Source organism: Fusarium venenatum, assembly GCF_020744135.1.
Source record: "Fusarium venenatum strain MPI-CAGE-CH-0201 chromosome Unknown EDB82scaffold_2, whole genome shotgun sequence".
Classification (NCBI taxonomy): Eukaryota; Fungi; Ascomycota; class Sordariomycetes; order Hypocreales; family Nectriaceae; genus Fusarium; species Fusarium venenatum.
This window is the reverse complement of record NW_027072130.1, coordinates 2,574,077-3,534,823: the sequence shown is the minus strand read 5'-3', so window position 1 is coordinate 3,534,823 and position 960,747 is coordinate 2,574,077. Positions and strand designations below refer to the sequence as shown.

Below are 960,747 nucleotides of genomic sequence, written 5' to 3'. Positions count from 1 at the left end.
ATAAAACCTTATAAATATATTCTTTATATTTTTCTTTCTTATCTAGAGAACGTATAATATTATTAAAATAATATATTATAAAAATATTAAGGTATTACTAAAGTATGTTACTAATTATCTTTTAAAAGTCTATTAGTATATTTATAAGGCTAAAAGTTTATATAAAGTATTTAAAGAATCTAAACTTAGTTTAATATGCTATTTTCTATTTATTCTTATCTTTATATATATAAGGTTATATACTCCTTTAAGGTCTAGAGTAGTAAAGTTCTATTTCCCCTATAGCTAGTTATTTAACTCTATAATTAACTATGCAATATCTAATATTACATAGTATAAATACTTAAATCTTAGTAATTAATTACTAATTATTATTTTCTATTTTTCTTTAATATAAATATTATAGGTATTCCTATTATAAATATAAATAGCCTAATATATTCTTTTTTTAATTTTTATTAAATATATTTATTAAGTGTTTTTTTAGATTTCTATTAATTTAATAAATAGATTTTCTATAGTAGAATATATCTATTTATAAGTACAGTTTTATAATCTTATTTACTATATTAAGGTATCTTATTTTTCAATATTTCTTTAAATAGTTTATAATACTTTAAATATTCTTTTAATATATAAATATTATTTTTTTACTTATTTTTATTTATAGGATTTCTTTTTATAAGTTAATTCTATTAAGTATATTTAAAATATAATATAACTAGTCCTATTTGATCTTAAGAAGTTAATATAACTTTAGATTATAATAATATTTATTATAATAACCTAAGATTTTAATAATACAGGTAAGTAATAGAAATATTAATAAAACTATATGGCTTTATAATATAAGATTTTAATAGAAACTCAACATTAAAATAAATATATAATAAATCTATAGTAATATAATATTCTTTATTTACCTTAGTTTAAGGAAAGGCTTATATAATAATTAATAGAATAAAGTTATATAACCTTCCCTATATTTATATATTATAATTATAGTAATTTTAATAATAATTTTAATAAGGTATTATTACTAAATATAATTAAGGTTATTACAGCTCCTAGTATTTATATATTTACTAGTTATTTTCTTATTTTATCTTTTTTATATCTAGACTTATTATCTTTACTTAATTTCTTCTTATTAGTAATATACTCTTTATTTCTCCTACTCTAGGGTAGGTATAATATGTATTTATTTTTAAATTTCTTTTAGGCCTTTAAAACTCCAGCTAAGTATTTGTGCTAAGCTATCTAGGTATAGGGAATAAATACACAGTTTATATTTAGCGGATTAAATTAAAAAATATATATTTATACTATAGCTATATTTATATATACCTAAGGCTTATATTCTATAGCTTATTTAAAATTCTTATTAATTAATTACTATAAGGGTCTATTTACTTTAGTCTAGGTTTTATAGCTTCTATAGTTTAAGGCAGCTTTATAGTATATATTTAAACTAATTATAGTTATAGTATTTATATTTAAATATATCTCTTCCTATATTACTTGGTTATATAGCCGTTAAGGGCTATAGGTCTAGGTTATATTTTATATAAAGTATTATTTTACTGTTATTATTAGTTTTAAGAGTTATTTTTAAATATAGCTATAATTATTTCTATAGTTATTATTATAGTATTAGTTTAGAAGATAAAGAGTATAATTATTCCTCTTCCTTATAATATAAGCTTTTTCTTTTTTATATTTATATTATTTTTAATTAATCTTAATAGCTTAAGTAATATACTCTATAAGAGTATCAGGTCTATTTACTTTATATAGTTTATTTTAACTACTTCTTTTAGGCTTTAATAATAAATTCCTATAAGTAATTTATTTTCCTAATTAATATTAGCGGTAAATTATTAAAATATAGCAGAATATACTTTATAACATTTTATTCTTTAAAGGTAAGGACTTTAGCTATTACTTATTATTATTTATTAATTATAGTAAAATAATCTTTTAAGAATACTTTAAAGTTAGGCTAATCTATAAATACATTATAGGTTTCTTAGTCTTATTAATTATAATTATTCTCTAGATAGTCTTTCTAAAGAAATTAAATTAGTTTTTAATATTTCCTTAGATTAATAATATAATATATAATATTTTCTTTACTATAGTATTTAGTTTAATAAGGAATAGTTTAAAATATCTTTTTATATAAGTAAAGAATAATACGATATTTATTTTATCCCTTTGAATAATTCCAGGAATATAGGTTTAATAGTTTCTCCTAGGTTACATTAACTATTAATAGGGTTAACTAATAATATAAGTAAAAGTTATTTATTTACATTTCCCTATAGGGTTTATATAGTACTTCTAAGTTATTAAAGCTTAGCTATTATACTAGCTATAATAGGAGATAGTCCTATATGGGGTAATATAAGTCTATTATTATTAGTATTAATAGATATCTTAATAGTATAATAATATTACTTAATACTTTATATAGTGTATATTATAATCCTGGCGGTTATATTATATATACCCTATAATTCTCCTCTATACAACACTAAGCTTACCTACACCAGAGTAAGCCTTACTAAGCTTACTTATATATATATAAAACCTACCTTATAGGTTACCTCTAATATTATAAGCCTTTAAGAAAGGCTTACTATTATATAAGTAAGCCTTTATATATATATATACTCCTTTAGCACTAGATAGGATTTAGCTTACTAGATATTAATAAAACATCTTTACCTAAATATGCCTTACCTGCTTTATTAACTAAGAAATATAATAATTTACTACGCTTAGTATTATAATGCCTTATATATCTGCTAATATAAACCTAATATAGACTAGTTTATCCCTTAAGAATTATAATTATTATATATTAATAGCTCTTATTTAGACTATACTATATTAATACTAAGTAATACTTATATAATAGTGCCTATTACCCTAAACTGCCTTAATACCGCTAAGACTAGATAGCTATTATTTGCTAATACCCCTTAGACCCTATCCCAGGAACTCTTTAATATGCCTATAAATATAGATAATAATAAATAAAGAGATATTATTACTTTAATTTTTTTTAAAAGTTATAAAGATAAGATTAAGAGACTTAAATAAAGACTTAAGTATCTAGGAGAATAATATAATAAACTCCTTAATAGTGCTAGGTATAATACTATTATATCCTAGAGTAAAATTAAAAGACTTAATAAATAAATTAAAAACCTAATTAATATTAATAAAGGTCTTTATAATAAAGCGGAAAAAACCTAATGCCTATATAAAGAGTATATTAAATATATTATTATCTTTATTATAATAGGAAAAGACCTTAAAGAGACTCTATAACCTAGGTAACTTAATACTTATAATAGAAATATTAAATAACTTTAGGGATTCCTTATGGCCCTCTATAGTTATTAACTATATTATCCTATTTAATTTAATATAGATAAAATAAGGATTTAATATACTTTTAGCCTCCTTAAAGGTAAAGTATAAAGACTTATATAATTAATTATTTATAGTTATATCAATAACCCTAAATATAAGTAAAAAGATATAACCCAATTAGTCTATAGTAAATATAACCACTTTAAATAAAAACTTATTTATATATTTAGACTAATAAATAAAAACTAAAATTTAAAAACTAAGATTTATAATCTATAACAATTAAGATTCGCGGTAATATACCTATTAGAATATTACTATTAATTATTTAAGCTAAATTAGAATAAATTAGCCTATATAGATTAAATATACTTAGGCCTAAAGGATAAAGTTAAGGATTTATTAGTTGATATTAGACCTAAGCTAAAAATATTAAATAAATTTATTAATATTATAGTAAATTTTAGTACCTAGTAATATAAATAAAGAAAAGAAAAATAAGTAATAAAAGATAGAAACTTATATTAACCTTAATAGAATAAATACTAATAAAATAAAAATAATATTAACTAAGGAAGGCTATAATAAAACAATACTTCCTATAGCACTTAAGCTAGCCTATTAACTATTAAAGCCACTAGGTTATATAGACTATCTCTAATATACTAGAACTATAATAAAAAGGGCTATAAGGAAGCAGACTGCTATAACCCTATAAAAACTAATTGAAAGTATAGATTTATACTAGAAAGTAAGAATGCATAATAAATTAGCTTATAGGAAAATAAACCCTAAATAGCAGTATATATTACCAGAAGAATCGCTGTAACTTATTTAGGATATAATATAGTACTATATAGTAACCTAGTAGACTAAGTAAGAGCCTAGGAATAGCTAGAAGATTAATAAAAATAATAAGAAGATAGAAATAAGAAAATCAGGGAATAGAAGAAAGAAGGAAATAATAAAACCAGGACTATTACTAAAGGAATAAACACTTAATCGCTAAAAAAAGCAACTAGTATAATAAAACCCTAAATATTGTAAATATAAGAAAAAACTTAGATAGGATAAATGACGCTAGAAATAATAGTAACCTATACCAGAATTAATACCCCTTATTAATAATGGCAAAACTATCGTAGTAATACTCAAGGGAAAAGAAGTTATCCCTGAATAGGATAAACTACTCAGGGTTACTAGACTAGTAGTCTAAGTAGAGATTTTATACATAAATTACCTTATTATAGTTATAATTACATAGGAATATATATATCGTATATAAAGGGAATACTATAACATAGTAGTTCTTATATTAAATAGTATTGTATATTTTCTCTACTTATTACTATTCTAAATAGAGCTTTTTTATAGCTTTTACTTTCATCTTCTACTAAAGGCTTTATTTTAAGCTTTTATATAATAATATATAGTTTTAGCTATAACTACTATAAAGAAATACTATTTAAAGTATAAAATAAAGTATAATATAGTACTTTCTATAATTAAGAATAATAAATAGCCTACTTACTATTTAAAGGCTTAATTAAAAATAAAATAGTACTTTTTCCTAATAATAGTTATTCCTTAATAAGGTTAAGTTTCCATACACTAATATATCTCAGCAGTTATATAGATTTATAATCTTAGGCTATAATTAAGCCATTTTTTCTTGTTTACTTTACTATAATAATAGAGAATAATATCTTTTTCTTTACTAATTAATCTAGTAAGTTATCTACTTACTATATAATAACTACTATTTTGATTAAACTTTTACCTATTTTAAAATAGCCTCTTCTAGCTTTTTAGGATCTAACTTGCAGTATTTTAATACTAATATATTATATTAAGCTGATTTAATTATTAAAGATAAAAATAATCTACTGAGTTAATCTATTAAAAGCTCTTATAATTACCTTCCTTTTTACCTTCCTAAAGAGGAAAAGGCTATTATTTTTAAGAATGGTTCTTTTATAAGAGAATTACTTCCTATTAATCCCTAACTTAAATATAAAATGGCTATTAGATATAATTTATAAGTTACTTTCCGTTTTATTAGTATAACTATATAATTATATAGCTACTTAATTAGTTAATTTAGAATTTTACTAATTCTAGGTATAATTTCGATTAATCTATAAAAGTTAAAGGATTCTAAACCTCTAATTATACTCAATATTAAAAGCAAAAATACCCTAAGTATAACCCTTTATAACCTTTATCTAAAAGAGGTAAATCTTTATTTCTTTTTTAACTAGTTATATAGGCCTTATTATTATATATTAACTATATAGGAATTAATAACCCTTAAGACCTCTTTTTTAAAAATTAAAAACTACTCTCTTTTACCTATTAAGGAGCTATAGAAAAGATATTATATTTTCTTATTAAGAATAATTTATTTTTTTATACTATAGGAAGTAATTCCTTTAGAAAGCTTTTAAATTATTTTAAGTAGTAAGTTATACTCCCTAACTCATTTTATTATATAGTATATACTAACTAAATACTAATATTATATAGGGATGCCCCTATTATAAATAAGGATAATATTAAATCCTATTTATTTAATGCCTTTAAATCTGCTTTTTCTACATTATTTATAGATTTAAAGATTATATTAAGGTACTTAGGACTTTTTCTTTTACTTTTAATATCTAGACTTCTTTAGTAAATAAATCCTATTTAAGGGTTATAATTTCATATTTAAGCCTAGAGCTTTAACCTTTTTATAAACTTATTAGTAAGGATATTATTTCCCTGCTTATATAGCCTTATTCGAAATTTGTTTTAATTAATTATATATAATTAGCTTTTTAAGAGCTAGAAGAAGCTTATACCGGTCTTTATATTCATTCTTAGTTATTCTCTTCTTTATAAGCTTATCTAAGTATTATTTTAAAGAATATTTTTAGGTATTTATATTATATATTTTTTATACTTCTTTATTTTGCTAATTAGGCTATATAGTATAATAAGGGATAATATAGCGAAAAATAACTATTTTTTAAAGTCCTTTAAATTAAACTATAAGAACCTGTTTTCTAAGGACTTTAATAATATTATTAGATATATAAGTTATATTTTAAACCTTATTATATAGCATATTTTAAGAGACTATCTAGCCTCTGAGATATCTAATCTCTAATATTTAAATTATATGGATAATCTTAAGACTTTAGCTTCTTTAGAAGCTATAGAAGGCAGATTTAATAGTAAGTCTTTTTTATTATATAAATAATATATTATAAATAATACTAATTTTTCTAGGCTTAATTAGCCGGGTTAGCTGAGTTTCTGCTCTTATTAAGTATACTAGAGAAATTTAAGCCCTTTTTAAAGAAGGGATTATAATTAATAAGGAAAACTAATAGCTTCCTGAAAATTATAAAAAACCTAAATTCTATTAGGTAAATAACCTTCTTAAATATTTTTTTTATCTATATATTATATGTATAACTTACTAAGTAATATTTTTTAGATAATATTATGAGATAGAATTTTATACTAATAATAATTAATGCTATCCTTTTATTAAGAGGACCTATTAATTATATAATAAGGAATACTAATTATAAAGAATATTTAAATATTAGTCTTTCTAAGGCTAATTAGGGAGTATTAGGCTATTTAAAGAGTAATTACATACTATTTAAAAAGCCTATAATTAAACTATAAGGAGAAGTATTTATTATTATATCCTTAGGCTTTCTTTAAATTTTCTAACTACTTAAAGGTCTAAAAAGCTATAAGTAAGACTTTAAAATTAAAGCTAGGCAGCTTAGAAAAGTAAGTTATTTCCCTACTTAGTATAAGCTTTTATTTAATAATTAATATTTATTTTTTCTAGGAACTTCTATCTATTTATTCTTAAGTTATTTAGTAAGGGTTAAATAAATTAAAAAAGTGTTTTCTACCTTAATTAACCTATAGTAATCTAAAAGACTATAAGTAAGTTAGTTTTTCTATTTTATTACATATATATATATTAGGGTTTCTTATTACCTATTATTCTAGGTCTTACTTTTAAATTAGTCTATTTTTAAGTTAATAGGTTAATTTACTATTATCTTAATATTAAGAGGGATATTAAGGAGTTCTTTATTAAAGAATATAAACTATAAGTTATTTTCTATATTATATTTTTAAAGACGGTTTTTTATATCAATTTATATATATATAGGGTTAAATTTACAGTTAAAAATTTCTATTAACCCTCTAATAGTTTAACTAATAAATTATATAATTCTTATAGTTATATAAGGGAATCTACTAGAGATACTAGTTTTAACTTAAAATTATATCCTAGTTATACTTTAACTCTTAAAGAATATAACTTATATTTTACTAAATAAAGCTGCAATCCTTCAGTAACTATATTCTATATATTTCTTCCTATATTATTTATACTACTTAACTTATAGAAATAACCCTATAACTAGTATAAAGAAAATCTATACTAATACCGTATAATTGCTATATTAGCTAGATGCTATTTAGCTATTCTGGCTACTTCTGCTTTAACTAACAGGGTATTTTTTAACTTATAGTAGTATTATTAAAAAAAATAGGTTATAAATTAGGTCAGATTTAATAAAGCAGCTTATTTTATTAAGTATTTAGGAATTATAGGACCTTAATTCCGTAAATAAGGAATTAAATAATTATTCTAACTTAGAAGAGGAGGAATTAGAAGAAAATATAGGTAAAAGTTAGGATATCCCTATTATAGGTAAAAGTGACTTTAATAGTCGATTTAAAGATTAGTTAAATAACTAATTAACTGATTTTAGTAGTAGCTTAGATCCCTTAAATTAAAAGCTTTTTATTTTTTATTTTAAACAGTTAAATCTATATCTTTTTTTTTAAATTTATACTTTTTTACCTTTTTTTACTTAATCATTTTTCAATTAATAAGCAAGAATATATAACTTATAAAGTAAAATAAGATCTATATAATACAAATTTTTACTCCTTTTAGCCCTATAATACCTTACTTATAAGCTATATTAGAATAAGAAGTCTTTAAAGCTTAAATTAAGGACTTCAGTAAAATTAAATTTCTAATCTTAATTTTATATACCTTATAGGGCAGTAAAAAAAAATCTAATTTTAAGAGTATATATAGTATTCTTATAATTAAATAGTATATTAGTTATTTTACCTAATATATTCTTCTTATTAGGGCTATATATAAGATATAATACTTTTCTTTATATAAGCTTAAACTAAAGTATTTCGTAAATTCTACCCTTTAACCTTAATTTTAAGTACCTTATAAGGCCTTAAAAAGTCTGAAAACTATGTACATATATAATATCTATATAATTTAATAGTATATTATTTTTATAATCTTATATATACCTTATAATAGAGGCTATATATAAGAACTACAATCCTTTTCTATATAAATTTAAATTAAATCTAGTAATGGAAAGGATAATAGAATTACCTTTAGTTAATATAATAAAAATAATAAAAGATATATAAGTTATACTCTCTTATTTAATATTAAAAAAACTATATTAAAGTATTTTTCTTATTATATATATACTATATTTAAAATTATATTGTATTTTAACTATAGTATATAGGTTAAAAAGTAGGTAATTCTAGTAATAGCTCCCGCTCTAAAGAATTAGCCCGTTAGAACAGGAGCTACATTTTTTTCTATAGGGTATAAGTTTAAATGCTTATAAAATAGCTTTTTTTAATTTATATAAATATAGTAAATAGCTGGTATATATAAATAAATAGCTATTTTAGATATATTCTATTATCATCTATATTTTATTAGTAACTAATAATAAATAAAGTATTTAAAAAATAATATATAGATTTATTATTAATCAACTAGTGACTGGTCTAGTCTGACTAGACTAGTCACTAGTTAAGAATAAGTCAGACTAATGAAACACCCTGAATAATTATGATAATTTAGAAATAAAGAAAGAAATAGAATACAATATAAGTAAATATAAGGCAAGATAAAAAGAGTTAAAAGGAATATTATAATATTTAAGAACTAGCTATAAAGCCTAGATAAATAGCTAGAAAAGAAGCCAGAAATAAAAGATGAGCTTAAAAATATACTTTAAGAGTTTTAAATCTATAATAAGCTCTTTAAAGAAGAGTTTAATACTAGGGTATTATAGTGTTTACGCTAAGACTATAAAATTTGCCTTATATTAGAAAAGCTACCTCTCTAGAAGATCTATAACTTTAATGAAATAGAACTTATTACCCTTATAGAATACCCAGAAGAGAAACTATAAAAGGGCAATATATAGGAATTAATATCCTTAGCTAGATTTCCTATTATATTTATACCGAAGAAAAATAGAAAACTATAACTAATTATAGATTATAGATAATTAAATGCTCCTATAGTTAAGGACTAGATATTATTTCTGCTTATTATAGAATTTAAGGGCTATTTATAGGGAAAATAAAGATTTATTATTTTTAACCTTAAAAGAGCCTATAATCTTATCTGCATTAAATAAGGCAATAGATAGAAGATTGCTTTTAAAATAAAATTTAGATTATTTAAGTACCTAGTAATGCCTTTTAGATTTATAAATATCCTGGTAACCTTTTAAAGGATAATTAATATTATCCTAAGATAATACCTTAATATCTTTATAGTCTACTACCTAGATAATACCTTAATCTTCTTAGATAGTAATAGAGAATATTATAAATATATCTATAAAGTTTTTAAAGCACTATAAGATACTAATTTACTAGTAGAACTAGAAAAATATTACTTATATTTTAAAGAAATTAACTTCCTTAGATATAATATTCTGCTAGGAGAAATCTAAATGGATTAAAAGAAACTTTTAGCAGTATAAGATTAGCTATTATCTATAATTATAAAAGAAATATAAAGCTTCTTAGGCTCTATTAATTACTATTAATATTCTATTAAAGACTTTAATTAAGCTTACTAAGAAAAATGAAGGATTTACTTAGATATAGGAAGCTTAAAGAGTATTTAAGAATTTATAAAATAGTATCCTTAGTAAGCTAATATTAATTATATTTAACCTAATAAAAGAAGTTAAGCTAAAAATAAATGCATTAGACTTTATACTAGGAGAATAAATTAATTAATAAGATAATAAAGGACGATGAGACCTTATTGCCTTCTTTTCTTATAAACTATATAGAGCTAAACTAAATTACCCTATTTATAATAAAGAATTCCTAGCTATTATTAATTATTTTATAGAATTTAGATATTATCTTATAGGAAGCCTTTATTAAATTAAGGTTTATATTAGCTACTAAAATATCTAATACTTTACTATTACTTAAGAATTAATCTAATAATAATTATATTATATTAAATACTTATATATATTTAACTTTATTATTATATACTATAAAGGATCTAATATTAGATAAGTAAATACTATTAGTTAATAGCTAGACTTTAATACTAGTATTACTAAGACTAATAAGAAAATCCTAGAGAAAAATAATAAAGGAGAATACTAATTTAAAATACCTATAAGAACTATAGTATATATAAAGAAAAAGGAATTACTATTCCTACTACCTAAATATAAATACCTATAGGAATAGAAGGGACTAGGTAACTTTATAGACTAGGCTATAGGAAAATGATAATTAGAAAATCTCTATTTATATAAGAATAATAAAATCAGGCTCTTAAGTATAAGTTTCTAATAAATCTTTAATTAGTATTATAATTTTAAAATTAAGTATAATCCTGATTACTATAGAATATTAAAATTAATAAATTAACTATATATAAATAAGTCATTATAGAAATAGATTAAGGAAGTAATAGAGAAATATAAAGCATAAAAGAATAATAAAATAGTAGCAATTGAGGAATAGGAAAAAGACATTAATAGACTATAAAGCCTATAAGAAATAAGCTTTTATTGCCAGATAGGAAAATAAATACCCTAAATTAGATAAATATTAAATAAATTCAGAGAAAAACTAGTATAGGATATATATAAATATCCCCAATATAGCTACTAATGTATTATTAAAATACTTAAAAGACTTAAAGGTAAATACTAGATAGAAGGAATAAGAAAAATAATAGAAAAAGTAATTAAATAGTATAATATATATAACGTGGTTAATAAGCGAGCATAATAAAAATCCCTTACCTTATAGTATTTTAATCTAATTAGATATTTATTAATAACCCAATATATCACAGTCTTTAAATAAATCTAGAATCCTTCTGGTCCTTTAGGCTCTTAAAAATTACTTAAACCTTAGTCTCTAAAGCGCTGCAGAGATTTATTAAGTTGGCTAAATGCAGCTATTGCGCCGACAGCAAGGCATTCAATCGCAAGACAAATCAGGTCCAAACTCGCGGCAACTATCTAATCTAGAAGAATAGACTATAGTTTAATTTATTATTAATTTAGATTTATAAGGATTTCCCTTAAAACTATATTATATAGGAGAAATGGCTAATTCTCTACTTATTAATTGTAATATATTACCTATTAGTAAGCGCTAGGCTTATAACTTTATTAAGTAGTAACTAGAGCTAAAAACATATACTTTTTAGAGATATAATTACTAGAGAGATAAATATAAAGGTCTAACTATTATTTATAGCTAGTTTTAGCTTATATAGAATATAATCGCTAAGTATAGTATTTAACTAGGTAATATTTAGAATTTTAATAAGACTGGCTTTATAATAGGTATTATCTAGTCTAAAATAGTAATTATAAGCTTAAAAAGGTAAAAAAGACTAAAATTAATATAGCTAGGAAACTATAAATAGATTATTATAATTCTAGTAATTAATATAGAAAGCTAATTAATCTTACTATTTATTAGTAGTTTAGGCTAATATTATTTTATAAATTAATATTAAGAAAGTAATCTTCTTAGTAATTAGGTTATTATAATAAGCTAAAATAAATATATAAATAATAAGCTAGGCCTTAAGTAGCTAAAATATTTTAATTGATTAGTAGTAAAGTAATTAATTAGTCTTTATTATCTCTTAATCCTAGATGGTTATAAAAGTTATTACTTTATTAACTTAAAGAGATATTATTAGGATTATAAGATTATTATACTTTATATACCTCTATATATATCATATTTACTTTAACCTCTTAATATTAGGTATTTTTTAATATTTAAGAATACTTATAGTTAAAAAATAGAATATTTAATTAAATACTCTATAATCTATATTTTAAAGACTAAGTTCTTCCTGGCCTTTTATATTACTTTTTAATTTACTTTTATAGAAAGTAATATCCAGGGAGCTTTAAAGGAGCTAGGCTTTATCCTTTTTACCTAGAAATTATTATCTTAAAGCTTAATATATAGTTATAGACTTTAATGCCTCCCAGGGAGGCAAGTTAACTATCTAGCCTATAGACTTTAAAGACCCTAAAGATAGTAAAAGAGGCTTAATCTTAATCTAAATACCTTACTAGATAAATTATATTATATAAAAGCAACTCCCTAGAGTTAATAATTAAGGCTATTAAATTAAATACTAAAGTAATATTAGTAATTATATATAAGGTTATTTTATTAAGAGATTAAGTTTAAAATCCTAAAGAAGTAAATATAATATTAAGCTAGCGCTAAAGAATAAAAAGAATAAGACTATAGAAAGGAAGGCCAGTAACTATATAGGAAGTATTATAGGCAATTAATTAGATAGATATAAATATGCAGGCAGTAGCTAAATTATTTAGAAGAAGTAATCAAGGAAGGTCAGTTAGACTGGGTATTTAGCATTATAGTGTATGCAGTAAGACTAGGTATAATGCAAGAATATATTAGGAGGATATTTAGGCTTCTAGAGATAAGTATAGTGAGTAGTTTTAATTGACTAGATAGATTATAGTAGTCTTATTATATAGATAATTAAGAGGGTTAAGATTTCTATTATGCTCGCTTATCTGCCATGCTCGCTTATTAACCACGTTATATAAACTAAGGCATAATAATATAAACCTTATAAGCAGCTATAATTACTACTAGTAGTATAGAGACCCTAGGACTTAATTACTATAGACTTTATAATTAAATTACCCTTATTAGAAGCGCCCTTAATAGGAACCTTTTATGATAGCATTATAGTTATTATTAATTAACTTATAAAGTTTTTATATTACTTATCCTATAAAGAATCTATAGATATAGAAGAACTTTCCTATATTTTTTATTAATATATTATTAGTATATAGACTATTAAATAAGATCCTATTAGATAGAAGACTAATATTTATAGCTAAGTTCTGGTAATCCCTTATATTATATCTAGGACTTAATTACTAACTATTAATAGCCTTTAAACTATAAATAAATAGTTAAATAGTATAAACAAACTAAGTATTAGAATAATACTTATAATACTATATTAACTATAGATAAAATAACTAGTTTAAAAAGCTACCTATTATATAATTAGCTTATAATACTGCATATAATAAAAGCATAAAGTTAATACTAGCTTATATAACCTTTAGACTTATTCTTAATGCTTATTATAATAATTGCAAAATAGAGATAATTAACCCTGCTGCAATCTTAAAGGTAAATAAATTAAAAACCTATATAAAGAAATAAAAATAGAATTAGAATTTATTAGAAAAAGAATAAAAAATACTATAATACTAAGAAGGTAAAAAGATTAACCTTTAAGGAGGAAGATATAGTTTATTTAGCTATAAGAAGTATTATAAAGAAATAACCTTTATATAAACTAGACTATAAATATATTAAAGTATATAAAACTATAAAGAAAATCTTAGAAAATAACATTAAACTAGACCTATAACTAAAAATCAAGCTCTATTTAAGCTTTTATATTTCCATACTTAAATTAATAGCTGATATAATATAAGATAAAATAGGCAATAAATTAAAAGAAATTAAACGACTAGATATCTATAAAGTAAAAGTAATTAAAGATATAAAGAAACTAAAATTAAATATATCTAAAGATACTAGTAAATATATACCCTTAATAACTAGCTGCTTTATAGAAGACTTAGCCTTTTTAGCCTCTTTAAGCTTATTTAATGTATCTAAACTATAGTAGGTTATTTTAATACTATGAGATACTAGCTCTTTCTTTCGCTTGCAATAAGACTCCTGTTAGGAAAGAGACTTATCTAACTCCCTCTGCGCAATATAAAGCGCTTTATAATAAGAATGCAGAAGCTCCTTAGCAGCAGCCTCTTACTCCTTAAGATATTTTGCCTTATTTATAATGCAGGTAACTATTCTATTATCTATACCCTAATAAAATATAAATATATAAAACTATAGGAATTTACTACATACCAGTTATATCGCAAGGATTATTAAGTAATATATATAAATTATAGTTTTTCTTTCCTATAATTATTTTATATATAATACTGCGCTTTAAATAAGAAAAAATAAGGCATAATTTTAAAACTAAATTATATAATACCTTTAGTAGCTTTATAATACTTTTCTATAGAAATCGCTAATATATTATTAGAAGAATCTACTTTTCATTTAGTATAATACCCTAGTATAATAAAGAATATAGGTTTAAGTTAGATTTACCTAGAAAATTTTATTAGAAGGAATAGGTTATGCAGGCCTTAAGGATAAGACCTAATAGAGGGGAGATATTATATTATAATCCTGGCGGTTATATTATATATACCCTATAATTTTCCTCTAATTAATATGAAGCTTACCTATACCAGAGTAAGCCTTATTAAGCTTACTTATATATATATAAAACTTACCCTATAGCTTACCTCTAATATTATAAGCCTTTCCTAAATGCTTATTATTATATAAGTAAACCTTAATATATATATATACTCCTTTAGCACTAGATAGGACTTAGCTTATTAACTATTAATAAAATATCTTTACCTAAATATGCCTTACCTGCTCTATTTGCTATTAAGAAATATAATACTTTGCTAAGCTTAGTATTATAATGCCTTACCCATCTACTAATATAAACCTAGTATAGACTAGTTTATCCCTTAGGAATTATAACTGTTACAGTATAGTCTAAATAAGAGTTATTAGTTTATAATAATTAGGTTTTCTAAGGGATAGACTAGTCTATTTTAAGTTTATATTAGCAGAGCTATAGGGTATATAATAATAAGCAATTATAAAGTATTATATCTGTTAATAGTAAACAAGGCAGGTTAAATATATTTAGGTTAAGATACTTTATTAATAGCTATTAAGCTAAGTATAGTAGTTAATACTAAGTAGATATATATATATGTAAAGTAATTATTATATTAAACTAGGATTACTAAGTATTTCTAGTGATTACTAGTGATTATTTATTCTTAGCGGTAATCCAATCTTAATAATTATTAGACAGATCTAGGTATACCTGGTGGTTCTATCTAATTGATGAAATTGTGGGGTACACATGACGTGACAACTAGGATTATGATATATATAGGTATAACCTTATCTAGGTATAACTTTTTAAGCGCTTTAATCAGCTAACCCTTATATGTACTAATATACTTTAACCCCTCGTAGTTAATTAATTATTCCTTTTATAATTACTTATATATTAGCTCCTCAATTCAAAATACAGTTTAAAAATTTAATATTTTCATGTAAGTTCAGTAATAGAATTTGAAGATAGTATATTTTATAACTAGATTAATTTCTATAGAGATAACTTTTACCTCTAGGTTAGCCTCTATTTTAAATTTCTATATCCCTAGTAAAATCCCTAGATTAACCTTTAGTTAATCCTATTAACCCTATATATTGCTTCTATTACATATAAGGCCTTTAATTCAATTAATTTTATTACTTTTATTACTTTAATAGTATTCTTTTTAATTATATTTCTTATTAACTTAATAGGATTATTAAAGACCTTATTAGCCTAGGTTATTTATAACCTAAGGTATTAATACTAAGCCTTATACCTATAGTTTAACTTAATTCCCTTAAGGAAAGTAACTTTATTATAATAGGCCTTATTAAGCCTTCTTATAAGCCTCCTCTTAAGGTCCCTTAGCCACTTAAGCTTCTGCTTAAGCCTTATTGTTATCTAGCCTTACTTATAGATGTAAAAATATATTATTAAAAATAAAAGGTGGTTATAGCTAAAGGTATTTAACCTAATAAGGCTATAGTTACTATTATTATCATTATTATTACTGTCTTTATTACTATGGAGACTTTGTCTTCTAGAAATAGGCAATATTATATTATATAAAGCCTATCGATTAATTAGCTATTAACATACCTAATAACAGATAGACTAGGGATTACTTAACTGCATTTAAAAGTTCTTGATAATAAGTTATAAGAAAAAGAAGCTACTATATATATATAGTAGCTTCTTTTATTGCCTTCTTATTATAGAATCTAGTTATTATTATATTAATTATCTTACTAGGAATATTAACTCTTATGAGAAACTTAGGTTTAATATATTAAGTTCTTAATCTATATGAACCCTTTCGTTTTAAATTTATAAGAGAAACTCAAGAATACTTAGGCTTAGTATAGAGTATAGAGTGAAAGAAAATAATAATAAAAAGGAAATAGAACTCAAGACTAAAGAAAATAAAACCAGGAAGGTATAAAAACAATATTAAAGCTAAGCCCCTAAAGAAAAAGAGAAACAATAATAGAAATATAAAGAATATTATCATTAAGATAAGCAAATAATAGGAGTTATAATAATCTTAACTATATCTAATAATAATATAATTAGGACTAATTAGATAGTAGATTGTATTCCTATAACAACTATAATATAGGAAAAGAAATAAATTGTACTATAACAGAGAGAAGTATAATATCAATACTGCTTAAGATAGTAATAAAGCGCTTCATGGATAAGATAAAGAGGAAGAGTAATAATAATAGCTATTTGATTTTTCAATAGCCAATACTCCGAAAGGAGCTGCATGCTTTATAGAAGATTTTATAACTTAATAGTATATAAGTAGTAGTAATAATAGTAATACTATATAACTTAGTATTAGATTAAAACCTTATATTAAAATATAAGCTTTAAATATATAATAATTATTTCCTACTTATGTTATATAAAATAGTATAAATAAGGAAATTATTATAATTAACTATTAAAACCTTAAGCATATATAATTTATTCTATTAATTACTTATATTTTATTTTTTAACTCTACGCTCTATGCCAAGCCTAAGTCTTCTTAAAGTTTTCTTATAAATTTAAAACTAGAGGATCTATGCGAATTAAAAACCTAATATATTAAACCTAAGTTTCTCTTAATAACTAACTTTCCTAGTAAGATAACTAATATAATAATAACTAAACTCTATAATAAGAGGGCAATAAAAGAAGCCTCTATATATATAGTAGCTTCTTCCTCCTGCAATCTACCACCGAGTATCTCTAAACGCAGTCAGTTAATCCCTGGTCTATCCGCTACTAGCCGCATTATATAGCTAACTAATATAGTATTATGCCGCCTAGAAGAAGAAGCCTCTATAGTGGCATCTATGACTATTCTAATGGCTATTTCCTCAGCGAAAAGGATATTATTAATACTATCTTGCTCAGTAATAACGGCAAGGACCTAAAGTGGCTAAGGCATAAGGCTAGGTGCCTCCGAGAGGCCCGGCACGACGACGACTACTATAGCCTTGTCAGGCTGATTGCCTTTAGCTGTAAGCTCCTCTTGCTCTTTATAATGCATTTTTAGACCTGCAAGCTAGACCGGATAGTAACAGGGCTTGAGCAGGAGCTTAAGCGTCTAAGGGACCTTAAGAAGAGGCTTGCAAGATAGCCTAATAATATCTATTATAACAAAGTCACCTTCCTTGAGGAAGTCAGGTCAGACTGTAGCCACAGGGCCTGGTGTTAGTGCCTCAGGTTGCAGGTGGCCTAGGCTAATAAGGCCTTTAATAACGCCGTTATTAAGTTAATCGAAGACGAGATTGCAAAGGATGCCGCCAAGGTAGCCGAAGTGATAAGGGCGTCTGCGGAGGAGGCCCCATAAGCTAATAGCGGAAGCTATATATGGGGTTAACTGAAGGTTAATCTGGGGATTATGTCGGGGATATAGAAAGTTAAAATGCAGGCCGACCCGGAGGCAAAAGCTGACTCCGTAGGAATTGATCCAGTCACGTAACTTGCCATCTCAAAATTCTATTGCCAAACTTGCACTAAGATGCCAAAATTTTAAACCATATTTTAAACTGAGGTAACTACTTATATAATAAAAAGCTAACTATAAATAGATTAGTAGTATAGCATACTAGATAATAATTAACTCTGCTAATAATAGACCTAATGCCCTTATCTATTAATATTATATTTAGTATAATTATAATAAATTAATCCCTTAGTTAGCAGGTAATTAAAATTATACGAAGAAATCAAACTAATTAACCTTTTCATAGTAATAACTATAGTATATTAGAGTTAATAAGTATTATAATAATATAATTTATATTATATTAAAATAGCTTAATTAGAAGGTCTTAATCTTTTTCTATTTAGATTAAATATCTAATATTAAATAGGTAATCTATGAGAAAAAGAGGCTTAATGCCCTATATTAGATATTATGCTGAAAGGTTAAAGGTACTAATAATAAGTATACTATAGATGTATTACAGTTAAAAAGTAATAGAGGCTAGGTTATAGATCTTAATATAATTGCCCTTATAGTTTAAGAGTTTAGGCTATTCTAGGTTAAATAATTATTAAAAGGCTTCTATTTAACTATAGCGGCCTACTTTCTTAATAATTGTTATAGTAAGGTTAATAGTTTAGTTATACTATAAGGTTTAGTAGGAAACTTCTGGTATAAGCGAAGGCTTCCCTATAGATTAGTAAGTATATAGAAGAATAAATTATATAATAATTATCTAAGTAAATGCAAAAATAAAAAGCCCTATAATAAGCAGTAATCTTAATAGTAGTCTTAATAGTGAAATAAGAATAGCTATACAGTAACTTAGAAAAGAAAATAAAAAACTTTAAAAATCAAAAGACATAGGAACATTTACTATTATATAATAAGAATAAGGATTTATTTAAATCTTGAAGACTTTTAATTACTTTATAAAGAAATAAGATAGTCTAAAATATTAGACTTCTAATAATCTAATAATATTATAAGGCTATAAGGCTATAAGGCTATACTCTTAGATAAGCTTTTAATAAAACTCTATATTAGGATAAAACTATATAAATTAATAAAATAATAGTACATACATTCTTTTACTTGACTTAATAAGAATTACTGATAAGAAAAGTCAAGAATAGTAATAAAAAAGCAAATTATCCTGCCCCTGATATTTAATATACTAAGCTAACCCAGATTATAGTTATAATACCGATGCTATATCGCTATACTATCCGACCCTATAACCATAGCCCTATGGCTAGGCATTACATAAGGCGATTTCGCTATACATATAGCGAGTTTATTAGGGCCTTATATATTAGCCTAGCCCTATTCCGAGATTTACATGATCTCATAATAATATAGCTAAGATATGTCTCTATAGGCTGAAGACCTTTGACCGAAGACAGCGTAGCACTAGCCACGTTTGAATAAGGATTTAGATATTTAATAGTAAAGAAGATATTATGATAGTTAGGTTTTTTAAGGGATAAACTAGTCTATTTTAAGTTTATATTGGCTAATTTGTAGGGTATATAATATTAAGCAGGTGCAAAGTATTATATCTCTTAATAGTAAATAGAGCGGGTTAGGTATATTCAGGTAGTGATATTTTATTAATAGCTATTAAGCTAAATATATTAACTAGTGCTAGATAAGTATATATATATGGTGTGGCTATATAAGTATTTAAACTGTCTTATGCGGTTATATTATTAAACAAGGCAGCTCTAGGAGTATAGTAAGGAGATACTGTATTAGAATATTTAAATTCTTAATAAGCTAGTAATGCGTCTTATATATTTTATTTATTTATTTCTATACTTCACTAGTAGATATAAGTCTAAGACTCTGAATAACTCTAATATTTAACGAAACATCTAAATAGATTAAAAACACATTATACTAGATTAAGGTTTTCTTAAAAACTTACTTTCTAACTGAGAATATATTTACCTTTAAGGGTAATAACGAAACTGTATAATAAGTGTTATATAAAAAAGCCTTTATACTATATATATATATAATAGCTATTTCTTCTTCTTATAATTACTAATCCGCTAAAATCTGTTAATACTGATATACTCTAAAGAAATATTAATACTATTATAGTAAAGATAATTAAAGCACTCACTTATATAGTTAGTTAATTATAATCCGTCTTTTAATCTATAGTCTTGATTATATTGCAAATAGTTTACCGCTAAAGCTTAATAGAAAGAACTAAATTCCATTATAATAATAACTATAATCTTAAAGTTAAGACTATTGAGGTTACCTTTATATCATTTTTAAAGGATTCTAGTCTAATAAAAAAGGCCTTCTTAATATACTAGGATTATAATCCTTATAATTATAATAATACTATTAGGCTAGCTGCCTTTAATTATTAAACTCTTCTATTTTTGTTACTAAAAAAGGAAGAATTAAATAAAGACCTAGATGAAAAGTTAAATAAAGAGCCTAATAAGGAAGGAGAGGCTAAGAGAAGTTATCTCTATGAAGAACTTAATGCATTAATAAAGCTATATAAGAAGCTAGAGTTAGATAAGTAATAAGATATTAAGGAGGAAGTTTTCTTTGCGGCTATAGATATAGGGTATATTACATAGTGGCTAATCTGCCTAGCGAGTTAGATTACTTGTATTCTAGATATCTTTAACCGAAGGGTTAAGGTCATTGACATGAGACCGTGAAGGTGCCGTGTACGGAGGTAACTGGGAAATAGGGGGGAACCGAAGGTTAATCTAGGGTTCTGTCGAGGTAGTGAATAATATTAAATTAAAGCAGGGCTAAATTCAGAGGCTAATTTACGCAATTGATCTGGATTATGTGCAAACCCGTTATTTTAATCTACCCTGCCAGAGAGTAATAAAGTGTCTTTAACTGTGTCTTTAACTGGGGTTATATATTCTTATCTTCTTGGTAGTTTTTCTATTTTATTAAATTTATTATTTTCCTACTAATCTTCTATATAACCCTAATTGCCTTTTCATTATAGATTTCTAGTTTGGCAAATATATCTAGCTTACTACTAGTTTTAACTTTAATAGTACTTATACCTAGTTTAAGAAGTAAAATATAAAATGCTAGGTAATTTTTAATTTTTAATTTTTAATAATAATTTTAAATTATAGATGTCTTTTCTAATTTATTATTTAATTTTATATAGTAAAATATAATTATAATCTAAGTTATATAATAGTTATTAATATATAATACTTTTAATTATTTAGTAAGTTATATTTCCTTCCCGAAAGGTTAATCTATTAATATTCTTAGTATTATAATTATAGTATTCCTCAGCTTAAAATATAGTTTAAAAGTTTAATATCTTAGTGTAAATTTAGTAATAGAATTATAAGACAGTATATTATATAACTGGATTAATTCCTATAGAGCTTTTACCTCTGGGTTAGCCTATATTTTAACTTTCTATATCCCCGACAGAATCCCTAGATTAACCTTCAGTTAAACCCATATATAGCTTCTGCTATTAGCTTATAAGGCCTCCTCTGCGAATGCCTTTATCACTTTATTTACCTTAGCGGCATCCTTTGCAATCTTATCTTTAATTAACTTAATAATAGCATTATTAAAGGCCTTATTAGCCTATGCTACCTATAACCTAAGGCACTAACACTAGGCCTTATGCCTATAGTCTGACCTAATTTCCTTGAGGAAGGTAACTTTATTATAATAGATTTTATTAGGCCCTTTTATAAGCCTTTTCTTAAGGTCCCTTAAATGCTTAAGCTCCTGCTTAGGCCCTATTACTATATGGCCTAGTTTATAGGTCTAAAAATGCATTATAAAGAATAAGAGAAGCTTATAGCTAAAGGCAATTAGCCTAATAAGGCTATAGTTATTATTATTATATTAGGCCTCTTAAAGGCACCTAGCCTTATACCTTAGTTACTTTAAGTCCTTACTATTATTATTAAGTAAAATAGTATTAATAATATTCTTTTTACTAAGGAAATAGTTATTAAAATAATTATAGATATTACTATAAAGGCTTCTTCTTCTAGGTAATATAATATTATATTAATTAGCTATAAAATAAAGCTAGTAGTAAATAGACTAGGGACTAATTAACTACTAGCTTAATATTTAGATAGGCTTAGAGGTACTTAGTAATAGGTTATAGGAGGAAGAAGCTATTATATATATAAAGGCTTTTTTTATTGCCTTTTTATTATAGTGTTTAGTTATTACTATATTAGTTATTTTATCAGGAAAGGTAATTATTAAGAGAAACTTAGATTTAATATATTAGGTTCTTAATCTATATAAATCCTTTAGTTTTAAATTTATAAGAAAACTTTAAGAAGACTTACGCTTAGCGTAAAGCATAGAGTAAGAAAAATAAAAGTATATCTAAGTTAATTGCAGTTATAATATATATATTTAAATTAGTCCTTATCTAGGTTATTTAACTATATAGCTCTAAGGGCTATAGGTTAGGTTATATTCTATAAAAGGTATTAATTCTCTAGGCTTATTATAGTTACTAGTTTTAAAACATTTTTTATTCATTATAACATTAATTTAAACAGTATATACTATAATCATTTCCTTTTCTAATAATATATAATATCCTTTAATTATACTTATATTATTATTTATTAAATTTAATAGGTATACTCTATGAGTTTATTAAGACTAGTTACGTTATCGAGTTTATCTTTTATTTTTTGTTTAAGGCTATAATAGTAAATATTTATGAATACTTTATTATCTTAGTTAATTTTTAATAATAAACTATTGAAATCTACTAGAATATAATAAATAAAATCCTTATTACTTTAAAATAAAGATTTTAATTATTACTTATTATATTATATTAATTATAGTAAAGTAATATTTTGAGAGGTTTTTAGAGTCATACTAATCTATAAATATACTTTATCTTTCCTATTCTTATTAATTATAATTATTTTCCCGGTAATCCTGCTAAGGAGCTCAAACTAATCTTTAGTATCTCCTTAGATTAATAGTACAATATATAGTATTATTTTAGTTATTTCCATTTAGCTTAATAGGGAATAGTTTAAAGTTTCCTTTTGTATAGGTAGAGAAAAATAAGATATCTGCTATTTTTCCTTTAAATAGTTCTAGGGTTATATATTTAATAGATTTTCCTAGGTTATATAAGTTATTAATAAGAACAACTAATAATATAGGTAAAGATTATTTATTTACTCTCCCTTATAGGGCCTATATAATATTTTTTAGCTACTAGAACTTAATTATTATGTTAGCTATTATAAGGAATAGTCCTATAGAGGGTAATACTAATTCATTGCTATGAGTACTAATAGATATCTTAATAGTATAATAATATTACTTAGCGGTTATATAACATAGTCTAAATAAGGGCTATTAATTAATTATAGTTAGGTTTTCTAAGGGATAAACTAGTCTATTTTATGTTTATATCAGCAGAGTAGTAGTGTAGAATACTAATCGTAGTAAAGTATTAATTATATCTCTTAATAGTAAATAGGGCAAGTTAGGCATATTTAAGTAAAAATAATCTATTAACAGCTAATACGCTAGGTTCTATGTAGTGCTTAGTAAGTATAGCTATTCATATTAATCTAAGGGTATAAGGTAATAGGTATTATTATTATACTAGTCTTAGAATGAGAGGCAAAGTTATTAGTCTTAGACTAATATAAAGTTATTTAGTCCTTATTTAATTAGATAGTATTTAAGGACTAAGTGTACATCTTTTAGTCCTATTATTATTAATATAAAGTAAATATAACGTAGATAATATTAGAGCAGAAAAAATGTGAAAGTAGGGTATATATAACCAGGTTATAATATAATCTTCCCCCTTTGTTAGGTCTTATCCTGAAGACCTGCTTTTTATTTTATTTATTTCTTATAGTCAATTCTTAGTTCTAGTGAGTTTAACGTAGACTAATACTTATTTTATCTAGTAGCTAATAATAAATCTAGTTATATAGCGAAATCTAAATATCCGAAAACCTATAAAATAAGAGCCCTTACTATATATATTTAGGATTTTAGTGATTTTATTATACCTTATTTGCAGTGCTTTTATTGCAATTTGATTTATAAGGCAAAGAATAAAAAGTCTAATTATTAGAGTAATTATATTAAGGCAAAGTATTTAATAATGGCTTTAGTATTATAGTACTTTATAAGTTATTATTATGTTTGTTTTATAATGTTTGCTAATATTTCTCCTTATTTCCTGAAATGTAAGGGAGTAAAAGAATATTAAAGACGAATGAGCATGCTGCCGAGGAAGATCCTAAAGAGGCTATAGTTTATTTAGCTTTGGTTTATAAAATTAACTATTATCTTAAGGAATAGGGTAATATATTATTTATTTATATTATATAGGCCTTAGAGGATTATACGGTTTTAATTATAGATTAAGTTAAGTCTTTAACTATAAGTAAGGTTTAGTTTTATAGTGCATTTAATATAGTTAATTAGAATTCCATTTTTTCTAATATCCCTTTTACTGATCTGGATTTTAAGGCTAATAGTGGAAATTCTTAGAAGTCGCTAGGCCTTTATTAGATATTTTAGTAATTCCTATATATTTTTAGTTTCTAGGTAGTTTTTCTATTATACTAAATATATGATTTTCTTATCAATCTTCTATATCTCTAATTACTTTTGCTTTATAGTTTTCTAGTCTACTAAGTTCTTCTGGCTATTACTAATTTTAACTTAAATAGTATTAGGTATTAATTTAAGAAAAGAGATATAATAGATTAATTAAGTCTAACTGTAGGAGGTAATTCTAAGTTATATATATCTTTTATAACTTATTATTTAACTTTATATAATTTAACATATTTTAATTCCTTTTTTATTTCTTTATGTAGATTCTTAAGGTTATTTGCTTTTAGTATTATTGCAAGGTTTATTATTATAAGGCCTTAATTATTATAATAAGCATCTAAGGTACATCTAAAGTTAATATATACTAGTATTAACTTAGTGCTTTTATTATAAGCTATACTATAGGTAAATTAGGGCATAGGTAGCTTTTTAACCTAGTTGTTTCATTTATAGTTTATATAGTATTATAAGTATTACTTTAATACTTAGTTTATTTACCTAGTTATTTATCTATTTATAGTTTAAATATAGTAGATATTAGTAGTTTATTTCTAGTAGGGCTAAGAATATTTATTAAATCCTACTAGCAAAGGTTATTCGCCTATCTAAGAGAATCTTAAGTATTGTCTATAGTTATCAACTACTTCATTATAAAAGATATAGGCTATTTATTCGACTTATGTTATTTCCTAATAAGAGATATAGTAATAGAATTATATTAAATAGTCTACTATAGCTAATATACTATTATAAAAGACTCTAATTAAAGATTTTTCTAAGAGTAATAATTTTATAATAAAATCTATTATTATTAAGTCCTATAGTTATTATTCAGTAGGCAATAGTTATAGATTTCTATAATGTTTATATTATTATACTTTAGTTCTTATATATACATCATATTATTTAATAAATTCATGCTATGATCTCTTAAGTTCTCTCTGAGTTTAAAGTATTATTATATTCTCTTAAGTATCTCTATAATGCCTTATTAGCTATATAGGGAATAGGAATAGATTTCTTTTATTAGTTTATATTATAATACCTCTAGTACCTATATTCTATTACTATACTATTATAGGGCAACTCCTTGCCCTATAGTGTCTTATAGGTTATATTTAATTTTTGCTTTTAGATCTAGTGTCTCTGTTTTTTACTTTATTTTATTATTTTCCCTATCTATTTTATAATAAGGCCTAGGACTTATATTTATTTATAAGGTTATATTCTCCTATGTTAGTTAGTTCTAGGAGCTTTTCCTTGGCTTTTATTATATTGATATTAAAATCTGCTTATTAGCTAATTATATCTGATTTTTATTATTTAATCCTTTTTAATAGATAATATTCTTATAGTCTGTATAGACTTTCATCCAGTGCTTACTTTATAGAAAACAATATTCAAATTCCTTAAAGCAATTAAATATTATACAAAACTCCTTATTATATAGAGGGTAGTTTAATTCTGCTTTATATAGCTGATTTAAGTAAAATATAATATAGTATAGTTTTCTATTAGTATATTATTATTTGATTTATCTTCCTTCATGAGGTAAAATCTAATATATTTATTTATAGTTTAATTTCTCTTATTATATTAAAGACTATTAAGATAGCATTACTAAGGATTACTTACTTAAGTTACTTAGATACTTATTACTACTTTTATTCTAATAACAGTCTAATTCTTCTCAGTTAGCTCTATAAGTAGATTTATAACCTTACTAAAGTTATTAATATATTTTCTATAATAATTGATAAATCTAAGAAGGCTTACATTTCTTTAATATTAATAAAAACTCTTTAACTAACTATAGTAAAAATATTATCCCTTTATATTTTAGTTTTTTACTCTATAGCTATATGCTAAGCGTAAGTCTTCTTAAAGTTTTCTTATAAATTTAAAACTAAAGGATCTATGTAAATTAAAAGCCTAATATATTAAACTTTAGTTTCTCTTAATAATTACCTTTCCTAATAAAATAACTAATATAATAATAACTGAAATCTATAATAAGTAAATAATAAAAAAAGCCTCTATATATATAATAGCTTCTTTCTTTTATAATTTACTATTAAATACTTTTAAACTTATTTAAATACTAAGGCAGTTGGCTAATCCCTGGTCTATCTGCTATTAGCTATATTATATAGCTTACTAATATAATATTATACTGCCTAAAAGAAAAAGCCTTTATAGTAATATTTATAATTATTCGAATAGCTGTTTTCTTAGTAAACAGGATATTATTTATATTATTTTACTTAATAATAAAAGCAAAGACCTAAAGTTACTGAAGTATAAGGCTAGGTGCCTTTAAGAGGCCTAATATAATAATTGCCTTTAGCTATAAGCTCCTCTTACTATTTATAATGCCTTTTTAGACCTATAAGCTAGGCCAGATAGTAATAAGGCTTAAGCAGAAGCTTAAATATCTAAGGGACCTTAAAAAGAGGCTTATAAAAAGGCCTAATAAAATCTATTATAATAAAGTTACCTTCCTTAAGGAAGTTAGGTTAGACTATAGGCATAGGGCCTAAGTATTAGTGCCTTAGGTTATAAGTAGCCTAGGCTAATAAGGCCTTTAATAACGCTATTATTAAGTTAATCGAAGATAAGATTATAAAGGATGCCGCTAAGGTAGCTAAAGTAATAAAGGTATCTGCAGAGAAGGTCTTATAAGTAATAGAAGCTATATATAGGGCTAACTAAAGGTTAATAGGATTCTATTAGGGATATAGAAAGTTAAAATGCAGGCCAATCTAGAGGTAAATGCTAACTCTATAGGAATTAATCTAGTTATATAATATATTATCTTTAAATTCTATTACTGAATGTATACTAAGATAAAAACTTTAAACTATATTTTAAACTAAGGATCCCTTTATATATATGTATATATATTTTACCTAACTTAAAAGTATATCTTAAGAAGTTAAGTTTAATAGTTTAAAATTATAGTTTTTATTTGACTTTATTAATAGTTTAATATCTTATGGTAACTTTATAAACTTATTAATATATTCTCTATATTTTTTTCTAATTATCTAAGAAAATTGAAATGTTAAAAATGTAATAAATATACTATAAAAATATATTATTAAAGTATATAGTGAATTATCTTTTAAAAGGTATTTAGTAAATTGATAAGGCTAAAAGGCATTATTAAGTAATTAAAGAGTCTAAATCTAGTTTAAAATGCTATTTTCTATTCATTTCCTTTCTTTATATATACAAGGTTATATACTTCCTTAAGGTCTAGAGTAATAAGTATTTAGTTCCTCTATAATTAGTATTTTAATTCTATAGTTAGCAGTAATAGTATTTAATCTTTAATAATATAAATATTTAGATATTAATTATTAATAATTAATTATATCTTTATATTTTCCTTTAATATAAATATTATAGATATTCCTACTAGGCATACTAAAAGCCTAATATATCTTTTTTTTGTTCTTTCTTAATTATATTTCTTAAGTTTTTTAGATTTTCATTTACTTAGTAAATAGACTCTCTATACTAGAATCTTTTTATGTATAAATATAGTTTTATAATCTAATCTATTATATTTAAGTATGTTAGTTTTCAATTCTCCTTTAAAGAGTTTGTAATACTTTAAGTACTCTTTTAACATATAATATACTACGTTTCTACTTATTTCTACAAATAGGTTTTTTTTTATAAGTTAATCCTACAATATATACCTAATATATATATCTCTTAGTCTATGCCTATTATATACTAAAGTATTATCTCTTATAGGAATGGTAATTATTTTAAAATAGACTTATATTCGGTTCTTTAGTTAAAGTCTAAGATCTTGCATAGTGTTTTATAATTATTATATTATTTCTATTTAATTTACTTTAGAGTATAACTTAGCTAATTATTTAATTAATAATTAAACCTCCTTCTATAAGCTATACTATTCTAAGGGATAATTATATTTTATTTCCTAATAGTATAGCATTATAATATACTTACTAGTACTTTTTATAAATGAGGATCTTTAGGTAATTAGTCTCTTATTCTATAATGCTATTATTATAATTAAAAATTCATCTTTCTGCGTTAATTAGTAGGTATAATATTTACTTTCTTCTCAGGGGTAAATATAGCTTTATAACTAGTTTTAGGTTAATAAAGTTCTTCTTAGCTTTATAATTAATTTATGTATCTAGCTATCGTCCCCTAATCTAAACTTATAATACTAGGCAGTCGGGCTTGCTATCTTATATAACTCCTAGAGCACTTTAAAGTCTAAGTAATTCTTATCTATATACCTTACTCTTCTATAGCTCTATTATAGAAGGCATTTATCGTTTCCTGACTTATAGTTACTATTATCAAGGTTAGAAAGGAAAGGCCTATTAGGAATATCTTCTTCTAGTAGCTCTTTTTCCTATTATTAATTTCGGTTTTAAAAGTTAGTTAATACTTATTTAAATTTATTAAATTTGCTAATTAGTTTATTATCTTACTCTTAATCTTGCTATTCTATAATCTATTATATTTACTTATTGATTTATAGTATTATGATGAATTGCCTGTAAGTATATATACAGAAGTTTTATTATCTCTAGTGATTTATACTAATTGTATATAATATATCTGATTATATCGTTATATTTATATACTCTAGTATTAGGGTTCTTTACGAATATAACTGGAAATTAGTTATTATCTAGCTTAGTCTATTTATATAGTTTATGTTAATAATATCTAGATAATAACTATAATAAGGCATTATGTTATTTATATATTAAAAGTATTCTTATATAATTTTCTTTATTAAGCTTAGGTTTTATTAAATATAGGTTAAGTGCTTCTTTTATATATACCGCATATATAATAATATCCTTAATGCTTTAAGTATTAATGCCTTCCCTAGCTCTTATTATTTGGCATTCTTTCTGCGGTATCTGCTTTTATTGCGTATAATTTCCTATTATTGTCGGATATATCATAATGCGTCCTATTCCTCTTCTGCCTACTATTTTATTTTAGCGAAGGTTTATTATATAGGTAGAGCATTAATGGCTTAGTTCATTATACTTAGGGTTATTATTATTTCTAAGGTTTATCTATTTCTATAGTATTATTCTTATTGTCTAAGTTATTGTCTTTTTCTTTCCTCGGGGGTTTAGTTTTAGTATTTTTCTTATGCCTTCCTGGCTTTATCTTTATTAGTTTTAGGTTCTATTTCCCTTTTATAGCATTCTTTAAGATTATATAGGGATTTAAATAGTTCTATTAGTGTTTTTATATAATTATCTAGGTATACAGTCTATCCATTATAAAGCTAATCTTATTAAAATTTAAGATATTATCTAGTTAAATATTATACTTTATAATTATATTCTCTATAAGCTAGAACTAGCTATAAATAACTATAGGATCTTTATATTTAGCTCTCTGGTAGTTATATCTCTAAAATAACTATACCTTTAGCTTTAACTATTACTTAATAAAATTATAAGCCTAGCGTATATTAATAGATAGTATAATATAGTTAATAAGTAAGGAATTAGCTAATATTTCTATAAAATATAGTTATAAGGGAAATCCTTATAAATCTAAGTTAAAGATAAATTAGACTATTATATTCTCTTCCTAATTAAACAGTTTCTATAAGTTAAGGATAGAGTCGCATTATAATTAAATGTCTTACTAGCGGCAATATAGATAGCACTTGTTAATCTAATAAATCTTTGCAGTGCATTAAGTACTTAATTTCTAATTATCTTAGAGAGCCTAAAGGGCAAGATAAGTCCTAGCTTTAATTAAAAGTTCTGGCATTACTGGTTCTTAATAACTAATTAATTACGTAAAAAGTTAAATAAAAGAGGGAAAAGTGCAGCGCTCGCTTATCTGCGGCGCTTGCTTATTAAATATGTTAATAGAAAGTTAATTTTGAATAGACTAATAAAATATAGTCTTAGGCAATAATTAACCTTATTAATAATAGACCTAATACCCTTACCTATTAAAATTATAATTAATATAATTAAAATATATTAATCCTTAAGTTAATGGGTAGTTAAAGATATACTAAGAGACTATATTAATTATTCTCTTAATAGTAATAGCTATACTATATTAATATTAATAAGTGATATAATAATATAATAGGTATTATATCAATATAACTTAGTTATAGGGCTATAATCCTTCTTTACTTAGATTAAATATCTAATATTAAATAAATAATCTAGTAGGAAAAGAGTCTTAATATCTTATATTAAATACTATATATAACGGTTAAAAGTACTAGTAATAAGTATACTATAGAGATATTATAGTTAAAAAGTAATAGAGGCTAGATTATAGATTTAATATAATTAATTGCCCTTATAGTTTAAGAGTGTAGGCTATTCTAGGTTAAATAATTATTAAAAGGCTTCTATTTAACTATAGCGGCCTAATTACTTAATAATAACTATAGTAAGGTTAGTAGTTTAATTAGACTTTATAGTTTAGTAGGTAGCTTTTAGTATAAGCGAAGGCTTCCCTATAGATTAGTAAGTGTATAGAAGAATAGATTATATAATAGCTATCTAAGTAAATATAAAAACAAAAAGCCCTATAATAAGCAGTAATCTCAATAGTAGTCTATATAGTAAATAACAATAATAATAATAATAATAATAATAATAATAATAATAATAATAATAATAATAATAATAATAATAATAATAATAATAATAATAATAATAATAATAATAATAATAATAATAATAATAATAATAATAATAATAATAATAATAATAATAATAATAATAATAATAATAATAATAATAATAATAATAATAATAATAATAATAATAATAATAATAATAATAATAATAATAATAATAATAATAATAATAATAATAATAATAATAATAACTATAGCCTTATTAGGTTCCCAATTAAAGACACTTTATTACTCTCTGGTAGAGTAGATTAAAATACTAGGTCTATATATAATCTAAATTAATTATATAAATTTAGCCTGTTGATTTAGCCTTATTTTAATTTAATATTGTTTATTATTGTAATAACTCCCCTATTTCCTAGTTACCTCTATATATAATATCTTTATAGCTTTATATTAATAGCCCTAAACCTTTAATTAGTGATATATATAATATAAGCAACCTGCCTCGCTAGGCAGATTAGGTACTATTTAATATACCCTATATCTAGAGCTGCAAGAAGAAATTCCTCCGAAGTATGCTATTCTTTACCTAATTCTAGCGTTTTCTATAGCCTTATTGATTTATCAAGCTCTTTATAGAGATAATCTCTCTTTGCCTCTTTTTCCTTTGATAAAAGCTGAAAACTTTCATAACTAAAGGCAGCTAGTCTAATAGTATTGTTGCAGTTATAAGGATTAGTATCCTAGCCTATTAAAAAGACCTCTTTTATTAGACTTAAGTTTAAGTTTATAATTATAATCTAGGTTAGCTCAGTATATTAAATCTCATAGGCGGAATAACTTGCTTTTTTACCACTATTCTTGCCTTTCTTTGCTGGTGGCTTTTATCGTATAAGGAAGAAGAAAGTGCCCGCCATTATCTTATTATTTCATATAGCTTTATTCTAATATAGAGTTTTATTAAAAGCTTATCTAAAAGTATGGCCTTATTGGCTTATAATATTATCATTAACTTATTAGAAGTCTACTTTATTCTAAGTATCTCCTTTCTTTATAAAGTAAATGAAAGTCATAAAGAGTTAAATAACTATTATTATAATAGAATTTAGTTCCTTCTATTAAGTTTTAGCGGTATATGTAATCTAGCTAGACTATCTATAATATGACTATTGCTTTAGATTAAAGTAGGGACTATAATTAACTAGTTAAATATATTTTAGCATATTAATAATTATAAGAGGAAGAAATAGCTGCTATACATATAGCTTAAGAGCTTCTTTTCTAAAACGCTTCTTATTAAGTTAAGCCATTGCCTTCTTTAATATATATACATATTCTTATTAAGAAAATAAACATTTAAGAGAATTATAATTTAATATAATAAGTTTTAAGTCTATGTAGATATTTTATCAAATATGAGAGTTATTAAGAGGCTTAGACTTATATTTGCTGGTAGAGCATAGGAATTAAAAAAAATAGAAAAATAGATAAATAAAGACATTATTAAATACAAGACTTATTTACTATAACTATATAATTAATCCTCCTAGACTTAATATTGGAAGGATTAAAAAATAATAAAATAGAAATTATTAGAACCTAATATGCTATAATCTATAGAAAAATAAAGCTAGTCTTAATAGGAATAAGTATTAAAAGTATAGAGGTAAATTAATATAATATATACATAAATATATTCTATATTGATATTAAGGTATTATAAAGACCCTCGAAGAAATCTAAAAGAATTATAAGTAAATGAAATGAATATTAACTAAGTTATTAAGTAATATAACTTATATATTAAAACTAAAGTATAATATTATAAGCCTTATAAACATCTACAATTATTACTAGTAATATAATAACTATAAGACTTACTAATATAAGACTATATTATAATATTATTACTCTTAGAAGAACTTTTAATTAGAATCTTCTCTAGTAATATCCTAATAATAAGAAACTATTTAATAAAATATTATTATAATACCATTTATAAGAAAGGAATTAAAATAAAATAAATAGCCTATATCTTCTATAATTACGTTCTTAAAAGTATAAAGTACTATTTAAAATCCGTTTATAAAGGTATTATATTTATAAGTACATTCTAATAGCTTTAACTACTTTGCAAGGAATAAACTATATAATATTTATTATATTCTATTATAATTGAATAATTTAATTAAATATAAATTTCAATACTAGAATAATACTTAAAATACTATATTAAATATAAATAAAGTAACTAAGTAATAGTACTATTAACTATTAAGTCTACTTTTAACATTATAATACTAAAAAGGTTAAAGATAGACCTTTAAGTAAGGAAATATAGTTTATTTATTTATAAGAAGTATTATAATTAAATGGCTATTATTCATATTAGATTATAAGTATTATAGATTATATAGAATTAAATAATAATATAAGAAAGATAACTATAAAATAAAACTACTAATAAGAATTAAACTTTATTTAATGTTTAATATTTTACTTTTTAAACTAATTGTTAGCTCTACTTAAGTTAAACTAATAATAAACTGGAAGAAATTAATAGATTAATAACTTATCAAGTAAAAATAATTAGGGATATATAAAAGATTAGTAAAATAAATAACATATTTAATATAACAAAGAACTAACAAGAGTATAAAAATATATAGGAATTTATTAAAAAACCTACTTTATACCTAGTAATTGCGAAAGAACTTTTATTAGTAGTATTAGAAATTAAACCAGAATTAATATATAAACATAGACTAAGAAATTTAAAAGTAAGCTATTTTATAATAGTAAACTAATATTAGAGAATACTATCTAATATAATTAACTCTAAAGCAGCCCTTTCATCGTTTTTGCTTTTTTAATTTATCTATTGAATTTAATATATATTAAATTAAATATTTACTTTTTACTTTTACCTAATATTATTATCTCTATAAATTAGTAATCTTTAAGAATTAAGTATATATTGTATTATAAATATAGGAAGACTTAGCCTAAGGATAGATTAATTTCTTTCTAATAGCATGCTTATTTTAATTTAATTAACATTTCTTATTAGTAAGTTTATATGCTAATATATTTAATATATAAATTACTAAAACTATACAGAAAAGCTACTTAATTGGTAATTAAAGTATACTATAACTATTATATAAGTAGTTAGACTGTATAGCCTTATTAATATTTTTATCACTTACCTTTATTATTAAAATCTTAGGTTTTTACTAGGAAAGTTACTATAATCTGAAATCATATTAATTCTTTAAAATAGAATAGCACTAGCTATATCTTTCCATTTATTTATTTCTATAACTTACTAGTAGGTATAATTGTAAGCCTCTGTTAACTCTAATATTTAATGAAATATCTATATAGATTAAAATATATTATATTAGATTAAGACTCTCTTAACAATTTACTTTCGTATCAAGAATATATATATCGATTAGAGTATTAACTAAAATTTATAATAAGGGTTTTATAAAAAAGTTTCTCAGCTAGATATATAGTTATTATTTCTTCCTCTTATAGTTATTAATTTATTAAGATCTATTAATATTAATATAATCTAGAGAAATATTAGTACTATAAAAGTAAAAATAATTATAATCTTATATTTAACACTATTAAGACCACCTTTATATTACTATTAAGGGATTCTAGTTTAATAAAAAAGGCCTTTCTAATAGCCTAGGATTTTAATCGTTCTAACTGCAATAATACTATTCGGCTAATTGTCTTTAATTATTAAATTCTTTTACTTTTATTATTAAAAAAGGAAAAGTTAAATTAAGAGCTTAATAAAGACAAAGAGGATAAGAGAGGTTATCTCTTTAAAGAGTTTAATATATTCATAAAGTTATATAAAAAGCTAGAGTTAGGTAAGAAATAGGATATTAAGGAGGAAGTTTTCCTTGCAGCTATAGATACAGGGTATATTAAATAGTAGCCGATCTGCCTAGCGAGGCAGGTTACTTATACTATAGATATCTTTAACCGAAGGGTCGAGGTTATTAATATTAGACAGTGAGAATAGGTACAATATATATAGGTAACTAGGAAATAAGGGTTCTAGTAGGGTAATAAATAATATTAAATTCAAGCAGGGCTAAATCCAAAGGATTTATGCAATTAATCTGGATTATATGCAGACCTGTTTTCTTATTTTACCCTACTAGAGAGTAATAAATTGTCTTTAACTGTATCTTTAACTGGGGATATAATATTTTATAACTGCTTAATACTATCTATATGCCTTATAAATCTATTAATATAAACTGAGAATAGATTAGTTTATTACTTAAAAAACCTAACTATTATAACTTAATAGTAAATCTAATAGCTTAATAGTATATAAATTATAATAGTACTAATTGTATTATAAGGTTCAATATTAAATTAAAACCTCCCATTAAAATATAAGCTTTAAAATAATAATAATTATTTCCTTTCTATTTTATATAAAATAATAAAAATAAGGAAATTATTAATATTAACCATTAAAACCTAAAAAAATATGTATATTATTTTACTTAACTACCTATGTGATAAAAAGCTAATTATAAATAGACTAATCTTGCTTGCGCGGTCGAGGGCCTCGGTAATCGGTTCGTGGCCGCGGCCTTGTCGGTCAAGGCAATCGTATAATTCAATGGTGCAACGCAACGACATCTTGGCTATGATCAAGGTTAGCTTGGTACACCGTATATTAAACGCAGGATAACTTGCTTAACTGCTTATTTAACGTTGTAGCTGGTTATCTTATCGGACTAAGGTGAAGAAAGAATACTGCATTATTGCGGATTTATTATGCATTTATTCTAATATAGAGTTTTTACTGAAATCTTATATTATAAAGCCTTATAGTTATACTGATATTTTTATTATATACCTTTATTATTAAAATCTTAGGTTTTTACTTAGAAAGTTATTATAATCTGAAGTTATATTGACTTTTTAAGACAGAATAGTACTAGCCATATTATAAATAGACTAATAGTTTATCTTATAAGGTAATAATCAACCCTATTAGTAATAGACTTAATACCTTTACTTATATAAATTATAATTGATATAATAAAAATAAACTAATCTTTAAATTAACAAGTATTAAAAATATACTATAAAGATATACTAATTAACCTTTTAATAGTAATAATTATAGTATAGTAAAGTTAATAAGTAATATACTAGTATAATAAATATTATATTAATATAGTTTAGTTATCAGGTTTAAATCTTTTTTTTATTTAAATTAAATACTTAACATTAATAGATAATCTAGGAAAAAGAGAACCTTAATGCCTTACATTAAATACTATTACTATTAAGCAGGCAGCTCCTTTCGGACTGTTAGCCTTTATTACTTTTTAATTATAATACCTCTATAAAACACTTATTATTAATACCTTTAACCTTATAATATAGTATTCTTTTTTTTTAGTAGCTATGTTATAGATCTTAATATAATTACCTCTATAGTTTAGGAGTTTAAGCTATTCTAAGTTAAATAATTATTAAGAGGCTTTTATTTAACTATAATCTTAGAAAGTTAATATAATTTTAGATTATAATAACTTTCTAGTAAAAACCTAAGATTTTAGTAATAAAGGTAAATAATAAGAATATTAATAAGACTATAAGGCTTTATAATATAAGATTTTAATAAAAACCTTATATTAAATTAATTCTATAATAAATTAATAATAGTATAATATTCTTTTTATTTATTTTAATAAAATTAAGTTTTTTATTTTATTTTTTTTATTTTTTATTTTTTTTTACTCTATGCTCTACGCCGAGCCTAAGTCTTCTTAAAGTTCTCTTATAAATTTTAAACTAAAGGATCTATGCAGATTAAAAACCTAATATATTAAACCTAAGTTTCTCTCAATATCTAACTTTCCCAATAAGACAATAAAAGAAGCCTCTATATACATAGTAGCTTCTTCCTCCGACAACCTACCACTGAGTACCTCTAAATAATTACTTATCTAAATACTAAGGCAGTCAGTAAATCCCTGGTCTATCTGCTACTAGCTGCATTATATAGCTAACTAATATAGCACTATACCGCCTATTTCTGGAAAAAGAAGCCTTTACAGTAGTATTTTTAATTATTCTAATAGCTATTTTTTTAGCGAAAAGGATATTATTAATATTATCTTAGTTAATAATAATAGTAAGGACTTAAAGTAGCTAAGGCATAAGGCTAGGTGCCTCTAAGAGGCCTAGTATAATAATAATAACTATAGCCTTATTAGGCTAATTGCCTTTAGCTATAACCTCCTCTTGCTCTCTATAATGCATTTTTAGACCTATAAGCTAGGCCAGATAGTAATATGGCTTAAGTAGGAGCTCAAGCATTTAAGGGACCTTAAGAAAAGGCTTATAAGAAGGCCTAATAAAATATATTATAATAAAATTACCTTCCTTAAGGAAGTTAAATTAAACTATAGGCATAAGGCCTAGTATTAATGCCTTAGGTTATAAGTAGCCTAGGCTAAAGTAATAAGGGTATTTATAAAGAAGACCTTATAAGTAATAGAAGCTATATATAGGGTTAACTAAAGGTTGATAGGATTCTCTCGGAGGTATAGAAAGTTAAAATATAGGCTAACCTAGAGGTAAAAGCTCTATAGGAATTAATCTAGTTATATAATATATTATCTTAAAGTTTTATTACTAAACTTATACTAAGATATTAAAATTTTAAACTATATTTTAAACTGAGGATTATTAATTTATATAATTATTTACTTATCTATTAATTTATTATTTTAGCTAATTATTTTAATAAATAAAAGTAAAAAAAGATTATTATATTATTATAGATTTATTTTAATAATAAGTTTTTATTAAAATCTTATATTATAAAGCCTTATAGTCTTATTAATATTTTTATTATTTAGCTGTATTATTAAAATATTAGGTATTTACTAGGAAAATTACTATAATCTAAAATTATATTAACTTTTTAAGATAGAAAAGCACTAGCTAAATTATACTTATAAGACTTATTATAATATTAATATTTTCCACCTCCTGACTATTTCCTCCTTTTCACTCTCTGCAGCCTTCCTCCAATCCTCTATACCTTGCCGAAGTCGGATTAATAATATCTCTGCCTTTAGGCTTGTCATATAACGTTTCATCAACTCTTTCTCTAGCCCTTTCAAGGTATATCCTGGGAGCCCGAAACATGCTATGTCTTTGTCAGTACGAGTATATCTTTAACATGAGATAACTTACCAGAGCCCAAATTGCCTATTATACCAAGGCCGCCTCTCAACAGGCCTCTTCCAAGACCCTTGGCGCCCATATTCTTTGTGTCTTCATATGGTTTGACGACTATGCCACTAAAGGCATCCCAGATCCCATAACAGAATTCCTTCCCTGCGGTTTTGACGCCGCTCCCCAGCCCTGTTATTTCGTCTCGGCGGCGAACATCAACATCAAAGACGTTTGATGGTGCGTTGTGAAAGCCGTTGGCAACATTGTAGAAGAAAGCAACGGGCGCTCTGGCAGTCGCCGCAGCAAGATCACAAGCGTATTTGCCTGTCACACGTGTGATATAGAAGACGTGTCCATTTCTGCCGCTCTCGCGAGCTTTCCATGATTTCTTGCGCCCCTGGTGAGCCTCGTTGATTGGGCGACATAACCGTGCAGCTGAGAAAGCCGGTTCGGCACCGTAAAGTGTCTTGCTTGCCATCTTCTGAGCGAGTGCTTCCATATCTGCTTGACTTACGTCTCGTGGTCCCTTTTGAGACTGCGAATAGGCATCAACAGTGTTATATTCTGCCGCCGGGACCCTTGGCAAACCTATGCTGCTACGGCGCCTTGTCGTCTTAGAGTGCGGAGAGTTCCTCAAACGTTCACTGTAGTCAGACGTCGCTGTGCCTATGGCTGCTGCAAAGCCTGACACAGCAGCTATGGCACCGATAGCGGGAGATTCAGCTCCTTCGTCCACATACCAGTGTTTATGTCGGAGCAACTTGATGTCTGACATCTCAATCAACCCATGATCTCTGAGACAGCCGACAGCAAAGCCGCTCAGATGAGCCCCTGTCTGACGATGGAGCCAGCTGGCAAGTCTGCCCGGACTCAGGTCGCAACGGAGGCTATCAATGTCCAGACGCTCCTGTATGTCCATAGCTGCGCCACCAGACCCATCCTCTTCCCCAATCTGCAGCGCCATTTCCTTCGCTACCGCTACGACATGCGGTTGAAGGGCAAATGTGATACTCTCGGCCAGTATCTCTGCTGTGAGATCTTTGTATGGAACTGCTACTGGTCCCGCACCTGCACGAGCCATCATCTGACCCCAGAAGGGCTGGTCTCCAAAGAACGGAACAACGACAGTCGGTCGACCAGCCGCTATGCCGGCAGCTGTCGTGCCAGCACCGCCATGGTGGACAACAGCTGCAACATGCTGGAACAGCCAGTCGTGAGGACAGTTTCCAATGAGATAAACGCTATCGGGGACTTCTCCAGCACCAACACCCCCCCATCCTTTCGAAACAATGGCTCGAATGCCGGCAATCTTGATAGCTTCATAGATCATAGTCGTGAGTGCTTGGGGGTCGTCCACGACGATAGATCCAAACCCAATGTAAATTGGTGTTGGCCCATTGTTAAGGAAGTTTACAAGGTCTGTAGGAGGCGTGTAAGAGCTGGCAAGTGGTAGGAAAGAGAAGCCTGTAATGTTCAGGTGGTCGTCCCAGTCAGATGGTTTGGGTATCAACGTCTCTGACCAGAGATAACTGAACGGAATACGAAGCCTGGAAAGGAGTTGAAAGCCCCAGAGCGGGCTGACGGGATCAAGATGCAGCGTTTGCGTACGAAATTTGTTTATCAAGTCCCCTAGGCTAGAACATGTGAGTCGAGAACGATCGGGAACGGGTATGTTACTCACCCTTGCCATGTTAGCAATTCCATCATCATGAAGGACAAATAGTTAGCGACCTTGGCATCGGCATCACCATAGCTCATTGAAGCCAGTGGATGGGGAAAGGATTTAGTTGGTGACCACGGCATTGTAAAGACCATATGCAGGGGAATGCTGAGTTTCTGAGCGCAGTGTATATGGCCCATAGATGGGGGGTTAGCAATAATAACGTCGGCCAGGAACAGATCATCGGCAGACTCTACATTAGCAGCTTTTATGGGCTCTCCCATTCCATCGCCAGCTTCGATGCAGCTTCTCCAGGTACCAGAAATGATCTCTGCCATCTCTTTTCGTCTCTTCCCGACCTCTCCCCCTTTGAGGCTGTCGCGGTTTGGTAATAACCCAGGGTTCTTGACCATGTATGCCATCAGGGCCTCGGGATCACCACCAATGTTGAAGAACTCTATACCTTGAGCTTCAACAAACTCCTTAAAAGCGGCATGCGTGCATATCCGTACTCGGTGACCATAGGGTGGTTTCATAAGAAGTTGTGCAATAGGTATGAACGGTTGAACATCACCGCGCGATCCCACGATATGTATCGCGATATGGAGGCGCGGACCCTCATCTGGCTTCTCTACACCGGGTACAAACGCGATACTATTCGTTCGACGAGGCTCGGGGGGCTGTAGTCGCTCCGAAGATGATGTATCGCCTGCGAATGAGTCTTTAAAATGCTGGCACCAAACGGCCAGCGCTTGAGGGTTGTCGTGAAACTGAACTTCAACGCGTCCATCGTCAATGACATTGCTCGAGGGTCCATTGTTGGCGTCGTAGTCGTCAATTACGAGGTGCCCTCGCCCACGGGACTTGATGCGATTGAGCGCCATGTCGAATCGATGGTCAATTACAGTGCAAGTTGCAGAATGGCCGCGCCTTGTACCAAATCGACGGTCAACAAGACTTCCAGTTCAGCGTTGCCTCGGCTTCCACGGATGCGTTCGTTCATGTGTTGTTGATGCTCCCTCTCTCACACACATTCCATGGCTGGCGCTGAAGTCATTGTGGGGTGGGGTGAGACTCGGCAAGTTCGATTCGATTAATTTGTCTTAATTTCGGCACCGCTCTAGACCAAACTTTGATTGTTGGTGCATTGGATTGATAGGCAAGGAGGCAGTCGAGCTGACAACCACTGCCGAATCGCTGCAAAGTCACTAACGTACTGTATGTACACTAAAGTACCTAGGTAGTCTAAGTTGGTCTTCAGCCGCTGTATCCGGCAATTCAACTTGACACTAGTCTAGTCGCTTTGAGCCGAACCATATCTTGTTGTTTTGCTTGTCAACCTAACAAAGGGACAGCAATCGACCGCCATTGATTCTATTGTGTCAGAATACTTTCAATCCTTTTTTGTACCTCAGCAACGTTGGCATGCCCATGACCTCTGAACGCTTCATACGCCAGCCTATGTGCATGTATCCCTTCCGAGAACAAAGCGCGCCTGTCCTTCCATCCTGTGAGCGACCGTAACTTGTCACTTCTGACCCATTGACTAAAGCTAAAGACAAAATGCAGCCCCTGAGGAAACGAAGGGTCAACTTCGCTAGTCGGCACGAATCGCACACCCTTCTCAAACCCATACTCTTTGGCCACGGATGTTGCGATCTCATCCAACGTTTCGTAGCGATGGCCAGAGATATTGAAAGACTGACCAGCAACGGCGCCCCGCTCCTTGTGCTCCGCGAGTGACACATAGGCGTCGCCGCAATCATCCACATGTGTTGCATGCATGATGCTGTTCGCATCTCCAGGGATTCGAAGCACTTGGGAGTGAGCTGCTCGCTGTGCATCTGCATAGTCAAAGATGGCACCGTAATAGCTGCTGGAATAACCAAAAACACATGTTGGCCGCACAACCGCTGCGTCGAAGAGATCGGTATAGTAGAAGACCTTGACTGAGTTGATGGTACGCTCTTTCAGTATTTCTTGTCCATTTAGCGGCGAATCTTCGACATGAGCAGCCAGATTAGGTGCATCGTGGAGGGACGTGGTGCCATAATCTTTACAGCCCGATGACCACAGCACGAGAGGCCGTACCCCTTCGCTGTTACTTCGCCTCGCCAGTATCTCAACACATGCAATGACTTCTTCGAAATGAGTAGCATAACCGGGGATCTTCTCTGTACAACTGACAATCACATCGAAAGTCTTGACTAGTTCGAAAAGAGGACCCAGAAAGCTAAGGTCGGCAAAGGACCCAACAACTGGGATAATCTCAGAGAGGGCAAGTTCCTCTTTTACTCTGGGGTTCCGGATGAGGCCATAGGTGTTCCAGCCAGCACGGACAAATGCTCGACAAACGGCCAACCCGATGTAACCATTTGCGCCGGAGACTAGTACATTGCGCCGATTGTGTTTGTCCATGGTCATGACTTCGCTTTGGTGGGCAGTTCCGTGCTGACGTCTTAAGATAGTGAAATGTTTTTTAAACCATCCTTGGGATGATATTAGGTATAGTTGGCTATATCAAGTTGCCAACGGTTACTGCGTAACGTTAGGATGGTAGATAACGTTATTGGTTACGAAACATATCTACCAAGGTGACATAATCTTCAACGTTAACAACGAAGAAGATCGAATTGCAAAAAAGGCCCTATATAAACATGCATTCTGGTTATTTAGCAATACATCAAGTCATATACTAGATAGGCGAGACACAGTAGGGGACGCAAAAGAAGAGCGATGAGTTATAAAACCGAGAAGAGTGAGTGTTTAAAAGAAAAGCAAAAAACATACAACAGCGGGGATTCGCTGGTCGTCACCGACCCAACTACTAATCCGCCGGTTAGTGGCTTGACTATGGGAGAGCGGACGGGATCCCGTATTTTCCACTACCTTTGGTCGTATGTAACTGTAAGATCTGTATCAATAGTATATATTCAAGGCTAGCATTTGTCAGCCCAAACTTCTTTATGTAATCCGCCAATGTCTACCTACTATATAAGATGAAACCAGTAATTCGTAAGTGCATAAGTCTCGTGCGTCGCTGGCTCCATAGCTCTCAAACCCGCGAATGCTTCTACTGCCATTACGACTCTACTCACAAGATACAACAACGGGCTTCCAACCTTGACGATAGTCAGTATCCCCTCCCACCTGAGACTCATCTTTCTGAACTGCATACAGAGAACAGATGTTCTGAAAGATATAAGAGCGCTGATCTGCTACAGCCATCGTTCTGTTTGAGAAGGGAAAGATCCTGCCCACGAAACTAGATGAATAGCTCCAAACGATGCCCCAAGTAGACATAGGAGCGGCCAGTATCTAGTCATGTACAGATTTGCGTCCCATTCTGTGATAACACTTGCGCCTTCCTCAGTTAACGTGACGGTTGGCTCAACCTTGTGTCTGCCAGACTCGCTCAAAAAAAAACTTTCTTCCAGATATTGTTCTTGTTCCTCCATCACTCCCACTTCATCATCTCGACAGTCGCGAGGGACGACATACCAGGCAATAGAATCGCTCTGCTTCTGGTCTGGTCGAGAGACATCGTATGTGTTCTCCATCGCTAGACTTTCAAATTTTGCCAACTGGGCGGACGTCGTTTGTGGCCAGTCAACGAAAGATGCAGGAACAATATCTTTTGGCTTCTCCCATCAAAGAGCGTAGGTCACTAGTGCGTTGAACACATACGCCAGAGTCGTCGTTTCTAGAGTCGCCAAAGGAAGGTGATGTACGGCACGGGTGATGCACTGCAAGGTGAACCACACGACTTGAAGGAGAGCCGCTAGCTTAACAAGGCCATCAGCCTTGTTCTTGTCCGAGATGTCTACGAGCAAAGCCGTGGAGAAGGTGGTTCAGTAACTGTCTGTGCCACCAGGAAAGGTGACATACGACTAGAGATCCTGAAGTATGGGGTACATGACAAGATCGTGTCCTATCCTGCAACTGGTCTAGCCATCAGCAGAACGTTTGCTTCTGGAAACTCAAAGGCCCCTACGCCGCCGTGATATATTAGCTAAACAAATAGAGATACCCCCTAAACTACCTTAACTCAAGTTGATATTATTATTGTTGTTCTCATAATGGCCCAGAAGGCCCTACTCATGTTACCACGTTCTTTCCGCCCTCTGACAGAGGTAGTTATTCCATCTGGATTGTGAAGTACCATGAACTCTTCAACAGTCTCACTCTATAATTGTCATGCTGCAAGCCATTATGGACCTTGTTTTTCACTACATAGGCCTTTTCTCCATCACCTAATTTTTTACCGTACAGTTACTCAGTCCACTACTTGCGTGGTAGCATGCCAAAATCAAGCAAGCTGAGGGAGAATCTCTAATAATGACATTTTGAATACAATGCATCTTTTTACATTATGCCTCGCTTTAGCTCAAATCATACTGCAATATTTGGACATGTTCAGTCCAGAACAGGCATGTTTCATGCAGCAGATGCTTGCATCATGTCCATCAAATAGCCAGTTTCGCACATGCAAAACGTGCATCATCTCAAGTTATCAACGACGTGCTTAAATGGGACGTGCTCTTTACTGTCTTGTTTAATGTCTCCGTTATTTGTTGTGTTGCTCGTGGCCCTCTCGCGAGTCGGCAGCCGTGCTCTTCTAGACATTGGTGCGATCTGCCAGCGGCTCGGCCTGTTCCTTGACGGTTTCTGTGGAAGTAGGGAGATCGGCGCAATCAGCCTCTGGCACCGGTGTTGTATTATCAGGGGTTAGAGTCTCTTCTTCATTACCCTCGCCTTCCAGCATAGCGGCCAGTCGAGCTGCGCGACCTTCCTTCTTGCGAGGTACAGGGGCTGCTGAGTCAACGAATGATAACAGACAAACGGGATGATGGGCAACTTACCTCGTCCATTCTCCTGAACATAGAAGCGCCGGAGTAGGCCAACAGCTTCATCACGGCCCCAGCCACCCTCAATCTCATAACCAGGTTCAATGTTTCCGCCATCACCCCCGCCTGGAGGATATGAGACACCCAAAGTGCCACTGCCGTCTGGAAGCTGCGCAGGTTTCGGGGTGGGGTGGGCACTGGCAGTCTGCCCATCGGCACTGACGGGAAGGGAGTTCGCATGGATGCTGAAGACACCACCGGTTCCGCCAAACTTGTCGTTGACAGCGCCGAAGTAGACCTTTTTAATGCCGAGCTGGCGCAATAGAGAAGCACACATAACACACGGCTCAACCGTGACGTACAAGATGCTTTCTCTGATGATCGATCTGTCTACTCGCGCATCAGGATGGCACTTTTGTCCGTAGGGGTAAAGATGTCCCTTGGCTCCATCCTCATTGCCTTCATCTGGAGGTCCCGAATCAATGGAAGATGTCTCAGAAGCCGCCTCGGACTGGTTCTCAGCTTTGGGCTTCAGATACGTCGTTCTTGGTCCGTCCTTTGGGGGGTAAGATAGCAAAGCACCGAGCGCCATGAACTCGGCATGACGAGTGCCGTTTCGAGTGACATTAGTCGCATTCATGCCCCGGGCAATAATCCGTCCATCGTGAACAAGAACGCATCCAACAGGGGTTTCGTTGGTTTGGAGAGCGAGCCGTGCCTGCAGACGTTGTGTGAGTTTTAACGGGCCAAGTGTGAGGAAGAAAACGGGCCTAAAGGGGAGGCTAGGAGGCTTACCATATCAAGGGCTGCTTCAGTAAACTTCATGTGCATCGCTCGCTCAGCTACCACAGCAGGGTCTGTGAATATCGGTGCGGAAGGGATGACCGGTGTGAACGGCTTGGGAGAAGTCGAGATGGATTTGTCATCTTGAAGCTCCAGGCGGGCAAGAGACACAGACAGCTGAGATACGCCGGGGGGCTGGTTCTCTTTATCTGCATCCCCATACTGGGTAGGTCGATTCTGGAGAGATTGCATACTGCTATTAGCAGCATGTGTCGTGGCTGTTTGAAGATTTTCCTGTTGTTGGGGATAATCTGTTGTGGTCGTATTTGTTTGACTTTTCGGGGCAGTAGGCGACGATGCAGAGTCGGGGTTTCTTTTTTGCTGAGGCTCGTTGTTATCTTTGGAAATTTCCTGGCGATGGTTGCTTCCGTTGCTGGCGTTACCCTTGCCAGTTTGGTCAGTGTCGCTGGCACTTGCGCTGGCACTGGCAGTGACGCTATCACCCTCGCCAGGCATCACTCGACCAAAGAGACGGCGTATAGCTTTTGCACCTGCTTTCTTGGCTGGCGAAAGGCCAAGTGACTGGAAAACTCCCATCCTGTCTGCTCTAAGAGGTATTAGGTACTAAGGGGTTGGGTAATAAGATTAGTACCTAACCTTTGAGACTTTGTATACCCTCACTTCACTCTTTCCAGTTCAGTTTAGTGTCCCTCTTTCTTTCCGACGACTCCTTTCTCAGTAGGTATGCTTCTTCGTGTCCTTAGTATGTTCTTATATACATACAGAAGTCACCGCTAAAAGCTTAAGTCTCCTTTATGTCGCGCCCTATGCTGCTCCTTGAACAATATATCCTGGGCCCTATCAACGCGCAGGTGATACGTCTTTGTCGTATTGGTGAACCAGACGACAAGATGATAAGCGCCTTTCCAAGAGCAATAGTAGTGAATAAGTGTAGCTTATTGATCGGGACAAAGACGAGCTGGTTGTTGGTTGACTTATCGCTTCGTCCAATCACTGGAGTTAAGCAATAAGCTGAGTAGGCAAACAATAATTTAGAGGCTAATCTTTTTCAACGACTTCCACCAGGCTGATTAAATCCTAAATTGAGTAGAAGATCCGGATGCCCAGTAAATGTAAATTTCTCGTAGCTTTGACAATTTTTCATGGGCTCGCAGGATTCTTTCCCCAACTCAACAGGCGTGTGAGTGAGTTCGAAGGTATATGAAGAGATCGGATCAATCAATAGTCGCCCTAATTGACAAGAAAACGTCAAGGAATGACTAACTCAAAATTAGAGGTCCAGCGGCCAATTTTTAGCTTTCGAGAATCAGAGACTCACCACAATCACTAGAGTTTAGGAAGAAGAGTTCTAGATGCGCATGTCCTACCTCGCCTTTGAGAGAAGATTTCACGACTTGCTCCTGTGCACTAAGCCATATTTAGATGGCCGTCTATAACGGATGCCCCGCCCCAAGAGTAGGAGTTAACGGAACGCGAGTTGTAGGAAACTGTCTAACATGCACTAACAGACCACACAGGTGTCAGTGCACGGACTGGGCTTGCGACTTACTGTGGACACAGTATCGCTTAATACCCGAGCAGGCATAGAGGTCGCCAAAGAATAGGTACCAAGGTCAGACAAAAGTATTAGTGCTCTCTTGGGCTATATACTCACTAAAGCTGACTGAATACTTCTATTAAACACCGGACCAGTGTTGGTTTTATGCGATCCGTCTGCTTAGATTGAACAATAATTCAGTGGCATCGCTTCTCCTGCCGGTCTTGAAGGGAGTCCAATGTAAACTTCACACGCGGCACACCACCAAAACACGTTACATAAATAAATAAAAAAGCATAACACCGACAGTTCCTGATCCCGATTTCTACACATTGTAATGTAGTCTAGACAATAATACGTTTAGTTTATCAGGGGTCTCAGGGGTCAAATTGCTGGAATGCACCATAGCTCAAAGATCAAGAGGACTTAGAAGTCAGTTCAATTATTTTCCCACTCAGTCCGATGCTCGCTCTATCGCAAAGGCTCTATCTTAGTAGGATCAACGCAAATACGCAGTCTTTCGCTCTCAATGCTAAAAAATCAGATCATAATCAAGGGAAAGTGCAAGCACTATGGTGACTTCGATCATGGGACTACGGTCACTCCATCTACTCCGCCTGTTGTGCCCCAAGGATAAGCCGTTACACAGCGATGAGGGTCCTGCCCATCGATACCATCCGACCAACTGGTGTCGTGCTATTCAAAACCGTGCTCTGTAGCTTGGTGGCAACCCTTCCAATTTTCGATGTCATCTGGTAGACCTTCCTCTGGCTGTGTGCAGAAGAGCGTGCCCAGTACCCGCAGCATTCGTCTCTGTTAACAAACATCTGGTAGACAAAGGACCAGGCGGCCGAGGCGATCAACACCACCATAAGGGGTGCAAGAGTCTCCAGGCCTGGTTGGCGAATCATCGATGTCGGGCAGTACAACGCAGGATCAACCGCAGCGGACGTGGGAGAAGGTTGGGATATATCTCCCACCACATTGTGAATCTCTGCATCGCGAGAATCTGATTGCTTGAGTTCGCTTTCGGCAATGACATCGTGATGATCTGATCGTGTAGCTGTAGATCCGGTCTCTGTCGCTTGGCAAACTGGAAGAGTGTGAGCAATCTCGCTCAACTGGGAATCTGCTTGTGCGGCCGTCGCTGCAAGTGTTTGGGAGTTCTGTTGTGTAGCCACAATCTCCGTTGAGCGAGGAGCTGCTTGTGTTGTTGCATTCTCTGATAGTAGGTGATCTGATGATCCTGTTGTCGTCATTCCGCGGGCCTCGATAATATCGCGACTGATTGTCACCTTTTCCCAAGTTAGTTGCTGTTCTGAATGGAATGGATATGTAAGTGAGGCACGTACGTTACTATTCGTAGATAGCACAGTATTCACAGTGGATTGGGCGGTGGATGCAACGACTGGCGAGCTATGCTGTGATAAAGTACTCTTGCCCAGAAGGTCCGAGCCGAGACTTGCGGTTGGCGCGACGGCAAGGCGATACTCCAAGCCAGCTCCAGAATCGCCATAGACGTCTTCGCGGCCGACCTGGCTATTAGTAAAGAAATGCTGAGGTGCGGAAGTGGGAACAGCAAGCTGTCCTTCGAGGAGGATGTGAGTAAGCTGGTCGTCACCTAGCTCGTCACCACAACTACTCAAATCATTCGAGAAGTCCCGTGGCGGTAGCGGGTTCGGTGCTGGTGATTTCGGCCGACTAACCGACTGCTTAGAGACTTGAACCGGGACCATACGTTCATCTTCCGAGAAGAATGATTCGGGAGAGTAAAGATTGAAGTCCACATAGTCGTGATCGACATCGACTTGGTTGAATGGCAGATGCGCCGCAGAATCACCCAGGTCTCCAATGTCTACATCGGCCGTGCCACGAGGGCGACGAAGAAGGTCCTCTCCTGTTGTCGGGGTATCGGGCTTTGTAGAGTAGTCCGATATAGAGGAGGAGGAGGACTGCGGGCAGAAGTAGCCCTCTGGATCGTTGAAGAAGTCATAACTGTCATCGGCAGCAGGGTATTGAATGAACTGCTCCCATGCGTCGCTTTCTGGCTCGACTGAGGCAATCAGGTTGTCGAGATTTACCGAAAATTCGGGCTCTGGGGTTGTCATTTGGCCGGCAAAAGCATCCTGGGCAACGACAGAAACCTTTGGTTCTGGGGCCACTGTCTTCGTCTTCTTGGTGACCTTTGCAGGTTGAGCAACGGTGCTGGTAACGCCACGCTTCTTGTGGCTGGGGTCGCAGCGGATCTTCTTTTTCTTGCAGCTTTCGCAGGCCTTGATGATTCGCATGAGGTGTGCGTGATCTCTCTGCTCCTTTGTCTTGGATCCTCGGGAGGCAGAGTTGGTCACATCGCGGCCATCCTTAGTCATGATCTTCATTCCAGGCAGGTTGGAGAAATCAGCGGGCTGCTGGCTAGCGGTGGACTTGGGAGATGAGCGGCGGGAGGAACTGGTATTCACATGGCTCCAGTCCCAGTTGGATGTAACGGGGCTAGTGTTGAAGGATCCATAACCAGAGTCCTGGAGAGGGCTAGCACCAGCAGGAGATTCAACAGAAGCGGAAAGTGTGTAAACGGGATAGAACTTGAATGTCTGTCCAGTCAGGTGCGCATACTCAAAGTAGTCGAGAGAGACGGTGGCACGTTTCTCCTGCGTGGAAGCAGGGCCAGGGATGTAAGCATTCACCAGCTCGTCGAGCTCCCGGGTTCCGATGGCAGGGAAGAACTGGAGCTGAGCGCCAAGAGCGGGTTGAAAAACAGAGAACCCTTGAGGGAGAGTGTTCGAATTAGTCGCCATTGCAAGCTTTGAAGTTCCGTTATTGGCTTGGAAGGACAGAATCTTGGAAAACGGTGCGGAGTCGCGCTCTATGCGTCTTTGTTAGTTAACCCGTACACAAGCATGTGTAACTCGGAGTGTTGCTTACTCCGGCGTGCTTACTCTCACGTGGGGCGATTACTTGTCGGCAAGTACCAAGGTGAAATGGCAAAGTTATGGTAACTTGCGTCGCTGCAGCAATTTGTGTTTGTTGAGCTAGAATAAACAAAGGTTATGGTGTTTCGAGGCCACTCGGGATGGAGCATGAGATGGGGAAATAGGCAAAGCCTTGAAATACCGAGCTTGTCGCCAGATTTGTTGTAGTGTTCTTCGTATAGGGATACAACAAATACAAGGCAAAAGTAGACGAATCACTGGTACGATTCAAGATACTCTTTACCAAATGAAGAATGAGCCGTGATTGTGAAGGCAAGAGAGGGAAGTAAGAAGAATAAGAGAAAAGGCCTGAGGCCACGGAGAGGGCGTCGTCGAAGTATTTCACTGCCAGGTTTGAAGATGCACTGGCTAGTGGGTAAAAGAAAAGTTGTCCGGTAAACTTGAGGGGGTAAGAATAAATAGATTAAGAAGGTTGATCTAAACGGAATATGTTGACTTGCTAATTTTGTCTTCTATGCTCCTAATGGCCAATTTTTTTCTGATGTCCTGGGAACTGGAAACATGGCGCAGCAGGTGGGAGGAGCAGGAGATTGAGTCTTTCGGCGTGCTCAAAAAGGTATAGCGTCATAAGGCAGAGCTGCAGTGCAGGCCAATCATAATTCGGAGTTTATAAGGGATCCGCAATGATAAAGGCTTCTATTGGCCATATCAGCCCACATTCTGCACCATCAAAGCTTAGACTTCGGCGAGAGAAGAGCATTCTTGTTGGTCAATGCTTTAAGCCTGCATCTAAGAATGAGTCAACCTTCCACAACCCCAGATTTCATGGTCCCCGATACGACACTCAAGCAGAGCGGGGTGTCAGACAACATAGGCTCTGTCTAAGAGCTTGACAGCATAGATACTCTTGAACTAGTTTTGTTGAGCAATCTCCATCAGTCTTTTCACTACCTCAAAAGGCTTGCAATAGTGGTATCCACGCAAATTCAGAGTCGGACTCGTTTCAAGTCATAACATTGTTAAACAGAATATCGACAGGATCGTTACTCAGCTGGACAGTATCAAACCAAGGTGGTCTAAATTATTGTCAACCGTCGCTCCGATCTTCGTACCATGGTACTCTAGCGGGATCCCAATGGCGGAAATGCAGGAAGGTATATGAATATAAGAAAGGCAAACGTAATAATGTGCAAACCTAAAGTCAGAGTTTCTTGAATCCTTGTATCACAAAGGCTAGGCTTAGTTACCTCGGCCTTGAAAGACGTTGTAGCACTCAATCGACACCATGTGAGTCGTCAGGTCAGTCCTTGGAACTGGTGAAGAGGGACGAGTTGGGGGGTTAAGTCCCTTATATAGTATGATGGCCAAACGGAATCGCGTATGGATCTGTCCTAGGCTCCACACCTAATCGCATTCACGACTTCAAACCTCAAATGCTGGGGTCCATGCCCCTTGCGAAACGCCATCCCTCCATCGTGCTGATAAATCTCGCCAAAACCAAAGAGGTACGCCGACGTGACTCTATCGGCGAGCCGCATAATGCCGTACAGATACTGGTTGCACTTTATTCAATCATACCCTCACTCAGAAAACAGAAGCGTACCTTATTGGTTCCGCAGCACTCGTTGTCCACATTCCAATCGCAACAAGTTGTTTGCAGTTCATAGATTTCGGTGAAGGAGCAGTTGCAGAAGCGCGTGTCAAATCACCCATGCGTCAGGAAAGGGTTTTCTCGTAGGAGCCGGAGACTTGGGGAATTTCGTCAAATCATTATCGAGATGCTGCTTTAGAGGGTCTTGTCATTCCTAGTAAATCTTCCGCATGCCTGCTCCAAGCACCACCATTCGGCTTGCAAAATCCTGGTAGCTCTGATCGGGCTGTGTCACTCACAGGATTCGGTCTTTGTAGTGAATTCCTAGATGCAATGCGAGACGAAGCTGGGAAAGGCTCTGGTTGAACCAGAATCTGTGGTGGCAACCCGGCCGCGTCCTGTTTCCGAGCAGCCTTCTTACCTCTGGTGGCAGGATTCGATACACGCGGTAGTTGCTTTATGTGAGGTTGTTGTGGAGTTTGTTCTATCTGCGTTTGTTCTCCCTGATGTTGTTTTTCTTGTAGTGGCTTGTTTTGTGGTTGGTTGTCTCTCAATGACTCTCGTAATGGTTCCTGCGGGTGTGCTGAAATTGTGGTGTTCCCTGGTCTCTTGAGTGCGAGATAACTCCCTTGCGAAGCATTCTCGGTTGTTGTGTTCATGTTTTCAGTCGTTGCAGTTATCGATTGACCGTAACCACCAATGCCGAAATTAGTAGGCATAAAGTCCTCGACTGGTATGGTAAAGCCAATTATCTCCTTGCTCTTCACACTCTTTCTCAACATCTTGGTGATCTGAGGACCGGAACTTGCTTCCGCCTCGGCATTGGGTTTGGTTGTGGGCTGGCGCTCTCCTGTAGGCTTGGTATCAGTTGATGAGTTTTCATCTTGGCTATCAGAATATCCAGCTCCTGAGGGGGAGTTGCGTGCTGCGATTTTATCTTCATTGTCACTGGGCACAACTTGAGCTGCTTTTTCTCGTGTACGCTGACTCGGATTTGTGCGCCGAGGTGGTGTCACTGAGGTTCTATCTTTCTCCGAAATAGCATCGTCCAAAGTGTGATCCTCAATCTGGATTTTCTTATCTGCCAAACCTCGCAATGGCTTTGGGTCCTTATTCGACTCTTCATCCAGTACTTTTTCCACTACCACTGAGCCTGGCGAGGGTAGGTCAATTCCTTTCGCATTGCCGTGGGCCATCTCAGATTCCTCTGGCAATGGAATTGTAGGAATAGCGGGACGGGATGCAGTGTACACGTCGCTTCCTGTTCCTGACGAAGATGGGAGCGATCTTCCCGATGATTCTGCTCTCTTACTTTGCTTGTTCTGCGCTACCATAAGTAACCCACGGCGCTGCCTCGATCTGATACGAAGTTCAGTTCTTGGTTGCTTTAAAGGCGGAGGTTCAGCTACTCCAGTTTGTGGAAGTGGTCCTCTATCGGTGTTCAATGATCGCTTAGTGCTATGAGTCTTCAGAGCAGTTGCCTGGTTCGTCCTGGGTGGTTTGGGAGTAGGGTTTCGAGAAAGTGCCTGGGTAACTTGGCATGGGTGAAATTGTTCATCCTCATCGATCTGGATTGGGGTTTGGACTACCGTGTGATTCATTTCTTCCACGGTCTTTTGACGAATTGTGCTTTTATCACTCCCCGACGTCATTAAGCGTTGGGGGCGGGAATTTGTTGGAGATGCTGGCGTTCGGTGGTCAGCTAATGCACCTTCGCCCTGTGCAAGCCAGTTGAGAAACGCGTCGTCATTGATCCCTGCTGACTGCTTTCGACCTCGGCCTGAATTCTCCATGTCTTCGTTTACTGTTGTGGGGGGCGGGGGCTTGGACGGTTTGTCGACTCCAGTTTCTTGCCGAGTGCTAGCAAAGCGTGGGAGGTTTTGACCTGCATTGTCAAGACACTCCGATTGTTCGGTTTGTGTAAGAAGTGAAACAACATTGTCTTGATTTTGTGGTGAATAGGGTCTTGCTTTTTCTGGTACATGTGGACGGTTTTTCGGCATAGTCTCTCTCGGCCGAGGATGCTCTCCGTTCCAGTTCTGCTCATTGCCCGCCAGTAGTTCTCTAAGCGAAGCTCGTTGTGTGAACACTCGGCGAGGTGCTGTCCGACGAGGGGCACGAATCTTCGGCTCTTCAGGATCTGAAGAACAGGTTTGTTCTGTACTTGTACCAGTTCCTTTAGAAACGTCCTGCAGGTCAATCCTTGTGCTTATTGAAGTGTTCTTGGGTTTCATGGTTGTCTTAACAGGTAATGCTTGACTCCGAGACGTCGAGACTGAAGACGAAAAAGGTGTCAAAGTCAATGTCGTCCCGAAGAGGGCACGAGCATGCCCCAATTTGCTCGGGGGAGACTCTTCTTGCCTTCTTCTCTTCGACGGACGCGTGTCCTCTGAAGGTGAATCTTGCTGCTGAACAGGGCTCTCGGCCATCTTGCGTACTTGGTACGGTGAATGAGGGGATATGACAGCTCTCCCGATTCTATTTGTACCCCCAACCAGATCGTTGAGCGGACGGTGTCGAAGTTGGAAATGGGGTGTATTCTGGTCGTTTCTCGGGGTTTGAGCAATTCCTGCGATCGATCCCGGTGTCCTTGTCTCAGCATTTGATCGCCTCTTTTCGACTTCTTTCACGCGTTTATCCAACAATTCTGTTAAATCTTGTTCTCGCGTTCCGGTGCAGTCTGAAACCTGCACGATGGCAGAGCCGCGATCAAGCTCAAACTCATCACCAGGCTCGAGATCGCCACCTCCCTGCCAATGAGCATCGCCAATGAAGTGGCTTCGATCATCATATACCATCACCCGTTTGTTGAATGTATGGTATTTTAGAACGCCATCCTGCCAACGTTTCTGTTTTCTCTTCAAATCGTGTGTGAACAGGCAGATAAAGTCAACCACAGTGGCGGTTAAAGGTATTGAGCTGGAAGTCATAGCTCTTAGCGGAAATTTGAGCTTGACGTCGCAAACCCACCAAATTAATCCTCTCTCAGCATTTCAAAAGAGTCAATCTGGTATGGTCATTTGCCAACTCAAACACGATATCTGGTCATGTTAACGCGTAGAAACAGGAGAATGGGTTAAAGTGAAGCCAACTCGACGCAATGTCACGTGCTCACCCCGCTGGAAGTGGTTGCCTGGGAGGACTGTGGTGGTGCCTGCCTACCCTACAAGCATTTATTCGTTGTAATTCTTCTTGTTTGTTCTTCGCCTACTCTCCTCCGCCGCCCTTGTCGAGTACGTTCTCAAAAATAAAGCTGGAATAAATAATATACATGTGATTATACTGATTGGCTTATGATGGCTTACGGAGGAAACTTGAAACACCACAAGACTTACTATGTTTTAGTCTGATAACAAGAAGTTTTAACGAAGCGTAAATTACCAAATTCACCCTTACCAACCAACAGTTAAGCAGTTCGTGAACTACTAATTCTCTGTCAATCGGCCGCAATATACACGCCGCCAAATTTGTTTTGAGTTTAGCTCAAGACCGGTATCCCTTTTACAATGTATCATTCATAGCAGTTGAAGAAGGTGGAAGGTCACCATAAAGTCCTTACAAATGATATGTATTCTATGGGTATCATGCCTTTACTACACGTTCGGTATCTTATTGAACCAGATGCAATTAAATAACACGCTCAATGCCACCCAGGAGTGATAGCGGGCCACCACGGGGTCCGTCTCCGTCCAACGCCTTTTGTGAAAGAAAACCAAGTCAATATCCCCGTCCAATGTGTAATCTTACTCAATCCGAGTTTATATTTGTTATAATGGCAGATCGATTCCCCAATTGTCTCATTTCGCTATCGGCTTAAGTAATCACCACTGCTGATGGACTCAAGATCCATTGGAGTGACAGGACCGGGACTTCCCAAGGGAAGAAGCCTGGGTGATATAGGTTTGTGAGATCCGGCAGTAGCGAAGCGCGAGTCACGGAGTGGTAGAGAGTTGAGTGATATGCTGGGTTTGTCGCCCGACTTGGCCGAAGTGCTGAGAAGTTCGTTGGCAGCCATACTTGCTTGTGCAATCATGTCGCGTTGATACTGCTGCAGCTTGCGACGGAGCTCTGTCTCCGGGGTTGACTGGCTACTTGTGCGAGGGACTGTCTGGGAATCAGGCCCAATATTGGATGACATAGTCCCGTTTAGGGGAGGCCGTATATTGCTCTGATTGCCATTTCTGCTCTCATAATTTGATGGATAGTATTTGCCCATGGGAAGTGGATTGTCATGGAAGCCCGGGGCAAGATATGAAGCAACTGGTGTATTTGATTGAGACATGAGTGCACTTTGAGCAGGGTGTGAAGTGGGACGGTCCGCGTAGATTGGTCCTGATTCCGAGATGAGACGGCTCATACGGGCGTCTGGGTGATGCTGGAATGGGTGTGGACGGTGCACACGACTGGTGGGATCCTCGTGGAGGGGAAAATATCCTCTGTCATTGTATGAGTATATTTTAGTCACTCGATTGGAACCAAGTCATCTTACCCAGGCAAATCACCTCGTGCAGATAGAGGCTCAGGAGGTGTGCGAGCAGGAGCTGAAGTAAAGCGTTTGAGTTGAGGTAGGTCAATAACTATGGGCCGAGCGTGACTACGGCTGCGAGGCGTCGAGGGAGCGGATGGGGTGGCAGAAGGTCGCTCAGTGTCATCTAATTTACAAGCATGTGTAAGTATAAGAGTTGGGGGGGAAAGTCTATCAAAATGGAACGGCTGGTGACGAGGGTCGATGACAGTAGGACCGAAACCAGGAAAATGAGGCAAAGCATGGGGATATAAGAAGTTTCTTGAGCAAAAGCCGGTAGTGCAGGCGTCACTCGTAACGGCCAACCCCGGGACGAGGGATGGGGCTACCCCGCGATGGCTGGGACGGGAGTGAGTGGAGAGGGGGGTACCAGTAGTGCCATAACCATGGTCATTCCCCAGACAGGCTTGACTCGCAAAGGCTGGAAATGAGGCCGACCAGGGCATATGATTATAGGAAAAGCGGAAAGGATAAGCAAAATGCGAGGTGCAGAGGGGTCGAAAACTAGCCAGACAGGAAAAAGTCGACCTGACCCAGCGCTATTTGTTGTGGATAAACATGGGGAAATGAAAATGGAGATGAATGGGATGGGAATCTTCAAAACGGTGGTGCGGGAGCGTCCCTCCCGAGACCTCATCCCGCCCCGCGCTTTGCGCCAGTCAACCATGACATGCACCATTGGTTGAAAAATATGTTTGATGCACCGCAGCGTGGAACGGCAGCGTTGTGGCGGCTCTCGAATGGGTCAATTTTTCCCCAAGGAACGAACACACTTAACTTCCACACTGGCATCGATCCGTTGTACACGGCTGGTGGTGTACAGAAAGCGAACTGGGCTGGGCTGCTGCAGAGCTTATGCCATGTGTCAAGGGATACTGGGTCCCGACTAAACGATTTTGTGGCGTTGAACCAGTTTGTGGAGAGGACGTGTTTCGCTTTGGAGGTGCCAGGTGCCGGGTCCAACGCAGCGATGCCCGCCTCCGCTCGGGATTATCGGCCGGAGGCTGACCCCGACGTCCGGCCGCAAACAGATTGAGAACACTCACTTGAGCGCAGGCGATAGAAGATCAATGAGAGGAGGTGGGGTGGATAGTGATGGGCAATCAGGGGTCAAAGGAGGGATATGCATTCCAGCCAATTCGAATAAACTTACCAGTGAAATAGGAAGTCCGAGAAATGTCTTCGCCATCAAAAAACCCGTCTCGTCCCCGACTTGGCCTGGAGTGATGGTGAATTGTTGGAGTGTTGCGTCCAGACAGATTAAAATCACCAAGATCATCAGATCGGGGACTGTTGGGCGAGTTATTGTTTGAGCGGTCAGAGTTTGCAGACATGGTGCGTCCCGACATTGAAGGTCGCATGCGCGGCGAGAGGTAAGGGGATTTGATTGATCTGGCGAAGCTGGCCATTTTGTCGTAGCCGTGATTCGATGTCTGGAGATTGAATGCCCGGCCTTTCGGAGGATGCGTATTCGTCTGACTGATGATCAGACAATCCAAATTGTGCAGTAAGCGCCAACGCCGGTGCATATATATGAACAGTTTCCGAGAAAGTCAGGAGATCGTGCGGATAGTGAAGAGTCGTGGGCAGGTGGGCAGGCGACAATCGGTGGTCGATGGATGAATGGATGATTTGCAGTGAGGGGCAGTGGGTGTCGCAAATCAATAAAAAGCCAAGAGAGCCGGCTTTTGTGTTGTGCGAAGTAGTTGTTGGAATGCCCACAGGCACAAGAGAGGAAGAGGAAGAGGAAGAGGAAGAGGAAGAGGAGGGCAGCCCTGGCCGCTAGAGTGAGAACTGGAATTGAAGGAAGTGACGGAGGCGTCAAGATGGAAATGGCAATCACAGGCCCCCGATTATATGAAGGTTAGTAGGTAGCAACTACTTTCCAAATCTTGTGCCTTTCTTTGGGTTGAGAAATAAAGGATTGCTAAGAAATGAAGATCAAAGGGTCCCGAAACGGTTTTGTTATCGCAAGCGAGTCACTCTTGATTTGGTTGATCTTGCCTCTCCCTAGTAGGTAGGCATCCCCTTCCATCCATCACATAATCCCAATCAACAAACTGACCCGAAAAGTGGGAATAGCAAGACTTCCACTAATCGGCCCTGGAGAGATTGAAGCGAGCAGCGTCGGGACGTGAGCCCAAAACGCAAAACCGCAGTCAAACATTTACCTTAGGTAGTCCAGGGCCAGGGCAAGGCGAAGGTTTTGGTGGATCTCGGCGACGTTCTACGACACACTGCAAAGCGGCTTGCTTACCTCCTAATGTCAGGCCTGGCTCTATGTTTTCAACACCAGAACCCGCTTTTGGGTACAGTGCAGTGCCCTCTAGAGGTCAACCATGTGGGTAGGACTTTTGACAGGTAACTGTTTTGTCATGATTTGTGTGCGAGGAGAGTACTTTCTATTCTCTTTTACCGAGTCCTCCGTATTAGCATATGTGCCAAGAGATACCTGTGAGCCCCAGGCCACCAACGCAAACGAATATACCAAGCTTAGATTGACTTGGCCAAGCGAGAAAGAGTCAGATGGAACAGACAACACCTGTCAAAGGGACAAATGAGAACCCCTGGCCAACATCCAGACGCCGTGACTGACTAGTAGGAGTAGGTACACAGAACAGGCGGCAGCATGTCAGTCCCTGAGATTTGCTGTAGGGACCCTTTGAGGACCCTACGTGGCCAAGGGCTTTGGGCGATGACGATTTTCGACGGTGACTTGATCCGATTCCGCGATGGTGTATTGGCCTGATAGCAAAGAAAAGACTTGGCTACAGAGAGTACGGATATACGAGACGAAATCACCCACTAAGACAGTCCGTTTATGCCACTAGAGTTATCTCTTATTAGGTAATTTGTTTTTGTTCCTGCGAATATGCGGTCGGGTTTTCAGGCACCCAATAGGTACCTAGGTAGGTAGGCACCTGGCCCATGCAAAGAAATTTGATGAACCAAAGAGAGATGGCATTTGCTCACAATTCGTATTTCTGATAATAGTTACTACCAATTGTGGTTCCTCCTTGTTCGTACAAGTATCGGTGTTGCTCTTTCATTCTTACATACCTACGATTCAATGTCCTCATTGAGCGAACAATATACCAATATCATAGAATATTTCCACGTGCTATTCCGCATTTTTCAACTTACCATTTTCTGGGGGTGAGGATGAACATGGCAATCGCTTACAGTAACTACCTATGGTGCATTGCATTGTATTGCATTGCACTGTTACATATTCTCCCTCCTCTTGCTATGTGCTCCAGGTCAACAAAGAATATCCTTGGACCGTACCGAAAACAAACGGGCTCTCTAACAAGCGGCCCCCACATGGAGCTTTTATCAGGTATCTGATCGACGTCATGGCGTCGAAGAAAAGTGACTTAGCTTCTTGGCATGCTCACAAGCGCCGCTTTGCCATCCCTTCCTTTCACAATCCCGAATGGGTCAAGACTGTTATCACACCCAAGAACCAAGGTCAGAGCGGCAGAGCAACCACTCAAACGCCGGACCCTTGAAAAAGACCCCTTCTTGATTGTGAGCCGTCATCGTCACATCACTTCAATAGAGTCTTGGGGGCAAAAAGCTGTCCATGATCGACGCTTGACCCCTCTTTGCCTGTGTGTCTTGGTCTGGTAGGTTCAACATCCAAACATCCTGCGCCGCGATGGTGCGATATTGAAGTTGCGGCGTATTGCACCATGCTATCATTGTCTTGTACCTCAGGCTATCTCGGATATCACTCGTCTTGGCGCAAACGCGACCTGCAGGCCTGCACACCTACGGGTAGAATTGGCGACACAACCCCGTGATGATTTCACATGAAACTTGCGGTGACTCACTGGGCAATTAATTGGCGAGACAGTTTTCACTTGGGCGACAATCATTGGTAGATCGAACCATAGGTCGGTTGTACGCCTTGCGGCAGGCTGCTGCAAATGGTTACATTGCTCAACTGCTGATATATACACTCGATTCGCGTGATAACAATGGGATTAAGTTCAGTACCGTATAGCTATTATTATTTCAGGAACCACGCAGCCTTTCCTCAAGTGAAAACATGAAAGAGAACAAGGCAGAACAGAACAGTCAACAGTATCAGAATCGTGCCGTAGCTTGGCAGTCCACTGGCCTGACCGGCAGGCTTCCTTCCTTCCTTCCTTTCCATTATCGTCGTTGTTTCTGAACAAGGTACCTCTTATCTCAAGTCGTGACTTACACCGTGTACGGACCACGCTTGGTTCATCCTTCTCCTTATTAGGGGGCGTTAACATGCATATCTGGGCCCGATATTTGATTAGACGTGAGCGCGACCAGTAAAGCGCGATCTATGGTCGCGATGCTTCCACCAGTATCCGAAAGCCCCCAATGCTGCGATGAACCAGAGGAGGGCACTGGCGAGATCAACCCAGACAGCGTTCTTCATGCGTCTGACGTCTCCATCACCCTCAGCGTCCTCGTTGATATACATCTGCGATGTCGGAGTCAGCCGTGAGCCGTCTGTAGTAAACACCCGGGGGGGGGGGGGCTGATTGATGTCAACTCACCTTGCCGAACACGCCAAAAAGGGCGATCCAGAGAACGAAGAGAATAAAGTCCCATACCGGAACAAAGACACCGGCGATACGCAGGACAAAGGGAACGAAGTAGAGGACACACGTCACAGCAGAAATACTACCAACTACCACGGCGTAGACCTGCGCATTGGCACTCTTGTCAGCACTGCATTGTGTCGGGTCACACAATGACACAAATGAATTCAATTACTTACCCATTTCGAGTCGGAGTACTTGCCCTGCTGGTTCGCATGATGGACGTCGGTGCCATATAGACCACAGGTTGCCAGAGCAAGGGCAAAGAGGAAGAAATGAATGACGGTGAATACCACGTAGCTGATAGCTAGATCTTTGACACCCATGATCGCCGTTTCAATTCGATCGTTTTGGGGGAGGTACAAATGAGCTCCAGGCAGTTGATGTTATCTTCGGGTGGTTGCGTATCAGGAGTGAAGGGGATGAGGGTGGTAAAGGAGATATATTTTATGTAGTCTTTAGGAGGTATGTAGTGAGTTGGAGTACTTTAGCAAGTACGAAGGCTTATTGCAGAACGTCACTTCGGCCATCAAGAAAGTTCCCAAATTTTGGTGAAAGGTAGACCGCTGGTTAATTAATACCTGCAGCTAAGTGGAAAGCCTCTGCCGTCATGCACTCAATGCCAGCCCAGTTCAAAACAGGCAAGGCCAAGATCAACCAAAGTTTTTAACAAATTTTCTTCTTTTAATTTACCTACCCAGATTGTCGTGATTCACCACCAATGGAGGTATGACGTAGCTTGAGTTAGCCTTGTTTTAGTGCTTCGTGACCCCTGATCGTGCATGGGAGCACCGAAGCCGGGTTGTCCCGCTTCTGCTGTTTACCTTGTCCAATGTGATTAGCATCTTGTTGTTTCAACTTTTATGGAGTTGACTGACATTTTGCATTTCTGTGATTTAGTCTAGTAATTTCAGCGTCTCCACAGCACCAGGTGAATATATATAATTTTGTTGTTGTTCTTGTCTGACTACAAAGCTGTAACAGGCAGGTTGTTATTTGTCGGGCTATGTCTAAAGCTCTGGGCTTGTCGTGTATAGGTTTAGTTTAGGAACAGAGCGTAAGTTTCATTCAACTGGCTCTGCCTTGCCTAACAGACTCAAGGCAGCAACATTATCCGCATTCTACCCTGGAAGGATCAAGTCAGACGGAGTACACCGATACAAGGTATCGAGGTTTGTTACAAAAGTAATCTTTCCAATACAAGGAATTTCTGTAAATTGCAATTAGCAAATTCTCAAAATGCTCATATTAGCATTGTTTACCTTGTATTGCTCTCTGTTTTAGAAGCGCAGTTTGTTGTGTTTATGGCACGAGTTGAGTTGTAACAAGCGCCCTACCTTCAGGATTGGTCAACTCCCACTCACGGTCTCAGTAGTTTGATGTGGCAGTGCATATCTATTCTTTCCCCTCTAGGCCGTTTCAACATCCAAAGCCAGCCCTATTTGATACCGCAGAGCCGCATGCAGAGCAGAGCCGCATTGACCCAGGTAGTTGAAAGTGCCTGCAGAAGACGTCCAAATACGAGCCAGGCAAGGGTGTTGTTTTGTATCATTCAGGAACTCTCGTAAGCTTAACTTAATCACCTTGCTTAGCGTTCTATTCTATTGAGGCACAGTCCAACTAGCGGTCTAACATCGCCCCCAATATAAGACTGCTTTGCTTTAACTTTGGCCCTGTTATCATTGCCTGGCCTCCGAAACCTCAGAGGTGTATGGCACAGTTGCGCAAAGGGAAGCATTTTAAGTCACTATAGACGGGGCTTAGTCTTCCACTTTTTGCTTTTCATCCTATCAACTTCCTCTCTCGGTCAAACAACTGTAACCGTCGAGGAGTTTAGTATACCGCTAACGTGGAACAAGCTCGTTTTCAAGCAAAGAGAACATCGCAAAGATGGAATTGTGTGGCACTGTTGTTACTGCAAGGGCAGTTTGGCATTGTTTTTCATGACTTCCTCAACTACAATGTAGTTCGTGCAGCAGAAAGTTCCAAACCGCAGACCCCTAGGCTGTAAACGCCTCGAACACTCATTCTCATTCAAACTATATAAGTTCAGATTCTTCGCAATGACATGCCAAATCATCAAGCCAGTATCACACTTCTCTCTTACTATCAAACCAGACATTTGTCTCTGCAATAGGAGCATTCGAATACTTGGGCATCCAAGCCAAACAACACTCATTCTCCAACTCGAAAAGACAAACAAAAATGGCTAGTGGTAACTTGTATGTCATAGTTATATCCTCTCTCGCTCTTTGACCGAGTTCTAACTTGTTGTAGCGCCGATTCACCAGCCTCTGCCGGCAACCGGGGCCAGATTGTTGACTCTCAATCTCAATGGAAATGTGTAAGCAACAGGGAACCCGCCTGTAATAATAGCATACTGATATTTATAGTGCAACTGCGCCCACGGCTTCTTTAACCTCGTCACTGACCCGGTTTGCCCCAACTGCAACGTCCGTCGCTGTCCGAGATGCGGAGTTTGTTAGATGATGACAGACGGCGAGACGCTCAGGATTTTCTGTGGGCTGATATGCCATCCCTCCCATACGGGACTTACAATAGAGCGGCCGTTTATTGCAGGATAGTGTTGTTGTCGTCGAGCGGCTGCTGTAGCTTGGGGAGAGGGTATCGTCTTTTGTTTTCTTTTGTCTCCACGGTTCGACAAAGATTAGAATAGGGCTCGCGCCTAGGTTGGTTTTTGTTTTCGTCTTATTCCTCTGTCTCTGTTCTCATTAGAAATCCAACTTTGCACTCTCTTTAAGCCGAGACTCACAATTATCATTGCATGCCTCTTTGTTCTGCTACATCATTATTTTCGCTCATTGATGAACAAAGCATTTAATTGACTCAGTCATTATAGACTGGTTTTCGTAGATCAGAAGATCATCACTCTATAAAAAGAGCGTACAGTACCTTTGTAGTTTCATGGTCTCGACTTCTTCGATATACCCATGCCGAGGTATGAGTGATGGATGCCCCACACTTTCAACCGCAACTCTCCATCCCCAGACTGCCACGTTCGGTCTATTCTCAAACTGACAATAATAAGAACAGTGATAGTGCTGCCTGGGTTCTGACCTCATATAACGCTTCGCTCATAATCCAACCTGTCTCAGTGAATACAATGGCAGATCTCGGTCTTCCTTTCCACTCCATCTCCGGGCTTCCCAACTTCCGGGACCTCGCAGGCCGCCCACTTCCTATTAAGTCACGCCCCGACCACACGATCAAGTCTGGTCTCGTCTTCCGCTCAGCAGAGCCGTCTCGTCTCACCGAAGACGGAATCGCAGCGCTGCAGAATCTGAACATCTCTCACGTTTACGATCTGCGCTCCCGTACTGAGATTGAGCGCTACGCCACGGGAACTCGTGAGTGGCCAGGCGCGAAACGTGTTTTTGTTCCCGTCTTCCTGGATGAAGACTATGGCCCAGAGGCTATTGCTGTACGGTTCAAGAACTACACGGCTGAGGGAAGCGAAGGCTTTGTGGAGGCTTATCGAGGAATCTGGGAAACGGGAACGAAACCTATCAGAACTATCATCTCACACCTGGCCAGGCCAGACCCTTCACCTTTACTCATCCACTGCACGGCAGGCAAGGACAGAACTGGAGTCATTTGTGCATTTATCCTGTCAATCTGTGGCGTAGATGATCAGACCATCGCCCGCGAGTACGCCCTCACAGAGGTGGGACTTGGTGATTTCGGAGACGAGCTTCTCAAAGCAGTGATGAAGATCCCTGAACTCCAAGAGAACCCCGAAGGTGCCAAACGAATGCTTGGAGCTAAGCCTGGAAACATGCTGGCAGCCCTGAGAACATTAAGAAAACAGCATGGCTCTGTTGAGCAATACCTTGTCAAGTACTGCGGACTGTCAGAAGACGATCTCGAGCAGGTTCGGAAGAACTTGATCGTACCCCATAGCAACCAATAGCCTCAGCATTAAGTATACCATGATGCAAAAGATCAATCGTCAATAATCAATATCAAGATCACATATAAACAAAAAAAACTCAAGCGCTGTTCTTCATTGGACCTTTGTTTGATCCATATCTAATTAATACACGACTTGATATCTGGCATTGATTCTCGTGTTGTACATTTATACCATCGAAGGCAAGTCATTCGCCATATTCCATTCGCAATCATACCGTTTAAGGCACCGATGTAGGAATCTTGACCAACCCACGCTTGCGGTCCTCGAAAGGTGCACCGTAGCGCCATCCGGTTCCCTTTCTTGAACGACCATCGCGGCCCACGTCATCAGTGTTCATAGGCTTGAACCGGAACTCATAACGATCCGTCGTTATTCGACTCGTCCTGTCTTCTACACGCCAACGACGACGCTGCATCTCGTCGGCCATCTCACTCTCACGATTCTGAGTGATTTCTTGGAACTTGGCTAAAGCCTCCGGACGAGGAACACCTTTGATAACATTTCTCTCCATATTGATGAGCTCACGCTGAGGCGATCGCGAATCTGCAGAGAGCATATTATCGTGAAAGGCCTTGGCAGCATCTTCTCGTGTGAAATGCCGAGATTCTGACACGGGCGCAAACAGTTGTTGCATTGTGAGGTTGTGCACGTGAATCTCGTTAATAGGCTCATGTGGCACGTTCTCTGCACCCTCGTCCCAGAATGTCTTGGGCAGCATTTTCATGACTGCTTTGGCGTAAGGAACTGCCAGCTGCTTGCCCTTGAAACAGGTTAGCATTGTTATCCGGCGTAGAAAGTGACGTAAACCCAAGTTCAGATGATGCTATCAGAGTATGTAAAAGTATAACCATGTAGGTGTCTTCAAGACTAATCGAAAATTTTGTTTGGTCTCATCATATAGCAGGGCAGGCAATGGGATTATTGAGTGCTGTACTTACTTCAGATTTCCATTGCTTCTCAACCTCCTTTAACCGCACCACGGCGGCAACTCGTCTCACGTCGATGTGCATTTCAGCAGACACCGCCTTGAGCGACTCACCCTTGCCTATCACCTTGTCGTAGATAATCTCGCGTGTCTGATCGGCCAGCACAGGTTGACTTCGGAACAAGGGGTTGAGAGGAAAAGGCTGATCTTGGTGAGGACCAAGGTAGTTAGGGCTGGTACCAGCCTCAGCAAGACTCCTACCACCGCCATTGTTCAGCCACTCGAACATCCTCGCGCGACCCTTGCTCATTTTCTCGCGGCATGGCGTTGTCGAGAACGTTCGGAGGAATGGGGAGGAGGAGCTCCTGGAGGAGATAGAAACGGCGGCATCGAGGCCAGCCAGCGGCGTCGATGCGCCGCGCACTCGAGGAGGCATGATTACAGCAGCTTCAGATATTCTCTGACTGCTTGCTGCATTACATGCGACCCAGGACCAATTGATTGGAATTGGCTGGATGTCGAATCGGAAAAGGCTGGGCTTGTTGAGAGGTGTTTAAAGCTGTTCATCAAGTGTAGCAATTTTTCAGCTGTTCGGAGTTTCCAAATGTTCCGGTAGTGGGGTAGGCCCACATCACTACAAACCGAAATATGTGAGCTAGTTTTTGTCAGGGTAGACTACCTGGACAATCTGGTAGTCTATCTTAGTGGATAATTCTTGGACTTGTGGTCAAGTCTTCGACATATCAACCACTCTTTTGCTGGAAGTGAAATCTTCCTAGACGCTTGCAGATTGGCGTGTGAAGCCATATGACGTTCTGGGGCTTAAAATATTGAAACCTTGGTATAACATTATAAACGTTGGCATCCGTATGTGTTTGTTACTTGCGCCACCATGCTTGTAAGCATTGGACAACTCCTTTCTCGCCCAGCATCTAACAGCCATGAAATACATAACCAACATTAATTCCGTGCTAAAATCTTTGGGTAGCAAGCAGATAGATAGATCGCCGAGCCAGCTTATGTTTGCTGCTGTCTCCAACGGAAAGTGTACCATGGTGTATCTTCGACTTCTCCTACATTGAACCAGGCATTTGACATCATGGTATCGGTTAAAATTGAGGTAATCAGCCAGGCTTAGTCATGGAAAGACGATTCTTTTTCGACTTTGCCTTGGCTGCTGCAACTGCTGCCTTCTTTGCCGCCTCATTCTCCTCGGCTTCTTGGGAAATTTCCTTCCACTTACGCCAGCCATCAAAGTCAATAAGAGCCTGCATACAGCCCCATTCCATGACCTTGCGTTCAAGCCAAACGAAGTTGACAGGCTACATTCAAGTCAGTCAAACGTGTCAATGTGCTAGCATAGTGGTAGGAATAACACACCTTGGTCAAGAAGTCGTTGCAGCCCGCGGCTAAAGCTTCATGTCGGTCACTCTGCAATGAACTGGCAGTCAAAGCGACGATGATTACGGGGCTCTTAAATAGGGAAGTGTTGTCCAGGCGATCTTTCTCGTCAATCTCGTCGGGATTTTCTGTCGTTATTTCGCCATCAGGAGACGAAGAAAATACTCCAATAGAGTTGACTCGTTCTAACCTACGGATCTCGCGAGTCGCATCGAGTCCGTTCATGACTGGGAGCTGAATATCCATCAAAACCAAATGAAATCCGCCACTCCTCCACTTTTTCACGGCATCGCGTCCGTTCATGGCGGTTGACCATCGCACTTTAAGGCGCTTGACGAAAGCCTCTAGCAACTTGAGGTTGATCGGGTTATCTTCGACGATTAGAACATTAATGGGAGGTACACCACCGTTGAGCATGCCTGGCGGCAGGTTTGGATGCTCGGATTTTTTGCTCTTCTTGGGTTTGGCTGTGGGTCGGGGTGAAGATGGCCTAATAGGTGGTGTCGAGACATGTGCTATTAACGGCTCTGGTGCGGGCGGCGTCGGTAGGGGAGGGGCAGCGGGCGGCATACCAGGGGCATCTGAAGAATTTGAATGAGTTCGTGAATGTGGTAGCCTCGGGTTGAAGTGTTGCGTACCGTGGCTCGGATGCTTCGCAGCGGCAGCGGCAGCCAAAGATACGGATGAATTGTTAGGTATCAGAGTCGGTGATGCCGTGTGGGTACGGCCTAATTTGGGACGTTCCGGACGGGTTTGGTATGTGCGTGATCTACCAGGCGACGGGATATGAGGGATATGACCAGTCCCCAGCACTGCAATCGAGTGATGGCCTGGAGGATTGCCGTGCGCGGGTACTGCCACCGGGAGATGTGGCGAGCCAACGGCGCCAGGATGAGCATCCACAGCCACTGAGGGAAAGTAGCCATCGCTTGTTTCAGTAGGCCGGCCGTCTTCGCTGTAGTATACATTGCCAACATACGCTGGTACGACAGGGCGTGGGGAAGCCTTTGGCGCACGTCGGGGGATATCGATTACAAGAGCTTCTTCAACTGTTTGTCCGCCTGGGTAATAAGCGTCTAGCGTCCTGCCCATGGGCTCCTCAGGGTTGAGGATGCGTTCTGAATGTTGGTCTCGAGGTATAATGCGGATATTTATATCGGGAGAGTCGAAGCTTCGACCGAGGGAGTTTGAATATTTACGTAAAATCATGTCACGGACGTCGTCAACAAGGTCGTCTTCGTTGACAGTAACAAGGGTTGGTGAAGCATGGGGTCGTTTGACCCAAATCTTACGGGTCACCATATTTCCGTTTATGGGCGCGTACGTGTGAGTTTGAGTTCTGCTAGGTTCTTGCGTGGATTGGTTCGAAAGGAGTGTGTTGATCAAGGTCGTCTGGCGGTTCGATAGCAAGCTCTGTCGTCTTGGGGGCGGGGCTGGTCGCGCTGTTGGAGAGTCAGGGACCGAAAGAACTCCTGATGGCGGAAGACCAGGAGATGGAGCGACAAAAGTCGTCGAGGTAGCCGCTGCCAAAGGCGCAAACGCGGCAGATCTGGGGGAATTGGGAGCTTGGTCTGGACTCAACGGGTCGTCGTCATTGTGTCCAGCAAGCACAGGGGCAGCATTAAAGTCTAAACTCGTGACAGGTTTGGGGCGCGCAGTAGGTGATTCAGAATCCGAATCCTGTGCGTCCTCGTGAATTCGGTCGAGGTTCGAGCTTGCCTGACGTGGCCGCGATGGTGACGGCTGTTCTTGTGGATGTAGTGAAGGGGAGATCAACGGTGGTGGATTGATTTGAGGTTTTGGTTGTGGCGGAGGCTGGTGCTGGTGCTGGTCGCTCAAGCTAGAGTTGGAGCTGGAGCTAGTGGCGGCTGTAGCAGGCTCTTCGCCAAGGCCCTCCTGGTCTACAGGGGGGGTCGAGTGTTTCAGTGCTGCAGCTCTCGCTGTGGGATGGTCTTTAGCGGGTGGAACCGCTCCGGGCGCCTCAGTATCTGTCTCCGAGGATGTATTTTCTGCTGAGTCTGAATTGGAGTTTGCTGCGTCTGCTCCTGATACTCGGCGAGAGATCTCGATCTTTGCGAACTCGTCGCTATCTTCTCGTTGTCGTTGCGAGTCATCGGTTGTCGCTGTCATACCACGTCGGCTACTAAGGGTGCCCCTTGAATTACTCACGGCGCGGGATGAACGATCTCCATCTCCATTTTGGCGAGACCGAGCCCGAGCCTGATCACGATCTCCGACTTGACGGCTTCCGAACGACGATGAGGTGTCGGTAACGCTCTGGTTCGAAGATGCTTGAGAACCTGCTGTCGAGTGTCTTCGCTTCGTAAATTTGGCTCGAAGGCGCGAGGCAATATCGGTAGCTCCCATTATGAGGACGACATGGGCATCCTATGTTGATGGGACGCGGCTTAAACGTGGAGTTGGATGGACCTCGAAAGTGGCGATGAAGCAGGGAGAGTAAGACACCGACCGATACCGATGAACCCAACGATTATGGCGAAGAATTGAAAGGTAGGAAGTAAAAATAGACAAATGCAAGATGGACAAAAACAATGAAAAAGATTAAATGAGCGAAGGTAATGAAAACTGGAATAAAATGACCCGTACCCAGTCTCGCAATATTATCGATGAGCAAGGGCTCCTTCGGGTAGGGCATTGACGCAAGGCTGTTATGGGTTTAAAAAAGGGGAATGAATACCAGTCAGAAGCAAGTCGGCGACAGAAGAGGATGCTCGTCATATTAATCAAAGGTAGGAAATGATTGAAGGATGCCAGTGCCAGGCCAGGCCAGATCCGCCGTTGCAGTGTTGATGGGATCCCCAAGCTCCCCTTCGGATATCTCCCAAGCAAGCTTTGGGCTCGATATGATGGTAATTTCAGCCGAGTCAGCAGTGCCCTGGAACTTGCAATGCACAGCTCATTGCATCCATCCCACATGGAGTGTTTGCGTCCATTCAGATGCCATCCGAGCGTCTACAATTGACAGGGGGTATCCAAGTCAATCTCAACTTATTTCCGTCTGGACCAGCGTCTTGCCTGTCAGAAACAGTCAATAGGTAGTTTATGGTTTTGATTGTTTTCTTTAAAGATAGCCCCCCCTGTTCCTTTTAATGCCTGAGTCTGATTTCCGGATGCTGTTGTCAGTTTGAATCGGCCACGTCAAAGACAGATGTTTCTGGATCGCATCCACTCCCAAATTTGTGTCACAACTCATAATAACAATGAGTGCTAGCTGCAATGCAACGCCTTAACAAGCTGCCAGTCGCCAGTTCAGTCTAGTACATGATAACTGTGGCACCACCCATGACTGCCCACCGTGATACCACCTGACTCTGTTATTAGCGGATTGGTTGCTAGTGGATTTATTGTTGATATTGCAAAGAGAAGTATCTAGTACTTACCTTGAAGGTATCTAGAAAACATTAGAAGACGGCTCTCTATTGGTTTGTGAAGATGGAAGGGGAGAGAGAATTATGTAGCTGGCCTAACATAAATTTCATGTTGGTGCTGAGGTATCAAGGTATGTACCGATGTTAGGTGCGGCCAGTGTGCTGTTGTCTTTTTGTTTGTCATTAACTAACCACTAACTTCGATCAGCTCCCTCTCGTTTACCCACCCACCAGAAACAGAAGTGTCTCAACATCATTACTCATTACAAACACATCGCCATGGCTCCTATAATATCAATACTCCAAGGCGAGCGCTCGCCTGATAAGCCCGTCCCTAGAGGACCTAAATCTCCAGCTCGGACTGCGCAGATCCAAGCGCAGAATCGAAGGCGAGAGTATCTCGCTCGGCATCCCTCTTACTTTGAGAACCTTGAGCATGAGCTCGCTGGTAAAGCCGTACAACTCGACTATCCCTGACTCCCAACCTGACTTTGCGCCCAGATCCTGTGCTATATGAGCGGCTAGTCAAGAGGTTTCACACAGCTTCGGAGCGTGAGGCTGAGGGTAAAGCAAAAGGCTATGGCCGGACGCTGGAGGCTGATTTGCAACGAGGGGAATCTAAACTCACACAGCTCAAGGAAGGCGACGGAGTTGAAAATTTAATTAGCGATCTTGAGCATCCTTGGGAGAAGCCAGCCGCTGACAAGGCTAATGGTATACTCTTATGGCATGCCTTCCTTGAAGAGCGCTTCGTCCATGGCCTGGACGAGGATGTCGACTATAGGCCAATCGACACTGATGAAGATCTCGATACCATGCTCAGACGAGACGCTCAAGATGCGTGGTTCGACGATGAAGAACCAAGCTGGACAGTCGAGGATGAACCATCGTTACAGGCAGCAAGACGGCAGGGCGAGACTGGCGTTCAGGACTTTTAGGCTTAACATCCCAACCCTGGGCTGGCCAGTAGCCCGTATTTTTGCGATTTGGCGATTTTATTATGACAACAAATCCGAGACCCTCCCTATTTTACCCAACGAATTATACGTCGAAAATAACAATGTCACAACATTGCCGCCCTTATTGCCACTTACCCTGAAGCTGGCTTAAGCCCGCATTTTGGCGCATCGCACCGGCATTTTGGTTAGTATTTTGCCTAAATGGCAATGTCAGGATCAATGAGGCAAGGTTGTATTATACATATCAGACAGCATAAAGAACAACGCCAACATTGACGACAATTTGGTAGAATGTCCTGACAAACACTACACCTCCGAGCGAATTGGTGAGATTATTGTAAATTTTTACCGGTTCATTTAGCCGTCACCCCGTTGCCATCAAACCACATTCTCCGACCCCAGGCATATGTCTCCATAGGTCGATACCTACGGAAGTTCATGTCTTGGTGCTTGGTTCTTGTTCGTCAAGTTCATCATAACAAATGTGTGGAACTCAACCCGGGTAATTACATGGTGTGGCTGGATAAATTAATGACATGAGCCTCATATCAGACTTACAAGCTAACGCGGGGTTAATTATCCATATCATACAATGAGTTATTATTCACTTATTAAAGGCCGTCTACTCTTGACCATTTTCGGTCTGCAGCTCCCTAACCAGACCAATACAGCCCTCTCCTCTTTACTCATCCATCATTATGGCGCCCCTCATCACCAATATCTACAGTGCTGACCCCTCAGCACATGTCTTCAATGGAAAGATCTATGTCTATCCCTCTCACGATCGTGAGACTGATATCAAGTTCAACGACAATGGCGATCAGTATGATATGGCCGATTACCATGTCTTTAGCACTGAGAGCCTAGACCCGCCCGCCGAGGTCACTGACCATGGTGTTGTCCTGAAAACAGAAGACATTCCCTGGGTGTCCAAGCAACTCTGGGCTCCTGATGCCGCTGAAAAGGACGGCAAATACTTCCTCTATTTCCCCGCACGAGATAAGCAGGGGATTTTTCGAATTGGTGTTGCGGTAGGCGACAAGCCAGAGGGTCCTTTCACCCCGGACCCAGAGCCTATCAAGGGTAGCTACAGCATCGACCCCGCAAGCTTTGTGGATGACGATGGACAGGGATATCTCTACTTCGGAGGTCTCTGGGGTGGACAACTGCAATGCTACCAAAAGGGCAACGATATCTTTGATCCTGAGTGGCAGGGTCCTAAGGAAGTCAGCGGCGAAGGTGTGCCCGCCCAAGGACCAAGAGTTGCCAAGCTCAGCGACGACATGCACCAATTCGTAGGTGATGTTCAGGAAATCCAGATCCTTGCCCCCGAGACAGGCAAGCCCATTCTAGGAGACGACCACGACCGACGTTTCTTCGAAGCAGCGTGGGTTCACAAGAGGAATGGTAAATACTACTTCTCGTACTCTACAGGAGACACACACTTCCTTTGCTTCGCCATCGGTGACAGTCCTCTTGGACCCTTCACCTATGGAGGCCGAATTCTGGAGCCTGTGCTGGGATGGACGACACATCACTCGATTGTCGAGTTCAAGGGCAAGACCTACCTCTTCTACCATGACTGTGAGTTGAGCAAGGGCGTCGATCACTTGAGATCAGTCAAAGCCAAAGAGATATTTTACGATGACGATGGCAAGATCATTACCACTACAGCCGACTAGTCCATTGGGAAAGAGAGGAAAACCAAATAGATGTTTAAGCAATTGATGTAAATAGAAACGAACAAACGGTACCAACTTATCTCATCATGAACCGCAGAAACTATTGCAAAATCTGAAGCATTATCGTCGTTCATCAGAATAAGTCTTTCTTGCTCAAACAACACCAAGACGAAGCTTATTCAATGCTTCTTCATATCTCGCAGGGTTGTGATCGACCAACATGCTCGTCCCGAATCTCAACTCTTTAAAACGCTCCTCGACATCCTTGACGTATTTCAACACGATTCTTTGTGCTGGCCTGCCAATATGGTCTTCTTCAGGCAACAAAAATGCATCGCGCCTCAAGACTCTCTGAGTCTCTATGGTAAATACTTCTCCGGGTGGTACAAGTTTCCGGTTCGTCATGCCAGCTCTCAGGCCTTGAAGGACCGAATGCCCCCATTTGGACGTATCTCCAGACGGCACCGAGGGCAGGCCTCCATACCATTTATCTGCCACGCCAGTCTGGAAGGCTTTCCATATTCTTTGACGAATCTCCGTTTTGGCCTGTTGTTGGTCGTTCTTGAAAGCGAGCGCAACTGCCTGAAAGTCATGAAGGACTCCCAGGGAGAGGTATGGAACAATATCGTTTCCATGAACTATGGTAGTTATAAGGCCACGGGTCCGCTTACGAAGAGATGCTGACATTGTACTGGGAGGTCCATATGCATAGACGTGAATAGGACGCCTTGAGGGTAGTGTGGAGTGAATAGGAAGTAGCCCATCAAGCTGATCATCGCCGACTGTTCTTTCAGGTGCATTGATGGCCGTCACAAACCCGGTGCCAGTTGGGTTTGGCTCGGAAAGCATGACCCCAAGTAGCGCTGTTACTGCACCCCCAAGAGAATGGCCACATAGTACAAGACCATAGTCTGGAAACTCCAATAGCGCCTCACGAAGTGTAAGAAGCACGCGCCTATCGCCGCCATACAAGAGACGACGAGCTGAAGCATGAACACCTTTGTGCACTTTGTGGCCTCGGCCGCGCCAAGTCAAGACGTCGTAGTCACAAGTCATATCAGCGAGAACATCCTCAAACCCCAAAGTACCTCGACAGGCTAGGACAACTGCCTTGGCATCATGGTCCAGAGAGATGTAATGTACCAAGGGTACGCCCGTTCCCGTCGAACCACTAGAGTCTGTTCCCCCTTGCGGATCAACAAGAGAAGCCAAAAGGATGCTGTGGGTGTCGGACTCGGTGTGATGGACGAAATGCCTAACATCAGTATGAGTACTATCCCACGCTCTTAACAATGGCATGTCCTTAGAGATCCCCATGAACTTGAGAAATGCCGACCCATAGGATGCAGACGAGAACCTCATGTATCTTGTGATGTTGCGAAGCACGTGGGCTCGAGGGAATATCCCATTCACCATACCGTCACGTCGAAGGCCCCCCATTGCATCTGATGCTGTATAGGCGCTCTTCTGGTGGTAGTATGAAAGTACTACCGACGACTGCGAGTCATTTGAACCCATGCTCCAAAGACTTGGACTTTTGCGAATGATCCTACGATGGCTTATAGAGATTGGAGGAGGTGCAAGCAGGCCATCATTTGACGAATGCTGAGCCCCTATCAGATCAGACGCCGGACCGCTCAGGGAAACACTCGGAGGATAAGTTGGGGTGACACATCCTGATTGAAAAGAATATGCATCCGTCTGGGATACCATAGAGTTCCGCCGGCGCTCATGAATAGAGACATAGCCTGCCCTTGAGGAGCTGCGTGGAATAAGCTCGGCCTTTTCGACACGCTGTTGGTCTAGATGAGCCCGCGGATTATTGATAATCTTGCTACTGAGCTTGGCGGTATTTGAGATTTTTGGTTGCGGCTTCTTTTTACTATCTGTAGGCGGCGAGTCCTTGGTCCAGATGTTGGAAATCGACTGACTTCCTTCCCGAAGAGCTTGCCGTAGACCGGTCTTTTTGTCGCCAGGCTGCTGAGTAGTAGTAGTTGAAGTGTTTGACTTCCCTTTCGAAAGTACTCTTTTCGGGGTTATAGTGGTTTCACGGGAGCCACTGGTTTTGCCACGAGGATATGATGGGTTGATGGGCGCTCGTGGTCTTTTCTGATTTGCTTCACGCTGAGGGGTCTGAGGCTCAATGGGCGAGGATGGCGGCGAGGTCGAATTTGATCGTGGTAATCTCCCTTTCTCATCTCTTGTTCCGTGACTGCGAGATTTGCTTGCAGTCGATGGGGAGGTTCGGTACGGTGTGTTGTTAGTAACCCTAGTAGGTCTTGACCATTGTGGTGGGGGTGATTTGGCAGCAGACATCCGTGGCTTCTTGGGTACTTGAGGAGGTTCTTTGACTGGGACCATAGGGTGTGACTCTTCTTGTGGCGTGTTAACGTCAGTTATGGGACCATCTCGCAATCCTGAGAAGGACATGTCACCAGTCCTGGATCTTTCAAGCTTATACACAACGCGGTAGCTTGAAGCCTCTGGAGGATCCTCAAGTAGTTGACTACAGCGCTTTCCGACCTGGTTATCTAACCCATTAGCTTCGATGATCTCTGCGCCTGGTAGCAAAGGCAGAGGAAATGGGCGAGGCCCATCGACATCGATGGTGACGGTCTGTGTCGAAGACACTGTATTCAAGATGGAAACAGAAGTATCGGGAGGGAGTTTATTGACCATCTCATCCTTCAGATGTTCGATAATTTCTTCCTCGCCTTGGAAAGATACTGAGCGTGTAGGGATAATGGCTGCTGTTTGGAGTTTATTAGGATTGTTTTCTCGGGAAGGCAGGCTGGCCGGTTTCGTGAAGACTGGGTTTCGGGGAGCATGATCTTGTATGTCGACCCGCTCGCCATCGTTCAAGACAACAACATCCCATACAATCTCCTCGCACTCCTGTCTTTTTCTTTCCTCCTCTACCATTTTCCACGACCACTGCTGTAAATATGACAAAGCGCATAATCCAAGAACGAGATCCGTCATGCCGATAGTTTCCCCATTGAGTCCAGTCGCAGGATCGTGGAACTCCCGTCTTATCAACGTTATTATGCTTGCAATGGCTCGAGAAGAGTCAGTCGAGCCAAATATCTGGTCAAGGGAAGATAGAAGTAATTGAGAGATCCCAGATGCCATGGAGAAGGTCGTGTTTGTAAAGTGAAAGCCTGCAGTTGTCCAAAAGACGGCTTGGGACATAGCATTATGAAGATGCTCAAAACTGCGCTCGATGATGGATTCGGCCTCAGCAGTTGACAAATCGCTCTGGGATCGTGATAGTGTTTCCCTTCCTGCTTGACCTAGTACAGTCTCGACCATACCGCGAGCGAGCTCCAGGGAAGAGAGCGTTGTAACTTTCGCTGCACTGAGGCCAAAGGAACCGGCCCTTGAACTGAGTCGAATGGCAAGGCATGTCGAGCGTGTTGCTAGACTGACAGCTTGAGCGACTGGAGAAGGGAGTAGAGTACGGCCAGGTTGCGGAGGAAGTTCCTCTACGGATGCAATACTTGCGTTATCCATGACGAAGAAGTTGGCATTGAGATTTGATCGGAAATTGTTTTCGGTAATTGGAAGAAGAAAGCGATCGAGGAGAAAAGGGTATTATAAGGTGTTCACATACGTAGACATTGACAGCCCGTCGATGGAGAGCCCGTACTACTAATTTAAACAGCCTAAGCCGCTGTAACTCAAGTTTAAATCAGGTTTGAAAAGAAGTTGGGGCTAGCGAACGTGCCGCAAACTACTAAATGAAGCTCAACGAAGAAGTAACAATGTTCCCTCGCCACGCATGTTCAACCCAATTACATGGTCGGAATGTAAATAAAAGCGTGACAAAGCATTAATGGCATGTCGCAGAGAAATGGGTGGATAGCATGGGGCAATAAAAGGAATAGTATAATTTAGCAGTCAGACAAAAGAGATGACGATATAAAATATTGATTTACATGTGATTCTTTGCCTCTTCGCATTTGGTTACATGATGGAGCTAGCTGGAGCCGTTTTATAACTGTCAAGCCTCTCGAACATCGGGAAAGACCAGTAATTTCAAATATCTGGGAGACGCAGCCACACAAACACGTCCCTTCATACCTTGACAAAGACAATAACATGTGAATAGTTCAGTCGGAATTGCTATACATAAACAGGAAGGAAGCACCTAAACATTATCACGACTTGTTAGGTCACAATCATAATCGACAATTGGCTTGCCGGTTTCTGCTGAAAGAATACCCTAAACCCGGTTCCATTATGACATCTCGTTAACAATTAATTCCGAGAAGGTCCCCGGTTCAATCCCGGGCCGAACCAGATTTTTTGTCACATAGTTCATCTTGAGGCATGAAGCAAAGCTTGTAACGTAACTTTAGGTCGTGACGGGCGGACTCTCACCGACCCCTGGAAGGGTGATCCCGATATAGAACAGACCCCCTAGTGGGGCACTGACAGCGGACCTAAGCTCAGCCCGCTATGGATGGTTACTGTGCATCTGTTAGATCTGACTTTGGCATCGCTTTTCTCGCATATACTATACTTTTGACTCAGAGTCTTTTCTCTTCATTCCTCTCTTCAATTGTCCCCTTTTACGCTACTCGCTGAGACAAAGCCTCTCCTGTGCCGTCTCTAGGTCCGGTCACGACCCCGCCAAAAACTCCTATCCCCACCAAACTCGACACCGCCATGGCTCAAGAAGGCATCTTCAGTGCCAACCTCCTCTCTTCTGAGGTCAAGGCCGCTCTTCCTGAGGGTTACACTCTACGCGCTTTGCGCAAGTCCGACTTCAACAGCGGTTTCCTCGACTGCTTACGCGTCTTGACCACGGTCGGTGATATTACCGAGGCCGACTTCGTTAAACAGTACGATGACATGGCTGTTGCTGGCAGCTACTACATTATTATCATTGAGGACACCTCGCGCAAAGAGAATCCTGTCGTCGGAACTGGTGCTTTGATCACTGAGCGCAAGTTGTAAGTCATGGATGGCTCTCAACCCGACCTTGCCCGTTCGTATAGACAGCAAGGCTGACCAAACCCCCCTATAGCATCCACTCTCTTGGCGCCGTCGGCCACATCGAGGATATCGCTGTCGCAAAGGACCAGCAGGGCAAGAAGCTCGGTCTCCGAATCATCCAAGCGCTCGACCACATCGCCGAGCAGGTCGGCTGCTACAAGAGCATCCTGGACTGCAGCGAGGCCAACGAAGGTTTCTACGTCAAGTGCGGCTTCCGACGAGCTGGTCTCCAGATGGCCCACTACTATGAGGGCGAAAAGGGTAAATCTCAGTGATTTCTTTACTAAATACGACATTATGAAATGTCTATTCACAATTATACCCTTGTATCGTTATGTTTACCTCGGCGCAAGGCAGATAGGCTGATGAGGGTTTTTCGCATGGTACAGACAGTAAAATCTAAAAGGGATACGATAAACTCGGATGATAGATTTGGTAACGGATCATAGAAGGGCTTCGTTGCACCTATGGGATCGTTTGGTTATGACCATTGGCGAACATTAGTGAGCTATTACAGGCTATTGACTAAATGCTGCGAGTAGAACCCCCTAAGCTGAGTGAGGCTGTTGATCCGGCTTCCGACTTTCGATGGGCGTCAAATATAAGTATCAGACTCTCTACTCAGCTGGAATCCATGTAGTTCATCGAACCCAATTCTTTTCCCAGTCCTGTCCAGCTGCGACCCCTCCCTCGAGAAACGGATGCCATCAAGTTTAATCATGTTCGGCGAGCTTGACCTTTCGTTTACAAAAATGCGTATTGCTGCTTTACGACCATTGTAAGCCTCGCTTCGCTTTAAGATGGACGAATGCTGATAGAGTCCGTGCAGCGTCCGATCAAAGAACCCTTCAGTGTTGCATGTCGTCCGCCGTCTTATCAACAAGGTAACGGTAGTCACGGATTGCGGTGGCATACCTCGTTTGGCCAAACGAAGGCTCATTCGTGCACGTCGTTAACTGTATATGTGGGGATTTGGATGATATGTATCCAAAACCATTAAGTTTTGCTCTTCTGCTTAGTTTCTTCTTCTTCGTCTCCTTCTTGGCTTTGCAGCTTATCGGCCCATCCATCCGCCATCAACAACCAAGACATGTCCGCTCACATATCCACTGGCCTTACTTGCAAGATACACCGAAGTGCCTTTAAAATCATCCGGCGAGCCCCAGTTACCAGCAGGAATTCGTGAAGTAATGCTGGCGAGACGCTCTGGGTTGTTTAGTAAAGCTTCATTCATATCAGTTGCGATGTATCCGGGAGCAATTGCGTTGACGGTAATGCCCTTGGCAGTCCACTCGTTGGCGAAGCTCTTGGTCATTTGGCCAACAGCACCTTTCGATGCGGCGTAGGCAGGGACCGTGAAGCCACCTTGAAATGTGAGAAGGGAGCCGAAGTTAATGATACTGCCGCGACGACCAGTGACAGAAGACGGTTCGAGGTTCAACATATGGGCGCCGACATCACGGCATAGAGTGAAGACAGAGTTGAGATTGACTTGGATGACCTAGAGCATGTTAGATAGGTTCCAAGACACAGATTGTATTCGATGGCTTGTACCTCATTGAAGTCGCTGTCAGGGAAGACTTCGCAAGGGTGACGTCGCTGAATGCCAGCACAGTTGATTAAGATGCGGATCTCATGTCCATCGGAAAGGACCTTGGGCACAAGAGCAGCAACAGATTCTTGCGACGATAGATCGGCGGTGTAAATGAAAGCCTTTCGGCCCAGTTTCTCGATTAACTCCTTGGTCGATTGTGATTTTGTGTCTCTCTGTCCATTGTGCCGATTTAGTATTCGGAGCTCATCATGACAGCCTGTGGATGTTTCGTTTTGGTCCGTACCTGTACTAGAATAATGTCGGCGCCAGCCTCTGCCAGGCCAATGGCCACAGCTTGTCCGATACCACGTGTGCCTCCAGTAACAAGAGCCGTTTGGCCTTGAAGAGAAAAGAATGAAGCAGACATTTTTGTGTGATTTTTGTGTGAACGATGCGAACTGCTCACGTCGTGATGGAGTCAAGGATGACCTTTATGTTTTATTTTAATTCACTGAGGGGCAGGCACCTGTCTGTATATGGGGACTGCTACTCGAAGAACGGGTTAGATCCAAGCAATCAAGTCTGCCTTAGTAGAGGTAGGCAATTGACAATGTAGCCTTGGCGACAAGTCCTTCATCGGCATCTATCCATACCTGCCAACGACAAAGCATTCGGCGTTTGGGACGGCTATTGGTGGTCGGAAAGAAGGCCGATGCAAAAACACCCCCGCGATTCCCCGCTGAGGGGTGTTGAGTCTCGTCTAGTAGAGGTACTAAAAGAAACAGTACAGATACCATCGTAGAGGTATAGGTTCCCGGCCATGTCCATCTTGTAGTCACTACAAAAAGCACATATAAGATTCCTTCGAGAATGATTACGAGGAACATCTCTTAATTGGCAGCCAATTTGGTTCTAAACCAGCGAGTAGTTACATATTTCCCTCTACACCTCCTCGACTCGTCTTCTCCAATGTCTCAGGTTGTCTCCAACATTGTGGATCTTTAGTGGAAGTTACTAGCCATCCTTCACCCACGTTTGGTCCATGACAGCCTGAGGAGCTTGAGTGGGGGAGGGGCCTTTGAACGTCATGGGACGTACAATCAATATACAGTACTCTCCGTAAGTTACCTATGGTCGGGCTCGTCTTCTTATTCAAGCTCGGCTCTCTCTCCGCGATAATTTTTGTTTGATTTTTAGCTTCCTTCTGAGTACTAACTGTAAGAGGTACCTGACTTCCAGGTCGACTCTCACCTTTTACCCCATCTTCATGACAAGGTCCCTTTAATTAACCCACATCCCACTCTCATCTTTCTTTGCCCATAATTCTCTAATAATGCTTCATGCAAATCTACCATTTTCTTAATCTAAGTATCTTGTTTATTGATTGACCATTAGAAACAACAGGACGACAGTTAGTCAACCAGTAATTGCACTTCTACTACCTGCGCCGCATCTTGTATCATACCCTCATCATGGCAACTGATCGCGTAAAAGCCTCCGTCCTACACGGTGAGAAGGACCTGCGCTTGGTTAGTCCAACACCCCAAAAGACCTCATAACAACCACTAAATATTTCATGACACAGGAAGACCGTGAACTCCCCAAGCCTTCCAACAACGAAGTTCAAGTGGCCGTACAATCTACTGGTCTTTGCGGCTCAGATCTTCACTACTACAACCACTTTCGCAATGGCGATATTATCGTGCGAGAGCCTCTCACCCTCGGTCATGAGTCTGCAGGAACAGTCGTAGCTGTTGGTTCAGAAGTCACACACCTCAAGCCCGGTGACCATGTTGCCCTTGAAGTTGGTCTTCCTTGCGAAACCTGCGAGCTCTGTGGCGAGGGACGTTATAACATCTGTCGCGGCATGAAGTTTCGAAGCTCGGCAAAGGCCAACCCTCACGCCCAAGGAACGTTACAAGAGCGAATCAACCACCCTGCCAAGTGGTGTCATAAGTAAGTTGAGGGCTGTGGATGAGATGAATAGCCTGCTAACACGTGTCCAGGATGCCCGAGCACGTCACCCTCGACCTCGGTGCTCTTGTTGAGCCACTTTCTGTCGCAATGCACGCCCGAGACCGCGCATCTCTCCCTAAAGGCTCAACAGTTCTGGTTCTCGGTGCTGGTGCAGTCGGACTTCTAGCAGCCGCTGTTGCCAAGGCCGACCAGGCAAAGACAGTCATCATCGCCGATATTCTCAAGGAACGCCTCGACTTTGCCACAAGCAATGGTTTCGCCGACGCTTCAGTAGTTGTTCCCATGGAGCGCCCGCAAACCATTGAGGATAAGCTAGCCTTTGCTCAAAGGGTTGCTGCCATGGTCAAGGAGACTCAGATCAACGGAGAGGCTGTTGGCGAGGTTACAGCTGTTTACGAATGCACGGGTGTCGAAACCTGCGTCCAAACCGCTATCTACGCTGCCAAGCCTGGAGGCAAAGTTATGATTATCGGTATGGGTACTCCTGTGCTCACCATTCCCATGTCAGCTGCCGCCCTTCGCGAAGTCGACATCGTGGGTGTTTTCCGTTATGCCAACACATACAAGGAGATCATTGAGCTTCTTGCCAACCCCCCTGCGAATATGCCTGATGTTAGCCGTCTAGTCACTCAAAGGTATAACGGCATGGACAAGATTGAGGAAGCTTTCAAAATGGCAGGGAAGGTGAGGGATGAACAAGGCAACCTTGTCATCAAGGTTGTCGTGGACTTTAATGAAAAATAATTACAGGCCCGTTTGTAGAATCGTACTGCATGGATGGTGTTTCAACAGAGTATCGTTCGGATATGCTAAAAGGCGAGCTTGTTGAATGGCGGTGTCTCGGAGATTCTGAATATCTTTCATGGTTTTGTAGCAACTGGCGATGCAATTAACTACTTTTTTTTCGTATCACGAACTTAGAGGCTTCTTCCATCAGAGGGCGATGCGAATGGGTACTTGCAAAGTGTAGCCAGTGAACAAGCGTGTTGGTGGAACGTTTGCACATGTCGAAAAGCATCGGTGGATTTCTAGCAAGAGTCGATGAAAGACATGAGCTATTTTAAGCACTAAGATATAGACCATCCGCATTTATTAAGCTTAGCCATTAGTTGTTATATTAGTCTGATGTACGTTCCTTGTTTGAATGCCTGTTCAAGTTAAAACTTGGCCAAGCTGGCATGATCACGTTGAGGTAAATTATAAAGTTAGATGAGTTTGATTTCCTTTTCTTGGATCTCACTAAGAATCTCTAATTATAATGTAGTTTTACTTTTACCGCTTTTGTTCTTTCATCATGTTGGTTTTGGTCTCACCGTCACATACTCGTTTATAGTCGACCTTGTATTCATGACTTGTCGGGAAAGCCGAAGTCAATACCAAAAGGAGGGTAGACATATCTCTTTACTTGGTTGTTCTTCTGAAGTTCGGCAGAGTAGTCGTTAAGAGCCTTCATGTCTTCGTCATCGAGATCGACGATGGTCTTGTTAGCGGTAATGCGCTCAGGGGTGACCGACTTGGCGAGAACGGTGCTACCGCGAGCGACTAGGAAAAGAAAATTAGTTGCAGGGTCACAGTAAAGAGTACACTATCGAGACTTACCGTGGTAGCTGAGGAGAACAGTAGAGGCAGAAACACCCTTCTTCTCAGCAATCTTGACAACGGGCTGGGCACTCATGACGGGACCACCTGTGCTGCCAAGAGGACTGTAAGCCTCAATATGGATGCCCTTCTCCTTGCAGAAGTCAACGATCTCTTGCTGGGGAAGCTCAGGGTGGTTTTCGATTTGGTTAACAGCTGGTACGATGGTTGCATGAGGCAGAAGCTCCTCAAGGTACTTCTTGCTGTACTAGAAAAGTGTTAACTAGGCCTTGGCCACAGTGAAATTGGGTAAGCCTACGTTGCAAACACCGACAGCCTTTGTCTTGCCCGTAGCGGGGAGTTTCTCCATGAGCTTCCAGCCATCGACGTGGTTATAGTCTCGAATAACATCTCGGGAACCATCAGGCTTCTTGGGAAACTTGTCGTCGTTGCCCTCGGGGTTGAGAAGAAGAGGCCAGTGCTTACATTATTTAGCATACAACGATTTAGGTAATCCAACCCTTCTTAGAAAGACTTACTACTAGGAAAAGGTCGACGTAGTCGAGGCCGAGGGCCTTCAAGCTCTTGTCGAGAGCTAGCTCGACACGGGTGTTGTAGGTAGCCCAGGCTTTGGTAACGACAAAGATGTCTTTGCGCTTGACACCAGCCTCAAAGGCAGCCTTGAGGCCAGCGCCAACCTCCTCTTCGTTCCCATAACAGTAGGCGCAGTCGATCAGCTTGTAGCCGTCCTTAAGAGCATATGCAACAGCCTTCTCGACCTCGCCAGCGGGGGACTGCCAAGTACCTGCAAACACAAGGTTAATCAATTGAGTTTATCGGAAGTCGGAGCATTGGGAAAACAACGCACCGAGTCCGACAGCAGGAATTTCCTGTCCGGTGTTGAGCTTGAAGGTCGAAGGAGCCATTGTGTGGAGTCGGCAAGAGAGTAGGCGATATAGTTGGTTGAAGGGCGTGTATGTGTATGAGCGAAGTTTAGAGCAAAGCACAGGAGGGAAAGAAGATGCTCGTATGAGAGCGGGAGACCTCAAGGTTATAAACTGCTGCCGCATCATAAACATGACTGACTGCCCCTCATATGTAGCTACGTTTGTCAGGCCAAGCTATGCTACCTTGTTACATCCCGCAGACTTATCCCGCTGTTAATCCCCCCAAACTGCTACATGCGATCATATCTGTGGGGTCAAGGTTGTGTTCCCCGCCAAACAAAGCTGCATTGCCAGGGACATGTCTCTAGCTCGAGGCGAGTTTTACCTCATGGAGCAGTAGGCGGGTTTGGGGTGTGACTTGTACGGAAAAGAGTGATGGTTGATGGAGTTTTCTCGGGGTGGGGTTGGTCCGAATCGTCCGTATTTAGTAGAAGCTAACATGAAGTGTCCCTTAGGTCGGCGAGAACACCGGTTGGCGGAAAACATGATGCCCCCAATCGTGCCGTTCCTCGATGTAGGTTCTCCTTGAAGAGCCTAGAAGACTCCCTTTGTCGGTGATTTGATGAAGATAGTGAAATATGAGCTGCGGCTGGTGGCCGACTCTGATTGCTTTATATACAGGTAGGTAACTAGGTAACTACCTAGGTACTAAGGTTTAGCTGTCATCGCGGTCAAAATTAATGTTGTAAAATCCTATACATGTTTCGATATACCTCGTCCATGAGCGTGGGGGTATTTCTTGTTTTCTGTTCCTAACAATGTCCATTTAGCTGCTGATACAGGCACTAGACCTCTTAATCAGCAGATGCGAACGATAATGGCTTTTGTGTTTTCGCCCGAGGGCCACTCATTCATTATTAACCCTAAAACCGCCAACATAAACTCTCGAAGAGTCTTTATTTCCGACCCTGTCCTTCATGCTGCGTCGTTCTCATCCGAATCTAAGGAGAATGGCAATAACGTATACATACATACATATGGAAAAGAAGTGCACCTATTGAATGATGCCCCATTACGACAAAACACGTGCCTTAACTCCCTTTCCCATTGCCCAAGTTTTCTACCCGACTCTTGTTTTCATGCCATGCATTGCTTCATTCAATGACTTAAGACTAGCCGGAAACAAGAACCCAAAGCCTATGAAAAGGTTAGCGACTGGTTGGCCCAACGGTGACAACCTGAGCACGCCGGGAAAACTATAGCCTTCTCGGCATATCTTTAAATGCTCGACCAGTGAACTTACAGGAAAAATATCATCAAAACTCCAAACATCTTTGCGATCAACCACCGGTTGCTTGATACTCGGTTCCAGTACTTGAGAAGTTCTCGCTGTGCTCCTTCGACGTTGTCGACCACATCTTCGGTGTTTGCATCGATGCGCTGGATCATTTCGCTCTGTTCCGAAACCATGGTGGCCAGTTGTCCAAAGATGCTTCCCAACTCGCCAATCGTCTTCTCGATGGCCTCAATGGCTTCACCTCGTTGTTGGATGTATGTATTGGCAGGCTGTGCCTCCTCCATCATCAGTAGTTGCTGGTCGCCAACAGGGTTAAGGGAGAGTGTATCTTGACCCGGCGCAGGTGAGTTGCGGGCGGGTGTCCCGTAGAGTGGCGAAGCGGACTGTTGAATAGAAGGCTGAGCATGTTGCGACACCGAAGAGATGAAGTTCTCCGTTCTTGATCGCGAGGCTTGGATGTTCTTGGTTCTGGCTTCGAGGACATCCTTGAAGTTGACAGAGACATCAGTAAGTTTGCCTTGTAGTAAGTATACGACGTTTTTGTTGTGCTCGCCCTCTTGATCGGCCTTGGGATGTTGCTGCTTTGTGATAGTTTGGAGAGCTCCAATCTGCTGATTCAAAGACGACAGGTCTTGCTTGATGACGAAAGTAAGTTCGTTGATTTCCACAGGGCGGTCGTCGAAAAGGGTTCTTCGTTTCGCGACTGTTCTCCATGTTAGAACCATACATGGCGCTGAGCATCTCCGCCATAAATGACAATAATGTCGTACTCACGTTGTGCTAGCTTCTCCAACTTGCCCATAGTCGCCGAGATGCCACGTCCAATTTCAGCAGCTTTGCGGGCAAAGTCGGATCGCCTTGGAGGCCCAGTGGGATGGCCGTTGGCGGCATCTTTTTGCGCATCAGTCAAAAGAGATTGACGCTGGGAGCTGACTTTTGACGAGGTTTGTTTTCGCTGTGCCTGTGCGAGTACCGATTTGAACTCGGAGGTTCGGTCTTGAATAGATAAGACAGCCATCGTGGCCAGATTAAGAGGGGTTTAGGATAACGGCGAGATGTCAGACTGCGGCCAGCGCGGCTTCGTGTCTCGAAATGAACAGATTCACGTTGATTTTGTAGTAGCAGGGCAATATGCCGGGCACCTTGGCAACTTCTCTTCAACTGAGAATGAGTCGAATCGTGGTGTAAAACGTGAGGGACCGAATCAGGTCTCGGTTGACAGCGTAGGCGAAACAAAACGTCGAGTGCGGCGGGCGGGTGACGCGGACACGAGAGCGAATTGCAGTGTATTAAAAAGGAGTAATTTAGCGACGGATGTAATCGAACAGGCAGGTCGAATATGGTGGGAAGAGGATCGTTTAGTAGCTGCCCATAAGAAGTCGCAGGCCTCTATGTGATTAAATGGAGGGGAGAAGCTATGTTAGATGCGCAACCAAGAATGCCAAAGACAAATGAGGTTTGATTTGAATTGGTGTCGCTGCGTCTGAAAGGAGATTGGATTGATAGATTGATTGGGGGAATGACTGTTCCAGACTGGTCCAGGCAGGGGTAGGCACAGACGTTGATCCGCCACGCTGGCTATTGCTAACTATCCATGCGATGCCCAAGTTTATAGTGTGGCTGTGTCTGTGGCTGGGATTAACAAGTTCAAGATTGAGGTTGTTACGGATAGATACAAGTACCTGCAACCATTTCTTTGGTTGTGCTGGAGGAAGGAGAAGTGGGCTACTCAGCAGGTATTGGGTCTCACAGTCCCTTGGTATTTTGTTTTGTAAGAAAAGAGCCCTACCTTTCTTGACCAAGCTGCACGCCTAAAGATTATCATACTTTTAGATACCTACTTAAGTACCTGTTATGGCACCTCTCATTGTCGTATTAAACAATTTATTGACACACCCTTAGGTCCTTTTGCATCAATCATCAAATCATTATTCGGTTCTTAAGAACATCCATGGTTCGTATGATAGAAATGCTACTGCAAAATGTCAGGGCAAAACATAGCACCATGCGCTGCAACTGTTTCTGAACTTGCTCCATTTCCCAAGATTCAATCTCTATATTCTCGTAACTGCCGGCCCCTCCATGCGCCTCTAGCTCGTCCTGAGTCTGGATGCTCGTATTATGTATCATCGTGAGTCCTTTAGTTCTGCAACTGAGTGGGGTCTAGCTTCAGCGGGACGGGAATGACGGCATTGTTTAAAGCCCATTGTCTCCTTGCTAATACTTCAGGACTAAACTTTGTGATGCAAGATGCATAATACCTGGCCTAAAGCTTGCTACTATATTGTTAATTAATATTCAGAGACATGAAAACTCCTGACCCCTTAACGTGTCATTGCCAACGTCACTCGCCCTATCAGAATAGGTACATCTATACCGGGACTCTTTTTTTTATCGTTGTAGCAATGGTGGTATTCATCTTGATGTGCAACCTCAGCTGTGCTTCGGAGCAGTACCTTGGTAGACACCTTGTTACAACATATGTAACAAGAGTTGAACAAACCACCCGGGCATCTACAAGCAAAGTGAACGAGGCTATCATGTGGGGGGAGGGCGGGAACATTGCATCGCTGAAGGAACTGTGTGATGTTCGTGACATTGTTGAGGCTTGGATCGACATATTCGAAGGCTGGTCCACTACGACAGCAAAGAACAAGGTCAAAAATCCTTCACCCCTTCATCGTCTGTGAGGAAACCGAGTAACTCAACCCTTGGTCAACATGCAAGCTTTTGTCCAGTTTCGCAAGACTCGACAAGAATAATAATTTCGTGCCACTCCAATATATGACATTCTCAGGTCGCGATTCGGCTTCACTAAATCCGTAGCTGTGTTTTTTTTTTTTTTTGGCACTCCTGTTATTATCTGTAAAATCACAACCATAACAATATGGATCGCGAGCCGGGACGACCTGAACGACCGCGTAAAGATTCGTGTTTGAATACCACTATAGATGTCAAAAATAGCAATGACCAGTACTTGATCCATGTCACTTTGATTACGTGGATTGTACGCATATTTAATTACCGGCGAATAATAACTTTAGCAATCATCAGGCAGGGTAACAGAAAAGCTGGCCGCCAGAAGCATAAGAGACTAAATTAGTAGGCCACTTTATGCTACTTAGACCATACTTATTAGGCTGTTTGTTTTTTGTAGCCTAAAGCTTAGAGGTCATGGAATTCTTCTTCTACCCACTAGGAGTGTTACGGAGGATTAGAAGCCCAGTAGGAACAAGAGGTGGGCAGCTGATCTCGTAACTTGTTGCCATAATAATGGAGGTTCCACGATCTTGGGATCGGCTCCGCTGGTAATTTCATTCCTGTACTTCATACGTTGTACTCCGTAACTCCTCAATCAACTTGATCGGCACAGCCACTTGGACACTATTTGGGCGCCTGCTTTGCTTTTCCTATTCCGACAGTCAAACGTCCTGGCTCACTTGCCCAAGAAGCACCTAGGTACGTGCGGATACATCCCGACATTACCCTACTAGGCGGTAGAATAGTGATACCTTTGGTTAATTTTATCCTGGGCTTCAACGAGGCTGGGCAAACTGGGGTATCCGTATCCTCCTTGGTTCATGCGGCCTTCCTTGTCTGTTTTTATTAGCAGTTGCGGCCCCAAGACCAGGCCGAGGTGCCCCATCCACTTCCGTCATCCAATCTCCAACGGGCAACTGCAGCGCTAGTACACTAACACTAGCACCTAAAAGTCCCTGACCGCACCATTTGTTCCCGCTCCATTGCTACCGACCTTCGAGAGCACCACCTCCTTGTTCTATCACCATCTCGTTGGCATCCCTCATCTGTTGCCGCTGGCTCCTATTGTGCTGCCTTTCTCCTCATCGTATTTTGATTTGTTTCTTTTCCATCGTATACTTGTTGTTAGTCCATCACTGATTTCGTTTTTCTTGGATTTCCCATTTTGTAATCCAAGCTTCGATCCAGTCATCACCGATCTTCGTCAACACCAACCCCAACGAGGTCTGCACACCTAATTAGTTTGCCACGTCCGCTGAGCCCAGCACTCTCTGCATCGCCATAAACCTTCGCTTCTTACCAGTCATCAAGCACCAACCAAGAATGCACCGATAGTCGAACACTGACGACGAATACACGACATGGATGGGACATACAACAACCCTTATGCGCAAGGGCAGTCGCAATCACCATTGTAAATAACCATTATCATCTTTGACACCTTTTCTTTAATTAATCCACGATTCATTCCAGATCGCCTCAAACACCTGGCGGATACCAAGTGAACGTCAGCCGTCAAAAGACAAGGAAATGGGTCCAAGCACCCGTTCAGAACTATGATGGTGATGACTGGGGCGCCGACGAGTTCGACGACGATGAACCACCACCGCCGCCCCCTCCCGTTTCTCGAGTTACAACAGGTCTCCGGTCTGTTGGCCAACGTCCTTCCGAATCGTACGGGCCTTCGCCCAGGCTAGCTGCTGCTGTAGCTTCCAGCTCTCGAGGCTCGAGTGGTCCTCCGTCGCTCCAGCTCGAAACTCAACATCCAGCTGAGCCCTCTAACGCTGCGCCTCCGGAACAACTCTATAATGTTTCTTCGCCTGTTGCAGGACGGAACGGATCTCCTGTGCCAGTTTCTTCGGGCGCCGGGTCTTCAAAACCGCCGAGTTTTCAACAGCAGCCTGAAGTCCGTTCCTCTACCCCGCAAAGCCCCAGTAGTTCTGCTCGAGCTTCTCCTTCGATTCGACCTGATTTGTATCGCCATATAGATGATGAACGTAAACTTGGTGGCTCACCCTTGTCTATCACGGAAAACGTTGCGCCCAGGCCGAATGATCGTTCTTCACCACCCGTTCACGAACCTAGCCGTCAGGGACACGGCCAAGGAGACGACCCTGTAGTCGACAGAGTCCAGAAGCAGCCGACTTTTGACAGTATTCTTGCGAAACGCGATGAGCTGCATGTTGGACAGTCAGGATCGAACGATGCACCCGTTTTGGATAGCGCTGAAACTTGGCAGCAAATCAACAACCCCAAGGAAGAGTCTGTCCTGCATTCACCCACAGATATCGACCGGAAACGAATGTCTGTTAGCCCACAGCTTCCTGATGTCGCGCGTATGTCAGTTTTCGGCGCTGATTTCTTCTCTTCCGACAGCGGTAATTCAAATGCTCAGGGTCCCGTCAAACAGGAACAGCCCTTGGCATCTAAGCAGTCAATCAATACTACCGCAAACCTCTCGACACTGAACGAAAAGCCCCAAGAGGGCGAAGTTGATGGCAATGAATCCAGGCTTGGCAATGCTTCGTCTAATCAATCGTCCCTTATTCCTGCAAATGATCCACGATCTGTTCCGCCTCTGCGTACACCAAGCCCAAACACAAAAGGGCTTTATCCATCACTTGGAGACCCTGCGAGTGGCTCAGCTGCAACAGGCTCCAAGATCACACCGACAGAACCACTGCATCCCCAGCCATCAGATTACTCGCCTTCAAACTACGAGCCAAATTCTGCTCTCACGCAGGGCACAATGAATACATTCAATTCATCGCCTATTAAGGAGAGTGATGTTTTGAGTGAGGAGATTATGAGGTCCCTGAGTCCTATCGCCCCAACCCCAAATTCTGCTCTTGCCCGACCTGCGCCCGAGAACACTCAGTCATTGACACCAGGTGGTCAGAACGAAATGCGCAACAGCAGTTATACCCTCAGCGACTACGACAATTATTGGGCAGATTCGATCGGCAAGCCTGAGCAAGGGAAGGAGAAGTTACAGGCTGCGAATGCTCCCGTAAATGAACCACAACAAGAGCCAACCGAACAGCCATTGCCTGGGGATTTGGCTTCTAGCGGACCCAAGCCTGCTTCTCCGCCGGATTCTCCGAATGCTGAATCGCGACGCAGATTCTCTTGGGAAGCTGGTTTTGACTCACCCCCCAAGATCCTCCCTGTTGAGGCTCCTGCTGGAAACGTGAACAAGGAAGCTTCCGCCCCAGGTTCCCCATCACCGGTGGTATCGACAGATGCTCCGTCCTCGCAGAACCCAGTTTCCATCGATACTAGCCAAACCAATGAGTCGCCACAAAATATTGAAGCTCCGAAAATCATTATTCCTCCTTCCGGTGCAATCTCTCATCAGGTATCCAAGGCTAGCACACTTCCGCCAAGCCAGCAGCAAACTACTTTGGAGCCCCCTTCACCAGTGTCTGTGGAACACAATGACTCCACGCCTCAGGCCATAGCAGATCGTCGTCCATCGGTTGTGGACGACAAGCCCCTAGCTAAAACATCTTCAACTCTCGCACCAACAACGCCGCCCCCTGAAATTTCGGGCAGGTCGATTCCCTCAAGCAGCGAGTTTCCTCAGACTACTCCGTGGCGTGATATTATGACCTTGGCGACACCTGTTCAAAGGACCCTCAAGTTCGAAGCTGGCCGAGACACACATCAAGCTTGGGAGTCGGGCTTGGATAACTGGCTCTCTAGTCTTATGATCGAGCATCCCGAATACGCAAACAGCACGGCTTCCTTTTCCGGGGTCGGTGGTATGCCTGCAAGTCAAAAAGGGCACGCATCAGGCCCCAGTGTATCTCATACTCAGCAATATTTCAACGCGAGCTCGCCTACGACAGGACAACCAGCAGCTGGCAGGTCTCGGGTTGCTAGCTCGGTGCCATCGGGCTCCAGCGGCTTTGGTAACTCGAGCAACCAGATCGGTACCAAGAGTAAGGAACTTATGCAGTCTGCTGGAAAGATGGGCAAAGGATTGTTTAGCAAGGGAAAGAGCAAATTGCGTGGAACCGGGGACAAGGTATTTCACTGACGCTTCTCTTTTTAGAACCTGTTGTGATGGGCTTCTTCCTTTTTCTACCTTTAAGTGGGGTTTTTGTTGGATTAAATCTCTTTTCATCATGCACTTCAAGGCTGGTGTTTCACTCTTGACCTTATGATGAGACGGGTGTATGAGATAGGAATTCTACGACGCTTGTTCCCTTTTCTCTTCCCACATGTCACCATGATGTTGCCCATCCATCAGGCTATATGTGACAAGAATGTTTATTAATGTTTCTTTGAATGACAGGGCGAACCAACATCTCCGGTGCAAACAAAGTTCAAGACTGAAAGACGCGCATCGTGGGGTTTAGATCGTCTCGCGAGATCCCGCGCTGATGAAACTTCCGAAAAAGACGTCGTGAACTCGAGGCCCTCGACTCAATCCTATCATGCTCCCCAGTCCTCCCAATCATCCAGTATCCCTCCTTTTGGCCCTGTGCCTCCGACTGGCGAATCAGGTAAGCAAATCGCTTTACGCGAGAGTGATGAGCCTCAGTTTTTACAAGATGCATCTGCCGTACCCAGTAGAGAACACGATGATAGATCACAATGGTATATTCCAACGCCTATCGATGAATCTACTTGGGATCCTTTCCGGGAGACAAATCTTGACAATTTTAAGGCCTCGAAGGAATCCAGAGCCTTGGTTACAAACGATGATCAACCTCAACAGGAAGCCAGTGTTGAGGCGCCTTTCAGTAAGCCTTTGTCTGGTGGCGCACCTCCTGTGCCTGACCGTGGCAGTGTTCGTATGGTACCTTCGGAAGAGCACTCTGGCTCATCGCACCAGCCGATGTCTGTCTACGCCACTGTCACGTCTCAAGAGACACCCAGAGACGTTCAGCATGAGCCTCAACCTCGGTCTCCTACTCAACCAACCGATTTATCTATTACTCCACAGCGGCATTCATCTTTTGTGGGCTTGCCGCTTATCAGAAGGGGTTCGACTTTCGATGTCAACCCAAGACCGACTGCAGTCGAGCGGAGACCGACTGAGCCTATAGACGAGCGTGTTTCAGCTGATGATGAAGGTTATGACGAAATCCTTCGCCAGCAAGGAACCATTACATCCGAGGTTACGGTCGGGTCAACTCTGGTGGGAACCGACTCGATTGCGCCTGATAAAGAATATAAGAAGGATGTTGATGATCCAGAAACACCTGCGATGACTCCGGAGCGGCAACGTCGTGCTTCACAGCAACGATCCCCTCAGGCGGTACCACGTCATTCCCTCCAGATGCATCCAGTCAATCAGGGACCTATGCCACCACATAACCCGGAATACCAGAACCCTTCACTGCCACTATTACCGCCCCATTTGATGGGTGGCGGTGGCAACCCAGTCCAGAGACTGCCTCCTTCCGGTCCCTGGAAACTCGAAGAAAGCCATCTGTCAGAACCTTTACATCGTGTTACCCCCAAGGCTTCACCACTTCTTCCATCGGGACAATGGAAGCTGGAAGAAAGTCACTTAGCCGAACCTCTTCACGTTGTCAATAGGAACCGAGCTGGCACAAACGCCTCGCAGATCTCACAGCGTTCGCAACACTCACGACATTCGCAGCATGATCCGTCGTTTGGTTACAACAAAGAGACAGGTGATGTGCCCGCTTCTCCGTCGTCGAGCTCGGCCACTCCGTATCAGCATCATCATCAACGACAGAAGCCTTCCGAGGTGCCCCCCTCAACGACCAATCGATATCCAGGCCTCTTCTCTGGTCAGCAACCACCACAGGGTAATTCACAGGAAACCCGCTCCGGTTTGGCTTCTCAGGTTGCCGGGCGCCTGTCTCACGAGGAAGGTATCTCAAGAACGGGAACTAGTGGCAATGAAGTCCCTGGTGATGATCGCGGTCGTTCTAGGGGAGCGTCGGCACTGTTCAAGGATATTGGGCATCGCTTCAGGAAGTCTTCAACCGAGCGACAGCGCACACCTGTTGACAACTACAATCCATACCAGCCTCCACAGCTTCCAGAGGCTAACCATGATGCAGCTTCCGTGTCTAGTGTAGCGACGGATGGAACAAACGACCGGAAGAAATCCAGGGCCAGTTTCATGCTGGGTCTTAGAAATAAACAGAGCCGAGAAAAGCTCTCTATGCCTCCTCCTCCACGCCCGGAAGACTCGAGACCACACACCGCAATTGAAGACAAGAGGGCATCTCGAATCAATCCCGGGTTGGGCATTGATTCTGCCCAATCAAGGCCTTCGGGTGTACCTCGCGCAGCTACCTCCAATCTGGCTAACGAGCTGAGCCAGAATGGAAGTGCTACCCCTCCTCCTAAGAAGCGATTCTCAGCTTTCAATGCTAAAGCTGCTATGACAAACGTATTCAACAGGCCAAGCAGTGGCACATATGCCAAACCCGGCACTCCCACTACCTCTAGGCCGATTTCAAGTCATTTAGGCGTACAACAGCCAGTATCTCTGGAGCGATCCCATCCTGGTTTCGAGCGAAGCAACACTGCTGGTCCAACTTTCAACCAGATGCTTTCAACCCTACCAAATGCACCCCCTGCCGATGCTTCAGATCGTCGCACAAGACGTGGCTCGGCCGCTGGATTGATCTCGGGTCTCTTAGGGCATGGCCACAAGAGCAAGGAAGGTCAGCAGAGTGCCTCACCTCAGATGCAACAGCATCTCGCCCAACAGTCGCATGATCGCCACCCTTCTGAACTACAACTCAATCCATCCCAACATGGAATGCCGCAATCTCAGGATCAAAGCCCATCTGGTCCTCAGCTGCCTACCCCTGTTCTGCAGATGCCTGGCGCTTTCCCCGAGACTCCTGGAATCCCAACGCCTCAGAGCGATGTCCCGCCTCTCGCCAGCCCTCAACCCCAAAGACCGCAGCCATTTGTCAACCAGCAACCGCCAATGGTTCGCCAAATGGTTGGCGATGCTGTTCCCAGGGAGCAGTCTCCCATGCTGACCTCTAGAACCTCGTCGGGTGCAATAAGAGAGAGCCAACACGCTCAGACAGTGTACCGAAACTCCCGCCCATCACCACTAGGCTTTGGCTCCACGACTCCTGCGGGGACTCCTCCAATCGTGATGACCATAGACCACAGTCGTCATAGCACACCTCAAACTCCTTTCAGTGTCGGCCAGGGCTTCCATGACCCTCGAACCGAAGGAATGAGATCAATCTCGCCAGCGGCGTCAGGCATACGTTCTGCTCCAACAACACAGACGTCCTTCAACATTCCAAACACAGCCCCGACGACACAAACCTCGTTTCATCATCCGTCGCAGTCGTTCGAAAAGCTTTCACAACACATGCAAGAGATAGCGCCTATTCAACGGCCCGTCACTGACTCGCCGAACATGTCTTTCAGGCAGAACGCGAGACCTGGACAGATTGCATTAGATGACGGCATGCCTCTGTCCCCTGTATCCCAGGCCTCGAAGACAGGGCCACCATCTGTTTCCTCAATGGCAACACAGAGTCCTCGGTTGAACAGTTCCTTTCCTACTAGTGGAAGGCGGCAATCTTCACAAATTTCACAACCTGAGACTCCAGTCATTCCGGCCGCGTCTACCAGTCCTCCAGTACAGGCATTCACTAGTAGGATGGGAATTTTACCTCAGCAACAGCAGTCCTCAAACTTCTCGTCGCAGGCCGGTCCTCCTCGGCAGGGTGCTTATCAGATGGCTTCGGGTCGTCTGCCAATGCAGATGCAGGGACCTGACGGAAACCCCCCAGTTCCTCCAAAGAACGAAACGAGCCATCTGCAGCAGCCCCAGGTTGTTGACCAGCCAGCTCGGCAGGGGAGTCCTGGAGTATCGAAGTGGAAGGGCCTTAAGAATCGCATGTCTGCGCAAGTTGTGCATAAGTCACAGCCTAGTCAAGGAAAGACCGAGGCTGACAAAGACAAGCTGACTGCAAGCAAGATCCTCGGGGCATTTAAACGAGGTTCCAAGGAAAACCGGCAGTCTATGGTTATTCCAGATTTCCAAGCTTACCAACAGCACCAGATGGGAGCTCCACAGCAACGGCAGCCTCTTCAGCAGCATTCTACTGCTCAGGTTCCATACGGGCAAGCACAGTCCCCTCGCCCATCTTCAAATGTTGGCGGCCAGCCTTTCGGGCAAGCCGCAACTTCACGACCATTGTCACATCTGAGCAACCAGTCTACTGCGCAGCTGCAATATAAAAGACAGTCTTCGATGTTTATCAGCCCACCTCTACCTCAGCAGCAGATCCGTAGTTCTTCAGGATCCATCCCTCAAGGACAACTAGGCATGCATTCGCCACAGCATGTTCTTGTGTATCAACCCCCTCAGCCTCAAGGCGAGTTCTTGCCCCCAAACTCACCTACTGATCCAACCCACCGCTCGCCGCGACAGCAGGGACACTATCAGTCTCCTCCCCAACACCAAGGACAATTCCAGTCTCCATCACTTCAGCAAAGACAATTTCCATCGCCGCCACCACAACAAGGACAGTTCGGGTCCCCCATCCAACATCAAGGCCAAATCCACGCCCCTATTCAGATTCAGGGACAATTTCAATCTCCTCCACAATCTCAGGGTCAGTGGCAACATCAGACACATTCGCTAGGGAATCAGCCTTTGCCCACTCAATCTCGGCAAGCTTCTTATCCTGGCCAGTGGCAAGGTACCATTGGCCAGAGTCCAAATTCGCCTGCACATCAAAGTCCCCGGCATTCGCACTTCTCCCAGCAGCCTTATAGTCCACAGCCTGGGCATCCGAGTCAGCAAATGGTTCATGGGGAAGAGTCGCACCCTGTTCATGTCTCTACTCCTGACACTGTTCACGCGCCCACACCGGTTCACGCACCATCGCCACGTCCTTCGCTCCTCAATCTTCTTGCCTCTGGCAGCATCGACACTGAAGGGCCCCAGCAGGAGAACCGTGGTCACACTGACCTCTATAGTGGCGGAACAAACGGAAACCCTCGGGCGAGCGCTAGTTCATCGCCCAACGAGCACATTTCCCCAGAAATCGGCACGGAACAAAACGGTGGCTTAAAGAACCAGGTTCCCTCCCTTCCCATGCCTGTGTTTGCTTCTGAATCCGTTGGGGAGATTTTTATAGGAGCTGGATCTACGACGGACGCCAGCCGAGGCTATTCTCCCAAGGCAGAGGAGTCTCAGGGCGTGTCCATCAGTCCACCTACTGCGACGACACGCAATGCCAGTTCGGGACCAACCAGGCCATCCCCACCAAGTATAGGCGACTCGAGGGCTCCGTCCCAACCCAAACCCAGCGGGGGCCCTTCATTCCATGCCGAACTTGAGAACACAGAAGACGCACGAAAACGTACACTACGTCTCAACTCACAGGAAGAAAAGATCCACTATGATCCCAACGCCGATTCAGATGGGGAGGTGCCTGCTCAGATGAGCGCGACTAGTTATCCTGGGCAAGAGTGGAATCCATACGGCATGACTGAAGTGGGTGATTGGAATGAAGCCTTGTACCGTTGAAGGGTTGACTCTTATAAGCAATACCTTTTTAAAGCTCGCCTTCACAATGCAACCGCCAATCTTTAAATAAACGCAAGCAGCACATGTCTGTTCTTCCAGCAACACTTGACTTTGCTTCATTTGCATACTTGGCGATACTGTCGATAACGGTCATTTTTTCTCTATCTTACGGATACATAATGGCTGGCATCAGCCAACTTTGTCAAAAATAATATTTTTAGTCCCATTATAGCGTGGCGTCATGGCTGTATATCTATATGCACCTTACCTTGTTAATTGTCAAATACGTCAAAGAGGTGGATGGAATAGTAATAACAGAATGTTTGCAGAAAACATGGTGGAGGGAAGAAAAGTCCGCATGCATATACTATAATATTTGAATCGCCGATATAATATTGTTAAAACGAATACATACATACACATGTATATTTCTTGCCTGCGAGCACATACCTTGCCTTGTATGTTGAGAAGGGTTTCAGAAATCCAACGATGTATTTTTGAAGGGAATGAGGGCCAGAATAACTGCCTGAGTATAATAAGCTGCCCGATCGACAACACCACCCGTCAGAAGCCCAACTGAACCTTGCTTGTTCTTCGAATCCGTCTGGCCAAACACCATATCATCCGCATGGCCCAACTCGACACCCTCTTTCAGCAGCTTGCACGTCTTTTCGGGCAGAAAGTAGGCCGACGTACGTGCCTTTCCAACTTTTCCACTCTTTCCAATGACCACGATCCATGCAAAAGAGCAGAGAGAGCCGTTGTGGATTTCAACGCCTCCTTCAATGCCAACCCAGAAGTCTGCCTCTGGCTTTAATGTCTGGGCATTCTGAGCTCTGTTTGTCGCTCCATGGAGTGTTTCCTCGTCGGAGAAGGGCTGATCTGAGACGTGGGAATCTACACTAAGACCTTGGAAGTCATAGGTGTCCAGCAACATCTGCTTAAATCCTTCACTTGTTGCTTTGATCTTTGGGATGTTGTTGGAGGCAACAACGACGATTTTTGAAGGGGTGTTCATTTTAGCTGGCAGGTATCTATCGAGGCGACCCGAAAGGCAGTTCGTTGATGTTGATCACAGCCAGCTTCAGGGCGAAACGCTGCACTTGAAAATTAGTTACATGGAAGTTATGGGCGACCCTGCACCTTTTCTTGGATTTCGCTGACACTCTGCGGGGTATTGGAATGGTCTGGCTTTTGTCCCCACAAGCCATTAAACTAATGTAACGGTCGATTGTGAACGGCGACCATATCAATGACTACCGAGGTCACCACATAAATAGAACAGCTTGTCACAACTTGGATCCTGAGAGATTCACTACCTCTTGTTGAATATACGGGCGGTCATAGAAAATTCCGATCCATTAAGAGCGAATGTTTTACCCAATCAACAAGTAAGATTCAAGGACAAATATCAAATACTCTTTGGTCACCTTGCTATTCAGGTACCCAACTCTTCAAGGCCCCAGTACTTTCTCCCAGTTTTGTTCAGTGATCCAAGCCTCGATACTTTGAACGTTTGGAGATGTCTCAAGCTGGAGGCTCATTCGTCAGTGCTTATCATTGGCAAGCGAGAATATCAAGAGAGAAAAGCTTACAGCATAAGGATGGCTATATCCTGCGTCGTCACCGCCGTGTAGCCCGACCTCGTTGACAAAGGCAAAGGTTTCACGAAGTTCGTCTCTCAACTCAGGCTCGCAGTCCCAGGTGAACTGGCCAAGTGGAAATTTCAGTATCTCTGTCTCATATCCTGTCACGTTGCTGAATATGTCAACAAACTGTCGGAGTGTCAACCAAGCTCGGTATCCAATAACACTCTTGTTTGGGCCGTTTTGAACTAAAGATTTAACAAATGGTCCAGAGTCTTGATCGTGTGCAATAAATGGTAGTTTGTTATCGAGATCCAGGTTTGTTGAAAATTGTACTCGACCGTTATCTCCCTATATTGCAGTGCCAGTTAGAATTCAAATATACCATGATAGGTATCAGAGGACTCACCTTTATGGGTTTTGCCATTGGATGATCAAGGAAATTACTCATAAAGTAGCCTGGAAGGAAAACACTCGTCTTGGACCAAAGATCTGGCTGGTGTTGTTCGCCGTATTCAACCGCGTTGGCCTTTGAGTCAAAATGACAGACATTGGTGTACTTTCCGCCTGTCAATTTGGTCACATTTGGCAGTGATGAGATAACGAATCTTTCTAGGCTCGTGAGTTTGGCGGCTTCGTCGATGATATTCTTGAGTTGCTGGGTTTCCTTTTGTTTAACCCATTCGTTAAATAGTGAGCCAGGCTCTGGTTTGTCGGGATTATCAGATTCGCTGTAGATACCCCAAAAGTCACTAATGGCGAAGATGACACTGGCATCTTGAAAAGCATGTGCTAGAGACACCGGGTCGTCCAAGTCTGCTCGTACTATATCGACACCGCGGGACTGAAGAGTCTTTGCTCTTGGGCCTGAAGGATTACGGGTGATGCCACGAACAAGCCATGTAGGGTCTTGGAGGAATGTCTCAACAACAGAGCCACCTTGGCCTCCTGTTGCACCAATAACGACAATGAGCTTAGATTTGTTCATATTATTGCCAAATAGAAAGCAAGCTTGAATTAGAAACTATTTGAGAAGAGGTTATTTGGCATTGTCTGCTTTTATATGTTTGAATGTTGCCCCTTACTCACCTCACCATTCACCACCATACCATAACTTGCTGACATGGCGCCGTTTTGATTAATAAGGCAAGTATAAGTTATGCCGTTATATTCCGTTGGATCTCACTTTCTCACATCTTTTGCTTTCCTCCCCTTTTCCCAATGCATCCGTTCGATTTGTAATATGTTTCTTATTGGTATCTTTAACCCTGCTATGACAACAACCAGTGATAACGAACTATATTAGGCTCAAAACCTTTATTCTCGATGCCAAATATCTTCATATTGATACTTTATAAGTTGATCGGGATAATTCCAGCAGTTGCTACTTGTGCCAACATCACTAAAACTGCAGAGCGACATGGCGATTCTTCTTATACTTTTAACTACATCAAGGATGCTGAGGGATCTCTTCTGAAAAGTGAATGTGAAGTGTTAAAATTGTTCAAGAATTAATATGTTGACATGGAAGTCGTATCTGTCGCTCAAGCGGAGAGGAGCACCACTACTGGTCCAGTGGGGGTCCGAGATCGGTGGGTCGAGACGTCTCTCTCCAAGGCTCGCTTAGCCACGAGAATTCTTTCTCTAAACATCTTCTACTCTATGCAATTCGCCCTCGAGTGAGTGGATCGTTGCATTAGGACTCGGCCCATATCGATTGAGGCCGTCTCAGCTCTTTCAGAGTAGGCATTGCGATCTTAACCACCAACCCAATGCCTCGGAGCGAACGTTGGCGAGGCGAGAGCCAGCAGCAAGAGTACAATGACGTGTTAGACGACGAGACATCGCCATTGCTCCCTCGGATATCAGAGGTCAGCGAAGCTGAGACGTCAGTATCGCTTACAGACGTCCACAGCCTGCTGGCTGAGGCGAGGCTTCTGTGTCAATATTCGCTTCCTCTGATTGCGACCTATCTTCTTCAGTATTCCTTTACCGTTATCACCACCATCGTTGCTGGCCGGCTAGGTGCCGAGGAGCTCGCGGCATCTAGTCTAGCGCTGACAACAATCAATATCATCGGCTTCACTATCTTTGAGGGCATGGCCACGGCACTCGACACGCTATGTGCTCAGGCGTACGGTTCTGGTCGCTATACCGGTGTCGGAATGCACATCCAGCGTATGATGGTCTTGATGGCTATCGTCATGATTCCTGTCGGTGCCATCTGGCTATGCTCTCACCGGATCCTCCCGCTGCTCGTCCCCCAGCGAAGCCTCGCCCTCAAAGCAGCATCGTTCTTGCGCGTCAGTCTTGTCGGACTACCCGGTTACGCTTTCTTCGAGGCGGGCAAGAGATTTCTGCAGGCGCAGGGCGAGTTTGGTCCAGGCATGGTCGTTCTTATCATTTGCGCTCCCGTCAATGCCTTTCTGAGCTGGTACTTTGCCGTCAAGCTCAACATGGGCCTCGATGGTGCTGCGTTTGGCCAAGCGCTCGCCAATAACCTACGTCCCGCGCTGCTTCTGCTCTACGTTGTCCTGATTGGCAAAAAATCCCATCGTTGCTGGGGTGGTTGGGATGCCCGTGCCGCCTTTGCAGTACGTGAATGGGGTCCTATGACTCGTCTTTCTGTTGCCAGCACGGCCGTTAACCTTGCTGAGTGGCTTGCTTTTGAGATCCTCATGATCAGCACTTCGTATATCGATACTCCTCACCTCGCTGCTCAAACCGTTCTCAACACTCTCTCCATTGTAACTTGGCACGTGCCCTTCTCTATCAGCGTCGCCGTCACCACTCGCTTCGGCCATCTCGTAGGGGCTGGAGCTCTAAAAGAAGCGCGTCGGGCGGCGATCCTATATTCCATTGTCTTTGTCGGTATCGGTATCTTGGATGGCGCGTTCCTGTTCCTGCTGCGGCGACCACTTGCAGATTTGTTCTCGGATGATTCTACGGTCAAGGACCTTGCTGTAGGATCCATGGTCACTGTTGCCTGCTTCCAGATCATTGACTCCATCATCTGCGGGACCAATGGTGTGTTGAGGGGCCTGGCGAAGCAGTCTGTTGCTGCCTGTGTTGTGCTGGCAGTCAATTACCTGGCCGCCGTGCCATTCGCCATATGGCTCGAGTTGGGAAGTCCCAATTTGAAGCTTGACGGCCTCTGGATTGGTCTTGGAAGTGGTATGGTCATCATTGCGGGTCTTGAATGCGCTTACATGAAGTGGATTAGCTGGCAGGACTGCGTAGATGATGTAAAGGAAAGAGAGGATGACGGAACATAGATCTTTTTCCGTTTCCTCTTAGCGAGTCTAGAAAGCTCTTTGCTTGATTCTTTAGCTGTAACTTCCCACTGTATGTCAATTAAAAGTCTAGATACACGCATGACAACTGTCGGGAGTTTAGATGGTGTTTAAGATGATTGTGCAAATATACGTGGTGGTTGTCCTTATTTCATCCATGCTAACATGGGTACTAGGTAGCTTGATGACACTCTCAAATCTTTTGTGGTAATTCCTGGTGATCTTGAGTCTTGCATGTGTCTTAAATGCTTAAATGCTTCTGGTGAGTTTTTGGCAACTATAGGGTGGGCTGGCCATATCAAGAACCGACCCACCGTTTTGACTTGGCTTGTTCATGTCATTTTGAATTATTAGTACGTATTCTGGTTATAGAGTAAAGGCCAAGTTGTTGGGTTTTTTAAGCAAGGGCGAGCTTCGGTATGTTGGTCATAGGCAACTAATTAAACAAGCTAACCATTCGTTGGTCCAAACCACCCCAATTGAATTTGGGCTGGGTATATTTGTTGTGATGTCATAGGGTTGCTTTGGACCCTGAATCTTTCCAGGCACTTGGACCTTGGATGGGCACAGATACCTACTAACTGTGTACTAACCCAACGTTACCTGGTAGGTTGACGTGGATAACATTTGTTTACCTGAAACGAATACAGAAGAAACAGGCGGGTGTTGGCAGTGTCGTAAAGAAACACGGCATTTTCTGATACTACATCGCAATGTTACTTGGTCAACACCAAACACGATATGGTATGCAGTAGGTAATAGTTGAGCTGCAGTGGAACGGCAACAACCTACTAGGTAGTTAGATAGCTGGTTGATTGCTAGTCAAGGGTAAGAAGGCCATTAGTTTAACAAACGATAGCAATGGCGTCTAACTATCCGTAAGATCTGCTATCAAGTCGAGACAATTACATTCCAGCTGACCTGAATAACGAGCATACTTCATGCCTGTCACTCTTGAAGCTCATTCAAGGATCAGCAGCCTACCCTAAAGCAATTTAATCATGAGCACTTGCTTCACTTTACGGATACTCAAGAATAGACTAGTCTAGTCAAGAGTCACGACGCTCTGAATCTCCCTTTACAATTTCAATTCTGACTTAACGCTTTATCCCTTGGCGCGTGGCTTTGAAAACTGGGTCACCGGGCAGTCATCATCCAAGTTCATCCAGCGAGGGAAAGAAAAACGGGAGAAAAAAAAAACAGACCCTGGTCAATCGTCATTTATCCTTGATTGACTCAAATGACCCCGTCATAGCTGCCCACTTTAGGTCACTTTATCTATTCCTCCATTGGGGAAGACAGCACTTTACCTGCAGTAGCAATTGCCTACTAATAAGCGATGTTTCAATAAACCATGACTGCTACAGAACAGCGGACTTCTCAAACTTGCATCTTGTCTCAGCTCATACCAACTCCTTTCTGTTTAATTTGTCTGCATACCCGTATTTTCATTTTTCTGTTCTCTCGAACCATCACGACCCAAAGAACCCTTCTCTTTCTGCCTCTTTTCCCCTTTGAGCTCGTAATATTTAGCCATGGCGGCAAACTTTTGTAGATGGAACCCAGGAGTTCGGGTTTTCAAGATGGGAAGGCTGGCCCAGACCCGGGCTGGTGTCGGAACGTGGGTACCTGTATGTAGGTGCCTCGGCGATAATTCAGAGTCTAGACATTCACCTTTCTTCGACTGTTGGTCTATCTGTAGCCAAAGAAGATAGAATCGAACCAAGCCCCGGATAGGGCGTTAGAACGGCCCCTGCCTCGAATCCATCGCTACTGCAGCGCACGGGCTCTTGCTGTAAAGGCGCATCCCTTTTGATCTGGTCTGGTCTGGTATACCTTTCTCGATACTTGAAGTACAAGTACCGCCCGATCAAACTATCAGCGATAACTCTTCCCAACAAGGATTAATTCGATAGCAAGCGCCTGTAATGTGATAGCGTGGCGTCAGCAGACGATCCGTGGCGCAGGCGGCAACGCTAATGGCCTGGTTGGCCAAGTCAAGGTCTGGACCACGTCGCGTTTCTCCTTCCCTACTGGGCAACTGACGTGTTAGAGGCCTGCACAGCGGGGGTTACTTGCCTCGGATGTACTTTCACTCCTCTTTCCTGCCTGCCCAACACCCAATAGACTGCCTGATCAAGTCGAGCACAAGAACAGGTGAGACGAGGCGAAAATGAACGAGACGAGCAGAAGGCACGATTCATGAGCCGTCCTTTCCAACGGAAAATATATTCTTGACAAGACTTCTTGTACATACCTACCTATATACACCTTCATAACTTCAATGGTACTTGCACAAGTAGGCACTTTAACTTGTTTATCTGTTGAGTAGGTTGCCTTGCGTCGACATCATTACATCGTCAAACGACTTTCCGAAAGACTCCACTTCCCAATTACGATCCGCGACCGATACGATACGACACGACTTTGTCGGATTGGGACTCAGCTCCATCTCACAAGCTTGCGGAGAACTAGGGACCGCCGTCGCCCGTGCTACCCTGCCTACCTGCTCCTGCCCCTGCTCCTGCTCCTGCTCCTACCGCACCGTACCGTACCGTAACAGGTCCAGGTTGGTTCACATCAGACCCAGTACCGTACAATACCCACGTATTCGTACCTTACTTTCGCTTCCTCTCTTCCTTCTCATTACACATTTACTGCCAGAGCCTGGCGACAGAAGTCAAGCAAAATTAAAACAAACCATACCAAGCCCAATCAAACCGAACAAGCCACAGCATTTCAATTCTCGACCCTACCTATCGACCGATCGCAGTTACTCTTTGGCTGTGGAACGTGGCTCGCTCATTTCAAGCACAGGGTCTCACTCCGTCGCTCGGATCTCTTGTTTCCCATCTCCCATTTGGCTCGCCGTCACTTATCGGGCCCGGAGGATCCGTCTTCTCCATTCCCACGTTTGCTCTCCTCAGTTTCCCTCGAGAGTTTGACTATTCCAACAAGTCTGCCCATTGACTTGTCGTCTCATATCGACCTGTCACAATAGGTCAGGTCACGCCTCTCTGGGCCGAGAGCACAAGACGTACCTATCCAACTGACACAGGAACCACGCGCCCGATCACAATGGATTCGTATGTTACCATCTTTCCCAGCTTGAATTGACTCAGGACATCCCACCTACACCTCCCATTATTCCGGTGGCACACCTACTCAATCGAACTCTATTGCCCAACTTCGGCCACTTCCATATGCTGTCATTGGCTTGAAACTTACACACTGTAGATTTATTCCAATGTCCGCCGCCGCCGCCGGCTGGGGTCAGCCTTTGGCAACAAAATCGACAGCATCCCGGCGATCGTTAGGCCACTTCAGATCTCTCTCCTCGATAGCAGCTGCCCCCAGCTATCATCCCCGAACTCCGTCACTCACTCCCGACCACACGCCGATCAAATCCTCATCCTCAACACATCTACCTCTTGGGGTAAAGAGTGCATCTGTAGATTTTGGAGACGAGATGAGCACAATACCCGATCCGCGCAGTCGAGCAATAAGCCCTGCGGATGACAGTGGTGTTGCAACTCCCAGCCATCACCCTGACCTCAACGACGAAGTCGCCACTCTCAGCAACAAGCTCATCAATGCAATCAACCATCAAACAATACTAGACGACTCCTTATCCGCCGCCCGCCACGAACTTGATGCTGCGCGCGATCGTATCCGCGATTTGGAAACACAAAATGCCTCGCAACGCGAAATGTTGGCTGGTGACGTGTGGGTTCGCAAACATACCGTTGAGGCTGAAAAGAAGGTTTGGCAGGCCAAGATAGCCGCGGAACGTCAAAAGCGTCTTGACACGGAAATGGAAAAGAAGAAGATCGAGCAAGAACTGGAAAATCTTACTGCAGCATTGTTCGAGGAAGCGAATAAGATGGTTATAGCTGCCAAGGAGGAGGCCAAAGCTGATCATGAAGCCTTGCAACGCAAGAACGACCAGCTCAAGTCTCAGCTCGCGGATACAGAAAGCATACTTAAGTCACAACAAGAGCAGCTTGTAGAGCTCAAGCATGTCATGGAACACATGGCTGCCGGACGAGAGGAACACACCAACCCTACTGCTCCCTCTTCCCCTGGGTTAACGAAACCCGACACTCGGGACGATCGCCGATCCTCTACTGAAGAGCCAATACCTTCATTATGGGGTGCTGCCGCTGTTGTCGAACCCGCCCACCCAACGAGCTTCTCCCATCTGATCCAGCCCATCTTGCGAACCGACCTGTCTTCTTATGATGACTTTGTCAGCCTCACCCGAATCTCCCGGAACCGCGCCAGCAGCCGTGTATCCTCGGGCTCTGTGGGTGCATTGAATGCGTTGACTGGCTTTGGACTTGGTGGTTCAATATCAAGTGCCCACCCCTCAAACGCATCTACTACGTCGCTCGGCACTCCTATTCCTGGCCCCGGAAGTGCACCTCAGTCGCCGAATACTCCAGCCTCAACTGTCAGCGCTGCTTCGAACGCCTCCACTACTCCTCTCCCTAGTTTAAGGGAAACAAAGTTCTATAAACGCGTTCTGGCAGAGGATATCGAGCCTACACTCCGCCTGGACATGGCACCAGGGTTGTCTTGGCTCGCCCGGCGATCTGTCATCGCCTCTATTGCTGACGGAACTTTGGTAGTTGAACCTGTGCCAACAACTGGATCCCTAGTCGCACTGACGAAGCCACAATTTTACCCTTGTTCACTGTGTGGTGACTCCCGCAAGGGCCCGGAATATCTTCGCAACCATCGATTTCGAACAAGTGAGACCGACTCCGCTCAACGACATCCTCTCTGCAAGTATTGCCTTAGCCGTGTGCGTTCAACCTGCGATTTCTTGGGCTTTTTACGTATGATCAAGGACGGTCATTGGCGAGCAGACAACGAGGACCATGAGAAGGCTGCCTGGGAGGAGAGCGTTCGACTCAGAGAGCAGATGTTTTGGTCTCGCATTGGAGGAGGTGTCATTCCAAGCATTCCAGCGCCCCTTTCTATTGATATGGAGAAAAGTCCGCGTAACAGCGATGAGGGCAGTGTGAGGTCGGACCATCTCGAAGTCCCTGGTTTTCAAACCCCACCCACGACAATGGAGCGAACACTAAGCGATATGAGTAACGCTGTGCCTATAGAAGAGCCACATACACCTCCTATGCAGATCGATGGAGCAAGGAGTGTTCGCACTTCCGTCCAATCTCTTGACGTGAAAAGTGCCTCCGGATCAGAGGAGACAAAACGACTATCCCTCACGATCCCAGCCACGGATTAACAGCGCAATATTCTTTCAAAACCCCCTTGACGTTAACAGTCTAGACACATAATGGGCTTTGTGTATTACTATGTATACTAGTTTGGCTTCAGGATTGGATGCATTATTTTCTCTTTTTTTCTTCTTTGGATCACGTCTTATTGGCGGCATCACTTGACAGATTGCTGGAGCAAGCTATCATTGGACTCAGGGAGTGGGAGGTTCAACGCTTACTCCTGTGCTTCTTTATTGGACGAATACGGCACGGAACTTGGCTGGAAGAACGAAAGTCGGAATTGGTCGGCTGCTTATGGGCTGCTGAAGACGGAATTTCATTACTGGCGTTTAACGGAATTATGCGTCATTCACTTGGAGCGGCGCAACGATTTGGGCAACGGGTTTTTTTTTTCTTTTTCGAGATGACATATTTTATTTGTTCTTTGTCTTTTGATCAGCGTTATGAATCGGTTGCTGATTTGCGCAGCAAAAATAAACAACGCAAAACGCAGGCAGGCATGCGCTTGCTCTTACAACTTGTTAGATTACTCTCGGCCGTCAAACATGCCCTCTGGCGATGCCATTAGTTGTAGTAGTAATAGATATGATACCAACTATAATTTTCGACCCCTACGATATTTTATCTTTCACCGAAATATGAACACATTGTTAGAAAGGAGGACGTTTGACTTCACCAAGTAGTGTTTGATTGTTCTCGTCAATTCCGTGCCCGTTACTGATTGATGCTGCAATGCATAGTGCAAGCAATCTCAGATATCTGTTGAATTTTCCTTCCTTCAGAGGTGACAGCGCCGAATCCATATCACATGTTTGCACGCAAAACGAACTTAAACATAAAGATTGTATTATACGAGATTCGTGTGTGCATCAACTGCCAATATCTTACCGCCACAGTATTACTCTCGATACATGTAAACAAATGAGAATACGTCATAGCTCGACGTCCCAGTTCTGGTTTCGTCTAAACCCTTCCCCTTCTTTTTGGTATGTTTTCCATTTCAAGATCGAAATGTTGATCCTGAATTTGAACCTTTTGAATTAGACTAGAGAAATCTTCCCGTCCTCCATAAGTCGTAAGTGATAACGTACATGATGTTACAGGGTGTGGCGAGGCTGTGGGAAATGTTATTGGCTGAGTCCTGCAGTCGGTCAGGACATGTATGAGAAAAAGCCCCTAAAGCTCATCATTGACGGTAGCGTCCTGTTGATTCTCGCTGGCAGGCTTGGCCTTAGCCTCCTCAGCCTCCTTCTCGCCATCCTTACTGGCGGCAGCATCCTGAGGAGCGGCAGCATCTTCGACATTGGCTTTGACAGTCTCGCTGTCGACGCCTTCAACATCAGGGTGAGGAGGGGCAACACCGGCATCGAGGTTTTGATCCCAACCCTCGGCGGGCTCCTGAACTTCGTTGCCCTGCTCATCAACAACACGCGTCTTTGTTTCATACTTGGTCTTGAACTCAACCTTACCCTCGAGGGCCTTCACCTCCTCTGGGTCAAGAAGGTTGCCATCCTGGTCGCGATACTCAACCTTTTCCTCCTTAGCTACAACACGATGCTCTACATGCTGGTCAGGAGCGGGAGGGGCTCCGGAAATGACAGCTTCCTCCTGCTGCTGAACAACAGGAACCTCATTCTTGAGCTCTTCCTTCTTGGCTGCTGGGGTTGTTGGGACCACAGATGAGCTGATTGACGGGATTTCGCTGTACTTATCGTACTATTCATCATGTCAGTTGATATTCGATACATGCTAAGATAATGTTTAACTCACGCTGTCGTAAAAAGTGTTACAGTCAAAATCCCAGGTGGTAAAAAGCTTGACTCGCTTGCAGTCAGCCTTAGTCCAAGGGCTGCCATAGGCAAGAGGAGAATAAAGAGTGAAGACGGCAGCCGACAGAACAAGGAATGAGACAGTAGCAATGCGGTTGATGACAGATGTCTCGCGAGCACCAACACCGGGGACGCGAGCAGTGGCGTAGTCAAAGAGTTGGCACAAAGCGATGACAGCGAAGTATAGCGCGGGGAAGTAGTGATGGAGGAATAGTTGACGCTTCATCAAGTAGAAAGGGAAGTAATGCAAAGCCCAGCCAAGAACCGAAGTACCAATTTCATAATCAAAACGCTTGAAAGTAGTATTGGCGTAGTCGTTGCAACTGCGTTGCCAGCGGAGGACGGCAATGGCCTTGAAGACAATCCAGATGGCAACAGCGACGCTGGAAGACCACCAGATGATGGGGTTGCCAAGGAGGTAAACCTGAGTGTGTTGGCGACCCCAGAAATTGATACCGCGGCGGAGGATAGGCCAGGACTCAGGGCGGGAATCCCATGCGTGGGAATCAGTGAGGCCAGCGTTAGTTCGCCACATGACCTTCTGAAGCTCCCAGAACTTGCCGAAGAAACCAGGGTTTCGGTAGTTGACCTTCTCAACATCACCTTGCAGTTGAGGGTGACTGTTGCCCTCAATATACCACAAACTGTTGGGAAGAGTGCCGCCACGGGCGCAAGTAACTTCCTGCTGCTCTGAAGCCCAATCAGGAAGCTTGACCTTGTGAGAGAATAGGACGCAGCCAGTCATGACGTGAACAAGGCGAAACTTGCTCTCAATGGTTCGGAGACGCTCCTTGGCAACAGCACCCCGAGTCTTCTTCTTGACAATCTCGACTCGGAAGAGATCGTTAGCATCACCCTCAAATCCTTCATAACCATAGGCGGAAACTTCATTTTGCCAGTCAGCCTCAGTGATAGGGGCGCGAACGTCGTGAGAATGCAGACGGCGGTGGGTAGGGCTGTGGTAAAGACGAAGAACGGCACCATCTTTGATGTGGACAGGCTCGGGAAGGGCATCCCAGGCCTTGGTACCGTTGATGGGCTGGCCGTCAACTCCAAGGGGTTGAGTCTGGTTCTCAAGAAGCCAGACATTGTTGTCATCCTTGTGAGGATAGAGTGTAATTTGTTGCTGCTTACTGCCGGTGGGGTACATAAGCGGGTGAGAATGAAGGTAACCACCCTGGGTGTTGACATGGCGGATAGTGACACGGCTACCCATCATGACATCGGCGGGGACATCCTTCATTCGCTTGTTGTTGAGAGTGGCCTGGAACTCGGAACTCATGAAGCCATCGCCATCTCCAGGATTCTGAAGACAAACGAAGTGAATGGCGAACATAGCCATGTAGAAAGTGAGAGGAATGATAATCAGACAGAATACTCGAGCCATGAAGTGCTTGCCGAAAAGACGCTGTGCTAATGTTAGTCACGATTCGAAACACTATTAGGCCGGAAGTGCTTACCATGGACACGTTCTTGTTGTCGCCGAGAAGAACCCAGAGCTGGATGAGAGTGAGGGAGCCAACCCAAGCAATGGTGAAGAGTCCAACCCACTTGATGCTCACAGTAATACCCAGGCCGAGACCTGTAAGGACAAGCCAGAACCACCAGCTCAGCTGGAAAGCCTTGGAAGGACCAAGCTCGTGCTGGTTAGTGAAGCACGAAAAGGCAAGGACTGTGAAAGCGGTCGCGGCGACGAGAGGGGAATCAAGAAGAATCAGACGAGCCTGAGTAAGAAGGCCGTTCTCTGCACATAGTCAGTAATCAGCCATGCGAGTTACGGCAACAAAACGAAGACATCTACATACCAAAGATAATCAGGCCCGCACCCATAGCAGCAGTCATAGTGCGGCATCCAACAGCTTTGAGTGTGAAGAACATGCAAGGAATCAGAAGAATACCGCAGATAGCAGGAAACATTCGCATGGCGACGTAGGGGACGCCAGGTTCAATATAGTCCTTGCCAATCTCCTTAAAATCGAAGCTGCCGTCGAAACCAGCCAGCCATCCGGTGAGAGCAATGAGCATCTTGGCTAGGGGAGGGTGGACATCCATAAAGAACTTGCCCTTGATGTACTTGGTAGCGAAACCGCCAAAGCTGTTGATAAACACCCACAGGTTAGCGCATTGACAGGAATGATATGGACTGAAGCGGCCATGAAGCTCCAGATGACCGGGGGACCCACTGGACTTCATCGAAGACAACGCTTGTAGGTTGATAAATCTTGTAGACACGGACGGCAGTAGCAAGGACCATGAGGGCGAGTACTACCCAGTAGTCGGAAACGGGGAGAAGAAAGACATCGTTGTCCTCGACGCCCTCAGATTGGTACGAGGTAACCTTGTTCTTAGACTTGTTCTTGGACTTGGTGGTGACAGCAGTGGGTTGCTGCTGCTGAGGAGCTGCGATGGGCTGCTGTTTCTCGGTCACAGGCGTCGCGGCCTTGACTGGCGGTTGGGGACTTTTGCCCCTCGTACGAGCCATGGCGGCAGTAGGGTATCAATATAGAAAGTCGAGTCGATTCGATCGCGAGAGGTCCAATTCGCTGGTTCGATGTAACGAGAGTCGATGAAGAAAAGCTAGGATACGAACCGTCGGAGGATTTAAAGATACCTCATCGATGACTGGAGCGTTAAAGGGAAGGAAAGAAAGGAAACGGAAGAGAAAGGAGAAGGGGAAATGACCCAAAAGCTGAACCGCGGACCGCCGATTATATCAGTATCGGTAGACGATGCAATAAGCCTGAGTGAGGGAAGATAATGGTGATGGGAGGTAGTAAAGAAGAAAAGAAGAGAAGGGGAAAAGAGGAGGGATGAAGCTTTCAGGGGATAGCAGCCAATATTACCTTATGCGGGCTGAGACTGCAACAGAACCTACTACCAGAGGTATGGAATTCGTGATGGGATGGGGTGGATGGTTGCGGTACGAGGACAAGCAAAAGCAAGCGCGTGTCACTCAAAAATTGTAGCTACAGTGGCCTTTTCGGCTCGTTCCTGTCCTGCCCACTGCCAGCACGTCTAGTCTGTCTGTCAGCCCGGTGGAGGCTCTCTAGCTCTCCCTAAGCTGGACCAGACGGGACCCCTGCAGCGAATCAAACCCGGCCCCGGTTGCGAAGATCCCCTGGCGTCCCCGCCACACTAGCCCGAGAGCAGAGCTTCAGCAGGTGTCTATCGATATTGATTATTGCCTGGTGATAGCTCTTCCATGAAAGCAGTTTGGTTGGTTTCAGCTCTCACAAAACGTGTTTGATGTTGATGATCGATCAACAATGGGCTTGTTTTTAGGAACCGTCTTGGACATCCCCTGCCATCAATTGATTGCCTTTTCAGTTGCTTAATAACTTCCTTTCTAAATATCTTCAACCAAGTGTGGCTATCTATAGCTGTAGCCACAAAGGGGGTTCTCAGCTGTGGCACCGGTTTCAAACAACTTATAAGCTAACGCTCAGGAATACAGCACCATCAATTTGACCCCTTTTCTAATTCATGAATGGATCACCAAGTTACTTGAAACGCGCGTTCTAGACCACATCTTAGTGGCCGAGCATGGACATTCACTCGAAACATTTTTGCTGATGTGTATTGCCGTTAGCATGATCAATTGGCTCGATCCTGGGTATCTAAATTCCACCTTTATAATGAGTTCGTTACCAACGTAGATTCTCCTATGTTTTAGTAAATCCAGCCATTAACAACTACAGGTTATCCGGTGCCTTTGGACTGGAGGTATTCTGCCCATTGCCGGAAACCGGCGATCCAATGTGGCACACCCTCTGGCTTTGCCAATTCTGTCAGCGAAGCCTTTCGAGGAGATTCTTTCGTCAGCCAGTTGTGACCTTGGGCATCCAAAACATCAGCCATTGACGCAGAGATAATGTTCTGTACCTGTCCATCTACCAGGGAAAATTCCTGCAATGCCTGCATCGCTTCGCTCCATCGCGACAGAGCCACATCGAATTCCGATCGGATATGTGAAAGCTTTGCCAATATGACATTTACGCGCAACCTCTCGTATTTGAGAAGACTCACTCGTGACTCAATGTCGAGGCATATCTCTTCCGCCTCCCCATAGCGTTCCTGAGCAAAAAGAACCTCGGCTAAAGCCAATTCTAGAAGCGATTTACCAGGCAATGGGTCTGGCCTCTCGGTACGCCGTATGATCTCTGTACGAAGATATCCCTCACCAGCCACGGGTTCGTTGAGTTCTCGTAAAGTGTCAGCCAGGTCACATGTGAGATCGCGGAGATCCTCATCGAAAACGAGTTCGCTTGGTACCTGCGATGCCTGATGTGCTGTTTTGAGAAGTTCCAATGCCTTGCCGAAGTTGCCCTGCAGGCGCATGACTCGTCCCAGCAACGAAAATCTGCGAAAGCTAATAATCTTCTCCAAAAGAGATGGCTCTGCGTCATAGGGATCCCAATCCTCCAGTAGTTCCTGTGCTGTGGAAAGATCCGCAACTTGAATACAATTTAAAGAACGTTGAATGATTGCAACGCCGACCTCGCATCGTACTCGCTTACTTGCAGCGGCAGCCGAGTCATTTGACACAATGTCGTTAAGACTATTGACGGCCTCGTCCATGTTTCCACTGAGGCGTCCCAGCACTGCCTTGGTCTGGCCGATACAAAGGCGAAGGTGTGTGTCTTTCAATCGACCAGCAGCCAATTCAGCCTGGCCAATGGCAAAGTACTTCCAGGCCATATCCGGGAACCGGAAAGCCTCGATAAGTGTAAGCATAAAGTCGGTCCTGGTCGCCCTAGGTAGCTCTTCAAAGCAGTCTTGGAACGCCTCTGCAACATGGTGCAAATGTGGCAGGAACGATCTGACTACAGGGCCTCTTTTGTAATGTCAGTGGTTCGAGCTCGACGGTTGTCGGTTCTGGACTCACGGAAACTCGATATACTTCCAAGGTATTGCCCTGTACGCCACGATTAGTGCCTGCTGTCGCCAGAAGGGTAAAGTATCTGGCGCCAGGCTTCGATGAACCCGTGCTGACATATCCTCATTCAAATGGTATGTCTCATTGGGGTATTCGAGCACTGCCGCAGACCGACACAGCTCATCAAAAGCCTGTGTAAGTCGTTGAGCATCTGATAATAGGTCCACCAACTCCGAGGCCAGCCCGACTCTGGTCGCATCAGCAAACTCAATATTGCCTTCAACTGTCCAGCGTTTCCTCGATGTTGAACCGCGTACGAAAAGGATCGACGGGATTTTTTCGCAGGGAGAAAAGAATGACAGTAAGACCAATAACACACTGGCATCTTCGGAACGAGTGGAACTCTCATCAAATAGGGATTGAGAAGCGGCCTCGAGAGCCGATGCCCTCCATGCTGGCAGCTCCATAGAACAGACTTGCATATAATTTGGCAACACTGAGTAGTTATCCCGGGATGACATAGAGGAAAGGCGGGGTTTCTTCGACAGTTGTATCGACGGAAGAGCTTTCCATCAAAAGCCCACTCCAGTTTTGCGATGTTTTGTCCCCTGGGGTTAATGTGTACTTGTACAATGCTTTGCTCTTAGCGAGGCTGTTGATAAGACCCCTGAACAGGTCTAGCAATAGCGGTTTGGAATGCCGAATACCGAAGGTGTGTTGAAGATACTATGACAGCCTAGGTAGGATGTTGGTCGGGGAAAACGGCGACTGCTCCGTGATAATTGATAACATACAGTACCATTTAGTGTATTTTGGATTAAGGTGGAAGCGATTGCGGGGCATCCATATTCTAATTTGATAGGGGCAAAGTCTATGGAAGCAATCTCAAGTCACACGACAAAGCCAACAAATCGGCTGCGAAATTGTGCGCAGATATACCATGATCCATAGCGTAATATGAATGCCAATCAACATAATACGATTGTCAACCAACATGCATCTTTACCTAGTAGCTTTGGCAATAGATCGAAACGTCGGGGCTTATATATACCTCCTACTTAAACAGTCGTTCACCTTACTAGAAAGCGTAGAATAGATAGAGATATTTACATAAACTAGGTATCTAACTGTGCGTACAACGGCTTCTGTTGCATTACTCCGTGCCCAGGATGGCCAGATACGGAAGTACTCCAAGATGTCGGGATCAGATCTTGGGTAACCATGGACATCTTGTCATAAGGATTTATTGATATCAGAGCATATGCAGTGCGATAGCTAGAAAGTGGATTTTAATAATTCTTCCTACAATAAAGATTAAAAAAAGTTGGTCCTCTATTAGGTTGATAGCTGATTAAGGGTACTCGGCGAAAATCGCGGAACAATAATCATCCGTTCAACAGCTTCGCGTCGCTAGGTGGTACCTTGGTACATACTAGATAGAGCACTTCGAAATTTCCCAAGTCGCCTTCTAAGTAGCATCTCCATCAGCCTTTAAGCGCGTCCTTCGATTCTCCTCACGATGGCAGCCGTAACAACCAACGGCGATGCCGCCGCATCCATTCTCGACGATATTAAGCCCCCGGCTGGTGTTGTCCTCCCTCCTCGCGAGATCCGAAATGTCCTTGAGAAAACTGCCGGCTACGTAGCGCGCAATGGCGCTGTCTTTGAGGATCGTATTCGCGACAAGGAGCGCTCCAACCCAAAGTTTAGCTTTCTCAACCCTTCCGATGCCTACCATCCCTTCTATCAATGGCGGCTTGATGAAGTGAGGAGTGGACGTGGTACGGCAATCGCTGCTGGCCGCGCGAATGAACCTGCCGCCAAACCTCTCAAGCCCCAGGGACCCCCGAAGCCCGTCGATTTTCAATTCTCTGCGCGAACGCCTCGCATCGCCCGAAAGGATCTGGACGTAATCCAACTTGCAGCCTTATTTGTTGCCAAAAACGGGCGGCAATTCATGACACAGCTGGCTCAGCGAGAGGCTGGCAACCCGCAGTTTTCATTCCTTATTCCTAACCATACTCTCCACAACTTTTTCCAGCATATCGTTGATCAGTACACAACCCTTTTGCGCGCGAGTGGTTTGAGTGGAGAAGGTGGAAAGCTTCAAGAAGAGCGTGTAAGAGAGCTTGAAGCCAATATCAAGGATAAGTTTCTTGTTCTTAACCGCGCCAGGCAACGAGCGGAATATGCCAAGTTTGTCGAGTCCGAACGCCAAAAGAGAGAGGAGGAGGAAGAAAAGCAGAAGGAAGAATTCGCTCAAATCGATTGGAGCGACTTTGTCGTCGTTGAAACCATTACTTTTAACGAGGCCGATGACCATGCCAACCTCCCCCCTCCAACGAATCTTTCCGATCTCCAGTACGCATCGCTCGAAGACCGTAATAACGCATCTATCAGTGCCAGCTTTCGAATTGAGGAAGCTATGCCCGACGAGGATACTAGTTACAACGCATATCCCAACCAGCCTGGTGCTTACCCTATTGCTCCTCAGCAACCAGCCTACCAACCGGCTCAGATGCCCCCACCAATGCAGCCTTATGCTCATCATCCACAACAAACACAGCGATCTGTGCAGGAAGAGGAAGAAGAGCGACGTATCCAGGAGCGCGCAGAGCAGCAAGCACGCAAGCAGCACGCTACTGCCGAAGCGCGTGGTGGTGCTCCTCCTATGAAGATCAAGGAGAACTACGTGCCACGCGCAGCACAAAAGGCTGCTAACAGACAAGGTGCCCAGATGGCTCTTTGCCCCAACTGCAAGCAGCAAATCCCCATGAACGAGCTCGAGGCACATATGCGAAGTATGCTTACCATCCTCGCCAGCATGACCAGTATGCTAATCTTTTCACAGTTGAACTCCTTGACCCCAGTTGGAAGGAGCAAAAGGCCAAGGCAGACTCGCGCTATGCCTCAACCAACATTTCCCATGTTGACGTTGCAAACAATCTGAAGCGTCTTGCTAGCCAACGCAGCGACGTCTTCGACCCCGTGACCGGACAGGCAATTTCCGAGGACGAGCTGGCGCGTAGAAAGAAGGCTGCTATTCACAGCTATGATGGTGCCATGGACGCTAAGAGCCAAGCACAGTTGGGCCATATGCAAAACGTTAACGTCGAGGAGCAGATCCGCGCCATTCATCAAAAGTTCGCCGACAAAAAGTGAAGTATTTGGTAGTTGGGCAGATTGCCGATACGGAGATAATGAAGAAAAGACACCGGGTAACCCGCAAGCCGAGTGTCACTGGGGTTACGTCGGTCTTGTACATGGGCCATGTATAACAATGTATGTCGCGATAGGCGTTGTAGGTTCAGGCTCAAGGTGAGGCCCATTTGGAGCATGGCGTTTTGACGATTATACGGGCTTAACTTGTTTGATTCAGCTCAATTTTGCATGGCACTTGGAATATCCTTGCGGGAACCCCCAAACCGACTCATCGTTCGAAGGTGGATGAGAGTTAACTCTCAACCGTATGCGCCATATGTGCCACATCGCTGAGTAGGCGGATGGCTAATATTTCAGCAACGACTAGAAATGTGTAGCATGTCTTCAATACTCTGACGCAACACGTTATTGGACCAGTATGGACTGGGAAATATTAATAATAGAGATTGTTCAAGTCTGCCGCTTCATATATGATGAGAGCTAGATCCTGATTAAATATAGAATCATTCATCAGTGTCTGGAGCATGCATACCATATCACTTACAACGTTTCGCAGACGCAAAAGATAAAACTCGCCGATCTAAACAAAATGGGCCTAAATTTAGATGCTGGCCAACTGGTACATAGACAGTTATGTCTCGGTTGAATAAGTTCGACATTTTTATTCACCGCACTTGAACAATGTAGTGTCGTGTTTCCTCATGGTTACACAAAGCAATAAATATCAACGGACGCCGGAGGAGCCGAGATAGGTTTGGATTCTGTTTTCGTTAGTTGTAACACTCACTACCTCAACAAGATTAGGAAAAAAAGGAAGCACGCGCGAGGAAGAGGTAGGTACATATGGAAAGCTGGACCCTATGCCATTGACACAAGTACCCCGCCCTCTTTTCCCCCACCTCCAACTCCAGCCAACCTCATGCGACATGACAGCCCGAACATCATACCTCACACCTCGACCTCCACTTTACAAAACATCACCACGAGCCTCTTTTTACTCCCATTGCGCCTGCTGCCAACCTTTGAATCTAACGCTCTTGATCGCCCATATATATAACACTTCATAATTTAAGCTCACCTCTGCAACGTTGCCACTATGGCGTCCGATCAGGACAACTCCAGTCTCGATGCGCCAGGCTCGCAATTCCACCGACCAATTCTACAATCCATGCCCGACACGCGCCAGCAGAGCTTTGACGAAATCTACGGACCTCCTGAGAACTTCCTAGAGATTGAGGTGTGCATTTCTTCAGCCTCCCTCTCTGCGCTCTGTCACCGGACCCAGAGAGCCATATACATACATACAGAAAGGCTTACAAAGCGCGCTATATAGGTCCGCAACCCAAGAACGCACGGCATGGGCCGCCACATGTATACAGATTATGAAATTCTCTGCCGCACAAACATACCGGCGTTCAAGCTGCGCCAGAGCAGCGTCCGTCGTCGCTACTCTGACTTTGAGTACTTCCGCGACATCCTCGAGCGCGAAAGCGCCCGAGTAACCATTCCACCCCTGCCTGGCAAGGTCTTCACCAACCGCTTTAGCGACGACGTCATCGAGGGTCGTCGCGCTGGCCTTGAGAAGTTCCTCAAGATCGTTGTTGGTCATCCCCTGTTGCAGACAGGGAGCAAGGTTCTGGCCGCCTTTGTCCAAGGTGAGTTTGTCGCTAAATCCATCTTTGCTATCATGATGCCCCGATTGACACCTTCGCAGACCCCAACTGGGACCGCAACGCTTGGTGACGCCTCCGTCTGATCTGGCCCTTCAAAACCAAGTCATCTTCTTGTTCTCGCTCCCCATCTCCGGTTTCAACTCCGCGTCACCCTCGAAAGCTTCGCAAGCGAAATCCAGCTTTTACCCAACGAGACTCACTCCTCAACAATATGCTCTCGTCATGATCACAGAAGTTAACCAATCAACGATATGATGGGGAGGAATCCCATGGAATCGCATTCCTTTTCATGTACATACTGGTGTCTCTTATTCTTGCAAGGGCGAAAAAGCAAATTCTGGTCCAGCCGTTGCATTCAATCCGTTTAAAACCGCTCCTTTCAGTTCATGTTGCCTATTTCCTACAATGCAGTTTTTGTTTTCTTTGGTTGTCGTATGGGGCACATGGCAATTACTTGATAGACTGTCTTATATCCACATATTTTGCTCAGTATAATCATAGCTAGTAACAGTTTGAATGAAGGACATAAGCGCCTGAACCTAACATAGACATGGACCTCGATAAATGATACAATTTGGCACCAAGCCATTGGTTAATTTCGTCGTGAGTTATATGAGTTGGCCATTTCCTGAATAAAACACCCGTAATATGGTACATGCGATGTGTGGTGATATCATGAGAATGTATGTGTGCCTGCCTCCTATTATACATAATTTCGTATGAGTATGTGATTTCTTGATTCCCTTCTACCAGCCACGCGCCAAACGCCGAAAGCAAAAGACGTCCCTTTCACGCCGTCACCCCTTTTGTTGGTTTTTCGTAGTCTCTTCATGCCCCAGCCCCTGTCTAAGATCCCAGATATTGTACATGATACAGTCGCCAGTGGTGTTTTATGGAGCATGCGAAGCTTCATGAGAACCCACGGCAGATATTGTTACAAGTTATCAGGTGAGACACGGAGTGGAGTCCAGTACGGACGCTCCACATTGTTGGTCTTTGCCTCATCTGATCAACTACTCTCTCAATCATTCAACGCCCTATGCAGGCGTGTGAAACAACCGAAGAATACCTTCATACATAGCGAACATGATGGCGGCGCTAGGTACCGTTCGCATTAGATGAGGAGTCAGGCCTCCATAAAGACCCATCAAGCCCTCCTCGACCCAGACGAGCTTGAAGCATTGGACTAGGCCGGTATACTTGGGCAAACCGTTCTCCATAGGTGCCTGTCGTAATCGCGTTCGCGCAACCTATTGTATTCTTGTCAGCATGTTCCAAGACACAAATATTTCACGTCAATGGCGTACCTCATGGGGATAAGCGATAACAGCAGCAACTAGTTTGGCGCTTCCAGCAGCAAAACCCTTTCCAGTCCAGTCCACGGTCTTATCCCACCAAGTCTTTTCGCGGCCGCTGCGGACGATCTCGTTATGTCTACGGGCCAAGGAGACCTTCATCTGTTCGTACAGCATCCATTGCATCGTAGATTCAACCACACCAAGGTAGCTAGCGCTCATGCCACGGTAAAGACTTCGAATACCTTCGTCGCGGAGAATCTGGCGTATACAGTCGTAGCTATTGCGATACTTGCGCATTTGGGTACCGCCGGCTGCCACGTTCTTGTCCAGCTGCAGACGAGTCTTGATCATCCAGATAGGGTTTGTAGCCGTCGAGGTAATAACACCAGCGGCTACACCAGACGACAGATGAACCCAGGGAGCTTCTACACCATTATTGAAATGTTCCGAGATCAGACGCTTTCCGTTACCGTATACATAGAAGTTGATGGAGCGAGCAGGTACAACTCCGACAGTTGTTGGGCCGAGTCCCTTGAAGAGTGCTCGCCAACCCTCATTCTTGTACACGGAGCTAAGAATCTGGAGGGTGTCGTTGAGATGATAGAGTGCGCTTCGAGCGGGATTAAGTCGCCCAAGAGTCTGAACCTGAGCTTCGCGTTGGGCTCGGATCTGGGCTTGGTAGAAATCGGATTGCAATCGGGTTTTAAGCACATCGAGAGGAGCTGTTATCGCAGCAGCAGTCATTCCACCAACACTAGAAGTTGCCATAAGTCAGTCTTACAGTTCTCCAAGAGTCAATCTTGCGGCGAGCGAGCTACATGGCAAGTCCCGCAGTAACGAAGAGAACTTTTACGTACCCTCCAGCGAACATGTGCACCCAAGATTTGGCAAAGGGCAACGCCTTGACGTTGCCCTGAATAGGCGTATCGTCGGGAAGGACATCGCCAGTCTCCCTTGACTGAATGAGTGCTGAGTGATCGATTGGCGAATGCGTATGGTTGAAGGGTTTCTCGTCGTCACTAGTCATGATTGGCGATGAAGTTTGGTGATGCGACATGGTAAGAAGTAATTTGGTCCCAAAACAGTAAGAAGTTTCAGACCCTGGACAGTGATTGTTCTATCGGCTTTCCTTGTTTTCAGGTCGCTACGTCGTCAAATAGTCGTCTCTACGCGGGAACACCGGTTGATGTACCAAGCCTAAGGCAGCTCGTCTGTCGTTTAATAAAAGAGCATATAAGACAAAAGCATCGATTGGGCGTAGGAGAGGGTGAATCCTCAGGGATAAAGAGAAGGAATGCTCTGCCTCTCTTTATTGATCGAAAAAAAAGATGGAGAATCTTTTCATGAATCAGCGAAGCGGTCGGTAGGATCAAGTCCAGTCAATCGCCTCCCGCAGGTAAACGAGCGACGACCAAAACTTTTTTTCTATGACTACTACTGGACGCGCCTCAGTCTGCAAAGTGGCGCTGTGGCGGGTCTATGGAGTATACTTTCAGTCTGCCTTAATTGTGGGGCATGAAGATTCGGTATTAATGAGTCCACGCCGATATCAGAGTCTCGAGTTGCAGTGTATCTTCAACCCAGAACAAGATGGAGTATAAGTCAAACAGCACATATGTTTGATATAGCTCTATATTCATTGCGTTCGTCGCATATTGCCACTTCCCGGTACATGGCCCCCACCGCTCTCCTGCCCTCGCCAGGCAGGACCTCTTCGTTTATGCATAAAACGCCAAAGGGGCTATTCTAACTAGACGGTATCAGCTGGGTGACGGATTTAACGAACCATCACCACTTCTGTACGTACTATTCGAGGCTATCGTCAGCGAACTTGTCGCACCTGCAGCGCTCGTCCCGGTTTGCAGGGTTTCGACCGAGTGATTGCTATGGTCCGATCTAGCTGTTTGGCTCATCCCGAATGGGAGTCGATGTCGTTCAGCACTCAGGTCGAAGCGATGCATCGATGCGGTTGAGGGCTCCATTGTGCTAGGTAAATGTCCGTTGTCCCTACTGGGCGGCCTTGACCCTTCATCTGTCCCGTATGTCCCCGGTGTTCTTTCTCCTGGAGTCTTGGCGGCGTCTTGTCGATCTCCAACTCGATTGGAAAGCCCGTCCTTAGGATCCAGTGTCTCGGTACTCGGTCCAGTGTCGGATTGTCCATCAACATCCATCTCATCCCTAAGTCCCATCTCTCTTTTGAGCTGTCGAACCTCTTCGTCTGTGACTGTCTTCCAGCTACACTTAGCATGCTTCTTAGTACATCCTGAACATGCCGTCAGGTGCTTGACACACTCTACCCGTAATCTTCGACACCGATCACAGGGTGGTGTAATGACATCCCCCTTGCCTAGCTGATCAGTTCTTTGTGCGATCAAGGGTCGGAAAGCCGCCTCGCGACTATCGATTGCAGGTTGCACTATCGTTTCCACGGCATGACCATATCGTGACCCATGTGTTTGAGACTGAGCTGTGCTGTGAGATGGTGATGGCTGACCTAGTGCAGTTATAGGAATCCCTGTAACAGATGTTGACCGTGATGGGGGTGGTGACGCTGAAGCTGTGAGGAACTGCTGCAACAAATCTGCATGCAAATCGTAACCAGCACTGAAAGTAGTGGCTGTCCGTTGGGAAGCGTTACTCGCTGTATTGTTCGCTGACTGATATCGCGACGGCGATGGGTCTTGCGTGCTACGACGCCGGCGAATATCTTGCTTTCGTTGACCAAGGCGATGGTTGAGTATGCGGGCCCTTGCCGCTACTTCGTCAGCTTTCTTGTAAAGGATGGACGTTCTTTGTTCTAGAATATCCAAAGTCGCCAATTCCGCTGTCTCATCCTCCTCGAGAGGGTGATCGAGGGGAAACCGATCCAATGCACCAGACCACACCAAGCGCCAGTCATCTTCCAGAATCTCAACCTGTGAACCTTTGAGGATAAATTGGCAGCATCGGGAGCCGTCTGGCTTCTGAACGAGGTTGAAATCCTTGGGATTCGATCTAGCGAAACTGACAACGTCAAGCCAACTTATGGGGTTGGAGAATGGCTGGAGCGGTGTTGTTTTGATGGGACCATCGAAAAACTTTTCGATACCCCTTAAAAGTCGCGGACCAGTGAGTTTGGCTCCAAGACTTGCTGCAAGGCTTTCATGTCTATCTAGGACATCTGAGGATGGGTGTTAGCCAATGATCTCCCATGTTGATTTCATGAACATGTCAGATTCTTACTCTCGTATTCGCCGATGAGGCCAATGATGTCGGCAAAGGTGTCGGCATCGCCCTGAACGAGGCTCAAGTGAGAGGCATTTGATCTTGAGAGATAATGGATGTAGCCGGGAACGCCTTGGATGTCAGGTTAGCATATCCTCAAAGCGAACAAGCTGTGCCAGAGCACCGAGACAGAAAAGTCAGATACAAAAGCAACAAGCATATGCGCTCCTGGAGGAGTCAGACTAGATGCTGCGTTTGGAGAAGGCTGCTAATTCAAGCGCTTGTCTTTTTGCGTGCGCCTCGAGGCGACAACGTGCGTTGAGCAATGTGGAAAACGCAAAGACATACACAATATGTCTCATGCGCGATGCTACGAATGAACGTCTCAGGATTTGAGGCGACACAACACGGTACAGCGCTGGATGGCTGCCATTGTACTGAACATACCTTGAAGAGATGTAGGAGCACGTCCTGGACCACCAGCATCATCGACGTCACGCTTTCGTTTCGCGGGTTCCGAGTCTGAAGTATGACCCATGGTAGATAGCTGCGGTATGTTGGTCAAGAGATTAGATATGGTAGCAGTTCGTTTTCAAGCGTAAGAGTAACCAAAATATGGCGCCTGCGTTGTCCGACAAACTAGCTGGCCGAAATTGAGGCTCAGCAGACCTATCTTGCAATCCAAATATGCTTCTGCGAATTGCACAAAATAGGGAGGATGTCAGGGCGTGTCGAAAGATTTGACGACGCAGATGAGAGTCAGGTGAGTGGCGGAATGTGACAAGGTTGGAGTCAGGATGGCAAGCAAGGTGAGAAGAGTGAAGAGAGGAGGGGATAACAGAAGCGGTTATTGAAGATTCATGGCGACAGATTTAGGTTGAACAGAGTTGATGGTGAATAAAGGGGACAATGTGTCGATCTGCAGTGTAAGCCCCAGGAGAGGTCCAGATGCAAGTAAATGACCGCCAAGAGGAGGACAGTTTTTGATGGACAGTCGCAATTGCTCAATTTGACCCAGAACAGAAAATCCCTCGTGCAGAATACCGCACTCAGCTACGAGCGGTCTAGTTGGAGACTCTTAGTGGGCGAGGAGGAGTCTTGTTGATCAAGAAAAGGAGATTGAAGAGGGTCGAATATTCGCTGGGCTGGGACAAAAGATCAGAAGGGCATGCGGGAAAAGAGTCTCGAGCAAGAAGAAAGTGCCGGGACGATGTGGGGGGACAAGGTACCAACTGGATGAGAAGATGGGAGTATGGCGGCGGCTGGAATGAACTTGACTGGAAAGTGCGCCAAATTGAGGACTTCCCCTACTACCAGCCTCACCTAGCAGGGGATGTACCACTGTAAGAACCTTAATGGCAAAGTTGAAATGAGGTAGGCCAAGAAACCGTGGGAGAAACACTACTTAAGTAAGTACTGTAGGTAGTGGTATTCAGACAAAAAGAGAGGAGAGAAGCGTATAGCGGACCAACGGACTCATGATCAAATTAGTGTAACTTGACTTCTTTAGGACAGTCCATAATCAACTTAGAGAGGCCTCCTTCATAACAGAGACAGCATATACATGCAAGAAAACAACTCATTGACCGTGACCGACAGTTGTGAATGTATATCGCTTACTGTCTGCCAGGTGCATATACATGTCTACCTAGGAATCTTTGTATGAGGCTGTGCTGTTGCTTGTAGACTACTAGTCTGGTAGGTACGGATGGAGGGATGGATAAACGACGGTAACAAATGCATAAACCTAGGTTGGTCTCCCATGTATCATTGACGACGCCACGATCTGTCTGAACGTCGCTTCCCCAAGGCACGCCAGCTCACCCCCGCTGTCTCAGGTTGGTTGTCGATTGCTTCAGCCCGCTCACGACGATCTCCAATAAAAGTGAATAGCGTGATTATGAACTCAGGGTAGGATCTCATGGCATTCACATGTTGCTAATTCAGACTCATCACTGATTGGCTGAATCGTAACTTTTAAGAAATACCATATTCCAGAAAGACTGGTTTTTGGATGTCGGTGGTTCATCTCATTAGAAAAATAGGTACCTAGTCTTGATTATCGGGAAATAATTTAGAACAAAGTATTCGTAGCGTGCACCTTGAACTATATTCCCGCCTTTTGATCCTGACATCCTTTTTCATGCATCCGAGGCGGCTGGCCAAGCAAGCTCCATCCATGTTAAGCTCCCGTCTCACTCTCATTCTCACAAACCGATTTGACTACCTCGCACCCAAACCCACACATACCACCCCACAAAAAGCCCGAATCTGCACACACTTTGGCCCAGATCCGTACTAGTAATTCACCCCACCAAAGCATTCACAAGTTCCAACGACGTCTAACCCAAACACCCAAGCAAGTTCATCAACAATATCTCGCCCACCCCCATCTCCCCCTACCCAACCCCCGACCAAAAATACGCCATGTCCGATAGACCCTCACACCGAGGTGGCCGCGGCCAAGGATCGCATCCTCGAGGTGGACGCGGAGGCGGTCGCGGAGGCGGCGGCGCGGGAGGCGCTCAGCAGGAGCGCGAGAGGCCCAAGAAGGAGAACATCCTTGACCTGGCCAAGTACATGGATAAGCAGATCACCGTCAAGTTCAACGGTGGCCGTGAGGGTACATCCGCTCGATTTATGCGCCATCAAGGCAATGTGCTAACTCTGTGTGCAGCCAAGGGCACGCTGAAGGGCTATGACGCTCTCATGAACCTGGTCCTCGATGATGTACATGAGGTTGTTCGAGGTATGCCACGCGATTACATATACGCATTTCGTCTTCTCCCTTCATTATTATCGCACTCTGCATACTTCCGCGGCTGACACCATCATTACAGATGACGAAGGCAACGAGTCTACTCGATCCCTCGGTCTTGTGGTTGTACGAGGCACCCTCCTTGTCCTTGTCAGCCCCGTCGACGGCAGTGAAGAAATTGCCAACCCTTTTATTCAAACGGAGGATGATTGAAGATACAAAATAGCGGACTGGAAATGAACATCATGATGATAGTGAAGAGTAAAGTGCCTGATTGAGCGACGGCCACAAAATCTGCAGCCGTGTCACGCAAGGCTCGACAACTCAAAGAGGCGGAGCAATTACTTAGACGGCCCTCTCCAGTTATACCATTTTGGACTATGTATGGGGTCACAAAGGGCCGCGCAGTGCAAATCCACTAGGCTTCAATCGTGCAATTACCACGTCATTAGCCGGATTCAAAACTTATATTCAAGGCAATAGACCATGTTAATAAAGCAAAGCTGTATGCATCTCGCTGAACCCTTTGCCCTACACAAACTTCTGATATATCTGAATCCCCACTCTATAACGATCAATCGTGACTTGGAATGAGGTTGGCCCGCAGTGATCCAAGGTTGCAATCTTCCAATATAGCAATCAAAGTGTTGGCCCAAGTTCTGTCGTAAACCGAAGTACTATCAGAAGCCTCGTCCTGACTTGCTCCCTTTCACAAGCTCTCCAAAGGCATTCGCCAACATCTTTTTGAGCTCTTTGTAGCTAACGAGAAAGCTGGTCTGCTCGTCTCGACTTGTGAGACAGACTCTCTCATCTGATCCAATATCTAGCTTGTTCATGCATCGTAGCATGTGTCCCATGTCCAGGACTGGTTTGCCGTTGTTGTCAACTTGGTGGAAAACGTAGTCTCGGAAAAGCTTAAGCATATAGCGTTCGCCATTCTCGGCCCACGCTCGATCCCCCTCAAATTCAGGTCGTTCGTTGATGGTTGCAAGCTTCATCATTAACCGCGCAGCCCTTCCATTTTCAATCTCCCGCATCACGTCGGTATTGGCCTTGTCTAAAGCTTGCAGATTCTGGTCAAAAGTGGAAGTAATTCGCCCGGCGATTCCGCGTACAAACTCCTCAATGCCTTTCTGAGCAGGAGGTTGTTGAGGTGTGAGAAGCCATAAAATAGTATCTCTTATCTCAACGGAATATACCCTGGACATTTGTTCCAACGACATCTGGTAGTTGGTCAGGTGTACTGGCAACGTGTTAGTTGTCAAGCAAAGCAGCAAGCGTCCGAATTGGATAAAGTCTTCTTGCTGTAGCTCCTGAATCGGTCGGTGTGCATCATATTGCACAACATCGAGGATGGAGCATGCACTGAGACGAATTCGGTTTGTATGAGTCAAGATGATCTTGCTCGGATCAATGCAGCGTGCTGCCAAGTTGGTCGAATGGATAGATTGGAGAGCATTGGCGATCTGTGAGATATAGGCCCAGAGAACGTTTTCAGCAACGGGGGTTTTCGCTTGGAAACGACTGCCATGAGTGGTGCTCGGAGTTAAGTGAGCCTCAACAAGTGTCTTTGAGAGAGGGTAGTAGTCTTGCACAAAAATGAGCGAACTATCTCCAAAAGCACGCGTTGTAAATGCATCGTGGATGGTCACCACGCTGCCATTGTTGATGCGTCGCCATTCTTTCACAAGTCTGATTGCATGTTCGTTGGTTAACCTGTAACCTTCTAGCCGCCTTAAGCAATAAAGGTTGCCTGTCTTGGTTGCCGTAGCTTTGTAGACCCAACTAGGGTAGCCAAAGATATTAGCATTTTTTCGATGGGTCGTGTCCAATGGCACCAAGTTGTGGTAGTTATCGAGTTGTGGTAGCTGAGAGTTGGGGAGGACTTGGCCGGCTGCCTCGAGCTTCCGGGCAATCTCTTCGCGCTCCTTCTCAGGCAGGAAGAAGTCGTGCGGTACACGATGATAGGACATCAAGTCATCTCGATGGGGAGCCACCGGGAAATATAGATGGTGTTGGAGTGGTTGGACGGGTGTTGCAAAGGCGTTTTGCGCTTGGAAATAACCTGGCCCGTGGGCACCGAGCGTAGGGTCTTCTGCATAAGGGTTAAATTGGGGAGTGGTAAGGCCTTGATTTGCAGTAAATGGGTCATAAGAGATCCCGCCATCTTGGGCGGAGCCATTTGTCGTAGTCTGCCTCATTAGCATTGTCTCGGCATCTAGTGTGATTATGTCTCACCGTATTGTTTATGTCAAACGTAGGTGTGAATTCGCGGACAGACCCAGGATTGAAGAGGCTATTATCGCCATCTTGCAGACCCACGGGGGTGGCAGCTTCGCATATTGTCAGTCAAGTTGAGAATTACAAGGGCATATAAGGTTCCGTACAACCCAATCCACGTGGAGTAAATGCGGGAGCGCTTGCAGCCTGGGAAGAGAATGTTGGCTTTTTGCTGCCTATGCCGGCGGGTGTAAACGAGGGCGAGTCGACGTTTAGTGATTTTTTGGATCTATGTTTGTCGCTGTCAGCCATCCTGTTAAGTCAACGGAACATGTCCATGGATAAGAAGAGACTGTGGGTCTTTAGAAGATTGACCAGTCTAAAACAAGATGAGACAGTGAAATACGATAGAGTATGATCAGGATGGGTAGGTAGTTATGAAAGATTTTGCAAGTCAATGAACAGAACAAGCAATATATGGCTTGGACAACTCGGGAGAAAGTTGGCAGATAAGTCATTTGTGATGATTAAGGCAAGCACCAGCCGTTAAGCAAAATGTAGAGGCAGGCACCATAGGTGGCTGCTGCCACAGCAATGAACCTTTAGACTCAAATTGCGGCAGGTGCGATCCATGATTGGAGTCTCTCAAATCACATTACCAATTCAGCGAACATGGATAGTGGCGGGTAGGGACTCTTCTGGCCCACGGGTATAACCAAACCAAAGTCGAACTTTGACACAGCGAGCTTTCGCATGATGGGCTATCAAGCACCAAACGATCATGAGCAAGGTTAACCTACATATCTGAATTGGAGTTATTTTTGTTTTGATCATGGCTGAACGCGCAGCCTTGGTCTTCGTAGCGACAATGGCCATAAATAAGTACGTTCCGGCACAAGGTATCTTTATTTTCTAAAGACTCCCAGGTCAGTGTTTGTTTAGGCTTTAGGATAGGCGGGGCGTTCTATGATCGGAAGGGTAAACGAACCGCGTCCCTTGGGCCTCGGAGACCCGACTTGGCGTCGTAGATCGGCCGGTTGATACCGCGATGTCGCCATGGTCAGTGGTATATAATGTTGAAGATAGTGCAGCCCCTTGGCCGAGTTTACGACGTCTAAAGCAAGGATGGTACGTTAGCAGAGCACAGAAGGTAACAGCGGTCTTGCACGGAGAACAAAGCCGACGGGATCTGGACCGAGTACTAACAAAGACAGCACCTACTTGACTCTGGCAAGCATCTCCCATGGTTCAATGGCTCGAGGCGACTGGCCGCCCATGGAGGAACGAGACGGGCGGCGGGGTTTCAACAGCGCTGCTGACCGGAGCAGCGTCGAAGTCGAAGAGAGCGCAGGAAGCCAACAGCCGTGTTCAGGAGAAACAAGGCGCGGGCCGTCGCCTCTTGTAACGGTAACAAGCAGTTGCGAGGTCGGGGGAGGAGACGAGAGGTAGGAGAGGTTAGGTAGGTAGGTAGGTATGTAGGAGTTGGACGAGTGTGGTGGATGTGGGCGGTGGGGGGCACTTTCGGTGGAGGGACTGGCGCGCAAGACGACCTATTGACCAGCGAGACAGGACAGCTCAGTTCGCGAGTCTTGGTTCCAACAGCACCGCGCTTCAGAGTATCTCTCCCGCAGAATTGATATGCAAAGATACATGCAATGTTCCCTGGCAGCATGACGCCAACCTGCCTGAACCCAGCTTGTTCCCATTGCCTTAGTGTGGTGGGTTAGTAGTACTTGTGCAATATGCCGAAGAATAGCCCACCAAAAACGGGTTTGATGTATTACTGTCCTAGTCTACCCCATACTGATAAGCCAAGCTCTGACACGCCCCCGATGCTATCATTCCTCTATCTCGTCTAGCTCTCGTCACAATCCCCGAAGTTCTTAATACGGGATCCAAGTCATGGCAATAATTCTACGATCCATGCCCCAGGAACTTTCAAGTACCTGCTTAAAGATTGCATAAATCAATCAAACAAACCTTGCCTCGGTAGGTTAACCTTCAATACACTTGATTTGCAGATCCAGAACCTTCCTTCTCGTCTTGTTCTTACAAGAACAGCGGGGGACACCACTACGACCGAAACGCAAACCACATCTTCTGTTCTCACGTGCAACAGTCGCAAGCACTAGACCTTTATAGATAGGCTTGCAACTGAAGCTCACGAAACGACCTTGTTCAATACTACAGACAAGGCGGCCAGAGGAAACTCACAACTATAGTATGGACGAAAGTGAAATCGACTTGGGACAGCTGTCCTCTACGCAGCAAGAGGCCCTCAACCAGTACACTCAAGTCACGAATCAAGAAGTCAACGAAGCCATCCCACTTCTGAGGCGGTCGGAGTGGAACGTTCAGGTATGCAATTTCATTCGATATGCACTTCTGGAGATTCTAACGCTGGCTCACAGATCGCAATCGCTAAGTTCTTCGACGGCGAAACAGCCGATCCAATAGCTGCAGCGCAGCAAGAAATCCCCCGAGCGACAGCGCGACATGAAAACCTGCAAGAAAGTCTCTTACACGAGGCAGCGCGTCCCCCCCGTGCCTCACCACGGCAGCGCACTGATCTAGCGCCACGAATCGTTCCCCAAAACTCGGTCACAAACCGGGCTCCCTGGCTTTTAGGTCTGCTCCTAACACCTTTCAGCCTGGGTTGGAAGGCTGCCTCAACACTCTTTCGAACCCTGATATATGCCTTGTCGTTCCTACCTGCATCGATTCGACCACGTGCTGTAACAAGCAGAATATCAACCGGCTTCAGGGGTACCAATGGCCGACGACCTCTAATGCCACGGGACACAGCCTCGAGGTTTAAGAGAGAATTCGAGGAAGAGTATGGGGAGAACGATTTGTCCTTTTTCGAAGGCGGTGTCGCTCAAGCACACGACCAAGCTAAGAAAGATCTTAAGTTTATGCTTGTGGTACTGTTATCCCCCGAGCATGACGATACCGAGTCCTTTGTCAAGGAGACTTTGCTGTCCCCGGAAGTAGTCGCTTTCATCAAGGATCCTTCCAATAATATCCTACTTTGGGGCGGTAACGTGCTCGACTCTGAAGCTTACCAAGTGGCTCAGGAGTATATTTGTACCAAATATCCTTTCTCAGCATTGGTTTGTCTTACGCCTAAAGAGGGCAGCACCCGCATGGGGATTGTCAAGCGCCTCGTCGGACCCATGCCTCCATCTACCTACTTATCTGAAATTCGAGCAGCTATCGAGAAGTACGGTGCTGATCTTGATGGAGTGCGGGCCGAGCGAACAGCCCAGGAAGTTACAAGAAATCTACGAACCGAACAAGATTCAGCCTACGAGCGATCCCTAGCTATTGACCGCGAGCGTGCTCGACAGAAGAAGGAAGCTGCAGCGGTAGCAGCGGCTGCAGAAAAACGCGCCATCGAAGAAGAAAACGCAGCGGCAATACTTGAAGAGAAGCGCGGGAAATGGAAAACATGGAGAGCTACAACGATTGTGGCCGAACCACCAACCAGCGAGAAGAATGTTGTGCGAGTCGCTCTTAAGATGCCCGAAGAATCGGGTATCGGCCGAATCGTGCGTCGTTTCCCCCAGGATGCATCTCTGGAAGACATGTATGCCTTTGTGGAGTGCTACAGCGTTCTCCACCAAGACGGCGCAGCGGTAGGTGACAGACCGGAAGATTACGAGCACGAGTACAAGTTCCGGATTGCCTCGGTCTTGCCCAGGGAGGTGTACGAGCCCAGCACGACGGTGACAATGGGAGAGAAAATCGGAAGATCAGGAAATTTGATTGTGGAGGACATCTCACTGGACTCGGAAGATGATTCAGACGACGACGTTGATGACGAAGACGAGGAGGCGGAGGCTGTTTAATAGAAAAAGCCGTGAGGCGATGAGTAGGTCGTTGTCTATTACGTAGATTTTGTAAAGCGGTCCAAGATGCCAGCTTTTGATAAGAAGTAAATGCGTTTTGGCAAAGAGAACTGTGACTAAATTGTGTATATTACTGGCAACATCAACCGTACTACCTGGTATTAAATGCTGGTTCACATGTTGCACCGATCCCAGTAAATTGCCGAAAGAGCGATGAAGGGGTAATGCTTGTCGGACTTAGACAACTTCAAGAGCGGCGCAATCCGATGGACACAGCAACATCCTCGTCATTCGATATATATGAGATCTGATGGTATTACAAAGTAATAAAACTCTCGCACTTCAAGATCAATCTATCACGGCCCATCTGTATATCCTATAATGTACCCCAGGAGCCCCAAGGTAAAGCCAAGACGCGATTGTCACTCGTGTTGCCCGGCGGTGATGCCTCGGGAGGGGTTGATTGCGTAGGGTGATGAGGCTGTGCAACAGAGGCCGCTTTAGAATGATGAAAAGGATGAAGAAATTCCTCGACAATTGATTAACTTGGTTCAACATTTGGGTTCGCAGTTTTCAATCCAAAACCCATGTACTTAGACATTCATTCCTGAGCTTCCCTATTCGGTTCTCCTCGACCTTGAAAAAGGACCCTGCAAATCGTCGAGCTTTATTTTAACAGCCTAAGTCCAGCTTTAAGCCCAACAAGTGGGTGACGTACGGAGCGGTATTAGCGAGTGGCGCATCACGGATCCTTTGACCAGTCCGAACCACCTCGAAATCAACAAACACAAGCAACGACAAGAACAGAAGGAGAATATCAAGATATAGAAAGGGATCAAAAGACGATAGAGCGGTTACAGTATCACTAATCACGTCCGTCGCTCTTTTTCGCTTCAAGATTTACCAAGGATTCAACTCCTCTCGCTCATTCACAAGTCTTCAGGGATCAATACCTACCTCTCTACCCTTGCTACTCCCAGACAACGGCGCCAATCATTCGACACTTGCTCCAATCCAACATCGTCAGCTCTGCGAAACAAGTTAAATCGACCAACACCACCGTTTGTTTCTGAAACTGCGAAGGCATTGGATTGGATGCTCGGCGCCTTCCCATTTGGGACTTAATTTCCCTTCATCTCTTTCAGATATCTCAGTGAGCCTCTATCTCTTCAACAACGATTTGTTGTCTCACACCGTCGCATTTAGGCAACCTATCGTCGCCTGCCTCCTGTCCACAAGTACCCAATTACCATATCCAAGAAGCCGCCTCTTGCGGCGCAAGGCTCCGACGCAGCCATGAAATCTATGAAAGGTCTCGGTATGAGCAAGATGCTCGGAAGCATTAGAAAGAAAGCAAGCAATGTTTCGAATCGTATGTGTCTACATGCACACGAGCAGCCTTGCTTTTCGCACAGGCTCAAGCGGCGCAAAAGAAATAGTGAACCAGTACTGATATCTACAGGAACATCCGACGGACCCTCCGGAACATCACCATCAGGGACGACGCCTGCTGGCTCACCTGAGGCTACAGCTCATAACAGTGTGGTATGCCGTCGCATTATCGCGCAATCTTGCGAAACCACCCGTGTCGTCTAGTCATTGCTGACCAAACCTAGAAAGCATTCTGCGAGTCTGGAGGAAAGTCAAAGGTAAACGCCTACCACTCGTCACATCACCTCTTGTGAAGCATTTTCGCTAACATCATGCGCTCCTGTACAACAGCAAGACGAGGTCCTTTTTCTCCCTCCTATCGTCGACGCCGCCGAGTCTTCTCCCGCCGCTGCCGCAGAATGCGCGCGCTTGATCCGCAAATACCTCTCGAAAGACTACTTTTCAAGACCATCATGGCAATACAATGCAGTCATGCTGCTACGCATCCTGACTGATAACCCCGGCCCGACCTTCACGCGAAACTTGGACCAGAAATTCGTTGATACTGTGCGCTCGCTCCTCAAGCATTTGAGAGATCCCAGCGTCCGTCAGATTGTGATGGAAACTCTTGATGACTTCCAGCACTCCAAGGCATACGATGAAAACTTAACGTTGCTTACCTCAATGTGGCAGAAGGAAAAGGAAGAAGCTTACAAGAACTACGGCGTATGTCTACAAGATTTCACGTATGGATGCGATCCAGACTAATACTGGCTGTCGTAGGGACCACGGCAACCCATGATGCCGCCAGGCGGTTACAATACTTCTCCTCCTGCCCAAAACCCGCACTCCCAAAATTACTTTGCGAGACACCATTCAAACAAGCAATTGCCCGACCCTATCGAACTCGCCAGCCGACTTGAAGAAGCCCGAACGTCAGCCAAGCTCCTTGAGCAGGTCGTTATGAATACACCTCCCGGCGAGATTCTCGACAATGATCTTATTAAGGAATTTGCCGATCGGTGCTCGAGCGCCTCTCGCAGTATTCAGGGTTACATGACATCCGAGAATCCCACACCCGACAACGATACAATGGAGAACCTCATCGACACCAACGAGCAGTTGCAAACTGCGCTTAACCAACATAAGCGCGCTGTCCTCAGCGCTCGCAAACAGCTGGGTCTTAACGAGCACACTGACTCCCAATCGCCGAGTTTAACCCCCCAGTTTCAGCCCCAACAACAGCCGGAGTCTCAGTTCCAGGCCAATGGAACCAACACTGATCATTATTTCGGCAATGCGTCTTCCTCAAGTTCTGGTCACAACAACGGCAAAGGCAAAGAGACACATTCTTACTCACCCCCCTCAGGTCCTCCACCAAAGGCAGGCAAAGGAAGTACAAGCCGGCCCCACGATGAATCTGCCGAGAACCCATTCGCAGACCCTCAACCAAGCGGTCCTGGCCAAACGGCGGCGGCGGCGTACCAGTATCCTGAGGAACAACGTCTTGCTTCTGAACCCTTCCACCCTGGATTTAGGCCAACAGAAAGTTATCTAGGCCGACAGGACAGCGCCATTGGAAAGGTCCACATGCACGGCGCTGGCGCATCGACCCCATCAGCCCAACCACCTGCACAGCAACGGCTTGACGAGGTTTCGGATGACGATGATATCTACGATGCACCCAGCGGCCCTCCGCCCAAAAGTAAGGAGCCCATGTACCGATATTAACGGTGAGGCTGAAGGTTGAGGAGGCTGGCTTGATGGCAGTTCTCGAAATATGCGTTCCGTTTATCGAATTTGCTAGAGGATGCCGCATTGCTTCATTTCAAGATATCAATGGTTTACGCTGCAAACTCCCAGCCCAGTGGGAAGACGGATGCCTCGGTTAGATGGTGGATTTTGTATTTTGTATTGACATCTTAATATTGTCGTACATACATGAATGGGCTGGCACGGCGAAAGGCAGATTCCCATAGCGTTCTCTTTTGTTGTATTGTATCTAATATGCTGTTATTTAGCATCAATACCATCTTCGCAGCCTTTTAGAGGCGTTTCCTCAGTCCTGTGTGTTCCTTTGCTGAGATGTGTTCACTTTGCTCACACACTATAGTTAGTGGCTTCTGACAATCTAACAATCACTCCGGCATAATATCAGCGCGACAAAGAGAGAATACACGTTTCAATCCAATGGCCCGCGGAATCGAGGAAACCTCCACTTACAGATTGTAACGGCCATTGAACTAGCAGGTAGGTACCCAATAGTAGTTCTGTCTCCCTCCATTCTGACTCATTGTTGGTTCAGAGTCAATATGAAGACTCTAATGATCTAGCTAACCGGAGCGTCAGAGACGAGCAACAACAGGTTTCGAGCTTGGTCGGACAAAAATGGAGGGACATACATGTCTTGTTAGGGTTCACTGCAGATGTAAGTCTCATGGTCCTAGTCTCGGAATCGATAGCGTGGCTAAGGTCTCATTATCGTTCGTCAAGGTCGTGCCAATTATACCAAGACGATGGGGACGACGCATGGTGATCGGCCCGGTCAGCAGAACTGCGTCGAGATGATACTGAGTAGCGTTAAGAAACATAACAGTTGGATTTATTGAGATATTCTGAAGCAATGAGCGATATGGGGTGAATCGATTTTTTTTTTTCCTTCCTTTCTTTCTTTCTTTCTTTCTTTCTTTCTTTCTTTCTTTCTTTCTTTTTTTTTTCATTTTTTTTCTTTTTTTTCAGAATAGGCAATTCTGTTTTCTTATTTGTTTGCCGTTGAACATGATGTGGTGGTTGCAATCGATCGTCCAAAGTCCCGGCCCATCTATGGACTCTACCGATTCGTCTTCAGCTGAAGACCTTGACAAACTGAACCGTACGGGACAGTAGGTTATTTTCAAGAGCCTTGGTCAAGATTCCCAGGATCTCGGACTGCTAATAGACGTTGTGATTGCCGTTCTCAACACGGCGACTAGTGGATGTAACCCTGACCAGCGTCTACCGAACCAGTCGCATTTAACGGCGCCCAACACACATCGCAACCCCTGTTCGCTCACCTGCAATATACAGTTTTCAGCTTGAACAATATGACAGAACGCGTTTTCTATCGCGAAGTGGGGGTGATGAAAGAATATCGGGAAAAGTGAGCCCAGAGCAACGCGGCTTCCTACATCACATCATGTTGTTGATCATTGATGTTAGCGGAAGGCGATAGATAGCCAACGCCATGACGGAATTTTGCCAGCGCTGAAGGAACTCTGTCTGGAGTGACAAATCTGCTTTTGGCCCGTCCAATCCCACTGGTTGACGGGACAAGAGAAGGAGGAAATGGAGGCGGACGTGCATGGATGTGGGTGCGCCAAAATTCAAGATTATTGATACGTGGGTAGCTTAGATGTCAGGGATTGCAAACCCGTCTTGACTTATTAGACACGTATATAAGACGAAGATATACCCAGTATCTGGAGTATTAAGAAACTTTGGCTTGATTCGAGTAAATAAGCTACCCGTGCTGAAAGAGGAAATCACCTTCCTTCCAGAATACCCAGAACCGCACCGATCTCAATTTTATTTACAAGGAAGGAGCAAAGCCTGGTGTACCGTACCTACCTTGCCTGAGAAAAGGCACCGTTAAATGAATCAGGAAATAACAAGTATCACATGACAGCTGCCATACAAACTATGCCAGGAGCACCAACAAGACACCATGTCTATTGAAAAGAAAGGAAAGGAAAAGGCTTTCCTCTTGGGAAATTCCGTTGAGGATGGTTCATGCAGAGTATCACATTGGTATAAATCAGGTTCATAATCGGAATGTTGATCCTGGCATGGTAGTGACATTGACATTGACATCGACATAAACATCAACAAGGATCTCGGAAGAATGTGACACACGATGCGATTGACTGCCCAAGTTTCCCTGTTCCCCGCTGCGCGCCGCACCGTGGTCTGGGGCGTCTCGGTGCCAGCGATTGGTTCCGCATAGAGACGCCATGAGGGGCCACCGTTCCCTCCAGCTGGGTCCCCGTTTTACCGTTTTGGGTCAATCTTGCGAACGACACTCAGACCTTGACTTTTTTGCTTGTACGACGTGCATGCCCGCTCACGATACCACAAATCATTCCACTCGGTTTGCCAATGCTACAGGCTATAGCAAGCTTACTCTTTCAACTGGACCGGACCGGACTAAACTAAACTAATTTGCTTGTGTACGCAGCAATTCTTGACTTCCACAATCTGTTTCTCTCGATTCGACTCGATACGACACGAGATACAGCAAGCATCACGCTTCATTTATTTCTTAGCCTGGTCCCCCGCTCAATGGCCGAGATTGTGTTGTCATGCCCGTCCTTGTTTGCTCAAAATGGTTGATCGAGGGCTTGAGGCTCTCTCTCTCTCTCTCCAATATTCTCTTAACAGAACGACGCATCATGCCCATACACACTATCACACGACTCTCTCATTCATGTACTCGCTGCACTGTACCTGATGTCGTTTTACCCACCATGTCTCTACTTTCACTGCTTTATTCGTCCAGAGGCTTTAGCCGCCTCCGGCTACATATTGTCATCGTCAACTGCAGCTGGCTCTGACTGTTGCTATGGCTCGAGCTTTGATCTGTCACCTCCCCGACTTGGACTAGAACACCCTTGTTTCTCCTTCATCTACACTTCGCGTCTTTGCTTGCTTTAGCTTCCTCCCCACATGCAATTTACCCTTGTTTTGCTGCATCTTTTTCGCTTCAGAAGCTCAATTATCTCCACATATCTATACATCCACCCTGAGTGACTGACTCTTTAGTCACTCAAATTGTCTCGAGATATCCCAGCTCCTTCCTGCTATTGTTTTACGTTCTTGCTTTTGTCTGTGGCATGGCCGGGTGTGCCCTCGTCCTCAGTTTCTTGCTAACTTTTCTTCTTTCACGATCCTTCGATCTGCTTCATCAACCCAACATAACTTCTTTTATTATGGCCCTCTTTCTCTTGATCAAAGGACATGTACATACATAGGTGATCCTGGTGACCATCTCTCCACCCCTCTCCGTTCTGCTTCCAAATCCCAGCAAATTAACCCTGCTATGGTTCCGTCTTGTTGGAACCGCTTCAAGGACCCATCCCTCCATGTCGAGCGAGGGTTTTTGTCAATTCCCAACCCGCATGAGGCTTGACCATCTTCCATCCTTCGTTACTTTCGCCTCAACTAGTCTAGTGCCATAAAACAAAGAAGTAGAGTTTACGCCCGGTAGTCATTCCCGAGCTGCCATATTAGGTCTTAGGTGGACGACTTATACATAGGCAAAGCGACTTCCCGTCTGTCACTTCTTTAATAATAAATCGCAGTTCCGAATCGATTTCCTCTTTGTCAAACACATCTTTTCGACACATTCACTATTTACCAGACTGGCTTGTCTTATAATGCTCTCTACAACCGAGCTGTTAGTTTCTCGGCCCCCCATCACTCTATCGTACTCTGTACCACCAAGTCGGTCTTGCTTCTCATTTAACTCTCCTAATCCCTCGATTTGTATGGACACTTCGACCAGGACAACGCTCTCGCCAAGCCTCTCCTTGAACTGCCTCAGCTCAGAACTCATCGCCCTCATTTTCGAACAGGTATTTCGCAAGATCTACAATGGTGTGGACATTAGCACAATTCTAATTTTCCATCTGATAGCTTCGGGATCTAGACTCACATGCCCTCACGTCTGCGCGTCTAGTTTCAAAGCGGCTGGACGCCATCGCTGCACCCATCGCATACCGATTCCTGACGCTGAATGAGGCTCTTGTCGCACCAAATGCCGAAAGAAGATATCCTGATGTCTTCCGCCACATCTCCAATCTCACGAACCATGTCATAATACCGAGCAATTTGAACTCCACAGGCATCAATAGGTTATTATCGTGCATTAAGCGATTGAAGTCTGTCCGGTATTGACACCCATCCACGGATACCTCATAGGTTTACTGACAATCTTAACAATAGCTGGCGATATTTGGATGGCAACATCCCTACCGCGGGACTATGGTTTCCTTCAGATCTTCGTCGTTTACACAACTGTGACTCGAATAGTACACAACTGCATATAGAAAACCTCCCTCTTCGACGAGAATACGAGAACAATATGTTGGAAACATTCATTCGATCAATCCCTGCCGAGCTCTTGACATCGCTGAAGCTTGCCAACTCAACCCCGGTCCTGTCAACCCGGCTGAACTCGCTGAAGCAACTCGTCGTTCAAGCTCGACAACTCGGCACACTGTGCTATGAAGATCGTGGCCAAGGCACATGCTTCAACTTCTCTCCCGGAGAAAAAATACCGCCTGTCAACACCTTACTCTTACGATCGTACGACTGGCAGCACACAGCTGATGACGTCGCAAAGCATTGGGACTTCTCTGGGATACAATCACTCGAATTGATTTCGGTGCCCATTTTCAATTTTCTGAAGTCGGTATGCCTCCGAGACTTTTCACAGCTCCATACTCTACATGCGGAGGATTACAGTGCCCATCTATCGGATAAGAGAGAAGACGCCAGCATTGCTTTGAACGTGTTGATAAAGGACCACATCAAGGCACTCGAGGTGTTAAATATTACTTGTCATACTCGATTGTTTCAGCTGGACGCCATTGCAGCACATCGGGACTCGTTACAGGTCTTGCGGTTTAGAGATCATGTTGGGTTTTCTGAAGACGATCAAAGATGTCCAACACTCCCTCCCAGTGGTCTGGCTGGTCTTGGCCAACAGCTGAAGTTCGTTCACACACTCGAGCTCGACCTGGACACAAGGCTATGTGACCCATTCACCTTTCTCCGAGCGGTGTGCGCTTTCCCAGCAGTGCACACGCTCACACTACATGTTCAGACCATGATTCAACCTTTGGATGAGGTGGCACCGGGGATCGACCGGGATTACGAGGCTGCGATGAAAACATTCCAATTACTCGTGCAAGAAAAGGAACGGCTTGGCGCTTGTACTCCCTGGAAGCACATTGCTGTCAATGTGGGGGGTTGGAAGCGAGTGATGGTTCGCAGACTAGGCGGTATATGGCGACGAAGAAACAACATGGGCATATACGCCGAGAGGTGCTTTGTCCTCGAGCGAGATGTACAGAGCGGAAGGATAACGGTTCATGAGGAGGTTTGCGCCGAGCCTACAAGTCATGGGGGAAGCCCAAGCCCTTGAGGGCATTGGTTCGGCGCGTTTCAAAGATCAACTACATGATACCTTTACCATTCAGGTATTCTAGCACCACCACTATATTGCTGTCGCATCTGCCTGGCATGCCTGGACGCGCCATGTAGTTGTACAGCTTTACTATTGCCAAAAATTAACGCTCAGACCCCTGGCAGAACTGCGACTCGTCGCGCTTGAGCCCAGTAGCGGCCAGCAGTCAAAGGAGCAGAGGATGAAAATTCATGCCACTAAATATTATAATTAGATACTTTTACTCGACAAAGCGTCGAGATCCAATAACGAGAAAAATGACATGACGAATAGAAAGGTCCCATTGTTATTCGGTTCGTGCCATATCATTACATCACGTATATTTCCGTTGCTGTTTTGTTTCTTGTGACTTTGACCCATGCACCTTATGATGTATGTATGTATGTATGTATGTCACTCAACGTTGCCTGAGCGTTGCCACAACTCTGATGTATTGTAATAGTTACAGTCGTCCGTCCTTAGACACTGCTCTCTGGATATATAGAATGCCTGTCTTCGAGGTGTGCGTTGTCTTCTGCTTCGCGCGGTTATCAGACCAACTCTCACAGTACTGTTGGGCGTTTTATTTGTTTCAAGTCTTTTAGAATACCGAATTGAACGCTGGTTCATCATGTTAGAGCCACTTAGCTTGGTTCCCGGTGCGACCTTGACGAGATAATAGTGTCCACTCACGGTGTCACACTTCACTTCCAGATTACAGTTAAGGACAATCTCAAACTACACGATCATTTCAACAAGACCATTTCTCACCCGAGAGTGGCCATATCGATATAATAACTATTTATTCTAGCCAATTGGGCCATATACTCTGCATCTCCTATCACGGCAACTACATCTTGCTGCCTGAGTATCTAGCAGCCAGCAATTCTGTCAATGTTCTCCACGATATAGCGTTGTAGCGTACCTAGATAACTCTGGTTGCATTGTGGGCTTAGAAAGTTGTGTTTAAGGCTGTCTCAGGAATAGACAGGACAAGATTAACTCGTTCGCCCGATACAGTGGCAATTCATCGAGCAGTCTTCGTACCATATTGAGTATTATGACGCCATTCAAGTCAAACGTACTTGGGAGTACTTCATGGTCTATAGCATAAGATTGTTACATCGCCTAGTAACACTTTATATAAGTTTCATGTATCGTGATCATGGTGAAAGGGTGTAGTCAAAAGCCGCAGCAAATAATGTAGCTAATCAAGGACTCTTCGTAGCGTCGCATGATTCCCCCATAAACACTATAACAACTACATGCGATGTGGCTAAGGGTATGCTAAACTAAACTCTTATAGCAGGGTGTTATCATGCATAGGTATGGTGCTATGTATCGAATGCCACTCGTGCCGATGGGCTTCCTTTGAAGCAACGCATCTTTCATGACATGACCAAGGACCACTGGAGAACTCTGACCGTAGTTTGAAGACTAGGAAACAATTATACCACTCACATACCTTGAGCGTATACTCAATTGAACCTCAAAGCATCTTAGCTCATCGCAGTTGTTCCAGCAGTGTGACACAACGCCGCCTTCGGCGCTCCAGCAATCTATCAATCAAGCGAAGAAGGCCATTGCTTGCTCAACCGTGCTTTTACAGGGCACCTCCGCTCAAAATTCGCCGCGGCCTTTAGCTGCGAAAAGCTCACGCGTATCAGAAAAAGCTGAAAGTCTCCGAGTTGCCTAAATTCCGCTTAGGCAATGCCCAAACCTGTGCTAAAGTACCTAGTCGCGTCTTTCTACGCCAGGCATGAGGGACACAACTTGCTCCTGGCTCACAAACGATCAAGCCCGTGGGTCTTGCAAACCAGAATATTCAAAGGACCTAATTGTGAGGGTGCAATGCCCTGAGCTATACTCATTACACAGTTACCGAGTCAATTCGAGCCAGTAAGCCTACAAAAGACAAATTTTTGTTTTATTTTTAATCATCGGGAGGTCTAACTAATCGTGTCGTATATCGTCCAACCAAGAGAAGACGATGGACAGACAAACCACCAAGAGTAATTGCAGTCGATAGCTCTGAAGCTGTGATTAGTTGCCTGGGCTAGACACTAGGAGCACCTCAATACTCGGTGAGATGATAGCTAAGTAGGGTAAGCTAGCGCTTCCTTGCTTTATCTCACAACTGGGTCCAACTAAAGACAACACGCCTCAGGATATCAGAAAAATTAGCTGCTGGAAGAACAAAAAACGAAATTAGTAGGTCAGTTAATGCTACTTAGATCATACTTCTTAGGTTGTTTATTTTTGTACCTTTAAGCTTACGATGTCAACTTTTCTGGTACCCACTAGCCCCATGTGTTGGTCCATCCCTTCTTTTCCCGCGCGGCCCTTCCCGCCCCTTCTCATTCATCAACGATCGTCAATCGAGGCATCGTGACAGTTTATGAGCCCTCAACCAAATATTTTCGACTATCCAACGCCAGCAATTTTGTGAGACAAACTCGAGCAAGGTCAGTGTTTACCGCAGAGATATGAGCCAGATAGTCTACTCCTCTCACACAGTGTGGAGCGTCTGTCGTGCTCGCCGGCCCCCCGGCCCGGCCGCATTAGTCTCGCTAAGGTGACGAACAACACTCAAGCGAAACGTACGAAAGTGGAAACCAGGGTACGATCAGACATGGGCTTGTAGCAAGAGGATGGTGATGGCATAGGCTCAGTGTCAACAATTGACGCGCTGGGCAGTTTTATGCAAGTGGAAAGGATGTGCATTGTAGTCTGAAGGGCTAGCTGCGAATTTGGCCGATGAGATGGGACCAAAGAGAGAGTCAGAAGAATCAAACAAAGGGATCGAGAAGAGTGGTCGAAAACGAAGGCTAAAACAATGATCAGAAGCAAACACTCGAGGGTAGATACTGCTTCATTCCGGACTTACTGACAGTATCTGAGGATTACTCCTCTCATCCAAAACATAGAGAAAGAGCAACGACATGGCTTGCATTGAGCGCAAAGACTCGATATGACGTTCCAAATAACGACTCTGTACCAAGAATGACAATTAATGCGAGTATTAGTCAGTATCAACGCGTCTCTATATGAGAGATAGTAAAGAGGTAGAGGATTCCTTTAGGTTTCTGCATCCCTTTCCCTATGGTTAACTTCAACCACGGAGCAGCGCCTTCACAAAGTTTTCGAAATTGTTGTGGAGCATATAAAACTGCAGCTAAGTATAGCATAGCAGGCCGTTGGCGTAGTCATAATGTCGTCGAGGCAGAGCTACAACTCAACCCCAACACTAGCTGGGTGTTGTGGCAACCTTTGACGACTTAACGATTAGAGAACATGAAAAACATACGGTTTGACTGTAGCAGCTGGCTGTGGTGCATATTGTCTAATAACGACCACGTTGCCTGTGCGAATTGCTGCCTACGCTTTCCAAACAAGCATGTACGCAACATGTGGAAAAAGCGAGGTGCTATCTGTTTGCCGCATAGGTGATCGCAGTTCCTGATTCTCAGACGGGTTAGCCCGTTCAACTCTCTGCTATTATAGGGTTATAGAAGTCGTTCGTCATCGAGTCGCGAATTGATCTCTCAAGTCGTTGGTCCAACACTCCGGTTCTTCGACGATTGGAAGGGACTGGTCGAGTTCCCCAGACAGTCTGCGTAACCCATGACAGTCCTTGGGTTTCCTATTTGCTCTGGAATTTGCATACTGATGGTCCCCAAGTCAGCGGAAGTTCTTCCAAGCACTAGCAACAAAGAACAAGCGTTTGTCGAACTAGAATCAAAAGAAGCACTGCGAGGGCTTTCGGCGAAGACATGCTTTCGGGTCAACTCACCATGACGGGGAAGATTCTGTCATAGCCTGAACAATTGGGAGGCTGGTCGGCTACTGTTGTTTCAGCCTTGGTGATAAAGGGAGCTCGGAAACGTTGTCCAGCCTGTGCAAAGACTCAAGGCCCAGACTTCTCTTTTCTAAACCCTGCCGCCGGCAGCTCGAACCACAGGGCCAAATCCACTGGATATCCGAGCTCTTCAAAGAAAGCGCGTGGCGTCAAAGATCAGGACGAGGGAAAAGAGAAGATAAGCAGGCAGCGTCTGCGGCTACCACCTGCCAGGATCGATGTCGATACTCGCCTCCGGCATCATGATATCGCCACAAACGTCCGTTGCGATCGAATGTTCTTTGCGATTCTCGTTTCGTACGGATCTAGAAGAAAGGGGAGACAAAGGTGTATCCTCGTACCCGTGGTGAAGACGGCGATCCCGTTGATTCTGGAAAGGGGCCGAAGTTTGGTTGCAGAGTTGGAAGCGGTACAGTGAGCAAGAGCGAGCTGTCGGTTCAGAAGACAACTCTTGTTGTCGAATTTGCAGTTGCATTTGGCACGATGGATTTGTTCCTTCCCGTTTTCAAATGGTACCGTCATCCCGTGACGTCCCGTCTGGCCGCCCGGAGGTGGAAAGTTTCTGTCTTGAATCGAATCTCTTTAGATTCCTCCCACCGTCAACGTCTGGAACAACGCCTCGTATACTACAAGGGGAAACGATGAATTCAGCTCGCCAGAGTCCGCCCGTTTCCACTCCCGTTCGCGGAAACCCCGAGAAGCCATTCCCGCACATCCGGACCCTTTGTCCCACCAAAACAAGTCTACCTTTTTCGAACCCATCGTCATCTGCATTCCAGTGACCCTTCGACCGCTCTTTTACACGTATGCTCTCGGCCAGGTAATCTACTTTGGCAGTAAAAATAGAGGGAGGGAAAGACAGTGAAGCTTCTGTACACGCCCATCGAGCAAGGAGCGGCGCCGATGCGTTCCGCCGGGATGGCAACGGAGTTGATGGCCAGTTGAAGGAGGGGGGCAAGAATGGAGGGTTCTATAAACTTCGTACGGAAGATGCTTAAACTTGGTTTGATTTCCAGGGTATTGGGTATGGGCGTGTTCGGAACGGTGATATTTGTGGTCATCGCAAGAAAGGGGACCATCAAAGGGCAGCTATCTACCAAACAGTATAGAATAGCAAGGAATGGTAGGTTTCTCACGAGGATGCATTCTAGGAATCTGAATTCCATACCAATATCTGATCTGAACCAACTGAAATCCATGTTATGAAGCCTCCTAAAGCGAAATTCACAAGTCTACTATTATTTACTTCTGCTTCCTTTTGCTACTTTGGCACGCTTCCCTCACGGCCAAGCCTTGAGTGCCATCCGGTAATAAACGAGTGTCTAAGACAGTATTCTCGTGTACAATCCAATGCGTGCTCCTTCTCCCTTCTTTCGGCAAATCTCTTTGAGAGTCGTCACGTTCCGTCGGGACGATCCATAGTGCTTGTCCCACGGCTAACGCGTGGTCTGGCACGTACAACTTCATCCTTTAGAACCTTCATCGGGCTTCTGTGTGGCTGATCTCGCTACAAGATGTCCATTTCTGGATGATTGGGCATCCGAGTTATCTTAGTTGGTATTCTGGCTGTGGAAACCACGGTCTGTTCCTCTTCCAGATTTTCTTCATTCCCATAGTCTCATATCTTTGCTTCTACGTGCCTGGCAATGAAACACTGCATGAGTCGGCCTTTTTAATCACACGAATAGGAGGCTACCATGACAATGTCTACTGCCTACTTACCTACCCAGGTGTTCGTTCGAGAAGACGTAAATCATTTATTAGTGTTCCACAAAAGCCCTCAAGTCAAACTTTATGGTGAATGGCCTCAAAGTTGTACTTTTGACAGCTGCAGCCACTCTGTTCATGGCAACTTGTCCACATTGCAGCCACAAGACACGACATCTTTCCATGGCGCTCGAAGTTATCAAGTCTCGCTTCCAATACCTCTCCTCGGTCAAGCTCGAGTCAGCTTAGCAAGAACACTTGATCCTCCAGATCGTCTCTGGCGTCGATCTCGACCACTCGTATCACCATGATGCTGTCTGTATTGTATTCCATAGCAAACACTACGAACAAACAATCATCACAGGAGCCCGTCTCCCCGATTCTAGTCGCGGTCAGAGTCTCCATTCGTCTTTCACTGACCGCTTTCATATCCAGGGTTGTCCTCCCACCAGAACATTGATTAATTGACTTACACGCCCCCCTTCACTGTACATATGTGGCACCTTTTGTTCCATCGCGCTTGGCTCATTTTGACTCCCTTATTTTACGCCAAGTCAAGACCCATCAAGAGCACAGTCCATGCAAAAGTTTACCGCCTCATCACTTCGCCAGCGCCTGTGCAGTGCAGTCCGATACACGCCCCCCTTCCTCACAGTCTCAGCACCTGCCGGCCATTGATTGAGCCGAGCCCCTTGCTTTGAGCTGCGGTATCTGGCCTGTTGTATGTATGTATGTCCCCTATGCACACTCTTTAGTCAAGCCCTACCCTGGCCCTAACTTAAGTCGTTATCGTCGCTGTTGAGCGAGCCAGCAGTAGGTAAAGGGAGGGTTGTAAACCGGGTCCCTGGAATTAAGATGTGTTATGAGAGGTCAATTATTACGGGTAGCCGTCCCTGGATTTACCCACTGTAATACTTCTTGGTACATTAGTTGCCAACAATGGTTGGCCATGGAATTGCGGTTGTTTTTGATTGTTTGGACTTCTCAAGTAAATGGCTTTCAGCATCGGCCAGCCCACGATGCCCTAGAACTGTTTCATCTTATTATTAGACTTTGAGGTAACCGCTCGGGTCCGTGTCACGGATGATTGATTACCTACCTGCTGGCTACTTACGCTTTGGACCTCCGCTAATCTAGGTACATCATGGTTCGTGCCTGGGACGAGTTCAACTCAGAGTCTCGTCTCGTCTCGTGTCTTACCTACGTGAGTAGTTACCGTGACCGTACCGTGCCTTGGTGTAGGGATCGTACAGACCAGGTTGTCTGTAGTTGATAGACGTGGGCTGGTGCAAGGAGATGCTTTCCCAGGTACGAGATGTCACTAGACTGAGCTAACGCTGGTTAGTTTCAACACCATCCATTGCAACTCATCACCAACAAACACGATGACTGGGCTTAGACCATCATCTCATCTGATCTCAGGTTCTATCCCGCCCTGTCAACTCACTGCCTCGTCTCCCAAGATCGAACATGTCTCGCATGAGGGATGCTGACCACATCAGCCAACGGTCATGTGCTCTTCCCGTTCTGTGTTCCCACTGGCCTGCCCTGTCCTAACCAACATTCCATGTAGATCCCTTTTTTTGTTTTTCAAAAGTCGACAGGGTCTGCCCTACTAACCTGACATTACACAAGATACAGGGGTGATGGTCTGGTGGAGGATAGGAGTGAGCGATTGTAGGCAACCCCATTCAGATTATCACATCTATTGTCCGAGGGTAAGCCTGCAGCATCAATGTACCTCAAATTTACTAACAGTCTGAGAATCAATAGGCAAATACTAGATAGAGTTCTAAGAAGAGAGTTAGAGCTACGGCGGATACTGCCTTGCCTTGTCACAAGAATAATTAGTAGGGCTACGGGACGACGCGGATAAAGAGGCAGTATAGCTAACTGACAGGTACTAATGAAAACAACCATCGTCTATCGTTGCCGTTTCAGCCAGCCATGATCCATCCACTCAGCACTGTAATGCAATTCAATAAAAAAACAATTAATATGTTCAGCCGCAGGCTTCAGCTAATAAATTCTCATCAATGTCGGCCAATATGCACGATTTTCTGCTCCTCCTTTCTTCCCCCCTTGCCCCACGCCCGTCTCTCCCTCCCTCCCCCTTCGTTCTTTACACCTCTCTCTTGTTGTCTTGTCGGCGGTTACTCGACCGTCTTAGCTTATGAGCCCCGGGATAAGGGTGAATCTGATGGATGCTTGCTTTGGCTACTACCTACTAACATTAAGTAGTTGGCAAACAGTTCGTCTCAACAAACAATAAGCCGTCCGTCCTGTCCACTGCCCCGCTCTTCTCTTCCCTTGTCTTCCTTTTCTTTCCCTTCCCTTCGATCTTGATTGATAAGTGGATTGCAAACCTCTCAGCACATTTGTTGGCCTCTCTGTGTGTACCTCTCTTCTAGACACGTCTGATTGGAAAACGTTGCAAGTGCTTTTATGGGTTCTTTGCCGCTACAACCAAACGTCTCTGTACTCCCTCAACTGTTTTATGAGGTTAGTAGCAATATCTAGCAGGTACTAACCTATCTACTCCCTGCTGTAGACGCCTCTCCCGCTCCCATGCGTTGGCCTGTGTCCCGTAACCCCCAGCCTGACCCTCCAAACCGAAAACAAGAATCGAATTGATGTTCAGTAAAAAGTAGTCTCACCGTGTAAATCTCACTGCGGTATCTGCCGTGTACCCGCTAGAAGTCGTGCACCTGTCTGTCCTTCCGCTTGTTCCCCGCCCTGCTTGTCTCCTCTTCTCTCGTCCCCTCTCCTCTCCTGTCTGTCGTCTGGGATTCATCTCCTCTGACTTTCACACTCCTTTGCTTATAATCTCCCCGGCTCTCACCCTCAACCCCCCTCTCTTGAAGCCCAGTCTACTCTACTATTTGCGTGGCTTGGCTCTAGCAACACTGCTCATATTCCACACACCACAGCACTATCACTATGTATCTCGGCCGTACCAGTTCAGCAGCCCACTGCTAGGCTGCACTGCGCCTTTTGATCTCAAGTTCACCATTGGGTATCTCGCTGTCAAGACCCCTGTAGCTACTTCTACGTCCCCACCCTGCCAATACTGGATGTGCTGTACAAATCAGAACCGAACTTTGAGACATCAGGTTCGGCAAACTGATTGTGACAAGCATCGTGTACCTCATCACATATCACATATCACACAACACCATCGAGCTTCTTCAAAGGCATCTAGCCTTGCTGCCATGTTGCCATTGGAAGTTGGTTTAGGTTTTTAGCTATGGCGATACTCTCATGTACATAAGCAAAAAAATCAACGGTGTCGACAAAAGTCTTCCACCACCCCCACATCCTTTTCTTTGCCATCCTCCCTGATATTGCTTGTGCTCATCTCTTCTCGTGGCATGCATCGCTTGATCAACACGCTCTGACACTCCAACAACTGTGGCATCTCTGTCAATAGATGGGTGGTTCTCTCACTGTCCCCTAAATCACCCCTCTTTTCCATCACCACCAGTACACACTTTCTCCCTCATACCTACCGATGACGGTCGGTGAAGGACCAGACACCGGGCCCAAATGTAGAAACGTAACAAAGCATCAACATGAATCAAAACAAAACCGTATGGTGCCGTGAGGCTATCCGTCTTTCCTGAGAACACACATTTACCGACCGATTAAAAAAAGAATACAGCGACTACTCCAGCCGTTGCTTTTCCGAGCAATCCCTTCCACCCGGTAGAACGAACAGACTGGCAAAAGGCAATGCACATAAGTCAAATTCCAAATAAGAGAAACGTCCAGCAAAACATGAAAACCGAACGGAGGGGTCGTTTGTTGCCAAACTCGCGTCTTTTTCTAGATCTTGAACTTTTTGTCCTGTATTGTTGTCGCGCTGCCCCTCCGCTTTTTGTTTTTTCTTCTTCTCGCGATCACACTCCTGTCTCATCCCGGTCAACGAAAATGTAGGCGGAAGATCGAATTGGATAAGGTATTAAAAGCAAACAATCGTCATCAACTTGTCAGCAAGTATTGTCGTGGGTCGTTTCGACTCTTCCCGTTGACCTGTCCGGCAGCGTCAATCGTAACTCCATTCGCCCGTCAACGGCTGGCGTCTCGTCGACCACTTGGCTGACCTGGTGCAGGTCGGTTAAGCCTGTCGATCATGGTCTTATCAATGTCGTTTTTTTCTACCAAGTTGCTCAGACTCATAATCGATGCATTTCCTCCTTGGGATTGCTGTCCCTGTCGGGCGGGGGTGGACGCACCACTTGACCCATTCTGACCTGTCGGTGACCGCCCTCCAGGTGCAGAAGTTGCATAGCTACCAGTCGCTGCAGCCTGAGGCAGAGTGCCGCTCGTCGGGTTCCGCGGGCTTTGTCTCGCACCTTGGTATGGCGGATATCCAACACCACCTGGGCTACTGTGGTTGGAAAACTCGGCTGGGGATCTTCGTCGTGGGTCTTCGTCTACAGCGCTTCGTGGCGGAGGTAATCTGTAGGCGTCATCTTGCTCCTCTGAAGTCCTACGACGCCGCCGTCCTGCAAGCTGGCTGCCGTCGTCCGTTCTCGCATCTCCGTAAGACGAGAAAGACTCCGTTGGTGACTGGACAGGTGCGTAATAGTTTCCTTGAGGCGGCGGAGCACTAGAATGTTGGTAAGCAGCATGGGGCGGCGGTGGAGGCGGAGGATTGCCTGGTGCCAAAGGTTGACCATAAGCGCCGAATAATTGTGTGCCTGGAGGGACACCTCCTGGTACTGCTGATACAGGTATAAAGGCGGTCGAGCTTGATGAAGAGACAGGCTGGAAGATACATTCTTGGTTCATCCTGGCACAGTTCTGACACTTCCCACCGGGAGCAGTCTGATAGCCGCTGCAACGAATCTACAGGTGGTTAGCATTCTTTGAGCAAGAATTGTTCGTCTCCTCGAACACTGCGAGTCACAAACCTTTCTCTTCCTGCAGTATCGGCAAGCGATTGATGTTCTTTGACGGGGAGCTGCCTGCGCCAAAGGAGGTCCGTTGCCAGGCCCAACTGGAGGATACTCATAAACACCGACAGGATGGTGACGGTAGCCGTTCGGCGGTGGAGGGCCCGGAGGGGGCTGTCCGCGATAGTAAGCATAGTAAGGATCCTGACCATACGGCTCCTGGCCATAGGGAGGCCGGCGGTCGTCGTAGTAGCCACCCCGTTGATCTGGCGGGGGAGGAGGATAGGCTGAAGATCGAGGATCGGATTGGGGTTGCAGAGGTGGAAGGTACTGTTGGGGTTGGCCCGGTGGAGGCTGTTGGCCAGGGGGTGGGTAACCGTTGACGGCATTAGGAGATGCATATCGCGGGTCTGTAGGATAACCACGACCCGGAGCTGCAGGCGGCGGCCCGTAACCGCGAGAGTCATGGATAGAGGGCAAAGTGACTGAGGTAGCCATGGTGCCTGGAGGAGCGTCGGAAGGACGCTGGGCAGTATCCGGTGGTGGAGGATAGTGTGACTGAGTTCGAGGATGACTGTCGTCGGGGCGGCTGTGCTGGGGATACTCTTTTCGGTAGCTGTCGTCGGCCATGCTATGTTGAGACGCAAAGAGCCGCAGATGGGCAAATACGGTCAGCGGCGATGGTGCCAAATGCGTGTGGTTGAGAGTTTTCAAAGATGCTTCTGCGGGCAAGCATTTGGCACGGGAAATAACCCAAGACCAAGACGGAGTGAAAAGGAAATGGTCAAATGATTAGTCCGAGTCGTCGAGATCCTGCCCTGTCCTTTCTTGTCCAGTCGCGCGTACCCTGTCCCGATTGTAAAAGACCGGCGATGACCGATTGCTACAAGCCAAGAGCGAGTGAGTGAATGTATGTCTCAACGGGAGATGACAGCAGATTCCACGAGGTCTTGGGACCGCAATCCAATGCCTGACGGTAGTGATGTTTCCCGAGAGGCGGAAGAGGATAAAAATGGTCTCTGACGTGGGCGGGAAGAGTGCGGCGGGACAGGCCGACAATTATAGCGAGGGAGGGAATGGATGGGAGGAAACTCCGATCCAATCTGATCCACTGCGTGGGAAGAGCCAGGAACCACCTAGCCACCCAACCGTAAATGGAGCCTGGGGTTTTGGGGATTGTGGATTTGCCTGAGTGACTTGGGACTAGGATTTGAGACTTGGGACCGGGACTGGGGGTGAGAAAAGGAAGAAAAAAAAGGAAAAGAGGGGGCACTTCTGGGCCCTTGTTATTTTTTTCTGGTCTTCTACCTGTCTTGTCTTGGGGGTGCGGAAATAGTCAGGTGAGAGACAAAATACTCTCTCCCTCCCACTGTCTCGCTCGTCGTATGTCTGTCTGCAAGAGGAGATATCGCAACTTGCTTCTCCGATACGACAGAAGATCTCGAATAAGGCGATTTGTCTTTTTTTTCTCCTTTTTTTCCAGGTCTTTATTTTCCCTCTCGTTTTGCTGCTTCTTTCTTTCTTTTTCTTGCGAGACTGCTTAGCGACAAGACCTCTTTGGTAAAATTGCTGCTGTTTTGTTTAGTCGTAACAGGTCAGGCGACTCGAGCAACTACCAAGCGTTCCTATTGTTTGTATTGCAAGAGTCGACAAGAGGGAAGACGAGGTTGAGAGTGGAGAGTTGAATGTTTGAGAGACGTGGTGGTGAAGGAAAGTTAAGTCAGAAAGGTGCAGACATAACCTTCGCAAGGTCCGTAGTTGAGAGGTGTGTACCTGAATACCGCCTCCAGTTGTTAACACTGGACCATGCCTACAGCAGGTGCATGCCGTTGCGGCGACAAGGAAGTGGGGAAGAGCGCGCGCCAGAAGTAGGTAAGTACTACATAATGAGGTTCAAGGATGGAAGGGGGTGCTACTATTTATTTAGAAGGGTAAGTCTAATAGGGGCATCGATTGAATGTGTGAGGGTAGCTGCAGGTGCAGGTGCAGCGTAGGAGAAAGACAGTCTAAGGTGGACAAGTGGCGGAGACCAGGGCGGGAGTAATGGGGCGGATGGGCCGGTGTCGTGCCGTTCCCAGGGAGCCGGCCCCATGGAGCCCAGCTAGCACCAAGGCCACTTTGGGTACAGTACCTACAGTTCCCATCTGGCTCTGTAGCCCCGTAAGCCTACTGTGAGTACTGTACTGCAGGCCCGTAGATACAGGCCGGCCGCATGTACCTTCCCTCACCTTACCTTACCTGCGGACGAGATGAAACAACGACTAAGCCAAGTCAAGTCTATCCATACCTACAATGCTAAATGAAAGTCAGCCGAGATTGTCCATCCAAGACGAACCACAGAGCCCAATAGAGTGTATTCGCCAGACAAACACATATCAATTACCTGAGTACCTACTAACATACTTAGGTCAGCGGGCAACAAGTGCAGGGGATACCACAAGCGCAGCAGCGTGAATAGAAGGAAAATGGAAAGTGTAGAATCGAGTCCAGAGCGTTTCTGGCGTGAAAGTCAAAGGCCAGAGGCCCAGCCAGGAGCTGAAATGACCAGCTGAGCACGCGCCAGCTATAGCAGAGTGGATTATACATTGCAGTAGTAGTGGTGACGGGTACACAGTCGTCAAAAGCCTGACGTCCCTGGACGAGGTAAGAGTAAGGCTGTACCAGGCTACGTAGTGATTATAACAATAAAATAACATTAGCCACTCGTAGCCTCATGGTCATGGACGGGCCTTGAGGAACGGACCGTCAGCGATAGGACTGGGATCTGAGTCTTTGTTTCTCCGTCCAAGCCGGGGTCGCTCTCAGTCAGTTCAAACAGATGACGCGGTGAAATCAAGCGCGTCTCTCTCTCTACTTGACGCACTATAACAAACAAATGAGGGGGGAAAAGAAGAAGAAAGAGGCTTGCCGTGGAGAGCTGGGAACTTTCGGCGGCGTCTGAGGCTGTCGCCTCTAATAAGCTTTGGCTTGGGCCTGTCTTTCATCGTGTTGGGCATTCTGCTCAACCTCAGAACGTGGAGCTACAATAGGCGTCAAGAGACAATAGTAGCCATGTGAAGTAATGAATTGCTAATAGAGGCAGGTAAAATATGGATGGATGGATGTACAAATCAGCCGAATTCTTCACCTAACGGAATGCAAGTCAACCACATCTCAACGGGCACGGCGCCTCCCTCCCTCGAATACCGTAACCTCGACTTAGCCATGCTTTGCTTCAACGCTAGCAATCTCAACCAAATCTCCATCAATAGCGTAGTATTCTTTGACCTACTTGGTGCTATTCGAAAGGGCACTGGATCAAAGAGAATTTATAGAAGCACAAGGTGAAAGAACCAGGTGTGCCAGTTGAATACTAAGGTGAACGAACCCGAAACTAGTATTGGACCACAAAGACGCGGCAATTCAAGGTTTAATGCCCATGGCTGCAGAAGTCAAACTACCGCGAGGTTCACCCGTCGCCAACCGGCTCAGTGTGAGTGAGATCAGTCGCAGGCATGATGGGTGGCAGACTGCTGTAGTTTGAGTGAGGATAAAAGCCATCTGAGTCATACAGTATGGGGCAACGAAACACACCCGACAGCCCTGAACAACATCCATTTCGTTCAGTACATTCCCTGTTCCATATCGTGACAGGAATTGCTTCAGAGGCTCTGATGATTGACAGACAACATACCTAAGTGAGGAGAAGGACATGAGGTTCATGGCATACCTACCAAGAAGGGAGGGGCGTTTTAGCGCGGTAGTCTGTCCCAGCAGTAAGGAAAGGTATAATATAGATAGGTAGGTCCCGAACAGAACTTCCAAGTGAGGCCAGTAAACCAGGCCAAGGTAAGGCACGAAAATGGAATACAACAGAGCGGCACAGATCATTGCAAAGAAGAATTGGTGCTGCTAACCCAGTGCATGGTTTCCTGCAGCACACAGCCCTGCCCTGCCCCGACACACCACCTTGGCCTTGAACCAAGAATCGGCTATTGCATGAGACCAGTGGTACCTTACAGCAGCCGAGGGCCAAACAATCAGCCGATACGGCGCCTGGCGATAGGTCCGATCAGGGAGACGCCGGCCAAACCCCAGCTGGAGTTGGGACCTTGAAGCAAAGCTCCAGCCAAGAAAGATCACGTATCCCACAACTGACAGGAGTTGGAAATAGCACTTTCATGAATGTGTGCGCGTGTGTGTATGCACGGGCAAGCAAGCGTCTCGTGTGGGCCTGGTCTTGTCCGACCAAGGAAGACAAACAAACAGTGTGCGTGCGTTGAATTAAGAATGATAAAAAGAGTTGAAAAGCTCGTGAAGGCCCGTTTGGAAAAGTCATAGTTGATCGACGTACGTAAGAGCTGGGAGGAGGGTACTGATAGCCTGGAAATGGCCGAACCTATCAGCTGTCAGATCTGCCATGAGCTTGGAACCGACTTACTAGATGTGGTCTCAACCTGACCCAAGACGTCGTATCCAATTCCAGTCAGATAGGCCATGGTCAACTTAACCATCTCTACAGGGAGACCAGAAAGGCCGGATCTGGCCTTGGCTATGGATATTGCAAAGAATATCTTTATGTGTTGTGTTTTTTTGCTACTGGTTTCGCAACAGCACAAGTGCCCAATTAAGGGTTGGTGTGCGTGTTAATCTGCCAGGATTCCTGGGCACCTATCCCTTCGGTTGGGAACAGGGACAGAATAATAAACGCTACTAGGACGTTGCGTTGCGGGCGGAATGTCTTAGGATCTTTTTTGGAGCCCTGAACCTTGGGCTGCGTGGTCTGGGGTCCTGCGCTTGTTCCCGACGGCGGGTTGCAGAGACGGCCGCAGGATGCACCACCAGCGTGGTGTAACAGGGCGTGTCAGATGTGCTGGGTGTGTAGATTGAACCAATTGCCCTAGTTGTATTCTGTCCAAGATGAGCAAGAGGGGTCGCCGTCAAGGTGTGGGTTTGTACCTTTACCACCATAATGTTGAGAGGAGAGAGCAACTGAACCCTGGCAACGGTCGTGGGACCTGGCTGGAACCTCGGTGCGGCGGATTCGAAGCCATGGAAGACGATAGTGGGAATGGCCGACACAGTTAGCTAGTGTCAGTGTCCCATCCATGCGAATGCCCTTGGTATAATTCATGCAGCTCGACCGCCCTCTGCCACCAAGGTCACTCGCAACTTACTAGTATGACGGGTGAGCTGTGACTGACTGTTCCCTTCACAGTTCACCATTCCATTCTTGTCAAGTCTCACATGTGCCCCGGTTGAGATTTCATTGTCTTCAAGTCAATTTTGTATCATTCCTTCGGGTCAAGAGCTGCCGCGTAGATACCTAAAGCAGAACTCAGCAAGAGTAGCATGATCAACATGTATGTATATGCTTGGGCGAAACAGATTGATTCGCAGAATGTGCCGCTCAGTAACTTGTCTATCGAACAAGCTGTCAACCGCACACATTGATCACAGGTCCTTCGAGATGTTGATGTAACGAGGCATTGATTTGACTTGATGGAAACGAGTAAGTAATAGATAGCTTGACGACTTTGCGTTATTGCGGGAGGAAGGCCAGGTTTTGCCAAATGATCGCGGGTTACCTGGGACGGTCCGGCCTGCATTGGTATGGATGCTGATGCTGGGCACTCAGTACAAGGGTATGGTTCTTGGGACGCTACAACGCTGGGACCTGCGATCCTCTCTCTCCCCACGCCACCCTGTACAGAGTACCTATTCGTGGTGAACACGTACCTGGGTACCTAATGTCAGAACTACTGCCGCCGTGCGGCAGAGCAGGAGAACCGTTACAGTTCTTGACGGCATTGTCGGTGAACACACATCTCCTTCTTCCGATTTAATTCTTCAGTTAATACCATATCAGACCATATGGTATTAGTTGTATGGCTTCACGTTTCAAGCCCTGATCAACCCGACTGGGAGGGGAGCTCACGACTAAGTGTCATGATGCTCTCATCCAGGCAGTGGCCAATCACCGTTGAATGGTGTAGGCATTCATCAATGGCAATATACGAACAGGATCATCAGAATGTGATGAAAGCCTCCATCACCCTTCTTGAACGTGATGTCGTTCCTAGAAGACAAGCGAGGGACTGCAGTACAACTAGCAAGCACCAGCTCCCATCCTCTCACCGCTATGGATGGTATCGAGGGAGTAGTCAGCAACGAGATAGCCATATCGCCGCATTAGAATATGTCATGGCATGATAAGAAGCATGAAGGGTTCTCAAAAGTATTCCTAGTCGCATTAAGAGTCGTTGATTCTCTGGTGTTTACTAACCCCTAGTAATATCGGCAAACAAATCTGCGTATAACCTTTGGGCGTGATTGCTCAATACGACGCAGCGCTTTCTTGAGTCGACACTGTCATGTAACAACTCTCGCATCGGATTGTCTCGAAAAGGGAATACCTTTAAACCGCGGTGTAGGTACGATGCCGGAAGCTACCCTGCAATGCCAGGAGTTCCAAGATTGTATGTTCAGTATGATTAAGTTCTCTTCTGGTGGCCTAGAGCATGAATGTGAGTTAAAATGTTGGTAGAATCTTGTATCCATACCATCGAGGGTTACCTGGGTATACCAAAAGGTTGGTTGTTGTCCAGTCCAACAAGGGCTCATTATTGCTGGATGATATCTGTCAATATGATGCAGTGCGGTTCAACCCGCAACTTTCAATATAGCGCCGGACTTGATAACCCAACGCACTGTGAATCCCCGCCTAAACACGAGGGCATCTAGCACGTACATCCATTCGCTTACCACCCCTGCTTCGTCGCCCATGTGCCCTTAATGTCCCTTTCCCTTACCCTTCTTGGGTCTGGCACCACTCCTTGACAACCCCCTTGGGTGACGAGCATCCACACGACCAAGACGACTCATGCAGGTCGACAACATTCAACTCCATGCTCACTCATCGGCGCCATGTCATATTTGGCTCGGACCAGTCAGACACGAGAAGGCGCACAGTGTGTTTTCAGACAAATCCAACAGAACGGGTGCCTTGCGCTTTTCCACGCAGTAGATCGGGCCATGGCACACAACACACAGACAGAGGCTTTGCTTTGCATGCCTGATGACCCCTCAGGATTGCTCTATCAGTTTCATCCCTCATGGCTCAAGACTGCATGTTTTATTTTATAATTTAGTCAACCTCCACATGGCTCAAAACTCTTCATCAGAGAAACACCAAGGGTCGAGTTAAAGAAACTGATTGGCGTCTTGGTTCGCTTGTGTTTGCACGTTTGGTCTCAACTTCGTACTATCAGCGTGGCGAGTTATCCTTACGCATCAAGTTATGCTCTGCCGGAACCTCTAGCCACGATGTCGAACACATTTGTCTATATCAGACGTATTTCGATTGCTGAGGTGTATTGAGAAACAAAAAGTAATAAATAAATCAATTAACACATACAGAAATGAAATATGTTACTGCTGATCTGTGAGAGGTTTGGTTAACACAACAAGCAAGTTTCCATGCCGAACACCAAGCCTTACTAATCATTATCATCATCGTCATGACAGGATTTGCTGCGGATGGCCACAATAGACAGGGTTGTTTTTGAAACGATCTCGCTCAATGCTCACTATGCCGGCTGCAAATAAGCGAGCGGCGTTGTGGATGGCACGACGGACTGACTGCTCATCCCGATTCCGGAGTGTACTGAGCCATTAATGTAAATAATAATGTGATGCAGGCCGACAGGTCAAATCTCCCGTCATGACAAGCCTGGGGTTCAGCTCAGCTATTGGCTAGCTGGTCTTGTGACCACACCGAATCGTTGGATGCTGGATCGTTATGTCTTTATCGCCCGTGGCCCGTTGAGTGTCACGAACTCTCACTGTGGAGCAAGGCTCCGGTTCTCTGGAAACCGAAATGGATTTTTTTTTGGCGCTATCAGGGACGGTGCTTGTTCATACAATTGCTATCAACCAATTAGAGCTTGAATCCTCCCTCTCATCTCTAGCCACATCCAAGGCACGGGAGCGGCGGCCTTTGAGGCTTCTTTAGTTCTGGGCAATGAAAGTCTGTTTTGGAGGGCGTGTTTTGGGAAAGGCTGCGCTTGCGGAGCTTCGAGTAAGTGTGTGGACACTCATCAGCTGAAAACAATGCTACAACAGATCTGTAATGTATAACGGACTGAAGAGAAAGCGTGAGACACAACCATAATGAATTGCATCCTTCGTCGTAACATCCTGACCATTAGCGTCATAGGTGGGATGGATGGACCAACAAGTCATTTGCGTCAGATTGCTGGTATCCATGATGCTCAGAGAGCCGAGAGCCTAAAACCCTTTGTTAAGCACGGCTGGGGGATTGGACGTCTTGAAAATAAGAACCAGCCACGACCGCCAGCGTGGCCTGCTTGTTCGTACTTGAGCCGCCCACAGAGAAGGCTCATCCCGTCCCGTGTACTACGCCCAAACCCTCCTTCATCATGCATTTCCCTTTCCCATTCGCCAATTGTGCGATTCTTGATGATGACCTTGTCAAACAATGCAAACCAGTAATGCACGATGTTACGCTTTTGCTTGCCCGTGCAGGACAATATGCATCTTTGATACGTGTAAGAAGACCGAAACCCACATTTTGGTGGTTGGTGGTTGGTAGGCTATGCTCGTGGTGATGGAGACACGCAGCCTTTCCCAGAACTGGGTTGTTGACCGCCAGACGAGAGAAGAAAGCCGTTACTAACGCTGGTCAACGCCGTCGCTATTAACCCATGTATTGGCCTTCGGCACGGACAATGTCGCGGGACTTTCAAAATGGTAAACTCGGCTAAATTTTCTAGTGTACGTGGACCGCCGACGGCCACTCTGCATGTAGTCACAGAGTTGAGGTGCATATGATCCTGACCGTATTGTCTGTCACCCATCAGTCGATCCATTGATGGTGAGACACGCACCGAGAATGGCGCGCGGCGGTTGATGTGAGATAGGGACATTAGTTCATATAATCACTAGCACTGGAAAGCAATAAGTTTGTGATTCAACTGCCGGTAAGCAAGTGAAGGGTTACGCATTCATTCATTCATTCATAGATAGCATAGGTAATTTGAAATGGCTCGTGAGGAGTGCATACCTAGGTACCTTCTTCCATGGTAATCTGACGCATTGGCTGTTTTCTAGTGGGCCCGGGGTGGTGCCGTCTGACCATACGGGGCATGCGGCTTGCGGCTTCTAGGTGCGCGTCGGGCCGCAAGGGCTATCCCGTCTAAGAAAGGGAAGGGGTTTGAAGGGAGATAATTTTTGCCAACCCGGCAAGCCGCGTCAAGTCTGCTTCACGTGAATTGCCTCCAGGATTTCCCTCAACGGGTGGAAGGTGCAGCCCGGCAGCCAGCCATCCTTCCTACCTGGGATACAATCCATCAATGATCAATTGCTGACCCTGGGCAAAGCTCGGTTGCAATACGCCTCCTCACGGGACATTGCGTGTCCAACCTTGTCGTATGCTCATCGAATTGTAGCAGTCCCACTGTGTATGTCGGTCGCCCAGAGCTGATATCCAGCCTACAGCAAGCGTGGTGCGCTAGATCCTGGCGATGGGGAGTGGTATGGTTAGGGTGTGCATTGACAGGACGCATCTATCTGGGAGCAGATGTTACATAGTAGCATGAACAGGACAACTGTGTACGCGAACACGACCTATGCGCTGTGATGGGGCGCGATGGGGTACGCTGTTGTATCAGCGCCTTCGAATATACATATCTTCATCCATCCAGAGAGCAGGGGCAGAGTGCTGGCGTTGGAGGCCTAGGTATTGTGTGCCACTTGTCTGCTAACCCCTAACTGTTCGCTTAGACAAGCGGAGCTGCTTGAACCCCCGGCCTACATAAGACCATGACAGTATCGCAAACTGGCCTATCAAATCACAGAATCATTTGTGTTCCAATAGGAACAGGCGGCCTTGTCTGTCGTCTCCGAAGATGGTCAAGTAACTGGAACGGCAGCAGCCCTTGCAATCGAAACAAACGACATCGAGATGGTGGTTACCTTCCTCACATGATGGCTGGGACATGGTATGTTAGAAAAATGCAGATGACGGTCTAAACCCCTCGGCGTCTCTGATCTTTCTACTCACATGACCAGAGTGAGCTGCAGTAACAGGGAGCATCGAAGTGGACAGACCCTGACGAGTCATATTAGTAAAGATACACGTTTTGATGACCGGACATACTATATCTAAAATATGTCAAAACGATGCCAGCGACAAAATAAGTACATATATACCATCTTTAGGCACCGTGTTGTTGAGCAGCTGTAGATGGAATAAGATCACACGCTGTAAACTCGTCTGTGGCTAATCGAATAAGGGCAGTGTGGCGCATGAAGGCAACTCAATGCAACGCCCGATATTCCACCAGGTAACTGAATACCCAAAGTAATGAGGAATTGAATTCATGGAAGAACGGATTAGCATCTTGGTAATAGATATTATCTAGGTAATGACTAATGTCCGTAGAATTTGTGCCAGGGTAGGAACGTGAAATAGAAGCCCAGGGTTACCTAGGCAAACAGGTGCGCGTTGGTAAAAATCGTACCTGTAGTGGAAGTGACAGTCAAATTAGGAAGGAACGCTTGATTTCCATGCCAATTGCCCTCTGCCAGTTGTTCATCGCTTAACCCTCTCAATATGTCAATTTTTGCAAGGTAATCTAAACATTTCAAGAAACTCACGCTTGAGTCGCCGGGACTCATGCTCTTGAAATTCTATCTCTATTTACAGATTCTCTTATCCTCTGCTTGTACCACACCCTCGCTTTACTTGGCAAGGGGCTCTTCCTCCGCCGGCCTCTAACAAAAGTTGCCTTTTCTTTTCCCCCTTCTCCTGTTTTCTTCGGCAATGGCAATAATCAACCCCCTTTCCTCCATTGATACAGACAGGTACACACGAGGTACACAACAAATTCTACGGTTAGGAATTGTAGTGCCACTTGCAATTGTCTTATCAACAACATGCAGGAGTCGTCGAGTTAGACCAATATGTTCTACCACACAGAACAGTGCCAGAATGCTACACTCAAAAACCAGAAGCAGAAAATGCAGCTTGGGAGACATTGATTTGTGATAAACCCTGTCACTGAGCATTGGAGTAGTGATATTACCCAGTAAGAATAACCAGGAATGCTAAAGTAGAGGGTAGTTCTATGACAATTTCTTATTGTTGAGTTGGCGCACGACCGTGCCATGACTTGACACATGTCGCACTTTGACTAGGATGAACAAACGGCTGGTGTTGACTAGGCTTGCCACAGTCAGTCTCTCAGTACGGAAAAAGCCCAGCCAACAAGTGAGAAATACACTCTGTAGTACTGTACGGTACAAGATCGGCAAGGGAGATTCAGGTCGATGCACCGATTGATATCAGGCTGTGATATTGCAGTAATGGCTACATGCACCGCAACCGGCATCTACCATATCACACCGACACTTTTCAATTTCAACCAACCAACCTTATAGGACAGTAGTACTAGTACTCATAATAACTCACCATTTCTTCTCCTGGAAAACCTGGGGTTGGTGTCAAGATTGACATTAGATGACTTGAACCACACCATGCTTGTCTGCCATAACCAGGGCTCCATCGCATGGGCCCACCTCAATTGGCCTGGCTCAGGCAAGGCCCGGTCCGCCAATCGCACACGTCGAGCTACAGTCACGTGATGCAAAGCTCATGCGGAAGACCCCTGCGAGCTCGGGTAGACTGCATGTCTCCCGCGATCAGTCCCGGTTTTACTCGGGTGCCGTGGCTTTAATGGTCGGGCCGCCATACCTTAATGAGACAGGCGAGGTTACCGTGTCATGGATACGATTGTTGGCTTGGGGGGTGAGCTGCTTGAGCTTGAAAAGGGAAAGAAAAAAGAAAAGACAAAAAAAAGGGGAAAATAGGTTGCATAGCCAATCATTCAATTGTTCTTTTAATTGGGTGCGACAGACCCCCTCTCCCCCCCCTCCCCCTCAAAAAAAAAAACTATCTCTGCTGGGCCGTAAAAAGCAATATGCATGCAGAATGGACTCTCAGATGGTGAGGATGACAGAAGAAGAAAAGGAAAACAAGAAAATGAGTGTAAGGGTCAACAGCTGTTGTAGCTGCATTCATCCATCAAAGCCTGCCACGTCGCAATTTTACGGCGCGGCACGGTCGCTGGTCACCTTGCGCCATCCCGGGCTGCATGTCATCCCCTACGCCGCCATGGGTATGTGATACTGCACTGTACTGTACCGTGTTTGTTGTACAGTGCGAATATACAAGGGTACACGAGCCGATGCTTGCTGTTCCTATTCCAATATTGGAAGAGAACCCGCAGTCAGCCAGCCCCTTACTGAGTCCCCCTGGTCTGCAGAGGATCATGCCAATTGCATTAATCCAAGTTTTGCCCACAACTTGGTCTCAGTCTAATCTGACAATAAACCCACAATGCCAGAACAATATGTTATCCATCCGTCTAACGATCCGGTTGAAACCGCATCAAGCAGCTTTATTTGTAACAAACGGCACTGCGAAAAAGCAAGACCAACGATGCATACAGGTACACTCCTCCAGCACCACGAGACCTCGCCTACATGCACGGCAACCTGCAGGCTGAAGAGTGCGCGTTGGCTTTGTCTGTAGTCACTCATTGTATGATGAGATGGACCCCCTTGTGCGAAAACACGCCCCAAAATCATGCTTGCTTCGTTGAGTACACCTCACATCTGCCTTTTACGACGCGTGTCGAAGGGGGTTTATTGCAGCGTTTTTGCTCATTCCAAGTATTTACCACCTAGGTAGGCATGCACGTTTGCGACACAGGTGCTGTACAGTTAGTACAATTGGAGTCATCATAAGCAAAAAAAAAAAAAAACATGTCTGTTACCGGTACCAAATACAAACTGTGCCGAGCGACGGTGAGCGTGCAGTAACTAATATCTGAGATTATGAGCATCGAATGCAGTGACAAAATCAGGGCGACGAGGTGGACAATAACCCCTCTACATCAAAGATGCTTGCCCTTTCAGTATTCATCTGATGAGTTGGATAATCTTTCATGGTCATCTCTTAGCTCCTTTACTCGCTCACCACGTTGGCAGTCATCGTTGGGTATACAAACAGGAGACCCATGTCGTCTAGGAAGGCAGATATATCTACCTGACACACAAAGCAAGGGGATAGACATGGTTATCATATTAGCAGACCCAAGATGCACCAACATACGGATACCGCTTGCGAATAATGGAGATTTAATTATCCCTTCCAGACTCACCGATCAGCGCTGACCATGATCAAACCCCATCCTCCCTTTCTTCTCTTCGGACTTGCGTACATCAAGCCTCACAATGCAAATTCCGACGAACCAATACTCCACGGATGCGGCTACCTGTCTGCCGCATTTGCACACGTTCTATTTTAATTGCTGACCCCTCCCTATATTTGGTGCACTGTCAATCGTTGGCGGACCGGCGCGCTCTTGCTGCCGCAGGACCAGGGTCATTCCATTCGACTTGGATCTGGACCAGCTGTCTTTGGATTGAGATGTGCTCAAGGCGACCAAGTTCACTGTAGTGCATTCATAAATGTAATCCAAGCCACAGAACCCCTAGCCTGCCCCGACTTGTTGGGTTAACATTCTGGCTACTAATAAATGCATTGCAGTATGACTTGGGCAGGGCACCAAAGTTATTACTTAGTAACTTACCTATGTTGGTCTAGAGCACTGCAGCCGCCCTTAGTCCAGCTCTCGGGGACTTCAATTGCGGGGGTCCTTTTCTTTGTCATCGACATTGGATCGCTCGCGGAGATATCCTCATAAGTCTGCGACACGAGGTAACTGCCCGAAAACTCCCCGGCCTTCCGTATAAAATGGCCAAACTGGACAAACGACAGATGCTTGTCTAACAAGACAACCGCCGCATTTAACACTCTGTGAAACCCTGTTCCGGGCTCTCAACAAGCACACGTTTGTCTTATGAGACACTACCCGTTTCTCTTCTTGTACAACCTGTCCTCTATCGCATTTGGCACCAGTAACGACTCTGTCACCATGACCGACCTAGTGTCTGAAAACCAGGCTTACTTTGGGTACGTAAATATATTTGGCGAACACTGTATTGAGGCCAGTTCTGTTTGACGCTAGCACACCATGGACGGCGTGGGTGTTAGCCGTCCTGTGCTGCACGGTTTAGTGCAGTTAATCGCTAATGCAGTGCAATCACAGAAAGATCGCCAACGAGTACGACCAACGCAACGCAGATGCGATCGTGCAGTTGGAGCACAGTATTCAGCGCAGGATCCCATTTATCGGCATCAAGCAAAACGGCAGATTGCTAGACTACGCATGTGGTACTGGCATGCTGTCAAGGGTGAGCGGTTCCGTTCCATGAGATGCAACTCAAGAAGGTTAAATTAAAACTGACGGTGCATTTCAGGTGTTGGCACAGCATACGAGTGAGGCTATTGGTATCGATCTTTCCGAGCATATGGTTAATGTATATAATACCCAGGCTCAGAACCAAGTCAGTGATACCCTCCAACGAAGAACCCCAGCCTATTATTGGCCGGATGTTCGAGTCTCCAGGCATGGTGAACTATCCTAACAAGACGCAGGGCTCTTCTCGACTGGCCTTTCAGGGCAACTTGGCTGATCCTACAGACGTCTCTCCTGAAGCCTTTACAGACTCCAAGTTCTTCGGCTTCGACGTTGCAGGTGTAGGGCTCGGATTCCATCACTTTGACAAACCTGATCTGGCGTCTAAGAGACTGGCCGAGCGTCTCAAACCTGGGGGTGTTCTTTTCATCATCGATTTTGTCGCCCACAAGATAAATCCCCAGGATGCCGCGAAGCGTGGTATCGCGCACCATGGCTTTTCAGAGGAACAAATCAGGAAGATGTTTGAGGACGCTGGTCTTACCGACTTTGCCTACCAAGAACTCCCAGAGCCTATTACATTCAAGGATCCGATGGGCCATGGCCATAACCACGGACACACACATGATGGAAGACACGCCGATGGCAAACACGGGCATGGAGAGGGCTATGATGACCACAAGGGCCATTCCATGACCAAGCGAGTGTTTATCGCCAGGGCATCGAAGCTCTAGTACTTTGATGGCTGTGCCTTTCTCATTCAGATGTACTTGGGATTGTGAACTCTAGTAATAGAAAGGCCTGGACAAGATCCTCTATCGTCACAATGGCATAATTACTAATTGATGAACAATTCAGAGGTCCGACTACTACTACTACTACTACTACTACTACTACTACTACTACTCTCAGCCGTTTCAATCGATCGATTGATCTCAATACGTTTATGGCAGCTAAACATTATGCCCTGTACTACAATCTATACAAATAGTGTCATGTCATTCCACATGACAAAATATCTTTGTTAAGGCCAGCTAGGGCCTTGCGCGATTACGTAGTATAGTACCGCATCATCCTCGGGCACTGGAATAAAAATTTACACTTGACCTAAATTATGAAACCCAACTGCAATCTAGGAGTGGGCTGACCCATGTGGATATTGGGTTGCACTTCAGAAACACGGCTTCAAGGGCTACCTGCCCGGCAAGTGTAACCCAACTTCTCCTCTGCTGTCCGATAAATCTGGGATAGACCTAATCAGTCCGGATAACTTCATTCTTGAGCATTCCCTTCACACCCTTATATCAGCTGGACCGTCCCGTCCCGCTTTTGCAGCTGACCGGTAAAAGTTTCTTGATAATATGACGTGCGGATACGTTCTTCTTCCGGTGATAGCCATCATTCTTTATTATCAAGGGATACCGTGAACTATGCTTGGCGTATTACTCGACATACTTGGAGTACATCATGCGAAATTGGCCATGACGTCTTCGAGCTAATGGGTTCGAGAAGGGAGACACTGGTTTGTCCGGTGCGGCGCGATCCCGTGTCTAGGACACAAGGAGTGATATCATGTGCGTGCCGCCTCTTTCAGCCTCATCCGTGCTTCCAGAGCGTCCAAGTATGGGGTGGACTGAGTTGTGCGACGAGGCGTTGTGCTTTTGTAGCGTTTCGTTACACGCCCTTCTTCACTAAGAGATATTCGGATTAAGATTGCTGAACTAGTGTGAAACAGTTTTGATTGTGAAGGCGGTGACACCGAACGGAGGTTTAGTCATTTGCGTCAAAGACACCAGCGTAGAGAAGGCCTCTCCCTCTCGGGACCTGGAGTCGTCTGTGCAAGGTCAGCTTCGATTCTTGAAACATTTGCTGCTTGTGTAATGATAGGTGTAATATCAGAAGAATGTCTGCTCGGCGGGAAATTATGTATTGCCATCCCTGGACTAGGGCGACATGGCCCAGATGTTGGTGTGATCTTGGAAGCAAGTTTATTAAATGACCAATTATATAGTTTAACAAACCACCAAGTGGAATGCACTTGGAGGTATGGCATGTGCAGTGGCTAATTGTCTTGGCCATCTAGTTCAACCACGAAGGCGCCGCCCAACAAGAGTGCTGGTTCTTCGATTCTGTGATGTTCATAACTTGGGCAGCATTAGCATCCGTGTACGTGAAGTGGCCGCCGTATTACAACTTACCTCAGAGTTCCGACACCACCTGCTTCTAGCAAAAAGGTTGGACCTTCTCGCAAAGCATAACCAGCCCACCTCATGGCAAAAGCACGAAGGATGTGTCCATGAGCAACAAGTAAGACATCACCACATTGTTCGCTTCTTTGGTTCATGGCTGGCTTATGCCATTTCTCTCGAATCTCTTCTATCAATTGATCGAGTCTCCTGGTGACATCATGCGGGCTCCTAGTAACAATGTTAGATTGACAAGATCATTGATGAAGGTGGGAAAAGAGTATAGGGTAAGTTGAAGATCGGGTTCACTTACTCTCCACCTGGACAACCATCCTTCCATATATCCCAGGACCCCTTGATCCCCTTTTCGGCTCTGATCTTGCGAATTTCAGGAGATGTGATTCCTTCGTAGTCACCATAGTCCCACTCTCGGATATAATCTGTCACTTCGACCTCGGCCTCACACTGCAGGCCAGTCCCATCAGGGGTGTCGCCGTGTGGTGTCCAGGGTAGAGGACGGCTCAGTCCCAGATTGAGCAGTTCAAATGTACGCTGAGCACGCTTTCGGGGTGATACATAACTGTGATATATGTTAGCCTGTACGATAAAAAAGAAGAGCAAAGGAATGCGACTCACATATGAGCGATCTTCTTGGGAGCAATGAGACGGTCCGGGCCGACAAGAGCCTTTCCCGTTGCCTTCACGCGCTTCTCACCATTGGCAGTAAGAGGGATGTCAGTCAGGCCAGTATGACGACCATCAAGCGACCACTCTGTCTCACCGTGGCGAATGAGGAAAACACGGGGGGTTGACATGGTTTAATGCTCAGTGAGAAGGATTGAATGATCTCTGGAATCTGGCTAGGGAAATGAAGAAGAAGCTTTTTTAAGTCTCGCAAAGCAGCCCAAGACTGTCTTTATTTGAGTTAGCACTATTCTCCAAATGGTGAATTGGAAAATGACTTGACATGAATATAGCCTATGAAGGTGGGGTTGAACAGACCACGCTCAAGTTTCGGAAGCTGATGTTGAAGAAGGAGGGAAAGGCAACTTTTTAATAGTCCAGCTTATCAGTAAGCGACTGGTATATTTGGAGAAGCACTAGGAAAATAGACAAGAGGTGCAAGTTTGAGGGAAAATGGATTATATCGAAACTTGTTTTTGGTGTTGCGGTGGATGGATTACGTTTGAGTGACAAACCCCGCCATTAGCCAGGTAATGTCTTATGAGAGGGGCAAGTCACTTTCCGTCTGCCCCTAATATCGTTCCTCCAATATATGAGGTAGGCAGGTAGTTACTTAGTAATTATATTACTAATGGGGGAGTAGGTCAGAGAACCCTCAAATCGGAATGTGAATAAAGTATTGCCTGTTGTCTGGTGGTTCCAGATGTTGACAGTTGTTAAGGTACGAGGTGGTTGCGACGAAACTCGGCCAGAAACAATGTATAATTACAAGACACATAATCACTTAAAGTACGCACATATCTACCTGTCAAATCAGATCAGTTTCTGTGATCATTGAGGAAAGTTATAAGTTCCCTATCAGTAGGAGGTAGGCAGTACTAATAATCCAGCCAGTTATTGAGTTAGTACCTACCCCAAGCCGTCAAGTTTACAATTTCTTTACATCTAGGTACCTACCTTCCGGGGCATGTTTCCTCGAATGGAAAAAAAGTCTCCCCACCAAAATCTTAATTATAACAATATTACCAATTATTACCAATATCCTTTCTCTAACTATACCTGCCTACTGCCCATTATTACGCTTGTGGTTGTGACATCAGTAAGACTTTAAACCCCCCACGATGCCCCTCCTCCCCACTCTAGCTTCAGCTGCAGCTTGCTTAGTCAGGATTATCACCAATCCGCCTTTATCATTGTTAAAGATCCACCCGGTGGTCGCCCCCATCGATCTCCGCGACGCCGATAATTCTTCTTCCGTAGCCCGGCACCGGTCCGCCTCCGAGTTTCTCCAAGATCCGCCGTCGCCGACTCCTCCGATCGAACTTCAGATTCTCTCCTCTATACCGAGTCCTCCATCTTCACAACCGCCACCGCAGCTGGAAGTCAACTCGACGGGCTCAACCGTTTCAGCAACGACTTCGGCTTCTTCAACCTATCGCCGGCTGTCACCTCGAAAGCGTAGAGAACTGTCGGAGCAGGTCTGGCGGGAGTATTAGTGATACCATTGACCTTATCCTGGAAACAAAATGGCTGTGCACAAGTGGACACGGCAGGAAAAGTTCAAGCGTGGTGTTTGGGCTGTCGCTTTTGCAGCATGCATTTTTGCTGGAACTATCACCGGCGCGCAGCTAAAGACGGATAACGAGAAGAAGGAGGTAGGTCGTTACCTACAATCCTCCTCAGAGACCGGTCATTGACAATCGTGACAGGCCATTCAAGAATTCCGGGCCACGTCCCCTAATGAGCAAATCGCTGCCCTGCTTTCCCAACGAAAGTCTTTAGTTTCACAAAAGGCAGTTCTTCAGAGGAAAATCGATGCTTTCGACATTCGTGTTAAAGAGCGTGAAGCTGAGAAAGCAAGGAGAGACAGCGATTCATCATAGCGACTGCTTTAGAGTTGATGCTGTTGTACTATCATATTGTAACCTTTACGAACATTGCATTAGAACCTGATACAGGGATTGGCGTTATTCACTGGACACAAGGAGTCGGATGGCTGGTGCGGGAATAGTATGACCAAATGTACGAAAATATGCTTGGAATAACAAATGAACAAGTCAAGTGTTCAGCCGACAGACAGACGATGCCAAAATTTAGACTTTGTTGATTGAGGGCTGTTTGTTATGCTCTCCCCTACGCCTAGCTGGCCATGCCATATCCCCCCTTATCCATGTTGATTCGTTGGTTCATCCCATGTCATGTCCATGTAATAATATACTTCTGCGTATGTAGTAGACTTTCATTCATACCATTTTCTTACTCCATAACACCTTCGGCAGAAGGCAAAGGAATGGCGCAGTATAGAAGAACGAGAGCAGAATGAGACTCACCTCCACCAGCAAGTGTGTCGATCTTCTCAGCTTCAACTTCTGTCACCTTGTCATCGTTGAACCACCACCACTTGCCATCCTCCTCACCCTTCTTGCCAGTCTTGGGGTCAACAGGAGCAGCCTTCTTAACATAAGAAGTGTAGTGACCACTGTCTGCGCTGGCACCTTGGTGTGTTATGACACCGCGGAGCTCATAAAGACCAGACTGGTTAGCACCATCTTCGTTTCGCAAGTCAGGGTTGATGAGTGCGTTCAGCTCCTTCTTGGCCTCAAGGATGGAAGCGTTCCTTTCAGCCTCGATGTCGGCGTCAGTCTTGTATGTCTCACCCTCCTCGCCCATAACAGTGTCCCCATCAGCCGGCTTGCCCTCCTGCTTCTTCTCGGCTTCCTTTCTCTCCTTCTCGGTAGGAAGACCAGCACCGCCAGGGATATCGCCGACGTCCTGGTCATGAGTCTTCTTACGTCTCTTGCGAGCACGCTCAATATCCTCCTCATCCTTGCGAATCTCGCGAACCTTGTCGCGCACAGGAACCAGAGCGCTCTTCAGCTCATCGGAACAGAACTCAACAATATCAAGCTCCTTTGGGAAAGTGACTTTTCGCATGATCTTGGCCTTCTTCTGCGTCTCTCGTTTCCAGAAGAAACGCACAAAATGCACAGTCAAGTATTTAGGAGCACGGGAGATCTTGGAGGTTCTGGTGTAAAGAGCATTGCGGCCTAGAACCTCAGACTCTTTCTCAAACTTTTCCTCCAGTGCGGCAAGAATACCGTCTCGGAGATGGTTCGTCGAGCTGTCGATGTGGCAGTTGAGTTTGGTAAATCTGTCCGTAGCGACGACGGGCACTTCGCCCTCAATGGAGGCCTGCTCCTCGTCGCACTTCAGTACAGAAGAAAACTCACCAGTCATATACTTCTCCACAAAGGATTTCTTGGATGAGTTTTCACTACCAGTGATTTGGAGCTTCTGGTTAAGTTGCTGCACGATCTGGGACCAAGCCTCCTCTGCATCCTGCTGAGCATAGCCTTGTCCCGTCTTGGACTTTTCCGCGAATTGAGGGAACACGGCCCGCAGAGCACCCAGGAAGGTCAGGGGGGGCAAGGGTGCCTGTGTTGTTCCCATCCTCTTGTACAGACTCGAAAGTTGAGATGCAATGTCTATGTTTGTGCCTGCCGTCATGAAGTTGCTGCTGCTGCCGCCACTCTCAGGAATGTACTTGTCTAGAGCATCCTGAAGCTCAGGGATCACACGTAGGGTCTGGAGAGTGGAATTGAGGTAGCATGTGTTTCCAAGATTGATAAGACCGGCAGGAGTCGCACCGACTTGTTGAGCTTGCTCAGCTTCTGTCATGTCCTCGACAAACTTGATGGCCTCTTTCGGTCGGACAAGCTCACCACCGCCAGCGCTCGGGGTACCCATCATCATGATAACTTGGCCGGACTTCAGGCCCAGTTTGCTCATGTCGGCATCATCCTTGAGTTGGCCACCCTTTATGAGGATCTTTTGGCGTTCAGGCTCCACATTGGTTAAACTGAACATTTGGAGCTTGAAGTCTTCGCCGGTGGAGCTGGGATCGATTTCGACATCGTGCTTTTTCCCCTGGTGTTTCACTACGACTACTGGAGGTAAGAAAGTGATTTCAAAGCAATGCGGCGAAAAATGACTGACCTGAGATGGAAGACATGGTCGTGGTTAATCGGAACTTGAAGGCTTGAGGTGGGGTGCTGGGTGATTAAGTAACTGTGGAAAGAAGATGCCGTCTATTCACCCTCTTCCTGAGAATCCCAAGATATAAAGAAGAAAAAAGAATAGAAGGAAGAGAACAAGTCAAGAATGCATCCTCGTGAAGGTGTTGTTTGCAAAGGGACAAGGCGCAGAAGATGCTAGAGATGCGTCACCGAGTGGTACCTGGAGGAAGGCGAATTGTTAGTGGGGAAAGCGGTGTAGTTTCCGCGGGTCCCAGAGAGTCGAGGAGCTGTGGCTGTGACTGTGTGGGAAGATTAAAGCCACAGAGAGCTCTTTGAGGGTCAAGCTCTTTCACTGTCCAAGGTTTCCCCATTCATCACGGCCCCACCCAGAGAGATGGAGACATCAGGTCTGGCGACGCCTCATTAACAACTGCGCCTCAAGTTGTTGTAGCTCCAACCTCCAACGTCAACGTCAACCGACCCCGCCGAGCTCCGTGTTCTCCATCAACATCTCGATACGTGCTTCTGCCGCTTGTTTTAGAACGTCTTAGGACGTGCTTCTAGCCATGGTACAACCTCATTACCATTCAATGGACTGCAAGCTGACAGCTAACCTCTCCGCTTAGTCTCAATCCCTCCGACCTTACCTGCAATGCGTACGCAGCAGCTTGACCGCTGCGCTTACGCTTTCTAACTTTGCTTCTCAAACTGCTGAGCGACACAACGTCCCCGAGATTGAGGCACAGACATCACCCGAAGTCCTCCTCCAACCCTTGACTATCGCGCGAAACGAGAACGAACGTGTCTTGATCGAGCCCAGCATCAACTCCGTCCGTATCAGCATCAAGATTAAGCAGGCCGACGAAATTGAGCATATACTGGTCCATAAATTTACAAGATTCTTAACGCAACGTGCCGAGTCATTCTTTATCCTGCGAAGGAAACCGATCAAGGTCAGCCACTGGTTATAACATGTCATTATTGATCTGCCCCTGACTGATTGACTGATACAGGGCTATGACATCTCCTTCCTGATAACAAACTTCCACACCGAGGAGATGTTGAAGCATAAGCTTGTCGACTTTATCATCCAGTTTATGGAAGAAGTGGACAAGGAGATCTCCGAGATGAAGCTATTTGTAAGTGCCAGACCGCAACGTAAAATTACAGCCAGTAGATGCTGACCTACCATTAGTTGAACGCTCGAGCGCGATTCGTAGCCGAGTCTTTTCTTACACCTGTAAGAACCAACCTCAATTGACATCGCTAGATGATACTAACCATTAATAGTTTGACTAGACCCTCAGCTGGTATGAGGCTTGGAGTTCTCTCTTGAGAATATCGACTGTCGCAATGTATTTTTGGCCAAGCAAAAGTACGACAGCACTGACGTGCAGAGGCTCCGATAGGCGAGCTTCATGCTTTGGAGAGAAGGGCGGTTTAAGATAACGACATTGCCTAGATACAAACCTTACCGACCAAATCGAATTGAAATGCGAATCTTTCTGGAACAGCCTTTCGTTATTTGACAATGGCCCGCATAAGTGGGCATTGATGTTGATGGGTAGTTATAGGTCCTGGGCGAAATCCCTCTGTTATGTTGGCTACTAATTGATAAAATCCCCCAATTGAGAAGACAAACAACGTTTGAATGCCTTCTGTTGGTAATAACCTCTCGTTCCTCGGCCCAGGTGCACTATCCCAGACTGGGTATCAGTCGCCTGCCATTCGTGAATCATATTCTTGCCACCACAATCATGACTGGCTTTATTGTTTCCACCCCCGATTCATTTGTCTTTGGTTACTACTGGACTTGGTGGCCATGATGGTTAATGAATCACTGTCAATGACCTGCGAGGGACAGGTATGAATATCCCTTTCTGACACTGTTGCCAACTGCCACCAACTGCCCAGCACTGTCATCGAAACGTAGAGCAGGTGCTTTATTATTGTCTCCTAGCACTTCTGTTTCTTGCGGTGGGCTCTTTTCTCACCTCTCGCACCTGTCAATCCCTTCTATCTACCTCAACCCCGACCTTTCTTCATTCTCCTCGAAACTACAGATCTCGGTGAATGCATTCAGCCTTTCGGACGCAGTTGCTAGGTTGAATCGGTCCTCTCTGCATCGAGATACCTTCTACCGTCTTTTATCTGCTAGGTACTTTGCTTCCACCAAGACTTTTCTTGAACATTCACTCTTCCTCAAACCTGCATTGCAACCTTCACAGCCCTTTACCATCAGTAATTTCGAACGGCGAAGTGAGTATTTAAGTGTGCGGCGATGCTCGCCTAATTTCGTCGACTCTAGCACTCAGGCATTGCCGCCTCCTTTTTATTCCATTCCACAAACTTCATGTCTCCAAATGCACATCATAACGCTAACAGCCGCGCACTTCAGATTTTTGAAGCCAAACACTTGGTTTTTCACTTGCCCTTCTGCATCTTCATTCTTGCCTCTCTCTCACGGTTTTCTTATCATTTGCTCTCTGCTTACAACTTTAACCTTCGTGGTATTGATATCGCGCGAGACCTCATTATTCCTACGCCACAAACGCTGTGACAGTTAAACTCTAAGCGCTCCGGTTGACTTTCAATTTCACCACGAAGTAACCTACTCATTCCAACCATCCAGTGCGGAAACACAGTTGCGGTTCGCCGATCGTCTGTTATCTCATATCGAAGGTTTACAGGCAATATTACTGTGTGGTGAGTTTCTTATACCCAGCTGCAACACAACGTGGATGTGACAAACAGAGTTTCTTGAGCACTTTTCTAGCGTTTGATATGCAATAACTTGGAAAATGAGAACAGCCTACTGACAATACATCCGTTCTTAGTACCACGACTCTAAAATGTCGTATCACACCGGCCAGTTTCCGGGCCAATTCAATGCTCAGCAACCTCAGATGGCTCAAGGAAACTCTGCCTCCCACCACCCAGGCCCTCTCTCTTCCAACCCGCCTTTCGGGATCCCTTCTTTCCGGCCCCAGCCTGGCCGGCCCCAAAACCCTGCTGGTTCGCACAACCCCGAGTCTGCTTCTCTTGCAAGCTCCAACTTGTGGATGCCTTCAGCTCACCAGGCTCTTAACAACGCCCTCCAAGCGAGTGGGTTTGGCGAGGAACAAAATGGTATGGGAGCAATGATCGTGCTCCCCCCTAATGGTAATCCTGTGCCTAGTATTCTTGAACCGCCCGTTGCGCCCCCAAACAGTCCTGTACAGGGCATCCCTGGCATCGTCATCCCGTGCATGCCGCTCGGCACTGGTGCTCTGGCCCCTTAGATGGGAGGACAAGCTCAAAGTGTAGGCAACAACATGGTCAATGGTGGTGGCAATGGTGTTACCAACGATGTATTCAATAGCGCAGCCAGCGGACATGTTTCATCTACTACCAACAACGCGCAGTATTTTATCGCCAACGGTTCTTCTCAGCCGGTAGCAAATAACTTTCCTCAAGGAGTGGCTATCGTGGCGAACGGCGACAACCAAGCTCTTGGAAGATCTGGCATTACCAACCGACTCCCTCACGGGGCTCAACTCTATGTAAGTTTCAGGCCGTCTTTCAGGGTTTATGGATTGAGATGTCCTGGTCTTATTTAACACCGTCATGGACATCGCTGATATCAGGGAATTTTAGCCCAGTCGTCCTATTCAGAACACGAGTGCTCGCAGTGTCGAGCCGTCTGGCCTGATCTCACCTCCACACGGCCACAATTCGACTTCTCAAACTGGAAGCCACCACTCTACTCAATCAGATTCTGCTGGAGCTGCTCACCAGTTCTACACTCCTGTAGCGCCCTCTCAAAACCTAAACATGCCTAGCCTGCCTCAGAGTATCTCCTTCCACACTGGTTTGTCTCTGATGAGTCCTGGAAACACTCCGCACCATTTCAGTGGCGAACGCATGAGTGATTCACTGGCTACTCCCACCTCAGGCACCAACCATCATCTCACCGAGCCTCGTAACTACGCGCCCCGAACAGCTGGCCAGCCAGTTGACAGTTTGCCTCCTCCCCGCTTCAATTTGGACTTGCAGACAATTCCTAGCGCCTGTCCCACTTCACCCCGGGACCCATTTGGAAGCCCTGAGCGCGGTGAGGCAAGTGCCTTGATTCCATTCCCGAACATGCCCCCTCCTGCCATGCAGCAAGCCATGCTCACTGCTGCTATGGCAGTGCCATTCGCCGGTAACAAATCTCAAAGACTACACGAGCTAACGGGCACCTACTCTGGTCTCCCTACTCTGGAAACCGCCATGAGCTCTGCGTTCTTCCCATTCGTGAGCGGCGCTGGATCGACCAAGGCATCTACGGCTGGTGTTGTCCGTCTCAAGAATGTAGTCCTTTCACATCCTTCTACTACTGCTCTTATTCTAACCTTTATAGATACCATTTTCTACCAAGCGCTCCGAGGTCGTTGCCTTTATTGGTCGCAACAGTCGAATGTTGAGTGATGGTGAGGAGCCCATCCACATCATCATGGACCGAGCTACGTCCAAGACCATGGACGCCTTTGTCGAATTCATGACCATGGAGGATGCCATGCGATGTGCCGAAAAACATCACCAGTACACCCAGACTGGCCGTATCAGCCGTCTTGGTGAGCGTCCTGTTGAGGTTGAGTTGTCGAGTCAAGCTGCTCTGATGCAGGAACTTTTCCCTCTTGCTCGTGGTGTATTCTGGGACGGTGCCAATCCTCAGATCCTTCCCACCAACAACAAAGAGCCTTGGGCAAACTTCAAGGGTTTCATTTTCCCGGAAGAAATGGTTATGCTTGTCAAACATGTGGAAGTTCCTCATCGGTCTCCCTTTTCCAAAGAGTGTCCTCAACGCCCCTATGAGTGCCTCATCAGCACCCTGCGCAAGTTTCCTTGGTACGCCCTGGATCACATTACCATCATTCAACGTGGTGCCATGTACAAGGCTACAATCAAGCTTCTTCGCTTGCTTAGCCGATCAGTCTCGGGGCAGGATGACCCTGTCAACCTCACCACCCAGCTCTTCCAGCGTGTTATCCGAACTGCAATGGATTGCAAAGGCTTCACCGTCCTTCAGAAGGATAATATTGCGTTCATGGTCCAAATGCCCCCCATCGAGCAGCAGCGTCGTCATGGCCAGCCCTTTAATCCCACCTCTTGGGTTCATCAGTACGCCATCGGGCGCAAGCCAGACATTCCTCTTGATGTCGTTGACTGGTACATCCGCCTGATTCGTGAGCAGACGACTCGTGACGTCCTCATTCGTCCTATTCACGAGCGCACCTCGATCCAAGAGACGCTCAAGGACACTGACGACTACTGGGGCTACTTTTACCACGAGGTTAGCTATGTCCAGGGACCTCAGTTTGATGAAATGTCTCTGGGGAAGTGTGCCTACCTTGAGCTTTCTGCTATCGAGCGAATTCTCGGTCGCGCTCTCGGCTTTAACTGAGTGCTGAATAACGGTTGATGCAGTTTTACCCATCGGACTTCGACCGTTTCTTTTTTATCTTTCATTTCGGAGTTTTCTTTTCATCTCGGAATTTCGCTGCGTCTGTCAAGCGAGCAACAGAAACCTTTGGCTTTCCCCCAGATCCAGGGCCCCTCGAATACGGTCGTTGGGGCATCTCAGAGCACTACTTCATCGCACACTCGCATTTGGTACTCAGCATTTTGTCAACTCGCAAACCGGGACCAAGGCTAAAGAATCAAGGGAGGTGGGAGGAGGAAGTTGCAGCGTACTAATACGATGAACTTGGTGTCGGGGCGAGAATACAATACTGGGGAACACTGGCATGCATGGACGGTTTTGGTTGGGCTCGTTGCTTGTATTTTCTGATAGTCCTGCTTGCTATATGGGAAGATCAAAGAAATTGACTTGGGAACTTGAGATATGCATATGCAAGTGACGCGTGCTTTTCTGATTGTGGTTTATGTCAGATATCACGTATGATCTGGTTTTACGTGAGCTGCGTGCTGGTAGAAGCTGGTGGGGTGTGCATAACAATCCATCTATTAATTAATTAATCTTTGAACACTAAAATGAGTGCCAGGGTCCAACCACCCTCCATTACGGGTTCCTTACTGGTAGATGCCCTGTAGTACTGGAACCCCAGGTGAATTGACCTCTAGAACTCTCCTTGTCCCAAGTATGTGAGTTTAATTGTTGCCCAATCAAAAGATGCATTAAATGCTGCAACGGCAGTAATCTCCACTTGCCGAACATGCTCAGGTACCGTCCCATCCTAAAGTGAGGCCCGGGCTGGAATTGCACCTACAAACTCAGGTGCTCCGTACTGTCTCACTTAATAATAAGGTACCTGCCTATCCGTCCGTACACGTTTGCCCATTCTGTTTATCCATAAGTACTACCTAGATTACCTACCAACCTTGTCGGAGGACTCGCTTCATTTCTGAGAAACTCAAGTTATCAAAAGGAGTTTCATTTTCCCGTGTTTGTTTACTTTCCCCTCATAAACTGTACTGAACAACGTTCCCGTTGCCGTCTCGTTTAACTCTTGTACCAAAACAGTCCCTTTCAAGACCCACGTCAGACAAGACTCGTCAGGTCAAGTTCATAAACAAATATCTGGCCATCATTCGCATTGCATTATCCTCACTATCCTTTGCAACCAGCTACCTGGTATTCAAAACACGCCCGCAATCATGTCTGCTGAGCATGATAAAACAGCTGCCGCTTCGGCCCCTACAGAAGCCCCTGCAGCTCCTGCCGTTGTTGAGCCCACCGCTGAGGCGACCGCAGAAGTTACCACCGAGAAGCCTACTCAAGCCGGTGCCTCTGCTCCCGAGACCCCTCTAGCTAAACTCGATGGCCGTCTTAATGAAATCTGCAGCAAGGCACAACACAAGGAGATGTGGGGAGTGCAGCTGTCCAGCATCAGCCACATCCCTACGATGGTGGTTCTCCAAAAGTTCCTTCGAGCCAACAACGATGACCCCGTTGCTGCTGAGAAGCAGCTCACTCAGGCTCTCGAGTGGCGCAAGAAGATGAATCCTACTGCTTTCGTCACTCAGACCTTTGCCAAGGACAAGTTCGACGATCTGGGCTTTGTCACTGTGCACAATGGAGAGAACAACAAGGAGACCATTATTACATGGAATATATATGGTGCTGTCAAGGACAAAAAGGCCACATTTGGTAATGTCGAGGAGTGAGTGCCTGTCTTCTACCCAGGTAAAGACTTTGCTAACTTTGTGCCAGATTCATCAAGTGGCGTGCTGCCATCATGGAGATAAGTGTTCAGAAGCTCAAGCTGGAAAACGTCACAGAGCCCATTCCTGAAGGAGGCGAGGATCCTTATCAGATGATCCAAGTTCATGACTACCTCAACGTCAGCTTTTTCCGCGTCGATCCCGCTGTAAAGGCTGCCAGCAAAGAGACAATTTCCGTCTTCTCTATGGCCTACCCAGAGCTGCTTTCTCACAAATACTTTGTCAACGTTCCTGCCATCATGGGATGGATGTTTGGCGCCATGAAGCTCTTCCTCGCCCCTGCTACCCTTCGCAAATTCCATCCCATGACTTCCGGCACTACACTGTCTACAGAGTTGAAGAGCATTGCCTCTTCTTTACCTAAGGAATACGGTGGCCTTGGACCCAGCGTTAAGGAGGGTCAAACTGTTTTGCTAGCTGAGGCTGGTGGGACTGACGCAGCTTCTCCCAAATCTGCTGCGACCGAGCCCACTACCACTCCTGTAGCCGTTGACTCTGGCTCTGCTACTGAGAATGTTCCTGTCACCACCGAACCAACACCCGTTGCACATGGCTCTAGCTCTACTGCTGAGGATGTTCCTGTCACTAGTGAGCCGACTCCTGCTGTCCAGAACACCATCCTTGCCGAGCCTGTAGTGGCTTCTGAGCCAGCTGCCGTTGCGCCAACCTCTACTGCCGTGGAGACAGTTCCTGCCCCAATTCCTGCTCCAGTTGAGGCCGCCAAGGAAGAGACTGCTGAGGAGGCCGTTGAGCAAGCCGGTGAAAAGCCCATTGAAGAAGCTCTCGAGAAGTTGACTGTTGACCCAGCTGATGAGGCTGAGAAGAAGGAGGCGCCTGCTGCTGTCGCCGGAGTGGAGAAGAAGGAGAGCACTGCTTAGATAATATGGCCCAGAAAAGGAAAAACGAAACTCTGAAGTTGGAGACACTAAACAACCATGGGATTTAATACCACGAACAATACCCCCCCCCTTGGGTTGCTGAAAATGAGTTTGTTAGGTGGAGTATTGCTCTAGAAATATGGTATTCTTGAATAGATTCACAAATGAGACGTTGATTCCGTTCCCGGTGAGCATGCCCTATTGTATTGTTGTCGCATGAGTATATCCTGAAGTGTATTTGAGAGTGTCGAGAGCAAATGCTTACTTTCCATTACTTTGCAATACGAGGGTTGATGGAGCTCGGGCAACAATTACTATCAGTTCTACCTTAAGAACATTAGCCAGAGATAATAATCTACGATAGTGTATCAATGCCGTTAAGTGATATCGAGGCCTATAGTGCTGATTATGCCAGAGACTGAACTTACAACATTTGGTCTATGACTTATGAATGTAACAAAATCAATAATTCAACTGCTGCACGGAAAGATGATCTTGTCGGCTCCATGATGGCAGAATACATTGTACAAATGAAGTGGCACTAACGATGTGGTGGCAGGAGGATGCAGCCCTATTTTGCCTGGTGCTGTGCCCAACGAATCACACGTCATGTAGTGCATCGTGGACGTTTAATGAAAGTAACAGACTGCCTGTCGCCGAGGTTTTATATGTCTTATAAGACGCACAAAAAGTCAAAGGAAATGAACTGCTGCCACCTTGGAGAGGTAGCTGCGGCGCAGACGGAGGCTGATTAGATTTCAAGACGCTGATGCGCTCGACGATATCTCTGTTGATAGTCATGGTGGAGCTGTAGGGTAAAGAAATCGCCATAGTACACCAGAGAACAGGGAGGTAAGTATACGGTCCATGTCGAATATACTAGAATCGTCAGGATGTATGATTACCATGGTTGCGCTGGAGTTGCAGGGGACTGAAGCCCGAATAAGACCCCGTGATTTGATGATCTTCGGTTTACATATCTGAGCATCCATTGCAGACATCCCTGGAACTAATGATGTTAGATCAGTCTTGATAGTTAAAACGGTGTCGAGATTGTAAGAGACACTGGAGTATCTAGATCTAGTATCTTCGTTTATGCTGCTGCAAAGGAGTGTCATTCGACGACGGAGAAGATGCCAAAAGGCAACAGGCCCAGTCACTGTTGTGATGATGCAAAATATGCTTCAAATATTTTGGTTCGATTTCCAACAGTAGCAATTCACTTTGTAACTCGCATATATGACTGTGGATTCGTGAGTATGACTCTCTGGTGGATAGTTGGCTGTTCGGCTGTCCGTGAGAACCTCAGTACCCGCCCTTTTCGGAGGTGACTCGCGTTCTGGCCCCTGAGCAATGCAACATAACTCACCAGAAACTTGTAGAACTTTAGCCTTCTTTTTCTGGCAACGGATACAATTATTTCGTGGAACATGAGCATTGCTTCTTTGTTCGATGATCAAGTCTGTGCGGGCAAATGCTACTTTGGGCTCCATGGTAGCCGAGTGGTTGGTGAACGAGGGAGGCTATCTTGGGTCACGCAGCCAGCGAAACTGTAAAGTCGCCCAACGATATATAATATCTATATTCAAATGCCCTTTCTTTTGGATTTATGTGACATATCGTTCTCTATCTCATTTTCGAAATGTAGTGATATCTGACTCAGATATCATCAAGGCGCCAAGTGGCAAAGCAGGCACGAGGTTGAGAGACATTGGAGAAGGAACCTGTAACTCGAACAATGTAGAGTCTGAATAAGTGCAGTTGCATTTTAAATATTGCCACAAGAACGGATGAGATTTTTTCAACGCCATGGATGGTTTTACGAACATATTGCATTTATTGTGACCAAAGTAGAGTTGCGCATCTCGTCTCAGGCGGTCCATATGGTTTCGGTCTAGGAACCTCGCGTTCACCTACCTTGCCTTACCTCGAAAATCAGCCAGTCGGCCAGCCATGCTCATCCTCGCATCCAATTGATGATTGTACTCCTCCCTGCCTCAGCTCAGCTCAGCCTAGGTAGGTAGGCCTAAGGGGCGAACAAACCAGACTCCCTTGTTTCTCCTCCAACCTCCAAATTCTCTCATCCTCCTAACAACTAAATCTCGACTGTACTGCCGAGAGACATAGAGGCAGGGCATATTGTGTGTATTACACTCACGCATGAGACTCTGTTCTCCACTGTTGGACTCTCTACAACATTTTCACTTTCACTTCTTCTTTTTTTTTTTAACTCCTCATAACCCCCTCCTATTCTTTCGTGCTATTATATGTCACGTATTGACCTGGCCCGGCCACTCATCCCACTTTTTCCTTTCATCAATCAACCAAACGACGCGACCAAGGGCCAACAACAGTTTTGTTTAACTCATCTTTAAACATCCCGACTCGACTCTTGTTGTTTACTTGCATCGCTAATACGCGTTTTCTTGATCGTCCAAAACTAATTCACACTCCCGTCACGTCTATTGAACAAGGTACATATATATTTCTCTTCTTCCTTTATCCATGTCATATCTCAATATCTTCTTCCTTACACCAACCTCGCACGCCAACTTGACACTCTCTCCGCATTCTCTTTCTGATCGCCAAATCCGATCCTTCCTTACTCCTCTTTTTTCGGCTGCTATCCTTCCTACCTTCCCAAATATTAGAGTACGTACCAAGCCTCTTTCCGGGCGGTCTTCGACCTTGACCTGGGTCTTCTTGCCTGCCCTGGACCAGTCTAGGTTGGACTGGCGCGCGCGGGGGGGGAAGCACCATCCACTCGCACTTGACCTTAGTCGCCCACTCTCTCCTTCCCGATCCCACTCTCATCTCTGAGCGCGCCGCGTTTGCTTCTCAACTCCATTTACCTCTTTACACCCTCTATCCTTTGCTTTCTACCTTTTTCTCTCCTAGAACTCTATCAATCCTGAATTTTCATGTTATTTCTCTCTCTTTTCAACTTTTAATAAGTTCGGGATTTTTTTTTCACGCTTTTCTCCCCAGTCAAACCCGAATGACTTTCTGTTTCTGAACATTTCGCGTCAAAGCAGTATACTACATCCGAGGCGACCTCTTATCCTGCCAACATGGCACTCGTCTTGACCTCCGAGGGCGCCTTTGAGGTAGGCGTCACGGACGATTCCTCCTCTAATGTCGCGTCAACAACTTCTACGCCTCCTACTACCGTTGCCGATGAAGCCAGTCTTCACTCCGAATCGCCTAAGCGCGATGTTGTTCATGTTGCACTCGACCTCGAGTCTCCTGAAGTCACGCTTACTATATCCGACCCGATCGAGCCTTCAGACTCCGTCAGCACTGCCGATCCGCCGCCACCTGCTCCAACACGCTCTCGCCGCAACCGCGTGAGCGCTCCTATATATAATTTGGTTCAATTGAGTGGTACAGCCGGCCACGGAAAGCGACGCGCCAAAGGTGATATTGTAGCGGATCGACGACGAAGAAGACGAACTGTTTCTGGTCCAGTCTTCCCTGGTGACGGCTCAGCACCTTCTAGCCCTGCTCAGGGTGCGACACCCGAAACAGTCCGAAGTGGCATTGACGCGCTAGGGGTCACACGGTCAGCCAGCAAACTCGATTCGCCGCGCACTCGTCGCCAAAGGATCTCGGAGGAGGACTTGCCAAACAGGCGTCCTTCAACGCGTCGTTCCAGTACCGTTACACCTGCCGCAGCTACGCCCGTCAACAAAAAGTCAAAGGTCACTAAACGGAGTCGCAAATCTATGGACGCCGAAACGCCGCTGTCACGCGAGCTTAGACGCCTGCAGGACACAAAGGAGTTCTCCCATATTGACGAAAAGCCTGTGATTCAGAGCGTTTGGTCTAATGGGAAATTCGTCGATCCTAAAGCTCCCGTGCCACCACCAAGAAAGAAGGCTGAACCCGAGCCAGTCACCGAAGAGCCCAAGGAAGCCGAGCCCGAACCTATGAATAGATTGAGGAATCGCAGACCCAAGAAGTATCTTGTCAAGGGTCTTTATGCGGGCCAGGATGCCCCCACCGATATTTTTAAGGGACTGTCTGTAGCGGACAAAAAGAACCTTGGCCAGCTGCCTGGGCTTATCCCCAGCGCTCGGGTTAACAAGACCATGCCCCTGCCTATCTTCAATGGCCTGCGCACGCTTATCGACGGTCGCGATTTCAAGCTCCCCTATCAAGTCTGCCATCCTCTTCCTCCAGGTCAACCCAAGCCTGATGAGTGGAAGAAGATGACGAAGAGTAAGTTTGGTGCCGAAATTCCAATGCTGGTACTAACATGTTCTAGATCGCTTTATTGGCGAATCCAAAGACTACTGGCGAAAATCGCCTCTTTTCCATGACTATTCTTCAAAGTGCGTCTGCAAGCCAGAGGATGGTTGTGGCGAAAGTTGTCAAAACAGAATTATGCTGTATGAATGTGATGAGCAGAATTGCAACGCTGGCAAGAAGTACTGCACCAACCGTGCGTTCGCCAATTTGACAGCACGAAGAAACCGGGGCGGAAAGTATCGAGTTGGTGTTGAGGTGATCAAGACCTCTGACCGTGGATATGGTGTACGAAGCAACCGATGCTTCAGACCTAACCAAATCATCATGGAGTACGCTGGTGAAATCATTACTGAGGAGGAGTGTGAACGCCGCATGACAGAGGTCTATAAAGACAACGAGGTGAGTTCCAAAATCGTTCGTTGATCCTGATTGGTCAATCATATTAACTAGCCAAAGTGCTACTATCTTATGAGTTTTGATCAAAACATGATCATAGACGCCACTACAGGAAGCATCGCACGTTTCGTGAATCACAGCTGCAACCCCAACTGCAGAATGATTAAATGGATCGTTTCCGGACAGCCGCGAATGGCCCTGTTTGCTGGCGACAAACCCATTATGACAGGTGATGAACTGACCTACGATTACAATTTTGACCCATTTTCGGCGAAGAATGTTCAGAAGTGCCTCTGCGGTGAGCCTAACTGCCGCGGTGTCCTCGGCCCAAAGCCGCGTGAAGTCAAGCAACCCAAGACGGACCTCAAAAATGCAGTTAAGGGTGTCGTGAAAGCTGGCAAGCGCAAGCTCAAGGAACTGGTTGGTGATGAAGGCGACAGCGGCAACAGCGCCAAGAAGCGCAAGGTCCAGCCTGCGAAGGGGGTGAAGCGAGCCATCTCAAATGCCAGCTCAAAGGTTGCAAAGGGCGCAGCAAGTGCTATCAAGAAGGGTGTTTCGACAGTTACAGCGACTGCAAAGAAGGCAGCTCTGAGCTCCAAGTCACCCGCAAAGCAACGCGTCTCGGCAGGGGCCATTCTTAAGAAGACGACAACGAAGCGCGTTATCCAAACTTACTCGCGTACACCCCAGAACCGAGTGACCGGGCGAGCATCAAGCGTTGGTCTTGTTGCAGCAAGCAGAGCAAAGGGTGCTTCGGTAGCAAAGGTGGCGGCCAAATCTACGACCAAGAGAATTGCTAGCATCAAAAGGACTGCCTTCCGAACCTCGACGCCTCGAAAGCCGTTGGATCTTTCTGGAGGGGCCGAGATAATGGTAGCAGCTGACGATTAAAGGATTGAAAAGAGATGACGACGTTGTGATGGAGGTACGTCTGCAAATAAACGAGACATTCTGACGGACCCGGATTGCATTTTTGGGCCAGGCAATGAATCAGGTACAAGGAGTGAGAGACAGGGGATAAGGATTTCGGACTCGCTACACTTTTCTCGCCATTGACATTACTACTATTCTTTTTTATCTGCGGGCGCCAAGGCGTACAAGGGAGGCTTAGCATTGTACAGTACAAGGAATTGGTTAATGGCTGGCTGTCTGGCTGATATGGACATATGTAACTTTGCTTATCTAGTTTTCACGCCTTGTCAATCAAGTATTGCAATGATCCTTTTTGTTTTCGTCGTGATGTATTGTGCAGTGGGAAGATTTACTTGACCTGGTGTACAGTAGCGGTAGCTCATGTAACACGTATATCATAATCTTGCCAATAAACGTCCTTTGTGCTTGTGATTACAGGTATCCTTTGTTCCTTTGCAGGTGTAACGGGGCGACAAGGCAACGGGCCAACTTCGAGCTGCCCATGTTCAATATGTGAATACCTTCCTACTAAGGTATGCAGAGGTGAGGTGAGACGCAAAGCTGCCATTGTACCACAATTTGTCCAGGTATTAAGCAATGACAAAGTACCTAGGGGTGCACAAAACAGGAAAGGTTGGAACTCTTGATGAGATGCTTGTTTGTCCGTGACAAGCGCAAGGCCGGTATGATGTCGGCCATGGGTGTAGTTTGTCACTGCTCTGGAGACATGGTATATGTTTATGTGATATCCATGATTGTGATTTGGGCCTTCGTCCTGTCATCTATGGCGCCCAAAAGGGTTGCGTCTCGACTTACAGACATGCATACACCTGGAAGCAGTGAATGGCTCGTGGCAGAGAGTTTCATGCGGTATTAGGAGAAGATGTCTGTAAAGATATGCGGAAACATTGGAATACTAAGTTGAGAATGATTTGGATGGGAGAAAGGCACGCAGGGAGACTCACAGGTGTGGAAGAGCCTCAGCTGATCTTGTTGGAAATGCAGTAAGCGTCTTCAGATCAATCCCAAGCCTAAAAAAGACAAGGCGCTGTACCGAAGCCCAGTTAGGTATGTCTTGATACATTTAGGGGATAAGGCCGCTATCATGGACCAGATCCTAGGCCTATCTGCAAATACACTCAACATCATTGAATCAGACAGTAAATTCACAAGGCTAGCGAAAGCGTGGATGGTTCAAGAGATTTTCTATGGCACTTCTATTAATAGTAAAATTCTATACAAAAACACGAAATACATAAAACAGAAGAGATCTAAGGTACAAAGAACAAAACAGGAGATAAAACACAAAAGAAAAACGAAAACGAGGCAACATGAAAACATAAAGGAAATAAACAAGAGCAGAACAAAAAACAAGTGTACCCAACAACACCCAGGCCAAAACGTGAAGACAACCTTGACAGGGCGTCAAGGGAGTAAGGGGTTGTGAAAAGAAATGAAAGTACAGGCAACACAATCGATCAGCATGATTCGATATCCAGTCTTTTCCCTTTAGACGTGAGTCTCAGGTCGATGTACAGTTATCCATCGTTTTCTCTAGATTTTTGTAATACCCAGCGCTCTTATATGTCGTAGCCTAATGGACATTTGAACCGCCTCGTTCGAGAAAGAAAAGCTGCTGTGTTGAGCCTTCTCGCTGCTTTTATCATCTCAAAAATAGTCCATGTGGCGATAAGTGGCACCAGAGTTGACATGTCGAGCAACCAAGCCGTGGTCTACTCGAAGATAGAACGTTTGCTTTAGACTTGTTCCCGTTAATCAAAGATTCCCATTTCCATGGTTCTTAGTTGGCATTGTCTTTCGTTGCGACGCTTATTGCTTGACGACGACAGAATAAACCTTGCATAAAGCGTTGTAGTGAGCTTGGCATGGGAAGTTTTGACAAATTCTTCCGCAGCTGAAAGTGTTTTCGGCGTGACACTTATCACATCTCCAAAAGGTTACGGTGCTCATAATGGCTGGCATTTGAGAAAGAGTAAAAGATGGTTTATCTCAATGTGTTCGGCTGAAGATGGGTATGGTCGTGGTCAGAGCAGCGTGTTGAGGGTACTGGATGAGTTGTTAAGGAATGTCATCTTCAACACCAAGCGTCACTGCGTATTAATAGTCAAATGATTCCACCTGAAGGACGGACGAGGCCTCTTCAAGGCGAATTGTGATTCACAGACACGACTTGCGGTAACAGAGGCAACCAAGCCTTCCCTTTGGAAAACCCATAAACAACCTGGCGCAATCAGTTTTAACAAACCTTTGCGCAAAAGGGACAATCTTGAAGTGCTGGTCATGTTGAAAGAGCTGTGATTGTGTGCGATCTGTGTCTATGCGCCATGGCAAAGCCGATCCTCACGAAGCTCCGACGTCAAGTCAATAACGGGGTGAGAACAAGTGTTTCAACCCAGCAACCATTGGGCCTCATAAGAGGCCAGTTTAATGCTTCACAAACGACATGTTGAATCGACGGTCTAGATAACGGCACTTCGCGCGCATAGGCATTGTTCAAGGGCGGTACATGAGTGGTGGTCGAAGGAAGCTCCGCCCATTGGAAATAGCTTGAGGGATGAAATGCTGCCGTCAGTAGAAAGGGGTATACTTTCGGACCAATGCCAACCTTCATATGTATGCCGCAGTTTGACAAAATAGCGAGCGAGATTCAGGCATGTTTGGAAGCTGTTCAACAACGATGACTATTGCTTACCAACATCCGCATCTAGGCCCCACGTGTTGAGCATGAAAGCACAAAGTGATACCTTCTTTCAACCCATCTGGTCCCAAGATTTCTGGTGTGTGTTTTCGTGGGCCGTCGGTCCGCGGAGAGAAAATGCGTGCGTGCGTCTTTCAACCTCATGTTGATGTAGTTTGCTCAGCCCCCGGTATGGAGCTCGACACTTATACACAAGAATAACAATAACGGAGACTTATAGTGCCAGTTATGTTATTTCCATTGGGTCCGACTGCGAGCTTGGACCCTTGGAAATTTTGCGCATTCTGCTGTTCTCTGGATTGTAAGTGTGCGATAAATGGGCAACAATGAGGTGGGGGGTCGTTTCCTGGAGCGGGGCATTCCTAAGAGCTAAACATGGCTGAGCAGCCAGTTAGGTAGTCAGCCGCCAACATTTTGTTGTACAATACCTAGTGTATATTGTAGGTTCTCCTGAATACAAGGGGATCAGGGCGAAGGGCTTTAGCGTGGGTGCTCAAACAAGCAAGACCTTGATTCTGAGTCATGAGGTTCTGCCATGGCCAGCATCGGATAAGCGATTGTTGTGCTCAACGTTAAAAGGCCATGCCACCTTCCTTTTGTTGGAAAGAAGGGTTAGAAGTGCAAATCCTCTTGGGCTAGAGATTGCAAAAGCACTGTGTCGCATGTCAGCATAAAGATATGCATCTCATATAGAAGAATATCACTCAACCGAATAGCATAGTCCAATACACCCATGATGTTTTAGGACCTTGTTAGAAGGACAGCGGTAGGGTTTGTGCATGGGTCGCCCAGACAAGGCAGAATCTGCGAAAGTGCTCGATGATAGTAAGATGAGTCAACTACTCCGTGGTAGGAATGGTCTCTTCTTTGCCTTAACAACACAATCCAGGAGCTGGAAGCAAAGTGAAGGTGTTTTCGTTCTTGTAGAAGATTTCGCGCAAGATCAGAAAGATAGTGGTGGTCCCTCATAGTCAGGAAAACGGCGAAACATACGTTTCTGCTCAAGTAAAAGTCCATATGGAAGAGGTAAGCATATGATGGAAGAAAGGAAAGAGAGTGACTGCAAAAACCTTGGCAGATTTTGAGCAGGATCGATAAATGAGGGGAAGTTCGGCTGAATTTATATATCTTTTCCAAGGTCGCCTTGCTACATCCATCAGGTAGTAAGCCTGGCTGATATGCAAATCAATGTGGAAATAACGGCTGCCGGCCGAGCCTTGGCTTTAATAAACCGTCAACTAACAGTACAGCTGTTGAAAAGAAGCGCTGAGTGACGCTTTGGACCCACGGCGCGGTATCATTTGGGTGTTGGAGGTTATCGCGCAGGCATGTGCAGCTGTACCTTTGTTCAGCAAGGCATGTTGGTTCGTGGTTGAAGATGCAAGCAATTCTCGGGTTGAAACCCAGTGCACGAACCGCATCGTCAAGCACACAAGGCTGGGGTTCTTGGTCGGTGATTGTCTTTTCATGTTCTGCGTGAGATAGCCATCGTATCGGGTCCAGCAATCATCTGTCGACATGTGGCCAAGATTGTGTCAAGTCAAAAGATGCCCCTGAGAGAAGACTGTTGAGTTAGTGCTTGTCGCTGCCGGTTTTATACAGGCCAATTGAAGAGCTGCTGTCTCACATATGTAGGCGACAGCGATACAATGCAGTTTTGATAGAGAGATGGTCGCAGTCGGCGAGCATACAAGTCAGGTAGATACTAGACACCGATGCCTAAGTGCACGAGATGGATGCTTGGGTAGACCATAGACAGCCTGGGCATCAAAACAGATAGTTGTGCCTCAAGATTAATACTCGATGCCTGAGAAGGGAAAGTACCTATGATTCGAGCTGTCTCTGAGGCTGGTGCCTACCTGCCTAGTAATTAACTGATGCGCTGTCCAAGCATGGGCACCTGCCCCGGGCTTGGTCGTTTTTGCCTTGGTTAGGTGGGTAAGTAGGTAGGAAGCGAAGTAAGGAATGGTTGGGATGGATGTGAGCTCATCAACAACATCAACATGGACTCCTGCTGCCAGTTGTAGTGTCATGAGGCCTCTGTACTCAATTGACAACTCGTTGACATTGAAGAGTTAATCCCTGTGCGCAACTACAGAGGTCGTTAGATAGCGAGCCCCTATCTGACCCTGCACGAGGTACTAGATAGCAGGAATAAAGACACTGAGGGGAGATCAACTTTGTGTCAGCAGGAGAGCAGGCGTGAGCCACTGCAAAAGATCAAAGCATTTTCTATATTAGTACCTCTATGGTCTCGACCTCAAGCCCTATCACTACCTTAGTAGGTACTTGTAGTGACGAGTTCAAAAAGGGGCTGAGCACTTCTTTTGAAAGTAAGTGGATCACCTTATGAACATGGACTCTGGCAGTTTAAGAACCGTTTCGAGGATGTTTCATGATAAAAAGGACGGCCTACAAGCAGCATAAAGCACAGAATCAGATTTAAGACCCAAAAGTTGCTGAACTAATCTTATAAACGAGGCAGGTTTGCAGCGAGTCACAGCCAATTGTTTGAATTGAGGCCTTCGCTGTCGCCTCAAACTCACATATAGATATGAAGAGACGAAAAGGCAGTTTTCAGTTTAGGCTGTGACAACCAACCATTCATGGAATGATAACTTGACGTTTAAGTATAGTCAAGTCAAGTTTTTATTCACCTGTTAAGCGCGCTGTTGGTTGAGCAGCTCGGCTTTGGAGACGTTCAGCCATATTACGAATTGAACAGTGTGGCACAGCTCCTGGGGCTGACATCTGCTAACCTCTCAAAGTCAGCAAAGTATGTACAATGTATAGAGTTTGTGTCCATAGGAGTTTACTTCGTAGAAGCCCATGTGAGTAACTACTAAGGTTTATACAATAAAGGCTACCTACTCATGGATCAATATCCCTTGACTAACATTACAAGTGCAGAAGACAGCCAATTGTCTTACTGCACGATAGGTGTACTCAACAGTATTTGCAGTATTTACTATTAAAATATCGAGGTTCCTCGGGTTGGCAGAAGTGTCTATCCGAAAACCATCCTGACCAGAAGATGGCGTTTGATGGATAAGATTCCTGTTTGTCAGCCCATGAATATTTCTGCGCATGCCTGTCTACCTGCCAAAATTTGCATGTAAGTCAAGGTTGTGTGTATAAGCAATTGAACAACCTTCTTTCAATATTCACGCAGTCAATGAACTGTAATAAGAACTCAAAAGTATCCCGTATTGGCATATATATAATTGAGACCTTTTCTTTTTACGTGAATATTCCTCATTTTTAAAACAAATCATTTCTCCATAGAGTCGCGTCCTTCCTTGACAGATTCATGGTACTACAGGTATCGACTTCTATATTGCATACAGTGCGAACTACACATCCAAGTAAAATGACCGTCGACATATTATTAGTGGCCCACTCGGACGAGCTGGGCTTGCCAAGTAAGACTTCCGACACCATCATCAATGCGACGACCAAAGATGAGAACATTACCCGACCATCACCAACACTGACACGCTCCCGGTCCTTACCTAACGTTACCACAAGGGCGATTGATACTTTCGCGCTACCGGTACTAGCACGCGCCTCGTCTTTGCCTATTAATCTTGCAGAACCAGCCACAGACATCGACTCTGACAGCTCGTCTGTCTGGACTTTGGCTTGGAGCGATGAGATGCCAGGACCGGCCACCAGCAAGCGCTGTGGAACGCGATGGATTGCGCGTGTGCTTCCCTTTTTTATGTTGATTCTTGTTGGCTATGCAACCTATGATGTTGTGGTATATTGCTGTGGTATGTACTATTCCCTTCTACAATCCCTTTATTTAACACGATACCTAACAATCCACAGTCGAGTACTTCATTCAAAAGACTAGAAAGACAGCAACCGCTATCGTCCTCATTGTCCTCTATGCCATCTTCTTTATCCTCATGGTTGCCGCCTACATCCGATGCTACGTAGCCATTCAATTTAACACTGGCTTCGTGCCCTGGACTGCCGAGAGGGAGGCTGTTGAATCAGAAAGAAACGAGCGATCAACAAACGGCGGAGATGTCGAATCACTACAATGGACCCCTGCGGATACGAACCCTGATAGTCCTGGACTCGAGGCCTTCTACAGCAAGGATGCATTCATATGCGAGAGTGATGGGCTGCCCAAGTGGTGTTCCGAGTGTAGGAATTGGAAACCTGACCGGGCCCATCATTCGAGCGAGTACGGCCGTTGTGTCTACAAAATGGACCACGTATGCCCTTGGATGGGCGGCATCATTTCGGAAACTTGTAGGTCTCTATGCACGAAACTAAGTACAGCTCGGCTAACGCGTCGACAGCATTCAACTTTTTTGTCCAATTCACGTTCTATTGTGCATGTTATTGCATCATAGTCGTAGCCGCTAACGCTTATGTCGCGAAACTTCGCATGGACGCTGGCCAGAGCGTGGAAAGTCGGCTTCTTGTTGGGTTGGCATTCGGTGCTTTGTTTGGTTTGTTCTCTGTCATTATGACTGTCACAGCCTTGAGGTTTGTCTTTCAGAATATCACCAATGTCGACCTGTTCAGGAAGAACCAGACGTTTCGATTGGCGGTTCGAGTTCCCACTGGCACACGATCAACAGACCAGTTTACTACAATTACCTACCCACTTTCCTTCCCTGGGGACGACTCCAGGGTCCCAGGAACAGCACACTCTAATGGCGTTGACCAATCTGATGGCGCTGGCTCTACTGCAACAAATCGAATGGCGGCCAGGGACCAACGGGCCAAACGTACATTCGCTATTCTACAAACGCAATCTGGCGAGAACCCTTGGCACGTTGGATACCAAAACAACTTCAAGAGCGTTATGGGAGAAACCATTCTTGAGTGGCTATTGCCTCTGCGACATTCTCCATGCACCCATCACGATAGCATGGTAAGCGACTACGAATTTGGGCCTCTGGTAGAGCAACTGAAGAAACGTTACGGGCTTGCTGAGGGGGACATCGAGAAAGGTTCGAATGAGACAACTTCAAGTTAAATACTCGAAGAACTACAGTATCCGGCACGTGGAATACAAGAGGTGGAGAGCGGACGGTATGTGTAATATTTAAAGGGGGTAGATCAGTTGGCAGACAGATTCAGCTTAGATGTTTTTTCGACTCAGCGCGTAATTCTTTTGTTATTTCACCATGGCTCTATCAAGAACTATTTCATAGCATACTATACTACAAGTCAAGGAACACAGTGATTTATTTCATCTGAGAGTGATTGCGTCGCGAAGTGGTTGGTGGCCACACACGATGTTTCTTAGACTACCCTGAGAGTATCAGGAAATTTAGCTGTGGAAGCACAAGAGACAGTAACTGAGTAGTAGATCCGTTTATGCGATTTAGGTTGGCCTTCCCAAGACACTAGGATTTAGATGCCAACTTTTCTATTACCCACTAGACTCCCTGCGTAAAAAAGTCTCTTGCTCTGAGGAGAACCACATTTACAAGGAGCTATGACAAGAAGATAACAGTGTAACGCCAAACAAAAAGAAGAACATACAACACCGGGGATTCGCTGGTCGTCACCGACCCAACTACTAATCCAGCGCTTCGCAGCTTGACTATGGGAGAGCGGACGGGATCCCGTATTTTCTACGAGCTTTGGTCGTATGTGCTAGACAAAGTCGTAAATGGGGGAAATATTTGCTTCAAGATTACAGAAGAGAAGGGTGTTGAGTGACAAACAAGCAGGAAAGTAGCCTAAACTGGTAAGCAGAGATCTTAATATTTATACTCTATAAGAATAGCGTAAGTTTGAGGTTGAGAGCGAAAAGAGGCATAGGTGCCTCAGTTACACAATTGATGCAAAGAAGGTCTAGGTTGACCACAGTCCCCAGGGAAACTTGGATTCTTGTATTAACATTGGGGTTTTGTGAAGCAGTTTGTGGGTAAAGAGCAATTACAAGATTATATCAAACTATGCGGAAATCTATTTAGACGGTATCACGTCCGTTTGCGCTGTGAGACAAGTATTTGGTTTTTTTTTTTTTTTTTTTTTTTTGATATAGCTTCAATCGAATCAAATCAATGACGTTTCTTTAGTATACAAACACCCCAACCTCGCATCTTTAATAAAGAATGGAGTGACACCCAAACGATGCAACATGAGGCAAACAGACTCAAATTATGCATGCAGAACCATCTATTCCGAATACTCTCCTGAACTACCCACTTGACTCTTTGCACTAATTGATTCTTCCTTTCGAAGAGGAAAGGCAGGACGTCTGAAAGTGGATCTTTCTTATGGCATCACCAACCTATTACATCTCGCGTTCCTCCTCCCACTCACAACATCTAAGTCAACTCTCATCAGAAACCTATCCTCACAGTTTCACTTGCACGTTGTTGTTTACCTCACCCTGCGAAATTTCGAGAGACCAAAATCAATTCAGCAAGGTCTTACGAAAACAAAGTCTGCGCCCTTAGTCATAACTGCGACCGTCTACAAGAACGCGAGAAATAATACCCGTGAAAAAAACACTGGAAGCATCCGTCTCACGTCACCTTGTCGCAGTCGCATCGTGCAAAAAGAGTTACTCGATCTTTAAGACACAAGCTATTTTCCGGGAAAGCTGAATGGCTTCTTCTCCGCTTCACCGTCCGTTCGGAGCCTCGTCGCCGTTGAACGAAGGTGGTTGGCGACGGTCACAGTTTACGTATCGTCAGTTCTCGCAACTTGCCTCGTCCAACACTTCGAACCCGCTACGCGTTATCGCCCACGTTGACCTGGATGCTTTCTACGCCCAATGCGAGATAGTTCGACTTGGGATTCCCGAAGACAAGCCGTTGGCCGTTCAGCAATGGTGAGTTCAGCGCAATATTTCCTTCGAAACCAGCATGCCATGATTTCATTCTCCTTCCATCACTTGCAAACTCCCCACGCATTACAACACGCGCATTCCCTACTGCAATCTCCATTCCTGTCTCTTGACCCGAGAATCGAGTCAGTCGCTCGATTTTGCCATATACATACAAATACGATTGGACAATTGCGACCAGTTTTCGCCCAGACTTGCGCTGTGTTACCACCTATCGACTGGGAGGATCGTCATTAAAGAAGATCTTAAGACGATCAGTACATGACCAAGGAGAAGAATCATATTATCCCTCTTCAATGCTCGCTAAAAGGGAAAGTATTGGGCTGTCTACACACATGCCAATATTAATCATCACATTCCGCCATAATGCACGCTCTTCTCAACATCAACTTACCTAACGTCTGATTGTTCCTATTGTCTTTCCTCTTTCTTTTTGAATACCCCAGCCTCTCTGTGTGGCTGACTTGAGTAACGCTTGTGTCTCGTCTCATCCTTGTTTTGGTTCTGTCGCCGCATCCTTCTGGACCATTATATGTTGGTCGTCAAATTTGTCACTGCTTTTTCGAAGGACGGTGCGAGAACCCCCGCACTCACAGAAACAGGCATTGTTTGCCACCGTGGAAGTTATATAGAGTCTATGGATGACAGTCCCGAATGACTGCCTACACACACCTGGCAATGACACCAAGATTGGACTAACGTGCAAACAGGCAAGGACTTATCGCTGTCAATTATCCTGCTCGAGAGCATGGCATTGGACGCCATTGTGACGTCGAAGAAGCAAAGAAGCTATGCCCCGAGCTTATTGTTCAGCATGTTGCCACATGGAGGGAGGGCGATGATAAATGGGCATACCGCGACGACGCCGCCGCTAATATTGTGACCGACAAGGTCTCCCTTGACCCGTATCGACTTCAGTCCAGGAAGATCTTGGCCTGTATCAAAGACGCCTTACCTGTAGACTTACAGAAGGTGGAGAAGGCAAGTATAGATGAGGTCTTTCTTGACCTTTCAAGCCAGGTTCATTCAATCCTCCTAGAGCGCTTCCCAGAACTCTCGAATCCGCCTCCGTATGACGACCCTACCGAGAAACTCCCACTACCACCTATTGCTGCGCTCGACTGGCAAACAGACGCCTTGATTGATTTGGATGAGGAACAAGAAACAATAGATCCCGATTGGGACGACGTGGCTATCCTCATCGGCTCTGAGATTATCCGTAAAGTGAGGTCCGAGGTCCGACAAAAATTGGGCTATACATGTTCAGCGGGCGTGGCCAGCAACAAGCTACTCAGCAAGTTAGGCTCAGCTTACAAGAAACCCAATAAGCAGACTGTTGTGCGCAATCGGGCGGTGTCGGCTTTCATGGCTGACTTCAAAGTTACAAAGCTACGAAATTTGGGTGGAAAGCTTGGAGAGCAGATTGTATCGACCTTTAACACCGAGAATGTTACTGAGCTGTTGGAAGTACCTTTGTCAAGCATGAAAGCGAAGCTTGGCCATGACACAGGGTTTTGGATCTTCAATACCATTCGAGGTATCGATACCAGCGAGGTCAACTCAAGAACTCAGATCAAATCGATGCTCTCAGCCAAGTCCTTTCGCCCTACTATTAATTCTTCTGAGCAAGCAATACGATGGCTGCGAATCTTCGCAGCTGACATATTCGCTCGACTGGTAGAGGAGGGTGTTTTAGAAAACAAGAGACGACCAAAGACCATGAATTTGCATCATCGTCACGAGGGACAAGTGCGATCCCGCCAAGTCCCTATCCGCCAAGGCAGGGCCCTGGATGAAGGGTGTCTATTCGAACTAGCTAAGGATCTCCTCTCGCAGATACTCGCTGAAGGCAGAGGCGTATGGCCGTGTGCAAACCTGAGTCTTAGTGTAGGGGGCTTCGAAGACGGCGTTAAAGGCAACATGGACATCGGCGCGTTTTTTGTCAAAGGGGAGGAGGCAGAAGCACTTCGTCTGTCAACTTCAGAGAGCCGCCCTCCTTCTGCTGGTCCCGAGCCCCTTGCAAAAAAGCGACGTGTCGATGGCAGTGGTATTCAAAGGTTCTTTTCTAAGAGGTCCTCAACGGACCACGATGGGAGTTCCTCGAACAAATCACCTACCCCAAACGAAAACACCAATACCGCGCGTACACTATCAGAGGACACTCAAAAGAGCATCAGCTTTGCTACTAATTATGGATATGAGGCCCGCCATGGAACTGACATTGGCTCGCATCAATCTACTGTATCATTGTCGCATGCGAGCGCTTCCAGTACTGAGACGGACCGGAACACACAATTTTCGATCGATCCTCTCAAATGCTCCCGCTGCAAGGCCAACTTTGCCGACCCAGAAGCGCTGCAGAACCACGAGGACTGGCACATGGCCAAAGATCTTCAGGACGAGGAACGTGTCAAGCCCACATTCGCTGAACGGCAATCTACTACACGAAACACCGCACCGAAGACACGAGGGACTGCAGCGAAACGTGGCCGAGGAGGTAAACTTGAGCAAGGTCAAAGCCGGCTCAAATTTGGCTGACTTGGTCAGACATCACGGGAACAGATACCGAACTTACCCTGATCTGTCTTAACTGTCAGAGATGCAATCTGGGGCCACTCCCGCCACCTGCCTTGCGGTTCCCTCAACTCAGAATCACAACACAACGACGTGATTGTTCTGAAAATCGAAGGTATCGGTAGCGCCGTCAAGGCAATGTGGGTTTCCGTAAATGCCCAGAACATCGAGCGTGAGCGCAGGCATAATGCCAGGATTCCATAGACAACCGTCGTCATCATGCTCTGCAGTGTACAAAGTTGCACCACAATAACGCCGACTAAACCAGTGCAGCCGTGGCGATATGGCAACTCACCCTCATTGGGCATTTTCTAACCCCCTGGGGAGACAAACAGGTGAAGATGGTAGGGAGGATGCAGCTGTCGGCCACAGAATTCAAAATAGCCGACACGACATTGCAGGCCGATAAAGTAATGCGAACAGGCGAAACGTACATCGAAGGGATCAGCGAACCGATGAGACAATTGCGCCGTGCTGTTTATGATGCTCGCTCACGCGTGTCGATATCAATCTCACGAGGACCGGAAGTATGTCGATAACATCAATCTGCTGATGTACCTGTGTATCGAGAGCATCGAACATGATGACAAAGTAACCATGTCTTCGACTGGATGGTGTGCCAAGACATTGACACACGCTGGTGTCGAGAAATGATTGGACGATAGAGCTCAGGCATCGAACACCTGGCCCTGGATGCAGAATTTGGGCTTCAATTGGTGCAAGCATTGCTACCCAACCCACCCTCCAGAGCACATCCGAAAAGCCAACCGTTAACCACTCAAGCTAGGAATTGGTCTCAAAAAGCTCAAATGCAGCTGAGGCAATGCTGGAATCTAGCGACACCTGACAAGCATGCTGCTGCGGAAACACGTTGCCTATCATTTGTGGGCGGCATACATAGTTGAAATTTATGCTCAGCAACAACACCGTGACAGGCATAGAGAAGCATGGAGCCACAGGAGTAGATGCCCAATATTCCCGAGACATTTGGGCAAGAGCAAATATTACAATGGTAAGGGAACGACGGAAGCACAGCCGTTCTCACGATGGGCGACAAACAGCAAAGTAGAGTGACAGTGAGCTCCATCTGTCTACGTGTCGCTTAAAGTCAAGACACGATATTGAAACAGCACATATTGGGAGTTCCGAATACTTGACGTGGGATATAAAGCAGCAGTGTGAAGTGTATGATGAGATGTGACAATGGTACCTTAGACACTCATTTTTCTCGTCCACTTTCTGTCACTTCAACAAGGTGATTCCATGCCTTGCAGACCGCGGCACTTCTCAAAAAAGAAACCATACAATTCTCAACCCGGAAAATAAGACGTCATAGCATTGTCAACGTTGCTTTTATTTCTCGGCTTTTATTTCTTCTACATACATCGGATCGCTAGTCCAGACCGCAGGTGCTGACCCTCTGGAAGAAAGGGATTTTCATGTCGACTGTTCAAGTTCTGTACGAGGTGTCTCTGCTTCGCTTGCGGGCGATCATAACTTAGAGTACGGCGTATCGCCGTTACTATCATACCGCCACACCAGAGAAGAAGGTTTGAGTGGGCGTTGGGCATCGTTGAAACAAGGGATAGCCTTGTTCGCGACATTACAAAGTCGACATTGGAAGTCATTTGCCGCGCGTGCTTTTGATGACTGCAACTTGTTTGGCTATCGATAGCTGTCTTCAAACGCTTTACGTTGCTGGGACAAGCAAGGTCGTGGTCTGTTTCGAGCTTTAATCTGAATCGCGACAGGGTCGATCTTTAATAAACGACGGGGTTGAATCAATCCTTCCTTCAGATTTTCGGGATTTGATATTTGAGCCAAAGTACTCCATAACTGACGCAATTCCGCGATCTTTGACAAACAAGGGACAAGCCACGTTGTGACCCGGACGACAGAACACTTTCATTTCCCGAATGGGACAAGACGAAGGAAGAGGCTTTCTACAGTGCATCTGTCACACCACACGAACGGTACATCACGGCTCAAAACCTCAACTGACAGGATAGAAGCGAAGTGCATACTAAAAACTGCACTTCGGACCAAACGTTCGCAAAAGACTGTGCAACAAGCCTGGTCACCAGTTTTGAATCAAATTAACAAGAAGCGACGTCCGGCGAGGCCGCTACCGCAATCATTGATCATCCATTAGCACACGGCGGGCTGCGCTGTGACTCGCCAGCCAGAAACCGTCTCGCCCAAGAGTCAAACGAAAGACAAGAAGGGTTGGAACAACAACATAGAGCCTGTCTTTCAACCAAAGGATCCCGCCCAGCCTCCCCTGGTGCCCAAGTGTCATCAGTCACCGCCAAAGCACAAGCCCAACCTCAAGACCACAACCCAGCCCGGCAAGGCGGAGAAGGCATTGTAGGGCACGCGCAACAACTTCCGGAAGCCCCAGGCGTGCCAACCACATCTGGCTTCGGTAACAAGGCAGTCAAACGGTCCACCAAAACAGGTCGCCACTGGGTACAGGGTTGTTGGCAGCACGGAACAGACAAGGACCAGGCTAGTGAGGATCAGGATCAGAATCAGGGCACCCACGCACCAAGCCAGCAGCGGCAGCTGCAGATCCCGCATTTTGGTGTTGGGTTCGGTCAAGGAGAGAGACAAGCTTCCGTCACGGATAGTCCCAGGCAAGAGCCAGTCGACTCATTCACTGCCCAAGAGCCCAAGGAGAAAAACCCGCCTTCAATAAACGAAAGATTAGCACAGTCCCCGCCTGGCCTCGAACAGCCGGGTCATCCCAGCTTGTACTATCTTGGCTTGCTGCAAAATCAGAACTATCTCCACCACAGGCATCACCACGCCCAACAATATCAGGGTTTTACAGGCGACGACCCATCAATATCAACTCACCAGCAACCTCAACCTCTCAGCTTTGGCCATCAGCATCAGCATCACCAACCTCCTGCATGTTCCTCGCCACCACTTCCTTTTTCTTTCCCCTTTCCATCACCTCCAGCATCAGCACCACCAACATCTGCCTTCGGACTGGCTGCTCCTCCTCCTCCTGCAACTCCACCAAGGCCACCGTCGAGACGACGCTTCCAACCAACGACGTCTCGCCGTCAGCAGAATTTGTCCCACTGTCGTTCCAATTCAAACCTGAGCTCAAACTCCAGTAACGGTGCCAGTGCCAACCGACGTCTGCTGGCCTCACGGTCTCCTGCAAGTCACTCTGCCAGTGGGAAAACCCCTCGTCAGCGCCTAGCACCACCACCTCCGCAGCCAATAGATTGTACAGCCCCACAGGATACGCCCACCGCCCACCACCGCCATTCGCCTTTTCTTCCTTCTCACCCTCACCCTCCTGCTTCTTCTTTTTCTGCCCGTTCTACCCTCTCAGCTCTCTCCACGTCGTCTCCCTCCTCCCCCATTTCCGGGTCTATCTCCTCTTCTCCCGCTCTTCCGTCGACCTTCTCTCCCCTCTCTTCTTCGTCCTCATCTTACCAGACTTGTTCATCGGCCGTATCCTCCCCACACATCAACATGTCGAGATCATCCCGAAACCCTCCCCCAGCCGTTGCCGGCACTGGACGTCAAAATGAATACTTTGTTCCTCGAGATGGCATCGACCGTGAAGTTATCTCTGCCGACATTTGCCGTTACTTGGGCAACGACGCTCTCGTGCGTCCTGGCCACTACGAGGTACGCCAGTGAATAGAGAACCCCGCCATCGTGACGGAACAAATGGCTCACATATCAATCATGACAGAACCCTCAGACAGGCCAAGCTGTGCAAGGCTACTACATCACGGCATACAGGAATCTAACGACTGTGAGTCTTGCATCACTGTGTTAATATATGGATGATAAACTAATGCATATCTCACCAGGCTATGATTGAGGACTTGAAAGCAGACTCTGCGCGCTGGGATAGTGAAAGGCGTGCACAGACATCACGCAATACCTCCGGAGGTACTATTGCCTCGAGAAACGTTGGCGTACCGCCGAGACACTCATCTAACTCACCTGTAGTGCAATACCGCTACTCGGAGACGCATCAGTCGCGTCAGCATCATGGTCCTACCGAAGGCCCCTACGCAACCGATCCTTACGCTCGTGACTCTGGCTTTGACGGAGGACCCAGGTATCCAGGAACAGGTGCTCCCGGTTACACTGGTGCCGCCGGTTCATATAGCCAATCCTATGGCGGCTCAAGTAGTGGGTTTGCCGGTTATACTCAAGCCCAGCAATCTCCTCCCCCAGCGGATGCCAGGTTTAGCTCGACTCCCGCAGCTGCTGTCATGAACACACCCTACCAGGCTGGCCAAAGTCCCTATGTGGACGTCGGAACAAACCAAAGGCCCAGAGGATACGATGCCTATGCTAACCAGGCTGCCGCCGCCGCCGCCGCCCAGCAGCAGGCTTATGCCACTTCTGCACCTTCGCAACCCGGTTACCCGGCCACTGCTGCTTACCAATATTCAGGTCAGGCTCCTCCTGCGGGCTACACGATGCAGCCCCAGGATCCCTTCTATGGTCGTGGTGCGTACAGTGGAGGGCCCGATGGGCAGGTTTTCATGAGGATGGCGTACTAATTATTGAGCTCCAGCAGGTCAACCAGCCCAAGGATATACCCAGGCCTCACAGTATGAAGAAACCCCCCGGACTCGCGCTTCCGCGACACCAACAAATACTCAAACAAATCCCAGTGGCACCTCCAGCAGCCGACGTAGTGAACGAGAGAGCGACAGGCACAGCTCCGACCGTCACCACCGCTCCAGCCGCCGGTAAAAGGTGTGTTTCCGGAGTACCACGGCCGGTCTTTGTGCCCGTCCCTTTGCCTAAGCTTGACGAGACGCCCCGACGTTTTCGCGAGTGTGATGATTTCTGCATTATGACCGGGATTACATGGAGTACGGCTTATTTTCCCCTGGAACGACCTCTTCCTCTTTTCTGTTTCTTCCGGAGATGACCCCTTCAAAGGCTAGGCTTCAGGTTTCTTTTCTTTGGCTGGTGCCACCACCAAGTTGCAAGTTTGCATCTTAACAGGAGTTTCCACTGGAAAGGTATCCCGTCACTTCTTCCTGGAGATTAATCCTATCATCTACGAACCTGGATTCCCTGGAGTCGATAATACCCCTGGACATATCAACTACTATTGCCATCGATGATGCCCTGGACACGAACTGGATCTTTTTTTGAGACGCATACCCTTGGGGCCTTTTTTTCTTTTACATTTTATGACGGACGACCTTGCATTGTGGATGAGCCTTGCCTGGATTGACGACCTCATCGACTACGGACATTATTACCACGCGGATGAGACCATGCTGCATACGTTTTACACTGGGACACGGCGCTGAGTTGGAAAAGGAAAGGGAGCCATCCCTTACCAGGTGGACTTGGGGTGGTATCTCATGTCATGGCCTTGCTGTCCGGATCCGCCCTCGGGAAGTATTCTGTTTTCCGTTCTACCTGGATCTGGCTGGTTCTTGCTCTTTTCGTTCAATGTCTTTGGCCCCCGGATTCTTCGATGTGAACCATCGTCGAGACGCGGCGTTTATTGAAATAATAATTGGCAGAGGCCGGCATCCGGACAGCAAGGTGAGTTCGAACGAGCTTGTATATATTAGCCAACCTTTTCAAAGGATCTTTTGCTTCCCTTGTTCCCTCACTCCCACGTCCCTTCCACCTGATGGACTCTCCATGGATTTTGTCTTGATATGAATCGCAAAGACACTGACTCGACAGACTTGACTCAGGCAGCTAGGCGCGCAAACTTGAAATGCCTGGACACAGACTTCTCCTGGATATCTCCCTGGACGTACTTGGATTTACCTTCTGAACAACCACCTGACAATTGCCTCTATACATTACCAAGGAATGGACCCAACTCATCAGGATTGTGCTTTTATCCGGAAGTTTACCTGCCTCAGCCGAGGTTTGCTCATGTCCGTCTGGGACGTACTCGCACCTATCTGCGTCCGCAATGGGTTGCTTGGGATACAAACACAAACAAAAGCCAGAGCATACCATTGCACAGGAGTCAAGGTAACACGCGCAAAAGGTGATTCAATGACTGCCCACTTGAAATCATCCTCGCTCCGCGTCCTCGGATTGCTGCAACTTGCTACACTATTGCCTGCAACATGAAACGCTTGTCGCTCTGGCTCTGCACAAATTCGTTCCCGCTTCCATTCTGGATTAATGCTGCTTTAAGTCCTCTGGGATAGTCAACTTCTTCAAATCTGGAATTTTGCTACACCCTGCTGGCCACTTGGTCATCGTGACAACTCGGCATTTTGGAATACACAAAGCTTGCGGAAACCTTTCCTCCGGAACCATATCTCAGCATGCCATCAACTATGGACAATCCCACTTCGTCTACAGGCGACACTGTGTTTTTCAAACCATCCTGCTCCTGAATTTCTCCATGAGAACTAGACCATATCGACACCGGAATTGGAACTTCATCAACCCTATGGTTTGACAATGCCTGTACAGCAGTATGGATGGTGCAGGAGGAAGATTGGTCAGGTTAAAGGTGGTGATTCTGCGGCTTATTTTCAATTCTTTGAACTTGGATCCATGGACTTATTCTCTTTGGCTGTTTTGCTGTACTGTCATTTATTGTCTCTTACGTCGTTCAGCGAAAATTTTGCTTTTGATTGGAGATACACGGAGTTTAAGAGGTTGCCTATATCTTCCGTTCGATTCGATTGTTTGAAAGAGGATTATGAAACTATTATTATTGCAAAAGTTTGATTGGAATACAAGAGTTGGTCATGTCTTTGAATGAATGAGAAGATTTGTTTGCCATCGAGTGAGATGAAGAAATAAGAATACCTTTGAGCCAACTGCCACGAAATACTAATGCGCCCTGTCACTTTGAAGACCCCAAAAGATTCTCTCTTGCCATGCAAACTCAAGGGCCCCGATCGATAGATTGGCGACTCCGACGCCTGTAAGGGTGGTGTGAGTGAAGTCGCTGGTGAATGCAATGGGCTGTGTGGTGATGTCTGGGAAGCCTATGCCCACCCGCAGTCGCAGGTTCTGGAGGAGGCGCTTCGAGAATACCATCATCAAGAAGCATTTCAACGACGGCACGCACCCAAACTTCACAATGGGTTGCATAATCGGGGAGAGAGGCATAATTGACAGGGCTGAGCGGCCTCGAATGGTCTTTGATCATGGCTCTCATACGATCGAGATCCTGAGATGCGATGTATCCAACGAATCGACTCTGGTGAATATCGCCCATGTGTGCTGGGGAATTGAGGATGTCGGCTGTGACAGGCAGTATGGTTTGTGGATGGTCTTGAAGAGGGAGGTCTGTGACGTAGTACAGGTAGCCAGCTGGTCGAGGGAAGCTAGTTGGAATAAAGATCTTGTGAACGTTTGGGGAATGCTCTATGTGAAAGACTTGATACCGAGGTGGCTCGGGGTCATGGACAGATACGATAGGTGCTGATTCACCTACAACAGTCTGAGGGGAGCCAAGATTTACTTGGAGAATCATGGTACAGACTGGACGTGAAGGTGTAGTGATAGAAGTTTTCGTATGCTGGTTGAAACTAAGAGTAGCGTGCTTAATGGCGATCAAGAGGATGACCATGATGCCGAATACACTTGATTTATATCAGTGGGTTCGCAGTTATCAGATGCGGAGGTAACAAAGAAGACTGACCGAGCGCATGCAGAGAGTCATCTGATCCCCTGTGTGAACCCGTCCATATCATAGCATACGAGGTGTTGTTAGGATAGCTTGCACTTCGACGCCTGCGGGTGGCCGAGAGCTAGTAAGAGCAGCTGTACTGCTCCGGACTTGGTCTGTTTGTAGTGTTGATGCCGAATTATCAGTGGACATGGCCAGCGGTGATAGCTGCCTGTAAAGAAAGGTATGGGTCTTTTGGAACTTGCCAAGATATGATTTCCATTGCTACTTGTATCTGGCGACTGTCTGCTTCTTGCTTGACGCTTCTTACATCGAGTTAGTTTGACTCTCCAATATGACGATGGAGCACTATGATCTTGTCGTCGATTCGGATTGCATTGACAAAGCGAACAAGGTAGTTGGGTTACTGCATATTGCGCTAGCATGCCTGGCCGAAGATTCGACAGATGCTGCACTCGGCAACAGGCTCACGCTGTGTGGAGGTACTGGTGTAACCGCACAGGGCTCTGTTTGTTTGACATTGCTAACTCTGGAAGGAAACTTGGCCGACTGTTGCCGTTTGTTGTGATGTTCTCCCAACAGCATGGGCTGCTGAGTGGAGGGTCGAGGCGGGTGGCTGCGTAGGCTCAAACACAAGCCTGGGCTCTATCGAGTTGTTTGCTGGCGCGGCAGAACATCACGTTTCGGTATACCGATATACGAGAATAAAATAGAGTGGATGTATGTTTGTCAAGTCTTTGCAATACCGCAGTCGATAGTCCAATGCGTGCACAGAGCAACAAAGATGATGTGTCGAATGGAGCAGTCAGATATAAATGTTAGTTACTTGCCAGGTACCTACTAAGGTGCTTAGGTACTACCTCGTAGTACTAATAGAGAACGACGGAGGGATAGACTAGGATCTATAGACCCGTGGGATATTCTGGGAGAGGCCTGCATCTGGCAGAAAGGAGCCCGGATTTGCAAGGACAATCGGTCGGTGTGTCTGTAGCTTCCCGTAACGATTCACGCATGACCATTCACGCCGACTGATTAAATCCTACCTACCTACCTAGGTACGCAGCGAGCGGAAGAAGGTACCTACCTAATATGGATCTGTCTGAGCCTCTTTCCTCGGAGCTGCAAGCCTCGGGAGTTGTACTTGGATTAGTATCTCTAACTTGATATTCGCCTCGCAGTAGTGGTGGGAGTTGTGCAGGAGATACTTAGATACTTGGTAGATTTATTAGATAACTGTACCATGGGAAGCAAGTGCTAAACACACAAGATCAACAGCTCGTCAAGGGGGCAACGTGGTGAATTGAGATACAATCTGCTATCACACTACTCCATCTCATCTCTTCGTTTCACAACTCGCCATGATCATCGATCGCTGCTGCAAAGTCGGAACAGAAAGGCTATACTAGATTTACTGAGACTTGAACTCCATCCCCAACCTCTTTTTGATCTTATCCCTCTCCGCGATTAAGCCAACGATGCCAAACGACCTCTTCTTCCACCCTTCATCGATTGGCAGCCTTTCTTCTTGAAGGAAAGCCTTAGCATAGCCACACTCAATCCTATCTCCAGTACCAATGACATTTAGTATCAGAGCAATCTCTGCACATGCAAGATCGTTCTCAAATGCACCATATTGAACATCTGGATTATCTGCTTTCTGTCTAGCGATGCGTTTCTTGCGGAACTCAACGAGATCATCAGCTGTGATAACCTTGCCATCCTTGGAGCTAGCAAGAAGGTCTTCGACAAGGTCTTTTTGAAGAGCAATATTATCGCCCTGTTGGTGATCCCGGCGGGTCAAGGATATGTCGTGCTCAACTGTATTAGGCAAGCCGAGCTGATCCAAGTTCAAGACTCTGTGACCTTCAGAGTCAAACTGTCCTGGCTTGCGCATGCCAAATCTTCCCATGACGGACCACGGGTCAGTCACAGTCTGCCATAACTTCTGAAAAAATGACCTTTCAATGACTGGATCGTCGTGGAATTTGGAGGGCGCACGCTCTTGGAAGATTGGATTGGCAAAGGCGACACCAAGGGGTTTGGAGAGTCCGATGGCGTTCATCCCTGCCAGGACTTCTTCAATACGTACGTTTCGACCATCCCGAGGAAGATAACCGTGGTTTGCGAGACTGTTGATGAGTGGGCAGGGACCTCGTATGTCATTGGGGCCTGAAGGGGCATATGCGCCTTTGATGAGTGGTTGAGTAGATGATGCCATCACGTGCGAAAGAGTATCATGAACCTTTGCCAATAGTCTCGGGCAGCAAGGCGAAGGTTTGGAGAGAGAGGGGAAAGAAAGCCCAGAAGATATAGAAAACAACGAGGGGCAATGTAATGTGATTGATTTACGCAGATCATCTCGTCTTACCAACCGTAGATAACATCCATCAATCTGCAGCTCTTGAAGGCCCCCCGGCCAGTGAAACAGCTGACAGTCGAGACTATTGTTGCTAACCTCCCCATTAACTTCAGCCAGCCTCTTATTCGGATGCCGAATCATGGGCACAGCTGTTGGATTTACGTGACCCCTGATTGGGCTCAGACAAATCTCACTCTTGTTTGGCGGCTTGTTCCGCTTTGACCCCCCCTCTTCAGCTTCGCCAGCGTTCAACCATGATACTTTTCGACAGCGTGGCACAATATAAAGTACCTGTGTGGCCTCAGTACTAAGCTCAAGCGCAATATATGTGATAGTCTTGATGATGAACTGACAGATATACTGGCTCAGCCATGCTTCTGAAGCCCAGATCTTGGCCTTTACGATACAAGGTGAGCAGACATCTGACCTGAAGTACCCCAATAAGAATCCAAAAAAAACCGTCGGTCTGCATTTAGTACAGAGTACATGCTCTAACAAGTCCTGCGATGGTCTATGATTGGTTTGTCGACTGGCTCGCCTACCTGTTAACTTGATACATGAACACACATTGTTTGGACATAACGATGATATGCACGGGTCCAAAGACATATATTTTCTTATCCCTTTCCATAATTATGAACCGGCTATAAGGGTTCAGGTGAATAATTGTGAGATCGTCAACGATATTGGCGTGGGCTTCTCCATGCAAGCACACATATTATTGAGGCTGGCATCGAGAACGGGTACGCATTTTGTAAAGGCATATGCCATTCAACTACATAAAATGACATGCTCTGGTCTAAACATTCACAAGAAGAGATCATATAACATGGAAGTAATGTATGGGCTGGAATAGGGACTATGGTTCTTGAAACTCCTTCTGCTAACAAACTATCACTGTAATGGAACAGCGCAATGGCTTCAGTATGGGAACTCAACACTACGTAGAGAAGTTTGTCCGTAGGCCAAATCACAATTCGGACTCATCTCTGGCATGTTGTTCAGTTTCGCCAGAGGTCATCGAGGAGTAAGTAGCACGGGGAGTGTAGTTTTAACGGTCTTGGGTGACAGATTTTTATTTATTTTTTTTTATAAAGGCGAAGCTGGCCTCGAGCCTTGAGATGCCAGGTTGTGACTAAAACATGGCGGTTAGACACTTAACACCTATTTGCAAGGAATACGATACGTGTTTATCGTGACTACCTACTAAGGTACTGACAAAGGCGGTTAACGCAACTAGTCCAATGTCTCACAAATGTCTTTCGTTTGTCTCTGCAGCACCTACGTTATCCCTCTGCCGACTTGATCCACATTTCAGACCTGAGAGAAGCGCGCGAATCTCAAAATCAACTGCAATTGTGTTGGGTGATGATGTTGGACTTTCCCCCACGTACAAAAGATTCTTGGCCTTCTCGGCCTTGATATGACGAGGGTGACGTTTTTAAGGGGACCAACAATTTGGAGTTTCCGCATCTGCAGTAACCCAACTAACTATTCTAAGCCAAAAGCGGTGAGGGGGAAATTGGCGGGGCACTAACGTTGATGGTGTTGGACCCTGCGATCTAACTGGGTTTTTTTATGATTTGTTTTGACCATTTCATGCTGCTACCTGTTACCTATAAAGCTGAAAAAGTACCTACCTTAGATCATGACTCCATGTGACCGACTCTTTGATGAACGCAGTGATCAACGCAATGCAACCAGTAGTACTCGATAACTGGCAGTACAAAGTAGCATTCAACATCCCACTTTCTACTGTGGATGGATGTCAGGGATCACTTCAGGCCCTTGTTGGTCGTCAGGGCATTATCCTCCGGGGAAAGCCCCGACCTAATAAAGAAATTGAGTCTCGACCCTAAAAGAAAAAGGAAAGACAAAGTGATGGCCAATTCTGTCATGGATGACCTCGTGCTTTGCTCGTGGCATGCTCGTGCTTGGTTTGGTGCTTTATGTACAAGACGCCAAGATCCTGTGCGTCGTGAGACACCTTTTCCATTGGCTGAAAACATCAACTTGCTTTGACTCGAGATTTGGACAACCCTTGCATTACATCTGGCAGCTGCTTCTGCCTTGGCTTTCCTATCACTGTGTTCCTGACGTTTAACGTCCTACCTAGTGAATAAACTTGTGATAGTGCCTTCCCTTTAAGCCATAACGAACGTTATTATGTGCTCTTGCCGCTAGTAGGTAGCTGCACTTGCATCAAGCAGTGAATAACTGTTGGAAATCATCTAGTGCAGCTCTCCATACCTGCCTAAGCATAGGTACCTAGGAGGAAGATTCCTTCTAATAAATTACTAGGTAACTTTCCATCTCTTTCAACAAAGTTTCCGTTCTCACACATTGCTTGTCAGTACCCAGATATCCATTCATCATCACATCCATATCAAGATTTCATCATCTACCGAAAGAAGGAAACAAAAAGACCACCCGGACCCACTGAAAAGTCAAAACGTGTGCGTTTGTTTTTCTTCGCTCCTCCAGTTCATTTGACTCCGTCCCGACGCCGTCTCCAGCTTCCGCCGCCGAGTGACCGACCGAATTCAGTCCCACACACAGTCGGTCGGACTTGAATTGGTCTCGGAGGATTAAAAAAACAAACAAATTAACTGCTGAGAGCCAACAAGGCGAAATTGATCAAGTCGCTCTATGCCATTCTGGACCAAATCTCATGTAAATCCTTTTCTTTTTCCCACCCTAATTTCTAATCTCAGAGGGCATCTTTCCTGATATCTCCTAGACTCTCCTAGGCTGGTATTGACGCTGCCTTGTACTGGACCTGGACCTGGAACTGGAGCCCTACCTTACTCAAACCCAATCAGAGCCTCCCATATTCCATCTTTTCAATTTTTGGGCCCCTGGACACTCGCACACACGGACGGCCCTGGTGCTACTTTCTCCCGACTACAACTTTTTGGCTCTGGCATCGCCCATCGGGTCCTAACATTTCCAGCTCTTGCAAAAGGGAAGCAGGGAAGAAAAAAACTTGTAAACGAAAAAAAAAAAAGTCACTCCGACTTTTCGAGGCGAATACTTTCGATCCCCGAATCAAAACCGCATCTGCATCGCACCGTGGCTCGTGGCCTACCATTTCGGACTGTGAACTAGCTGAGGTGGACTTTGTGCTTTTCTTTTGGGTGTTGTGCTTTTTGGGCTGTCTCTAGATGCCCCGCCATCCGCCGCTCGCCTTTCTTATCCAGACCTGACAGATCCTGATTCCGCTACTTTCGTCCGCCTCTCTTTCCACCACACACTCCTATCCTCTTCGGCCTCGACGTCGACTTCTCTATATATCCACCATTCACCATGGATACCGCCGCTGTGAGGTCCTTGCTCGCCGCTAGCTTGGACCCTGATGCAGACAGCCGAAGGCGTGCTGAGATTCAGTTGAAACAGGTGCGTCTTGCATTTGCGTCTTTGTCTTGAGGGAATGTCTTTGTTGTGCTTGGGTGCCATTGGAGATCCTGAATAGCCATCTGCTTCACCATTTCGGCATTATGGCTAGCTCGCATGCTTCTTCTCGCATTGTATCTCCTCTGCGCACACTGCTTTAACTTCACTGATCAACTGCCCGTCATATGCGCAAATCCTGAACCACAAGAAGAATCGACATGCTGATTTAAATTGCTGCACTGTCTAGATTGAAGAACAGCCCGGCTTCCTCGAATGTCTTCTCGATATCCTACAAGCCGAACAAGAGGCCAGTGTTCGTCTATCGAGTACGTTGATGCAATATTCGTGCCCCTCTATTCAACCTATCCCAGTCGCTTCTTGGCCCACCGCTGACAATATTCTACTCCAGCTGTCATCTACGTAAAGAACCGTGTCAACCGTTCATGGTACAACAGTGAGGGTTACTCTACCGAGCCCCCTTCGAACCCAATCCCCGAAGATGAAAAGGCTCGCGTGCGAGACCGCCTTCTGCCGATTCTTGCTGCTTCCGAAGGCCTTGTCCGCCAGCAGCTCATTCCCGTTCTCCAGCGAATCCTCCAATATGACTTTCCCGCTCGTTGGCCCAGATTTATGGACTTCACCCTTCAGCTTCTCAACACGAATAACCCTGGCTCCGTCCTGGCTGGTCTGCAATGCCTACTCGCTATCTGCCGCGCCTTCCGCTACAAGTCTACCGATAGCGACGACCGAGCACAGTTTGACCAGATCGTGGAGGCAAGCTTTCCTCGTCTTCTAGCCATCTGCAACGAATTAGTGAACCAGGAGAGCGATGAGGCTGGCGAGATGCTTCACCTTGCTCTAAAGGCTTATAAACATGCAACATGGGTACGCACCTACCGAAACATCTTTTCTGCTCTTCTGAAAACTTATACTGATCTTACTTGTAGTTGGAACTCTCCCCCACGTTGCGACAGCGCGATGTCAACATCGCTTGGTGCACCGTTTTCCTGCACACCGTCTCCAAGACTTGCCCCGCCAGTGCCATGCAGGGCGACCAACACGAGCGCGAGAAGCATCACTGGTGGAAGGCCAAGAAATGGGCTTTCTTCAACCTGAACCGTCTCTTCATCCGGTATGGCCAGTTATGTTTTCTCTCCATTGGTAAATTCATACTAACACGGTATTTCCAGACACGGCAACCCTGCCAGCCCAGGCAAGGGCGAGGAAGCGCTTGCTTTCGCCAAAGACTTCACCGCGAACATTGCTCCCGAAATCCTCAAGCACTACCTCCAGGAGATCGAGAAATGGGTCGCTAAAACCTCGTGGCTCAGCCGGCCTTGTCTTTCCTACACGCTTGTCTTCCTCGATGAGTCAGTCCGACCCAAGGAGATGTGGGCACATCTCAAGCCTCACCTCACCAACCTGGTTACTCATTTCGTCTTCCCTGTCCTTTGCCTCACCGATGAGGATGTCGAGCAATTCGAGGATGAGCCCGACGAGTATCTTCACCGAAAGCTCAACTACTTCGAGGAGGCGTCTGCTCCTGATGTCGCTGCCACGAACTTCCTTGTCAACCTCACCAAGAACCGCCGCAAGGAGACTTTCGAGATCCTCAAGTTTGTCAACGCTGTTGTCAACGAGTACGAACAGGTCGAGGATGACAAGAAGAACCATATTGCTAAGGAGGGTGCGCTACGCATGATCGCCACTTTGGCCCCCGTCATTTTGGGCAAGAAAAGCCCTATTGCGGACCAGGTTGAATACTTCCTTGTCCGTTACGTTTTCCCCGACTTCACCAGCTCTCAGGGTTATCTCCGTGCTCGCGCTTGTGACACCATAGAGAAGTTCGAGCAGCTCAACTTCCAGGACCAGAATAACCTTCTTACCATTTATCGACACATCCTAGACTGCATGGCCGACCCTGCCCTCCCTGTCCGTGTCACCGCCGCGCTCGCTCTTCAGCCTCTGATCCGACACGACATCATCCGAACGAGCATGCAGCAGAACATCCCTACCATTATGCAGCAGCTTCTCAAGCTCGCTAACGAGGCCGATATCGATGCGCTTGCGAACGTCATGGAAGATTTTGTTGAGGTTTTTGCCACTGAACTCACTCCCTTCGCTGTGGCTCTTAGTGAGCAGCTCCGAGACACTTACATGAGGATTGTCCGCGAGCTTCTTGAGAAGGAAAGCAAGGTTGGCGATGACGGCGAACTTTATAACGAATATGACGACAAAAGCATCACTGCTCTCGGTGTTTTGCAAACTATCGGTACTCTTATTCTCACCCTTGAGAGCACCCCCGACGTCCTGCTCCATATCGAGGCCGTTCTTATGCCTGTTATCAAGGTCACCCTGGAGAACAAGCTTTACGATCTTTACAATGAAGTATTTGAGATTATTGACAGCTGCACATTTGCTGCCAAGTCTATTTCTCCTACTATGTGGCAGGCCTTTGAGTTGATCCACACCACCTTCAAGGCTGGTGCTGAGTATTACCTCGAGGACATGCTGCCAGCTCTGGACAACTTTGTCCAGTTTGGTGCCCCTCAGCTAGCTCAGAAGCCCGAATACACTCAAGCCCTTTTCTCCATGGTTGCTGATATGTTTACCGACAGCATCCAGGGTGGAGTCGAGAGAATATGCGCCTGCAAGTTGGCGGAGGCCATGATGCTTAGCTTGAAGGGTCAAATCGACAGCTGCGTCGAGGGATTTATCAACATTGCTATGAACATTCTAGCTAGCCAGGATGTCAAGGTCAAGAGTTATCGTATTCACCTGATGGAGATGGTTATTAACTCGATCCACTACAACCCTCTCCTAACTCTTCAAGTTCTTGAGAACAAGGGCTGGACAAACCGCTTCTTCAGCCTCTGGTTCGGCAGCATGACAGCATTTACTCGTGTTCATGACAAGAAGTTGTGTATCGTCGCTATCTCAGCTCTACTCAGCCTGAACCCCGAGCATGTCCCACAAAGCGTTTCTGTTGGCTGGCCTCGATTGCTGCAGGGCATTACTGAGCTGTTCCGCTCTCTCCCTGCTGCTCAGAAGAGTAAGTTTAACACAGTTTTGAGTACAGTTAGTTCGAAACTAATAAACCACAGACCGCGACGAAGCTCTCCGCGATGATTTCCACCTCGAGTCTACCTACGATTACGGTGAGGAAGATGAGTGGGATGATGACGAGGCCAACTGGAACGTCGAAGAAGAGGAGGAAACTGGTGAGACAGCCGAGTCCAAGGACGAGAGCACTGCTTACCTCAACTTCCTCAACGAGGAGGTATGTTGAACGCACATTACTCACTGTTTTCGTGACCATTACTGATGCATAACCAGGCCCAGAAGTTCAGCAGAGCGATCGATGATGTTGAGGAAGACGACCTCGGTGAGGATTCTGTCCTGCTTGAGTCGCCGCTTGATAAGATTGAGCCTTACCAGCTGTTCCGTAATACTTTGATGAGTACGTCGAATGCGCGCTTGAAACTGTATATCACTGACCTGTTTTAGAAATGCAAGCAGAACAGCCCCAATTTTACGGGAGCTTGGCTGGACACCTTACAGCCGATGACCAGAACGTTATTCAGAACGTGATGGTCAAGGCCGATGAGATTGCCACACAGCAGGCTCAACAGGCCCAGCAAGCTCAGCTCCTCGCTCAGCAGCAGGCTGCCGCTATGGCCGCCAGCTTGGGTGCACAGAACGGAGGTGCTAGCTAATCCAGCGAAGATTGTGGTTGAGAGAAAATCAGTTATTGGAATTGTTTCCCCCTTTGTTATATCCCCTTCCTCTTTCGTGTTAGGGCAGGAGTCAAGATTCCCCGGGGACCAAGAGACGTGTTGAGCCCATATCAAAAGAAAGAGACTTTAGAACGTGCAAGCAATGATGGACGAACCCGCCGTGGAAGGCCTTCCAAAAGAGTGCCGTGGGTATGATTGGTATGGGGCAGCTGGATTGAGAGCCTATTTAACGAGTTGTTTATCATGATGGGAAAGGAGCACGGGTAGGAAGCGAAGCGGGTACGACAGAGACGAAGCGAACGAGAACGAGAACGAGAACAGCCTAAAACAGGAGACAAAAGAATCCCAAGGGTGGTTTGAGACGAACGCAACCCAACCCTGGATCAAACTAGTCAAAAGGTAAATTTATTGAAATAAAATCCATTAGTTCAAAAATTCTCGGTTGTCAAGCATAAACTGCCTGATCTCGCCGCCTCTAGATTGACCTTGATTGTCGTGAAATAGCCTGCGTTGCTGTGTGTTTTTGGTGGTGCTAGAACGGACAATTGACGATGTTGGCAAAAAAGCTCCTCATGCCAAAGCTCCTCCTATTCATTGTACCGTCTTCTCTCTCCTTCTCCTTCTTGATCCTCCAAAAGAGACTACCATCATAACACGCTTTCAAGTCGTCTTTATGTACAAGGCCATCCTTTTGCAACAGGACGTAGGTCGTCCACCACTCCATGAAAGCAAAAGTCCAGCCTGCCGGATCAGCTGCACATCGATCCTTCTTCCATAACCTTAGCAGATCATCAGCTGTCAGACATCCTTCGCCCGAAGAGTCAAAACGATCAAACAGCTGCTCGAACCGCTCGTGGTTGAAGTTTCCGTCAAAGTCGTATATTCCAGTGTCGGAACCATGCTTGGCCTTGTTGATGTGTTTGACATGGATGCGGAACATGGGGTCCGGAATCCAACTATGTCCCAGCCGCGTGGGGTATGAAAAGAAAATGGGGATGAGTAAAGAGCCTATTGAGAAGAAGAGGCCGAAACCGAGTTCGCGGAAGCCGCTGTAGACGTCCAATGGCCAGATGACACCATCAGAGTCGCGATCCCAGAACTGAACGTGCTTTTGGAGAGGGCTGAGGTTTTGGTCTTTGTTATCCGAGGGTTTACAGGTGGGCTGCTTGGGATGAGTTCCGCATACTTGGGCATATGTGCGTTGTTGGCAATGGCCATTTACTGCGCTGGCCGTGACGCATGGGTTTTTCGTATTGTCTTGGTACATCTTGGTATCTACGTAAGTAACGTTGATGGCAGAGGGTGTAGAAGCTGATGGGTGAGATCAGATTTGAAGGACTGGATGAAGCGATGTTATTGTCTACTATCATTCATTATACTGTGGCTCACTGGTTACGATTGATTGACGTAATTACAAAACACAACACAGATGTCAGTCAACATGTGATTGTATTTAGGATGATCAATGACCCGCAGATAACACAATGGCACAAATACATATGCATTGTGACATTACTGCATGCTTATCTGATGCCAAAAATAGTTGGCTGTTAAGAAACTACCATGATAGAAGCAGTCCTATAAGTAAGGCATGGGAGTGGTCCTGTTCAAATGACATGGCGGTTTTCTTTTAACTAACAAACTGTTCCCCCGTCGTACCCATAGGCCACTTTTGGGTGACATAAAGCTGATAGGGCTCAAGGTTGGTTCAATAAGACGAATAGCGTATAAATTCTGTCTTTGAATGCGTTTCTCAAGGATCGAGGGGGATGACGTCGCTATTGCCAGTCGTAAGGACGTGCCTGTCTCATGTCGTATCTTGTGTTGGAATCATCTCATCCAAGACCCGAGCAGTCTCATCCCTGACCCATGCTGCAGTAATTTGGCCAACAATATAGCCGCTGGGGCTCGCCATGACTGTCACTCTTCACCAAATTTATTAAAGAAAGTCTATCATGGCCCATGCGTGCGGGTGTTTCTCTTTCATGAATCTTGGGCCGGTGGTAAAAAGCAGATGGAAAAGGAAAACGTTGTACCGCTTTCGGGAACACTTTTTCAAGTAACGCGCTCTCATGCTCAACAACATGTTTCCCTCAAATGAGCTACTTTGGAATCTGGGATCTGAGACCTTTGACTGACCGTTCGAAGCCTCGGTATACGCCTCACTAAAGGAATCCATGTGGAGGGCGGCTTTGTTGGCAAACTGATGGTTGATTATGGAGTGTAAATGGTGAAGTTGAGGTTGCAAAAGCAAATTTAGAGATGAATAGTCGAAAGAGTTCCCTGCAAGGTACTAACTAAGGTGTCATACGAAGAGGAAGGAATCTTCTTGAGAAGACAAACGGTACACAACTTCCCAAATCTAGGTATTTACTAGTCCCTTCCTTCCCCATCGATGTCAACATCTACTGCAAACCATGTGAGAGATTATATCCTCAGGTTCTTAGATTCTAATTACCTGCTGCCTTGCCTCCTCCCCCTCCCGATAGAGCGTCCCATGTCAGGATGCCCTCCAGCGTCATCTTGTTCCACTCCAAACTCTCTTCATTTCCAGGGTTCAAGATACGTATCGCTTCAAGAACCGACTCCCCCTCGTCCGATACCCGAGATCCTGTGTACAACCAAGGTGAACCAGCAACTGGCAGAGACGCTTCGACACAATCGAGGCGAAATCGTCCGACAGAGGCTTGCTTACCATCCGTGTATCGGAACAGAAGCCCTGATATTTTGGACTTTTCCTTACATACCACAACTTCTTCAACTTCTTCGAGCGAAGCCTCCGAGTTGCTAGGCTCTCGTTCTACATCTAGCCAGGTCGACAGCCTTTCCGGCATGGAATCGCTGCCACTGCCACCTATTGTCGTGGCCGCGAATAAGGAAACGCCGTCGACGCTAGGATTGAAAAACACTCGCATCGGTGATCCTGTGGATGTTTGAGCAATACATTTCCACTCGCTATGTATTGCCCCGGGTCTTCCAATAACCAACGTTCGTGAGTGACTTGTAAGCAGCTACTGTACTGTCAGCATAAACTCGCAAGGAATGGAATAGCATTTGATCTTACAGCTAAAGCAATTCCTTGGGGAGATGGTTTTGTCTTTTGCCGTCTTTCGTGTGCGCCGTTGCCTTCATCTGGTTCGTTCTTTGTCCGTAGCCAAACCTGTTCGATTTTCTCTCCGGAATTTAGTGGGTGATAAATCCAATGGTTCCCTACTGGTGTCGCATTTTCAGGTTTTGCATTTTGCCATCTGTTCTTTACATTTTCGTCAAGCTCGTGGTAAAAATCAAGAGACTCTCCAGACCCATGTGCATGGATGTCTACAAGGCAGTCTTCATACCAACACGCGGAATAGGCGGTGATACAAGGTTTGTTGAAGTCTAAAGCTACCATACGGGCTTCTATTGCCATACCAAGACTTGAAGAAGGCTTTTTCGTCACATGGTAGGCCATGTTCTTCAGTGATCTCGGTGCCATTGGATACGGCCAACAGATGGTGGGATTTAACGGCGCAGCTGCGACACTCCGCAGTTTGAGGCCCTAGCCACAGGTAAGAACAGCATATATTAAGAGAAGAATAAACTCACGTCGTCAGAAAAGGTCAGGATCGGGCTCACTACCGGGAGCGTGCGCCACCAGCCAGAGTTTCGCTCCTCGGCCGACACTGCCGGGGGGTCATTGACGATCTGTCTGATTCCTAAATGGTCCTCTGAGATATAAAGATAGTGATCTTCGCGGTTATTGGAGGCTTTCCAAAGCAGCTGACTGCCAAGTCTTTGTGTATTCGACAATGAGGCTATATAGTCGATGCCGTTTAGGCTGAAATGTGTTGCCCAGACATCTTTTAATGGCTCAATCGTCCATCGGCCGGGTCGACCAAGACCAGACAGCGAAACAATCGTATAATGCAGAACAAGATGTTTGTTTATCATGAACAAAATCTCGGTTGGCAGGTTTGTGAACTTCTTGCTTATCGCCTGGTGCAAGTGGTTCAAAATCCACTCGTGTCGACGTTCATCTTCTTTGGACGATGGCTCATAAGAGTAGCGAGCAGCATCAATGAAATCGTTCTTTTGAAGCCCCAAATTCGAGGCAATCGTAGAGCATTCGACATGATAGCCTGTTGTGGCACATGCGTCGTGGTCGCTTTCGCATCGCTTGAAAGTTGCGAATAACTTGGCGTCATCACAAGAGTCCTCGAATGCAAAAGTTGATGACTCAGTCCCTCCAGAAGACCCTACCATCAAGGGATGTCAGTGAGAAGAATCAAGGTCGGGTTTTAGCTGTGCAACTTACTGGCTGTGACAAGTTCATCAGGCTTGATCACGAAACGGCACCATCCACATCGTCGGCTAACACAATAAGAAGGGAAGGGTATCAAAGGAGGGACAGGGCTCGCATAGTTCAAAGCATGCCATTCCCAATCTTGGATAGATTCTTCCCACTCCAGGTCCATGACTCTGTTGATTTCTGCTGTGCTTAGTCCACCGAGTCCCGTCATTTTCAAGACTGTGAGGGGCACAAGAACTAGAAAGCCTGCTAGCCGACCGACTGTGTTGAAGTGAGTAGGTGCCTAGTTATATGTCGAGCTGAGTCGGGATGAGTGAATTAGCCGTGAAATTATGATGATATCACGTGGCGCCGTCCAACGTAAGAAATACCACAGCAGCCATAATGCGCCAAGGTTGGTGGTTTAGATATGAGAGGGGGAAGTTGATCGTCTCCATGCACGAATGCTCACTTCCCCAGCGTACATACGTAAGCTGACAATCTTACCAGTCATATTAATTCATTGTGATTTAAACTGATCCCCAATAACACAACATACAAGGCAGGTACTTACAAAACATCAAAAGATATTTTGGTTTTCGTCCCTTGTCATACACAGCAGTATCAGACGAGGAATTGTACGATCGGTTGCAGCGAGAGGTATAATTATATTAGAACTAGAGATAGTAAGAATTTCTTTAAAATATTCCGGTAGATATCGACGCTACAAAAAGCCCATTGGTGCGTCATATTTAAGCAAAAAGGAACACCATGTCGGCCATAATAATCTTATCAAGGCTATAGAAGCAAGCCAACAGTGTTGGGGAAACTTCAGCGCCAAACCAAGCCCTCTTTTGATGAAGAGGGCAAGTCATTTCCAAGCGTGGTCAACATTTGCAACTATTACGCTATTTCGGATTCACCCTCCTTGTCCGTGTCGATTTGTCGCTTTCGTGGCGCCGCATACTCATCCATCTTAGGTGAGCGTCGGATTGCGGCTGAAAGACCTCTCCTGAAATAAACCGGCCAATCTGCCTATCTTGACAGTATCGAGCATAGTCGTATGCCAAAAGCTTAACCTTTGGCCGCTAGTCAGATCAAGCATTCAATCAAGACAACTTCTTTTGCATCATATCAGCTAGCTCGTCAAGGAGTTCGACGGTCTCAGCAGGGCTTGCAATCCATGCCGTGGTGCCGACACTACGTGCCTTGAAATCGTTGGAGCCTGCACTCAAGAATTGATCGCCTACGTGCAGTGTATTCTCGCCGCGAATAGCGCCGCCATTCTCTTTACTTCCAAACCACTGCTGGCAAACGGTTACACCCCAGCTCTTGTCGCCAATGTCAACAAACACGTCGTTGCCGCCGTTAAAAGCACAGAATGGTACACGGCGGGACTGACTTGCCACTGAGGGTGGGATAGGTGGAGAGCTTGGGCGGTGCTTCGTTGGGCGCTTTTCGCTGGACCCAAGGCTGCTAAGCTCGAGGATACGTTGAACAACTAGGACGGTCTCTTCAAGGCTCTCGCGAGCAATACGAGTTCCCGGCGTCTTGGGAATAATTCCTACCGCCCTATCCTTGCGCATGATCATGGCAGGTAAATTAAGGTTGTTGACGCAATCACGAAGTGCATTCTCAGCAACATCCAACAATGTTGTAATGTCAGCATCTGACCATGAGGCCATCTCTGGAGTCAGCCACTGGGTGCGTGGGACAGGTGCTAGCTTGTAGGGCGAAGAGGGCGAGTACTCGAACAGATAATTCGCTTCGCCTCCCATGATCACAATGCTTTGCTTTTGCACAGGGTCTAGATCAGTCGACTCGGCAATGGCGTCAAGCAATCCGTGAAGGCGTTCATAGTAGCGGTCAGCAGAGGTGTAACCAGCAGCTGTGACAATACCGATTTTGATGTTTTTGCGCAAGAGGTCTGCAATCTGTCAGTGTTTTGTTTGGAGATAACTTATATAACAAACTTACCGAGAAGACGGGGAATCACCGGGCTTGTGGGCTCCAAATTGAAACCATCATCGTACAGTGTCACGTCACCATCAAACGTGGCCAGTTGCAACGATCCATTGGTTACAGCCATGGACTGGGCTGAATTGAGGATTTGACGAACATCGTTGAAGGATGGAGCAACGAATCTCCGAGATGAGATGTACCGTTTTCTGTCTTGGTACTTGAAGGCGGCTTCAAGAGGGAGGCGGGTGAAAAAGGGGCCCGCAGTGGGGATGAGCATCCGCAATTTTGATGGGAGCATACTGTCATCTTGTTGACGACTACTACTGAGAGTCAGATGGCTTTTCTGTCAAGGGTGAAAGTGAAATCATACTGTGATCATCAATCATAAGCTCTACATCACGCATGATCTCAGCATAACGACGGTGAGCCTCCTCGGCCATCTGAGTAACACTGGGGCCATCTCCAAAGACGCCCGTGGGCTGCGAATATAGGACAAAAGGGACAGCTAGAAGACCTTTGACCCATTCTGAGATTCAAGTTAGCCAAGTTCGACATGAGTTCACAGTGAGGATTGTGAGACATATGATGCGGGGACGAGGCCACAAGGGCAACCATATATGTAGCTATGCAATATTTGGTTGATGGCTTGAACGAAGTTGGGTTCATCATACCGATAAATTGGTCTCTTCGGTGTGTCTTGAGAGCATCTGTTTGCTACTGTGAGCTTGTGCAACTATGAGGGTTTGAAGTACAACGATATGACATGGAGGCGGGGTTGTTGGTGGTTTACTTACACTCGACACGGTAACGGGTTGTCATGACTGTAGATGAGAAGTTTAGTGGTTCAAAGTTGGAGTTTCTTCTGATGAGGTAATGGCAAAAGTATGAGTTGTATGGGAGGAGAGGAGAAGAAGGAGAAGAGGGAGGAAGTCTTTGTGTTTGATAAGCTGAGGGGAGAGACGAGGCAGGACAGGACAGGACAAGACAAGACAAGACGGTGTGACTTGCCTTCCCTACCTGGGTAAGGTATGGAAGGGAGGTACCTAGACCGGTCCCTTCCCTGTAGGTACGGGAGCCGCCGCGGTGTTGGAGGGTTGAGCGGGGAACGCCGAGAATGCCCCAAGCTGTAGAGGGTAAGCGATATGATTGGTTCGGGAGATTCACAGATCCCCTGTCAATCTCTCCTGCATTACGGCATTGGCATTGGCATGCAAATCGAAATACCCTAGACTGACTACATTTCAGCCTCACGATTTCTGTTTCGAGCATTCATTCACAGCGTGAAATGAGCATAGGTTTGGTCTGGAATGAATGTAAAGGTAGTAAATCGCTTTGCAAGGTCCTAAACCGTTTTTACTGTTAGAAGGTAAAACGACCCTCAACGACAAGAGCTACCAATTGTGATAGTTTATAGTACACAGCACTACCTACAACCAGACAAACCCAAACCTCACCATGTTGCTGGCACCAGTCTTCCAAGGAAAATTGAATGCTCGACGCACACAAACGCTGCCTCATTTTTGATCGGCACGAACAAGTCAAGCCTTCAGTGGGCAGCTAAACCAGTGCTAATGCATGTCTTACGCTACCGTCAATAGTAGCCAGCCCCCAAATCTGTTCAAAGCGTAAAGGGCTGGCTGACGTGCCGTAGAACATGACAGAATTGATAGATCGACACAGCAGCCGAGTAAACATAAAACTGAATCGTCTGCTTTTCCATGAAGCACAGCGCTTCTCAGTTTCTTGTCCCGTTCTGCTGTGTAGCACATACCAAGGGTGATATCGTAGCAACCAAGCAGTTTGAACGACAAAAGATCAACCAGAATATAACGTGACGATTAGATTTATCTTCCATAATCGATATTAGTGAAGAGATGAAGGCAGAACTTGGGAGTTCGCTTCCACCAGGAGATAAGCATGCAAGTCCAACTTGCCCCCACCCTCGAGATGTTAGGAATTAACAGGATTGAAGGCAGTCAGTGTTTACATACCAACGTGGAAAGATACGTTGGCTTGGGCGAGGCGAGATCCAGAATTGATATCACAGCTAAAGACCGGCTACCCTCGATTCTTCGTACCGCTTGTCGTCGGCCAGCTCTCAGAAAAGTTACTACAATGGCCCTCCTGCGAATCAACCCCGGATAAGCTCCCGTCCGAGTTGAGAGCTTTATTAGCCGCTCCTGGACGGTCAGCGATGCTTCTGCCAGCAGGCCATTACGCGAACATGTGTCAGAAATATCTCAACGCCCAAAACAAGGGAGCCGTATTTGCCTTGCAAGCCGATTTCAACAAAGGAGTCTACCTTGCAGAGACTCTATACAAGAAGTGCTCTCCTGACGAGATTTATGCAGTCGTATATCCTCGAGAACTGGCTGCGGAAGCTAAAGCATTTTGGCAGCATACCGGTTTTGGAGTCTCGAGCCGACGAGCGACACACTGGCTGGAAAGCGCCCCGTTCTTGAACCGGGATAATAAATCACCTACATGCCGTCTCCAAAGCGACGAGGCTGCAGATGCTAAAGTTCGGGTACAAAAACGAATAGCCCGCTTGTTCAGCACAGAGACTAACAACCTGGATGCGGATGATATTTTCTTGTACCCAAGTGGCATGTCATCAATAAGCCATACTGCTGACACCATTGTACATATGAAAACCGATAAAAAGAGGACTGTCGCAATTTTCGGGTACGTAAATTGGGGGTAAGAAATCGTTGCTAAAGCTGACGTGGTTCAAGATTCCTCTATGTTGACACTTTCAAAGTCCTTAGCAAGATCTACGGGTTCGACTGCAAGCTCTACGGTGCTACGCCGTCCGACCTGGATGCACTTGAAGCCGATCTAGCTGGAGAACTACAGCTGAGTGCTCTCTTCACCGAGTTCCCAGGCAACCCTCTTCTCGGCTCAGTAGATCTCGAGCGTCTAAAGAAGCTCGCTATCGACTATGAGTTTTTATTCGTAGTGGATGATACCGTCGCTACATCAGTCAATGTCGAGCTCATATCGTACTGCGACGTCGTATGCACAAGCCTGACAAAGATGTTCAGCGGTAGCTGCAATGTTATGGGTGGAAGCATAGCGCTTAACCCCCAATCCAGACTTTTCTCAGTCATGAAGCGGCTTCTAAAAGACGGATTTGTCGATACATACTTCTCCCCAGACGCAATAGTGATGGAGAAGAACAGCGCGGATTTTCAAGAGCGAGTCATTACTGCAAGCGAAAACGCAGAGCGGACAGCAGCAATGCTTCGAAACCATGAATCGGTCGAACAAGTCTACTATCCGAAGGGCAACCCGACACAGGACATCTACGAAAAATACAAGCGACCAGAGAGGGGCTACGGATATCTTCTTTCCATTCGTTTCAGGACTCCAGAAGCTGCTATAGCGTTCCACGATGCGCTGAATGTGGCCAAGGGTCCAAGTCTAGGAACCAACTTCACTCTCTGCTGTGCGTATACGCTTTTCGCACACTTTTCTGAGCTTGATTGGGCAGCAAAGTATGGAGTAGTCGAGCACTTGGTTCGGGTCAGCGTCGGTATCGAAAGTCAAGAGACTTTGGACGAACTTGTTAGGACAGCATTGAGTGCAGCGTCACAGGCGAAACAGGAGTATGGTTACATCGGTGGTAAACTGTGATATAACCAGCTAAAGAATTTGCAATCCATTTCACATATCATCTCAATTGCAGCATTAAATGTTCTTCATCACGTTGGCTACAGCCTACATTATCTAACTAAGTACACATTTCTCTGCTGGATCATCATCGTGACGTTGCAGCCACCTATCAACAAGCTTGGGCGTATGGCTCGGGGTCACCTTTCCAATAAGAGCCCTTGTGTGAGTCCGATTGGAGGCACTCTGGCTTATATAGGCCCGAAACAAAACCTTGATCAATTACTGTTCAGGTCAGAGTCAGTGGATCAGAGAATGTGACTGCTATAAGTACAAGAGCAGTTGGCGGTGTCGAGTCAATCAGTTTACCCTCCCTTCATATCAAAATTCTACCATCCTTGGGCTTCAGTGCAGCTCAAGACATAATCATGCGTCTCTTACCACACTTTGTCAATCTATCCCTCGTCCTCGCGTGTGCCCGTGTCGTTTACAAAAGTAGTGGTCAAAATAGCCCGACTTACATCACCGGCCGTACCGTTGATTACACTCCAGGCAACGACTTGACCTTCTGGATCTTCCCTGCTGGCATACGTCGCCATGGCGGTATCAAAAGACACTCGTTAGAGTGGAAGTCTCATTATGCTTCCACCATGGCTGTCATGTTCAACAAGATCTCCGTTGAGGGAACAAACGAAAAAGGTCTCTCAGGAAGTTCTCTATTCCTCGGGGAAAGCAGCTACGGTAGACGCGATGGGCGTGATGGCATCTCGGCTGGTGTATGGTTACAGTTTTACCTCGACAATTATGGAAGTGTCGAGGAGGTAGCCAGGAATCACTGTCCCAGGAGGTGGAGGGAAAGGCTGAAACCCCAAATTGTCAGGGAGAATCCCGTAGGAGGCATCGTAACCAAGATGCATCTTGCTCTCTCAGACACCACAGGCGAACACCTCATCATGGAACATACCAGTCCTAAAATGCGACTCAAATGCTACCGTTCAAGGGAGTACGATGTTGTCGCCGGCGATACATATCACATGAAGCGATCGAGGAGCAAGGATATGATATGGAAGAAAATCAATGGAAGATCCAATGAACAGTGGCCTATGCCTTATGGTACGTATGTCCAATCCTGACAACCAAAATCAAACTCTTACCGTGAGCAATAGAGAGATACGATCGCCTCTTTTTCTACAACTATCACATCCAAGCATCCGAAGATTTTGCTTCTGCCCTTGCCACCACCATGGGAATGATACGCGGCGTCATGGTCCCCCAGATTAAGATCACACCGGAAGACAACAGGGATCGTGATTTATGGCCCACACAATGGATGATGTATACGGCTGCATCACAGGGCTTCGTCTATTTTGAGAGTGCCATAACTCCCTTGAGCTTTAACTACAAACTCTCCAACTTTAAACTCTCTGAAGGCTCTGATATCATGCTTCTCAGAGTAAGGGATCAAACGTGGAATTGGCAGAACGGAACAGGTGACGTGACACGGGAGTTTCGGACAAGAGGGGCGAGCGATCAAGTTCCCTTCATGGCCGGTGATCTTTAAGCATCTTGAGGAAACGGTATTGTTTGTTGTTATTGACAATACGCTGCTACACCAGAAAGATAATTAGTTTACAATAAAAATTGGTTGGAATACTGTGCCCTTGTTGCCCTAGAAGATCAACTACCAGAATTATTTAGAGAGAGACACAGTCATTCTTGCTGTCCTCGAGGAAGATGCCACCATATATAAGTCCCTCGTCCAAGTTGTCCTCCTGGAATCCAGCATTGGCAACATCATCGGTACCAGTAGGCTTCTTGAGCATACCGATCTGGTACTGTCCTTGTCCACTCAAGTCGCGAGCAATGGGCTTAGTAGCGGCCTTAAGGGGCTTGGAACCCTCAGAGTAGTAGGCTTGGATGGTGCTACAAATGACTGTTTAGTTGCGTTCTTCTTTCTGCGATGTGTGGCGGGAACTTACTTCTTGTCAAAGTTGAGAGTAATGGCAAAGTTCTGCCACTTGGCCTTGAGCATGGGAGTCTCCCAGAGCAGCTTCATCTTCTCATCAAACAGCTTCCAGGTCGCGGCGGCGTGGCCCTGACCGATAATGGTACCGGCCTGGAACTGGAACTGGTTTCCAGAAAAATCGGCCTTTTCGTGCCAGACATTCTATTATTGTTAGAGCCAGAGGAGAAAGAAAGGTTTAGCTACAACTTACCAGGTACTCGTGGCTGAGGTTAAGAGGTCGGTTCTTGTCCTGCATGAGACTGAAGTGAAGAGTCTTGATACCCTCAGAACCAGGGCTACCCTCGTTCTTGTCCTTGCTGAACTGCAGACCGGCACGTCTGAAGCCGAACTGCTTCATGAAGATACTCTCGTCGCTGATGGTAACCTCAAGAGGGAGGGTCTTTCCAGATGCATCGAAACGAGATGGGGTGGTTTGGGGAAGTTTGACGATCTCGGACCAGGAGATGTTGTTTCCCTTGACGAAGCCAGGGTTATAGGGGTTCCAACCGCCACCATTCTCCTTGTCAAAGTCGGCTAGAGTAGCATTCGCAGGGACTCGGCCATCGAAGACAACAGGGCATGCGTTCTTAGCTTTGGAGCAAGAACGGTCATCAGCTGGAGCAGCAGAGGCCACTGAGGCGAGAAGAGTGATGATAGCAGCAGCGCGCATTGTGAAGGTGTGTGAAACAGTGTATAGACAGCAAAGTAATGAGCGACAGAGAAGTGAATACTAGCCAGTAGTGGATGAATTGAAAACAAGAGATACCAAGAACCAACTTTTATGAGCCGGCTCCTTATTAAATACATATACTGCTCTTTTGTTCCGTCAGTCTGGATTCGGCAAATTCGGAAGATATCCAGTTTCATAGCCATGTACCTTTGTAATATCCCACTTTCGGATGTTGGATTTCGGTATTCCACCTTCCGAACTATTTCTTCTATTGGAGGAATTAGTATCTCTTCCTTCAGAAATAGCACCTGAAACGTTTTCTAGAACCCAAAGATCTCTAGCGGAGCGCAATAAACTTTGATGTTTATTAAGGTTTAATTAAGGTACTGGGATCCTTGATAGTAGATAGAGCAGTCTCTTGACATGCCCATGATGGTTTCAGAAAATCGACACGGGCCATTCAGTTGACGCAGTAAATAGTTACTAATAAAGAGACATTTGGAAGAAATGATGTTGAATTTAAGTTCTATTAGAGGATTCTTAGAGGCCTGACTTTATATTTCCTCCAATGCAAACACTCAAGCTACATGGTACAGCAAACTCAATCTTTAATTGTGTTAGAGTATACGGAACAGCGGCACGGCACTCCTTATTCCTCACTTCTTGTCAAGTAAACTCTGAGCAGCACAGGTACATATCTTGTTCATCTACTTCTTATGCTCACGCCCGTCCACAACCTCAAGCCATCTCCTTTTCCCCGCGCTTCTCTCACGTTACATCTGGGGAAGACACTATCTCCAACATAACTCAGCGGCCAAAAGTCTTGTTCCAAATGTCGCACAGGCAGCACAGTTTATGAACAGTATAAGGTCCCCCACGAACTATAAATGCGGGCACAAATCAACATCCCTTAAACTCGGCATCTCATCCGAGCGAGTTTTGACTGCACATACACAGTCGGTGTGCCACTTCTTGCAGCGCGGTTCTTGCGGCTGACAGCCTTATTGACTGGGATGTGACTCGGCACGTTATTTCCGTGGTGGTGCATTAGATGGAAATATTGTGTGCCTGACAAGCATCGAATCCTTTTTGGTACAACACTACCCAACGGTTTGTGTTGAAGTCGGGGTTTATCACGCACCGACGGAAGCGTAGGGGCCCTTCGTTAGTGATACGGAGTTGAGACCCTGAGATGTAGAGGTTGTGGTCGCCACTGCCATCTAGACCTTTACAGACCTGGTAGAAATGTCTCGCTCAGTCAGCCAGCCACCTGCACGACTCAAATGCATACCTCTATCAACCTACCTTTGGCAGAACTTCGAGACAGTCTCGTGTGCCGTCCCAATCCGTGATATATCCCTCACTTTGACACCGTCTTTGGCCACTACCCGGCTCTGAATATAGCAAAATAATGAGACATACAGCCATGTCGCGTGGGATGTTTACATTGACACAGCTGTGTACGCCACGTGTGCGTGTATTCATCCGTTCCAGCAATATGGCCGAGAAACCGGAAGAATGACTCCAGATCCAAACATGTGACAAAAGGCATGCTATATTATCAACAAATCGAATGCTTCCATAGCCCTTCTACTGTCATAGATCTCACCTTAAACCATGTTTATCTAGATAATACTCTTGCTCAAATGTCACACGATTGGTACACCTCGTCACAAGCCTGTCAAAACACGCCATGAAGACGTAAAGTGCCACGGCCACGACACCAAGTCGTTCCGAAGACGGCTCTTCTATTATGGACACTAAGATACCAAGAAGAACGTGGTTTGCATTCAAGAGTTCAAGTCTATTGTGCTCTCTGCAGACAGACTACCACTGCAGTAAGCCCAGATGTACCAATACGTATTATATAATGTATGTAACATGTGCAATCTTTTGAGTGGGCGCATCTTTGCATCAACAGCATGACAGAAAAGAACAAAGCGAGTGAACTGATAAACCTCCGTTGTTAATCTTTCACCCTCCTTTTCTATGGGAGCAAAGTGAGGCAGAATGTCATGTTCCACCAGATTTCAAAAGAGCAAGAGACTGTCATTTCGGGGATATTAAGTCTGCGTGCTTGTAAGTAGTCCTCCGTCCTGCCGGTTGCAGTGCAGCAGCATCCGAAAGAAGCAAGGGAAAGTCTGTAAACTATGTACAGTTCGGTCTTGCAAAGAAGAGAAACGACAGTAAATCCATCAACTCCGGACCATGCGGGCCAGTCCCCCTCGCCATGGCCTTGACCTGAACGCCGATATATGTGCATACATGAATAATGAAGCACACAGCTCATTACACCCCTAACGTAATCAAGGTAACGGTGTGTTTGGCGATTATGGGGCATTTATGCCCTTCCATTATTCGTTAGTCATCGTCTAGTAGCCCGCCTGGCCTGGCATCTTGCCCAGGGAGTGAGAGCCAGTTCCCTTTGGGGGCAAGTGGTTATGACAGAAGATCTTCTTGTTGCCATTTATGGAGTTGTCTTTTTTGGTGGCATCGATGAGTAAAGCCGGGTCGTCATAGGATTCGAGCTGGCAGCACTCAACGTTTTTCAGCCAGCGGTTGTTGATGACTTCGTCGATTCCGATACGTTTGCTCGGCTCTGGGTTCAGCATCTGTAGGACAAGACGGCGCAAAGCAGGCGGGCTCATGCCAACGTCGAGGGCGTAACATTTAGGGTAATCACTATCGCTGATGGAGGCGTCGCTCTCTGGATGCTTCGCATACCATTTATTCCAACCCGTGACAAGCTTGTCGTAATGAAGCTCACCAGGCTCTGCTCGGGACCAAATAGCGCCTCCAAAGGTAAGGTAAATCATGACAATCGCAGAGCTCCACACATCAAGGGCTCGGGGGTCGTAAGATTCCTTCTTAGCGAGGACTTCGGGAGCGATGTAAGGCTCACTGCCACAGATACCAGGTGAGCACAGGCGGGTTTCGCCACCCATATTACGGCCGCATTGTCCGCCAGCTTCACGAAGACCCGGGTGGGTACCACAGAAAACTTCTGACACACCGAAATCAGTGATCTTGAGCTTGCTATCCTTGGTAATGAGAAGATTCTCAAGTTTGATGTCACGGTGGGCAATACCGTTGACATGAAGATAGTACACGCCTTGAATCAATTGCTTGAAAAGGCACATACGGTCCTTCTTACGATCGTCGCCCTTGAGGTGACCTTTTTGCACGAGGCTGAAAAGATCACCTTCGGAACAGTATTCCATCACGTGGTTCCATCGCCCATGGTCGGTACAGAGGCGGAAGGTCTCAACAATGTTTGGGTGATGTAGACTCTTTGCAATGCTGAATTCTGACTTGATCTTGTTCTCGTAGTCTTGCTGGCTTTCGCGGTGCGATTTTCCACGGAACTCCTTTACGGCATAAAGCTCTTCTGGATATCCCTTGCGCATCATGAGTGTGACCTTGGACGCGGCTCCCTTGCCAAGATGCTTGCCATGCCGACCCAGAAACTTGCGCTGGTATTCGAACTCGTTTTGCAGCTCAGCCACATCCACGGCAAAATCGTCAGGAAGACTCAAACTCATGCGGCGAGCCTTGGCACCAGTTCCGGACTCTGGAGGAAGAGGCCAAACACTCCGCTCAGGTGGATACATAGTCTCGTCGCCTTCTGCGGGTGGTGGAAGAGGTGTACTAGGGCGGCTGCCGTCATAGCTACTAGCTCGGCGGTTGTATTCAGGGCGCTTATTGCCATTTCCTCGACCGTTGTGATTCGCACCAACGAAATTGATGGCTCGGTTGCGCAAGGTAAATCCAGTGGAGGCGCGGTTCTTTTTAAAATCGCCCTGGCTAGGAACAGACTTGTCACCGTCACGTTCGCGGTGTGTAAGATTCATCTCGAGGCCGTTATCGCTGGGTGAGGGAGGAGAGTTGGAACGAGTTGTGGCAGATGAACGGTTCATGGAGAAGCGGCGACGAGCCGCAGCTCGCGGCTGGCCATTAGTCTGGGGTTCAGTTGGCGCGGATACGACCGATGGTGTTGCTGATTCTGAAGGGGTATAGTCGTTCCTGGCTTGTGAATTTGATCTTCGAAAGAAACTTGACATGGTGCGTTTGAAACTCGCGGTAGATATGGACCCACGAGTCGACTGACGGGTAAGGGAGCTGCCAGGCTCTGGCTCTGACGCTCTTGGGGTAGTTGGGGTAGTGGGTGGTTGGCTTGCGGACTGTGAGAGATAGCCCCCTTTGTTGTTGTTGTTGCCGGCGTTGGCACCTGGGATCGCAATAGGCCCAACCCCTGAAGATGCGACGGAACCGGCTGGGTAAGACTGCAGGCTTTGGAGATCTTGTAGGTCCTGTGTTTGAAGTGTGAAGTCTTGTGAATGACGACCGCTGACAGGAGTAACAGGTTCAATAGCAGATTCGCTTCCTGATTCACCGCCTTCTTCTAAAACAATTGATTCAGTAAGATCGGTGGAAATGTTGCGAGGCGAAAATGAAGACTGAAACTGGTTTGCGCGCAATGTTGATGGTGAGGTACTTTTATCTGTGGAGGACACAAGCAAAAAGACGTCAGCAGGCAGGGATAAGTTAGACTGGGGAAGTTGCAGGGTTCGGGTTGACATGGGACAAGGCTAAAGATCAACCGGGGGGTGCATGAGGCAGAAATAGATGGGAACTCGAGAACGAACAGAATAAGAAGTGAAGAAGGAAACGAGTGATCAAATCAAGCAGGGAATTAAACGGGACCAACCCCCAAATCGCCAAGGCTAGGCCCAGTGAAGGATGGATGGATGGATGTATGTCATGAATTTGTCAAGTCATGCTCAACCCAACAGGCATAGGGCAGGACAGGCCGGGATGGTAGGCAAAACGAGCAACGAACGAACGATTGAGCATGTGGGCTGGCAAATATTTGAAGCAGACCCAGCTGGTTGCAGGCAAACGCTTGCTTTCTCAGCATCTTCTGGAGCCACTTACAGAAGCCGCCTCTCGAAGCCGCACCAGCAAAGTCCCGCCGAACTTATCGCGTCACTAAACCAATTTGTGCAGGGTCCACGGAGATACTTCTCGCTTTCGGCAGACACGGGAATGACGAAATGAAGACTGAGTGGTAAAAGCGGAGAATAAAAAAAAGGGAGTAAATGAATCGATTGATTATGAAAGAAAACGAAAGAAAGCAAAATGGATACATCAGAAATAGAGAATGAATTGGCTTTGGAAACGGTTGAAACAAGCAAATGGATGGGGACTAACTGCCCAAAAAGGGTATAGACAATGGAAAGTGGCAAATCAGGAAAAGGAAGAATGGGCGAGTGATTACAGAGACAGAGAGAAAAAAGTCCATACCTGTTGCTGTTGCTCTTGCTGAGTCGAGCTGGTGGGGAGCCAGCATTGTTCTTGGGGCCGAGAGTACCGCCATAATGACTTATAGCAAAAAGGCACTTCTTCTGTTTTATCTCGATGGAGAGTCTGTTCGGTCCGTGATTCTGGACGGGGTACTGGGCTTCGGCGTACTAGCAGCGTCCAAGATACACCAATCCAAAGGTGCAGGTCGGGACAGCAGCTGGTCACTTACAGAGGCGGGTAACCAACAAGTGAAGTGAGGGTCACACACCATCCAGTGACTGGGTCGGTTGGAGTGATGAGGCGCTTCAGCGACTGATCCGATGTACAGGGCACTATTGGTGCTGTGCTGTAGCCTGTAATCGCTGTCCAGGCTGGCTGGAGAATGTGCGAATGTGGTTGGTCCGTCGGCAAAATGGGAATGGAAGGCTTCAGCGGCAACACCGAGTCAAGGTAACAGAAATTCCAAGACGGCTGTCGACGATATGAATGTCGTGATTAAATTAAAAAGGTGTTGTGTTCAATATAGGCGAGGCCGTTTTGCGTCTCGTCTCGGCCGAATTTGAGAAAAGATAGACTGACTGTACACAGTTGGTCTGAGACGATCAAGATCTTCTGCCCGTGTAAGCCTGATGGTTGTCGATGCGGCAGATGTCCTGAACAGGGTCTGATGTCCGTCCGTTTCTCGGCGGTCAACTGAACGTTGAGTACCCTGGATTTTATCCAACCGTGTCGTTCGTTGTATTATTATCTCCCCAGTCTGTGGAACAAAAAGCTAGGGCTGCATGGGAGGTCGAGGTGGTCGGAGAAGAGGATGAAGCTCAAGTGGAAGAGGGGGCGGCATAAGTAGCCCGTAAGGTATTAATATTAACCGTAGGTGAAGCCAAAAAGCAGCACAGTCGAGATAGTTTCCCTCTCCAGATCAGATAAAGATCAAGATCAAAGGGAAGGGAAGGAAAAAGTTGTAAAAAAGGGCGAGATAAACTGAGGAAAGGAGAGGAGCAAAAAAAGCGCGCAGCTTGTTCTCTTTTGTGTCTGGCTCCATCTATAGAGTGCTCCAGCAGATACATGCAAATTATGAATGAAGCACCAGCTGCTGTGCTATTACTCGGTACAGTCGATCAATTCGGCCCCTTCATCATCCAGAGCCAAACCAAACTAAGAACCCTCTTTGCTCTTTGGCTTGATGGTGGACCAGACTCGACGTGGGGAACTCGACCGGGGCCAGGATTAAAAGTGGGCGGAGGGGCGTGCAGATTGCGAGACTGGCTGATTAGGAAAATGGGTACAGAGGTATGCAAGTACAAATATATACACAAATTTTACTGATAGTGATGATGGACTCTTTTGACCAGAGAAAAGCCCCAGATTTAATAGATATCCTGCCCTCCACTGATGAACAAGACAACAAATTATCGTTTCTTGAGTTTGTTGAAGTGCCAACGCTGCTACTTCTTCCTGTACAGTTCATATTGGATTCCCAAGTATGGTAAAAGGCAGAGAGAATAGCACACTTTTGCTTTACGCCCCCTACTTGGCTAGTGGGTAGCAGAAGAATCGACCTGCAAGCTTTGGGCTACAAAAATAATTAGCCCAACAAGTATGGGCAAAATAGCATAAATTGCCATACTAATTTAGTCTCTTATGTTTCTGGCAGCCAACTTTTCTGGTACCCTGATGCTTAGGTTGGGGTTGAGTGAAATGGTTCATGTGTGAGTGGGGGCAAGCTGATGATCGAATAGCAACAAATTATAGATCAGATTTTGAGATCAACAACGACTCTCATCAGCGGTACAAAAGTAATCAGAATTGCACTTCTTCGGCTTCATCAGTGAGTGGTGAGTCGTACAGATAATAGTGCTCGGTCACTGCTCGCTCAATCTTCCTAATTCTCGGGCAGATAATCGCAACACGATTGGTTCAATCCCTGGCAGATAATGCACAGTGTGTAAAATCCCAACTAAGGAAAATATCGAATCCACCTCTTATGCGACCCAGTGAGTGGGTGAATCGCCTTCTTCCCAGATGCAGATGCAGGAGGAGGACGGAAATTGAGCGTGAGGCGACAGTGGGCGAGCATGGAAAAAGCTTGGCTGCTTGAGCCGTTCTTCCCTTTCCCTTCACGATGACCGACGTGCTCCAGTCTCAGTCTGCCCTGTCCTGCCCTGTCCTAGGCCTGAGCCTCCTGCTGTTGACATGGCAGCTGCCTTTTCTGTTCTAGAGCTGCAGAGCCCTAAGACAAAGAGTGCAGCCTATTAATAGCTTAACATTATGTTTATTTTGTCCTTCCTTGCTATCAAGGAGACGTAGACTCGTTAAAGAACGCTACAATGCAGTTTTAGCAGGACAAGCTCACCTGCAAAGCAGATGACAGTCCGTGCAGGTGCCGTCGAATCAAAATAGTACTGTACCTTTTGAGCGACTCGGATGTTCTGATTGGCTGAATGACCCCATTCCGGTCTCACTTTCCCCATCTGGGGCCCCTTGGAGGTGGTTCGCTGTCCTCCTCCAAAAATGCAAGTGCCAACCAACCATCCTTCCTCACCTGTACAAGCTCCACCGCCATCATAATTGGTGTAATTACTCAAAACTTCATGAACAGCTGCCAAATTATCATGAACTCTCACACAAGCTGCTTTCCATGACTGTTCTATGTAACGTTTATGTGGCTTCGCCACGAGCAATTGACTAAATCTGTGCCTCATAGGTAGCTCCTGTCTTGCTCGCCCGCCGCGGCCCAAAGGCACTTACTTACCTCACCCCACGCAGTTCCAGAGCGACTGTCTGCCCGAGACCCTGTTACAGCCAAGACTTTTCAGAAAGCGATCGTGACGATGCGCAACGGGAATCACAATCTTCCAACTCACCAGTCTATCCAGTTACATCATTGCAGAGAGTCTCAGGAACAGCGGTCAATTCATCGAACAATCACAGTCATTCTTGGTGACGATCCTCCACGTATCATGAATCCCCACCAGAAGTATTCGTGTTTCTGTTCTCAGCAAATCACCCACCTTTCCTGTTCCCTCTCAGGGGCAGCAAACGACTGAAACAGAAGTACGGAAAACATTTGGACAGGGAACTGCTGTGCATAGGTGCAAGTATGGCTACATGCTTTTATTGCTACGTCTCCAGCGGTCAAGCTTGTCAATAATACTGCATGGCCCCTGACCGAGGCGCAAAAGTCAATAATCCCTCTCATCAGCCTTGTCCCCTCCGCCCTCCTTGCTTCGCAATTGAGCGAACCTAGCATCAGCAACTGGCGGTGCGATAACCGGATCCACGTCAATGTTATGTTCCCTACTTTGTTTCCTAGGGGCAGCTCGCGTGCCCTGGGAACCAAATCAAGCCCTCAATCAATTCCAAATTACGGAACCCAGCAGGCCGACGGGGCCACTGCATCGTCAAGCACAAAATACCCCACGCAAGCCGTGAGTTTTACAGACAGCAGACGACCGCACAACACCGCGCTACCACCCACGCGTACCCGCTTGCTCGCCTCATCTCGTCTGTTGACAGAGATTGGACCTGAGCCCAGGCAAATTAATCATACGCCATGCAATTGTCTATGATCACCTATACTACACAGTACAGAGTACACCATCACCATTCAGAGTGAGGGCGGCATAAACATCCACCGTAATTGACGTCCCTAGCTGGTGTTGATAAAAGTTACTCTGGAGAGACGATAGCTCATACCGACATGAGAAGCGCAGCAAGCATTCGCCAACATGAACAGGGGTCAATTATAACTTCTCAATTCGCATGTCGGTTCTTGCTCCAATCCTCTTACAAACAAATATGAATTGTATGCCTTGCCATGCTTCGATCTCGATCAGGATTGGTCGATTTGGTTTCTGAGAGCCGCATTTGGGCACATCATCTTCATCCGTGAAACCACACTTCTAAGACTAACTAGCATACATGCCACTACGACTTCGCTTTTCAACACTGGGCAGCGCTTACCCGGCCGGCATGCCTTCGTTGATACACAAATTCCGGGCTGCTTCCTGATCTGTCTCGCCTTTTGCGATCTTGGACTGATAAATCCGTGCCGGCAGTTTGCTACGAATAGGTAATGTTGCTAAACCAGCTCGTCAACACAGCCACTGTGTGCAGTGTCAAGGCTTGCGTCGACATGTCGGTAAAGATCGTCTCTGCCTTGTCATGGAGACACGCAAGCAGCAGATGTTGTGTATCCGGAAGGCCCTGTTCCATCAAAACCTTTAGATGCGTTGCGTTGCGTTGTGCTGCAAGTTTCTTCAGGTCATGCTGTATGCGTGGTGATTGCGTCTCGTAGTGACGCAGGAGTAAGACAAATTGCGTGGCGGTTTGAGATTATACAAAGTAAGCTTGAATTTTAACTCACATCTGTCACGCTTGATCAACATTGAGATAAATCATGAGCGGCATTCACGTACGTATTCCTTTCTTTGTGCAACGCAAATCCCATGGGGATTAATTAAGCTCAAATTGGATATCGGCATACCCCCGTGTGGCCTGTCTGAGACAAAGTCGATCTGTTTGAGCATGCCTAACCATGTTGGAATAAGAATGCTTCTCAAGATTCATGCTTCAATAAGGCATAGGAAAGGATATTCGTTCAAATTTCCGTTTCGTTCAAGTTACACAACGAATTTGGTTTAGATGATGGCATCTGCACTGTTTGGTCTCGACAGTCCCTTGTCGCCAAGACTATCGGCGTTTCCCCCTGTTCTGGCGACCTTCAAAGGGTCACCACCGAGATCTCGGCCGGCACAGCTTGTCAAGGGACCTTTCGGGGTCTCTTCTTAACTAATTGCACAACGATATTGGCGAATTCGATCTTCTCCCCAAGATAGCCCAAAGCTTATGGCTCCACATGAAGCACTGCGGGCGCTTAGAGCGGTTATCTTTTCGATTTTGAAAGATCTCGTGCGAGAAGTTGAGAATTCAGAGCCGGCCCGGTGTGGGATCTTCATTCCACGCCCACCACCAGTCAAGCCATCTCTCGCCTCTGCACGACAGGGATGGCCGACACGGGTACGAGTGCGTCATATGCGCCCCGGAGAGACAAGGAGGTGGAGCGATCCCTGGTTATCCCGTTGCACGGTCCCCTGCCTTTTGTGTCTCTTACAGACTCTCGATCGTTTATTGGATGTTGAACATCGTCAAACATGCCTTGGCAACAGGTTATCCGCGTGTTAGAAACAAAGTCTTGCACACGTTGGTTACCAGAGAATCGACGAGGATTTTCCACCCTCTTTCATCAACCAAGTTGCTGTCGGCCCGCACATAAAGAGTACTACTTGATAGACATAAACTAAAGTCTTGGTATAGTTCTTGAACAGGGCTTAAATTGAATCGACAACAAGGTTATCGAGTCCAGACCCTCAAGTCCTAAAACATTAACCAGAATCATTTCGAGTACAATACATACGGACGGCACATAGGCCATCCTAGGAGTCCGTGGGGTTCGCATCACAATTTGACTTACAGCGCCAAACGATGCTTGGCAATTTTCTAGTGGACTTGATATGGCCTAGTTGGATAGACATGGCCAGAGCATTCATGAGTCAATTGTCTAATTCATTCTTCACCTGAGTATTCGGCAGATCACCATTATGTTTCCGACAAGGGTCAGTCTTAAACCCTACAGAGTCTGTCATTTGGATATGCCAAGCGCAGCACGCACAAGGGTATTGACAGACTGATAGAATCCGACGCTGGTCTGTCACAATGGAGGTATGATCACAGCTTCTTGAGTCTCCTCCACCATCTAGCCTCATCATGGGCTTGCCAAGCTTAATTGCTCAAGAGACCTCATCACCATAGAATTCTCTCTCTGCAGATGCTCTGATCGTTGACTATGCTTTGTCTTCCTGGAACTCGTGACAAGACTTTTCTTGTGTGAAGAAGAGTCCCCTGTTCAAAGTACGTGATCCGCCATGTATCAGTATCAGCTGAGCATCAATAGATTCCCAAGTGAAAAGCAAGGATGCCAACACGATGGCAACAAGTTCGCGAGTAACACGTTGACGTCCAATACTCCCCCACTCAATTGCTCCATATCCAAGACATCAGGCGGCTCCTCCTGTATTTGCTCCGCTTCGTCTTGTGCAGACGACCCGATTTCCGACCAAATGGCAGATACGAGCTAAGACTATGCTGTCTGTCTTTCCAGTCTGGCTGTTGTCTCCCGTCTCCATGACCGCGTTTGACATCTTCAAAAAGGGAAGTATTAACCATGCCCAGCAGGTGGTGGATAAGCTCACTGGATGTCAAGGACTCAACCCTCGCAACACCATGAAGATTGCTGACACCTTATTGACAAGCAGCTCTAGGATCTAAATAAATGCCGGGGCCCGCCGCTACACCTTCTTCAATCCCCACCAAAGAGAGATAGATACATGGCGCTGTAAGTACGCTCATCGCACCAAAGTCAAATGGGGGACTAAAACACGGCATGGCTTAAGGCTGAGGCTACGAAGTGAGGAAGATAGCTGAGAATCAGTTGGTCCCAACCTTGTATCCTCATGATTGATTACGAGGAGACTAAAGAGGGAGTGTACATCACCATCGGTCCGGCCACCGCATTATCGCCGTTGAATTAGAGCCGGATCGGTTGATAATGATAAAGCCCTGTTTCTTATGCAGATAACTGCACTGGCCTGGCGTTGTCCCAGTGCTTTGCAGTTGAGCCCTGGTGGATTGCAAGTCCACAAGAATGGCATCCCAGCCTTACAACTTGGCTGATGTTGGACTGAGTTGATGGGACAAGAGAGCCACAACGGGTACGTCAGTATTCAGAGTCTCAATTGGCAAGATGAGCAACTCTTCTCTGCTCAATTGTTTGGGAGAGGCTGCACTACAACGCCCACGATGTTCCAGACTCAAGGACCCGCTGCAAGAGCAAAGGCACGCGGGACTGCACTGTACAGTTGGTTGCAGTACTAAGGGTCCGCTTAAAGTCGAGAGACAGAAAATGCCTCACCACAACGAACCAAAACAGATTGAACAAACGGCTTTCGACGGATAATAACCTTGATATTTCACTTGCCTTACCTGGTAAGTGCTCCCATTGAAATGGAACCAACAGCCTGGGTATACCCTCTCAATTCAGCTCATCACCAGTTGCTATGATTACTCTTGTTGGATGTTTTGCAGGGGCGTCATGCGACTCTACACACATCAACCATTTTTCAGACTGAGAATTTCATGTTAGACGGACTCGAGGTTCAAACAATAAGCGCACCTGTCATTTCCTATTTCCCCATCACATGACCGTTTAAACTCAACAAGGTTATCGAGATGGGTTGCGACGTTGGATTCGATGACGAGTGACAGTTGGTGAAGCTCATGTAAAGATATGTCACTGGTGCCAGGGTTTTACCCAACTCGTCGGTTACTGAGGGAGGGGTGAGATGATGTTATCCAGCATCCCAGCTATTCAGGGTTCAGCGATGGGGATTGGTTAACCCAGAGATCGCCCAGGACTAGTCATTCGAGACAAGACAGCCTCTTTCAGTCTTTCCATGCATTTATTTCCAAACTTCGTTCTTCTTTGGCGCCGGCTTGGCCGATCAAGCTTACAAGCTTCATCATTAAGTTTAAAACTGATGAGGGGTATGTGGCCAAGAGGTGACTGACTACAGGTTTTGGGTGGGGGGGGGGGAAACAAGCTCTTTCTCAACGCAGTAACATGCATCGTCTAACGGCACAGCTCATGGCATTAAGTCTTGGCTTTCTCTTGGCTCACCTAAGTGCATACAACAGTTGTTGTCTAGAAACATAACAACTTGAATCATATCAGGCCGAGTGGTAAATAGAGGTTGCAATGCGTCGACAAGAGTTGCTCCCTTTACTACAGTACCTAGTCACCTCATAATACTGTATAAAACAGTGGACGGGCAAGCCACTTCCAGCCTTCCCTGCCATACCCCATATTCTGTGCGGAGACATTTGCACTTCTTTTAAGAAAATCTGGGGAGCGAGCGGATGAGCTAACTTACTACAGTGGTGATGAAACTCGGAAATGTGTGGGAAATCAAGAGTCTGCAGTCCCAAAGCCCTTTCTACAAACTCTTGGCGGTGCTACTAAACAGAGTAAAAGTACAATATCTCCGCAATGTAGTAAGCTGAGTTGAAGCTGGGATAAGATCCAATCATCAGCCCAGCGGCATATTCTACCTTAACTGGATATTATCTATTGACTGTGTTTCCATCTGAGGTAACTTGTTGATTGGTTTCCCAGCCTCAAGCATAACCTCCCCTCGTCCGCGCCTGAAAGCCGAGGGTATCAATTGGTGGGATACTGGATCAACATATTAGCCTATTGCAAGCTGTGTAGCTAACTAATCATTATAACGTTTTTGAAACGTCATCTCAAGCGGGTTTCTAGCCCCGAGTTCTTGATAGAAACTGGGGGGCACCGAGTTTGGCATACCAGGGCCATAATAATAGATACTTGCTCGGTACCAGGACACCCTCTATCTGGATATCTGACTTGTCTCTCCCATCAACATAGAGGTCAAATCCAGTACCAGAACATGTAAAGGAACATTCATAAACATTGCCTACCCACACCCGGTATTTGCGGAACCCATTAGATCATCCTCCCGGCAAGGTGCAACCTTTTCCATCCCCAAGCATGCACAATGCTGTATCTTGATTCAACCTCGTATCAAGATACTCAACTCGGCAATATGAGGCATTCATGGTGTTTGTCTTACATGTACATAGAAGGCGTGAGGGTATGAATGTATGTGCATACCTTGACAAAAGGTCCGAAACAATGGGCACTCAATAGACAATTGTTTCACTTTGCCAAACAGACATGAATGTTTCCATAGCCAATATAGGCAGTTCTTTATGACTACTCAATTCACTATGGTGTAATATCCTCACTCAACCAAGAGCCCGTCCGCCGTCCAATAACGCCAAATCAATAAGTAAAAAAGACAGGTTAGAAGGGAGTTTGCTCCATCAGGGACTATTGGTCAACCCGATTATGTTTGATCCAAAACGCCTAGTTCTCTCTTTCTTTCTCAATGTTGAGGTGGAATGTCTACTTGGCTTCCTGTGCAGCAGTAGACCGTACAGGGCTATTGATTTCCATATCTAAAGTTTCGTTATCCATCCAGCCAGAGAAATCGTCGTCGTCGTCAGCCGCTGCAGAGGTGGCGGGTAGTGCATCCACTGGACTGTCTGGCTTGTTGTCCTCCTGCACAAGAGAAGACTCATTAGTGAGCATCGAGGGAGCGTGAGAAGTACCGCTGTCTGTCACGGTCTGTTCATCGCTCGAAGCCCAAATTTGATGGTTCAAGGGGTCATCTCCCGAAGGTGTAGCTGGCTGGGAGTCTTCAGGAGCAGCGACGACGAGCACATTCTGCACGTTATCTGGTTCGGGAGCGTGGCTCTGTCTGCGTCGTCCGCGCTGGGGTAGTGGAGGACGGTATTCGCCATGGTTGTCATGATCATGGTCGTGATGAGTCTCATGATGAGTCTCGAGAGACTCGGCTGAATTGTGCGCAGCTGAGTTGGGGACTGGCTTTCTCGCAGGGACGCTCGTCGGAGGTGCTATCCGCGTCATGCCATTAGTAGGCTTAGGAAGGGGTGTTCCAGGAGGAGGCAAGGGTTGACCTCGGCCCATGGGTTGGCTAAGATCAAGCTGGCTGGCTTGCTCAGCCAGTCTTCGTGCCTCCTTGTGTCGCTGGTAGGCGTTCCAACCCCACTGCTTGGCCTGCATTGCTGCGTTAGACACAGCAGCTAGTGTGGTATGCTTGTGATTTGAGTTCTGATCTTGCTGTGGGTCCCGAAAAGATTCACTATGTTCTGGCTCTTCCTCTTCTTCATGAACTGGTGTCTCCCCATGGTTATGTTTTGTGAAGAAACCCCTTCCCAGAGAACCCGTTTGGCTCTTGATAGATTCCTTAAGGGATGAAGCAGAGGAAGCAGGTCTTTCATCGGCGTGAGACCCTGAACCGGTCGATGAAGTTGTGTTGCGACGTCCCATAGCAACTGGCGTTTTCTGGGAATCTTCTGCTACGCCGTTGTTTACAGCGTCGTTCACAGACGAGGATGAGCGTGAAGAGCGATTGGAACGTTGAGAAGCGGATGAAGCCACTGGTGGTACATCCGCTGCTTGGGGCGGTCGAGGAGACGCATCTTGTGAGCGTGAGTGCAGAGCTGCCATGTAATTGGTAGCATGGTCAGGGGGTGAAGTTGACGGTTTGAACACGTCGGCGTGGGCGATATCAGTGTCCACAACAGGTTGGAGAGATGTCTTTGAGATCTTAGGCTTTAAGACTGGGCTCGCTCCTGGACCTTTGGAGTCGACACTGGTTGATGATGCAGAAGCTTGAGGGTTGGTGCCTGTCCTGCTGAGCCTACGCCCGAAAAGGCCTGTTGGTGGTGGCGTCGCTTCCATGACGGGGATGGTATGACTCTTCTCAAGAGGTCGTGTCTCCTCTGTCAGGTCCGGGTTTCCGTCAAGATGGCTGACAGCAGCAACATCTCCTGCGGCTGCTACGATGCTTTCGGCATCATCAGTTGGGACTGTGGCATTGTCTCCATCGAAAACGCCACCTCGCCATTTCTTGTGCTCTGTCTTGAAGAAGGGCATATCGTCCCAGAATGGCAATACGACAGTCTCCGCGATGACTTCCTTGATACGGTTCTCAATCTGGCGAAGGATTACTGTATAAGTGATTTGTCTCGCACTAACGATGGGCTCAATATCCATTTCCATCTTTGGCATGCTCTGAAAGGTGACCCAAATTCGATTGCTCGGTGGTGGCTTGATCTTGATCAGCATGTGGCCTTCGGTTCTCTTGAGTACAGCTGCAAGAACAAGATTAACCTCTCGAGTTTTGAATCTACTTCCGAGGTCGATCTTTGCCGTAGCGGCAATTTCGATACGAGCGTTTCCTGAGTACTTGACATCGGCTTCCACGACACATTCTCCTTCAACCGTGAGGTCCTTCAATTTAAAGTTGCTAAAGAAGGGAGCCGCATCGCCGGTGTCGATCCCGTTGATGGTAATGTTGGTGAGAAAGGCGGGTTTCTTGACACGAGAGATCTTTTTGGTGAGTTTCTCACGAATGAAAGCCTCAATATCCTTCGTCTTGTTGACTCCCAAGAAAATTCTTCCGAACAGCGCATTGATCCATCTCGAATGGACATTCTCTTCTGTCGAGTGAAGTTTCTGAACCAGGGAGATAATGTTCTTGACGTCAAAATGCAAGGGCCTTGGTACTTGTCCATCCGCCCCATATGTCTGCTCTTGGTTCTTGAGTAAAGCGAAATAAAAGTCTTCTTTGGCTGAACAGTTTTCTGAGAATAGGAAGAAGGGTTTCGAAACTGGACTATCGGGGGCCAATTCGGTGCCAGCTGGTTTTCGGGATAGTCGGATCGCATTTCGCTTGATAAAAAGCTCGCCTTCCGGGGTGACATCGCCGCCAGAGTATATACTAATGTCATGATATGCTAAGGAAATAACATGTCGGACTTCAACTTGCTCTTCGTCATCGAACAGCATTAGGTGGCCATGTCTAGATCAATGTCAGCGAAGGGACGCGGGGCATGGATAAGCTACACGAACCTCAAGACCACGTAAAATACGTTACCAGCATTCTTGGGTCGCTGACTCGTAGTGGTACTGTTGTTATCCATAGGCCCTGGTGTGGACTTCCTCTCGAATATGCTCCGGTACATAGTCTGGTAGACGCTGGGGCTTGAAGGGGCCACGGTCGCCGAGCCCACCGGGGTTGATCTTTCGATGGGCTTTGCGTTAATGCCCATAGGCGTGTACTCTCTGCACACGGCGAAGAAGCCAGCTGCTACATCGAGGTCGTTCTCGTGCGCGCGGTTGTCCTTCTTGTGCGACCGCTTAGCGGCCTCGAGGGCGGTTGTATCATCGTCCTTATCAACAATAAGGCTGCATTTGTGTTCGTTCGCGGCATCGTCAAGAACGGGAGAGGTGTAGAAAATGAACGCCAGTACTGAAGCAATCACTAGAGGTACGAATGTGAAACCGCCCAGCACGTATGCTATAAGAAGAGAAGTGAAGCTGGCCATGGCTCCGAGTTCCGGAGCTACAAAGGCTTATGAGCGAGCGAGCTTGGGCGTAGGAGGGGCTCTACAGCCTCGGCTCTTCCGTAGCTAGAGACTATGACGAGAAAGACGCATCGGAGGTATCGAGGGAATTCGTTTTCGAAGGGAGAAAAGTCGAGGATGTTGATTCTTGGTTGGGGGAGGCGGGATGATTATACGCGGAGTCACTTGATAGGCTGGCGACTGAGTGTAAGTGACACCGCTACAGGCTAGAGAGGGAGAGGTGAACTTGGAGATAGGTATTAGCTACATACGTCATGTGATGAATCCACTGGCTAACAGCGCTTGCTCCCCCCCCCCCCCCAACTGTTCCGCTGACAGGTAACCTACTTAGGGAAGGCCATGGAAAAGACCTCCATCCAGCGGGTCTGAAGTTGCCGAGATTTGTTGTGAGGTAAGACGTAATAAACTAACTACCAGACAACTATTTCTTTGGAGCTTTGTTCAAGAGAAAGCGCGTCTCTCAAGTACAGTTTCAAAAAAGTAAAGCCAGATGATCGCCCGTCGGATCAGAACCAAATCTTGAGACGAAGACCAAGTACCGAATACGTACCGAAGAGCTGAGACCTGAAACTAATGCCCCTAGTGGAAGTATCACAAGGTTTCCCCAGTGGATGATACATATGACCGCCATCAAGTGGAAATCTGTCCTCGGTCTCGGCAACTTATGAACAGGTCATCAAAGCTCATGAAGCCCGCATTTTCGGTCAAATATTGAGGTCGGCTTATTCTGAAAATAGTCACATAACTTCACACGATCAACTTAATTTAATGCCAAGTCTCATTCAGTCATCAAGACCCTCCGCCTAGCAACTATCTCCAAACAACGTCTATCTGCTAACCCCTCCTGTTCTTCTGTCCACAACTTTAAGAACATTATCTCTCAGGTGCACTATATTCGCCAACACCTGGATTTTACAAAAGACAGAAACTCCTGTAGGTCCCAGCATCCCGTGCGCTGATCCGGTGAAAAGAGGTCTGGTCAAACAAACAATGCGTTTTGGCTGGGAAAAAAAGGAAATGCAGTAATGCGGTACTGTTGATGTTTTTTTTTGGTATTTTGTTTTCGTCTGCGTCGAACGTACTTTAGATCGGCAGATCTATTCGAGGCCAATGCAGTAGAAGGATAATGACAAGGTAAGAAAAGGTTTGTTTGTTCGTAGCCAGCTGATGGCTGTAGTAGGTGATTATAGTCTTTTGGGTACCGGCTCCTGGTTTCGTTGTCGAGGACGCACAGCAGAAAAGTCAAGAAAATCATAAGTATCGTGAAAGTCCGTAAGGATGTCGATCGTAACAGGTGAGTTTGACAAACAGTGAAATGGTCAACAAAGGTGATTTACAGGGAACGGAATAGTTGTGTATATGTATGCGTCTGCTTAAACTCGAGAGCGTACAGAAGACATGGTAGTATGAGAGTGTGTAAGTCCAGGCTGAGAGTGCGTAGAGTGCGCGTGGTTGTTTCCAGGACGGCCTCGCTTAGAGGTAAGGTGGAGGGTTCCAACATCATGCTTGCCTAGTCACTTGTTAGATTGTACGATTTCAGAGTACTATGCAGACTTACCATCGCAGCATGCTCGGACATTTTCGAGACGGTCAGCATCCCTATCCTGCCGCTCGATAATCTCCCTCACATCCTCAGCACTGTCGTGTGCCTCACTGGCCTCATAGATATGAACGTTCTGTGCACTGGGGCCCCGGCCACGAAGAGTTGAGAAGGTGCCAGACAGCTGGCTGCCTTTCCAGTAGCCACTCAGTTTGCTTAGTGTTCCGGCGGGACGCTGTGGCTGCGCCTTGGGCGTCAGAGTTGGGATGTTCATGGACATACCAACAGCGGGTGACTCATTACGGGTTGTTCGGGAATGGTAAGAGGACAGAGAAGGCGCGACTCCTGGGCGGGTTGCATGGCCCGGGCGTTGTCCAATTTGAGGGTTAAACTCATCCACATCCTCACGAGTGAAGTTCTCTGCGATATCTTCGACATTGGCTTGTTCGTTGTTGGTGCGGAGTAGTAAATACGAGAGAGCATTGAACCATGTCTCGTGTCGCTGCCCCGTCGCGCAGGTGAACTTGATAGTTCGGCCAGGCGAAATGATGACCAAGCTCTTGCGGTGGAGTCCTGGGGGGCTTGGGTTATCGTCGGTTACAACACGGACAGCCTCAATAGGAACACTCTTGGCCTTCAATTCGGTGCGTCCAGCAGTTGAAGGGTCTCGATCACTCCAATAAAGAGTCCTGGTGTAAGGGTGAACCCAGAAGTAGCGACGGTGTCGGTTCTCTGACATCTCACCACGACCTGTCTTGCGAGTATACTTCCAAAGATACTCTCCGATCATGGTCTGGGTAATGGCCTGAATCATGCGGGGATCAGTGTTGGGTCCGAAACCAGCAGGATCCATGCCCATCTCGCCAGGTCGGATGTTGAAGCGAGTATCAAGCTCTGAGGCGAACGATGACACAGATGACTTGCGCGATGTCGTTGTAAGCTTGGATGGTGATTGTCTTCCAAGCTCACCGTAGCTGACAGGATTGCGAGTAGCACGGGGTGTGCCGGCACGAAGAGACGGCGAGGCACCCTGTCCGGGAGTCGTGGGACGTTGCTTGAGTACAGATGCTGGCCATAGTGGGGGTCCCATGTTGTTCTGGTTGCTATGGGCTGAACCAGATCGTGCAGCCTCGATGACTTGACGGTGGTTGGCAGGCAGAGGAGGTGCATCATGCATGGATGTCATACCGCTTCTGGAGCTACCAGGACGAGCAAAAGATGCGTCAAAGACATCATCATCTCTATCTTGTCGGACGGGGCTCTCGAAACTGTCGCGCCGGTGGATTCTGACAGTACCAGTGGTACCAGTGGTTGCAGGCGTGTCAGGGCTCGTCATTGAAAGCTTCTTCTGAAGTCCAATAAGAGGTTGAGCACGAGCCTTAAACATGGCGTCAATAGCATCGGCAGTGAGAGATGTTTGTGCGCCCTGATCGTTCATGATGACCAACGGCTTGTCGAATGGTCGGTGAGAGTCGGGTGTGGCGGGCTCAGGAGTATCGCTTGGAGTCTGAGTATTCTCATCCATAAGAGGTGAAGAGCCTTGATCAATGTCACCATTGTAGGTTCTCTGATTGTCTGGGGTTCGGGGAATGTCCCGCTCCATAAATGGCGAGTGCATGTCGCGGGGAAGAATGAAACCCTCTCTCTTAGGGGTCCGTGGTGAGATGGGCATGGTCTCAACAGACTCGATAGAAGAAAATCCAAAGGCGGGCAGCGTGGGTGTCTTGTGGATAGGGCTGATGGGTTCAACACTCTCGGTAGCAATGGAAGAGATGGCCAAAGCTGGAGGGGCAGGTACTGCCTCGAGAACAGGCCTCACGTTCTCGGAAGTAATGCTAGAGAAGGCCAGAGATGGCGCAGGCTCGGAAACCGGCTGAACATCTTGCGTCGACAAACCAGAAAACACGAGTGTAGTTGGTGTGGGAGGCAACTCTTCCCTTGGTTCGCAACCTTCGGCATAGATAGTCGACATCTTCAGGGATGGCATGGAAACTACCTTCTCAGGCTCGCTGATGGGTTCGAGGGACTCAGCAACAATGAATGAGAGAGCCAAATCAGGAGCAGGAAGATCAGTTGGCTCAACGCACTCGCCCTTAACTGTAGAGAAGGAGAGCTCGGGAACCGGTGCTGATTCTGCAACAGGCTCGACAACCTCGCCCACAATTTTAGACATGGCGAGCTCAGGTGCCTTGGTGACAATAGGCTCAACATTCTCTCCTTGGATCACAGAGAAGCTCAGTGCAGGAGCTGGGGGCAGTGAGGGAGCGACAACGGCTGGCACAGTGGAATTGGTCTCCCGTTCCGCGATCGGCTGGACATGTTCGCTTCGGATTGTGGATAGAAGGAGCCTGGGAGCGGACACAGCCGGCTCAGAGATTGGCACAATGTGCTCACCCTTAATACCAGACATGCTAAGCTCAGGATTCTTGAATGCGATAGGCTCAACGTGTTCAGCAGTAATCGAGGACATGGACAATGCTGGAGGAGGAGGTACGAACATAACGGGCTCAGCACGAGGTTCAGCAATGGGCTCGACCTCCTCGGCAATGATGTTTGTCAACGACAAGTCAGGCAGAGGGGCCTCAGGTTCAGCCTTGGGTTCCAGGCTGTGTACCGCAATAGCAGACATGGTGAGCGTCGGAGCGGGAATCTCAGGCTCTGCGCGAGGTTCCAAGTGCTCAACAGCGATAGTGGACAGACTGAGGGCTGGAGGGAGGATGACAGGCTCGGCACGAGGCTCCAGCTCCTCAGAAATGATCGATGCCATTGTCAGATCAGGAAGAGGGCTCTCAGGCTCGGCCAAAGGCTCGACACTCTGGTTGGAGAGGGGTGTGAAGGTCAATGCCAGAGGAGTCGGGGGTACCACGACTTCTTCCCTTGGTTCGACATCCTCGGATGCGATTGAGGACATACTCAAGATCGGAGGTAGGATAGGAGAGAGCATAGAAGGAGGGGCGGGGAACTGAGCAAGCTTCTCTTCCATGTCAGGATCGTGCTGAGCACCAGCATCGCTGTAGGCCATAGATACTGGCCTAGAATTGCCGAAAGCGTAGTCAACGGGCCAAGAAGCAGGCGCACGCTGGCTCAGGGGACCAATAGCTGACTGCATGGAACCAGGACGGTTGGCAGTTACCACACTGACGGGCGATTCAGCAAAGTGCTCTTCTCCATCTTCCGTCATTGAGCCAGTTGAAACCGTCTGAGCCGACTGGAAGCCCGAGAGTCTGGGCACAATCTTAACAGGCTCAGTCATGACACCAGAATCGACCATGATGACCTTTGGCAGGGGAGGAACCGCAGGTCGTGGGGATGATCCTCGGCGGAAGGATCGGATGGAGCCAGGAGTCATAGAACGAGCACGAAGTCGGCTGGGGGTTCCAGGTCCGGCTGAGTCGTCGTCACTACCGTCGAAATCTTGCAGCTCGGCAAACAGACTCTGCCCATGAGGTGTGGCATCTCGGCTGCCCGCATAGCTGACAGGGCTGCTCTGGAACGCGGGCTCCTCGCTGGCTTGTCTGGAACGGTTGAAGACGCTACGGCTCATGCGGAAACGGCTGCTCCTCTGGGACCTAATGGTACCACTTGGAGTCTTAGTGTACGAGACGTCGTCCTCATCGGCTGAGGTGGATGCAGTACTGTGTAGAGAGTTGGTGCTTCCGTGACGAACAAAGCCGCCGGCCGGTAATCGGGGAGCATTTCGCATGCTACCAAAGCCCCGGGTGGTGCCCTCGGTTTCGGTATCGTCGCTTGCCGACATTTCCTCGTTTCCGGTCTGGAAATCCTCAGTTTCGGTGGCTCGCTCGTTGGCCGTCTCGAAAGCAGAGTCGGCACCTTCATTCGCAGTGTCAAAGTGCTCAGTATCCGTCGTGTCAGGAATCTCGATGCTTGGTAGAACAGTGTGACTGCTATTGGCCAAAGAAGCCCTAGCCAATAAAGGAGACACAGAAGTACGAGGAGAAATATCGGTCTGGTCCTCCCACTCGCCATCATCAGTGATAACCTCTTGTCGGCTGGAGCGGAATGATCCAAGTAGACGAGGAGGCTTCTTAAATTCCTTTGAATCTTTGGTGCGACGGGGTCGTTGAGGCTTAGGTTCACTGGGGTCGCTGCGCGCCTTCTCGAGATCATCGCGAAGATCCTGGATAATACGTCGAAGCTCCAGCTTCTCGGTCTTCTCACGGTGAAGGAGACCTCGCTGACTCTGGATGGTACGTTGAGCGTGGTGAAGAGAGGATTTCATAGTCTCAGTCTCCAGCATGGCATGGCGAGGAGTACCTTTCATTGGTGACTGAGGAGGCGAATGCTCGGGTGTGAGATGATCGGTAGAAGATTCAAGATCGTCATCGCTGGCTCGGATGGTGGGTTCAAGTTCCGTAACAGTTCGACGTTGGGATGCGAAAGCCCTGGCGAGTTCTTGATTCTGCCCAGTAAGGTCGTCGATCCTGCGCTGCATAGCGGCACGTTCACCCTCTGCCATTGCAATATTACGTCTGACAGTACCAAGCTCAATGTCATGTTGCTTGACAGCAGCGGCGTGCTGGTCAATCAACCGTGCGTGTGTCACCTTGACTTCATCGAGTTCTCGCTGAGTGTTGACCTTTTCCGTCTTGATCACATTGAGGGATTGCGTAAGCTTCTTCTCACGATCGAGCGCCTCTTTGTGTTGAGTAGTGAGCTCTTGCAGCTTAGTCTCAAGATTCCAGTTCTCCTCCTTATATCGGTTCTCGCTTTCGTCAAGGGACTTGAAGCGCTGCTGGAATCCCTCCGATTCAAGCTCAAGTCGCGCCTTGTCGGCTTTGAGGTCTTTGTTCTCTTCATCTCTTTCAGCCAGTACACCTTGCAAATTCCGGACTTGAGCGATGAGTGAAGTGCTGATCTCGGTGGCGAATTCGATGTCGTGGACCCTGTTTGAAGGCTGGTTGCGAACCTTGCGATTCGGGACGGTAAGCTTTGTAGGGGATCCCGTTGCTTGAATCTCGAATTTAGAGGGGCTGACAGATCGCTAAAGTCCATTGTTAATTGATTCCGGGCATAAAAGAATGGAAAACTCAAGGGGACATACGACTCTGGGGCCCTTGGTGTCAGGCGCAAAGGGTGAGCTAGGATGAGCCTCGTTGCTGGGAACCCTCTGTTTCGGCAACAGATTTCGCGCAGACTCTCGAGTTAGTGTGTTGAATTCTTTCTCGATGTCGACCATTCGCTCGCGAAGTTCTTGAGACAATTCCTCCTCGCTGTTCACCTTCTCAATCTCCTTAAGTTGTTCGGTGAGCTCTTTGCGCTGGGCAACCAAGGCATTACCGAGTTTGCCCGCCTCCTCAAGGCGTCGCTCCGTTTCTTGAAGATGAGCAGCTAGGGCTCTTTTCGCGGATTCTGGCGAAGCAGGGCCAGTGACGAAAAAGTCATGATCGTATTGTGAATATCGGTGGTGAGCGGGTGTTGTTGTGATGGTGTCGTCGGTGATAACAAACGGGTCGCACGGCGCTGCGCCAGGTGCGGGCAAGCTTGGCTTGTCGGAAGCCAGCGAAGAAGCCATGATTGCGAAGCAAATGTGGCCCTCTTCCGGGCAGGGAGAACTTCCTCAATCACGCCTTGAAACCATCAAGATGCGCAGACGGACGACGTAGCAGGCCCGTCGCAGGGGATTGAGGTTCTATGTTTGTTCCGAGTTGTGGTGCAGGGTGTTCTCAACGTGTTGTTGTTTGTTTGTGTCGAAAAAGATGGGGTACTACCGTTAAAGTACCAGTACCACCTTAGGGACAGCACAGTACCGTAATTGATTAGAGCTGGGCTGGCGTGTGCCTCAATATGTCGACCAGTCAGGTTGCGGTAAAGCGACCTGCAGGGAGAGTGCGTAAGATTGGAGCTACTACCCGTAAAAAGCAGACCCGGCTGCGAGGAAAAACAAAGACAATTCCCACAGAACAAGTGGAAGAAAAGACAGATTATTGTAAGAAATTGGACGGAAAGAACGAAATTGTCCGAATGAGAAAAAAAAAGGAAGCGGTCGGCAGTATAATAATAACAGGAAGAATATTAAAAAAAAAAGAATGAGCGTGATGAAGCGCAAGCAAAGAGCAACTTGAGAGATACCGTTGGATGGTACAGAGGAAGATGTGACTGGAAATACCCAAAGGTTTGTGGGTGAGCAAGGTGTCTAATTATTGACACACTTGTCCTGTCGAAAGCGCGCCAGCGATTAAACCTTAGTCAGGTACACGCAAGAGCGAACGACGCACAAGCACAAGCACAAGCACAAGCACAAGCACTGCACAACACAGCGAATGACTGAGCAAGTGAGTGGGTTGTACCAAGACCAGTAATTAGTGGACTGTACCCCTGTCGGTTTGAGTTGTCGCAACTTTGGCAAGGTCCCCAGAAAGTCGCAGTATTCTGGGAAGCTGTTCTGCTGCTGGCTTCTGGCTTTTGGAATGTGTTTCCAAAGTATTATATGACAGCGAACCCGTTGCTCATTCCCGGGTGGAATTCGACAACTGAAAGCTCAAATGGCCGGATGAATTGGCCTATCACTGTCGGCAGAGCTCACGGTGACGCGAACGATGCAGCAGATTGACCAAAAGTTCCCGCGAGAGAGAAAGAGAGAAAACAGACTAAGGAGAAGAGTTGACGAGTCCAGACTCCGAGTAAGAGACAGGAGTCGAGGAGCACTGGTACCTGAGCTTCTGGTGGAGTGTGCTCGGGCGGCGAAGTCTCTTTTTATTTCCAAAGTGGACTGGTGTGGATCGTCTGATTTCAAGGGCGGCCGGCCGGTGACGTTTGAGGTTTCGTGAGGAATTGGTGTTGGAATCGCCGTGGAAAAGGGAACCGAGGTTGGCTGATATACGACAAAGACGAGAGAGAAGAAAGTATAAAATGTAACGAAAGTCGCGCGTCCTGTAATAAGAAATACGTAGATGGTCGAGAAAGTCGTCGCTAGTGAGAGATGCTGAACGATAAAGTCTAAAGATGGATGAAAACAACGACTCTCAGATAATCGACTGTCCCAGAAAGAATGAATGGACGGCCCCGTGACGGTGACCTAAAGTTCAGGACGGTATCAAAAGGGGGACGACAATGCCGAGTGATTGGTAGAGTGCATCCAAAAGTCGTAAAGTAGACGCGCCTCCCTTTGTTCCGATCTTTGGCGGTAGTCGCTTATCGCCCGTTTCGAAAATCGAAGGTTTTGCTGTTGGGTTAGTATTACGAAAAGGGACGGTGGAAAAGGTCAAAAGACGGAAGAGGGAAGAAGTTCAAGATCAATCAACCCCAAGAGATATGAGCTCAATGTAAGGAGACGGGCCTGACTGGGGAGCTTCGCTTCCCAGACTAGGCCAGGGTACAGGCGAAGCTGGAGACTCTTTTCTTCTCTTTTCTCTTTAATTGATAGAGATCTAGCAGGGAATAGGCTCCAGCTCGAGGGCTGTGCGTTTATGGAAGCTATGCTTTTGACATGAGATATGCAAATTGCTACTAATGAATCTATGTATGGATTTGGTGTTGCTATTCCTAGCTGTGTCTATGCTGGCGATTGGAGGTCCATTGTTAGTGTTCCTGCACGGTGCATAAATAGTGCGTGATGATTAGGTCCAGCTCTAGGTCCTCTTTCCCCTGCGTCCAGTACCTGCGTTAAAGTCGAGAGATACACAAGGGCCTGGTCTGGTTTGTTGGTCTGCTGATGGGATTGTGGGTTCGTTTTGTCCCCTGTCAACTTTCAGGGGTGCTCCGATAAAATATTAATTCTTTCGCTAGGACTACTATGTAAGACATACTACACACAATTTGAGATGAATAACTTCGCTTTTGATATGACTATATCAGATCGCTATATATTGAACCATCATATCAGAACTCATTGTACTCGGCAGTTCATGTCTCTTTGTAATATTGTACATACATACAAAGTCATGAAGCGAGGTTGACACTTTCGTGGACTGTCCGGGATAAACGTGGAGTCTGATGGGACGTGGAGAATTCGCGACACCGCTATGTTGTTGAGACAGTACGGATACAGTAGCTCAGGTCTCCCCAGCCACTCATGTTAATTAATGAAGTTGAGGATTATTGTGTCTATTTACTTTCTTATTCTATCTTAATGCTATTTCTCGTCGTTGCTTCTTATTTGGCTTTTTAAAGCACCGTTCATTTTGATGCATTTCCATGGCCAGAACCTTCCGTGAAGGGATCAACCTACAAGGGTACAATTACTGGCTTGGCTAACGGAATTGGTTATCAATACTACGGCTCACTACCACCCACTATCCTCATCCCAGCTTCATCCTCTTGTCTACCAGCCATGGACGAACAAATGACGCTATTGTCTGCACATCGAAATCACCAACCAATGCAAATCAAGGAATATATCTATCTGTACCTGTCCATCTCTTTTAAACATTTGCCATCTTTCCCGCTCTCTGCAAGCGGTTTGCTCCGCAACTTTGACAGTGGTCGTGATAGGTTCAAGAGCGCATATTGAACTAATAAGCCCTAGCATTGACCTTGAGGCGCTCATGAGGGTTCTGCACCAAATCGCGAACAGCTCCCAGTTCTTTAAAATTGTCGCTGGGTTTACCGTGGCGCAACGCCTCGTGTCATGTACTACAAAGTGTAAACTGAGCTTCCAGCCCGTCTCTAGAAGCATTCGATAACTTGCCGCATACAAAGCGATCATCCGGTCTTGAACTCAATTGTAGGCATATTCCTTGTTTCCTCGACCTTGTCCCTAAAGCGATAGAACAACTCAATATTACGCATTGCCACACAGCATATTCAGTAAGGCTGCGGGGTTTATGCGAGTAATGATAAAGTATAATCTGCTGCATATGCATACAGTAGGTGGTCAGAATACTAATTACTCTGTATGTATGGTCCAGAATGGATAAAAACAAATAACGCGGTTCGCGATGTTGACTTTAAGCGATGTACTTACTGTCTGTGCTGCAGCCACAACAGTTAAACCACAACGCCATCTTCCGCATAAATGCCCTCCAAATGCCGTCATGGTCGATAAGGCATGCACAAAGAAAACTTCGATTGGCGTCCAGGTTCGCAAAGACTCCCGCATAAACATAGTCTCTCATCTCATTTCGCTGCCATGGCTATCCTAAACCAGGGTCTCTCTTCGGCCAATTACGCTTAGCTGCCATCCTGAACCTGGCCCTGTCCGGCAGTGGAGAAGCATACTTTTAGTGCGTTAGAAGCAGCTGCCTCGTCTCCTCCGTCTGCTATTTCGCGTTAATAGATGAGGTGTGATGGTTCATCAGATCTGTATTTGGGCTAGGCAGGTTCCCGTGATCGATCCATACCGCGTCCAAAAATAACACGATACTGAGTACATTGGTCAACAAAGTTTTGTCTTGCGCGCAATGGCTGTGTTTAGGGTGTCCAGTTCTCTGTCCTGTATGGCTAATCCGAGTTGCATTGGTTCCTGGACTATTATTTATTTGGTGCCTTGGCCAATTGCCGCATCGTTGTTCAAGTCCTCCACAGACACGTCAGACATAAGCCTCACATCTTAATGTCGCTTCCATGCACTGCTTGGGCAATGGCCTTTTAGGGCCACCGTAGTTCATGTGCATACATATGTATCCTGCGGGGGTAAGGAGCATTACGTGCAAACTGTCATAGTGTTGTTATGTTGTTCAGTTGAGGTGTTTAGAAAATGAGTTGTCACAACAGAGTGAGTACTTGAACGTCGAACTTCAATGGGAATCGTGTCTTGAATGGCGATGATTAGACGGACAACTACTTGACACCATATCGTCCAAATTATTAGTTGCCTTATTACTCAACGACAACGAATAAACTATGTAAACTACCTGGTAACTAACACGAAACTCAACATGGAAACGTTGGTACAGGGTAGGTTCAGTTCAGCTCCAACATTATATCACCAAGTCACGTGCTGATTAATATCGAGTTAGGGAACAATTGACACCGCGTTGAAACTCCCCACAGACTGTTGAAATACTCGCTTGTGTTTTTTATCTTTCAATCCCTAATCTTGCTGTATCGGGGGTGTTCCCAGTTCAAATATCGGTATGTGGATTCAACGAGGCTGTCAAGGGTTTCGCTGTCGAACATCAGGGTCCAAATTGGACAATTTCCAGGTCTGTGCGAACTTTCTAGTCTTGAAAAAAAAATCCATTAAGGCTAGTAAATCTCTTCACGAGAGTTGAAATCTATATGACAGCCCTACGTGAGCTTTCAACAGCCTTACAAAGTGATGCCCAACTGCGATAATTTCGTGTGATTGTTCATCAGCGCCAACAGACATCATGACGACGGAAAATACACTATAGCTATGCTACATAATACAAGGCTTTAAACAGATCCCTGGTGATTCTCAACGCCATGATCCTAAATCAATGTCATTTCCAACCTTCAATTATGTGCTGGTAGTTCTGCCCTTACATTATAACCTTGCAACGCCTGTCCGTGAAGTTCCTGTAGCGGTTGAGGCGTGAACTCCTTTACGCCAAGCGCATAATGATGTTGTTGCCAAGAGGTATCGGTACCTGGTCCATAATATGTGGGTGGTAATTGCTTCTCTTTCTCGGTAGCCTTCTTATTCTTGCGTATCCTCCACAGAATATATACGACTGTCATAACCAGCACAGCCCCGACACCATCCTCTATCCGCACCTTTGTCGTAATCGTTAGTATGGCTATGTAGACTCAAGGCCGAGCATCACTTACCCAAACAATACATAGCACACTCGGGCGACGCCCAGTTCTTATCTGTACACGAGCCTCTCAAGGTGTTTCCGTCTGTTCCAATGTACAGCTTATTGGACAGACATACCGTGCCTAAACCTCCTCCACAGCATGTGCTCTCATCGGCACCTGGGTCGCAAGGAAAATCATTGGCCTCGATACCATTGGGATAGTAGCACTTGCTAGCAGCGATACATATCGGGAGAAAGTAAAGAAACAACGCAGCGATGAGCTTTGTCATCGTAACAAGTGTGTTTGTATGCAGCCCCGAAGAGACGTGTACGTGTGGTTTGGAATAAATCGTGAAAGAACACAGAAGCAGGAAGTTTGAGTGAAGGCCAGTCTGAGGGGAAAGATCTCCCAACGTCCATGCATGTTGGCCGCACTCATTTATTTGTTTCGTCTGAAGTCCTTGAAGCTGTATCTAGCCTCGCGGGTATCGCCATTGTTGCAATGTATGAGGAAGAAAAACGGCATGCCATGATCCAATATACATCGATACAAGAGGCTGTGATTGGTTATGACCAAGGATCTAAGATGAACTCTACCAAGTTTGAGTATGCTGTTGGTAGCGGAACCCAGCATCAGGCAATATCGCGACATCCGTTTGGTGTGTTGCTTGTCGATATTTGAAGTTCCAAAGATGCCCAGCGTTGGGCAGTAAGAGGACGTTGGTAATTGGCTGGCGTTGAGCATCTCCCAGACCAGGGCTCGTGATGTGAGGGACAGGGCTGGAATGTCTTATTATTACCTTGATAGAAGTCAATTCTCAATTGATCGCATCCTCTTGCTTGCCTCCCTTGAACCACAAACACATGATCTGGTCACAATGTTATTATCGACAGCAATGCATAGAAAACACACGTATACTCTTCTGGCAGCTATTGTGATTGTCGTGCTTTTGGCTAGCAATTACGCCTATAATGGCCATATAAGTCGTGAGTCCTGGATTCCCCACCTGCCTATACAATCAGATATTAACATGCGCAATAGCAAACAACGCACCTCAAGAGCCAGAAAGGACAAGTGCTACCATATTAAAGACAGAAGCATTTCCTCATAAGATTTGGCAGAGCTGGAAAGACGACTCCGAGAATCCCACTGAAAGGACAGTTGGCTTCCCTCATCAATGGCGTGTCGTAAACCCTGGCTGGCGGTACGAGCGCATAACCGACGCCAACAATGACGCTTACGTTCTTGATCGCTTCGACACCAACATTTCGGATGTTTTTACAAGCCTGAAAGATCCCATCTTGAAAGCCGATTTCTTGAGATATCTCATCCTGCTGCGCGAAGGTGGTGTATGGACAGATATCGACGTGTATCCACATCAGCCTGTCTCAAAATGGATACCCAAGCAATATCAAGGCTCAGTAAATCTGGTCATCGGGATAGAAAACGATCATCACAAGAAACCAATCTGGCCTGGTTCACCGTATTCCGTACAGCTATGCCAGTACTCAGTATTAGCAAAGCCAGATCATCCGGCTATAAAGACAGTTGTTGAACAAGTGGCGAGGGATCTCAAGACGCTTTTTGTGTCCAAGAAGCCTGGAGAAGGAGTTTCATTTGAAGAGGTCATGAGTACGACTGGACCATTTGCTTTTACGAAAGTTCTCATGGACTACTTCAAAGAAATGACGGACACGGAACATACTGGTGATGAACTAGACAGTCTTTCTGAGCCCAGATTGATTGGAGATGTGCTTGTCTTACCAAAGGATAGCTTTGGATGGTTGCCACACGAGAATACCCATGAAAAGGGAGACCCGAGTATTCTTGTTGAGCATCTTTTCATTGGATCGTGGCGAGATAGTCACCATGGTTGAGAGATATAGGAGGATCACGCATGGCAGTAAGCTCAAATTTGCTGGTGAGCTGGAGGTGTTTAATTCAAACCTTGCCCTTAAATAAAAATGAAGATTAATGGAAAGGGTCAAGCCGATGATAAATCCATGAGAAACAGTTTAAAGTTTCATTGTTAAGAATGTTTTATTGTATATCATGAACCTAAAGAAACAACAGAATCTTGTAAACCGAGAAAGGCTAATCAGCTAGTGCATACGCGAATGATTCCACGGCCATATGGCTTTAATAAAATTGCATTAAAAGGGTGAGGTTTACTTACAAGAATAATAGCTACATTTTCTCAATGCTGCTCTGAGGAAATTTAATTACTTGCTCCAACACCAGACCAACGCGTAGTCACATGACCACTTATTTTTGGATTTAATCCGAGCTACTGAGGTAGAAACTTTGATTTCCAATCGCCAACTGTCGCATTGATAACCAACGCTCACCATTTCAAAAATTGGCCATCGAAATTTGCAAACATGGCAGACTCAACTACAGAATCCCAAGCGCCCGTCGCTGTATTCAAGAAGAGAGGCGCAAAGGGCAAGGCAAACATTCGAAAGCGACCTGCGACGCCACCTCCAGCCGATAGCGACGACAGCGATTACGCATCCTCAGAGGACGAGTCTGGACAGCGCGTCAAGCGGCGCAAAAAGGCCGCTACCGTCACAGCATCTTCTAAAGACTTGGCTTCAGGGAAGAAGGATTTCTCAGCTACGATCTACTCGGCGGACCGTAACGTACCTATCACAAGCACGAACGACGCGACAAAACACAGCAACTGGTATGAAGAAGATAAGAATGAGCTCTCAGCAAAGAACCTCCTAGGCTCAACAAGAGGTACCGTGAAAGATTCACAACCGGATGGAACATATAAAGGACTCGCGAATCAGACGTCATTCATCCAGAAGAATCCTGATGCGCCCCAAAGAGCGAAAGGCCCTGTCAAGGCCCCCACAAATATTCGAACTATCACTGTCATGGACTTCAAGCCTGACATCTGTAAAGATTACAAAAAGACTGGCCACTGTGGATTTGGCGATAGTTGTATTTTCCTGCACGATCGAACAGACGTCAAACAAGGCTGGCAGCTCGACAAGGAATGGGAGGAAGTCACAAAGGGCAAGAAGAACCTGGGCGGCACCGTCATTGCGAGCGCCAATCGTGACAAGAAAGAGCAAGCTCCCGAGGACGAGGCAGAGATAGCCATGCTGGAGAAGATTCCATTCGCATGCATCATCTGCGAGGGGTCATATAGGGAACCGATCGTGACGAGGTGTGGGCACTACTTTTGCGAGCCATGTGCCCTGAAGAGATACAGAAAGGACCCAACATGTGCATCATGTGGAGCTGGAACAAACGGAGTGTTTAACTCAGCTAAGAAGCTGAAGAAATTACTAGAGAAGAAAAAGGAACGAGAAGAGAAGAAGAAAAAGGCAGAAGAGGAGGAAGCTAATGAGGAATGAGAGCAGGCGTTTATAGATGTGTGTTTTATCAAGATTTGTTACGCAGGCGAAGGACAGAAGAAGATACCACGATATCATACAACATTGCACTTAATCAGGACTTATATAATATTTGGACTATCTATGATCCATCTTTCCTTCTCGTGACTTGGGCACCAGACTTGTTAAGTGAATACAGCTCCAACGATGACGTGCATCTTGATAAGATAAGACTATTTTGACGCCCACTCTGTCGAAGCTCAATACATTTCTATTGGTTCACCCCCACATGACAGCCAATGAGGGGTCCAGGCACGCACACCTCCACCTTCATGTGATCGCTTCATCGGTGGACAGTGCAGGCATGATGAGCATTACTCAGGCAAACCTCACTTGTCCTGCCTGTTCTTTATCAGTTATCCTACTTCTTCTCTAGTAGGCGTGACTAAAGGACGAGGGTTGTTCACATAGTTCTTTTCCGTACAATCCAAACTTACTTTACCTTCTACAACTTTTCGCAAGCTTGCTCACTCAACCCCGCACCCTTTAAGCAACACAAGATACGAGCCCGTTCTACGGCAAAGCTTATTTATTTCCGTTCATTATAGAATCGGGAAACTACCGCAAAACTCGAACCAAAGTTATTCATATCGAGACCGTCATGAATTTCCTCTACTCAACAGTCAACACCCTCCGGGATCGCTATACACCCGTATCCCATAAGTCAACCTTCCGCCAGACTGGTCAAATCACACCCGAAGAGTTTGTTGCTGCTGGTGACTATCTCGTCTACAAGTTCCCGACCTGGTCCTGGGGCGATGCCGACTCTCCCGAACGCCGAGTCAGCCATCTGCCTCCCGGCAAGCAGTTTCTCGTCACACGCAACGTTCCTTGCCATCGTCGTCTAAACGATGACTTTGCTGGCGACGCTGGACACGAGGAAGCTCTTGTTAACGATGGTGACGACTTCAAGGGTAACCCAAGCGACGATGAAGATGGCTGGCTGCGGACTGGTGGGCTGGCCAGCTCGCAGCCGCTCAAGGTCAAGGAGGTGAGGACGGTGGATGACTCGGGAAATGTCGGTGACAGAGAGGTTGTGGAGGATGACGAGATTCCCGACATGGAGGATGAAGACGACGATGAAGCTATTATCAGAGATTCCGGAGCCGATTCTAAGAACAGGTATGATGGTATCTCGTCCAAGCTACGATGATATCTGCTAACAGTACCAGCGCCCACCGAACGTACACATTGTACATCATGTACTCTCCATACTATAGAACACCCCGCCTGTATCTCTCGGGCTATCTCGCCAACGGCCAGCCTCTCCCTCCCACCGACATGACGGAGGATATTGTCGGTGACTACAAGGACAAGACAGTGACACTCGAGGATTTCCCCTTCTTCGCCAACAACATCAAGATGGCCTCCGTGCACCCTTGCAAGCACGCTTCAGTCATGAAGACATTGCTTGACCGCGCTGATGCCGCTCTACGCCTGCGCCGTGAGAAGCTCCGTGCCGGTAACGCCAGTAGTAACCAGGCAACTTCGGGAATGGAAGGTTTGGTTGACGAGATTGGAAAGCTAGATGTCAAGGGTGCTCAGGAGGCGGCTGACAAGGATGAGTGGGAGGAGGTACAGGAAGCCGAGATTGATGATCACGAGGTTGCTATCCGAGTGGACCAGTACTTGGTTGTCTTCCTCAAGGTATGTTTACTATCCGATTGACGAGAATATTCTCGTGCTAACATGTGTTCAGTTTATGGCCAGTGTGACGCCTGGTATCGAGCACGATTTCACCATGGGCGTCTAGAGTGCATGGCTGTCATCGAATATTGAGAATCATCATGCTGGCATAAAATAGTGTATTTCGGACAACTATATCAGGGGGGCTGGCGTCAACGGTGTTTTGTTCTTACCACATGTGTTTATTGTTACATCGAATGACTTTCTATAGTATCTGTCGTGGTTAGACAACGTAGACTTCTCAATCTGCACGACGAACAAATGAAGCAATTCCTTAGATTATTGAGTGTTATCACGATACTTCTATACAGTATCACTGTCATATCAAGACATCATTGCCGGCTTACTCTGTGCAAAATGAGAACATATCCTTCGATTTTTAAAGTCAGCATGGGAATATCAGTCATCTTACATACAATTAATCATACTGCCAATGGGTCACATAAAAAACCATTACGGATTCGGTGATTGACTGAAAAATTAGATCATCTTTAGTTAATAATTCTGTCTGACATTTTCCTGTCCCTGTTCTTTTGTGACCCGCCTGATTGCCAAGCAGAGTGACAAAACAAACTTTCTAACTCCATAATGACGCTATTCTTAGATATTTACTATTTACTCGATAGCTGATAATTGGACGTGTAGCCTTGACCATCAGTTTATCTTGACGGATTCATGACCGATTTTCCCGACACACTGGTGGCCCGTATCTGCAGCCCCACCTCTGTTTCGTCTGAACCTTACGAGGACGATTGAAGATTTCTGATTAACGGGCGCTTGTTGTCTCTGACTCACGGACGATTCAGGTATCAGTGTCAATGGCACAGAATGAATCATACTAGGTACATTGATGTAACGACATATATCGTCACTAGATTCTTGGCTAAGCATTCAAGCTCAACTGGATAGATCCTTGTAAAGAGACACGGGGAACTGACAAGAACCTCCCGGCTGCTGAACCATCAAATCATTTCCGATGGCATGCAAAAGCCTTTCTGAGATGTAAGAAATCACATGTCTCATACAGCTACCTCGCTGGCACTAAGCTTAACACCCACAAATAGAATCAGGTACAATTCAAGTCAGACATTCACTGACATGTGAAGCAGACCGGGATCGAGAGTAAAGCTTAACGATCTAGATCAGGAACCAGGCCTTCCTAGCCTGGATGGTTTGGGTTACACACATTCTTCAACCACAGCCAGCCAGCCACATGGCAAAGCTGACTCTGGTGTAATTGATGAGAAAGGCGATAAACAGGGGAACAGAGAGAGGGGTTGAGCTGAGCGAGACTAGGCTTGGCTAGGCTGCAATGCGTTGCCAGCAAACCCTCTCAGATAATGCGCGGTGTGAGGTGTACTGTACCATCCATTGATGTGTTGTTCAGTACACTCGGCTCCAATGTGGAGCATTGATAATGGAAGGTTGGGACAGTTTTAGGTGTCGAGTACGTACTACTACTGTACAAAAGCTACCTATTATCGATGCGTGTTTGGGCTGGTAGGCTGGTTTGGTAGTGTGCTTGAGCGTTAACCAGAAAGATGGCAAAAATTAGTCTCGAGACCCAATGAAAGATTCTAGATAACACCAACTCAAACTAGAACGTTGAAGGGGCCGAACCGCAGTGGAGGTCGCCCTTGCAGTGGGAAAGTTTGGAGGCGTTCCGTTTGGTGTCTGGCGCACACACTGCCAATCATGTAGATCGAGTGGCAATATCGATGATGATCTGAGGCCAGGATGCGACCTTGACACTGACAAGCTCGACACCAGGTACGCGTTTAAGAGGCACAGCATCAAGGGATGGGAAGCGCAGTCTGTCGTATCAAACAGATCCGGTATTGGAATCGACGTTGTGTGTCTGTACCCAAAACTACCTCCATAGTGTCTTGGGTGCTAGACTAAGGTGATAATGCCGAGAAGTTGCAACCTACCAACCAACCCTGTACAAAGGGTCTTCTGAACTTTCTTTGCATTGAACCAGCCCCGCGTGCTGTTGGCCCATTGCCCCTGTCGGTATGGCAATACAGCCAAGAGAAGTGGTCCAGCATGAATCCCCGAAGGATGGCCGCAGAGAGCCCGCTGAAGTGCAGTACATACGTTCATAACAAGATAATGTGCCAGAGAGCCTGAAACAACGGACACTGGTGCGTACATACTGTACACGTAGTGCACTGTCTTGATTGAATGATTTGATACTGGGACAGAATTTGGTTGATTTCTCAGAGCAGGACCCGTCCGGGCGCCCATCCTCTGGCCCTCCCGGCGGTCCGGTCTCTGCCGCAACGCACCGTCCCTTGCAAACCATTCGCTAATAACCAAGCAGAAAAGTCAAAAGAAGCAAACAAGCGAACTAGGGGCACGTCGAGTGAGGCATGACAGATAATGTTGGTAGACTGAGATGGTGGAATGCTTGTGATTTCGGATTAGACAAAGCAAGGGAACCTTGCCACAAGCTGTCTTTAATTCAGCATTAGGTCGCCTCCAATAATCTGTAGTCTGTGTAAGACCGAGATATGACAGCAAGACACGGTCCATTTAGGGAAATATCCTCTTCTCGGAAAGGTAGTCGCATCCGTTTTCAGACATTCCTCTCATCTGGTGGAAGAGAAAATCTGGGGGTTCAGGGGTCAATTCAGCCAAATTGGAAATAACTTCAGTACGAGAATATGCGGCGAGGGGTAACACCAAAAACCACTAAAGATATCTGGTCATGAGACCTCGAATAAATATGATAATATCAAGCGAGATTGACGGTTAATATGATACCCATATAAATGTAAATGACTTGATTGAACCAGGGATATTTTTGTTCTCAATAATCAGCCCGAGTAATTGCAATGAGAGCCTAGTCCATGTGCAGTACAGAGTACGTAGTAGAAGGTCTCGCCGACCGGTAATAAGTGTTTTCTAACGATTATTGGGTGTGGCGTGCAAGTCTCCCTCTCCACACCTTCCCATCCCTGGTCTTTTCACGGCACGCGCACCCTCCCCAGCGTCTGGGCAGGAATAAGTAACCTTACGGTACTAACCAAATGGAAGGTCGGATACTTTTCCATGGATGGGGTGGCAGGTACCGACCCGAACTTGGCTTTGGCGCAGGAACAAATCATCAATGTCACCGTCTTTTCCAATGTAAGGTAATTAATTTGCTCTTGCCTCGTTTGACTCATTTCCATACCTCGACGTCTCATCTCTCCACCTTTGTACGGAGTACTTCATTTCATTACCTGCTCTTTCTAAATCTATGTCGATTCTGCTCTTGCTTAACATCATCACTTTGTTCTCGCATCTTCCAAGCTTATCACTACACCGCGCACCCTAACGCAAAGCGTCATCCTCCCACTCCCACTACAACCTTCTTCGAGATAAAGGGTCCTTGTACCTTGCGCTTGGCGGATAGGCGCGTCGCAAAAAATAAAACAGGGACTTGAACAAGATCAGACGAAAATATTCGCACACTTCCATGCCGTACACTCACGGAACCTGTCTTGGTATTTTCATCAACCACTTAATCAGTGTCAGTACACGACCCACCTGGTCTGCGTCATACTAGATTTCGAAGTATCCCTTGGATTTGGTCTCGGATCTAGTCTCACTCGCCCTTGTGAGTATCCAAGCAAAGGGGAAAAAAAAAGAATAACTTGGTCGAGTCTTCCTTCCTTATCTCACCTTGCTCGACGTTACCAAATTTGGATTCAAATCCACACCTCAACGACAATTGCTCAGTAGTGCCTGCACCAACAACATCCAGTCTTCAGAAATCGACTAGAACAACTTCAACCGCCCTATGAGTTCCTAACGAAAAATTGATCCCCCACTACTCCTCCGATTTATTCCACGCTCCACTGCGACCAACCTTCTACGTGCCTTCCATGATTATGGCTGCGAGATTCACGCCCGAGGCTTTTCTGCCATCGGGCGGCTACGACACTGATTCGGCTCTTTCCCTCAATAGCCATCTTTCATATCGCAATGCTTCCAGTATCCCGTCTCCGCCCAACTCGTATCCTCGAGCCGGAACTCTTCGTCATCAATATCCACAGCACTATCTCGACCCATGTCAACCACACAACCAAGATTATAGTCAGAGTCAATTACAACGCGGCCGAATTCCTCCAGCGAGTGCTCTACCGCTTCATCACAACGATTTATCCCCTCTCTCGTTAGACTCTTTACGGGCAGCCCAGTCTGTTCCGCCAAACAACCGGCGTTACCCACAGCAGGCCGATTCTTCCAACGCTTTTGACGGGCACCCTGCGTCTGTGTCTCCCACTCACGGAGGCCCGCCTCCTGCACACGAATTCCGCTTCCCTGCATCATCTACAGCTCCTCTACCCAACGTTGCCTCGTCTTCTGGCCTCGTTGGTGCATCTTTGTCGAGATCCGTTTCCGCAGACGCCGTGGCTGCTTCTCAATCTTCGCTGCATGTGGTTCAACGCCTCATGCAGCAAAACCAATCAATTCGTGAAGCTTGGGAAGCAGAGCGAAATCATCTCGAAGCCAACCGTCGACGTGTCGAAGAGGTTTACCAAGAAGAGCGAATCATAATGGACGAGGTCCGGGAGAGCTGGGAGACTGAGAAAGAAGGCATGGCTCGAGAAATCCAAGAACTCAAGGAACGAGTTCATCGACTTGAAGGAGAAAACAGTGCTCTCAAAGCTGTCACAGCCCAAAGCATCCAGGTTACAGGCGTGGTTTCGCCTCTGGCGAGTCAGCGTGGTGGAAGCGGTGAGGGCTCTTTGGACAATTCCTACTTCCCTGCTCCACCAGGACGACTCGTGTCAAGGGCACAAAATCCTACCATCCCGGTCGGTGTTTCCATGGCCGATGCGTCATCTCTTCCACCCGGCCTTGATGGTGCGTCTCGACGACCTCACTATTTCTCACCAAGTAGTGCTCGCGTGTCTCCCACAACACAACCCGAATCATCACCTTTTGTCCCTCTTGATCCCAGAATGCAGACACAAAACCCGGTAGCCAAGGACTTTCTTCCGTCCCCAACAGAGGACATGGCTACGCCTGTGCCAGTCATAGATGTGCAAGAAATCGACCCTAAGCTGGAAGGTATCCCGATTAAGGCCACTGCGGTCCAGAAGTCCACATTCGCCGCCGGCGCATCCCCTCCCGAAAATACAGCCTCTCCGGTGACATCCCCTCCTGCACCTGCTGCTCAAAGTTTGGAGCAGTCTAGACAGCCGACAAGCATTCGCGGCTCGTCCAAGGAATATACGTTGCAAGCTCTTTCCGCTGTAGAATCTCGCCGGCTCACAATGCACGCTGGCCACACCCCAAACCATTCCCTTTCGGTTTTCCCCAAAATCAACCCGACCGACCCAGCATCCATCATTGGAGAGGGCGCCACGCCAACTGTTGAAACGACTATCGATCTCGGTACAGCAGCTGCTATTGCAGAAGAGGAGAAAAATGACACTCTGCCTGTGCCGGAACCAACCGAAAGGCGCGACTCCAAAGTGTCGTTTGTATCATTTACTGAAGAGTTGGATCCCAATGCACTGGATGTCATGATGGAACCCAGTGACGGCGACAAACCCCTTAAAGGCCCTCTCATGCTCAGGAATATGCCGGCTAAAGACGAACTCTTCTGGGAAGAAGTACACAGGAAACTGGAGCCCATTAGCCAAGGACAGAACGCTCTTCCGGTTGTTATGCAATCTCAGGAACCGGAGCCCACTGCCGGCCCCTCTGGGCTGAATCCTTCAGCACATGGGTTGAAGCAGAGTGACTCTATCGGAGGGGATGGATCTGCCGATGTCCAAGACGATGCAGATGCTAGCGATGGCGAAACCGATGGTAAGGCCATCGAGGTTGATGTTCCGTTGAAATTGAAGAGTACGTCCAATTTCGGCGCCCCTTTTGGTGTCATGTAGGACAGCGCCAGAATAGATGCAGGGGGTCGGCCCTTGACAACACCTCTTCGACCTTCAGATCCGTCATTGGGTACTCCCATACGACCACCCACTACCACACCTACAGAGGATGATCTCGCATCTTCTACAACGCCGCCCAGCCGGTGTCACACTCATGATGATGAAGTAATTACGCCCTGAACGCTTTTGAAGCTGTCTTGAACGCACGCTATGATTTACATGCAACGCCAACGATGCATCCGTCTGTCGATTTTTCGAGTTGTCTCTTCACCTTGGTTTAGGTTTCTAACCAGGTTTAATGGCAAGCGAGCTTACATGCAATTTGTGGAATAGGGGGTAAAAAGGATGCACAAACATAGAATAGGAGTACCGGGGGCTGTTTACCAGACCTTTTGCGTTTGTTATTTAGGGATCATGGGTTTCTGCAAAATTATGGATGCAGCAGCGGTAAACAGTAATGCGTTTACGAGCTTACGACAGGAAGGCAGGTTCATTTGGAATTGTTTATGCAAGTCGAAGCATGGGGGGAGAACTGTGTTTGAATACCCGGCACACAGAAGGAAGTCTGTCTGGGCCATGAAATGATCAAGCGAAGGAGAAAAATAGGAGTTTTCGTTTTGGGAGAGACGTCTGATTCTGACGTAGTATCACGAGCAGACAGGAAAGATTAAAACCACACAGGGATAGGAGTTGAGGGATAAGTTTATTAGCAAAGATCGATGCAAGACTTGCAAGTACAATGTGGGCAGCAGAAGCGTGCCTGACAAAACAGCGTATGCCATAAAATGATACATTGATCCCATTATCGATCATCTTGTGGGCTCGTCCCCTATCAGACACTTACTTTTATTGCCAGCTGTGATGTGTTTATCTGTGGCGACTCGCTAACAATCTGAAAAAAGATGCAAGCTCAAAATTAATACCTCAGAAGTGCAACAGTTTGTGATATGTCTATAGTTTCCCCCAAAGCTTACTATTCAATTCGCCTCGATGTAGATAAAAAAACAGACGTGAAGTCAAAAATAATACACAGTTGTTTGCCCAACCTTTATGTTTTTACCAATCCAGCGATAACTTGTCAACATCCTCTATCAGAGATTCAATCACAGGCTGACTGGTATTCCGCATCCCTCTTGTCTTGCTGACTTGTTTCATACGTGTCCAAAATACAGGACAATCCTTGCTATCGCACTGGACATCCTCCACAGGCCCAACACCAGAGCAACTACGACAAAGGGAGAGTATCTCCTGCAAACGACGCTCCTCGGTAGTTAATCGCGTCTGGAGCGAAAACAGCGCCAAGGGAATGTTTGTGCGACAGACTGGACAGAGAGGATTGTCTTCCTGTGAGAATTTGATGTTGCAGACAAGACAGTGTGTGGACTTCATGTACGATTCTAGCGTCGTCTTCTTGTTGCTAAGTGTAGTTGCATGGTGAACACGCTGCACCTTTGGCATCTCATCATACCACTGGCGCACGTTTGCACCTACGAGATTAAAGATGCGTTCGAGAGGGGGTATAAGATTCTTGGAGATGTAGTACTCGGCATCCAGCTGCCATTGTGGATTATCGAGAAGCTCTTCGGGGGCAACACATCGATCGATAAGTCGAGCTCCTGGAGCACCACTTATGACAACGTAAGGAACTCTCTCGCCATACTGTGGTTCTGCGCGAGCATCCTGAAGCATGCGCTTGGTGCTGATGAGGGCACCAGCAGGCGGTGCACCTTTGTCAGAATATGTGCCTAGACGGACTTCTTTCGCAAAACAAAAGTCCTGAACCGACACATTGTTGCGCATGATCTTTTGGCATTGCTTTTGGAAGTACTCCTTTACCTGGCTGAGATCTGCCGTCTCGAATAGTAGACGGAGAGCCTTTTCCTCAATCATTTGTTCCGCAGGCGTACCATCACGGCGGACAGTCTCAATTCCCTTAGCGTCAAACTCAGGCTTCACTTGGTCCTTGCTCTCGTACTTGTAGCCGACATATCTTTTCTTGGCGAGGAGGACGCAGGGGTGGTAGACTTTTTCGAACTTGAGTTTGATCGGTCGTGGGTTCATCTCAGTAATCGCCTTCGAGATTTCGTTGCCAATGTCGAACGCTTCGTCTTTCGTTCGACCTTTCAGGGAGATGAACAGACTATCAGTATCGCCATACACAACCTCTGCGCCCCATTTCTCGACAGAATGGATATAAGCGATTGCTCTTTCAAGAGTCTCCCTGCCAGTTTGTACGATACTGTCCGCAATCTCCGAGCAAGGCATACGGCCAGAGAACGAGGCTGAAGTGTAACCATAAGTGACGTTGGCGAGCAACTTGAGAGCAAGCTGTCGGTTGTTGAGAAGCTGCTGGAGAGTCTTGTCATCTTTATCTTGCTTCATGCCACTTTTAACCATGACTCGGGTTTCGAGGATCTCGGTTAGCATCTTGGCAAGGAGTGACTTGCGGATTTCCGTCTTTGCATACATCATACCATTTGGTGCGATGTTGATGTAATCCTTCAAAAGTGTGAGGAGACCTTGCTGACGTTTATACTCGGTAAAGCCCATCTTGCTTGTGCCTCTCCAATTAGTGACTCGGCCCAGGAAGGTCGAATAGCAATAATTGTAGGCGATCATGACACTTGGATAGAGACTCTGAAAGTCAAGGACTAAGAGAGGGCTGTTGTAAAAGGCGCTCTGTGGTTCCATGACAAGTGGCAAACACTCGAGAGCGTTCTGACTGCCGACTTGTTTGCGAGTAGGCGACACGAGAAGAAAATTCTCTGGCTTGGCAATCCTGAACATGATCGATTCTACCTTGAACTGCGATCCTCGCGAGAAAACCGAGAAGAAGTCTACACCAAGGAGTCGAGCCTGCTCACTAGTTCTGGCAATCAATTCGTTGGCATCCAATATCTCAATATCGAGTTTGGTGCGGTTCTGGTAGTATTTCAACATCCTGTTGAGTTCTCGATGCTTGCCACTTTTGTACCAACTTGTCAATGATTTCCAAGAGTAATGGGGTATCCGCCTACGGAGCAGATGCCACACGACGTTTTCCATAGTGTATTGAAGAAGGTTCAACTCTCCTCGCATTGCACGCCAGACATTGACCATGTGTCGACCTGTGACTCGAATCGTGGATGTGGTATTGAATCCCCATCGGTCGTTCTCTTTGCCGAATCTGCCATGTGACTCTGTTTTCATGCGAGAAAACTCGTCACAGAGATTATAGTCATATTTCAATCGCGCTCTCTCAATCAGATAGCCCCATGAGCTGCCATGAACCTCATACCCTGTCAGAATGTCAGGATCGTGATTTCTCACGATTTCTACCATGCGGACCATAAGATCCAATTCAGACGTTTCCTCGATAACATCGGCAGATGTCTGGCGCTGAACACGTTGTGTGAACTCGACATCATTAGACAATAGTAGCATCCCCGTCTGGACAGTCCCTACTAAGTTCTGGCTGTCGGTGGAAGTTTCGTCAGACTTGATTGCCCAGAAAACACACTGGACTTCGTCTTCTTCTGGGTTTGGCACGAAATTGCCTCTCGTGTTCACATGAACCTCCAGGCTCATGGTGCTCATGGATTGAACCTCGTGCTGAACGCTTGTCGCTTTCTTGCCTGGCATGTACTCGAAGCCGTGGTTATTCTTTGGCGTCGGCCCTTCAATTTGAGAATGATAGTGTCTATTTGTTAACGGCAATCTGGATCCGTCTGGCGTATTGGCTTTGCGCTCCTGTTCAAGCCCCCAATCCTCAACCTCTTTATATGTGGGTGGGGGTTTTGCAAACTCCCAGCTCCTCCAAGAACACTCCTTTCCTTGTCGTTCATACTGAAGTTCAGTGGTGGCCCTATCAAGAGATTCATATTTTAGACCGTAGGTGGCTGGTGATGTAGCAGTTGGGTCAAATTCGGGAAGAAATGGCAAAGTGTTGCCTTCTAAGCGAAACTCTTTCCCAGCGTACTCACGCGTTCGGCCAGGGACATCCTTCTCCTTACTGTAATATGCATCTTGATAGAGGACATCAGGGAGCATGTGTTCCTTTAGAGAGGAAACCATAGAAGCCGCAGAGGGGGGCAGTGAAGAAAATAAATGCACCTGCGGACTGGCGAACCTGCGCATAGCTCGCTGGATTTTAGAATGCTGGCTATCGTTCTCTGCTTCGTCTCCCCCAGATGATACCAAGGACGACGACAAAGTCATTTGCGAGGGTCCTGCCTCAGCAGGTAGAAAGCTGCTGGGATCAAAGGAGACATGTTTGGCGTGTCGGCCTCCATCGGTTTGTTGCGAAGCCGAGTTTTGGCTCAGTTGACTAAGACGGAGCTTCGTATTGGGATCGTTCTGGTCTTTAACAGTAGGGAAGTTCAGTTTTTGGTTTGACCCTGCAGCACCTTTGGAGACAATGCTCTTGCTGATACCAGTAGGGTCTTTTAGAATGGATGCCCCCCTGAAAGAAGATGTGAGTGAGTTGTTTAGGTCTGTTGAAGGGATAGGGACCAAGTCCATCTCGTCCTCGTCGGCCATTGGCTGCTCGTCAAATCTAAGCCTTTTGTTGGACATTTGGATTGATAGGAGGTCGGGCAACGGCCGTTTGAGTTGTGTTGGACTGGACGAGGTATATTTTGGTGCGTCAAATGCACGTCCGACCAGGCCGTAATCCTCTGCGTAATCAAATAGATCCGGGCCCAAGGGAATGCTAGGCAACTTGCCTGAGGCCAGGCCACTTCGACCAACACCAAGGATTAATGACCAGAACGGCCTCAGACCTAGTCTGCCGAGGCCGATATCGAGCGCTACGGCCTGTTCCAGGTCTTCTTCTGGTAGATTACTTGTAGAATTACGGGAACCTTCTGCTGCAGCTTTCTCCATCGCCACCAATGTCATGATGGCTTCTTCGTCTGAATCATCGGGCAGAAAGTCATCGTGAGCCTCTCTGACTTGGCGGACTTTTCCCTCATCAACAAGAATGCTACTCTCCGGATCCTGGTCGGGTTGCACACCTGAGGGAAGTCCCAAAGCGAGTGCAAGTTTGGCCGGGAAAAGGTCCTCAACCGACTCCAATGCAGTGCTGACATTCTCTTCATAGGGATGAGGCTTTGCAAAGGTCTCAAAAGTAAGCTCGTCTCCATCAATCGAAACATTCTCCCTTGAAATGAGATTCTGAATCTCAATTCGGTGCTCGTCCTCATGAATCCAACCTTGAGGCTGTGAGTCACGCGGATTGGCCGACATAGATACAAGAACCTCTGGCGGAAACGGACTGCTTCCTTCACTGGGGTCTTGCATTTTTTGTTTGCGTCGCTTGGTCTCATCTTTCCATAGACCAGCCATGCTGTAAACGAGCTTCATATCTGAGGGAAGGGGGTTAGCTCGCTCGGTAAAGTCATGATGAAGTGGTCTTTCTTTGACTCGATGTCTGTTGAGTATATCTTGAACACATATATCAACCTCAACTGAGCAATGGCTACTTCGAGGGAGTGCAGTTTCGTCGGTAATGTCCTCATGTGGGATAGATTCACTGTGCCAAATATGTGAAGGATTCGTTTCTTCGTCATATTCAGGAACTGGAGACCGAAATCCTGTACTGGATGACTCTAGATAGTCACAGCCATACAAATTGAAGTCCGTCATGAACTGAAGAAGGAATTGGAGATGTGCTTCGTACGGTTGGAACTTGTGCTTCATAATGACACCTTGGTGAAGGAGATCTGCTAACCGAGTCATGACAACAGGGTTGAACATGTAGATCTTCAAGAAGAACCGATAACCGACATGAAAACCATAGAAGGGAATGCCCTTGACAAGGGTAATCCTCGCCACAAACCTGGCATTATCGTTCTTCTGATCTCTGCGGTAGCTCACAGCCAACGCATGATCGATAGATAGATGAAGACGATAGATGTAAGCACCGACTAGAGTAAGTCAGTGATTTAACGATAGATTAATAAGTACCATTCAACAAACCTTCATCGGGAGATAAACCTCCTTCGTATTCCACGTACAGATATGGGAACGCGCCATGAATATGAGCGCATACTTTCTGACCCGTTTCAGTGGCTCCAAAAATGCGGACTATAGGAACTTTTGGACCTTTGGAAATCTGGGAAGGGCGTATATCGTTGCGAAGCTGAGGGTCGTATTGTGTTGCTGTCGCTTGATAGTGGTCGATACAGTTCAATCTGATCCGGAACAAGTCCATATTCTCCAGAGTTCGGATCCATCAGGGGCTCAAGATTAACTTTCAAGGACCAGAATAACCAAACATTGCTGGGATAACAAATTTAGGTAAGCACAGTTCTTTGATCTTTTGGCAATATCTTATTGAAACGCGTTTGCTATCCCTGTCGGCCATTTACAGGCGCGCGCGATCACGTGATGATAAGTTCTTATCAACACAATTGTCTACGCTCAGAGTTCCGCGATCTACAACGACGAAAGTATTGCCGCTTGCCTTTCTTTTACATCTGTCATCGATCGCATTATCTCTTTTAAATCAAATTTAGCCGCCAAAAGCCTCGCCGATTTCCCAGTATGCCTGCTCCTCCTCCGAAACCGCCACCATCTGGCACCGGTGCAGGTGCCGCGTCGAAGGAGGAGAACATCTACATCCCATCCTTCATCAGTAAGCGACCGTTCTACGCTGGCGATGAGGGCGACGACAACGATTATCTCAAGCACCAGCGTCGTGAGGAGAAAGATGAAAAGTCTCAATGGTACGATCGCGGCAGGAAGGCCGGTCCAGCGTCCACCAAGTATCGAAAGGGCGCATGCGAGAACTGTGGCGCCATGACACACAAGAAAAAAGACTGTCTAAGCCGGCCGCGCGCAAAGGGCGCAAAATGGACAGGAAGAGATATCCAGGCCGACGAGGTGATTCAAGACGTCAATATGGGCTGGGATGCTAAACGTGACCGTTGGAACGGCTATGATGCAAAGGAATATCGCAACGTAGTGGACGAGTTCAACCAGATGGAAGAGCTGCGCAAGCAAGCCACCAAGGGAGAAGCTGGTGATGAAGAAGCGGACGAGGGCGACAAGTACGCGGAAGAGAATGACATGAGCAAGCATCAGAGCACAGCTACCCGACAACTGCGAATACGAGAAGATACGGCCAAATACCTACTGAATCTCGACTTGGAATCTGCAAAATACGACCCAAAGACGAGATCATTGGTGGATGCCGGCGCGACAGCCGACAAGGCGGCTGATGTCTTTGCGGAAGAGGGCTTCATGCGATCGTCTGGCGATGCTGGCGCTTTCGAGAACGCTCAGCGCTACGCGTGGGAGGCCCAAGAGAAATCCGGAGACACAACCCAGCATTTACAGGCCAACCCAACGGCAGGAGAGTTCTACCGGAAGAAGGAGAGGGAAGAGGCCGAGGCAAAGCGTGCGGAGCGAGAGAAACTACTTGCCGAAAAGTATGGTGGAAATCAAAAGGCCATTCCAGCTGCTTTGCGAAATATGGCTGTGACTGAGTCAGAGACATTTGTCGAATACGACGAAGCTGGTTTGATCAAGGGTGCACCCAAGAAGGAGGCCAAGTCAAAGTACGCTGAGGATGTCATGATCAACAACCACACCTCCGTATGGGGTAGCTGGTGGTCCAACTTCAAATGGGGCTACGCTTGCTGTCATTCATTCATCAAGAACAGCTACTGCACTGGAGATGATGGCAAGATGGCATGGGAAGCCGCTGAACGTCAACGCACGGGAGCCAATCTGATCGAGGCCAAGGAAGAAGAGCCAGAAGAAGCAGTTGAGGGGGATAAGCAAAAGGATAAAGAAGAGCAGCCGCAAAAACGTACAAGAGAAGAAATGATGAATGGGGTGACAGAAGAGGAGATGGAAGAGTTTAGGAAAAAGAGACGAGCGACAGATGATCCCATGGCCAAGATGCTGGGCACAGATGAGCTTTTGACATAGCCAGGCGTTCACTAGGAATTATTATAATTAATACCACATACCATCAGGGTACCAGAAAAATCGGCCACTGAGAGCAAAGGAGACGAAATTAGTAGATTGGTTTATGTTACTCGGACCAGACTTGTTAAGCTGTTTGTTTTTTTGTACCCTGAAGTTTAGAGGTCAACTTTTCTGTCGCCAACTAGATACGTCCGGGTATTACAGCGGCGCAGATGGCATTGTTACATTCACGATAAGCAAGCGTAGTGGGTAGATGTCATGATTGGATTCATGTTTCATGGGATTCATATACACAGTGGAGAGACACCGGGAAAGTTTTGTTTGTCGTTATCCGGTGAAATCATTCCATTTTTATCCTCTGGCCAACGCCGCAAGCTATGAAGAGAATCCCCTTCCCATGAGTGGTATCCCATCACCAAGTGCCCTAGACAGGGAGAGCCGCTTTTGCATTTTTTAGTTGCATTTACTCCTCGTCCTCCTCATCCTCGCCACCCTCACCGCCCTCGGCGGCCTTGGCCTTCTTTCTGCGGACACGGCCGGGACGGCCACCACCGAAGGGCGAGGTAAGAGCGAAGTCGATATGCTTCTGGGAGTCGAGACGGACGATGAAAGAAGGAACGTTGACGATCTGCTTTCCGACTCGGATGTGACGCTGGCGGATCAGGACACGGGCGTGGTGGATAGACTTGGCGAGACCGAGCTTCCAGACACAGGTCTGGAGACGACGCTCAAGGAAATCCTCGATCTTGAGGGCCAGGACGTAATCCAGCTTCATGCGGGACTCGTCGAGAACACCAACACGGACGAGACGTCGAATGAGGGCATTGCCTTCGAAGAGACGCTTGGGGTCCTTCTCGTCGAGGGTAAGGAGCTGACTGTTTGGTGTGTTAGAAAATCTTGGATTGGCGCACACTGAAAGTGCAAAGGTTCTCATACCGGGCAGCACGACGGATCTTGGACAGAGTCAGACCGACTCGCCAGACCTCACGCTTATTGCGCAGGCCATACTCGCCAACGAGCTTAAGCTCGGAGTCACTATTATTATCGGTCAGTCTTAATTCACAATCGACTTAAACAGAGTCAAGCTCATGTTCAGTGGCCGGTGATACTGACAGTCGGGCAGACTCGAAGGGTCGGCGGGGGACACGAGAGGTCTTGGAGTGGGCGCGGGGAGGCATCCTGAAGTCTTTGTTAATTGAAGAACTTGGTGATATTCTCTGGCAGCACTTACTTGACTTGCTCCTTGGTGGTTCTGCGGGAGATGAACTTTCACGAGAGCCAACTGGCAAGCAAAATGTGCGAAGGAATTTGGCGGGCAATTCGTGATCACGTGTGCTTGACTGAACCCTAAGTTTTTCGGAAGGTGCGAGTGGGTCCCAACCCACAATCGCCCTTGCCCTACTGAGAAAAAAAAACTTCGGAAAATCTGAGGTGCCGTCCCACAAGGCCGCTCCAGAAATCCAGAACACCAAAGCGACGGACTTCACCATCTCTTTCGCCAACCCACGACTACTAACCCCAACCCTCCCGCGACCGGCAGATCACACGATTCGAGATGGGTCACTCATACGGAAAGAGAGCGGGCACCCGCGTATGTTCAACCAGCGAATTGCGAATTTCGACGACGTCGGGCATGAGACTGACGATGTGAAATTATAGTATGCCTTCAGCCGGGACTTCCGCCAGAAGGGTATGATTGCCCTGAACACCTACCTCCGACAATACCGCGTTGGAGATATCGTCGACATTAAGGCGAACGGTGCCGTCCAGAAGGGGTAAGCAACGCCCTTTTTACCAACATGCGACAAATCCTACGCGAAATTGCGGAACTTGGACGCTTTTTGGGGAATCTTGTGGAAAATGTAGCAGGAGGGCTAACAGAATTTCAGTATGCCCTTCAAGGTCTACCACGGAAAGACTGGTGTCATCTACAACGTCACCAAGTCCGCTGTCGGTGTCATCATCTACAAGCAGGTCAAGCACCGATACATCGAGAAGCGAATCAACGTCCGAATCGAGCACATCTCGCAGTCCCGATCTCGTGAGGACTTCCTCAAGCGTGTCAAGGCTAACGCTGAGGCCAAGCGTGAGGCCAAGGCCAACGGCACCGTCGTCCAGGTCAAGCGTCAGCCCCTGGGACCCCGTGGCGCCCACACACTGTCGCTCTCCGAGAACCCCCCCATGACCGTTACCCCTCTTGCCTACGAGACCACGATCTAAAAGAAAAGATATTGCGGGGGTTGGTGGTGCTTGCTTCTATTTATTTGGGGTATTGCGTCCGGATGGGAAAGAATTCTGCATGGCAAGGGCTTGCCTTTTGATGTCTGTACGGCATAGAACCAAAAAAAAAGACATCGTTTGAAGCATGCCCCTTCTCTGTATTAGAAGATACCTCTGGTGAATGTGACCGGCCCATATAGAAGGCCCGGTGATGACTTGGCGTAAAATGAACTGACGCTTCTCCCAATGTCCTTCCAATATGCTGTCCTGTAGTCCCTGCATCAAGCAAAGTCTTAAAGTTTCATGTGAACGTTTTTATTGCTGATGGCCTAGTATTTGATCGGACATCCGCCATGATTTCTGTCGAATTATACAATTGAACACTACGCAGCATCTCATCAGTCCAGGACGATCAGTGTCCAGCATTGTGTGGTAGACATGTATCGTCACAACTAGGTGGGTCGAACGACAATGAAGAATTGAAACACAGCACACCGAGTCGACATAAATGAAGCATCAGTTCTGGTCTTCAATAACTCGAATTTCGTATTATTTATGCCATTATTATCAAGATTCCGGTGTTTATTTCGATTTATTATCATATCTAGCGATAATTACCTACCCTATACATAGACCGATCTAATTCTGTAACATCCACAACAAGACCAAAATATTGATCATTACTGCTTATATCTCATCAATTGAAATAATCATGAAGACGACATGATCTGAATTTGTCCTAAGATGCGTTGCAAATCATTATCCCTTTTAGCATGTGAAGTGTAGCTTAACTTGTCAGTGCCAGTAATTCATTGACCTCACGGTATTCTGAATGCTGAGAACACCGTAAGCATTGTCTTTTGGCTTCGACTATACCATATGGATAAGTAAATCTCAGTGGCTGTACGTGATTTCAAAAGCCTGATACTAACTTCGCCCTTCATCCGTTCACATAGCATGCTTACATGGTATGTCCCATTTATATGTAATTTCTTCGTTGCATTTGTCGAAACGCCGATCTTCATGTAATTACAATATAACTCCTGGATGATTATCAGTAAAGTCCCACTTAAGGTATTAAATACAAGCCTGAGATATGGAAAAATGTATCATGCATTAGTTTGTTTTACCATTTGGATTCATAAAGTCTTTGCTGTTTTATTAACACTCTATCTAGTATTTCTTAGCCTAAATTAAGTAAACAGTGTATTTGACATTGTGCAGTCAGTAATCCTCGCTACTATTTCTCTTGAGACCTGCTGATAGCTATTCAGGGGTTATACTACATGTTGAAGCGATGGATAACTGCACTCTGTCTACATAATTGTCTTTGTAGATGTCCTATCAGCACCGTGTAAACAGTCTTTGGGCTTTTAAGGGAAAGCAACCATTTGAAGCTCAATATTGATGAAGGAATGATTATATCTTTATTTTGACCTTGTTACTGTCGTTTATACAACTCATTTAAATATACCTCGGTTCCGCAGATAACTTCTTTAGGACTCATCTTCATGGAATCTGCGGTGCCCCACAAAACAAGAATACGTACCCCATATGACGCTGTCCAGGCCTCTTCCATGGCTACGACCCAGCCACGAAAGCTACAGCATCGAATTGTAGCCAAGACGCCCAACAGTCGCCCGAACTTGTCAAGGCTGACGACGACCTCAAATTCTTGCCCTATAGAAGGGTCTGCTAAACAATCACCGTCCAAATCCTACTCTACTTCTACCGATTGTCGACCATTTACCCTCTGCCTAATTCATTTAGCTTGCGCGGCGTTGGGTCGACGGGGAAATTGTCTCGTGATTTCCAGGGGTTCCAACAGCACATACCTTTTGAAGCTCGCGAAGAAGTCTACCTATACCAACGTCTTAACCTCATATATATTAATAGCATCGCGGAGCTTGTCCGCAACCAATTGCAAACATGTCTGCTGCTGTGCGCGGTACTGAGCATACCAAGTCAGTGACACATTGCAGTGCTCGCTCTGGAAACACCAAGCTGACTCCATCATCTTGCGCAGGTCTGACCAAGAGCTCGCCATCAACATCAAGAAAGCTACAAACGCCGAAGAGATTTCCCCGAAGCGCAAGCATGTTCGCGCATGCATTGTCTACACATGGGACCACAGGTCCTCTGCCGCCTTCTGGTCCGGCATCAAGGTGTATGTCTTACACGCATTCTATCATGTCAACTTTCACTGATCGAGCGTCCCAACAGTCAACCGATCCTCGCCGACGAAGTCCAGACATTCAAGGCTCTCATTACAATCCACAAGGTGCTCCAAGAAGGTCACCCTAGCGCCCTGAAGGAAGCCATGGCGAACCGCGCCTGGATCGATAGCTTGAACCGCGGCATGGGCGGGGGAGGTGAAGGCATGCGCGGCTACGCGCCTCTGATCCGTGAATACGTTTATTACCTCCTTGCGAAGCTCTCATTTCACCACCAGCACCCCGAGTTCAACGGAACATTCGAGTATGAGGAGTACCTGAGTCTTAAGGCTATCAACGACCCCAACGAAGGTTACGAGACCATCAGCGACCTGATGGTGCTGCAAGACAAGATCGAGCAGTTCCAAAAGTTGATCTTCTCTCACTTCCGGAATGTGGGAAACAACGAGTGTCGCATTGCGGCTCTCGTGCCCCTTGTGCAGGAGAGTTATGGAATTTACAAATTCATCACGAGCATGCTTCGCGCAATGCATTCGAGTCAGTGATTCACTTACCTTCCGCTTTATGATTCTTAGGGTTAACATCCTTTTAGCTACCGGTGATGACGAAGCTCTTGAACCCCTTCGTGAACGTTACAACGCACAACATTATCGCTTGGTCAAGTTCTACTACGAGTGCTCAAACCTCCGATACCTTACCAGTCTCATCACCATACCCAAGCTTCCTCAAGACCCTCCAAACCTCTTGGCTGAAGATGATGACGCTCCTGCCCTTCCTGCGCGACCGAAGCAGGAAATCGAGCGCAAGCCATCTCCTCTACCGGAGCCTAAGAATGACGCTCCCGATGAGATGAATGAGTTTTGGAAGAGCGAGTTGGATCGCCAGAATCGAGAGTACGAAGAGCAGCAGCGCATTCTTGAGCAGCAACAACAGCAAGCACTCATGGCGCAACAGCAGGCACAGATGCAAGCGCAGCGTGAGTTTGAGCAACAGCAACAGCAGCTTATGGAGCAACAGCAGCGAGAGCAAGAGGCGCTTATGGCACAGCAGGCTCAATGGCAAACCCAGGGGCGCCTTGCGGAGCTGGAGCGCGAAAACCTCAACGCACGGGCTCAGTATGAGCGTGACCAGTTAATGCTACAACAATACGACCAGCGAGTCAAGGCTTTGGAGGGTGAGCTATCACATATCCAAAATAGTCTTGGCCAGCAGATGAATAGCAAGGATGATCAGATCCGAGCTCTCCAGGAGCAAGTTAACACATGGAGGACGAAATACGAGGCGTTGGCGAAACTTTACTCTCAATTGCGGCACGAGCATCTTGATCTTCTACAGAAATTCAAGGCGGTTCAGCTTAAGGCAGCCAGCGCACAGGAGGCTATCGACCGACGTGAGAAGCTCGAGCGTGAGATCAAGACGAAGAACCTCGAGTTAGCCGACATGATCCGTGAGCGTGACCGTGCTCTTCACGACAAGGACCGCGCGAGTGGCAGCAGCAAGGATGAGGTCGAGAAGCTCAAGCGTGAGCTTCGTCTCGCCCAAGACAAGGCCGACAACCTTGAGCGCAGCAAGGGCAACGAGCTGTCAACAATGCTTGCCAAGTACAACCGTGAGATGGCAGACCTCGAGGAGGCGCTGCGTAACAAGTCGCGTCAGCTAGAGGATGCTCAGATGAACGTCCGAGATGGTAGCTCTGATCTCGAGCAGCTTCTCCGAGACAAGGAGGAGGAGCTTGAGGTGTACAAGGCCGGCATGGACCAGACACTCATTGAGCTCAACGAACTCAAGATGAACCAGGGCGATAACGACAATGCTCTTGATGGACAAATTGATGCTCTTATCATGTCGAACCTCGACAAGATCAATGATATTATTGACTCGGTTCTTCAGGCTGGTGTTGCGCGTGTGGATGATGCTTTGTATGAGTTGGATTCCAACATGCAAGCTGGTAACCAAAATGCATCTCCCTCTTACGTACTGTCACAGATCGAGAAGGCATCAGCCAGTGCTATGGAGTTTGCTACGTCCTTTAACAACTTCATCGCGGATGGTCCCAATGCGACACACTCTGACCTCATCAAAGCCATCAACGTTTTCTCTGGTGCAATTGCCGACGTGTGCAGCAACACCAAGGGTCTCACCCGTTTGGCCACGGACGACAAGAAGACTGACTCGCTTATGAACGGAACCCGACAGCCTGCTATATCAGCGGTTCAGTTCCTACGAGGCCTCCAGAGCTTCCGACTGGAAGGCATGGACCCCTTGCAGAAGACCGATGTGGTCATCAACAACAATAACGATGTCCAGATGAACCTGCAGAAACTCAACAAGCTGGTTGAGACGTTCGCTCCAGGCTTCGGTCAGCTGGCTAATAAGAAGGGAGACTTGGGCGATCTGGTCGATTCAGAACTCAGCAAGGCTGCGGATGCCATCGCGGCTGCCGCTGCACGACTGGCCAAGCTCAGGAACAAGCCTCGTGATGGCTACTCAACCTATGAGCTCAAGGTAAACGATTCGATCCTGGATGCGGCCACGGCGATCACCAACGCCATTACGCAACTGATCCAAGCGGCCACTGTGACACAGCAGGAGATCGTCCAGGCTGGACGTGGATCGACGTCCAGGACAGCGTTCTACAAGAAGAACAACCGATGGACGGAGGGTCTCATTTCTGCCGCCAAGGCTGTGGCGTCGTCGACCAACACTCTGATTGAGACAGCAGACGGTGTCATTTCTGGCCGCAACAGTCCAGAGCAGCTCATCGTGGCCTCGAACGATGTGGCTGCCTCGACTGCCCAGCTCGTGGCTGCAAGCAGAGTCAAGGCAGGGTTCATGTCTAAGAGCCAAGAAAAGCTCGAGCAAGCCAGCAAGGCCGTGGGTGCCGCTTGTCGAGCATTGGTGCGCCAGGTCCAGAGCCTGATCAAGGAGCGCAGCCAAGAGGACGACCAGGTAGACTACACCAAGCTTGGCGCGCACGAGTTCAAGGTGCGGGAAATGGAACAGCAAGTAAGTTTAGAAACAGTTTCCTGTCATTTGTTTGCCAACATTTTTCGCTCTCATGTCTCATACCACGCCCCACGCCCCACTCCTATCTCCGATTCCCCTGTCCCCTTCCCACTCTCAAGGCCATTCCCGGACCTGTGCGAGCACAACGGTTTCTATATCCGGCAAAGTTCCGATTAGCTTCTCGTGTTAGATCAGTGACTGACAAGCCACCAAAAAAATAGGTCGAGATCCTCCAATTGGAGAACGCCTTGGCATCGGCTCGTCATCGTTTGGGCGAGATGCGGAAGATCTCTTACCAGGAAGAGTAAGGGTGTGAATATGGGCTTGCTGACAGGTATTCGTGGTATTCGGGGCCAAGAGTGTTCCGGGCTGGCCTTATCATCTTGAGGTAGATGTTTCAATTAAGACATTTAATCGCAGGGATTCTTGCATAATCTGACGAAGTTCTGTATCCTTTACCAATTATCGCCAATTCCTTTACTATGAAGTGGAATCTATGATGTTTCTACAAAAGGGAGTGTTCGAGTACCAAGGGACTGAACGCAGAGTGAATGCCATGTATATCATCCGTCATCTAGCTGTAGTGTAATTAAACCTCAGTGCCGTTCTTGGCCTCACCCAAGAACCAATTAAAAGAACCCCTTACAGTCTGGAAGAAAGAATGAAACGCAAACGCAGAGACAAAGTTCAGCCCTTGCAGAGTGTTGACATAAAGTTGACAAGATGTTTCGTATGGGACTTGGCAAAGGAATATAACGCTTTCTTTCGCGACGCGAGTAGTAACGCGAGCTACTGAATTACAGTAGCAATAAGCTCAGAGACGGACTGCCCGTAACCGTAACCGTAACCGTAAATCGTTCGTACAGTGCCGGAAGTCTAAATCTGACAGCTTAAAGAAAAGTGTCCGGTCTGAGACCATGGCGGGGAATAGTGACATGCTAGACAGGAATGGGATAGGCCAGTAGGTTAAACGCTTTCCGAATTCTTGGATCTTCCGTACATACCTGGACTCCTTTATTCCCTCAATTGCTGGAATTGAAACCTGAAATCTTTGTATGCACATAGCATCCGAAGCGTTGACTTCCATCGAGAATCTGAGTCTGATGACGCCTTGAGCTGGATGATGGTTGTGTCCGGCTCTGCGACCCTTCGATGTAGCCGGAACTGTCAAATTGTATTTCTGTCTCGTTTCTTTTTCCATGCAGACGACGTAGACAGCGCCAGCCATGTTCTACGTTCCTGACCCATGTAGACAAGCCATGTCCGGTAGAGCATCAGTCTTAGCGTTGGTGGCTGACGTCGGCTGTATGAAGGGAACTCGCGCTCGCGCAGATGCAACGAAACAGACGATGGCTGGTGGTTTCAAGATGACGAACGCTTCTGAAGTGGTAGAGCGACCACCGCGAGGTAGGCCATAACGCTCACTAGACGACGGGATCGCAATGCTGTACTGTGCAGTACTGTACATGCGGGGCCAAGACATGCTCTAAAGCAAGCCTTCGGGATGGTTAGCCCCTTACTCAGGGAGACCAGAGACCGAAGGCCTATGGTTCATCCATACCTTGGCAAGCTTGCCCTTCTCAAAGAAGGCAGGTGAAATGTGTCTTGATAGAAAGCCTGGTTGGTCAAGCCCGTACCAGGTAGTCTGGCCACTGAGACATGGGTAGCAAACATGCCAAGGCCACAAGGCCCAACTATGTCTGTTAGCCCGGTCCCTGGTGCGTCGAGTTACTTGATGCAACCCTTTCACACATCCATGCTATTTCCGTCTTAGACCTCTTGGATGTTGGAGAGTAGGGCTGAGGAGGGACTACGGACCAGGAACGCCACTCAAGTGGGCGATGATGGCGAGCCTGGAGAACTGGTGACGATTGACGTAGCGTCCAAACTCTCAATTCCTATGGACTTTGTGAGAAAACGGAATTGATGAGGATACCAGTGTAACTAACATATGAAATAGATGTGTATTGATGCCACATTCAAGACATTTGTTAGATGCTGTACACTCAAGCCATCAGCTGAGCAACTTGCTGGTATCGGGTCTTTGACATGCATACTCATACCTGAGTGCCCCATGCACAGAAACCCTGTGCTGGACCATTTCTGTCACATTTGTTTGTAGGGGTCTGTCTGGACTTGCTTGTTCCTCCACGAACTGATCCACCTTGCCGTAACAGGTTAGACTAGTAGGGATCTGCTCATCGGTCTGTGCTCACAGGAAATCGGGCTGCCAAGTACGTACTTTTCTGTTCTTTGTAGGCTCACGAGCAATGCACCTTGGTGTTTACCTACTTCTACGTAGCGGTCAGTTAGTTGCCGGGCGACAAGAAGGAAACGGCTGCACCGGTGTTCAACTGCCAGCGCCAGTAAAAAGAAAAAAAGTCAGCTGCCCGTAGAAGAAGGTTTTAGAGTGGAGTGCGTTTGAGCGCAAGGGACGACAGAATTTGATCAAACATGTGTGCCTGCTGCAACATTATGGTGGTGTCTGGAACGTCTAGGTTAAGGTTCATGAGCCTATCAGCATATGCACTCGTAGGTAGTCTAGCCCATGTGTAGCTCAAAGCAGAAACATAAAAGTACATACCTTGGTAAGTGAAATCAGGCCGGTTAAATCACGGTAGTGTCACAGTGGGCCAATGACAGGGCCAGGCTAACAGGTTCATCAACATCCATGTCCTCAGATCCTGACGATCGCCAAGTGACTAGTGTCCCACGCCCCTAGCTGTCAAAACACTCCGTTCTGCCCCACTGGAGAATGCGCCGTGCTAAACACAATTTGGACCTCGGACATGAAGACTGCAGCAAAGACTAATGAAGTGTGTGTATTATTTCATTATACTACTTTACAGTAAACCGAAATCATCAACGTAGACCTCGCCAGCCTGATGCGAGTGCCCTCGACAACTGGGTATCATCGCAAATAGTTCATTCCCACCCGACCACCTGCCTTGTTGTGCCGAATCATGATCGATCATGGATCCCAAGATTAAAAGTTGGCGAGGAAGCCACCACCGATGACCTTATTGGAATCCTCGTGTGCTGCTGTAGTGTTAGATCACGCTCAAGTCTTTTTGAAATGTTGTTGAGACTTACCCTGGCGCTCTCGGTTTACTCGATCAAACATGGCCTTGTCGACAGACCAAGCACTGGTGATGTCCATGATACCAGCATCCAAAGAGGTGTCGATGTTAAGCTCGCGAACCTGAGGAATGTTTCCAGGGAGTTGGTTGAAGTCGTAGAGAGTGTTCGAAGGCATGGGCTCATCAGCGATGGAAATCTGGACATCCTGAAAGCTATCGAGATCATCCACTTCCCAAGAGTGAACAAATCGGCTCTGGAAGAACTCGGCATCGTACTCAGGGCCGAAAAGATCTTGAACAGCCGCACAGGCATTGTTGTGGACCAATTCGACGAACTCAGCCTTCTCAGTGGTGGCTGGGACAGGATCGTAGAGCTGCTCCCCGACACCATCGACAGCGTCGCCAGCGAAAGTACCAGCAGGGGTCATGATACCGCTCTGAGAAGTCCACATCAGAACTTGCAGGTGCTGGGAATACTCAGGAAAGTAGCCAGCGACAAGAACATCTGTAAGCAGATCGATCTCGGTGGTGGGGTGCTCAAGGTCCTGGATCAATCCCATGTTCTCCGACATAATAGTGACATCCTGGCTGAGGACCATGTCACCATAGTTGTCACGATTGATCTGCCAGCCGAGAGTCTGAAAGTATTCGACAGGCTCCAAGATCTTCATCATGGGGCATGCAACGCTGAGAAACGCAGTCAAGTTGCATTTGGCCTTGCCGACATGGTCTCGAATGAAGGAGTAGACCTTGGCAATCAGGGCCCATTTGTTTCGATGAGGGTCCTTGGCCCAGAGCTGAGTCAAAAAGCCGGAAGCATTCTTCTGCTGAGCGTCGGGAAACAGCTTCATGTAGTAGGCTTGACATGGTGAGTATGTTTTTGGGAATCAGACTGTATGTTAACTTACTTCGAAAGGCCATGAAGCCATTCAGAGGGCGCTTGGCGCGCTGACCCGGATCCCCGATGGAGGCAGCGAGGGAAGCGGCGAGCTCAGGACCACAAACGTCGAGAATTTCTCTCATCATGGAGGGATTCTCCATAGCGGCGTCCAGGCGTTCCTGAGAACAGTTCTGGATGGCCTGGAGGAGTTGGTTCTTGTAGTCGCTCATGTCGAAATGCGAAGGGGTGCGAGGCAAGAGTTTCCTTGAATTTGACGAAGGAAAAAACCCGTGGTAAGGGCAAGAGAAAGAGACGAATTTAAAGCCCAAGATATGAGAAGTTGGTGGGTGGGCTTTACTGAGTGTGGGAGGGAAGGGGGTGGATGAGAGATTGGAGTGGCGTGTAGAGCAAAGGAGTGTAAGCAAATTCCTTGGCAACAAACAGCCGTGTGGGGTACATTAACTGCTGGCTGGCAGTGCCAAAAAGTGGCAAGCAATTTGAAAGTTGCGAGGCACTGCCTAGCGCGATTCGAAATGGCCAACAACCTAACACGCCGCTTTACACTGGCGGGAACTGCTAGAGACCATAAGTGGTCTTGACTGGGTAAGACCATAATGTAGCGAGGTAGATAGCAAGGTAGAATAGTATTATTCTGCAGAAGTGTAGAAAACAGCATCACTAAGGTTGATTTGGTGTAAAGTAATCAGAGCCCACTGCTGCCTACATAGGTATATACATGAATACGGCTTATAGAGCTACCCTTACAACCCATTCCCAAGTACTAGACGACTATTGCTTGTAAGTCATAATGAAGAAACCATCGTCAGGCTCCTCAGGGTCATCGTGAACCCCCACAGAGTGAACTGCAGTGGACATGAAAGGGAGACCAAGATTTCCAGCTGCATCTGCACGAGGTTTTTGGATCTGATACACATAAAATTAGAATCTGAGAACGAAACCGAGGACTTTAACCAGCAGATCACTTACCACAGGAGAATAATACAGAAAATCCTCGTTGACATCAGTCAGATAAACAGCAGACTGGTTGGGTTAGCTATTGGAGTAATATGAGGAAGAACGTCACATACAGCATCATCCGGGCACTCCTTCGCATAGGTACGACCTGAAAGACGAGCGAACCGGTTGTACTGACGGATGGTTGCGCGCTCCGAAAGAACACGTCGACTGCGTGGGTGGTTCTAAATACCGTTAGCTCTGCTTCAAGAATATGTGCTCAGTATTCTTACCAAGTCCAACTCTTCCCTGGCGGTGGAATATTTATCCTCGAATTCTCGGAAGATGGTAAGGACTGAGCTCGGAAGCTTGTACTTGATGGTTACTTCGTCCGACTTAGAATGCTCCGACTCGGCCTTCTCGGGCTCGGGTGCGAACCCAGAAGGAGACCCTGACTCGGACCCAGAATCTGCCGACTCGGATTCACAATAGTTGGAATAGCCTGAGTCTTCCAAAAAGATGGCTTGTTTGCGGTTTCTGATAAAGTTGTTCCATGGGGACCCGGGAAGCTTGATGTAGGGGTGCCATTTGGGAGCTGCGTGCCAGGTCTCATCTCCGTGTGTCTTGATCATGAGCTTGCTGCCACATTTGGATATCTTGACATCGTCTTGAGTAACACTGTACTCAAAAGCAGGGGGAGGTGCGATGGCTGGCTTGTTACTGTAGATGCTGCCGCAACTGGAGATGAAGACCTTGAGATAAAGATCAACGGCTGGAAGGACCGGCATACGTTCGAGTCTGTCCCAAGGGAAGTCTTTGAGATGAGGCCCAATAGTATAAGCAGTGTATAGAACCGATACTGTGGCCTTCGACACGAGGGCGGCTGCACGAAGCTTAGGATGCTCAGGCATGCTCACATCCCGGGTTCCTGCAAGCATGCTCATAAAGCCCAGGTTGGCCATAGGGCGTTCGTTGGTATAGCCCCCGATCCAAGCAGATGGCATGTTGGGTCTGGAAACGAAGCGGCGGGCTTCGTTATGAGCGAAGATGACATCCACAGCCTGAACATACCAAGACACAAGGCACGCATCGATGAGATAGAACGTGCTGCGACCTGGGACTAATTTGACAGCAGTGGTCCGGATCTTGCTAAGAACCTCGTTGTCGATACCAAGGTTCAGTAGCATGTGTTTCGCAACGGCGGAGACTATGCGCAAGACCTCTAGGGGCCTATCAGCAGATATTCAAGATTGACTGCAAAATACAGCTTACCGGGTGTGAGGAAGACCTCGCCGCTCTTGGGCAAGAGACCAGACTTCAGGATGATGCCGTAGATCTTGTCATCCAGAGCACGGAGAGCTACCTCAGGCTTGTAGATGATTGCTTTCTCCTCCCACAGAGGGTTGAAGCTGAAAGAAGTATCCATGGTCGCAGACGTATGGTGAAAGAACTAGGCCAGTTGGCAGGAAAACTACTCAGGTTGCCAGGAACCTAACGGACGGAATATTTAGACCAAAATTTTCAGGGAGAATAGCCTCAGACACTGTCGCCAGGTGACAGTGAACCAGTGAATCATTCACCGTCGAGGACACCAAGTTACGTAACAAACAAACAGAAATTAAATCCAACTCACTGCAGGCGGGTGCCTAGGCAACAAGGTATTGTTCATGTAACGGGCCAAACATTAGGCTTGATTTTGATATTGTTTAACTCCAGTTACAACTGAACCGCCTCCCCCCATTGTTCATCACGCTACCAAGCCTGCTCTCGAAAGTCTTCCTGTATACACTCCGCAATCCAACTCCCAACCACTGCTTGAAAAGTTCAAACACATAAGCAAGCTCTAGAACACGGCAAAATTTACCAAGATGTCTCGAAACCCACAAAGGGGTCTTCTCCAGGGTCCTTTGGGAGTTTTCATGCCCCCTGAAGCCGAGGTCCCAATCACCATGGTCTACAGTCGGTCGCAAGCTGATATCCACGTTTTCGTCCCCGAAACTGCATCAATGACACTCGTGAATCGTGTTGCAGACAATTTGAGGTAACTTACTGTCTCAAAAAAGATGAACCAAGCTAACCGTTGCAGCCGCCGTGTCCAACAACCTGTGAAGGTGTTTCACGATGAGGCCCGAAAGAAGTATCGACTTTGCCCAGTTCCAAAGGACATTTTTGCCAACACCTCAACTTACGGGAGATACTGTTTCACTCGTGGTATGTTACCTCATACCAATTCAGGAGGTATAATTTTGACAGGTGGAAAGATCGATCTACTCCAGTGACGGTTTCTGAAGAAGACCCGACTGTTGGTGAGGGTGGGCAACGGATTCCGCGTCCCAGAAACAGTTGGATGCTATACCGCCAAGCCAAGTCACAACAAATCATCGCCGAGCACGAAGGACTCACAGCGGGAGAGCTCTGTAAGTAGTATCTGCCATAAGAAAGTACTGCGCTGATATGAAATATAGCCAGGATTATTTCTACTATGTGGAACCGTGAGACTCCCGAGACTCAGGCTTACTGGCATCGACTGGCCGATCAGGAAGGCGCCGATCACAAACGGCTTTATCCTGGATACAAGTACTCTACAAACGGAGGACGTAGCAGCCAACAGCCTTGAAATATGAGTTGATCTGAATCAGGCAATGGTAATGAGATGATTGTTCAAGAAACACTCATATCAACCATTAGGCGCATATCGTGCTGTTGCATAATGGCAAGCGTGGACATGGACATGGGGTGGTACTGTTCTCATGGATTTGATGATACCTATAGTGGGATGCAAGCAGCTTGACCTCCGAGTTTCTAGCTGTTAATTCGGATCGTTGTTACACGTTGTTGCTCTGATTCTTCATATGAAGAGTCTTCTGGGCCTGAATCAAATCGGAACAAGGAACAACAAGCGACACGACGGTCGCACAGCTTGTAACGCACTTACTCTGTTTACTGTTGCACTGATTTATGGCAAAAAGGTCGCTCTTAATATTAATGACTAGCTAGATACATAAATACCTAGCCCATCGACAACGATCTACGCTGTGTTATGGTGGAAATTGATTAAGGTCAATCACTGGACTCTCGCTCTTTTACCACGTCACTTGTAAAATGTCTACCTTGGATTCAATATCACAACACTGGTGGAAACCATGTTGTACTACTTGAACATGTTCTATTATGACCTCTCTTCTATTGCTCTCAGTCTTCTATACACCTGACTACTACCCTACTCTTGTACTAGTATAATTATGTGCGTATGTGACTACTCAGTTACCATGAACAACCTAAACTTGCTCCCCCAAGACTACGACCCATAGTTTATCTAATTGTGTATCTGTTTAGTACACCTAGCAAATGAAATGCTCACGTCAACGGTTCACTGAAGAACCACTCCAATCACTGCTCCAGATGAATGTACTGCAACGCCACTCCGAGTTCCTCTCCTTCTCTCCTGACGGTCCCAGTGGCCGCGGGCAAATGTAAAAGGAACGACCTGTCGATAGAATTAGCTTTCAAGGCTTGATGTTGTATAGGTAGCCAACATTGCAGCCACGGCGTTGTGCAACGAGAACGCCACCGCATGAACGTTGGATCAGTTGCCGTTGTAAGACGTACCACAATTGACTCCCGATTTCTTGGTAGTAAGGCTTATGCAGGGTTCGTCATGTTCGCATCTTGGTGCAACCCTCTTTCCCAGCAACTTGGACCATGACTCCTTGGCTTCTATTGGGTCGAACACTCTGTCAGGAGAGTCGGGCCCGTTTCCGCGATGAGAGACCCTGAGCGGTGACCGTTCTGTAAACATAGCTTCTGGAGTGTTTGTTTGTTGCGGACTGGTTATTCCTCTTGTCGAGACTGTTGGTTTCTTTGTCGGGGAGGGAATAGAACTTGCCTCCACTCGCCCCAACCTGTCATGTTGAGCCGCTGGCGCTTTGGGCTTGAAGAACCCTTGTAGCGTGCGTTGACCAGGCGCCACCTTGCTCTTGGGATCTTTGGCACCTATCGAAGACTTGGACTTCTTGAGTGGCCGGCTTGTCGTGCTGGTGGCATATCCAGGTCTTTTAGCATTCAGTGGAGAGACGGACTGTTTGGTTGGGCCAGGAGTCTCACCCAGCTTTAGTGTAAGTGGAGTGCTGGCTTGGGGCTCTGAAGCTGCATCCGACGTCTCTTTGAACTCTTCAGCGCTGCCATCCCCATCCATTAAAGATTTTGCAGCAGCGCCTGGATTCGCAGGTTCTTGTGGAGGGGCGGCTGAGGTAGCTTTCTTTGTGAACATGTCGCGGATGCTCTGACGTCGGTCAAACTCTGGCATCAGCTTTGCAGACAAAGGAAGCAGATCCTTCGTATTCCAATCTCGAAGGCGCCGCTCGCCTTGAAACATGCCAGGTGGGTTCATCATTTCCGGTAAAGCACGTTCCTCGCCCTGTACCATCACTGTGTCGGAGAAAGTGGCAAAGACAGGACAATGATCAGATCCCATCAAGCCCTCCTGAATGTTCGAGAAGTTGAACCAGGTCTTGATACCGTCGCTACATAAGACGTAGTCGATCCGACTTCCGTTATTGGCAGGGCGTGTGTTGCGCTTGGTATCCCAGCAGGTATTCATGCCAGCTCGCTCGGGGTGAAAGTAGCGACACAAATCCCAAAGGACAGGATCTTTGTGGCTTTGGCCTCTGTCCCCAAGTACGCCCTCTTCAAAGATGAGTTGGTTGAAGATGCGCCGCGCAGGCATGCTCATCCATTCGCTCAGGTCGAGATTTCCTTTGCGAAGCGTCTCCGCGACATTGGTCGAATCAACCTCGGAGCGAACAATGTTCAAGTCGCCTGTGAGAACGACCTGCTTCCCTGCAGCGACTAAGTTTCGTATCCGCACATCAAGTGCTTGAAGGAAACCGATTCGAAAATCGTCGCGGGTTTCATCGCGGTTTGCAGGACTGTAAACCCCAAGGAGTACAAAACCTGGAAACTCAAGGATGACACAGCGGCCCTCTGAGTCCAGAGTTGCTTCGTCGACGATACCGTCGAGCTGGCCAGGTCGAGGATAGCCACCGATCTGTTGGTCGTCTGGGAGATCGCGGTATCTAGTCATGGACTTTGGAGGAGTCAAGATGCCGGTGATTCCTTCTTCAACTCGTATAGGAGCACATGTAGAGTTGCGTGTGTAGATGGCGACGCCAGAGTATCCTGGGAGTGTTAGGAGATGCTTTTAAGAAGAGGGAGCGACTTGCCTTTTTTGTGCTTCGGCAAGCTGAAGAAGACATCCCACCCTGGGATGAGAACCATGTCATCGCGTAAGTCTTTTTGTTGGATCTTAGTCTCCTGCATAACAATAATATCCGCTTCTAGGATATCGAACATAGCCTGATTGGAGGTGAGTGGAAGGAATCGGGTGTAGGGTGTGAGAGGAAGAAGCTTACTTGGAAGGTTCTCTTTTCCCTCCAAGGTTGATAACCGAATGGATTCCTGAGGCTTCCTTAGTATCCTATTTTGACTGTGATTCACTGTGACAAACCTGATGCCGTTGACTGTAGAAGCGGTTAGTGCAAGGGCTTCATAAGAAGTGGGTGAACTCACCATTCCAGGTGGTAAGTCGAAACGCCATGATTCCAGATACGAAGATTTGAGATTAATAATGAGAATTGTCACAAGTGAGCAGACGCGAATGTCGTGAGAGCCTCACGACTCATTTCGGAGTACTAATGATCTTGTGGTCATGAGTCGAAGTGTGGAAGGATTCGCTATGAGAGGGAAGAGGCAGCAATTGGGAGAGTTTGAGGAAATTTACAGTATCTGGAAGCTTTGAAACAGAAGTAATGCAAAGTGTAGAAGATTTGAGCCTGCCTGTATTGAGTGCTGCTCCCTAAACAGCAAGACACTCCAGTATAAGATGCCGTGATCCTTGCAATGACGCAGAGCTCCACCGCGTGGTGTTGAGCCTGCACCAGCGCGCCCCCAGCACGAGGTCACGTGCGTAAAAACTCCGGCTGGGGAATTTGATACCTTACAATTGAGGCAGCTTTCATTGGCGGTTCTAACCGAGCTCGTCCAAGAATGACCTGACCACAAACTTGCTTAGACTCATCAACCGTCGAGCGAACAACAACGTCCACGATGTCCGCCGTCCGATTCACCCGCGCTGCCACGCGCGCTACCGCCCAGCTTCGCGCTCCCGCCCAGCGCCGATTTGCCAGCACACAGAACGAGTTCATCAAGGAGCGTCAGCACATCAAGGAGCACGCTGCTGGTACCACTGGTGAGTCGACAATCAACGACGCCGAATTAGGTCAATTGGAGGCATAAAGCATGGCTGCTGACGATTGACAGAACTCTGGAAGAAGATCTCTCTCTAGTACGTCCGAACTCGATCCTTTGAGCGAATTACGAACCCGGCATCGAATCCGGAGCATCGAATGTTGGAGACGACGTGATTGTGGTGACGAGTCGGGATAGCAATGGCTAACATGATTAAAGCGGTGTCGCCCCCTGCCTTATTGCCGCCGGTGCCAACGCCTACTGGCTCTGGAACGAGCACTGGGAGCACTGGTCTCACATGCCTCCTCTGGAGGAGCGCACCGAGTACCCCTACCAGAACATCCGTTCCAAGAACTACCAGTGGGGTAACGGAGACAAGGTGAGTCTGGTTGGAAACCCCTAGCTGATTTGTACGTTACTAACATTATCGTAGACTCTCTTGTAAGTTGTGACATCATTGTAGTTGAAGAAGCTTGAGTAGCTCTAGTAAAGCTATAATAAGCTTGGATACCAGCTTCAGGCTACTGAGCTTGAAACTTTCTTGCTCTACAGTTCTGAGAGATTACGTACTAACATTGTATAGCTGGAACGACGAGGTTAACTACCACAACAAGGACAAGGTCGCCTAAGTATGATCTGTTGATAGCTCATACGTTGGACAATTGCTGGATCGCTCCTTTAAGGACTACTCCCTCTGGAGATGCTTCGTACATGTTCCCTAGACTCGAATTGACTGATTGTTGAAGTGTTGGACTCTGAGTTAACGCGTGAACTAAACAAGGCAAACATGGTAGTGTGTCAAATCATAGGGATAGAGCCTTGTATCTGCCATCGGATTTGTCTGCTCATCTTTGAGTTCCTGTCATACACTCCTGAACCTCTACTTTCTGTCTCCTCCCATGTACTGGCCTACCTCGTCTAATTTTTATCTAATGTCTTCTAAATGACTATTGTTTATCTTCTAAAATGTGACAATTATTGTCTGAGGTTTATCCTATTTATGCTAAGTTTTGCCTCGGTCTCATCATAAATTCTTCTAAATCTCCTCCAAATACCCCCTTAAACTTGTCTAAACTTGTCTAATGTTAGTATTGTCGTCGTGATGCAGCCCCCACCAACTGAGGGGATTGTGTCATCTCACTTCAAGCGTCGAGCTGGACAAGCCCCACTTAAACAACGACCCTTAACAACAACATCAGTACAGACGCGCCACCCGTAAGTGGTCAAGCAATTAAAATACCATTTACTGGGATTTCATTCCTGAAGAAGATCAGACAAACCTGAGATCAACGAGGTAATTGTTAGCTAGAGGTAGCTTGTATCTTTGGCAAGAGCGATCTTCTGGGCATCTGATTAACTTTTGGGCAGGCGCGTCTGGGTGCCGTGTAGAAAGAACGTCGCTTGCCTCTGGACATATCACTCCATATCATCTTTCTTCCTCGAGAAATTTCCCTCCCTAAAGTATTTTGATTCATGGCTCGAAATCATGGCCCGATATCTCAACCCGGCCAAAATCGGCCTTCTCGCCCTCGTAGAGCTCTATGTTGAAGACGCCGTGCCGAGTGATGCTATCTTACCTGTGCTGTCTTTTGTCACTTCTCATCTCATGGACTACACTCCTTCAAAAGCTTCCGCCGACCAGTCCGAGAGATGGAGCAAAGCAGAGCGCACTGTTGGGCTCGTCATCAGCATCAAAGATTTCGAAAAACTCCTCGGAAGCTACCCTTTTCTGATGGGTATGCCTGGACGAAGATTATGGGACCAGTTCCTCGGCAAGCTTTGGGATATCAACTCCTTAGATGCGCTCCACAACTTCTTTGACAACTTGTCTGGGATGCTGGCCAAGACAAAGGAGGAGCGAAAGAGACTGGCTGAATTGGGCCAGCCCGTAGAAGAGGAGGAAGGCATCAAGCTCTCCCCAAACTCTCCTTTTGGAACATTCGTACGGAGAGCAAGACTTGAATACCAACGACTACAATTTCACGACTGTACAGAGTTGTGGAAAAACTTTGTACGATATCGACAACCAACTGCCTCTTATCTGAAGCGCGAAATCCCCGGATTTGGGCGACTGAGTTTTGACAACGTTCTTCTGATGGGTGAACAAGAGGACTGGGATCACCAGAGTGTCATGGCATTGGCTTCAGTGGCTTATGGCGACATGCTCACAGGAGACCAGAGCGGGTCACTCCCCGTGAGCACCGACGACATTGAGAGTCTCCTGGAATTCCAGATCGAGCAGATGCAGAGTAAGAGACCCGCGAATGCATTTGTTCATAAATGCTAATTCGGCCAGAATTTGGCAACAGAGTACCTCTCGAGATCCGCCATCAGTTTCACGACCTACTCAATGATAGTTACCTTGTCCCCAGTCTGACACACTACCTCAAGTAAGTTGGCAGTTGCCACAGGCAGTTTCCGTGATCTTTAACAGTAGACAGGTTTCTTGACTCATGGAGAGCTGGGGATTATCCCACTGCATTCGATTATCTTCACAGATACTTCGACTACACTATGCAGAATCGAGACCGTCTGTTTTACCAGTACGCTCTGATGAATCTTGCTGTCCTGCAAGCCGACTTTGGCTGCCACAAAGAAGCAGTGGCTGCCATGCTCGAAACCGTTTCGACAGCCCGAGAGAACCGCGACATGACGTGTCTCAACTTTGCCTTGAACTGGCTCTTCCACTTTGGTCGTGCACATCCTGACCTTGTCCACAACCTGGAATCTAATAGTATGCTTGGTACGGGCAAAGAAAGCTTGGCCTTTCTCAGAGTCAAGGCCAAGGAGACAGGCATGTGGACATTGTGGAGCTCGGTTCTGCTCAGCGAAGCCAAACTCGGACTTCTCAACGGCGACAGTGTGGCCACAGCGTTTGAGTCTATAGTCCGAAGCTCGCACATCATAGTCGAGAGAAACATGAAGAATATGTTTGGCTCTCATTTCTCGCTCACCTCGGCACTATGGGATAGACTTGGGCTATCGACTCTTTCGTCCGCTACTTGCGAGGTCTTCCTGAGATGCCATGCCCGCAACGCCATATTTGACGATGAGCTTAAGCTTACTTGCCGCCTTGCTCTTTTACTAGCATTGCGTGGTCGTTATGATGAAGCATTAAGCAAATTGGAACAATTGGAAGAAAACTCTTTACGATCTTGGAAACCAAGCCAATACTGGCACAAGTATCGAGGAATCACCAAGCTCAAGAGAGACCTTCATCATAACAACCTGGAAGGAGCTGAGAGACTGCTATCTCAGGTCCTACAATCTAAGATGGATGACCTCGAACCTGACATGGCATTTTTGGTCGATACTCTACACATCGACTATCTTACTCGTCGGGGAGACCTGCAAGCAGCTTTTTCCAAGGTCGACGACATGATGTCGCAACTCCAAGACGAGAAGAAGGATGTCGTTCTTCGAGTCAAACTCCTACTACTCAAAGCCTCTCTTCTCGACAAGTGTGGCCGGCCTCAGAGGGGATTCACAACTGCTCTGCGAGCTGCAAGCATTTCGTGGGGAGCTCGTCTCATTCCTTGTCTCTGGCAGGCGATTGGATCTGTGTCGAACATTCTGATTTCGCTGGGAGAATTCGAGGCCGCCTCTCAACTTTTGCTGGCTATCATTCCTCGCTCTTTAGAGTGTGAGACCGCAAGCCTGGCAGCTCAGCTTTACAGTTATCTCGCTGATGCCAATATGGGACTTGCTGGAAAATTCGAGCCCAGGTCATCGAAACGAACGGAATACATGACCAAGGCTCTCGCTGCTATACAGAAATCTTTTGACCATTACTCAAGTATCGAAGACATCAACATGCAATGTCAAATGATGGCGAAGAAGGCTATGATCATGAAGTTAATGGGGGATCTAACATTGGCAGCAGATTACGCTGCGGCGTACGTATCACTCAAGAAGACTGCTGAATCACTCAGTCTCGAAGGGTAACGTTTGATGACTGCAGGCATAAATACATATCTACCGACGCAACCAAATTAGACCTCGCTGTGCCTTTATTTGTACAAAGACCAACAATATATCAGTCAGTCCATAGAGGCTCATTCACGGGCATAAAGTCTATAAATACATGAGCAATATCGCATTGTCCTATGGCTAGGATCTACCACCGCACCCTTTCACCCTTTTTATTCCTCAGTTCACCTCCTTCTGAGATAGCCGAAGCTTGAGGTTCTTCCATTATGTCAGCCTCACTTGCGTCGTTCGTGGCCCAGGCTCTTTCTATACAAAGCTCAAAAGGACCATCAACGCGGTCTGTCAGCCCAACACCAACAGTCAGTACCTTCTGTCGCAACATTTCAGTCTGCGGCTCCACGACGAAACCATGGTTTGTTCTAACAAAGTCGTTCCATTTGATCAGCACAGTTTCCCAGTGACCCGGTCGTTTCGGAAACAGTCGATGTTGGTGCAGGTCTGAGGGCTCAACACTCTCTGTCTGCACATTGACGAAGTAACTGCGGCCATCGGATTTGACGCGCAGGGCGAGGTATATGTAGGGGTCAATATCCCACATTGAACGACCAAACATTGTAGGTCTTTGGTCAGGAGATCGGAAGCCGGCGAAGCCTGTACGCTGGATGTTGGGACGATCATCAGGAAGGCGGGTAGAGATGTTGCCGTGAAAGCGGGCATAGGCGGAGGGTGTCTTTGAACTAGTATTCGACTCGGTAGACTTGTGGAAGTCAAAGTTACTTTGTGAGAAACCTCCAATGGTTTTGTCAGACATAACAATGCAGTCGCGAACGCTTTCGGGGGCGTTAAAATCGTATAGCGGCTTGGGCTGTGTAGCGCCTTTGATAGCCTCGAAGCTCACAGCTGCAATGGTCAGCTTTGGGTCTTACTCGAGGACAACCAGAGTATACCTATTCGCGTGCGCCTCTTCAGCTCGTCCACGCTTCGACCAAAAAAGCTTCTCGATAAGAGCGTATGCGTGACCCTCATGATGGGCGATTTATTTTGGTGGTTCGGTAGAATTTGGATTCGATGTCCAAGCTGTCGCAAGCTTTCGTGGAGCCCAATTGGCTCACCGGGAGTCGAAGAACATGAGGTTTAGTCGTAAGAGCAGCTAAAGCTGTGGTAGTGAGCCTTCGCTCGTGGAATAGGCTGTCAAGCTATGATGTCGAGCGTAGTGTTGAGGCTCTGCCCGTAAGGAACATTTAAGATTGGCACCTGATACCATGTGCATCTGTGATGTTTCCCGTCATGTCAACCCCACCTTCGCACCACCCTGTGCGTCGTCCTCGGCATTTAATTGTTCCGTCATCGGCCCAGAACCCATGAAATTCTTCAGTGGCAGCAGACTATGATGGTCGAAGCCAGCTCGAGCTCGATTATGACCCTGCGCCGCCGGTAACTACCGGGTGTCTATCCATACCTTTTCTGAGCGTTTCGACATTTCGGTTTAGACGAAAAAAAAACATAAAAGATAGGTCCGCCAATGTCTTCCTCAGTAATGGCTCTGCGCCCAGCCATCTTGCGCCAGAGCGTTCTCGGAGCGACGAGGGTACAATGCCGATACATGTCAATGCCCTCTAGGGAGAGGATGTTGCGAGAGATGCGAAGGACGGCTACGAAGGACTCCAAGAGGACCGATGTTGAGTCCATGTCCGCGATTCAGAAGAAGGCCAATGACGAGTACTTCAAGTCTGGCGGCGGCCCATTGTTTCCTGGTGAGTAGAAGATGGAGGGGAGGAATTGACAAACTTCTTGACCGTCACATGCGCCAATTGATATAGCTTCATTTGGTACTCCAACAACAGAGAAGAGCTAATCGTGGAACAGGCACATTCGTCCCTCTCCCACTCTCACGATACCCCTCTAGCCTCCCCAGCGCTCTAAACTACACATGGTATCGATTCCGCCAATGGGGAATCGAATTCCTTTCCCTCCTCCAATTCAAGCTCAAGTCCATGCCTGGTTGGACAACCCGGCCTAAGTGGAAGATCGGCCGTGGCAAGATTGCGCCCACAGCGAAGAACATGTACATGGAGATGCTTGGGGCGTTTGCTGCGGGGGACAAGTCCACAATCAACAACCTATGCCTTGGGCAATTCGGAAAGAAGCTCACTGCTGCCATAGATCGTCGTAACGCTGGCGAGCGTGTCACATTCGAGCTTCTCAAGCTCAACAAGTCATTGTTCTATCCCCGCGTGGTAGCACACCAGGTTCACAATATCAACCCCCACGACAAGGACAACTGCACAGAACAGGCCGTTATCGCAATTTCCTCAACGCAGCGTGTCGCAAAGTACAAGAAGCCTTCCGGCCAACTCATTCCTGGCAGCACAAAGGTGCAGGACAAGCTGGAGTACGTGGTGCTCTCAAGGCAGGTCAGCGAGAAGACATTCCAAGCCACACCATGGCGAATCTGGGGCACTGTCCCTGCCACAACGCTTGAGTCATACCAAGAAGAGCAAGATTGGATTATGCGAGAGCAGGCCCAGCGCGCTGGGTGGAAAGGTCCTCTGAAATAAAGGGATCAAATTGTCTCTAGTGATGGGTGCTTGCCATGAGTAAGCTGAGAAAGGGGCAAATGTGTAAAACGACAGTGTATATTGTACGAGGAGCATAAATGTACTATAAAATAGCATTGGGGCCGGCGAACGGATGTTGGCAAAGCATCTCCAATTCAATTTTGAATAATTTACCTTTGCGAAGAGGGTTCATTGGGCTTTGTACTCCAATCCCCAGTAGCTTATTCACTACTATATCTTAAGTGAAGTTGAGTTTGACAAACATGGCAAGTGTCACAATATAAACGAAGAAGAGCATAGTTATGCGCAAAAACGACTTAAATTCGAGGCTCAACAGAGCTTCACTAATGAGTAACAATTTGACCAAACCAAATATACTTTTGCCACACATCCCAAACATGGGACCAAGACTGCACTGATGACTATAAATCGCATGCAACTCCGTAATCATGAAACAGAATCCAACGGCATCTGTTTAACCTTCGTTTAGAAGAACTTGCCTGCGGTCTGAGACACAAGATTCTCAGAAGGGGTATCATCCTCCCTGCTCGCGGGACGGAGATTAAGGGGACGGTCCAGAGCATCAAAGCGATGTCCGCGGACCTTGGCATACACGTACTGGAAAGTGATGCGGACAGCCATAGCCCCTAAGCCCCAAAGGAGACTACCAACAGGTGCAGCGACAAATGCGCCAAATGCACTCCAATCATTGCCATACAGACCCTTCTGCACAAGGAGAAGTTCTCCAGCCTCCTGGGCGTTTCCGTAGTAGACACAACCGAAGATGAAGACTGTCAAAATACCACCAAGACCACCTACAACAACCTCAAAGCCGTGCCACCAGTAGAACTTGTCAATGAGACCGATGACAAGGACGGGAATGGTGGCAGCAGAGATGAGATCGGTGATGAGCCAAATCTGAAGAACAGATGGGGCCTTGAGAGCAATGGCAATGACGGGAATGATGATGAGCACCACAATGGCTCGGATGTACCAGATGTTGAGCTTGTTGCGGAAGAGATCGTTGGAGCCTGACGAGACCATGGCAGACTGAAGACTGTCAAAGGCAGCTGTGCTCATGGTTACGACCATGACGAGAACGATGCCAACGACCCAGCTGGGGAGGGTCTCAAGAAGGACGAAGAACGCAACTGAGCCAGAACCAGCACTGTCTTCAAGAGGCAAGGCTCCTGACCAAACAGCGATGAGACCCGTGGAACCGACGAGTGTAAGAACACACAGGATGACAATTGTGGCAATAGTGGTTCCAATTCGGAGATCTTTGTCAGTCTTGGAAGCAAAGGTTCGCAGCCAGAAAGACGAAAGGAAGAAGTCATTGGTCAGAACGGCAACAGGAAGGATGTAGAGAAGCTGCCAGCCGAGAAGGTTGGGTTTGGTGAGGCCAGACTCGTCGATGAGAGGTCGCTGAATCTCAGTCTTGGCACCAATAGTGATGGCAGCGATGATGACAAGGCCAATAACCATGGTACCTTGAACAACATCTGTGATAAAGGAGATCCTAAATCCACCAAGGGCTTACAAAGTTAGATGGGAGTTCAACGCTGCAGGATCAGGAAAACCTACAGGTATAGATTGTCGTGATAGCACACTGAACAATCATGACCGGAAGGGGGTCGAGGCCAGTCAAGGCTTGAACCACCTGGCCGATAGCCGAGAGCTCGGAGACCATGTATAGGAACAGCGTTACCATTGACATGAAACTTAAGTACAGCATAGTGATAACGCCGTATCGCTGTCGAGTCCACTCAGTGAGAACGAAGCCTTCGGGGCATCGGCGTCGGATGATGGGACCAAGGTAACCAAAGATGAGCATAGGAAGCGCTGACGCAAGAGCGTACACCATCATACCCTGCACACCAGAGATTGTGGCCAGCTCGGGGTACGAGAAGAGAATACCGGAACCGAGTGCTACAAGAGTCAGTTGTCATTCCAACGTTTGGGGGGTGGGGGCAGGGGATGGAATTGGAGCGGCAACACTTTTCCCACGCAAGCATTAACTTGATCGAGTATTTACGGTACAATCTCAGCTTTGTCGTCGTACGCCAGGATCTCCTCAGAAGACACATGTGCTACACAAATGTTCCGAGGTTGGATCCCGGCGATACATCAACTCAGCGCCCGTAGTGAGCCGCATCCTCTCCCCCCAGCCTCCCGAGATTGCCTCTCTGGAGCAGGTTCGAGCGAGCCATGCTCAGAAGAGAGTATTCTCTCAACTGAGCGTAGGAAAGGGTTAGTAGCAACAGAGTTCCGAGGCAAACTCGGGGGGTTTTAAAAGAGAGGGGAGAAGAGGAAGATCTTTTCATTCAATGTACGAACCTGATCGTTCATTCTTGATTGGTATACTCGACCATGAGAAGTATCAGGCTGGATGGAACTCTTCCGAGTCATCACAGCCGCCTTCTATATGACTGGGCAAGTCTTTGCTGTCATTTTGCTGTTGCGTTTGCAATTGCTACCGCTCCGGAGTACTGTAGTGAGAGCTCGAATAGCTCTACTCACCGGAAGCGATGAAGTTGAGGGCCAGAGGAAAGGCTGTTTGTGGTGGTTAGCCAGTGGTCTTGAGATGGGATACGATGAGTGAGATGCTAGGAATTTCTGACCCGTCTGAGTTCCATTGCCTGAGAGAAAGTCGGCTTTGGACTGATTTCTCATCTTCCAAGCGATTCCAGTTCCCATGATTCTGTTTTCAATTGTCAGCTTTGATCATAAGCGAGTTTAGGATCACGAACAGGAAAGCGCCATAAGTGACGTATATGACAGCGTTTGACGCTGCGAAGGATGGGAAACCCATTGCGTGAGACTTATAGTTTATGTCGTTTCAAGATGGGAACGTCGTTTGACAAAAATATTAAAGAAAAGGGAGAGGAGTAAGGATAAAGACTGTTGACCAAGACAATAAATAAAATAAAAGTCGCGCTGGGTCTGGACTGATTATTTATTTAGCGTTTAAGAAAGAACATGTCCTATTCCCGATCGAGTTACGTCCTACCGCCAAATTAACTGTAAAGAGGACTCTTGGCCAACGCTTTCGGGCCATCAATGCTTGTCTTTTCGGGCCATCAGAGAGTGGGGGTCATTTCATTATAAACCGCCTGATGTGATGACTTATCCATCCTTCCACGATAACTGATCGGCCGACGATACAGAGACACATCATATCATATGGCCATTTCGGTCCTTTTATTACTCTTGGTCAATAGTAAGAGCAGGCAATACATCACATCACAATACTGACAAACAAGGGACACAAATTTTGGTAGGTAAAAACCCTTTAGTGAGAACATTGTTCTCTCTTTTTTTTTTTTTTTTTTGTGTGTGTTTTTACATACAATTTTATTTATCCCCTTGCCTCTAGCCAGATCTCTCAACCTGATGTGCCATTATGGCACCAAACGACACCTGTCTGTTAGATTTAATGCCTGTCTCTGGGCAGGAAGGCCTGTCTGTCTGGCAACTGTGCCGACATGTGCTGGAGGGGGTGTTGACCAAAAAGAAAAGATGCCGAACCGAACTGAGTTGAGCATCATAGCTGCTGAGTGAGCCTAAGCTACTAGGCTCGATTACTGGTGCTGGGGACGGTTGAGGAAGCCCAAACTATAAGGCTGGGAAATAAGTTCTGAGAAAGACAAATGAAAACTAGACTCAGCATCATCACCGCTGGATGGACTTGTGCCGATATGCTAACAGGTTGATATTGGGGAATCGGAGTGCCAAGAAATGCTGACGGTATTGACGTTGCTGAACTGAAGAACCGATGCTGAAATAAACGCGGGTGAATATACATACGTGCATACAAACTGTATCGAAAATGCGTCGAATCAAAGAGTCCGAAATAGAGTGAAATCAGGTCGTCAAAATGTAAAGGCCGAAAGAGAGATGGCGTTGATTGAGATGTCAATCGAAGGCTGGTCGAGATACTCACCCGACGTGACCATACTTGCTGTGGTCAAAATTAGGCGTTGTAGCGACGGTATCGTTCCGCTTCAATACGCTGTCGTCTCTGGTGAGGAGATTCGGCGGGAGCACGGGGCATGTAGACGTTGCTAGAAGAAGCCATGTTATTGTAGGTGGTATAGTGAGACTGTAGGGGTGGTTCGCGGTACTCTTGAGGGTGAGAATATGAGGCATAGCGGCGACCTTGAAGATCGACATGCTGGGGGCCTTGGTACTGAACCTGATGGTTGTACATTGGGGCATACTCGCCATAGGGTGCTTGAACATATCCTGGGTACGGTGTTTGGATACTTTCCTGGAAGGGGACCTGGGGTTGGGCTCGATAAATAGTGCCGGCGCTCTCGCCGTAGAAGGTCTGGTTATGAGCCTGGTAGCGAGCCTGAGGATGCTCCTGGTAGACTTGTGGATGGGCCTGATACTGAACCTCATGTTGGTGGGACGGATAGCCGTAAAAGTGTGGAGTGCTCAACTGCGCGGCAACAGACTCGTAAGGAACAGCTACATATACAAGGCCGCCAGGGAGAGGAGGCGGTGGTGGTGGCATCGGTTGTGTCTGTAAAGCAGGCCCGATATAGGGAGAGTGAATGGGCGCTTGGCGAATAGGTGTCTCGCGAACTGGCTCAGGGCTGTTGTTGATGACAGATGCCTCCTTTTTGAAGGAAACTCTCTTCTTCGCTTTGAGGTTCTCCTCTGACTTGTGGTCCTTGTTGAGCTGGGAATCGGCAAGTTCGTTTCGCTTCAGGTTTTGTTCGGACAGGCAGCTGCGTCGGAGTTTCTTCCTGCTCTTTGCCTTTTTCTCCTCAAAGCCCTCTTCCTCCTCTGTGGTGCCAGTAGTTCGCCACTCGTTGGATCCATCACTTTCTGAGACCTCAAGATCTAGGGCTGGTGCGACTGGGTTGAGGGCAGAAGGGCCGCGACGGTGCCCCTTGACAGCGCCACTGTCCTTGTCCTCCATAGCCATCTCGCATCGGTCTACTGCATGCTGAGCAGCCGGCGAAAACGCGTAAGACATAGAGCGTCCGGTAGCTGAGCGCTCTGCAAAGGATTTGACCTGGACATCATTGGGTTCGTGGTGAACAGGAGGCGATCCTGTAGGAGATAGGTACACGGGAGAGGCGTCAATGAATTGCGATTGTCCCCATTGAACATTGTTTCCGGTGGCATTGGTGCCACTGACTTTGTCGGGCGAGTTAATGGGAGTGTACTCATCTAACTCACCAGCACCGAACTGAAGCATCTTGTTGGGAGAAAGGAGCACACGTTGCGAGTTGAGTTGTTCGAGTTGAACTAGCATTGCGTGGAAGTCTTGAGGGGGAGGGGTAATTTCATCAGTCGACTTCATGCGGTTGTCGTTACTTTGATTGACCGTAAGTCCATCGACAGCCATTGATACGGAACGGCTATCCTGTTCTTCGTGGTGAGTGAGTGCAGAAGCCATGGATCCTAAAAGGCCATGCTGGTTTTGATGATGAGCGGGTACAGCAGTGATCGATCCTAAGCGGCTATGCTGGCCTTGGTAGTGAGTGGGCATGGGAGCCATTGGTCCTACACGGCTGTCGTTCGACTGATGTGAGAAAAGGGCCATTGCCATAGGGTCTATATCGCGATGATCCTTTTGTTCATCCGCGAGCGCGAGAGCTATAGAAGCTGCACGGTAAGGACGCAGAGGCGGCACTAATGGCAGTGGTCGCACCGCCAGCGAGTTTGAATAGCTTCGCGCATCACGAGTAGGCCTGGTTCGCCTTCGCTCAACTTTCAAGATAGAACCCTCAACTTGTGTCCCGTTCTAAAAGCATAAGTTGGTAAGTTAAGAGTTGAGGAAACCAAGGAGTTGTAAGACATACGAACTGACGCACGGCCTCGTCAGGGGCATTGGGACGCTCGAATTCGACAAACGCATAGACATTAGGGGCTAAAACAGTCAGTTAAATAGTCAGATGAAGGGTTTGTGTTTCTTACGGCCACCATTGATATCAGGGATAACCCTAAGGTCAATGGAAGTAACATTTCCACAGAGGGAGGCCACTCTGTGGACCAAGTGCTCATTCGTATGAGGAGGTAAACTGCCCATGAAGATTGAGCGACGATTCTTATCATGCTGTTCCATGAAAGTTTGATCGCCTGGCGCACGCTCGGAAGGATCTTGGGCGATCTTAGGGTCGTACAACATGATGATGAAGACATCAGAAGAACCGAAAGACTAAGAGGTCGTCAGGAATCTTCTTCCTCGAACTCTTAATAACTTCACTTACTTTGATGACGTCTCGCTTAGGATCGAATTTCTCATACTGTACCATCATGGATGGAGGCACATCGAGCTTGATTTGAATTTTATAGTCCAAAGTCTCAATCTTGGCAATCTTGCCATATCGGGAGAAGATGTCGTGGGCCTCGTCATACTGAACTACACGCTTGTTCTTGCGGAAGATGATGTAGGATACTGAAGGACAGTTAGCAACGGGTCGATATCGTGAGGAAGTATCATACAGTTTCCTCCGCACTTTTCCAAGCGAAGATAGCGACCCATGATTTCTTTTCCACCTGCATTCTGCAAAGCAAAGTCGGCATGCTTGCGTTCCTGGATAAGGAGTTAACTATATGTACAACACAACTTGACAGAAATTCAGAGCTAACTTACGGTGAACTGAGCAAAGGCGTAAGGCATGAGTCGTTGATCACGCTTCACTTTGATAAAGACAGTTCCGTATTGACCAAAGAATCGAGTGAGGTCTTTTTCGATACTTAAGTCATCAAAGTTCTGAGCAAGACTTCCAGAATAGGTTAGTAGGTGAATATATCTGATATGTAAATGGGATACGTACTTGGCAACGAAGAGACAAGCCTCAGCGGGATAAACGGCCTGGGCATCAAATGTCCTTCGAGATCTGGTAAAGGGTCGAGGGGTTTCGTTGGTGGCACCGGTCTGAATTTGAGATTCGCCGTATTGTGCAAGGTCGTGGAAAGGGGTTACTTCAGCTTCCCCATTGTGATCAGCGTCGGAGGAGAGATTTCTGGTGGAGTTAGCAATCCTTCCTTAACCGAAACTTGATTAAACAAACCCCCAGTACGGCTGGACACCGTCATCGTAGTTCTGGTTGAACTCGAGCGAGCCATAAGCCGCCTTTGTGAGGGTAGGGAGACTATGAACCTTTGTTAGTAAAGGTGAGATGGAAGACAACCATAAACCAAAACATACCTTTTAGCGTTGGAGAGAGGTTGAGAGGGTGAGCCTAAAGTATGTTAGCTGATCATCCTTGAAGTATAATGTATGACAAAGAATGACGGTTGAGAGACATGGACTTCTTAGGGGGTTTGATGTTGAGAGGAAGCAAAAGCTGCGACTGAAGCGCATCTAGTCGGATAGCTCGGTGAAACCGACAGTATTTTGAGATTATTTGCCCGTCTCGTCATCCAAAACCGAATGAACGGGTCTTTGAAGGAATGAAGAGGCATTTCAGGCTGAATGAACTTGGTGTTCTGATAGTCTGCGCTCGCAGATATGGAATAAGGCAACAGACGAGAGAATAATGGGCACAAAACACAATGGGAGAGTTCGTAACATGGATCAAGGAAAGCTAGGAACGGTAGAAGAAGCGGAAGAGTATAACAAATGAACAACATGAGAAAGAAAGGAGGATAAAAGGTAACAGGAGGAGAGGAAACAGTGGAAGTAGGAGAAGGTCACTTACCCCTGGGTGAGCCAGCATCTGACTGTGTTTCAAAATCGGAGGTGTCGATGCCAAACTCCGCGAAGGCATGCCTCAGCTGCCGGTTTGAAGTCGCCGGCTGGCGTGGGCGGCGATATTCAGAAGGCGACGACATGTTGATGTCGTCGGGAGGGATGTCGGCGGCAGAAGAGGAGTAGCAGCGGCAGGATAGTGATGATAGCGGCTGGTGAGCGGCGAGGATTTGATGTCAGCTTTGGGTTAAGAGGGATGGAAGAGGAGGAAGAAGAAGGGGGGGGGGGTGGGTGCAGGCGAGGAAGAGCAAGAAATATTTACCTTGGTTTTGAGGTGTTGTTTTGTGTAAAGAAACCCCCCACTGGCCCAACGACCACGAGAACTTGTAAGGCGACGGGATGGGCGGGGAATACTTTCTCCGCTAGATGTATTATCTATAGCTATGTGTCAAGAGACAACACGGAGGTCACAATATGCTATTTCGAGATGACACAAGGGGGAAATGAATACCATTAGGGGTACAGACAGGCAATATCTTCCTAGTAATAGGATGGTATGGTTCTATTTAAAGGGAAAGGGCGCTATACAAGTGACTAGAAAGAAGATGACTTACAACGAACTCTAGGATGCTATGGTATGCCTTGTTTCTTGGTGTCTATAGGGGCAACAGTAGGGGAGTGGTGGTGCTGTAGTGGGCGAGGGAGTCACTGGCTAAGGGGTCAGGCACTGGACGAAACTGAAACACAATAACTCGGGCGTAGAAAACCAACTTAGCTACTTATGCGACAGGTGTCAGTGGAAGAATTACCGAAACTGACACTACAAAGCACTCACTAGTAGGAAGGGGACTTTCTATGAAGCCATGGGCTACTTGAGATGTCTTATCAACGCTATACACGATGGCTATGCTGACAGAATTCCATATTCAAATCGTTGTTGGACAATCATAGCGATAAAGAGATCTCGGGGCTATTCTATAGCCAAAGACAGGTGCTATAACTATGCATTTATAGGCTACCATCAACCACTACAAATAAATCAAATTAACTCAAAGACTTTTGCCTGACGCCTACCTCTGTAGTTGCTATGGACATCTGATTCCAACAGTCTTTTTGTAACAAAGCGAGTTCCAAGTATATAGTACGTGGCTGCACACTACCAGGAGATACATTGGATCACACTCTTGCAGTAGGATCGACGCGTGGAATGTTTGCATGCATCTCCTTGAACTATTTTTTGCTCAGAGATAACATTGGCAAATGGTGGTACAGCAAAAAACTATAGAATATCAAAGTAACTGTAACAAAAGATTGTTTATTCGTACCAAACACTCGCCCATAAATCTTGACATCGTCGGTCGAATTAGCTGGGACTATACTTGAAGCATTGTTCTCATTATTCATGAGGATTACTTTGTTGGCTTACGCCCGTGCAAAAATATTGCCCTCTTGGCAATTTCCTTGCCCTATCTGATTCTACCATGCACGACCTTAACTGGAATCATAAATGAAGCATGGTTTCCCATCAATATTTCAAGAGACGTCAGTCTAAGAATATTATTTTTGAATCGCTCATATCGTCCTGCCCCGGAGAGCATTTTCAAGATACAGTGTAGTGTCAAATTACTTCTTACAACACTCGGCTCTGCCTCCCCATGTATGTATTGAATAGCGCTCAAGACCGGTCAGTCAGTTCAATAATCATCTGGATACCTTTGACTGACCTCATACTATCGCAGGATTCTTTATGGCCTATCGAATCGAAGATGCCAGGGGCGCAAATTCATATGCGGACTCAATCCAACCCAACACGACCGATCTCCGAAGCCGCCAGCAGTATCCTTTTACCAAAGAATGGTTCGTCACTACTAGTATAGTATCTTCAGAAACTTGTCTACGAGCTCCCAGGAGTATACATACGGCGGCTCAGATGAGAACGCTCAAACGTCTGCCGTCTTGCTTTAGTAGTAGACGCCGGACGCCCACGAGTGCCGCCATCTACTGTTGAAGGCTTTGAAAAACAATCTTGAAAGTCCTACCATCAAACAATAGGTCCCAAAAAGCCTCAGAAACTACCAAGAGCGGATTTCTAGATCTTGTGATTGCAGAGAAAACCGAAATGGCGGTCAATCCTATTGTCCGAATCTCAACACCACTACAACACCAATGACACTGCTGTTGATCCTTGGGTCGATTGAAGCGTCATGGGTAACTAATCCATGTATATAGAACTAAGATGGCATAAAACGATGCAGTAACTAATCCATGGTCTAGGAAGAGGCCCTTCCGAACACTCGAGCGCACGAAACAACCGGCAAAACGCAAGCCAATACTGGAACATTACACGCAAGTCTTGATGCAGTGGGTTATGCTTCGGAATGTCGATAGAAGGCAAGAAATGACCCTCGTAGCCCATGGCTTAGAATTACGGATTCGCTTTTCCCTACAACCCCGGCGAGTTTATCATTTCAAGCCTTTGGCCGTACATGTAGTCTGACAGTAACCTTTGTTCTAGGAACTGTAATTGTGGAGCTGAGATATCCGGCCACCTTTTGATAAAACCAGAGCGCTGGGCTCTTCTCTTACCTCGAAACACGAATATTGCCAATGTACCGGACGAGCTCAATATACTATCAACTGCCTTTCAGAAAGCTCAGTCAATTGTAAGGCACTATGAGAAAGTAACAGTCCAAGAATATTTGCCATAATACATAGTTTGTCTTGTTATCAACCATCATTACTTGGGTGTGTGAGCTCTTATATCTGCTGAAAGACTTATGAAAACTGGCATTGTGTATGGCAGTGTGTCCCTGAAAGAACTCAGGGATGTTACAATGGTTGAATGCATTGCCAACTACAGGAGCTCACGCCTTTCACCGTCATGTTTGTTTGTTTAACTGATATGACTATTTCAGCTGACCACGTCTCAGGAGTTCTATCTTCAAAACGCACACACTATACTATCACGATATACGCCGACCGCCATCAGAACTCCCGAGTGGCATAATATGCTGCCTTCGAGTACTGAAGCTTCTTTGCTTGTTGGATCCACGAAAAGAACCAAATCCTGCCCCCTGATTTGAACCCTTTCGGTAACACCCCCTGGGTGAAATATCTGCATCGAAAATCTTGAAAACTAGTCTTGGTATGAAGATCCGGCATATAGAAGCTATTTAAAAACATCCAATTGACATCGGAAGTTATATCCACGAGTGAACAGCTAGTGCCAGGGGACATATCCCGACCGCCCAGCTTTGAGTCAACCGTACACAAGGTTTAAAGCAGACCGCCCTAGGCTGGCATTGCCTACAGTTCAATTGCTGTAACAAGAAATTGCAGTATAAATACTACATATACAGGAGACTTGGAGCGCCTTGGCCCATCCATCTCCTATTCTTGTATGTTCTTGACCCTGATCAAGACCATGCCGCGATCACTTGAATATTGAACGTGAAAGTTGCAAAGTACTAACAATTACTGGATCGATAGTCAAAAGCCTTGTCAAAATGCCCAACTGACGAATTATACAATATTGCGATCTACCAACGATGAATGCATGGTCTCATTTGTGGAATGCCTTCGACTTTGAAAATGTCTCTGAGAACGTGACCTGCCGTAATTCGGCAACTCAACAGAATTTGCTAGAAGACTCTCAGTATAGAGCTTCAATTCTTCAGCACTATTGTACTTGAACAGAGAGAACATCTCAATCATGTCTTTATTGATGGAAAAGGTTCCGAGCGTTAAATTCAGAGTGAGTCTTCAAAGGATGCACCAGGATGGTTTCGTTGTCAATTTGAAAAAGATGCTAACCAACGACGCAGTAGTTATCTATACTTTTCGAATTTATACTTGCACGCAACAGAATAGACTCGGCTGGCAACATCAACTAAGCGTATACCAGGCGGACGAAGATAATGACAAGACCCTTCCAGACATGCCATCTCTAGAACAGTTGACGACCAAGTATTCGAACCTTAAGGGATATATATATTTCACCTTTCGTTTAGTAAACTTCCCAAAATTCAAAATGAAGATCAGGAAGTATGCTCTCGAATCTTGGATAGGCAATATTGGCTAATGTCAGGGTTTTAGACTAAACAAAAACGATGTTGGAATTCCTACACCGATACATATTAGACAATATTTCCTCGAGCAGACAAAATTGAACAATACAAACTTTTACACACCTTATTTCAAGCGTTCCAGGGATACTGGAGCGTATATATTATTTGTCACGTATTTGCGCTGTTAGTGCGGTATACGTGACAGTCTCAGAGAAACTTGCCCACAAAGTGGGAGCAGATTTATCTATGATAAGTCTCCGGCATGATCTTTTAGCATGGCGAGATAACAATTTCCCTGTACCTTCAACTATCCAAAGTTTCTTGAAACCTATTGACAGTTTCTGACTATCGGATTGAGATTCAATTGTAGAAGCCACATGCTTCAAGCTCTTGGTAGTCGTAGCATCACGAGAAGTCAGCTTCTTGCCACTTGGCGGTCGCCACTAATACTAATATGATCAAATGCGTTTCAATGCCAGATCAGTACCCTTGTTTCCAGGCAACTCCAATCCATTTTCTGTATTGGCCCGTAAGGCGTGGGGCAGGATTGGTTAAGAAGGCCCCGTCTTACAGATGGGTAGAGTCTGAGACCTACTCGATAGGCAAGGATAACGGTAGCAAGATAGTTTGTCATGGGAGGGTGTGGAAGAGTCAGAGCACATCTGGGATGCCATCGATTATCGTTGGTCAAGTTGAGCCTCGAGAGCTGTAGGGCAGAGATCAAACTGGAACTTACCAACTGACGCTAGTCTCTGAATCGTTGGAACGAAAGAAAGCCAAGACAGCTCCACAGTCAGTTTCACTACCTCCATGTGTGTTGAGTCAATTGCGGGCTGAGTATTGACTTTGCATGAATCAGATAGAATTGCTTGTTTGTTCTGGCACTGGCCATGCTATGACACGCCAAGATGCACGAATATCCTCCTCATTAGTCGCTACTCTCTTATCGTCACAGGCGGAGGACTAGAAGACCACTACTAAGACAAAAAACACTGGTGTTCTCTTAGGCTATATGTTCACTAAAGCTGGTCGAATACATCTATCAGTCACTGAATCGGTACCAGAACAATAACATCTCGTCAATCTAGTCTCGTCTATGGATATACTAGAACTGGCAGACCAGTTCTTCACTTGACGTTCCAGGATTGCGTAACAAGCCAGCTACTTTTCCGTGACACAAGTCTGTGGGAAAGACAACGAGCGCAAGCACCCATGCAGGTTACACCTGAGTTTTCAATGCGTAAAGAGAGATCAGCAGGGCAATCAACGGACGATCTGTCCGGGTGGCATTTGTCTGTGTCCAACACACAGGCTCTGGCATTAATGCCGTGATTATCGTGAGGTTATGGCGCTTCGAGATATTGGACGGCAAGGGCCTCGGTTCCCACTTTATGGAGTCACTGATGAGGCCACAAATGAACGACGGCAGATATCAGGTAAGGGAGACAGTCAGATGGATGCGTTACTTGGAAGAGGCAAGTTGCAATGATGTAACATTGAAGTTTCCAAGTAAAACCTCCCTCTAATAACCAACTTCCCGACAAGTCGACGTGCAGTAAAGATCACAAGGCCATGTAGGAACACCGAAAACTAGGTAGGTAGGTAGGCAAGCTGCATGCTCTTTACGGTACTGTACATGCGTGGGGTAAGGCAATCAAAGACCAGGGCATGGCTGGGCAATGCCGGTATGATGATGACGATGATGTTGATGCTGGTAGTTAGCATGGGCATCGTTCAGTTCAACGTGGGTTCCAGAGAGAACAAGACAGGGTTGCATCAAGCTAAACGGTTTGACAGTTCACCTAGAACTTTCTGGCGCTTAACCCGCGGCAATGGTAAAGATGAGTCTGATCTGTAAAGATCAAGAGTTCCAGGGCAATTCCTTCTCCACAGCAGACCCCTCCGTCAAAACACCATGTCAGCAACCAATGGGAGTTGGCCGACGCTACTGGCGGGTAGACATCCGTAGCTGCTTTTGTCGCTGCAGGGCGCGGATCATGGGTGTCCCCGGGCCTGCCCGTGCTAACTTATACAGGGGACGAATGGTCTTTGGGCCGCGCTTTCCATCCATTAAATCAGAACCTGCGACAAGCCAAGCAGCAAGCAGGTACGTGCGTGCAACTTGACATGCAACTTCCCTACTCACACTGAAATGAAAGGGAAAATGAGATAACCAAGGTACAGGCAAGTACCATAGGTTGGCCCAACGGCCCATTACGAGGAGTCTTAGCCTCATTCTCGTTCACGATCCAGCTTATTTTCTCTTCATGTCGTCTCGCCCATATACTGCATCTGTGACGCATGAATACACTTATGCTTGCTGCACCTCTCAACTGCCATACACAACTTGAATTTTCCATCTGCAAACACCAACCCTTGTACAACGCAACGCATTGCTTCTATCCGATCACAGCTGGAACAGTGTGTGTATAGTTCTGTCGTCACACTCTAAGCAAACGAGAAAGAAGGAAAAAATAAATCTTGAAATCGCAATCCCTCACTCGAACCAACAATACGCACCCCAAAACCTCTCTTTGCATCAATGGACCAGTCGATGGGTCCGACCTTTAAGGCTGTTAACTGGACTGGAAACGATAAAAAGAATGATCAGCAGTCGTGAGTCTGACATGATGCTCTTTTTTTTCCCCCAAGCATGACTGACACGAAGACCAGATCTCTTGATACTTTAGGACAGGACAATGTCACTCGCTGCATGAGAGATGGTGTACAGTACGATACCCCATTGATCACTATCATCTCTACTTGACTAGATCATTTCCTAACGGCATAACAGGGTTCTTTATTGCGACCGCCTACCAGACATTTCCAATGTAGTGCGCCCGGTCGACAAATCCGACAGCTATATAGACATGCTCCAGTTGTGGGCTTCGGATCTCCACACCAATCCGGGAAGAACCTCCTTACAAACTCAAGTCAATTGCGCAGATTCACTGAACGAACAGAAAATCAATGACATTAAAGATGAAAAGGTGTTCTACGACCTGCTAGTTAACGCTGGAGGACGCCCATGGTACTCAAGGACGCTCATCGACCAAGTTGTAACAAACCCAGGCAACTACGAGGAGCTTCTTCAGTATTGGAGGCATGACTCCAATAGGCCAGACAAAGAACAATGGAGGGTGTTTGAACGACAACTAGAAAGGTGGAATCTGTTCTGCCGCTATCAAAAGAGCGTGAGACGAAACTCAGACGCGTTTAGAGAATACTTGGCGCGATGTACTCGACGACTATACAAGCAATCGTCACTTACAGCGCCTCAGATGAAGCAAAATACGAAAGACCAGGATACTCTATCACAGTGGCTCGAGTATCTATGCTTTGAGCTATCTGAGTCCAAAAGATACTCATGGTACAAGCGGTATCATCAAAATTACAAAAATGCTTGGAAAACTGTTGTCGACTCCAAAATATTACATCCTCAAGAGTGTCAAAGTCTAGTGGAGACTGTTCAGTATGCGTCCTTACATGATGACGAGAGGACGAGTTTACGACAAGCTGTTGAGGCTGCCAGCTCGGAGGTTCTATTAGCAGAAAGGGATTCATTAGATCCATCTTTGAGGGGGCCCAAAACGCAGCGTAAACTGTTCGAAGCCCAAGCCAAGCTCGACTCTTCCATTGAGGCATTCAATCGTCTTCAGCATCGGGTCGATACAATCAGGAAATATCGAGATAGCACATCGACTTACAGAGAAGCAAGAGCCGGAGCTCAACGTCATCAGATCCTTCTACGTTGGGTACAGCAACAAATACTGTTGATCGAAAAGGATCTTGGACTTCCATGTTCAACAATGCGTCTGGCTCTGGAAAGCGACATGCTTACAGAAACTGACAGCGATGAGAGTGACGACCAGGGTACTGACGTCGCCTCATCCTGTACCTCATCGATAAGTGAATATGGTGGGTTGCAGCAAAGCGAAAGCAAGAAACGTTCTCGTTTCGAGAGTATCTCGGCAGAAGCTACACAAGGTCACAGCAACGTACCTTCAAAACGATCCAGACATGACGTCGATTCTAGCTCCAATGCGAGCTAGTGATGAAGACCAAAAGCTATACTATTTATGTATGAAAGGGAAAGGATTTGTCTTTTGTGGCGTTATCTGTCAGCGATCCAGGAGTTCAGGGTCGCTTGGATGTACGTGGCAAGGTGGATATCAGCTGCAGAAGGGAAAACGGGCAGGTCAAGCACAGGAAGGCAAGTTATTAGTGTCAGAAAGAACTGCAAGCCCAAGAGAATTGTATGCCATTTGCAAACGCCGCCAATGCCACAATGAGATGTTTCCAGACAAGTCACCATAAGGATTGCCACGAGAAGTTCCAGGAGCCTGCAAGCTTCCCATCCTCATACCTGCGTCGATGTCACATCCTAGACATCCAATTTGATATACACGAGCAGATGAAGTACCCATGCTTCATCTTAACCCTAACCCATGGACGTGATGGAGTACCCACTACCTAGGGAGGAGCAGAAAAGATGGCCTCTTAGCTTTGGCTTACAAAAATAAGCCAGTGTAGTACTGTGCCTCTTGGTAGTACAAACTGACTTACTAATTTCGTCTCTCCGGCAAACATCACCCAAGATTTTGATACCCTGCGGCCACGTCCAAATTGGCTCTGTGTTCCCACTTGGCGAGAAACCTTGGCGCACTTTCCCCCCACGACCCCTGTTAGACGCTCAGTTCAATCTGGAGGCAGGCAGCTTCCATGTCCTCTTTGACGCCATCGCATCGCCAACAGCTACCTAGAGTACCTGTCCAGGTAGATTACCCCCCGCCCTTGCGTCCACCCAACTTCTCTCGCCTCTTCTATTCTCTTTCAACTCTCCCACACAGTCAGCTTTTTGTATTGCTACAAATGGCCTGAAACGTCAGACGTGAGATGGGCAATCCTCCCCCCATTCGTCGGGGCTCTTCCACCGGCCATCTTCCACAACCGCTTACGTCCGTGACTTCGAACACGATCAAATCTTCCCCGCCACAGCCCACGACAACGACGATAGCTTCGGATGACGCTCCTCCTGTACACCCGTCTCTCCTTCAGCCGCGCGTAGCTGTCGTCCTCAACGTCCCTACGCCATGGCATCCTTGGCTCTTTGCTCTACGGCTGATCTCCATCCTACCAGCGTTGTGGTGGGGACTACCTTCTGCTGTTCAGCTGCTCTTGCGTATCCTGCCAGGGCCAGAAATAGTCGTTGTTGTGCCCTCGACGACAGGAGGATCTATGGCTATGAGTGTCGAGCAAGATGCGCGGTACGCCCTGACTGAAACTGGGCTTGCAACGATATGGGTGCGTGTGGGATATGTCCTGAACAAGAGCCGGACAAAATGTCAAGGAAAGAGCTGTGCTGATATGCTAGTTTAGTGTTTTGCGTCGGGATATCTTTCGTTCTTCTTTACAGACTGTCTAATGTCCAGATGGTATGGTTGGCTTCCTTGACACGTCCAGCTAAATTGGTCTCGCGACACAATACCATATTGACCAATGCACAGGCTCATCAACTATACTCCTCAAGCGACCATGGTTCGGCTTCTCACAACCAACATCTGCAACGCCTATCTCACCCAAGTCGTTCTCTCCATTGCGGGTGGTTTTGAAGACCCTCGCCTCTTTCTCCCAGGCTGGATTGGCATAGCCACGGTACGCTCTCCTTCCCCCGCACACGCGACACATGGGGCATTCACCGCAATTAACAGACGGGTTCACTGACAAGCTACGCCGCAGACTCTGACCGTGATGTACCACATCACCCACCAAAAGATCAACATCCGCAAGGAGACGTCGACGTCCATCAACGTTTTTTCCATAGCCAGTTTCTTTAGTATGGTGACTCTACTGGCGCACATGCACCAGTTCACGCCCGAATACCCTCAGATGCCAATAGTAACTAATGGGCGGCGCGCATGGGACGAGGCATCACGCGTGGTCGCTCAAGTCAGGGGGAGCGTCGAACAACACAGCGACTTCTAGCACATCCCACGCTGTATGTATCTGCGCTCTTGTGCGCCCAGCAGCACTCTGCTCATAGAGGCAGTATGACGAACAAGCGACTGATTTGTAGCGACTATCATATTCCTTTCTTGCACTATCTGCGCCGGATTGAACTTCTCCAACTCGCCGTTATTCAGGGTGTGGTGTGAAACACTTCTTTTACATAGTACTAGCAACCTGTAATTCAAAAAGTCACGAGAAAAACAGATGGAGTTCGGTCAACATAGCCCAATTGTCCCACTTATACAGATGGGACCTGACATCAACTGCGACATAAACTAAGATACAATCACATTAAATTTGAGACATGTTCGAATTCGGAATCGACATTGTATTTGCCTGAGACTACTGCGGGGCTTGCCCATGTAGACATATCTGACTAACGAGCGACTGACAAGCCATATGTTTGATAAACAAATGCTTTGCCCGTAGCCTCGTCCTCGTGCACGCGAGCAAGGTAGTTGTCGAATACGGTTCCTACCCGCCGCAGAACGTGCAGCATAGAATAAATACTCTTCCAAAAAGCCACCAGGAGCAAAAGCTCACCCTAAGTGGATGCCCGTCGTCCTAGAGTAATCGGAGCCGAGCCTCGGTGTGTCTGTTGCGAGAGCAAGAGAACACGTCCGGAAAAGGCACAAGCCGAGGTGGCCATGCATCCCTGTCCCTCTACGTCAAGACGCCCGGGAACGGCGACTGACAGGACGACGGGGCATGCAGAGCTTTAGAAACCGTGGACCTTAATGGTCTTGGCATCTAGCTCGAGGCCTTCCTTCTTATCGACAAGAAAATCCTGAACATCTTTACGCTGATCACCCTGGAGCTGGATCACCTCTCCCATCTCGGAGTCGTTAACGATGGTGCCATTGCAGGCTGTGTCGTGTTAGCCAGAGTAGCAGGAACCGGCAGATGTGTAGCTTACCAAATTTCTTCTTGATGACCTTAAGAATCTTCTTCTGGTCAAACTTCTTGGGGAGACCCTGAACAGTGGTCAAAGTCTTACGTCCATTACGCTCTAGAGACACGTTAGCAGTGTGCGCAAACGTGACGATTTCCACAAACAGCTGTGGCATGAATCCTCATAATCATCCAGCAATGTCTCGTGAAATTGCGGTGTATGTGATTCGAAGGCGACAGAGGTTGGGGTGACTGGACGGGGAACTTACGCTGAATGCGTATATGGATGTAATTCTGCGTCTGCTTGGTTTCTCCGGTGTCCTCGTCGGCTTCGGCGAAGGGGTCTATTGAGCGAGGCAGTTAGTTATCATGTTCTTCAGATTTATTGATAGTATTGATGGACATGGCGGTCGAGTGGAGAATTGACATGTGGCTTAACACCAGCAAATGTAGTAGGTACAGGACGATAAGACAAGACGTCGTAGTTCAGTCCAGGGGTCGGGTCGAAGGGAGCTGCGCAAGCAAAAAGGCGGTCCTGGTAGGGAGAAGAGAGTATTCCTCATGGGAACAGCAAAGAGGCTTACCGTAGGTCTTGAGATTTTCGATGGACATAAACTCGGAGGTACTGGGGTTACCTTGGGAAATGGGTTTTGTAAAAGGGTTGAGGATGTGTTCAGCGACCGCTGGCTAGAATAGCGCCTCGCTGTATAGGTATCTAGAGTACTGATTTGGGTATGAGGGATGAATATGTCTTGCGACGGTTTGCGAGATGCAAAGTCTTTGGGAGTTTGCGGGTATTTGTGTTGGTGACGTTGTAGGGAGAAGAAAGGGAATGGGAATTTGGTAGAAGGGGGAGGGGCAAAGATGAGTAAGTCCTTTAGCTTTGGTGGGAGGCCCGGTGGAAAGGGTGAGAGGGAAGCACGGTGAGGGCTACTCCTGCCTAACATTTCAGGCAGAAAGCCTTGTGAGATGATTTCGGCAGCCATCCACTGTCATCCATGAATGGGGCTTTGAACCACATAGTCAGTGGCTGGGCGGTAACACGGGCAGGAATACAGATTAGTAGATACATGCATGCATTTGTTTGTTTTTATCGCAATACTGACTCAAAAATACCAGCAAAAGAAATATGAAGCCGGGATTCTCAGGCTGTTGCTCCATATCCACATAACGGGCCCCTACAGCCTTGTTCAGCTCAGTCTTCTGAGTGACGGCTGCTTTCTGACGAAGCTACCACTGTCTCACACAATAGTACATGGTCCAACCGATGCAAGACTAGGTTCCAGCCGCTATCTAATTTGATCTTCCCATTTCGGGGAAGCCGTCGAAAACGGCAAATATCTTATCCTCAAGTTGGGCATGCAGTAATTATTTGGGCGATCTAATCTTTAGGCTCTCTGGTGGGGGGGTACCTTGCGGCACTGCACTTTTAGGTACTAACCTGGGCCAGGCCCTGTATTCCGGGAAACGTACAAAGCTCACAATCGAACAGCTATCTATATCATGTCATATTGTATCGTGATATTTGATGACACTGGCCTCTGCATTCCTTGTTTGTCTGAAAACTGCGGCGTAAAGCTGACGCTGACAACCAGCCATCTGCAAGTCACCCGGACCTTCCTTGTGACGCACAGAGAGTCACGATGTATCTACTAGTACCTTGGGACAATCATGTAAAGAATGACTCTTTTCTCATAGAACATGAGTTCTTACAGGTTCAAGGGATGTTCACTGAGCTATTGTCATCTTTTTCCTGATTTTAGTGTTGCAATCAGCTATTTGCCTTTACCCGATGCAAGCATGAATAATTGAAGTCAGAAAGCTCAAAAAACATAGGGTAGGCACGTTCTAGCCAGTCACCTAGCCTAACATTTCCTATAGATATGTATTTTCTAGCCGTGCCACTTTATCTTCATATTCCCCAGATCTGTCTTGGAGCGGATCCATTGTTTTTAACGTAATCCGCTACAATTCACTGGTGTTTCGTTTTGCTCTGGACCTTGAACACACCACCTTGCTTGCCGGGGCCGAAACTTTAGGGCTTCAGCTGCCTTGATGCTAGGGTCTGACAGCTAGCCTTGTTTCAAGAACGACCTGGACACATCTTTTGTCCGTCACCACATGGACGGCATCAACGACTGACCTGATTATATTTAGACGGCCTGAATCGAAGTTCCAGTTCATCATAACGGTGGTTGTCACCGTAAACGTTGACGTGTATAGACCTGCGGCGCTGTACACCTCTTCCGAAAGAACAGTATCTTACCACTCTTAAATCTTCGTATGGGCCATCATTCCAGCCTGCATATCCGGTCGTATCGGCAACTCTTCCGCCCACGGTTCTTGTCTGAGAATGGAAAATCGGAAGAAGGCTCCATTCGAGCCTGAGGAATATCCTCCAGGATCATTGCCCTTGCTCCGTGAACGATGCGGCGAAGCAAGCTGGATACCTATGTGCCGCCACACATGCACATTTGAGACTCGGCACTTCGACAAGATTATGCTCAATCTTGTCGAGAACCCAAACCTCAACTCTAAATGGCTCTTCCGCGCAGATGTCATCCATGATGAGAGCACCCACCCTCCTGTTCCCGCAGATGTCAAAACCACCGAGGACAGCCCCCGCATTCGAGACTTCATGGGATTCGATCGTCAAAGAACCATGGTGCGTCGGCTGATACCACGAAACACTCTTCGTGATGCCCCCTTGGATCAGACATGCTCATTCTATCAATCCCATCCTGGCACAGGGGGATTGGACTCTGGCGGGCAAATTGGTTTAATGCGATCTCTTGTCTTGTATATGCCACATGCATCTTCTGCAGCAAAGCTGCCTTTTTATCATCCCAAGGTCAAAGGCATCTGTCAGCTTCACGAATGGGATCAAGTCACAGAGACAGGCACTATATCCGTCCATTTCTTACCATTTGACGCTGAAGAAGATGGCGAAGAGGTTGACAAAGTCAAACTCGGTAGAATTGCCTACCACCTGCTTCAAACTATCCATAAGCATGGTCACGGCGCGGCTGCAGGCTATATCAAGAGAGTTCATCACGACGTGATTGTTCCCAGAGAGCGGTTTCAGGACAAGTATTCTGAACTCAAGAACAAATACGCCAGGCCTCTAGTGCAGTCCTGGCTCGAGACCACTGATCCTGTAAAGCACGTGTTTGAGGATCTAGGTATAGCGGCCTTTCTCATTGAATTGTGGCGAGATATGTACAGAGGAATAGATTTCCCAGGCTTCGTGGACATCGGCTGCGGGAACGGTCTATTAGTTCATATTCTAAAGCTTGAAGGATATGATGGCTGGGGCTTTGATGCTCGCGAACGCAAGTCATGGTCCCAATACAACTCTTCATTCTCAGGCTCACCTTCTGGACAATCTCTTCAAAAACTGCTCCTACTACCCAGCATAATACCTTTGGAAACACTTGATGGCAGTACAAAGGTTATCGACTCCAAAGACGTTCATGATGGTATTTTCCCGAAAGGTACCTTCATCATTTCGAATCATGCCGACGAGCTCACACCGTGGACACCCATACTTGCCGCTGTATCTCAGTGTTCCTTCATCTCAATCCCGTGTTGTAGCCACAACCTCACGGGTGATAGGTGGCGAGCCCCTCCGCCACGGGACAAGTCCAAGCCGAAGAGTGCGTTTGCGTCGTTGGTTGATTGGGTTGCACAAATCGCAGAGGACTGTGGATGGGATGTCGAGACAGAAATGTTGAGGATTCCAAGCACTAGGAACACAGGCTTGGTTGGCCGCAGAAACACAAAAGACGTTGGAGAAATCGATATGCATGCGGTGTTACAAAAATACGGAGGAGTTCAGGGCTACTACAGCAATGTCGCCAAACTACTCAAATCGTCTCCAAGAGGCCACTGAGAAACTAAACCCAAGATTTTGTTCTCTGCATTCACGCTGCCTTTGTTGATGTGACACCAAAAAAAAAAAAAAAAAAAAAAAAGTATACGTACAACACTTTACTCATACGTTCCGCGAATGAGGTCTGAAGAGAGCAGAGTAAAGGCGGCCAATAGGTTGGGGCTCTTCTATTTTCGAATTGCGCCCTTGCTATTATGAATTCCGGCGAATTCACAGCATCCATGACTTTCAACGGTGGTATGATATTAAAAGAGACAACAGACAAACCAACTGTCAATACCACCGATACTGTGCTCACTTGAAACAGTACGGCTCTCGTCCTACACCAGAACGAATTAACCGCGTTGGCTTGGAAATGTGACGGCTCCGTTTGCACATGCATGCATGGGTACTGCAGCCGTGTCTTGATGTGGAAACCAGACTCTGCAAAGCTTAGGGGTTAACAGAAAAGGGTACCTCTGAGCTTCCAGATACAAAAAATAAATAATGTCAGAATTAGGTCCAAAATGGTATAAGCTGGCTTGCTAATTTTGTCTCATACAACCTCAGCAGTCGAACTTTCTGTTAGAAAAGTCAAGAAGGTGCTTCACACACGGCATGCGGCATATGTATGGCCAGGCAATCACGAAAAAGCTGAGCATGCGCCTCTCCCAATTCTTATTGTACTTCGGAAGATGGCAGACACATCACGCAAGCCCTCTTATGCACAACGGCTGAGTGCAGCTCGCCCGTTGCTGATCAGTACCCATGAATCATTAGCAAGGGTCTACAGCAAACATCTAGACACCCCGGTCGCACTGATGAGCAAATCATAACAAGCGGATTCTCCATCCACTACGTTTGTCCCCAACCTTGACGTTGGAATCGCCTCTGCAAGCATCCATTTGTGCCAAGACTCCTGTCTGCCTCATTTATAAGCGAGGCACCGAGACATCTGGCCCACGGCACAAGGGTCCGGGCTGCCGCGGGGTGGAATAAGCAAACGATAGAACTACTGCAATGCAATGCAATGCTTATCGAGGGAGTCTTTTAAGTCAGATGCACAGTATCGGGGTAATATACCGGCTGGTCTCACCCCAGGCACCTTGCCGCTTTACACATCATGGGTTGCTAATACTACCCATGTTGAAGCAAACCAAAGCAGCTGCTTCAGGTGGGCAACTCGGCGTTTGTGTGCGATCACTTAATTAATATCTTATCATGTATGATGCATAAAAGGCGCTATTCCCGTCCGCACCCTCTTCGTATACTCAACGCTTGACTTACAAATTTCGCTATCTCAGCCTGTTTCTGCCACCCAGTCTAGCATTCCACCATTATAACCAGCATTCTCCTAACCTCACCGATTGTTGCACAGTGCTCCCAAAGCCATGCCACAGGAACCGCGCTATGAAATATACCGATTCGACGAGCAAATCAAGATTTTGCAAGAGAAAGCCATTGTGGAGGTCCTCACTTCAACACCGGCAGAGAAGCAACTGAGACTGGATTCGTACGGCCTAGGAAAATTATGCGAAGAACTTAGCGATGAAGTGATTCGAGGCATGGTAAGTCTTAGCTTCCACTTCTTATATGGCATTGGCTAACTAGGTATTGTAGAATGGACCTCTCGCCAGGTGGGCTAATGGCTGTGGCCTTGTCATCAACGACCTCGACAGACCAAGCTTCCGATCCGAGGCCTTCAGACTACAGAAGGGCAGTGCACTGTGGCCAGGGAAAAATTCCACGGCGCTGCTTGTGCCTTTGAGCAACGGCAACGCTAAGATCGATTTACTTCCACGCGGAAGTAAAGACAGAGTTGCCCATGACTGGGATCCACGCACCGTCATTCATTTGAACGAAATGGGTTTTGAATTCCAGGGGAATGGGAGTGTTCGATTCATCTACATTCTCTTTCAGACGGCGCGTTGCCCCGAATATCATGTCTGGTGAAGGGTATGCATTGGACGTGAGCCAAAGAAAGGCTACTCGACGTCTCTCGTTTCGAAAACATGACAATTTCAGTTGTCTGGCTGTACTGGTTGGAAGTGTCACTTATACAGTCACCTCGGTCATCACTATCGTCTCGTTCATCGAACTCCATAACATCGGTCATCTCAACACTTTTTCTCAGGCCGGGATCTGAACGACAACTTGAGACCTGAATGGACATCGGCCCCAAGATCAAGGTTCATAATCATACGAAGAGACCTTACTCCACACTCAAGTAAGTCGTGGACAAGCACCGGCATCTCAAAAGCACTCGGATTGAAGGGGAGTTGCTGGTCGGCACATCGGTGGGGTGCGGTTTTGGATAAGAGAGAAGTAAACCAAGTTGCAACGCTGGAACAATCGCAAGTGGTCTTGTGCTGCAACGGCCTTACGGGCGGAGCTTTGGCATGATGTATATCGGGGTTCTCTCAACTTATTATTGAAGGAATCTCGTTAGCACAGCAGCCCAACACTCATATATTTGTTCAGCAATTTGAAATCTTATGATAATTCCTTCTCTGACATTGTCTAACACGAGCTTTATCAACCCGGTTTCTACCACATCACAGTGCTCTATAAGCACTAAAACATAGTCCTTTCAGACTTTTTCGCATGGACAACCGTCAACCGATGCGACCTAGCACGTTGCCACAAATGTTCGGGAGAAGAGGGAAGCCAAAGGGCGGTTATCACAAGTCGGGGAATTGATTGCTACGCACTGTCATCAGAGGACAGTCGATACGAGCTTGAATACCCAGATACAAGTATGGCAATTTTAGGCTGTGGTATAGGGAATGAATGTCACTGTTGCAGGAGACATGAAGGGATTAATTTGCGTCGCTTTGAGGAACGTATGCGAAGGATTGGAGAGTGTGAGAACGCCATGGGGTATGCAAACTCACCAGCACATGCCTCTATCCGAGACGGCCTTGCGAGGACGAGTTCGATGATTCGGGACCGGTGTCAAGTGCTGCCACGTTCGCCGGCAGGGTTAAAGTCAGAGGAAGATTGCGGCAAGATGTCCTGACCCGAATGGGTGTACTAGAAGAAAGAGGGAGTCGATTCTTCCCATAGCGATCGAACGTGTAGTTCTTCTGCGGTTTATGAACTATAGGAAGGGTTAGTCAAGCCAAGTGAACACAGTTCATTAGTTCCATGGCAATAACGGGAATGGTCCAGGACAAACATTACTCTATTACGTTGCCTCCTAAGTTGTCCACATAGCACAACCAGTTCTCTAGTTGCAAACTTCAAGCAAACAGCAATAATCCCTTGAAGTCACACCTACCTGTTCTACCAAGTTTCAGCCTCAGACCACCGCTAGTCAAGGCTGGACTACGGCTCAATCTGCAGCTTACCTTTTTCACTCCCGCTGCAGATGGCGAGCAGCTTGCCCGTAGGATACCTCAAGCGTTTGTTGATGGCGCCGCCACTATTGTCTTGTCATGCTAGCATCTTCTACCCGCCTCCCCGGCACAGTTTAAATGTGACAGTAGGAGGAAGTCGGCGGAGAAGAAGTAAATGCGCCTTCGTTTACCGTTTTACGATGGTAGAAAGGTCGAGCGTATAGTGCAATCGATGTCCATCATCCCTTCAGGGGTTTACTCCCCTGCTGCACAGGCTGTGATCTTGCTTTGTCCTCTCTTTATCGTATCCGTTGTCTCGATCAAACTCCAACGGTGTATCCTTGTCATCTTGTTAAGAAGAGAAGTAAGCTCTGAGGTGGATTTTTTGCGTCTCAGAGTTGGCCTTTCAACGATGCAGAACGCCACATTTAGTTGCGGATATGTGCAGATGGCTTATTATTACACTGCATAAGACTCTGTAGGCCAACCTAGTGCTGTTTGGTATAGGCGAGCAAGAGCGTAGCTACCCCTGCCCGCACGAGGACAGAGTAACAGTTACTATCATACTGTGCAGTACATGTCGATTCCAATATCAAAGCAGGCATTAATTATTATGGACTGATTCGGCAGACTCCGCTTGTGCTGTGGGTGTGAAGTACAAGAACAGGACATTAGTATCAGCAGTCATGTTTTTCGATCCAACTGCAGCCACTCCGATTAGTCGTCAAGTGACAGGGTGCAGAAAAGACCCTTGACGGATCTTAGGTCGGAGAAAACGATCGAGTATTTTGTGGGCTTTGTCTCATCCCATTGCTCGTACGGACAAGCCATGCTCTCGATGGGTCTCTTGGATATAGATCTGGCAGCTAGCTCGATCCAAGAGCGGACTGTTTGGGATCCAGATCCTCGGACGCGAGATCGATACGAACGAAACCACCTGAGTAAGATAAGAAAAAAATGTCACTATCATGTCATCCGTACTTGACCCTTGTACACCATTATGCTTGGATACAGGATTGAGGTCCAACAACTGGGCATAGTGGCGTTTCGCTACATGGCAGCTTCTCCCAGCTTGGTTAGACTCCTTTACTCTGTTTGACTTGGGGCCTCAAATCGAGAACAGACATTTATACGGTGCTGCTGGACGGAAACAACAGACGGGCAAGTTTGGTCCGAGCCTGCCAAGACGTGTTGCATTGCAGGTTGTGGGTTGGTCTAGCATGGGTCCCCTGCTGCTGACAAGCACTTTGTTGGTTACGACTTTGACTGTCTGTTAATCAATTCAAGACAGCCAATATTACATGGGTTCGCAGGGTTCAGATAACATCATTCTTCTATTATTGCGGAGAGACGGCTTTCTACTCTCATTGGCGTCTCTCGAGCCCCTTTGGTTCCCCAGACTGGAGAGATAGAGCACAGTTGACAATAAACGAGTGACGGGTATATACCATGCGATGGTCTCTGTTAGCTGCAGGAACCTCTGCCAGTGATACAGCGTAACGCAGCGGAACACGATCTGTCTTACCCGAGGCAACACGTCCATTGTGATCGTCATCTTGGTTTCTCTTTTGCCTCCTCCATGCAGATGCATAGAAGCGCCTCTAAGCTGTTGATTACTGGAACCACGATAGACAGATATGATCTGACTTCTTCCAAAGGCCATCCTTTCCTGAGGGCATCAGAAAAATTGACCGCTGGAAGCATAAGAGACGGAATTAGCAGGTCACTTTATGCTCCCTAGACTATAGTTCTTAGACTACTTATTTTTATACCCTACGACTTAGGAGGCCATTTTTTTCTATGGCATACCCACTGGCCTTTGAACTTCAGGCTCCAAAAGTGCAAAAGGGCGTTGCAGGGCATTGCAGGGCGTTGGACTGTTTGTCTCACACCAATGCAGGTAGACACAGAGGGGCCACGACTTCACTGTCACCCTGACAATTCCATACAAGAGAGAGGTTGTTACAACGGTTAGATGCTGCTATTTCCGTAAATTTGTTTGGGGCTATTCTCCTTTTCTGCACCTATTAACGTGGCTGTTGAAGTAAAAAAGCAAAGAAAAGAGGCCCTGGTTCCGAAAAGTAATCGATCCACGCCCTCATACAGTCACAGATGCTATTCCGATTCTCCGCAGTACATGCCCTTATCCTTCCCAGTTCCAGTTGGTCCTATGGGAGATAGAAACCCGGTGTCCGTATCCGATCGCATGCTTCGATATGTCCTCTTAGAACAGGGGTATCTAATACATTGTCAGTATAGGTGATATACAGAAAACAAGTGCTTTACGTACCTCTGGGGCAGTCTTGTCAAGGCTCAAAAGGTTCGGATAGCGAGTTTCACATCGTCAGGAAGACTTAGGCTTGCTTCTTGTTATTATCCTTGTCAGGCTCGGTATCTCCATCTTTAACATTACGATGGGAGACATGCCCATCGATGATCTTGGCGGTGGTGGCCTTCTTCTCGGTCGGGGCTTGTTTCTCAGCCTTACAGTGATCCATGCCGTCTTCGCTAAGAGCACGCGTGCTCTGCCGCTTGAATTTGGCCATCATTGCGGTTCGGGTAAGAGTTTCGATGGTTCTCTGGTTAGTAAGACTGAGGGTCATGCGACGAAGATCCTCACGAGTCTCCTCGCTCAGGGGCTGGTCATCACCCGAGTGGTTTTTGGCATCAGACATTGTTGATAGCTAGCGATGAAGATGTATTAAACTGCGTAGTAACGACGCTTCTCAAAGATGAGCTGATTCTTGAAGTGATGTTGATGGTGGTAGAGAAGGAATCGTCAGTCGTGACGGGATCATTGAAGAAAAGGCGCTCAACTCATAGAGAAGGAACAACTTGAGACCTCAAGCGCTTCATTGACGACTTCTGCCATTAACGCGACGTTTGCCGAGTAGAGAAAGAATGGCCATCACAAAGGTCATTTGAAAACGAGCGGTTCTTTTGGATCAGAGAATACAGAGTACATCACTGTTTGCTTAGCATAAAATGGTGGTCGAACCTAAGCTGGGAATTAAAAAGTCAAACGAGCACATCGCGAAGAGCTCGCAGCTGCTAAATACGTCACAAACAAGATTTATTGATATTAAAGGCTGCAACGCCTCAGTTGCTTGAAGCAAGCGTGCGACATCGGAGTGCCCGAACTCTTACATCTACAGACACCACGATATTGATAAGAACCTTACCAGGATATCATGTGCCCAGTCTACGTTTTATTTATAGTGACTTGGATATGGTCGTTTCTATCTGCCAGACATGAAGTTGACCGTGCAACACGCCATTGTCGACTACTTAACTTCATGATAAGGATTGTATTCAGCAGTACTTGCAACACATTACGATGACCAACGACTGCCTCTAAGGATGACGCCAAGCAGCACATTTAAGATCAATAAACAGCGAACGCCTTGCTTAACATGAGTCACTTCCTTTCCAATCAAGTCAGGGTACACATATACCATAAAATGATGAATTAACTATCTATGCCATGTGCTCTCAATCTGAGTTTTCCATTTATAAAACTCCAGACATCATAGTTGAGAAGACTGTAGTATCTCTATGTGTTTTCATACCACATCTCAATATACTTCAACCAAGAAACAAAACCTGCAAGCTGCTTCCTGTCCCTGCAGGAAGACAGCAACATGCTTGGGATTTACAAAATGCATACGTTCAACGCCCAGCAGCTGAGATTTACTGACTGGCGAGAGGGGGAATCCGGATAAGTGCAAAACGTTAGGGTCGTAATAAAATTCCAAATGCAAATGCAAGCAGACAATACATCGACTTGCGTGGTTAAATCCAGACTCTCCGTTGTAGATATGTGACAATTATTGTTCGGCTTCCGGTGTGCTTGTTTCATCTCGACCACCTGTCGAGTCAATCTTCTCCAACGGCTTGTCGTTCTTTGTGTCATTCTTTAAAGCCTCTTCGGAGGGCTCTTCGCATATCGAGCTTTGGTCTGCCCAGCTTACGGTTCTCTTCCTTCTTTTTGGAGTAGCTACACTCTCCTCGATTTTGTCTTGGACAATCGCGTCCTTATCCACAGTACTCGTACTCATGCGAGGAAACTCTGCAGATTCTCGAGTCGGTGTCATTGGCGGCCGACTTACAGAGTATTTGGATGCTTGCAAGCGCAGGGAGCTGCTTCGCATGCGACTAATTCGGGAGGTGTCGCCTCTATTCATATCAGCATCCCACTCTGCAAAGTCCTTTGAACTCCATGAAGCACGATGGGTGCGCCCACTCCGAGGCAGACTGTTGACTGAGTGACGAGAACCAGCACTGTTTGTTCGGCGGGGTCGATTCAGTGGGTGTGCAGGATGAGACGGGACTTGCGATCTTGTGCTTTCCATTGTTGGGAACGCATTGTTTTGGGTGTTGCGCCGCACATTGCTCACGCTGAAAATGGACTGGGACAACTCTGCAAGTTCATCTACTTCATCTTCCTTGGGCTTGGAGGTGCCTGCTCTGTTCTCCATGTGTTCGAAATATCGGACACGAATATCGTCGATCTTTTCAGGAAAATCCTCACGGTTGCGAGATAAGGACATCCATGTCGATACTATGCCGAGCACTATGAGAACCAAGATAGACGCAGCAAGGAAACACTGAACCACTAGGATGATCATGCCAATAGCTGTAGCTACAACACGGCTCAGGTCCAGGGTTCTTAAGAACGCGATGGAAAGGCCAGTGGTAACAATCTTGGAGATTGACAGTAGCCAGATAGCTGCAGTCGTGTTGCGGGACCCTTCAAAGGGTTTGAGCTTGATAATAATAGCCAGAGCAATAATCTCAAATATGAAAAGACCGTAAACTTGGGCCAGGGGGCTTGCTCGACCACCACCAATAAAGCATGCGCGCACAAACTGGTACGCCAAGTACACTGTGAAAAACCACCAGCGAGTCGTTCGATATCGAGCCGAAAGCCACCCAAAACGTTTGATGTACGGCTCATCTTGGTGAACTTTGGGCCTTTCGGGGTCTTTGTCGACAAATCTGATTCGTCGGATTGGAAGACTGGCAAATAGACGTGGCTTGTGTGCCTGTTCTTCCTCGCCAATAGAACTTTCGAGGGTGGTCGCAACAAATGGGACCTTCTTCAAGATCTTCCCTTGTTCGAAACGAAGAGTGTCGGACACTACTTCATATTTGCCTTCGCGCAATCTTGCAGAGCAAGCATAGGCTGTAAATCCGGCAAATCCCATGAACATGATGAAAATGATGGCGGCGATTGCAGTCGGCCCCGACGGCGCTTTGATTGAGAACTGGAACATTGCGAGGGTCGTCATGACGAAGAACGCAATGAAGATTGTTCGGAGCAGGGTAGCGACCATATATCCAAGCCAGTGGGAGCGGAAGTAATCAAAGCCATCCGACTTGATCAGTTTGCACTTGGCACACAATTCAAGTCCGAGCTTTGAAAGCGTTATAAAAAGAGCAACAGCTGCCAAGACGACGAGGAGCCAAATAAGACCGATAATGAATGCGTCGTTTCGAGGCACCCCGAGTACAGATAATACTCCCGGAAAGCCAGAATAGTCCCCTGGCAGTGGCATTCCCGGATTACGAGGTCCTCCGGCCCAACTATAATCGTATGGATTGCTTGAATTGAAGTCGTTTCGACGAACAAGAGCCTGTAGGATATCGTCTTGCTGGACAGTTGCCCTACTCTTTAGATTTCTGCCGAAGATCTGTTGTGCCAGACCACCTCCGTTATTGATAGGGATCGATCCTGCGGAACCAACCTGGCTTGCGTTACCTGAGACACCAGCAAAGGGGCTGATGGCCTCGATCATATCGTTGCTCGCGAACATGCCAGCAGTCCAAGCAAAGTTGCTCCACCACGCAGGAAGCAAAGCGGGCCAGTTGACAGATAGCGCTCCTGAGAAAAAGATGGACTGGAAGGTCTCGAAAATGATCAAGATGGAAAATGAATGGGCATAGTGCATTCTCATATGCGGAATTTGTACACCATAGATAGCAGTTGCAAACGAGGCCAGAACTGCAAATAAAGTGAAAACTCCAAGGATCGTTCCGACAATTTGTGGCTGCGAAAAGGTCCTGCCGTTACTCATGGTGGCCTGGAGGCATCCAATTTCGGTCTGCGTTGAGTTGGCAAAAATTCGTAGACGGGAGAAACCTTCCAGGTCGGGAATGTTCAATGCGATTGAGGGAATGCCAGCAATGTCACCAGCTGAAATGGAAGTAGTAATGTACGCTTCAATGGGCTTTCCAGCCTCGAGTGGACAAAGACTTGTGACGTTGTCCGCGCATGGATCGTAGGTTTTGTTGAAACGCTCCTCCCCATAAACCTCGATAGAGAGATGCACTTTTGTCTAGTCAGCAAGGTCCGGCAGGGCAGGGAAGGGTTCAACAACATACTCATGACATTTTCCCGGCGAATATTGGAACTTCCGTACAGATGAAATGACACTGTGAGGTTGTCGGAGTAGTATGCTGTGTCGAAGCCAGTCACGTTGAACAAGCTTCCATCGTTTAAGCAGTCGTCAAAGTCGCCGGTGTAGAGAGAAGGGGTCCTGCTAACGTCCAAACGGTCGTGAAATACGCCATCATCACCAGTCCCATTGATGAAGATCTTGTCTTGAGCGTATGCAGTCGGAAAGATTCCCAGAGCAGCAAAGAGGCATGACAATGCTGTCAAGGGTCGGCGAGTCGCAAACATTTCGACGATTGGGACGTAGTGCTAAGGGGTCGGAAGAGGCGGAATGCGGGCGAGCCCGCCAGGGCAGATACTGCGATACAGATGTCGCTATCTGGAATCGATTATGATGCTGAACAGTCGAAGGGAGCGTGTGGTGAGGCTAAAAGGTCTGGCGGTGGGAGATCGGCCGATTTGAACATTAAGGTTGAAATGCAGGTCTCAAAATTGATGTTCTCGGTTAGTATTTCGTTGACTGGCTACGCAAGCCGCTAATACTGGCGGTACGAAGTCGTCGTGAAGCGTAAACTGGGCGTTATAGATGGTCGATCATCGGAAGGTTGCCAAAAGAGAGGAGTCGAGAGACACCGAGTAACGGGAGATTAAACCTTGGTGTTCTGTGCCAACGCAAAATCTCGTGTTTGTTTGACGTAGGTGTAACCTCCAAGACACAATAGTGGCGCAGCGGCTGGGAGAAAAAGATCGGCCATTTAAGGTTGACGGACAGGTTGGCAGCTGCAGGGGCTTTAATTAGGGGAAGGAGTCAACGGGTTGTAAATTCGAATTAAAATTGTATTCAAAACGTGCGACACGGTTTATTCAACTCAATTTGACAAAAGCACTGAGTAACATGGTTCAGGATAAGGAGAACGATGATGATGATGACAAGGAAATAGTGCAAATTCAATATGCACAGAAACAAGGAAGGTTGGGATTCGGATCTTGAAGAAATTCCGGGGCAAGTTCCTAAATTTGGAGAGGCAAGTTAAGTCGTCGCAATCTACCTTAGTAGGTAAGGTCAACCAACACAGATTGCGCCTTCCCATTTACGAATCGCTTTTGGGTATCTTTTTTCCATCATGACGGTCTCGAACGGGCGACTGATAAGTAATCCTTACTATTAAATTAATCATCTCGCCCAAATGCTTTGTTCTTCGTCTGGATTGCCCCAATAGGTAGTCATTTACTTCTGTAGAGCGAAACTCACGCGACAAACTCCTTTTTTCCATCAGTCAATGCAACACGACTTGAGCGAGTGTTGCTCGCCTGCTTGTTCATCGCGCCACCATCCAGGAGTGGGCTTGTAATGAATGGTTGGCCTACAGCTGCCAGAATTCAAGAGGCGGGGAATTGTCCCTTCCACGTGTCGAGCCTCCAGCGATTGCGACAGTTCTGTTGGAACTTGGCGACTTGAGAGGACATCTCTGATTGGGGAAACTTGGGGAGGGCAAGTTTTACATGTATCAGCCGACAACAGCGGTTGCGAATTCATCACTTAGTATCCGTTACTGTAGGTACACAGGCGAGGAAAACTGTTTATGCTACCAGGGCCAGGTGCACCGCTTCCAAATGAGTAGTTAGGCCTTTGTAAATCTTGCTTACTGAATCTTGTTTGGCTTTCCTGGTAAATTCGTCAAAGAATTCACAAGCGACTTGTAGAAAGTGGGAAATGCGCCATTATCAGACAAGCTGTTTTCTAATCACAACTCCCTCGCAAACATCATAACAATAGGTACAATCATCGTTTTCTCTGATACCACTATTGTAGAATTCTATATCCGTAGAAACACTGCTCTTCTGGTCTGTAGATGGGCTACAGTATTAATTCTCCTTCCCAATCCACTACTCGTACTGGAGTACCAAGAGGCCAATCCCACATAAACATCCAACCAGTGGATGCCTCTGATCACTCATGGGATGAGCAACGACCCAACCCCATTCAATCTGTTCTGGTGTACCTTTAGCAGTATACACAAAATGAAAGATTTCCAGTTTTGTTCGGACTGTCGGCGGCAGAGTCGGCCCCGAAGCAATGGTTCTTGGCTTCCTTATCCACTGGATCCGGGTGGAAGAATGGAGCCGGACCGTGGCGGGCCTTGGCAATCAATGGCGACTAAATGCAACAGAATGAGCATATCTTGGAGTGTCCTTGGGGTTTGCTAGACTGGTGATGGATCATGATTGTGATAATTGGAGACATAACCGTACCGTGTCGGTCTGTAATGAAGCCATCGTAGTTAACTTGTACTACATTCGCAACTAATGCAGTTTATACGAGTCATTGCAGGATGCGAAACGAATCTTAAACGAATTCGAGGGATTCTTCCAGTTTTTAAATATTAACAGGCCAGAATTGTACGGCGGGAGCCTGATCGCCAGGGGAGTTGCCAATAACGAGTACGTTGATGCAGCGCAAATGGCAAATGGTCAGCATCTGACCAAATTCTTATCTGTCTGCATGTGTACTCCGGCAAGTCGGGGAGACGATTTGCCCTAAAAGAATGAACGGGGAGTACGCAAACATACATAAGAATCCTTCTATGTACGTCTGCGTGGCTTTGTCGATCACTTAACCGATTGAAAGGGCAGGAAAAAAACTGTGTCGCATCAACGTCAGAGATTACTAATTCCATCATGACTGAGGGGGGAAGGCCTTTCTCTCTTCCCACCTTTGCCGGGCGATCGCCCGACAACCGCTGTGGGACCAACAACCAGTTTCAAGATACAAGGCTGCGGAGGAATAAGACCGGGCTCGAGAGACGGCAAATCTGAAGAGATACTCACGATAGAAACCCTGTTAAAGTGCTGGAGCAGGTATCATGATAGGGTACAATTAGAGACTCTTTCAGGCACAGCAATCTGCCAGAACCAAGAAAGCCACAGCCGTCTCTCACTCTCAGGAAACGGTTGGTGGGTATAATGCATAGAACGTGGGTTATGTGTGGATGGAGAATGATGGATATGCCATAGAACATGGAACGTGACTGTCGGATCTCTTGTTCGCATTCTTACAGCACCCTGGTGATGAAGATGGATACGGAGATGCAGACTTACGAGAGATGGGGGGTTAAAGAGGGCCCCTACTGCAGCTGCAGCGGTTGAAGGTTTCACTGCTACCTTCCTGGGTCGAATTTTCGAGGTACCAGAAACTGATTGCTGGCCATGGGAAATTCGAAAAGGAAAATGATAATCCATGTTGTGCATCTCGCCTCATAATTGCAGCTAGTAGTTACATGGTGTATACCAGTGACTTAGTTGGTGAGCTCTGAAGTTATACAAAAGGCACAATCGCGATCATAGTACTTGTGTCCAAACCATAGTATCTACTATAATTCAAAGTTATAGAGATTCTCCTCGGAGACCGTCGTCGCAACCTGGATCTTTCATCATGATTCCTAAATAGGTTGCCCATGCCCATGGCCGACCGAGAGCGACGCTCCGACGACCTACTGTCCCTAGCGTCGCCATGCCCAATAATACTATATCTGATTGGTCTGTGGGTTCCTCGGCGGCATGTATAAGCCTCAAGTCCCGAGCACGTCATTGAGAGCTAAAAGCGCAAACCCCATTCATTTTTTCCTCTTTCTGACGGTGAGGGTCGCGAGCTTGGTCGATGCCATGGAGACAATTGGATACAGTGGCCGATTTCGTCCGTTTTGCCAATAGACACGCAATTTTTTCCCTTTCTTACTCGTTCTCTTGCTCGTTGCGAATGTATCGTTACACCCCTCCTATCCAGTCGACCCCAGTAATTCTTGTTTGGACTAGGGATGGGGAGAGGGGACTAATCATGACAGGGTGGATGTATGAAGATGAGGTGGATGAGCATGAGGATCGAGGTACTTTCTGTATTCCCGCTGAAAGATGATTTAAAATCAAAGCCATTCCTTCATTGCTGGGCTTTCTCCCATTCTTCTCGTTCTTGTCGTCTGTTCCTGTTTCGTCGTCTTCTATCGAGCAACACTTGTGCTGTCGTTGACCCCCACGATTGCATTGATACAACACCGAGATTCGAATCGACTCGGTTTCCATTGTTCCAATTATTCTATACCCTTGAAATAACGCCAGAAACCCTCACAACACAATGGCCAACACTCCTCATGGTGGTGTCCTAAAGGACCTCTTCGCTCGCGACCTCCCTCGTCAATCCGAGCTTGAGGCCGAGGCTCAGCAACTCCCTGCTCTTACACTCAGCGAGCGACACCTTTGCGATCTTGAGCTGATCCTTAACGGTGGTTTCTCTCCCCTTGAAGGTATGCGCCGCCACTTTTTCTCATGATAATCACTTTTTTTCGCTTTTGCTTTCTCGCTGGACGGCGCGGAGCGTTGACGAACGAATTGCGGTGCCCCGCCCCCGCATCTCCGATCACCGGCGACAGTTTGCGACAAGAACCTACCTTTTTTTAGCATCATGAGTGAGAATAGGAATTGACCGCCAACTTTACAGGTTTCTTGACCGAGAAGGACTACAATGGGTAAGTTGATGCGGAATTTATATCCGATAGTTCATGAGCTAACAAATCTTCCAGCGTTGTTGAGAACAACCGTCTCGCCGATGGAGCTCTCTTCTCCATGCCCATCAACCTCGATGTCAACCAAGCTGAGATCGACCAGCTCGGCCTCAAGGCTGGTGCTCGCGTCACCCTCCGCGACTTCCGTGACGACCGAAACCTCGCTATCCTGACTGTCGAGGACATCTACCGACCTGACAAGTATGCAGTCCCCATAGCCCTGTCTCTTACCAAGCTAGTGGTAGCTAATACAGATGCTTTACAGGGTCAACGAGGCCAAGAAGGTCTTTGGCAGCGACGATGACACTCACCCCGGTGTCAAGTACCTCTTCGACACCGCCAAGGAGTTCTACGTTGGTGGTAAGCTTGAGGCCATCAACCGCCTGGAGCACTACGACTTCCTCGACCTCCGATGTAAGCAATTGGAACTGTCTCTAAGCTCACCATGAAGCTAACATTCACAAGTCACCCCCTCTGAGCTCCGCGCTCACTTCAACAAGCTCGGCTGGCAAAAGGTCGTCGCTTTCCAGACCCGAAACCCCATGCACCGTGCTCACCGTGAGTTGACGGTCCGCGCTGCCCGCTCCCAGCAGGCCAACGTCCTCATCCAGCCCGTCGTTGGTCTCACCAAGCCCGGTGACATCGATCACTTCACCCGTGTCCGTGTCTACAAGGCTCTTCTACCCCGTTACCCCAACGGTATGGCCGCTCTCGCTCTTCTGCCCCTCGCCATGCGAATGGGTGGTCCTCGTGAGGCTCTCTGGCACGCCATCATTCGCAAGAACCACGGTGCTACTCACTTCATCGTTGGTCGTGACCACGCTGGTCCCGGTAAGAACAAGCAGGGCAAGGACCACTACGGTCCTTATGATGCTCAGGTCCTCGTTCAGGAGCACCAGGAAGAGCTTGGCATCAAGATGGTCGAATTCCAGGCCATGATCTACCTACCCGACTCTGATGAGTACCTCCCCATCAACGAGATCCCTGAGGGTACCCGCACCCTCAACATCTCTGGTACTGAGCTCCGACACCGTCTTCGAACTGGCAAGGACATTCCCGAGTGGTTCTCTTACCCCGAGGTTGTCAAGGTTCTTCGTGAGGAGAACCCCCTCCCCGCCGAGAAGGGTTTCACTGTCTTCATGACCGGTTACCAGAACAGCGGAAAGGACCAGATTGCCCGTGCTCTCCAGGCCACCCTCAACCAGGGTGGCGGTCGTCCCGTCTCCATGTTGCTCGGTGAGAATGTGCGACACGAGCTCTCTCCTGAGCTTGGCTTCACCCGCAAGGACCGCGACCTCAACATCCAGCGCATCGCTTTCGTCGCCTCTGAGCTGACCAAGGCCGGTGCCGCTGTCATCGCCGCCCCTATCGCCCCATTCGAGGAGGCTCGCAAGGCTGCCCGTGACCTCGTCGAGAAGTCCGGCCCCTTCTTCCTCGTCCATGTCGCTACCCCCCTTGAGTACTGTGAGAAGACTGACCGCAAGGGCGTCTACGCTGCCGCTCGCAAGGGTGAGATTAAGAACTTCACTGGTGTCGACGACCCCTACGAGGCTCCTGCCAAGCCCGACCTCGTTGTCGACCTCGAGAAGCAGAACGTCCGCTCCATTGTGCACCAGATCGTTCTACTCCTCGAGAGTAACGGTCTTCTGGACCGCCTGTAAGCGATGATTTTTGACGATTTATCTCGGGAATCAGCCGAGGGAGATACCCGCTAGCTACGCCTGCCCACTGATTTGAGTAGGATGTTTGTTGCTCTACCAAGTTTTTGCAAATAAAAGCGCAAGGATAAACGGAATTGGCGTTAATTTGAATGAGATGGATATGGAAAAGATGCGCAAATGTGCTGTGTTACATTGCGTTATTGGTATACTTGGACGACGAAGCAGTGTCGGAATAGATTTAGTACCGATATTATGAATGAAGAGCATGATCAAACTACTTTTGGAAGCGAGAATATGCAATGCAAGTGATACGTGGACTTGCAAACTTACCAACCTATCACATCCAACAATGGAATGGCTGTCACTTGTGTTGGGCTGTGAATGGATGTTGGAGAAATCTCGTGACAATATGCGCGCTTAATCAATCGTTGGATGGACGGCAGAAGGATTGGGCAGCACCGCTGGGCATGAAGTGAGAAAAGAATATGTATGGGTCGTTGAGGATGGAGAATAGATGCGTGGCAGTTTTGAAGTAAAATGTTTGAGTCATGTTATATTTAGCACAAGTTGGTTTTTACCTTTTGGGAATGCCATCAGCTACAATGCTCTATCGAACATTCTAATGGCTAAACCCTGGGGCTTCCAAACGCTTCTACAGGGAGTCAAGCGGTTAACATGTTCAAGGTGGCTGGTCGTCACCCGATGACGCCCAGCCTCCCGTCAAGTCCCCTGTGGTTACAGGCAATCAATCTGATGAATCCTGGATTGTGAGCGACGAATTAATTTAGTCAGCTCACACCAAGCTAGACAGGCTAACTGCTTATATATTTTCCTCCTTGTCAGACTCGAGACAAGTTTTGTGGTATGCAGGCTTGGACTGGGATGTGCCTGTGCCCGTACCCAGTACTGGCCTTGTTAAACACTGTCGGGCTCCACAAGCAAGTTTGAGGGACGGGAAGTCAGACATAAACGAGATCTTGTACAGTTGGGGCTGTGTTGGTGAAGATTGCGTGCACACGGCTTCTTAAATGATGGTAATGTTTTGCCTCTGATTGTTGTTTCATGGTGTCTAGACTGAGAAGAATTCGTCGCCGGTCGAGGTTGGCTAGGCTTTTACAGTTTCAGTTGATCACCGTTGAACTCCCTGACTCCATATAAAAAAGTCCAAGCTTTCCGATCCCCTTTTAGACGACTTGTTAAATCGCAGGTTGGGGACCCTAAAACAGTGAGGGAATTGCCTAATTGCTTTAACATATTATCGACCGTGCTTCTAACGGTGAGAAACTGGAAGGAGGAAAAGAGCTTCTCTTCTGCCCGCCTTAGTGCCTGATTCTACCCAGAATTTGACCTGAGACTTTCGCCTGCAGGGAAGGGACCAACCAAACCAGACCTGGCACGCACTGGCTGCGCTTAGCCTCCATGCAACTCACCTCACTTTCTACAGTACAACCATCCCCTCTCCACGAATTCGCTTTTGCTTTGCTGTATCCCAAGACTGCCCAACATAGTGCTATTTCTCTCGCTCGGCAGCCTGAATTTTACTTTGCATCATCCTGATTCTATTTTTTGTTACGCCAGGAGTTTATACTATCGACTCTCCATTGCGCCCACTGTTCTTGACCGCCTTCTTGAACCTGTTTGGAATTATCGACCACAACCACACCAACCGCTAAGCAACCATCACACGATACTTTCACCGTAGCTCCATGGTCAACCATGTCCTCCAAGGACCAAGACGTCGAGGCCCCTGCCGATGAGAGACCGCAAGATAAGGAAAAGGTCCGCCGCTCAAAATCCGAACGAAAGGAGCGCAGAGATCGCGACCGAGACTACGATCGAGAAAGGGATAAGGACCCTGAACGTCGCCGACATCGCACATCTCGACTCTCTAAGAGCAAGCTCGGCAGCGAAGCCAGCGACAACCTTTCTCATACATCTAGTCGCCGTCACCGTCACCGCAAGGACAGAGACAGTGATGAGCATCATCGCCGTCACCACCGTACTGCTTCGACCAGCGATTTAGCCAGCTCAGACATAAGGACGTCGACAGCTGCCACTTCTATATTATCTGACCGTATCAACATGCCTTACCCTTCATTCAGTAAGGCACACAGCAAAGAGGCCATCGTTAGTCGCGATTCCCTATCACTTAAACCTCCTACCCGTGAACCGCCGGAGCCTCCTACCGCCGAGGAACTCAAAGCCCGCAGGGATTCCGGTAATGCCAATCCGAATGCGCCACCAAGTCCGCCTCCAACCGATCTGGACGCGGACAAGACTGCTGTGAACGATGAAACACCAAATGAGCCAGTCGACGAGGAACCCACAGATGAGGAAACATACGACGAAGAGACGTTAAATGCCGATTTGTCCAGAGAAGACATTCCAACAATTCAGACCCCGACAGAGGAGCCTTCAGCATCTGAGGTTGGCCTGAAAAAGTCAAAGTCGAGACTATCTCACTCTCGATCAGTATCACGAAACGAGGAGCGCTCCCGTGTTAGTCGCCGATCAGGGTCCTCGAGTCAAGCTACTTATGTGAAGTCCTCGCATCGTTCTGCTGAAAAGATCCGACGCTCTGATTCACGAGCATCCACTTCTTCCCATCGCTCAGTCCATCGGACTTCGTCTACTCGAAGTCACAGAAAGTATGATGCAGATGGACCATCCTCTCCTTCAAGCGCTCAAGATTCGTCTCCCAGAACGCCTACTCAAGCTCCTTTCCCTCACGGATATCCCGATACCAAGCGTGAAACCCCTTCTGTTATCGACGTTGAAGATGTCGATTCGAACCTGCATTCCAAAACGGCGACGCCTGCCTCTGCCTTTGGCATTGCCCCTCCGCCTCCGCCCCCACCGCCGGCGCTTGATGTCCACGACATGCCTCGGGTCGACTACCTTCTTCAAAACGGCGGTCTTGCTTATACAGCCCCCAAGAACTTTCTTTCTGTGCTGCCCCGCCAAAACGGCACACGGCCTTCCAACCCTCCCCTTGTCGGTACAGACACTCTCTTTGCTCCATTCCACAACCTGCTGGATCAGTACAACACTGTACTCAGCAAGCAAGGCTCAATTGCTGTCGCTACTGGGCACCGTTCTGTCGCTCGTAGACTGCTGGACCGTCTCGAAAATGTCTTTTCCCGCGACCTCCCTCCTTATGGCTGCACATGTGTTATGTGCGATAACCCTCACGAGATTCACGATGGCCTCAATTGGGGCGATGTTTTGGAGTGGGTGAGTGGCCGCATTGAACTTCCGCAGTGGCCTCCTTTTGATCTAGCTGAGGTTGGTACCAAGGCTGCTGAAATTTCTGGTGATGTGCCCCCTCGACCTGCATCACCGGTCCAACTGGATCCGGATATTGCGGAAGAATTTAGGGAGCACTACCTTCGCCAGTCGAAGAAGGTCCGGACTGCTGTCGACCGATGGCTATCTAACACTGGAGAAACCCCAGTACCACCCCCTCAGGATGTTGACGATGAGACTTTGTCTTTTGCCATTCTGACAAACCTTGATCCAGAGGACCGGCCTTACTTTAATGCCATCATGACTGGATCCAAGGAGCTGAAGTCATCTGTTCGCGCCCCTACTCCAGGACACCGACCTCGAACAGATTTTCTCATCAAGACTGGCCTTGCACTGCAGCGACTATACCGATTGCAACAAGTTCCTCGGGATGCTGAATCGGCGACATACTTAGTTAAGAACCCACATACTCACGATCTTTTGGTCGCACTTTCCAACATAAACAATTCTGAGTGGGAGATTCTCGTCTCTGGACGGTTCGATGGCTTCCTTTGGTCGGGAGCAGATGATGAGCCGCCCACGCCACATTCTGAATCTCGGGGGCCTACACCAGCCAGTTCCTACTACAACACACGAACGATGAGCCCCGGACCTCGAGCTTCCTCTTCATTCAGCTCCAGAAACACGACTCCTTTCTCGGTTTACTCACGAGGCACAACGCCAGCCTCTTTTGTTAGCGTCAACACAACTGGCATGCCTGGAAGCCGACAGGCTGTTTCCAATGACGAGGAGATGGAGATGGCGGCCATCGCAGAGATTGAAAGGGAGATTTACAAGGGGATGGAAACTTTGGAGGACGCATTTGAAAAACTACACAAAAAGGCCGAGGTTGTCAGAAACGCACTACGTCAGCGAGGAGCCGGTTTAATGCAGAACCTGCAGAATCGCCGTCGTATTGATGTGCTTTCTGGCCCCAACTCTGGCAACTCACAGTCTTCAGGCTACGAACGACCAGCTTGGGCCGGAGAGGACGATCGTGAACCAGGCAGTGATGATGACTGGGCTTTAGACGATATCGACATTATGCCTGACGACTCAGCCAGCAATATCAGCAGCTCTCGCCACAGACGACCTAAGAGGCGTACGGAGCGACGAACACCTGCCCCAATCAACGAAGAAGATGAGGATTGAGCATCAGATGCGATACCAGGAGCTCCATGAATCGATGGAGAGGGATTATACGAATGATGACAGAAACGTTTGAAAGAAGCGTATTTTTTCCAGCATATAAATTCGAAACCCAGTTCTATGTCAAATGTCACCAAAACTTGTTTGATTGAGTAACTACTTGTCGGAGCGGATGAGTGATACATGATTGTCAGATACCACTTGTATGCCTATCGTTGGAGATTTGGGTGATGTGCTACCCTTGATGATAACTGAGGATGTCAAGTTTTGCTTTGCTTTTCATCCATTTCTTGCCATGTTATTTTTACTGCCTTTGCTATGGAGGGAAGGGGGGGGGGGGGGGGGGACAGACGATTTCTGTCTAGAAAATCATGCTACATCTCCCAAGGGAGAATTTGTCCAAGTTTTTACCCGTCCGAGACGCGGCTGTTTGGGTTTTGTTTGATGGTGGTCATGGGAATGTTGGAGGAAATATGAACAGGCATTTATGTCAGTTCGTTCGTAGAGTAGAGGAGCTAATGGATATACCTTGAGCAAATGTTAATGAATGGTAGGAAGCCATCACAATTTGCCGCAACTCAAACTATGACTTGGATGTGATTTGAATGCCCTTTATGTTCCATGCTCTTCGTGAACGATAACGACTTGACACATTCATTTTGGTCGGCTGTGTCTTGAGACACTCATCGTATATTGATATTTCATCATGAGCATGCCACTTGGCAGCCCGTATTTACCACATATCATATTATATAAACATTGAACAGGGACATTCCTTTTCCATTCCCCGCTGGTTATGACTCCTCTTAATGTCATATAAGAATTGGAATAACCCTTCAATTCATTCCCTTGCATCTCCATCCTTGAAATTCGTTCCTTCGATGATCCCCAAGCCAGGTCTTGACAAAGGGGGTCAGTGTCCATGTGCACTGAACTGAGCGAGGCTGAGATTGTCTCAGCCCAAGTAATGTACAAATGATTTACTCCCGGTTGAGAACGCCGGGGATGTCATTCCTTTTTTTTGTTTTGTCTTTGAGAGTGGCCGTTAAAAATTACAACAAGTTAGACGTCAAAAAGGCAAACAGTCTCCGAAACGATAGTCTGTTATAGAGAAAAGAAACTTTGGCATTCTTAAAGTTTCACCTCTAGCTGTAAAGAGACTCGAGGAGGTAAATGACGCCAAAAACGAGGAAGGCGGTAGCACCACCGACAGTGACTAGGGGGAATGTTAGTTACTTTAGTCTGAAAATGTAGAGAAATAGTAAACTTACCAACTTTCAGACTAACTCGGCCAGCGATAGCGCGGCCACCAATAACAGCAACACCAGTGCAGATAGCATGGCCACACGTAGCACCGAGAGTCACCCACCAGTAGTCTTGGCCAGCAGCCATAGCAATAGTAGCAATCTGGCTTCGGTCACCCCATTCACCAAGGAAGGTCATGATGAAGGTCTGCACCCAAGCAGGGCTGAGGAGGAGGGAGCAGAGGTTGGTAGCACCCTGGACAACGCTAGAGACAGCACCAGAGCCAGAACGGGAGTCCCTAACAGGAGACTGGGATGGCGAACGAGGAGGCGACATGAGACGGTTGCTAGGTCGAGATCTTCGGCCGTTGCCATTGCCATTGCCATTGCCATTCATACCCATCTCAAGAGTATAGGCGGAGACGGAATCGCCTCTCTTACGGCCCATTTCCTTCTCCTTCTCGGCTAGCTCTTGTTCGACCTCGTGCATTTCAGCAGAGACACCCTCGTTGGGGTCCATCTGCATACCCTCTCGCAGGAGCTTCGCACCAAATACAAAGAAAAGACCAGCAGCGAGGAAGCTAGTCACACGCTTAGGGATCAAGGCAGGAACGGCATGTCCCAAAACAGCTGAAAGAACGGTCATGACAAGGAGAGCGCCAAAGGCAGCAGTAAAGACAACCATACGATCGTGCTTCATGGCCATGAGGGCAGCAACCAAGAAGGTCTTGTCACCAACTTCGGAGACCAAAATCATGGTGAAGGAGAGAACGAAAGAGTGGAATGGTTGAATGATGCTCTCTTCATCGTGATGTCCATCGTGTGTCGTTCCTCGGCTCAAGTCGACTGGTGGGGCCTTGGTAGCATCTTGCACAGGTTTGTTTTGTCCGGAGGGTCGGTCAGGAAGATCAGCTGGCTTCTACGTAATTGTCAGTTGGTGTTGCATTTGGATGTGTAGTTCTTGCTTACCCCTAATCCTGCAGTATAATCGTGGTCGTCGTCATTGCTGATGATGGGCTTCGCAGGCTTGGGAATCACATCATCTACCTTTTCGCCGCTGGTCTGGTCCTCGACCTTCTCGGTCTTGTCTCCTTCAGAAGCACGGATCCTTTCTTCTTCGCTGTGTGGCAGAGGAGGAGCCTCTTTGGGCGATGAAGGCTTCCTGAATGTTTCCTCGCCTGCGAGGTCCTCCTCCAACTTTCGCGCTTTGTATCGCTCGGTCACACCGCCTTCGGTGCCAGTTGTGCCCTCTTGAGCGTGAATTCGGTCCTTGTCGAACATGACGCCATCGTTGGTTTCGGGTATCTTTGCGCCATCGACTACAGTAGGGTCATCTGGCCGACCCTTGAGCTCGGGAAGGGTTTCGGAGCTGGCGTCGACCTTGGTTGCAGCGCCGGCTCCAGCTTCAGGTACAATATCAGAATTAACACCGGCTGCAGCACCAGATCCAGTATCAGGTATAACTTCAGCGGGCTTCTTGTGGTCATCTGTCTCAATGAACGGTCCATGGTGAGGCTTTCCATCCCTGCCATCAACAGGAGCATCTTTCGTGGGGATATCATGACGCTTTACGCCAGCCTCGGGAAGGCCATCGGTCTGTTCTGTAATCGCGGCAGGGCCAGGTATGTCGGTAACGTCGTGGGCGGATAGCGCATTCGCCAAGGCAGGCAGAAGAAGGAGGATCAAAGGTGAATGCTTGGTTCGGATCTTCATGATGGGCAGTTGTGATTGTTATTGTTGGCTGAAAGAAGGTAGAAAAGTCGACAAGTGTCAAAAGGACTGTCGGTGATGGTGGCCGCAACCTGAGTAGGTAATTCGAGATATTGAATACAACTGTCAATCAGTTGGGGGAAAAGTTGAAACCGTAACTTTGCGACGATCCAAGTCGCGTGTAACGTAACGTAGGTGGGCAGAATAGACTTTGCGAAGGTTGACGAAAAGTATGGGATCTGGACTGATGCTGACACCAGACAGGAAAAGACACAAGGTCTCTAGCACAGTTGACCAACGTGTAAATGGTCGAGCTACACGCTGATTACTCCAGTATCAGAGACAAAAAGGGAGTTGAAAGATTTATCAGGAATGTTGGGGTATTGATTCGAATGCTTTGACTTCAATCGGTATAGGGGCAGAGGATATGGAAGATCCGCTCCCTAATGATACAGGGGTCTCCTGCTGAGAAGGCCCTAGCAGACGTGCCAGCGTGGCCCCAGCTGTGCCACGCTAAGCCTTGAATCGTTTAGTGGACTATTTTTACCCAAGCTCCAGACTTCCTGATGTTAGACAGGGGCATTACGGTAGTTGATAACAGAACTTGACAGACAAATGAATACAACAGTCTGCTAGAATAAAGTCAACAAGGTTGAGAATACTATCAAGACTAAGAAAGACCTAGACATTATCAGATCCATAACTCATGACGCATTTCAAGTCTCATCTTGTCATCATGGCATCTTACGGCATAAATCAGTATAGGAACACCATTCCTAATCCATTCTTTCGTTTGCTTGTCACGGATAACCCCGTTTTCCTGATACTACAACCATAGATCCATAGATTTTGTACACTCACGAAGCCGTGTACGAAATATTTCATCATTCTGTCACATACGGAATCTTGGACTACAGTTCAAGTCTTGAGTCCAAGCCGCCAAGTATCGGATGTCGGCAGAATTCTGGATCCCAAGCTTACCATCATGTCTTGGACATTTACACGCGCCAGGTATCTCCGGTTAAGTGGATGTAGGTTCTGATCTTAAATTATTGGCTTGAGAGCCATATACGTCGCCTGATTACTAGAAGTTTCCAATTCTGCACTTTTCCATAGGTTTCTTGCAGAATTCTGTCATGGTATTCAATAGTGCAAGGCACCAGCTTTGTCGGTCACGTTTTTGTTACCGTGGTGCTGATTTAAGAATATAACTTCACCGTTGCCAGTCTGGGGGCACGAAAAATAGATAGCTAACTAGCTGAGTCACTTGGTAGAGGTTCCTTTTGCCGTGGTGTCTTAATTCTATCTTCCTCGCCCACCGGGACAGCTGAGTGGAGTTATATCTCACGGATTGACTTGCCATCTGAGACTGGCCAACTTTCAAAACGTCTCAATCAACTACCATTAATTATTAGCAGGGACGAATACTGGTTAATTCTCGTCCTCGATGATTGAATCAGACCTTACTGGTGACAAGCGCTGCTGAACTCGTTGTCGCAACCACAATGATCTCAGTCGAGAGGTACAAGATGAGTGCAGGGTAAGCCTCGGGCCTTATCTTATCTCCGGATGTCGTCACAACCTCCAGGAGCTCCTCCATCTCTCAACAGCACCCCATTTGGAGCGTTACGCTCATCGCATCATTGATATTTCGTTAACATCCTGTGAACTTTGTGAAGCTCTATATCATTCTAAACTTGCGTGTATTGAGTGAAATATTTGCCCTTATTCTCCTGATAAGACCGGACATCCATTGTCGCCGTATCGCCCCTCACAACTGCCGTGCTTAGCAAGCATTCTGTCGGCTCTCACTCAGAACCGAGCTCTGCGATATCTCACATACGGCAATCATGGCTCCTCTTCAAGAAGAGAGGAGCTCCCGGCCTTTGGCAACAGATCAAAATGATGAAGGGACCCGCAACGAAAGCACACGTGAATCATCAGAAGGTCCAGCATGGTACTATGAAATCGAGGGAGACGAGGATGAGCCAGAGGAGGGTGAAGATGAAGACTATGAAGACCAGCCTGACGAAGAAGAGGAGGAAGAAGAGGAGGACGATGATGAGGACGATGACGATGATGCAATTGAAGGAGGTGGCGGCACACAACGCCTTCTAAACATTGTTCGAAGTAATTTCCAACATCCCCTCCTCATACTGCATTGCATGACTGACATAGTGGTGACTCAAGCTGGGGCTAGGACAGGACTATTGACACGAAGACAACTCCTCGCGTTAATGCAGGATCCAAATCTCACTAGTGTCTTGTTCCAAGATAATGCAGACGACGACGCAGAATTCTTAGATTGGCCCTTTAGGCGACACCGGACACCGAAGGATCCTAACCGCTTCCCAAAAGTTCCCAGTGAACAAGGCATCAAACTTATGCGTTCAGGAGTGTTTGGCGCAAACGATTACAACCTCAGAGCTAAGAAGCGTCTAGCTACACGAATGTTGGAGCGGGAGTTGGCCTTGGGAAACCGCGAAGATCGATTGCGGAATAATGCTCTCATCAACCAGGTTGGCTACTGTGGCTCAAACATCAAGACAGGTTGGCTAACATTTATCTAGGGCCTGTTACCACAGACAAGAGCAGAAAAGATTGTCCATTTTGATGATCCGGTCTACTCTGGACAGTTTTCTGATGACGGTAACTTTTTCTTCGCTTGCTCTCAAGACTTTAAAGTTCGGATGTACGATACTTCGAGCCCATACAACTGGAAGCATTACAAGACAGTCGCATACCCTTGGGGCCAGTGGACACTCACGGATGCATCACTGAGTCCCGACAATAAATGGCTCGCTTATACTTCGATTCAGACAATGGTCTCAATAGCCCCTACAGACCCGAATGACACTGGCGACCCTTATACCCTGGATCTCGACGATGGCCCACCTCGGCAGGGGTGGCACGGACGACGTGGCTTTGGTATTTGGTCTGTTCGATTCTCTGGCGACGGAAGAGAACTGGTAGCTGGAACAAGTGCGGCTTCCATTGTCGTGTATGATATCGAGTCACGGTCGGTCTTGCACCATGTCCGCGGTCATCAGGATGATGTAAACGCTGTGTGTTTTGCCGACAAGATGTCGCCCCATATCCTTTACTCAGGTTCCGACGATACGACGATCAAAGTATGGGATAGGCGAAGCATGGGCGATAACCGAGAAGCTGGAGCTTTTGTTGGCCACATCGAGGGTTTGACATATATCGACAGCAAAGGCGATGGACGGTATATCCTCAGTAACGGGAAAGATCAGAGTATGAAACTATGGGACCTTCGAATGGCCATGTCTACTGATCGATACACCGAGCTTGACCCCACAAGAACTGTCAATACCAGCGGTTTCGATTACCGAGGGGGAGTTTATGATGATGAAGACTGGGATGCACATCCTCATGATAACTCACTCGTTACTTTCCGAGGTCATAAAGTGCTCCGAACTCTTATTCGGTGTCACTTTTCACCTCCATCGAGTACCAACTCGAGATATGTTTACTCAGGCAGTACAGATGGTAAGGTATACATTTGGAACATGGATGCAACGTTGGCGGGAGTTGTCGATGTCAAGAAAGCAACAATGCGCACACGGCCTATGGATAACCGACATCGGTTTTATCACTTTGATGAGCCAGGTAATTGGAGCACTTGTGTTCGCGATGCCAGCTGGCACCCCAATGCCCCTCTCCTTGTCGGTAAGTTGGCCTGCCTGTTGTTTTGACGCCCCAGCTAACCCGAGAGTAGCATCCGCATGGAATGGTTATAACATGGCACGAGGAACATGTTCACTGCACTCATTTAATGAAAATATCGACGATGAGGGATCTCCTCCGATGGGACACAGCGTTAGCAATGTTTTAAAGGAACAGCCGGAGTTGTATCAGAATTCGACTTATGGGATGGACTAGGCCAAGATTGCAGAAATAACAATGGATATATTTGTACAATTAATCACTGTAGCCGTTTTTCTCATGGGTATTTCTCAACCCATACAAACAGCGCCTTGGACGTGAAAACACATCCTCTCATCTCCTATGGCGCTCGGTCGAATTCAGCGTAGAAGTGTGTCGCGTGCCCGCCATAATGTCATGTAACTCCGCCCCTTTAAGCATACCCGCAAGCAAGAAAGGTTGTGTGATTGTCCTCGTTCCCGTCTTGCGGGTTTTTGGATTATCAAGTCGCCACCATCCAGAATCTCGTCATTACCGATCGCGTGAGTGTTTATGCGCTACCGACGAGGGCGTGGTTGAGAGGAATGTGAACTGCATTCATGTTAGAAATCGAGGCAAAGGGAGAGAGTCCTGAGGAATCATACCCAGCTTGACAACGTAGCCGACGGCGCCCATGATGAGGAAACCAACTCCAACGGCTTGGCAGAGTCGCAGGAACTCCTTCTGGTCGGCTGTAGGACGGTATGTTAGTAAAGATGATAGAGTAAAGGTGCGCAATGGGTCAACATACGCTTAGTGCATCGTCGCACGAATTGAACACCGTCTCTGACGAACTCGGAGGGAACCTCGAGGATCTCTTGAACCTGGTCGGACATGTTGGGTAGTGGAAGAAACGGGTAGAGATATTAAAAGTACGTTGCGTGAAGGAGAGAAGGCAATGTCGTGGAGGAAAGAAGACGAATTCGTCGAATTGAGTCAAAGTCAAAGTCGCGGGGGTTGTAGAAAGGAGGGTTGGAGCTCAAGTTTAAAGGGGACCTCTTTTTGGTTATCCCAGCTAATGACAGCTCTCACTCTCTGGCCTCTCCATACGTGTTCACAAACCTTGGGTACCTACCAACCTTGGAGTACGGGCCGGAAGATTCTCCGGTAACTGACCCTGGACCCAACTTGCAGGAGACTAAAAATTGTGGGCCCGGGCAGCCAGACGCAGGCGCTACTATCCGCGGTTGCTGCTTAGGTAGGTTTGTTGCGAACCTAGCTCTTCCCCAGAGAATTGAAGCTTTCTTCCTCGGGTTTCCCCTTCCTCTAAATATTTTCCAAACCCTTTCATCTTCATTTCACTTACCATCGCGAAGCCGTAACTAACCTTGCAGAACCTATATCACGATATAATCACGACAGTCTTACTGACCGGCTTACTTGGTTCGCGATCGAGCTTGGTGAAGTTGACAGAGCCTGGTTCGAAGGCAGCCACGGTCGACGACGCGAATCGATCGAGCGCTTCCTTTTCGACACCGTATCGCTTCAAGTGTGCTGCAACTATCACGCAACTTGGGCGCTCTCTGGCAAAGATTTTGGTTGCAAGCGATCGGTGAACCGAAGGCTAGGAAAGAAGGGTTGATCGGGCTGACGGCATCCTCTATTCCATTGCTCCCTATCTGTATCTAAGCGCTCGCTCGAGATATATCAGGAGCTAGAAGTGAGGATTGCGAGCACAGAGCTTCGTCCTCAATATCGCATCTTTGAGTCAAGTACCATATCAGGAGGCTATACCTCTATCAGGGCCCCATTCTTGTTACACGGAGTGTACGTATTGCAAGCTTCCAGTCCAAATCATTTCCTGTCTCTGGCGCGAAAGACCTCCGGGTTATGAGGCGATATTTGTTTGCGATGGAAGTTCAATGGCTGATTACTTATGTGTAAAGACCAGAGGCCAACTCTTGTATTTCTCAGCCTAATTATCACATTGATCATTCCCTCTTTGTTTATTTCCAGACCGCCTGCACGACATTAACTTGCCCAGTGCACCGAATCTATCATAATGGCAGAAGAAGATTTCGAAATCGATATCTACGGCGACGCAAGTAACGAACAGCAGCAGGACGGTCAGCAAAACGATGGCAGTAACCAAGACTATCACCAAGAGGATGATCGACGGGACAGTCATGATGACCAAAATATGGACGAGCACCATGCCCAGGACAATCATGCGCGCGAGAACTATGACTCCAACCACCAAGTATCCGGATCCCAGCAAGGGACCAAGCGAAAACAAGAGGAGGATGGTCGACCAGTTGATCAAGCAGCAACAACATCACTCATGATCTCAGAACTGAACTGGTGGAACACGGACGACGATATCAGAGGCTGGGCTCGGGACGCTGGTTGCGAGGATGAGATTAAAGACATTACTTTCAGCGAACACAAGGTTAATGGCAAAAGCAAAGGGTACGTGGATCCAGTACTGAGGAATGATGGAGTCGGCTGACCTTTTTTAGACAAGCTTACATTGAATTCTACTCTCCCCAAGCGTCGACAGCTACCAAGCACCGTATCGAACAGATTCTTGCTGAAAGCCAAGGTGCTCAGAAAAAGGTCACGTTGGCCTACTGGAATCCCAACATCAACCCCTTCAAAACCCTTCCCAAGGACGCTCCCACTAGAGGCAAGGACCAAAGCCGTGCTCCTTCTACTTATAATGATCGTGGCAACAACAACATGGGCGGCAACTTTGGTGGTTCTGGAGGCGGCTTTCGAGGAGGTAGGGGCGGTTACAACCGTGGTGGCATGAACCAGGGTGGCTACAACCGTAACTTCAACAACAACATGGGTGGATTCAACAACAACATGGGAGGCGGATACAACGGATCTATGGGAGGTGGTGGTAACTTTGGCTTCAACAACCGCGGCGGAATGATGGGGGGTGGCATGCGAGGGGGTCCTGGTGGTATGCGAGGTGGTCGAGGAGGCGGCATGATGAACATGAACCCGATGGGTGGGATGCCTATGGGTATGCCCGGCAACATGGGTATGGGCATGATGGCTCCCAATGGTATGCCCGGTAAGTCACCACATTGAATGTTAATTCAGTGCGTAACTGACATGATATAGGCTTTCAAGGTATGCCTCACAGCTTCAACCCGGGCTTTGGCTTCAACCAGAACCAGGGTGGCGGTGGCGATTGGGGGAACCCCCATGGAGCCAAGAGACCTAGGGGTGAATAACCGACTATTTGACAATGGCTATAAACCCAATCGTTGGGAATCAGATGCTGGCAAACCACAAGCTGGAAATTTGCTGCAGCAAAGAACTTGACGTGTGAAACTTTCATTTTCCCCGAGGTTCGGGGTAACTATTGGCCAAGTTGCAGAAGAGATTGAGGAAAGGGATAACTGTTCATTGTATCATAGAATTATGGAGTAAGGTTAGGCATTGGCGTCAACAGAGCGTTTTGTTTAAGTTTCGGCGTGAGTCAAGTTACAAGGTGATGTATGGTTGCACAATATCTAACTCTTGAAGATGGAGTTTTTTTCTATCCGAAACTCTGTATGTTGACGTATTCGGTGGTTCTACGTGCTTTCAAGCCTGATACTGACTTCGTCCCTCTGTACCTAAGAGTCATAGTGCGATAAAGTTCACGCAGCAATTTTATTCTCAAGGTATGTTGATGTTTATAAAGGGGTATCTGCCCATATGTCCCTGATCTATTACGCCTTAGACAAACACAAACACAAACACACGATGGATCCCCTATTACATCTGCATCCCGTCATCGCTACTAAGTGCCATGTGGCCTGGCCGTCCCTTCCGAGTTCCCCATTGGGATTCTCAGAGGGACCGCTCCCTCCAGACATCGCGCAGTCTCAAGAACAGTCTCATCGAAGAGGAGACGACTATCAATTTCGGCCACCGTGACAGATCTCCGACCGTCTTGATTTACACCTTATGGCACAAGGAGAGCGACAAGACATGGAAGCGGGCAATCGAAGACATGGTTACCTCGGTCAACAAAGACTTATCAACCGTCATCGACAAAGGGTTCCACCTTGAAATGATAGCTCCTAAAGCTCTCATGATGTCTTATCCGAACGATAAAGGTATTCTTTGGAAGGAGTCAAAGGATGCGGTACGCCGGCATTTTGCTGCCATGCAACCATACCACTTGGAAGATATCTGTATGAGGTCAGATTATCAGAAAAATTAGTCCTTGGAAGCATAAGTAGTAAGATTAGGAGGTCAATCTATGTTTCCTAGCTCAGGGGAGTCTGAAGCAGAGCTGAATTTTAACAGAATGAATATTCACACTCTTTCAGGAGGAATCAATGCCGATAGACAACAGATTGTACAAGGAACACTTAATCAACACCTTCAATATTAACATAAGAGTCGAAATACAATTTCAAGGCGCTGATCTGTTATTTCCTTAAAGCTCATTAACAATGTATGAATAGGCCAAAGATGTACCTGGAAAATTAACAAGAGGTAAGAAGATACTCTTTATTCCGTAGATATCCAGACCTAGACCCCCTCCTCCCGCTAGGTAGTATCGATATGGGCTGTATTAATAAACTCTCTGTCAACCTGCTCAAATCTAAGAGTGTTTATTTATGATGGGCAGTGATGCACTGCTAAGCAGTGTAACCGTGTCACTACATCTTCTCCTAGTACCCACCTTAGTACTCGTAATTATTTAAAAACTCAACTTCCTCATAGCACAGGAGTATGCTTTCTTGCAGGCTACAATGTCTTCCCGCAAACGGCTCTGTGATTCTGAAGATGAGCCTAACACGGCGAGTCTTATTGTCTACATCGGAAACATCAACTACGACGCCCAAATCGCAGACTTCGAAAACTTTCTCGCTGGAGCTAGTTTATCTGGCATATTCTTTTGGCCCTAGACCAAGGATCCAATTGATCGCTTCCATGATGGCTGTTGCTGGGTCCAGTTCCAGTCCGAAATGGATGTTACTTGCGCACTGGCTGTTCTAGAAGGTGCTGCATTCATGGGAATGAACATTACTACTAGATCAGTTACTGCCAACTTTATACGTGTGGACTCTAAATGTGTATCTTATTTTTGAACCGGCTGACAATAGCTTGTAGAAACGAGGTCGTCATGGAAATGTCAACTCAAACATTCAGGAGCCTGTCATTCAACACAACAAGGATCCCGAACCAACCTTACTGCCACGAGAATCTATCGACTCTTACGATGATGAGGGATCGCCTCTGATGGAAAGTGTGCCAATCTCTTGCCCAGAAGAACATCTTTACTTGCAACGCTACCCTCACAAACCACAACCATACCCCCAAGAGCTCAAGAACGACAAGGCCAAGCTCGAGAATGAGTGTGAAATTTCCATTGTTGATCGTCCAGACGGATACTCTAATGAGCAAAACGAGTTCCTCTCACAAATTATCAACGACGGCAAGACGCGACAACCCTGGATCTATGTCGAAAGATACAATCACGACAGCAACCGAAACGAGTTCAGAAGAATCGCCCCATCACAGCTTGATGTATCCGAACTACTTGGCTAGAAGCAGTGGTTTTACCCTGGGAGCATCGACGGCTTGAAAGATTCGCGATGTACGAACAAGCTGCATGACGTTTGGTTGGCCGATAATCCTACAAGTAGCACTTCTTCAGTGTTTGCAAAAGGCATCATGATGTCAGGTCTGGCAACCAAGGTCCAAGCTGGAGAAGAACCTCCCGATGGGGCGAGATGTCTAAATTTGGTAGGCGCGAAGAAGCAACAAAGCGATGGCACACAGCACAAAAATCCTGACTACTCCATGTTCTGGGAGCCTGGCAGTCTTCTTGGACAAGACCACAAGGCACGGGCTTTGATTTCTCACTCACCAACATATCTGGCTCCTACTGACACTGACTTTAACCTGTCTTCGGCAACTTGCCGCAGTCACATTCCGGTTTACAAGCGACCCGAAGGCGTAGGACTGGCATGGGGCGGTTATGACCTATACAGCGGGTGGCAGTATATCGGAGACATGTCAAGGAATATATTTTCAAAAAGCATTACCGGACAAAGTCTGCTGCCTGGCGAGAGTTGCACGGTAATAACAGGTAATCGAGCACTACTAGGATTGTAGTTGACTTATTTCTTACTATGATTTTGGTGGCTTCTTATAAGCATCGTGTAAGCATACATTAAGAATAATCCATAGAAAATGAGAGAATGTATAAATTATCGGTTCCTAGGTACTGAGGATGTACAGATGTAAGTAGTTGTGTGATCGCTGATTCGTTGTTGTGCTTAGTCATGATTCGTAGGGATCTTTCTATTCGCCTTTAGATAGTACCTTTATGATCGAACCACCATCCCGCACAAATTCAGATGGAGAGAACACTACCAAAACTGCGATCAATTGGATCTGCCTGCCATGGAAGAACCCTCATGAGAGCTTTGAACTGCACATCATGCTCTTCTTCACGGAGCTTTACCAGCAACCGCCCCCCACCACTCTATGAGGGCCATGTACCATTGACGAGGGTTGAGCGGGCTGGCTTGGCCATTGGAGCTAGTGTTATGTCCTTCTTCAATCCTTATCGTCATGGTACGCTCCAGATAAACATGTGATTTGTCCTATGCTTGGCTAATTATCTTCAGACCTCATTGCCGCTACAGGCGAAGCAACAGCTACACCTTACTTCATCTATCGCTTGCGCGACGCTATGCTCGCTGATCCAACAGGCCGCCGCATTCTCCGAGCTCGACCCCGAATATCCTCCAAAACCCTATCCCTTGACGCACTGCGCGCAATGCCTGAGAATAGTGTTGGTCGTGCCTACGTTGGATGGCTCGATCGAGAAGGTGTCTCGCCCGACACCCGAGCTTCAGTACGCTACATCGATAACGAAGAGTGCGCATATGTTATGCAGCGCTATCGCGAATGCCATGACTTCTACCATGCCTTGACAGGTCTTCCTATCGTGCGTGAGGGTGAAGTTGCTCTCAAGGCGTTCGAGTTTGCCAACACACTGCTCCCCATGACAGGATTGAGTATTTTTGCGGCTGCTACTATGAAGAAGAGTGAGAGACAACGATTCGCATCGACATATCTACCATGGGCCCTAAAGAACGGAGCACGAAGCAAAGAGATAATCAATGTGTTTTGGGAGGAGAGACTTGAAGAGGATGTGAATGATGTCAGAAAAGAGCTTGGTATTGAGCAGCCACCTGATATGAGAGACATCCGAAGGAGGGAGAAGGAAGAGAAGAAGAGGCTCAAGGAGCTCAGAGAACAAGGTCTATAACTCCTTGCTTTCCTTTTGTGTAAAATCTGTACATTTTTAGAAGTTGGGAGGTGCCGGATGAAGCGTCGATTGAATCTTTCACATAAAGTATATAGAGTCGTACACTGTCGAAACGTAAATGCGCCTTTCGTTGAGCATTGCTCAGGGAAAAAATATTGGCAGATCTTGATATCTGCACCGATGTCACCACGTTCATTTTACTTCCTCTCATTCGAAGCACAAGCAGGCCCCGCCCACAAACCCTTTCCATGGTATCATAAGCACCTTACAAGTCCAAATCATCATCGTCATCCCAAGCCTTGCGCCTGTTCACAACAATCTTTTCCTCTTCCTTGCTCTCTGACATGGCATTTAGAAGCTCCTTGAGCTGTGTCTCGGTGACCTTTTGTCGCAGCTGGCCCGTCTGGGCGAGTGTGATAAGTCGGTTCTCGATGTCGGCGGCGCGCGACTCCTTGACGAGACGGATGCGGCCGAGACGGTCGGCAGCTTCAGGGTGAAGGATCTGGTTAAGGATGTGTTGCCGAGCATCTTCTTGCTGCTGTTGTCTGTTCTGGGTCAGCGCGATGCTGTCATTGAAGAAAAAGCAAACCTTACTGGCGCTGTTGCTGCTCTTGTTGCCCAGAGCCACCACCTCCACCACTACCTCCACCTTGGGCCTTGAGTTGCTCTAGACGAGCCTTTCGGATCTGTATGCAATATTAGTATCTTCTTCTAATTGAGCGCACTGCATTTTCTACCTGATCAAGCTCTGCGTCATCCATGATTTCGGTTACGTTATGGTGTTGTAAGTCAGGAGATCAGCCTGTCGCGGGGTTGTTTGCACCTCATGAACTAGGTACCTAACCTGTTGTTTCTTGGCTGGGTCAATGAGTGGACCTTTACCTGCCCCACCAGTAATAGAAAGGATCGCCGGTATAAAAATAAGAATCACAGTAATCTGAGGGTAGGTATTCTATATTCATAATATTATAATCAAGTCTCAGAGGCTACCCCAAATACGATATTTATGTGAAATTGGCTCTTGGCAATCCACGGCGCCGCGCCCGCTCTCTAATTTCTGTAGCCGATGTCTCCTCCACTGGTATAAATGATTTCCTCTTCTCTATTGCCTCTTGACGCCTTGCCTTGATCATATGTACTATCAATTTATTTGTAGGTGTGTCAATGCCAAGAGTCTCGGCTCGATTCAGAAAGAACCCGTTCTGGTAGTTTATATCGGTCTGCAAACCCTTGTTGATGCGCATAAGCAGCTCACTTGGGGCATTGGCCTTGCCTGTGATACGACGATAGCAGAACTTTTTAAGACCTTCGCCACGAAGGAATTTTATCAGATCTGGTGAGCCCTGAACTTCTGGCAGACTTTCTGTCACCAGAGCCATCTCTCCCAACAGCTGGTTCATCATCTTTTGCCCTGACCGATTCGTCGTCAGACCGTTGTATGGCAAATCGAGAAGCACGCACACGGGCTCAACAGCAGCGGCAAACATCAGGGAGGGTAGTTTGAACCGAAGCCATTGGTCATAGGTACTGTAGTCTGACTGAAGCAACTGGGCGTGTTTTAGTGATTGCATCAATGCAGGCTCGCCAAGAGATACATGTAACTCCTTTGATGTGTCTGGTGTCTCATTGGCGCTGGTCAGAATTGTTCGCCCGGCCTTTAATTGTTTGACGGAGTCCCGATTCCGGTTGAATACCAATGCGTGGCTCATATGTCCCAAGAAAAACTTTGGTTCAGGTTGTGTTCCGTCGAGTATATGTTTTCGGACTTGCTCGAGAACCCCTATGCCTTCGTTCAAAAGGCATACCGATGTTTTGTCATCGATCCTGTCTTTAACAGAGGCAATTGCCTTGACAGCTTCAAAGCCACGACCAGTGACAATCAACTCATCGATGTGTGAACGGTCGGATGTCTGTGCAGCTTCGTGCCCCTCATCTTTGTCCCCTTCGACTATGGCGGCATTTTTCTCAGCATATGCGGATTTCCTCGTTCGTTCTGGCTGTGCTTCCTCAACGTTTCGATATCGTGATTTAGGCATGTCTCGGAATCGGAGCATCTCCACTGAGTCATAAACACTGCACAGGGCGTGAGCAATGAATCTCGATCTCGCATCTTCACCCAATATATGAATTTTGTGTACGGGCCCTGATTTTGCGGCCTCGGCCGGAAGGATGACCGAGGGGACGTAAAAATGTGACGAAGAATTATTTGATGTTGGTGTAATCGATGCCTTGTTTTCCGAGCTTTGCCATGGTCGCGAGGGAGATGGTCCGCTTAGTTCTGGTAAAATAGCTTTTTCCTTATGGTGTGTTGTGCTCGCTGCCGAAGCGAAGAGCCGCGTGTGGCTCGTAGGACTATATTGAAAACATCGGGTCGACCACTTGGCTATTTGAGCCGTCGCCCGTGACTGGGTGAAGATCGCCACTTTGACGGTTGTGTTTGTGTCGTGAAGAGAAGTTTGTGGCTATGAAGCCGAAACAATTAGACTATGGCGCACACGCGCATACAGATTTGTGAGACTGAAGTCGATGTTGTGTATAGAACCGTGTATATTGTTATCGGTGAGTAAACAGATCGTTGGCTATGTTGCGGTAGGATCGTCAGAAGAGGCGAGTCGGGGTGAAAGTGGTGATGCCGATATTAACGATTGATGCGTCGAGATAATTACGGCTCCGAGCGGCGACGGGAAGTCCGTTTTTTCCCTTGAAATACAAATTAAGACTGTGACCAATTAGAGGAGCCGGGTCAAAGGACTAACTGATCATCTGTACATGTATCATTGGTCAATTCTTGGCTCCGATACCGTTCTTGGTAGTTCAAATCAGCCAAGACTTAAAGCAGAAAATCTATGTCACATGAGTTTTATTGAATGGTTTTTAACTGAATACTTCTTTGTTTTCGTTCAACTTCGTTTGCCATGTTATTCTTCAGTGACAGTCAGTACCTATTGTGGCGGGTTCTCTGAAAGTTAAATGGGAGTGGGCCAGGAATGAGTTGTTCGTATACCGTCTAGTTACATATCACTCGCTTCATGAATGCGAAAAATCACTAGTCCCTATTAGGCTTCATGTCAAGTTCTGCGCTGCGAAGTCTTTCATGCGACAGCGACGTGATTGATCATCTCAACCTCGCGTATCACAACATTCAGATTTCGCAACATCAAAATGACAGACGTCAAGGATATCACGCCGGATCTTGACCGGCTAGATGATCAGCTCGATGATCTCGAGGAAACTCTTCAGCCTTTGCTCGGTAATCTCGAAGGCATGGCCTCTGAATTGCCCCTGTTGGACAAAGCAAAGCTTTTCTCGCTGACAGCTTATGCAATTGAATCTCTTTTGTTCTGTGGGTGTTTACTAAGGCTTTCTCAATTATTTTATCGCGACCATAGATGAGCTAACAAACGCGACAGCATCACTTAAATTGGAGGGCTCTGATACCCAAACACAAGCCGTTCTTGATGAAATCAAGCGAATTCAGCAATACTTTGGCAAGATCAAGAACATTGAGGCTCCTGAAGCGGAAGAGTCGCGAAATCTCACAGTTAACCAAGAGGCTGCAGCACGTATACTAAAGGCGGATTTGGTATGAAAATCCACAATACTCTGAGACCCAACACTAACATATCATTAGGCCGACAACAAGACGATTAGCAACAAGCTTGCTGAAAAAATTGCAGAAGAGCGGGCCAAGGCCCTTCTGAAGTCTGTTGAGAACCGCAAGAGACCGGCTGAAGAGTCCCCTGTCCCATCTAAGCCAGGCTCCGCTGTTGATGAGGGAAAAGATAAAAGCAAGAAGAAGCAGAAGAAAGGCAAGAAGAGCAAGTCAAAGAACTAATGTCAAGTGACAGTATGCCGTCGTGGGCGATGTTGCGCTGCAAAGGACAGACATGCTGAGCTCTGGCATGCAAGGATTAGGGTGATTTGAACAAAGAGTTATAGATACCCAGAAAGATTGAGGGAAACTCCAAAAAGGCTCAGATATTTGGAGGCCAGGTTGAAGGCTTCCTGATGCAGTTGAGTTAACCAGGGCATGGCGTTTGGGAATATTTAATCTACTTGATTGGAGGGAATTTGATGTTCTATAGAAAGCCCGTCATTGAACAAATGGTTTCATGAAACTCGCCTTGCTTCATGATATGTATGCCTGTGAAACTGGGAGTCATTCCGTATCCGTACACCGGACCAGATTATGACTCAATTGACCATCGACCTATAAACTCGAGATAAAAGGCATTCAAGTATCAACAAACTCCTTGGCCATTCTCTTATCTTGACCTACCTATGTTTGTAACTTTTGGTCTTTTCATACACCAATAATTGATTGAAGTGGGAAGATAAGCCCAGTGACTAATAATTTTCTACCCCACCATCGATAGCATCGCGGGGCAAACCCCTCCAACCCAACCAAGACTCGAATTCTGATTTCGCATTGACAAGAACAAAACCACAACAGCAATATGGCGGTCATTTACATCGACGAAGAAGCTGGAAGCGATCTCCCCGAGATCCAGGGCACCGAGTCCGCCCCCTTCAAGTCCCTCCTCGAGGCCTACTTCCGCCACGGCGCCGAGTCCGAGTACCAGGTCAAAAAGAAGGATGATGAGGAGTACAAGCCCGCTGCCAAGTCGGCCCTGAAGAAGGCTGTCGCCTACGCTGCTGGTCAAAAGAAGAAGCTCGAGGCTGCTGCCAAGCGTGCCGAGAAGGATGCTCAGGATGAGGCTGCTCGTCTTGCTGTTCTTGAGGAGGCCAAGAAGATCAAGATCACCAACGACCCTTCCTTACCCGAGCCTGTCTCGATCGGCCTTCAGGAGACCGATTCCTCTTTGATTGGTACTCTCCGAAAGAGCAAGGACGAGCCTACAGAGGGCGTCAAGCGTGTTTCCGTTCAGGGCCGTGTCAACCGTGTGGCCAAGCAGGGTGGTCTTATCTTTGTCACTCTGCGACGTGGTCTTTACTACATGCAGTGTCTCCTTTCTGGCGATCTTTCCAAGACATACGATGCTCTTACACTCTCCCGAGAGACCTCTCTTGAGATTATTGGTGAGCTCTGGGAGGTTCCCGCTGGTGCTCACGCTCCTCTTGATCGCGAACTCCGCGCAGACTACTTCCGAGTTATCGCCAAGGCTCCCGGAGGTGATGATGCTTTCACCAACATCGTCCCTGTCGATGGTGATACCAACACCCTCATGAACCTCCGACACCTCACTCTCCGCCACGAGAAACCCGCCGCCGTCATGTTCGTTCGCGATATTGTCGAGGATGCTTTCCATACCGTGTATAAGGAGCTGGATATCAAGAAGGTCAGCCCTCCTGCTCTTGTGCAGACTCAAGTCGAGGGTGGCTCTACTCTTTTCAAGTTTGACTACTATGGCGAGACTTCATACTTGACTCAGTCCAGTCAGCTTTATCTCGAGACTGTCCTGCCAGTCCTTGGTGACTGCTACTGTATCGAGAAGTCTTTCCGTGCTGAGAAGTCTCTTACCCGTCGCCATGTAAGTACTTACCTATAGTGCTTTGGTCAATAGCTAATTTGTCTAGCTTTCTGAATACTCTCACGTTGAGGCCGAGTTGGACTTTATCACTTTCGACAACCTCCTCGACCATCTTGAGCATGTCATCTGCCGTGTCATTGACCTGACCCTCGAGAACCCTACCGCTGCCGAGGCCATCAAGAAGTACAACCCTGACTTCCAGAAGCCTTCTCGACCATTCCTGCGCATGCGCTACAGCGATGCCATTGACTGGCTACGAGAGCGTGGAATCAAGAACGAGGAGGGCAACGACCACACTTTCGGAGACGACATGTAAGTGTCTCATACTTTTAGAGATGCGCAAACTAACTTGGAATAGTGCCGAGGCTGCTGAGCGAAAGATGACCGACGAGATCAACCGCCCCATCTTCCTTACTCACTTCCCTGTCGAGATCAAGTCATTCTACATGTCCAAGGCTAAGGATGACCCCCGCGTTACTGAGTCCGTCGATGTTCTGATGCCTGGTGTTGGCGAGATTGTCGGTGGCAGCATGAGAATTTGGGATTATGAGGAGCTCATGGCTGGTTACAAGCGAGAGGGTATCGATCCTACAGGCTACTTCTGGTACACTGACCAGCGCAAGTACGGATCCACTCCTCACGGTGGATACGGCTTGGGAGCTGAGCGGTATGTGTTTGTCCTTTAAGCGTTTGATCTTTACTGACGATTATTCAGGTTCCTGGCGTGGCTTCTCAAGCTCTGGACAGTCCGAGAGGCTTGCTTGTATCCTCGTTACATGGGTAGATGCACCCCGTAAACGAACTGTTGATGAGATGTATGAAAATGGAGTATAGGTTTATGATACAGTGAAACAGATTTCTAGTACAATCTAGGGATAAAAAGCGATACTGCTTTACTGATACTGTTTACTGCATTTCTAATCTCTTGAATCGTGAAATGCCCGATATCTCCGTGGTTCATGTAGTCGTAATCAATCGCAGCCTTTAACAAGCCCGTGACTCAGTTAATGGATATCCACTAAAAAGTTCCCAGCGGCTTTCAACGGAAGGTCCTGGAGTGCTCTGGATCTCTGAACCCTGTTCATTGGGGACCTAGTGGGTAGCAGAAAATATGTCCTCTAAGCTTTAGGTTACAGAAATAGATGACTCAAAAAAGTTGGTTCTAAGTAGCACAAGCTGATTTATTAATTTTGTCTACCACGCTCCAAGCGCAATGTTTCTGACACCTTGAAGGGAGATACCTCTACCGAGGCCCTACCGATCGTGCATCCCAATCCCTCGTTGAAATTTGCGGCTTCTAACTGGTCAGCCCTTTCATTCCGAAATCCGTGTCGCTGGGGTATTCTTTCTCCTCATAATATCCCTCCTCCATCTTGAACTTTACCAACAAAAACACCACCTACATCAACAAAACCGAACCTCACAACCATCCTCACAATGCCTCGTCAACGATCCGTCGGTCGCGCTCCTTCGCGCCCTACCGCCGCTGCTTCTGCTCCTAAGCCCCAGCAGACTCGACCTGCCGCCACCCACGCTGCTCCCGCCGGTTCTCACCCTCCTGCCCAGGCTATGCCTCCTCAGGCTGCCGGTTCTCAGGGTCCTGGACTTTTCGGTCAAATGGCCAGCACTGCTGCGTAAGCATTCCCTTCGTATACAAGATTAGCGCTTTGCGAGCTCGGGCTATACTGTCGCAAACTCCGAGCGCATCGGACTACATTATGCTTGGAATAATTATAGCTAACTTTTTACAGCGGTGTCGCTATCGGTTCCTCAGTAGGCCATGCCATCGGTGGTCTGTTCGGTGGCTCCTCCGAGCCCGCCGCTCCCGTCCAGGCTCAAGCTGCTCCTCAAGAGCAGTCCTGGAACCAGAACAACTGCGCCGGTATTGCCCAGAACTTTACAAAGTGCATGGACGACAACAACGGAAACATGCAAATTTGCAACTGGTATCTTGAACAGCTCAAGGCTTGCCAGGCTGCTTCTAGCCAGTAAGCGTTGACTTGGAGATTATACGAATAAAAAGACTTGATATCATTATGGGAAAGGAAACAACATCGGGGATAAATCCCCTGACAGCGTGTGTGCTAGTAGAGATCTGGTAGGAATACTACTGTTACATCTCGACACAACCAATTGTATAATACAAACAAGATCTCACTCAACCCACTCGAATTGGGAAACCTAACTGTCTTTCTCCTCTTCTGGTCGTGGCTCAAAATTCAGCTTTGCTGTTAGCAATAGCAACTTCGTGATTAGTGATGTTAACTCTTACCGAATTTCCATTGTACAACTGTTGATCTCTTTGGTCGCTCGTGTTCTGGAATTCCCGAATTCGGGAACGTTCCCGGGAACTGGTAGGTCCGACGGATCCTCGGGCTGCGCGCTCATCACCGGATCCAAAAAGACTGAAAATCCAGGAGAATATGCTTAGAATAAAGCCAATAATTCTTGACACAATACCTTGTGAGTCATCATCGTAGGCAGACGTGTACTTCTTGACTGGGATGAGAACCAGTGTCGATGAAGGGGAAAGACCAAGCTCGCCAATCGCCTTATCCTCTTCTGTTTCGTCAATATTCTTGTTAGGAAGAGGCGTAAGAACTTGCTTGAACGTATACGGCTGCGATCCATCGTTTCGGTTCTCGTCCACCCATTGCCTAATCTCCTTGAGAGGCGCATTCGTCTTGAAGCGCGATCTCAATGTTGATCCATCAAAGAGACGCACTTGAAGAGCTGTCATTCCGCCAGTCTTTGTCGAAGCTGCCAGCTTGGTTTCTGGTGCGCTGACCAAAGATGCGGCAACGTCGCCACCTTTCATGTTGTCGATCCTTTGCTTTTCGCGCTCCTCGGCGCGCATGCGTCGTTCTGCCTTGTCATCTTCAATTCTCTTGAGAATTCTGGCTCTCTCCTCTTGGTCCTGCTGTCTCTTCTTCTTCACTGCCTCGGCAGCCTTGTGAGCCCGGGCGTTGTCGGTGGTCATTCCAGCTTCAGCTTCAGCTTTAGCCCTCTCCTTGGTCTTGGCGCGCTCATCTTTAACTTTGCGCTCATTCTCTTCCCTTTGCGCTTGCAGTCTGGTAGCCCTCTCGGCCAATATCCGACGGACATTTTCAGATGTCGATGAAGATACAGTTGGCGTCTGTTCTGCTGTGGGTGTCGCTGGTTGAGGGGTAACTTGGGCTGGGGGTTGAGCTGACGTCGGCTGAGGCGTCGTCACTGAGGATGCGGAGTTGAACGCTGTCTGAACTCTCCGCAAGAAATCTTCCTTGCTAGTTCCTGGTGTAATGTACTCTTTTAATTCGCCATTATTGATGATAACAACCGTAGGAGTCCGCGGTAGTGGAAAGATTTGAGCCAAATATCCGGCTTCTTCGGATCCCGCCTGAAGACGAAGCGCAACAGTTTTCTCATTGAGTAAGTCGCTCAGCTACACCGTGGATTAGCCCCCGATTATGCTCTGTAGATCATCAAAATCCTACTGTATCATCGGTCAGGAATTCGTTTTCCCACTGCGTGCTCTCGTCGGTCTCATCTGCAACGAAGCACAGGACTAGCTTTTGCTGGCCGACGGCAGTTGAGATGCCCTCTTGAAGAGTTCCTTGGTAAAACATCGCGGTCTAGTTGGAGAATAATAGTGTATTGTGCCAAAGTGAGAGTTTGTAAGACAACCGCGACGTACGTGTTGAAAGGTGGAAGGAAGAAAGGTGTCTCAAACTCCCTTGAGTTTATATGCATATATGCAAAAGCCAGCCCAAGCGTTGTTTGCGAAGAACAATATTTATCACGTAAAATAACAATGCAATAAATGATTATCGGAAAGTATACTCTAATTGTACTTTCTCAAAGAGAACCTGAATACATCATGTCTTTCACTACCAGGCGACACTTGCGTACAAACGTGGCCTCCGAGCTGACTCAGCAATAAAGTGAGTTTTGTTTAATGCTGGCCAGGTCCCGGGCGCAGCGCCTACCTAGTCCAACAAAGTGCATGGGGAACAGTCTATGTACAGCTACGGAAGACAGGATAGGAAAGGTGTCTAGAGCAATAAAGTGAGTGCCAGGTAACCAAGAATAGAAGAGGAAGGCTTTTATTCAGAGTATATTTCTTGGAACATTATAAAGATATCATAAGAAAGAAGGTATTATGAGTTTGTCAAAATCGTCGCTCAATATGGATACTGATTAATTTTTAGTAAAGATACACTTTCTCTCCTTGACTCATCGCCCGTCTTCGGAAGAGCTACCGTCTTGCTGAAAGTTATAAACTTGTCTGTCTCATTTTTAATTTATCAACGTTTACTACTTCGGTCAAAATGTCTATCGACCCAGCTTTCATGCCCTGGGCCGAAGGGAAAGGCGTCAAATTGAAAAATGTCGAACCTCGGATTTTTCCTGGGCGAGGTATTGGTATTGCTGCAGTTCGTGATATCAGAGTAAGTCATAACTGGAAGAGCCAGGCTATCGACATCTTTCCCTTTCCCTACACTCATCACTGCGGAGTGTCAAGTTGCAATTGCTGACGAGTTAGGCAAACGATACCATATTATTTGTGCCAACAAAATCTCTTCGCACCATTGATACAGTTCCAAAGCACATCAAAGAGGCTCTTCATGGCGTCTCAGTTCACGGGATCTTGGCTGCTGAAATTGCGCTTGACGACAGTGACGACTTTGCCATCTGGAGAACAGTCCTCCCAACTCGAGAAGATCTAGAGGGTGGAATGCCCATGATGTGGCCGAGTGAACTTCAAGCCCTTCTCCCCAAGCGAGCCAAAGACATCTTGGAAAATCAAAACACCACGTTCCGACGGGAGTGCGACATTGTCCTAAAAGCCTTTCCGAAGCTGACAAGAGACGCTTATCTCTACAATTGGCTTTTAGTAAATACCAGAACTTTCTATAATAGCATGCCGAAGATGAAGGGCTACGCTCATTCTGATCGACTAGTCTGTATGCCTACTGCAGATTTGTTCAACCATGTAGACCAAGGGTGTAAACTTGTCTACTCTGCTCTCGGATACAGCGTTCAAGCAGACCGAGCCTATAAGCAAGGCGAGGAAGTCTACGTCTCCTATGGGCCTCACTCGAACGACTTTCTTTTGACAGAATATGGCTTCATTCTGGATACGAATCGCTGGGATGAGGTCTACCTGGACGAAGTGATACTACCACTCCTCAACAAGACGCAGCGCGCTGAGCTGGAAAGCGTAGGCTTTCTCGGCAAATACACACTTGACGATCAGACTCCTGGTTGTCATCGGACCCAAGTGGCCCTTCGAATTCTATGCTGTTCCCCTGGACAGTGGCAACGGTTCTTTGACGCTTGTGAGGATGGACGGTCCTCGCAGATAGAAGTGGACAGTATCCTTTTATCCGCCTTGAAAGACTTTTTACAGGTTATTGAGAAAACTCGAAGCGACATTGATGAGATAGAGGGTGGTACGAGCAGTCAGAGGGAACTGTTGAGACGCCGGTGGCAACAAATCGAGGCAATGGTTGCAACGACAGTAGAAACGCTAACTAAAGAATAACGATCTGGCTTTGAGGTTCCTTTCAAAAGCATGATTCTTTACGACTCTGTAAAAGAGACATTGGCCGCAATGCTTCTCTCAAAGGTCCCGACCGTGTATTTTCTAATTGTGCAAGTCAACCCGCGGTCAGGCCTCTAACATGGTATGTGCATCCATGCAATCTACCCCGTGCTCAGCGATGTCCATGAGATCCATCTCGAGGTTTTCCCCTTATATAATCTCTTTATCGGAAACGAGACGCATCAAACATAGTGGTAGCCATTCCATCCATGCCACCCGCCTCCATGGAAGCCAGCATCTTTCTCATAGCTGTACCATCACCTCCACCTGGTGCTTTGCCGTAGACTGCTTCGCCCAGCATACGGAGCTGCATGGGAAACTGGGAATCTCCATAGTGTTCAATAATACCGGCTTTATCAGTCGCAGACTTCAAATTCTGCTCTGGCGAGTTCATGCCGAACTCTTCGCACTCTGTCTGCTTCTCTGGTGTCCACCAGGAAGGAAGAAGTCCTTTTTTCGCCGACATTTTGGCAATAAATTCTTGGAACCCAGCCAATCCATCTTCGGCGCCACTGTACAGGCTATCCTCCATCATCTCGCCCTCAAGTTTGTACATGTCCTCGACACGTAGGCGGTAACAGTCGATGAGAAGGCGGTAGACATCCTTCTCAGGGCGATTGTGCAGGTATTTTCGATTGTCCAGGCGAGTAAAGGGATCAGGGATAGGCTGGTCGAGTCCCTTTGGCGGTGATCCACTGCTCGCAGTCGCTTGGGGAGATGCAGAAGATCCCTTTCCACAAACCTTTTTGTGGTGCTTCCAGTCATTCTTTTGGCACTCCCTGGAACAGTAAGATCCCGACAAGCATTTAGCGCAGCGTTTGAGGGAAACCCCCGGTTCGCTTTTCTTGCAGACGCTACAGCAGGCCATCGTGGGTGGTAGTGGAATGTCGGTGAGATGGAGATCTAAACTTTTGGGCGAATGCAGGAAGGGAATGTGACAGGATTTATATATTATAGCGCAGACTAATAGGACAACAGAAAAGCAATCAAACAGCCAATAGTTCGGTTACTTTATGCATGGGCTTGGTGGGAATTGCTTCAACGACTAGTAGCAGTGATTGGTCACCTCGCTATTAAACACCAAACCATAATGTGAATTCGGCATCTCTATGATTTATACAATACATCTATCTATGGCAAGCCTGATACGTCATCGACGAATGTGTAAATGCCCCTCCATCCATAAGACTCATATAGATCTATCTTGGTCCAGTCATCGGTCAACTCGTTCTTAGTCAACTTCTCATTTGGCGGCACTCGAAAGGTATATACGCTCGATTCGAGTTCAACAGTAGTCTTTGCAGCCTCCGACTCGCCAGCCTGGCGGCTGATACGGATTCTACCAAAGTAGGGTATAGTCACTTGATATGGGTAGAGTTGACCCCGATACCTGCCTTTGCATGCAGCATGCAATGTCTCAAGCACATCGGCTGCCTGTTCAGCTGTTGTATTCTCCAAAACCTCACCCGTCTTCCTTAGCCTGCTAACAAATTCTGTAATGACAGTCCAAATGCGTTCCTCTTCTTCCATCGTTCTCGGAGTCTCTTTGGCTGCCAAGTCGACGACGAGCATGATAGCAGCGTTGAATGCAAGAAAGTCGTATAGAACTTTTGTCTTTAAACTAATATCCCTGTGAGCCTGTATTGCTCCTTCGGCTGATTCCAAAACTTCGATACGGGTGTACTCAAACTGCTTGTCGTAGCCCGCAAACTGAGAATAAGGCAAATGAATCATTATATTGAGAGTATGTTTGTAGAGCCTCATGATGGCATTTCCGAGTGGTGGAAATGCAGAGTTCAAGTCAGTTTCTGCCCGTTCATCTGGTATCATGATTTTGAGCCCCTTCATCTCGTCGACGATGTTTGTCATTACACTGAAAGGCGTGTCTTGGCGCAATCGATCTCTGTCGCTAATAAATCCTGACAGCAGTCCGATTTTTCTCAAAGTGTCGAGGCCAGGAGTGTGTATATCTGAATTGGGGGTGCCATAAGGCAGCCCTATAATGAGAGATATTTGACGATCTCGAATCCATAAAGCATCCCACAGCAGGCTTTGACGAAGATGAAGGCCTAGTAATAGAGCATTCTCAATGCCGGCTCTAATGCATTTCCATGCTTTGCTCGGACGACCAATTGCAATGAATAACTCGTATTGAAGAACTAGCGCTTCAATGGAGTCGATACTGCAAGCCGGTGTGCAGTCTGCAAGGTATAATATTGATACCTGCGTGAGGATGCGATCGATGAAGTCTTCGGGGCACAGAGGTAAGCCAGTCTCGGCATCTTTGAAGTCTTTCGGTAATTGTGAGAGGAGAAGACAGATCCAGACCAGGCATTTAGATACAAGCCCGACGTCTCTGGATTGCAATGCATCGAATATCTTGTCGCGGTTGCAGAAGACTCCGTATTCATCTTGATTATTGTGAATTATTGCAAAAGGCCACAGCATAAGACTGGATCGTAGTTGATCTCCAGAGTAGGAGTAGTCCAGGATCCTCAAGAGTGTCTGTGGATTCAAGATGAGGTCGCCCGGGACCAACTCCAACTGCGGCATAGGAGTCTGGGACACATATTCATTGTCTGGAGTTTCTTTGAGGTTTTGCAGTTGTGAATCTTCTGGTGTGGTATTGTCTTGAGGGCTCTCGGGAGAGTCAGCAGAGCCAGCAACGTTGCATTTGTCGAGTTGGCTTGTCAAGATTCTGATGGATTCTTGCATTTCTACCATACGCGACTCGACTTGAGTGACAAACTGGTTCAATTCATGTATTATTCGGTCCTTCTCATCGCAAGATTGTTGTGGTACTTGTTGCGACTCGCAAAGAAGAGAGTGAGCCACACATTGACGACACTTTCTTTGACGCTCGTCAAATACACAGCTCACGTTTCGGCGGCGACATTCTGTACAACTCTTTGTTCCGAGTCGTACTCTATTGTGATGTTCCGTGGAAGAATGCGACTGCATTGTATTGTTTGGTGAAGTAGAGACTGGCGGTCATCTTTGTAATTGAGACAACTCGCAGCGTGGCTTGGGTTCATAAACTTGTCAAATGTCTCAGATATGACGATGTTTCCAAGATCAAACCTTGATTATTCGAAAGGGGGAGTAAATTCATTGGGAATTAGTACATTGGATAGTTGTTACTATTGGTGTTGGTTCATGACTACTTGTCAGAACTAAGCATCTTTTAGTTCTCCAAACTTGGCCCAGTGGTACCAAGTCGATCATTATTGGCTTAAATAGACCGATGGTATTGATTAACCTCTGTAAGCGTAGCAAACTGGCAAACTTGACAGTTGTTTGTTGACGGGGTGTGTTGTTCAACAACAGTCTGACTCATTGAATGGATTCGAGTCGTGATGGTGTGCAAATGCCATCAACATATTTAACTGGTATGGATTTGTCTGGATCGTGCACGTCTCTCATGACCGTATCTATACCGTGTGAAATATTTCAATATTTCAACATACAATTTGGACTGATTGATCTAAATGTAAATACCCATTTCTAGTAGACTGAGTACCAAGGTACTGACTGACTGTTCCAACTCCAGCTTCAGGGTAAGTGGGTCGACCCACAATCTTCAAGTCCGGGTTATCACGACCATCTTGAACTTCAATGCGCCATCAGACACAATGAATGCGCCACAGACTCTTTTGCGCAGCTTGCGCATCTCAAGACAAGTTCCTCGCTGCACAAGATTCACCAGCGCACCACCAAGAAGAAACTTCACATCCTCCTTCTTCCGTCGCAAGAAGCAGCCCTCAGCCGATGACCCAGAATTCGTCTCTATTCTAGACGGACCTCCCCAGCTTGTCCGCGCGGGAAAACGTCATGGACCTGGCCTCATTATCCTCGGTATGATATTCTCACTAATGGTCCTGGGGTGATGCTATGACTACTGCTCTCTCCCCAATGCATCATCGAATGACATTTTCCACTATCGAATATAGACTAATTGATGTAGCTATCATTCCCATAACGGCATTCATCTTGGGGACATGGCAAGTCCAACGCCTAGGCTGGAAGTCAGAGCTCCTTGCCAAATTTGAAGACCGTCTTATCCGCGACCCTCTACCTCTACCACCCACCATCGACCCTGATGCCATTCACGACTTCGATTACCGCCGCGTGCTAGCAACAGGTCATTTCAGACATGACCAGGAGATGCTTATCGGGCCTCGCATGCGTGATGGCACAGACGGATACATGGTTGTTACGCCCTTGGAGCGAGAGAATGGCACAACAATTCTAGTCAACAGAGGTTGGATCGACAAGAAGCACAGAGACAAGAGGACGAGACCCGATGGATTGCCAACTGGTGAAGTCACAGTCGAGGGACTCTTGAGAGAGCCATGGAAGAAGAATATGTTTACACCCGAAAACCAACCCGAGAAGGGCATGTTTTATTTCCCGGATGTGAAGCAGATGGCTGCATTGACCGGCGCTCAGCCTGTATGGGTTGAGATTACTACGGGTATACTATCCTCATGATCATTCATATCTCATAACTTGCTAACGATACCAGAACCCGAATTTATGCAAATGGTCGACTGGGAATCTCGAGGTATTCCTTATGGCCGGCCCGCAGAGGTCAACCTGCGAAATAACCACGCTCAGTACATCCTTACCTGGTAAGTTGAATCCTTATGCCAACTCGAGCCGGCGAGCTGACCCTTGATCCTAGGTACGGTCTGTGCTTTGCAACCTCCATCATGCTTTGGATGGTAGTTAAGAAGCCCGCAAACGACGTTGCTCGTCGTGTCGCCCGCTCAAAGGGCCTGTAAACTAAACTGTGCCATGCATGTCATGTAAACTCATGTATATTCTGCCACTTCTCTTTCGTCACCTTGATCCGACACACGCTTTGCCTTGCGTTGTTTGATGGGTTGTGGCACCGGCATTCTCAGCTCCTGGAGGAGTTCTCTTGGGAGGTGCTTCTGCGCTAGAGAGAACATGGAAGAACGAGGTCCAATCTGGCGTTGCCTGTACGATATTAGAATAAAAAAATGGAGCTGGCCAGAGATGACATACCTTTTCATGAGTGTCAAGACGTCGCTCTCTTCAATAGTCTTGCGCTTGGCGTGATCTGCGTACGCTCCTAGATCATCGCCCAATTGTTCAAAGAACCATTCTGAAGATTGAATAAGAGCATCTAGCGTCTCTGCTGAAAGACGCTGGTTGCTTAGACCTGACGATTGAAGAGCTGTCTGTGCCACCCTCTTTACAAAAGCTGGGGGGAGTGATGGATATTCAATGCCATGTTGTGAGATTCGTTTTCGCTTTTTGTTTGCTTTCAATCCACGAGGCAGCCTGTCTTCAGCCGGTAGATGTGTTGTGGTTGTAATGGTCGGTTCCATAGCTGGTTCTAGTTCGTTTATTGAGCTGTGATCGTCCATACCACCCTCATAGTCCCAACCATCCATGCCAAAGTCTGCTCCACCATCAGAGTCGGAACCAAATACGACATTTTGTTGCGGATCACGAGCGTCATCGCCTCTGGCTTCTGCGATTGATTGATCAACAATGGGAGACGTTTGTTGTAAACCATCAGCTGGGTCAGACATTTGAAAGACTGTTTGATCATCCAAACCCTCTGGCATATCCAGATTAAAGTCACTTCCTCTACCCTCTGTCATCCGCCGGGTTTGGTCTGCTTCGAATCTGTGTCTGGATTAGTCAATGCCACAAACTTATACTGCTGGTGACGTACGCGTTCAAAGAGACATCTTCACCAGTTCTTGCATCGAGGTTTTCCAGAAACCCAGGAAAAAAGTCTGACTGTTGACCAATATCTTCTGTAGGCTCGTTGAAATAGTCACTTATGCGCTCACTTCCTGGGCTGCCTCGAGATAGCCGAGAATTGTCCGCGTATCGTCGAGGCATTTCAATTGATTGAACTGTGAAATTATCTTCATCCAACTGTGACAATCGTGGTGGTGGAATTTCTGAGCTCATACTAGAAGCATCTTCATCCAGTGGCAACGAAAGTCTTGGACGTCGAGTAAGAAATTCATCATCGTCATCATCGTCTTCGTTGTCGTAAAGGTTGCTTTGCCCCTGCTGTGCCGGCGATGAACTTTTTCGTATACCAGGAGATGAAGAAGAAGAATATTGAATCGGTTGGCTTTTGGGTGCAAGTGCTCGACCGAGATGTCGCAGAATATCCAAGGGTGTTTCTCTCTGTTGCATCATGCTTTGCCTGCGATTTTTTCCAGGAGTAAACATTGCTGTTCGGCGTTGGTCGAGCAGCCTTCGGGCGGCTTTGGCGTGGGGAGTTGGCGCATTGGATCGGCCAGCAGAGGCAGGAGTGCCTCGACGAAGAGAGGCCCGGAAATCACGGGTGCCAGTACGATCTAGAGGAGTGTGGACGGATGCGCGAGCAGAATAAGGCTCAGCGCTGATTGCCCTGCGAGGAGTTCTTGAAGGAGTTTGCGCTGGCGTCTGTTGCGATGCCGCCTTGGGTGGTGATGATGTCGGACTTGACATGGTGGTGTTTATTTAGATGCGGAATAGGTACTCGAAGGATGATGCTCAAAGAGCAGGCGTCTCAGAATAAGGGTCCATAAGCGATTCAACTTGATTAGCCTAGTTGACTGGAGCGCATTATTGTCTTTTGTGTAGGTACATGATGTACCTAGGTAGATAGATACCCAGGAATACTAACGCGACGCGACGAGGGGACTCTCTAAACACTGTACAAAATGCACGGACCACTATGTTTAGTCTGAAGATGAATCTGAGCTTAATTTGTTTGATGGGGTCGTCCTAAAAGTACTGTATATAATCTTTGGGCGTGTAGCTTGGCCACAAAATGCATTGCGATTAATTTGTATTTTTGATCCTTCTTCTATCCCAGGACTTATGAGTTTTCTCAAAGCTTTCAACAACAACATTATCTGGCTGCACAGATTGAATACTTAAACATCTTCTACCAGAGTTGCTCTCAAAGGCCCAAGTTTCCCAACACGCATGTGCCAGATGAGCTTAATATACATTAGGATCGTTTAATTAAGACCTTTGCCGCGTTCTACTAATGTGTATATGGAGTCTTTTGTATTGAGTGTTCATCTTTCATCAAAGATATACTGTTGAAACTATGTAGCCCGACTGTAGATACAATATGGCTTCTCAAAGGAAACAGTTGAATGATACTGACATGAATGACCTATAAAGGGCTTATAAAGATCCCTTTGCAGTTAAACCCAGGTAGCCCCAGCCACTAAGTAAGACACTGCTCGCAAGCCTCCAAGCCGCTGTCCCTGGAGCCCCTGCTTTCAAGCAGACGTACAGATCAGCTGCCCCCCACCAGAACGTCAAGCTTATCAACGTGTCAACGGTACTGTATTGTCCGCTGAGATAAAAATACCATAGGGCCAGGCCATATGCGGATACTCTACTTCCATAGATGGCAAAGGCTGTATGGGCGGGTTGTGAGTTGGCAATACGCTCTGGTAAGCCATATTCTCGCATAGCCCGAGCAGGTGAAATGAAAGGTAAAAGACCACCAAAGGTAAAAGCAGTGGCTACAAAAACAGCAGGAATATGCCATAGAGAAAAGTCGGAAAACAAGCCTGAAGCCATGGTGTACTAGGATTCTGTTAGTGTTGGTGATGGTTGAGTCAAACCTCAAAAGATTATACGCACCTCGCTAGTTATACAAGTCAAACGAAGAAAAGAGTTGTCAAATACGTCGAAAAATCAAGGCCAGCTTTTATAAAGGACACTGGTAAGCTGACGATTATGTGAGAGACAGATGTAAGATTAGGCAAAATGGTAAAACTTGGCAAAAGAATATCAAGTTAGGACCGAGCGTGGATCGAACACGCGACCTAGGGATCTGCAATCCCTCGCTCGTACCACTGAGCTATCGATCCTTGTCATTGAACTGCAAGAACTTTTGAAACTGGGTATTATGTAGATACTTGGATACCGTCGCTCAGGTAGACCTAGCAAGGGTCTGGCGCTAGGTAGGTGGAGGTTTCAATAAATGAGCTGCATACCTAAATCCATATCTTAATCTCCAACCTCTTTATTATCCTTACTTAAAACATCTTGACGCCTTTGTTAGTATATATTATGATGTCAATAACGGTGTGCCTCTTGTTCTGCCAGTCATAAGGTGATGCGACGTCTTTATTCAATATCAATCTCAACAACCTTCGTAATCGTTCTGGTCAAAATCATATCAACCTCTGAATTACTCTGTATTCCTTGTTCTATATCAATAGCAAAAGTCAATGAAACCGTAAGGTCTAACTGATAACCCGACATAAGATAACAGGGTTGTCGCTCTTTTTGCTGGGATAATTGAAAGGCCCCTTGTTGTTGTACTCTGTAGTTATCCACAATAGCCGCCGCCCGGCCATCCACCAGTAACAGCCTAGCACGAGTAGCCACCTCCGGTGCTGGGGTGGACCAAGAACCTCCTCCTGTGGCCTCACCTCCTGCGGCACAAAACGCGTGAACTACACCTCGGTTTTGTGTCAAGTTTCTTCTCTGACCTATCTTTTTATGCAGCTGTGAAACTCACCTGAGGATCCATTCGAGTTTTGTTGCTACTTGTCGCATCGCCAATCGTCATTGCCTTGTTCCGTTATCCGGTCTCCCCTCGCAGTCTTAGCTTAGTACCTTGGATCTGCTCTGGTTTACTCTACTACATCTACCCAGACACCAACAGTCGCTTTGACCATCCTCATCTACCCCTCGACTAGACATCTTGGTTGCTGCGCTTCGCATCCTTCTTCGACTTTATACCCAGTCCCTCCTATTTCTCGATTATTCGATCGCAACAATGGCCCAGCCCGGCGTGCAATCATTGAAGGTTTGTTGAGCACAAGGTTACCTGACGGAATATCTGGTTGGCTGACCGCTGCTACAGTGTGTGGTGACTGGTGATGGTGCTGTTGGAAAGGTACGTCGGACAACAAACCGTCGCTTACCGCGACAACTATCACAGAAACTCTCGCTGACTGCTTCTAGACTTGTCTACTCATTTCTTATACCACAAATGCGTTCCCCGGCGAATACATCCCAACGGTCTTTGACAACTACTCTGCTAGCGTTATGGTCGATGGCAAGCCTATTAGTCTTGGCCTCTGGGATACCGCTGGTCAGGAGGATTACGACAGACTGCGACCCCTTTCATACCCTCAGACCGATGTCTTCCTCATTTGCTTCTCCATCGTCAGCCCTCCATCATTCGACAACGTAAAGGCAAAGGTAAATTGACAGCTCATCGCCTGCCTCCCGACTCTACTGACATCTCTCCAGTGGTACCCCGAGATCGACCATCATGCGCCCAACATTCCCATTATTCTCGTCGGAACTAAGCTCGATCTTCGAGAGGATGCATCCACCCTCGAATCTCTCCGACAGAAGCGCATGGAGCCTGTATCATACGAGCAGGCGCTGACCTGCGCCAAGGAGATCAAGGCCTACAAGTACCTTGAGTGTTCTGCTTTAACCCAAAGAAACCTTAAGAGTGTTTTTGACGAGGCTATCCGGTATGTTTTCACTATCATCATCTGCGCATGCTAACAATCCAAGGGCCGTCCTCAACCCTCGACCCACGCCTTCGAAGCAAAAGAAGAATAAGTGCTCTATCCTGTAGATATCTAATGAACGTCACGCGCACATGGCACACGCGCGTTTGAGGATCAACGAAAGCGTCTTGACGACGCGAAACGACATGAAGATTTCTGGATGCTCAACAAGCATGGCATCTGATTATAAGACGGCGGTCTTTACGAGATATCCTTGGGAATGATTGAGGGGGTAATTGTATTTTTTTTCAGCAAGTCCGTTTATCTGTCTGCTTCCCTCAGATGGAAAATGCATATGATGACTTTTTTGCGAGGCGGGTTTTTGAATGATTTTCTGCCTAAGTCTTAGGGTATAAAATAAAAGGCCTAAGAAGTATGGCATAAGTAGCATAAACTGGCCTACTAATTTCGTCTCTTACGCTTGCAACGGCTAATTTTTGACACTCTGAGGTGAGGTTTTGTGATGATCTGTTGTGGATTAATGGAATTGCTTGGGGTGGAACTGCGATCGAAGATGTCAAAGACATCGCATTGCAGCTACACTCATTATCTACATCCGTGATGTTATGGGTATCTCCATTCGAAAACAACTTTTGTATCCGACCGTTCATTAAAATGAACCCAGAAAATGCCGTCAAGCTGGTTTCTATCGCCTCAAACTTCCCGCCACTCGTATCTCTTCAGCAAGCCCGAGTTCACCACTTTTTACCAGGAATATGGGCACGTCGACTGGGGTGAATGCCGTCATCGCCTGCTGGACGTCTGTCGGCGTTGGCCTTGCTGCTCTCTTCCTTTGCAATTCTCTCCCGCTCGATACGCTTGGTGCGGTTCTCGTTTAGCTTGACATTCTTCTCCTTGATCTTTTCCTGTCGTTGCTTTGTCTTTCCGCCTCCACCCGCACTATTGTAGAAGTTAGCTTCTGTATTGATGTAGGGCGATTGTGGGAAGCATTGACTGCGGGTCAAAAGACCCCAATGGCAGCAAAAGAAACTCACGTTAGTTCGACGTTGATGCGACGAGGATAGGAAGTACCATCCGTAAACTCGGAATGGTGGAATTTGTCAAGACATGTTCGCATATGCCAGACCTTTGCGAATTCGACAAATGCGAAACCACGGCAGGGCTTTGAGTCCTTGGGATCGCTCATGCAGCGGACTCCCACGGGATCCAAAGAGGCAAAATGAGCTTTGATGGTCTCAGCGGTGGCGGTAAAGGGCAGGTTGCCGACAAAGACAATATGGCGGTCCGCCTTGCCGTTGGTCTTTGCGTCGGTGGTGTCTTCTTTTGCGTCGGCAGATTCGGTGGCCGTCTCTGCGGATTTTTGCTTTTTGTTCTTCTTCTTGCTCTTGGGCTCATCCTTCGTTTCGACGTCGGCGCTGGTGCCCTGCTGCTCTTCCTCGACCTTGGCCTTTTTCTCCTTCTTCTCCTTCTTCTTTTCCTTCTTTGCAGACTTTTCAGCGTCTACAGTGGTATCGGCGGGCTTATCGTCTGCATCGGCCATCGGGATATCTTGGGTATCTTCGATATCGTCGTCTTGTTCGGGGAGATCCTGTAGATCCTTGCGCTTCTCCTTGCGCTCTTTGCGCGACTCCTTCTTGAACTTCTTGTCTCGCTTCTCCTTCTTGGCCTTTTTCACGTCGGCGCCATCATCCTCGCGCTTGCGCTTCCTGTCGGGTTCGACAGAGACAACAGGCTTCTCTTCGGCCTCGGCTCTTTTGCTTTTCATGGTTGTGGTTTGCGATTGAGAATGTGATGTAGAGTCTTCTGTGACAGTCTTCTGTTCAGAAACTTAGGTAGGTGCAATTTTTAAGGTTCGCGGCCCCACTATTCGCGGAAACGTGCCGCTTTCCCGGCCGAGAAACCAAAACGTTTTGAATCCCGGATAGGTAACTAAGAATGTCATATAACTCCTACTTGTACATGGTTTGACAATACTGATTTCGTTCCACTCTGCAGTATTTATCATTTGTTATGATTCATTATATTATCCTATCTAAGCTGCCAGCTCGACTGGACCTCGAGCTTTCTGTTCTGCCGGCATCTCTGCAATAATCCCCCAACCGCCTTGTAACTCTTGCGGTGGCTTCGCTTCAAATATATTTGCAGCGTCCTCTTTTAGGCTGTTCGCTTTGTCGTCCCTCTTTCGATTACGTCTAAGAAGGAATATGGCGCCAAGGATCGTGGAACTAACGACAACCAATCCCCCGATCACACCCCCGATGATAGGCCCTAGGTTGTTGTTTGTTGGGTTTTCTGATTTCTTTTCTGAGGAACTACTAGTCGTTTGAGTAGACGTCTGTTCAGCTACTTCGGTAGTAGTTGAAGACGTATCGCTCGAAACCGCAGTAGGCTCTTGTGATGTAGTTTGTTCCGTTGCTGTTGTTTTTGTTTCTGCTACTGCTGTCGGGCTAGCCAGATAATTCTCAACTGTAGCATACCTCCCGCAGGCAAGGTAGGAATACTCTTGATCGATTCCGAAGGTTAGAATAGCCGTAGAGCACCATGAATTACGGCCACTATCATTGGATTAGCTCTGACGGGAAGATTTCTGTTAACTGACATACCAGGTAAACGTTGTTAGATCTGTATCAGCCATGCCACAGCCAGTCGAGCATGGTCCTTTGTCGATGCAGTACCCAGCCAATCCGCAATCTGAAGCTGTCAGTACGGTTGTCGGGCAAAATCCCCACAGCCCATTCCGAGTATCAACTCTACAATTCCAGCCAGGGTCGGCAGTTCTGGCTTTGTCGGGATCGCCGTTCAGATAACCGCATGTTGATAACTCAGTACTGATGGCTCGTGGTCCGAGTTGAATACTCGACTGCTCAAAAGTAGCTCCAGTCATTGATGGGATCGCCATATTGTGTACATAGCCGAGTGATGTAAATGTCTGTGCAAAGACGAGTAAATAAGAGAGTTGAAGACGCCTCATGATGAAAGAACACTAAAGGGGTTAGGTTCGCACGTTTTTACAAGAGGATCGGTGCGAAAGCTCAGCGTTATATCTCTACCGCTGCGCGTTTACATGGGTGTTATGATGAGTTGGTTGAGTACCGACAACTCGGGTCGGCGCATCTATTGAGAATGTGATTGGGCCATTCCCTGTTTGAGAATTTCCATTTCCTTGAGCTCATTGTATGAATATTCTGTGATGTGTTATGTCTTTAGTTCATCATCAATGATGGTCGTCGGTCCTTTTATCGTCAGTCGTGCTTGCTGTCGCACAAGTGTAACTCTGTGAGAAGTCAAGATCCCATATTAATGCCTTATTTTGATTTATGCTCGCCAAACACTGTCTCCATTTAGATAATGCTCCTTTCCATCCGTCTCCTCCACCTGTTGGTTCCGGAGTGATGTGACAATGAAAGTTGGCTGCATAGGCCGGTATGGAGACTCACCCCTGTAAGTGAACTGTATGCCGATTTCACTGGAAAACAACACATAAATAAGATAAATAACCTAAAGTTTAGACTGGCTTATGATCAGTAAGTAAAACAACATCTTAAATTTACTATACTTAGCCTTTCAGGTATCATATGTATGTATGCTTCGGGAAGTGTATACACACAAGTAGAGACGGGCGCTTAATTTCCAAATATATCAATCCCTGCTCTCATTTGCGGGGACTGGCTGTTGGTTGACTGACATTGTGATTGACTTTCGGCTTTTACTTTCTTTCTTTCTTCCTTCTTCATAAACCTTTTAATTTACAAGTTGCTCATGTTTCGAAAAATTATAGCACCGCTGCTTGCGTTGCTTTGTTTCCTACTCGTCGTCACAAGTTTATATCTTGGGCGCAGTAGCTTGACTTGGCCGTCGTATAATCCCGTAAGTATCGGGCACAACGAGGCGCAAGCAAGCATCAGTCCAACATCTCTCGAGACAAAGGCCAAGACAACGAGTATAGAAGTATATGTACCGTCAGCCATTTCATCAGTTGCACCTAGTCCAACCGTGCCATCTTCTCCAACCATTTCAAACGGTATTCGTCACTCTCTCGCTATAAAGAAGATCATACTCATGCTACGCAGGCACTATACTTTTAGCAGATCGCATCTCACCTTATATCTCAGCCATTCTCAATCCAACGGCTACCGTCCTGCCAAGACTAAAATGTCCTGTTCTAAACACTCAGCGCTACCGTCCGCTGCAACAGAGGGATGAGAATCAAGAGCAGATAGACTACTTCTTTGCCGTCAATCTACGCAACTGTAAGGATATCCTTCCGCGATTGCTCGGAAGTGTCGTTGAGGTAGCCCAATACCTGGGCGTTTCTAGATGTGCCTTGAGCATAGTTGAGGGAAACTCCGCCGATGGCACCGCGGACGTTTTATCAGCACTTGATCCATTCCTTAAGGAGCTTGGATTAGTTTATTTCCTAAGACAAAACACAAAGATTGACCCTTCAAAGAACGCACGCATCAAGAAACTCGCTCAACTACGCAATTTGGCCCTTGAACCATTGGTCAAAAATCAGGTGTCGGCTTCGGACACTACCACTCTTGTTTTCCTCAACGACGTGGCCGCATGCCCTGAGGATATTCTTGAGTTGGCTCTCCAACGAAAAAGCCTCTCTGCCGACATGACTTGTGCCATGGATTGGGTATACCTTGGCCCACACCCGACCTTTTATGATGTCTGGGTGGCCCGAACAACTAAAGGTGACTCGTTCTTTGAAGTTGGGGAAGACGGCAACTGGAACAGCGCCTGGAACCTCTTTTGGAACGACCCCATAACACGGAGACGTTTCGACGAGAACAAGCCATTTCAAGTATTTGCTTGTTGGAATGGGGCAACAGCAATTGGAGCTGGACCGATTTTGCATGGGTTAAGATTCAGAGAGAGCAATTCGACAGAATGTTTCCAGGGAGAACCGACCCTTTTTTGTAAAGACCTCTGGCATAAAGGCTTTCGTAAGATCGCGGTCATCCCCAGCGTTAATCTCGAGTACTCAGATAAAAGGGGAGCAGATATCAAAGAACTCAAAGGATACGTGTCTAATATTGTTGAGCATCAGATGGAGGAAGATAATGCAATCGACTGGGTATTTTCGCCACCCGAACAGGTCCGTTGCATGCCTACATGGGAGACACAAGGATGGAGGCCATGGAACGAGACGTTATAATAGTTATTCTGTATCCTTATTTTTATGGAGGTGGCCCTAAGCAAGGCGTAAGTCTTGCGCAATTAAACGTTGGTCTTGTCATTCGTTGAGCGTATCTCTTCTTTTCTATTCAACTTGTAATATTTGGGAGATGTATGATCATTCTGACATTGACCAAGCGCTCAGACATAGAGGGAACAAATAACAAATGTCAATAAATCATAAATTTAAGACGGTGTCAATCCATAAATAAACTTTAAGCTTCAAATCGCATGCACACCCTCCTTGACATCCCGAGCCCTCCCCCATATATCAGTCTCGGGGCAGCTTCCCATTCCAACTCTAGGTATTCCGTCTGCCTGCCACTCCTCTAAGCAAACTTGCGGCTCTATTCGGACAGGTGGAACCTGGCATTCTGCCCTCTCTGGCCATTTGTAGAGATCCTTAATGTTGCTGTGGTATCAATCCATTTTCGATTAGAATGTCCCACTGTTTATGACTATATCAGCACTCGTCTACCTTCTACATGGTATCTTGATAGGTGTACAGGGACAATATCCGCGTTTATATGCAAGTTCTGTCACTTGGTCATGGGCAATGCCGTCCTATTCGAGGAAGCGGTTGACGAGGCTGTTTGGGTCTCTGGCTGCCGCCCCTCCAATAGAATTTACTGCATAGGTTGTAGGCAAGTATGAAGTGGTGAATTTAAGACCAGAAGATACTGTAAGTTCGACAGCAAACTCGGCATCCGATGTGCACTCAATATAGTATTTGCTTAGCGCTATATCCTCTACTGCGCAAAGATCATCGTTTCAAAATCATCTCAGATATCATATTTAGTCGCTAATGTTATTTTGGAAATCTTCTTAATATATTCTACAAAGTCAGGTTTCTCAGCAAGGTAGGATAAGCTGTAGGCCATTTCGAGGGAACGACCATGCTTTAGAGGTGTATTTAGCCAACTCTCCAGCGATTAGAAACCGGGCAATAACGTGAGGAATCCCATTTGGCACCGCCATGATATTGAGTGACAGGAGGCTTGCCAACGAGTGGCCTGAATATCGGTGATGTTGATGTTGTTGACGTTGAGTGAGTGCAGATTGGCGATGAGACCATCCGGATCTCGTCTTCTGACTTCTTGATACATAGTATCTCGATCCATGGGTGCAAAAAGGCAGCAGCCGCGTTCAAGATGGTGTGCAATACCACTAGTGGCTCGTGTAGATGCTAGATACGGTATATATTCAGAGAGGAAAGACTTACGAAGTGGCAGCGGCCGTCAGGTTATTCTGGAGGCAACAGCAGAGATCGGATACCTTGAAGTGGAGTCGGCTGCTGCCGCAAAGATCCTTTAGCTCTACCATTGAGGTAATTGGGATTGCTGATAGCAACAGCAAGTTCATTGTACCTAAAAAGTAAATCAGCTCTGAAAACAGTACATTCATATCGGGTCATCTACGCGGCAGGTCCGCAACTTCGGCCTAAGGCGACAGCTCTGTGAGTTCGGTGTCACCATTGAGAACATGATTGATGATTGTATCTGGTTTCCTTATCCTGATCCTTGGAGTGATTGTCGTTTATCTCTTTGGGGTTGCGTATGATGTTTTAATTTTCAGGTGATTTAAGTACTGGGTTGGTCAGTGATGGGGACTTGTTATATCTAGCCCCTCCACTTCAATCCACTTGTTGCAGTCTGTGTACGCGTGGCCGAAACGATAGCACTAGATCAGATTAGACGGTGACGATAGAATAAGATAGGTAATAGTATCTAACCCAATCGCAAGTAGAGGGTGATAGTCGTCGACCTCCAGCGACCCTGGGAGATAGGGGAGGATTGAGGCTGTTCTAGGGGAGGTGGTTTTGATTGTCATTGCGCGTAAAGAATGAGTGTCATTTGATGATAATTGGATGATATCTTGATGCATGAGTGATTAACCTGTAGAAGTGTTGTTGTTGAAGAAAGAGAAATGTTTCACCAAGGCAGAAAAACGTTGAGCGATCCACCTGAAGGTCTTGACCACCCGGTCGATACATTAATGAATGATGAATTCGGAGAAGAGTACAAGCAAGACCGAGGGGGCGGAGGCGGAGGCAAGGACGACCGTGACAAGGACGACAAAAGCGAGAACAAGGAGGTGAAGAAGCATGAGGATGACGACAACAACAGTGACGATGATCAGTGCGTCTATCCGACATACGTTCCTTTAATTCCTACCTGCGGACTTTGCAGATTCTATCTTGAGCCTGATGAACTCATGGTTCATTGAGTTATCTCGTCTGTCATCTCTAAGTATTGCACAAGATCACCAACTGCAAGGAGCTTAGGCTCACCTCCCAGTGTTGCACCAAGCCTCTGGGTATCAGAAACATTGGCCCTTAGAAGTATAAAGGATGAAATTAGTAGGTCAGTATACTCCTGGACTATAATTCTTAGGCTATTAATTTTGTACCCTAAGGCTGCTGCTACCAGGTAGGACATCATATTCAGGGGTTAACTCTCCGGCGACCTGAAATCGGCATCCGATTTGCACTCAATATAGCAGTATTTGCGACACAAGCCTGGGTGATGACGTGAGGAATCCCATCTAGTACCGCTATAGTAATAACAGAAAGCCTGCCAACAAATGGTCTGAATATCGGTGGTGGTGTCGACGTTGAGTGTCTAGTGCAGATTCGAGATGAGGCCGTCTAGGTCATCAGCTATCGCCCATAATTGCGAATTGATGCTGCTGAGGTCGGCGGCAGGTGTGGTGACTTCAACAAATAATAGAGGGGCCAACTCCTCAAGGGCCAGGACTTGCAGCCATGGAACATATATAGAGATGTCTGAGAGAAAAGTTAGTCCTCGATATACCTGGAAAAACAGTATCAAGAAGCATCTGTGTTGAGAAGACAAAGCTGGCTTCGAAATAAATATACGGAAAAAGGCCGAGAAAAAGGGGCAAAGTCAGAGAAAGACGAGAATAAAGATGGAGGAGATACGTACGGTGAGAGCGACTCGAGAAGATATGAATGTATGCGCTGGCGCTTTGGTGCAAACATTGAGGCAGGCATGTCGAATTGTCCACACCCTTGCGGCACAGGTGACTGAGCTGGCAAACGAGTTCAAAATCAAGTCCAAGTCGATATGGAAAAGTGATTAACGACGGCTACTTCCTCGACTTGACAAGGATAAGCAAGGCAAACGTACCTCACGTTTGCGGCGGTGCTTCTCTCGCAGCTGGTACATACCAAGCTGGCGAGATCGTTGGCGGTTCGGCGCTTGAGCTGCTCAATTATTAGCCTACCCTCATCAGCTCATGTGAATGTGAATCTGGAAGGGCGGGCCTGCTGATTAGTCCGATCGATGTGAAGACGCGGTAATCCCATATATTGGCGGAAGAATTTGATGATGACTCCCGTTAACTATTGTATTGAGATATTTATGAAATAAGAATGCTGAACCGTAGGTAATAATGAAAGGTGATTATTGATCTTAGTCGTTACTCGGGAGCCCCTTCCCGCCGCTCTTTCGTCTTTACTTCGGATTGCTGTCACCCTGGACCGTCGTCTCCGGCACAGCGCTATTGTTTTACCCATGGTGGTAAATCCTGCTGCGCTCGCTGCAATTTTGTGACTTCTTCCTCGTTTATCTTTATTTGGACTGTATCTAATGACGTACATTGGCAGCGCAAGCAGTCCTACCGTACTGACTCCACCATGACAACCTCCTCTGCTCCCCTGGAGGCCCTTATTACTACTCCGTGAGTCCTACTTCTTTATACATGTACCGCATCTAACATAGTGTGGTCTTGATAGGCACAAAAACTGCCTATCATAAATGGGAAACCCTTTTGGGTCTACAGCTAAAGCTCTAAACGAGCCTCTACTGCTGCCTCCAAAAGAACCTGGCATCTGCTGCCGCTTCGTAAGGCTTTCCTCCTTGTATACCTATATACCGTATCTAATAATTACAACCAGTTGAAAGGCAGCAGATCATATCAAGTAGCTGCTGTTCCTTATTACCAAGCAGTCGTTTGTCCATTCTGGTGAACAAACTGTCGATCCGCAAGTGGTATTGCTGACTATCTTGAACGTGGATATTGCCCCTGTGTACCGTTGGATCAATACACGATGCACCTGGAAGTCAGAAGACAAGACCCAGATGGCATCATTAACTACTTCCTTAGCAAGATACTCAACATCAACATCAATATCACCGATATTTAGGCCACTCGTTGCGTCCTGTAAGTGCCATGGTGGTGCTAGATGGATCGCCGGGGAGTTGGCGACTGCATACGATGCCCCAGATGACTTTGAAACAGATGACTTTGAAATAGCTGACAAGCGTCGCACAGCCGAAGATTTCTCTATTCTCCGTACCCACCCCTGCCTTTCATGGTGGTGGCCATGGAGGCTGCCGTGGAGGAGGTCTGCCGGCGATGTTTGCAAATTTGTGAGTTTTAAGCTTATATTGCTATGCTCTATTTAACTTGTTTGAGTGCCGTAGTCATGGGCATCTCAGGCTCGTTGCCCCCTGGTGGCAGAAGTGGAGGCCGTTGCCAACGATAATGAGCTTGCGATGTTCCTCTGCTGGAGAGAACTGCCGTCCTTGGCCCTACTCCTGTTCCTACTGTACCACTACAATGAGTTTGCAGCTCGTGTTGGTGCTAGGTCCCATCTTGGAGAGGCCAGTTGTCCTTGGCCCTCATCCTGTTCCTCCTATGCCACTCCTCCGCCTTGTGGAGGCCCCTGTTCCTGCTCAAGCTGCTCCGCCCGCTGCTACTGTTCCGCTACTGTTCCGCTACTGTTCCAGTTACAGCTCCTGCGCCGCATTGACGTTGTTAAAAGACCGATGTTCCCTCGATCTCACTTAGTACTATTGATATCTAAATGCCACAAAAGAATTTTAAGCCGGCATCGGAAGATCCTAGAACAACCTGGCGGCTACATTTAGAGACTGACTATCGTTGGTCATACCCATGAGCCTGCAGAAACCTACTTAGACTGAAGTGGAGAAACGTCAATTTATATATAACCTAAGATAAGTAGGAGACAGAAAACGAAAACAAGAGCCCCCAGAGTTCAATATGTTGATGATACTTTGTGGCTTTACCTACTCGCTGACATGAAGACCATGAGAGGCGACTCACAGGGGACATCATAACCTTCATCCTCGCTCTTTTAATCTTCAGGTGGATTCGACGGTGCGTAATTGATACCACGAACGTGACAAATCTTGGAATCTTCATCCGACCAGCCCGAACATGCTGAAGGACCCTAGATCCACCAGCTCAGAGGTAACCGTCTGCTGTCATGAATGTGGGTTTGTGTTCGGTGAGACCTTTGCTTGGCAGGTGTCACAAACAACCCGTGGTTCATTCGTAGCGTCGCATTAGATGTCGTTGAGCAGGAACATCTGTACTAAGTAAGCTTAGCGCTATCCCGTCTTGGGACCTCCACCTTCCGTACAACCTTGAACCTTGTCAGCCTTACACGTTCCACTCCACCATGAAATAATTGTATCTCCGATGTTCTTGATTGATTGGACATTAGTGAAACTAAGTTGGACAAGATACCCATGTAACTGGACATCGGCAGGTACCCGAACGGTTCTCCACATGGCGTTCCAAATAAGTCTAAGTCGTCTCAACACCATAAACTGAGATTGCGTCCCAGCAATCGAACGTGGAAATGGTTAAGCCAGAACAGCTGATAAGCAAGTCATGCTCATAGATAAAAGTCAGGAATCCTGTTGCTTTAGGGCGACCCGCCACACGGCTAAATAAATGCATGCCTCGAAAGCGAGGTTATAAAGCTTGGTCACGTGTAAGGCACAGAGCTTTGCTCGCACAAGTCTGACCCTCTTAGTTATTTCCGTCCCGTTTTCACGCCGAATATCCCTCCAATTCAGAACAAATCGTAAGTACTCACTCTATCTTCATTCTTCTCTACCTCTGCTTTTTCTCGTCATTCTGGAACATGATTTCACTCTCCAGAGTTGCCAAGTGCTCTTTGGAGTTGCTTTGCCTCTTTTCACTCGCTCTCTACTTGCTCTTCAGCACTTCATTTCTACCTCCCCAGCGCCAGTGGCCAAGCGTTTACTCTTGGGCTATTTCTCTTCTTGTTCTTCATTTCGCGGGACATCTCAGCACCTCCTTTTTATCACTGCTGGCCTACAATCTTCCTTCAAATGTATCAAGCACTGACGTTTCTTTCAGATGAGCGTTCAGAACCAAGCTGGTGCCCTCCCGGGCGTGTTTTTCGCTGGTGGTGGTGGCCGCGGTGGCGGTGGTGGTAATCGTGGTGGGGGGTGTTGTCGCCTGCTTTGTCACTATGTAAGTGTTACTTCTTCAACTGAGTACCTACTAGGTATCTACCTATCTATATACGTACTGTGTCTAATATGAATTACCCAGTGCGGCCGTTATGGCCATGCAAAGGCTGACTGCCAGAAATGGCAGAGGTTGGAAGCCCTGCAGGCATCCGTGGAGGAATTGCTCCTCCACTACAATACTCTTGCGGCTTCGGTCGGGCAGCCGGGTTTTGGCCCCCCAGCGGCTTAACCCCCCCCCCCCCCCCCCTTTTTTTTTTCCTTTTTTTTTTTAAAAAAAAAAAATATCATGGTTAGGGTATGATCAAGGCGTTCACAAGGAGCATGTTTTATACAGGCAAGCAAGATAGCTGCCGTTTTTACAATCGACCAAAAGGTCTTTGATCATTTCTTGTCTTCTTCTGTGACCATGCAAAATAAACTGAATCTGTAGACGCCACATGGCAATGGATGTATGTATTGCGCACCGTCAAAGTCGCCTGAGAATTGAAAAGAGTATGATGAAGATTCCGATTCCCTTGATGATAGCAGGTGGCCTGTTGAGCATTTAGCGGATGTCACTCCCACCTTCATTGCGGAATATGGATCTTGCAATGTCAACATGTCCTAGACATGACATAGGGTTCCACATTATATCATCATAGGTTATTAGAGGCTCGTTAATAAATACCCTAATTCGCGTGAAGATGGAATTGTAGACAAGTGGAATGCAACACATTTCGCATCCAGAGTTTCTGGACACATCACCAACATTTGTGCCCAAGTTCGCTTGTCGACGGCAAGGCTTGGCCACATCTCCAAGCATTACACCCAAGAACCGGGAAGAACTCCTCGAGCGCCTGGATAACGCTGATAAGATTATGGACCGAGGTCTTCCTCTTTGCTCCAACTAAAAGGCTTGGTAACATCCCCAAGTATTACACTCAAGAGCGCTTATTACAACTACGGCGCGAATCGTATTTATGGCTGTTCATTAATATCTACCTAAATACAAGTTCTATATACATGAGGTATGACTAAGCAAACAGACTGGCTCGTCAAGCAATGTGTATGACAAAGACGCAAAGAGTTGAATATTGTTCCAGGCGTCGTAAGGCTGGAAACGGACCTGGATTGGCTGGGACTTTGTGACATGTCGCAATCTTTAAAGAGTCTGTGTGTTTGATCTCTGATGTCAGTTGAGCTTTATGCTTTGAGTAGGTAGATGAGCTCTGAAGGATGAAGAGATACCGAAAGCAAATCATGACAAAGAGTGACACAGGACAAGAGAATATCAAGGCCGGTTAAGAAGTGGCAGTGTGATCTCATTGGTTGGTGTTTGGTAACATTGGTGCTTTCATTGGAGTTGGCTTGCTTTTAATGACTGGAGTGCTATTTGAGAATGAAATATAGTTGATTTTGGCTTTCGTCAAAGAGCTGGCGACCGTTACAAACTGCTGGAGATTGGCTGCAGCTCGGCCAGAAAGAGTGGTGCGCGTCTGACTCTTGAACACTGCTAAAGACCACAAGAGAGTGTTTGAGAAAGGCGCAATGGTGCATGACTCGCTTGTTGGAGGCTGCTGGCGAATCCGTGAACTAGCCGAGAAATATATTTTGGCCGTCTTGGAGAACGTTAGTGATCAATTAAGGTTGGTTTTGTTGCACGCCTTTGTAGATTGACTGAAAGGTTAATCAATGCTCGTCTTGCTTTTGTTTGACCGCCCGTAGCCGGTAGTTAGCTGCGATCCTTGGAAGTTGCTGCACCGCCCTGTTGCCCTGTCAGAATACTGCCTTTTGTATCTATTAGGTCAAACTCACATTCATTACTCTTGTATCGCGTCACTCCGTGTCGTCAAGTGTTGTGTCATAACTGTGTCAATCAAGTGTAGTGCCTGTGCCGAGGAAGTTGTTAGCCGTGTCGGCTTATGTGGATTTGAAAGGGCATACCTTTGATGTGATCAACTGGAAGATGTGTAGATTTCGTAGACTGACAGAAGGATTTGACGATAGCTGGAGTCGAGGGCCAACATGTTCTTCACAAAAGAATAACGTCGAATCATGGGTATTGGGAGTTGATTATTGTCTCAGTCTTGAGATGCCTTGTTCAAATTAGCACTCAAGCTTCATCATCTGACGATAAAGAGTCAACTTACTGAGTAGTTCCAATCGCGGCGGTAAAGAGAAGCAAAGCGTGGTAGTAACTGTGCTCCTGTTGCGTGGCCCTTTTGCGTGGCCCTGTTGCTGCCGTTATTGTTGCTGTTGTTTTTGTTGCCCCTATCGTTGCCGTTGCCGCAATTGCTGTTGTCGTTCGTCTGCTCATCGTGTCACACCATCATAACCTCCATCGTAACCTCCCTCAGGATCACCTCCATCATCAACACCTCCCTCCAAAACACCTCCCCAAGAGGGACCGACTAACTTGAGCAAGGGCAAAAGACGGGGCTTGACATATTCCTCGATAACCCTCGGCAAAATAGACATCGAATGATGCACTCGCTTCGTGAACGGCAGGTAAGACTAGGATGATGAATAGTTGAGAATAGGATGGAGATTGGACGTATCAAAATCCTTCAATCTCGACACAATGTACCCATAATGGGCTTGTCAAGATCGTCATCCAAAGCGCCCAGGGCGTCAGGGTCGCCCGGGACCGGTTATTGTCGAACATATACAGGTTTGATAGTTGTTTCTGCTGTCAGATAGTGGTTGGAAGGTCCAGTTGCCGCATGGTTGTGCTCTCGGTCTTCGAAGTGTTCGCTATCAGAACCGGCGAGGTCAATGCCTACGAGGAAAGTGCTAGATCCGCGAAACCTCCGAAAGGCGCACCAGCCTCTTGCATGCGAAGATCATCCATCGCATCATCCAGCCATAGTTGGGTATGGGAATGGAGATGTTTGAACTCTGAGATACTGAACCAGATGTGGTAGAGACAAGTCTCTTGAGCCGGGAGACCGTCGCGAAAAATGAGAAAGTGTCGCAGGTCTTTGATGATAGCTTTTGGAGCTAAATATCGTTCCCTTGGTCATTGTAATGTGCAGTTGTATGCCTATTGTAGTTGGGTAGGGATCGGGGGAGTGTAGCTCGATTGTAGCTGTCGATGTAGGCGAGTTTTTGTGGCCAAGTCGATCTGTCTAAAGCTGTGAAATGTTAGCCGTGTAATCGATGAAAATAAAATGACTTACCTATTGCAACTCATTTCGAACTTTTTGACAAGCAGACGTGATTGCCATGCAGCAAATGGTAACCTGAAACTTATTTTTGCTGATCCGACTAGCGTCGACAGCAAGCTGGAAGATTTCATGACCGGGCTGGCTTCCTTAGAACATTCTCTAGTGGAATACATGAAGGGTAGATGCGGTTGGGTTGCTGTTGGCTACCGCTCAAGGTGCTTTGAGTCTTATGGTGCTTTTGGGGCATTACCGGCCTGCCATATCGGACGAGATCATTGACCACTGCTCGACCATGGTTACGGTGAATTTGAGGTATACTCGTAAGAGCCACCGAGTTTGTCGTGGTCATGTCGTGGTCGCTCGTATTGAGGTCGGAAGTTTGAAAGGAATGGGATGAGAATAATTTTTCTTATTGTTGATGTCTGGTGAGTCACCTGACATTCGGTAACTTGACGTGTTTGTTGATCATTTCTTTAAAATGATTGCTGATTATGATGAGTGATATACCTGTCTTATTTAAGGGATATCGAATTGGTTATTGACGTAGTCGTTTGGAGATTGTTTGAGATGCCGTTTGACGTCTCTAGTGGGGTATGTTCATGACTTTGGATGACCGGGGTAGACATGAACGCTCACTTGATGAGGACAGGAGGTGGACTCGGTTGCACTGATTGTGGAGTGAAACACGATCGGGAAACGCGATCGCGGGGCAAGACAAATGTTCAAGGATCAACCATGGCAGGGCCATAATTGACTTCCTGATACTGGGGTATCTTTGGTCGATATTGCTGTTTGATGATATGATGTTTTGACTATCCTTTGGTGATAGAGACATAATATCGGTTGGATATCGATGATTAATGTGCCCGTTCTTTATAGGTGTGGAAGCGAGCAGCATGTTGCAATATCTGAGTGTATTGTCGAACTCCAGAGTCTACAAATGATTAGTCGATGCATACGTGTAGTAATGATCAATATTTACCTTGACACCTCCTGTCCGCGTAGCCTCCCTAAGATGACAAATGTCGTTTCCGATCATTTGCCGTACTTTCATACTCGAGTGAGCTGTTGCCTTGCGTTTGGTGAGCGTTTGTTGTCCTAGCATCTTGTACGCTATTGCAACACATTCTTGTTCTCAAGATAGTCGTAGGTTCAACCCATGTCCTAGAGGGGTTTGCTATTGTGGTATCATGGAGAATGCTGTCGAGGAAGCTTGACTGACAAAGCTGAATATGTGGCAGTAGAAAATGTCTGGCAGGTTGAAGAGTTGGCTTTCGGGTAAAGGCTAGAGGTGAAGGCTCAGAGGTGAAGGCTCTTGGGAGGTAAAGGGTACATGTCACTGTTTAGTTAGCTGGGGGGCTATCCGCAAACATCATCAAATAGGAGATGGTCATCACTCAAGATCATTTCAAAGAAGCTTGACGTTCATGGAGATGGCTGGAAGAAAAGAGTCATCTTTTCGACGAGGCTGGATCTCAACATGATTCTCAAGGTTGAACAGAGTGAAGCTGGATTTGACGTCAACTCGATCTTCTGGTTGCCGAGAAGAGAGTCGGTGAAACCTGTTCAAATGATTCTGTTGACGCGATGGTGGGCCAATCCTGTTGGTGCGGTTGTGGTGAGGCGTAGTTCACAAGAGAAAGAAAGAGACGGGTCTTGTCGCAGTGCTCGCATGGTTGTAGAGGCTTTTTGATAGAAGAGTTCCCCATGGCTCGAGGTGTTCCAGTGGAAGCATCTCTGAGTTGGCGATGGGGTTTTGCGATAAAGGTGTAGAAATGACTGAAGGGTCTTGCGATAGAGTCCGGTCTCTTGGTATTTCGATCTCTCGTGGCGGTATTCGAGAAGAAGAAATCTTTAGTTGACAAAGTTGTGAGCGAATGGGCGTAGAATGTCTTGTATCATCTCAATCACCAAAGGTGAGAGTTGAGAGAAGCTGATTCGTTTCCATGTTTTCTTAGCAGGTGACTGGTGAAGGTCTTGCTGTAGAAGCTCGATCACTAAGTGATTTGTCGATGGAGATTTCTGAGCACAATGCTTGTGTTTTGCAATAGCTCAATCTCAGAATAGTAGGTACTGGGTGGGAAGTCTTGTGAAGAAGCTCAATCTCATGAATGTTATCTGGGTTTTATGCAGATGGTTCGAAGATGTTTTGTGAAGGTTGAACTGAGATTTCAGAGTTGATGGCTTGAATCTCTGTTGTGAATTCATTCTTCAGGTTTACCGGAGAGAGTATCTTCTGGTGAGACTAAGGTGATGGTTGATTGAAGTAGTTCAATCTCTGATTTCGTCTGAGAGAACATCTTCCAGGTGATTCCAGGTGATTTTTCGAGGGGTCGTCCTTTCAGAGAAGCTCGTCAAGGAGGTTGAGTAGGTTGAAAGGTCGTAGAGGTTTGTTTGAGAAGTCTGAGAGGTCGTAATGCCAGGGCCGCCTGTTGAGTGTGCTGCCGGCGACTCAGTCATTCCCATACAGTATCACCCCCGTACCCAAAACTTACCCAAACGCCCGCCCCCTAAAAATACAAAATACCAAAATGCACAGCATGGTTGGAACAACTGAAACCCTTATGATGTGCGAATGAGGCAAACTACCCCTTGCATGACTAAGGGCTCGGTCCACCTTATACTAATGCGTTGGAGACTTTTGCTACCAAACATGGAGTTTCCTGACATCCTAAATTTCCTTCAACGAGGCCATTCCCCGGAAAGGCTGAGCTAAGCCTGCATAATGACGAAGACGTCTGCTACCAAAATTGAGTGCTTTGACTTACTGATGGTGTGAAAGGTCACTGCGCCGGCATGTCTGAAAGCTCGTCTCCCCTGATGATATGTTTGGAGACGTCTGCGGCGAAAATTGAGTGCCTTCCCGGCGATGTTGAAAAGAAAAAGAAAGGAAGGAGGAAGGGGGAATACTGTGCTTAACGCCTGACATTAACAACACTATTGCTTCGACGGGTAACTCAATTCTTTGGCCGCCATTCTTGACCCTTCCTGTTGAGGCATGGATAGCAGCGATAGCACCTGTATTTGATTATGTCGTCTCTGTCTTTGTTATCATGGTCCTCGACTTCAGCATCGTGACGGGGTTCTTCGTCTTCAAGGTGGTAATCTTCCTCGTCTCCGAGAGGTAGCCTCACCTCCAAGAGGGGCATCATGGTCTTCAAGACGGAGATTCTTTGACGTAGTCGGAGTTGCCAAAAATTACTCTTCGTTCTGAAGGCGCTGCATGGTAGGAGGAGCTACAGCGGCAGCGGCAGACGGAACTGTAGTTGAAGCAGCCGCGGTGAGAGCTGGAGCAGGGATGGCCATAAGCCGCAATAGTGGCGAAGATGCAGGAGGAGGAGTTGGGCACCATGGAACCGAAGCTACGAGGCTACTGTATGGTGAACTTTATCTCCAGGGAAACGGGACTGGTCATGGCCCTGTGAATGACACTAAGAGAAGTAGATAGAATGCAGCGTATTAAGCTACAAAACTTACGAACGAACAACAGCACATCAACCGCCATAAAAGGCGGGAGGGTGGTCAGATAGTAGTAAGACATCTAAACAAAACGTTAGTTCTTGATACACCTGGTCACCTTTGCGCCGGGGAGTGAGAAGGTATTTGAAACAAGCCAGAAAAGCAGACTCTGAGCCAAAGTTGGAGAGACAGGAGGATGAAGACCAAGGAGATACTTACGATGATTCTGGGCGAGCGTAAGAGTTTTGGGCATATTAGGGAGGAAAGGGAATGTCATACTCCTGAAAAGAGACCCTGAATTTAGGAGCGGCGATTACCTGCGAGATTCCAGATTTAGTACCCCGGGGGACAATTCTTTTTACCTTGTCCCTTTATTCTTCCTCTATCCATAGTTACATATACTAAAGCAACAGAATCATATCTTAATAAATAAAAGCCTCCCTGGTCTAACGGTAAGGCGCACAGGTGTATAGACGATTCTGAATTAGAGAGATATCCTCTAATTTCGGATCGTCAATATGCCCAGAGATCTGGGTTCAAATCCTAGGGGGGGTATTTCTTTTTTTTTAATCCATGCTCTTGGTTGTAGCGGGTGATCCATTCATCAGCGGTTTCTAGTGGGAGTTGGGCACGCTTACTTGGTCGGCCTGAGCTCTAGGGCTCTTTGTCGTCGTTATAACTGTTGTCTTTATTGTGCGACAAGGGGACTAGGTTAGCATATGGAGGCTGTAAGAGCGTTCTTCGGAAGCCGGGTGGTGCCAGCTGAAGCGGCAATGCTGACATTTACGGCCGCCCGACGATGCTGGGCATTCTAGAGGGCGTGTATGTCAATGGTGTTGAGTGAGCTCGGAGTTGGTGCTATTGATGTTGAGGAAGAAAAGGGGAAATGCATACGCATGTGACAGGGGTCACCCGCGCATACAGTGCAGTGTTGTCCTATTACAAACAGATGCTTGGATTGATCCAACGAGCTATTGTGGCTTTCCTTGCGACTTTTTTTTTTTTGGGGGGGGGGAGGGACTTGCAACTATCACAACATTCAGTACATTGCAAATGAAACCGTCAGGCATGGCTGTGTTCAGTGAAAGCAGCAAGTCCACAACGATGGCCGAATATGAGAGTGGCCATATCGGGAAGGAGGCTGCTTTGCTCCCGGGAAGAATATAGAGTCTAGTATGGTAATCAGTGCAGAAGATTAATTTGGTAGTGTCAATATACAGCCCAATAAGAAGTCTACGTCGTGGAGATTTGCAATGCGGGAGTCATGTTGCAATAGTGTAGTGCTTGTATGTCACTTCCAAGTTTAAATAGATAGGTAGCTTTTTACTTGGGTAAGTCGTGTCTAGTAATCACTCATTATTGTGTCGGCGACGTTCAGGGCTGAGCAAGTCCACATGAGGCAGTGCAGTCTTGCGTTAGACAGCACAAGTCAACCAACATCCGAGATCAAGATGATAAAAATAATAAATAGCCTAAGGGTCTAGTCTAAACATCCTAAACTCAGTCACCAGTTTTGTTTCTTAGGTTCTTTATTGTGACTACCTACCCCCGACATCATCATCCACATATACGTTAGAAACATCTTGGCTCAGGCCAAGGCACCTGGAAACTGATAAATGAAACATAGAAATATGAACCTAGAAAACCTTAATGATAGTTATTTATAAAAAGAACTGAAACATTTAGTTATGTATTCCCATTCTATAAACTAATTGCACCTCCTCAAACTTCGTCAGAACACCACCCAACCATGTTGATCAACATATGTACTGAATCTCTAGTTACTAGATATGGGGAGGTAGTTGGTGGTGATAGAATTGTTGCTGTTGATGTTGGTGTTGTTGGTAATTGGGCATGAAATGTCGCGGGTAACCCTGATTGTCGGCCATGTATTGTCGAGGAGGGTTGTAACCATCCAAACCCCCACGGAAAGATTGCATGTAACCTCTTCCTGAAGGTAGTCCATGGCTATTTCCTCGCCAAGTTTGTTGATTGCCCACTGAAGTCCAATCCCTTGGTTGACTCTGTATATGGTACGATTGACCACCTTTGGCCGATGAGGACTCATTATGCCGATTGCCATTGAAGCTACTGTTTCCTCGTCCTCCCCGACCTCCTCGACCTCGGTCTCCCTGCTTTCGCCAACGGTATGGCCTCCGGTTTCCTCGTGGTTTCGTGACGGAGAACTCGATCCTCTTGAGAGGAGAAGTAACCATGATATTGTCCGTAAGGCCGTGTTTTTCAAGCTCTTCTTTGCTGCAAGTGCAAATCTGGAACACGTGCTCAAGGCGGTCAACATTCTTGACCTCGGGAACATACATTCGCACAAAGTCCCCATTTCCATCGTAGTCAAATGCTTGTTTTACCTGGTTAAAAGACCTCGATTGGCCTCGCGGATCATTACCAGTGCCTGACACGTAACTCCAGTTTCCCCAGTTGCTGTGGGTGTCATAATCTATGAGGTTTTGTTCGTAGTAGGCAGCCCCTATTCTCCAATCTATCCCCAACGACTTTGCGAGGTACGATGCGACATTTTGTCTGGCACGATTCGACGTGTATCCTGTGTGAAAAAGTTCCCTCTGCGAAGCATCGACTAAGCCCATGCCCGTGGTTCCTCGTATCCAACGGTGTATCATGTCTTTGACTTGTTCTGTGGATGGGTGTTGATCGGGCTCGGCCTCCTCTTCCTGGTCTGTCAGCCACTTTTTGTCGTAATTTCCGCTAGCCCCTTTAAACCCATCGATCTTGAAGAGACGGACTCCGAATTTCATGGTGCAAAGTCGCATGTAGTCGCGCCACAGGAGCTCGAAGCGCACACTACGAGTTCCTTCACTCTCACCCTCACCGTAACCCATGGCACCGGAATAGCTCTCTTCCAGCCCATCTTCGAGCTTGACAAGTTCATCGTGGATTGAACGGGCTGTAATGTTACCCATGGCCAGGTATGCCGAGAGTTTGGTGCTGTAGTCGATTCCAATCAACCCGTTACGAGTCTCTTGGTAAGTAGTCATTGAACCCGACTTAATGAGATGGTAAAGACGGTCCCAAGCAGGGTTCTCGCCGCCTTTGAACGGGTGAGAGGATTTTGCTCCTTCAGGGAAAGGGGGAGGGTCAGAGATGATGGGAGCTTTGACTGGTTCCAGTAGAAGTCGCTCGAACTCGTCATAATTGTCGGGAATACGAAAAGGGGCTTGTTGAGATGGGATCCATGATGAAGGGAATGAGGGCAACGATCCGGCCTGCGGACGTGGTAGAGGTGGTCGAGGACGCTCTCGAAGAGGCTCTTGTGTCTTCCTGTAAGACGTAAAAACATCAGGAAGATCAGTGCATTCTTTTGACAGGCCAGTATCACGACTTGGAGATGTTAGTGACACACTTCCTTCCACAAGAAACAAGAGAACTTACTCATCAATGTAATACTTTTCATCCTGCCAAAGCTTAAAACTGATGCCCTCCTCAGAGCACACCGAGGCGACAGCGTTCTGGTCGTCCAGTTCTTCTTTCGAGGGCTCCTCAGTCATCCAGACAGTATCGACAGATTGGTTGTTTTCGTTCAACGACATGATCAAATGCTTCAAGACATCATCAAACTTGCCGATGCGAACCAGTATGCCGCTGCCAATGTTCTCAAAGTTTGTCTTGACATCCCAGATACACTCGGCTTGGAACTTGGCTCGAAGGGGACCACATCTCCAGAAACCACCGACCTGGCTCTTGGCTAGTGGATAGGGAGACTTTTGGCCCTCAACAATAAATCCAGAGGTTTCGATCTGGTGAGGGGGGAGGATGTAGATGGGAAGAAGGTGAGTAAAACCATGGTCAGTAGTGGCCAGGTGGTGAAGAATGGGGTTGTCGATGGCCCTGAGGTCGCGTCGAAGTAAATAAACGAGGAGTTTATTCCCGGCCATGGTGAATGTAGTTATCGTGGGGTTAAGGCGTCGTGGTTATGCGTCAAGGGTCCTTTTGTTTCTGGGTCGGAAAGGAGAATTCAAGGGGGGACGCGATTGTCAGATCTAGGTCTGCAGGTTGTGTGAGATGGGTCAAAGGGATGGGTGACTGGGATTGGAGGCCTGATATTTCGACCACCAGTATTTTCTTTTGCTGGTCTCAGGGAAGTAGTGAGAGCCCCGTACGACAGGTGTAGGGTGCAGTTGTATTGGAGTCGTTTAGTGGATTGTTGAACGAGGACGAATAAGGATCTGAGCTGAACTGAACTGAAGAGCTGTCCAACAAATGAGTCTGGTAACTCAAGAAGGGATGTATAAGAGAGACTTGTATGTAAGAGTCTGGTTCGATAGGGAACGGTGGATATGGATCATGGAAATACTAAATTCTCAGGATGTCTTTGCTATAATATAAGCTACGGTATGGTTCAATACACCACCGTAACTTAGCCTAGCTTACAGGACTAACTTTCAACGGTTCCTGGCCAAGAGATAGTGTGAAGCGAAGCAAAGCAAAGCAAGTAACGTCTTCGGCAGGGGTGTATATATCGGACCCTTGAGTATGAGATGAGAGAACTAGGCGGGATCCTAGCGTGGTGTGTGGACTTGTATGTAATGAACTCGACAGTGTGGGTACTGAGGGAACTATGATGATGGCATGAAGTCCCCTAATTTGCAAAGTAGATCTGAGACTAGATGATGAGTTGAGGATGATTGCAGATGAGACAAGTAACAAAGGGAAGGCGAGTTTGAGTTGAGGTGAATCGTAGAGGCTAACTGACCACAGTAGAGGTATGATTGAATTGAAAATTGATGACGATGACAATCAAGTAGGCAACTAATAAAGATCCAACGGCGATTTAGGATCAAGGGGACCTGCAGATTCAGATGTAGTGATCGGTACGCTAAGCATCCGATTTATTATTGTAAACCAGGATAGACAAAAACGTTCAAACGAAGAGAAAAGATACCATATACAATAGGTAATTCTTTCAATATGAGATGTACAAGGAAAAGAAAAAGAAAAATAGGTTTAGCAATAGACAAAAAAAGAAAGGGAAAAGGGTGGACAAAGTAAAATCGTCATTTTGGACCCTGATCGGCCCGAGGGCGCTAGAATTGATAATGCCTTTCTTCTCTTTTCTCTTGTCTTTGGTAGCGATGATGGGATTTCCATCACTTAGATCTAAGCATCCTTGTAGCTTCATGCGGATCGAAGGTGACAGGGGCATTCCTTTCTACGTCTCTTCCCCCCAATTGGATAAGTTTAATGCAAGTACGAGTCCGGGACGACGCGCAATTGCAGTAACGGCATCTACAGGGGAAATGTACCTATAAAGTCGATGATTGACAGAGACAAGGGGCGGGCATGTTGACAGTCTGACAGTCCCCTATTTAGAAACGTCAATCATGTCTGTATTTATCAATATTGGTAGCCTCGAATTTAAAACAGAAACAGCCATGCTACCATATCAAGCCTCACCTCCGAGATATCGTGGTTCCTTTTCCGCCTCACTTCTTTTTGTTCTCTTGTACGACATGATCTGATGGGATGAGATGCGATGCGATGCGGCTGTACAGTTACCGATCTATTCATCGACTCAAATCGCTACTGGGGGCGTGTATGTTGCTACATAAAATGTGAGACAAGGGGACAGCGGAGTTTGAAAGAATAGATTTCTCTTTTCTTATGGCGATGTATCCGTAGAGTAGTACTGCACGCGTCGTGTCTGTGATCGTGGCCATGGTTGAGGTAATTGGGATCGAGAAAACCGCAAAATCAAGGGTCCATCCAGCCACTACAACAATGACATCATGACTTGAGAGCTAGTTGAAGGGACTAATTGAAGGGACTGAATGGACGCCATCTAGACTCTGGTAGCGTCTATACTGTTTTGCCTTCAATTTATTCATGTCTAGTTTCATAGAACAGCATGTAAATGCTAGTATTCGCTCTGTATACAGAAACAACCCAATAAGCAATTCATCCAGCCAGTCCAAAAATGACTTCTGATCTGCAAGTAGGGTGATCGCACACGGCCATCGAGCGGAACCAGACAAACCTACAAGGGTCTAGGCGTCTTGTCATCCACGCCAAGACGAATAAATGGCCTGACAATTAATTATAATTGCTTTTTTACTCCCATTGCCGATACAGAATTTATACACATCTTCTACCTAATCCTTGCCGATCTGTTTGCAACGTGCGTTCCCGAACATCGGGGTTTTAACAATAAAAAGGAAGCATTCTAGGCCTCATGCACTACTTTCATTAGTGTCAGCGGCATTTGCCGCCTTCTAGGGGTTGGAACTGCAACTATCACAAAGGGTGTCATTAACAGTACGCGTCTTTACTGATCATCCTTAACAAAGCAAATATCTCAACGGGCGTCGACTCTTCCAGCCCTCTAGGTGAAATGCATGTCTCATCCCATGCTTCAATGCTCCATTGAACACACTCGTAATTGATTGCAGAAAGCCTCCATGCGACTGTGTCAGCCTCGCCATACCACGATTGCCAAATCAGTCAAGTAGAAAGTAGATCATGGCCAATCTTTCTACAGTAACATGGTCTCGACCGGGGTCATTATTAATTCGTTTCCGATGTTTAAATCTTTAAAGTCTCTGGACATCGGCAAGAATTACTACCAACAAAATAACCAGGTATCCAATCTTTCGATTTCATTGCAACATGGAACTAAGCGACGCAACAATGACGAAACCAGTTTAAAAGTGCAAAATCTCAGTCTCATCCAAACTTGTAGCGATTCGAACCAGACTCGATTCGCCGCTTAGACTTTTTGATTCGGGGTCTTTTTCAGGAACATGACATATCATGACGACAGTCGCGCCTATCAGAGGATCGCCGTCACCGTCATTGCTGAACGAGAAGGTTTCTTGCAGAGCTAGACTGTCCTCAAGAATCCAAACTCGAGACCTGTTTTCGATATTTTATAGTGGTTGTAGAATGGGAATATCGATTAATTGAATCCAATTGGCATCATTCTAGCTCAAAGCAGTGCATACTAGACATCTTCCATTCGGCCTTACCCTACACTAAACCTCGATCTCGATATTTTACGATCTTGCACGCTCCGTTCGGGTCGCAAAATCACGTTGGTCTTATCGAATCGCTGACTTCTCCTCCTTTCCCTGTAAGTATAACATTCGAGATGCGATCAAGGCGACGCATGCAATGACATACGCCACAACGTAACGGCCGTCATGGCATGACTGGAATACGAATTATCAAGGCCTCAATTTTATCATGAACCTGACGTAGGGGGCATGTTTTTACTTCTATCATGTCTCATTTGAATGCACGATCGTGATTAAGGAGAAAAGAAGGTGTTGTTCAAATCATTTTGTCTGCACAATCATATGCCACTCATCGCGATTCGAAGCTCATGCCGTTGCTTCAAACAACACCAGGTGGACAAGGTAGACTCAAAATATCCGTAGTAATTTCCATCAATACAATTCACTACCGCAGGCAAATTTGCAAGTGCACATTTCGTCATTTCTCTTATGGATCGAGATCTCAATCTGAACCAGGTATAATCTTCAATTGGGCAGCACAGCATCAAGACTGCCAATCAACATTTATGTTTCTCCTCATTAAGACGTTGCAAGCTTGACAGGACGTATTTCGTCATTGATGCTATACACACTCATCCGCTCGAAACAGTTGCTGGACATCCATCATCTTTTGGCAAGACATTCATCTACTCTAGAGCCATGGATATCCTTCACTGACCGACAACGGTTAAACCCACATGGGATTACATCCTCGGTCGGAATAGTCGTATTTCCGAAGAAAATGACCCCAGATTTTCAACGAGGGGAAACTGGGGTAGAGATGGGGGGAATCAAGAGGCTCAATCAGCTGTAAAGAAATTTTGGTGATAGACGCGAGTTTGTCTGGAAAGAGATAGATCCAATGCAAGATTTATATTGATTCGAATTTCTAACCTCTTGGACTTTGAGAACAACACCACAACCAGGTCGAAACTCGACTCATGATCGTGATTCTTTAGATATATATATAAACGTCAACACTGTCAATTGAAGCCAGGTAGATACTTATCGCGTCGTACATACTCGGGGTTTGATGGAAACCAAAGACACACTCTTATTATTCCCTTATATAAATCATCATACTTTGAGGTTAACCCATTAAATTTATTTATACAGTGACTAAAAGGACATCCCCAATTCTTTTATCATCGTGAATGAAGCCAAAAGTCATGCTAACAATTGGCAACTTTAATTGGTCAAACAACAAAAGCTGATCCTCTCTTTTATGAACCCCTGCTGAGGTTAACGCACTGTAAAGGTAACTGTTCCAGGCGTAAACACAGTATAAATTACATCTCCATCTCAACTTGAGACCCAGCGTTTGCCGTGAAGCGAAACTACCCTCGGCTAAGCGATATCCAAAAGCCGAGAGTAATCAATATGAATGGCTATCAAGCTTCTCCAAGACAAATTCTCAGGATATCAGTTCTGCCCGAGGCCATTTCTCTTTTTTTTCTTGCATCGTGATACCCCATCTCTCCCCCTCACCAATTGACCTTCTTCCTCGCTCAACAAGCAAGAAGAAAAGTCAGACCAGACATCTACTATGTCTGCTGTCAACAGGACCCTCCGAACGGCCACCAAGCAGTTGCGCTTCCAATCTCCACGGGGTCTTCGTGTCGCTGCCCCTCTTGTGGCCCGCTCAGCTCTAAGTGCTGCTCGCTCTTCGATTCCCGCTTCTCACGGCGCTGCCTTTTCAACATCTGCTACCAAATTCTCCGGAGCTCCCGACATGTCTTCCGCACCTCGTGAATACGATCCTGAGATCAAGGATATTGCCGACTATGTCGCGAATAAGACCATTGACTCTGAGCTTGCTGTGAGTACCCAACGCCTCAACTTTGCACCCCGCAATACCCCGCCTTGCGCTTCAACACCAGGAAATCATCACAACATCAATTGACATCAATTGCAAATATACTAACTTGTTAAAGTTCGACACTGCTCGATGGATCCTCCTCGACACTCTTGGCTGTGGTCTCGAGGGATTGAGGTTCAAGGAGTGCTCTAAGCTCCTTGGACCCATTGTCCCCGGAACCGTTGTCCCCAACGGCCCCAAGGTCCCTGGTACTCCCTTCCAGCTTGACCCCGTCAACGCCGCCTTCAACATCGGTGCCATGATCCGATGGCTCGACTTTAACGACTGCTGGCTCGCTGCTGAGTGGGGTCACCCCTCTGACAACCTCGGTGCCATCCTCGCTGTCGCTGACTGGATCAACCGTACCAACAAGGCTGGTGGTAACCTCGCTGGCGGCAAGACCTTTGTTGTCAAGGATATTCTCGAGGCCATGATCAAGGCTCACGAGATTCAAGGTTGCTTGGCTCTCCTCAACTCCTACAACAAGGTCGGTCTTGACCACGTCGTCCTCGTCAAGGTCGCCTCTACTGCCGTCGTCTCCAAGATGCTCGGCCTCAACGAGAAGCAGATTGCCGATGCTGTCACACAGGCTTGGGTTGATGGCCAGTCTCTCCGAACATACCGACACACACCCAACACCATGTCCCGAAAGTCATGGGCTGCCGGCGATGCTTGCCAGCGTGCCGTCAACCTCGCTCTCAAGGTCCTCAAGGGTGAGCAGGGTGTTCCCACTGTTCTGTCCGCTCCCGTCTGGGGTTTCTACGATGTACTCTTTAAGGGCCAAAAGTTCGAGTTCCAGCGCCCCTACGGAAGCTATGTCATGGAGAACGTTCTCTTCAAGGTCTCCTACCCTGGTAAGTCCATTGTCTGCTACAAATGAACCAGCTAACACATCACAGCCGAGTTCCACTCTCAAACCGCCGTCGAGGCCTCTGAGAAGATTCACCACCTCCTCAAGTCTCAGGGCAAGTCTGCTGCCGACATCAAGTCCATCACTTGCCGAACTCACGAGGCTTGCATCCGAATTATCGACAAGCAGTTCAAGCCCATGGACAACTTTGCCGACCGTGACCACTGCATTCAGTACATGTGCGCTACTATGCTCGTTTTCGGCCGTCTTGAGGCCACCGACTACACCGACGGTGGTGAGGCTGCTACTTCTCCTCTTGTCGAGTCTCTCCGTCAAAAGATCAAGTGTGTTGAGGATCCTCAGTACACCAAGGATTACCATGACCCCAAGCTCCGAACCATCTCCAACGCTCTCACCGTCGAGCTCAACGATGGTACTGTCCTCGATGAGGTCGCTGTTGAGGCTCCTCTTGGCCACCGTCTCCGCCGTGAGGAGGCCAAGCCCGTCATCCTCGAGAAGTACAAGCGCCACCTTGGCCCTCACTACCCTGAGTCCAGGGTTAAGGAGCTCGTGGAGCTCAACTTGGATGCCAAGAAGCTTGAGTCTACCCCCGTTGATGAGTACGTTGACCTGTACACTGTTGAGAGCAGCAAGTTTGTGCAATAAAGGGTTGGTTACTGGGTGAAGGAGATGGAGAATGCATATTTAATCGCAAAGCCCAAAGAAGGCTATAAATGAACATATTCAAATGAACGACTAAATAAAGAATATCAAAATGACCTCACCCTCAGTGTATCAGAAAAATTGGCCGCTAGAAGTATAAGGGACGAAATTAGTAGATTAGTTTATGCTACTTAGACCATGCTTCTTGGGCTGTTTATTTTTGTACCCTAAGACTTAGGAGGCCGCTTTCTATTGTCCGGTAGCTTACTTTCACTTCAGTAAGTAGCTTTTAAATCATGTGAATTATTACAATCAGTTACGTGTAAAATGGCGTTTGAGTTACACAACTTACACCATTATTCCAAAACCATCAAGAATATCTCGTGATTGGTGAGGGGCGCACTGCCTCAATGCCCGCTTTATTTTTGTAGGGATTTGGCTTGGCCGAATTCCGAGCCTTGGGAGGCGACTCTAGTCACAGCGTTGAAACACTCTCCTCTTTCATTAAACTTGAACCTGACATCCTGTCATTACTGAATCTTTGTCGCGTTGCAAGTCGCAAACTCTCATCCACCTTTGTCAATACTTATTTGCTCTTTACCCGCACGGCCGGACCCTTCGGGCGCAACATCAATCATGTCTGCTGATCGCCAGACTATTATTGAAGTGAACCGTTCGCTTCGCAACATCAAAAATGTAAATCTCCTTATCGCGACGCCAGCCGTGGCGACCGCAAAGCTGACACATAAAAGGAACTCGAGAACCTCCTCGAACGAGGCGTGATTGACGACTCCGTCTACGATACCATTAATGTCGCTCTTCCTCCCGAGTCTTCCCTTTCAGGGCCCCTCCGAACTGCTACAGGCGCCAACAAGACCACCGCCGCCAAGGCCGTGTCTCCCGCGCCAACTCCCTCCCCCGCGCCATCCGCCCAGGCGGCCCCTACCAAGGCCTTTAACGACCTCAAGATCAAATCCAACTCTCCTGCGCCGCCCGCATACGACCAGACACCTCCTCCTGGCCTCCCTACCCGCAACGTCAAGCCTACCGTCGCACACGCTCGCGCTCTATACCGCTACGCCGCCTCTGACGGCCGCGATCTGTCCTTTGAGAAAGATGACCGCATTGCTGTCTACGAGTACATGAACCAGGACTGGTGGATGGGCCGCAACGACCGCACAGGTCAGGAGGGTATCTTCCCTCGCAACTATGTGCTCGTGGACCAAGAGACCAAGAAACCCGTTCAGCCTGTGCAGGCCCCGGTGCCTCAGCCGCAGTACGGATACCCTGCTTACTCTCAGGGCCCGCCTCCCCAACAGAACCCCTATAACGCGCATGTGCCGCCCATGGCTGTCGCCGAGGGATCCGGACAGCAGGCACAGGAAGGAGATGGCAAGGACAATAAGGTGAATGAGTATGGCAAGAAGTTTGGTAAGAAGCTGGGTAATGCCGCTATTTTCGGTGCCGGTGCTACCATTGGAGGAAACATTGTCAACAGCATCTTTTAGATTGTGTATTTGCAGGCGACAGTTGTCGAATTGCTTTCGGGCGTACATTCTTGGGCGTTTGGGTTTGAAAGGGCACATCGAGTTTATACTTAGGGACCATGAAAATTCCCTGCTATAATGCACTTTTCCTGCTTCGAAGCGTTTACGAGCAATAGTTATCGCGATCTTGAGGCATTAAAAGTGCGTATTATAGAATTGGGACATAAATTGCCATAGTTGTTGTTTCTCATTTGCCTGAATAATGCCGTGATTCATGTCTCTGTTTTGCTGTTAGAACTCATGAGGTGTCTATTGTTCATCATGCCTAGTGGATTTTTAGAGATCACAGTGTAAAATACAGTACAACATCCAATCCCTGGTGTGGATCTGAGCCATGATTAATATTCTAACACTGTATACGTACGTCGCAAAATTTCTGTTAACTTTTCCTCATGAAAACTCAAGACATTCAAACAGCATCACAACAAGACACAACAAACAATGTCGACAACAAAAAAGAGACAAGCGGAGGATATTCCTGCTCAGCCAAAGCCCAAGAAGAGCAAGAAGAGAAAGGCGGGTGCACCAGATGACGAATTACTCGATACTGAGCTTGGTCTCAACACGCTCTTCACCAAGATGGACAACCAACTCTTGGCTGATCATCTGGTTCAAAAGTTGACCCGTTTCGGAGGCGATTTGAGTGCTGTCGAAATTTCAGACATGACTGTCTCAGGTATGGCTATCTATTCTTGCATAAGATGAAGACTTTGCTCACCATCATCCAGCCAACGCCATTCAGGACACGACCACATGGCAAGAACCAAGAACCTTGGACAAATTCCCTAATTTCCTGGAGAGCGTCACAGAGAACCCTGAACTCTTGTACAAGTCAGCCAAGAAGAAGGGTTCGCCTCATACTCTCATTGTTGCGGGAGCGGGATTGAGAGCTGCGGATATCGTTAGGTACGCTTGGCGCGATCTGCTGCGGAGGAAAAAGTTAACCTTTGATAGATCCATGCGCAAATTCCAGAACAAGGACAACGCAATCGCGAAACTGGTAAGTACTTCATTCATATTCGCATCATACCTGTTGCTGACATGCGCCAGTTCGCCAAGCACATGAAGGTTGAAGAGCAAGTTCAATTCCTCGAAAAGCACAAGACAGGTATCTGTGTCGGCACACCTGCCCGTTTAATGGATCTTATGGATAACGGTAAGTTTGATGCTGTCATGCTCAAGGACCTTTTGATTGACCCAAATAGGTGCGCTCTCCCTCGATGGCCTGAAGCGCCTGGTCGTGGACGCTTCCCACATCGACCAAAAGAAGCGTGGCGTTTTGGACATGAAGGACACTATGATGCCTCTGGCTCGTTTCCTATCGAGAAAAGAGTTCAAGGATAGATACGGCGATGAGAAGAAGCCTCTGGCTTTGTTGTTCTATTAGATGCGATACCCTTGACAAGAAATATTAATCTTCCACTTCCTACGTATATCAGCGCTCCGAGGCTCGCGAAGTGGATCACCCATAAACAACATTTCCAGTGGTATGCATCTCTCAAAATAGGTAATAACGGAATGTCTATCGAAAATGCTTTATGTAGGGATTTGGATCGACAATCTAATGTTACGACTCGATTGGCCTGTCCACTGTTGATGTTGATTAGTCACGCCGATGACTCCTTCCCGCGTAGGTAGGTATTTATATTCACATCCCTTCTATCAAGAACCGAAACTTTTAAATCATTGACCAACATTAACACCAACAATATGCCCCGTGCTGCACATGAGATTATTCAAGATCTACGCCAACAAAATAGTGCAATAAAGCGAAAGCATGCTATCCCAGAGTTCGCAAAAGCCTTACGTCGTGATAGCTTCCAGACAACATGGGATGCTGTTGGAGCGGCGCCTGGGCTGGTTAGCTTGATGAATGAGCTCAGCATTCGAGATCTTCGCCAGTTGTGCAAACGCTTAGGAATGACAGCTTCAGCCCGACAAGCACGGCCCCAGAGGCGTACAGCTCTTGGCAAGCTTGTTATCATACTATTCGAGGGGAACAAAGATGGCAGACCTTTAAACCGCTTCTACCAGGATATCGTCCCCGCTTGTGACCTCGATATTATACAGAGGTTCGAACAGCCGTGGACTCTGTCACAGCAGAAGTATTTGTTAGCAGGTCAACGAGAGCACAACGAGACCAAGTTTATGGAAGAGCTATCCTCGAAGGACCTTGTACTTGCCCAACACATATCCCTTTTCCGCGGCAACATCCCTCTCACGGAAAGGATATTGACAACAATCCTCACGAGCAAAAGGTGCCCTCCGGATTTGATCGATAAATTAGTTATGCCCTCCCTCAAGCGCCTCCTCAAGAGCCGCTATGATGATAAGACGCGAAACCGATATCTTGACCTCGTCCTCCAAGTTGTCCGAAAACACCAAATTGCTGAGCAACTTTCTCTCGAAAAAGGTGGACTTGTTCAGTACATAGTCGACCGATGGTGTAATGGGCCATCCGGTGAGAGCGAGCAACTGAAATTTTGTTTGGGGCAAGCGATTGAGTTGCTCCCGTCTACACCAAAGTCAAGAGCAAACTACTTTGAGCGTCTGCAACAGGCGATTTGTATTTCTGAGAGATTAAGCTATGAAGGGCGATATGAACTTTTTCGCTTGCTTCTTTTGCATATGAAGGATTACCAGGTTGATATTGAGAGCAACTCAGAGCATGACCTCGTTCGCCTAAGGCAATTTTCCCGGTGGCCGTCTTCGCTTTTCTTCTCAGTAAGCTATCGAATGTCTCTTCACCTCTTTGAGAAGTTGGACCAATTGTTCCCGCAGAGAGACTTCTTGGGTGTAGCAACACAGGGAACAACAGTCTTGCGTCAGTCTCAAGGCCGAATCAAGCATAGTCCTCATGGAGACGTGGAGGTCGTGAAAGCTTTATTGATCCGGAGGTCAAAGACACAAGATGAACACCCAGGTTGGCTTCAGCATGTCACTGATCTAGTCAAGGAGAGGAAGACAAAGGCGCAGCAATCGCGGGAAGCTGTGGAGCGAGCATATTGGGCGATAAGTACAGTGCACTTATGCGTAGCTGCGGGTGATTTACTAGCCCTCAAAGAAACTATTGTGTGGTCGCGACGTTTCATCAAAGATTCCGCAGTCAGTTATCGTCTCTTTAGCAGCGATGTCTTCAAGACACAGGAGATAGAGGATCTTTTGGGTGCTATGCCAAACGGGAACGTCGAATCGCCCGAGGCTGCTGTGGCTTTCGCTTCCTCTCCAAAGAAAAAAGACATGGAGCTCGCAAACCAAAGTCTCATTGAGCTGGTCACGATCACAACTATGGCTGCTAGCGAGCCAGGGTTCCAGGCTGAGAACTGGCGTTGGTTATTTAACCTTATCCGATCCACAATTGATAGGCGTACCAGCAAGCTCGATGTCTTGTTCAATAGCCTCTCAAAGTGCACTGATTCTGATCGTGAGCAATGTCAGAGAGAGATGTTGGAGATTGTCTGGAAACCAACAATCGATACTTTCATTCAGATCCAGGCTGCCCTGGAAGCAACCCATGGCTCACTCTACGATACTCTAGTGCCTGTCTCATGCAGAGATTCTATCAAAGGCATATACCTCTACCAGCGTCTTGCCAACACTTCTATTCCAACTCATCTCCTCGCAGAGCTGACGCGCTTCCTAATCGATCAGATGAGAGCGTGGCTAGGGTCTAGAGGTCTACAAGCGCAGATGCATAGCGTTGTCTCTGCGATCGATCATCTAGCATCGAGCGAACCGCAGCTTGCATGCCCTTTCATACGCGACTTGATCTTGGACGATGATTTAAAAGAAGCCTCTTCGTGGCATCGTCAACTCATGAGTCATAGGCTTCTCTCGGTTCTTCCTGCAAGAAAAGCAGAGGAATTTCTGCGAACGATGGCTAGCGCCATGATAGAAAGGATGAGAGAGCAGAATCAAAATTTCGAGTCCAAAGAAGCGGGCACGGATACCCCTACTGAGAAAAAATCTGGGCCGATCAAAGTCACTACTGTGAAAATGCTTGCCCAGCTTTTGCAACATAAAATATTCGTTGATCCTTCTTCGTCTTGCGAGATACTTATTGGCTTTCTTTCTGAGACACAGCATATCGACATCCGTGTCGCCATCACAGCAAGCCTTTTGGATACAATGGAGGAGCCAGATTGCCCTCCCAACATACGGAAACAGATACTCTCCGCTCTCGAGGAGTATGTTGTACCGGTAGCTTCTCAACTCAACGAAAGACGTGGCATTACCGAATCCGATTGGACCGCGGCCTCCGAAGGCGGCGTTGACCTACCCATCGTTGGGGAGGATACTCCTTTACTCGACCTATTGATCGAGAAAGCTCAACTTTCAAAGCTAGAGGAAGCTGCCAGGTTACGGATTACCCAGCTTATCGTGGCTGCTTTAGAGCAGTCAGCTGTGGCTAACACACGTTATTTGAACTTGTTCATGACGAAAAACAATTTCTCCCTGGATTCTCTGCCCGGAATACCAGTTCATCTAGCTCCACTTTCCAAGGCATTTATTCATCTGATGCCGTACATTCCAGCTCGCCTTTACAGAATGGTAGAAGTAGCCATGTTCACTTATATCGAGCCATCATCTGGGATAAAAGCTATCAGTAAGGCCATTCAGGAAGATCGCGAATTGGTCAACTCAAACTCAGGCAAACACTGGCTTTCGCAATTCGCAAGTGGCAGCCTGGAACCCAACAAGCATAACATCCGGTTTGTGCTCATCCATGCACCTCGTTTAATCCAGCAAGGCCCAGAACAGCTCGATTCCACATTGGCCAGCAACGGAGTTAATCGAACATTGTTATTGCAGCTTATTAATGGCTGCGTCCAAAGGTTGTTAAAGGTTGATAGAGCTGGCGAAATAGTCAGCATTGTCAGGAGAATGTCTAGTGATAGATCAAAGAGCCGTGAGCATTGGAGGAACTGGCACAAGAATTGTTTGCCTGTGATTGAAGCAATCATTCTACAGACAAAGGAAGCTCAAGCACGCTGCCAGTTTATTCTAAGTGTACAAGCTCTGCCACTCCCTCTACCCGACGCAACGGAGGAAGAAGACAATGCATTCATCGAGAAGCTCTACGGGGTTATCACGGATCTGGCAATACGCCAGAATTACCCATATCATACCGATTTAGGAACACTCAAGCAGGAGATCGATTACTGGCCTCTGGCACAGTGCTTTGCACGATTGGCGCTCAAATTAGCAGCAGTTCGCGACTACGGTCTGGAATCGACGGATGAGCCTAGTCTTGCGGACTATCTACGATGGGAAATCGTGGCACATTTGCTCACCAAAGCTACCGGTCCCCAAACAGTCGCAGTGGAAGTGAGACGATTGTTGGAGGAGTGGTCGAGATCTATCGACAAGATGATCAATGCTATGGGTATGGACTTGACAAGGACAATTCAACACAGAGATTGGTTAGTTACGAAGTAGGGAAGCGACACGATGCGAGTATATATGACTGTTTGGGCAGCATCCTTTGAGCAAGAGTCGAGTGCTACTGGGCGAACATTGTCATCAGGGCATCAGAAATGTTGGCCGCTGACGCAAAAGAGACGAAATTAATGAGTCAGTTTATACCATTCAGACTCTACCCTTAGTTTATTTATTTTTATACCCCAAAACCATGGAACAGCACAGTAGAACACATCATTTCATCATTATTCAGGTACTGTCATTAGGTATGTAAAGTTGTTACTCGGCTTCTCTTCATAACATAACCAAACTTTATGGTCTTTATTTGTCTGCGATCGGGAATTCACTGCCTGTCGCGCCCTTGTATTGGTCTCGAATAGCATCTGAGATGGCCTCATCTTTCATCTGCTCCGCGGCGGATTCATTTGACTGGTTGCCAGCGCCAAGGAAGTTCTCTTGAACATAATCGACAGCTGCGAATGTGTTGTTAGCTTCGTGAAACATTGAGAGTATTGGATGGTGATCTTGCCCTTGTCGAGACCGTCCTCCTTCTTTTCCCCAGAAGCTCCTCCTCCTGCCATATTGTTGACCTGAGAAGTGTTAGTGGGCTCACGTAAATCGAGATGAGAAAGCTTGCCTTGTCCATGAAACCGCCAGACTCGGTTTGCTGTTGAGTTTGGTCGGCGTTGCCGTTCTTGTTGCCGCCGGCGAGGTTCTTGACGAAATCCATGATGATGATTGAGAGTGATTTGTATGTTGATAATGTTTGATTAGGTGTTGAAGGGGTAGAGATGGAGGGTGGGGAGAGACAAGTCTTATATGCACATCAAAACTGGCAAGTCCGACCAGCAATCAAGAGCACCACAGTAACAGTTTCTTGATTTGTTGTATGGCAAGCTGAGCCTCTGACGCAAAAACAAGGTTACGAAAGATGATGCGTGGGACAGAGGTGTATGACGTTGGCTGATTATGATTGGTAGTGCCAGAGATAAGGTGCGGCGATAAAGCTTAAACCTCACGCCAAAAACTTGGCACGCAAGTTGTACTGCTGAGCAAGGGTTGACGATAGGACACGCCATGAACACGAATCTAAGCCCACAAGCTCTGTGCGGGGTAAGCTTCTACCCCATGATATCACAGGCCAGGACTTCCATCACATCTTCACAAATTGGACACGGATTTTGGTTTGAGTCATTATACACTGGAGCAGCTACAGGAGCAATCATTATCATACATCATTAGTTTCGTTCCTTCTTCCTCCTCCTCCCATGTATAGCAAATCTCCTGGTATCCGTCATTATCATCACCGTTTTTGGTGACATTCATCGTTCTCGTCATCGTCGTTTTCGTCATCGTCGTTTTCGTCTTTGTCGTCGTTATTCTCGTCGCCTGTGTTTCCTTTTTTTTTTTTAGCATTGTAAATTTTTCAAAAAAAAAAAAAAAAAAAAAAAAAAAAAAGGTTCGTCCGCGTTTATCGTCATCTCATCTGCTCGTAAACTCCTGGGCTCGTTATTCGTCGCCGTCATTAGAAGTTAAAAACGAGTGTACCATCCGTCAGCGTCAATGACGGCCTGGCACCGCTTGGGCATGCTTCCGATCAGCTCACCGAGGTACTCCTTGGAGATGCCCTCCCAAGTGTCTCGTACAATGTCGTCGATCCTGTACTCGGTAACACCCCCAAAGAGGGAGTTGGCTTTGTCGGCCTTCAAGTTAGCGGCGATAGTGCCAAAGATTTCAGTGATGGGGTTAAGGTCAGGGGATGCTGGGGGCAGGTGAAGGACAGGCTTGTGGCCACCTCGCAGACCATCCTTGATGGTTACGCTGCAGTGGGCTGGAAGGTCGGGTGACAGAGCAAAGCGAGGGCCAACTGAGTGATCTCGAAAGAAGTTGACAAGGCTGGGGAAAATGTTGAAATACCAACTCTCAGGGCCAAGAGAGCCATGCTCGCGGTTGCTGTGGCGGGTCCAAGAACGAAGGTGACCAGTGCCAGCAACACCTGACAGGTAAGCAAAGTAGAAGTTGCTGTTAGTGTAATCAGTGGGAGCAACGGGCTCAAAGTTGATGCAGTCGGGGTGGATGTCCTCGTCTGACTTGCGAGTGACAAAGACTTCTTGGGGCTGTTCGTTGAGGGGAACATACATCTCAGCGTAGAAGAGGACACTTCCCCACTGCTCAACTGCCCAGTGAAGATGCTGACGAGCAAAGTTGAGACGCAGCTGTCGGGTCTTCTCGTCAATGTGAGGGCGGGTGATGGCAGGTGAACACTTGAATCCTTTGCGGCCCAGCGTCAGGGTGATGGTTCGCTCGGAGCAGTCAAAACCCAGGGCTGAGGGAATCTTGGCCATGGGAGTGCGGCGGGCGTTGGGGTTTGACTGGACAAACTCGACCAGCTGGTGTATTTGATCTTTGGTCAGGGTGCGGATTTTGGGTAGAATGGAGAGAGTAAGGGAATTGAGGGTAGAAGATGACGGGGTAGCCTTGCCGCGAGCTTGAAGACGAGCTTGAGCACGAGCTTTGATGCGAAGGTCAAGGCGGGAGGCAGCTTCAGCGGCAACTTGATCAGGCAACTGGTATTGGACTTGCTTAGCAACGGCCTCTTTGGACCAACCCTGGGCATGAAGAAGCTCCGCTCCCAAGATTTGAGCGTCGGTAGGAAGGGTGGAAGCTCCAAGAAGCTGCTCAGCCTGGCTGATGTTTCGAAGGAGCTGAGGGTCTGCGGGCTTCGTATGGAGATCAGAGGTCATCCCCCGAAGAGCGGCAATCTGATCATATTGCTGGCTAGACCGTAGCTGCTGAGAGGCAAGCTGTTTGTTGTAGCTCATGGCCCAAGCCTGATGCTCATCCGCCGGACCATTTTTGGTCTTGTCAAGCCCGAATTGCTTGTCGATAAGACGAGTGAAGAACAGGGGATCCTGGGTAGGAGGAGGGATAGCAGAGAGGGAACAGATAGGGGTAGAGGCAGTGGTGAAATCGATGTAATGAGCCATCGTGGGAATTAATGCGGTGATGCGAAGATGAATGCAAGTTGATTGTGGAAATAGAAGCAAACTGATTCAAAGAACAATGAGCTGAAGATGAGGGGATGCAAGCAAATTGATTGAGAATAGAAGCAAATTGCAGTCAATAATGCTGGATGAGGATGAATACAGCAGAGTGGATTGACTTGAGCTGAGCTGGTAGAGTGGTTGCAGCTGGGGGCGTAAATCCAGAGCCTAATGAACTTTTGTGGGCCGGAGTTCGCATCAATTCATCGTATGCACTGCATGAGGCGCTGTCTTGTCTGTGGCTGTGGCGTTTTGGTGGACTGGCAGACTGGCCGGTTGACTCAAAGCTTTGGTGGGGCACGAGTAGTCCACGGCGATGCGTCATACCCAGTGTCGTGGAAAAGTTCAAGTATCGCGACAAAGACCGACTAAAAAATCTTTAGTTTCACATACATACTCCCTATACATACCAGAGAATAAAAGTCAGTAGCCATGGCCAAAACGAATGAAGATCTCCTTCGACGGCCACTGTATCGTAAGTCAGCATCAATTCTTACCCCGCCATAGATCGACATGTCCAGAATCGCAATACTGACATATCCCAAGTCTATGATCTGCCCGCCGAGGTCTTGGACACACTAGTCCTCAAAGATGATGCCGATGCTGACGCCATAGCCGCTGCTGAATCCGCTGCTTCTTTACCTACCGAGAGTCCCTCAGATAGCAACCTTGTGGGAACCCAGGCTTGTTCTTTGTGTGGTCTCACGTTCGCAACAGTGATAGATCAGCGTGGTCATCTCAAGTCCGACTTGCACCACTATAACCTCAAACAGAAATTGCGAGGACAAAAGCCCGTGTCGGAAGCCGATTTTGAAAAGTTGGTTGGAGACCTAAACGAATCATTATCGGGTTCTGATTCAGAGGAGTCAGAAGAAGAGGAAGATGGCCGACAAGAGTCAACCCTTACCACACTCTTAAAAAAGCAGGCGAGATTGGCCGACAAGGCAGGCAGCGATGATGAGGAAGAAACTGCAGGTAGAGCAGGTCGCGGCAAACCTCCTCTCATCTGGTTCAGTTCTCCTTTATTACCTGAAAAGAACTACTTTGGAATGTACCGTGCCATTCTCACAGGCGACGAGCAACGGAACCAAGACCTGGTCGAAGTGCTGAAGAAGAAGCAGGTGGAGCCCATCGCAATGCCCAAAATCCCCAAAGAGGGCGCCTTACCAGAGGTTGCCTACAAGGGTCCTCATATCTTTCTATGTATGATAGGAGGTGGTCACTTCGCAGCCATGGTTGTCTCTCTTGCTCCGCGACCCAACAAGAACGGCACGACCATGAACCGAGAGGCCACAGTGCTAGCACACAAGACGTTCCATCGATACACCACACGACGAAAGCAGGGTGGTTCTCAATCGGCCAACGACAACGCCAAAGGAGCTGCACACTCGGCTGGTTCGAGCTTGCGACGATATAATGAACAGGCTCTGGTGGAGGATGTGCGAAATCTCCTTCAAGAATGGAAGGCTCTTATCGACACTTCCGAGTTGCTGTTCGTCCGAGCGACAGGTATGACGAACCGGAGAACCCTGTACGGCCCATACGAGGGTCAAGTATTGAAGCACAACGATACTCGACTACGAGGCTTTCCTTTTAGCACACGGCGAGCGACACAGAATGAGCTCATGCGATCCTTTATCGAATTGACACGACTCAAAGTCCGCGAGATTATTCCTGTGGAGGAGACCAAAAAGGAGGCAGAGTCTGCTGCACCAAAGACGAGTGCGAAACCTTCAAAACCAAAGTTGTCCGAGGAAGAAGAGACAGCGCTTCTCCACACATCTCAGCTGCAAGCGTTTGTTAAAAGGTCAAAGGTGCCAGCTCTGCTCTCATATCTGAGGAACAACAACATCACAGCCGACTTTGAGTTCCAGCCCGTGGAGCAGAATCATCATGCCCCACGACCGCTTCACCTTGCCGCTGCTCAAAATGCTGCACCGTTAGTACTCGGTCTCCTTGTTCGTGGGGGTGCAGATCCTACCATCAAGAACAACGAGGGCAAGACACCTTTCGAACTCGCTGGTGAACGATCAACGCGAGATGCTTTCCGCGTGGCCCGCTCTGAACTCGGCGAAGCTAAATGGTCTTGGGACGATGCCAAGGTACCGCCCGCCATGACGAAAGCTGAAGCCGACAAACGTGACGAAAGGGAAAAGAAGGAAGTCGATGATAAAGAAGCTGAGCGCCGACAGGCCGAGGAGGAAAGGTTAAAGAGTGAAGGGCCCAAGGTGCCAGAGGGGCGAAAGCAAAAGGGAAATATCTTGGCAGCGGGTCTCAAACAAACGCCCCAAGAAAAGAGAGAGGCCGAGTCGAGAGGTCTGACGCCAGAGATGAGGATGCGCCTGGAGCGTGAAAGAAGAGCACGAGCTGCGGAGGAGAGACTTCGAAAGATGCAGAACGGTGCATGAGATAGAAGGTCACGATACACAAACACCAGAAATAGACTAATGAATTGGCATCAAATCATGGACGCTCTATTGTTTACTTCTTTAAGAGGTTGGGGACTTGTGGGCTATGTAAACGTGATGTATCGCGTGGTGTAGCTTTCCTATTGTTCTGCCTGAATAGCGTTTGTTCGGCGTCGTTCACGAAGCCCGCGCAGCTCCACCTCACATCACAATAAAAATGAATAGACAATCCTCTTCACAGAACTGCGGCTACGGGTCACATTCCATAGAGAGTAGAAATAAAATGGTGGAAGTCTGCTCGACGTTATGGTGAGTTTATAATGACCAACTCTATGCCCATATAAATAGCAAACTACTACGACAGCTTTGATATCCAACCTACCTCTCCTTCCTTAACCGATATTCCTAAGAATATGACAGAAGTCATTGTTCAAACTTTGACCGAGGCGAATACCTCGTCTGGCTTCCTTGACTGGGCGGCAGTCTATAAGGTAAATATCTGGGTTCTTATTTTAGATGCCAGTCATATATCTGTAGACAAATGAGCCTTCTCACTGAGAGTAATGTTACCATGCTTACCTATTCGGATATTGAATTTACGATGTGTTAAATAGTTATTTTCTCAATGAATTATAGTATCATTTAGAACGGCGGGTGATAATGCTTTACGAGAACACTCACATGCTGGCTTTACCTGAACACTTTGATGAACTACCCTCCGTTACCACTAACTTGACATATTCTGATATCAGCTGCCAAGTGTCCACCACCACAAACTTATGGAGCTACGAATAGTAAAAGAATAGTGGTGGATATGTATTACGATCGGAAAGGCTGAGCCGGATCAAGCTGTACAGGCCGGATATCTTGACGGTTGTGCTATGGAGCATCTGTAAATGATAGCCACACAGTGGTGCCTTTCATGGCAGTATCGATGGTGATGTTGTTAATGCTGCTACTTATGATGGTGATGCTATCATTGTTGTTGCTTCGCTGCTGCGGTTGTTATTGTTTCTTGGTGTCATGCAACCTTGCATTCTCCAGAGCAACTCTTGGGTCCGTGCTGTCCATAGCGCAACTTGTTCAGTTTCCATGCTTTCCTTAGATCATCTCGATTCGCTCGGTTTGTTGTCTTTACTACTGTTACCAGCATTTACATGCGATTGGATGTCCAAGAGTCACCACACACGCCATTTGGGCACTGGCTCCTTCTCCTGTCACGATGTTTCGTATATAAAACGTCAAAGAAAAGAAAGCATTCATAAAATACCAGTGCTCATCTTTAAAAACTCAAAATTTGATGAAAGGACTGTGCGAAAAGACAACTCTGTGCTCAAGCCATGATACCCGTTAATGAAACTGGCCCTGGTCAAGTTGGGTTCTTTTGAACAACTGGCAGAAGCAGCGTAAGCCGTATTGGGCAATTGGAAAGATCTCGCAACGATTTCCATGACCGTTAATGGAGATCATCAGTCCGAAACATGCCATCCGTAAAACTTGCTTCTTTGATGCACAGACAGGTCCAAGAACATCTCTTCGATCGTGCTAGCCATTGTCTTGTGGATATACAAACGGCTAATTAATAAATCCCACCACTCAGCTAGAGGCTTCTATGTATACTTCAATATCCAACTCCTGGTATCTACTTCTTCAAGAGGCAGCCCGTCGGCCAACAATCGGCTTCAAGCTTGCAAGACCAAAATAGTGTCTCCTCCGGTCCCTAACTTGTCATCAGGAGATAAATCCAGGTACAGTTACCGTATCTGTACCCTGCTTGACCTCACGGTCCAGACTAGGCGTAAATACGGATAAACATTCTCCTAAAAGGTTTAAAAGTCCCTGGTAAAAGACAAATTAATCTTGGGGACCCATGCGGGTCCAAAGGGGTTGAAAATGATATTGTACTCTGTACCAACTGAAATGTAACGATTGACACGACAAGGGTTGACCTGATCCACGATTTTATGGCAACCTCCATAGCTCTAGCTCCAGTAGAGAGCTTAAGCTGTGAGGCGAGTCAGCTGGTGGTCCGGGCAAGCACTTGATGAAACCACCAAGGCCAAAAGAATTACACTGAATATGACGATCAGTGGAGATGTCGGTGCGACTTGGATCGACCCCAAAAAAAAAAATTAGCAAGTCCGCTGCTTAATCGATCGTGGATGAGGTGACTGACGATCAGCAAATAAACTATGGAGTGGTGAAAATAATTCTATTTCCACTTAGCTGAATATCTATCCCATGGCGACTCATCGGAATCGATTCCCGACTTTAAGACCGTATCTTTGGCAAGGCGGGTGAAAGGCACAGCAACCGCCTCAACGGAATGATAACCACCGTTTGGGTAACTTGGTCTAAGAAAGAACAAAACCCATCACGGAATGTGCCATATCAGGTTCTAACCACGACCGCTATGGCCGCAACTCGAAACACGGAACGACAAAAGAGAAAGAGACGCTAAGGGGTTCTTAGCGCTTCTGGCTAATCCCAGCCGACCCCGGGCACGCGTTGTAACGCTGCATCGTTCTATGTCCAGGGGTGTTCAGGACATTCCTGAAAATTCGAAAATGGCTCGATATTTTCCGTGAAGCTAGACTGACCGTCAGGCGACATAACGTGGCAAGCGGAGCAGGCCTTGCAGTTAAAACGAAACAACGGCTGCGATGTTCTAATACCGGCATAAGATCTTTCATGTTATCGGGAAGGTTAGCGGCTGCTTCATGTTAACCAAAGCCAGAGATCAACAGTGATGTCAAGATATCCGACAGGAGATGGGAGATTGCCCATTTGGGAAAAGCGGCCCATCCCGGAGAAATTTTGTACTAAACAAATGGACCCAAAGTGTCAACTCATAGCGCGCGGGAGGCTAAACAAGCAATCAATAGTTCCTTCAGTGCTCTCACGCGAACGAGAGTGCGAGTTGAAGATTGCTTCTGTCATGTATCAGGTAAAGAGAGCATAACTCAGTGACACATCTTGCAGATCTAAAAGGCCGCACACGAGCTGAGCCATCTTATACCCCAGCTTCAGGTGGGAGACAAACTGCTGTTCCGACTGGTTCCTCAAGTCTTTCTATTTTCCTGTTCCGAGTTCTGATCGGTGATAACGCAAATCAACATAGTTTTAGTAACACGAGATGCAGCGCACTTTTCCAAGTAAGCATAGTTTCAAGGTTGCTGGTATTAAGTTTGTTGGTGTCTCTGCACGTCTCAAAATATGTCTCAAACAGTTGTTACGCAAACGTTAAGGAATACTGCGCGTATGAACTTCCAGAGTTACCTGATAATATACGTATAGACCGATTCTTAGTAATAGTACCTACCTATGATGGCTTGTAATCATACCTGTATTCAGCTTAATATCATTGCTACCCGGGACTGCTTACTGCGTACCGAGCAACCCGGTGATTGCAGATCACCTAAAACCTGGAAGTAATCGGTTCAAACAAAATTCTCAAGCTGAAAAGGTACAGGGTATTATGTGTAACACAGCGGTCCAAAATAGGTTGAGAGACGAGTAGAGATATTGTAAGGCTGGATGACATGGGCGTTGTATCAGATTCGCAGTTCAGTAAGCGATGATTGGCTGCCCTGATGATGAAACCGACTAGGGCGTCCTGGTCCTGAGACACTGTTGGCGTCAAGCGGATGGACTGGTCGATTTGGTGCTAAGACAACAAAGCTGTGGCGGCACCCTGCAGCGTTGTCACTTTGGCCATGGTAATCAAGAGCCAATGATACTGTCTAACAAAGATGGGGTTCATTTTCTGATTGTAAGCGCTGTATTTTGATAAGCGCCAAGCCATAGATGAATGAGTGATGGGTAGGCAAACCAAATGGTAACTGCTCCGATGGAAAGGAGCTTTGTCACCAAATCACTCGAGTAGTTACATAGTATCCGTCAATCTAAAAATGCCAAGCCTTCTTTGGCCGTGATAGCCAGACTCTCTACTCTGTATAGCGTGATATGTTCGGTGGAAGCGGTGGGTATGTGGGTTGCTCTATAACGCTGCCAGTCCTATCCTTCGGCAAGAACCCAGTGTACATACAAGGGGAAGTCTTGCAATTTCCTTAAGGTAGTAACCCGCATGTGAGCTCAGGTTGTTAGGGTGACCCAGTCAGTATCTCCGAAGGCCTGTTGAAGATCCATGGAGAGTGATGGTGCCTGTTATTTTTAGCATTGGTATTAGAGCCAAATACTTGAAGTGTTGTTGTATCTTGGTATTGGGCATGAAAGACACTGATTGACGATAAGGACAGACGAGCCAATATCTTTCAACCGCCACCACCGTTTGACACTATTCTTGGCACTTCTCTCGCCTGCGAAATACCATCAGTGGCTTGCAGTGGCTTTCTGGGGGGAAGCATAGGTTGAGTGATTCTGGCCCCTGTAATAGTAAAGATTCCCACCTAGACAACCGCTTAAGAGCGTTGCAGCGCGATTGGCGGATAGCTGGAGGTTCCTGCAGCTTCTAGGACGATGGAAGAACCATGCTAGTGGCGGATACCCACTCCCAGGGGTAATTCTTAATGAAGTCTACTAAGGTGGCGGAGCGTTTCATTCACCAGTTGCACTTGCCCATTCGCAGAGCGTGATGACACCCAAGCCAAAAGACGGCAGTCGCGGAAGGAGCGACATGCCAATGAAGGAAAGGTGCAGGAAACACTCACAGCAGGGGCAAAATATCCCCCTTTGGAGTACCTGACTTTGCAACCGCCACTTGATCCGTTTATTGCCTCGATTCGATACAGACTTTTGCTGTTGTTAATCCAAAAGCAAGCCTCATGGCGTGCGAATAATTATTCCACAACGAATTGCCCCGCAATCAGATTAAACGCCCACAGAACTCTAGAGGCGCCCAGCTAAGCAAATCGGAACAGGCACGTGCAGTAGTGTCTCGGAATTTTTAGACACAATATGCATAATCGTTTATAACCATGTATTGGCTCTCGCAAACTGATATTCCGGGCCATTCACATGGCCACTAAAGAGCATGTACAATGCGGCCTCTCGATGCCGAAGTTAGACCAGCTGAAAGGGCCCAATCAAGCATAAACAAAGAGTTATGTCAAACTTTCTAAGAATATCGCATCAATAACAAGGGCCCCTCTCATACTGGACCAGGCACAAGCATTACATTGGCTACCGTCCATTTTGTTCTTTGCATGGTGCTAGGGACGTCACTCGTCAGTCCATCTAGAGCCAAGACCTGAGAGAGATACACACCCCTGACGATACTCAGAAGCAAGTCAACAGATCATTGGGTGTCCGCCCGAGCCGCTGTTGAGGTTCCCTGCCGGTGGAGCCATATCTGAGGCCAGGGCCCCTGCAACGACAATGACCCTGGTAATCGTCCCTGAGCCGCTCTGGGACTGCGAACCGCTTTACCAACACCAAGTCGGACAGCTTTGACGATGGATGGAACTCTGGATCCTAGGAAGGCCCCTAACCGACGCTCTACCTGACCTGAATGCCTACAAGGGGTTCCCATCGTCGCTTCTATCCCCACCAGCATTGCATGGATCACCAATGGGGACATCCACGTTTGGCACCAGATGCCGGAACGTCCTGTGCGTTCTCCAGTTCTCCAGTTCTCCTGCTCGGCCGTTGTAAAGGTCAAGTTGACTGAGTTGTGAATTGGTATATAGATGCATCCCATTCCCGCACATATCGACTCTTTCTTTTCGACACCACTCACCTTCTTCTTTTCCCTTTTTCTTTACATCAAGCTTCTCTTTTCGGTGTCAAAGTCATTCGTTTCCTTTGACTCCATTTTATAATTTCTGTTTTTCATACAATACACTCGCTACATATACCACTAGTTATTATTACCAAACCCCGATAAATCATTCACCATGAAGGCCAACTTTGCCCTTCTGGCTCTCACTGCCGGCCAGGTTTCCGCTCACTGGGGTAACTGGAAGGAAGCCCCCAAGTACACCCCTCCTCAGGCTATCGACAACAAGTGTGAGGACAACCAGAAGAAGGGCTGGCAGTGGGATGACCTCCAGCTCGGCCAGTTCGAGAAGTACAACGACTGGGATTTCAAGGGCTGGTCCTGTGGAACCGATAAGTCGAAGCGCGATCTCTCTGGCCGACACTTTGGCAAGTCTATCTTTGCCGACTGTGGTGGTAAGAAGGAGGAGGCTCCCTCGTTCGGATGCGGTCCCGGCAGCAAGCAGAAGGAGTTCTCTCTCCACAAGTTCCACGTGAAGCCCGAGTTCGACTGCCGTCTCGAGTTCCACTACGACATGCCTGACGGCTCTACTTGCAAGCACCAGGCCGACTGTTCCAAGGATGGTACTGACGTCTACAACACCCAGTGTGGTGGCGCCAAGAAGGTTCACTTCGTCTACCCCAAGCAGCCCAACAAGCCCAAGGACAAGTGCCGAGTTGAGATTCCTCAGATCGATTTCAACTGTGAGAAGCCTTCTTTCCCCAAGTACCCCAAGCCTTCTTCCCCCCCCACCGACGACAAGACCAAGACCATCCCCAGCGGTGAGAACACCCAGACTGTTCCTGCTGAGGAGCAGACCACTGAGGTCTCTTCTCCCGCTGAGACCACCTCTGCCCCTTACGGTGACAACACTGAGACTGTCCCTGCTGGCGAGAACACCGAGACTGTCCCCGCTGGCGAGGAGACCAAGACCGTCCCTGCTGGTGAGGAGACTACCGCTCCTGTTGCCGACAACACCGAGTCTGTTCCCGCCGAGGAGACCAAGACTGTCCCTGCCGGTGAGCAGACCACTGACTTCTCCTCTCCTGCCGAGACCACCTCCGCTCCTGTAGCCGACAACACTGAGTCTGTCCCCTACGGCGATAACACCAAGACTGTCCCTGCCGGTGAGAACACTGAGACTGTCCCTGCCGGCGAGGAGACCAAGACCGTTCCCGCTGGTGAGAACACCAAGACCGTCCCTGCTGGTGAGGAGACTACCGCTCCTGTTGCCGACAGCACCGAGTCTGTCCCTGCTGGTGACAAGACCACCGATGTTACTTCTCCTTTCGAGACCACCTCTGCCCCTGTTGGCGAGGAGACCCAGACTCTCCCCGCTGGTGAGAACACCGAGACCGTCCCCGCTGGTGAGAACACTGAGACTGTCCCCGCCGGTGAGAACACCAAGACTGTCCCCGCCGGTGAGAACACCAAGACCGTCCCTGCCGGTGAGGAGACCACTGTTCCTGTTGCCGACAGCACCGAGTCCGTTCCTGCCGGTGAGACTTCTGTCAAGACCACTGTCTACGACAGCACCTCCACCATCTACACCACCGACGTCAAGACCATCACTTCTTGCGGCCCTGAGGTTACCAACTGCCCCGTCACCGCTGGTACTCCCGTTGTTGTTACCGAGACCATTGCCATCTCCACCACCATCTGCCCTGTCACCGAGACCCTCACTGGCGACAAGCCCGCTGGTACCAAGCCCGCTGGCGAGAAGCCCACTGGTGACAAGCCTGTCGAGGGTGGTGACAAGCCCGGTTACACTGCTCCCGCCGGTGAGAAGCCTGCTAAGACCACTGAGGGCTCTTCCCCCAACGCTACCACCGACGTCCCTGAGGAGGTTACCACCATCGTCACCAGCTACGACAGCGTCTCCACCGTCTACAAGACTGAGGTCAAGACCATTACCTCTTGTGGCCCTGAGGTTACCAACTGCCCTGTCACCGCTGGCGAGCCTGCTGTTGTTACCGAGACTGTCGCTGTCTCTACCACTCTCTACCCTGTCATCGAGACCGTTACCCACAAGGCTCCCAAGCCCGTCGAGACTGGTTCTGATGAGAAGCCTGTGACTCCCGAGGCTCCCAAGGACGGTTACGAGGTTCCCGATGTTGTTCCCAGCTGCTTGAACACCTTCCTTGACTTCGTTGAGGACTGCAAGGACAACACCGACGCTGCCTGCTACTGCCCCTCCAAGGACTTTGTCGACAACGTCTTCCAGTGCCTGTACGCCCACGCTGAGAACGACGACACCGTTGCCCAGGCTGTTTCCTTCTTCCAGGGTATCTGCGCTCCTTACGTCGAGAAGAACCCTGGTATCGCCACTGGTGCCGACTCTGTCACTGAGCACATCACCGTTACTGGCACCACCATCATCACCTCTGCCCACTACACAACTGTCGTCGTCGCTACTACCATCACTGAGCCTTGTGTCACCGATGGTTCTACTATCGAGGGATCCTCCACCGTCAAGACCATTGAGACTGAGATTGTCGTTCCCGAGGTTGGCTTCACTGACGGCCCTGGTGGCAACGGTCCTATCCCTGCCCAGACTGTCCCCGCTGATGTCCCCGCTGCCGGTACTGAGGCTCCTGCCGCCCCCGGTTACGAGGCTCCCGGCGCTGGTGAGACTCTTATCACCAACAAGCCCGTTGTCGGTACTGGTGGTCTTCCCGCCCCTACCGCTACCCCTGGCGTTCCCGTGACTGCTGGTGCCGCTCGCAACGGCATGGGCATCGCCGCCGCCATCCTGGCTGTTGCCATTGCCCTGTAAGGGTCATGCGTTCTGCACAATTCTGTTTTTCCTTGTTTATAGATTAGGTCTTAGTACCTGAGGCGGGACCTGTATGTCAATGTATGTTACCGCAATCGAGACCTTTCTAGCTTCCAGGGAAGTTAGAAAGTGTATCCAAACATGTATCATTCTCACGATCCTTACGAAATATGCTTTGGTGGACTTGGTGCTTGCCGGACCATCTTGTGACATTAAGTCTAGAGGTCGAAGAAAACATTAAAAAAGAAAAAGAGCAAGGGAAGTTACCAGTCGAGCCGAGATGCATACGCAGCACATACCCGCTGGCTGGTTGTAATGTTAATATTGACTTATTTATTTTAAATCGATTCCTTCTGCTCCATCCATGACTGGTGGTGATGTGTGAAATGTGATTATAAAATGACTTCAACGTTGCCTTGCAGTGTTGAGTTTTCTACATGTGAACGTATCCAAACTGATAGATATTGTAGACAGCTACCTGACTGCTCCTGGCAGACGAGGAGCACGGAACATAAGCCCAATCAACAGTTCTTCTTCATTCATTACTCGTTCATAAACTATACCAAAATTCTGCGTGTTGGTGTTGAACGTATCGTAGTTACACTCTACGTCAAGTGTATTTGACCCTTCGAATCATCACAAGACTTTAGTTTTTACTAGCATTGACACACTATGTAAAATTATTACATTGGCCAACATGTTCACATCTGTATTTTACTTCGAATGTGTAACCGTATCTCAAATTACAGGGTATAAGACAGTACACGCTATCTGACATTTATCCCAAACACCTCGAAACGTTCAAACAAGCATCTACAGCTTGGCGCCCTTCTCCTTCCTAGCCTGCTTCTCACGGTCTCGTAGCAAGCGCCTCAGGATCTTGCCACTGGGGCTCTTGGGAATCACGTCGATGAATTCAATACCGCCCTTCAACCACTTGTGTCGGGCCTTGTGCTCTTCGACATGCTTGTTGATGCTCTGAGTTACCTCATCGTCCGACTTGCCCTTGGCTTGGGGTGCCTTGACGACAAAAGCCTTGGGGACTTCGCCAGCGCGGAGATCGGGGACTTGAATAACGGCGCAGTCGTCCACGAGAGGGTGGGTGAGCAAATGGGCTTCGAGCTCGGCAGGCGCGACTTGGTGACCCTATTTCAGTGTGTCAATAACATAGTTCAAGACATGGAAAAGTGGAATGCTTACCTTGACTTTGATGAGCTCCTTGATACGATCAACAACAACAAAATGCTCTGTGCCCTTTGGCGATTTTCGTACAATAACCTCATCACCGGTTCTCATCCAGCGACCGTCATCGTGGTGCACGAATGTCTCTGCCGTAGCCTTTACATTGTTGAGATAACCAAGGACGATGGTGGGACCTTGGACATAAAGTTCTCCGGGCTTGTTGTATTCCGTAACCTCTTTGCCCTCTGCATCAATGATCTTTGCTTTCAGACCTGGCAGGAGAGTTCCAGAAGAGCCGGGATCAATGTCGAGTTCGCTTGTTGAAGTCACGACAGGAGAAGTTTCAGTGAGGCCTAAATAGTCAGTTACAAGTTAGGGGTTAAGGAAGCGGTTTCATACCGTAGCCTTGGCAGATGTTCCAGCTGGGCCAGTGTTTGTTCAAATCGAGCGTCGTTTCCTTTCCAAGAGGTGCAGCACCGCTGAAGATGAAACGTACGGAGCTGAGGTCGTACTTTTGACACTCGGCGTAATTGCTCATCATTTGGATAAAGATAGGCGGGACAAGAGCCATTTGCTGAATCTTGAAGCGTTGGATAGCAGAAAGAAGTAGTTTGAGATCAAACTTAGGAAGGATTATTGTCTCATCACCATTGTAGATACCTTGACTTTATGTCAGTGATTGGAAAACAGATGCAAGAACTGTTACTTACCGTAGTGTGCGACCGGGACTAAGCCGTAGATGTGGCTCAATGGTAAAAGACCAAGCTGGATCTGGGCGTCTACACCGGCGGCTTTGCGGCCTTCTTCATTCTGGACTGTCGCTTGGAGGACATTCGCAATGACATTGCGATGGGTAATTTGAACGGCTTTCTACAATCGCATGAGTGACTTGTCCAGGGTTCAAACGTGAAGCTGAGACTTACAGGCAGACCAGATGTTCCACTAGAGTAACACAAATACGCCACTTGCCTCTCACCTTGACCCTTGATCCAATCCAAGGGCTTCAGCTCAGGCGCGTCTTTACCCTCTGCGACCAAATCGTCGATTGTCTTAAAAGGTTTCTTACTCTCAGCCCCAGGAACGGGTAGGAGAAAGATGCGATCTTCAGGAATACCGGCGGCTTTTGCTGCTTGAAGAGCGACTTCGAGAAGGGGAACGCATGTAAACAGCGCGTTGGCGCCAGAAGATCGAAGTTGATGCTCAAGTTCAGGTGCGGAATAAGCGGCGCTGGCAGGTGTGACAATACCATTGAGACGATGGACAGCATGGGTCATGGTAATGTAGTCAATCTTTGCAATGTCAGTTTGTAAGCTGATACAATAAGCGAAGTTACACAAACCGTGTTGACAGAGTACAGCGCTATGACTCTGTCCCACTCAGTGCCCTCACGGATATCATATCCTAGACGTTTGGCGAGAGCGCGCGCGAGAAGCTTCTGACGCTCAATGACCTCTGCGGTGGTGTATGTTTTGCCAGAGATACCGCATGTAAAGGGGTTCCTGGATCTGGAGTGAGGTTTGCGGACACCATCTTCTCTGAAAACAAACTCCGGGACGGTGACAGAGTCCGGAGGATCTGAGAAGTGTGAGTAAACAGGGTGGGATTTGAGTCAGGGGGCGTTACCAAATGGGAGCTTAACAGAAGAGGGCGGGTAGAAGACCATTGTGAATAAGTGAGACTAGGAGTTGAAGAGTATGAGAGTAAAAGATATGAGCTGGAAAGAGGAAAATGTGACGGCAAGAGCTGAAATATGTACGGGAGTACGTTACAACAGTAGACTAGATTACTCCGTTGGACTGAATCATGCTGTACCTCGGAGTGTCACTTTAAATCTGGGGAAGGTCTAATTTAGCGTGATTCCATTTTCTCCACACTGATATCAGGGTAGAAGAATCTTGGCTGTGATGCTAAAAGCCATGGTTCAGTCGCCAATCACGATAGTGGCATTTTGGAGGCTTGTTTCGTCTCAGCTAATGAGGAATGAGCTAAGCAATCACAGGACTACTTGAGGCTCTTATAGAGTGGTAAGTTAGTTTATGAGTTACCATCCCCATCAAGAGCTAGGTTCGCTTCTGCGGTGTGGCTAGAGAATGGGGAAGTGGACCAACGGCAGGTAACTAATGAAGCTTGGTCATATCAATTAATGCCGATACCTCGGTCCAAGGTTAGGACTGTACCCAATATTTCCGCTCATTCCGCACGTCGATCGAAAACGGTCTTTGATGAGATAACAAGAGATAAGAGCGGTTCATTGAGATGAAACAGACTCACCTAGTAACCTTCTTCATAGCCAGGGTAACAGCAAAGTAAGTGGCCGCTCATAAGGGATTTATTCCTGTGTATTCGCATGGTACCTACTGCTACCTACATCAAGACTGTGCCTCGTGTCAAATTAACCAACCACCTTCGTGTCTTCTTTAGACATCGCGTCCATTTTATCTAGGAGTCTGATCAATAGACGTTTTATATACACAATGTTTCATTAATCATCATAGTTCAATTAAACTCGCATATAAGCTTACATTGCGCGTTTGTCGCCCGGTACTATCTGCCAGTCACAGAAGGCTTGATCGCCTGAGGGATCGAAAGGTGAGATTTAAGCGTGCTTCTAATGTTTATCAGATCTTTGGTCGTCTTCTAAACCACGTTATGCTTGATACGATATCACTCCTTCATTTATACGAGTAGTTTAGCGACCCACGACAATGTAAACATAACGCCTTGCTTATATTTCCCCTTCACCGCTTCTACCAATGAGAATGATTGTGGATTTGCCGAGGCCAACTATAGGCTTTGTGGTTTGTGGTTAAAGTGCCGTCAGCTTCCAAACTAGCCAAGTTGACATCTCCTAATACGCCGCACCCTTATTAATACATAAAATTGGGACAAATCGCTGAGTCCAGAATTGCAAAGAACAACGTTGATCCAGTGAGTCCATCCGCATCATCTGAGATCACTCAACGTGCACAACAGTTGAGGCCTCACTACACAAGCCACAAGATGTGTTGGTCCAATGATCAAATCTCAAACAGGTTATTTAGAGACAATTCTCCGAAAATGTCTCGATCAATGCGCTTCCACGCTGCCGCTCATATGTTGTGCACGAGTGACGACGGACAGAAAACGTCATACCTGAGTGGTCTAAGCCACAGGGTGTGTAGCGATTGCATGTCATGTATGAGGGACACATACATTTCGGAACAAAGGTGAATATGCACACCCAATCGATAGCATACGATGCTTATGCATGAAAGTACCATGTTGTCTAATATGAACAACTGGAACGATGCAGATCTCACAGCATTCATAACCACAGACCCAACGGCCAAAGTACAGAGATCAAACGCCGCCAATGCATAGGGTCGTAAAGACACTAAATTCGGTCTATCAATTCAAATCATAATATGTCAAAATGTCGTCAAAGTATGTACAATCATATCCTCATATTCTAAACCAAGTTCAGGCCAAGAGCAAAACCGCCAACCACAGCAAACACCCAGCCCAGGGGCGTGGGCTGCCATGCGGCGTTATCATCATCGCCGTCGCCGTCGCCACCTGCGCCAGAGGTGACGGTGACGGTTGGGCGTTCGCTAAAGGTCTGCGTTGTCGCGACGCCTGTTACGCACTCGCGCTCAAAGTCGGGACACGAAGTGATGGTGTAAGTGGTTGTGTACGCCCCGGTAGGGAATGAGTTCCCTGTGCGAGTAGCACCGCCCTGTAAAGTTTGTCAGTACTATCGAATCGTAGTGTCGCATCCTGTGACTTACACGTCCGGTCGCTGTGATATCAGAGCTCTTACACTTGCCCGTCTCACTAGGCACAGCATCAGAGCCGGAACCAACAGCAACAATATCCTCATCGCCGCAATCTGCAGCCTGAGCAAGATGGATCTTCTCATTATCCCAGTCAAAAACAAAGTATCCAGCGCGTAGAACAGAGTCTCCCAGGATTTGCTGGTCGGTGGTAGGGACGAGACCAATGTAGCATGATCCAGGACCTAGCTCAAGGATAAAGTCACCAAGAGCGACCTTGATAACCTTGTTGCCGAAGCCAAAATCAACTGTAGCATCGAGGTCCCTATTTCGGCAGTCGGTCGTGTAGAAGCCCTCGCCATCGTTTTGAGCACCGAGTTCCTCCAGAATAGGCCGCGCGACAGACATGTGCATACGGGAAAGTGTTGTTCCGGAGTCGAGCATGACATTAGAGTCAGATCTCGAAACAGGGATGTTGGAAGTTCTGCCGTTGATTGTCACTCCGAGACTGTCCAATCTAGTAGCAAGACGGTATTCGCCGCCTTCACCTCTGATAATATCGACAGTTTCCAGCTCGCCAATGTACTTGCTGCGGTCAATGCCGCCGTATATAAGAGCTCCCTCGGTATCGTCGGAATGTCGCAGATCAAGGGCAAAGACGCGGCTGTTGATCAGGCCCTGGTCAGCCATTGAGGTGAGCAACAAACTATAAGGCTCATTGCTATCATAGCCACCTCTCAAGTCTGGCGCCAGCCCTAATATGCCCTGGCTAATGCCATTACTCTCTACCAAGACACCAAAGGTTTGGTTGGTTAGTTCTTCGTCTCCAAAGGTGAATTGATCTGTAAAATAGACTATCGAAGCTGACGTATGCGTGGACGAGTCAGAAGCATCGCCATAGTTGAGCGTCTCGCCGCCGAAGGGGCCGATGGGTGGCGTATCTGACTTGTCGGGATTATATTGACCAAAGGCAAGACATTGACGATACTGAAGACTTGATTGCGCTTCTTGACAATCCGGATTAACCCATAGTTCGTTCGATCCGGTATCGAGTAGGACGGTTACTTTCTGGGGAGGAGTTCCGATCTCGACTATATCATCTTGTTAGAGGGATAAAGACGGCGAATGGAACGTTGACAACGCACTGTCTGTGGTATAAAAGAAATCCTTATTCTCTAGTCGCACTGCAATAGCCTCATCTGAATCTTGTCGCTTGTCGTGTTGCTTGTTCTTTGATCTTTCGGTAGTGCCGACATGCATGGATAGATAACCTCTGCCGGTCTTGGATCTGGGAAAACTGACAGCGTTGACGCTGCTTCCGAGGACAGCGACTGCCACACTTATCGTGGTCCACCTCATAATGGCTGCAAATAAAGATGCAAATAAATGATGGTCATCAAGTAAATGTGTAAATACAAAAGGAAATGCTCAGAAGGAGCGCAGCGCCCATCTTTAAACAAGCACGACGTAGATTGAATGGCTGTTGATCGTTGGTGGCGCTTCTCCCGCCCCCCAGCTGGGCTGAATTAGTCCTGGTCGGTCTGCCAAGGCATAGCCCAGGATCTGGTCGTTTGTGCTACATAATATGATCGAATACGGTACGGCTGAAAGTCTAGGTGATTGACGTAGTCTATGGATTCTGGACCTGCATACCGTGGCGTCAGGGGACTTTGCTCTCTTTACTGTGTCTGAGTTGATCGTAAGACGGTCATGACGAGACAAACATACAATGTCGGTGATTAACATTCATAACAATGCCTTTCAGTACTTGGTCCTAAAGCGTCATTTCAAGGCATCACCCTTGTCTCACTACAGGTGCAACCCGTTCAGCTTGGATTATTCATCCCAACCTACTACTCCGCCCCTCTCTAGGTCCCCAGTAAACAACCTAACCAGTCCAAGTAAACCACCCTTCTAGGTCACAAGAGACATGGGTGACCAGTTCAAGTTGTCTTGGCCATGATTCAGCTTTAAAGTCCCCATTCAAAGGGCATTTCAACACTAGAGGGGGCTTGCGCGGCCTTTTCTTACATGGGATGATGTCTTTGATATCTCGATTGGGATTAGACACATGCTACCCGTGGCAATTCCGTCCCTTGGCGGCGTACGACGGTGAAGGCGTTGTTTTTGAAATGAAGAGGCTTGAGGGAATACGACATGTTTGGCTGACAACGAGTCATACGGCAGTGAAACGTTGAATGAAATAAAGTGTGAAATCATTGGATGTTGGTGCAATGGAACATTCATTTATCAATTTAAGGATGGAATAGACTCAAAAGGTTCTTTCCACTGTCACCAGGTAGCGTTACTTTGTCTGGTGGTTGCAACGACACAGTAACTTTATCTTGATCACCAGCCATGAGATAATCTCTGCTCACTTTAACTTTGTCTCTCATGGTCATCCCAGCATGCCATCTCTCAGATTCCCCCCAATTGGCCATCCTTTCGATAAAAATAAGTGCGGCTGTTTGAGTTTGATTAACTGCAACACTTGGACTCAGCTGGAAACGAGACGGGTATAGGGTATAACAAGGTTCTAATAAACAATATTTAAATTGACAGCAGCAAACAAAAATAACATCAAAAACATCACTATCTTCGTGCTACTTATCAAAATTGATTGTTGAATAGTTCACGACGCGCGCTCAGTTCTGTCTAAGGCGTTGAAGTCCATGTTCATGGTCAGTTCATAAAATTACGACATCTGACTGCCGGATATGAGACAAAAGAAACCGTTCTAGAACTGTTCCGTATGTTACGATTATCAAGATTTATTCTATTGTACATGCCATTTTATTCTACAAGCCAATCCAGCCCATTTATACTCCATTTTATACTTTGATCTCAAGCCTTGCCTGTTCCAGAAATCAACAGGACAACACTGCCCAGCTGTCTTCTCACATCCTCCTTGTTAACGTCATGAGTATCCTCAACCTCTCCCCACTGCATGGTCTGCCAATTAACCTCAAGACTGGTAGCAACGGCGGCCTCCTCAATGCCAAACTTATTACCAGTGTTCAGACTGCCCTTGCCCACTGAACCTTCGCTCCACTCTGCGACGAACCTCGCAGCAGCGAGCAGACTCTTGCCAGCCAATGCAGCCCGCTCAAGTCCCGCAATCTCGAAAGCATCGAGGCCGACAATCCAACCTTGGATGATTTCACGGACTCCGGGGGCTTGTGACTGAGGTAAGAGGGAGTGTCCGTCCAGAACGGGTTTGATGGTGATGCCTGGCCAGACATGAGTTGTGAGGAAAGACACAATATCATCAGCGGTACGCTTTTGTACGTCTCGTAGTGATTCTCCAGCTTCGTTTTTAAGGTCATACTCTCCGGCAGGAGGATTCCAGCAGAGGATCGAGTCGGTGTCGAGGTATCGTAGCAATACAGTGGCAATTGAACTTCGGATCTCTGAAATATCAGAACCGGGGGCGTTGTCAGCCTCGGCAATGTCGAGAGCTCGGCAGGTAAGGCTTGTAAGTGGGATCAAGTGATGTCTGGTAGCATCTTGAGCCGAAGTCAAGAGGTCCCATTCGAGAGCGAGGGCGGATGCAAGGTCGGGCTTCGTGATGGGGATTCGAACAATCGCTTTCGTAGAGGGGTGTCTCAATGGTCGAGTATCAAGAAAGACTTGAAGAGCGCCTGATCTCATGGTTAGTATATTCGATAGTGGCGGGGTTCAATGGCAATTACTTACCATCCACTTCCTGAACAGTAACATCTTTCCAGAACCGCTTCTTCAAAGCACCGCCGGCCTTTCCGCCACTAGCAGTTCGAAGCTCCTTGGCATTCTTGAGCATCTCGGCCTGCCTTCTTCTCCTGGCGACTCGCTGGTGAACATCTTGGGCTTGAACTGGAGGCTCTGGAGGAGGGCCCGTGCCGACAACCGGAGCGACATTGGCGGCTTTGACAACAGTCGAGTGAATCGAACGTACAAACGCTGGGCGCTGAACGAGTCGAGGTGCAATGCGCAGCGGTAATCGAGTTAAAGAACTCATCTCGGGCGACGAATTGGGTTGTGGAACGGAGTTGAGGGAGTCAAGCTGGAAGGGTTCAAAGATCAAAGATGCGAGCCGGAAAATTGGGTCCGGCTGGTGAAGTTCGGAGTGGGTGGGTTCTGTTCTTCAAGGTCGACATGATGTCACTTTGGTCTTTATATAAGAAGAAAGGCAGTGATCATCATTAGTTTTAGTATTTTAGATGATATATTGATCCAGACAGAGTGTGTATAAGTATGGAGGTATTGGATTCTACCGCTGAGTTAGTAAAGCGATGCATTGCTTTGACAGCTTGTTCCTGTCAAGGTACCTGGATTAAAGAATCCTTGGGGAAGTGGATCAGTACATGAAACGGTTCAACATTAACATTAAGTCTGTAAAAGAATTAAAAAAAAAACTCCAAAGCAATTGTTACATATCCTGTATTATATTATTTACCATGGTATATAAGAGCTCTTAGGCCGGGGAGACTATTTGGGTTTTTCTATCGGTGAACAAACAAGCTTCAGAAGTACAACGATGCGGGTACTTGAAGCTACGATGCTCCATTCTCCAGCAGATCAGCATACAGCTAGTATTTCGCATAAGGCAAGTATAATGATACAAACTAGCATCGATATAAATATGCGAACCAAAAGAACAAGTATCAAGTTTGATCTTGTCTTTGGATAAAATCCTTTCAATTCCCGTCATTCTATAACAGATGCAGCTGAATACGACAAGTTGACACGAATCACTCCGATAAGGGGTTGATAACGTCACGTGATGAGGCACCACTCATCCCTGAAGCGTAACTGCGACGTGGTGATTCTACCTTAGGAGCGTTTCGACCGCAATCTCAAGTCTCCCTCGACCAAACCTTTAACTAACAACCCAATTGCCCAACATGAGTTACGGCAAGAAGGATGAAGACGCTGACCTCGGGTTGGTCAAGGTGGACAGAACCCAAGTTTTCCAAGAAGGTCCGTCTCTTACAATTGCCTTGCACTTCCCCCCCCCCCACAGTCAAGCTAAATAGTTGAACAGCACGACTCTTCAACAGCTCCCCTATCCAGCCTCGACGATGTCGCATTCTCCTCACAAAGATCGCTCTCCTTCTCTACACCGGAGAGAAGTTCCCTACGAATGAAGCTACAACCCTCTTCTTTGGCATCTCCAAGCTTTTCCAGAACAAGGATGCCAGTCTCCGACAGATGGTCCACCTTGTTATCAAGGAGCTTGCCAACTCGGCCGAGGATATTATTATGGTTACTAGCACGATTATGAAGGATACTGGAGGCAGCACCGATACAATCTACCGACCCAATGCTATCCGTGCGCTCTGTCGCATTATCGATGTAGGTGGCTTTGCTTGGAGGTACACCGACACCCCTGGATGCTGACAATGTTGAAAAGGCCACGACCGTCCAATCGATCGAACGAGTTATGAAGACTGCAATTGTCGACAAGAACCCCTCCGTATCTTCAGCCGCCCTGGTTTCATCCTACCATCTCCTCCCGATCGCAAAGGATGTCGTACGACGATGGCAAAGCGAGACACAGGAGGCTGCTGCGTCTAACAAGTCCTCTGGTGGCTTCTCCCTCGGTTTCTCCACATCCAGCAGCCAGGTCCCCATGAACCACTCGACCATGTCGCAATACCACGCTGTTGGTCTTTTGTACCAAATGCGCATGCACGACCGAATGGCCCTGGTCAAGATGGTCCAGCAATTCGGAGCTCCTGGTGCTCTTAAGAGCCCTGCTGCTATCGTTATGCTGGTTCGACTTGCCGCACAGCTCGCCGAGGAGGACGCTTCATTGAGGAAGCCCATGATGCAGCTTCTTGATGGCTGGCTGCGACACAAGAGCGAAATGGTCAACTTTGAAGCTGCCAAGGCCATCTGCGATATGCGAGACGTTACTGACGCTGAGGTGTCGCAAGCTGTCCATGTCCTTCAACTCTTCCTGACCTCTCCCCGCGCCGTCACCAAGTTTGCCGCTCTCCGAATCCTTCACAACTTCGCCAGCTTCAAGCCCAACGCTGTCAACCCCTGCAACCCCGATATCGAACTCCTCATCTCCAACAGCAACCGATCTATCGCTACTTTCGCTATCACCACGCTACTCAAGACCGGTAACGAGGCCAGTGTCGACCGTCTAATGAAGCAGATCTCAACCTTCATGTCCGAAATCACCGACGAGTTCAAGATTACAATCGTTGAAGCTATCCGAACACTTTGTCTCAAGTTCCCCAGCAAGCAGGCTGGTATGCTTACCTTCCTCAGTGGTATCCTGCGTGACGAGGGTGGTTACGAGTTTAAGAGGGCTGTTGTGGAGAGCATGTTTGATTTGATCAAGTTCGTTCCCGACTCTAAGGAGGATGCGCTTGCTCACCTTTGCGAATTTATCGAGGATTGCGAGTTCACCAAACTGGCTGTCCGAATCCTCCACCTTATTGGTTTGGAGGGTCCCAAGACTGCTCAGCCCACCAAGTACATCCGATACATTTATAACCGAGTGGTTCTCGAGAACGCCATTGTCCGAGCTGCTGCCGTCACCGCGCTTGCCAAGTTTGGCGTTGGCCAGAAAGACCCTGATGTCAAGAGCAGTGTTCGAGTTCTCCTTACCAGATGCTTGGATGATGTTGATGATGAGGTTCGTGACCGTGCTGCTCTCAACCTTAAGCTCATGAATGAGGAGGATGACGAGATGGCCGTTCGATTCGTCAAGAATGGTAAGAAACAATAACCCCTACAGACAAACTATTACTAATGCAGCTATAGAGAACATGTTCTCTCTTCCCTACTTCGAGCAGCAGCTCGTTATGTACGTCACCTCGGACGATGCGTCTGCTTTCGACAGCCCCTTCGACATCTCCAAGATTCCCGTGGTTACCCGGGAGCAGGCTGATGCCGAGGATCGATCTAAGAAGCTGATTGCCACTACTCCTACCCTCAAGGCCCCCAAGGTTGGCCCTACCAAGGCCACAGGTGCCGAGGCCGTTGCGACTGCCTCTGCTCAGGCTCAAAAGTACGCTCAGGAGCTTATGGAGATTCCCGAGATGCAGGAGTTTGGCAGTGTGCTCAAGTCTTCGCCTCTTATCGAGCTTACCGAGGCCGAGACCGAGTACGTTGTTTCTCTGGTCAAGCATATCTTCAAGGAGCATGTTGTTCTCCAATACGAGGTCAAGAACACCTTGCCCGATACCGTCCTCGAGAACGTCTCAATCGTCGCCACCCCTGCTGATGACGAGGAACTCGAGGAGGTCTTCATCATCCAGGCTGAGAAGCTCTCAACTGATGAGCCTGGCAAGGTCTACGTGGCCTTTAAGAAGATTGGCGGCGAGGCTTCTCTACCCATCTCCACCTTCAGCAACGTTCTCAAGTTCACCAGCAAGGAGATTGATCCCTCAACGGGCGAACCTGAAGACACTGGCTACGATGATGAGTATGAGGTGGCCGAGTTTGACCTTTCCGGCAGCGACTACGTGATCCCCACATTTGCTGGTAACTTTAGCCATATCTGGGAGCAGATTGGCGCTTCTGGCGAGGAGGTGACAGAAACCCTCCAATTGAGTGGTATGGAGAGCATCGCAGGTACGTTGATCACTGAAACTATGAAAAACCCAACACTAACAAACTCGCAGATGCCACGGAGCAACTTACAAAGGCTTTGTCTCTGCAGCCACTGGAGGGTACCGATGTACCCGTCAACCAGACCACTCACACACTCAAGCTTCTGGGCAAGACAGTTGGCGGAGGCCGCGTGATTGCCAACGTGAGAATGGCGTACTCATCAAAAACAGGTGTCACGACAAAGATCACGGTGCGAAGCGAGGAGGAGAATGTGGCTGGCCTAGTTATCGCGTCAGTCGCTTAAAGATGAGAAGCAAAGCCGGCGTTGAAAGGATAATGATGTATCGAAAGCTTTGTCTCGGGTTTTAGAACATACCGTATGAGTGTGGCGAGTAATGTGATTATTTACGATTCATTTCCCTTGCCACAAAACAGGTGTGGCGGTTGGTCCAAGGCTCGCGAAAAGTGAAGAGAGGGGATGTATATTCTTTGGTTGGGTAGACGGAAGCGATGAAGGTATAAGAGCATGTTTTTATCGAAGCACGGTTATTATGACCATGAGATTTGTTGCAAAAAGATGGAATTTTGTCAAATTTGCGTGAGAGTGATGTGATATAAGGTGTATAAGTGAAGCTAGGCCTTTGAGTAACAGCAATCAGACATCGTTGCTTCAAGGAATAAGAGAGGAGTCTTATGTATCTCGATGAACGTCATGTTTGTAAGTGTTTGCTTGAAGCTTGATCTTGTTTGTAATGTTGGGGTAGTGTTTACTGGGAAAGTGACCGGGCCAAGACGCACTATGCAAGCTACAAAGAGAGCACCGCGCCTTCAACTCAAATGGATGTCTGTGCTCTGTTCTGGCATTCGGTGGGTTTGTTACTCAATCACTTATGCTGTATGCTGTTGGTTCCTCTCAATCATTCCTGCGGCTTAAGAACTTCATATCACAGGGAAGTAAGAACATGCATTGAAAGTATGCTGGGTAGCGAGCTTGATGACTTCGAAGATATGCACGTTTTTGCGATAACAGCTCAGATTTCTCGAGAAAATGCATGTGACAGGGCAGTAGTGTGTATCATGAGGCAGTAAACAGTTTGAAGTTGGAAGCACAAACAACGGGATGATGTGTCCCTTTAACTTTGTAAACATGATTACATGTACCCATTTATTTCTTGAATACCATTGTCAAATTGAGATAAATGGCAAATAACCTCCAATGTATAGCCTCTACACGTTAACTCACCTGCATCGACATGGCCAATGGCTTCACCAGCCTCCTGTCGTGGACCATGCTCGGTCGTCTTGTTACATTAACAAGAATTCGGATCAGAGCAACCCATGGAACTCTCACACGCTCGCCTTGCTCGAGTGTCTCTCGGGACAAACCTGAGGGAACGACACTGCCCGCCATCTCACCTACCTGGCTAAGGTTCTACGACAATGTTAGTATTTACACAATAGGCCAGTAAAGAGAAAACGGCGACGAAGAACAATTACAGAAACTGATCTAAGGCTACAGTCGTGTTTGGTATAAGAGAATAGAACCATGGACTGTATTCAGTTCCAGCTAAGAAGAATAGACGTCGGCGTCGCTTGAGCTTGCTGCACCTTTCAGGGCTGGTCTAAGGAGAAGACTTAGAAGACCGTTCGTACTAGTAATGGCTGGGTACTTTGGTGTTGCCTTGATCCCTGTTCCGAACGCTATGTGTAAGTATATCCTACACAATCTTTGGTGCGAAAATTGGACTGCATTGAGAGAATTGTTCCCGAACACACTATACTCAAAGTCTAGAGCTTCGATTCATCGTGCTACTCACCACATCCATGCGGGGATGTATCGTTTCCAAATGCTTTTCGCCCAGGGTCTAGTACATCAATAGATCAAGGGTGGTTCCACGGTGGGAAATCGAGTACTGATGCGACCACTGCGAGGGCTCTTCTAGAAGGCGACTCAGCAGTCCTGGCTATCGGATCTGCCCAGCTATCTGTGCCCCAGGTTAGCTTAGCAAGTCCGACTGAAGGAGATTCCGGCTTCAAGTCCGACGTAGTAGCGATGATCTTAGCCGAGGCGGTTCTTGCTGCCATCGCTGCTCGGAAGACTGTCTCGGCTGAGTAGGTTTGACCTGGTCTGACACAAAGAGAAGACATGTTGACAACAAAATATGCATCGCTTTCCAAATCAGGGACCAATCAAGTAACAAGACCGAAAGACGAAAACATAATTGCCCCCAATAGTCATTGAAACCTCAGCGGACAGAGCATGTTGGTCTGCTACAGAATCCGGATGGGGAGAGAACGAGCATAGATGTAGTTCCTAAACCTGGTGGCGAAACGAACATGGGCTCAAACTTATCAGGGGGCAGAAGAAGTAGCTCTACCGCCTCCCTCTTCCCAAAACAAGGACCTCTGACCTCATCCATAGTCCTGTCGGTCCGGATTGACAGCTCCGGAAACGCATTACAGGCACTCATCTTCCAAAACCGTCGAAGACAGCAGACACTTGGCCTGACAACACTGAGTTAATATCCATGCGCAGATCGACAATCATACATCTGTCTCTCTTAGCGCCTAGAACTTAAATACCGAAACTTCCAAATCGTTGATCCAGGGTCCGCGTGACGCGGTGAACTGAGAGGTAGGATTCATAAGAACGCCCTGTCTAGGTACCACATATTAACACAACACTAATGATATGGCGACTCCCCCGCGAGAAGTTGAGGCATCTATTCGGAAGACTGTTAAGGAACGAGTCAACAAATTCGTGGTCGGATCTCAACAACCGAGCACCAATGTTAAATGCATAGTATGGAGCTTTGGGATTGTCGAAGCGGCAAGACGTTCGATAGATGCACCAGAGGTTGTCGGAAATGTTCTTGGCCTTTGAACTCAAGCTCTGCATCGAGACGAACTGTTTATATTGCTCTTGAAAAAACTTTCAGACTGGACTTGACACGCCCACGTGTTTCAGTACTGGTGAAATCCGCCGATACATAAGTAAATACAACCCCCAACACCACATCACTCCCATTATAAAGCGTTGTTTCAGGTGATATATAGTTATAGATCTCCTGACGTACCCTCGTTAACATTGATGCTGATACTGCGTAGAGCCGAAAGACCATTACCTCTACGACCCATACTGCTTCCATCTCTGAGGTCCAGGAGAGGAGATGAAAGATCTCCAGACGGAAGACCAAGTCAATGCACAGGGTGAAGTTGGCGGTACTCATCAGTCTTCCTGTTCGGAAACTTTCTGTAGTCGAAAAGGTTATTTGAGAATACAACACCCAAAAATTCGCTGGCGCTTTGCGGGGAGGATCTCATCTGTGGTGTTGTCAGCTGGTGGCTTACTAATGGAGACAGGGGGGACTGACGACTGGGCATTGATAATGTCCGCATTGAGGAGACAGCGAAGTTCGAGGCTTTCCGATGAGGTACATTTCGGTACAATTATGGCTGTGCTTGGAGGTGGATAGAGCTATCGAGAAAGAGTTAGCATGATAACTGCTACATTGTACATAGAAAGACAACACCTACCACTCTACCACGATATGACACTCGACGTAGTCAAGTCACTCTCGGACCATTGTCAACATAGCCAGACTTACATGAGAGAAGGAAGAACCAGAAGAACTCTCGGTGTAGACATGTGGAACAAAGAGACAGTGTTCTAAGAGCTACTCGTCTTTGAGTAACCAAACTGGCATGAAGAAGCATGAAATGGTCGGGTTCAGATATCCAAAATGATTCCCTAGAGGCTAACTCAAGCTCTCTGTATCTCGAACCGCCAGCCTCGAGACCTCCTGCAATGGAATTACTCATTGTCGGGATCGTCAATATCAACACTACTTCGAAGGGGCTAGAAAGCTTGTAGTGGTTCAATAGGTGGCCCTGCAGTTGAACTGATCCTGAGTGTTGTCGAGTCCGACGATGGGACGTGACTTCCTGCAAATCTCACCAAGACTCCGTCTTGGACCGATCAAAGCAAACTGGTTGTCTTGAGCTGTGCAAATTCATTTCTGCCCTGATGGCTCTGTGCCTGTACTTCAGTATGCTCCTGAAGTCCCCCAGATGAACCCAGGAAGCAGGCGCATAGCTTTGAATTTGGGAGTGGATAAAAGCTGAAGCGAAGATAGTCAAGGATGTAAGGATACAGTGAAGAGGCGACGTGTGGAAAGGGATGTTGTAATCGCGGTTCTACTTGTACAGGTCGGACGATAGAAGGCCTAAAAATAGGTAATTAGCACAGAGACGAGACGGAACTACCTGGAGAAGGTCATGGATAGATGTAGTTTAATTATGAGAGGGATTGGATCATAAATACACACCGCATGCTTATGGTATATTGTTCAGCATAATGTTGATGCAGCAATGCCTGCGAGTGGCTTTAGGTACAGCACCAGATAGAATAGGGGAAATACTTTGGTGGGAAAATTATATCACGGTTACCCAAATCTCACTAGAATGGCAGTCTAAAGGAATGGATGAACAAAGAACAGCATACAAGTACCTGAATAGAAGGGTATGGGGCTTAAACTACGGGAGATGAATTGGCAGTGGCACTGATGTTGGAGCCTGCTAATGCACCCACCATTGCCGTCACCGTGGCCACCAACTACGGAAGAATGGCCATGGTACTTATACAACAACGAATATGATGAAGAGAATGATGCAAAAAAAGAATTACTACAAAGAATAGGCAGCTCGGTGCATCGTGGGAAGAATAGTTGCTGAGTTGCAACTTGAAGATAGGATCTTGGCCAGGTATGGAATTCGTATAGAAGACGACTCGTTCATAAAATCAGATGCTGTTACACAATAAATGCAATGCAATGATATTGTAGGCTGCTAGATAGCTGAGTAATGAATGATTCGAGGGGGAAGGGCGTTTGGTCTGGTCTACGCAGCCCTAGAATCGGCCATCAAACCGCACTGCCAAAAGATCACAAATATTTCTCCCACGTTCTTTTCAGCTCCCCCCTCCCATAAAACATCAGCAGAATTTCATCCCAAAACATTCTTCAAATCGTTTACCATTCAGCTTTCCCTGATATATTCTTCCTTCTCACATTCATCTACCCCTTTATGTCACCGTCTTTCTATTGTAATCACTTTCCTCCACAAAAGTATCCCAGCACCATAATCATGCGTCGAGATTACGAAGAAAACCCTCGAGAGGGAACCCGTGACTTTCGTATGGATCTTCCGTCGAACAACCCAGAGAAACACTTTGACTACTACTTCGATGAAGAGTTGAACGACATTGTCCCGGATCGTGACGAGCCCTCCCCTCTCCCAGAGCCGTAAGTGTTTATTACCCAGGTGACCTGCGCCTCTGAGAAAAACACCACTGACTTACCTCGTTATCAGCGAAATGATCCAAGTCTATTTTGGCTTTGATGAACAACAACCGGAAGACGCAGTCCATCTTGAAGTCCTCGAGGAGCTCTTCCCTGATAATGCTGAAGACTTTGCTTCTAGAGAAGAGATTCGTTTCCCTCAAGTCCCTGATGAAGTCAAAAAACTCTTGATTGCATTCCTCTATACCGGAGGACTCAACCGTCCCGATATAGACGACAACAGCACCCATGAGAAGATTTGCAAAGAGTTTGAACTCATGTTTCATCTTAACGCTGCAGGCTGCTACACAGCCATCAGCAGGCTGACGACCGACTCTCATGCGTCTCTATGGGAAATCAATTTGTGGATGACCGAGGAAGAAATCAAGGACTTTGTCAACAACCACATTCATAAAGAATGGCCCAACCGTATCCCTGAGTGGTACAAAGCCTTCCTAGAACATTGTATCAACCAACACATTCACGCAATAGCAATGGAGTTGCGCAAGCCTATAACCGCTGACTCTAACTTGCAAGGCCAGCAGCCAACCACAACAACGAACGACAGTTGATGCTACTCCTGGCCGAAATGGCTGTTGTGGTACTTTGGTGTCATGAAGAGATTGATTTTGCACCATGTTTCTTGACGGCTGGTATATGAAGGCAAAGCCTCTCACTCGCTCTTCCTGCCCAACGACTTGTCCAGACATGTCGGTGAGCATTGCGCTGTAAGACTGAGATCGAGAAGGTAAGCCGCAACCCAGATATATAACAGGACAATGACTGACATTGGTAACCTATACAGACGACGCTGATAATTCAGCCGAACTGGTGTCCCTTTTTAGGGTTTGGATGGTGCCTGGTCTTAGACCAAAGAAGTGTAAGTTGCGACTTGAAGATGAGACATGTGCGTTGCTAACTGCCTCAGAGTGTAGAAAGGACTGTTGATTCCTATCAAAAGGTGCCTCTTATAGCACCAAACGGTGCCTGGCCTTGCATCAGAAAAGGGGAGAGAAGTGGGCCGCGGCTCACTGACATCAGCTTCGTCATGACGGAGAGGAGGGACCCGCCCCCTGTAGCACTAAGCCTTGTCTTTGCCTGCGAAGAGTATGTTGTTGTTGAATGGTGCTATGGATACCAGCTAATCATAATCAGCTTCGCAAAAGACAAGCTGGGCTGGGGTGGGTTATTACTACACAACTTCGGCTTTTATCAATGAAAGTATAACCCGCCCCGGGCCTCGATGGCCCGAACACTGTCCCCACCGGGGAAAAGTAAGTCATGACACAGCTTCGGACTACACCATAACTAACAACAATCAGTTTCGCAAAACTCGGCGGGGCGGGGGTGGGTTGTCCACTTGATACTGGCCTCCTTGGCCTAGCTAGGTACTCGGACCGGAAGGGTAAGTACTACTTCGCGATGGCATGACCACAACAAATGCCTTTCAGTTCGCAGAAATATATCTGCGTGGGTGCGGGTCAGGATTACCTGAACATGAGCCGCCGTGATCCAAATAACACGGCGGCGAACGGGTGGAGGAGCGGAAAAAAGTAAGTATCAACCTTTACATAACATGACATGGTGGCTGACTTTCACTAGTTTCGCAAAAATGCGACGGGCAGGTTGGGTCTCCTCCAACCCAACTTTATAGTCTTGACTATTTCAATAGCCCTGTCCTGGCCACCCCCGGAGAAAAGTGAGTCGAGAGCCAGAGATATTTTGACTATAGCTAACTCTTGTCAGTTTCGCAAAATTGCGTTGGGGGTGGTCGGGTCTGTTCAATATGGGAGTTGGTGATTATCATCATGATAAGTCTTGGACCAGCCCCCCTCCCGGAGAAAAGTAAGTCGAAATCTAATGAAGTACCAAGATGATGGCTAATATTTCTTAGGTTCGCAAAAGGATAGAACGGGAGGGGGCTGGCGATCAAAGATAACCTCGGTCATTGGTAGTTGGGACAACAATGAAAGGTGGCAGGATTGGTATAATGGGAAATGAGAAGTGGGAAGAATATTATACTGTCAAAGAAAGACAAAATCTCACAAACATGAATCTGCCGCTACCCCTTTCAAGATGTCGCTCAAAGCTCAATAATCAGGCATGATCTCATGTACTCAGTGAACGCAGCACCCGATTCACACCATCCACACTTTGAGGGACTTTGTACTTTGATGCAAGTTAGCCGCCAGCCTAGATATAGGTTTGTTTGAGGAGGCACGTGTTCTAGTCCTTCTAGCACCATACCCATGACTGTTGCAATCAGCTGGATGACATTCCCGATACCACATATTGAGGTCGAACTGGAGATAAAACACAAGCTACACAATAGGATCCAATCACGATGATTTCATCAGATTTCCTCTAGTATAGCGTGGCTCTTGTAATGGAGTCCATATTGCTTGTGATCTGTTTGCTTGCCGCATGCCATTAGACATAAGGGAACAAACCAACAGTCACATTTGTTGAAATTGATTGCGCATACAAAGTATTGCTAGATAATACTTACTAGTGTAACCATAATTTGAAATCCATATTCTGACTATGTTTCAGAAGTCGTGAAGCAAGAACAACATGAAAGTTGGCTCTAGAGGATATCACGTGAGTGTACAGCAAAGCTCCAACATTGGGCGAATGGTCTTCAAATACGATGCAGACACTCTCAAGCTACTGGGTAGTGAGATGGATGTTAAAAATCCTCAAATTTCATCATCAGAATTTTAAGTTCGTATGTGCTCCAACGGACGGCCGAGTGAGGCTTCCAGGGCCTTCACAGATGGGATGGTCAGTATGAACCAAAGAGGTAAACTGAGGATTATCTCCCATTAAACTTTTCTGTTGCGCCGCACACAATGTCTGCCCACGTAGAGTAAGTTCAAGCAAGGCACAGTGGAGTTTTCAAAATTTGTTCATCACCTGGAATCCGGAAAACCTTGAGGAATCCAGTGCCCTAACCTGTGGCCTATAAAGGTTTCCCTCCCCCCTCTTCCCCCCCAGGTACCATAAAGCATTGCAGCAACACCGATTATTGTTCCTCGAAACCTCTTTACTACCAGCTGCAGCATCTGCCCCACACTCCAGGAACTACCATCATGTCAGACTCGGGAGACCTGGAAAGCCTAGACAGCTCCAATTGGGAGATCGTTGACCCTGAACCGTTAAACAAGTCCCGACCAGTTCTGACTCAGTACGTAACTTCTTGTATTACAAATTTATGTCTGCTAATAAGTTTTTTCATAGTCCTGACCACGGGGTCTGCTGCTCAATCAAGTTTTTCGACGGCCCTGGTGGAGAGCGTTACGTTCCTGAGCATCTCATCGAGAAACACACCGATTTCGCCGCCCTCTTCGATAAAAACAAGCATCTAGATTGCAGTCCCGTTAGCCGTGCTTCCGTTTCAGTTGTCATGTGTTATCTCAAACGAGGTCGCCTTCCTGGCCCCAATCGGAACGAGTCTGAAAGGTCGGCGGTCATCCGGCTGTTCAGGAGATTGATCATGTTTCGCGAAGACGCACCCAGAATCAGAATTGAAGGTTTGCAGGAGTTGAATGTCAAGGGAATCACGCAACTACTAGAGAAACTGACAATCTTGGATATGCTTGAGGTCGCTACCAAGGAATGTGAGTGGCGACTGGCCGAGACAGACGACATGCTGATCAAGCTTCTCACCCTCCGGATCTTTGCGCAAACGGAGCTGGTTCCAGTAGAGGCCTTTACTGTTATGGATAATTTTTGTAACAAGGTAGCCGATGTCAAATGGAATGTGGTGAAGGCTATGATCAGCATCATGGTCGATTATCAGCGCTTGAAGAACAAGGACAAGGCCATGATTCTGGATAGATGTAAAGCCTCGGAAGATTGAGAATTGCGCATTTGGCCGTAATTTGTTCTACTTAGAAGAAAGAGAAGAGGATGGAGGGAAAAGGAAGAGACAGAGACCTTAGACAGTATTCCACTGGGCAGTAGCAAAATGGGCGAGAGTTGAATACAATATCGCGACTATGCTACCCTACTAGTACTAACATATGATATGTCAGTAGAACCGAATTGGGAAGGATTTAAGTAATATTGATGGCAATAAACGTGAGTAGAGTTGCGTACTGCAAGGTTTAGATACGTGAAGGTTTGGATGCGTGGTCAACTTTACTTGTTTTACCTTTTCCTCGCTCCGAGACGACGACTGTAGATTAGGTTAAATTTCAAAACCTTTAGTATGGGATCCAACACAGCCTCTATGTATAGGAACGTATAGTGATGAAACGCAAGCAATGTGTAGGTAATGATCCGGTCTTTGTAATTAATGACTTCGAAGCTGTGCAAACCAACGTGCCAAGTGTAGACTGTCCCCCTAGCGGACCTCCACACTGCAACCCAAATCTTAGTCAAGGGATATAATTCGAGTACTGAGATCATTGCTGTTACGTTGAGTCGTCTGTGGGAATGTGCCTGTGTGCCTACTCCGCAATATCAAATAGATTAGGCTATATATGAGAGGCCACGATTCAATGATTCGGTAGATGACAAGCAGAAGCAGTATAAAGGCCTTGATACGATTCATGGTGCAGTGCAGTTCGAGAAGGTGTGATAGGATTATTGATTCTACCGCAACGTAATGTCAGTTATGTCGCGGGACAGTTCAACATGACCGGTGAGGCTTACTATAACAGTAACTGATCTGAACGAGCTCTTGTTTTTTCTTCGAAGCAACATCAGTAAAGAAAAGACCGAAGATGTTTTAGTGATATCGGTTGCTGAAGGAGATATTGTCGAGTGTCTCGGATGCAAGTATAGTCGACTCTCCAGCTGTGGATATTCATGATTTGAAACATAGATCCGTATGGTAGAAGTACACTGAGTAGATGAACGTATAGTTGTTGAAAATATGAATATACCAGTTGGAAAGGAGGAGCTAATTTCTTTGCTGAGACGCGAGGAGGATGCAAAAGAATGAGAGACAGGGGCTTGATTTCTAGCAGAAGGGGAAGAGGGGGGATCTAGCGAAGAAACTGAATGACGTGATGGGAAGCCTAAGAAATGAAAACAAAAGAAATTGGAAGCATTAGGGACCAGAGCATAACCACTATCAACAATCTCATAGGTAGTAGGTAGTGGGGCGTAACAAGATTGAGTAAACAAGAATAGACCTGACCAGGCAGAAATTCTTGCTCCCCCCCATCTCAGCAAAGGTCAGTCTTCTCTTTTGTTACATCTTCACTTGAGTCTAGTTCCTAACCATAAACTGAAAGAATTCCTGCAAACTCCTGTCCGTCTTCCTATCCAACAAAGAAATAAAACTCGCCAAACATGCCTCCTCGAGCAGTACGCGACGGCTCAAGCTTCTACGCAAACAAGTGAGTTTTATCTTTGCCTTTTCTCTCTAGTCACACTTATTCACTGTCGAAAGTCCTTCTGTTCCTCTCGTGACCATTAGTTTTATTCACTGCCGGGTTCAGTTGCCCCGAGCTGTTGTCTTGCGTCAACCTGAGTTCGCAGAACTGTTCCATCAGAGTCGCCTCCAATGGCCTGGCTTATGTCAAGAACAAGCCGCAATCGTTGTGAACTATCTTATGGAAGATGTTTATCGCTCAGAGCGACCTATCATAGGTTCTACCTTCAATTGCCAGCGCCAGGATCTCCATGATGCTATCATTCTTCACTTCCAAGGATTAGTATACCGTCTCCCCGGTCTTCGTGCACTCTGCCGCATGGAGATCATCCGTGCTGCAGTCACCATGCCCCTTCTGGCCTTTGTAGGCTGCCTCCCCGGCTACCCAGACTGGATTCAGATCAACAGTCGCTGGTTCGACCTGTTGCTCTATCATCGCATCCGTATGGAAATCCCTGATGCTGTATCGGCCGACATACAGGAATTCCGGTCCCTTGAGTTTATCACGCACTATTGTCTTGTTGTTGCCGTTGCCGGCACCCTCTACATCGCTCTTGACGACATCAACCAGGGTGTGAGTGAGAGCTCTGACTAATTCAGTTCACTTGCTGTTTCCTACTGGTAAGGGATCCATCTCTTCAAATGTTACAATCGACGCAAAGTCTAATGGAGTGATTACTTAGGACGATCTTACCGAAGATGATGGATGTAACTATATACTCCTGTCAAGAGGGCAGAATAGACAAGGATGATCTAATACAATGGTAAGTCAGCCCGATACCATCTTACTCTCTTCTATCTTATGCCCTAACATACCAGGCAGGTTGGGGCAGGTTGGAACGCTTTCTATTTGGGGTACCACAGGCAATTGACTGGCTGGAGAATGGGCCACCCCTGACTAAGGGGAGGTACGATCAATACTTGATATTAATGTTCTCTGATGCAACATCTTGGAACGCTCTACTTTGTGTATGATGTGGTTCATTGTCTATCTTACTGAAGTGAGGTTCGGTTCTGTATCCTATCTCCCGTTTATCAGGAGCATCACCTAGCAGATTAAAGCAGACACTCGGGTACCGAAGATGGCAGAATTCAGTTCATATACTATCTATACTTCCCTCCCTTTAATAATTACGTATTAAAATCGAGTGTCGACCTAATAATATCGTCTCATGCTCCTAGCTGGCAATTTATTCGATACCCTGATGCCGACTTTTAATAAAGCGATTGGGAATCTATATCTGGATCACACTCACACTGAAAGTATGATGTAATTGATACTCATTACCTCTTGTCTAGGAGTAATACTGACGCTTCAGATGGGTCATATAATACCCTTGCTCAAGACGAAGACAGGAGCGATTCTGGGCCTTTGTCCCTACCATCTTATTTTCGGTCCCCAGAGTCAACATGCACATTCAGCGAAGAATATATAAAAGCGGCCTCATTGTATCAATATATTTAACTACTTAAGACAGAAGAGAAGAAACTAGAGGCCGCTTTATACTATTCGGACTAGAATCTTAGATCATTCATGTTTGTACCCTGAACCTTGGAGGCCATCTTTTATGTTACTCATGAGAGGGGACATTCTTTCAATTGGACTAGAGTACAAAGTGTGGTTTTCTCTCTCGTGGCATAAAGCCCTATCCTCCTTTGCCGCCAAGATCAAATTAGCCAACATAATTAACCATGACAAATCATCTTGGCGTGTGTAGGCATGTGCAAAATACTTCTGCTTGACCTGTGTGCCTTTCCAGTCCGCTCCAATGTCCCAATAGTACTTTCATGTCCTCCCTCCACCGACTAATTCCCCGGTAGTAAAGAGCTATTCATGACAGCTCTTGTGTTGCAGAGACGAAACGTCTACTACGGTCCGTCGTCGTTGTTGTTGGCGGCGGCAGCCTTAAGCTGCTGGATTTCCATCTTCATGTCGACGATAGTACCCAGAAGGAAGTTTTCCAGGGTCTTGCTGAACTTCCAATCCTCGCTAACGTTGAGCTGGTCCCGACGGCTGAGAATCTCGCCATGCATTTTGGCCCTCTCTCGCATGTACGAAATAAACAAGGAGTCCTTGCCGTTGAATTGGAAGTTCTGCTTCGACAAGATTCCCGCAAGATAAACAAAGCCGAGTTGGTCACCAGCCAGTTTCAAATAGTGAAATGAAAGACTTTGCAGAGACTTGATCTTGTAGAAAGTGGCGAATTCGTAGATCTTCAAGTGATAAAGAAGTCTATCACTGTCTTTGTCTTCTACGCAGCCATTTGGACCGAGAATGGGCTGTAGGTACTCGTCACTGTCAAAGTGGGCGGACTTGCTTTTGATGATTCGAATACAGCAGCAGGCCTGACGCGTATCCATGAACTTGAAAAGATAGATGTTGTCATCTTGGCATGCCTTGAGAAGCTGAGGCCAGGTGCCAAGAGTATCCCAGTCGACAAGAAACTCGTTATCTTCATTTTTGAACAAGTATTGTTTACTGGGATCATGAAATCCACTATACAATAAGCATGTGAGATATAAAGACTATAGAAAGAAATACTCACGGCGTGGCGGGCAAGTGTCTTGCCAATAGTTTTTGATATGACAGTGCCATGGGTGGTGGGCCACTGCTCTGTCACTTTTCTGTCAAGAGTGTCAGTGTATATGAGGTATGAAGGGATAGAAAGCCCTTACCGAGATATCTTGTCTATGGCAGATGTGGTAAGGACAGCTGCTGTTGGTTGATGTAGGGTGAAGATAAAATCTCACAAAGAAAAAGCAGGTGGGAAGATTTAAGTAGGTCAGAGGTGATGCGGGCCCGTTTGAATATGAGATATGCCGGTCCTCTGACAGCTGGCAGTGCCGTTTGAACGATGGCAGCGACATATGATAAAAGGGGAGACCTGGCAGTGCCATGTCGCCCGGCGAGACACATGCGAAGGCCCTTTCTCTCAAAACGTCTCAAGGATCTAGTGGATACCTAGATACCTGTCCAGATGAGGGGTCTAAAGAAGAGCTGATGTTCAGCAGAACAAATACAGTCTCTTGTGGAGGAGTGTTATTAATAGACAATATATTTCATGGTGAGCAATCAACCAAATATAATATCAATATAAAAGTCTGACTCCCTACTATTCGATTCTTTGTCAAACGCTTATATGCAATGCATAAAGAGGTCCAAAGTGCACATAAAATATCATCAAGAGGCAGGAACATACTCTTGATTATATAGCCGTCCTAACCGAAGCCCCTTCCTCTGTTAGGTAGCTTTAGTGACAATACTCCATAGACCAGTCGGTTTCAAACCCAAGACCGAGAAGAACCTTCTTGTTCTTTCACACTATATACAGCTGACCATAATCGTGATTTACTCGCGTAAAGCCTTGACCAGTGCGATGTCTACCCATTGAGTGATACAGACCCATTGCAAAATGCTTTCATGTCGGCCGACATACGCGACAGCCCAAAGGCTTGCTATGCGGAAGCAAATGTGGCAGTTGGTTTAAAAAGGGGTGATCCAAAGTGGAAAGGAAAGACTTTACGTGTATAAGACCTACTAAAGCCTACAGTGCCCATAATCCATAACGTATTCTATGAAACATATAGAAACCCCTTACAAGTTTCATCCTTGACCAAGGAATCTTGTCACTAGTAAAAGTTTTTGGACATGATTGAACCTTTGGACACCTGATCATCAGTCGGGATCCTTGGCTAGACGCATATTATAATTAACTAAAGCCCTTCAAAATTCACCTGATAGTATCCGACTGACATGTAATTCTTTGAGTAGGAATATTAAGTATAGAAGGATCTTTTAACAAATTCCGCTTTCAAAAACTACTGGATATAGTCTCGCGATCGCTCTATAGATATTCAGCTTGATGCGTACGTTCCTAGACATAGGTACCTGTTACTGTTAGACAGTTATCCCAACTACGCCAGAGGTAGTAAAAACAGATAGTATAACACGGTAACAAATAGTTGAAAGCTTAGACTTAAAGAGTCCGAAGCTATAGGCCGTTTTATAAAGGCCTCTAGAACCGAACAGCGCAAAGCAGAGAAAGATATGATAGCAGCGAAAGATAACACAAACTACTCGTTGAGAAATGTTACTAGAAGGGCCCAAGTCGGAGAACGAGATGAGATATAATGCCAGTATCGCAGAGACGGAGAGTCTACTCTGGTAAGCTTATAAGTTGTTTGCGGCATAGACCAGAAGGATTATCTCTCACCCCAGATCAGAAGTTGAAATCAAGTAGTTTTTGGTAGTCCTGGCGTATTTAGAGCGCCCAGCAGTCTAGGAGATAGGTTTGAGCGATCGTGGTGAAGTCTTTGCCGCCTGGGGAAGCAAAGAGACTAGGGAGGAAGGTTTCGGAGGCTATTTCGATTGTCCTGAAAATACGTTGTAGTTGCTTCTTTCACGAAACCAAAAGACATCAAGCCGAGGAACGAAATCTTGACCAGGCGTTGATAGTTCGTCGAACACCGGACAGGCTTCTCAGACATTTTCAACAAGTGCCAGTATTCTCGAGATAGACTTACAGTGTAGGCCTCCTCCTCGACAGTTCCAAGATATACTGTGATGTTGGACTTGGAATACGTAGTGACTTTGTAGTGGTTCGGTTTCACTCAAGAGAGTATCTTCTATTGCTTCTCATCCGGAACCGTCTGGAGTTTCGGCAGTTGAAATACCAACATTCAGATATTAGAGGCTTCGTCTTGGTTCTGTTATTTCTTTGTTGAGTCGGATTCCGGTTGGTTTGTTTGTGTGAAATGTTTGGTTGAGACAGAATTCACATGCTTGTGGATGGCACAAGTAAAAGAATAAAGAGTTTTATTGTAGCAGGCTGCTACAAGAGTGGGGGTGGGTAGGAGGGAGTTTTTATTTACAGCCATACATATGTCGATGACACAAGAGGCCACACAACCATCAACAAGACCTCGACATTCCATTTGGAGATATCACGATCCAGTCGGAGCTTTTATTGTCTATCGAAACTATTCCGAGACGTCGTTATTTGGTATCGTGGCGTCTATCCTCGAAGGCGGCCTACAAGCGATCTCACAGAAACTGGTGAGGCAAGGGACTCAATTCCAGAATAGAAGGTGGCGCTCTGGATCAACAGACCAATTATGCTCATGAACTCAGAGAACTTCTAGAGCAATTGTCAATAATTAACACACTCTCTCAGTTTGCACTGATCTTTCTGTCAGCTCCTAACCCCTGGATCCCGTTGCGGCGGCTAACACTTTCTCATTCTTCCAGGAACTTTCTTCCTATCTCACTCTTTGATCCGTATACATACCATCACTCACGAATGTGTCTTTAAGACCGATTGGCTAGAGATCTCCTACTTCATAACGAGAAGGGCCAAGTAATGGATCCGTCAAGGATCCTTAGCGGCGGTCAACCCTTCGTTAGCACGCTGTTGGGACGTCCGGCTGGCCTGGAGATATGAAGAGTTCCCTTACATTCCGAACTTTAAACTTACCTCCCTATCACCATCCATCGACAGTCTTAGATTATGCGGCAGTCCCCAAATCCAAAATATCTACACATGTCAGGTCGCTATGGCCGATAGCGGCTACTCTTGTACACACTTTAGTTCACTGAGTCAGGCGTCTCTAAAAAGTTTTTTGGAGATATCTGGAATGATCTTATGATACAGTTGATATTATGGACAGGATTAACAAGACGAATAAGAGCTAGCACTCACCCATTGAACAAACTTGGGACCGACCGCGAGCATAAGCGCCGGGCTTTCCTATGTCTAATTTCGATTGGCTTTTCAAGACATCGTTCATCCCCTGCAGTAGGCTCATGTTCCAAAACATGCTGGTCTATATCAATAGAAAGCCTAATTTCATAAACTTGACAGAAATCCTCGAGTCCAACTTATGTGTCAAGTTCAATAAACTCCATCCGTAAAGTCAACCACAGTAGCCTTATCAAGGAGGCTTCCCACTTTAGCAACAAAGGCCTGATGAGCTGGGTCATTCTCTACATAGTAGTCTCGATCCTCCGTAGAGTTGAAAATAGCGACGAAGCCATGAGTGAGCCCGTTCTAAATCCATCATGTTAGGTCATTGTCTATTCATCCCCAATGATTGCCCGGAGGCACTCTCACCTGCATTCCCTCTGGAGAGTTGTCTTTGCCGCCTACAAGTGAAACAATGTATGGACTGTTACTTGTAGGATGGATGCATTGGTCTTTGAGAGCAAGAAAGGAATCGCAAATCTGACACGGAGTGGGGATGGTTAGTTGGTTTGCGTTACACGGCATAAATTCAAGCGCACTTTTTTTATTTCAGATGCATCAACATCTGACTTGAATTGGAAGAGGACAGTGTGAGTGAGAGCCATACTGCAGTAGTCCTCTTTGTTGATAGTGTTAAATGTCTCTGTTGACTTTGATGCGGAGTAATAATCGCGTCGTCAGACATGGACATGGATACAGATTCGGACATAAAGGCTGCTCGACTGATTGGCTCAAAGGTCACGTGAAGCTTGCTGTAAGTACAAACTGGCTGGGATTGGGCTCCTGTCAAGCCAAGTGGCTTATGTCGCAAAGGTTATTTCAGTTGACCTACCTCTAGCACAGGTTTATGAAAACATAGCACGAGAGCATTGCGATCCCCCTACTCGTAGATCTGAGGTCTGTTACGATTTTCAGTCCGCTTCCTGGCTTGTCCTTTGCTCAAAGAGTCTGGTACTACACTAGACCGGCATAGGTCCACCTCCCGGTGAAGCCCTGCCATGTCGTTGATTGGCTTACGATATCATTTTTTCTTGACACCTCCAGCTTGGTACTCTGCAATACATTGGGAGGCAGAGTTGTTATGTTTTGACAAGTGGCCGATGGAAGCAATCCTGTCTTACACCTTGCAATAAGAAACATAATGTAGAGTATGACCATTGCCTCGACTGACCACATTCTTCAAATCAACTCGCATTATATCAAGCTCAACAACACGCCACTATGGATCGGCTAGCTTTTTCTACCACTGGGATCGACTCTTTTTTGGACTGATAGGCAACGCTTACTTAGACCAGGTTAATTGCTACAGGCTGTCGTGGTACTAACCAGTTATCTTGTCATTAACATAGATTATCAATGGACCTGCTAAAGATAAATGCAGGAATTACAAAGAATAATATACATATTATAGTTATATTGAGAAAGGAGAAAATATCTGCCCTTTAGATAATTACTCTATAGTGAGAAGATTGTTTTGCCAGCTATCTACCCTGTACCAGTATCTTGTGAATGCCAGTGCCATCTAGATTTATATAACAAAAGTGGGTTGAAAAGACCTCGAAAAGGAAAAAATGAATGCGTAATCTGGGAATCGAACCCAGGGCTCCCCGATGTCGCTTGAATGGCAACGGAGAATTTTACCACTAAACCAATTACGCGTTAATTTGTTCTTACCCGAGTTCTGATAGAAAATGCTACAACCCTAAGACCAGAGAAGTTATCAGAAACAACCGTTGGAAAAGTAGGTACGCTAATCAGCTGACAACTATAACAGACGCTGCCACGATAAACGCTAAAAGCCTTATTTCGTTTTAGTGCGCTGTCTTTATTCCAACTACTGATGTCTACTCTTTCCTCTTCAGGCTTTGGCGATGGTTTCTCTCTCCACCTTAAGGAATATCTCATCCCCTGCCAGCTCGCGGCTTTCAAAATCCCCGAAATGACAAATGCAACAGCACTCAGACTCTTCTTGTTCGATATCGCATCTCAAGGCACGGATCAAGGAGTCGGTAGCTGCTTCCATATATCACGGCAGGGGGTTCTTTTAAAACATGTCAATGGCAATGGCTGTCACTTGATGGCTGATAGAGAGTCTAGGGTTGCTGACATGACTGAACGATAAATTCCAGCGTAAGGGTAGTGATCTAAAGTTCCCCTTAGTCTATGGCAAGACCACCAAATCCGCCGTGATGAAAGAATATATGGATCCTTCTCCCGGGCAGTGGAAAACCAAATCTTATTAACGTCGAAGAAGTTATTTTCCCTTAGGAAGGCGCGGCCCCGAAGCTGCTCCTATGAGTCGGTTATTAGCAGACATCATTTTCTTGCTGCAATGCAGAGGTAGCTTTTCTGATTGCACCGCTGGCTAGGCGAACAAGCTCCATGCAAAACCCCTTGACGAGAGTCGTCTGTTCATCTTGCTGACATGTGTGGTTCGATAATGGAAGGTTGTGGATCAGCTCAGTGGCAGATACAAGTAGTTCAAGGTCTGCATGGGCCGTTACACGGAGGGGGTGCATGAGGATATTGAAGAAGATAGTAATCATAGCAGCGGTGGGGTAAAACACAACAATCCTGACTTAAGGTTAATCAGATGCACTATGCATTTCTGTGAATAGTCAACTTACCAGAAGGCTTCAACAGCCAGACCTTTCAAAGTCGCCTTGAGGTACACAAGCGTTGAACGACTCGCTTCCAGCGCCAGAGTAATGCTTGATTCAACGCCTGATTCAATAGTAGAGCGCCACTGTGCATCAATGTTTGACTCCTCATGGTCAGGATCATGCATGCATCTGCCACTAGCGCGATGAATAGTAGCCAGAAGGTGATGGTATTCAAGGTGAAGGGTAATGGCTCGCATGCTACGCGGAAGATGCATCTCTTCAACGTTGACTTGAGAGTCTTTGACAATAGAAAGTTGGGGTCGAAAGTTTGGCGGAATAGACTTTCTCCAAGTTTCCAATTCGTTGTCCAAATCTCTAATGTCAAATAGAAGTTGGGCAGGGGTTTTTTTAGCGGCTTGCGCGGAGTAGAGCAAGCGGCTGGTCTTTTCCTTGATATGACTAAGACGTGGATCCCCTGGAAGATGGGGTGCGAGGCCATTGTCGCCAAGAGACTCGGGAGGAAGATGATGAGTTAAGTCGGGGAGATATTCGTAGCACTCCAGGTAGTTCTCTGGAAGGGTCAGGTCGCAGTACTCATCAGACATCAAAGGAGGTTGGCCGGTTCGAAGAGCAATGTCCTTGTCGAAGATGTAGGTAAGCCAGAAGAGCAGTCTTGTTTGGCGACGATGTCGGCCATCGTGAGAGATATGACCGTTGTTGGTCTCAGTTGTGGTATAGTGATGACCACCATGGGTAAAGACCATGCGACAAGCAATGGCGTGAAACATCGAAGCGGAACGGAGTCGTCCTAGGAAGATCTCATGCATATTCTGCAATCATGTTAGCTCATGTGCTATATGAAGAAAAGGACTTACCAGCATGAAGGCCGTTTGGAGAGTGACAAGGCTCGATCCCTCAAGAACATCCGTAAGAATATAGCGAGCTTTTGTGGCACAAAGATCGGTGTCTACAGGTGGCAGATCAGTCAATGACCCTTGGAATAGTGGTATCATAGACGCGAAGGCCAGGACACAGGCTTTCTGGCTTATTTGCTCAAGTGAGGGAGATTTTCCACTCCAGTTAAGATATGCAAGGTTGATTGTATCATAGAATAGCTGTGGATCCACGACCGGGAAGACAAGTCTGAAGGAGGAATTGGCAAACGCATTGAACATTGTTTCGATGGCCAATCTATCTGGGAGAGTGTATAGATCCTGTGGGTCGGTGAAATGGTGTGCTGACAAGGGTAGTGCAAGTGTCGGGAGAAGCTGTTGTCCTGCGTCGAAATCGATAATTAATCCGGTCTTAGACGCAATCCACTCCTTGCCTTGATCTGAGATCAGTGGCAGCCCGTTGTGTTGACTAATATGGCCTAGATGAAAGCCACCGAAATGGAGCTGGCCATATGAGACAGCACTAGGGGAGGCCACAACAGGAGGGAGACTCTCTCTTTGGACAACAGATTCTGAGTCCAGCATGGGAGAATTAGATGGGTCTGGCTGTGTAACAGCCACCTGAGTGTGCTCTTGACCGGTATTTATTGTTGAGTTTTCATGATTCCGCTTGTTTTGTGAGGGAAAGGAACTCGAAGTAAAATGCTGTGATACTCGGCTGAGAGAATCGTTCTGGGCGGCAAGTGTTTGAGCGAGTGCTTCTTCCACTTTTCTCAATCTTTCTACAAGGCTTCCTTCTGATGTTTGTTTGGATCTGTAGTATACCTAGGTAAGCCAAGATAGTCTTGGTTCAACACCAGGAGATAGAACTAACCTAGACCTGACGGCTTGCTTCCTACGACCCCTGACACGATCGAAAGTGCAAGCTAGGTTGTGGTGTTGGCACCAGTTACATGGGGCAGCAGAGTCTGTCAAATCACATTGGATCTAGTATGGTAAGCCACCTGAATAGTGGGTAGGGGCAGATGTATGGGTGATGATCAGGGTCGCCAAGAGACGAGTTTGGTAGAAACGTTTAGGTCAAGCCCCAGGGGTGGATGGGAAGAGAATAACGGAGGGAAATTATTGCAATACTGTACGTACTTTCCGTTTGTGGCAGGCGTCGCAAGCTTTCTTAGCCTGTTTTTGGACCATATCTATTTAACAAAAGGGACTGGGAGGCAAAGCAAAAGTGTTGTTGAAATGCACGGAAGTTGAGTTTTGTGCCGAATATTAAAGCCGATTAGCGTTGGTATTCAAAGGCCCGTCCTGCAATGAAAGCAAAATGAGAATCGATTCCAATTCGGTCGCAGATTGTGTTCGATTCGTCAGGAAAGTTGAGTCCGAAGGTAAGTCGGAGTCTCAAGAATGTCCGCAGAAAGAGGGATGGCGGAAGTAATGACTGAGAAGATGCGCAAAGTACCGCTGATTAAGCGGCAGTTCTGACAGCGCTAGACGGGATGTGGAATAGATTAGGGGCGTCTAGTCAAGCCTGCTATGTGAAGATTTGGACTAGAAACCCGCTAGACAGGGAGTATTTGAGCTAATTGAATCACTAAGCGGCAGTTTTGTCGCTTCCGTAGCTTCCGGTCCACTTCTTTTGATTTAGAAGATCTTCATTGCCCTGTCAAATTGACTTTCACTGATGCTGGCCTCCCAAACATCCGGTACAACATCAACGCTCCAATCTATCCGGATCGATCCGGATGCGGTACCTGATTACTATTATACGTCATCGCCTTCATCTACCGACGGTTCTCGCTGTTCTCGTTTGTCCGAGTTGAGAGTCTAGGTAAGGATTGCCTGGGATACGATTGCGTAAGATATGAGTCTATAGAACTGATAGATAGTAATCCCCACAAAAGAAATACAAAGAGACTCATGTTACATTTGTGGAATTATGGTTAACACTGCTGGAATGTGCTATTTACAGGTTGTTGTTATCGTTATTCATCAAAGTACCCCTACGTAGACGACTTAGCCCCCTGTCACTCTCATCCGTAGTGTCTTCAAGCCACTACTACCTTAGCATAGTATGTAACTGATAATGATCCGGTTACTAAGCGGCAAATCCCTCGCTCGCACTCGCAATTTCCAGACGTGTTCCATCAGCCTCACACTTGATCCACAGAATCCAACAAGGATCGCTTGATCAAAAATGCCTTTGCTCAGATTCAGTAATTCCATTGGCCGCAGTCCGGCAGTCGGACACCGAAAAAGACCGTCATGTTTGTAAGAATCTGACGCAAACACAGCAAGTCTTTCTTTATAATAAGTTTGCTGCTTCCTAATTTAACATGTTATACCAGCATCACTGTTATTTAATTCTCGTTCTTATTCATTCAGATCTTGTTGACCTGGGGGTTGCGGCTAATTAACCAGCCAGGACCATTTCTCGTCCGCCATCAAAAAACATGGAATCCATGGAATCTGATAGCATCGTCTCGACGGTCTACGAACCGACACCTCTCAAAGAAACCCCCAACGATGACTCTGAATGGAAGATGAAGTCAGATGTCATCGGCTTCAAAGAGCGTGACAAAGCTTCAGGCGTCCCCGATAGAGAACTCGGCGTTACATGGAACAACCTCACAGTCAATGTCATCGCCGCCGATGCCGCCATCCATGAAAACGTCCTCTCTCAGTACAACCTTCCAAAGCTCATCAAAGAGTCCCGACAAAAGTCACCACTCAAGACCATCCTCGACAACAGCCATGGCTGTGTGAAACCTGGAGAGATGCTTCTCGTCCTGGGTCGTCCTGGCTCTGGATGTACCACACTTCTCAACATGATTTCCAACAAGAGACGTGGTTACAACAGCGTCGAAGGTGATGTCTTTTATGGCTCAATGACAGCTGAAGAAGCCCAGAGATATCGCGGCCAGATCGTCATGAACACCGAGGAAGAAGTATTCTATCCCGCCTTGACTGTCGGTCAGACCATGGACTTTGCCTCTCGTCTCAAGCTCCCCTTTCAGCTCCCCCAGGGTGTCAACTCACATGAAGAACTTCGAACTCAGACGAGAGACTTCCTTCTCAAGTCCATGGGTATCGAACATACCATTGACACCAAGGTTGGCGATGCTTTTGTTCGTGGTGTTTCCGGAGGTGAACGAAAACGAGTCTCCATTATTGAGACTATGGCTACCCAGGGTTCAGTCTTTTGCTGGGATAACTCTACTCGTGGTTTGGACGCAAGCACGTAAGTCAACCTCAAAAAGACACAATTTACATTCTTTCCCCTCTAACAAATTATAGTGCTTTAGAATATACCAAGGCGATCCGCGCAATGACCGATGTCATGGGCCTAGCTTCCGTGGTCACCCTCTACCAAGCCGGTAACGGAATCTACGACCTCTTCGACAAAGTCCTTGTTCTTGATGAAGGACAACAGGTCTACTATGGCCCTCTCAAAGAAGCCAAGCCTTTCATGGAGAGCATGGGTTTCATTTGTCAACATGGAGCCAATGTTGCAGACTATTTGACAGGAGTGACCGTTCCCACCGAGAGGCAAATCCATCACGATCACCAAAACCGTTTCCCACGAACTGCAAAAGCTCTTCGGGCTGAGTATGAGAAGTCGCCGATTTACGAACGAGTACGGTCTGAATACGACTATCCTACTTCCGATATCGCCAAGGCAAAGACAAAAGCTTTCCAGGATGGTGTTCGTCAGTTCAAAGACAAGAGATTGTCTGACAGCGATCCCATGACGGTCGGTTTCTGGAATCAGACGAAATCATGCATAATCAGGCAATATCAGATTGTACTTGGAGACAGGGCTACATTCTTGATCAAGCAGCTATCAATGATCGTTCAGGCTCTCATCGCCGGTTCTCTCTTCTACAACGCTTCAGGTGATTCAAGCGGCTTATTCGTCAAGTCGGGTGCCGTGTTTGTTGCTCTTCTTAGTAATTCTCTCGTCTCCATGTCTGAGGTCACTGACTCCTTTACTGGTCGTCCTGTTCTTCTCAAGCACAAGTCATTTGCTATGTACCATCCTGCTGCATTCTGTATCGCTCAGATTGCTGCTGATATACCGATTATATTGACACAAGTCACTACATTCTCGGTTGTTGAGTATTTCATGGTTGGCCTTACCGCGAGTGCTGGGCATTTTTTTACCTTTTGGATAATTTTGGTTGCCATTACCATTGTAAGTCATCAGCGGACCAATCTACCGAACACGACTAACATGTAACAACAGTGCATTACCGCCCTCTTCCGAGCCGTCGGTGCCGCCTTCAGCACTTTCGACGCTGCTTCCAAGGTCTCCGGTCTTCTCATCACCGCTACAATTATGTACTCTGGCTATCTCATCCAAAAGCCCTTGATGCACGATTGGTTCGTCTGGATCTTCTGGATCGACCCTCTGGCATACGCTTTTGACGCTCTGCTCTCAAACGAATTCCACGGGAAGATCATCCCTTGTGTTGGCAACAGTCTTGTTCCCAGTGGCCCCGGCTTCAATGATGGCGATCATCAAGCTTGTGCCGGTGTGGGAGGAGCCAAGCCTGGTCAGACCTTTGTTACTGGTGATGACTACCTGGCTTCTCTGTCCTATGGACATGATCACTTGTGGAGGAACTTTGGCATTATCTGGGCTTGGTGGCTACTCTTTGTGGCCATCACCATCTTTTTCACTACCAAGTGGCATGCTGCCTCGGAAGACTCCCCTTCTCTTCTTATTCCCAGGGAAAACGCTCATATCACTGCAGCTCTTCGCCAATCTGACGAAGAGGGTCAGACCCAGGGAGAAAAGAAGATGACCGGTAGTCAAGACGGCGGTGTTGTCTCGGGCGATGATACTGACGCCAGCGGTGTCGCTGACAACCTAGTCCGCAACACTTCAGTCTTCACTTGGAAAAACCTGACTTACACCGTCAAGACACCCTCTGGAGACCGCGTTCTTCTCGACAACGTCCAAGGTTGGGTCAAGCCCGGTATGCTCGGAGCCCTCATGGGCGCCTCGGGTGCTGGAAAGACCACTCTTCTCGATGTTCTTGCGCAGCGTAAGACAGACGGTACCATTCGTGGTTCAATCATGGTCGATGGCCGTCCTCTGCCGGTTTCTTTCCAGCGCTCGGCAGGTTACTGTGAGCAACTCGATGTACATGAACCTTACGCTACCGTCCGCGAGGCCCTCGAATTTTCTGCCCTACTTCGACAAAGCCGTGATACTCCTCGCGAGGAGAAGCTTAAATACGTCAACACCATTATTGACCTTCTCGAACTTCACGATATTGCTGATACCCTCATTGGAAAGGTTGGTGCTGGGTTGAGCGTTGAGCAGCGCAAGCGAGTCACCATCGGCGTCGAGCTTGTCTCTAAGCCTAGTATTCTTATCTTCTTAGACGAACCGACGTCGGGCCTAGACGGTCAGGCCGCCTTTAACACGGTACGCTTCCTACGAAAGCTAGCTGCTGTCGGCCAAGCAGTACTTGTAACCATCCATCAACCTTCGGCTCAGCTATTCTCCCAGTTCGATACCCTCCTTCTTCTCGCCAAGGGCGGAAAGACAGTCTATTTTGGTGACATTGGGGACCAGGCAAAGACCGTCTCTGGCTACTTTGGCCGCTATGGCGCGCCTTGTCCCAAGGACGTTAACCCAGCTGAGTTCATCATTGACGTTGTTTCTGGTCATCAAGGAAAAGACTGGAACCAAGTCTGGCTATCGTCGCCTGAACACGCTGCTGTGGAGAAGGAACTTGACCACATCATCACTGATGCTGCCTCCAAGCCACCTAGTACCACCGACGACGGTCATGAGTTTGCTACCTCGCTCTGGGAGCAGACGAAGCTCGTTACCCATCGTATGAATGTGTCGCTGTATCGCAACACTGACTATATTAACAACAAGTATGCCTTACACGTCTTCTCAGCCCTCTTCAACGGCTTCACATTCTGGCAGATCGGTTCATCGGTCGCTGAACTCCAACTTAAGCTGTTCACCATCTTCAATTTCATCTTCGTGGCGCCTGGTGTTATGGCTCAACTCCAACCTTTGTTCATTCAACGTCGAGATATCTTTGAGACGCGTGAGAAAAAGTCCAAGATGTACTCCTGGATCGCTTTCGTTACCGGCCTTATCGTTTCCGAAGTTCCGTATCTGGTGGTCTGCGCTGTCATTTACTACGTCTGCTGGTACTACACTGTTGGGTTCTCTGATGACTCGTCTCGTGCTGGAAGTACCTTTTTCGTCATGCTCATGTATGAGTTTATCTACACTGGTATCGGCCAGTTCATAGCCGCCTATGCGCCCAACGAAGTCTTCGCATCGCTTGTCAACCCACTCGTCATCACTATCCTCGTTTCCTTCTGCGGTGTTCTTGTGCCATACGCTGGTATCCAGGTCTTCTGGCGATATTGGCTTTACTACATCAACCCTTTCAATTACTTGATGAGCAGCATGCTCACCTTTAGTGTGTGGGGTGCCGAGGTCAATTGCAAGGAGAAGGAGTTTGCTCGCTTCAGTCCCCCGAACGGTACTACTTGTGGCGAATACCTCTCCGAGTGGCTCACTCAAGTTCCCAGTAATCTGATCAACCCTGAAGCTACTGATGAGTGTATGGTGTGCTCGTACACCAAGGGCGAGGATTATCTCCGTACTCTCAACATCAAGGAATACTCCTATGGCTGGAGAAACGCTGGCATCACCGCTGCCTTTGTCTTTACTTCCTACGCTCTCGTTTATATCTTGATGAAGCTCCGAACAAAGACTTCCAAGAAGGCGGAGTAGACCTCTATATCGTGGCAATCTTTTTCACATTCCGTTTATAGACTGCAGACTTTAGACTTCATTAGACTTTCTACTTATAGACATATTTACTAATACGTTTCTTTTATCGATACCATCTTTCGCTTTGCAGTTGCTGTATGTATGTCTGAACTTCTATTGCTTAGGGCTTGGGTGGTGTCTAAGTCACTGTAACAATTTGGCATGAGCCTACCCTGAACTCAGTCACTTATATACAGTGTCATGTTCACAAGTGGATGACAAGCTAGTAAATAAATATACACAGGCGCTTTATTAGATAGAAAGATTGAACCTCGACAATGGAAACCTGAACAAGAAATAATTAAGTACCCGGAAAATTCATTAACATCACACAAGACTCCATGTCCTTCTTATCCGGAGACAGCCACACTCGTGATGGTCCCACTTTAACCATTCTGATGTGCGCCGGGCATCGGCCCAAGTCTCGGAAGTTCGGACGAAGTCTGAAGTAGAAGTCGAGTGCAGATGAAGATGACTTCCATTTAAAGGAAGGAAACTCAAAGAATAATTCGAGCAAAAAACTTCAATTATTCCAGAGAAAGAAAAAATGGCAATTTCCCATGGTGTCAATGGCCATACTAATGGCACTGGCTCGTCATCGAAGAACGGCAAAGTCTCTACTTTGTCTAACACAATCTCATCGACGTTATCTGATCTTTTTGACGAAAATATCACTGCCAAAATACTCTATGCCGCGGAGAGCGGACTGATAGATAATGTATGTTAGATTCCCAACGTCCCAGGAAAATTACTTACATATTACAGAATCCACCAGTCGCCTATCCAGAGTATGTCCCCCAGACTGGACCAGACACTGGCAAATATGTCCTTCGAGAAAAGCTCTTTTGGACATGTGGTTTCTTTCCAGGCTCCATATACTCTCTGATTGAGCGCATGACCAAATTTCCGCAAGCGTCACCCGGTAGTTCCAAAAAGCAGCAGCTTCTAAAGCAATTACTCACAGTCGGACGGGCTTGGTCTGACCCGCTGCACAACTACGCGAAACGAACAGACACACACGACATGTCTTTTATGATTCAGCCGTCGATGAGAGTGCGCTGGGAGGTTCTACATGATCTGGACGCTCTACAGTCTGTCATAACGGCTGCACAATCACTTTACTCTAGATACAACTCCAATGTCGGCGCTATTCGCTCTTGGGATGTACTGTCGCAAGATGGCGTCGAAATTTCGAGTATGACACAAGACTTTCTGGTAATCATCGACTCGATGTGTAATCTCGATCTACTGTACTACGCAGCAGCACAGACTGGTCAGACAGAGATGGCTGATGCGGCGACAACCCATGCCAAAGCCCTGATCAAAGCCCTTCTTCGAAACGAAACCGACGACTCTGTTGGCAGAACTATGTACAGTACCTTTCATGTTGTGAACTTTGACCCCAACAACGGATCTATTAAAGAGAAGAGGACAGGTCAGGGGTATGCCGCAAACTCAACTTGGGCCCGTGGACAAGCCTGGGGCATCCTCGGATACTCGCAAACATACAACTGGACCAAAGATCCCCAGTTCCTAGACGCAGCTATGGGACTTGCTGAGTACTTTATATTCAGACTCCTCAAGTCTCCCGACTGCGTTGAGGTACATATAACCGGCGAGAATCGCACCAAGGGCCGCTATGTACCACTGTGGGATTTCGATGCACCTATAGATACCTCTGCTCCGTTGCGAGACTCATCTGCGGGTGTTATTGCCGCGAACGGCATGCTGGTACTTTCGCAAGCTTTAGCCGGCAGTGAGCTGCATGACCTTAGTGAGAGATATCGATCGATGGCTATTCGGATCGTCAAGGATACTCTTGAATTTTCTCTAGCACAAGAAAAGTCCAAGGTCGCGTTGAAGTCTGACGGGACCTTTGAAGTTCTGGACTTGGAGCCCAATAGCCATTTTGAAGCTATTCTGAAGAACGCCACGGCTAATCACAATGCGAAGGACTACAAGAGATACTGGGACCATGGGCTTGTGTATGCGGATTATTATCTTCTTGAGTTTGGAAACAGGTTGCTCAAGATGGGTCTGGTATAAATACATAGGCTTCGTATTAGTTAAATCGTGGTGACACTGAGAGAATGATCAAATAACATCTGTTCTGATTTAACCCAAAGTCCAATTATCCACAGGAAAAGCAGCTCCTTGATCGTCGATAGTCTGTGCTGTAAACATCATTTCGTCAAAACTAATCACCCGATCCAACTGCATAAAGTCCTGATCCATGAGAACAGTAGAAATAGCAGATAATTCGTCCGGAGAATTGTGCTCCAGGTCGGGATTCGTAGGTGATATTTGAGGCAGGAAGTTGAGCTGCTCATTTGAAATCTGTGTCTGCGCGGGATCGAAAGGTAGTCCAGTATCCGTCGGCCTTGTATCGAACGATGTCTGCCAAGCTCTTGCGGCCGTCGAGTCCTCGCTCTGAGTGCTATGTCGAGTAAGATCACGTCCCTGAGGAGTCTGAGCAGAGTTCTGATCAACGAAGCCGTCGGCGGAATAACCAATCACATCGGGTGAGTAATCTGGATTCTCTGTGCACTTTTGATAAAGAGCACGTAGCTGAGTGCTGTATCTCCCGGCGAGCGAGCTTTTGGGCTTTTCTTTGGATATTGGACCAGCCCAGCGTTTGGCAAAATCATCAAGACTCTCAATCAAAACCCAGAACTCCTGAGCCAACACAGTCTTGTAGTATCTCCAGTGAACTACAGGTTCATCAGCTCCAGAATATAGGAAAGAAGTAATAGGAGGGGGCCTACCGAGCAGCGCCCGAGCACTAACAAAGACGCAAAAAGCAAATTGGCTGTTCACTGGACTATTTCCTGGAGTGTACTTGAGATACTTTCGTGTAATTGTTGTTGTTTCCGCCGCAGCGACTTGACATGTTTCGGCACTATGGGCACTGGGCATTCTAACAATGCTTGTCCACTGCGGTGCTGGATATGCTATTTGTTGGTGTAACAAAATCATCGAGGTATTATGCGTGATATGGGCAAGTGTGAGGTTCGGATCCATGTTGATGATTGTTGGTCGTCGAGAGATGTTGGAGTCTTTCCACTTTTGAGGCAGGAACATTTTCCAACTAGTGAGAGGTCAGTCGATGTGTCAAGAATGGCATCAAGAAACGTACTGAACAAGGCGAAGATCTAATTCCTTAAACCTGGTAAGCCAATTCCCGACCTCTTGGCGATCTTTGAAATTGATTCTCTGCTGGAGAAAGTAAGTAGTAACCCGACTCAACGACTCGGTTGCTTCAATACAATATGCGAAAGCGCCCACAGTGGTCATATCGACTGTTTCATTCCTTTTGGACGCCGTAGTGTTGGTCGATGGCGTTTCCGGCGGTGCTTCTGTAACCTGCTCAGGACTCGGATAGTGAGCTGGAAGAAAAACGATCGAGCTACCCATCTTTGCCAGAGATCGGGGCCAGATACCAAAGTAGGGCGTCAATACTGTCTCTTCCTTATGCCAAAGACCACCATCGGCAGGAAGTCTTCTACGAACGTCATCCGATGTCAAGCTTGTGTTCCATCTACTTGGGTTAGTACAGACTGGCATGACTTTCGCCGTTGCAGACTTACCCAGTCATGACAGAACAGAGCCTATAGTCTGGTTAGTACTACCTCTACCAGAACTGTTATAAACGTACCTATCCAAGTTAAATATGCTCCAAAAGACTCGTCTTCGTTCTTCTTCCTGTGTCCAGTTCTGAGATGGCAATAAGGACGTAAATGGTTTCAGAAGAGGTCCTTGTTGTCGATCGTCAAACTCGACACTGAGCTGAAGATATTCGACTGTCCTCGTGAGCGAGCCTATGATAGGCCAAGCCCGATGCATATCTCCATTGCCCATCTAGTATGATCGTTAGATTGGTTCATTGATAAGAAAAGTTGTCCTTACATCCGTAAACGCTATTATACTCAGAGCTTGTAAGTTCTCGACCGACATCCCGTCCATGCCGGACAGGAGAACTATGCTTCTGGATTTGTATATCCATGCCTCAGTCTCTTTCTCAGACAGCTCCTCGCTACTGGAGTCCACGAAGCGAATGGCAGCAACCACTATAGCATGCAAAAGTACAGTGAGGCATGGTAATTGCTCATGGTTATAAAAACGACTCCTAAAACGAGTCTCATGTAGGATTGGTATCCATGGCTGGACCAGAATGAAATATGCGTTGATAACTTCTTCAAGCAGCTCCGGTGGTGGCAGTTGGCTTGTCGTACTTCCCAGCTCGCCGAGCTGACTGGCCAGCTCTATGTTTGGATTGCCACAGCTGTCGACTCTTCTCCTCTTCCGGGGGTGCTGCTGGACATCATTTGGGGATGAGAGGGAAACTGTTCCAGGTGTTGCGTGTTGAGGAACTGAAGGGTTGTTGACAGCCTGTGATGGCAGCGAAACGCCAGCATTGGATATCAAGCCACGAAGTTCTTGTATAAGGCTCGAGAATGCTCCAATGATTTGTGATGAATTGACTGAGTCGGTTGAATTATTGGTGCCCGAGCCTTGAAATACTGTACTTTCGAGAGCCTCTTGATGCTGTTAGTAAGATTCCAAGCCACCACCATTGTACATACCAACTCTGCGATTGAGCCCTTCTATCACACCGGTCTTGACGCCAGGTTTGGCCCTCTTTAGATCATAAACGCATGGCGAATCTGTTTGAGTTAGTAAACGTGAAGTTTGGTTCGTGTGACTTACCTAGCCGCTGGCAATGATTGCATGTGGGTTCTCTATCACAACGAAGTTTGCGTCGCTTACAACCCTGACAGCTCGGTTGAACAGCGGATCCATTCCCGGCGGTGGGCGACTGTATATTTTGATGATTCATATCTGTGTTAATGACTATGGCTTCGCCCGCTGCCCGATGGATGAGTGAAGGAGCGGAGATATCTGCGTCGATCAGCAACCCTTGAGAGTGTTTTCCCCATGGGGAATAAGCGGGCCAATCGTGGCTCTCCATAAGCCAAGAAGCCTCGGAGATGACTCCCCCGATGCCCGAAATTGGGGTTACCTCATCATCTGATTAGGAGCAGGACACACCTGTAAATGAGACCATACACAATAGTACATAGTAAGTCTCCGATGAAATACACGAGTCAATGCAATCAACACCCTTCACCAACAACACGGAAAGACTAACCCACCAAAATGCCACCACTATCAGGATTCTCCGACAACAAATTTGAAAGTCGAGATGACTTTATCGAGGCCATAATCGCACTCATCAACCCCCTCAATAAGTACTTTTCGCCAGATAAATCTCGAATTCGTATCCCAGTAGCGACAGGTGCACATTTCGACGAGTCAGCTGCCCAGCTGGAAGGTTTTGCGAGGCCACTATGGGCGATTGCGCCGTTACTCTATGGTTATGACTCTATCAGCAACAAATATCTAGCAACTCGTGTTGACGAATTAGTCCAACCATGGGTCCAAGGCTTCATAGCAGGGACTGATCCAAATCATCCCGAGTATTGGGGTACTATGAAAGATATGGACCAGCGAATGGTCGAATCTGAGATGATAGCATTTGCACTCATAGCTGCACCAAAACGATTCTACAATCCTCTAAGTGACGGTCAAAAATACAACATCAAATCCTGGCTGAGCTCCATCAACGGAAAGGAGATGCCTCCAACAAACTGGAGATGGTTTCGCGTATTTTGCAACTTGGCCCTAGTCAAGACTTGCGGCGTGCCTATATGTCAAGTCCAAGCCGAACTAGATGCTGATCTAAAGATATTAGACAGCTTCTACCTTGAAGATGGGTGGTCAGGTGACGGACCATGGCAAACAGCCGATCAAGCAGCCCAAGAGAAGGAGCTTACCGCCAGGACTGGACGTCGAGACGCCATTGGAGTTGGAAGACAAGCAGATTACTACTCTGGAAGTTTTGCCATACAATTCAGTCAGGTTCTTTACTCCAAGTTTGCGGCTGACCTGGACGAGAAGAGATGTGAAGTGTATCGACAAAGAGCCTGTGACTTTGGCTCGAAGATATGGAGGTACTTTGACGCTCAAGGTAAGTCAAAACGCAGGCCCTAATCGATGGATGCACTGACCAGTATAGGCTCATCCATTCCCTTTGGTCGATCACTAACATATCGGTTTGCATGCGGAGCATTCTTTGGTGCTTTAGCCTTTGCTAAAGTCCTTGGAATGCCTAAACCGCTCGATTCACCCGGAGCTATCAAAGGATTCCTCACAAGACATCTGAGATGGTGGGCACAAAACTCAGCCGACATCTTTGCTACTGATGGTACCTTGACTATCGGATGGTTATATCCGTAAGCTAGAGTCCAATGCCACTTGACCGTCAAGAAACTAAGAGATTACAGGAACATGTACATGGCCGAAGACTACAACTCTCCTCAGTCGGTCTACTGGTGCCTTAAAACACTCATAGCTGTTGGCTTGGATGATGACGACGAGTTCTGGACCTCAGAAGTGCAAAAATACCCCCCCTTTGATCCACCAACACAGATAGTGTCAGCTCCACAGCAAATCCTATGCAACCATCCGCTTGGCAACCACCATTTTATGCTCACACCCGGTCAGTTTGTGGCTTGGCCAATGAAAGCCAACCAAGCAAAATATTGCAAGTTTGCCTATTCCTCGGCCTTTGGTTTTTCTGTACCTACAGGACCCCTCATCCAACAGATTGCCCCGGACAATCAGCTGGCATTGAGTAGGGACGGCAGAGAAACCTGGGCAGTGAAGTGGAAATGCGACGAAGTCCAGTTTGGAACATTGAGGACCAAATCAGACGGGTGTCAGGCGGATGTGTCTGTTGCGAGTGTGAGATGGTATCCCTGGGGCGATCGAGCTGTGGTGATTGACACTATTCTTCTTTTACCCACTAGCCAGTGGCCAGACTGGCATATCCGGATGCATCGTATACGCTGCAACATCAGAATTCCTTCTCTTCATACTGTTGAAGGTGGATTTGCTATATATGGCCGAAAGGCCGCTGATGGCATGAACCTTCCATCTGTCGAAACCATTGACGATGCCGTGCCTGGCAAGTTTGAGGGAACTTATTCAGATGATGATTCAGCACTGATCTGCTCGGAAGATGGATGCAGCGGTGTGTCAATTGAGGCTCTCCTAGACCGATCTAAGATGCCACTTGAGAGTTATGTGCTGAAACCAGACTCAAATAGTAACATTGTTCGCCAAAGGACCCTCATTCCCGTCAATGGGGTATCAATTCCGGGTGGTATGGAGCCTGGGCAAGAAGTTTGGATCAAGAGCTCGGTATTCGCCATTTCATCAAAGGCTAACGGAGGGATTTCAAGTGGCACTTCTAGTCTTAGAGATAGGTGGCTGAACCGCCCTTCAATTGATGTGGCAAGCATTGAACAGATCCTCCACAACATGTAGTTTGAAATGACTCGATAGGAGGGATGTCAATCTGAGTATATAAGGACAGGATTTCGATTTCATTGTTTGTTAGCTGTACTAGATTTCTGTGATCTATTATACCGCTTCTATGATTTAGAGATACCCAATTGAACAATCGATCATTAAAAACTGGACAATTGAAGCCTTTTGGTATCCTTCTGGCGCTGAGACAACTCAGATCGATCAAACTAAGCAGAAAAGGCAGGTCAACATGATGAGCCCATTATGAGAGACACGGAGTTCCGGATAAACTTGGTTCCGATCCTTTATGATTCCGATCCTCTATGACTCATGTCCTACCATCAAAGGAACACATGTACATATGTTATAATTCCTCAGATTTGCAATAGATTTCGAAAACTATCCAAAACTCTATTTCTACCAAATACTAAAGTCTAATTTTTAAAACTATCTCCTGCCATCATGCCGTCAGCAACTCGTGACCAAATCCTGCTGATTCCCTGGGACTCCGGCTCAGCAGAGCATGTCAATCGTCTCTATGAACAGAGAGTTCAATGCGGTTGGGATAAACAGAGGGTTGAGGGATGGAAGGAAAAGCAGACGATAGGAGAAAAGTGCATATTTTGGATTGTGAGTCAACGGTACAACACCATAACCGCAACTGCACGCTAACCTCTACTTAGACACTTCGATCCGAGGACACCCAAACTCGCGAATATCTTGAACTTCACTTCAATGCATTCCCTTCTGTAAGTATATATAAGATGGGTCTCTACGACCAACTATTAACGATCTCATAGGAAAAAGGCCCATTGATAGACACAGCCGAAAGTCTCCGAGCCAAGCCACGAACGCCATCACATACCAAATTTCACCCAGTTGGTCACATCTCACTTGACCACACCAATGAGAAGAAAGGGGACTTCGTTCTGGACCTTCCCGAAGAAGGAGTCTATTGGATCAAGACCTTTTACATTTCGAAAGCACTGCGAAGCAAAGGCATTGGACGCGCCGCCATGGACCTCGTCGAGTCAATGGCCATTGATGAACCACTATGTGCAAAGACACTGGCCCTTGATACTGCTCAGAAGGATACACAAAAGAGACTTTACAGAGAGAAAACTGGCTCGGAGTTAGCTGTAAGTTGGGATTCTGGCAATACGGAATACTGAGCTAACACGTTTGCAGTCTACTAATCAAGATTGGTATCAGAGACGCGGGTATCGATTAATTCATACGGAACCAAACTTTTATACGGATCCTGAAGAACCTCCGGTCGATGCTGTATTTCTGAGAAGGGACATTGCATAGAATCTCATTGCTAAAGCTATCGATTGCATTCTTGCCTCATAGGCTTACCTAAAGTAATAGAACAAATATCGAATGGATAATGCATGGTCCCGGCAACTGTTCTTGAATACTCGTGAGGATTATGCTTCGCATGTTGTGACGCTCGCTCTATTAAGCAAAATCTTAATGTGGGGCGCCTTTAAGGTTCAACGGCTCGTAGCGACCTCGCTTCGATGACGATCGCGAGGGAAGGGATAAGGAAAGGATCCGGGGCAAAAAAGAGAAAGAAGGTCAGGAATAAATTGTCAATATCAACACCAATACCTTCAATTGACGATATCATTGAGACCTCACTGCGAGCTAACGGCGACCGTATCACTACTTCTTATAGCCAAGATTTAGGCCCCTGACAGACATCTGGTCTGCTTAACTCAACCTGTAGAGTCGTCAGTGTACTCATAAGTGTTATCTTCCATAGATAGGTCGAATGGACGCTCAACTCTTGGGCATGAAGAGCCCGGACGTTTTTATTGTCATCATATATCGATTTAGTCGGCATCGTTAGTAAGATATAGACACATAGCTTTCTACCTAACAGCACCACAAATTGCATATAAGTAACCCTAGTCCCAAGCTCCAAAGAAACGGACAGCCTGGTAGAACGCCTCTGTTTTTGCAAAAGCCTGCTGCGGATTCGAAAGATTTGCACGAACCGCAAATCCATGAGTCGTTCCACTGTACAAAGTTGAAGAAAACGGCTTTCCGATCTTTGTGAGGATAGCGTTTGTTTCTGCTTGCCTCAGCTGAGGAAAGATATTATCGTCGGCTAAAGTAGCGTCAGCTCCAAGTCTGAAGATGTGGGTGAAACAAGTCTTACCAGCACCAGCAATGGATATGGGTTTCACGATAGCCTGGATCTCCTCAGTCTGCAATAAACTAGGATGCGCTGTGAAGCCAACATCTGCTCCGCCCTTCTTGTCAAGTTCCCGGACCACATATCTTCCACCGTAACAGTAGCCAGTGGCAGCAACCTTGTTGACTTTGAGTTCTTGCCGAAGGTATTCAATTGCTTTGGCAACAACAGGGTCGGTCACACTTGGGGGGTACTTAGCGAGGAACTCTGTGACGTTAAAGCCAGGAGTTTCCTCGCTTGGAGCGGGTGATCCATTGAAGAGATCTGGCATGACTGTGATATATCCCTCTTTGGCAAAGTTGTCGGCCAATCTAGACACAGTTAGTCACAAGACATTTATCTCCTCACAACACCCTTCCTTACTCTTTGTTCTCTTTGAGCTTGAGGCCGTAAATGTCTGTCAGAAAGAGGACGCCAGTTCTGCTTCCTGGCTTCTTGTAGCCCAATGATTTGTGCGGCTTCGACACGTACAAAGTTACTGTTGTGAATTGTTAGGCCACTCTTCAACACGAACTCTTGAAAAAGTGAATTATCCGGTACTGACATCCTTGGTACTTGACCTCCTCGCCCCTCAAATAACTGCTTTCAGCAGCTGCAGCCTCTGCTGCTACCCCAACAGGGGCGACAGACAAAACAAGCGAGAGTACAACAGCGATTGGGTTCAGAAACTTCATTTTGCTGATGCTACAGTGAACAATTCAACTACAAAGTGGAAGAAATGACGGGAGGTTGGAAGAGGGGCTTGATATAATGTTTGCTGAGCTGATCGGACAAACAGGCTAAAAAGAAAAACAAAAGTCTGTTTCGTCATTAATGGAACGTGCCTTTGCAACCAAACTTGTTCCTGGCCTGGAAATATTGGAGCCATGCAAACCTTGCCACAGGGTATCAGAAAAGACAGTCACTGGAAGCATAAGAGACAAAATTAGCTAGTCGATCCTATCCTCTTTAGACTGGTTCCTTAAGCTATTCATTTTTGAACCCTGGTCCCCGAAGTCCAACTTTTCTTTTGTCTGCTAGCTTCGATACCACACTAGAGCGGGGTTTGGAGTCGGAGATTAATGGATTTATGCTTAATGGCGATAATGTGATAAGTATTTGCACTACTATTGGACACAAACTAAATACCTAACAAAGTATAGCTATCCACGCCTTCTTGGTCAAGTCAAACTAAGGCAGAGGAATTGACTGTCTGTGGTTGATAAACAGGCCCTCAGGATCATATCGAGCCTTGATTTGCTTAAGACGCTCATAGTTACCGTCGTACAGACGAGAGCTCCATTCCTTCTCAGTAAGTTCAGTGTCAGCATAATTGACGAAGCCGCGGAGCTTAGCACCACTCTTGACAAGTGAGTCTTCGAAGGGCTTGATAGAAGCTCTCATGTAGCTGATGCCATCACTAGGGTAGGCGCCAATTGCATTGGCGTCCCAACGAATCAACCAAAGGTTCTTGCCGTGGGCATAAGCGGTATCGCTATCCTTGATAGAGCGCGATACACCACCCCAGAGATCCATGTATCCGAACTTTGTCATGTCGGTACGGTTGAAGGCTAGAGTGGTGCCCTCAAAGAGGATCTGGGCTTGTTTGACAGTGAGAGGGTGGTCGGTGGTGGTAGTAAGAGATTGAGTGTAGAAAGATCGTCCTCCAAGAGCGCCTCCGTTGGGCAAATTCATTCCTGGTCCAGCAACAGCAACCTCGAGATCCCACCAGGGAAGAACGGTACTCTTGACCGCAGTGTTGGAGCTGATGGCCTTGAGTTTCTTGACAAGAGGAGCCATGACGCTGTCAAACGAAGCAGGGTTACCATAGAAGTATCCAGTGCCATCATAAGGAGGAGCCATGATATTCCACCGGAAAGCCCACGTGTCAGGGCAGTCCTTGCTAAGAGAGTACTCCTGGATGGCGACGAGAGCCTTTGCGCCAGCCTCGGGGGTAAGGTCGCCCATGGTCAGGGTAAAGTTGATAGCCTTGTCGAAATGGGGCTTGAAAGTCTTTGTCTTCGTGGAGAGAATGATACCAAACGAGGCCCCAGCGCCTTGGGCAGCCCAGAACAGATCGGAGCCCTTCTTAGCGTTGACGATACTTCCGTTGTAAAGCATGTACTCAATCTCAACAAGATTATCCATGGGAGTTCCAAGGAACCGAGAGGTCGTGCCGAAGCCACCGCCTATGCTAGAGCCTGTACTTCCGACGTGAGCGCCACGGACATGAGGGACGTGACGACCAGCAGTATCCCAGAGGTACTTTTGAACGGGGCCGACATGGGTACCTCCACCAAAGGTAAGAATGGTGGATTTTTTATCATAGCTGACCTCGTCGAAAGCAGCCATATTGATAACCAAGTTGCCAGGGTTTCCAAAGCCATTGCCTTGGAATGAGTGCGCAGGTCCAAGAGCATTAGCCTTGACCTTTGACTCGCGAGCACATTTCAGTGCAGAGGCGACGTCTTCACTGTTTTCAGGGAAGGCGATAGCTTCAGGGTCAGGCTTGAGACGCTTCTGGAACATTACTGTTTCCTGGGCCCAGGAGCTGTCGGTGTCGATGACATTGCGAACACCGGCTTCGTCGAGACACTTGGAGATGACATCAGCCTTGTTCTGGGCGAGGACAGTAGGAGTCAAAGAAAGGAGGGCGACAGCGAGGCGTCGAAGGGAACGTGGAGATTCCATGTTCGCTGATCAGTGAGGATCGACGATAGGGGAGAAGAAGAAGACAAAATTAGTGAAGATTTAGGGTTCTTTTTATACTGAGATCTTTTGGTATAAATGGGTTTTGGCTTTTGCTTGATAAGTGTAATCTAACCGATACTTTGGTTCTATATTATGCAAAATGCATTGTGCTTTATGCATCGTACTTAAATACTACTCTGATATCCAAACAAACTGTCACTCGTCTCACTCTGTTTGTCTTGGAAGTTCCTGCTTAAAGGCCCGATATCATAAAATCGCTTCTCAATCCGGAAATTTCCAGGGGCATTTGATGCAGGTTCCAATCCAAGCCACACTTTATTTGACTTTACCTCAATTGTATATCTACCGGCAATCAACTCCTTCACCTTTCCATCATTGCCCAGTGGATCCTCGTTCCAACGTAGTAATGAAACGCTGAGTCTCCACTACTACCAGGTTCGGGGTGCCTGGCTCCGGATTTTTCGACCTTCTTGTTTTAGTTCACCTTCCGTTTCTTATAAGGAAGGGATCATAGTTGTAACTAGCTAGTCACATTTCGAATCAGACAACTTCGTGGACTTATCCGACTGATGGATTTAGCCTGTTACCCAAAACACGGATATTGCTAGTCGTAGGATGAAGCAAGACATTTAGTGCGGCGTGACACTTAGAAGGATCACAGCGTGATCACTCCATGTAATACAGAATTGTGACAGATTCTCAAAGGATGACTTGCGTTTATGTAAAAAAGTCAGCATCGAATGTTTTGAGCTTACCTGGTTATATGACAACCTCTGCATCTAAGCGAACTAGTCGAGGAACCCGAAGTCTTTCAAATAGCCTCAATTACCACATGTGAACCTTTTCCGTGATACTACTTTGAGTTTACTATGTATTTGCCGAGCCTACCGACAGGGTTTTCTGACTGGTGCGCTAGCATGTCACGGTTCCCATTATTTAGGCGTAGCCGTGGCTTCAAGCCCCTGATCGACATGGAATAGGATTAGCATTGTAATAGATCAAGTATAATAGAATGTTATGAATTGATGAGGATACAGAAGATGGTATATGGAGCCTTTCTAACAGAAAGTTGACAGTATATATCTCAGTCGAAAAAAAAAACAAATCTATGAACCGCTTTTTACCATGCTGGTGATAGTATGAATGTCAGATAGAGAAACAAAATAAATTTATGAGTCGCCGGTCTCTCTATCAAGAGACTGGGCCTTGCACATATCCGCATAAACACCGTTCTTGGCCTGGAGCTCCTCATGCGTTCCGACTTCAGCAACCTTGCCGCCAACAAGGACAAAGATGATGTCTGCATCTCGGATAGTTGACAGTCTGTGAGCAACAGCTATCACACTGCAGCCACTCTCCTTCCTGGTTTGCTCGAGAGCTTCTTGAACCAGCTTCTCGGAATGGGTGTCCAGTGCTGAAGTAGCTTCATCGAGGAGAAGTAGCTTGGGCCTGCGGATAAGTGCTCGCGCAATGGCGATACGTTGACGCTGGCCACCGGAAAAGGCTGTGCCGCGAGCACCACAGGGAGTATTGAATCCTTCAGGCAGCGACGATACAAATTCGAGGATATTGGCTTGTCGGGCTGCTTCGTTCAGGCTTTCGTCGGTTGCGTCTGTGGCATCGCCGTCCAGGCCCATCAAGATGTTTTCTCGTACAGACCCTTCGTACAGAATAGGCTCTTGTTGAACCATGGACATCTGGGAACGGAAAAGTCGAGGAGACATGTCCTTGATGTCTTGCTCTCCCACACAAATCTTACCACTGGTAACGTCGTAGTACCGCTGCAATAGAGAGATCAAAGTCGATTTACCGCAACCACTGGGGCCGACGACGGCGACAAACTGGGAAGGATTAATATCCATAGACAGGCCGTGAAGAACCTTTGTGCTTCGGCTCTTATACTTGAAGTGTACATCGTTCACGCCCACATGTTGATCAAAATCCGGACCCTTATCCTTATTGTCGTCGGTCTCACAAATAACGGGCTTTTCTTCTCGAAGGTTGAACAAATAATTGGCCGCTCCCTTGGCCATGGTGAGGCTAGTCAAGTTTGCAAATAGCTGACCGGCAGCCTGTCCCGCGAACAGAACTCCCATGAAAATGAGGAAGAACTGGTCGGCGCTATACTCGCCAGACGCCATAAGTTGCGAGCCGTACCAGAACCCAAGAGCCATGACAAGGAACTCAATCGACTGCGAGAATGCGTATGCAATCATCGAAACAGATAATGACTTGATAGACTTAATGACAATGCTGGAAAGTGTTTCAGAATACTGAGTGATAAAGTCCATCTCAGCAGTCAAAGATGTAACAGTTCGCAGTGAAGAAACAGCCTCGCTGGCAAGACTTGCACTCTCTCGGAATCTCGCCTCGTTGCTCTCATGTAGTCTTGACTCGAGGCGGACCTTGAAGTATCCAGATCCCATAAGTAGTGGCAATCCAGCAAATACCATCACAAGAGCGAGCTTCCACCCATACACAATTGCAAGAATAGAACTGGCAGTGACATTGACAATCATCACCACAATCACGAAAATGTTGAGCCCGAGAAGCTCCTGAAGGTGTCCAGGAACTGAGGACAGAATAGACGCCAAAGCACCAGATGAGTTCTCTGGACGATCAAAGAACTCAATATCGAGTCCAATCATTCGGGTAAACAACTCAAGGCGGTACTGGTATGAGATGGTTTGTGCGACGTGGTTGGCGATGTAACCAATAATACCATATGCTACCAGGTTTCCAAGCGCAATGACAAAGAACATGAGAGCATAGAAGTTGACATCCGAGGCAGAAGTCTCGACTGAGAAAGCAGTGATAATTCGCGAAAACAGAACAGCTTGGCCTGGCCATGTCGCCGCAGCTATACTGCAGCAAAGGGCAGATATGATGATATAGGGACGAAGCGCTTTCTGTTCCTTGACAACTAGGAATATGCTTGAGAGGATAGATCGGTCCTTGGGTTTCGACTCCTCGTCCTCGGCCGCCATGGACTTGTGAGTCTGCGTTGTCATAACACGACCCACAGTATCATCTGTATCGAATGAATCAGGGTTCTCCTTGGCAATCATGTCAGCCTTGGTCTCCTGTTCAGCCACAGCAAGATTCTGTGCACGAATAAGCCGAGCGTAATGGGAGTCAAGTGCAAGGAGCTCCTCATGGGTGCCCTGCTCAACGACCTGTCCAGAAGAGATGACCACGATGTTGTCGGCGTCCTTGATAGTCGACAGTCTATGGGCAATAACAAGTGTCGTTCGCTGTTGGGAAACGCGTGACAGAGCCTTCTGCACGATGCGTTCAGCGTTGGGATCAAGAGCACTGGTTGCCTCGTCGAGAAGCAATATTTTCGGATTCGAGACAACGCTACGAGCAATAGCGACTCTTTGCTTTTGACCGCCACTCAGAGCCCCACCCCTTTCGCCCAGGTGTGTCTCATAGCCGTTCTCAAGATTTTGAATAAACTCGTGAGCATAGCTGGCCTCACACGCTTCTTGGACAAGTTTCCGCTGCTCCTCGATAGGAAGAGCTTTTTGAATGTCGGTGAGACCCTTTGAAACGTTCTCAAAGACGGTACCCCTGAAAAGCACTGGTTCCTATAGAATATGTTAGCTGAATGGGTTAAAAGTGAATGACTGATACTCACCTGTTGAACAAGAGCCATCTGTGATCTAAACCACTTGACGTTAAGTGTCGAAACATCCACGCCATCGAGAAGTAGGCGTCCCGCGGATGGGACGTACCATCGCTCCAATAGCCCAATAATCGTACTCTTACCTGAGCCACTCGCACCAACGAAAGCCGTCGTCTTGCCGGCTGGGATGTTCAAGTTGATACCCTTGAGCACCTGTGTGTCTGGTCGTGAAGGGTAGGAAAACGAAACATTCTCGGCCTGAAGATGTCCGTTGCATGTTTCAGGAACGTGTCCTTCGTTGGAAAGAGGGTCGAGCAAAGAAGGCTTGTCGAAGATCTTGAAAAGCTCTGATGCTGCTGCTGCACCGTTGGCAAGAGCTGGGATCTGAGGGTAGAGGAGACCAATGGAAGACGAAGCAAGAAGGACAGATAGAACGACGCTGTGAATCTATAATTAGCATTCCATGACCATTAGTAGATAAAAACTTACGTAAACACAGTACCGACGGAGTCAATCTCTCCGCTCCGATACATACGAAAGCCTTGCCAGAATGCCAAAGCATTCCCAGAGTACATGCAAAAGTATGTCGATGCGCTCATGATGCCATAGATCATTGACTTCTTTTTTCCAGTCGTATGAGCTTCCTGGAGGTAACTGTTGTATCGCTCACTCATTCTACCTTGTGCCCAAAACGTATGGACAGTTCGGATAGAAGTCAGAACTTCCTGTGCAAAGACGTTGGCTTGAGAGTAAGTACCCGTGACCTTTGCTTCAATGGGAGCATCAAGCGCCATACCGACGCCCATGATGATGAAGAAAAGGGGCACAACGGTAAGGGTAATGAGAGCCAGCTTCCATTGGACTGCAATGGCCACCACAAACGCCGAGACAAACATGGCAAGTCCTTGTACCAGAAGCGACAACTTCTCGGCGATGCCTTGGTTGATGCGCGTCACATTGGTGGTCATCTGGGTTGCAGGAGATCCAACATTGGCGGTATCGAAATACCACACCTCAGTTCGCAGAAGCTTTTCGAGAAATCGCTGTCGAAGTACTCGTGTTGTTCGGATGCCGGATATCGTGATTGCGGTTGTTGCGATATAGGCCAAGGCGAATTTCCCTAGAAAAAGGTAGATAAACCAGAGAACGAAGGAGTTGACCTCAGATTTGAAGTCGTCAGGGCCAACAGAGCCTCCGGCGAAGTCTGCAAAACGACCAGTGAATTGTCCGAATATAATAGTCATGAGCGGCATGGCTCCTCCACTCGCGATAGAACAAATAAGGGAGATGATGTTTAAAACCCAATCGAGACGGTCGGCGAATTGAAAGGCGCGCTATTGCATGTTAGTTGTGTTAAGAAGTATCAGTGGGGAGGGTTTTGTACCCATAAATCGCCCAGTTGTGCTTGCTTTTCACCGTCATCTTGTTTTGTTGTTGTCGTTGAATCCTCAACAGAAAACTTTCTCTTCTCGTTTTCCGGATCCATGATGGATGGGTGTTGGTGAGGATTGCTGTTGTTAGGTATCTAGGTAGAGGAATGAGTGGAAAGAAAGAAAGAAAGAAAGAAAGAAAGATTGCTAAAAGCTTGGGAGGCAACAAAATAAAATCGAGATTGTTTCTTCAAGAATCTAAATCATTGTGGCACCATCGAATACTTAAAACTCTTTGCATCCTTCAATGGATATCTGTAAAGGGCATGTAATTAAGATGGCTCATGCTGACTTTCGACCATCCCTGGAGATCATCAGTCAGAGCCCCTTGTCGCATCTTCCTTATAGCGGAGCCATGGAAGGCAGGATATCCAATCGATTTGATCGCCACTAACGTTGTTAGGACATGCAACGCCCGGACCCGCGGTTCCGTGGCAGTGAGGGAGGAAGCAGTAAGCAAACAAGTAATCATAAGCTTGACTTGCTTTCTTATTCTTCTCCGAAAACCCGCCCGCCCGTCCGTCAACCCGTCAACCCGTGAAAGCGACATTAACAAGTCTACAGTCTCGGACACGTCATGTCTGGTGAGGAGACTATCCTGGCAAGACGAGCTCGTCTTTCTCAGGTTCCACGAGCGGTGCGTACCATATTTAGAATATACTCTAGCACTAGTTGCAGGGCTGCAGCACAATGCCATACTAACTCCCTAATAGTGTGAAGCATGCAAAGTCAGAAAGGTAATTAACACTGAAATCATTCTATTATTAATCTAACTAAACTTGCTCAGATCCGATGTGACAGGTCTCAACCCTGTGGCAATTGCAAGGCCGCTGGTATTACTTGCCAACAAGCCCATTCCATACAGCAGTCAGACCAACGACCCCGGCAAGACAACAGGATATCACATCTGTAGGTTATTCACACAGTTTCCTCAACCGTACTAATAACAATGAAAGAGAAGAATACGTGGCGTCTCTTGAAGCTCGATTGGCCAAGGTTGAGGTTCGATTAGACAAACAGCCTGCTCAGTCATCCACATCAACACCTGCGTCCACTAATCCTCCTATTTCCACGCCTGCGGTTTTGAAACATGATACTTCAGTGTCTCCAACAGCCTCTTCTGAGCCAAGCGTCTACGATGTCGCCCAAACTCCAGTTGGAAACTTATACGAGGGAAGCTCGTCGTTTATATCCCAATTTCAGCAGGCTAGCGAAGAGATCAAACGGTCAGCAGCTGCAAAGACACCCGAGGGGCAGCAGAGTATCAGCGAGTCTTTCAACCAGTTAAACTCGATACTACATGATGCAAGTAGCAAAAAGCCGCCTTCCCATGTTCCAGCGCGGTCTATACCGGATATCACACCTTTGCCAGCATCGATTGTTCTCAAGATTATACGCATAATAAAAGGTAACAGCACGCCACTGCCCTATAGCTCAATTAATATGACGTCTAATTATACCTACAGCCAATCCAACTCGCTTCTTTCCTGGCCAAGCAATGACCGACACAAAGTTGGTTGAACACCTCTGTCAAAAGGTCTATTTTCCCACTGAGCCAGTAACTCTTGGTCATATTACAAGCGTCAATGGCATCATGCGCCTTCTCCTTCGTGAACTGATCATCACCGAAGACCCTTTGAGCAAAGAGCATGACTTGGAATCACTGAAAGCACAGGCTGAACGGAACTTTCACCTGGGTCTCGAGACCTTTGAGACTATGACGGTACCTAGCTTTGAAAACGTTGTTGCCATAACAACTGCTGTAAGTCCAAAATATCTTCATATGTGATGGCATTACTGATGTAGTTATCCAGGTCCTCAAAATACAGAACGAAAGTAGACCAGTTCTCGCACGCACTCTTGTCAACGCAGGACTCAGTCATTGCCAGATGTTAGGCTACCATCGAGAGATTACCTACCAAAAAGATCAAAGCGGCTTTGCTGAAAACAAACGTCGTCTCTTCTGGACTCTATATGTCTGTGACAAGACCAACTCTATCCACTTCGGCAACGCCTCCAGGATGCAAGACTTCGAAGTCGATGCGCAATACCCAGCTATTCCAGAAGATGCAGCTGAAAAGCCATGGATTGAGTTGTTTAACCTTGTGATCAGACTTGCCAAGATCCAAGGGCTGATTTTTGACAAGTTGTACTCTGTGGCTGGGTTACAAGCACCAGCCATGGAACGTCGACAATGGATTGACACTCTTGTTGCAGATGCTCATCAATGGAGATACGACCTTGATCAAGTAATGTGTCTCTTTGCTTTCTATCGAACACCTACTAACATTCATACAGCTCGATGGCAGTCAGGTTCGCTTTATAAAGCTTCTTACCCTTAGCCTAAATCACTGGGACATCATGTATTACTCGACCCTCACCACTCTCCTCAGAGCACCGGCTATGCCTGGTGTCAGTACAGATATGACTTCGCAATGTTTCCAGGCCGCCAGGCTCGCTTTAGAAAGCCATCTCCGAGCATTCTCCGGCTACGACGGAGTCAAACTGTTTACAAAGGCAGACTATATCGATTGGTGAGTTAAACATAGATCGCTATCCTTCATCAGCTTATATGGCTAGGGCTCTTCACAATTCATCATTTACTCCATTTGTAGTGATTTTTCTCCACTCTATCGCAGCGTCCAATCTTGAAGACGTCAATCTTCTCGAACAAGTTGTAGATACCTTCCGGCACGCCCGAGAAATCCATGCCGGCGCCGAGAAGCTTTATCAGATTTGTGCAACCTTTAGTAGATTGGCACGACGTATGGTGGAATCACGGAACACGTCCGTGGGCATGTACGACCAAAACACCGACTCACTCCAAGTAGCTGGTGTGTCTGAAAATGTGCCACTTATTTGGCCTGAAACATTTGCGCCAACCGGACAAGGACAGCAGGCTACGGCTGATGCTAATGCTGATGCCTTTTTGAACGATGACATGACATCTATCTTAGCGGACTGGATCAATGGCCAGCCTCCTGCTACGGAAATGTTTGCTATGGATTTCGGGGAGTAATTTATTTAATTTTGGTCACTTGATTAAGATATTGCTCACAAATGTACCTGCAGTTTGGGCAAACGTACAAGTCAGGCAACAGGATAAATCTCTGAAACAAACGGAATTAAGGCAACCATCTAGGACTACACACTTGAGATAATTAGAGTGAATTAAAGATGCAAGAATCATGTTGCCTTCAACTAATATCCTTACAATGCCCTTTAGTAATGTAACTTTCCAAGACAGGGCATATCAAGCGTTTGTGGTTGCCTTGAACGAAGTGGTGTCTTATGTATCTGCCTGACTAGGCAGAAGAATTGCTTGAAAGTAGATTACTGCTAATAACAGAATCAAAATGAGATTGCCTCCTCTGACCTGGTATAAAGAGGCCTTTTAATGTGGCCATTATTGTTTTGTAGGACTTAGCTTTCAATGTGTCCTTAGACATTTAACTGACTTGTTAGTACACTACGTCAATTTCGATAACTCAAGATCCTTCATTACGATGGCGGTATGTTTTTACAAATAAACCTCTACACTCGGCTACATTTCTAATCTTGTTACTACTAGTCTGCTTCAGGGTACATCTTCTCCGTCCCTAAAGCCTGTGCAATGCTCACATAGGAATAGGGTCTCGATTGATCAAGACTGCATCACAGCAGCCAATGCTCTTCGCTTCTCCAAAGGTCCTGATAAAATCAAATTCATTATTTTCAAGATCACCGACGACGAACAAAATGTTATAGTTGAAGAGACTAGTTCCGAAACAGAATACGAAGTCTTTCGTCAGAAACTGCTTTCGAGTGTTGACAAGAGTGGAAGACCATCACCACTATACGCAGTTTACGATGTAGACTACGATCTTGGGGAGGATGGAAAGAGGCAAGTCTAACCTCATGATGTAATGCTTTTTTTTTAATAGTTGGGTTTTCAGGACTAAAACAATATTCATCTCTTGGGTACCTCAGAACTCACCTATCAAGGTATTATTGATCTGCCTCCTCAATCAAGCGTTGGACTAATAATGGTTAGCTTCGCATGCTTTACGCCAGTACCATGGAGTATTTGAAAAAGGCAGTCAATATCGGCGCTTTTATCCATGCTGATGATCAAGAAGACATTGAATGGGAGGAATTCGTCAAGACTGCAAGTGGTGGCAAGGCCAAGTAGAAGCAGGGGCTGTCCGTCTAATTTCACAAGCCTTTACAAGGGTCGTCAACTGTAACCTCGGGACATCAATTTGGATAATTGTTAGTGCCTTGACCAAGAAATGGAAGAACTTTTAGTTACCTACTTGAAACAAGATCTAGATGCATATTTCTATAGATCTGGAACAATCAAGCTTTTACTCCTCCGATCATCTTGATCTTCTGGTTGCACTAACTTATACAGGGTTAACCCCCGAGACCATGCTAGTGATGCACGACGCGATACAACGATGACGTTGATCCCCCCCAATCTGAGGTCTTTCACTCACACTCGCCACGCCAAATGTCAAACAAGTGTGGCTGGAAAACCTGGAAATCTCTCCATCTTGTCCTACAACCTACAACGTCATACTTTGTACAAGTTGTTGTAAACTTTATTTGTTTGTTTATATTATTACTCAAGTCTATCCTCCCGAGAAGCTTGGACAGCCACCTACAAAGCAAATCAGTAAAGATGCCTCGTACATTATTACTCTGTTTTATCCACGGATTCAAGGTAAACTAACATACATACAAAATAGTGGGAACAAAGCTAACGAATCTCCTCAGGGTACTGACAATACCTTTCAAGAATTCCCATATGTAAGCACCCATCTTCCACAGAATAGACACACTTTGCAGAAACTAACCCTCGGTAGGACCTCAAAAAGGCAGTCGGTAAAGAACTCCCAGACTGTAAAGTCGAATCTGTTGTCTACCCCAAATATGAGACATCTGGAGAACTCGCTCAGGCCTCAGAGGGATTTCTGGGATGGTAGGCCGTCTCGCCACAAACATTGACGACTACGGGCCCGCTAACAATTACCACAGGCTCAAGGAACGAGTGATGGATATTCGAAAGGAAAAGTCGGAGAAACCATGGCCTCCTCACGACAGAGACGTCGGCGTTGTCCTCGTTGCGCACAGCATGGGAGGCTTTGTAGCAGCAGACTCTCTCTTCTTAGCTATAAACGAAAGAGCCAACAACGGAGACGAAAGTGATCCCCTGTTCCCCCTGATCCAAGGCATTCTCACATTCGACACTCCCTACAACGGTCTTGCCCGCTCCATGTTTGTCTACGGTGCTTTTTCAAACTATCAAAAGGTCAACAGTGTCTTCAACGTCATGACAGCTATATCAGCCGCCGCACCTGCCAGTCTTGCTCGCCTAAGTGCTCGAAGAGCCGCTACCACTGCTGTCACCACCACTTCACGAGGACCCCAGTGGAAGACATGGCAACTAGTAGCCGTCAAGACAGGTACAGTCGGCGCCATCGCAGCCGGTGGCGTAGCAGCTTATATGAATCGAGAGCTCATCATGCAAGGAATGAAGAGCGTCAAGAATATCAACAAAGAGTCCGTCGCTGAAGGATACCGACAAAGCATGGATGCTCTCGATCAAGGTCTGGCTTACATCAACCGCGGCAACGTTGGAAAGTCTTTTGCTTGGCTCTCGGATCATGTCACTTTCGTTGGTGCACTTCTTAGACAAAAGGAGCTCAACCGTCGACTTGAACGCATTGGGTCTCTCAAAGGTGTTGGCATGCACGACTTCTACTGTTCTCTTGGTGAGAATGGTTACTGGAGTGGTGGCTACTTCGTCCCTGAGCGAACGTTCTGTGCTATTCCGGAAGAGAGCCACTCCGCGTATCCTATCTTTGAGAGATGCGTCATGCCCAAAGCCGAAGATGAGGTTGAAGCGCATATGAACATGTTCAGACCCGAGAAGCATCGTGGATACGAAGAGATGACGGATAAATCAGCCGAGCTTGTCAAGAAGTGGTTCTTGAGCGAAGAAACCGTTGTCGATGATCCCAAATTCCGAGAAACACCGCCTGAAGAAACAGAAGAGACTGAAAAGGCCAAAGAGATTCTCGAGAAGGATCCAGGCGCAGAAGAGAACGAAAAGACTGAAGGTTTTGACAAAGATAAAGACAATGAGTTCCCAGACGAGTCACCCCTCGACATCGCCAACGCTGCATCGCTTGTGCCACTCCCCGACGATAAAGGAGACGATATCATCGGTGATGGAAATATCGAAGGCGCTGATACTGTCGAGAAACGAAACTACCTCAACTATCTCTTTGGTGTGGCTCAATCGGCAGGTACAGATGCCAAAGGTTGGCTGCCAAACAAGATCCCTCAGATGCCAAACCTGCCCAGCATGCCGAACATGCCAAATATGCCCAAGGTCCCCAGCTCTGTATCCTCGCTGGGCAATGTGTCTATGCCTAGTATGAGGATATGGGGCAAGAAGGATGTCGATGCACAAGGAGAGGTTGAGAAGCAGGACAATGACACCACTGAAGAGAAGAAGGATTCTGCAGAACAAAATGAATCGGAGGGTGAGCCTAAGGAAACAACAGATGATAAACAAGAGGCTGCCCAAAAGGTGGAGGCGGAAAGTGAAAAGAAGTCAGGTTAGGTGGAACATCAGAGTTGCCTGTCCTTCGTGCTGTTTACCTACCCTTTACTGTTGACACTTAATAGTCCCGCTCTATATGTTTGAGCACCAACTCCTTCACTTCAGATAAAGAATGAACTTGATTCTACAACAGATTAATAGATAGGCCCAATGAATTTGCGCTCTGTCCTCTCTCAACCGCTATCCTGCGGTCGTTGTTTTGGTTTGGTCTAAGCCTGAGTCATATGAGCCAGCACGAGAGGTGGACCTGGCAACATCCTGCTCAAGTAAAGTTCAAGCCGGGGCCAGAATCTTAAAAAACGGTGAATACATTTAGTCTTGACAATATGTAGTTTAGTAGCTACGCCTGAGGTAACCCTGAACACCAATCCATAAACAAACGACAGGCTGTCACCGGTATTTTCCTTCCAAGAGCGACCGTTCATCATGGTTCACTACATTGCCCGTTCTCTATCTCGGCCATAACGAGTTTACCAAGGTTCATTCCTAACAGTCAATCATAATCCTCCCCTTCCCACGACTGACACAAGTCAACATCGACTCCTTCTTCTGCTCGTCATTTAAAGCCACACCCTTATGCTCCACCTCTCCCTTGCAAACATCCACCATACACGTCCCACAGTTCCCAACCAAGCACGAAGACTCAATCTCGAATCCAGCGTCCGAGAGTACCTGGAGAAGGGACTTCTCACGAGAGACTTGAATAGTCTGGCCTGTAGACTTGATTTCCACTTCAAATGGCTCTCCTGTTCCCGTTGTAGCATCGCCAAATTCTTCGAAATGTGCATTGGCTTTGGGATAACTGAGAGCCGTGGTGATGGTGCGACAAGCATTCATCAAAGATGTTGGACCGCAGCAGTAAACGACTGTAGTAGTTTTGTTTTCATCTTCAGGTTTGGGTATGATTTGACCGAGATTAAGCCGTTGGTCCTCATCTTTGGCATAAATAGTCGTCTTGTCGAATGGTAGGCGTTCAACATAAGCTGCATCTTTCTGGCTTCGCACAGCATAATGTACCTGTACATCTGCCTTGACACTTGATAGCTTCTCGATCTCAGTGAGGAATGCTGTCACCCCAATGCCACCAATGATGAAAATGTGTTGAACGGCCTTTGAAACCGAGCCTTTTTCCTGTTGTGCCACAGAGGCGTTGCGTCCAGAGGCGATCTTGATAACGTCGCCAACGTTCAAACTGTCATGCAAATAGACGGACCCGCCTCGCGAGTTATCATCTCGAGAAACACCCAGCTCGAAGCGGTTCGTGTTGCCAGACACGACAGAGTACGCACGAGAAAAGTTCCCATCTGGCCCAAATCGAAGCCTTACAAAAGGAAATTGCCCAAAAACTGAGTCCTCGGCATTCCCATCGTCACTATCGACTTCAAAGACAAAGGACTTGACTCTCGTGGTAAGATCCGTTTTGGAGACCATCTTATAAGGTCGCCAGACCACAGGGGTCTTATCTCCTTCGAGACGGCCACTCATATCTTCAGCACCGTGTTCAAGACGTTTTCGAAAGATGTTCAGCATCTCTTCAGATAGGGTAGGTAGACTAGCCAGCTCTCGAAATGCCCCATAGTTATCCTGTTCGTGGTAGAGGTAGTTCTGGACACGAGCAAGAGGCCAGGTTGGATGAATTCGTTCGACAAGCTCCATCTCGTCGCCCTGCTCGATGAAGCCAGTCTTGATGACACGGTAATACCAACCCATGCGACCAGTTGACTGTGCCATGGCTGAAGCTTTCTTGTGTTGAAAACGATGGTTCAGCTTGTAGCACGGCTGGCGAGGAGATGTTACCTGGATTGTTACAGAATCCTTTCCTATGCGATAAATATCGCCGATACAGACATTGTTCTCCGACATGTGCATCGTCGAGAGATTCTCTCCAAAACCACCAATCTTGAAGAGATCTTGGCGACCGGGGAGTTCGGCGTTCCACACATCATAGTGCGCAGCGCAGTATTGATGCAGCGCTTTGTCAGGACCGCCATGATGGATGTAGTCATGCTCGTCGCCGACAAGTCCTAGAGGAGTGACTTCCCATTTGCCTTGACGATCTCGCTTGTTGATGGCGCTGCGGATGTTTACTCCGCCCATGGGGCGGACTTTGCCTGTTCGCAAGCTGAGAAGGGTATCTGTGGGAGGGAGAGGGGCAGGACCTACAGCGGAGCTTTCAAACTTGGCGGACATCTTGACAACTGTTATTATCGGCTTTTGATCTGGGACGTGGTTGTTAACGTTGAATCTGAAGTGAGTGAAATGAGGAGTCTTTTGTTGGGTTCGACTAGGCATCCTACACTTAACCCAATCTAGCAGGTCCAAAAGTTCATTGTCATCACCAATGGCAATGGATGACTAACCTGGTTGTCCACTCTTATTAGGTATCTGAATCACTCGATTACAATTTTCCCGTCTTCTCTTCCAATCCCAAACATGCCCAGTATCTCTTGTCGTCCCTCCATCACCTGCTTCGCCTCTTCAAAGCATTGAGCAGACTCAATGACAAAGGACAGCAATCTTGTGCAACGCATCCATCTATCTTCGAGTAACCTCACAAGCTCCTGCTTGTTCTTATAAGCACCCAACCATGACTCGGGTAACTCAAAGATGTCATCAACCGTTTGTGGAAACATGTTCGCCTCTTGTTTGAGAGCGGCAGAGATCAGTCCATTGAAGCGTTTGAAAAGAAGCCCCCAAGCTGCTTTCCAGCTACTTATCTCAGCCTCAACTTTACCCTGCTTTTCTTTTCGTCTATTTGGTTGCTTGTTAGAACGATCAGTAGTTGAAAAAGTGTCCAGAACGCCGTTACAATAGTTCAAGTCGTCTTGGGCTGTTTGCAAGTCCAGATGGGCCAAATTTTTGAACCTTTGCGCATCCCAAAAGCTCTGAAGCTCCAAGAGTTCTGTGAAAAGGTCGTCCACCAGTGATGACTCGCGCTTGCTGGCCCAATCTGGGTCTTGCTCGAGCTGAAGTCTCCATATAGTGATTTCATCTTCTGAAACAGAAGGCGACTCGATCTCAACAACAACTGCGTATCTGACATAAAGATTTGTGGCCTTCTCACGCTCTTTCACCAAGAACGAATCGGCTGAGTTGAATGTGGCTAATCCTTCTTCCCTTGGCAGCATCAGGTATCTCCACTGGTAAAGGAACGTAATGATATCCAGGGTCAAAGGATATGTCGCTTCTAGGATACACGCCCTATCGAAGTCGGTGTGTTTACTGTATGTATGTTGTTTCCCTATCCAGTATATAACAGCGGCCACGCATGGGTAGACTAGCCGGTATGTAATGACGTCCTTGTCTCGAATGTATTTATCGCATACAAACAAAGTTTTGCAACCTACTATTCTCACCAAGGCCAGATAATCACTAGATCCGAGGACACGCTGTGGATAGCTTCGTATCGTTGACATCGGACCACTAACAGCAAGAGTTACCTCGCCCTGTCGAACCACTCTGTAGTGAATTTCTCGGTGGGCATCATCAACTGTGTTGTTTTTTGATAGTTTGATGAAATCTGCACGTTTCAGCTCTGCAACCTCATATCCTGATGTTATAAGGCAACCTGTTTCTGCATCAACGGCCTTGTAGATGCTTTCTATGCTTGAGTCTGTTTCGATTTCACAGGTTGAAATAGGGACGTTTTTTCGAATAGATTTTGCTGAACGATTCCAAAGAGGCTGTGATGAGGGCCAGGTAGGTAGGGATAGAGCCGGAATCCTCGCTGCGGCTTCGTCTATACCAATTTGGATATCACCTAACCTTTGTGATATATCAGCTGCGACGTATGGTCTTTGTTGTAAGTCCCACATGGGAACCCAGCTGGGAATACCATAAGTGTTGCGTTGCGTAATATTGGACAATGATTCTGAGAGCTCCAGTATCTCATGTCGCCCTTTCTTCTGGATGAGATATGCGGCAGTTCCGATGTATACCTCGCGAACAGTGAGATTATAGTCGGCTGCCAAATTCGATGCATCTTGAACATCTATTAGTCCTAGTAAACCAAAGATTTTATCTCTCAAGTCGCTCATCTGGCACAATGCGGTTGCGGCAAGAACTTGAACAAGCCCACCCTTCACATATGGCCCTATTCTGCCGATGTGATTCATCCACCAGGGGATTTCCACGCCATGCGCCTGAGCTTTAACGACAATATCCCATGTAATTGGTGTCGACTGGCCACCGCAATGCAAAATGACAGACCGAGCGAGTAAGACTTCCTGGACAACCCATAATCGAGAAAAATAAGGTCGTTGAAAGAAAGGGCCTAGCGTTACCCGTGCACGATCTCTCAACTCACTGCCGGGCGGGATTGTTGATTCAACAATACTTTGAAGAAGAGAAACAGCATTGGTTCCTCTCCGAGAGTTGCCATGTTCATCTTCTCCAACGTATGCATGAACGACGTTTGCTCTAGAAAAGACATCGTCCATCATAGCAACTTGGTATGATCTTTCCTCAAGATCAGACTGATTAATGCAAACTGAGTCGACCCAGACAAAGATCGATTCAAGCTCTTGGCGTAGATGACGGAGAGCCTGGTGACAACTTGATGTAATCGGCAGAGCCCTGTTGCCGCGCCCGATGAATATCCTCTGGCACAAAGAAGCATCGCTGTTGGCGTCAGCCCAAGTGTATGAAAGGGCTTCATAAGAAGGCGGCTTGTCCACATCAACGACCAACAATCGACCTTCAAGTGCCTTTTCTCGAGGCGCGGGCAGAAGTTCCAAGATCCTAATATGCGAAGGCTGGGTCAATTCGGGATATACCACTTGTTGAATCTGGCTTGGCTGGTAAGACCTTGGTGTAATTGGCAAGCTTGGAAACTCACTTCTCGTCCATAAGCATCGCTCACTGTGGCCGCTTGGTGAGTGATGCCTGAACACACCATATCCTGGCTGACTTGAACTTGTTGCAAAGCTCTTCCGACATGCTCGTCAAGTGCGTCTGTCAGATAACCGACACATGATGGCCACGACAAGGGTCGAATAGCTTCATATCGATGTCTTTCTTCATGGTTTGCAGAGGAAGTGGTTGTCTCAACAGGTTCCTCGATAGAAAACTCGAGAGGACCGATTGTGCCGCAAGCTTGGCAAGTCCAGAGTTTGTCGTCGAATGGAATTGGATCTATCCGGCGGCAATCAGGGTCGTGCCAATCCATGGCAAACATACGAGAAATGAAGGTGAGGTATCAAGGCAGGCTAAAGAAAGTGGGGGGGTCAACATTTTATAAAAGTGCAGTACTACTACTACCTTAGTAGTCAGCCAAATTTGTCCAGCGAGGCTAATGCGGCTGTGCATCGCGAGGCAGACTTCGACTTCATAACAGACAGTTACGTTTCAACCAAATCCTGCTTCCTTTCTATCCCATACTCACTTTCCTCAGACCCAGTGGTATTTTCTTTTTACAACACTCTTACCCACGGCTACGTTGTCAAATGAGCCAAGCAAGTTCAACATCACCACGGTGCCGAGGGAAATATTTCATCTGCCTTAAGTGAAACATGGAGTGAATCGTATATATATTAAAGATATATTGCTACAGAACTGCTCGCTGATATGTTCGGCCGCTCGTTATCATCAAATTCTCGCTACCCAGTCGAGATAGTCTCAGAACAATTCGACGAGGTCAAACACAACGTTGAAATATATTGAGAGAATCCCATTAAATAGAGGCGAGTTCCTCGATAGCTTCCCAATAACCATTCCAACAGATTTCGGTCTTCCAATAATTTCCTCATATATCCACAAGCGTTCAGTACGACCAGTTGCTTCCCACATCTATACTAAAAGAAACGCTGCATTCTGGCTGCTCACAGTAGAAATTATCCGTTCACGCACTATTACCCCATACTTGAATTCGATACGCCAGTTCGCCATCACTGCCCAGCTGAAAATTCCATTATTTCGCAATGATTTGGGCAGATCCCTTGCTTTCATGTCTCCTCCGCTCTCTCTCCTCTGTAGTGGCGCAGGTGGAACAGACAACACTCTCAGTGTATGAAGTTGTAGCTACTCCATAGCACCGACCGACAAAATAGTTGTCATTTCGGCTGTCGAAGGGCTGACGAGATCTTAGACCGCAGCTTTCAATAAGGCCTTGGTTGGCGTTGACGTGGCCGCAACGGCTACATTCTTCTCGCGTCTCTGTTTGCGTGCACATGGTGAATTTGTTTCGCGGGTTATATATGTCAAGTTATGTGTCGAGGCGTAGATGTTTGGAAGAGGTTTGCTAAGCGAAAGGCGTAGATCATGGACAAGGTTCTTGATAAAGCAGACTTGGAGGGTCATGTACCCGGGATATATAGCCTGTCAGCTGGTTCGCAACTTGATTTATTCTGCCTAGACGAGGCAGACGAAATTTCCCAGATCAGGCGGTGTGATTTGTTTATTGAAAGGCATGGTTACACAGACACTTCTGATCAATGATACTCCTGACCACGTATGATTATCGAGTAGTATCGGAAAGATATCGGTCATGACATGTTTCCCTACGATCCATCAGGGTCTTCTTCTTGGCTTATCGACAGGGTTTGAACAGTTATACCCAAGTGCGTATCGTTTCGTTGTTGCAAACATATCCGACCGATCCTTGACCTTTCGAAACCATATAGAGGTTTTGATATTGTTGCTAGATTGCACTTTCCGCTCAAGTTTCACAAAGACGTCCTCAAGTTTACAAGTACGAATAACAATACCCATGCTTCTCCCAAGGTATTTCCAAAAGCGTTATTGCGCAGATGAAGCACGCCACTTCACAATCAACAAACACTTTCCGGGTCGTGCCCATGGGCGACCATCCTCTTAGCCCAGTCGCCTTATTGACGCAATATTATCCATCGTAGGGTTACATGTGGTGTGGGTATCTATGGGAATTCCTTAATTTGATTGTTGGACGATTTCTATCTTGGTAAATTGCGCAGACTCCCATGCATTTCTGAACTTCCTGCTAAACAATAATGCACCGTTGATCTAGGCTTCAGATGTCGTCTTGGATATGAACAGATATGCCTGAATATAACTCATGGATCTCTGGTGATAGTCGTCAACGAAAATCAAACTGTGTTGATATCTATACGGTCGCATTGGCGGACCTTTGTGATCGGGAGGGGATCAGATCAGGAGGCACATCGTTCACTTCTTGATTTTGTCTGTCCAATGAGTCAACCAGTGTCATTGATCCTATCACTTGAAGTAAATTACTTCCCTTCCACATAAAATCAAATACAAATATTGGTCTACCTACCAAACCATCATCTGCCAGTCCGAAATCAAAGCCCTTAGAAGCATATTCTCAACCCATGTCTACATGTCTTCTTAAGCGTTCGGGGAGACAATAGGATAAGATTTGACGCGTTCCTCTCAGCCCTCTAGACCTAAAGCTATCTTGGTTGGAGTCATCGGTTAGACTTTCGCACTCGCGTTGAAAGAAACGCGGTGGCAGGAGCTTACAGGCTAAGTTTACCATGACAGAGGCAAAGATTGCAAGAGTTGCCAGGTTTGCCACTGCTGCTTCAAATAGTTCTCATAGCTGAGGAAGGAGAGTGAAGGATTAGTTGAGTTTGCAGCGCGAACTAATCATCTAATTTATATAAATGCCAAGTTAATAAGATGTTAGAAAATGTGAAAGAGCATCAACTTCTGTAATGAGTAGTCTAATGCTGGCGGCTTCTGTCGCTTTGCGTCGCGTCACAAGGTTAGGTGGTTGTAATCACACCCACAAGCCACAAGGCATACTTTTCGGCTGAGTCGGACAAGAAAAATAAGTATGTGCCGCAGGATTTAACAGACTGATCAGTAAATGTGCTGTCAAAAAAGAGTCAGCCAGATGTGAATCTTGGCTAGGTTAAGTTTTGTCGCAAACCATCTACGGAGCATTCGGCTAAGAGAGTCACTAAATGTGGAAACCTAGGTACATAAAACAAACGGAAGCGAAAAGATCAAGAAAAAGGAAAAAACCCTACCTGGAAGAAGGAGGACTTCAAAAGCCAATTAATTTTGAATTGTTGGGAGTAAGAAAAAAACAACGTGGCAGGATATGAATATTGGAGAATGCGGTGAGGGCAGGGCAAGACTTGCATAAAACTCTCGTTAATAGACTGAGGTCTGACCAAAACAAGCAACTATGTCCAAAAGGTAATTGACGAACTCTTGGGGCTATCTCGGCTGCTTGGATTTGGACACGCCGTCCGATACTGTAGATCTACCCAAGGAATAGGGATATGCAAATAATGAGGTTAAATCCGAATAACATGACGTTCGTTTCAAGCCCGACGTGGCTGAAAATAATGCATTTTGACAGCGCAATCCAGCGGTGGATTCACCCTGAACCTTGGTATAGGCACCCGAAATAGGTACCCAAAAGGAAGGGTCTCGGATGCACGGTTGCATGCGTCTGTAGGGATTAAAACAGCCATTCACAATGTTGAAAGAAGGAATATTCAGCCACGAAACAAATTCCTATTCAACAGAGGCGTCAGTCAATAGGCCGACAACTTAACAGCCACCATCCGAGAAGCTCTGCGTGATGTGAATTGTAGGTCGTACTTGTGCTGCGTTGTCAAGAATGGCGATGACGATGATGCTGATCTTGTCGTGATGGTGTGCGGATGGCGACAATTGCGTCACAGTAAATAATCTGACAACGATTACCTACCTCCATTCCCAGACCATAAATGGGTGCCTAGTCTATATAGTTACATTGAAGTAGTAAAATGGCAGAGATTAAAACTAAACATCGAGATAACTCATGAGTTAACATCCAAGACATGCATGAAAGTTTCCATCAGGTACATCTATAAAGCCCAGACCCGAGAACAGGGACGCTGGTCTAAGTTTAGCTCTGATATTTGACGGGTACCTTGGAACTCTTTAGACATCCGCTGAGCCCGATAGAAACCCCTGAACAAGAGGTACAGCACTGACCCCCCACAAGTGAACGGATACTCTAACAGTCAAAGCCCAGCATCATAAAAACCTGGTTCTTCATCTAGCGTATGATTTATTTATGCGACAGATTCAGATCCAAATGTGAGGTGAAGGTGAAGCATCGGCTATTGACGTTACAGATTGCGATGGACGATGGATTAATTTCCCCCTGTCTGCACTTGGGCTGGGCTGAAATTTTTAGTGCCTTCCTCCGAGCTTGCTCACCAAGTGGGTATCTCAGATGTACCTGCCCCCCGTAACTCCCGCCCGGCTCGTCTACCTCTAGTCTGGGTGAACCCTTCCCTTCTAAAACTTGGCCCCTTCCCTTCCCCATTTGTTTTACCACCGCTGCCAACTCAGCGCAACTTCCCTGGCTCTGTGGCCTCCAAACTCCAACCTCTCGATTCCACGATAATTCACTTGCCATCCGCTTCTCTCCTTGCTTCAACTTCACTCCTTTTCTCTCTTTTTTTGTCTTTTCTTTTCCTCTCTTCTCCTCTCCTTCCGTCCTTTATACTTTGCCAGTTCTCTTTTTCCCAACGTGACGGTGTCTTCAGCCGAAACGCGAGCGCAATGAACGCCCTACAGCAAAAGTGTCGGCCGAAACATCAGGTCCTTGTCCTAAAATGTTATCCTCGAACCGCGAAAGGAGCTGTCGATGTCAAGCCAAATAGCAGCGAGCTCAGTTATCTCTTATACTACGCTACAAGTCGTCGGTCCAAGATTCAAAAGATTGGTGCCTTTCTCGAAAAGAAGACTGCCAGTGATGTCTGGCGTCTGCGTATTGGGTACGTCGCATCATCGTCAACGTGTCAGATTCGTCAGACTCGACGTTTCTGCCTCAAATTCTCACCACAGCTCGACATTGCTACGATAAACTCGAATTTCTTGTTTGCTAACCTCTCCCCTTCCGTAGGAATGTTCAGGTCACCCTCCAGATCCTGTCAGCCTTGATGGAGAAATTGCACAAGGATTCCGTCCTGATTGCTCCATTCGTCCTCAAGATCCTCGATACCGTCCTCAGATCCGACGACATTACCATGATCGAGTCCTCGCTCCCCACATTCGGAGCCTTCTGCGATTATCATGACGCAGCTTTTCTATTAGCTGATCAAACCTATCTCCGCCAATATGAAGAGATTGTCCGGTTATATGCTCAGCTTGCTTCAACGACACCCACTCCGGGCAGAGAGTCGCTTACAACGCCCGTCAAGGTTCGTTGGAGGAACGCAGGCCTCGAAGCTATCCGCAGCGTCTCTACAGCCAATGCCCTCTCCTCTATAACAGGTAGCCAAATGCATGTTATTATGCCCCGAATCCTCGAGAACCTTTGGTCCGACACCCCCGACTTCCTCGAAACCCTACACCAACGACTCGAAGAGGAGGAAAAGGTCGATACCGAAAAGCAGTTACGGCGTAGGACAAGCATTGCTACAGTCGGGACAGATGTGGCAAACGACCCTAATCCTGTTGCCCTATCCGGAACTGCCGGTGATGTCGATAAGCTCGCTGAAGAGGAAGTGGGAGTATTGGCTATGCAATGTTTGAAGAGCATCTTCATTGTACCCACACGCGCTCAGATTCATGGTGCCACCGTTTCTCTACTAAAGTTCATTCAAGAAAAGGTCGCGCGGGGCGATTCGGTGGTCGAGCTACATGACGATCGAGAACGAGACAATGGCTGGGCTATCAGCATATATGGCATTATTGCACGTTGGGCTCCCGTGCAAGATAGATACACCATTCTTGTGGCAGCCTTGGAAACGTTACTCCGAATTCCAGCACAGGATACGACACTTGATGAACAGCTAGCGTTGGTAACAATCATGAGTTCCCTCCTGCGATCTGACGTCAACCTCATTGGCTTGAGTATGATGGACGTGCTCCTAGGTCTGATCAAGCAGATGAGGAAGCTCTTTAGACTACGAAGCCCTGCCAGCCGGAGCGACGATGGCAACGCCGCTGCTGTTGAATCCGATACGGTTGTGCGTCAAAAGACCAAGCATCTCGTGGGCAGACTCGAATTGTGCATTGGCGACTTGGCTACCCATGTTTATTACGCTGACCAGATTGCCGACATGGTTTCCGCGATTATCCTTCGTCTCAAGCCAAGTCGATCTTCTAGCATCAATTCTTCTCCGGGGGGCGAAAAGAACGGCAACAACGAAGCTGGACCAGGTGCCTCCGCAATAGAACTGAATGAAAGCCAGCAGCTTGACCACTATTTCTCCCTTAGTACTGGTAGGGCATCTGGCCTCCGTGCTATAAAGGAGATTCTCCTTGTTGCAAACCCACAGAAAAAGCTTACTGGCAACCTAGCCATGTCTCGCAATCCTGTACCAATACACGTCTGGGAAGGGACCCACTGGCTTCTTCGTGATCCAGATGGCCACGTCCGCAAAGCGTATATGGAGTCTATCGTTACATGGCTCGATCGCGAAACATCTTCTGCGAGTGAGGTTGCTGTTGAAGAAAAGCTTCCTCGTTCTCGCTCATCCATCAAGATGAGTAAGGAAGCCAGCTCCGGTATCAATCGACGAGCCGTCTCAAATGCTTCTCACCGTGAGCGAGGATCGAAGCCTCGACAATCGCAGTTCCTGGCTCTACTACATCTAGTCATCTACGACAATGCTCTTCAATATGTCGACTACGAAAACGATCTCGTTATGCTCCATATTCTTCTCACCAGGCTCGTCTTGCAGCTGGGCGTGAACGCCGCTCGATATGGCCTGCCCATGATATATCGGCTACAAGAGGATGTACAAGAGATTGAGACGCCCCTTCATAAAGTCCGAATTGCAGCGCTTTGCCATGGCTACTTCTGGGCGCTCAGCGAGAAATTTGACTTTAAAGAATCCGACATTGGGAAGGCCATCGAGAGTGAGGTAGCCCGTCGCAAGAGAAAGGCATTTTGGGTTCGGGGCATCGACATGCCCCCTCCCTCTCTAGATCAAGTTGGTACCCCTGGCGAGGCACGCCCGCAGCCAGATTGGGACTCTGCTTCATTGGAAAGGGAGGAATTACTTCCATTTGACGATCGGGAGGCTCTTGTAGAGTCCCTTGCGGCACACTATCATGAGAGCCTTCGAGCCCCTCCTGGGAGCCCTGGATCTCCTGGTCGAAATCTTTCGGGTCCAATCCTTGGCTCAACTCTTGCTTCCACGGATCCGGCGGAATCGGAGGCAGAGTTGCCAATTGTGTTCCGTGAGCATATGCTGGGAGACTGGTCCAGAGATGCAGCGGCTGCCATGCTTGCCGCTGCTGGAAAGTCGGAGTCATTGACGGGATCCAAGACGGAAACTACAGGCACACGAGGTCATCTCACTGTAAAGACCAATGGCATGAACGGCAACGGGCTCGCTAATGGTCACGGGCCAGCATCACTGTATGGCAGTCAGTATAATTTGATGAGACCTCACTCATCACATGGCCATCGCGAGAGGGAACGCGAAGGAACTATCCCGAGGAACCGCAAGGGCAGCGTACGCAGTGCCCATTCACCAGCTGCCCTGTCCACGGGCAACCGAGGCACGGTCGCCTCGGTTGATCAGCTGAAGCTCGTGCTTTCGGGCAACCCCCCGCCAAAAACAGCAGCTCTGGCGGGAGACGACGACAGTGGAGACAGTATGGTCAGCTATGATTACAGTCTCTCGGATATGAGTTTTAATCCGGCTACGCAGAATGACCAGCCGGGTAGCCCAACCAGCGTCAAGCGGCCTGGCACTGCTTCCAAGCGAGGGCCGTTAAGCGCGCATCCTCCTCTTGGAGGAGCACCAAACTTGCATGATGAACGTGATGAGGGTGAGTCAGTACCTCCTGTCCCACCACTGCCAGATATGAACTTGTTGGGAGGCAAGAGAAGTCCGATTCAGGCAGTTGAGAATTCGTTCCAGGATAAAGGGAGACGGCGTAGTCTCAATAGCCGCAACGGGGACGGGATACGGCCCAAATCGGTTCGCTCGCAAGATACCAAGACAATGGATCTTCAAGATCTTCTTCGAGGAATCGATAGCCGGCCGAGCGAGGGAAGCTTGGGTAACGTGACGAGACCTCCATACTAGGGAATATGGGCATAATACTGATAGGAGTTCAAGGAATGCTGGTATGAAGGATAATAGCGATGGTTGATTTCCAAGGGTCCAGCGATGCTGGTGTAATTTGTGAGAGCTTTGAGAATAAAAATGCAAAACGGAGATCTTCACGCCCAGTTCGAGTATATTTGTGATGGCGCTGCTTTACTTGTGGGAATACTAGTGAATATAGACTGATGGAGCAGATCAATGACCCTTGTTGGAGATAAATTTGTCCGTTGGGTCTGTGACAAGGATACAGCCGGTTTCAGAGTTGAAGATCGGCAGCTGCCGTGTTTAGTTTGTGCTTTCTCGCATTATCATAAGGGTATAGAGTAGTTCGTACGAATGTAAGTTTTTCAGAATGGCGATGTTTGACAGGCGTCGTACAAGAGTTCTACATATAGCTTGAGTTGAGCAATACAACGCATATTAGTTAGCCCTTTGACTGTTCCAAGGGCTCATGAGGATCATCGAGACTCTCTATCTGTCATTGTAACCATGTCTTCCTCCCCTGTCTCGGCCTTGGCAGAGTGCACCATTTGTTCGTCTTATTTCCCGGAGCGGTCCCCGCAATTGCGAGACTCGTCTCGTTTGTGTTCATCCTTGTTGACTTCCTTTAGTGCCTGTACCTGCCCGTGATCTAAGAAGGGGGCAGTGCTTTCCCTTGTCTCTGTCTTTCTCTTCAATCTCTCGCCATCATTTCGCTTCGACTTGACATTTCTGTCCGCTCTTTTCTTCCTTTCTTTCTTCTATTTTTGTTCTCCATTTGTTACAGTACCCTTTTACTGATCAGCTCATGGTATAGGAAACTTCGCGCTCTCTTGCATAACAAGTGCCTTGAATAAGATCTACATAACAAAGGCGGGTTATTCATCTGCTCAGCCCCAATACCGGGTTTCACTACATGGCAGGGAGAACAGGAAGATTGCCCGGACAGACGAGATTAATTAGACAAATTGGCTGCGACAAACTGGTGTCGATATACACGAAACAAGCATTCGGCAAACTCGATAGAGTGTAGACCACCAACACCCTTGACAGGCTATCATCCTCTATTATAACTAACAACGAGGTTTTGAGAGAGAGCTTTGACTAGGAGGGAGCAAGGTTAAAAGATTGGAAGTGAACAGTTCTACCGCGATATCTACCATTTACCCGTTCTCTCACGAACACGGCCTTCTAGCTCGGCTGGTTTCACTTCACCATATATCATCTACCATGGCCACTTTACATCCCCCGAATGCAAATCATCCGTCCGAGTCTATTCCAGACGCTGCATATCCGAACGACTCTCCTTTTCGACCAAGCAATAACTTGTCGCAAGCCATGGTCTCTCCTCTTACCATCCCTCCTCCAAGCGCATCAGGATCAACATCGACACCATCATCACAACCACCTGTCTTCGGCGCCAGTGTCCCCGCCTACTCGGGTCCAGTAACCTCATCATCCCCATGGTCTCCTGAAATTCCATCCAGCCCACCACCGCCATATGACCCGACTCGTCCACCAGCGATATACTCCCCTCTGGAACCACCATTGTCAATCTCCTCGCCACCGCCTCAATACCCGCCGTCGACGCCATGGCCATACCCACACGGCGGATCGCTCAACGGGAGTATCAACGGCGTATCACATAAGATGGGACCGGTGGCCGCAGCTCGGGCGCGGCGGAGGCGCAAGATGCAGTTGATAGCTCTGGCGCTTTGCGCTGTGATGATGATCATCTTTGCGCTGATCATGGGTGTTCTGATGGGTATCGTGAAGTTGCAATGGAAGGGTGACGATGATGACGACTAGGATCGTTGTCGTGTGTTTTTTCTCTCTTATCATTTTTATGTTCTTGTTCTTTACTTTATGTCCTTGTCCCTTATCAAGCGGTTATCGTTGACGAATGGATCGGTGTGGCGTACGAGTAAACAAATGGCTTTGTCAGAAACACAGCGTTGTTATACACGAAATATTATTCTCTTTTGTCTGGGTTGATTTGGTGGTTGGTTGATACGCTGCAGTTTGCAAGTGTCAGTAACGGAGGGAAACAGACTCAATGCATTTGCAATGTAAAACAATCATACTAATCATGAACTGGACGAGGACTTGGCATCCAACATTGGAACATGTGAATCAATATTCATACGGTAATATTGAAAGGTTTACTACGCCTTTCCACAAGATTGATAGTGCATTTGATGCTAATAACGTGGTCGGGTGTGTCGCTATTACGGATGAGATGTTGATACATCTACCGCTTGAATTCACTCGAGTTCTTGCCCCTTGCCTTGATCCAATAGCTATAATCAGGTATCTTAAATTTTGTACAACTATCAGGAAATGAAAAGAACGAGTATCGTCCAAGTAAATATGAGCAGATGGAGGTTTCAAGTTGATCTCCATTGTAGATATAGGGTAGCTTGGTTCGCAAGTCTAGACACCTGAAAATTGAAAAACTACAGGTGAATGAATGTAAGAGACAGTTAACAATTGCATCTATGTTACTCTAACTTCGGGTTCTAAATCATTTACTCTTTCCACTCTAAAGCTCGAAGATCAACTAATCTGTTAACCTTCTCTGCCATGTTGGGTTGAATGCATGTAATTGAGAGACAGTAACGAAATATAGCTAACCACACAAGAGAATTTTGCTTCTTTCTGTAGTTCACCAACGTGACTGGTCTTGTTGTAAAAGGTTAGGGAGCCTGTGTTGTCAGCTTTCAGCCTCTAGGCTCCCTTGCACCCTGAAGCATGGACAACCTCCACCGCCAAGACGAAAAGCCGCCGTGGCATGCGCAGAGGAATGATGCTCACTAGAAGGGATGTGGCGGGCTGACGAACTTAAATAAAATACAATTTTGTAGATACTAGGAGAAGATTCAGCCGAGATATGCGGCGCTGGCTTGGTGGTTGATGTTGGCATAATTATGGTTAGTGAGTGAGTGTTGGATGACAAAAGCAAAGCACTGGATGGGAATAGTTCCATGACCATAAGCGGGAGTGAGCGGGAACCAGATCCAAAAGTGCAACGGGGGAGAAGAGAATTGTTCCGATTTGAGTAAGGACTCTCGTCTAGTCTCTCCAGAATGATGAGTGATCGGCAACTGAATGTCGAAAAGATCAGCCTTGACTTGAGGCTGGCTGGCCTTAGACGTCATTTTGAGTTCTGTCACTTGAACATACTCAATCTTAACGGTTGAGTCTGGACTGGACTCAATGAGATGGAGGAGGGCGGCGAGTCTTTACTCTCGAAGTCACTCTCCTGTGGGTTGGTAAGTTAGCCGATAGAACGCCCTAGATCGCCCTAGATCCACGGATATGCGTGTACAGATGGGTATCACGTTTCCGTAAATCCATCGCAAAAAGCAAACATCGCCGACGTCCCTCCATTAAGTTGGCCGAATGTGATATTGTTGTTGTTGCCTCTTGTCTCTTGGACGTCTATGATCTACCTATCTGAGGAACATATGTACGGGAACGCGACGTTTGTTTTAGCATTGCTTTTTCCCCTTGCCTTTCTTTTCTTTGCTTGTCTTACTTTGGTTATCACAAAAGAGGACACTGTTTGATCCGGTACTACGCCACGAACTGATTTTTGACGTGTCGTTGCTTCCATAGCCACGATAGGTCAAACAGGGCTGAGAAAACAGACAGTGAACGCCACTCCGATTCGATCGAACGATCCGCAGGGTCCAAGGGGGGCCAGTTGATACTATTCCTGGCCAACATCTCAGGCTGTCAGCCTCTCGGGGGGTCAAGGGGGAGAGAGGAAACAAAGACTCCCATCTCGCTGTAGCCTCCGGCCGTTGAAACATCAATATGCAGTCGAGCTATCAGTAACCAAAAATTGGATTGACGTTACTCCGCAGCTTCCACTTGCATGCATCTCAGTGCAGTTCAGCGCATCATGGGTCGGTCTCCAGCCGGTGCAGGTACAGAGGTTTTCTTTCAAGGATGTTCCTAGCTCTCAGGTACCAGGCTCTCTATATGTATGGATAATATAGATCTGTAACCATTATAGTATGGATTTTAAACGTGCACCCGGGCATCAATACATTGCCAACAAGCCGTAAAGTTTCTCAGTCCGAGGCAAGGGAGAGAAGAACAACAGTGATGAGGCTTAGAGACACAGCTGCTGTTTCCTCAATAGTATTTACTTTTTCTTCCTGTGTTTGCACTGCGCCCTCGTATCGCGGCGATGCAAAAGACTTTGACCTGCATTGAATACGATGATTGTCATGACGTGGTGGATTGTTGAACGGTTCAGGTGAGAGGAGACTACCAATTCAACTAAAGATTGAACTAAAATAATGTTACCGATGACGTCGGGATGAGGAACCTGGAAATAGAAGGAAGGATCAGGGCGTGCTTGTAGGTAAATGGAAATGGGAATGAGCATAAGAATGGGAATATTCCCGAGAAATAGGGAAGGGAAGGCACGTGGCACATATCGCACTTGCACTCTCTGATCAGCGAAACATACCTAACATTCAGGCCTCAGGTTCGAGGCCTACCTCCAAGCCAAGTCTTACAAAATAAGTGCCCACCAAAAGTCCACTTCAATCATCTCATCATCTGCATATTCCATCTCCGTGCAAATCATGATTTGCATCACCCGAAACTACTTCCGACGGTGACATCAGCGCATGCCAGAGATGCCTCAATCCCAGTCTCGGCAGTCAAGCCCATGCCAAGCCACACAGACACCTCAACTCTGGGTCCTCTGGGTCCTCTGGGTCCCCTAGTCCCTTAGGTTCAGCAGCCGCCTCTCCCGTTGTGCTAACGCAGCTCAGAGCAATTACGGAGAAGCGAATACAGTCGTTCCAGTTGGCCGCTTTTTATCTATCGGCACCGGGTCGCTCAACTTCCAACTCCCTAAACCGGCCGTCCATCAAATCGGAATTCTTTTGCTCCTTCGCTATTCCGGTCCCAAGGTTCAGTCTCCTGCCAAGTGGAGGGAAAGTAGGCTTCCTGTCACCCAATGATCCTTGAGCCTTCCCTTCCGCGGCGCAACAAGCTGCTGCCCCGTCCCCTGCGACCGAAGCGTTGTCTGCTTGTGTAATCCACGCCCCAAGCTGTCCGCTGTCATCCTTCCGGGTCTCCACCTTAACACCGCTGCAGATGCAACTATTCAGGGCGCTGCCCGCCATCGTCTTCCGCTAGCTCTGCTTTCTCCGAGCTACAGCAACAAAGGGCCAATCGCTGGCCATCCTTAACCATGGCGCTGGGAGCCCTCCCAAACTATTGGGAGATTCTGGAGCTCTAAATTTCTGAGAAAGACAGGAACAATCGGGGACTTCTTGCATCATCATCGTCGTGAGACAATGCCCCTTTCTAGTTTGTTTTTACTAAAGTGGTTTTACATGAGTGATGCTCCTCTCAGTCTCGCGCCAGGGACTTTCAGTCTGTCAGAGGCGTCAACCTCGTCACTGTATTGACATCAACGTTGAGAATCATTGGGTAGCCCGAGACACGAACGCTGCGCAACCTGCGGACACTAGAATAGCGATTTAGATGCCTCGCCCTTGTACCAGAATCGACCGGGACCCATCCCTCAATTGTCACTATTGATGTCGCCTAGAATCATCAGGTGTCAGTCGGTTAACATGTCCCACGATCGTACCCTGAATTTCCAGGGACAGGGAAGGCTTGTGAGAGTCTTGTTCATAGAGCTTCAGCCAACCATGCTTTCTACTTGCATTGTTGCCAGAAAGCCCCTTCGTACCAACCCCAGCTAGAGACATTGTCCCTATTCAGGATCCTATGGCCGTGCTTTTGTTAATTCTCAATGTTTATCGGCAATTGTTAATGCTAAAAGATAATTGGCTGTTGGAATTCATTACTTGTCATGCCCTGGCCTTTTGCCTCTAGCGACATACCCATACCTAGGCTATTGAAGCTCGTTAGTTGCCTCGAGGCTCGTGGTTTACATACTGTCCAGTCGCTTTCATATGTCGTGTTTTGCTTCACAAGCTTATCCTTGTACCTAGCGGCGACAATCTGCCGATGATACATGGATTGACCCATCGACCTTCTTCTTTCTTTGCTCCCTGTTATTACGACTCTCTTTTCTGATGGATGATTCCCCCTCTGCCCCTCCCCCTTGGCATGCTGTTATAAAAACTCCCCTTGGCTGAGTTTTGCTTTTGCCATGTTCCTTTGGATTCTTACAGCCGTTTCGGGGAGCCACTTACTGCCGCTGTCATAATTACTGCCCTCTCTTCCCTCGATTTCCCCTCAGACGTGTCACATCCCTGTCATCAGGTGTATTATAAGTGTCTTTGTTGGCTCTCCGGTCTTGATTACAATTGCTGAGAACCTACCTTTCAACCCTAGACTGGTTGATAACATAAAACGACGCCCCTCAACCCTCAACAGACAAACAGCAAATTACAAGTTTATCGCACCGATACGGCGACGGCTGCCATCTTTATCGAATCGGTTGATAACTCTTTAAGGGTCATCTCGTCCCAACCTAGGTCCAGCCGAGCCCAGCCCGATTCAGTCTGGCCCCGGAGCTTGACGATCTTGCTTTCGGTTCACGCCAGTTCTAGAACGCCGAACCAACTTGACAACCACCACATTACGCACCACCCTTGTTGGTATTTCGCTTCTTGGTGTGTCGAGGCTTTAAATCAGCCAAAAACAAAATCGTGGTCTTTCCCCGGTCATTTCCCTCCAAATCCTGGTTTCTATCACTTCAAGCAAGCAGTTGTCTGTCCAGTCCTGCGTGTCTTTTCTCCCTAGCGGTTTCTTTCTACCATCTTTGTTTACCGATCTTGTTCTCTCCGCTTCCCCAAGAAGAGAAAAAGCTCGAGCTAGCCGCCACGGCGCTTCCCAAACTCCTGGTCCTGGGACCAAACGTGGAAACTCAATTTCAGGCATCATAAACCCTGGACATCTTTATTCGGCTCTAGTTTGCTCTTGCTGACTGACTCTGTCTCCCCTCTTGAGCTTTTTTATCCCCTCCTCCCAAAGCTCGATTTCCCACCACGCTTTTTGAGCTTGACTCAACATCTCGGCTCTGCCCGTGTCCTCCCAGCGTGTGCTAGTCTATCAAAGCGTCGCAGCACACCACGAAGCACTCATTGATCGACTTGAGATTGTGAATACAAAATATACAAAGCTGCAACCGGCGCAGCAGTCAGTTTCGATTTTTTGTGTTTTGTTCTTCACTCTCTCGTCAGTTACCTGTTCTTTGACGAACTGTCGGCCAACAAACAGCAAGGTCACTTAGTGCCTCATCCTTCCCTCGCTCGGACATCGCTTCACAGACGCTCAGTCTCACCATCACCAGCAGAAACGATTTTTTCTTGTCGCTAGCCTGATATACAGTACCATAATATCCGACACTCGTCTTCTTCGATACGCGTCTGGTCGTCGCGTATCCTCATCTTCTCACTTTTTTCCCTTTTTTACCGCCATCATGCCACGACATTACCATTACCAGCCTAGGTATGACCAATGATAAAACTCCATGAAGCTTATTGCTAATTAATTGCTTTAGTCGCGAACTCCATGTAGTAGTGCTGGGAGCAGGTTCGTCAACCTCCAGTCTGCATGCAATTCTTTTTCCCTATATTTTACCTCTCTCCTCTCATGCAATTATGTCTGACTCGGTTGTTTCTCTTTAGGTGGCGTGGGTAAAAGTTGCCTGACTGGTAAGTTGCCTGTTCTGTTCTCTCATCCCATGTTCTCTAAGTTGCTGCGCCTGCGTCCCACCGTCGCACACAATCCTACTTACGACCTTCCCTATCTGCCCTTTTGTTGCACAAGACTCACGCGAAAACAGCACAGTTCGTCCACAATGAGTGGATCGAGAGCTATGATCCCACCATTGAAGATTCTTATCGCACTCAGCTCCAAGTCGATGTAAGTATCGTGCATGGCACAAGTGCCGCTTCTTGACACCCCAACTGACTCGTTCGGCCTAGGGACGTCAAGTTATTCTAGAAATGTGAGTTTGCGCCTTCACGGTCTCACCCTTCAGTCCATATTTGGCCAAGAGCTGCGACTGACTCGATCTCTAGCCTCGATACTGCGGGGACTGAACAGTTCGGTAGGTCGTCTATTGCTCAACAGCATTCACACCTTGATCCTCGTACTGATAATAATGGTACAGTCGCTATGAGGGACCTGTACATGAAAACTGGTCAAGGATTCCTTCTGGTATTTAGCATTACATCGTCATCCTCATTGAGCGAACTGGCGGGTTTGCGCGAAGAGATTATCCGAATAAAAGATGACGAAAATGTTCCACTCGTCATTGTTGGTAACAAGGCAGATCTGGAAGAGAACCGTGCTGTGGCTCGAGCCAAGGGCTTCTCCATTTCGCAACGATGGGGCGCACCCTACTATGAGGCTAGCGCGAGGACGAGGAGTGAGTCGATCCGCCCACCCGTCGCTCTTATGCATGGGTGTCCGCCGCATTGGAACTAACAGAATACAGCCAATGTCGATGAGGTCTTTATCGATCTCTGTAGACAAATGCTACGCAAAGAGGATGAACAAAACGCGAACGACGGTCCTAATGACGATTACAAGTATGACAACGGTCGAAGTTCTCACAGACGCCAACGTCGCCGCCGAAAGAAGGATTCACCGCGATGTGCGATCCTTTAAAACTTACGAATCACCGTTCTTAAATTGATGACCACTGGATGGCATCCGTACATTGGAATCCTTCACTTCTTACCCTTCACGATTTAGGGCCCTGGAATATTTTATTGTTTTTTTTCCCTTAACCTCCCACACAACCTAGCATGTATTACGTGGATTACGACCATTGATAGGAAATTGACCAAGGAAAGGTCTATGGAAGGACGAAGTACACAAGAGGCCTCGCGGTCTTACACGAAATGAAACGATATTGGGAAGAGCGATTGACCGCTGGATGGGGCGGTAGAACCAGATCGCATGTTTGAAACGATACTGGAGCGAACACATGATAGGACGCATCACATCAAATCGAATACACCACATGTCTGAATCAAGTGACGGGTGTCGCAGGTCGATAGGGGCCCTCTCTATATATGTGCACATTAAGGCGTCAGTGGCGTTGGATATATGACCTGGGGTAAGGTCTGCATATGTTGTTTGTTTCAGGGGTTGGTTGATATGGACATTGGTTCAGGTTCGCTCGACGTTGAGAAACGAAACAGAAAGACATTGACACAGGGACATGCATCTTGACATAAAAGCGAGAACTGGTGGGGATAGTGACTATACGATCACGGTTATGCTAGCGTATATACTACTGATCCGAGTACCAACTACTATTCACCATGATATTGATGGTTGTCAATCCAGTCACGTTCTCGCTCCTTTCTGTCTCAGAAACCCTGGTCAACGCTAGACCTCTGCCCTGGTTTGTTTCTTCGTATCTCTTGGATTATTAAAGTCCAGTGTTACCAACTGTCAGGTCCTCTGCAAGTCATCACCATTGCATGGACTGTTTGCTGTGTTTGGGCTCACAAACAATCCATCGCATATACAGGTAATAACCATAGGCATACCCTGTCATTCGCTATCTAAGATTGTTGCAACATACAGGATGAGTTCCGATCATATGTACCATGTTTTGTGTACCTTAGTCATGCCAACTCGCAGGATCCAACGCCAATCTGAATATTCACTGCACAACCAGAACAGCTGCCAACAAACCAGCAATGGGGCGGGAGGGCTTGGGACATTTCCCAAGTTTACTCAAAGGAATCGTCGAACGTCGCCACCATCATTATCGACCGCCACCCATCGCTTATTTGCGACGAAGCATGCCCCAGATGTCGGAGACGACACCAAACCATCCTTTGACCCTTTCAGCAGCATTCAGCAACAGAATATATCTCTTCACGAATGCGTCGGTGTTGTCGTAGTCACCAGCATAACACTCCCACGCAGCTCGACCTTGTCCATTGTTCTCATGCTCCTGAACGACCATGAGGTCGTCATCGTCCTCAACGCCCTCGACACCGGCCGATTTAAGCTTGGGACCAACGCAGAGAGCACGACCGGCAATCTCTTCGTCGGCGATGAGGCGTGTAGCAGCGTCGATGACATCCCCGATCTTGGCTCCGCCTGCAGTGCCAGAGAGGAAGGCTACCTCGACGGGCAGCTTGAGCATGTTGGACTTTGAGACGTAGTAAGGCGTGATCATGTTCACACGGACACCGTTCCGGAAAGATGTTGCACGGAGAGTGCGGAAAAGGCCAAGGATGGCATGCTTGCTCATCGTGTACATGGTCTGGGTGGGGAAGGGGCAGAGGGAAGCGAGGGAGCCGACCAGAAGAAGGCATCGATCACGAGGGGAAGATCCATTCTGAGGCAACCAGTAGAGGGCGAGGTGAGTGGTGTAGGTAGCACCGGTGATATTGACATCGAACTGTTTCGTGTCGGGCTTGGGCAAACGGCCATTCATGAGAACAGGCTCCTCGAACTGAATAGAAACGTCGGGGAGAATGATGCCCGCGTTGGGAACAACAATGTCGATTCCACCATGAGGGCTGACATGAACGGCCGTCTCAAATAGACTGACCTGGGACTCCCAATCAGTGACATCGCAGTGTTGAAAGGCAAAGGCCGAGTCCGGATATTGAGCTGTGAGTGAAGCTACGAGCTCCTCGCCAGCTGCATCGGCAACATCGCCAATGATGATATTTGCGCCGTGGGAAGCCCACTCACGAACCATGAAAGATCCCAGTCCATTGGCGCCTCCGGTAATAACAATTGTCTTGCCCTTGAGAGTCGAAGGGTCGTAGGGCCTGCTCACATCGACGGGCGGGGACTGGCGGATGAGGCCCTTGATATCGTTTGTGGGTTGCATTTTTTGATGATCCTGGGGTTTAGTGTATTGAGAGAATGTGGGCGATCCTTTCGGCAGATGAGATGATACCCAAGAATAGAATACCTTAGTAGTTGCAGTAAAAAAAGAGTGCGTGTGAGTGTCGAATACGATTTGCTGGCCCTGTCAAATCAGACATATCCGTAGTATTTGTTTAGCTTTAGCTATCAAGCCGAAAGCCGTTTGGTCAAAAATAATCCTTCAGGTGGAGTTGAGCTGAACCTCTTTTGCAAGGCCTTGTCAGGTTGTCTCCCTTCTTTCTTGACAGGTCCCGATAAATTAGCTTGCTCTAGCGGGGTTAATCTGTGAAGTTGATATATCCACTCCAAACGTTTGCGATGATTGTAAAGAGTGCTTGCGACTAAAGATAAAGGACTCAAGGCTGGAGATGTTTTGGTGCAAAAGGAAAACAATCGGATTATAGGGATAAACTTGTAGTATTTATCCTTTAGAGATCCCTGTTCTTCTCTGCATTCAATGCTGTGCGTGCTGTGCTGTGATGTTACTGTCTACCTATGGCAGTGACTGACAGGCACCGCACGCAAAGATAAACTTGACAGTGAAATGTGTGAGCATCAACTCCATTCTGTATACATCCAGCTGGAGAGTAGTACATGTCTTAAAAGAGTCTGTTGCCTTATAGCTCGTGACCTTTGATATCCCCAAGGCCAGGAATTGGAGCTTCATTCCTGGAACCTCATCAACAAGGTTAGACGAGAGTTAATAGATTACAACCCAGAGAAAGGGAGGTGCGGATGTCGTTCGATTCAGTAGTGGCCAGTGAACTAGTGCAAACCGTCAAAATGGGTTACTCTCATCCCTCTCGATACCCTGACCGCGGCTACTCGGAGAGATGGTCACCGTATCATCGAGAACGGCTGTCTCGGTGCCTCAAAAAACGACAAGGGTCAAGCTTTAGGACGAGACTCTTCTCTTGTCAGCGGCGTTTTTACGAAGGGATGAAAACAAGTCACATGAAAGAAAAAGGCTGGCGCGGGAGTCGATCACATCACCCAGTAGGTATAAACGAAACCCGAGTTTGTCTGATACAGCGCGGCTTCCATGAGCTGCTTGTACATATCTGGATCGGAAAGCCAAGATCAAGGCTCTGCTTTTTTCCCATTGCTTGTGCAAGCTACAAAAGAAAGTCGACGAATGCACTCAAGCATACCAGCATCTGTGCATATGTATGTATGTATGTATGTATGTATGTACATACTGTACTGGGCGACTGGTTTGTGAAATGATGCCCGGGAAGTGACGGGCTGTGGAGGCCAGCCTCCAACAGGCTGGGATGCCGGGCGGGTCCTGTCCACTGAACTTAGATGCCGCACCAGGAGACCCTTGCGACGTCGAGCATGGCAGGGGTTGGTTGACTCTCCCAGGGCGATCAAGGGACAAGACAACTTGTCAGTGAGAAACAGGTTTAATATCCCCTTCCCACTAAGTTTGAGACATGGCAATGTCTGTACCCTCACGAAGCAACAGACGACATCTGTCATAAAGCAAAAAAAGAAGAAAAAGAAAATAGCTGCTAATGTTGGCGACAAGATGAGTGTAAACCTAGGGGCCTTTCGAATCAATGGATCTGACCCTGTTGTTGTCGTACCTGAGAACATTGTGTCTAGCCACAACCCAGTTCTCACGTGGTGCCCGTTAGATTGTAAAGTGGCTCTAAGTGATCGTCCAACAGTGCGCGATTGTGCCTAACTGAAATGTGATGGCGCCCTAGCAAGAAGGCAACGGTCTCTGGTGCAGAGATCAGCGCTTGGGCGGGCGTTGATCTATTCGGCATCTACACATAACTATCCAGTTGCATATTCGCAATATATCTTTTCAACTAAATAGTTCTTTGATGAATAAAAAGTCGCCTGGTCATTAATTCTGCAACATGGCGCTTAGTCGTCTCTGCCTTCAAACCCATCACATCCTGCACTGCGAGGTGGACAATACGTAGTTATGTGCCACCGCGAGGCTCTCGTCACACACTCCTCCGGTTAAGCCAATCAAGAAGTTTCTGGTGTAGGGGTGCGAAATCCTACTGTTCAGACCTTTCTAGAGGCAGTGCGGGTTGGTCAAGCCCAATCGGAGGTCCTGCTTAACGACTAAAGTCGAGTTAACAGATGAACGACGATGCAACCTAGGGTCGTTTATCCGGCAGCACGGGACACCAGGAAGAAGGTTGACTTCCGAGCAACATCTTGCTCGATACTAGTCTAGAGTTGCACATAACTCACAATCATGGTACTATGCTTTGTATTTGGCAAATTCAGTATACATTCCTGTTTGGTGAGCAAACAACAAAATATCCTTACTAAAGGTAGCGTGGAAGACCTTTCCAGCCCAGGGACACAGAAACCTACATCATCTATTTAATACACCACATTGTTGCTGCTGGAGTCTGCCGTTATTGCCAAATCTGTTTCGATGACGAACGTAAGCACACAGCCATCAGCTCATTCTAATGATATCTCCAGGATTGCTTTAGACGGTAGACCATGCCGTAGCGTTGAGAGGAGCATCGAGGTGAGAAGTGCAGGGATGACGATGAATCGACGAGGCTCTGCGTCTCTTTTACCCACAACCCTAAATAGTGAAAGCGAGTTCCCATCGCATGGAACGGGTGACTATTGCATTGAGGAGACAGTCAACTCATGGTGTGTTATGGACATGGACCTGCCAGGCTATCGGCGGCCGAAAGGTGAAAAGTAAACATTCGAAGACGAGGACAGGGGCTGCGGAACAACGTAGGTCTCACCAAATAAGTACAAACGAAACCGGCTCCAGTCATATTTCCCAGGTTGTGTTATGTATATCTATGTTGTTTAGAACAAGAGGCTCTCAAGGCTACAGTACCGTCCTTCCATGGTCCCCTGCTTACTGATCAAACGCTTCTATTTCCTGTCATCTTTGCGTACCATTAGATCGCAAGAATCAGAGAATTAGATCCAAGGCACAATGATATGCCAAGGTCCACTGTCCGTTTCTGACCTGCATTGGCATATTTCACATGTATGGGTTCGTGGGCTGTCTACAATGTTGATATTGTCGTTTCGTTTCTCTGTCCAAAGTTCTACTTTTCTTCTGGTCGTGTGTGAGCGGCCGCTTGATCGACCCTAATCCCCGGTAATCTGAAAAGAAAGGCAGTGGATTAATTTTTGAAACCGTATGCAGGCGAAATATCGGTAACCTCTTTCCAAGTGGTGTTTTGTCACCTTACTCTACCTTGACCATGTCTGATGGGGGAACAGCAAGACATGCCTGCCAATCTTCACACCAAAAAGCAATCTTGTGTGTTCAGTTGGTGCAGCTACCCAATTAATGACTGAGTCGTCATACCTGTTATTGTTCTACACAACCACATGAACAGACCCCAAATTCCAAAAGCACAAAAGTCCTCGATTTTGGGTTGCTGTGTCCTCGATCCGGATGGTTTTGCCCAGAGAAATGCGATGAGTCTTTAGCACCACTGTGTTAGTGAGTTCTGCGCTTGTTGGTGTTGGCCTTGTTGCGATGGTACAGGACAACCACTCAGTCGATAGGATCCGTCAGGGGGGAAAAGTGTGTATGCATCTATGGAGGTGGTGGTCCCGGTTACCCCTGCCAACAGACTGCATGACTGGCTCACCGGCTGTGTACCCCTCCCGCCCGCGGTCATAGCCCTGGGTGGTTTAGCACATCAAAAGAGTGAGAGCTTGACAAGCAAGCTTTGGATGCAACAGAAGGATGTTCTCGATGTCGCGAGGTCGGGGCATCCGGGACATATGGAGGGTAAAGACGTGGCTCCTGTCGGGATAGGACGCCCCAGAAGGTAGGGCACCTCGGAGGGAGATTGTTCGTATGCTGATTGCTTGACGGACCGACATATCGGTCGGTCAGAGCTCGTAGGTTTCACATCATCAGATGCAAGCTTTGGTTTGGTAGCAAGCAGTATTCCTCCCTGCCTGTTGTGTCGACATGGTCTTACCACAAGACTCTCGGACAAGAATCAGGCTGGGTTTGTAGCACAAGGTTTGTTACAAACCCATTTGAGGTGCAGATTGACTTAGGCCATTTCCAGCCAGGCTCGCAGGTAGTGTGACTGTGGCTGCTGTATTGCGTTCTCAGATGTACGGTTATTGTAGAGCAACTTGGTACTCAAGTAGATTGGTAAACAAGGTGCAGGCTTGAGCTTAGATGCTTGTGTGACAGCGGCAATGACGACAAAAAGGATGAAAACAACGAGTAGCAGGCCAAACATTTTTCTCGACCCTGATGATCTGTTTGTCGAGGGGCAGGGTTGAATTAAAGTCTCAATTCATGCCTGGACCCTTGGGCTTGGGTTTCAGGCTTAGGCGCAGTCGCGTCGCCTCCCGTGCTCGAGGAACTTGCATATGCACTCACGGATAGATTTTCATAACCAAGCCAGTATATATTATATCGGGGGGGAAAGAAAAAGAAGAAAAGAAACCTCGTCTCTGGTTAGAAATTACTTGTAATTATTCTGTTGTATTGTTATCACAATATTGCTTTTGGCGCTTATACCTAGCTACAATGTCGATGTCCCTCATAGAGTTACCGAATTGCTGCCAGACCATGAACATATGGTGGATGGAAGTAGTCAGATACCTAACCCAAATTGCTGTCCCACTATTTTTGCTCTGTCCTGTCGAGTGGGGAAGACAAGTGCCAGCCATTCATTCTGGGTTTCATCACCTCAGCAATCTTTTTTCAATCTCAGATCTTCTGACCTGTTTCTTAGTTTGCAGGCTTATTGACATACATTCAAATCATTTTACCCAATGCAAGATCAAGATTATACTATTAGGTAAGCTCAGTTTACTTTGGGCAATGTCACACTGACGCCACTAAGAAAAGAAAAGAAAAGAAAAGAAAAGCCTATAGATGATAATTCTTTCTACCGAGTGATGCAATTCAATGTTCACTTTTTGCTTTGTTTGCAGGTGAGAAATCTAAGCTACCAAGGCAAACATGCTAATAGTAGCCCGGTATTACATCACCTGCCCCTCGCGTCCGTGTAGCTAGTTTATCGCTTCTCTGGTTCGCCTTCAGGCGCTGCACTTCTGACCCTCCAACCGTTTATTAGTCGGCATTTTGCTTCTTTGATGCTGGTTGTTGCTTCTTAGCGTCAGTCTTTTCATCTTTAGCGTCTAATACTGCCCGTCTTCAATTCTCAAGCAGTCATCTTGCTCCCCAGACAGGCCCATTGTACTATTACCAACGAGGAAGCGGGACTGTCTTTTGTTTTAACTTTGCACCACTCCCATGCGATCGAGCTCCGATTGGTACGATAGCCTTAAACGACCTTGACGCCAAAATTGCGCCCACCCCTTGTACAAACCGAGCAAGCTGTTTACACTCCCCCATACCCATAATCATAGTCATAGTCATAAGCCGAGCCGCTCTGTGCGCTCTCATCGCAAAGGTTGCTTCCCTGTACGAAATGCAATTCTGTCTATTGTCCCGACAAGGTCGAGAAAAAGGTTCATGGGAAAGTGAGTTAACAGTTTCTTTCCATTTTTTAGACGCGCCATATTGTGACGTGTTATCAATATACGCCGAGAGCTGGTTGCCTTCACTCAAACTTTGTCGTCCCCTCGGTATATTAAGAAGTCATCAACACCTCCCCGCATCCCGAGTTTTTAGTTTCCAAAACACACACGCTCTGTCTAATGTGTCCGTAATATCACGATCATTCACTGTATGTCATCGATTGATCGTATGGACCCTGACAATAGAGGCTAACTCAACTATCAAGCACGTAAACAAAGGCTGAAACAAATACGTTGGTCATCATCATACATGCATCAAGCTTACTTGCTAGGCCAAAGTAGCATTCATTCTGTTATCTACATACAGACTTTGAGTGAGAGCCTGATCGGTTTATCTTGTGCAGCCTTCCCCTCAAGGGCCGACTTATCACCGCCAGAGCCGAACCACTTTCTCTGGTGCATTAATCAACAATAACATTGGTACTCGAGACCCAACGAGGGTCTTTGAAGGCTACCTACTTGGCTTGCTAGTAGTCTCATCCCAGCTCCCCGCTATACCCCATTGGTATAAGCTCTCCTGAACCCCTTGGCCCCCGGACTGATCCCCCGGAGACGCATTCACTAGCAAGAAGCCCGTGTCTCTCCAACACTCACAGACGAAACGCATATTACAAAGTGCCCAGCCCAGCCCAGCCCAGGAACAACAGGGACAGGCCCCGATTTACTCCATCGATCCAAGAACTTGGAAGCAACCCAAGATACGGAATCGATCCTCAGCGCCCGGACCAAGCACCAAGCACGAAACAGAGGAGCAAGCATGAGCTGAAAGTGAATTATTTGCTACTCAGACGACGTGCAACATTGATACCAAAACCAAAACCAAACTTACGCCCGTGCCGCACTGACAATTCTAACTCTCGCGGCCGTTACTCTTTCCCCTCCGCTGCCACCCTCTAAGTTCTTACCTCGAACATCTGAATCTCCAAGGTAAGTGAGGACCAGTTCCATTATCTATCTCCATCACACCTCCCTCCCTCCTCCACACCATCTGTTCTGTTCATTTCATTTCATTTCATTTTATTTCATTTCATTTCGTTCCATTTCCCCGTTCCCCTTCTTCATTCCCCATCATCGGTATTATTCTGCCACCCTCCTTCATAAGAAACAGGAGCCGAGCATCCACACACACGCACACACTTGCTTGTATATGTACTCTCTCTACTATACATGCACAAGGTTGCCTTTTCTTGCGCGCTCTTTTGGGGCCTAGAATAAGTAATTCCTGCTATCGCTATATCTCTAGGGGGTGTTCCGCCTGTCCCGTCGCCTCGTTGTTACTGCTACGCACCGAGGCCCTGTTTCTATTTGCACTCATTATTCATTCTTCCTTCATTCCCGTCTCCCCTCTTTACGCAAGGTGTTTAATGCTCCCTCGTTTGATTCAGGTACCAGGTCCGATTCCCACGTTCTTTCCCTCAGCGCACCTCTTGTCACATACCAGCCATTCTGGTCTTCAGAACACCCATACCTCCCATCCCACCCTCTTCTCCCAACAGGCACTACCACTGCCACTACCGTTTCTATCCTACCTAGCGACTTCCTGCCGCTGACGGATGGGGAGTTTCTGGTGCCCCCTACATTAACTACAACGGCCCCCCTCCCTCATCTACCCAACATTGCATCTTGCACCACACCTGCTCACTGCGACAAACTGTCTGTCGCACTCTTTTTCACGTCATCTCAACAGCGCATTTTGTCCGTTCCCCTGCTAACACTGCATCGCATACATAGGAAGTTTTCTTCCTGTCCTCACAACAGTGATACACACATTCAATTGCCCCAAACCTATTAATCGTCCGACTGCTCGTGGTCTGACATTACTGCGCAACCGTTCACCTCGATCTTCGCTTCACGTCCCCCGCGATCATCGGACACAATTACGCCCAAATACTGGCGGCTTCCAGACAATCAACATTTTCGTTAATCTTTCCGCGTCCCAAGTCCCAATAGCGCGACTCGCCGTTCATTCTGCGATTACGACCGCGACCGCGCTTTCCATCGCGACGACTGAGACCACGGCATCCTCTCTCTTCACTGCCAGACCTTGGCGATTACCGCATTCGCTTGACTTCACGTCGCATTGTCCCAGCAAATCGAGATCTACTCCGACACATGCAGCCAGGCAGTAGGCGATGAAGGCTTATCGGACCGCACCAACACCCGACCCAGCAAGGATCGTATCTCCAACTGTCGAACATCTCGACCGCGCAAGTCCCTCTCCGCCGTTTACTGGTTCAGCAAGTACCAGAGTCGCGGACACAAACTCACCATTTGCCACAAGTTCGGCGGCGTCTACCGCGACACTGCCAGCCATGACTATGACTAGTTATCTTCCCACAGGCCACGCCTTTAGGCCGACCAGAGCCCCGGGATCAACATACACTTCGACCATGCACGAGATCCCTCGATATGGAATGGCCGCGTTCTCAGGCTCTGTATCTCCCACCGTATGTGTCAAGATTCGGTGCCTGCCGCTCAACACTACAGAGGAAAGCCTGAGGCTCATGGCCGTTTTCTCGCCAGAACTCGCTGATGTGGAAGTACTCCCTGTGGAACAATCAGAAGACAGCGGGTTTCGCTCCGCTCACATGCGATTCCGATCAATGGAGGCAGCACAGCAGGCCAGAACTATGCTGGATGGCCGTCCCAACATTTCCAACAGCGCCCAGATGATTGTCGAGATCAAGTCCGATACCTCTCCATTCGCGCAGCGATATTCCACTGATCCTTTACCGGCGAACAACTCGAGTTCACCGGCTTCGGCTGCGTCAGCATCATCTGCAATTGGACCAGGTCAGGCTTCAAGATTCAACGGTGGTTTCCACTCACTCGAGAGCCTCTCCCCTCAAACAAACCATGCCTACACTGGACACGAACTTCCCAAACCGAACTCAAATGTTGATTTCAAAAGCATGTTCTCCCCGCAATCCCCCATCGGTAACCATCTGAATGACCATGGTAGAATGAGTGGAAAGGACCTCATCGCTAATGACTCTGTTGACGACGAAACGAGCAATCTCTTGAACGACCCTCTGGCGTATGCCGACATCAATAACACGGCTCCTCAGCGCAGGGCTACTGCACCTCAAATCCCCATCACTGGTATGGCTTCTCTCTCACTAAACACGAGCAACATGCCACCATCAGCTCCCTCATCTTTGCCTCATTTCAACAGCGCCATGTCGGCCCAGCCAGGGCAAATGTCTCCCTTAGACAAGGGTGCCTTCAACCGTTATCAACCAGCCCACGCCCGACAAGCCTTTCCGCCAGTGAATCCAGCCGATCAAAATCCCCCCTGCAATACCCTCTATGTTGGCAACCTTCCCGGCGACGCGTCCGAGGAGGAGCTAAAGCGCATCTTTGCGTTAGCACGTGGTTACAAACGCCTCTGTTTCCGAACCAAACAAAACGGGCCCATGTGTTTTGTTGAGTTCGACGACGTCACGTGTGCTACCAAGGCGCTCCACGAATACTACGGGACAATGTTACACAACAGCACTAAAGGCGGAATTCGTCTCAGCTTCTCCAAAAACCCGCTCGGTGTTCGGTCTGGCCAGGCCCCTTCACACAATAATTCCAACACAATGAGTGGACATCTACCCATGCCAGGCTCCACGAATGGTTTCGTGTCGGCAAACAGACCACCTCCTGGACTTGCTGCACCTCCAGGGCTCGGAACTGGCCGTTCTCATCACTACATGGCCCCAGGTCACGGTAACGGGGCTTTGAACAACATCGCAAATTATGGCTGGAATCCGCCCATGTATAATGATCACGATGACTCCAGGAAGAAAAGACCTGTGTTTCCTGGAAGCTACAATCCTCGCTACAGCAACTACATGCTTGGAAAATAAGACCCTGGAAAAACAACGACGGCACTTTTAGCAACGTTCGTCTGTTTTCGTTTCCCCCTTCTTTTGTCTTCACACTTTTTTACATCACTTGCAACATCTGTTTATTTATTTTACAACGATTCCCCTTTTCCTGAACATATCTGCATTCGCATCGCTTACATAAATGGAGTTGTCTTGGTTTTGTTTCTTGTCTTTTTATCCCCTTTTGGCCGAGGTTCACCAGACTTCATGGTGGCTTTGCCATCCTTTCAACAGAGCGCCTACGCAGCTGAAGCAACTGGGTGTTTCTTTGTCATTTCTGCTCCGTCAGCCAGGTCGGTAGTCATTCACCCTTATCTCGATGTCTCGGTCTCGGCCACAGGCGCCGCAAACCGACAGACTGCTCCCGACCTGGACTTGGCCCAATATTTTCAAGTTTGTTGTTATCAATGTTCTTGGTTGGTTCACGATTTATGGTCTCGCGAGATAACAAAGAGAAAAAGAAGAAGAGAAAAATATACCCGAACAAGTTGTCGTGTTTTGCGACAGGATAAAACGCCCTTTGCCACAGGGAGGCGTAATTTTCAGGGAACGCGAGGCTTCGTTCGAATTCATTGAGTTCTTCTCAGAGCTGGGAGTTTATTTGGGCTATTCCGGAAAGGCAGGGAATGTTGGAGCACGGAAGATACTGGAGCGGTCGCCCCGCGTCACATTTTGCATTCGGGAGGATTGGAGCATAGGATTTTTCCTATTCAAGTGGATTAGACGACTTCACGAAGAAAAGGGTTCATCATACGCATGCATACGAAGATACCATTAGCTGGCGATCCAGCAAATCGCCCATGCACGATGGCGGAGTTACGTTTTTCGGTCATTCAGAACGGAAGCTGGCGTCTGATCGTTTATATCCTTTTTCAAGATGCTAAACATGCCTGGCCAAGAGTATTCGCGCGAGGCAAAAGTCTTTGCTCTGGCCTAACACTGGCCGGGGTCTTGTCATGGTATCACTCACATTTGAACGGAAAGGGATTGCATTGCATTGGATGGGATATTATTGAATGGGAAAGGTTCTGATAGCGATATATCCACTAAGGCAGCACTCGGTACGGTGCAGGGAACAGGGCGTCTCTTGTTTGTTTGTTTGTTTTCCTCTTTTCTTTTCATTCTTTCTGGTATTGCTGCACTGGTTTTAAGGGGTTCATTTTGGAATACCGTATCAACTTACAAAATCCGGTAGCGCGTTTTGCTACAGTGTAGCTGCAAGTAGTTACATAGCGCAAAAATCTAACAAATGCACCCTATAGCATCCTAATACTTATCGTTACAGGCGTGGATTATTGACTCAAAGAAATATATGCTTGCATGTTTGTTGATCTTGACTTGTGCTGAATTGCAACATGACGCATTACGTTGTTGTTCCTTAGTAGGTAGTCATACTTTGACCGCCCATACATACATACATGGCTTCCTGTGCTGTGCGTTCAAGTAATCGATTGAAAGCAGTCATAGACTGTGTTGGGTCTTGAGCCGCATCATACTGTCCAATAAAGAGCTCAGATAATATCCTGCAGAGGCACTACTTACATGACCATGGAGTCTATAGGCTGTTGGTGTTTATATTGCAGTTTCTCGTCGATTTAGCGCGTTCTGTCAGCTTGACGTTGTAGCTACCACCTGGGGAATACTGGCATTCAGGTTTGAAGCCGATGATATCCTTGCCAGCGAGAAGAAACATGGGTGCATGCACCTCGTCTATATCATGCGCAGAGTCCTAGACTCTTGATTGTTTGAGTATCGGCCAACATCACTGGTGAGGCTTATCCATCTCGATGAGCCCGGCTATTTAACCAATGGCTACGAGGCATCCACGTAAGGGCGATAGCAGAATGCTGACAGGGTAGGGTTGTATGCATGTGGCTAGACTTCTTGATTATGCAAGTTAAAGTATAGTCGGCGCTTCAGTCTTGAGCCGAGGCGCCTCTGCTGTGCCTGTCTAGCTGTTCAATACTATATTGTGCATGTAGTTAGTTGGCAGTAGTCATGTACGTAGGTTATGCCTGAGCTCGTGCTTGTGTCACGCACCCTTCTGCGTTTCTTTACACGCTCGGTAACCGGTGACGGGAGATTGTCCAGAGAAAGTGTTTACCGATATGCATCTGCCTTTGTTCAGAGCTTGGGGTTGATGGGGGGTTACTGTTACACTCACTACTACACCCTGCGAAGGTAGGATAAGGTAAGTAGGTCGAGGCAGAGCAAGGTAGGTAGCTTACCCACGTCGGCGGGCCGAGCCCTTGGACGGGTGGACGGGACGGACGCGAAATCTTGAAACCACGAGCCAGGGGATTGAATATGCTGTGTGACATGAAGGGTTGTCATGTGGGAATAGCCGATATCTATGTAGCAAAGGAGGGGCGTTGGATGTGACGACAGGGGGTGGGAAATTAGGAAATGCCTGAAAAGAGTCGTGTGCAGAAGGGGAATGGATCGTGTGGAAAGAGGTTATTGGGTAACTCTTGGGTACGGGGAAAGGGCCCGGTGAGTTGATAGATGACAAGGGTGAGATCCATTGCTGCAACTGGCATGTTAATTGAGATAGATCATGGATCAGATAACTTGTTGTTCCCCATGTAGACACCAAAGTCCGAGGAGGGGCAATGCAGGTATGTCAGATTTGGGACCAGACTCCATAAGTAGCTATGCTATTTAGGAATACACTGCATTTGATCAACTCAGGGATCAATCAGACAGTGAAAGTTGTCAATAACGTTGAAAGGACAGAGTAGTAATATAATCAGGTTGCGTCAATGAGGCTTTTGTCACATGTTTGTTTATAAGAGACAATGCACTAGGCTTTCACTTCTAAACCCAAGACAACGCCATCTGCTTTAGCTGCACTTGAAGGGGCATACTTATTGGTGCGCAGTTATACAAGAGATAAGATGCCGTTCTGAGACCTCAAGACCCCATTGTGTTATCGTCATTCGCCCAGCTCATAGTCATGGTCGCCCAGAGATCATGATACATGGGCTGCTGTCCCTCGGCGTTGAGGTTCTGCACCGGGAGCACAGATTGAACGTCGAATCCCGCGTCCCACGCGGTTAGGTAAGGTTGCATATCTTTATCAAACATGGGACACCCTTGATGCCCCAGAGGTTCGTTCAAAACTGGTGCTGTCAGTATGGCGACACGTCGGTTGTATTTTGTCTTGAGTACACGGAGTATAACCCGGCTTGCGGAAAGCACATCTACACGTTTGCTCGCCGGTGTGAGATCCTCGGGGCCCTCGGTCATGACCTCGAGGAACTCGCTAAAACGTAGCTGTGAGCGTGCCCATGCATGGTCCCAGTCCGGAACGTCAACAATGGGGAATGAAAGACAGACTGCGAGTATGATGCATAGAATGAACTTTGTCCAGTCAACGCTGGTGAAACATGTAAAGTTCTCGAGGTTCATGAGGTGGTCCAAGAGAGTGCGGATGTTATTCACGCAGCGAACGAGGCGGGTCGGTGACGGGTTGATGAAGCTAGGCTTTTTTGTGTTGATACGGGTGAGATAGAATATAGAACCACCTTGGAGGAAGATTTCAAAGAAAAGAGAGGCGAGTTTAATGGGTGCTGGATGTTGTTAGAAGGATACAAAAAACAAACTGGATATAGCATACCAGAGCGCGAAAGATGCGGCACCATAGATTCCTTCATATCTCTATGCTGCGTCTCCAGCCCAAGAAGCATGAGTTGAACCTGCTGATTTACCTGAGGATCGTTGTCGCGTACAGAATTATTCGCTGTGTTCGTCATGCTCGCTAGCTTGGTGAGATAACTCAACGAGACATCCCCATCGACCTCGGCATGTCGTTGTAAAAGGTCGCAGCAGGTTTCTGTCCAGGTCGTCCAAGGAGGGATCAGGCTGTCTTTCTTCTTGAACATAAACATGAAACTGTCGGATTTGTGAGTGATCTGGTCCTGGTGCGTTTCTTGGAGGACGTACTTTGACACGGCGTAGTAGTATGCCAGATACACCCGTAGCCGGTCGAGCTGCGCACTGCTCATTTCTCCTGGGATTGCGCCGCCAATATGGGCTGGTTCTTGGTCAAGCTCGAGATCAGTTACGAGATCACCAGCCATGCGATAATATTGGAAGGCTTGTCTGTTCTTTGGCCTGAGATGGAATGGATACCTATAATAAATGTTAACAGTGTGAGGCGATGGGTACGGGAGCGGACGCACCAAGCGCAGTAGATCATAATGCCTTGTAGTAAGTCCATACTCCTTTCGCCGCCGGCGACGAACTTGAGGCCCAGAACTTTACGGAACTCTTCATCGTAAAGGGTGTGTCCTTGTAAAGTCCGCGAACCGGAAGCAGCAGCCAGAATAGCCAAGAGAACGAAAGGTTTCGTCGTAGCAAGACTGGCCACTGTCTCTTCGGGCATTAGAACAATGCAAGGGTAGTGAATCAGCATCCTTCTAAAGGATGCCAACAATGACTCGGCAGAATCGAGGTTGAACTGAGGTTTTGCATGTAGAGACTGGATCGAATGCGTATGAGATGAAGAAGGCGTAGGGAAGCATGTGAGAGGTGAGTCTTCAAGAGTGCCGAGATCTGTATCTCCATCCAAAGGGAACATCGAGTCCATGAACTGCGCATGGGTGTCACGCAGATTGTCAAAGTTGTCGTCCACCTCTGTTTGAGTAGAAACTTCAAAGTCAATAGTGAAAGTCTTTGAGGGTGCTGGGGGAGGTGGCGCAGGTGGTTGATGAGTCTCTATAGCACTGCGAGATAATATCGGTCAACTATTCTTTTCAGCATGACTTAGTGGTGAAGTCTTACTGTTTTGTTCTTCGCCTTCGTGTTCGGGGTCCCATTCGTGATATGCATTCCTTCTTTGACTCCAAACACCTTAATCACCACACCTTTGTTAGAATAGATTAGCTAGGTGCGGTTTTAGAGGGGAATTCTTACTTGCGACAAACCCCGGGTTGTTCACTCGGCTGGCATTTGATCTTTGCTGCGCGACATGCCTCGCAGGCTGTAGAGATTCTCTTGCGCGCAGGACATGATTCGATTGGTGACGGTTCGCTTGCCATTTGTATTTGTGAGTGTAAGACAGTGGAAATTAATTGGTCTATAGATGGATGCGACAAGTATTGGCCAAGGGATTGGTTGATTGATTGTTAGAAGGAGATGGGAAAGTTGAGAGTGAGATTCAATCGCCAAGTCTCCGGTGTAATGAGAAGCCGAATCCTTAATCGCCGACGACCCTCGGATCTTACGGCCCACCAACCAACCATGAGTCTGTATTCTTCTGTGAACAACGCCCAAAACAATGCGTAACATAATTACATACATGCATACATGCATGAGACTTATATGCCTAGTCACATCATAGAGCATTGCAGAGCCAAATTATTTCCGTACAATATGGGTACTGGTGATGCAATTAATACTAAGGTGAAGTCCAACTGATGAGTCCAAACCAAACTTCGTACAAAACTGGACTCCTCAGGTCGACTCAGCTACTACATAGTAGTACAACCAATCTCACTCGACCAGTGAGAACTTCAAACCCGGGTTCCCCTCCTTCAATATCTTTTCAGCTGTCTCCCAAAGTGGTAACGCAAGGTTGCTGACCTCATAACCAGCAATCGATGTCATGTGTTTGCCTTCTCTGTGTCTCCCAATGTTCGGCTTTGCACATTCTATTGAGCAGTATACGGCAACTTTCCCATCACCCTCTACCGACCCTTGTTCTCTTATGTCGCACTGGTCGATGCAATCCTTGCAAACCACCGCCTTGGATGTTGTATCCTCTCCCATCTCTGTGTCCTCGTAGTCGTATTGCACACATCTATCTCCCGCCTCGCAGTCGTGCTCCTTATCAACATGGTCGTTCTGATAAAGTCAGCATCTCATCTGAACAAACATATGTCAACACTTACAAAGCCCTTGTCTAGGCATTTATCCGAGCAGTAAACCGTCATCTTTTGTTGGCCACCGAGTTGGACCAGTGCTTGGCAAAGTGGACATGAAAGGACATTCTTCGGGTCCATCGGCTTTGCGCAAACAGTACATGGTGGTAGGTCGTACAAGTAATCAGAGATAGCTGGCGTCTGGCTTGCTTGGGCTCGACTCTTATTCTGCAGCCTGTTCTGCTCAAAGGCCATCTTTGCTCTGCGCAGCTCATCAAGGCGGCTCCTGTGGGTATCCCGTTGCGGTTCCGTCGTGAGGCTCGCTTTGAGGTCTTGGGCGATGCGGTCGATGACTTGCTCAAGCGACATGGTGTCGCTTGCCTCATATGCTTCCAGGTATGGCTGTGCGTTCTCTACGACTTCTCCTGTTTTTGAATCCTTGAAGAAGAAAGTGATGTAAAGCTGTTTTAAAGCTGCGGCATCGTTCCTGACAGTTGCAATCTTCTCTGTCAGCGAATCCACATCGGCTTCCCAGTTGACTGGTTTTCCGACGCCCTCCCAGATTCTCTCAATGAGTTCTTCCCGTCTCTTAACAGGGTCGTCCAACATTGCTCTCAGCTCGTCGGGGTCCGCTCCACTGTCTCCTGTCGAGAGGAACCGTGGGTACATGCGCAGCACCCAGCGATACCACGCCTCCTTTTCTGATGCGATGCTATCCTCAATGGTCTCCAAGTCCATTTTCTTGTGGTCCTTGACGTCGGTGAACAAAACATCCAGCTCGTTCAGGAATGCTCTTCGCTGTGAGAACCACTCCCTGCCCTCAGCGTCGCAATAACGGGCGCGCATTCTGTCGAGAACTTTGGGGAAGCATTTTTCACAGTCTACCACGCTTCGTTTTCCGCACTCTTCCAGACATGTTTTCTTTATGGTGTCCACCTCGTCGGCGCATTGCTGTCTGTGGATCCTGGCGGCGCTGAGCTCTGTCCAGTGTTCAGGTAGAGCAACCCTCCCGTTTGTGCCCATGTCGCAGTAGCGTGGGCTTCAATTTTTAATTCGATTTTGTTAGTATAGATGAATAACCTTGGTCTGACAATATCGTGGCACGATAGTGTTTAAGTCGGGAGGTTGGTAAGAGATGGAAAGTGTTGGGGGTGGCTTGAGTGGTGAAAACCGCAAGTATGCAGATATCGGTCAAAGTGCAAATATGAGTGCAGACGTATAAGATCTAGCTCACTTGTTCGTTTTTGTTGTTTGTCTATTGTTATTGATGAGATGAGAAGCAGGGGGTGATGGACCTCGAGTCTCAAGACCTCGACCGGTTCAGTTTCACCGAGGTTTATGCGATCAGAATGCTCCTACCCAAGGTTACTATGCAAATGTATCAGTGGCAGGTTTGATGGGGTTAATCTTTCCTAGAGAACAATGCCGTGTGTTGAGCGGTTTGTAAAAGAGGTGAAACTACATAAAGACCTCTTTGATATGGAAGACTGTGTACCTCATTACTTACACTGCATGTACCCATCCATACTACAACAAAATCATAGCACAAACAAATACCACCAACGCATTCATTTACATTTTCTTCATAACAAAAATGATAACAATATCATGAAAGTTATTTTTGTCTTTACTTCAAACATATCAACTGTGTGAAATGTCTCTGTTCTACCTGACTTCTTATGCATATAACGAGGTCCCACTTTAAGCAGCTAATCTTATCAGTAGTCCATCAGTCGCATCAACTTTCATCATTTCGCGATCTCGGCGCAACCAATCCCAAACAATCATCATCCCCAGCAAATAAACAGAAACAAATCAGTAAACAATGGTACGCTTCATTCAATCCCATTGTAATATCCTTAGATTCTAACAAAATCAGGCCGACAAACTTAGAACTCAACAAGAGCTCGAGCGCCTTCAGGCAAAGTACATCGGTACTGGTCACCCCGACACCACCAGCTGGGAATTCCGTACCAACATCCAGCGCGACACATACTCTTCTATCGCTGGTCACCGACCTCTGCTTTCCTACATTGCTCTGGCTGAGAACGAGCCTATCGCCAAGGTCCGCGCTCAGATGATTAGGGTATGTTTGACTATGCAACTTGATGGACAAACAACAACTAACAATCTTGCGTAGAAAATGGTTCAACCCTGCGGTCCTCCTCCTCCGCGCGAAGATTAGAACGTGTACGATATAAGAGACAATGTGAAAAGCATACAAATATTCGAAACTAGTTTGGCTTGGACATTCAGAACGGCGTCATGGATTGATACCCCGTGGAAGGGAGGATTTTAGACATACAATACGAGAGCTCGCCTTCATACTTTATATGCAAACATAATTCGCTGAGCTGTATTGGGTATCATAAAGCCGACCTTACTCCTTGTTCCCTCGGTCTCATTCTTGCATTCGACTAGCTTCCGCATCGGCCTCCTCGTCGTCATCGTTTTGCTGAGGCTGTCTAATATTCAGACTTGCGCGCAACTTCTCTTCCATTTCTTCGTTCCAGCTCTCGCCATAGATTTCTCGTGTCATACCCATCACACCGCCCAGCCCGACTTCTTCCTTCCCGCGCGGCCCAACATGCCATGTTATGATATGCTCGCCATCCTGACCTAGAGGCGGCCGCTCGACTCTTTTGATGACGTATCCTTGTCTTTCCATTTTCTTGAGGATAGCCTCTGTCTTGTCCATCGAGACGTTTTGATCGGCATTCATGCGCTGGAGGTGACGTCTCAACTTTTGTTCACTGAGCTCTCCACCACTGAGCGAGATGAGCGTGATAATCAGTGTGTAGAAACCTGCGTATGTAGCCTCATCGTCCGGGCTAGGTGTTTTCGAAGGTCCGAGAATCGCAGCGCTACGATAGGCTTCCGGTAATGTAGAGGTGAGGATGTAGGAGCCGGAACCGAGCTTCGGCTGTGAGTTGCTCTTCATGGCTATGCTTCGTTAGTAGGAATCTAGGTATGAAAGAGATTCGACATGCCTTGACGCTTCTCCTGGAGTGTGACCTTTTCTCTGACTGGCAGCTCTCGCATCTCCATGCCCCAAAACTCTCGCAGCTGCTTTTGCGCCAAGTCCAAAATACGTCTGAAAGAGCGACCTTGGTTTCCAAGAACTAGCCCTTTGTTAGCCTAGGCCCAGCGTCCGAGATTGGTTTCTTTTACCTCTTTCCTTAATACCATCTCTTCTGATGATAGTTCTTGAGAATTCGCAGGATATAACATAGCGAACCAGCTTCTTCGCTAGTTGTTCATCGGCGCTCTGCATCTGAGACCTGTCACCATCCATCTCAGCATCGCTAGGTTCTTGGTCGTTGTCTTCACCCTCGTGGTCAACTCTATTTCTTTGTCTGGGGCGGACATCTTCCTCTGATTCATCAGCCTCAACCTGGGCTGGGTTAGCTTGGTCGTTCCTGAATAAATCACTAGGGACTTACAGGTCGACGGCGTCGTGGTATAGGCATGGCGGAAAGGGAGACCTAAATCAAATGCGTAGAATTACTCGGACACAATCAAATGATGCAAATGAAGTTGCAATGAAAGTGTGATTAAAAGACACTGAGGGGTGAATTCAATTGGTTTGTTAAAAGGCTATACGCGGTTGTTCCTACATGAACGCGTCCAGGCTTATCGGAGAACCACTCGCCGCTTATCACTTAGTCGCTTATCGGATAAAATTTCCTTGGGCCTCCAATCCTCAGTCTTCAACAGGACCGATCGCATTGTCGCAATCCGCTCCCTTGATGGGGGTTATTCTTAATATTTTCTTTCTCGATGATTTCTAGAGCGGTTCGAGTACCGCGCATTTGCCTGGCATGCAGGTTCGGTCTCATAACGCAGCGCAGCGCCGGATTAGGCTTCCGAACAAATCCAGTCCGTGAAGGTCTCGGACGACGATTGTATACATCCGACGTAGGAAAATTGGGGGACAGCAAGGTTGAACCTTTGGTTTCGAATACAGACACATCAGAGACCAACTCGGAAGAACGGCTAGGAGAAAACGACTCAACAACAACGATACCGTTCACAGTTGCGACTGGATTGAACAATAGCGACCCCGCCACCGAGATCGACCTTGAATCAACTCCAACCTCTCAAGAGAAGCCAATTGGATTCGCACAGACCGAGCTTGATGATATTTTGGACGGAGCATCACCCTCGAAAGGGAATACAGACTATGGCCACTCTGAGCTGTCCTCCAAGCAACTATCAGATTCTTCTGATCATGAACTGGACGATCTATTAAACGAAGCAAAGCCAGAGACACCGTCGCCGAGCAATTCGAGTGATAAGGTCTCCGGACCACTTGATCTACCCCAACTTTATACAATACCAGAACATGGTTTTGATGTGGACGAGTTTCCGGGTGGAATGGCACCGCCAATAATAGAATCCCAGTTTGGCATATCCGAGCTACCTGACCTCGACGATGGGCTGTCTGGGAACCCTCAGGGTTCCAGGCAATGGCCAAAGCGAAGGTTACGCGATGATCTCATGCACGAAGAGCCACTTGGTGTTCCTTCCTTGGGACTTCCAGCCGATGCCATCATTATCAACAATCCGAATAAGACACGCATCGAAAGATCTCCCATCGTGATAGAAGAGGAAGAAGTTGCACCAGCAAATATCGACTGGGAAAGTCTGAATCCTAGCGAGATCATCGAGCCTGAGGAAGAGGAGATCAACGCCAACATTGAAGAGTTCCGCCCCGATACTCGTATTCTCCGGTTGACAGAGATAGGGACTCTGGTCGAGTCTCTTTGCGACGGCTTCACTATTAACCAATTAAGAGACTACCATCGCGACTGCGTGCCGGAGCAGGAAGAAGGCGAGATTGTGAACTATACTTGGATCGAAGCGAGTGTTCCCTGGAAGTCGGTCAACTCGGTTCAAGTCCGTGGTACAGACAAGACAGCAATCGCCCAGAAAATCGTTTTCGACAAGTGGAGAGTTGATGTAATGGAATACGAGAACGACCTCGGAAAAGCCTACGTTTGGATGGATCCAGATATCTTCCCTTTTCTCTTATGTTTGTTATCCCAAAATTTGAACAAAAGTGTACAGTCACTAACAGATAATTCAGATGGCCCGAATAACATATCACGCTTGCTATGGATGTTGAGACGAGACTTTCTGGTAGGAGAAGATGAGAAGTTGACTTTGACCATTCAAGCGTCTCGACTCAATATCACGGCGAGGAAGTCGACAACTTACGGTGTCCTTGCCTATATGGATCAGTACCTACAAGGAATGCGCTCTCGAACCATCGACGTAGCCCCTTATCTCCCGACCGGTGCAAGCAATCTGAAACCGGCAGAGCTCAAGGAGCTTGGCCGCCTCACCAAGACTTCCATTAAGCGTGTCAGAGAGGGCGAAAAACAGGTACGCTATTTGGTCTTCAAAAGAGGTTTCGCCTACTAAGCGATTGTTAGAAATACCGGGTCTCTTGGTTACCTGACACTGATGAAACCCCAGCCGGGACTGAAGATGTCGCTGATATGGTATTCCGCTTGATGGTTGGCCTTACGATCCCTGGCACCCACAATGTTCTTCAGCGCATCCCCTTGAAAGGGGAAGATGAAGTCGGTGGTCAGTTTGTCTCGGTTCGAAGACAGACTCGAGCCATGTCGTGGAGAGATAAGCTTGGTCGGTGGTTTAGGGTTGCTGACCCTGTCACCAAGTCTTCCTGTTCTACCAAAGAGTCCTCGCCCCTCGATCTGGCGTCTTCCGCAGATTTGCCAGAGTGGAAAATTCCCGGCACCAAAGATATTACCACAGCAACGTTTGGTCATGTCCTTCACTCAGAGCCTCAGGATTCGATGAAGCTGCTCTCCCGCCAACGTCACATTCTATTACCATTCATCCCTCATCCTGCCGCCTTCTCCGCCTTAAAGCCTGATGACAACGGGATACTGAAAGAGTCTACGACCATTATCATGAACCTTGTGCCTCGTGAGGAACGCAAGAGAGGTCGAACCAGCGATGCACAGAAGGGGGTCAAAGAGCCTGCAGTCCGCATCAGAATACCCGTCAATCCAGACGCTGACTTTGCAAATTTCTGCCTTCCTGATGACCTGACTGTCGAGTATTTTGCTTCCTGGCATGTGAACGATTTGTTATTACCAACCGAGGCTGTTGATGTCCGCCTCCAACACGAACGCGTGAGACCTTTAAGTCTCAACAATCACGATATACAAAAGTTCCTCAAGGCGTTGCAATTCAACTTGGCTGAAGGCAAGATTCGAACGCCCGCTCAAGCCACACTCAACATCCCAGGGAATTGGTTAGACGGTGCTCGCACAGGTTCAACCCTGGGAAAGAAGAAGGAGGTCCTTTACGATTTCCGAGGTACTGAGATTCATAAGACTGTGGAAATGCCATGGCGAAACCACACATTGCGCTACTCTAGCATCGAGGCGGGACAGCAAGGCGGCCAACGTCAGGAGATTACATTGAAGGCCGGTTTACCGGGCGTGGGTCCTGTCAAGTTTAGTCCCCAGGTACGACAGAACTTTTTGCAGCTGGTGGAGGACATGGCTACTGGGAAATGCTTCTCTTGGCATGACGGCGACAAGTCCATCAAGAGCCGCCAGTTGGAAGATTACAGTTACGATTTGCCTGAGCAGGAGCTCACCGACGACATCATTGTTAGGGATATATTTGATGCAAAGGGTCGCCCCAAAAGCGTCAAACGAGCTGCCAAGAAGCAAGTTCTTGCTGATGAAGGTGCCACCAAAGCCAGTGTGCCTGAGAACAGCGACTCTACCACGAATACCGCCAATGCCTCACGCGCTCAGAAGGCCGAACCCACAAACAGCAAGAAGAGCGCCGCCGCGACCGAGCGTGACAGAGTTCGCACCGAGATAATGAACAACTTCTTCGGGGTTGAAGAGACCAATGTCGAACCCTCTACAACCAGTAAGAAGAAACCGAGCGCAGCCCGCAAGGCCAAGGTCACGGCCCGCAAGTATACCGTTCCGGACCTGGAACAGCCCAAGAAGACCAAGGCAGTGCAGGTAGACCCGTTCCTCGCACAGTTCACCTCCCGCGTGACTAGCGACAACAAAGTCACGGATCCAAAGGCTACCCCTGGTTTCTTCGACACCCTTCCATCGGAGAAGAAGCCGAAGACGTCAAATAAGACCAAAAACAGCGGTAAAAGTGGCAGCAAGAGAAAAGGAGGCAAGAAATAGGTGGATGTACAACAGATCACATGAGTCGACAGGGTCTACGAGAAGAAACAGCCCATCGAAGGAGAGGGCCAATTATCACGACAATTCATGCCAACGTTATGGGGATACATGATTGGAAATACTGTTGCGACTATAGAGATCTCTTTGGAGTGGGGATACGGTCTTTTTGTATAACATAAAAAAATTATGTGTATTATATTATATGTAACAACATTATTAGAATTATAGACTAAGAATGTCAAGCATGGTTACTACAGACCACACGTGGAGAAACATCAGAAACTACATGCACAGTACCGATGAGGGCCAAGGTGGAGATGGCGCAGGTTCACATACAGAGAGTCATCTGAATACATCATCATTAACAAGGCTGGTGAAACAAAGTGATAGACGACAACGTCACGACAGCTTCATTTGCTTACAATTCACGGCGTATCACAGGTAGCATGAGGAACAAAAAAGATTGCACGAATCACTTCTAGACTCTCTATTCCTATTTTTGATTTGCACAAGATCCCGGGCTTTTCTTTTCGCCTCATCTTGTACCCCCAGACATAAGCTGAATGCTCATGCCAACATGATCATATCGTCGTAGAAGCGAGTACATCAGCCCTTGGGCGTGAGACCAAAGTCGTAAGATCCCACTGAAGGTTGTCATTTCAGAAATAAGTCGCTTATTTCTTACCAGCCTTGGCAGCGGACTTGGTGACCTTGCCAGCAGTGCCAGTGGACTTCTCGACGGCCTTGATGACACCGACGGCGACGGTCTGTCGCATGTCACGGACGGCGAAACGACCCAGAGGAGGGTAGTCAGTGAAAGCCTCAACACACATGGGCTTGGAGGGAACCATCTTGACGATGGCGGAGTCACCAGACTTGATGAACTTGGGGGCGGCCTCAGTAGCCTTACCGGTTCGGCGGTCGATCTTCTCCTGGATCTCGGCGAACTTGCAGGCAATGTGGGCAGTGTGGCAATCGAGGACGGGAGCGTAACCAGCACCGACCTGACCGGGGTGGTTGAGGACGATAACCTGGGCGATGAAAGAAGCGGCACCGGCAGGGGGGTCGTTCTTGGAGTCACCAGCGACGTTACCACGTCGGATGTCCTTGACGGAAACGTTCTTCACGTTGAAACCAACGTTGTCACCGGGCTGGCCCTCAGTGAGCTGCTCGTGGTGCATCTCAACGGACTTGACTTCAGTGGTGACGTTGGAAGGAGCGAAGGTAACGACCATACCGGGCTTGATGATACCAGTCTCGATACGGCCAACGGGAACCGTTCCAATACCACCAATCTTGTAGACATCCTGGAGGGGAAGTCGGAGAGGCTTGTCGTTGGGACGCTTGGGGGGCTCGATGGAGTCAATGGCCTCGAGGAGGGTCTTGCCAGAGAGCTTGCCGGACTTGATCTCACGCTCCCAACCCTTGTACCAGGGGCAGTTGGTGGAGGCAGTCAACATGTTGTCACCGTTGAAACCAGAGATAGGGACGAAAGCGACAGCCTTGGGGTTGTAGCCGACCTTCTTGATGAAAGAGGAGGTCTCCTTGATGATCTCCTGGTAACGGGCCTCAGACCACTTGGTGGTGTCCATCTTGTTGATGGCAACAATGAGGTTCTTGACACCAAGGGTGTAGGCAAGGAGAGCGTGCTCACGGGTCTGGCCATCCTTGGAGATACCAGCCTCGAACTCACCAGTACCGGCGGCAATGATGAGAATGGCGCAATCGGCCTGGGAAGTACCAGTGATCATGTTCTTGATGAAATCACGGTGACCGGGAGCGTCTGATAGATGGGTTAGTGCGGGAATGTGATGAAGGTGGCAGAGATAACATACCAATGACGGTGACATAGTAGCGAGGAGTCTCGAACTTCCAGAGAGCGATATCGATGGTGATACCACGCTCACGCTCGGCCTTGAGCTTGTCAAGAACCCAAGCGTACTTGAAAGAACCCTTACCGAGCTCGGCGGCTTCCTATTGACGGGTGGTTAGTGACTGATCAACACGTGATGATGCGCGCCCATGTGGCTTTGAGGAAGAGGGCAAGCCTGTCGCTCGAGTGGCGGGGTATGAGCCCCACCGAAAAAAAAATTACGACAAAATCGTAAAATTCTTGAACTCGAGCGGGGTAGCAGGCGTGTGTCGAGTCGTCGTATCAGAGCGATTCGAATGATGGATCGATGGGAAGTAGGGCGCGCGATCGAGGAAAATGAGACCAACCTTCTCGAACTTCTCGATGGTTCGCTTGTCGATACCACCGCACTGGTAGATCAAGTGACCGGTCTATCAAGCATGTCAGCACAAGCATATCTTGAGACTACCCCGCCAAGTGTAGGCGGGGTTGATATTCGGTTGTACTTACAGTGGTCGACTTGCCAGAGTCGACGTGGCCGATGACGACGACGTTAAGGTGAGTCTTCTCCTCCTTACCCATTTTGACGGTTGTGGATGATTTGTGTGAAGGTTTTTGATGAACGTGCTGTGAAGTGGTTAGCTACTGAAGCTGATGGTGCGATAACAGCAAGCGATGATGATGATTATCGAACAGGATAGGTGCAATGAAGCAAATGATCTTGTTGATTATCTTTCTTCAAAGGCTTGAAGGGTCGTACGTACAGATTCGCAGATCGGATGCTTGAACCGGGTATGCGAGACGAGGAGGGAAGGGAAGAAAAATTTAAAGGGAAGTGGTGGGAGAAGGAGATTTAAAAAGGCCAGCAGGAGGGAGGGGTGGAGTGGGGTGCGAGGCAGGTGCGGCGGCGCGGGGCAACCAGCTTGGGAAGCCCTAACAGAGTCGAGGTTTTTTTTCGCACGGCAGGTGGGACTGGTCGGCCAATGACTGAGCTTCAAACCATAATGACGGCGAGTTGAGCAAGAGCCTGATAGAATTGAGGAATGTTACGAGGAGGGGCCGGAGGAGCTCAACAGAGGGCACGATATCAGAAAGTTTTCACTGAGGAAGGCTCTGTATTGGGAATCTTCAGAGCATGTTTCTACTGTAGCTTTCACTGAGTTTATCTACGGCTTGCCTCGAGAATCTGTCATGGTGCTACTCGTGATTCTTTGGTCGATATCAGGACCTGAAGCTGGACTGACGCTGCGCAGACAAAGGCGATGCGCTTGTTTCAATAGATCCCTGCAGACACTCAAAGAGACTATAGAGAGTAGTACAGATGGTCCATAGCCTACTACGATGCTCAACAACACTTGAAAACGTCTCTGGGAGTCTCATTACCAGCGCAATCATCTATCTCTATCTTGATTTCATACAATATCTGTCTACCACCGGCGACCATCTTCATCCAAAAAAAAATGGCACCTCTGTGTGGCGGTACCTAGCATCTGTTAGCAGGTACATGCGGGGCAATACATTTTTTTGCGAATCTTTGTTGTGCGCAGGCATCGCCGCCCAAAGTTCAAAAAAAAATTCTCTCTTTCGGCCTGAAGAAAACTCAATCATGGATGCTTGCACCTTGAGCGGTCGAGGCTCGGTGGGTTACCTTACGTGTGGTGGATGCGCGCGTCCGTCCTAGATTGTCTGGGGCCATTTTAGGCCTGCTACACCACGCCGTGGGACTCTTTTGCCCAACCCGGCCAGCATCTGAGGATTATGTTTTTTGTCCTTGCCCCTCATTCTGCGTCTGTCAGCCCAACGAAACTCCGGCGTGAGTCACTACGTGGTTTTACAGTCGTTATCTTGGTTCTAGGTTTTCCTGTGAATGTGTCATATACGTGGGATAGGCCACAGTGACAGAAGTTGTTGGCCATGCTATTTTTTCCCACCTCTGCCACCATCGATGATCGAAGAAGGAGGGGGAGAGCTTCAAACTGCAGACTACCCCTCCACTCTGGCGCAGTCAGTTTCTGGCTCAGACTCCCTGCACGAATCAACGTCATGCTCCACTGATACTCTTAGCGTCTATGGGTTGCCACCACCGCTGCGCGACCAGTGCACGGAAGATCTGGGCTTGGCCAGGATGTTTTGTTGCTGTGAGGTGGTCAAATAGGAAGTTGATTGTCGCGTATCAAAAAATTTTCTTATGCCTACCAACCAAGCTGGAGGGGTAAAATGGAAACACCCATCAATAGAACTGTCATGACATCAGGAATAGAATTGTACCTAGTGTAATACTCGCAGTAGAGTGTCTACTGCAAATCCTCCCTCTAATATAATATCATATCGACTGATGATACTGATTATAATCTCCGTCTATTGTTGCATTCCCTCGTCTTGCGTGTCTCATGCAACAGCTGTTGACTCGTCTTGTGCCCCTCCCCCTCCTCGTCTACAAACCCCTCCATAGAAGTTCGGTCCAGGCAAAACAAAGCCCATGCTAACCAGAGACAGAGCGCGCGCCAGACCAGAAAAAAAACCAGCAGAAGGAGGGGCAAAAAAAACTCATGTCCAGCCACTGTGGATCCTACACGAAGCGCAGCTGCAGCTCACCTTCGTTTGAACTTTCAGTGGAGGCTCTGATAAGTGAGGGTTTTGTGAATTCATGCAGCTTCAAGTGCCACCTCAATACTTTTTTTGATCAATACGCCGAGGTGGATTCAGCATACTAGTCACTGCGACCTCTTAAATCAGTATGAATTGTCAATTGTAAAACATAGAGAGAAACCCGTGGCAAATCATCCGTTCGATGCAGTTGGAACATGTCACTAAATTGCCGCCAGGATTTCTCTGGAATTGTAATGGTAGGTTGAAGAGTTGTTTCAATGCATATCATCAATCTCTTGGCTTCGAAATTGGGCGCATATTCACGGCGGCTATGCTCCTCTTTCGTCTCCATTCTTGATATTTTTCTTCGTTGTCACATTGCCATTATGGAGAAGGCATGTCTGCAGACATGAGACTGGTCCAAGTGGTTTGTCCACTATGGGTATGGTCTCTTCTGCATGCTTTGTTCGTTTCGGCCCCGCCGTCTGTTTGTCGCTTCGAAATATATCGATTTTGTCACTTGACGAAAGATATCGTGAAGTTATATGTGGAGGGAGCGGCATCTGAAATTATCTCATGATTCATAGACGATTTTTTTTATTTTTAAGAAATTCACTCTGCTCGTACCCTTAGACCGCTATTGTTAAAATTTGTTGAGACGCATCAGAGACCCGATTTCGATGTTTGTTTAGGGTAGCAAAATAACTTGTAACTTACACCAACCTTGACCTCACTCACCAGACCTAGGTACACAAGCTAAGCTTTTGTTATCCAAAGGTGGCATGCATATCAATTATGAAAGTCTGTGCATGTTTATGACCAATGATTGTGAAATTGAGGGTCGCTATCATGTCTGTCGAGCTTGACCTATCCTGGCGGTTAGTTAAGCGGAGCCCAAAAAGTCATATAAAGTGCAGAACCCCCCTTGACTGTGTTACACATGGATGTTCGAATAGCGCCGTAGGCATGTCGCAGTCTACTGTTGTCGCAATTCGCGTCGAACAAATCGAGCAGCGCCGATACCGAGTATTCAATTGATATTTCGAGAGTCGACATTGGTTGCTTCTTGACGAACTTTACTGCGCACTCAACGACAGATCCATTTGCGACTACAACCAAGACTAACATGATAAACTTGACGACAACATCGAACGACGAACCAATTCACACGAGCAATACCAACTGCATGTACAGTGATATCTGCTGAAGCCACTGTCTTCATTCATCCCATGCTATCCAATCGCTACATCCCGACCTGCACTCCGCCGTCTGTGACTCTGCAGCATCCCGCCAGCCGCCACCAACTGGCAGACAACCGCCCAACAGAATATAGACTGCAACAACAATCCTTCTTTCAACAACCAGTAACCCAGCTCGGCCCCGTGGCCGAACGGTTAAAGAATTCGCAAGCCCGTATAGAGTAATAGCAACTCGTTGGCCTCCTATAACAGTATAGGCGAAAGCCAAGGATCCTGGTGCAAATCCGGGTACGGGTATCTTTTGTTCTTTTTAATTTTTTACTTTTTACTTTTTTCTCCTACTTTTGAGAAAACAACTGCTCGTTCTTGTTCTATGTTCGAGACTGGAACCGAAGCGACTCCCGTTCTGCCCGCTGCATTTTGCTGTCTTATGAATAAGAAAAACAGCAAGCAAACACGTTGACAAGCTACGGTATGAAGTCAAGCTGCTCAATTCAAGTCTATCGTAGTAAACTCAACAAGGCCGTAGAAGTGACATACAAAATGAAAGATAACGTTCAGTTGTCTATCAGCGGTCGTACTATATAAAGGTCAAGTCCGGCTTAACCTCAATCTCTGTTATATACAAATCTCCTAACATCCACTTCGTACATCAACTACATAATTTACTGAACCTTACTCTCAACCTTCTTGCCCTTGGTGTTCATTCCATTAGGCGTCTTCAATCCACCAAACACCGCTGCAGCGACAACTGCAATACCAGTGGCACCCATAGTATATGCGACCTCTCGGCCAGCCCACCAGTATACACTTGTGAACAAGATGGGACCCAGGCCTCGGCCAAGCTGACCCCAGCTTCGTAACATACCGAGCTTGTTACCGCGCTCGTCCTCGTGAGCCTCGAAGCTGCTCAGAGCGTTCAAGCCAGTGACGACCGTGGCGGATGTGACTGCCAAACATGTCGCAGCTAGGTACAAACCACCAATGGTGTTGACCCGTCCCAAGAGAACGAAGGACGCAAGGCACGCAAGTGTCCCGATACGGACGGACATCAGGGGTGGGAGACGTCGTGTAACACCGCCCTGAAGGATGGATGCCACAAGTCCGACATAGCCCAATAGTCGTCCATTCTTGCCAGACGTAAAGGAGAAGAGTTCATATGTCATAAAAGACAGGGAGCTTTCCATGCCGGAGAAGAACAGCAGGAAGACGAAGTGAATGGCATTCAAAAGGAAGTGAGAGTTGGTTCTCTCGACCTTCTTGGGCGCAACTTTCTTCTTCGCATCACCCTTGGCCCCAGCGTCGCGCATCGAAGGCAAAGTCTCAGGTAAACTAAAGTACAGATAAACCGTCTCAGTCACAATCAGCGCCAAACTGAAACCTGCAGCTGCAGCAAAGGGGTTCGCAGTGAAAGTCGAGAACGTGCTGAGCCAAGCACCAAGTCCAGGGCCAAAGGTAAAAGCGATCGAGAAACACGCGCCGATTAAGGCCATGGTCGCGCCACGAGACGATTCGTCCGAGATGTCACTGGCCATTGCGGTTGCGAGCTGGACATTACCCTCCGATAGTCCACCAACAACACGGCTTGCGATAAAGGTTCGGAAATCGACAGCTGCAACCCAGAGCAGCACAGAGAGGATGTTACCGCACATGGACGCTAGGAGAGCTTTGCGACGGCCGTATCGATCGGAGAGAGCGCCGATAAGGGGCGATGCAATGGCCTGAAGAAGACTATACGTAACGCAAGATTGTCAGCTTACGACTCAATGGCTGTTCATAGGACCTGTGGTGAACGCACGAGAAGAGGGAGCCGAGAGCTCCACCTAGCAGAACGATATCATGACGCGACTCGATCGGGCGTGAGAACGAGGCCTTGTATCGGTGGAGGCCTGATAGAACGTGCTGGAGGAGGGTTTGGGGCGCATCTTTGTCAAGAGGGACTCGGCCTTCGAGATCGCGATAGAATTCGAGAAGCTGCGGGAACAAGGGAAGGATAAAGGTGAAGGAGATCTAGATCAGAATAGTTAGCATGTAAAGCATATTTTGGTTTCAGCTTGCCGCGTACCAAGTCGAGGAGTAGTGAGACAGCAATAACGCGGAGGACTCGCTTCCTTGCAGCGGGATCAAACGAAGCCATGATGGCTATCTACTAAAGGACAGATGATACAGTAAGAAAAAGTAGAAATGATAGCAATATAAAAACAGAACAAGTACATATATGGGAAAGAAGATAGAAAGGAAGAAGCAATCAATAAAAGAAGCGGAAGATAAAATCAGGAGACAGTGGACACTTAACCATCAAACGACATCGAATCTTCAAATAGAAAACGTGGTGGTTTCGGTCGGTGGCTGCTTGCTTTGACCTACCCACGGCGAATGGATCCAATCCAATGGCTGGCTACGTCAACTAGAGTGCTGGATAATAATAGGTGTTGTATCAGGTTATGTGGCGTCAGTCGTCCCCTGTAAATTAGGGGCTACTAATTACTCCATGGAATGGACCTCTCGACTACAGAAGCTCCACTGCCATTTCGATGATTGTTAATAAATTCTCGAAGCATCAGATGAACTGCCGTGAATGTTTCAATACTAAGCCTGGGATCGGCATTGGAAGCGAGCCTTTATATTACAAGGTGACATTCGTACAAGCGAAGGAACCAACATGTCAAGATGAATAATTGATGTTTTAACGTTTTGATTTGTTTATTTCATAACAGTAACTCATGGTTCTTTTTTTTGGTCTCTTCGTCTAATAAATCTTATCTCTAGAACAAGTGCCCTTGTACTGGAGACGCGAAAATAGGCAAAGTAAACTCCTCTGTAGTTAATCCTTTCGGATTCGGCGTTCGTGTAATCTCATACATCGTATTTTTCGTGACATAGAAGACCATCCTCTTGCCCGTGCGCCTTTCGGCAATTGAAGATTGGGTCATATTCTTAGAGGTCCTCGTTCATCCATGCTCAAAATAGGTGCTCAAGAATCGCGATCAGATTCCCCCTCTTCAGGAACAAGATGTGATAAACAGACGACCTCCAGTAAGCAAAAGTACAGAACAATAGCGTAAGACATAGGAAAAGGCACGCATGTGCCGTATCGTATAAACATAAACATGAAACTCATAGCTTTCTCATGACATGATAACATAGTATAACCTTCGTACAAACTCATTTCCATCAAAGGTTCATAAAGAGAAAGAGACAGAAAGACACTTGGGTATCGCAAAGCAGAGCAAGGAAAGATACCAGTACCTTGATTTCAAAAGTGTGAAGTTTTTTACTTCACTTAGTAGGTTTCGAAGGCGAAGCGGAAACCTTCAGATCCCTTGTATGGGATGGGCATGAAGTAGTCAGCATCAATCTCACAATCTCGAACTCGGGTTTCGAAAATGCTGAGGTAGCCAACATCTCCATAGCGTTGATCGCCGTCATCGCTGCCAAACACAACTCCACCACTTCCCCATCTGCGGAAGAGTTTGGCTAGTGTAAGGTAAAGTTCGGCATGAGCCAGAGCCATGCCGAGGCAGATGCGGGAACCAGAGCAGAAGATGTCAAGGTACTTGTCGAGCCGCTCGCCATCTTCAACCCAGCGCTCAGGGTGGAAGCCTCGGGCGTCGTAAAAGATGCTCTCGTCCATGACAGTCTTGTAAGGACTCATGCCAACGATGGATCCTGGTGGAAGATTCCAGTCCTCGCCGTTCTCACGATCATGGTATACGAGAGCTTCATCTGGCGCAACACGCGCGAGACGACTGCTAGTTCCGATACCAAGTCGTAGTGCTTCCTTGACTACTCCCCGAAGGTAGGGGAGCTTCTCCAGTCGTGACAGCGGAACCGTCTCATAAGCATCAGGCATGGCAGCAAAGAGTTCGTCTCGCAATTTGCGAAGAGTCTCAGGGCGATTGAGGAGATGGAACGTGGCAAGGGACATGGCCCACGAGGTAGTGAGGGCGCCACCTTGAACACTGATTTGGCTTTCCTGAGCCTGGTGTGAAGCATTCTTCTCCCGTGTAGAGCGGGTCCTAGTCGACAGCATGGTAGGATGACCTCCATCCATTCTCCATTTACCAGTGCTCTGAGGAGGATCAACACTGTGAATCTGCTCGAAAATATCATTCTTCATCTTGAGAAAACCACCCCATCCTGGCATACATCGGTTCGAAATGGACTCGGGCAAAGCGTTGACAAGAGTGAGTACCCAATCGAGCTGCTGCACACATGGTCCCATGTGGGTACCGATGAGAAGGTCGTTGGTGACTTCGGCGCCAAAATCGGGTTTTTCGACAAGATGATCACTTCGAGCAAAAGCATATTCGTTGATAACGTCTAGTAATACTATTAGAGGCGCGAGGTGATATAAGAATAAAGGAACTTACCATTGGTCAAGGCCGAGTAGGGATACATGACATCAAGAGGTTGGCCATTGGATACCTCGGCGTAGTTCATGAACGCAGTAAGAAGGGCTTCCACTCTTTCCTCGATCACCGGCTGCAGTTCGCGCACAGTTTGAGTTGTGTAAAGAGGGTTCAGCGCACTTCGCCGCAACTTGTTAAGGCTGTGGTCGATGGCAGCAAGAGGGCCTTCAGTCGCAGTCTTGGGGGCTGCGAGAGCGTTTGGGTGAGGGACTTGCGTACGAGGAGCACCAGACTAGGTTGATGTTAGTGATTGTCCTCGTTCTTCTATAGCACAACGTGTTTACCTGCTGGGTGTAGAATGTCCACTTGTCCCTGCGTCGGCTAGGTCCGGAGTAGAGGTCTGAGAAGAACTCGGGATCTCCAACATGAACTTCCCAGGGGTTGATGCGAACGATGGGGCCATAACGTTCATGCATATCGATGATCTTGTAGGTATATTGTCCCCCTAAGACAAAGTCGTAGTAGAACTCATAGTATTGAGTTAAAGCCGCCAGCTTGGGACCTGGAATATGGGCCAGAGGGCTAAACCATAGTCTCCAGACCACAAGGGCAACGACATAGATGAGCCAGATGCCTGCAAGCAAACACCCGGCCTGCTGCCAAGTAAGGGCAGCAATGGTCTCTTGGACCGCCATGATGGTGTTGGAATCCATTCATGAGCGACTCGCCCTGTAGGACGGTATTGTCATTGAACAAGGTAGGGTTAAATATGAAATACCGGAGCGGCCATGGGCTCTCCAGGCTGCAGAGCAGAAGCCTTTGTGAAATCAGTTGGTCGAAAGCACGAGAAATAGTGCTGCATTTGTATTTCAAGCATTATAAGCACAAGCCTTCACCGCATGGACTCTCCTTCAGTCGGAGCGGATAGGCTGAGAGACGGGGAACAGTCTGCCGGGTGCGCGAGCGGGCCGCGTGGGGACGTTTCGATGGCGGTGAACGACAGCTCGGAAACCCAAGACAGGGGCGGCGCCAGTTGTCACCGCCAGTGCTGCGGATGTCGTTGGTCGAGAGGCAATCGTGCCTCATCCAAACAGTCTTAGTCGCATGGAGGGCCAATTGGTGATGCATCCGGAAGCCGGGGAGCTTGCAAGCATCGCCGCCGCTTGCCTTTAATAGGATGCGCCATCGGATCGCTAAGACGTTTATGAAGGAGTTTTCAGGAACGAATTTAGTTCGAGGTTGGGAACTCCAGGGGTCCAAGAGGATGATTCTGAAAGTTGGTAGATTTTTCTAGAGAAGGATTCAGAATGAGAGGTTGGTTGGTGGTTGTGAATGTGGGAACGGCAGGTTGGTCGGAGGTCGGTGGTTGGTGGTTCATACATTCCTCAAATGTTACATGGCTTACACCTATTGGTGCAGGAAGGCAGCGGTGCTGTATGAAGGCCTAAGATGGGTGCTTCTGATCGGTTGCATCCGAGCTAATTTTTTGATGCAATGCACTTGGCCAAAAAAAGTGGGAGATGAGATGATGGCAGACATTTGGCAGCCCAGCTCGACCCTTTGATGCGATGTGATGCAGATGCAGAAGCAAAAGCAGACGCAGACAAGTGCTCACGGGCCATATACGGACCATTTTGACGGCAGATGTTAACACGACAGATGATGACATGCAGCAGGTAGAGTGTATTGTGTTTTTGAGCTCTGAGAATAATACAATGATATGACAATATAATGCAAATTATTCGTCTGGCAAAGTGAGACTGGAAGACCAAATCAACTGCACATTTGCTCCCCTTGATACTGCCCGAAAACCGACGACATAAACACACGTGTTTAGTCAACACTTACGCGCCCCTCCTACCCCTCATGCTAGGATAGCAGGATAGTCACATTTTTGCTGTCCGTGATACCCATGAGCCACCCTATACTCATCCCCATCCTATCCCACAAATCCATCTATCTTGACCGACAACTCGAAATGACTATGCCGAAAGAAGCACCACAGTTATACCGAAGCATTCAATTTGTTGCCTGTTCTGTGTGTTTCGGTAATTACAACCCTTGCGTGAAAGGTTGACTGGTACGAGAATCGACGGTATCGGACCACACTGAAGCCATTATACACGTTGAACAGCGACAGCTACTACAGCAACAATCACCGTCCACTGTTGTTTGTCCGAACATCACCGAGAATGTAGTCCAGGGGAAAAAGAAAAAAAAAAGACCGAAGCTTCATTTCAGCGATATTTTAAATGATTGTAGACCGGCACGGTCTTTGCGCTTCACATGTCACACCACTCAGGTGTATTCGGTGCTTGAGAAACAACATCGTGATGTTTACTTGCTAGAGATAACAGACATGCATATTTAACAAGCTAAAGTGAGACTTTTGAGTCTGGATTATGGTCTTGCATGATATGATGCAAGTGAAGCTCAAGTTAGCCATCACCATCGATGTTCAGATGATCGATGTTTCAACAACCCGCACCTATTATGGTAGGCCACGACCTGGCCATCTAGGTGACGCTCTTCTATTTGCCAGATCTGGATGCCGCATCCGATCTCATGCATCAGAAGAGGTCAGTGCAGTGGATGATAGATAGATAGAGAGATGAGAGAGTACAAATGGGGTTGGAGAGTAGACATCCCGCGTCCATACTACTCCACCCCCACACGGAAATCCGGGGTAAATGCCTCCATTTATTATTAGTCCCAGATATGAAGCACCTGCCTACCTTGCCTTGCCTTAAGTAGATGCTCATGCTGGGTTAATGCTGAAAGAGATAAGAGACGGGATGCACCCCTCCCTTCCTTCCTATACATTAAACTATAGGGCTGATTCGAACGTGTCGTTTCTCAAACTGGTCCCTGCTTCGGCTGCTGCCGCATCGTCGTCAATAGCCTCACTTTCGACTTACACACATACACCCAATTAGATCACGTGAAAACAACATCAACATCAACGGCCGCAATTACGAAAAGGGTCATGCAATTAATTAAATAGCCGTTTTATTTGTTCAATGGAAATGAAAATCGCCTCCAGCCGGTTTTCTATTACAACGTTAGCGTCAACTAAAGTCAACGGCCTCCTTCCCTTGGTCAGGTACTCTCTCTGGACGTTGAAAAGAGGGGAAAAGGAAGGATCGCGCATTCCTTACTCCAGGTCTCAACCGCCGTGGCTGGCAAACGGGTTTCAGATGACCACAAATTCGACCCTTCTCTTTCTTTCCTCCCTCGACAATACTTCGCCTTCATTCCATCGTCAATCAATTCGTTGCCACATCCCTCTCGATGGCTTATATACGATGCGAAACCGGAGTCACCAAGGAATTCTGCTTCCAATTGCATAGTACCTCTCTAGTGGGAGGACACTTGAGATGGGACTCGAAAACGACAAGACGCCATCTGGGATGTCCCTGGATCGATTAATTAATACTCAGTTAGCTTCACAGGTTCCACTAGGTCCATTCAGCTCCACCAGCCGATTCGAGATCACGATAGTTCAAACTATACTCTGTAGGGCTGCAACTTATGCAATAACGTTAACGCCCAGTCTCTTTAGTCCATAAAATGGTCAAACTATCGAACTCAATAAACGTCACAAAGCTGTCAGCTCTCATCTCACGGTGATAGGCAAAGTATCAAGAATTATTGTTACAAGTCGTATTCCAATAGGTGTAGGTATCAAAGTATTAAGTCGGTCCTGGGACCTTACGCACTCATTTGTACGTTTCTATAACCATATTGCCGTTTCCCCTCCTCCTGACAATCCCATAATAGATAGATCATGATCCGAGACCTGAGTATTCCGTCTAATAGTACTTTTCCGAACCGTTTCCCAAAGCAGAAGAAAGCATAATCCCACAAACTCCGTCATCCCACGAATCCCTTTTTATTTCGATCGGTAGTCGATATCATCATTGCAAAAACAGTGCGCATGTCGTTGAAGCACGCATGTCGGCTTGGTATTACAGTGTGGCCCTGAGGAGGGGTTAGCAATCTGAGTGGAAAAGTTTTGAGAACTAGGAAACTGACCTGAGGCACGCTGGCTCATAACAGAAGTCTAGTCGCAAATGTTGCATCGTCTTATTGCTCAAGAACGGGAACGAGCTGAGGGCACTTCTTGCCCTTGGGGGGCTTGGGAGCACCAGGCTTGACAACGCCGGTGGTGTCGTAAGGTCCGCGAGGCATGATGATGGTGGTTTTGTTTTTGATTTGTTGGAGCGGTACAATGAAGGTTCGTTGTCCTGGAAGTTTGGACAAAGATAAATATGCTGATGAGTTGGTTGGTAGAGTCGTTTGGTTGTAGGTTTTGTGTGTGGGTGTGTGTTGTAAAGCAGCAAGCAAGTAATGGCAAAGCTAAGCTGAACTGAGATGATGAACTGAACTGAAAGATAGGAATCCAAGGGCAACGCGCACAACGGGGTATTCTTAAAAAACCAAGAGAAACTGATCGCAGCAAAGAAAATATGACGGGGACCATTTTGTCTTAAATCTGAGAAAGGTACCCCCGAAATTTGGAGGCTCGCGTGGCTTCTACGCACCGATACTTTCAGGTCTGGTCATTACCTGGCGGTCAACGCACAAACACCCCTGATAAGTTGTCCCTCCTAGCCCAACTTTTGGAAGACGCCCCCCTGTGCCTGGTCTTATCCTAGCAGACCGCAGGCCTAGCTGTTCGACTATCCCAGTGCTAGGATCGGCAGGGGCCGTGAGCCTCTCTGTCTTTTTAGCACTGGACTGGTCTGGCGGCGGAACGCCAGGTCAAGTTGCCGGGCCCTGGTTTTGGACTGGTCTGGGGGATTATCCAAATGTGGCAATTGTTTGTTACGGTGATCGGGAGTCATGTTTGAGGCGGGATGGTTCTTGGGAGTCTCAATTCTCGATTTCAATCAACATGACTTACATGGCTCTCTTGAGCCAGAGAAGGAGGAGGAGCAGCAGCAGCAGCAGAGGGGGACCGATTTGGCTAGTCAGTTAGTCATGACTGCACCTGTGTACTGTGCTTGCTGTACAGCGCTGTGCTGTACATACAGACTCTAAAACGCAAGGCGAGCGAGATGAACCAGATCAAGGGCGTTTGATACGGGTCAAGCCAGCCAGGGGTCGTCCAAAAAAGTTCAAGTGAAGGGATGGTGGACACCAGACCAGACCAAGCTTGTGGGGAATCTCAATCACTGTCCGGACCAGGATGAGGCTTGCAACTAGGGACTTGTATTCCAAACGGAATTCTAGAAGAGACGCCACGATGGATTTTGGGCTCAAAAGTCACTATACGTTGGGGCGCAAGGGGAAGCGAAGCAAAAGGAAGGGAAAAAAAAGGGACGGTGAGCGACTCAGCTGGACTATGATGACATTCAGATCCAATCTCGGTGTGGGATAGCACACAGGATAGCATTTCATACATTATGACAAGTCGGCTAAGCTCTCCATCCGACGACACATCATTCCCGTTGAGACAAGACCAAAAACAGGGAGACACATTGTAAAAAAACCATTGTTTTTTTTGTCAACCACTCAAATTAATTAATCAATGGCAGGCAAAAACACTGATTCAATACAAAAAGCAATGATTAAAACAGCATACGTACTCACTCGCACTGATCGTTTCTTCTCTTGTCCTCTCCGTCATCATACCACACCGACCGACGACCAGCTGCACATGAGTGTGTCAAGTACACGTCTCCCCGGCTATTCAGGCCTTGATGCATAGGATTAGGGTCGATGGGCATATAGGTAGGGTCGTTGTACATACTGTAGAGGTGACGTCTGTTGTGTGTTGTATTGTTTTGTCCACCGCTTTCGGGTAGACCCTAGCCTTGGTGCTACCTACGTATTAAACAAGCGGGCTGTTAAGTGGCAGTTGGGTCGGTCTGTTGTGCTGTTACTCCATAATATCGACGAGCCAGTTCATGTTCATGTGGACTGTTTGATGGATTGTGCTTTACAAGACCCCTTTCCCATCCCAACCCATCCACCCATTCCCATTCTTCCATCACCTAGTTAGCCAAGAATCTCCTTCGCACGAGCCAGTTCATTTCCCGAGCCACGTTATTATTTCATAGACCAGGGTCTAACTTTTTTCTTTCCATTCTCCCATCCTTGACTAACACTAGGAATAAAGAGCCTGGTCATCTGTCACAGCCCTGTCAAAAAGAAAGCAAAAAAGGTACTGTATCAACGGCGTTACCTTTGAGTTTCCACCATCATCCATTGGTGCGGTGCCATTGAGAGAATCACAAGCAACGCTGTCAAGGTTAATCTACCTACGTTTATACGGAACTCTCTCAAGTTTCCAGTTCCACGGTCCAGTGCCCTTTTTCGTCTGCCGATCGGTTCGGATGGTGATTCCAAAGTTCCGGGAAGGATTGATTGGGATTGTCAAAAAAGTGCCTCCAGTGGCAAGGGAAGAGTTTCCCGAGTACGGAATATGTCAAGAGCAAGGATAATTTGTAAGGATGATTGATGGATACGGAATAGTTAGACAGTCATGGGTAAGTAGGTAATTTATCTATTCTTCCGACAGTTTTTGACAGGTTTCGGGTGTGAGGCAAACACAACTGCGACACGTCAAAGGCTAAGCTCAGATGCTGGGGCGATCGTTTTTTAAAACAAACAAATAAAAAAAGATGCGGATACTGTGTGTGTAACCATGACATACGAGGCTCAAGTTGACGCACAGGAATTTTTGATCAGTACTTTTATTCATGATACACAACATTATGACCTACAGTTGTCAAAGTAAATAAATTGTCATTGACAATATCAATAGCAAGCAAAAACCACCAGGACAAGGATTCATGAATACGAATGAACCACACCCCATTACCGTTTACTACTACAAGAACATGCTTTATTTTTTATTTTGTTTTATTTTTACCGAGTAGTACAACGGTCCTCAACGATGAAGAAGGGTCTGAGAGCTTAATATGGCCAATCGGAGTCGGTTCCACGAGAACGGTCCTGTCTAAGTGCCCTTGAAATTCCATCCATTTGCAGGCTCCTTTTTTTTTGTCCTCTTCTCTCACACCCCCAACCCCAACCCAACCCAAGTCATCCCATCCCATCTGCCAGCAAGCAAGCAGGCAAACTAGGAGAAGTGCCTGTCCCGACTCTTCGCTGTGGGCTCTTTTTTAATTCCACCGGTACATGGAACCGAAAGTGTCGGATCACCGGGGCGGGTCTTTCTCCCTCTTGTTCCTAGCTGGATGGGTTGCACCCAAGAATGAAAACCTATCTATCCCTGTTTGCCATGCGATCGAAAGCGCTTTGAACATCTGACAGAAATCAGATGCCGTGCAAGTGCCGCATCCCAAAAAGCTCTCACTCAGCTCAAGGGAGACGAAAATGTTGGGGAAAGGGTGTGTAGTGTGTGTGTGTCATATTGCGTCTTGTATGAGTCGAATGACTGACTGCATGTACATATATGTAAGTGCCATCCTGTTAAAAAGTCCTTTTGTGCTGTAGCATGTACACTTCACTACACACGCTGGCTTCGTTGTCTAGCTTGGCCTACGTTTCTGAGCCCAACTGGTAACAGAACGAAACCTGGAAAGCAAGTGTTGTCCGGGCTGCAGGGGTCATATTCCCCGTAGGTCGCAACTCACTCTAACACCCCCGGACAGCGGCAGCGTCAGAACCGTGGCTCCGGTGCCGACGCTCTAATCTAGCCTCCATGTCACTCGCTGTTCTACATACCTAGCTGGGCTAGCCTGTCTACTGGCTCTATTAGCTAGCTGCCCGGCCGGGGAGGGATTCGTTACCTGGGCAGGGTTTCAGGACCAAAACTCATCCACCTGTAAGCGCCATCGAATCGGTGACAGCATGGCACAAGCAAGGCTGAACCTGGTTAAATTTTCTGTTGTTGCCTGTCTGTGTAGGGTTTCAAAGCCCGTGATGGGGAACTTTACGATCCCAAACGCCCCCCAGACCGCTAGATAACATACATTGTACCTACATACGTATGTACATGCTACCGGTATACCGGCCGAGATGTCATGCTAAATTGGAGATCCGCTTTGGAACAACGAGGCTTCCTTCCAGACGGTTGGGCATGGGCATGGGCCATGAGCACGGTTATTTTCCAGGCGGTGGGAGAAGTTCCAGAAGATTTCCCAACGAGTCAACCCTGCAAGGAAGCATTGCGTCAAGGGTACGCGAGCCGAATATCACAAATAGGAGTTTTGTGGTCATAGAAACTATGCGGTATGAGGTGAAACGAGTCCAGACCGACTCTCTTTTCCAATGCGGTGGATAAAATTGATGATGTTTCAATATCGGAATACCGCCTACCAACATAATGGTCCAGCTAGCCTCGGCATAATCGACAGACGGGGCTCTGACTTTGACACCGGTATAATGATCGGTATAAGCAAAGGACATCTGTCGGTCTGGAAGCCTGTAAGGGGATGGATATTTGCGGATGCTTGATATGTGGAATCTATTATGGAATGTGATCGCTCACTCCGATGAGAGACTGAGTAAGGAATAGTTGTTGTCTGATGTACATGAGGCTGTTTGCCAGTCTTGATCAAAGACAGATCTGTTTCATGAGAGACGAGACAAGAGACAAGAGCAATCAACGACCTCCAATCAGCCAGCCAATGTTGTAAAGCGACAGGACAATGCAATTTACTTGGCGGTCTATTCATGCAGTTCCAGGGTCCAAATCAGACATGATGGGCTAGCTCTGTATTCAAAATACTCCGTAGTCGCCATGTAGATCTACAAACTGCAGCAAAAAAGCAATGTTTGTTGCATGAGGTTACAAGCAGCCAAGAGCCTATCATGTCGGCATGTCTGGGGTTTCATGTACTCGTATTAATGACTCGCAATGTTTGTATAGGTTAAATTGAGTTTGAATCATGTACCATTGCAGTAGAAAATACCCTTTATCAGGGGAAATGCACTTACTTTGTCTGTGCAGCTATTAAACGTAAACGCGAGTCAAAGACTCAAACTACAGCCCGGGCCAAAGCTACCTATCCTACTACCTCGTTGTATTGTAGTACTCTACGTAGCACTTGGTCATGACTCCACCATGGCTATTAAATTACTTGCCATCAGTCTCTCATCTTGTATCATATCAAAGTCTATTGAAGCTGCTTCAATATTCATTTATTCTCCTCTAATACTCGCAAAAGCCACACTCGCTGATGCATGTTCTTCACGTGACCTATAATGTCTGCCTTCCATATGCGTCTAGCGCTTGCTCAGGCCCGACGTGATCCGCGGGGGCTGGAGCCAAAGCCAAAGCCAAAACGCGCTTCATCTCGAAACAGCTCAGCTTCATATTGACCTCCACTCTACGGCTTTAATAAGGGCCTGTCCTGAGTTATATCGCCTACAGTATTGTCGCATTATTGCATTTTATTTTTATTTTTATTTCTGCAATGCCTGCCTGCCATGGTTGTCGAGTGCGTAAGGTCAAGTGCGATGATGGAAACCCCTGCTCGCCTTGCCGTCAGTTCGATGTCCAATGCATCAGGTCAACGGCGCCTAGGAAACGTCAGAACCCCAAGCGAGGACGACTTGTAGCCCAGGCCAGAGAAGGCAACATCCAGCAGCAGACGGTTCTTTCGCCAAGCGCTTCCGTGTCTCCTTCGGCAGTTCATTCAACGCCTCATGCAGCTAGCGAATGGCCGCCAGGGAGTAGCCCTGGTTCAGCATCAGCATCCGGTCCTTTCTCTCCAAACTCGGAGGCCTTTACCAACGGCTTCTTTCACTCGCTGCTGCCAGAGTTTGAAAAGGTCGTTTACCCTTTCAGTCCTGCAATCACCCCCGAGGAAATTCTCGCATCAATATCCATGATGCATCATAATCCCGAGGACGCAGCTCTGGTATACGCATACGCTGCCGTCACTACCTTTTTATCACAGACGGCAGACAACACGCACGGTAGTGTAGCAGCGCAAATAAGCAACCTGGTATACCACAGTCTCGAAGCACATCATCGTGCCGGCATCAGTAGTCATGGCCCTGGACGCGTAGATGAGGGGGTGCCTCACAGCATCAAGCGCATCATTACATGTATCTACCTCGAGATCTCAACAATGGGTTTAACTCGCCTCGACCGAAGTTTCAGCTTTATCCGGGAGGCAATATCATTAATTCAAGTCATGGAGGTCCAGCAACGGACGTTGCCAGACCCGACACGGACACCATATCCGATGGCTCGGTTCCAACAAGTTTACTGGGAGGCATATATACACGAAAGATTTCTTACCATCGCCGATGGATATCCTAGCATTATGCCCCCTCTTCACACAAACCTCTCGGCTACAGATGCCTCCACACCGGAACACATCAGAGTTGGGTTTAACTGCTTAATAGAACTCTTCCTGATTCTGGACGAGACGTTCCTCGCATGTTGGCAATCGCAACGGGGTTCGATTGGTGGGCTAACGGTGCAGTGGATCGAGAACAAGCAGGTGCAGCTTGACCAGGCTGAGATGAACGCCGCAGCGGCCGAGGCAAGGATGAGTACTGCTGGACACGCTGGCTTTACGGAACTGCAACGTGCCGACCTCTTCATCACGAGACTTTGGTTGCGCACATTGTTATGGCAGCTGGCTCTGTCACAAGGTCTTCTCCACTCCGGATCCTCCGATACAACGCATGAAGGGCTATCACTACAGTTCCCAGCATCGCGTCTGTCAATACAACTCCGCAGTCTTGTTGGCAGGCTAGACAGTATTGTGAGTATAGCAACCCAGGGCAGCGGCATCATACAGAAGCTCTTTGAGATTGCCAGCACAATCGCCGATGTCCTTGCCCTTCCTACGGGTCATAACGCAGAAGACGGTCTTCGTTCGCATATTAAAGATTTTCTATATATTGTCAATTTCCTGCTGGAGTTGGGATTGATGAGAGAGAATCAGAAGGAGTATCTGCGTGAGAAATATCACATGTTGCAGCCGTTGAATACAGAGGAAGATATGCCTGCACATAATGGAGAGCAGGCAGTTGTGTCTTGATATGACAAGGCCCATGTTGAGGATATCTGATTACTTAGCCAGGATAGGTTGATTCTACACGTATTAGTCAAAAGTAATAGCATGTATTATGAGTTATGATTACCAAGCTTCACGAACTTAGGAGACGTATCCAAAAGGGAGATCATGTTTTGTTTGGTATGTAAACAAAAGGTAGTGAACAAAAATAAAGTAAAATTAAATGTATAGAAAGTAGGCATCTTAAACTCAGTTTCTTCTACATGCGCAGACAAGGATTTCTAGCGCCACCAAAAAACAGGCACCCCCACTCACACAACGTCAAGCCTTGAAACCAATTCACGTACCCTACAAGTTCAACATCAAATATGCATTTCCAACCCGTCGAGCAAATGACTGACGAACCATATACCGCTCGTCCTCAGGATGAAACTCAAACTGATCATCCAGAAACAAACGATGCGCTAGATGACGTCTTTGGCTCGGGTCCTTCGTCACCTACAGAGCATCATCACAACGATGAGTCAGGCACAGCTCACCCTTCTGATATCCGTCGATTACAGACAGAACATACGACAGCTGGATATCGTGAGGGTATCACGGTCTCCAAGGAGAGCAGTATTCAGGCTGGTTTCGATGAGGGGTTCAGTCTTGGCGCGAGCGTAGGGCTTAGAGCAGGTCAACTGCTAGGTCTGCTAGAAGGCATCGCAGAAGCCGTCCACAGCCTCAAAGACGCGGATTCTTCTCGGATCGCTGAGCTCATGAAGCAAGCACACGAGGAACTCAGCACGCAGGGTATTTTCAAGCCCGAATACTGGGCTGAAGACGGGAACTGGAAGTACAAAGTTGAGCCTGCCGCAGGCGCAGAAGAAGTTGTCTTTGCGGATGTGGCGGATGCGCACCCACTGGTGAAGAAATGGACAGAGGTTGTTGAGGAGCAGATTAAGTTGTGGAAGATTGATCGGAGTATTTTGGATGATGAGACGGGTGTGAGGTTGGAGAGTATAATGGACGACACGCTAGGATCGGGAGCTGCACCAGTGGCAAAGAAACCTTTGGATTGGTGAGGCTATTCAAGACTTTGGAAAGACAGCTATAAAGCTAAAGAGGGACCCATGGGATCCAATTGGAAATATTTAGGTGTGACTTTCTTTCTTGGATGAGGCGGGCTAGCTAATGATTGCCAGAATAGGATGTTCCGGAAGTGATTGAGATGCAACACAGAAGACATCTACAGGATTCTATCATGAGTTTAGCTGTATTGACATTGCGAGGCGAGTCTGCCTCGACGAAGTCCAAAGCAATGTATGGGGATGACACGCTCGACATCTCACACGTCACCTGTCAGTAACCAGGGATAGTCTCTTGGCCTTGTTCCCAGGCCTGAAATCCGAGGATACAATCATACATGTATCATGTACGAAGCCTCACATGATACGAAGAACAAGGAATATACATCGGTCAAGTTAAATGTGGTGCTGTGGTGCTGTGATGCTTTTTGCAGTATGGTTTGTTCTCTCGTTTTGCTAGACTAATAATCTCACACCCCAGTAACATAGCAACCCGGGAGCTGACCGAAGAGAGAAGTGGCATATATGGCCTGCTAATAATAGATATTGGCCATGCTTTGGCTGATATGTCGTATTGACAATGTGTTCTGTCACAAAGCTGCCTGTAGCCCATGTAGCTGAGTATCCAGAGCCGAACACCAATCTTGCCCAGGTCCTGAACAGCTGAAATGGCCAAAAAAAGAGCACTGCCGCTGATAAGCCCGTCCGAGCATCGGGCCACCTCGATGTTTGTTGTTTCGGGTGGCGCAACCCACCGCCTTCTCATACACCGACAATTGAACATCCGATATTCTATCCGAAACTCGAACTCTTCATATACACCATCTGAGCGCTATCAGCGCCCCTGATCTTTGAGTCTGAGTGCCCCTTGCGTCTCTAGTGCTCGACCAGAAAGAATGCAGTTTGAGGGGACTCTTATCGCTGCCACTTTAACTCATCCACCCTGACAGCTCAAACACCCGCGTTTCCATTGCTGCCGTAAGGTGCTTGTGGCTGTCGATAGAGTGGCAGTACCGGGTGCATGTGTGCAGAAAATTTCTCTGCAATATTGGGGATAGGTCGAGCCTGCCAAGTGTGCCTCATGCCCTGAAAGATAACCTTTTGTGCCTGGGACTGAAAGTCCATGAGTTGGCTCTTCTCTCGTATTCTGGCTCAGGATAATGCGTGTATTGGCTGTCGGGTATTGCGTGCCTCATATCTCATTCGTTATTTCGTGATTCGTGGTGATTGTCGATCGTCAACTTCAGCCATTGACATACTTCTGAAGTGTCTTGGCCACATCTTCGATACGATCGTACTTGCCATACAGCTCTTTCGTCGTCTCCCAATCGCGGCCCTCTCTGCCAAACATCATAAGCTTGATAACATTGCCGTCATTGTCCATTATAACTCTGCCGCTTCGGTCATCGGCCCAAGAGAACCTGATCTGCTTGGCCTCAATGTCTGCTATTCCGACCTCAACAATGTCATCGGGTAAGACTGTGTCGTCAGTTCTGCCATGTAGACCTAGACTTCGTCTCAAATCGGCGGAGACACCCAATCTGTTGTGGTATCGCACGATCTCTCGTCGCAACGCCCTGACAAATCGATCCAAGTCCTGCTGGGGAGGATTGTCGCTTTCCGGTCGTGGAGCTGGGAGATGACGCGCCGCCAACCCGGAGATGGGAATCGCAGGAGGGAGTGTATTTCTGTGAACGCGCATATACTTCGAGTTGTAGTATGGCCGGTTGAGAAAGACGTAGTACGGTTGCAAGAACCGGCTCTTGGACATTATTTCGAATCGTAAGCCTAAGACATGACCGCTGTCGACTGAATTGGGATCGGGATCATGAACCTTGAAGGTCGTGACGGAGCTGCACGAGCGGTAAAGGTTTTGTTGTGTATGTGCCTTTTGTTTTTCGGACTGGCTGAGGACTTTGGCGTGAGCCGAAGACTTGCGGGACGAGAACCCTTTGGTAGACTTGAGGAGAGCTTGTGTTGAGGGCGCGGAGAGGATGGTAGATGTTTGGATCTTGAGCGACTTGCGTAATGCAGCAGCTGGGTTGTTCTATGCGTCAGACAGTGTTTTGAATGCGCCATTGGGTTTAGCTACCAACCTTGTTCTTTAAGCGCTACAATTTCCTGATCAATAAGCTCGCTCTCTGTTGGAGGTGGAACTTCGGATGACATGATGATGATAGATGTATCGGGCGACAGGGTGAAGGGTGAAATTGGGATTGCGATGACGAAGAAGATGGTGATGCTGTTTTGGTCTGTTTACAAAACAATGGTTTGAGAGTCACGATTGGTTGAAGCTTTGACAGGGACATTGATAAGATAAGACCGTCTTTGTAGTACCCGCCCGCCTCTGACTTGCATGGCCCCGTATAACAAGTTCCATGACTAGATTAATTTGGGTTGATCACATGGAAATGATTCCTAATGAGATGGAATATTTTCTACCTAGTATCGGTTGATGGGTACAAGATAATTATACTGAGCATATTCTGTTTTTTGTAAGCATTTTTTATGTCTTGGTCCCCTGATTTGTCACACCCATAGAATATCACCCAGTGACAGATTGTAGGAGGTCTCATTGGCCTTGATACTTCCCAGGCCCCGGAACATCAACATCGTCCAACCCCTGACGCGCTTCCTTTTTGGGAAAAACTGAGTTCGGAGAGTGCTTGGCTTTCGGGGTTAAGTCGATCTATTTTGCTCGGTCCTTTCTGCGGTTTGTGAAGTAGATTTCTGTCTTTCTGTATTTATTCTGGAATCTCCGCTCTATATCTGTATTTTTCTGTTCAACTGCTTATTCCTTTACGTCAAATTGAGATACATCCTTCGTAGTAGACCCTCTCTTACATCGCCACCAAAAAGGATTTGTCTTCAAAAAGAGGCCAGCTAAGAACAAAAAAAAACACCGTCTCTATCGCCTATTCCCATTCAAGATTCTAGATCCATCCCCAGATAGAAAACAACCCAATCATATCACATCTCATAGAGGCCACGGTAGCGGGAGCCTGCAAGGTCCTCTTTTTCTGCCTGCGCCAACCCGTATCCGAAACGTCTACAGTGACCTTCTTAAGATTTCCAATCATTCACTCCTGGTACAGCAACGACTGACAACTTTCCCTTCCTTCCTTCCTGTCTGCTGCACTCCTTCAACTACTGCATCCATTCTTACTTTCACTCACACTCTGATTATACTTTCTGTTACTTCTTTTCTTCTCCTTCTACTCTCTTCTCTTCAAACAATCTTCTACTCGTCTCCTATATTTGTACTTCTCCATAAAATACGTCACGCAAACGAGACAGATCCATCGAATCGCACCCGCATCTGACTTTGACGCTTTCGACGCCTCGTCGCATTCGTTCAACCCCCCTTTACAATCTATACCACCACTTTCTTTTACGCGCGCCGTAGCCTCGATCCTCTTTCCCTCCGGCACCTATGACCGCCAGAGCTCGACGACCTCAAAACAAACCCGGCCGGCCGCCCCTGATAATCAAGACTGGAGATACAGAGGATGCGAATGGGAACGGTCACATCAACGGCAACGGCAAAATGAGCAGCGGAGTAGAGATGCGCCGAAAGGCCGCTAATCCAGGAGACGAGAATGTCGCTGCAAACTTCATCAAGAGCGAATCCTTTTCCCTCGACGATCCTGTTCCAAAAACACCCGCCCTCAACGATCATGGCTTCTTCGAGCTTCCTCGACAGGACCAAAGGAGTTTCCTTCTCTTGGTGCTTCTATACTTTTTGCAGGGCATTCCCATGGGTTTAGCGACGGGTTCCGTGCCTTTTCTGCTCAAGAACCACATGTCTTACAGTGAGATTGGTGTCTTCAGTTTGGCCTCATATCCATACTCTCTGAAGCTTCTCTGGAGTCCATTCGTGGACGCTGTCTGGAGCCCCAAGATTGGCCGACGCAAGACTTGGATTGTCCCCATTCAGTTTCTCTCTGGTTTCGGTATGGTATGGCTTGGATCCCACGTTGAAGCCATGATGGACACGGCAGGAAAGCCCGGCGGCATGACAGCCTTCTCCTTTATGTTATGGTGGTTTTTCCTCGTCCTTATGTGCGCCACCCAGGATATTGCTGTAGATGGCTGGGCTCTGACACTCCTGACTCCTGGAAACGTATCGTATGCTTCGACTGCGCAAACCGTTGGTCTTACCGCTGGCCACTTCATGTCCTATACCGTTTTCCTTGCCTTCAACGCTGCCGATTTCGCCAACAAATGGTTCCGAACCGTTCCTTCCGATGAAGGTCTTCTCTCACTTGGAGGATACCTCAAGTTTTGGGGTTGGTCCTACATCATTGTTACTATTGGACTCGGACTTTTGAAGAAGGAGGACAAGTCGCAGAATGAAGATGGTGTCTGGGATGTCTACCGTATCATGTGGGGTATTTTGAAGCTTAAGAATGTTCAGACTATCATTATTGTTCATCTCATAGCCAAGATTGGCTTCCAAGCTAACGACGGTGTCACCAACTTGAAGCTTCTGGACAAGGGATTCGGCAAGGACAACATGGCTTTGACGGTTCTGATCGATTTCCCCTTCGAGATCGGTCTGGGTTACTATGCTGGAATGTGGTCTCAAAAGTACACCCCCATGCGTCTTTGGTGCTGGGGCTTTGTCGGTAGACTTGTCGCCGCTCTGTCTGCCCAATTTGTCGTGGCAATCTTTCCTTCTGATGGAGTCACATCTTGGTATCTGTTGGTGGTTATCGCTGAGCACCTGTTCTCGACCTTTACCAACACCATCATGTTCGTTGCGGTCTCGGCTTTCCATGCCCGAGTGTCAGATCCTGTAATTGGCGGTACCTACATGACACTACTTGCAACGTAAGTAGTACACATCGTGTGTTCAAAGCGCGCAAGCTAACAACTCATATAGTGTATGCAACCTTGGTGGTACATTCCCCAGGTACTTTGTTCTGCAGCTCGTCGACAGCTTTACAGTGGCCACATGCCACCCTGGCAAGTCTGGTGCGTCGGCATTGAAGGGCACACTCATCACCGAAGCCTTTTCATGCGCAGTGCAGTCCGAGAAGGAGCGATGCGAAGCCGGTGGTGGAACATGCGAGATGACCCACGATGGATACTACACGGTGAACATTCTCTGTGTATTGTTTGGCGCCGCGACATTCTTCTGGTACATCAAGCCCAAGGTGATGCATCTCCAGAGTCTGCCATTGCGCGCATGGAGATTGACAAATGAGAACAAACGATAAAGTAAGAGAAGGAAAGAGTTGAGAACATAGAACGGCTACATGTATGGGTAGTAGAGAGTGGGAGGCCCGCGCTGCATTATTCGATACCCGCGGAAATAGTAGTATAATATACAGATGGCCAATTAAACAAAAATAGTCTGTGTATGCAAGGGTCATTTGTATGCCTGTGACACCAGCTCCTATAAATTTCCACGAAGCTAATGAATGAGCAGCATATCAAATGAAAGCAGACATGAACAGCCAAATATCGAAGAAGATAAAAATCTTGGATAGATGGCTAACGCATGTAGGATTGTTGGTCTGTCAATTCATATGATGCCCAGAGCCTGACAAAGCATTGCTGCCTGATATTCTCGATTGTTCAACTACCAACAGTTGAATGATAGAACAGCATCTGCTCATGGACCAAGCATAGCATCAATTGGCCATCATAATGTCTGGTAGCGCTCTTATTGCGAAGGCAAACAACATTATTCGCGTCCTTGACAAAGACCGTAGAGACGCGTCTTTCAGAGCACTTTCGAATATGATATCGACCGATATTGCCGAACAAACATATGCCCAGATCCTCGATGGACTACCAACTGAAGATTCACTCTTGGAGGGCTCCCCTTATATAGAAGGCCATCCTGTCTTTGAGTTGGAGCAGACTCGGATCTGTGAGAGGTTTCTTGAAAAGGCACGTAGAATGTGCGCTACTCTTGATCCTTATAATATGCAATTTGATGGACATGTAAGTGGTATCAGCACAGGAATGTGTTATAAGGTGGTAATATAAAAACTAGCTTTCAAAATCGTTCCAGGATGCCAATATGGGTTCTAAAGAATACAATATTCGTCTTGTTGAACTCACACTTGTTGCCTGTCATCAAATAGTTGCCTACTTCTTCAATCTTGACGATAGAGCACACAATCATCAACTTTACCAGAACTGGGCACAGCAACGACGAATGGAACAAACTTTGACATTGGAAGTCAGAGATATTATTCCACCCTCTGCATTCTTGCATACATCATACACATATTTCCACCAATATCCCCAAGGACTTGCAGACGTTGTTGGATACTGGGCAGAAGGACGGATATTTGGTGGTGTTGCCGTTTTTGACCGTGGCGAGACCGAGTCAGATATGTTACCCGTACATGAAACGAAGACACAAGTCTCATAATTCTCAGTGCAAGTCTATGTGGATACATGGAGCCAAACTCAGAGGCCCAAGGACTCTTTATCCGCCCACGCCAGATCAATTCGACTCATCAGCTTTCTACTATCTGATCCAGAAGAAACGACTACTCGCCCTTTACCAATTCATGGAACCAACGAGAGCCGCCCTCGGTGGCATCCATATGATGCGCTCGCAAAGTATCACGTTTTCCGCGACAAGTACGAACGCAGACTTTCCCTGGAACCTCCCAAGAGAGAATGCATGCTCGTTAATGCCCACTGGCCAGAATTGACCGACGTGTACATAGTCAATAACACAGACTATATACGGAGAGAATGAGGAGTAGTTACTGATGAGCAGATTGCAGCTGCTTCGGCGCGTCTGAAAGAGGTGACCCCTTTATCGCCTTGTTGGCATCTGAATCTTGAGAAGCACAAATGATAAAAATATATCAAATACTTATTAGAGTTGTACTTGATGAGCTAGTTATAATTACCGAATAGCCGTTCTTCCGGATTGATTGGCAATGATATTTTATGGAGATAATAACTCATGATCTGATGTAGTGTATCGGGTGTATCATGAGACATATTCCTCATGTTAGTCATGATTTATTGCCGGCAAAGTAGTTACTTTCTGATAGTCAACATCATGAACTCAACAATTAAAAGTCATAATTAAAATCAGATATCTTGTTATGCTAGATATATTGTCGATATCAATCAATGAAATAATCTTTCTTTTGCTACCTATGTAGGTGATATGCGTGCCTATTTACTTGATTCAAGCTTCAAAACCTTGCCGGGATGATAAATGCGTAAGTAGTATCCGTCACAGTTGATGGGGCCAGAAGCGAGGAATGGAAACAACTACGCACAAATAACCCTCAAATCTCGTTCTCGATTTCTCTCCTTATTCAATCGCCTGAAATCAACATCTCCAAAAGCTTAATTCCCTGCTTATACTCCGTCTTCCGGGATCCGGACGTCTGTTCAATTAACCCCGCCCGACCTCCCGTCCGGACCTCCGCATCCGCGCCCGCATCCGAATCTCCGCCCGGCTCACTCACCCACTTACTCACTTTGTGCGCTGACTCACCAAGTCTTGATTCCCAACTTCAACCAAACAAAATGGCTACGCCTGCAAACACCACTGCAGAGGCTCTCGCCTCAGAGGAAGCTTATTTCTCTCAGAATCCTCCGCCGCGCAACTTGGCAGCCCATACAGCCCTCGCAGATGGCTTCATTTCCTCCCACGCCGCTGCAGGTCGCCGTGTCGTCCTTGTCACGTCAGGTGGAACAACTGTCCCCCTGGAGAAGCAGACAGTCCGCTATATTGACAACTTCAGCGCTGGTACTCGTGGCGCTACGAGCGCAGAGTACTTTCTCGAAGCTGGCTATGCCGTGATCTTCTTGCATCGTCAGTTCAGCCTGCTGCCGTATTCGAGACACTACTCTCACGCTACGGATTGCTTTCTGGACTTCTTGACTGAGGATGCCGATGATAGAATTGCTGTGAGAGGTGAGGTACAGGATAAAATGAGAGAGGTGTTGAGAAAGTACCGCAAGGCGAGGGATGATAACATGCTTCTCACTCTACCCTTTGTTACTATCGTCGACTACCTCCACGAGCTGCGTGAAATTGCTCGACTCATGCGTCCCCTCGGCCCATCTGGTCTCCTCTACCTCGCTGCTGCAGTGTCAGACTTCTTTGTTCCTCCTGACCGCATGGCCGAGCATAAGATTCAGTCCACCAACGCTGTTGAGCAGAAGCGCACCGAGGAAGAAGAGACTTTTGACAATTTTGACTCATCGCCTTCAGTCCCACGATCAAAGCGTCTCATTGTCGATCTTGACCCCGTTCCCAAATTTCTCAAGAACCTTGTCGACGGCTGGGCGCCAGAGGGTATGATTGTGTCTTTCAAGCTTGAGACAGATCCTGCGCTGCTCGTTCGCAAGGCCCGCTACAGCCTCGATCGTTATCAGCACCATCTCGTCATCGGAAACCTGCTCTCAACGCGAAAGTGGGAAGTCGTCTTTGTGAGTCCTGGAAGAGATGATCGCTGGGTGCGTGTGCCTCGAGAAGGTGGTTGGGGAGAGGCTGAGGAGAGGCCACTTGTTGCAGAAGAACTGCCGGCCCAAGATCCTGACATTGAGATTGAATCTCTTATTATCCCTGCAGTCCAGGAGCTACATGGTGAGCACATCAAGGGCCAGGGTAAGAAATAGGTACAAAATGAGTCAAAATATAACGAGATACGAGTAGCTGGTAGAAATATAAACAATCAAGACTCGACCACCATTCTACAAAAACAAAAATTATATTTTACTATATGGTGGTATCTTATATACAAAGAATTGCAATATCGTAACGACTTTTCTTCCTTTTCCTTTTGATTTCCAAACTCCTTCCTAAATCAAAACGCAATGCTTTTGTTCTGTATCATAATGTTTTGAGCGCCAAGATTTCTCATTCAGCTCGGCTTATTTCCAAGACGAGTATCATCTTCGTAGCGTGCCGTCGTAGATATGCGTCGGCTTTTGAGTAGCTCAAAGGGCGGCCTTCCAGTTGTGCAGCCCAAGAAGGGTAACCTTGGCCAAGAACAGCGAGATCATAGAACCTACATAAATGACGCCAGTTAAGATAATGAGTCCCCAGTACTCGCCACCATTGGCCTGGACAATACTGCCACCGATGGGAATACCAATCAGACAAGCAAAAGACACAATCGTGTACGCCGTCGCATAGTATCGTCCGTACTCCTGGGTCTTGCACAGTCGCCCAATGCAAACAGGTGCGATGGCGATAGAAGTACCAGAGGAGAAACCGAAGAGCACGGCGAAGATGATAACGCCAGCTGTCGTTCCACCGAGAGGAAGCCATACGCAGAAACATGCCACGATGGCAAGGATGACGGCGAGGATGCTGACGTTGAAAGGACCGATCACATCGGCATAATAACCCGGAAGAAGCCGACCGATGACTGAACCAGCGTTGAGAATAGGGATGAGGTTATATGAAAAATCTTTTCCGAAGCCCTTGTGCAGCGCATACGTTGAGATGTATCCGAGAGGGATGAAGAGTGAGAATTCGAGCAGGAAGACGCCGATGGTAGTGAACAGGAAAGGCAGGCTCTTGAAGATCATAAAGTTGGGGTGTGCCGTTGCGTCCTTGGCTGGTGGAAGTCGGGACTTGAGGAGACTAATACCGATCAAACTGCAGACAAGGCAGATGAGAGCAATAACTCGGGTTGCCCATCCGTAACCAATCTTGTCGATTAGTCGAGTCAACATAAAGGGGTAGATAATACCACCGATTCCACCAGCAGTGGATGCAACACCGGTCGCCAGGCCTCGTCGGGCCTTGAAGTAGTGACCAACCGCAGCGATCGATGGAGTGAAGAGCAGCGAAGATCCGAACCCGCAGAGTAGACCGAATGCGACAACAAAGTGCCAGAGTTCTACATAAGTTAGCGCAAACAATACCAAGAAAATCAGAGAGGAAGAAACTTACGAGTAGCAAAACTCATAAAGATCATACCACCGACAGTGAAAACTGCACCAGCAATGACGAGCCACCTAGGGCCATACTTGTCAAAGACAGGCCCGATGTAAACACCGCAAAAGAAGGCGAGGAAGGTGTAGATGGAAAAGATCCAACCAACGGTACCCTCACTATACTCTGTGAGCTGGTTGTCGAGGACATAGGCCTGAAAAGTGCCGAGAGTGTTCATTAGTCCAAGCGAAGCGAATAGAGAGAACCACGAACCAGCGACCACGGACCACGCCTGCAAGCCGCCCTCTGGGTACGTTTCCTGATAAGAGGCTGTAGATGCAGCGGTTTGGTGCTTCTCGAGATCCCTGCCTGTCTTTACATCGCCGTTTCCCGCGTTGACTTGGTTGACATGGTTGATGACATCGTCTTCCTCGTAGAGGGCGCGAGAGGTGACTTGGTGGCAATCCATTTCTTGTTGTTTCGAGTTGTTCTTTGTCCGTCCGTCCCCAGATAGCGCTTTTATTGTCTCTTTACAGGCACTTCGACATGTCAATTGGGCGTTATTGAACAGTTAAAAAGACGGGACAAAGGGCAGATCATGCTTAAATATAAACATGATCGGATTTCGGCGCTGACCCGGCCAAGAAGAACGAGGCCCGCTTTCGGAGCGCGGCTGGATTAACCATAGAAGAAGGATTTGTCGTGATGAGAAAAGTAATGAAAACTCATCATTTGTTCGCCTACTGCCTCGAGCTCCACCTGTTCGCGGGTATGGAACGGTCGTTGATCAAATCGAGACATACTTGTTGGGTCTAAACCAAAAGCACTGACTAGCCAACGCCTTCTAAAAACAAACCAATTGCGCTCTCTTTTCTCCTCGGGAAACGTTATCGGTCAAGAACGATGTCGGTCAACGCACTTGGTCCTCCGTCTTCTTCAATTGTGTGTGTGTGGGTGGTCAGATGGGTCCTTTTCCCCAGCTTTTCCCTATGCCGCTATAATAGCCGGCCTCAACCCACCCTCGGAGTTGCGTCGATCTACCGTATCAAATCGGTAGTGGAGGAAAGCCAAGGGCAACTAATGTAGAGTTGAGTCACATTGCGTCGAATCGGCGTTGAATTTCTGTGGTATTCGCTGATAAAATTTGTTGTTGGCTAGCATTCGGCCGACATTATGCATGTATTATTATCTGTCAATGGTGTCAATGACACAACGTCTGAACTGACCTCCAATCTAATTAAGCCTCTTCGTCCTCGACATCCTCCATGGTCACATGCCGTGACGTCGAGCCTTGGTCGGGTTGTGCTTCCGCATCCCGGCCAACTGTTTTGAGGTAGCCTTCCTGTTCTAGCTGGTCTGCTTCTTCTGGCTCTATCAATCCGCCATGGCCTTGGCCCTTGTTCATCTTCATCTTGACAGCTGTAGGTACGAATGCTGAGACAGCTTCTTTTCGAAGATCGCGAACCACGGGTTTCGCTTCGTATACAGTCTTTGCTTCCACCGGTGGCGTATTCTTCTTTTGCTGCTTGTTTTCGTTGTCTTGTCTCGCTGCGTTCTCTTCTGCTCTCTTCGCTCGTCGCTCGGCGTACCATTTATCCATAACGTCTTTGGGAATCGGTGGAGGCGTATCTCGAGGCATGGGAATTCTCTTGATGTCGTCTGGAACGTCTTCATCACTGGTCGTAGCATCATTTGACCCTCTACGCCTCTTTCCCAATACGCCAGGTCCTGAATCGCGATCCCTATTCCATCCTCGCCCAAACGTAGGTGCCTTGTCGCCCAGCGCTTCTCTCGCCTTCTTCACTGCTTTAAGCTCCTTCTCGAGGCTTTCCAACGTTTGCTCCTCATGGCGCGTAAGCTTGCCACCGCCTGATGTGATTTTCTTGAGGTCGTCGATTTGTTTTTGTATGCGCTCGGGGTTCTTTCGCGATAACTTTTCGTTCAAGCGTTCCTGTCGTTCATGTTTGCCTGCAAACGATGTTAGATGTGTATTTCAGACATCTTGGATTTCTCCAACCTTTTTTAAGTGCTTTGGCCTTGTCAGCTTTGCGCTGAGCTTGTACGGGATTGTAGTTCTTTTCTTTTGGCATCGCGAAAGCACCAGTGATTTAGACTGTGTGCACTTTTTGTATTTTGGGTTTGGAATGTTATCAGGGATATCAAGGTGGTAGTGCTTGATGATCAGATGAGATTAATTCAATGAGGATGTTGTGTTGAGTCTTGTCGTAGTTTGCGTTTGGATTGTTAAAGATGAACATATCGTCAGGTTTGCTGGGCTACTTCCTTGTCGCGATCATAATGCCCCACCTGATGACTAAGGTATCATGATCAAAATACAATTGAAATAAGCTTGGAAGTGATGTTACGTCTTCGCCTTTTCTTACTTCTACCTATGTCATGATCAGTGTCATTCATGTCACCACAAATTTTCTACCAATAGGTTATATGGGTCACCCAAAACGCTGGCTTTAAATGAAGCAAGACTCAAATGTTATCAGAAAGAAAAGTGAATTATCCCTTAAAAAATGCACATACATGTATACTCATCCACTTCCACCAACGCAGAGTCATCTCGTTTGCTCAATCAACCATAATAGGCCTTGAAATTGAAACCAGAATCAAGTCATAATTATTCATAACAGCAAAAACACCTGTCCAACGCAAAACCTCAAAGAGAAACCTTCAAAAACTTCAAAACTTGAGCTTAGAAGCCGGTAATTTGTGGGCATAGTACATCAATATGCCTTTAGATAATCCCATTCTCCGTTCCATGCATTTGAATTCCATCTCAGATGGTGACCAATCAAGCGCCGGAATCCCCAAGGTTTTCCGATTCCTTCCTTTCTGTTGTAAACGCCGTAATCATTGTGTAGCTGCTTGCTGGGTATGTCGCCAAGGTTCTTAATGTACAGCCGGATCTTGTTGTTAGGGCCCAATCTTAAGCTGATAGACCAAGGTGCGTTTCTGGCTTGGACTTCTTAGACGAAAGTTCTACACCCAACTTCTCCGCAACACAACTGCTGGAAACATCTTTGCCCATGTATTTTTGAAGAATGGTGTCAAAGTCGGTTTCCGCCACCACAGGCCCTGTACCGGAGCACTTGGCCTTCTTGGTAAGCTCGGAACAAAGGCCGTCTAGATCGAACTCGCCATTCTGTGCCTTGGGGCAAGCTTGGAGTTTCTCCCTGATGTAAAGGTTAGATCGTCAACTTTTATGGGAACCAAGAAGTAATACATACCAGAGCTGATTGCAGTTCATGTTCTGTTTCTTGAGAGGCTCGTCATCACAAGACTCCTTCTGAGCATCAATCTGATCGATCAAATTGGATGCCTTCTTGTGCTGGTTGTTCGCCTGAGCATTGGGGCTGTTGGGCGCCATGTTATAAGGGGTAAAGAAGTCACTGTCAACAGCATCGTTGAAGAAGTCATCGAACGATGGGTTGGACAAGACGTTTGCTTGAGGCTCACGGTAGTCACCAAAGAGCTGAGGATCAAATTGCCCACCGTTCTGTTGTGAAAGCCAGTCAAAGTTGGTGCTGTTGAGGTCGACATTACCGAATTGGCTAACGTTGTTCTGGTTCGACTGTTCCTCACCAATGGTGGTCATTGTATCAACAGGCTTGAAACCCATGGGCGACTGGTTGAAAGGTTCGGGCGAGGTGCCGCAAGAAGAGCTGGGGCCAGTGTTTGAATGCGAAGAAGCAGACGGGGAGCTCGAAGCGCCGTTGACGCTGTAGTTTGCAGAGTCGACGCTCGAGCGGGAAGGGTTGGTGGCGGAACTTGACATGGAAGGGCTGAAAACACCAGAGAACTTGGCCAAATCGTCCTTAAATTGCTGTGCTGATTGCGCATTGTTATTCATATTATTGTTAGGGCTTGGGTAAGATGCCTTTTGTTGATTGGGGCTTGTAGGTGATGATTCCTGAGGTCTGTTGGTAGGGGGGCCTGGGAGCATGCCAAACTTGGGAAATTCGAACTGGAAATTAACATCGCCAAGATTGCTAAGAGCAGCACTGCCAAAAGGAACCTTTTCTCGAGGCAGAGTTTTGGTGGTTGACAAGACAGTGACCTTTTGCTTGTACTGGTTGAGTTCGGTCGTCATGCGTTCAACCTGTGCCCTCAGCATGCCATTCTCGTGGTTAGCAGCCTGAGAAGCCTTTTCCAGCTCATCAACCTTGGTCTCGAGATCCTTCAAGTGCTTTTCCTTGCGTTCTCTGAAAGCACGCTGAGCGGCTCGGTTTTGGGCTTTACGTTTCTATCATGTGTTAGTATGCGTTGGGTGGCCATGAACGAGGCAAAACATACCGAACTGGGCTCGGATGTAAGAGGCTTACGGCCGGGTTTCTTGGGAACCTTGCCGGTGCTTTCGCGACGCTTGTGTTCTTGACCTGGGCTGTCTTCGTCGTCCTCATCTTCTGGGTAGCTGCGTTTCTCGGGAGTCTCGGTCTCTGAAGAGTCGGACAATGCCACAGAGACGGCATTGTTTGTAGAATCGGCGGTGGTGCCAGGAAGGTCTCCAATCATGGACGGTTGATCCTCGCTGGCAAAAGAAAAATCGAAGCCAGAGTCGCCAAAGTCGTAGTCATAATTGTCGAGGAAGGGACTCTCCTGGAAAGCTGAGGCCTGGCCGGGCTTTTGCTGGCCGGCAGAGTTGCGGAAAGAGTTGTTCTGGGCAGAGACAGCGTTGTTGGCGGTAGAACCAGCAAGCTGCTGCTTATTGGAGTTGAGGGCAGCGAAGAGAAGGTTCTGCTGTTGCGGGGTCAAGAGAAAGTTGGGTGGCAAAGAGCCTCCAGTGCCGGCGGAAGCCATCGCGAGTGATGGGATGTGAGGCTGGTCGAAGAAGAGTGTCGCGAAGGATGGAAAATTATTTGAAATCGAAAGAAGTGAGTTTCAGGACACTCTAGATTTGATACCAAATCCAAGCAAGCTCTCTGCCAAACCAGGCTCACACGGGAGGGGGGCAAAGAGCCTGAGCGCGTGTAGCGGCGACGTCGGGGATCTGACAGGACCTAAAGAGGCGGGGCTTGGTTTATAATGGGTTAAGATTGCTGCACGTATCCGTCAAAGTCATGGAACCAAGTGCAGTACGGTGAAGTATGGACAAAGAATAAACGAAATTTTCGGATTGGATTGAATTGGATTCAGGAACAAGGAACTGAGGCTATCGAGAAGATCAATCAGTATGTAAGTAAGCAAGATGGATGATGAAATTGACCGCCGACTGGTGTCAAGGTCAGGCGGAGCCAGGGATGATGAATGGGAGAAAAGCCCGCCTGCCCGCCCAGGATTCAACTAAACTGCCACTGTAGGCAGACGCTGTGAGAGCGGGGGGGGGGCCAACTGAACCAGCGGGCGTTGACTTGGAACTACACTGTAATACACTGTATCGACGCGTACCAAAACGTCCAAAGCGGAGCTTCCATCTGGAAAATTTGCTGCCTGAGTCACAAATATTTCTTCTAGCTGCTTCTTCCATCAGCTCACTAGACCATGAACAGGAACTAATATGGGTGGGGGGACTAGGGAGGCTGGCACAAGCTTGTGAGCCTTTAACAGTGTGAATAGCATCAAAGTTGCATTTGTCAGCCGGGGCGACCGGTTCCTACCCAGGGCCTTGGTATCAAACGGTCTGACTTACAAGAAGGAGAAGAGATGTAATAAAAGCCGGATGAAATGAGCATGTTATTTTCTGTCTCGTCTCTTTTCTCTCATGTTATCATCTGACTCACACAACAGACAGCACTCGTTTTTGTACATGGTGGTCCGGCTTATACCCGACTCTTTTCGGCAAATAACATCCATTGACATCCACGCCCTTTGACCTTGTACTACCGAGTACTTGCTCGAATCTCCGAGTCTTTTGCATGATTACTTTGTCTCCCAGTTGGGCAATCTCAATGACATCAATTTCGGCCATTTCTGCTTGTCAACAGTGTGCAGTATTGTACCGTCTTATCGCTGTGCCCTCGACAATATAACACTTCTCCCCGCCCCCGGATTTAGACAAGAATCGGACTTTGCCATGCCGTAAATTCACAAACTCCGCTGACCAATCAGCCTTCCTTGTACTTCCCAATAGGTTAAGCCCATTATCAACGCCGAGATTGTTACTATGGATCTGATTTTAACAGTTACTTAGTAGAGAAAGCCGTTGAGATAATCTGTCATGACACTTACACCCGAGAAACTGATCGGGTTCGGAGGTGTCTGCATGGCGTCACCTAACAAAAGTACTGTTTGTACATAGTATGCATCCTCGGCGTTCGCAAAAGGTATATACGAAGATGGTGTAGTCTGAAGCTCGGATCTTACATGCATGTTTTGGAATCATTCAAAAGACCCTGTTTGCATCCCACGTGTTCGGGCTAACACTACGCCGCCACGCTGCCAACCAGAACAGAGCAGAATTGGTTCAGGGTAATTCCATTTGGGCCTCGCATTCAATACAAATCCAAACATATTATTAGTCGTGAATATTACCTACAAAGACCAGATCAATGCGCTCGAGAACTATAATTCCTTATGGATCCATCATCAGTGCATGCCATCTTTAACAGTGAATGTACCATCATCCTCAGCATAAGCATCGACCTTGTACTTGGAAAACTCGCGAGTTTTCACACGATGAGCAAAAAGAATATCGAGCTCCTCGAAAGTCTTGTTCTTCGTTTCAGGAAGCCGAAAGAATGTCCAGATGAAGAAGAAAAGGGAACAGCCGCCCCAGAGAAATCCAGTCTTTCCTCGCCAGTTTCCAGCAGTCGGGTTCAACATGTACGGATTGACAACGTTGCAAATGATTTGGGCAATATAGTAAGCAATTCGGCTGATGCAAACCGTTTTTGCCCGCAAGCGAGTAGCACTCACTTCACTGATAATGGCATAACATATTGGGCCTACTGTCATGTAGTAAACACCTAGCCAGATGAGCATCATACTGGCTTGGGCGTAATTCCCGCTTTGTGAGTCCGCTGCACCGACGCTGATGAAACCAACCGTCATCAGCACCACTGTGAGCAAACCAAGGCCCCAGAGATACAGCGTGCGCCGACCAAAGGGGGCCAGCAGCCACCAAGAGATGACCGTGCCAACAGAAGCGATACCTAGGCCGCCGACGGACATTCTGAATGATATCGACTCGGGAAGTCCAGCCTGTACGAAGAAGTATGTCGGTGTCCCACCCATGGCAGAGCCGCAAAAAGGTTGAGCCGCAAAAACCATGCAAGCAATCTCTGTTCTACGTCTGTCGATTCCACGGAAGCAGTCCATATATGAGGTGCCTTGATCGATTGACTTCTCGATCTCATCGGTATGGATCATCATAGCGACTGCTTGCTTGGTATGACCTGGTTCCTTCGAAGAGCTCAGTCGCATAACCGACTTCTCTGCTTCCTGGTAGGCACCAATACGAACAAAGTACCATGGCGACTCAGGTGCGAAGAAAAGAACAGCGAACAAGGGAAGAGGCCATGCCCACTGAATTGCGAATGGCACTCGATAGGACCAGTGTCCAGTTTTGTTCGAGAAACCGGCTTGTACGCCGGCTGAAATCAGTTGCCCGATAGCCCAACAGAGGTTGACATAAACAGTCAAATAACCTCTTAACGCCATAGGACAGACTTCGGAAGCATATGCGGGGGCCATGGTAGCAAATACACCCCATGGGATACCACACAGGAATTGTCCAACGAGGAGAACGGGGAGATTAGGCGAGAAGAAGGATATGAAGATAAAGCCACATATGGCTACCAGAGAGGCGAGAAGTACTTTGCGGTACCCAAGTTTATGTGTGAAGTAGCCATTGGCAAATGCTCCGATGATGGTGCCAACACTGACAGCGTTGCTAAGAGCGTTCTGCCAAGAAGCTGTGATCTGCCAGGTATCAGTTGAAGGTTGGTAGCTTCCGTAGTGTTGCCGAAAGGCAGGCTGAGCGAAGAAAGACGATATTAGGACAATATCGTAACCTTCCATGATGGTTGAGGTTGAAAGTAGGACCGACCACAAGACGGCTTTGGGATATTTTCGAATGGCTTGGAGTAATGTGAGACTGTGTTCTTCTTCCGCGGCCTGCTTTGCAATGGATTTGTCTTTGACAATATCAGAAGCTTGGGGATGGTCATCTTCACTGACTCTGGCGACCTTGTCGTTTGTGATAGCAGACATTGTAAAGACTGTATCGCGCTGTAGGAATATTAGGTACTCCTGGAGCACCGAGACATTGTATCATTGCCACAATCAGTCAAACAACGAGCAACATTGGCTATATATATAGATGAGCTGTGCCAGGTTATCCCAGCTGTCTTGCAAAGCTATTGGTCCTTCATCTCATGGTGCGTATTGAGGTAACCTCTCTTTCTCTTATGATCGTCCGGGGTTTGTGGGGAAGAATCTGGGGAAAGAGAGCTCCCAAGCTGGCCATCCTTGTCATGTTATTGAAACATGGGGCATGGGTGTGGAGATGGATATTTGAAGCTGTTCGATCCCCACCGGAGCAAGTTGGTTGTATTGTATTGTTCTTCTTCCGGTGGGGGAGGGGATCACGATCTGCCGAATTAACAAGTTAGCAAGTACAAAGGGAATATTAGTTTCTTTTCAGTTTTGGATTGATTGAATTATCGTTTGTTGTAAATCAGGAGCCCACGTAAATAATCTTTCATTGACAGTGAAGTAGGAGAATATGTGGTGATGATTTTCGGCAAATTGTCAAAGGCTTCCTAGCCTATGTTTTTTCTGAAGTTTGTGTGCATGTATATGTACCTAGGTAGTTATATATAATGAATCCAAACCAAATCGCCAAAGACCAAACGGGATTGACGATTTATGTCAGGTTTGGATAGCTCGGTAACAAATGACCCTGACTCAAGATGGAAAGTACAACCCCGCAGATGACCAAACTGTCTACCTACTTGCAAGCATCAACCTGCCAGTCGCAACTTCCTGCAATTATGCATTATCACAAACTCAATGATCTCGCAAACACGATCCAGTCTAAAGTAAGATGCCTCCCCAGGACGAGCACATGCCGTTTCAATGTCGTTTCTGCCCCAAGACATTTGGCCGACAGGAACACTTGGCGCGGCATGTCAGAGCACATACACGAGAGAAGCCATATGGCTGTCGACAATGCAACAAATCTTTCTCAAGGCAAGACGTTTTACAAAGACATCAGGCCACGCACAAGTTGGGTGTAGTCACCCGCAACACGGTATCAGCTAGAGCATGTACAGAATGCGCTGCAGGGCGTAGTCGCTGTTCAAGAGAACTGCCATGTGGAAGATGCAAAGAAAGAAACTTGGAATGCATCTATCCTAAGTCTGGAAGACGAAAGACTCGCTCAATGACCCAACGAAATACCACGACTTCCCAGTATGCTGGTTCGTCCTCTTCAGGAAGTTCGAATGAGGATGTTGAAGTTCAGAATCACACCCAAGCCACAGAAGAAGGGGTGGAAGAGACTTCTGTACTCATGGAGAACAACGTAATCGAGAATGATGTCGAGAATGGGTGGATCACTAATGAGCATCAACCTATCCCGATGACATCTACTGGCGATCTTATCACCACTGCTTCACTACCCGAGTCCATGTTTCAGATCAATGACCTAGGTGACTTTGCAGTTGATAAAACTACGGCAGAATCAACTCTGGCGGCATCCAGCATCAACTGGTTGAGCGATAGCCAGTATCTTTCGATGTGGGAGAGTCAGTTATCGGTTGTTGCCGATGGCCTTGGGCCCGCGGGATATGAGTTTCCCTCTGGATTTGCTAGGCCCAACCACGTCTCACCCTGGATCTCAGCTCAGTACAATGACGCAAATAGTTCTGATATGGCTAGACCAGTTCCCGAACCAGCCTTCGCACCAAGTCCAATGGATGTTGCTAGCCCTCGCCACAGTCGAACAGATAGCCTCCGCGGCTCCAGTACCTCAAAGTCAACTGATGGGACGCTTTATGTCGAAGGAACGATGGCGAGAGCACCTTTTGGTGGACAGCTCTTAGGTCGACACACGAACCAAGCCAGCACATCTCACGCGGAGACTGGGTCAATTAGCGGAGTCCCGGATTCGCTTGAAATTGACAATCAAGCAGGCTCTTCTCTCTATGTATCAAACGAGCTTTACTCGGAGCTATTGTCAGCTACTCGTGAATATGCCGAAGCTGACAGCCCGGAATCTACTGTCCTGATCCCCCCATTAGGGCATATCAGATGTTTTGTACGGCTTTACTACGAAAATTTCCATGTTACACATCCTTTTTTACGAAAGAGCGCCTCAATATGGAAGGACCCGAGTAATTGGATTCTGCTTCTGGCTGTATCAGTTATTGGTGCCAAATATTTGGGAGGTACATGGTCGTCATCCTTATCCAGGTTATTGGGAGTAATCTTGGATCACAGGCTTGACTCGATGTCTGAGAAAAGTGATCAGGACAGTCATGGGACTTGGATTCCAGGTTCTTTCCAGCCGAGAGTTCGATTGGACTTTATAACACTTCAAGCCTTTATTCTCAGCATGATTGACAGGCTCCATAGCGGCCAGAAGGCCGTAACGGAGCGTGCGTTGGGCCAAATGTTTCTCCTCGTTGAACAATGCAGAAGCATGAATCTATTGTCCCATACACCGCCCAAAATCGACAACAACGTAACATCTGGTAATGGCTCATCCATCAGAAAATGGCTACGAGCTCAATCCGAATTACGAACGGGATTGATGTTGTGGGTATGTTTTTTTTATACGCTGGCTTTTCGACTTGTTCTGACATGTCAAGATTCTTGATTCCATCATCGCACACGAGTTCGATTGCCCGCACCTCTTACAACTTCACGAAGTTAAAGCTACACTTCCATGCCAAGACGATATATGGGACGAGCCGACGTCGGACAAAATCAACAGCAATGTCTGTCGCCAAGGTTAGTTACGAGTCACAATATTCCAAATAATGGCACCTCCTCGCTAACCAGACAATCCTGGGACAGCAACAGTACTTGAGGCACTTCACCTTCTTTACATGGAAAAACGACAGCCAAGTAACTTGACTGAATTCGGAAATATCGTAATGATTTACGCCGTTTGTCGCAGGACCAGAGAGGCCGCTTACCAATACGAAACTGCGTTGTCCAGATGGACCCCAGTTGCGCATGTTGAACCCTGTTCCGAATCAAGCACTGTGGCCGAGTCGTGGCCACCAAGTCTCGAGATAATAACAAGGTGGAGAAACAGTGCTTGCGATTGCCTTGACATATTACATTGGAAAGCAAACGGAAAAGCTGCCAATGCTGGTGGTTCAGAACACCCAACTATTCTCCTTCTCCACCTCTCCCGGTTATACCTCTTAGCGCCTTGCAAGCATTTACAAAGGGTTGCGACGTTAGCGACGTTTTACAAAGCGAGTAATGGGGTACATGACATTACGGGCTATTCAGAAGCATACACCCACCTTCATCGTTGGGCAAATGTTGACCAGTACAAGGCCAGGCTATCTATTATTCATGCCGGAGCTTTGATGTGGCATATCCGCCGCTACAGTGGTAACGGCTTTATAGAACCCCACGCTATCTATATTGCTACTCTATTGGTCTGGGCCTATAGTGTTTTTACTTCACGGATGATGCATCAAGAGCCTCTGCAGGATGCTGGGGTGCCAAGACTGAGACAAGATATTGCGAGCCATGTTCCACAGGGCCCTGCCAATGCAGAGACTACACACCCATATGACGATAGAGACGAAGAAGAAGAAAAAGAAGAACCGGAACCAGCATTTATCCATCTGGATCGACCATGTGATGACGAAATGGTCCAAACCTATATACGGCTTGGGCATAAGATGAAAGGCTATATGCAACGAGTTGGAGATATTTGTAGTACTGACGCTCCACCAAAGATTCTAATGGAAGGTATAAGGCTACTGTCACATAAAGGAGCTAATGAAAAGGCGTGGGGAATTGAGGCCTCCTTTGTCAAGGGTTTGAAAAGTCTATTAGATGTAACCACTGCACTATAGAATGGGAGAGAATCAGTCAGTGGTTTATTCTAAGATTCTATCGACTTGTCTATTATCACTCTGACGTGCATGCCTGGCATGCTAGGTCCCTGATCTCGAGCACTCGGGAAACGTCGTTATTCTCTTATGAAAACCGGCATCTGTGACAAAGGACTGTCCACTACCACACTCTTTCCCGAATCATAAGACGATTGACCATCGAATGAAGACCACTTCTTACCTTGAGGAAGCTGGGGAAGATACACCTCAACGTCTGTCTGGCCTGGTTTGAGGATGGGGCATACGAGGTACTTGTCGCCATACAAGTACTGGGTCGAGATGCTCCAGCATTTTTTATCGCCCGGGAACTCGTAGAACAGAGGCCTCATAACTGGTGTGCCCTTCTCGTGTGCTTCCTTCATAAGCTTTCGTGTATATGGCCGAAGTTCCTCTCTCATCTTGATGTACTTCACACAGATGTCATAGACCTTTGGGCCATAGGACCAAACCTCGTTGGGGGCGCCACTGCAGCAAGTCGCTCCGCCCGATGTTCCATGCTGTGGCTGGCGAGGTTCACGATCGCCATGTAGTCGCATGACTGGGCAGAACGTACCCCACTGAAACCATCGCACAAAGAGCTCCCGAAAGCTTTCATCGTCAGGGTTGCCACCGTGAAAACCTCCAATATCTGTCGTCCACCAGGGTAGTCCAGACAGTCCCATGTTGAGACCGGCGCATATCTGATTGCGGAAGCTACCCCACGACGACGCAATATCACCGCTCCATACAAGGGCGCCATACTTTTGGCTACCGGCCCAAGCACAGCGGAGAAGGTTGACGATGTTCTTTTGTCCTTCTGCCTCCTGACCCTCATAGAATGCTCGAGCGTATTCGACAGGATAAATATTTCCGATGGAACTGTTTGAGCCTTGGAAATATCGATAATTTTCAAAGTCGTATGCTGCATATTCCGGCTCTGCTTCATCTAGCCAGAATGTTTTGATGCCCTTGGAATAGTAGTTCTTCTTGACAGTTTCCCACAAGTACTTCCTGGCATCTGGATTTGTGGTATCGATGTGAACGGTTTGGCCTTGGAAATCGAGCCCAATACGAACGCCTCGATCCGTACGGATCAAGTAACCATGTTCCAACATATACTCATAGTTTTCTGAGACCTTATCAACAGTTGGCCAGATAGAAACCATGAGCTCGATCCCAAGATCTTTGAGTTCCTTCATCATAGCATCTATGGCTTGTCAGTACTGTTTCGGTTTACGAGACAAGGGTGCTTACCAGGGTCGGGCCAGTATTCGAGGTCAAATTTCCATTCACCCTGCTTAGGCCAGTGGAAAAAATCGATAACAATCAGGTCAATTGGAATTTCTCGCCTCTTGTACTCCCTGGCTACCTCCAAAAGCTCCTCCTGCGTCTGGTATCGTAGTTTGCATTGCCAAAATCCAAGCCCATATTCAGGCATAAGGGGTACTTTTCCAGTAGCGTCTGCATAAGCTTCCACGATTTGGGCTGGCGACTCTCCTGCGACAATCCAGTAGTCGAGGACCTGGGTCGAGAATGCTTCAAAGGACATGATGTTCTTTCCGAAGATGGCTCTACCAATTGCCGGGTTATTCCATAATAGTCCGTATCCGAGTGACGACACGGCAAATGGGACGCTTGCTTGGGAATTGCGATGGGCGAGCTCGAGGTCCATACCTTTCAAATCAAGCCATGGCTGTTGATACTGACCCATCCCGAATATCTTTTCATCGGGACTAACACTCTCGAGTCGCATGGTCAAGTGGTAGTTCTCAGTTCCAAGGATACCCTTGAACTCGCGTGCTTCAACTTCAAGAGCACTGCACTTTGGATCGATGAGATCCCGTCTATTACGACAGTACTCTTCGAGCAACAATTTTCCATTTGTGGTCTCAATGATCAGTTTACCGAGCCGAGAGATTCGGGCTTTAATGTTTCCATTGGTGATAGTGGCAGAGTCCTTGGAAATTGATATCTGGGGTGTTATTCCTTCGAGCTGTTGAAGAGCCCAGTCCTGCGATGGTATCTTTGCGGACTTGGTGGCTCTCACACGAAATGCATTGGGGCCCCATGGTTCAATCCAAAGATCCTCCGCATCGTACTTGTAGCGGAGGCGGGTTTTGTCGTCAAAGAACATGGTAGTAGCTCCCGCAAGATGAAGGCGTCTGCTAGTTGCGATGTTGCGAGTCTGATACACTCAATTGCCGTGCTTGCACCAAAAGGCTCATGCTATGTAGTCTAGAATAAATACCCAAACGAGTGAAACCCCATCTTTGAGGCCGTCATTTTCCCCGCCGGAGTAATGCAAATCCTCCAGTCGGGTATTACTGATGATCCAATGAGCATCTACAGTAACATCATACCTACATGTATCTCCAACTTCCCCACCGGAGTTTTGTGAGCACTGCATCAAAGCTACACTGGCCAACACTACTCGTATATGTACGGTGATGACATATAAAGCCAACAAGCACATACCATTGAATTCTAAGTCATCATAGACGATGGATTTCAAGGCAATCGAATTCACTCGTTTGGGATCTGCAGGGATATGGAGGGAGTGTTGGCAGGCGGAGAGGCCAAAAAGGTGCAACCCATCATTAATCACTCGCATTACAATAGATGCACTGGTATACATCAATGCAGGACATGAATTGAAATGAAGCTTTCATTTGTGCCGGTTATAACTAATGCCAGACCACATATGCGTTCCCATACGCTCAATATGATGTTTTCTCCAAATACCTAGCTTTGTAGGTGATGGACGAACACAACACCTGGGCTATCTGCTGATAGCCCTGCATCTTCCTAGCGGGTAATGCGCTGCTCCCTTGATTCTCCTGGTCGGCCAAATCATCCTCTCCCGCACATAACTGACCTGAAAGCATTTAGTCAGCAGTGTCTCTATCTGAGAAACAAGATGCAGGGACTGAAACTCGGCACCTACCACTCAGTTTCCATCTTGTGATTAGAGCTGATAACGATTCTTGCAAAGGGGTTTGTTGAGTTTGTCCATCATCAGATGCATGAGAACTCATTCGAAAAATGCCAGGCTGTCGATTCTCTTGTTCTTGCTGTTCTCCTTGCTCGGCTCCTCCTCGAGAGTTTTGATGAACCTGCCTGGGTTCATGCTCTCGGTAAATCGGTGGCTCATGTCCAGGTACGTCTTACGGAAGACGCTCCAGAGCTTTCGGTCGTTTTCGTTGGACTGGCCAGGCTGAGGGTAGTAGGGATCGTTGTTGTTGAAAGCCCTGACTAATTGTTCTATGCCGGCTTCATCGTTGGTAACTGGGGAACACCTAAAAAGTCAGTTAAAGAGTGGTGATATGGAAAGTAGATACTTACTCGTTCAAGTCAAAAACCCACATCTCCATCGTTCTTTGAGTAAACTTCCGATCGCAAGCTTCAGCCATCTCCCACAATTTAAGCGTCTCGAGTTCCTTCGATGTTGGCGTTTTGTTCTGGACTGGAGAGCTACCAAGCACAAACTCAATATCATCGCCGTCAATCCCTGCACCCCAGTGAATAATGGCTAGAGTGTTGGCCATGAGACGGGCAAAACGTTCAGTATCCAAACCCAGATCCTCCATCTCGTTGACGTGGAGGGGAAAGTTCTGAAGTTTGAGATTCTGAACTTTGCCCTGTACTTTAGTTGTGTGACGTCGGCCGAGGTACAGGCGAATCAAACAGTTCTTGTTCTCGGGTTTGGCTAGAAATTTGGCCTTGTTTCGCTTGATAATAGGTGGTAGGAGGGCATCGACAAGTGCCTCTCTCACTGGGAAGGGAGCAGGAAAGATCCGCTCTAATGTCAAGCCATAGCCTCTAACCTTGACTTGAGGATCAAAGAGCAGGCTGTATTCGTTCCAAAACTCAGATTTCGGGCCAATGAAATCATAAACCTTTGGGAGTCTGGCACTGATCTCATGGTCTGGGTCGCATTCCTGAATGGCTTCATGGATTTTTATATACGCGGAATAGTCTTCACCAAGTTCCTTGTATTTCTCTTCGTAGTTGGCAAGCTTCACAGCAGTCGACGAACCCACAAAGCCGTATACCGTCCCACACTGTCCCTTGCCAAGCTCGTCAAATAAACGTATGGCGGAAGGCTCGTTAGCCCGTTGGTATTTTTTAGCGAGACTTGAGGTTGTCGAGATGTATGAAGCGGTGGAAAGCATTCGTTGAAGAACTTGTTCTGGGGTCGCGTCATTGAGCTCCTCCTCGGTAAAGGGCTGACTGATAAGACGGAGAGTGTCGATGGCCATGCCTTTAATGGAGTCGGAGAGCGAATTAATAGAATATTCTGACTCGCGCTCATCGGTACGCCTCTGCTCTTGACGCGACATGGTGATGGTTAATGGTTGGTAGTTGATAGCTGATAAGTAGCTGGGTAGTGGTTGAGAGATGAGAGTTGAGAGATGAGAAGACGAAATTCTTGGGGGACCTAATGCTGATGAGCCTGCGTTTATATAATAATAAAAAGGTATATGCTATAGTGAGAATGTTTCTTTTTGCATGTGTAACTTAATCAATTGCCGGTGGCTGTTATGAGAGAAGAAGGTTTTCCTGCGTGGTGAGATGATGGCTAGGGAATATATTGCCCGAAAATAAAAAAGGCAGAAATAAAAACGATTCAGGATAGATCGCAGGTATAAAGAGTATTCCTCCTTTGGGTAAGACTGCTAAATAGAAGACGAAGGATGGTTCACTTTTTGGTAGTGCAGGAGTTCAAATCTAAGTAGGCAGGCAGCTTTCGAGGGGTTCGCCCTCTCAAGACAGCAGGACTCCCACGTTGTTTCTTTCTCATAAACACTCCACCTTCCTTCTGTCTTATCATCTCCTTCTAGCGTGGCTTCAAGCCGATCATCGCGCAATTTGTTCACCTCAGCACATTTCCTTCTCCGTAAAGCCTCCGGAAGGATTAAGAACAAATGGCACAACCTTACGCAAAGGTTGGACAGCCTCAGGTGTACCAGAGATACTACTCAGAACCTCGTCCCGGCGATAAACTACCACCGCTTGACTATGGTGAGGTCTGTCATCGCTTCCTTCGTCTCATACTTTTCTACAAGGCTGACCAAACCAGGGCGGACGTATTCATCTCGTTCCTGGCGAAAGATACTGTTGATGGCGATATCCCCTCACTGAAATTCTCTGCAAGAATGTAAGAAGATGCTTCATTCACTTTGCTATTGGGACAGAGAGTTAATCGCTGCAGGCCGATCGCTACGGCAGTCTCGAGCTTAGAGACCACTATCGAGTTGATCATGGTTGCAAGGTTACCCATGATGACAGTCCCTTGTTTGAGGCGTTAGATAGCAAGCGACATCGACAGTCTATGCGTAAATCCCCTTAAACTAACCCAAATATTCGCATGAGTCTAACTCAATTTTCTATTAGAGTGGTACAGCGATATGCTGCAGGGCCGTATGCCATCCTGGCCTCCAGCCCCCCAGCCCCCCAACAAGATTGCCAAAACAGTAGCTCCGGCAGTACTCGACCCAAAGCAGAGCATGGCATGCAAGATTACGATGAGATTCAAGTTCAACAGAAAGACGATGTCGAACAAACAGAGTTTCCATATGTTAGTGCTAGCAAGGAAAAGTTGAAGAGGAATTAACATAGTTCTGTATCTAGGTACTAGGAAATCGACAAGTCAGGGTATGCGGAGAAGAGAAGCAGCCCCTTTATTTGAAGATCGAAGGCCTACAGCTGGGGCCCCAAGAAGAGTCCGATCGCCATAGCGCAGTTCGACTATGCACTTTGTTCAACCAGCACCAATCGAGTATGCCTCGTCGCGTTCGATCCAGGCTTCTCCATCTGCTCACGGGCGGCCAATTTCAGCATAATGCGCAGTCGGTATTCCAACCACTCAAGCACCAACTCAGCATGCATATGTATGACGAAGAGGTTGGAGAAGCCAATTGGATCAGTGTCACCTACGAAAGATGGTTCATTCTCGTCGGTATATATGGGTGGGGCATGCTGAGGGAGCACGCAGGCTGCATCCGAAAAGCCGTGGTAATGCGCTATGGGGAGCCCATCGATGGGGACTTGACATTCAAGAACTCTTCGGATAACAGCGGAAGTATCGTGCGTCCCTTTCTGTCGCAGCTGGGCGATGAGGTTTTCATATGGGGTCCCATGATTCGACAACATGAACAGTTGATCCGACAGCATGAACAGACAATCCTAACGCAGTCCTCAATAATATAGAAGCTCCAAGCAGTGAGCGAAGCCCAACAGAAACAGATCGACAGACTCAACGCCATAGTCGGGGTTCAGCCCTGTCCTGGACCTGGTAAGCATATGGACGATGGGGACAATGATGTGGGCATGGGTCATGAAGTCAGTCAGGGCCATGAAGGGGACACTGGGAGCTCTTATAGCACGCCAGAACAGCTTACGGGAATCACTACCTCTAGAAAGCGTGTCCATCATGGGTAGAAGCATGGGAAAGTCATTACGAGTTTTGCACAGGACTAACAAAACCGGGAAAGATTAAGCTGTGTACCGTCTCCGTGAGACCACAGCAAGGAGGTATACCTCAGAAAGCTATCAATGAAGAATCGAAACTAAAACCAAATCATTTATGTCAGTGTATGAATGATATCCGGAATCATGTTGTTTACTAACTTTCGACGTCTGTGTTAAATCGTGCGTTGTCTAGGGTAGCGTCTAGCTCAGTGTACATATTCATTCTTTGCAACGCTTCCATCAGCAAGCGTAATTGGTTTAGTGGTAAAATTCTCCGTTGCCATTCAAGCAACATCGGGGAGCCCTGGGTTCGATTCCCAGATTACGCATTCCATCTTCTTCTTTTACTGTTAGGCGATAATTATTTTTTGTCTCATGTCGTCGGAAGAAGTTTTGACATGAGATTAAGTTTTCGCAGAACAAGGTTAACTTCATAGATGCTCAGTGACGATGTAGAATAAACTTTAATGGCATATAGTCTTGGAACAACGATGCACATCGCGGGAATAATCCATTCACGTTATTGCTATTCCAACAAAATAAAGTTAGGTTAGATGCTGACTCTGGTCTCCAAACAAAAACAATCAACACATGTTTTGGTATTCTTGACAGTTCCAAAGCTTTTATCTGTTCCAAATTCTCAAACCGTACACCCTTCACTCGTCATATATAGAGACATCTGTCAACTCGCCTTCCTTCATCTATTATACACCAATTGCGCAACATTTCTCAATTGCCCTCTACTCCAAAACCCCCTCTGGCGGCGATCTCCATAGCCAATTCTACAACAGTCTTGTCGCTCAAAACTTCGAATACGGAGACTTCAACACTACAGTTGGTGACAACCCAGTTTCGAACCCCGACAGCGACCAAAGAATCGACTCCGTAGACATGGGGCGGTTTACCAGTGTCAATCTCCTCAGGTAGCATGTTCATAGCTTTAGCAAGCATATGCGAAAGGCCCGTAGTGATGATCTCGGCAGCTGCATCCATGGTAGTACAGCATGCCAGGAGAGATTTCAAATCGAATTTGCTGGTGCCGTCGACAACAGCCAGGTCAGGTGCCGGCATGTCAACCAAATTGAGGTAACCATAAAGAGCAGTGCGAGACCAGTACGGATCAGCCGGCTGGTTTTGCCGGATCAGCCCACCGGAACCTATACCCATTATGATTCGGTTGGGCATGCAGGTATAAGGAGTAATCTCTCCAGTGATAGCACATGCGATCATGGTAAGGAAGTCTTCATGTCTGATACCATAGAACCCACTGGCTCTTAGGATGTCAAGGATCTCGGTATCGTCAGCAAGCATACCAGCACCGAGCACAGGTCCAAGATCTATGGAAGTCGCATGCTTGCCTTGGAGGCAGTATTTCTGTGCAAGGGCATCTTCGAAGCAGTTGCCAGCTGCGTAGTTTGCCTGGCCACGATTGCCGATAATCCCAGCAGAGCTGGCGAGGAAGATGAAAAACGGATCATGAGAATTGTCTGAAATAACCTGCACAAGATTATCCGAACCAATGGTCTTTGGCTTGACTGCCTCCATCCAGTCAGAGTATGACATGTTTGCAAAGATCGAGTCTTTGATGATGGCGGCACATTGGAAAACACCTTTGATGGGTGGCATTACTTCACATATTTGCTCTTTGATTACCTTGGTAAGACCGTCAATGTTGCAAATATCGATCTTAAAAACCCGTGCGTTGACACCCATTTTCTCGAGGGCTTCTAGGAAGGTCTGAGCAGACTTGGACGATGCACCAGATCGTGATATGAAAGCAACATTCCGAACGCCGTTCCTGACGATTAGGTCGCAGATACTGCGGCCAAGACCACCAAGACCACCAGCAAAAACGTAAGTGTGAGTACGAGACAGAGCCTGGTGGAGTGACTTGGTCCGATTCTTAGTTTGTATCTCGACCACAGGGTTCGCATGAGGAGTCGCAGTGACAGATACAAGCCCAAAAAATGGACTCTTTTCAACGATTTTGAACGCCTCGGCGATGTTGGAGAGCTCTATAGTTTGGGTAAGAGGGCCTTTCATAGCCAACTTTTTCCCTAGGTACTCTTCGTGTTCGGCAACACTCTTAATAAGCTCTGCCACGTAGTCGGCATCGTGCTTCATCAGCGTGGCCAAGTCGAAGTTGACTATCGAAATAGTTGCGGATCCAAGTTGAGTGGACGGAGAATACGGGGACTTGCTGGCGAATTGTACAATAGTACCACCTGGGAACTGTTAGAAGTTGAAGGAATTGAGATGTACGAAAACTTACCATGGCGCACACACTTGAGGTTGGTCTCAAGATGCTTCTGAGTAGGGTTGTATACAAGATCAACACCTTTTCCCAAACGATCGCGAAGAGTCACAGAAAAATTATCGGTATCGGCATTAAGAATACGAGTGTTCTTCATACCAATGCCAAGAAGTAACTCGCGTTGGCTACCAGCATCCTGCCCCATGACGGTCACAAATACGTCGGCAGACAATCGAGAAGCCAAGCCGAGAGCTGCAAGACCAAAAGTGCTGGCTCCAGCATGGATGAGTACTGATTTTCCATGCCCAAGCCTTCCAACGTTGACAAGACAATGGTATGCACTAACGCAATGGCTGAGAGGAAGGTCAGAAGACCACTTTGCGACAAACCGGCTGTCAATATTGGCATTGCTCCGAATAGAGCCACCAGCAACAAGGCCGCTGACACGATCACCAGTCATAAACCCAAAGACATTACGCCCAATGCGTCTAACACTGCCGTGAATCTCGGTGCCAAATTCAGAGTCCACGCTCCTTCCCATGACAGTCTCCAAGTCAAGAAAATTAAGAGGTGCATTTTCAAAAATGATCTCGACCTCGCCAGGTAGGGGAGCGAATTGAGTTACAGCAGAAAAAACCAGGCTGTTCTCAACCAGACCGGGCTGAACAACTTGAAGCTTTAAATTCTGCGGGTAACCGTGGAATGATACCGGAACAACATCGTGCGTTACGTCTTTTTCGACAATGTTATTGAGTGGCTCGATGGGAACAAGGCGAGGCACAAAGACCTCTCCATTCTTCTCAGCGAACTCCAACTCGCGAGGACCGGAACCATCAGCCCATACAAAACTTTGCAAAAAGATCCTATTGACAGACTTGACTGTTGAAGGAGAGTCTAATGACGTGTTTATGTTCAAGTCGAATGTCACAAACATCTTCAGAGGATCCTCTGAGTTGAGGGTGCGCGCAAGGGCAATGATGGGAGCGCCCTTAGGATTCATAGGTTCCATGTGGGCACCTCGCGAGATCCAGAGGATGCTTTTGGCCAGCTTATGCATAGTGTGAAAAGCTTTGAACTCTGCCTCAGTCCAGTTGTAGACATAAGCACCTGTGTTGTTGGTCGCAAAATCGAGAAGCGATATGACAATCTTGCCCTTGAGCTTGTCCGGCTGACTCGTCATTTCAGTCAAATGCATAATCTGGATTTGAAAAGTGGTGTAATACTCTAGAATCAACTTCCCGGCGAAAGATCGTGCCTCGGAAGGATATTCGTTGGGTAGTAGGACAACCACACCAGGCACAGAAAGCCAATCGTGGACCGGGTCTTGGTGATGAACGCCGAACTCCATGTTTATGGTTTTCCCAGTGTCATCATGGTAGATGTGGCTAATTATTTCTTTATCAAGAGAATCGAAATTGCCAGGTCGCAGGCTTTCCAGTAGAAAACCAGGTCGTTTTACGTGTTTCAGGAGCCTGGCGATATCGACATCACCTTGATCACAAACAATGATCAGGTCGTAGTTAGGCAGAGGTTCGGAGCCATCAACAGCTCGGTTTTCGACAAAATGTTCGTAGTGTGTTCCCTCAACCAGAGACGGCTTTTGTAAAGGCTTGTTACCGGTAGTATGGCCTAGCGTGTATCGTGAGAACCAAGGCGTTCTCTCCCGAGGACAAGCAAATGCACATAGTATCTTCAGGGCAGTGTGTGCACTACCGCCAACCAGAAGAATAGACAGACCTGGAAACTTGTGGGCAAGAGTTGTGACCAGAACCTCGACAGTTGGAGCTCGTGCACACGTGATGTCTTGTTTCCACGAGATTTGAGTGCATAAAGTGTGGTTGTTCGGAAGAAAGCCCCCTACGGCTTGAGATGAATTGGCGATACTAGTGAAGTGGAGCCCGCTAATGACCACTGAAGGCTGGTCCCAACATGACTGTGTCATGGCAATGTCTGCGTTTGCATCACGGACACCCGTTCGAGTAGCAGTAGAGTAACCCTTGAAGTGCTTGCCAAGGTCGCGAGAGATGGCTGCTGAGACAAATATGCTCTTTATGAAGGTCGGTACCATAGGTTCAGACGAAACAGCGAAGGGTGTTTGAAACATTGAATCCAAGGTCGCGGGGTGAATGAGATGTTCATACTCAAACTTGGCGGGCATCTTCGACCGGGTGTCAGGGATACGAACTTTGGCGAGGCATGCTCCAGTTCCTTTCAGTATTTGTATGAGGTTTTGAAAGGTCGGGCCGTAGTTCATGCCAACAATATCAAGGAGCTCGTAAAGCTGCCTGGGAACGACCGGCTCCTTGCAGGTAGTCTTGAGCGACTCAAACTTCTTGTGGTGCTGATGAAAGGCGGCTCTCCAGTGTCGCCGCTTGTACCTTACCTTGATATTACCAGATGCATTCTGTTCCCAAGGGGAGTTGAGCTGCTTAGAGTAGATACAAAACTCAAAAATGGGATCCTGGTTTTGGTCACTAGAGGTTGAGGGACGCTTGAAATTCATGGCCATTTCCAGTCCATGCGTAGTATTCGGTACAATCATTGCCTTTTCAATTCGCATATTGGTGATCTCAAACCCAAGGAGGTTTTCCGTCTCCTTAGTCAGTTGGCTTGCACCTTGTAGGGCCATGGTGACCATTCCAGCTGCTGGGTAGATGATCGTCTTTTGCACTTGATGATCCTGAATCCACGGGTTTTCTGAAATGCGGAGGAAGCCACGCCAGCGAGGTTCAAAGGAGATGGCGTCGGCCGTGGGAGCACCGATGAGGTCTTGTCGAGGAAACTCTCTGAATCGATTCGCTTCACCAAGATGAGATTCGTGCCAGTAGGATTTTGCGTGATTCCATGGGTAGGGAGGAATATCGGCCAAACACTTCGAGGAAACTTCGCAGGAACCTTGAGAAATGATCTTGTCCATGTCGAGTTTATAGCCGCTCGCCCAAAGGCCGCCCAAAGTCTCCATAAGAAAGGTTGGATCACGATTTTTATGGCTGAGGGCTGAATGGAATGTCGGTGGGTTGTTATTCTTGGTCAGGTTAATGATATCGAAAACTGGGGACCGCAATGTCGATGTAGGACTCAACTCAACAAAGATGTCGGGGGAGTCTTCATGAGACATGCTAAGCAGATGGTTGATGGCAGACATGAACAATACTGGCTGGGTAAGATTTGATGCCCAGTATATCTTGTCCAGTTTTCTTCCATCGATATACTCCCCACTGACTGTTGAGAGCATAGTAGTGGACTTGCGATGTTCGCGTGGCTTCACAAGTCCCAGGGCAGACTTGTACTCATTCTCAACCAATAGCATGTCTTGAGAATGATAAGCAACCTGGACTGGAAGGATGCGACAGAAGATACCCTTTGCAGTGAGTTCTTTGTATGCGCCCTGGATGTTCTCCTTTCTCCCCGATAGTGTTACAGATCGAGGACTATTAATACAAGCTACTTGACATGGGTACTGCTTGTCGTCGAAGCCCCCCTTAATATCGACGATTGATAGCCCAACTGCCATCATGGAACCCTGGAGCGGGGGTCGTTTGAAAGCAAGAGAAGAGGCAGCCACGCCACGGTAGTATGCAACCTCCCAAGCCGACTCTTTCGTAAGGGCGCCCGACGCGTAGGCTGCTGCGATTTCACCAGAGGAGTGTCCGACAACGTAGTCGGGTGTGATATTGAACGAATTTAAGAGATCTACCAAGGCCATCTGAACAGTAGTTGTGGCAGGTTGGGCGATTCTAGCGTCAGATATGCGAGTCCGAGCTTGGTCTTGAAGTATCTCCTCGAGTAGGTCAAATTGACTTCCGAGAGTGTCTTTCATATAACGAGAAGAAGATTCCAAGGTAGTGCGGAAAACCTCGAAACCCATAAGTTCTTTACCCATTTGCGCATATTGCGCGCCTTGGCCAGAAAAAAGAAAGCAGACTTTCGGCTGTTTGTTTCTGGAAGTCCGCTTGAAGTGGGAATCATTGATCTTCTGGAGCTTGCTAATGAGGTCTTGTAGAGACTTAGCCACGACAGCGTGTTTCCACTCCAGGCTGGATCGGCGACAACCAAGGGTGTAAGCGTAGTCACGAAAAAAAGAGTCATCTTCTCCTGATTTCGACTTCAAGTAAGGCAAGTGAGATTCTATGACACGCTGGACACCTGACCTCTCATGCGCTGAATAGAGAAAAAGTTGCGTCTCGGGGCCTTTGTCGCAATGAGGCGTTGGTAGAGTAGAGCTCAAAGACTCGAAAGAGTTGTGATTACCCTTCAGTCCACGAGCTGACAGGTATCGAGGAGCCTCATCCATGATGACATGGGCGTTTGTGCCGCCGAAACCGAAGCAGTTGACACTGACACGACGCAGACCGGGAAGAGGCCAGTCGAGGATTTTAGTCGGTACCTGGAATTGGAGGTGAGTAAGGATATCTATGATGAATTGTTGTATGCATACCTTGACTTTCCAGTTCTCGAAATCGATATCAGGATTGGCTCTCTCAAAGTTGATGTTGGGTGGAATTTTGGCATGTTCTAAAGTAAGAACGCCTTTGATGAGTCCAGCTACACCGGCAGCACCTTCTAGATGGCCGATGTTGGGTTTGAGCGATCCAACAACGATGGGGTTGTCAAGGCCTCGAACAGAGCCGAGCGATTCAGATATTGCTTTAAGCTCTCGCCAGTCTCCGGCTTTGGTACCAGTGCCGTGGCACTCGACGTAAGCAGTTTGACTGAAGTCAAGACCTGCAGATTCGTAGACGGAATTGATGTTTGCGACTTGAGCTTCCTTACTTGGTAGGGTAATCCCTTTCGAATTTATTAGTAGGCTGATAGGACGGACGAGACTTTAATCCACTCACCAGTTGTATGGCCATCTTGATTGACCTTTGTGGCTCGAATGACAGCACGAATAGTGTCGTTGTCGCGGAGAGCATCAGATAGGCGCTTCATGACTACAACACCGATACCTTCGCCTCTTCCGTATCCGTTGGCTCTGGAATCGAAAGTAAAGCACTTGCCGTCAGGGCTTAAGAAGTTGAGAGCGGTCATTGGCATCATGGTGTTCGGAGTAAGAATCATACCTGCACCTGCGGCAATTGCCTGAACTGTTGTTAGATCGTGGCAAGAATAATAAATGGGAGAAAGTCTTACCAGTGATGTTTCCTTTGTTCGGAGGCTTTGCGCAGCGAGATGGACAGACACAAGACTGCCACTGCAGCCAGTGTCAATTGTCATGCTAGGCCCATGCAAATTGAAAAAGTACGAGATACGGTTGGCCATAATGGCAATACCGTTTCCAGTAGCAGCATATTGAGGCTGCCAATCTGGGTCTCGAAGGCATACCTGTTCATAGTCTGGTCGACATTAGCAAGTGTCTGAGCGAGGTAGATGATGTGCCCTACCTTTGACGAAAGAACCAACGTAGACTGCAGCATCGCTACCGTCAACATCCTCTTTGCGGATACCAGCTGGAATTTTGAGTTAGTATTGATACGGTCAAACCGATGACGAGACTCACCATTCTCAAGTGCCTCATATGAGGCTTCAAGTAGGATTCTTTGCTGAGGGTCGATAGCTTTGGCATCTTCCGCCGCAACGGAGAAGAACTAAGATAAGCACCAAAATTAGCAAATAAATCCTCGGTATCCAATAATGATTCAAGGTTGAGACATACAGAGGCGTCGAAAGCAGCGAAATTACCCTTGATGAAGTGGGCGCCACGGAAGGATATCTAGAGAAGGTGCAGGGTTAGCAATGTCCTTCCTCTTGGAAAGCACCGCAGGGCTTCTCGACATACACTTCCTTGACGGTCGCCGCCGGGATGGTAATAGCCGTCAATATTTAGGCGATCTTTAGGGAATTCACTCCACTGAGATTCTCCCCGTTCCAAGACTTTCCACAGTTCCTCGGGGGACGAGGCATCACCAGGGAATCGCAGGCCGATGCCCACGACAGCGATGTCGTCTTCCATGATGTCAAAAACAGACACAAGAAATTCTAACAACTGAAGTGCGATATTTTGCTCTATATTCTTCCTGGATGATATTTGTCTCGGCAAATGGATATCAAAAAGGTCAAGATAAACCGTGCCTACCAAGAGAGGTGTTGAGGTTGGAGAGAAGGGGAGCCGGAGAGGTGACGGAATATAGGTAAGAGCAACTCGTTCAAAATCTGCCGGTAGTAATAGATATTCTGGTAGTGCTGTGTCAGTGCCAAAACTTCGAAATAATTTGATAGCTTGGATAGCAAAGTGACAGTCGGTGATTCGATCAGCCGGCACTGGCAGGCAGTTGCGAAGCCAGGTTCAGGTCTACACCTCTGCCTTTCGTTCAGTAGAAGACAAAAGTGAAGCACGGATATTAGAATAAAAGGAATTATCTTATGACGAGCACGGAGGCTATTCACCCCCTCGCTCAGTGTTGAGATGAGAGAAAGGGGCCAAGATATCGTGCAGTGCCCTGCTTTTATTAACGCCTTTCTCAAATGTTTTTGTTCCGAGAATAGAACCAGGTAAAGAAGGTAAAGACGTCAACGGCCAAGTCAATCTTTAATTAGAATGATCTGACAAGATCGATGCCGTGCCGTCACAACACTGCCACTACCAACAGCTGTCCATCCCGCGGTCGGCGTGATAACTCCAAGTTTGGCCGACGGCACGGAGTATGACTAAGATGATACCATGCAGATACAGGGAAAGCACAGGAAGATAGTTGAAGGCCATGCAATCCAAGGGCAAGCTTATGTCTATTTAGTCTGTGTTGGTAGATACATCAGGGTGCATTGCGTATAGCTTCATACTACACGGACAAAGAGAGCCAGGGACGAGTTTAGGCAGAGGCAAAAACCCTTTGAGATTGTCCCAGCGGTCAGGACGATCAGATTGCCAAACTTCACTTCTCACGGCAGCGTGCCTCATTTCAGATGCAGGCTTAGCTGCAACATCCCACCAACTGCTCAAAGAGAATAGTGCTGGATTGTTCCTTCGGCGATCTATAGCCCCCAAAATTAACTCCTTTAGCCCACGGCATGCGACCAGAAGTCAAATACGTTTAACCGCCCATCTGGATTTCCTCCCTCGCTAATTTGTGATTTAGATGGGCCACCGCCGTATACTTGCATCAGGCGTTTTGTCTTCTAAGCGGCACTTGATGAAAATAAAAACTACCCGTTTAGAAAATTTGGGGCTCCCATTGTCCCAATAAGTGCACCCTCCCCGCATTGATCACAGACTTAAGGCCCGGCAGCTAAATGAGAACGGGGCATTGTCCATATCAAGTTTGCCAGTCAGAGACAAATTCGGATCAGACAATTCCTATTGCAACCCTTTGCTGACGCCCCACAAAGTTTCGTCCACATCGCATCAGCTTGCATATGTCAAGGTGAATTTTTGCCAAGGCCAACACTGCGAGTCAGATATGCAGTGTGGTCAACCTTGTCTGGAGTTGAATTCTGCCTCGGAACTGCAGACTAACAGACGGAATCATGCAACGCACTCGGATACGAGCATTTGACAGTCGATAGCCAATAACGAGAAGATAGTAAGTGGACTTCTTCTCGATCAAAAGACCTATCACGAAACATATTGAAGGACGCTAGAATTTGGGGGCTGACCTCATCTTCATCCATTCAAATCCTCTTGATCCTGCGGGACGAGCCGCTGCGATAGGATAAAGATAGCATAAGGTTAAGAATATGCAGGTGATAGCTAGAAGGAGCCAAGATTGGTCAGCATATATGAGAACCGGGTACAGGTGAGTACCTAGGTACCAAACACCCCGGCGAAGTACCTTGTATATGCTTGGTTATGTTTCTAGGACGGGAGGCATTACCGTGTTGCAACGGTTAAATGAAGCATGCAATGCCATGCAAGAGGGGACCAACAGCGGAACAACCGTTGATAGCCTCCCGAAGCAGGGTCCGTACGACGTGAAATGACCCGTGCTAAATCGGACAGCAAACTGATAGGGTGGAGGTTGAGATTCTTGTATCTCGCCATTACTGATTAGAGATCGAGTTGCGGATGAACAAGTAGCGAGCCTAATAGTGAACCTTGCAATATCACGTGCACTCCCTCGTCAACTCCAGGATGGGTTACCTTTCCCAGAATCATTAACCGAACACGGTGTCTTGAACGAATCTCTCTCCATCAAGAGCCATCTGGTTCCTGGATCGTCTGATTGCCTGGCAAATGTGGCGGAACAAGGTCGTACAAGGCGGCGCCAGACGAGCGTCGTTTGGCTATCGCCGTGCATTCAACCGTACCACGTAGTTACCCATGATCCAAGATGCTTCTGTATCCCATTGCGGTGTTTCCTTTCTCTTGGTCTTTTGTTCCAGGCTGGGTACTAAGCCATGCTTGCAACAATGGTCTTTCCTGAGTGTTCTTGTGCAAGCGCGAAGAAGTCAACTTGGACTGGGCAGCCCACAACCATGAGCTATGGACAGCACAATGATTGCACCAATGATCGCACCAGTGGTTTCTGAACCATAACATCCCGTACGGAGAAACTTCTTCTTTGGGAACCATATTGGAAACTCGCAACAGCACAGAAAGGCAAAACCCAGGGCCGACTGCACCTGTCGTTTGGGTCAGGCCCTGTCCCAGCCACGATAAGTGTGCATACCATGTGTTACCAACACACATGCAGTATTCCACAGTGTTGCCGAGGTGTTTTCGCTTGGATGCAAAGACAGCGGTTAAGACGCTAACCATCTCTTAATGGACAAGACAGTTTGACAATATCATCCGTTCTCCTTTGTGTCAACTTCTTCCATAGAATCCATTCACCTGGTCCAACTTGGACATCAGAATGCGATATTACAAACTTCAGACTACATTTTGACAAAAGATCGTCTGCGCCCAAAGGCTTCTACCCACCCGTACCACCAGTCTGTTGGTCATAAACAACCCTGTCTTACTTAAAGAGTGCCCCGAGTGGTACAGCACCCGTCATAGTCACTACTCCTGGACTCGTATCACTGTCAGAGAAGATCTCATCTGCTCTGAGATTGAGTTCCTCGCTGGTGGCTTCCTTAGGCCTGAGTGAGATCTGAGGTTGGCGATAGAATTGAATGGCTTCTTCGCTTGTAGCCGTGTAACGGTTGAGGACCATGTCTCAAATATTAATTCGATCCTTCGTCTTCTCCGGCAAGACATTTGACCAAGATGAGGGTGTTTCAAGAGTATCGCATCAAATCCGAAGCTTAGTAGTGTCTCGTCTCGTGCCGTTGGCCTTTTTACTAAAAGCCTGGATCCATATGAAAAACAAACACTCTTTCCAATCTCACGACTACCAAGTAAGATATAAGGATTACTAAAGACTTGCTTCAAGAGGTATAGATGAGATTCGATTATTTGGGAAATATCTATCTCAACCTCTCTTGCCTCTTGCTTCATTGCCTGCCTTGTCGATCGCACCCTCCGCTCAGGAGTTCCAGTTACTACTCTCCAGCCTCACTTACCATAGGGGGTATTTTCGAAGACCAAGATCAATTCCTTATGTCATACTGTCCAATTCTTTAGCTTCAACAAAAAATCACGGTTGAACTCGCTCTCAAATCTCATGCCGGCCTCAAGCTCTGCGTCGAATACGGTCAGGACAAGCAGCAAGAATGTCCAATGGATACCGCATGTCGCTTTCCTACCCGAACCCATCTTTTGGTCAAATGGCAGTGATGGAGAGCATGGCAGAAGAAGACGCGCCGATAACAACAACTGTTATCGGGCTGCGAAAACACTCAGTCACTGGGCCTCGGCGAGTGGTTCTTGTCATATCGTAAGTGACTAGCGATCTCTTAAGAGATGTTGCTAAAATAAAACTCTAGTTTACTTATGGGACTTCTCTTCTCAAGCCTTGACACCTCGATCGTTTCAACATCACTCGTCACTATCTCGCACGACCTGGACGACTTCACCAACGCCCCATGGATTGTTCTAGCATATCTTCTAACGTATATGGGCACGTTCCCCCAAAATCGCGGGCTAGAGGACAATATCTGACAAGATGCCACAGGATTTGCCGTTTGTGTGTCCAAGCTGAGTGACATATATGGCCGGCGAAACATGCTCGTGGCATCATGGGTCATTTTTGTTGGTTTCTCTCAGGGCTGTGGATCAGCTACAAGTATGACAGCCTTGTATGTGTCCTGCTCTGTGCTCTGCTCTCAGGCTGACCCTTTTCAGGATTGTGTGTCGTGCTTTCCAGGGTATGGGAGCATCTGGATTGTACAGCTTAACACAGATCGGCCTAGTTGAGGTCGGACCTTCCCACAGTCCCAGTCTAATAGGAGCTTTGATTGGGGCTACACTTGCAGTTGCTTTCGTACTCGGCCCTATCATCGGTGGTGCAGTCTCTCAGCTTTTAGACTGGAGATGGCTATTCAATATGAAGTAAGCAGATATTCTGGTTACCTGGGGGGCCAATTCTAACTATTCAAGCATCCCTTTCGGTCTAATCGCAATCCTCACAATCACGAATCTGTGGCCGGATGAAGAAGTGGCTCACTTCTTCTCATGGAGAGCTTTTGTCAGCATAGACTTTATCGGCAGCGCGACTCTTCTTACTAGCTCTGGATTCCTTGTATTCGCTATTCAGCAGGCTGGCTCAGAGACATTTGCCTGGGGAAGCCCAGAGATTATCTCAGCCCTATCTGTATCGGTTGTCAGCTGCTTTGTATTCATGTGGTGGGAAGTGTACTTGGAAACTAAGCCAATGCGCAACATCGAGCCCATCTTCCCCATTAGACTGATGCTGCGCCGAGTTTATTCTGCTGGACTACTGTAGGTTTGAAGAGGGCAGGCAGCTCGGTACAATCGATGACTAACGTGTCCAGCGTCACTTTGTTCACAGGATTTCCTTACATCTCGCTTTCTATTGTCATTCCGGAACGATTTCAAATCGTCAGTCGCGAGGAGGTGCTGATGGCAGGTGTCCATATCCTTCCTATGCTGGGAGCCTGTGCTATTGGCTCATTCCTTGGAGGGGCTCTATCGAGTCGACGGAATAACACTTCATTAACGCTTGTTGGCGCATCGTGCCTTCAACTTCTTGGGGTTGGACTCATGTCCATGTTGATCGAGCCCGACTCTGACACCAAAGCCCAATACGTCTTTCAAGCAATCTTCGGGCTCGGAGTTGGTCTTTCTTTCTCAGCGGCGACTATAATGACCAGTATACTTGCCGCCGAACGGAGTGAGCTTGCTTCTGCCCAGGGTGCTGTTGCACAAGCCCGCGTCCTGGGAGGTTGCATCGGACTTTCGAGCTGCACTGTCATCTTCAACTCTCACGTCAATGAGTACCTCAAGAGTCAATTGACACCTGCGCAGCTCAATAGTCTTCATAGATCGCCACTGACTAGTCTGCAACTTTCAGGAAAGTTGCAGGACTTAGTAGAAGATGTCTACGCTGGCGCATTCGCTGAAGAAATCCGAGTAATGATGCTCGTTTGCTCAGTCATGGTGATCATATCACTATTCTCTCTAGAGCGGAATCCTGCGCTACTGGAAAGATTGACAGCCTTTCCCAAGGATGACTTCTCCTCCAGGCGAGGTAGCGAATCTGCCACGGAGATGACTGACGTGTCAAGCATCCGTCGCTCTGCCTGACATGAGGTGGTTGATGGTTTTTATTTCGATTTCCTTTATATCCTCGACGAAAGGATTCAAGCACAGCTTATCTTCACACTATTGGCATTTTGGGTGGTATATTTGGCGTTGGCTTGAAGTATTGGGGTGCCCTGTGCGGTATATGGGTATTCGGATCTTGTGACAACCGAGGGCTGAATGGAATATCTACAGGCTCTTTTGTTTTATCAGCTTAAGTTTTGGCATGATAAAGTTCTCGAGATACGATATAAAACAATGCTCAAACATACATAGTGGCCCAGTAATGGCCGAACCGGGAATGTCTACACCAAACTATCGCCAACCACTGTACTTGATGATATGAACTATAGTGTGGCTGTTATTGGCAAGTCGAACCGTCCTTTCGTTTCCAAGAAGGTCTCGGCTATTCCTAAAGAGCCAGACATATCAAATCCATTTGTCCCACGACGATGTTGCAATCTCGTAGGACATCGCAAGACCAAACCGACTGGCTTCCAAATGACTATTACCATGCTATTGTGCCACTAGCGTGTGTTGTTGTTCAACCAGCCGGTCAATCCCAAAGCCCGAGACCGGGGAGGCCTGGGAGAGCTTATGGACAAGGCCGCGAGTCCGTTTTGAGACAGGTTGGTTGTGCAGGTGGTCCCTGTCTTTCTGCGTATCCCTTTTGGGCCAAATGACCACGACCTTACACAAGAGATGGTCAGGTAGTCAGTGTTTGTGAGAAATTGAAACCATTGTCTTGGAAGTTCTTTATTATTTTGGGGTTTCACTGCCTCTTTGATCTGCGCCACTTTTGAAAGAGAGGCCGACTGCGTAAGGAGAGTTGGGGTCTGTTTGGTGGTTCTGATGTTTGGCCAGGACGCCGTGTGACTAGCACGACTGTATGCTGGACTGGGTATCGAGATCTGGCAGGAGGAGAATGCAAGATGTGTGGTAAGATCTGATGCGTGCCCAGATAGGTTTGCCTCGGCAATGGCATTGCCTTCATGTAGGAGGATGAGGGATATTTTTTTTATCGGAATAGTTGCCTTGTGAATAGTGGTACATCAGGCTCGCTAGGTAGTATCTAAATCCAGGCATTTAAGAACTAGTCATTGTGTCCATGGATTCCAAAAAAGAATAGATAATGCATTGGAAATATATACGCTCAGCTTGCGAGAAGCATCTTCTTGCAATCTTGGCCCAACTTACATGTTTTATCCAGTTGACCACAAGACTCGCAGTTGGCGATAACCCGAATAAAACAATTAAAATGGAAATTAAACAACGGTATGATGACTAGAGGAGGAATTCATCAACTACCAGACCAATGACATTGTTCTGCAATCTTGGGACACCACCGCCCATCCCTAGCACTAACAAGGAACACCTCAGACAAAGGGACCAAGAACGTAGCCGTTCCAAACAATGATAATAGCACTTAATGACAATAGGGCTTCTTTTTAGCAAAGAAATCGTTGTAAAGGTAGAGCCCTGGATGATTCCTTTCAGAAGTGTGCCGTGATGATTGACTACACTTATGGCCTTTGTTGTCCATTTTGTCTAGTTATCCTGATGGAGAGTTCGAAAGACTCTACCACATAATGCATGTCATACGATTTCCCCTTGCCTCTTAGTGAAGCACGGTACATACACCTACATACGTATATATATAAGTGAGTCTGCCCATGGAGATGGTACTAAACAACAACATGTGAAACATCCAATACGTTCCTACTATCATATCAACATTAGGGCCAAAATCGACAACGATGAATACATTCGAAGTCCCGCAAGTCGCACTGTTGAGTCCTGTCACTCACGCAGTATTAGAACGATCATACAAGACACATGAACTCCAAACCCAATCTCACGAGAACACAACCGAACCTTCAGAAACTCTCAACTGCCTCAAAATAGTACAAAACTACTGGGAGGCCGCAATCGTGAAAGGGGCTTTGGCAAACTGTAAGGGAATTAACTTCCAGGCTATATATAGCCAGGTCCACAGTGGATAAAAGATTCCCTTCAACGATATGAGGCGTGGTGATGTCGTCGTGCTGTGCGCCTCTCACAATGTCTGCGGACAAAGCTCAAGACGATACCTGTACTGGGGCAAGACATCTGTCGACAGTGACCAACGTCTTGTTTTCCTGACATTGGTAACTTGCAGAGGGGAAGGCGTAGAGAAATTCCTCTATTGGTTTCTGAAACATGCAGTTTCAATCCGGGCGGCGTGTAGCATCCAAAGCCTTCGTCAGTTGGACGCAAGCCGTTGTTGTGAAGCCCAGACATGACTACATTGTCGGTATTCGAGAGCGACCTGAAGCGAAGCGTGAAGATTTCAACGCCCTTGTCGATGTTATGGAACATTCACTGAACTCTCATGCGGAACTCATCAGCTATCCTTCTACCCTCAATCATACGGATGCGAGCTATCCAGATGCGCAGAAGAGGGGCAATACTTACCGCAAGATCAGAGATAACTTGAAAACGCTCACAGGCAAGGTCTGCCATAAACAATGTAGTGTCAACCGAGCACTCCAAGATGGGCTTGGCGAATACCCCAAGAACAATGAGTGGCGCAGTAAGTATTTCCCAATCAATCCGCACTCACGAGGTTTCAAACCCAACAGTTGTAAATGTCAGCCACCTAAGGATTTCTATGAGCTCATGGCAGGACAAGTCGCGCATTTTTTCGCAAACAGTCACAAGATGATTGGAAACTAGGTAGGACGGAAGGTAGGTTTGCAAGTTGCGAGTTTTCATATTTAGTTCCACTTCATTCCGTCTATCATTTCGAAGAGTGGTCAGCACCACCAATGGCCTGAGGCTTGAAGTAAACAGTCATGACTCCCTCAGGGCTGAGGTTACCCTTGACAAAGTCCTTGAGATCCTGGTGAGCCTGGCAACCATTGTCGTAGTACTTCATATCATCCATGCTGGCAAACTCAGTCTTTGATACAAAGGTGTATCCCTGAGATCGAGCGTCCTCATCAGCTGCACCAACGACCATGGAGAGGATATAAGGCTTTCCATCCTGTAAAATGATTAGAATACACTTGCACGTAAGATAAGATCGGGAAGAAGTCACCTTTTGCTGAGAGGCGTCGAGCTTGTGGTACTGGTCCAGCAGCTTAGCCTGGTCTTCTTTGCTGGGAAGCTTGAACATGGTGATACGGTGCACACGGTTGGACATTTTGACGGTAGTGGTTTGAGTAAAGGGTCTTGATATGTTTTTGAGGATGAAAGGGTGATATAGAGTTCGTGAAGAGGATAGGGTGAGAGCCCGGACAAATCTGGAGCTCATATACAATATATGCAGAAGGGGTTCGGAGAAACCAGAGGAAGCAGATTTTAAATAGGTAGGTAGTTTGGATGAGATAGAAATAAAGTAAGGATTAGTTGTCAAAGACAAAGAGAGGTAGGCGGTTGCATGCGGGTCAGTTTAAACGCGGGGGAGCGGCTCATAAAGATATCCCCGCCCCGACAGTTGGAGGTTTGGTTCCGTATTATTAACATAGATAGACCAATCATTTTGCATCGTTTTATAAATGCAGTTACTCCAGATTAAACAGCTTCGTCTGATTCCGCTCTTAACCCCGCGTTTTTCCGTTGACTTATGCCGCAACTAACACAATAACCCATACTTCTTTTACTTTCTTACCTTGGTCACCACTTACAAATATCAGCAACTGACTGATCCAAGTAACATCCAACATGTTAGCCAAAGTTAAAGTTCGGTTTCAGCTGTCTGGTAGACCACTTCTAGGTAGCTTCTACCCCGCCCCAATGACCTAGTCTCGCCTGTCCATTCCCTGTCAATCTCCAACTTTCATATATTAAACAAGATTGGCGGGATAATCTTTTCCCACTATTCGTATCCAATCGAGCTTAAATCCTAAACACCAAAGATCGAACATCCCAGCACTGGTTACTGTAGGTACTGTACATCAGGCCACATGTGTTCGCATCTATTTCCATCTCAGGCACGTAAGTGTTCTAGATTCTCCCGGAACAATGCAGTGTGGTAGCATCAAGATAACATAACAGTAAGGCTGCATTTTCAGGTTGCCTTTGACCGCCTTGCTTTACCAATTTGTCGTATCTGTATCTTCCCGCGGCTTTAACACTAACTACCAAGCCAACTGCAATTCATTATTTCTCTGCCTAAAATAGATGCAATCAATTCTGAATGCAATACCACTTTGCCATGGTTGGATATACACGCATTTGTCCTTGTTGTATGCTTTTACTCCTTCTTGCAAACTCCTTCGCTAACTCGATATACGCGGGGGAAAAGACCAAATCACTTTTGTTGTAAATTCAATTAGAAACGGGCACACCATTCCCTTCTCCTCCTAGATCGTCACCTAGAATGTCTTCATTGTCACTTGGTCATCAACTCCAGACTGCAAGTCAGCAAGATGTCGACACAACCCTTCGACAAGCGGAGGCATGGCTTCGTTGGTCGCAGGGTAGTTTTGTCGAAAGACGAGTCGACACAGCGACAAGACTGCCGCACAATTCGACACAGGCTCCAACTGAGAGCACATGCCTCCTAGAGACTCCAGTGACGGTGTGCCCTGACCAGTTTCCAAGAATGTCGTCAACTCTCCGGTCTCTGATCCATTGAGTAAAATCGTGTCGTCGTCTGTCTCTTTGTAATCGTTCATTGACTGCTGAGAGACCAGGCCATGTGCCCACAGAGTAAGACTAGCAAGATACACGACCATGGCGTTGAATCCTCGCAGTCCTGTTGGCTGATACTCCCCAGCGTATCGAAGAACCTGCCCAGCATGCCAAACAGCATACCGAGACTCTGGTTTAGACAGCCAGGTCTTTTCTAATAATTGCGCAGCTCTTCGAGACTCCTCTTCGCCCTTCCTGCCTGCAAGCCGCTGCACATCATCCAGCGAGACATGAAGGATCATCATAAACAATTCCGAAAGGAGCAGAAGCTCGGGGCCGAAAGTCCGCACTTCTTTAATCTTGTCCGAAAATCTTCGCAGGTCGCTATAAAGGCTTTGGTAGAGGGTCTGTGCCCACAAAGGAGTATCAGAACCGGAGTGATCTGAAGTTGAGTTGTGAAAGGGAGCAACTGCACAACGGTAAGCCCATACTTGTCCCCATATCCCATGCAGGGCAGCTTTGCAGCAATTTTCGACATCCACCCAAGCATTAGTTTCAGTCACAAAAGACATGCAATCTCTAATGTCCGAAAGTCGTGGGACATCGCCAGCAGGCAATGGCCCCTTGACCGAGTTCAATTCCCACCATACCTGCGGAGTGCTGGCCTTCCAGAGATCATGAGCAGCGGGGAGCGCAAAGTCAAGCTCACTGTACGCAAGCACAGGCCCTTTCCACGATAAAATCGATGTCTGCACATCGTGTAAAAACGCCCGCATGGCTAGTCTATAATTCTTAGTCAGTACAACATCAAATTCGGCAGTAGTCGTATAAAGAACCTTTTGCAGGATTCGATTGTGATGAAGTTTCGCCATTTCGACTCCAACATTTCAGGAGAATCGCCAGTGTTAGGCGTATGAATATTTGTGTCTGACGTGAAGCTCGTTCTGCCGGCCCTTCGAAGCAGCTACTCAATATTAGTCTACCTATCAAGAATCGACATCACAGCAGACTCACAACCAACAGCTGAGGGGCAACGATTTCTGCTGCCGCTGTTTGCCGGTTGAATCCGCTCCATTGTCCAGTTTCCAGATGAAGCATAGAGGCTTGCAGGCGTATCATGTCCCGTGCTGCTACAGACGATGATTCCAGCTATCGATGGTTAGCTGACTCGTTCCTCTCTTGTTATACTGAAACACAATCTTTTTCGGCCTGCTCTCTCCATGACATACCTTTTGGGTCATGCCTGAAGTGAGTTCGTGAAGGGCTAGACCAAAGTGCCATATCGCAGGACTGGAGATGTGAGTAGCTCCATGTGAGACAATGGCAGAGATAAGGTCAAGGCTGGTTGTTACCAGATCCAAAGACGATCTGTGAATGAAGCCCTCGCTTTTAGGATCCTCGACCGCAAAATGTGTTTCAATCATGTAATTCAATAGCTCAGCTGATGGGAACGATGGTACTCGGTGTGGGGTAGGGTTGTTAGCAAGGACCATGGCAAACAAGCTATCCCGTGAGTGAGATGAGACTACGTCCGAGCGAAGTGCCAAGCTCCCTGCTTGGCTATTGGCCTTAGAGTTAATCACCCACGCCGAACGTCGAAGGGGTATGTTCTCTGACGTCGCATTTTTACGGGACTGGCGAGAGCGTTTGGCTCCGTTCCCAGATTCGGGGCTTTGTTCATTCGTATCAGATTGCAGCACCTTGAGCGATCCAAAGTCTACATCCCAGGAAAATCCAAAGTCTGGAAACAGTTTTTGCGACATCGCAAAATATACAGACTCCTCTGGCCCATCTTCGTAACTTGGCGCACTGATGAACGAAGCGCCAGTGTATTCCAAAGTAGTATCAATTGCATGTTCTTGGTTAGTGATAGCCGACTGTGATAAAGCATAAGCAGCATCACCAGCGGTAAATGCCTGGCTATCGTTTCCACCAGCTGAAGTCATTATTGTGCTCTCTGAGGGGGACATGCCAGCTTGAGACTCTGACGTCCGGTACTGATTCCCTCGTCTCGCTGGCATCTGGCATGCCAAACTCTTGCTGCGACATCGGCTGCATGGCTTCTGATCCTCGCATTTTGCCTTGGATGCTGCGCAATTGAGACATGCTTCAGCAGCGCGATCGCTCCTTCTGATAAAGGGACGATCCTTGGCGGTACCGTCTCGGTCGTGAGTAGTTTCGTGCCGTGTTAAGAGATCAGCGCGATTGAAACGTTTGGGGCAGCGAGTGCATTGGTACGGCCGGGCATTTTCGTGGGACCTGAGATGCCTTGTCAAGTGATCGGCTCGTTCGTAAACACGGCGGCAAATATGGCAGACGTGGGACGGCGACGATGCAGACGCATCGGAGAGTTTTCGTTTCGAGGGCAGTGCAGATGGGGTTCTCTGGGGCGTTTCCCCCAGAGTCTGTCTCAGGGCGGGATCGAGCTGCTGTTGGAAGAGCTGGTGCTTCGAGGTTGACGATGGCAGTAGAGAGTTCTGCAATTCGTGTTGTTCCTGCTGTAAAGGCGGCTGGATTCTTTGGTGCTGGTCGGGGACGGGAACGGGTGTTGCTAAGGAGAAGAGCGATGAAAGCAGCATGTCCGAGCCAGCGGCATCGCAAAGAATGTCGATGCCATTCTGTTCAGTGGCTGCCATTGGGTCCAGGGCCTTCGTCTGGTATACCCCTTGCCTCACCTCGGACAGAGCAAAGCGAAGTCAAGTCGAGCAAAGCAAAATAAAGCCGAACCGGACCCTGCAGGGCTGTTCCTCACCACAAAGAGAATAGCACGGCCAGACTTGCTCGAAGACGTCACGCGTAGCTTATCGAGCCAGAGGCGGCAGGGATTGATAATCAGGTAATCCCGAAGGTTCAAGGCGAATTCAGGCGAGGCAGTTGAAACAAACTGAAAGGCAGTTGTGGTTTCTCGGAAGAGAGGGGGCGGGGGCGGGAGATGTGACAAGCGTTTAGCGGATTTTGGTGGGGTCCCGTCCCGCGGCTGTTTAGCCAGTCAGATCAATCTAATTTCATTCATCACTGGCGCTGGTCCACCTTCCGGAGCCGGGCTAATTCGACGGCCGGCATTTTCACATCCATGTCCGAGTCTGTCAAAACGGACACGGCCACCCGAGCCCGGACCCGATGTCTTGAGCTTACCTAGGTCCGATATACTGTTCTGGACCGTATAAGGGGGACATCTAACATTCAGGATTCGCCATCTCTCGCTAGCAAAAGAAACTTTTGTGTCATGTCTCATTCGTGATGCATTTCCCAGTCATTACGATTGCACACATCCTCCTTCCAACACAGTATAAATCAAGCTAACCAAGGCATCCCTTGCGTAATTCTGAACGGACGGGCTGAACTTATACCCTTGAGCAGGGGTAGCGACTGACAGCATGTTAGCTCGTCACGATGCCCGGACCGGGCATGTCTAACAAATAAGCACCTGTCAATCCGGTCGCGTCACTTGAGTCATCCAGTGACGATTGTTGGTTGTGCCAAGTCGAGAGTCTAGACCTCCCGTATGTCTCAGTTTGTTCTCACGCCTGGGCCAATGCCAAGAGCCATTGACACAGTCAAAGGGAAGACGATCAGACAATACCTAAATGTATTCTCCGTTGTCTCGCAGCTACTTACTTACACATTCAAACTGTAACAAGGCTTGCAGGGGCGAGAATACGAGCAGTCACAAGTCGCGCAGTACATTACACATGTTTTCCATAGCGAAGAACGAGTATGTTATAAAATTACTTAAATTATTGGGAAATAATTGTGTCATAGCGATGATCATAATACATGGAATACTCATGCAACAATCCGTTGTGTATGGCTGATGCGGTTGGTCGTCAGATCCCTGCTGTCAATCCGATCGGTTAACCACTCGATCATCTTATGCACCTCATGCGATTTGTCCCATGGAGATCCTGCAAAACTGTGTGGCTGACGCAGGTCAATGACCAATACATCCCCAACATGCTGGTAACATCGCCCTAGTACACGGTGCATACGCCCCATCCTCCAGTCATATATCAGCTCAGCCACGACTTTGTAAATTGACTTGACTCGTGTTTTGTAAGTTTGAACGCAATGAGTCGCAGACGCATGGCGGATCTCACGGGACGATAGATCCATTCGTGAAAGAGCACATTAACTTTTTGTGTCATCTACTCTCAAATACCGAGAGTGCAGAGATAAGTTTGTTTGTGCCATCAGATCGCATGAAGCCGTCAACTCCATATTGTAAGCTTACCAACGCTCTGTTGCGACCATCACCATTTTCATCTTGGCGTAGCTCGTCCTTCTAACGAGCAAAGTCTTGCCAACCCGGTTACTCTTATTATGCTCCATGGTTTTTGACTGACTTGGGATCTTCAAGTCCTGTAGGTACTGGCGGCAGACGTTGAACAAATTTGCACGTCCGGGTTGCTGAGCGCATCAGCTAGAAATGTTATATAAGTCACTAGAGTATGATTAGTAACATTTTCATATTGGCGGACTGAAAGGCTTACTTTGACTGTTTTGCTATTCTTAATCAACACAGGGAGTTCCGCAGTAGCCACAGGCACGGCCTGGAATCACCCATACTTCTTTACCTGCTAGAGCGCAGGTGGGACAGCGAGTTCCAGGTACTTTCTGGGACCTGAAGCCGAAGGACAGAACTGGTGACAGTTCCAAGGTTGTGTGCGTAGAGCATAAGTTATGTGTTTCTGTTGAAGAGTATGATCCAGTTTCTATCAAGACTGTGACATGTTCTTGATCATACTGAGATAACACAGGAGGCAAGGGAAACGGAGATTGAGGCATGATACTGGTTAAGGTTATCCTTGAGTTGAGACAGCCAAGTTTCAAGAAGTAGGTTGGTTGTGGTAATGTGGTATGATATAAAGTCAAAGAACAATGTATGGGAGCCTTGGAGGTTTAGAAATATGCACTGCTTAGTAGGTGGGAAGTTGGATAGGATTTATGGTTTCTGAGATCGAACTAAAGGCTGGCGATAGCGTAACTTATGAAAGGATCGGGAGGGCTGAGAAGGGCAGGATCAAGGGGTCCAAGAACAAAGCACGGGGATTTCTCGAGACAAGACAGGTACGCAATGCCCTAACACAAGGATGATGCTTCCATCCTCTCGGCGATCGGTAGGCACAGACAGGCCGTAGTCTCGGTGGGCGCTGGGGCCCAGCGGTGGTAGTATGAGACCTGTCACATCGGCTTTCTGCAAGACTGAAGCTGTCATTGCCTGGCAGGGAGTTGTGTGGCGCCGCCCTTGAAGGACAGACGCTGTGGGCCAAGTCGATGGAGGTGGGGTCTTTTGTTGCATCCTTTCTTTTGGTATTAACTTTGACCTCGAAGTTCGGGGATCAGCATTGGTGCCGAAACATGTCGACCTTGTTCCAAGGGGCCAGTCAGTCACTCAATTCACTGCTAATTAATCAAATTGACGTCTCGTATGTTGAACTGCCCTGGTTTTTGCACGCGTAGGTATGTATAACTAACTGTCGAGCAAATCGGTTCTGTACAAAATTTAACTTGGCCAGTGCAAAAAAAAAAAAAAAAAAAGCCTTTGTTTGGTAGGGATAGGCCGGACCGGTGATTGAGTGCCTAATCGGCCATAACAAGGGGGGTGGGTGTACTCTGTTGGAACTTGGCGTCGACACAGGGAAAAGCAATGTTGTGACTGCTCGTTTCCTCGAGGGTCGCAACGACAAGGAACCTCCGGCGCTGACTTGCTTGTTGGCGAGTGAATTGTGATCGGGTTCAGGGGATACACTTAAGCGGCTTGGCTTTCAGGTAAAAGGTCTCGAAGGTGGCATCCAGGCTAAAAACCGTCCGTCCCAGTAAAGGACAACAGAAGATTCGTATAGAGTCTGTGCGTTGCGCATGCGCAGTGGTAATAGTAAATCTGAAGATCAAAGGAAATTTCCCTAACAAACACGATCTAACACCCCAGTCGCCCATCCCATCCACTACCAGCACTACGGCCGAAACCCCAGGCCTTGGCGGGCACCAGGGCTCTGGAATGATGGACCCTCCATCCTCTCCTCTTCTGAGGTCAGTCTAAAGCAGCGCAGTCAGATGCCGCGCCGGCTCACTGCCCCCTCACCCTTATACATACCTCTAAACTGTTGGAGCGATCGCCAGTGCGTCAAGCTATCTCACCGGCCTGTTGGTGCTGTGCCCACAATTCCGTGCTGTACGTACAATTGTTCCCAACATCAAAGGTTGGGAACTGTAGGTCCCGGGCCGAAAAATGTCGGGTTTGGAGATGGATACTTGGGACGACGTCAAAATCTGAAAAGAGAAACTATATTATTAGAGGGTCGTGTTACCCTTGACTGCTGTGCGACGTAAGTTTGTAGCATGCATGTTCCTCGACGGGGTTTGTCCGTGACCAAGACAAAGCAAAGAAAGTTACGTGCGTTCATTTGGGACCGGGCATGGTTGCGAATCGTTAACACTTGATAATAATTCGGCGTAGGATGGAGACAGTGGAGTTGGTCGAGAGACGTTAGTGTCGGAAGAAGCAATACAGTGGAAAGAGAGGGTTACGATACAGGTAGGATGAATCCTTCTGCCCTGCTTTTCATTAGATACCTATCGTAGTACATGGCCATTGGTTATAAGACTGCCGTTGTCGCCGTACCTGCCTACCTCAGAAGGTTAGTACTGTGCTGTATTACTTCATGTAACCTGGAGCTGGAGGTGACAGGAAGGGGCTGCAGTTTGGATTGGCCAGGTGTTTGCCTTGCCTTGCATTGCATTGGATCTGATCGGCATTTGAGCCGCCAAGTGCCGCTGCGTCCCTGGCAACAAGCCACCACAAGATTAACAGTGTCGAGGAAGAATGGAAGCCGCACGCTTCGGCCGCCTTGCTTGTGGGTTGCCAGGCTTTGGCACGCAAGAGTGTACTCAGTACCTGTTGCACAGGTAGAATTGGGGATCTTTCTGTGGAATTCCCGGGGTAGGTGCAAAGGTAGGTGCAAAGGTAGGTACTTGCAGTACCCAAGCAATCATGTAACCAATCCACATCCCGAGTCCATGGTAGCTTTCGATTGCCTTCCCATCGCATCGTGCATTGCATACGCCTCATTGCAGATCGTGCCAGCTTTCTAAACGAAAGAAGCGTAAAATATCTAACAACCAGATAACCAAGTTCATGGTAGTAATTTTTCTTCGATCTTTTTGTATTCAATACTTCAACATTCCCTGGTCCAAGCACGCACGCCAGATCCAAGCTACCTCATAGCGTGCAGATCGTGAGGTATGTACAGCAGCAGCTCTCGAAATTATTCCAATGATATACCATACAAGCTCGACCATTTGAAATGGGGCTATGGAGTCAGGCATTTTAGCTCCCGTTTCTATATCTTGACCAATCCACCAGACAGCCTAACAGATCCCTAGGATGTCAAACTAATACATCAGAAGATAAATCCACAGCCCCATTTCATGGAAGTGTTAGTCGAGTTCATACCGTCCATCACCGGCTCTCCATCTACTGTCTTCAGTGTGAGCGGGCCCCCACTGAATACCAGGGTACTCCAGCCTCACCATGACCTTAAACGGTTTGTCTGAATTAACTCAAGACATCTGCTTATACCACATTTTTCAAAGTTCTTCCGACTCATGAATACATTAATTGATTGATGCAGAACAAGGCCCAAGCATTTTTACAGTCTTTATTACCAATGAAAATGCGCTCTTAGATTACTAAGGGAGGAGGGGAAAAGAAAATATCAAAATATTTCAGGATCTCATTACATCTCGCTTAGGCAGGGGTGACCACAACGAACTGGATATCTCTTACCCTTGCTTTGTCTGGCAAGTTACACTACCTTTTCTTTTCCAGGTAGGTATGTACGGAGTAGTAGCCATGCCAAAGCCCCTCACCCCTTTCACTGCTAGTCTAGTCGATTCCACTTGACTTCTGTAATGATTAAACTCAAGTTTACGGATACCAGCTTCTGATAGTATATTCGAATCTGTGTATCTGGATCTGGATGCTGTGATTTATTTGGCAAATTCAATCCCAGATGTCATTTCGCTACTCCGGTCAACAACTTATAAAACAGTGATCCTGTCAACCAATTTTTTGTATGACATGACTTGAAAGTACTGATCTACTCACACATAACATGTACTGGATGGAGACTTTCGCGACTTTTGCTCGTATGAGATGCCGCATGTTCGTTGCTTTTTCTTAGACCGGCAACCTTGCTGGTGACGCCATCAGCTGTCAAGTCGCGTTGCACAGGGCATATGCATATGTGAGTCAGATTCGATTCTGAGAAGGATGAAGGCTTCCCTACAGTACCGACGATCCAGTATCTCAATATCCCGACATTGTCCCACACGCTATGAGGCACAGAAACGCCCTGAAAAGGGTCCCGGGGGGTCCTATTGGTAGGTGCTGATTTTCAGATGCACCCCCACAAGCCATGATCGACCCATCCATTGTCTTGCTTAGGCATTTCTTCATTGGCCCGATTTCTCTGCTTCAGGAGACCTGGCAAGCACAGCATTATCAACCAACACAAACAACACTTTGAACCATTTGTTGATCTGTTTCCCCAAAGCCACTCAAACAACATCACATTTGCACCTTTTTGCGCCACTCCGAGAATTGATCTACCAACACCACGATATCTACCAAGGCAGACGGGTATGTACGATCAGTAATCACAATTAATAAATAAATTTTTGCACACATTGAGCGGAGCGTATGCTATAGGTGAGACCACTGCCACATCCAGTCTTTTGCAATGCCTCGTATCGTTGATCTACTTGAGGTATGAGTTTCCGAACGACTCACCGTTAGAAAGCTGCCAACAACAGTCAAGTTCTCGGACCAGCTGAACAAACGGGCTGCATGCTCATCTACCAATGAGAGGGAGTACTGCGGGCACTTTTCTTTTGTCAAATCCACTAATCTCGTCAGCCAACCATCCAGAGCGCATATGTACATGTACATGTTGCTTTTTGTATCCAGCCCCTCTGGTTCAGCAAAAGAACAAACTGGCTGATACAAATTTACCAAGCCAGCTGGGAATAGTTAATGAAAAGCGGTAGGGCAATGATGGTTTATCCACTAGAAACCCTTACATTAACTGTTGATGACAGCTGACATTGCCGAGGCATCCCACAACTGTCTTAGTTGGCTTGCATCTCAGAATCCGCCCACGCAAGCCCGCAACGTTGGACAGATTAGCAAGTGGTTGTGTGACTGACTAGCTGGGTAGGTAGCAAGCAGTACACATTTTCGAGTGTTAGAATACGCGGAGGTGGCTTTTTGCTATGCATTCGTTCGCATTTAACAACAACCTAGATCCCTCCCTTGTTGAGACATCAGGGCAGGAAATCAAGGCTAGTTATTGGCCCACCAAACGCTCTCTCTTTCTTTGACACCCTGTGGCCTGTGCAAGGAAGTCCTGAAGATCCGATCTGTCACTAGACATTAGTTAGTAGTCACGCCAGCGAGGTTCTGAGCCATACGCCATCATCTTATCAAGACAAACCCCGCAACAACCACAGACAAGCATCATCACGGGATCACACACGGTGCAGCCACAATCCTTTAATCACGACAACTTCTTCTTCTGAGAGACCAAATCACAAAGCTACATATCCATTACCATTTCTCTCGCAATCGCTTGATCGAAGATGATGTCCTTCTTGTAGATACAGAACAGATATCGAATACTTCATTCCGCAGCGGTGTCTGACCCTTTCTCCAAGTCGAGAGCACTGTATTAAGAGACTCTTACCCCTGGATGATCCCACTGATCCCCTCCTGAAACCTGCCCAATAAATCTTAAGAACAGTCCCATACCGACAATGAGGATATCAAAGAGCATTCATAAGCAATCACGACTGTTGAATGAGACCATGTCCGAGCAGCCGAGGTCTCGAGGGATCTGCAATAAGACGGGGAGACAGAATCAACTCCGTTTCCATGCTTTTAATGACGAGAGAATGACTATTGCTTATACAAACAAGGTAGACAAGCTTGAAAGTTCTACAGCTATCAGCAAGCCCCAACCTTTACGATTATCAATCTATCTGTCCATTGTGAGTATTACTTCTTCTTCTTCTTCTTTCTGCTAAATTTCACCCTATATCCATAGACGACATGTCTTATTTGAGTGTCGATAGCCGTATAGTGTGAGTTCCGACTGGCTTCTAGACACAACGCCAGCTACACTAAGAAGAGTAGCAATATGTAGGAGACATAGTTCCGTGCTAATGTTCAATGTTAGGCCAACTATGATACTACAGTAGGTAACGTAGGTAGATTAGTAGCCAGCTAGCTAGTACCAGCTAATCTTAGCACGTTGTGTTCTATCTAATGATGGACGGCGACTATCGATCGCATTCGCCTAGGGGCCCTAGTCTGCATTGATGTCGACCCAGATTGCTATCTACCACCCTTCTCCACTAACAACAAATACGAATTGATTAAACAAGATCGAAATGCCCCATCTAACTATGTGGCTTCCACGAGAAGCTGGTTCGGATCCTGCGTGTTCCGACTGCATGTGTCGTAATCTTTCAATAATTAGCCGCCATAGCCTCGACATAAGCCCACTATCGAGTTGCTTTAGGGCTAGTTATCCTAGCTGAAGTTGATTGCCAACGGGTTACTTCCAAACTCGGTGCAACTATATCACAGGCGATAATTTACAGCGGTGGTATGACCGCTGCTGACCCAGCGAGACCACGATGCAAAATGAACTTCGATGCATAGTGGATTCGAATAACATGAGCCCATAACTTACGTTAACTTCGAATCAGTAGTATCTTTCCACATCTCGCCAAGCCTGACGGGAGGCGACGGTTGGCAATGCACGGTTGACGCCAGTGCCCGTTGGAGTCGTTAGTTCGTCGGTATCACACTTGCAATGGTGCTCTCTACCGGGGTTTTCCAGCCTCGTCACCGGCCGGCCTAGACAATGGTTCGGAACCTAAACCTGAACTTCATAACTGTGACCCTGCGGGTAACTGGTAGTCTAGGCTGTCCAGCTGTTATGAAGAAGCAATGTTCACTAGGTTAGGCCGTGAAGATGGAGGCAGCTAAGCCAATCGATCCAGGTTTGGTCAGCGTGTGAACCCGTGCAATAGTTTAGCCGCAAACTGAAAATACGAAGATGAGTGAGCAGATACCCGGTAGTCACTATCATGCAAGGGCGTGAGCAGAGAGTCCTCCGCAGGTTCGGATTCTCAGGGGTGATGAAAGCCACCAGGGTTGATGCCCCATGTGCCTTTTAGAAGCTGAGTTAGAGTTTCTTTACCGCTAACAGATGACCGCTGATCCATGTCACAGAATCAGCTAGCCACCTTGGAAACAACATGTAATGACGAAAAGGTTTTCATTCTTTCCTGGGTATCCCAAAACTCCTGTCTAAATCTTACCAACCCCCTTTTTGAACTATAAATTAAATACGTATATATCAAAACGAATACAGCTTTGTTGTCTTTGAATAAAATTCGTCCAGTTGCACGCTGTTATTCCAACTTCTGTCTGGTTTCAGGGTTGGCCGAATTTCCTGGTGGTCTTCTCAGCGTCCGCCGGGGCAGCAAATATACGAGAAACATTGTTGGAGAGTGGGATCGGCAGTAAAGCAACAAGTGTGTTAATGCGGCACGGCATCGTTATGCCGTGTATTGTGTTGTGAATCAACCACACCAAGAAAGGCCACCACGATGCACAGGCATAGTTGGGGTTCAAAGCACATTGTCATGTGCAAGGATCGACTATACGAAAAATCAAAGCAGCGTCTTCTCAATCCTGACCAGCAACTTCCCGCCTGGTATGGGGCGAGCCGTAGAGTCCATGAGTCGGATGAACCGATAGCCTGGACGCAGGCGATCTAGTCGGATGCAAGCCCAGGCAAGCAATGGTGAGCTGCCGAGCCTAGATGAATCGTCTTCAACTTTGAACCTAAAATCACGATCGCATTAGTCTCTTATGCAAACTGAGTCGCACAAGCCGCTGGTAATAAACATTTCGTCCCGTTCCGCTAGATAGCGAACGCTGAACAGGCGTGATAAACACTAGTCATCATCATATGCTGTATGCGATACAGTGGTAGACACCACCATGCCGCCGCCAGTAAGCGACAAGGAATGACTCGTCATCCCAAAATCCTTAGCTGTGTTCGGATTCGCAGTACACCCTGCTTTACTGCGCACGGGATGTCTGTGTCCTCAAGCACGTCATGTCTCTAACGACAGTTGATCATATGTGACAGTCAAGAAAAGCAGACCACCGTCGTGCGAAACTCCTTTGACTTCGTCATGATGACTCAGTGCATCTACACGCGGTTGCAATTTTGACCATGCTTTGCAGCACTGGAAATGGCCTGAGCGCAAGACACGGGTTCAACAAACCCGATATATGACAGAATGAATTTGTTGACGACTTACCTGATGAAGCTGAGCTCCTGTACCACCTTTGGAATATTGAGGAACTGTAGAAGCGAGCCACGAGGACCAAAGTCGGGATGGTCCGTCTTGCCGACGTCCGTTTTATCTTTATATTTGTGCTCCTGCGCATGCCCGTCACGTTCAGTGTCGGTTGGTTTGTCTACATGCAGCTCCGCCTTGATCAACGGACGGAGGGTACTGGCAGAGCGACAGGCATCGACTGCATCACCAGCCTGTATTGGAATGTGCTGGCCAGCTAAGACGGTGATTCTCAAGTTCATGGTACGGCCCGGGGTGGCTTCGCTTTGGGTCTCTGTAGACGTGTTTAAGCTCTGGTAGCCCTCGGGCTTCAAAACCCAACCTTGCTCATCCGCAAACATACCCTCATTAAGCATCATGCCCTCGTCTAGATACTGCCAATTCATAGCAACCATCTGAACACCGCCCCGCCAGAAGAGGCTTGGGTCTGGATTCGAACTGTCGAATCTTCGACCAGCAGGGAAAGCACGCATGAAGTATCCCTTATTATGGACAAACATCTCACGGTGTTGTTTCTGATTGAGCTCAAGGATTCGGTTCTCGCTTATAGAGAAGATGTGGGCTGGGATCTTGGCTTCCTTTGTCGCAAGGCACTTGTAGTGCTGGCTGCGTGTGTAGATGGCCAGTTTACCGAGGTTCTCACATATGTTGACCTTGGCGTTAGAGGCCTTTGTGTGGGAAGGAAAGGTGCTGTTAGAGCCGGAAAGAGAAAGACCCGCGGGTTGTGATGAACGCTCATCCTCGGAGCCAGATGCATCCTCGTCATTTGCATAGATGGCAGGCAGATCCATGGTGCTAGGTGGAACCACAAACTTTGCTGGTGCTTTCTTGACCTTGACAAGAATCTTCCTCCGTAGCTCACCTAGCTTTGGGAGTTGTATTCTCGGTCCAATGTCGTCCAACGGCTTGTCCACAAGCATCTGTCCCCACTCTTGCTTCATGATTTTGACCATCACTTCTTGCTGATCCTCGTCTGCGTGTACCTCCAAACTGACAATAATAGGAAGATCATTGTCAACAAAAGCAGCTTCACCGACTGCTCGGCACACCTCTCTAAAACCACATGGAGCAGTCAAGGTCCATCCATGTGTTACTATGGGTTCGTCCTTGGGGAAAGACTGCCTTGGGCGAGGCGCGGGTGGTTTTGCAACGTCAAGAAGATCGCCAGACTCGCGGGTTTCGAGGGGGATACGATTGAGACTCGATCTTGGTGAAGAACTTCGGCTGCCGAAGCTGCCACTCCGGGAGCGGTTGGCAGCTTTCTCAGTAAGATAATCTTCGACTTTCTCGATTACAGTTGTCGCAACATTAGGAAACGATTCGCCCGATAATCCACGTTTGTGGTCGATTTTGGTGGACCTATTACTTGTCGTGGGAATAATGGTATCCCCGTTCCATACATCGATTTCGATACACCGACATCCACGGAGAAGAACCTTTTGGGAATTCAAGTCAGCCGATCAAGCCTTGGAATGGAAATGGAGTTATGCTTTCGACATACCGTCTTATACGCCTCAGGAGAGCTTCTATTCCAAGAAGCAAGTTGATTCCCGACGAGATATGTGTTGTGGCTGCTACTGATGAAGTAGTTTGTGAGGGGCTTTGAGAGGTCTTTTTCGGGCAAGGGCGCAATAGCTTCCCATGAGAAGTCAGTATGCCATGTGTATTTGAATTCGCCTAGTGAATAATCCTCCTTGGACAGTTCGCTGATGGCACTCTCACTCTCGCCCTGAACATTTCGAAGAAATTCAGCAAATTTGGCCTTTGAGAGTCGAGGTTCTGAGCCTCGCAAGTCGTCATATGTACGGTCGAGGGTTTCCCACATCTCATTGGTGATATGAATATCGGGGATGTTGGTGATTGGTGCTTGTGGATTCGAGTTCTGGCTGGAGCATTCATCGGTCGGGGGAGGTTTATGCGTTGTATCCGAATCCCAACCGTGCATGTGAGCTGGAGACGCGGCGGTGGTGAAGCGAACCATGCCCTTAAGAGCATCTATGGCGTGGATATTCGAGTTGCCAAAGATGGACATGGTGCGCGCGCGCCGGGGCTTGTCACCCTTTGCGCTGCGGCTTCGCTAGATTTTCATATTAGCGAATGCACGTGTGACAGCTGAACGAGGGACATCGCATACTATGAGTCCGCAAAGAGGCATGATGGCGGGCTGTACTTCCTGGGAGCGGACTAGATCTTCAAGCTGGCGATATCGGCGACAGTCAAACGGCCAGAACCATTGGAGCGAAAAGAATGCCCCACTGGCCTAGCCAAACATCCAGTATAAACAATAAATCAAACTTTGTCAGGTTATAATCACGCTTGAATACTGTTGCTGAAGATTCTCGAGAATAAATGTGTTTCTGACTTGGCACAGGTGAGTAAGTAAGACGGAAGTTGGGAAGGGAAAGAAAAGGGACTACTATGATAGATGCATTAGATGTCAGCACCCCCATTTGATAGGCGATAAATTGGGCGGGCCCGGGCCCAAGAGATGGACGGGCAGACAACCTTGCTAGCAGACGAGTCCAGGTCTTAGTGGACGGGCTGCTAGCGTCCTGCAGCACAGCCCTAGGGGAGCAGGGGAACGGCTGGAGTAAGACTGGACACGGAGCTGGGGCTGAGAGAAAGACTGTATCCTGGAGGCTTGGGGGCCAAAATGTGATTGGAGAGATTAGTTGAAATGTTGATGTGTTTGACCACAATTACAGCGAAGCAGCATAACGACTGGGCAGCATCAGGGCTGTGATCTCTGTGTCATTTCAGGTGAAATGATGATGCTTGTTGGAAGTGGGAGCAGCGACAACGTTGATATCAACGGTCGGATGATCGCCTATTCCATCCATCGATGGACGGACGAGCCGTACCTGGCTGGACCCCACCAGCAGTTAGTGGCTTCGCCTCTGTTGAGAGGTCGTGGTTATGAGATCATAGGTCGAACATTCAATGTCAGCGTCACCGTACTCTTGCAAATACATCAACACTTTGGAGATAGATACGCAGCAATCTCACTCAAACTCTTAATTTCAGTAATCTGCCTATATTTTACATCGTCAGATCATTGTCTACCTACATAAACAACAATACCTAGGTGCCTATAATACCTTGTCATTCCTACTGGGCACTACAGAGTACTCACATACATCTAGCAGCGGCATCATGAGCTTCAGGAATGAATACGAAGAACAGGTGCGAGCCTGGGGCTTCAACCGTGTTGTTACTTGGAGCGATTCCCCGTAGGTCATCTCAATTCATGTTCCCTATCACTTTGGAAATGAGGCTCTTACACAGCCTCCGCAAGCCCCATCTTCATTCTAACCTTGAGACAGAAACACCCACTATCCACCGCATTCTCATGCGTCTTTGACTACCCATCTGATCACCCAGGGGTCGATGACATTATGGTATCCCAAAGAGGAAGACAACCAGAAGCAGGTTTACACTGTTGGATCACGTATTGACGTTGATGCGGGAAGGGTTCATGAAGTTATCATCGGAGGAAGTGGGTGTACCATGGTAATTGGCGAATGAAGGATTGTACAGTTTCGATGCTCCCACCTACGACGACATCTTAAGTCGGAAATGAATTACAAATTTATGTTTTAGTAGCAACGCCTTGTGTTTGACTTTAATTCACAGCATGATAATTGATAATGAAGTCTTGTTTAAATGCGAAATGCTAAAATATGCAAGGGTTTAGGGTAGGAGGTTTAGACACGAGTTTATGAAAAAAAGTTTCCAGTTCATATTGAACTTACAAACGCACGTAGCAAAGCTTTCATTCAATATGGACCAGCTACAGGCAAAAAAATGTGGAATGGTGGAATTTAACCACCTACGTTGGACGAACAGGGAATCGAACCCTGGACCACTCCCAGAAGGAAGACTCTCGGAGACAGAAACTTGCTAAGGGAGTATTATACCACTAAACCATTCGCCCGAATTTGTTCAGTTGCGGTGATAAAGTACAAAATATTCGCGCTGGTTCCGATGGGCTGCATGTGGATCTCCAAATTTGCAACCGAAACGAGCTCCGAATGCCAGGCAGGGTACTGTATGGGGACGGGACGAATCAGGCTTGGGGCGAGAGCCGAGAACCGAAGGAGATGTAAACATGATCCAGATCAGAAATCATCGTCCGTGTCCGAGTCATAGAGAGACGGTAAAGTTGACGGGGGAAATCAGAGAGGTTGGTCCCCGTTATTCCATGTGAAAGAAGAGGCGAGAGTTTTGGTTTGCTTACCCAAAGTCAGAATAGATGAAGATCACCGTCGTGGGGTTTGTCAATCTATCTGGAGATAAGCTACAGTACTCCGTACATGATAGGCGAATGGCGCTGATGGTCGGACGATCTGTAGATAGAAAAGGAACAGTTGCATGTCGATCCCGGAGAATTCAATTGGGATGAACGACTTTCCGAAATACTATTCCCTTCAGCAGTATGAGTTGATATCGTGTGATTCGATTAAAGCGTCTGTCTTGGTGCTGGTATAGCAGCACACCTACTATGTAGCATTCGATCTGCTCATGATTAAGAACAGTCTTGATAGACGCAAACGTTTTGGAAGAAGACCATAGAATGAATATGCAATTTGCTGGGAAGCAAAAGCCCATCCTCAGTGGTATAAACTCGCTTGGCTATATTTGGGCGTTGGCAGAGCCCATGCGCGAATGCAACACCCGCTCGTCTCGTTCGGCCGATGGATGGAACTTCTGAGTTATGGCACCTCCCCACACTGGAAGCATTTCGTTCATCTCATGTAACGTCATCCGGAGTACAAGGCTTTGTTCAAGTCGAGAGGTTGGGCCAATTGTCTTTATGAGGAAGCAGGCTAATTCAACTCACATCATCGGGCTGCCCATATAGGCAAGGTGAAACTAGTGTTAGGCAATGCTATGATTTTACTTTCAATAGTCGGCTGTCACGTCTGAAAGCTTGATTGAATGTCTGCATCTTACGGGCGGCTCACGCACGTCAAGTCAGAATGCTTACGAGGGGCCGGGAATGGCGATGAGGAGAAAGGCGTCGTAATCAATGCATGATAGAATTCGACTTCTCCTCTTTTCGGTGGTATTCGTTGGCCTCTCTGATCTTGGCCAAAGTATGTGTAGACAATTGGCAATGAGTAAGTTAACTAGCGCACTCAACAAATAAGATGTGGTGATGGAGACAGAATGTTCAGTGACAGTATGTATGTACCTACACTAGAGTTCTAGAATATAGTATCAAGATAAACAAGCATCCCAATTGGCCTGTAAACAGCATCGTCGCGAGCATGGCGTGGCTGTACGCGTTGATAAACAAATCAGAGTTCAGAGTGTAACTGTGGCCAAGTTTTGAGAAAGTATCCCAAAGCCTCAGAGGGTCTTGATTCGAGTCGCATAATGTTTCCCTACCTTAGCCAACCCTGGTCTATCCTATCTCATCCTATCCTGTTTCTACACTGCTCTACTCTATTTTGCCTGGTCTATATGTGAACGATACTTGGGTACCTATACTAAGCGAGTGGGCGGATATGGTCTGGAACCGTTGCTAACTTGTTCTCTCGTGGGCATCGTACGTTGTCAATTAGGTCCCATCTTGAAACGCTCCGGTGTATGTGGTCGGTGCGTTCACAACGCGGTGTAAGTGTGTTTGGACTGTATGTTTCGGTGTTGACTGTTACGGATACCTTTGAGTTCAATAACTACCTACTACCTAGGTATTCAACATACGGAGATGACGGCATGAAGAAATCATGATGCAGCCATATCGTATTGAATTAACTGGCAATGTATCCAGCAAGGCAGTTGTTCGCCGGCTGGTCTGCAACACGAGTTGCTGTATCGCCTCTGATGATACAACATCAGCATCAGCATCGTATCCACGGGAGAGGCGCTCGGACGGCTTGCGTGTTTTATTTGACTTTATTCTTGTTCAGCCACAGCCATAGGTGACAATCAGAACTGAAATCTGCAATCAACAGGCCAGACGACGGGCCAAGGCAGTACAGTAATGCTGCAGGCTGCAACTCAGCCCATCGCTGTACAGCGTCATGTCAGCCATCCTCAGTGAGTGAGCATTCGGTGGCTTTCGGCCGGTCGTCATGGAACTGGAACAAGACAGGACGAGACAATAAGTGACCGAAAGACTGGGGGCGTGCCCGCTAACAGCAGCCTGCAATAAGAAAAAGCGGCGCTGTGTGTTGTCATATAGCAAGTGGTCAGTGCTGTGTTATAGACACCTATACCGACGGGTTCAATTCCTTGATGCGGTCAAACTCGAATCACGAAGGATCTGACGCCTGCAAGATGAATATTTACACTCATAATAATCTCACTGCCAAAACTTCTCACGTGTGAGGGGACTGTCAAACAAAAAACTTGATCTGCTCCGCCATTCGAATGACACTGCATGCTTTGGCTCGCTGTGGTTGCCGCATGTACGTGCATGGCTTTGCAACTCAATCCTCGTAAAGCTTTTCTTCTTGAGTGGAAGAAACCTAATCAGAGTAGATGTCCAGAGGTAACTTCGAATAACGAACGGGTCATGCATGATCTGAGTGAGTACGTAGTTGTGTACCTACATAGGTGTGTATGTACCTATGTACAAAGAGAATATGCTTCGTCAATTGAATTCCCTTGGTGTCATAGGTTCAAGTCAGCCTCTGCGTAGAATGATTGATGTTTGTTATCTTTTTGGAGAACGCATTGAAATGAAACCTTGGCGCCTCTGAATCGAGGAGATTTATCCGAAGTCAATTGTCGAGTGGATTAATTGATTGGCTATCAGCCCTTGGGCGGTTGTCGAAACGTCCAATCTACCTAACGTAGCCCACCTCAATCGTATTAGGATCGGAAGTATCGATGGATGTGCCTTGGCTAGTGCGAGAGCAGGAGAGGAGAGCTCTGAGCTGCTACCTGTTACTATTAGTTGTTGGTTGCAGGAAGGAGGTACCTAGTAGCTACTGCCTACCTAGTAGGTAGTCTAGCTGCTACGTAGCGGAGTAGCTGTGTTGTTATCCTAGCCTACCTAGGACCGATACTAAACAAACCTCCACTTTCTTCCCGTCATATCATACTAGACTAGTATTTTGCGATAATCCATCTCATCTCTCCTCTAGTCCAAGCTTGCGGAAACTCAGATTTCGTCTCTTCCGGGACAGAGGCAGCTCTAGCTTTCCTTTTCTGCGCCTTTTGTCACGTCAGCGCTCTTCTCCGTCTCGTCCGTCTACCAACTAATCCTTTTTGGCTGTGGCTGCTTCATTCTGTTCTTGGCCTGGCTTGTTGTTGATGCTCGCGTCTTGTCTCGACATGATCCATCCCCTGCTCGGTTTGGTCTCACCCCTCACATGGATCTCATACCTCACCTCAACAACCAGGTTCTCCTTGTCCGGGAGTTCCCCTCATGCAACCGTCAACTCCGCCAAAACTGTCATGGATCTTTAAACTCGACTCCACCTCGTCCAACCTCTTCTTTGTCTTTTACTACTCTCCTCACCTCTCATATCTTTGAGCTTCCTCTTACTTTTCTTTCTCTACAGTTTCGAGAGCCAACCAATTTCACCGGTTACAATACCAGTTACAATCAATACCAGTCACGGCCATTTCACACATCAGATTCCTTCACCTTATCTTTCCTCACGCTCGAGTAGAACACGGGATAGTTCATGTTTGACGGCATGGAGGCGTCTATGTGCCAGTGAACGATCGTCTTTGCTCGTTGAAGAGCCTCATAAGCTTCCTTCCGAGCACCCATTACTTTCTGCTTCCGATAGCATCGCACGAGCCAGGAGTGCAAACAGTTTAGCCCAATGGGCAATGAACAATCCGCCGAAACCCCTCGCGGGCATCGGAAACTATCCAAGCCACCTCACTGCAACCAGACAACAGAAGCTGGTCTGCCATACGCTGTTACTGCCGTGACACCCCATTGTGAGCACTTCTCCAACTCGTATCTTGTTGGATCGCTGTTGCCTACTCCCAATAAGGCTTCATCCACGAGGAGGGTGGCGCCTGGGCTCGGTATAGCCATCCCTGCCAGTGACGGTGTTAGTCCTGTGCCAACTCCTACTTGTAGAGAATCCCGACGTGATTCAATGCGACGAAGATCCTCGGTCCAGTCAGAGCAATCTCCTAGGTTGCCAAACTTCGTCAACAGCTCCAGGGTGAGCTCTATGGCCCAGGATAGTGGCTATCGCACACTCGCCCGCGCTGATAGGTTTGTGAAACGTGTCTATACGTCTTGATAAGTAGAGCTGACTGCCTCAAAAATAGCATGCCCGTTGCAGTACCGCGTGGCTCTAGTGGCTACAATACGAGAGCTGCCGAGCCCAAATCGCTTCTTGGTGTCAAAGAGAAGCTCCCTAGCGAGCCTATCATCTCCAAATTTAAGATCCATTCTGACGAGGCCGGCCAGGATGTAACAGATGACAATAACAACGCCTATCATTCTGCAGGCTCGTCCATCAGCAGAACAAACTCAGACGTTTCTCTCTACATGCCAATGCGCCGCCGCTCCGTCGTTCAAACCCCAGGCGTAGCAACCAGAGCCCACCATTCCAATCCTCCGGTCTCAGCCAAGTCGAGCTTCCGCAAGAGTCTCCCACCAACCCCAAGTCAATCTCGGCGCAATTCAATCGAGTCTGGCATGGCAAGACGTATGTCGATGCCTACCACAATCCCATCCCAGACGCACTCTTCAGGCCGAGCCGTTACGCCAGTCGAAGCCGACTACAAGCAGCTAGGTGGGATGAAATTTGGATCTCTGCGTATTACCAATGGAGCACCGGTGACCTCCCCAGTTCCGGATAATGACGTCAAACAACAAAGGGCATCTGAGTCGGCACTAGCAATCCCTTGTGCGGATTACTTTGATGAGCAAGCCATCAATCCTGCCAATTTGGTGAAGGAAGGATTGAACACGGCAGAGACAAGGTCAATGACAACTGGAAAAGTCATCACTCAAGTTCCAAGCTCTGTTGCCGAGCATTCGAGCAACACAGACAAATCTAGAACAGGTCATGGCCAAATGTCTGAGAACGGGAATGCTGTCTCATTTCCCGTTGCTGAGGTTCTTCATCTAAGGGAAGACACAAATTCAAAGCCAGACCCAAAGAAAATGCACTTGGACCTCGAAAATAAAAAGCTTAAAGGGTTGACAAGGTCTGACAGTGGCTTCATCCCGAGTCCCTCATCTGAGAAAACGCAGAGGACCGCGGACCGCAATGACAGTGGCTACAGTTCCAATGTCTCTCTCCGATCATTACCTAGCTTGAGATCCGGCGTCACGGAAAAGAGCACTATGGCTACGGAAAGGCTTGATATGGACGTCTCGGAGATGAGCTCGCCGTCGGATTCAAACTCGACGCGCACTTCTTCTTTGGTCCCTTCGCAGACGCGTAACCGGTTACCCATCCACCTCGAGGTTCCTCTGCCATTAACAGATGATGACGCTTCAACTTACCTAACAAGTCCGTCAAGCCCGACTAGCAGGCCATTCTCTCCATTTGCTATCGGCAGCCGGATGCGCCTCTCGTCACTGAAGTCGACCCGGAGTTTCGAACCACGAGTATCGAGCACCGTGACAGCACCAATCATCCTGTCAAAAGGCGATAACGATCAACTGCCTGCTATAACCCCCGATATCACCCGGGGAGGTAGTAAGATCTCACGCTTCCTCAACGGTTCCCGTAAGAAGGGGTCGTCAAAGAAGGTGGAGGACGTCTCTGTGGTTGAACAGAGTGTTCCGAATAATACCCTGGGTCTTAAGTCCAGATCGCGGCCTAGATCTAGACGATCAACGCTTCGAAATGAGCCGAGCAAAGATACTCTACACACTATCTTGAGTGTGGAGAGCCAGACGGTTAATATTACACCAGAACATGAAGAAGAGGATACAACCAAGAGTGTCGAAAAACTCGCAGTCAAGAAGCCGTCACGGCGGCAATCTTGGCGCCGGTCCATCGCTCAGATGTTTGGTTCCCGAAGTGCAGATGTCAGCCCTACAATAAGCTCCTTGCCTGACTCAACCCCGAGACGTCCTTCAACCGCCATGGAGTTATCGTCTCAAAATTCTGAGCCTGTCTCTGGAACTCGAGCTGCAAGCTCGCGATCCTCTCGCCCGGCGCCCAGGAAAACTGCCAGTAGCTCTGGCAGCTTGGCCTCGCCGACTCGAAAGACCAATACCATGCCTGGCATGCAAGAGCGACGAGATAAGCCCGAGTTGGCTCATCTTCGTACCAATAGCTCAGCACCAAACCTGTCAGCGAGTCGTCGAATGTCGCTTAACACACCTCAGACTGAGACTCAACAAGGCTCACGAACAAAAGCCTCACCACCTGTTAGTATGCAAAACAGAAATGCCAAATCTTCTCGAGGTAAGCGGCAAGGGCACAGCCGTTCCATGACCCCTTCTTTCCCCATCAACTCTCGACCTACCGGCAGGCGACTTTCCCTCCCCCAAGACTATGGCCGAACGACATCCCAGAGTCGCCATGTCTCGCACAACCGTACAGAGTCACGCAACTCGAACCGAGGCATGGCTATGAGCCCCGGGAGCAACACGGGTCCCCAATCGGGAATTCCTGTTCAGCAACCTAGAGTCTTGTCATACTCGAGCAACGGTACACAACAAACCGGGCCGGCTATCTCGCAGTCGAGCCATAATCGTCGGGTATCGGCACCAGCACAGCTGCGTCCGGGGCCCGGTATGCCATGCTCGAGAAGCAGCGCTACATTGATGCAGATGCAGCAACAAATGGAGATGCAGCAGAAACAGCAACAACAGCAGCAACATATCCGTTCCCAATCATCTCTTCAGGCTTGGGCGCCAATGGATATGTACACTCTCAACCAGCAATTGCAGCAGAACTATATGATGCAGAACCAGGCGCTGGTATATGGAGCGTCAAACATGGTTCAGCAGTACCCGAACATCTATGTCACTGGCCCCGTCCCCAATCAGCCGACTCACGGCAGGCAAAGCTCACAGGGTGGTGGAATGTATGCCCAAGACCCTCCATTCCGGGTCCTGCACAGCTATAACTCGCCAGCGTATCGACACGCTCCTATCTGGAGCCAATAGCCGAGAGGCTCGTTTTCCGTTTCTTTGCATTCACTAAGATACCATATTTGATGGAAAATATTTATTATTTCATTGGTTCTATGCTCGGCGTTTTATTTGGGTACACGCAGCCTTTCCTAGGGGTATCGGGACTGGCCTACAGCGTCCACACGCATCCACTACACACATTGTCTTTCATTCCACGAAATTGCATGTGCCTTTTACGATCGAAGAAAAATGTTATCAGACTTGGGGCCGCCTTAACTGTAAGGTGTTGCATATTGTGTTATCTTATTGGCTAATTACCGGAAAGCATGGTCTTGTAGGCAATGTTTTGATTTGATGCTGCTGGATTTCCTATTTCATAGCGCATCATACTTTGTCAAAGGAGGAGTGCTATCCCGATAATACAACATCAACTAATGTCTATATTTTTACTTGCCCCTGTCAAGTGCTTGCAGTGATGTTTATCTACGTTGAGTTGACAAGAATGCTTCAATTGAATTAGGGTGTAAAGTCATGCAAATAAGCTTTAGCCTCGAGGCAGCCCGGAAACATCAATTCGGTTCATTTCGGACGCTACGCTTTTGTTGTTCGGTATTATAAGAGCATAGACAAATAATTAGGAGTGAGGGGGATCCGTTTGATTAAGCATTAAGCATCCCCATGATCGAACACAGCCTCTCGGAGGATCGACAAAGGGTCCAATTGAAGTGACGTGACATTGGTAAAGAAAGACACGTTACCGCCTCATCCTCAATGCATGCTCGACAATAATGAGATGAGACCACGATAGATGATTTGACTGGACAGAGGCTTTTGCACGCTGTGCTGTTTACGAATCACAACACAAAGTAGTTGGTGAGCGCGTAGCAATGGCCCCAAAATGCTAGTAGAAATGTAAAACAAATCACGCGCCCGACTTGAACCCATGGAGAGAGAAAGAGATCACAGTTGCAGACCTCGGGATAAAGCTCGCGTCTGACAGCTGTCGCTTCAGCACGCAGGAGGATGGAGATGCAATGTTATGCTATATTACTAAATAAAATGAGATTGAGCGATAACCTTGATTCAATGTTGCAAGCAGTGGATTCCCCCCCAGCTATAAGATCTTCTTGGGGGATATAACGATGATGACGATGGAAGCGGATGAGACGACCAAAAACTGATAAAGAGACCTTGAGGCTCGAGGACCCGGCAGGACGGAGAGTTTTACTTTTGGTATGTATCGGCGCTCAGGGGATGGGATATGATTGGATTGGCGTGGAGAAGGTCGGATGCTATTTTTGTTCCTTTTTTAGGGATGTTTTCCCCATCGGTCGGACCACAACCGTCATCCCCAGAAGCCGACCACTTTTTTTTTTATAGTTAATGACCTACTAATGTACTGTGCGTAAGGGACGAACGGGCAAAGTGGGTTTGGTAAGGATCCTTCTTTACGTGATGATTTCGGTAGAGGCGAGTTTTGACAGGGAAGGACTGACGTCGTAGCAACGAACCCTAGGAAGAAAGTGAGTCGGAGGAAGAGGTAGCCGTTCAGTGGGCGTCTTGATTGTCAGAGAGGGTATGATGATGAACCGCCAAGTCTTTGATATTTTATGCTGTTACTATAATGCACATGAAAATCTGTGTCAAAGACTGTTGATCGCCTTTTGTTGACGATGATGACGACGACTCACACTGATCGTGACAGGGGTGCGTGATCCACCAACGACGTCGACATACTGTACTCTGTACGTGTGTACCTTGATGCAGTTGACAGGTTTGTGAAGTATTGGGGGTCTTTTCTGGATCAATAGGCATAAAGCAGAAAGAGCAGTGATTCAAGGGGAAATACTGAATCGATGCAGCATCAAAGAGAGAACTTGAGATATTTGATAGGTGTGAGAGAGGGTTGGTTATACAAACAGCCATGCTTATGGCTTATGGCTTAGTATGCAGTAGAGTCTCCTGTCAGTTCGTCCCTGACAGTCACAGGTTGCTGTCAATAGTCATACATGTGAGAAGAAGAAGAAGAAAAACTTAAAATTTGGCTTCTGATGCATGCAGACCTACCCGTGGAGACGGCCGTGCAGTAACAGAAACAATAGATCTTCATCATTTTCCGCGTTGGAGAAACGTTGTCGAATCGGTTAATGACAACTGCCGCAAGGCGAAACATGCAAGCTTTGAAAGTGGCTTTCTAAACGAAAGTCTGTAATCAGTCAACCTTATCCGTAAAAATAAATACTAAATTCACAGCAGAGATTTAGGTAACCAGAGCTAACCTAACCCATCGTTTCCAGCTTGGCCGATTCGTAAGTCTCAGCGCGCGGTGTGGCCGCCACAAACGAACTGTTTCGGCTAAGATCAGTAGTTTGACCTGGTCCTGAGCACCTGTTTTAGACAGCTTGAGCTTGTGTTTTTCTTTTCCTTTTCCCAGCGGGTAATGGCAAATAATAGAGGTTATTTGGTAAACAATCACTACATGGTAAAACAAACAGGTCTTTTGCGTATTGGACCAGGTTCCAACTGTATTAGTATTGTTCTTTGTTTTAAAATCCATGTCATGGGGCCAGGAGGTTGGCAGGCGATGAGGGCGGATAGGAGCCCGTCTAGGTCCCCTAAGCACAGCCTCCATCCATCAAAGGTCCCCCGTTCAGTACCACCCCGACCCAGATCCATGCATCTCGACTGCCTGGACTACTGGGCCTGCCAAATACGAGACCCGCTCCGTCCTTCTCCATTCCATTCCATAAGTTACCTATCTTCCTTTGTTTGCCCAGCCCTTGTCTCTTTATAAGACTCCCACTCACCCTCATCACACGACTCTCGCTTCTTTTTTTTTTCGTGACTCTTATAGTCGACTTGCATATACAGACGTCTCTCGCTCACTCGCTGGCTCACCCACTCTCGCTCTTGTTTCTGCCTTTGTCATTTACTTACATATCTTCATCACTTCCCGTCGTTTAGACTAAAGATCCCATCCCACTTCGACGCTTTGTTGGTCGATCTCACTCTCGCTCTCGCAACTCATTTGACGGCCCATAAACCCACTATCAAATAATCACAGATAAAGACCAGTGCCATCCGCTGAATTGCCAGTACTTCGAATCAGATATTCGCAAACGGCAATTTATTCCCACCTTAATTACGGGCAGCCGATCTCGCCGCTTGGCTGTGTATCCAGTTTGCGCCAGCTGCAAGTTAAGATCGCTATACGCGTTTCTATTTACACTCCTGAATCAGGACGACAATCTTCCCTCGACATCTCACCTGGTCCTATCTGTCTAATCACCCTTTTACACGTTCTATCCGACACCCTCCTCAATCACAGCCGCCAACATGTACGGCACACGGCTTGTCAAGCTGCTGCTAGTAGCTCTCGCTGTCGTCTGCGTTACCCAGGCATCCTGGATCAACCTCGACAAAATCCACCTCAAGGAGCGTCAAATTATGCGAAGAGCAAGCCCTAGTCAAAAGCCTGAGGACGCTCTAGCAAGTGCCACCATACCAATCGATGTGCCCTCGATTTCTCAAGCAGAACCAGATACAGCTGCTCCTACTGACGCAGTAGACTCCAAGTCTGATGAACCTGCCGATACCGCCTCCGACGAACCTACCCAGGCTACCGACGAACCTTCAAAGGCATCTGCTACTGATGCTGAGCCTACTGCCGATGAATCCGCAGAGACCACTGCCGCGGATCCTTCTCCCACCGAGGCCAGCCCTACTACCAAAGCTGCCGAGAAGTCTACCGCTGCTGATAGCAAGCCCGCCGAGACTTCTGCTCCATCACCCACCGAGGCTACCAACGACGCCGAGTCTACTGCCGCTGCTTCTGCCACTGATGAGAATACCGCTGCCGAGTCGACAAAGGCAGTTGCTTCGCCTACCACCACTGCCGCCAACAACAGCAAGGACCAAAACGACGACACTAGCAGCACTGCCGCCGGTAGCGATGAGGAGGCCAGCAGCACTGCCGCTGAGAAGGATACCCAAACAACCGCTAAGCCAGTCACCTCTACACACATCGCTGTAGTTACGAGGACCAACGACAATGGTGATCTTGAGACCATGACCACTACGAGTGTTTCTACCTCAACACCTGGACTTAGCGATGGCGATGATGACGGCAGCTCCTCTGGCATGTCGACCAAGACCCGCAATACTGTCATCGGCGTTGTTGTCGGTATTGGTGGTGCCATTGTCGTCGGTGCTCTTGGTCTCGTAGCCTGGAGAATCTGGGGACGCAAGAAGCACAACGAAGAAGCCGACGGACTCATGGATTTTGACGAATCCAACAGCCGCCCCAACAGCAACGGTCCTTACCACAGTGTTGAGAAGACCGAGTACAACAGTGTTGGTAGCGCTGGTCCTCAGCGTAGCCCATTCGCGTCGACGCTTGATACTTACCATCAACCAACGCCTGTAAACGCCTCGTCCAACTTCTAATCATGAGAAGACGGACTTCTTCATCTTTTTCCTTTTTTGTCTTTAGCATGTTTGATAAAAAGCATTATTATTAGTCTATCATCCCATTCCATCAGTTCAAATGGAAATCTTCAGGGTTATCGCGGGCGGCGTTCTAGGACACATATCATTTGGACGGTTCATATAGAAAGTGTTGTACGAATTTGATAATGAAAGTCACGGCTGCAATTGACTAAAGCAGTATCACAACCTCCGTGTTCGCATTTTGCATGACTTGGTTCACACGTCCCAACTTCTGAATTGTCTGGAGTGGATATGATTACACATAAATTTGTTCTCTCCCCTTTTCCTTGTCTGCACTCGAGCTCATCGGCGTCATAATGGGTCACCTGTTCTACATCAATATGTATCGAGAAACTCAACTAATAATAATATCAAGAACAACTCGTACGACGTGATCTCATATTGCAATTGATTATGTGTGTGTGTTTATATGTTTACATGTTACTAAAGAATAGTTGGTTGACCAGGCGTTGGGGTTCTTCATTCGCTTGATAATACTATTGTCCGAGTTGGGACTACAATAAGTCCGGGAGTCATGAAGTCCGCGGTTTTCGTCTTTTCGACTACTGCAAGTTTCCATTGAGATTCTCGTGAATACTTTAGACTACTAAGGCATTCACATCATGGTATCTGACTCGGGCGTTCTTGGGTAGATATCCTACCCTGTAGCATCGGCAAGCAGTTCACGGACATTGCCATAGTCTGTCACAAAGTAGTTTGTTGTTCTGACAAATACGAGGTATATCTCAGCATGCATGTATTCAGCCGTTCTATATTTGGGACTTGGTGGTCACACTTATCAATTATACTATGAACATTGAGTTACTCGCCGACGTTCGATTTGCGCAAATACTGAAGCGGCTGACGATTGTGAGACGATTTTCCTTTATTCCAATACGGAACCGTAGCCCGTAGATCTAAATAATCATAATTGCCGAGAGTACGAGAAGCCCTTGGTAATTTGGTAAAGAATGCATACTACGTAGCACCCAAGCTTGTGTGACTAGCGATTGACGTTAGTAGTAGAGCATGTAAATAGCAGTATTGCCAATGTAAGAGCCTCAAAACCACAATTTCGCATTATGTTTATACACAATCTGGCTCTGTTAGAATCATAACCAGGAGTTCCCTTGTAGTGACCAGCCACCGCATAGATGTTGTACTGTTAGGATTGGATGCGGACTACGGAGAAATTGGTCTCTTATTTAGAAGCGAGGCGAACAATCACAATGAAACGATCGGCCCCAAGACAACTAAGCGAACCCCATATCGGTGTATTATTCAAACAATGTTCAAGATAGGGTACTCTGTAGTCAGATTGACATGATCTTTGAGTTTCGCATAATTGAGTACTTAAACTTAGAAGTACCTATAACTCTCCCTCTACAAGTGCTGGATGGAGCTACTGAAGAGGGAAAGCTGCGTGCCTGAGCTAGCATTCCAGACGCAGTAGCAAGGTGGAGGAGGCCCGAGTTAGCTCCAGGTACGGGCGGCCCCGGCGTATTTAAGGGTCCTGTACGGAGTAGGCTGTATATAATAAAGCCAAAGTCGTGGAGCCACAACCCAAGAAAGGGGTGAGATGTAAAGAACCCGACGTTCGACACGCTGAGAAAGAATGCAAAGGCATTGGAGATGAGTAAAGGCTATCAAATAACGCATTCCATGTTGTGATGATTGTGAGTGTTTTTGGATGATGTGGTGAGTTGTTCAATCGGAGCGACCTAAAACTCCGGGGAAATGTTCCACGAAGCAAGCCCATATCGCCTATTGGTCTATCCTAGCAAGGATACCTAGGTAGTAGTGTGCATAAAGACATTCCTCGAATCATGGGAGAAATGGGGAAAAAATAAACAAATCATCCCTGGCCAGGCCCCCAGAAGTGAAGGAGCTTCAGCATACCTGTCGATCGAGAGACTGCAAGTCATGATAAAACCCTCAATTCAGGTTGGAAATCTGGAGGACACGCAGCAAGTCTGAGCAATCACGTAGAGCTGTGTTGTTAGGCGATGCCAACGAAGCAACCAGCACTAGGTTGTATCGTGCCGATGTGCAGGTCGAGATCAAAGGGTCTAGAAACGAGAAAATGATAGTGAGTACAACGGATCGCACGAAATCGTGATGCGGATGTAGGTATCTCCTATCTTTCGTCTTGTTTATTGCTTCGAAATTCTCCCAAGATGCTAGGGGCCCTTGCCGAAATTACGTCGTGCTGATGCGGGTACTCGTAGAGTGCGGGTCTCATCATAACATGAACAAGGCGTTTCTTTACAGGTACTCTGTCTCTGTCTGTCTAGTACTATACGGATATCCTGACGAAGGGATAGTTAAGTGCTGTAAAAGTGAGTAAGGTGAGGTTATGATAAGTTCCAGTGGTCAACTGAACAGGAATAATTACTGCTAATCTTTCTGCATCGCAGCGTCACGGGGAGCAAAAAATAAAATAAAAATTGGGACAACTCACACACCCAGAATTGGAAGTGGCTGCCGGCTGGTTAGCAGTTGGCACTGACACTGAGCTAATTCGAGGTACAGCACGTACGAGGCGGTACATCCCAAATGAAGCATTGAGGTTCCATCTCAACCACTCATTATCGAATGAAGCTCTCATCTAATCTCATCCTATCCTATCCCATCCCATTTCTCCTTCTTGAATAAGACCAACGTCTTCATTTCACTCTCTTCGCTCCGCAACTTCCTTCCTCTCTTCTTGTCTCTCCTCGTCTCTTGTCTCGTTTTTATAGACTGTTTGACTCCCCCAACTGGCAATAATTTAGTCCTCAGATGAGTCCGGCCGCATTGTCTTCATCACCCTGTCTTCGTTTGTCCACTCTTTTCCTTTCATGAGACCGTTTCCTTAGGTTCTCGATAGGCACTTTTTTCTGGTATTTCGCGCCCCCCTGGTGGTCCGTTTCCACACCCCGGAAATTTCCCACCTAGGTACGCTGCGCTCGCAGCACAGGCAAACCGTCATTCCGATCGCCCCTTTATTAATAAAGTCGAACAACGCGTCGCGCACCTAAATTCTTCCTCGACCGTTAGAAATACCGGCCACGATTTCGGTTTCGCAAAACTGTGTCCCTTCCTCAGGCCTTCGAGATCAGCTTTTTAAATCAAGCGACCGACCTTGAGAGAAAAGGACTGGCTCTATTCGAGACTCAGCTGCAGACGTATCCTTGGTCTGCACTGATCTCCCTGAGTGAGTAAATTGAACCACCTTTCCCTCCTTTTGGTCTCGGACATGTGTGAGCTCGCAGAGCACACATTCGTCTCCAGACGCCACTGCATAACTGACAGCCGCTGACTGAGAGCCACCGAATCAACAGGCTACTGTAAAGACGTCTTCTACAACGTCAACAGCTGCTCCTCCTGGTGCATCCGCACAGGACGGTCACGGAGCTTCACCCTCTCGATCCCGCCCTGCCTCACCGGCCTCTCCTGCTCTATCGAATACTTCAACTATTGACGGCGAGGAGGAGATCGAGTCCTCCCCCGTCCTTGTTACTCTTCAAGCTCCTCGACTCCCGGAAAGAGCTCTACAATTTTTGAGGACACCACCTCCCGAGACCACTCAATTCGGCACTGCTAGCTGGGGCTCTCCTTATCCCGAATCGGATAGCAACCTTCGTCGTCGGAGCGTGAGTAGTGAAGGCTCAGACGATTCTCCAATTCATCACCTAGACATCGAGACGCCCTTTCTCCGTCCAATTCCTGATCTACTACGATCCCAGTCAGACCCGCAGGGCTCTTCACTGAGTGCCGCCGCCGCCGTCCTTGCAAACCGTGCTCGTCGACCAACCCGTGGACTTACTGAAGATTGGATCCGCACTCACACCACCGACGATCCCACCGACGAGAGTCGACATTGGTTCAGTGACGGAAGTGGAAGCGAGCACTCTTCGTTGAGCGGCTCCGAACCTGGTTGGCTGGAAGAGGGTGAAATTCGCACTCCACGAGCCACACGAAGAACAAGAGACGTGTCTCGAGAAGGATCTGCGCACCAACCTCGGGCCAGATCTAGTATCGAGACTCTCAGACCAGGGGATTCCCTAAGTCCCAAAACGGGGCAAAACAGCAGTATGGCGACCTCCGAAGCCGCACCAGTAACGCATGATGCGGCGAGCGACAGGTCTGAGGCCGCCCCCACCTCGGAAGTACCTGTCGCAGAAAGTACAGATAAGCGTATCCCCAATGGCGCTGCTAATGGGGAACCTGCGCTACCCGCAACACCGAAGAAGGGCACACAGAAGCCACTTCCTAAGGAGCCTGCACCGACACCTCGCTTGAAGAAGAAGGTGCCATGGAGAGGCAAGAATATCATGGTTCTCATTCCACGGGATACTGGACGAGGAAAGCCTGGCAATGCGCCCATGCCTCTTCGCCAGGATGAGATAGAACGGATGTTTGCGTCTTGGGGAGAGCTCGGATATGATATTTCAGGGTTTGACTTGGAAGTTGAAGGTTACCAAGTAGAAGGTACAGCTGATTCTCAAACTCGAGAGACTTGGCCTGACTTTGATGAAGTGGTCAAAGAGAGGGAACAGCGTAGTTTCAAGGTCACCCTTCCTGATTTGGATGGCTGGAAAAAGTACGAGGCAGATCTTCAAGAGGCCAAACTGCGAGCGCTCGGTGTATCTTTTGGCGATGATGAACCTGAGCCCTCACCTGCTATGACAGATCTCAGTCGCCAACCGTCAGCTCAATACCCTCCGCTACCCTTCTCTCCCCCTCTGCCAACATCATCAGCCTCTAGCAACCATGGCATACCTGGATTTCAGCCTGGCCATTTCACAAGACCATCCACAAACAGCCCCGGCCTATCACACGGCGCTTCACCACTTTCCTTTGGCGGCATGCCCGGCAAGTTCAACCCAAGGCAATCTATATCGTTTCCTGCCAACAGCTCGCCCTTCGGTTTCCAACAACCCCCATCAGGGTGGCCTGGCCTTAACCGCCATGATTCACCTTCTCTCATGGGCATGATGTCTCCCCATTCGCCTTATGGAGGACCAGAGAGCCCCGGTATGAATATTCACCAACGTCACCAGTCTTTGCAATATCCTATGATGCCTCACCAGCAGTTCTCGTACTTGCAGCCTGCTCGCAACTCTCCTCGCCTGCAAGAGGTCCGAGAGGACGAGGAAGAAGCCCCCAGCAAGAGTCCATCGATGACACCGGAGCCGTCTCAACAGCAGAACACCGACACTCTGCAAGCCGAGATTGATGATGCAGAGTATCACTTGGAAGAGCAGCTTCGTAACGAGTTGGAGCATGAGGATTACAACCCCCAGCCTCAAAATGAACAGCCCGCAGCCTACCCGGATCCCTTTGTGCCTGCTCAAAGCCACCAAGCTTCCAATCAATTCCCCGTCCAGGAACGCTTTGCCAATGAGCAGTCCAAGCCTCTTGTACTGCATCATCCTCGGCCTCATAGCCGTGGCCATTCATTATCTCAGGGTTACTTCCGTGACCATAATGAGAACAGCGTCACTGCCGATGAGAGCAACCTCACTAAGTTTAGTAGCCTCAATGAAATCCCCGAGTCACGTAAAACCGATGAGGCTTTTGAGATTGAGACCAACCCCAGCAATCTTGGTACGCCCGTTCAGGAGATCGATTTCCCTGGATTCGGCCACCAGAAGAACTTCTCTACAGCTAGTAACCCCTGGAACGACTCCGGCTCTGTCAGTAGCGGCAACAAGATGGATCGACGATCTAGTCATGTCAGCAAACCCTCGCTGTCCAAACTTAATGTGCAGGCACCGGAGTTCAAGTTCAACCCTGCAAGCTCTTTTACCCCTGGCCAATTCGACTTTGGTAGCAAGAGTAGCTCTTTCCAACCGGGCGCTAGTAGTTTTGAACCTACTGCTAATACCTTCGAACCAGCAGCCAGTGCATTCCAGCCTGGCGTAGGTAGTTTCCAACCCGGCTCGAGCAGCTTCCAGCCAGGCGCGAGCAGTTTCCAACCCGGCGCAAGTACTTTCATCCCTAGTGCTAGCACCTTCGAACCAAGCAACTTCCAGACAGCCAACTTTGAACCAGCTGGTTTCCAGCCTTCGGTGTTCCAAGCCGACACTGGCTTTTCTGGTGCAAACATGTTTAGCTCTCCACCTGCGAAGCAACCTTCCCACGTTACGCCAGCCAAGATTAATGTTAACGCGCCGTCTTTCTCACCAGGGGAAAGTGCTTTCAGCTTCTCTACTACGGGTCCCAAGTTCAATGTTGCTGCGCCTACATTCACACCCAACTCTGATTCCTTCACCAGCCCGGCCAGTCAGGGCAAACATGGTAGCATCTTCGGAAGCATCGACCTCAGCTCTAATGAACTGCAATCGAACAAGAAATCGAAGGCAGTACCAATCGTTAGACCATCAAGTCAATCTTCTGCTAAATCGGAGGAGCTCGAGGATCAATACGATGCTGATGGCCGGCCAATTGCTGATGAGAACAGATTCAAGCGAGCACGCAGCTCTGCCCCTGATGGTGATGACGTGCCGTTGTTTGCAGAGCAGCCTAGTGAACAAGATGTTTCGCTCCAAGAAACTCAACAAACCGCACAGGATGAGCATCTGCCTGCCGACACATCCATGTCTTCTATGCTCACTTCTGATCAAGTCGATACCAAGGCTACTACCGCTGCTCCATCCGCGGCTCCTTCTGTTGCTTCCGCTACTGAGAACAACTGGAAGCCCTTTGAGTTTGAATCCAACCAGGATATGCAAAACTTCAATGATGCCCGTCCCTTTGGCGAAGAAGACTTCACGCATGGTCACAAGAAGACTTTGTCCGCTAATGCCGAAGCTTTTAAGCCGGGCGTGAGTTCCTATGGGGAAGCCACGCAGACTGAGCCAGAAGATGAGGTGTCTGATGTTTCCCCCGAGGCTAGTCCCGTACCTGCCCGCGCTACTTCTGGTCTTGGTGCTTCTCGACTCAACACTAATCAGCCTCCTCCAAGGACATCGTCCAAGGGACTCGGCGCTTCTCGTTTCGCCGATCCTGTCAAGCCGGCTAAGGGTCTGGCTGCTTCTAGATTCGCTAAGAGCCCTACCCCTGAGGAGAAGCCTCTCCCTCCTGTGCCTGTCGAGGATGACATTGTTGACTCGGTTGAAGAGGAAGAGATGCCCCAGCTTTCAGCTACTGCACTACCTGTTGGTGGTCGCGGTAGTAACGAGCCCACTTTTGAGGAAATTGATGCTGTCATGGATCAATTCTTTGACAATCCTACTATGGGCGTTAACAAAACTCATGAATCTGGTCAGTGGCAGCAGAGCAGCCCAGTTCGTAACTTATCAGCTATTGCCAACTCTTCGCCCTACAAATTGGAGCCTGCAGGCGATCACTACGTCCGCGATGAGGCAAGTTTGACTCCTCGAGAGTACCATGCCCTCTCAGGAAGCTCTGCCCAGCCCATGCCCAGCACTGAGATTGAAGATCCCTTCCTTGATCCTCCTATGGGCAACACAGGTGATGCTGGTGATAATGAGAGCCTGCCAGCTAGTGACTGGGAGGGTGCTTTTACCGAAGATGAGCATGACAAATTGGAAAACCGCGCGCAGTTCTTCGACGGCCGTGTCAACCAAGTCGTTGGTAGTCTGTTGGCATCTCGTCTTGAACCGATGGAAAGGACGCTTTTCTCTATCCAACAAGTCCTGGCAACCCGTGCTCGTGGCGCACCTTCCTCTCGTCGCGATATGCGCAGCATTTCTGCGGAACTTCAACAAAGTGACGCCGACGACGAGGATGAGGAGCCTATTTTCCGTCGATCTATGAGCCCTCGCAGGGACCGACGTCTAGACCAGATCCGAATTGCGGTTATGGAAGGTCTGCAGGCCCAGCAGCGCAGCAACCTGGAGGCTTCGCCAGCCCCTCCTTCTGCACAGGCTACCTCAGAAACCCTTCCTGCGGCTATTCTCGAAGCCCTGGAGGAACTCAAGCAACAGTCTAGCAACAACGCTAACCGTGATGATGTTCTCAAGAAGATGATCCAGGAGGCTGTTCAAGCTAGCGTACCTGCTGCTGCTAAATCCGAAGAAGCAGAAAACTCAAAGATTACTGAACTTCAGAATAAGATCACCGATCTCGAACAGCGTCTTTACTTTGAGCAGACCAAGGTCGAGAGTGAAGTTTCTGAGCGACGTGCCGCTGAAGATATGGCAGCTGAGCTTGTGCGCAAACTTCAAACAGCCGAAACCCGCATTGAGGTTGAAATCATCAACCGTAGTGTTTTCGATCAGCGTGTGGCTGACCTTGAGGAGAGGCTTCGAGGAGCCGAAGAACTCAGCGAGGAATCGACTCTTGCTCGTCGAGCTGCTGAAGACAAACTCACCGAATCCCGTGTTCACCAAGAGACCGCTGCTGAAGAGGTGGTTCGTCTTCGTGAACTTGTTGAGCAGAGAGATCACAAGCTACGTTCTCTGGAGCAAGCGAACAGTAAGACCTCTATGCGTATCGCCCTTCTTGAGGCTGCCCAGAACAACGCTATCCAGACCCAGCACGAGGCCATTGGCAAGTGTAAGGGCATGGAAGTTGAGCTCAAGGATGTTCGCCAGGATAACCACCACTGGCGTGCCGAAGCTGAGCGTTACGACGAGTCTGCTCGACAGAAGGGTGCCGAGTTGAACCGCGCACTAGAAGACAACCAGCACATGCAGAAGTCTCTGGCCACCCTCACTATCCAGCTTGAGGAGAATGAACGTATCCGCGAATCTTGGCGCAGCAAGTTTGTCTCTCTTCAAGAAGATATGGGCAGGGCTGCTCGTGAAATCGCCGAAGAAAATGCTCGTCGCATCAAGAAGGACCAGGCTATGCTTGCCAGACAAGAAGTCTTGGATGCTCGACTTCAAGCCGAGGCTAAGACCCGCGAGCGTCTGGAGATCGAAATGGACCGCCTGCAATCAAACGAACGATCTGGTATGCGTGCTAACAACGAATGCGCTCGTCTGGAAGGCATCATTGGTGAACTGAAGACCGAAAATTACAAGCTTGAGCAGAAGGCTATGCGCTACCAACGTGAGTTCGAGGAGGCCCGTGAATCTGGCCTTAGTGAAGTCAAGAGAACTCGAATGTCTCTGCAAACCGAGATCGACGCTGCCAACAACCAAGTCAACTACATCCGCGAGGAGCTTGAAGAACAGAACTCCAAGCTTCGTGCCGAGCTTGACAATGTCAGACTTGAGGTCGACACTGCTAAGGCTCAGAATGAGATGCTTCTTGAGGAGGTTGAGAACACCAAGACGGTCGAGCTCCAGGAACTTACTCGTAAACACCAGAACGAGATAGAGGATCTGCAAACTCGATACGAGCGACGTGTTCACAACGCCCAGGAGGATGCCCACAAGGCCGAGCAACACCTTCTTGAACGTCTCAGTTTGTCAGCCTCCAAGACTGAGCACCTTCAAGATCGCATTCTCCATCTTGAAGACAAACTTGAGATTGCAAAGCAGGCCGCCGCAGCCGCCGCACAAGCTGCTAAGTCCGCAGGAGTCGATGTGAACGTTCATGTAGCCCAACCGAGAAGGGCCACGCGTGATCTCGACCCGCCCGAAAGAATTTCTCCACAGGCTCTTCGTGAATCTATCATGGTCCTCCAAGAACAACTCCAGGCTCGAGAACAGCGCATTGAAGAGCTGGAGCAGTCGCTATCCAAGACTGATCCTGAAGCCAGCACCAAAATCACTAAGCGTGATGACGAAATCACTTGGTTGAGAGAGCTCCTTGCCGTCAGACACGAGAACTTGCAAGACATTATCGCAGCCCTTCAAAGCGACTCTTTTGATCGCGACGCAGTCAAGGATGCCGCGATCAGACTTAAGGCAAATCTCCAGATGGAAGAACAGGAGCGAGAGAGGGCCATGAACGGTGGCTCTGCCATCAACCTACCCAACATTGCCCAAACAATTCAGAATGCTACGCCTCGAGTCGCACAAACAATCGGACCCCTGGCGGCTGCTTGGGGCAACTGGCGAAAGGGTAACCGCAGTCAGCCCTCGCTCAGCAGCCTTTCCGGCGTCCTTAGTTCTCCAGCCCCTGGGCGAAGAGCCACTCCATCGCGCAGCAACTCGACCTCCCAGAACAAGCCTCAGGGTGGCCTCATGACACCTCCTGCGTCCAGCATACGACAAGCACCGCCAGTTGACAATAAGTCCCAGCCCACCGCGTTTGCCAGCACTGGACGTCGCTTTCCATCGCAAAGCCACGCCCCTGGACGAGCACGAGGAGTTTCAAATACTTCACACAGAGCAGAACAAGCCCTCGTCACGCCGCCGCCTGTCGAATCAGAGGATGAGCCTATGACTCCTCCAATGATGCGAACGAGTGGATATGACTCGGATGCACAGCCCGGAGATTTTGACGATAATGATTTCTTCGAGGACTAGTGTAAACAAGGTTTCTCTACTTTGGTCCAGGAGACGCTTATCATGACTTATTATAATCTACATTTCTTTTGTCAGAACACCAAAAAACGGCTGATGCATAAATATTTGCGCTGCACATTATTATAACAGTTTCACCGAGACTGCGAACCTAGAAAGATACCCCCTTTTGGATTCATGTTTATGCCACAGATTGGGATTTGTTTGTCTTTTATTTCCATCAAGTCTTCTTTGCTTTTCATTCTTTCACTCCGTTAGGAAGCCTGTGTTTCAGAGGGTCATCTCATGAAAGAGCACCGTGAAAGCATATAAGAAAAAGGATAAAAACACAGAAAAAAAAACGATTGCGGAACAATAAGTTTTGATATTTCAGTACTTCCCTCACTGTCGTTTGCATAGCGGTGTGGTAAATGTCATTTCGACGCGAGAAAGCATTCAAGACGATTGCTCGTTGTACATAATCATAATTTACTCTCAAAAGAACCATAGAATGAGTTATAATGAGTTATTTTTTTTAAGAATGGCCTGGCATCCCGTGACAATCAATAATTGAGCATTCGGTGTACATAGGGCGTGTGAAAATGGCAAGACATTTTTCTCTTGCTGTATTATTTATATCCAGGTATAGCTAAGTAAATCCGCGATGACTCTACTGTCCAAAGTATATAGTATCTGTTTTAGTTACTGCTTAGCAACTTCTCTACAGCCCATTTGACAGAAAAGTTACGCAGGTCTGAATAGTGTTGACCCACGCCAACAAATAAGACGGGAACATTGGTTGCGTGAACGAGACTGACAAGAGTGCCAACCATGTCGCCGACAGTATCACACTTGGAGATGATGAAACCATCGAGTGTGCGGACGGCGCCAAAGGCAGCGTTGAAGTTGCGAGCTTGGGCGACTGAGTCGGTACCGACGAGAGCCTTGTCAAATTGTTAGCAGGTGAACAGCAAATAGTGTGAGAAAAGAGCCACTCACTTCGCCAACCATGAGAATCTTGTCAGGCTGAGCAAACTTGGCAAACTTCTCGAGAGAAGACATGAGACGCTGGTCATTGTGCCGTCTACCAGCTGTGTCGATAAGGACAACATCATAACCCTCTTGCGCAGCATGGCTCACAGCGTCCTTGGCAACAGTGGCAGCATCCTTACCGTAGCCTTTTTGGTAAAGCTCAACGCGACCACCCTCACGGGCCGTCAACTCCTTGAGGTTGCGGACGTGAACTGCAAGTTGTTCAACGGCGCCGGAACGGAAAGTGTCGCCAGCGGCGATGAGAACCTTGTACTTGTTCTGAAGAAGGAAGAAGCAGATTTTGGAAAGGTTGGTGGACTTGCCCACGCCGTTGACACCGACGATGGACATGACATAGGGACGGGGCTTGCGGAGAGATGTTACCGAAGGAGAGGTGATGGCATCAATCTCACGGAGAAGATCGAGAGATGACGTGGGGGTGAGCATCTTTGTCAGTGAGGCTTCCATAGCGGCCTGGATCCTGGCATTGATACCTATTACGTATGTTAGTGTTGGGCTGGTGATAGGGGGTTTGGTTGAAACATACTCTCGAAACTGCCAGTCTTGACACCAATCAACTCCTTCTCCACACCTTCGCATAGTCGAACAGCAGCTTCTCGGGCTACGTTCTTCTGCAGCAAGTGCTCCTCCATACCCTTCATAGCCTTGTCGAGGTCCTCCTTGGTCAAAGTCTTGCCTCCGACAACGTTACGGAAAAGACCACTGATGGCACTAACACCGGTACCCAGAAGACCAGACTTAGATTGTGACTTTGCCCCTGCTGCCTTCTCTGCTTCTGAGGCCAAGATCTCATGAACCTCATCACCCAAGTCCTTCAGCACGAACTTCCCCTTTGACGTCGAGCCCCATGTGTTGGAGTCGATCTCGTCTAGGGCGGTCGATCTTCCTTCAGCTTCTGAATCGCTGGTGGCTTGTGCCTTTGTGGAGTAGTCAAGCTGCACATCGTCGTCCTCATCTGCGAAGCCATCGGCGTCCCACTTGCGGCCCTTCTTGGCGGTTGTCTTCTTCTTTCGGGGCGCCTCGTCGCCAGAAGAGGCGGGGGCGGATGTTTGGTTCTTTGCCTTGCGCGCACGTCGCGAGATCTTTGCGATAGGGCCACCCTTTGCGGAGAGGAGGTGGTTGCTTGGTGTGCCGGGTCGCGATCCATTCGGTGTCAAGGCGGGGGTGGACTCGTCGGCTGACAGGGCATCCTGAGGTCCATTGAGATGTCGCCCTCGGTATGTTAGACCTGGCGCAACGGGAGGTTCGTCGCCAGTGGTGGTTGGAATGATTTCCTCTTCCAATGGGATTGCGCCGGCCGTGATGGTGGTTGAGGGGACCTTTGTACTAGTTTGGTCGAGCTCCTCGATTTGCACGTCGAAGTATTCATCGAAGGCATGGCATTCGACGAGGGTAGTGTGCGGCTTCGTTAATTGCTCACCGTAGAGCTTGACGAAGATGGTCTTGATATTGTCGACGAGCTTGTCCACCCATGAGAGATGTAGGAGGGATCGATAGACAGCCTAATGGTGGAAGTGGGGACGTCAGCGCCGAGGATCGGGGGGGGGGGGGGGGGGGGGGGGAAGAAGCCATCATGACAAGTAAAGTTAAAGTACTCACGACGAAGATGATGCCCAATTCCTTGACAAGAGTCCACTTGAGAGTGTGCTGGTCGCTCTTGTAAGGTGGATTGGTAGGGGCAGATCTCGAGTCGCTGAGGGCAATGGCGCCACTCTTCTCTTCAATAAAGGTATCAGCGATGAAGTTGTTGATGATGGAAGGGTTTATGGGAGTGTATGTGCGCGACCAGACGACGACGCCCGAAGTGGTTAATATCTCGAATGAGTCTAACATTTTGTGTGTTTCTCTTTTCTTGAATCTGAAATGTTGAAGTCGAGAATGTTGAAGTTGATGGGAAATTTAAGTGCAAATCAACAGGGGAGGCAAAAGATGAACCAGATGGTAGATGTGGCTACAGTACCTACTATACAGCAGTAACCCAGATAAGATAAAACCGCTGCATATCAAAATGAGGGACGGGCAGGGATTGGACCCGGACACGCCGCACTGCGCATGGGCCTGGGCCTTCCCCAAGATTCAACCCTAACGGCCAATACTTAACTCAATGAAGTTTGTCTTCTAAAGTATATGGTTATGGTATTCTTAAGCAATACCATGATTATATGGATACTATGCACACAATAAAATAAATAAGCCATATCTGTGATTGATTAAAATGCATTCAATCAATGCACTTGCATACAATACAATACATGCCCCACTACATTCAAAAAGAACAATCACGTGTCTTTTGGAGAAACTGAACAGGGGCTGACGTCTACCTAAGCTCTAGGTTCCCTTTGAGGTAGGCTGGAGCTCTCCATGATGCTAGCGCCCAATCAGAGGGAATCGAACACATTTCCCAGAACTGCTGGTCCAAACCAAACACAACAATAGCTTCATCTCGCCATCGCCAATTCAACTCAACCCACCCAACTTGACGACCCCAGTGCTACACCGAAAGGGCATCGATAACTCCTCAAACACCCAGTAACTCTTCTTCACCCGCCATGCAACGAGCGGCCTACGCACAGTCGCCCCCCCTTCACCACCCAGTCCCCCAGCATGTCTCGACTGTCCCTCAACTAAGATCGCCGCCTCCTCCTCCAGGTTCCGCACAGTCACAGCAGGGCTACGCTGCTAATGGCGGAGGAAACCCATATCAGCAGCAGGGAGGCACCAGCGGCAATGTGTTTGGCGCATATGGCAACTTTATGAACGATCCCACAGCGCAGGTGGCGGCGCAATTCGGCCAGACAGCGTTCAGACATGGTCAGGAGTATGTGGAACAGAACGTAAGTCTTGGGAATGCATCTACTTGGTGGTGTTATGATACTGACTTGAACAGATAGGTCGATATGTCAACGTCTCCGCCCTGAAACACTACTTCAACGTCTCCAACTCGTATGTAGTCAACAAGCTCTTCCTCGTTCTTTTCCCCTGGAGGCACAAGCCTTGGTCGCGAAAGCAGGCTGTTGGGCAAAACGGACAGGATGGCTGGTACCTACCTCCACGAGACGACATCAACAGTCCCGATATGTACATCCCAGGTGTGTAGCGCAAAGTGATGATATTTCAATCTGAAAACTAACCACGAGATAGTTATGGCTTTGGTAACATATATCCTTCTCTCAACCTTGATCGCCGGTCTCAACCACCAGTTCCAACCAGAACTTCTCGGAAAGACAGCTACAATCAGTCTTATCGTCGTTATCGTCGAGATCTTTTTCCTCAAGCTTGGATGTTATCTCCTGAGCATCTCTAGCCAATCGCAGCTCCTTGATCTGATCGCCTACTCGGGATACAAGTTCGTTGGAATCATTGTCACTGTTGTCGTTGCCGAGATCCTCAACGGCGGCAAGGGCACTGGTGGTTGGGTCGGCTGGTTGATCTTTTTCTACACCTACCTGGCAAACTCGCTCTTTTTGGTACGTTTCCCAGTCGTTTGACAATACATTTATCCTAACTATCTCTTAGATGCGATCGCTCAAGTACGTCCTTCTCCCTGAGACTGCAGCTGGCGTTAGTGGCGGACCTATGCAGACGGACTCTCGAGCCAAGCGCAGCCAACGCACCAAGTTCCTCTTCATGTACTCCTACTTTGTGCAGCTCTTCTTTATGTGGATTCTCACTAGAGCGTGAACGGTAATTTGGATTTGAGCAAGATAGCTAGTATCAACCATATTCGTTCGCAAAGGAGTTTACGAGACCTGGTGGTGTCTTGTGGATACAAAAGTTGAGCTAACAAAGGAATGAAGATGGTAATGAGGGACGACTGGGGGATGTACGATAACTATCTGGGTTGAATGATGAAGCATCAAAGAAACGTCAAACGATTCGCTCGATGCTATGATAGAATTGCTTGTTACCTGAATGCTTTCAGGAGTACGTTGCATTGCTACCTACGAGAATATATTTGGATTGCAATATACCGTGACCAATTGTAAGGACACGTAACCAGACTACGCCTCTGACTCGAGATTTGTAGAAGCTTAATGCACGCCACTTCCCGCCCATTTGGACGCTTCACTCAAACAATGTCTCACTGTGCACGATGACATTTCAAGTGTTGTTTACTATCGTTGCATATGGTGCGACAATAATCCACTGGCTGACATATTCATTCGTAGGGTGTCATCAGAAATCCTGGCTCGCCTATCTTAGCGCCGATCTCATAGTGGCATCAACTCAACTCAACTCAACACGTCTCTCTCTTTCTCCTTTAAACACTTCCTCTTCCAACCTTGACGTATAGACTGCCGAATAGCACCCCACCCAAGCAAACATGAGTCTCCAATACCCTCCTGTGATCATGGCCACTATTCAGAGTGCTGCTCTGGGTGGCATCGCCAATGTCTTAGCTCAAGTCATTACAGCCTATAGAGCTGGGGTAGGTTGACATACTCATCCACTGTATTATCTCTTCATTCTGTTTGGATACTAACTTGTTTTTCTAATAGACAGACGTCGTTATAGATTGGGTTCCTGTATTCCAGTTCCTATTATTCAACATTATCTGCACACCGCCCAACTTCTACTGGTAAGCCTCCATCTTGAGTACCTCAGAATCCCTCTGACATTTCACTAGGCAAGATTTTCTTGAATCAACGTTTCCAGCACACCCTGAGGAACCCTCTAAGCCCAAGGATCCAAAAGGCACCAAAAAGACTCAGCCCAAGCTCTCAGTCCGCAACACCCTCATCAAGTTCACCCTCGACCAGACCATTGGCGCCGCTGCGAACACGCTCCTCTTTAGTACTTATGTTCATGCCCTTCGATTTGCCATCAAGGATGCCCCCGTCATCACTAGTCTTCCCAAGGCCGTTACTTACTGGACTTCCCCGCGTACCATTGACTTTAGCCGAGTCAACTGGACTGGTGTCTGGGAAGCTGCCAAGACCGACTTTGCTCCTCTTATCTATGCTGGTTGGAAGCTCTGGCCCGCTGTGAGCATCGTCAACTTTGCTGCTATCAAAACTGTTGAGGGACGCAACCTTGTGGGCGCTCTGGCCGGTGTTGCTTGGGGGGTTTATATGAGCCTCATTGCCGCACAGTAAATCATTTCCAGAAATTGATGTCTGGTTAAATTGAGAGGCTTTCATCTGAACGATGAGTTTGTGTGTATGCTTCACAGTCTCTAGACCGAGCAAGGCTTTGCCTTGATTTAAATATGGGAGAATATTTGTGAGTGTTGGAGAGAAATGTTCAAGAGGAGAAATGTTTCTACTTATTCTTTTGATCGCTACCTGTATCGCTTGCATGTTAAATATCCCAGCCATGGTACCAGAAAGCTATAGACAGCCCGACGAAAGTGTTGCTTAAACCAGATCTCCGCCAACGGCCAAACGGTTCTTAGGTAAAGGAACGGCGACTGCCTTCTGGGCCCTCGGGTGGTCCCAGAGGCCGCGAAAACTATTCTGGACTTGGTGCTGTGGCAGGGATACCGTTCTCCACGAAAAGACTATCGGCAACATAATACAAGTACATGAGCCATGGCCTCATTTCCCAATGTGAATTCTCACCATGGCTGAGACGCAACATGACACAAGCGAAGTTGTAGATAGTGGCAAGGATCCATCTCACTTCTTTGGGCAAGTGTGGGCGGGCTTGTTCGGTGCACGACCAGTTGCGGGCTTCACCGAAAACGAGGTCGCCAGTTTCGATGGGACACAGAGGCTCGCCGAGGTTGAGCAAATTGAAGTTCCGGGAACATGGCTGGTACGCCTCAACGCCATCGAAAGTTATGAATTTAAGAAGAAACATATTGGGTATACTGTGGGGAATGAGAAAACTTCCTAGTTTTTGGTATGTTTCATCATGGCGAGGTACCGCGTATTGTATGTTCTTATCGTCAAAAGCGCCGGGGTTTCGCAGGTCCGAAATGAGAAGAATGCGTTCTTGAGTAGCATTGATCTCGTCAAGGGGTGCTTCAAGATCGTCTTCGGCATGCTGCACTAATTCGTAAATGACGTCGGAGTGTTGCGTAGTAGGGACATCATGCCAATGGGCCCATACAGCATATTTGTGTTTATGAAAGAAGATAACTGCGCACTCCCCACACTAAGGTTGTTCAACAACAGATACAGAGGTGATGATAGAATGGTAACGCCGGTGAACGGGACAGTGATACTATGTTTGCCCTGCAATCAAAGGATATTCATGAGATTGGAGATTGAAGGTCGCCCCTCTGGGCACTCTGGGCGAGGTGAAGCAAATGCACATTGTTGAAAGTTGTGAGCGAAAGAGCCGTGTTTAAACAAGTGTGTAATGCTTATGGAGAAGTGATGAAGTGTGTAAGAAATAGAAGTCACACAGGGCTAAATGTTGGGTCAGATCTATGCATCTAGACCATTCACAAGGAAGTCACGACCCAAGAACCAGGCTCCTGGGTCGAGCAAGCCACACAGAAGCTCAGATTGAAATGGTACCTACCAAATCTAGCATTTCGAATTAAATCTGCCAATGGCTTATGCAATGGTAGCCTCCACCAACACAAGCACCTACAGGAGTACGGCAAACTGTGGTTGAATTTTAGTCAGTCCGTTACAGTGCTACTTACCGACAGCGCGGGAGATGCGCAGCCTCCGAACAGCAACCAAACTCTAAAAGGCAGAAAAACTAGAGAAAGTGGCATTCATATGGCATAACATCTGTCCATCGACAGTTGGTGCCCGTAAGCTAGTAAACTCAATCGTTAGTTTCCATTAGACTGGACTAGATACTCTACCTGCTACCCAACTTGCATGCCAGGGGTGTATCCCGCCCGAGATCTGTCGGCTTCAGACGACTCACCAGGTCCTTCAATTAGCATGTAAAAGGTGTCAGTTGAATATCTAATCGTCTCTTTTCTCTTTTTCTTTTCCCCTCTCTATTCCCCCGCATAACCTTTAGTTTCTACTTTGAAAGTAACCGAAAACTAGCAACAGCCAACGCTTGCTGGCTGTCAAACTACCTTTTGCTTTTGTAGCGCCCAAGGCTAAGCTTTGCCGAGTATCTTGTAGCTTGCATAAGTTTCATGCTGTTATTCGGTGGAAAGTAACCGAATAGGCAAAAAACTAGTGCTTTTCTCCTGTAGCCCGCACCGAATCAAGTATTGTAATTAGCGAGGCGCATTCTATGGCTACCTAGTGAGTAGGTACTAAGGTAATTAGGTGAGACGGCTCATGGTTTCCAAGAGTCGCCATGTTTGATAGACACATAAAGGCTTGGAATTGAAACGTGACAGAGGTGTTTAATTAATAAGAAACCCAGACTTTCCCTTTCTCATGACTGCGTTCCTAATTCGTACGTTTAAAACGTGACATAGGATCTGTGGCAACTATTCGTTTCACCCCAGTGATTGTCAAAATTCGCTCACTTGTCGAAACTTTTCTTCCGAGTCATGGCTTCGCTTTGAAACTTATCTAGGTTGACATAGTGGTACACCACCTTGGGATACGAACATTACCTCAACATTAACAGCTAACTAACATATCGAGGGATGTGCTGTTCTCCTCCTTCCTCTTTCAATAAATGGTATCCGTACTATAGTTACTATAGTCCTGGGTCGCCGGTGCAAATGTTGGCTAGTCACTTCTCCCCAACCCCCAACCTCCGGCTCCAAGTGATCGATTTCTAGTACAAGTTCCCTGCTCTTGCTGTCTTAGCGCGACTAGTCTAGTCTGTAAGGGATTTATTATGTATCTCAGGTGACGCTTCTATGATGGATGGTTGATATCTCGTCACTAAAGTTTTTTTCTTTCTGTCAGCGGTGCAATACTTTCAGAATCTGATACGGAGTCCATCTGACATGCAACGGCAACGAGAAAACATGTATATGATGCGCATAGAGCGGCTTTTTCCATAGGTAGAAAATTATGTCATATCAGCAGGAACCTTCCATAGGTGGTACTGGGCTATCAGAAATTCACCGCTGACACTGAAGCAGGTGCTGTACAGTGGAGCCGATGGCCTTGGTGGAAAAGCCACTAAATCTTGTTATTCATTACTTATTCGCCCACTGACAGCTTCAAGTCAGGCATGAGGAACTCCACTTACGCACATTCATGGATCACTCCCCCCGATCCTAGCCCTGGCACATTCTCTACCTACAGGCCTTTAATGTTAGAAGCAATTCAAGTACAACAAACAAGAAGTTGGCTAAACCCACCGATTACAAGGTGAACAAAACACCATCTTTTACCCAGTTAATTCATTCACATATTATCGATACACGATGGCTTCACCCTCATCCTTGGGCTGAACTGTTCCCACTTACACGTCACCGATCGCGTGCGATTTTGACAGCCCTGATCGTTACACATCTCATAGTCCGTCTCGTCTCGATTCGATTCGTCTCGACCCGACTCGACTCAATTTAACATCTTTACGAGTCCCCTCTAGTTCGTGACTGAAATGACGACGCAAGAGACGAGCACTCCTTCGCCTCGCTCTCCATCTTGACCCCAATCTCAAAACGGTTCAAACAACTCACAGCTCCTTTGCCCATCATTAACAGGGTCTCGGCATAATTGACCTGCCCAATGCCGCCTTCAGCTCTTCACAATCTCGGTCTTGTAGACCTCGTCGCCTCCGACCCTCGACCTACATTCGTCGTTGCCTTGCCCGAGCAAGCGTCCTGCACACACGATTCCTCCGCCAAGATACTCTACCGAAACCCTGCGCTACAAAATTTGCATACTCTCGACCAGTCAATTTCTTTCATTCCTCAAGATGCTTCTCATTCTCCATTCTGGAATTGGGTCACAAGCCCACCACCTGCGCCGGCCTCTGAAGGCGATGCTGCAGGCCCTGCAATGACAAACACGCAACACTCCTTGCCATATCTCGGCGTCTTCTGGACTCGGAGCATTGTGCTAAGCCAATGGGTGGTTATGAGTGGTAATGAAACTCCTCCCTCGTCAGAACCTCCGCGCAAAGTTCGAATAGAAGGAAAACAAGGCGAGGAAACGAGAAAATATCCCCAAAAATCACCATTAGACAATGCCCGATTACCATCCCGAAAAAAATCGGAGAGCAAGACGCCCATGGTCTATCGCGACGAATCAAATCCAGGCCTCATGGTGCCTGTTTCCGACTCTGAGGCAGAGCCGTTCCTTGATGTGGTGCAAAGCGTGGATTGGGAGTCGACATCGCTGGGTCCTATGGCAGACTGGCCGGCTCAGCTGCAATACACATTCAACCAGCTTGTTTCTGATTCGCGACCCGTGGCACTTTACTGGGGGCCCGAATATATCACCATCTACAATGAAGCATTCTCCAAATACTGCGGCGCACGACATCCTGAACTTCTGGGTCAGCCTGCTACCGAAGCTTGGCCTCAGTTGAAGACTCGGCTCGATGAGATGACAGCCTCACCCATGAAAAACTATTCCAACGCCGAAGACGAGTCCAAATTCTTTATACCCCAAGCGGACGGAGCTTTTGAAGAGACATATGCCAAGTCTTCTATGGTTCCTATTGTGTACGAACAGAACTGTCTCGGTATTCAACATTCGCTGCTCGAGATGACTTCGAAACGACTATGGGAACGAAGAATGAAGATGCTTCTCGATCTTGGCGAGGCTCTAGTATCTACAAAAGACGCCAAGTCCTACTGGTCCAGGATGATTGAAGAGTTGGAACGATGGAACCCGGCGTACGACGTTCCCTTAGCCTTCATATATTCAGTAGAGGAGAGCGACGTCGACTCCACATCATCGAAATACGATTGTTCGAAGACTTGCCGACTTGAGGGTTCTCTTGGTGTACCACTAGGGCATGCGATTGCACCTTCGGTTCTCAAGCTCAAAGATACAGATGATGGCATGGCATCCATCTTACGACGGTCATTGGATGAGCGGCAACCGGTACTTTTACAGACTAAAGATGGCACATTGCCAAAGGATTTGCTTCGCGGATTAGAATGGCGCGGCTTCGGTGATCCTTGCCAAGCGGCCGTTGTCTTACCTGTTCGACCTACAAAGGAAGAGCATGTAATGGGTGTTCTGTTTCTGGGCTTAAATCCTCGACGCCCATACGACAACGACTATCGACAATTCATTTTACTACTAAACCAAAAGCTCACGAGTTCTTTAGCTTCAGCAGTTCTTCTGGAAGAAGAGGCACGCCGGCGGCGCAATATTACTGAGCAGGCCGCCTATGACAATGCCATGCTTACACAACGGCTGGAATACCAGACCAAACAAGCCGAGAGATCAACGAAAACGTTCACTGCGGTGGCAGAGTTTATCCCTGTAGGGATGTGCTTTGTCGATAACCAGGGTAACATCACGTTTGCCAACGACGCTTGGCATCGCATTACTGGATATCCTAAAGGCCCGATCGCACAGGGCGCGTTGCTCGAATCAGTTCTCGAAGAGGACAAGGAGAAAGTTATGCAAGCATACAAAGATGTCCAAAAGCTCGACACAGTCACTTTTGAGTACCGTATAGCACGGACCGAGAACACGACAGAACCGCCAAGTTTCAGATCCTCTGCCGGACCTTTACCTGTAATGGACGAAGGAGTCTCGCGCCATATTTTAGCTTCTACTAAAGCCGAACGAGCACCAGACGGCAGCGTCATCCGAATCCTCACTTGCCTGACTGATGTGACAGTGCAAAAGGATACTGCCGAGGAAGCCGTAAGACGAGCGCAAGAAGCAGAGAACCTCAAGCGGCTTGCCGAATTTGCTACGGTTGGAATGTACGATGTCAGCATGGATGGGAGACTTCTTAGTGCAAACAACCTTTTCTGGGAACTGACGGCATTGGAGAAAGTTGACCTCACCAAAGTAGACGTGCGCCCCTGGCCAGAATGTGTTGTCGAGGAGGACCTTTATATTCTTCAGGAAAGCCTCGACAAACTGGTAGAGTCCGGGCGTACTGAAACGGCCGAATTCCGCCTCCGCAATGGCTGGGTCAGCGAAGATGGTAATGGCAATTCGTCTGTCGCTCCCAGATGGGTTCTTGCTACTTTCATGCCAGTCAAGAGTTCAGACGGAGTGATCCAGTCTTTCACAGGCTGTTTGAGCGATGTTTCGGTACAGAAATGGCAACTGGAACAAGAGAAACTCCGCAAAGAAGAGGCTATCGAATCCAAACGACAGCAGGAGAACTTTATTGACATGACCTCGCACGAGATGCGGAACCCACTGAGCGCTATACTTCACTGCACTGACGCCATTATCGCCTCCCTTGCGAGAGTACAGGACATTAGTGACAACTCTGCTCCTCTCACGCCAACACGGAACGGTACCAGCGGCGAAGGAAGAAGGATAGGGGAACGATCGGTCGAAGAAAGAAAGCTTCTGGAAGACAGCATTGAGAATGCAGAGACTATTGTGACATGCGCTCAACACCAGAAACGCATTGTCGATGATATCCTTACCATGTCCAAACTCGACTCAAAATTACTTGCCGTTACTCCTTGCACAGTAGACCCGATCCAAATTGTCAATGGGGCGCTCAAGATGTTCGAGGTGGAGGCTCGCCGTGTCGATATTGAGCTGACTTCATATGTCGATAAGTCGTACAAGGATCTCGCTTACGACTATCTCGATCTTGACCCAAGCAGGGTCCAGCAAGTCCTCATCAATCTTCTTACGAATGCCTTGAAGTTTACTAAATCCGGTACTACGCGCAACGTCACCCTCGGCGTTAAAGGATCATTGACACCGCCAGGAGAAGACATGACCGCTGTTCAATTTATTCCTCGATTCTGTGATGTGTCGGAAGAATACGACCAGCCAGCACTCAAAGAACGGACTAAGGCTGTGTATCTATTGTTCGAAGTCAAGGACACCGGCCAAGGGTTAACGGCAGAAGAGATGGGCAGCCTATTCAACAAATTTGTCCAAGCCAGCGCCAAGACGCATACTAAATACGGAGGCTCTGGCCTTGGGTTGTTCATCTCGCGCCGGTTGACGGAGCTTCAAAACGGAGCGATTGGTGTTTTGAGTCAACCTGGCGTGGGTTCGACTTTTGCATTCTACATTGAGGCATATGTTCCGAGCGAAGCCTCCAGGAACGAAGCACTGGCTGCTGCCGCTGCGGCCAGGCTAATCACGGGTGGCAGTGATGCCGACTCGGCTGATGGCAAGCAAAACTGCCGCGACATTCGCCTACAAAAACATCAGAATCCGGGAGGAAACGTTCGACTAGATGGGATCCTTGTTGTCGAAGACAATCTCATCAATCAGCAGATCACAAGACGGGGATTGACAGATCGGGGCTTCATGGCCGATGTCGCGAATCATGGAGTCGAAGCTCTCGAGATACTGAGAAGGCGCCAGAGTACTGTTCCAGGACTTGGTCTCAATGGGGTCCCTGGTCGTTCAGGGAGGAGCCATACACATTCGCTGCCCATTGCCATTAATCTTGTGTTGATGGATATCGAGATGCCTGTTCAGGACGGCTTGACGTGCACACGAATAATTCGTGAATTAGAAGCGGAGGGAGAGATATTTTGTGCATCAGGCGGCCGGATGCCAATCATCGCAGTCACAGCCAACGCCCGGCCCGAGCAAGTTATGGAAGCCAAACAAGCTGGGTGTGATGATGTGATGGTAAAACCATACAGGATCCCGGAGCTCATTGAAAAGATGCAGGTGGTTGTGCGACGAATAGGAGGGCTCAGCCCAAACTCCCCAGTAAGGTGACGAATATCATATAGAAGGACTGGAAAACAGCAACGGTCCTGGTTAAGGCGAAGATGAGCTGGCTGGCTGATGTTGGCATGGACCAAGGAATATAGACAGATGGCAGATGGATATCCGAGCATGATGCAGTCCATCCCAGACTGTCTGGGGCAGAGCCATAAAAGCAATGGTCTTTGTCAATGTATAGAGGTTAACTAAACAAAAACACGCGGCATAAGGAAGGAGTCTTGGCTCTTGCTTGCATAGGGTTACGGAACGGAGTTTCGGACCGGTCTCGATATTTGAGGTCACAATAGGATAGCGTTAACGGCTGGCCATGTGAAGCGATGGGCTTTCAATGGCCTCTTAGGATAGAACAAAGGAAATAAATAATCATATTCAAAGCTTGATTACCCTGATCAATGATTTGTTCTTGAGTTTGTTTACCTCTGAGCTTTGGATCATCCCCACTGGGCTGACTGTAGCCGTAGACTGTAGCTAGACAAGACTAGTCTAGAGAGAGTTATGAATGACATGACGGGTACGGGACTGACTGTAAATGAATGGCCGAGTCTTGGTAGAGTCGGGACTGATGGTATGAAAAAAAGACATTGTCTCACTGACATAGACGTAGTATCTACCTACCTAGGTAGGTAATAGAGACCTTATATGCAAACTGGGTAAAATCAGTCTTTATGGAGAACCTGAACACGGCAGTCATACTTTACTGATGAATCGTGACATCATTGGTTCTTTCCCCGGTCTCACGCTACTGCCCCTCCTCCCCGCAGTCTTGAAAGCTCGCGCCCTCCATTTAATTCCATCAACCTCGCCAGTAAAATAATTAACGATTCTGTTTCTGTTTCTGCGCATTTCCAGAATTAAGCATGTAAGTTGTAGCATGGTATTCCCTTCCAATTGACGCAGATTTCTCATCATCTCTTCCCCATTTGAAACAGAAATATTGCTAACACATAGCTCATCAGCAACTGCGTGATCAATACCAAATCGCCCATCATGTCGACTATGCCCGCGTCCCACGGCCACAGCGAGGCCTGCTGTAACATTCCACCTGTTGTCACCAAGGGATACGAGGCCAAGGGAACCTACAAGGAGATTGGAGGCTACAAGACTTGTACGAGACCGGCATGTATCACAAAAAGCACCACTAACACGAGCAGATGTTACCGGTCCTGTTGATGCGAAAAAGGCCATCGTCGTGATCTACGACATCTTTGGTTACTTCGAACAAACTCTTCAGGGGGCTGATATCCTCGCTTTCAGTGACGCTCATCAGAAGTACAAGGTCTTTATCCCTGACTGGTTCAAGGGCAGCCCATGCCCCATTGAGATGTGAGAGCAAAGATTGCAATGCTTGTAGAACCAGGCTAATACCAAAATTTTAGTTACCCACCAGACAACGACGATAAGAAGAAGCAGCTTGGCGAGTTCTTTGAGACCTACCCTCCTCCCAAGGTTGCTGGTCAGGTTCCCGACTACGTCAAGGCCGTCAAGGAGCAGGATTCTTCCATTGAGAAGTTCGGTATCCTTGGTGTAAGTAACTTTGTTAAGACGAGATTATATGACTGACATGAATCTGAACAGTACTGCTGGGGTGGCAAAGTCGTTGCTCTCAGTGTCAAGGTTGACTCCAATCCCTTCTCCATTGCTGCCCAAATTCACCCTGCCATGGTCGATGCCTCTGACGCTGAGGGTCTCTCGGTCCCTACCATGCTGCTCGCCTCCAAGGAAGAGCCGGAAGAAGAGGTCAAGAAGTTTGAGGACAACCTCAAGGTGGCCAAGCACGTTGAGACCTTCAAGGATCAGATCCATGGCTGGATGGCCGCTCGTGCCGATCTTAGTGACTCCCGTGTTAAAGAGGAGTACGAACGGGGTTACAAGACCGTTGTTGAATTCTTTGGTAAGAACTTCTAAACGTCAAGGGATGCAACGTATTTAAGTGCCATGAGATATGACCAATGGAAATACCAAATAATCTTTTACAACAATTGCTGATGTACTCATTTATCATTATTGCTACACTCGTGAAGATTATGAACTGGCCAAATTCTCCCCAAATTCTAATACTTCCTCTAGGTCGAGAGTTTGAAAGTCTTTCAACTCGACAGTCTCTCCGTTGAGCCCATGCCTCACGGCAGTCGATATCATGTATTCCCCTAAAAACGACATGAGTTTCAGGTCCACTCCGTCAACCCTCTTCCCTTTAAGCCAAACCTCCTGGACTTTTCGCATATTTTCAGGCGGGGCAAAGTCTCGCATCTCAATGTCTTTTAACCAACTCGCTAGAAGGGCATCTCCTGTCATCTTGACGTAGGCTTCCCTCAAACACCAAAGCGCGTAGAAGTAGCGCAATGCGCGATCCCGCTCGGGTATGGGTGTTCCGGGCTTCATGTGCTTCAGTGCTGCAACTTCTTCAGGACCAAAGACATCGGCATGCATATCGACGAAACTCGGCCACCCCTCGTCTGCTAGGTTACGTAGATCGCGATCCCTACGTTCCGATGGACAAACAACATCCACCCCTACAGCAAGTCCCTCGGGAGGGTTGTGGACGGCTAGGAGAACTGCGAGACCAGCCTGATGCGAGATGTTGAAGATGAGTGGCTCATCGCCGCATGGCGAGATAAACACGGGTTTGGTTCGGGCGTCTCGAGTAGTCTTGGCTCCAGACCAGGGGACCTGGCAGAAGCGAGATATAACATAGCGCTTAAGAAGTGCAGAAGCGAGAGCAAGCTTGGCGTCGCGAACGTGGTAATATCTCAGAACGGAGGCTTGTTCCTCGACAGTGAGAAGAAAAAGAGCACGCGAAGCCTGAGGGGAAAATATGAGTATCAGGTTCGAGGCTGAGAATGAAGAAGCACTTACACTGGTGGTAAGATCTTTAGTCTTGAGGGCTGATGGCCACAGAGGACGAGTGTCGATAACCCACTGGATGACTGTGGGTGAAGACTGGGTCTGACTCATTCTTGATACAATTATTACTTGACTAAATATGAGCCGCGTCACATTAGCTGGGAAGAATGATCGTTTGAAGTTATGCCTGAGAGTTGACACGAAGTTTGTGAAGTCATCGAGTGGGTGAAGGGAAAAACATGAGACAAAGTGAGACTCGGAAGCCGAACAAGACGAAACCCGGGATGTCGGAGGTGGGGTCTTTTGAACGGCCCGACCGAAACACGGGCCGGAGGGTAAACGGGAATTATAGGAATCAAGGTCAAGTATAAAGATACCAACAAGATGTCATCTTTGCAGAATTTTGAACTTTTAGAGTAGTTTCTTTCTTTTTATTTACTTTAGAGGACCACTTTTGCAGTCGAGTCTGGGACGAGATTCCTGCTACTTCTATTCTCCTCGACAAAACCACCACATTGTAAGCTTGTTTAAATCTGTACAGCTTACCATGTCCAAGAGGACTTCTATTCACTTTACTTCAATTATTCTTCGACTTCAACTTCTACCTTTACTTTACTCAATCTTCTTTGCTTTGTTCTGCTTACGCCTGAGTTGTTTTCGCTCTGGGCATAGCAACGACACCTTCTATCTTATGGCTCAAGCCAAGCGAGATATATTGCCAATTGAAGGGCCATCCTGCGCCAAATCACCACCCATGTTGTTTAATCCAACAATCCAATACGCACAAAACAACACTGGTAGACAAGTCAACGCCAAAGGCACCCCCTTCACGTGCAACAATCTCGATTTTTACTATTCACCCGCCCATCTTAACGCCGACTGTTGGGCACAACACACAACCCAAATGAAACCCAGATCGGAGCAGAGCCCTTTTCCCCTCTACAACTCTACTGGGTCGATGGGCCGACCCCTGCTGAGAGTCTGAACCTTTACGTGGTGCAGGGGATTAACGGAGCGTTGGTGGTGGCCAATGTTCCCAACTAATACAGACTCGAGGAGAGTTCTTTTTCTCACTCTTCTTCATCTCTTTTTTGGTCTTCCTACGAAGAATGAGAATCAGACGAAGATGTGGATATGGATATGAATACAGTGACACTTGAGATAATGATTAATATTTCCAGTTGTGAAGCAGTCCAGATTTAATATTAATGTTAATGATAATGCCAAACAAAACCGTACTTGCGACTCGATCGTGAAATCTATCCTGGCTGGCATGCAGCATTAAACTGATGTATTTTGTTCTATTGCGCCAAGTGATGTCTATTTTTCTCTTCTTTTGCTCATTGTCCTTTTGTTCAAACCTCATTGCTGATAATCTCTTTTCCAAGAGTCTACTCCGGATTGCTCTCTTCTTCGGCGTCAACTGAGAGCATAAAGACACGGTGCTGTTCCTTTCCATCACCCTTCTTCTCTTCCTTTTTCTTCTCATCTTCTTTCTCCTTCTTGTCGTCCTTGGTAAGATCGACAACGCCATTCTCGAGTTTGCCGATTGTCTTGACAGCGTTGCCATGGCCATCCAGGTCAACAACCACGTCAATAACATCAAGACTTCCGTCCTCAGTGTACTTCCACATGTGCTTGATTTCACCACGGGCCAAGCCCGTCAACCACAGCGAACCCAGAACGCCAGGAACGAGGTACAAGAGTGCAGGCTGGCCGCGTTTGAATACCAAAAGCATGGCCAAGGTAACGCACATTCCAAGGAGATACCCAGTGACAGAAGCGTAGAAATAGGTCTTGCGAAAACGTGTAGCTGCCAGGTCTTGGGGCACCTGTTTAGACTCAGAGATGAATAAAGCTCCACGAGTCCAAAAGTTGTCTCCCCAGTTGCCTTTCACGTTGACGTACTTGGCCTTGACCTCCTTGTGCTTGGTCTTGCTTTTCGTGACAAGAGCTCCTGAGGATGGGTCCTTTTCGATAAGCTTCAAGTCGGTGCTTTCGTACTTTATCTTGCCCTCGTAATGAAGCCAGAGGTCAAATCGGAGGGCCAAAGCCATCACCATACCTGGAATAACGATGTCACCGAGGCCAAGGATACTCTTGCGCTCCGCAGCCTGGAAAGTGAGCTTGATGGGTACGTCCAGTTTGGTTGCGACGGTGACCATATATGGGCTAGGAACCGTTAGTAACATGCTTAATATGAGAGGTCAGACAGCCAACTCACGTATAAAAGACCATTATGATATCGTAGAAGAACAGACCCACAAGGATCAGAGTGCTGGTCAAAAAGTCCGTTGGGGAGATCAGAAGCAGTGAGCCATAGCACATGGCGTAGCCGAGTGTGTTGGCCAACAAAGGCGATGTAGTTGAAGAGTAGATGAGCGCCGTAGCCAAGGCCATGACCAAGGATACTACATGAGCAAGCTTGATTCTGCCTTGTTCTTTGCCCATGCCATGGATGAAGAGCTTGACAGCCCAATGTCGAGTGAGAAGACCGCGCAACCCCCATCCTGACTTGCGAATCTTCTCTGAAAACGCCAAGCAGGCAAAGATTCCAGGGAAGGGGTTGTCTGTTGTCGAAACATCTGCCGTCGGGTTACCTGCATCATCACAGACTTGGGCAAATCTGTTCTTCTGGTTCACTGCCCTCAAACGCCCATCTCGTCCCCGCCAGTATCGTGGGAACACCAGGCTTGTAACCACTTCGATCCCATGAGAATAGATAGACACCAAGCTGGCAATAGACATGGTAGACATGTACCATCTTAGAATCTTGTTGAGAATGTCGGGGTCCTGGAGCCACTGGATCAGGTAGTACAAGCCAACGAGGACAACACCAGCCATGAGCGGGAAAATGATGGCATCTGATGGCTCCAATCCCTGAGCAAAACGCTCCTCGTCTTCATCTTCATCACCTGCCTTCTTCTTCTTCGCAGGTGCTGCAGAGGGAGGTCGGCGAAGAGCAGCGTGAGCACCGAGATAGATGATGCCGACGGCGCTGAGTACAAGTCTAAGCTCAAGCATAAGAAAGCTTTGATCTTGAAGGTACGAGAAAGCTGATAGCCAACTCTCTTCTGTTCCTGTGGTAGAGTTCAAGGTATCGAAAGAGCCCTCGAGCGTGGCCGTATCTGTAGCGTTTTCAGCCATTTTTGGGGCTTGGCTTAATTGTATTGGTGATGTTGTAGGAGAGCAACGTGTTCTGAGTCTGTACAAGTTGTAGGTATCCGCAGACTATAACATTTCAGCGATAACAAACGCAATATTGAATAGCTTTATGAAGTGTTGTTTGGCTCTGAAATATTTTTACGGTGATATAAACAGAAAGGATTGACTGCCTTGAAAGAGAAATAACGAGATTATCTCGATGCAGTGTTCATTTTATTGAATGACGTTAACTGAAAGAACTGATATGCAATAAACCTGAGGCTGAGATGCGCTACTAATTAGGGATTGGTCCCCTGCAAACATCTGTTTTCAGCGGCCAATCGTTAGGTCAGAGCCACTAAAGCCACCAGGAACAATGTTAGAAAATGCGACAGCCTTATCCTCATACTCCATCATAAAATATTCCATCCTTTCACCTCTCTTTCATACAGCAGCAAGCAATTATGACAACAAATATAGTGCTAGAAACCACAATGGTACATCTCTTAAACCCTCCGATTATAGAAGCGTTACTAACTAACTAACTGCAGGGTTCGCTCATTCTTGAGCTGTACACCTCGCACGCCCCAAAGACCTGCAACAATTTCACCACCCTCGTCCGTCGCGGCTACTATGACAACACCATCTTCCACCGCATCATCCCCAACTTCATGGTTCAGGGCGGCGATCCTACGGGGACCGGCCGCGGAGGAAGCTCCATCTTTGGCGAGAAATTCGAGGACGAGATCGATCCGGGTCTGAAGCACACGGGCGCCGGCATCTTGAGCATGGCCAACGCGGGCCCAAACACGAATGGGTCGCAGTTCTTTGTCACGCTTGCGCCTACGCCTTGGCTCGATGGCAAACACACCATCTTTGGCAGGGTTAAGTCTGGAATGGGTACCATTAAGAGGATGGGTCTGGTCAAGACTGGTCCTGAAGACAGACCAGTTGAGGAAGTCAAGATTGTCAAGGCGCGTTTTGTGGAAGAGGAGGAGCAGATCTAGTTGAAAAGCGAAGAGGAGTCAGGGATTAGATAAATTCTTTGCATAGGTACATGGCGTTCAGGAGCACTGACAATATATCTTACATGTCACACGAGCACATATCACATTCAAGATTACACACATATTCTGAAAGTATCAATTGTTATACTTGGTACGCCAATAACGCCCCGGTCCCTTTTCCGTGGATGCTGTAAATATCCGGTCCCGGTCATCCTAGCCAACCAGCCCGCCGTGTCAATGCAATGTTGATGAGAATAATACAAGTGAAAAAAAAGGGCCACGATAAGTAAGTGCCTTCTTGGTCGCGTAACGTATTGCCTGCCTCTATGTATCCAACCATAAATGTATGCTGATCGGTGTGGTCATTAGAGCTTTGGAAATACAGCTTTTATGTGACGCCATTGTAGCCATGATACACCTGACAAGATGCGATTAAGCCCAAACCCGTTGAGCAAAGGCTTACTGGGGTGGAGATGAAAGAGTGTCGGACGATTCTGACTCCCCTGTAGCTTCCCTGATGAGATTGGATTTTGGCTTGGGTGAGCCCAGCTGAGGTTTATTCATCTTGAGCTTCTTGACAGGACTGATTCCCTTAGACACGGCCTTTTTAGGGGCCACTTCAACCGAGTCGCCATTAGTGTAGTCGGCTTTTTGCTCTTGACTTAATGACGAAAGGCCCTTGGGTTTGTCTTTCTTAAAGCTCGGCTTTGTCTTCAAAATTACCTTTTTCGTGACCGAGGACGTAGGCTTGATCTTTTTCTTCTTGTGGCTATTCTCGGAATCCTCATCATCATCGCTGGCGTCGCGCTTCTTTGGGCTGGTGGCGCGAGAACCCGGTGCGGGAGTCGCCTTTTGCGATGATGGAGGCGTAGGGTCGTTCTGCGATCCGCCGTTGCTCAACTTCTGCGCCGCGGCTCTACTGGCATTGCGCCCACTATTGCCAATGCACGAGCCCATGTGGTTATTGAGTCGAGTAACGAGAATACAACGCTTGCACTTGCTGCAAGTGGCGGAGGGGAAGGAGAGCACGTTGGGCGGTCGCTGTTCGGGCGTGGGAGAGTCGGTGTTGTTCTTCTCCATGTCCTTCTTCTTCTTGCCTCGGCCAGGGCCCGGACCAACCCAACTCTGCCCATAGATGTCGCATCCAGGCTTGTCGATATAGGGATGTTTTTTGCAATAGATTATGCTGGGATCGGGCTTCTTGGCGCCTTTTCCGTCAGTGGGATAGAGGAGTCGAGGCAAATGGCATCGGGGGCAGAGGATCTCGGCGGTGGTCTTGAGTGGATTGCCCTTGAGTAACACTTTTCCGTCCTCATAGATGGCAGCGTCCGTCTCTATCCGCACATCAGGTTTACTATCGAGTGTGTTGGCATCGGACGCGTCGGAAGCCAGTTTCTCGATTCGAATCGCAGCGGTAGTAGCTCTGGCAGTCTTCTCTTCGCGATGCGTCTTCATCAAGAGATCGCTCAGAACGTTGTAAAGCACATCGTCTAATACAGCATGTGCCTATGCAGCGTCAATTAGCGATTAGTTGGGAGATAAAATTGTTGATGGGTGGTGAGCGAGAAGCTTGATGCGAGGTCGCTGCGATAGGGGGCGCAGAGAGATGAGGCATCATCGCGGAGGACATGATGGCGCTCGCGAGCGACGTTGTGGTGAGGATCGCATTGCATCGCAGGGAAGTTGCTAAGCAAGCAAAGAGGCGACGAGAGTAAATAACTTACCAGCTTATCCATAGGCGAAGCATCGTCACCAGCGCTTATGACGCCTGCCCTGCCTGTACCAGCATTCATGATGTCGCCGGGTGTCCTGAATCCGAGCCAGGGCCGACGATTTTTTTGTACAGTAAAGCAAAGCGGAGGGTGTGTAACTGAAATCGTGTGATGAATGATGCCGAGGAGCAAAACGGCAGCTACCGCACCGTACTGGACTGAACTGAACTGTACCGAACCGGGCGGAGGGGGGTGTGCACGGAATGGAATTACAGGCCAGCCCGGGGTACAGTAGTACTGTGGACTAGGTAGACTAGACTGCTGTGCAGCGCTGTTCCTGCGAGAAGGAAATAGCTCGAGTGAAGATAGACTCTGAAAGATAAGTGCGAGAATTAGTTGTAAGAGAGGAGATAGCCCCCAAGTATGAGTGAGAATGACGAGTGATACTCTGTTTGGTTGGGGTAAAACGATGAAAATCGCAGGAGGGAAAAAAGCCAACAATGGGGGAGGAGTGAGATGAGCAATGAGCTATGAGCAATTGAAGTTCTCTATTCTCCAGTCTCTCCGTCTGTAAGGAGGTGGGTAGCAGTTATTGGCAGTACTGGCACTTAATGCAGTGCAATGCAGCGCAGCGTTTGCGTTTGGGTGGGCGAAGAAAAGAAGGTTGGGTTGGGTTGAGCGAGTAACCATGGACGAGACCCGCCTAATACTACCCAGGTAAGTGGGAGGTAAGAATTGAGGCTAATCAAGACAAGAGCGACAGACTTTGAAGTGAATTCGCGCAGCGACAAGTGGTGAACCCTAGGTTAATATTATAAGTATCAACAAGGGGGAAATTTGAAGTCTGTTTAGAAGTAAAAGTAGTTAGGAGAATAAGAAGAAAAAAACTCTAGAGCCTCAAGCGTGTGCCGGTGCACACCAGCACTTACAGCAACTAGCGCCAGCCACTGAATTAAGCAAAGAGAAAGGGATTTCCTTTGAGAGTTTCGGAAAAGGATTCTTAACAGTCAGATCAGGGGCGTGACTGGCACATGTACGGTATTCTGCCACGGGATAATAGGAACATGTCAAAGTTGTCATTCCTGGCGTATAAAAGTAGTCGTACTTCACTTGAGTTCAATCCATGTGGTTGACAACCTCAACTCAACTCACACTTTACAGCCATGAACACGATCGACAAACCTTGCAACATCGATTCAACAGTAACATTATGGTTCGGATTGCATGGGAAAGGACTCTAAGTCTATCCCCAAAGATAGCACCAAAGCAGGAGTCAGAACATGAGATTTATGATAGATGTAACTGATCCTCAAGATGATTGTTTTATGCCTTTATTCGAATGATCCTCCTAAACCCACCACCTCAGCACTTGAATCCCTCCTAAATTCCTGTGTCTAACACACTCGTTTAGGTATCCATACAGTCGGATCTGACATTTCACAAAGCCCCTTAGAAAAAGTCCACATGTCAAATCGACTTTCAGGGGGCGGGTACCTTGAAAATGCTTCTACTGCAGCTTAGATGGACCTTGGTTCCCTCTCTACGAATGAAGATCGATTTCAATCTAGATCTTTCACGTGGGATTGGCTTCTTCCCATCATCTTGGTTGGCATTTATTGGATGATCCATGCTAGTGTCCCCTACTTACGTACCTGGGCATTAGAGCCTCCCTTTCCAATTTCGACTAGATTTCTTTTTCAACCCTTTGAATACATCTCTACGAAACTATAATCCCATTCTGTTCCTGATCAACCTACTCTTTACGGTTTACTTAATTCGGGCGGATCGTTGTCTCGCTTACCCCAGCCTTTCGCTTTCCTTACCGCAAATCTCTCTAACTTAAATTATTCGATTCTATATCCTTCCTCCCTTCCTTCGACAACCTACCGAGTCCGTTTATATACAAACATACCTACCTCTCCAAGACACGCACACATATATACATACATCGCAGTCATGTCGCTCCCGTCTACCAAACCCGCTCAAACTTCTATCCGATCCTTCTTCTCGTCAAAGGTGCCTAACTATGCGCCTCCTCCTTCTCAAACGGCCGCCAAAGTTCCTCCTCCTCCTCCTCCTCCTCCTCCCCCTCCGCCAGCAGCTACTACCACCCCACTAACCACGAACTCGACCTCAACCTCTGGGTTCGAAATTCCACCTCTACCGACCTCCCTTCCTCGAGAAGCGATAATCCGACCCGTCACGGGCGACGACGTCAACGCTTTACGTCGCATCAACGCCCTCCTACTGCCCGTCAGCTACCCTGACAACTTCTACCAGCGTGCCGTAGATCCCTCTGCCTCTGGTCGCTTCTCTCGAGTCATTACATGGGCCCATGACGGTGCTGAGGCCAAGGTTATCGGTGGTGTTGTCTGTCGAGTCGAGCCGCTTCTCGATCCCAACACTCCAGGCGATGTTCCTCACAACCTCTACATCCAGTCATTATGTCTCCTTTCACCATACCGATCGCTCGGGCTCGTGAACGCCGCTGTGGATAACATCGTTGCCACTGCTGTTTCGGACCCCAATTTAAATGTGACGGCTGTCACGGCTCATGTCTGGACCGAGAATGAGGAAGGAATGAAGTGGTACGAAGGCAGAGGCTTCAAGCGCGAAAACCAACCCATCCAAGGTTACTATCTCAAGCTGCGCCCGAATTCCGCGTGGCTAGTCAGCCGTCCCACAGGTGCTTCTGTTCGAAACTTGATTCCTACTTCCTCCTTAGCATCCTCAAGCTCTGTCGCTGCCAGCGCAACTGCTGCTGTTGCCAATCGGGAACCAGCCGCCGGCCCTCCCAAGAATGGCGCCTCGCGACCACCGATGTCAGCTTCTGCACGATCCTACCAGAACCAAGGACCAGAGAGGGAATGGAACGATCTGCCTGATGATATGGCAAGCAGTCGACTCGCGCCACCGCCCCGCGGAGCTTCAGGGGGTACTGGTTCTGGTACAAGCTCTAGGAGTAGTTCTGCCGCACGAAAGAAGAGGGATCGGTCCTATCCTGCTGCAGCTTTCGGAAGCTAGAGAATAGACTAGGATAATAAGATTGGTATAAACTGTTCTTTGAGAGGACAGGTATGCTTTATGATAGTATATGATTTAATGGTCAGGGTGGAATAAATGTCTTGAAGGAGAAAGAGTCAGGCTTAGACATACTATATAGTAATACAAAAGCAATCATAAAGGCAATAAAAGGTATTGGACATCGTCAAATTATATCGTTAAAAACACTGGTTGCCTCGTGCATATACAGCTTTTAAATGCGAGATGAGCGCAAAGATAAAAAAAATATTGAAGACATAAGACGCCAAAGGTCCCAAAAACGAACATGAACGCATCTCCTCCGATGCTCATATATACATTATAAATGTTGTCCCAAGTTAGAATGAACTCCAAAGCATGAATTCAAGGGAAATAACGGTTGGTGTTGTTTTATCGGCGCTTGCTGTACCACAGGGCTGCTAGCGCAAGGATACCAACGACGCCACCAGCTAATAGGGCTTGGTTGGAGACGGGTGATGATTCAACTATTCAAGGTTAGCAGATGTTGCTTTACAGGAGCCCGGATTATCGGTGACTCGGGGTTAGGAGTGGAACGTACGGAATGGATCAGAAGACTTGCGAGCGCGGTTGGACTCGGATCTCAGGTCGGTAAGGTAATCCTCGGGCTTCTCCCTGCTGGCAGCCACGAGGGCAATAAGGGCAGCTCCGACACCACTACCATCCTTAGCGATACCGATTCGGATCTTCTCGGCACCCTTAGGACCAATTCCGTTGACGGAAGCGAGGGCTTCATAGATCATGTCGCGGAAGAAGGGGTAGTGCTCAACAAGACTACCGTCAACACCAATATCAATAACCTCCTCGTTGATATCGTTGAGCTTTCCAGAGTTAATGGCGATAGCACCAATGGCGACAGCGGACAATCGAGCGGCACGACGACCGACGGCATTGGAAATGGCCTTGAAAGCCTGGGCATCCTCCAGCGAAGGAGTGTAGACGTTGAGCAAGTTCTCGAGCTCCTGGCGAAGAGTTGACAGCTCAGGGGTGTTGTCGGCAGCGGCTACAGACATAATGGCGCTATCAAGTCCCCAGGGCTTGAGGAAACCGGAGGAGGGAGCGATGTTAGTGGTGGTACCCCAGTCGTTGAAACTCGAGTTGAGATCCTTGAACAGGGCCGAGTGTTCCTTGTTGATCAGGTCGACCACGGCCAATCGTACAATCTCACCCAGGAACATGCCCGATACTCGCTTCTCAAACATCTGGTCACCAGGGTTTACACTGCCAAGATCGAGAGCCTTGTCCCAGGGTGTGGTGGGCAAAACGTTGAGTTGGTTGTCAAAGGAACCCCACTCAGTGTTGACCACCATCTCACCCGTTGACTGGTCATACTCGCCTGTGATGGGCTTCTTGATGTTATCCAGCTTCTCCATGTAAGCACCGTTGGTGCCAGTACCGAAGATAGCACCCAGAACGGAGCGGCTCTTGCCAGTAGAAGTGTAAGATCGGGCCATAAGAGTACCAACGGTGTCATTCACAAGCGCAGCAACCTTGACGGGAAGGTGAAGGTTGTCAATCTCGTTCTGAAGCAGAGCGCAGACGTCCTTGCCTACGGCATCGGGGATATCAAATCCCTTGGTCCATCGAATCAACAGGCCCTTGTTAATAGCAAGCTGCTTGACGGGGAAACTAAAGGTGAAGCCCAAACGGAAAATGTGCTCATCGCGATAACCCGAGGGGGCGCTGGAGGTGTTGCGGCGGCGCAGGTGGGAGTTGAAGTGCTCGGCGTGGTGCTCCTTCAGGAAGATTTCGATCTGCTTGGCGAGGAAAGAGAACAGGTCTGCTGAGGTGCTTGCGACCATAAGGTTTTTGGGAATAGCAACCTTGTTGTAAGTGAGGTTGAAGGTGGTGTCGCCATTCAGCATAATGGAGCAGACTCTGAAGTTTGTGCCTCCCAGATCAACAGCTAGGTAAAGGCCCTATCAAGACACGATTAGCTTGGGCAGCTACATGAGCCAATTGTGGGCTGTAACTCACCTTTTCTGTGCCGTTGGGAACGCCGGTGACGTAGGTAGGAATTTGCTGGAGACTTGTGCCCTCATTTTGGAGGCCCTCGTCTAGCGGATTGTCAGTATTGAGCTCATTGAGGCTTTAAAGCCAGAATAGGTGAAAATGCGACAAGCATCATAGCGTCAAGCTGCAGGAGCATGGCGGCACAGATTGCGCAGATTGATGGAGCAACATACCCATTTGCCTCAAGAATTCTTTCACACTTCTGTTGAGATCATCGTCGGAGAAGTCGAATTGTTCGACGATGCGGTTGGATTCGTCGGCGAGAGACATGGTTACTGGTGATAATGTGGGCGGCGCGAATGCGAAGGGGGAGGGAATATAGCAGACAGCTTCGGATGCCGTAGGGATGATTGGTGGGGGAGGGGAAGAAAAGAGTTGAGGGAGTAAGAGGTGAAGAGTAGGTAGTGGGGAGAAGATGAAGAATTGGAGGAGGGAGGGAAAAGAAATTAAAGCTTTGGTGGTGGACGACAACGAGGTCAAAAGGTTTCTCTGCAACGGAAGTAGGATTTTGAGCTTTGGCTGCTGGAGCTTGGCGTCACCATCAGTAAGGACAAGCTGGGAGAGCTGCTGACGGAACCTGTGTCAGTGGCTGATCAATTACCAATGACGTTCGAGTATGGGGGGGTTTAGCCGGGGGGGTCTGGGGCCTGGGGCTCTGGGATGCTTGGGGATCATGGAGTGCTGCGTTACGTGATAGAAGCCTTCATTAGTGATGGAATGGAAGTGAAGTGAGGTGAGTTGAGGTGCATCTGCCCCGTTTCTGAAGCGGACGGGGGCTTTCAGCGCCGAAATAGCCCCAAAATTCAGTGGAGATGTAATACCACGAGCCTCACTCCAAGTATAATGTTCTCCTGATCGAGGCAGACTCCCCATGGTTCTGAAGCAACCAGTCCAATGGAAGTGCCGCCGGACGGCCGTGGAGAGACCGTCCGAGTGGAGAGATGGTGGAGGCGTGGTCGGTGGTGTTCGGGGTGCGGGGGAGAAAGCTCAGAGAGGCCCCGCTAATACGCCGAACATGGCCGTATCTTGTTTTCATGGAACGTCCTAGTTTTTTTTTCGGTTTTTTTTAATTGTTGTACGGATGGATGCATGTCCGTACAATCCCAGGTCGGTGTTTTCGCTCTAACTTCTTGGTCGGCGTGCATATCCACTGGTATGCCGTCATAAGCCAACTTTGGCCCCAGAAATATTTCGCAAGTGCCTTGGTACGTAAAAACGATGCTATCGTCAAATCTCCCGAGTTCCATCCTCCACTAGTGAGGTTTCGGTCAGGCCATGCATTATTTTTACTCAACTCGAACCATCCCAGACTTACGGGACGGGGAAACCACGGGGCGACAAAAGAAGGGTGTGGGTGAAAGGCGGGATGACGGGGAATGGTATGGAGAGGTGGAATGATATGATGCCCAGTCGAGGCCAAGCACAGGGAAGCAAAACAATACGGTAATTGGAATAGCAACTCACCACCAGAATCAGCATAATTGTAATGCATGAGACAATGAGCCGCGGCCAAGGGCGCTTTCTCGTCCTTGATACAAGTCTATGCTTATGCCCTTGCACATGCTGTGCCCCCATTGTCCTGACAATTACCATCACTAAACCAGGATAGATAGATGCGTGATAACTGCCAAGATGAGGTGTTCCTGATCTGCTATGGTCTCGTGCTTGTCTTAGATCTCCTTGCCTGAAAAAGCCTTTGGATCCTGTGATCGTCTCGTCGTGAGAAGAACTGACGATGATGATTGTAACTCTCCATGAGCTATTAACGAAGCTCTAGATCACTTTCGTCGGAGTCCGCTCTATCGGGAACTGGTAAACGGGCCGTCTCCTCCACAATGATGCGCACCAGACCGAAAAGAAAACCTGTCAAATTTGCGCATTCACGACTGTTCCGAGGTATCATGCGAGATTGGGATTTGGTTGATCTGGGCGAGTCGGGTGTTTCTCAGTTGAGCTGAATTGGTGTAACGTAACTGGTGGATTTGGCTCCAGCAAAGCGGTTCGTGGCTTGAGCCTCAGAGCCCTAGGGATACGTTGCGATGGGCGCCTACCTCTTTCCTATCTGTTTCCGTGGTATATTTTTGAATTGCCGAAATCATTCGAAGTATTCACAATCTGGGTCGATTAGTTGTGCGAGCGTAGCAAGTTGATGAGGTTAACCAGAATGGCGGGGGTGCGAAATACATACGTCGATTTTAGGTCTCGCCAGTGGCTGGTCATTCTGTTGATTGAATAATTGTGACACGCTTCTTTCCTTGTTTTTGAGATTTGTCCTTGCTACTTGCACAACCGCCGAAGAGAGAAAGTGAGTTTATCTGGGAAGGTTCCATTCATGCTACCGAAATAAATATCTTGCAGGTACATTTGGCCCCTTGACCCATTTCTACGACACCGCTCTTCCTACCTTTTTACCTCAAGCAAGGTATGAGGCTTAAACACCACTGGCCTTGCATTTCAAGCCTCTTACGGATCCATCTTGATAGCATGATCGTTGCGACTAGCTACCCGGTGTCGAGGCGTCGAGAGCACCAGCGCTATGACACAGTTGGCTTAGAAGCTTGAAGTCTTTGTGAGCATTTCTGCTGTGACATAAGGACTTATTATAACCCAACCGAATAGACCAATTTCCAAGCCAATGGCATGTCATTGTAAGCAATGTAGATCGCATAAGGTGAATTGTATCGCCCTGTAGGGGTGCCACCCGGCGTTACGAAGGTTCCTCATGCCAGACTTCCATGCCATGTATTCCTACCAGACCACTTAGTCCACAGTCGCTTATATCGATACTGGTCCCATTCAAACAATTGCATCACCGTCCCCACGATCTCCTTGGCTATCGCTTGGCTTACCCGAGCTCAGGGTCCCCAGCTCTTGACAAGGTCTAAGGGTGCCTCACCGAGGGCAGCTCACATCATCTCGGTCTGCAGCCAATCATAGAGGCTGACGACTTACAAGAGGACTTCAAAGTTCTATCCAGGTTGAAGGTTTGAGAGTTTAGCCAAGCGATAATAAGGTTTGAGGCTTCATCCCACTTATCTATTAAGCTTCAGACCAAGCCTGAACTACATGTATCAAAACTTTCACACGACACGACGTGATGTACAGTTGGAGATTGGTTGGGAAACACGGTTTAAGGTGATGTGTATGCTTGACAGCGTAGGGACGGACAGCACACAATCACACGCAGTCGGAGACACAAAGTATCAAATGGTATTGCACCACCTTCTTTAATTCAATAACTGGTATCAAAAGCATTCATTGCACACGGCTTCCTCAGAACGCTACCATAAACCCTGCCTGCTTAACTGCATGTTCTTGTCTTGTCCTTCAATGGCTTATTCGCCTACCTGCCTCCTGTAAATATCGACCTTGACGCCTGATAAACACGCATAATAGGGGCATGAGACAACTGCACAAAAGTATTAAGATAGATAGCACGGCAGGCTCTTTAATTTCTTTCCCGCCAGGCCGCCTTAGTATAAAAAAGGTGGCCAGTATACCTTCCGAGAGTGGTGAATTTTGTTCGATTTCCTTTTTCCTCATCCATGTCGTGCGTGAGATTATAATGTAGATATAAAAGTGTGCTGGTGTGTCCTCCAACAGAGTTGTAGTAGAACGTAAAATCGTGAAGAGAAACGTTCCTTACATGATGATGGCGGGAATGTCGACGTTAGCCTTGATAGACTTATGGGGAAGAACGCTGCCGCCGTTGACGTAGATCTCGTCTCCGACAGTGACATCGTCACCAAGAACTGTTACGTTCTCGAGACGGGCCCATCGACCGATGGTGCTGTTCCAACCAACAATGGTGGACTTGACCCAGGCGTGGTCCTTGACCTTGGAGCCCTTGAGCAGGACACATCGCTGCAGACGGACACCATCACCGATAACAACGTTGGGGCCAATGGTAACATTGGGTCCGATTCTGCAGTTCTTACCAATCTTGGCTGAGGGGTCGATCAGGACGTTTCCGCCGTGAACGTAAGGCTCGCTAGGAGGGGTGAGCTCCTTGCTGCCCTTCTTTGTGAGGGAAGAAAGGTACAGGCATGTACCACTGAGGAAATCCTTGGGCTGACCGACATCCATCCAGAAGCCCTCCAGGTCGAAAGAGTGGAGCTGGTTGTCCTTGACCATGGCGGGGAAGGTCTCCTTCTCGATCGAAGTCGGGCGAAGCTCGATACGGTCGAGGATAGAGGTGTTGAAGATGTAGAGACCAGCGTTGATGCGGTTACCAACGAACTCGACGGGCTTCTCGACGAATCGGTCAATCAAAGAGCGGTGCCCGGGCTGGTGGACAACGACACCATACTTGGAGGGCTCTTCGACCTTGGTAACGACAATGGTACCCTCATTGCCGTGGTTCTTGTGGAAGGCCAGGAGATCCTCGAAGGGGAAGTCGCAGATAACATCGGAGTTGAGGACGAAGAAGGGAGAGTCGTCTTTGGCGAGAATACGCTCGGCAAGCTTCAGGGGTCCGGCGGTGTCGAGAGGCTCAGTCTCGACGGAGAATTCGATGTTGATGCCGAACTTTTCCTCATACTGCAGAACGCCAACGTCAGAATATGTGTTGTGTGAGCGAATTCGGTGACTCTTCTTACCTCTGCCAGGAACTTCTCCATGACCTCGGGTCGGTAGTTGACAGCGAGGACGATGTCAGTAACACCAGCTGCGACCAGCGCCTCAATCTGGTGCACAATCATGGGCTTGTTGGCAAACTCGACCAGGGGCTTGGGAACACTCAAGGTCTATACAAAGGTGCAGACGGTCAGTTACATGAAAAACCAAGAATAGTATTGGAGGTTCGCGCGACGGTGTCGCGAGCTTCCGCGGGGCAACGTACGAGAGGTCGAAGACGGGTGCCATAGCCACCGACAAGAATGAGTCCTGCGCATTATTAGCTAACCTGCTAGAGAGTGAGAGAAGATGATTCGGAGGAACAAACCCTTCATGATTCCGGTATTGAGAAGCTAAGCTGAATGTGCTAAGAGCAAAGGGGGTAAGAGTAGCTAGCAGAACAGCGAATGTAAAGAACAGAGAGCGACAGCAGCGAGGTCCTGAAAAGAAGGAAGAAACCTCGACAGGATTAGATTAGAATAGGTAAAAAAAAGTTAGAGGGTATTGGGGGGTATCTCGAGAGATTTAGAGTTAGGGTGAGAGTCAAAGTAAAGGTCAAGGTCAGAGAGGAAGGGAAAGGAAAGGGGAGGAGCAGAATAAGAAGGCCAACTTTGAACTCAGGAGAGCAATCCAAAGCAAGTGGGGATGTCTAAAAAAGGCCAACGTGGGTAGATTCAGATTCAGCCATAGAAACAACAGAAAGCAGGCTGACGAGAATGAGATGGGATGGGATGGGAAAGTGGAGAACGGGATCCAGGATCCAGGAGGGGTCTAGCATGAATTAACAGTGGTCAGCCAGTGCCAGAACCGACCGACAGTAAAGAGCCAGGGTCCTTTTTAGGTCCAGGCTTAATCACGATGAAGATCTCTTTGTGAAAGTTGCCTTGTTTCGAGGTATTTCTAAACCTAATTCGGGACTTAATAGTTTTTGTAGTTGCGAAATGTTTCAGCCAATTAATTGGAAAGAGGCAACACGTTTCCAATAGGTACCTAAGTACTAAGTCTACAGCAATAAAGGAGTACCACCTATCATGACTTGTAGTTGATACCTATTACTCTAGACTACGCCTCTCAGACTATTTATTTCCTCAAGTTACTAAGTTACGGGTCCACACAAATCAACGATCTGCGACACGAGGTCCTTGGAAGCAGAGAAAGGGAAAGGGGGCTTCCGACTTCCATCTCACTCCAATCAAAAAGCCCCATGTTCAGCGGGGTCAATGTGGCTCGACCATTTCCCGTTCCCTGGCGAAATTATATTGAACCCCCTGTTGAAAGAGAAAAAGGCTGTTTCCGTCTCGACTATCCGTGCCGTCCGGATACTCCGTACTCTCTACTCTTCTAGAATTAATCAATAGCTAACATGGTTTCAGCTGAGGTTGAAAACAATTCATCATCTGCTTTAGGAAGCTGCTGTATGCTTCATCTGTCTAATAAAAGTATAGCGAGACAGGAAATTAGCATTGGTTTAGTTAGTACGTTGTTTACCAGCCACACTATTCACGAGGTATAAAAACATCTGACATTCAATCAAGACTCAATATCTCCTCATAATCTCCTTTCTTCACTCGATCAATTGATGAAACCGTTGGAAAATAGATCTAAACTAATAATAATGGCACCATTCCCTTCAAGACAAAGCATTAAGGAGGTGCTAACACGAGCCACTCACAAGCTGACGTTCATTTATATAACCCCCGTCAAGGACCCTGCAACTCATTTACGAGAGTCCCTCGTATTGGTAACGGACTTTTCTACATCAGTCTTGCTCTTCTCAACCGCATTGACGTTTCGTACAGCATCATCCTCATGACTCTCTATCTTTCTATCTCAAAACGACTCTCATTAGCCATTATTTCGTACAACAACCACAAAACCGTTCCACAACTCGCCCCATATGACTTCATAATCGAGGTGATCCATCTCTCAGCCTCTCCCGCGTCTCCATCTGACACGTCTGCTAACTAACTTGTTAGTGTGAGAACCCCTCCTCTGATTGACATGTCAATCACCATCTCGTGACCTCAACACGTAACTACTAAACTTCAACCCCAAACTCTGTCAAATGTCTCCTCTTCTACCTATTTCAAATGTTTCATGTGGGCAACGAGGCTATGATTGGTAGATACAGACAGCTCATGTCACACATATGCTCCAATTAATTGCTCAGTCAGACTGTTGCTTTGTAAATGTTCAACACACAACGTCATCGCACAGTTTGCATCTCTAGGTACAGCCTAGATGTTCAAGCGGATCGGTAATCACCAAAGCTTAAGTGTGCAACCTTAGAGTTTGGGGTTGGTGGTGCTGTTTTCATCAGGTCAGCAGCTGACAGTTGGTGGTGTTACCGTTCGGCATGCAAAAGTGTGTTGGTTTGTTGCATCTTATTACAGCTCACCCCTCTTATTGTGCTTCTTTATGCTCCCCTCAACAACTTACGAGTTGCCAACAAACTTAACACCTAATTTCTAAAATGAATGGAAACACATAACTCAGAAGCTGGTCCAAGGTGACTTGAACAAACTGTCATCCAACACCTGCACGCCAACTCCGAATATTGTCATTAAGGGATACGTATTCTCGGCAGTGATTGGTTGTATTGTAAACTCCAGTGCAGTACACACATACATATATCAACCGATCTCATCCCCCGACATGGCCAATATAGCAGACATTCCCATAGTGGAAGGATGTCAGGCTTCATATGCCCCAACTCGATAAAACGATCGCCGTCCTATCAATGCCGGTGGCCTGGCTTACAGTAATAGTCAATATATCTCAGAGTACCTAATAGAACGGATTGGAGGCGCGCTGTGGTGGCCCCCTTTCTACTCATCATCAGGACATCATTGTGTGGTGAGAACAAAGCCACCAAGCCGCTCCAATCTCAATTCAATTGCCACAGATGCATCACGACGATGGAACACATGATGGTTCTGAATTTTATCCGGTAGAGAAATGAAAAATTCATGATCATTATGGTCGTTAAAGTGCCGTATCATCGAGCTCCTCCAAAGTTCATGCTCATCCTCGTCAATCGTTTCAATCTCATGATCCTTCGCATCTTTACTCATGTTGTAAAAGTCAACGCTAGCTCCTACCATGCTCATGTTTTTTCCTCCTTCAAAACAAGATTCCAACCTCTTGTCAGAATCATTACAGAATGTACTGAGAAAACCCAGCTTTCGCTTTAATAAAAAAAAAGGTACCAAATGCTAAAAGAAATCCCTAAGCAATGTGCTTTTTCTCTTTTTGTCATGGTTCGTCAAATTGTCGTTCAATGCATGTCAAATCCGCTCTTGCGTGATTTTTGCAAGATAAATACCTTTTGTGAATGATATTATCATTCGTTTCAAATTTTCCTCATTCGTAGGCGTCCTTTCCCTCTTCAATTTTTACCATCCGTTTTGTGTGTGTCTTTTGTTTTCTTGACTTCAAGGTCTCCTCAGAATGACCTGCCCGGTGTTACCGGAGGTCCCTTGTTGCAACGCATCGCCCTTTCAGGTCGATTTGATACAAGCAAGTCATCCTGGGTGTGATGAACGTTCAAGAAGTTGTCAGGATGAACAAAAGAGTGCCCATTGTAAGTCGACCTCCTTGTATGGGTCGATTCACTCTGTCGCAAGGCACAATAAGCCGTCAAGCTGGATGAAAGCCTTATAGAAAATACCGGCCGTAGAAAGGTGAGATCGCATCTAAAGTCGTATCGTATCGTCATGAGTCGTCGGAAACGGCCAAGGATGTATCAGGTTACATATCGCCGCCAATCCAATTCAAAATGATCTGTTGGAAACAAAATAAAAACGAAGACAAAAAAGGCAAGATGAGATGTAATAAAAATCAAGCAACAAAAAAATAAGTGGTGATCCTTCCCTGAGTCTCATGAGAGAAGGGTTGCCAAAGGAGGTTGGTTTGGGTATATCCCTTGGGATTGCTGTGAAGCATTTCAACCGCTTGTAAGTCGTCCTGTGTGTGGCTATTCCTCATGTTTCCTCGACATGTTCCCACGTGAGCTGATCTAGGCCCAACCGTGAAGCATCGGTTGATTCGGATGGCCGTCGAAAGCTGTGCCATGGAATTCTCAGTCGAATGAGGCAGTCGAGCTACTACTGGAGTGGTGTCCCGATCGCCTGCTGTGGCGGTCGCTGTCTCGAGAAGACGTGTGGCGGCTCTTGCGGTGACGTGCTGTTTCCTGAGCTGGAAGGCCTTGGACAATGCCATTGCGTGCCAGCATACCTCCGTTAACAGAGAAGTTGCGGCATACCATGAAAGCACGCATGGCAGCATTCTCTTGGGCCAATCCGTCGGATTCGTATGCGAGATCTGTCTGATATTCACGGCCATTGACAAGGACCAGGCAAGTGTAGCCGTTGTGGTCCCGGTAACACTCGTACATGGGGTCTGTCCATCCTCGACGACGGCAGAGGCCTGTGCACAATTACGTTAGCAAAAAGCCCTTGTCTTGATAATTGGTGTAAGTTGATGTCCTGAGAAACCCCCACAATCCATCTGAACACCCGAGAGTGTGCATCATGTCTGCACGCATGTCGAGGGTTGACTGCTGGATAGTCACGGCCTGTGTTTCAAGGAGCCTATGTTATCTGACCTAATTGTGCCAATGGCGCAGGCTTGCACTTCAACCCAAGTCGCACAATAGTAAGAACAAAGGTTGTTCATTGCTACATGCGGGGCACTTGGGCCTACCATGTACACAATCTTTTTTTTTGTCCATCGCATAACTTCTCCATGCGCAATTGCCGACGCCATGGACGAAATTGCTTCCCAAAAAAACAATGATACAGCTCAGAACATGGTGGACTTACTCTCAAGGTACTGCATATAGAAGCCGCCCATTGTGATGCTGATGCTGGTGGCGTTCACTTGATGGGCAAAGGCGGAAGATCTGGAAGCAGATGTGGTTGCGACTGAGTAAACAGAAAGGTGGAAATCGAAGTTTATAAAAGCTTCTCTGGGGCGGCAAAGATAGTGGAGAGGATCAAGGGCATGAGAGGGGAAGTCGATATAAAGAACGAATATCAATGGAGGAAACGCGCCCAAAATAAACGCTTGTCTAGATCCAAAAGAGAAGACTGATGCCGAAGACAGGGTTTAGCTCCGAGAACGAACTCTAGGATCGAGCGTTGCAGCGGGTAGAGAGGATGTGGAGGCAGCGAGATGTCAGGAACCGAATCAAAACTGAAACAAGCCTTGCGATTCTTGGGGAAAGGTAAAGATTTGGAGGGGTCCTGTCAGATTTGTTCGGCCTGTCTTGTATCTGAAGCTGAGGAAGACTTAGACGGCTGGCGTACAAGGTGGATTTCAAGGGTTGAGACAGGATGAAGAGATCGAAGCAAGAATAGATACGCTTGAGGAAAAGTACCGGAAGAAAAGGAAGGACAACCTTAGCTTTGTCGAGATATCCGTCTTGAGTAATACCTACCTACTTGGGTATTGACAATGCGTACATCCATATGCTGCAGACGAGTTGAGCCGATGGCACGACGAGACGTGTGTGCCTTTATTCCAGACAACCCGTTAGCGCGGGGACCGGGGGTGTCTGGAGACAAAGAAAGACGCGCGAATGGAGGCAGATGCAAGCAACGATGCGGCTCTCAAAAGAGTGTGACCCATCTTGCTGTGCTGGCCTACCTGGTTGCCAGTTGATCAAAACCGCTGGCGACTAGGCCACTCCACCGCGACACATGGAGGATGCAGCAAGCAGGCGATCTCTCTGATAAGTCTCAAAGTTAACGCCTTCGGCCACTGGCGTACCACCAAGGAACCTAGTAAGTTCCCATTTTTCCTCTCAGTCATTGCTCTGCAGCTGGATCCTCAATTGCGGGTTGTTGTTGTTGTTTTTTTTTTTTCTCAAATTTTTTTTTGTTGTTTTTCTTTCTTTTTTTGATTCTCTTTTGCCGACATCGTTCTTCCTTGACGGTCTCGGCTATGGCCTCTAGTTCAAACTTTGTATTGTTGAATGTTTTCGCTTGCCCACTCCCCTCGCAACAGCATCTAGGGACCAATGGTACATACTCTATGGCCAGGGTCATTGTATTGTATCCGGCCGAGTACATGAGGGCATGATGGCATGGTTTGGAATGGGGGGCGACGGGGCCAGTGAAGGCCCCGTTTCTGAAGCTCATGCAGACACGCGATTGAAGATGCATTGCTACATGGCAACAATTTCAACTTGCTTTAGCTTCAACTCAAGTGGCGAACAGGAGATCACCGCAGCGGTCCAAGGCGGGTAATCCATTTCTCGTTGTCAGGCCGGACGCGTGAAAAGACCGAAATGTTGATGAGAGGCAAAATAGTCTGCAGCTGCAAAAGCAGCTCATACAATTTCAGAGCATCCAAGACGATGCCTTGAATAATCCTGGCTCACCACCATATCTTGACATCCGAGATCTCTGCTTTGGCGGCCACTAATGCACAGCAGCCAAACTCTCAAAGTACTGCACAGGTACCGCGCTGTATTTGCGCAGTACTGCTCCGAGGCTGGACGATGAGGTGCAGCGAGTGGCAGTCCACCTTGAACCCCTCCTCTTTCTCCCTCAGCGCCGAGAGCCCCGGTGGCCGGAGTTGCTGCAGGAGCATCAAAGCTGCCTATCGTTTCCGCAGCAAATTGGAAGCAAAAATTCTCAGGGTTAGGAGTAGCATATGCTAGGTACCTATGTTTTGTTCCTCGACAGTCGCGCGCGAAATGGGCGGCCGTATTGAGCGGCCTAGTCTGAAGACTAAAGTGTCGTACTGGAGCCGAGTGACAGCGACTCAGTGAGAGCGGGACACGTTCTCAACTTCATGTGGCGGTTAGAACCATGGGCAACTCGTACGCAGAATAAGCAAATTGTGAAGCAGGTTGACTGGGGCAATTGCATCAAGCATCTAAACACTCTACAACCCCCAAAAATGGGCGCTTCACACTTGGATCACGAGATTGCGACAAGAGCCCTCATGCTCGGAATAGCATCATGGGCATTTACAATAGAAGACAAAGTGGATATTCAAGGCTAGTGCCATTAAGTTTTCTGATGCGGTCTCTGCCACGATACCGAATCTCTTTGTCGGATAGCTGGCCATAAGATCAGCAACCAATGTTTGCGGGGCCATTGCCCTGAAAGATGAGCATGGCTCAACGGTGATAACATCCGGACCCCCAGACGAAGATTGCCCACACTGATGAAGTTTACATCCCATTGTCCAGGGCCAGGGCCAGGGCCAGGACCCAGAGAAAGGGTCGGTGAAGCAACGCGACGACATGCATGAACAGGATAGTAAGTGGCTGGACTTTTGAGCAATAGAGAACAGACGGGTACTGTACTGTACTGTTCTCCCATATCCCTGCCCACCCTGCCCTGCGCCATTCATCCACAGACGTGGGTGTGGGCGCCGTTAGGGCTGTTCTTAGCAATGCAGCAAAAGCGGGTGAGTCTTTATTAATCTCATGGCTCGAATGACGAGAACGGTGAAAGCGGCCCGGTTGATTGGAAGATGCACATCAACTCTTGCTTGAATGTCTCAGTGATAAAGATGGGGTTAGGACTTGCACGCCCAATGAGATGGTGTCCACAGCGGATCTGATGGTTCAAGTATGTAGGATACCTTGTCATGGCATTCGAGAAATTATATGACAAGAGGAGCCTTTTGTCCTTGGTGTTTTAAGCAAAATGTTGGAGTCAGAAGATAGCTTTGGGCTTGAGTTAGCACATCCATTCACGGTGCCTTCCGAGATACTGCACGGACTACCTACTAGAGAGGCCCATGCCCGTCGACGAGGGGGGAAGCACATTGACGTCTGAACGCTGTCCTTACCAAATGGAAAGTAGGTTAAGTTATGGGTACTATCCAAACACCAAGAGGTGTGATTGATAAAAATGGATGGCAGTAGGAACCCCAATAGAAAGAAGCTCGAGGCAACAACTAAGGCAAGGTAAGGCAGGTGCAGGTAGCTTTTAGGGTCAGGTCAGCCCCTACTAACCTCATGCAAAGATGTGTTGGCAATGCTTTTGAATCAAATAAGAAAAAACAACATCAACAATAATAACATTGCAGGAACTTTCAATAGTGGGACACAACTGCCGGCAAGCTTGTCAACGGCAAGTACCTCACATACCTCATCCAGCGTCTTACCTTGCCTTTCTCTGTGTGAGGTGAGGTGAGGTGGCCGATTTATGCTCCCTCCATGTCAATGTACAAATATCGTCAGCAAAAGTGTCACCTCTATGCATACTGAATTGCACAGAATCGTGATTGCCGAGGTCCAGGTATGTCATCTGTCTGTATGTCTGGCCCTGTACCTTGGGATTATTATTGTTTGAGTTGACTAGATAGGTTCAAGCCAACTATGATCAAAGAGCTTTGTAAACAAACAATTCGCCAAGCATCTGCAGGACTGATATCGAGCTGCGAGTCGTGACAAGGGTGTTGTTGAATCCAATCTTGTGTGGGCTTTTGTGGGTTTTGTGGAGGAACAAGGGTATCTCCTCTTCAATGAAACCATGACGGAGCTTGAGCTTCTCAACACCGAACAACGATTCGACAATTGGAACCCTTCCAGAATTCTATCTAGGATGCCGCTAGCCCGCTCTGACGTGCCAACTCCAGGCAGCCCCATGGCAGACGTTCACCATCGAATTGGAAACTGACAGATGGATTTTTTATTTAGTTTTTGCTTCTCTAAAGTCGGACCCGAGTTCATCATTCACATCGATTCGAAACGATAATTTCAGTAGCTGCCTGCGGCAAGAGAAGAGCTTATTGAGTCTAATCATCATGAGCGTATCGCCTATTGTGATGTGAGTCGTTGTAACAGAGAGACGGCGGTTACACAACCAGGAGGGCCGGCAATAAACAACAAGGCTAAAACGGCTCTAAGAAATACTACATCACTGGTACAATTACTGTTATGGAGGACTCAACGACAGAAAACTTGAAGGTTGTTGGCTCCAAAACCTAGACTACCGATACCTATGACTGCACCTAACAAAATCCACCTATTCAGTGGATTACATTCTCTTTTTGTCACTTCACAACTCCTAATCCCTAGAACCAATATGGGCCATAGGCGGGGCGGCGGTCACATAACTGAAGTGCCGGCGATGATAACGATGACGACGAGGAGCAGCGGGTTGCCGTCAGTACAATGTCCCGTCCCATACTACTCAAGTTAATAGGCAACTGACCATGATTGGCCTCGGGTTCACGTAAAGTTGATTCCGAGACTTTTGCCATGGTAGATCAAGTTCACTCAAACGTCTGCAGCTTCCGTCATGCCCTCAGAGTGGCTTGTGGCGGCTAGACCAAGATCCCCGTCTGACAGGGATCCTGGAGGTAATAATTACTGTTATCAACAATATCCAGGGCCAAGAAATTATGTATGGTACAGATCCATGCTTCTTTTAGTGGTATACATACCAGATACTTATTCAGCATTATGTGTAGCTGCACCTCTTGTTCGGCATTACCTATCAAGATGGTTTAAACAGGGTCCGGACTCGCTTAGTTACCCTGTCAGTCGATCCAAGTGCTTGGGCCCCTTCATCCGATACCAGTCTGAGTTATGGTAAGTCACTGCACTGGGACAAAGCATACATACACATGTATGGTACCACTGGAAATGTGTGGAACTGGCCTACCGAATGCGTCCTGGGCCAAGTCGAAATGACCACTTGTGGTCAACTGAGACATGATCGTGAGGTTGTCTTACATGCCCGTTCTTGACCGTTGAAGGGACCTTATTTTCTTATCTCCACGCTATCCTGGTGATTGGTAGGAGAAATAGCTTCTTCAACCTCATGAATTGCCCACAGACCATAACTGTGTTATACCATACATAACACCTGAAAAGATTCGGAACTTCTTCTACCAATATCGTTAGGGCTCCTATTATATGTTACTTATTTCTCTCTCGAAGTTCTTCCATATTGCTACTACTACCAACCCTTGATTGATAGTTGCACGCAACCAAGTTGCAAGTAAGTCTTGTGGCAGAAGTGTAGATTCGTCTTACACGTCTGCATGTATTATAAAGTCGTTTGGGCTGGCTGGATCCCTGAGGCTCTAAATACTACGATATACCTTGACGTCGGGTACCTACCTGGACCACTACCTGAACTCAGGAAATATATCGGACATATAACACTAATAAGGTATCTGGACCATTTTGGTGCTCCAAACTGATCGTTTGTGTCCTCAGTGTTGGGGAAGTTCTCGGATCACTCTATTGCTTACTCACTCAGGCAAGATACATTTTTTGAAGTCTGCCGCGCTTGTCATTCACGACACAGTATACCACCATCGAAACCAACTGCGGCTTGCAAGCTAAGCTGCCCCGCGCCCACTATCTGGTTTATGCATGCATGCACTAAGGTGGATTTTCATGGATGTTTGTTTGTGCTGTATCTCGGAATCGAAATGGATGAGCAACACAGTTTGCCATACCTCGACAACGCAGGTGCCATATCGTGCTTTTGCCATTGAGATATGATATTTAAGTATAGATCGTCATCAAAAAGGCAAATCTATGTGCGCCGCCAGCAAATACACCAAGGCCTGAACATGTGCGACCTTGTTGGATTTGATAACATGTGAGAATGTATGTACACTTGCAGGTCCATGGAAGATGGCCAGTCTCTGCTGCATCGTGGTCCATCATATGTCGTGTCCCATATCTGTTCTTCCAAGCCTCCACCTGACGCTACACAAATGCTACTTAATCTAAAAGCCATGCTTAGACGAAAAGTAATTTTGCATGCCCTCCACTTTATGTTGTGGAATGACATAAACTGGGTGCACAGTGGCAACACGATCCTCTTCGTCGAAGATCTGTTCACCCTCCATGTAAGGTGTCACAGACCAGGAATCGCCCTTCACGTCCGCCTCGTGAGGGCGAGCAGCATCCAAGGTCCACCTGTGCTGTGCTGAGCTCAAGCCAGAAAGTACGTAGCAGGTGTGATATGCATCCGAGTACCTGATTGTTGTTGAACTGGAGTTAGCGCTCATCGAGAATTCTGGATGCAGGGCCACGGAGTTGCATACTTGCTTGGCTTGTCCCTCATCCCACCCCGTTTGGACTGGTCTTGACAGCAACAAAGAATGTATCGGATCAAACCGTCACGGCTGAAGAGGCTATATTGGGCCGCAGGTAGCGGGCGGCCACCTGGGCTGGCCTCTTCCCCTTCAGGTCCCGGCCCGGGTCCGTTAAGAGCGGCCTCGATGAGAGGCCAGCACCCTCCGACCCAGTGACTGTAACAGCCGTCGACTAACTTATTTGTGCGGCCCGAGAAACCACCCTCGGGGGCGTACTGACGAGATGACAGCCACGAGATGAGTAGTGGTACATTGAGATGTCTACAAAACCCGGACGATCAGAACTGGGTTAGCATGCACCGCTTCCATGTCAAGATTTAAGTGGATAGAGAAAGGGTAGAGGGACATACCGTGGGATGGCTCGATGTGGAGAATCAATAATCGAAAGGCATCCGAGAGCGCAAAATGCATATGCACCGTGTGCTTCAATGCCCGGCTTGGCCGACACGCCGCCCTCGTGCGTTTGACCTTTTTCAAGATGGACGATCAGAGAGGGACCATGGATGTCTAGGGCTTCATGCATTACTTACATCTGTGCACGTAGTCGGCCAGTCCTGCAAACAGACCAGTGTGGCCAGCAGATCGTGCGGGAGAATCTTGTGGTAGCTCAAGAGGGAGGTTGAGCAAAGAGATGATGACGGCCGCGCAGTACGCACCCCTGTAATGCTGTCAGTCTGCAGATTTATACGAAGGAAATGATGGCAGATGAGTCTATTCACGGTTCACGACATGATGACAATCGGGGTACAGGTTTTGATCGCCGCGGTGCCATTGTGGAAGGGAATGCATGGCGCAACGCGATGGAGTGGTACATTATGCACATACCTGACATCCTCCTCGCCGCCCAGGGCCATCTGGAACCCTCCATCGGGCTGCTTGAGTGAACATAGCCATCTCCACATGGCTCGTCGGTCAATACATTCGTACGCATTCTCACCGCCGACTAGAGCCAGCGACAGGACGGCTGCATAGGAGGTGGCGAGATGCGAGGTATGTCCGAAGCCGCCAGCGAATCCTCCATCGGGATTCTGCATAGGGCGAACGGTATCAACGAGTCTCTCTCGGTACGGCTCGACGTCCTCTCCCAGAAGAACCAGAGCAGAGAGACACCAGTAGAAGAACCAGGGCCGGCTGGGATCAGCAGTGGTAAAGGCGGCGGGCAACTTGCCCAGCTGCTTGTGCAAGAAGTTGACATGGCGACGTCGGTCCAGATGGGGCAGGCCGTGTGAGTTGCATTGTTGGTGCTCCTCACCGTTGAGGAAGGGCAAGACTTCGTCTATGGTTTCGTCCTGCAGGCGGGACGACTCTGTGGGTAGTTCATCGTGAATAGGAGGATCGGTGGTGAATAGCTGAGGGATGGAGGGTTCCAGATGCACCCCTGACTGTGGCGGTGTTTGTACTGAAGCCATCCTGGTGTTGGGTTTTGGTTTTGGTTTGGTGTTGCTGCTGCTGCTGCTGGTATTGCTATGCGGAAACAAAACACGAGGGCGAGGACGAGTAAGACGAGAACGAGCTCTCATCACGCAGCTGAATTATATGAAGGAAAGCCCTTTTTCTTTATGGGTGTTGTATTGAACCTAACAAGAATGAATATTTCGGTTGATATTGTTCTTCAAGCCATGGCCATCTCGCATCCCATCTCACCCCCACTATATTATCCGTCAAAGTGGACGTTTTTGTTGATGGGCCCAATGGGGATATGCACTTGGCGGGGTAATTTTCTTTGTCGGTCAACCAGCACCAACAACATATCATTCTACGTGGTTGTTTGCTTCATTTTTGCTGGTAAGTTTAAAGCAAAGCGATTGCATTGTTCGACGCTTTGATATGGGAGTGGCCTTGCTATGAGTTAATAGTGAATCAAACGAGGAAGCACGACAATCCTGTCATACTTGCTGGATCCAAACCTTGTGGCAATTTTAGTCAGTCTGCAAAGCGCAATAACAGGATAGGTAGCCTATCTCGAAAGCAATCTGTTTAGATGATAGGCATCAAGTAAAATAACTGATCTCCTGTGTACCTATTCAGATACAATACATAGACCACCATTTCTTCACTTATCTCGCACACTCACTGAAATGGCACAGACTACGCTTACCCTGCACCTCGTGGGAATCGCAATCAGAGACAATCAAAGTGTGAATATGCGAAGCTTATCACAAAAACGCAAGTAAACATTAATCAGAAACAATAAGCCACATGAATAACATGTGGTTAAAGATTCATAATGAGAAATATGCAGTATTTCCTTCATTTTCACTCACGCTGGCTTAACATCCATAACTTTCCTTGTTCACTGAGACTTTGTGATAAGATCAGACACATAAACTTCAAACCAATCAATCGCATAAGTCCTAACCCCCCAGTTTCTTGAAATGTATGGTTGTACAAAACCACGATGGTAAACCTTTCTCTCTCAATCCATGAAATCCCTTTCCCAAGACACGTGTGTAATTCTTTGAATGAACAACACGCAGTGTTTTCTTAAGCAACATAACACTCATTCTCAGCCATCCACCGTGACTATTATATGACTAGACTTATAGAATCGGTGAAGAAATATGAGACTCAGCTACTAACGCGCCATAATATCAATACGCGATAAAGTTTCTGTGAAACATCCGTTGACTACCCTAGTGATGTGAGATGCTCGTAAACTGGGGCGATCGGATTTGGAGGATCAGATCAGATAATCAGTCCATAAGCTTATTAACAAGACTTGACATGTTATGATTGTCTTCCAACGAGATCAATAGTTGCCAACAAGTTCAGATAGCTCGCACAAACCTGCTATCCAACCCTTACACGCCATCAACATCGGACCGAAAACACAGCAGAAAATTCTTGTTAGCACATCTTTCTAGAAACCAATAAAGGCCAAGTTTTTTTTGTTTGTTGAAAGCATAGACATGCTCTCCTAGGTACCGAAACTAGAAAAATATTGATGTAACTTGTCCGTGCAGTGGAGACAAGTATCCGTGTCCTACAGTACCGACCTGGACAGTGGACCAGCAGAGTTCACAACATCCATTAAAGATTGAATATCGATAGACAGCTCCGCTAGTTCGACTAGTCAGTGGATGAAAGAGCTTCGGTTTCAGACGGCTCAGTTTCACACTACTGTGAAGTGTTGTAGTAGAATGTGATTATTTGCGCATTTACGAATGCTTCAACGAATTCGAATTCGCACAAATAAAGTGAGGCAAGCGAATGTAGATCAAATGTGAATTTGTTGTTGTTGAGTACGAGGGAGAAAAAAAAAATATGTCCGATGCTATATGCAGAAGTGGAATAATGTCGTCTCGAATATCCGAGCCCTCGACCGAGCCTGTTGCTTGAGTCCGAACCGACGACAACCCCCCAACCTAAGGAAAGGAAAGATGAGCTAAGAGTCCAAGGGAGCGGCTAGTGGGGATCATTGAACGGGTGTAATGAGGATTGCCCGTTTTACAGTGATAGAGACTTGTAGTGTTTTGTGATAACTATACTGAAAGATATTCAAGACTCAATTTGATGATGTTGCAATGAGAAAATGGAACGGACAAGAGTTCAATTTGCTCATCATGACCTCTCAACTTGATGATCTCTCTGACAGTTGAACTGCAACGATACTGGGCTTGAACAGTCAGTCTAATTGCTATGTTCCACTGATAGCCATGTCTCTCGATTTAGTCATATTAAATTGTAAACAATACACATACACACACAAGAGCTGTGTTGTGCAGGGTGATCTCCCGACTTTCCAGCTGTCATGTCACCCAACAGTAACATACTTGCAAAGGGCCGGCCCGGAACTCGTCAAGATTAAGACTAACCGTAGCCAATGAGGATCTACTGGGCGATAATAGTTACTATTCCAGAATGACTAAATCCGCGGCAGGAAAGAACGACAAGATCTGTGGTTGAGTCAAGTTCAAGACATTTTTGGTGGAGAAAGAGCCGGAACTTAAAGACCGGCGGCTTGTCATATGCACAATACAATGTCGTCCATCATGGGTGCAAGGACATGGGTATCACGAGAGTCATCATACTAGGCAATCCAGCAAACACCAGAGTCTTGCCATTGATCAAGTTGAATAACCATGAAGTAAACGATATGATATGAAACCTTATTGCAACAATAATCAACGAAGTGTAAGGCACACTCTGGCAAATCTATGGCTATCCAATATCTACATGGTCATCTACTCACATCAAATGCCCCCCAACATCAAAAACACCCCCGCGCTTAATTAACTAGATAGAGCCCATGGCCATGCATATTCTACAGTGCCGTACATACATTTCCAAGACACCGGCTGGCTACTACAACAAGTCTTGTTTTCTCTCATATCTGAGATCCTTGAATCTAAGCGGCTCGTCCTGCTGAGTAAGGGTAGTTGGTCAACACCTCGGTCTTTTTTATTTCTCTCCATAACTCGTGCAACTATTTTACCGCTTTCTTGTTTCTAAGCTATAAGTTTAGTGTCACCCATTCTGTCTACTAGTGTCCCTTCTATAATTTTCTCCCTCTTCCTCTTCCTCTTCTCTTCCTTGTGTTATTGTCCATCAATTCCTCCATAGAAACTATTTACTATATTCTTACTATCTGTCTACTCCTCTTATATCTATCCATCCATATATATTGCCATGGCTACATCCTGCTGCAGCAGCGGCATCCAACAACTCATCCGTGACGGAGAATCTCAGTTCAATGGCATGATTCGTCATTCACCCAATCAGACTCTCCCATCCATTACACCCATCACCAACCAGCCACGAGTGTATGCTTCATCTCTAGGCCAATTGGACCTCCTTCCTGCAGAGCTTCTGCTCTCTGTCCTCGATCTTCTCGATTTCCAGTCTCTGTCCCGCCTTTCACGGGTATCTCTCCTGGGCAAAGATGTCATAGAGGATTTGCCAGTTTACAGCGACATGGTTCAGCATGCCCCAGAGACATTGGCCACTTTGGGTCAAACTCATCTGCTAGGCCATCATCCTGCCACTCTTCTTCACTCTACCCTACGGCAGAGCAAATGTGTGTCGTGTTTTGCCTTTGGCGGGTTTCTCTTTTTGCCCACGTGTGAGAGGGTTTGTTTCGAATGTCTATATGAGAACCAGGCTCTCCGAATGACTTCCCCAGCCATGGCGAAGCAGTGCTTTGGTCTCACAGGTGACGACCTGGGGCGAATCCCTATCATGCACAGTATTCCTGGTACCTTTGGTCTCAGGTTCCAGTTTGTGCATAAACAGGTGGAACATCTTGTCAGTGTCAAGCAGGCAAAGAAGCTTGCGCTGAAAATACATGGCTCAGCTGAGGAGCTTGCCAAGCTGAGGCCAACATACCGCCCTGGCACAGTATCAATGAAAGATGCTGCTATTTTTAGACATTTCCACGAAGCTTCGCTGGACTCTCCAGGATGTGATCTGTCGAGACTGCCCAGAAAAGCTGAAGTAGTGGAAGATGACTTTGGTGGAATGGCCTCCATCCGGTTTCCATATCTCTCAGATACTGGCGCTGAGAAAGGTGTCCTATGTAAAGGATGCCTCGTTACGTACAGCCATTACATGCAGGGCATACTTCCTCAACCTGCTTTCTCACAAATTGTCCCAGCGGATGTTGGGCCATATCGTCCACTTCTAGCGTTATTGACTCGCCTGTGGTCTCCAGAAGGGTTCCGTAAGCACGTACATGAATGCTATGGCGCACGACGAATTCTTGGACTGTGAGTGCCATGAAGGGAGGACTGCCTCAGTTACAAGCCCTGTGCGAGGGCTTCCACTCCACGATGAGGCTCAGCATGACGACTGTTTTCATTCTTTCTAGCTGATACTGACCTTCACGACCACGCTGGGCTACGTTTTTCTCCCTAAAATGTTTCCCTTTTTGTATATCATGGTTGTGAGCGCTTGGTGCATCATGAGGAAAATCTCCCAAAGGCCTGTTCAGCATTTACGATTAGCCAGTATTTTTTTGTTCCTTGATGGATTTGCTTTTCATATACCCAATAGGCGCTATTGATATCGAGATAGTTTTATATCGTCCATTTGTTCACGTGCGCTTTACCCGATGTTGAGCAAAAGCAACATTCTCGCTGAAACATGCTGCCTCCTTTGATATGAGTGACCTATATGTATTAGTTGATTCACATGGACTGAGATTAACGGGACAAGCCTGAATCTATGTGCTTGCCTGAGACTCTCTTATAGTACTAACGTAGTGATGGCCCCTTCCCCTCGAAAGCATTGACGGAGACATCACGTGAAAGAAGCTTTGTATATGATTGGAGTTATTGTGCCAATGACATAATATCTCCTCTTAGTTATCATGCTTTATGTTCATGTTTCGTGCCATAACTGTCTACCCGACAACCTCAACGGAGACCTGGATACGTCAGAAGGTTATTGCACTGCTGCAAATTACCTCAATACCGGTATCTTTCCATGTCGAGATTAAATTCGACATATAATAAATATGCTTCCGAAGATGTACGTTGGGTTAAGAGGCTCGCGTTGAGTTTCTCGACCTTATCATGTGCTTCGACCTCGCAAATGTCTGCATAGAACAGGAAAATGCGGAACCATACGTATACAGTACTTATTACAATTAATTATTAGAATAAATTAGACTCCAAGGGGCCCTCTTTTAGTGCTGCATTGATTAATAGACTGACCTGTAAATGATACAAACTTGCCGCCTGACTTGCACAACCAATTGCACCACTTACAGGAATTCACCTTTCACAGTCCCAACTATCCAGAATCTAGACAAATCACATTAACTAAGATATAAGTCTAGCGTGACCAAGAAAAATAAGAAGAAGTGCCTATGGACTCTGAAATGCTTCGAAGTTCACTCGCTTTACCACAATTACAAAAGAAGTCTCGATGAACTGTTGTGAAGGGTTGACACTCTAACCAAAACACTTCTCAGACACTCGCCCAATGATGCAGATGTCTCGTACAATTAAGTTTCGCATAAAATCTCAAAGTGACAATTGCTTGCGAAGCTGCTTCTCTGAGAGTCTGCCGTCTTGATAGCCATGAGTCACAGCCTCGACGATCTCGGCGTCTTGTATACTTACAAAGCATAGCATCCCATTACACAGAACGTTTTGGAAATATCGGGTTTACTATGCATGAAACAACACATACTTGCATAGAGCCATCCCCAGAAAAACTATTACTTGCTGCATGCTTTGGCTCAAAATCATGTGCATAAATTCCTTAGCATATACTAGGCCTAGGCCCGGAACATTGATCCTATGCGACCTCCTGCAGGGCTACCCAAGGATAGAGTGGGAGCGGGCAGCCAACATGCCTTTGGGTTGAAATGCAGACTATGGCATGATTTCCTGCTCGAAAAACCGAGTTTGACCATGTTGCAGAATACATGCTTATGGCGCAGTTGGAAGATTGCGAGAGGAATAAAAAGCGATGGGGGTGGAGCTGTCTATGAGTTGCAAGTCTGCAGATAAAGGGATCTCCATGCGCACCTGTATTACTTGGCACTGCTTTCTAGATAAGGTGAGATCGCTCAGCTCTCCGAGAAGGGACTCTATAATGAGACCGGAATGACAAACTCTTTTTTTAAGGTTAGGACAAGTCAAACCAATCTTCAGGTAACGCCAAGCCATCCATCTCAAGGGTGTAAGCTGTCGACTTTTGTGAACAGAGGCCAGCTTCTGCTCTTAGGAATGAATGGTAGTTACAATTCGATAGTTCATTTATTATGAACCTGGCTTTCTGTTCAAACTGAGCAGCTTCGCGCACGCACTAGTAAGCTGGATTCATCCATAGTCACAGCGAGTGAATACAAACTCGAACTCAAGCTCAACTCGCCCCTCACGTCTAGAAGTCGAGACTGCCAGCAAAGTGCGATCGATGTGGCCACGACATTTCGATAGTGCACATTTGCATATCGTGCGCACGATACATGTTGTGGCCCGTCTATTCTGGTCTATCAAGTTACATATGAGACTAGATGCCACAGAAGCCCCCACGGCGGGGAAAGATCGTCTCGGAGTTGTTGTGGCTCACAGGACGAGTTTATATGGAGATCGGCCAGCCGGAGCACGGTAAGAGAGGAAAAGAGAGCTTGTCAAGCGGCTACTGTGTACATAAGTTACGCTGGATACGGATAAAGACTCCTTAATTTAAATCGCCTCAGTCTAGTACCTACCAATTGACCCGTCTATAATTCTTGACCGCCGGCGGTTGCTCCCTGAAGTCGAAGTCCAGAATTGAGCATCAAAATTACCCCTGCGTCAAGAATGGTCTGATGGCGACAGAGTTGCCAATAGCCGGCACGACAAAAATCCATCGGCAGTGGAGCAAGATTCGATGCGGCTTACATCCATGTACGTACTATGCCGAGCTCAGAACGACCGCCGTTGAGTCTATCTCGCCTCTCTGGCTTGTCAATTCGGGTTGGTTAGACTATTGCTTGGCTGTCACTCCCCGGGTAACTGCTTGCCAAGAGCTGATCCTAACAGGAAGCTGTTGGATGTGCCGAGCCCACTTTGCTGTAACATACCGCGTTTGTTTGTTTGTTTCGACAGTATCCTCGTGTATGTACGTATGCTTCTGCAGGGCTTCATCAACAACATAAATCTTGGTAATTGGCGAGAGCTGTTAGCGCGCGCATTCACCTGACTCGTGTTGTTAGAAATGCCATCCTGTTGAGACTCTTAATAGACTTAAACTGCTAGTCTTCCCGCATGAATCGCTCTCCCCGTAGTTCGCATTATCGATTCTCCGTAAACAAAGACCGCAGATCCTTCTTTGTCTTTGGTCTAGAAGGAGAAGGAAAGGGAGTACAACCACCAGATGAGACGTGCGCACGGAAAGCAGCTAGGCTAGGGTACTGTAGGAGAACCCTGGTTGTAGCATCAGATGCGGTCAAGATATCAAGGGGAAGCCAGAGATTGACATGGAACATCTCAACGAAAGAAGGGGTTAATTACTATGTCAGCCGAAGCGCAAGAGGGTTCACGGGGCTCGACATTCAGATGTTATAAATTGTCTCATCCTATTCTCTGTAAGGAGATGTTGACATCATTGTTAGTTTCGCAGCATGAACGTGCGGTCCAGCAGCAGGGTCGCAGGAATGACTGTGCGCCATGTCTTCACGACTCGTGCGTGCGTGCTACAAGTCTGAGAAACATCCCACACAGACACCAGGTGGCCTCTGCTTCACAACTCTGGGGAGGCTGGCCAGCATATTGCATGGCCTAGAAGACACAACAGCAGGCTGTGCATTGGCCTGATACCATTGTACTGCCGGTGATTCCTTGTCTCTTCTATCGTCAATGTAACGCCTGTCGCGGGAGATTTTCTCTTCACCAGATCAAGATAACCCGATGTGGATGTGGCCAATGCTCGTGCGCCTGCTTGTTACGCAAAACACAACTAGTCCTTCGACTAGTAACAACCAAGGCATTCAATCCTGTTTGCATTTAATGCAATCAGCTCGCGATCGACGATGGTAACATGTGCCCATCACGTTCTTCCTTCGACAACTGTTGTGAGTCTGAGAAGATGCAAGCGTGGGTAGCTCCAACACCCGTGGAAGCAAGTATGGTATGCATTGACAACTATTGAAAACCTAATGTGGTTGATTGCCAACGGCACAATGGTAGGTGGGCTCACAGATGAATATCTGTTTCGAAAGCAATCGATGGATTGGCTCTTACAATCAATCGCTGTGGCCCGAAACAACAAATTGAGAAGGCAATGGGTGATCGCCGGTGCCTCTTGATCATGATCAATCGTCCAGCTATTGCAAGACCCATAAGCTTGTAGAGAGCTAAAGCTGCGGAACGATTTATCGCATCAACTCTTGTGCGCGGACATATCGTGCATCTTCCGAGCAGGATTTGCAGACCAGATTCTGCAGATTGGAGATTCTTTATTGGTTGTAGTGCCTTGAATGGGGAGATTTTGGGATAAATCCTTGACGTGTTCGCTGGCAATCACGAGCGCAAAGCCTCGCCAGACAGACAAGTCGATGGGGCGTTTGAAAGGTTGAGCAGGATCGACGGCCTAACTGGACAGGTCCTTGCAAGACCCTGAGTGGAGTCTGGCTAAGCTAGTGCTTCGCCGATGGTCTCTTGTAAGTGAGGCCATGACAAGGGTTGCAAAGCATTGGCCGCTGACATTCGCTTTTCTGAGTTTGATGGCTGGCGGGATGGCTGAGCGTGATCCATTTTGAGGTTTACCGCTTGGCAAGCTGCAAAACAAGCAAGAGATATCTCGTGACCGGATTTGTTTTATCGATCGAGTTCGGCATGTTCATGGAGCTGGACCTTGAGGCTCGAATCGAGACGGAATCGCAGACCCGATACTGTTCAGACAAGACAACAGATGTAAATGCGTGACATGTCCGAGACTGCCCACTTCAGAGGGAGGTGGTAGGGTACTGGGGTACAAAGCTAAGTCAAACCCTCGCACGTGCAGCAATATGTAGCAGCATTCCAAGCTTCGAGACATATGGCCGCATGGCCGTGTTACCGTCAGCGTGTGGCTTGCCGCTGCAAATGATGATCTTGCTTGTTCATTGCGATAGCTGTTTTGTTCAGGAAGAGGATCTTGAATTCGGAGCGGGCGAGCGGCAAGCTTTGTTGTGTTGTCTAGTCCGTAGCAGAACTGCACCACATAGAGGCAGATGGTGGAGCATCAAGACGCAAGACGTGCAGGCGGGAAGGGAAGCGCTTGGAACCAAGACAGGAAATAACTTGCAACTTCCTGGATAAGAGGCAATTGAGGCAATTGGTCAGACGGATATTCCGTGATAATGCGCAGGCTAAGAGTACAGTACAGCATTGTACCATGTATGTATTGTAAGACTGCTATCTCGCAGTCGCCACGATGAGTTCCCATTTGCTTGCAGCGTCGCAATGCAACCACCAACGGTGCTGTGTTGTAACGATATTTTGCTGCAAGGTGAGCTGGTGGGTGGAATATCAGTGGATGACAGAACAGTAGCATATGCACGGTATTGCAGTCCATTATGCAACGATAAAAAGAACGAGATGCACTGTGCGATATCTCGGCTCGGGGCCTCTTTTTTTTTGACACTTGCTAAACTTGATGGAGCCAATGCAGCGGGGGCCTCAACTCATACAAGGTTTATGGTTCCTAGAGAAATGAGATGGCGCACCAAGTAGATCTGAATCTTGTAAACAGCCTCATCTTTGAACTCAGCAGAGATGACAGAGTGCTAGGACATCATCTCAGCAACGAACACTTACCTATAGCTATAGGTCCTCCATCCAGGAACAGCTGTTACTGGAACTTGTGCCTGGATCTCATGCACGATTTATGGCCACAATGGAGCTGTTGGCAAAAATGCCCCGCTGCGTATCGTGATTCTCCAACACGAAGCTAGGAAGAAAACAACACAGGAATGGACATAGGCATAGGCATAGGCATAGGATATAATAGCTATTTTGGTGGATGGAGATGGAGATGGCTGGATTACGGGGGCCTCTATTCTAGTCTTGGGCTTCGACTAGGGCCTTGAGAACTGGCGATAGGCCGAACAAATCCTTGATTCAAGAGGAACTCTATCCGGACTCGACTGGATCACGACCTTCGGGTCATGGCGGCGACGGCGGCTGCAGAGGTGGTTGGCCAGACTTGGGGTAGATCTGTTTGCGCTTGTATGGCGCTCGCTAGTGTTTGCTAACAGATGAACCGATCACCCTCAAGCATTTTTCCAATTGGCCAATACTCTGACACCCCCAAGAGAGGCGCAGGAAGGTTGCAGCAGTCAAGGGTTCCAGGGTGTGCTCGCCAGCGGATAGGCTTATGTAGCGGCCACTTTAGTGGGTGGGCGCCTCCATCCCAGGTGGCTTGGCCATTGGCTGCTTGTCCCGACGGCTTCACCGCTTCTTCCCCCATCGACAAACCGCCCACAGCAGCGAGACTAACCCATGATCTACCCGTTAAACCTTCTCCAGCAGTCCCTCTCCTTCTCCAGCTGCTCCAAAACCTTCTCCCTTCACCTCAACAGGGACTTCACGAAAGAGCGGTGTCGTCCGCTGAGTTCCTACAATATTATCGATCATCCGTATCTATTACTCCGCTTCCTTCTTGATTTTTTGCCCAGTATGACTTACGACTTCAACAACGGCGGGGGTGATGCCTATCTCGACTTGACCAACTTCGATAATCGAAATCGCGCTGCTTACCAAACTTACTCGACGGCCACTACCCATTCGAGTCCTTCGGCTGCTTCAAACATCATGTCCCAGGACGCCCGACACTGGGCTGTTCCCCTCGATATGTCTTCAAACCACTCTCACGGATATGCCTCGATGAGCCCAGAGGAGCACCAGATCTCTTCTCCTCCATCGCAATCCTCCAGCCCCCATAGCCAGCACTCGCCGCTACAACAATCGCCTTTCCAGCAGAGTGTGAACCCTTTGACAGATTGGGCCCTTCAACAGCAGCAACAGCAGCAACAGCAGCAGCAGCAGCAGCACCTCGCTGCTGCTGACATGACACAGTTCATTCACGATGCTGCGCTCATGAGCTTCAATGCTTTCCCCAACAACTTCCAGCCAACGAACCCACTTGACTACCTTCCTGCGACCACACAGGCTGCTCTTCAGGCTAACCTTCTTGAATCGACATTTCACGGCTTGCCTACCATGGATGACCACACACAGGCAGTTTGGCCCAGCACCGGAATGGAGAATTGGCAGGATTTCCAGAATACCTTGCAGATGGATGGACTGCCTCGCCTTGATAGTGTCGGTAGTCACTCGCCAACTGGCACTTACCTCGAGGTTCTGTCCCTTCCTTCATCGTCGGGTGAAGGCTGGGCCATGGTGGATTGGAACCAGCCCAACTTTGATCAGTTCCAGCAGGCTCACGCTCAGGGTGCTGCCATTTTTAATCCTTCCCAGACCCTTCACTTGAGAACCAATTCCGACTCGTCCGACGGCGCCAATTCTATGGAGTTTGGAAGCTTCGAGGAGATCCCTGCTTTCCCTTACTCCCCCTTCTCTCCCGAGTCTGACGGTTATGTTGATGCTGGTCACCACCGCAACTGCTTCACTAACGACGGCCACAATCACGCCCATGTTCATACCCACAACCACAGCCCTCAGCCCGTCGCCGCCACCACTGTTGCCACTGTTCCCGTCAAATCCGAACCTTCTTCGAGCCGTCACAGCCCCGGAAGTGGTGCCGGATCCGTATCCCCCTCTTCCAGCAGCACAAACCGCAGGAACTCTGGTCCTCGTAAGAGCCCCATTGCTAAGAGCACCACTAAGAGTGTTGTTCGCCGTATTTCCAATGGCAAGAAGGATGGTACTGTTGAGAAGAAGGTTGGTCGCAGAAAGGGACCCCTCCTCCCTGAACAGAGGAAGCAGGCCAGTGAGATCAGAAAACTCCGAGCCTGCTTGCGATGCAAGTTCCTCAAGAAGACTTGTGATAAGGGAGAGCCCTGCGCTGGTTGCCAGCCTTCTCATGCTCGTCTTTGGCAGGTTCCCTGCACTCGTATCGACATTAAGGACATTGGTTATTTCATGAAGGACTGGAAGGCTGACTACGAGCGACACATGGACCGCGGTGTCTCGGTCTACAACGTCAAGGGATTCGCTCAGAAGGAGACTCTTATGTGGATCACCCACGGCTACGGTTTCGCTCTACCTGTCATGGTTCGCGAGGTCTTTGTCGCCGACGACAGCTGTTTCTCCGTTGATTGGGTCGAGTCTACTCTCACTGACCAGGAGCCCATTGACTTTGAGACTCGCACTGAAAAGCTTGATGTTGGTGCCGAGGGCATCCGCCTGGATGCTTTGTCTGAGTATCTCGACAAGCACATTGACGGGCCTTTCGAGGACTTCATTGACGACCATTTCGAGGGCACTCCCTTCATCACCGAGATTCTCAAGACTGCCCACCGCTTCTACGTCAAGGAGAAGATGCCCGTTATCCGCAAGTCACTCAAGCTTGTCCTTGCCTATAACCTCACTATGCACATCACCATGGTCGAGAACCAAGGATCTGAGGTTGACCTTGATGGCCAGATCGATGACGAGGACTCCAAGTACTACGGTCGCACTGTCGCCCCTGTCATGATCAACTTCCAGATCAAGTGTGCCCTTGCCGACATGTGGCGTGAGCTGCAGAAGGACATTCTTGAGGAGCTTTCAGCCCTCTATTCTGGTGTCTACAGTGGTGAGAAGATGAAGAACTGGCCTACCATCTTCATGATTGCCTCTATTCTCCTTGCCGTCTGGGAGGAGATGCAGTTTGACTGCCACTACAGAGTCCCCGACCCTGTCGCTGTCAACAAGTTCTGCGCTGATATGGAGACAACACCTGTTGGTGTTATTGTGGGTCTCTTCCACGCCATCTCTCAGAAGCTTCCTGCCTTCACCGACTGGGATACCCGCAAGCACGGTCACCTCCTTCACAACAACACTTCAGTCTGTGAGGCCATGACTGAAGTGCGACAGCATGTTATCAAGCACGGTATGTATTCACCCAATGCTTCTATTGCATCACGCCACTAACACCTGACACAGAGGCATATCTTCGTACCCGCAAGGAGTCCAAATTCGACCGCTATGACTTCGACTCTCTGTCCAACAAGTTTCTCTCCAAGCTTGTCATTCGGGCCAACTGAGATACCATAGCCTGTGCGAAGATGCTATGAAACTGTCAAAACATATGATAGGGCCCTTAAGGCGCCCGACTTTTCTTTTGTCACATTTGTTTTTTTTTTATCACAGCGACAGCGTTGGCAAGGCCGTTTCGATCTTGGTCAACCGCGACCCCAGAATTGTTCTTTCGAGCATACGAATACGGCTTTAACCTTCTATCACGGCTGGTCACCGCCCGACAACACGAAGCAACCTGACACGGGAAAATGTGTTATGACCTTCTTATGACTTTTCTTCTATGAATGTATGACTGAAGAAGACAGAGCGTTTTAGTTCTTTTTATCATATTTTTTGTTTTTTATTTAAATTGGAGACGGAGGAGAACATATCATACAGTCCAGAGCGAACCTCACCCACTTTGTGGTGTTATTACGGGATCATGTTTGACGACCTGGCATTTGAGATGACTGATTTTGCATGCCTGATAGGCCTAAATGGAGGATGTGTGATTTATCTTTTGAGGGCGTTGGTGAGCTCAAGTGGGCTGGACTCGCGACAAGACATGGTCGACAGAGAAGAGCAGAAGAGCCGAACAGAAGGGAAGAGCGAATCATTTTTACTAGCAGCTTGACAAAGGGATACTTGGGTAGTTACAAAAAAAGGCACCATGCTAGGCAAGCGCTTTAGCACTGCCATGAGTATATTGAATTGAATTTAACCCCGCAAACTTGACTCCATCGTGAACTGTGAACTGTCGAAGTCGTATCTCGATCAGACACTAGTGAATGCATATCAATGCTTTGTTCCGGTGAGGGTTAGCTTCAAACAGGTGGTGGTGCTGAGACATGGTCTCATCGAGACAAGTACATAGGTTTCCTATCTTGGATGTATTGGTTGGGGCGTGTGGGAATTGTTAAATTAGAGTCAGCAATGGCATCAGGTAGAACATACGCTGCAGGGGTTCGACAACCCTCAAGATAACCAGAGCGCTCGATCAATTGTCGTATCAAAGGTGAAATCATTGGAAAATTCCAGCGGTATAAACCGACAATGCCTTCCCCTTTGTTTCACTGTACCAGAAGTTCTGTTGACTATTGTGTTCTTTGTTGACGGTCTGATCCAGGGTAGTCGTCAGTCCTGAGCTATTGTCGGACTATTATAGGTACCTAGGTAGTCAACACCGCAAAAGGCGGGGTCGTTCGTGATAAGACACCATATATGTGCAATCGCCGTTCGGTATCGAGTCATTGCCAGTTTTGATAACGACTTGCGACCGCGAAAGATATCATGGATGCTGTCAGTGCCCCGAACATAAGCTTGGCTGAGAAATAAGGTACTAACTACTGTGTCCAAGTGAGACGACTAGGTTGGTTACAAAAGGGCGAAACGGGCCAGCGCAGTGTCGCATCCATCAACAAGTTGATGCGAACAGGGCGGTCGGTCGTCAAAGTAGGGAGGCATCAGAAACATTGACCGCTGGAAGCATACGGGATGAAATTAGTATATCACTTTATGGTCCTTAAGCTATGGTTCTTAGACTACTTATTTTTGTACCCTAAGACTTAAGAGGCCATTTTTTCTGCTACCCACTAGGCAGGGTCCTCACGGACCAGAATTGTTGGTTAATGACGTCGCAAAGGCCGACACGGCCGGATTCAGCATGCGGCAGAAATCCCTATATCGCTTGAACCCAAAGCTGAGTGAGTAATCATCTACTTTTTTGCTGTGACGAAGCAGGCTAGAATGATTGTTGAAACAGACATACCCTTCGATTCCAGAGAAGTGTCCGTCCAGGTGCGTGAAGTCTCCCCGTCTTTTGTTAGTGTTATCATGGCTGGTGTCTCCACTTTGAACGTATCTCGGCAATGGATGAGTTGTTGATCCAAAGCGTTCGCTTGCGGTTCCTGAGCCCAAGACTTGATTATTAGAATCTTGAGGCAATGATCGTCTGTGATCTCCCGTATTAGAGCTGAAAGAAATGATCCGCCTTTCATGCTGTTTTCTTTCGTTGAACGGCGTGTTTTTCTTAACAATACATAGACAAGCATTGCTTTTTGGAGCCTTTCCCGGGGTAAAGTGGCGACATGCCGCTGTCTGGGCCCCGCCACTCCGCTCCGGTGCATGAGCTCTAGCGTTGGACCGTGGGTATCTGCTGATGAGTGAATGGCCGTGAATTAGACGGTGACGGGCAAGTGAATGCGACGGTCCATGATGGGCACATTGTAGCAGCTGCAGTTGTTCGTTATAAGGAGCGCTTTCCTTTGGGAGAAGTCTCAGTTTGAGACTGCCGTATAATATACGTGTGTTCTTTCTTGGCTTTGCTTTATTCGTAAGCACCTTCTAGACTCTACTCGAAAACACCAGAGCTCCTGACATCAGTCTGACTCTCAGCCTTTGGGTTTGCCCAGACCCACCTGCCACTACGGGCAGCATGAGTAAAGCGATAAGTATCGGATGCTTCGCGACAGCATACCCTAACCTAGGTATCCGTATGTTTAGGATAAAGAGATAAACAGCCTAAGAAGAGCGGGTCAAGATGGCATAAAGTCCAAGTTAGTTATTTTGTTTCTTACGCAGGTAAGTTTTCTGCAACCGCAAGGCTCGCCTTGCCTGTTATCACGGTGAATGCATGTGCATGTAAAGTGCGGTGCACAGCAGCCTGGCCAGATTCTGGAGCCTTCCCTAGGAGTTACCTAGTCGTTGCCGTCATTGGCTATTATGAATCATTCGCCCCCGGAAGTTGCGCCTTCTCTGGCTGGGTTGCCAACCTAAGGTACGCGCCTGCCTTGTTGCTCTTGCTCGTCACTGCCTGGCAGCTGGCAGGCGTAATCCGGTCACTGCGCCCCCTTGCACCTTGCGTTTAATCCAAACAAACCTTCCCCTCACCTACCTACTTAAACCTCCTCCGCCTCTTCTCAACCTCGTCTTCTTTTCTTTTCACAACATCTCGCTCCCAAAACATTCACTTCTTTTTGAACCCAACCATTCATCTACATCATCCCATCCGAAATACCATCAACCCAAGAACACTTGCATCATACCACTGCCATCATGCAAATCTTCGTCAAGACCCTTACTGGCAAGACCATCACCCTTGAGGTCGAGTCCTCCGACACTATCGACAATGTCAAGTCCAAGATCCAGGACAAGGAAGGCATTCCTCCTGACCAGCAGCGACTGATTTTCGCCGGCAAGCAGCTCGAGGATGGCCGCACCCTCTCCGACTACAATATCCAAAAGGAGTCAACCCTTCATCTCGTCCTCCGCCTTCGTGGTGGTATGCAGATCTTCGTTAAGACCCTCACAGGCAAGACCATCACCCTTGAGGTCGAGTCCTCCGACACTATCGACAATGTCAAGTCCAAGATCCAGGACAAGGAAGGCATTCCTCCTGACCAGCAGCGACTGATTTTCGCTGGTAAGCAGCTTGAGGATGGCCGCACCCTCTCCGACTACAATATCCAAAAGGAGTCAACCCTTCATCTCGTCCTCCGCCTTCGTGGTGGTATGCAGATCTTCGTTAAGACCCTCACAGGCAAGACCATCACCCTTGAGGTCGAGTCCTCCGACACTATCGACAATGTCAAGTCCAAGATCCAGGACAAGGAAGGCATTCCTCCTGACCAGCAGCGACTGATTTTCGCCGGCAAGCAGCTCGAAGATGGCCGCACCCTCTCCGACTACAACATCCAAAAGGAGTCAACCCTTCATCTCGTCCTCCGCCTTCGTGGTGGTCAGTAGGGGCTTTTATTACTAGGTGGCTAGTGGCTATTATGAGACACAGTTTATGAAGGCGTTTGGGACCGGCTATAGCATAGCATAACATAGCTTACTTCGCAAGGCAGCATTTTTAATAGACTCGATTGAAGTCTAGGTACCTTTCTTTCTGAATTACAGTGAAGTCGTCTGGTGCACTGTGATGTTGTCATACTTCTATTCAAAATTTACCCCACATGCTGTCAGCTGGAGGCATAAGAGACGAAATTACTAGACCACTTTACGCTATTTAGACTATACTTCTTAGTGTGTTTGTTTCTCACAATTTCCTATTGATGATTTCTTCCGTTGCTCTGAAGCTTTGATCTTTAGACGATAAAAACAAATAGCCTAAAATTCAGAGGAAGTCTTGCCCACTTAGTAGGTCATTTAGACCCGCAGGTTGCGCATCCCCAGCTAGGTAGCTCGGCTCATGACGAGTGGGGTTGACATAGTAATATCATAAGCTCCAACACCATTATCTTTCGAACGAGCAGCTTGCCGTAGACTGATACGCTATGCCTTCTTACTTTTATCACATCAAATTCGAGCTGTATCCTACACCTGACCCATTAACTCCTTCGTCAGAGACCTCAGACCGCAAGGACAGTATCTGGCTACCGCTGCCTGAATCGAGCGTTTTCGACGACTTTCCATCCCACTCGAGACCAGATCGACAGACAGCCTACAGAATACCAAATACTCCCGATTCTCCTTCATACGGCCCTGCGAACCACGCATCTCCATACGCGACTGTAGAGCGAAACTCGTCCATTTCGAGCCTTGGTATAATCGACTGTGGCACAGCCGCTAGGCCCCCTGTCAAGGAAGACGAACGAATAATTGAAATCGTGTCGGAGAGGCAGTGGCTCGAGAGAGCCAATAGCTTCCCACCACCGAACTCGAGCGCCGCAATACACCCGCAAAACGCAGTTAGAGACTGGAGGTTTGGTCGTGTTAGCCTCGAAACAGTCGATTTACAAACCGGACACAAAATGGCTGGCGAGGGTAGTCGAAACGCTCCATCGGCGGCACCCTCTCTAGGGCCTATGTTTGGAGGAGCTGGTACGGCGACCAAGGCAGATCTCCTTCAACTCGAAACAAAGAATACCGAACTCGGATGGGGTGTCGTACACTTTTACCGAGAGGGCGACGAGACGCTTAGTCTCGTTGAAGCGGAGGGTCAGGAGAACGGAACTGGAGACTTGAAAAACAACGACTGTACAACTCTTTGCATCCCGGCAGTGCCCGCATACATGTCCCCAGGTGATCTTATGGGGTTTGTGGGGGAGAAATGGAGAGGCGATATCAGCCATTGCCGCATGGTCATGACCTCGCGAATGAACAGGTACCTTGTTCTTCTCAAATTTCGAGATAACACCCGAGCGAAGCAATGGCGTCGGGAGTTTGACGGCAAGGTTTTCAACACTATGGAGGTAAGTGACAGAATGTATGATCTAAGACAGGAACATGGTCGTTAACACTTCCCAGCCTCAGATATGTCATGTAGTGTTTGTCAAAAGCATAACATTTGAAACCCCAACGCGAAGAAAGTCCAACGCCGCTCACTCACCTCTACCCTCTTCGGCAGGAATGTCGAGTAGTCTCCGGCCGTTTCCTCCCCCAACGCCGAATCTTGTAGAACTACCTACATGCCCTGTATGCCTGGAGCGTATGGACGAGACAAACGGATTGATGACTATTCCTTGCTCTCATGTGTTTCACTGCACATGCCTCCAGAATTGGAAAGGAGCTGGATGTCCAGTCTGTAGATTTACGAACACGTCACCTGATGCGAACCTGGATCCCTCAAACCCTCATACACAGCCGTTTGGATCAGGAGCCTCGAATCTTTGCACCATCTGTAGCTGCACAGATGACTTATGGATTTGTTTGATATGCGGCTATGTAGGCTGTGGCCGTTACAAAGGAGGCCACGCAAAAGACCACTGGAAAGAGACGGCACACTGCTTTTCTCTTGAGCTGGAAACACAGCATGTCTGGGACTACGCCGGTGATATGTGGGTGCACCGGCTTATACGAGCCAAAGGCGATGGAAAAGTGGTGGAGCTTCCTTCAAGGAGCAGATCAATTGGCCACCTGGAAGAAGATGATGTCGTACCTCGGGCAAAGCTCGAAAGCATCGGTCTGGAGTATACGCATCTGGTCACCAGCCAACTTGAATCGCAGCGGGCATACTATGAAGAATTGATTAGCAAGACCGTCGACAAAGCCTCGAAAGCATCCACGACTGCTGAGAGTGCTGCTGCCCAGGCCTCCCAGGCCATGGAGAAGTTAGCGCTATTGGACGAAAAGTATACGACTCTCAGTCAAGAAACGATCCCCGAGCTGGAGAAGCAACTTGAAAGAGAGCGCAACAAGGCAAACAAGAGCGAAATATTGGCACGCAGCCTCGGAAAATCTCTCCAGGAAGAGAAACGGCTGAACGAGGGATTGATGAAGCGAATTGAACATCTCAATAAAGATCACGAAGTAATGGCTATGGAGCTGGAGAAGGTCAAAGCGGAAAACGTAGATCTGCAGGAGATGAACCGGGATTTGAGTATGTTTATCTCTGGGCAGGAGAAACTGAAGGAGTTGGAGAATGAAGGTAAGATTGAAGAGGGCGAGCTTGAGGGAGGTAGTGTGAGTGTGCCGGATAAGAAAAGCAGACGGCGAGGAAAGCGATGAGAAAGACGAGGTCTTGTTGTTCTCCTGGTATGATAGCCAATACGTTTCTTGTCAAGCAAATCATGTATAAGGCGTTCATTATTTGGCGGTCTACGGCACAGCTGGTAGAAGCAAACGCATTGTTACACATGCAAAAACAGGGGGGCCTGCCAAGGTGACTTGGAAATTAATACATAATATTCTCCAGCTACGTCTTCCAACCCCAACCCAGCATCTGCAGAAACCTGAAGATCCTTTCGACCTCGGGATACAGAGACGGTTTGATGGGATGTGGATGAGGCAGAAACAGCACTCATTATAGGATGCCGTGCACACCCACCCTACCACCCCCTCCATTGATGTTAGTGGTTTGATGGCGCATTAGAGTCTCAACCGTATCCAGTGTGACTACGGCTGGCGCTTTTTGTTGGGACTTGGCTTCTATTGATAGACAAGACCTGTGCCGAGAGAATGCTCCTGTTTCTGGGCGTAGTTTTCCAAAGCCTAGCCATACCAAGTGCTCAATGAATGTTAAAGCAATGGATACTGAATGGTAAAGCTCGAATGTTTTTACAGGATTGACATGTGAAAGTCTGGGCGCACGGATATGTTTTCCTCGTCGTTGTTTCTCGGAAATTCGCAAAGGGTCCATGATGGAGACTGTAATGTTGGTAGCGTGATGAAGTGGCGGTTGGTCCCGGGGTTTTGAATAAACTACTAATCAGTGGCTGGTGGCTGAAGGTAGATATGACGATGGTGGTGTGAATCAACTTGTGATCTCGCTACGTATTTTGTATTACTTGTGATCAATCCATGTGAGCAAAGGGTACAGATGTTTGTTGATGCATGGATTCGAGGCCATGTTTCCAGCGCGGATGCTTCAAGTTGGATGACCTCCTATTTTAAACCGCTTTACTGGTTAATGATGCGCCGTTGAAATGTGGCTTATACTCGGCATGTTCTGGTTCACAAATGTCTTTGACCATAATGATTGTGCAACATAGAATTGGAGAGATCCTTGCAACACGCCAGTTACTTGCAGTGCAAGCCGCTCTGCGCCTTACCGTACCGGATCTCTGATAGTGGGGTGATAGACAAATATTGGCAAGGGCGAAAACGCCGAGAGCGAGTACGGCATGTAACCAAAATCATCCTCGGTCATGAAATAGGGAGGTAAGTTCGTTGGATAGGGACCGAAGAGGAAGCTGATAGACAAGGACAATGGAATCAATTCGGAACTTCTCGATAAAGTTGAGGTATTCGTTAACAGGATCATCCAATGCTATGACAGTAGCTTCATAGCTCCAAAACCAACCTTTCCTTACTGGGTGCTAAGGCACCTTATCGAACCCTCGATTTCCCCTCTTCAGGGTACAATTACAGGACAGGACATCCCCAACCCCAGCCCCAGCTATTTCTCCATCTTCACCTCATGTGCATCACCTCCCATCCTGTTCTGTCCTGCATTGTCTCGCCTCGTCTTTTCCCCAGCTTATCCTGTCCGTCCAACAGGAATGCTGAGGGCTTAAAACTGTTCTTAGTGTCGATTTCAATATAATTTATCCAACATCTTGCATCACTTATATTCGTTCGCTCCAACCCGCCCAGAGGCCCGTCGCCCCTCACGTCGAGTACACCTCGCTTGTCTAGCTCTGTTAAAGATTTTTACAACGTCCATACCCACCCTTCGACCTTATTCAGTTTCTCTCACCTGCTCCAAGAGCGCTGGTCTCTTCCTCGCTCGCCCGCCATGTCTAAACAAACCGGCACCAAGGACGCGGCAGCGCCGCAGTCCGCGACGAACCCGACCCCGCAGAAGGAGCTCTATCCTATGGTGAACTGGAAGTACGACATGTTTCTCTACACCGTCGGTAACATTGTTGATATGTTCTTCCGAGAGGTTGTGCCTCGAGGTGCCTGGCGCGTCCCTCAGACAGGTCCCGTCTTGTTCGTCGCTGCGCCGCATGCCAACCAGGTCAGTTGAGCTCTGCAAATCCTCTTTATTGTATACTGGTGGAGGAGGCGGAATAGCAGCTCGACGTTGTCATTGTATACCACAGTCCGCTAACACCTTCAACAGTTCGTCGATGCTATCATTCTTCAGCGAACACTGCGAAACGAGGCTAAACGACGAGCATCTCTTCTTATCGCCCAAAAGTCGGTTCACGGATTTATTGGTTGGGGTTCACGACAAGTTGGCTCAGTCCCCGTCGGTCGCGCCCAAGATGCTGCCAAGCCAGCAACCGGAACCATTTACCTCCCCGATCCTATCAACGACCCAACTCTAATTCGAGGTGTTGGCACCAAATTTGGACAGGGTGAAGGTGAAGTTCAGGGCATGCTTTTCTTGCCTTCCGTCAAGGGTCAGAGCGGCGCCAGTGTCGATATCTCCCAAATCATCGGCCCGGAGGAGATCCGTGTCAAGCGGCCTTTTAAGGGTAAGCTCGCTTTGTCACAGCTGACAGGCCGTGACGATATTGATAGCGATGGTAACTTCACCAACAAAGATGTGAAGGGACCTGCCCCAGGCTTTCAGGGTACCAAGTTCAAAATGGCACCTCATATTGACCAGACCAAAGTCTATGAGGCTGTCTTCTCTCGTCTGTGCAACGGCGGCTGCGTTGGTATCTTCCCGGAGGGTGGTAGTCACGATCGCACCGAGCTCCTACCTCTCAAGGCTGGTGTTGCAATCATGGCTCTGGGAACTTTGGCTCAAGACCCTGATTGTGGTCTCAAAATTGTTCCTGTTGGTATGAACTACTTCCATGCTCACAAGTTCCGCTCACGCGCCGTTGTTGAGTTTGGCGCCCCCTTTGAGATCCCTCGTCATCTCGTCGAACTTTACTGCAACAACCAGCGTCGTGAAGCCATTGGCCAAGTCCTGGATACAGTCTACCAGGCTCTCAACTCAGTCACCGTTTCCGCCCCCGATTATGACACTCTCATGGTGATCCAGGCCGCTCGACGACTTTACAATCCGACAGGCAAAAAGCTCCCGCTCCCAGTAGTGATTGAGCTGAATCGAAGATTGTGCATGGGTTATGAGAGATACAAGAATGATGAGCGCATCACATCCTTGACTGCTGCGGTGAAGGAATACAACTCGCAACTGCGATACCTCAACTTGAAGGATCATCAAGTGCAGTATGCTAAGATGAACATGCCCAAGGTCATTTTTCTCTTTATCTACCGATCGATCAAGCTTCTCCTCCTTTTTATCTGCACCTTGCCGGGTCTAATCCTCTTTGCACCTGTCTTTGTCGCAACCAGAATCATCAGTCGGCAAAAGGCCAAGACGGCTCTGGCTGGCTCAACTGTCAAGATCCGTGGCCGCGATGTTATGGCGACGTGGAAGATTCTTGTAGCAATTGGTCTTGCGCCTACGCTGTACCACATCTACTCTGCAATTGTCACTTTCAAGGTTTGGCAGGATCGTCTGTGGGGTTATGTCCCGGAGAGCGTACCGCTGTGGGTTATCTATTTCGCCATGTGGCCATTTATGGTTGGTATCACATTTGCGTCTCTGCGCTTCGGTGAGGTTGGCGTCGACATCTTCAAGTCTCTAAGGCCACTTCTGCTCTGCCTGACACCGACCTCGAACTACAACATCCACAGATTTCGAATAAGGCGAGCTGAGCTGAGCGCTCAGGTGACGGACGTGATCAACACCCTTGGACCTGAGATGTTTGACGACTTTGAGAAAGCCCGGCTCGTACCCGACCTGTACAAGGCCGAGGGCGGCGCCGCGACATCTCCCAAGGCGCATCGACGACGAGATAGCGACCAATCGAGTACTGGTCTCGAGCCTGAAACACCACCAGCACTATCGCGACGAAGCACAACACAGTCCAGCCGAGCCCTTCCGCGCAACGACTCGTTCAGCAACATTGGTCATGTGGGTATCTTCTCTACACGACCACCATCCAGAGCCCGCAGCAGGTCGCGTTCGAGCAGCAGTGGAGGCGGATTTGGATCTGGCGGGTTCCCTCTTAGTGGATTCACCACCCTTGACTCGAGTGGCGGATTTGATGAAGCGACTCGCAAGATTCGAGAGGCGATGAAGCATCGCCGACACAAGACAGACCAGGAGAGGACAGATGGAGATGAAGAGGATGATGATAGTGAAGAGGAGGGATATGATGAAGCCAGGAAGAAGAACGCGTAAGCGTTGAAATAAAAATGGCTGGTAATGGGGTTGGAAGACGCCAAGTTGCTGTAGCTCGGACATCTTGTATTATTTATTTAGCTTCAGTACATTATATCTCTTATAATACGTTCGTGATGCGCTTCTCTGGGCATTCGTTGTCTTCACTTGGACGCTGCTTGGTAAATCAAATGGTTCAATATATGAGACAAGCTCTTGGCGTTACCATATGTGTATACAGCCCGGGTCTATATCTAGAAGTCTTCTAACGCTACCCAAGGCCACGGAAAAACCATCAGTACCTAGATATTGTTTTCCAATATTCCTGTACCTTGGTATATATAAGCAATTAAGAATGACTTGGTGATGTATTTTGTGGTAGTTGACAGCGGATCCAATGACGTGCGTGACAAGATAGTCAATGGTGTCAGGCTCGGTGATAGGAGTTAGACGGGGTAAGTAATAGAGCGAAGGAATAGAGCGAGATTTACGGGAGTCACTTATGGATATAATGGATTGACGAGCATCCAATCTGTAAATATGATTTGGATATTTCGACATTGCATGCTTCCTCTTTTGAGTTTTTGAGGTAATTAACTCGGCTAACTGATCCTTGCAAGATTGATTAACTGATTGATTGTTTGATTATCAATCAGTACAAGCTCTAAGGGAAATCCAATCGTATACCGGTTAGATCCATTAATTACGAATTAATTACCTATTCTGGTGGATTCAGTACCCAAATTGTCAAATCCGAGCCGAACCTACGGCATCAGAAGTGGACGGCCCTAAAAACTACCGACGACTGACTTGCTTCTCTTGGATCATGACTTTATCTTCCACTCATACTCACCCTCAACCTCACAATTCTTCTCACTCAACAACAGCCGCCGCACCGTCTTGGCTTCCACGCCCACCAGCAAAGCAGAGAATGGCTCTATCATTCAAAAACCTCGTGAGCTCCGTGCTAGGCTCCGGAACTGCCAAGGACGACAAGCCGCCATCGGCATCGGAGCTGTTCGTTAAGACAGACCCCAAGGTAGACGGCGAGGAGTGTCTGCACGATTGCGACAACTGCTCGGCCCGGTATCCAAGGGGCTTTAAGATCGAGGAGGAGGATGTGCTGTATGGTCTCGTTGCAGCTTGGAGTACGCATGTTCTTGTTGGGACGGGAAAGACGGATTGGGTGAGGGATGTGGAAGAAGAAGAGGGCAGTGTCATGCAAGCTTTTTCCAAAGCAGTTGAGCCTTCAAATGGAGTTAGTTTGCCACCTGCCTTACACGAGTTGATGAGTATAGTGAGAGTGTCTCTCATTCACGTTAACTCATTTATATCTTACAAGTTATGTTCAGGCGGTCAATTGCTAACAAAAAAAACTCATAGAAACTCAAGCTGTCGGCATCTAATATGCCCACTCCTCATGACACAGATGACTACTCTGAACCCACAACACTTCTACTCTTGCCGGCATTCAAGCTTCTTCGTAATGTCCATCCTTTCAGCGTGCCTCAAATCATTACAGAGGTCATCAACCAAGCGCCCACCAGCACATCTCCTCTCACACCGACACCTCTTCCCGCTTCTCTGCCATCTCCGGATCCAGCTGCTGGCATTCCCGATGTTTCTCTGACCGACTGTCCTCATAACGCTGTTATCCTCATGTGCAGTCACCGAACACGTGATGTCCGCTGTGCGCAGAGTGCGCCTATTTTAAGGAAGGAATTCGAGCGCCAGCTGAGGCCGCTCGGCCTGTATCGGGATCTACACGATGAGAGGCCCGGTGGAGTGGGTATCTACTACATCAGCCATGTGGGAGGACACAAGTATTCTGCTAATGTAATGATCTACCGACGGCCCAATGCGTTTGGCTTGGATGATACGGTCAAGCAGCAGAACGGCATGAGCAATGGTGAGAAGAACGGTGACAGCGCCAATGGTTCAGGAGAGGATAGCGTTGGTGCAGCGCAGGGCATCTGGCTTGCTCGTGTCATGCCTGAAGACTGTGAGAACCTGATCCGATATACTGTGCTCAGAGGCAAGGTCGTCAAGCCTGAGCGTCAGCTACGAGGCGGATTTGATCGCGGCAGGGGAGTCATGAGTTGGTGAGAAGCAAAGCATGATGAAGAGCAGTATTCTGGATAGAAAATGGGGATCGAGAGAAAGAGGTTGATACCCACGGCCCTGGATGGACTCTGAGGGAGCCCAAAGGGCTGATGCTTCGTGTAAGAATTGCTTAGATGAAAGAGATAGAATGAACAGATAGAGTTTACGATATACTATGTTTGGTACATGGACTGAGTGATTTCCATCTGGTGATGGATAGACGCTGCAGATACCATATGGAGCAATTCGTTCCGTGTTTCGTCCAACATGCAACGTTGTTCAATTCTTGCACCATTCAGATCTCAAAAGTCATCATGAAGAAGAAGAAGAAGAAGAAGAAGAAGAAGAAGAAGAAGATTATAGATATGAGACATAACCGTGCAAGTATAGAAGACTTCCAAAGCTTCGTTATCCTATAATTTTATCTGTTACTGCACATCATTCGAATCCACTGGATCTCAGCCATTTCCTTGCCGTGGAGGCCACGTCGTCAGATCCTTGATATGGAGCAAAGAACCCTGTTGAGAAGGAAGATCTGCAGTAAAGATACGTAGTTATGTTTGTTTTTCCCTCTTTCTGTACCTTGCAGAGAGAGCCTCATTGACTCAGCTTCCCTTTTTGACTTTAACGGCGGGTGGAGAAACAAAAGTTGAAACTGGTCGTGTCAAGGAATTGGGTTATGGGGCATTTTGTTTGGCTGGAAGAAATAGCGAATAGTGATGGAATGTTTCCTTACCTACTAACTTTTGTTTGCATTACGCGTCGCATGTTACATAGCAGAGAAAACTGTGGACACGTTTTATGGAGACGAACAAGTTGAGCGAGCGTCATAATGGACGATCATCAAGGTTATCTATTTTCTTACTATTGTGACTGAATTAACGAAAAGTTGGAAAAGAGAATTCAAGACGTTGGATTAAAGATGTTGATGTCTAAATCTCACAATTGACTTAAGCTACCTAGATTAGACTAACGGCTTACATCGGATAATTAATCACCTATAAAATGCTAATTTATAACGTCTTGGGTATAGGCAGCATATGCAATGCAGCCCATGTGAGCCTCAAGTCCAACCATCTAACAGGGAAACACCCAAGACAAGACAAGACAAGCTTTCCCTCTCCACCCCCCTGCACTTGAAATCCTAGCATTCATCAAGACGAGACCCTAGTGTCATTATTGGTTCGCTCACAGATAATTCCGTCTAATACGCCAGTGGGTTGCATCCAATACAACAGACTCAATTCTCGTTGATCACTCAAGGGGTCTAGAAACTAGGACGGAGAAATTCTTCCATCCAAGTAAAGATTTGCGAGGCTATCAAGGGGGATTGCGGACCTACTACGACTACGTAGCCACAGATACAGATAACTATATAGTCATGGCCTTGTTCTCGTCAAAAAAACAGGTTCTATCTCCTTGACCCATCCCATTCTTTTAACTCTATTCTTATCAACAACTCCCTGGTCTGTGACCCATCTATCGTTATCCATCTTTTATCCTTGTTTGTTCTTGAGCTGGCCTCGTCTCGTTATAAAAGTCTACAAGTCGCCAACTGCCGTCCTACTTCTCTATCCAGAAAACCACAACAATAACATCTTGTTCTGTCACTATCTCTTATTCACAACTACCAAGATGAAGTCCGGATTCTTTGCCTTTGTCCTCGCCACTGTGGCTCCCCTTGCCATGGCTGCTCCTTTCCATCCCCGTGAGTTACAATCCCAGAGAATTTCGTATAACGTACTAATATTCGTATAGACGGCCCTCCTGGAGGTTTCTTCCCTCCCCCTCCTATGAACGGCACTCTTCCCGGAGCTGGACCTGGCGGACCCGGCGGGCCTGGTGGTCCTGGAGGTTGGTTGCCAGTTCCTCCTCCTATGCCTCCTAGCCCCCCTGTTGGCGGTCAACCTGGCAGTGGATGTAAGTTGCACCGCAAGCACAACTTGAATCAATATCTTTACTAACGTGCCTCATCAGTGCCTGTTCCTCCCGTTGTTCCCACTCCTCCTGTGGTCCCTACCCCCGTCCCTGGAGCCCCCGTCTTCACTCCTCCTGCTGCTCCTGTTGCACCTCCTCCCGTTGCCACTGAGGAGCCCGTCGTGGTCCCTACTCCCACTCCCTTTGCTCGCAACTAGAGCGACTACGACACGGCGCAGTGGTTTGATTGAGTTTGCTTTTTTGTTCTTGTACATTGAATAGGATTCGCATCAAGGAACCAGATAGATAGACTAGGGGTTCTCTTGTTATACATATTGATAGAATGCCGCTAGCCGGCGAATGGAATAGAGTTTTGTTTGGGTTGAACTTGAGCCTTAAAGGGAGGTGATTTATGATTTGTGATTATTCTGATGCTTGTTCTCGTCTAACCCCTGATATCTTCATAGAGCACAGATTGCTCAGCATCCTTCCACTCACTCGATTCCTAATCATAAATGGCGTTGTGGAAAGTAGAACGAGACCAAGCTTGAGAGCCATCGTCAAGGTTACTGTCAACAGAGACATCGTCAAACTTATTACCAGCCATATTCGCCCACTCGTTACGAAGATAAACAAAAGAGTTAGAACCATCCAGCCGAGCCTTCTCCATGCGCCCAATGCGGAGCAGCCTTCCAATGTAGTACACCTGACACTGCAGATCCTGCAGGTCACTGTAGTCGGGGGTTTCCTTGACAAATGTATCATGAAAGCTGATGCGGTCAAAGCCGGTGATCTTCGTACCCTCGATGGGCGACTTCTTGTAGGCTGGGTCGAGAATATAACGGTTCCACATTCGCTGTTCGTCTGCCTCCAGCTCTGCAATGTAGTCAGCCTTGCGGGCTTGGTACTTCGTGTAAGTCTTTTCGTAGGCATTGTCGAGAGCGCGAATGACCTTAGCGAGGCGTACACGATACTCGACACTGTTCTTGTCAATGACATCAGGCTGATCCTCGTCGTGGTTAAAGCGAGCAAAAGGGTATTCTTGATAGCGAGCAATGCTTCTTGGATTCTCGAAAGATTCCGGACAGTCGAGGTTGAGCTTAGAAGCCAGAGTGGCTAGGCCGGTGAGTTCGAGTTCCATATCGATTCTTCCCATTGTAGCGGTATTGGGAGGACTTGTTGTTGAATTCGGATTATATATGTTCTAATAGAGTTGGTTGAAACTGGGTTTTTGTGCTATTTGGAAGTGGTAGTTGGTTTCGTGAGTTTATATACATATGCTTTTAGGATAGTCTTGTCACAGACGGACAATTCAAGGTCAAGAATTTCATTAACGAATCTTTTAATTACAGTCATTGACCATCACAGTTATTATCAACTTGCATTTCACTATCAATCCGAGTTGTGATGAGAGCTGGAGCGCGATGCCTATTGAATAGATATACTAGAGGAAAGATAAGATGATATAATTGCTGTAAAATCATTGCATTGTGTTCTTAATCATGCCATACTTGACTTCCTAACATCGTAAAAGCAGTCTATCTTGCACCCACCCATGTATACATAACACATAAAAAAAGAAAAATAAAAAAAAAGGACCTATTCATCAAAACCGCCATGTTGCGCCGATACCCATAACATGAGTGATTTATATTCAAATCACCAACCGACCGTCCAGACATTACCAACCCACATTCCACCATCATTTTTATGTTGACAAAAAATAGAAAACAGAAAATAATGAGATATGATCATTATCACAAAACCGCTGTGCCCAAAAAGGAATAAACAAGAAAGTTAACAACCAAGCATTTTCTATGCTTGGAGGGGTATCGAGAAGAGAGGCTAGAAAGCCGTTGAAGGTCGATGGAGTGTGGTTCAGGAAGACGAGGTTTTTCTGAATTAGTCGGCGATGTCGGTGGAGCTTCTGCTTGACCCAGTCGCGCTCATGTGGTTCTTGGCCATTGAGACAAGCTTCCAGATTCCAAATGAGACACCGGCGAGGATGATGAAGAGAATGATGATAATGATGGCGATAACGTCGTTTTTCTTCATGTTGGCGGTTGAAGAGTGAGTGAGGGGAGTGTATTGAGTGAAGTTGACTTTGCTGTAGACCAAATATAGTTTTGATGTTTAAGAGAATATCTTAATCTGACGCAGAGTTAGTTAATGTTCCTAGATTTGAAGCAGAGGATCGACATACTCAGTCAAGAATGTCGTAGTAGCAAGTGTTGAGTTGAAGTTGAGTCAAAGAAGCGGTGCAACCAAGTCAACCAATCAGAAGCTTCGTGATATAGATGGATGATGTCGTAGAAATCGTAAAATGAGCTGTTTTCACTGTATCTATCTTTTTACAAGAAAAATAAATCGTTAGATTCGTTTCTCAAGAATGAAAGAATAAAAAAACGGGAGTAGGAATGTAAAGTCTCAGTCTCACTCTCTTAATCACACATGGCCAGTCACTCTGTTATAAGTCGTTGCCCCGCCACCGTCTTTTCTCTTGTAGCTAGACTCAGTTAGTAGATACTAAGGTACGGTAAAGTAATGGACGCGTTAAATGGCAAGGCTGGGAGTAAAGAGCTGGGTTGCAGGGGTCTTATGGTGGAGTTTGCCAGGGGTTCTGACACGCTGGACAGCTTTCAGATTTTCCCAGCCTCGCAGAAAACGTCACCTTATTCTCTTTTACGACACTTTAGTATCCATTATCGCGTTAAGTCGCGTCAGGGTCGGTCAGCTTGAGGCCCAAAAAGTAAAGAGACCCAACTACCCAAGCTAACATGCCGCGATTCCGTCTAATTCAATGCAAGGTACCACCAGTCACATGTCATGCATTTCCATCAATTGCTGTTGTTGTTCAATCGGGTGATTCGCATTCTCTAAAGTAGATACGGAGTAACCTTTTGTACGTACGTACGGTACGCATGCATTGCAATACGAACATGCCCCCAATTAAACACCAAGTCTACTACCGACTGAATGCCCATCGCTCGCGCGTATCTTGGTTAAAAAAAAAAAAGTCAACATAAATGCAAAATAATATTCCCATTGGTCGCCAAACGCCGTTCCTGTTGAGATCCTCTCGCAAAGCCCGAGACCAAGGACATATGTTAGCCTGCCTGCTTCCTTGCTTGCTGTCTAGTTCTCAGCTTCTTCCACAAGCTCCTTGTTCTCGCCTCTATCGATCTTAAGGTGGCGTTCGTAGAAACGAAGCATCTGTGCCGCGTCGCATTAGCATATGCCCCTAACAAATGATATAATATAGCCTAGGTTACTCACCTTCTGTGGGCATTTCCTGTAAACCACATCCGTGTCGTGCTTGGTCTTCTTGCCGTTCTTCCATCTCAGATAAACGATGATCTTACCGATATTTTCGTCCTCCTCGAGCTCGATTGATTCGATCTCATCCTCCCATGAGCCCGCGGGCGGACTCCATGGCTTGGATGTGGCGGGAGGTGTAGTGTTGGCAGGGTGCGTATCGCCTTGTCGAGATCGTTTTGTTGTTGAGGCGGTGGTGCTAGGAGTGCCGCCGTTCGTAGCTCGGCGCCGCTTCTTCGTTTTGGATGCGGTTTCTGTCTCCTCGAATAGCTTCTCTCGACCTCCGAGCTTGTCGAAATATTTGTCTAGGATTTCTTGAGCAGATTCACTGTGGGTGACTCGTTAGGAGAGACGTTATCGACCATTGAAGTTAGTGTTGTACATACCGAAGATTCTCCTCCGGTTCCCAAGTCAGATCCTTTTTGGCTTCGTATCCTTCCCACTTGACTTGAAACTTCAGAGTGCCCTGCAATGACGGTTAACATGTACCAAGCCAAGTCGTGTGCTTCCCTTACATCCTCGTCAATGAGATGCTTTTTGATCGCCTCGACAACGAATCTGCAGCCCGTCAGTATTTCCCCTTTGATTGGTCTGTTGATATCTTACTCGTCCTCGTCCAACTCTTCCTCTGACCCGTCTTTGGTGTCCTCAAACTTGTCAGGCACCACGGCTGATGTTGACTTCTTGCGAGCAGCGCGTGGGGGTGTAGTAAACTCCTCAAGGTCGGAGTTTTCATCGTCACTCAGAGCTGCGCATTGATTAGCAACTTTGAAAAATGGGTTGCAACCATAGAAAGCGATGTTTCGTCGGGTTGTGCCAGACGCAATCGCGACGCGCCGTCATTGGTCGCGCGCAGTAGGCATGCATGGGCTATGAAGATGTCGCTGCAAGGAATTTTGAACATACCGGGTGGCATTTTGGAGACCTGGCGTTATTGCGCAAAGATATTATCGTTTAGCAAGTTGAAGGGGATCAACGTTGTGTCTGAATGGCATCAACAAGTTCGGCTGCTAACACCACCCGGCAACTTGTGAAAGAAGGTGCTTCCGCCTTTGGAGTGGCGGTTGTGCATAGGCGGCTCAAGCTGATGTGGCGCACGACCAAGTTCACGTGATTACTTACAAGCCTTTGTTTCTTGCGAATATTCACTTATCAGAAAATTAATATAGTAACTAATAGTCATGGAGACCGCCTAGATACATCGCATTGTCCTGTCTTTGTGCTCCTATGATGTGGGTGGATTTGTCTTTTCCTCTGCCTGCGACTCTTTGGTTATCGCAACTCAGCCCCTGTTAACGCTGTCAACGCTCTAGGGGATAACTGAAATGTTGACATTTAAGATTATGGTGTACAAAAGATGACTGACCTGAAAGTCCAATCTGAGGTGGCATACGCTTACTTTCTGTCTTTTTTTATCATAGCAGCCAAGTTCCATGATGCCCCAAGGGTGCTGTGATAAGTTGGGTAGACGCTAGATCCGTATTGGCGAGGGGCTTGTCCAGTCTCTGATTTCTTGACAAAAAGCAAAAATCTGAAGAGCCCAGAGTCATAATCTCGCAGGGGGCTCAGCATTCCAAACGTTGTCAGCAAACTCGACAAGCATAGCAGTGCTTGGTCTCGGTTTCCACAATGCTATGAATGAAGCGAAGTGGATAGCGGTTAATGAACAACTAGGCATGCCCTCCTACATAGCACTGGCGGCTATTATATGTGACCTCACAAGCCCACGGTCCAGCATAGTTGCCGTATTCTGGCCATACGATAGGCACTGGCCGCGGCTCTGCTCAGGGGTATGAGGTAAGAGGAAAGTTTATCAATGGAACATGTGCCAATGCCCTTGGAGAACCAGGTTTATGTCCATACACACTCCCTCGTTATCCTTTCTGCTAGTACTGTTGTATCTCCGAGCTGCTCAATGCGGAACAGGAGACCGGTGTCTTTGCCAAGCAGATAAATAGCACTTAGATTGAATCCAGGACGGGATAGACTTGCTGGGTGCTGCATTCTTGTTCGGAAAACTGGAAATCCATTGGGAGTTCAGAAAAGCAAGTCTATGCTGCAGTTGATGGGCTAATGGGCTGCAGAGTGTAATTAAGCAGATGCAGTGTTGAGTGGCTCTTTGCTCTTTGTGAGATAGTGCTCCTGCGGTGGTTAAGGGGTACGCAGAAGCTCACTGTCTCGGACAAGGATCCAATGCCAATGCCTAAGAACAACCCCATGGCCGGCGCTACCCATGCTTTGCGGTCCAAAACCAATCTTGTCCAGGCTAGGTAGTGTCTAACGCTACAAGACTGGCGGAGGATTGGAGCGGTCTTTTCCCCCGGGCCATATCAGCTACTATGATTGGGGTTTGAAGATGAGATATCGTTGGTTCATATTTCCTCAAAGAACTTATGTCCGGATGGAAATACGCACACTGCAAGTACTGTCTGGGTAAGCATATAAAAGGGGGCGCACGTTGGGCAAAGCCACCAAGCCCCTTCAGTTCGGATATGCAGGTTTGTGGCGTTTTCAAAACCTACTGGGCGTCCAATCAATAAATGTAGATAGCCAACAGTTGAAATCGAGGGATACTATTTGGTTGACGCCAGGCTGTCAGTTGGAGAGCCATTAACTAGCTTAAGGTCTATTGTTAAAGTTGTATATTTTGGACCAGCTAGTGTTAATTTTCGCGTCTCTGTTCAAGGACCTCGTATCTGCGGCTATCGTGGCAGAGGAATCTGACCAACAGTCGACCTTCAAGGGTCGTGGTTGAATGTAGAGCAGCAAGTGGGTTTCTAGTAATACTATGAGCATAACCGACATTGTCTAGTGGGCTACCAACTCCATCTCATTAGAACAGTGAAAAGAGGGCGTCAAGAGTAAATTGTTAACATGTGTGATTTCCATAGCCTAATATTAGCATCCATGAGAAATTGTTGTATTTATAGTTGCATATCCTCCTCCCCTTTTAGCCACCCTTGGCCGATCAACTACACCGTCTAGTACAATTGCCGATGGCCGAATCCAGGAGCTAGCTATATGAGATGCGCAGCTCTGATGAGCTTGTCAAGAAAGTTGGCAAGTCTTTGTTCAAAAGTGCTTTTTTCTCCCCGCCAATGTCTTTACTAGTCGTACAGTAGGTACCTACCTATTTACATTATGAATCGAGATCTTGCCGTTAGAAAACCCTAAATAAACCAAAACTGCCCTGCCCTGCCCTGCCCTACAGAACCAAGGCAAAGATGAGGTAGGTTCCATGGATCTCAGGAGCATCGACAGAAAGCTCCAGGTCCCGACGGCACTAAACCGGACCTCTCAGAGAAGCCCGATCAGCGCTAAGCGAGCAGCGGGAGAGACATCCAGACGGCGGGACGGCCACTAAGTCAGGGGTTTCATGGGTGCTGCTTAGTGCTGGTGGCGCCAATCTGGGGGTCCATTTCGGGGGTCTTGGTTGGATTGGTTCCGCCCCTGAATAGAAATGGACCTCACCTGGGAGGAGGCTTTATTTTAAAATGGAGAGGGGGGAAAAACCCAAAAGAACAATTAAACGCAGTGATGCTACGAGACCTGGCTTCCCCTTTAGTCTCTCTCTCATCGCTCGCCTCTAAATTTAACTAGCTAAACATTTCGAGTCTCTCAATTTCTTCTCTCTATCTCTTGCTCTCGCTTTCGACTTCGACTTCGCTCTCTTGTTATCTATCCCGAAAACTCACATCTCGATCATTCTCTTCTCAATTTCATCTTAACTTCATCCATGCCCAGATTTACCTAAACGTCTATTGACCTGTCCTTCCGTCCGGAGGTTTCGGCCCCAATACGCTCGTTATTTTTTTCTCTTCAACCCTCGCTCGCTCCTTATGATTAACGTCTGTACAGCTCCCCATTTGGAGCCGTAGTCGTCGACCTTTTTTTCCCACTCTTATAGTTATCGAGACCTCCGTATTCCCTTCTCGGCACTCGCTCTCGCAAAAAAATCAAAACTCTCGCGTTCCCCTAATTTTCCTTCAAATTGATCCTTCACACCTCGTTCAAAATGCCCGATTCGACGCCCCAAACTGCCGATTCAGGAACCCCCAAAGCTGGCGCCCCTAAAGACAAAAATTGCCCCTTTTGCGGGCAGGCTTTCACCTCTTCTTCCCTAGGTCGCCATCTCGATCTGTACATTAAAGAGAAGAACCCAAAACCACCAGATGGTGTTCACGATGTCGATGCTATCAAGAAGCTCCGTGGTGGTATCACAAGGCGACAGGCGCGAGGTTCGTTAGGAGGGAGACGGGAAACCTCAACTCCTGTAGGAACACCAAGAGCACCTGTAATGAAGGAAACATCTCTCCCCGAAAACGAGGATTTCCAGTCACCAGTCATTTCCAAGAGCAACCAGCTCGTCGTTGATCAGACTATGAAATATGCGCCTCCTTTCCAACCGACATGGGAGGCCACTGGCGTCATGAACGATATCCCCAAAAGAGGCAGTTGGGAAGGCGACGCCGCACCCGAGCCACCAAAACGCCCCGGTATGCAACGGACTGCTAGTAAGCAAGCCATTCAGAAGGCCCAGTTCGACGTCAAACAAAAAGTTTCCGATGCCATGGATACAGCACGTGCTGCGGAGTTAGCATTGCGGGAGCTTCTTAGTTCTTGGAGGGCAGCCAAGTATGTCTATTGACTTTTGTAGCCGCTTTGGTCATAAAAAGCTAACCTTGTGCCAGGGTACAACTCGACAATAACTCGATGCCATTCGACTTCGACCCTCTGTCTCTCGACTTCCCTGCGTTGACCCTCCAATGCTTACAACCTCCTCCAACTCTCTTCTCATCAACGCAGCATCCTACATCGACATCATGGTCCGTCCAGTCGCCAGGACAGCGCGAATTCGAAGCTCTACAGACTTGGTTTGCAGGGCAATTCAAGGCTTGGAAAGTGACTTGCGCTGCTGCTACCACTGCCGTGATGGATGAGTTCAAGTATCCTCCCACAGCAAACAGTTTCCGAAACCCTCGAGAGTCCGTTCGGAAGGCTGAGAAGGCGGCAGAACAACTGGAGGCGCAAGTGGATGAGCATCTTCAATCGGCGTACGCAGTGTGGGGAACTTTGCCAATTCAGCGACAGCAAGAGCTTTGGATCCTCGAATTGGCTCGAGGTGTGGGAAGAAAGCACAAGGAGGCCGAGAAGATGAAGGAACAGCAGCACAGACTCAAACAAGAGAATGCCAATCTCAAGTCCCAGATTGAACAACTGAACAAGCTTCAGCAACCGAAAGAGTTCAGGCTCGCGCCACCTGTCACAATCCCAATGGAACGAGAACTTCTTGCTCTTTCTTACGAACAGGCCGTGAAGGGTGGAAGGGCTGTTGGTTTCTCCCTCGAGGATAGCCAGATTGATCTTTCAACCCTCGTCTCGAGGTCTATCGAGCGATGGAAGAGTGTCATTGCTTCGTCGAGAGCCAATGCCAATGGAATGAATGCCCAAAGATCCTTGGACCAATCCAGTCAAGCTTCCAATAGTACAACTGTCAACGGCACTCAATCTACGCCACAAATTCAGACACCATCCCAGCCACAATTCCAAGCACAACAGCAGCAGCAGCAACAACAATTACAACAACCTCAGCGACCTCAACTTTCTAAGCGTCCTTCGACCACCAGTGTTAATGGCGCAACCAGCGAACATACCACCGCCTCAACCGCTACGACCGACCCATCTTCCACTGCTGAGAATAGCGATCAAGATGCCGATGCAGAAATGGAAGACGATGATAGCTTTGCCATGGTCAACCCTTCTCCGATCAAACCACAACAACCTATTCAGCAGCAAGCATCCCTCGAGGTGCCACGTACACGTCCTATGCAGCAGCAACGTAATGCACAGTTCATGATGCCCAACGGTGCAGGAAGTCCTGTCAACCGTGCCGCAATCAATTTGAGCCGCTCTATGCCTAACATGAATATGGCGATGCAAAATGCAGGCATGCACGGAGGAGATATAGCCATGGCAATGCAGGGAGTTCGTGGGGATGCCATGTATCTGGAATAGCACCGTCATTTCCACTATGTGTTTCATAGCATAATCAATACCTGATCTAGGTAGGTAGACTATCACCAAAAGCAACCCGTAATGATGAAAGACTTTGAGCGAGCTAAATCTGCTTTTGCCCGCGATGCAATAATATGACCAATACTGATAAACTACCTGTGTTTGTCCATGACTCTTTTCTGTAATTGGCGTATCTCAGTACTTTGGGTGTTAATGAATATCTACTAGCCAATTGATACGCATGTGGCTGAACAAGTAGGTAAATGCCTGAGTAAAAATTTACCCCGCGATTGTGGCGCCCACCATTTCTTCTGCCCCTCCTCCTGCCCTGACTGATCCACTGACTCACAACATCACAGCTTGACTCATTTTGCAGGCAGAAGAGATTTAAATCAGGTATCGACGCCTGATCTGGAGATCCTGCCATATCAATTCCGCATTCGCGAGAACGAGACGCAACTATGGCTGATGCTGCTGCCCCTCCGACCGAGCAGGTTGCCAACCTGCACCTCGACGAGGTAACTGGTGAGAAGATCTCCAAGACCGAGTTGAAGAAGCGCCAGAAGGCCCGCCAGAAGGAGGAGGAAAAGAAGAAGAAGGCTGCCGAGCGTGGTCCTGCTCCTGCTCCCAAGAAGGCTGCCGGTGGTGCTGAGGCTGCTGAGAAGGACCTCACCCCCAACCAGTACTTCGAGATCCGATCCAGGAACATCAACAAGCTCCGCGAGACCAAGAGCCCCAACCCCTATCCTCACAAGTTCAATGTTACATACGACCTGCGAAAGTTCGTCGAGGAGTTTGGTCACCTCAAGTCTGGCGAGCACGCCAAGGACAAGATCATTCAAATTGGTGCCCGTGTCCACGGAAAGCGAGCATCTGGCGCCAAGCTCCTCTTCTACGATGTTCGAACTGAAGGTGTCAAGGTTCAGATCATGTGCCAGGCTCAAGAGGTTCGCGAGGGAGCTCCTTCTTTCGAGGATCAGCATGAACACCTCCGCCGAGGTGATATCATCGGCATTATCGGATACCCTGGTCGGTAAGTTGACAAACTATCAATTGAAGAAAGCTTAGAGCTGACATCATCCTAGAACTGCCCCCAAGACCAAGATTGAGAAGGGTGAGGAGGGTGAGCTGTCCATCTTCGCCACTGAGGTTGTTCTCCTGACTCCTTGTCTGCACGCCCTTCCCGATGACCACTACGGCTTCAAGGATCTCGAGCAGCGATACCGCAAGCGATACCTGGATCTCATCTGCAACGAGAAGGCCCGTAACGTCTTCATCACCCGATCCAAGATGATCACCTGGATTCGCCGATACTTCGACGAGCGTGACTTCGTCGAGGTTGAGACTCCCATGATGAACCAAATTGCTGGTGGTGCTACCGCCAAGCCCTTCACCACTCACCACAACGAGTATGATATGCCGATGTTCATGCGTGTCGCCCCTGAACTCTACCTCAAGATGCTTGTCGTCGGTGGTCTCAACCGCGTGTACGAGATTGGACGTCAGTTCAGAAATGAGGGTGCTGATCTTACTCACAACCCTGAATTCACCACCATTGAATTCTACGAGGCCTACGCGGACGTCAACGACCTGATGAAGACCACTGAGGACATGATCTCCGGTCTTGTCAAGTACCTCACTGGTGGCTATACGACTACTTTCCATACTCAGAGTGGCGAGAAGTACGAGGTCAACTGGGAGGCACCCTGGCCTCGATATGAGATGATTCCCACTCTTGAGGAGGCTACTGGCGAGAAGTTCCCTTCTGGTGACCAGCTCCATACTCAAGAGACCAACGAGTTCCTCAAGAAGGTCCTCAAGAAGATGAACCTGGAGTGCACACCTCCTCTGACCAACGCCCGCATTATTGACAAGCTGGTTGGCGAGTTCATCGAGGAGAAGTGTGTCAACCCCTCTTTCATTACTGGCCACCCTCAGGTCATGAGCCCTCTCGCCAAGTACCACCGTGAGACCCCCGGTCTGTGTGAGCGATTCGAGGCTTTCGTGTGCAAGAAGGAGATCGCCAATGCTTATACCGAGTTGAACGATCCCTTCGACCAGCGTCTGCGTTTCGAGGAGCAGGCCCGTCAGAAGGACCAGGGTGATGACGAGGCTCAGCTGGTCGATGAGAACTTCTGTACCTCGCTCGAGTACGGTTTGCCTCCTACTGGCGGCTGGGGTATGGGTATTGACCGAATGGTCATGTTCCTGACTGACAACTACACCATCCGTGAGGTTCTTACTTTCCCCTTCATGAAGGACGACAAGCTGGAGCAGAAGAAGCAACTGGCCGCTGAGGTGGTTGGCATTGAGCCCGTGCCTGAGGAGGGCATTGGTAAGTTTGAGCGTCTTCACTGATCTTGACATGATGACTAATTTTGCTGTAGCTCACAAGTAAAATTGAGAAATAGTATATGTAAGGGTTTTGTGATGAGGTTGGGAGTATGATTTAACGTTGAGACAATGATACCAGGAGGGACAAAGATTTCATCCTGGAAATAGAACAAAAAAATGAAATGCTTTTGGTTTGTTAAGAAGTACATCTCGAAGATTCCCTTATGAGGTAGCCCGCCCAAACTTCGGTTAGAAAAGCCCAATGGCCAGCTATTTTTTGTCTTTCGAGGGCATGGTTTATTTCCACTACGAGTCGGGGTTTGAAAATCTTTGTCTATGTGCACTAAACGGTACAATATGTCGCCTTGGCCCGCAGGTTTATGTGTTCCAAAATTTGGAGATTCGTGTGTTGAATGATATGTATGGTGTTATTACAAACGCCTCAGCAGCCCGAACCAGCTGCCCTTTTCGCGATTCTATTGATGCTATTGGTATGGTACCATATTGTACAGTGATAATTTACATGCTCTCTTCCCAGGTCTTATAACGTCATCAAATCATCTATTTAGCAGCAGCAGCCGCCTTCAATCGCTTCTCAAGAAGACGAAGAGTAGGCTTGGGAATATGCAGCCTGTGAGCCAACACAAGGGCCATGGTCAAGACGCCCAAAGCACCAGCCTGGTGAGCTGCCGCGAGGGAGATAGGCACCATGTAGATGAGAGTGCTGATACCGAGAGCGACCTGAAGCGATACCATGTGGAAAAGGCCGTTGGCACCCTTCTTGATGTTGATGGGGAGGATGGCCTTGACACGTCTGGTGCGAGCGTAGATAAAGAGAGAAAGAATAGATGTGAACGTAGTCACGGCAAGGATCCGGTGGTTCATCTGAACAGTGCTAGGGTTCTCAAGCATGTTGCGCCACCAGAGATCAGAATGGTCCTCCTTTCGCGAGTAGAACTTGTCAAATAGCTCCTGCTTGGGGGGGAAGATACCTAGACCCATCTTGGGGAATTCGTTATAGATAAGTCCAGCGTCGAGGCCAGCAACGAGTCCACCAGACATGGCAGTAGTGAAGGTCAGCGCGGCAAGGGCAAAGACGACACGGCGCATTGTGCGCAGACCAGGCTGGCTCATTTCGCTGATCTGCTTCATGGCTGCCTCGGGGTTCATGAGCCAGCGGCGAGTTCGCAGAACGGTAAGACCAGATACAAGCATCCAGGAGTAGCAGACAAAGGCGGTGGCAAGATGAGTAGTGAGACGGTACTGGGAGACACGAGGGTGAGAACCAGGGGCGAACAGATCATCCTTGAGACCAGACTTGACCATCCACCAGCCGATAATGCCTTGGAAACCAATCAAAGCAGAAATTCCAGCAAGGTTCAAAGCCATCTTGGGAGTAACTTTGCGACGAGCAACGAGATAGGCGGTAGGGATGACAAAGGTCAGACCAATGAAGCGACCCCAAACACGGTGAAACCATTCCATAAAGTAGATTTTCTTGAACTCTTCGAGATCCATGTGAGGGTTGAGAAGCTTGAACTCGGGCGAAGCGCGGTACTTTTCGAATTCGGATTCCCAATCCTCCTTAGACATGGGGGGAAGCGAACCGGTAACAGGTCTCCATTCAGTGATACTCAGGCTGTTATGATGTTAGCTGGGTTTCTCAATTATTGCAAGTGAGCACATAGCGTACCCAGATTCGGTCAACCGTGTCAGACCACCAAAAACGACGATACCAAAAACACTAACAGCACTGCCAATAAGCCAGAGGCCGACACCCTTGGGGTTCGATTCAGGCCATGCCTTCTTGGCAGCTTGAGAAACAGAGGGGGATGCGTGAACAGAAGCCTGCTCGGCAATGGATCCAATTGACTTGCTCACGGCAGCATCGGCGTAGGATCGTGATCGGACGGCGTTAAGAACTCGAGAGGGCATGCTCCGGGGAGCAGTTCGAAGATATTGGTTGCATACGAAGAACTTTGAAGGCCCCGATGCTGTAATCGAGGCCTGGAAGAGTAACCTCCGGAACCCAGGGGCGAAGGAGGACGCCATGATAGAAGCCAATGTTCTAAAGGTGAACAGAGGACAACAATTGAGTTAATGATGGAGAAGTAGTGGCTCAATTATAGATCATACGACACAATAAAATCGCCATCTGATCCAATATGACTCGGTATTCGGTACTGGTGAAGGTCCGTTTCAGTGGGAAAGGACCCAGCTCCCCACTGCAATCAGTAATTTACAACGATCATGATAGGCTTATCTCACACACCATTTTTACTGTCCACAGGCTCCATTACCCGCATATCAAATCCATTCATTCATTGGGTGCCCCGCCAAGGATCATCTCACCGCCAAACTTTTTTACACGGCAGAAAAGTTGAAAAAAAGTGTTACACGACAAAGCTGCAACGACGCCATTCAACCGTCTCACGTCGCAATCCGGTTTTGCTAACCACCACAATTCTCGACATTTTGGACACTGAAGCTCGAGAAATACAATGGGTGGACGACAGGCTCACGGAAGGCCCCTTGTGGCAGCACCCAAAGCCAAAGCCGCCAACAAAAAGTCAAAGGCGAGATCACAAAAGAATGCGCTCGATGCATTCGGTATTGCGCAGGAAAACTTTGCACCCAAACAAAAGCGAACGCCTCGAGCGAGAGGCTTGGATGCCGAAATAGAGCGAAAGCATGGACGAGACGACGAGGAGGAGGATGAGGACGAGGACGAGGAGGAACCCCAAAGGAAGAAGGCCAAGAGACCTAGCAGAGCTGCCGATGACGACGCCGAATATGGAAGTGACAGTGAGGGAAACGAATGGCAATTGGGAGGACTGCGAGAAAACGACGAGGACTCCGAGATTGAGAGTGATGATGCGCTTGGCGACAGTGATGATGGCAAGTTCGATGGCTACACATTCCGTGGAAGCAAGTCAACAAAGCACGAGGTAGGTCTGTTTATGGAAATTGCTCATATTTAAGTCTAACATGCGAAAAGGACGACGATTTAGAGGACGATTCCCAAGACGATGAGGGCGAGACCCTCGGCGCAGACGCAATCGACTTAGCAACCGCTCTCGATCAGTTCGAAGAGTCGGACGACGAGCCCCAACAGAAGGATCAATCCGGGTCTTCAGAGTCAGACGATGATGCATCCGACGAGTCAGAAGATGACGAGGAGGATGACGGCGAGACTGGCGAATCTGATGGCGAAGATGCAGACCCAGAAAAGATGCAAGGTCTGATCAAGCAATTTGGAGGCCAAAAGGGTGATGAAGACGAGAAGCCCAAGGCAAAGGCCAAGATCAGCCTGAGCGATCTTGGGCTGGCCGGTATCAGCGACGCCAACATTAAGAAATCCATGAAGCTCATGGGCAAGGAAGAGAAGGAAAAACGCCCCGGTGTTTCCAAGAAGTTGAATGTGCCTTTGGCAAGAAGACAACAAGACCAACTCGACCGAAGCGCAGCTTACGAAAAGACCAATGAGACTCTGGACCGATGGAATGACACAGTCAAGCAGAACCGAAGAGCAGAACATCTCGTGTTTCCTCTGCCCCAGAACTCTACAACTGCAGGTCTTGACACTACTGAGATCCAGCCCCTAAACATCTCCAAGCCAAGCAACGAGCTCGAGTCAACCATCATGTCTATTATGGAACAAAGTGGCCTGACTATGGACAAGCCTAAAAAGCCCAAGGAAAAGGAATATGATGAAGAGGGCAACGAACTTACCCGCAGGGAGGCTCTCGCTCGCAAGCGTATAGACCGCGAGGAGGCCGCACGAGAGGCTAAGCGAGCCAAGCGCATCAAGAAGATCAAGAGCAAGGCTTATCACCGAGTGCACCGAAAGCAGCGTGAGCGTGAGCGTGAGGGAGAGGACGATGAGGATGTTGATTCTGAAGCAGAGCGTGAGGCGCAAGATCGCCGACGTGCTCTGGAGCGTGTCGGGCAACGACACAAGAACAGTAAATGGGCTAAGCTTGGTAACAAAACGAAGCGAGCTGTGTGGGATGACGAATTCCGTACTGGTCTGACTGAGATGGCTCGCAAAGACGAGGAGCTCCGAAGGAGAAAGGAGGGTCGTGCTGGTGGTTCTGACGAGTCGTCTGACTCCGACAATGACTCTGACGGTGGTGAAGCATCCTTGCGTCGCGATTTGGCAGCTCTTGAAGAAGAGGACAGCGTGCCCCAAAAGGGCTTGATGGGCATGAAGTTTATGCAAAAGGCCGAGGCTGCTAAGAAGGAGGCAGATGCGGCTCTCGTCAACCAGATCCGGCGAGAGCTTGATGGTGAGGAGCTTGATGGATCTGCAGACGAGCTGGAGGAGGTTGGCCGACGACAGTACGGCGCTGCCGATGGTAAGCCATTTAAGCCGGCTCTCGAAACATCAGCCCGGGTATCCAAGAAGCGCAAGTCCGAGGATAAAAGTGACGACAACGACGAGGTTGTGATAACCACCAACGGCGCTGCCTACAACCCCGCCGTTCCCAACATCACATCCCTCTCTGAGCCTGCGCCCTCAACAACTACAGGCAAATGGTCCCGTGGCGAGTCGCGAAGTAAGAAGAACAAGAGTCAGTCCACAGGAAATGTTGGCGATCTCGACCTCACATCCCATACTCTCGTCGTCGAGCGTCCAAGCAAGACCAAATCCAAGTCAAAACCCCAGACTGCCGATGAAGGTTCGGACGCTGAGTCCGATACTGATCTGCATCTCCCCATGGCGATTCGCGATCAAGAAATGCTTGAACGTGCCTTCGCCGGCGAGGATGTTGCAGGAGACTTCGAGGCCGAGAAGACGGCTATTGCTGAGGATGAGGATGACAAGATCATTGACAATACACTCCCTGGTTGGGGATCGTGGGTTGGTGATGGCGTGAGCGCAAAGGAGAAGAAGCGACACCAGGGCCGTTTCCTAACAAAGGTTGATGGTATCAAGAAGAAGGACCGCAAGGATGCTAAGCTGGAAAAGGTCATCATCAATGAGAAGCGCATCAAAAAGGTAAGACCCCCAACCAGAATTCTCGCTGTTCACCAAAAATGGCCGTTTACTAACCTCTCACAGAATGATCGCTACCTTGCATCCCAGCTTCCTCATCCCTTTGAATCCCGCCAGCAGTACGAGCGCTCGCTACGTCTACCTGTCGGACCAGAGTGGCAGACAAAGGAGACCTTCCAGGGCAGCACCAAGCCTCGCGTGCTCATGAAGCAAGGCATTATTGCACCCATGTCCAAGCCGACCATTTAGATATCCTGTTCAAATATACACTGGTACATATAATTGGCGTTCGAATCAAAAGCATGGTTTATCAATCGCGACTTCATACTGGTTTTCGAGATATTACGAGTCATCAATTTCAACTAGACGATCGAGTTACTTACTGTCTAATGATATAACGTCTGTCACATGCATCCTTGCCATCGAGACCTGGAGATCACCAGCTACCTAGGTAGTGATATGGTTTAATCGTACATGTTCTTACGTGGGCACCTCGCCTGCACTGTCCAATGAATGAATTGGCTTCATTAGGTTGTCCTATACACATTCGTTCATCGCTGAATGAGACTTCGAGACAAGATGCAAAGTTGTGGAAGCATTGATTCACTATTTAACCAACATTTCCGCGCTTTCATCATTCCTCCTCTGACCTTGCAGTCTAAGCATATAAATAAATAAAAAACTCCAGAAAGCGCATAGGTTTCCAGGTAAAGCTGGCAAGACGAGACAGTATTCTTATTCCTCATTTCTTTTGACACAATGAAAATGCGCGTATGCGACTGAGACTCCCCATTCCTCTCCCATTCATTCCAAGGCTTGGTGGAGCCCAAGACCTCCAGAATCGCAGTCCAGTCCAGTGGACTGCATCCCTTTAGTAATACAAATATGAAAAGTTGACTCGATTATTCGATTGTAGTTTCAACGTATCGTAGACGCCACTAGTTTCGGGCGGCTTGGCTGGATACCCATGGAGTGACTTGACAAGACAAGCCCCCTTTTATAAATGGCGTGTTTAAAAACACAATACTCGATTAGTAAAAGTTTTAAGACACCGAGTGTGGCTCCAGCACTTATTTGCCAGGGTCCATAACATCACCCGGGGTGGCGTAGAAAGCTAGGGCAATGATGATATAGAGACCCATAAGCATAGCACCTTCGAGATAGTTCGATTTGCCATCCTGGACCGTATAAGTCACAACAAGAACAGAAACGGCAAATGCCACAGTTTGGACTATGCGATTGTTAGCGAACATTCTTACAAACGTGAAAACTTGTTAAACCTACAGGTTTCAAAGTGGAGAGTCATCTCGGCTCCAATGATCCAGCCAACAATAACGAGGAAGGGGGTGACCAAAAGAGCAATCTGGATAGATGAACCAATGGCAACGCCCATAGCGAGATCCATCTTGTCACGAACGGCAACGACAACAGCTGTGACGTGCTCCGCGGCGTTTCCAACGATAGGAATCAAGATCAGTCCAATAAATGCACGACTGATTCCCGAAGTAGTGACAAGGTCGTCAATACTGTCAACCAGATAGTCGGCGCAGACAGTGACCAAGACGGTAGTGACAACCAAAACGGCGATGGCGGCAACAGGGCCAATAGTGGGCTCCTCCTGTTCGTGCTCACCATCTTCATCTTCCTGTTGATTCTCGGCATCGAATAAGTTGCTGTGTGTACGGAGCTGGAATACGAGATAAAGAACGTAAAGCAAAAGCAGAATGATGGCGGTACCACGGGACAGTGTGAGAATGCTCTGAGCCTTTTCCTTGGAGCCACTCTGGTCCAAAACAGCATATAACTACAAATGTTAGTTGTGTCTTGAAACGGAATTCTTTCAACATACAGCAGCTGGAATGACAAGCGAGGCCGAAGACAGGGTCATAAGAGAGCAGGTTGTCTGGGCAGTAGCTGAGGAGAAAACCTGTTCGGTTCCGTTGCCAGACGAGCCTCGGTGAATGAGGCCGCCAAACAAGAAACACATTCCCATGACAAGAAGAAGGTTAGAAAGGATACTGCCAAGCATCGAGGCCTGGACAAGCTCAATTTCGTTTCGCTGGAGAGCAACAATGCTGACAATCAGTTCGACGGCGTTTCCAAAAGTGGCGTTCAGTAGGCCACCCAGTGTATCACCAAGCTTCAGGGAGAACTCTTCGGTCGCAAACGACAGGACAGCGGCGAGCGGAATAATGGCAAAAAAGTTGATGGTGAACACGGCAGTGGAATTCCAACCCATCTTACCAGCGATGATGCCAAGAGGCACCATGACCAGAAGAAAGTTGACATAGTCTATTGTGCAATATTAGATGGATATGCGCAGAATAATTGAGGACACAAACGTACTGCTGAGAAGAGTGACCTTGGCAATATGCCACGAATAAGCCAGGCTCCTGATGGCGATGTTCTGGTTGTGGATACCGGGGGTATGCTTCGAGTCGAAGAGGAAGGTCATAGTACTCGAGTCTCGGCTGAGAGAGACATGGCCATTGCCATTACCATTAGCATTGCGACGGCCGGTGGTATCATGGGGAGCCGACGAGGCACCACCATTGATAAGCGGGCTGGTCTCATCGGCCGCTGTTTGGTTTGCTTGTTTGCTCGACATTGATCGTCTTATTTGAAGGTTAAAGGATGGAAGAGCTGTATGGTGAATCGAAACACCGGCATGGTCAGCGATTGACTTTTATCGGTAATGAGCAAACTGTGTTTGGATTTCAAAAGGCGGAGGGAAGCTCTTAACACTAAGCAGTCAAGCTCAATAAGGCAAGAACAAAGTTAGCTCAGGAAAGGCTGCATGGTAGGCTGACTGGGCCTGGCCCAGAACTCTTGGCCGCATCTCCATGGGCGATTGCTTTGAGCTTGTTTTAATCTTGACAGGGCAAGGACCCTGCTGCGCCATCTTCAATGTGCAACGATGGGAAGATCATGCCCAAAGCTGGCGCGTGGACAAAGAGTCGCATACAAGAGGCCAGCGCTTGCTGAAGCCGGGAGGAGGGTGACAAGATAGCAGGGTGTTCGAGGTATATGGATGAAAGGGCAAATTGGCATACATTGAAGTGAATGAACTCGAGTAGATAGCAATGAGAGGGTGTGCCAAATGTTGTCGCGTTGTCAATACACTTAGTCGATTCGATGACCAGGTGCACTCGATATCTGGTCTCAAGTAATCAACAACGTTCCTGCGTCCCTTTGTGTCGAAGGAACAGGAGCAAGAATGGCACGAGTGGGATTGAGGTTGAAAGAAGGACAAAATAACGATGGCTCAGGTATGGGGCGTAGATTAAGTTAGGTAGGATACGAACACAATATCGTGAGTGGCGTCTCCAGTCGAGACCCCCCGTGAAAGAAGCTAATCTTGCACTTTGTCTCGTTCTGGATGATGTGTGGCACTCTGTGCTTAATGCAGGGATGGTGACGGTGATGGAGATGGATGGGATGGGTCTAGCAAAGAAAGAAGTTGGACCGAGGATAAAGGCAAATGACGATTTGCTTTCCACAATACCAGGGGTATTCACTTGATGCGAATGTATAGATGGTTATAATGCTTTGAAGGGGAGTAAAAGGAAGCGAGGAAGAAAAGCCTAAAAGCAGGCAGGTATTCACTCACAAACCATGGCTGGATTTGTTTCTGGCTAAATCAAATCTAACGAGGCAGGTGTTCAATGGTGTCGGTATCCAGTCTTTGTTTTGTTCCCTGCCACAGCGGATTGGCAATTGCCGACGACAGATATCGGTAATCTGGAATGGAACAGGAACGAGCGCGACGAGATAGATTGTGATGGGAGACAGATGACGATCCAATCCAGCTAGAAAGAGGCAGCGACGGTGACGGTGACGGTGGCGGACTGGCTTCACTTGGTCACGCTCAATGGATCTAGAAAAGCGAGCGGATAAGAAAGAAGCGGACGGGCGTTAGTCTCAAGCTACACAGCCTTTGTGGGATATTCCAAAAGGCGGTGGTGATGATGCTGCTGATTGATTGATATTGGCTAGTGATGGTGGTTGCGTTGCGTTGCAGAAACAAAAACCCGCCCGTTGCCCAGGAGGCCTCTTGCCTTGCTTTGGACCTTTCGAGTTGGTTGTAGCAGCAGGGAAAGACCAACCTAAAGCCGGTACCCACGGGTTTGACGTAGGACATGGGTGGACTCTCCAGGGATCGACGACCCGACATCAGCCAATCTCATTCATCCGCTGACAGAAAGCTGGTGCAACCAAGCTCTAGCTTTCCACTTTCACTCTTTTTTTTTTTAGTTGTTAGCCTGAGAGCTCGGAGCTCCTACCAGGTTATCTTGTCACTGATGTTCGTTTATTCGGCGCGTGCCTCCTGAGCTCCATGTCCAATTGAGGGAAGCGCCGATTGCACTTTCCAGGAGAAACAGGGCGGCTTTCGGCTTAGTTTAGCTGGTGGCTGAGCAAAAAGCTTAAAACTTTACTTTGAATCATCTACCGTACCACTAGGTTTCCAAAGGAATTCATTTCCATCAATATATATGCATATTGTTCCAATAGGGAATTGGTATCATTACTTCTCAATTAATAGCAGTCGAATACGAATAATTACCTGGCGGTTTCCGAATGTTGTTTCCTTGTATTTTCTGGGCGGCGCAATAACCCCTTATCCCTTATTTGTGGGCAGATATCCAAGGCTAGTACCAGCTCTAGTTATATTAGACGTCATGAACAGGGTAAGATAGTATCAGCTTACTCAATGAACTCCGCCGTCCATTTTATACCCAGTAGTTTCTTTCTTTATACTTGCGCAACCGTCGGATCTTATCCTACTAACGGCGCAGTCAGGGCGGTATAATACGTATTTAATCTCGTCCGACGTTGCCGAGCTGCTGGGATCAACGCTGTGGCTTTTAGATACAACGGAACAGCACATCCATTTAAGACAGCGTCTTGTACTCTAGACTCGTAATACAAAGCAATGTCACGCTGGTTCTCACTCACCTGCATCTGATACTCTGTTGCTTGTTATTTGAAACAAAGAGAGTAATTGTGCCAAGCATAGGAAACCTTCGATTTGTAGGTCGTGTTCGAAACATGCACGGACTCTGACTGCCCCATTATATCTGTAACAACTCGTCAGTTTGTCACCCTTCTCACCTCTTTGGGTCAGCAATCTGCTTCCTGGCAATTATCTCAATCCTCCCCCGCCTTGGCGCACATCTTTCAGGGTCGTCATAACTGCGCCCCAATCAGACTCACTTGACGTGTCATCCTCAGCACGTGCTTCGTCCTGTGGTTAGATAGATAGATTCCAGACGTTTCAACAAGGTTAATAAATTGAATACAATGAGTTATTGAAAGTAACGAATGAAATAATGAGTTACCCTGTCTAGGGTCCAGTAAATGCCTGCCGGATATTGATAGTCTCGGCCAGGTCAGGAATCTCCATCTCTATACCCTTGAAACATCCCTTCTTCTTCTAAATGTACAAAAAAATCTTCTTGTCAAGGTGTCGTCTTGTCTATGTTTAATTGTTATACAAGGTGCTCCTACTCATTCTAGCGCCGACGTCGATTTGTCATCTGTATTATATGCCACCCAATGCTGTCACAACTGTCAGATATTGTAGTCCTGCACTTTCTATCAATATTGCGAAACTCACCTGCAGCATATGCCATATACCACGTTCTTGAAGCTCCACCATCAATCCAGACAGGATCAAATTTGGACTGGGTAAAGAAGGACCATGCAGTCTTGGGCTGGATGGTTGCGTAGTTGCCATAGATGATGCCCTTCCACAGGTTGTTAAACTTGTCGACACGTCCCTTATTAAAGTAGGTGTCCCACTCCTGTTGGACGAATGTTCCGGTTCGAGCAAGGTTGGAGTATGGAAGAATGGGGATCATGTGAATGCCCTGAACCGCCTCGATATCTGCACTGAACCAAGTCGTATGATGCACCTTGTTCTCAAACAGGATCCCCGCCACCTTGTTGCCGATGAAGTTCTTGGGCTGAACGGTGTTGGTCGTAGTGTAGTAATAGTAGGCCTGCATAGCTCGTGACATGACTGCAAGCTGGAGGTTGGCTCTGTACTTGTGGTCAGTTTCCCTCCTTGGACTGCGTTACTTGACCAAACTCACCTCGCAACCATGTTAGTGTCCTTAATCACGGTGCCCCACATCTTCATAGCATAAACAGACATCATGTCTTCGGAGCTTGACTCTTGGTCCTTACCATCCCACATGGCGGTCAGGCCATGGGCCCAGCTGTGTCCGTGATACCAATCAAAGCTTCGCCATTGGGGGAAGTACTTGTCGCTGCTGCTGGGGTTCGCGTAGTCACGGACAAGCGTGTTAACGTAGGCCTTGTTAGCAGCAAGCCACTTGCTATCCATCGATCCGATATAGGCGGCCGTGAGGACATGGTAGCCGAAGTGGAAGTGGTGATCGTTGTAGTAAGTGTTGCCAAAGTCGGATCCAGCTGATCCAGACTCGTAGGATGCAGTGGATACAATTCCACCCCAGACAGCTAATTGATCCAGTTAGCCAAGGCGGAAAACAGTTCCGACGGTAGTCAACTCACATTCATAAACAAGCGGGTAATTTTGCTTGTTTGAACCGAATCGGGCAAATGCAGTCTTGAGCTTTTCCAAGCCGGCCTGTGCTAATGCCTTATCACCCAGCATGTTGTTTATGACATAGACGATAGATCCAAACTTGGCTAGGGCCTGTATTACATTAGATTGGAGAAATTGAGATTATGGGAGAAATGTTACCTTGCCGGAGAAGTACATCGAATCGGTGTTGGACTGTGCGTCCATGTCTTGGGAAACCTCGGACTTAGCAATAGGTGCAATGATCTTTTTGGCATTATCAGAGAGACCACGACTGCCCTTAGCTGGATCCCAGGGAGCAAAACCCATGTTGACGGGTAGCGATGGCTCGATCATGGTCCAGGAGTTTCCTCCAACAGCCGTGGCCATACCCTTGGTAAGCGTTTGCATGCTATATGTCCTCATCTCCTTCGTGGTTGTAGCATCGAACGAGCTGACGTGGTGGGGAAGAGCAAAGATCCAGAGCTTTCCAGTCGAGTGGCCAGCTTTGGTCCAGGTGAACTTGTAAGTGCCCTGAGTGCCAACGTTGTTACCGCTGATTGTCATGCCGGTTGCGTAGATACCACAACCATTGTCAAGAACTTTCTCCGACAGACCAACATTGGGATCCTTGGCAATCTGGATGTGACCGTAGAAGGGCTTCTCTGAAACAGCCAGACCGTTGTTGGTAATCTTGAGGGTAAGAGGGTCACCTTTGGTCCTGTAGGCGTAAAGACGCCATGTAGTTCCATCCTCGAGGATGAAATTAAACTTGCGCACGTTGGTCTTGGGGTCCTTTGTCACCTGAGTCATAGTTCGGAAGTAAACACCGGACTGAATCCAAGGCGTGCCACCGCTGAAGTAGGCAGTTGTGAAAACGCTGCCTTGGTAGAGGGGAAAGGTTATTGTTGCGGCCGACTTGCTGTCCTTTTTGAGATATGCCTTGGCAAAGTGAGGGCTGATGGAGTCCATGGTCAGAACAGTGTTTTTACCAAGTTCCTTAGCCGAGATGATCATGGACTGAATGCCAACCGGGTTGGTGTAATACTCAACAGCGCCATTAGCTTTGACATCGCCATATGCACGTTTGTCGGCATCGATGTGCGAGATGGACATGCCCCAGCTTGCTGCTGGACCTGTGCCCTTGGCCCATGTGAGAGAGTAAGGATAGGTATAAACAGGAGTGTTCTGATCCTCAAGGTAGAAGTTGGAGTAGAACTTGTTGGTTCCGATGGGGGAGTTCTGATTAACGGCTTTCTTGTCGACTGGATGAGTGGCCTTCCTCGCGAAGATAGGCAGAGGAGCACTCGTGTCAATAGGGCTCGCAAAGATATCAGCAGCAGCAGCCATCTTGGATAGGCCAGAAGGCTCCGCGTTCTTGGTAGTGGTTTTGACGGGCTTGAGAAGACTTGTTGGGCTGGGGATCGAAGTACTCAAGACGGCCGGCTTTGTGAAGAAAGGGTTGTAAAGATCCGTGACGATGAAACCCTCTGTATGAGGCTCGACGTCTGAGAGAGATGGTAGAACCTGAGCAGTTGCAGTAGTGCCGGCCTTGCTGGTGCTGACTTTGACAGTCTCGGTGACTGGGATGATATCCTCCTTGGCGTAAGTTGTGAGATACTCAAATGCGGATGTTTGGATGTCTTCTATGGCCTCGCCGTTAGAGCCGTCCCGGGAATTGGGAGAATCCTGTTCGGCTTGTGGGAGGGCTGAAACTTGTCTCTGAGTTAGCCAAAGGAGCCACAGAGGCAAAATATTGTGAGATTTCATGATGGGCAAATATCAAGTGTGAATCTGCTTCGAACAAGTAGATCACAACCGTGACAAGACAGAATAGGGCTGAACGAAGCTGGAGATAGAATTAAAAGACAAGGGGGCATCATGGCTCTTCTAATATAGTCGGCCCAGGGCCTGTTCCTCAACTCCCTAGAAGCCATTGAGGACGGAAAACCACTAGTCGAGTGGCGCCGCGACTGATGAGACTAGTAGGCACTTGCATCGGAGAATGAAATGAAGTGGACGTGTCTCGGAGGCACAGAATACAGAGCAACATAGATGAATGTGGCTTACCTAGAGACTAGACCAAGGCTAGAATCGATGGCCAAAGAAATGTTGCAATAGGGATGGGTCAGACCACTGAGGAGCTGGCAAAGGTGATGCAGGTTAGAGCAATTCAAGAAACTGGATTCTTTAGGATGGCGTTTCGATAAGATACTGGTTTGTTTGATTGATAGGAATTCAGATTGCGTCGGTTTGAGGTTGAGAGAAAGGCTGGAAATGTTTCCATTTTTATCTTCTATGTCAGTGTCCATTATTAGAGGAGAGTAATTTTGACCATGTGCTCTAGAGGCCTTAGCTCTTTCCTCGAATTTTTGGTTTTGGGTATGATTGAAGATGAGGAAAGAGCATCGTGAACAGACAACACAGGGTCCCTTTTGCGCATTCCGAATCAAGTGCTAGCGGCGCATGTTCCTGTGAGAAACTGAGAAACAGACCCTGGTGATGGATTCAATGTGACTTGAAAATCTCAAAGGGGAAGTCCCTTTAATGCTCGTCTGTGGCGTCCGCGTGTGCCTGCAGTAGTAAGCGCCAAACTATTCCTTACCGAGCGCCGCTCCCAGTAAGCTGATATTAGCTTCAGGAACTATCGATTTGCGACCATTTAGCACCAGGCATCACAAAGGGGGGTTTTCTCGCTTGAACTCTTGCCACATCTTATAACCACGGACTAGACTACCTTAGCAGTCTAATGCATGTTTTGCAAATTTGCTTATACTTTTTCAGCTTGTGAGCTTTTAATCAACTTTGAAAGCTGTAACTGGACGCCACGCGACTCCGTGTTCAACCTCCTTGGCTTGCGTTCCCGAATTAACTAAGTCAGCCTTCAACGTTTGTGGTTGGGATATCACCAGCCAGGTTGTTCATTGTTTTGGTGCACATAGTAATCTCCTTGTTGTCCCAAATATTGCTTTTTCTCAGCACAACTGACTATTGGTCTCACGATAGCGACGGCTGATAAATTCCGGTCATTTCTTTGCTACGTTACTTTGCTGTCTCTCATGTTTCTATCCCAGCCTCTCTGAAGAGTTGATGGTGATGATGTGACGATGCAACATACATGAAAGAGGCAGTTCGGTTTGACTGAGATAGTCACTTGACTCGGAACACCATGTGCCAAAAAGGCGTTGAGACAGCACTTGATTCAGAGTAACATTTATTACCCAGACACCGGGATCTAGGTCATCAAAAAGAAAAAAGAAAGAAAGCTTGTTAGAGACTAAGACACAATCAGTCCAGTGACCAACCCGCTTCGTGATGTCTCATGGATTCCGAGATGGAAATCATTTTTTGGCACGCGAGGATAATCACACTGATTGCGAAATCGCATTCCAGAACATAATAGCTCCTACTTGGCCATGCCAATCATTACTTGGCGATCATGGTTGTATTATGCACAGTCTAGCTTTTTTAGTTTGGCTGTCTAGACCTTCAGCTACCCATCAGCACCCGCTAAAAGCTCCCAACTCCAGTTAATCGATCAACAGCTGATACTAGGATTTTCAGCTCACAACCCCAGCGCATTGTATTTGCCTCTTCCGCCCTTCTCAAGAATCTGCCGAAGATCCAGACGTGCTTCCTTGCTTGGCTCCCGCTTGGTCCTCTCTTCACTCTGCTCCACTGACCTTGATACTTGCTTGGCAGAGTGAGACTCGGCCGTGGCCTTCATCCGGCTTCGTTTTCTTTCTGCTGCCTCTTCGCTTCGCTCGGCTTCATGTCGACATCTGCGAATTTCGCTTTTTCGTAGGACCCATGGTTTGGCGAGAACCTTGGACTGGAATCTGATGCACTTTTCCCAGAGGGCAACCTCTTGCTGAGTGCTCCGTACGACAAGCATCTTTTCGATAGTGAGCTGTCGCTCATCTCTAAAGCTGGAAAGACCCCCCTTGATGTCGACAACACACCCGACATCAATGGTCGGGAAGGGATCGGTGGGTAGTGGCGGATTTGCGTCTGCTTTCTTCAGAGCAGCATCTGCTGCTGCAGCCGCGTTGCCATCCACTCCCGAAAATATAGGCATCTTCACAATGCACTCGATACATGCGCCGCTGCTGTCGTCTATAGTATAGACGCGCCTACCCGTGAACTCGTCAATGGCGACGACTAAGCCGACTACGCGTACCCATTTAATTGGTAGATTCCCATAAAAGTAAAAGTTTTCGCCTTAAAGCCGTTAATCATCACTATTTGATCAGACATGGTACGATATAATTCACCTTCGAAGCCTGCGTGCTGCTGAAGACCGTGGACATCGGTCACACGGAAAGGGCACCATTGATTCACAGTGGGTGCAAGGTGAAAACAATATCGAGGGTAAATTTGGGGCTTGTCTGATTCGCTCATGGCATCATGATAGCAGTGTGTTCTCAAGTGACGACTATATCAGTCTCTAACATCGTCGTGATGTGATGCTCGTATGAAAAAGATGTGATATGGCGCGTTGTATTGAAAAGAAGTTAATTAAGGTGCCTGACGATGCTCAGGTGTTCACGGTAGGTATCTAGCTCAGACAATGGATGCCCCACCATGCATGTTTAGGGTAGGAAGGGCTCGATCACAATGTCAATTGTAAGCAAAGCCATAAAAGACTGTCATGTGTCGTTTATCTGTTGTCTCCTTTTCCGGGTATGGCTATTGCCTTCTGTTTAGTATAGAAGTTTGGCGCCTCCCGTCTCTTATTCCAACGTTTGGAATGAACGGCATCGGGAAGGTTGTGGCAATCCTCACTGTAGCGATCTAGGAATCCCAAGAACAGATATTTCAAGCTTACAAATTATGTAATGATACCATCAACGTATTAGCGCATTGAAACCGACGCCCAAACACCCCAAGCCATCCTATGTCAAAATGCACACCGCAAGTTATCATTAAAAAAAACACAGCCCTTAACGTTTTGACCTCTTGGAACCCTTCAGACGAGAAGCAGCTGCCTGGAAAGCCTCCTCGGACGGCTCATCCTCAATCGGTCGCTTTTTGCCCTTCTTTCCCCTACTCTCCTTGGCCCCATACTTCTCAGCCAAATGATCCAAGAAACTCTCAGACCTATCCTTTTGTCTCTTTTGGATCAGCACCGCCAGGTCGGCCTCCGAGCTTCCCTTCCCCTTGCCCTTCTTCTTCCCCTTCTTGTCGCCGAAAAGTTTATCATGTACTCCAAGTTCCTTGGCATAGTCCTCAGCTTCCGTGGCTTCTTCTCTAGCCTTCTTCATGCGCCCTTCCCGCTTCTTCTTTGTCTCCTTGGTGTAAGATGGGAAACTGGGCACCTTCTTGCTTTTGATGGCTGTGTTGATGATATCGCGGAATCGCTCGTCGTCCTCTAGTACATCGCTCAACATGACTCTCTCGTAAAGCGCATCCATGTCGCCCTCGCAGTCTTCGTAAGCATCCAGTACATCTCCCTTCTCCTCATCGGATCCCTTGTATGTCTTGGCAAACTTCTCGATGGCATCGCCCGAAACGGATTCCCTAAATTGTTCCCGGTAGTAGTCGCTCCAGTTGAACCCCTCAGAGTCCACGATGGATTCGGAGGTTGAGCCAGTCTCGTCGTATCGTTTGCGCCGAGCGGGGTCTGAAAGGATGGCGTATGCGAACGCGATGGCCTGAAAAGTCTCATGCGCAGCCTCTTTCAGGTCCTGAGCCACCTTGTCTATACAAAAGATTAGTAGACTGCTTCTGTGTTACAATGCAAACTCAACAAACCTGGGTGATGCTTGAGGGCAGCCTTTCGGTAGGCTTGCTTGATCTGATCGCCAGTCGCAGTCTTCTCTAGGTTCAGGACCTCGTAAGGGTCGATGATCGGAGGCTCGCTCTCCAAAACGTCTTCGTGGTCTGACATGCTGACTTTTGGTTGATGATGTATCAGTGGAAATGCGACCTCAGCTCAAGCTCCTCGTTGCTGGTGCGGAAGACGCGTCGCAACGCGCTGAAGAGGTATTGTGGGGCCAATGTTTAAGTGCTTTCGGCCATCGGAGCTTATACCCGCCGACAGGTAGGTAGGCAGGCAGTCAGTCAGTAGTGAAGAAGGTCCAGATGGTTCCCACATCAGGATATCTTGATACAACCACACATTTTCAACATTTCGATATGACTACAATAGAGCCTGGAAATCACAATGCTGCTATGCAGAGGGCTTTGGTCTTGGCTAACAACTCCCCCCCAAAACCAACCAACTTTCGTGTGGGTGCTTTGATTGTGCGTCTAAGCGACAACACCATCATCGCAGAAGGATACACACTGGAACTCCCTGGAAATACGCATGCTGAAGAGACGTGTCTGATGAAGCTTGCTGAACAGCATATGGCCACAGAAGAGAAGCTATCTGAAGTGTTCAATACCCCTCACGCTCTCTACACCACCGTTGAACCATGCTTTAAGCGGCTGAGCGGCAAGCTCCCGTGTGTTGAGAGGGTATTGCGTCAAAAGTCATGGATCACCCACGTCTACGTTGGTGTCCAAGAACCCGAAACTTTTGTGGGAGAGAATACGGGCCGGAAAACACTTGAGGATGCTGGTATCGAGATTCACCATGTTTCAGGCTTGGAGGAAGAGATCCTGAAAGTAGCGACTGCAGGACATGTCAAGGAATAAGGGTTGGGGGTACAAAGGCTTGAGAGACAATTTTGTGCGTTGTATGAATTTGATCAGCGTATCCGTCCATTAATGAGATGAATGGAGTACAGCCTCTTCCGTATGATCTTGCCAGCATGCGAGTGCAAATGATAGCTTAAGACTTGGAAACAGCTACTGAGACTTCATTCTGAGTAGCAGTTTTGTCAACAAAAGCCGCATATGCTACCCAGCAATCTGTATTGGCACGCCCATTGGATGCGGGGCGGCAAAAAACGACCGCGCCATGTCCTACCAGCGTATATTCTGCATCGCGAGCAACTGAAGCTCTTTCTTGTCAAATGGCCTGGCCCGTTGTATCCCCATTCAGCCTGTCCCGCGCAGTCGACATCGTCGCAAGGACAACTCTAGTGAGTTTCCAAGCCGTGACACATCACAAGAGTACCTGAAACTGTACAAAATGTCAACAGCTGTATAGCTATAAGAACATCAACCTTTAATTATATGTGGCAAATGGTGATTTGGGGAGGAAGGTTATGTATAATTTTTTTTTTGGATAGGCGATATATTCTTGAACTTTGTCACTGATTCGATAAGAAAACCTATCACTGCTTAAGTGTTTTGCCTCTCGTATTTCGTGAAGCTTTCTTATCACTGTTGCTGGTCTCTTCCTTGATGTCCTTAATATCCGTACACGTAACTTGGCACTCCGAACAAAGCGATGATGGAACCATAAGAGTGTGCCATGTGAAGTGTTGGCAGCTGGGCTTGAGGTAGCGATTGAGAACTTGTTCAGGGGGTCCGTTGACAATCCACCAGTCGCAAACGTCCCATGCAATCGTGTCAATTTCGATTCGGCAGACATGACCTTGAGTTATCAGTCTGTGAGTAACGATACCCCTTTTTGGGCATTGCGTACTTCTGCAAGGGCAGATATAAAACCCCCTCTGGCCAGTGCACATGGTAGTTTTGACTCCAACAGGCTTATCTTTGTTTCTGTGAACCCCTGGGTGGTGGCTGCTCGATATGTTTCTATCTGATTGTCTTCTTATTTGTGGTATCGTATCATACGATAGTGTTTAAGTGCAGTTGATAGGACCGATGGTTTGGCGGTCCATTTGCTTCTATATATGCTTGCCTTTAGCACCGAGGTTGTTCTTTTCCTGTCGATTGGTTTCTGATGCGTGCAGGAACGACGGCTCAAGGACTTCCTGGGCGATTGGTGTGAGATCAAGGTATCTGAACATGATGAATGAAGGTCTTTCGGCATCTTTTTATTGAAAGTATGCGGGCCGCCAAGTAGTACTTGAGCCGTGTTGAGTGTACAGCATCGAAATAGGATCGACCAACACAGAATCCCTTGCAGAGGATGGTACACGTTTGCCAAGCCTTACAAACTTAGGTTCCTAAGCAAAAGGGAACGAGAGCCTCATCTCGGTTCTGAGTTTCATGATATCGGACTAGGTTACACAGAGAAAGAGTCCATGTTGGCACTGACTGAGCTCAGTACCAAGCAGCTGATCAGACACTGGGCAAATAGATAGTCAGCGGGGCGAATTGAAGGGGAAATGGTATCCCTTTGTGCGAGGCTATTGTGCATCTGCGACGGGCTGCGGCTGCAGCTGCTCAAGCTCAAACGATTCATGTGTTGTCTGGATATTTGGTTATCCGAACCGGCAGGGCTGGTCTCGCATATAAGAAATCAAGTGGACGGATGCCCGATTGCAGGTGTACCAAGATTCAGTCCAGATCAGACAAACATGAGCCCTATCATGTTGCTCTCGGATAGGCATGGGACCGTTGGCGGGATCTCGTCCAACAATGATGATCTGAAAACATTGAATTTCACGAAGTACGTGGGGGTTAGCTCTTGTGGTCATGGGCTGGGCTGCACTTAACCGTGACGGTTGACTGCCCAGCCCCTTGCGTTCACGATTCACTGCCAAACAATATATGTTTGACAGGTACGTATTTTTGAAAGAAAACTGTATGCTCTTTGCTTTGTTGACCAACAGTCGATGCTATTGTTAATACTGTGGCTGCCGACCCCGCAGGAAGCAAGCACAAACATGCCACCAACGATGAATTAGCGGAAAGGAAAGCTCAGTCCACATGCTCGCGCCCCGTCAGACCATAAGGAAAGTTCCTGTTGCGTCGTAGGAACTGCAGGAACATATTATTCAAGAGAGTTTCTCTGGGTTAACCAGGTTCTTATAGGCTAGGTACCTGTTAATTGCCGGTGGTCATTATCAGGAAGCCTCGTTTATTAGCCTAGTAGGTAACAGAAAAGTTGCCCTCCTAAGTCTTAGGGTACAAAAATAAGTAGTCTAAGAACTATGGCATAAGGAGCATAAACTGACCTGATGGTTTCGTCTCTTATGCTTCCAGCGGTCAAATTTTCTGATACCTGAGGTTAGCCTAGCAAATGTGTCTATTGTCATACTTAGCGCCTAGAAATGGCCAGTTGGAGACGTCACGCCAATCCAGCCTACCTACTACCTCTCAGGAAAGGAGGCATCATTGGGAGGCCGACCATGCTGAGGGTTACGCAACAAAGCCCTTGGGCGCTAAGAAGAAAAGGAAAAGGGAAACAAAGAAGTAAACGACCCCCTTGATTATTTATTTGATAGATGCCACATAGTATCCAGAAACCTCCCCATCTCCAAACAACTTCTAATTCTTACCACGCGTACCATCAAACCAAAGCACTTCCATTTTGCAGTGGGATATTCGCTTGGCTTTGCTCCACCAGGAGGAGCTGACCTAGTACCCAGCGGCCCGCGAAAGTTAGTGCTCCCGACCTTCCCTGGCTAGTTCCTTCCAACTCAATACACCTTCCAACTCCACAAGCTGAGTCTTGGTTCTTTGTCGGAAGCCACGATCGGCTTGCCTGGTGATCAATCATTTCTGATTAAAGGCAGGAACTTCTGACTCTGACAGCAAACAGCCTTTGGTAGTTGTTTTGGCTGTGATAAGATTAAAAGAAACATTCTATCAACAATCGGTTTAAAGTTTTGGAACATAGCAGCTTTACCTTTCGCTATTAAACATATCCTTACACATTGACATCGCCTTTGACCCATACTCTGACCACCCAAACACTCTCTCACCATGGCAGACAGAGGTGATCGAGGTGGGCGCGGAGGCCGTGGCCGTGGTGGGCGCGGCGGCGGTGGCTATCAGGATGGCCGAGGGGGTGGTCGTGGCGGAGGCGGCTACCAAGATTCCCGAGGAGGCGGAGGCGGCGGCGGAGATAGAAGAGGACCAGGCGATGGCGGTTTCCGCGGCGGCAGAGGACGCGGCGAGGGAGGACGTGGAGACTTCCGTGGCGGCTTCAGTGGTCCTAGGGGTGGCCGTGGGGGTCCTGACCGCGGACGAGGAGGCTACAGAGGAGGCCGAGGTGGAGGGCAACCGTCAAATGAGCCGCCTTTCTTCACGCAAGTCCCAGCCAGCAGGTCTGTTGTTGTTTGCTCACGCTAACCTGTCCAGGATCGCATCCGGTGTTCCCCAGCCCGATGTTGCTGTCACCAAGCTCGAGGATGAAGTGGTAAAAAACCAAAACAATTCTGTTGCCCAGCTTACATCGAATATGTCCAAGTTGGGAGTAGACGAAAAGGAGAATTTGGGCAAATTCCCTGCGCGGCCTGCATTTGGGAACAAAGGCCGTCCAGTCATCTTGTGGGCGAACTATTATCAGGTCGAAACCAAAGTCCCTATGCTTTACAAATACACAATTTCTATCAAGGAAATTGTAACCGAATCAGATAAAAAGGTCAACGAGCCCGTCGCCGCCCAGCCTATGGGGAAGGGAAAAGGAAAAGTTAAGCCCGGAAAGCCTAAGAAGTCTGGTTCCCACGAAGTCAAGGGATACAAACTCTTCTTGGTCATCAAAGAGACTCTCAGCGAGCTCACCAAGAAGGACAAGAACCTGGTTCTTGCGACAGAGTTTAAGTCGCAGCTTATTTCCTTGCACAAGCTTGACCTTGGACTTGACAATTCAATCCAAGTAAACCTCGCATCATCAACAAACCCCGGCAAGACCGAAGTCTTTGAGGTGACTTTACATGGCCCTGTCGTCGCTCGGGTTGTCGAGATGTTGAAGTACGTCAAATCGACTACTGATGCTTTGAATGACACCCCAGCCAAACCTATCGACGAAGACGATGCAGCGAAAGCCCTGGCATTCCCAAAATTCCCTGATGCTGTTGATGCCCTGAACGTCATCTTTGGATTTGGCCCAAGGTCAAATGAAGATGTTAGTGCTGTAGGAAACTCCCGGTTCTTTTCTTTCAAGAACGGTGGTATCTACAGAGATATGAGTATGCGAGGGAGGCCCTTACAGGCTGTCCGTGGAACCTTCCAGTCTGTACGACTGGGTACTGGCCGGCTTCTTTTGAACACAAACACTACTGTTGGGATCTTTAAGCTCTCTGGCCAATGTGCAGAAATCTTCGAGAAACTCCATATCCGTCCAGCAGAAAGGACGGATGGCCAGGGGATGAGGAACTTGAGGTTGATGAACAAATTTCTCCCTAAAACCCGCGTATTGGCAAAGATGAAATTCGCCAATGAAAAGGAAGTCAAGCGACGGAAAGCAATTTACGGTCTTGCCTGGGCACCTGAGATTCAACGAGCTTGTCGTGGCAATGAGCATCCTCCCCGATTCACGGGGGGGTATGAATATCCTGGACCAGACAATGTGGAATTCTACCTATCTGACCCCAAAGGGAGCAGTGAATACATCACTGTCAAAGAATTCTACAAGCGGAGTACGTTTTACCCCTGTCACTAAAACTAGCATCTAACACACCCTACCTAGAATACAGAAACAACAATCTCAAGGACTACCCTCTTCTCAATCTTGGCACTGCCGCAAACCCGAATTTCACCCCAGCGGAGTACGTCGAGATCCTGCCAGGACAATCAGTCAAGGCGAAGTTGAATAGCCAAGAATCAACTGCGATGGTCGATTTTGCCTGTCGATCACCTTACGCCAATGCTCTATCTATTACAACAGATGCACGGGAAACTTTGGGTCTTGACGATGAGAAACTGGTATGTATTGCTGTGATATATTTATGGGAAGAAATTAAATGGCCTAGGGTCAATTCGGTATTCAAGTTGGTAAACAACTGCTTACCATCCAGGGACGCGTTCTCAACGCTCCGGGTATCTCCTACTATGGCTCCGGAGCCAAGCCCATCCAGGTTCATCCAAGAGAGGGCAGCTGGAATATGAGAGACATAAAGGTGTACAAGCCCGGCAAGAACATCCAAAACTGGACCTACGTCAACGTCAGACCAGGTAGATATGGTTCTGTTGAGAGGAACACCGTGGATGATTTTGTTCGGGTCATGAAGCAGATGAACATTGGAATCAACAGCACCCCTATACCGGCTCCCACGGAAGTCATCAGCGAAAAAGGGTTCCTCCAGGGGCGTGCAGATGACTTCTTCAAGTGGGCCAAGACTAATCGCATAGGGTTTATACTTGTGATTCTTGGTACATCAGATTCCGAAACATACGGCAGAATCAAGACACTGGGCGACTGCACCTATGGTATTCACACCTGCTGTCTCCAGGGCGACAAAATCCTATCCAACAAAAACCCTATGCAATATTTTGCTAATTGTGCCCTCAAATGGAACCTGAAAGCAGGCGGTGTAAACCACAAACTTCACAACGAGTTCGGCCTCATCAAAGAGGGTAAAACAATGGTGGTAGGGTACGACGTCACTCACCCAACCAACATGCCTTTGGACCAGAGTGATGCTGCCCCCAGTTTAGTCGGCTTGGTGGCCACCATCGACCGAGACATGGGACAATGGCCAGCCTACTCTTGGGAGCAGTCGTCCAAGCAAGAGATGCTGGACGAGACAATGACTGAAGCATTCAAGTCACGCCTGGCACTTTGGCAAATGCACAACAGACAACAGCTGCCTGAGAATATCGTTATATTCCGTGACGGCGTGTCGGAGGGCCAGTTTGCTCAAGTTCTACAGAAAGAGCTTCCACGCATTCGCATCGCCTGCAATACCAAGTACCCCAAGAATAAGCCACCGAAAATCTCTCTAATTGTTTCCGTCAAGCGACATCAGACTCGTTTTTATCCTACTTCTGCCGAGAGCATGACGTCCAAAAACAATATCGAAAATGGCACCATTGTTGATCGTGGTGTTACGCAGGCTCGATACTGGGACTTCTTTCTTACCGCGCATTCCAGTATCAAAGGCACGGCTCGCCCCGCGCACTATACTGTGTTACTGGACGAGGTCTTCCGAGCGAAGTACAGAGCCGAGGCAGCCAATGAACTGGAGAGATATACTCATGAGCTCTGCTACTTGTTCGGCCGAGCCACCAAGGCTGTAAGCATTTGCCCCGCGGCATACTATGCAGACATTGTGTGCACTCGAGCGAGATATCACAGGCCTGAGTTCTTTGAAATCAGCGACGTTGAAAGCATCTCCACAGCTGGACCAGGCTCTAGTACCAGCGGTTCGAAGCAGGTCCATGCAGACCTGGTCAACTCGATGTACTATATTTGAGTATGTCGTGTTATGGAAGATGAGCTCGCTCTTTTGTGCTGCCAACAGAGGTGAGAGGTGAGGGTTTTCATGGGAAGAGTTTCTGTTTATGGGGTGTAGTAGCGATGTTTTTGACCGTCTTTCGCTTGGTTTATTTTATTTTGTCCCCGTCGGCTTTGATTTTGGGCAGGCGAGATAGTATAGCGGAAACAACTTGTAGTTTTATTTCGTAATTGAATTCGCACCATGCACAGCAATAGAAAGATCGATAGCCTAGGAAACAGATGTTATCAATTATTCAATGTGACATTACCACATGCCGCACGTCTATCGGCCTATAATTTTGCGTTTGTGCCCTTGCCTGGGCGAGGTGCAGGTTTACCTATGTACTTTTGGAACTCGTCTGAGACGGTTGTCTTCTCCTCCTTGGACTTGCTCGACCATTCCTCGTAGCTACGCTCATTTACCCACCACCGCTCAAGCTCAGCTTTAATCCAGTCGGCCGCAGCACTGGCACACATGCGGGGATCCTCCATGGGGACCAAGTGGCCGTTGTTCTCTCCGACAACCTTCTTGACCCGACCCTGTGCCTCACCGCCGCTACCACCTACCCCGGTTCCCGTGATAGTCATCTTCTCGTCCTGAAGCTCCAGGGGGGAAACATTACTCTTACCGCCGAATACGTATAGAACGCTGGGTCTAACGTTGGAAAGGCGAGCAACAGTGTTGGGGCCCTCGGGACGGTAGACAGGGTATGTTGACCAACGTCGGTTGAGGCTTGTATCTAGATCGGGGGTATGCTCAGGATGAATAACATGCTTGCCTTGAGGGTCATATGCTGGCCAGCTGGGACGGAGAAAAGTGAAAATCTCTTGGTGCTTTGTCGTGGTCAGAGTTACACTGTCTTGGCCTGGTATATTTCTGATGCCAAAATCTATCCAGCGCTGCAACACACGAGGATCCCACGCTTTGTAGAAGGCGCTGCGACCAAAAGATGCTGCTGCTTCGGCGCGCGAGGGCCAGACTTCGCGACGAACCATACTTGCTGCTGCGGGGCCTGCGCTCGAGGCGCCAGGCGTGGAAGCAAAGTGGGAGATGACAGGGTCAAGAAGGACGAGAGATGTGAAGACACGAGGATGAAGAAGAGCAACATTTGTGAGAGCATTTGCGCCGAAGGAATGACCCATTGCCATTATTGGTGGCGGTGGACGGAAGGTGTTGATCATGTGAAGAATATCACGAGCATAGTCAAGCCAGCTTGCTGTACGAATGTCAGTATGTGTAAGATTGGGTGAGAGGATAGTGAGTTTTACGATCATTGCCGAGTGCGTCTTGGTTGATGAGACCGCTTTGGCCTTGCCATGCTGTATCGGCTATCCATATACTTCGGATGCGGATGTTTCGGCGTTTAGATTCATGGTAGAACTCTTCCCAAAGAGGCTCATATAGTTCCTATGAAGTAGAACAGTCAGTGCGTGCATCTAATGAATAATCACCATGTCGAGCCAATATTACCTTTGGGAAGCCATTGGCGTGTCCACCAATGATTGTGACATCGCCCTTTTGTGGAGATGTGTTATCTTTGGGCGTGTATTGCTTGATATGAAGATATAGCTTCTCATCTTGAGAGTGTGATGTTGCACGAGCGTATTCACGTATATGTGAAGCCTCGATTGTATGTTCTTGGATAGTGAAGGGAAAGGAAGACATGATGACGGCAGCACCTGATGGAATTATGTGTATTCGTATAGTAAATCAGTCAGTCGTATTTTAAGTATGAGTGTGAGATATAATATTTGAAGGTTAGATGATATATCAAGTTGAACGAAAAGAGGTTGAATAGATAACTTGGAGAGACACGACCTCGGTAAGGTGACCACGGGTGGTCAAGTAGTGGAGCACAACGGGAGTTGTGGGGGTGGGGAGAAATACCTCGGCATCAGGGTATCAGAAAAGTTGGCTGCTGGAAGCATAAGAGACGAAATTAGTAGGCCAGTCTATGCTAACTAGGCTATACTTCTTAGACTACTTATTTTTATACCTCAAGATTGAGGAGGCTAACTTTTCTGCTACCCACTAGCTCGGTACCTGGGCCCGGGAAGTGGCTGCCGATCTCTATCTCTCTCTTGCATAATACCGTGAATCCTTGGCCTACCTTAACTAGACCTCACCTCAACTCACCTCACCTCGCCTTATCTCACCTCGCCTTATCTCACCTCGCCTTATCTCACCTCGCCTTATCTAGGTACCTAGGCAATTAAGGCTCAGCTCGAAGCTAGGCAGAGACAAGGTTTTGGCGCCATCATGAAATGCTTTAGATAGGCTTCTCTTCAGATTCTCCAGGCGTGACGCGACAGTCATGGCACCGAGGCTGCTCCTATTCGCAGGCGCACCGCCATCTTCATCCCTAAACTCAGAATCTTGCACAATAACTCGAATCGACGACTCATTTGCCGAGTTCCTGGGGTTGGCCTCTCAGAAGCCAACTCAGAAGCCATTATCGAATATCGCACCATGGCGTTCTCTCCCACTGAATAGAAAACCTCTTCACACAGGGTTCAGTCAAACTCACGATGTCAGCGTCAACCTCGTTAACCAATCCGAGTTTTTTACCACAGCTGAAGTCTCGTTTAAAGAACAATCGCAGTCTTTTGAGGGTGGTGGTGATGCCGAGACGACGTTGTCGCAGTTCTATGATCAGTCTTTAGCTTTGCATAATCCAGTCCCTTCATCCCAGCTTGACAGTTTCCAAGAAACGACTTTTGAGGAGACTTCTTTTGAGGGAACTTCATTCATGACTACTCTTGCTGTAGAACGGGTTGATGCGACAGAGTCTGTACCGTCATATCTTTCCGATTTGGAGGACATACCACCTGCACCGAAAATATTGGCCCTGCACCCCCAGACTATCACGCTTAATATCATTGCTGGGATAATATCCATCGCCCAGCCGCGGACAGTCACCACGCGCTGGGGCCGCACCCTCTCCCTCATCGAGATTCTACTCGGAGACGAAACAAAGACAGGTTTCGCTGTCACATTTTGGCTTGAAGAGTCAAACGCTGCCTGCGCTGAGATTAGCTCTCTCCGGCGTCAAGATATTGTACTCATGCAGAATGTGGCTTTGCATGTGTTCCAAAATAAAGTATATGGCCAGAGTTTGCGCAGGGGCATGACCAAGGTGAGTTTGTTGTGGAGGCGGGACGGGTCCGGCCTCTACTCTACCAGAGACTTATCAAAACGCGGTCAGATGCATCCGCAGTTACAAAAGGCAAAAAAGGTGAAAGATTGGGTGCTTAGGTTCGTGGGAGCTGCTGCTGGAGTAAAGACAAGGGCATCAAGGGCGCGGCTTTCATGGGACAGACCACCAGATGATACACAGTGAGCAAAATGCAAGCAATATAGGACAACTTTTCATTAGGTACCTGACCATTCTATCGTCATTATTATTACCAGCGCCAAATGCAACCGAGAGAAGAGAGATGCCTAGGGGTATCCATGCCAAAATCAATCCGTAGACAACACACCAACTACAGCTTATACAGGCACGGCGGGTTCATGCTTTCTGTCCTCGCCATTGGGCCCCTTCTTGACTGACTTCCATTGGAAGAACAAACAAGAAATCAGCGCACAGGCAGCGCAGGCAAGGGAAATGTAGAAGGTGTCACGGAGACCCTTCATGTATGCGTCCAAAACAGTATCCAGAGCATCCAGACGGCCCATCTTTCTCAAAGTGTCCTCAATCTCTGAAGCTCCACTGTTGAGGAAAATCGTAGGATCAATGCCAATGTTGTCAGCCTTGATTGTATCGATGAGGCCGTTCTGGAAGACAGTCTGAGAGACAGCAATGAAGATGGCACCACCAAAGGCTTGCGCAAACTGCACACAAGCAGTACCGACGGGGACCCATTCCTGGGGAAGTACAGTCTGTACAATAAGGACACCTATTTGGAAACCTGCGCCAATACCTAGTCCAGCGAGAACCTGGTAGCCGAACCACTCTTTGAGAGGGGAGTTGACGTCAAGAGTGGTGAGCATGCCGCAGCCGACAGTGTAGAGGACCATGCATGGGATGATGACATAGTTGTAGGTGCCAATGGCAGTGATGACACCTCCTGAGACGATGGAGCAAAGGACCGTAGCCAGGAGGAGAGGGAGAATCTTGATTCCAGCTTGGACGGCGCTAACACCCTGAATAGCTTGGAAGTAGAGGGCTGCAGGAGGGTCAATTAAAGTGGGTGGTAGATTCATGCCGTTTGACTTACAGAGGTAGTAGATGAGAGGAAAGAATCCAGCGCCGAAGAACATGGCAAAGGACATAGCAGCCAGGGTGTTTCGGTTCTTGAAGAGACGAGGGGGGAGGGTGCCTTGGTCGCCTTTCCAGAATTGGATGCCGATAAAGATGGCAATCATGGCGCCAAACCCACAGAAGAGACCAATGATGCGTGAGTTGCTCCAAGCATAATCGGCACCTCCCCATTGCAAGGCAAGAAGAAGACAGACAATAGCAGGGATGAAGATGGCGGCGCCAGCGAGGTCGAGCTTGCGGATGCGGTCCATGAAAGTCAAGTTGACGCTGTCGGAGGTGTTTCGGTTGACGTGGACGAAGAAGAAGACGATGATCATGGCTATACCACCAATGGGAAGGTTGATATAGAAACACCAACGCCAGGTAGCATGTTCGGTGAAGGCACCTCCAAGAAGAGGGCCAGCAACGGAAGCAATACCCCACATGCCACCGATGAGACCAAAGGCAAGAGGACGCTTCTCAAGGGGCACTAGGGAATATTAGTTGGATTCATGGGAGGGTCTTAAAGTTTGACATACTGATGAGAGAGAGGATGACGATAGAGCCAGAGAAGAGACCAGCCGTTCCAATCTGAAGAGCCAGTCAGCAAAGAGTCATAGCAAATAAGGGGGCGAGGGACGACATACTCCGGCAATAGCTCGTCCAACAATAAAGGCAACAGAAGAGGGCGCAACAGCAGAGATCAAGCTACCAATCTCAAAGATAAAGACAGCACCTAGATAGGCAATCTTGACATTGAAATACTTGTAGATGGTTCCGTACATGGGCTGCAAAGCCGTGGTGGTAAGAAGGTAAGATGAGCCATACCATCCAATATCCTTGACACTCTGGAACTGGGCTGTGATGGCGCCGAGAGCGGGCGCGATGATGGTCTGGTCCAGCGCAACGAGGAAGATGGCGAGACAGAGTGATGAAATGATGAGGGTGAGCTTTGCAGCGCCGGGGTACTGAGGTTCTTGCTCAGCAGAGTTACCGTTGATGGAACCAGAGCGAGAGGCAGAGCCATCCTGGGGATCTTTGTTATCGGTAGTTGTATCCATGATGTTGTTGGAGCCGACTTCAGTTTTTTCATCAGATGAGAGACGAGTCTCCTGGACCATGGCATTTATTGGTGCCGTAGCGGGTGTAGTAGTCGCCATTGGTAGAGCTGCTCTCTGCTTGAAGGTTTCTTGTTGTGGAAGAAAAGGAGGAGGAAGAAAAAGAAGAAGAAGGGATATTCTAGGTTATGTATCCGTATCCTTTTAAGTATGTAATAGCGTCAAAGTCGGTCTCAGTTCGGCCCCAGCAACCAAAGCTGTGCGTATGTTTCGGGAAGGAAAGGGAGAAGCTCTTTATTATAGACGAATGTTTGCTTTTCTCGTTTGGAGGGAAACACAATCAATTGCCTGTTAGTAGATTGTGTGAAAAGGCGAGAACACGAATGACGAGTGACGAGAAGAGAATAAAGGGAAGATGGATGGATGAGCTAAAGATTTAAGTAATAAATATGTCTGTCACCGGCTTCGCTTTATTGTTTCACTGCATCTCCTCATCCAAGTTAGCCCGTCAAGAATGGACAAATCTTAAAATCCGAAAAATGAACGAAAAAATAATAATAAGAGATATCCGAGCATCAAGCAAAAACGTCATGGAGACACGGCAAGGTATTCGTCCGTATGTCGAATCACAACCAGTAAACATCTTGTCTCAAGCGGCTGAAAGCAGAGCGTGCCCCCTGAGACGGTAATCATAATTAGTCCAGAAACCAGTAACAAGAGAAAAAGTCTCCAGTAAATTCGGGCTGATACGATAGGCGAGTTTCTGCAACTGTCATATCCATGCGTGGGTCGGACAATTCACCAAGGCCGATGTCCGAATGGCTTGAGCCAAAATTAAAGTCAGTCTTTGGAAGAGTCATTGATTTGAATCACTCTTACTTGTTTGAGTTCTCTCATCCTTGCTTGCTCTTCTATCGATGCTGTCCAAAGGGACTATATTAGTATCAGCATCATAAATGTAACCTTGACTGTGAGTGAGTATGGAATATTCGTACAATTCCTTTTCTTTCTAATAAATGAATTCTCCACTAAACGTCAAATTCGATCTTCAAGCCCCTGGTCCATCAGCCTGCATCCCAGGCCAAGGCTCTGACATCAGGACCTCGGTCTAGACCATTCGATCACCGCACTGACTGATTTTCGGATTCAACGCGTTTCTCCGATTATCTTATCTTCGCATTCTGTCAGCACGCTCTTGGTTGAATGCCGACGACCGAAGAGACAAAGGAATGCTGCCATATCAGCTCTATCATAATCTATCCGGTATTTGATGTTGTTGTTGAAACTTCACGCACGTTTACACCGTTACACACACTCGTAACGCCTATGCATTACCCGTTGATGTTGTAAAACCTTGTCATTCATTTCCTTTAATGACATTGGTACAGTGTCTTGTCATACATAATTTCCACATGCTATTGTACCGGCAACTAACTTTACTCAATCAAGATGCACGTTAAACCCAGCATTAACGTCATTTTGTACCATTTTCTCGTGATAACTTCATTTGTAATCTACTATCTATAACCCGCCCAAACAGCCTCTCTAAATATATAACAATCATCATCCCAGGCACCATGCTATCCGAATGCTAATCATCACTGCTCCTCCGACTTCACATCGTCGTCTTCCTTTTCCCCTTTCTTCTCCTCTCCTGGCACCCACAACAATAACCCATCCTCATCAATCTTCATCCCCTCTGTCGGTATTATACGAAGTACCTTTTGGAAATACTTGTCTCGCACCGTCAACTTGGGTCTTATCCAAACTCCACTAACATGTGATAGCAGCCGATAAGTTGTCGTCCGTCTTGATTGTGGCAGCAAGTTGAGTGTTGTCTGTTTCGCACCAGAAAACGCAAAATCTTCGCTCGGTTCCATGCCGAGACCAAACGTGAGGAAATGATTCGATGGATTCTCGACTGTCATGTCCAGCTGCAGCAACCCTGGCATATCATCTTCTACCTTGGGGGCGTGGTACACAGATGCCAGCACTCGCGGCTCTGTGCCCAGGACAAGGTATTTACCGACTGGCATTACTGTCGTGTTAACTGGTCCATCGCCACGGCCCTGGCGCTGCCATCGGATAACAAAGGCCAGCTCGACAGTGACGGGGTGTCGATCCTCCATCGTGAGCTTCTGAGCTACCAAATCAAACTGTGCCTCGTGCATCGTCTTGGGTGTAACGACTACCCCTTCGTGTGACACATTTGGTGCCTGAGTTACGCTGCATCGTGCACCACCGACACACGATACCACATTTAGATCCATCCCAAGCACTTTCAGATCTTCTTGGGCGAATGATGCGTAGTGACATAGTAGGCACCACTTTTGCGCAAAGCCTCTAGCTGCACCTTCTTCTGTATCTCCGAGCCCTTCGGAATCGAAAAGACTTGGCCATGGCCCAGGGTGAAGGCGTGGGACTAAATCGTAATTCGCTTCAAACGCGTTCACAACGTTGAGCTGGACTGTCAACATCTGCATAATCGGGGTTGCAACATCCGAGTCTAGATGGTACGACGTCCTCAGGTGCAGATCAAGCGTCGTAGGAGCCGACGGGGCGTCAATATGCAACACCACCTTAACTGATGACGTACTCTTGATCGCACCTAATGCCAGTCCCGAGATCTTGGACTCTTCCGTTGACGCTTCGGCGCTACCTCCATTTCCGTCTACTTCCACCGTAACTGCAGGTACTTCCTTTCCAAATAGATGAATGTCCAATTTGGCAGTAGCGGATTCATCCTCAGCATTGAGTATCTCAACCTCCAAGTCGATTGCCTCGTTTGCATGGTACTGAGCGAGGGGCTCCAAGAGTTTAATCTGCATCTTGGGCGGTCGGGGCTGAATTTGTATAGTGCCCGCTTCCGGGCGAGTGCTCCTAGGCCTCGATGAACCCTGAACGTACCAGCCAACAACGGGGTCTGTAGGGCGGATATTTAGTTTATAGTCGAGGTCGAAGTTGTCGTTGCTGTGGAAGACTGTGACAGACGCTGCTGTCGCAGTGCCTGGCTCTCTTAGTGGTATGTTCATCTCAAATACCCGAGTCTGACCAGGTCGGAGCGTTAAATCGGAGTGTCCCTTCAGCAATGCCGGCAGCTCGTCCTCCGACTCTTCAGCATAATCTTCTTTCAACGACAACGGCTGTATAAAACATCCTGTTGTCGACGATGATTCTTCCGAAGCCTCTTGCTCAAGTAGTATTGGTCTGAGGCTTCCGTCGAACTCTACTTTCAGCGAGCTGAACGTAATGGGGGCAGCGTCTAGAAACGTATGTGAGGTAATTGCAAGTTGTGCGCTACACGTCTCACCAGCCTTTCCCTCTTTATTCCGGAATACGAATGATGCCGAGACGAATGAGCCTGACTTTTCATCGCTCAAACTAATTGAAGGGTTATTCTCAGTGGTGATGCCTTGAAGCGACTTGGAAATATCGTAATGCCACTGGGGCTGTCGCACATATTCTGTTTCGTGTTGTGGTCAGTACAGTCAGTAATTCTGGCGATCTTGAATACTTACGGTTGCCCATCAACTCCCAGTCTGCAGCAACAACCAAATCGGCACGGTGAGCTCCCACAGCAATCCGACGCATGCTCAGGCACAGGTCCTCTGATATGTTAATCCAGCCCTCTGATCGAAATGCGACATCTTCCCAGAAAGGTAGTAACATATCAACCGCAGCGTCCCATTCCTTCATGTTGGCAAACTCCCTTGCACATTCCAACGACAGCTCCGTCGCCAGTCGTTTTTGCTTGCGAGCTTGAAACTCTGAACTCGCCGCCTTGAGACAATCGATTACCAGCTGTGCATGGTTTACTCCTTTCCCTGAGACGGGGTATTCCTGATAGGGCTCTGGACACATGTACGTGTCGTACGCAAATGCCTTACTGGCTACTGCTGATGCAGGTGATGTATCGGGTGAATGCCTATCATCCTCTGGCATTTGATACGCCAGCTTTCGACGGGCTACAATGTGGCGAGCCGCTATCCGGTGCCAGTAGCCCGTGTGATGTAACAATTCCCAAGGTGAAACTCTCTCACCCGAGACAGATTTATCCTGCGGAACAAAGGTAGCCCCCGTCGCTGGGGCCAAAGCCGGCAAGCCTACGCGGTCGATCAGATTAGCCATGGTTGTGGCCCATCGAGCTTCCCAGGCCTGCCACCCATAATTGTTGGTCCCCCTCCCGCGACGATCAACTAGGTCCGCGATTCGTTCTCGGTGTGAATGCCATTTTCGAACAGCTAGAGTCGTCTGACCCATCCACAGATGGCATCTCAAACACCGTATCGCTATGATATCCGCCAAGAGTCGCGCCTCATTCCAGCGTGGGCTCCAGCTAGGAATAATGTCCAGCACATCCTGTCCTAAGAGCACCTCGTATGCTTGTTCGAAAAAGCGCAGTGCAGCATCTGTCTCTTGTCGGAATTCTGCGAAAATTGCTGACTTGATGTCATATCTGAAGTTCCAGTCTGATAACGACAGTGTCTGTGATGTTCCGGTCGTAGGCGGCACCGTCGGTTGAGGTGCTATTCCGCGAGATCGCTTCTTCCTGGCATGCCGCCCCAAATCTCTGTAGTATTCCACAGCCGAGGTGTATAGAACACCCAGTATGTTGTCGGCTACTTGTTTCAAATCGTCCTGTGACTCTTGCGACGGAATGTAGAAGACTGACTTGGGATCCAAGGCTGTTCCTCTTCGTATGTTTTCCAACCTCTCTTGAATGCCTTCAGCCAACGGAAGAGGTGCGTCTTCGCTGTCCGCAATCAGTGCAATCGCGAGTCGAGTCTTATATCCTGACCGTATCAAAGCGCCCTTGATATTGTTGATATCGGATTTTATGTGGTTGTCTTGTAGTGTCATGGAATTTGGATCGCTCGTGAGGGGATAGAAGCACAAGTATACGCTGGGAACAAGGTCCTGATGCTTCTTGATCCATTGCGTATCGATCAGACCATCGGGATATAGTGTCGACACAGGGCTTAGAGGCGAAAAGGGTGAATGGAGTGTCGGATGTTCGCTGAGCGGCTCGATGCCTTCGGGAAGGCGAGCTCGGCGCGGTGGTAGTAAGAAAGACTATCCCAAGTAATTAGTCCAACAACTTGACGACTAATATCCCCGCGCTCGCTTACCCTCCCTGTGGCCCTGACCCGAAATCTATACGGCTCATTTCTCTCGAAGACGCTCCAAGACTTTGCGCTCGCATCGACGTCCTTAAAGTACTGCGACAGAACCTCGGCGTTCTTGCCATCGACGGGCGGTATCTCTGATCGGAGGAGGATGCTCTGTTCCTTAAGCTCTGCGCTCAGCGGGAGCTCGTTTGTTTCGCTATTAAGGCCGGCAGCTACTAGAAGGGGGACATTGTGGTCCAGACTTCCGGTCGGATACCCATCCATGGTGGAAATTTTGTGAATGCGACGGCATGAGTTCGCTATAGCGAATGTTGGCTGGGCTCAGAGCTGCTGTAGCCAGGCGACGTTAGCCATCCATACCCATCGCATGTGCCCCTCGTTAGCGTTGGGCCAGCCCACTTACAAGACTCAAAGAGAACAAGGACTGGTACAATGAAGTGTGCCAGATTTTACTATGTAAAGGAGTGGGTGACTATTTTCTTATTTTTAAAAGATTATAAACGTTATTGGAATAAAACGACATCATTATTATTTGAAGCATACCTCAGCAGTCTCCAGATGAACGCTTGGCCGTTAGCGGCACCCCATGCAATCCATCAGTACCTGATGCCGGAACCGGAACAACCGTCGCCGAATCTTCAAAACTTCAAGATTGAGCCTTGCGATCGCGGCACCAACAGCAATTGACCACAGATAACCCCCATTGACCCCGCCTCGGCCGACAAACATCCAACCCGAACGCCTCCATCATAATTCTCTCACGATGAGACCTACACAGGCGCTCTCGGTCGGTCGATACCGCCACATCAGACTCACAACCAAGGATGTCGGAAAAGGCTTCTACAAGGGTAACCGTACTGGTTCCATGGGTCGACACACAAAGTACGGAGGTTACGTGATCGAATGGAACAAGGTCCGAACATATGCTGTTCCACCTCTGAAGGACTTCAAGGTAAGGATGGGATACATTGGTGGTGGTTGGCGAGAAACTAATGTTGGTGGGATAGCTTACACCCTTCGTGAGCCGAGAAGTCAAGACACAATCGGGAGACTACAAGGGCCTTGACAAGGGCCCCCAAGATCCTTACTTCTATGTCGAGCAATGGAAGCGATTCAACGGTGTCGACTAAGCAGACAACGAACGACGGGAATGAGCTGGAAGCGGAGGAAAGTCTAGACGAAAAAGCGAATCTAGGACGAAGACATGAAGTGCCTGCCAGAGACTTGGGAACCTCTGAGAGGCCGTATATACCCCCTATACACTGTAATACTATGTATGATTATAGAAAAAGTTGGATTTCCTGCTGCATGCGGACTAATGACTATGGATGGATATTGATTGCAAACACAAGAAAATAACGATAGCGATTGTGCTTTGGCACACGAGATATCCTCACTGTACCAAAAAGGTACAACTGACTCTATCCCACCCGTTGCGCCAAACTGAACTCCTTTCATGAACTCCTCCTCTTACTTGACTCTGGGAAGCTCCTCCTGTGCTGTGACAAAAGTGTCCAAGCCAGGTCGTTCCAAAGGTGTGGCGAGCATGCTCGATGCTCCATCATCTAGTTCAGTCTTCTCGTTTGATACCCCGTTCTCGTGTACCTTTTTATCCGATTCTGCTGGATGGGCAGGGCTCATAGGTCGCGAGCTGGGCATGGCAGTAATATTAGATTGCAAGGTCCTCATGCTGGCAGTATCTGCTTCCTTCTTGAGACTGAAAGGGACTGCCGTGCCGTCAAGGAACGGTCGCTTTCCTGCTATCTCAATGACCGGCGCATCTTGGGAAGTGAGCTGAGTCGACTGTGAGGGTTGAGTGGTATCGTCATCATGGAAGCTCGGGCTCATAGGTCTTGAGCCTGGCAAGGGCGTGACATCAGATTGAAGGGTCATCATACTGGCCGTCTCGGCATTCTTATTGAGACTAAACGGCAGCGCAATACCATCCAGGAACGGTCTTTTGCCTGCCACACCAGTCTCTGGTGCATAATCTGGACTGAGCAGGCTAGGTTTGGCGGCTTCTTGCTCCTTTCGTTGCTCGATGAGGTGAGAAACTGGCATGTTCTCAGCGATAGCCTGACTACCCGTCTGGTTCTCATCGGTGACCATTCGTCTATGAGATCTACTTCTTGGTCGACCAGGATGTACGGGTGCCCTATCCTGCTGTTCAATGTCAGCAAAGGAGCGTGCTCCTTCACCCTCAGCAGTGGTGGCAGCTCGGGTCAGCGGTTGCACTGTTGCCTTCTTCTCTCGTTCGACGGTCGCCTCGTCGTGCTTTGAACCCCAGAGCGACCACATTGCTAGGCCCCAGCTCTTCTGTTGTTTCTTGCTTCCCTCGACCAGCTTGGAATCGACCCTCCGTCGGCCAGCTAATGCTGTTGGAGGAGGGCATTCTCCAGGGCCAAAATTGTGATAGCCAGCGGCCATATCGCTGACCATCTTCTTGTGGACCTTTGCCTTGGCAGACGCATATCGATGATCCCACTGATCCTTCATAGCCAGCCACTTCTTAACCGTGCCTTCTTTTACAATACCCACAGATGTAGGATCCACACAGCACGCTGTTAATTCGGCTTCGGACATCAATGGCAGTGTTGCGCCGTGACGAGTAACCCTTTGTCGAATCATGTGGTTCTTAAAACTCGGTAAAGGATCTCCGGCCTTTCCAACCTGGCCAGACTTGAAATCGTCCGACTTGTCGGTTTCTGCTGCTTTGGGTGGCTTCTCTTGGGATTCACTATCAGACCCTGATGCAGAGATGACTGAAATGTTGTCATCATCCATGATTTCTATACCACGCTTCTGAGCTCGTGCAAGGGCCCATGCTCCAAACTGAGCAACAGATCGATACATGTGCTTGGCAGGTCGAGTGAAACTCAGTGTTGGTGCCACATGGCAAAGGTCGTCCCATACTTGGAGTTGGACATCTGTTGGTTTGTATTGCTCTAACAAAGCCTTTCCCTCTGATGTCAGGGTCGGGGGCGCATACTTCGCAGGGTTTGCGCATTTATGAGCCATGTATATTTGTTCATCTCGAAGAATTTCGCCTCCTCCAACCATGATGAGGAGTGGAGGCAGACCACCCAGTGTAGGCTGCATCACTGGACTGACTAGGGGATGAGCAAGAAGCTCATTGGTAGTATACATCTGGGGGCGTTAGCATCTAATCGAACATGTCAACTACGAAACCTACCTGGATTTGGTCTTTGAGCTTGACAGACTGGCCATCGATGATAACGGAAAGAAGTTTCTCAGGATTAACGGGGACTCCGCCATTAATCCAATCCGATCTTGATGAAGCATCCGACGGTTCCTGCTTTACAACAGGCGCCTGTTGCTTTTCCTGCAGTTCCTTTTTACCTGGCGTCTTTTTCGTCTCGCCTTTCTTCTTCTTCAGGGCCTCTTCTCTCAACATTGTTATATCGTCCTCGTTTGGGGGTGGCCATGCTTTGGAAGGCTTATGGTGGAAACCAGCCTGTGGGATATAATCTAAGGGCGCCTCTCCAGCGACACTGGGGAACGAATGCGTCAAATCGACCCATGGGCTGATGAGAATAGCACCGGCGGGTAGCGGAATCCCTTGATCTCGAAGAACACACAATAGAGACATAACCATACCACCACCCGCAGAGTCACCGGCCAGAACGATAGTTGTCGGGTCTTGTATAGTGAGAAGATAGAGGTAAGCGGCAAGGCAGTCGTGCAGGCCACATGGGAATGGAAACTGTGGTGAAAGGCGATACCGAGGCGCAAAGACGCGTGCTTTGAGTTTTCGCGCATGTCGCTGTAGTTGATATCGATGTTCGTCAACGCTGCCAAAGTAGTACGCGCCTCCATGAATATACATCATGACGCGCCGCGACTTGCCCCCTTCTTGCTTTCGCTCATAAGCATCCGCGCGCATCTCAATCCATTCAGCATCGAGGGTGGTCTCTGGTTTCCGCCATTGCCACCACTTCTCGCCGCCCACTTGCCGGATGCCATCGGGACCCAATTGCGTTTGCAGTAATTGAGCGGCGCGCGTCAACTGGTCTTCAGATATAGTGACATGTTCGACTTTGACCCATTGAGGATGCGGCACCCATTGCGCGGTGAAAGCCTGAAGCTCTTCGACAGTGTGGTGTGACGCATACTCGAGGAACGATCGGATCAGATGGAGACCTTCATCGTAAGAGAGATGAGCAGTTGGGCGCTGTCGAAGGGGTTTCCTGTTGAAATACTAAAGGTTGCGAGTTAGTTATCGAGAAAAAGCAATCAATATTATGTAGTGTCTTGAATGAATGCCAATACTGATTGCTTTGCTTGTCCCCGCAAAAAGGATGCAGATCGATTGCATGATACGATGAGTGTTTACGTACATGAGAAAATAAAGTAGATACGACGGTTGGCGTCACAGCGAATGAGACGGAGGTAGTGTTGAGGTAGTTCATAGCTGTCTGTAAGGCTGTCTTTGTGGTTGCTTGGTACTCGTACACGACAGTTTAGTAGCTATTAAAGACGCGCCATCTGCCACAAAAAGCTTGTCAGAATGAAGACAAAGGCAGAGACATCCAGTTCGTTCAGGCTCAGCTGAACCGAAAACCTAATGCTAGTCAGGGTCTCATGATGTCATCCATCCCTGACCTGGGTGAGAAGTCAATGCATCGGGGCATCCAATTCTTACCCCTGACTCCACGGATGGACGCGCTGTGGGCAGAGTGAGTCGCTCTCTTCATTAAAAAGTGGCCTGTGCTTTCTCTTTGTGGGGAGATTTCCTGCCAAGAAAGCAAGTAACGAATTATAGATTCTATAAGCAGGATGTTATAGCTCTTCAAATCTTGGAAACAGTAGGAAAATATTCCAAGTTTGGCAATAATTCATTCTCTTATAATCTGGGTATTTGCTTCATCTAAGAAAAATCAAACAATTCATTCTACCTAGATAGAACAAATGACAAATAAACATCATCCATATCTCGAGGTCCAGATTATGTGGGCCAGCCAGGCCAGCATATCCTTAGGCCTGGCGGGTGGGGTCCAACCTGAATGGTGAAAAACACCAAAAATTTTGTGCAGAACCATCTTCTTGAAATTGCCCCTCCAAACCCCGCCAAATCCATAACCACAATCATGGCTTCTACAGAACCCGCACAGCTGCCTCCGGCTGGTAAGTCAAGTCTAGTATTCCGAGTCAGAAACCAGCCCTGGATTAACGAAACAAATCTACAGCCGAGCGTCAATCCGAGTTCGAGCAAGCTGTCGCATACGCCCTGCACCTTTGGCCTGCCCTTACACTATCCGTCCAGAACAACTGGGGCGGTCCCGACTCTGCCGACAAGCGCGATTGGTTTGCTGGCGCCGTCGTTGAGCTGTTCCCCGAATATACCGACACACCTCCTAGGAATGGCAGGGTTCCCGAGGATCCTGATCTGGAGGAGGTAGAGACTGTCCTGCTACAGGTCATGATTGACGAATTTGAGGTCAACGTCGACGACGATTCAGGCACAGAGGTGGCCGCCAACATTCTCCGTGCTCGCGCAAGCTGCACCCTGGGAACCTATGACGAGGTGAAGGCTCTGCGCACCCGCTGGTTGAACCGCCAGGGTACAAAGGTTGAGGGCGTATTCAAGAGGGTTGAGGACGACGACCAAGACACAGACTGGAGTGATGAAGATGATGAAGACGATGAGGGTGGTGCTGACGTTGAGATGGATGACGCTCCTGCTCTGGTTGCGGCACCTAAGGAGAAGCCCCAACCTCAGGTGGACGAGGACGGCTTCACCATGGTCACCAAGAAGAAGAAATAAGCAACCACAGCGAAAACAAAAAAATGTGGCGTGGGCAAGAGATGACGGTCACATATCGGAGTTCTTGGTATTTCAATATCAAGCTACAGGATTTGGTTCAAAATGCCAACCACAAAATACCGAACGCCGAGCTGGACAAGCGAAATCCGATCGTCCCAAGCATACACTAACCCAATTTCAGGCTCTATTCCCAGTCCTCATCACTATCTGAATCATCGTCGCTGTCTTCCTCGTCGCTACTCTCTGCCTTCTTCTTGGGATCCTTTGAGTCCTTGGGACTGTTGGGAGTCTGGGTTGTCTTTCCAGAGGCAGCGCCGACAACATCATAGCTAGCTTCGCTATCGGCCTGTGACTTCTCGTCGTTGGATTTGCGGGGCTCAGCTGGCTTCAGGAGGGGCTTTGCGGGAGGTTGTGTAGTGTTGGAGGAAGCAGTAACAGGGGTGGCAGGGGTAGCAGGAGCGGCCTTGGGCACGGTCTTGTTTTCAGTCTTGAGTTCAGTTTTGGGCTCAACCTTGGTCTTGGTCACGGGTGTGCTGGTATCGGCAGAGTCGTCGGAGTCGTTATCAGAATCGTCGTCACTCCAAGCAACGTCATCCTCAGCAGAGGCAGCTGTTTGTTTGTTAGTGGCTTGCTGTTAAGATGTTACAATTAACTCACCCTTGAGGAGATCTCGTCGTCTAGCTTCGGCCGTCTCAATGCCGTGACGAAGGAAATAGTAGCGCTTCCAGAAATCAACGTAGGGAACCTGGTCGGGAACCAGCTTCTCCATGGTAGCCCGTAAGTCGGGAAATTTCTGCAGATCACCATTGATATCAGGTGTCTTTTTATCAGCATCAAACTCCTTCGACCAAGCAGCATAATCAGCACTGTTAGGGTCCTTTGTGAAACTCTCAATCGAAGTGTGAATAACATGTAGTTGAGCATCGAATCTTGAAGTATGGATCACACGTTTACCCTGTGCGTCCTTACTTTCAAAAAGAACAGCACCATTCTGGTCAGACTCCTGAGGCGGTGCAATGCTAACAGCATCACGGAGGAAGTTTCGGACGTTGCCACCAAACTTAATAAGAGCTTCATCAGCAGCTTCCTCGGCTCGCTGAAGGTCCTTCAACCTCTTGGCAGCTTCGGCTCGAAGACGAGCAAGGGTATTCTCAGATTGTTTCGCCTCTTCCGAGCCATCCTGAGAAGCCCTTGGGGTGGTCTGATCTTTCTCTCCGTCTTTTGAGTTCTCACCTGCCGTGGCAGTATTAAGTGAAAGGTTCCTTGTATGGCTCAATATAGTTGAGCGCAGACTAGTGAGTCCTTTTGACGCATCCTCGCCTACTTCTGCCAGCTCCTTTGATGCTTGTGTATACACCGATTCACCCTATCCATGTTAGACAGACCAAATTTATGAAGTGAGATCTCGTACCTGCTTGGCCACAGTGCCAAAGAAACCACCAATCTTGGCACCCCATGGACTGTTGGAGAATGCCTTATAGGCGTCTTGGAGATCCTCATTCAGAGTTGACTGGGGTTGGGTAGTCTTTGGCTCTTCTGTCTTCTTAGCGTAGCCATCTTCTGTAATATGATCGTAAGCCAGATCCATGGCGTCGAGCTAGGTATCGTTCTAAGTTTGTGTATTTCAAACTATGGCCTTGAATCTCAATTTTGATAGCGAATTGATCGTTCAATTCGTTGAAGGTCACTTCATTCGATATCTCCTGTCGTTGACTTGGATCTCCCTTGTTCTGATTTGAGCCTCCTGACCGCACTGGCGGGGTCCAATGGCGGTTGGGCACGGGCCATTTTACTCACGTGATTTATCTATCTCATCATGACACCTAACCTAGAGTCTTATTGATGTTGCAATGTATGTTCGATCATGACGATCATATTCCTTGTACTTGACGATGATATCGTGGTTTCTGTATATCCTGTGTATACTTTTCGTATACTACAAGCATGGCGCGTATTTTACATATGTGATAAGCCTACAATTAACATGCTCTTCTCTATACATGATTATAGTTGTAATGCGCAAGCTCACACATCTACAATGTGCCAGTAGTTCAATCAATCACATCTCACTCAACAAGAGCCCAACTACCCGATGCGCTGGTCATCGTAACCGAAAGGCGTTAAAGATGCTAAGCTTACCCCCCGCTTTAAAATGCATGTCGGGGTTTACGACGAGGGGAAAGTGGCTGGAGACGACCGATCGATGCGCTGTCTTTGGGTATTGAGTCATCTTGGCCTATGGCAGGTATCGTAAAAAACAACAAGGTTTATGCGATATGGGCTTAATGAAGGAATACGTAGACTCGGTTGAATCAGGTATAGTATGTCTCTAGAACAACTTGCAGGCACTATTCCGACAAATTCGGTCGAAAAATATCAACAGATGTGCTAAACTTTGCCTCGGCCCCCAAGGCTGCAGTACCTGAGCTTGCGAGTATTCTGACTGCAAATATTCCATTAACTGTCCTACTCCTAGATTGTGGTTGCAATATGTGCCAAACGAACCCTTGACACTTCGGAGAAGATGGTGTTGATACCCTTGAGATCCTCAACATGGAGGGACCCTGAATCCGTGACATTCCCGAACATTCTCACGTGCTCGAATTCCCCCTCTACCGTAGGTTATCGGTGGCATTGCGATATGCTTATTCATGAGTAACCAAAGGCAATTCCTTGTTTACTTCGGTTGACGTAAAACCGACTCGATCGTCGGCTTCACACGGACAGCAATTCCGTCTAAAAAGATCACTTGACCCGATCGTGATCAGAGAAACGACCTAGAACGGGCTACGACATGCCGCCATATGCAGCTCGGCGTGTCAGGATTGGCTCCAAGGAAAGGGGCATCGACATGGCGTTGAAGCTTAGCTTTGAAAGAGGTGAGCTTTGGAAGAGTCATGTCGTCATCGCGCATCGTAGCTGCTGGTCTGAGTGACCAATCAGAAACGTGTCCCTGAATCGTGGATCCAAGATAATCCTCCAAAGTGGGAGCCTCAAGTTGGCCTGCAAATGATCATCAGTCTTCCCGAGCCTCGGATAAAACCGCCACCCAATCATGAAACTGTTTATGAAAACTAACTCTGGCACGAGGATCCTCCCCGGACGCAAACAATAATGCGGGTTTTAGTTAGAGGCGTTGACGATTCCTTGGCTCCTTCCCCCAAATTGGATTTTCCCATGACTGCTATGACGCAGTGGACAGATAGCTTAAGAATCCAGACTGTTCTAACACGGCAACTGACGTCACTCTCAATCGTGATCGCGTAGTGCCCCGCGACGCTCCTGCCCCTCAACTGCCTAGATGCAGCAATTGCCTAGAGTTTGAATGTGAATCACTGCCATGCCGCTTTCCTCACAAAGAACTACTTAAACCCCGATCCCTCCCACCTTCAATCTTCTCTTCTATTCATCAACACATCAATCCAATACTCACTCACAAACACAAACACTTTCAAACAACCCAACCCCAAACAACCAACCACTATCACAATGGAGTCCCTCAAGCAAGCTGGCAACTACGTCGCTGAGACCGTTCAGCAGGCTACCTCTGGTGCTTCCAAGGAGGCCAACAAGGAGGTTGCCAAGGATAGCAACGTCGCCGCCGGTACCCGGTATGTCTTCTCATCTTCGATAACAATAATACCACGCTAACATATCCATCTAGTGTCACCGCTGCCAAGGATGCCCTGTCCGACAAGTTCGAGGAGAAGTCCCACGAGGGCAAGGCCGAGGTTCACAAGGAGGCTGCTAAGCAGTAAATCGAATAACGACATGACACGGAAATCACTTTCTGAAGAAATGGATCGCAACGGCGTTGAAAGGGAATAGCGTTGGGACTACATAGGCTGTATACACTTACACCTAATACAAACAGTCAAATACCAAAACTTCTCACTAAATGATTTCGAAATGTTGTGGAGTTCCATATGCTACTTTTGTACTTAGTCTAGGCCCTATTAACTTAACCTTGACGACATTCCAAGGGTGGCCATTCTCCAAGATTTCAGAAAAATCGGCCTGGAAGCATAAGAGACGAAATTAGTAGGACACTTTATGCTCCTTACATTATGGTTCTTAGACTACTTATTCTCATACCCAAAATTTAAGAGGCCATTTATCTGCTACCCACTAGCTAACAATTCCCACACTGACTCCTTATAACTTGAATCTGTACCTATGTCTGTTGAGCAGTATTCGTCAGGAACGCCTCGAGGCTGATGCTGAAGTGAAGCATTTGGGTGCCTCAAAGGAATAAGACTTGGCTAAACTTCAACTAACTAAGGACTGGAACCTTTCGTTGGGAGACCTCGTCATCGCCAACTTTACTGAGCCATGAATTCCATCGAGCTACGATCGGATGGAACCTTACAACATTGCGAGATATTCCAGTCATCCTCGGTCTGAGTATGGGGACACTGGACCATTTCCTTGAGACTCGTTTTCCACCATAAAGTAAATGGATTTGGCCATTACTCCCCTGATTTTGCAAGCACTTTAGTAAAAGTGCTATGGGATTACTTTCACAGCGTCTCAAACATAACGAAGCTGTTACCTGCAAATCCCACGATTCCTACTTTCTCGGTTTCTCAACCTACACTTGCGAAATGCAAACCTCATAGACAAGACCAGCATTCAACAAAATGGCACTTTATTGAACCTACACATTCACGCTTCACCCCAATTTATCTGGTGCCTCTATCAACCCAAGACTCTAATACATCCACTAATGGCCTTCCACAGGAAAACTTTCCTGGTGTTTAATGAACCATTACCTCTGTTCAGGCACCTCGTCCTATACTGAAACTTTCTCTTTAGTTTATAACCTTGCTACTACGTCTGCAGCAACTGATATCGCCAGGCACAAGGGGCAGGCATAAGACGAGCCACTGGTTTTGTCCCATGTGTTTCTAGCAGCTGATTCCTGCTATTATATCTGTTGCGATCCTCTTGTTAAGGGCCGGGAATTCCTTCATCTTAGACAGACGATGAGGCTCACAAGACCTTGATCACATGCTGAAATTCGGTGTGATAGCTCCTGGTCGCTTCCAAAAAAGCGGTAGTAAGAAAAAGGATATGATCCTGCGTAATCTGGGAATCGAACCCAGGGCTCCCCGATGTCGCTTGAATGGCAACGGAGAATTTTACCACTAAACCAATTACGCTTCGATATTTAATTTGCAAAAATTTAACATTATGAGGTTCGCTCCACATGAGAAATGGCGTCTAGCCGATATCCTTTGTTGATGGGCGGTCAGTGTCTAAGTGCATTCACTTCAATCTTGTACCGCCAACGCATGTCAGTTTTGAAGATTGGCTTTGCTGCGAAAAGTCTTATTCATCCAGAAGTTAGATTTGCTATGATTTACATTATCCCGTTCATGTACAAACTCAATTATCCAACATCCAATATTGTTAATGTTAAATTCAAGGTTGCCAAACTGCTTCAATGATACTCATCCTACACCCCTCTGGCCGTGTCACACCCTTTAAAACCTGTCAGTACGGTGATTAGGGGAAGTCACTTAACAAATAACTTACCTTGAAAACGAATCGCTCGTCAGCAGCCTTGAAAAGCTCCTCAAACTCCTTTTCCGTTCGCTCTTGGGAGTTTAGAAGAGTCAGCATCAGTAGATCCATGCTCCGCATAAGCTTCTCATCCCAGTTGTTCTCGACTCCAGGCTCACGGAGACAGTGGTCGTTGATGATTATACGGGCCCCAGGTTTAAGAGCCGGGATAAGATTCTTCAGAATTGTGACAGCGTAATGCGAAGCAAGGTTATGAAATATCCACCTAAAGAAAAATACTTCATTTTGGTCAGCTGAAATCTAGTAGCGATGGTCCACGCTGCATCTTACCATCAGCGCCCTTGGCAGGTTGCTCCGTGAAGAAGTCGTGGGCCTGAAGCGATATACGTTGGGTTATCCCTTCATCTTCGCATATGGGATTCGGGGCGCTGCCGACAGTTTTTGGCAAATCTTGCACAACGAATTTCACCTTGCTCCATTTCCTAGCCAAGTCCACGCACACAAAGCCATGGCTACCGCCGACATCTACGAACGTCCCTTCATTGGCGTCCACCTTGGAAAAGTCGTAGTTGTCGACGAAATGGCCGACTTCATAGCCCTCTCCACCGGTGAGGCTTGCCATTGCTACAGCGAATCGCTTTCCTCGTGGGGGGTCTTTGCCAAAGGTTACAAACATGGGCTCTTTGTCGACCGTTCCCCAAGCATGGTTGAATCCGGTCCGCGTAAGTAAGGTAGCCTTTGGGTCGGCACGGAGAGCTTCCAAGGTATGTGCTCCAGCTGGGAAGAAATCCTCTCCGTTCAAGCCCACCCAAGCTTGAAGGTTGGCATCTTGAGCAAGGATCTTAGAAGCAGCACTGTGTGCTATAAAGCCCGGTATGGGTTCCTGAAAGATACTGTTCGTCATGGCATGACGCAGAGCACGCGCCAAATTGACGGAATCCAGTGTGGTTTTAGTTTGAAGATCTCCCAAAGAAATGGGCTCGTCCAACGGGACAAGATCGTCTTTTGAGTATCAGCAAAGAATCTGACTGCATAGTAGGCATTCTCACATATCTTAAAACTGTTGAGAATCTGAAGACTCAACGTGTCTAGATACTTTTTTTGTTAGTTCCAAAGGAATTACCCGAAATACAAAGACTTACACTCCATATGCCCCATCTGATAGTTTCTCTGGGTCCTCTTACGAGAAGTTCTAGTTGTTTTGTGGCCGATGAAATCTCCAGTCGGCATTTCTGTATGTCCTCTGGTAGCCTAGGGAGGTCATTGGGGGCATTGGTGCCAAACCCCAGATCTGGAAGCCCGTTGCTTTTGAAATAATTGTCAAGCTTTTCTGTCTCTTGGGCAATCTTCCTCGCCAACTGTACCATGAGAGATGTCTCTAAGCTTGGCGAGCCATGCGAGTATGGCGGAGTAAGTTCTTCTTCGCCCATGTTGACAAAATTCGCGATGTAGTCGTGCTTCACGGCCAACGTTGCAATACGTAGTACGGCTTTGGGGTTGCGTGATTTTATATATTTCAGATTTCCATTGATGGCCTGGGATAATTCGAAACTGCAGACGACCAGCAAGACCCATGCGGGTAGTGGGTATGTCCAGAACGTGGTTGGCTTGAGGTATTCCACCTATTTGCACCACCCTCATTCCTGGTAGCGTGAATTGAAAAAGTGGCGAGATGTCTTTAGGCCAAGTCTATCTCAATAAGAACCTTCTTGATTGGCGTGTATTCTGCAAGTTGTGGCATTAATCCCTGAAACGAAGTCGAGAAATGATATGGGAGTAGTACATAAAGTACATGACTGGGATTATTTATCGCGATAACACCGGTTTGGTTAGGCCTTGAGCCCATCCGATCCCCTGTTCCTCCTCTCCGCAGGCTAGTTCCGAAGCTAACATGGATGTAATGGTGTGGGCGGCACGAAGCCATGTTCATATTAAGCCCCATGGAGCTTGGCCGCCTTTGGCTGCATTAGTGGACCTGTGCGATGGTAACCTTTCACACTTTCTTCATGTTGGAATTCTTTCCCGGTGTTTTGAACGTTTCTTCAGAATGATATGACATTTATGGCACGTAAATTATTGTGGAGAAACGGTATGCATTCATCAACTGAAGATTCTCATGTGCGAACCAGGTGAATAGATTATATAGGTAATGTGTTATGGATCGTTGTACTTTTGTATATATGAGCAAGATGTGGTGGCGCCGTCTAACATCAACTCGTGGGTTGTAGTACAGGTTGACGAATGTGCCTTTAATGGCATGAGTCCATCGAATCGGTTAGACCCAAGGCTAATTGCGCCTGGCACTTATTTTTGGACCAGACTTGCCTCAGCAGAGTTGGCATACATGAGCAGTTCGTATCGGAGCAAAAACAGCGTCCACTCAGCATTCCAGTTGGCATCTATAGTGGCCCAATGTTATGATGGCGTCCCTCGGGCCGGCAGGTCCTTGGTTGCAGAACAGCATTAAACTATCGGTGATCTTATGTATTTTTACCCCTTCTCTCTTTTTGTATGTTCCAATTCGGTGCTTTTAGTACGGCTTCTGACCATACACGATGTGCATGGGCATGTATAGCAACGCCGTGTTGTCACTGTAAGCCCTTCGCACACTAACAAGAAAGACTTCAATCTGCTCGCGGCTCCATCCCATCCCTCTGGACATAGGACCGAGAGCAATGGCTTGGATGCCATCGTTTAATATTGTGCGCCAATAGAGCCCGACAGTCTTGAGAACTTGATTCTTAGGCCAAGTTCCAAGAGGGACGTGAAATATTCGTTCAGTAACATTAATAAAACCGGCCGATTGCATCTTAGCAGCCAACTTGCCACCTGCTGCGGCAGGGAAATCTACACCGAGTGCTGCAAGGCCTTCGTTGATGTAGGTCCAGTATTGTGCAATTGGGTGATCGTATGGCTGGATGGCTTCACCTGTTCTTGCGTTGTGAGGGTAATGGTGAATCTCCTGGAGCTCCATCCAGCCTCCAGGCTTCATGTGTCTTTGCTTGCATGAGTATGATGTTGGTGGAATGGCGTTGGGAGTTTGGTACTCACTGTAGGGCGCTATCAAACAGCCGAGGCCAGTCTTTGACCGCTTGAACGGTATGACGGGAATGAATATAATCAAAGTGATTCTGGGGATGAAGCCAGGAAGACTCAACATCGTCAACCATAAAGTGAACGTTGGGTGGCAACCAAGTTGGTTGTATGGGCGAGAGGTCGATACCGAGAACATTGGCACTGGGATATTGCTCGCCCACTATTTTAGTGTTAGATGTTGGAACGTACACGCATGAAGCAATGTGGTCTTACTCTCTATCGCCCATATTCCTGTGCCAGTTCCAATGTCAAGGATATTCTGAGGGTTGTCACCGAGAGGCGCAAAATGCAGTTTCTGGCCTGAGAGAAGTCTGACCATGGCATGCTTCATGTCTTCTCTCTCCTGTTCCACGTCATCGTTTGGAAAGTTATATGCCCCGGCGCGAAAGCTGTGGTAACGGCGGCCATTCTCGAACATGTAATCCCGAACAGATGAGCCAATAGATGTACTCGCAGAGCTCATGTTATCGCTCCCATATCCAGCATCGTCCGTGGAATTGTACTCGTCACTGTCTGCGACGATGGTTTCTTCGGCCTGAGCGAGAGCCTGTCGAGACATGGCCTCCTGCTCTGTAACCGACATTTCCGGGAACATTGAGATTCCATTCGGGTGAGTAAGTGGCGACGTAACCCCGGGGTCATTGCGTCGACACTGTTCGGAGATGTCTGAAGCAGGAAAGTCTGTTGTACGATCCATTCGGGGGTATTCCTTCAAGGCATCATACGGTTTACTAGTTTTTGTAAGGGAGTTAACGCTGTTATTGCTATGATCCAACATGGTTCGTCGAGTTTCTGATATCTCGCGGTCGCTTGACTTGACAACATTAGGATGCAATTGGCCATGAACAGATAATTCATCATAGTCAGTAGCATCCTCGCGTTGTCTCTTATTGTGCGGTCCCTGGTCCATCGTAATTGAAGTGTATGTGTAAGTGACGGAAGGAAGACGGGTATAACGAAAAAGCAGTTGGCGTCTGGTCGACTTGGTGCGGATATAAAAGGACAACTTTAATGTCTAAATAATGGATGGCCGACGATCTGCGTAGGCTCGGGCTTCGTCACGGGCCTCGAGATTTCGTAAAAGGGTAGCGAATGAAAACGAAGATTGAAACAGCATGCGCGGTCCGATGACGATGTTACCGACTCGGGTAGATCTGAATGTCAAGGAGTTGTTGTAAGGGCAGTTGGTTGGTATAATGATATTTGGTGTCAAAACCACATGGATAACAGGCGCAAAAGCAAGCGGATCCCAAGCAATGTGTTTGAATGAAACAACTTCTGCAGTTGCAGGAGGAGAGTTGCATGTCTAGAAGAAAGAGGCGCTTGAGAATAGGTAAGTACAATAGCTACCTCCTGAACATACTTAGACCAGCGTAGGCTCGTTCATCCTACCCGCACCTGCTGTAGGTAGGTACCTTCCATGGAGCAAACCAAAAGTTGGTGGGGCTTTTGTAGGCAAGGGACGGGCCCGACAGCAGTTGGTTGCGGTATAGATCGTGCCAAGAAAGTGGCAGATTGCCGCCACTTGGATTATAAATACTGACAGATACTGGTTCTAGCCAAGCCGCCTGGTCTTGAGTATTGTCTAGGTTAGTAGGTATTTAATTGATCATTGATAGTGACCCAAATGGTGCCGGAGTGCCTCCCTCTCCATCTCCCTCTGTTATTGTAAGCCCACTTAGTAGTCTGATGATTAGGGTATCTAATTAGACGAATGGACAGGCAAATCTCACAAACAAAGAAAATACTGGGCTGAACTCAACTCAACCTTGGTAGGTTCTTTCAGGGTTTCCTGAACTACCTACCTAGTCTGCACTGTATGTCTAACCGTGTTGTGGTTTAAAGTCCAGCATACTACAGGCTGTTGATGGACTGTCCGTAAACCAACCTCTAATCCAACATAACCGCGCCCCCTGAGACATCAGATTTGTGACAAATGACCAGATTGTAGACTCCTCATATATGATGTATCAAACGAGTCGTCACTTGATTAATAGCGGAGCAGTATCCGTATTTCCATCCGGATGGTCCGAGCAAATTCGCTTCACAAGTGACAAAAGCAATACTAAAATGTGGAAGAAAAAAAAATGAGCTGGATTTTGGCATTAGCATGAAGTTGTGATCAATACTTGAGGCTCCTCACCAATGTTTGCCCAATAGTGCTGGTATCCATACCTACCTAGCTTAGGTAGGTATGTATTGTAGTTACCTAACGTTAGCCTGCACAATCGACCGTGGCATCAAGGTCAGGGTAACTGAGACGAAGAGAGGCGCCCACTTTTTGAAAAGAATTAACTTAGACTGCTAATGTAACTTACTAACAACGCAACAACGTCATCGAGACTTTCTGTAAATCACTAACCCCAACTCATCACCGAGGCTGTCAATATACTTCAAATGTCTCAATCCAAATTCGTCCATTGTGTTGGAAGCCCAGCATTTAGACCAGATGAGGCCATTGAAGACATCGACCGTCAGAAGGAAGCTGTCGATTATCTGCTGAAGAATGACCTGTACAACGCCAGTCGAGTACTATTTCAGCTTCCCGAACCAGATTCCTACACATATCATGCCATAACAAGTGTAAAACTTGCCCAAGTGCAATCTGTTGTAAATCTCGGAGGTACCAATGGCCTACATGCTTGGTATCGTAACGATGATGGCTCACCAGTAAGATCTCGCCCATCGACAGCCCTCGAGGACTGGACAACAACGAGACTGACCTTGACAGAGAGACCCGCCTCCTCAGACTGACGTTGAAGCATATGCTTCTATTTTCAGGCCATCAACAGCAACTGGTGCGGTTCTCAAGAACCTGGGAACCAATGCTAAAAAAGGCTCAACGAGAAGTGAAGTCGCAGCCAATCTGGAGAGAAAGCGATATCTACACCCGGGGCTTGTGACGAAGCTCACCGTTCCAAAGTGCAAAAATCCGCCCAGCACAAACCCATATCTCGATTTTTGGATGTGGTCATGCCACTCCCTAGAGTGGTGCGGTCCTTGCCCAGCATCAGAACGTGTTGCAACAAGCCATCACGTACTGCCCATCTTCATGCACCATTTTGGCTGTGCAACACCAACTCACGAAAGCCTGTATATTCTCAAGATCCTGGCTGACGGGCGTCCTATTGCGGATATAGGGTCAGGAAATGGATATTGGGCTTTCATGCTCCGCCGTTACGGCCTGACCGTACACGCGGTGGACAACATGCAGAGTGAATGGCGAGTCAACTGGGTCAATGACACCGTCATTTCTGATGGTGTTAAATGGTTGCGCAAGAACGCCAGTGGAAAAGAAATGGTTCTCTTGCTCGTATACCCTGTCGTTGGCGGCGGTATAGGTGGTGGCACTGAAGGAGGTTTTACAAGAAACCTCGTAGCTGCGTTTGAGGGTGACACTATCGCCGTTGTTGGCACGCAAAACCGGAATGGTTACACAGGGTTCAAGGGAATAACTATGGATGAGTTTATGGAGAGTGAGCATAAGGATTGGACCATGGTCACCAAGGTTGCTTTGCCTTCGTTTCCTGGAAAGGACGAGGCACTATATGTGTTTCAACGGGGCGAAAGAGTGCCACTACAATAAAAGACAGTATTGAGGCAATATTTATTGTACTTATTTCCATATAGACACCTATCTACCTTGCTTAGGTAGACTCTAAGGGGCAGTATCAGTTCGATCATGAAGCAAGTTAATCTCTGTATACTATAATTTCTCAACCTTGCCCTAACATGGTCTTGCTTCAGGCTCATGAAAACACCTCTAGGGATTGAAAGTACCTTTGGTAGTAGTCAAGTTTATAACCAGTTTTATGTTTCAGATATGGAAATCTACAACCCATTAGACAGTGAATAATGCCCAAAGTTGCTATCCACACTTTCTGAGCCCAACATTGACTCAGTAGATATTCTGGTCAGGTGACGTAGTGACTGTCTCAAGCACGACAATAGCCATCCTACAACATCATGGTCATTTTCATAAAGTTATCATTAAGTGATACTCTGTACAATGATCCGATCTCAATACTATCATCTCTACACAGCACAGCCCAGTGCCGCCCCGCAAAATGACAACCTATCTGTCCCCTTGTTTTCAGCCTCAGCCTCTGCCTCGTTGGAACCGCCACACTAAACCCCAGTTAAGCGGCCCGGTAGCGTTCGGGGTCACCCGACAGATGCGAGTTGAGACCCTCATAAGCTGTTTGACTGGTCTCTCATAACACCAAGAGCCTGGGTCTCTGCAGGTCAGGTTCCAATGCCAGTCAAGTGGAGGTAGCCTAGCATTTCGGTCCGTCCGCCATTGACGCATGCCATCGCGTCAGGCGGCCGGTCATTGTTAATTTAAATGAATGGGAAGCCTGGGATTTATTACTCAATCCGGCATGATCCTTCGAGCATCTCTTATTCTCTCTCATAATCACCAGGCATCTGCTACCTTTTTCTCCATCTTTCTTCCCCTCTCACCTGTCCTGTTTTGTTTCAGACACAACAAGAGAGCGAGACCCAACCCCGCGAGCTCCACACAAATAAATACCCCTCCTTCTGTTGCAGCTTCAACTTGTGTCTTTGCGAAAAACCAGAAACCCAACCCCCAAAACGAGCGATTATGTCTTCTCTCCGACCTGATGATAGGTCCCGAAAGGATCGATCCCGGTCACGCTCTCGTGATCATAGGTCCAAGAGCGATGCTGAGCGCCCATCCTATAGCGATTATCGCGAACCGAGCTACATATACCCAGAAGATGATTTGAATGACCGTACAAGACCGGGCGCGCCACAAGCAAGCGGTGCTCTTCCCTACCCTGATGAGGGCGGCATCTATCCTGCAATCCCTGGAAATCTAGAGCAATACAGCTATGACTCTTATCAGCCCGCCTACCGAACCGCCTCTCCGCCGAAGGACTCGCCTTACAGGTCCTCGCACGACAGGGTTGACAGTAACTTACCAGGAACATTCCCTGATGACAGTCGTCGCGAGAAAGATAAAGACCCATACACTTACAATGCAGAGCCCCGTGCCAAGGATGAACAAGACAGGTTCAGCTTTCTGCCACAGAAGTACATGCGCAAGCTTACTGGATCTCCCGGCGACAACAAGGAAAGGGACAACCGAAGCCGTAAAGACAGGCTAGACGATGACCTGGCCTACGGACAGCCAGGAGTTCCCCCGCGCCCCAAAGCTGAGACTGACGACTTAGCTTATGGCAAGGCCACAGGACTCCCTTCAACCGCCAGCCAGGTCATGACTACATACAACCCCCCTCCAACTTCTGGAGACGACTATTATGCCCAGCAACAGAACCCCTACGGATATACTCATCGCGATCCCGCAAGTCCGTCTGTTGATCAGTACGGGTCGCGCAGGTCCAGGGAAGATGTGCGTTACAATGAGATTTATGGCTCCAACGCCAATGTCGTGACTGCTGAGCCTAGGAGCCGTGATGACGAGAAACATCGCGAACGTCGTAGAGACAGATCTTCTGATCCTCGGGGCAGCTCAGACCTTCTAACTGCGGACTCTGGGGGCCGGAAACGTGAAAAGTCACGGGACAGGTCTCGCCGACGTGAAAAATCTCGGGAAAGATCTCGATCCCACAAGAGAGAGAAATCGGGAGATACTCTGACTGTGGACAGCCATCGCAGACACAGATCACGATCCAGGGATGGACGCCACAGCCGAAAGGATAGGTCTCCTCAACCTCCAACTGAGAGGATGTCAGGTCTCAGCATCAACACCGGACTGACAGTTGGTGGCCTCGCCGTTGGTGGCTTGGCCGGCGCATCACTCGCAAATGCTCCACCATCGCCCATGCTCGAGTCCTACTATGGCACTTACCAGGATTGCTCTCCTATGCCATCTCCTCTGCTGCTTGCTGCCAAGTCGAACGAGGATAACCGAGCTCTTGAGGCGCTCTCTCCGCTAGGGTCTGACAATGAAGAGGATAGCAGACGTCGCCGACGCGCCCGCTTCCACGACCCTGAGGACATCACAACCCAGCTAGCCCAGGCCCTGAAGGGGGGCCGTAAGCCTGACACTGAGCCACTTATCGAGATTCTACCAAGCTTGACACACGATCAAGTTATGAAGCTACGCGCTGATTACAAGGCGCTCGTCAAAACAGGCTCCGAACGCAAGGGCGTCAACATTGCCAAGCATATCCGTGCTCGTCTCAAAGACGAAGACCCTCTCCTGATGAAGGCCTGTTACTCTGTTGCCCTGGGTATATGGGAGAGCGAGGCATACTGGGCCAACTTTTGGTACCAGGGGGACAAGACTCGTCGAGAACTGCTCATCGAATCCCTCATGGGTCGCACCAATGCCGAAATACGTTATATCAAGGACGCTTTCACAGACAAAAAGTACGACAACAGCCTCACCAAATGCATGAAAGAAGAGCTCAAGGAGGACAAGTTTAAGAAAGCCGTCCTTCTGGTTCTTGAGGAACGTCGCATGGAGGAGTATGATCACCACGGCCGCCTGGTACCAATCGACTACGCTCTGGTGGACCAGGACGTCGCTGATCTCCGCCGCTCCATAAAATCGGAAAAGGGTGGTGAGACAGCAATGATCAACATTATTGTACTTCGTAGCGACTCTCATCTTCGCGTTATTCTTCAGGAGTACGAGCGTCAGTACCGTGCCAACTTTGCGCGCGATGCTCTCAAAAAGAGCGGGAACCTTGTGGTAAGTTTGACACGTCTTTCCATCCGTTGACAAACCTTGTTTCATTACTAACGTCCGTCAGGGTGAACTTTTGGCGCATATTCTCAATGGTGTCATCAACCGTCCCGTTCGCGACGCCCTGCTCATTCATCACGCCACCTCGGCGTCTCGCAAAGATGGGCTTCGTCGCGAGCTGCTCATTTCACGCCTTGTTCGATACCACTGGGATCCGCACCACATGCGGGCTGTCAAGCAAGCTTACCGTGAACGCTACGGCAGAGCCATGAGAGACGCCGTTCGCGACGCGACGAGCGGTGAATGGGGCGAGTTTTGTGGTGAACTGTGTATTGCACGTGTGCCTGATGACGTGAGGAAGTTTGACAAGATCAGCTATAGTACGAGATGAGCAAGCCTTTTTATGATTTATGAAGAAATGGACATGTAGCGTTAAGTATATAAAGGTTCTATACATAGAATGATGAACATTGACAATATATGCAATTTTTTGGCATGTTTGAGCACAGATCTCAGTAGATAAATCGATGTGATGGATTTTTTTTTTCTAATTCTTTTTCCAAATCGATCACGTATTATTTCTTGGATCCTCTGCCTCCCCTTTTGCCCTTCCCGCCAGCACCTTTCTTACCGCCACTGCCGCCGCTTCCACTGCTTCCGCCGGCCATCATAACCCTCACCTTGCCAACAGGCACGACGTTGAAGGTCTCTTCAGGCTTAAGTGCCTTGATCAGCTCAACCTCGCGCGGCCACATTCGATCCTTATCCCGAGCATTTTCGTCCACAACACCTTTCTTGGTAGAAGCCGCCTTCCAACGCTCGAGAACCTCCTTGACTGCTTTACCCTTCTTGGTCGCACCAGGTTGCAGCTTGGCTTTGTACTTGTAGCGTCCGAGGGCGTTCCATGGAGCGCAAACTGGGATAATCTCAAGGATCTCGTCACCGGGAAGAGGTGTGCCAACAATAGCATCGAGCACTGTCATCTGACTGGCCTCGTCTTCATCAAGTATCTCAACACCTTCCTCCATCATGACGCGTCGGATCTCCTCGTGTTCAGCTGTTTCCTTTTGTTGCCGCTGGTGCTGTGCACGACGTCGCTCTTTAGCTGCCGCGAGTTCAGCCTCGCGATCTGCTTTAGCCTTTGCCTCAGCCTCAGCTTTCTTTTGTCCAATGGTAGCTCCAATCAAGGCTTCGGCAGCGGCTCGGTCCTCATCGTCTTGGTGCTTATACTTTGCAGCAATCTTCTTAGCTTTGCTTCGTTGACCTCGCTTAGGGGGGTGCTTCTTAGAGGAGTTTGGCATGTTGTTTTGCGAGCCTGTCTCTGAAGGCTTGCTGGCGGTCCCCTTCTCTGATTTAGCGGGTTCATCTCTGTCATCGGCTTCACCTTCATCAGCTCCGTTTTCCTCGGTTTGATCGTCCTCTCCTTCTTTCTCATCGGCCTCGGCTACTCCTTGGTTCGGGGCCTTGTTGCTTGCTTCATCCGAGATCCTAAGCTCCGAAACACATTCCTCGGCTTCTTCAACTTCGTCATCACGACCTTCGCTTTTCTTAAACGCTTGAAGAGGATTATCACGAGACTCTTCATCATGTTTCTCATCTTCGGATTCATAATCAGAGGGCACGTCGGAATGTCCTGCATCAGGCTCGTCAGCATCACCCATCATTCCTGCTGATTGGGGAGCACCAGAGCCTTCATCGCCGATTGCGGAATCAACATCGTGTAAGCGGTGCTTGACATGCTTGGCTTTGCTCTCTTCGCTGATTCTAAAAGCAAGACCCAGTCCAAGGAGAAGTTGAGCCGGAGGCAAAAAGTTCTTCTTTCCACGAATCATGAAACTTCCGGCTTGCAGAAACTCTCCTGTTGGGGCAGATTTGGAGACTTGATCAGCGTTAACCCACCACGCAGGCATGCCAGCTTTGGAATCCCAAGCATTTGATGAGCACACAGCGAGTGATCCCGCCTGGGAAAGCGTTGCGGGAGGGATTGGTGCATCCGGAGTTTTGGGGTTGTTCTTGATGATGACGCTAGATGCTCCATGCAGATCAGCATGGCAGTAAATGTCGCCTTTTCGAAGATATTTCTTGTATATGGTTTCGTTCTGCTGAGCATCTTTGCCTCCGATTACAAGATAACCGTCGGATGAGATGAACCAAGTGAACTTCTCGAACCACATCTGCTTACGAATGGGTTGGAGCAGAGCCTTCTCTTGTTTCAACCCCTTTTTAAGATCATCGGTGATCTTTTGCTCCGCATTTTTCAACGCCCTGGATGCTTGTTGCTGAGTTTTCTCTTCCTTGACGGCCGCCGTTTTTCTCTGATCGAAATACTCTCGAGCATTACTCCAGGGGCTGAGGCCAAGATTGATCTCTACGTTAAGCGCCTTATTAGTCTGCTTTCCTTTGACAGCTGATGTGCCTTCATCATCGTCTAGTGCGCTGTCGTCGTCGTCGGTTTCATAAGGGTCATCTTCTTCCGGTTCAAACTCTTCCTCTGCCAGCTCGAGGGTGATGAGATTCTCGGCAAGGTTCAGAGGTAACTTGATGATCTCGGCAACAGGATTGTGGCGCTTCTTCTCGCGTTCAACCAACTTTCCAACATCCACCCAGTCCATTCCTTGATTGAGTAGTCCGTTGACGGCATCCATAGCTTCCTGAACACGTTCGACATTCGCTTCAATGGCGGCAGCTTTGCGGAAGTTGAGAGTCTGTGCTTCTTGAAGCCCCTCGATCCGTTTGTTTTGTTCGTTCTTCGCAGCTTCCAATTTTCGTTTTGCTGCTGCCTCGCGCTCAGTCAGCTTGGACTCGAGTCTTTGACCTTCCAAAGACGAGAAGAACTCATCGACTGTTTCGTTGTAGCCTTGGAACTCGAGAACCTCAATCGCGGGATCATTCTTCAATTTGTATGGGATGAAAGGATGAAAGTCGTCGTATAGTAGGTTATCGCGCTTTGTCTTTGCCTCTTCGTTTCCTTCGGTTCCTTCTGGCCTCTCTCGGCGTTTAGCAAATATATAGCCAGTGCATATTTCTGAGCTTGTAAGCTCTTCCACGATTTTACGAGCTTCCTGAAGTGACTTGACCAACTCATCCAATAGAGTTTCGTTAGCTAGGACTTCATCAGGTTTAACTGTGGTATCAAAGTTGTTTGTATGCAGCCAGTGATCCACAAGCACGGGAGGCAACTCTGTGATAGACACTGCCAGACTCTTTCTCAAATCACCGCCAGGCTTGCCCTTTTGCTTCTTTGATGACGTCGCATCGACAGCCGCCTTTTCCACAGCGGCCTTGAGGGCATTTTGCACTCTCTCTTTGGTTAAGGGAGGAATTCCGCCATAGTTCTGTCTGTTTTCAAGAGAGTATTGCAGTCCAACTCGCTGCGGCTCCTGCCCTTCGCCTTCGGATACGGTTCTCGCGAGGGCAAGGATGTTTAAATCGGCATCTGTGAGGATGATGTTACCGCTCTAGCGACAAAAGTGTCAGCGAGTTTCATCAAAACAAGGGGGTATAGGACATACAGCAAAGAACTCTAAGAACATGCGATATTGACCATCGCTGAACTCAAATTCGAGGACTCTATCGGTGCCTACTTGCCTAACTGCCGTCAACCGTCTGGTCTTGAGAAACTTCCGGAGGCGCGCAACGAATATGGAGGGGGCCGCAGCGGTTGTGCGTGCGAACTTTGTCAGATGACAACGGAATCCAGTGTCAATAACAAGCTGCTTCTTATTGTCGGGTTTCGCAAACTTGAGGAGAAGAATTTTGGAGGAAAGGTCGTATACATTGGAGAGTCGAAGAGTCACCAGGCGCTCCTGGAGCTCATGTGCAATGATCTTATCAGGCAGTTAGAAGAGGTCATGAATAGCTTTCACGTTGCACTCACTTTCACATCCAACGAAGAGAATCTTTGCTTCATTTTGAAGTATAGTCTCTAGACCAAGATACACAAACTTGAAAAACTCAGGCTCTACACTACATCATCGCGGTACAAGGGGAATCCCATCGTGGGGTATGGAGGGGCATGCTGACATCATCCGGGTTCCACGTGACTTGAAGCTTCCTCCAGTGCCGGGTAGGTACCTGGTTTCAGGCATGGAAGGAGCAGGAAACGTCCAAGGTCAATCATCCACGAAATTCGCTACCCGACTCTTGTGTATCTGACGGGTATCATACCAACCGATGACTCCAGCTGTTGGGGATTTTTTGCATGACATCCTCGTCTAGATATCGCTAAAGTGCATGTTTGTTGAACCCCAGAGACAAGGACTCAGTGGGTTGATCACAGACCCGCGTCGCAACACCATCTGGAATATTTTTTGCTACATAGTACTTTCAATGCGCATCAGACTTGCATTAGTACGACAGAGGGCGCACGCAACGAACGCATCGCATCATTACTTGCGTGGTGTTGATGAACAACATGAGCATACTGTATATCAGCATGTATGCAGGCATCATTAACACACTCAGAGTTACTCCAAATTTCTCAGATAACGGCACAGGCTCTGTTCAAGCATTGCATTCACTATTCACAGTCTCAACCGCGCAAAGCTGTCATACTGAGCACATGACACCCGTTGAGCCGAGGAACTTTGATCAACTCAATCCATCAGCACAACAAAAACATTGACAGTCGCAGGACTCTTTCGCACGGTACGGTACAACCCTGGGACCGAGGCACGGATCTAGTATCAGAAGCTAGTGGGTGGTCTGAGATTACTACCCAACATTGCAAATTATCTCCTCAAAGAGGATTCATTGTCAGCAAATCAGCAAGTGCTTTTTTTTGGTCGTTACAGCAACTGTAAACCTGGACTTGGTATAGCCTTGGCAAGTTAGTGCTTCTGGCTTGCTGTTCTATTGATATTTAAGGATTTGATATCAGACATGGAACATGGAACATGGTAAAGTACAGTGTGCGGGATATTGAAATGAATCGCAGACAAGAACATTTGTTCAATTGGTTCGGAGAAGAAGCTAATGACAAGGAACAAGCTTTCCTGCAGCTTATGATGCTGATGACGACGCTGCATTGAACGGGTATCGAATGCAATTGATAAACACGGAGGCTGGTGATTGCTGACAAGTGCCCAATCTGGTACTATTTACGAAGCAGAGGTTAGGCCATTGCAGCTAACGGAAGCTCCGAAGCCACCAATGCTATCTTTCTGCACAGTTTTGGTATTAGTTCCGCTCGAATATTGAGGCCATGGCGAGGCAGAGAAACTCAATGCGCTGACTGAAGGACGCGCTCAACGACAGGTCGCTTTCAGCTGTATGTGTGATATCGCATACTTGCACTAAATAATACACTCGCATAAAAGATCCGGCGCCATCCAATGGTAAGCTTCCACGATATCACCCGTACTCGTTCATTAATGATTACGAGTTGAATCATGGATCAGCCGCTGAAGCTGCAGCTGAACAGAGGTTGTTGGTGTGCCGAGTTTAGAAACATTTGAGAGTCATTGAAATTAGAGAGGTTAGGGATTTCACATGGCCACCAATGGGAAGGAGGCAACCATCTGCACGAGCCCACCAAGTCATCTCCTCAAACTGTGCTGCGACTAAGAATTTGATTCCGGTTCTGGCCTGGCCTTTGTATCAGCTAGGTCATTCTCGACTACCGGAGGCCAGGCTGAAGCAGTCAGTCACGCATTGTCACTTTATCGGTCCTGTCCTCATACGGATACACTAGGCGTCAATGGGCTTCAAACGGAGATCCAGAGATCTCATGAAGAGCATCGACGATAAAGTGAGTGGTTGGGGATACTGTGCGGTGCCGACCCCAGCGGCAGCCAGGTTCCACCCTTGATTACATGGTTGAAAAGTGGCGTTACTGGGCGAGATCAAATTTGGCATGTATGTTCGTCCAATGACGCGAGCTCTCCATGTTGCTGCGAGGGTCAGGAACGGACCAGCATGGGATCAGTGAGGTGAAATCCAACCGAGGGAGAGCGAGATCTTTGTGCTCATATCCATGCTGCCATGCTACGTGCCGAACAGGCCAGATGGCGTTCAACTCAGTCGACCAGGTCCGATGAACGCGGAGCGGTGACGAGATCGAAGCTTCATCTATCGCTTACGGGGTTATGTTCCACTTTCCATTAACGTTTGCGAGTTGCTGTTTGAGAGCCATGTCGAAAGCATGGACCGTGTCACATCTTTCAAGGTAAATCTGGAGGTGGGAAGAAGAATTGCGAGGAACAGGATGGGAGGATAGCAGGCTGACGCGGAAAGCTAGGTAGCTACCTGGCTGATTACTGGCTAAAGCTGGAGAGCAACTAGGTAATATCAGGCAAAGAGCTCCAAGAGCTATTGGGAGGCTGGCTGATTGTCTCTGGCTGAGACGCAGGAGGAAGGGTTAAAATGGCCGGCAGGCCAAGAAGGGGCTGCAAAACACGGAGTGGATGGTGGGGCCTCCCACATACGGGATTCGGGCTGCGGATCTAACCTCAATTTGGCAAGAGGTAAATAGGACGACATGCAGGCCCCCTGACATGTAAACAAGACAAGTGGTAAACAAGCCATCAACATCAACAAGAGCGAACAATCGACACACCCATGGGGGTGAGATATGGCAGTAAGGCAGAGAGAGATCAGGGCAGCATACGTGGGAAAGGGCTGGGCAAGAAAGGACACAACGGATCAACAGAACGCAGCGCTACCGAGGGAGCAACACAAGTACAGTAACCGCTCACAGAGGCACAACTCGTCCAATCCTGCCCCCGTCTTCAAAAGCCCAGTTTCGTTCTGAGTCCTGTCCGGTCCCTCTTCTCCTCCTACTCCCTCCAATTATCGCCATCCACATCGACATCGTCAATTCACAACCTCACCCAGACAAGAAGAAAAGAACGACTGAAGGCCTTCGCTCGCCATCACCCGATTCTTTTCCATTCTCTTCGACTTTTGTTTCGTAGGAACAAGAGCCAGAGAACTTCTTGTCATCCTTTCGAATTTCGGAAGGTTGTATGAGAAGCTTCTCTCGCGCCAGCAAAAGTCGCAAATCTGGACTTTGAGGCACGCGTCCCCGTTCCCTTCAGCATCTTCCCATCGACATATCGGGAATCCGAATCCCACACACAGACCGTTACCGAAACAAAGATACACGAAGAGGTTGAGATCAAACCCCAACAGCCCGAAGCCGGACGGGAAGGTGAAATATCTTCTGTCTCCGTCACCGCCGAACAGGTCCCTCCTCCTCGTCAAGAGCAAGAGTTTATCGAAGAAGAGGTCCATATTACGCGTGAAGAAGAACATTACCACCGTCCCGGTGTCCAAAAATTCGAGCACGAAGACTTTACTATCCGTGAAGACTCCCGACGGTACGTTCGATTTTACATTTCCTTTCATCTCCATTTAGGTCGCATCTTTTTCGTTACTTTTTTGGTCAATTACACGGGGGATACGATTTTCCCACGGTCGGAGAAAGCCCTGCTTGCTCTCTATGCCTAGGTCTGTATTCTCTCATCCCTCTGCGCTGATCTGGCCATGGAGACGTGTGAGAACAAGACTACAATTCATCACATCATTTTTCGCTAGGCGAAAGCAATTACCGTTGTCCCCGACCTTCTCCCAACCATCAGTTTTCACTTTCCCTTTTCTTGGTCTGGCTTGCCTTGACCATTACCCACCGCGCACGGAGCGCTTCAGTCCCCAGCCATCCCATTCTCACATCACTTCTCACATCACTTCTCATATCCTCTCTTCACACGCCTCACACACCCACCCCCTGCATGCTACCATGCCAACCCACTTCAGCTTGGCTGGATACCCAATTTGCTTTGCTTCCTCCCCGGCTCACTAGCGCCTCTAAGCCTGCTGGCCTGAGCAAGGCGGTGGAGCTATCTCAGGGGCCGCCGCCTCCCGTTGCCATATGATACGCAAACGACTTACTATAGACATCCATCAGCTAACCCAGACAAATCTAGACCTCAACCTCCCTCTCAATACCAACCTTCCCAGTACCACCAACCTTCCCACTACCAACCACCTCCCAAATTCCAAACTTCTCACACTCACGTAGAGATCGACACCCACCGTCATCCCTACTACTCCACCCCCATTGATCTCGCTGAACGTGAATACCGCCAGCGTTACCGCCCTGCCCAAGCTTTTTCCACAGAAGACCCTTCTTCCCACTCTCATCCTCACTACCAACCTCAAGACAACTTCAAAGCCAACAACTACACCGTTGAAGGCCGACCCGCTCCCCAATTCCATTCCTCTGAGAAGACTGAAATCAACAAGTTTACTGTTGACGAACACTCCTCTCGCCCTCAGTACAACCACACCGAGAAGACCGAATTCAACAACTACACTGTTGACAGCCGATCTTCCCGTCCTCAATACAACACCTGTGAGAAGACTGAGATCAACAATTTCACTGTTGACGCCCGCTCTTCCCAGCCACGGTACCGCGACACCAAGACAACTCAAGTCAACAGCTACGCCGTTGACAAGCCCGTTTCTCGTCCATCTTACAAGAAGGACGTGAGATTTACTGAACAAACCGTCGAAGCTTCAAAGTCCGACAAGTCCAAGATGGGTTACTACGACGACGAGGGTAAGTGAAATCTGTCACCCAGCGAGCGCCATCAAGCTCTCTATTCGTGACGCAATTCAAGCTAACCCAGTCACCAGGTTCTTTCCGCAACGGCGGCATCCACAAGCTCGGTGACAAGTCCCGCGACATTGAGGTTGACATTCGCGAGACTTCTCGTCCTGCCAATGACTGCGCTCCCAACACCGTCAGCATCCCCTGCCACCACATCCGTCTGGGTGATTTCCTCATGCTCCAGGGCCGCCCCTGCCAGGTCATCCGCATCTCCACCTCCTCTGCCACTGGCCAGTACCGCTACCTTGGTGTCGACCTCTTCACCAAGCAGCTTCATGAGGAGTCTTCTTTCATCTCCAACCCTGCCCCCAGCGTTGTCGTTCAGTCCATGCTCGGCCCTGTCTTCAAGCAGTACCGTGTCCTCGATATGCAGGAGGGTCAGATCGTTGCCATGACCGAGACTGGCGACGTCAAGCAGGGTCTCCCTGTCATTGACCAGTCCAACCTCTACTCTCGCCTCCACAACGCTTTCGAGTCCGGTCGTGGCTCTGTTCGCGTCCTCGTCCTCAACGACGGTGGCCGTGAGCTTGCCGTTGACATGAAGGTCATCCACGGCTCTCGCCTGTAAGCGTGTTCAACTGTTTTCTGAATTCGGGCAGCCGCTTGCAATGCGACTTCTTCCCAATGTTTAATTGAGTGAAGGGACAGCACTACCAGTCTCACCTCAACTGTGGGGAGCGGGTCTGGGCTGTCTCTAATCTTACCTGTACAATGTCAAGTTTCATAGGGGACCTGTTGTGTCAAGATGGTTCGAGTTTTGTTTGTGTCAAGATTGGATAAATGATATTGGCTAGCTGGAAATACTGGAGTCTTTTGTGTAGATGGGAGAGTTCTGTACATGAACTATAGTAATTGACAATTGATTCCGCATCTACTTAGCTTTTCATTGGTGCTCTATGCCCAACATGTGAATTGATGTTCCCTGTGGTAGATAAAGTGGCATCGGCTGATGCCCTGTAGCCATCAAGGTCTCGTTTTACCATGGGAAACTAACACTGTCCAACAACCATACCCTCGTCATTTTTGACACAGCAAGCTGCCCTAAATCATTCATCTGAAGTTATCGACTTCTTCCACAGCTGATACAATCATGGAACAAGTCACTCAATGAGTCTTGCTTATTTTTGTTTGAAGCTTCGTCAATTGAAGGGTATACCTACGTCTTTGAACCACATATCTCCTATTCTAGGAACTCTCCTCCCCACCTCATTGCGACCCTTATCATCAAGGTGCTTCCCCGCGCCATGAAATCTAGCCCAAGATGGATAGTACTTAAGGCTGCCTCACACGCAAGCTCATGATTGATAAGAGAGCGCGTGACAACTCTTAGTCACCTGGACAATTTCCCTCAGTGTTCTTTCCTATCTTCAGTCCATCTCATAGTTCGATTAACTTAACTCCCTTGAGGCTCACTCGATTTCTATATACACGAAACTACACTTCACTCACATTCAGATTTCCGCAACGATCATGGGTGCTCAGTCATCAAAGCCGACACTTCATGAGAAGGCAGTGCTCGATCGTCTCCATAGTCTCCAAATTCAGGATGACGAGGAGTACGTCGAGATCAGCAGCGATTTTGAGAAGGTTCCCCTTGGACCACTGGTTCGAGACGCACAAGGTCTCTCAGTTCATGTACTTGAATCATGGCAGGCTTCTATTCTCAAGGACCCCAAGAACAAGTGAGATACCACTGCCACAGTACCAACGTATGACTAACCTGAGAAAAGACTCGCTCTTACAGCGCTGAGCTCAACCAACCCAAGACAGGTTCTCACTTCACTGCCGACCGAAATTACGGACCAGCAGGTATTCAATGTTAAGATTCCGTTTGAAGGAGATCCTATCACAAACCAACGCTCAAGCGGTCGCTGCTGGCTCTTTGCTTCGACAAACGTCTTCCGCGTGGCCCTCATGAAGCGATACAACCTCGAGAGTTTCGAGCTATCACAGCAGTATCTTTTCTACTGGGATAAACTTGAAAAGTCCAACTGGTTTCTTGAGCAAGTCATCGATACTGCCGGAGAAGACCTCGAAGGTCGACTTGTCCAGAACTTGCTGGGTGATATAGTCTCAGACGGTGGCCAGTGGGATATGGTGTACAACCTTGTCGAGAAGTACGGTCTGGTGCCTCAGACTCTGTACCCAGATACCTGGAATGCCCAAAGCTCTGGCATTCTGAACAACGTCATCAAGACTAAGCTTCGCGAGTTCGCCCTTAAACTACGAGGATTAATCAACTCCCAAAATGGTGTTTCCGCCACCACACTTTCCTCGGCTAAGGACAAGATGATGCGTGAGATTTCTCTCATCATGACTCTTCTCCTCGGACCACCACCAAGTCCCGAGGATGCTTTCACTTGGCAGTACAACGATAAGAATGGCAAGGCCCATGAAGTCAAGTTGACCCCTAAAGAGTTTGCCAAGAACATATACAGCTCTGAATTCCGGATTACATCTACCACAATTGACAGTATGATATCACTCGTGCACGATCCTCGCCACAAGCCACTCAATTTGCTCTCAGTATCACGACTGGGAAACATTGTTGGTGGACGCGGTGTGAGCTATGTCAACGTTGATATCGATACTCTCAAGAGGACTTGCATCAAGATGCTAAAGGCCGGCATCCCTATCTTCTTTGGTAGCGACGTTGGCAAGTTCAGTGATTCTAAGTCTGGTATCATGGACCTCGATCTTTTCAACTACGAGTTGGGTTTCAACACCAGTTTACTCGGCATGAGCAAGGCACAGCGATTGACGACAAAAGAGAGCCAGATGACACATGCTATGGTGTTAACAGCAGTTCACCTCAATGAGGAGACAGGCGAACCTGTCCGCTGGAGGGTACAAAACAGTTGGGGTACTGCTGCTGGTGACAAGGGCTGGTTTGTTATGAGCGATGCCTGGCTTGATGAGTTTGTTTATCAGGCAGTTGTCGATCCCCGGTTCTGCAGTAAAGAAGTGAAGGATGTCCTCAAAAAGGAGGCCATTGTCCTTCCTCCCTGGGACCCCATGGGTGCGCTGGCTTAAAGCAGGCGTTCCGTTGGTGCACCCGGGGAGGCTGTGTCACATTGTTTTCGCGTATTACAACTATGGAATCGATATTTATTATGAGGATATGTCCGAACAAGCCATACTGAGAGCTATTACCACATACACAAAGTTCTGCCATCCAACAATGTTGTTTCTTCAGTCACGTGCGCGTTGTCCTTGTAGGACATGACATGACGATGGATCGAAGTTCGAGGCAACACGATGCAGTCACTATATGTCTTGACATAAGGATTACAAGAATATCATTAGACGTATGCGCACCTCGGCACAATGAAGCTTCACCGCTGTATGTTATGGGGTACAAATTACAATAATCAACAGATGTGTATTTGATCCTGGATCCTGGTCTGCTCCTTACATGATTGTTGGTCCCATCTCTAACAAGCTGCGCTTGAAGCAAGTCCCGTCCCACATAGCTTTTGTACTGGTACCATCAACGGCATTTGAACATACCGACGGAACACTCAACTGTTCTCAGCCTAGTCTTCCTGTAGGGTGAGGGTTGAGGTGTCACGCTGTATGGTTTTGTTCATGGCGCGAAAACGTACACAGAAAGATCAGCGCTGCTTGGGCCATATGGATGGATGCCCTAGATGCCCAAGCAAGCCCTCCGGATCGAATATCATTGTTTTCTGATTGTCTTCTTTGGTGCCACATTGTGGAGAAAGTGTTCGTCTATACTAAGCTTATTTGTGATTTGTCGACATCAGTTTCTTCTGATCACAATGAAACCCGTCAGACAACCTCATATGACAGGAAGGCATGAGTTTCTTACTCCCTTCGGAGAGGTCATAGCTTCGTTTCTGACAACCAAAGAGCCAGGTCATCGTTGACTATGACTAGTAGCCCCCAGCCGCTCAGCGGTTCCGGCTCTCTTTGTGAATTTGTCAGATGCAAGTTACGAGGGTGTTCCTGGCCGTGTCTAACCAGGATGGGCTTTCTTCAGCTACCGAGCTAAATGTCCGCACCAAGCCTTTCCAGATCGGCTCAATCGAGTGAAAATCAAGTTTCTTATGTAGAAAGTTTGCTGGAGTTGTGGATCTACTTGGATATTCGCTCAGATCCTGAAGTAGTGGAGGTCACATTCAGGCGTTGATCAAGGACAAGGGCGGTTCCACCCCCAGGTGCTGATGCGACTTGAGTTTGACTTCCTACTTGTTCTAGTGGGTAGTGAGCAGTTATCTCAGGAAATGTTGATGTGGCATCAGACTTGAAAACAATAACAAAGCCTGGCTGTAAGATTGGTCCGCGCTATGTGTTAGGTTAGAGGTATCTGCGTTGAGGCAGGCTCGCAAGGGGACCAATGCGTGCGTATAAGCGAAATGGACTCGGACCAACTAGAGAATAGAGAAAAACTTACATTCAAGGTTTGAAAGGTGAGGCTCTCTAGATCCCGTAATTACCTATCACTTGTCAACTAGTCTAGGTACATGCTTAAGAACCCACATTCTGAACGCTTGTACGGACGAGACAGGAGCACTCATACGATGTGCCTCATCGTGCAGAAAATTTACCAACCTGGTTGAGTCATGAGGACTCTGCTTGGGCATTGCTTGTTGACAGTAGATGTTAAACTGGTTGGCTCTTTGGGTCAAGCTCGGTGAAAGACCTTCCCTTCCCCAGTCAGTGCAACTGTCCTATCATGCGCCAGCGAGGTGTCTCGAGCAGCCCTTTGCATCAGGCACTCGTCGAACAAGGTTGAACTGAACTGAACTCTGAGTGTGGGCCATTCCCTTGGCTGCTGATACAATGACAGGATGACAGATAACGCTTCTGGACTCTTAAGTTAATCCAGGATTAAATGCGATGCTCATAATTGGACGACAGGAGCGGTTATAGAAGTGATCCATTGGATAAGAGAGGCTTATTGTGATACTGAGCATACTCATGGCATAAATTAGTATGGTTGTCATTGTATTTTCGGAGCATTGCCGGGTTTTTGGATGTGTAGAACAGGCTGTTTGAGGTTACACAATTTGAGAGTTGTCAGTTGACTTCCTCCCCGGAATTGTCAACGCTCCATAACAAAAATAGGTTGACCAAACAAGAAGGAGCACATGTTTCATCCCATAGGTACCTACTTACTCTAGGTACCTAGGTATGAGGTAAATGGTGTTGGTCAAGTTGGGCAGAGAAATAACGGCCCGTTGCTGGTTGCCTCTTCATACTTGGCGGCTACGATATCAAGATCCCATTCTCTCCTCGTCCTGTTTGTAAAAAAGCTCTCTCATCAGGATAACGCATGCTACCCACCTAACTATTTGCACGTTACCTGCCTGTTAAGCAAATCTTGATCAATTTATACTTAGCACTCTTCCTCAGCCTGATCGTCGCTGCTGGATATCGAAACTCTGTTGAGGCTTCAACAAGCTACCCACTTGATTTGGAGTAGCCTTGCCGACGTCTCATTTGTGCCTGTTTCACCTCGGATCTGCATTCTCAAAAAGCCATCCAATTTACCCAGGAGTTTATCCTCAGCAGCGAGACGTTGGCTGCAGATCTGTTCAGGTCCTAATTGTCTTCGTCATTCTTGCGGGCAACTTTTGGTTTTAACATTCGCCACAAAAAAAGATAAACGAGTTTCAAAAATAGCAGTGGAAACTCGTCCAGGCCGAGGGGGGACGTCATTGCCCAGACCAGACGCAGAAGCTAACGTTACCGCAAACATACTTTTTACTCACGGGATAACAGAGAAATCTACACAATAGCTGCAGAGCCTCACGATTCAAGAAGCAGCACGGTCAACGGTTCTAGCTCAGGTCGGGCAGCCCACCTTGGTCCTGGTCTATAAGCTATTTGTCTCAAAACCAAGGGTTCACGAGGTCCCTGACCCTGGCATCGAAGCCTGACAACTCCATCCCCACTATATTGCAGTAAGCGGACGATTTACAAAGTCAACCCCGGTGGACCTTTCCGAAGCCCAAGACCCGGGCGCCCGAGTCTGGGATCAAGGCTGTTCTTCTGTTGGGTTGTTTGGGCTTCTGTTTTTGCGCCCGAAGCATTGTTCCGCTAGCACTGTCAATGCTACATCTCCAGAGAGATTCAAACGTTCCATCACTTATTTGAGTTAGCAAGCCTGGCGGAAAGCCCAGAAACGCTAAGCCCAGAGCCGGCTCCGCCCAGACACGGCGGGATATCCTTGGGATTCAACCCAACTCTCTAGCGTGTGCGGTGTTGAGACGACAACAGCATACAAGACCGACGTTGAACAAAATTGCAATTGAAGAAATAAAACCTAGCGAATCACATAGAGTCTGTAACGGGTATCCAGTGAGATCCAGCAAGAGAACTTTGCTGCATGCACCCGTATCATCTCAACTGCAGACAAGAGGTACTCGATCGAAGGGTCCCTGTATGTATTACCCTTGGCGCTGGCAACTGCACATCCTGGGCTGGTGACGTTCTCCCTGTCTCTTACCGAGACTAGGTACCATCCACACGGGCTTTGAGAAAAAAACGGTTTCATGGTGACTTCGACTGACGCCAATTTCTGTCCAGGTACCCAGCCTGCACCTGTACGTACAAAGTCAGTTTGCGTTCTCCACGCCACCGCATCGATCGTCATCGGCATTCCCATTACCTCAATACCGCGTGAAAGACGTTGGGATTAGTCTACCGTCAGGCTAGCTACCATAACGGAGCATATCACTTCTCTTTGAACCGTCTGGCGTGCCCCGGAGCCCTTTTCGGAGAGAGCACATTGGCTCTCTGACAAAACATCGCCAACTGCTTCTTCTGCCATATTCTCCTTCATTCTCTCTTTCTGCACCTTTTCCCAGTCTCTCCATAATTCTTGCCTTTTATTCTTCTGATATTGCCCCTCACCCCACCTCGACCACCTTTTGGTGGTGGACCCTCGTACAAGGACAAACACACACACAGCGCAGAACAAAGAAAAGTCGACTGTCGGGACTGACATCCTTTACCCGGCCGTCTTTCTTTTTATTTGTTTCAGACCTACTATCGTAAGTATTCCGTGATCTCAGTTTCTTGACAATTTGTGTAGTTCTGTTCCAGACTGACTGGTTCAGGAATGAGCGGGACCAACGCCAATTGTCTACTTAGATACTACCATCAATCCATCAATCGACCAAAGAGCCAGCCAAGCAAACAAGCCAAATATCGATTTGGTTGCATAAACAGCGGAGATTCCCTTTTCTGTCTTCCTCAATTAGTCAGTGGCCACGTTTCGAGGCAGTGTTACTGTCAACCTCGTGGTGACTCCTCGAGACCGGCGTCATCTTGGCCGTTATCATCCGATTTCAACGCCAAAGCTATCAGAGAGGAATACTGCCAGAATCGACTGAGACTCGCTCAAAAAATACTCCAGAGGAGTAAATTATCCGGGGGCATTTAAACCGGAGCCATCATTAAACCACCAAACCCTGGGCTTGTCGTTGTTATACTACCGAATATTAATCCTGTCATTGCTAGCCAAAGCTGACAAGGACCGACCAAGTTCGACCCCTCCTCACGTGGCCTTGGCTTCAAAGTAGATTGCCGTCATTCCGCTGGGTGGACTACTTACACTACAATACGCCACTGCTGCCCTCCACTCACTTCAACGCCTGGCGACCCAACGCTACCGCTCTTCTGCACAGCGTCACGTTTTGTCCAACGTTTCTCACAACTCGACTTTGACTTCAGTCGCTGTCGGCTTCCAGCAGCACGCATAGTCTGACAACTGAGTAATCATTTTGGTATTCCAATCCCGGTAGCCCCACGTCATCATGACGGACCGTTATCGCTACCCGTCCTCTGGACGAGCGGCTACGTTCTCGAATCATGCGAGGACTTCATTGCCGTCAAGCATTGGTTATACTTCTCTGTATGCTGGTGATATGCATGTCATGCCGACTTCTACCCGTCAGCAACAACCTATCCCAACAACAACGACAACACCACGAGGATATGTTACAACTACTTCTACAACACCGACTCCCAACACTACGACTCGCACGTACGCCGTTACCCAGGATCCTCGATCACACAGACCAACTACTAGAGATGTTACTCGAACGCAGAGGTCCTCCACTCTCGATTCCACGAGTCGGCCACCGGTTATTGTAATGACCACCCAGAAGGACCGTGCTAACGGTACCAGTTCTCATTCTTCCAACGCCCGTCCCGGAAGTCCCATACGGGACGAGTATCGGTCGAGCGATGGGCAGTTCTACACACAACCTGCCTCATCTATACGTTCACGCAGCACAGCCCGCTCATATGCCGACCAGCCAGGTAGCGACAGCTATGGTCGTAGTAGCAGGGACCGCAGCAACAGTTTGGTGCGCGACGATCCGTACCGCAACAACCGTCACTCTGGTATCTACCAGAGCAACCCACGCCAAAGCTCCAACAACGTCGATTATGGAGACGATGGGTATCAGTACACCAATGCGGGCGAACTCGTTCGCTATGATCTTGACCAATCGGCTCCGACAAGAACTCGAAGACGTGAGAGTCTGGACCGCGGATACTACCGCCCCAACATCAATTACAATGCGGACCAGCGAACGTTTAACGTCGATACAAGTCCCGACTTGAGTCGCAATTATATAACTACAAGCACAAGCAGCCCCTCGAACAGCCGGCAATACGATAACCGAGGAGGCCCTCCACCTAGTACTCGTGGCTTCGATAAGATTCGAGGGTATGAAAGCCCACGAGATTATGCCCCGATGCCTTCCAAGACACCGGAGCCTGTATCCACAAAACAGGATGTCCCTCTCGTTGCCACTGCCGAGACGACGAGACGGCCTCGACCAGTGTCTTTGTACCAGGAAGGACCGCCCCGTTCTTCGCACCATGATGACTACTACCGTAGCCGAGAAGACGAGAGAAAAATGCGCGAGTTTCGTGAACAGCCCGAACTTGAGCGTTCCCATGAACACGAACGCTCACACGAGACTCCGTATTTTCATGATGACCGAGTCACTTCTCGAGGGTTTGGCATTCGAACTGATCTGGCTGATGAACACGATGAACGCCGCGAACGCCGCCAAGAGCCCAAGAAACGCTCCGATGAAGATCTGCCGCGTGAAACCGAGCATGAGCGCGATGATCGTCGCCGAAGTTGGCTTGATTCGAAAGAGCCCCGCCGTGATAGACGTGAGAGTAAGAAGGGTAGTGACGATGATGAAAAGGAGCGTACTCGATTCCGTGATAAGGTGGCCACCGGCCTGGGCATCGCTGCGACTGCCGTGGGACTGGTTCCTGCAATCAAAGACGACGACAAGCGTGAAAAAGAGTTCAGCAGACGCAAGGGCTCTGACGACGAACGTGAGCGTGAACGAGATCGTGACAGGCGGCGAGAATCAATGAAAGGCGAACGGCCGCGCAACCTGGAACGCGATCGATCGCGACAGCGAGATCAATCACGGCAACGAGACCAGGACCGTGGCTCCAGGGACACAAGCCGCCGACCTGGAGACTCTCGTAAGAACGGAGAGGCAGTAGTTTCGTCTTCTGACTCGGATGAAGGCAAGAGATCAACTAGGAGACGCCGCGATTCAAATGTATTCAACCCTAATGATACTTCTGATTTGAGGCAACTTAAGGATCAACTTGCGGCCTTGAGCACTACCGAAAAGGAGAAAGAAAAGGAATCCCCTGTCGTCGCTGAAACCACATCACGCTCCTCGTCACCCTCAAGAGACTCCAAACCCGTGGTCGAGTCTCGGTCGTCCAGAGAACACCGTTCCTCACCCGACTCAAAACCCCCCAGTCCTCCTGGAGAGGAAGTTCGTGGTCGTGAATTGCAGCAGACTTCTTTGGACGACAAACAAGTCCGTGTAGTGTCACCTCCTCGTGACAAGAAAGACGAGAAACCTCTCAAGGGTATTTTGAAACAGCCCAAGGTCAGTTTCCCAGAAGAGCCAAATCCTGTCCGCGAGGGTGTTGCACCTCATAAAGAAGACAAAAAGGCCAGAGAAGCACCTGCAGGTGCAAAATGGACTAAAATCAGCCGCAAGGTTGTGAACCCCGAGGCTCTGACTATTGGGAAGGAGAGATTCGAGGTCAGAGACGACTTCGTTATTGTGCTTCGGGTACTTAGCAAGGAAGAAATTCAAGCGTATGCCTCAGCAACACAGGTTCTACGGGGTAAGTCCACAGCTTAGATTCATTCATCTATCGGAACATACACTGATCTCGTACGCAGAGAGACGACGCCGCGACGAAGATGGTGGTGAAACGGATCGGGATCGTGATAGAGACGATGATGAGAGAAAAAGGCATCATCGCCATCGTCGCCATCGTGAAGACGACTCGTCGGATTATGAAGACAAGGATCGTGAAAGGCGCAGGCGTCACCGAGATGAGGAAGAGTACGACACTAAGGCAAGAGATTCTGACCATCATCACCACCACCGCAGCCACCGGGACCGCGAGCCTGTTCTGGAAGCTTAATCCAACAAGCAAGCACATAAAGATATATACCACCACCACCAATGACTGCTTTCTTTAGATTATGGAGCGTTATATTGAATGTATTCAATGAAAGGATTTCACCATCGGATTTGTATCGAATTTTAACATATATCATCAGCATGAACTGAGCGGTTTAGCGAGGCATTCAGGATACGTAAAATAAACAAAATAACATTTCGGCTCAAAGATATCTTCAGTACTGGCTTCTTCATTCTGCAGTGACTAACAATGTTACATATGATGTGAATGCCTTGGCCTTGGCATGGAAAGGCTTTATTAACTCGTTCTCGGCCAAGAGAATCTTGACAGACGGCCCGGTACTATCTTTGAGTTTGAAGCTTGAAGAAAAAGGTTAGTCAAGCGATTAACACGTCACGATTTGGGTAGCAACAGTTTAATGTCGGGTGCCTACGGTGGCAAACTGTTGATGAGATGGAGCCAGATGTGATGAAGGGATAATGCCGAGCTACTTACTCAATAATACACTAACTAGCAAGTAAGTTCCAACTCTGTTAAGGAAACTCGTAGGGCTATCCCTATGTTTATGTCTATTTTTCGTTAGTGTCAAGTCTGAGAGGGAGGTGTGAGCTTGGCTTAGACTGCCGTGGACAACCTATTCGACTACTGACAAGCACAGCCAAGTGACACTTAAAGTATGTGAATTCATAGCATTCTTTAGGACGACTCCTAGCTCGCATATAGAGCTTAAAGGACTGCCACACCTAGATGCACAAGATCTGTGCAGAGGCTGCCAATTTCTCAATCACGAGACCAAGAAGACGCAACCATTATGGGCCTCGGTCTTGTACCTATGCCAGTGCCCGCAGTAGCAGGTTCAAAGAGGCAATCTAGACCTAGCACGAAAGGCTTGCTCGCCCACCTCATGCTGGCACCCGTAATTTCTATTCCTTTCACCGTCCAAACAACATTTGTCCTGTACATGAGAGCGGTCGCTGCTCTAGCTTTCTCGACATGTCGTACAACACCTCGGTCTGGACTCAAGGCCGGCACCCGTGGTTTGCCTCCTAATATCACCAAGGCCCGTTGCTGGCGCCTCTGTGCCGAGGAAGCGGGCACGCGGATGTGATTGATATCATGCGCCAGTATCCTGATGTCGTTAGCATCACGGATAGAAGCAGCCAAGGAATAAGATGAGCTCTCAAGACGTGTCTACGCCTCCCTATCATTTTCACTCATCTAAACTTCTCGTTGACTCCTCACACGAGACTATACTTGCACCAGAGAAGTATAAGAGTATAAAAATAGGACATTAGCCCTGAGGCTATTGTCCGCATATTAAGCTGTTTCGTGCCCACCATGGCTGGTTGGACACAGCAAGAGACGGTTCTGGGATGAAGGATTTCAGGACAGCATCATCTCTGGTGACTTTCGTTTTGCAGTTGAGTTTACTCATTTAAAGAGACCAGCTGTTAGTAGAGGGGTTTTTCTGTGTCATATCATGTCCTATGCTGAATCAAAGTGAGACCCATGGTGGGCGGCTAGTCGCCGTGGTCAGGAATGTAGACGTTTCAAGTATCCAAGTCCGGCTATAGGGATAGGTGATCAAGACATGTAAAGTCAAAAGAGAGAGAGAGAGAGTATTTTGCCAGTCGCGACGTTCCAGACTGGCACCACACTACACAAACTATTAGAAACTGTTTGCCAACCCATCACCAAGAATAGTAACCTAAGAGCAGCCCAACCGCCGATCTATGGCTTGATTGTGGTGGCGGCCACAGAGAGGATAGAGACACGTCTGGAAATTCACACCATCAAGCATAATTTAGTTTTTGACAACAAGATAGCCCACCAGCAGATTGCGTCTTTTCTCTGTCTGCCGTTGTCTGACTATGTTGCTGCGTGATTTATAACTAGATACAGTGAAAGACTCCAGCGACCCATAGCTATACTGTAAGTGATTGCAGTTATGTATATCACTCTCAAGATGTCTCACTTGTTTGAGAGGGGCCGCGGAGATGTTCCGCAGCAACTTCGTTTGCTTCATTTGGCAATGACAGCCCTCTTTACTTTTCTTTATCTGGCCACTAGAGACAATGACCTCAAGACTCAAGACTGAAGGTGAATGTTGCGCCTGCTCGCCTACGTAGTGAGATGGCAGCCGCGTGGGGACGGGCAGCATAGGCACTTCGTGGGATTCACTAGGAACAACAGGGTTTTCTATTTGAAAGACGGTGGCAAGACCTTGAATAACTGGCGCTCGTGTTAGAACGTGAAGTGCGGTTTGGTGTCAGGATGGCAAAACCCATCCAAGTCAATGCGACAGCTGGTACAGGATTCTGCTTGTAAGCAGACGAATACTTCGTGGAAACATGACATGGTTCTGTTCTGTACAAACTACATACATAACAATGAATCTGTCTTGCCTTCTTCAGCACTAGCAGATCTTCAAGGTCGTCTGCGGGTGTAGTATGGCCTGGAACCGTTAACTGACAAAAGGCACACACACCCTGTCAATTTTGGGTCTATTGCCGCAAATGAGTGATTCTGCATCACTGTTCGCATGAACTGCACGATCATGTTAAGCCAACACTTGCCTAGCACCACGTAAAGTCTTCAGCAGCACATGCCAAATCGAAGTGCAGACGACCTGGTGGGAGTGGTGATTGTGTAACAGAGGGCTTATTCTTCTCTTGACAATACACATCAGCTGGATGATACTCTCACTATGTGAGCATACTTGGCGTATTGCTTAGTGAGAATGCATGGTGCTATATTCGAGAAGTGAGATAGGTAAAATCACAAGGCGAGTTCATCGATCGAGGCTGGCAACGTCGGTTGTGAATAATGTGCAGAGTATCATCGGGGACGTGGACTTGGAGAGCTTATTTCACCACCCTCACTCATCCCGTAATATCGAGCAAATAAGGATTGCTGGATGGTTACGTACCTCATCATCGAACCAACATAAGACTGGGCGAAACTGCCTAAACCGAGGCGAACAGATCATGCTCCGTATTTTCTGACTGGTATCAATCAAAGCACGGGCAATTTCCTTTTTTACGCGTTTGTGGGCCCTTTGGCAATACCGGCAGTTGGTCTGATGAATAGGAAGCGGTCCTACAAAACAAGCTGGAGCATCAACTCGGCTGCATAGTCAAGACGGTTCAGAGATTTGTCGTAAAAGCTCCAAGGCTCAGTCAATCTGGCTGCAGCACTTCTATCGTGAACCGCCGTGGAAGCGGAACCCCCTTGCCGGTCATATCGTCCCAATTAGTCTTTTGAATACGGGCCCCCCCTGGTCCGGGGAATGGCGGCCGCACCCCTTGTTCGCATCCTGGCTGTGCCTGGAAATGGCGGACCCCGTCCAACCGGGAACACAGAGTCCCACAACGGCTGGTACGTAAGTTGCTCGACTTGAGAGTGGGCTGGCATCCCTGACCGACATTCCAGTGGTGGGTCGAAGGATGTTGCTGCAGTTAGAGAGATTGAAGGCACAGAGACTCGTCAGATAAAGTCGTCAGGGTGCGACACGGTACGAGTGTTGTTGGTCTGGTCGTTCATATTGGGAAATTATGGGAAGAGGAAGGATAAATGCGACTGTCGGTTCGTCTGAGGCGCGCGATAAGCGTTTGACTGCTAAACTATATACATTGGTCAGGGGATGAACATAACGTTATGCTTGGTATAATGTACCGAATAGCCATCGCATCATCCTGTCGCAACACTCACGCAGTTTTTTTTTATGGTATTTCAGAATCTGGCCGACAACTTCCCAGAGGCTGTACTAGGATGAGGTTTAAGCCTTGAACCCAGGTCGATCTCCAACGGTAGGGCTGCGAGGATGGATCTAAACATCGTCAAAAGATTGATGGGTCAGGTTGTGGTCACAACTAAGCACAGCACAGCATGCCCATGATCGTACATCTCCATGGATGGTAGTGCCGGGCAGGGTCTGTGACAGCCTTGTGCATGTTTGACAGCGGTCATGCCCAGGGCCATACAGCTAAAGCCCACGACGGATGAAAGTGAAGAGATCGTGAATCTTTAGATGGCCCTAGCAAGATCTTACTGGTGATAGCGACGGGCAGGAGCTGTGACTCCTGAAGCCATACTCGGTCGCTGGGAACATGTGTATGCGTGGGCAGTGTAACTTTACTGCTGCGGGAATGGAGTACCAATTATCAAAATGCATGATGAGGCTCCAGTTCTAAGATGAGCTAGGCATCAGGTGAACGTGTATTCGAGTGCAATGCGATATTATCATATGCTTCGGCTGTGCCTCGGAGGACAGTGGGGATACAACTTCAGTGGCGGCAATTGTAGATGCGCTGTTTGTTGAATTCCCATCAACGATGTGTCGCAACATGAGAACCCGCATGTTACTCTTGATAGTATGTATGTACTGATGGGCTAATAACACCACATGAGATATGGGGCCGTCACAAACCAGCACATTGCAACATCGAGGATGAAGCAGCAACTGCCACTAGAGCAAAGTGAGAAGGTCCCAAGGCCCATAGGCAGACTCGACATCGAACCTGTACAGTAACACGACCGAGGCAGCGAGGTTGGTAACAACGAGCTGTCAGCCGTGCATGAGATGGGAAATGAGATGTTGACAAGTTTGGTGTTTGGGTGACTAGGCGACGTCCTAAAATTAACTGACCCAAGTTAGTTTAGGACAGCTTCTGCGGACCAAGAAGGACTTGCACACACCACCACTCCAGAAGTCCCTCTACCTAGTCCCTTTAGGCCTTACACCACACTCCCCACCTGCACTGCATAAGCATCGGGACGCTTAGTGGCATGCACGCATGTACAGTACAGTAGACTACATGAAGCTGTGCGTTCAGACGTCGACAAGTTTGATACATGTGAGGAGAAATCAATGTACCTCGTCAGGTCGTTAGGCGAATCAATCGCGACCGTATATCAGGCACATGGACGTACTGCCATATTTGTGTATACAGCGATCGTAAGATAGTTGAGGACAGAGTGAGAAATGATCAAAAGGTTCAAGTCGGTTCCAGGAGACAAGGCTGATCTAGCGCAGTCAATTTACTTAATTACTATGATGACGATGATGCTGTTGTTGTTATTGGCATTAAAGGAAAACCTTGATGTTTGAGTCAGGAACAAGGAGCGGGAGGCTGTCCAAGTGCGGCACGTGCTCAAGCCACTACTTTGACCGGAGTGGGGGGGATCCTTCCTTGTAATTAAGCCGTTGTCACCAGCCAGCGCCAGCAACGAGCCATTTACCTCAATTGAGATTTGGCAGCCAGCTAGTTAGTCCTAGTCTAAGGAAGGCGGCATCTTTTGTCGTTTGGAAAAGATTTCACCAATGCTTCGCTCCTGTCGCCATCCTTTCATTCGACAAGTCGAACGCTACTGGGTGCGCAGGTGAGGCAGGTACTCTGTACCTACCTCTACAAGGTACTTGTTCAAGCGATGTACCCGACATGTACCTGCCTAAGGTAGAAAGAGAAAACTCACCGCCGCTGTCGCTGTCACCGTAGGCTGTCGTCACTCTCTTAGGTAAATCCAGCAACAGTTGCACGGACTTCGTACATGCCGTGCTCGCATCACCTGTAGTGTTCTGTATCTCACGGTGAGTCCAGTGTAATGCAACACATGCTATCGCGAGAGCGAACACAACGCCCATGAACAAACGTAAATTGTGTAATATTTTTGTATTGTTGTAAAATGCTATTCTGACGAGGGGTGGGTCGCCGTAATAGAGGCGCCCCTCCTAAGATTAGAAAGATCCCCTTACCAGACCAGAATAGGTAGACATCGTGACGGTTCCGTAACTTATTCACCTAATTTATGATGGTTGGCCATTGGGTGGATATTGGTGCGTTTGTTTTGGTGTTGGTGGCCCTTTAGCTATCTCGTAACGTCGCTTAACTATCTGGTTTCGTCTTTGAACAAATTTTCCGTCAATGTCTTTCGTTCTGCGTGGGTAATGGCAGTTATTAATTGATCCCTCCATCACGGTCGTTGTAATTGTCTTGTGGTTTGCTGTAGGTAGTCATTTGATCGCTACCTACCTAATTCCCGATCCGATAAGTCGGTCCCGTTGGCACTTAGGTAAGGCAGTGGCACTTAGAAGCCAATCTTTAAGCTACATGCCACATGTGCGTCTTCCCTGCTTGGTTAAACTGTCATGGGTTATCCATTGCCGTGGGCTCTGGCAAGGGGGCTTCCCTTGAGTTCCCCTCCCCTCCAACTCCACATCCCCGAGTTGACGGACCACCCGTCGCTACCCTGGTCTCCCGCTCCCAGCATCCAGGTCAAAAGGTGCCAGGTTGTAACAACGGTGTCTTAAGGTTGAACGTTGACCGTTGACCGTTAAACCTTAACCCCTGAACTGAAGTTCCCTGTCAAGATGAGAGACCCGGTCGGTCAATAATCAGAAACTCTTGGTATTTAAACCGATATCAAACAATTGTAGTCTATCGATTGTTTTCAACCTACCTATGCACTTTCATTGCTATCAAATCGAGACGTTTGCAATATTTATTATCCAAATTGAAAACTAGATGTTTATTCTATAATTATGGGATGAGTGGTAACTGGGTAGGCAGGTAGATGGTTAGTTGATATTTAACTGGGATAACTCTGTGCATACAAACCAGCATTTTAAATCATCTTATTAGCATTAATATGTGTATTACCCTACACGTCTTGTTGGTAATGGTGTAATGTTACTTGTAAATACCTTAGCGCCTTTTACGCCTACCCTATGTTGAAATGTTGAAATGACCCTGCTTTGTCCTTTCATGGCACCCTTACACCTATCCCGGAACGTGGCTTGTCAGCTGCACGCACTCCCGCATATTCCTTGGTGTAAAAAAAAAACCGGGACTCGCTATAAGCTCTCACCACCAAAAAAGGGTTCAATTTTTCTTTGAACCCCCAGCAGCAGTGGCATTGCCCTAGGAGAAAAGGTGTCAGCTAGGCCACCCTGGTTCTCTAAAGAATGTTCAGAGAAGCACTCTAGAAGCAGAAACCAAGCAGGACAGCAAGGGACAGGCTTAAAAGCAGCTGATGCATCCCAAGCTTATAGTATGGGCCGAAGGACGATCACCAGCACCCCCAGAATACAGTTGACAATTATCTCATCAAGATTTGACCGGGATTCAAGAACTGGCTTGAGATGTCAATCAACCCATCTTGACCGCTTAGAAGGAGAAGTAGCGAGCGCCACATACGCAACACCCAAAAACATTTCTTGTGTGTCTTGAACTATACCACCCAGGCACTGACTGACTCTTGAGGCTCAACCGTATCTTTGGAGAAAAAAAAAAAAAAAAAAAAAAAAAAAAAAAAAAAAAAAAAAAACCCGGCATAACCTGCTTTTGTTAAGCCTGCAGGCAAAGCACGGAGTTCATTTACCTCGACAAAGCGCTCGACACTGGTACATATATGTGTCGCAGCCTTCCTCACTGTGCTTTTTATATGGGCTGCTGCTGGCTTATACATCGTCGACATCCGTTCCTAGTTGTGTGACAACACTCCGTACATATATCATCAATCTGCAGCAGTCTGCAAAGCCCTGCTACATGGACATGCGCGGCACTTTAAGCCCCTGCCCTCGAACCATCTGCCGCAAAGGCTTGTGCCTCCCAGGTGTCGGGTTGAACTGGTAGATCTACTCAACCAATCCTGCAGTGCGATACAGTACAAAAGTTGGCAGCATTCATCAACAAGGGATAATCGCAAACAAAAAGTCTACAAATAATACTGATCGTGCGCGCTTGAAGCGCCGGTCAAATTGGCTACAGGTGTTAGGCCCATCAGTGGGTAAGGAGAAAGGACTGGTGGAAGCCATCAATCAGAGAGCACAAGTTTTCGCACATGCCCAAAGGAGAACACTAAAATACCACGCAATCCTTTACTTGCAAACACATCAGGATCTTCCCTCTGATACAGGCCATGTCATGTCAGGGCGGTCGGGTGTCTCGTCGGTCCCTGCTTCACTTTATTTCCCGCATCGACCGGCCAGACTTAGCGCTGACCCAAGATGTCTTTGACAGGCAACGGTCCCACCCAGATACCAACCGACACCATCTGCAAAGCTCACGACGTATGTTGTGCCAACGGTCCGCCAAGCTATGTTCATTTACGGCACTACCTAAGAGTGTCTAGGTAGGTACCTATGCTAGCCACCATCATAGTCGCAGCTCACCATCCCCTGCCCACACATGGCTGCCATCTGGTTTTTGTCTTGCTTTCCAATCCTACTAGTTTGCTGCTTGCACAACCTCATCTTCAGTCCTTAATCGCTTTGGTCTGCTTGAGCTGGTTAACTGAACTGTCCTCCTCAAAGTGGATTTGGGCAACAACCTAGGTACCACTTGCAATTTGCGTCATTACACCGTATACCTGCTCGATTATGTGATTGCTGCCCAGTCACTCCGTAATTCCCCAACAATTATTAGAAGTCGCTCCAGCATCTCGGACCCAGCCAAGTCGGGGTTGTCGTATCTTCCTGGGTTCAGACCCTGCTACGTATTAGTCTGAAATACCTTGTATGACTAAAGCCACAGGGTCGTCAACGTCCAGGGCTGGGGCAGTATATCTTGCATCGCTGCGCTACCTTGGCCTCTTGTTGTTGTTTTCTTAAACACTTTATCCCAGCTGCAACGCTCTGGCCTGTCACATCAACCCGACTTCTCGGCACAGCACCATTACGATTTTTACAGTGATCTCGAATTACAGGGATCCGCGCTCTCGGAACCAGCACGTGGAAAGACGTTACCAACAAAAGATTGTTTAGTTTGCCCACGAACCACTTGCGTAATAAAATATCACAGCCACACGAAGCATATTCATTCAGGTACGTAAAGGAACAATGATTTGATGTCGAGGCAGGTTTTCCTGTCGCGGAAAATTCCAATTCGCGGTTTACCTTCCGTGTTTTTGCTGCGAGCCGGTTTTTTTTTTTTTTTTTTCCACCTCCACGAAATTGGGACCCGCAGGGGATCGCTAGTGGCTACTGCACCTCCAAGGAGACAGCCATCCATCCATCCCTTTTGCCTTGCTTGCATTTTTTATTAATTAAATAAAAATGTACGGAGAGCGCATACGAATGATTCATCTCATTACACTTCAGAATACCTACATAGTACTGACCTGTCCTGCTACTAAAAGCATTAGACGACCGTCCTCTCTGTTCCCATCCTAGTTTACATTCTAAACCAGTCAACAACACAACACTTTACTAGTGCCACATTTTTGACACGCACCATCTGCTGCATAGGTATGTCACTCCTTTGCCTCAAGCTTTCCTTGCAAATACACACAGAACCCGAGAGTTGTATCCTGGCAGAAAGGTTCCGTTGGCGGGATATCTTCTGAAGCACTGAGTGTTGTTGTCACAGGATCAAGAATCACGCCACTTTGATTCTATCCAACAACGAAGATCCTAGTAGAGCAGACGCCGTGCGTTGTGTTTACTAGCCTAGCTCGACCACATTTTTTGCTCGAGACAAGTTGCTAACTAACCTTAACGATAGTTAGAAATCTCTGTTGATCTAATTCTCATGACTGCCAATATGTCTGCGAATCGTCAGATTTCAGGCGGCTACAAACAGGAGCCCGCCATGCATCCCGTAAGTACAAGTTCTCTCTTTTACACCATCACTATTATGCATCTCCAACGGGAAAGAACATCGGACCAGAGTGCTTGAAAAGTGATCATAGTACGGCCAATTCTTTTCCAGCGCAAGCAACAACTCGTTGCCAAACGCGTCGCGGCTACAAACGCGTTTGACAGACCCTGGTCACAGCCTCAAGTGAAGGCTGGTCACTATCAAAAGATTTCGGAAATACCAGGCTTTGACATACCCGTGCAATATACCTGTCGCAAGCTTGACCAGCTCAGGAGTCCCTAGGTGGACAAAGCAGGGTATTCTGTTTCACCATGACCGGGGCTCGCCCGCCGGCAGGGACCAGGGGAGGGGTGGCTAGACTCGCCAGCTTCGACAGAGGTGTGCTGATGCCAAACCCCCAAAAATTGGAGAGAGGAGAAGAGGCGGGACATTGCAGAATACTCTATTCGGCCTCCGGGTCCCAAATCGACGCCCAGCGACATTACAAGTATCAGCCACACCGTTTTGCGAGAACCACAAATGCCGACAAAAGCACGATAAAGGCAACAAACGGGTTATCCGAAAAACCAAAACCTTATGCTCTCCAACGGCTGTAAGAGATCGCGGTATTTGCGCACCACAGAAACGCCACCAAGGTAGAGCTCGACTCACATCCACCCAAGGGATGCGAGGCTGGCGAAGAAAGTGCGAGTGCCAGGCTGCCAATGAAAGCCCACCACACCAAACAACCCCAATCTCGTCAATGACGCGCCGCGGCTACGCGGACCAGCAGCCGGTGGATGATGCCTGAGAAAGACGCCGAGAAGGACACTTGACTCAGCTGAGGAGTCTTCTTCCTGTAAGGACGTTGTACGCGACCAAGGACATCAGAACGACAAAGCTTGGCAAACCCTGACCGCACTATTTCTGGTGGAATTGCCTGTGTGCACGGCGCTGTTTTCCCTGTGGGGCACTGGGCTGCAGATGCTGGCCTGCCCCTCTGATTCAGAGTTCCGGGCATGGCTCGTTAGAGAATACCGATGAGTTATCAAATGTCGACAGAACCGACAGAAAGAACGGGATGTGATGCGACGGAGGGCTGGACACCGCCTCAGCTATACTCTGTGACACTTTCTCCCGAGCGCGGTAGAAGTGGTGACGCACCGGGTGGACCTCGAGTGAGGGAGCCGACAAGCAAGCAGCTTCTCTCCAAAGCAGGCAAGCTATGATGTCTACATTCAAAGGATTCGGAGACTATCAATCTGGAAGACGGCCAGTACACGCGAGATCTCACGCGTCGACATGCGGTACACTGCAGGTACCTAGAGCCGGACGGGACTCTGTACACCATCGTTCACGCAGTCAGTGACCGTTGTGTGTCAGTCCAGTTAAAGCTCAAGTGCCCATTTTGGGGGCGGGCCAGCGCGAAGCCAGGGACCTTACTTGGAGATGGGCCCATGAAAGACAACGGTTGAGAAGCGTTACCCACACCGCCTGTGGCCAAAATAGGATCACCAGGCAAAAGCCAATCCCGGCGTATTCCTGGCCCGTTGACTAGCCCCGGCTCTGGTGTCCCCCATTGGGCAGCTACTCCTTTCTGGGCGCCTTGGTGAGGCGACCATTGGCCACTTAATCAAACCCAGCCGACCCCTGTCACGTTTCTTCCATGCGTTGTCCTCCCCGGAGACATCTGCCTGGCCTGTCGACACACGCTACGCACCAGTACCATAGACTTGCGGGTACAGAGGGCCAGGTTCGTTTCCTACACTCACCCGCGACCTCAAGTCAGTTGGCTTGTCACCCCTCCGTCCCCTTTTTTCCTGATTGACGGATGTGTCGAGATTTTTGACCGGGTGGGTGCATGGATGCAGTGTTCTTTTCTGGTTCTTGAAGGTGGCCTTGAGCTCCCACAGGCACACCACCCCACTTGCTCCGTCGGCCTTCCAAGTCTCTCTTTCTCTTACTGTTCAACTTATCTACACCCCCTCCACATTTGGTTCTGGTGTCGAGTCTGCAAGTAGCAGGAAGAGCACTTGTGTGGTTTCTACGGTGGAAGCTTGTCAACGCTCATCTAGGACGTTCGACTATGTTGCTGTCCACCGCTCTTGTCTTCCTCCCAAAGTAATTTATGCTCCTGGGACTTCTGCGACATGGGTACTGTCGCGGACTTGCGCACTTGCAGCACTCTCCTGTTATCCATGTTCATTTACCACAAACCCCTCCCTCTACAGCATTTCGCTCTAGTTGAACCCTGGCCTGGTCGCGCCCGCTCAACTGCCAGACAAGCCTCGTACTCCTGGTTCCCATCCGCTGGTTCGAGCACCTACCTGGTCTGCCATCCCGTCTACCAGCTCATTACCCTTGGTTCAATTGTCCATTTTCTGTTATCCACTTGAAATCATACCTTGTTCTCATCCCCATACTGCAATCTTGGTTCAAATACCCGCTCCCCTGCCCCTTCGTTTCCCCCCCGTCGCCCCCCCTCTAGCACACCCTTCCTTCGATCGATCTTGTCTTCTGGCGCTCCAAAGGCCTGCTCTCTTGTCGTTATTCCTAGCACACAAGCTTCTAAACTTCGAAACGGAGACGTTCTGGAGGTACCGATTACTGTCCTGTCTTGCCAACCATACCTGGCCAAGCGGTATAGCCACCCCCCTTGCTCCCCCCCCCGTGTTTTTCGCAGTAGTCCGCGAGAACCGGGTCGCTTTATCATCATTACCACTCCGAGCCTAGCCCGCCTCACCCGTGCAATCCCAGTCTTCACCAGGGGACATCCACTTAAACCAGCTCCCCAGACCTGGGCACTGGCAAGGGGAAAATAAAACACCAACGCGTCCTGGACTTTATACTATTTTCCTTTCTTTGGCCGTGCCTGACAGCTTCATCTTTTTACACGTCACGTCCATGTCTGACTAATGGGTCTTCTCTCTATGCAGCATCATTCACAGCACCAGCAACAGGGTCATCCGCCTTCCCAACATCTACAACACTCGCGACCCCCGAGTGTAGTTCACCAGCAGCATCACGCGCAGCCTCACCCTCCGCCGCAACAGCAACACCAAAGCGCGTACTCGTCGACTCATTCGCTCCCTCAAGGTTACCAAGCCAGTGGTCAAGCACCCAGCAATCAGGACAACCTCAACTATTACAACCACCCAAGCCCTTACAGCACCCCAGGTGCCACAAGCGGATACACATCCGCCGGTAAGTCTTGTTCTTGTTCTCTGGCTTTCTTGAGCTTCCGAATGCCAGGACGAACGTCGCGATGCCAATGCTAACATGACGCCGTTCAGATACCTCAGACATGATGGCCGCAGCACAAATGCCGAGACCTCCCTATCCCCCAATGTCCTATCATACGCCTCAGTCCAACTCTCCTGCTTCAGTCGCATCCCCTTCTCAACATGATCAGCACAGAAGCATCTATGGCCAACCACCATCGCAGCATATGCAGCAGTCCATGTACTATCAACCTCAAAACCAATACCAAACAATGCCCCCTCAAGCTACCGCATCGCCATATGCGCAACATGCGCCCCACCCTCAACAGTCAATGACATCTCAGCCCGCCATGATGATGTCTCAAACTGCACCTCAGAACCAGATGACCCAGCATGCTGCGCAGCACGCGCACGCTGGAATGACAGGCAGCCCTCGACCGAAGATTGAGCCTCAAGTGCCTCTCCAACTCCAGAAGCCACAGTCCTCTCCCATGCAACAAGCTCATCACCCTCAAAATGGTGGGCAACTTCAGAGCCCAGGAAACACCACACCTGGTGTGAACCCAAGCGCAGCTCCTGGACCCATCCCTGCCACGACCCCTCTTGTGGTTCGACAGGATGGCAACGGTGTCCAGTGGATCGCTTTCGAGTATTCTAGGGATCGAGTGAAGATGGAGTACACCATTCGCTGCGACGTCGAGTCAGTCAACATTGACGAGCTGTCCCCCGAGTTCAAGCAGGAGAATTGTGTCTACCCCCGCGCATGTTGCCCTAAGGACCAGTACCGCGGCAACCGCCTGATGTACGAAACCGACTGCAACCGTGTTGGTTGGGCTCTGGCCGAGCTCAACATCCCCCTTCGAGGCAAGCGAGGCCTCATCCAGCGAGCCGTGGACAGCTGGCGCAACAGCAACCAGGACCCTCGACTCCGTAGTCGACGAGTCCGTCGCATGGCAAAGATGAACCAGCGAAAGCAGGTTCAAGCTTCTCCACATCCCGGGGCCGCACACATGTCAGGCCCCAGCGGACCATCAGGGATGCCTGGCGGCCCGGGACCCATGGGACCTAGTCCCGCCTCCATGGGCAAGCCTGCACTCGGTAGCATGGGTCAACCGATGCACCACCACCAACCAGGAGCTCACCCCGACGGATCAGGACAAGGTGGACAGGATGAAGTTGGTATGTTTCACCAGATGTGATTGAATTTACGAACACCCTCATGTCTGTCTGTGTTTGCAAGGCCTTTCGGTCTTTGCTTCCCTACCCACCCCGAGTATTCGCTGCCCAACTTATCACACCGCACAGCCCTGTTTGACCAACGTTGTGTTGATTAATTGATACCAAACGCATCTTGTTTTCCTTATTACCGTACAAAAATTATTGTTTTACGGCAATGGCTGTGTTCATCGCGCCTTTGCAATTTCTGTTATTTCGGTTTGCGATTTGATTTTGGGAACTGGATCTGTTTTCTCCTTCTTCGCCTATCACTTGTCCAGGACGACATAGGCAGTCGTCACTTATATTTATACAGCATGCCACAGTGGCTCTCGAGGGGTTATGAGGAACTCTCTGTTTTTTTTTGATTGACACAGTTCTGTACATTACCATAAAGTCGCGCCTGCACAGTTGCTGCTGCTACTGTTAGTTGTTTTATTTGCCGCTGGGTTTCCGCGACTCTTAGACGAGTTCAATCTGCCTTTTGGCTTTAAAAGTTGCATTTATCGTTTGCTTTGGTTCAATTACCCAAAAGCTTTATCCCTTCGTTGTCTCGCTTCGTTATCTAAAGCTAGACACCTCGAGTTTGGTCATCTTTTGCTCACCTTCTCTCATCCGCCTCATCATCATAAACACAGCACGAAAGTATGTAAGGAGACAAGCTAACTCGGGCTGTTCATAGGCGATGGCAACTCGTACGAACACCATCACCACCAGGCTCCTACAGCCCAGAACCCTTCAAGTAACGACGATGTGAGACCAGCCCACGTATTTACTGGATATAACAGTCAGCCCTACCCCACTAGTGCGCCAATGTCTCATATGGCTCCTCATTCTGGGGGCGCTGTCCCAGCTAAGCGCCACAGCCGAGCCAACGCTGATGAGCCTGACGATCTTTTCCCTGATATCCCGGAAGCCAAGAAGCGAAAGTTTATCCTTGTCGAAGACAATGTGCGTGGATCTCGCCTCCGTGTCAGGGTAACCCTTGAGGGAGTTGATACCAATGAGATCCCGGATAGCTTCCGTAAGGGTGCAAGTGTCTTTCCTCGTAGTTATTTCCCACGGGAGATGCAAAGTCCTCCTCCTAGCGCGACTGGATCGCGCTTCTTTGGTGATGACCAAGACGATGATGGTATCGAGGAAACTGAGGGCCGTGAGTCCAGCCGTCGTGGAGTTAACAGGAGTGGCAAGGAGATGGTCAAGGTTCCCATGGGCGAGTCCACAGGGGAAATTGCCATTCCCCGAATGAGGAAGTCCATCCGAGGCAGGGAGGTCCGCCTTAACGATCTAGGCTATCGTATGGCCTGGCTCCAAAGCCGAGTCTTTGCCGGCCGAACTGTATTTTTGCAGCGAGCATGTAAGTTGGCAACTACTATTCCTGATAACTTCGATACTGACCATGGATAGTGGATTGTTACCGCAACAAAACGCGAGCTGCTATCGAGAGTGTTATGCAAGATGTCAAGACTGTTGCTCCTCACTATGAGACTCGCGCCGGCAAGAGACGCTGGAACGAGCGTATGCGACGTGGAGAGAAGAATGACGAAGAGTAAATCCAAACGACTTGTTGTTTGATCTCGTGTCGTCGAAAAACAAGAAACCCAAGCACTGCCCTTTTTGTTTAAACCGCACTATTTGCATCATCGATATTAGAGATTGGTTCTCATTGCTTGTCTGATATTCAACGATACCATTCTGCGACCGGATCTAATTGGGTATCCGATCTTCTTTTTATTACCCCAATTTTGTTCCTTTCCTGCTTCGCTTGCAACGTCGTTATTATTGCATACATGGTTTCTTTTTCAGTGTGTGTTAGTCAGTTCCTCAGGCTTTCATTTCTTTGAGCATCGAGCACATCTAAGGCACCCAGCAGCCCCTGTATATTAATGATGGAATGGGAGAAATGCGGGCTTCAGCCTCAGAGACGTACATACCGTTTGCTTCCGGGTTTGTCATCGAAGTGGCAATTTATAAAGGCGGCCTCCCAGTATCAACTGGTGCAGTCTGTAGATGGGGTAATCAAATATGGGAGCGAGCGTCCAAGGTTGAAATAAGAAAGGGGTTTGTTTTTTCGGTATTTGGTCGGAAGTCACCGAATGGCTATCTCTTGGCCTAATGCCATTCATGTATTTATTGTTAATAGAAATCATTGTGTTGTCACTGCTTGACTGTGTATCGTGTCGTGTATGTTCTCTCGTTCGTCGATGAGTTTTTCGCACGACTATGTTTTACTTGTTGCGTTATTAAGTAGGGATGTCTAGTGGCTTACCTACAACATATATATACTCTCGATAATATGTATCTTTACTGTACCTGAATTGAACCAACAATAAGCTTTAAAAGAAGCTTTTTGGGCTTCATCAAAATGAATCTTGGTAAGCCGCCCCTGACAACACGAGGTACAGAGTGGCGTTCGCCTTGGATATTCAGCCACAAGTCTGCCCACCCGTTCAGCTGAAAAGAAGCAAAGGATGTCATTGGAATGCAGGTGGGTATTTTTAGTGCATGGTTAATTCGAGACCCTGGCCTATGTCCCTTTCAGGAAAGTGTGCTCGTAGCTCATTAATTCATTGAATTACCGGTTACAAGGTAGTCACGCAGGCTAGTCAAGGCTGCCCACGAGGCGTTAGGCTGTCTACATTACCTGTACCGTATCTTCCTTTCACTCTCTTTCTCAGCCGCATGGTTGATGTCTAAAGTTCTCCTTCTCTCCTCGCGTTCGACATAGATAAACCGGAACAATTCATCGCACAGTCTTGTCACCTTTGACAGTGAATCATTAGTGGTCATTCATCACTAAAACTATGACCCAAACTCCTTACTATGGTGGCGGCCACTCGCCGCCCCTGTTTGTTGCTGAGCTTGATAGCCAGCCTGGACGTCCCAGCGATGCTCCATCCCACCATGGACCTGAAGGAACACCTGTATTTGAGATGGCGAGCGAACCAGTGCTTGTACAACAACCGCAGACTCATACTGCTGGCGAGGACCACTCCAACCCGTCTAATGAGTGGCCGGCACCTCTGAAAAGCCCAGCCATGTCCATATCACAGAGAGAGACCAAGGATGAGCCAAGCAAGGATGCGTCTGTTACGTCGCAGCCTGTCATAGCCAATCCCTGGGCATACTTTGGGCCCGAGTCGCCAGAGAGCAAGTTCAAAGAAACACAAACCGAAAACCGTCGTCCTTCAGAGCCTGTATACAAACCTTATCCTGGTAGTAGCGAAACATGTCCACCTCAGGTTCCTCAGAGCACACGTCCGGCTGCCAATGTTTCAACTCCCGACCTCACAAGTGGTGACAATACCTTCTATCCTGCGCCGCTCAAGCTTGCCCATCGTCCTGCCAAGCCGGCCTCTCCTCCAGCCTTTAAGCCGTATGCTCCCTCAGAGCCGCAGGATACATCGGATTTACTATCCAAGCCTTTGAGTAGGCCCGACAGGACCAACCCGCAGTCACCCACGACTCCAAGCTCATACCAGCCGTACAGACCACATTCACCTCGGCCTCCTGTTTATGCTACTCCGGCATCTGATTCTCGCCCGGCCACTACGTCGCCGCTCCAGAGTGCTCCTCTGGCGTCTCCTCCAGGCGTAACCCAGCAGCAACCTGACCCAGCTTCTCACCACTTCCATTCGACAGCATCTCCAATTCAGTCTGTGAACCTTCCAGCTACAGAGCCCAATCTACCGTCACAGCCAAGTAGTAGTCTTCCTACGTCTCCTAAGCCCCAGCCTGGGTCACAACCGCAGAAACAGCATGGGATCCCCAACGCCGCTCCGGCCAAGCCCGTGCCATCATCTGCGACCACCCACCTGCCTTCTCCTATGACCCCTTCGTTCCAGCAAGCTTTAGTAGTTGCGCCCTCACCAGCAACTCCTGCACCAAGTACAAGAGTGCCCTTCTCTCAACCACAGTATGCTGCTCATGTTGCTGTCCCCAGCTATTCACAGATATCCGCACCTGGTGCTAGCTCGTCTTCACCAGCAGTCCCAAACAATCCTGGATTGCCATTTGCTCAGCCGCAATACGGGGCTCCGGTTCAGGCTTACGACTATGGGTCGTGTCAGCCATCTGCAACCCCTTCTATAACTGCTTCAACAGGAGTTTCCAGCCCAGCATATAGTTCGTCTCAATTGTCTCCAACCCAACCCAGCGATGGTATTCCGCAGCCGATTTATGCGTCAGCTCCAGCGAGTTCAACGCCAGGCGGTATCAATCCCGCTTTGCAGCATTCGCCTGCTGTTTATCAACAAGTTGTTCATACAGACCCTACCGCTCATCAACCACATACCCAACAGCCAACTGCGGAATCGTATGAGACCCCGAAACCAACACAACTCCCACAATCACCGCCTCCTCCATATGCGCCTCAAGACACGGGCCCTGGAGTTGGAGCAAACCACCCAGCATCAAGCAATCATATGATGTACCAGCCATCTCCTATTGGCGCTTACCCTCCTCAACCCCAATATCCTACACAGCCATCCTACGCTCCGGCAGCAAGTCCTCCTCTACAGGGTCTCCAGCCTCCAGCACTTCCTCCACGACCTTCGTCTTCGCAAGGATTCGCACCATCATCTGGATTCGGTTCTGGCCCAACTGGCTACAATCCATCCAACTATCCACTACCACCTCAGACTTATTTCTCTCCTCCTCCTCCAGCTTTGCCAGCACGTCCTGGTCTTGGAAAGTTGGCTGGCGGAGGAGGAAAGATATTTGGCAGCAGCTCCGCGGATAAGTGGCTGAGAAAGACAGGACAAGTGTTGGAAAGCACACTGGCACCGTATTTGCAAGGGCAGTCGGGATCTTATCGACCAGGCTCACACGGCCCGCAAGGACAACAAGGGCAACCTGTACAGCAAGCTCCTGGACCTTACCCACACCAAGGACAATATTTCCATGCACCTCACTTAGCACCTCAGTTCAGAGGCGCACCAGAATCTGGACCACCACATCACGGGCCAGGCGCACCGGGATATTAGCATGCGCCAAGTCGTGTCCATCATATCTTAGCTCTTTAGCACTTAATGTGTGAAATCATCTCACGAGCAGGAATTTGGAGAGTCAGTTTTCCCTCTTTCTCTCTCTCTCTCTCTCTCTCTCTCTCTCTCTCTCTCTCTCTCTCTCTATATATATATATATATATACACTTTTAGCTCTCTTCTGGGGTACTGCTATTGGGGTCACTTCTCTTTTTACAATATCTAATGTGATTCGCTAGCCATACTGTCGGCTCTTTGATAGCAGTCTTTGAATAATGGTTCGTCGCAGTTAATTCCAAGTGTTTGCCATAACCAACAATTTGGATAAAGACTGAAAATGGCTTCTCTTTCCACAATGTGGTATGATTGGATCTGTTCATAAATGGTGCGTTCTGATACTGCGCTTAATAGCTCAGCCAAACGATGTAGTATGCTGTCAATCATTATTGGTCCTCAAGGCTTGACCTCCAATCTATTTAACAACTCACCGCAAAACACTTGCGTATGGCATATTCAGCTGAGCTTGGAAGGTAGGTTTCCCATTGTCGAGTAGGTAAGGATATACGCCAATGCACACTGAGCTCAACGGTAGTTAATTGGATATTGAGCCTGGTGGTGGCTTTAGAGGAAGACTTCGGTGTGAGAACTGTCAAGCGTGTACACATCATGATAGAGTTGACATCATCATGAGTTGACAACTGGCATTACATCATGAGACAGGGAAGTGTTGTTCTCTTAAAGACGTGCTCACTTGGCCTATTCTTCCGGCATGAAGAAAATCCAATGTCTCTAGATATTCGTCTCCCTATGGCCACCTGTCATTTGATGTCTCTGATCAGATATTGACCCAAGTTTCATATGACGGTGAAGAGACCTGTGTTCGAGACCTTCAAGACCCTTCAACCCACTATGATAGCTAGCTACAACTGGTTAGATACCTGCCGGGTCTTTCCAAACACTTGCCGACTTGGGAAGAATTCCTTGGCCCTGTTGGGCTCGTCAGGATGAAGAGATGGACTCAGTTTACCGAGTACTGTACAGTTTTAATCGGGCGCAGTAGTTCATGTTTCAAACCTCCAAAGTTCAAGATAGACCATTTTCAACCATGTAACTTCTGCCAACGTTACCGCCATCTATGACATAATTTGACGCCAGCGAGGTGGCACGGCTACATGTGGTGTTGAGCTAGACTGGGCTGAGATGACTCTGGTCGCGGCCGCTCAGCGATGAATGCATTGTTCTGCGCCCGTGAAGGGTTTCATATCATTGTCGTGTAGAACCAAGCATGGGTACAAGTTGCAGTGCAGAAGAATTTGTATCTTGGTAGAGAAGGAAGAAATATTATTACGGATTGGGATTGTGTAGCCAGATAGAGCATTGATTAACGCATGATGTTACTGTAGCTATTTTCAGCTCATAGACAGCCATTACTGCAAGCCATCACGGACCCTTGCATCTCGATGTGACATTTTTGCAGGCGTATCACCTGTCACCTGATGGGTGACGGATAGGATGGGCGTAAAGCGGTCGAGGGGCGGACGAGACTGGTTACACTGCGTTGCTAGTTAATTGGCGTTTGGGACTCGTACTGCTGCAATCAGCCGAGCCTGCTGTTGCAATGTCTGACCCGAAGCTACGAAATCATTGGATGCAAGCTTTGTAAATGCAGTCATTGTGATTTGGCATAGGTTATCAGCTCTCCGCATCCTTGATGCCGGAATCCTTCGAACTTAAGTTAACAGCTAAATAGTCTACACGCTATACAATAGCTGGCGCTTTGTTGAGAAGGAAGCGTTAATTAAATGCTGGGGATTTGAGACATAAATAAGTCGGTGAGTGTTTTCCCCTCTCTCTTCTTTTCTTCTAGTCGATGAATGGAGCTGACATGGATGGAAGAGGTCGGCTCCGAAGCTTAGCGGCGGACCTATATTCAGGGGAAGTAGAAGGAAGATGTCTGACGATATACTATACCACTTGTAGATGGAATGTCTCCGAGACTGGATCATACGCAAAGTAACATGATGAGTTTATTCATATTACAGAGTTTATTTATTTGTGATTAGAGATCGAAAGATCAAGTTCTTTTTCCGTTCTAGATGTGCTCGGGTGCGCTAAGATGGATCCCATACAAGGGATCTGTGCCCGACTAGACCGAGCCGCTAGAAGGATTTTTGGTCTTCGACGGGGACGCCGTTCACCCTTGAACTCGTTCGAATTTCTTGGTTGGACCGCTTTGCTCCGAGAAGTTTCCTCATCTACCATAGCGAATAATAAGATATGCAAGGCTTAGAAGCAAAGTGAAACGAATCTGTGAATAAATCATCAAGTTGACATTCCGCTTACTTAGCAACATTCCGTTCCCTGGGTACTGATGTAGGTATAGTAGCAGCTAAGGTCAGGTGTTATCTCCTCTTCTCTTACCGCCCAGTGACAGCTATAGCTCGCTTGTTCGCTTGCACCCCTCACCGGGGAGGCTGAGCCGGTGCTGTTCAATTCGTCGTTTTACCTAGGTATCAGGCTTTGGAGGGAGACAATTGAGGCCGGTTGTAATAAGCAAACAAACCTGAATACGCGGGCCAAGGAGATTGGGCAGTGTTGTACTCCCCGGTCATCACTATGGCCTGCAATTGCAAGTTGCATGGAACAGTGCTCTATGTTTATTCACTCATTCACTTGCACGTAGTGTATATATACTAACCAACGTGAGATCCTTGCCCCAGCTCATTTGCTTACATCCACTTCTAGGGCGTCATGCGCGGGCCTGTTCAGATTGTCTGGGCTTTGCCGTGCCTTAATAACCAGGAAATGTTCTTTCAACCTCGGGATGCCCGTACTACCGTAGTAATCGAAGCGGTACGAGAGCTTATGGTGGTCTATGCAAAATTATAAACATGTCGGGCCGTGGAGTGATCGACAGACCATTGTGCCTAGGTCGTCATTAAAAGGGCGGACTTGACATCGATGGGCGGCAATAGGTCAAGGCCTGTAGTCACTACCTATCAATGAATTGGATGGATGGATGGATGGATGGATGGATGCCGGGATGTTTGGTACGGTACAATATCCAAACAGAGCCGATTGCAACAGGAGTTAACAGTCAACTGAATCGAAACCGAGGTTAGTATTTGTTGGGTACGTTTTTTCTCGCTTTTAGTCCAGGCCTATGAGGGGTGTCTGTGATTAATAGTGGAAAGCATCAGGACCAAGGTCATGCAAGCAACAAACCGGGGAGCAGGCGAGTTGACTGATGCATTTGATTCATCATGAAACATCCCTTCGAAGCTGTATCTGTATTTGAGTACTATCAATATTTGATTATGCACATTACTTGACTGCTATTCTAAACTCTTGGCCCTGTTTGTAAATTGGTCTCACCTCCACTGTCTTGCCTGCCAATTGTTGCCTCATCCCCACTTTAGGCCGCATTCAGATTTATTTTGGTCGCCCTCGGTAGGTGCGGCTGCGTAGGGATCTTTCAGGTAGGTGAAGCGCTATCCGCTTATACAGTAGGCGCCCAACCCCCTGGAAACGGACCGCTGAATGGCGGCTATCTCAGTGAAGAGCACCTAGGTAAGACAGTGGTCTTAGTGCGTGTCAGTCTCGTCTATCGTGTTGGTGCGCGGTTTGTGGGCGGCCTTTTCTTTTTTGCTGGGTTCACCTCCTTCACTTCACCTGCCCTTCAGACAAACTCCTTCTATTGCTGTATCCTTTCTCGAACGCTGGGGCTGGCCTCTCAATCACCTTTAGGTCAGGTATCGCTCTCCCCATTCTCCACTTTTCTCACCCATTTACTCTCTTGCCTACCCGCCCCCCTTCTGCTTTCCAAATCCCTTTTCTCCCCCTTCAGCCTGCCATTTTCTCCCATTCACTTCTTCCACCCCACGACGCCCTTCCGCCATCCTCCTCCCAACATCTAACTGTTTTGCACCCACTACCATCTTGACGACGGCCTCAAAAGTCCACGTCTATCATACTCGCTGAGAAATCGTCTTCCTTTCTCAGCTTCGACCTGAATATCCACGCATTTCATCAACAGAACTGCCCAGGTTGTTTTTGAGGACCTTGACCGAGTTTTCAGCTCTTCCGACGATCCTCGATTCCCTCTAGCCAACGCTTGTAGCTCTCCAAAGCTCAACTCTATACGCGTTTTGACCGCTCCCAATCCCTCACACTTTCTTGCAGGTATGTACAAACTCAACCGTTACAGTTCCCCTAAGTGCACACTTTGGCTTTTTACGACGTGATTATTTGTTATATCCTACTTTGGTTTTAACTTCGGCTCTTCCGACTCATGTCTGCGCGGGTTTTTCATATTACTCTTTGGGGCTTGTCGGGCGACTCGTTCTTACGTCCTGTTACGTCGGATTTGCCTTGTGGCGTTGCCCACCGCCCTCGTTTTAAGCCTGCTACCCCGACCCAATTTTGCCCCTCTCATCTTGACGCATCGCCGCCAGTTTTCTTTTCCTTTTATCCTTCTATCCGTCCACTTTTTACCTGAAGACCGGGCACTGACTGTCGTCGTAGCCAGAGTTGGCTCGCAGATCATCACAAACTTTTTACACACTTTTCAGCTTCCATTCCTGAGGAACGGAATCACCAACTTTCATCATGACGACAATGGTACGTTTACAGCTCCCATCTCAACACAAGTCTCAGCACCAAACGATCTTGAGAGAAAAAGATGCCATATTTCTGGCGGTGTATCCCGTCTCGGAACGATGCCATATCTCTCTAGTTATTGTCTTGCCAAGGCTTTGGGTTGTGATAATATGTGTAACTGAACTTAGCTGATCACGAAAAATAGGATCTTCGCGTCGGTAACAAGTACCGTATCGGTCGAAAGATTGGTTCAGGCTCTTTCGGTGATATTTACCTCGGTACCAACATAATCTCTGGAGAGGAGATTGCCATCAAGCTCGAGTCTGTCAAGGCCAAGCATCCTCAGTTGGAGTATGAGGCCCGTGTCTACAAGTCTCTGGCCGGTGGTGTCGGTATTCCATTTGTTCGCTGGTTCGGTACCGAGTGCGACTACAATGCCATGGTTCTCGACCTCCTTGGTCCCAGTCTGGAGGACCTCTTCAACTTCTGTAACCGAAAATTCTCCCTGAAGACCGTCCTTCTCCTGGCCGATCAACTTATCTCACGTATCGAGTACATCCACGCCAAGTCCTTCATCCACCGAGATATCAAGCCTGACAACTTCCTTATGGGTATTGGCAAGCGTGGCAACCAGGTTAACGTTATCGATTTCGGTCTGGCCAAGAAGTACCGAGACCCCAAGACTCATTTCCACATCCCCTACAGAGAGAACAAGAACCTTACTGGAACTGCCCGTTACGCATCTATCAACACTCATTTGGGTGTTGAGCAGTCTCGACGTGATGATATGGAGTCACTGGGCTACGTCATGCTCTATTTCTGTCGTGGCTCCCTTCCCTGGCAAGGTCTGAAGGCTGCTACCAAAAAACAGAAGTACGACCGCATCATGGAGAAGAAGATGACTACCCCCACTGAGGTCCTTTGCCGTGGTTTCCCTAACGAGTTTGCCATCTACCTGAACTACACTCGATCCCTTCGCTTCGATGACAAGCCCGACTACAGCTACCTCCGCAAGATCTTCCGAGACCTCTTCGTTCGTGAGGGTTTCCAGTACGACTACGTCTTCGATTGGACCGTATACAAGTACCAGAAGAACGCTCAGGCTATCGCCCAGGCTGCTGGCCAAGCCAACCCCGAGGATGACGAGAAGGCTCGTGCCAGCCGCACCAATGCCGCTACTGCCGGCCAGTCTGCTGCTAAGCCCAACGCTATTCCCAGCACTCGCCGCAAGATGCTTGAGCGAGGCTCTGGCGCTGGCGTTGACACTCCCGACACCAACCGTGCCATTGGTGGAAGCGACAGGATGTGAGTTATAAGTAAAGCCCATTTTTCTTGTTCTTTTGTAAGGAATCTTTTCCTTCTTTGCGTGTAGTGTGTTTTTGTACCGCTGGCCGAAGGAAGATTTGCTGACAACTATGGCTGACTCAGTGGACGATAAACAGGCTTCGCTCAGCTTCCAAGGGAGCGGGACATGCCTCGGGCAGCTATCGGCCGAAATGATTTCGAAACCGATCACCCCTCTCTTTTTTTTGGGATTCTTACTAGTGGCGACCGATACTGACGATACAAACCCAACATCGACATCCGGATGCAAGTTTATTGAAAAGCTGGATGATTCTGCTGGCCATCATTCTGCCCATTGATCGCTGTCGACTGTTGGGGCGCGGTTCGATCACGCCTATTTCCTACACATTTGCTCTATCTCGTTCTTCGACGTATGTTCTGGGGGTTCACGACATTTGGCTCGGGTTGCTCTTGATGGCGAGGGTGTTATACTATGGATAAACCGTCCCGGTTTTCTATGAATAACCTCAGCGCCTTCAGGAGACTTTCCTGAACGGCATGTCCGGTACTCCTCCTTGCTAGGTGTACTAGACCTGTGGGTTCTTGGCTGCATTATTCGATAGTAGCCTCGCACCTCGGATGCCGGATATTATCGCCGATTATACAATACTCGTCCCTGGGCTGAATTTGGGTTCGTAGTACGATACGACTCTATTCCGTCGATGCGGTACAGCTTTGATCCCGCCCAGCAGGCATTTCTTTCATGTATTATTTTTCTTTTACTTTCTATTACAATGCTCAGACGGTTGCTTTGGACTTTGAAGTTTGCTTCCTTCGGGGGCGGCTTCTGGGGAGGCGACAGGGGACGTCTTGGAGGTGTTGAGTTGATCAAGGAGTTGTCATCGACACTCGGGCGATGATGGTAATAGGGTCAGAAGGTACTTTCTGATGGCAGAGAGAATAGTGAGGTTTACCGGTCCGAGTCAAGGCTAGCCCTGGTCTCGCACTCCCTTAGCCTTGATGAATGGAATCAGACAAGTGGAAGCTCAATAACCTTGCAGTTAGTACATCTCTCTATTCAGGTGTTACTTGGCCAGAGAACAGCATCATACGGCATGGCTTGGCAGGTGCTGTTACCCATGGTTGGCGAGTCAAAACATCCCACTGTGGGCAGAGATATTCTACGTTTGCTTAAACTCATCATTCATCCATTCACTCGTTTTGCACCACATAGATAGTTTACAAATTGCGTCTGCGTTTTTATTTGGTAACCACGGTTCCGTCTTGTGAAAATGTGTTGGTTCATACCATGAGACTTGAATCTACCAACTAACTTCCCATGTCTGTCAATAACGTCACAGTATACAGCCAGTCATCTGGGATATTGTGATGACCCCAGCCCAAGCCTGCCTCTAGGTAGGTACTCAATGTATGGATCATAGGAGGAGATTTTTGGGCTACGCCTGTCTTCAGCTCTGTAAGAGCACAGCCTCGTGCGGGCGCAGAGAGAACGATCACGGTACCGTGGAAGGGTAGGTCACATGCAGCGGTCTTGGGATCACACGAGTCCAATTGGCGTAATTTCATAGCGGGGTTAATGTGATTTGCCCATGTTGTTGCCATATATAAAAACGTAAGTTGTTGTCTGGTGTTGCCCCTATACAGGATGCTGGTATAATGCTGACTTAGTACCTAGGTAAGTTAGTTAGGAACTTAAACTGTTTTCGAAGCTCCTCATGCGATGGTATTTCTTGGTTGTACGTCTGCTAAAAGGGCTGAGTAAACTGTCCATATCAGGAGGAATCAACTATATCTTAGCCACTATATCCATCTACGTTTCCGTGCCTTGCATGAAGTGTCCACAAGCACCTAGCTACAACTGAGATCTTCTTACAGTTTCACTGATCAGGTTTGAGCACGGGTTCACCGATGTCATCTCTGACTGATAGACACGATGATGTATCTCGAGTGACCATGCCTAGATTGAATGTCGACACCCTCAAAATAAAGCCTATCTGAGGAGGCAGGATAAAAAAAACTTGAGAGAGGCTTAAAGTAGCATAAATTAACTAAGTTATCTTATTTCTCAGACAAGTAGGTTATTGGTATCAAGTTTTCTCAATCCCAAGTCCTAGTTATTACCTTGGTAGGTACCCAGTACTTAAGATAGGTAGATTAAAAACTGGTGATGATCGGCGAAACCAAACATCAACCCCACAATTTTCTTTGGGTTCCAGATCCAGATCCCATCCCCTCGATCCATCCCACCAACGCACCTGCACTCACTCACACAGCATTGCGTCGGGTTGGGTTGCGCCAGCCTCGTGCGCCTTTAAGATTTCCATTTTGGTCTCTAAGCGGGACTGGCTGGACCCTTTTTCATTCTTGTCACCTGCCTGGGGAGTGCCTCTCTTTCACTTTGTTCTCACTATCTCTTCTCGTTCTGACGGTAGTTCAGACTTCAATCTGGCAGTTGTCATGACGGCATCGACTTTAGCTGCAGCATCCACACCCAAATCTACCTCAGTAGCTTCAACGTCACAATCCAAACTCTCCAACTCTTCCACTTCGACCGCAATGACGCCTCTGTCCGTCCCTTCTGTTGATCTGTTGTACCTGACATTTAACTGTGCGAAAAACCTGCTCGACGTCCCCGTCTTCAGCGCTCACCTACAAACCGCTTTCCGCCAAAATGCCACCGATTTACCGCAGGTCGTTGTTCTGTAAGCCGCTAATCTTCTTGGTTACCTACGAAGCAACAACTTCGATACCATTGCTACCATGAACCTTCATGACATGCAAGATACGGCCGAAGGAAATATACACAAACTAAGGAGCACGGTACTGATTCATGTTCTGTTTGCAGCTCTTTGCAGGAGGTAGCACCTTTGGCATACTCCTTTATTGGTGGTTACTTTTTGAAACAGTATATATCACGATACGAACAAGCCATCAACATCGCCGCCCAGCATGTTCTCGATAACATTTTGAGCCAGGAAAGCGACACCATCGCCGTCACGCCCACTACCCGTCCCGCGAAGCCATACACTCTTGTACGAGGCAACAATGTCGGCTACACCGCCATCCTTCTCTTTGCGCGCGACGCATCACGCCTAAAGAATATCCAAGAGGCAGAAGTCGGTTTCGGCGCAGCAGAGATGGGAAACAAGGGTGCTGTTGGGTTGCGCATGCTTTACGAAGGCGATGGTGGCTCATCTGAGCTGACTTTTGTTGCCACGCATTTGGCAGCCATGGAGTGGAATTTACCGAGACGTAATGCCAATTGGGCAGCCATAATGCGTGGAATGGCCTTTGGGAATCCAGAAGTGGTTGTGAATAGCTACAAGACCTCTGTCACTCCATCACCTGCCTCAACGCCGCCTGCTGAAGATCAACCGGAACGTGTCCGCCTCCTTGATGCTGAGCACGACGAACAACATTCGCGCCTCCAGCAACAGCTGCACAGTATCTCTGTCTTTAAGCCTACGTCCCATCTCTTTGTAGCTGGTGACTTGAATTATCGCATCTCAACTACATCTCCGCCCCCGTCAGCTGCTTTCCCTAGCCTTGACCCAGAGTCCGAAAATTACTACCCAGACTTCTTCCGCCTCGATCAGTTGACACGGGAACGTAACGCTGGTCGGACATTGCACGGTCTATCAGAGCATGAGGTGCGGTTCCCACCAACGTACAAGTACGATGTGTTACCTCAAAAGCCTGGCACTCAAGAGCCCGAACTTGATGTGCCGTGGAAGTTTGCAGTCCATCGTTATCCGGGCTGGACAGATCGGGTCTTGTTCCTTGATGTGCCTTCGTGGTTGAAGAAAGGAGACGATAAGAACCCCAAGATTAATGTTCGCGCTTATGATTGTCTGCCTGTTTTACGCATGAGCGATCATCGTCCTGTCTTCCTCCGCGCTGATGTGCCCCTCGTTGCACCTAGTGAGATGGCTCCGCCATCAAATGTGGATCATGATATGAGCAAAGATCCTCGAGCCCGACTCCCAGTGGAGATCGACCCAGAGGCCTGGGAGCGCCGCGCAGCCGCGCGTCGCAAGGAGGTCATGGCTGGTTGGAGCATGTATTTATGGAGTACAAAGGAGGGTGCTTGCATCTTAGCCACCATTCTCGCCTTTGGTGCTGGCGTGTATTGGTTATATCGCTTGTTCTAGTTGGTCCAGTTTCTTATAAACATAGAGTTGAAGATGTTTTGGTGAACGGTCGTGATTACCGCCTAAGTTTGGTAGTTCAACTGAGATCCGCATATTTTTCTAGTGCTGGACATGCTGACTACATGTGTTTCTGTCGTTCACTTCGTTTCTCCTCAATCATCTCTTGAACAGTTCCGGGAGGTAGACGAGGCTGGCATGGACCATAAACAGATACCTACTTACTAATTACACACTTATACTCACGTTGTCAGCTGATTGTCATGGGTGTAAGTCGTGATTCAAAGAAAACGTCGTCAAATTATATACGAGCCATGTTTTAATCAACATGTCTGCCGCTCAGGAACCAATCGTAATGCAAAGCGTTACGCTCTCAATTGTCTGTCAATTTGATGTGACTAATTTTTATGTACGAAAGTCAAAACAGTTCGAATAACATGAGACGGCAGTGAGCGGTCCAACAGCTCATGGTCCCAAACCTGTAATCAAACGCCATTCCCCATTTAATTCATCATAAGGCTGTTGCAAATGAAGGCTGAATATGAAAAGCCAATAGAAAACCAAGCTCATTCCGCTATTTATTCATGGTTCGTGATTGCATGTTCCGCTCTTGTAGAGCATCGCCCACTTAAAGGCGTCTGTGTGTTGTCCCTAAATGCCAGGGAGAACTGATATATTGTTGCGTTTATGTTTTTGGGCGCACAGGTATGCATCGAGTGCTTTCCAATGGACGACCCGCATCCATTAGGGGTGGCTGGATCGCATTGTGATTTCACGATCAGAAATCAGCAAAGTATGGGTCATACTTCTCCGCCATCTCACGGCCGTATGGCTCGCGGGTCCCATCATCCTCAGGATACACATCAAAGCATTGCGCATCACCTGGGTATCGTATTGGGGGCTGTATAGGGCCCTTCTGTCGGCGATCTAAGATTTCATCCCAGTCTGTGTCTTGAAAGAAGAGGTGAGACTTGACACGAGCTGCACCGCCGCTGATGTTGCCGAGACGCCGCGAACGATCGACGGTACAGAGAGAGCGTATTATGTCTTTGGCTTCTTCTGACAACGGGGGGTCTTGTGGAAAGACGACAGGCTTCTCAAGAATTCTGTATATAGATAGTTAGTCAAATGGGGTGCGTCTTGAAGTAACAGAACTGACTGTTTGTAGATCTCGATAGGATTTTGGTGCCAAAATGGAGGATATCCCGTCAAGAACTCGTATATCAAAATGCCCAATGCCCACCAGTCAACTGCGCCGGTGTGTCCTTTGTTTTGAATCACTTCCGGAGCGAGATACTCAGGTGTTCCACACAAGGTATATGTTTCGACTGGTCGGTTGTCTTCACGGTAGCCAAGTCGCTTTGCGAAGCCAAAATCAACTAGTTTGATGTGCCCCTCCTGGTCCAGAAGCAAGTTCTCAGGTTTGAGGTCTCGGTAGGCGATACCGCCTTGCTGTTCATGCAAGTACTCCAGGACCAGAACAATTTCTGCAGCGTAAAACCGAGCGACGGGTTCCTCGAAACGCCGTAACTTCCTAAGGTATGTGAAAAGCTCTCCGCCTGGGACGTAGTCGAGTAACATGTAGAGTGAATCCTGGTCGGAAAATGAGGCAATCAGAGTTGTGATGAAGGGGTGACCTGCTACATCGGCGAGGATAGCGCGTTCGTGTCGGACATGATCAACCTGCTTGAGACGGATGACTTCTGGCTTCCGGAGTATCTTGAGAGCATAAACTTCGGGGTTGAGTTGGTGATCGAGGGGGATATGCGCGGTTGCGGCGGGGCGGACGAGGCAGACTCGAGCAAAGGTTCCTTTAGATAAGGTCAGAGTTGAACAAGATGTTTCATGAGACAGAAGGTGGAATTACCTGTCCCTAGTGTTCTAACCCGTCTGAAGTCTCGGAGATTAAACTTGCGGGTTTGTGGTAGCGGGCTTGGGGCGGAAGATGTCGATGCGCCCGAGACATCTTGAGAGCGGGAATGCGACGGCGCAGGGATGCCCGATGACGACAGGCCAGCAGCATGTGAAGGCGCAACGGTAGCGGCCATAACTTTTGTAATCGTTTCGTTACAAAGGGCGATATCGACGAGGGGCGAAGCGAAGTCAATATGAGTTGATTATTGACTGGGGACAAGTCGCAAGCCCATCACAGTCCGAGACTGGGAATTCGGTTGGTCGTTGGTAAGATAGGAGAAGATGATCCGAAAATGCGAGTGAGATGCAGAGATACCGTCTTGTCGTTCGTTGCGCTCTTATCACGCGGTCAATTGGGCCGTTCTGGAGCAGGTCTGGCTCGGTTCTTCTGATGCGGAGACAATTAATAACGGGGGTTGACGTGAGATCCAAGATCCAGCTCAGTTGTCTCGGCAAAGACAAGTTAGAGGCAGCAGAGATTAAGAACAATCAGGCGTTGAGGGAATATTGTTTGCCAGTAAGAAAAAAGTCCAAAAGAAGGGAGCATGAGACGGATGGAAGGAAAGGGAACGAAAAAGCGACGGAAGGTGGGCGATGCACGAAGGTGACGATATGGTGGGATAAATAGTAACATGAGTTACCTTAATAGTTAAGAGGCTAGAAAATGAAGAAGGGCCTTTGACGTTATGCTATGTATGTGCCTTGCCTAGTTCTGAGGCTAGGCTGGTCTGGTAATAATCGATGTAGCATGAGTGCCTATTCAGGATAAGACGAGGGCGTCTTTTGAAACGGTGAGTGACTGGGAGTACGAGTGGGAGTGAGTGAGACAGAGCAGCCATCGGATGTCATATGGATGTCGGCTGGCGGCCGAAGAAGGACCAACAACATGGCATGGAGAATGGAATGAGAAAGCGGAACGGCAAGACAGAAAGTTAACTACCTACATGGTACTGGCTTTGAAGAATTGCAGTGCTTTCTCATTGCAATCACTTGTACCCTGTCAAACTACCTAAGCAATGTTTACAGAACAAAACACCAAACACCACTTGTGAATCCATTAAATTATGGCCTCAGTGGAATATCCAACTCTGTAGTAACACTGTTACCGCGGATTGCAGAGTGGGGTCCAACTTAGCAAGGTTCCTGTATGACGCAAACCTTATGTGCGCGGGATATGGAACTTGAAAGACCCTTCTAGTGATCAACATCTTGATGGTTGTAATGGTTTCTTGTTCCAATGCAGGCAAGTCTAAGTGTCATGTTATGTGGAAGAAGAGAAGAACGGCTATCTCCACATTCATTGACATATCAATTAGCCTCAACCCTTGTTAGGCAGGTAGGTTAGTAGTCAAATACATTTCAGACCAACAGCTATACATATCTACCTACGAGGTACTCTTTGGAATAAGATACTAATTTGCGCCATGTATTATGTACTTGTACCGGCTTCCACGCCCAACCTACCGGTTTCTAGAACTAGTTATCTAGATCCCTGGCATGTCAGTCGAATGTCACTTGAATTAGGTGCAAAACCTAGAGACAGACCTGCCAACCCCACGCTTTCGATCCTACCATTCCATGCAACGGTCGAGCGATGACAGAACCTTCTGCTTCTCCCGTGTACGGCTGCGGCACTACAGGCCCAATCTAGCTCGAGCGTGTAGGATCTCAGCCGCGGGAAATAGCGGAGTAAGCTGGATGTATCGGCTGTCTCGCCAAGAATTATCCGTGCTGCCAAAAGAACCAGGACTGCCACCCAACAATGACTCGAGTCTGTTGTATTGGTATATGGGTCGTAAACAGTGGAAGTTCCTAACAATGGCACTATATTTCTTGCTGGCTATTATACAACGACTGGTGGCTTTCTTTACCTTCTATATTGGTCATTAAAGTGTTAGCAGGCGTCTAAGTTGAAGAGACCGTTTTTGCAACGGGTCTCGAAACCGGGTGGATTTAAACTTTCAAGCTTGGTGATGGCTTCATCCACATGGGATCCACTTTACCACTTATCAAGGATTTGTTTACTCAGACTAGTGGGTAGCAAAAAAATGACCTCCTAAGACTTAGAGTATAAAAATAAGTAGTCTAAGAAGTATAGTCTAAGGAGCATAAACTGACCTACTAATTTCGTCACTTATGCTCCTAGTGGTCAATTTTTCTAACACCCTGAGGTCAGAGTCGTTGCATCTTAGCAAGGTTATAAACTTATAATGGAACACAACACAACACGTGAACCTACAAAACCTTTCTTAATCATCTGCCGAGTTGATGCCTTGCCTAAATGCGCGTAGCAGGTCTGCCACCCCTTCAGATCGCTCCATCGGCTATTTGTTTGATTCAACTTCAAATCACTTCTTTTCTGAGAGGTATCAACATCGCTTTTTATCCCAGAAGCATACCTAGAGCAGCGCCATTCTTCTCCTGATTTTGGTGCTGTTTAAGCGTTCATCTTTTGTTCTGGGGTATCAATGGAAGTGTTAGTACACATAAAGACGGCGAAAAATAACAATGCCCAGGCCCATATACAACAGACATATACACCGCAAGAATTTTCGACCATGTCTTCGTCGAATTGATAACAATGATGATGTGTACTTCTTGTTAAATTACTCGCAGGTTTCGAATAGTGATATAGTCTCGCTCTGATAGCTTTAATCTTCTGTCGTCTCTGTCGTCTTGGGCTTTTGTTGTCTTCTCCATCTCTACTCAGTATGGGTTTCTTTAGACCCCTACTCTGCCGTCACTCCAGCAATGACAATAGATGCACTCTTCCACAACACCGTCATGTGAGATCCAAGGAGACAGGTATTTCTTCTGACTCAGGCTCCCGCTCGCCCGTCCTTTTTCTCACCAAGTGAGAAATCTCAGGCCACTTCTCAAGAACGGACCCGTAGGTTTGTCATTCATCTCGATATACATCAGAGGAGTCTCGGCACTCGAGTTATGCTCGGTTCAGGCTGATCATGTAGCTTTAAACATACATTCATCTGTATGGGGGCGACAAGCTTGTTCGACTAGTCCGATGGCGAGCTGGTTCAAAGAAGTAGTCAAGTGAGCACACGACAGGTGTTGAGATGGGTGAGGCCTTGAGAGGTCAATGATTGTGCTAAACATAGTGGGTATACGTAGGGTATTTGAAAGTATGCAGATACACATATTCTCTAGGCCGACAGGTCTACACTAACTCCCAATATGATGAGTTGGATAGAAATGAGTCTTAGTTCCCAGCTTTATACCTAGGGTAGTAGGATGAGCGGTTTGACAGCTCGAGCTATATTCTTCAGCCACTTCAGCCACGCCGTTCCATTGGTAGATATTCTATTTAAGAAAAAGGACTGAATTGCAGAGAAAGAAAGAATAAATAAATGAAGAAGGTTGGTTCCTCAACTGTAAAAACCCGCTTACTACTAAACAAATATATCATTTTTCTCTGCCCCCTAAATTATCATGGTAGACTTAGTACCTGATCTCTTGCACCGCTATCCCATGACGGCTGGAGTTCAGCCAGCCCCGTCCATAGCCCCAGCGGCCCTTGGAGAAAGGAATGCCCTGAGGTCCCCCCCGCGACCCTGCCCACCCGCCCATCGCGCCCTGGCTACCTGGCCAGTAGTTGATGGCCAGTCTCCCGTATCTGGACCTGACGCAGCTTCGTTCAACTTCAACTCCACTCTATCTCCACCGTCCTATAACTCGTCTCCATCTTCCATTCAGCCTTTCTATACTCAATTCTATCGTCTATTCCGTACTTCTGCCTGCCTTGCACTTATTCGAGCCTGGTTGCACATACTCAGACTCTTGCGCTCTCTTCGTGTCTTTCGCTTCGTGTCTTGCATCTCCTTCAAGCTCAGCCGCGACCTCCCTCCTGGACCGGAACCCCCCTCGTCATGCGCCGCTGACCGAAATCATGTTTTCGAACTTCACCAACATCGTTCAAAAAGCCCAGCAGCTTATCGATCCTACCCAGGGGCTCAATCTATCCAGTTCAGATCGGAATCCCTCAAAGTCATCGCTATTTCAGAGCCAATTTCGCTTGCCCGCCTCTCAGGCGCCCCTCTACGAGATCAACGCCGAGCTTACTATCCCGCCCTCCAACGCTACTCACGGTGATAAGGATCACGATCGAGGATGGCATTATGCTGGCAAGCTACACCTGTCAGAGCATTACATGTGCTTCTCAACAACACCCACTAGCTTTGTGCAATCTGCTAGCCTTTCAACCTCGACCGCTTTTACCGGCCAGACACACGGAGGAGGACCCAGTGGCAATGGATTCACATTTCCTTTATGTGCTATACGAAGGGTAGAGCGCTTGAATAGCCAGAACTTCCAGGTATGTGGTATAAAAATCTTGCATGGTACAAATTCTGACGTTGCCTGGTTATAGTTCGCACTCGCTCTGACTACGTGGAATGGCCTTCTTGCCGATACCTCTAAAGACAAGAGAGACCCCCGAGAACAACGCATAACAATCCATCTCGCTGGAACCAGACAGTCCTGCGAACGTTTCTGTGACGGCCTCAAGAAGGGTCTTAGAGCAGGCGTTGGCAACGTAGCCAAGTTGCGTCGAGTTGCTGCTGAGTGTTACTCTGAACATCTTTTAAGAACCGAAGATAAGAAGAACGATCTCCCACCAGATGCTGGCTTAGGAATGCTCTTCCGATATCCTGGGGACCCAAAAAAGTTGCGCGATAGGGCAAAGATGCGTCTTTGGGCCGAGTATCTGCGTGACAATGGCAGGAACTTTACATTGATCCGCCAACCAACTTTCCATAAACTTATCCGCGTTGGTCTGCCCAACCGGCTTCGGGGCGAAATCTGGGAGCTAACATCTGGTTCAATTTACTTACGCCTGGAGAACCCAGCACTTTACACTGATACGCTAACTAAATTCGAGGGCCAGGAGTCCCTCGCTATCGACGAAATTGAAAAGGATCTCAACCGAAGTCTTCCAGAGTATCCCGGATTTCAAAGCGAAGATGGAATCAACCGACTTCGTCGAGTTTTGACTGCTTATAGTTGGGTCAACGCCGATGTCGGATATTGTCAAGCCATGAACATTGTCGTGGCAGCATTGTTGATTTACATGTCTGAATCGCAGGCTTTCTTCCTTCTCTCGACACTCTGCGATAGGCTAGTCCCTGGATACTATTCTACGACTATGTACGGTACACTCCTTGATCAAAAGGTGTTCGAGTCCTTAGTTGAGAGAACGATGCCTATTCTATGGGATCATCTTGTCAAGAGTGACGTGCAACTGTCGGTTGTCTCGCTTCCTTGGTTCCTGTCACTATATATTAACTCTATGCCCTTGGTTTTCGCCTTCCGAGTACTGGATGTCTTCTTTGTCGAAGGGCCAAAAGTCTTGTTCCAAGTAGGACTGGCAATTCTACGAATCAACGGCGAGGAACTTCTGGACGCGACGGATGATGGAGCCTTCATTTCCGTTTTGAAGGCCTACTTTTCCCGCTTAGATGAGTCAGCTCATCCAAAATCCGAGAACCCAAAGCTACGTGCAGTGACGCGATTCCAAGAACTTATGGTAGTGGCTTTCAAGGAGTTTGCGGGAATCACCCACAGCAGTATCACAGAATTGCGATTGAAGAACAAAGATGCGGTTCTTAGTAACATTGAGAACTTTGCCAAGAGGACTGCCATTCGCAACTTGGGCCCTGAAAGCAAACTGATGAGTACCGATGAGCTTGGGGCATTATACGATCGCTTTTACAGTATTCTATACGAACGTCAACAAAGAGACCTCATGATTCAACAAGAAAAAATGCGCCGGGCCAAGGCAAGTAGAATGCGGGCATCTGAGATATTCACAACACATCATGACGAAGTCGAGAGGGGACGTGTAGGCCTGGGGCCAAGCACGAGCCTTATGGATTACGATGCGTTTCGCGAGTTTCTTGCCAGCATGGCAAAATGGGCCATCTCAGATTCACCAGGAGCAACTAAGTATGGCAATTACGAAGAACGGCAAAATAAGTACCACAGCGCCAGGCGTGCGTCTGACATGTTGTCCCCCTGGGGCACGGGACCCGAACCTGCTGAGCACGAATTCCTACGTCGACTTTTCAAGAAGTGGGATGTCGACGACAGCTCTGCACTAACTTTGCAGAATGTTGTTACCGGCATAGCGAAAATCAAAGGGAAGCATGATATAATGGGCACAATCACGTATTTCTTCGAGTTGTACGACGACGACAACGACGGAAAAGTTGACCGTGAAGGTATCCTACGTATATCTGAAGCTTTATTGTTCCTTTCACGCCGAGGACTCGAGGGTACTCTGAGTTCTGGTGCCAACAGCACACTAGAGAGCGACGCAGCAAGCGGTCATGAATCGCAAGCAAGCTTAGTACCAGGTATCTCGACTAATGAGCGGTTCCTGGGAAGCGTAAGCGCCTTCATAAGACGATGCTTTGAGTACGCCGACCCAGCAGCTGGACTCAAAGACCAGTCTCCCATCACGCCTGATGACGAAACCTCGAAAAACGACGCGTTTGCAATAGGCGACGACGATGACGACGACAACGACGACGACGAGGATCTCCTGGGCCTTGAATCCCCTACTGGATCACCAACGAAGGCGAAGAAGCCAGCACTTTCCACAGAGAGTTCCCTGGATACCTCCACCGACCCTGGAGCAGCCTCGCGACGTAGAGTATCCAAGGCCAAATCTGAGGCCGCAAATGCAGCGCTGGACCCTGCACATCCTCTACATCTTACTCTGCCAACCTTCCGTATGGTGGTCCTCGCTGACGAACTGCTGGAGCAATTCTTTGAGTCGTCTTTTCCCGCATCTTTTCATGTTATCGAAGGATTACCTACGACATCCTCAACATCGTCTCTCACAACGTTCTCTAGTCTTGGTTTCGGAGCTAGACCTCCAGTTGCGCCACCTGTTGGTCCTCCAGGAGCAGGACGTGGCCTTCGTGGCGTGCTTGATAACATTGTCACGGACGGAATGCGTGTCGCCACTGAGGTCAGAAGGCGTATGGATGAGGCCCAGAAGGAACTCGAAAAGAATGCTCTACCCGGGCAGCGGCCTGAGGACGACGACGAAGACGACGATGACCTTGGAGTTGAAGTAGGCGTAAGAAAGGGACCATCGGCCAGCACCGATATGGAACGGCGGTCCGTCAGGAGCTCAGATAGAGATCTACTAGACGGAGCGGACGCAGAGGCTGGCGCATCAGCGAAGCCGCAAGAACCGAGTTTGCTTGACGTAAACCCCAGTGATGGCCGACCTCGTGCCGGTACGGCAGCTTCATCGGGATCGACTGGAGGCTCAGCAGTCGTGGAGTTTGAAGGCTAGAAGCATGGTTTATAGGACGCCAAGTAAGAGAAGACTTTATAAATAAGGAAATGGGGTGTTGATGGTTGATATCGTCCATCATTCCGGCCTAGTGTTTAGGATTTGAGGCAATTAGGAAGGCAATGGAGCGTGACAGACTATGGAGATGGCGAATTGGCGTAACGTGTAAAGCGGCCCGTAAGGGTAGAGAGGGAGGAGGTTCTGCTAAAAAAAAAATCCATAGCTTGATAAAGAATATACGCTGTCCGTTGTCGGGATTGCCATGTCTGCGACTACTGTCTATTACGAGGACGTATGGTTCTACTGAGGTTTGTCCCTTAACTTTTGTTCTGGTGACTTACCAGATAGATGGATAAGAAACCACAGGTTTCCAATCCCCAGTGGTGGTTTTCTCTTTAGACCTACCAACATTGAAAGCTGGGGTTTCTGTTGGCCCTAGTAAACATAAAGTCCTAATATCTATGAAAGACGGTGCTCAAGCACAATGCAGAGGCGTACATAATCCCTACCTATCCGTCCCATTGCCGAGTCACAAGTTATGAGGCGCAGTTGCAACTGCCACCAGGACACATGTGGGCGAGATATTGGTATCGCGTCATTCTGATTTATCTTGAAATAGATATTGGAATTGACCTGCAGTGGTTGGAATTTTGACTCCTATTGTTCGTTGGATGCGGAGTTTTGTTGGTGTGGATGATGTCTTGCAAGGTTTAGGATAATTAAAGCATGAGATTAATGAAACATTCTCGTCGAACAAAAGAGATGGAGACTCCAGCGGATATGTAAAGTGATTTGTTGAAACTACTCTATTATTGTATGAATTGTACCGAATTGGTTAGTATCGATAAAGCGTGCATATAGAATGGAATACTTAGCTACTACCTACCTACCTACTACCTATTTGTGAAATTGCCTATGATTCAGCGATACATTAGACTCGATGGCGTGATAGCGGAATACCCCGCCATCATTACATCACTGAAGCCTTCGAAAATGATGAGTGGCAGAAGGTAAATTAGTAGTTCTTACATGTTCGAATAGAGTATATCGAGACCTGGTACTTGCAAGAAATAAGCGGAACTATTCTCTCTGTTCAACAGTAATCTCTAACTAATAACAAGAAACAATCTCGGGTGACTACTTCACTCACTATACAACATGACACTCATCGTCGTGGTGGGAGCAACTCGTGGCTTAGGTGCCAGTGTCATCAAGCAATATGCCGAAAAAGGCGACAACACCGTCTATGGCACGACGAGAACGTCAGAGGGTCCCAAAGATTTCTCTGCAGATGTGAAGTGGCTTCTTGACATCGATCTCATGAAACCTAATGTCGGCGAGAAGCTCGCTGACCTCTTGGACCCTTCCCAGCCGATTGACATCTTGGTGAGTACCGACTTCCCCTGTAGAGATAGCTGAAGTAAGGGCCGAGTATCTAAAAGATTTGCCAAGATCATCACAGCAGGTTACTTTGCTACAGAGGACTTGACTGCAGACAAAGGCCCCGACTGGGAGGAAGAGCAGCGCATGTACACAACCAGTTCCATCGCCCCTGTCTTTATCATTCATCAGCTCGTTCACAGACGCCTTTTGGGAAAAGGTTCCAAAGTAGTGCTCGTATCCTCCGAGTCTGGCAGCATCACACTACGACACCCCAAGGAAGGCGGTGGCAACTACGCTCATCATGCTAGCAAAGCTGCTCTCAACATGGTTGGCAAGCTACTTAGCTTGGACCTTCAGGGCCAGGGCATTATCGTTAGTATCGTGCACCCGGGCTTTATGCGAACTGAAATGACAAAGGGCGTTGGGTTTGATAAGTTTTGGGATGAAGGCGGAGGTAAGACACCATCTACGAGAACCAACTACACGCGAAGTGATGCGGCTACTGACAAGGGTTTGACGTATTAGCCGTGACACCGGGTGAGGCGGCCACGAGCCTCATCGAGTGGACAGACAAGCTCGATGCCAGCAAGACGGGTCAATATTGGGCACCACGGGGATCAGGTGAGTCGCATCCAACATGATTTGTGCCATACTAATAGAGATGTCTTGTCGCTTCCTTAGGAGACATTGGGACTGCCGAGGTTGTTCTGGGCAAAGACTTGGCTACACCACTACAACTACCCTGGTAAATGTAACAGGACAGAACAAGTCAACAAGCCGACACCGTGCTTAAAAGGCTGTAGGTAAATGGATCGATGGGACTGATGTCGTCAAAGGAGAGAGGCAGAGAAATTGGAGTTTGGTGAACAAATGGCAAAGATTACCAGTGGGAGATTAACGCAATTTAACAAGGTTGGAAGCGACGGACCACTCTTCCACTTAGACGAACGAAGCCATCGTATTGTTTGTTGCGGGTAACAAAATCAAAGAGTGTGGGGATTGAGAATCAGGGTCTTTATAGGCCCTGACTAGCATTGTTACGATACTGCATCGGGTTTGGCTGTAAAACTGAAGAACCTGGCCTAGCAGATCGTTAATTCTGAAAGTTATGATCATCATGAAAATCATGACAGCATCTGTCCTGACTTGTGCTCAGATGCGTACGCTGACCAAATTGGGTGATTGAGGGTTTCCGTCTGATTATGATCGGCTATAGACGATGCGAGGCTAACAAGAGGTGTTGTCGTACAGAGAAAAAGACGACAGAACTGCGTCTCGAGTTACAGCAGTCAGCCTCTCGTACGCGCCGAGGCTCACATCGTGTCCGTGTTTGTGTTGGGGAGAATGTGTACATAGTCAAGACAATGTAATGCAACAGGAGCCCATCTCGATGCTACTTTACGGGTGAGTCTCAGATATAGTGCTAATAAGCTAATTGTATAGTAGATGAGTGACCCGATATAGCACGCGGTCTCGATTCCTGGTCAAGACGCCAGCCAAGCCTGGGCATTGTAATTAGAATACGACTATTCAGTCGAGTCAGTCTGCCTGCCATTGGTATTGATGAATTGGTCATGGGAACACGAGGCCATCCGCATATCTGTGTAGGCATGGCTTGTTTCACACAGTAAGATAATATTTTTGTTTATTATGTGACGGACGATCCGATAGAAATGTCTTGGCCTCGCGTCAGAAAATCAATCTGATATGAGATCTCAACGGCTGCCTCGTAAGCTTCTGACAGGCCCAGCAGTCACCCCTGAAGGCTGGGATCAAATCGACAAAGAAGGCAAAAAAGGAGGCAGATTAAAAAGTAAATTTGAGCCATGATCGATATGTAACCAGCCTGGAACTCTTGATAGCTGTGGAGTTAGGCTTCGGGCTCTGATGGTTGGCGTCAGGGGTACGTGGATCATCCTTGGTGCTAGTGTGGAGGAAAGACCATCAGCGACTGCACTGGGTATAGCGTGCGACGGGCTCTGGTCAAGGGGTAGGGGTAGCTTGTGGAGGGACTCAGAACCCAGGCCCATGTACTTGTACCTGGTTCTATTGGGAAATGCCGGGGATAACATCGTATTCTTCGTGTAGCCACGAATGGTGTTTGCGCTGCTGTCTTTTCGCAATCTCGCTCCTTTTCTCATTAGATCCATTCAACATCACCGTGAAATGGATGCAGCCAGCAATTGACTCAGAGAATGAAACAGCCGCCGAGAATCTAGACGTTCTTATTGAGGAATTGCCATTACGCCACGGCGGTAGTGTTGGCATCGCCGCACAATTTGACAATACAACCGTCAGCTGCCGCCACTTTCCTCCCTCCCCCAGCTGACAGGGTATACTGTATGTAGAAGGAAAGACTGGGGACTTCCATTTTTTCAGGGTCGATGTCTGGAAGCTTGAGTATTAAGTACATCGGCTGATGGTCTCTGTTTAATCCTCGCAGTGCGATGCTCAGTGTTTTGTATGTTCTTAGCCGTTTTCGATATCGTACTGTGATTAAATTCAACCACTCGCAAAGTACCTGCCGAGGCACGGTATGAGAGACTGAACGGGTAGTTGAAATAAGGCTGTGAGGTCTCAAACTTGGATGCCAATTGTAAAGGAGGTACCCATTCACTTCCATGTTTGTAATAAGCAATTGTCAAAACCGTAGCCGTAGGCACAAGCTTCCCTTCGGATTCTATCCCCCAACAGGCATTTTATCAACGTAAATATGCACACAAGATACCTAGATTTGGTCTGGGTCAAGCTGACTTCGACTCAGCTGAGCCAATTGCAGTCTATGCTGACCACTCTAAATATTGCTCTTCTCATACCCCCGGGCCCGTCTCTGCCGACACCTTCCATGGTTACCCCAACTTCAGGTAGGGGAACCTAACCTGACCTGACTTGAATAACCTACCTTACTGACTGACTCCTTCCACGTTCACCGACTGGCTTCACCAAAACTTAACAAACAGGAGCCCCATTTCCCCATTTGTCCTGGCTTTTACAGAAGGTGGTAGTCTATTTGTATGTACCTACCTTAGTACTCTTGCCTACCCAGGTAGCAGACAATAGTTCCTAACTTCGCCGACGGCTCCCGTGTCTCCATCTTTCTTCCTCTCCATTGATTGTTTTCCCATCTTCTTTCATCTTCAACTCTGCAACATTCACTTTTCTGGCCGTCGCTCAAGTTGCCCTCGGACGCTCCTTTCTTGTGACCTTTACCTTCTCCTGTCTCTCAGCATCCGATTGCCTGGGATTGACTGTTCTTCATTCTTTTACCACAGCATCGTTGTTGGACATGTAAGGACGAACGTCACGCTACGCATTCTGGCAACTCAACAACACCGACTTACGGCAACATATCGCTCACGCAGTATCCATCGTCCCGACTCTATTCTATTCCATTCTATCCTCAGTTTGGCTCTTGACCATCTTATTCCGTCATCACTCAAGCTTGAATCATCTGGAACCCCGACCTCGCTTTCAAGCTCCATCCTTCCGGTTTACGCCCCAGCTTGTCAATTGCTTTTGTTGTCTCGTCAAGCTGGTCATCAACCATCGCTCAGGATACACCACTGCTTTACCTCAACGCCGAGTACCAACTGGAAACATCATTGACTTTCGCTTTCAACCGTTAAAAACTTAACCAGGCTTCACAACGATCGAGCCTACCTGGACCCTGAAACCATCACTTTGCTATACCTTACCCCTGTTAGGCGACATCGTCCTACACACTCTAGTGGTCAATTCGCTGCCCCTGCCAGTCCCGCCTTTTGAGCCCAAGTCAACAGCCGCAAGCATTGACCTGCCCCGCTTTGCCCATTGGTCATTCGCACCATACGACCCTAACTAGTTGGACTACTCAGGCACCCGCAAATCGAGCGCCCCTTCATCGGTATCTTTTGCTGTCGACTTCACGGGTTCTTAGCCTCTCCAAAAAGCATTCTGCAAAAAGCCGAGCATTTATTCGCACGTGGTGGCACTGTACCACTTGGTTTCCCGGGCTCAAACCATCCGACCATCTTCGACCCCACGGGTCATCTGAATTTTGGCTGATACCTTCCACCGTCTGGGCGATCACACGCAGCCAGCCCCTTTCCGAGCCCTGGGCCTCTGACCCGCCCCGTGCCTGAACACAGTCGAACGGGGATTCAACTCACTTTCGGGTGGCGTACAGTGTTCCTGTCGAACCGGCATGACGCTAGGTCTGAGCTTCTAGGTCAAAGGAATTTAACCCATCCTGAGCTACGTGCTTTACCACTCCCAGATCTTCACAATCCAATACTTGGCACGTCGCTACCAATCTTGCTTTTTGCCAGCTAACGTCTTATCTCCCGCTTGTATACGACATTCGTGACGCAGTGCCCAACTCTGCGTTGCAACGGTGACGGGACAATCTGCCATTTTCTTCTAACTTTGGTCGATTGGGCTCCGCATCCTCTCCTGGATCTTCAAATCAGAAACACATAGCCCAAGCTTGACCCCTTTGCAATCATGTCTACTGCACAATCTTTCCAGTCCGGTAAGCGCCCGCCCCTTGATTTCGCTTTGATGTGATCTGCGACAAACACTCCATGCACAAACTCTCCCCTCCCCTCCAGTTTCGCTTGGATTTGCACCCGATATCTGCCAAACGTTGGCGCTTGAGCCTGCAAACAAAGAATATTGGATCCAGGAAGCAAGATTGGATGCATTGCAAAGCAACTTGGCGGAACAATACATAAGCGAACTTGTTTTCTGATCCACTTGGCTGGCTTCATTCTGTGTCATGCTGAGGAGATTGTTTGTTTCATCTTGGTTCATCTGTCGTCGTCATTACACGTACGCGCCCGTTTGTCTGTCTGTAATGCAAGCTGATAGTTTTCTTGGAAGCAGGCGGCCAATCTCCCGGACTCACACTTAACTTATCCTCTAACAACCCCTTTCGCAATCGCGCACCATCTCCAGCCAGCGCCGACCTTCTTTATTCTAGCAAACCCTCGTCGCCCTTCGACGACCCTCCCCCACGACCATTGTCACGAAATCCATTTCTCGACTCGCCGCCTGTCGATTTGCTATCCCAGCCTTTGAGGTCACCCGGCGCCATGTCATCTCACTCAGATTCCAAGTCTCTATCAGCCGAGGAGATCTTTGTACGTATTGAACAATTCTTTTGATTTCACTATCGACGTGTACTTCGCAGAACCATATCACATATCCATTCCTTTAGCCACAAATAATTTATCCCCCAAGCTAACGTTTATGTATAAGCAGAATTCTATGACACTAGACGATTCAAACCAGAATCAAGCAAAACAGCAAGCCCCTCGTCGACCGGCGAACGGCCCGCCCCCACGACGTGACGGAAATGCACCACCACCTCAAGATGGCAAACATCGCCCAACGCGTTCTCAAGAAGAAGCACTTCGTGCTCGCAGGATGCAAGGTCCTGGACCTCAACCCCAACAAAGCTCACCGCAAAGAAAGGACCCACCAAGACGCACCCGGCGGAACTCTGAATCCTCTCTGGTCGACTTTGATGCGCGCCCTATCACAGAGGAGGAGAAGCGAATGATTGAAGCGGCCAGACGACGTAGATACGAACAGCAGCGCCGCGGAGAGGGTAAGGAACGGAGCGATAGGAGCGACCGTGACCGCGATCGTGATCGTGAACGTCGTGAGCGGGGTGACAAGGAGAGGTCCAGCCGCCCCAGTCGTAGGATGGACATCATTGATCAACTCGACGCCACGAGTATTTATGGGACTGGAGGTATGTCTCTTTTCGTGTCTCCCAATCCATTTGGTGTCTGCTAACATGGCCAAGTTTTCCATCATGACGGCCCCTTTGACGCGCTGAACCCTCATCGAAACCGCCAAAACGCAAGGCGTGCGCCAATGCAGGCCTTCCCCAAGGACTCCCTTAACAACTCACTTGGCGGCGCGGGGCCTCTCAATGCCCGGGCTGACCATTCAGTTCTCATGGGTAATGCCACAGAGGAAGCTTTCAGAGATTTCGCCGCCCCTACCAAACCCAAGAAAGAGCCGGCCATTTTTGATGCTTCGGGCCGTGACAAGATCGTTCACGGTGACGAATCGGTTGGTCTAGGCACCTCCACATTCTTAGAAGGTACACCTGCCGCACGAAGTGCTATCCAGCGCCACCAGGCCGAGCAAGCCCAAGAAACGGCCGAGGGCGGCCTGCAGCGAAAGAAATCGCTGGCACAGCGCATCCGTCACATCAACAAGGGTCCTCGAGACTACAACCAGTCAGGTCGTGAATACTCCAGGATTACACCCGATGCATACCCGACAGCCGCAAGTACTGGCTCTGACAACAACCCCTTCTTTGCCGAGTTTGGTAAAGGAGAGGAAAGCATCAATGTTAGACAACGCGATGGATCTATGTCAGCCAACAGCCCTCCAGGAGCGAGGCGCCCCTCTGCCGGTGCAGTCCTGGAGAGACGAGTAACAACTGATGCCACCACCACACTGGACGAAGCCCCGGCCAAGCCGACAGGGCTCATGGGACGAATGAAGAGTCTGAAGGGCCGTAAGACCCGGCCAGAGATCCCTAGCAACGGTCCTAGTGTACCCGGAACGGCTGTTTAGTGGAAGACAGGTGCCGGGCGACTCCTTGACGCAAGCCGAACTTCCGTACGACGGCAGTTCAGACAGGGCAGTCTTTTAAAGAACAAGGAGGAAGACATGAGTGAGAGTGGGTGGAACAACAACCTACCTATGCGGGACCAAGAGAATGCTGCGCCAAGGGACATAGAGAGGCCTAAAACACATCCTTCGGCTCATACACAACAGGCTACGCCATTCCGATGTGTAACAGAGGTCCAGAAAAGTCTCGAGCGAGGGCGGATTAGTCCGAGGAAGTGACATGAGAATGCCATGAGATAGATCTGTCTGGTCTACGCAGATGCAGACCAAACAAATGTTTCGCCCCCCTTCTTTTTCTTCTCCTATTGTTTTATTTTTCTCAGGGTGCGACGACAGCATGGTTTATAGGAAAACAAACCCCACGGACAAGGTTGCTTGCTCAGTCTTTGGAGATTCAAATCAAGGCAGGTCTTGAAGCAGAACCCCCCGAGACCTCAAAGGCCGCTGATGGTAATGTCATGATACCAAGAAAGAAATGGGGCTGCAGAGATCTGGAAGGCTGTCACGGAACCCTTTTTTGTATGTTTTATATCAGGACTTAAGGTCTAAATTGCGGACGCATCATTGCAAACAAATACCACGTTATTGATCATTGTGTACAGTCGAGTACCTCAAGCTATGTGCATGTAAAAGTTCGTGTTAGCACTGATAAATGATTTTCACATGAAAGTTCAAGAATGGGGCTGCCTTAGATGTAGCGGTTAATTATTAATTGGGAAGGGACAATTTTGGTGCATGGTTCCTGTAGTACATGTGTTTTCTTTGGACTGGCTTCCAATCCAATATCTATAAACTCTCGCCAACTTACCCCTTCCATAAACACTGTCGAAATTTAGTTTTTCGATGAACTCGCCACAGCCTCCCTCACAAGCGAACTCCCACTTTCCACTAGAGCCAATTCCAGCCTCGGTTCTGGCCGAAAAGGAAGCTCATAGACGTGATGCTGTCGCACTCCTGGGTTCCTGTAAGACAGGCTGTGTAGTTGTAGATGAGGATGTTTTACTGGGTGGTTTTGATCGTGCAAGTATTGTGGGCGTCAGCGCCGAGGACGAAGAATTGGGTGTTCAGGTGAGAAAAACGCAGAGCCAAGGAAATGCTTCTGAAAAGGCCATTTTGCTGATTTTCCTTGTCTACAAGCTCGGCCTCCAAACACTGGCGCATTCTTTATGTGAGGGGACAGTCACGAATGGACTGCTCATTACGCCCAAGCCAACGAGCGTAATGCTGACTGGTTTAAGGGACGCAATCAAGGCAGAGCTTCAGAAACGAGCAGGCACCGAAGATATCAAGGCAAGATTGAGGGAATGTCTTGACAAAGTGCTGCTGTCTCGAGTATTTGATTTGGATGGTCTATGGGAGGTCTTGGCAGATCTGGATCGAAGTGCACCAGTTGAAGAAGAAGCCGTTTCACTACACCAAGAAAAGGAGACACAGAAGCAAGTCGCAACAGAGGCACAGGTTGAAGAGATCCAGGACAGTCAGGACGAAGACGATGAGGCGTTCTCGCCCATACAGCAAGCTTCACAACCCCCACTGCAAGAGGAAAAGCTGCCCAGCGAAGCAGCACAGCATCCAGAGGTTATTGTGATGACGCATTTCTCCTCGCTTCTCACAAGCCTCTTTGCTCACCGAGAGAGGTCAGCCGCCCGTACTTCTCTTCAGCTTTTAGGTTCTCACCTACGCGACCTCTCACGCAATCTCCCGTCTAACCCATTGATTCTTCTACTCAACTCCACATCATCAAGCTTCTCGGGCCCAGCGTCTACCACCACTGCAACCTCTCCTGCGAAACAAGCCTTCATCGACCCAACTCTACGATCCATCTTCAACCCACCCTCAGCTACAGGCTACAGTAGTCGACGAACCAAACCTAACTTTGGTCTTTCTTTCACTCAGCTACTGGATTTGCACATTTTATGTACTAGGATCCCCAAGAAGAGAACAGTTGCAGAGCTGGTAGTCCAACCGCGCTCTGGAGAGGAGGCTAAGATGGTATGGGCTGTGGAGGTGTTGTTGGATGAGATGGGAGTTTGGGAAAGTAAGATGGGGGCTAGGGCGGGGAGGGAACAGAGATGGACTGTCATCGATGTTGTGAAGGGGAGGATTGAGCGTGCTTTTGATAATGCAGAGGAAGGGGCCAAAGTTCCGAATACAAGCGAGGTAAGGCATGCAGCAGGATTCGGGGGCCGGAGAGTTTAACTAACATTGCATGGCATCAGAGAGGTTGAGAGTGTCAATGTAATTGACTTTACAATATTATCTACAGTCAATGTCTCAACAGAATAGCACGTATGGGATGGGATGACCGTGACCACGCTGCCAGGTCAAGGAAGAACGGGAGATCGACACACAGTAAAATGCAATACTTTCTGTGTATAGCTTCTTCTAAATAATTATATGATGGGGTGTTCCTCAAAGTTTGATAGCCTTCTAAATAATCATAGTTTTAAAACCCCCAACTTGAGCATTTGGCTATACTGATGTACATTTGGACGGTTTTCAATAAAGCCGTGTTATACCCGAAGACGACAGTAACCAATCACATATCGACCGCAAAACTACCCTTTGAAGTCTCATGAGCTTTTCGACTTGATAGTCAAGTTACATGACCCGAGCTGTGGTGCCATTGACACAGCCGACACCTTTACACCCAAAATGCCCAGCTCATGTAAAGAACTGCGTAAGCTACTCACTCAACTGACCCTTTCAAATCTAGTCCAGTCCGTTAATTCTAACGCTCAATTGCTATTATCCAGGCGAGGCACTCGCGCAGTGTCTCCAAGAATCCGAGTGTGTCATGGTTCAGCGCAATAGCGCCGGCGACTGCCTCCGCGAACCCCTCGTCGACACTCTCCCCCTAAAGTGCCGCCAGCTGAAGAAGGGCTTCGGCGAATGCAAGCGTGGCATGGTCGATATGCGCAAGCGATTCCGCGGCAATATGCCCGTGGCTTACCGTACGATGGAGCAGGCTGAGGAGGGCCATGGATACCAGCTCTACGCTGGGCGGCCGGCCTTTGCAGGCGGTGTCAAGAAGACGGACGGAAACGAGCCCATTCCCCAAGATTGGAGAGAAGTCGAGAATGAGAAGTGGAAGGCCGAGCAGGCAGCAATGGCACAGCAGAAGAAATGAGAGAACGGAATTCTGATCTCAAACCAGGCGGTTCGCTTCCGTCGAATCACTACAGCAATCAACGATTTACGAAGACCATGTCGGAATTAAGATCATAATATGAAGAACAACAAATCGGAGAAGACTTTGCTCAGCTGTGTTGGATCAGGTCAGTCTCTGGGACGGTGCATATGTACTGCGACGATGAACATAGGTGGTCTCTACTCCATCGTCGTATTTGTACAATATCCGTATCTTGTAGCGTACAACTAGGTGCCAACCTACCTTAGTAGGTGTTCACAGTCATCAAGCTACATATATCCAATAACGTGTTTTCTACTAGACAAGGCAACCGTTTAAGTAGCTGTGAATCATGCCTGAATACCACACGACCTCTCAAACGAAGGCTGGTGTGACGTGGCGCAAGAAAATAAAAGTTCGGGACGCCTTCAAACTCTTCATCTCGTTTCATTCTTCAAAACATAAAGCCTGTCTATCCATATTACTTGAACATCGAATCTGAGGCTCCAAACAGACACATACTAGACAATGCCGGAACAACAACACTCCAGTTTATTCCCGGTCCTGTTCCTGGTCTACCCGGAGAATTGTCCTCCCTCGTACACATCCGTACTTGGCGCCATCGATCGATGGAACGTCTACGAATCCTCATCCTACAGCCATAGAAGGCTTGGCATGCTGATTTAGAAATACCATGGTTGGGAAAGAACAATAGTGGCACCTATCTCAAGTTCTTTAGTAGATTTAGAATCAATCTACCTATTCTTCTTCCTTTGCATTCCTCATAACATCAATTTGTCTTACCGGGCTATCCTATCCTATCCGCGTTGAGTGCTATCATTTTTGGTGCTTGGAAAGTCTCACCATAGCCGCCTGAGAAGTTCGCTTGAATCTAGATCGCTGCGTCGACTGTTTCCCTCGAAACTACCTTTACACTCTCCTTGTTTTGCCTGGGCCAAGTCTATCTCTAACCCTACACGTCAAGTCAAGTCAAGTCCGGTATTGTCGCCTCGCCGGATTGGGTAATGTCGCCCTGTCCACCATTGTCGTCATAGCTGTACCCCCATCCCCAACGTCAATTCGCTTCACCTTTACAGTACCTTTGCTTTCCGATTCGCCCCGCCACGAATCATGGTCATGATGATTACCGCACCACAGCGGCGGTTACTCGTCCTCCTGTCGACCTTCTTTTTCGTATTCAGCGTCTTCTACTGCGTCTCGCAACTTGCAGCATTGTCCGTTGGACCAAAAATAGTCGAAGAACCAGACCCAGTTCCGCAAGTCGACTTGTTGAAAGCCGATAATCCCATGTCCTACGGAATGTACAACCGACCGAGCTACGATGGCATCGACCTTGTCAGGAACCTGCCCAGCGAATACATACCAACACCAAAAAATGGACGGCGACTGGTCGTGGTGGGCGATATACACGGCATGCTAGACCCTTTCGAGAAACTGCTCAAGAAGATCAAATTCGACCCAGAAACCGATCACGTTATTGCGGTCGGCGACATGATCAACAAGGGCCCCAAGTCTTCTGAAGTCATTGCTCGTCTGATGGAGATCAAAGCCAGCGCTGTGCGCGGGAATCACGAAGATCGCGTAATTCTCGCATGGCGCGGCCTCAGTAGTCAACAAGGTGTTGCTGCCTACCTCGATTCCGAAAGTGCCGCTAAACACAGAGGGGAAGGGGAGGACCTGAAAACAGCGCGCAGTCTGACTGAACCACAAATGACATGGCTCAAGAGATTGCCCGTCATCTTGTCAGCCGAGCCTATGGCCCTCTATTTCGTCCATGCTGGCCTCGTCCCAGGCGTGCCTCTGCCGCAACAAGATGCCTGGGCTGCCATGAACATGCGCACCTTGCGCTTTCCCCGCGAGGAGTTTCGCAAGAAGGAAATTGAAAAGAAGCGCAAGCAAGCAGAGAAACAGCGGCAGAAAGAGTTGGAGAAGGCACAGGAGGCAGCAGCCTCCCTTCAGCGAAGGTCTATCCCCGGATTACAGGGCGCCGACTCGCAGGCCCATGCCGTTCAGGTCAAACCTGCAGAGGCCGACACTACAAGCACCGCATCGTCGACTGACGAAAATGTTGACTTGGAACGTACCAACCCTGATCGCGATATCTGGCTCCCTATTGATGGGCATGAAGGCGAGCGGTGGACCAAGCTATGGAACAAGGAGCAAAAAAAGCTACCCGGGCATGAGCGCCGTTCTGTTATATATGGCCATGACGCCAAGATGGGCTACCAGGAGGATTCTTATACGTTTGGCTTGGATTCGGGCTGCGTCAAGGGTAATGCTTTGACAGCATTGGTTGTTCAGGCCAATGAGGAAGGGGGTTGGAAACACTCTACTCACCAAGTTACGTGCAAAAAGGGTTGGTGGTGATACCCGATGCCTCAAAATAATTATTTGTTAGTAGCGATATCATACTCCATGATTAACCATGATTATTGGGATGATACCATGGCGGTGAATTGCGTATTGGACTCGGGTGGCGTTAGTGGATTGGTTATAGGGATTTAGCTGCTTTCTTGTCACGACTTTGAAACTGGAGTCTATTCATGTACTCTACAATACCTAGTCATTCACGTTGCGTTGCAATACCATGAGCGTTGGGCGTAACGTGTCGTCTCAATTCGTTATGTAGCCACTATCTGTTTCCATGGACATCTGATGTCCCTATCAGACCGTTAATCACCACATTGCCTTCACTTACGTGAGGCTAGGTGGTTTTAGACTAGAGTAGGTATGTGGTATAATCGGCAACCTTCAATAAAGATCGCCTGCATGCAGATACAAGCTCATTGTTCGCAATCAACTCAATACTGCTTCTTCCTCGACGGGAGTTTTGTAACTTTTAAATCATTTTCTTACCCCTTCAGGTGCGTAGAAATTTAGGCAAGCTTCTCCTTGAGGATGCCCTTGAGAGTTACAGCGTCAGCAGCGAACTTGCTGATACCCTCTCGGAGCTTCTCAACAGCCATCTGGTCCTCGTTGAAGTCGAAGCGGAAGAGAGCCTCGTCCTTGATGTAAGACTTCTTCTCGATGTCTAGAGAAGAGGCCTGAGAAGCATCGAGCTTCTTGGGGACAGACTCGGAGGAGTTGAGGAGGTCCTCGAGCAGGTTGGGCTGTTTAATATGTTAGCATGTGTTTCAGTCCATACTTTTAGTTAACATACAGAGATGGTCAGGTAGTCACAGCCAGCGAGCTCAGTGATCTCGCCAGTGTTTCGGAATGAGGCGCCCATGACAATGGTGTTGTAGCCGTACTTCTTGTAGTAGTTGAAGATCTGCTTAACAGACTGGACACCAGGATCCTCCTCCTTGCTGTACTCCTTCTTGGTGGAGGCCTTGAACCAGTCAAGGATACGGCCGACGAAGGGTGAAATGAGGTAAGCGCCAGCCTCGGCGGCACCGATGGCCTGGACGAGAGAGAACATCAGGGTGAGGTTGGTGTTGATGCCGTGGTCACGCTGGAGGATCTCAGCAGCCTTGATACCCTCCCAGGTGGCAGCGATCTTGATCAGAATGCGGTCCTTGGAGATGCCCTGCTCACCGTAGAGCTATTAAATTGTGTTAGTGCTGTCGCCAGTATGTTGCACTACTACGATAACTTACCTCAATAAGGTGGAGAGCCTTGTTGACGGAGGCTTCGGTGTCGAAAGAGTAACGAGCGTCAACCTCTGTGGAGACCTTGCCGGGGATGATCTTGAGAATCTCCTTGCCGAACTCAACGAGGAGACGGTCGAGGGCATCATCAACCTGCTGGTCGATAGAGCCACCCTTCTGCTTAGCGTAGTCGATGGCGACGTTGATCAGCTTAGCGTACTCCTCCTTCTTAGAAGCAGCGAGGATGAGAGAAGGGTTGGTGGTAGCATCCTGAGGCTTGTATTTGCCAATGGCTGTTGAGAAGAGTAGTTAGCATTGTGAATTCTATCATGTCATGCCATGTCATGATGATCATGACGGGATTTATCGAGTGGGTAAAAGGGTGTAGCTTTGCGTCGAAACAATGAATGTGGTAGATTCGGGCATTGAGCAACGGGGTTGAATACTAACAGACAAAGTCACCTAAGAAGGAAAAGTTAGCATAGAACTTTGTAATGCTGGAGAATGCGGTAATTACCAGAGTCGGACACAACAGTCTATTGCGGCGTAAAAGCAAATGGTTAGCTATCAAATCATCCCAAACAAGATGTTCGTGGGAACGAGCCGCATAAAACAATCAAGCATGATGTGACCAAGGTTGAGCGAGCAATGGACTCAATTGGCTCAAGTTGTCATTTCATACCGAGCTTAAAGATGATACTCGTTCTTTACTCTTGGTCGCGATCATAATGACATGGAGGGGTTGTGGTGGGGTGACGTACAGTGCCGGTGGCCTTGAGCTGCTCGAGAGATGAAGACATGATGAATGGTATTAAGTCGTATGTATCGTGGAAAGTTTGGTTGAGAGATGTAAGGATAAGATGAATGAAGAGAAGGAAAAGAAAAGGAAAAGGACGAGGGAGCAGCAGCAAACTAGAAAAAGATTGGGGATTCCACCGAAAGTCGGGAAGGGACCTGACGTACACAGGACAACCGGCGCCTTCTTCGCTGTTCCTCTTTGCCCCTCCTCCCATTCATTCCATCCATTCCTAGCTACGTCGAGTGCCCCGCTTCTTACCAGGGAAGTCACGACCTGGACTTGGGTACCTTACTTCATCTGCCTCACCTCAACTTAGCTCAAACCTCAGTTACAGCCGCTCCAGCCAGCAACACTGGGATGAGGCATCTTTCTGTACCTACCTTAGTAGGGTAGGTAGGTACTACCCAGGGTTTTAGCAATATGTACTCGATACCTGAGTTTTACATCTCCCATATTGCGTGTTGTTATGTTTTAGTCAACTGTCTGTCATATGACATGACCTAAGCTTTTTTCACCATCAGTCATTCTCTCCTAACACACTCGTCACTTCAACATCTTACCTCGACGACATCGGTAAATCTACATATCCATTTTATTGTCTTGGTAATCGCTACCGCCCCCACCACTTTACTTCACTCTCACCTCAGTCCAAGCGGACGAGGCGGACAATCAACCCCCACCTCACAGAAGCTGAGTCGCTTCAATGGTCCGGCCAGGCCTCGCCGTGTCCACCGAGACCCTCAATGATGTCGTTAGCACCTGGACATAGAAGGCCGTGGATAACTAGAGCAAGTACAGATAATGCAGCGCATCCAGTAGCCTACATATTATACAGCAAGATCAATGGTTTGGGGGTGATTAGGTGATTTATATTTAGCCGCCTCTTTTTGCCTGCTAGCTTGCGTTATATCGTGGCAGTAACGGCACATTGGAATTATCCGCAGGGATATCTGCTCATGTTGTAACGTATCTCGCCGATATTGCGCCTTCAGAAACACTCACAACGGCTCCAATTGACTCTCTATCATAGAGCAATGGTATTCCATCCTGTATAGCACGTGGCATGTAGTGCAAGTACTCTCGTCCCCTGAGCAAAATATCAGCAACACCGTCAGCGGGGAGAATTCCGATGCTACCGGAACTCCCGCCTAAGCTCCCGAAGGTCGGTATACCGAGACACATTTGTTGGCGCTTCGTGAAAGCATCACGTTCCAGATGGACGTTTTCTCTTTTCGAAGGCCCATAAATCTGACCGCATGCTGTTTGTAATGCCGCGCGAATGAGGTGTTTATACTTTCAACAAAATAACCAACAACAACTTGAGATACGACATTGGCCGGTATTTCTCAACATGCTTACTCAATTTCGAACTAAGCTACTTCGTCCCTGGCGTTAAACATGCACAATATGAGCAGCTGCTTATGCTGATGTTAGTCAAATGCATGAAGGACGCTCGATGTTTTACTAAAAATTTGTCTCCTATTGACGCTTTTCTCTTCTTCTGTTATACATAGCATAGTGAATGTCAGCACAAGACTGTGTCTGGACACTATTGTGCTTTGGATTTTCCCTGTTTGAAACCTCATCTGTATAGTATATGCTTACAAAATTTTCGTAACCAAGGCCATTGCTACGTAATCAACTTCAAATCAGAGGTAATCTAGTCCTCAGTAATATCTCCATACTCCCACATGCCACGGCGATCTTGCTTGGCCTGGGCCTCGACCTCCTTGAGATGTTTCAGAGTAGGCTCGAAGACCTTGCTGCGCTCCCAAGCCTTGAGTTTCTTGGGCACCATGCCGTACCCGCCGGCAACAACCTCCTTGTTGACCGAGTCGTTGGGGCCGGGCAGTTCACCCGAAGATCCAGTATCGTATAGCGTGACATAGCTCACGTTCTCCTTGCTGTCGACAAAGTCAAAGCTGGCAACGAGTCGCTTATTTTCGGTAATGTCATAGATGTAACCGATGGCATCCTCAAAGTAATCAGCGCCAGTGGGGAGCTGGACAAATGACAGGGAAGCGTCAATGGCTTGGGCCTTCAGTTTCTGCGCACCAAACTTGGGCTGGTCCAGAGCTCGCAGGCTGGTCCAGGAAACCTTCTCGCTGTTACCATAGTCAATGTAGACAACCTCGGATTTCTTGGCAGTGCGGTCGTTGGCCCTCACCCGAGCTCGGTACCACTGGCCATCAGCAGAGAACTTGGCCGACACGTACTCTCCTGTCTTAGGCGCATCTTTGAGAGGGTTGTTGTTCTTGGAATCCAGGTGGAACTTTCGGAATTCGCTCATCAAGCTTTCCAGAGCGGCTGTTCCCTTGCCAATTTCCTGGACCTTGATCTTTCCATTGGTATCAACATTGGTGATGATGACATCGCGATAGTCGGTAGGTTTCTTGTCAATAGACACGTCGGCCTCGGGTGCAGCCTCGGCAACATCCTCTTCTTCATACTCCTCGTCTTGAGATGGGTCCCAGTCTTGCCACAAGTTCTTTCGGGCCTCCTTGGCCTTCTTCTCAGCAGCAAAGAGCTCGGTAGCGTTGCCGGACTTTTCAGCAGAATAAGCATGAACGGAAGCGAGTCCCTCTTCGACCAAGACCTTGGTGAAGTTCTCACGGTTGATGTAGAGCTCACCAATGAAGCCACCAACCTTATCCATATCATGGATATTGACCTCGCAATCGCGCTGGTTACAGCGACGGTTGGCGAGATCAAGAGCTTCTTTACCGAAAGGCTCACCACCCTCACCGTCGGCTCGGGGAGCTCGAGGGGCACGGATCCCGCCCAAGACCATGGTCAGCTTAACATTCTCGCGGGGAATCAAGATTGTGAATCTTGAACCGGCCTTGCAGAAGTCAACAATAGCAGGAACCTTCTTTTGCCGTTGTAGCGTAGCTAACATAATCTTGGCCTTTTGTGTGTTCTCCGAAAGGTCGGTGTACTGTTTGGCCTTCTGAGGCTTGCCAGACCACATACCCTTCTTCTCATCCTTCGCTTTTTCTTGGGCAGCAAGAAGATCGTCGTAGTTCGGGGCTCGGTCAGTGTCATCTTTGCGATGTCGGATAACTGAGGCCCATCCATTCTCGACTAGGAGGAGGTTGATGTTGGTGTTCTTCTCGGTGACGGTAGCAACTTCTCGGGCCTCAAATCCTTCTGTCGCAGGCTTGTTGCCATCAATGCTGATGCGTACTTGCTTTCCAATGAGCTTCCCGCGAAGGAACTCCTTGGCCTCCTCACGGAAAGGGCTCTCGGAAGGCTCTGTAGTTCGGGGTCCTCGTACGCTGCTGAGGTTGATGCGCTTTTCCGTCGTTCCAGCCTTGTTTCTGATGAGAATAGTGTCGGCTCCGATAATCTTGGAAACGGTCGCATCCTGGTTTCCGCCTTCAGTTTTGGCAACGTGATGCTTGTGGATTCGGAGCTTCTTGGATTGAGCTTGCTTTTCAGCGGTACGGAGAGCAGCCATCTTCTCGCCCAAAAGGGTAGAGTGGAAGTCGTTACATCGTGCGAGACCTTCCTGTAATAGAAACTCGGCAATATTTCCGCGGGGGTGGATAACGGCGGCGACAAGTTGGCCCTGTGGGCTAGCACCAACGATCTCGACCTTGACCTGACGTTGGAGCAATCTTGACTCGACGAAAGCTTTAGCTTCGTTTCCGTACTCCTCAGCGGGCTGGGTAGCACCGGTAGAAGGAAGTGTTCGCTCGGTGGAAGGCGTTCGGATACCAGCAATCAAGGTCATAGGCTGGACGTGCTTCTTCTCCGAGAGCAAAAGTCGTACCAGGAGACGATCACCACTGAGAACGCGCTCCACCACACCATCAACAGTCTTGCCCTTCCATTCTTTCATGAATTCGGGGCCACCAAGGTCATTCTGAACCTCGATGATACCACCAACTCCAACATGGAGACCCTTGTCCTCGGATTTTGCCTTATTCTCGAGCTGGCGGAGAGTCTCGAGGCGATCGAGGACCTCATCGGACTCTTCTTTGCGACCAGCGTCCTCACGGACCTTCAACCACCCAGCCTTTACAAGCTCATCGGGAAGGTTGGTGCCATCCTTGAGCTGAGCAGTTCCAAATTCACGGCCAGATGTAGGAATCGTGTAGAGAACAGTTGCCTGGACGGGTTTTCCAACAACAAGGTTTCGGAGGTACTCGCGAGACTGGAAGGCAAAAGGCTCGTCGCCCTCGCGCTTCAAATGGGGAGCTGTGACATAGGCAAGGGACAGGGTTCGCTCGGCATTCGGGTTGTTGGGGCTGGTCAATATCAGAGTGTCACCACTGAGCACACTCTTGACATTTCCGATAAAAGATTTGGACATTATGACGAAGACAGTGAGACGAGGTGGAGAGACCTGTTTGTATAACCTTATTGTTAGTCCAATGTTTAGAGGCGAAGCACTGCCGTTTGGAAAGCAGGTACGGTTCCTAAGAGAGTCTGAACAGAAGAAGGAGCTAGGCTCCCAGCTCCAAGCTCCTCTATGCACATGATACCGCTATATGAGGAGAAAGAACAGAATAGAAACTCTCGGGTTGTGGTACAACATACCTGAACTGGAGGAAGAAAATTGTATTTCTGATTCGAGCCTTGTTGAGAAATTAGGATTGAACTCAAACAAGGACAGCAAGATAGGAGAAAACGAAGGAAGAAAGGGAGAGCTTCATCCAAGTATGTGGAGTTGTAGTCGAGATCGTGTGAGGTGCCTTTCTTATGGCAAGGTGGCCCCAATGGCAAGTTTCGCCGCTAGAGGGTCAATGTGGGGACGAAGCTCAGGGGTTGTTGAGGTTGACCGCGGGGTATCAGGCACCCTACAGCAGTCCAATTAACCTCAGCGTAGGTACTTTAGAGCTTTAAGAGCTTCTTTCGAGTTCGAACTATTTTCGGCCAAGAGCTCCAGATGTTCTTTTGAAGCTTATCCAAGGGTGACAAGTGGCCAATTGACAATATTCCCTTAAATTGAGCTTGTACACATTGCTTTCACTTGCATCCATGCGAAGTGGCTGAGTATAACCTAGAGCCTGACACTTTATATTCATATAATGGACTGATCTTCGGAACCCCTCATACTTCGCGTGGCAACATGACGTGGGTACATCCACATTAACACTGATGATGGCCTGCTGCTTCAACTTATTCTAGCTGATGAGAGGCGCCAGACAGTCAGTCAATTAAACAGGATCAAAATTATGGAATCACTTGAATTGGATTGATTGTTGCTATCGAATATCATGAGACACATCATTGCTCATGGCTGAAATTTGCTAAACAAAAGCAACTGAGTAATGGCATTTTTCTTCATTCAATTCAGTTCGGCACTGCTTAGTTGGAGATACCAATAACACCTGATAAAAGGATTAGTCACAATCTACCAGAAAACGGGTAATATGCACATACCACAAGCAGGTCGGGGACCAGCGTTACCAGTCTTGAGAGACTCCTCGCTGTCACCCTTGCCAAGGTCGTCAGTACCAGCGTGGACAACAACGGTTCGCTATACTCTTGTTAGTCCGAGCTCTATCAGCCAGAGCATAACTATAAAGTCTACTCACGCCAATGACGCTGTGGGGGCCAATCAGCTTGATAAGAGAGTCAGTGACGGAGCCCTTGGCATTGCCCTGAGCGTCAGTCTCGACGTTTCCGAGATCACCAACATGACGGGTCTCGTCAGAAGGAGCACCGTGGGTCTTGTTGTGAGGGTTGACTATGGTTGAGCTTGTTAGATCATTGAACTAATTCGGAAACCTAGCGGGCGATTATCCGATCTCGATAATCTAATGCAGAAATCGGAGTACCATGCAGGAACAGACTCACAGTGAGGGCCAGCGGAAGTGCAGCCGTTGGTGTTGTCACCGAAGGTGTGGATGTGGAATCCTCGCTTGGCGTTGGGGTCGTTACCGGTGATGTCCCAGGTGATGGTAGTGGGAGCAGACTCAGACTCCTGTTCGAAGACGACGGTACCGGAGACCTTGGAGTCACCGCGGAGAACGCTCACTGTAGGGAAATATGTTAGCTTGGTGTTCAAAGCACAAGACTGTTTGCTAAGCCATGACACTCCAGCCCTCAGGGATCAGGTAGTTCGGAAGCTAGGAGGAAGCTCGACGATGATGGGCGTGACGGTAGCCGTGGATGCGCAAAACCCATCAAGGGACTCAACGCCCACCACGTCCTGTAAGGGCATGTATAAAGCCCATCAAGGTACATTGCGGATAGTAGACGCTGTCTCGTTGGACGAGAGCTGAGAAACTCGCTCAAACCAGCTCGAAACCCCTCTCAGTATGTCGTAGACGTGGCTAATTAGCCTCTATAAAGAGAGCCACCCTCTGTAGAACCAGGAACAAACGTAGGACGTGAGATCTTACCAGCCTTGACCATTTTGACGGTTTTTGGTTTTTATTTCGGGGAATTTAGGTAGAGGAATGAAGCAGTTGAAGATTGAATGATGCAAGTGGAGAGGGGAGGAGAGAGGAGTTTTGAAGAGAAATCGGGGTCCGAAACAGCGCGATACCCGAGCTTCAGACGGGACAAAGAGCTTTCCACCAGCTCCTGGATTACCTACTCTTCCTCGTTGCCAGCGGACCCTTGGCTCTCACTGGACATCAATTGCCTAGGTACTTAACAACCCGCCCACAACCTTTCCACAGTTTCTAGGCTTCCAGCCAATCCTACTGGGCTCTCACAAGCTGTTGGACACTTCAGCGTCTCATGGAGCTTCGCTATCCTGAGGTGGGGTAGTTCTCAGATGCCCCGCTCCGTCAGAACGTCGTCATTCTCAAGACAGTTAGTTCAAAGTGTTGACGAATGATATTACATCATTGCAGTTCTTCCCTTTGCGAATCGGTGCTAGTTCGGACTTGCTTATAAACTGTGTTTGAAGACGTAGTATTGTCGAGTTGACTGTTCAAACGTGGCCGAGTGTAGTGATTTGAAAATAATTCCCCAAAGACTATCCCATGAATAAACATAATTCTCCACTTTGCAAACCTATAACAGCCTGAAGCGGAACCACAGGGCGTTCCGAGGCCCTGCCAGGTAAAACCTCAAAGATCACCAAGTTGCACATTAATAGCACAACGATAGCAAATTTGGGTCAACCACAATAACCGCAAATGCTTCACAGTCCATACAAGTGAATACTGATGTTATGAATTTCATTAATTACTTTGTTCGAAGCAATAATACTTTACTACCGCTTTTGCCATATTACGCATGACCTATCTGGTCGCTCTGTAGGCGAGCCAATGGCTGGCTACTCCTTTCATTTCTTTGGTCATCCCAGATGCCTCCTCTTGATTCAAACTCGTCGACTTTTTGTCGTTCGATAACCTCTTTCTTTTTTTCACCCCTTCCTGGCTTTTTCTCATGAACCCTAAAGCACTAATATTAAGGCACTGCAAAGAATAAGACAGTGACGTGTCTCTCTGCAGACTCGCATTTCAGATACAGACGTTAGCCTCAGTGGTCAATATCAAATCACATACGAGATAGCCATGAATATGCCGGCTCAATTGTGAATTTGTGTTTTAACCAGTCTTGATCCACTAAAAGTGCAATGTAGATCGACGTGAGGTTCACAGGCGGACGGACATTGTTGATGTTACGTGGAAGAGTAGAGACTTTCTAAGAGTGACGTTTTTATAGGGTGACGCCGCTCAGGGGAAGGATTTTCGTCTTATCGCGGAGGAATCTGGCGCGATACTCGATGAGACCTTGGCTGATCTCCTGAAAGTCTTTCACCTTGCGGTTGCGAAAATCTTTAAGTAATTCGCGAAGTCCAGCAACATACTGGTCCTGATGCTCGGTCTCAGGATTGCCGGAGGCCCCAAGTTGAACAAGAATTTGGTCATCTATTGCCGGTCGGCATGTTAGCATCCCCTCCATTGGCATGTGCCTCGGCTCGTATTTGTCTGATGAGTTGATCAAAGATCTTGATGGCACGTACCCGGAAGTTGCATGTCCTCGAAATGCTGGAATTGGCATTCGCTACCCCTAGGACAAACTCCGTGGGCAAGCTGGTCAGGGCATACTTCCCTTGTTACGTCGATGTTATTGCTGTAGGTGAGGGAGCGTAGACCCCCTGCAACAGAATCGCTATACTGAGGATGAAAGCGATATGCTTTGAAGTATTGGAGGGGCGTTTCGTATGGTACCAATGTCGTTCTAGCAGTATTACTAACTTCCGAAGACTTTTGGGTTTCCGCCTGTATAGTAGTCAGCTCCACATCCCGCCTGGAAGGTACAGTGTGTCTACTTCTCGATTAGATTCTGATTCTGTGTCACCAGCACCCGTTGATATGGGCTTAGTGATCGGTGTGACTGTTGCCAAGCCCTGTAAATCAGTATCACTCGTCTCTAATACTGTACTGTCATCCGAGATTCGCTGAGGTGATGGTTGACGCTGAAAAGGTGAGTGAGAGTCTGGCAGACTGACGCCAGCATTAGTCGGCTCATAGTCGTCAGATTCGTCTTCAACCACACTCTCTTCTTCGCTAGAAGTATCAGCCTCGTCCATAGCTACGTCTTCTTCCAGTTCCTCGGTATCAGTTGGGGTTTCGACATGTGCGCCAACCATATCATCTATCAATGGTGATCGTGTTGGTAGTGGCGAGTGTCCTTCAACTATTTCATGATCGATGAGGGGTTCCTCGTGCATTTGCGATTCGTCTTGTTGAGGCGTACTCGATCCATGACTGACAGCTGATTCAATGTAGGGAGATTCATCCATCGGCACATCTCGTTCAACCTCGTCCCCGGGTTCATTCCTTTCGTCGGGTTCTGTAAGGAGCGGCGCATCATGCGTGACTGGTACTTGCGGTGACGGATCAGCTGAAGAAAAATTAGCGTGAACTTACGCGCGAAAGATGGCGTCTCTGAACCATGACGTTTTCATACCTGAAGATCTTTCGTCATGAAGCCCGGGTTCAAGCTCATCCTGCCCCGTTGAAATTGGCGATAGTGTTGGCTCGGTTTGTTTGGCATCTCTCTGAAGTCGCTCCTCTTCAACCAGTTTGTTCTCAATTTCCTTTTTGACTCTAGCAACTTCGGATTGATAATATTCAAGCTGTTCCTGGCACTCCTTTCTTTGTGCCGTTACGATGGGCAGGCGCTCGCTAGCAACACGAGCACGCAGCGAAGGCCTGGCCTGCAGACGCTGCTCTCTGACTTTTGGCGGTTTGATAACGACACCAGGTGAGATACCAGGCTGTGGTGCGATAGATGTTGGGCTGTTCCGGACCACTTCAGCTATAGTTGACGCACCACGCACTGGAGGCGTAGGGGGGGCAGCGACATCTGCACTGCCTTCCTTTGATTGTGTTTCAGATTGAGGCAAAGGCGAGCCGCTACCTGATTGCTTTGCCTTCTTCTTACGAGCCTCGGCCTCGGCAATTTTTCGTTTCATATCCTCAATCTTCCTGTTCATACTTGCTAAGTCGATCATGCTACCAGCACTGCGGGATGAACTGTCGGGCAAGGACATGCCGTCGCGAAATGACAACGCTCTTGAGCCGGGTGTCACAGGCCGCTGCACTGATAAAGGGCGCAGCTCAGGGGAGTCAATTTCCATCTCGGCGTCATCTTCATCATCACTGACATCAATCAAGAATGGGCGAGACTCTCGAGTCTGGCCGAAAGGACGTTTCTGAATGCTGGGGATGGAGTTTTCGTTCAAATCAGCTGCAACAGGTCGTTTGCGTTGATTAGGGACGGGAGAAGTTACGCTGGATGACAAAAACAAACCAGGAATCGGGGGCCCTGAAGACGGGTCCGTTGTCTCTGCGGCAGCGTCGATGTGATCGTTGACGTTCATCAAATCAACAGGCGCCTGGCTGTTCGACCTACTTGTGTCAGGCACAGGTTGGGACACTGAAGATACTGGGGGCGTAGAAGATTGAGGAGTCTTTGCATTTGCTTCCCGCGCTTTGATCAATGCTTCCATCCTTTGTTGTATCAGCTTCGACTTCTCTGATTGAGCCTTCGCTTTGTCGAATTTTGTGGTACTCATGACATTGTTAGAAACTGGTGTCGATGTGCCAGTCTTGTTTGAGACTGCATCTACTACTGTCGCTTTGGAGCCTTTCGCAGCCAGCAGACGTGCAATTCGATCCTTTCGTTCTTCTGCTTTGTCTTTCGCCGAAGGAGTAACTTTTGGCGCTATGGTGACGGCAAGGGGAGTTGTTTGTCCTGAGGAGGGAACTGTGCCGATTAAATCACTCTGTGGCGTGTTTACTTGTGACAACATCGGCAATCTTGACTGTTCTGCGCGTGGAACAGCAGGGTCTAGTTCGAGGCCCAGTTCCGTGAAAAGCTGATCGAGGAGGTCCCGATCGACGCCTTCTTCGATATAATTTTGGTAACGGACGTTGAGTGGCCAGAGACAAAGGATCGCATCTTGCGCATGCTTCTTAGATTCGGAAATGATTGTGGGTCCATCTTTGGTTTCGTTCTGGCTTGGGGGTTCATTGCCGTTGCTGTTCATAACCATACTCTTGTTGTGATCGTAAAAGCCGCTCTGTGGGGTATCTAGCGATAGTTAACATCTGTGCCAGAGTTTGTATGAAAAGCATCACATACGGGCATTGGATGCGCCATTCTCAAGGCCGCTCGATTGTATCTCACGAGGTGAAAGATAAGGCGAGTAAGAACCGGAACGCTCCCGCCCAGATTGTTTCGAGTTCCATGTTCGGTCATGGTCAGCTTCCAAATTCTCCATAGGTAGTTGTGACCTGTCGCTCTGGTCGATCGAACCCGGCGGTTGAACACCAGGCTGGTCAGATCTGTTTGCTTCCGTTTCGGTGGGTTCGTATATGTCTTCAAGTTCGCCTTCGCTTAGCTCACCTTCTTCCATCGTCTTATTGTCCCCTGCCGAGTTGGGCCGCTGACTGGCTGATGTAGAACTCCCCGGTCTAGCGTTCCCGTCGATTTGACTGGTTTGCCAATGCACAACTGAAGCACTTGGATCGGCGTGGGTTCCAGGCAAGCTCTGGGCGGCTGCGTGCTGCCAAGTTGCGGCGCTATGAGTAAAGCCCATGCCTAAGCCAGGTATAGTCGTCTGATTGTATCCATATGCCTCAGTAGTTCCCTGGCTGTAAATAGACTGGTTTTCTACAACCCCATTCGGATGGAACGGCGGTTGACCATATGGTTGATCTGACGAGTAAAGGTGTGGTTGTGAAGTTTGATAACCAGTGTGGGGAGCCCCATGACCATAAGCATATTGGCTCATATCGACTTCACAGCATGTGTTGATCGAGTATGGCAAGAAGCAACAGAGGCGTTGACCGTTCTTGGCAATTGTTAGGGCACGTGGTAATCTGGTGATGCGAGAGGGAAAGCAAGTGCTCGATTGCTCTGTCGCAAAGTGTAAAGCCTTGGCCCTGAAAGTCGCCGGACGAGTAAAAAGGCCGCGAATTGTCTGAGTCGTGCAAAATCTATTTCTTTACGTGCTGGTTGATGGCCTGTGTCAATGAAATCCAATTTGATGCTCGAAACGCGACTGGCACTAGGTATTTTGAAGGATCAAAGATTAATTCAATCTTTCTTGAAAGGAAATCGCGTCTAATCGTATAAGGCTTAGCGTCGAAATGACGACGATATCACGTGCAAACGTCTTGTTTATGCTTACCGCAGTTCCCCAGCAACGACCCGGCCTGATCCCTGATGTTGATGTCAGTCCGGAACCGGCACTATATCTCAAGACCTGCATTGCATTGCTCCATGACACTGTTCGTGAAAGGGTGAATCCCGATATATCGCATTTTTCCGTTGCAGTTGCAACATATACATGGTAGAAGATTGAAGGTTCTTCTTCTATATTCTGTTTGTCTTATCCTGATTTGTTTACTTACGCGAGCGTACTACGTGGATTTGAGTGAACCATCTACGAGGTTTGAAACCACGAATTGTTCATGCAGGTCATTCGCGATGTCTTTCAACGCCAATGGCACAGCGCAACGGCGCAGTAATCCTTTCGCCAGAACTGCCTCTGCCTCTCCGGGCACAAGCACCAATCCCCGACCCAAGTCCGCCATTTTTACTTCCCCATCATCAACTCCCGGCATTGTTTCATCATTTGTACACAACCGAACACAATCAAATGGTTCGGTCTCGGCCATAAGTCGAGAGTTCTCGGGTGCACAAACGAGGCTGCGTAGCGACTCGAAGAGTGGTACGCCAACATCGACGACATTTGCTCCGTCCTTCATCAAGGAAGAGGAGATGATACGAAGCCAGGACGAAGTCAATGGCATCGAGGGCGAAAATGACTTCTCTGGAAAGCGCTATGTTTGGCTTAAGGACCCCCAGACGGCCTTCGTTCGCGGATGGATCGTTGAAGAGATGGATGGAAACCGGTTACTTGTTCAATGCGATGATGGCACAGTGAGTATGGCCCGGAAACCGGCATACCTTTCAAGTCTAATCATGATTTAGCAACGAGAAGTCGACGCCGAGAGTGTCGATAAAGTAAACCCAGCCAAGTTTGACAAGGCAAACGATATGGCCGAGTTGACGCACTTGAACGAGGCATCTGTCGTCCACAACCTTCATATGCGATACCAAACCGACCTAATATACACATACTCAGGACTTTTCCTCGTCACTGTCAACCCATATGCGACAATCCCCATTTACAACAATGACTACATCAATATGTATCGAGGACGCAGCAGAGAAGATACAAAACCTCACATCTTTGCCATGGCCGACGAAGCTTTCCGGAACCTGGTTGAGGAAGGAAAGAATCAGAGCATCCTGGTTACCGGAGAATCCGGTGCAGGAAAAACTGAGAATACGAAAAAGGTCATTCAATACCTTGCAGCTGTAGCTCAAGCAGATTCGACAATAAAGAACAAGGCTCAGCATTCTAGTCTTTCTGAACAAATTCTACGAGCGAATCCGATTTTGGAAGCCTTCGGAAATGCTCAGACCGTTCGCAATAATAATTCCTCTCGATTCGGCAAATTCATCCGCATCGAATTCACTCGAAACGGAGCCATTTGCGGTGCTTACATTGATTGGTACCTACTCGAGAAATCCAGAGTTGTGCACATCAACCAACACGAACGAAACTACCACATCTTCTATCAGCTTCTGACCGGAGCCAGCTCTTCTTTGAAGAGGGAGTTCTTGCTCAATGATCTTACTGTTAAAGATTTTGTTTACACCCGGGATGGACACGACAGCATCGTGGGCGTATCGGACCCTAAAGAATGGACATCCCTGATGGAAGCATTCAATGTGATGGGCTTCTCTGACGACGAGCAAAAATCGATTCTGCGAACAGTGGCTGCCGTGTTACATCTAGGAAACATTGATGTTGTGAAGGAGAGTCGAACTGCTGATCAGGCACGACTGGCTCCAGATGCGAAAGCACAGGCAGCCAAAGTATGCAAACTTCTTGGCGTGCCTTTAGAGCCGTTTATGAGAGGTCTGCTCCATCCCAAGGTTAAAGCAGGCCGTGAATGGGTTGAAAAGGTTCAAACACCAGAACAGGTTCGTCTTAGCTTAGATGCTCTCTCAAAGGGTATATATGAACGTGGGTTTGGTGATCTTGTCACCCGCATCAACAAACAGCTTGATCGCACAGGAATGGGCCTGGACGATTCGCACTTTATCGGAGTACTCGATATCGCTGGTTTCGAGATTTTCGAACAAAACAGCTTCGAGCAGCTATGCATCAATTATACCAACGAAAAGCTCCAACAGTTTTTCAACCACCACATGTTCGTTCTTGAACAGGAAGAGTATGCCCGCGAGCAAATCGAATGGAAGTTTATAGATTTTGGACGCGACCTACAGCCCACAATCGACTTGATTGAGTTATCGAATCCTATCGGTGTTTTTTCCTGTCTGGATGAGGACTGTGTTATGCCCAAGGCTACAGATAAATCATTCACAGAGAAGCTCAACTCCTTGTGGGACAAGAAGTCAACAAAATATCGGCCCTCGCGTCTTGGACAGGGTTTCATTCTTACCCACTACGCTGCCGAAGTCGAGTATTCCACGGAAGGATGGCTGGAGAAAAACAAGGACCCCCTCAACGATAATATCACACGCCTCCTCGCCGCTTCTACGAACGAACACGTTGCTTCCCTCTTCTCTGATTGTGCTGAATCCGAAGAGGACCGCGCCACTGGAAGAAGCAGAGTCAAGAGAGGCCTATTCCGGACAGTCGCTCAAAAACACAAGGAGCATCTTCACAGTCTCATGTCACAACTCCACTTGACACACCCTCACTTCGTTCGATGTATTCTCCCTAATCACAAGAAGAAGCCAAAGGAATTCAACAATCTTCTTGTCCTCGATCAGTTACGGTGTAACGGTGTTTTGGAGGGCATCAGAATTGCTCGGACAGGCTTCCCCAACAGACTTCTTTTTGCAGAATTTAGACAGCGATATGAGGTCCTTTGCCAGAATATGCCTAAGGGTTATCTTGAAGGTCAAGCGGCGGCTAGTCTCATGCTCGAAAAGCTTGGACTTGATCGCTCTTTGTACCGTGTCGGTTTGACCAAGGTCTTCTTCCGAGCTGGAGTTCTCGCTGAGCTTGAGGAGCAACGTGATGCCCTTATTACTCAGATCATGTCCAGATTCCAGTCAGTGGCTCGAGGATTTGTTCAAAGACGAGCGGCCTACAAGAGACTATTCCGCACAGAGGCCACACGAATCATTCAGAGGAACTTCAATGTTTATTTGGACTTGGCTGAAAACCCTTGGTGGCAACTGATTGTTAAAATGAAGCCTCTCCTTGGCACAACTCGTACAGCTACAGAAGTCAAACGAAGAGACGCGATGATCAAAGAACTCAACGACAAGATGCAAGTCGAATCCGAGAACCGTCTAAAATTGGAGGAGGAGCGACGAAACTGCCATGCGGAAATGGTTCGAATTCAGCAGACGTTGGAGAGCGAGCGCGCCCTCGCTTTAGACAAGGAAGAAATCTTTAAGCGGCTTCAGCTTCGAGAAGCAGAGCTTGAGGAGAAGCTTGCAGGCGCAATTGAAGACCAAGAGAGGTTAGAAGACGAGTTGGACGATCTGCTGAATGCCAAGAACCGCGCCGAGCGAGACGTCGAAACATTCCGATCTCAACTTGAACAAGCTGCTACCCTGATTGCCAAGCTTGAGGAGGAGAAGAACGGTCTGAGCACTAAGATCACCGAGCTTGAGAAGTCAATCACCGAAATGACGCAGAAGCAAGCAGAGCGCAGTGAGCAAGAAATTGTGCTCCAAGATGAGATAAAGATGCTCCAGAGCCAATTAGCTGTAAAGGAAAGAAAGGCTCAAGACCTAGAAACCAAACTCCTTAAGCTTGACCAGGACCTGGAATTGAAGCTCCACACCGCCCAGAGAGATCTTCAAGCAATGAAACTTCGTGAGACCCAGCTGTCTCAAGAAAACAATGACATCCAGCAACAGCTTCACGAACTCTCGAAGACCGCTACTGAATATGAGGATCTTGTGCGTCAAAAAGAGAGTGAACTCTCCCTTCTGCGAACGGATAATAAAAACTTCGAGAGCGAACGTCAGTCTCTGGAGGATCAAAGGAAATCATTGACCGCCGAGAAAGAGAAGAATGCCGAGAAATACCATGAAGCGCAAGCGGAGTTGGTGGCAATGAAGTCGCGACAGGCCCAACTCGAACGTGAGGCTGAGGATGCCAAAAACCTCCTGGAAGCACGTCTATCAGAGGATGCTCAAGCTGACCAGAACCGTCAAGTTCTTGAATCACAAACTAAAGATCTGAAAGACGAGCTTTACAAAACTCAGATGGAGTTGAGCCGTGAGCGCCAGTCTCGAGATGATGTGCAACTACTTGGCGAGCATCGTTATCAAGAGTTGAAAGATGAGTTTGACCGCGTCAATGAATCCAAGATTATCATCGAGAAAGAGATGTACGCTCAGCAAGATACTTTGCGAAGAACATTGGAGGCTCGGACAACGGCAGAAAAGGAACGGGATGAAGCAAGACAAGAAATCCGGCGCCTTCGGGTAGCCAAAACCCAGGCTGAGGAAGCGAGAATGGAAGCGGAAGTTGCTGGCGAACGACAAGCTTCCAAAGCAGCTCAAGACCGCGAGAATAGCCTTCGCAAGGACCTTGATGCAGCCCAAGAACGACTTCATTGGTTCGAAGGGGAGTGTGCTAAGCTCAACCACCAGGTTGAGGACCTCAACAAGTTGATTCTCGAATCAGGCGAGTTTGGGTTGAAGAACGACCAGGCCAAAGAACGACTCGAGCGAGAATTGACGACTGTCAAGAGCCGTCTAACAGCATCGGAAAATGACAACCGAGCTCTGTTAAACAAGTTGCAGCAGAAAGGCTTAGAAATCGCACGCTCTAGTTCTCGTGCAAGCGAGGCCTCTCGAGGTCAGATCCAGTCCCTCCAGCGCGAAAAAGCACGGCTTGAAGAGCAAAACACGAAGTTGAACAAACAGCTAGGTGATTCTCAGCTTGCCATTGCGTCACTGGAGAAGAGGGCCGAGAAACTCCAGCTCAACCTGGAAGATCTAAGCCATGAGGTTGCCCGGGAAGTCAAATCAAGCAGAAATGCCGAAAAGGCAACGTCTACCTTCACTGCACAGCTGGCCGAAGCCAATCGAACCATCGAGTCAGAGCGACAACTCCGAACTCAAGCCCAGACTACAGTTCGTACCCTTCAGTCGTCCGTTGATTCACGGGACAAGGAGATCAACGAGCTTCGCGCTCAGATGCTTGAAGTCCTAAAGACTGTTGACCCAGAGGTCCACATCCCTCCTCAGTCTGATGGAACTGATGAGAAAGTGCTTATTCAGAACTTTGATCTCGTTAGAAAGGTCGAAGAACTTCAGCAGAACCTTCGTGTGCAAACAGCAGCTCGAACAAACGCCGAGAACCAACTTACTGAGATGAGGGCTTCTCGCAACGAATCTCCGACCAGGCCTAAGCTCGAGGAGATCCAACTCAATGAGGCACCCTTCCAAGGATCACCAACTCAAAGAAGGACAACCAAGCTTCACGCTCGCAACCACTCCAACACTTCGACCCCCACACGTCGCTTCCAGGAACTCGACCATCTTCAAGACTCGACACGTTCTGATCGGACCATTGACACTCTCAACTTCAACAATCGCATGGATCTGAAGGCGGAGGTTGAGGAACTTCAGAACCAACTTCAACTTAAGGAAATGCAAAACCGTCATCTCCAGAATCAAATTGACCGTGATACACCTGTGCCGGAGAGTCACGATGAAAGTCCCTCTTTGCGCCGCATTCAAAAGCTTGAGATGGTCAACACCCGTCTTCACGAGATGCTCGATGACTCCAACAAAAAGGTATCTGCTCTGGAGCGCACAATTCGATCCGGTCAGTTGTCGTTGCGGGATGTCCAAACTCGGACTCATGAAGAGATCTTGGAAGTGCTCAACAGCCAAGAGGATTCTCGACGAGCATTGGTTCATAGTCATAAGGATGCGGTGGCGGAGTTGACAGATATCAAGGGACATTTCGAGAGACTGCGACATGATCGTGCTAAGGCAGAAGTCGAGCTCCGTGATGTCAAGTCTGACTTGGAAGAGATGACTCTGGCGAGAGAACAAGAGGCGCAGAGCCGGAACCAGCTTCTTCAGGAATTCGCAGACCTTCAGATTCGACTCGACGCGGAAACGTCCAAGTTTGCTGACGTTGCGTCCAGTTTGGAAATGTACAGGAGCCGAGCAGACGAGTATTTCAGCAAACTTGAACAGGCAGAGATCGCCGTTCTCAAAGCTAGTCGCGCCGAACAGTTTGCCAGGTCTCAAGCAAGGGAGGCTGAGGACACATATGTGGAAATCATGGCCGAGCGCGAGAAGATGGATACCACTATCGAGGACCTCCAGCGTCAAAACCAGCACCTTGAAGAGAAGGTGGAAGATATATCAACTGACTTGGCTGCTGCCACTCAAGCTAAGAAACGACTTCAGCACGAGCTTGAGGACTACCGAAACCAACGGGCCATAGATATTGAGGACAAGGAATCAAGCATGGAGCAGACTCGTAAGAAGTACCAGGCCGAGTTCGCCACTCTAACCAACGAGCTAGATCTCGCTCGTGAGGAGAAACTCTTCAAGCAAGCCGAGATTGCCCGACTTCGGGAGGAGCTTGACGAGCTCAGGTCTAAGTGGGATGATGAAGTTCTCAATAGTTCAACTTGGTCCAAGGAGAAGGCTCGTTTAGAGTCAACCTTGGCAGATGTTGCTTCCTCTCGAGACGAGGCGGTGAATGCACACAACGAAGCCCAGGGCAAGGTTGTGACTCTGTTGTCGCAAGTTCGCAGTCTTCGCTCTTCAGTTGACGAGATCACCGCAGAACGTGACCACCTTATCCGAGAGAAGCGCAATGTTGAGGCACGTCTCGAGGAGGCCAAATCTGGTCTGGAGGATCTTGTCAAGGGAGAGAGCCCATCTTTGCGCAACGCCGCCAACATGGACAAGGAGATTCTAGATCTTAAGTCAAACCTCGCTCAGCAAGAAGACATTGCGGCAGCGGCTGTGGAGAAGATGCGTCGCGCAGAATCTCTTGTGGCTGAGGTTCAAAAGGACGTCATGATTGAACGTGAAAACAGCATCAAATTGCAGCAACAGAAGGCATCGCTCGAGAAGGTTCTCAATGAAGCCCAGCTCAAGCTTGTTGATCTTGAGACAAAGGGGTACTCAAGTGCCAGCCAAGATGTCAAGTTCTTGCACAAGCGTATCCAAGAGGTGAGTCACCAGTTCGCAACCATTATCACATGCATCAAGGCTAACATTAGACAGCTCGAATCCCAACTCGAAGACCAGGAGACTGAGCGTAGTAAGTCACAGCGTTCTGTTCGGAATGTGGATCGAATCGTGAAGGATATGCAAGGTCAGATTGATCGCAAAGACAAACAAAACATGCAGCTCTCGGATGATGTCTCAAGGATGCGCGACAAGGTCGAAAAGCTTCTGAAGACAATCGAGGAGCTACAGTCATCCGAATCCAACAACCAGCTATCGGCTCGACGCGCTGAGCGTGAGTTAAGGGAGGAGAAGGAGAGGGCTATCCGGTTGGAACGTGAAGTGGCAGGCCTAAAGAACCTCCGCGCCGACAAGGGGTCGGGCAGCGTTATGGGTAGTGTCCGTGGTCGCATGGGCCCCTGGCGGGTCAGCGAGGGCGACGATGCGTCCATGATCGACGTCCCTGGAAGGAAGAGCAGCCTTAGCAGGGTTCCCAGTTTTACAAAGGGATTTCTATAAGGAACGCGATGTGTATGAGAAGTTTTAAGGATTAGGATACACGGGATGAAGTGCATGGCGATGAGGCGTTGGAGCATTGTTGTCGGTTATGGACATAGTAATGGGTTGCAAGGGACGATAGGTATAAAGGTGGACGGTATGGTATTATGGATGTTTTCGCCAGCGCATTATGACATATTCACTTGACGTAGGGCTGATAATGAGATTTCGCTATCAAAGGCATGTTTGCAAAGAAGGGCAGATTTTGACCTATTGACAGCTTCCACTGAACAAATACATAATGCAGGAATGCACTCAGTTGACATGACTTTTGGTAACCAGTCAGATGGCGAATAGAATTCGCTTCGCAGATGAAGCTGTTCCCTCTTTCTCAATATTGTTACAGTGTATCTTACATCTCGAAGCCTCGGGGTACCAGTGCAGACGCCCTTGTTCGAATAGACGGCGTAGGAGCCTTACTTCTCGTTTTCCTCTGGAGTATCTGAAGGTTTCTGGGGGTTTTCCATCCCGAGCTTACCCATTAGGTCCTCCATAAGTTCCTCCATCGCCTTCTCATCCTCGGGATTCACTGATCCAGGCCTGCGGACAGCCGCCTGAGTCCGCTCCCTTAGTTCCTCGACAGACGCGAGATCAAAAGACCAGGAAATTCCTCCGACCAGCATGACACCAAAGCTCATGACATTTAGCGTGGCAAGTCCAAGAGCCTGGGCGGCTAGAAAAGATCGCTCCCCCATGTCGACCGTGACGGGATTCCGGTTGGAATAGTAGAATTTGGGGAATGAGTCCTTACGCATCCGTAACACTGAGCGTCGTGATACGGCTACGGATGCAGCAAGAAACCCTGCTCCAGTCAGTAATAAGCCCATTTGTCTAAATGAGCGCTCCCATGTTGACTGCGGGTGTGCGGATATTGTCGATGATGGCGGTGCTCTTGCTGTCTGTGGAGTTGGTGTTTCAGGGATGATAGAGCCAGTTTTTGGTGAGGTCTGGCGAGATAGTGTTGTTGCTTCTTGGGTCTGCTGAGGCGTGGTTTTGTTATCAGAAGCCACCGGTACGCCAAGCCATGAGCTCACTAATGAAGCGAGGATAGGCATTTCTGTTGTGATTATTTCCGTATTATTATTATCTTGGCTTCAGCAATCAAGATGGCCGGTTGTGTGTAGTGGTGATCTCAGTTTTCAATACTGAGTAGGGTAGGAGTAGTGAGGACAATATCTGCTTACCTAGGTTAGTAGTTTCTGCAAATCAGACCCCGCTCAATGCATAGTATTTTCATAAACGCATACCATCTCACATCACACTGTCCACTGCTTTATGCTTGTTCTACTTGGTACATCAGATTACCCAGCTTGAAGAACAAAATTGCTTCTAATTATTGGACAAATATTCACAAACGGTATCCAACTCTCATATCATCATGCCAAAGCCAAAGAATAAGGCTTCCAAGCCTGGCAAAGTGGAAGCCTCAGCATCGCCACCACAGGCTCCTCCATCATGGCCAGCTTTCAAGCCTCCTCTGCCTGTAATCGACCTTGCACCTGAGCCCCATCCTTTGACATCAAAGGTGGTTCTTATACCCTCTTTCTTCCCACGATCTCTTTGTCGCGACTACGTTGCTTTCCTCAAGACCCTGCCTCTTCAAACAACACCTGGCCGGCCCAAGCGGGGCGAGGCAGTAAGGGTTAACGATCGTTTCCAGGTTGATAGTCAAGACTTTGCTACCCGATTATGGGAGCAAACTGGACTGAAAGAGGCCTTGTTACAGGGAGATGTCGAAGAAAAGTGGTACGTTTTCATTCCAATAGATTGACCTTCTGATCTGTTTGGGCTACGACTTACCAAGTAACTTCATATTAATGACTTTTCGTAGGGGTGGTGAGCCAGTCGGGTTATCCCCTAATATTCGTATATATCGCTATTCCAAAGGGCAATTCTTTGACTGTCATTGTATGTTCATAATCTCTCAAGATCTCCGATTGCCCAGTAGACCTTTGAACCTCCCCCCGTTCGTACTAAAAAAACACATTGATCCATTGACTTATATAACGATCATGGTAGTTAACAACTGATTTTGCCAGATGACGACTCCAATAATCTTACTCTGCCACTAGATCCCCCAATGCCAGTGAAAACCACATGGACCCTTCTACTCTACCTTACATCTACTGCCGAGGGGTGTATTGGGGGTGAGACAGTGTTCTACCCAAGGGATCGCAGGTCGCAACGAGAAGAGATCGCAGTCCCTCTTGACACCGGCATGCTCCTTCTACATAAGCATGGCGATGACTGTCTTCTTGTAATATCTCTCCTGCCGCTTTCTCTCCCCCACACAGGACACGGCTCTCAAAACTTTGATCATCAGCTAACCATCACATTCTCATTTAGCATGAAGGGCGAGAAGTCACTGCAGGCGAGAAATGGGTCATCAGGACTGATCTTTGTATAAAGCGATGAATGTAATTGCTGGACTTTGCGACCTCGGAAACCTTTTTGGCTCTCTAATCTACACCCTGACTAGGTATCTCATCAAGATGCCTCCAGTTTCATCCCAATTAGCCTACCCATCAATCAAGTCGTTCAAGCGATCGATGGCATCGTCTTCTTCCAATTCCTCATCCTGCTGCGAGTCGATCGAATCTGAGGCTCCGTCACTCACGTCCTCCTCAAGAACGCGGTCACTTCCCGACGGTTCTTTTTCTCCATCAGTTGTGTCCTTCCCCCCTTTCGCGGGAGCGACCTCCTCTGAGACCGATCCGACATCAATTGATTGGGCCTTACCCGCCGCCGGGCTGATGTTCCCAGGTACCATGTTATCGCGAGTGAAGGACTGTTGAGTCGCTTTGTGTGTGCCTAAGTTGGTCCTGGGATCGACAACGCCATCAGTTGCAATGCGACACATCACCCCATGGAAAATCCAGGGAAAGCTAATAAGCGGCATGGACTTTGGCTCGAGCTTCCGAGGCTGCATAATGGTTCCTGCATCGTTGATTGGTCCTCGGTCATGTTCAAATAGTGCAGTTTTGATTTGCTCCTCAGTGATGGTGTACATGGCTGCGACAAATGGCTCAAGATTCTCGGTATCTTTTCCACCCGCGGCCTCAACACACATGTCTTGGTAATGTTCTCTAAGGCTGCGAAACTCGCAGCTGAGATCCTCTGCAAACTTGAAGTCCGAACCAACCGGAGGCTTGGTCAAGGGAAAGCTAGTAAAGAGCTCGAACTCGGTCTTTAGAGCATTCTGGCTTAAAATCCGGCGCACAGCTACATCGTACTCGGTCTTGATCTTCCTTGCTGCTTTGAGAGTCTCGTTGTCAAGTTCAAACCTTTTGGTGATTCGCTTGTCGAACGGGCTGTCCCAAACAGGGTTGAAATCGACTGTCTTGTGAACAACCTTGTCGTAAATAACCCCGAGGGCTTTCCTGGAGCGATATGAACTATTCTTCCCCATAAAATGAGGCCATGTGCGAGGATCTTGATCGCGTCGTAAAGTCGCCGGCTCGCCAGTTTTAGGGTAGTCCACTGCCTTGGAGTGCAACTCCGCAAGCTCGAGACCTGTTTGCGATGTTAGCGGAACACTCTGGCAGGTCTCTGAAATGACTTACACTCTGGTGATTTTGGGCCTAGTTTATCTGCAAATGCTCGATGGGATATTGCAATGAGTGGGAGTTTGTCGTTCTTTAGGTATTTGACAAAGAAGTTTCTGAGATCGTCGACATTGACATCACGTTCTAGCTCCGTGGGTTTGGGGGAAGAGTAGTTCATCGGTGGGTAATTCCACTCACGGGGTATCAAGCTTTTCTCCCATATAACAAAAAAGTCGTCTCCATCAAGATCACCACCAGACAGCATGTTCGGCACAGGTCGATCCCCGGTCGACGGGAACACAACGACATCCTTGAGGTGATGTAGTGCCTTGCAATCTACTGCTTCGACAACGCGAATGTCTCCCGGATGGAGTGATGGATTGCGTCCCACGATACATACTCCTTGAATGATGTAAGTTGTGTTGTATTTCTTTGGGTCGCTGATCTGGAGGAAGATTTGCGGTAGCCGACCGACGTCTTTTTCTTTGGATCCCTCTGTATCAAGAGAATGTCCTCGAAGGGTGCCTGTCTCATCAACGCAGCCGAGTACAAAGGCGCTGTTCTGCATATGGATGCGGGCTTTATCTTTCAAGGCCTTGATGGACCATGACCGCCAAAGGTTGACGACATTGACGACAAATGGCTCTTGGAGGGTTTCAGTCTTGAAGTCCGCCCTAAGAAGGTCGGCAAGGCAGGAGTGACTCTGCTGATCATCACGAAATCTCTCCAACATCTCAATTGCGACATCATTATCCTTCATGGCCAATTCATACTGTCTTAGCTGCTGATCAAGCAAAGTTGTAAATGACTCAATAGGCACGCCAAGGCATTCCAGAATCGGGATAGTTTGTTGATTCAATGTCGCTGTCGAATACCTAGCCCAGCGGATAATCTCGAGACCCTTAGAGTTGGACTCAAACTTCTTCTGTGACTCACGGATATGTACCTCCGTGCCTTTGGCGTCTTCGGGCCAAATAGCAAGTACGCCCTTGCAACCGCCCATGCGAAATTGAAAGGCGGAAGGGTCGGCACAAACATCTAAAGCCATATCCTCGCCCACCAGTTTGGCAAGAAACATGGATATCTTACCAACACCATCAGTGAAGCAGTAGCCATTTTTGTCGATGTCGGGTATCTGAAGAGTATTTGGAGAGGAAATGCCACGAACATCGCGAGTAGTGGAAAAACACTGTCCAAGTCGGGCAGCATATTTTGCCACGACCTTTATGTGACTGAACTGGCCCATCCACTGGCGTATATCGTCACAGGATACGTATTCTGTACGGCAGAAGAAGTATGCACCGTTCGCTCTGAGCTGTGAATTACCGAATGCAAGGAATTCATACAAGCGGTCGCCGATACGAATGCCCTTATACATTGTACGTAGAGCCTTCTTGTAAATCTCGTCGTTTTGATCCTTGTTCACTGCGATCCCCTTCTTCTCCATCTCTTCGGTGAACTGTATCCTGAGAAAACGATCCTGGATGTTTCTGTATCGACGCATAACTCGGTTCGACACCTCAACATTGGGAGTAGAGTACCGGACCGTAGTTGGGGTGATGATAGCCCTCCGGACAAGACCACAGTACTGAGGAATTCGCGAAATTGATTTGTAGTTATCTCCGCTGTCGCGCTGGGAATCAAAGATAGACATAGGGTCCGTCGTCATTGGGTGGCCGTCCTTCAGTACTCGCGCGGCTGCAAACTCGAGGTACTCTTTGGCTATATGCGATGGCATACTAGCCAGCTTGTCGAGAAACTCCTTTGTAATCTTGTGTTCATTAAGCTGTCTCTGAGAGATGCAAACTTCAAGTTGATACCGGACTTCGAAAGGGAGGTAGACAAATGAATCCTCGTAAAACAGGCTCAGCGCGCGACTCGCGTTATGGTCCTTGACAGATGCATCATGATCCAAGTACTTCCATATTTCTGCATTTGTTCCATGAGTGGCTTGAAAGTCGTTCCGAACTATTGTGGTAATGTTGAAATCGTGTAACGCGTTGACAAGTTGGCGATTGAGGTTATTGGCCTCTTCGGTTTTTCCATCAAGTACAAGTCTAAGAGTGGTCCAGCGACCAATGTCGATAAAATCAGAACCATCGAAGTCGTTATTCAAAGCGATAGGGTATCGCATAGGTAGGCTAGTCCATTCAACGACGTCTGTGGCTCGATTCCAGCTGTCCCCAGCGTACCAAGTCTTGACCTCGTCGGACAAAAGAGAGCGTATGTTGGGTGTCCTCCAATAGTATCGAGGAGGCATCTCCAGGGGAAGTACGATGGCACAGTTTTCACCTTCGGTTGTCGCTTGGTAGATATTCTTCATGGCAGAAAAGTCAATGACAACTTTGTGTTGCCTAACAACTCGTCCGCCCCGGGTCATGATCTCCATGGGAAAGAACACCGTCATTTCGCGGCGGTTTAAATTGATCGTGAGCTTTAATTTTCCTTCGCCGACTGGACCGCTCATCGATTTCAAGATCTTCATCGAGTTTTCTTCCAACATGGTCCCAAACTCAAGGGCCATTGGATACAACGTTGTCACAGTGGGATGGCGGCGATCTTTACATACCGGGCTCCTGGTGAAGCCTTCTGGCGCACGTTTGTCTAGGCGAACAGAAATCTCGACAAGCTCCGACTTTCGTCTCGGGTCGGAGTGGGGTACGAGATAAACAGCAGCTTCCCAGAAGCCTTTGTTTGGAGGTGGCGCGAACCTGATTCTGCCGCTTGTGTGATCAGAGTTCTTTGGCGGGTCGTTGATATCCATGTATACGATTTCCCCTTGACCATTAAACCAATCCCAGAGATTTGAGGTCGTAGTTGATGAGGGTAATCTCTCAAGATAAACGGTCAGTTCAGGCCATGAAAGCCAGGAAGGACGAAGCTGAGAAGCTATCTCATTTGACTTATTGGAAATTGCAATGCTTGTGTTGTTTTTCGGGTTCTCTTGATTTCCATTCGTCAGGTCGGTCTTTCGTTTCGGATTACCTCGAGACCCTTTTGGGGACTCGGATGGGGGGTGCTTCGTATTCATTTCCAGCTTCGATGAGTGTGTGCATTCAGAAGATGAATAAAAGGTTAAGAGTGATGGAGGTGAAAGGTTGAGGTTGAGTAGGTGAAAAGTATTTAATCTACAGTGGCAGTGATTCACGAAAGGGCGGGTGCTGGACTTGTGCAGGATATACAGCAAGTGGCAGCGCACTGCTCTTCGGCTGCTTGCCTAGGAGGTACCTACCTAGCGACCTACGGTAGGTAGAGGTAGGTATCCGTACATGCCTCAAGAGATAAACATGTTGGTCACTTCATGCCATATTGATCCTGCTCTTGAGCTGTTTGCTTTTTGTGTCTTGAGCTCTGGTCTCGTACTTTGCCTGACAACCTGGAGGTACATATTTACGTCTGGACTGATATGTAATACCATCTGGACAGGGTGATAGAAGAGCAAACAACCACCGGCTGCAGCTTCCCGACCATGTTTGTTGTTTGACTAGAGTAGTTACCTAAGAGTGCATGCGCAACAATCACAAAGTTTTGACGAAAAACAACTTGTACGTGGGGAAGCATGTGATCGAGTAGTTGCTAGTTTGAAATATCGCAAAACGTATCTAGTAGCCCAGACTTTCAAATGCCACCGAGATAGCTGTGTGTGCTATTTTGCTGCGTTACGTTCAACCAAAAATATCAACATCAGCAAAGTCTCCACTAAGAAAGCTGGTTGGAGCAGATTCCCTACAACAAATCTTTCACGACACGGTTTGGTGTCACGGCCGTGTTTGCCCCAGGATAAACATTGTTCTCCCAAGGCACATCGACGATTTTCCCGGGGTTCAAAATCCACTTGGGATCGAATGCTTTCTTCACCGATGACATGACAGCCAGGGTCTCTGGTCCAACCTCCCAAAGCAGACTCTCCTTTTTACCCCATCCGATGGCATGCTCTCCAGTGCAGGTGCCATCCATATCGAGCGCGCGCTTCACCATGTTTTTGACACAGGCCTCAACCTTTTGGCGCTCGCCAGGTACGTTCTTGTTGTACATGATGCTCTCATGAAAGTTCCCATCGCCAACGTGACCGAGAATGCTAGCGAAGAGGCCAAGCTCGTCCATCTCTTTCTTGCTGACCTCTATAATATCAGCCAGTCGGCTAAATGGGACAGCTACATCGGTACTCCCTAAAACATTCGTTGATTAGCGGTGATCACGAAATGGCCAGTCTTTGCTGGCACGCGATAACAACAAACTCACAAACATCGTCACCATCTTTGCGTAGAGAAAGCATAGACCAGAGTGATTCTTTTCTGGCAGACCAGAGCAGCTGTTGCTCAGCAGTGTCCCGAGCAAACTCGAAATTGCCGCCCTTGTTAGCCGCAGCAATCTTCTTTACTCGGCTAATGTTATCTTCCACTCCCTCTTTGGTTCCAGAGAATTTGAAGAAAAGGGTAGGCGATTCTTTCCACACTCGGGGCTTGGTAGCACCACCAAGGTTAATGACTTTCATCTGAACTTCGTCCATGATTTCCATGGCTGCTACAGGAACTGAGGCCTGCATAACACCGGCTGCAGCACTAGCAGCATCCCTAATGGTCGGAAATGTGACAACAGCAACCGAATACTGCTCCGGGATGGCTGCTAGCTTCAGCGTGGCTATGATTGTTAGTTATGTCCAAACTTCGTTCTTATGTGTGAGTTTTTTTTTTTTTTTTTTTTTTTTTTTTTTTTTTTTTTTTTTTTGGATCATACCTTCTGTAACGATTCCGAGGGTGCCTTCGGAGCCAACAAATAGACCATTCAGGTTGTAGCCAGCAGACGACTTGCGAGGTCTTCTCCTTGTCTTGATAATACGCCCATCGGAGAGGACAACGGTCAAGTTAATGACCCAATCCTTCATCGTGCCATATCTAACAGCGTTGGTGCCAGAGCAGTTCGTTCCGATCATGCCTCCTATCCTCGCCGACGGACCTTGGCTCCTTTGTCAGTTATCAAATACTCTGAGATTTCGAAAAACTAGCAACATACCAGGGTCCACTGGAAAGAATAGACCACTATCCATCTGCAAGAGTTTGGCATTAAGGTCCTGCCAGCCAATACTGGGCTGCACGACAACATCCATGTCATCCTTGTTGAACTGGATGATCTTATCCATGTATGCAAAATCCACGCTGACTCCTCCATAGGGCGCAGAGAAGTTTCCTTCCAAGCTTGAGCCTCCAGAGTAAGGAATAATGGGAACGCGATGTTCGTGGCAAATCCGGGCTATTACAGACACTTGTTCCGTTGTCCTAGGGTATGCCACAGCTACAGGCAAGGTGTCAGGGTTGACTGTAGACCACTCAGAGTATCCATGAGCATGCAAATCCTCTGGGTCTGTCGAGATAAGTCCTTCTACTCCGATTTCTTCCTCGATTCGTCGAATAGCCTGCTCTCATAGTCAGTCAGTGGCCATAATGATGTTTCTAAGGGCAATTTACCTTCTCCATCTCAGATACGCTGGCGTAATGGGTTGCAGATGACCGGTTCCAGATAGAGTCACCATCGCTGTTCAAGTTGGCAAGCCCCCATCCAAGAGCTCCTGCTCCAAGTGCAACTGCAATGACCTTTGGTTGGGACCATCCCGACTCTTTACTGTATCCACTCTGAGCAACCTTATTTATCTCCGGGGCATGAACATGAGAAGAGACTCTGAAACCTCGTCGCACATCTAATCTCTGAGTTCGACGGCTCAAAAGAGCTCTAGTAGTAGTTCTGCTGACGAACATTGAACAATGATCAAATAGCAGATAGTCTCGTGTGTTGTAAACGGTCCAGGCCCGCAATTGAAGGTAGGTAGTTATGTGGAACCAGTATTGATCCAGTACCCAACCCTACGCTTTTGTCTCAATGAGCTCTAGTTTATGTATGTACCATCGACTCTTGCGAGCAGTCTTTGGCATGAGAGTAATATCTGCCGTATCTAAGCGGATCTGAACCGAAATGCCGAAAGGGAGAGGGGAAACGTGAGATGGATCGAAAAAAGAATGACCAGAATCTTTCGTCCAAAACAACGAGATGGAAGAAAGCCACTCTAAAAGAAATCCGGAACCGGAGAAGACCTCGATGGGTCCGCCTTCCATTTATAAGCTCCCGAGCCAGTCTCAGTCAACATCGTGGGGCAACGGGTAAGTGAACGTTAGCTCAAAGGGTCCTCTTCTGCTACGTGGTAATCGTTAGCTTCGCTGATGCAATCCCGATGGCCGCGATGCTGTACCAGCGAAGCAAAGAGATGACTCTCCATAGCTGATGAACCTGGCTAGTTTGGTCAGGCAGCGGGTCAAGTGCTACAAAAGGCGACTGTGCACACGATTGATCATTGTTCGTGAATGTTGTGTGCGTGTGGTCTTGTCGTCGTACTCCAAGAACATTGGATCACTGAGCCTCATTCGATAGCTTGGTTGGCATATACTATGCAGTACTCCCCACGCATTAGACTATGCTCAGGTGCACATCACAGGAATAGCGCGCATGAGACTTGCATTGTCGAATCGTAGCTCCCAGAGACGCGGCCATCAGCATGGCATAGCCGATGAGGATCTGACAGGCGTTGTGGCGGGTGTAGTTCTCATTAGTCATGCATTTCCAACCCCGTACATAATTCCGACTCGGTGCTGGACAACATGGCATTCCCCCGCTCTCCAGAATACTCGGCTTGCTGGCCGGACTAGGATTCTCTCTACTCAGAGTGGGAGGGTGTGGAGAGAAACACAGAAGGGAGAAGAACAGGAGTCCACTTGATCATTTATGCATTGGGAGTTCAGAGTCAATGGATCAATTGGGGAATCACTGCTTTTCAAGATGAATGAACGTTCATGGGTGGTTCTTTCATTTCTCAGTGTAATAATCACCCAGCTTCCTACTAGACATGGAGTAAGAAAAAGAAATAAATAGGAATTCGCCTACGCCCTTTTTTTTTTTTTTTTTTTTTTTACAAGACTACACCTCGGCCAGCTACGTGTGTTCGACCTTGCACATCATAAGGTCAACTGACCACCCCTGCATAGCTACCTATGGTAAGTACTACACCGTCTCTGTCGTCTCGGGTTGAACTGTATGCAATAGTTGGCAGTACTCGGCCAAAGTGATATCTTTGTTCGGTTTGAACTCCTTTAATGAATTGACGATAGCATTGTGCCAGGCCACTCTCAGCCGACAACTACCCTGTACCAAGAATAGAGAAGGAATTTCTACAGCTGATTACAAGGTTGAACCACAAGACCCCAAAAATAATGGACGCATCGACATTCGCGTTCGTCACAGAACAAGAGCGGCATCTATACGGAATCGACACTTCGTGTTGGGCTTAAATTTATCTTTTATCATAGCCTCATTGGGGCTGGCTATCTCCAGGGTAGTTAAAGCCGCAAAGCAAACGTCAAATCCGAGACTCCAGACCACATGCCATTTTTTATCATTCCTATCGCAAATTCACAATTTAGTGAGAGATGGCGTAAGCGCGTCGGCGGTCACGCTCCTCGGCGATGGTGAGCTTGACACCCTTGCCCTTGGGCAGAGAGATCCAGGGCTTGTCCTGGCCAATGACGAAAACGTTGCTCTCACGGGTGGCGAAGCTGTTGTCAATGGCATCCTTGACGTGGACGATGTTGAAACCACCATCGTGACGCTCACGGTGGGTGATGACACCAACACGACCCATGTTACGACCACCAGTGACCATGACAACGGCGCCGGTGTCGAACTTGATGAAGTCGGTGATCTTGCCAGTGGCAAGGTCAATCTTGACAGTGTCGTTGACCTTGATCAGAGGGTCGGGGTATCGGATGCTAAAGATTCTTCGTTAGCAACGGGGTTTGGGGAGGGTACATACAACCGTTAAATAAAGCTCCTGTCTTGTCGGGTGACTTGAATCGACCAAAGCTTGATCCAACGGCTGAATGATGTCTGACAGAACTCACGTTCGTGCATCGTGCGTGACCAAGAATGGGATTCCACCGCGACCAAGCTGGACACGCTTGACCTTGCCCAGCTTGTACTCGGCCTCCTCGTTCTGGATTCGGTGGACGGTGAATCGACCCTTGGTGTCGTAGACAAGACGGAAGTTCTCGCCAGTCTTCTCGATGGTGATGACGTCCATGAAGCCGGAGGGGTAGGTGGAATCGGTGCGGACCTTGCCGTCGACCTTGACCAGTCGCTGCATCAGGATGGCCTTGGTCTCACGGTAGTTGAGAGCATACTTGAGTCGGTTACGGATGAACACGATCAGGGGCATGCAGTCGCGGAGCTTGTGAGGACCGGCAGAAGGCTTAGGAGCGTAGGTGCCGGACAGCTTGTCAAGCAGCCAGTGCGAGGGGGCGCTGAGGCGCTTCTGGTGCTTCTTGCTATCGATATTGTCAGATGCCGGGTTTCCAACAGCGGGACGGCAGGAGAGAAGCCCAAATCATTTTTCGATTTTGCAATCGCTGCAATGACCGTTCTTCCTATATTTTCTACTCACATTCCGCGGGCCATTGTGTCGGTTGGCTGGTTTGTCGGCGGTGATGAGGAGGATGGACGAGGGACCTACTTCACAAGGAACAAATTTGGAGGATAGGAAACCACACATAATTTTCGCTAGGGGTTTCGATGCCCTAGATTTTTAAAAGTGGAGATTTTGCATCTCACGTGATTTGAATTGTGAGAAACCGGTGATGGAGTAATTGCTCTCCAATCAGAATCAGGACTTCCAAAAAGCATTTGGCCCTTGTTACTTCTTCGAGTTGCTCTTAACACAGAGATCTTCAAGAAATACGGTCTTTAATTAGGTAGGTTTCGTCATATTAGTTTGACATTGTAAAAAATTCTTGCCATACAATTTTCTTTTCTTCATATCATTCTTTGCCAGTTATGTAACCTGGATGCCCATTCCTTCAAGCGCCTTGTCATCCTCAAGCTCATATAAGTGAACGATGTAGCGCGTGCTTGTTGTTCTCGTCCAGAGTCATGTCTCCCAATCTATATACGCCCAATCATGTCATTACAAAACAAATTTTCCAACTCCCATCCTATTTGGACACCCATAGCCATTAAACACAACGAAGCATCGTTCGTTGTGTAGAACCTGTACTTTCTCAGCCCAAAACAAGACTTGACGCTATTTTCTTGACTGTTGCGTCTCCTCCTTGACGTGCCTTTTCTGTGGAGCATTGATGTGTGGGGAAGAACCAGGGACGCCGTCGATCCCAAAGCGTGAAGTTGCTGGCAAGAGCTTCGCATCGTCAAGTAGCAGACGCGAGATGTCCATTTCACCGCCCATGAAAGGCACTGCAGCCTCGGAAAACTCAAATACCTGCGCGGCCCCTATGATTTCATTTACATCAGACCTTTGGTGAACCGGCCATCTGGGAAGATCCTCGCGTGACGCCGATGAGTTTGTTTGTGGCTCCAGTGTTGTACCCTTGGCTACCTTAAAAGAGCTCTTGATGGACATGCTCACCGAAGGCTCCATAGGGACATTCCCTCTGCCCGTTTCTTTGGTCTGGAAAGTGCCTTTCTCTATGCGCTGATAAACATCTGCATATTTGTTACGCACTCGATCTCTTAAATCTGTTGGTTGTCGACTTGAGAGATGGAACCGTGGGTCCCGTTGGATCTTGGTCCAGGCAGGACCATGAATGTCCAAACCCTCGAGGATTTCCGTGTCGTCTTGCTCAGTAAAGGGTCGTCTTTCGCGGCGGCGGGATTTCTTGAAGGGCTCGTGGATACCAAGCTCTACAAGATCCTCCATCTTCTTGCGATGCGCACGACTCTTCTTCTTCTTGTTGGGCGATTTGTCGATGTCCTGCTGTGGAGTCAAAGTGGCGTCTTTTACGAATGCAGCATCCCCGTCTATCAATATCTTTTCCAAGTGAACGTCCGTTTTACCCTTGGGCGGCATGTCTCGACCAGGCCATGGTGGCAATTCAGTTTCGATCGATCTGTTGGATTTACGAAGCTCGTCAGGGCAACAAGTCCTAAACCTATCCTTCAGGTCTCCGGCCGTCCGGCCATTAAACGTGAAATCGGTGTCCTCGAGGATACTTGTCCATTTCCCTACTCCGTGCCGGTTGACACCCAACAAGAGATGGCTTGTTTCTTCCTCAGACCATTTCCTTCTTGGCTTAGCATTTCGCTTTCGTGCTTTATTGATGGTGAAGTCTGTGTCGATTTCCTGGGACGGTTGCGTAAACTCCGACAGTATCTCTGGCAATACCTTCATCTGAGAACCGTCACTAGTGTTAAATGACTCGGATGAAATGGGTGGGAACAAAGCAGCATGTGGCGGAGGCTCATGAAGTCCGTTGATGATCGGCGGCATGACTGGTGCTTGTTGCGTAGCTTTCTGTTTTTTGAGAGGTTGCGGAAGCTGTACAAAATCATCCTTGACATGGATACTGCGATGTCGTTTCTTGTTTGAAGCATCATCTATCACCTCAGGGTCGTCATCTAGGATCCGACTTATTGAATTGGTAAATTCTGCAACTTCCGAATCGCCTGTGATTGTACGGAACGGAAATGCCCCAGAAGCTGTCGCGAGTCTTCCATCTTGGCCAGGTCCCTCTTTGCGATAATCAAAAGCACCATCATCAGTGGATATTTGTATTGAGCCACCGGCGCTAGCAACAGATTGTGTGTCGGGCCCTGGTCTATCACCGCGATGATTTGTATCAAGCGGCTCGAGTGGGGGTAAAGATCGATCTGTTGTTGTAGTGAAGGAAAGAGAATGAAGCGGAGGAAGATCGGTGTGGTTGATTTGCGATTTTGTCGGCTCGTTGAGCAGATGTATCAAGCGCGGCTCGATTGTGGCCATCGTGGGCTCCCAGAGATCGGTTGGCGCATTGAATATAAATACGTCGACGCCAGTGGAGAACGCACGTTGGGATGCGATGGCGGGGAGGCGAGGAGAGCGAAGGATGAAAGAGAGGGGTTTGAATTGATGTCGACAAGAGATAACAGCTTAAAGCGTCATATTGATTCGGTGCCTGTGAATGGTCACTGCTTCACGAGAGTCGGGGTCGCAAACGCCTTGGTGTGGTCTCACTTGGGCTGTTTGTCTTTCTGTTGCGGTTCCAGTTGCAGTTGCAATAACACGTGAAATTGCCACATACTGAAGCTTCCATGTTACAGGTTAGTAGGTAAAGGTAAACAGGTACTAACCTACCAGTCCGGGGCCTTGCCGGTGATTACCGGGCGTTTATCCGGTCTTCAACAAAAAAATAAGCGGTAATAAATATTGGTTTCTTTCACATGCTAAAATAAATCGTCGCTCAACACATGATACACCATTTCCAAATCAATGCCTGTCGTCATCACGCGTGAATTATGATGTTTTTATTTTTATCTGTATCGTTTAAATAGTGCCCCTTGGATTTTCGAACACCAGTATCAACATCGTTTCATAGGTACAATGGGAACTAGCAGCGCTTTTGTTTCTTTTTAATACATGGGCCACGATCATACATAAGGTCAGGCGAGTATCTAACCCTTGTAGGGGCTGGGACCGACCATCAGCTCAGGCTTAACAAGAGTATCGAATTCCTCCTCAGTTAGCGCGTTTAGCTCGAGGGCACTCTCCTTGAGGGTAAGGCCCTTCTTGTGAGCGTTCTTGGCAACCTTGCTGGCCATGTCATATCCGATCTTGGGGTTCAAGCAGGTGACAAGCATGAGTCTACAAAATTGATCAGTATGTACTTTGTTGTCGAGCAAACGGAAAACTTACGACTCCTTCATGATGCTGGCAATCTTCTCCTCGTTAGCATTGAGGCCGGCAACCAGGTTCTTCTCGAAAGAGCGCATGCCGTCAGTTAGAAGACGGGAGCTGTGGAGTAGGTTGCGAATGACTAGAGGCTTGTAAACGTTGAGCTCAAACTGGCCGTTCATGCCTCCGATAGTGGTGGCAACATGGTTACCCATAACCTGGGCGCAAACCATGGTCAAGGCCTCACACTGAGTGGGGTTAACCTTGCCGGGCATGATACTGCTACCAGGCTCGTTCTCGGGTAGGCTCAGCTCACCAAGACCGCAACGGGGGCCGCTACCAAGGTATCGAATGTCTTGTGCGATCTTGGTAAGAGAAGCAGCCAGGGTGTTGAGTGAGCCGTGAGCCTGGACAATAGCGTCGTGGGCGGCGAGGGCCTCGAACTTGTTAGGGGCAGTCTTGAACTCAGTGCCGGTCATCTTTGTAACCTCCTCGGCGATGGCCTCAGCGAAGCCTTGGAAAGTGTTGATGCCAGTACCGACAGCGGTACCACCCTGAGCGAGGAGTCGCAGGTCGGGCAGAGAGCTCTCAACACGCTTGATGCCAAAGTCGAGCTGGGCAACGTAGCCGGAGAACTCCTGAGCGAGAGTAAGAGGAGTGGCGTCCTGAAGGTGAGTGCGGCCAATCTTGATGATCTTCTTGGCCTCGAACTCGTCAACCTTCTTCTGGATAGCATCGCGCAGGCTGCGGAGAGCAGGCAGGAGCTCGTTCTCGATGTCGAGGACAGCGGCGATATGCATGACGGTAGGGAAAGTGTCGTTGGAGGAAGCGCTGCGGTTTACGTGGTCATTGGGGTGGACAGGTTTCTTGCTGCCCATGGTACCACCAAGAATCTCAATGGCACGGTTGGAGATGACCTCGTTGGCGTTCATGTTTGACTGAGTACCGGAGCCAGTCTGCCAGACGACGAGAGGGAAGTGGTCGAGGAGCTTGCCATCGGCGACCTCCTTGGCAGCCTGTTGGATAGCAGCGCCGATCTTGGGGTCTACGAAAAGTAATTGTTAGTGAGATGTCAATTTAAGACAAAAACCTATCTACGCGGAGGATGCTGCAGTCACGCCTTAACCACGGGGATATAGCTCGAGTTGCACCTGTACAGCCAGTTCTGACCTCCTCCCAGACAAGCGATAATTGACTCGTATTGCAACTCACCAAGACCATATTTCATATTAACAGTGGCAGCAGCACCCTTCAGGATACCGAACGCCTTGACGATAGGCGGGGGCATGCGGTCCTGGGGCTGGTTGATACGGAAGTTCTCAAGAGATCGCTCCGTCTGAGCTCCCCAGTATCGGTCGGCGAGGACCTGGATCTCGCCAAAGGCATCGCTTTCTGTTCGTGTCTGGGACATTCTGACTGAGGTGCTGTGAATAGCTCTGGAGAGTCGAAGACCAGTAACAGAGGACTTGCTTTGGAGTCGCAACTGCGGGGCAAGAGAGCATGTGGGCGCTGCTACTTGGGAGACCCGAGGCAGAGCTGACTTCATAAGGCCCGTGGCGGCAGCGCGTCCCGTGACAGATCGAAGCATGATGGGCAGTTGGCGGCCAATTGGGTCGTATTGATTCGACTAGGAGAGGTCGTAGGAGGATTCTTCGGTGTCAGGATGCCGGAGATGTCGCACAATTGCAGAAAGATTTGAATAGTCGGAGAGAAGACCAATTCACTATCTCCTCGTCTTCGGCTGCTAGATTTTAACAGCTCAGCTTTAGCTTAGGCCCCGGAAGCACAGTTGAAACGGAAAAAAGCTCCAATATTGCCCGGTTTTATTCGCCGGACATCCTTGACCGGACAACAATACTGGTTATGCTCCGGTCCATCCCGAGCGATGCCGGATTTCAATCATTTCGCATGGCTCTTCCTATTGGTTGGTAGCACACTACCGGCGGTCCTTTCTGGGGAAGCGGGAACTTCACTTATCAGATCCGTACTCACACGTTCTCCAACTTCATTTGCTTGACTATCTAGTGCAGATGTTACTGGTCAATATACCAATTACTACCCAATCATGGCATCTTCTCTTCCGACCTTCCCACGTATAGTGTTCACAATCATCGAGCCCATTTCATTGTAAGATTTACGGCTTCGAGGCCTTGTATTGGCCAACATGCGGTTTGCTCACATTTGAACAGAATCGCTGGCTTTGCTGGTGCCGTCATTGATCCAGCCTGGTTCATGAACGAACAAGTTCCTCAAAGCAATGTGATCAGCCCTTCTGGAAACGGTATCATGGTGACCTGGCAGTTGGGAAATCTTTACTTATTGCTAGGATTTCTTGGTATTGCAATCCTATCAACGACCAATGAGGTCAGTGTCGTCCGAGCATATCTTATTGCACTGTGGCTTGGAGACATCGGTCATGTCGGTTTCAGCTCTTATGGCTTAGGGTGGAATCTGTCAATGAGTCCCACGAAATGGAACGCTACGACTTGGGGGAACATCGCAATGACGGTAAGCCAACGGCCGAGATGTTTATTGTAAACATGGCAAACCCTTCTCATGGCAGCGCTAACATGCTTCTAGTTGTTTCTTTTCTTCACGAGAACGGCCTACCTCACTGGGCTCTTTGGCAAGGATCACGTCAAACCTTTTGCTCTGAAAAAGGCTATTTAATAGCCGTGGGTAATCTCGCATAAACCATGTACCTAGTGTTAGGATAGTATGTATAGGTACCAGCGTCTTACCAATCTAGGTACCTATAAATTGAATGTCTAGAAAATTTGTGACATTGGTAATACAGGTACGTTAGTAGGTACTGAATGAAAACGGTGCCTTGCAGGCTGACTTCCAATTAGCTGAATCTGGGGTAGCTTCCATTCTACCGGGTTGCTGGTCCCTGCACCAAAGGGCAAACACCAAGCCTAAAGGTTCTCTATCATAGGGTTAGGGTTACACCCATACAATGATCAGTGCCTGTCGTTCACCCTTAAGGTCAGCGTTCGGGTTAAGGGTGGAGTCAGCGCTTATTGGTCAGTCGTCAAAATTAAAACCAACGCGGCGCGCTTTGAGACTCTGTTCCTGTATCTCACACGCCTTCACCTGAACACCCGTAAGCCGCTTCATATTGGCGACACAACGGCTGCATCTCAGCCTCAGAGAGTTATGCGCAACACTCGAGGCCGCGTAGCGACAACCGCAACACCACCAAGAGAGACGCATATTTCCCAGGACAAGCCAGTACTGTCAATCGAGCATGTTAGAGTATTACAGAGACACCCGCCAGCTCGCCGCAACGCTCCGCCTCGGGCTCAAGGACGAGAGTCCAGTATCTCAACCAATCCAGCAAGACCTGACGACGAAACTGAATTTATAGAGGATGATGACGAGTACCCTCAACCTGACGACCCTGGCAGCCAGCTGAGGGAGATTGCTTCTGGCCTGAACCCCTACTCTCCTACTTCTCAGTATACACCTGGACGAAGCTCAGTAGAACAAACCCATGCAAATTATGGACAAAATCCATATGAACCCGACTACCCCGGTGCTGATTCGGCGAACCAAGGGGACAGTTACATACCATCTGTTCCTCAGCCTGAATCGAACGACGCTGGCCTTGGTGGCGCAGGCCTTGCAAGTGATTACCCCAAGACCAGCCCAGAGCTCGATTCTGAGAAATTGAAGAATCTCAAGATGCTCGAAACCATGGTACCGGATCTAGCCAGAGCTGCCGATAGTCTATACAAGTACTCAAATCAAGAACCATCGGACAATGATGTGTTCCAAGGATGTCTGCGCATGAAGAGACACGCTTTCGATAGCATGCAAAACATCTTTAAAAAACTTGGACAACCCTACAAGGGCGACTTCATTGATTTCGCGAGCTTCCTGGAACTAGGCTCTACGCAACAGCAAAAATCTCTGTTAGTTCAGATTGCCCGAGTCAATACCGTTATAGCCTACGACAGAATTCACAATGTTGAGGATGGCCAAGCGCCGGAAATCTTCACGTTTCTCAAAACTTTCAACGAGGTCTTCCCTAACTACTTTATTCCGGACCCTGGAATGTTCCAAGAACCTGAAGTGATATTGGATATGCGGACCTGGCTTCTCGTCGAGACTCTGTCACGTACCGATGGTCAAGGCGATATTGACAAACTACTCGTTGAGGTATTCTGTGACCCTCACAAATTAGAGAATCTCGATAGCATTGAAGAATGGTATGACTACCCGGCGCTTTTGTCAGGACAATACTTTCGAGAAGTTGGCGACAGTGGTCACGTTGATACTGAGGAGCTCTGTTCAGAACGCATAATGGAAATAGCCGAGGTCTTTAAACAAAGCGGAAAACACAAGACAATCGCGCATCTATCGGAGAAGTACCCTCTTCAGGAGCTGCTCAACAATCTCCGGAGCTGCTTCGACGCCATGTACAATATCTTGACTGACGAAGAGAGTGTTAGGGTTGGCACTCAGTCACCATATCTTGATCAACAGGCTGCCTTCGAGAGTCAAGGTGATCCTTTCGGCTCTGATTCTCAGTCGATCGTCCGCGCAGAAACTCAAGAAGCAGAGTAAGTATCCATCCCCTCAAAACAGAGCCAGCAACTGACCGGTTCTCTAGGCCCAGTCTCTTCGTTAATAAACGATCACTTCTCGCTCTAGAGTATGACACCCAAGGGGGCGAGACCCTCCCGCCTTCAAATCAGCAACCTACCGGTCCCAAATCACAGGTTCCTCGCGACTATCATCAGCATGCGAACGCCGACCTCCTGCGTAGCCCATTTCCTCCTGCAAGTTCTTTTCGACTCGTTTCTGGCAGTGATAAAGGCCAGCATCGAGGCTACAAACGACCACGATCGGTCACAGCCGAAGGCGATGATGAGGATGATCCTTTTGAAACTGATGACCGTTACATTAATCCAGCGAGACGCGATGAGTTAAAACGACAAATGCCCCCACCATCCCGACCAGAAACGATCTCTATATCTCTCCCGAGACGTGTCCCCGTTCCTTCATCTGCAAGATCTGTGCCTCCTGCCTTTGAACAAGAATCCTCGCGGAGTTTGACTCCTCAAGCGGCTTCACGGCTGCCACCCTCCTCCGTAGTCAATTACGATGCCCTCAAAAAGGCAGCATCTCAAAGAAACAGAGAAGCGCGCTTAGCAGATCCCGGCCGACAGGGGACAAGACAGCGTGTCCCTTGGAGCGATCATGACACTCAGTTGCTGCTTGATTTGATCCAAGAACATGGTGCTCGCTGGTCGATGATTGAATCAGAGTGTAATGATTATTTTGAGCATCCACGAAACCAACAGGCTTACCGTGACAGAGCACGTAATCTCAAAACTGAGCTTCTTATCACGGATGCGGTTCTGCCTCCAAACTTCAATGAAGTCGCTCTGGGCAGCAAAGAGATTGCCAGGGTAAAGGCAGTTGGAAAGAACCCTCATCGTCGGGAGGAGGATGTTGAAGCCAATGGTAACCCTATTAATACTGAGCTTTTGGAACCCACGCTATTTTGATCTCTTTGGAGTGTAAGAGAGGCTTGGGCTGAAGTCAGGTATGATGACGTAGGTTCATTGTTAATTTCAAATTTTCTATGTATCGATATCGATGGAACGTATAGCTTTATCAACACATAATGAGAGCATATATCTGGCTCCAACTTAAAGTGTGAACGAGCGTAACGTAGCGAGGTACTGGTCGACTTCAGTAGCACTTCCATGATTAGGGCAAAATGTTGCAGTGTATTTCTAGCGAAAATTGACTAAAGAAAAACAACGTCGTTGTACAGTCGCTGCAAACATATACTCTTTGTACATTCCCACAATTCTTGCCAAACTCTGTCGTTTTGAGAGAGCTTTATGTTCCAGGCCACAACAAATAGAGCTGTTCTCTCTTGGGTTTCCTCCTCAGAGTGTGAGTGAAAGCAACGAGCACTTTCTGAGTTGTGGCATAGGTTTAAGAATGAGCAGAAGGGATTTAGCAGAGTAGCCGCAGGATGAGGATTCAAAGAGAAGGCCTCGTTTCAGATCGCTGACGAAAATGCCACCGCTTAAAAATTCCTCCTTCGTAACATAGAGAAAAAAGAAAAAGGAAAAGGACAAGGAAAACGTCATAGGCAATTGATGGAACTTTCGAGCTGGCTCGTCCACTGGTCCAATAGTCAAAAGCCATGTAGTTGAGAGGTTTGAGTCTCACCAAAAAAAGGGGTATCAGCCATAAGAATGGTGAGCGTCATGCCTTATACACAGGGCAATGCCGCTCCCCACAAGTTCAGAAAAGAATATAAGGTATCAAGGGATGCTGTAAGTTTCCGGCAATTTGCATGACAGGCGTAATGCCAAAGTAATGAAAGATGTTCGAGTGTTGTGTACATGATGCATCAAGCAAAGACATGTTTTGGCTAGAGCTCCGGCTTGTAGGAGACATAGAAAGAAGGCGTGAGTCGTCCTGTGGGTAGCAACGCTGTTATTCGCTGGCATCTATCTGTGACGATGGGGACCGTCCTTCTGCTTGAGGCGATTTGTTCTCCATCCCTCATACCACTGCTCCCGACTGGCTTCGCGAAGCTCAGCACGCCATTCACTAAAAACGGCCTCTTTGAGTCGTTGAAAATCGCAATGTTCGTCATTGTAAGGATCAGCAAAGCCCCAAGGGAACTGTCGACCAATGACACCAGGCTCATATAGATCAGGACTGATGATAGAAAGCGGCAAGAAGGGAATCTCGTCTTCCTTCTCTTTAGCCTCCTCCTGTACTTTGTGTCGTCGCATAGAGCTGGTGGATAGTCTTTTAGAGCTTGGGGAAGCTGTCGGGCTTTCCCGCTGACCTTGCAGAGGGAAATCTGGACTTTCTGGTGTTTGTGCGCCATCCCGGTTGTTTTCAAGATCATCTTCCTCATCTTCCTCGACGATCTTCTCGGAAGAAAAACTACTTCCATCCTCATCATCAAGACCGAGCGCCTCCAAGGGATCCAGACCAGCTTTCTTGATACTGTCCCAAACACTTCGTTTGAGAACATTCATGTGTTTGGTGGTGATTGTATCTGCCTTAGCAATAACAGGAATAACCGTTGTCTTGCCCTGTAGAGTGCGCAAGGCATTTAATTCAAGACTTTCGTCCAGGCTGCCGTATACGCGAGAAAAGGGGTGGCCGTTCTGTTGACCGTTGATGGCTGGATTCCTTGCTGATGCGATGTTGCGATCCAGACGAGAGGGGTCAAGAACAAGAAAAGTTGCATGAATGTGTGTATCTTGTACACCAGGTGAACGGACAACCTTCATCTCCTCAGCAAAGGTCTCCTCAAACTTGCTCTCGAGAAAGGCTGACATCTCCCTAAGCTGCAGGTCGACAACATTATTCTCCAAGCCCTCCGAGTCCCATATAGTGAGGCCGATGCGCTCTCCGTCAATCTCGGTCTCGAGATAGTGGGGAATAAACCTTCCAGAAGGAATGCTATGATTCTGAGGTACTTCATCGTCGCCCTTCTTAGCCCGTTTCTTGGGCGGAAGCGCAAATGCTGTCTTGAGGAATTCAAGGAACGAGGTTTTGCCCGAGTTTCGAGTACCAATGACGAGAATGCTAATTAATGTGTTAGTGAATCAGGTATTATGAGCTGCCTAGGTATACGTAGAAACTCACTTCATAGGCGTTGGGTCCTTTCTTCTTCGAACACGACGAGGGCTATTGACCGTACTGATAGCGCTACTGGCGTAGCTGTAACGGCCACGGTTCGTCATGCTCTCAGTCCTGGCATATGGGTCAAACCCACCATTAGGCAAAGGCGGGACAGGAGGGGCGGCATGCACAGCATTGCCATAACCTCGCGAATATTCACCTGATGGTCGAATGGAAGAGTAGTCTGCTGATCGAGGGACGTTGGCTGGGGATTCGGGGCGCAGTTCAGGGCCAAAAGAATTGGAAAGCTGTTCGGTATGATTGGCGAACTCAGGCAATTTAGGAGCAATGCGAGTAGAGGCATGGCGCTGGCGTTCAAGCTCGGCCTCTTTGAGGGCCTGGGCCTTACGACCGGCTTTGCCCAAATCGCCACTCTTGCTGCGTCGAAGTAACATGCCGAAACTGGTACGGCGAGGTTCCTCGTTGTTCATCTTCTGGGAAGAAAGTCACAAAAAGGAAGAGAGTCGCGATCAGGAGACGCCCAGAAGAGTATGCGCGGGCAGCGCAAAGGAGGTGCGGAGCACGTGGAAGCGGCGAGGGACTAAGACGGAAGGATGGGGCAGTAACCAAATGGGCGACTGCAAGTGAAGTCGAGAACAAATGGAAGAAACTTGGGGGTGGATGAGCGGGAGCGATCGAGCCGATGGGAGGGTGGGCGTACGATAGTTAGTCGAGTGTTTGGCTTGACAGTTCGACTGTTAAAGCGGTTTTTTTTGGGGCAATCAGAATGGCCAGCTGGTCAAGAGGAAACAGGTAATTTGGTGACAATGGAACAAAACCTTGCCCATCTGAGTGAGTCTTTGTAAGCCAGAGATAGATTAAAAAAAACAGGGACAGTACGGGTACAGACAGATAGAAGAGGATGAATTGATACCCAAAGCGCGTGGCCGCGTGCACACACCTCTTGTGGAGAGCCGCCAGTGTCGGTAGTGGATGTCTGAGATCAGCGGAAAGTTAGAGGGCGTGAGTCGAAGGGCCCATCTAGAGGACAGTAGCTCTCATCTAATTTGCAAAAGGCGGAATGAGTCGTGCCTGGATTGCCTGGTATAGCCTTGCTTTGTTTTATTTGCTTGAGATCGAAGGAACAGGATTGATGCGCGTCTGAGGTGGATGACTGAAATGGGAGACACTTTGCAGGGTAATTAAGGCCGTTTCGAGTGGGAAAGGGTAGTTGATTGGTTGCGAGTAAAGTGGTGAAAGGCCAAAGGCGGTACTGAGGGAGTTGCAATTATTAAGAGCAAGGGTTCACAGGCATTGAATAAGCTCAAACCACTATGTACAACCTCAAGACAATAACGGAGCACGTACCAAAAAGGACAACAACTACCTAAGTACCTACCTAGTCTACTAGGTACCTAGGTAGGTAGCTATAGCAAATAGTTACTGCACGAGTACAGTAACTCTGGAATATGACACTTATGGCTGGTCGAACAAGTTCAGGATCAATACTAAATACAAGTGGAGGTAATATCTGCGAAACATGTTCATATTTTATCAAACCGCAAAACATGTGATTGTTTTTGTTTCATCAGCTTGTGGGAATAAGAGCTGGTACCAATATGCTTACCCGCCAGCATCTTATTTGCTTTTTGTCAATATTTCCATCGGATCATTTATCACAACGACGGCCTTGAGATTGGACCTTGCACGACCTAAGACTTTGACTCTCCCTGAGACAGTTCCGTCCAGATGCGGATCCATTAGAATGATTCGCTAGCGCTAAGGCTAGGTTCTTTTCTGCAGCGCTAAGGTAATGTCCGGGCAGGGTCCAAGACAATCTGAGTGGGTGGGGTGTCAGGGGAATCAGGGGCGAGTGGGAAGCGAGAATGATGGATGAAAAGCCCACCTCTACAGAAACGTACCTAGCTACTAACCTTAGCAGGCAGGCACCTATCTCATAGCACCACTAATGTGAACTGGTTGCTATCTACTGTCAGTTACTATGCAAGATTCCAACGCATGCTTAACAATAAATTCTTACTTTATTTCCCTCTTAATAGAGTAACGGGCAAAGGCAGACTCCCTCATTCAACTGTGGGCCTTTAACGAGTGGGGGGAATGGAGATGGCCCGTCATGGTTAAAACCGTGTTAGTACAGATACCCAACCGCCACAAGCAGCTCCACGATTAAAGGTCCCTGAGTTTATATTTAAATAGACGGAGGCCAATGGGTACGTTAAACCGCATGAGCAAGGCATTAATTGCCACTTACAAACTGAGGGATTCATACCTCATCTTCCACCGCGTCACATAGGAGGACCCTTCTCATACTAAGCTATCGGACCTTTGTTCAACTTCATTTGTTTTATAGTTATGGGACGAGCATCTGGTATGTATCTCTTCGTTGGTACCTAGGTAGATACCTAGTAGGTAGCTTATTAAGGTAGCCCTCCAGGGCTGCATCAAGCGAATCGACCCACCCACTGATGCAGGTACATGACGCTGTCAGTGCTCTTGCGTAGGTATGGAAAACTGTCGCTCCACTTACTTCATTTCCTAACTCAAATTCTGAAAGGAAAAGTTGAGCCGAGAAACAACTTTCATGTTCGCCGAACCTGCGTGGACCTTGCAGGGTTAAACAATAAAATCAAACGCATGTATCAAACAATAATACCCAATTGCGGAGTCAAAGAGCCTTCCTAAGTTGTATGTAAAGGATTAAGACGCAACCCTTTTGATTGCAGGCTCCTGATACATATAGCCGAGGAAACACAATACCAATGACGCTAGCTTGTTTTCAGGTAGATTCCCGATACATGTGGACTAAGATATCAACCAAGCGAGCTCCATATTAGATCAAAGCTGATTTTAGTCACATGATCGTAGGATGCCTACTACAAACATATAAGTCTCAGTGTTGCACAAACTGCATGGGCTATAGTACAAAGTTGTGGTTTTACTGCAGAAACCTTGACACAGTCTGCGGATTGCCTTAACGCTACAAATTCCCCAAGTGCATCGTGCAATATATAGCGGTACAGAAGATAAGTATTGCCGGGTGAGTGATATAGAGGAACATTCTTATGAGGGTGACGTTAAAGAGTTTGCTACGCCTTTGCTGTTTTGACTAAGGTCAATTTAGGTGAGGTTTGTTGAATGTCAAAAGCTTCAAGTATGATAATAGTGGGTGATTAGTACAATGGCACCTGTTGCGCTATGATCAATATTAGACCCGTTGGACGCAATGTTCGGGACGGATTGGAAATTGCTCCATGCAACTTCCTTGCAAGGTCGTAACGGAGACGGGTAAAAGCCGTACTATATCTTGCAACTTGACGCGGCGCTATACGAAAAGTACTTAATGCCAGAAGCTACACACATGAAGTGAAACAATATGAAGAGGTAACGTTGAAAAGTGTATGTGAAAACTCTCACCCCTAATATGTAACTCCATGTATCCCTTTTCACCCCGCAGAGATGTTCCAAGCCGTAGGTCCAAAAAGAGATTTTATCTAGTTCCTCTAGGTGCCCGTGGTTGGCAAACGCAAAACTAGAACCTCATCATCTATCTATCTAGATTACAGTCTTACATGGGAAGTTTCTTTTGTCGCAATAGTGTACACGAGATAGTGCGATTCATCACCGAACCCCCATCGAGAAAGCTCAGCCATCAAATACATCGTGCTGAAGTTCAATGCCAAAGTCCGATGCAACATCCTTCATCCTCTTCTCCATCTCATCCTCCATTCCTCCGCCGAGGCCTAGCCATTGGCGCAACTTAAACAGATAGAAGGCTATGTCGGATGCTGTCATAACCGTCTTGAATATGATATGTCGCCAGCGATTCTGCAGGCGCTGGCTCAGCGGCAAGTGAGGATCTTCAAAAAGACTGCGGCTTGCCCATTCGCCCATCATCTTGACGCGGTTGACAGGTGAACCAAGGTATTGGTTGTTACCTTGCACAATTCTCATGTTTCGACCAATGAAAATGAGCTCTTGCGGCCACTTCTCTTCATCTGCCAGCATTTCTCGAATGCCTTGCTTCATCCGCTGCTGCATCGCGTAATGGCGTTCGGCCGGTGTCTTGCCTTCGAGTCCTTTCATGATACCATTACGGGTACGGCCATCTCCGCCCTCGTATGGCCGCAACAATGTCGCGCTCGCAAAGAGGTCTGCCGCCTTGATGCCCCATGCATCAGTCACCCGCGAAATCGTCTTGTTGTCAAACGTCATAAGCGCCTTCCAGAAAGTAGCATACTCATTTCTGAACTTTTGTGACATGTAGACGTATAGCCCATGGTCAATAAGCACAAGCTCTGCTCGGCCATTGGGCAAACGCCTGATGAAAATATTGCCTGGATGAGGATCACAGTGAACAACTCCCCATTTGAAGATCTGTGCTGAGAACAGGTCTACCATCGTAGTCATGACCTCTCGCGGGGACAAACCCAGTCCACCTCGGCCTCGTCGACCTCGCCATTCTTGACGTTCCGGTTTGAGATTTTCCTGGTAGGGCCGTGTGCGAAGCTCGCGTCGAGCGGATTCGAGATCGATATTAGGCAGTGGGCTTCCAGCGCCGGGTGAGCCGTTCCCATGCCCCCCAAGCCATCTAGACGTCATGGATTTCTTGTCCCAAAGCCTTATACCTTCGATCCATTCAGTCACGAGAACTCGCTTTGTCGTAAACTCGGAGTATACTGTAGGAATGTAGACTCGTCCTCTCAGAGACTTCTCTCCATTGACAAGCTCCCTCATTTTCTCCGAATTTTTTGCCTCGTTGACGAAATCAGTCTCCAACTCAAGCCGCTCAGTGATGAAGGGCACCATTTTATACAATGGAAGGTCGAACCATTTTGAGTAGATCCATGCAACGGTTCTGTCTTGTGTTAATAAACGCATGTGTACTAGCTCAGTATGTGCCGAACTCACTTGAAAGCCCACAGATCCCATGATATTTGCTTAGCAATCTCTCGCTTCTGGATCTTGATGGCCACTTCTCGACCATCTGGAAGTCTAGCCCAGTGAACCTGGGCAACACTTGCACTCGCCCGAGCCTTGCGTTCCATCAGACCCATACCGTCCTTGCCTATAAAGCTAACGCCGAATACTTCTTCGACACTCTTTCCAAAATCCTGCCGTATCACTGCTTCAATATCGGCCCAGTCGTCTTGTGGCGCATCGTCAAACATGCGACTGAACATCTTTTGGAACTCGGGCGGGAGCACGGCGCTCTGCATTGCGATGGCCTGTCCAATCTTGAGGTAAAGGCCGCCGTTGGAGCGCAGGACGTGGAATAAACGTTCGGCATTACGGTTATGCAAATCCTGTACTGTTCCGCCTGTAATGGGCTGCGGTCGAAAGTTAAGCTTGTAATCAAAGGCCACAAGCAGTCCGGTTCCGAATGTACGCAGGGAGCGAGTAAACCCTGAAGCGTATATTTGACGGTCACCAATATATATAACACCTCCAACCGCTGATATGATCAGAAACTTTCTAGCCCATCGTCTTCCACGTTTATACTCTTTGGCCCGCCTGGGCGCACCGAGCTCTTCTGGTGACGGGGGCCGCATTGCCTGGAAAGGACCGCCGGACTGCAGTCTTCGATATGACGGTGCTATCGAGTCTCTGGGCCGGCAGCGCATGGCAGCGCGCGCCGATGGACGAAGCATGGCATTGCGCAGCATGCTGAAGGCAGATGATCAGCTATCGGGAGCGCAGCATGGGTAGTGTAACAAAGCACTCGTTGTGTGAAATTCAATAGCGAACGGTTGGTGTGAGAAGGACAAGAAAGAATACAGGACAAAACGTGACAATGTTCCTGTTCTATCCCCAGTGTCATGGATGACGTCCGGCATAAAAATTGCGGACTATTTAGCTTATCGCCGGAGCGGCTCGGAGAATCAGTGGGCGATGTGATTATATTCCGCAAGTCGGGACAGAATCTCACCGATTTCCCGACTCAATCCTGTTGCCAAAATCTTCACAGTGAGGCGAGTATTCTTCTAACATTACGATGTTATTAGTCTTCTCATCCAGCAGCATTATGCTTGGGGTATCAATTTCAGTTGTTCTGGTGTTCGTCACTGACGTCATTAGATGTGGTTTAAACATTGCCAACAATCATGCAACTAAATTAGTAGGCAATCGCCCACAAGAGCTGTTCAGACTGGGTAGATGGCTAAAAGTATCCAAATTTACAACGAAAGACCACACACACAAATAAAGAAAATTCGTACTAGTTAGGTAACTTTAAAGAATAATTAGTCCTTCTAGAGTATCAATCGTGATGTGATATGTTGATTTTCTCTAGGGTAGTAGAACCACAAAAACGTAGGTATAGGACATGAGTAGCTAGTGGGTATACGCCAACCCATAAGATATAAATGGCGGTACACGATCAATATTCAAAAAAAGAAAGAGCAGTCACCACGGCAGTATGCCCCTAAAAGTACCTACAACAGTAAATCAGGGATATGGTATCTCTTAGTTATCGAAATCAATGAATGGCGACGATGGCCTTTTCTCGAGGTGTTGACCATTACTTCCAGCACTGCATTCTGAAAAAACAAGTTCCCAACCCTAAACTGCACATCATTGAGTAGGTACTCGAAACTGCGATGCCACATACTCTTCGTCTTTCTGCGAGAATTCATAAAGAGGTGTAAGCTTGTACCAAGATATAGCGTTGTATCATTTGACGCAGAAACTCCACATACACAATCTCATGATGACTCGTCCATGTCCTTAGGCGCCATACCAAATAGACAACAGTATACGCGTACTTTAACAGCCACAAGAATATGAAGCACCCGTATCAATGAATAGACCAACCCGAGACTTGACAGCAGGAGTCGAAACGTGGGGCTTCATGCAGTTTGTTTCATCATCGGGACGAGCTTATTGAGGATCGCCATGCTAAAGTTAGTCCCACTGAAACGGATTTGCGTGCTCTCACAGTTTCAAAAGCAACTTGGACCAAAATAACGATACAACAGGCGCAGCTCAGCCTTTCCAGCCAATGGCTTGGCTGACAGGCCCAGGTTCAGGAACATCGGCCCGCCGTAGATTTCCCTCTTCTCCAGCCAAGCGAGAGACTTTGGGACATTAGTAGGTAAGAAGGTACTGTATTTGTGTATAGGTGAGGGTTGGCTGCTATTGACGAGACTTGTTTGCCAGCTTACTAGGCAAACTTTCTTGGAACTCAATTGACTTTAGACGCGCATAAGCAACTACTGCATACGAAAGAGGCACAGAATACGGACAGTTCCTTCACGTTTGCTCTTTGACTTGGGTTAGAACCAAATCTGGCAAGCCTGGGAAGCTTGCGCTGCAATTTGACCAAGTCGTCTCAGATTTAGTGAGCGCTGAGGCAAGATGGAATGAAAATCTGTTAGATTTGAGGATTGTGGAAATGGAGCAGACGCAAAATCATATACCTACCTAGGTAGCTAGTCGAGCCGTGTTTAACTAGTGGTGTCTTGAGTTTGTATTAAGTTTACTCAGTCTTGGTAATTGCATTGGAGTCGAGTCGAGTCGAGTCGAGCTGAGCCAAAACCGGAAAGACGATGAGACGGAGCCGAAGCAGTACAGACACGATAAGTGATTCGTATGACTGCTTGCGAAAATGACGGCCGCGACGCGTGGGATTGGTGGGCTTGGTGCAACGGTAAAGGCCCACATGGTGTCAACCACATTGGATGCTGTGATAAGTTAAGTTAATAAGGTGTGGGATGGATGGATGACTGGTTGGAGGGATAAGTATGACACGACTGAGAAATTAAACTTGTGGCTAAGATTGTTTTATTGGCAACCTACCCAAGGCATCATGGACGGCCTGCATAGATTATTGGCACAAACCTTGAATGCGATGTTCTCGCTAATTGAGCAGAATTCGCGTGGGATAAGGAGGTCAATTCGAATGGGACGGGCAAATCAGATCAAATTCAATCAATGCATGGAAATATCCATATTTCTGCGACGGTTCTAGGTCAGATTGCTGGCGAGCTGCGAGAAAGAAGGCCCCTGTGCCTGGACCAGCGCACCACTTCAGACCAGGGTACCATGAAGCACTAATCGTCCTGAGACTAGCGCATGTAGTTCCCCCAGCGCCCTGCTAAGCCACATGGAGCCAGGTTTGATAGAAGAGCAAAGCAACAAGCACCTTAGTGGAGATGGGACCTTGTCTGATTACAACCCAAGACCCAAGGTGCTCTCCCCTCCTCATTATTCGATTCCCGACCACATACACTCGTTCCAACTCGATTCTTAACTACTGTAGCGTGTCGAAAGACGTTGGAGATCGCGTCTACCATCGGAATTTCTAGCGGGTTCACATTCGAATTACTTGGTCACCATCGTTCATATCACCAAGCCTATCGATTCGGCGACTGAACCTGGCGCTTGCGAGTGCGTCGCATCTTCACCCATTCACCGATTCAAACGTCAAAAATTCGCGCCTAGGCCCTTCAGCAGACGAGGAAACCGTAGATAGTCGGACATACGATTATCTTGAGAGGAAACTATACGAATTGGATCAGTTTTACTACTTGTCAGATGCTTCTAGTACTTTGACATCGTACTTCACAGAGAGCTTGCCGCCTTCTTTTCACCTATGATATACATCAACACTTTTACCGAAGCGGAATCCTGTGCAAGGGCTAGAATTTAAGCCCCCTGAGCGTTTCTGTCCCCGCGTCTTCACGACGTCGGCTGCTTGCTCTGTCGTATCGCCATCAGTTTTCTACCAAGCGCTAAGCGCACCGTCATCATGTTGCGACCCGGCACACCACTGACTCTGCTGCTATTCGCAGCGTTCGCCCTGCTTTTATTAGCTGTTATATCAACACCGATAATCGAGGCCATTCCACTGAGTGACTTTGGTGGTGTCACATATGGCGTGTTTGGCTACTGCCAAAAGGGCAAGGGATGTAGTGGTATCGGAGTTGGATATGACACTGGTTAGTTCATAGTGATGATGGAAACGCAAGCATCCTCTTATCATTTACTGACGTTTCTCGCAGCTAAACTAGCTGGGGATGACTCTCAAGCATTCGACCTGCCATCTGGCGTTCGCAATACACTTTCAGCTATTCTCATTGTACATCCAGTTGCGGCACTCATCACCCTTGTCATGACCATCATGGCAGCTGTGTCTCATTTGCATGGACCATCGCACTCTACAAGATATCTCCTCATTTTGTTTATCTTTTTATTCATCGACTTTTTGGTCTGCTTGTTGGCATTTTTGATCGACGTGCTACTGTTTGTGCCACATCTGGCATGGGGCTCATATCTGGTTTTGGCTGCTACTATTCTCGTAGCCATGAGCGGATTGGTAACCTGTGCAATGCGTCGCACTCTGGTCAGCAGGAAAGACAGACAGAAACGCATTGCCGATAACGCCGAGATGAGTGGTCAAAACTATTACAACAGAACCGCCCAGGATAAGACAACCGCTGAAGACGGGATCACTAGACAGCCGACGCTGCCAACCCAACCTGTTGGAAATAGCGTTCATGATAACATTCCAGCCTTCGCGACGTTTGATCAAAAGAACCGAAGTGATCAAATCAGCGAAGAAGTCCCGCTCACCCGCCGGACAACATCGAATCGATCTCCAGGTGTCCCCCATGAGCCAGTCAACGTTGGTGAAGCGGCTGCTTTCAATAGAAACCCACAGAGGCAAGGCTCTCGGGATCAGTTTGGGAACCCGATTGACAATGGCACCGATCCGTATGCCACTCGAAGAGGACCTTCGCCAAGCATGAGTAATCGCGGAAGAGGAAATGGAGGATACCGTGGTGGAAGAGGAGGATATGGTCGTGGAGGCTATGATAATTACGGCGCCCCGATGCGAGGTCGCGGAGGCTACGGCCCACCTGGAAGAGGTGGTTACGGACCCAGAGGTGGACGGGGAGGATCTGGTCCACCAGGCCGAGGCGCCTTTGGCCCAGGTGGAATGAGGGGAGGCCCAAACCCATCAGGACACAACAACGGACCTTACGACCGAAGACCATCTCCTAGTCAAAACTATGCTTCGGATTTCCAGCCATCGGAGCCATCTAATGGGTATAACTCGACGAACCCATCGATGCCCAGTTTGAACACTTATATCGCATACCGTCCGGAGTCTGAACTACCACGAGCGGAATCACCGCCGCCTTTACCGGGGACTGAACCTGCCACTGTAGGCGGTCGACCAGTAGAAATGGATGCGTCCCCAGCGGTTCAAGGTCATCAGGGTGGAAACTATGGACAGCTCAGGGACAGTGACGTAGATGTGGCAGGTATGGTCGGTCTTCAGCAGGGTCAGATTCCCCAGCGAAATGATACTATCATGAGCGAGGGCAGCAAATACAGTACCGATGAGTATGATAACCACTCACCCACATATTGATAAATACTGACTCTATAGGCAATATGCTCCGCCCCGTGCTGCTTGGAATCAAGGCGATGGCCGGAACTCACCCAAAGCTCCCCCTCCCCTAGCTGCGAGCCACCCTCCAGGAAGAAACACGTCTCCTGTTACGCAACAGCCTGCAGCCATCGGAAACAGCAATTACTATGAAGATGTAGATCCCCGTTTTGCTTCCGAGGCGCCCCTCCCAAACAACAACCTTCAGCCACCCCCGATTGAGCCCATCTACGAGGACGTCCATGCTAATAATGCGGGTGCTCGAAGCCCTGCCGAGTCCGAGCACTCAGCTTTTACTTCTATCTCCCAGCGTGGCATCAACCCCCGTTGGAACCCCGGTCCTCCGCCACCAATGCCGTATCAACAAGGACCTTCTCATCGACGGCCCGTACATCAACAAAAGCAACAGCGTCAAGACATGCTTCTAGACACCCCGGACTTTCAATTGCCCAGTTCGCGGAGTGGGCGAGGTCCTGGTATGGTGCCAGGAAGTGCCTACCCACCAGGCGGCTTCTAGTGAATCTGTCGAGTAGGCCTCCGTGCTGGCTTTGACCAAAACATTTCGTTATTCGACCGGCGGATTGAGCCCGGTATTTATTATACGTTCCAGCCTTTTATTTTTCATAGGGCTATTTGCCCAAGAGACACCCCGCCCTTTAGACTAATATAGTGTCTTGTTGGTTGGTTATATCTTCTGGTTATTACCTTGTGGCCTCCTCTTTATTCTGTTGCCCGAAACGGGCATTCTAGTTCTAAACCCTGACTCCGGTGGTTATTTAAAACGTTGTCCCCTATGTTACTGTTCTTGTCTTCTGCTGTTACTGTTTTGGTCTGGTTTTTGATGTAGTGCGGGACGCTGTGATGCCTACATGGGCGTTTTGCCTTGCAGTTCACGTCTTGCGGCGAAATAGGAGTTTCATTTCTTCTCGAGAGGAGGGGGCAGTAAGAGGGAGAAAGTATTCTACCTGACTGACAGGACATGCGGATATGAACACGACTTTCTCTGCAGATGAAGATGATATCTTGAGGTGATATGATTAACGAATGCCGTGAGGGGCTTGGTAGGTAGTTGGGATGGCATATGCCTCTGTAGGTATCTGTTTGTGTGGAGCAAAACAATTATTAGTCAACTGAACTTTCATACTTGCTTGTGATAGGCAATTATTCTTCTTGCAAGTCTCCTGAACACAGCTGGGGCTGTTTGTACACAAACATATGGTGTGTGAAGGGTACCAAGTGATTTGCACTGCAACTACCAAACAGCTAATGGATTGACATTTGCTTCTGGTAAATCACCTTGTTCATAGCCCTTTCACTTTCGAGGCCATAGATGATTCTGCGCCTCAATGTCTCTATGAACAAACGTAAAAGTTGAACTCTCCAAGGGGAGAAAATAACATAAATTTAAGTTTAGGTTACAAAAACGGATATATAGAAGTAGGCAACCTAGCATAAGGCAACCAAATAGTTGCGTCTGTAATGAAGCTCCATTATATTATTTAAGGAAATGTAAGCCACACCATAATTATCTAAGAAACACGGCAAAATCCAAGGGACGGGTTAGAGAATGTGTGATCTATCGATTGCGAAGCCTTGTTCATTTTGACTTGGGTTATTCTAAACAGAATGTGAGCATCGGGCGGCTGGCGGTAATGGCATTACAAAGGCGCATGCTCAGTAGCAAAACTGCTTGTCCGAACTGAAGGATATAATATGGCAAGCCGTCCATGCGTTGAATATGCAGCCTAATTTGAGGCGATGTGAATCATAGAACAGTTACCATCATATGTGGGTTGGGTAGGTAGGCAAGGAACAATAAAACTGGAATCAGAATACTGCTTGACCGCGACTGTGACATAACTGAAGTCTACTCATTTAGACCATCCTGTTCAAGCTGCCCAAAGGTTTAGTAATATACCTAGGTAGGTAGGTAGGTTTAATGTTGTCGGGAGCACGCACCTCGATGTCGCCTGCTGGCACTGATGAGCACCGTCAAAGTCAAGAACAACAAAACTCAGGGCAAGGACAGCGCATTTTCATGCATGTAAGTATCACAGGGAGTTGTCAGTACTCCTCTCCTGCAGGCTCCAGCCTTGAGAACTTACCTCCTTTCTTCAAACCGAGAGTTCTGGTATCTCCTTCGTCTGAACGTTTGATCTTGGGATCAAGGCAAACGCTCAATATAAAGCTACACTTATTTGTATCTTTAACATTTGGATTACGTGAACTTTTGGATTCAGTGAGTCCCCAGCTAGGTGGTTTACCATATTCAAATTTAAGTTGGCAGGGTGCTCCTTCCCGCTCCCCTTCCGTGTTGCGCAGCGTGGTTTGCAGAACAGGAGGAAGGCACGGTACCTTCCCCCATTCACTTCACCTGCACCCCCTCTTACACCTTTCCTCGCACTTACTTCTTCACCAATCTTACCAGTCCGTTTCTACCTTCACTTTTACTTTCTATCTATCACCCAGATCTCTTCTATCGTTGCCTCTTACGATCATCGTTTCCAAGCAATGGTGAAAACCTAAGATCGCAGTCCGTCGTTCCATTACATTATATTGCGCTGCGAATATATTCATCACCTGCACCCACTACCAAGTTCTCCGCTTTTGCTGCAGCCATATCTGCCCTTGTTCTCCCCAGCCTTATTCAAGAAGTCTAATGCCCAGGCGACTGTGGCCGATTTAGCAGTCCAATCTAACCAGCACCTTCCTTAGATTTCAGGGGCCAATCGTCCTTACCATCTCTGGTAGACAGGATGTATCAATCTGAATCCATCATGGAAGACTTGTCTTCCCCCGTCAGCATCGCCTCTTCCACTGCAACCGCCCCGTCTTCGGCTTCCAAGGTCACTTACACTACGGCTGGCACCCCGTACAACCCTAGTACTTCTCAGCCACTACAACCACCTGCTAGACGAGGTCGCTCCCTCAAGTGGCCCGCCAGTCTTCCTGCGGCGGGCTTGTCTCTCCTACCCAAATCCGTCCTCGCAACACTGCCTATCAAGACTACTCGCTCTTCATCTCTTCAGCGGTACAGCCCCCAAACACAATACGACGGACCTTCCAGCCCCTTGACCGATACCGACCACGGAAGTGTTAATATGTCTGCCCAAGTTCCTCGTCTCGGATCATCGGCAACACCGTCGCCACTTGCCTCCCTCTTCTCAGAGACTGAACAAGACACGTTCACTGATGCTGACCCAAGCGACGAGAGCGATGATGACCGCGAACTTGGCATGGACCTGCTGCTGAACATGACCGTGAAGTCTCTTCATAATCTGGCTTCTTACCCAAATCCGAACCAGAAGAAAGCTCAAAAGGCTCTTCTGCGAGGAATTAAGCCAGCTCTGGGCTTGAAGTCGGCGACTCGCAGTGAAGAGCCATGCTACCCACTCAGCGGCTCCCCTAGTCTTCCAAAGGCACTCAAGTACAACACTGACTCGCCTGGCATATCACATCGACCTCGAAGAGAGGCTCGCTGCGGCGATAGGTCGTCTAGCATCCATCCTGTTACATTGGATGGTTTTGACCACGCAGTTGGTAGCAATTCCACCCTCGTTGCCGACAATCTTGGTTCAGCTACTCGTGTTCTTTCGTCGGGAGCGCCACTACCTCTGACTGCTGGACCGCCCGGCCAACGACAGTACCGCCCATCTACCTTTGAATCTACCTTCAAGGCACTACACACTAGTACACCAACTCAAGACTCTATCCAAGAGGAAGATGGTGATGTTCTCGCCATCAATCGACAGACTCTACGACAAGCAGGTATTGGTGCTATGAGCCTGGAGCAGGACTCACCTTCTCTCAAGACGATGCCTCCATTGGTGTCCAATAGTCCTCTACCTACATCCACAACTGCCGCAGACTATACTGAGGACTCAGACATCGGTAACGAAAGCGCTCGCACTAGCGAAATTCTAAGCTATCTGGTACAGGAACCACTGCAGCCCTCAAACGTGACACCCCCATGGGCCTGGGGGTCGACTGTGGCCTCTGACTGCCGGGCGTCATCACGAAAGCACACACAGCACTCGTATGCTCAAGGACCTCGAACCCGGACTGTAAGGGACATAGAAACACGCAGTGAAGAGGTCAACCGTGCTTGGTACGCAGGAGCTGACTTCCTCTTGGCTTCATCTGATGAGATTGCCATACAAGTCCAACCACCCATAGTTAAGGGGGCTTTTGGTGCAATCGGAGATGGACGCCCTTCCAAAAAAGGTGATTATCACTATCCGATGAGTATCAATCATGCCAACCGCATGGCAGTTGCGGAACATGCTCGTCCGTTGTTCAACATGGCACACGCGAACGTCCAGCAGTTCGTCGGGGAGGAGTGGCAGAAGAACAACACCGGCCATGCCTCATCAGTTCAGGCTACCAGGTAGTGAATTGTTGGTTAAGAATGATATGGAAGGCAGGAGTATGACCTACCCCTTATATGATGCATTATACATGTCAACATGGTATGGTTTCTGGGAAGACGTAGGCAGACGATAACCTTGTGTTGGCCAATGCAAGGCATGAAGGTTGGATGTCTTTTGGGTTCGACATTTGCGATATGTTCTATGCCCTAAAGGACACGAAGTGCCACATACATGTACATCCGCTGGATCGCACAATAGCAGTATAAGAACTCGTTCTACTACCTTAGGTAGACATTTGAATGAAGAAGAGAAATTATCACATGCTGATTCCCCTTGCACGGCTACTAATAGCAGGATATGTGTAGTACCAGAACTTGCGCGTTTACTTGGATCACTTACTCTCTACAGTATAGGTAGATATGTAAATGGTTGTTGGAGATGTTAAAGAAGTCGTCACGAGGGTTAAATGTGATAGCACATGTCAAATTGATCAACCACGCCTACGGGGTAGTGTAGATGACGAAAAGACATGGAAGTGTGGGTGGATCCCATGACGTTGGATCAGGGCCCCCCGTCTTCGCTTGGGGATCTTATCTTGACTAATTTCCCATCAAACAGTGAAACAGGAAGATCCTCAAAAGCTTGAGTTCACGCGTACGTGTTTTTGTCCAGGTGGTTAACCGCAGAAACAGTACATACTTGTGAAAATACCAGGTACGTCACACCAGTGAGTAACGGAAAAGATTGGATACCTGGAAGATCTTCTTTTACTTCTTCGATATCTGGTCCCTCTTCCCCTCCTGCCTCCAGAGTCGTTGGTCTCTGATCGGTCCACTTTTCGAACCTGCTGGCATCTTTTTCTCACCATTTTGGCTTGCTTTTGCCAACTTTCGAATTTCTCCATCTCAGCTTCTGATTTCTTGAAATAGAGCTTTAAACAACCACGTCTGTCTGCTGTACACATTTAGCCAACCTGAGAAAACCGCGAAACCTTGCCTGCTCCGGGAAGAAGCCGAGTTTGCACCATCGGCCAAGCGAAAGCGCAGAGCGGAAGCGGACATAACCCAGGTTTTACCCACTTGAAGGAGAAAAAAGGCCACGATACCAGACGATCTCTCTGCAATCAACCGAAATACGCAAGCAAAAATACACAAACACCAGGGAAAAGAAGCCGCAGCTGAACAACTAAAGCTTCAACGATGGTCTACGTACGGCAAAAGGAGCTCCCGGCGCTCAAGCAGTACAAGTACTCTGGAGTTGACCATTCGCTGCTCTCCAAATATGTTCTCAAGCCTTTCTACACCAATTTCGTTATAAAGTGCTTCCCCATGAGCATGGCCCCTAACGCCATCACCCTAACAGGGTTTTCCTTTGTCGTTGCAAACTTTCTGGCCATGTTGTGGTACACGCCCTCACTGGACCAGGATTGTCCTCCATGGGTATACTACTCCTGGGCCCTGGGATTATTCCTATATCAAACGTTTGACGCTGTAGACGGAACCCAAGCGTGAGTAAACTCGGAGGACACTTGTTGTGAGACAATTGTGCTGATTCAAGTGATGCAGGCGACGAACCCGGCAATCCGGACCTCTTGGCGAGCTCTTTGACCATGGCGTGGACGCTTGTAATACATCACTTGAGGTCCTCCTCTTTGCCGCTTCTCAGAACATGGGACAAAGTTGGCAGACCGTGGCTGTGCTGTTCGCATGTAAGTTTACACTCACAATTCTATCGAGATCATGATATTGACTTCTCAGCTCTCTTGACCTTCTACGTTCAGACCTGGGAGACCTACCACACCAAGACTCTGACTCTCGGCATTGTCAACGGTCCTGTCGAGGGCGTTCTCGCAATCGTCTTGGTTTTCATCTTTACCGGATATGTCGGCGGTGCGCATTTCTGGCAACAGAGCATGTTCCAAACCATTGGTGTGCCTTCCACCGTCGGCGTCCCTTCTTTCATCTACAACCTCACCTTCACTGAGTGGTACCTTGTTCAGGGCAGCATTATGCTGGTTTTCAACACCGTTGAGTCTTCTCTCAACGTCATCCGTGCTCGTCGCGCTCGTGGAGACCGTTCCCGCGGTGCTCTCCTCGGCCTCGTGCCATTCTTCAGCATTTGGTCTATGATCGTTGCCTATCTGTACCTCCAGCCCACGATTCGCCAGTGTCATCTCGTCCCATTTGCTCTCTTTGCTGGCCTCGTCAATGCTTACAGTGTTGGACAAATGATCACAGCACACCTTGTCCATTTGCGATTTCCCTACTGGAACGTGCTGGGTCTACCCCTCGCTTTTGGTGTCATCGACTCTTTGGGGCCCATCTTCCAACAGCATCTTGGGGTCGGCTGGCCTAGTGCTCTTGGTGACAGTGTTTACCAGGTGGCTTTCATGTTCATGATGCTCGGAACGGCTGCTGGTGTGTATGGCAGCTTCGTTGTTGATGTCATCGTCACCATCTGCGATTATCTTGATATCTGGTGCCTGACCATCAAGCACCCTTATGTCGAGAACGAAGGACCCCAGGCCAACGGTACTAAGAAGGACTAGATAATTCCTTACATGTCGAGACCTGGCGCGACAGCAGGATTCTGAAAATCAAGTCCTTGTTTTGCCTCGTCGACCTTTCAGTCGTGCATCTCGTCTGAACACTGAGGCATGAATGACTTATTGAAAGGAAATAATGGAAACGTTATCCACCAAAGCAGAGAGGAGAGAACAGAAAGGGTTACGTATCTAAAGGGGGGAGAAAGAAAGTAATAGCGATGGGTACATAGACCGACGTTTGAGAGACATGGTTTCGGGTAGGTTTAACGAGGAGATATGTATGATTTTACGACGAAGGGTTTTGGTTTTCTTCTGGAGTTCTGCAGCGTATCTTGGTTTGTATTATTTGCACTCGAGATGTGCCAGTGTCTTCGAGGTTGTAGTATAGTTTTGTATCACGGAGGCTCTTCTGTTGTAAACTTTGTCATTATTTGTAATCCAATATTTGCTGTCATAATCGTGACCAGGCACGAACGTTTGAATGTCTGATTGATCCCTTCAAAAGGACCTGCCAAGAGGAATTTGACAATGGGAAACGCGTCTTTGATAACCCCTTAATAACTCCTCGTAGCTAGGTCGCGTTTACACACATGCAAGTGTTGCATACTTTTGACGCGAAACCCCAGAATTCCCCTCGATGAATCCTTAAATGCCGAATACAAAACGCCACGCCATAAAGCCCCGACGGGCGGGGGTATCATAGATTATCCACTGATTTCCTTTATGTGATATACGTCAATCATGATGAAGCCACGTATATACCGTTTCTGCCGAATGGCCCCTTTTGCGCCTCATTCGTCGTTCAGAGGAGGTCATCAGTGCCGCTGGCAACACTTTGCTCAATGGCACTAGTGATTGAACGTTCTGAGAAAACAGGGCCTTGGCCATCGCATCTGGCACAGTTCTTGAGACGCTCGCTCACATCAGCTATATCGACCAGACCTTTCTTGAACAGTTCATGAGAAATGATAAAATCCCACGTGGCGCCGGCAGCGAGAAGTCGTTCGCCATCATCTGAGGTGACGATGCGGTGGGAGGGTGATTTGTTTGTGTGGTTTTGCAAGACATTGGAGTAGAAGTCTGTAGGCTTGAAGCGCAGTGGTCCAGTTGCAGGCTCGGGAGAGATGGAACCATGGCCCGTGTGCGATGTGGCCCGCAATATCTCATTCTCGGTGGATATTTTTTGAAGATCGCGCTTTAAGCGCTCGTTTTCGATAGACGATTGTTGTTGTGCAGCCTCGAGGCCAGCAAGCTTCGCCTCTAAATCTTTGACATGTCTCTCCTTTCTCTCGCGAAAGGCGCGTTGTCTGTAGAACGATTCGTTAGCTGGATGAGCAAATGGGAACAACTCGTCCGCGGCAATTATTATGTATCGAAACCCTGGAAAGCGTTTGACAAAAATGCGAAGTGGTATAATTGCACGAAAGTAAGAGCGCCGGGAAAACTTACGCAGCGCGGTTTTGTGCCTTTCTTCGCGACTGAGCAGGAGTCAGATTCTCATCCTCTTCGCTGCCCCCTCGAGCGATTGATTGTTCATCAGGAGAGCCGTTTCTCATCGAGCCTCCTTGCTGTCGGTGGGCTTGCATTTGGGAAGCGAAGACGTTCTGGCCTGGAGGCGTGGGAGGTCCAGGGAAACCGGACGCAGGCTGATGAGGATTGGCGTTAAAGCCTTGGGCTGTTGTATAATCGAAAGATTGGAACTGGTCATTTTGGGTGGTGGGAAGGCCGTCGTAGTTTTCCTATGCACAAGTCAAATACGACGTCAGCTTAGATGCGCTAGTGGCATGTAATAAACGAGCTGCAGGTACGAGGGAGAAGAAGCCGAAGACGTTGGACATCTAAGGCTGAAGGTTGATAGAGTAATGCTCAGGTAAGAGAACGCTAAGGCAGGGCTGCACTGGGGGAGTGGGGGAGAGATCGCGGAGAAGAACATTTACTGACAGGCGGGGATGCATTGAAATCGTCGGAGCCGGCGGAATGAGAGTGTGACGGCGTCAGAGGAGGAATCGGCATGAACTGGTGGTAGGGCTGAGGGTTGGCGAAGTTGTATTGCCCGGTAAAATCCATTGTGATCGTTTCAGAGGCGGCGGTTGGGAAAGAAACAGTGACTGTGGCGGAACAAAATAGGTGGACTAGGCGGACAAAAAAGCCTGAGATGAATGCGATGAGTGATGGTGGGCAATTGGCAACCCAATGCCGCTCAGGGAACGAAAGAGTTGGTCGGGCTTATTTTTTAAGCAGTAGATAGATAGAGTAGAGTAGAGTAGAGTAGAGTAGAGTAGAGTAGAGGAGGAGAACAACAACTAGGTAATATTGTATTCCTAGGAAGGGCTATTGTCCAGGCAGGAAGGCAGGTACAGAGTAGATAGATGGTGTTGAATGAGGAGGAAGAGACAGGGTCAGGAGGGAAATGAGAGCAAGTGGTAGGTGTAGGAAGTCAAGCTAAGGTGAGCACGGAGCAGCAACAGGGTCTCGATAAAGTATAACGTAGAATCCGTTTCACGAACGGGGGCACGGGAAAGGTTGGGTCTGGGTCCTTTTAAGAGACAGATGTGGGTTCTCGATCTTGGTCAAGCTAGACGCGATGCAGTAAGATGGCGGTGCAAATTATTGCTGGGCACGGCACTTGCCTTTTGACGTGCATATTCTATTAGTCGTTGCCAAGTTGGAGCAAGGCCAGGGTATAAGGGAGGATATCAACATACCTAGGTAGATAGCCAGTCCCACTCTTGGGAACGAACATGTTGTCAAGAGACATTTTGGATGACGATAAAAAAGGCCTCAGAGAGCTTGTTCAGACTGACGGAAAGGGTTCCATGTCGCGTTCGAAGCTAAAGAGTCATCTAGGAGGAGTTTTGACGGGGAAGCTGCAGCAGGCGGCCGACGTTACTGTGCATTTAATTCGTTCTTTAGTTTTTCTCCTCTGTCTTCTTCTCGCTGCGTCTTTGCTTTACCCACCAAGTCAACGTAGTTGATTCAGTCATCTCACAAGGATCCTGATGGCTGTGCAGACGTTCGAAGATAACTCGGAAATTGCGGCTGTCTTTTCTGCATGCAGGCCTGCCTTAGTTACCTCGAACGGTAACGTTGATGCAGATGGGTATGGAGGGTTGCGAAAACCCAGGAAAACTGCCCTTGACTCAATGCTGTTCGGGTGCCTATCATGGCATAGCATTGAGCGATTCTGTATAGTGGCGTTGACCCTCATGTCAGTCAGTCAGTTCCAACGTACGTCATGTTTCAGATACACAACGTTAAGATCTGGAGATGTACTACATAATAGGTATTCTAACGACCTTTTAACTAAGCACCTGCTGACTCCATAGACTAATGGCTTTTAGCGGATTCAAAGGTGCCTGGTAATGCATACTTGACACTGACAGTATCCATTTCCTAGCCCCCGACCAAAACGACAACTCAATGCTTGGTCTTAATTTTCCTCCTTCTGTCTTGGGTCGCTTGTGGGGCGTTCTCGTGTAGGTAAGCATAGCAGGCTCTTCCATCGCATGGGATAGAATGGGGGTCACCGTGGATCTGCACTTTATGCCTTTGTCGGGATCATCCAAATTGGAATATCTCGTCTGTGTGCTGTATTCTACCATGTAGTTAGGTAGTTAGTTATTCAGCTAGGTGACCAGACTCAGACTCAGACTGAGCGGCAAATCATTTCACTATGCCTAATCAGGCAGTATCTCCAACTGTGTTCTGTTCTTGTTAACTTGAGTTTACCTACTAAACAACACCAAAAACACACCTCGCGACATATGGAACGACCCTCATTCGCAGCCTTACAGGGCCGTTCAGTAGTTAATGTATAATTCTCGGCCCTTTTTCAGAACACGTAACCCACTTTGATGTCTAACTACTAGTTATCTAAGTTCAGCCAGGTCTTGCTTGCTCACCGAGCATCGCATACCTAGCACATGTCGCATAGCAGACAACAACTTCAGCCGTAGCTCCATCTGCATCCGACTTCTGCTTAGTCGGCCGCCCGCCCGCTTTGCCCGCTCCTTCACCACCAGACCCTCAGAAGGATCCTCAATGATTAATCCTGCAACAGGAAGCCCTCGCCCGTATCTTTGGTTTCTACTTGTGCGGTAATCGCTAGCTCAGACATGACATGGCTCGGCCGACGTTCTGAGTTCTCTCGGGTTTTGCATCTCCACCATACCCCTCGGGTCTACATGGGAAATAACGCGTGTAAACTTTGATCACTGCATGGCTACATGCTAAAGAAACTGGAGGCTACCCGGCGATAAGGTAAGACTGCCGAATGGTTGGTTGTTGGCACCCGCCTCAACCTCGATGAGCATGAGCACGAGTTGAGTGTCTGCCTAGGCATGTAAGTAAGACCTTGGGCAACTTTGTCCCAGACTTGACTGGGTGAAGTACACGCAGATGATATGTCAAGTACGTAAGTAAGTAATCGGAGACCATGAAAAGCCTGGATTCCTGCTTCTATTAGGTCCCCGTACGTATCATCGTCAACACATCGGCGTTCTGTGTAACCAATAATAGCCAAACCTAGCTTCGCGCATTCCCCCGCTGAACCCGCCTCACAAGTAGTATCCCAAGACCCTTGGTGCATAGTATATGCAGCAAGCTTCCAGGCCCACCGAACCAGGTAAGGATAACGGTGTTTTTGTTCCGGAGTTCGGGTTCACATTTCCCACGATACGTGGGCTCACAATGCCTGAGATAACCGTTAAACGGGCGCATCGTGGTGTGGCTTGGTTTTGGTGACGATGTACCATGGATGTACAAGGTATGTTGAAAGTTGTAGAACGTGGGGAAGCGATTAGATCTCACGCACCCGCTTTAGCGGAAAAACACACATACTACTACCTGTTCAGGGCGGTAGGTGCACCCGGGTACTATAGCCATTCGTTAAACAGAATTGAGGAAATGGTAGAACGTTTTGGTCGTGAACCCGACCTGCCTTGCCTCTAAACAAGAGCGCGCAACTACGAATGTAAGTAAGACAGGCAGATCACTGCTGAGTTCGAACTCAATCCCATTCCAGAGCCCCGTCTCGGCCTACCAACTGTGGCTGCAGCATCCACAAGAAGCCTTTCAGTTTATTCGTCCTATCAAATTTTCGACGCAACAACGTCGTGGATGCGTGGAATATAGGCTCATAGGCTAGATGCACGCCCAAAGGTTCAAAGAGCATCACGCAACCATTGCAACCACACGACCCAACCAATAATACCACCACCGTCTTCGAGTTGCTGGACCCAGAAAAGATGTCCACGTTTTCTTTCACGCATCGACCCTTCATGTTGATATTTGTATTCTTGAGTTCAGCAATACTGACCATTATGCTGAAAGCTTAGTGTTCTCACTATTGTAGGAATTGTGTTACTCCAGCGAGCATGGAACAAGCATTGCTTGTATATTGACAAATGTCTAGCAGAGGATATTGTAAAAGGGAACACAGACTGTCACCGATGATTCTCGAGGAACGCAGTCATGTCACAAGCCGCATGCTCACGAATGCTTAATAGCAATTTGTATTAGTGTACTATACATCCCATCAATGCCACAATCCCTCGTCTAAACGAAACTAACTTAAAGAGTCGCATAAAATGTTGCCCTGAGAAACACGTCAGTCGAAGAACGCAATCTCACTCGCAACTTTGAATCGTCTCGCTTGTCTTCCCCCATAACGCCGATAGGTATCAAAAGAAATCCTGATGATGCAACATGCAACTGTACAGAGAACATTCATTGCCCTTCCCTCATCCTGATGCTGGTATCGGATTTCATCCCGTCTCAAATTCTTGGACGCATGACTGATTAACTATACGTGAAACCTACTAACCCAAGGACGCTAACTTGAGGACATAGATTCGGATTTCTCGCAGGTGAAAAAATTGATGTGGTGATCTCCTCGAGCAGCGCATCCCAGGATTGGACGATGAGGGTGGAATGCGGTTGCTGAGATAGCCGAGCTACGATTCTGTTGCAAGAAGCTCGAGTAAGGCTCAACACTTGAGAGCTCATGGCCGTCGAGATTGAATACCTTGACGGTATGAGCTGATGTGCCCCTGATAAGAAGTTAGCCCATTGTCTTTCCAGTCGCAGATTCCACCAAAGTTGATACTTACACTGCAAAGACCGGCAGGTGTTCATGTGTACTGGCGGTCCGGAGCGTGTCCCGTGTTGTTTGGAACGAATGCAGGGGCTTGTCCATTCGGATATCCCAGATTTTGACCTTGCCGTTTCTGCTTGCGCTCACAAGTTCCCGCTGACCACCGCGCTGCATATGGACGCTCTTAATCCATTGCCGATCTGATTCGTCCTTCCACTTGCGTACCATTGACTCCTGAGGTCTGTTCCTTGTATCGAAAACGCGAACAGCGCCGTCTCCAAAGCCGGCCACAAACATGTTGCCTGTCATTTGATCCGAAGTTAGAGAAGTCACGCAGGATCCCGAACGCGCTGGGATGTCCATGACACAGGTCTCGTAAGCCGCATACCATACTCGAATAACTCGGACATCACCGGCAACAAGGACCCGGCCTGTGACCTGCTGCCAATCGAACACCATTCCTGAGTTGACGTTGCTGGGTACCATGTGTGTCAAGGCACGCCAAGAAGAGGCAAGCTCAATGGCTCTGTCCGATTCGTAGTTGCGATATACTCTAATCACACCATCGGAAGATCCTGTAAGCAACATCGCTTGGTCATCCTCGTTAATAAATTTCATGTCGCTGATCTTAGAACCTTCTGGGTTTCCGTTGCTGAATCGGCTCAATCGACCTTGTTTCTTCCAATCCCATACGTAAACCGTGTTGCCCTCATCTGCGACAGCAAGATGATCCTCAAATTGGTGAAATGTCATCTTTGCAGGCTGAGCCCCGTTATTGACAATTCCAAGCTGGTTGTTCCACTTGTGGCTTCCCGCTTGTTGCTTTAATGGCTGAGTTTCTCGGAAGATGGTTTCGTTTCGAGCTCTTCGCCAGAGCCGCTCGTTGTACTCGGTGCTTCCCGGCTCGTCTGCTTCGCTTGGTTTCATCTGTGGTTCACGGAAGTATTCAATGGACCATTCCAGGAATCTGCTCTTAAGTGGGAGTGTGGGGGGTTTTGTTAAATCTCGCTCTTTGAATGCGCCTGAATATGGTTCATGCGCAACATTGTATAATGCCTGCGCTGAGGTGCGATCGTTTTGTTCGGGAGGCACAGGCACTTGGTTCGAAACGAGTTTCATTGAGGGTGATCGAGGCAGGGTTGGTGTTGTTGGTCTCGATTTGTCTTCATTGGTGACTAATGACGGGAAGAGCAAACTGGCAGTTCGGCGCAAGATCCCAGGTGAAGGCAATGGCTGTGAGTTGGAAGAACCAATGGCATTGTTCCGCTGGCTTGTATTGGTCATGTGTCTATTTGCCAGTCTTGTCGCGCGCTTTTGAATTTCGGCCATGACGAGTTGCGTCTGAGCACCGACCTTTGAGCTGAGAAGCGCGTGGTGAACATAGTCTACCACAATAGTAGCTTCTCGCTGTACCTCAGGGTGAGGATCCACACTAAGAACCAGAGCCAACTTCCATAAGGCCATGTATACGGTGTTGTGAGAAAGACCGTGGGCCATTGGTTTGATGGTGCCATCCTTGTTGCGGTTTTCCGGCCTTGCGTAATGCAAGCCCATTTTGTGCTCCTGGCCGTCGTCTTGGGGAGGGAAGATGAGATACTCCTTCTCCTCAACTAGCTGTTCGTAAGCTGCAACTAGAAACTTACTTTCAAAGCGAACAGCGAAATGTGACAGGAAAACGACAAACTCTTTACGAACCATCGGACTTCCGTCATTCCCCATATCAAGTATGGTCCATGCGATCGACTCCTCAATTCGAGCCACTTCCTCTGTTAGATCGGGAATGCCAAGGAATGTGGTCATGGCATGAACCATGGCGGCTCGCACCTCACAACAAGGATCTCTCACAAGATAAGCCAGCTTGACGTACGCGTTCTCCCTGATACCTCGCCATTTCGCCTCTGGAAGGTCTTGCCACAGCTGGCTTATGCAAAGACAAGCCCATTGTCGGAGGAGAGGGTTCTCTTCATTTTGAAGATGTGTCAAACAGTAAGTCATGATGTCTGTCTGATTACAAACCATCTGGCCATTCTTGTAGTCTTTGCAGAGCATTGCCAGAATGAAAGCGCACATAGCTTTGTGTTCATCGCTGTCTACAACGGGCAGCCCCTCAGAAGGTTTGAGGATTTGTGCAAAATAACTGTAGCCGCTGTCTTTGATGAGATCCTGCTGGCAAGAAAGGTCCACTGCAATGAGACGTGCCCATATAAAGACCATAACGGGTTTCAGCTCAGCTGCAGCAGACTGCAAAAGTTTAAGAACATATGGAAATATGCCTATACTTAGAGCGAGCTGGACAGACCATGGACCCAAGTCAAGAAAGCGCCCAAGCAAGATAAGGGCCCTGACGCGATGCTGTTGGCTGAGCAGGACCTGTAGCACAACAGGCAACTGATCGGGCGACTTTTGAGCCATTGCATCGCCTCTCGTAAGGTAAACATCGAAAGCGGTAAGTTGTTCTGTGAAGAAGCTCGAATTCTGGTACTCGTAATCATAGCCTTCACTCTCCTTCTTCTCCAATGCAGGGAGCTGAGATAGCGCCATGTCTACAGCCAGGTCCCAAGTCTCCCACAATGGATGCTGATGAGTGTCTGGCAGCTTAGGATAAGATTGAGGGTGACAGCCATAGACAGTCATGACCCGCTGTGCTAGCAGGAAATTGCGGAATAGAGCCGCCACCATGAGATCCTGTCGGAAGAACTTGCGAAATAGATCACGCGGCAACGTTGTCCACGCGATGCTATCTGTGATGGCGGTGAAGATCCAATTAAGCTCACCAAGTGGTGTTCGCCGTTCTTGAAGCCGGCCAGGCAACTTTTTCGCTCGCTCTGGACTGACCTTTGTTTTGAGAGGATTTTGTAGAACAAAGAACCACAGAGCCATCTCAATAGGAGTAGTGAGACAAGCAGTAAAGAGATCGGCAGGCAGCAGAGGGTTTGTTGGCAGATTCTCCTTCACAGCACATGCAGCCAAGTGAATATAAGGCCGGAAATTTGTCTTTGTGTAGTTGGGATCACGCTCTGCAGCTTCTTCCTCTTCCTCTTCGTGCTTCTCGACAAATCTGTGATAATTGTTCAGGATATTGCCAGCTTCAGAACAATCCCAGACAAAGATAGTGGGAGCTTGCAGCCAATGTTGCAGATCGTATAAAGATACGGGGATATACTGGGTGTAATTCTTATTGAAAACCCATATCTCGCCCGATGCGGTAGGTTTTGGAACACCATGTCCGTTATAATGAAGAAGAACACGCTCCTCTTTGGCATTTCGACGTAGCGAGATGCAGAACTTTTTCGTCTCTTCGACAGAAGGATCTAGGTACTGTTTGTATCGCGCTCTTATCGCGAGAGTTTCATATTGTGCCTGTAGGGCCTTGCCGATGTTTTCGAGGGCTTTCTGAATTGGGGGAACGGTCGGGTCCGTCCATGCCTCAAGTTTCGCTCCTGGATTGGTCTTAAGTTGGTCGGGAGGTTCAACCCCTATGTTCAAGCACACCGCAAGAGCTGCGGATACTGTTTTTAACCTGTCCCTTTGTCGCCAATCTTGGAGCTCGTACTGGGGTGGTTTCGGTTTGCCTGTCGTTTCATGTCGTTTATCGGTATAGTACATGTACCAATTCTGCAAAGTAGCGTTAGATTAATGGGTTGAAAACTGGAAGACATCGCGAAGACGGAATGCTCTTGTCATGAGTTCTGTACATGTATGTATGTGTGTGTTTATGAGGATATTCACAACAGCCCAGGGAGAACAACCAAGCGGTCAAATGGACCAGTTAAAGAAGTCCGCAGATGGGTATGGTGTTTGTTCCCACGTGCCACAGCATACATTGTAACCGGGATGTTTTGTCCTGCGTCAATCGAGCATGATACAGAATTTGGGGTGTACCGGAACTGACCGACTAGCGCACAGGGAAGAATTAATGAGGAGTTCAACTCACATTAGCCAGTTGAGATATAATATCCTCAGATTGATAATGGTCCTCAAAACCGTGTCTAGCACCCCAATCAGGTATATCTTCTTCTATAGGCTCAGGCTCATCCATCGGCCGTGGCGCGTAGTCACTCTTCGATCTGAGAAGCAACGGCTTCGCAGGCCGCGTCTGCTGATGGTGCTCGATATCATCTCTCGTCTCCAGGGCTATGCTTCCGTTGCGGTGGCCTGGTGCGCTCAAGGGCCGTTGGCCGTCTTCGTCGCTCCTAGTAGCATCGTTCGAGGTTGAGCGGCCGTTCGGCCTGGGTCTCGTGGCCGAGGCGACCCCATTTGGCTCAGCTGTGGGCGCAGAGGTGCCGTTGATATCGGATCGCAGCGCCATGGCGACCTAATTATTGCGGATTATCGTTGCCTATGAAGCAGTGTTGTTGTGGCCAAGAAGCGCGTGTTGTCGTGACGAGCACGAGTTGGCGGGAGTTTGGGTCTAGCGTTGGCGGAGGAGCTTGCAGTAAGGCGGGTGCGGGTAGCTGGCTAAAGAGATGTGGAGGAAGTGACGTCTATTGTAGCGACACAGCTGTCATGCTCTGCTGTGTAGCTCAAGCCGGCATTGCGAATCAGTGCTCGGTTTATTGAGACCGCGACTGAATACTTCCTTGACTTGAATTCGTCGATAAATTTAGTCGGGTGCAGAAGGTAGGTATTTTTTTTGAAGGTGAACGAGAGGAGTAAAATATGAGGCTTAGAGTTTCGGTCTACAGTCCATGTGGCTGACCAGGATAACGCCAAAAAGTTAGGAATTCCTAACAACGACCGGCTACTGTTAGGTAGTTGTGCATGTGTTGCTTACATGCTGAATTAGAATTTGCATCTTAGAAAAAACGGTTTACCTTTTCACTCATAGCAACTGGTTACTTTCAATTGCCATCTGATTGCAACGATGTGATACTGCATTAGTAGTAAATCCAAGTCCCGTATTGAACAGTTTCCATGTTAGGCACCGATCTCTGCAGTTGTCCAATCCGTTGTCCCAGTTCAAACTCGAGTAGATGGAAAACTCCGGGTTATTTGGCCAACCACCATCAGATGGGCTCTGAAGCATTGATGTCAGTAACGGAGCGCTGAGTTGCCAATCAAAAGTACAAGGTACTAAGGTAATATAGGTAGGTGTTAGATACTAAGAAGGCCATTAGGAGTGCAATGCGTGAGACCATACACATGGCTACCTCAGGAGGTTTTGTTTGAAATCGGAGTTCTTTACATGTTATCCCTAAGTAGGTACTCCGTACTCAATGATAATAGATGCCTGCCTATAGATAACTTACTAGGTACCCAATAGGTACTACCTGCATATTTCTTCCGGGTGCATTGTCATCATCACCATTGCCTATTAATTTGATTCTTTGCAATTCCGCAGCGATATGTCTCTTTTGGGCTCGAGTTTTCCACTACAAGGCAGTACCAATGACCCAACAGTCGACTACCGGTTCAGGTGAGTGATGACACAGGAAGATATATGCTCTTGAATATGTGAAATCGATATAAAATCCTATTCATATACCTAATGACTTTAAAGTTGGATCACAGCATCGATTTCACACTGGTTTAACCGCCCTCTTCGTCATCCTCACAATTCGCTGTGGTACTAATGATAGTGTTTCGCCCCTTTCTTTCATCAATTGAGTGGGGTTGAAAAGAGCAGTAATCACCGGGAAACTTGGCATGGGTACTAAGACCGTTGAGTTTGACCACGTTAGCGTCCGAGAAACATGAAACGACACAAATATGGATGCTGGTTCGATCTGCTTTCCATTTCTCATACATATTGTACTAGTAAACGATAATTTGTTCTCAAGGTCATATCAAATCAACTATCAGTTGATTACATAGCATTCACTATCTGGGTAGATGGCTTCTTATATTTTGATAATGCTATTCGTGTCTGTAGTCTTAGAGTAGTAACATGGAGCAGCAAGTGCCTAAGAGGTAGGTAGGTATAACGTAAGTAATAGTGACGCAGTGGCCTCTAATGATAGGAGTAACGCTCCATGTTGAACCACCCATGACAATAAAATCAGGTCGGTGCAGTTCGACTTGCAATTATCTAGTATTGTTTATCATATGCAGTTAAACCCACGCTCATGCGTAGTCCGGAGAGCACGTACATATATGATTGATGTATACCTTAGTAGGTAGGTATACATACTAACATATATGTGTTAGGGTCATGGCGCTTTCCATTATTGCTTGGAAGTATGAAACCAAATGATTGTGTACAAGTTCCAAGGCTCTGTACAGTGTGACTTCAAATACTTGATCATCTCTTTCTTGAGTATTAATTGGCAATAGAACGAGTGACAATTTAAGCGCTCTTCTGCGGACTTGAAACTATGACCAATTCGTAAAGTGGCTTCCTGTCAGGTACAGAACACATGCACAAAAGGGGCACACCAGTCGGTGGGCAATTGGATGGACCTTGTCATTATGTTGTCCCCAGCCGTTGGGTATCGGGATATCTCCACTTCTCGAGGTAGGGAAGATCCATACGTAGAAAATAGTACAAACAGTAGACTACCTCTCTGTATGCATTAGAACAAAGACACCCTGCGGAAACGAGTACAATAGTCGGAATGTGACATCAAATCGCGTAAAGGTGTACCAAGCAGCCTAATAAATTGCATCCTGATGCGACAGCGATTGATAACTGCCGTGCTTCTTATTTTTGCGATATGAATTGAATTGTGAGAGATGTTAGCCATGATTCATACTTTGAAGACACTGCCACCTCATATCCACGCATGTATAAGTGTGTGAATGCTGAACATCACGTAATAATCTTGCCTCGATGCCTAGTGTCAACAGCATGTGCCACATATAGTTTGTTCTCAAAAGATCTAGGCAAATATAAACATCTGTTTCTCTCGACATTTAGACACAAATCCATGCAAAGTGTTGGCTAGTCTGTTGCATTGGCACTCTAAGTTGGTCAGAATGGAACCCCTAATATGGTCCAGGATGATGGGCCGGGCGAGGGCCGCCCAGGGGCACATCAAAGCTCAAGATCTGATTGGCCATCGGTTCCAGGGATTAGAAGAGAATGTTCCTTAGTAGTTTATCTGCCCTTACAGCACAAGACAACAAGTGAGTACCAACCTAACACCTACGGATGTGTAGAAAGGCCACAGAGGCTACTGTAAGAAGCAACCTAGCAATGTAGCTGTCCTCCAATCTATATCCACATCCACATCAGAAGAGGCAAGGACTAAGCCCCATCTATCGCTGCGCTGCCCGTTTCCGTTCCGTTGCAGCTGTCGCAGGCTTTGGTCACTTATTTCGTACCTGACCATCACCACCTGCTTTTCCATCTCACATCTTTTGCTGCGCCAACCCAACGGGGGCTTTCTATCCGCCGTATCGTCACTCTTTCATCCTCCTTTCAAGCCGCCTGATGTTTACGACCATTTGAAACAACCAGCAACTGCGTGGACGCAGAACGATACAAAAAGAAATTCTTGTTGCTTAACAGCGTGCGACAGCGCATCGTCCACTCCGAGGCCAACCCCCTCCCCTACCTTGGACTCCCTGTAATTCGGGAGGTTGACCACATCTCTAAATCTCCAGAGTACAATTCGCGTTCTGTCAGCACGTTCACCAATGCTGGCCCAGCCATTTCGAAATTCGAATATCGATATCCGTACCTGCTTCTACGTTTGTGGCTGGATCGCCTCAGCAGTCGGAATATCCGCTTTGTCTCCTGGTGATCCTTAACACGCGACCGCTACACCACGATAACGTCCGATTTCCCGCGACTTCCCCCCCATTGCATCCTGCCTAGTTGCAAGACGACAAATACTGCTCTCGAACCGACTTCTTGCCGCACCGCGGCCTCTTCGCGATAAATAATGGCTTTCCTGTTCAAATCGAAGAAACATCCAGACAAGTCGCAATCTGCCAGCCGCGACGCAGGTTCTGGCTCCCAAGGGTCGATTCAAAGCATCACCGCCCGCGCCGCTGAAAAGGGCTCTTTACAGCATCGTGCAACCCCTACCGGAAGCGTGAACTCAATAGAAAATGAAGTCACGGCCGGAAGCCCTGATCAGGGACCTGGGCCTGCACAAAACCATGGCCATGGGCGCCGTGGTGGAAGTGCTGATCAGTCAACTCAACAACCCAGCGACCCATCTGTAAGTTTTCTATGCAATTTCCTCTACAGTGTTGACTGTCTTGACTTATTGGCAACTGCTAACACACTACCCAGTTACGAAATGGGCCTCCCATGAATGGGCCTAATGCATCGCTATACCCCTGGTCACAACGTCGATTAACATATACTTCCACCCATCCTCCACCATTCCCACGATACGGGGCCGCTGTTAATTCTGTGTCATCGAAGGAGGGAGATGTGTACTTGATGGGCGGTTTAATTAACGGCTCTACTGTCAAAGGTGACCTATGGATGATTGAGGCAGGAGGTAACATGGCCTGCTATCCCTTGGCGACAACTGCTGAAGGTCCCGGCCCAAGAGTCGGCCACTCGAGTTTGCTTGTTGGCAATGCTTTCATTGTGTATGGTGGAGATACCAAGATCGACGAGTCTGATGTTCTTGACGAGACGCTCTATCTTCTTAATACTTGTAAGCTTCATTGCACCTATACATTTTTATTCGCTAATCAGATCAGCAACGAGACAATGGTCTCGTGCTCTGCCGTCCGGACCACGACCTTCGGGTCGTTATGGCCATTCCCTCAATATACTCGGTTCTAAAATCTACGTTTTTGGAGGTCAGGTTGAGGGGCTGTTTATGAACGATCTTTCGGCATTTGATCTCAACCAACTCCAGATGCCAAACAATCGTTGGGAAATTCTAGTCCATGGCGAGACAAGCCCCAAGATGCCGGCAGCTCGTACGAATCATACAATGATAACCTTCAATGACAAGATGTATCTGTGAGTATTGACTGCAAGTAGTCCTGAACAGCTACTGACAGAATTTTAGCTTCGGTGGTACGAATGGTTTCAAGTGGTTCAACGACGTTTGGTGCTACGATCCAGCGACCAACAAATGGTCTCAATTCGACTGCATTGGCTATATCCCAGCCCCGCGAGAAGGACATGCCGCCGCTCTTGTAGACGATGTCATGTACGTCTTTGGAGGAAGGACCGAGGAAGGGACAGATCTTGGCGACCTTGCGGCTTTCAAAATTTCATCGAGACGATGGTACACGTTTCAAAACATGGGGCCTTCTCCTTCCTCGCGCTCTGGCCACAGCATGACGACGGTTGGTAAATCGATCGTGGTTCTTGGTGGAGAGCCAAGTTCAGCAACCGCATCCGTCAGCGATCTAGGACTACTCTATGTTCTGGACACCTCAAAGATTCGATACCCGAACGATGCGCCACAGACTTCGCAGCCTCCGCGAGTGCAAGGCTCACGTAGACCGAGTGCTAGTGAGGGTAATCGTCCGTACCCTGCACGAGACGGATCAAACGGCCCATCGGATTCGAGAAAGATGATTGTGGGAGCGCCATCTGCTCCACCCAACGGTCATCGATCACCACCTAATAGCGTGGAGGTTGAAGGTTCGCAGCCCGCTGTTGCAAACGCAAAGCTTCCGAGAGCCTCAGCGATGCCTCCGTCGGGTCCCCCTCCTCAAGGCCCGATGCCTGCTAGGCCTACCGTGGATGTTTCTGCAGTGGCGCGAGTTAGGGGGCAATCGGCAGAACGTGGTGGCGCTTCCGGTTCGCCAAGAACGATGCACTCTGGCTCACCGATCACACGAGAAGTAATCAGCGAGGTTGATAGCCCTGCATCCAACGGCCAACGAACACCCGTCCAACAACCACCACGTGTTGCTTCACGGCAGGATCAAGTGAGTGGAGATGCGTCCAAGGTCAAACAAGTCCCGCAAGGTCGACCTCAAGGCCCGGCCGATGGTACGTCAGATGCCTCGATCAAACCAACAATCGCGCCTCGGCCAGCTTCGCCACCAGTCCCTATAAGGCAACCCAGCAATAACATCAATAGACGGTCATCAGGAAGGAACTCGCAAACAGTCGTTCTTCTGAAGGAGCTGGACTCTGCCCGAAACCGAAATGCTTGGTATGCTTCTGAATTGGAGCTGGCACGGAAGGCTGGCTACGTCCCCAACACTTCGTATAGTCCTTTGCTTGACAACAAGGCCACTGAGACTTTCGACGATGAGGATCGACCACTCATAGAGGCTTTGTTAGCAATGAGATCCGAGCTTGCCAATGTCCAGACCGCAGTTGACAAGCAAGCCGTTGTCGCTGCCAAGCAGATTGCCGAGGCAGAGAAGCAACGTGATGCCGCCATCCAAGAAGCCATCTATTCCAAGGCCAAACTCGCGGCGCACCTGGGTGGGAGCTCGGCAAGTACCCCGCAGCTCGATGGTCCCAAGGATGACTCTGAGCTTAGGTCGAGTGAGCTGAGTAGGAAGCTTGCTTCTGCGCTGCATGTTCAAAAAGACCTTCAATCACGACTCGATTCCGCTAGGAGCGAGCTCGACTCGGAGAGGAAGGCTCGCCTGTTGGCAGATGACACCTCGAATGCTGCCCAGAAACGCATGGCAGAACTCGAAAGCTACAAACAGCAAACGTCGACAGAGGTTGAGAGACTCAAGGCCGAACTGCATCTTGCCCAACATGAAGCGCGAGAACATTCAGTAGCTCGCGCCGAGGTTGCCGCTACTGTCGAACTACTCCGTATCGAGAAGAACGACATGGAGCAGAAATACCATGAAGCTATTGGGAACTCGAAAGACCATAGCGACACTTTCGACTCTCTTCGGGCTGCTATCGTAGCCTCTGAGGATTCTACAGCCCTTCTAGAAAACAAGCTTGCAGAAGAACGGAATCAGCGCGAGAAGATCGAGACGCAGCTCAACAAGCTTAAGTTTGAGCATGAAGCTCGCACTGCCGAGCTCGTAGCTACCACCCAACGTCTTCGCGATGCTGAGCAACTTTCGGAGAAGCACGCAGCAGAAGTTCGAACAACCCGGCAGGCAGTTCTCGCAGGTCTTGATAAGATCTCGGCTCGAGATGTTTCTGGCCCGAGCAAAGCGGATAGCGAACGAATTGCGGCTCTGCAGGCCCAACTCGCTACCTCAAACGAACTGGTCAAGAAATACCAGCAGGAAGTTGAGGCGGCAGCCGATAAGCTACGTGGCGCAGAAGAGCGTATTGCGGGGCTCGAACAATACCAGGAACAGTCAAGTCGCGAAGGTGTCACAATCAGAAGACAATTACAATCTGCTTTACGTGATACGCAAAGCTTACAGGCAGCCAATACCGATCTCAAGAACCAACTAGCTGCTCAGCAACTCGAAACTAATGCCATGACCGTGCAGCACAATGCGCTCAAGGACATTTTGAGCGAACGAGGCATAAGCCCTACCGCCTCTATTCGCACTCGTGGTATTACAAACCCGCGGATCAACTCACCGGCCAACTCACCTGACTTGAATCGCGTTCGTGACCTTGAATCTCAGCTCGCCAGTTCATCTGCCGCCCATGAAGAAACAAAGCAAGCGTTTGCCATTCAAGTCCAAGAGTCTGAGGCGGCTTGGCGCGAGAAACTATCGCAGCTGGAGAGTGACTATCAGTCCGCCGTGCATTATGTCAAGGGCACCGAGAAGATGCTTAAGCAACTCAAAGACCAATTGTCTCGGTATAAGACGGAAAATGCCCGCTTGAAGACAGAGATAGAAGATCTCGAGGACAACGCTCAAGCCGGAACATCCTCGACTTCTACCAACTGGGAGGGCGAGAAAGCAGAACTCCAAGCGCGAATCCAAAGTCTCGAGATAGAGCTTGAAGAGTCCGCAGCCCAAATGGAGCAAAGACTTGCCGGCCTTCAAACAGAGCTACAGGAGACCAATCAGCATCATGAAGCGGCCACACAAAGGTTGAACAGCCATCGAAAGGATCTAGAGCAGCTGCAATCTGAGAATGCTCTCCTTGAGCAGCGTGCAAACGATGCTGAGCAAAAGGTGGCCCTCCTGCTGGACCAGGTTGAGCATTCTGTCGATAATTACCGTCGGCGTAGCCGGCAAGTGCCCAGTGTGAATTCTGAAGTGGCTGTCGGTGCCAATGGCCTGGGCTTAGGGCATTCGAGACAGGAGAGCTCCGAAGGCGAGAGTGTCTATGGAAGTACAAACGGAAACGGGAATGGAAATGGAAACGGAAACGGAAACGGGGGTCTGGAAGCTAGAAACAGCGCAGCCCTGGACAGCCTTGCCAACGAGCTTGAAACCCTTCGGAGCCAGTGGGAGGCAACCAACAAGAACTATCGATTGAGCACCAACTTTGACTTCGATGGATCCTCTGGCGCCAAGAAGGAAAGCGATACTGCTGTTGGCGTCGGCCTCAGCGAGAGTCTGGCGGATTGGCGCAAGAGACTTGACACGGAGGAAAACCACAATGACGGGGACAAGCCTCGACACACCTAATCGCAAGTAATTCCTGGATACCGATACGCCTTTCATGACACAAATATACCCACCCTCTTCGTTTTGATTTATGGTCGATGGTCAATGTCTGTACATCCCGATCTTCGCAAAGGTGGAATGGAGTTTCAGTTGTCTTCAGTGACAGCTCTGTCATTTTCGCGTGTGGTCTTTTTTCTTTCTTCCCACTTTTCGACGTATTCGAATTTTCTGAAAACTAATTCTTTTGAAGAAGGGCTATCTCTTTTAATTCCCTTCGGCTCGCTTTTCGCTTTGGGGGGAAGGGTCTTTATACTCGTTATACTTGTTGTTTTTGCCTGTTTCTTAAAAAAGGTTGTGTAAAACAAGGAACCTTTCTATTCTTCAATTATATTGTCACAGATGGGTCTTGGAAGACATAGGGGATATAGGCTTTGTGACTGCAACATATATGTAGTCTTGACTTGAGAGTGAGCCATTTCTCTGTTGAAGAGTGTGGTCATGTATGGGAGAAAGATAAATGAATAAATGATGTACTGTCTGGTTCAAAATTGAAACGTTGATTTCTAATGCTTCTCACCTTGCTGTGAATGATTAGTCGTGCGAGCACATGCATAGAGTATTCCGTTCATCCCTGACAACTGTGGAATGAGGTTGCTTGAAAGTGTACATGCCTATCGCCAAGATTCCAAGACTGCTTTACTGTGGCGAATCAAGTACTCCGATCATGTGAATGCATTAATTAATGTTGACAAGATGTTTCCTCGCATAATATCATGGTATCAATTCCTTTTCGCCTGGCCTCTTATCACATCCTGCAAGATGACTTCTCTTGCTGCTAAAAGTACACATGAAATACTTCAAAAGGAAAGAAAAAAGTGGTGGTTCTAAACTACGCGGAGGCGGTCATGAGTCCCTTTTGGACTCTCAAGCATCGCTTGAAATCAAGTTTGCGGCCTTCTCGGGGCATGTGCTCGCCACTCGCAATACAAAGCACACGCATCTTTGGATCGTATCTGAGGCCAGTCAAGAGCTTTGGGGTGATAAGGAAGTACTGGCTTGAATGCTCGCGACATGCAATCTCAACCATTCGCTCGTGCACCATTCGTTCGTTGCGAGGGTCCATGCCCTGATTGATTTCGTCCACAACACGGAATGGCGATTGTGCCAGAGATTGGAGGGCCATGAGGAAGAAGATGGTAGAAACAGCTCGCTCGCCACCAGACTGGCGATGTGCAGTCAATTGCTGTAGCGTCTCGTTTTCACTGGGATTGTTAGCTAAAGCGACCACGAGTGATGATGGGCAGGAATAGAAGAAATACATACCGGAAACGAACCATAATATCTAAAGCCCAGGCATCAAAGTCATCTGGTTTGTGGACACGGACCTCGCCAGCACAACTGATTTGCTCAAAGTTGTATGCAAAGGCGTCGTTAACCTGGGCAACCAGTTCGTCGAGTCGAGGTTCCCATTTTGATCTCAATTCTTCGATTTCTTGGGTAATGCCATTGAGTTTCTCGGTTGACCCAGCCATTTGACGTGTCAACCGAGCAATTTCTTCAGCACGTTTCTCAAACTCACGTAACACGTTGGGATTCGGCATGTGCATGCACTCTAACTTAGCCTCCTCGGCTCCAATATCATCTTGGATAGCTTCAGGAGTCCTTCCTTCGCAGAGCTCCGAGAATAGATCACGCTTTTCGGGTTCGCTGTCAATCATTCGTTGCACTGTCTCAGAAAGACGGTTGCCTTCGTCTCGGGCTCGACTGGCATCTTCAGTGGCTTGTTTCAACGTCTCTTTCTCAGCATCGAGACGTTCCATTATATGAGAGTTTCGAGCCTTGAGACCAACAACGTCGGAATGGGCTTCAATTCCACGAATTTCGGCTTCAAGAAGAGCCTGGTGCGCTTTTCGAATATTCTCGATTGCCTCCTTATGGCGGAGGACTAATTGAGCTCTGCGAAGAACGGCTTCATCCCACTCGTATCGAATCTCGACCATTCGTTTGCGTGCATCCCGCAAGGATTGTTCGTGAGCCGCTCTGGAACGTTCCTCGGATTCTAAACCCATATCAGCACACCTGGAGGCTGGTGGTTTCCATCGTGTTACTTACCAATCTTCTCGGGCAGGGATTGCCACTTTTGATATTCCTTTTGCAAAGTGTTCTTCTCGGCCTTCAGTTGTGTCTAAATTTGGTCAGCATTTCGCACTCCCACTGATAAACAGAAAAGAAAAATATGCAACTCACAATGGCGTCGTGAATGTTATTCTTTTGGTCCTCAATGGCCTGGATCTTGCCTTGCAACTCGCGGTACTGCTCCTTAAAGATATCTCTCTCGCCGTTCAATTCTAGTAGCCGCTTGTTCATTTCTTGCTTTTCTTGTCCGTCAACAGGCTGCGAGGTCCAGAATCTTCCCGGAGGAATACTCTTGGTAACAGCCGTCATCGCCTGAGGTCCGTACTCCTTACGTCTTCTGACAATAAAAGATTGGTTCCCAGCTGCCCAGGAACTGACTTTACCGCCTTTGACTAGGCGGTCGTATTGAGCATCATTATGATCCCGTAGGGAAACACCTGACTGATGGAGCCTCTTCTCAGCACACAGCATCGCTAAAACGGGCTCTGGACCCTCGACAAAGTCGACAGCGAATCCATCAAGTCCCAACTCAGTTGCCTCCTCCATGCTGACTGGCCGCTGGAAAGCGCTGAGTGGTTGTGCGCATGAGCGAATAACGACAGACAGGCTTTGGACGCGATATAACTCATCCGACAGTTTTTTATAATCGTTCTTGGTTTGTGCCGTAAAGCATGTGAAATCATCTGCTTGCAAGAGAGACTGTACTTGATCCGAATATCGTTCGTCCTTGATGGAGCAGCTGATCATAGGCGGGCCGAAAACCTCCTTTTCGAACACCTGCTTGTTTTCCTGTATCCAACCCCAGGCCGTTGCCAGATCGGGAAAATTCTTTCGCATGAAGTTGAGCTGTTGACCTTGTTGAGTTTCCAACGACTTGATGTTCTCTTCGACTTGTCGAATCTCGTTGTTGAACGATCTGCCTTTGTTTTTGATGTCCTCGCGTTGTCCGGACAGTTCACGTTGCTCTGCCTCTAATTCCCTCTGTCTGTGTTCTTCTCCTCGCTACACAAAGCGTTAGTATGTCACATCTGCCGTGGAGTAGGAGCCCTCACGATTCTTTGGTTGAAATCCGAAGGATCGAACTTCTCAGGACGGTTTCTCAGATCAGCTTGCAGGGACGTGATCCTCGACTTTGACTGGGACAGCTCTTTTCTTTTAGCATCAAATCCCTTGCGCTCCGCTTCGATACTGTTTTCAAACTCTTTGAGATTCTCAGAGGCGGTGTTCGCATCACGCGCTAGTCTCTTGGTAGCATCCTCTGCATTTTTCAAAGCAGCCTTCCTTCCCGAGATCGCTTCATCAATGCGTTGAGCATAGAGTTGTTTCGTATTTACCGCTTCCAGCGATGGACCAGCATCGTGTTCGAGACGTCTTAAAGACCTTTCCGCTAATTTTTTCCTTTCTTTGGCGTCTTTAAACTTCGTGCGGGCTTCTGTGTATTTGGCAAAGACCAGAGCTGACTTGAGGTTTTTAATCTGTTCCACGATCTCCTCGCGCTCTCGCAATCTGTCTACGTCTGTTTGGAGGCCTTGCTGTCGGTTTTCCAAATTCCTCAGAGTCTCTACGTCGCCGTGAGTGGATTGTTCCAGCTCTTTCTTGTCTTTGTCAAGTTCTTGTAGTTGCCTTTGCCAGGACAGCATTTCTTCGGGGGCAGCTGCGCGCAGGGTCTCGCGCAGGAGATCCACAGGTGTGCATGCAGCGAACTCAACAACTCTGTCTTGAGGAAGAAACTGGCACAAATTGTCCACTTGTATCTTGAGCTTCTGCATCAATGCATGAATCCGCTTGTGGCTGGCCTCCTTGCCATTTAACCACCACTTTTGAGTGTTCTGCTCTCGTCGAATCTGTACCTTGACAACCCAGTTTTGGGAGTCTTTTGCTCGCTTCTGTAGTTCGATTTCTATTGTGGCAATGTCTTTGCCGTGCTTGACAAATTCTTTGACAGAGCCAGCACGTCCGAGGTGCTTCGGGCTGTAACCCAACCCGAGGCAGATGGCGCAAACCAAAGAGCTTTTCCCAGTACCATTTGGGCCGACAACCATGTTCAGATGTGGTCCTGGAAGGAATTCTGCCTTTTCGTAGGTGACGAAGTTTTCCACGGTGACTCTAACGATAGCGCCTGGCTGGAAGCCATTGTTCATGTTGTGTTCACTCGATATGCCATTTGCCTGTCGGGACCCTGTGTCGGCTGAACCGCGATTCGCATCATCGCTCAGTCTCTGTCGCTTAGGGGAGCCGGTTTCGTGTCGGTATTCATTGTCGTTGTCGGAATTCTCGGTATCTGATCGCCTACGACGACGAGACGATTCTGGTGCCATGGCGGTAACAGGTAAATAGCGCCTTTCAAATGGGGCAGATGCAGGGGATTGTGTGTAATTGTATGTCGCTTCAAGTCAGACAAGACACCGACGCACCTGAAAGGCTATCTAAGGACGCCGTAGGTGCCAAGGATACATAAATGATTGTTTGATGGAAATTGAACGCGCTCAAACCGCGTTCATACGCGCCTGGCAATTGTGGCACTGATTTAGTTCTAAAGTGGTGGGGTAGGTACGTATTAGCACTTCCCGATTACCTGTAGAATGGGGCCTCAATACTGCGGCATCAAACATGTAGCAACTCTTTGTCTTCCCACATACTCCCATCCATAGGTACATAAGATAGTACCCTACTTACCTAGACAGGTACCTAGGTAGGTAAGGTACCCAGGCAGTCAACAGACACATGCTGCCATTTAGAACCATACCCGATCTACCCAAAGCAGTTGTATACTCCGTTACGGCAAGTGAAGAAGCGTCTTTGTACGGTATCAACCTTTATCATACAGGTACATAGGTAAGTAGATTATGCGAAGGGTTGTTATCATTATGTCAATACACATCACTAATTCTTCAAATAGCCTTTACTCGATCAACTGTATACTAGCGTCAAAGTAGTTCCAATTCATTAAGAGAGCATTTTATACATAGGTGGTTTTGTCGGGTAAGGAAGAAAAAAGTGTCCGCCATTGTCGTGAATTCTACAGAGCTTTTATACTGATATAGAGTTTTATTGAAATCTTGTCTGAAAACATAGCCTTGTAGCCCTATGATATTGTTCTATTACCGAAAGTTTACTGTTTTAGAACATCTCGTTTCCTCATGAAATGATCGAAAGTCTCAACAATGCAAATACATACCTCCATCTTTGTTACACCAGCCCATCTAGCTTAGTCATTCTGGACGCCAAGCACCCCCTTTGAAAGGGAGTCAGACAACATCACCCCTTAGAATTCCAGTTCCTGCCAGGTGACTTCATCACTCCATTTCGAATTGCTCTCCAGGACCGCATATCTGATGATTGCTGGAGAAAGATGGAGGCCTTTTTTCTGTTCTCTTGACTGGATAAGGAAACAATCGACGAGGATCTGGGCGCAAATATCTGTTGAGCGTGCTTCTCAACCTATGTACCCATGGGTGACTCTACTCCTGTGAGTTGGGACGGCTTCCAGAAGTCTGGAGTAAAAAAGGGGTTTGCTAAGAAGGAATTCTAGCCTCCTTTGACCCCTGCTTGGTTTCTTTTTCGAGGGGTATTGGTGTTAGCGCACGTTTCCCGACATCGAAAAAGCTCCTTCATGATGTGGTATAGTTATCAACATCTTTGCATCGTCGGGTGTCGCGCATCAGTTTCCAAAGCGCTCGCGTCATGATAGAACGGCTATTCATGTAGCGTTTTGAAGAGCTGTTCGTTAAGCTTTTTGCCTTCTTCCTGCTTTGAAAGGACCGCGGCAGCATTCGCACAGTCTTATTATTGGACCATAGTCTCGAACAGCATAAAGAACTGGAATGCATCAAGATGCCTTGATGGAAGAGAAACCCCTCCATTTCAGCTTTGGCCAGCTTTATTTTACCAAGATTACCCACCATATCATACCTGAGCGTGTGCTGTTTGATAGTGGCAGGTGTATGCAGGTGGCAGATGCCAGCCGAATGCCAACCAAATACAAGTATTGTATTCCAGCCTTTCTCCCTTAGCATCACTCGCACTACCAGCCTTGCTAATCATCCCTCCTCGCTGCCAAAATTGCATTCCACGTTGAGCAACTTCTCTCCCATCGCCCCAAGTTGACTTTGCCTCTTGTTTTGTTTCTTCTTCATCTGCGGTGCGGTGGCCTAGATTCCGAATTCTTGAGTCACTTTCTTTCACTCAGCGCCTTCGTTTCTCATCATTCCTTCTTTCGCTGCTCTGCCATCTTTCTGACTGTCGCAAACATTGTGCGGTTTGTTTGCTAGACACCAATACTTTACCTACCTACCTATCTGTTCACCTATCTCACCTGTGTTTGTGACTTTAATAGCAGTTATTATAATAATCGATACCTCTACGCGCAAACATCGTTTTGACATCCTCATCATTTGGAAAAGGTTTACGGCTGCGGGCTGCGAATACTATGTGCTGATTCACCACAGCCGCAGCGATCACAATGGCGGATATTATGATTTCGAATGTCCGCTCACCGTTATCCGAAGCTTCGAACCGAATCAACTCGAAATATCCCACTCAGGAAGCCCATCGGTACAAACCACGCTACGACCGCCCTCCCACATCGACTGTCAACAATCCCCCGCGCGCGAGCTATGGGCATCCCGCTGCATACTTTTCTGGCCGACCTCCTCCTGTGCAACCACAGTCGACTGGCCCAAAATCACAGGGACAACCTACCCTGAAACCACCTACTGAGATGGATGACGATCGTCGACACTCGGCTGCATCTTATGATTCATCGGGCAGCAGTCACAGCAAGAAGAATTATAAGACGCACATCGGCCCCTGGCAGTTAGGCAAGACGCTCGGCAAAGGCTCATCTGCACGTGTACGGCTATGTCGCCACAATCTAACTAACCAGCTAGCCGCCGTCAAGATTGTCAACAGACGAATGGCATATCTTGTAAAGGATAGCAGTTTAGCCGCTCTCAGCAAATGGGATAATAACCTCCCGGACCAGATTGACGGCGAGATACGTGTCCCTATGGCCATCGAACGAGAAGTGGCCATTCTCAAGCTCATTGAGCACCCGAACATCATGAAGATATATGATATTTGGGAGAACCGCTCAGAAGTGTAGGCACTGCCGATCCTCTTTCTTCCCCGCTGGTACTGACAGTATAGTTACTTGATACTCGAATATATTGATCAAGGCGATCTGTTCACCTTTATCAATTTAAAGGGTCGCCTTAGTGAGGAAGTCTCCGTCTACTTTTTTCGACAAATCATCAGCGCCATCTCCTACTGCCATTCCTTTAACATCTGCCATCGGGACCTAAAGCCTGAGAACATACTGATCAGTGCAGACCTCAAAATCAAAATTGCGGATTTCGGCATGGCTGCTCTCCACCAAACCGACACTCATCAGCTTGCTACAGCTTGTGGTAGTCCTCATTACGCAGCACCTGAACTCCTCAAGAATCGGCAGTATCGGGGCGACAAAGCCGACATTTGGAGTATGGGTGTCATCCTTTTTGCCATGCTCACTGCGACTCTTCCATTTGATGATCCGGACCTACGCGTTATGATGGCTAGGACGAAGAAAGGTCAATACGAAATGCCGAGTTTCCTTAGCCCAGAGGCCGAGGATTTGATCAGGCGAATGCTGCAGGTTAACCCTGACCGGCGCATTACCCTCAAAGAGATATGGCGCCATCCTCTGGTCAAAAAGTATGCTTATCTCGACAATCTCGACGATCTCAACAGTCAACCTCCTGATATACGCAAGGGGTTTCAATACACCCCTGTGCTGGCTAAAGACGTGGATTCTCAGCTGGTTCGCCAGCTGCGGTCTATGTGGCATATGTTCAGCGAGAACGATTTGAAGCTGAAGCTCACATGCGATGAGTAAGTCCACCATGTCTTCTTTCTGCCCACTCTAGCGCTAAACTTGACCAGGCCCAACGATCAAAAAGCTTTCTATTGGCTGTTGTATCACTACCGCGAGCAACAACTAGAAGACTTCAAGCCCGAAATTGCTCACTCAACGAGTGACTATCACCACATGAAACCAGGCACATGGAAGAAACGTGTGTCAACTTGTGAATTTACGCAGCCGAGCAGTAATGGCCATGGACGTTCCATATCACGGTTCACTGTGATCTCGAATGCTACTGAGCCAGACAGAGCCGCAAGCCACGAGCCTCTCCAAGAAGACGGTATGTTGCGGTCTCGCGATTCCAAGACCAGTCAGTCAAGATTGGATATTGATCGTCACGCCTATACAGACAATGGCTCTTACACCGGACAACCAAAACGGCTTCGAAGCGGATCAAGTGCGCGCCGTGGACGTGGAACATCAACTCGTACCTCTACCACAGGGCGCCTCCTATCCTCAAGAGGTTCATTGTCGTCCATGCACAGTAGCCGACAAGGTACACCACATGCACGCAACACGCGCCACAAACGAGGAGTCGACTTCACGCACGTTCGGAAGAGGTCCACTTCAACCAACGGCAATAGAAGTGGCTCTGTGCCACCTTATGTCACAGAACAAGGATCTACCTACCAGCTCGAGATGGCTCGATCATTTACCCCAGATGTTCCAGAACTCCCAAGCACTGTACTTCCAAAATCCAAAGACAGGCATGAGCCTCAAGTCAACACAAAACGCGCCTCCAGTCAAGCGATGAGAATAGCATTGGGGTCACGATATGCATCGGAGATCTTCCAGGAAGAACTGCGGCATTTCAGCAGCAACATTGCTAAGGATTGCGATGAAGCTTTTAAAAGCTCACTGATAGAGGAAGATTCTATTGCTGGCTCACTTACCGAACCGGATAGAACCCAGTACGAGTCAACGCCCATATCTTTTACTATCGACGCTCCGGAAGAATCGGCTCCAGACATTCTTGACTTATCGGCCAAATCTTTCAGCAACCGGCCTCTTCCACCTCTTCCCACCTCTACACAAGGCCACGATGAACATCCGCTAGCACCGACACCTATCGGTTCGCGACCAACAACTGGCGACTCACACTTGGAGGAACTGCGTGCCGAACAAGTCAAAGTTGCTCAGCCAGTCGTTCTCATGAGACACGCAGAGCGCCGAGTCGTCTCAGCCCCGGCTTATCATCAGAAATCGAAGATGAATCTAGCTCTTCCATCTATCAACGAAACAGGAGTCACATCTAACGACAAGGCCCGTATCGTGTCAGCCCCTCCTCATACGCCAACAAAGAGAGGGGTGGATAGAATTCTTGGCATTGAATACCTTAGCCAAGTCGAGAACAGCATTCGGGTGGTACATTCACCAGGAGACGAGAGTCCTGTCAAGATGCCTAAACCTCTCAACGTGCGAAAGATGATGACTGAACCTCAACAAGGGAATACCACTCCCTCAACTCAACGTCCCGGGCCGGATTCGACATCTCAACGCAGCGGGGATGGGGGTACGTCCGCAAACACAACATTGCTGGATCATTCTTCACATGATAATTCTACGGGAGTGAAGAAAAAGAAGACGTCCTGGTTCAAACGTGCTTCCAAGGTCGAATCTAACCACGGTCGAGAATCTGTCGACTGGCAAGATTGCAACTCATACTTAACCTCTAGCGACGGCAAGCGAAGCGATTCTACTACAGCAGATGCTCCCTCTAAGAAGAAGACATTCAACTTTAATTTCTGGAAGAGCAACAAACAAAGGGACTCCATTATGTCAATCGCAAGTGAGTGGCTTTCCGTATAAAAGGCCAAAATGCAACTGAATCTAACTTCAACAGAAGAGCCTGATGAGAAGGAGGAGCGTCCTTCTGTCGAGTTGAGTGTCGTTAGTAAGACAAACACTTCAACAAAGGTACCACAACCCAGGTGGCATGAGTCAAACTCCGGGCCAGTACGAAACATTGAGGTCAAGCAGAACTGGCTCGCGCGTTTGTTCAGAGTCAAGCCAGCGATAGACCACATCTGCATGACTATTTCGAGACGACGCGCACGACAAGAGGTTACTATCCTCCTACGGGAATGGCGTAAGTATGGCATTCGGGACATCCAAGTAGACAAGCAAAGGAACATCATCTTTGCACGGGTCGCAGATAAGAACTGTACGTCATTCTTTGTAGCACATATCACTACGTACTAACCCGGTCTTTTAGTTTTGAACCTGAAAGAAGTATCCTTCGCAGCGGAAGTTATCACGGTGATTGAGCATGGCAAGAAGCAGCCACTCAGCATTATCCGATTCACACAGGAGCGAGGGGCTGCTAGCAGCTTCTATCGGGTAGTTGACACCATGAGAATGATGTTCGAGACGCGGGCTTTGGTCATTTCTGACAAGAACAAGCAGAAGATGATGATCAAGACGCTCAATTCTTGACGTAGAAGCTCTGAAATTTCTTTCCTGTTTCTTTCCCTCAAGCTGTGCTAGGAAGAACAAGTTAGGTCGGGAGTCGAACATTGATGTCTGGCTATCGTTATGTTGGTTGGATCGTCATATCCATTACAGAGCCATGTACAATTTGTTTGTTGCTAGGAGTTGGATGTGCGAATTACTGCTTTCTTATTCTATCCTGCGTTGAGGGAACGGCTTAGGGAGTCATTTCCTAATATCCACATGGACTGGCGAATACTGGTGTCTGCGAAGGATTTGGACGATTGGGGGCTGATTGTTGTCTTTGTTGATAGCTTCTTCCCCATTGACTCGCTCACACCCTTTTTACAATCGAGTAGTTATTTTTACTTGACAATCATATAAGATGAACAAGCTTTCATTTTGATTTTTTGCTCTTGTCGTACAATCTCAGTGTTAGTGTAATTCAGGAGTGTTAAATGTCTGTCGGTATACCCGCAACCATGCGGGTGTGAGTAAACTGATAGATTAACAACTTATTCAGGTTTGAAAAGGTCTCTATTAAAATTAGCCAATGCATATATCCCCCACGCTATTGTGCTGTTCATTTATAAGATTCGAAGTCATCTTGAAACTCATAGCATGAGATCTATCACCGGGCAGGCGCATTATGGAAGATCGCTTAAAAGTCATGCTGGTGCCTATGGTATTATCTATTTATACGCTCTGTTATCTCCTATCCTGAAATAATCTTCTGCAGATTACAACATTGCCCTTGTGACTTGACATCACGCAATGTGATGTTTAGCAACATGCTTCCATGAAGAGACATGGCAATTGGTTCCCTACGGTGTCCATTCGAGTGATCAATACACAATCGCATGGTTCGGATATAGACTGGGGAAATATTTCACCGTTACCTAATATCATCGAGTAATCATTGCTTGCGAGAATTGATACCTTTCTTTACATGTGCCTTATTCCTCGGCGGTCGGATGTCAGTCCGAAATGGTAGTAAAAAAGCTGGGGTGTTCGGATGATCGCTCCGAAGTTGGCTTACAGCGGTGCTCAGTGTTCTGTAGGCAGGTACAGTATCTGCTTCGGTTACTCGATCGGTATATCCGGGTCCACGGTCGAGAGTAAGTGAGAAAGCACAGGTAGCTTGATGGTCTTCTACCAGGATTTTGCGTCTAGCGTATAACTTGTTGATGGTAAAATTTACTCGGCCAGAATGCGTAACATGCAGAAGGAGGCAGCGTTGTATCCTCGGCTCGATAGTCGCGGCGGTTCGGAGGACAAGGCCGACAGTTTCTGTCAAGCTATTTCGGAATGCAACCGAGGTCCAAAGAGCGTAGCGCTCATGCTTGTGAGGTTTCCAGAATGATAGAAAGCGAATTGCGACTACTCGGTCGAAAACCGAGTCAAGAGTCTAAGCCATGTTCCAATTGCCAGGGGATGCAGTCATTGTTTAAAGGGAAACTACCGCCCCAATCGTGGGTACTTGAGCTCAGCTAAAGGCATACATTGGTTTGCCCACAGCTACCGCCAAATTTGGTGGAAACCTGCCTATCTATAAGTTCCATTTTCAGTTATCAAAGTACCTCCCCACTGGGGTCATCACGGTAGTTGGCCACCTTCTCTCCTTCCCCACATGCTGTTCGTTCACCTTGAATCTCTTTTAGTGTCAGATCTTCTCGACTTTGGTGACTGCATCGAGCCCATGAGCTTCACTCCTTCCACCCGAGCCAGGCCGATGGCTACCGAGCGGGGCGGACGATGGCCGTTCGGTTTAGTCACCGAGTTGAGACCTCATTCAGTGTGGGAATTGTATGTCCGTCTGCTGGAATGGCAGGTCGTTGTTGTAAGAAGCGCTGCAGAGGTCAATCACTTGCTCTTAGCAACTAATTCGTGACTATGCGACGAAAGGATTACGATGCACGGTTTCGTTTAATAAACAATCTAACCGGCCAAGCACTTGATCTCTTGGATTTCAATATACAGTACGAGGTGAGATGATCTCGGCGTTATGTAGAATGATTTCATGGGGATGACTTTATCTTCCCCAGGTCCGGTGGTGCTAGTGACGTGGAGACACCTCTCGGCTGTAGTCCGAGGCACGTTCCGTGTTTAGGAATTCGATATGCGGAGCACAGTTGCTTCAGTTTAAACGCCTCGAGACTATATAACATCCGTGCTGCGATTCTCGAGTTAGTTCGTTCGTTCGTTCGTTCGTTCGTTCTATACTTTATACTTAATTTCTCATCTCGCTGCTCATTTCTACAGTGAGTCCAAAATCCAGCAACTACCACACTTCTTACACGTGCCTGCATTAGCATCTCATTGCCGGAACCATCGTCACTCATCTCACGACACGTGAAAAAGTCTTCGACAGTACATAAAATACATCGACCTCCACCCCCTCATCACTCCCCAAAAACGTACCATACATCAATCCATCTCACCAGCAACCGCCTACCAAACATAATCACAATGGCTTCTCTCGATTCCGTCCTCCAGGGCGTTTCCGTTTCTGGCAAGGTCGACGAGATCCACCGCAAGATTCTTACCCCCGAGGCTTTAGGGTTCCTTGCTCTTCTGCACCGCTCCTTCAATGAGCGTCGTAAGAACCTACTTGAGCGTCGCAAGGCTCGCCAGGCTGAGCTTGATCGAGGCGTTCTACCCGATTTCCTTCCTGAGACCAAGCACATTCGCGAGAACCCCACATGGAAGGGTGCCGCTCCGGCGCCCGGCTTGGTGGACCGTCGTGTTGAGATCACCGGCCCCACTGACCGGAAGATGGTCGTCAACGCACTGAATGCCAACGTCTACACTTACATGGCTGATTTTGAGGGTAAGTCTTTCAATCCATGAAGCGACTGGTGTTTTCTCGTGGATTCAATATTCAAGAGAAAAATGTCATATAGATTGGTTACCAGTTCACTAACTTTGCCATCAGATTCAAGCGCCCCTACTTGGGACAATATGATCAATGGACAAGTCAACCTCTACGACGCCAACCGTCGCCAAGTCGACTTCAGTCAAGGACCCAAAGAGTACAAGCTTCGTACGGATCGTAAGCTGCCCACTCTGATTGTCCGTCCTCGTGGCTGGCACCTTGAAGAGAAGCATGTTACAGTTGATGGCGAGCCTATTTCTGGTTCTCTCTTCGACTTCGGTCTATATTTCTTCCACAATGCTTTCGAGACACAACGCCAGGGCTTCGGCCCTTATTTCTATCTCCCTAAGATGGAGAGCCACCTTGAGGCACGTCTCTGGAACGATGCCTTCAACCTTGCCCAGGACTATATCGGCATGCCCCGAGGTACAATCCGTGGCACTGTCCTTATTGAAACCATCCTTGCTGCTTTTGAGATGGATGAGATTATCTACGAGCTCCGTGACCACAGCTCCGGCCTTAACTGTGGTCGATGGGACTACATCTTTAGCGTTATCAAGAAGTTCCGCAATAACCCTAACTTCGTCCTTCCTGATCGTTCCGCTGTCACCATGACTGTGCCCTTCATGGAGTCATACGTGAAGCTCCTTATCCAAACCTGCCACAAGCGAGGTGTTCACGCTATGGGTGGCATGGCTGCTCAGATTCCTATCAAGAACGACGACGCTGCAAATGACAAGGCCATGGAGGGCGTCCGCGCCGACAAGCTTCGCGAAGTCCGTGCGGGTCATGACGGCACCTGGGTTGCCCATCCCGCTCTGGCCAGTATCGCTACCGAGATCTTCGACAAGCACATGCCTACTCCTAACCAGCTTTTCGTGCGCAGAGACGATGTCACCATCGGCCAGAACGACTTGCTCAACATGAACGTCCCTGGCACCATCACAGAAGAGGGTATCAAGAAGAACCTCAACATTGGTCTCGGCTACATGGAGGCCTGGATCCGAGGAGTGGGATGTGTTCCCATCAACTACCTTATGGAGGATGCTGCCACAGCCGAAGTCTCTCGCAGTCAGCTCTGGCAGTGGGTTAAGCATGGCGTCAGCACCGCTGACGGCAAGCGTGTTGACAAGTCCTATGCTTTGAAGCTCCTCAAAGAGACTGCCGATCAGCTTGCTGCCTCTGCCCCTAAGGGAAACAAGTACCACCTCGCTGCTCAATACTTCTCCGGTCAGGTTACTGGCGAGGACTATGCTGACTTCCTTACATCGTAAGTACAAACCATACTCATGGCATTTCGTGAGATCATATCGCTAACTGTTGAAACCAGGCTTCTATACAACGAGATTACTCAAGCTGGACCTCCTAGCCCTGCTTCGAAGCTATGAGCGGAACCAGAACTGGCAAAGATAACAAAAAGGATATGAGGAGTCAAGTCAAGCGTTTCATAATTATGTGCGTTGTATAACGAAGGGTTTCTTTCCCGGCCATGATTTTAATGATATCATATGTTGTTTTATCATTGTATTTAGTATCCACAAATTGGAGTCCACCCATTGAACATAACTATCTCATCACTTCACATTGCAACCGGTCCTTTTGATTGTCGTAACTGATCTCAGATAAAGCCTGATGAGGAAGGCAATGGACGTCATCGTGTAATAGGACAGGGAGGCTGACCAAACAACACGATCCAATGGTTCGTACCGATTCTATCAATAATTTGTAATATTCGTCATGAATTACAAGTATGGGTCAACTTGAGGAAGGTGACTTCAAGGAGTGGGAACTCTATAAAAGGATTCCTTTACCTTCCGGTAATTTCTAGTCATACGTAGTCAGTCCTATCTTGAGACATGGGACAATATCAAGACTGGAGAGCAGCTTTTTACTGAGCCTATTCTGAACCCTTTTACTCTCATGCCATATTCTACTGGTCTGATCGACCCATCGGTGGAAGTTGGTCAGTATACGTTTATTTGTTTGATCATGTGCTCGTTTATGACCTCTCGGTGACTCCATCTCATAGGTGATTCCGAGTTCTATGAACAGTGTATCGACCCTCAGGAAACTCAACAACCATTTCTTCTCGGTTCCATCTAATTTGGTCTATACAATTTCCGTCTCAGTAATCGTAATATCCGGTATCATAGAGGCGCAGCATGAGCCTATGTCAGAACAGAACCGTAACCCAAAGTCGGGCTCTCAGCCAGGAACTTAATGGTGGCGGCAAAGAGAGGTACATTCAGTTACCGTGAACGCATGATTCTACGCCAGGTGGAAGTTCCCTTGTGAAATGAGAGGTTAGTTTTCGCCTGAGGCTTGTGTTGCAACTTGGCCGTGAGAGACTCCAAGACAGGTTGCCACCCTGCACATCCGCTTCTTCGACTACGTTGTGTAGATGAGCAACCTAATGCGAAACTGAAATCTTGTTGTAAGTAAGCAACTCTCAATGCATCTACATTTTCCTCCGACTGACGTAGACGATAAGAGGTGAGCCTGGCTTATATGGTGCTCGAGAAGCTACCCTACATCGGAGTAAAAATGTATATGGAACATGTTCCGAGTCTGAGAAAATCGATTATAACTCCAAATAGGCATAAAAGCTAGGATCAATCGGAGACTTTTGGAGTGGACAGTCTCCAATGGGCGTGCGGCTCGGTTTCCAAACCCTTTGTATCGATTAAATGACTGCCAATGAATGAACAGGGAGAGAAGATCGAAAAGTAAATCAAGGACATGAGGACATAACAAAAGCACATGAGAGAAAGTCGAAGTAAAGTTTTCTAATTCCATATTTCTTAGAAATCAGCGGGAGTGAGTTGTACTGGACTGGAAGCTGGAAACAGGGGAAATTCTCAATGTTTTAACCAGGAAACTTAGCAACGAAGTGACTAACTGAGATCAGATGCACACCAATCTCTATCAAGCGTAATACTATCAGACCATATGCCCACGTAGTTAATAAGATATGGATATTGTTGCCCATGAGAGGGAGCCACAGAGAAAGCGAGCCTCAGATGATAGCGATCAGTACCCATTATAGTGAGAGAGAGGCTATTGCCACCGAGATTGCAGGGTTCTCACAAAACAACTATCTACATGAGCCAGACGGTCAAATAAGAACGGCACCAATCCATTCGGGCTGAGACGCCGAGACGAGACCGATGAAGCTGTGAATGGTGGCTTGTCAGAATCGTCAAGTTACAGTGGACTGTTGTATCGTACAATTGTGGAAGAGTGACTCTGTAGTACAAGGTTCTTAACACGGGCAGCGTGTAGATATTCCCACCATGGCTTAGAATGTACCGCGAACATATTGCAAACAAAACAAGGAGCAATTACGCTTAAAAGCAGTATAAAGTGTAACCGGCCATGTCAGTCAATGGTGCCTAAGGAGGCAGCCGGAAGATAACTTCGGTTACAGAATTAAATATTGCTTACCAAAGTATTGGCCCGCCATTTGGGTGAACCAGCGTGCCAATAATAGAATTGGTGTTGAACACTGGTTGTCCTTCAAATTGTCAACAAATCTTTCATCTAAATTGCTCAAACCCCAAAGGATCAACCTAGTGCGGATCATAACAAGGATATATCCATGAACAATATTAATATCCCAGGGGCCGCATATGCTTATTGATGATCATGCCCTATAGGTGCCGACACATCAAGATCTACATTTCGCCTGCAGGGCCAAGCGAGTTGAGTTGCCCCATGGTTCCATAAAGTGACCAAACCCTTTTCTTTTTTGTCTTTTCTTTGTGGGCCGAAAACTAAAGCTGATTTTCGTTGCACAAGGCACAGCGTAGTCTAGTGTCTTTCGCGGCCTTCTACCAGCGGCCTGGGAAACAGTGATCTCGTCCCACGATTCCAGTGAGATTAATTCCGCTGTCGTCTCACATATGGGGTCCAAACACATGTGCCAGATAAACTTCCACGTCGCTGGTTGCACCATAACGAGGCTGGGGTCGGAAGTGGTGAATGTTCTCTGAGCAACTATGCCCGAGAACGGCTGAAGAGTCCACGCTATGTGCTCCAGCACATGTCAAGTCTGATATAGAGTCGGGACATTATTGAAGTTGGGTTTAAAATCGCCAAGTCTGCCCTACGGGCGATGTCGTCTTTTCATTCTCCATGGTATTGTATATCTCTCGCGGTGTTGATTCATGGCTAATCGCCCAACCATGTGGGTTGAGGTTGTGAACTTTCAGGCTGTGGTGAGTTGAGATATGGCCAAAAGGTAGCTTGACATTCGTCTCTCTGCTGCATATCGCACAACAGCATGCACTTGTGCCTTTATATCACAGATACTTACCAACTCAGCACCCATTGGAGCTTGATGTAGATGCTCTCGAAACCAAGTAGTCGATCGTCTCAGATCTGATTTCTTATTATAGTAGGTAGTGCAAGCTGAACCAGTCTGTTGCTAATACGTCAAGAGAACCCAGAGCCATGCGCCATAAGTATTGGTGATTGAGCCGCAATGTCGAATTCTTGAGTCAGAAAATGTCGCTGAGCGCGCACACCATTACATTACCTGATCCTCGTATACGTTGTCGCAAGGCGCAGCTCTAGTCCACGGTCAATCTTTTCTGTCCTCACCGGTCATACTCCGTTGACATGGCCTTGAAAAAAGCAAGTCCGCAAATATCCAATGTCTTTGCATGGAGTCCAACCAGGATGACCAATCATGAGCGGCCGCCCCTGGAGGTGGGGTGTACATAAAGTACCCATGGGTGTTCAGCTTGGGTCTCCTTATCATACTGGATGTCTTGCAAACATTTGGGTGCACTATTTGGACTACTCTGTTTGCCTGTAAACTTGGTGCATAGCGAGAAGTCTATCAAGTTCTTAGTATCATGAAAGCTAGTCTAACGTCTTCACAAAACGACCAAAGGCAGTTAGGTTACCTAGCCTGAGAGACGCTTGATGATGAAACGCCACCAGGAACGATCGACGCAGGGATTCTTTTTGCAGATCTGTACCGTTTGCGGCGCTTTGGTGGTTGGAAGAGACGCTGGCACTTGCAATGATAGCCAGGATTTAAGATACAGATCCTGGAGCGGTTTAGAATTCGACGTAATACTATGTATGATCGTCAGAAAAAACCTGAGTCACTGGAAACGAGCATAACTTCTGACAGCTTATCCCCCGTTCGTGGACGGAGATTGCCCCGAGGGAAGCGACTTCTGGTAACTAGTGTTATATTCTTAAGCTCTACGTTAATACGGTCTGCTGCAAGAATAGTTGTTATTGATAAATGATCCTTTCTGTAGGAACAACTACTTACACCACTGTGTTGACAATCCAGTGTGGCAGAGACCAACGTATGTCGTCCGAGAGGTTCCAAGGACGTGGATCGGATCAATATCTCAACAGGTTATCGCTGTGGCATGTCCAAACCCCTGGCCGTGCAACGGTCACACTACGTGTATATAGAGTATAGATGGTTCAGCTGTCCCGACACAGCCTAACAGTTTCCAAATGATTTCGCCTTGCACAAGCGTGAATGTTGATACCGTCACATATCAGATTGTCTTCAGAATCATCTTCGTATCCACTCCTGTCGTGCAAAGTTCGCTTGCCGTGATGACCATGACCAGTATGGGTTGTCTCGGCACGGTAAGTACCTTCGCATGTTCCCTAGAAGAAGCGTGGGTCGAGTTGCTGAGCTCTTGACCGAGCAAGCGTAAGACGCCATAATTGTGATACGTATTAAATCGGCGATTTTAAATCTCTTTCTACGATTAAAATTCTAGTAGCCTTGGGTATGGTGTATATAAAGAAACCCTCTGCATCCGTGCAATATGGAGGAATGAGATCCATCACGTTCCGTACTACCGGGATGGGCGAGGAATTCAGTCTGATAGACCAGTGCGATGGGGGGATGGATGGTCTCGATCTCTGGTTGCTCCGCCTTATGGCACGATTCCCGTTGCGTCAGTGCTCAGGCTAGACAGCTTGCATTGGCGTGACGTTTATGTTAGCCTTATCATCAAGCTGCCTGGCACGCCTGGCGAGAGGCGCAAGGGTAGGGCTCCACCAGCGGTAGACGCCATCGACCTGCGGCCCACCGATTAATTTGGCACACGGATGGCTTGCGGCTAGTCTGTCTGTGCCCCTGGCTTTTGAGGATCTCGTTTTCCAGCACATGGCACGAGGTTTCGCATCGAGGGGACATATTGCCACAGTAGAAGATCGTGGGCTCACTCGCTCGTTCTACATGACTAAACCAATAGTCGTGATGTCTATCATCTGCGTAGATCCATGGTTTTATCTGAATAGATGTAGAATGTTAATTCGACAATGGTGTGATGCTGTTCTGTTGAGGGTGGGGTTGTGCTGACTGTTAGGTTATTGGCTGCATGTGTAGTTGGTCGGTCACCAGAAACATTGATTTGACCAACTTTGTCATACTGACTGCTCGAATGCTTGTTTGGAGACTGGAAAGCACTGTAGATTTTTGGTGAATGGCATCTTCCGCTCTCCCCCTTCGTGTTCGAATACTGCGTCCGCAACCGTTTGCCGGACGGTTGTCCTCTCCGGCTTCATATGTGAAGGTATTAGCAAGTTAATAGACTTAGACCCATGTTTGGATAGCCGACACACTCGACGATAGGTCCGTGGTCAGGTAGAGTTTGAATCAACAAACCCGATTCTCTTTTTTTTCGATTCTGCGATGGTCCAGACGAGCTAACTGTGTCACAGCCCATGGGTCAAGTATAGATGGTGCCATCCCCGCACACCCCAGAAAGGGGCTCTTGTGAAAAGCTCTTGGCTTTGACTGTGGCGGCAGGGTTCCGCAGCCTCTCGACAGGGACAAGCACCTGTGAAAGGGAGATCTGTGTGTCCTTGTCAGTACCTGGGTATTGCATGGAGGTAAACAGATTAGTCTTTTGCTGGGTCCTTCCTCATTGCCTTAGCATTTACAGAGGCAAGGTGTATTGAGAGTGTATCGAGAATTCCCTCCTTTCGTGTCAAGAGCCTAGAGGCTTTCAATTCACAGACAACAATTTACTAAGGCGCACTCTATACAAGCTACGACTTTCATGCCAACGACATGGTTTTTCTCTCCCTCAACTGAATCGAACGGTGCTATCGCTTAACCCGTTAATCCGTACAGATGGAATGCATCTGCACAAACTGCCTAGTATCACCCCCAAATAACTATAGTGCCACTTGTTTGTAGTTCCCGTCGATTTGAGTTGTCCATCATCTTGATCCACCGCAAGTGAGTAACGGCCTCTCGAAGATCAGTTCATTTTCGTACCAGATCTCATCACTTTTACCCCGCACACCCCGAAGTGTAGGTTCGCTGATGACTCTCTCAAGTGCGCGTGATGTCCCAATAGTCAATAGTGATAGAGATAGACTGTCTCGCCATTGTAAAGAAGCTTTCCTGTAAGAAGACACGGACAATTACAGCTACAGTAGTCTACTTAGGTACCTAGCTTTGAGAGGACCTTGGTATTCTAAAATGTACTCAGATGTCAGCTCAGCAGGAACACACGGCCTTCAGCATGAGTCTATGCTACGCTCTAATTGTGGTGAGTGCTGTGACGTGGACTGGCAGAACGTATCAGGTATCAGTGGCAGGCAACCCAACCAATGAATAGAGTCTAGAGAGAGGCTCTCTGAAAGTCGTAAGATAGTGAGTGACATGCTGATTAACATTGCTTAATTGAAGCTCATATCGTTATTTTGAACATTACGACTCTAGCATCAAACCGCTATTTCATCCCCGAAACTTGGCCCCCTTCAATCGGGTTCGCGCATCTTATTCCGCGATGGGGCGACCCAGCTTATGCCCTGTCTGCTATTCGTGAGTAACACAAAAACCGAGGCCTCTAGAGCCTCATCTCCCGCACCAACTAGTCAGGAAATAGATTAACGTCAAGACGTCGACATCTCCGCCTTGCCTAAATTTGGGGATGTTAGACGAGTACAACCATGTGATGGAGTTGTTACGTAGCCGAGCTCCTTTCGTCTTGCCGAGTTGGTCTTATTTTCCTGTTCTATCATCCAGCGACCGTAAAATATTCGAGCCAAGACAATAATGGCCAGCATTATCTATTGCCTGGGGCCGCCCTGACAGAAAGTTCTGTGGGGCATCAATGACGAGAAGGTAGCCTGACAGAGTTGTATAGAATATTAAGATTGGGAAGTACGGATAGGTATTCAGCTAATACTCAGTGGGTGCCAAAAAAGACAAGAATGTATATGGCGGATTGCGGGAGTTATACTATCTCCCAGGTGTTGAAACAGCCTTCCTGGTAGGTAGATTCATAATCCTGTCGGAACTCGTGGCACATGATAGGTTTGTTCGCCATCCTGGTCTCAGCGTCCACGACCAACTTACCAAAGTTACCTAGGCTTACGGGCGGCCCAAAGTATGGATCTGAGCTGAGTCTGGGCCGTGTTCTACTACCAAAGTACTCTCTGCATGCAAGTACTTACTTCGGCACCGGTGGTTTGCTGTTGTCGACGTACGCATTTGGTCATGGTTTTATATTTTGCTTGGCAGCCCAAAGCAAGGCCTTGCATGAGTGTGAAGACAATGAATGCAACGGGAGAAAACCGAACAAAGAATGGCAAGCAATGGAGCAAGCATACGTACCAGTAACAACAAAGCGGTGTATCAATACATGCTGAACTACATACGCATGTTCAAAGGGATGATTGTGGTGTATCGCTAAACTCAATTGCTCAAGATGACTGGCCGCATCATCAACTCAGGGATTAACATGGGTTAGCTCACGGCAGAGTTGGGGGGTTTAATTGCATTGGAAACATGAGACACAGTCATTTCCTCGCAGCCGAGCAAGTGGTTGCTACAAATCTAGTACATCGTTATCCTCTCGACGAAGTTTTTTTGCTAACGAGAATCCTCTAGGGCTTATTATGTATCTTCTTTATGGAGTATAGACAAACTGATCAAAATCACGTCTTCTACAAAACCGTTGTGATAAGCTAAACAGCAGCAAGCTGGAGCTGCCTCCACCGACAATATGCATGGTGATGTGAGACATACTGTATTCGCGTAAGGTATCCGTAAGGTACGTGTTGTCTAGTTACATGCAAAGTAGTTTTAGGGCAGGGTTTTGCTTGTGCCGAGTTGTAGACCTAATATCCTTGTCTCAGGCGGCCTACTGGGTCCGAAATTGAGACTTACATCTGAGATCACAATTCGACATAAGAATTCTGTACCGTTGCATCACCATGTATCCAGATGGGTAGACTATGCGAGGGGATGCTGTAGCTAGTCCTTGTAGAAGCTAGCTTGCTATTTGATAGACATCCTTATTTCCTGCCAACTACCATGACGGCTCTAGCGCTAAGCAGAACGTTGATCCAAGACATGGAGAACCGTTTGAAGCAGTAGAGTTGCGTCAATGCCAACCACGTTCCATTCTGGTTTTTTTTTTTTTTTGTTTTTTTTTTGCTTGGCAATATATTGATTGAAAGACATCTAGTTGGCGAAGGGCGGGCGACCTTTCCACTTATTGTGAGGATAGAAAACTGATGTACCCAGTATTGTTACACAAGGTCTTGTACGTATCGGGGATATGATCGTCGATTTGTGAGGAATCTCGACTTAGCTCGACTCTCGAGATGATAGATATAAAACGATATTTGCCCACGGACTGGTAATTGACTGGACGGGTATCTACTATGTATAGTAGGTACATTGGCAACTCTGAATGTGAGTTATACTCTCTGTTCCTTTCTTCCTCTTTTTAACCCAGCCGGGGATGACACTCAGCTAATCAAGGTCGAGACACAGTAACAAGCGTGTGAAAATGGCATTCGTATATTCTTTACCCCTTGGTATCATTGTCAATCATGATAGTCTATTCCCACATGCTGCATATAGACTAGAATACGTACTGCAGTGCACTGCGTCTAATCTAGCAAGACTCGATGGGGCGTTTGCTAGCATTGTGAACCTAAAGCATTCATGTCGAGGACAGGCTTGGCATTCCAACTCACGTTCATTCCAACCAGTTGGTTCACTTGATACTTACTTATCCAGGACGTGAATATGGCTTGGCCGCCTTACCCGATAGGCCTGGTGGAGCGAACAGATCAATAACAAAACAGTGGCAGCACCGCAAAGCCCAATGCCCAAAAGGGAACAAAGTCGGGGAAAGGGCTGCTGCTGGTAAAGTTTACCAGTGATGACTTGCGTCGTTTGCCGGCGGGAGTTGAGCGCCTCTTTTTCTCAATGCGTTCCCAGGAGCTTGGTTGGCATGGCTGAACCTATCCGTTGATGGCGGCGGAAGCGCGAGAGGAGCGAGGGATAAGTGACA

At 47.4% G+C, this 960,747-nt stretch overlaps 267 protein-coding genes, 6 non-coding genes and 1 pseudogene across 274 annotated transcripts; 140 read left to right on the top strand and 134 right to left on the bottom strand.

Annotated features, from left to right (window-relative positions):
• Positions 1-38,816: 38,816 nt before the first annotated feature.
• EDB82DRAFT_554720 (uncharacterized protein) lies at positions 38,817-41,926 on the bottom strand (the record flags this gene model as incomplete). The annotated part of the gene is made up of 3 exons (XM_065609636.1): positions 40,712-41,926; positions 39,049-40,664; positions 38,817-38,983 (listed from the first exon to the last, which is right to left on the bottom strand). The coding sequence occupies exons 1-3, from the start codon at positions 41,572-41,574 to the stop codon at positions 38,817-38,819; spliced, it is 2,646 nt and encodes an 881-aa protein (XP_065464672.1). The 5' UTR covers positions 41,575-41,926.
• On the bottom strand, positions 41,884-43,270 carry EDB82DRAFT_159157 (uncharacterized protein). The gene has a single exon (XM_025734093.2). The coding sequence runs from the start codon at positions 43,112-43,114 to the stop codon at positions 42,065-42,067; it is 1,050 nt and encodes a 349-aa protein (XP_025584934.1). The 5' UTR covers positions 43,115-43,270; the 3' UTR covers positions 41,884-42,064.
• Positions 43,271-45,263: 1,993 nt separating this feature from the next.
• EDB82DRAFT_159128 (uncharacterized protein) lies at positions 45,264-47,026 on the bottom strand. The gene is made up of 3 exons (XM_025734091.2): positions 46,333-47,026; positions 45,553-46,255; positions 45,264-45,502 (listed from the first exon to the last, which is right to left on the bottom strand). The coding sequence occupies exons 1-3, from the start codon at positions 46,915-46,917 to the stop codon at positions 45,309-45,311; spliced, it is 1,482 nt and encodes a 493-aa protein (XP_025584932.1). The 5' UTR covers positions 46,918-47,026; the 3' UTR covers positions 45,264-45,308.
• A 1,004-nt stretch (positions 47,027-48,030) lies between these two features.
• Positions 48,031-50,673, bottom strand: EDB82DRAFT_554714 (uncharacterized protein; the record flags this gene model as incomplete). Its single annotated transcript, XM_025734090.2, has 2 exons — positions 48,031-49,173; positions 49,231-50,673. 2 exons carry the CDS (start codon positions 50,671-50,673, stop codon positions 48,520-48,522), a joined length of 2,097 nt encoding a protein of 698 aa, XP_025584931.2. The 3' UTR covers positions 48,031-48,519.
• A 1,889-nt stretch (positions 50,674-52,562) lies between these two features.
• Positions 52,563-55,446, bottom strand: EDB82DRAFT_158818 (uncharacterized protein). Its single transcript, XM_025734089.2, has one exon. The coding sequence runs from the start codon at positions 55,327-55,329 to the stop codon at positions 52,579-52,581; it is 2,751 nt and encodes a 916-aa protein (XP_025584930.1). The 5' UTR covers positions 55,330-55,446; the 3' UTR covers positions 52,563-52,578.
• A 758-nt stretch (positions 55,447-56,204) lies between these two features.
• EDB82DRAFT_523797 (uncharacterized protein) lies at positions 56,205-58,333 on the bottom strand (the record flags this gene model as incomplete). Its single annotated transcript, XM_025734088.2, has 3 exons — positions 56,205-56,835; positions 56,889-57,051; positions 58,078-58,333. The coding sequence occupies 3 exons, from the start codon at positions 58,331-58,333 to the stop codon at positions 56,205-56,207; spliced, it is 1,050 nt and encodes a 349-aa protein (XP_025584929.2).
• A 3,097-nt stretch (positions 58,334-61,430) lies between these two features.
• Positions 61,431-62,186, bottom strand: EDB82DRAFT_497561 (uncharacterized protein). Its single transcript, XM_065608554.1, has 2 exons — positions 61,690-62,186; positions 61,431-61,615 (listed from the first exon to the last, which is right to left on the bottom strand). Exons 1-2 carry the CDS (start codon positions 61,834-61,836, stop codon positions 61,457-61,459), a joined length of 306 nt encoding a protein of 101 aa, XP_065464671.1. The 5' UTR covers positions 61,837-62,186; the 3' UTR covers positions 61,431-61,456.
• Positions 62,187-63,715: 1,529 nt separating this feature from the next.
• EDB82DRAFT_523795 (protein-tyrosine phosphatase-like protein) lies at positions 63,716-65,441 on the top strand (the record flags this gene model as incomplete). Its single annotated transcript, XM_025734083.2, has 4 exons — positions 63,716-63,732; positions 63,788-63,854; positions 63,904-63,963; positions 64,560-65,441. 4 exons carry the CDS (start codon positions 63,716-63,718, stop codon positions 65,439-65,441), a joined length of 1,026 nt encoding a protein of 341 aa, XP_025584925.2.
• A 77-nt stretch (positions 65,442-65,518) lies between these two features.
• EDB82DRAFT_497554 (mitochondrial 37S ribosomal protein mS45) lies at positions 65,519-67,026 on the bottom strand. The gene is made up of 2 exons (XM_025734081.2): positions 66,383-67,026; positions 65,519-66,204 (listed from the first exon to the last, which is right to left on the bottom strand). Exons 1-2 carry the CDS (start codon positions 66,803-66,805, stop codon positions 65,662-65,664), a joined length of 966 nt encoding a protein of 321 aa, XP_025584923.1. The 5' UTR covers positions 66,806-67,026; the 3' UTR covers positions 65,519-65,661.
• A 29-nt stretch (positions 67,027-67,055) lies between these two features.
• Positions 67,056-70,234, bottom strand: EDB82DRAFT_158649 (uncharacterized protein). Its single transcript, XM_025734080.2, has 2 exons — positions 67,750-70,234; positions 67,056-67,691 (listed from the first exon to the last, which is right to left on the bottom strand). The coding sequence occupies exons 1-2, from the start codon at positions 70,135-70,137 to the stop codon at positions 67,494-67,496; spliced, it is 2,586 nt and encodes an 861-aa protein (XP_025584922.1). The 5' UTR covers positions 70,138-70,234; the 3' UTR covers positions 67,056-67,493.
• A 1,204-nt stretch (positions 70,235-71,438) lies between these two features.
• EDB82DRAFT_523792 (uncharacterized protein) lies at positions 71,439-72,097 on the top strand (the record flags this gene model as incomplete). The annotated part of the gene is made up of 2 exons (XM_025734079.1): positions 71,439-71,607; positions 71,661-72,097. 2 exons carry the CDS (start codon positions 71,439-71,441, stop codon positions 72,095-72,097), a joined length of 606 nt encoding a protein of 201 aa, XP_025584921.1.
• Positions 72,098-72,453: 356 nt separating this feature from the next.
• EDB82DRAFT_158637 (putative xylanase 32) lies at positions 72,454-73,841 on the top strand. Its single transcript, XM_025734078.2, has 2 exons — positions 72,454-72,602; positions 72,671-73,841. Exon 2 carries the CDS (start codon positions 72,817-72,819, stop codon positions 73,798-73,800), a length of 984 nt encoding a protein of 327 aa, XP_025584920.1. The 5' UTR covers positions 72,454-72,602; positions 72,671-72,816; the 3' UTR covers positions 73,801-73,841.
• EDB82DRAFT_158603 (uncharacterized protein) lies at positions 73,833-77,503 on the bottom strand. Its single transcript, XM_025734077.2, has one exon. It carries the CDS (start codon positions 77,311-77,313, stop codon positions 73,954-73,956), a length of 3,360 nt encoding a protein of 1,119 aa, XP_025584919.1. The 5' UTR covers positions 77,314-77,503; the 3' UTR covers positions 73,833-73,953.
• Positions 77,504-78,471: 968 nt separating this feature from the next.
• Positions 78,472-79,076, top strand: EDB82DRAFT_474488 (acyl-CoA N-acyltransferase; the record flags this gene model as incomplete). The annotated part of the gene is made up of 2 exons (XM_025734075.1): positions 78,472-78,758; positions 78,833-79,076. 2 exons carry the CDS (start codon positions 78,472-78,474, stop codon positions 79,074-79,076), a joined length of 531 nt encoding a protein of 176 aa, XP_025584918.1.
• Positions 79,077-79,828: 752 nt separating this feature from the next.
• EDB82DRAFT_158560 (uncharacterized protein) lies at positions 79,829-80,842 on the bottom strand. Its single transcript, XM_025734074.2, has 3 exons — positions 80,640-80,842; positions 80,356-80,568; positions 79,829-80,302 (listed from the first exon to the last, which is right to left on the bottom strand). The coding sequence occupies exons 1-3, from the start codon at positions 80,760-80,762 to the stop codon at positions 79,856-79,858; spliced, it is 783 nt and encodes a 260-aa protein (XP_025584917.1). The 5' UTR covers positions 80,763-80,842; the 3' UTR covers positions 79,829-79,855.
• Positions 80,843-81,463: 621 nt separating this feature from the next.
• Positions 81,464-83,056, top strand: EDB82DRAFT_535779 (chaperonin 10-like protein; the record flags this gene model as incomplete). Its single annotated transcript, XM_025734073.2, has 3 exons — positions 81,464-81,864; positions 81,921-82,291; positions 82,342-83,056. The coding sequence occupies exons 1-3, from the start codon at positions 81,808-81,810 to the stop codon at positions 83,054-83,056; spliced, it is 1,143 nt and encodes a 380-aa protein (XP_025584916.1). The 5' UTR covers positions 81,464-81,807.
• A 601-nt stretch (positions 83,057-83,657) lies between these two features.
• Positions 83,658-84,816, bottom strand: EDB82DRAFT_427070 (NADP-dependent oxidoreductase domain-containing protein; the record flags this gene model as incomplete). Its single annotated transcript, XM_025734072.2, has 5 exons — positions 83,658-83,854; positions 83,912-84,158; positions 84,210-84,371; positions 84,430-84,695; positions 84,759-84,816. The coding sequence occupies 5 exons, from the start codon at positions 84,814-84,816 to the stop codon at positions 83,658-83,660; spliced, it is 930 nt and encodes a 309-aa protein (XP_025584915.2).
• Positions 84,817-85,949: 1,133 nt separating this feature from the next.
• Positions 85,950-87,092, bottom strand: EDB82DRAFT_474484 (t-SNARE; the record flags this gene model as incomplete). Its single annotated transcript, XM_025734071.1, has 3 exons — positions 85,950-85,974; positions 86,081-86,777; positions 86,849-87,092. 3 exons carry the CDS (start codon positions 87,090-87,092, stop codon positions 85,950-85,952), a joined length of 966 nt encoding a protein of 321 aa, XP_025584914.1.
• A 2,725-nt stretch (positions 87,093-89,817) lies between these two features.
• Positions 89,818-98,580, top strand: EDB82DRAFT_158171 (uncharacterized protein). Its single transcript, XM_025734070.2, has 3 exons — positions 89,818-90,248; positions 90,308-92,864; positions 93,135-98,580. The coding sequence occupies exons 1-3, from the start codon at positions 90,196-90,198 to the stop codon at positions 98,340-98,342; spliced, it is 7,818 nt and encodes a 2,605-aa protein (XP_025584913.2). The 5' UTR covers positions 89,818-90,195; the 3' UTR covers positions 98,343-98,580.
• Positions 98,581-98,817: 237 nt separating this feature from the next.
• EDB82DRAFT_523783 (inosine triphosphate pyrophosphatase-like protein) lies at positions 98,818-99,360 on the bottom strand (the record flags this gene model as incomplete). Its single annotated transcript, XM_025734069.1, has 1 exon — positions 98,818-99,360. The coding sequence occupies one exon, from the start codon at positions 99,358-99,360 to the stop codon at positions 98,818-98,820; it is 543 nt and encodes a 180-aa protein (XP_025584912.1).
• A 218-nt stretch (positions 99,361-99,578) lies between these two features.
• On the bottom strand, positions 99,579-101,055 carry EDB82DRAFT_158175 (uncharacterized protein). Its single transcript, XM_065607086.1, has 3 exons — positions 100,338-101,055; positions 99,938-100,279; positions 99,579-99,874 (listed from the first exon to the last, which is right to left on the bottom strand). The coding sequence occupies exons 1-3, from the start codon at positions 100,914-100,916 to the stop codon at positions 99,797-99,799; spliced, it is 999 nt and encodes a 332-aa protein (XP_065464670.1). The 5' UTR covers positions 100,917-101,055; the 3' UTR covers positions 99,579-99,796.
• Positions 101,056-101,572: 517 nt separating this feature from the next.
• Positions 101,573-103,643, top strand: EDB82DRAFT_158152 (mate-domain-containing protein). Its single transcript, XM_025734067.2, has one exon. It carries the CDS (start codon positions 101,701-101,703, stop codon positions 103,201-103,203), a length of 1,503 nt encoding a protein of 500 aa, XP_025584910.1. The 5' UTR covers positions 101,573-101,700; the 3' UTR covers positions 103,204-103,643.
• Positions 103,644-105,888: 2,245 nt separating this feature from the next.
• EDB82DRAFT_158126 (uncharacterized protein) lies at positions 105,889-108,697 on the top strand. The gene is made up of 2 exons (XM_025734066.2): positions 105,889-106,307; positions 106,459-108,697. Exons 1-2 carry the CDS (start codon positions 106,300-106,302, stop codon positions 108,476-108,478), a joined length of 2,028 nt encoding a protein of 675 aa, XP_025584909.1. The 5' UTR covers positions 105,889-106,299; the 3' UTR covers positions 108,479-108,697.
• Positions 108,420-109,134, top strand: EDB82DRAFT_158118 (uncharacterized protein). Its single transcript, XM_065607085.1, has one exon. It carries the CDS (start codon positions 108,577-108,579, stop codon positions 109,039-109,041), a length of 465 nt encoding a protein of 154 aa, XP_065464669.1. The 5' UTR covers positions 108,420-108,576; the 3' UTR covers positions 109,042-109,134.
• Positions 109,135-109,216: 82 nt separating this feature from the next.
• On the bottom strand, positions 109,217-113,265 carry EDB82DRAFT_444286 (Dolichyl-phosphate-mannose-protein mannosyltransferase-domain-containing protein). Its single transcript, XM_025734064.2, has 5 exons — positions 112,486-113,265; positions 112,108-112,397; positions 111,763-112,046; positions 110,244-111,710; positions 109,217-110,189 (listed from the first exon to the last, which is right to left on the bottom strand). Exons 1-5 carry the CDS (start codon positions 112,782-112,784, stop codon positions 109,650-109,652), a joined length of 2,880 nt encoding a protein of 959 aa, XP_025584908.1. The 5' UTR covers positions 112,785-113,265; the 3' UTR covers positions 109,217-109,649.
• A 519-nt stretch (positions 113,266-113,784) lies between these two features.
• On the bottom strand, positions 113,785-116,054 carry EDB82DRAFT_497507 (uncharacterized protein). The gene is made up of 2 exons (XM_025734063.2): positions 115,188-116,054; positions 113,785-115,136 (listed from the first exon to the last, which is right to left on the bottom strand). Exons 1-2 carry the CDS (start codon positions 115,697-115,699, stop codon positions 114,002-114,004), a joined length of 1,647 nt encoding a protein of 548 aa, XP_025584907.1. The 5' UTR covers positions 115,700-116,054; the 3' UTR covers positions 113,785-114,001.
• A 643-nt stretch (positions 116,055-116,697) lies between these two features.
• On the top strand, positions 116,698-118,340 carry EDB82DRAFT_429578 (Pre-mRNA splicing factor PRP21 like protein-domain-containing protein; the record flags this gene model as incomplete). The annotated part of the gene is made up of 2 exons (XM_025734062.2): positions 116,698-117,979; positions 118,030-118,340. The coding sequence occupies 2 exons, from the start codon at positions 116,698-116,700 to the stop codon at positions 118,338-118,340; spliced, it is 1,593 nt and encodes a 530-aa protein (XP_025584906.2).
• A 628-nt stretch (positions 118,341-118,968) lies between these two features.
• Positions 118,969-120,193, top strand: EDB82DRAFT_157708 (Phox homologous domain-containing protein). The gene is made up of 3 exons (XM_025734061.2): positions 118,969-119,577; positions 119,674-119,995; positions 120,055-120,193. The coding sequence occupies exons 1-3, from the start codon at positions 119,437-119,439 to the stop codon at positions 120,081-120,083; spliced, it is 492 nt and encodes a 163-aa protein (XP_025584905.1). The 5' UTR covers positions 118,969-119,436; the 3' UTR covers positions 120,084-120,193.
• A 591-nt stretch (positions 120,194-120,784) lies between these two features.
• EDB82DRAFT_157732 (mitochondrial carrier domain-containing protein) lies at positions 120,785-122,486 on the bottom strand. The gene is made up of 3 exons (XM_025734060.2): positions 122,169-122,486; positions 121,321-122,065; positions 120,785-121,263 (listed from the first exon to the last, which is right to left on the bottom strand). The coding sequence occupies exons 1-3, from the start codon at positions 122,366-122,368 to the stop codon at positions 121,051-121,053; spliced, it is 1,158 nt and encodes a 385-aa protein (XP_025584904.1). The 5' UTR covers positions 122,369-122,486; the 3' UTR covers positions 120,785-121,050.
• Positions 122,487-122,929: 443 nt separating this feature from the next.
• On the bottom strand, positions 122,930-125,527 carry EDB82DRAFT_157730 (uncharacterized protein). Its single transcript, XM_025734059.2, has 4 exons — positions 124,963-125,527; positions 124,534-124,647; positions 123,119-124,471; positions 122,930-123,061 (listed from the first exon to the last, which is right to left on the bottom strand). Exons 1-4 carry the CDS (start codon positions 125,051-125,053, stop codon positions 123,030-123,032), a joined length of 1,590 nt encoding a protein of 529 aa, XP_025584903.2. The 5' UTR covers positions 125,054-125,527; the 3' UTR covers positions 122,930-123,029.
• A 1,453-nt stretch (positions 125,528-126,980) lies between these two features.
• EDB82DRAFT_497480 (U6 snRNA-associated Sm-like protein LSm7) lies at positions 126,981-127,773 on the top strand (the record flags this gene model as incomplete). Its single annotated transcript, XM_065608553.1, has 3 exons — positions 126,981-127,138; positions 127,193-127,264; positions 127,356-127,773. Coding segments are annotated over exons 1-3 (242 nt in total), but the record flags the coding sequence as incomplete, so codon positions are not given.
• EDB82DRAFT_157682 (uncharacterized protein) lies at positions 127,648-129,930 on the bottom strand. Its single transcript, XM_025734057.2, has 3 exons — positions 129,661-129,930; positions 129,512-129,606; positions 127,648-129,465 (listed from the first exon to the last, which is right to left on the bottom strand). The coding sequence occupies exons 1-3, from the start codon at positions 129,803-129,805 to the stop codon at positions 127,954-127,956; spliced, it is 1,752 nt and encodes a 583-aa protein (XP_025584901.1). The 5' UTR covers positions 129,806-129,930; the 3' UTR covers positions 127,648-127,953.
• A 1,350-nt stretch (positions 129,931-131,280) lies between these two features.
• Positions 131,281-133,456, top strand: EDB82DRAFT_535763 (uncharacterized protein). The gene is made up of 2 exons (XM_025734053.2): positions 131,281-131,851; positions 131,905-133,456. Exons 1-2 carry the CDS (start codon positions 131,717-131,719, stop codon positions 133,342-133,344), a joined length of 1,575 nt encoding a protein of 524 aa, XP_025584898.1. The 5' UTR covers positions 131,281-131,716; the 3' UTR covers positions 133,345-133,456.
• Positions 133,457-134,640: 1,184 nt separating this feature from the next.
• EDB82DRAFT_554664 (uncharacterized protein) lies at positions 134,641-136,553 on the top strand (the record flags this gene model as incomplete). The annotated part of the gene is made up of 5 exons (XM_025734052.2): positions 134,641-134,716; positions 134,807-134,889; positions 134,961-134,993; positions 135,067-135,441; positions 135,499-136,553. 5 exons carry the CDS (start codon positions 134,641-134,643, stop codon positions 136,444-136,446), a joined length of 1,515 nt encoding a protein of 504 aa, XP_025584897.1. The 3' UTR covers positions 136,447-136,553.
• A 3,455-nt stretch (positions 136,554-140,008) lies between these two features.
• On the top strand, positions 140,009-142,018 carry EDB82DRAFT_157516 (uncharacterized protein). The gene is made up of 3 exons (XM_025734051.2): positions 140,009-140,324; positions 140,386-140,639; positions 140,695-142,018. Exons 1-3 carry the CDS (start codon positions 140,127-140,129, stop codon positions 141,896-141,898), a joined length of 1,656 nt encoding a protein of 551 aa, XP_025584896.1. The 5' UTR covers positions 140,009-140,126; the 3' UTR covers positions 141,899-142,018.
• A 9,535-nt stretch (positions 142,019-151,553) lies between these two features.
• Positions 151,554-153,013, bottom strand: EDB82DRAFT_523768 (uncharacterized protein; the record flags this gene model as incomplete). The annotated part of the gene is made up of 2 exons (XM_025734049.1): positions 151,554-152,336; positions 152,402-153,013. 2 exons carry the CDS (start codon positions 153,011-153,013, stop codon positions 151,554-151,556), a joined length of 1,395 nt encoding a protein of 464 aa, XP_025584894.1.
• Positions 153,014-154,628: 1,615 nt separating this feature from the next.
• EDB82DRAFT_497458 (uncharacterized protein) lies at positions 154,629-155,430 on the bottom strand. The gene is made up of 2 exons (XM_065608552.1): positions 154,796-155,430; positions 154,629-154,736 (listed from the first exon to the last, which is right to left on the bottom strand). The coding sequence occupies exons 1-2, from the start codon at positions 155,077-155,079 to the stop codon at positions 154,679-154,681; spliced, it is 342 nt and encodes a 113-aa protein (XP_065464667.1). The 5' UTR covers positions 155,080-155,430; the 3' UTR covers positions 154,629-154,678.
• A 371-nt stretch (positions 155,431-155,801) lies between these two features.
• On the top strand, positions 155,802-156,993 carry EDB82DRAFT_474465 (uncharacterized protein; the record flags this gene model as incomplete). Its single annotated transcript, XM_065608024.1, has 4 exons — positions 155,802-155,855; positions 156,048-156,148; positions 156,372-156,632; positions 156,807-156,993. The coding sequence occupies 4 exons, from the start codon at positions 155,802-155,804 to the stop codon at positions 156,991-156,993; spliced, it is 603 nt and encodes a 200-aa protein (XP_065464666.1).
• A 9,393-nt stretch (positions 156,994-166,386) lies between these two features.
• Positions 166,387-167,444, top strand: EDB82DRAFT_523766 (S-adenosyl-L-methionine-dependent methyltransferase; the record flags this gene model as incomplete). Its single annotated transcript, XM_025734044.2, has 4 exons — positions 166,387-166,424; positions 166,561-166,705; positions 166,772-166,858; positions 166,950-167,444. 4 exons carry the CDS (start codon positions 166,387-166,389, stop codon positions 167,442-167,444), a joined length of 765 nt encoding a protein of 254 aa, XP_025584889.1.
• Positions 167,445-168,772: 1,328 nt separating this feature from the next.
• On the bottom strand, positions 168,773-169,711 carry EDB82DRAFT_523765 (histidine phosphatase superfamily; the record flags this gene model as incomplete). Its single annotated transcript, XM_025734041.2, has 4 exons — positions 168,773-168,854; positions 168,909-169,127; positions 169,210-169,476; positions 169,533-169,711. 4 exons carry the CDS (start codon positions 169,709-169,711, stop codon positions 168,773-168,775), a joined length of 747 nt encoding a protein of 248 aa, XP_025584888.1.
• Positions 169,712-170,701: 990 nt separating this feature from the next.
• On the top strand, positions 170,702-171,463 carry EDB82DRAFT_474462 (uncharacterized protein; the record flags this gene model as incomplete). The annotated part of the gene is made up of 3 exons (XM_025734039.2): positions 170,702-171,058; positions 171,122-171,235; positions 171,290-171,463. The coding sequence occupies 3 exons, from the start codon at positions 170,702-170,704 to the stop codon at positions 171,461-171,463; spliced, it is 645 nt and encodes a 214-aa protein (XP_025584886.2).
• Positions 171,457-173,862, bottom strand: EDB82DRAFT_157066 (uncharacterized protein). Its single transcript, XM_065607084.1, has 2 exons — positions 173,577-173,862; positions 171,457-173,524 (listed from the first exon to the last, which is right to left on the bottom strand). The coding sequence occupies exons 1-2, from the start codon at positions 173,590-173,592 to the stop codon at positions 171,837-171,839; spliced, it is 1,704 nt and encodes a 567-aa protein (XP_065464665.1). The 5' UTR covers positions 173,593-173,862; the 3' UTR covers positions 171,457-171,836.
• A 91-nt stretch (positions 173,863-173,953) lies between these two features.
• Positions 173,954-175,071, top strand: EDB82DRAFT_157044 (uncharacterized protein). The gene is made up of 5 exons (XM_025734037.2): positions 173,954-174,165; positions 174,223-174,549; positions 174,610-174,735; positions 174,792-174,836; positions 174,887-175,071. Exons 1-5 carry the CDS (start codon positions 174,163-174,165, stop codon positions 174,893-174,895), a joined length of 510 nt encoding a protein of 169 aa, XP_025584884.1. The 5' UTR covers positions 173,954-174,162; the 3' UTR covers positions 174,896-175,071.
• A 1,377-nt stretch (positions 175,072-176,448) lies between these two features.
• Positions 176,449-179,024, top strand: EDB82DRAFT_474459 (uncharacterized protein; the record flags this gene model as incomplete). The annotated part of the gene is made up of 4 exons (XM_065608023.1): positions 176,449-176,811; positions 176,878-177,138; positions 177,233-177,916; positions 177,981-179,024. The coding sequence occupies 4 exons, from the start codon at positions 176,449-176,451 to the stop codon at positions 179,022-179,024; spliced, it is 2,352 nt and encodes a 783-aa protein (XP_065464664.1).
• Positions 179,025-179,876: 852 nt separating this feature from the next.
• Positions 179,877-181,878, top strand: EDB82DRAFT_535752 (CRAL-TRIO domain-containing protein). Its single transcript, XM_025734034.2, has 2 exons — positions 179,877-180,744; positions 180,795-181,878. Exons 1-2 carry the CDS (start codon positions 180,239-180,241, stop codon positions 181,681-181,683), a joined length of 1,395 nt encoding a protein of 464 aa, XP_025584881.1. The 5' UTR covers positions 179,877-180,238; the 3' UTR covers positions 181,684-181,878.
• Positions 181,879-184,629: 2,751 nt separating this feature from the next.
• On the top strand, positions 184,630-187,556 carry EDB82DRAFT_156969 (uncharacterized protein). Its single transcript, XM_065607083.1, has 3 exons — positions 184,630-185,904; positions 185,951-186,333; positions 186,391-187,556. The coding sequence occupies exons 1-3, from the start codon at positions 184,755-184,757 to the stop codon at positions 187,219-187,221; spliced, it is 2,364 nt and encodes a 787-aa protein (XP_065464663.1). The 5' UTR covers positions 184,630-184,754; the 3' UTR covers positions 187,222-187,556.
• Positions 187,557-193,048: 5,492 nt separating this feature from the next.
• EDB82DRAFT_574350 (Palmitoyltransferase PFA5) lies at positions 193,049-195,183 on the top strand (the record flags this gene model as incomplete). The annotated part of the gene is made up of 4 exons (XM_025734032.2): positions 193,049-193,076; positions 193,309-193,734; positions 193,793-194,224; positions 194,275-195,183. 4 exons carry the CDS (start codon positions 193,049-193,051, stop codon positions 194,958-194,960), a joined length of 1,572 nt encoding a protein of 523 aa, XP_025584879.2. The 3' UTR covers positions 194,961-195,183.
• Positions 195,184-196,548: 1,365 nt separating this feature from the next.
• Positions 196,549-199,568, top strand: EDB82DRAFT_554650 (uncharacterized protein; the record flags this gene model as incomplete). The annotated part of the gene is made up of 2 exons (XM_065609635.1): positions 196,549-196,775; positions 197,501-199,568. The coding sequence occupies 2 exons, from the start codon at positions 196,549-196,551 to the stop codon at positions 199,326-199,328; spliced, it is 2,055 nt and encodes a 684-aa protein (XP_065464662.1). The 3' UTR covers positions 199,329-199,568.
• Positions 199,569-202,674: 3,106 nt separating this feature from the next.
• EDB82DRAFT_156593 (uncharacterized protein) lies at positions 202,675-204,368 on the top strand. Its single transcript, XM_065607082.1, has 6 exons — positions 202,675-203,015; positions 203,083-203,145; positions 203,204-203,285; positions 203,346-203,855; positions 203,926-203,959; positions 204,023-204,368. The coding sequence occupies exons 1-6, from the start codon at positions 202,857-202,859 to the stop codon at positions 204,102-204,104; spliced, it is 930 nt and encodes a 309-aa protein (XP_065464661.1). The 5' UTR covers positions 202,675-202,856; the 3' UTR covers positions 204,105-204,368.
• EDB82DRAFT_156537 (uncharacterized protein) lies at positions 204,369-205,595 on the top strand. The gene is made up of 2 exons (XM_065607081.1): positions 204,369-204,917; positions 205,076-205,595. Exons 1-2 carry the CDS (start codon positions 204,633-204,635, stop codon positions 205,382-205,384), a joined length of 594 nt encoding a protein of 197 aa, XP_065464660.1. The 5' UTR covers positions 204,369-204,632; the 3' UTR covers positions 205,385-205,595.
• Positions 205,596-206,238: 643 nt separating this feature from the next.
• EDB82DRAFT_474453 (uncharacterized protein) lies at positions 206,239-206,832 on the bottom strand (the record flags this gene model as incomplete). Its single annotated transcript, XM_065608022.1, has 1 exon — positions 206,239-206,832. The coding sequence occupies one exon, from the start codon at positions 206,830-206,832 to the stop codon at positions 206,239-206,241; it is 594 nt and encodes a 197-aa protein (XP_065464659.1).
• A 1,296-nt stretch (positions 206,833-208,128) lies between these two features.
• Positions 208,129-210,400, bottom strand: EDB82DRAFT_497267 (uncharacterized protein). The gene has a single exon (XM_025734024.2). It carries the CDS (start codon positions 209,954-209,956, stop codon positions 208,397-208,399), a length of 1,560 nt encoding a protein of 519 aa, XP_025584872.2. The 5' UTR covers positions 209,957-210,400; the 3' UTR covers positions 208,129-208,396.
• Positions 210,401-212,653: 2,253 nt separating this feature from the next.
• On the top strand, positions 212,654-216,456 carry EDB82DRAFT_545033 (armadillo-type protein; the record flags this gene model as incomplete). Its single annotated transcript, XM_025734023.1, has 8 exons — positions 212,654-212,743; positions 212,988-213,066; positions 213,150-213,625; positions 213,688-213,872; positions 213,931-215,792; positions 215,845-216,020; positions 216,077-216,200; positions 216,248-216,456. 8 exons carry the CDS (start codon positions 212,654-212,656, stop codon positions 216,454-216,456), a joined length of 3,201 nt encoding a protein of 1,066 aa, XP_025584871.1.
• Positions 216,457-217,009: 553 nt separating this feature from the next.
• Positions 217,010-217,873, bottom strand: EDB82DRAFT_574345 (putative calcium binding protein Caleosin; the record flags this gene model as incomplete). The annotated part of the gene is made up of 1 exon (XM_025734022.2): positions 217,010-217,873. Exon 1 carries the CDS (start codon positions 217,742-217,744, stop codon positions 217,010-217,012), a length of 735 nt encoding a protein of 244 aa, XP_025584870.1. The 5' UTR covers positions 217,745-217,873.
• An 879-nt stretch (positions 217,874-218,752) lies between these two features.
• EDB82DRAFT_156307 (uncharacterized protein) lies at positions 218,753-221,188 on the bottom strand. The gene is made up of 4 exons (XM_065607080.1): positions 220,772-221,188; positions 220,063-220,712; positions 219,542-220,015; positions 218,753-219,488 (listed from the first exon to the last, which is right to left on the bottom strand). Exons 1-4 carry the CDS (start codon positions 220,974-220,976, stop codon positions 218,928-218,930), a joined length of 1,890 nt encoding a protein of 629 aa, XP_065464658.1. The 5' UTR covers positions 220,977-221,188; the 3' UTR covers positions 218,753-218,927.
• Positions 221,189-221,385: 197 nt separating this feature from the next.
• EDB82DRAFT_497256 (IMP-specific 5-nucleotidase) lies at positions 221,386-223,721 on the bottom strand. The gene is made up of 5 exons (XM_065608551.1): positions 223,501-223,721; positions 223,378-223,413; positions 223,077-223,232; positions 222,722-223,012; positions 221,386-222,671 (listed from the first exon to the last, which is right to left on the bottom strand). The coding sequence occupies exons 1-5, from the start codon at positions 223,523-223,525 to the stop codon at positions 221,854-221,856; spliced, it is 1,326 nt and encodes a 441-aa protein (XP_065464657.1). The 5' UTR covers positions 223,526-223,721; the 3' UTR covers positions 221,386-221,853.
• An 859-nt stretch (positions 223,722-224,580) lies between these two features.
• On the top strand, positions 224,581-226,342 carry EDB82DRAFT_554643 (pyridoxal phosphate-dependent transferase; the record flags this gene model as incomplete). Its single annotated transcript, XM_065609634.1, has 3 exons — positions 224,581-224,629; positions 224,671-225,391; positions 225,442-226,342. The coding sequence occupies 3 exons, from the start codon at positions 224,581-224,583 to the stop codon at positions 226,340-226,342; spliced, it is 1,671 nt and encodes a 556-aa protein (XP_065464656.1).
• A 404-nt stretch (positions 226,343-226,746) lies between these two features.
• On the top strand, positions 226,747-227,879 carry EDB82DRAFT_554639 (nucleophile aminohydrolase; the record flags this gene model as incomplete). The annotated part of the gene is made up of 2 exons (XM_025734017.1): positions 226,747-227,431; positions 227,485-227,879. The coding sequence occupies 2 exons, from the start codon at positions 226,747-226,749 to the stop codon at positions 227,877-227,879; spliced, it is 1,080 nt and encodes a 359-aa protein (XP_025584866.1).
• Positions 227,880-227,931: 52 nt separating this feature from the next.
• EDB82DRAFT_497254 (uncharacterized protein) lies at positions 227,932-229,272 on the bottom strand. The gene is made up of 4 exons (XM_025734016.2): positions 229,201-229,272; positions 228,535-229,138; positions 228,298-228,485; positions 227,932-228,241 (listed from the first exon to the last, which is right to left on the bottom strand). Exons 2-4 carry the CDS (start codon positions 228,991-228,993, stop codon positions 228,013-228,015), a joined length of 876 nt encoding a protein of 291 aa, XP_025584865.1. The 5' UTR covers positions 228,994-229,138; positions 229,201-229,272; the 3' UTR covers positions 227,932-228,012.
• A 2,093-nt stretch (positions 229,273-231,365) lies between these two features.
• On the bottom strand, positions 231,366-234,370 carry EDB82DRAFT_545030 (kinase-like domain-containing protein; the record flags this gene model as incomplete). The annotated part of the gene is made up of 2 exons (XM_025734015.2): positions 231,366-233,494; positions 234,298-234,370. The coding sequence occupies 2 exons, from the start codon at positions 234,368-234,370 to the stop codon at positions 231,366-231,368; spliced, it is 2,202 nt and encodes a 733-aa protein (XP_025584864.2).
• Positions 234,371-243,140: 8,770 nt separating this feature from the next.
• On the bottom strand, positions 243,141-246,797 carry EDB82DRAFT_460090 (uncharacterized protein). The gene is made up of 3 exons (XM_025734012.2): positions 246,718-246,797; positions 245,876-246,615; positions 243,141-245,825 (listed from the first exon to the last, which is right to left on the bottom strand). Exons 2-3 carry the CDS (start codon positions 246,349-246,351, stop codon positions 243,341-243,343), a joined length of 2,961 nt encoding a protein of 986 aa, XP_025584861.1. The 5' UTR covers positions 246,352-246,615; positions 246,718-246,797; the 3' UTR covers positions 243,141-243,340.
• A 966-nt stretch (positions 246,798-247,763) lies between these two features.
• EDB82DRAFT_427326 (uncharacterized protein) lies at positions 247,764-253,463 on the bottom strand (the record flags this gene model as incomplete). Its single annotated transcript, XM_025734011.2, has 3 exons — positions 247,764-247,900; positions 247,949-252,932; positions 252,993-253,463. The coding sequence occupies 3 exons, from the start codon at positions 253,461-253,463 to the stop codon at positions 247,764-247,766; spliced, it is 5,592 nt and encodes a 1,863-aa protein (XP_025584860.1).
• A 4,784-nt stretch (positions 253,464-258,247) lies between these two features.
• Positions 258,248-258,881, bottom strand: EDB82DRAFT_523743 (uncharacterized protein; the record flags this gene model as incomplete). The annotated part of the gene is made up of 3 exons (XM_025734010.2): positions 258,248-258,283; positions 258,338-258,558; positions 258,623-258,881. 3 exons carry the CDS (start codon positions 258,879-258,881, stop codon positions 258,248-258,250), a joined length of 516 nt encoding a protein of 171 aa, XP_025584859.2.
• A 527-nt stretch (positions 258,882-259,408) lies between these two features.
• Positions 259,409-260,629, top strand: EDB82DRAFT_460085 (nucleotide-diphospho-sugar transferase). The gene is made up of 2 exons (XM_025734007.2): positions 259,409-259,578; positions 259,634-260,629. Exons 1-2 carry the CDS (start codon positions 259,470-259,472, stop codon positions 260,467-260,469), a joined length of 945 nt encoding a protein of 314 aa, XP_025584857.2. The 5' UTR covers positions 259,409-259,469; the 3' UTR covers positions 260,470-260,629.
• A 216-nt stretch (positions 260,630-260,845) lies between these two features.
• EDB82DRAFT_497229 (uncharacterized protein) lies at positions 260,846-262,106 on the top strand. Its single transcript, XM_025734006.2, has one exon. The coding sequence runs from the start codon at positions 260,974-260,976 to the stop codon at positions 261,958-261,960; it is 987 nt and encodes a 328-aa protein (XP_025584856.1). The 5' UTR covers positions 260,846-260,973; the 3' UTR covers positions 261,961-262,106.
• Positions 262,107-262,250: 144 nt separating this feature from the next.
• Positions 262,251-264,193, top strand: EDB82DRAFT_497227 (autophagocytosis associated protein). Its single transcript, XM_025734005.2, has 3 exons — positions 262,251-263,121; positions 263,172-263,646; positions 263,699-264,193. Exons 1-3 carry the CDS (start codon positions 262,601-262,603, stop codon positions 263,750-263,752), a joined length of 1,050 nt encoding a protein of 349 aa, XP_025584855.1. The 5' UTR covers positions 262,251-262,600; the 3' UTR covers positions 263,753-264,193.
• A 3,370-nt stretch (positions 264,194-267,563) lies between these two features.
• On the top strand, positions 267,564-269,753 carry EDB82DRAFT_426980 (uncharacterized protein; the record flags this gene model as incomplete). Its single annotated transcript, XM_025734004.2, has 2 exons — positions 267,564-269,535; positions 269,596-269,753. The coding sequence occupies 2 exons, from the start codon at positions 267,564-267,566 to the stop codon at positions 269,751-269,753; spliced, it is 2,130 nt and encodes a 709-aa protein (XP_025584854.2).
• Positions 269,754-270,393: 640 nt separating this feature from the next.
• On the bottom strand, positions 270,394-275,874 carry EDB82DRAFT_155877 (uncharacterized protein). Its single transcript, XM_025734003.2, has 2 exons — positions 275,532-275,874; positions 270,394-275,479 (listed from the first exon to the last, which is right to left on the bottom strand). Exons 1-2 carry the CDS (start codon positions 275,764-275,766, stop codon positions 270,630-270,632), a joined length of 5,085 nt encoding a protein of 1,694 aa, XP_025584853.1. The 5' UTR covers positions 275,767-275,874; the 3' UTR covers positions 270,394-270,629.
• Positions 275,875-275,993: 119 nt separating this feature from the next.
• On the top strand, positions 275,994-277,616 carry EDB82DRAFT_155872 (Pre-mRNA splicing Prp18-interacting factor-domain-containing protein). The gene has a single exon (XM_025734002.2). It carries the CDS (start codon positions 276,099-276,101, stop codon positions 277,488-277,490), a length of 1,392 nt encoding a protein of 463 aa, XP_025584852.1. The 5' UTR covers positions 275,994-276,098; the 3' UTR covers positions 277,491-277,616.
• Positions 277,617-277,651: 35 nt separating this feature from the next.
• On the bottom strand, positions 277,652-278,815 carry EDB82DRAFT_497214 (40S ribosomal protein uS4). The gene is made up of 4 exons (XM_025734001.2): positions 278,722-278,815; positions 278,604-278,669; positions 278,427-278,525; positions 277,652-278,365 (listed from the first exon to the last, which is right to left on the bottom strand). The coding sequence occupies exons 2-4, from the start codon at positions 278,666-278,668 to the stop codon at positions 277,954-277,956; spliced, it is 576 nt and encodes a 191-aa protein (XP_025584851.1). The 5' UTR covers position 278,669; positions 278,722-278,815; the 3' UTR covers positions 277,652-277,953.
• Positions 278,816-278,929: 114 nt separating this feature from the next.
• Positions 278,930-280,101, top strand: EDB82DRAFT_497212 (60S ribosomal protein eL21). Its single transcript, XM_025734000.2, has 3 exons — positions 278,930-279,081; positions 279,150-279,265; positions 279,380-280,101. The coding sequence occupies exons 1-3, from the start codon at positions 279,046-279,048 to the stop codon at positions 279,708-279,710; spliced, it is 483 nt and encodes a 160-aa protein (XP_025584850.1). The 5' UTR covers positions 278,930-279,045; the 3' UTR covers positions 279,711-280,101.
• Positions 280,102-281,524: 1,423 nt separating this feature from the next.
• Positions 281,525-285,386, top strand: EDB82DRAFT_155799 (ANTH domain-containing protein). The gene is made up of 4 exons (XM_065607079.1): positions 281,525-281,674; positions 281,737-281,877; positions 281,934-282,421; positions 282,477-285,386. Exons 1-4 carry the CDS (start codon positions 281,640-281,642, stop codon positions 285,065-285,067), a joined length of 3,255 nt encoding a protein of 1,084 aa, XP_065464655.1. The 5' UTR covers positions 281,525-281,639; the 3' UTR covers positions 285,068-285,386.
• A 2,275-nt stretch (positions 285,387-287,661) lies between these two features.
• Positions 287,662-289,492, bottom strand: EDB82DRAFT_497206 (putative mating type protein MAT-1-1). The gene is made up of 3 exons (XM_025733996.2): positions 288,879-289,492; positions 287,984-288,829; positions 287,662-287,929 (listed from the first exon to the last, which is right to left on the bottom strand). Exons 1-3 carry the CDS (start codon positions 289,078-289,080, stop codon positions 287,877-287,879), a joined length of 1,101 nt encoding a protein of 366 aa, XP_025584847.1. The 5' UTR covers positions 289,081-289,492; the 3' UTR covers positions 287,662-287,876.
• Positions 289,493-289,639: 147 nt separating this feature from the next.
• EDB82DRAFT_554619 (uncharacterized protein) lies at positions 289,640-291,345 on the bottom strand (the record flags this gene model as incomplete). Its single annotated transcript, XM_025733995.2, has 5 exons — positions 291,077-291,345; positions 290,098-291,026; positions 289,939-290,049; positions 289,838-289,891; positions 289,640-289,774 (listed from the first exon to the last, which is right to left on the bottom strand). Exons 1-5 carry the CDS (start codon positions 291,228-291,230, stop codon positions 289,640-289,642), a joined length of 1,383 nt encoding a protein of 460 aa, XP_025584846.1. The 5' UTR covers positions 291,231-291,345.
• Positions 291,346-291,672: 327 nt separating this feature from the next.
• On the top strand, positions 291,673-292,646 carry EDB82DRAFT_554617 (high mobility group box domain-containing protein; the record flags this gene model as incomplete). The annotated part of the gene is made up of 4 exons (XM_025733994.2): positions 291,673-291,845; positions 291,891-292,015; positions 292,066-292,221; positions 292,270-292,646. The coding sequence occupies 4 exons, from the start codon at positions 291,673-291,675 to the stop codon at positions 292,419-292,421; spliced, it is 606 nt and encodes a 201-aa protein (XP_025584845.1). The 3' UTR covers positions 292,422-292,646.
• A 308-nt stretch (positions 292,647-292,954) lies between these two features.
• On the bottom strand, positions 292,955-295,691 carry EDB82DRAFT_497204 (Endonuclease/exonuclease/phosphatase). Its single transcript, XM_065608550.1, has 5 exons — positions 295,373-295,691; positions 295,311-295,323; positions 295,216-295,261; positions 295,027-295,159; positions 292,955-294,982 (listed from the first exon to the last, which is right to left on the bottom strand). The coding sequence occupies exons 1-5, from the start codon at positions 295,398-295,400 to the stop codon at positions 293,391-293,393; spliced, it is 1,812 nt and encodes a 603-aa protein (XP_065464654.1). The 5' UTR covers positions 295,401-295,691; the 3' UTR covers positions 292,955-293,390.
• Positions 295,692-295,847: 156 nt separating this feature from the next.
• On the top strand, positions 295,848-297,145 carry EDB82DRAFT_497201 (cytochrome c oxidase, subunit VIa). Its single transcript, XM_025733992.2, has 5 exons — positions 295,848-296,051; positions 296,123-296,147; positions 296,270-296,429; positions 296,484-296,491; positions 296,634-297,145. The coding sequence occupies exons 1-5, from the start codon at positions 295,910-295,912 to the stop codon at positions 296,677-296,679; spliced, it is 381 nt and encodes a 126-aa protein (XP_025584843.1). The 5' UTR covers positions 295,848-295,909; the 3' UTR covers positions 296,680-297,145.
• Positions 297,146-297,435: 290 nt separating this feature from the next.
• Positions 297,436-300,159, top strand: EDB82DRAFT_155700 (anaphase-promoting complex subunit 5-domain-containing protein). The gene is made up of 3 exons (XM_025733991.2): positions 297,436-298,299; positions 298,347-298,440; positions 298,492-300,159. Exons 1-3 carry the CDS (start codon positions 297,537-297,539, stop codon positions 299,993-299,995), a joined length of 2,361 nt encoding a protein of 786 aa, XP_025584842.2. The 5' UTR covers positions 297,436-297,536; the 3' UTR covers positions 299,996-300,159.
• Positions 300,160-300,167: 8 nt separating this feature from the next.
• On the bottom strand, positions 300,168-301,006 carry EDB82DRAFT_523727 (complex I intermediate-associated protein 30-domain-containing protein; the record flags this gene model as incomplete). The annotated part of the gene is made up of 2 exons (XM_025733990.2): positions 300,168-300,880; positions 300,928-301,006. The coding sequence occupies 2 exons, from the start codon at positions 301,004-301,006 to the stop codon at positions 300,168-300,170; spliced, it is 792 nt and encodes a 263-aa protein (XP_025584841.2).
• A 257-nt stretch (positions 301,007-301,263) lies between these two features.
• EDB82DRAFT_574321 (uncharacterized protein) lies at positions 301,264-302,855 on the top strand. Its single transcript, XM_025733989.2, has 2 exons — positions 301,264-301,734; positions 301,847-302,855. The coding sequence occupies exons 1-2, from the start codon at positions 301,503-301,505 to the stop codon at positions 302,536-302,538; spliced, it is 924 nt and encodes a 307-aa protein (XP_025584840.2). The 5' UTR covers positions 301,264-301,502; the 3' UTR covers positions 302,539-302,855.
• On the bottom strand, positions 302,843-305,690 carry EDB82DRAFT_574320 (uncharacterized protein). Its single transcript, XM_025733986.2, has 5 exons — positions 305,289-305,690; positions 305,160-305,239; positions 305,059-305,091; positions 304,123-304,467; positions 302,843-304,073 (listed from the first exon to the last, which is right to left on the bottom strand). The coding sequence occupies exons 1-5, from the start codon at positions 305,348-305,350 to the stop codon at positions 303,025-303,027; spliced, it is 1,569 nt and encodes a 522-aa protein (XP_025584838.2). The 5' UTR covers positions 305,351-305,690; the 3' UTR covers positions 302,843-303,024.
• Positions 305,691-306,511: 821 nt separating this feature from the next.
• On the bottom strand, positions 306,512-310,373 carry EDB82DRAFT_554611 (uncharacterized protein; the record flags this gene model as incomplete). Its single annotated transcript, XM_025733985.2, has 10 exons — positions 310,203-310,373; positions 309,710-309,743; positions 309,573-309,653; positions 309,336-309,524; positions 309,152-309,281; positions 309,001-309,091; positions 308,766-308,953; positions 308,473-308,713; positions 308,358-308,425; positions 306,512-308,299 (listed from the first exon to the last, which is right to left on the bottom strand). The coding sequence occupies exons 1-10, from the start codon at positions 310,333-310,335 to the stop codon at positions 306,512-306,514; spliced, it is 2,943 nt and encodes a 980-aa protein (XP_025584837.1). The 5' UTR covers positions 310,336-310,373.
• A 5,969-nt stretch (positions 310,374-316,342) lies between these two features.
• Positions 316,343-318,533, top strand: EDB82DRAFT_497182 (uncharacterized protein). Its single transcript, XM_065608549.1, has 4 exons — positions 316,343-316,366; positions 316,419-316,875; positions 316,933-316,989; positions 317,054-318,533. Exons 2-4 carry the CDS (start codon positions 316,802-316,804, stop codon positions 318,309-318,311), a joined length of 1,389 nt encoding a protein of 462 aa, XP_065464653.1. The 5' UTR covers positions 316,343-316,366; positions 316,419-316,801; the 3' UTR covers positions 318,312-318,533.
• Positions 318,534-318,937: 404 nt separating this feature from the next.
• EDB82DRAFT_497176 (N-glycosylation protein-domain-containing protein) lies at positions 318,938-320,573 on the top strand. Its single transcript, XM_065608548.1, has 4 exons — positions 318,938-319,563; positions 319,639-319,694; positions 319,767-319,914; positions 319,999-320,573. The coding sequence occupies exons 1-4, from the start codon at positions 319,156-319,158 to the stop codon at positions 320,242-320,244; spliced, it is 858 nt and encodes a 285-aa protein (XP_065464652.1). The 5' UTR covers positions 318,938-319,155; the 3' UTR covers positions 320,245-320,573.
• On the bottom strand, positions 320,574-322,075 carry EDB82DRAFT_497174 (translation initiation factor SUI1). Its single transcript, XM_065608547.1, has 4 exons — positions 321,744-322,075; positions 321,429-321,503; positions 321,185-321,277; positions 320,574-321,135 (listed from the first exon to the last, which is right to left on the bottom strand). Exons 1-4 carry the CDS (start codon positions 321,769-321,771, stop codon positions 320,987-320,989), a joined length of 345 nt encoding a protein of 114 aa, XP_065464651.1. The 5' UTR covers positions 321,772-322,075; the 3' UTR covers positions 320,574-320,986.
• A 1,437-nt stretch (positions 322,076-323,512) lies between these two features.
• On the top strand, positions 323,513-325,051 carry EDB82DRAFT_474418 (uracil-O(2)--methyltransferase; the record flags this gene model as incomplete). The annotated part of the gene is made up of 1 exon (XM_025733981.1): positions 323,513-325,051. One exon carries the CDS (start codon positions 323,513-323,515, stop codon positions 325,049-325,051), a length of 1,539 nt encoding a protein of 512 aa, XP_025584833.1.
• Positions 325,052-325,080: 29 nt separating this feature from the next.
• On the bottom strand, positions 325,081-325,539 carry EDB82DRAFT_497164 (uncharacterized protein; the record flags this gene model as incomplete). The annotated part of the gene is made up of 1 exon (XM_065608546.1): positions 325,081-325,539. Exon 1 carries the CDS (start codon positions 325,431-325,433, stop codon positions 325,083-325,085), a length of 351 nt encoding a protein of 116 aa, XP_065464650.1. The 5' UTR covers positions 325,434-325,539.
• A 791-nt stretch (positions 325,540-326,330) lies between these two features.
• On the top strand, positions 326,331-327,386 carry EDB82DRAFT_155031 (uncharacterized protein). The gene is made up of 2 exons (XM_025733980.2): positions 326,331-326,598; positions 326,651-327,386. Exons 1-2 carry the CDS (start codon positions 326,422-326,424, stop codon positions 326,981-326,983), a joined length of 510 nt encoding a protein of 169 aa, XP_025584832.1. The 5' UTR covers positions 326,331-326,421; the 3' UTR covers positions 326,984-327,386.
• Positions 327,387-330,337: 2,951 nt separating this feature from the next.
• Positions 330,338-331,476, bottom strand: EDB82DRAFT_497157 (uncharacterized protein). Its single transcript, XM_065608545.1, has 2 exons — positions 330,659-331,476; positions 330,338-330,607 (listed from the first exon to the last, which is right to left on the bottom strand). The coding sequence occupies exon 1, from the start codon at positions 331,041-331,043 to the stop codon at positions 330,723-330,725; it is 321 nt and encodes a 106-aa protein (XP_065464649.1). The 5' UTR covers positions 331,044-331,476; the 3' UTR covers positions 330,338-330,607; positions 330,659-330,722.
• Positions 331,477-332,130: 654 nt separating this feature from the next.
• Positions 332,131-335,343, bottom strand: EDB82DRAFT_155307 (uncharacterized protein). Its single transcript, XM_025733977.2, has 2 exons — positions 334,753-335,343; positions 332,131-334,699 (listed from the first exon to the last, which is right to left on the bottom strand). The coding sequence occupies exons 1-2, from the start codon at positions 335,051-335,053 to the stop codon at positions 332,196-332,198; spliced, it is 2,805 nt and encodes a 934-aa protein (XP_025584829.1). The 5' UTR covers positions 335,054-335,343; the 3' UTR covers positions 332,131-332,195.
• Positions 335,344-338,624: 3,281 nt separating this feature from the next.
• On the top strand, positions 338,625-341,029 carry EDB82DRAFT_154645 (sulfate adenylyltransferase). Its single transcript, XM_025733975.2, has 5 exons — positions 338,625-339,063; positions 339,258-339,285; positions 339,340-339,522; positions 339,587-339,735; positions 339,787-341,029. Exons 1-5 carry the CDS (start codon positions 338,895-338,897, stop codon positions 340,980-340,982), a joined length of 1,725 nt encoding a protein of 574 aa, XP_025584828.1. The 5' UTR covers positions 338,625-338,894; the 3' UTR covers positions 340,983-341,029.
• A 1,277-nt stretch (positions 341,030-342,306) lies between these two features.
• Positions 342,307-345,752, top strand: EDB82DRAFT_497145 (uncharacterized protein). Its single transcript, XM_025733974.2, has one exon. It carries the CDS (start codon positions 342,699-342,701, stop codon positions 345,417-345,419), a length of 2,721 nt encoding a protein of 906 aa, XP_025584827.1. The 5' UTR covers positions 342,307-342,698; the 3' UTR covers positions 345,420-345,752.
• An 809-nt stretch (positions 345,753-346,561) lies between these two features.
• EDB82DRAFT_523715 (uncharacterized protein) lies at positions 346,562-348,373 on the bottom strand (the record flags this gene model as incomplete). The annotated part of the gene is made up of 3 exons (XM_025733973.1): positions 346,562-346,632; positions 346,688-347,579; positions 347,630-348,373. The coding sequence occupies 3 exons, from the start codon at positions 348,371-348,373 to the stop codon at positions 346,562-346,564; spliced, it is 1,707 nt and encodes a 568-aa protein (XP_025584826.1).
• A 1,589-nt stretch (positions 348,374-349,962) lies between these two features.
• EDB82DRAFT_497140 (WD40-repeat-containing domain protein) lies at positions 349,963-352,282 on the top strand. Its single transcript, XM_065608544.1, has 3 exons — positions 349,963-350,889; positions 350,941-352,063; positions 352,113-352,282. Exons 1-3 carry the CDS (start codon positions 350,221-350,223, stop codon positions 352,274-352,276), a joined length of 1,956 nt encoding a protein of 651 aa, XP_065464648.1. The 5' UTR covers positions 349,963-350,220; the 3' UTR covers positions 352,277-352,282.
• Positions 352,283-353,107, bottom strand: EDB82DRAFT_497136 (uncharacterized protein). Its single transcript, XM_025733971.2, has 3 exons — positions 352,830-353,107; positions 352,684-352,770; positions 352,283-352,630 (listed from the first exon to the last, which is right to left on the bottom strand). Exons 1-3 carry the CDS (start codon positions 352,912-352,914, stop codon positions 352,590-352,592), a joined length of 213 nt encoding a protein of 70 aa, XP_025584824.1. The 5' UTR covers positions 352,915-353,107; the 3' UTR covers positions 352,283-352,589.
• A 973-nt stretch (positions 353,108-354,080) lies between these two features.
• EDB82DRAFT_523712 (uncharacterized protein) lies at positions 354,081-355,263 on the top strand (the record flags this gene model as incomplete). Its single annotated transcript, XM_025733970.1, has 3 exons — positions 354,081-354,487; positions 354,538-355,100; positions 355,151-355,263. The coding sequence occupies 3 exons, from the start codon at positions 354,081-354,083 to the stop codon at positions 355,261-355,263; spliced, it is 1,083 nt and encodes a 360-aa protein (XP_025584823.1).
• A 563-nt stretch (positions 355,264-355,826) lies between these two features.
• Positions 355,827-356,937, top strand: EDB82DRAFT_523711 (uncharacterized protein; the record flags this gene model as incomplete). Its single annotated transcript, XM_025733969.2, has 2 exons — positions 355,827-356,214; positions 356,753-356,937. The coding sequence occupies 2 exons, from the start codon at positions 355,827-355,829 to the stop codon at positions 356,935-356,937; spliced, it is 573 nt and encodes a 190-aa protein (XP_025584822.2).
• On the top strand, positions 356,712-357,651 carry EDB82DRAFT_554595 (uncharacterized protein). Its single transcript, XM_065609633.1, has 2 exons — positions 356,712-357,090; positions 357,143-357,651. Exons 1-2 carry the CDS (start codon positions 356,998-357,000, stop codon positions 357,578-357,580), a joined length of 531 nt encoding a protein of 176 aa, XP_065464647.1. The 5' UTR covers positions 356,712-356,997; the 3' UTR covers positions 357,581-357,651.
• Positions 357,652-358,455: 804 nt separating this feature from the next.
• On the top strand, positions 358,456-359,315 carry EDB82DRAFT_427403 (ubiquinone biosynthesis protein Coq4; the record flags this gene model as incomplete). The annotated part of the gene is made up of 2 exons (XM_025733966.1): positions 358,456-358,615; positions 358,669-359,315. The coding sequence occupies 2 exons, from the start codon at positions 358,456-358,458 to the stop codon at positions 359,313-359,315; spliced, it is 807 nt and encodes a 268-aa protein (XP_025584819.1).
• Positions 359,316-359,447: 132 nt separating this feature from the next.
• EDB82DRAFT_154392 (PDCD5-related protein) lies at positions 359,448-360,235 on the bottom strand. Its single transcript, XM_025733964.2, has 3 exons — positions 360,053-360,235; positions 359,910-360,001; positions 359,448-359,860 (listed from the first exon to the last, which is right to left on the bottom strand). The coding sequence occupies exons 1-3, from the start codon at positions 360,074-360,076 to the stop codon at positions 359,581-359,583; spliced, it is 396 nt and encodes a 131-aa protein (XP_025584818.1). The 5' UTR covers positions 360,077-360,235; the 3' UTR covers positions 359,448-359,580.
• Positions 360,001-361,632, bottom strand: EDB82DRAFT_154440 (uncharacterized protein). Its single transcript, XM_025733963.2, has one exon. It carries the CDS (start codon positions 361,367-361,369, stop codon positions 360,320-360,322), a length of 1,050 nt encoding a protein of 349 aa, XP_025584817.2. The 5' UTR covers positions 361,370-361,632; the 3' UTR covers positions 360,001-360,319.
• Positions 361,633-362,399: 767 nt separating this feature from the next.
• On the top strand, positions 362,400-363,456 carry EDB82DRAFT_497124 (Sas10/Utp3/C1D family protein). Its single transcript, XM_025733962.2, has 3 exons — positions 362,400-362,658; positions 362,726-362,898; positions 362,947-363,456. Exons 1-3 carry the CDS (start codon positions 362,478-362,480, stop codon positions 363,148-363,150), a joined length of 558 nt encoding a protein of 185 aa, XP_025584816.1. The 5' UTR covers positions 362,400-362,477; the 3' UTR covers positions 363,151-363,456.
• On the top strand, positions 363,457-365,783 carry EDB82DRAFT_497122 (uncharacterized protein). The gene is made up of 4 exons (XM_025733961.2): positions 363,457-364,807; positions 364,854-365,119; positions 365,166-365,474; positions 365,523-365,783. The coding sequence occupies exons 1-4, from the start codon at positions 363,773-363,775 to the stop codon at positions 365,602-365,604; spliced, it is 1,692 nt and encodes a 563-aa protein (XP_025584815.1). The 5' UTR covers positions 363,457-363,772; the 3' UTR covers positions 365,605-365,783.
• Positions 365,784-366,244: 461 nt separating this feature from the next.
• EDB82DRAFT_474402 (uncharacterized protein) lies at positions 366,245-366,799 on the top strand (the record flags this gene model as incomplete). The annotated part of the gene is made up of 2 exons (XM_025733960.1): positions 366,245-366,441; positions 366,559-366,799. 2 exons carry the CDS (start codon positions 366,245-366,247, stop codon positions 366,797-366,799), a joined length of 438 nt encoding a protein of 145 aa, XP_025584814.1.
• A 220-nt stretch (positions 366,800-367,019) lies between these two features.
• EDB82DRAFT_474401 (ubiquitin-related domain-containing protein) lies at positions 367,020-368,415 on the bottom strand (the record flags this gene model as incomplete). The annotated part of the gene is made up of 2 exons (XM_065608021.1): positions 367,020-368,231; positions 368,284-368,415. The coding sequence occupies 2 exons, from the start codon at positions 368,413-368,415 to the stop codon at positions 367,020-367,022; spliced, it is 1,344 nt and encodes a 447-aa protein (XP_065464646.1).
• Positions 368,416-369,015: 600 nt separating this feature from the next.
• On the top strand, positions 369,016-370,379 carry EDB82DRAFT_154303 (uncharacterized protein). Its single transcript, XM_025733958.2, has 2 exons — positions 369,016-369,237; positions 369,333-370,379. Exons 1-2 carry the CDS (start codon positions 369,118-369,120, stop codon positions 370,332-370,334), a joined length of 1,122 nt encoding a protein of 373 aa, XP_025584812.1. The 5' UTR covers positions 369,016-369,117; the 3' UTR covers positions 370,335-370,379.
• A 1-nt stretch (position 370,380) lies between these two features.
• Positions 370,381-371,367, bottom strand: EDB82DRAFT_154304 (uncharacterized protein). Its single transcript, XM_025733957.2, has one exon. It carries the CDS (start codon positions 371,260-371,262, stop codon positions 370,558-370,560), a length of 705 nt encoding a protein of 234 aa, XP_025584811.1. The 5' UTR covers positions 371,263-371,367; the 3' UTR covers positions 370,381-370,557.
• Positions 371,368-371,435: 68 nt separating this feature from the next.
• EDB82DRAFT_497115 (uncharacterized protein) lies at positions 371,436-373,671 on the bottom strand. The gene has a single exon (XM_025733956.2). The coding sequence runs from the start codon at positions 373,353-373,355 to the stop codon at positions 371,526-371,528; it is 1,830 nt and encodes a 609-aa protein (XP_025584810.1). The 5' UTR covers positions 373,356-373,671; the 3' UTR covers positions 371,436-371,525.
• A 152-nt stretch (positions 373,672-373,823) lies between these two features.
• Positions 373,824-375,193, top strand: EDB82DRAFT_154281 (SURF1 family-domain-containing protein). The gene is made up of 5 exons (XM_025733955.2): positions 373,824-373,884; positions 373,945-374,249; positions 374,359-374,868; positions 374,920-375,025; positions 375,079-375,193. Exons 2-5 carry the CDS (start codon positions 374,027-374,029, stop codon positions 375,176-375,178), a joined length of 939 nt encoding a protein of 312 aa, XP_025584809.1. The 5' UTR covers positions 373,824-373,884; positions 373,945-374,026; the 3' UTR covers positions 375,179-375,193.
• A 15-nt stretch (positions 375,194-375,208) lies between these two features.
• Positions 375,209-376,880, bottom strand: EDB82DRAFT_523698 (centromere kinetochore component CENP-T-domain-containing protein; the record flags this gene model as incomplete). Its single annotated transcript, XM_065609119.1, has 2 exons — positions 375,209-376,055; positions 376,105-376,880. The coding sequence occupies 2 exons, from the start codon at positions 376,878-376,880 to the stop codon at positions 375,209-375,211; spliced, it is 1,623 nt and encodes a 540-aa protein (XP_065464645.1).
• Positions 376,881-377,191: 311 nt separating this feature from the next.
• Positions 377,192-378,216, bottom strand: EDB82DRAFT_497111 (uncharacterized protein). The gene is made up of 2 exons (XM_025733952.2): positions 378,039-378,216; positions 377,192-377,981 (listed from the first exon to the last, which is right to left on the bottom strand). Exon 2 carries the CDS (start codon positions 377,973-377,975, stop codon positions 377,571-377,573), a length of 405 nt encoding a protein of 134 aa, XP_025584807.1. The 5' UTR covers positions 377,976-377,981; positions 378,039-378,216; the 3' UTR covers positions 377,192-377,570.
• Positions 378,196-378,268, bottom strand: EDB82DRAFT_t87. Its single transcript has one exon. It is a non-coding gene; the product is annotated as a tRNA-Cys (tRNA).
• Positions 378,269-378,745: 477 nt separating this feature from the next.
• Positions 378,746-380,402, top strand: EDB82DRAFT_497108 (P-loop containing nucleoside triphosphate hydrolase protein). The gene is made up of 5 exons (XM_025733951.2): positions 378,746-379,215; positions 379,273-379,305; positions 379,374-379,613; positions 379,665-379,897; positions 379,941-380,402. Exons 1-5 carry the CDS (start codon positions 379,186-379,188, stop codon positions 380,002-380,004), a joined length of 600 nt encoding a protein of 199 aa, XP_025584806.1. The 5' UTR covers positions 378,746-379,185; the 3' UTR covers positions 380,005-380,402.
• EDB82DRAFT_497106 (uncharacterized protein) lies at positions 380,306-381,816 on the bottom strand. Its single transcript, XM_025733950.2, has 2 exons — positions 380,932-381,816; positions 380,306-380,836 (listed from the first exon to the last, which is right to left on the bottom strand). Exons 1-2 carry the CDS (start codon positions 381,660-381,662, stop codon positions 380,632-380,634), a joined length of 936 nt encoding a protein of 311 aa, XP_025584805.1. The 5' UTR covers positions 381,663-381,816; the 3' UTR covers positions 380,306-380,631.
• A 39-nt stretch (positions 381,817-381,855) lies between these two features.
• EDB82DRAFT_497105 (uncharacterized protein) lies at positions 381,856-383,002 on the bottom strand. Its single transcript, XM_065608543.1, has 2 exons — positions 382,501-383,002; positions 381,856-382,452 (listed from the first exon to the last, which is right to left on the bottom strand). Exons 1-2 carry the CDS (start codon positions 382,866-382,868, stop codon positions 381,930-381,932), a joined length of 891 nt encoding a protein of 296 aa, XP_065464644.1. The 5' UTR covers positions 382,869-383,002; the 3' UTR covers positions 381,856-381,929.
• Positions 383,003-383,593: 591 nt separating this feature from the next.
• EDB82DRAFT_497102 (cryptococcal mannosyltransferase 1-domain-containing protein) lies at positions 383,594-385,278 on the top strand. Its single transcript, XM_065608542.1, has 2 exons — positions 383,594-383,918; positions 383,968-385,278. The coding sequence occupies exons 1-2, from the start codon at positions 383,657-383,659 to the stop codon at positions 385,059-385,061; spliced, it is 1,356 nt and encodes a 451-aa protein (XP_065464643.1). The 5' UTR covers positions 383,594-383,656; the 3' UTR covers positions 385,062-385,278.
• A 5,534-nt stretch (positions 385,279-390,812) lies between these two features.
• EDB82DRAFT_474390 (uncharacterized protein) lies at positions 390,813-391,585 on the top strand (the record flags this gene model as incomplete). The annotated part of the gene is made up of 4 exons (XM_025733945.2): positions 390,813-390,848; positions 390,891-390,941; positions 391,241-391,357; positions 391,439-391,585. 4 exons carry the CDS (start codon positions 390,813-390,815, stop codon positions 391,583-391,585), a joined length of 351 nt encoding a protein of 116 aa, XP_025584800.2.
• A 6,811-nt stretch (positions 391,586-398,396) lies between these two features.
• On the top strand, positions 398,397-398,516 carry EDB82DRAFT_t157 (annotated as a pseudogene). Its single transcript has one exon. The product of its transcript is annotated as a tRNA-OTHER (tRNA).
• Positions 398,517-399,431: 915 nt separating this feature from the next.
• On the bottom strand, positions 399,432-402,232 carry EDB82DRAFT_497090 (putative cryptochrome). The gene is made up of 2 exons (XM_025733939.2): positions 401,367-402,232; positions 399,432-401,315 (listed from the first exon to the last, which is right to left on the bottom strand). Exons 1-2 carry the CDS (start codon positions 401,867-401,869, stop codon positions 399,746-399,748), a joined length of 2,073 nt encoding a protein of 690 aa, XP_025584795.2. The 5' UTR covers positions 401,870-402,232; the 3' UTR covers positions 399,432-399,745.
• Positions 402,233-406,097: 3,865 nt separating this feature from the next.
• EDB82DRAFT_497084 (MmgE/PrpD family-domain-containing protein) lies at positions 406,098-408,580 on the top strand. Its single transcript, XM_025733938.2, has 3 exons — positions 406,098-406,802; positions 406,918-407,695; positions 407,741-408,580. Exons 1-3 carry the CDS (start codon positions 406,530-406,532, stop codon positions 408,355-408,357), a joined length of 1,668 nt encoding a protein of 555 aa, XP_025584794.1. The 5' UTR covers positions 406,098-406,529; the 3' UTR covers positions 408,358-408,580.
• A 120-nt stretch (positions 408,581-408,700) lies between these two features.
• EDB82DRAFT_497080 (SH3 domain-containing protein) lies at positions 408,701-410,264 on the top strand. Its single transcript, XM_025733937.2, has 2 exons — positions 408,701-409,050; positions 409,107-410,264. The coding sequence occupies exons 1-2, from the start codon at positions 408,991-408,993 to the stop codon at positions 409,860-409,862; spliced, it is 816 nt and encodes a 271-aa protein (XP_025584793.1). The 5' UTR covers positions 408,701-408,990; the 3' UTR covers positions 409,863-410,264.
• On the top strand, positions 410,265-411,590 carry EDB82DRAFT_497077 (U3-containing 90S pre-ribosomal complex subunit-domain containing protein). Its single transcript, XM_025733936.2, has 5 exons — positions 410,265-410,577; positions 410,630-410,807; positions 410,856-410,901; positions 410,952-411,057; positions 411,107-411,590. The coding sequence occupies exons 1-5, from the start codon at positions 410,343-410,345 to the stop codon at positions 411,286-411,288; spliced, it is 747 nt and encodes a 248-aa protein (XP_025584792.1). The 5' UTR covers positions 410,265-410,342; the 3' UTR covers positions 411,289-411,590.
• EDB82DRAFT_497073 (uncharacterized protein) lies at positions 411,591-415,551 on the top strand. Its single transcript, XM_025733935.2, has one exon. The coding sequence runs from the start codon at positions 411,612-411,614 to the stop codon at positions 415,338-415,340; it is 3,729 nt and encodes a 1,242-aa protein (XP_025584791.2). The 5' UTR covers positions 411,591-411,611; the 3' UTR covers positions 415,341-415,551.
• On the bottom strand, positions 415,552-416,368 carry EDB82DRAFT_497070 (uncharacterized protein). Its single transcript, XM_065608541.1, has 3 exons — positions 415,960-416,368; positions 415,852-415,912; positions 415,552-415,795 (listed from the first exon to the last, which is right to left on the bottom strand). Exons 1-3 carry the CDS (start codon positions 416,050-416,052, stop codon positions 415,644-415,646), a joined length of 306 nt encoding a protein of 101 aa, XP_065464642.1. The 5' UTR covers positions 416,053-416,368; the 3' UTR covers positions 415,552-415,643.
• A 2,294-nt stretch (positions 416,369-418,662) lies between these two features.
• Positions 418,663-421,110, top strand: EDB82DRAFT_497065 (uncharacterized protein). Its single transcript, XM_025733930.2, has 2 exons — positions 418,663-418,841; positions 418,913-421,110. Exons 1-2 carry the CDS (start codon positions 418,799-418,801, stop codon positions 420,772-420,774), a joined length of 1,905 nt encoding a protein of 634 aa, XP_025584788.2. The 5' UTR covers positions 418,663-418,798; the 3' UTR covers positions 420,775-421,110.
• A 5,416-nt stretch (positions 421,111-426,526) lies between these two features.
• Positions 426,527-429,346, bottom strand: EDB82DRAFT_153725 (uncharacterized protein). Its single transcript, XM_065607077.1, has 2 exons — positions 429,102-429,346; positions 426,527-428,259 (listed from the first exon to the last, which is right to left on the bottom strand). The coding sequence occupies exons 1-2, from the start codon at positions 429,254-429,256 to the stop codon at positions 426,621-426,623; spliced, it is 1,794 nt and encodes a 597-aa protein (XP_065464641.1). The 5' UTR covers positions 429,257-429,346; the 3' UTR covers positions 426,527-426,620.
• A 714-nt stretch (positions 429,347-430,060) lies between these two features.
• On the bottom strand, positions 430,061-432,602 carry EDB82DRAFT_153635 (uncharacterized protein). Its single transcript, XM_025733928.2, has 7 exons — positions 432,072-432,602; positions 431,788-432,023; positions 431,372-431,737; positions 431,159-431,318; positions 430,848-431,108; positions 430,467-430,801; positions 430,061-430,412 (listed from the first exon to the last, which is right to left on the bottom strand). The coding sequence occupies exons 1-7, from the start codon at positions 432,109-432,111 to the stop codon at positions 430,080-430,082; spliced, it is 1,731 nt and encodes a 576-aa protein (XP_025584786.1). The 5' UTR covers positions 432,112-432,602; the 3' UTR covers positions 430,061-430,079.
• A 1,175-nt stretch (positions 432,603-433,777) lies between these two features.
• EDB82DRAFT_153612 (aspartic peptidase domain-containing protein) lies at positions 433,778-435,918 on the bottom strand. Its single transcript, XM_025733927.2, has 3 exons — positions 435,346-435,918; positions 434,216-435,291; positions 433,778-434,163 (listed from the first exon to the last, which is right to left on the bottom strand). Exons 1-3 carry the CDS (start codon positions 435,557-435,559, stop codon positions 433,897-433,899), a joined length of 1,557 nt encoding a protein of 518 aa, XP_025584785.1. The 5' UTR covers positions 435,560-435,918; the 3' UTR covers positions 433,778-433,896.
• An 873-nt stretch (positions 435,919-436,791) lies between these two features.
• On the bottom strand, positions 436,792-438,425 carry EDB82DRAFT_153496 (uncharacterized protein). The gene is made up of 2 exons (XM_025733926.2): positions 437,897-438,425; positions 436,792-437,841 (listed from the first exon to the last, which is right to left on the bottom strand). The coding sequence occupies exons 1-2, from the start codon at positions 438,195-438,197 to the stop codon at positions 437,045-437,047; spliced, it is 1,098 nt and encodes a 365-aa protein (XP_025584784.2). The 5' UTR covers positions 438,198-438,425; the 3' UTR covers positions 436,792-437,044.
• A 597-nt stretch (positions 438,426-439,022) lies between these two features.
• Positions 439,023-442,461, top strand: EDB82DRAFT_497042 (adaptin N terminal region-domain-containing protein). The gene is made up of 5 exons (XM_025733925.2): positions 439,023-439,159; positions 439,224-439,534; positions 439,593-440,910; positions 440,960-441,772; positions 441,823-442,461. The coding sequence occupies exons 1-5, from the start codon at positions 439,084-439,086 to the stop codon at positions 442,053-442,055; spliced, it is 2,751 nt and encodes a 916-aa protein (XP_025584783.1). The 5' UTR covers positions 439,023-439,083; the 3' UTR covers positions 442,056-442,461.
• Positions 442,462-446,896: 4,435 nt separating this feature from the next.
• On the top strand, positions 446,897-447,675 carry EDB82DRAFT_554575 (uncharacterized protein; the record flags this gene model as incomplete). Its single annotated transcript, XM_025733923.2, has 2 exons — positions 446,897-447,054; positions 447,122-447,675. The coding sequence occupies 2 exons, from the start codon at positions 446,897-446,899 to the stop codon at positions 447,660-447,662; spliced, it is 699 nt and encodes a 232-aa protein (XP_025584781.2). The 3' UTR covers positions 447,663-447,675.
• Positions 447,676-450,119: 2,444 nt separating this feature from the next.
• EDB82DRAFT_554573 (uncharacterized protein) lies at positions 450,120-450,952 on the top strand (the record flags this gene model as incomplete). The annotated part of the gene is made up of 2 exons (XM_025733921.2): positions 450,120-450,277; positions 450,331-450,952. Exons 1-2 carry the CDS (start codon positions 450,183-450,185, stop codon positions 450,950-450,952), a joined length of 717 nt encoding a protein of 238 aa, XP_025584779.2. The 5' UTR covers positions 450,120-450,182.
• A 1,442-nt stretch (positions 450,953-452,394) lies between these two features.
• Positions 452,395-453,071, top strand: EDB82DRAFT_523674 (uncharacterized protein; the record flags this gene model as incomplete). The annotated part of the gene is made up of 2 exons (XM_065609118.1): positions 452,395-452,441; positions 452,495-453,071. 2 exons carry the CDS (start codon positions 452,395-452,397, stop codon positions 453,069-453,071), a joined length of 624 nt encoding a protein of 207 aa, XP_065464640.1.
• A 1,274-nt stretch (positions 453,072-454,345) lies between these two features.
• On the bottom strand, positions 454,346-455,072 carry EDB82DRAFT_474372 (uncharacterized protein; the record flags this gene model as incomplete). The annotated part of the gene is made up of 2 exons (XM_025733918.2): positions 454,346-454,973; positions 455,023-455,072. The coding sequence occupies 2 exons, from the start codon at positions 455,070-455,072 to the stop codon at positions 454,346-454,348; spliced, it is 678 nt and encodes a 225-aa protein (XP_025584777.2).
• A 3,013-nt stretch (positions 455,073-458,085) lies between these two features.
• On the bottom strand, positions 458,086-458,889 carry EDB82DRAFT_497036 (uncharacterized protein). The gene is made up of 3 exons (XM_025733917.2): positions 458,757-458,889; positions 458,587-458,697; positions 458,086-458,523 (listed from the first exon to the last, which is right to left on the bottom strand). Exons 1-3 carry the CDS (start codon positions 458,820-458,822, stop codon positions 458,368-458,370), a joined length of 333 nt encoding a protein of 110 aa, XP_025584776.2. The 5' UTR covers positions 458,823-458,889; the 3' UTR covers positions 458,086-458,367.
• A 904-nt stretch (positions 458,890-459,793) lies between these two features.
• Positions 459,794-459,875, bottom strand: EDB82DRAFT_t86. Its single transcript has one exon. It is a non-coding gene; the product is annotated as a tRNA-Gly (tRNA).
• A 648-nt stretch (positions 459,876-460,523) lies between these two features.
• On the bottom strand, positions 460,524-462,907 carry EDB82DRAFT_545003 (uncharacterized protein; the record flags this gene model as incomplete). Its single annotated transcript, XM_065609428.1, has 5 exons — positions 460,524-460,791; positions 460,845-461,650; positions 461,696-462,527; positions 462,588-462,639; positions 462,853-462,907. The coding sequence occupies 5 exons, from the start codon at positions 462,905-462,907 to the stop codon at positions 460,524-460,526; spliced, it is 2,013 nt and encodes a 670-aa protein (XP_065464639.1).
• Positions 462,908-463,837: 930 nt separating this feature from the next.
• On the top strand, positions 463,838-468,807 carry EDB82DRAFT_153374 (ABC-2 type transporter-domain-containing protein). Its single transcript, XM_025733915.2, has 3 exons — positions 463,838-464,954; positions 465,011-465,908; positions 465,960-468,807. The coding sequence occupies exons 1-3, from the start codon at positions 464,167-464,169 to the stop codon at positions 468,489-468,491; spliced, it is 4,218 nt and encodes a 1,405-aa protein (XP_025584774.2). The 5' UTR covers positions 463,838-464,166; the 3' UTR covers positions 468,492-468,807.
• Positions 468,808-468,945: 138 nt separating this feature from the next.
• On the top strand, positions 468,946-470,611 carry EDB82DRAFT_153369 (Six-hairpin glycosidase-like protein). Its single transcript, XM_025733914.2, has 2 exons — positions 468,946-469,248; positions 469,296-470,611. The coding sequence occupies exons 1-2, from the start codon at positions 469,078-469,080 to the stop codon at positions 470,574-470,576; spliced, it is 1,452 nt and encodes a 483-aa protein (XP_025584773.2). The 5' UTR covers positions 468,946-469,077; the 3' UTR covers positions 470,577-470,611.
• EDB82DRAFT_153332 (fungal-specific transcription factor domain-containing protein) lies at positions 470,611-473,412 on the bottom strand. Its single transcript, XM_065607076.1, has 7 exons — positions 473,238-473,412; positions 473,114-473,194; positions 472,437-473,068; positions 472,186-472,388; positions 472,118-472,138; positions 471,667-472,068; positions 470,611-471,618 (listed from the first exon to the last, which is right to left on the bottom strand). Exons 1-7 carry the CDS (start codon positions 473,365-473,367, stop codon positions 470,646-470,648), a joined length of 2,442 nt encoding a protein of 813 aa, XP_065464638.1. The 5' UTR covers positions 473,368-473,412; the 3' UTR covers positions 470,611-470,645.
• Positions 473,413-473,608: 196 nt separating this feature from the next.
• EDB82DRAFT_497027 (uncharacterized protein) lies at positions 473,609-476,116 on the top strand. The gene is made up of 3 exons (XM_025733912.2): positions 473,609-474,558; positions 474,607-474,823; positions 474,875-476,116. The coding sequence occupies exons 1-3, from the start codon at positions 473,688-473,690 to the stop codon at positions 475,917-475,919; spliced, it is 2,133 nt and encodes a 710-aa protein (XP_025584771.2). The 5' UTR covers positions 473,609-473,687; the 3' UTR covers positions 475,920-476,116.
• A 247-nt stretch (positions 476,117-476,363) lies between these two features.
• On the top strand, positions 476,364-477,212 carry EDB82DRAFT_474366 (uncharacterized protein; the record flags this gene model as incomplete). The annotated part of the gene is made up of 4 exons (XM_025733911.2): positions 476,364-476,531; positions 476,585-476,650; positions 476,702-477,040; positions 477,090-477,212. 4 exons carry the CDS (start codon positions 476,364-476,366, stop codon positions 477,210-477,212), a joined length of 696 nt encoding a protein of 231 aa, XP_025584770.2.
• Positions 477,213-477,707: 495 nt separating this feature from the next.
• On the bottom strand, positions 477,708-479,026 carry EDB82DRAFT_153237 (dienelactone hydrolase family-domain-containing protein). The gene is made up of 4 exons (XM_025733910.2): positions 478,649-479,026; positions 478,468-478,582; positions 478,069-478,415; positions 477,708-478,017 (listed from the first exon to the last, which is right to left on the bottom strand). Exons 1-4 carry the CDS (start codon positions 478,776-478,778, stop codon positions 477,815-477,817), a joined length of 795 nt encoding a protein of 264 aa, XP_025584769.1. The 5' UTR covers positions 478,779-479,026; the 3' UTR covers positions 477,708-477,814.
• Positions 479,027-479,274: 248 nt separating this feature from the next.
• Positions 479,275-481,143, bottom strand: EDB82DRAFT_460000 (uncharacterized protein; the record flags this gene model as incomplete). The annotated part of the gene is made up of 1 exon (XM_025733908.2): positions 479,275-481,143. The coding sequence occupies exon 1, from the start codon at positions 480,772-480,774 to the stop codon at positions 479,275-479,277; it is 1,500 nt and encodes a 499-aa protein (XP_025584768.2). The 5' UTR covers positions 480,775-481,143.
• Positions 481,144-481,766: 623 nt separating this feature from the next.
• On the bottom strand, positions 481,767-485,996 carry EDB82DRAFT_459997 (P-loop containing nucleoside triphosphate hydrolase protein). The gene is made up of 4 exons (XM_025733907.2): positions 485,808-485,996; positions 484,913-485,757; positions 484,436-484,862; positions 481,767-484,385 (listed from the first exon to the last, which is right to left on the bottom strand). The coding sequence occupies exons 1-4, from the start codon at positions 485,907-485,909 to the stop codon at positions 481,965-481,967; spliced, it is 3,795 nt and encodes a 1,264-aa protein (XP_025584767.2). The 5' UTR covers positions 485,910-485,996; the 3' UTR covers positions 481,767-481,964.
• Positions 485,997-486,361: 365 nt separating this feature from the next.
• Positions 486,362-489,170, top strand: EDB82DRAFT_497017 (uncharacterized protein). Its single transcript, XM_065608540.1, has 8 exons — positions 486,362-486,490; positions 486,567-486,590; positions 486,641-486,762; positions 486,810-487,261; positions 487,320-487,615; positions 487,668-488,102; positions 488,152-488,387; positions 488,434-489,170. The coding sequence occupies exons 1-8, from the start codon at positions 486,431-486,433 to the stop codon at positions 488,870-488,872; spliced, it is 2,064 nt and encodes a 687-aa protein (XP_065464637.1). The 5' UTR covers positions 486,362-486,430; the 3' UTR covers positions 488,873-489,170.
• Positions 489,171-489,292: 122 nt separating this feature from the next.
• Positions 489,293-490,178, top strand: EDB82DRAFT_497015 (uncharacterized protein). The gene is made up of 5 exons (XM_065608539.1): positions 489,293-489,365; positions 489,425-489,435; positions 489,485-489,736; positions 489,789-489,837; positions 489,887-490,178. The coding sequence occupies exons 1-5, from the start codon at positions 489,360-489,362 to the stop codon at positions 490,022-490,024; spliced, it is 456 nt and encodes a 151-aa protein (XP_065464636.1). The 5' UTR covers positions 489,293-489,359; the 3' UTR covers positions 490,025-490,178.
• A 48-nt stretch (positions 490,179-490,226) lies between these two features.
• On the top strand, positions 490,227-492,764 carry EDB82DRAFT_497010 (uncharacterized protein). Its single transcript, XM_025733904.2, has 4 exons — positions 490,227-490,558; positions 490,612-490,644; positions 490,701-490,816; positions 490,873-492,764. The coding sequence occupies exons 1-4, from the start codon at positions 490,346-490,348 to the stop codon at positions 492,464-492,466; spliced, it is 1,956 nt and encodes a 651-aa protein (XP_025584764.2). The 5' UTR covers positions 490,227-490,345; the 3' UTR covers positions 492,467-492,764.
• A 188-nt stretch (positions 492,765-492,952) lies between these two features.
• EDB82DRAFT_544996 (uncharacterized protein) lies at positions 492,953-497,633 on the bottom strand (the record flags this gene model as incomplete). The annotated part of the gene is made up of 4 exons (XM_065609427.1): positions 492,953-494,759; positions 494,900-495,606; positions 495,823-497,253; positions 497,328-497,633. 4 exons carry the CDS (start codon positions 497,631-497,633, stop codon positions 492,953-492,955), a joined length of 4,251 nt encoding a protein of 1,416 aa, XP_065464635.1.
• A 182-nt stretch (positions 497,634-497,815) lies between these two features.
• EDB82DRAFT_497004 (uncharacterized protein) lies at positions 497,816-498,858 on the bottom strand. Its single transcript, XM_065608538.1, has one exon. It carries the CDS (start codon positions 498,633-498,635, stop codon positions 498,375-498,377), a length of 261 nt encoding a protein of 86 aa, XP_065464634.1. The 5' UTR covers positions 498,636-498,858; the 3' UTR covers positions 497,816-498,374.
• A 3,115-nt stretch (positions 498,859-501,973) lies between these two features.
• Positions 501,974-505,461, top strand: EDB82DRAFT_523658 (protein EFR3; the record flags this gene model as incomplete). Its single annotated transcript, XM_025733900.2, has 2 exons — positions 501,974-502,188; positions 502,317-505,461. The coding sequence occupies 2 exons, from the start codon at positions 501,974-501,976 to the stop codon at positions 505,459-505,461; spliced, it is 3,360 nt and encodes a 1,119-aa protein (XP_025584760.2).
• Positions 505,462-506,691: 1,230 nt separating this feature from the next.
• EDB82DRAFT_523657 (uncharacterized protein) lies at positions 506,692-507,270 on the top strand (the record flags this gene model as incomplete). The annotated part of the gene is made up of 1 exon (XM_025733899.1): positions 506,692-507,270. One exon carries the CDS (start codon positions 506,692-506,694, stop codon positions 507,268-507,270), a length of 579 nt encoding a protein of 192 aa, XP_025584759.1.
• A 5,403-nt stretch (positions 507,271-512,673) lies between these two features.
• On the top strand, positions 512,674-514,151 carry EDB82DRAFT_152823 (ras family-domain-containing protein). Its single transcript, XM_065607075.1, has 9 exons — positions 512,674-512,689; positions 512,762-512,916; positions 512,969-513,000; positions 513,096-513,122; positions 513,254-513,333; positions 513,396-513,418; positions 513,492-513,520; positions 513,584-513,841; positions 513,911-514,151. The coding sequence occupies exons 2-9, from the start codon at positions 512,888-512,890 to the stop codon at positions 514,081-514,083; spliced, it is 651 nt and encodes a 216-aa protein (XP_065464633.1). The 5' UTR covers positions 512,674-512,689; positions 512,762-512,887; the 3' UTR covers positions 514,084-514,151.
• Positions 514,152-514,860: 709 nt separating this feature from the next.
• Positions 514,861-516,725, bottom strand: EDB82DRAFT_152988 (uncharacterized protein). Its single transcript, XM_025733895.2, has one exon. It carries the CDS (start codon positions 516,281-516,283, stop codon positions 515,219-515,221), a length of 1,065 nt encoding a protein of 354 aa, XP_025584756.2. The 5' UTR covers positions 516,284-516,725; the 3' UTR covers positions 514,861-515,218.
• Positions 516,726-523,985: 7,260 nt separating this feature from the next.
• On the top strand, positions 523,986-525,707 carry EDB82DRAFT_523654 (uncharacterized protein; the record flags this gene model as incomplete). Its single annotated transcript, XM_025733892.2, has 1 exon — positions 523,986-525,707. The coding sequence occupies one exon, from the start codon at positions 523,986-523,988 to the stop codon at positions 525,705-525,707; it is 1,722 nt and encodes a 573-aa protein (XP_025584753.1).
• Positions 525,708-528,641: 2,934 nt separating this feature from the next.
• On the bottom strand, positions 528,642-532,615 carry EDB82DRAFT_523653 (uncharacterized protein; the record flags this gene model as incomplete). Its single annotated transcript, XM_065609117.1, has 6 exons — positions 528,642-529,300; positions 529,348-529,622; positions 529,674-529,862; positions 529,913-530,455; positions 531,229-531,575; positions 531,623-532,615. 6 exons carry the CDS (start codon positions 532,613-532,615, stop codon positions 528,642-528,644), a joined length of 3,006 nt encoding a protein of 1,001 aa, XP_065464632.1.
• A 326-nt stretch (positions 532,616-532,941) lies between these two features.
• On the top strand, positions 532,942-533,777 carry EDB82DRAFT_523652 (splicing factor 3B subunit 5/RDS3 complex subunit 10; the record flags this gene model as incomplete). The annotated part of the gene is made up of 3 exons (XM_065609116.1): positions 532,942-532,983; positions 533,472-533,678; positions 533,733-533,777. The coding sequence occupies 3 exons, from the start codon at positions 532,942-532,944 to the stop codon at positions 533,775-533,777; spliced, it is 294 nt and encodes a 97-aa protein (XP_065464631.1).
• On the bottom strand, positions 533,728-535,209 carry EDB82DRAFT_152408 (MAGE family-domain-containing protein). The gene is made up of 4 exons (XM_065607074.1): positions 535,036-535,209; positions 534,764-534,986; positions 534,583-534,714; positions 533,728-534,535 (listed from the first exon to the last, which is right to left on the bottom strand). Exons 1-4 carry the CDS (start codon positions 535,060-535,062, stop codon positions 533,994-533,996), a joined length of 924 nt encoding a protein of 307 aa, XP_065464630.1. The 5' UTR covers positions 535,063-535,209; the 3' UTR covers positions 533,728-533,993.
• Positions 535,210-535,291: 82 nt separating this feature from the next.
• Positions 535,292-539,235, top strand: EDB82DRAFT_496883 (mitochondrial inner-membrane-bound regulator-domain-containing protein). Its single transcript, XM_065608537.1, has 3 exons — positions 535,292-536,627; positions 536,682-536,980; positions 537,031-539,235. Exons 1-3 carry the CDS (start codon positions 535,373-535,375, stop codon positions 538,789-538,791), a joined length of 3,315 nt encoding a protein of 1,104 aa, XP_065464629.1. The 5' UTR covers positions 535,292-535,372; the 3' UTR covers positions 538,792-539,235.
• Positions 539,236-541,536, bottom strand: EDB82DRAFT_496879 (elongation factor 1-alpha). Its single transcript, XM_065608536.1, has 5 exons — positions 541,408-541,536; positions 541,154-541,270; positions 541,012-541,074; positions 540,627-540,765; positions 539,236-540,574 (listed from the first exon to the last, which is right to left on the bottom strand). Exons 2-5 carry the CDS (start codon positions 541,223-541,225, stop codon positions 539,466-539,468), a joined length of 1,383 nt encoding a protein of 460 aa, XP_065464628.1. The 5' UTR covers positions 541,226-541,270; positions 541,408-541,536; the 3' UTR covers positions 539,236-539,465.
• Positions 541,537-544,641: 3,105 nt separating this feature from the next.
• Positions 544,642-544,728, top strand: EDB82DRAFT_t158. Its single transcript has one exon. It is a non-coding gene; the product is annotated as a tRNA-Arg (tRNA).
• Positions 544,729-546,840, bottom strand: EDB82DRAFT_152014 (major facilitator superfamily domain-containing protein). Its single transcript, XM_025733883.2, has 3 exons — positions 546,497-546,840; positions 546,230-546,441; positions 544,729-546,162 (listed from the first exon to the last, which is right to left on the bottom strand). The coding sequence occupies exons 1-3, from the start codon at positions 546,566-546,568 to the stop codon at positions 545,097-545,099; spliced, it is 1,350 nt and encodes a 449-aa protein (XP_025584745.1). The 5' UTR covers positions 546,569-546,840; the 3' UTR covers positions 544,729-545,096.
• Positions 546,841-547,539: 699 nt separating this feature from the next.
• EDB82DRAFT_151786 (cytochrome P450) lies at positions 547,540-549,728 on the bottom strand. Its single transcript, XM_025733882.2, has 3 exons — positions 549,128-549,728; positions 548,805-549,075; positions 547,540-548,754 (listed from the first exon to the last, which is right to left on the bottom strand). Exons 1-3 carry the CDS (start codon positions 549,494-549,496, stop codon positions 547,715-547,717), a joined length of 1,680 nt encoding a protein of 559 aa, XP_025584744.2. The 5' UTR covers positions 549,497-549,728; the 3' UTR covers positions 547,540-547,714.
• Positions 549,729-558,025: 8,297 nt separating this feature from the next.
• EDB82DRAFT_496851 (uncharacterized protein) lies at positions 558,026-559,949 on the top strand. The gene has a single exon (XM_025733880.2). The coding sequence runs from the start codon at positions 558,176-558,178 to the stop codon at positions 559,757-559,759; it is 1,584 nt and encodes a 527-aa protein (XP_025584742.1). The 5' UTR covers positions 558,026-558,175; the 3' UTR covers positions 559,760-559,949.
• Positions 559,950-559,969: 20 nt separating this feature from the next.
• Positions 559,970-560,999, top strand: EDB82DRAFT_151062 (uncharacterized protein). The gene has a single exon (XM_025733879.2). It carries the CDS (start codon positions 560,104-560,106, stop codon positions 560,800-560,802), a length of 699 nt encoding a protein of 232 aa, XP_025584741.2. The 5' UTR covers positions 559,970-560,103; the 3' UTR covers positions 560,803-560,999.
• Positions 561,000-561,818: 819 nt separating this feature from the next.
• On the bottom strand, positions 561,819-563,078 carry EDB82DRAFT_151329 (Cenp-O kinetochore centromere component-domain-containing protein). Its single transcript, XM_025733878.2, has 2 exons — positions 562,902-563,078; positions 561,819-562,842 (listed from the first exon to the last, which is right to left on the bottom strand). Exons 1-2 carry the CDS (start codon positions 562,972-562,974, stop codon positions 562,049-562,051), a joined length of 867 nt encoding a protein of 288 aa, XP_025584740.2. The 5' UTR covers positions 562,975-563,078; the 3' UTR covers positions 561,819-562,048.
• A 1,160-nt stretch (positions 563,079-564,238) lies between these two features.
• On the top strand, positions 564,239-566,027 carry EDB82DRAFT_544990 (acetyl-coenzyme A transporter 1-domain-containing protein; the record flags this gene model as incomplete). The annotated part of the gene is made up of 2 exons (XM_065609426.1): positions 564,239-565,638; positions 565,721-566,027. 2 exons carry the CDS (start codon positions 564,239-564,241, stop codon positions 566,025-566,027), a joined length of 1,707 nt encoding a protein of 568 aa, XP_065464627.1.
• A 151-nt stretch (positions 566,028-566,178) lies between these two features.
• On the top strand, positions 566,179-567,899 carry EDB82DRAFT_574248 (uncharacterized protein). The gene is made up of 4 exons (XM_065609950.1): positions 566,179-566,185; positions 566,240-566,760; positions 566,831-567,166; positions 567,204-567,899. Exons 2-4 carry the CDS (start codon positions 566,461-566,463, stop codon positions 567,483-567,485), a joined length of 918 nt encoding a protein of 305 aa, XP_065464626.1. The 5' UTR covers positions 566,179-566,185; positions 566,240-566,460; the 3' UTR covers positions 567,486-567,899.
• A 1-nt stretch (position 567,900) lies between these two features.
• On the top strand, positions 567,901-569,493 carry EDB82DRAFT_496842 (DNA/pantothenate metabolism flavoprotein). Its single transcript, XM_025733874.2, has one exon. It carries the CDS (start codon positions 568,324-568,326, stop codon positions 569,419-569,421), a length of 1,098 nt encoding a protein of 365 aa, XP_025584737.1. The 5' UTR covers positions 567,901-568,323; the 3' UTR covers positions 569,422-569,493.
• A 249-nt stretch (positions 569,494-569,742) lies between these two features.
• Positions 569,743-571,157, bottom strand: EDB82DRAFT_544988 (major facilitator superfamily domain-containing protein; the record flags this gene model as incomplete). The annotated part of the gene is made up of 2 exons (XM_025733873.2): positions 569,743-570,653; positions 570,707-571,157. The coding sequence occupies 2 exons, from the start codon at positions 571,155-571,157 to the stop codon at positions 569,743-569,745; spliced, it is 1,362 nt and encodes a 453-aa protein (XP_025584736.2).
• A 768-nt stretch (positions 571,158-571,925) lies between these two features.
• EDB82DRAFT_474336 (WW domain binding protein 11-domain-containing protein) lies at positions 571,926-572,778 on the bottom strand (the record flags this gene model as incomplete). Its single annotated transcript, XM_025733872.2, has 2 exons — positions 571,926-572,656; positions 572,706-572,778. 2 exons carry the CDS (start codon positions 572,776-572,778, stop codon positions 571,926-571,928), a joined length of 804 nt encoding a protein of 267 aa, XP_025584735.2.
• An 848-nt stretch (positions 572,779-573,626) lies between these two features.
• Positions 573,627-575,497, bottom strand: EDB82DRAFT_474335 (transcription factor PAP1-domain-containing protein; the record flags this gene model as incomplete). The annotated part of the gene is made up of 3 exons (XM_025733871.2): positions 573,627-573,873; positions 573,928-574,943; positions 574,994-575,497. The coding sequence occupies 3 exons, from the start codon at positions 575,495-575,497 to the stop codon at positions 573,627-573,629; spliced, it is 1,767 nt and encodes a 588-aa protein (XP_025584734.2).
• A 1,725-nt stretch (positions 575,498-577,222) lies between these two features.
• On the bottom strand, positions 577,223-578,848 carry EDB82DRAFT_544987 (general substrate transporter; the record flags this gene model as incomplete). The annotated part of the gene is made up of 1 exon (XM_025733870.2): positions 577,223-578,848. One exon carries the CDS (start codon positions 578,846-578,848, stop codon positions 577,223-577,225), a length of 1,626 nt encoding a protein of 541 aa, XP_025584733.2.
• Positions 578,849-579,540: 692 nt separating this feature from the next.
• On the top strand, positions 579,541-582,742 carry EDB82DRAFT_151039 (uncharacterized protein). The gene is made up of 3 exons (XM_065607072.1): positions 579,541-581,402; positions 581,452-581,593; positions 581,660-582,742. The coding sequence occupies exons 1-3, from the start codon at positions 579,684-579,686 to the stop codon at positions 582,682-582,684; spliced, it is 2,886 nt and encodes a 961-aa protein (XP_065464625.1). The 5' UTR covers positions 579,541-579,683; the 3' UTR covers positions 582,685-582,742.
• A 58-nt stretch (positions 582,743-582,800) lies between these two features.
• On the bottom strand, positions 582,801-584,836 carry EDB82DRAFT_523634 (glycosyl hydrolases family 31-domain-containing protein; the record flags this gene model as incomplete). Its single annotated transcript, XM_025733868.2, has 2 exons — positions 582,801-583,909; positions 583,957-584,836. 2 exons carry the CDS (start codon positions 584,834-584,836, stop codon positions 582,801-582,803), a joined length of 1,989 nt encoding a protein of 662 aa, XP_025584731.1.
• A 655-nt stretch (positions 584,837-585,491) lies between these two features.
• On the bottom strand, positions 585,492-586,963 carry EDB82DRAFT_496823 (zinc finger protein-domain-containing protein; the record flags this gene model as incomplete). The annotated part of the gene is made up of 3 exons (XM_025733867.2): positions 585,492-585,577; positions 585,647-585,998; positions 586,045-586,963. Coding segments are annotated over 2 exons (1,184 nt in total), but the record flags the coding sequence as incomplete, so codon positions are not given.
• A 664-nt stretch (positions 586,964-587,627) lies between these two features.
• On the top strand, positions 587,628-589,143 carry EDB82DRAFT_474330 (uncharacterized protein; the record flags this gene model as incomplete). The annotated part of the gene is made up of 4 exons (XM_065608020.1): positions 587,628-587,860; positions 588,097-588,280; positions 588,334-588,789; positions 588,943-589,143. The coding sequence occupies 4 exons, from the start codon at positions 587,628-587,630 to the stop codon at positions 589,141-589,143; spliced, it is 1,074 nt and encodes a 357-aa protein (XP_065464624.1).
• Positions 589,144-589,420: 277 nt separating this feature from the next.
• EDB82DRAFT_t159 lies at positions 589,421-589,502 on the top strand. The gene has a single exon. It is a non-coding gene; the product is annotated as a tRNA-Gly (tRNA).
• A 6-nt stretch (positions 589,503-589,508) lies between these two features.
• EDB82DRAFT_444127 (uncharacterized protein) lies at positions 589,509-597,380 on the bottom strand (the record flags this gene model as incomplete). Its single annotated transcript, XM_025733864.2, has 9 exons — positions 589,509-591,398; positions 591,446-595,814; positions 595,866-596,215; positions 596,269-596,509; positions 596,561-596,763; positions 596,812-596,877; positions 596,928-597,015; positions 597,084-597,140; positions 597,207-597,380. 9 exons carry the CDS (start codon positions 597,378-597,380, stop codon positions 589,903-589,905), a joined length of 7,044 nt encoding a protein of 2,347 aa, XP_025584728.2. The 3' UTR covers positions 589,509-589,902.
• Positions 597,381-600,914: 3,534 nt separating this feature from the next.
• On the top strand, positions 600,915-603,239 carry EDB82DRAFT_150888 (major facilitator superfamily domain-containing protein). Its single transcript, XM_065607071.1, has 6 exons — positions 600,915-601,185; positions 601,235-601,368; positions 601,423-601,546; positions 601,593-601,799; positions 601,848-602,189; positions 602,243-603,239. Exons 1-6 carry the CDS (start codon positions 601,022-601,024, stop codon positions 603,012-603,014), a joined length of 1,743 nt encoding a protein of 580 aa, XP_065464623.1. The 5' UTR covers positions 600,915-601,021; the 3' UTR covers positions 603,015-603,239.
• A 1,873-nt stretch (positions 603,240-605,112) lies between these two features.
• EDB82DRAFT_150877 (uncharacterized protein) lies at positions 605,113-605,758 on the top strand. The gene has a single exon (XM_025733861.2). The coding sequence runs from the start codon at positions 605,211-605,213 to the stop codon at positions 605,724-605,726; it is 516 nt and encodes a 171-aa protein (XP_025584725.2). The 5' UTR covers positions 605,113-605,210; the 3' UTR covers positions 605,727-605,758.
• A 32-nt stretch (positions 605,759-605,790) lies between these two features.
• EDB82DRAFT_474327 (uncharacterized protein) lies at positions 605,791-606,195 on the bottom strand (the record flags this gene model as incomplete). Its single annotated transcript, XM_025733860.1, has 2 exons — positions 605,791-606,036; positions 606,091-606,195. 2 exons carry the CDS (start codon positions 606,193-606,195, stop codon positions 605,791-605,793), a joined length of 351 nt encoding a protein of 116 aa, XP_025584724.1.
• Positions 606,196-607,051: 856 nt separating this feature from the next.
• EDB82DRAFT_150854 (C6 zinc finger protein) lies at positions 607,052-610,526 on the bottom strand. Its single transcript, XM_025733859.2, has 4 exons — positions 608,858-610,526; positions 608,643-608,777; positions 608,465-608,592; positions 607,052-608,411 (listed from the first exon to the last, which is right to left on the bottom strand). Exons 1-4 carry the CDS (start codon positions 610,262-610,264, stop codon positions 607,370-607,372), a joined length of 2,712 nt encoding a protein of 903 aa, XP_025584723.2. The 5' UTR covers positions 610,265-610,526; the 3' UTR covers positions 607,052-607,369.
• An 8,844-nt stretch (positions 610,527-619,370) lies between these two features.
• On the bottom strand, positions 619,371-622,224 carry EDB82DRAFT_544984 (PLC-like phosphodiesterase; the record flags this gene model as incomplete). The annotated part of the gene is made up of 4 exons (XM_025733858.2): positions 619,371-619,545; positions 620,031-621,505; positions 621,571-622,146; positions 622,204-622,224. The coding sequence occupies 4 exons, from the start codon at positions 622,222-622,224 to the stop codon at positions 619,371-619,373; spliced, it is 2,247 nt and encodes a 748-aa protein (XP_025584722.2).
• A 998-nt stretch (positions 622,225-623,222) lies between these two features.
• EDB82DRAFT_523625 (uncharacterized protein) lies at positions 623,223-623,594 on the top strand (the record flags this gene model as incomplete). Its single annotated transcript, XM_025733857.1, has 2 exons — positions 623,223-623,299; positions 623,393-623,594. The coding sequence occupies 2 exons, from the start codon at positions 623,223-623,225 to the stop codon at positions 623,592-623,594; spliced, it is 279 nt and encodes a 92-aa protein (XP_025584721.1).
• Positions 623,595-623,904: 310 nt separating this feature from the next.
• On the bottom strand, positions 623,905-624,003 carry EDB82DRAFT_t85. The gene has a single exon. It is a non-coding gene; the product is annotated as a tRNA-Ala (tRNA).
• A 3,853-nt stretch (positions 624,004-627,856) lies between these two features.
• On the top strand, positions 627,857-631,128 carry EDB82DRAFT_474324 (uncharacterized protein; the record flags this gene model as incomplete). Its single annotated transcript, XM_025733856.2, has 2 exons — positions 627,857-628,263; positions 628,320-631,128. The coding sequence occupies 2 exons, from the start codon at positions 627,857-627,859 to the stop codon at positions 631,126-631,128; spliced, it is 3,216 nt and encodes a 1,071-aa protein (XP_025584720.2).
• Positions 631,129-638,821: 7,693 nt separating this feature from the next.
• On the top strand, positions 638,822-645,956 carry EDB82DRAFT_474322 (uncharacterized protein; the record flags this gene model as incomplete). The annotated part of the gene is made up of 2 exons (XM_065608019.1): positions 638,822-638,825; positions 638,941-645,956. 2 exons carry the CDS (start codon positions 638,822-638,824, stop codon positions 645,954-645,956), a joined length of 7,020 nt encoding a protein of 2,339 aa, XP_065464622.1.
• A 504-nt stretch (positions 645,957-646,460) lies between these two features.
• EDB82DRAFT_496737 (signal recognition particle, alpha subunit, N-terminal-domain-containing protein) lies at positions 646,461-648,934 on the bottom strand. The gene is made up of 4 exons (XM_025733852.2): positions 648,585-648,934; positions 647,512-648,487; positions 646,932-647,458; positions 646,461-646,876 (listed from the first exon to the last, which is right to left on the bottom strand). The coding sequence occupies exons 1-4, from the start codon at positions 648,816-648,818 to the stop codon at positions 646,631-646,633; spliced, it is 1,983 nt and encodes a 660-aa protein (XP_025584717.2). The 5' UTR covers positions 648,819-648,934; the 3' UTR covers positions 646,461-646,630.
• A 231-nt stretch (positions 648,935-649,165) lies between these two features.
• Positions 649,166-650,972, top strand: EDB82DRAFT_496736 (YIF1-domain-containing protein). Its single transcript, XM_025733851.2, has 4 exons — positions 649,166-649,819; positions 649,873-650,074; positions 650,127-650,452; positions 650,502-650,972. Exons 1-4 carry the CDS (start codon positions 649,535-649,537, stop codon positions 650,664-650,666), a joined length of 978 nt encoding a protein of 325 aa, XP_025584716.1. The 5' UTR covers positions 649,166-649,534; the 3' UTR covers positions 650,667-650,972.
• A 337-nt stretch (positions 650,973-651,309) lies between these two features.
• Positions 651,310-652,081, top strand: EDB82DRAFT_523620 (uncharacterized protein; the record flags this gene model as incomplete). The annotated part of the gene is made up of 3 exons (XM_025733850.1): positions 651,310-651,414; positions 651,485-651,564; positions 651,613-652,081. The coding sequence occupies 3 exons, from the start codon at positions 651,310-651,312 to the stop codon at positions 652,079-652,081; spliced, it is 654 nt and encodes a 217-aa protein (XP_025584715.1).
• Positions 652,082-652,258: 177 nt separating this feature from the next.
• On the bottom strand, positions 652,259-653,658 carry EDB82DRAFT_554477 (uncharacterized protein; the record flags this gene model as incomplete). The annotated part of the gene is made up of 2 exons (XM_065609632.1): positions 652,259-653,084; positions 653,584-653,658. The coding sequence occupies 2 exons, from the start codon at positions 653,656-653,658 to the stop codon at positions 652,437-652,439; spliced, it is 723 nt and encodes a 240-aa protein (XP_065464621.1). The 3' UTR covers positions 652,259-652,436.
• A 1,888-nt stretch (positions 653,659-655,546) lies between these two features.
• Positions 655,547-659,665, top strand: EDB82DRAFT_523618 (uncharacterized protein; the record flags this gene model as incomplete). The annotated part of the gene is made up of 1 exon (XM_025733847.2): positions 655,547-659,665. The coding sequence occupies one exon, from the start codon at positions 655,547-655,549 to the stop codon at positions 659,663-659,665; it is 4,119 nt and encodes a 1,372-aa protein (XP_025584712.2).
• Positions 659,666-660,448: 783 nt separating this feature from the next.
• EDB82DRAFT_496730 (Alpha/Beta hydrolase protein) lies at positions 660,449-661,664 on the top strand. Its single transcript, XM_025733846.2, has 5 exons — positions 660,449-660,533; positions 660,631-660,779; positions 660,826-660,997; positions 661,051-661,198; positions 661,250-661,664. Exons 2-5 carry the CDS (start codon positions 660,662-660,664, stop codon positions 661,577-661,579), a joined length of 768 nt encoding a protein of 255 aa, XP_025584711.1. The 5' UTR covers positions 660,449-660,533; positions 660,631-660,661; the 3' UTR covers positions 661,580-661,664.
• Positions 661,652-662,768, bottom strand: EDB82DRAFT_496728 (uncharacterized protein). The gene is made up of 2 exons (XM_025733845.2): positions 662,531-662,768; positions 661,652-662,476 (listed from the first exon to the last, which is right to left on the bottom strand). The coding sequence occupies exons 1-2, from the start codon at positions 662,627-662,629 to the stop codon at positions 661,697-661,699; spliced, it is 879 nt and encodes a 292-aa protein (XP_025584710.1). The 5' UTR covers positions 662,630-662,768; the 3' UTR covers positions 661,652-661,696.
• Positions 662,769-663,485: 717 nt separating this feature from the next.
• On the bottom strand, positions 663,486-665,915 carry EDB82DRAFT_574225 (signal peptide peptidase-domain-containing protein). The gene is made up of 2 exons (XM_025733844.2): positions 664,743-665,915; positions 663,486-664,690 (listed from the first exon to the last, which is right to left on the bottom strand). The coding sequence occupies exons 1-2, from the start codon at positions 665,663-665,665 to the stop codon at positions 663,910-663,912; spliced, it is 1,704 nt and encodes a 567-aa protein (XP_025584709.2). The 5' UTR covers positions 665,666-665,915; the 3' UTR covers positions 663,486-663,909.
• An 87-nt stretch (positions 665,916-666,002) lies between these two features.
• Positions 666,003-666,823, top strand: EDB82DRAFT_496725 (peptidyl-prolyl cis-trans isomerase-like 1). The gene is made up of 2 exons (XM_025733842.2): positions 666,003-666,159; positions 666,214-666,823. Exons 1-2 carry the CDS (start codon positions 666,127-666,129, stop codon positions 666,667-666,669), a joined length of 489 nt encoding a protein of 162 aa, XP_025584708.2. The 5' UTR covers positions 666,003-666,126; the 3' UTR covers positions 666,670-666,823.
• Positions 666,824-667,128: 305 nt separating this feature from the next.
• Positions 667,129-668,462, bottom strand: EDB82DRAFT_474312 (uncharacterized protein; the record flags this gene model as incomplete). The annotated part of the gene is made up of 2 exons (XM_025733841.2): positions 667,129-668,175; positions 668,394-668,462. 2 exons carry the CDS (start codon positions 668,460-668,462, stop codon positions 667,129-667,131), a joined length of 1,116 nt encoding a protein of 371 aa, XP_025584707.2.
• A 1,658-nt stretch (positions 668,463-670,120) lies between these two features.
• EDB82DRAFT_150123 (uncharacterized protein) lies at positions 670,121-671,716 on the top strand. The gene is made up of 2 exons (XM_025733840.2): positions 670,121-671,475; positions 671,538-671,716. Exon 1 carries the CDS (start codon positions 670,338-670,340, stop codon positions 671,403-671,405), a length of 1,068 nt encoding a protein of 355 aa, XP_025584706.2. The 5' UTR covers positions 670,121-670,337; the 3' UTR covers positions 671,406-671,475; positions 671,538-671,716.
• Positions 671,717-671,965: 249 nt separating this feature from the next.
• On the bottom strand, positions 671,966-673,724 carry EDB82DRAFT_544979 (uncharacterized protein; the record flags this gene model as incomplete). Its single annotated transcript, XM_025733839.2, has 3 exons — positions 671,966-673,360; positions 673,419-673,498; positions 673,628-673,724. The coding sequence occupies 3 exons, from the start codon at positions 673,722-673,724 to the stop codon at positions 671,966-671,968; spliced, it is 1,572 nt and encodes a 523-aa protein (XP_025584705.2).
• Positions 673,725-676,609: 2,885 nt separating this feature from the next.
• EDB82DRAFT_150148 (mannose-1-phosphate guanyltransferase) lies at positions 676,610-678,290 on the bottom strand. Its single transcript, XM_025733838.2, has 2 exons — positions 678,053-678,290; positions 676,610-677,993 (listed from the first exon to the last, which is right to left on the bottom strand). The coding sequence occupies exons 1-2, from the start codon at positions 678,152-678,154 to the stop codon at positions 677,097-677,099; spliced, it is 999 nt and encodes a 332-aa protein (XP_025584704.2). The 5' UTR covers positions 678,155-678,290; the 3' UTR covers positions 676,610-677,096.
• A 3,859-nt stretch (positions 678,291-682,149) lies between these two features.
• Positions 682,150-682,922, bottom strand: EDB82DRAFT_523609 (uncharacterized protein; the record flags this gene model as incomplete). Its single annotated transcript, XM_025733837.2, has 2 exons — positions 682,150-682,496; positions 682,892-682,922. The coding sequence occupies 2 exons, from the start codon at positions 682,920-682,922 to the stop codon at positions 682,150-682,152; spliced, it is 378 nt and encodes a 125-aa protein (XP_025584703.2).
• Positions 682,923-688,784: 5,862 nt separating this feature from the next.
• EDB82DRAFT_523608 (terpenoid cyclases/protein prenyltransferase alpha-alpha toroid) lies at positions 688,785-690,565 on the bottom strand (the record flags this gene model as incomplete). The annotated part of the gene is made up of 5 exons (XM_025733835.2): positions 688,785-689,037; positions 689,106-689,417; positions 689,507-689,624; positions 689,687-689,814; positions 689,982-690,565. 5 exons carry the CDS (start codon positions 690,563-690,565, stop codon positions 688,785-688,787), a joined length of 1,395 nt encoding a protein of 464 aa, XP_025584701.2.
• A 3,220-nt stretch (positions 690,566-693,785) lies between these two features.
• EDB82DRAFT_523607 (uncharacterized protein) lies at positions 693,786-694,865 on the top strand (the record flags this gene model as incomplete). Its single annotated transcript, XM_025733834.2, has 1 exon — positions 693,786-694,865. One exon carries the CDS (start codon positions 693,786-693,788, stop codon positions 694,863-694,865), a length of 1,080 nt encoding a protein of 359 aa, XP_025584700.2.
• A 6,383-nt stretch (positions 694,866-701,248) lies between these two features.
• Positions 701,249-703,779, top strand: EDB82DRAFT_523606 (uncharacterized protein; the record flags this gene model as incomplete). Its single annotated transcript, XM_025733833.1, has 2 exons — positions 701,249-703,625; positions 703,679-703,779. 2 exons carry the CDS (start codon positions 701,249-701,251, stop codon positions 703,777-703,779), a joined length of 2,478 nt encoding a protein of 825 aa, XP_025584699.1.
• Positions 703,780-706,343: 2,564 nt separating this feature from the next.
• On the top strand, positions 706,344-707,944 carry EDB82DRAFT_149233 (ubiquitin-related domain-containing protein). The gene has a single exon (XM_065607070.1). It carries the CDS (start codon positions 706,808-706,810, stop codon positions 707,495-707,497), a length of 690 nt encoding a protein of 229 aa, XP_065464620.1. The 5' UTR covers positions 706,344-706,807; the 3' UTR covers positions 707,498-707,944.
• A 1-nt stretch (position 707,945) lies between these two features.
• On the top strand, positions 707,946-710,351 carry EDB82DRAFT_149234 (uncharacterized protein). Its single transcript, XM_025733831.2, has 2 exons — positions 707,946-708,948; positions 709,004-710,351. Exons 1-2 carry the CDS (start codon positions 708,031-708,033, stop codon positions 710,201-710,203), a joined length of 2,118 nt encoding a protein of 705 aa, XP_025584698.2. The 5' UTR covers positions 707,946-708,030; the 3' UTR covers positions 710,204-710,351.
• Positions 710,352-711,932: 1,581 nt separating this feature from the next.
• Positions 711,933-716,432, top strand: EDB82DRAFT_430068 (Sucrase/ferredoxin-like-domain-containing protein; the record flags this gene model as incomplete). The annotated part of the gene is made up of 5 exons (XM_025733830.2): positions 711,933-712,157; positions 712,263-714,343; positions 714,540-714,547; positions 715,106-715,584; positions 715,710-716,432. 5 exons carry the CDS (start codon positions 711,933-711,935, stop codon positions 716,430-716,432), a joined length of 3,516 nt encoding a protein of 1,171 aa, XP_025584697.2.
• Positions 716,433-718,064: 1,632 nt separating this feature from the next.
• On the top strand, positions 718,065-718,564 carry EDB82DRAFT_474299 (uncharacterized protein; the record flags this gene model as incomplete). The annotated part of the gene is made up of 3 exons (XM_025733828.2): positions 718,065-718,137; positions 718,188-718,349; positions 718,407-718,564. 3 exons carry the CDS (start codon positions 718,065-718,067, stop codon positions 718,562-718,564), a joined length of 393 nt encoding a protein of 130 aa, XP_025584695.2.
• A 287-nt stretch (positions 718,565-718,851) lies between these two features.
• On the bottom strand, positions 718,852-719,502 carry EDB82DRAFT_554470 (uncharacterized protein; the record flags this gene model as incomplete). The annotated part of the gene is made up of 1 exon (XM_025733827.2): positions 718,852-719,502. The coding sequence occupies one exon, from the start codon at positions 719,500-719,502 to the stop codon at positions 718,852-718,854; it is 651 nt and encodes a 216-aa protein (XP_025584694.2).
• Positions 719,503-721,075: 1,573 nt separating this feature from the next.
• EDB82DRAFT_496654 (uncharacterized protein) lies at positions 721,076-722,701 on the bottom strand. The gene is made up of 6 exons (XM_025733826.2): positions 722,568-722,701; positions 722,268-722,409; positions 722,177-722,219; positions 722,048-722,127; positions 721,623-721,989; positions 721,076-721,559 (listed from the first exon to the last, which is right to left on the bottom strand). The coding sequence occupies exons 1-6, from the start codon at positions 722,575-722,577 to the stop codon at positions 721,482-721,484; spliced, it is 720 nt and encodes a 239-aa protein (XP_025584693.1). The 5' UTR covers positions 722,578-722,701; the 3' UTR covers positions 721,076-721,481.
• A 2,975-nt stretch (positions 722,702-725,676) lies between these two features.
• Positions 725,677-727,676, top strand: EDB82DRAFT_523598 (uncharacterized protein; the record flags this gene model as incomplete). The annotated part of the gene is made up of 2 exons (XM_025733825.2): positions 725,677-726,296; positions 726,353-727,676. The coding sequence occupies 2 exons, from the start codon at positions 725,677-725,679 to the stop codon at positions 727,674-727,676; spliced, it is 1,944 nt and encodes a 647-aa protein (XP_025584692.2).
• A 256-nt stretch (positions 727,677-727,932) lies between these two features.
• EDB82DRAFT_149093 (uncharacterized protein) lies at positions 727,933-730,158 on the top strand. The gene is made up of 2 exons (XM_065607068.1): positions 727,933-728,709; positions 728,762-730,158. The coding sequence occupies exons 1-2, from the start codon at positions 728,138-728,140 to the stop codon at positions 730,032-730,034; spliced, it is 1,845 nt and encodes a 614-aa protein (XP_065464619.1). The 5' UTR covers positions 727,933-728,137; the 3' UTR covers positions 730,035-730,158.
• A 406-nt stretch (positions 730,159-730,564) lies between these two features.
• EDB82DRAFT_149103 (cytochrome oxidase assembly protein-domain-containing protein) lies at positions 730,565-732,260 on the bottom strand. The gene is made up of 2 exons (XM_065607069.1): positions 731,704-732,260; positions 730,565-731,649 (listed from the first exon to the last, which is right to left on the bottom strand). The coding sequence occupies exons 1-2, from the start codon at positions 732,060-732,062 to the stop codon at positions 730,572-730,574; spliced, it is 1,437 nt and encodes a 478-aa protein (XP_065464618.1). The 5' UTR covers positions 732,063-732,260; the 3' UTR covers positions 730,565-730,571.
• A 251-nt stretch (positions 732,261-732,511) lies between these two features.
• EDB82DRAFT_459923 (Utp14 protein-domain-containing protein) lies at positions 732,512-735,258 on the top strand (the record flags this gene model as incomplete). Its single annotated transcript, XM_025733822.2, has 3 exons — positions 732,512-732,958; positions 733,009-735,012; positions 735,076-735,258. The coding sequence occupies 3 exons, from the start codon at positions 732,512-732,514 to the stop codon at positions 735,256-735,258; spliced, it is 2,634 nt and encodes an 877-aa protein (XP_025584689.2).
• Positions 735,259-736,079: 821 nt separating this feature from the next.
• EDB82DRAFT_544970 (Sodium/calcium exchanger protein-domain-containing protein) lies at positions 736,080-737,617 on the bottom strand (the record flags this gene model as incomplete). Its single annotated transcript, XM_025733819.1, has 4 exons — positions 736,080-736,240; positions 736,294-736,813; positions 736,859-737,301; positions 737,356-737,617. The coding sequence occupies 4 exons, from the start codon at positions 737,615-737,617 to the stop codon at positions 736,080-736,082; spliced, it is 1,386 nt and encodes a 461-aa protein (XP_025584688.1).
• Positions 737,618-740,185: 2,568 nt separating this feature from the next.
• Positions 740,186-743,326, bottom strand: EDB82DRAFT_554462 (endo-1,3(4)-beta-glucanase; the record flags this gene model as incomplete). Its single annotated transcript, XM_065609631.1, has 5 exons — positions 740,186-740,568; positions 740,627-741,051; positions 741,105-741,492; positions 741,547-741,691; positions 741,740-743,326. 5 exons carry the CDS (start codon positions 743,324-743,326, stop codon positions 740,552-740,554), a joined length of 2,562 nt encoding a protein of 853 aa, XP_065464617.1. The 3' UTR covers positions 740,186-740,551.
• A 1,779-nt stretch (positions 743,327-745,105) lies between these two features.
• On the bottom strand, positions 745,106-746,315 carry EDB82DRAFT_147704 (uncharacterized protein). The gene is made up of 2 exons (XM_025733817.2): positions 745,831-746,315; positions 745,106-745,777 (listed from the first exon to the last, which is right to left on the bottom strand). The coding sequence occupies exons 1-2, from the start codon at positions 745,955-745,957 to the stop codon at positions 745,122-745,124; spliced, it is 783 nt and encodes a 260-aa protein (XP_025584686.1). The 5' UTR covers positions 745,958-746,315; the 3' UTR covers positions 745,106-745,121.
• Position 746,316: 1 nt separating this feature from the next.
• On the bottom strand, positions 746,317-747,543 carry EDB82DRAFT_147782 (DnaJ domain-containing protein). Its single transcript, XM_025733816.2, has 2 exons — positions 747,311-747,543; positions 746,317-747,257 (listed from the first exon to the last, which is right to left on the bottom strand). The coding sequence occupies exons 1-2, from the start codon at positions 747,444-747,446 to the stop codon at positions 746,500-746,502; spliced, it is 894 nt and encodes a 297-aa protein (XP_025584685.1). The 5' UTR covers positions 747,447-747,543; the 3' UTR covers positions 746,317-746,499.
• A 151-nt stretch (positions 747,544-747,694) lies between these two features.
• Positions 747,695-748,198, top strand: EDB82DRAFT_523590 (cytidine deaminase-like protein; the record flags this gene model as incomplete). The annotated part of the gene is made up of 1 exon (XM_025733815.1): positions 747,695-748,198. The coding sequence occupies one exon, from the start codon at positions 747,695-747,697 to the stop codon at positions 748,196-748,198; it is 504 nt and encodes a 167-aa protein (XP_025584684.1).
• Positions 748,199-751,288: 3,090 nt separating this feature from the next.
• On the top strand, positions 751,289-754,986 carry EDB82DRAFT_574200 (uncharacterized protein; the record flags this gene model as incomplete). Its single annotated transcript, XM_065609949.1, has 4 exons — positions 751,289-751,632; positions 751,667-752,946; positions 752,997-753,232; positions 753,280-754,986. The coding sequence occupies 4 exons, from the start codon at positions 751,289-751,291 to the stop codon at positions 754,720-754,722; spliced, it is 3,303 nt and encodes a 1,100-aa protein (XP_065464616.1). The 3' UTR covers positions 754,723-754,986.
• On the bottom strand, positions 754,987-756,667 carry EDB82DRAFT_496625 (Alpha/beta hydrolase family-domain-containing protein). Its single transcript, XM_025733813.2, has 3 exons — positions 756,217-756,667; positions 756,015-756,153; positions 754,987-755,962 (listed from the first exon to the last, which is right to left on the bottom strand). The coding sequence occupies exons 1-3, from the start codon at positions 756,409-756,411 to the stop codon at positions 755,037-755,039; spliced, it is 1,260 nt and encodes a 419-aa protein (XP_025584682.1). The 5' UTR covers positions 756,412-756,667; the 3' UTR covers positions 754,987-755,036.
• Positions 756,668-756,920: 253 nt separating this feature from the next.
• EDB82DRAFT_496624 (uncharacterized protein) lies at positions 756,921-758,116 on the top strand. Its single transcript, XM_025733812.2, has one exon. It carries the CDS (start codon positions 757,061-757,063, stop codon positions 758,084-758,086), a length of 1,026 nt encoding a protein of 341 aa, XP_025584681.1. The 5' UTR covers positions 756,921-757,060; the 3' UTR covers positions 758,087-758,116.
• On the bottom strand, positions 758,117-759,659 carry EDB82DRAFT_496621 (major facilitator superfamily domain-containing protein). The gene is made up of 3 exons (XM_065608535.1): positions 759,529-759,659; positions 758,967-759,479; positions 758,117-758,915 (listed from the first exon to the last, which is right to left on the bottom strand). Coding segments are annotated over exons 1-3 (1,191 nt in total). The 5' UTR covers positions 759,530-759,659; the 3' UTR covers positions 758,117-758,238.
• A 1,986-nt stretch (positions 759,660-761,645) lies between these two features.
• Positions 761,646-765,440, bottom strand: EDB82DRAFT_474283 (Gryzun, putative trafficking through golgi-domain-containing protein; the record flags this gene model as incomplete). The annotated part of the gene is made up of 3 exons (XM_025733810.2): positions 761,646-763,510; positions 763,566-765,120; positions 765,177-765,440. The coding sequence occupies 3 exons, from the start codon at positions 765,438-765,440 to the stop codon at positions 761,646-761,648; spliced, it is 3,684 nt and encodes a 1,227-aa protein (XP_025584679.2).
• Positions 765,441-765,939: 499 nt separating this feature from the next.
• Positions 765,940-766,306, top strand: EDB82DRAFT_428398 (mitochondrial 54S ribosomal protein mL41; the record flags this gene model as incomplete). The annotated part of the gene is made up of 2 exons (XM_025733808.2): positions 765,940-766,128; positions 766,184-766,306. 2 exons carry the CDS (start codon positions 765,940-765,942, stop codon positions 766,304-766,306), a joined length of 312 nt encoding a protein of 103 aa, XP_025584678.1.
• A 340-nt stretch (positions 766,307-766,646) lies between these two features.
• On the bottom strand, positions 766,647-769,606 carry EDB82DRAFT_427208 (uncharacterized protein; the record flags this gene model as incomplete). Its single annotated transcript, XM_025733807.2, has 3 exons — positions 766,647-768,323; positions 768,370-769,395; positions 769,535-769,606. 3 exons carry the CDS (start codon positions 769,604-769,606, stop codon positions 766,647-766,649), a joined length of 2,775 nt encoding a protein of 924 aa, XP_025584677.1.
• A 215-nt stretch (positions 769,607-769,821) lies between these two features.
• Positions 769,822-771,430, top strand: EDB82DRAFT_147681 (Pre-rRNA-processing protein TSR2-domain-containing protein). Its single transcript, XM_025733806.2, has 3 exons — positions 769,822-769,873; positions 769,960-770,321; positions 770,384-771,430. The coding sequence occupies exons 2-3, from the start codon at positions 770,201-770,203 to the stop codon at positions 770,959-770,961; spliced, it is 699 nt and encodes a 232-aa protein (XP_025584676.1). The 5' UTR covers positions 769,822-769,873; positions 769,960-770,200; the 3' UTR covers positions 770,962-771,430.
• EDB82DRAFT_554454 (uncharacterized protein) lies at positions 770,871-772,549 on the bottom strand (the record flags this gene model as incomplete). The annotated part of the gene is made up of 3 exons (XM_025733805.2): positions 770,871-771,570; positions 771,619-772,327; positions 772,373-772,549. The coding sequence occupies 3 exons, from the start codon at positions 772,547-772,549 to the stop codon at positions 771,146-771,148; spliced, it is 1,311 nt and encodes a 436-aa protein (XP_025584675.1). The 3' UTR covers positions 770,871-771,145.
• A 1,901-nt stretch (positions 772,550-774,450) lies between these two features.
• EDB82DRAFT_523580 (glucose-repressible protein Grg1) lies at positions 774,451-774,719 on the top strand (the record flags this gene model as incomplete). The annotated part of the gene is made up of 2 exons (XM_025733804.2): positions 774,451-774,572; positions 774,626-774,719. 2 exons carry the CDS (start codon positions 774,451-774,453, stop codon positions 774,717-774,719), a joined length of 216 nt encoding a protein of 71 aa, XP_025584674.2.
• A 1,322-nt stretch (positions 774,720-776,041) lies between these two features.
• On the bottom strand, positions 776,042-776,123 carry EDB82DRAFT_t84. The gene has a single exon. It is a non-coding gene; the product is annotated as a tRNA-Gly (tRNA).
• Positions 776,124-776,270: 147 nt separating this feature from the next.
• Positions 776,271-778,262, bottom strand: EDB82DRAFT_496599 (S-adenosyl-L-methionine-dependent methyltransferase). The gene is made up of 5 exons (XM_025733803.2): positions 777,630-778,262; positions 777,537-777,582; positions 776,818-777,489; positions 776,500-776,765; positions 776,271-776,445 (listed from the first exon to the last, which is right to left on the bottom strand). Exons 1-5 carry the CDS (start codon positions 777,915-777,917, stop codon positions 776,386-776,388), a joined length of 1,332 nt encoding a protein of 443 aa, XP_025584673.1. The 5' UTR covers positions 777,918-778,262; the 3' UTR covers positions 776,271-776,385.
• Positions 778,263-778,985: 723 nt separating this feature from the next.
• EDB82DRAFT_147629 (S-adenosyl-L-methionine-dependent methyltransferase) lies at positions 778,986-780,606 on the bottom strand. The gene is made up of 3 exons (XM_065607066.1): positions 779,797-780,606; positions 779,539-779,743; positions 778,986-779,483 (listed from the first exon to the last, which is right to left on the bottom strand). The coding sequence occupies exons 1-3, from the start codon at positions 780,491-780,493 to the stop codon at positions 779,018-779,020; spliced, it is 1,368 nt and encodes a 455-aa protein (XP_065464614.1). The 5' UTR covers positions 780,494-780,606; the 3' UTR covers positions 778,986-779,017.
• Positions 780,607-781,886: 1,280 nt separating this feature from the next.
• On the top strand, positions 781,887-783,608 carry EDB82DRAFT_574189 (uncharacterized protein). The gene is made up of 2 exons (XM_025733801.2): positions 781,887-782,253; positions 782,315-783,608. Exons 1-2 carry the CDS (start codon positions 781,981-781,983, stop codon positions 783,167-783,169), a joined length of 1,128 nt encoding a protein of 375 aa, XP_025584671.1. The 5' UTR covers positions 781,887-781,980; the 3' UTR covers positions 783,170-783,608.
• Positions 783,609-784,041: 433 nt separating this feature from the next.
• Positions 784,042-786,745, top strand: EDB82DRAFT_147543 (uncharacterized protein). The gene is made up of 2 exons (XM_025733800.2): positions 784,042-786,268; positions 786,330-786,745. Exons 1-2 carry the CDS (start codon positions 784,190-784,192, stop codon positions 786,651-786,653), a joined length of 2,403 nt encoding a protein of 800 aa, XP_025584670.2. The 5' UTR covers positions 784,042-784,189; the 3' UTR covers positions 786,654-786,745.
• Positions 786,746-786,837: 92 nt separating this feature from the next.
• Positions 786,838-790,172, bottom strand: EDB82DRAFT_430018 (uncharacterized protein; the record flags this gene model as incomplete). Its single annotated transcript, XM_025733799.2, has 3 exons — positions 786,838-789,720; positions 789,775-790,089; positions 790,140-790,172. 3 exons carry the CDS (start codon positions 790,170-790,172, stop codon positions 786,838-786,840), a joined length of 3,231 nt encoding a protein of 1,076 aa, XP_025584669.1.
• A 2,661-nt stretch (positions 790,173-792,833) lies between these two features.
• On the top strand, positions 792,834-795,746 carry EDB82DRAFT_574186 (uncharacterized protein; the record flags this gene model as incomplete). Its single annotated transcript, XM_025733797.2, has 4 exons — positions 792,834-792,945; positions 793,251-793,581; positions 794,158-794,822; positions 794,900-795,746. 4 exons carry the CDS (start codon positions 792,834-792,836, stop codon positions 795,439-795,441), a joined length of 1,650 nt encoding a protein of 549 aa, XP_025584668.2. The 3' UTR covers positions 795,442-795,746.
• A 597-nt stretch (positions 795,747-796,343) lies between these two features.
• On the top strand, positions 796,344-797,906 carry EDB82DRAFT_474272 (peptidase C1B, bleomycin hydrolase; the record flags this gene model as incomplete). Its single annotated transcript, XM_025733795.1, has 2 exons — positions 796,344-796,555; positions 796,604-797,906. 2 exons carry the CDS (start codon positions 796,344-796,346, stop codon positions 797,904-797,906), a joined length of 1,515 nt encoding a protein of 504 aa, XP_025584666.1.
• A 4,754-nt stretch (positions 797,907-802,660) lies between these two features.
• On the top strand, positions 802,661-805,814 carry EDB82DRAFT_554442 (uncharacterized protein; the record flags this gene model as incomplete). Its single annotated transcript, XM_025733794.2, has 2 exons — positions 802,661-805,031; positions 805,090-805,814. 2 exons carry the CDS (start codon positions 802,661-802,663, stop codon positions 805,335-805,337), a joined length of 2,619 nt encoding a protein of 872 aa, XP_025584665.2. The 3' UTR covers positions 805,338-805,814.
• A 12,016-nt stretch (positions 805,815-817,830) lies between these two features.
• Positions 817,831-820,904, top strand: EDB82DRAFT_474270 (uncharacterized protein; the record flags this gene model as incomplete). Its single annotated transcript, XM_065608018.1, has 4 exons — positions 817,831-818,119; positions 818,209-819,315; positions 820,034-820,708; positions 820,759-820,904. The coding sequence occupies 4 exons, from the start codon at positions 817,831-817,833 to the stop codon at positions 820,902-820,904; spliced, it is 2,217 nt and encodes a 738-aa protein (XP_065464613.1).
• A 1,131-nt stretch (positions 820,905-822,035) lies between these two features.
• On the top strand, positions 822,036-824,628 carry EDB82DRAFT_146260 (uncharacterized protein). Its single transcript, XM_025733789.2, has 2 exons — positions 822,036-824,417; positions 824,576-824,628. The coding sequence occupies exon 1, from the start codon at positions 822,156-822,158 to the stop codon at positions 824,334-824,336; it is 2,181 nt and encodes a 726-aa protein (XP_025584660.1). The 5' UTR covers positions 822,036-822,155; the 3' UTR covers positions 824,337-824,417; positions 824,576-824,628.
• Positions 824,629-829,128: 4,500 nt separating this feature from the next.
• On the top strand, positions 829,129-830,485 carry EDB82DRAFT_146061 (kinase-like domain-containing protein). The gene is made up of 2 exons (XM_025733788.2): positions 829,129-830,251; positions 830,364-830,485. Exon 1 carries the CDS (start codon positions 829,375-829,377, stop codon positions 830,242-830,244), a length of 870 nt encoding a protein of 289 aa, XP_025584659.2. The 5' UTR covers positions 829,129-829,374; the 3' UTR covers positions 830,245-830,251; positions 830,364-830,485.
• A 1,830-nt stretch (positions 830,486-832,315) lies between these two features.
• EDB82DRAFT_496530 (Endonuclease/exonuclease/phosphatase) lies at positions 832,316-834,679 on the top strand. The gene is made up of 2 exons (XM_025733786.2): positions 832,316-832,942; positions 833,086-834,679. The coding sequence occupies exons 1-2, from the start codon at positions 832,698-832,700 to the stop codon at positions 834,389-834,391; spliced, it is 1,551 nt and encodes a 516-aa protein (XP_025584658.2). The 5' UTR covers positions 832,316-832,697; the 3' UTR covers positions 834,392-834,679.
• Positions 834,680-835,166: 487 nt separating this feature from the next.
• Positions 835,167-836,436, bottom strand: EDB82DRAFT_544958 (kinase-like domain-containing protein; the record flags this gene model as incomplete). Its single annotated transcript, XM_025733785.1, has 3 exons — positions 835,167-835,494; positions 835,548-836,199; positions 836,256-836,436. The coding sequence occupies 3 exons, from the start codon at positions 836,434-836,436 to the stop codon at positions 835,167-835,169; spliced, it is 1,161 nt and encodes a 386-aa protein (XP_025584657.1).
• Positions 836,437-840,206: 3,770 nt separating this feature from the next.
• EDB82DRAFT_428528 (rab-GTPase-TBC domain-containing protein) lies at positions 840,207-843,623 on the top strand (the record flags this gene model as incomplete). Its single annotated transcript, XM_025733784.1, has 2 exons — positions 840,207-840,632; positions 840,687-843,623. 2 exons carry the CDS (start codon positions 840,207-840,209, stop codon positions 843,621-843,623), a joined length of 3,363 nt encoding a protein of 1,120 aa, XP_025584656.1.
• A 779-nt stretch (positions 843,624-844,402) lies between these two features.
• EDB82DRAFT_145908 (uncharacterized protein) lies at positions 844,403-846,008 on the top strand. Its single transcript, XM_065607065.1, has 5 exons — positions 844,403-845,009; positions 845,076-845,460; positions 845,532-845,627; positions 845,688-845,757; positions 845,810-846,008. The coding sequence occupies exons 1-4, from the start codon at positions 844,782-844,784 to the stop codon at positions 845,753-845,755; spliced, it is 777 nt and encodes a 258-aa protein (XP_065464612.1). The 5' UTR covers positions 844,403-844,781; the 3' UTR covers positions 845,756-845,757; positions 845,810-846,008.
• Positions 846,009-848,988: 2,980 nt separating this feature from the next.
• Positions 848,989-851,644, top strand: EDB82DRAFT_145854 (Pal1 cell morphology protein-domain-containing protein). Its single transcript, XM_025733782.2, has 4 exons — positions 848,989-849,516; positions 849,867-850,126; positions 850,248-850,743; positions 850,798-851,644. Exons 1-4 carry the CDS (start codon positions 849,489-849,491, stop codon positions 851,580-851,582), a joined length of 1,569 nt encoding a protein of 522 aa, XP_025584654.1. The 5' UTR covers positions 848,989-849,488; the 3' UTR covers positions 851,583-851,644.
• A 738-nt stretch (positions 851,645-852,382) lies between these two features.
• Positions 852,383-854,214, top strand: EDB82DRAFT_496514 (uncharacterized protein). Its single transcript, XM_065608534.1, has 2 exons — positions 852,383-852,707; positions 852,777-854,214. Exons 1-2 carry the CDS (start codon positions 852,483-852,485, stop codon positions 853,836-853,838), a joined length of 1,287 nt encoding a protein of 428 aa, XP_065464611.1. The 5' UTR covers positions 852,383-852,482; the 3' UTR covers positions 853,839-854,214.
• Positions 854,151-855,010, top strand: EDB82DRAFT_145807 (cytochrome c oxidase assembly protein PET191-domain-containing protein). Its single transcript, XM_025733780.2, has 2 exons — positions 854,151-854,319; positions 854,396-855,010. The coding sequence occupies exons 1-2, from the start codon at positions 854,295-854,297 to the stop codon at positions 854,767-854,769; spliced, it is 399 nt and encodes a 132-aa protein (XP_025584652.1). The 5' UTR covers positions 854,151-854,294; the 3' UTR covers positions 854,770-855,010.
• Positions 855,011-855,900: 890 nt separating this feature from the next.
• EDB82DRAFT_474260 (Metallo-dependent phosphatase-like protein) lies at positions 855,901-857,157 on the top strand (the record flags this gene model as incomplete). Its single annotated transcript, XM_025733779.1, has 1 exon — positions 855,901-857,157. The coding sequence occupies one exon, from the start codon at positions 855,901-855,903 to the stop codon at positions 857,155-857,157; it is 1,257 nt and encodes a 418-aa protein (XP_025584651.1).
• Positions 857,158-857,381: 224 nt separating this feature from the next.
• EDB82DRAFT_496509 (uncharacterized protein) lies at positions 857,382-859,323 on the bottom strand. Its single transcript, XM_065608533.1, has 6 exons — positions 859,142-859,323; positions 858,898-858,916; positions 858,831-858,842; positions 858,390-858,673; positions 857,951-858,334; positions 857,382-857,900 (listed from the first exon to the last, which is right to left on the bottom strand). The coding sequence occupies exons 1-6, from the start codon at positions 859,178-859,180 to the stop codon at positions 857,667-857,669; spliced, it is 972 nt and encodes a 323-aa protein (XP_065464610.1). The 5' UTR covers positions 859,181-859,323; the 3' UTR covers positions 857,382-857,666.
• Positions 859,324-861,676: 2,353 nt separating this feature from the next.
• On the bottom strand, positions 861,677-863,936 carry EDB82DRAFT_496506 (uncharacterized protein; the record flags this gene model as incomplete). The annotated part of the gene is made up of 2 exons (XM_025733777.2): positions 863,725-863,936; positions 861,677-863,654 (listed from the first exon to the last, which is right to left on the bottom strand). A coding segment is annotated over exon 2 (1,821 nt), but the record flags the coding sequence as incomplete, so codon positions are not given.
• A 414-nt stretch (positions 863,937-864,350) lies between these two features.
• Positions 864,351-865,627, bottom strand: EDB82DRAFT_496504 (superoxide dismutase). The gene is made up of 5 exons (XM_065608532.1): positions 865,536-865,627; positions 864,988-865,167; positions 864,726-864,877; positions 864,571-864,667; positions 864,351-864,518 (listed from the first exon to the last, which is right to left on the bottom strand). Exons 1-5 carry the CDS (start codon positions 865,546-865,548, stop codon positions 864,496-864,498), a joined length of 465 nt encoding a protein of 154 aa, XP_065464609.1. The 5' UTR covers positions 865,549-865,627; the 3' UTR covers positions 864,351-864,495.
• Positions 865,628-866,808: 1,181 nt separating this feature from the next.
• EDB82DRAFT_426378 (uncharacterized protein) lies at positions 866,809-870,397 on the bottom strand (the record flags this gene model as incomplete). The annotated part of the gene is made up of 5 exons (XM_025733773.2): positions 866,809-867,020; positions 867,116-867,374; positions 867,425-867,999; positions 868,066-869,694; positions 869,746-870,397. 5 exons carry the CDS (start codon positions 870,395-870,397, stop codon positions 866,809-866,811), a joined length of 3,327 nt encoding a protein of 1,108 aa, XP_025584646.2.
• Positions 870,398-877,925: 7,528 nt separating this feature from the next.
• Positions 877,926-878,663, bottom strand: EDB82DRAFT_145324 (uncharacterized protein). The gene has a single exon (XM_065607064.1). It carries the CDS (start codon positions 878,472-878,474, stop codon positions 878,028-878,030), a length of 447 nt encoding a protein of 148 aa, XP_065464608.1. The 5' UTR covers positions 878,475-878,663; the 3' UTR covers positions 877,926-878,027.
• Positions 878,626-879,591, bottom strand: EDB82DRAFT_145315 (uncharacterized protein). The gene has a single exon (XM_025733771.2). The coding sequence runs from the start codon at positions 879,489-879,491 to the stop codon at positions 878,853-878,855; it is 639 nt and encodes a 212-aa protein (XP_025584644.1). The 5' UTR covers positions 879,492-879,591; the 3' UTR covers positions 878,626-878,852.
• Positions 879,592-879,814: 223 nt separating this feature from the next.
• On the top strand, positions 879,815-880,843 carry EDB82DRAFT_523555 (uncharacterized protein; the record flags this gene model as incomplete). Its single annotated transcript, XM_025733770.1, has 3 exons — positions 879,815-880,182; positions 880,268-880,344; positions 880,476-880,843. The coding sequence occupies 3 exons, from the start codon at positions 879,815-879,817 to the stop codon at positions 880,841-880,843; spliced, it is 813 nt and encodes a 270-aa protein (XP_025584643.1).
• Positions 880,844-880,870: 27 nt separating this feature from the next.
• EDB82DRAFT_145292 (RNA dependent RNA polymerase-domain-containing protein) lies at positions 880,871-885,055 on the bottom strand. The gene is made up of 2 exons (XM_025733769.2): positions 882,000-885,055; positions 880,871-881,949 (listed from the first exon to the last, which is right to left on the bottom strand). Exons 1-2 carry the CDS (start codon positions 885,010-885,012, stop codon positions 880,955-880,957), a joined length of 4,008 nt encoding a protein of 1,335 aa, XP_025584642.1. The 5' UTR covers positions 885,013-885,055; the 3' UTR covers positions 880,871-880,954.
• Positions 885,056-885,624: 569 nt separating this feature from the next.
• Positions 885,625-888,105, bottom strand: EDB82DRAFT_145082 (FAD-linked oxidase-like protein). Its single transcript, XM_025733768.2, has 5 exons — positions 887,447-888,105; positions 886,995-887,394; positions 886,719-886,937; positions 886,224-886,622; positions 885,625-886,150 (listed from the first exon to the last, which is right to left on the bottom strand). Exons 1-5 carry the CDS (start codon positions 887,732-887,734, stop codon positions 885,708-885,710), a joined length of 1,749 nt encoding a protein of 582 aa, XP_025584641.1. The 5' UTR covers positions 887,735-888,105; the 3' UTR covers positions 885,625-885,707.
• Positions 888,106-889,443: 1,338 nt separating this feature from the next.
• Positions 889,444-890,477, bottom strand: EDB82DRAFT_474251 (40S ribosomal protein eS4; the record flags this gene model as incomplete). Its single annotated transcript, XM_025733767.1, has 3 exons — positions 889,444-889,792; positions 889,925-890,347; positions 890,464-890,477. 3 exons carry the CDS (start codon positions 890,475-890,477, stop codon positions 889,444-889,446), a joined length of 786 nt encoding a protein of 261 aa, XP_025584640.1.
• A 278-nt stretch (positions 890,478-890,755) lies between these two features.
• On the bottom strand, positions 890,756-893,192 carry EDB82DRAFT_496481 (uncharacterized protein). The gene has a single exon (XM_025733766.2). The coding sequence runs from the start codon at positions 892,792-892,794 to the stop codon at positions 891,100-891,102; it is 1,695 nt and encodes a 564-aa protein (XP_025584639.1). The 5' UTR covers positions 892,795-893,192; the 3' UTR covers positions 890,756-891,099.
• Positions 893,193-893,207: 15 nt separating this feature from the next.
• On the bottom strand, positions 893,208-895,683 carry EDB82DRAFT_496479 (L-Aspartase-like protein). Its single transcript, XM_025733764.2, has 3 exons — positions 894,895-895,683; positions 893,704-894,727; positions 893,208-893,652 (listed from the first exon to the last, which is right to left on the bottom strand). The coding sequence occupies exons 1-3, from the start codon at positions 895,268-895,270 to the stop codon at positions 893,463-893,465; spliced, it is 1,590 nt and encodes a 529-aa protein (XP_025584638.1). The 5' UTR covers positions 895,271-895,683; the 3' UTR covers positions 893,208-893,462.
• On the top strand, positions 895,665-896,624 carry EDB82DRAFT_144878 (uncharacterized protein). The gene is made up of 4 exons (XM_065607063.1): positions 895,665-895,809; positions 895,872-896,190; positions 896,263-896,479; positions 896,535-896,624. The coding sequence occupies exons 1-3, from the start codon at positions 895,748-895,750 to the stop codon at positions 896,350-896,352; spliced, it is 471 nt and encodes a 156-aa protein (XP_065464607.1). The 5' UTR covers positions 895,665-895,747; the 3' UTR covers positions 896,353-896,479; positions 896,535-896,624.
• Positions 896,447-899,498, top strand: EDB82DRAFT_554408 (uncharacterized protein; the record flags this gene model as incomplete). The annotated part of the gene is made up of 3 exons (XM_065609630.1): positions 896,447-896,479; positions 896,650-898,250; positions 898,301-899,498. 3 exons carry the CDS (start codon positions 896,447-896,449, stop codon positions 899,199-899,201), a joined length of 2,535 nt encoding a protein of 844 aa, XP_065464606.1. The 3' UTR covers positions 899,202-899,498.
• Positions 899,499-900,164: 666 nt separating this feature from the next.
• Positions 900,165-901,790, bottom strand: EDB82DRAFT_474246 (uncharacterized protein; the record flags this gene model as incomplete). Its single annotated transcript, XM_025733761.1, has 2 exons — positions 900,165-901,263; positions 901,324-901,790. The coding sequence occupies 2 exons, from the start codon at positions 901,788-901,790 to the stop codon at positions 900,165-900,167; spliced, it is 1,566 nt and encodes a 521-aa protein (XP_025584635.1).
• Positions 901,791-904,601: 2,811 nt separating this feature from the next.
• On the bottom strand, positions 904,602-907,260 carry EDB82DRAFT_496463 (ABC1 family-domain-containing protein). Its single transcript, XM_025733760.2, has 2 exons — positions 906,229-907,260; positions 904,602-906,175 (listed from the first exon to the last, which is right to left on the bottom strand). The coding sequence occupies exons 1-2, from the start codon at positions 906,981-906,983 to the stop codon at positions 904,963-904,965; spliced, it is 1,968 nt and encodes a 655-aa protein (XP_025584634.1). The 5' UTR covers positions 906,984-907,260; the 3' UTR covers positions 904,602-904,962.
• Positions 907,261-909,878: 2,618 nt separating this feature from the next.
• EDB82DRAFT_144784 (SUR7/PalI family-domain-containing protein) lies at positions 909,879-912,332 on the top strand. Its single transcript, XM_025733759.2, has 3 exons — positions 909,879-910,256; positions 910,320-911,667; positions 911,714-912,332. The coding sequence occupies exons 1-3, from the start codon at positions 910,067-910,069 to the stop codon at positions 912,228-912,230; spliced, it is 2,055 nt and encodes a 684-aa protein (XP_025584633.1). The 5' UTR covers positions 909,879-910,066; the 3' UTR covers positions 912,231-912,332.
• A 1,895-nt stretch (positions 912,333-914,227) lies between these two features.
• Positions 914,228-916,554, top strand: EDB82DRAFT_496455 (uncharacterized protein). Its single transcript, XM_025733757.2, has one exon. The coding sequence runs from the start codon at positions 914,470-914,472 to the stop codon at positions 916,102-916,104; it is 1,635 nt and encodes a 544-aa protein (XP_025584631.2). The 5' UTR covers positions 914,228-914,469; the 3' UTR covers positions 916,105-916,554.
• A 728-nt stretch (positions 916,555-917,282) lies between these two features.
• EDB82DRAFT_523543 (uncharacterized protein) lies at positions 917,283-918,631 on the top strand (the record flags this gene model as incomplete). Its single annotated transcript, XM_025733756.1, has 3 exons — positions 917,283-917,590; positions 917,649-917,791; positions 917,841-918,631. 3 exons carry the CDS (start codon positions 917,283-917,285, stop codon positions 918,629-918,631), a joined length of 1,242 nt encoding a protein of 413 aa, XP_025584630.1.
• Positions 918,632-919,430: 799 nt separating this feature from the next.
• On the bottom strand, positions 919,431-920,695 carry EDB82DRAFT_474241 (uncharacterized protein; the record flags this gene model as incomplete). Its single annotated transcript, XM_025733755.1, has 3 exons — positions 919,431-919,935; positions 920,078-920,367; positions 920,570-920,695. 3 exons carry the CDS (start codon positions 920,693-920,695, stop codon positions 919,431-919,433), a joined length of 921 nt encoding a protein of 306 aa, XP_025584629.1.
• A 3,367-nt stretch (positions 920,696-924,062) lies between these two features.
• EDB82DRAFT_496442 (raptor N-terminal caspase like domain-containing protein) lies at positions 924,063-929,334 on the bottom strand. Its single transcript, XM_025733751.2, has 3 exons — positions 928,657-929,334; positions 924,739-928,337; positions 924,063-924,678 (listed from the first exon to the last, which is right to left on the bottom strand). Exons 1-3 carry the CDS (start codon positions 929,029-929,031, stop codon positions 924,462-924,464), a joined length of 4,191 nt encoding a protein of 1,396 aa, XP_025584626.2. The 5' UTR covers positions 929,032-929,334; the 3' UTR covers positions 924,063-924,461.
• An 8,299-nt stretch (positions 929,335-937,633) lies between these two features.
• On the bottom strand, positions 937,634-941,747 carry EDB82DRAFT_496435 (uncharacterized protein). The gene is made up of 5 exons (XM_025733749.2): positions 940,283-941,747; positions 939,342-940,232; positions 939,207-939,279; positions 938,418-939,153; positions 937,634-938,356 (listed from the first exon to the last, which is right to left on the bottom strand). The coding sequence occupies exons 1-5, from the start codon at positions 941,546-941,548 to the stop codon at positions 937,984-937,986; spliced, it is 3,339 nt and encodes a 1,112-aa protein (XP_025584624.1). The 5' UTR covers positions 941,549-941,747; the 3' UTR covers positions 937,634-937,983.
• A 1,945-nt stretch (positions 941,748-943,692) lies between these two features.
• Positions 943,693-947,568, top strand: EDB82DRAFT_523538 (uncharacterized protein; the record flags this gene model as incomplete). The annotated part of the gene is made up of 5 exons (XM_025733748.1): positions 943,693-944,330; positions 944,379-945,101; positions 945,153-946,921; positions 946,976-947,296; positions 947,348-947,568. The coding sequence occupies 5 exons, from the start codon at positions 943,693-943,695 to the stop codon at positions 947,566-947,568; spliced, it is 3,672 nt and encodes a 1,223-aa protein (XP_025584623.1).
• A 2,174-nt stretch (positions 947,569-949,742) lies between these two features.
• On the top strand, positions 949,743-952,251 carry EDB82DRAFT_144479 (malate synthase, glyoxysomal). Its single transcript, XM_025733747.2, has 3 exons — positions 949,743-950,392; positions 950,498-951,707; positions 951,768-952,251. Exons 1-3 carry the CDS (start codon positions 950,032-950,034, stop codon positions 951,823-951,825), a joined length of 1,629 nt encoding a protein of 542 aa, XP_025584622.1. The 5' UTR covers positions 949,743-950,031; the 3' UTR covers positions 951,826-952,251.
• The last annotated feature ends 8,496 nt before the right edge of the window (positions 952,252-960,747 follow it).

Excerpts from the sequence above, each read along its gene's own strand:
- EDB82DRAFT_497227 (XM_025734005.2), top strand. The coding sequence starts at position 262,601 with ATGAATTTCCTCTACTCAACAGTCAACACCCTCCGGGATCGCTATACA. Across the intron at positions 263,122-263,171 it reads GGAGCCGATTCTAAGAACAG|CGCCCACCGAACGTACACAT; the intron begins GTATGATGGTAT and ends TAACAGTACCAG. Across the intron at positions 263,647-263,698 it reads ACTTGGTTGTCTTCCTCAAG|TTTATGGCCAGTGTGACGCC; the intron begins GTATGTTTACTA and ends ACATGTGTTCAG.
- EDB82DRAFT_497102 (XM_065608542.1), top strand. The coding sequence starts at position 383,657 with ATGTTTCGAAAAATTATAGCACCGCTGCTTGCGTTGCTTTGTTTCCTA. Across the intron at positions 383,919-383,967 it reads TTCTCCAACCATTTCAAACG|GCACTATACTTTTAGCAGAT; the intron begins GTATTCGTCACT and ends CATGCTACGCAG.
- EDB82DRAFT_496728 (XM_025733845.2), bottom strand. The coding sequence starts at position 662,629 with ATGAGTCAGACCCAGTCTTCACCCACAGTCATCCAGTGGGTTATCGAC. Across the intron at positions 662,477-662,530 it reads CTAAAGATCTTACCACCAGT|GCTTCGCGTGCTCTTTTTCT; the intron begins GTAAGTGCTTCT and ends TTTTCCCCTCAG.
- EDB82DRAFT_496479 (XM_025733764.2), bottom strand. The coding sequence starts at position 895,270 with ATGCTTCGATCTGTCACGGGACGCGCTGCCGCCACGGGCCTTATGAAG. Across the intron at positions 894,728-894,894 it reads TAATATGAAATATGGTCTTG|ACCCCAAGATCGGCGCTGCT; the intron begins GTGAGTTGCAAT and ends TACTTTTCGTAG. Across the intron at positions 893,653-893,703 it reads GCCAGCATCATGAAGGAGTC|ACTCATGCTTGTCACCTGCT; the intron begins GTAAGTTTTCCG and ends TCAATTTTGTAG.
- EDB82DRAFT_154303 (XM_025733958.2), top strand. The coding sequence starts at position 369,118 with ATGTCTATCGACCCAGCTTTCATGCCCTGGGCCGAAGGGAAAGGCGTC. Across the intron at positions 369,238-369,332 it reads CTGCAGTTCGTGATATCAGA|GCAAACGATACCATATTATT; the intron begins GTAAGTCATAAC and ends CTGACGAGTTAG.
- EDB82DRAFT_497015 (XM_065608539.1), top strand. Across the intron at positions 489,737-489,788 it reads CTTGGGGAGGATGGAAAGAG|GACTAAAACAATATTCATCT; the intron begins GCAAGTCTAACC and ends TTGGGTTTTCAG. Across the intron at positions 489,838-489,886 it reads CTCAGAACTCACCTATCAAG|CTTCGCATGCTTTACGCCAG; the intron begins GTATTATTGATC and ends AATAATGGTTAG.
- EDB82DRAFT_151062 (XM_025733879.2), top strand. The coding sequence starts at position 560,104 with ATGCATTTCCAACCCGTCGAGCAAATGACTGACGAACCATATACCGCT.
- EDB82DRAFT_147629 (XM_065607066.1), bottom strand. The coding sequence starts at position 780,493 with ATGGACCAGGGACCGCACAATAAGAGACAACGCGAGGATGCTACTGAC. Across the intron at positions 779,744-779,796 it reads AGGAATATGGGCGATAGAGA|TGGGCGAGCAATATCCCAGT; the intron begins GTAAGACCACAT and ends ACACTAAAATAG. Across the intron at positions 779,484-779,538 it reads CTGTTTGATAGCGCCCTACA|ACACATGAAGCCTGGAGGCT; the intron begins GTGAGTACCAAA and ends ATGCAAGCAAAG.
- EDB82DRAFT_496654 (XM_025733826.2), bottom strand. Across the intron at positions 722,220-722,267 it reads GAAGAGTTGGACGAGGACGA|ATTCGTTGTCGAGGCGATCA; the intron begins GTAAGATATCAA and ends GACGGGCTGCAG. Across the intron at positions 721,990-722,047 it reads GAACCGGAGGAGAATCTTCG|TGAATCTGCTCAAGAAATCC; the intron begins GTATGTACAACA and ends AGTCACCCACAG.
- EDB82DRAFT_497201 (XM_025733992.2), top strand. The coding sequence starts at position 295,910 with ATGTCCGCCGTCCGATTCACCCGCGCTGCCACGCGCGCTACCGCCCAG. Across the intron at positions 296,052-296,122 it reads GCACGCTGCTGGTACCACTG|AACTCTGGAAGAAGATCTCT; the intron begins GTGAGTCGACAA and ends GACGATTGACAG. Across the intron at positions 296,148-296,269 it reads TGGAAGAAGATCTCTCTCTA|CGGTGTCGCCCCCTGCCTTA; the intron begins GTACGTCCGAAC and ends ACATGATTAAAG.
- EDB82DRAFT_150148 (XM_025733838.2), bottom strand. The coding sequence starts at position 678,154 with ATGATTGTGCACCAGATTGAGGCGCTGGTCGCAGCTGGTGTTACTGAC. Across the intron at positions 677,994-678,052 it reads TGGAGAAGTTCCTGGCAGAG|TATGAGGAAAAGTTCGGCAT; the intron begins GTAAGAAGAGTC and ends GGCGTTCTGCAG.
- EDB82DRAFT_497507 (XM_025734063.2), bottom strand. The coding sequence starts at position 115,699 with ATGTCATCCCGGGATAACTACTCAGTGTTGCCAAATTATATGCAAGTC. Across the intron at positions 115,137-115,187 it reads TGGAAGTATATCGAGTTTCC|AGGCCCTGTAGTCAGATCGT; the intron begins GTGAGTCCAGAA and ends ACATTACAAAAG.
- EDB82DRAFT_157732 (XM_025734060.2), bottom strand. The coding sequence starts at position 122,368 with ATGTCGCATCACCAAACTTCATCGCCAATCATGACTAGTGACGACGAG. Across the intron at positions 122,066-122,168 it reads GTGCACATGTTCGCTGGAGG|TGTTGGTGGAATGACTGCTG; the intron begins GTACGTAAAAGT and ends GGCAACTTCTAG. Across the intron at positions 121,264-121,320 it reads TTATCGCTTATCCCCATGAG|GTTGCGCGAACGCGATTACG; the intron begins GTACGCCATTGA and ends AGAATACAATAG.
- EDB82DRAFT_159128 (XM_025734091.2), bottom strand. The coding sequence starts at position 46,917 with ATGGGAGTTTTCCAGTCACTTGGCCTTTCGCCAGCCAAGAAAGCAGGT. Across the intron at positions 46,256-46,332 it reads CTGAAGCAGCCCTTGATATG|GCACGGCTCGCTCTCCAAAC; the intron begins GTAAGCCTCCTA and ends CAACGTCTGCAG. Across the intron at positions 45,503-45,552 it reads TGTTCAGGAGAATGGACGAG|CCCCTGTACCTCGCAAGAAG; the intron begins GTAAGTTGCCCA and ends TTGACTCAGCAG.
- EDB82DRAFT_150854 (XM_025733859.2), bottom strand. The coding sequence starts at position 610,264 with ATGGCAGCCACTGAACAGAATGGCATCGACATTCTTTGCGATGCCGCT. Across the intron at positions 608,778-608,857 it reads CTTCAGGCATGACCCAAAAG|CTGGAATCATCGTCTGTAGC; the intron begins GTATGTCATGGA and ends AACCATCGATAG. Across the intron at positions 608,412-608,464 it reads ACAATCGAATCCTGCAAAAG|ACTAGCCATGCGGGCGTTTT; the intron begins GTTCTTTATACG and ends TAAGAATTATAG.
- EDB82DRAFT_496725 (XM_025733842.2), top strand. The coding sequence starts at position 666,127 with ATGACAACAAATATAGTGCTAGAAACCACAATG. Across the intron at positions 666,160-666,213 it reads TAGTGCTAGAAACCACAATG|GGTTCGCTCATTCTTGAGCT; the intron begins GTACATCTCTTA and ends AACTAACTGCAG.
- EDB82DRAFT_496621 (XM_065608535.1), bottom strand. Across the intron at positions 758,916-758,966 it reads TCCTCTCATCTACTACCTCT|CCCTCTACTTCCAAGCTATT; the intron begins GTAAGTCAAACG and ends ACCCTCCTGCAG.
- EDB82DRAFT_155307 (XM_025733977.2), bottom strand. The coding sequence starts at position 335,053 with ATGTTTGCGACTCGCCGACCCTTGACAGCATTGTCATGCCTCTTTGCT. Across the intron at positions 334,700-334,752 it reads TCGCCGGGAAAATGTCATGA|TGCATCTCTCTATCGAGGTT; the intron begins GTATGTTGTTGA and ends ACTAGACAAAAG.
- EDB82DRAFT_497124 (XM_025733962.2), top strand. The coding sequence starts at position 362,478 with ATGACAGACGTCAAGGATATCACGCCGGATCTTGACCGGCTAGATGAT. Across the intron at positions 362,659-362,725 it reads AATTGAATCTCTTTTGTTCT|CATCACTTAAATTGGAGGGC; the intron begins GTGGGTGTTTAC and ends CAAACGCGACAG. Across the intron at positions 362,899-362,946 it reads GTATACTAAAGGCGGATTTG|GCCGACAACAAGACGATTAG; the intron begins GTATGAAAATCC and ends ACATATCATTAG.
- EDB82DRAFT_157044 (XM_025734037.2), top strand. Across the intron at positions 174,550-174,609 it reads TGCGAAGGAAACCGATCAAG|GGCTATGACATCTCCTTCCT; the intron begins GTCAGCCACTGG and ends TGACTGATACAG. Across the intron at positions 174,736-174,791 it reads TCTCCGAGATGAAGCTATTT|TTGAACGCTCGAGCGCGATT; the intron begins GTAAGTGCCAGA and ends ACCTACCATTAG.
- EDB82DRAFT_496883 (XM_065608537.1), top strand. The coding sequence starts at position 535,373 with ATGATTTCTAGAGCGGTTCGAGTACCGCGCATTTGCCTGGCATGCAGG. Across the intron at positions 536,628-536,681 it reads TATCTTCCCTTTTCTCTTAT|ATGGCCCGAATAACATATCA; the intron begins GTTTGTTATCCC and ends CAGATAATTCAG. Across the intron at positions 536,981-537,030 it reads TCAGAGAGGGCGAAAAACAG|AAATACCGGGTCTCTTGGTT; the intron begins GTACGCTATTTG and ends AGCGATTGTTAG.
- EDB82DRAFT_496851 (XM_025733880.2), top strand. The coding sequence starts at position 558,176 with ATGCCTGCCTGCCATGGTTGTCGAGTGCGTAAGGTCAAGTGCGATGAT.
- EDB82DRAFT_158649 (XM_025734080.2), bottom strand. The coding sequence starts at position 70,137 with ATGGGAGCTACCGATATTGCCTCGCGCCTTCGAGCCAAATTTACGAAG. Across the intron at positions 67,692-67,749 it reads GCAACGACTTCTTGACCAAG|CCTGTCAACTTCGTTTGGCT; the intron begins GTGTGTTATTCC and ends ACTTGAATGTAG.
- EDB82DRAFT_144878 (XM_065607063.1), top strand. The coding sequence starts at position 895,748 with ATGGCATCTTCTCTTCCGACCTTCCCACGTATAGTGTTCACAATCATC. Across the intron at positions 895,810-895,871 it reads ATCATCGAGCCCATTTCATT|AATCGCTGGCTTTGCTGGTG; the intron begins GTAAGATTTACG and ends ACATTTGAACAG. Across the intron at positions 896,191-896,262 it reads GGGGGAACATCGCAATGACG|TTGTTTCTTTTCTTCACGAG; the intron begins GTAAGCCAACGG and ends ACATGCTTCTAG.
- EDB82DRAFT_535763 (XM_025734053.2), top strand. The coding sequence starts at position 131,717 with ATGGACGAAAGTGAAATCGACTTGGGACAGCTGTCCTCTACGCAGCAA. Across the intron at positions 131,852-131,904 it reads GGTCGGAGTGGAACGTTCAG|ATCGCAATCGCTAAGTTCTT; the intron begins GTATGCAATTTC and ends GCTGGCTCACAG.
- EDB82DRAFT_153369 (XM_025733914.2), top strand. The coding sequence starts at position 469,078 with ATGGCAATTTCCCATGGTGTCAATGGCCATACTAATGGCACTGGCTCG. Across the intron at positions 469,249-469,295 it reads AGAGCGGACTGATAGATAAT|AATCCACCAGTCGCCTATCC; the intron begins GTATGTTAGATT and ends TACATATTACAG.
- EDB82DRAFT_158118 (XM_065607085.1), top strand. The coding sequence starts at position 108,577 with ATGCATTATTTTCTCTTTTTTTCTTCTTTGGATCACGTCTTATTGGCG.
- EDB82DRAFT_145292 (XM_025733769.2), bottom strand. The coding sequence starts at position 885,012 with ATGAATACGAAGCACCCCCCATCCGAGTCCCCAAAAGGGTCTCGAGGT. Across the intron at positions 881,950-881,999 it reads AGGCCCAAAATCACCAGAGT|GTCTCGAGCTTGCGGAGTTG; the intron begins GTAAGTCATTTC and ends CATCGCAAACAG.
- EDB82DRAFT_497090 (XM_025733939.2), bottom strand. The coding sequence starts at position 401,869 with ATGGCCGGGAATAAACTCCTCGTTTATTTACTTCGACGCGACCTCAGG. Across the intron at positions 401,316-401,366 it reads GAAAAGTATTACATTGATGA|TCGTGATACTGGCCTGTCAA; the intron begins GTAAGTTCTCTT and ends AACATCTCCAAG.
- EDB82DRAFT_497108 (XM_025733951.2), top strand. The coding sequence starts at position 379,186 with ATGGCCCAGCCCGGCGTGCAATCATTGAAG. Across the intron at positions 379,216-379,272 it reads CCGGCGTGCAATCATTGAAG|TGTGTGGTGACTGGTGATGG; the intron begins GTTTGTTGAGCA and ends CCGCTGCTACAG. Across the intron at positions 379,614-379,664 it reads TCGACAACGTAAAGGCAAAG|TGGTACCCCGAGATCGACCA; the intron begins GTAAATTGACAG and ends ACATCTCTCCAG.
- EDB82DRAFT_153496 (XM_025733926.2), bottom strand. The coding sequence starts at position 438,197 with ATGAGTTCTTTAACTCGATTACCGCTGCGCATTGCACCTCGACTCGTT. Across the intron at positions 437,842-437,896 it reads TACTGTTCAGGAAGTGGATG|GCGCTCTTCAAGTCTTTCTT; the intron begins GTAAGTAATTGC and ends CCATGAGATCAG.
- EDB82DRAFT_149103 (XM_065607069.1), bottom strand. The coding sequence starts at position 732,062 with ATGGCGTCCTCCTTCGCCCCTGGGTTCCGGAGGTTACTCTTCCAGGCC. Across the intron at positions 731,650-731,703 it reads ACACGGTTGACCGAATCTGG|CCTGAGTATCACTGAATGGA; the intron begins GTACGCTATGTG and ends ACATCATAACAG.
- EDB82DRAFT_496514 (XM_065608534.1), top strand. The coding sequence starts at position 852,483 with ATGAACTCGCCACAGCCTCCCTCACAAGCGAACTCCCACTTTCCACTA. Across the intron at positions 852,708-852,776 it reads ACGAAGAATTGGGTGTTCAG|CTCGGCCTCCAAACACTGGC; the intron begins GTGAGAAAAACG and ends CTTGTCTACAAG.
- EDB82DRAFT_152014 (XM_025733883.2), bottom strand. The coding sequence starts at position 546,568 with ATGGCTTCGTTTGATCCCGCTGCAAGGAAGCGAGTCCTCCGCGTTATT. Across the intron at positions 546,442-546,496 it reads TCTCACTACTCCTCGACTTG|ATCTCCTTCACCTTTATCCT; the intron begins GTACGCGGCAAG and ends ATTCTGATCTAG. Across the intron at positions 546,163-546,229 it reads GCTCTCGGCTCCCTCTTCTC|TCTTCTTCAGGCCATTGCAT; the intron begins GTGCGTTCACCA and ends CGTTACGTATAG.
- EDB82DRAFT_497229 (XM_025734006.2), top strand. The coding sequence starts at position 260,974 with ATGGCAGACTCAACTACAGAATCCCAAGCGCCCGTCGCTGTATTCAAG.
- EDB82DRAFT_497176 (XM_065608548.1), top strand. The coding sequence starts at position 319,156 with ATGGGCAATCCTCCCCCCATTCGTCGGGGCTCTTCCACCGGCCATCTT. Across the intron at positions 319,564-319,638 it reads CTGGGCTTGCAACGATATGG|TGTTTTGCGTCGGGATATCT; the intron begins GTGCGTGTGGGA and ends ATGCTAGTTTAG. Across the intron at positions 319,695-319,766 it reads GACTGTCTAATGTCCAGATG|GCTCATCAACTATACTCCTC; the intron begins GTATGGTTGGCT and ends ACCAATGCACAG.
- EDB82DRAFT_460090 (XM_025734012.2), bottom strand. The coding sequence starts at position 246,351 with ATGGCCAGCTTCACTTCTCTTCTTATAGCATACGTGCTGGGCGGTTTC. Across the intron at positions 245,826-245,875 it reads GTATTTTACGTGGTCTTGAG|ACATGGCCACCTAATGCTGT; the intron begins GTTCGTGTAGCT and ends ACATTGATCTAG.
- EDB82DRAFT_497214 (XM_025734001.2), bottom strand. The coding sequence starts at position 278,668 with ATGCCTCCCCGCGCCCACTCCAAGACCTCTCGTGTCCCCCGCCGACCC. Across the intron at positions 278,526-278,603 it reads CCCTTCGAGTCTGCCCGACT|TGACTCCGAGCTTAAGCTCG; the intron begins GTCAGTATCACC and ends CGATAATAATAG. Across the intron at positions 278,366-278,426 it reads AAGATCCGTCGTGCTGCCCG|TCAGCTCCTTACCCTCGACG; the intron begins GTATGAGAACCT and ends CACACCAAACAG.
- EDB82DRAFT_154392 (XM_025733964.2), bottom strand. The coding sequence starts at position 360,076 with ATGGATGACGCAGAGCTTGATCAG. Across the intron at positions 360,002-360,052 it reads ATGACGCAGAGCTTGATCAG|ATCCGAAAGGCTCGTCTAGA; the intron begins GTAGAAAATGCA and ends TATTGCATACAG. Across the intron at positions 359,861-359,909 it reads CAAGAGCAGCAACAGCGCCA|ACAACAGCAGCAAGAAGATG; the intron begins GTAAGGTTTGCT and ends GACCCAGAACAG.
- EDB82DRAFT_151786 (XM_025733882.2), bottom strand. The coding sequence starts at position 549,496 with ATGGATTCCAACACCATCATGGCGGTCCAAGAGACCATTGCTGCCCTT. Across the intron at positions 549,076-549,127 it reads GGACATTCTACACCCAGCAG|TCTGGTGCTCCTCGTACGCA; the intron begins GTAAACACGTTG and ends ACATCAACCTAG. Across the intron at positions 548,755-548,804 it reads CTACTCGGCCTTGACCAATG|ACGTTATCAACGAATATGCT; the intron begins GTAAGTTCCTTT and ends TAGTATTACTAG.
- EDB82DRAFT_153612 (XM_025733927.2), bottom strand. The coding sequence starts at position 435,559 with ATGAGGTGGACCACGATAAGTGTGGCAGTCGCTGTCCTCGGAAGCAGC. Across the intron at positions 435,292-435,345 it reads TTTCTTTTATACCACAGACA|TCGAGATCGGAACTCCTCCC; the intron begins GTGCGTTGTCAA and ends AAGATGATATAG. Across the intron at positions 434,164-434,215 it reads ATATCACAGCGACCGGACGT|GGCGGTGCTACTCGCACAGG; the intron begins GTAAGTCACAGG and ends CAAACTTTACAG.
- EDB82DRAFT_496455 (XM_025733757.2), top strand. The coding sequence starts at position 914,470 with ATGTATCAATCTGAATCCATCATGGAAGACTTGTCTTCCCCCGTCAGC.
- EDB82DRAFT_151039 (XM_065607072.1), top strand. The coding sequence starts at position 579,684 with ATGCCTCCCCAGGACGAGCACATGCCGTTTCAATGTCGTTTCTGCCCC. Across the intron at positions 581,403-581,451 it reads GAACGGGATTGATGTTGTGG|ATTCTTGATTCCATCATCGC; the intron begins GTATGTTTTTTT and ends TGACATGTCAAG. Across the intron at positions 581,594-581,659 it reads CAGCAATGTCTGTCGCCAAG|CAACAGTACTTGAGGCACTT; the intron begins GTTAGTTACGAG and ends ATCCTGGGACAG.
- EDB82DRAFT_574189 (XM_025733801.2), top strand. The coding sequence starts at position 781,981 with ATGTCTCAATCCAAATTCGTCCATTGTGTTGGAAGCCCAGCATTTAGA. Across the intron at positions 782,254-782,314 it reads GTAACGATGATGGCTCACCA|AGAGACCCGCCTCCTCAGAC; the intron begins GTAAGATCTCGC and ends TGACCTTGACAG.
- EDB82DRAFT_147782 (XM_025733816.2), bottom strand. The coding sequence starts at position 747,446 with ATGTCAGACCACGAAGACGTTTTGGAGAGCGAGCCTCCGATCATCGAC. Across the intron at positions 747,258-747,310 it reads TGCCCTCAAGCATCACCCAG|ACAAGGTGGCTCAGGACCTG; the intron begins GTTTGTTGAGTT and ends TCTTTTGTATAG.
- EDB82DRAFT_144784 (XM_025733759.2), top strand. The coding sequence starts at position 910,067 with ATGTTGCGACCCGGCACACCACTGACTCTGCTGCTATTCGCAGCGTTC. Across the intron at positions 910,257-910,319 it reads CGGAGTTGGATATGACACTG|CTAAACTAGCTGGGGATGAC; the intron begins GTTAGTTCATAG and ends CGTTTCTCGCAG. Across the intron at positions 911,668-911,713 it reads AGCAAATACAGTACCGATGA|GCAATATGCTCCGCCCCGTG; the intron begins GTATGATAACCA and ends CTGACTCTATAG.
- EDB82DRAFT_145324 (XM_065607064.1), bottom strand. The coding sequence starts at position 878,474 with ATGCTCCAACGCCTCATCGCCATGCACTTCATCCCGTGTATCCTAATC.
- EDB82DRAFT_150123 (XM_025733840.2), top strand. The coding sequence starts at position 670,338 with ATGTCGCTCCCGTCTACCAAACCCGCTCAAACTTCTATCCGATCCTTC.
- EDB82DRAFT_145854 (XM_025733782.2), top strand. The coding sequence starts at position 849,489 with ATGTCTACTGCACAATCTTTCCAGTCCG. Across the intron at positions 849,517-849,866 it reads TGCACAATCTTTCCAGTCCG|CAGGCGGCCAATCTCCCGGA; the intron begins GTAAGCGCCCGC and ends TTTTCTTGGAAG. Across the intron at positions 850,127-850,247 it reads TATCAGCCGAGGAGATCTTT|AATTCTATGACACTAGACGA; the intron begins GTACGTATTGAA and ends ATGTATAAGCAG.
- EDB82DRAFT_158603 (XM_025734077.2), bottom strand. The coding sequence starts at position 77,313 with ATGGATAACGCAAGTATTGCATCCGTAGAGGAACTTCCTCCGCAACCT.
- EDB82DRAFT_158818 (XM_025734089.2), bottom strand. The coding sequence starts at position 55,329 with ATGACTTCCAGCTCAATACCTTTAACCGCCACTGTGGTTGACTTTATC.
- EDB82DRAFT_149233 (XM_065607070.1), top strand. The coding sequence starts at position 706,808 with ATGCAAATCTTCGTCAAGACCCTTACTGGCAAGACCATCACCCTTGAG.
- EDB82DRAFT_151329 (XM_025733878.2), bottom strand. The coding sequence starts at position 562,974 with ATGTCATCCGAAGTTCCACCTCCAACAGAGAGCGAGCTTATTGATCAG. Across the intron at positions 562,843-562,901 it reads TGTAGCGCTTAAAGAACAAG|CTGCTGCATTACGCAAGTCG; the intron begins GTTGGTAGCTAA and ends AGAACAACCCAG.
- EDB82DRAFT_156307 (XM_065607080.1), bottom strand. The coding sequence starts at position 220,976 with ATGACGGGACTCGGTGGACTAAGCACAGCAGAAATCAACAGAGTCATG. Across the intron at positions 220,016-220,062 it reads TCCTGACCTTTTCTGACGAC|GGCCTCAAACTGCGGAGTGT; the intron begins GTGAGTTTATTC and ends ACCTGTGGCTAG. Across the intron at positions 219,489-219,541 it reads CCCAAGGAATTGCTTTAGCT|CTGCTTACAAGTCACTCACG; the intron begins GTAAGATCAAAT and ends ACAGTACAGTAG.
- EDB82DRAFT_497206 (XM_025733996.2), bottom strand. The coding sequence starts at position 289,080 with ATGAGCGACTACAAGAACCAACTCCTCCAGGCCATCCAGAACTGTTCT. Across the intron at positions 288,830-288,878 it reads TGGCTTCATGGCCTTTCGAA|CCTACTACATGAAGCTGTTT; the intron begins GTAAGTTAACAT and ends CACCATGTCAAG. Across the intron at positions 287,930-287,983 it reads AGTAAACCGAGAGCGCCAGG|CACACGAGGATTCCAATAAG; the intron begins GTAAGTCTCAAC and ends ACACTACAGCAG.
- EDB82DRAFT_497212 (XM_025734000.2), top strand. The coding sequence starts at position 279,046 with ATGGGTCACTCATACGGAAAGAGAGCGGGCACCCGC. Across the intron at positions 279,082-279,149 it reads GAAAGAGAGCGGGCACCCGC|TATGCCTTCAGCCGGGACTT; the intron begins GTATGTTCAACC and ends GTGAAATTATAG. Across the intron at positions 279,266-279,379 it reads AACGGTGCCGTCCAGAAGGG|TATGCCCTTCAAGGTCTACC; the intron begins GTAAGCAACGCC and ends ACAGAATTTCAG.
- EDB82DRAFT_496435 (XM_025733749.2), bottom strand. The coding sequence starts at position 941,548 with ATGGCACCAGAATCGTCTCGTCGTCGTAGGCGATCAGATACCGAGAAT. Across the intron at positions 940,233-940,282 it reads CGGATTTCAACCAAAGAATC|CGAGGAGAAGAACACAGACA; the intron begins GTGAGGGCTCCT and ends CGCTTTGTGTAG. Across the intron at positions 939,280-939,341 it reads ATAACATTCACGACGCCATT|ACACAACTGAAGGCCGAGAA; the intron begins GTGAGTTGCATA and ends GACCAAATTTAG.
- EDB82DRAFT_554595 (XM_065609633.1), top strand. The coding sequence starts at position 356,998 with ATGGATGTTACTTGCGCACTGGCTGTTCTAGAAGGTGCTGCATTCATG. Across the intron at positions 357,091-357,142 it reads TTACTGCCAACTTTATACGT|AAACGAGGTCGTCATGGAAA; the intron begins GTGGACTCTAAA and ends AATAGCTTGTAG.
- EDB82DRAFT_153635 (XM_025733928.2), bottom strand. The coding sequence starts at position 432,111 with ATGGTCTTCTACCCGCCCTCTTCTGTTAAGCTCCCATTTG. Across the intron at positions 432,024-432,071 it reads TTCTGTTAAGCTCCCATTTG|ATCCTCCGGACTCTGTCACC; the intron begins GTAACGCCCCCT and ends CACACTTCTCAG. Across the intron at positions 430,802-430,847 it reads GAACATCTGCCAAGGCTACG|GCCTCACTGAAACTTCTCCT; the intron begins GTATGAAACCGC and ends CTGACTATTTAG.
- EDB82DRAFT_149093 (XM_065607068.1), top strand. The coding sequence starts at position 728,138 with ATGGCTGATGCTGCTGCCCCTCCGACCGAGCAGGTTGCCAACCTGCAC. Across the intron at positions 728,710-728,761 it reads ATTATCGGATACCCTGGTCG|AACTGCCCCCAAGACCAAGA; the intron begins GTAAGTTGACAA and ends ACATCATCCTAG.
- EDB82DRAFT_497458 (XM_065608552.1), bottom strand. The coding sequence starts at position 155,079 with ATGTTATTTTATTGTTATAATCACTACGTAGCCTGGTACAGCCTTACT. Across the intron at positions 154,737-154,795 it reads TCCCCTGCACTTGTTGCCCG|ACTCTATTGGGCTCTGTGGT; the intron begins CTGACCTAAGTA and ends TCTGGCGAATAC.
- EDB82DRAFT_147704 (XM_025733817.2), bottom strand. The coding sequence starts at position 745,957 with ATGAGCGAATCAGACAAGCCCCAAATTTACCCTCGATATTGTTTTCAC. Across the intron at positions 745,778-745,830 it reads GCAGCACGCAGGCTTCGAAG|GCGAAAACTTTTACTTTTAT; the intron begins GTGAATTATATC and ends AACGGCTTTAAG.
- EDB82DRAFT_497080 (XM_025733937.2), top strand. The coding sequence starts at position 408,991 with ATGTCTGCTGATCGCCAGACTATTATTGAAGTGAACCGTTCGCTTCGC. Across the intron at positions 409,051-409,106 it reads CGCTTCGCAACATCAAAAAT|GAACTCGAGAACCTCCTCGA; the intron begins GTAAATCTCCTT and ends GACACATAAAAG.
- EDB82DRAFT_496625 (XM_025733813.2), bottom strand. The coding sequence starts at position 756,411 with ATGTCTTCCTTTCCCTTCACTATCCAAGAACATACAATCGAGGCTTCA. Across the intron at positions 756,154-756,216 it reads ACGCCAATGGCTTCCCAAAG|GAACTATATGAGCCTCTTTG; the intron begins GTAATATTGGCT and ends TCTACTTCATAG. Across the intron at positions 755,963-756,014 it reads AGACGCACTCGGCAATGATC|CAAGCTGGCTTGACTATGCT; the intron begins GTAAAACTCACT and ends ACATTCGTACAG.
- EDB82DRAFT_150877 (XM_025733861.2), top strand. The coding sequence starts at position 605,211 with ATGCAGTTTCAATCCGGGCGGCGTGTAGCATCCAAAGCCTTCGTCAGT.
- EDB82DRAFT_158175 (XM_065607086.1), bottom strand. The coding sequence starts at position 100,916 with ATGAACAAATCTAAGCTCATTGTCGTTATTGGTGCAACAGGAGGCCAA. Across the intron at positions 100,280-100,337 it reads CAATGGCAAAACCCATAAAG|GGAGATAACGGTCGAGTACA; the intron begins GTGAGTCCTCTG and ends ACTGCAATATAG. Across the intron at positions 99,875-99,937 it reads GATATAGCCATCCTTATGCT|CTTGAGACATCTCCAAACGT; the intron begins GTAAGCTTTTCT and ends ATGAGCCTCCAG.
- EDB82DRAFT_155799 (XM_065607079.1), top strand. The coding sequence starts at position 281,640 with ATGTCTGCTGCTGTGCGCGGTACTGAGCATACCAA. Across the intron at positions 281,878-281,933 it reads TTCTGGTCCGGCATCAAGGT|TCAACCGATCCTCGCCGACG; the intron begins GTATGTCTTACA and ends GCGTCCCAACAG. Across the intron at positions 282,422-282,476 it reads GCTTCGCGCAATGCATTCGA|CTACCGGTGATGACGAAGCT; the intron begins GTCAGTGATTCA and ends ACATCCTTTTAG.
- EDB82DRAFT_497157 (XM_065608545.1), bottom strand. The coding sequence starts at position 331,043 with ATGTCTGATGCCAAAAACCACTCGGGTGATGACCAGCCCCTGAGCGAG.
- EDB82DRAFT_156593 (XM_065607082.1), top strand. The coding sequence starts at position 202,857 with ATGTCGAGATCATCCCGAAACCCTCCCCCAGCCGTTGCCGGCACTGGA. Across the intron at positions 203,286-203,345 it reads ATCACGCAATACCTCCGGAG|TGCAATACCGCTACTCGGAG; the intron begins GTACTATTGCCT and ends ACTCACCTGTAG. Across the intron at positions 203,856-203,925 it reads GGATCCCTTCTATGGTCGTG|GTCAACCAGCCCAAGGATAT; the intron begins GTGCGTACAGTG and ends GAGCTCCAGCAG.
- EDB82DRAFT_497115 (XM_025733956.2), bottom strand. The coding sequence starts at position 373,355 with ATGCAGTCGCATTCTTCCACGGAACATCACAATAGAGTACGACTCGGA.
- EDB82DRAFT_154304 (XM_025733957.2), bottom strand. The coding sequence starts at position 371,262 with ATGGCCTGCTGTAGCGTCTGCAAGAAAAGCGAACCGGGGGTTTCCCTC.
- EDB82DRAFT_496736 (XM_025733851.2), top strand. The coding sequence starts at position 649,535 with ATGCAACGAGCGGCCTACGCACAGTCGCCCCCCCTTCACCACCCAGTC. Across the intron at positions 649,820-649,872 it reads AGGAGTATGTGGAACAGAAC|ATAGGTCGATATGTCAACGT; the intron begins GTAAGTCTTGGG and ends TGACTTGAACAG. Across the intron at positions 650,075-650,126 it reads TCCCGATATGTACATCCCAG|TTATGGCTTTGGTAACATAT; the intron begins GTGTGTAGCGCA and ends ACCACGAGATAG.
- EDB82DRAFT_497140 (XM_065608544.1), top strand. The coding sequence starts at position 350,221 with ATGGCTCCTCTTCAAGAAGAGAGGAGCTCCCGGCCTTTGGCAACAGAT. Across the intron at positions 350,890-350,940 it reads ATAATGCTCTCATCAACCAG|GGCCTGTTACCACAGACAAG; the intron begins GTTGGCTACTGT and ends ACATTTATCTAG. Across the intron at positions 352,064-352,112 it reads CAATGCCCCTCTCCTTGTCG|CATCCGCATGGAATGGTTAT; the intron begins GTAAGTTGGCCT and ends ACCCGAGAGTAG.
- EDB82DRAFT_158152 (XM_025734067.2), top strand. The coding sequence starts at position 101,701 with ATGCCTCGGAGCGAACGTTGGCGAGGCGAGAGCCAGCAGCAAGAGTAC.
- EDB82DRAFT_497042 (XM_025733925.2), top strand. The coding sequence starts at position 439,084 with ATGAGTTACGGCAAGAAGGATGAAGACGCTGACCTCGGGTTGGTCAAG. Across the intron at positions 440,911-440,959 it reads CGTTCGATTCGTCAAGAATG|AGAACATGTTCTCTCTTCCC; the intron begins GTAAGAAACAAT and ends ATGCAGCTATAG. Across the intron at positions 441,773-441,822 it reads TGGTATGGAGAGCATCGCAG|ATGCCACGGAGCAACTTACA; the intron begins GTACGTTGATCA and ends ACAAACTCGCAG.
- EDB82DRAFT_497136 (XM_025733971.2), bottom strand. The coding sequence starts at position 352,914 with ATGTCCGACCAGGTTCAAGAGATCCTCGAGGTTCCCTCCGAGTTCGTC. Across the intron at positions 352,771-352,829 it reads CGTGCGACGATGCACTAAGC|CCGACCAGAAGGAGTTCCTG; the intron begins GTATGTTGACCC and ends ACCGTCCTACAG. Across the intron at positions 352,631-352,683 it reads CGGCTACGTTGTCAAGCTGG|TTCACATTCCTCTCAACCAC; the intron begins GTATGATTCCTC and ends ACATGAATGCAG.
- EDB82DRAFT_497256 (XM_065608551.1), bottom strand. The coding sequence starts at position 223,525 with ATGACAACCCGTTACCGTGTCGAGT. Across the intron at positions 223,414-223,500 it reads AACCCGTTACCGTGTCGAGT|ATGCTCTCAAGACACACCGA; the intron begins GTAAGTAAACCA and ends AGTAGCAAACAG. Across the intron at positions 223,013-223,076 it reads GCTTATGATTGATGATCACA|ATGACAGTATGCTCCCATCA; the intron begins GTATGATTTCAC and ends GTCGTCAACAAG.
- EDB82DRAFT_155872 (XM_025734002.2), top strand. The coding sequence starts at position 276,099 with ATGCCTGCTCCTCCTCCGAAACCGCCACCATCTGGCACCGGTGCAGGT.
- EDB82DRAFT_496463 (XM_025733760.2), bottom strand. The coding sequence starts at position 906,983 with ATGCTGCGCAATGCCATGCTTCGTCCATCGGCGCGCGCTGCCATGCGC. Across the intron at positions 906,176-906,228 it reads TGGGATCTGTGGGCTTTCAA|AACCGTTGCATGGATCTACT; the intron begins GTGAGTTCGGCA and ends AACACAAGACAG.
- EDB82DRAFT_497267 (XM_025734024.2), bottom strand. The coding sequence starts at position 209,956 with ATGTCTTTGGACCCGTGCATATCATCGTTATGTCCAAACAATGTGTGT.
- EDB82DRAFT_145908 (XM_065607065.1), top strand. The coding sequence starts at position 844,782 with ATGACACTCATCGTCGTGGTGGGAGCAACTCGTGGCTTAGGTGCCAGT. Across the intron at positions 845,010-845,075 it reads CCCAGCCGATTGACATCTTG|ATCATCACAGCAGGTTACTT; the intron begins GTGAGTACCGAC and ends AGATTTGCCAAG. Across the intron at positions 845,461-845,531 it reads GTTTTGGGATGAAGGCGGAG|CCGTGACACCGGGTGAGGCG; the intron begins GTAAGACACCAT and ends TTGACGTATTAG.
- EDB82DRAFT_152408 (XM_065607074.1), bottom strand. The coding sequence starts at position 535,062 with ATGCCTATACCACGACGCCGTCGACCT. Across the intron at positions 534,987-535,035 it reads TACCACGACGCCGTCGACCT|GTTGAGGCTGATGAATCAGA; the intron begins GTAAGTCCCTAG and ends AACCCAGCCCAG. Across the intron at positions 534,536-534,582 it reads ACTCCAGGAGAAGCGTCAAG|CCATGAAGAGCAACTCACAG; the intron begins GCATGTCGAATC and ends AACGAAGCATAG.
- EDB82DRAFT_497105 (XM_065608543.1), bottom strand. The coding sequence starts at position 382,868 with ATGAGGCGTCTTCAACTCTCTTATTTACTCGTCTTTGCACAGACATTT. Across the intron at positions 382,453-382,500 it reads GATCTAACAACGTTTACCTG|TGGCCGTAATTCATGGTGCT; the intron begins GTATGTCAGTTA and ends ATCCAATGATAG.
- EDB82DRAFT_497065 (XM_025733930.2), top strand. The coding sequence starts at position 418,799 with ATGGCCAAAACGAATGAAGATCTCCTTCGACGGCCACTGTATC. Across the intron at positions 418,842-418,912 it reads CCTTCGACGGCCACTGTATC|TCTATGATCTGCCCGCCGAG; the intron begins GTAAGTCAGCAT and ends ACATATCCCAAG.
- EDB82DRAFT_153725 (XM_065607077.1), bottom strand. The coding sequence starts at position 429,256 with ATGGCAACAGCCAGGATGGCGGCGGCGATGCCCATGCCGTTGCGAGCG. Across the intron at positions 428,260-429,101 it reads TCACCAGCGCCGGGAGCCTC|TGTAACCGGGCTTGTCACCA; the intron begins GTAACCGGGGGC and ends CGGCGGGAGCAG.
- EDB82DRAFT_460085 (XM_025734007.2), top strand. The coding sequence starts at position 259,470 with ATGTTATTATCGACAGCAATGCATAGAAAACACACGTATACTCTTCTG. Across the intron at positions 259,579-259,633 it reads CTATAATGGCCATATAAGTC|CAAACAACGCACCTCAAGAG; the intron begins GTGAGTCCTGGA and ends CATGCGCAATAG.
- EDB82DRAFT_497561 (XM_065608554.1), bottom strand. The coding sequence starts at position 61,836 with ATGGGTGTCAAAGATCTAGCTATCAGCTACGTGGTATTCACCGTCATT. Across the intron at positions 61,616-61,689 it reads AGTACTCCGACTCGAAATGG|GTCTACGCCGTGGTAGTTGG; the intron begins GTAAGTAATTGA and ends GCCAATGCGCAG.
- EDB82DRAFT_146260 (XM_025733789.2), top strand. The coding sequence starts at position 822,156 with ATGACCCAAACTCCTTACTATGGTGGCGGCCACTCGCCGCCCCTGTTT.
- EDB82DRAFT_574225 (XM_025733844.2), bottom strand. The coding sequence starts at position 665,665 with ATGGCTGAAAACGCTACAGATACGGCCACGCTCGAGGGCTCTTTCGAT. Across the intron at positions 664,691-664,742 it reads ATCATAATGGTCTTTTATAC|CCCATATATGGTCACCGTCG; the intron begins GTGAGTTGGCTG and ends AACGGTTCCTAG.
- EDB82DRAFT_496481 (XM_025733766.2), bottom strand. The coding sequence starts at position 892,794 with ATGGCCACAATCGAGCCGCGCTTGATACATCTGCTCAACGAGCCGACA.
- EDB82DRAFT_496879 (XM_065608536.1), bottom strand. The coding sequence starts at position 541,225 with ATGGGTAAGGAGGAGAAGACTCACCTTAACGTCGTCGTCATCGGCCAC. Across the intron at positions 540,766-541,011 it reads CCATCGAGAAGTTCGAGAAG|GAAGCCGCCGAGCTCGGTAA; the intron begins GTTGGTCTCATT and ends ACCCGTCAATAG. Across the intron at positions 540,575-540,626 it reads CTACTATGTCACCGTCATTG|ACGCTCCCGGTCACCGTGAT; the intron begins GTATGTTATCTC and ends CCCATCTATCAG.
- EDB82DRAFT_497027 (XM_025733912.2), top strand. The coding sequence starts at position 473,688 with ATGCCACCACTATCAGGATTCTCCGACAACAAATTTGAAAGTCGAGAT. Across the intron at positions 474,559-474,606 it reads GAGGTACTTTGACGCTCAAG|GCTCATCCATTCCCTTTGGT; the intron begins GTAAGTCAAAAC and ends TGACCAGTATAG. Across the intron at positions 474,824-474,874 it reads ACTATCGGATGGTTATATCC|GAACATGTACATGGCCGAAG; the intron begins GTAAGCTAGAGT and ends AAGAGATTACAG.
- EDB82DRAFT_496599 (XM_025733803.2), bottom strand. The coding sequence starts at position 777,917 with ATGGGCGAAGAAGAACTTACTCCGCCATACTCGCATGGCTCGCCAAGC. Across the intron at positions 777,583-777,629 it reads TCAGATGGGGCATATGGAGT|TATCTAGACACGTTGAGTCT; the intron begins GTAAGTCTTTGT and ends TAACAAAAAAAG. Across the intron at positions 776,766-776,817 it reads ACCTGCCAAGGGCGCTGATG|TATTTTTCTTTAGGTGGATA; the intron begins GTAAGATGCAGC and ends ACCAAAATGAAG.
- EDB82DRAFT_155877 (XM_025734003.2), bottom strand. The coding sequence starts at position 275,766 with ATGGACTTGTTCCGGATCAGATTGAACTGTATCGACCACTATCAAGCG. Across the intron at positions 275,480-275,531 it reads AGGTTTATCTCCCGATGAAG|TCGGTGCTTACATCTATCGT; the intron begins GTTTGTTGAATG and ends GACTTACTCTAG.
- EDB82DRAFT_497084 (XM_025733938.2), top strand. The coding sequence starts at position 406,530 with ATGTCTGCTGTCAACAGGACCCTCCGAACGGCCACCAAGCAGTTGCGC. Across the intron at positions 406,803-406,917 it reads CCATTGACTCTGAGCTTGCT|TTCGACACTGCTCGATGGAT; the intron begins GTGAGTACCCAA and ends AACTTGTTAAAG. Across the intron at positions 407,696-407,740 it reads CTTCAAGGTCTCCTACCCTG|CCGAGTTCCACTCTCAAACC; the intron begins GTAAGTCCATTG and ends AACACATCACAG.
- EDB82DRAFT_496530 (XM_025733786.2), top strand. The coding sequence starts at position 832,698 with ATGACGGCATCGACTTTAGCTGCAGCATCCACACCCAAATCTACCTCA. Across the intron at positions 832,943-833,085 it reads TTACCGCAGGTCGTTGTTCT|CTCTTTGCAGGAGGTAGCAC; the intron begins GTAAGCCGCTAA and ends TTCTGTTTGCAG.
- EDB82DRAFT_497122 (XM_025733961.2), top strand. The coding sequence starts at position 363,773 with ATGGCGGTCATTTACATCGACGAAGAAGCTGGAAGCGATCTCCCCGAG. Across the intron at positions 364,808-364,853 it reads AGTCTCTTACCCGTCGCCAT|CTTTCTGAATACTCTCACGT; the intron begins GTAAGTACTTAC and ends TAATTTGTCTAG. Across the intron at positions 365,475-365,522 it reads TACGGCTTGGGAGCTGAGCG|GTTCCTGGCGTGGCTTCTCA; the intron begins GTATGTGTTTGT and ends ACGATTATTCAG.
- EDB82DRAFT_496842 (XM_025733874.2), top strand. The coding sequence starts at position 568,324 with ATGGCTACGCCTGCAAACACCACTGCAGAGGCTCTCGCCTCAGAGGAA.
- EDB82DRAFT_157708 (XM_025734061.2), top strand. The coding sequence starts at position 119,437 with ATGGCGTCCGATCAGGACAACTCCAGTCTCGATGCGCCAGGCTCGCAA. Across the intron at positions 119,578-119,673 it reads AGAACTTCCTAGAGATTGAG|GTCCGCAACCCAAGAACGCA; the intron begins GTGTGCATTTCT and ends CGCGCTATATAG. Across the intron at positions 119,996-120,054 it reads TCTGGCCGCCTTTGTCCAAG|ACCCCAACTGGGACCGCAAC; the intron begins GTGAGTTTGTCG and ends ACACCTTCGCAG.
- EDB82DRAFT_496624 (XM_025733812.2), top strand. The coding sequence starts at position 757,061 with ATGGCACCGAGGCTGCTCCTATTCGCAGGCGCACCGCCATCTTCATCC.
- EDB82DRAFT_159157 (XM_025734093.2), bottom strand. The coding sequence starts at position 43,114 with ATGACCATGGACAAACACAATCGGCGCAATGTACTAGTCTCCGGCGCA.
- EDB82DRAFT_145315 (XM_025733771.2), bottom strand. The coding sequence starts at position 879,491 with ATGCCTATCCTCGCTTCATTAGTGAGCTCATGGCTTGGCGTACCGGTG.
- EDB82DRAFT_459997 (XM_025733907.2), bottom strand. The coding sequence starts at position 485,909 with ATGGATCCGGAAAACGAGAAGAGAAAGTTTTCTGTTGAGGATTCAACG. Across the intron at positions 485,758-485,807 it reads CACAACTGGGCGATTTATGG|CGCGCCTTTCAATTCGCCGA; the intron begins GTACAAAACCCT and ends AACATGCAATAG. Across the intron at positions 484,863-484,912 it reads TCCGTCGGTACTGTGTTTAC|CGTCGTTCTATCTGTCCTTC; the intron begins GTAAGTTTTTAT and ends ATAGATTCACAG.
- EDB82DRAFT_496737 (XM_025733852.2), bottom strand. The coding sequence starts at position 648,818 with ATGTTAGACTCATTCGAGATATTAACCACTTCGGGCGTCGTCGTCTGG. Across the intron at positions 647,459-647,511 it reads CAAGACTGGCAGTTTCGAGA|GTATCAATGCCAGGATCCAG; the intron begins GTATGTTTCAAC and ends CATACGTAATAG. Across the intron at positions 646,877-646,931 it reads AGATTCTCATGGTTGGCGAA|GCTCTCGTCGGTACCGACTC; the intron begins GTGAGTGGCTCT and ends CAATTTGACAAG.
- EDB82DRAFT_155031 (XM_025733980.2), top strand. The coding sequence starts at position 326,422 with ATGCCACAGGAACCGCGCTATGAAATATACCGATTCGACGAGCAAATC. Across the intron at positions 326,599-326,650 it reads ATGAAGTGATTCGAGGCATG|AATGGACCTCTCGCCAGGTG; the intron begins GTAAGTCTTAGC and ends TAGGTATTGTAG.
- EDB82DRAFT_497254 (XM_025734016.2), bottom strand. The coding sequence starts at position 228,993 with ATGCGCGCTGCTGCTATCATCACTCTTCTCGCCTCAGTGGCCTCTGCT. Across the intron at positions 228,486-228,534 it reads ACCTCAGCCACGAGTACCTG|AATGTCTGGCACGAAAAGGC; the intron begins GTAAGTTGTAGC and ends TAACAATAATAG. Across the intron at positions 228,242-228,297 it reads ACTCTCAACTTTGACAAGAA|CACCATCCAAGCCTACTACT; the intron begins GTAAGTTCCCGC and ends AGTCATTTGTAG.
- EDB82DRAFT_154645 (XM_025733975.2), top strand. The coding sequence starts at position 338,895 with ATGGCCAACACTCCTCATGGTGGTGTCCTAAAGGACCTCTTCGCTCGC. Across the intron at positions 339,286-339,339 it reads ACCGAGAAGGACTACAATGG|CGTTGTTGAGAACAACCGTC; the intron begins GTAAGTTGATGC and ends CAAATCTTCCAG. Across the intron at positions 339,523-339,586 it reads GACATCTACCGACCTGACAA|GGTCAACGAGGCCAAGAAGG; the intron begins GTATGCAGTCCC and ends GATGCTTTACAG.
- EDB82DRAFT_154281 (XM_025733955.2), top strand. The coding sequence starts at position 374,027 with ATGAATGCGCCACAGACTCTTTTGCGCAGCTTGCGCATCTCAAGACAA. Across the intron at positions 374,869-374,919 it reads ATGGGTTGAGATTACTACGG|AACCCGAATTTATGCAAATG; the intron begins GTATACTATCCT and ends TAACGATACCAG. Across the intron at positions 375,026-375,078 it reads GCTCAGTACATCCTTACCTG|GTACGGTCTGTGCTTTGCAA; the intron begins GTAAGTTGAATC and ends CCTTGATCCTAG.
- EDB82DRAFT_444286 (XM_025734064.2), bottom strand. The coding sequence starts at position 112,784 with ATGGCTCGTACGAGGGGCAAAAGTCCCCAACCGCCAGTCAAGGCCGCG. Across the intron at positions 112,047-112,107 it reads TGCGGGCCTGATTATCTTTG|AGAACGGCCTTCTTACTCAG; the intron begins GTATGTAGATGT and ends GACTATGTGCAG. Across the intron at positions 110,190-110,243 it reads GTAACACTTTTTACGACAGC|TACGATAAGTACAGCGAAAT; the intron begins GTGAGTTAAACA and ends CATGATGAATAG.
- EDB82DRAFT_497070 (XM_065608541.1), bottom strand. The coding sequence starts at position 416,052 with ATGGATTTCGTCAAGAACCTCGCCGGCGGCAACAAGAACGGCAACGCC. Across the intron at positions 415,913-415,959 it reads CTGGCGGTTTCATGGACAAG|GTCAACAATATGGCAGGAGG; the intron begins GCAAGCTTTCTC and ends AACACTTCTCAG. Across the intron at positions 415,796-415,851 it reads GGAGGACGGTCTCGACAAGG|CTGTCGATTATGTTCAAGAG; the intron begins GCAAGATCACCA and ends ACACATTCGCAG.
- EDB82DRAFT_497554 (XM_025734081.2), bottom strand. The coding sequence starts at position 66,805 with ATGCCTCCTCGAGTGCGCGGCGCATCGACGCCGCTGGCTGGCCTCGAT. Across the intron at positions 66,205-66,382 it reads AGAAGCAATGGAAATCTGAA|GGCAAGCAGCTGGCAGTTCC; the intron begins GTAAGTACAGCA and ends ACCTGTTTCAAG.
- EDB82DRAFT_147543 (XM_025733800.2), top strand. The coding sequence starts at position 784,190 with ATGTCTTCTCTCCGACCTGATGATAGGTCCCGAAAGGATCGATCCCGG. Across the intron at positions 786,269-786,329 it reads AAAAGAGCGGGAACCTTGTG|GGTGAACTTTTGGCGCATAT; the intron begins GTAAGTTTGACA and ends AACGTCCGTCAG.
- EDB82DRAFT_574321 (XM_025733989.2), top strand. The coding sequence starts at position 301,503 with ATGTCTTCCTCAGTAATGGCTCTGCGCCCAGCCATCTTGCGCCAGAGC. Across the intron at positions 301,735-301,846 it reads CGGCGGCCCATTGTTTCCTG|GCACATTCGTCCCTCTCCCA; the intron begins GTGAGTAGAAGA and ends ATCGTGGAACAG.
- EDB82DRAFT_497106 (XM_025733950.2), bottom strand. The coding sequence starts at position 381,662 with ATGAAAAGCAAAAGAGCCGAGGCCGAAGAGAAGCCTGTTGTCTCTGTC. Across the intron at positions 380,837-380,931 it reads CGCATCAACGTCGAACTAAC|TGCGGGTGGAGGCGGAAAGA; the intron begins GTGAGTTTCTTT and ends CTTCTACAATAG.
- EDB82DRAFT_157730 (XM_025734059.2), bottom strand. The coding sequence starts at position 125,053 with ATGGGTCATACTTCAGACTCGGAACCCGCGAAACGAAAGCGTGACGTC. Across the intron at positions 124,648-124,962 it reads TGCTCCTACATCTCTTCAAG|GCGTTCCCGGCTACATCCAT; the intron begins GTATGTTCAGTA and ends CTGACATCCAAG. Across the intron at positions 124,472-124,533 it reads CCTCATCGGCGAATACGAGA|ATGTCCTAGATAGACATGAA; the intron begins GTAAGAATCTGA and ends ACCCATCCTCAG.
- EDB82DRAFT_154440 (XM_025733963.2), bottom strand. The coding sequence starts at position 361,369 with ATGCTCCGATTCCGAGACATGCCTAAATCACGATATCGAAACGTTGAG.
- EDB82DRAFT_496730 (XM_025733846.2), top strand. The coding sequence starts at position 660,662 with ATGTCGACTATGCCCGCGTCCCACGGCCACAGCGAGGCCTGCTGTAAC. Across the intron at positions 660,998-661,050 it reads AGCCCATGCCCCATTGAGAT|TTACCCACCAGACAACGACG; the intron begins GTGAGAGCAAAG and ends CCAAAATTTTAG. Across the intron at positions 661,199-661,249 it reads AGAAGTTCGGTATCCTTGGT|TACTGCTGGGGTGGCAAAGT; the intron begins GTAAGTAACTTT and ends GAATCTGAACAG.
- EDB82DRAFT_156537 (XM_065607081.1), top strand. The coding sequence starts at position 204,633 with ATGAGACCATGCTGCATACGTTTTACACTGGGACACGGCGCTGAGTTG. Across the intron at positions 204,918-205,075 it reads GCCGGCATCCGGACAGCAAG|GCAGCTAGGCGCGCAAACTT; the intron begins GTGAGTTCGAAC and ends GACTTGACTCAG.
- EDB82DRAFT_497004 (XM_065608538.1), bottom strand. The coding sequence starts at position 498,635 with ATGTGCACGCAAACAGAGACGCGAGAAGAATGTAGCCGTTGCGGCCAC.
- EDB82DRAFT_146061 (XM_025733788.2), top strand. The coding sequence starts at position 829,375 with ATGGTTCTCGACCTCCTTGGTCCCAGTCTGGAGGACCTCTTCAACTTC.
- EDB82DRAFT_496509 (XM_065608533.1), bottom strand. The coding sequence starts at position 859,180 with ATGTCTTCATCTCTCGAGCAGCTCAAGGCCACCGGCACT. Across the intron at positions 858,335-858,389 it reads AGGCTCTCCACCTTATTGAG|CTCTACGGTGAGCAGGGCAT; the intron begins GTAAGTTATCGT and ends ACAATTTAATAG. Across the intron at positions 857,901-857,950 it reads GTGACTACCTGACCATCTCT|CCCAACCTGCTCGAGGACCT; the intron begins GTATGTTAACTA and ends CATATTAAACAG.
- EDB82DRAFT_144479 (XM_025733747.2), top strand. The coding sequence starts at position 950,032 with ATGGCTTCTCTCGATTCCGTCCTCCAGGGCGTTTCCGTTTCTGGCAAG. Across the intron at positions 950,393-950,497 it reads TTACATGGCTGATTTTGAGG|ATTCAAGCGCCCCTACTTGG; the intron begins GTAAGTCTTTCA and ends CTTTGCCATCAG. Across the intron at positions 951,708-951,767 it reads TATGCTGACTTCCTTACATC|GCTTCTATACAACGAGATTA; the intron begins GTAAGTACAAAC and ends TGTTGAAACCAG.
- EDB82DRAFT_153332 (XM_065607076.1), bottom strand. The coding sequence starts at position 473,367 with ATGAATCATCAAAATATACAGTCGCCCACCGCCGGGAATGGATCCGCT. Across the intron at positions 472,139-472,185 it reads AGCATATTTAACTTGGATAG|GCTCTGTTCTGTCATGACTG; the intron begins GTACGTTTATAA and ends ACCAGACTATAG. Across the intron at positions 471,619-471,666 it reads TTAGATCTTCGCCTTGTTCA|TTGGAAAATGTTCCTGCCTC; the intron begins GTACGTTTCTTG and ends ACCTCTCACTAG.
- EDB82DRAFT_574320 (XM_025733986.2), bottom strand. The coding sequence starts at position 305,350 with ATGGGTTTCCCATCCTTCGCAGCGTCAAACGCTGTCATATACGTCACT. Across the intron at positions 305,240-305,288 it reads GTCACTTATGGCGCTTTCCT|AATCATGGGAACTGGAATCG; the intron begins GTTCGTGATCCT and ends AATTGAAAACAG. Across the intron at positions 304,074-304,122 it reads TATCACGACAATCTATACCT|CCCTTGGTGGATTTAGGATC; the intron begins GTAGGTTTTCCT and ends TAACTTTGTAAG.
- EDB82DRAFT_497036 (XM_025733917.2), bottom strand. The coding sequence starts at position 458,822 with ATGGCTCTCACTCACACTGTCCTCTTCCAATTCAAGTCAGATGTTGAT. Across the intron at positions 458,698-458,756 it reads ATGCATCTGAAATAAAAAAA|ATTTGCGATTCCTTTCTTGC; the intron begins GTGCGCTTGAAT and ends ACTCCGTGTCAG. Across the intron at positions 458,524-458,586 it reads ACTCTCCAGAGGGAATGCAG|AACGGGCTCACTCATGGCTT; the intron begins GTGAGAGTGCCT and ends TGATGGATTTAG.
- EDB82DRAFT_535752 (XM_025734034.2), top strand. The coding sequence starts at position 180,239 with ATGTCTGCTGAGCATGATAAAACAGCTGCCGCTTCGGCCCCTACAGAA. Across the intron at positions 180,745-180,794 it reads ACATTTGGTAATGTCGAGGA|ATTCATCAAGTGGCGTGCTG; the intron begins GTGAGTGCCTGT and ends ACTTTGTGCCAG.
- EDB82DRAFT_496442 (XM_025733751.2), bottom strand. The coding sequence starts at position 929,031 with ATGGCGCTGCGATCCGATATCAACGGCACCTCTGCGCCCACAGCTGAG. Across the intron at positions 928,338-928,656 it reads TTATATCTCAACTGGCTAAT|AATTGGTACATGTACTATAC; the intron begins GTGAGTTGAACT and ends GCTACTTTGCAG. Across the intron at positions 924,679-924,738 it reads CACCTGCCGGTCTTTGCAGT|GGGCACATCAGCTCATACCG; the intron begins GTAAGTATCAAC and ends ACTTCTTATCAG.
- EDB82DRAFT_155700 (XM_025733991.2), top strand. The coding sequence starts at position 297,537 with ATGGCCCGATATCTCAACCCGGCCAAAATCGGCCTTCTCGCCCTCGTA. Across the intron at positions 298,300-298,346 it reads CCAGATCGAGCAGATGCAGA|AATTTGGCAACAGAGTACCT; the intron begins GTAAGAGACCCG and ends TAATTCGGCCAG. Across the intron at positions 298,441-298,491 it reads AGTCTGACACACTACCTCAA|GTTTCTTGACTCATGGAGAG; the intron begins GTAAGTTGGCAG and ends AACAGTAGACAG.
- EDB82DRAFT_145082 (XM_025733768.2), bottom strand. The coding sequence starts at position 887,734 with ATGTTCGTCAGCAGAACTACTACTAGAGCTCTTTTGAGCCGTCGAACT. Across the intron at positions 887,395-887,446 it reads GCGTATCTGAGATGGAGAAG|GCTATTCGACGAATCGAGGA; the intron begins GTAAATTGCCCT and ends CTATGAGAGCAG. Across the intron at positions 886,151-886,223 it reads CAAAGATGGTGACGATGTTT|GGAGTACCGATGTAGCTGTC; the intron begins GTGAGTTTGTTG and ends CGAATGTTTTAG.
- EDB82DRAFT_158637 (XM_025734078.2), top strand. The coding sequence starts at position 72,817 with ATGGCGCCCCTCATCACCAATATCTACAGTGCTGACCCCTCAGCACAT.
- EDB82DRAFT_497077 (XM_025733936.2), top strand. The coding sequence starts at position 410,343 with ATGTCGACAACAAAAAAGAGACAAGCGGAGGATATTCCTGCTCAGCCA. Across the intron at positions 410,578-410,629 it reads TTCAGACATGACTGTCTCAG|CCAACGCCATTCAGGACACG; the intron begins GTATGGCTATCT and ends ACCATCATCCAG. Across the intron at positions 410,902-410,951 it reads ACAACGCAATCGCGAAACTG|TTCGCCAAGCACATGAAGGT; the intron begins GTAAGTACTTCA and ends GACATGCGCCAG.
- EDB82DRAFT_497111 (XM_025733952.2), bottom strand. The coding sequence starts at position 377,975 with ATGGCTTCAGGCTTGTTTTCCGACTTTTCTCTATGGCATATTCCTGCT.
- EDB82DRAFT_497174 (XM_065608547.1), bottom strand. The coding sequence starts at position 321,771 with ATGTCCATCGAAAATCTCAAGACCTACG. Across the intron at positions 321,504-321,743 it reads CGAAAATCTCAAGACCTACG|ACCCCTTCGCCGAAGCCGAC; the intron begins GTAAGCCTCTTT and ends CTCGCTCAATAG. Across the intron at positions 321,136-321,184 it reads GGTCATCAAGAAGAAATTTG|CCTGCAATGGCACCATCGTT; the intron begins GTAAGCTACACA and ends AACACGACACAG.
- EDB82DRAFT_497010 (XM_025733904.2), top strand. The coding sequence starts at position 490,346 with ATGTCAAACAAGTGTGGCTGGAAAACCTGGAAATCTCTCCATCTTGTC. Across the intron at positions 490,645-490,700 it reads CCTTTCAAGAATTCCCATAT|GACCTCAAAAAGGCAGTCGG; the intron begins GTAAGCACCCAT and ends AACCCTCGGTAG. Across the intron at positions 490,817-490,872 it reads TCAGAGGGATTTCTGGGATG|GCTCAAGGAACGAGTGATGG; the intron begins GTAGGCCGTCTC and ends CAATTACCACAG.
- EDB82DRAFT_156969 (XM_065607083.1), top strand. The coding sequence starts at position 184,755 with ATGGCACTCGTCTTGACCTCCGAGGGCGCCTTTGAGGTAGGCGTCACG. Across the intron at positions 185,905-185,950 it reads GTGGAAGAAGATGACGAAGA|ATCGCTTTATTGGCGAATCC; the intron begins GTAAGTTTGGTG and ends AACATGTTCTAG. Across the intron at positions 186,334-186,390 it reads AGGTCTATAAAGACAACGAG|TGCTACTATCTTATGAGTTT; the intron begins GTGAGTTCCAAA and ends AACTAGCCAAAG.
- EDB82DRAFT_497204 (XM_065608550.1), bottom strand. The coding sequence starts at position 295,400 with ATGGCGTTTCGACTTACCACCTGGAATG. Across the intron at positions 295,160-295,215 it reads GGGAAAAGAGAACCTTCCAA|GCTATGTTCGATATCCTAGA; the intron begins GTAAGCTTCTTC and ends ACCTCCAATCAG. Across the intron at positions 294,983-295,026 it reads CTTGCCGAAGCACAAAAAAG|GATACTCTGGCGTCGCCATC; the intron begins GCAAGTCGCTCC and ends TAACACTCCCAG.
- EDB82DRAFT_147681 (XM_025733806.2), top strand. The coding sequence starts at position 770,201 with ATGGTGAAAAACACCAAAAATTTTGTGCAGAACCATCTTCTTGAAATT. Across the intron at positions 770,322-770,383 it reads CGCACAGCTGCCTCCGGCTG|CCGAGCGTCAATCCGAGTTC; the intron begins GTAAGTCAAGTC and ends ACAAATCTACAG.
- EDB82DRAFT_497145 (XM_025733974.2), top strand. The coding sequence starts at position 342,699 with ATGTCCTCCAAGGACCAAGACGTCGAGGCCCCTGCCGATGAGAGACCG.
- EDB82DRAFT_497073 (XM_025733935.2), top strand. The coding sequence starts at position 411,612 with ATGCCCCGTGCTGCACATGAGATTATTCAAGATCTACGCCAACAAAAT.
- EDB82DRAFT_497017 (XM_065608540.1), top strand. The coding sequence starts at position 486,431 with ATGTCTGGTGAGGAGACTATCCTGGCAAGACGAGCTCGTCTTTCTCAG. Across the intron at positions 486,591-486,640 it reads AAGCATGCAAAGTCAGAAAG|ATCCGATGTGACAGGTCTCA; the intron begins GTAATTAACACT and ends AAACTTGCTCAG. Across the intron at positions 486,763-486,809 it reads GACAACAGGATATCACATCT|AGAAGAATACGTGGCGTCTC; the intron begins GTAGGTTATTCA and ends TAACAATGAAAG.
- EDB82DRAFT_145807 (XM_025733780.2), top strand. The coding sequence starts at position 854,295 with ATGCCCAGCTCATGTAAAGAACTGC. Across the intron at positions 854,320-854,395 it reads CAGCTCATGTAAAGAACTGC|GCGAGGCACTCGCGCAGTGT; the intron begins GTAAGCTACTCA and ends GCTATTATCCAG.
- EDB82DRAFT_496504 (XM_065608532.1), bottom strand. Across the intron at positions 864,878-864,987 it reads CACTTCCGCTGGCCCTCACT|TCAACCCTCACAACAAGACC; the intron begins GTGAGTCTGTTC and ends GCTCAACCATAG. Across the intron at positions 864,519-864,570 it reads TGGTCCCCGACCTGCTTGTG|GTGTTATTGGTATCTCCAAC; the intron begins GTATGTGCATAT and ends TCCTTTTATCAG.
- EDB82DRAFT_149234 (XM_025733831.2), top strand. The coding sequence starts at position 708,031 with ATGCCTTCTTACTTTTATCACATCAAATTCGAGCTGTATCCTACACCT. Across the intron at positions 708,949-709,003 it reads AGGTTTTCAACACTATGGAG|CCTCAGATATGTCATGTAGT; the intron begins GTAAGTGACAGA and ends AACACTTCCCAG.
- EDB82DRAFT_153237 (XM_025733910.2), bottom strand. The coding sequence starts at position 478,778 with ATGAAGTTTCTGAACCCAATCGCTGTTGTACTCTCGCTTGTTTTGTCT. Across the intron at positions 478,416-478,467 it reads AAGCTCAAAGAGAACAAAGA|ATTGGCCGACAACTTTGCCA; the intron begins GTAAGGAAGGGT and ends AACTGTGTCTAG. Across the intron at positions 478,018-478,068 it reads CATATCCATTGCTGGTGCTG|CCGACGATAATATCTTTCCT; the intron begins GTAAGACTTGTT and ends ACGCTACTTTAG.
- EDB82DRAFT_497182 (XM_065608549.1), top strand. The coding sequence starts at position 316,802 with ATGGACCAGTCGATGGGTCCGACCTTTAAGGCTGTTAACTGGACTGGA. Across the intron at positions 316,876-316,932 it reads AAAAAGAATGATCAGCAGTC|ATCTCTTGATACTTTAGGAC; the intron begins GTGAGTCTGACA and ends CACGAAGACCAG. Across the intron at positions 316,990-317,053 it reads TGCATGAGAGATGGTGTACA|GGTTCTTTATTGCGACCGCC; the intron begins GTACGATACCCC and ends ACGGCATAACAG.
- EDB82DRAFT_158560 (XM_025734074.2), bottom strand. The coding sequence starts at position 80,762 with ATGTCTGCTTCATTCTTTTCTCTTCAAGGCCAAACGGCTCTTGTTACT. Across the intron at positions 80,569-80,639 it reads CCGACATTATTCTAGTACAG|AGAGACACAAAATCACAATC; the intron begins GTACGGACCAAA and ends CACAATGGACAG. Across the intron at positions 80,303-80,355 it reads CTGACAGCGACTTCAATGAG|GTCATCCAAGTCAATCTCAA; the intron begins GTACAAGCCATC and ends AACATGCTCTAG.
- EDB82DRAFT_157682 (XM_025734057.2), bottom strand. The coding sequence starts at position 129,805 with ATGGCTGACAGCGACAAACATAGATCCAAAAAATCACTAAACGTCGAC. Across the intron at positions 129,607-129,660 it reads TACTCCACGTGGATTGGGTT|CTGCCACCCCCGTGGGTCTG; the intron begins GTACGGAACCTT and ends CAATATGCGAAG. Across the intron at positions 129,466-129,511 it reads CGTTTGACATAAACAATACG|ACTACGACAAATGGCTCCGC; the intron begins GTGAGACATAAT and ends CTAATGAGGCAG.
- EDB82DRAFT_158171 (XM_025734070.2), top strand. The coding sequence starts at position 90,196 with ATGGATGGGACATACAACAACCCTTATGCGCAAGGGCAGTCGCAATCA. Across the intron at positions 90,249-90,307 it reads GGGCAGTCGCAATCACCATT|ATCGCCTCAAACACCTGGCG; the intron begins GTAAATAACCAT and ends GATTCATTCCAG. Across the intron at positions 92,865-93,134 it reads TGCGTGGAACCGGGGACAAG|GGCGAACCAACATCTCCGGT; the intron begins GTATTTCACTGA and ends TTTGAATGACAG.
- EDB82DRAFT_157516 (XM_025734051.2), top strand. The coding sequence starts at position 140,127 with ATGCTCTCTACAACCGAGCTGTTAGTTTCTCGGCCCCCCATCACTCTA. Across the intron at positions 140,325-140,385 it reads TCGCCCTCATTTTCGAACAG|CTTCGGGATCTAGACTCACA; the intron begins GTATTTCGCAAG and ends TCCATCTGATAG. Across the intron at positions 140,640-140,694 it reads AAGCGATTGAAGTCTGTCCG|CTGGCGATATTTGGATGGCA; the intron begins GTATTGACACCC and ends TCTTAACAATAG.
- EDB82DRAFT_150888 (XM_065607071.1), top strand. The coding sequence starts at position 601,022 with ATGTCCAATGGATACCGCATGTCGCTTTCCTACCCGAACCCATCTTTT. Across the intron at positions 601,369-601,422 it reads ATATCTTCTAACGTATATGG|GATTTGCCGTTTGTGTGTCC; the intron begins GCACGTTCCCCC and ends AAGATGCCACAG. Across the intron at positions 602,190-602,242 it reads GTTTATTCTGCTGGACTACT|CGTCACTTTGTTCACAGGAT; the intron begins GTAGGTTTGAAG and ends TAACGTGTCCAG.
- EDB82DRAFT_574248 (XM_065609950.1), top strand. The coding sequence starts at position 566,461 with ATGTCTGGTAGCGCTCTTATTGCGAAGGCAAACAACATTATTCGCGTC. Across the intron at positions 566,761-566,830 it reads ATATGCAATTTGATGGACAT|GATGCCAATATGGGTTCTAA; the intron begins GTAAGTGGTATC and ends AAATCGTTCCAG. Across the intron at positions 567,167-567,203 it reads CCGAGTCAGATATGTTACCC|TGCAAGTCTATGTGGATACA; the intron begins GTACATGAAACG and ends CATAATTCTCAG.
- EDB82DRAFT_152988 (XM_025733895.2), bottom strand. The coding sequence starts at position 516,283 with ATGCAACCCACAAACGATATCAAGGGCCTCATCCGCCAGTCCCCGCCC.
- EDB82DRAFT_152823 (XM_065607075.1), top strand. The coding sequence starts at position 512,888 with ATGCCACGACATTACCATTACCAGCCTAG. Across the intron at positions 513,334-513,395 it reads GCACTCAGCTCCAAGTCGAT|GGACGTCAAGTTATTCTAGA; the intron begins GTAAGTATCGTG and ends CGTTCGGCCTAG. Across the intron at positions 513,842-513,910 it reads GGCTAGCGCGAGGACGAGGA|CCAATGTCGATGAGGTCTTT; the intron begins GTGAGTCGATCC and ends AACAGAATACAG.
- EDB82DRAFT_153374 (XM_025733915.2), top strand. The coding sequence starts at position 464,167 with ATGGAATCCATGGAATCTGATAGCATCGTCTCGACGGTCTACGAACCG. Across the intron at positions 464,955-465,010 it reads CGTGGTTTGGACGCAAGCAC|TGCTTTAGAATATACCAAGG; the intron begins GTAAGTCAACCT and ends AACAAATTATAG. Across the intron at positions 465,909-465,959 it reads TTTTGGTTGCCATTACCATT|TGCATTACCGCCCTCTTCCG; the intron begins GTAAGTCATCAG and ends ATGTAACAACAG.